General features: G+C 37.9%; 3 protein-coding genes, 1 long non-coding RNA gene, 3 other non-coding genes and 5 pseudogenes across 27 annotated transcripts; 7 read left to right on the forward strand and 5 right to left on the reverse strand.

Annotated features, from left to right (window-relative positions):
• Positions 1 to 61,992: 61,992 nt before the first annotated feature.
• LOC123826338 lies at positions 61,993 to 62,639 on the reverse strand (annotated as a pseudogene).
• Positions 62,640 to 88,070: 25,431 nt separating this feature from the next.
• On the reverse strand, positions 88,071 to 88,167 carry LOC123826497 (annotated as a pseudogene).
• Positions 88,168 to 108,156: 19,989 nt separating this feature from the next.
• DLGAP1 (DLG associated protein 1) lies at positions 108,157 to 969,612 on the forward strand. 19 transcript variants are annotated; one of them, XM_045849790.1, is made up of 14 exons: positions 108,157 to 108,432; positions 222,568 to 222,715; positions 436,195 to 436,310; positions 660,693 to 661,720; positions 727,890 to 728,104; positions 794,588 to 794,765; positions 807,275 to 807,515; positions 872,470 to 872,499; positions 907,328 to 907,617; positions 911,784 to 911,875; positions 943,435 to 943,856; positions 959,064 to 959,155; positions 963,343 to 963,495; positions 966,244 to 969,612. In XM_045849790.1, the coding sequence occupies exons 4-14, from the start codon at positions 660,764 to 660,766 to the stop codon at positions 966,451 to 966,453; spliced, it is 2,880 nt and encodes a 959-aa protein (XP_045705746.1). In that variant the 5' UTR covers positions 108,157 to 108,432; positions 222,568 to 222,715; positions 436,195 to 436,310; positions 660,693 to 660,763; the 3' UTR covers positions 966,454 to 969,612. The 19 variants fall into 19 exon arrangements, with proteins under 19 accessions (XP_045705746.1, XP_045705747.1, XP_045705743.1 ...); XM_045849787.1 differs by having other exon boundaries at positions 108,158 to 108,432; positions 907,244 to 907,617; XM_045849788.1 differs by having other exon boundaries at positions 108,158 to 108,432; positions 436,200 to 436,310; positions 907,244 to 907,617.
• On the forward strand, positions 344,077 to 344,216 carry LOC123826476. Its single transcript, XR_006787056.1, has one exon. It is a non-coding gene; the product is annotated as a small nucleolar RNA SNORA7 (small nucleolar RNA).
• On the forward strand, positions 456,798 to 462,366 carry LOC123826339 (annotated as a pseudogene).
• Positions 840,745 to 901,596, reverse strand: LOC123826041. The gene is made up of 3 exons (XR_006786992.1): positions 901,213 to 901,596; positions 844,150 to 844,298; positions 840,745 to 841,171 (listed from the first exon to the last, which is right to left on the reverse strand). It is a non-coding gene; the product is annotated as an uncharacterized LOC123826041 (long non-coding RNA).
• On the forward strand, positions 844,142 to 844,290 carry LOC123826481 (annotated as a pseudogene).
• LOC123826040 lies at positions 854,941 to 855,316 on the forward strand (annotated as a pseudogene).
• Positions 938,062 to 938,250, reverse strand: LOC123826484. The gene has a single exon (XR_006787061.1). It is a non-coding gene; the product is annotated as a U2 spliceosomal RNA (small nuclear RNA).
• Positions 969,613 to 973,484: 3,872 nt separating the features above from the next.
• LOC123826406 (60S ribosomal protein L39-like) lies at positions 973,485 to 973,640 on the forward strand. The gene has a single exon (XM_045850387.1). It carries the CDS (start codon positions 973,485 to 973,487, stop codon positions 973,638 to 973,640), a length of 156 nt encoding a protein of 51 aa, XP_045706343.1.
• Positions 973,641 to 998,104: 24,464 nt separating this feature from the next.
• TGIF1 (TGFB induced factor homeobox 1) lies at positions 998,105 to 1,006,855 on the reverse strand. 3 transcript variants are annotated; one of them, XM_045849954.1, is made up of 4 exons: positions 1,006,419 to 1,006,557; positions 1,005,992 to 1,006,307; positions 999,913 to 1,000,136; positions 998,105 to 999,143 (listed from the first exon to the last, which is right to left on the reverse strand). In XM_045849954.1, exons 2-4 carry the CDS (start codon positions 1,005,996 to 1,005,998, stop codon positions 998,568 to 998,570), a joined length of 807 nt encoding a protein of 268 aa, XP_045705910.1. In that variant the 5' UTR covers positions 1,005,999 to 1,006,307; positions 1,006,419 to 1,006,557; the 3' UTR covers positions 998,105 to 998,567. The 3 variants fall into 3 exon arrangements, with proteins under 3 accessions (XP_045705910.1, XP_045705908.1, XP_045705911.1); XM_045849952.1 differs by having other exon boundaries at positions 1,005,983 to 1,006,307; XM_045849955.1 differs by lacking the exon at positions 1,005,992 to 1,006,307 and having other exon boundaries at positions 1,006,419 to 1,006,855.
• A 10,855-nt stretch (positions 1,006,856 to 1,017,710) lies between these two features.
• Positions 1,017,711 to 1,017,817, forward strand: LOC123826505. Its single transcript, XR_006787070.1, has one exon. It is a non-coding gene; the product is annotated as a U6 spliceosomal RNA (small nuclear RNA).
• Positions 1,017,818 to 1,153,433: the final 135,616 nt, after the last annotated feature.

Consider the following 1,153,433-nt stretch of genomic DNA (forward strand, 5'->3'; position numbering starts at 1 on the left):
TCCAGCTCGCTAATCCGATCTTCTGCTTCATTGATTCTGCTTTTCATTCCTTCTACTGTGTTCTTCAGTTCAGAAATTGTATTCTTCATTTCCTCTTGACCTTTGTTGAGAGTTTCTATTTCCTTTTTCATGTTTATATAGTTTGCAGTGAGGTTGATGTAGTTTCCCTCTAATTTCTGATAGCTCATTGTGAGTTCATTGAACTTCCTGGTAATCATTGTTTTGAACTCACTATCTGATAGTTGAGTTGCCTCTATTTCATTTAACATTTTTCCTGAGGCTTCCTCGTTTCCTTTCAATTGGGGGTTGTTTCTTTGTTTTCTCATTGTTCGTGGGTTTCTTCTTTTTTCTTCTTGTTTGTTAATTTGAACTGTTCTTATTCCCTGTAATTATGGTGTGAACTTCTGTGGTAGAATATTTGTGTGTTTCAGTGGTGCAATCTCCTTTGTGTATCCTGGTGTTCACAGCTTCCCCCTACTCTTTTTTGGGATCAGTTTGAGGAATAAGGCAAAATGGTTTAAAACAGCAAGACAGTATACTATGATATTTACTTTAGCAGCCCATAGAGAAGAGATGGGTTATCCTTTGGCTCCTTATAGTGTTAACCGTGATCCTCCACCCCACTATCCACGTTTTAGAAAGGATGGAAAGAAGGTAAGACTCTTATTGGGGACGAGAGGATTGTTAGTTGGATCTAGAAAGCTGTGAGGCTGTGGGAGGTCAGCTTCTAAGGTAGGGTTGGACTAAAGATTAATATATAGGAGTAGTGAGTAAAAGAATAGAGACAACCCCCACAATAGTATAGTTCAGGAAATTGCAAAGTGGTCTGAGATCAGGTAGAGGTATTGAGAAGCATTTACAATTGTATAGACTAGGTCTTACTAGCAGTAATAGTAAAGTGACAGTCTTGTGGCAGAATCGATGAGGTCTAGATAACAAGAATAAAGAGTATAGAACCTTGAGAGGTGTATTAATGGAACACAGATGAAGGATAGTAAATTATCAACACACTGTGACTGAGATACCAGGGGGAACCTATCAAATGACAGTATAACCAGCCAAGCAAAGAAGATTATACAGAAGGAAAAAGAATACCAAAATATTATTAAAATAAAAAATGTCGGAAAAGTGAGAAAAAGATAATACAAATTTACAGTAACTTGCAAGATTTAAAAAAAAAGGAAAGAAAAGCAGAAGATGTAGTGCAGGAGAAATAAATTTGGAGTGGAAAGGATAATATTAAGTTGAATGGAAGAGAAACATAAAGGATTGGGAGATAAAAATAATAAGAATTGAAAAAAAAGTCATTTAAAACACAAGATAAAATCAATCAACCAACAGCAGCCAGAGAAACCAAACAAAACCAAACCAAACAAAAACAAACAAACAAAAAAACCAAACAAACAAACAAAAAAAAACCTCTTGTTGGTTTCTAACTGGCCAGACCAGTTTTTCTGATCTTGCGGGCTTCAGCTGGCTGAGGGGCCTTTGAAATGCTTCTCTCTCTCTCAGCCAGATCTCATTAAGTCTGTCAGGTACCCTGGGAGCTCCCGAACACACTGGCGCAAGAGAGTCAGTCTTCCCGACGACAGTGCCCAGCCGTTTCCAGCTCCGTGATCCCCACCGAACCGCACTCCGACCGGGTGTTGGCGCCTTTCCTGGCTCCCCCAGTTGGGCTGGCTGGAAATCTCTGAGCCACCACTGCAGGAACGCATCGAGCACCACTTCCTTCCTGGGATCGCAGCACAAGATTCTGGGATTGCAGCGCGAGATTCCGGCCTCCCTATGGGGCGCGAGCTGAACGCGGCCGGCTCGTACTCTCTACCGATCTGCACTTCCACCGGGCTAGAGATGCCCCTGGTCCTGTCGGCTAGAGCCTCTCACTTCTCCCCAGTCTCTGGGCGGATGTTCATATTCTCTGGGCGATTTTTTCTCAGTCCAACTGGCCAATCTGTTCCTTCTAGCAACCCGTTCTCCCCTGGAGTTGCTCACCCCCGTATTCAGGGGAGGGAGGGAGTAGTGGCTTCTCTCTCCCGGGAGCCCTGGGGCACAGCCTGGAGCACCCGGCGGGCCTGGTGTCTGCGGGCCCCCAGACCCCGTGCTGATCCCTGGGCCCCTTTTGTCCTGTATCAGACGCCTTACCGTCTGGTTTTCCAGTGAGTGCAATAATTTCTGATGTCCTGCTTTCAAAAGTGATTCGGCAACCCAGCCCACTTGCTCTGCCTCTCCACCGATCCGCGTGTTTCCCCCCTCTTCACAGAAGCCGAGAAAAACGCTGCCTAGAGTAAAGCCGCCATCTTCCCTCCCCAAATATCCGCATTTAGCTTCTGTAACCTCGCTTAGCCATGTAGGTAGGAAGATTGGGGCTATTTAAACCTCGGGAGATCAGAGTTGGGGGCTCAGAATTTGGGGTTTCTCCTCTGAGCCCACGTAAGTAATAAAGGATCGTGCTATGCCATCTCTCTCGCGTGTGAGTTATTTTCTGCAACAAACCTAGGAATAAACAAGTCCTAGAGAAATTATTTTTCAGAAGTTTCTCAAGGGAGAAACTTAACAGAAAATAGTCACACAGGGACACAAAAGAATCACAACACTCATGCATGTTTTGGTCACAGTCTAATCTGAACTCTGAGCTGAGCTACAATGTGTGGTCAGGGCTAGTGGACTCATTGGCCTCCCTATTTTCTAAGGTGAAAACCAAATCTTGATTTATTATACATCAACCAGTGCTAAGAAAGACAGAAAGCAACAAGGGAGAACAAATCATACAGGCTGCTTTGTCTAGGTCAGTCGTGTAGCATCCAGCAAATGCGAGAACAAATATCGGAGACTTTCAGGGTATCAAAGATGTTACTTTATTGGCCAAGTTTAACCTGCGCAGGGGTGAACTCTCAAAGTGTCCAGCAACACAGTGCCCACAAGGAGCTGCAAACAAGAGCCTCCCCGAGCGCTTACAACTACGTTCTTATATAGGGGCAGGCAAGCAAGCGTTATACAGAAGCAGACGTGGCAGTTAGCAATTCGCTTACAAAGACCTTGTGCGGGAATTTCAAATCCAGCATTCTTGCATAAGGCGGGAAGGCAGGATGTTTGTTCATTAACCTAGTAATCTCCTGGCTCTAGCTAGCTAGGTTCTTATTTTCTCATTAAAACTACAAAGCATTGCTTATCTAGCCTACCCAGGGGAGAGCATCTGCTCGACACAGGATGTTTGCTTAACTGCACTTTGTCTCTTTTATCATTTCTTTTTAGCTACAATGTGGTTCTTGTTTACTAAGGTTAAATTTAGTTCTTAATTTCCTTATTCCCAACAAGGCACACATTTCAGATAAATGGGTAGGAAGGAAAGAAGAGAACCCACCACGAAAGAGCACTAACATCAAGCTGTGAGGCCCTGAGCTGCAGAAGACAGTCTCCTTCATTATCTGAGGTGCCAGCAAATCCTCAAGTTTCTCATCCTGGGTGGGGTGAGACCAAGCTGTTGGTAGTATTAGAAACAATGTTTGAAAATCCATCCGGGGTGTGTTAATATTGGGTTGGCCAAAAAGTCCATTTAGTTTTCTTCTGTAAAATAAAACATATTTTTTTTATTTTCACTAATAACTTTATTGATTTGGATATTTTGAGCATGGTGGTTATCTCCCACATGGTATAACATTGATTTTTCTCAATTATGGAGCATTATCCAGCAAGAAATCTCCAGCACAGAAGACCACACACCACTTTTGACACATTTGATCAGTCACAGAACCTTCATGCACTGCACAAATCTTTTTTGTATTTCATTTTCACCTTTCTTGAAACAATAAAGCATAATATGATGAAAATGTTGCATATTTTCTTCCATCTTCAATATTAAAATGGCTATACAAAAATTCAATTTTTATGCTTTTTTTTAAAATGCATACTGATATGACAGCTGTCACAATACAATCTAACAAAATTGTTTCAGATGAAGTTAAAGACAACTATGTGCTACTAAAGCCATTATGTGAGAAAAAAACAAAAGAACTTTTTGGCCAACTGTATTATTCCCTTTTTAAAAATTTACTTAAACCTTTCCAGTTTTAAAAAATAAATTACAAAAACAAGCTTAAGAATCAGAAAACCGCAACAAATAGAAAATAGGGAAGAGTCATAAAAAGTTATTTTTCCAAATACCATTTATAGGTGCCTAAACCCAGACTGGTTTACAAACAAATTTATTCAAACACTTAAGCAAAACCACTTCTTAGGTTATTTTGGACTTTTATGTGCAGAACTACCAAAATAAAGCTTTTCAATTTACCTTACTTGTTAGTGGTGAAAGTTCACTAAATAGAGAAATTAAGATTTGATTTTCCAGTTCATACTCTACAACAAGATAAATCCCAAGTAAATAAATAGCTTCAAATTCTTTTAAATGCCTTAGAACAGCTAGAAGAAATGTGGAGCAATGCTATTATAAATGTGGGATGTGGGGCTATATCTGAAAACAAGTAACAAAGAAAAACAGTAGAATTGAAACTTTGTGCTTCTATATGAACAAATTATAAATGACCTTAAAGTAGAAACTGAGCAAATGATTTACAATTTTTATATTGACAAGAATTAAAATAAATATATAAATAACTGAGATCTAAGTAGACAAATAGCTGAAAGAAATGTATCTGCACTTTACCATTGTGAATTATTAAAAAATTGGAAAAAGCATTTTTATAATGCATATAGCTTATTAAAAGTTGAAATGCATGTGAAAATCAATAATATAAATAGTAAACATCCAAAATGACAAAGAGGTGAAGCTAATAATATACACACAACTCATAAACATTTTGTAAACAGATAAGAAAAATGCATTAGGAAAAAAGTGTATTGAAAATAACTATTAATAATTCAGATTTTTCCCAGGCATTTCTCTTGTATATCTTCTAAAATAAATTCTGGATCTACAACTATCCTTCCTTCCTCATAGACCCTTTCAGCAATATGACAGAAAATGAAAAGGAAAAGGGAAAGGTGGAAACATGACCTGGGAAAAGAGTTGGGTTGTTTTCTCTGCAGCTTGGGGAGGAGACAGATTAAGAAGCAGCTGTGGTGTGTGAGAGATAAGACCAGGGGAAAGGAAATTTTGAAATGTATTATTGAGGACTTGTTGAAAACCACTAAGTAACTTCTTGTATATTTTGACTGGTTTCAGACATTCAGTTCTATTGGTTGCATTCTTTGCATTGCTCTTGGAATAGACTGTGTGTGTCACAGCCTTTTGTGATTAACACAGAGCCCTACAGATACAGCATGACTGTCTTTAAAGATATATATTCAGCAAGGAGGAGGGGAGAAAAGGAGAAAGCAGGAAAGGGGGAAGAAAGGAGAAAGGACCACCAAATGCTTTTTGTTATCTCTGGGTGGATATAGGATTTTTTTAAGTTCTTCTTTTGTGTTTATAAATGATGTATTTATTTTTATTCACTCCTCAGAAAATATAGAAAAATTAAGATAAATTTAAGACATTTTTCAAGGTGCTTATGCTATTTCTAAAAGTGGCATTGCCTTAGTATGTTATTAAAAAGTTATTTTTAGAACATCAGACAGGTTGTCCAAATAAAGGAGGCTCAACTTACAGCATTTTTAAAACAAATTTATTATTATTATAGAATTAATTTATATGCTTATCAGTATGATTCATCCATTTTTTTAGCTTTAGAGTATTGAAAAGGAAAATTAAGGTTTTTATGTTTTTTAAATACTAACAAATCTCATAAAACCTTGAAATGACTAAAGGTAAAATGGACCATCTTATCATAGGCAAGTTTTAAAATACATAAAGTTCTGCCTTAATTTTTTGAAAGTATAAACCTCTTTAATTATAACTAGATATCTTTGCACTTTCTCTATGTTAGGCTCCAACAGTGAAAAAGTGATAGCACCATATATGCCACAACAATTTCTATGCTAGTCCTGGTGTACTAAATGTCCATACACAATACTTTTGATATGCACATCTCTAATTTTAAGTCCTCACAGCCAGTAGGGATTTATACTATAGGTACTGCCTAAGAAAACAAAAAGGAACCCAGAAAAGAAACAATATTGTACTAGATACACAAATGCAATAATTATGTTAAATTTGGCCATTTAATAATGATTTGATAATGATTCTACATGGATGAGCTGGGACTACATCCAATTCTTTTTTATTTTATTTTATTTATTTATTTTTAGACAGAGGGGAAGGGAGGGAGAAAGAGAGGGAGAGAAACATCATTGTGGTTGCCTCTTGCACACTCTGCAGCAGGGAACCAGGCTCAAGAATGTTCCCTGACTGGGAATCAAACCAGCAACCCGTTGGTTCGAAAGCCAGTGCTCAATCCATTGAAACACATCAGCCAGGGCTATACCTAATTTCGTGAGTAATAATATTCTTCCAAATTTTATAAGTGGGAATATTCCCTCAGGCCTACTCTAGGAAAGCTGGTGAATAATCCCAGCTTTCTCTTGGAGTCATGTAAAAACACCATATTTTAAAAGTCACAAATTTTTGTATAAATTTTAACTTCATACAGACTTGACTAGCAGAACCATATTTTAAAAACTATCAGGTTTCTGCCTATTGCCAAACTTTTGTGAATGCTTTCACGCAAGATGGAAGTATACTGAAAAAAATTCAATGACAGTTCCTATATACAGTCAGTGTTGAAGGAAACTATAACAAAAATATTCAATGGAGTTTGGAAGCAGGAGTAAAACTATGAAGAAGACATCACAAAATCTCTTAAACCTAAGCTCATTTTGCAGATCTGGCAAAAATCAACTATTGTCCAAAATGGATCTGAAATTTTCATATCAAATTCTAAGTTACATGTAGCAGTGAATGTTAGGTAGATGAATATCTAAACTTTTATGCTATATTACTTGGAGTAACTCAAGGATAAGAAAATTTAAGATAATTTGTCCCATATTTTAGATATTGATGGGAGCTCTTAGAAAACTTTTCTTCTTGGCAATAGCCCATCAAACAGATTAAATGGGGCAGGTTGCTCAAATCTGAATTCCATAGAATTGGAAATGTTGTATGCTGACTACCTTTCTAGTGTACCTCTCAAAGATTCCCACCTCCTAATGCCATCACTTTAGAGATTAGATTTCAACATATGGATTTTGGGGGGCACAAGCATTAAGTCCATAACAAATATGAAATTTGGGGGGCCTTTTTTCATTAGTCTATATATTAAAAATACTCTTTAGGAAAATCATATCAAAAGAAATAACCTGATTCCAGTGTCAAATTGTCTTGACATTGAGAACCTATCAATCTTAGAACATTTAAGAGTACCACAATGATTTAGGCTCCAGAAGACTATGGTGACTGCTAGCCTCCAGCAGCTGACTCGAGAGATAATTAGTGTATACAAAAATACAGTGTCATTGGTCAAGGCTTGAAATGTACATTCTGTTCTCTTATAAATAGAACAAAGAACATGTGCAGAGACCCTAAATTATTTCTAGAAAGATGCCAGAAAGTGATTATCCATCCTATGGCTAATTTGTAAATGCTAGAAACCATCTACAGATTGTCTTAAAAGAGAAATGGAGTCTGTCTCTATTTTGCTTCCTAGTTCAGTTTGTGTATTAGATGGAGCAGGATGACAGCTCAAGAGCAGTGCTGGGAGGTGTTGGGATGGAGCAAAAGAGGAAAAAGACTCCTGGACATGGACAATAGTGTAGTGATTGCAGGGGGAAGGAGGTGAGTGGAGGTGAAAGAGGGTATAAGGGGGTAAATAGTAATGGAAAAATACAATGAAAATAAACCATTAAAATCGAATGCAAAAAAGGAAATATATGTGGTAAGAAAAAAAAGAAAAATGGAAAGCTGGATCAAATGCATGGTATAGTTGAATCAAAACAGGATTTTTTAGTCTAGCCAGAATGTTCCTTCCTAAGGCAAAATGGGATTTTTCCATTGGCTGTGGTCTTAATAGGGAAATGTGGCTAAAATTAATTCAATGAAATGTCATAGGATGACATTATTTAGAGAATACTTAGAGAAATAAAAATGGCACACAATAGCATCCTTGAAAATGGCAAATTTTCTAATGCCTATAAGGGGAACAAAAAAGGAAGAAACAGTTTCTCTAATTGTAGCTTACATGTGAAAGAATAAAAATCATAGCTAAATTCCTTCATTGAATCAGTTCCTTTTTATTCCAATTATACCCTTTTTCTATTTTTATTTACTATATTTTTTCAGGCTATCAGTCAACTTTGAACCAGAAAATCAGAACCAGTATGAGAAATACATTAGAGATGTGTTACAAGAAGGAAGCTTATGTCATTTGGGGTGTTAGCTAGGCATGGCTATTTCTTCTTCACCAGGATGCCTGAGTCTTCATTTAAGGTCTTTCAAAAGATTAAATGAAACCTACTAGATTATCAAGAATAATTTCCTTTACTTAAAGTCATCTCATTATAGACTTTAGTTATAGCTTCAAAATACCTCATAACACCTGTATTAGTTTTTGAATGAACACCTGGGATCATAGTCTAGTCAGGTTGACACATAAAATTAACCAGCAGAAACCTATCAATTCAGATAAGTAACTTTTTACCAATGATCCATGATTCTGAAAATATGCAGACTTTAGATATGTTTCTGTCAAACAACCACACACACACAGAAACACATATACACAGAATTACATGGTGACATATATGAGACCATCAGTGATTTAGAGCCCTCTTTTTATTGTATCTTTCTGCTCCATTCTCTTCAGCACATGTCTTCTATCACCAAAGTTAATTCACAGTCCAAAGAAAATTACAGTGCTCCATTCTTTGTTTCTCTTTTCTAAGCAACAAAGAAGGCAAATAGGAAAAAAATGCTAGCGCCTTCCCCTTAAAAAAAAAAACCCTGGAAGTCGCACAACTCGTTAGCCAGAATTTGGTCACATGGCCCATATGTAACTGTTAGGCAGGATACAGAATGTAATCTCTGATTCTGGGAGAAAGTGTGCCCAGCTATAATGTGGGGTTCTGTTATCAAGAGAAAAAGGTAAAATAGATGTTGGGATAGTCAATTACTATTCTGTACTTCACAAGGTGATCTTAAAATCCTAAAGAACATTTTTGCCTCTTACACTCAGCATAGCCTCTTTGAAATTGATTTTAAAAGGTGGGTTGAGTAGACATTATAGATATCTATCAAGTATACTTGTGCATTTTTACTAGATTTTTCCCATTTAAAAATATTTTATTATTTTATAATTATTTTATTGTTGTTCAATTACAGCTGTCTGCATTTTCCACCCACCACTCCCCCAACCCCAGCCAAACCCACATCCCTCCCTCCATTTTTGTCAGGTTAGCAATTTATGCCACCTTTCCTTTTTAACACTTACTATTATATCCAAAATACCAGACTTAGTTTTGAAACCCTTATGTTGTAAGGGGTTTCAGGATCAATGACAAAATTCTTTGCAACTGGCTTCAAGTAAAAATAGTTTGATTCTGACTTTGTGCCAATTATAATAAATGGGCTTCTGTCTTATTCCCAAGTGTGGTTCCCACTGTATATTCTGTTTCAGCCAATGAATGAATGTGTGTGCATGCATTGTGTGTGATTTTCTCCGTGTGTGTTTCTTGCCATTTTTATGTTTCTCCCTTACTCACATCTTAGATTTTGTGTTAGGTAGTAGACAAGCATGGTTCTGTCTTGCATTTACCAGCATAAATTTAGGGTTTACTGTGCTTGTGAATATGTTTCTGATGTGAATCAAAATTTTGTTGCCAATTTTGACTTCTAAAAATTATTTGAAGTCCTATAAAATACAATATTTGCATTCTCCCTTTCTCAGAAGTTCTCTCTTTAAATGTTGACATAAAATTATTACCCTTGTGTTCAATAAAAGGTTTAAACATGTGACTCTAAGAAATGTGCTATGTACTGAGAGGCAAAGTTTGGGAAAGGATCATAATTTACTTTTACATTATCAAACCTGAAACAGGGGGAGAAGTAGAGAACAATATACACTTCTATTTGTAAGAAGAAATGCCTCATTTGTTTATCACTGATTTCTTCGATTAATACTAAAATGCCTCGACTGTGCAATGATGAAGTTGAATACCTTTTGCTTATCACAGTAAAATGTAATCATTTACAAGATTGCTGAGTAATACTTTTGTTATTGTTGTGAGATGAATCTATTAGGGAACAATTTTCCCTGTTTATCCCTTACAGCACCATGTGAAGAGAATTGTGATACCAGTCACTGTTTTCCATGAAACATTGGTCTTTAATCGGTGGCACTGGAGTATAATAGCAGCCAGCAGAGAACTGCATGAAGGTGTATTCCACTCCCAGATAGCCACAAGGGGACCATTGTCTTCCTACAGTCTGAGCAGCACTTAAGCCTGCATGTTGTATTCTCTATGATTTTATCACTTTCTTTCCCTCTTTTCGTTTTGACCAGCTTCTTTTCTGGCATCATCTATCGAAAATTCTATTAAACTATCATATATTTTATATTCCTTATCGTAGGTAAGAAATTCATAAATTTAGGCCACCATTTGGGTTTTATATTAAGATATTTCTTTCATTCAAAAAGTAGATGAGTAATTTTAACTCAGAAATGTAGAGAGCTGGAAAAATGGTAACACGCCTACTCCTACAAGAAAAAAACTGAGCAAACTACAAATTGATATCTTTTCTTACATCCGTCACAGAACTGAGTCACAGGATCAGACCCCAAAGGATGCATATTATATGATTCCATTTATATGACATTCTGAGGAAAGCAAAGCTGTAGAGTTGGAAAATAGATGAATGGTTGTCAGGAGCTGAGTTTCGGGGAAGAGGCTAACTACCTACAAAGGGATTGCAGAGGGGAAATTTTCGGATGATAAAATTAGGGTGACCAGCTACTAATCTTAGTTTGACCAGGACTGTTTCAATGTTAAAACTAAAAGGCCTGCATGCTAGAAATGCCTGCAAGTGAGGAATCCGTTTTCCTTCCAGGCACACCAGGGTTGTTAGTGAGTCTAGGGGGAAGTACTCCATATGGTATTCACTTAGGAGGTACAAACTCTATGTCTTTGTCACAACCAACAGGACTAGACAGTGCAAAAGGTAAATTTTACTGCATAAATAAATTTTTAAACTCAACTAATATATCACAGATCCCAAAACATAATGAAGGCTGTGACAAATCTAACTGTACTAGAGGTGAAATGAAGAGACTTGATGAGAAAGTGTGACCTGGCTGCATGAGCACAAATAGAGTGCAGATACATAGAGTTTTGAGGAGCACATGAAAAGAATCTGAAAATATTTGCAGGTATCATGGGGAAAATGAATTGAATCATTTTAATTAGAGCAGCATCATGTAACTAATACCCCTACGTTTGCGGAATGTACGGCCTGAACAGCTGTGTTCTGTGGCCCTGTGTAATTAGGCTTGATTAGTAAATATCTTAAGATCTTAACTTCCTCATTCATGAAATGAAGAAATTACAATTAATACTTTAGCAATTACTTTTTGAAGCTATGGGCTCTAAAATTGATTATATCTACCACTGTGACTTTGGTGAAGTCCCACAACCTATTTGTGCTTTGGTTTCCTCTTCTTAGAGTAAACATTTTAATGGCACCTGCCTCCAGTACTAGGATAAAAGGAAAACGAAATCATGTTTATAAATACAGCACAATGCGAGGCATAGAGTGAAAATGAACAGTATCATGTCCGATCCATTTTAGGTGGATTGCTAGTATTCTCATTAGGCATTTCTAATTTTTGGACTTAGGTAACAGAGAAGAATTTAAATTCTAAAATGCCAAAATGAACTTTTTTTTAAAAATTGAGTCACAATTTTTGTAAATTTAACTTTATCACCTACATACAAGAATGGAGTTGACAAGAACACAGAAGAGTGTTACAGGCAAGAAGGTTACATAACAGAAAAATAGGTATCAAAAGGCTGAGTAAATTTTTTTTGTCTGACCTTGGGCTTGTTCCTTTTTACCATGGAGCTTACACACTCTTGCTGTATTACACACTCAGCAGAATTAAGAGCCAGAATACTTCTTTCTAGTTTATTGCCACAAATCTATAGTAAACTGCCAGACATAGTCGCCAAATTCAAGTTCCCACAGTAAATATCAGAGATAAATCCCTTCGTGCTTCTGGCAGGGGGAGATGAAAAGGAACTGTTTTGAAATATGCCAGAGCACTCCATTCTTCTTCACCAGGCTTGCCTTCAAGAGAAACTAGTGAATCAGAGCCTAGCAGACCTGGGAAGGGAAATACCCAACTCCAATCCACCCTAACCATTTTGTCCCTCTGAAGGGGGGTGAAAACAACTGAGAAACAGTTGTGAGGTTTGCATACCAGAGGCACAGGCTCACGAAAAGACTGAGACCTGATTGTGGGAATATAGAATGCTTCCCTCCTACCTTACCACCGCATTACTAAAGGCCTATTTATAGAAGTTCCTATTACTTGGTACATCTTATCTGAACATAGAGAAAAAATATCAAAAACAATTTGAAGAGATGGAACAAGCATCAGAACCAGACATGGCAGGGATGTTGGAATTATCAGACCCAGAATTTAAAACAACTGTGGTGAATATGCTAAGGGCTCTATTGGATAAAGTAGACAACATGCAAGAACAGATGGCCAGTGAAAACTGAGAGATGGAAATCTTGATAAAGAACCAAAATAAATGCTAGAGATAAAAAGGTAACATAAATAAAAGAATGCCTTTAATGGCCTTATTAGTAGGCTGTACATGGCTGAGAAAAGAATCTGTGTACATATATCAATATAATCTTTGAAAATCAAAAAGCAAAAGGAACAAAGACTGGAATAAACATAATATCCAAGGACTAAGGAACAACTACAAAAGGTATAATATATACAAGGTATGTCCAGAAGGTATCCAGCAACGTAATATGAAAAATGGAGACATTTACTGAAGAAGATACAAGATACGAGAAACATTATATATATAACAATGACACCTCAGTCCTCTTCAAAGTAGGCACCTTGGGACCTCACACAATTCTCCCAATTGCCATCAGCTGCTCCAACATGCTTTCCTGAATCTCACTGAGGGTCTGAAATCTCTTCCCATTCAAAAGTGATTTTAGTTTGGAGTAAAGCCAGAAGTCACATGGCACCAAATCTCGTCTTTAGGTAGACTGTGTCACCTGGGTGATTTGATGTTTTGCCAAAAACTTTGCACAACACAGGAAAGCATGAGTGGGCATGTTGTCATGATGAAGCTGCCAATCTCCAGCTGACCATAGATGTAGCCTTCTAAACACTCAAATAGTTTCCATGGACGAATGTTCAAGATTAATGTAAAATTTGATGCAGACCCATTGCTCTTCTTGCTCAGTCATTTTGAATGTGATGGTAATACAGTACACATACTCACTCAATGGCATCTACTGCCCCCACTGACCAGTACAGTGAAGTCATCATTGATTATACATGCCCATTCCAGTCCACTCAACTTGGCTGCCACATTACATCGATGTTGTGCAGACTATTCTCATTATATTAACAATGGCTGGAATTTTTCTGGACAGGTCTCATACAAGGGGAATACCAGGAGAGAAAGGATAAAAAAAATTTTCCAAATTAATGTCAAACGTAGAGCCCCATATCTAAGAAGCTCATAGAGCAACAAGTGTGATAAATGCCAAAAGTAAAAACAACTATTGTACGTTGGCCTATCACTTCAAACTATAGAAAAATAAAAGATAAATAAAACCCTGAAAAGTGGTGAAAAATGTACCATATCTGTAGAGGAATGACAATAAGAATTATATCTGACTTAGTTTTAGAAAGCATGAAAGATGCAAGAGTGGAGTGAAATATTTAAAGTATTGAGAGAAATAACCCACCAACCTAGAATTCTGTACCCAGAAAAATTATCCTTCAAAGTGCATAAATGAAGACTTTCTCAAACAAAAATGAGGAAATTTGTTGTCAACAGTTTTGCCCATTCAAGTGGGGAAATACAAATTATTTTTTATTTTTAAATGTCAGCACCTAAAATCTTTGGCTACATTTAAGACAGAGTCTACATTAAGCAACCTAGAGCAACTCACAGAACCATGGCTCAACACTATTCTGGCAGCCACTGAACACATTCATGTCCCATAATTAGTACCTTCCCCTTGGGCAGCTTGATACAGAGTTGACTTATGTGGGTGCACGTCATGGATGGAATGTAAATCCCATGTCTGCTCCTTCTAAGAGAAGCTAGGAATTGTAGCTTTTGCTAGGTTTTGCATACAGAAAGCAAGAAGACAATGTAAGAAAATATCAAAATGTTGAGAGAGTGATTAAACTCTTTTGACCTTTCAGAAATGGCAGATATTTTCTAATTTAGTTTTCTGATCCCAAGTTCCCCTTCAACATTATCTTCTGAGACTTTCTGTCCTATGTTTCTATATATTTTTAAACCTGCACTTAAAACTTTATGCTATGTTTGTTTAACTTTAATTTGCTACCTTGAACTCTATAGCTTTAAAATTTTTGGATCATGTCAAAACCAGTTTTGTCACTCATCATGAGAGCATGTCAAACCAGTTTTGTTTATTGATACCTTGAATATGTGTCCTTTTTAATTGTATGGAGGAATATCACAATCCCTCTTGGGCGATGATGAGGTTTGAAAATGTTACCGAGGATAATTTGATATATTCTCTACTATAAGAATCACTGCTTTGTACACTATAAATATATTTTAATTTAATTTGTCAATTATACCTAAAGTAAAAAAAAAAGATATCACCATAAGAAGAAGCTATGTGAAGGACATTCAGGAACTCAATTATCTTTGCAACTTTTCTATAAATCTAAAATTATTTCAAAATTAAAATTTGTTAAACATAGAAACAAAGAATCAGTACTTTGTTGTATAGTTATTCAAATTTTCATGGATTTAACTGTCTTCCTCATATCTCTCCACCCTGTATTTAAGAATGTCATGAAATATCGTCACTTTCGCTGGACTCCCCAGTTTTACTAGCTCACTGTTCATGATTTCATACCCATCTGAGGCAATAAGCACTGCTTAAATATTTTTTAAATGCCTACCAACACTTTATTTTCTAGTTGGTAAGAGTGTTTTTAATGACTTCAGGAAGAGAGATAAAGGGGAAGAGTACAGAAATTTGATCACTTCAAAAAAGTCCAATAATCTAGAAATTATTTACTTTTATTTTTATTCAGTTTCCTCATTTTATTTATTTATTTTTAATTTTCTTTTAATCATTGTTCAAGTACAGTTTTCTCCCTTTTATTCCCAGTCCAGCCCACCCTCCCAACCCTCCCCACTTCCCTCCCATTACCACCCTCCCCCTAGTTTTTGTCCATGTGTCCTTTAAATTTGTTCCCGTGAACCCTTCCCATTGTGTCCTGAAATTCCCTCTTCTCTCCCCTGTGGTCACTGTCAGCCTGTCCTCTATTTCGGTGCCTGGTTATATTTTGTTTGTTTCTTTGTTTTATTGTTTAGGTTCCTGTTAAAGGTGAGATCATATGGTACTTGTATTTCACTGCCTGGCTTGTTTCACTTAGCATAATGCTTTTCAGCTCCATCCATGCTGTTGCAAAGAGTAGGAGCTCCTTCTTTCTTTCTGCTGCATAGAATTCCATTGTGTAAATGTACCGTAGTTTTTTGATCCATTCATTTACTGATGGGCATCTTGGTTGCTTCTAGCATCTAGCTATTGTAAATTGTGCTGCTATGAACATTGGGATGCATAGGTTCTTTTGGATTGGTGTTTTAGTATTCTTAGGATAGAAGCCCAGCAGTGGAATTGTAGGGTCAAAAGGCAGATCCATTTTCAGTTTTCTGGGGAAGTTCCATACTGCTTTCCACAGTGGTTGTACCAGTCTGCAGTCCCACCAGCAGTGCACTAGGGTCCCCTTTTCTTCACAACCTCTCCAACACTTGTTGTTTGTTGCTTTGTTTATGATGGCCATTCTGACTGGTGTGAAGTGGTATCTTATTGTGGTTTTAATTTGCATCTCTCTGATAGCTAACGATATTGAACATTGTTTCATGTGTCTTTGGATTTTCTGTATGTCCTCCTTGGAGCAGTGTCTGTTCAAGTCCTTTGGCCACTTTTTAATTGGATTCCTTGTCTTCTTAAAGTGCAGTCGTGTAAGTTCTTTATATATTTTGGAGATTAAACCCTTGTCTGAGGTGTCATTGGCAAATATGTTTTCCCATACAGTTGGTTCTCTTTCAATTTTGATACTGTTTTCTTTAGCTGTGCAGAAACTTTTAATTTTGATGAGGTCCCATTTGTTTATTCTTTGCTTTATGTCCCTTGTTCTAGGGGACACGTCAGTAAAAAAGTTTCTTCATGAAATATCTGAGATTTTCCTACCTATGTTCTCCTCTAGGACTTTAATGGTGTCATGTTTTATACTTAAGTCTTTTATCCACCTTGAATTTATTTTTGTATATGGTGTAATTTGGTGCTCAAGTTTCATTTTTTTTGCATGTAGCTGTCCAGTTCTCCCAACACCATTTGTTGAAGAGGCTATTTTTACTCCATTTTATGTTGCTGCCTCCTTTGTCAAATATTAATTGACCACAGAGACTCAGGTTTATTTCTGGGCTCTTTGTTCTGTTCCATTGGTCCATGTGCCTGTTTTTATGCCAGTACCAGGCTCTTTTGATTACAGTGGCCCTGTAGTATAGTTTAGTGTCAGGTATTGTGATCCCTCCTACTTTACTCTTCTTTCTCAAAATTGCAGCAGCTATTCGAGGTCATTTATAATTCCATATAAATTTTTGAAGTATTTGTTCTATGTCTGTGAAATAAGCCATTGGTACTTTAATAGGAATTGCATTGAATGTGTAAATTGCTTTGGGTAGTATGGACATTTTGATGATATCAATTCTTCCAATCCATGAACACGGTGTATGTTTCCATTTGTTTGTGTCTTCCTTGATTTCTTTCCTGAGTGTTATGTAGTTTTGTAAATACAGGTCTTTTACCTCTTTGGTTAGGTTTATTCCTAGATATTTTATTTTTTCTTTTTTGCTATTTCAAATGGGATTTTTTCCTTGATCTCTGCTTCTGCTGTTTCATTGTTGGTGTACAGAAATGCCTTGGATTTCTGGGTATTGACTTTTTATCCCGCTGTTTTGCCAGATTCATTGATTAGGTCAAGCAGTTTTTTGGTAGAGTCTATAGGATTTTCTATGTACACTATCATGTCATCTGCAAACAGTGACAGTTTTGTTTCCTCCTTTCCGATTTGGATGCCTTTTTATTTCTTTTTCCTGTCTGATTGCTGTGGCTAAAACTTCCAGTACTATATTGAATAGAAGTGGTGAAAGTGGACAGCCTTGTCTTGTTCCTGATCTTAGTGGTTTTCCACTTAGTGATTTTTAATTTTTGCCTATTGAGAATGATGTTGGCTGTAGGTCTTTCATATATGGCCTTTATTATGTTGAAGAATGCTCCCTCTATTCCCACTTTGCCAAGTGTTTTATCATAAAATGGGTGCTGTACCTTATCAAATGCTTTTTCTGCATCTATTGATATGATCATGTGGTTTTTGTCTTTTCTTTTTTTTTAAGATTTTATTTATTTATTTCTAGAGAGGGAGAAAGAGAGAGAGAGAGAGAGAGAAACATCAATGTGCGGTTGCTGGGGGTCATGGCCTGCAACCCAGATATGTACCCTGGCTGGGAATCGAACCTGCAACACTTTGGTTCGCAGCCCATGCTCAATCCACTGAGCTACGCCAGCCAGGGCTCTTGTATTTGCTTTTGTTTATGTGATGTATTACATTTACTGATTTGCGAATATTGTACCATCCTTGCATCCCTGGAATGAATCCCACTTGGTCATGGTGTATGATCTTTTTAATGTATTGTCGGATGCGGTTTGCCGGTATTTTATTGAGGATTTTAGCATCAATGTTCATCGGTGATATTGGCCTGAAGTTTTCTTTCTTTGTTGTTTCTTTATCTGGTTTTGGAATTAGGATGATGTTGGCCTCATAAAAACAGTTTGGGAGTTTCCCATCTTTTTGCATTTTTTGGAATAGTCTGTGAAGGATAGGGGTTAGCGCTTCCTTAAAGGCTTTGTAGAATTTTCCTGTGAAACCATCTGGCCCAGGGCTTTTGTGTGTTGGGAGTTTTTTGATTACTGCTTCAATTTCTTTTGTTGTTATTGGTCTGTTCAGGTTTCAGCTTCTTTTTCATTGAATTTTGGAAGATTATATTTTTCTAGTAGAAATGATTTTTTAAAGATTTTATTTATTTATTTTTAGAGAGGGGAAGGAGAGGAGAGAGGGAAAGAAACCTTAATGTGTGATTGCCTCTTCTACACCCCCTACTAGGGACCTGGCCTGTAACCCAGGCACGTGCCCTGGCTGGGAATCAAACCAGAGACCCTTTGGTTCACAGGCCAGCACTCAATCCACTGAGCCACACCAGCCAGGGCTAGAAATGATTTTATTTAATGAAAAATTCATTCATTCATTCATTCATTCATTCATGAACTACTGACTGGTTACTGTGAGAAATGTTATTTCTTGGGGAAACCAGACACCCCTCCGTGGGTAAGGCTTGCAGTCACTGTACGTTCACCTAATCCTGAGACAGGTTTGCATGAGACCTAGGCTGTGATTACTAGAATTGTTTTAGAGATTAATATGTGGACAACTACTACATGCTTGGAACTGAATGCAGAATATAGCTGCTAAATGACAAGCAGAGCCAAGAGTTTCAGGGAAAAAGAGAGCTTTGATGGCATCCTCTGATTCCTGGATCCTGCCCTATACAAAGTTGTCTCCAGCTTTAAGCTTCTCAGTTTAGTGATCTGATAAATTCCATTTTGTTTAATCCAGTTTGTGTTCCACTATTGTCGCTCACAGCAGAAAGGACACTGAGTGGACACTAAAAATAGTTTATCCACAGTCTGAGTTTTAGGTGCATTTGTGGGTTTTTTATTCTTCTATCTTCAAAAGTATGTACAGGAAATACAAAATCCTATGCCAGGAGCTATTTTTATGGGGAGGAATTAAAAATAATGAAGGATGTCAATGCTGAGATTAACAATAGTACATTCAAAGTATTATAGTAATACCAAGTAAAGATGACTAAATGCAAAAATGCAAAGCCATGCCCACTGCCCACCCCAACACCGCTTTCCTCTCTCGTTTGGTGAGTTTGGCCTGAGAACTGCTTCAGAATCAGAACCTTCGGTATCTGATTCGGTATCCGCTCCTGCAAGAGGATCCTGCTCCCAGATAACTTTGTTCCCTTTTGCAGTGCTATAGGGTCACCGACAAATTTATTTCCCTTCTATTTTTCAAGAATTATTTAATGTAGAGTTTTTTAGGTAGGGTGTTAATATTGCTTTTTCTGCAATATCTAGACTTCAAGGTTAAACCATGAGGTTATGTTAATTTCAGTAAAAGTTGGCTATATACTCTGATCTTCACTTGACCTCCAATTTTAGTTTGTTTTTCTTCTTCCCTTAACTTTAGATCTGTAGACACCACTGCCTATACTCAGGGGGAGAAAGGAGGGTGGGATTTAATCTTTGATGGAATGACTAGAAAAGAGCTTACTTAGTTTGGAACACATCTTAATAGCATTACTCTTTTGGTTAATTGGCTCTAAGTCATACATTTTTGACCTTTTGGAAAATGGCAGTGTTTCATTCTGATTCATCAGCCTGGCTACTCTTTTGCTTCAGGAAAACAGAAGTTTCTGTATTTTACTAAAATTAGCTGTATTATTTATGCAGGATTTAACACCCTTTGCTCTGATCTACAGTTCTTGCCAATGGCTAATAAATTCTTGTGTTCAGTAGAAGTTGCATTAAAAGACTAACTCACAGGATAATGGTTTTGATGAATTGATTTACTTAATGATAATAGATTAATTTGCTGCCCTTGATTTGTAAACCCAAAGGGATCTTCACTATACCTTAGTGGTATTTTATTCCTCAAGTATCTTGCACAGACTCTGGCATATAACAGAGTCAAATAAAAGTTTATAAATAAATGTTTATACATGAATAAATTAGTGAATGAACCAGTTTTGTACATTTGAAACACAGTATATGGAGTAATTTTCTATAAACTATGCAATGTTGTTCTCTTAGGGTTAAAGAAATTATTTATGTTGGGTGTTCTTTTAAGTAGATAGGAATGAAGAAACAAGTATTTTTTACAACCAATATAATTTTTCCATTTTGGGTACATTTCTCCTTCACAGGAGGCATATTCAAAGATTTTTCTCCAATACTTTACATAATGAAGCTTTATATGACTTATTGTCATATCTACCAATTTGCTATTTCTGTTGATTCCACTTACAGTAGAAGAAATATTATTCACAAATAATTTCCTATAATCTTAATAGAAAAAAGATTAAAAGTTATCTGACTTAATGATTAAAGTAACAATAAGGCCTTATGTGAAGATGTCCTATAATTTCAGACAACAGTAAGGTAAAGACATTCAAAGGGAAAAATGTGAAGAACTAAGAAAGTATCTTCAGAAAATTTATCTTCCTAATGTTCTTAAGATAGTCTGATTCATTCTCATTCCTTATTTTAATCTATATTGCTTCATAATGAGAACTAAATCACAACAGGACATATTAAGTGTAACCCAGTAAAAGATTTTCAAAAACATGAGAAATGAAAATGTTTGTGCATTTAAATACTTTGAATATCATCAGTTTAAGAAAAAATATTAAATATTTCTGGAAGTGAGTATATTTATTAGTGTATTTAAACTTGCTTTTGCATTTGTTTCATTTCTTCAGAATGGAACTACGCACCTGTCTCAGGAACTTCCAGCTTCCTCACAGCTAAATAAAGAGCTGCATATTTCATTATCATGCATCTTTCCTCTTTCAGGTCTATATCACATCTTTAGGCACAAACCTTTTGCTGCAAACATTTCCTAGGGTGGCTGCACGTAAGAACTTGGACTCTGGGGACAGAGTGACACATTTAAATCAGTTTGGCCACGTGGGCAGGTTAACTTAATGTCACTAATCTCCAATTTTTTTGCATGAAATGTGGAACTGGTAACAAGGTGTTTGCCTTGAGAGGCAAATATGACCCATTTAAAATGCTTAGCATAGTATCTGACATATTAAGTGATTAATTAGAAGAATATTAATTATTACTATAATACATAGATGAAGTCTTATAGACCATGAGGCAGTGGTATTTTCTGTTTTCTGAAAAGGTTTACAAAAAATTGGATTGCAAATTTCTAAGTATAATAAAAAAAGACTTAGATAATCATATTTCCCCAACTTTTTATTTTGAAAAATTTCAAATAGATGGAGAACTTTCCAGAATAGTACTTTGAACACCTTGTATTCACCAAGATTCAGCTGTTTACTTTTTTGCCACATTAACTGTATCTCTCCTTCTGTTTTAATACATCTTCATAAGTATCCCCAAAACAAGGACATTCTCTTTTGTATTCTTAGCATAAGGATCACATTCAAGTAGTCTAACATTGATATACTACTGTTAAATTATCTAGGGCTCATATTAAAATTTCCCCAATGGTCCTAATAACAACCTTATAACTTTTATTTTTATTTTAGTTTTGATCAAGAATCATTATTTGAATTTTGATGTCATGCTTCTCTTGTCTTTCTTAATCTAGAAAATTCTTCGAACTTTTATCTCACATTTTATGATGAGTGATTTGAAGAGTATATGTCAGTTGTTTTACAGATTGTCCCTCAGTTTGAATTATTCTGATTGTTCCTCAGTCTTCAATTCAGGTGCAACTTCTTGGCTGAATACTGTGTCCTTCTCAGTGGCTCAAGGCAAGACTCATTATTTGCAATGTTAGTTGTCTTTTGAAGTGTTCATTAGATTTCTTCATTTTACAGGCTCCTTTGTTCTTTTTCTAATTAATAATCCATAAAGTAACTCTTTGAGAATAGATATATCCCATCCCCAGCAATTTTTTTACCTAGTAGTTTCACTATCAAATTGTGATTTTTAGCCTGAATAAATTATTACAATAATGATTTCAAAGTGGTGACTTTTCTCATCATACCATGCATTCTGCATTTATTGGTTGGTATTTTTGCATTGGGAAGAGCCCTTCCCTCTTTTTAAAATCACAGTGGGACTATACATTTTTTAAATTATGGTTAAATGGTTTAGAGCATATTTAATGTGTACAACAAAGGTGTGCCAAATACTGTTTTAGGTCTAGTTCAGAACTGAGCATCATCCCTGCTGGGGACTAGCTAGGATCCAAAGCTTGTAGCAAAAGGCCAAGTGTGTATTAGATTCTTCATAAGGTTTCTAAACTTGATGTGGTTTTAAAGGTAAATTTATACTTTGTTGATAACATGTGGGGTATTTACAGTGATGCTACTCTCCAGATTAATACATGCTTAACTCAATTAGTTTTTACATATGAATCTCTATTCATTATAATATTATTTAGGATTTAAAATCACTCCCTTTATTTGTGGGTAAGCAAAACACAGTGGAGTGAGACTAATGTCAGAGCACAGAGCTTTTCATTTGTTCACCCTAAACTTACAAAATAGAAAGTTAAATAAAACTTTAATCTACGCTTCAAAATTCTTCCTTGGAATAATTATTTGTTCTGGTCAGAAATAAACAAGTTTCTGATCAAGGGGAGAAGTATGTATTGAATTTCTTTGTTCTTTTAAAATTTAATCTTATATTGTATTTTTTTCCATTACCAATGAGTCCCCTTTTACCCCTCTCCCTGCAGCAAGCACCACACTGCTGTCCATGTCCATGAGTTTCCATCTGCACAACTATGCTGTTTAGAATTGCCATTTTAGAATTGCCACTATGAAAAAGTTTCCAATTCTACTTGTTACAGAGCACAACAAGGAGGGCCTGGGGCGATATACTATTATTGAAAAAAAAAAAGCCCCCAGGTCCGTCTTGTCCGCTGCCAGAGGAAAGATGTCTCTCAATGCCAGAGATTTGTGAAAAGGAAAGGAAATGTTTTTTTAATGCTATACAAACTTAAAGTAGTGACCTAATGTCTTTATCAAAAATCCTAAAGTCCCTTAAAACACCCACAAACAGACACAGTCCTTCCTTCCCCCTTTGCCCAGTCCAGAGTACTGTATCTCAGGAAAGGAAATAGAAGTCCATGACTCAGGCAGTCCTCTGGTTATTCCCAGTTAGTACGTCCCTGGGTTCCTGGTACCCTCAGCTGTGTCGCTGGGATCTCTGCTAAAACCGGGTGGTGGTTCCCCCTTCTAAAGCTGCAGGGGTCCCCACTCTGGCAAAGGCACATGGGCCTCTCTCCCAGGGCCATGGGAGTCCCCACTTAGCCAAAACCGCATGCTTCTCCCCCAATAAAGCTGTGGGAAGGGGGAGTCCCCACTCTGCCAAGGCCACGTGGTTTTCTCTCTCCAATGGCTGTGATCCTCTCTGCACTTCCACAGCTGCATGGTTCTCCTTCTCAATGGCTGCCGCCTCTGGGTTTAAACCCCCGCGCCAGTCTTCCTCTGCAGCCCCATTTCCGATTCCTCCCACACTCGGCTTCACATGCCAGAACTCATATCCTTCCAGCTTTACTGGGCTGCCATCATGAGTCTGGGCAGGTGCGACCTCATGTCCTGGAGCCAATCTTCTCCAAGCTCCCACGCAGGCACTGTAACTCAGGGGACCTGCTCCCCAGTTACATCTTGGTGGGGTAGTTACTTCCATTCCCTTGGTTCAGAGCATGGCCACGGCTATTTAACATATCTAAGTGACCAGCCAAAGGCTATGTTAAATGACCACACCAGAGGTTAGCTACAAGGCTGTTGCTATGCGAAACAGCTCACAAAGGCCCTGCCCCATGTGTCCCTTCCCCCAACCCACACGTGGGGGGTGGGGGTGAAAACATCTTAAAATCTCCTGGACACCTTAAGTTCTGGACCCCATTTCAAATGCCTATTTGGGGTCCCCCCTCTTGGGTGCACCCTGTAACATACTGACTTCTCATATTTTGATGTGAAGTGTTATTAGGTCTGTTGCCTAAAAAATCTTTGTTTGTAAGCAACCCATTTTTTCTATATGATTTATTTTAAGATTTTCTCTTTGCTTTTGCTGTTCCAAAATTTTACTATAATGTATCTAGTTATAAAATTATTTTTATTTATGCTTCTATTTGAATATGGCTTTTTTCCCATTATCTCTATTCTTTCTTTTGAAATGTTTTGCTATATGTGGTATCTTTTTATTTTATCATTAGTCCTACTCATCCTCCCTCCTACATTATCTTTCTCCTTACCTTTCTGTACATTTCGTGTAGCTTCTTTAACCTCCCTACTGATTATCTCTTTATCCATGTCTAATTGGCTATATTTTCTTCATCTGTTTGAGATTTTGATCTTTGCAAATGTCTTTCTTTTTCTTAGTACCTTTCTTTTTAGTATTTTGCTTTCTTTTTCATAAAGTTTAATTCTTTTTATGTCTGTAATTATTTTAAAATTGTTTCCTTTATATTCTTTCTTTAGATTAATATGACTACTATTCTTCCTTTAAATTCTTGGGATAATTTTTCTAATCTAAGTGAATAATTTCCATAAGCATTATGCAGTTTTATAATTGTGAGTTCATCTTTAGATGGGCTGGTTTTCCTGTGTGAATCCATTCTGGCCAGGTTGTGGGATATCTCTTCCCAGCGATTTGCTTTTGCTTTGTCCGCAATCCCAGGTGTCCCATTCAGGGACTAATCTTTATGTTAATTTCTTGGCTTCGATTTTACTAAACTAGATTTTGTACCTTCAATGAAAACCAAAAGGAAACAGAACCTTTCTTCTCACTCTGAAGTGGGGATGTTTGTCCTGCCATTATTTTATTGAGAGGACCACCATTTGAGGGTCCTATCTTAATGTGGGTTTTCCAGTCCTCAGTCCTTGCCCTAAGCAGTTCAGGGCCCATGCCTTCTGCTCACATTGGTACTCAAGCACAAATCCCTAGTTATGAAGACTGAGCTACCCCCATCCCCATCCTACCCCACTGATCATCAACACTGACTTATTGTTCCAAATTGTGGGTGCATCTTCATGTCAGCATCTAGAAGCATTACTTTTTTTCCCAAGTGTTGTGTACCTTTGTATGTAACAGAATGCTTGTTATTTGGTTTTTACAGAATTTTTAGGTGCTTTAGAAAGAAGACTTTTAAGTTATTACCTCAAACATTTTGTTGCACCTGGAAGTCTAATATCAATGTTTACTTCTCCTTGAAATACACATTAATGTAAGTCTAATCATGTTGCTATGTAACTGATCTTGCCAGGAGATCAGTCTATAATTACTTGAGGGCATATATTACAAAGATGTTTTATTTAAATTGTATGCCTAAATATATCATAGTTTTTATTTTTCAGCATTTTTGTGTACTCTAGTATAATAAATACCAATGTTGACAATAACCATTCAAAGTAATGGTTTCTCCATTTTGTAGATTCATTAACTGAAGTTTAAGGAATACAATCTGACAGATCAGACCACAGGGGTTATTTTTACTTGTCAAGCTTATTGAGTTACATAAAGGAATCTAGCATTTCCAAAGAGTGGTGATTTTGGTAAAAAATGGGCTCAAGCTTTCATCATATAAAAACTAGTTAAAGGTGTAATAGCATTCAGAGTGCATGATGCCTGCTTTCCCATGTTTTAAATGCTGGTGTATTTTAGAAGGTCTAGGTCTGCTCTGTACATGCCTTGGGGATATTTGCATTGTAAATAGATAGTTACTGACTGTTTTGTTAGCCACTCTGCTAGATGCTGAGAAGTATTGCAATGAACCACAAAGTCATGGTGCCATTCATCACCATGTCCACCGTTCTGCTGAAAAACAGACATTAAAGAGATAAACTTACAAATATTTACTGTAATTTTAATTAATAGAGAAAACATTCCATCAGGTAAAGTCACAGAAAGGCAACATTTGTCTATAAATAAATAAAATACTGTTTTGAAATAAAGTATATTCCAAAGCAAAATAAAAAATTATTTGTAGTGGCAAAATTATGCCATGTAACCTTGTTCAGAATTAAGAAATGTAAATGGAGAATGAAGCTTCTTTCCTTTTCTTAATAAAAAAAGAAGATTAATTTTCTCTTTCTTCCTGCCTGGAACTTTAATCAATGCCTGGAGGTGGAGCAGCCATCTTGTAGCCAGGACAATAAATGCAACATAACCACAGAAAAGTAAGAACAAAGAGAAGCCTGGTTCCTAGACCATATGCCCTAGAGCTGACCTCTGACACTGGGATTCCCTGTTGCATGGTAAAAATACACCATTTTTCAGACTCTGGTAAATGCAGCAAAATGCTATTCGGATTGGTACTGTAAATGGTAGCTTCAAATAAATAAATTTATCATTTTTTAAATATACAGCTTTAAATCTTTTTTTCTACATTGCAAAGCAGAAATGTGAGCCTAGCTCCTGCGCTTGACAGAATTAAACTATTTGCACATTTACAACTTAAAACTTCCGTGCTGTTAGCACATGAAGAAAAGGCTTCTCTGAAAATTCTCATTGGCATGTCCTCATGCCTTTTCACCTATTGTCATCCCAGCTAACCTGCTCGCTGGACCCTCTGCTAATCATACTCTTTTACACTGATTGCTTATTGATGTGTCTTCCTTACATGACAACTGATTCCTTTAAGACAGAAGATATGCCTTAATCATTTTATCTTCCCAGCACTTAAAATAGTCTCTGGTATCCATAATTAATTTATTTCCTTATTCCTAAAATGAGCAAGCATTATAATAGATTACTGGTAAACTACTAAGGACCAGGCACTTTTCTTGGTGCTGGTGACATAGCAATAAGCAAAACAGACACAAACCTTGGCTCCTGTGGAGCTGATACTTTATGCTCCATCAATCTTGGTTCATAACAAAACACACATACTGAAATCTTTTCCCTGTTTGGGAATACACAGGAAAACGGGTGGCATAATATTGTAAAGAAACCTATGAAAAATTATATTTTCGCAGGATATGGTTTAGTTCTATTATTTTACTTTTAATGTTGCTTAGAGAACATTCATTGACACATGTAACTTTTAGCACATGTTCATGAATCCCAAAGCAATTATTTCTAGCACAGAACTTTCTCTTGAGATTCACAGCCTTCTTTAGATAACTTAAATTGGGTACCACAAAGATAAAATTCCTTTATCTTCATCGCAAAACATATTTCTCTTCTATATGACCTGCTTCATAAAAATACCTTCCCCCGCTCATTCATGCCATTTAAAATGGACTGCACAGGAGACACTGCACAGGGGACTGCACAGTGACTTTCCCCATAAAGTCCAGCTCCTCAGCATAACATTAAAAACATGGATCCTCAAAAGTCTCCAGCTGGAAATCCAGGCACTCCTCCCATTTCCTTCTCCTCCTCAACCGTCACTTCTATTTAAAAATCTCTCCCTCACTATTCCAAAGTCAGGCCCTTAGCTGCCCCTCCTCTGTGCTTTTCTAGCCCTTGCACTCACCTCTATTACAGCACATCTGAAAATATTTTCAAATGCTTATATTTCCAAGGCATTCTATTTCCAATGGTTTAATAGTAGTCTGTGATGGTTCTAAGGAAAAAAGAAACAAACCAAAGCCAAAAACAAAAACAAAAACAAACAAAACACAGGACAAACAAGCAAAAAGGAAAGCTTTGCCTTTTTCTTCCAAAAGTCACTATTAGATTTACAAAAATGTTGAATTTTTCTCCATTTCATGTTTTTAATCTAATCTTGCAAAACTAGCAAAAAAATAAAAAATTCTACATTCCATTAATACAAATAGCTTATAACATATTTAGAATGAAACCATGTTTAAAAGTAAATTAAATTGGTAAATTTTAATAATTTTCTTTGTAATATTTGTTTTTATGTTTAAAAAACTAAACATTGTAATAAAATTAGCAGTGAATTGTTTAATTTGTATTTTTATGCTCCTGTATTGTTATAAAAGTTACAGATACAACCAAAAGAAGTTAGTTTCCATAAGAAACTATATTTTAGGAAATCACATAGTACTTTATTACACAAATACAAATTCCTACAATACTATAGAAAATAGAAATGTAGAAGGAAAATGGGCACTCTAAGATAGTATTATATCATCTTCTAACAAATTTAACAGTTCTTAAAATTAATAAGTAACAGTTTTTAAGTTAATTCAGTTTTTAATAAAAGAAAAACTGAAACGTTCTCATTTTTTCCTATTTTTTGCAATACTAGTAAATCTCACTTAAAATTTTTCTTCATTTATCTCGAGATATACTGTAAATATTAGGGACAGTGAGCAGAAATTACCAAATCAAATAGACCCCATCACTCCTCCCTCCTCCCCCATAATAGTAGTCTGTGAACACTTGCACAAGCCTGATGTCTGTGTCCTAAGGTTTTGCCTTCCTTGTTATCCTTATATTTATTCCTCTGTAATTTTTTTCTAAATTCTACTGTGTCTTGGACACTTATTTTTCCTTGATGTCCCCAGTAGCAATTGATTCAGTGTCATGTCCACAAAGCCTGGATGCTCCTTAATGTTGCTCTTCCTAGGAACCTTAGAAACCCAGCAGTCATGGGTGACCATGTAGTGAGCTGGAAGGTGGGACTGAGTGATTCTAAGCTACTAGCCCATGGTTTCCAAAGATGTGGGTGAGCCTCTCTCCACATAGGCTAGAGGCACCACAAGGATAGAAAATGTGTGTGTGTGGAAGTTATATACATATATCTTTATCTTTGTATATGTATCTATATCCATCTATAGCTAGGTATGAATCAAAATTTACAAGGGGGGACCCAACAATGGAATTTATTTATAAAAATTGTATATTTATTCTTCCATGTTTAAACTTCTAACAAATTTAGAAGTTTACCTTCAAAGGACTCTTCATTTGATGCAATACATCCATTGAGGCTTTTTTCCCCACTGCTCCAAGCAATTTTTGAACTTGTTTGTTGATTTTGATACCTTTTAGTGCTTCAGCCATTTTTTGTTTCACATCTTCCATATCAGCAAAAATTTGCCTTTTAAGGACTTTCTTCTAATGGGGACACAAAAAAGTTGTTCAGAGTCAAGATTGGGTGAATGGGGGGTGGGGCACAGGGGGGTCATGCCATTTTTGGTCAAAAACTGCTGAACACTCAGCGCAGTGTGGGCAGGTGCACTCATAAATCACCCATCATGAAATGGGCAAACATATTGAAAGAGTCTTCAAAAAAAATTCACTGAAGCTGAACTCAGACTCTCACAACAACACCAGTTGGTGCACTGATACAGTTGGGTTCCTAGAACACTCACCTAGTAGAGGAAACCTGTACTGCAAGGGGCCTGCCCTTTAGGAGATAATTCCATTTTTGGAGGTCCTCCTCTTATTCTTATATGCAGCTTTTCAGAAAATGTGTGTCTAAAACATACATGAAATGCGCAGCCAGGAACATGTCCTATTTTAAATAGGACCATTTATACAAAATGTGCTTAGCATCAACGAGCTTTGTTTGTATCACTTGGATGAGTCACACTGTGTGTGGGGTCTCCTTGGAAAGCCAGGAGAATGTAAGAAAACTTCATAGCAAAATTCTGTCCTCATTCTTTCCCCTAATTTTGGCATTCCTAATTGAATTCTCCTTAGGGTTCTTTGTGGTTTTTATTTTAAAGTAGATTTAGGGGCATTGTACCTAACTCCCACTAACTGCATCCTGAAAAAGAAGCTGCCTTAGAGAGTAAATAGCAGTGATGTTTTCCTCAGTCCAAGGAAGCTATCCCTCTAAGAATTCATACTTTTATTATTGACCAGAGCCTTCCTACAGTAGTAAAATCTTCTATAATTATACAACTGCACACAACTTTGCCTCTTTGGTCCTGGTATTGTTGTCTCTGTAAGACTGATGCATACCCTTGGACAGCAACCACAATACCCTATCTTTCCAGGCCTCAAAGTTAAAAATCGATGTTACTTTCCATCAGAGTAGTGGGTGTCAACTCATGTGATACCCTAATTTTGTCACCAAGTCTCAGTCAATGAGTTCACTTATCTCTGCAATGACTGTCAAAATGAACATTGTGCCACCTGCTTCAGGGGTGGCAGGGTTGGGGGAGGCTTACTACTGGCTGCAGGGGAGAGAGTAAGAGCAGCCAGAGCCAAGATCGGTCATGGGTCTACTGGAGCCGTGAATGAGCATATTGACTCATTTCTGTATCAGAAGTGGTGGTCACAGGAGGGAGCAGTTCTACATAAACAAACTAGCCCTGAAGGGACCAACTGAATAGTGTAGCTGTGGATTTCTAGAAATTCTGTGACACGTTGTGATATTTGTGGTAATGGAGCAGTGATTATGGCTGACATGTTTGATATTGTTTTGAATTATTTAACTTCTTCAAGCTCCTGCCAACATTTCTAGGACTTAAAAAAGTCATAAACTCCAAAAGGCTGAGGACCACTGCGTCCATAAATTAAGCCATTTGAAAAGAAGCTTAATGTTTTCTCCTGTATAACAGAAAACAAAATTCCTAAGTTTGGGGATTACACTAACAGTTCAACCATTTTGGTTTGTCTATGTAGCATAGCATACAACCCCAAACTTAGTGCCTTAAAAAAGTGACATTTATTTTGCTCCTGAATCTCCACCTTGTGTAGGACTTGGTGGGGACAATTTATCTCATCCACACTGGTGTTCACTGGACTCACCCAAAGGCAAAGGGTTGGGGGCTATAGTCACAGTTCTGAGTGATGGCTTGCAAACAAAAAGGTTGCTGATTCAATTCCTGGTCAGGGCACATGCCTGGGTTGCAAGCCAGATCCCCAGCTGGGGGCATGCGAGAGGCAACCAGTTGATGTTTCTTTTGCACATTGATGTTTCTCTCCCTCTCTCCCTACCTCCACTCTCTCTAAAAATAAATAAATAAAATCTTTAGAAGATTAGAAAAAATACAGTTGTTACATTAACCCATGGTTTTTACCAATTTTTTTCCTCATCACATTTTTTCATTGGAATATAATTCACATAGGGTAAAATGCACCATTTTAAAATGTACAATTTAGTGGTTTTTAGTATACTGGTATCTATAATCTTGTGTAACTATGACCGTTATCTTAAAACATTTTAATCACCTCTAAACAAAGCCCATACTAGTTGGCAATTACTCCTTATGTCCTATTCCTTCAACTCCTGTCATTTTCTAATCTACTTTCTAGTTCTTGAATTTACCTGTTCTGGACATTTAATATTAATAGAATCGTACAATATGTGGCCTTTTATATTTGGCTTCTTTCACTTTGCATAATGCTTTCAAGTTTCCTCCACATTGTAAGATCTCATTAATTTTTATAGCTGAAAAAGATTTTACTGTATGTATATTTCTTGTTTGGTTTATCCATTCCATCAGTTGATGGATGTTTTGCATGTTGCTTCCACTTTCTAGCCATTATGTATACACTGTGAATGCCAAACAGTTTTCTAAAGTGGCTTCTTCTTTTTGCATTTCCACCAACAATCTATGGAGTCTCCGATTCTCCACATTCTGACCAACACTTATTTTCTGTTTTGCTTTTTCTTTTTGATTGCAGAAATCCTAGTGGGTGTAAAATAATATCTCATTTTGGATTTCATTGGCATATGCTTAGTGACTAATGATATTAAATATCTTTTCATGTGTTTATTGGCCATTTGTATATCTATCTTGGAGAAAGTTCTGTTTAAATATTTCACCTATTTTAATTGGGTTGTCTTTTTATTATTGGGATAGAAGAATTCTTTATATATCTTAATAATAGACCCTTATCAAATATATGATGTGCAAATATTTTCCCAGTCCTGTGGGTTGTCTTTTTAGTTTCTTGATAGTATCCTTTGAAGCACAAAAGTTTTTAATTTTAACGAAGTCTCATTTACCTATTTTTTCTTCAATTAACTGCATTTGGGTGTCATACTTAAGAAACTATTGCCTAAAGTCAAGTATGAAGATTTAGAAGAAAATTCTTCTAAAGGTTTAACATTTTTAACTCTTACATTTAAATATTTGCTGTTTTTTAAATAAAAATTTGTGATGTGAAGTTGGCTGTCTAATTTTATTTTTTTTATGTAGCTATTGAGTTTTGCCAGCACCATTTGTTGAAGATTATTCTTCCCTCACTGAATGGTCTTGGCAGCCTTGTAAAAATTAATTGACTATATATGTTTGGGTTTATTCCTAGACTGTTCTATTTCATTGATCACATGTCTGCCTTGTGCCAGGAGACATTGTTATGCTGACTGTTGCTTTGTAGCAGGTTTTGACCTGCGGAACTGTGAGTCCTCTAACCTTGTTTTAGTTTTTTCCAAAATTGTTTTACCTATTCTGGTTTTTGTGAATTTCCATTGTCTTATATAAATGAGGAAGTTGAAATTTTGATAGGATTGCATTGAATCCATACACAACTTGGGGGAATAATGCCACCTTAACACAATTTGTCTTCCAATCCATGCACACAGGATATCTTTCAATTTTTAAACCTTAGCAATGTTTTGTAGTTTCAGTGCAAGTAGCCATCACTTCTTGCATCTTGGATGTTCCACCTGGGATTCTTATCCTTTAGAATTTACTTTTCTGAGCACCTGCTGGTAAACTGTATCAGTTTTTGCTTGTTGGAAAATGTCTTTATATTTGTTCTCATTATTGAAAGACTTTTTTTGCTTGGTATTGAATTCTAGGGTGACAGCTATTTTTTCTTAGCATACTTAAGAGAGTATTTCATAACATTGCCCTTCCACTGCTGCTGCTGTTGTCAGTCTAATTGTCATTCTTTCTACGTGAGCTTGAACCTTTCCTCTTTCCCATATAATTGAGCATCGACTTTTTAAGTTAAAAATACCTTTTTGGATAATTGCTTGAAGTTTCAGTGAATCTATAGCTCAGCCTGGAGAAAAGTAATGTTTACAATGTTTATTCCTTTCAACAAAATGGGATATTAGTCCATAATATCTTTTATGAAAGTTTTGTAGTTATTTGCATATTGCCCTTGTTCATTCTTTGTTGGATTTAACTCCACATACTTATTTTCAATGCTATTATAAAATAATATAGATATGTATCTTTATCATATTATATCATGAAATAGGTAGCTATATATGATACTTATTTTTAAATTTTATTTTCTAATTTGTTTGGTGATACATGGAAGTACAATCAACCTTTTAATATTTCTCTATACTCAACAAGTTTCTATACTCTTTTATCATTTCTAATGATTTATCTGTATATCTTGAGAGGATTTTCTGTATGAGGTGGGACCCCCCCCAAAAAGTGGAATTATCTTCTGGAAGGCAAACTCCTTGTACAAGCTTCCCCCACTAGGTGAGTGTTCTAGGAACCATCTGTATCAGTGTACCAGCTGGAGTTGTTGTGAGAGGCTGCTTTGGCTTCATGAACTTTTTTCTTAGGACTCTTATAACGTGTTTTCCCATTTCATGATGGGTGATTTATGAGCATACCTGCCCACCCCAGGCTGAGTGTTCAGCAGTTTTTGACCAAAAATGGCATGACCCCCCTGCCCCACCCTATTCATTCAATCTTTCCCTGAACAACTCTTTTTGTTGCCCCGGATGAAGAAAGTCCTCAAAGGCAAACGTTTTTCCAGTGTGGAGGAGGTGACACAAAAAAACAGCAGAAGCACTAAAAGTTTAGCATCAAAATCAATGAGTTCGAAAACTGTTCTGAGCAGTGGAAAAAAGTCTGGATAGTTGTATTGCATCAAATGAAGGTGATTGGAGTTTAAGCATGTAAGAATAAATACACTCTTTTTATACATAAATTTTGGGTTTTTTTGTATCTCCTCATATAGTCACCCACATCATCTAAAAATGATACATTTTTCCTTCAGTCTGTATTCTTTCATTTTGTCACTTTCTTATTTTGTTAGGAAGTTACAGAATTTTTCGGACTGTAAGACGCACCAGACCATAAGACGCACTTAGGGTTTAGAGGAGGAAAATTGAGAAAAAATTTTGAAGCAAAAAATGTGGTAAAATATTTAATAACATAAATAACACAGGAGGCTGCCCCCCCCCCCCACAGCGAGCCAGGTAAGCTACATTCGGACTATAAGATGCACCCCCTTTCCTCCCAAATTTGGAGGGGAAAGTACATCTTATAGTCCTAAAAGTATGGTGAGTATATGTTAAATAGAACCAATAAAATTAGATATTTTGTCTATCTGAGTTTAAAGAACTGCTTTTGATATTTCTTCTTTAAGTTGATGTTTTTGTAGCATTTATTTAATCTTCAATTGTGTGTGAATGAGATGTTGTGGCAGAGAAAGTATAAACAAAATTTATTTTCACTGGCTCATGTTGAAGTTGAAAATCAGGTATGAAATTCTGAAGTACTGTCTTATTTAATTGCATTATATTTAGACTCATAATATATAACTTCATCAACATTTTCTTGTCTATAAAAAGCTAAACTATTTTTTTCTGATTTATAGTAATTATTTTGGGCCTGGGATAAATTTAGTGATTATCAGGTTTATTAGGTAACTCAGAATATAAATATTTCAAGATTGTTCATCAAGAAAGTGATATTTGTCTTCCCTTCACAGAATTAAAAGGGTGCTCTAATTTATAAAATAGTTTTTGGAAATTTCTTAGCTTTATTATCACTTTAGCAATATCCTAAGTAAAAGCCATTTTTATTTTTTAAATGTAACTTAAAAATGTAGTTGAATCTGAATCAACAATGGTATTCCTAGAAAAAAATAACCTGAATATGTTTAAATGAAATTAATTTTATGATAAATAGGTACTTAGGAATATGTAATTAACATTTGAATATTTTCCTCATACAAACCTTACTTAAGCATAAAATACCATAAAAAACCAAGAGGTTTAATTTATTATAGTGGCATAACTTGATGGAGTTAAATTAATCTTTTTCTGCTTTCAAGTACAAAGCACATAGCATTTTTTAAATCAGATATACAGTGCATTTCCATGAACTCATTTTTCATATGCATGTGAGCAGACTATAACAAGGTATGCTAAAACTGTAAAATAACCCTTCAAAGACTCTTATGTTCTCCAGAACCCAGTATCTTAGACAGCCATCCAGTATCCTGATAGCCTACTGGCTCTGACTAAAGGCCATTTGGAAAACTGTGAAGAACTTCGATTGATGCTGTTCTTGAATGTGCTTGGGTAGTACTCTTAACTTTTTAACTGACTCCCTATACTGCATTGTTGCAGTTTCCACAGTTGCACAGTTGCAGAGCCGGTTGGATCTGTGAAAGTAAATGATATATTTGCCAAATTAGGGATCACACTTACCTTCAACTGAAGAATTAAAAGAATGAAGTCCTATTCTCAGCCACTGAGAGTTATTTGTAAGAGACAGCATGGAGGGTAATTGGTGAAGTCCATTCTGAGAAAGTACTTTAGTTTCTCTAGAGTTCCATTTTTTCTATATTCTTTCAGACCATTTGGAACTAGTAATAAAAGGTATTTATTCTTTCAAACTCTTTACGTAGGCGAAAATTGTTACCCAGTGCTGATTTTAATCTGGTGCATGCCATTAGTAACCTATAGTGCACCAGTGATCCTTATTTCAAATGGCATAATGTGACAAGCATGAAGTCAAAGGACTCTCCTATATTTATGATGAACTTAATGCATGGGAAGACAAAACTGTTCAGACTGGATGTGTAATTCTGAAATTATTCCATTAAGAAGGATGCATGGGTAAGCCAGTGTCTATTTCTCTGAAGTTTTGTAAGACTCTAAATTATTGAAGATACATTTTCAGACATCCTATATCTGTCTAGCACAAATCATTAATCACTTTCCCTATAATATTTGCTTTCTGCACAGTTGTTAGCCTGACACTCTCCTCATTAATGACCTGCTTCTAGTGCCATGAATATTATCCCCATGCATGTGCATCATCTATTACACTTGTGCTCTGGGGTAATGTGACCTGGCCCCAGCTTCAAGGAAGGGCATCTCTCAAACCCAGTGTACTGGCTCTACTTCGGCATGTCAAACTGTCAGCACTGGCTGCTTCAGAGTCTGCGTCCTGTGCTCTAAGAAATACAATTCCATTGTTAGGCAGTCTAGATAGAAAGGGTAGCTCAATGCTTATTTAAATGGTATATGATGATTTAATAACCATAGTTTCTTATGCTCTAGAAATTATCCTACTGTCAAAATACTTTTCCTTTTTATACATCACTTTTTTATAATCCTGAATGCCTGGGATAAGGGAGAATGAGTGCAAAGAAAGAAAAGGGGAACATTAATATACATTGTGGTTCATGGTAAAAATGCAGAGAAATCTTCGAATAAATGCTACACATTATTGCTATTTATAGCACTGATGAGTGTTTCTACTTAAAAGAAAAAAGGGAACAAGTGGGTGAGAAAATAATGTCTAATTTCAAAATAAAAGACTTTTGAGCTTATACAAAGACTAACAGAAAAAAATCAATAACACAACGCCAGAACTACTGTCAGACAAATAATTATTAACTACAGGATTCACATATAGATCAAGGCAGTCATATTATGAACAAGGGTTCCTGTGTTATTGATAGCCAAACAATTGATATTTTAGATTGTGGCCCTTCAAAATATTATTAGCAAAGGATGCATGGAAAGACTGTGCTTTGTAAGCATTTTATTTGGCATATTGTTGGTGATATAGTCAGTCTGAGGGTACTCACTGTGGTTTGTTTTGTTGGCAGTGTAGGAGCTGTTGATGAACAAAGCTATAAGGGTGACATTGAGAATCTGGGACTCAGTGTAGTACAGCGTGGACTTCTTTTCAAGTGCATGGCTAAATCCATATGCTGAAACCTAATTCTAATCTGGTGGTGTCAGGAGGGGTCCATTAGCAAGTGATTAGGTCATGAAGTTGGTCTCATGAATGGAATCAGTGCCCTTATAAAAGAGACTCGAAGAGCTCCCTGGCCTTCTGTCACCACGCAAGGACATGCAAGAAGTTGACAGTCTGCAACTCAGAAGAGGACCCTCACCAGAAACTGGACCATGCTGGCACCCTGACTTTTGGAATCCCAGCCACCAGAACTGTAGGACACAAACCTCTGTGGTTGATAAGCCATTCCATCTATAGTATTGTTATAGCAGCCTTAACAAATTAGGACAGAAATAGTATCCATACTATGCTAAGAAGTATCAAAACTCAACATTTAAAATCCAATTAAAAATGGAAAAAATGAATAGGAATTTTATAGAATATAGAGACAGCACAGAAACACATGAAAATATGTTCAACATTAGCTATTGTAGAATGAAACCACAAGGAGCTATCCCTACCTATCTAACAGAAGGCTAAGATAAAATATAGTGACACCACCAAACACTGGTGAAGATGCAGAGAAACTGGATCGCTTATACATTACTGGGAGGAATGAAAATTGATTCAGTCATTCTGGAGAATAGTTTGTCAGTTTCTTTTAAAACTAAATATGCACTTACCATACAAGCTAGTAATTATACTCGGGCCTTTCTCACAGAAAAATGAAAGTTCATGTTCAAGCAAAAAGTGTATAAAGTGTCGGTAACAACTCTGTTCATAACAACCCCAAAACTAGTAATGGCACAAACATCCTTCAATGGGCAAATGGCTAAACAACCTGTGGTTTATCCCTTTTATGAAATACTACTTAGCAATAAAAAGTGAACTAGTGATACATGCTACAACATGAATAGATTTTCAAAAGCATTATTCTCAGTGAAAAAGAGTTCATCTCAAGTGTCTACATATTGTATGATGCCATTACATAGTATTTTTGAAATAACAGATCTATAGCTATGGAGAATAGATTACTCATTGTCTGAGTTTAGGGATTAAGATGGGAGGGATGGGGGGATAAAGGAAATTATTGTGAAGGAGTCCTGTGGTGATTGAACAGTTCAGTATCTAGATTGTGATGGTGGTTACACAAAGTTACATGTGATAAAACTGCATAGAATTATATACACATATATACAATCATGTGCTTATAAAACTGATAAAATCTGGGTAAGTTTTGTAGACTGTACTGATATTAGTTCCCTGGTATGGATAATATACAATAGTTATGCAAGATATTGCCATTAGAGGAAGCTCGGTGAAATATGCACAGGCCCTCTCTGTACTTTTGTTCGTTTTTGCAACTGTATTGACTTCTGACACCAACTAAATGGAGTTATACCAAACTTCATGGTTAAGGGCACCATCCTCCAGACGATTGTCCTCATTTCGATACCAGCTAAAAGTTCAGGGTTCCCCAGGCCATGCTCACTTCTGAAAAGCTGGCTACAAATTTAGCTGTTCCCAGTATCTTTTCAGGTTAGATAATTTGCTAGAATGATTCACAGGACTTGGGAAACACCGCACTTCCATTACAGTTTTGATTTAGCAAGGGGATACAATTAGAACCAGCCATAGCTATGTAGGTAGGTTGATAATTAATTGCAACTGTTAGTAGAAGAAAATATTAGGGTGAGAATCTGTGAACCATGAACCAATCAAGGAGCTCTAAAGGGATTGACACCACATGCAAAGTTAAAACACAAAAAGAAAATATGTAAGACATATATAGTACAGTAGTAAAGGGTTAATAATCCTGATACAGCAGGAGTCCCTATACATCAGTAAGAAAATAAAACCCCAAAGTACTAATAATGGATGTTAATAGACAAACTTTAAGAGAAATAAATGTTTTTCAATAAACATGTGTGAAGAGTCTTAGTATCACCAAAGAAATGTAAAGTGGACCCTGGCCTGGTGACTCAGTTGGTTAGAGGGTCAATGTCAAGGTTGTGGGTTCAAAACCTGGTCAAGGCACACACAAGAGGCAACCAATGAAATCATCAAGTAGAATAGTAAATTAATGTTTCTCTCACTCTCTCTCACTGTCCCACTCACTCTCTCTACTTTTCACTGTCTCTAAGACTAATAAATAAAAAAAAAATTTAATGCAAAGTAAAAAACTGAGACATCACATTTCACAGATTAGTTTGCCAAAAATTTACATGATTGAAAGCATCTAGTACTGGTAATGGAAAATGTCCTCACACACTGTGGAAAGGCAAGAAGTTCAGGTTTTGTCTGGATAAAGCACATTAAAAAGCAAACTAGTATAAGAGGCTCTTTGTACTTTATATTGTTTTCCTTTACTGACCTTAATGGGGACACATTAATACATATATACTTCACTTATTAATAAAAATAATTTTAAAAACCCAGAATTTCCCTGAAGTTTATCAAGTTTTCTAAAAATAATTATTATTTGGGAAAGATATTTTTAAAAATGTATTTTTTGTCAAAATAGCTTTAAGTTTTTATGTGAAATAAGCTCATATAAAAAGTGAATTCAAATAAGCATTTTTCTACATTGAAGTCCAATGCCTAAATATTCTGATTACATTATTGTGATGCTTGAAGATTAACATGATGAACATCAAATAGAATCTTTGGTGATTTCTAAAAAGAGACAAACAGATATTTTTGAGGATATATTTAAATATCGACCCTCATTTGTAAGGGGTGATCAGTGTATGAGTAGTATTCTAAGAACCCTTTACATTTTACTCTGCTCTGGAGTCGGTAAGTGTATTCTATCCTGGGATATAAAAGGATGAGAAAAATTCAAGGAGGGACTGGAAAGATGGTGGAGGAGTGAATGGAAATCACACTAACCTCCTCCCAGGACCAATCTGGAATTACAACTAAATTGTGCAGAAATCACCCTGAACAAGCAACTGAGCAATAGTGAGATAGAAGCCTTATAACTTTGGACAAGACAGAAGAATCAACTCCAACACTAACTGACTGGTGAGAAGTGTGGAGGACACTTAAAGAGGCTGGCTGGACACTTATAGAGGGCAGCCCCAGAGGGATAATTAAGCAGCTGGTTGGATGCAGCTGGTTGGATCTCCCCAAGAAGCTGGTTAGATCTCCCTGAGAAGATTGGGGTCTAAACCCTAAGTGGGGATCCCCAGCCTAGAGCATCAGAGTACAAAGAGTACACAGATAACAACCAGCAGTGAAAAGTGGCAAGGTTGCTCTCTGCCAAAGATGGAAAGCTGGAGAAGCAAAGAGCCATTTAAAGGGCCAATGCACACATTTTCATTTGCAGCTACTCACCCTGGGCTCCTGCAAAGGTGGGGGCAGAGTGGGCTAGAGAACTGACAGAGTAGATGCTGGGATCCCAGTGCTGAGTCATCCCCATAGATGGCAGCTAACCTGCTCAGGCAAACCACTCCCATGAGTGGCAGCAAACTGAGGGAAAACATAGCCCTGCCTCCTGGAGGGACTCTGCTTTGCCCTGTGGGGTTTAAACCCAACTGCTGAGTGCAGAGTGACTAGATTAACAACTGAAGGAGAAAGCCACAGACAGTAGATCCCTAGAAGTCTTGAACAGGCTGCCTAAAGTCAGATGGGATCAATATCTGACACCACCAGAAGCCGATCCAGAAAGACAAAAGTTGTAAATACCAGAGGCTACGGAGGGGCTTTCTTCCTTTTTTCTTTCATCCTGCCCATTTATCCACTGTGGTCTTCTCCATGATTTGTGATATTTTCTTTCCTGCATAGCTGTTTAACATTCATTTAATGTCCATGAAGTTTCTGCAAATTAAGTCACTAGATTTTATACTATAGTTTATTTCAATTAATATATTTTGCCCCTCCCTGATCTTACCCCGTTTTACATTCTTCTTTCCTCACATTATTTTCATTTGAAATTTTGTTTTCTCTTTTGCTACAACTTGTTTGCATTCTGGGTTCTAACTATTTCTCCCCCATCCAGACTCACAAAATCAATTTTCTTGTCAATGGTCATCTCACATCCTTTTTCCTGCTTTTAAAATACCAGCATTTTCTCTCCACCTTCAGCAATCTTTGCTAGCTTGTTGTGGATAGGATAGTTGTTGTTGTATTTTTTTCAGTTTTATCTCTAGATCTTCACTAATCTTGTACATTAAATCTCAGATTTTACTGTTCCCTTCTTCTACTCTTTTTTTCATCTCAAATTTTTAATTTTGCCCTGTCATAGCCTGTTTTTTCTTTTTTCTTTCTTCATTTTCTCTATCATCCTGTTCATTTATTTTTCTTTGTTCTCTTTTTTCCTTTTATTCTTTTTTGACTTTGTTTCAAATTTTAATTTTTCCCTGTCTTAGCCTGGATTTTGTTTAATACACAGATATAATTGTATTTTTATCTAGTGAACTGTATCACTCCGTTCTTTTATGAAAACATTTCTTGCCTAAGAAATGTTTTCTTAGGCAAGAAAGGTTGAAATTACAAAACAATTTCTCATGTTTTCCTCCTATTTTTTTGGCATTTTATTTTCGACTTTTCTGACTGAGTTTGTTTTCAATGTTTCTTGTTCAAGCATCAAAGAAGGAATTTTTAAAATGTAATTTGTCTTCCAGTATCTATGTATAATTTTTATTGTGATTTCTGAAATATTTGGACTTATTTTAATCATGTCACTTTTCTATTTACTGTCTTTTATTTCACTGTGATTCTTTTTTTCCTTTCTGACTTTTATTATATTAATAATTAAAAATACTCTTTATTATCCCTCTTATGGTTGAAAAGTTATAAAAGAATTGAACACTTCTACCTTTATTTCTTGGAAATGTCTAAACTTATTAAGTATTTATCTTCCCCTGTTCCAAACTTGAAAAAATAAAACTCTTTACTTAGTAAATTAAGAGTTTATTGCTGATCTTCTTATTACCATATAGGCTATTAGCTTTAGATCCTTACGTGAAAACAAAAAACTTTATTTAATGTTTACAGTCAATAGTTAATAAAATATACTGGAATTTAAACAATTTTGGAATTGCATTTGCTTCTTGAATACCACAGCTTCCTTTTTTGTTTGGTTTTATTCTTACTTGAGTATATATTTAATAGTTCTTTTAATGAGAGTCTGTGTAGGTGGTAAATTCTTGTAATTATAATTACAAACATTCTTTATTTTTCACATACTTATGAATAATAATTTATCTTTATATAAAATGTTAGGTTTACAATTATTTTACTTCAGCATTTTCAGTACGGTATGCCATTGTCCTCCAGCATGTATTATTGCTAATGTCTCTTGTTGGCATAATTGGTAATACCATTGTTGGAAGTAATATTGTTTCTCTGGTGCTTTTAAGATTTTTTCTTTATTCTAATATCCTACAAATTCACCACTAAATGTCTATGCATTTATTTATTTTAATTCATTCTACCAAGTACTTGGTGTATCCTTTTGATTTGTAAAATTTTTGGCAATTACTTCAAATTTTATTGCTCTGACATCTGCTTTATTCTGCTTTTATTTAACTCCTATTTCATGAATGTGGGAGACTCACTGCATAATCATGTTTCTTTGACATTTGTTTCTTTTGTTTTACACTGTTTCTCTGTGATAGATCTGCATAACTTCCCAAATACTGTTCTCTGGTGGCCTTATCCGCTCATAAACTCTGTCCAGTCTAGAGCTTGTACCTGACAGCCGTTGTCCCCTCTGGAAGACCCTCAGCTTCACTTTTGCTCATTCTTTAGTACTGCAATTCCAGTAAGTTATTTTGCTTTGAACTTTAAATATGGGGGTTGGCAAAAGTAGGTTTACAGTTGTGAGTAAACAAAACATACAGCTTATTTTTGTATTATAATTAATTATTGTTTTATTTATTTGTATTACAACTTAAACCTACTTTTGTGCACACCTATACACTCTTGGTTACTGCTTTGTGTTTGTAGCAGATGGGATGATTAGACAATGAACTAACAATGAACTAAGTACCTAAATTTGTCCATCTTCAATTATTTTTAATCATTTTAAATTTTTCAGTTGAAATTACATTACATTTTAAATTATAGTTGAAATAAAATTTTATTTTAGTTTTAGGTGTCCACCCCAATGATTAGACATTATATAACTTACTAAGTGATCATCCTGATAAATCTTGTACCCATCTGACACCATACATAGTTATTACAATATTATTGACTATATACCCTATGCTGTACTATACATCCTCATGACTTTGATGTAATAACCAATTTGTATTTCTTAATCCCTTCACCTTTTTCACCAAATCCACCCCCACCCCACCCATCTGGAACCATCAAAATGTAGTCTGTCTCTGTTCTTATTTATTTTGTCTTTATGATTCAATTGTTGATAGATATGCATCTATTGCCATTTTATTGTTCATAGTTTTGGTTCCCTTTCTTCTTCTTAAAGAAGAATTTTTAACAATTCATATAATACTGGTTTGGTAGTGATGAACTCCTTTAGTTGTTTCTTATCTGGGAATCTGTTTGTATGTCCTTCAATTCTGTGTGATAGCTTTGCTGGATACAGTATTCTTGGGTGTAGGTCCTTGCTTTTAATCACTTTGAATATTTCTTGTGGACCCCTTCTGGTCTGGAAAATTTCTGTTGAGAAATTAGCTGACAGTCTTAAGGAACCTCCCTAGTAGGTAACTAACTGTTTTTCTCTTGCTGCTTATAACTGCTTTTCCCTTGCTGCTTTTAAGATTCTATTTTTGTGTTTAACATTTTTCATTTTAATTATGATGTATCTCTGGATTCATCTTGTTTGGGACTCTCTGTATTTCCAGGACTTGTATGTCTAATTTCCTTCACCAGGTTTGGGAAATTTTATATCATTATTATTTTTAAATAGGTTTTCAATTTCTTGCTCTCTCTCTTTTCCTTCTGGCATCCCCCTGATGCAAATTTTGATATGCCTGTAGTTGTTCCAGAGCTTCCTTACTGACTGCCTTTCTTTTAAATCCTCATTTTTTAAAATTCTTTTTTCCTTTGCTATTCTGATTGTTTTTTGCTTCTTTATATTCCAAATTGTGGTTTGGTTCTCAGATTTATCTACTCTACTATTGATTCCTTGTAAATTATTATTCATTTCAGTTAGTGCATCCTCAATTTTTAACTTGTTCTTTTTTTATGGTTTCCATGTCCTTTGTTAAGCTGTTGAAGTTATAAGTTCATCTACTCTTCTCGTAATCATTGAATGTCATTATAACCAGTGCTTTGAACTCAGCATCTAGTAGATTGCTTGTCTCCATTTTGTTTAATTTTTTTTCTGAAGTTTTATTCTATTCTTTCATTTGGGGCATGCTTCTTTGTATCCTCTTTTTGGCAGCCCAACCCCCATTCTTGTTTTTATGTATGAGGTAGAGCTGCTACATCTCCTAGGCCTAATGCAGTAGGCATCCTGTAGGGGTCCAGTGGCACAGCCTCCCCGTTCACATGAGCTGGGCATTCCATGTGCACTGAAGTTTCCACTCAATGAGAAAAATTTACCCCAAGATTCACTGACTGCGAGGACTCGGTGCAACCACCACACTGTGGAGGATCAGCAGAGGCCCACTCCATGGAGCAGGATTTATTTCAGTGGGGCTCTGGTGCCCACTGAGTTTTCCCCTTAAGTGTGTCACTTGCGCATGTGCTTCAACATGGTCTGAAACTATCCACTGGATACGCTGGCTCTGGGGCCTCCCAGGAGCTACAGGCCAAGGTCAGTGGCTGCCTGTGCTCTGCCCAGATCCCTGGGCATGAGCTATATGAGCTACAAAGCATCCTACAGGTGGCTGCTACTTGTGCTGGGCTTAAAGGTGCCCATCAGAGGCCAAGCTGTGAACCAAGTCTGGGGCTGCTAAAGCCAGGCCTGGGGATACTTAGCAAGAGGTACAGGGGATGACGAGGCCAGATACTGCTTATTTGAGTGGTTTTTAAGAAAGATTTGAATCATGAGCCAACACAGGCCATTCATATGGAAAAGCCACTGGGAACAGTTTGGGTGATCTTTCAAGTTGGTAGGGCATGGTCTCAGGAAATCACAAGGGCATCACAATGTGAGCCAGGTTTATGAAGACTCAGTATGGCATCCTCCTGCTGAATTTGTGGGGAAGGGCTTGGGAAAAGAACAATGGCTTTTGCTAGCCCTTCTGTCTGGAAGAAAACTGCCCCTCCAGCTCTTGCCCTCAACTAGACATTTCAATTCCTTCCCTTTTGTCTCTGGTGCCTTTTGATCTGCTGCTCTAGCACTGGAACTCAGAAGGAGTAAGTCCAAACAAGAGCAAGTCCAAAAAAGAACAAGTTCCTTTTAAGAGGAACTGCCTGGAGAAACCATCCATCTCACTCAGCCAAAATCCCCACTGGTTTTATAGACAGAAGTTATGAAGACTTCTGTTTCCAGCACTGGAAACATAGGGTGGAATGGTCTTGTGTGGGTCTGGGACCCCTCACTTCCCAGGGGGACCTCCCCAGCCAGAGATATACTTCCCTATTTTTATTTGCCATATGGGACCAGCCCCTTTCACATCTCCACCCCTCCTACCAGTCTTTGTGTGGCTTCTTCTTTATATCCACAGTTGTAGGACTTCCGTGCAGCTAGATTTCAGGCACTTCTAAATGATGGTTGTTCTGTAGCTTAGTTGTATTTTTTATTTGGTTGTAGGAGGATGTAAGTACCTCATTTACCTACACTGACATCTTGACCAGAAGCCCTGAATTGTTTTTTAAAGTTATATGTTATAAAACATTGATCAAACATTTAGCATTGTACAGTATAAATACATGTTATCTACACATCTTTGTCTAAAAGAATCTTTTGAAATGTTTATAAATAAGTTTTTAACAAAAAGGCAAAAACACCTTACAGCATATAAAGTTGTTAAAGTACTTAGGCAGTTCATTTCAATAGATGTCATAATGAATCACAACAGTAACCACCATAGCAAAACTGAATACTGAATATTGTTCACGTTCCTTTTATAATAATTATACAGAAAGTAAGAGTAAGTCCCTAAAATACAACTTCTGAAATTGCTTTAATACTTATATAATTTTGTGTCCTTTTTATTATATTTTACTATAGAGTAACAATTTTGAAGTGGCATCTTTTGGTATTTATAAGATAGTACAAATTCTTTCACTGATTTTTTAAAACTGAAGTTCTGTGACTACTTCTTTGACTAACTTTACCTTCTTCATTGCATCTTTTAACACTTCCCATCTTTCAATACAAAACATTCCCAAATTCATTATTTCCTTTCTTTCCCAATATCATTATAGTTTCATATATTGCAAATAGTATCCTATTATTTAAATAAGACCCCAAAATATAAAAATAATAATTAACATAGTGATACACTTTAAAACATTAAAATTTTAAATTAAAAAACAAAAGAATGACTCACTGTAATTTTATCAAAATTATTTGATTTGGAGGAATGAGAGAGGAGAAGTACACCAAATTCTCAAAGGTTGGTTTGAGATCACTTACCTGAGACGGCTGGTACTTGGATGTTTTTATTATCATTATTGTGTAAATTGTGCATTTATATGTTAAACTGTCATTTTATATATGATGTATTACTCAATAATTTTTATGATCTGGCAGAGCTCTGATAAATGAAAATAAAATAAAATTATTATAGAAATGAATCAGGCTCAAAAGCAGTGAAAAGGAGATTCAACAGCATTAGAAACAGAGATCTGAAGGATATGCTTGGGATACTCAAGCAAAATATAATAAAAAAGAACAAAATGTTTTAAAAGTTAAGAAAAAAAATGGAGCTATGGCCAAACCCTAACCAACATCTGGTGTTATCAAACAAAATCGAACAAATAGAAGACAGTCGTATAGAGGAAATCTTCCCTGATATAAAGGAAGAGAGAAAAAAGGTACAGTGATGCAGAATAATGAACACCAGTAGATAACCTACTAAAATTACTGTACTTTAAATTTTCAGTAAATTTAAAATTACTGAAAAGTGAACTGGTTTCATCCTCAGTGGTACCAGGACAGGGTGCTGTAGGGGCCCCTCCTACATCCACTGTGACTTAGCACACTGGGACTCATACTACTGACCCATAGGCCAGGCCTCTTGTCACCGGAGGGCCTGCCTGTGCTAGGAGACCCAGGACCCTTTGGGCAAGCAGACCCACCCCTCCCCTGAGTCACCAGGGCCTCAGTGCCCACTTCCCTGTTGACCAGCAGGGACATGACACCCTCCCCTGGCTGCTTGCGCCACCACTGCCTGCTTCAAGGGGAAGTCCAAGCATTCCACCTGCTGCAGCCTGTCAGATGGAGAGGACAGAGGAATGAAGAAAGGATTGTATAGGCATCTGAACAAAAGATTGTTACCTTCCTACATCTTCACTGTGTATCCAAAGATGAGATAATAATTAAATGTCTAAAATTCTAATGAGAGACTGTTTTATCCAGAAAATCACCATTGAAGAATTAAATCTTGAGATACATATTTTCAAACAGTAAATAATTAAGAACTTGTAGCAGCTATGAATTTACTTCTTGATAAATACATGTTGAGAATAAATGGCAACCAACACAAAAGTTGATGGGCAAAGCTATGATAAAGAAATGAGTTATTAGCATTTTATTTTAATATGAAACAAGGTCTAACAACTATGAAACTGATTAAAGACTGGAATATAAATGATATAAATGTGTATATTATACTAATGACAATAACAATATAACTATGAATGTGCAGGGGATAGAGAAGTGGGAAATGTTATTTGACTTCTTTCTTATTGGAATAATATTTATATCTACAACGAGAGGGAAATGAAGAAAATTTTAATTTAACCAGTTAGGCTAGTTAGCTAGGAAATAATTTAGTCATATTTTATACCTTCTAAAAATTACTATTTTAAGTATTCTGTTTTCAGCTCAAATAAATTTTTATTGACATAGCTACTAATTATTTGTTTTCCAAAGATTTTAATTAAAATATATATAACTGAGCCCTGGCTGGCGTTGCTCAGTGGATTGAGTGCGGGCTGGGAACCAAAGTGTCCCAGGTTCGATTCCCAGGCAGGGTACATGCCTGGGTTGCAGGCCATAATCCCCAGCAACCACACATTGACGTTTCTCTCTCTCTCTATCTCCCTCCCTTCCCTCTCTAAAAATAAATAAATAAAATATTTTAAATATATATATATATATAACCTACAGGAAAAAAGTCCCAAGTATTAGGTATACAAGTTGATGAATCCTAACAATGAAATTATTAGTGAGACCACTCCTGGGTCACACAAAAGAACTGTACTAGAATTATACAAGTCTCTTCTGAGCGTCCTTCCAACCACATCCTCGTCTCCTTCCCTTGTGTAGCAATTACCCTGACTTCCACATCACAAAGTTTTGGAAGTTTATATAAAGTTAAAATATTGTTTATGGCTAGATTCTTTTGTCCAAGGATGTGCTGCTATTCTCAATCCTTTTTACTTTCAATGGGTATGGCTTGGTTTAGCAGTTTCCTGATGACTCATAATGTTTCTCAATGCTTCATGTTTGCTAGGTCTTTGGATATCTCATTTTGTGATTGACTATTTGTCTCTTTTCATTGTCTCTTTGTTTTGTTGATTTTAAGAAGTTCTTTATCCTTTCAAGGTACATGTCTTTTGGGGGTTTTACATAAATGTCAAATATCTTCTCCCACTCTATCTTGCATTGTTAATTTAATAATGTTCTCTCTTTTTTTCTTTTAAATTCATCTATATTGTCACAACATCTTAAGCAGAATGTTACTTGCACGATGCACTTTCATTCACAAAATGCTCTAAGTTACTTTTGAACAGCTTTACAACCTGCCTAGGTTGGCTTATAATTTTTCTACTCTAAACAATATTTTTCTTTTGAAAACAAGCCCTATGGATAGTTACTCCCTTCAAGTTGGTTCTGCTTCATATACTAATTTCTGGAGGACACACATGCAGTTGATAACTACTGAGGATGGAAGGTTTGCAAAGTAGATCCTAGGAGAGGAAAGTAGTTATAACCACGGTATATCTCAGAACAGTTCAGTGATAAAAGATTTGGTCTACTAAGAAATTCATGCAATAGCTAAACACTTTAGACCACAAAGTTAACAAACACTAGGTTATACACATCTTACAAACATAACCTCAATTTGTTAAAATAAGCCTATGTGATATAAGAAAAACTAGTTCTACTTTTGATTACCCCTAAATTTAGGTCAGTACAGTTTATCAAGATTTTCTTTTACAGTCAATAATTTTTGTGTACTTCTGGTGAAATCTTGGGTTATTTTGTGTTTGCAAAGATATTTTCCTATGTTATTTTTTAGAAGATTTATTCTTTTGCTTTTTACATCAGTACTTTTGCTTTTTACATTAGATATGATAAATCATATCTAATTTGAATGAAGATTTCTGAAGGAAGTATTAAAGCAGGAGTTTTGGGAGTGTGAGGGGGAGATCATTTTAATAGCTTTATTGAGGAATAATTGATATAAAAATAAGCAATGTTTAATGTATACAATTTAATGAGTTAATTTAATGAGTACAATTTAAAGTAATAAACATGCTCATCTCCAAAAGTTTTCTTGTGAGCCCTGTGTGTGTGTTAAGAACACTTAATGTGATTTACCATCTTAATAAATCTTTTTAATCCTCACCCAAAAATACATTTATTGATTTGATAGAGAGAGGACGGGGGGAAAGAGAGAGAGAGAGACATGATGTGAGAGGGGAACATTGATAGGTTGCCTCCTACATGTACTCCATGTGGGGATCAAACCCACAACTTAGGTTTGTGCCCTGACCAGGAATCAAACCCTTTGGTGTGCAGGATGGTGCTTCAGCCAACTGAGCCACCCAGCAGGGGCACCACCTTCATACATTTTTAAGTGTACCAAACTCTGTTGTTAGCTATATGCACTTTGTTTTCCAATAGATCTTTAGAACTTATTCGCCTTGCATAACTGAAACTTTATACCCACTGAACAGCAACTTCTTATTTCCTTTCATTCTAGCCCCTGACAACCACCATTCTGTTCTCTGATTTTATGAGTTTAACTATTTTAGATACCTCATATAAGTTGAATTATACAGAATTTGTCCTTGAGACTGGCTTATTTCACTTAGTATAATGTCATCCAGATTCATTGATGCTGTCACGGTGATGGGGTTTCCTTCTTTTTAAGGCTGTATAATAATCCATTTTATTTACATAATACATTTTGTTTATTGATTCATCTGCCTATGAACATTTGGTTTGTTTTCATATCTTGGTTATTATGAATACTGCTGCAGTGAACATGGATGTGCAGATATCTCTTCAAAATTCTGACTTCAGTTCTCTTGGGTATATACTCAGAGATGGACTTGTTGTAGCATATGGAAGTTCTGTTTTACTTTATTGAGGAATCTCCATACTGTTTTCCATACTGGCTAAACCATTTTTATTTGCACCAATAGTATACATGTGTTCAGATTTCTCCGCATCCTTTACAACACTTGTTATGTTTTGTTTTTACTTGTCAACATATTTATGGTTTACACTGTTCTTTATTCCATCTTACATCTCCATAATTCAATCTGGTGTCATTTTCCTCTGCTTTAAACAATTTTTGTATTATTTCCTTATAGTAGGTGTGGTGGTAACACATTCTTTCAGTTTTTCTTTGTCTAAAAATGTCTTCATTTTTCCTTCATTTTTAGTGGTAAATTTAGTGGGTTAAGTTTAAGTTGCAGTTTTGTCTTCTTTCAGCATTTGAAGAGTGATTTAATTGTTCTCTGTCCTCCTCATTTTTTGTTTTTGTTGATAAATTAGTTATTGGTCTTATTTTTGCTTTTTGAAGGTAAGATGTTTTTAATCTCTTATTGCTTTTAAGATTTTTTTGGTCTTTGGTTATCAACAGTATGACTATGTACCTTGCTATATTTTCTTAGTTTTTATCATAATTGAGATACATTTTAATTTTTTAATATGTAACTTGATGCCTTTTATCAATTTTGGAAAAGGTTCATCAATTATCTGTTCAAAAACTACTTGTTTTATTTTTTATTGCTCTATTATTATTCTAATTTTCCATTCTACTCATTCTCTCTCCAGTTGTATTTATTGTAATATGCTACTCAATACAATAGCTGAATTTATTTTTAAATTATTTTTATCCTTACCTGAGGACATATTTTTTACTGAGAGAGAGAGGAAGGGAGAAAAAGAGAGAGAGAGAAAGAGAAACATTGATGTGAAAGAAAATTATCGATTGATTCTCTTCTCAAATGACTGGGATTTGAACCTGCAACTGGGGTTGTGGTACCCAGACCAGGAATTGAAACCACCACCTTTTGGTTTACAGGACTACAGTCCAACCAACTGAGCCACACCAGCCAGGGCCAACAGCTGAATTTTTAAGTTCAGTTTTTGTATTCTGAGTTCTAAAACTTCCATTTGATTCTCTTTTTTATGCTTTTTTGTTCTATTCTAAAATCTCCATCTTATCATCTAATTTCTGAATATAATAACCACATTTATGGAGCTTATGTTGAAAGTCTATGAAAACTACAAAGTCTCGATATCCTGTGGATCTCTCTCTCTCTTTCTCATCATTTGGTCTTATTTCCTGATCTATATGGTAATGTTTGATTGAATGCTGCTTATTGTGTATGAACAATTGTAAAGAGAATTTTAGGGCCTAGCTGATATCAATTTCCTCCTGCTTTTACTTCTGGCAAGCAGTTATATAAATTCAGATCACCTTTGTACCATCATAGACTGAGTTAACTTTATGATATGCTTTAGACTTTGTAGAAGTAAAATTTAGCCGTACTTCACTCCTATTTCTGGAATGCATCCAGCTTTTCATGGGTTTTAATGAGAAACCCCCATTCTTCTTGATGGATTCTAACTTCAATTTTTATACATCAAACTATTAAGACTAAAACCATGCTCAGCTTTTTAGCCGCACCTTGTGACTAGGCAAATGCCCAAATTAAAAGCTATGTCAAATGTAGATTTTTCCTTTCTCTCTAGTATCTTTATACCTTAAGTAATTGCTGTCCTGTTAGCTTTTTGATGCTAACACAGTTTTTCAGCAATTACAGCTGATTTTAGTGGGAGGATTAGTCAGCAGGAAGCTAGTGTGCCTTTACTGGAAATGTAAATACTTTTAACTATATTGTAAAGATCATGTTTTTTATTTAAGAAGGCATGTGGAAAGTTACTTAGAGAGCAATTAGTAGTTTGGAGAGGGCCCTCATACCCTCTGTTAATTGCAAAGCCAGTAAATTTTTATCCAAGTTGATGAAGAAAGCACTTGGGCAGACAGAAAAAGAGAGCAGCGAATAGGACTCTTGACCTTATTCTTGCCCTGGTTTTGACTTCATCTTGCTTTTGTGTTCTAGAGTTATTTCAAACTCCAGCTGAGGTTTAAGGAGTCATACAAACACAAACTATTATGTTGAATTTAGACTTCATCTTTAACATTTTCCTTCATTAAATTTTCTACCTCCATTTTGTCTTTCAAGTCTATCATTTATTCTTTGCAAGGGTTTTAAAGTTTGTTCTTTACTCTTTTTATTTCTGTTCTCACCATCTTTATCATGTTAGGTATTATGTGAAAGACACTTTATATCCTGTATTTCTAAGGGAGGTAATTTAAATTTCCCAGGGTTGTCTCTACTGTAATGAAGTAACTTAACAAGAATTGCTATTTCACAGACATTTTTAAGAATACCACTAACACACTGCAGACCAGAGTGGTGGTAAGAGTCCTAGAAAATATCCCCAAGGAGACAATGAATCACAGCTTACAAAGGCCAAATATATAATATGAAATCTGCTGTTCCATATATATAAAATTTTTATTTATTGTTAATGACCTTAATGTTATTGAGGGAACTCATCTCCTAATAGTAATTTGAGTAATTTATTAGTAGTAATAAATTCCTATTTGAGTAATTTTCCAACTATTCTCACCATTTTCTTTTTTAAATTAAATTGATTAGGGTGACATTGGTTAATAAAATTATGTAGGTTTCAAGTATAAAATTCTATGATACATCATCTGTATATTGCATTTTGTGCCCACCACCCAAAGTCAAATCTTGAAAACATTTATTCACAAAGATATACAGGGTGGGGCAAAAGTAGGTTTACAGTTGTGAGTGTGTGAAACAAGAGTTTATTCTTGTGTTATTATTTACTAATTATTGTATTATTTTTCCATACAAACAACTGTAAACCTACTTTTGCCCCACCCTGTATGCCTCCCTATGTTCATTGCAACACCACTCACAGTGGCCAAGACTTGGAAACAACCGAAGTGTCCTTTGATAGATGATTAGATAAAGGTGATGTACAATATAGAGAATGGAATACTAGTCAGACATAAGAAAAGATGAAATACCACCATTTGCAGCACACATGGATCTTGAGAATATCATGCTAAGCAAACTAAGTCAGACAGAAAAGTGAAGAACCATGTGATATCACTCATGTGGGATATAAAACTGAAAATACAAACAAAAATGCATAGTCACCATTTTCTAATTCATCCTATTGATATATGCTGGAGTGAGCTTTCTAAAACACAAATATGAACATATTACATCACTATCTTAATATCTGTATTGTATATCATCTATTAATATCTATATTCTATATCAATATCTAATATACATATTGCATATAGAATATATTATTATCCTTTTTAAACCATTTTATAGATTTCTATTACTTAAACAAAATTCAAGTTCCTCAAAACTTTTATGATTTGTCTCATACATTGCCAGTCTATTTAAATCTAAATCTTTCCTCCTTACACATGTACTATGGTATTTTGGTCATAATAAAAGTATTCTTCAAATACATGTGATTACATCACATAAAAGTTAGCACCCATGTTGTGAGGAGACTCTTTCTCTTGCTGGATTAATAAATAAGCAGCCATGTTGGGGTGCCCATAAGTCAGAGCAATGAAAAAGGCCTCTAGGAATAGAAGGCAACAGCCAGCCGACAGCTGGTCAGGAACTGCTTTTCACATTTGTATAACAACAAGAAGTGCATCAGTTCCACCAGCAACCTCAGTGAGTTTGCAAGTGACTCTCTCCCCAGTTAATCTGCTGATTAGGTTTTTTTTGGGCCTGACACCTGGATTGCAAGATTGAAACTCTGAAGCAGAGAGCTCAGCTGAATCATCCCCAGACTCCTATCCCACCAAAACTGTGAGCTGATAAATGAATGTTTTAGGCTGCTGCATTTGGATGGTATTGTTGTATAGCAATAGAAAACTGATATTCCCATCATGCTGTTTCTCATTTTCATACTGTTGCACCTTACAGTTCCCTCAACTTTGGTGCTGTGATCTATCCACCTTTGTTCAGCTAAAAACTACTATTTGTTATTGATGGCACAATTTATCACTTCACAAATCCAGTAAATGATTTCCTAATTCTGCCTTTTGCAAAAGAGTAATAATCATTCATCTTGCTCCTTAACCTAATTAATTTTAAACTTTAATTTTTGTACATTTTATACTATTTTAGGTATATTTATTTTTCATATACTAAACTTGAGGACAGAGACTATATATATATTGTGTTTATTTTTGTGTCCATAGTGCATATCTCTCTGTATAGTAGTACAGGCGCTTAAACATCCCTTGCTAATTGCTCTGACTTTACTCTTGTTTTATGTCTTTCCCTAGAATGTCCTTTCTATTTCCTTCCCTTTATACAATCTAAGTCGTTATTCAAGGTCAGCTACAATTTACTTCCTTTTATTATCTTTGAATTTGTACATTTAACAATCTAAAATTCATAACAAATACAAAGTATAAATTTAATTGCAGAAGGTAGGGAAGTTGCCTCATTTTCTTATCATGTCTCACTGCTCAGAATTACTTCCCATCATCCATTCCATACTTCACAGAAACACTACCTGTTACAACGAAGCAAGGCACCAGTTAAAGTAAACTATTTCTATGGTTTCTATGTCCTTACTTACTGTACTTTTATGCAAAGTTCCTATGTCTTACAATTCATATTTTTTAGAGGCATCCAAAACTTCTTGTTTTAGATGCTAGGAAAAAAATGTTTGTAACAAATTAGAAACAAATGGTATATAACATTACTAAGGAAAAATTTATATATATACTTTGATAAGAAAGTTTCAAAAATATCAATGAATAATTGAGGACATAATCAATTTAAAGAAAAAAACTTTGTTTTTAGCTACTAATTATCATGTTCTCTTTGTTTTCATAATAGTGCTAAAATGTTTTACATGCATACACCATAAGGCTTCCACCTGCATTGTGGACCAGCATGGTATAGGAGTTATCAGGATAGATTGTGGAGTAATAATAATGCCCTTTCTAGATGGACTTGTTGAGTTAATATATAAAGTGCTCTTAGAACAGTGCCTGACATTCAGTAATTGGTAGCTAGAATGATCATAGAAGAAACACCCTGACGGAGGTTCAGTTGCTAGCTAAAGGAATGCCACTAGCAGGTGCAGCTGCTGGAGTTCAGACCCAGTTTGTCTGACCCTAAGTCCCATGTTCTATTATCCACTAGACTATATTGAACAATAATCATTGTTTAAAGTTTATTAAAGACAAAGAAGGTAAAATGAAACAATAATATTTCTTATTCAAATTAGCAAAGCTTAAAATGTGGAAGCAAGTCTAAAAATTGTGAAACTATTAAAATTAGCAATCTCATATATCTGTGGCAAGAATTTAAATTATTACACCATAACAAAAACTAACTCTATCTTATACAATCTATTGTTTAATAATTCCTATTCAATGGATCTTTCCTAAGTGAGGAAAACAAGAAAGTGGGTTCAATAATCTTAATCACTGAATTATTTATCATACCATTGACTATCCAAGAATAGCACAATGGTTAAATAAGGTATATTATTTGTATTATTAAATAATTCATGGTTATATATTTATGTTTTTGGATATTATACTGCTATTAAGTTTATGTTTTTAAATAATGCTATTATATAGAAATATAGATAAAATTATGTTATTTTTAAATAGAATATTTTGATTCATTTTATAAAAGAATTGCCTAAGAAAGAAATTTACATACCAAATGAGGTCTAAAGGGAAATAAAACCATAATGGAAACTATTTTCATACGGGTGAAATAAATGAATGACATGATAATTTTCTACTTGAACATTTATTTACCATATACATCTCTATAATGAGCATTACATTTTCAACTGGAAAATAATCAGTATGGTTTTAAAATAAACTAAACACCTATTTCCAGTTTATGGGTTATTGGAAGAATACAAATAAAAAAATGTGAAAAGGTTTAAAATGTTAAATATTTGTAAGATCATGAAAACAATATTGCTAGATAATGTACCAATTGATATAAAAATACTACACTTTTGCTGCCCTAAGATGACATTTTCAGTAATAGAAGTATTGTGACTAGGAGTGAGTCCCACCGAATTGTAACTTATTTTGTGATTCTGTGAACTGCCAATGGATCTACCAGAAAAAGGAAGAAAAATAGTCCAGTCCATGTCTCCTACTCCTGCTGACTTCTTTCCATGGCCTTGTAGTAAGAGACAATCATCAGCCATGACCAAGCATGTCCCTTACAATCATTACAAGAACCTCATAACCTATAAACTCACATCAACAGGGAACCTGATAAAATTTTCTATATTTAATATAGTTTATATTTTAGTTTTCTAACTTTAGCAACAATGCTACTCAGGAGAAAAGAAGACACAAAATATTCATGTCTTCCCCAAATATCTGTCATTAGCATATACATACTGCAACTCCCTAATGGCTTGATTTGGTAAATCAGCAGAAAATCTTATTTTATTACTATGAAATAATAAACACTATAAATCAAAGCTTGAGTTTTGCATTCCCTCCACAGTAAGCCTGGTTGTGTGGCTCCTTAATGATAGCACTTAACATATTTAGGTATCTCTAATAATTACAAATAGCCTTCCTAGAACCACCGCCCCGCTTTATGCCTCCTCCCTTTAACTGTCAAACTTCTTGAACAACTGTTCTCTCTACTACTTCATTTCCTTTTTTTTTCATCAAAGAAAAATAACTGTTCTGGTTGGTGTAGCTCAGTGAATTGAATGCCAGACTGTGAATCAAAGGACCACTGGTTTGACTCCCAGTCAGGGCATGTGCCTAGGTTTCGAGCCAGGTCCCCAGTAAGGGGGTGTGTGAGAGGCAACCACACATTGATGTTTTTCTTCCTTTCTGTCTCCCTCTCTTTTCCTCTCTCTAAAAATTAACAAATAAGATCTTTTTTAAAAAGAAAGAAAAATAACTTAATCTGGCTTTCCCCCTCAACACTACTGAGAGACTATCTTCAATGTTATAGGCTATCTTTATATTGCTACATTCCATGGCCAGCTTTGGGTCAATTGTTAATTGGACTTCTTTTTCAGTTTTATTGAGAAACAATTGATATACATTACTGTTTGAGTTAAAGTATACAACATGATGGCTTTATTTACATATAATGTGAAATGGTTACCACAAATTAGTATCCACCATCTCACATAGATTACAACAAAAAAACTTCTTCCAAACTCTTAGGATCTTAATAACTTTCCTATACGCCATACAGTATTGTTAACTATATTCATTTGACACTGATGATTTCCTTGAAAATTTATATTCCTGGCTTCTGTGACACATTATTTCTTCTTTAATTCCTTTTAATGGTAATGTTTTTTCTCAGTCTCCATTGTAAATCCTTCCTCCTCTCCCATGTGCATGCCACAACACTATGTCTTGGACTCTGTTTTGTCACTTTCCATAGACAGAGGAGACAAATTCCCAAGGCTTCATGTTGCAAAATTACATAGCCTTCCTCCTAAGCTCAAATTTGGAATAGCACATATTCTATTTTGACATCTCCATTTTGAAATTGTCCTCGGACCTCAAACTCAAAATATAAATCTAGTGCAAAAAAAGGCTGGGATTTTGAGTTTGAGTCCTACTCTACCAATTTAGCAGCTGTAACATTGGATGTATTATTTAATTAAACACTCTGAAGTTCAGTTTCCTTATTCAAGTTGCCAGGAAAAGTAAGATAATGTGTGCAAATTGAACATAGCAGAGCTCCAGCTACACAGTGTGTGTTCCACTGCTTTGCTTTTTCTGATTTTATCCTCAATATGACTTATTAATACACTTAATTTTTCAAGTAACTTGAGTATCAGAATTTATTTTCCTTTATACCTCATATTCCACCTAGTTTTTTCAATGGCCACATTTAAATATATCTTAAATATATCCACCTCTTTAGGTTTCTACTGGCATTTCCTGAGTTAAGGCTTTCAACATCTCCTGATTTTTTTTTCTGATCTGTCCTTACTATCAAAACCCATTGGTTTTCCTGTGTTCAGTCTCATTCACTGAAATGTATAAACTCCACAGTCACCAGATTAAGTTTAATGACATTGATCTAATTGAAGTTTTTTTATCCATTAACCAATCATTTTAGTATAAATATCAGACTCTTTAGTTGAACATAAAAAGGCCTTAGACCTCCTCCTCACCTCCTCTATTTTCATCTTTTCACATTCACTTTATTAAATATTCCATACATACTTTGTAGTGGTCCTCTCTTGACTGTGGTGTAATTTTTTTATACTTGCATATGACAAGTGCATTATTAATGTATTATTTATTTTTTGATTTACGAATTCAGTTGAGTCTATTTAAATAAAATAACACAAAAAAACATTATTTACCCCACTTTGAAGACCCTATAGAATTATCAAAGAAATAGTGAAAAGAATATTCTGTTTAATTATGTGAGTACAAGACCATTAGCAGAATCAGGCAATTAAAATCTTTGATGACACAAAAATTAACAAGAATTTGCCAATAATTGCAAAAATGAAATGAAAGAGATTCTAAATGCAACAGGACTGGCTTATATGTTTAACAATTAAGTACAGGACATAAAGCATTGGGAGACTAAGCTTATGAGAAATATAATAGCTCAGGAATATTTCAAGATAAATGGAATATTCAAGTGATACTAGATTAGGGAGTTAATTTCTGCTTAGTTTTGGAAGACAGTATCTTCTAAAGCATAGTTATATTCTCTTCCTTTTTGGATTTAGGACTTTTAGTGAGACCTTGCCTATGCCAACCATAGTTTGCCATTCACAGTCTATTTCTGAAATGTAATATTTCAGTTAGTAAGAATAGTGCTCTTAGAACATACCATATTCTTTGTCACTTCCTGTGGTTTCATACACTACTTTCTTGCTTGAAATTGTTCTCTATTCTTATATTCATTTCTTTAGCAAAAGTCTACCCATCCTTTATGTCATCTCTGTGACATCCTCCAGAAAAGGCTACTTGGAAATCTCAACATTTGGTCCAGTTTCCCTCTTGTGTCTGCCTATAGTTGCATTTCTCACCCCGACTTCCAGATACCTCATTTCTTGTATGTGCCCCCATCACAGTGCCATCTCAGTAAGGCAGAGGATCTTTGTTTACTGTCCACAAGAACTAGTGTAGTGCCTAACTCTTAGGAAGAGCTCAAAATTTACAAAGAGCTTTGGAATTATACACTTAATACTTTTAAAGGTGAAAGTAAAAAATCAGTGGTAAAAATCTTCTGCTTACCTACATATAGAACTATTTTCAATAGTTCCTATTTTCAATAATTTCTCTAGCCATTTTAATGATCTATTTAAAAATAGGTCTAATGACATGTCTTCCAATAATGCGCCTAGTGCAGTGAGGATGCTGTCAGGAAAGTCCTCTGATGAAGATCGCTTTCCTAGTATGGGTACCACTCTTATTTTGTTTTGTTTTCCGTATTCAATATTTCTCTCTTACTAATTTCTTTTACATTTTATTTTCATTATCTTGTCATACCGAAGCATCTATTTTCTTTTTCCTATTGTTTTCAAGGTGAAGAGAAATGACCTTCTTGTTAGCACTTCCCTGGTGCCTGACAGCAGAATCGCTTCTCCCTGGTGATGACGCTGATAGCCCTAGGCCAGTCATTATCAAGTGTGATGCTGCTGAACTTTTGTGTTCCACACCAGATAATAGTTTATCACTCAAAGAAGTGATGAAAGTTCTCCTATGATTAAAAACACCTGTTCAGCTTCTGGAAATTTCTTGAGGCCTTTATAATTATAATTATTTGCCTAGAAACTGCTGCCCCTAAAAAAGCATTTGATAATTTACTAAAGTTATCTTAAAAGGAGATTTTATTGTTTTTACAAAAAAAAAGCAAACTGGTGATCCAGTTTTCTATACAGAAAAGAGAAAATATAAACTGACATGAGAAAAAAAATATGTTTTTGTCTTTAAGGAGTTTCCAGAGTGCTGGGGAGACAGGCACAGGTAGATAGAACTAATCAGAGTACATTCACATCTGTGCTCTAATAAAGACAGGCATAGTTTGGAGGTTCAGAGAATGGGCGTGACCCTAGGATACATTTTACCTCACAAGAAAGCATTGAGGATTAGATGAGACAACGCATGTGCCTGCCACACAGAAAGTGTTTAGTGCCTGGTAACTACTACTATAATTTACAAAGGGCTAAGACAGTGTAGAGGAGAAATGTTTACTCATGCCTGGAATGGTCAACTCAGGCCCAAGAGTAGGCCTCAGGGGATAAACTTGTGTGATTTGGAAGGTGGTAGAGTTAGCAGCAGCATTTTGCATTTCACACAAGTTGCAGATCCACTGATTCACCCCGTAGGCAGGAAGCTGTACCTGAACCTTGATGTGTTCCATCTTCCCCAGGAATCTCCTTCAAGTTTCTGACTCCTACACTGTGCTTCACTTTATGATGAAGGGTACGGCTTCTGCGAGATGCCCTCATTACCAAGGCCAGAGGAAACAAGACTTAGATTCAGTCTATTTATGTGGTTTCCAGTTCTTGCTTTTGGGTTCCATCTTGCTGTTGGTCTTCTCCATCTGCATTTATACTTATTTTGACTCTGCCCTGTCAATTTCAACATCTAGCATCCTATGTGAAGATATCAGGCTTAAAAGCTTTCACAGCAGTGTAAGCCAGTCCCCCTGAAACAAATTCATACACACACATACACTCTCTCTCACTCACTATTGACTCTGCTTCTCTGATTGAACCTTGACTGAGATTTTCTGTACTATTGACATCCAGGTTTTCATTGTGGGCCACTGCTCTATGGCCTTATCTTCTACTGCATACACACATCATGCCCCCAAAATGTAAAAATTTCCCCATCAATGTCTCTAAATACAATAGCAAATTTGTGACTACTTTGACATTATATATATACTATTTACATTTATTTCAGAATTTCTTTATTATTTTATATCATTACTAACCTATGAAATAAATGGAAATGTAAAGGTATACATGAAGTATTTAAAAACAGATGAATAACTAGTAGAAATCATTTCTTCAAAAGGAAGATTATAGCCCTGGCTGGTGTGGCTCAGTGGATTAAGCGCCAGGCTGAGAGGCAAAGGGTTGCAGTTCAATTCCCAGTAAGGGCACATGGCTGGGTTGCAGGCCAGGTCCCCAGTATGGGGCAAGTGAGAGGCAAACACACATTGCTCTTTCTCTCCTTCTCTTTCTCCCTCCCTTCCCCTCTAAATAAATAAATAAATAAAATCTTAGAAAAACAACAACAAGGGAAGATTACGGTGTTTGTATTTCTACCATAATAAATTACATAACATTGAGGTAACAGGCTGTTTATATGATTTTTATTCTAGAGGACAGCCCATTAGTGTTCTAATTGTTTTGTGGGGAGGAGATGCTGATCAAAATCAACAAATATCGATTGTCTATGTGCTACTATTGTTCCAAGTACTTGGGACACAGCAAAGAAAAAAACACAGGTCCCTGTCCTTATGGAGCTTATAGTCCAGTGTTCTTCACCTGCATGCTGTCTGTGACCCCAGGGCAAGTCACAACGCCTCTCTATGTTTCTATCCTCAGCTACTCCATGCGGGAAGAAACAGGCCCAGCCCCCACCTGGGTAACGTGTCTGGTGTACCGTAGATGTCAAACACACCACACTCAACCCACCACCTAGACAGTAAATGGGGCTGGAAGTTGACTTTTAATAATAAAGTACAAGTGGGCAGGACAGAGGTAGTGGAGCCAGGTGGTCTGGTGTGCTGCTGCACCAGGCCCTGCACTGGCTACAGAAACTGCTGCTGCTGCTTGGTGGCTACCTTGCTGACAAAGTCCTTATTCTTATCTGTAGCTGCCCATTCCATCTCCTTTGCCTTGTTTTCTTCCTTGGCTGTCTCAGTAAGGGTTTTGGAAGGGGCCTGTCCTTGCAGCTTGGTCAAGATGTCTTCAAAATACTTCATCACCTTGGTCACATTGTTTTTGAACATGGTGAAACAAAATTCCCAGACAGCTCTGGAGATGCAAATAAGCTAGAGGAGCTCCAGACTTCCCAGTGTGTTTTGGTCCACCTGCTGTTTCAGCGTTCACACAGTAAACACTTTGTTCCTCCACCACCATCAGTCAGGTGTAGTTGATGTTCCAGGGGAAGGTGTTCATGGTCTGGTTCTGTGGGTTCACAATATCCTCCAGGATATACACCCAGTGAGCAACATTGGGCAGGAAACAGTCACTCAGCCCAGGGAAACATCCTGTTGGTCTTGGTCAGGAGTCTCTGAGATAGGAGCTTCTGGTTAGGGGTCACCTCCTGGTGTACTGTTTGTTCTTTCAAGGCATGTTAACTATAGGGACGTGGGTAACACTGCCAGAAGGCAGTGAGTACTTGGTCCCAGGAACCCTGGAGCACTCTCTGGCCCAGGAAATAATTCACCACCATCCAGGCCAGGGCTGGATCAATATCCTTACAGCATCAGGAGTGTACAGCCAAGGGGCATGAGAGCACAAGCATGCAGCTCAGTCACCATGGCACTGCACCCCAGCAGCTGCCACCACTGTGAGCAGTTTTATCTTCTAATCATTTTTATAAACATTACACATTTTCACAAATTGATAAAAAGAAAGCATAAAAATAAGACAAAATGGAAATAGCTGTTAATTATATCAAGATCTTCCTTTTTTCTGTTATTAGGAGGGACTTTGACATTTAAAAAGATCACAGTCTGAAACAAAGGAAAACTTAGTAAGAAAATTACAAACAAATAATTGTGTTTCGGAAATATTGTATTGGCCAAAAAGTTTTTTTTCCCATAAGACATCTCTGGTAGTGTTTAGTTGTCTTTAATTTCATTTAAAACAATTTTGTCACAATCTTGTATTGTGACAGCTGTCATATCAGCATGCATATAAAAACATCAAAAATTGGTGAATTTTTGTAGCCATTTTAGTATTGAAGATAGAAGAAAATAAGCAAAATTTTCAGCATATTATGTTTTATTATTTTAAGAAAGGTAAAAATGCAAATGAAACACACAAAAAAGATTTGTATAGTATATGGAGAAGGTGCTGTGACTGATCGAATGTGTCAAAAGTGGTTTGTGAAGTTTCGTGCTGGAGATTTTTCAATGGACAATGCTCCATGGTTGGATAGACATGTTGAAGTTGATAGTAATCAAATCAAGACATTAACTGATAATCAGTGTTATACCACACAGGAGATAACCAACATACTCAAAATATCCAACTAAATAAAGTTATTGGTGAGAATGGAAAATGTGTCTTTTATTTCATGGAAAAAAACTAAACAAGCTTTTTGGCTACATACTTTACATGAAGAAACTATTCTTAGTTCTCAGCATTTTCTTTTTCTCCCATTCATGATTTTCTGTACTGCACTGGTGCCCATGGTAAGTAACATCCATAGCTCACAGGGGGTCACCACCAACATCCTGCCACTGTCAATCATTGCTCTCTGTTACGATATCAGAGGAATGGAATGGAATGGAATGGAATGGAATGGAATGGAGACAGGGAATGGAATACATGGATTGAAGTCTGTTATGTGTAGTAGGAGTTAACATTTTGAGAAACTTTTACAATTGAATGCAAAATATATTTTCACTGTTGTCACTGTCCCACATAATTCTAAAGGAATAATACCAAATTTTCTCTTGATTGTGAGATTTAATTTTAATTTTGTTATATGAGATTATAGTCTGGTGGTCAACTTGATAGTCATATATTAAGGCTTTTATCTAATGGCTTACAGATTGATATCTATTTTTCTAAAGAATTCCGATTTCTTCATTATTATTAAACTCTCTGTATTTGTTTCCTAGAATTGCCATGACAAATTACTACAAACTAGGTGGCTTGAAACAACAGAAATTTAATCTCTCACAGTTCTGATGGCCACAAGTTTAAATTAAGGTGTGGACAGGGCCCTGGTCTTTTTTCTCGCTTCTCTTGATTGCTAGAGATCCTTGGTGTTCCTGGGCTGTGTCTGCATAACACAGGGCTCTCTCTGATCTCTATGTCTTCACGTGGCATTTTCTCACTGTATATGTCCCTTCCCTCTTGGTCTAAGGTGACAGTTTCTACTAATATTGATTGATAGGTTTATGAGTCACATGCCTAATCCCTTCACCAAAAAACTAACCAGGCATTAGGTTGGCTGTGTTTCCAGGACAAGTTACCTGAATAGGCTGAGAAATTTTCCAGTTACCAAATTCTAGTTCCTTTTTGTTTAGCATTTACTTCATCAACTTATCTCTTTCTCATAGCATTTTTCTGTAAGCAGTAATGCTATTATGTGGGCAATATTTTCAATGGCAGATCAGTAGAAGAGTTTTATTTTGTAACAGTAATAGTTTACTTGACACTGCTACAAAAATTCACTTTTGGTGAAACTTAATTATGTGTTTTGAAAACATATTATAAATATTAACATTTGGTTATCTGGTTTATTTATTGGATTCTGTAATGCTTTCTTTAAGATGATATTTTACTTCAAACAGCAGGATAAATAGGCTTCAGGCATTTTCATAGCTATTCTTTTAGCTGTGTAAAAAAGCATATTATTTGGTTAAAATAAATTTTTATAATACATAGTTTCTACTCTATTCTTAACCAATAGATACCACCTGATTATCACTTCAGATTATTAAATGCCTTTGAAGTCTCCTAAAGAAGGCTTTGACAACTTTGAGCCATTTTTTATCTCATTGCTTGCAGGAAACTACTCTACTATGACTAGAATATGAAGAGTCTGTAGCACATTATTCAAAAGAGATAAAAGCAATTCATTAATAACTACAAAATCTTTGAAAAGGTAGTTAAATAATTCCATGCTACATTGTACTATTTAAATTGCCCTAAATGTTTACAACAGCTTTGGGGATCTAAATAAGCAATAGTAGCATATCTAAGCCAATGTTTTTCAAAAAGTGGATGGCATATCACTGATGGAACAAAATATTATTTTAAGCAATTCAGAGGCCAACATTGTTGAATGTTCTAGTCTGTAAAAATGCCCCTAGTGAACCATTTGTTTCTGTATTCAAGCCATTGTTCAGCAGCCTGCCACATTGAATCTGGATGACTTACTTTAACTAATGGGATATGACAGAAGTGATGTGCCATTTCCAGACATAATACTTAAGAAGACCTGACCCCTTCAACATTTTTGATTTAGAAAAATCTGGGCCAATTAAAGAATCTTGTTTCACTGCTAGGAGACTATGTGGAAAGACCATGTGAAAAAGACTTGTGGAGGCAAAGAAGCTCTGAAACTACATGGAGAGATTGTCCCACCAACTCAGTGTCCCAGCTGAGCCCAGAGTCCCATCGATCTCCATCAAGGCACCTGTCACACAAATAAAGCCATCTTGGAGATTAGAATCTCAACATCATCCATCTGTATCCACAAAACAGATGCTGAGTAAGACTAGAATAAGCATGCATGAACAAGGATGACTTCACTGTACTAGTCAGTGGAGTGGTTGATGCCATTGAGTAATCATGTATACCGTGTGGCCATAATATTCAAAATGACTGAGCAAGTATAGCAAAGAATCTGCATCAAATTTTTCATTTATCTTGACCATTTCTCCACAGAAACTATTTGGATGTTTCAGAAGCCAAGCTTCAGACAGCTATGGGCAACTGGTGATTGTCAGCTTCATCATGACAACATGCCTGCTCATGCATCATGTCTCATGCAGAGTTCTTTGGTGAAATATCAAATCACCCAAGTGATTCAGCCCCACTACAGCTCAGATTGGGCACCCTGTGACTTCTGGCTTTTCCAAAAACTAAAATCACCTTTGAAAGGGAAGAGATTTCAAACTGTTGATGAGATTCAGGAAACTACAATGGGACAGCTGATGGTGATTGGGAGAAGTGTGTGAGATCCCACAGACCCTACTTTGAAGGAGACTGAAGCATCATTGTCCTATATACCATATTTCTTGTATCTTGTATCTTCTTCAATAAATGTCTCTATTTTTTATAGTGCCTGGCTGGATATATTCTGGACAGATCTTGTATGCCTTCCTTGATTTTTCTGTTTGAATTGTGGAATGAATGTTTCTTTCAGTACTCCTGTTTCTGTCTCATCTTTGTTATATTTTGCCAGTTTTAGGCCTAACCCTTAAAATCTCTGTTTTCTGTTTTTTGTTTTTTTTTCACTAGTACATCATGAAAGTCCATGTAAGAATTCCATCTATCCTACTAAAGAGAACACTGTGAGGAGACTACATAAAGAGACTTATAGAAAGGGAGAGGCCCCAAATCTACACTGAGAGAGAGGCCCTGCCATTCCATTGCCACAGGTGAGCCCCATCTTCTAGAATCATCTATATCAGCCCCCAGACATGTCAGCAAAGCCATCTTGGAGATTCTAGGCCAACTACAGAAAATGCCGCTGCATGAGAGTCCTCAAATAAATCAGAAGATCCTTCTAGCTGAATCCTAGACAGACTCTACACAATTCTAAAGATAATAAAATGGTGGGTGTTTTAAGATGCTAAGCTTTAGAGTGGCTTTTATGAAGCAATCAAACAATGTGTTGTAGAAACCAGCATAACTACTACATGACATACCTGTGATCCCCAACACATTGGTGCTCAGCAGGAAGTGTTCATAGTAGAGCCAGTAAGATAGTCAATTTACCCTAAAATTTCAGGCCTACTCACTGATTGCCTCAAACCTACAGAAACTGAAATGCCCACCATAATTTTCTAAAAGAAGGTAAAGTATAAAAATGTTGGGTTTTACTGTATACTATTAAGTATTGAATTTATAAGCATATCACTACATATTTTCAAGGTACTTTAAATTGTGACTTTGGGAGCTTGACAGTCATTGATTATAAAAAAGTTATAATTATACATAATCATGCATAAAATCAAAACCATCATTGGTATTTTTGGTGGTTTTTGTTTTTGATTTGGTTGTGGGTTAGTCCTATTATGAATGATTTAAAAGAGAATTTTTAAAGCATAAAGACAGAGAGAGCAATAGAATGTGAATACCATTACTGATAGTGATTCAGTAATATGTCTTCAAAGGGCTATGAAGACTAAATAAATAAAATTCTTAGTATTTTATAAATATTATCTTTAAAAACTTAAAATATCACTAAAATATATAGAAATAATTAACTAAAAATGGGCAGAGAATCTAAATATGCATTTTACCAAAGAAGACATACAAAGGGCCAACAGGTACATGAAAAGATGTCCAACATTACTACCATCAGGAAAACAAAAAATGAAAATCACAATATCACTTCACAGCTGTTAAAATGAATATTACCAGAAAGACAAGAAATAAAAAGTATTGATGAGGATATGGGAAAAGGGAGCCCTTATGTACTACTGGTAGGAATGTAAATTGTTGTAGCCACTATGAAAAACATTATGGAGATTTTGAAAAAATTTTGATCTAGCAATTTCACTTCTGGGTATTTATCCAGGGAAAACTGAAAATACTAATTTGAAAAGATATGTGCACCCTCATGTTTATTCCATAGACTGGTGAATATATACAAAATTGTGATATATAATATACATTATAAGTATAATAGATATAAAAATACTATCCAGTCATAAAAAAGAATAAATTATGCCTTTTGTGACAACATGAGTAGACCTAAAGGACATTACACTAAGTGGAATAAATCAGACTGAAAGGCATGTACTATATGATATCACTACTACATGGAACTTATAAACAATCAAAGCTCATAACAATAACAATAAAAGCTCATAGATACATGGAACAGGATGGTGGTTGCTAGAAGCAGGGAGTAGGGTATGGGTAACATGGGTAAAGAGGGTCAAAGGGTCCAACTCTCAGAATAGAAATGCCATGGGCATATAATGTACAGTGTGCTAGCTATAGTTAATAATAATGTATCATATATTTATTTGAAAGTCACTAAAGGAGTAAATCTTAAAAATCCTCATCACAAGAAAAATATTTCTAATTCATATGTCAATCATACCTCAAATTAAAAGATATATAGAAATATTTGATATTTCCTATTTTATGAATTGACAATATGATTTATTCTATCCCATTTTGAGTCATGTATTTAAAAAACACAAACCAATCAACCTCAAGCATAATCTTGAAGTACACAAAGAATACTAAGAATAATCTATCAAAATATCTTAAATTAATCAAAAGGATATTCAAGTGTCCCTCAATAATTGACATGTATTGTGACAGGGAACAAATGCAGAAGCTTTGGAATACTTGCATGTAGTGTCACATTTAGACACTAGGGCCAGAAATGTTGAAGGATTGGCAGGATCATAAGTAAATTTGCAATGAAAAAAAGGATGAAAGTGATGTTTCAGCACAGAGCAAATAAAATAATTAATGAAGTGTTTTCATCAAAAAGTAAAGTCCATTTTAGTATTCTAGATATGGCAGAAAGCATAGAAATTAGAAATTGGCACTTGTGACACCATGGTTAAACCTTCAGAGCATTATGCTAAGTGAACTAAATAGAGAAAGACATATACCATATGGCAAAGATTTTCAACCTTTTGCATTTCACAGCACACATAAACTAATTACTAAAATTCTGCAGCACACCAAAAAATATAATTTTTCCAATCTGACCAAAAATAGGTATAATTTTAATTCATTTACACTGGATGGCTATTGCTGTGTTGGCTGTTGACATTTTTTAATTTGACAACCTAAGGGAAAAGAAATCAGTGCCCCTGACCAAACAGTCAGGCATTTCATATTTTAAAAGTTATTGCAGCACACTGGTTGAAAATTGCTGCCATATAATATCAATGGTATGTTAAATATGGTAACATACAATTCATTAACAACTGAAAAATGAATGGATATGAATGAATAAAGAAGTCCATGGAGACTTTTTCACCAAGCATTAAAAATAACTGTGGTTAGAGGTTTGTGAACAAAATGACAGCATTCCAAGTAGTAACATAGACTAAACATCATGTATTGCATTAAGCTCTGACACTAAAACTGTATTTGGTCTTAGGCTAAGAAAACATGTTTTCAGCATTTAAGCTGTAACAACAGAAGCAAATTATATTCTGTGTTGACTACTAAGGATTTTTTTTGTTCCATTGGGTATACATAATTATTTAGAAAAAGTATTTTAAATCTGTTAAAATTGTCATTTATTTAAAGGTAGACCTCCAAATTCTTGATTATTTTTGAAGAGATGGGAAATGTTTACAAATAACTGCTATTTTAGACTGAAGCATGTTGATTTTCACTGAGAAATTCTTCAGTGTTTTGTGAGATAACTAGGTTTCAAGTTCCTCTGGAAGAACTATTAAATCAGTAAGTTATATGTGAGAATTTACAAATTAATTTAATATCCTACATACATCTCATACATCTACTCATCTGAAAAATCTAAATGTGTGTGTATATTAATCAGGATGGGCTAGATTAAGCTGTGGCAATAAACAACCACACATATTCTTTGACTTACAAAACATGATTATGTGTCCTCAGCTTGGCTAGAGCTCTGTCCCACAATGGTGGCCTTCATGTTAGATCCTGTTGTGACAGATTGCCACCATTGGAACATTGCCATTACCATAGCTGGGTCAAGGAACTATAAGGCTTGTGCACTGGATCTTCCTTCTTTCATTTTTTAAAAAGTGTATTTTTCAATTATAGTTGACATACAATGTTGTATTAGTTTCAGGTGTAAAACAGTGATTAGACATTTATACTCCTTACAAAATGATAGAGAATATAGTCAATAACTTATATGGTGCAGTGGCTCTTAAAAACTTCCTCCGTGAGTGACCTACATGATTCCAGTTGTCACCAAAGCAAGTCACATGGTTGAATTTCAAGAGGGCAGTGAAGTGCAAACCAGGAATATTGTGAGCTCCCTAATGAAACCAGTTTCCTTACAATCTAAGTTTGCATGAGTGTTAAGCCAAAAAGAACCTAAGTATCACATAATTGGAAGCATGCGTGTATCCTTAATCAGATTAATGTGTTTTTATTGTCTGAACTGCTTATGCACTTTCAGAAGAGCTTGCTTAAAACCATTTGGATTAGTATAAAAAGGCACTTGAAATATTTAGAAAAAGTTCTTAATAAATATTTCCCCCCCAAGAAGGCACTGGTAAGTTGAAAAATAAATCCTTTTGTTGCACGTGGGTCACCGGCCAGCAGTGACCACGGAACGCTGTGGATGGCTCGACGATAAACACGCGAGAAAAAACACCACATGCACAGAGACAAACTAGTTTCTGTGGGGAAGTAGGGACGAAATGGCCACCCCCCCTAGTGGGGAGCGCACCGATTTACAGTCCATACCTGCTTTTATTAGGCTCATTTTGCATAATAATTCAGGTAAAGTACAGTACTCATTCGGGGGAAGTAAGGAACCATAGAAAACAAAGAACTCTGCCGGTCTATTGAGTTGGGGTCAAAGAGCTGTAAGACTGAGGAACAAAATAACTTCCTCCTAAGACCCTTCTCATTCAACTGAGAGCATTCTAAACAAAGAAGGTTTCACAGTAATTTACATGTTCTTTCTTAGGCCTGATCACCCCGAGAAATCCGCACTTCTCAGTACCGAGCTGTACTACCCTGTCATTGTTTCAGGCTTAGGTGGAGCAAGGGAACTAGGTAACCAAGAGATAAGGAGATTTTCTCCCAGACGATGAGAACTCAGACTTTGTCAAAGCCGAGGAGCGAGGGTCCATCACCCCCCTTTTGCTGCAGACCCCCCAAGTCCTTCTTTTGGGGGGGCCTCCCAAAGTGATCGTGCCTGGCTTAAGTCGTTCCCCCTGTGGGGAATCTTACCCGTCTTTGGCTAACTGACCAAGCTTTTGGGGGTTCAGTCATGAATAAAGCAGCAGAAGCAGCATTCCTGCCAGGAAGATAAGCTTTTGTCTCCTTGCTGGCTTACAGTTCCAAGGGCGTTCCCTTAGCCTTAGCTAGGCGGGGGTTTCAGCTTCTGATACCAGTCAGGGCGGTTCCCAACATCCTTTTCTTACCATATGTGAGCAAAGCACTAATATACCTAGATTAATTCATTCTGTCACTTACTTCAGGTGGCAATTTGAAATAAAAGTCTAATAATAGTCACACATTGTTTAAGGATTTAATCCTCAGTACCCAACCAGATTGGACAAATAAGTTAATTGTTTATTTTGGGGTTCCCCTATCATATGGAAAGTTTTGCTTCTTTAGTTAACATAAAACTTCAAAGAGTAAAATCATCTTCAACATCATCTTCATTTTATCTTCACTTTATGCTAAGCCAAATATGCCCTTATCAATGACTAATCCAAACAACATTATTTTTTTTCATTAAGCAATGTAATTTTAGGTATGCAATTTTGCAAATTGAGTGGATTTAACATTACATATATATTCTTTAACATAAATTTTTTATTTTAATCATATTTACACTTATAATTACTTATGGCAAGTGAGATCATTTTAAATGCACAATAGTGATACAAAGTTAATTTAAATGTATCCATTTCAATAAAAAGTAACACAAGTGAGGGCCTCCAGCTGGCATGACCAGGGGCAGGCTGGAAGAACGCTGGCACCCCTAGCCCGGTGGAAGTGCAGATCGGTGGAGGACCCAGAGCCAGGAGGGGCTCGGGCGTTTTCAGGTCTCCGGAGCCAGCAGTTCTGATCTGGGGAAGTGTGCGCCCCTTCCGGAATCTTGACATACGCACTGTGATCCCGGAAGGGGCGGGCGCTTAGTGCCTTCCTATAGCCCGAATCTCAAAAGTTCGGTGGAGGGGTGCGCCCTTTTACGACTCCCAGGGAGGGCGCAATGAATCCCAAAACGTCATGGGTGCCTCCTGAGATCATAGAGCTGGAACCCTGCAGGAACCCTGGAGTCCGGAAGGACAAGGCAGTGAGTTCCAGAGAGCAAGTGTGCTCCCGAGCGCTCAGGGTTCCTGAGAGACTTGCTGAGATCTGCCTAGGAGGAGAGAGAAGCATTTCAAAGGTCCCTCAGCCAGCTGAAGCCAGCAAGATCAGATAAACTGGTCTGGCCAGTTAGAAACCAACAAGAGGTTTTTTTTTTATTTTGTCTTATTTGGTTTGGTTTGGTTTGGTTTTTGTGGCTATTGTTGGATGATTGATTTTATCTTGTGTTTTAAGTGACATTTTATTTTTCAATTCTTACTATTTTTATATCTCACAATCCCTTATGTTTCTCTTCTATTCATGCTAATAATATTCTTTCCAATCCAAATTTATCTCTCCTGCACTCCACCTTCTGCATTTTCCTTTTTTTTTATCTTGCAAGTTACTGTAAATTTGTATTATCTTTTTCTCACCTTTCCAACATTGTTTATTTTAATAATATTTTGGTATTCTTTTTCATTTTGTATAATCTTCTTTGCTTGGCTGGTTATACTGTCATTTGATAGGTTCCCCCTGGTATCTCAGTCACAGTGTGTTGATAATTTACTATCCTTCATCTGTGTTCCATTAATACACCTCTCAAGGTTCTATACTCTTTATTCTTGTTATCTAGATCTCATCGATTCTGCCACAAGACTGTCACTTTACTATTACTGCTAGTAAGACCTAGTCTATACAATTGTAAATGCTTCTCAATACCCCCTACCTGATCTCAGCCCACTTTGCAATTTCCTGAACTATACTATTGTGGGGGTTGTCTCTATTCTTTTACACACTACTCCTATATACTAATCTTTAATCCAACCCTACCTTAGAATCTGACCTCACACAGCCTCACAGCTTTCTAGATCCAACTAACAATCCTCTCGTCCTCAAAAAGAGTCTTACCCTCTTTCCATCCTTTCTAAAACATGGATAGTGGGGTGGAGTATCATGGTTAACACTATAAGGAGCCAAAGGATAACCCATCTCTTCTCTACTGGCTGATAATGTAAATATCATAGTACACTGTCTTGCTGTATTAAACCATTTCACCTTATTTCTCCAACTGATCACAAAAAAAGAGTAGGGGGAAGCTGTGAACACCAGGATACATGAGGGAGATTGTACCACTAAATCCCACAAGTATTCTACCACAAAAGTTCACACCATAATTTCAGAGAATCAGAACAGATCAATTTAAGAAACAGAGGCTAACCAGAAGAAACCCACGAACAATGAGAAAACAAAGAAACAATCCCCAAATGAAGGGAAACGAGGAAGCCTCAGGAAAAATACTCAATGAAATAGAGGCAACTCAACTATCAGATAGTGAGTTCAAAACAATGATTATCAGGAAGTTCAATGAACTCACAATGAGCTATCAGAAATTAGAGGGAAACTACATCAATCTCACCGCAAACTATATAAACATGAAAAAGGAAATAGAAACTCTCAACAAAAGCCAAGATGAAATGAATACAACTTCTAAACTGAAGAACACAGTAGAAGGAATGAAAAGCAGGATCGATGAAGCAGAAGATTGGATTAGCGAGCTAGAGGACAAAGTAGAAAACAACATCCAGAAAGAGCAAGAAAAGGAAAAGAGGCTCAGAAAGAATGAAGAGGGAGTAAGAGAAATGCAAGACAATATGAACATAATAATATCCATATAATAGGGATCCCAGAAGGAGAAGAAGAAGAGCAAGGGATCGAAAACCTAGTCGAAAAAGTAATGAAGGAGAACTTCCCTAATTTGATGAGAGAAGAAGTCACACAAATCCAGGAAACACAGAGAGTCCCAATCAAGAGGAACCCAAAGAGGCCCACCTCAAGACACATCATAGTTAAAATGGCAAAATTTCAAGACAAAGAGAGAATCTTAAAGGCAGCAAGGGAGAAAAAGGAAGTAACATACAAGGGAGCCCCAATAAGGCTAACAGCTGACTTCTCAATGGAAACACTTCAAGCCAGAAGAGAATGGCAAGAAATACTCCAGGTAATGAGAACCAGAGGTCTCCAACCAAGGCCACTATATCCAGCAAGGCTCTCAATCAAGATAGAGGGCCAAATAAGAACCTTCCCAGACAAAAGAAGGCTAAAAGAATACACCTCCACCAAACCAGCTCTGCAAGAGATTCTAAAAAGACTGCTTTAAGGAAGGGAAGGAAAAGAGAGAGAGAGAGAGAGAAACACACACACATAAAAGATAATGAATAAGTACCTATCAATAATAACCTTAAACGTAAATGGATTAAATGCTCCAATAAAAATACATAGAATAGCTGAATGGATAAGAAAAAATGACCCACATATATGCTGTCTTCAAGGGACCCACCTCAGGATCAAAGACCTACACAGGCTGAAAGTGAAGGGCTGGAAACAAATCTTCCAAGCAAATGGACAGGAAAAAAAAGCCGGGGTAGCAATACTCATATCAGACAAAATAGACTTCCAAAAGAGGTCCATAAAGAGAGACCCAGAAGGTCACTTCAAAATACTCAAGGGAAGAATCGACCAAGAAGACATAAATATTGTAAATATATATGCACCCAACATAGGAGCACCCAAATACATAAAGAAAATCTTAGAGGACTTCAAGAAAGATATGGACAGCAACACAGTTATAGTAGGAGATTTTAACACCCCACTATCAAAAATGGACAGATCTTCCAAACAAAATTCAACAAAGATATTGTGGCATTGAACAATACCCTTGATGAAATGAACTTTGCTGATATATACATAGACCTCCAACCAAAAGAAGCTAAATACACATTCTTTTCAAATGTACACAGATCATTTTCAAAGATAGACCACATGATAGGACACAAAACAAGCCTCAAGAATTTCAAGAAAATTGAAATCATACCAAGCATTTTCTTGGATCACAAGGGACTGAAGCTAGAAACCAACCCCAAGGAAAAAAAACCCAAAACACTCAAAATCATGGAGATTAAATAGCATGCTATTAAACAATGAATGGGTCAAGAATGATATTAGGGAAGAAATCAAAAGGTTTCTGGAAACAAATGAAAACGAACTCACAACAACCCAAAACTTATGGGACACAGCCAAGGCAGTCCTGAGAGGGAAGTTCATAGTGATACAGGCCCACTAAAAAGGTTAGAAACATTCCAAACAAACAACCTAACCCTACATCTACAAGAACTCGAGGAACAACAACAAAGACAGCCTAGAGCAAGCAGAAGGAAGGAAATAACCAAGATCAGAGCAGAATTAAATGACATAGAGACTAAAAGCACAATTCTAAGGATCAATGAATCCAAGAGCTGGTTCTTTGAAAAGATAAACAAAATCGACAAGCTTTTAAGCAGACTCAAGAAAAAAAGAGAGAAGACCCAAATAAACACAATCAGAAATGAAAGAGGAGAGATTACAACAGATACCACAGAAATACAAAGGATTGTAAGAAATTACTACAAAGAGCTGTATGCCAAGAAATTTGAAAACCTAGATGAAATGGACAACTTTCTAGAAAAATATAATCTTCCAAAAGTCAACAAAAAAGAAGCAGAAAGTCAGAACAGAGCAATAACAACAAAAGAAATTGAAGCAGTAATCAAAAAACTCCCAACACACAAAAGCCCGGGACCAGATGGTTACACAGGAGAATTCTACAAAGCATTTAAGGAAGAGCTAACCCCTATCCTTCACAGACTATTCCAAAAAATCCAAAAAGATGGGAGTCTCCCAAACTCTTTTTATGAGGCCAACATCATCCTAATTCCAAAAGCAGATAAAGACACAAGAAAGAAAGAAAACTTCAGGCGAATATCACTGATGAACATTGACGCTAAACTCCTCAACAAAATACTGGCAAACCGCATCCAACAATACATTAAAAAGATTATACACCATGATCAAGTGGGATTCATTCCAGGGATGCAAGGATGGTTCAATATTCGCAAGTCAGTAAATGTAATACATCACATAAACAAAAGCAAAGACAAAAACCACATGATCATATCAATTGATGCAGAAAAAGCATTTGATAAGGTACAGCACCCATTCATGATAAAAACACTTGGCAAAGTGGGAATAGAGGGAGCATTCCTCAACATAATAAAGGCCATGTATGAGAGACCTACAGCCAACATCATTCTCAATGGGCAAAAATTACTGGAATCTTTTCCAGTAAGATCAGTTACAAGACAAGGCTATCCACTTTCACCACTTCTATTCAATATAGTACTAGAAGTTTTAGCCACAGTGATCAGACATGAAAAAGAAATAAAAGGCATCCAAATTGGAAAGGAGGAAACAAAACTGTGACTGTTTGCAGATGACATGATAGTATACATAGAAAATCCTATAGACTCCACCAAAAAAACTGCTTGACCTAATCAATGAATCTGGCAAAACAGCGGGATACAAAGTCAATATCCAGAAATCAAAGGCATTTCTGTACACCAACAATGAAACAGCAGAAGCAGAGATCAAAGAAAAAATCCCATTTGAAATAGCAAAAAGAAAAATAAAATATCTAGGAATAAACCTAACCAAAGAGGTGAAAGACCTGTATTCAGAAAACTACACAACACTGAAGAAAGAAATCAAGGAAGACACAAACAAATAGAAACATATACCGTGTTCATGGATTGGAAGAATTAATATCATCAAAATGTCTATACTACCCAAAGTAATTTACACATTCAGTGCAATTCCTATTAAAGTACCAATGGCATATTTCACAGACATAGAACAAACACTTCAAAAATTTATATGGAATCAAATGACCCCGAATAGCTGCTGCAATTTTGAGAAAGAAGAGTAAAGTAGGAGGGATCACAATACCTGACACGAAACTATACTACAAGGCCACTGTAATCAAAACAGCCTGGTACTGGCATAAAAACAGGCACATAGACCAATGGAACAGAACAGAGAGCCCAGAAATAAGTCCAAGTCTCTATGGTCAATTAATATTTGACAAAGGAGGCAGCAACATAAAATGGAGTAAAAATAGCCTCTTCAACAAATGGTGTTGAGAGAACTGGACAGCCATGTGCAAAAAAATGAAACTTGAACACCAACTTACACCATATACAAAAATAAATTCAAGGTGGATAAATGCTTAAATATAAAATGTGACACCATTAAAGTCCTAGAGGAGAACGTAGGTAGGAAAATCTCAGATAATTCACGAAGAAACTTTTTTACTGACTTGTCCCCTAGAGCAAGGGACATAAAGGAAAGAATAAACAAATGGGACCTCATCAAAATTCAAAAGCTTCTGCACAGCTAAAGAAAACAGTATCAAAATTAAAAGAGAACCAACTGTATGGGAAAACATATTTGCCAATGACACCTCAGACAAGGGTTTAATCTCCAAAATATATAAAGAACTTACACGACTGCACTCTAAGAAGACAAGGAATCCAATTAAAAAGTGGTCAAAGGACTTGAACAGACACTTCTCCAGGGAGGACATACAGAAAATCCAAAGACACATGAAACGATGTTCAACATCGCTAGCTATCAGAGAGATGCAAATTAAAACCACAATGAGATACCACTTTACACCAGTGAGAATGTCCATCATAAACAAAGCAACAAACAACAAGTGTTGGAGAGGTTGTGGAGAAAAGGGGACCCTAGTGCACTGCTGGTGGGACTGCAGACTGGTACAACCACTATGGAAAGCAGTATGGAACTTCCTCAGAAAACTGAAAATGGATCTGTCTTTTGACCCTGCAATTCCACTACTGGGACTCTATCCTAAGAACACTAAAACACCAATACAGAAGAACCTGTGCATCCCAATGTTCATAGCAGCACAATTTACAATAACTAGATGCTGGAAGCAACCAAGATGCCCATCAGTAAATGAATGGATCAAAAAACTATGGTACATTTATACCATGGAATTCTATGCAGCAGAAAGAAAGAAGGAGCTCCTACCCTTTGCAACAGTGTGGATGGAGCTGGAAAGCATTATGCTAAGCAAAACAAGCCAGGCAGTGAAAGACAAATACCATATGATCTCACCTTTAACAGGAACCTAAACAACAAAACAAAGAAGCAAGCAAAATATAACCAAAGACACTGAAATAGAGGACAAGCTGACAGTGACCACAGGGGAGAGTAGAGGAAATTTCAGGGGACATTGGGAAGGGTTCACGGGAACAAACTTAAAGGACACATGGTCAAAAACTAGGGGGAGGGTGGTAATGGGAGGGAAGTGGGGAGGGGTGGGAGTGGGGACTGGACTGGGAGTAAAAAGGAGAAAACTGTATTTGAACAATGATTAAAATAAAATTAAAAATAAATAAATAAAAAAATAACAATATAGAGTAAGCAAATATATAGGTGGGACATACATACAGCTACAAATTGTGTAAGGGTAGTGGGAATACTAATGCTTAAAAAGCAGTAATATAACGAGTAGATTACAAATGATTATTTGAGTTAAAATAGAAAAATAATCAGCCTAAATTTGTTCTGAGTCCAAAGTTATAATACTTTCATTAGGACTTTAATCATTAATAGATTTTGCAAATGCTGAAGAGTTTGAAGAACTGCTTCTAAGTAAAAGATACTGATTCTCTAAGAAAGGCTCCTTATTAGCAAAGAGCTTTTTAAAAGCAGAAAAGATATGTATTGTGAAAATAACTTACATGAAAATATTTGAATATATACATATTGATACTACTTTTTATTATAAAATATTTATAATTATATAAAAATTAAAGCATTCCAGACCCATAGTGAATATTTAAATTGTGGCAGTTCTTCCCCTGTAAATTGCTTTTTGAGATATGCAAGAAGTATAAGCATTTCTTACTAAATAATTTACTGCCATGAAGTTTACTCTTAGCCACAGCTGGCCTAAGACAGGGCGAGCAACTGCCTGTGTGAAGCCATTTTAGAGATGTTAAAAAGCTCTGTAGCTCCCATGAAACTGTAGCAAAAGTTTTGCTTTTTTGGCTTATGGTGAGAATCCTTATTAAAACCTAAATAATTCTGAGGAGACCACAATATTTTTATCCAGTAATTATTTTTGTAATTTAGTATGAATTAAGTCTCTGAAAGTAAACTTAGTTTAGAAAGGAGTAAGGCCTAATATTTTAACTGAATATTTGAGAGGAAAGTGGAGAATATGAGAATGGGAAAGGATATGGTTCAAAAACAAATGTCAAAAAGTTTATTCAGGGCTGTACCTAACAGTTAATGTAGAATCAGTTACTAGGGACATCCTACCAATCCCTTGTAGATGCCTGATGATTCAAATCCAGAGCCTAGAAACTAATGGAGCCAGTATAAGGGATTTCCAAAGCTGTGTTTACAGCATTGCAGTCCGGAGACCATGAGAACATTCTCATCTGCCTCTGTCAACAACAGAGTCCTGTGGTTAAAATACTTTTGCCAGTGAGTGTCTGACATCCTGTGCCTCTGCTTTCTGTATTAAATCCAGCATCCCAGAGCACTGCTTAGGGAGTATGTTGGAGTGGGGTCCCTATGATCATAGATATGTCAGCATGCTATTGACCATCAATCTATATGTACAATTAGGACAATCTTGGGTAATGTAAAAATATTAAGAACCACAGATTTGATGGAAGAAAAGCATTTGCTGAATCAAAGTCAAGTTTCCCAAGCTTGCCGTTATTACCACTGGTCTACGGGCTTAGAGGGAGGGGTAGGCTAGGAGAGCAAAATATATACTAGTAGGTACAAAAATGTTTTTCCTTATTTTTTTTTATTTTTCAATTTACTTTTTAAAGTTAAATTTATTGGGGTGACAGTGGTTCATAAGAGCATATAGGTTTCAAGTGTATATTTCTATGACACTAGATATATATGTTGCACTGTGTGCCCACCACCTAAAGTCAAACCATCATTCATTACCATATACTAGGCCTCCTCCATCTCCCACCCCCGACTCCTTTCCCTCTGGCAACCATCACATTGCTGTCTGTGTCCATATTCCAAATATGAGTGGATCATATGGTTCTTAGCTTTTTGTGACTGACTTATTTCACTTAGCAGAATATTCTTAAGGTTCAATTAAAAAAATGAAAACTATAGAGAAGATAGAAGAGCACTTGGGTATTCTAAGATAATAAGAATTCAAATGGAAATCTGAAGAATAGAAAATACAAAATTTGTGTACACACAATGCAAAGAATTATGGAAATAATAATTGTTTACTGTTTAGAGATATACATATTTGACAGTTGTAGAACTGGAAGGTATCTTAAAGATATACTTATCCAGTCCTATTATTTTATAAATTAAAAGTATCATTTATTCCATAATTATTGTTATGCTAAATGGAGAGTAAAGTTATTTTTAGTCATTTAAAAGCTAAATAAGTCAACACAAGAAGCATGATACAAGAAAAAATGATAATTTGATCTATTAAAATTAGAAATTCTCTTCTATGAAAGACAGTGTTATAAAATCAAAACACAAGCTACCAACTGTATTTGTAAAACACATATCTGATAAAAGACTTGTATCCAAAATAGACAAAGAACTCTTAAAAGTCAACAAGAAAACAAAATATGAACACATTTGGGCAAAAGCTCTGAAAAGACACTTCTCCAGAAGAAACATACAGATGTCAAATAAACACATGAAAAGATACTCAAAATAATTTGTCATTAGGAAAATGTTAATCACAACAACAATGATCTATCACAACATGCTTTATTAAAAAGGCTTAAAAAAGAAAAATCAAATAAACTGACAACACCTATTTCTGTTAAGGATGTGAAACAAAAAGAACTCATTTATAGCTGGGATGAATGCAAAGTACTACAACCATTTTAGCAGAAGACTATTTAGCAGTTTCGTATAAAGCTAAACAGCTTCACCACACAAGCCTATAATCATGCTCTTTGGTATTTAAACAATTGATTTTAAAACTACGTCTGTACAAAAGCCTGTGCATCAATATTTACAGAAACCCTTTTTGTAATTGCTAAACCTGGAAGGAACCAAATGTTCTCCAATAAATGAATTGGTATAAATAAAATATCTGGTATCAATTATATAGATAGTGAAATACCATTCAGCCAAAAATTAACTATCAAGTCACATAATATATTGATAAACCTTAAAAGCATGTTGCTAAGTAAAGGAAGCCAGTCTGAAAAGGCCACATGCAGTATAATTCTTCATAGGAATTTTAGGAAAGATAAAATTATACAGTGAGGATACAGACCAATGGTTGCCAAGGCTTCTGGGAGAAGCTATGCTTGGATAGGTGAAGAACAGGAGGTATATTTAGGGTACTGAAACTATTCTGCATGACATTATACCACAGGTATATGTCACTGTGCATTTGTCAAAACCCATAGAATTACAGTAAACAAAGCAAGATCTAATAGATGCAAATAAAAAAAAGATTGTCAAAAGGCTGGGGAGGTCCCAGGATAGAATGTAGAATATGGCAAGACTCTCTGTTACAAGTATATAGAACAACCTCACTGAAGGAGTAGTAAAAAGTGCTGACCCAAATAACTTTCGAAGCATATGGAGTCTGTAACTAAAAGCAAAAGGAACTACATACAAACACTGTACTCTAGTTCAGTGGTTTCCCAGGGAGGTACAGCTTAACAATTCTGAAATCACTATATACATGTACTGGAACTAAACAATGAAGTGGATGGCCAATGGCAAGAGCCAGGTTTCTCACTGCTGGAGTGGGAATTTGCATTCAAGCAAGGGGTGGAGTCTACCAGATCCATAAGTAGTCAATTAGAGTTGGAGACATCACTATAGGCTCATATTTAGCTTAAGATAAATACAAATGGTTACACATAGAAATAGCTCTAGATGTATGTATATACACAGGTTACTATATACACATATTTCTTTTGTCAGCCGAGAGGGCCTCAAAGAAATGATACCTCAGTAGCACACCTAGTGCCCAGATCTCGGTTTCTAATTATGGTTCTCTGATTAAAGGAACTGGGGCTGCTTGGTGAGATGGCTAATTACAGGCCTGGGGCAGGACATATATGTCAGTCTGGAGCAACTTATAGTTGCCAAAAAGGAAGGAAGTGCTCAGAGACTATAAACAAAAATCCCACACAATCCACATTGATGGAGAGATGTCAACAGGACACAGTACCTAGAACAATTTGAGCAACAAAATCAACACTGTTGGATCATTCAAAACCTAAAGACACAAAAGCATAAAATACATATCCATACTGATAAAAATGATTAAATAAATTGGAATAAATAAACAAATCTCTTGGACACAAAAATTCCAAATAATTCACGGAAATATGCTGCTCCCAAGGAGATGGAACACAACACTTCACTCTTAAGTCTGGGCTGGATATGGTGGCTTCTCCCCACAGAATTTGTACAGCATGGAAAGAAACAGTTTGGCCTTACAACAGTGAAATCTGACAAACACTGCTCTAGCCAGATATTCAAGATGACATCCACAGTGACAAGTCATGTTGGTGGCATATATACCTTTCATGAGACTTGGTGAGAATGACAGTTTATCTCTATGATTTTCCTCTCAAACACAACCCAATTCTCACCATGCGAAAACAAACCATCATATAAAATTTCAATATGAGAGAATCCTGCAGTTCACTTGGCCAATACTCTGTGAAACAGTCAAACTCATCCAAAACAAGAAAAAGTCTGAGAAACTATTAAAACCAAGAAGAGCCTAAAGAAATATGACAACTAAAGGTGATGTTATATTCTGGATGAGAGTCCGAAACAAAAAGGACATTAAGTAAAAACTAAGGAAGTAAGAATAAAGTATGAACTTTGGTTAATGTATCAAAATAGGTTCATTAGTTGACACAAATATATCATACTAATGTAATATGTTTTAGAGAAAACTGAGTTTGAGCAAATTGGAATATTCTGTAATAATTTTACTATTGTTCTGTAAATCTAAAAACACTCCAAAATTAAAAACGTCTTTAAAAATCAAACCTCTAGGATTTTTAAAAATTGGATAAGCATGTTAACCTAAGCCCCAAGTTTCTAATCTGCACATCTGAAATTTCTCTCAATATCTTATGATTACCTGGGTTACTGAAATTAGTAATGTTCATTATTTTTAGTTTTAAAAAGTTGAAATATAATGGCTTTGTTTTTGGAAGTTAGAAAATTTTATCAAAGAATAAGGATATTAGCAAATAACTCAGGAAAATTTTCTTCCCATACTTACAATGACCTTGTCTCAAACTGTAGTCAGATTCAGAGTTCTACTGGCAAAAAAATCCAAACAAACAAATCACAGATAGTGTTACCAGAAATATTGATTTCTGCTCCCAACTCCAGACCTCTGGAATAAGAATCTCAGGATAAAGGAGTGTGGTGTTGCAGGAAACTGGAGACCAAAAATATGAATCTTTAACAAGACTTTCAGTTGAGCCAATTGTCATTGAGCCATTATTTGCATGGTCAAACATTTATTGTTGAGGAAGTCTTGAAAATCTCTTAGAATAATAAAAATTACATCTTTTCATACATAATAATTAAAAATTAAATTGCCCATCTTTTTTCCATTACACATCAAATAATTAGTACAAAGATTGCATTTGCATATATGCATGTGAATTTTGATTAACTTTTATGGTCCTACTAGCACACTCTTTATTTGGTAAATTATGATAACTAATCACTCTTGTTTCTCTAATTTGTTCTTTGAAAAGTCATTAACTAATATTGTTACTTAGTAGTTCTATACATTAGTACCATTTTTTTACAGTTTTGTCACCTTCATTCATTCATATACCTGTTTTTTCTGGAAGGTTTTTTAATAGCAATTTTAGATAAATCCTAATAAAGATACATTACTCTATCAAACAATTAATTGTCAGTGAACTCCTATTTTGATACCAGCTGGTGGATCACTTTTTAATGCATATGTGCATGTTTCTTTTTAATTTAGAAATGTTTCCATTCTGTATTTTTTTGGTTGAGTGGTATTCTATTTCTCCAGAAAGTCTAGTGGAGTCTTGAAAGTCCTAAGTTCAGTTGTTGCTTTATTTTTTATTTTATATTTAGTTTTGATATTTTAGCTATCTCTGGTTATTTTTCTCCAATTAAACTTTTAACAGTTTGGATATGTAGTACATTTTAAATTACAAATCTAAGCATGTCCTATAATGTCCTAGAATGGGAAATGATTCATTCTCTCAATTACTCTATTGAATTGTTATTACTTTTTAATTCCCACGAGATGGAGTTCAGCCCTTATCTGAGGAACAGGTTTGTTGTTGTTGACTATTTATTTTGATAGACTATAGCCACAGAAATGATTTCTATAACAAGGGACATATTTGTTTTCTTTTTTAGCCATAAAAAGTCAAAGGGTAAAGTAACATTGTTGCATTCACATCTACAATAGTCCTCAGTTAAATTTTGCCCAACTGCTTGGCAGATAAGCTTAATTTGATAAGCTACTGGCTGAGAGGGAAGAGATGTGGTACAGAATTATCACTGAAATTTTTCATTATTACAAACCAAAGTTACATGGCACTGTTTATAAGTAAATACAGTTTTCTCATCATTACACAGAGGAAATCTATTCTTAAAAATTCAAACTTTGGCAAAAATATATAGTCATAGAGTATTATTTATGTTTTTGAAATATTAGAAAAACCTAAAGTTAAGGAGAATTCTGAGGAATGTAGCAAATAATAAATACAGTTTTGAGGAAATTTAAATTACATGGGAATTCAGTTGGGAAAATGCTTGTGAAAGAATCTATTGAAAACTCAAATTATAAAATAGTATGTGCCAAATTATTTCAAATAGTTAAATAGAAAAAATAATTTAAAACCCAAAATTTTATAACACATTAATAAAACAATTTATATAATTTTTTAAATTGTTTTATTTTTATATTGTATACATTTTCCTTTTATGATCAAAGAGAACTATAGCAGTGTTTTTTTTATTATAGAATGTTAAAACATCAAATGTATTTTCATATCTGAATACATACCTTCACACACAATGAAGAATTTATAATTTCCTTCTTTCATGTACTTTTCTTACTGCATCATAATCTGGCTCATGCCGTGTTGATGCCAAAGTTATATCAAATATAACTTCTTCTTGTTGCTCTTTCTAATAGATCCAGACAGAATTCATTGCTCATCAAGTTGTGTTCATATAAGGAATTTTTTAAAAATTGGGATACAATTTATAACAATAAAATTCACTCTGTTAAAGCACACAATTCAGTATACTTTTTATATACTTCTTCATTAGTTGTTACTATATTCAAAAAGCTGTGCAACCATCACCACTGTCTAATTCCAGAATATTTTCATTGGCTCAGAAAGAAACCCTGTGCCTATTGGCAATCATTCTTCCCTTTCCTGGATCCCAGCAATCATCTACTTTCCCTCTGGGGATTTTCCTATTTTAGACAATTTGTATAAATGAAATCATGTAATTTGTGGTCTTTTGTGCCCAGTTTCTTTTACTCCATATGTTAACACATTATATCCCTGTTATAACACTAGTTATTACTTCATTCCTTTTGGTGTAATATTCCATTATGTGGATATACCACATGTTTATCCTTTCATCAGTCAGTGGGCATTTGGGTTACTCCCACTTTTCTGGCTATTCTGAACAATGCTGCTGTGTACATGCATACACAAATTTTTGTGTGAACAGATATTTTCCATTATCTTATGTATATACCTAAAATTAGTTTCTCTGGGTCAATAGTAAGTCTATGTTAAACTTTTTGAAGAAGTGCCAAACAGTTTTCCAAAGTAACTGTACCATTTTGTATTCCCACCAGCAATATGCAATGGTTTTAATTTCTCTACATACTTGTCAACAATAGTTCTTATTTATCTTTTCAGTTACAACCATCCTAGTAGGTATGACATGGTACCACATGGTAGTTTTGATTTTTATTTCCTAATAACTAATGGTGAGCATTTGTTCACATGTTTATTGCCATTTGTTACTTTCTTTGGAGGAATATCTATTCAAGTCCTTTGCCTATTTTTTAGTTTCTTTCATGTTTCTATTAGTAAGTTGTAAGTTTTTTATACATGCTGAATGCTAGATGTTGATTAGATATATTATTTGCATACATTTCCTCCAGTCCTGTGGGTTGTCTTTCCACTTTCTCGATAGTGTCCTATGAAGCACAAAATTTCTTAGTTTTGATAAAATCCAATTTATCTATTTTTTTGGTTGCCTTGAATTTTATCTCATATCTAAGAAACCATTACCTAATCCAAATATACAAAGGTTCACATGTATGTTTGCTTCTAAGAATTTTATAGTTTTAGCTCTTATATATAGGTTTATTATTCACTTTGTGTTGATCCTGTGAATGGTGCACAGAGGACTTTATACAGATCTAATTATACTTGATACTGCATCACTGTTTACTGAATTTATTCTTCACTTTCTTCCTTTATGTTTTGATCTGCTAGAACACTGCATATAGTAACTAGTAGTAATAATCCTAAAAATTATTATTTTTTGAAAATTGAATTAAATTTAATATGTTAAATGGTAGCATGGTTGTACTACCCCAAATCTGTTAACTTTTACTTGAGCTTCCATGATGGTGGAACAAGTGCCAGAAAACTTGGACGCATGGATGGAAGCCATAGAATAGAATACAAAGCTTCTCTCTATCTTTATATACAATCAGAAGGAAGACTTTGAAAGTGCTGAGGATTTGGTGTCAGAGAAGGAACCTTGTCAAAAGCACTTACCAAATATTAGCTTCACATTCATGGTGTTAATTAAATTATATATAAAAATTATATATGTATAAATTATATTTATAAAAGAAATTTGATCATAAAAATTCCCATTATTTGATGTAATTTGAATTGTTGTGTATCAGAAAAGTCAAATAAACCACTAACTTGTCATTCGCTCCATTCAGGAGACAGGAAACTCAATCATAATGTACTGACCCAAGATGAGGTACTGGGATACAAAGAGGTGTAATGGAGCAAGAACCACAATGGAGACACACATGATTTTCCTCATGTAAAAGAAGAGGCTTCCCAGTAGGAAAACAACAGGAAGAAGCAGGAGTGAAGGTGTCTCCACAGTGATCAAAGTAATAACCTGGAGTAGAAGAAAGAGAAAGCATCTCCTAAGGCAGAGCAAGGAATAAGTACTTAGAGTCAACCAGTGCTTTCAGTGGCAGCCTGTTATGGGAGGATCGGGTGCTGCAAAAAGGGCCTCAGTCTGGGCAAGGGTGAGAAAGGACCTAAGCAGAAGTGTGTAAAAATAAACTTGTAGAAAATGGAGCACTTTGCATATCCAATTTGTCCTTTAAGTTTTTGGAGTTTTTTGTTATTGTTTTGAATACTTGTTTTGATGGGGCATATTAAGCTCTTTATAGCTTAAAAACTTATAGCTTATAGATTAAAAAGTATAATTTATAGCTATTGGCGCTTTTAAATTAATAAAGACACTTTTATGAAATCAAAAGCAACTAATAAAATTGCTTGCACTGTAAAAGAAATCATGAACAAATGTAGAATATAGCACTTACTTTAATGATCTTATCAATTACATGTAGTAATCCTAACAGACAAGTTGGCTATTCAAGCTTAAATAAACTTACATAAATACTCCCATGTAGACACTGTGCACTCCAGGGGATTACAAAACAAAGAGGAAAGAGTATATCCAAATTAAAGAATTTAAGCCTTTGGTAATTTCAGTTTCTAAAATAATTATTAACAACAACACATTCAAAGAGAGTAGTGTTGCTGGAAAAGCCACACTGCTGCTGATAGTAAAAGCTCACGTGTTCACTAACGAGGAGAGGGAAGAACGGGATGAATTCACTCTATCAATTTCATTTTTTCTGTTAATGAAGTAAAATTAATATCTGTCTTATTCAAAAGTTTGATAATGCAATGTTAAAGCAATCCAGGTTTTTTCAGTGAAATATTTACTTAATAGCATATGAAGTTCAAACTGAATGTCATATACAATTCTATCATGTTATACTGCAACTGTCAACTGTAGCAGGATTCTAGATAAGAGCTTGCTTAAAAAAAAGTTTAGTAACAAACTATAGAAATGATTCCTGAAAGTATAGTCTTCGAGAGTGGGAGGCAGGGATGAGTGCGGTGGAGGGCACAGTGGGGGGAAAATGGAGACAACTGTACTTGAACAACAATAAATTATAAAAAAAAAACAGTTTAGGTTCTCATGAGTGTTTATTTACATGCATTTTGAAGAAAATTTATATGTAGAACCTGACCTTGCTACAAAATCTCAGACCAAATCAATGTTTTTGAAAGGTGCAGAATCACAGGAAACATTTAATGTGAAGGAATGGGTAAATATGAAGATATTTGCCTACAATTACTCATTTAACTAGTAATTGCAAGCATTGTTCAGATTTCCCTGGTTACTTTGCAGAGCAACTCCACTGGGGACAATTTTCCTTAAGGCTGTGGCAGTGGTGGCCTAAACTACATTAAAACAGAGGACAGTCAAAAGAGAGCTTACCTTGTCTTACTGTTGCAGGTCTCTTCCCTGCATTCTCAGTCTTGATCATGAAAACACTGTCCACCTTGTCACAGAATCCAAAGCTCAGAACTTAGTACAGAGTGTCCTTACACTCTGACTTCCCATTGCATTAAATGTGCACGAGTGTCTGAGCAGAACTCTAACATCCCAGTCATCTGTCCCCTATGTTCAGCCCCCCCATATGGCAACGCTTATCTCCTCAATCTGCACCAGAACCATGGTTTCCTCACTCACATGCCAACATCTAGTTTTGATCACCTCCAATGTATCTGAATTTCAAAGATTACCAAAATCATCATCTAAAATTACAAACCCTCTTACTACTCTGTTGCTTAAAATGCTCCACAGTTCCTCCCTCAGTGGATATGGAGTAAAGTCTCAGTGTCTTAATCCCTTAGCAAACATTTAAGGCCTTTCTTAACCAGAATTCTTATTTCTTGAATCATGTCTCTAACTTCTTTCTTATGCTCCAACAATGTCAAATGGCTTACCTTTTCCTGTTTATATTAGTTTGTACACTATTGGGACTTCTTCCTACCAGGACTTCTTTCTTTCTTCATATCTGTCTTACTAAAGCTTATTCACCTTGGAGTCCTTCAATTCTCTGTTTTAAATGTATCTTGCTCTGTGGGCCCTTCCCTGCTTTACAAGAAAAATGTTCATTTTCTTCCCTGTCCTACTTCTAAGCCTTATACATACCTTTGTTATATGACAAAGCATACAATTTTAGATTTTCTCATGATTGCTCCTTTCTACTCTAGTGTAAAAACTTATCACATTTAATATTTATACTTGCAAGACTTAGAACACTCTTCTTCAATTTCTCAATATATGTTCATGGAATTAGAAATTGTCTTGGAGATCACAAGACAGATGAAATGCAGGAAGTTGTGAAAGAAGGTAGTGTTTCCCAAATATGGTGGTAAGTTTTATGTAACATGATCATATGTAATGAGCACTGGTTCTATTTGTTGGAGTCAGAATGTAAAAGAATATATGACAAATGTTGAACCTCTTAAAATAACCTAGAAAATGAGAACCTGACCTTAGCAATGGCAAATTGGAGGGGATTTTGTAAGCATATCTGAGGACAAAAATTGTGCCCATTTTAGATGCATGGATTAAAGGAGACAGAATAGTAGAAGATTTCTCTGTAGTTTCAGCTCAAGAAACTAGGTGGATAATGACATCGTTATTTGAGGTAAAGTATACAGGAGGTTGACCAAAACTCTCTTAAGTTTTGGTTTTTCCAGATAGGACATTTCAGATATTGGAAGGTATAGACTCTATATATTAAATATGTACTATAGGACATGACTATTATTTGCATACAGATGAAGGTTGACAATGTTGGACCTTACCATCATGGAGATGATTTCAATTTAGGATTGGACAGCTGTCACACACAGTAGGGTAAAATTCTACTTATATCGGAAGCAATTTTGAAGATGAGTAACATATGGCCCACTTTGCCCTAATATCACTTGTCTTTGCCTTATTGAAAAGTGTCAAAATAAACAAAATTATGATCTCAAAAGCAGCCAAAAAATTATTACCTCTCTCCATATATGCTCAGAGCACCTGGAAAACAGTGAGAACTTTCCTGTTGGGCCAGTTTGGGCTTAACAAAAGAAATAATGAAATTAACATTTTTTAATGCATCTGGGAAACAGACTCCTTGTTACTAAATAGTTATCTAAAGGTTGCATCCCCAAGCAAGATCATGAAAATCCAAGTACCAAATAAGTGCCTTTATTTAAGTTAAAGGCCAATCTGATAAGTTAATTCCAAATGATACTATGTGGACAAAGATACAACTGTTTCTTCATGTTGTCACTTTTCCAGAAAGTTCCCTCACTGAGATTGTTTAAAAAACATGCTTTTTGGTACGTTTTGACTCACTTCCAAGCATCCTAAGTCAAAGCCAAGAATGTTTGAGCCATCACAAAAGGAGCAATCTCAATGCAAGACAAAAAGTAAAAAATGATTAATATGTGACTGTAGTAGGTCTTGAATATAACTTTGTTTTACAAACAACACATTTAACCTTTCATAAGCACTTACTGACCACTGTATTAGGCACTGAAAATGCCACACAAACAAGCTCTCTCTCTCCTAGGCTAAATGCTCCTGAGCTTTCAGCTCTTTCTCGTATAACATGAATTTCAGTCCTGCACACTCTGCTGCTCGTGCCCTGGAAATATCCCATTTTCTTGCCAATCAATTTCAAATATAACTAGCAGGTTGAGTTTTAACCCTTCATCCATTGGCTGAGATAAACTATAAGGCTTAATTTCCCAGACTGGAAAGCTATCATGTCTATTAACAAAACTATATCTTACATTATATTTTTAGGTAGGGCTATCAACCTTTGATTCACATTGAGCTTATATTAAGCTTATTGTTATTGTTTTTTTACATAAACTGCCATTAGATTTTTTTTACCTACTTGATCAGGAGATCTTTTAAAAGTTTATGGGAAGAAGTTCTAACAAGAGATCATAACATTATTCCTGTTGTTTAATATTGTTTTAGCTAATTTTCAGAGCATGCCAGGATCTTTATGAGTGGTTACTTGGTCCCTGACTGTCATGCCTTTTCTAGGAGTACCATGGCCTTGGCGGATTTAATCAGCTTAGCTTCTTATTCAGTCCAACAACAAACTCTAAAATAAACACTGGAGAACCTCGTTTTATACTACTATTGATTTTTTTCTGACGGTTGTCCTCAGTAACTGACACATTGCATTAATTAACATGCTTGAGATAAGTGCATATAATTTTTTAGGATTCATATTCCTATATATTCTATTGATCTTTTTTATTTTGTTTGGGCTTTTAAAACCAAACCAAATAGTTTATGGTATTTTTAATTTCTCTCTTCACTGTTTTTGGTGTTTCCTGTCTAATTTCCATACTGTAGAATTTACTTTGGTGTACAGGTTTTGACAAAAGTGTAAATAGGACAGACAAGACACAAAATTGTTCCATTGTCCCCAGACATTTCCTGTGCTCTTTGCCTCTTGTCCGCTCCCTAGCCTCAACCCCTGGCAGCCTCTGTTCTTTCAGAAGTTCTGTTCAATAAAACATTTATTTAAAAAGAACATTTCTGAGCCTATTTTAAAATGTCAAATGATGCTCTATTATACTTTCTAAAAGGGTAATTTTTACTTTTATTTCCCCTGTCTTCAGCTCCCCACAAAATTAAAAAAAAAAAGAAAAGAAAAATGTTCTGCCAAAATGACTTAAGATGCCTTGTTATAATGACCAGATCCACCCAGTTTTCCTTTGGCTAAGGCCAGCCCAGGTGGGACTTTTAGTCAGAAACGCATTTCCCTCTGGTTGGCGTTCGGTTTCAGTCCTACCAGGACCACGTCAGAAGTGAAAGTTTCTCAAAAGTCCCCCTTTTTCTTGATTGTATTCTTGCAACTCTCAACTTTCTATTCCTGCATGTTTCGTTAGTGATTTAAAGAGCAAATAAATTGAAATGTTTGGCTGGACTTTATCTGAATGACAACAAACCCTGAAGAATGCTCCTTTTAAAAAAATTTTTTCTCACTTCTTTTGTTCAGGCCTTCAGTAACACCTGAATTATTTTTGCTGTCCCTCATTCTCAACTAAAACAGGTCAGCGCTCCCATTGTTAGCTACATTTTTGCTAAATGCACCTTGCTCAGTGACACTGAGCTTGTGGCTTTTAGTACACCTTACTGAGTTTGTATACGTGTAGAACAGAGACAGCACTTTTGCACCTCTGAAACACGATCTGTTTGTTTTCCAGAGGTCCTGAAAAGAGGTGGGCACTGCACTTCTAAGCAAACCCAAAGGTGTTATGTTGTGAAGAAAAACTTGAACCAAATATTCACACTTCTACCTGAAACTTCTTTCAGAATGCCTGCATGGTATTAGAATGCTAACATAAGAACAGTGCCAAAGTCTAAATTCCCCGAGGTAGTTTTTGTAACCACCTCATTATCAACCTTAACTTGGAGGTTATCAATCAGAAAAAAGAAAAGAAAAGGAATTGGCTAAAATGTCAGGATGCTCTATTTTAATTTAAGACATGCAGAGGGCCTCAATATATACTACTAGTTCCAGACTTGATTGGAACAGGTGCCTGAGATTCCACAAATAAATAGTCAAGGGGTCAGGAAAGCCGTGTATATGGGATGGATACTCTTTAAAAGTGTAATGCACATTGTTTCATTAGTCTTTTTAAGTAGATTTTTTTTTCTATGAAGAAAAATTCCTCCATTTATCACAAGACTATTTGAATTATTACAAAATTTCCAGTAAACTAGCAACATTTATCTAGAGCCTTCATACAGATCATTATCCTAGCAGTCAAAAGGAGGCATTGCTATTAAATTGAATTACTCCTTCTGGCCAAAGCAATGGTTCTATAAGTTAAGCATATATACAGGGTGGCGGGGTGCAAAAGTAGGTTTACAGTTGTTTGTATGGAAAATAAGACCATAATCAATAAATAACAATACAAGAATAAACTTGCATATTGTCACAAATGTAAACCTACCTTTGTCCCACCCTGTATACTTATATCTAGTATCATATTAGCTATTCTTATTTCTTATTCTCTCACCAGACTACAAATTCCTTGAGGGCAAACATTGAGTTTTACATTTCTACACCACCCTCGTGGCATCTATGGGAATACTTTCTACATACAAGATTCTCAAAGAATGCTTGATAAAATGAAATATTGAAGGAATAACAGACTGGTCGTCCAAGCAGGGTTCAGATGTGGGGTCATAACCACAGCTGGGAGACAGGGTTAGTAATTCATTCATTCATTTGGTTATTCTAAAAATATTTATTTTCTACCTATTTTGTGCCAGTGGTCTTTCAGATGTAAGGAATACAAGAAAACAGTTGCCCATAGCTGTGGCCTTCTAAATCATCCAAACAGTTTCTCCAGAGGAATGTTCAAGCTTAACAGAAAATTCGATACAGAATCATTTCTCTACTCGCTCAGGCATTTTGACTGTGACAGCTGCACAGTACACATGCTCACTCAATGGCATCTACCACCCCCACTGACTAGTACAGTGAAGTCATCACTGTTCACACATGCACATTCCAGTCCACTCTCCTTGGCTGCCAGGTTACATCGACGTGGCACAAACCACAATGGTTGGACTTTTTCCAGACAGAATATGTATATCATTGTTGGTTTGACATTACAAAATCAACCAACATAATTTACCATTAACAGACTTAAAAGAATGTGGCAACCTCAATAGATTAAGAAAAAGCATCTGACAAAATGCAACCATTACTGATAAAATCTCTAAGTAAGTTAGCATTTGAAGAAATCTTCCCCAATCTGCTGAAAGTCATCTATGAAAGTAGTATACCTAACACCATAATCAATGACAAAAAAATTAATATTTTCTTGCTGAGTTCAGGACTGTATAAAAAATGTCTACTTTCTCAATTTCTACTCAATATTGTACTGGAGTTTCTAGCCAGGGATAAGAGGTTAAAAAAAAAAAAGAAAGAGCAACATCAGGCTAGTAGAAGAAGTAAAACTACACTTACTCACGGATGACATGATTGTATATTTAGAAAATCCTGTGGAATGAACAAAAACACTAAAACTTTTAAGTGAGTTTAGCACCTTTGCAGAATAAAAAATTAATAGACCAATATCAATTTTATTTCCATATACTTTCAGTAAAAAATTAGAGGTTAAAAAGTTTCATTTATAATAGCATCTAAATATGAAATTCTGCAAATAAAATGTCCAATAGTTGTAACAGTTTGTGTGCTTAAAACTACAAAACATTGCTGAAAGAAATACAGACTTAAACAAAAGGAGAAATATTTGGTGTTTATGTTAGGATGTCATTTCTCTCCAAATTGATCTTTAGATTCAAAGGAGTCCTGATTGACATCCCAAGAGTCTTTTTTTAAAGCAATTGATACTCTGGCTCTAAAATTCATATAGAAATGCAAAAGGCCAAAAGTAGTAAAATATCTTTGAACAAGATGAACAAATTTCAGTTGAATGACTTATACTATATGATCTTGTGATTTATTATAAAGCCATAGTAATCAAGAAAGTGAAGACAGGTTAATTTTGGCATAAAGATTGATATAAGAAGATTCAGAGTCCAAAAAAAAATACCCAAGCTTATGGTCAATTCATTTTTGAAAAGCTTGGGAAGGGAATTTGGTGGGGAGAGGACTGATTATCTTTTCAACAAATAGTGCCAGAACAACTGCATACATAAAATAAAATGTGATTCTTCTCAGTATTTATCCTACAGAAATTAAAGCACACATGCATACAAACACATAAAAGTTTATAAATGATTATTATGTAATAGCCAAGAGCTGGGGAAAATTCCATCACCACGTGATATGTATGCACAAGGGATATATTGTGATATATACTCACAATAAAAAGGAGTGATTTGCCACTATCAAGACACACCACAACGTGCATGACTGTTGAATATTATGTTGAGTGAAATAAACCCAAGAGAGAAAAGTACATGCTATGTGATTCCATTTCCACAAAATTTAAGAAAATAATGTGTGGTAATAAGTGGCAGAATGGAGATTTCAGGGAAAGAGCAGGTTTTTGGTAAAGGGTAGGAGGAAGATAAAGAGACAGGAAATGTTGAAGGGTATAAGTATGTTTGTTATTTCGATTGTTGTGACAGCTTCATGATAGTTTCTCACACATGCTACAAATATATACCACACACACACCAGAATGTATCAAATTGCTCGATTTAACATGTGCATTTTATTGTACATCAGTTATATTGCAAATACATAAGATTTCCTTTTTCTTCCTAGCTCAGAGTAATTATCTAGTATATTAACCACGTCTTAGGGTCTTAGCATACAAATCATGTCAGTATCTTTAGAGTTAATTAGGCCCATTTACCCACACAAATAGCCCTGGTTTTCTATGGTTAGTGAAATTTTGTTTCAACTCTTTATTTTTATTTTATTTTATTTTATTTTATTTTATTTTATTTTATTTTATTTTGTTGTTTCATTACAGTTGTCCCAATTTTTTTCCCTTTTGCCCTCCTCTACCCAGCTCACGCCCTGCTCCCATAGTCAATCCCCACACTGTTGTCCATGTCCATGGGTCATTTATACATGTTCTTTGACTAGTCCCCTCCCCTTCTTCCCATCACTATTCCCCTCCCCACTCCCCTCTGGTCACTCTCAGTCTGTTCCATGTTTCCATGTCTCTGGTTCTATTTTGCTTATTATTTTATTTTGTTCATTAGATTTCTCTTATAAATTAGATCGTATTATATTTGTCTTTCACCAACTGGCTTATTTGCAGTTTATTTTTTATCATTGATTTTAAATATAAAAATTTCTATTTTTTCAACTATTGCTTTATCTGTTATAGAAATGCAACATATAATATAGTTGTTAAAAGTCAAGTGAAGATTATGAGATGTGTTGTAAAAACAAAATCCTTGAGGCCAATAAACTCAGGTTCAATTCTCACTGTGTCACATACTGCCGAGGAATCCCTAGAAAACTGTATAACCCGGGTGTCTCTTTCCCATCACAGAGTTGGACTGCTTTTATGTAAGGTCTAGTTACACAACAGATACTCCAAAATTTTTTCATTCCTTTCTTCACTGTGTTAAATGAATTGACATTAACTGTGTACCTAATAAACCCCAACATCAGTGGCTAAATGCAATAGAAATTTCTTTCTTTCTCACAGAATATCCAATTGGTAGCAGAATTTATTTTTTGAGGAGGAGTCTCTTCCATTTTTAGTACAAGCCACACTTTAGGTGTCAAAATACAGCCAGCCTTTCAGAGAGAGAGAATGAAAGATATGGTAAAAGATTTCTGCAGACCAGGCTTGGACAGAACATACATTATTTCTACCTATGTTCACTTCACCAGAACAGGCATCACAATCTATAACGTAGTCTGGAAAAGGCTGATTTGCTCTGTGTCCAGGAAGAATTGATAATCAAGTTTTGGTGAACAGTTGGCATATTTTTACCACAGTCTGTGGGTAATTAAGAGTGATGTTCTGAGGAACACTCAAATAAACTTTAGGATATAATCTTGGTAATATCCAGTTGTTGTGTAAAACTGTTGGAGGGCTCAATTTCAGATAGTTCAGGTTGCTGGTATGTGAGTTTTTATTGATATGTTATCACTCTAAATACTAATTCTTACAAAACTATAATAATAACAATCATTCCAGACATCATCAGCTACCATTTCTTTTTTTGCCTATCAATAATCACAATTTTGTTATTAAATTTATTGGGGTAACATTGGTTAATAACATTATATAGCTACCAACTTGCTAACAAGTATTGTACTATGCATTTTATTAATATTATTTTATTACTTTCTAGTTTAGAGTAGGGAATTCTTAAGGACAGAGGCATATTTTAGTGTTCTACTTTTTCCTCCAAGTCTCCTGATACTGAGTACAGGCAGAACAGACTCTAATATTTTTGAAACAATGAATATTAGAAACTGAATCCTACAGTCAGAAAATATACTTCAGTCATTCTAGCTTCCCAGACATAAAGGCATATTCACCTTTTAAAAAAAAGTATCTTAACGCATCTTCAAATGTATGTATCAATATTAATAATGCATGTCAGGGATCTATACTTCTGAGGATTCAATAAATTATGTCTTATGATAAATTTGTATCTAAAGAGACTGATTCTTAGAGAATATGACTTATTCACAGAATCCTTTGTGCATTATTTATGTAGCTATTGAATGATCACACTGGAAATTCACTGCTGACTTTCCCTAAATTACACATTCTTTTGCTCACAAAGGAAGATGTTTTTCTTTTAAGCATGCTAAACACAATAAAAACAAAATTGTGTTCTACACAAGTATGTATACAAATTAATGGTTTGGTTGCTTATTTATCTTCATTCTAGGTCATTCCAGTTTTATGAGTTATTCTTTAATCTACATTATCTTTAACAAGCATCACGTTTAAAAATGGCATTTTCCTCCAAACATATTAAGAACATATCAACCTTTCTGTGAAAAACTGAAATGTGAATTGGAGTTGAAACAACACTCAAATTAAATGTAATGCAAACGATTATTAAGATTAATAACATAATTATTCTTTCAGTTGGCTGGATAGATTGAATGTAAAATTAAAGGTCAAATTCTAATCCTATTATTTGTTTTTAAACAATTTTACTTAATGTAGTCTGTCAGGAACATTTATGTCTCTGGAGAAATTAGAATACAACAAAATTGTAAGCAATTTCTTGAAAGGGTAAAATGTCTTGTTCAATTAAATACTTAAGGGAGGACTCCCTTTTTCATTGTAATCAAGGTATAATTGATGAATAAGATATTTAAAGGGTAAGACATGTTAATTTGATATGTGTATACATTTGAAAGGATCCCCACCATCAAGATGATTAACACATCCATCACCTCACATTTTTTCTTTTTATATTAGTGAGAATATGTACTGTTTAATCTCTTATCAAATATCAATTATACAATAGTGTTGTAACCATGTTTTACATTAGACTCTCAGAGCTTCTTATATCTGAAAGTTTGTACCCTCTTACTGATGCAGGCATTCAGGGGTTTCAGGTTCCTGAGAGTTCGTGACCCACTCTGGGTTCTAGGCTTCATGCAGGAAAGAACTCAAAAGAGAACCAGGATAGAAAAGAAAATGAGTTTATTAGTGAAGCAGTGAGACAGAGAATGGGCTACTCTGTAGACAGAGCAGCCCTTGTTTAGTGGAATTTCCTTCCTTTACTGAGGTTCATTTAATGGAGTGTAGGGTATTCAATAAGGGAGAGGAATATTCAGGGTCTTCCTGGGAAAAGGATGGAAATTTCTCAGAGGAGCTTCATTGGCTATTTGTTGTCCTTATATGGGCTTTCCATTTCATATCATGTTTGCTCAGGTATGGGGTTCAGCATACTAATGTATTACAATGGACATGTTATGAGGCTAGGAGTTACCATTGGGAACAATTAATTATCATGTTGGATAGAGCTGGTCTCTACTGTTTTTAAGCCATAAATCCAGTGGGTGTGGTCTTTTTTCTTCATTTTTATCCTCACTCAAGACACATTTTATTAATTTTAGGAAGAGAGAAAGGGAGAAGGAGAGAGAGAAAGAGAGAGAGAGAGATCCATGGAGAGAAGTAGTGATTGGTTGCCTCCCGTACATGCTCCATCCAGGAATCGAACACTCAACCTAGATATAGGCCCTGACTGGGAATCAAACCCACAATCTTTTTGGTGCACAGAATGACACTCCACCAACTGAGCCACTTGGACATGGCAGTCTTTCTTCTTCTTGACAGCTCCTGTAGCAATCTTTCCATATTTCCCTCTTTCCTCAGTCTCTAGCAACCACTTTTCTATCCTCTCTGTTCCTATGATTTTGACTTTTTCTTTTAGATTCCACAAAACAGTGATAGCAAACTTCTTTGTCTTGCTTATTTTACTTCACATAATGTCCTTCAGGTTCACCTACAATGTAGATTCTACATTGTTGCAAATGGCAGGGCTTCCTTTTGCGAGGCTGAATAATATTTGTATATATTTGTGTATATGTATGATTGAATCATGCATGGTTAAACACTTAAGTTGCTTCTATACTTTGCCTATTAGGAATAATGCTGCAATCAGCCTGGTCCAATCTCCTAGCTGTCTCTCAAACTTTGTTGTTGTTGTTGTTGTTGGCACTATTACAGATGTCCTCTATTTTTCCCTACCTTTGTCCTCCCTCCACTCAGCCCCCCAGCCTCAGGCCTTCACCATGGGCTATGCATATATGCATATATGTTCTTTGGCTAATCTCTTCCAGTCTCCTACCCCCTCCTCTCTGAAATCTGTCAGTCTATTCCATGTATCCATGCCTCTGGTTTTATTTGTCAGTTTACCTGGTTCATTAAATTCCATATATGAGTGAGATGATATGGTATTTGTCTTCCTCCAACTGGCTTATTTCACTTAGCATTATGATCTCCAGATCCACCTATGCTGTTGCAAAGGGTAAGAATTCCCTTTTTTATAGCTGCATAGTATTCCGTTGTGTAAATGTACCACAGCTTTTTTATCCACTGACCTATTGAGTAGATGAAAAAGTGCTATTTCCAGTTCTTGGCTATTGTAAATAATAATGCTATGAACATAGGGAACATAGGAATGCATATATTATTTCTGATTGGTATTTTGGAATTCTTAGGGTATATTCCCAGAAGTGCAATCACTTGGTCAAAGGCAAGTTCCATGTTTAGTTTTTTCAGGAAACTTCATACTGTTTTCCACCAGCGTGCATTCCCATCAGCAGTGCACTATGGTTCCCTTTTCTCCACATTCTTGCCCACACTTGGTGTTTGTGGACTTATTGGTGGTAGTTATTCTGGAAGGTGTTAGGTGATACCCTGTTGTGGTTTTAATTTGCATTTCTCTGATGATTAGTGACATTCAACATCTTTTCATATGTCTATTGGCCATTTGTATGTCCTCTTTGGAGAAATGTCTATTTAGGTCCTTTGCCCATTTTTTAAAATTTGGTTGTTTGTCTTCCTGGTATTGAGTTGCATAAGTTCTTTATACATTTTGGAAATTAAACCCTTATCAGATGTAGCACTGGCAAATATGTTCTCCCATACAGTGGGTTTCCTTTTCATTTTGTTCATGGTTTCTTTTGCTGTGCAGAAACTTTTAGTTTGATGTAGTCCCATTTGTTTACTTTTTCCTTTGCTTCCCTTTCCCTCAGAGATATATTGGCAAAAATATTGCTAATGAGATATCTGAGATTTTACTGCCTATGTTTTCTTTTGGGATTTTTATGGTTTCATGACTTATATGTAAGTCTTTTATCCACTTTGAGTTTATTCTTGTGTGTGATATAAGTTGGTAGTCTATTTTCATTTTTCTTTAGTGTACCAGTCCATTTTTTCCATCATCATTTATTGAAGAGACTGTTTTTACTCCAGTGTACATTCTTACTTCCTTTGTCAAACATTAACTGATCATAAAGGTGTGGGTTTATTTCTGGGCTCTCTGTCCTGTTCTAGTGATCTGCATGCCTGTTCTTGTGTCAGTACCAGGCTGTTTTGATTACAATGGCTTTGTAGTTTATTTTGATGTCTGGTATTGTGATCCTTCCAACTTTCAAACTTTTGTAATTGCCCAAGCTTCCTTCTTTGTTCTTAGAGGCTTCCAATATCTGAAGCTGTTCCAAAACCTGTCAGTGTGCCAAAGGGAAGAATTGCAATCAGCACCTACATGCAGGCAGATTGGAAGCTGGAACCTTAGGTGAGGAAAGGATGTAGTTAAATCCCTTCCATAGAGTAACTGAGAGATGGGTATTTTTGCCTGCTGTCTCTGCTTGGTCCAGGTATATAGCCTGGTGGAGGGAGGCCTCCTGCACTTGTCAGTAAGAATTTCTTTGTTCTCTACAGTCCCATAAGAATGGTGAATGCAAGCCCCAGTGTCTATTAGGTCCAAGAGATCTGGGGCTCTTCCCTCCATGGCAGCATCAGAAGCTGGAGCTACAGATAGGTACACAAACTCCTTCCTGGGAGATAGTGGCATCTTGGTATTATTCTAGAAGTGCGCTGGGGGGAGGAGGTGGGAGAGCTGTTCATAGGCCTCCCTTGTCTCTGGCAAGGATCATAGCTAGCCTCTAGTGCCTTCTAAATTAGAAGGCTGACTCTCAGGTAGCAGCTTTTAAAGTTTGCAGATGAACAGCTTTTAGAGAAAGACCCTGGGGATAATGTGGGGATAGGACAGGCGAATGCTTACTCTCATCAAGAATTGTTTCTTTGCTCACTAGATCTCACAGATCACAAAAACACTAACTAGCTTATTGGCTTTCAGAGCTAGGTGTTTTGGGAGCCCTTCCGCCAGTGGGTGTCTTAAAAGTTGGGGTGCTGAATGTGGGGTTTGCATGTGGCTGTTCATCTTTCCCAGTACCACTTATTTATGAGATTATCCTTCTGCATTGAGTATTCTTGGCTCCTTTGTTGTAAATTAATCGATCATGTACGTGTGAGTTTATTTCTGGGCTCTTGATTTTTCCCCCATTGGTCTATGTATCTGCTTTTATGGCTGTACCACACTTTTTTGATTACTGTAGCTTTGTACTATAGTGTGAAATCAGTAAGTGTGATGCCTCTAGGTGTGTTCTTCATATGTTGTTTCAAATATTGCTTTGGCTTTTCAAGGTCTTTGTGGTTACATACAAATTTTAGGATTTTTTTTTCTATTTCTGGGGGAAATGCCACTGAAGTTTTGATAGGGATTGAACTGAATCCGAAGTTTGCTTTGGGAAGTATAGATTTTTAACCATATTAATTATTCTAATCCATGAGCATGAAATCTTTCCATTTTTTATGTGTGTCTTCTTCAATTTCTTTCATCAATGTCTTACAGTTTTTGTTATATAGATCTTTTGCTTCCTTCATTAAACTTAGTCCTGAGTATTTTATTCTCTTTGATGCTATTGTAAATAAGATGGCCCTAAAGGGAGTTTTTAAATGTGATATTTCTATACAAAAATATGGAGTATGTCTTTTCTCAAAATGTATAGAGTAATATGCTAATTAATGTTTTTTAGCTATCAAGATATTGTGATTCTTTCTTCTGCTTTTCCTGTTATGTTGATGTATAGTTTGCTTGTAAGTATTACCAGCAGTCCCTAATATATATGGATGAATGTATACATATATACTATTCTTTTTTACATTTATTGTTCTTAGATTTATTCATATTTATTTTTAACTATAAATTATTATTTCCAACCTGTTAAAAGTCACTTTAATAAAATTTTTAATCCAGTATGTTAAAAGTCATCCAACTCAAATAAGTTGTTTTGATAATTTAATGAAGAAAAATCAGATTATGAAGGGGTTTGCATGTCGTACCTACACTTGAATTCTATCTTGAAGACAAGGAGGATGTACTGAATAATTTTAATCAGTAGAGTGAAGTAGCTTCATATTTGATGAATTTGATAAAACTTGGTTACTAATTAGACGTAATGAATAAGGTGGGAGGAAGAGTCTCTGAATGACTTCTACGACTTTGGCTTTAGTGTCTGCGTATACTTGAAATGGATAAGTAGTGAGAAGACTGTGGAAAAGTGCTAATGCTAAATGGAAGATGCCCCATTTGGTTTGTAAATACTGAGTTTGTGATAGCTATACATTTCTTACAGGTAAAGACATTACAATGAGTAGAAATGCTGGTTTGAAATTCAGCATTGAACAGCCTGATCTCCTAAAATTTTCTCTTTGTTTTCCATGGAGCTGCTGTTTCCATGGCTTTGCTCACCTGGGTTTCCTCCCATCGCTGATATTGGACTCTTTCTCCTTCACCAGTGGGTACTGCAGAGACTCCCCAAGGCCCTAACCAAGGGTCATATGTCTTCAGAGATCTCATTCTCATCAATGTCCTTAGCTACCATCTTGAGGACATGATAATTGCAGATTGTAGTAGGAAAACCTAGGGACAGATAACTGGAAGGAATACTAGAAGACAATAAAGTAATCAAACTTTACAGAGGAAAATTTAATAAAGTTTTTAATCCAGTATGTTAAAAGTCATCCAACTCAAACCTGTTGTTCACAATGCAAAATTCTGATTAGATATCAAGGAAATAGGAATGTAAAGAATCTTTTGGTTGGGGTAATTAGGCCATCTTTATCAGAACAAAGTCAGATTGCAATGTGCAGGGCTCACACCATATTGAAATGGGTGAAAAAGTAAATGGGGTATGGAAGAGGTGACAAGAAATGGAGACAGTGTGTACAGATTAATGTGTAAACTGAATGACAGGGTATAAAAGAAGGGCTGAAACAGAAGTTAAAGCAATTGTATTTCAGTGCTTATATCTCTAATACAAAATGTTAAAGGAAAAAGCAAAAATGTTATCTGAAAAGCATTTGAGGAGAACAAGACTTTCATTTCACTGGATTGGCTATTAAAAAGAAAAACTAGACACAATATCTTCACGTGTTGCCTCAGTATTTTTTTGGTATTTGTTTAACATGAAAAAGAAAGCTTTCTCCATTTATTAAACCTGATGAGTAATGGGTTTTAAAATCTGGCTACAGGTTATACTATATCACACATAGGCTCCTACTAAATTACATTAAGATATATAATGACATTAAAAATATTCTCTAAGCAGTTTATGTTAATTCAATCTCACAAATATGTAATGATTTTCTATTGAAAAGTAATTACTATGCTAGATATTAAGGATCTAAACATGGATAGTTACAGTCTCAAAAATGTAACCTAGATAACATGAAAATTTTAATATAATGTGGTAAGAACTAAGTAGTGGGTAAGGTGAGCACTGGAAACATTTAACCCAACTGAATGATTCAGGCACCAGGTACACTGAAGGGAGCCTAGCAGGAGAAGTAAACATTAGCCAGTAAAAGCAGAGCGAGGACACTCAAGACAGAGAGAATAGTATTAGAAAGTTATAGATATATTCTGGGGCATGTTACATCAATAACATTATAAGCAGCAGGCTGATGAACTGAAGCATAATGTATAAAATAGGAGCAAAGGCTGAAGAAATAGGTAAAAGCAAGTTTTTGAGAGCCTTATATGTCATTATAAGAAGCTAAATTTATAACTTTATAAGGAGCTAAATTGTAGGTAAATCACTGTATGAACATGGTCAGGATATATTTTTAGAAGACCATTCTTGTTGCAATGAAGAGAACAAAAGACTAAGGGAAAAGAAAGAAGTTAGGAGGATAATAACCCACACATGAGATGAAAAAGCCAGATGGAGGCATATAATAGAAATGGAAATATAGGAAGGATTCAAGATCAATTAAAATGATAGGAGAAGTCAACAATGTTTAGTGATAGACTAAATGTCATTGGTGAGCACAGAAGTCTAAGATAACTTCACAGAATTCTGAGATTGGTGACTTGGTAGATGATATTGCCATGAATTCATAAAATATAACAAGAAAAGGAATAAATTTGAATGGAGGGAAAGGGTGGAAAGTGATGAGTTTAATTTGGAGCTGTTAAGTATGGGGTACAAGGAGAAGTGTCAAGTGGATGTGTCTAGCAGGTTTTGGGATACACAAATATCAAAACTAGCCAAGAGGTCAAAACTGAAGACATAGACATGGGATCACCATTGAAATGTTACTTAAAACCATGACGATGATAACGCTTTGTTAACACAGAAAAAAACTTGTATGTCTTTCACATTTACCATTCACATTCCCTTCAGGTACTTTCTTCATTCACAACTATACTTTATTTTAATGGCATTTTACCTGTTTGTCACATAGTAATCTAAGAGAAATGTCACCATTTTGATGTAACTGGAGAAATGGATAGAAACACTATCTATTCATGGTTTCCAGTTTTCTGTTCTTACCAACACATTGCTGACTTGGCCTGCTTTGAGTTATCCTCTGCAGAAGTAGATAAACCTTTCTGTGTTTCTTCTATAGTGAGGGCTCTTAGACACCTGCTACCAATAGTGTGCTTCCAAGGGTAAGCTAAGCTATGTCAGTTTCTTACAGCTGCTGTTGCTAATTACTAGAAATTTGGTGTCTTAAAGCAACATGACTTTATTATTTTGCTGTTCTGGAAATCAGAAGTCTGGAATCAGTTTAACTGAGTTAAAATCAAGATGTTAGCAGATTGCTGTTCTTTCTGAAGACTTCAGGGGAGAATCTTTTCTCTTTTCTAATTTCTAGAGACTGTCTTTCTTTGCTCATCGTCACCTTCCTCCATCCTCAAAGTGTACCTCTTCAACCTTTGCTTCCATCATCCCATCTTTTTCTTCTGCCTTTGACTTTCTTTTTTCCCCCCATTAAAAGAGCCCCAGAGATTATATCAGACCCATGGGGTAATTCTAGATAACCTTCTCATCTCAAGATTCTTAATTACATCTGCAAATTTTCACTTAAGATAACACTCACTGTTTCAAGGGATTAGGACATCTTTCCAGGGCTATTATTCAGCTCCCACACTGTCTATGACTTAGAGGTGAACATAATTGCTAGCCCCAGCTTGCAGTAGTGCTTACAGGCACGATGCTTATGTAAATAAGATAGCTAGCTATATATGAGATATTTAAATAGCATTCTTTAGCTAAAAATAAGCACATGGACAATAACTACAAAAAGTGCTATTAGTATTACTTACACAATATCACTGTTCATTTCCAAATAACTCTAAGAATTATAATGTAAATTTCATAACTGATAAATATAAGACATTTATCATTTTCCTCTTTTTTGACCTAAGCATCAAACTCTCCTTTTTGGTAGTCCCCTGAACTTGTTTTAAGAAATTACTTACCTCTAATCATGTGTACTTTTAGAAGGGTGATAAATCCATGTGACTGCTTTCCATTCTGGATATCAAAAAACCAATCCTGTCCATATTCTGGTACAGCCAGGAAGTTAGTGCCTGAATGAAGTTTGGCTGGTCAAATGCTCTACCCTGTGACTTGAATCTTGATCCAGTAATGTGAGGTTAGAAAAAACAGTTGGCATTTATTCAAGTTGACTGAGCAAAACCAAACCAAACTTCTTCTGTCTTTCTAGATTCCTAGCCCCCTAGTACTACCTCAAACCCTGCTTGTTCCCACCACTGCTTTCAAAGTCTCCCTTCAATTATGAAAGCTTTCAATATCTTCCCAATAAATCATATTCTCTTAAATTAGCCAAGTTTGATTTCTGTCACTTACAGTCAGAAATTCCTAATAATACTGGTGCTATACAGATATTATTGTTGCTGGGTTAAATCTAACATAAGGATTTTGTAAGAAAATTTATTTTCTGCTTCAAATAATTTTATTCACTGAAGTTCACCTCATACTTTAAGTTAAGCCCTGACAGTTATATCGGCCTTCTTATTTATGTAACCTCATTTAAAATTCTATAAATTAAAGTTATTTACAAATTTGGAAAGGCAATGTAGTTGTTTTTTTTAGACTATGGAAGTGATTTTTCCTATGTCAGTACTTGGCCTTTTCATTGAATGTTATTAGAAGCATAAGTACCCCTATGTAGACATTCTTGCATTGACTGGGGATATTTTTAAAATAAATTTTATTAAAGTATTGGTGATCATGGTAGTACAATGCTGAGGATTTACTTCCATTTCTTTGAGTGTTTAGTGGTTTAAAGATTTTTCCTCCTCTTTAATGGAAAATCACTCAGTAAAGTTGCGGAAAAGTGATTATTTATATGAGTCATATTTTTATGGAAACTGTTTTTCACTTCCCTGCATTTTTAGAACTGTTTTCTTGAAAAGGAATATTCTATTAATATTTATAATTAGATATCACACAAAGCAGATGCTAAATCTTATGCTATAAATTTATGGGTACAATTACATAAAGAAGATTATATACTCTTTGGCATAACGTTCTTTCTGGGAGCTGTAGCACAAAGGACATTCTCCATGAAGATGCCCATTCTTTTTTTTGAGTAGATGGAAATAGGAAGATGGTGATTAACCACGATTACTTTTAACTATTATTATCCGGAACACTAGTACTTAAGTGGATAGAGAAGCAACTCAGTGAATACCTGATTGACTTTTTTCTCTTTGACCCACATCTCAGTTCACCCAAGTCATACGTTTATCTCTATTGGTACCTTGAAGCCACATGGATTCTTCCTATTTTCAGACTGTATGAATGAGCCTGGCTTCCAAATGCACTTGGAGTGGATAGTGGGAAGTTTGTTGAGGTCAGAAAACAGGAGAAAAAGGGATTTGTTTTTCTGATTACCTTTAGGATAATATCCAGGGGAATCGGTGAAGGTATATTGTGTAATCTAAACCGCACATCCTTCGAAGAGCTGCCGCTGCCGCTGTATAGATGGAGAAACTGACGCTCTGAGGAATAACTGAAAGTAATGGTACTGGGTTTAACCTCCGTCCTTCTGAGTCTCGATTCTTTTCCCCTACCCTGTCTCTTGTCTGGCGATTACTTCTTCAAAAATTCTACTAGGGGCCCTGAGGATGAAGAGGAGAGGACAGCAAACCCTCTGCACGCCAGGACGATCTCCTGGGATAAAAAGTGTTATGAGCTCCTAATTCCCTCTCTTAAAAAGTCAAGGTTAGGAACCACGGCTGTCGGGAGGGAAGAGGAAGGTTTAATTCCCCGGAGAAGCTGCTCAGGGGAATGGATGGGGCACGCCCACTAAAGGGTGGCCACCTCTCGGTTCCATCCTAGGCTTACGGTGCTTTCCTCTCAGTCCGGTGTGATTGCACTTGCCACCGCGAAGGCTGAGGGGACACAACCCGCGGGCCAGGAGCACGCTCCGGGAGACGCGGGCTCCTCCCGGTGGCCTCGGCACACGTGCTTGGGTCGAGACCAGGGCTAGTGACCCTGCCGTAGTAGCTGGGGCGGGTGGAAACGACTGGTTCCCCGCGCGGCCGCCGCCCGCCCGCCCGCTCCGGTGGTTGGGCGGAGGAAGCGCGGGACTCCTCCTCCCCGCCGTATTAACATGCACCCAGAGGCGGGTGACCGGCCCAGCTTCGCCGCCCCAGCCCGCCGCGTCCCGGCGCTCCGTCTCCGCGCCAGTGGCGAGAGCTGCTCTCCGGCCGCCGCGATCCCGAGGACACGGCCTCTTCGGCACATCCAACCCCTGGGAATCGGCAGCCCCAGCGGCGGGAGCGGCCGCAGCCGCCTCGGCTCTTCTACCGAGTCCTTCCCCTCACCCTGCGGAGAGCCTGTCCCAACCACTGAGACACCTCTTTCGTCCTCCTTCCGAGGCTCCTGGGACCGACGGACAGACGTAGGGAGGTTCGGGTCCCGGACCTCAGGCAGCGGCAAGGTAACGACCCGCTGCACCGCGGGGGCTGGGGTGTGCGCGCGTGGCAGCGGCCGCCGGAACCCGGGACGCAGCCACCGCCGCGGTCACAGCGCGCAGGGTGTCCCTTGCCCGACGCGAGGTTGCCGCCTCTCTTGCCCGCGGAGGGACTGTGGGCTGGGTTCCTGGCCTTCCTCCCTCGCACGGGAGACCACTTACATTTCTGCGGGAGCACTGCCGGCCGCTGAGGACCCAAGGAACTCTGGGGCCGGCGCGCCCCTCTGGAGGCTTGCGGTCCTCGCCTTTCACCCGGGGCCGGGGAAGGGACGGATTTCTAATTGCGACAGGGTCCTGGAAGGGGGAGGGGAAAAGAACACCACTCCAGGGGATCTCAAAGAACCAAATTCACACCTCCCCAGGTCCCCAACCCCTAATGCACCTTTCAGGAGAGGAGGGGGCTGCTCACTGCAGGGAATTTCATGACTCCTGGGTCGTTTCCAAAGCAAGTTGTTGCACTTGCTTTTTAGGTGACATTTTGGCATTGGTTGCGGAGAGAGCCTCCTCCGTGTGTGTATGCGCGCGCGCAAGAGAGAGAGAGAGAAAGCCAGAGCAACAGAGGCACAAAGAGAGACAGAGGCACAGGGTGAGACCGAGATACAGGGAGACACGCGCGCGCGCATACACACAAACACACACACACGCCGGGGTCCTAGCGGGAGGCTACTGGAGAGTTGTCCCGGGCCGCAGCCCAGGCCAGTTGCGGGTGAATAGCGTGGCGAGCGAGCGATGAGACCCAGTATTCAGCTACTACAACGAGTGGGTCTGGGGCCGAGACCAAACGGAGACCTCTCCTTGGGCCCCGGGAGAGATAACAGATTGCACTTTCATAGAGGGGCGGCTGCAGCTGCGGAAGAGACCCTCCCTGGGCCGCGCGGGGATGAAGACCCCGCATTCAGGACTCAAGCTGGTTTGCTCGTTGGGCACGGCGAGCTGCCTCTGCTTCTGCTTCGCTGGGTGGCCCCCAGTGGGGCGGGGGGCGTGGGAAGGGGAAGCCGCTGCTGGGGTGCTCAAGACACTGAATGCCTTTGCCTGAGCTCCCGCCCCTGGCTTTCGGGTTCGCCTCCCTCTTGTCCACAACGCTGTGAAATTTTCTGACAGGAGAAAGGCTGTCGGAGGGGCAGGGACTTGAGGTGGAGAGACAGTCGGGACAGGAATGCCAGTGGGTGAGACGTTATTTCTTTTATGGATTCAGGAGAGACTGTACACGCTTGACACATTGAGCCTGGCTCGGGTGCGGGAGAGATCGATGCTCCCCTGTCTCACCCGGCAATGGCACGCGAAGTTATGGAATTACAAAATGAAAGACATATAATAAAAGTATCAGTTAAAGACAGATCATTAGCTTTCGTGGTCTTTACAAAGTCCTGTTGGAACAATCTGAGTTGTAGTCAGACCCTGGGATGAGGAATGTTTAGAACTGGGAAAGTGATTTTCGGACTGAATGGGAACATCTAAATTATTTTTACCAGAAAGGTGCTAACTGCCTTTTGATTGTTATTTATGGGAGAATTTCAGTTGCAGGAAACAATTTTCTACTGGCCTAATTTTGCATATGTAGCAATAGTGTTAATCCCAACTTGAAAAAATGTCATGAAGGCAAGAGTACCCTGTTGTAAGTAGCCTGATTTATGGGATGTCAAAAGGATAAAGTTTTCTTTGCTTAAATTTTTAAAAAGGAAGGAAATTCAAAGCCCTAAGGAGATGTTGAGTATAGTTATGCAAAATGTGTGAAACTTAATGTTTAGGTTATAAAAGCCATCCTTGGTTTAGAAAATTCATATTCTGTCATGAAATAGGAAAATTCATGGAAATCTGGTGTCAATAGCTTTCTTATTAATTTGCTTAGCATTTACTAGTTCAGTTTAAACTTGGTTGTAAGGAAGTCACTGCCCTGAAATAGTCCTAGTTTCAGATCTAAAATTCCTATTTTTAAAAAAAATTGCCTCATTGAGGAGAAACTATTAGTTATTTTATGTGAGAAAAACAACTTGAATGCGTTCATAAATATGGGATTTAAAAAATTTACATCTCTATATCACACAAGAAAAATTGTACTCTAGGGGGAATAATACATATATGAGTTTTCTTTATGGGATATTTTTATAGTGTAGCATATTTAATTTCTTACTCATTATAATTTTGTTCTGCCAGGATGAAAATCTTGATAAACCATATTAGTGTTGAAATCAAGACCTTTTCCTCAAAATATTATGGAGCCTATGTAGAGAAATAGCCTAAAATGAAGTGCTGTTCTACTTTCTAATTCCTCCTAAGCTGAAGTGTCCTATTGAATTACACTTGGAAATACAAATAACCATCTAGATTGATAATTTTTAAATATAAAATTAAATCTGGGAAGAGGAGAACTGAAGTTTTACTATCTACTCATTCAGCCTATTTAGTAGCATAGTAATAGTTCAGCTACAACTTGATTGAGACATGTACCGTGTTGTTTAATCAGTAACTTCTCTGGAAACAAGAAATTCAGCATTCTGACTTTAATTTTGCATTTCAAATACAGAAAAAATAGTAAAATGCTAAGTATGCATTTTTATAGTGACATTTCTATGACAGACTCAAATTTACATTATGGTGCCTTCTTGGTCATTCCCACACATGGTTCCACCCTTTATCAGAGCAACTCTGCTCCATGCCAAAGGATCTGTTTTCTCATGGGAAACATTCAATTGGAAGACTTGTATGAAGATTTCATTAATATAGAAGCCACATTTGCCTCTCCTTGTTTAACTTAAGGAAATGATGTACTTCTGAGTTTTTTATTTTCTTTCTTTTTCCTTTGGTATTTTTTTTTCCTGCTAAAGGAACACAATAAAACAGGAAGGCTGAGAGGACTTTTGAAAAATCTAAACACTTTTTTCCAGTCCTTACCTCCCACACTTAAGTCTCATGCCTTATGTCTGTGGTATGTTGTTCTCTTTGTGCATTTTTATTTTAAAATACAATCAAAAGAAGGCCCTTTGCTAACATTCTAAAAATCTTTGTTCTGCTGAAACACTGAGAGGTTCAAAAACAGCCCAAATCTTAAGCTGCCTCTTTTATTTCCAGAAGATGTAAGGGCTTTAAATTCTTCATTTCTGGGGAAAAAAGGGGAGGATAATTTTAGTGGCCCCTAAAACAATAGATAAATAAATAAACAAACAAATAAATAGATATCATGGGGCATTTGCAGTGTGTTACTGTCCAATGAAGTTGATTGTCCCTGGATATGTGATCCATCAAGAATTTCTAAAGATGCCTGGCTGGCATAGCTCAGTGGATTGAGTGCAGGCTGGGAACCAAAGTGTCCCAGGTTCGATTCCCAGCCAGGGTACATTCCTGGGTTGCAGGCCATAACCCCCAGCAACCGCACATTGATGTTTCTCTCTCTCTCTCTCTCTCTCTCTCTCTCTCTCTCTCTCTCTCGCTCTCTCGCTCTCCCCACCCTTCCCTCTCTAAAAAAAAAATAAATAAAATCTTTAGGGGAAAAAAAAAGAATTTCTAAAGATGTTGTCTCTAGGAAGGTCTAAACACTTTTCTGCTACAGAGGAAGATTTAGAACTAATCCTCAGTCATTTAACTTATTAAAACATTCACTGACAACTCATTGTATGAGATACCGGGCAAGTAGTTCTTACTAGTTCTTTTTCTTCTAATACATAACTATTTAGCACATATATCTATATCTATATACCTATATATTTATATACCTATATATCTCTATATATCTATATACCTATATAGATATACATATATATATACCGAATCACAGCATTACAGCATTTGTATATATTCATTATATATAGAGGTCTGTCCAGAAGATATCCAGCCATGTTATATGAAAAATAGAGATATTTATTGCAGAAAATATAAGCTACAAGAAGCATTGTGCATAGGACAATGATACTTCAGTCCCCTTCAAAGTGGGGTACCTTGGGACATCACACAGCTCTCCCAATAGCCATCAGCTGCCCCATTGTATTTTACTGAATGTTATCAACAGCCTGAAATCTCTTCCCTTTCAAAGGTGATTTTGGTTTTGGGAAAAGCCATAAGTCAGTCCCAGAGTGCCAAATCTAGGCTTTAGGGGGACTGAGTTACCTGAGTGATTTGATGTTTCACAAAAAAACTCTGTACAAGACATGATGCATAAGGGGGCATGTTGTCCTGATGAAGCTGCCAATCACCAGTTACCCATAGCTGTGGCCTTCTGAATCATCCAAATAGTTCCTGTGGAGGAATGTTCATGGTTAATGAAAAATTTGGTGCAGATTCATTGGTGTACTTGCTCAGTCATTTTGAATATTATGGCCACACAGTACACATGCTCACTGAATGGCATCTATGGACCCCACTGACTAGTACAGTGAAGTTGTCATTATTCACACATGTGCATTCCAGCCCACTCTCCTTGGCTGCCAGATTACATCAATGTCATGCAAACCATTCTCATTATATTAACAATGGCTGGACTTTTTCAGGACAGACTCTATCTATCTATCTGTCTTTTATTTTATTCTGTAACCCTGCAACACACAAACTTGCACAGCAAAATATGGGGTTGAGAGCAGGAAAAATGAGATGTGGCTATAAGAAGACTAAAATGATAAATGATTTCTTTTTGAGGTCTTTTCTTCCCTACTGTGATGGCATAGAGGTCAGTATTGCCTATGAGATATGTTGACCCATCAATTTTATATTCTTCACCGTAGCAAATGGTAGGGGCCAGTCAACTGGTGTAAAAGTGAGAAACTAGAGATATTCTTTGTCTTTATTGGCTTAAGATTTCTCCTGCTTGGTGTTTATTGTTTCTTCCTTCTTGTAGGAATTAGTGATTATTACATAAAAAGTGACATCCTGCTTCATATGACCACATCACTCACAGGAAGCAAGCCCCCTGGATATACAGCCATAGATCTTTGGCCCAGAATCTTAGGAATCTTAGGCCTTTTCTTGGGCAGATGAGAACCAACACAGCTAGGCTATGATCGCCCCACTTGGGATTGTTGTGAATTAGATAGCAATGCTCTGGGACTGCTGTGAAGATGCAAACTCAGTCCTGGTAATTGCCTGAAACTAAACTGTTCATTTTCATATTCACTTATCATAGTTTGCTCATCTGTTGTCATTGACAATTTCTTTATCTTCTCTTAATGTTTCCTTACCAGATTTGTAAGCAACAACATAAAAGCAAGCATAGAGAGTGTGATTTGGCAGTGTGTTAACTACCCAGCCCTTCCAGGTTTTTTTCAGTATTCAGCAGATTGGAGGTCTTGCTGAAGCCATGGATAAGCATTTACAAGAGTAGGATTTGTGCTGGGACTTCCTTATCTCCCTAGCTTGTGCATTCCAATCTGCACTGGGAGGACTCAGAGACATTTAAATGGCTCTCTCAGGCGGCTTGTGGGAAGGTCTCTCTCTCTCTGGGCATGTTTCCAGCTGACACGATTTTGGTTAATTTGAAAACATCTGCTAGAGTAACTTCCCTTTTAATTCAACTACTGGAGAATGGCTATGAGTATATGATAGGACAGGCATTAACCCTCACTCTAACCTCATGATTATAACCTTTCCCAGGGGCCCCTTTTTTTCTTGGTTTCAATTTCAGTGGAAATGCAGTGTGAAGTGTATTTCTGGACTAGAAATTTCCCTGCTAGATATCACTGAGATTTCTTTACAAAACACATGCTGTAGTTTCAGAAGAAAATGGCATTCTGATCTTGTCTCAGACTTTGCAAACACTATTCTTTGATATGATTCATGATGCTTCTTGAGCAGAAAAACAAGGCACAGTTACTGCCTTCAAAGTTCTTTTCCCAGATGTGCACCCAGAAGGCAAAGGAACAATTTTCATTCTTTCTTTCAAACAGGGAGGCACTTTTCCACTTAGAGGTTGAAATAGGCAGCAGAGAAACCTTGAAGCCAGAACACATTTAGATGTTTATTGTGTGAACCCTGGCCTAGGCAATTTAGATGAGACTTAGTAGAATCTATAGCTTCTATGCAGATGGATATCTTTCCCCTGCCCTCCCTTGAACACTGTTTCTCACATTATTTCTATTTTCCTAAGCCTCCGCTGAAAAGTCATTCAGTCAGTAAAGCCCACCAACTGAATGCAGTTTTAGTGCTTTATACTTTTTTTGGTGATCCTTTTGTAGTAAATAATGAGTTGACTTTTGTGATCCTCCAATCGACTGCCTTCCCCACTAAACTGTGTATTCTATGAAATCAGGAACAAAATATAGCATGTTGACCAATATCACCAATGTTTAGCATGGTACCTGGCACTTAAGCAAACATTGGTTGAGTGAATGAATGATGAACAAATGAGACAATGGTCTGGCTCTGTAAGGACCATAACTCCAAGTGTAATGTTACCTGGTTTTGCATGGCCCTCTTTGCAGTCTCAAACTCTACGTTCTTTGGTCTTAAGCATATTCTGATAATAACCTATAGACACAGGGATGAAATAAATAAGGATAATAAAGCACAAAAAGTCTCTTGTCTCTTCCTTTTCCTACTCCTTACTCTAACACATTACTAGCTTAACCACCCCACTGCTGACTTTCACCCTATATGACTGAGCATTCCTTCAAATCTGACACATATTTGTATTTTGGTTTTGTATTTTATTTTTATTTATGTGCCTTTCTACCTCCATGAGACCATAAGCTCAAGGAGTAACAGAGATGGTGGCTAGAATAGGGTTTGCACGTGCAAAGGCACAACTGTTCGTTGAAGAATGAAAGATCACAGGGATGAGACACAAGTATAGTGGGATAGAGGGAGATGGCTACAACTGACTTTCTTATTTGAGGCTGATTTCTGTACAGGTACTAGTTAGAAGCCATGTACAGTGGCTTTTATTCATAGGGAATATTAGAACTTACCATTTAAAATTGAATGGGATCATAGCCTTCTAGGTATTTCTATGATTTTTTTATACAGATTTCTGGCCAGGCATGTAATACATTCTATCATATTCTATGCTTTTGAGGTACTTGAATGATGTGGTGAAGTTGGCTAGCTTCATGGATATGCTAACCTGCCACTGAGCAGTTTGCTTTGGATGACAGATCCACTCTTCAACTGTACATGATCTGTAAGGAAAGGAAAGACTCAGCATGGACAGAGCCTGCGTTTTTACAAACTATGATGTGCAATAATTTCTCAGCTGCCTTTCTTTAATGGACAATTTAAAATATATCTATATCACTATATCTCTTCCTCTATCATTCTCTATCTCTATCTATCTGCTTTTGACATGAGAGTGTACATGGAAAACCCTATAGGTTCCACCAAAAAACTACTCGACCTAATAAATGAATTCATTAAAACAGTAGGATACAAAGTCAGTATTTAGAAATCAAAGGCATTTTTGTACACCAACAATGAAATACCAAATACAGAGACTATGAAAAAAGTCACATTTACTATAGCAACAAGAAAAATAAAGTACATAGGCATAAACTTAACCAAGGAGGTAAAAGACGTATTCTCAGAGAACTACCAAACACTGAAGAAAAAAATTAAGGAAGATACAAATAAATGGAAGCATATATCATGTTCATGGATTAGAAGAACTAACATTATTAAAATGTCTGTCCTACCCAGAGTACTCTACAGATTCAACTGAATCCCTATTAAAATACCAGTGGCATATTTCACAGATCTAAGGACAAATATTTCAAAAATTTATATGGAATCATAAATGACCCCGAATAGCTGCTGCAATTTTGAGAAAGAAGAGTAAAGTAGGAGGGATCACAATACCTGACACTAAACTGTACTACATGGCCACTGTAATCAAAATAGCCTGGTACTGGCATAAAAACAAGCACATGGATCAATGGAACAGAACAGAGAGCCCAGAAATAAGCCCAAGTCTCTATGGTTAATTAATATTTGACAAAGGAGGCAGCAACATAAAATGGAGTAAAAATAGCCTCTTCAACAAATGGTGTTGGGAGAACTGGACAGCCACGTGCAAAAAAATGTAACTTGAACACCAACTTACACCATATATAAAAATAAATTCAAGGTGGATAAAAGACTTAAGTATAAAACATGACACCATTAAAGTCCTAGAGGAGAACATAGGTAGGAAAATCTCAGATATTTCATGAAGAAACTTTTTTACTGACGTGTCCCCTAGAACAAGGGACATAAAGCAAAGAATAAACAAATGGGACCTCATCAAAATTAAAAGTTTCTGCACAGCTAAAGAAAACTCTATCAAAATTAAAAGAGAACCAACTGTATGGGAAAACATATTTGCCAATGATACCTCAGACAAGGGTTGAATCTCCAAAATATATAAAGAGCTTACACAACTCCACTCTAAGAAGACAAGCAACCCAATTTAAAAAAGGGCAAAGGACTTGAACAGACACTTCTCCAAGGAGGACATACAGAAGATCCAAAGACACATGAAATGATGTTCAATATCGCTAGCTATCAGAGAGATGCAAATTAAAACCACAATGAGATACCACTTCACACCAGTCAGAATGGCCATCATAAACAATGTAACAAACAAGAAGTGTTGGAGAGGTTGTGGAGAAAAGGGGACCCTAGTGCACTGTTGGTGGGACTGCAGACTGGTACAACCACTATGGAAAGCAGTATGGAGCTTCCTCAGAAAACTAAAAATGGATCTGCCTTTTGACCCTGCAATTCCACTGCTGGGACTATATCCTAAGAACACTAAAACACCAATACAAAAGAATCTGTGCACCCCAATGTTCATAGCAGCACAATTTACAATAGCTGGATGCTGGAAGCAACCTAGATGCCCATGAGTGAATGAATGGACCAAAAAACTATGGTACATTTACACAATGGAATTCTATGCAGCAAAAAGAAAGAAGGACCTCCTACCCTTTGCAACAGCATGGATGGAGCTGGAAAGCATTATGCTAAGCGAAACAAGCGAGGCAGTGAAATACAATTACCATATGATCTCACCTTTAACAGGAACCTAAACAACAAAACAAAGAAACAAGCAAAATATAACCAAAGACACTGAAATAGGGGACAGACTGACAGTGACCAGAGGGGAGAGAAGAGGGAATTTTAGGGGGAAATGGGTAGGGTTTAAGGGAACAAATTTGGAGGACACATGGACAAAAACTAGGGGTGGGGGGTAATGGGGGGTAAGAGGGAAGCGTTGGGTGGGTGGGCTGGAATGGGAGTAAAAGGGAGAAAACTGTACTTGAGCAATGATTAAAATAAAATAAAAAAAAACAAAGAAATAAAATTAAAAAAACAGTAGGATACAAAGTCAGTATTTAGAAATCAAAGGCATTTTTGTACACCAACAATGAAATACCAAATACAGAGACTATGAAAAAAGTCACATTTACTATAGCAACAAGAAAAATAAAGTACATAGGCATAAACTTAACCAAGGAGGTAAAAGACGTATTCTCAGAGAACTACCAAACACTGAAGAAAAAAATTAAGGAAGATACAAATAAATGGAAGCATATATCATGTTCATGGATTAGAAGAACTAACATTATTAAAATGTCTGTCCTACCCAGAGTACTCTACAGATTCAACTGAATCCCTATTAAAATACCAGTGGCATATTTCACAGATCTAAGGACAAATATTTCAAAAATTTATATGGAACCAAAAATGACCCTGAATAGTCTTGGCAATCTTGAGAAAGAAGAACAAAGTAGGAGGGATCACAATACCTGATATGAAACTACATTGCCATGCTGCTGTAATCAGAACAGCCTAGTATTGGCGTAAGAACAGAGAAATAGATCAATGAAACAGAATATTGAGCCCAGAAGTTAACCCATGTCTCTACAGTCCATTAATATTTGGCAAAGGGAGCAGGAGCAAAAAACAGGGTAACAATAGCCTCTTCAATAAATGCTGTTGGGAGATCTGGACAAATACATACAAAAAACTTAAAGTAGGCCACCAACTTATACCATACACCAGAATAAACTTGAAATGGATAAAAGACTTAAAGATAAGTTGTGATACCATACAGTCCTTCAGGAAAACATAAGCAATATAATTTCAGATATCCCTTGCAGCAATATTTTCACCAATATCTCTCCTAGAGCAAGGAAGATCAAAAATAAACAAATGGGACTCTATCAAAGTAAAAAGCTTCTGTGCAGCTAAAGAAACACTCATCAAAATGAAAGAGTTCCAAGTGTATGGGAAAACATTTTTGCCAATAATATCTTGGACAAGGTTTTGATCTCCAAAATATATAAAAACTCACACAATTCAACACCAGGCAAACAATCCAAATAAAAAATGAGCAAAGGACCTCAACAGACACTCTCCAAGAAGGACATAGTACAGAGGTCCCACAGGCATATGAAAGGATGCTCAACATCATTAGCCATCAGAGATATGCAAATTAAAACCACAAAAAGATAGCACTGCACACTGATCAGAATGGCCATCATTAACAATTCAACAAACAACAAGTGCTGGTGAGGATGTGGAGAAAAGGGAACCCTAATGCACTGTTAGTGGGAATGCACACTGGAATAGCCACTATGGAAAACAGTATGGAATTTCCTAAAAAAAAAAAAAAGCTAAAAATGAAACTGCCTCTTGACCCAGAGATTCCACTGCTGAAATTATACTCTAAGAATCCTGAAACACCAATTCAAAAGAACCTGTGCATCCCAATGTCTACAGCAGCACAATTTACAATAGCCAAGTGCCAGAAGCAGCCTAAGTGCCTATTAGTAGATGAGTGGATAAAAAAAATATGGTACATTTACACAATGGAATTCTATACAGCAGAGAGGAAGAAGGTGTTCCTACCCTTTGCAACAGCATGGATGGAACTGGAGAGTATTATGCTAAGTGAAATAAGCCAAGCAGTGAAAGACAAATACCACATAATCTCACCTGTAAAAGGAATCTAATGAACAAAATAAACTAACAAACAAAATAGAACCATGGCCATGGAAACATGGAACAGACTGACAGTGATCAGAGGGGAGAGGGGAGGCTGATCATTGTAGAAAGAAGGGAAAGGGACTAGTTAAAGAACATGACCCATGGACATGGACAACAGTGTGGGGACTGACTGTGGGAGCAGAAGTGCACTGGGTGGAAGAGGGCAAAGGGGGAAAATTGGGACAACTGTAATAGAGCAACAATAAACTATTTTTAAAAATAAATTAAAAAATATGTATCTGCTTTAAGAATCCTAAGGGATCTAGATGACAGATGTTAGATATTTGGCATGTATATAGTCTTTCCAAGTATCAGCAAATGAAAAACATCAATAATCTCCCCAGTGAGTCATTAGAGTGAAGAATACAGAAGTGCAAAACATAATTCAAATCGTTGAGAAGTTTAACATTTAATGCAGAGGATAAGATTAAGGCATAATTTTAAGAAGTAATTTTTAAAAATGTGTTACAAAGTAAAACTAAGTGCTCAAATATCTGGGGCTAATCTTAATTTTTTTAGGATATTATGTAGGGGCAGAACTTAACAAAGAATGGAGTCATTGTGGAATTCTTCCTAAAGAGGAAGGTTAAGTTGGTCTAGTGTGGGTGGGTAAGAGTTAAAGCGAAAAGAAAGTTTGGCTTTTCAGATAAGGCAAAACATTGTTTACAAAGATATGGAGATGCAAACCAACTTGACCTATTCCTGGTTCAGGGAGATGGTATTCTGCTCTAGTTCCTCTAGTTAATTTTAATTAATCTTGGGGATGAATTTGTTTGAGAAGGATGAAGATATACTATGGAGGGTTTTAATGACTATATAAGAATGTTCAGAGTGGATAGAAACATTGAAGAATTTTGAATAGATAGTAGCATGAAGAAGTGGTTTCTTGAAGTGCTGTAGGTAGATCAGCCCACTACTAGACCGGGACAGAGAGAAGCATTAGGAGGCCATTGCACCATCTGAGGCATAAATGATGAGAACCAGGTTTAGGTAAGTAGAAATGGGAAAAGAGAAGATATGAAATATTTTGAAAAATTTTGCCCTATATCTGTGTCACAAACTATCTTTCAGTTCTTTATTCTTAATTAAAAATTACCGTGAAATATTTCAGTAACACCAAAAATTTAAATAATATTATAATAAACACATTTGTAGCCACCTCCAGATTATGAAATAAGTGTGAATTAAGTGTGTATACTGTTAATATTCCCAGTGTCCTCTCTCTCCAAGCATGTTTCCCCTTAGTGGTACCAATGTTGTACATACTGAATATTTGTGTATCATTTCCATGTATTTCCTATGCTTTGCTATGTATGTATATGTACTTATGCAATATAGCTTCAGTTTCCTTTTTTCTGTTTTTAAATTCTGTATAAATATTAGCATGTTCTTTGTAGTCTTTTCACCTTACTTTAATTGATTAGCATTTTGTTCATTCATGTAGATTTTACTTACTCATTTTTACTGCTATATGGTATTCTACTGAATAATATATTATTATTAATGTCTCAGTCTTTTGTTGATGAACATTCAGTGTATTTTCCAGCAAGGCTGCTATGAACATTCGTATATATACTTCCTTCTGCTAACAAAGATGATTCTTTCCTTAGGGTTATCTCCTTCACAGTGGAATTGTGTATGCTAACATTTAACAGATAATGCCAAGTTACCAAAAAGGGTTGTACCTCTTTATACTCCCACCAACAATCTATGTTCCATATCCTTGCCAACAATCAATGATACATTTTATTTTTGCCAATTTTATGGATGTGAAATGATATCTCCTTGTAGTTTTAATATGTTGTTCACTGACTGCTATAATGTTGACCAGTGTTTCCTGTCTTGATTGATATTCAGGTTTCTGTGGGATGCTTAATTATATATGCTGTCCACTTTCCTACTTTTTAAAAAACACTCACTGATTTCTCAGAGCTATTTGTATATTCTGGATACCAGAGTCTTTCTGTAATATGCATTTCAATTATCTTCTCTGAACTGGTTGCTTGTCTTTTCATTTTTATGATATCTTTGGGTGAAAAGATTATTTTTAAAATAAAAAATTGATACATTTTTCTTATTTATTTATTATAAGGCATAATTGACATATCTTATAAAAATGCATTTTTGATTCTTCTCTTTATGGTATTGATAACTTATCTTATTTAAGAAATCTCTTCAAATTCTGAAGTGATAAATGCATCATCCTTTCACATCTCATAAACTAAGTTTTATTTTTACATTTAATTCTTTAACACTTTCCTATTGATGGTTATTTTATAAAGCCTTTAATTACATTGCAAATTTGAGCAAAACCCCTAACTTCTCTTGGTCTTAATTTCTTTCACATTAAGTTAGAGTTTGCAGGAGTTGTACTCTAAGAATTCTGCTGCAGCAGCTCTGCTTCAAGACTTAATCATTTTATGCCTGGAATACACGGAAGGCTCTTAATGGAACTTCTTGCCTCCAGGGTCTCCTTCTTCTGATTAAACTTGCATCTAGATTTACTTTTCTAAAGGACTATCAAAGTCATTGTGGATTCCTCAAACTTTGTCCTTGAAACTACAAGGGTAGCAATCACATTCACTTTAACTTCCCTGTGTCCCTCAGATCTGAGCACATACCTGGATTTTGTGTGGCCTTCAGATGTGTGATTGGGATATATGCATGAAGGCACAGCTGGTTCCCTTTGTTGCTCAGCTCCCTCTGTAATTAGTCCCTTACATCAAACCTTTTTTCTGCCATGCCCACCCCTGCTTGTCAGGGCTGTCCTATTATGGCCCTTCTTTCCTCTTCCTTTCTTTGCACTTCAGGCATTTAAATTTTTGTCCATTTGAATTGCTAGGACAAGGGGAGTCAGGAATTTTTCCCACCTTCATTATCTTCTATACAGTATGAGAATTTTATCATAAGCAAGGATTTCTTTTGAAATAGTTGTTTCAAAGCTCTCTGTCTTTCAAGGCCTAGTCAAATCTCATCTCTCACATGAAACATTTTATGACCAGCTCAGGATAAACTGTCCTCTGAATTCCAGTTGCATTTTTCTGGATCATTTACTTTATGGTTTACATTTTTAACATTTTATGTGAGTGCTCCTAGATTTTAGATTGCTTTAGGCGATAAATTGGCAAATGTGCTTTTGTATCTCTCCTAGGCCTAAACCCCAGTAGCCAGCACAGTGGTTTTCAATGTGTAGCAGCTGCTTTCTTGATGATTGGTAATTAGTTATTAGAGATGGCATAGGATGAGTGGAGATTTGGAGTGTGAGGACATTGGGAATAGTGACACTCCTGGAACATATGAATTTCAGATAAAGAGCTAATTTGTAGTGAGAAAAATTGAGCTCTATTTTAGTCATGTTGATTTTTGAGACGATATTGGACATGTCCCTTTAATAACTTGGGAAACAATAAACCTGAGTTTGATGAAATGATAAACTTGAAGGTGCTGGTTGGGGCATTATCTGCTGGAGGGTGATCATGAGATTCATGATAGGAGCAGCGTGTTACAGATAGGAATGTATCCCTGCACCCCAGTTCTGGTCTACTACTGAATCATCTAATTAGCTCGATGATTTTAGGCAAATTAATTATTTTTTAAGCCCAGTTTTGTTGTTTTTGTTTTTTATCTAAAAAAGGAGGATAATTAAATTTACACATCAGAGTTTTGAAAAGGATTAAATTAGCCAGCCTATGTGAAGTATCTTGTTCAAAGATGGGCTCATGGCAGGTAATTAATACATGCTCTTATTAACAACATATTTTATCTGCAAGAACTAATCTGCTAACTATGTTTTCACATCAAAGTAGAACCAATGAAAGAATTTTTAAAAATTGCTTGTCCAGTCATGAATTTTTTCTCCTATTGAAAAATTCTAGATCTTATTTCATTTTTCTTTATTATGTCATAACAGTGACAGCAGTTCACCAAATTCATAGTATTTATTTAGCACCCTGGTCTTTGGGCTCTTGAAGGACACAACTCAGTATTTCCTGTAGGCTCCATGGGCCACATTTATAGGCAAAGGGGCCCACAGCTCCTATAGCCCAGTCCTGACGTGGTACCATACGCTGTCAGGAGGCTACAGAGGAAATCAAAGTCATGATTTCTCCCCAAAGATTATTTGTGAAACAATTAATGCCTCTAAAGCAACATTCAAAATGCAATTTAGTCTGGTCAGAATGCATATTTGTTAAGGCAGGATAAGATATGGAAAAAGTGCAGAGGCTTACCAGAAAGAGACAACTGTGCTTGATCCTTACAGAGGAGCATCTCCTAATGGTCAAGGTCAGCCCAGAGTTAGTTGTACATTGGCCAGTGGAGCACAGATGGCTTCTGATTTCACCCACTTTCTCTGTCTATGGGGCTTATCTTCTGCCTCCAACTCATGTGTCTTCACCTAGTTCACAGTTTCTTTCTTAGAAAGTGCTCAGCAGATGAAAATCAATACAAACCAGAATGTAAACTTACCGATTGATAGATGGGAAAATTCTATTGGTTTTTCATTAAGGGAAAGATTTCCGGGCATATATCTAGATTATTTAGGTTTCTTAAGTTTTGTATCTGTTATATTAACACAATATTTCATAGCTTGTGATTTAGGTTTAAAACCCAAGAGAACCAAATGCAAAATAGATTTTCTTATGTCTTTATTCTTTCAGGAATTCCTTTTGGGTAGAAATGTTGGCACACATAAAATGGGTTGAGATCCTCCAAAGAGAGCTAATAAACTCACATTAAAAGTGATTTAAATATTGGCAATACTAATTTAAAGGTAAGTTGTATTCCAACGATGTGCTTATAAACTGAACATTTTTGGACATCACACAGAATTATCACATAGAAACTGTCTTATTTCATGGAGACTGGCTTCTAAATTAAAATTTCTAAAGTCTTTTTGACTCATTTCCTACAAATGAAATAGTACTACACTAGTAAAAACCGTATCTATCTAAAATTCAGTACCCTATATATGAAAAAACAAAATTTTAAATTATGACCAGGAATATACCTCACCCCTTCTGCCAGCGAATTGGGAATCCCCTGACCGATACTCAGGCTATAGCAGGTACAATCCCAGAGGTCTGGTTTCCCTTGCCATAGGACCAGAAACAGATGAGGGGATGAGAGTGCCAAAGATCTTACTTACAAGCACTCATAATTGTTAAATATCTTCATTTACATAAACTACTTCTCTTTGTTTAAATTTGAATGAAGGAAGAAAAATCAAGTATTGCTCAATTGTCCATGTTGTGTCCTGCATGGAGAACCAAGATGTGCATGTTTTTTGTAAGTCAGATGTCAGTAAGTTAGGAGTGATAGAGATGTGTTCCTTTCTACTAAAAGCATTTTTGTGAGATACTTTTTCTGTGCATTTCAGACCCCAAAGATGCCCACTATTAGGTGATAGGAATAACCCATTCATTCATTCATTTATGCACACAATTATCAACCAGCAACAATTTTTTAATAAATAATATATGAGGTCTGTTTGGAAAAAGTCCAACCATTGTTAATATGACGAGAATGGTTTGTGCAACATCATTGTAACTTGGCAGCCAAGGAGAATGGACTGGAATGCACATATGTGAACACTGATGACTTCACTGTATTAGCCAGTGGGAGCAGTAGACATCATTGAGTGAGCACGTGTACTGTGTGACCACCACATTCAAAGTGACTGAGTAGAGCAACAAATCTGCATCAAATTTTGGGTTAAGCTTGAACATTCCTCTGTGGAAGTTATTTGGATGACTCAGAGGCTACCACTACAGGCAACTGGTGATTGGCAGCTTCATCAGGACAACATGCCTGCTCATGCATCATGTCTCATGCAGAGTGTTTTGGTGAGACATCAAATCACCCAGGTGACTCAGCCCCACTACAGCACAGATTTGTTGCCCTGAGACTTCTGGCTTTTCCCACAACTAAAATCAGCTTTGAAAGGGAAGAGATTTCAGACCATTGATGAGATTCAGGAAAACATGTTGGGGCAACCTGATGCTGATGGAGAACTGTGTGAGGTCCCAAGGTGCCTACTCTGAAGGGGACTGAGGCATCATTGATCTGTGAACAATGTTTCTTGTATCTTCTTCAATATATGTCTCTATTTTTCATGTTACATGGCTGGATACTTTCTGGATAGTCCTCTTAAGCCAGGGTAGTTTTCCTAAATCCACTATTCTGGGTGCTTTGAATTCAGTCCTGAACAATGACAAAAGACAAAAGGCATGCCCCTGTGGAGTTCATATTCAAGTGACAGAAAACAAACAATTAACAATAGATATAAATTTTTTTTAGAATGTTAGAAAAGAATAACAAAAAAAACATAGAACCAGGTTAGAGGGGTTGTTGAAGTATTGTTCTGGCATAGAAAGAAATAGGCCTTTTTAAAATTGTTGCTCAGTTATAGTTGTCCTGCCTTTCCCTCACTGCTCTCCACTGTCCTGTCCATCCCCCTCTCCCACAGTCAATCCTGCCTCCTACTGTCCAAGCTCATGAGTCCTCTAATCATGTTGTTTGCTTACCTCTTCCTCTTCTTTCCCCAAGACCCCCCTTCCCCCTCCCCTCTGGTCACTGTCAGTTTGTTCTTTATTTACAAGTCTCTGAAAAATGCTTTTTAAATTTTTATTTTTATTTTTAAAAATTTAGTCCGTCACTTGAAATGTTCTAGCTTTAGGATTTGACACACTGTGGGAGAGGTGTGGGATTATTCTCACTGCTGTGTCATTCCTGTATCCTTTCCGTTTTAATAGCAGTTTACATATTCCTCTGACATAGCATCTGCCATATTGCATTGTAGCTACCTGTGTTTTTTTGATTTGCCACTAGCTTATAAACTGTAATATATGGCATGTTTCTTATAAATTTGTACCCCTATAATAATAATTTTAGTAATAAGTGATTATATCTCTAATTGAATGTGTTCTACATACCAACTCCTATGTAGAAAGGGATATCGTGCTTTGCAGAATATATTTTCAGACCACAGAAGTACCATGGATGAAGCTAGTAATTGAACAGAGGTATGTTATCATTAGACTCTCTACTGCCTGGGGACCTAACCCGTGCCTGGCATTTGGTTGGCATCCAATCAAATGTAGAGCAAAATGGAAATCAAATAAGCTGTAGTATTGCAAAACTGATTACTCTCAGAAATGTGTCTCCAGGTGCCTGCAAGATATACCCTCCTCTAGTTTTAAATTGTTTCACTTCACATCCCGGCTGGCCAGGAGGTAGTTATTTGGGAATTCTTGGATGACACTTTTTCTCATTTTTCTTTAAATTTTTCCTTCCATTTACATACATCTCATAGAAACAGAATTACTTCTACTAATATCACAACCCTCTAGTTTGAAGATGAAGCTACTTTGTTCTATAATGTCTGTTGTATTAAGGAATCTCCATAGAGTTGTTTGCTTGCTTGTTTGTTTTACCTTGATTTTTACTAGTACCTGCTTCAGTAGGTTCTTTTAGAATGCAGGCATTTTGACAGCATCAAGAATCAAGAGCATAAATATGTTGTGTTTGGCTTACCTTCTGCTTCCTACCTGCCCCTGACTACTTGTCAGAAGAGTTTTGTGTGACAGAGGTGAATCTCTGTGGAAGCTTCTGGGGGTGTGACCATCTGCTTGTTCTGATGAAAGTCAGTCCCTTCTTTCCAGGAAAGGATTTGTTGGCTGCCAGAAAAACTTCAGCTCTTCACTTCCCATTCAGCGATCTATTTGAAAGAATAAATGAGCACACCCCTCAAAGACAAAGAAACAAACATGGGTGAAGTCTTCCATAAGGACACAAGTTAGGGAACACAATTAGCAAACCTGGCACACCTTTTGCAAGGTTCAGATAAGGACTTGAATGGCAAAGGGAAAAGATGATGTTAGATCTTCCTCCAGATATACCCCTGAAAGAATGTCTTCATTTCCTTAGGAGTCTTTGCAATGCAGCTGGAGAGATTAAGGAAAAAACAAAACAAAACACTTCAATCTGTTTAAGTAGACATTGATAAATCAACATGCTATATCCTTAACTCAAGAGCAAGATGATTCAACTGGCCTGTAAAATATAAGAATGCCACTACATACTTGTTAACTTTAAGCTTTAAGAAAAAGGCAAGTTGACACTCTGCAGCTTAGGGGTGTCAAACTCATTTTCACTTGGGACCACATCAGCCTCACAGTTGCCTTCAAGGGGCCAAATGTAATTTTAGGACTGTGTAATGTAACTACTCCTTAGCTAGGGGCAAGGAGTGCGGCACCCAGGTAGAAACAAGTGCCTGGCCGGATAAAACAAGGTGGAAGACCGGATTCCACCCGAGGCCCTTGTGTTTACCACCTGTGCTCTAAGCATCCCTTCCTTAGCTAAGTATGCATCAGTATGGGATGTTTGGCTCGTGTAAAGTAACAGAAGCAGAAGTGAGGTGGGTGCATGTAAAATGGAGAGAATAGTGAGCTCTTGTTGTAAAGTCCTTGTGTCCTTGTTGTGTCAAAGACAAGCCCTAAATCTTTCTTTCTGTATTTCCCTAAAGATTATTTCTAATGCTTTCATTTTGTTTTGATTTGCTTTACATTTCTAACCCCAAATAAATTTGAATGTTTAGTTGACCCAGGACATAAACTTTGTGAAAGTTCTAGGTCCTAGTAATAAATAACAAGGCACTATAATAATGAATTCATCTATTGAAAACAGGAAATACTATATAAAATTAGTTTACATAAACATTATGGAATACATATGAGTCAAACATTTTATTATGAATTCTCTCTAACTGAAATTGAGTAGCTCACATCACACACTAAACACATGTATGTTTAGGTGTGAGATGTAGAGATACCTAATATTTTATAAGCTATTTTGTTCTATCCGTCTGGAATTTTGCCCCCTCCCTATTCTCAACTTTTCACATGACCATTATTTTTTCTCAATGAGGCCACTCTTGACCACCGTTTATAAAGTAGTTTGACCTGTCCCCATTATTTTATTTCTTACCACCCTGTTTAACATAGGGCTTCTTAAAGTATTTGTCAAACATTGGTTCTTAGTATTTGACCAAAGAATGAAAGTGAGGTAACAAATTATTCAATAATTTAAAATTATTGCTTATAGTAACAAGCAAGAATATGAACATGTTTGAGGCATGTTTGAACATAAAGTTTAGATAATTTTTAGTGGAAGAAGTTGTATTTAAAGCTTTGGTCCTAAGTCTGAGTTCTATGAATTTGTGAGCTCCTAATTAGTTCTTGGAACCTCATCAATACAAATGACATCATTCCTATTTCAGTAAACTCTCAAGCTAGTGAGAAAGAGGGAACAGAATAGGATTCAGTCTATTGTGGGCAAGCAGGATAATGGGGTATTACAGGGTACTCAACTCTGCAGATGAGTGTCAGGGAGGACTTCTCAAAGGATTGTGACCGTGATATCACGAGAATGTTGGGGATGGGAAGGAAGTGTGCTGTGGTTCTTTCCTGACCCTTTTGGGTTCATTTAGGTGAATCTCCTCCTCTTCATGTTGTCAGCAACGATGCTCAGCAGCATGTAATGTGCACTTCTCTCAGGATCTCAGTTTATCCACGTGTTAATGGACAGGGATGACCGTGTGATTTTGAGACTCCCTTACAATATAATATTCTGTGAGCTATAATTGCAGATGACAGTTGTGTTACATGGAAGTTTCAGTGAAATATGAAATAATCACTGGAGTTGAATGCCTTTATAAACTGTGCGATTACAATGCTAAGCTAGAGATTAGCAATTACATTTAAAATGCTGGGAAGTCTGTGAAGGAAGTTTGGATGTTTTATGTAAACTAGGTTTAGTAAGTGCAACAAAGGAAGCTGATGATAAACTAACTGCCTTTCTTGGGGGGACTATTGGATACACCATTAGAGAGGGTGATAAAGGTAAAAATAAATGGGGAGAATGGAGGTAATGAGGTAGGGTTAGTGGGTAAGTAATTGCTTATTGAGAGGAAGCATGAGAGATTTTAAATAGTTGCCTTGGGTTGAAAATCTTGGAATCAAAAGAATTTTTAATCAGCAGAGAGTCAGGTTTCAAATCATCACAGTACTAATAAGAATGAATAAATGAATGTTATGATGACTTTCGAGGATCATTGACTAAAATATGATAACCAAAACTGGTTTTGGTTATCAAAAAATGTAGGACCTATGAGACAGTTGCATCAGTTTACTACTTTAATAACAGTGATCCTTTCTCTGCCATGTATTATGTTTAATATTGAGACACAAAGGACCAGGTTATGGATGGGCCAGCATGTTAACAAAATTCAGCAGTGTGTTGTAGAAATCACACCTGAGTTACTGACATAACCTTCAGGAGGTGGTGTGTAAATCTTCCAAAGGAAGTTGTATTAGCTCTCAAGTTGTTTTTCTAAAGGACACAGCCCATCATTTTTGTGACAAAAATTAGCCTTACTAGAAAGAAAAAAGTCTTTAAAAGCATATTTACTAGACAGCAAGGAGAATTGGTAAACAAAATCAAGATCACACCAGTGTAGTATATTACATTAGTTATTATTACTTGATCAATTATTTAGTAATTCTGAAAAATACAAAAGAAGGCAAAAACATTAGTCCCACATTTCAGTATCTCACTTGGCTAGGTTCTTGTTGCAAGGGACTTGATGATTTTACTTATCTCTAAAGTTGTGTTAAAAATGCTTGCCACCCTCCCTGGTGTGGCTCAGTTGTTTGGGCACTGCCCACAAAGTGAAAGGTCACAGGTTTGATTCTCAGTAAGGGCACGTGCCTACATTGCAGTTTCAGTCCCCAGTCAAGGCATGTACTAGAAGCAACTGATTGATATTTCTCTCTCACACTGAAGTTTCTTTCCTGGTCTTTCTCCCTCCCTTCTTCTCTCTCTAAAATAAATAAATAAATATTTTAAAAAAATGATTGGGAATATTTCAGTCAGTCAATATTCTTCATAAAACTTCAGAAATGAACAGACATTTGTTCTCTCATTCCTCAGTAACTTTATTGAATTTTCCTCTTGACTGCTTTATGGTTGTTTTGGAAAAATTGTTTTTTTTCTAAGCCCTGACAGCACAGGTAAAGAAAACCAAAGTCTTTCTCTCACTGTTAGATCTCTCCTTTGTTTCCAAAATATAACCCTGGCCAGGTGGCTCAGATGGTTGGAGCGTCATCCTGTACACCAAAATATATAATGAAACATCTATGATAGTTTATGAATTATTAATGATGTTACCTAAATCCTTTATGGACATAAATAGGACTTTGATTGAGAAGGAACTGTAAGTAAAGTGATTTAATTAAACATCATCACTGTTAGACTCATGACGAATTTAAACCCATAGACTTAAAGAGAGAAGTCAGTTCCCCTTCAGAAAGATACGTTGCTGAATCCAAAAATGAACTAATTTGTCATCATTTCACTTTACGTCCATATGTATAGCAGCTCTCAACCATATTTAGACATTGGAATCACCCAGGTAACTTTAAAAATATATGATCTCAGGCCCCATTCCAGGCTCCATCTCCAGCATGAGTTCAGATATGAGCATTTACAAAGCTTGTCACCTAATTTTAAGGCACATAATTTTTCAGGCATATCTGGGAACTTGTCAGAAAGGAAAATGCTTGGTCTCAATTCAGACTTACTGAATCAGAAACTCAGGAAGTGGCACCCACAAGTCAGTTTTAACTAGATCTTCAGGTGATTGTGATGTATGCTAAAGATTCAGAACCAGTGGCCTTTAGGTTCCTGCTTCAAGCCCAGCACATATGTCTTTGCCTGCAGGTCCCAGGCAATTGTGTTTGGGAGTTGGCTTTTTTCATAGAGGAAAGAACATAAAAGATCACTGCTTGAAACACTGGAGCTTCCTCACATGACCATGTTTGTTTACTTTCCAGACCATTTCTCTGGGAACTTTTACCCTCCCTACTTCCAGGGGTGTTTCTCTGAGCTTCTGACCTTTCCCTTGTCATCCAAGTCATTTTGCATATTTTGAGCTTTTTTGCTGATTGTTCTGGTCAGCTTTTCTGCAGTCTACTGGTTTCTAACTGCCTAAATCATCTAATTTATGATATCTGCCTATATGGGTACTTGGCTTTGAGCCCCTGAGCTCTCACTCTTCATGCGTCCATGGCCTTTTCTCGGCTTTCCTGGCCCTGCCCCGTGTGAACTGCTGCTCCCCTGCTTTGGGTGCTATGTGTGTGTTGGGAGAAGGGAGTGAAAGAAAGAATTTAGAAATTAGGCAGCTTTCATCTCTCTAGAATTACGTTTTTGTTTAGAGTTCTTTTATTACTGTGATTAAAGAGTTATGCGTTTGTAGAACATCTGGAGCAATTGCATTTAAATATACAAAAACTCTTTCCAGAGTTAAATTATGGATGCCGTTAAATCATGGTGGCTGAATGCTGCTACCTCTTTTGATACCATTTTAACTTATCTACTTCAATTTCCCAAGTGTTTTACCTTGTATATTGTTTTTTGGGATTATCTCTCCTGACTCCTCGTCTGTCTCTTCATTTTACTGTAATACATTTTAATAATTCAGAATTTATGCCAATAATTTTGTATGGCTATATATTCCATTTCATGTGGATTATCCTTCTTCTTTCTCAAGCCAAAAACCTGGGGCAATTTCTGAGGTTAGCTTTCACATGAGTGAAAAGCGAGGTAGTAGTCCTGGCCAGTGTGGTTCAGTTCCTTGGAGTGTTATCCTGTAACTGAAACGTGACTGGTTTGATTCCTAGTCAGGGAACATTCCTAGGGTTGCAGGACTGGTCCAGATGCCTGCGATCCCCGGTCTGGGCACAGATCCCTGGTCTGGGTGGATACCGGAGGTGACCAATCCATGCTCTTCTCTCACATTGATGTTTCTCTCTCTCCCTTCCTCTTTCTAAAAAGCAATAAAAAATGTATGTCCTTTGGTGAGGATGAAAAAAAGTTAAAGTTGAGGTAACCTCTGCCTTTACTTCCTAATATCCATTCATAAATTTTACTACCTACTTTTATTCTCTATTATTCTCTGCCTATCTATTAGTCTGTCAAATAAATCCTCTTACAACTCAGGAATCCCCAGCCTACACAGTACGATCACCATGTCTTTCCTGTGTTCATCTAAGAGCCTCCTTTTCTGCTGATTCCTTGTCCCCTTTTATCCCACTCCAAACTATTCTCTGAAGTTTCCAAATTAAATCCTTTGATATTTAGCCTTTCCTGACCTAAAAAATAAAATTTTGACTTTGTAGTGTGACATTTCAGATCTCCTAGGACCTGATCAAGTATGCGTTTCAGCCTTAACTCTTAATACTCTCCTGCATCCAGTAGTTTGATGCTTCAGGCCACCTTATTTGTCATTTCCTAAATAACATCATGTTTTATCATGTTTCTATGTCTTCCCTCTGTTGTTTTCTCTCCTTGGAATGTCTTTATTTATTTTTTTTTCTGCACGGAAGACCTTTAAGCATTGTTTAGAACAGCTTGAGCTGACTACAACTTGCGTTGGAAGGTTTATACACCTTTTTCTATGGATTCCAGCAGTATTGCATATGTACTTATTACAACATATTGTAAACTTTTGCCACCCTGCCGGTCTCATCATGTTCTGGGTGAGAAGAACTAGATTCTTGCAGGACCAACAAGAGAAGCATTCATCCCCCAGATGAGCTGAGAGTTGGGAACATGAGAAGATACTATTGGAATAAATGGGGAGTACATGGGACCCAGGGTGGGTGCTAAATGATGGAGGCCCATCAATAAGAGAGAAAGAGGGCTATGTGCAAACTATTTCTGTAATCTTAACAGATTCAGGAAAAATGGGGTTTAGGGGGAAAAAGTTCAGAAAACAGAGTATAGCTTAAAAGCAAAGCAAGAGAAAGGAAAAGTTAGTGTATCATTACCTTTTGTTTCTTAACCAATCACTACAAAGCTTAGGGATATAACACAACCTTTTTATTATGCTTGAAGATTTTGTGGGTCAAAAATTTGGACAGGGCCTAACATTCATATTAGAGAGACGTGTAGGTGGGTGTCTGTGATATAAAGCAGCAAAGAAAAATGCTGTTGTATAGGAACATAATGCTTTTGAAGTAAGGAACAAGTTTCAATTCATAAAATAGAGAATAGAATGGAGAAGACTTTATGAAAGACATATATTTTGGGTTGGACTTTAAAGGAGAAATTTCATAGTGAAGCTCAAGTTCAAGACCTGAGTGAGTGAGTGAAAGGACTAAACCTGTTTAGATAGCAGTCATTCATTTGTAATGGCTGGAACATACAGTGTGCCAAGATATAGATCATAGAGAAGCTTTGGGGAATAAACTAAAATGCAGCAAAGATCACTGATTTTTTAAAAACAGAACTGTCACACTAGATCCCATCAGATTTTGATACTAGCTTCTTCTGGAAATGACTGGAGAAGGAATATATGAGAGTCAAATAGATGTATATGGGTTTGTTTGGTTTTTTGTCCCCAAATATATTACAGGTAAAGTGCTTTAAGGTTCCAGTAATGAAATTATGGACTAACTCGTGAAAGTGATGAAGAGTATCCTTGCTTTCCACCTTCAGTTATCTTTCGGAATAGGTACTTACTTGGTTGTAAAAGGAATGTAAGCTCCAAAGGGCGGCGTTCACCTTGGCTGGTAATGGCTCAGTGGATTGAGTGCTGGCCTGAGAACCAAAGGTCATCGGTTCAATTCCCAGTCAGGGCACATTCCTGGGTTGTGGGCCAGGTCCCCAGTGAGGGCACATGAGAGGCAACCACACCTTGATGTTTCTCTCCTTCTCTTTCTCCCTCCCTTTCCCTCTCTCTAAAAATAAATAAAATCTTAAGAAGAAAGAAAGCTGTTTTAAAAAAATAAAGGCTGTTTTCTACCTTTACAATGGCTAGAACAGTGTCTAGCATATTCATAAGTATTAGATAAACAAATGAATTAGGGATATTTATATGTGTCCTCATCACTGTATTTATCATACCATTTCCTTTTAACCTCTTCAAAAACAAGGTATTTGTGAAGGGGCTAAGTGGTTTTTAAAAGTTTGGTTTTGGCCACTTATTTCAACAAACTACTTTAGTTCTTTGTGTTAACAGCTCATTACTAGGTTAAAAAAATAGTCCCCAAGAGCAAACTTAAATTAGGTACAATTATACTATGCTGGAACAGAAATTATACTGTGCTGGTTCCCAGAGAGCTGTCGTCCATTTCTGGCACGTATTACAGATGAATATATTGAGGTCTAGGGAATTTGAATGACTTAGGCAGAATTATCCAACTAGTAAATGTTTGAAGCCACAATCAGGGGTAGGCTTCTAATATACAGTCTGGTATTATTTCCATTGTATAATAGTGCATCCCACTTTGATTTTTAATGTCAAATCTTAGTTCAAATAATGAACTGTATGAGAAAAGAAAATCTCCATCTGGCTCTGCTAAATTCCCAGAGGGAGTAGTCACCTCCTGTGGCTGCTGAAAAATTTAAATCCCAGGGTGCCAGAACTCAGGAGAGCAGAGGAAATCAACTGTGTTATAGTTAAATAACTTGTGTTTAAAAAGACACAAGTAGACACTTGTGCATTTGATTAACTTCCAGCTTGTTTTCAAGAATTGAATTCAGGTAGACTAGACTTTGTCTAAGGTAGAAGGCCTAGAGATTTTTAGAATTATAAGAATATTCTCTAGAATAGACCTAAAGGATTGCTATCTAAGACCTTTATTTGCAGGTTGGAAACAGAAGATCTCAGCGTAACATACCCAAGGTTATAAAACTGTTAATAACTATCAGAACTAGAAACTAGAACTCTTCATTTGGGAGAAGTGAATATTGCTTTTCAGGTATAAAATGAATATTCTTACAGGAAATTTTTGGATTTAAGGTGATGCACTTTTAAAATACATCAGCTATTTGATATTCATTTACAATATGCAACATAACACTTCAACAAATACTACAAACATGCCATCCATTTTCTGATAGAAGGTCATAAACAACCATGAAAAGTTCCAGAAGCTCTCAACTCCCTATATTCAGTCCCCTTTCTTCTTCCAAAATGAACTGCTGTCCTGATCTTTACTTTGTTGTCATTCTCTCTCTGTTCTTATTCTTTTACCATTACATGCATTATACCTAAAACTCTATTTTTTAAATTTTGCTTGTTTATAAACTTTACCAAAATGACAACAATCTTTTGCAAAATGTTCATATTCTTCTGCAACTTGCTTTTTTTCATTTAACAATATGCTTTAAAGATCCACCCATGCTGATGTAGACAGTTAATATATTTTCAGTATTGTACAAAGTCCAGTTTATGATCATTTCACCATTTGTTCATCCATTCTCTAATTTTTGTATATCTGTACATTTGATGGTTCCTTTTTTTGTTTGCTTTTTGCTATGACCCGTGAGGCTGCCACATACATTCTTCTGCACATTTCCTGATAAGTATGTGTAAGAGGCTGGGCTGTGCAGAATGCCAGCTTTTCAAGATAATGTCCAGTTGTTTTGCAAGGTGGCTGTGCCAGTTAAGACTCCCACAAGTGGTAAACAAGAGCCCCCAATGTTCTAAGTCCTTGCCAATACTGTGGCAACCAGCCTTCTTAGTTTTTGCCAATTCAGTGGGTGGATATTAGCATTCAAAAGTTATTTTTAGTGTGATTTGAGGTTCAGTATTTTTCTGTAAGAAATACATGTACAATATACGAGAAGATGCAAAATTAAGGCATTCCAATAAAATATTCACATTAGACAAAATGAGTAAGAAATATATAATACATTTTCATGAAGAAGGTTTATGTTTTTGTTAGAGGATAGATATTTTCGCACATCAGAGTGATGGTTTTTGATATATTCAGCAACAACACCTTCATGTTCGTTAATATTTAATGATAATCTTGAATTAATTAAATGAAAAAGTTGAATTTATTCATAGTTATTCATTTTATTATGCTGTTTTAACTCATCCTGGACTAGAATATAGTGATATGGGAATATATATTGACATACATAGATTACATTATAAAGTTTATAGAAGCAATAACATTATAACTCTCAGGGCTCTTTTGAGATTTTCAAAATTTAATCTTTTTAAAGCCCTTTTAGATCCTTGGTTGAAATGCACCCTGGCTATGCTTATGTGATATTTAATGACTCTAGTTATGTGACACAGGCTCTTCTGGCTCATAATATCGGCTAGTTTCTGCCCCTGTGGGATCTGATATGGTAACACCAACTTCTTATTTTAATGTGGTGGTAAAATATTGGAACCTCTAGTACCCACTTTCACCCTCCACTGAGCCAAAAAAAAGAGCATTTTTGTGATAATAAATTGTTACCAAAAATAGATGAATAAACTCAGAGAAGTGGAACATCTGTTGATAAAGACCCAGTTAGTGTTCAAAGTTAAATGAGATTTAATAAATATCTTCCTCTGTAATCATAGATCTGCAAAGTTTAAATTTAAGTTTGACAGAAAAGATCCCATTTTTATAATGAAGTTATTTTGTAATGAGATATGGAACATTGACATAATGGGGTCACTTCATCATTACAATTACCATAAGGACTTTGGACAGTCACATATAAATAATCAAGAGAGATAGAGGGAGGAGGCCGAGTTTATTTTAGGATCTACTTGGAGCTCAACATAATTTACCTTTGTTATTTTAAATTCAAACCCATGACCACCCCAGAGTTTCTAAAACAATGGATGACAGAAGCAAATGATTTTTCTGCCTAAAACTGGATTGAACAGGCCCAGACACTCTGGATTCCTATCCATCCTGCCCGCTTTCTTTAGGTGGGTTCCAGCCTTTGATGGCAGCAAGGGACACAAGCAATGTGGATTCCCAAACACCTTTCTTACTTACACTGGCAGATTTGCATGATTCAAAAAGATTTGTTCCATCCCTTCATGGAGCAAAAAATTAAAGGAGGAAGAGAGAGAGAGAGGGAGAGGGAGAGGGAGAACTCAAACTCATGGGCACAGACAACAGTGGTAATTATGGAGGGGGGAGGTGAAGGTAGAAAATTGTGATGTAAAAAATGTTTAAAAATAAAGTAAAAACAAAAAGATTTGGCACTGACGAGTACAATATAGCCACAGGTGTCCTTTGAGGCTCCATCCTTTGTGTATTGTATAACTCCCTTTCCAACTCTACCTCCAACCTTCACCCAAGGTGGACCTAATCCATCTGCTTGTTGCTCTGTCCCCATTTGTTCTTCACTCACTCTGCATGTGGCTTTATGCAATATGATATCACTAACATGGGAAAGCAGTCTCTCTGCTCCGTTTGGTTAATTAATCTCCAACTGTGTCAGTGGCTCACCTTGTTCTTACATTTACAAAATTATAAAATCTCTAAAACTCCCTTCTTAGTTTCTTGCATCTTCATATGTAGCACCAAACTCTAATTTCAAGAATTCACTACATTAAGGTATTCTATTTCTATTAACTCAAAATCTGTCATACCTCCAACATTAGTAATCTCATAATCACTTAAAATAAACCTTCATAACCAAATACATTTCATATACTTCTAATTTAACCTATTTCCTTTCATTATTATACATTTTCCTTGATTATTGCTACTCAGCATTCTTGAAAGTACTTACTCACATTTTATTGATTTTACATGATTTCAGATTTTTTAAAAAATTATTGTTGTTCAAGTACAGTTGTCTGTGATTTCAGATCTTATGGAGAAGATAATGCATATGTAAGATGAAAACATAACAATTAATAATATCTAGAATTTCCTGAGATCTTATTGTGTGACAGGCAGATGATAGTTTGCTACTTTTGTTACATGTGTAATCATTTAATTCTTACAATAACTCTGTGGTATAGTAGCATTATTATTCCCCATAGTATAAATATGGAAACCAAGATACAGAATTGTCCATGGTCACACAGGAAATAACTTGCTGAACCAGTAGAGAGATGATGCAAACACAAGGAGTCAGGCTCCAGTCCCAGCATTCTTTTTCATTAGTCTCTACTTTTTCATGGTAAGTCTCTATTTTATCATGTTAATATGATACATAAATCTTATAATATGATTTCTCACTCTCTATAAATCCTTCCTGAACAAGACAGGTCTTTTAAAGAAATAAATCTGTTTCTTGGTCCAAGAGTATGGGCAGAATATAGTATAAGAATTCAAAAGCAGAAGCAATCACAGCCCGTATCCATATTTAAAAAGAGGCTTTAATGACTTTAAGGCAGAATAGGACAGGACTTTCAAATGCCTTATCAGGACCATGGGGAAGGACATTATGTCTCTAATGGCCTCAAATCAAGCCACACAGAGTTCCAACATGCCTTAACAGTGTGGAGATAAGAGTTATGGCAGTGGTGGAACCTGAAGGGACCAACAGTTTGTGCACACTGATGAATACAACTGTCGCACAAACACCCTGTTTTACTGAGAACTTTTGTCTACATACACTTCATAGTGTTCAGGGTGCTATAATTTCCTTTTGCTGTTGCTTTTATCTGGAGCTGAATATGCTCTTATCCATTTAGCAAGAAAGATGCTAGGTCAATGTGAACTATTAAGCAATTGGATATTGGAGAAAGTCATAAAATTTTTTAGGATGTAGAGTTCCTGCCTTCAAGGAATTTCCTATCATGTTAGAGAGAAAAGACTTGTGCAACCAAATTCACTAGAGAAAAAAAAAAACCTTAGTGCTAGGCTTCATGGAAGCAGCCGTAAAACCCCAGTGGTGCTAGGGGTTTGCAGATGGAGAGTGGTAAAGAGTGGGGTTGTCCACTGTCTTTCAGTGTCCCGTCAGTGTATCCTGTTGTTTAGGTTCCATGAAGGTAGTGGCCATGTCTGTCTTGGTCACCGCAACATCCTCAATATAATACCTGGCCTGTAGTAGATGTCAGTAAATATCTGAATGAAAAGACATTTTTTGTGCTGAAAAATGCAGGGAAACAGTTCTCTGTATACCCTAAAGTAGTGCCCAGAAAATTGACTAACTATTGTGTCTTTAAACAAAAAGGTAAGTGTCCTCAACACCAATTCAATTCTCTCTGCACTGTCATGTTAAGTGTTGCCTATGGTAGTAGCTGTACAACTGAGCTGTATTCTGGGGAGTGAAGCTGGCACCTTCCTTCACCTTGGATCAGCGTTGAGACAGTAGGAGCCTGAGCTTAAATCCAGCTCAGATAAGAGCATGGGCACAGATAGTCATTCATGTCCAGCTTTAGTACTGGTGGCCAAATGTTAAGCAGTTTTACAACTGGACTTAAAAAATAATATACAATATATTATTTTCCTCAAATATGAATTAATTCTTTTGTTATCTCTCTTCATAGTGATGAGGTGTAGAACAATTTAATTTTTAACTGAATTTTGCTAATTTTGAAATAGTTTCCTAGATTTTGAGCTTGAAGAAATCACAAAAAGGTAAAAAAAAATGCAAATTGAACTTCAGCCCACCAAAGAATACATAATTAGATTTCCTTTCCAGGGACACTTGAGCAGAGTTTGATGTATACTGGGCACTACCCAGGTGTTGGATTGAATGGGTAGATAAAATATAGACATAATAATATTTTAAGATTTAAAATAGTTTTTTTCAGTAGGGTAAACAATGGCAGTATATATTAGATTCATGCTGCTAGAGAAATCTAGCAATTAATTTATCTAGCAATAAATTGGTTTTGGAAAAGTAAGTGAAAAATAAGGTGCAAATTTAGTAGTCAACTTTATTATATCTTGTATTTGCACTTTCCTTCCAAAAGAGAAGTAAAAATAAAAAAGCATTTTAAGAAATAAATACTTAAGCAAAACTACTGTTTTCTTTTTTTCCCCCAATTTGTGATTAATAACTCCACACTTTCAGATATGCCATGAATTAAATCAGAATCCCACAGAGAACAGTATGCTCAATATTTGGTCACAGTTTGAAGGCAGTCCCAGATGGTTTTAAAGAAAAACTCGTTTTAAGAGACTGCAGTATGAATAACTAATTTTATTCTTGAAATTATTAAAAGTTCCTTTATCTCAATGACTGTGGTCACCTTGTATTATCTTAAGATCAAGTGTATGTGAATTTAAATTTATGCTAAATTATTGGATAATAATAAAACTGGGAAAATGCCATAGTAACCAGAAAGAAATGAGGTGAATTTTAGAAAATGTTTGTTTTTCTTTTATAAAGCTTTGTCTAAACTGGAATGAGAAATGTAGGGCCTGAGACATAGCATGGCATCAATGCAGTTATGTACCTGGAGTCACATAGAATTAGAAAGGAGGAGAAGTTGGCTAGGTACCCTTCTGATGTGCAAGGATCTTAGTGCATCCTTTTAAAAGCTCTCCACCAATCTTTACCAACTGCCTTGAAAATTCTTTTAGCTTCAGATTCCCTGCCCTTTTCTTCCCCAGGCAGTGGTAAGATCTTTTCTGACCACCTCCCACTTATCTATTGTCTCAGGCTCTGTGAGTCCCAAGTATATGTCTGTCTCTCTTCTCAGGACACCTAGAAATGTTGTTCTAAAGTAGGTAACTCCAACCTTTTAAGAATCCTATGAACTGACAGAATTGAAGCTACTTTTTCATGATTAACTTCTGTATTTAGAAGACTTACTTAGGTAGCACTGAGCTTTCTCATCGAGAGAGATGGGAATGAGCATGTCTACCCTACTTTTCTAACAGGCATTAGAAGAATCTACCAAATTTGTTGATACAATATTAATTTTGAAAAATTTGTCTCAGATTATTTATGATGTTAACAAAGTTGAGTCATTTACTACACTTTGTTGTAAAAAGGTTGACAATTCAAACCTACAATAACTATTAGAAAGTCCGTCCATTCCTGTAGTTTGATGTGAAAAGCCTTGTGCTTAGTGGGCAAACAGCTAGTCATAGTGAATTTAAAAAAAACAAAACAACCAAATCAAATTCATAGTTGTTAAATGAATTGCGAAACACTTCTCACCTTAATATTAATGTAAGAGTTCTGCCAGTGAACACTGCACAATTTCCATTATTCATTTTATGAAGAGCCCCACAAAGTTCTCCATAAAGCTCTAAGAGGACATTTTTTTATTAATCCATTTTCCAGGTGAGAAAGCAAATACCTGTGGGGGTGAATATTTATTGGTTTTGGAAGAATTGGTGGATCACTTTTAATGATAGCATAAGAGTATTTTCACATTTTGGGGGGGTTTGAGCTATAAAATATATTCTGTACTGGTAGTATATAAAATATTCTTTTATGAAATAAATATAAATCAAAATAAATCTTAAAAGATGCATTTTTTGGGCAATAATATCACTAATCATGACACTTAATAAGATTACAGCATCTTCCAGAACCAATTAAATTTCATAATTTATGTGCATAATTTAAGTTTGTAGCTGTAATTCATTTCAGTCTCATTTACCAAGCACACATACACATAACTGGCTTTTAAATGGCTCATAGAGTATATTTACAGCCATAGGGTAGCTTTTTCTTATAATGAGTGTTTATTATAATCAGGAATAGAGGTTTTATGCATTTATTATATAAATACATAATGCTAGTATTAATATTTTTACTTAGGTGGTTCAAAAATCTTTCACATATGGACTTTGTAATTTTTATAATAATTATAATTTTTAATCCTTGCCCGAGGATGTTTATTGACTTTTGAGAAACAGAGAAAGAAAGAAACATTCATATGAGAAAGAAACATCATTGATTGCCTCCTATGTGAGTCCCGACCAGGGACTAAACCTGCAACCCAGGTATGTGCCCTGATGGGGAATCAAACTGGCAACCTTTTGGTGTAGGAGATGACACTCCAACACACTGGGAAACCTGACCAGGGCTAGACTTTGTAGTTTTTAGATAACAGATATTTGTGTTTTTTTACCCCAAATTCACTTGTATATATTTCTATATCGTTTTCTTTTTTAATCAGAAGGTAATTTATGGCTTAATTACATTAAAATGTATGAAACTTTAGGAAGGGTTATAAATATATTTTGAAGAAAAGTAGTTTAATATTATGATAAGCAAGCTCCCTAAAGAAAAAAAATAAATTATAGATAAAAATTAATAAAACTCTAGTGATCTTACTGATTTTAACATTTGTATGATCAAGTTATTCAGATTCTTTTTCTACTGAATCTTATTCAGATTCTACTGATATCATTCAGTAGTAACCATTTTATTTAATGATATTGGAATCCTTTTACATGTTATAAAAAGTTATATTACCAATTTTGGTGGCAATATATGTCATTGTATGAATCTAATATATATACAATTTATCCCACAAATTTTGTTATATTTTTATTTTCTTTCAGTTCACAGTATTTTTAATATTACCTGACATTTCCTATTTGGCTTATTGGTTACTGTGAAAATACACTTTTTATTACTTTTATTATTTTAAAATTTATTTTTTAAAATAAGGCAGAGTATAGTTTCTGTTGGGAAATATTTCATGTGAAATTGGAAAGATTATATATTCTACTGTAGTTGGCAGAAAGTTCTATAAGGTAAATGAAAATTATGTCAGATAGGTCCATAGTGTTAGTGAGATTTTCTATCCTCTTACTGATTTACTGTGTACTTGTTTGGTCACTGAGAAAGGAGTGGCAAAGACTCCAGCTATAATTGTGGACCTGTGTATTTCACTGTCTCAGTGCTATCAGTTTTTACTTCATGTATTTTGAACTTCTGTTGTTAAGTGCATTTAGGATTGTTATGTCTTTTGAGAGAATTTACTCCTTTATTATGACATAATGTTCCTCTTTATCACTAATAATATTTCTTTTTCTGAAGCTTATGTAATCTACTGTTAATATAATTATTTCAGCTTTGTTTTGGTTAGTGTTTACACAGTTTATCATTTCACAGTCTTTTAATTTTAACCTACCTGTATCTTTATATTTAAAGTGTGTTTTGTTTTGTTTTGCAGATGGCATATATTTGAGTCTTGATTTTTTTTATCCATCTGAGTTAGCTGTTTTCTATTTGTTCCATCTGTTGTTTTTTTATTTTATTATCTCTTCATATAAACTGAGCATTAATTATAATTCCATTTTATCTCTTTATGAACTTATTTATTCATTTGTGTTACTTTTTTAGTGTTTTACCAATGATTCACAATATACATTTTTAATTCATTAGAGCCTGCTTTCAAATGTTGCTATATCACTACCTGAATGCCATGTAAGGTCATGTAAAGACCTTACAATAATATATTATCAATTTCTTTATCCCATCTTTTGTGACATTTTTGTTATAAATTTCACTTTTACACATGTAATAAACACAGTATGTTGTTACTATTTTTGCTTTAGACAGTTATATTTTAGATCAATTACAAATAAAAATAATTTGTTTTACATTCATTGACTCACTTTTCAGCACTCTTCATTTATTTGTGTAGTTTCTATTTGCTTTTACATTGCTTCTGTCGGCAGAACTTTGTTTATCATTTTATGTATGGTGGGTCTGCTGGCAATGAATTAGCTAAGTTTTTCCTTGTCAGAGAAAGCCTTCATTTTTGATAAGCGTTTTCACTGGGTATAGAATTTTTGGTTGATTTTCTTTTCTTGAACACTCCATTGTCTTCTAGGTACAAAAAGTCCCCTATAATTTTAATCTTTGTTTCTCTCTATGAAGTGTGTCTTTTTCTATAGCTGCCTACAAGGCTTTCTCTTTTTTTTCAGCAGTTTGAATATGATATAGCTAGTAGGATTTTGTTTGCTTTTTATCCTGCCCAGTGTTCTCTGACTTTCTTGGATCTAAGCTTGGGTCTGTCTGTGATTTTTGAAAAATTTTGACTGTTATTTTTTAAATATTTGCTCTGTGCTATTGTTCTCTCTTCTTTTGGGATTCCAATTATATATATGTTAGACCATTTGATATTGTACCACTTTTGGATACTCTGTTCTGCTTTTTTTTTTCAACTCATTTTACTTTCTGTGCTTCAGTTTGACTCATTTCTCTTGATGTATTTTTAAGTTTGTAATATTTTCTTGGCTGTGTTGAATCTACTAATGAGCTTTTGAAGGTATTCTTCATCTATCTTACTATGGATTTCAAATATTCTAGTGTTTATATTTGATTCTTATAGTGTTCATCTTTCTGCTGAACTTTTCTTTCTGATTTTTCATGCTATCCTTCTTATCAGTAGGCACTTTAATACCTCAGTCATGGTTTTTAAATTTTCTTTATCAGAGTTTCATCATCTGTGTTATAATTGAGTCCAGCTCTGCTGATTGCTTTGTCCATAGGGAGTGTCCACAGGGAGTGTATTTTTAACAGGTAAAAAGTAAAAACTGTTTACCTGTGATTTTTTTGTTATTGAAAATCAGGTAACTTTTGTAGTTCGATAGAGACTTAGGTAAACAGTTTTTACTTTTAGAAATAGGCATGCCTTTCATGTTTTTTAGTCTTTTCATTCAAGGATTTGAGTAAATCTAGTAAGAAGTTGGGTTAGGCTTGAAGTTTGTTGTCCCTGTCAAGGCCCTCAGTGTTAATGATAACCTTCCAATTCCTACAGAGCAGGGGTGCCAAACTCATTTTCACAGGGGACCACATCAGCCTCGCAGTTGCCTTCAAAGGGCCAAATATAATTTTAGGACTATATAAATGTAACTACTTCTTAACTGGTAAGGAGTTGAAATTATATTTGGCCCTTTGAAGGCAACCTCGAGGCTGATGTGGCCCCCAGTAAAAGTGAGTTTGACACCCCCGCTCTAGTGATATGTTCTGATCAGGATTCCTCCACACTTCGGATCGTCTCTCAGCAGTGTTTTCCATCACTTGTTTCATGAACTGTGCTAGCGTGGCAGCAAAATGTGGTAGTGGTGGTGTGTTCTCTGTTCCCATTTAGCCTCACTGTGGTCCCCTTAGTTCTCCTGCCCCTTCCCCATTTGTAATTCTGAGCCCAGCATGTTCTTTTCACACCCTAAGGGATAGGTTATCAGTTGTTTTGTTTCATACTTGTTTTCTTTCCAAAATGCAGTGGATTCTCTCCAGGGCCCAGTGGTGATGGCATTAGTTTCCCTTAACCCTAAAGATTAAGGCTTTCATTCTTTAAGGGAGATGGGAGAAGGTGTTCTGTGGCCCCCAGTTGCAGTTGCTATCCCTTGTCCCAGGTACGCATCACAAAGGATACTTGACTTAAATATTCCCAGACTTTTCTATAAGCACCTGGTAGGATTTGTGGAGAAACCAACCTGAAGATGGTGTGAACTCCTCCAGTTTATATCTGCCAGGGCCTTCTAAATCTCTTCCCTCTTCACCCTTGACCTCCACCAGATTGTCATGACCATAACTGAACTGTTCTCACTGGTTTCTGGTTGTGTCTATCACAAGTAAGCCAATGCTTACATTATCTCTCACTTACACCTCTCACATTCAGCTGTCTCTCCTTAGATGTGGGCCAGTTGTTTGCGCTCACAAACTAAGCTATCCAGTGAATTCAAAGCAATTCTTGAATTTTCAATTTGTCCAGCTTTTCATTGTTAAGTGTGGGAACAATCTCTTCTGAGCTTTCCATATTCCTGAGTGCAGTCAGAAATCCCCAGAGCTCTTATTTTTAACTAAATCATTACACTGAGGAACCATTTACCAAACTTTTTAGTTTCAGGACCCATTTACACAAAATTCATTGACTACCCTGAGTATTTTGTTTCTATGTATTATATATATAATATATATAATACTATAACATATTCTATTATATTATATATGGTTATTTACCATATTGAGATATTTTATTTATTAACTTATTTAGAAATAAAATAAGCATTAACTTTAACATAATTTTATGGTAAGTTACACATAGAACAAAATGTATTTAATGACATATATATTTTATTGATTGCTTTATAATTTCTTCAGATCTGTTTACTGTGTGGTTTATGAGAAAATGTAACTATAGCCTCTCTCCTTTCTTCATTCATTGGGTTGCAATGAATGTCACATTGTAAAACCTCTAGAAAATTTACTGTAAAATCATGAAAGAAAGTGAAAATAGAAAATGACATTTTTATATTATTATGAAAATAGTTATTTGCTGAACCTCTGAGCAAGATGAGGATTTCTCCCATGCCATTCTATGTACCATAGCACGTATTTCCTGTAGCATCTTATGTTGGTCTTCTAAAACCTGGTAACAGCATTCTTACCCTCTGCAGCTATAAATGAATGTTCAGAAGATGACTGGGTCTTAGAGAATGTTAAGTAATAAGCTTTACCTTTGGATATGTAGGATTATGTACAACTGTATGTATGCAGGCAATTCATAGATTTCTTACCATTTCAGGCATTAACACAAATGTTTAATTATTTTAACAATTCACATTGTATATTTTTCTATAAAAGTTTTATGGTAAAATTCTTACTTGAACTAAAAAATAGTTGATATCTACATGTGATTCTTCTATTTTTCATGAATGAAAGTAATTCAAAGTATAGAATTGCTATTAATAAAATGTGTCTATGTTGATCTTTCCTTCTAATGTAGCATAACTCAAATCAGCAGACTCTTGGCAGTCTGACCTTGGCAGAGTTCATATATTGAATTTGAAATTGTTGTAAGTTATCCAGGAAGGACACAATTGCCAGAACACTCAATAAATAATGACAGGGTAGACAATATTATATAATGAAGTGTGAACATATGCTTTGCTCTTTCTTAAAGGCCAGTGCATCTCTGTAGAATTTTGTAATATATTAATATGTCACTACACATTTAGGTCTTAAAGCACAAAATATATTCTAGCCAGAATGCTTGCCAAGATACTAGTGCCAGAACTGGAATACTGTAACATGTTTATTGAACAGCATAAACATAATAAATAGGGTTTCAGGTTTATATTTTATTGTGAAACCTCAAAGAAATAAGAGGGAGAGAAAAAGAGCTAGTAAATTTTGTAAAAACTAAAATGAAATCAATTTTCAGGCACTCACCAATATATTTCATAATGCAAATACTCATGATACAAATAACCTGCTGTATTGAACTCCTACTCTATTTGGTGTGTTGGGCTCTTTCCTGACCTTGTTTGTAGTTTTTATAATTATCCTCTGAGGCAGATGATATTTCCAGTTTACAGATGTAAAGACTGAGGTTCAGAGAGGTAAGAAACTTAGGCCAAGACTCAAAGTTAGAAAATGACAGAGCAAGCCCTGGCTGGCGTAGCTCAGTGGATTGAGTGCAGGCTGTGAACCAAAGTGTCGCAGGTTCGATTCCCAGCCAGGGTACATGCCTGGGTTGCAGGCTATAACCCCCAGCAACTGCACATTGATGTTTCTCTCTCTCTCTCTCTCCCTTCCCTCTCTAAAAATAAATAAATAAAATCTTAAAAAAAAAGAAAGAAAGTGACAGAGCTTATATTTGAGCCTATATCAGGTAAAGTGAAAAATCTATACATATAATTGAGGTTCCTCCAAGCTTATTTTTGTAGAAGTAGAAGAAAGATAAACCAAATATTAATGTTGTTCTTAAAAATGAATTATTAACCCTTGTTCAAAGGCAACTCAGTATGAGCATTATGATCTAATAAACTTCACAAACCTGTAATCTGATTCATTGCATACAAGTTTTCTGATTTAAAAAAACTTTAATTTTTAAATTTTATTTTATAATGCAAGTGATAAAATAAACATAAACATTGTAATACTTTTGTAGCTTATATATCATAAAACATTTTTATATTATCATATTTTTGAAGTCAATCCCATGAGCCACCATGTGACAAACTAATTGGGAAAGTAACATGATACTGTGGTCTAAGTAATGGATTCTACTCCATTCAATTTTCATCTCATCCACTGTAAACATTAATTGATAATATACATTACAATTCTCTGTGCTAGGTCCTAAAGTTTAGTGAGTAGGAGACATGGTACTTGATTTAACATCTCTTTTAAAATTATTAATTGACTAAAGACTATTCCTCTAATATTAGCAGCCATTATGAAAACATAATGTCTTTGGCCATAAGCAGGAAGAACAATGGGATATACTTATACCAATTGACCCAAAGTTCTAGGCACAATGTTGTTTTATATAATATCACAGAAAATCCTGTAGAGTGAGCATCACCTTCTTTACATTAGAGATGAAGAGCTAGAGAGTCAGAGGAGAAACAAATTGTGCAAAGTGACATAGCTAGTAATTGGCAAAGTCAGAATTCAAATATGTGAATATGCAATTTTCTTTTTTATCATTTTTTTATTGTTGTTCAAGTACAATGTCTCCATTTTCCCCCTACCACCTCCCCCACTCCACCCATCCCCACTTCCCACCCTCGATCCTACCTGCCTTTGGCTTTGTCCATGTGTCCTTTATACAAGTTCCTCGATTATCCTTCCCCTTCCTCCCCATTACCCCCTCCTCCACTCCCCTCTGGTTACTGTCAGTTTGTTCTTTATTTCAATGTAGCTAGAAATATTTTGCTTGCTTGTTTGTTTTGTTCATTAGGTTCCACTTATAGTTGAGATTATATGGTATTTGTCTTTCTCTGACTGTCTTATTTTACTTAGCATAATGCCCTCCATTTCCATCAATGCTGTCACAAAGGGTAAGGCTTCCTTCTTTTTTATGGTCAAGCAGTGTTCCATTGTGTAAATGTACTACAGGTTTTTTATCCATTCATCTACTGACATTATTGTCCTTTGCTCTTTAAATGGATTATCTCATTTAGTAATCACAACAATTCCATTTGATGCTAATTTCTCTTGTGTTGGAGATTAAAGAATTTAGGTTAGCAGAGATGAAAATCTGACCATCTTCATATGGTAGTAAGTATCTAAGTCTGGCATTGAACACACTGTCAGATTCAGAGCAGAAGGATGAAGGATGATAATTTATATTCATATAGATGATCTGGTGCCCCCTCAAAGTGAAATTATTTCTGAATTATCCAAAAAAATTATGAACTATGAGTTTCTAATAGACATGTTTTTGAATAAAGAATATATAAATAGAATGCAATAGTCATAATTTTTAGCTTGATGAATTTTCAGTGATCACATCCAGTCAGGAGCCGCCAGATAAGAGACAGAACATTATCACTTCTGCAGAAGTCCCTGTTCCCTCTTTGAGCCATCACCTCCCTTCAGAGGAAACCACTGTCCTGATAGCTAACAGTATAATTTATTTCTGCCTGTCCTTGAGCTTTACATAAATATGTACTATACTGTGTATGCTCTTTTGTATTTGGCATCTTAGATTAGCTTCCCTAGAAACTGACTCTGAGGTGGAGATCGCTGTGCAAGAAGTTTATTGGGGAGTCCTCTTGTCTACATTATCTGTGAGAGAATGGAGGAAGAAGGTTTCAGTGAAAGGGAAGTTAAACTGAGATGCAGTTGCACCAGAAGCCTCAGCCAGTTCCACATGGAACTCCAGGGCTGGGTGGCCCAGTTGAACAAGGGGGCAGGTCGATGTGCCTTTATCTTGACCATCTTAGTCTTAAAGGAAGGACTGGGAGGTGCACTTTTTATGTAGTCCACCCACCCAGCCACTGAGATTTCACCTGATTCATTAGCCTCATGGGGAAAAGCTCCTCCAAGATTTTGGTTGGCCTCACTTCAACATCTGGTCCCAGGGCCGTAGCTGAGACTCATAATCTCCTTCCTTTTTACTAATTCCAGAGTGTCCTACTCTCAGCACCTGTGCTTGTCTAGATGAATTACCAGGTAAAGTGATCCAGATCGTTATCTCAAAAGGACCTGAGTACCTGGGCACTACACCCTTCTCAGGCTGCTGCTCTAGTTTATTAACCATCACAACTGGTCAGGAGGATACCAGAAGTGGCCCAGCGAATTACTTGGGTCCATCTTGTCTTTCTCCCTATTGCAAAACAACACTCCTTACTGCCCTATTGTGAAACAGCAGTCTTATTTCTTCTTTGCAATATGAATCAAATATTCCTTGCCTGCTGGTCTCTTGATAAAAATGCTTGGAGTGATTGGGTGACAGCCATGGCTTAAATTTTCATTTTCCCCTTGAAGTGGTCCTTTAGAAGTGTGTTTCCTCTGGGAACCAAACCTTTCTTTACCCCTTCAGAATCTAGAGTTTTGGGTATGGAAAGCACAAATTTCCCAAATGGGTCATTGGAAGAAATGGCAAATGAGCCCCTCTTAAGTCTGCTCCTTGGTTCCTAAGCAATCATCATGATTTAGGGAGCATATTAGAAAATTGTCACCCCATTCTGGAACCTCAGTTTCATATTCAAAAGTCTATTCCATCCTCTGTCAGGCTAGTAGGTTTTGGGTGGTGCAACATGTGGTAGGACTGATGGGTTCTCATAGTTATATGTTCACTTTCATGTCTCATCTGCTGAAACTGGTGCTCTGGTCCATCCCATTGTTACATAGCATCTTACAGAAGCAAATTAAATACTTTGTAAGCTTGTGGATAGTGCTGCTGGCTGAGAGGGCATCAATGTTAGTTTCCATTGCTGAGAAATTTGACATGTGGCTGAAGGTAGTAGATAGATCAGTCTTGACAAGTTGGAGCCCATGATGTTGGGCTATGCGTAAGGTCCATCTCTGCTACAATGGCCACTCTGATCATGCACCGTTGTGCTACCAGTGAAGTGGTCAGCGTGGGGCTGCCTGAAGCCAGCTGACCAAATCATTTGTCTGCCTGATTGTGCCTGTGTTTTCTATGGTGACTGCTTTCTGGTAGGTTCTAACATGGGATCACAAGCTCTTTAAGCTCTTAACACTTTGTGCTCATTCCCTTATGTCTTTCCAGGTCCCTCTACCACAGACCTTCCTTCTCCCAGTCTTCAGTCATTTCCCTGCCAGGCCTCTGAAGAACAAAGCAAGTCATGCACCACTGCCTGTGATGTTGTATATGGTATTCAGCAGCCTTTGATATGTCTAAGTATTCTTCCCCTTTCCCTAGTTTTGGGTACCTGAGTAAGTGGCTGTATGTCCCTTTTGGGGAAGGACTGTGGGAATCATTTACATACATACTTGCCATGGGTTTCTGGGCCCTTCTTCATGGGAACAGTTTTTCCTTTAGTTAATGGGCTTGGTGGTTAAAATGTGGCTCAGGTCCAGAAATTAAGAAAGGCAACATAAATTTTTAATGCAGCAGCTCTTTTCAACTTCACAGTCAACCACTTTTGATTTGTTTTGATCATATGACTGAGCAATTCCCTTGTTGGATGCCCATCTATTTTTCCACTAAGAATGCTCAAAGAATGAGTTTTATTAACCATCTCCATTACCCTGTATGGGTCAACGATCCCTGGTTGCATTCTGATTGCCATTCTAAATACCTGTGCTCAGTATTGCTATCAGTAGCATTTTTCTGTAACAGCATCTCATGATCATCCCTGTCTAGCAGGACAGCACCGTCACGCATGTCAGTGTTGCTCAAGCCTATCTAACTGGTGCATTTCTTATGACATTGGTAAATAAACTGTCCTCCAGGATCACCCACAGATAATGGTCACTTGGTATGTCTTCTGGCCTTAGTAAATCCTTGAATATATACCCTACCATGCCCATTTTCCTGGACTTTTGATCCTTTTTAAAAAATTGTCTGCCATGATGTAGATCATTGCTTCATCCTAATTTCCATGAGTTGTTTTAGCAGTGTGTTAGCACTGTCTTCTAGGGTCATTTTTAGGGAGTAACATCTTGTATCATAGGTGATTGTTTCCACATCAGTAAACTGTCCCTTTTTAAACTTTATGTTTCTTCCCACTTGGTCTAGGTTTCTCAGAGTCCAGTCTGAATCTATCTTGTCAGCTATGACCATGCATATTAGTTAGGTTTTACAGCTCCTTCAGCATGTAGATCCTGTGCTCCATTAGTAGACCCAGTACTTACCCAGCCAGGTTATGTTGTGACTTGATCTAGTAATCTTTCTGGCAGCCTGGAGGGGAAGTGGCTCTCTCTCAAAGGTGACACTTGTTGTGTTGCAAGGCAGAAGCCTTGGTATGTCTTAATACAAAAATTGGGACCAGCCTTAGAAGAGTCGAGTGGGCCACTTGGTTAGGCCAAGGAGGTTTAGGGGGATCTAGTGATAAAATGCTTTCAAGTGTATTGACCAAGATGTCTATATCAGACAGACTGAGGTCTGTCTGACACAGGGTCATTCTCCTTCCCAATAAGGATCCTGACCTTGGCACAGCAGACTTGCTAGGGCTGGCTGAGAAGTCAGATTTCCCCTTTTATTTAAGTCCAGAGCTTCATCATCAGCCCTTTCTGTTCTCTGACTACAGAAACTAAGAGTCTCTTTGCATATTACTAAGGAGGCTGCCAATTCTCCAAGTATACTCATGTCATTTTAGTACATGGAGCTTATTTCTTCACTCCTTGTAACTGGGATGGACTTGCAACTGACTATTACTAACAAAATGTGTCAGGAGTAAGGGTTATGTTCTTGGACTTCTGAGCCCATTAGAGGACTGGCAACTTGCTTTTTCTTCCCTTGAAACTCAGCCACCATGCTACAGGGAGTCCAAGCCACATGGAGAGGTCATAAGAAGGGCAACTGAGGGGCTCCAGTTGAAATCCTAAGCTGATTTTCTGCACAAAAGCCAGAATCCAATGAAAGCCATATGAATGAACCATATTTAATGCTCCAGAACATTGGGTCTTCAAATGACTTTAGGCAACATCACATGGAGAAGAAAAGCTGTCTAGCTAAGCCCAGTCAACCCACAGATCATGAGATAATAAAATTGTCATTATTTTGAGCCACTGAGTTTGAGTTTGGAGTGGTTTATTATGCAGCATGAAGAAAAAGGAAGAGTCCCCTGATCTGCACACTTTGCCATAAATTGGTGGCCTTAGTGTTTTCATCATCTTTTTCTAGCGTACCCTCAGAAAGTGCCATTTGGTCCCATTGCCCTTATAATTGCTACTTCACCCAAACCTTTCAAACAGCCAGGATATTGTACTTTTCAGTGTATTCCCTTTCACCATCAAAAGTTTTAATAATTATACCATTATCATATCGCAGGGGCTACCAGGTCTCTACTGGTGATGGATACTTTTTGTTAGTTGTATGCTGGGTGTTTTTGCATTATTTCCAGTACCAAACTTCTTAGTGTAAGTCTACCAGGAAACACTCTGAAACTCAGAGATTTGTATAAAGAAACTTTGTTGGGAAACCTTCTTGGCAACACAATGTGTAAGGGAATGAGCAAATCAGATTAAGCAGAGGGAGAATGTGAACTAAGATATGGTTGCCCCAAAGGCCTCAAACCCATGGGAAGCTCTAGAGCCATGATAGCCCTTTAGAGATGCCCCACACTGAAGCATGGTATCACTCTCACATCAACCATTCATGGATGAGGGTTGCTGCCTTTGGCAGAGGAACTCGGGCATGAATCCTCAGTAGGCAACACTCCTAGCAGCCTGGAAAGTGAACACCTTGGACTAAGGGAGGATTTTTTGTGGCACACTATCTTACCCACTACAATTTCTTTTGTTGGTTGTAATTGTGAGATCCATCTATGTTGAGGATAGCTAATAATGATTTGTTCTCATCATGTGACTATACTGAAATGTATTCATTGACTCTACTGCTGTGAGCATTCTTCATCATACCTTTTGATGAATGCATATATATATATGTATGTATGTATATGTATTATATACCTGAGAGCAAAACCACTGAGTGAGAGCATATTTGTAGTTTCAGCTTCAATGAGTACAGTTTTCCAAAATGTTTTAACCAATTTATACTTCCATCGGTAATGTGTGAGAGTTCCATTATAGTTTCATATTTTTTTGAAGTGTGATATTTATCTATATACATGTATGCGTATTTCTGATAATTCTCAATGGGAATGCTACATTATTTAGAATTCACTAACTTTAAAAAATAGAAGGTAATTTTATTTGCTTGTTTTGACTCTATTAGTATTGAAAATATAGTTAGATTTATTATTTTATTCTATCAATTTAATTATTACCTGCTTAAATATTTACCGTACATAACTGGAGGATTTGTTCCTGTTCAACATGTTAATTTTATGTCTTATCCATTCAAAAGGCAATAAATCTACAGTTATATTTTTATATCTGTATATTGACAAAGTTCTTCTTTGTCAATGTGAGGCATACCTGTAACATGCCCAAACTCTTAGATATCATACTGTGCTTGATTACCTTTCATGTGTGAAGTTTTCTAAAGATTTTAACTTATTTGGAAAGAGAAAACTATGGAGACTAAAAGGGAAAAAGCGAATAAAAAAATTGACTGTAGTCCAAGGTGTCATCTTTTTCTCAGCATCATTATTTTAATGAACACTATCAACAACTGCCTTTGCTCACCTAACATTTTACTGTGGTTATTTTCCTTTGTCACTAAAAATACCTAACATCATTATCTAATTATTTTATGTATTTGTTTTAATTATTTATATATATTTTATACATGGTATAGATATATCATAATGTATTTAAATAACTTGTTACTGGACATTTGGAATTTTTTTGCTCCTGTAAATGCTGCTAAATATGTATAATAAATATGACATTTCATTCTAGTTCAATTTGTTTATTAAGCTTAAATTCTAGAAGTAATTGCTAGTTTATATTAAAGGGTTTTGCTAAATATTGTCAAATTGCCTCAAGAAATATTTTTATTGCTATTTATTGGACATATACTTTTATTGGACTTTTTATTACTTCTTTTGTAAATTCTCTTTTACCCATTTTTAATTGGTTTGTTCATTTTTTATTAGTTACTACCAACTGTAAACCTTTACTATTTCATATGCCAGTATGTCCCAAATGCCATATCTTATAAATCAGTGCTATGATTTACCTTGCCATTGCTTTTCAAGTCTTATTGTAATTTTGACAAAATATTTTTTTGGTTTTGGTTCATGGTTTGGCCTTATGCTTATAAAGACCTTTCCAGCCCCTCGTTTCCCTCTGAGTTACACATCAAGTTGGATGTATAAGCCATAGTAGGCTGCTTACTCTTCTAGTTTTGTGGTGTTTTCTATGCCTGGCATAGCATTCCTCCATCACACATACAAATATATGTACCACTATAACTGTTACCAAAAATAGGCACCTGATGAAATAGCACCCTTTAGACAAGACTTGGATTAAGGATAACCTTTTCTTTGGAGACTTTCCCGAGTGTCCTCCCTTCCTTCCCTCTGTAAAACTGACTGTTCCTTTCTCATCATTTCCTCTAGAACCCCAGAGTAGCTATCATAACACCTCCAACACTTTAAGGCCATAATGTGATTATAGCTTTGTATGCCATTACTGAACTGTAAGTTCATTGGACAAAATTCATATTATGTGTATCCCCATAACCCCAGGAATGTAGGATAGTTACACACCAGATGTCTGCTGAGTACCTGCTTGGTATTTTCGGACACACTATTGAGTGGAATGGTTTGCCCAGGCTCAGGGGGCTGCTAAGGAGCATAGCCAAGCCTAATCCCAACACTGTTCTTTCAACTGCACAGTGTTACTGCTGTTCTATTTGCTGTTCTATTCTATGTGAGGAAAAGAGGACCAAAAAAGTATACCTTCCATGCAGATAATCCAGCAAGTTCAGATCCAAATCCTCTCTTTCTCTTACCTAGTCTTCATCCATCCAGAACTTAATTCATTTATTTACTGTGTAAATATAACATCTCTTTCTTCTCTAAAGGAAATCTTGAGCAGCCAAATAATGCTTTGGGGTGGTGTTATGGAAGACTTTTTTCCTTTTCTTTAGAGTGAGAGTCCTCCTACCCCCAATTTTCTTGTTTCTTACTGCAAATGTTACTTTTTTTCCTTTTAACTAAATTGTGTTTTGCCCATTATTTTTTCTGGTTGGTAAAATTTGTATTGCTAAAGTGGGATTCAACTTAACGGTTATTGTTTTGTGGCTAGAATTGCATGGAATAAGCCACCTCTTACATAAAGTAAATGGATTTCATGGTTCAGCAACTAACGCAAAAGGAATTTAATGTGACAGGAGAGCACACATTTAAAAGTAAAGATCCACATGATTATAAAATCATCAACTTCTTTTGAGTTGGAAGAGACCACAGAAATTGCTGTCTTCAAATAACCAAAGTCTACATGGTAGAAATATGTTTATCCAACTTTTCACTAAATTGTCTCCATTTGCATTTGCTCCTAAGACTGATGAGTTTCTTTCTATTTCCAGTTATATTTGCCTCCATTCTCATTCTCTCCATTTAATGTCTATTTGTTGGGCAACTACTACCTTGCCTATTTCGGGGGCATCTACTAACTCCTCTCTTACTTGGACTGTTTCAGTACACTTCCAACTTTTCTGATCATTCCTATCTAATTTATCCTGTTCCACAGCTACTCCCAATCCATATTCAACACTAATTCTAATGTGCTGGGGGCTGCAAAAGGATATCTGCTTATCATTACCTCTTATCCCACCTGCTGAGAAATACCTGTCACTCCCTGGTGATGTGACCTTGGACATTTACTGAACCTCTGTTAACCCCAGTATTCTCAGTTATAAAGGATGATAATACTTCTCCCAACTCTCAGAGTGGTTTCCCAGGTTAAAATGTATGCACAAAAGCCACTGTTACAATTACACAAGTTTTCATTGCTGAGAAGGACAATGTTCCCAAGCTCTGTATCTCTTCTCTGGGACTACCACAGGAAATGTCTAATCCTATCCAGCATAGACTTCCGAATTTCAAAGCCCCATGTGTGTGTCTAAGTTCTCTCCCTTTCAACTTTCTCTCTCTCTCTCTCTAAATGACATCTCTGTAGCCTGTTCACTGTTCCTATTGATTTGCTAGTAACTTATACTATAGTTGTTCTTGTTTCTGCTTCTTTAGAGCAGCACATTTTTGTTCAATTTTCTATTCTTTCCAGGTCAGGGTGGTGACTTTCATAGGGGAAACCTCAAGATGCAATTGTTTTCATTTTCTCAACACCGTGGCATCTTCCCTTGACACCAGTCTATTATTTTAAGTTAGTTTTGGTTGCTGGGGAGTGTCACCATTGATACTGGTGCTGTAAGTGAATTCACTGGACCCAGTCCCTGTCCTGAGACAGTCTTCTGAACATACAAGATACGCCAATTAAGTGAGAATCAGGGAAAGCCACTTTGCATTAGCTGTGAGGGTGAGAAAGTTCAACTGTGAGGACAATGGGCAGCTAGAATGGCCCCGCCCACCATATATTGTTATACTTTTAAATTCTCAGATGGAAACTAATTTTCCAAGAAAGAGATTGGCACTTTGAAAAATATTTATTTTGTCTTTTGAATAGTGCCTGACACAGTGCAGGACTTGAGAAATGGTGGGTTTTTCTTATTCTCTTAGTTAAGATGAATGTTTCTATTCAGTGTCAAGATTACAAAAAGTATTGGTGGAAAGTGATCTAAGATGTGCTGCTAAGTCTGTCATGTGTATTGTCCACCAGTGAGAGCAAGACCAGGACATTGCCCTGCGATTTGGACCCCATCAAGGAATAGTTGTGGCATTAACACTCCTGCTTTTCTGTAGCTCTCTTCTTGGTGCTGATGTAAATCCAATTTCAAGTTAGTTAGTAATTGAGTGGAAATTCCCTTTCTTTTTCAGCCACTAACTGCACCAAGCACTGGAACTTCATTTGTGAATGTGAACATTTTTCCAACTGTGTGTAACTGAATATGCTTAGTCTTAAGTAGATCTCTGATAGTCTTGATCTTTTGATTTACAGTGAAGGTTCCATTCTTGCACAGTTATTCTCTAGCTCAGGGATTTGCTCAAAGAGCTGCTAGGGTGTATTTTGTTTCTATTTTTAGCTTTTATGTCAGGGTCTTTGGAAGGCATGGAAAGAAGTCTTTTTTCCCAAGTTATACTATAGATACCCTCTATATAGATAACCCTGTAAATATTTGGGTGGGGTTTCATTCTTCTGCTGAGTCTTCTGTGAATTTGCTATTCTAACCATTCCCTCTTATGTGTTCCATGTATTATTGCATCCTCTGATTTAGTAGAATTTGATGTTTATATTGATATTTTTCCTTTGAAAGAATTTGGAGAGAAATGCATAACAAAATTATATAGAGAGCCCATTCCAACTCATTAGTGTTATTTTAACCCTAAAAGCTATTTCTCAGTAGTGTGTGTGAAACTATATTACTGTTTATCTTTGTTATATGTAATATAATTCATTATATCTATACTTAGATTATACATTAAACATGGAGTATTGCCTATGACAAGTATATACATTTTTATTGTATAAGTTGTATTTTAACTTCATCCGCCTAATTGTCACATTTTCTTACCATATCACAGAGCAGTTGGTGTGTGCTCAATAAATGCAAACTCATTTAAATAATTGTTAGGAAGGAAGACTGGTTTCATAGGAAAAAAATCAAAATATATTTCAAACCAAACTAGAACTGAATTTTGGGTTATCTAATGCTCTTAAATGAGATTCCATTTGCTCACATTTCTTAAGGCATCCCCTTACGAGTCAACTATTCTTTCCAAATGAAAAGTAGTGAAATACTCATATGCTTGTGGAAAGAAGGCACCTTTGGGTGAAGAACATTTTGATCACTACCTCCACACCTTTTCCCCTTTCTTCCCTCTTGAGTCCTGACTTGGTGTCTGGCATTAAGCCTTGCTCATCCAACACTGGCCATCTGCAGTAACTCTACAGGCCCAGGCTCTGAGAGCATTTAGCAGAGTTTTGACTGGGCCTGGGACACTTAAAGGTTGATGGCTGAATAATGTGGGAAGGAGCAGCCACAAAGCCACAATTAAGCAGGTGGGGAAAATAGGCTGCAGAAGGGAGTCAGAGAATGAAAAATAAAAGTGAGATTCAGTTCTCTTTAATATTGCATGGCCTACTATACACACAAAAGTTTTCCCCAGAATATAAAATCAATCCTGGAAATAATCCATGGACTCTTAACTCGATTTTGGCAAGAAAAAAGAAAGAAAGGAAGGGAAAGAGGAAAGAAGGAAGGAAAAGAAGAAGAGGAGGAGAAAGGGGTGGCTATTTCCATCCCAAGAGACAGTCTCAGTCTTTTTAGTACATTTCTTTTCTAATTTGCATGAACATGAGAACACGTTTCCTCATTTTAAAATGTAACACAACATTGTTTTGCATATTTGAAACATTTCTCAAAACACATAATTTAGAATTTGGCAGGGATATGGACTTAAAAGGGGGGCAACTTTATCATCAGAATTTTTATAGTTTAAAGCATACACGGTGAAATGTTACTATCATTTAAAATTTTTCTTATGGAGAATTTCAGCTAAAGACATCATTTAACTTTTTCTTCTGTAACATGGACAGCATTAAACATGTTGACTATAAACAAAAAGTCAGGTATTTCTCCAACAAAAAGGTTTTATTATAGGGAGGTGAGGTGGAGGCTAGACAGGATTGCAGTCCAAAACATGCAGCCATGGTGAGCCATGTGCAATTTTGCTAGAACAAAGGAGAGCAAATTCTTTAACAGAGAGAGGAAAAAGAAGTTAGGGTGACTGTTTTTTTTTTTTTGTTTTGTTCTGTTTTGTTTTGTTTTTTTTATAATATTTTTTATTTTAATTTTTGTTCCAGTACAATTTTCTGTCTTTTACTCCCATCCCAGCCCACCCACCCCCCAGTGCTCCCCACCTCCCTCTCATTTCCACCTGCCCCTAGTTTCTGTCCATGTGTCCTTTATACTTGTTCCTGTAAACCCTTCCTTTTTCCCCCTGAAATTCTCTCCCCTCTCCCCTCTGGACACTGTCAGCCTGTTCTCTATTTCAGTGTCTTTGGTTATATTTTGCTTGTTTGTTTTGTTGTTTAGGTTCTTGTTAAAGGTGAGATCATATGGTATTTGTCTTTCACCGCCTGGCTCATTTTACTTAGCATAATGCTTTCCAGTTCCATCCATGCTGTTATGCTGTTGCAAAGGGTAGGAGCTCCATCTTCCTTTCTGCTGCAGAGAATTTTCTCAGAAAACTAAAAATGGATCTGCCTTTTGACCCAGCAATTCCACTGCTAGGATTATATCCTAAGAACCCTGAAACACCAATCCAAAAGAACCTATGCACCCCAATGTTCATAGCAGCACAATTTACAATAGTCAAGTGCTGAAAGCAACCTAGGTGCCCATCAGTAAATGAATGGATAAAAAAACTATGGTACATTTACACAATGGAATTCTATGCAGCAGAAAGGGTGACTGTTATAAACAAAGAATTCTCTCCAGCTCTGAGATTGATGTAGGGCATGAGAGCTCCCCCTACAGGCCCTCCAGATTCTATTTTTGGTTGAAGTCTATTATTATTATTATTATTATTATTATTATTATTACTACTACTACTACTACTACTACTACTACTACTACTACTACAAACACCATCATTTTAACACTACATTTAATAAATGGAAAGAATTAAATAATCAGAATTATAATCTTGGTCAAATTACTTCATATTTTCTGAATTTTATAAATTCACCTTATATGTTCCAGGTATATTGTAGTTAATCATAGAGAAGTGGCCTTTTAGCTGAACTTCAGTACTTTGTTTACAGACCAGGTAAACATGACATGCTCTTAATCCCCATTAGTGAATGACTACTCTGGCATTATAATGGAAAGTTTTAAACAGCAATAGGGTTTATAGCTAAAAAGTAAATTACGATGTATCAACTTTAAAATTCGTGGACATCTCCAATTAGGACTAAGAATACCTAATGTTTATTTAGGAAATAAGCCTTTAGTTTATGATATTATTAAGAAAAAAATCAAATGGTAAGAATACCTTTTAATCTGATATTAGCCAGGGCCAAGCTGTACCATAATTGATATATGGAGCAATATGATTACCTTTTGCACCATGATGTTACTTGAGAATTTCAAAGTATTCAATGTTGTTGGAGATAAGATCATATACAAGTCCATACAATCACCATCAAAGCTGGCTTGACCTATAAACGTTCCAAATAACTACTTTGTGGAGAGAGACAGGGAGGGAAGGAGGGAAGGAGGGGGAGAGAGGAAGAGAGAGAGGAGAGATAGCATGAATAAAAATGGAAAAGAGAGATTTTGATGGGAGTTGTGGTAAAAACAAGCCAGACCCCGTTTGCTGTTGGATGTTGTCTTTTCATTAAGGATGTGGCAGTCCTTTTGACTTTCTTCTTTTTTCCTTTCTCAAATAATGTTTGTGGAATTTTGCCTGTGGTTTGCCTGTGGAAAAACCTCCTATAACAGAAGTACTACATAGAAAATGTGAGTAGGAGTAAAGTGAAAAGTGAATATAATTTACAACATATGAAAGACCTACCTGACAGGCATACACACAAAAGGACTTAGGTATTTAAAGATGAATTCCACCTAGGCAAGTATACAACTGAAAAATAATTACAATCATTGTTACTTGTTTTAGGAATTTTTTTTTTTACAAAACAACTTTTTACCAATTCAGTGCTTTTTAATAACGACAAAGTAATGCTCTACAGTGGTAAAGTCTTAATGTCAGAAAATTTGGCTTTGAGATCTCATTCTGAGGTTCATGGGCCAGATGACCTTGGAAATGTCATTTTAATCCATCTGAATCTTTGTCATTTGTAAAACAGAATTAACAGGCTTGCCCTTATTGCCTCCCATTGTTTTCTTGAAATGCTAATGAGGTAATACATATTATTTGTTATTTTGGAAATGACTTTCAAATGAATGTATGGGATTATTATGATTTTAGTTTCTAATAATAATATAAATGGAACTACCTCTTTCTGATTAACCTGTGTAAAAATAATCAGTGCAAAAATAATTTCCTCAAATTTATTGTATTTAATAAAACATTGTAATAATATAGTTGTGAGTTCAACTACTGTCCCTCATATGTTAGTGTCCTGAAGGAATATTAAACTTCAAATCTATTATCGCAGCTAGATAACATGAAAATATTGACCTCTCTGTACATACTTATTGGTCAAAGGGTGGACAACTTCAGTTGTCATCACATGGGACAATAAATTTCAGTGTTCTTTAAAATCAATAGCCTCTGCTATTGGACTGTGGACGACAGTGTTTTTTTTTTCTCTCAAGGAGTCCTGGGAGCATTACTCGCCCTTGTCTGTGCTTATCAGCGTGGGGCTTAACCTCACCTGGGTGCTTGTTAAAACACAGATTCCTGGGCCCTTTCACCAGTGTAGTTTTGGGAATATGCTTTTTGAATAGGACTTCCAGGAGCTACTGATGCACACTAATGATTAAGTATCACTATTTCTTGGTCACTGTAGGGGTATCTCATTTTATTGAGCGTTGCTGAATGTGCTTCACAGGTGTTGTGTTTTTTACAAATTGAAGGCAAGACCCTCCACCAGCAAAAGTATTATGACTTGCTTTGTTGTGATGCTCACTTTGTTACTGTGGTCTGGAATGGAACATGCAGTATCTCCAAGGTATGCCTGTAAATTCAGTGTCTGGTAAATCAGAAGTGTATTTCCTATGAATTTAGTATAAGGAAAACACAGGGTAAAGAGACTACCATGTGTACTATGGTAATGGTACCTTTGTTTTAGATCTTTTTATCAGCAATGTGATTAGCTTTTTTGTTCTATCCAGGCTAAGCATCATTATTGTTTGCAAAAAAATAAAAATGCAACATATTTTAAGGATTCAAACTTCTTTCACACCGCTCATTCAACTAGACCCTGTGAAAGTTAACTGATAAATTATGCTACCCACTTAGGCTGAAGAGTTTTCTATTGCCAACTGTTATAGGCATTGGTTTGGCCTAATTTACAGCTAAAATAAATTGTTGAAACTTGTATTCTGACCATTTGGGTGTAATAGTAATAGTGTGTAACTTGATTTTCTGCTTTTTACTTATGTATCCAAACTGATATTATTCTAGATATCTGGTTAATGTCTATGCTTCAAAGTAACTTAGAAGATTTTTGCTATTTTTTAGCTACCCAAGAGGGTCCATCTTTTGATCAATGATGAAAAAGAGGATATCCAGGGTTTTCACAAATGGGAAAATTGGGGAGGCAGAGAGGTAGATGGAGGTGTAAGGAAAAGGAGATTTTCAAAACTTTGAAGCCAGAATTGTTTTGTTTTGTTTGTTGGTTGGTTTGTTGTTATTGTTCAGCAGTAGATCTTGCCATTTTTTCTCTCACAGCAGGATCAGGACACATTGGAGCATGTCAAAAATGCTAATATTCAGTCCCCACCCCAGAATCATAGAATCAGACTCTGGGCATGGGCCCAGCAATCTGTGCGTGGACAAGCAGTCCAGGTAGCCTTCATGCATGCTCATGTTTGAGAACCACTGCGCTGAAGCATAGTTTGTGAGCACTGAAATTCAGTTTAACTGGGCAGTCATTCAGTATCCCTAACCTCAAACAGCTTCTGCTACTTCAGCACAAACCAACCTACATGAAAGTAAGCCACAGATGGCAGGAAGAGCCAACCTGACGATTTACTTTTGTTGATCTAGATCAGCACCTCTCTGGTCCAGCCTTCTTAGAAGTACTGTCGGCCACCATCCACCACTAGCAGACGCTGTAGCAGCAGGTTAGAAAGATCTGCCTGTCCTTTCTCTGTTCAGACAAACAGCAGGAGAACTGTTCTCTATCATACACATAGGACAAAACTTGCATGTTTTTACAGAATAATCCAGGTCAGTTTGTCGCTAGCTAAAATCAACTTGGTCAGCCACCTATTGATATCTTGTCAAAATCTTTGCAGGTCTCCTCTACTTCTAAACCCCACCCCTGCATTCTTTTTTGTGTATGGGGCCAGATCTGAGTGTGTGGGCCTCCCAGTGCCTTTCCTTAGTCAGGGCTTTGGTGGTGATGCTCTCAGGCCATTCTGAGACAACCTGTGTAGCTTTTTGCCCAGTCAAGTTGCTACATTGTATGCATGATAATTAGGCTGTACTTACACACACAGTAATGCAGGGAAGGAGATGGTGGTTCTTGGGAAATACAGGTGCTTTACAGATTAGGTGCTTTAGCTACACACAATTAGAGGGTTTCTTTCCCCTTTTTTCCCCTTTCCAGAGATGGCTTTTTCTATGCTACCTGCTTCTCTAGCTGCCTCTCTTATAAAGCTTGCCTCTATACCTGTAATTTGAAAGAAAAAGTTAAGCACTACATACTTTGAGATTAATTAATTGTACTGAGTCACTGTGCTGGCTTTTCTTTCAAAAACATTTTTTAATCTTCACCCAAGGATATGTTTATTAATTTTAGAGAGAGAGACAGGGAGAGAAACATCAATGTGGGAGAGAAACATAGATTGGTTTTCTCCCATAGATACCCCGAGCAGGGGTACCCGCAACCTGGATATGTGCCTTGAATGAGGCTCGGACTTGAACCTCAACCTTTTGTTATATGGAGCAACACTAAAAAACTGAGCCACTTGGCCAGAGCCATGGTACTGCCTTAACTTCCAATAGCCTCAACAAAGGATTTCAGAGACAAGATGGGGAAAACGCTTTCTTGAATATCATGGCATTGAAAAAAAAAACTAAAACACTCAACATTAATTATTATGGTTACATTTTTGTTTCACTACTGATTCACTGTTTAACTTTGGACAAGTAGCTCTTTGAACCTCACTTTCATCACCTGTAAAATGGGATAATAATACTAATTTTTACAAGGGTGTGCATGTTAGATATAATTAACAGAAGGTAAATACATAGCAAGTAGATGCTTAAAAACTGTCAGTTGTCATTTGTCACTGTTGTTAATTTTAGAACATCCTGTTGGTAGTAGATTAAATTTATCTGCAATGTGGAAAAGACAAGTAACTACATTTTAAAAATAGAAATATATCCCTTTTTAACAATTTGACATTGAAGTGTGTTATCAAAAAGATGTTTTGAAATTACCTTCACTAAATGTCTGTAAAATAGGTCACTTTTGATCTGGAATAGTCTGGCTTGTCTTAGATGACTAAACTCTAAAAATAGTTCCTATTTTGAAATTTAGTGACTTACCTCTGACCTAATAGACATATAGAAAATTGATTTAAGTGCCACAGATGAAAGCAAAGGGGTAACAGTTGCTCTCCATTTACCAATTCCTAGTATTCGTGAAGGGGTTTCTATATTCATGCTTTACTGGCAGCAATACACTTTCAGCTTCCATCCCCATAATCATCTTCCATCAGTCTCAAAACATTTCTGTATTAGTTCTTAAGTTAATAGACAATTCAGGCCTGTGAGACTCAGAGTTGGTAAACAATTTGTCTAGAGTAGATAGGGGCCAGGCAAGTGTAATTTCAGGTTAGTATAACCTCTAAAGAAAAATGCAGTTTCCTTTTCACTATATTTGACTTCAACTTCTGAGGTTATTGGAAAAAGTAAAAAGTAATATTTCTAATAATAACAAATACTTTATTAAATATTTTTCCTGTATTCCTAAAGAAAAGCAGAGGAGGCTGTGATATAATAAGAAATATGTATTTGGTCTTTGTCCTGTTTCTCTCATAGAGCTCCTAAAGCTCTTGAAATTTCAAGTGAGGAGAGTGTTAATGAGATGTTAATGAGATGATTGTCAGAAAGCACAACAGGATGGGGGTTTATTGCCAGGGGAGCCAACCATGTGATTGGAGGGCTGGAAATTTCAGTCCCATTCTTTGACCTCAGGAGAAGGAAAAGAGCTGGGGATTGGATCATTTTCCAATGGCCAGTGATTTAATCAACCATGCTTATGTGATGAAGCCTCCATAAAAAACTCAAAAGGATAGGTTGGGAAGCATGTGGAGAACTTCCAGGCTGGGGAACATGTGGTGATTTAGGAAGCATGGTGTACTTGGACAGAGCATGGCAGCTCTGAGCCCTTCCGTACCTTGCCCTGTGCATCTCTTCCATCTGGCTGTTCCTGAGTAATATAATTTGTGATAAGCAGGTAAGTAAACTGTTCCTCTGAGTTCTGTGAGCTGCTCTAACAAATTAATCAGACCTGAGGATGGGGTTATGAGAACCTCCAGCCTATAGCCTGTGGGTCAAAAGTACAGATGACAACCTGAATCTGTGATTGGCTTCTGAAGGAGTGGGGGCAGTCTTGTTGGACTGAATTCTTAACCTGTGGGATCTGATGCTGTTTCCGGGTAGGTAGTGCCATAATTGAGTTGAGTTGTACAGCACCTAGCTGATGGTGGAGGAACTGTGTGTGGGGGAGAAACCCCCACACCCATTAGAATGGGGGTGCAGCATATTGGAAATAAATCAAAATGTGTTAGATGTTGCCTACTGTTTACAAACAAAATTCAACTGGGTGAATTTTAAAGACCTTACTTGCTTTATCTCACGATTCGTGAATTGGGCAGCATCCAATCTTGCAGATAGAAAGGAACTCCAAACATACAAAATGAAGATGTTTATACAGAGAAGGGAAAAGGGCTAAGGAAGTCATACTGAACAAAATTGGGTTGGTTATTTCAAGGTCACTTTCCTTTAGGGAATGGTAGGGGTCTGTTAGGTAGATTCCCTAACCAGTTATGATTAGGTGATTCCTGAGAGATTGGTTTAAGATTTCATTGATGGAAGGAGCCAAACACTATAACTGTCTTGGTTTGGTGGTGTGGACCATAGCATAAGCAACCCCATTTTGGGCCAATTGTCTTGTTTGTGATACCATTTAATGTGTTTAAAATGAACATATGCTGTTCATTTTTTCACTGCTTGCTTTGCTTGAGTGTACATTATCTCTCAATATGATTTTATATGCCTGTGTTGTGATTTTAAATTAATATTAGCTATACACTGATATTTCTAAAATATGTTGATATATGACAGAAACAACACATATCTGAATACATACACTATAACTAATATCATGCCATATGCTCCATTCTCTTTTTAGAATTTGCCTTAATAAGTCATTAAATCTTAAAAATAAAAGGACACATGAAATGAGAATAACATATTGATGAATGATGTATAAAACAACTTTATTTACTCATAAACCCTGTTTAATAGCTGTACAAATATGTCCTGAAGAAAAAGTAGAGTTAAGAAAATGTTTACCTTTAGCTAATTAATTTACATTTTAAATACCATTGGCTCCTAAAATGTGGTAAGATCGAGCTACAAAATTACTAGTTTATTCTTATATACCATATTTGCCATGTATAACGCACACATTTTTACCTAAACTTTTGAGAGAAAAATAAGGATGAATATTTTATGTGGGTATTATCTGAAATACATCTGTTCTTGTGTTTTGTAATTATTTGTTACATAATATTTCTTGTACAATAACATGTTCAAAAATAAATGCTAAATCCTTTATGAAGGACCCTTCATAAAGGGTCCCATAAAGGATCCTTTACAAATATAAATCCCTTATAATATAAAAATAAGTATCAAAATATAAGTAAGCAAAGAAATAAATAAATAAACAATTGAATTTAAAAAGTAAAACAAAAGATTTTTTTTCCTGAATGTTTGGGCCAAAAACAGGGTGGGCATTATACATGGCAAAATATGGGTATCTTAAAATTTTATTAACTAGAAACGTGAAAATGAGAAAATTTACTAATTTTGCCTCTAGTAATTCCATATTTGTGACAGTTTTACCCCACTAAAAACTGTAGGACTTGCAGCTGTGCTACTTATAAAAATAAAGGACTTGCTACACCTTTAAGTATAATCAAGAAAAATTAGCATTGGAGAAAAAAAATTGGACTTTAATGTATTTACTTTAAAGATACAAATAGATATTGATAATTTCAAGTAAATGTTGTCTGTTCAAGATAGATGAACATGGAATCCAAACAATTCATTGATGTGAGTAAAGTGTGTGTGGTTCCTAAATACATAACAGTAATAAATAAAGTTTTTAAAATGTTATGTAGACTTTAGTAATTTAAAATGGCCTTTCTTAAACCATCAACAAAGTGAAAAGAAAACCTATTGAGTGGTAGAAGATGATACATCCAACAAAGGGTTAATATCCAAAATATGTAAAGAATTCACACAACTTAACACACACACACACACACACACACATACACACACAATGAGCAAAGGACCAGAACAGAAATTTCTCCCAAAAGAGCATACAGATGGCCAATGGACATATGAAGAGTTGTTCAACATTGGTAATCATCAGGGATATGAAAATTAAAACCACAATAAGCTATCATCTCAGGTGAGTCAGAACAGCTATCGTTAACAAATCTACAAATAACAAGTGTTGGCCAGGATGTGGAGAAAAGGGAACACTTGTGCACTGTGGGAGAGATTGTAAATTGTGCAGCTACTATGGAAAATAGTATGGAGGTTCCTCAAAAAGTTGAAAATACAGTTGCCATCTAATCCAGCAATTTCTCTTCTGGGTATTTACCTGAAAAACAAAACAAAACAAAGCAAAATGCTAGTTCAAAAATATATATGCACCTTATGTTCATTGCAGTGTTACTAGTAATAGCAAAGATATTGAGGCAACCTAGATGTTTATCAAGAAATGAAAGGATAAAGAAAAGAAAATGTGAGATTTTATATAATACATATGTGAACAAAAGTAGGTTTACAGTTCACATGGAAAAAGGCATAATACAATAATTAATAAAGGATAATAATACAAGAATAAACTCTGTGTTTAACAACTGTAATCCTACTTTTGCCCATTCCTGTATAAACAATGGAATATTATTTAGCAATAAAAAAGAATGAAATCTTGCCATTTAAGACAACATAATTGTCCTAAAAGGTATTATTCTAAATGTAATGTCAGACAAAGACAAATACCATATGTTCTCTCTTATATGTGGAATCTAACAAAAAAATAAATAGATAAATAAATAAATAAATAAATAAATAAACAAACAAATAACAGGAACAGACCCTTAGATCTAGAGAACCAGCTGACGGTTGCCAAAGGTGAGGGGGTTGGGGGATGAGGATAAAAAATAGAATGAAATGTGTGTGTGTGTGTGTGTGTGTGTGTGTGTGTGTGTGTGTTTGGAATTAATACTCACTGTGCGTTGACATCAAATAATTGCCATGAACTAAAATCGACCTTCTGAAACCAAACTAAGGAAATATAGTCTTTTAATGACTTACAAGTTATGACTATTGAGTAAACTACTACTAATAGTAATGATTACTACCACTTGTTATCCTTGTTATCTGCTATTTATTGTGCTAAGCACTTTCAGTGATTTATTTCCTTCTCATAGTTACATTCTTGTGGAAGACTTTACTATACCCATTTGACAGGCAGTGACACAGAGGCTGGGAGAAATTAAGTGACCTGACTTGGTCATAGAACTAATAATGAGCAATGAGATCCAAACTCAGGAGCATCTGGCTCCAAAGCTCATGTTGTAACCATTCAGCTCTAACTTAATTCCATAGCAGCTCTCCTGTTAATTCAGTTCTTTTCCCTTTTTGAAGTGCTGGAAAGATGATATTCTAAATAGCTCAAGGAACAAATTACGCAATGTAGGTTTCAGAAGCAATGACCAAAACCTAGCCAGACTCCTTAATTCGGTGAACCACAAACCCTGCTCTCTAGCCCACTGGCCTCTTCACCTATCCAGGAGACTTACTCCTCCTTCTACCCGATGTGAGAAGAAAGATATAGTAGGTTTTGTGGTTGTTGTTGCTTTCCAAATGGGCCTCTTTTGGGACCAACCCCCAGCATGCATTCCTACCTTCCCAAAGGAACCAGCCACATTGTTCTGGAAAGGGGGAAATCTTTAGCTTTCTCTCAGAGATCAAGACTAATGCTACTGCCCATGTGGTTTGCTATATGGAAAACCACCTTGTTCTTTCATTCCAGGGCAAGGCTTTTTCTTACTATCTCTTGGATCTCAGAGTAGCAGAAGAATATAATTACTGAGAATAACCCAATTTCACTTAATCTTGTTGTTTTGAGAAACTTCTTCCTCAATCATGAAGGACACTTACTCTGTAGACTTCTACTGCCCCTGCCCTTAGGGCGGCGATGGAATTTCATATGTAGTTTCATGGTGGTCTTCCCAGTGAGGATAATGGACCTTCAAATGCATTGTCTTTGTTTCTTTGTAGAGCAGACTTTGAATATGGAAGCTTTGTCAGTTTGCTCACTTCCTTGCTCTATTCTTTTTTCTCATATTTGGAATCAAGTGTTAAATTTTTATTTCTTCTCACTGAGTAATAGAGGCAAAAAATCATCTAGGAGGACTAACTCAGCATCTTTTACATGTTGACAAGAAATTACACACCTTCTTTTTTTGCCTGAAATTTATGGAGTGGGAATTTCTGTTAGTATATCTAAGTTAAACTCAGGGTGGCTCCTCCATATGTCTGTTTTACAGGATGTATGTTTTTGGGTAGAATAGATCTTGAGTCATCCTCAGATAGTTGCTCTCACATTTTCAATGGTCTAGGATCAGAGTGCAAGTCATTTTTAAAGATTTTATTTATTCATTTTTAGATAGAAAGAAAAGGAGGGAGAAAGGGAGAGAAACATCAAGCTGTGGTTGCTTCTCATGCACCCCCTACTGGGGACCCAGGCCACAACCAGGCATGTGCCCTGACTGGGAACTAGCAACCATTTGGTTCGTAGGCCGGTGCTCAGATCCACTGAGCCACACCAGCCAGGGCAGAGTTCAAATGATCTTGAGTTTATCTTTATCCTGGGATTTAGAAACATTATGTTAATTCTACCTGACTCATTCAGTGTTAGTGGGACTATTGATTATAAGTGTTTATATGTACCTTTTTGGTATTCAGGAGACTATGAGTATTCTCCCTCCTGCAACTTTGGAGTTTTCTCAATGGGTATTGATTTAAACAGTGTCTGTTATAAACTCCTATCGTATTAAAAAATCATTAGGTGGTAAAAATGCCATGTGGCTTTATAAGTATTCATTGCAATTATTTATGAATTTAACAGAATAAATCACCTCTTCATCTTTTCTGCATCTGTCTCCGCTCCTACTCGTTAATTAATTGCAGATATTTAGAGAGCACCCACTCTTAACCTAGATTTACTAGGTTAAGAAATCATCATTGTCTGGCTGGAGGTAAGGCACAGAGTTCTCTCACTGAAATAGACATTAGAAATTACAATTTTAAAAATGAGACAAAAATTTTAATTTAATTTTGCTACTTTCTTTAAATAAGTTTATCTTGTTTTCTTTGACCCAGGAGACAGTAATACCTCCTAATTTTTAGAGATAGCAACAGCAATATAAAAGAGAAAAATGATAAGATTAAATAAAAGTTAGTGCTCATGTAAAGTATTATTGTTTCTTCCTTTTTATTTTATATGTCAATAGGGGGAAAATGTGAGCTTAGATAAGGAATTCCAAATGCAAATGCTATTTCTTTTACAACATGTATTTTATTGGAATAGTTTTTTTAAAAAAAGAAAACACTTTCATTGGAACACTTCGAACTTACACATAAAACTCAAATGAAAGACTGAAAATCAGAAACTGGAAAATTAACACTGGAATTTCTCAGTAAGAAAATAAAACTCTGGAGTACATTATGCTAAGAGAAATAAGCCAATCAAAGAAAGACAAATACTATATGATTTCACTCATATGTGGAATCTAATGAACAGACTGAACTAACAAAATAGAGACAGACTCATAGATAGGGAAGAGGCTGACAGCTCTGGGTAGGGGGTGATTAGGAGGTGCGGGATCAAGCAAAGAAGAAAAAGGACTCATAAACATGGACAGTAGTGTGATGGTTGGGGGAGGGTGGAGGTGGATAAGGGTTAAGGAGGATAAATGGTAATGGAAAAAATACAATAAAAAATACCATGTGGTCTCACTTATAAGAGAAATCTAATGAACAAAATAATGAGCAAAACAGAATCAGAGGCCTAGAATCATGGAATAGACTGGCAGTGGTAAAAGTGAGGGGAAAGGTGGGGACTGATTGAAAGAAGGTGGAGGGATTAGTCAAAGAACATGGGCATGAATAACAATGTGGGGATTCACTGCAGAAGTCAGGGGCAGGCTGGGTGGAGGGGGAGGGGGAAGAGGGAAAGGGGAGAAATTTGACAACTGTAAGAGTATAAACAATAAAACATTAAAATAATAATATTTTAGAAGAGAAAAGAAGGCTCTTCCTTCTGTTCTTTGACATTATTCAATACTATTCTCTGACTATTCTAAGAAATATTGTATTTCTACAGCAAATTCCTAGTGTATTTAAGCATAGCTGGGCCTAATAAAGATATTCCTCTTGTGTAGCTCATGCTCACTTGCTAGAGCTGAGCACTTTTTATAGTCAACAGATGAAAACTGAACCCCCATAAAGCAATTTATGAATTCCTTGAAGAGAAATCTTAAAATGTCACTATTGACATCAGAACCTTTTTAATTTCTCTAATCATCAGCATCTTGGCTTCTAAAAATATATCTGTTCCCACATACTTAAAATATCTGATTTACTAGGAGAGAGGAATTTATGTTACAAAGAAGGGCTATTTTAACAATTAAACTGAAGTTTTCATTTAGGAGCTACATTTTCATGAATAATTAATTTAACTACAATATTTCAAAAAGCAATTGAAGCCAGAGATTTGAGAGCTTTCAATTAGGGGATTTTTCCCCTTTAAATTCTTCTACAAGAAAATCTTTCCATTTACAAGTGTATCTTTCTGTGTTGTTGCTTTATTGTTTAGATATCGTGATACTTAAGATTGAAGGAAGTTCTTTTCAAAATGCCAGTGAAATTGTAAATAGAGAAAAGACATATTCATTTTTTAATTTCTTATTATCTCAGACCTTCAGTAGCTCCATGTTGCCTTCAAATTAAAGAACAGTACACATTTGATAATTGATACTTATTAAAATTTTAACAATGTGTTAGCAACAGCAAAATCTGAATTGTCTAGTAAGTGGATATTTTTTGAGGCTGATGTGGATCACAGCAGGCCTTAATGTGGCTTTCTTCTTTTTCTGATTTGCTTTGCATATGTAGAAACTTTCTTATCCATAGTCAGCCATCTAGCTACTTTTGTATTCATTTGTTCAATGAATATTTAGTGCACAGCCTCTATAAATTGGTTAAACTTGAGGATGAAGACTCAAGGGTGAATAAAGCATTGTAAATCCTTTTAGAGTTCCTGAGCTAGAAGGATTCATGAAAACAGACAAAAATTTAATTACAATGCCTCAGTAAACAGACTGTGAATTGAGATAAAGACTAGTGGGGAAGAAGTAATGTCAGTTTAAATAGATTGGTCAAGGAATGCCTTTTTAAAGAAAGAGCATTTGAGATGGAACCTGAATGTTGAAAAGAACCTCGTGAAAGATTAGAGGTGGAGTACATTGCAGGTATGTGAAAATATGTGGTGGAAAACACTGGCATATTCGGGAAATGGGAGAAAGACTGCTGTGGTGGAAGTATAGTGAGAGGGACGTGTGAAATAAGATAAAAGAGGAAAACCGATAGGACTCTGAGTAGAGTAGGACAACAGAGCCTACTCCTGTTCTCAAAGGCCATAGTAAGGAGTTAGGATTTTAAGTGTGAAGGGCAATCAATGAAATTCTTCAAGTGTGCAAATGATAAATGTAATTTATGTCTTAAGAATGCTTTTCTTACTTCAAGGAAACCCCAACAGTAGGAGATTGACACTCATTTTTGGGGTCTGCTCTAAGCAGTAGAATGTGATAAAAGTCTGGTTTAAGGTAGCAACAGAGGACATATAGAAAACTAAGTCATTTCCTTGTGCATTTTGGGGATTGAGTAGACATGACTTGCTAATGGATTAGGTGTAACGGGAAAAGGAAGAAACGGGGTGACTTGCACATTTCTGATTGGCACAGTTGCTCACTCTTGCCATATTCTGAGAAGAAGAAGCTTGGAGTTGGGACCAGATGGAGGTCAGAACTCCAGTGTTTTATCTTGGTCATTTTAAGTTTGAAGTATCCTTAAAGCACCATAGTAAAGGTGCCAGATGCAGTTTGAAATGTGAGGCTGGATCTCAGAAATTAGACTCAGTCTGGGGATATAAATATGAGAATCATAAAACATAAAGATGATATTTAAATTCATGGGCATGAGTAAGATCACCTTAGACTATACAGATATTATAGAGAGATCAGTAGGCTGTACATTTTTCTATCTAATATTAGCCTTTAAAATTTAAGCAGGCTGATCAACCAAGACAAGATATCTACCAGCATTCTCTTGTATTAATTGTCCTCAGGAAGTCATTTTTAAGTGTAATATGGCACGAGGCCCAATCACTTTGCTTTTCCTGGAGCATCTGAAGCTTGGCTATATTTTCAGAAAAGCAAATACTCTAGTAAATGGTCTATATTGAGGATCCCTAGATCCTTGCTAACCTATTTTGATAAAATTCTGGTATTTTTTCACTCTTTCTGATTGTAAGGATCCAATGAAGCAGCAAGTGGAGGAATCATAGTTTCCAAAGGGAAGGTGTGTAAACCCCACCAGGGAACAACCAGCTCTTGTACTAACATACTATGATGACGTGAAGCTGGACATTTTGTAAATGGATCTTAGGTTGGGCTTCTTATCACTAGTCTATAAATGGCTTTGGAGCTTCCCATCTGGATTGCTTATGGTAATTACTGGCACCAGGTTTCATTCTTTCTATGACATATAACTTAAGAAGGAACAGGCTCCATTTCCCTTGATCCAAACTTGCCAAAAAATTAAATATCTCCTCTTGAACCAATAGTTCAGTTTGCCTCCTGAGAGTTTCTAACCCCAAACACAAGGCAAACAGCAAATTTGTAACAACAATAAACCAACCACATCAATCCCCTATGTCATACAAAATTCTTTGAAATTTATTTTTAGATTAGATAAAGAGGGTCTGGCGTGTAAGCAATGCACAGATGTGGTACAATCAAGGTTAGACTCCTTCCCTATTTGAGTGAATTACTGTCTGGGGACTTTTCAGCAATCCCTTTGACCCCAAGCAGATGATCATTCAGCCTGAGAACATCTCTTTCTGTAGCATATCTTAGCAGAGGGTATCAGTGTGCTTGACCATGAGGTAACATAAGAGCCACTAGTTCTAGTGAGCTATTCTGAAGGCTGCTGCAGCTGAAAAGGACCAGTTCATTTAACTTGAAAGCCATAGTTCAAAGGCACTTCTGTGAGTTATGTGGTTGCTTCTTTCACTGCCTTCAAGTTAAGGGCTCTTCATCAATTAGTGCCACTGATATCATTGAAAATAGGTGACAACCTGCTATTGGTTGGGGTCAGCATCACTCAGCATTCAAAGTTGCAAAAATTAACCAATGACTCAACTTTAGAGGATGGTATAATGGATTAATAAGGCTCCTACTTGAGCAAGGAATTGAGACCTTCAACATGTAAGAAAGTCCACTATGGTTCAGATTGGCCAAAAGCAAAGTAATAAGGAAGAAATCAGATTTACTGAGCATATCCTCAGCACCTGGACTCTTATTTTTCTTTAATGAAAGAAGGATGGGTGAAGTAACCTAGCTAAATTTCTCTAGTTACAGAAGTCTTCTGTCAAGTGCTGTTGAAAAAACGGGTGCCTGTAGTTCAGAAAATGACCACAGGGAGAGCCTTCCTCCCTAGGCAGTACCTTGTTTTGTGGCATAGACATGTAAGCTGTCAGCTTATCATGATAGGCTATGTTAAGTTGCTGGTATAAATGATGTTGCTTATGATAAATGTCCATTTTGGATTAGTGATTGTCCTGCATGCAGCTTCTATCTTCCAGGATGTGTGCAGGCTAATGGAGCTGGCCCAAAGTAAAACACTGCCAGCTGTAGATCAAGGAATAAAGAAAACATGGAGAAACCATGAGAAAGGTCTCTCGCTCAAAAGATTTGCTTAAAAGATTTGCTCAAAAGGGGCATCCACATCTGCCAATGGATGTTTACAGCAGCTTTATTCATAATCACCAAAACTTGAAAACAACCAAGATGTCCTTCAGTAGGTAAAAAGATAAATAAAATATGGTACATCCAAACAATCTAATATTATTTAGTGCTAAAAAGAAGTGAGCAATCAAGTCATGAGAAAACATGAGATACTTAACTGTATGTCACTAAATGAAAGAAGCTAATCTGAAAAGACTACATACTGTATGATTCCAGTTATATAACATCCTGTAGAAGGTACAACTATGGAGATGGGAAGAAAGATTAGTGGTTGCCAGGGGTGAGGAGGCAGGGAGACATGGTGGAGTGCAAGGGGTTTTTAGGGCAGTGAAACTATTCTGTGGGATACCATAACAGTGCATACATATCATAATACATCTGTCAGAGAATGTACAATGCCAAGAGTGAACCCTAATATAGATTATGGGCATTGGGTATTAATGATGTGTGTGTGTAGGTTCATCAATTCTAACAAATATATCACTCTGGTGGAGCATGTTGGTAATAGGGGAGCTATGCATACATGTGGGGATAGGAAGTCACTAGGAAATCTCTGACCTACCCTTTGATTGTGCTGTGAAACCAAAATTACTCTAAATATGAAGTTTATTAGTTATAAAAGAACAAATGGTAAAAATACCACTTATTCTCACAATTCAATGGGCAACATGGTATGGAGAAATACATTTCATCAATAAGGATGGAATACTTACTTTAATATACTTTAAAGAATATTTTGATGATGGATAAAAGTGAAGGGATTAGCCAAGAAACATACAGTGACTGGCAGAAGTAATGCCTGCTTGAGTGTGGTTCATAGGGTAATATTATGGGTATAATATTTATATTTTTAATTTGAACATTTCACCTGAAATGTCATATGGTGTGCTTGACTGTGATAGTGTTATGTTACAGAGTTATGTGCCTATGATTTTGCAATAAAAGATTTTGTAATAAAAAATGGGTGTTATTTGTGCTGGGCCCTGCATGCATAAACACCCATAGGTACAAAGGACAGTGTGGTGAGGGCTGGAGAGAAGGGGAGCCGAGGGCAGGGGGGAATGGGGCAAAGGTGGGAAAATGGGGACATCTGTAATAATATAAACAATAAAAATAAAGCAAAAAAGGATGATATAAACCACTAAATCAATATATTCCTCAAGATCAGAAACTCTACCTGATTTTTTCCTTTAACCACCATAGCTAACATAGTGTCTTATATTTATAACATAAATGTTATAACATAGTGTTTATGTTTATGTTGTTTATGTTTATGTTATATTCATGTTTATGTAAATGGTCTTCATTTCCAGGTTTAATAATTAGGACCATTCATCAGTAGCATTTAATCCATCATTAATTAGAAGTTCCAGTAATTTATATGTCTTAATAGATATTCATTGTGTGCCTCCAGCAGACTCATACATAGAATATTGCATAATAATGTAGTTGATCTGAAGTCATATTGGAAATATATATTCTACCTGCATTTATTAGATAGTCTTGACTTGGTGATTTTAATAGGTTTTATTTTGGTTATAAAAAATAAAGATACAGTTATAATAATACTTTTAAATAATACATGAAAATAAGAAAATAACAGTCACTTAATTCAACCAACTACAAAAAACACTGTTAATATGTTTTTGCTATTACCATTCAGTTGAACTTTAAAAATCTTTAATGATGATAAATTACATATAACATAAAATTTACCGCATTACCCATTTTAACTCTACCCATTAAACAACTCCTCCTCACTTCCCCCTCCCTAAACTTCTGGTAACTACCATTCAATTTTATGTTTCTATGAAACGACTATTCCAAGTACCTCACATACGCAGAATCATACAGTATTTGTCCTTTTGTGACTGGTTTATTTCACTTACATAATGTCTTTAAGATTCATTCATGTTGTAGAATGTGTCAAAATTTCCCTGCTTTTTAAGGATGAATAATATTCCACTGTATTTATACACTGCATTTTGTTTATCCATTCATTCACTGATGCACACTTTGGTAGCTTCCATCTTTTGACTGTTGTGAATAATACAGCAATGAACATACGCAAATATCTTGAGACCCTGTTTTCAATTCTTTTGGGTATCTAATCAGAAGTTGAATTACTGTATCATATGGTAATTCTGTTATTTATTTATTTCTCTCACCTGAGGACATGTTATTGACCTTAGAGAGAGGGGCAAGGAGGGAGACAGAGAGAAGGAGAGAAACATTGATGTGAGAGAGAAGCATCAATTGGCTGCTTTCTGTACATGCCCCAACCGGGGACTGAACCTGCAACCTAGGCATGTGACCTGACCTGGGACCAAACCCGGGATCTTTTTGTTTCTGGGATAATGCTCCAACCAACTGAGCCATACTGGCTAGGGCTACAATTACTTTCAATAACAGTTTGAAATTATCATCTTGTCAGTAATATGGCCTTGCTTTAATCTATTAATAATTTTTTAAAATATGAAATTTATGTTATTTTCATTCATATCTTATTAGGCTATTAAATTCTTTCTTACTCCTCAGTGAGTTTAACAAAATGCCTTTTAGACATGTTTGTAATAGAGGCTCAATAAATGTCTCTTAACTTACTGAAATTGCCTGTGTTTCCACTCAACTTTGCCCCATCATTTCTTCTTTCTACCCTTTTATCCATTCCCATGGTTTTTATTACCATTCCAATGAGGACTTGAGTGGTTAGAACACTGCGGGTGTTTAATAGATATTCAAGAACAACATATTTCCTTTCTAATTTAAATCTTGTTTTATTTACAGGACATTTAGATTAGGTAGTTTTACTCTTATTTATCTCTAAGTATTATACAGGTAACACTTCTCTTTCACCCCAAACACCCTTGTTCCACAGATTTTTATACTCTAATTATACATACTATGTGATTATGATGCCTCACTATGTTTCCTTCTTTGCCTCATTTCCTTCGTTTTAACTGGCATCTCTTCTCTTCTAAACATAGCCCTATTTTCTGCATCTTACTTTCATTCTCGCATTTCTAGGTCTTACAATGTTAGTCTCCTGGTTAGTCATATTCTAATGGTCTCTGTAGTAGTAACTGTCTGGTACTCCATTTCCTCACAAATTCTATGCATATGTGATCCTTCTCATTAATACAACGGTCTCAGAAGACTTCTGCCCATGTTTTTCCATTACCACCTGTTTTGACTTTTAACCAGCTCTTTGACCTTAGATAGGTCTATTGGCATATCCAGGCATGATTCACCTAAAAATGTGTGATGACTGTAACTTTTCTACATGTTGCTAATGTAGCATTAACCATGATGAACTACAGTTATAGTTGGTAATTTGCCATAGCCAGTGGACTATAAGCTCCTAAAAGGCTGTTTTAATCCCCAAAGGAGGTCATACCTATCATTGCAATCACCCCACCACCCATCCCTGGTCACAAATGCACTTAAAATTTTTTGAGTAAATGACCCTTAGCTATGAAACACTTCATCAGCCTACATCATTACTTTTTCCAAATCCTTGGCCAGCTTTTAAGATCATAACTCATATTCTATATATTTCTTTGTGCTTTACTATGCCTGGAAAGCTTCCATACAATCTCTGAAAGCCTACACCATGGCACATTCTCTACAGACATGATGTGAACAGCAGCCCAACTTACTGTCACTTTGGGGGCATGCTTATCCTTTGTTCCCCATCACTCTACAATTAATATAGTATTGTTCATAACTGAAGTGATGAAAGTAAAATGTAAAAAATAAATTAATTTACATTATATTATATGCATGTACATTTGTATATTTTATTGTAGAAGTTTTTGGATTGCAGAACCCTGAACATGTAGACTTCTTTTACAGGAACAACCTGTCAATTTTATGATACCCTGTGGCTTTTCAAAGGTCCGTATGCTAATTCCCATAGCACTTATTTAATATATATATAATGTGATATATTATTCTTGACAGCAACAAGCAGTGTGCATCTCTCAAATCGAATGTGATCAGTGACCAATGAAAAAAATGAATGTATTTCAAAAATATAAATGAAAGAGAATGAAAAATAAATTCCCCATCTTTTTTATTGTTGCTCAAATACAGTTGTCTCCATTCCCCACCCCCCACCTCCCCCCTCAGTCCTACCCGCCCCCAATTGAAATAAAGAACAAACTGACAGTAACCAGAGGGGATGGGGAGGTGGGTAATGGGAGACAGAAGGGGGAGGGTCCTCAAGGAACATGTATAAAGTCCCCATCTTAATACCATTTTCAGTGAGATTTTTGAGGGTTTGAGGAAGGCCTTTTAAGAACTAAGTTATCCTGAATGTGGTGGTTGTAAATCAGTTAATGATCTCAACAATAATAGAATAAGATTCATTGTCTCACCATTACTCAAGCATCTTTTTAAATTCAAAATCTGCATGCTGCTGATATTATCTTGGAATACCATTATGAAAGTGAAAGTGGTAAAAGAAAAGAGAAATCTAGTGGCCTAATGGCTGGATCAGAGGAGTGGTTGTTAGTGTCAGTAAGGCTGAGTTCTATTTCTGGCTCTTCCCTCCCTTTCTGGCTAGAGTACAGTCTGCCTGAGCTCTCATTATTACTTAGTTTATTATATTGCATTGTATTGTTTTTAAAGTGATTATGTCCATGGCAACAAGGCACTGTTCCAAGCATGGGGGAGGCCTGACAGTCATCTTGGAGTTGGGAATCGGCAAAGATGAAGGGAGAGGAGAGAGAAGGAGTAGGGGGATGAAGGATTTTGAGGGCAAAGGTGTGGGATGCACATGGCAAAGCACCAAAGATATTTTAATTTCAAATGTTAGTTAATGGAAACATTTGATTTGTCCTTGTTTACTAAGTAAAGAAAATAAGGTAGCTGTTTTATTTTTTCTAACAATGAAAAAAAGTAGAGGTGATACTGCTGGTGAAATAATGTTTAACCTCCAAATATCTATAGGTAGTCTTTCTTGATCTAACCATCACATTTACCTTTTTATGGGTGTCCACATGGTCAGTTGTAGTAGGATAATTTTTAACTCTGTCATTATAAGGAAATATACAGAGAGTACTTGATCTTGAGGTGGCACTGACATTAAAAAAAAGTACTCCCACTGTTGCTGTTAAGGTTCAACTTGTTTTCCAGAGATGAAGGAATAAAATTCTTTTGATGAATAAGACATGGCAAATACAAATTTATTAACCCCCACCATTCCATTCTGTTGTCAAGGTGGGCTGCAGTGGTAACATAGGAAAAGGACAGTAGATAACAGGTTAGTTACCATCATCATCATCATCATCATCATCATCATCAAAGGCTTCAGCTTCTTCACTTATAAGATTCAAGAACTACTCTAATTAATTTCAATACATTAGCTTACTTCTTTGATAAGAGAATAATTTTTAGAAATCATACTTAATTTGTGTAGTGACCTCCATAATGAAAATTTATGCTTAAAATGTCCTCTGTGGGCCTCCCCCAAACCCAGATAAAGCTGATACTAGGTAGGTTAGATACTTTTCATTATTTGTCAGATACAATATTAAATGATGTATTTGACTGTATCCTGAGTAGTCATGGTAGTAGGAAGTCCCCATTTCTGTTGCCCAAAGACATTTTATGGTATAGAAGTTGCTTGTTACTTCAAGAAATATTCACCAATTTATAGCATAACCATAGTTTTTGGAAGCTTTTTAGACTTTTACACATCTTATTAGCAGAGTGAAAGTACATTTTGCACTAATCTTTTCCTATTCAGTGAATTCCAAAAAACTGATCTAGAGTAATTTTAGTTATTAAATGAGAGCCATTGAAATAATCTCAACTAAACTTATTCTCAAATTGTGAATTAGATGCATGGGTAGTGGAAATGGGAGAATTTAGCTTATTCCCTTCAGTGTTAGGATATATAGATTTTCTTCATTTGGTAACTGAAGAAGGCCAGGGGTTTTTAAAAGGGAAGTATAATAATATGTTATATTTGAACACTATATTTACACAAGGCATAGTCCCAAAACTGTTTTACTTGATCCTATTGATTAAATATCCCTTTGAAGTATATATTTTCTTTGTTTTATGAGTTTGGGTGGTTAACTTTGCACAAATTCATACATAGCTCATTTAATGGACTAATCAGTTTAGAACGCAAGTCTCTTACCTCCCAGTCTAGTGTAATTTCTAGCATAGCCTCCTGCCATTAAACCAGAGAGAAATATCTTACATCTTAATTTTATTAGGATTATATTTTCAAAATTTAATTATACAAAGTAAAATAAAATGAATGCTAATGAAAACCATGAAAATCTCATTAATATACTGCATATTTTTAGTATAAATTCATAATATTTTACTTGTTAATAAATATGCTTCCACAGTAGTTGAATTTTAAACATTAAAATTCCAAAAGATTATGACCTTTCCATTACAGAAATATTACAACATTATCCCCCAGGTAATATTTTAATAGGTTTGTGTGTGTGTGCTTTTGTACTATCTGGAAGATGATGCAGTAATTCTTAGGACATTCTGTCTTTGTAAGGAGAGGGAGTGAAGCTAATTAACCTCTGATTTCTTTGCTAAACTCCGTTAGTGGGCAGATCAGTCATTGGACATTTATTAGTCAAAATAATGGGGTAGAAAGACATAGCCAGGAATCCTCTGTTATTTCTAAAGGCTATTATTGAAATAAAACTAGACTTGTGCATGTTACTTGGTTTTCCAAGTATTTAGTTGCTTTAGCCTTGAAATAATTCAGTATGTTGCTATTTAATCTACATTACTAAAATGTATATCAAATTTAAGTTTAATTTAGACATGTTCATTAAATTCTATGTTTTAGGTACTATACTGAAGAAAGAATTGTGTACAGATGAGATAGCATAAAATGTAAAACAAATGATAGAGAGAATATTTCATATTTTTGATATCCTTTTCAAAAAAATGGATTAACTTTTCTATTTTTGAGGGTTAGCTGATAAATACACATATATTTATATCAATATATAATACATATATTTTATATATATTTATATTATAGTGTTTATTATATGTGTATGTATATACATACACACAATGAGGAGATATAAAGTTTAGTGAGGTGTTCTGTGAAGTGGAATCCAAGTGAATTTCACTCCAGAACCTGGGCTCAGTCCCTACGTTCCACTGTGTGAGAAATTTCCACTGGAAATTCAGAATAGGAGGAGATCCCCTTGCTGTGAAGGAATAAAAAAAAAAAATTCCTAAAGGGAGTGCTTTAGTGGGATTTTGGAGAATGAATAGGATTTGAACATACACATGCTAGTGTTAAAAATAACACCATATCACTTAAAATTTTAACCAAGACTTTATTGTGCATAACAAAACAGTTCATGATCTGGAGGTTTTCAAAATGGGAGTGGGGTGAAGCTGAATAGTTCATTGTCATAGGACAGTTTACAAAGCCAAAACGCAAAAGCTATTTAACCTTTACCATGATAGATTATAACAATGGAGGTTTCCAGATGGCAGGGATTAGTTAAAAGTGATTATCTTATATCAATCTAGGAAAATAATTTAAGTTTCTTTCATCATTATCAGAGTCATTTATAAGAAATAACCTAAGTTAACTTTTGCTTGTGTTGCAGAATAATCTAGGTTAGGTTTCACTTACATGGTTTAACTGTTTTTGCCTATGTGAGAAATTCTCACCCAACTCTCCCTTTTATTTTATTTTAAATTATTGAGTAAAGAAAATTAAACTCCAAAGGAATAGGAAATGGGGGACCCCTATCAAATTGGTTCTTATCTATTGGAAGATGAAATGAAAAGCAAGAAGACAGAATGTTAGAAAGGAGGTTAGAAGCATACTGTGGAACATTTAATTATGAAATAATGAAAAGGCATTAATAGTCCACTAATATATATACTTTCACATTATTGCATGAAAGATTACTTTTGAAGACTTAGAGAGAAAAATCAGATTCATCAAAAATGCATACAGACTGACTCTTTCAAAATTTGCTCCCTTAGAAATAAAGAACAAATGGACGGTGACCAGAGGGGATGTAGGAGGGTTGTAACAGGGGAGAAAGGGGGAGGGGCAAGCAAAGGGTACCCATGAGAGGGCTCATGGATACAGACAATGGAGGCAGAGGTGATTGTGGGATTGGGGTGGGTGCAGGGTAGGGGTGAGCAATGGGGAAAACAGTAGGATGACTGTAACTAAACAGCAATAAATAAATTTTAAAAAGTCTCCCTGTAGTTTCCAGCAATAACATATCCTGTGATCACATTTTATGATATAAATGAACCTCTGAATATTTATCAGAATGGTCTTTCACTTTTTGTATCTATCTATATGTATCTATCTATCATTTACCTATCTATCTGTCATCTATCATCTATCAATCTATCTGTCATCTCTTTGAAAATAATTGTTGGCCCACTCTGATAGACATAAGTATGGCCATACAAGGTCTAAAGCTTCTAAGTCTTAGAAAATATAAACACAATAGTTTTAACCTGGGAAAACATTGTTAATATAATGAGATCAGTTTGTGTGACATCAATGTAACCTGGCGGCCAAGGAGAAGGGACTGGAATGGGCATGGATGAACAAAGATGAATTCACTGTATTAGTCAGTGGGGATGGTAGACACTCTTGAGTGAGCATGTGTACTGTGTGGCCATTGCATTCACAATGACTGAGAAAGTAGAGCAATGAATCTGTATCCAGTTTTGTGTTAAGCTTGAACATTCATCTGCAGAAACTATAAGGATGATTCAGAAGGCTGCAGCTATGGGCACCTGGTGATTGGCAGCTTTGTCACGACAATGCACCTGCTCATTCCTCACATCTCATGCAGAGTTTTTTGGTGAAACATCAAATCACCCTGATGACTCAGGTCCCACCCCCAGAACCCAGATTTGGTCTCCTATGACTTCTGGCTTTTCCCCAAACTAAAATCACCTTCTAAAAGGAAGAGATTGCCCTGTGTACAATAGGAATTCTTATACCTTGTACAAGATACCCTACAAGAAACCCTACAAGAAATAGGCATTAATAGTCCACTAGTCCCTATTTCAATTGGGCTAGTCCACTAGCTCAATAGAAATAAGGTTTCTTGTATCCTGTATCTCCTTCAATAAATATATCTATTTCTTATAGTACATGGCTGGATACTTTCTGGACAGGCTTCATTTGTTAATCATTTAAAATGGATCTATATATACACACATGTGTTCTATATATATTCAGAATATGTGTGTACATATATATTTCTGAGCAGTATTTCTGAGAAGTGATACATGATAGACTGATTGGATATTAATGATTATTTGTGGGAAATTAATTAAATAAATAAATTAGTATTCTCAATTGGTGGTTAAGGCTGCTTAAATGTTAAATTAGAGTGTGCCTTATGCCTTCATACATCTGTTTTAATTAAGTCAGTGGTGAGGAAAGTTGTATGTGCATGTAGAAGAGTAGAGCTGAACTGGTAACTGCATCATTGAATTGCCCTCTGGAATATACCTCAAGAGGGGCTGACTGCTGATGCTGGAACAGTGGACTCAAGGAAGACATATATCATCAGCATTGTGTCTGAGCAGAGATGACATTGGTAAGCTAGTGCACAAGCCTGGGAAACATATTAATGTTATGGCAAGGCTTAAATTTGGGTGGACAAGTAGGAGGTCAGAGGTTGGTAAAGATTAAGGGATAGTTTATGGTGAATGGTGAATATCTGTTAGATTAGATTACACTGTCAATGATATCCCTTAATACTCAACTTAGCGTGCTACTTGGGATGGGGGCCAGGTCTCAAAATTGATCAATCTGGACGTACATCTTTAGTACATGAGAAGAGGAGTGGTTTGGGAGAAGGAAGGGAAAGAGTGAAGCATGGACAAGAAGATATGTTAATATATATATGATTTCCTTTCTCCTATGACTCTTCACCCTCTTTTCATTCTATTGGTAGACTTATTTTCTCTGGTCAAGGACAAATGCTTGAGTTCCTCTTGCGCTTATTGAGTTGGCAGCTTTGTAAAGGTTATTATAATTTTGAAAGGGTATTTTATTATGTTTTAGTGGAAATTAGAACAAGAATAATTTTCAAAATTTATGTTCTTTTTATTTTCTAATGAATGATATTTGGGAAATCATCAAGGATTGTATGTTTCTGACTCATTTTATTACCTATTATAATTTTTAATAGTCACAAGTCTAATTTTACTTAAGATTTTCATCTCTCTCTTTTATTCTACTCCTGGAAGAATATTTGTGTATAAGGGATATAACACATCAACAATAATATTTTACTTGCATTATTTCAATGAGATTGCATCTGGGTTTTGACATAAAATTGGTGCTTACCACATGTACTTAAACTAATGCTAAATGTTTAAAGAGTATATATTAGTTTATTCATTTTTTAAATTGGCTCACATTTTCTAGTATAAAACATTTCTATAGAGATCTCTTTTTTCATTTACAATTTTTATTAGATCTCAAAGGTGAAATATATGCCTTAATTAGTTCAGTTGAGTGAGATTTAGTTGTATTTTTGGAACTTAGCAACTTAGTCAACATACTTCTTGGGTGCTTAAAATGCTCAATATAAGGAAACTATTAAAGAAATGGAACACTTTCCCTCTACCCTAAAGAAAGCCTCAGTATAGTTACTCATGTCCTATCAAAGTCAGTGCATCACAAATGAAAGTTACTTCCACCGAAGCTGAAATTGTGTGGCACAGACTGTGTGTGATGCAGTAAGGGAAGGAATAATTGCTGTATGTTGGAATTCAAGAAAAGAGAATTTGTTTGTCCCTTGAAAGATAGGTAGATTTGGAATTGATATACAGATAGTTTAAGGAACATTCTTTATCTGATATCTAAGACTAGACCCAGTCAAGTTACCTTCACTAAGAAAATATGTATTAAAAATTACATTGTATTCAGTAGGACCAAACAAGACAAAGAACCGCTGGGTTTTCTCATGGGTAGAACTAAAAAGCTTTTGGGAAGAAAGTAGTTATGTCTATTTCCTCTTTCACTCTTCTTCTTCATTTTCCTCTTGTTCTTACTGACATCATTTGGTACTTGTTCTACTTCTGATTGCCTGCAATCTTACTCTTTCTGTTTAATAATTAACACAAGTAGCCCCAAGGGTTTCCATGTCTTCTGATTCTGCACAATTGTCCAGCTCCAAGAACAACTGGTAACTGATTCAGCCTGATAAATTAGGACTATCTTGGTGAAATTCTTAAGAGAGAAAGTCTGACTGATTAGATGATGGGCATAATTGGACACTCAGTCCAATAAACTATGAAGATATGGGACAGAAGATCACGTGATAGGAATTTGGAAGCAGGGACCCACTCACTCTAGAGGGAAATTGTGTATGTGTCATTGTCAAGGAACTCTCAGAAAAGGGGATGCTGCCTGAAAGTAATTCACAGAAAGTAATTCTTGGTTTTGTTTCAAGGTATCAGACTACTTACCAACACTATATGACTACCTCTTCCTTAAATTTGAGTGTTAATTCCATTTCCTGAGCATTTGGGCATACAACCTGTGGCCCTCAGGCTGCCTGTGCCCAGGATGCCTATGAATGAGACCCAACACAAAATTGTAAATTATTTGAAACCTTTTTTTTTGGCTCATCAATTTTTGTTAGTGTTTGTGTATTTAATGTGTGGCCTAAGACAACTCTTCTTCCAGTGTGGCCTAGAGATGCCAAAAGTTTGAATACCCCTTAATTATACTGCATGATTTTGTGAAAAAAAAAAAAAAAGTTATTGTGTATTTCATTTCTCCTATTAACTTGCTTTTTAAACTTTGTTATTGCCTTTCAACTTTATCTTGAAAGTGAGATGGAGTACAAGTTCATTGTAAAACATTCAAATAATACAAAACTAAATGTGAAATATAAAGTGCAAAATGTGGAAGTCACTGTACTTATCTCTTTCCTGGCCTCCCAATTCTACACTCTCCCCAATTCTGCTGTCTTTCCTTTAGGTAACTATAGTTTGTAGTATCCTTTCAGACTTCTTAAATAATAAGATAAAAAGATAGAAAAAGAAATAAAGAAAGAAAGAAAGAAAGAAAGAAAGAAAGAAAGAAAGAAAGACTTTTTAGTTTTAGTTTTTACATTCATGAGATCATGCCAGATACATTATTCTGTAATTTAGACTTACATGTTCCACTTAATAATGCACATCAAATATCTTTTCAAGTTAGTACATGGAGCTCTACTTTGTGTATTTAATCACTGCATATTACTCCATAATGTGGATTTAATTTAGCCACCCTTCTATAAGTACATGCTCAATAAAAGTTAAGGAATTATAGTATTAGTATTAATGGATTAATAAACTTTCTTATACATATTTTGTATATATCCAATTATACTTACCTATGGTGGATATCAAATGATAGATTTTCAAAGGATACTTGTTCTTTAAATTTTGATTCAGCCAAGTTGCCTTTTATAAAGGCTACTAATTTATATTCCCACCAACAGTGTATGAGACTACCTGTTTTCTTGTCCTTCCTCAGTTCTATAAAGAAGGTTTTCATGACCTCCTTTCAAAGTGAATCGTGACTGTGTTTGTATTATCTCAGTAGTGTGGATTATGTATTTTATAAGGAAGGAATAGTGTGCATGTCACAGCATAAGGACAATGTAAAATAATTTTTATGAGCAGTTGAAGAATGAAGTTAATTTTAAAACACTAAGGAATGTAATATTCCTCAACATAATTTATATGTCCTTTAAAAGTAAATGTTTATTATGCCCAGCATATTGAGATCTCAATATATTTCAGATTTTCTTCAATGAAGATAACATGGCCAATGACTAAAGGTTTTAGAGCTTTTATAAATACTTGATTTTTTCAAGAAATGTATTTGCATGAAAATTAGCTTGAAGTCTAGGAACAATTAACTTAGAGGAATACGCCAGTTCCTCTCTATTCAGAACTGGATGGTCTTGAGAAGATTCGAATGGTAGTAAATGCTCTCTCCATTTGCAAAAGGCAGAACACATCATTCACATTTCCTTATCCTTTTCTTTCTTCAGATCTGGGCAGCACCATTCACAAATGCAGCCATCATGGCTGAACTCTATACTTGTGTGTGTGTTGTATGTGATAAATAACGAATACCAGAAATAGTCCTCTGACATCCTGAAAATGCATGTTCCATTGCAGAATCCAGACCTTTGAAGGTTCATCATATTGGGAAAGAAACAGTGCCTCCCATCGAGTCACTACGTGGAGTCAGAGTTTATGGAATCAGAACACTCTGACTCCAAAAGACCTAATCTATAAGTAATTTACATAACCATTGTCAAGAAAATTATATTTTAAATGTGCTCTGAATGGTTGTGGGTTAATCTTGTAGTGCCATGATCTACAATGCTAAGTTTCAAACACCTAAAATCCCAGGGCACTGCTTTATGTCCAACAGGCATTTAATTAATCTGTTTAATAAAATTTGTTTCACCTCTACTTAGTATTAAAGGAGAGACAAATAGCCAATTAAGAATCACTAACCAAGTGCTCAGAATCATTCTTCAAATAAGCCTAACATTTTTATAAGGCTACACTTTAAGACTAAGGACCATTTATTCTTCTGACACTAGTTATATCTTGGCAAAAACAAGTATTTCCTAAACTGATAGGTATTCCTTTACAAGGAATGACAAATATCACAGTCCTCAAGCAGGAGTGGTAGAGTTCCTGTCTTCCTATCGACTGAGACTGTGGTAATGATACATCACTGTTTTCCACTGAAATTAAAATAACCATTTATAATAGTGTAAGGCAATATGAGATAAAGCAGAGGGAGGAAGGACACAGAATTCAGCTCTTTCCATTTGGTTTCCAATAAGGGAGTTGGGGTTTACATCATGGAAAATGTAATCAGATTGAAAGCTCTTGAGATAGAAGAGAACATATTATGGAACTGGAGTGTGTGCCAAAAGTAATTACTGTATATACTGAAAAATAATTTTAGTAAGTTGCATAGGAGAGCACAATGACATTAACAGCTGGTTATTGCCTTGACCCACATACAGTATTTGAAAATAATGACATATATGCCGTGTTATTTATGCTTGTGTTGGTTTTTAGGCAGCTATTTGATATTCTCTGTGGTCAAGTAGGATTCAGTATTTCAGTTGGTTTTCCTACTCTTCTGAAACATTATTTATTTTAGAATCTACAGATTTTTCTTTTAATATTCATATTCAAATATAAGTGTATTATAAATGGAAATCACTCATTTGCCAAATTTCCATATATTTACTTCTTTTAATTTTAAAAAATAATGTTTTATGTTTTAAAATTATACTTTATGCACAGTTGACTAATTTCATATTAGTTTTAGATGTACAATACAGTGATTAGACATATATATATATTCCTTATGAAGTGATGACCACAGTAAGTTTGTATTCACTTGCCACCATATATAGTCATTTCAATTTTGAAAATAGTCCTATGCTATACTTTAAATTCCCATGAATATTTTGTAACTGCCACTTTGTACTTCTTAAACCCCTTCACCTTTTTCACCCAGCCCCCAACCCCCCTCCCATCTGACAACTGTCAGAATGTTCACTGTAACTATGAGTCTGTTTCTCTTTTGTTTGTTCAGTTATTTTGTTCTTTAGATTTCACACATATGGTATGGAAAACATATTTGTCTTCTGCCTGACTTATTTCACTCAAAATAATATCCTAGGTCCATCCATATTGTTGCAAATGACAAGATCCCATTGTTTTTTATGACCAAGTAATCTTCCATTGTTAATATGTAGCACATCATCTTTATCTATTCGTCTGTTTGTGGACACCTAGGTTGCCTCCATATTCTGGCTACTGTAAACAGTGCTGCAATGGTTATATGGATGCATATGTCCTCCTGAATTAGTGTTTTGGGTTTCTTCTGATAAATACCCAGAAGTGGTATTTCTGGGTCCTTCTTTGTCTCTTGTTATATAGCCTTTGTTTCAAAGTCTGTTTTGTTTGATATAAGTACTGCTGCCCCAGCTTTTTTTTTTCACTTTCATATTTATGAAGTATCCTTTTCCACCTCTTTGCTTTTACTCTGTGTGTGTTTCAATCCGAATAGAGTCCCTTGTAGACAGTTTATGTAAGGGTCTTGTTTTCTTCTCCATTCAGCCACCTGTGTCTTTTGATTGGAACATTAATCCTTTTGCATTTGAAGTAATTTTGATAGCTATGTATTGATTGTCACTTTTTATTTATATTTATTCTTCTTTTAGCAGACCTTTAACATTTCTAATAATACTAATTTGATGGGGATGAAATCTTTTAGTTTTTTCTTGTCTGGGAAACTCTTTATCTGTCCTTTGATTCTGAAGGAAATCTTCACTTGGTAGAGTAATTTGGTTGTAGATCCTTCCTTTTCATCACTTGAAATATTTAGTCCCTATCCCTTCTGGTCTGCAAAGTTTATGTTGAGAAAATAGCTGGCAGTCCCATCAGAGCTCCTTTGTTAGGTAATTAACTGCTTCTCTCTTGTTGCTTTTATGATTCTCTTTGTTTTTAATCTTTGGCATTTTCATTATGATGTGTTCTAGTGTAGGCTTCTTTAGGTTTATCTTGATTGGAACTCTTTGCACTTCATGGACTTGTATGTCTATTTCCTTCACCAAGTTTGGGAAGTTTTCAGTCATTATTTTTTCAAATGCATTTTTTCAAATGATGTTTTCATCACCCCATAATGCAAATGTTGATAATGCTTGATATTGTCCCAGAGGTCCCTTAAACTATCCTCATTTTTTTTTTGGATTCTTTTTTCTTTTTGCTGTTCTGATTGGGTGTTTTCTGCTACCTTATCTTTCAAATTGCTGACTCAGTATTCTGCTTTCTCTAATCTACTGTTCATTCCTTCTAGTGTAATCTGCATTTTAGTTATTGTATTCGTTTCTGACTGTTTTTTTTCTTATGTTTTCTACCTCTGTTTTTACGTTTCCTACCTCTTTGTTGAAATTTTCACTAATTTCATCTACTTTTTCTGTAAGTAATTGCATTGATCATCCTTATAACCAGTGTTTTGAACTCTATGGTAAATTGTTTGTATCCATTTTGTTTAGTTCTTTTTCTGGAATTTTGACTTGTTTTTTAATTTGAGACATGTTTCCTTGTCTCCTCATTTTGACTTCCTTATTGTGTTTGTTTTGTATTAGATAGAGATGCTGTGTTTCCTGATCTGGGTAGAGTGGCCTAATGTAGTAGGTGCTCTGTAGGGTCTAGTATCTCCAGTGTTGTGATAGTGGCCTTATGTAGTATGTATCCTGTGGGGCCCAGGGGCACAGCTCCCCTGTCACCTGAATGGGGCACCAGGTGTATACCCTCCTTTTGTAGTTGAACCTTGACTCTTGTTGGCATGTCAATGGAAGGGACTGACTCAAGGCTGATTGGCTGCAAGAACTGGGTGCAACTACAGTGGAGGAGCTGCTGTGTAGGGGTCCACCCACAGAGCAGGACTCACTTCAGTGGGGCTTTGGTGCTCGTCAAGTGCACTCCTTGAGTGTGTCCCTTCAGAGGTGGTTGGGTGGTCCTCCAGTGTGGACTGAAGCTGTCCAGTGAAATACAAAGCAATCTTCAGATGATTGCCACTTACTCTGTGCTTTGAGGTCCCTTGGAGAGGCCATGGTGCAAACAGAGGCTCATTGCCACTAGTATTGTGTTTGAGGCTGCTTAGCAAGACGTATGGGATATACCAAGGCCAGATGCTGCTTGTTTGTTGTTTGTGGACCTAAGATATTTTAGAAAAGTCCACAGCATGAAATAGGACAGTTCATTTATATGGAAAAGCCACTAGAAGCAGCTGGGGTGGGGTGGGGTGGGGTAGGTTCTCAAGGAATCATCATGGTGGTGAAAACAGTGATAGCCATGTTGATGGAGACATGGATATGGTGCCCAACTGCCAGCTCTGTGGCGAGAGGGCTCAGCTAAGGAATAATGGCTTCTGCCAGCACTTCTCTCTGGGAGAAAGCTGCCCATCCAGATCTCACCCTGATGCCAGAAAATTCAGTTACTCCCCATATGCACCTGGTGCTTTCAACCTGCTGCCCAAATGCTGGAGCTCAGAGGGAGCAAGTCCAAGTAAATCCGTATGGGCCCTTTAAGAGGAAAACCTGGAACTCTAGGGGCCCCTCATGTCCCTCAGTCAAAACCTCTTCTCATTTTCACAGCCAGAAGTTATGGGGACTTCTCTTTGCATCACTGAAACACTGGACTGTGGAGGTTGGTGGGTGACTGGGACCACTCCTTCCTCAGGGGGAACTTCTGCAGCCAGAATAAGCCCCATGAATTTTAACTGTGTGACATAGTTGTGGGAACATCCTCTTCATCATCTCTGCTTCTCCTACCAGTTTCCATGTAGCTTCTTCTGTATATCTTTAGTTCTGAGACTTCTGTTCAGCTACACTTCAGGTAGTTCTCAATGATGGTTGTTCTGTAGTTTAGTTGTACTTTTAAATTGGTTGTTGGAAGATGCAAGTACCATGTTTAATGGCTCAGCCTTCTTCCCTATATCAACTTTTATTAGATATGAGTTTAAACTGATAATGAGGAAAAGTTTTATACATTATAAACATTGGACCTCATATGTGGATAGTCTTAAATATTAACTGGAAGTAAGAATTTGCTATGTTTGAAGAAGGAACTTAGTATAATAAAGTCAACTCTCAAGTCATTGTTAAATCTAGAGAATTTTATTCCATTGCTTCTTATTCAGCCTAGGCCTTTTTACAAATACATATTGAGATCCCATTGTGTACTAGGTATTGTGCTTGGTGCTAGGGTGAACTTGAAGTATCATAAGCCCTGTCCTTGTGGTGTGTACAGACTAGTATGGTGCCTAATGCATATAGTAAAGGGAGTAGAATAACATTGTCCCCCTTCCTTTTTATTGTAATGTTGTATTAAATTGATCTTGGTGACTCTAATAAATAAAACAGTGCTTAGAAAATAAATTGCTTTAGGAAAAAGAATGCCATTTTGGTCTCAGGTTAGCTGGTCTTGGTTTGAATGCTTAAATCTATCACAAAGTAGATAACTGGTTTCCGGAACTGTGCATCATGGAAGGGTGCTGAGCAAACAAAGAATGTACAATGTTTGGCTGGTTAACATCTGCCTGAATGCTAGCAATAAAGTTTCTGTTCCTTTTGAAGCTCAAAGTAACAAGTTTTAAATTTGGGGACTGATTTGATCCACTTAATCCAAATGCTGCTGTGAAATCTTAGAGCACCCTTCTGTAACTGTCTTTGGTTCCTTACCAGTATCCATTCACTAATATTAAAAAACATGCTTGGGACTCTTGGATCATTACCAATGTCACAGTGTGCTGATAAAATTATGTCTGATAAAGGTTGAAGGAAAGAAGAATCCTTAGTTAAGTATTGTCCAAATATAATTTAATGCATGGATTTTCTCCCAACATGACATAGATCATTTTCTTTTTATAAATTATGCATAAATTGTTCTTTGTTTGAAAAGTACTAACTCTTCTAAGTTACTAGGAAAGAAAAAGTGGTATTTTTACCTTTTCTGATCAATTTTGCTACTAACAGTACAAGCGTGCATGGGTTAACAAAGGGGGTACACTCTGAGCATCACATCATCAGGCAATTTCCTAATTGTGCGAACATTGCGATGTGCACGTACACCAGCCTAGATGGCATAGCACACTACACATCTGGACTGTATAGCACAGCTGCTTCTGTAAGCCTGGACAACATATTACTGCACAAAAAGTACAAAAAAAACCCACAAGCATTCATCAAGCACAAGAGAAAACAGTGCAATCAAGAGATGCAGTAAACATAAGATGTATGAGGCTGCTGCTGGGGACTTAGGATTCTATTTTACACCAACCTTTTTTATAAGTAGAAAGAGTATACTCTGAAATAATAATAAAATGGTATAGTATAGTAAATACATAAATAAGTAATAGTCATTCCTTATTATCAAGTATTATGTATTGTACATAATTGTATGTGCTATGCCTTTTTATGACTGGCAGTGCCAGTTTATTTATATTGCATCACTATAAACATGAGCAATGTGTTGTGCTGCGTGCGATATGATGACGGCTCTGATGTCATGGCATGGGAATGGGAATTTTTCAGCTCCATCACAATCTTATGGGACCACCACTCTATCTGCAGTTCATCATTGACTGAAATGTTATGTATAACACATGACTAGAATGAAAAGTCATCCATTTCCTTTTAAAATTTCCAATTTAGTATTTATATTTAAACTACAAGTTTACTTATTATTCATAATTATTTCTCACTAGGTAGTATTTTTAATTGCCTACTATGATCAATGTTGAAATCAGTATTTTTCTATTCCCTTTTTAAACCCTTTTTCCACCACCTGCTTACATTTTTTTAACATTTACCTTTTTACTAGTAAATGCACTTAAAAAGTCTGCTACCATTTTTTGATTTATCACATTTAAATGATACATTATATCCCCAAGCCCTAAAGGAATGGAAATGGCCATCTTTAGACAACATTACATTTTTTATCTTCTACTCTTTCTACATCTGTGGTAGTATTTGCATTCACTTTTATAACTGGAACCCTGCATTTGTTTTAGCCTCAGTTTTATTATTGGATAGATTTAATGCCCACCACCAATCTTTTGCCATACTTTTTCCATTCATCTCTTGGATGGCTCTAGTAGTTTCAATAAGTGCTCGTGGGAAACTATTACTATATATTTTTGCATATAGAACATATTGGTATGTTGCTTTTTACCCACATGTCATCTTTGCTGAGTATAAAATTCTGAACTATTTTCTTTATTTTTGTTTGTTTTTGCATGTGTGTGTTTAATGAATTTTGCAGGCATTGTTGCATTGTCTTGCAGACAGTGATCTGAAGTAGCCAGTGACCCACTTCATCATGTGTTCCTTTGTGAATAAGTCTTTCTGCCTGACTTTCCAAATACTCTTTTCTTTATTTTTTTATTCAAGTAACTTTATTGGCTTATATCTCATGGTTGACCATTTCTGAGTAAGTTTTTCTAAAACCACCAGGCCCTTTGAACCTATACAGTCAAATGTTTGTATTCTTTAAATTTTCCTTAAATTACATTGTTAAATATTTTATCATTTCTTATTATTGCTTTTGGGAATTCCAGTTATTGCCTACTTGTAACAATATATACCAAAAATAAATACTTATTTTTTTCTCATAAACTTGCTCTTTCTACCTAAACTTATAAGGTGGGGCAAAAGTAGGTTTACAGTTGTGAGTATGTGAAACATAGAGTTTATTCTTGTGTTATTATTTACTAATTATTCTATTATTTCCATAGGAACAGCTATAAACCTACTTTTGCCCCATTCTGTATTTGACAAGATAAATATGTTAAATTAAGTGTTCATACTAACTTCTCTAGTCCCCAAACTTGTATGATCTAAGGAGGATTTTTTCTTCAGATGAGAGGGGTGAAAGGAGACAAATTGAAGAAAAAGAATGCTAATAAATCATTCTACATAAGAAAAGCATAAATAGAAATTTCTGAGTGGTTATATTGTAGGGGTGAAGAGAAGGAAAGGAGAAGATACAAATGAGAAGAAGGGAGAGAGACTAATGATTCTGTGTGTGCATGTGAGTGTATGTGTGTGCTTGTGTGTGTTGATACTAATGCCTGTTGTGCAAGGCTGGCCTAGTGGTGGGCACTGTGCAAACAGGGGAGTCATGAGGTGGCCTCATGACATTTCAAGACATTTCAGTCACTTAGGATTCCTTTTCTGACCCAAGTCAACACCTTGGGAATCTCTTTGAATTTTCCCCATTTCCTCATCTCCTTATTTTCTCACCTTCATTGCCCCATGAACTTTAACCTCCACTTTCTGTAGATTCTGCTTCTCATCTGGCCTTCCCTGTTCATTACCACATTTGTCTTCAGTTCCTTCTCTCGGCAGACCTTTATCATTTCCCCTTAGTGTATTACTGTAGCCATTTTATTTCTTCTTCCTCTCTAATCAATTTTAACACTATTATTAGAGTGATCTTGCTTAAATTTAAATGCATCTTTCTTCAGATTAAGTTTACTCAGTAGTTCCCTACTGTTTATACAAAACAGCATAAAGCACAAACTCCTTAGCATGGCATGTGACCAAACTCTTGGTTCTTTTTTGACCATCTCCCACACGCTCCCTATGTTTCAGCCATACACAATTACATGTGTTATTTTTGTACTTCTTATACTTGTTCTCTGATCTGTACCTTTTCAAATAATGTTTCTCTCTGGCTCCCCCTCACCATAGCCTCAGTTCCTGTTTCTTCAAGACAGCTTAAGCAGCACTGGGAAGTTCTTTATGTTGGCACACGTGCCACCCTCTCCCCTCACCACCAAGTACATCCAGTCTGGGGTAGATGATGCTCTTCTCATCCTACTTATGCCCTATGTGTTTCTCAGCACATAATATTTTGAACTCATTCATTAAGCAAATATTTATTACCAGTATGGTGGAATGACTCAACTGAGCCCTTACAAGGTCATATCCTGGCTCTTCAAGGCCAGAATCTTCCACAGTGGTAAACAAATGGTACATGTTTGTTGAATGAATAAAGTAGTGATGAATAAATGTTTGTGTTTATATACAAGATATGTGTAATATGTCAATATTAATATTACTTATTAGCCATTTCATGTCTGATCGTGTATGCCTTACGGCCTTGAAAGTCTAAGCTTCTCAAGAAATAAACGATAAATTACATTTCTCTTGAACTACACCCATGCCTATCAAATAACATTATCTGCTTACTAAGTATATTAAAATCACATGACTCTAGAACAGCAACCTGGTCTCCATATTCCATTTTTAGAGAGATGCACTATTTCAAGTTAAAAATTGGCATGTCTTTTTGTGTCCTCCTTCATGATAAGAAATTAAAACAGTGCCTCCTTGACAAGTATTGGACCATCAAGGTCATGGGACAATATTAATTATAACGTGGAGAGGGCTTGCTGAGAGGGGGACAGAAAATGGATGATGTATTTGGAAATCAGACTTTTCCTGTGCTGCCACTTTGCCTCAGGCTAATGCAAAATATTTATTGTCTGTGTGAAAGCCTCATATATTTGTCATCTTCCTGCTTTTTTCATTCCTAACTGACATAGATGCCAAAAGCCCCATTTTAATAGACAATGATTAAAGACTCAATAATTAAAACTAGAAGTTATAAGGGTGATTTAAAAGCTCAGAGCAGGGATGAAATAGAGCAGGAGAGCACAATGACATTTGTAGGGTTTGAGTCATCCAAGTCTCTGTGGGCTAAGGAGGTTGTCTGTGTAAGTCACACATGGATGTCATATGATCTGCCTGAAAACATTATGTGGACAAATAAAAAGAATGCAAGTTTCAAAGCCAAGATGCTTTTAAACACAGGATTTCTTGGTGGCATGCTTTTGCACAAGAAGTAATAGAGTTTCCTTATACTTCTCTCTTCAACTGCCTCCATCCCCGAGCCCTGCACTTAGTCATATACATTGTACTTAACAAAGTATATTGCAATCGCCCATTTACTTGTCTGTATTCCTTTTCATAATATAAACTGCTTGAGGATATTGACAGTCTTTATCCACACTTGTATCTCTGCTACATAGCAATGTATCTAATGCAATAAATTGGTTTTGAATGAATGAATGGATCTACAGCTCTTCTCTATTGTTCATGCCACCTCTGAAGTTTTCTGAATCTTTATTTCATTGTTGTTTAATGTGATCATATGTGTGTATACTCACACACACTATATTGTTTATTTTTTGTAAACAATAGTATACTTATTTTTGGCTAAAACAGTACACTAGGCTAACTACTAGGGAATAACATGTTATTAAGTAGAATTAGTTACCTCAGGTGGAGAATAGAAGGAGGAATAGAATAGGAGGATGATTAGTGTTTCCTTTATATATTTTTGTATTATTTTATTTTGATATCATGAGCATGTTCTATTTTTTCAAAACATCAAAAATATATATGCATAATATACATATCACACAGCAGAAATTTGGGAATAGGAAAGCAGAGAATGGGGATAGGAAATAAAAAGCTTGCATTTAGAGCCACCTCTAAGATCATGAGCAACTCTGCCATCCACGTTCCTCTAGGGAAGGCCAGAATCCAAGCTCTGCTTCATTTTTCCTTCTAGAGACATGAGACTGGAATTAGTTGTTGGTGCCATTTCATCCTAAACTAAGATGAGTTAGGTGATATGGATAAAAATATATTGAAAACAAGAGGAGATCTCCATGAGAAGTAATTCCATTTAAAAAATGGTGTTTTGTTTGAGCTACCTCATTAATTATTATAGCATTAACTACTTGTGTATTATTGTTTCTCAAATCTCTCTTTCCACCCTTACTTTTTTCATGATCTCCAGACCTCCATATGCAGTAGACAAGTGAACATCTCCTCTTGAATATTCTACAGTCACTGAGTAGCTTTCATGATGTTATTGTCTCCCTCCTCCTTTTTCCTCTCCCTCCAGCTCTCTTTTTCTGTTGACCTTCTCCAGTTTAGTGAAAACTTTTACTATGACCATTCTTCAATCTCACTTCTTCCTCCTCCACATTCTAAACATTCATCAGATCCTGCTGATTTCTCCTAGTTTTTCAAATCTACCTGCTCCCTCTAGTCTTACCAGTCCTGAGACTGGAGTCCTTTCTAATCTGGACTAGAGTGCTGGCCTCCTAATTGTTTCTAGGCCTTCATTCATGCCACTGCCTGAGTCCACTTCTATAAAAATAATTGCTAAAACAATACTTTCATAACTATATCACCCCCATATTCAAGGCTGCTCCAGCACTGTCAGCTGCCCGGTCCTTTGTGTATCTATATTACTGGATTGCCTTAGTCCATCTCCAAGAGCACCATTCTCCATTTTTTTCTCTAAGGCAACAGTTATACCAAATTTTACATCCTCTGAGAATTCTTTCTTAATCCCAAGTGCCAAACTCCCAACCCCATCCACACACCCTGTTCCCTTTTATTCTGAGAAAAATGCCAGTCTTCTTTATTCCTCCAAAGCCTGGACCTGTTTCAGTCCCACACTCACTATGTGATTGAGGCAAAAGATTGTTTCTATTCCCCACACTGTGCTTAGCTGTTCAGTAGGTATTTTAATTTCACTGCAAGAATGAAACAGGGTCTTTAGATGGATATCATAATTCTAAGGTAAACAGATAATATTACATTATTTGGATGAGAAAAAATAAAAGTTGTGGGTAACTAAGGAGCTGATTAATTCCTTATTATTACCTGGTGGTAATAATAACCAGAAGTTAAGACTGTGGAGTTCTTATCAACTAGAGATAAGGTAGCAAGACAAACATATTATTTGACTTTTCTATGAAACACACCACACATGCCCACATGCCCCCGCCCCCCCACACACACACATTAGGAAGAGTTATTGCAACAGGAGAATACATCTCAGATATGGGAAGAGGCAGTTTTATTTCTGGCTCTCCTGTCATGTGATTTGGTGACCTTTGAGATCTGTCTTCCTTTATTTGAAACTTTTTCCTTCCCTTGAAAAAATAGCTGCATATCTCTGGTGCAGTGTAGGATGCTGGTCAGCTGTATTGTGGGAAACTTTGTAGTACACTTTAACCTACTTTATTCGACAGTGTTTCGTCCGTGTTTGCAATAGAGAAATAGAGGGAATGGGGGAAATACTGCTTGTTCTCCCCTTTATTTTTCTCTCTCTCCCTTTCTCCCTCCCTTTCTCCCTTCCTCCTGACCTCCTTCCCTTTGTCTTTCCCTTCCCTATCTACCAAGAGGAAAGTATGACTTTTAATAACAGGTGTATTTTATTAATATTATATGGGTAAGGTATTAATAATTTCTTTACTTAAAACATTTCACAATAAAGATTTACAAACACCTTTATTATTTCACATTTAAAATTAAGAAAGCATTATAAATCTGCAGTGGTCAGGGTTCTTTAGAAACAGAGCCAATATGGTATAAAATGTATATGTAAATGTTACCTATCATTTATCTATCTATCATCTATCTATCTTTATTTATTTACTTTCAGGCTTTGGCTTGGGATTGTGGGCTTGACAAGTCCAAAATCTGAAGGGCAGGACAGCAGAGCAGAGACTGAGGGAAGACAATATTGCAGTTTGAATTCCAAGGCAGTCTGTTGGTAGAATTCCCTGTTCCTCGGGGAAGGTCAGTTTTTTTTCTTAAGGCCTTCAACTGATTGGATGAGGCCCATCTATGTGATGGAGGAGAATCTGCTTTTATGTTAATCTTATCTAAACTACCTTCACAGCAGTATCCAAGATGATGTGGAGTAGGTGGAAACTGCACTCATCTTCCCCCAGGACACAACTGGAATTACAACTAAAATATAGAGCAATAAACCTGAATAACCAACTGAAGACTAGCTTAAGAGATGTCTTATAACCAAAGATTTACAGAAGAATCCACATTGAGACTAGTAGGAAGGGTAGAGACACAAAAAAGGCTGGCCCTGCACCCATGGGGGGCAACTGAGATTCAAAGTGATATCTCATCTGCAAATGTTTCCCCTGAGAAAAGTGGGGTCTCAACGCCAAATCAGGTTCCCCAGCCCAAAGCATCAGAGCCAGAAAGAGGCACCCATATAACATCTGACTGTGGAAATAGGTGGAAATTCTGTTCAGAGGGAGAGATTAGAGTCTGCTAGAGACACAGGAACCCTTTTCAAGGACAGACACATGAAGTTTCATTCCCAGCCACTCACACTAGAGTCATGTGAGGAGACACTAGGGTTTTTGACTCTGGGAAGAATTCTGAGAGAAGAGCTGCCAGGATACACCATCTTTCTTGGGAGGAGCACTCCTCTCAGTGAGGCATCAGCCAGGGGCAATGCAGCAGCCTCACCCATTGGACTTCCTCTTGCCCTACCTACAGAGCTTGTGCCCAGCTGAAAAGTCAGCCAAGGTATAGGGTTCTGGAGAGATTTAGAGGATGTCAGTGAGTGGTGTGGCTGTGAGGTAAGGGCCATTCCCCCCCACTTTCCTACGAACCTGACTGGTGCCTCCTCCTTATGGGAGATTCCCTTGTCCCACTCTCTGGGCTCCCTGCAGCCCCAACCCCCTGACTCCTGGTGGCTCCACACAGCCACTGTCTGAGCAGAATCTGGAACAGACTGAGCTGTGTGGTTCTGGGGCAAGAGCCACTTCCCCTACCTTCCCCCAAGCCTGACTGGCACCTTCCCCTCATGGGAGACTCATTAGTCCTGTGGTCCTGACTCCCAGTAGCCCTGCCCTGCTGAGATTGGGCTTCTGGCAGAATCTTGGACAGACTGAGTTGTGTGGCTCTAGGACAGGACATTTTCCCTCACACACTTGACCAGTGTAAAGCCCCTCCTTCACACAGCTGTATTTTAATCTGTTTGGGCCTGATAAATTCTGCAGGTCTCACCCTCATGACTCTCTGAAACTATGCCCTGCTACAAAGTTATACAAGCACACAGTGGTTGTTGGCTAGACTTGTTATATTCTGGGACATTAGCTGAGTGCCCCTAGAACCAGCACTAACACCAAATCTGAAGCTGTTTTGGACAGTGCTTGCTCCTACCTTGTAACTCACTGAGAACCTAATTCATGCCACTTGAGTACCACCAGAGGCCTTTTCAGTGACTGAGCCTAATAAGGAGCTGGCAGGCGAGATGGGCAGAGGCAGATCTCAGGGGACCTTGCAGCTTTAGTTGACCTGTCCCTAGGCCTGGTGCTATTTAAAACCAGACATAGTGCACAGCTTGTGCCTTCTTGCACACATGCAGGCCCAGCAGAGGCAGCCACAAAATGTGGATCACTTTGTATCTCCAAACTGGTTGCCCAGGCCCAGTTATAGGCTGCACCTGACATTGGCCTGCCCCAGAGTCCCTCTCAAGAGGCCCCAGAATCAACACATCTAGTGGCTAGCTTCAGACAACATCAGAACAGGATCCATGTAGGAGCCACATAGATTCATACACAAAGAAGCAGCCAAAATGGGGAATCAAAGAAATATGCCCTAAATGAAAGAATAAGAGAAATCTTCAAAAGAAGAGTTACATGAAATGGAGGCAGGTAATTTATCAGATATAGGGTTTAAAATAAGTGTTTTAAAGATAATCAAGAAATAGTAAGAACTACAACAGGATGAAAAAGGACATAGAAACCATAAAAAAAGAATCAGTCAGAAATGAAGAGTACAATATCTGAAAGGAAGAATACACCAGAAGGAATAAATAGTAGGTTGGATGAAGCAGAGGATCAAATCAGCAATATGGAAGACAAAGTAGCAGAAAACAACCAATCAGAACAGTAAAAGTTAAAAAGAATTAAAAAGAATAAAGATAGTTTAAGGGACCTTAGAGAAAACATGAAGCATAACAACATCTGCATCATAGGGGTACCAGAAGGAGAAGAAAGAGAGCAAGGGATAAAGAAACTATTTGAAAAAATAATAACTGAAAACTTTCCTAGCCTGGTGAAGGAAAAAGGCATACAAGTCCAGGAAGCACAGAGAGTCCCTCACAAGATTAAGCCAAAAAGGCCCACACCAAAACACATTGTAATTAAAATGGCAAAGGTTAAAGACAAAGAGAGAATCTTAAAAGCAGCAAAATAGAGACTGTCACCTGTCAGCTTATTTCTCAACAGAAACATTTCAGGCCTGAAGAGATTGGCATGAAATATTCAAAATGATGAAAATCAAGGACCTGCAACCAAGACTACTTTACCCAATAAGGCTATCATTTAAAATTGAAGGAAAAATAAATAGCTTCCCAGACAACAACTAATGTTAAGTGGTTTTCTTTAAGAAGAAGGAGAAGCAGAAAAATAACAGAGGAACATAGTTAAAAGAATAAAATGGCAATAAATACCTATTTGCCTACTAATAATCACTTTAAATGTAAATGGCTTAAGTGCTCCAGTCAAAAGACATAGGGTAGCTGCGTGGATAAGAAAACAAGACCCTCATATATGTCCTATCTGTAAGAGACTCACCAAAGAATCAAAGATACACACAAAATAAAAGGGATGGGAAAAGGTATTTCATACAAATGGAAAGGGAAAAAAGCTGGAGTAGCATTACTTATATCAGACATAATAGACTTTAAAACAAAGGCTATTGTAAGAGGAAAAGGACATTATATAATGACAAAAGGAGCAATTCAACAAGAGGATATAACCTTTGTGAACATTTATTCACCCAACATAGGAACACCTAATTTTGAAAGAAAATCTTGATGGACGTAAAGGGAGAAATTGACAGTAGTACAGTCAGAGTAGGGAATTTTAATGTCCCATTGACATGAATGGATAGATCTTCTAGACAGAAAATCTATAAGGAAATAGCTAAAATCCTCAAGAAAATATTAGCAAACGGGATCTAGCAATACATTAAAAAGATCATACACCATAACTGAGTGGGATTTATTCCAGGGATGAAAGGTTCCTACTATATCCACAAACCAATACATGTGCTACACAGCATAAACAAAATTAAGGATAAAAATCACATGATCATATCAAAGGTGCAGAGAAAGTATTTTTTTTTAAATACTATTTTTATTTTTTATTTTTTACACAGTTTGAATTTATTTATTTTTTGTATATACATTTTAGTTAGTTATTTTTGTTTTTCAGATATAGTTGTCTCCATTTTCCCACCACTGCAAAAGGGTCATCAAGGAACATGTAGAAAAAGCATTTAATAAAATCTAGCACCTACTTATGATAAAAAAAAATTGGGAATAGAAGTAAAAACCTCAACATAAGAAAGGCAATATATCACAAACCCACAGCCAACATCATATTCAATAGGCATACTCAGTAGGTAAAAAAGAGTTTACCTTAAGATTGGGAGCAAGACGGAGACATCTTTTTTCACCACTCTTACTCAACATAGTACTGGAAGTCCTACCCACAGCAATTAGAGAAGAAATAAAAGCATCCAAACTGGAAAGGAAGAAGTAAAACTGTCATTATTTGCAGATGACATGTATATAGAGAACCTTAACAATTCCACCAAAACACTATAAGACCTGATAAATGAATTCAGTAAAGTATCTGGATACAAAAAAAAATACAGAAATCAGTTGCATTTTTTACACTAATGATGATCTATTAAAAAGGGAAATGAAGAAAATAATTTCATTTGCAATTGCATCAAAAAATTAAAATACCTAGGAATAAATATAACAGGAATGAAAAAAGACCTGTACCTAGAAAATTATAGGACATTGAAGAAAGAAACTGAAGAAGATTCAAGTAAGTGGAAGAATAGATGATGTTCATAGATAGGAAGAATTAGCATCATTAAAAAGTCCATATTGACCAAGTAATCTATACAATCAATACAATTCCTATCAAGATACCAATGGTATATTTCAAAGAACCAAAACAAATATTCCAAAGAGTGCAATGGAACCACAAAAGAACCCAAATAGCCACAGGGTTCTGAGAAAGAACAAAGTTGGAGGAATTACACTACTTGATATGAAATGATACTACAAGGTCATAGTAATCAAAACAGCATGTCACTGGCATAAAAACAGACATAGAGATCAATGGAACAAAATTGAGAGCTCAGAAATAAATCCTCACCTTTCTGGTCAATTAATGTTTGACAAAGGGGGCAAGAACATACAATGGGATAAATGATGTTGGTGCAATTGGACAGGGTGTTGGGAAAATTGGACAGACACATGCAAAAAAAAAATGATAGTAAATGAACTTCTTGCACCATGCACAAGAATAAGCTCAAAATTGATTAAAAATGTCAATGTAATCCTCAAAACCATAAAAACTTATAGAAGAAAAATAGGCAGTAAAATCTTGGACCTTTCTTATAGCAATATTTTTTCTGTTACATATCTTCAGGCAATACAGACAAAATAAAAAATAAACAAATGGGACTACATCAAACTAAAAAGTTTTTGCACAGCAAAGGAAACCATCAAAAAATGGAAAGACCCCACTGAATGCAAGAAGCTAATTTACTATGGCCACATATTTTTTCTGAGTGTTCCCTCTGTTCCTGTAAATCATTTTTTTGTATAACATTTGGTAGAACTGCTACATTTCTTAAGATATGTGTTTTTTTGTATTATTTGTGAAAGAAGTAAGTACATTGAATTAGGAAGCTTTGCAATTTTTGGTTACAAAATCAATCTTACTTGGTAAAATGAAGTGTAAGTAACTTAAAGAGGACAAAATTAGGAAAGTGATAATAATGAATGTATTTTTAACCTAAAAATATTGAAGCAAATCATTAACTGGTTTACTTTTTATTTTATTTTATTTTTCCTTTTATAAAATATTTATTACACTTCTTTTTTAATTTAAATTATTTTATTGTTGTTCAATTACAGTTATCCATATTTTCTCCCCATCCCTCCCCCTCCCCTCTCCAAACCCACCTCCCTCCCTTGCTTCCACCCTCCCCCTTGGTTTTGTCCATGTGTCCTTTATAGTAAGTAGTTCCTGAAAACCCTTCTCCCCACTGTCCCCTCCCCTCTCCCCTCTGGCTATTGTTAGATTGTTCTTATTTTCGATGACTCTGGTTATGTTTTTTTTTTTTTTGCTTTTTTTTCTTGTTGATTAAATTCCTAACTGGTTTATTTTTTAAATAGTTCTAAAAGTAATATACCATCTAAATTTTGCTGAAATTATACAATGCCAGTTATTCTAATCTATCTACATTGCTACTTCTGCATAACTAAGTATATTTTAGACATAATTGGTGTTTAAAATTCATTTGCCTGATGGTCTTGAAGCAAGTCCTTTATAATTTAGGTCAGCAAAGGAAATGCCAGTGTACTAGATTAGCGCAGTTCTCACTGTTCTTGTTCAGCAGCTGCAGGATGAGAACACTGGTGACAAGAACAGTACACTAAATTATTACATAGAATTTACATATTATCAAAGTAAAGTGCACAAACCATTTTTTCTATGCTATTACTTTTCTATCTATCTATATTGTTTGCTTTGCAGCACAAAAGATCAGAAACACTGTTGACTTTTTGGATATAGCCTCTAGAGATATGCACAGAAAGTGTTTTGGTATTATTAATATTATCTCCTATTATGAGGTAGAATGAGTTCATTTTTTGTAGAGGTAACTGACAGGTTCTTATCTATTCTGAGAATTTTTTAAAAAATAAGAGGTGGCCTTGATCAGTGTGGCTCAGTTAGTTGGACATCGTCCCACAAAGCGAAAGATTTGCATCTTCTGTTATTGGGAGCTTCTTCTCAAACTATTTAGAATTCAAATGGGCATATAGTCTGAGAATGGTCATCATAGTCAAACCATAAACATCTGGCTGATTTAAAAGAAACAAATTCTTTATAAAGATGATGACTTCTACTGTATTTCATCCCAGCTAAGTTCCTGTTGGTTGTATGATGCACCACTCTTTTATGTCCTAAGTATTAAGTTTTATGTATGTGAACCTATCAACTGTATATGATGCATTTTAACTTCAACAGTGTTGATAGGCAAGGAAAAATTCCCATCTCAGAGTCAGTGAAAAGAAAATGTTACTCAAGAGAGACTTAAATTCTGCCAGACCCATTTGCTGCTACCAGCAAATAGCAGGAAGGGAAGAGGGACTATTCAGTATGTTATTAAGATTTCTTATTAAATAATGAACCATGTATTTCAATAACAATTATGCAGCATTGAAATGATACAATCTGCTGCAGATATTCTATAGGAAGTTTTATGTACAGTTAAGTACCTGACTAGGAGTCACCATTGTTATGTTAATACATGCAACTCCAAAATGTGAATAATAATTCTTATAATAAAAATAGGTATAATATATAAACAAAAAAGATCCAGAAGTTTTTATAACCATGTGGCTCACTTGTGCTACCCCTTCCAAGCCACACGTCCCTTATCCCTAACCCTGGCAACATCTGACACACTCTCTACCTGTATAATTTTGTTACTTGAAGAATGTTATATTAATAGAATCATACAGCATATAACCTTTGAGGACTAACTTCTACATTCTGTATAATTCTCTTAAGATTCATCCAAGCTTTGAGCCTATCACATGATTGCATTTAGTTGCTGAACAGTATTTCATGGTATGTATGCATCTGTTGAGGGCCATCTGGACAGTGTCCAGTTTTGGGCTGCTATGAAGCAAGTTGCTCTGCAAATTGTGTGCAGGTTTTTTTAATGCATAGGTATTTTTATTTATTTGATAACTCTAGTTGCTTTTTACAATTTTTAAATGTTGTTCAATTACAGTTGTCTCTATTTTTGCCCCTTTACTCTGCCCTGGCTTACCCACCCCCCACCTCCCACATTCTGTGTGCCAGTTTTTATGTGAACATAAGTTTTCATTTCTCTGAGATTCATGCCCAAGAGTGCAGGTGTAGGGTTCTATGTTAAGTGCCTCTTTAGTTTTAGAAGATGCTGCCAAACTGTTTTTCCAGAGTGGCTGCACTATTCCCACCAGCAGTGTGTGAGTGACTCTGATTCTCCACATCCTGACAAGAATTTTGTGTTGTCATTTTTTTTTTAGTTTTAGCCATTCTGATTTTTTTAAAAGAAGGGATTAATTACAGAAAACTTGGAGCTTACCTGAACCTCTAGCTTCTTCTTAGGTAGCTTGAAGATTCTAAAAAGCCTGCCCATATTTTAAAATATCAAGCAGCTCCTGTGACATACACACACGTGGCTGTGATGTGTGTTTCAGAAAAGGCTGTTCTTAGTAGATATGGAGGTGCAGGGATCAGCTTGATCTGTGGTATGCAGGGCAGCCAGCTCGTGCTTTTCGCAGAGCCCCCATACCTCTCACCGGTGGGAGCAACAGCCAGTGAATGTTTTTATTTGTGCCTCAGCCTGAAGGCATCTTCATCCAAGTTGTACACATCTGGGAACTAAAGCTACTCAACCTCTAGGGTAAATGGGATGGCAGTTAGCAACAACCCAGGATTTATAAATTTGATTTCTTGTATCCTTTTAATCTATCAGTTTGTCAGAGGGACAAAGAACATTTAACTTCAAAGTGACTATAAGTTGAGATAAGCTTGTTAAATGCTGATGAGCCCAATGCTAAACTACAGGACAGAAAAAACTTGAAAAACAGAGTTGGGAAATATATATATATATATGTGTGTGTGTGTGTGTGTGTGTGTGTGTGTGTAATTTTATATACAAACAATAAATTTTATATATATTATATATTATTTATATATGTATTATATATTTAAAATATCTTAGAGAGGTTCAAGATATCCCCATTTTTAGGAAATAAAATGCTTCTCACTCTTAGCCTGAATGAATATTTCTCTAAGCCAAATTTGCTCATCCTAGAAAAAAATGACCAAAGAACAAAAATCTGCACAGAGACTTTTATAATGATGAGAAAATAATCTTGTGAAGGAGAAAGCAAGACCTGAAAAGTGCCGATCACAGGAGGCTGCAGGCTGTTGGAGACCGGACGGAGGCTGTGCTGCGGTTGTGTTTTCTCGCTCTGAGGCTCCTTCTTGAAGCTATTTGTAATTTGACTGAAGAGATGTAACCACTTTGGGTCATTTGAAACATGTTGGCTCAGGAAGGGTGATCCACAAGGTGTCCTGACTTGCTGTCCCTTGCTCAGAGGAAGCCTTTTTGGAACCAACCTATCCCCTGGCACCTTGAAAAGAAAAACAAGACCAAACAAAGCAGGTGATAAGCAGCCCTGGGTTCTGCAGGCAGAGGGTGAACAGTTGAACAGCAGAAAGCTTCAGTGTGTTGTGATTTGTATTTTAAATGCTATAAACTTCTGACCTATAATTTAAAACTGGAGAGTTTCTAAGCCCCAGAAATGTTGTCCAAATGCTTGCTTTCTTGTATTTGGTCACTGTACTTGGTGTATGACTGTTTGATTTGCAATTTTGCTTAGAAGACTTTCAAGAGGGAGTGAAGGAGCACCTGCAATTCCAGGTTGATGGCTGTCTTAGTGATCACAGAGGACATTAGTGTTCATTTGTGCTGAAGGCCCAGAAAATCACACGTCCCTCTTCTCTGGGAGTTTTGCAACCATGTAGATGAGAGAAATGGGGAGTCACGCGAGAGAATAGTCAATGTTGGGTGAGGAAGAACTCTGGCAAGAAGTAGGGAGATGATCCTTGTTTTGGTGAAGTTGGCAAATGCCTGCCTGATTAAATAAGAGATTTGATGTTATTGCATACAGAGGATCACTGATAAAGAAACCTGGGAGGGGGTGGGCAGGGCAGAGGGGAGGAACAGGTGAAAAATGGGGACAACTGTAATTGAACAACAATTTAAAAAAGAAGCACTAAGTCTAAGAATAAAAGCCTATCCATTTCCATGAAATACTGCTTATGAGGGTATGTTTTAAGGACAGAAGGCAAAAGTGTGTACAGAATTCTAGGTGGTAGTTTTGGGGGAGGGGAATGTTGGCTCGTCTTAATTCAAATGGAAAGATTTTGGAAAAGACCAGATGACCAGTGTGGCTGAAATGGATGAGAGATTATTTGACTCCTAAGAGGTGATGGGAATTTAAGGCTGCTTTATATAACAAACAGGAATCACAGGGCATTTATCTCTGTTTAAGGAAAGCTGCTTTGTGTCCTGTGTATGAATGTGTCCCTCACAGCAAGCAGAACAGAGGCTCGCACTTAGCAAGCTCTAAGTAAATGTTATTAGCTTGATCAATAGGACTTGTAAAAGGCTGAGAGGATGGCTTTATGAGACTTGGTAAAAGAAAGTGGTGTTGAAAGTGCTAACTTTGCACAAACACAAGGGGTAAGATGCAGAGGAAAGGAAGTGAACTGGGAGCATTTTTCTCTGAAGGCTGGAATTCTTGGCATGCATAATGAAATGGGCTTGTCATGCTGCAGTTAGAATCTTGATGCCTGCCACAGTTTGTCTCTTTCAGGTTGCATGAGAGAACAAAGTTGGGTGAGGAAGAAATCTGTTCAGGAAATAGGAAGGTGAATCCTTGTTTTGATGAACTTGGCAAATGCTTCTGAGAGATTAAATAAGGGTTTTGATGTTATTACAAATGTTGAGCAAACATTTTGAGAAAAAGCACTATGAATATTTTTCTTCAATGATGATCTTATTGTTTGACACTTTTTCATACCTTGGAGTGTTATTGCAGATTTGTAAAGTCAGTGTGGCACGGCAAGTCTGTGAAATGTGATTCTGTTATTGCTTATAACAAGAGAGAAAATGGCACTTAAATGTTTCAAATATGTCAAAACAAATTCCTTACTAAAGAAGGGTATTATTTTTAATAAATAGCATAGTTCAAACAAAATGTATAAAATAAACAAAATAAATTTGAGTCTAGTATAGCCAAACATGACTTAAATTAATGATTCCATTATATGTCAAATCTAGGTTATTCATGATGAAACTCTAATATTTTTATAAATGATTAGTTATTCTGACTAATTCAAAGGAACCAGAATAAACTGAAACAGAAACATGGTTTAGATATTGATTATTCTCAGTGTTTTTTGGATGCTATAAGTTTATACTTTACTTTGTTGTGCTGTGTGTGTATGTTATCTTTTTAACTTAGAAACAGAAGTCTATTCACTCAAGAGAACATTAGATAGATTTTGAGTTAGAATGAGCTAAGATTTTTAGCATACATAATAAAATTAAATTATTTCAGCGCCCCTGAGAACTTACAAATGTGACCCTGAAATAAATAAGTATGGCTATTTTTATAAATTCTTACAAACCAGAAAACTCCTCCCCAAATATGTCAGGCCTAATTTTCTGCTCTGTGGAGCACAGCTAGTAGGCTAGCAAAGCCCAGTGACATTTTTCACAGTGTGAGTTGCCAACCATTAGAAGCCTGTGGCGGTGTTTAAATCAACAGCCAACAAACTAACAATTGGTTGAAGAAAGGATTATGCAATTCTTCTTTCATATTCCTTTCTGTGGTGTTCACATCACTATTGGAGAGGACCCTAAAGACAGAACATAGCTATATTTCCTTGTAGCTATGAGCCCATATAATCTCTATGCTTTTCTGCAGGTTCTTTTGGCAACCCTCTCCATTTTTTCCTAAGCTCTGAAAGAAATGGATCATATTTGAGTTTGCTCACTCCAGTGTGTGTTAGGGTTGTGATTTCAGTGGTCATTATTTCTGCAGAGTGCCCCTTTTTGATTCCAAAGTCTCCTGGAGAGCATTAATTAGTAAGATAATTATGTGTCCCTTACCTGGGTTATAATACTTCAGTAATTAGATCTGACCTAAAAATGGAAAGAAATATTGGTAATTGCTGTAGAAAGGGTTAAATTCAGAGGAACTGAGAAACTATTAATTCTTTGACTACAGTAGAACGAAAGTCAAAAGAGGACCTCTATAGTATAAGGGACAAAACAATTTGTAAGTGAAGGAACTCTGCCTAAGTTCTAGGGAAAGCGAGATTCTAGAATGGCCCTGCTACAGCTCCTCATTTTTTCCCTGGATCTGTAAATGACATTGTGTGTGTGCACAATAACATCTCAGGTACCTGGTGATGGTGTTGAACAGAAGGGTGATAAATAAATTTTCTAGATAATTGGAATGTATCCTAGCTGCCAGATTTAATTTACTTTTATTATTTCACTTTTCAAAATTGAATATATATGTATTTCCCAACAGAAGATGTTGATCATAATTGAACCTTTTCTTTTGCCTTCAGGTTGTTACCTTATGAAATTTAGGAAAGCAATATATTTATATCCAGCCATGATCAGGCCCTGTGGGTCGTATAAGAGCTAATAGAGATCCTGAATATCTCATATTCTGTTGGTAGAATTCAGTACTTGTGTGACTAATACTCACATTTCATATGTTGACTACAGATTTAGTTTCATTATAATTCCCTGTCTTCCACCACAAAATGTAAAATCCTTAAGGAAAGAGACTGTGTATTAGTATGTTTTTTTAAGTGAAATTTTCTCTAAGAGAAAAAAATCTTGATGACTGGTTTAAAAGCTATCAAACTAACTAAGGTTTGTTGATTTTTAGTTACTTGATTGGAGTTCATAGAGATGGAAAATTCTAGAAAAATTAGAATTAGCAAGGAAAAATTTAATTATATTTGCTTTTAATGTTGAGAAAAACTAAAATACATTGGTTTGCATTAGTACCTTTATATAGCTTGCAAGTATTTTGTTAGTTTAGAAAATATAATACCTTAGTTTAAATTTGCTTTTTCTTTAAAAACAATTAAATCTGGTACAATTAAGTTAAAATATTTTTCTAAAATATCACAGAGTGCTGAAGCCTACAGATTTAATACCTAACATTTCCTTCCAATTTTTGAGAATAAGCACTGAGCAGATGGTATAATCAATATTTATAGGAAAAGCCAGTATATTTTCTTACCTTATTCTACAAAGTAATAAAAAGATAACAAAAACATTCATTTTCAGAAAAAAATGAAGGGTAAAATAATTATTTCTTCTTCTGTTGTTTTATGGAAAAATGTATTGTCAGAAATTAATACTTGGTTTTAATTGTGTCCTTTGAAAAGCTTAGTCTGATAATGTGGCATGTTTAAACAATGAAAATTGAGACAAAAGGATTCATTCAAGAAAAAAATCTCTTAATTTCCACTAAAATATAACCAACATACAGTGAAGTGTATGAATCTTAAGCATAAAGCTTGGTGAACATAGGGGGTGAACACACCAGTGTAACCCCCACTAATGCAAAGATATAGAATACTATCAGCAGCCCGAAGAGCTCTCTGGTCATACCTCCTAGTTACCTCCTCAGGTAATCACTACAATGCACTTTCCACTATAAATTAAAACAGTGTTGCCAATTTTTTGAATTTTATATAAATGAATGACACACTTTGCTCTATGATTATTATTTTTTTTACTCCATACGCTCTCTGTGGGATTAAACCATGTTTTAGATAGGAGTTTGATCTTCTTTGTGGCTGTAGAGCAGCCAATTTTATAAATAGAGTATGATTTATTAATCAACTCTATTACTGGTGAACATTTGCCTTCTTTCTGAGTTTTGGCTCCATGAATAAAACAGGCATGAAGATTCTGTTACGCATCTTTTGGTGCACATGCATGCTTAGGAGACGCATCGATCGTTGGCAAAAGCTCTTCATTTGTTCAGCTTTAGCCACACAGTCTTTCAAAGTGATTGAACCAGTTTACACTTGGACCAGTCACAGTTTAATTCCTCATCCTCTTATCTTTGTTAACACTAGGTATTATTGGTTTTTGTAATTTTAGCCATTTTTTAAAGAAGCTATCTTGTTTTTACCTTTCATGTTAGTCTATAATCCACCTGGAATTTTTTTTTAATGTTTTGGATACAGTGTGAGGAAGTGGTCAAGACTCATTAATTTTCCCACAGGTATTTTTAATTTATCAGGCACCATTTATTCAAAAGACCCAATTCATTATTTTTCATTCATTGATATGACACCTTTGTTATAAATTAGGTGGCCATATACATGTGGGTGTGTTTCTTTTTGTTTTTAACTTTTTAATTACTTTTTTTATCCTCACCTGAGGACATTTTTTTAATTGCTTTTAGAGATATAGGAAGGGAGAGGAAGGGGAAGAGAGAAACATCAGTGCAAGAGAGAAGCACCAATAGGTTGCCTCCCATATGGGCTGGACCAGGGATTGCACATGCTCAGACCAGAGATCAAACCCACAATCTGAGTATGTACCCTGACAGGGAATTGAACTCACAACCTTTACTTAGGGGATGAAGCTCCATCCAACTGAGCCACAGCAGTCAGGACTATGTGGGTGTTTCTTGAGTCTCTGTTCTGTCTTACAAGTTAGTGGCATAAATGTTTTTCTTAGACACTTTTATTTACCTTAGGGATGCCCTCATTTTCATGTGTTATGGCTAAATTTCATTTTTCTTATTAATCAGTCTTATTAAGAGTTTCTAGAAACATTTTTTGGCATAGTTGTTTTTTCTATCATATATCTTGTTTTAACTCAATTGATTTCTGTACTCATTATTATTCATTTCATTTATTATCCTTGAATTTAGTTTGCTCTTCTTTTTCTAGGAGCCTTTGAAAGGTTTTTAAACTTTCATTTTGAAGTAAGTTGAATCACAAAACATTACAAAAATATTAGAGTTACTATAAACTCATCACTTAGCTTTGCTAAATGTCTACATCTTATATAACTGTGGTACAATTATAAAATCATGGAATTAATATTGAAACATTATATAAACATTCTGTAAATGTTGCAAACTATGCCTCAAATGTCTCTTTCTAGTTTAGGATCAAATCCAGTATCATACATTGCATTTGATTTGGGGAACTTCCTTGGAAGGAGACTTTGTCTCTCTTCATGACCTTGACATTTTTGGAGAGTACTTTCCAGTTAATTTGCAGAATGTCTCTCAATTTAGGTCAGTCTGATGTTTCTTCACAGTGAAATGCAGATTACTCCTTTTGGGCAAGAATAAACCAGAAATGAGATGTGACCTAAGTATATCACATTAAGAGATAAATGATGTTGACATATCTAATTCCTGGTGATGTTAAGTTTTAACACTTGACTGAGGTGAAGTCTGTCAGTTTTTCCTACTACAAACTTACATTTTTTTCCTTTGAAGATAGTAAGTATTTTTCTGGGGGTGGGGAGAGAGTTTGAGACTCTGTGAGTATCCTGTTTTCTCATGTACACTTGCCCACTGATTTTTAGGTCTATCAGTGATTCTTGCCTCTGCAACAATTATTATCATGGTTTTTGTGAGATGGTGATTTTTATTTACATTATCTGTTCTGTATTGATTAGTTTAATTCTGCTCTAAAAATGGGCTGCATAATTCTTATTTATTCACCCAAATATTTATTTGTGGTAAGAAATCAAGTGTATATATTTTACTCCATGAGATGCAATCAATTATTGTTATTTAGTTTGTTCACTATATCGCACATTTGGCTATTGGGAGCTCTTTCGTGCTGGCCCCTCTATCTTTCTGACATACCAACAAATTTTGAGGGCTTACTCACTTTCCGGCATCACAGGATCTTGCAGGCTCATCTTGCCCCAGTCCCTCATCATACTTATCTCTGCCTCATTCCTGAAATTGACCATTTCTCCAAAGATTTTGGTTCATTGTATTGACAAAGGGTATTTGGCAACCAAGATCTGGGTGTTGTGTGTGTTCATCGATCTTCACCATCACTTCTAGGTCTCTCACCTGATAAAGGTAGGACATACGTATCTACACAAATACACATACACTCATGGATGGCTGTTGCATAACTACTTGTGTATATGCACTCATGCACATACACACAATCATGAGTTCATACTGATATATCTTATTCTAGTCCAACCCCACAGGGTCCATTCTACTCAGCTCCCTTCTATTATTGATAACTCCTCTTTTTAACATTGACATTCCCCACTCCCATTTTCATCAGTATGTTAAATTATTTACTCAGTTTGAAAATACATGTGAAGTAGTTTCCCAATTGCAACTTCATATCTCTGTGAAAAACAAATCTCTATAATTAGAGTACAATATGTGTGCAAGAAGTTCTTTTTGTTCTTAGCCTTAGAACAGGGGTGTCAAACTCATTTTCACTGGGGGCCACATCAGGCTTGTGGTTGCCTTCAAAGGGCTGAATGTAATTTCAATTCCTTAACAGTTAAGGAGTAGTTACATTTATACAGTCCTAAAATTATATCAGCCCTTTGAAGGCAACCGCAAGGCTGATGTGGCCCCCAGTGAAAATGAGTTTGACATCCCTGCCTTAGAATATGCAATCAAAACACTGTTTTGAAAGTTATTTAGGTTAATTCTATTCTTTTCCATCCCCTTCAGTATGGTTATATATTTATAATGCAATGTGTATAGAAGCTACTAATTTCTGAATATTTGTTCATATTCTGTTGCTTTACTGAAGTATATCATTGCTTGAGGTAATGTTATTGATTCTTTGGCATTTTTACAAATGTCATATCATTTATAGGTAGAAATAGTTTTACCTTTTTTTTTTTTACCAGTTCTCATACCTGTAATTGATTTATTTGTCTAATTGCATTTGCTAATACTTTCAGTGCAGTAGTTAATAATAATGGATATACTGGACATCTCCCCCTGCTCCTAATCTGAGGAGAGATACTTCTAGTGTTTTCCCATTAGGAAAGACACTGGTTTTAGAATTGAGAAATATAAACATTTTTCTAGTTAAGAAAGTATCCCCCATGTCCTTTCTCTTGAGTGTTTTAATAATGAGGGAATGTTAAAATTTTGTTACCATATGTGGAGATAATTATATGGCCTATGATACTAATCAATTTCCTAGTATGAACCAACCTTGCATTTCTAGAATAAATCACACTTATTTATGTATATTATTTATATTATAGATATTATGATACAATCATACAATATAGCACTAAGGAAAAACAAACAAGCTGGACAAATTTAACATAACAAGTTCTGACCAGAGGGTATCCAGCCATGTAATATGAAAAATAGAGACATTTATTGAAGAGGATATAAGATACAAGAAACATTGTACATAGGACAATGATGCCTTAGTCCCCTTCAAAGTAGGCATCTTGGGACCTCATAGAGTTCTTCCAATTGCCATCAGCTGCCCCTTCATATTTTCCTGAATCTAAACTACCATCTGAAATCTTTTCCTTTTCAAAGGTGGTTTTAGTTTTTGAAAAAGCCAGAAGTCACAGGGCACCAAATCTGGGCTTTAGTGGGGCTGAGTCACCTGGGTGATTTGATGGTTTGCCAAAAAATTCTGCACGAGATGTGATGCATGAGTAGATGCATTGTCATGATGAAGCTGCCAGTCACTAGTTGACCACAGATGTGGCCTTTTGAATCATCCAAATAGTTTCTACAGAGGAATGTTCAAGCTTAACACAAAATTTGATGCAGATTCATTGCTCTACTCACTCAGTCATTTTGAATGCCACAGCCACACAGTGCACATGCTCACTCAACACTGTCTACTGCCCCCACTGACTAGTACAGTGAAGGTATCATTGTTCACGCATGTGCATTCTGGTTCACTCTCCTTGGCTGCCAGGTTATGTCGATGTGGCCCAAACTGTTCTTCTTATATTAACAATAGCTGGATCTTTTCCTAGACAGACCTCATACTCATACTGCTAAGTGATGGCCTGTTTTAAATAAGCAAAACAAAACAAAACAAAACAAAAAACACAAAATATTTGTTCCCTTTACTAATTCCCAATACTTGTCACAACACTAACATTCTTAGTATTTCAGGTATGGGGTTTTTCCCACACTAAGCATTTCTCAGATTCTCCAGATTCCATCTGGTGTCCTACAATTTAACTATCCACCATAAGATGGCGTTAAACCCCACATGTTAAGGGCTCAGTCTCACAAGACTGCCCCCCTCTTCTTCAGATACCAATTGCAAGTTCAGGTTTTCACCTATGCTTCTGACCAGCTGGCTATACAATGGAGGTTCACATGACCTTCTCCTTGGGTTTGATTAATTTGATAGAATGGCTCACAGAATCTAGAAAAACAGTTTAATTGCTAACTTATCAGTTTTTGACAAAGGAATAGCTACATTATAGGCATATAAGGTGAGGTTTAGTAAGGTCCTGAATATAGAATCTTCTGTTCTTCTGGAGTTTAGGGTACACCACTCTCTCAGCTTGTGGATGGGCTCTTACTTAACAACCTGGAAGTTCTCTTAGCCCCATCCTTTGGGATTTTATTGAGGCTTCGTGGCATATGCATATTCGATTAAATCATTGGTCGTTGGTTATGATTCAACTTCCATTCCCTCTCCCCTCTTTGGAGGTCCAGGCATTGGGGCTGAAAGTTCCAACCCAATAAACACGTGGATGGTATCCCTGGCAACCAATCTCTATCCTCTATCCTGTCAAAAAGTACCTCCTGACCAAAAGCTCAGAAGTGATTGAAAAAGGCTTGTTGTGAATAACATGACATTCCCTTTGCCTTCATCACTCTGGAGCTTTCTCAAGTATTGGAGCTATTTGAGAACAAAAGACTACATATAACAAAAGATTATGCCATTGCTCTTATTGCTTAGGACATTACAAGACTTTTACTAACTCTCTGCAGGGACAAAAAGGAAACCAAATACGTATTTCTCGTTACTCAAAAAACAAAGTTCAGCTGAGTAAATTTGAAGACCTAATTGGCTTTATCTGGTTATTCATAAATCAGGCAGTCTTCCATCTGGTAACCAGAAAAGAGCTTTAAGGAGCTCTACAAAATGGAAGACTTTTATTGGCAGAAGGAAGAAGGAACTAACAAAGAGCAACTTATTTCAGGCAAGGTCACTTTCCTTTAGGGCAAGACTGGGGGTCTGTCTAGCAGATGACCATACTAGTGCTGACCAGGATATTCCAGACTCACTGGTTAAGATTAGATTCCTGGGAGATGCTGAAATTGCAATAAAGTTAGGTGTTAAGTCTCAGTTTGGTGACTTAGACTTAGCACAAATGACTCCATTTTGGTCCTATTGTCTGTTTTTTAACATGACATATCACAGACTCACAAAGGACAGACCAAAAAGTGTTCAAACTATATGCTTTATGATTCTATTTATATAAAATAAGTAGGCAAAACTAGTCTATAATGTTGTGTCTACTGTTTACTCCAGTGGGTGGAAATAGAGACTGGAAAGAGGTATAATTAGTAATGTTCTGTTTCTTGATCTGGATACTTGATTCATGGGGGTGTTTAATGTAAAACATTTAGTATAATGAGCATTTATGATTTTGAATTTTCTGGATTGTTATACTAAAATTAAATTTGTATGGAAAAAAAGAATAAAGAGAAGAAGAAGAGAAACAGGGAGAGAGGGAGGAAGAATGGAAATAAAGAAGAATGGGAGGGAAAGAAATAGAAATAGTAAGAAACTATAATGGAAAAATGAAATAGCATTCACAGTAATCTTTATAATTTATTGGAATAATTTTCAAGAGGAATATATCTTATTAAGAGAACTAACATTTTAATTGAGAGATATGAAATAGATAAGAATTTGAATAGACATACTGTATTCTTGGATAAAAAAATAAATTTTATAAAGCTGTATCTTCTTTCCAAATTCATGTTTGGTGAAATTTCCAGTTAAACTTCATTGGGATATTTTGAGAAATTGACAAAAATGTTAATGAACTTTACCCAGAAAAATAAATGTGTGAGCATAAGGATGAAAATGTATTTAAAATACAGTGGGGATAGTCTGTAGGTTAAATGTCCAATCAGATATTTGGTATAATTTAAATCAGCAATAATTAAGTGTTACTTAGCAAAACAATTGATGAAATGTTGCAGCAAAATAATAACTTGAAACACAGCAAATATATTAAAAATGGATGTGTGATAAATGTATTTAAGAATTTAACACATAATAAAAGATACTGTGTCACAGACTACCAATTTGAAAGAAAAACTTACTTATCCTTAGCTTCACACAGTACATTAATGTATTTTACCTGGGTTATATAGTTTTATATTGAAAAGCATTGTCTTAGCTGTGGATTCTCTAACAAAATGCGATAGCCTGGGTGGCTTAAACAAGACATTTATTTCTTACAGTTTTGGAGCCTGGGAAGTCCCAGATCAAGGTGCCAGTAGATACACTTCTTGCCCTCTTCCTGGCTTGCAGATACTTTTCTGCTGTGGCCTGAGGGGAGTCACTGGTCTCTCCTCTTCTTACAGGGCACTAACCCTGTCTTGGGTGCTCTGTCCCCATGACTTCATCTAAACGTAACTGCTTCCTAACTGTGTTAAAAGGGTTTTAACACATGAATGGGAGGGCACAATTCAGTCCATAACAAGCATAAATTATTAAAGTAAGGAGAAAAATAATATTAAACATTTATTAACTTTCCAAAAGGAACATAGTGCTTAAAAATACAGTCATCAAAGGGTGATACATTTGACTTCAGAATATTTTAACATTTTGCATTCAAATCAATTCAATAAATATTTATGGAAGACTCCTTAAGGTACAGACAATATGCCAGTGTTGGGAACATGACTGTGAATAAGGGAATCAATACATGCACAGTGTCTTAGAGGGAAGAAGAGTTGCAGAAGCTTCCTCAAGTGCTCTCTACAAGGTTTCCTGGAGAAACAGCACCAGTTAGCTAATCAGGTATTGGATCAAAATTGCATTTTGGACAAAGAAAATGTTTACAAACGATTAAACTTTGAACTGTTTATGTTATACCATAAATTAAATAGAACACACAGTATTATGTTGTCTCCAGAAAAAAAAACACTAACCTACAAGAAAATATACTACAAGAAAAATAATCTACAAGAAAATATACTGTATTATTTGCAATTATTATGATGACAGTGTAGAATTATTATTAAACACTTAATTATTTTATACTGTTTATGGATTTTAATAGAAATAAATTTACAATGAAAAAGTAATTATCAAACTGATATTAGAATAGTCTTTTTTTTCAGAACAGTCTTAATCTGTAATTTTAACAATAAGCAGTTTGAAAAAGTTGCTTTTCTAGTTATATTTTTATGGTGGTAAATGTCACTATAAATACTTTATGATAGACAGGTAGAAAGAGAACTTTCTTTGAATACTGTTTGAGTTTGTTTCCTGTACTGATTTTTACTGGCTAGTTTCAGTCTCAGTAAATCTGACTTAAAATTCAGTGTAAGTAAATGTAAGGCAAGTTTATAGAAATAGTATGTATATTAACTCATATTTAAGAGTTAAATTTGTTGTGTTTGCCATTTTCCTGTTTTTCTGTGGACAGTATCAAAATATGACAAACTGCCCCTCAAATACAAAAGTGTTCAGCAGTTATTGGGGACTCAGAAAAGATGTAGTTTAAGTGCCAACTCTGAAGCTTTCTTGTTATCTAACTTCAGTAAATTACTAATTCCCTGAATCTCCATTTTTTAATTTGTAAAACAGAAACAGTAACATCTTATTTGAGGACTAAGTGAGATAATTTCTATAAAGCACCAACCCAGTGCTTTATATTGTGTGCTCGATAAATGGACATTTTGTCTGTTTTGTTTGCTAAGCTTTAACCAATAAGAGAAAAAAAATGGGGGAAGGAATAAAGTAATTACTGTTTATTAAGCACTGCTAAAACTACTTAACTTGTATGAATTTAATTATTTTTTTTCACAGTTCTGCAGAGGGCTTGAACCGCTTGTCCAAAAAGCAAGCTGTGCTCCTTGGCTGAGCAGTGACATTAAACTTGGTTACCTGACCCATGTTCTTGATGACTTGACTAGTCTGCCTCTGATTTATGAGTTAGAGGATCAGAGTAAGGTGGCTATTTGTGTAGTTTAACAGGTATAAATAATAGTGAAGAGGTAACTAAGAGACTCTTTTAACAGATTTGCATTTCTTTGTCCCCTTTGCATCTCAGCACGTGGCGAATGGTGCTCTGGAGGGCCTCCTGTGATCACATCTTTGGGACTCTTTGTTGACGGAATCAGCAGACATTACATTTACTCAGATGTAATCCCAGATTAATGGAGTTGTTGCAGAGCTGATAACACGGCTCACTAAGACTGGTAAGAATTTTAAAATGCATTTACTGTTTTGCAAGTGATATTTGATGTCGTGACCAGTTCTGAAGTATTTCTGCCTTATTATAAATTGGAAAGTTTTAGTACCTGAGTAGATGCATGGTGGAGGGGAAAAATAGTTTGCCACAAAAAGGTACACTGATTAAAATACTTATGAGTTAAGCATACACTGATGTATTTAGAGGTATTTTTATTACTTATAAAAAATACAGTGAGTTGACCTTTAGTGCAAGGGGAATATAATGACATAATTTTCTTTTAAAATATAACTACAAACAGTTTTATGAAACCTGTAATGGCTACAGTCTATGTTGTTTCTACTGCTATAAAACCAATAATTGTAAAATGGAAAGGCTATTTCCTTGAAAGTGGTTATGATGATGTTTATGCAAATCTTTCCCTGAGCTTTCTTTATCTGTCTTTCTAGTGCATACAGTCTTACTTTTGCCTACCTTCTCTTCAATGTCAATATTTTCCGTTCCAATATACTAAATTTTCAGTCACTCCAGGTTAATGAACAAAACAGACTTGGTATGGGAACAATGGGGACAACTGTAATTGAACAGCAATAGGAAACATTCTAAATAACAGAGACTGGGACTGGGAAAAGATGGTAACACTGAAGCAGATGGAAAAATAGGAGTAGTTACTGCAGGGAGAACATGGGGGACATGTAGAGGATGAGCAAAGGTGACTCTCCATCTCTTAGAAGTACACTGCAGTAGCTGCCATGAGGGCAGAAGCTAAGGGATGAAAATAGGTGCTTTGGCCATGACAGGAGTATACTTGGGTGGACAGATGTGGAGAAAAAATCATCCAGAGGTTCTCCTTCTCAAGCATGCTAGCTATTCTGCATCTCAAATACATGAGATTGAAGGTGAGTCACCTCTTAGATATAAATAAAAAGATATTTATGGACTAGACCTCCTGGAATGCATATTCACCTGCAATGTGTCACAACTTTTCAAGTATTTTATACACAATATAGAGATGGGATATCCTCAGAGTTTCTCCTGAACAAAGCCTGATAAATGGAAATGGGCAAGTTGAATGTCTGTGAATGCCCCGGCTTATGACATGATGGCTGAGAGGCTATGGGAGCAGATCAGTTTCTCTAGTTTGAACTCTTATACTGGCCACATTTTGGCCATGGCTTCCAGGGTAGCTGTAAAATTAAATGAGCCAATTTACAAAGAGTGCTTAGTATTGGACCTGGCACACAATCAGTAAGTATTCGATAAGTGGGTGTTATTATGTTAAATGGTTGTAGAGACATTTATAAGGGCTTTTGTAACTTTGCCAGTCCTTAATACAATTTTCTCTATGAGGACTTTAATTTTTCATCTATAAACTGTCTTACTATGTTGAATTTTCTTAATTTTAGCTAGCCAAGTAATGGAAAGACACTACTAAATTTTTCAAGATTAAATTTTTGATTTTCAGGTCTGGCATGTGTTCATTTTTGAATGGCATTGATATTTTAAATTTAATAATCTCAAACATACCATTTTCCAGCATCTTGTTACTGGATAAATTATCTGTGACTTTTCTAAATTTTCTTGTCTTTGAAATGAGAACAATAGAATAGCTATCTATGGGAATTTTTATAGAGATCAAATAATGTAAGATACAGTATGTGACACAGATGTACCCAATGCATGTAAGCTATTACTAATATTACTACTGTTATTGTTATAAATATTCTTGTTAAACATCTACCTCTGGTTTTATTGCCAATGCTACCAGTCTTTACAGAACTTGAAGCAGGATGTTCCAAAGAATTTTTAAAAGTAGATATATTAATATACGCAAAATCTCAGGTCACTTTTTAATTTTTGAAAACATGACTCATCATCTTTTTATACTTTCAACGTACAATATATTTAGTTTAAACACAGATATAATTTCACAGTTTTACTAAGCTATCTCCAAGGACAAATGCTTTTAAAACTTCCTAAACTTAATTCTTTCCAGAGGACATTATTAACTGCTACTTTAAATTGCTTGACATTTTGATGATTATTAGTATCAAAGTTTGGCTTTTCACCCTTTTAACTGTTGACTCCACCTACTGAGTCTATAAAGTCATAGACAGAACAAATACTAGGAAATCAGGATGCCATCACTTTCTACTGCCTACTTTATCTAATCTTTCTAACTTTGTGCTCAATCTTACATTCACGGTTCTGAATGCTTAGAATTTCATTCTGTAATTGAACTTTAATGCCTAAATTTGCTTCAGATTATATTCACCATCTTAGTACAGTACTGACTTTGAAATAATACTGAATTTTAAGAAACTGATAATATTGGCCCTCTCATATTAAGATCTGATATTGACCATGTAAAGCTAGGTACCAGAGTTGATAACAAATGTTTTCTATGAATTATTATGAACAATAAAATCAAAACTTCCTTTTATATTGTCTCTGAAGTTTTTCATTTTTTGGTTTATTTCTAAAATGGTTTTAAGAGTCAAGGAGCATATATAAAGGACCCCTAGTAATGGACAACAGGGTGGGGACTGACTGAGGAAGTGGTAGGGGGCAGGGGAGAGCAACAGGGAAAAATTGGGACAACCGAAATTAAACAACAGTAAATCAGTAAGTTAACTGTATGACCAAGCAGGAATACTGGTATGTCAAATACTTCAATGTGCACCTAGATATTTCTGACATATGTAGAATTAACCAGTAATCAATAGAATGAAAAGTAACACATTAATATATAATGTATTAATTATATAATATATTAGTGTATTAAAATAATATATATTACTAATATATATCATTTAATGTATGAATATATAGCATGATATAAAATATATTTATATTATATAAATACATAAGATATTTATATCGATATATTTATATAGTAATATAAATATATCTATATTATCTATAGTAATATAAATATATTACTATATATAGTAATATAAATATATCATTTTGTGTTATACATATAGTATATGCTCTATTATATATAGTATATTTATATAATATGCAATATATCGACATTAACATAAATATTATATATAAATACTTATATATAAAATATATACTTACATTAATTTATATAAAATATGTATTTGTTTATATTAATATAAATATTATATAACACATCAATTTATATTTACACAAAATATATTAATGTAAGATATATTAATATATTGATATAAATATAGGATTAATCAATATAGCTAATTTACATTTTTATGTAATCTAGGCCTAAGTGAGATTTTTTTATAAGAACAGTTTAAGTAAATTATTTCACTGAAGCATCTACGAGTATATCATCAGGTCATTCAGAGTTGGAAATGAGGTAATGTTAGACGATTTGGATAAATTTCATAATTATTTTTCTCTGCTGTTATAGTATCTTGATAAGTAAAAAGACTTATGCAATTGTATGTAATAGTTACCAAATTTTTCAGACCATAAGATGCACCTAGGTTTTGAGGAGAAAAATAGGAAAAAAATTTTGAAGCAAAAAATGTGGTAAAATATTTAATAACATATATAACATAATATTTCACCAATGTAAACAGAACTCAACAGTAGCATTAACAACCATTATTCCTCCCAAATTTGGGAGGCAGGGGAGTGCGTCTTATAGTCTGAAAATATGGTAGTAACTATTTTCATTGGAAAAAGGAAAACTTTTAAAACCATTTTGCCTTAGTGGTGTAAAGTATTTTTCCCTAGTTTTGAAATGTAAGATCTTTGAGTGAGATTGATCTAAACATTTAATGTATTTTTCTATTTGTGTCCTTCAATATAATCTTTTATAGTTCAAAAATATAAATAAGATATCCAAAAAGTCTTATGCCTACCATTAGAACACAAACACAAAGTCAGAAGTCCAACCAATGGAGACAAAATAGTCTTTTAACACTCTGTGCATTACTTATTTCTTTTACAATATAAAGTACAGTTAAGTGCTAAAGAGCCTTGACTTTGGACTAAAAAAAAAAAAGGTTTTTGACTTTACCCCTATAAATTATTGAGTCATTTACCTTGGTCCTAAGTCAAGACCAAGTTTAAAAAAAATTTTTTAAGCCTTACCTGAGGATATACTTATTGATTTTAGAGAAAGAGGAAGGGAGAGAGAGAGAGAGAAACATCAACCTCCCATATGTGTCCTGATGGGGGATCAAACCTACCACCTAGATATTGTCCTGACCAGGGATTGAACATGCAACCTTTGGTATATGGGACAATGCTCCAACCAACTGCCCCACTCTGCCAGGGCAGGATGAAATATTTATCTATATCTGAAAACTATCTGCTGGTGTCAAGAAATATAGTTCAGACAGGTCAACTGATGCCTTTATAAATTACCTTTCCTGGTTACATGTAATAATGAGCTCACTCTAGTTTCTGATTTATATTACAAAATTTACTTAGTTTTAACTGACCTCATCAGAACCACTGAAATTATTATAGTCTTTATAATTGCTTTAAATTTCTCTGCCAACAGTGACAAAAAACTGACTCTTCAAGACTCAATAATCCAACATAAGTTTAAAATTTAACAAAAATAAAATATTAAATGTCAATAGTTGCCATTTACTCTGAATGCACATGTTCTGTCAATAAAGAAACACAGGTGATTCCCTGCTGAATGAAAGGAGACATGCCTTGACATAATAAATAATAGTGGGATGTCAAGTCCACTAAAAATGCCTAACTTTGGAATTTTTAAATATTTTAACACTTTTGTATTTATACTCTTAAAACTCTTATAAGAAAAGTTTCCACTGGTAGTAACAGCGTTCATATATGCCATTTTTATAGAGCCTTGCAGTTCACAGGCACACTTTCAAAGCATTATCTCATGTAATTCCCACAACAGCTCAGGGAAGTCCTTTTTCTTATTGTTTTGTCATGCTTTCAGGAAAAATAAATTAAATCTCAAGAGTCCAAGAAAATGAGTGACCTTGAATCACAACCTGGTCAACACTTTTCTGGATACTGGAGATACATTAATAAGTGAAACTGACCAAAAAAAATTATTACCTTACATTCTAGCTAATAAAACCTCACCTGGTCAAATTTTAAGTCCTTTATAAATAAAAATACAACTTTTTTCAAGAAACTATTTAGTATCATAATTTAAAAAGGGGTTGTCTTAACAATGGAAAATAAATATAAAATTTTACAAAATTTTCAAAGATCTATGAATTCAGACTGATTGGATTTTTTAAGGGATACTAAAAATAGTGTTAAGATTACATCTCTATTCAATGTCTTTTATCTTAAAACTTTTAAAACACAGATAAAAGAATAGTTTTATTTCATAGTTTTCAAGTCTTTTAAAATCTGGTGGTGTTCCAGATACCACTAATAAACACACACACAGAGAAGCAAAGGGAAATGTTGAGACAATAGAAAAACAAAAGAAGACCTGTGACAAAGGATATTATAAAAGGAACACTGTTAAATTAAGCATCTAAATAGATTTTCAGATTATCTATGAAAAGGTAAGTTTAAAATAAAATAAAATGGCTCTAATAGCAAAAAAGAGTAGAAAAATGACTCAAATATTCTGGTACTGTCAATAATGTTCCTTGATGTAAAAGTGATGTTCATCACTTTTCTTACATATTTATTTATTTTTTATTTATTTGGTTGACCTGGCTGATTAACTCTCTTAATTAATCACAATTGGCAATAAGCTCCTGACACACACCTCTTGAGTGTTAATATACAGCTCAATCATTGACCCAGCCCCTTACATGAGCAAAGAGAAAATTAGATTCATAAGATCATTTTATTATAAGGAACAGAATCCATGGTAGCTTAGATAAAGGGGGACGTCCTAGGGTAGCACATGAGGAATACTTATGTTGGTCTGCTGTAGGAGTTCAGCCTGGCCTGCAGGTAGCCTTTACTTTCTTTAGCTGATAGTATCCATGAGCCTCATGGCCTCTCCTTTTTTGTTCTTTCTGTGAATGCACTTCATCACTATCTTTCCACCTTCAGACCTGCCCCTTTCACACTAGCTTTCAGAAACTTTCCATATCAGCTGTCCAGAGCTGAGGATCTGATTGGTCCATCTCAGTCAATTATTTATTCACAGCCCAATAAGCAGTAGTTAGAAGAATACAGTTCCCTGGTACATATGAAAGCTTCTTCTGTGCCAATGAACAGGAAAAAAAAAAAACAAACAACAATGGTGTGCAGGGGCAGGAAGGCACCTTTGGCGCCTGTATTGTAAGAGTCATATCACAATGTATTGATAGTAATTATAGGCAGGTTGGGATTTATGGTTTATTTTGGTGCTAAGTTGAGAACTAATATTTTGTTATATCAATTGGTACCCTAAAGAGCAATGGAAATCAAACAATAGTCTTATATTTCTAAATTGTATAAATGTCACAAATGATTCATGACATATATTTAATATGCACACTTTAAGTGCCATAATGTTATATATTGCTGATAGAATTTTAAATTTAATAGTCCAGTAGAGTTCACACTTTTTCTAACACCATCAAATTTCAATTCTGTAAGATTGCCGATTACCTCTTTTAAAATGCATTTTCCACCAAATTTCAGAATAGTTGGCTCCTGAAGACTTAAAAAGAGTATGGGGAAGTTTGCCTTTCTCTTCCAGCATTCTCAGGTTTAATATGTAAAATTTTATGTCCAGACCTAGAATTAGCCACATTATTCAGAAAAGGAACCTCATTTCCTTCAGATATTTTCTTATGCTTCTTTCCTTTACCAGAGCTGTATAAGACTATAGTACTTCCCATTTCAGTCCCAATAGTCTGAATTTTCAACTAACATATAAATGCAAGAATCCAAGTCCAATGAAACAAATGGCATAATGATGCATCTTGGGTTTTTGACTACTGAATTATATATTCAACAGTTTTTATTACTTTCATAGTGCAAAGCATTAAGTTCATTGTTGGAGACCCAGTCGTGATCTCGTTCTTTCCCTCATGCAGTGGATAGTGTTGTGGGAGGCAGTTTGGGGTAGGAAACATCTTTTTCATTGGAAACACTTTTGTCAGTTAGTCCAAAATCACTGATTCTTTTTTTAAACTGCATATTGTCTCACGATACTTTTAAAATTGAATTTATTGGGGTGAAATTGGTTCAGAAAACCATACAGGTTTCAAGTGTGCAACTCAACAAAACATCATCTGCACAGTGTATTGTGTACCTATTACCCAAAGCAGAGGCCTTTTCCAGCCCCATTTATCCCCCTTTTGCTCACCTCCACCTATTCCCACCCCCTTTCCTCTGGCTACCACCACACTGTTGTCTGCATCCAAGTGTTATATATATATATGCTTTTTTGCTTAATTCCTTCACTCCCTTTCATCCAGCCCCCACAACCCCTTCCCCTGTGACAGCTGTCAGTCTGTTGTATGTATGCATGTTGTCTCTGTTTCTATTTTGTTCATTAGATTCCACATACAAGTGACAGCATATGGTATTTGTCTCTCTCTGACTCTTGTATTTCACTTAGCTTAATAATCTCCAAGTCCATCCATTCTATCACAAAATGTTAAGAGTTTCTTCTTTTTATGGCTGAGTAGTATTCCATTGTGTAAATGTACCACAGCTTTTTTATCTATTCATTTACTGATGGGCACTTGGGCTGTTTCCAGATCTTGGCTATTGTGAAAATGTTGCAATATACATAGGGGTGCATACATTCTTTTGAATTAGTGTTTGGGGTTTCTTGGGATATATTTCCAGAAGTGGAATGAATCACTGGGTAAAAAGGCAGTTCCATTTTTTATTTTTTTTGAAGTAACTCCATGCTGTTTTCCACAGTGGTTGCACCAATCTGCATTCCCACCAACAGTGGATGAGGGTTCCCTTTTCTCCACATCCTCACCACCACTTGCTGTTTGTTGATTTATTGATATTAGCCATTCTGACAGGTGTAATGTGGTATCTCGGTGTGGTTTTAATTTGCACCTCTCTGATGATTAGTGATGCTGAGCATTTTTTCATATGTCTATTGGCCATTTCTATGTCCTCTTTGGAAAAGTGTCTATTTAGACCCTTTGCCCATTTTTTTAATTGGGTTACTTGTCTTCTTGGTGTTGAGTTGTATAAGTTCTGTATATATGATTATTGTGGAAATTAACACTTTATCAGATGTATCATTGGCAAATACATTCTCCCTTCAGTATATTCCCTTTTCATCTTGTTGATGGTTTCTTTTGCCGAATAAAAGCTTTTCAGCTTGATGTAGTCCCATTTGTTTTTTTCCTTTCAGTTGCTGCTCCTACTCTGGATGACATTCTCTCCCATAACAAATTTGTCCCTATTAGGATAACTTTATCACTCAGTAAACCTTTTTCTTTTAGGAATTAACTATTCAATTATTTTTGTTTATTCCTGTAACCATTTGGTTTAGAATGGATAGATTATTTTTTGTTGTTGTTGAGGTATAATTGTCATATAACATTATATTAGCTTCAGATGTACAACATGATGATTTCATCTTTGTTTATATTGTGAAATGATCACAATAAGTCTAGTTAACATTTGTCACCCTATATAATTACACATGTTTTTTGTGATAAGAACTTTTAATATACTTTCTTACCAACTTTAAAATATACAATACAGTGTCATTAACTAGAGTCACCATACTGTACATTACATTCCAACATCTACTTCTAACTGAAGTATGTACCTTTTGACCCCCTTCACCCATATCACTCACCCCTCATCACTCTTCTCTGGCAACCACCAACCTGTTTGAGAGAGAGAGAGATTCTTGAACCAATTTGTATTTAAGACTATTAGTGTCTTGAATTAACTAATATATAAATTCATGTTCAGTTTTTAATTATTGCTCAAAGGCAAGTGTAAACACTACTGAGCTGTTAAAATTCCTGATGTCTTGTTTCATTTTTCCTTTGATTTTTCCCAAAGACTTGGAGTATCATTAGGATGCTCCATGACAGCATTGCAACGGTCATATATCCGATAATTTAGCTAAAGTCAAAACTCAAAGGAATATATTGCTTTTGTTAAAAAACATTTTAGGTTAAAATCAGATAGGTATAAAAGTGAAAAGGTATTAGTGGTTGTAGCCTCTATAGTTTCAAACTTCTTCCTACCCTGCCCTACAGAGATGGGAGACTTCTGCTCTCTTTCACATCTTAGATTCTTGAATTCAGGAATCTGTCTAGAATGCAATTTGAAGTTTACCTGTATGACTGGAAGCTGTGTAGAAACATCTCTAAAATTCAGATTAGGACCTTTTTACAGATTTTTGCAAAGTGAAGTCTAGAAGCTTCTAGCTATCATTAGATCCAGGAGAGTCATTTGCTACATATAGGAGCAGGAAATGCTTCTGGGGCAACAAAATCAGGCCGGGAAGTCAATGGTAATTCACAGATTTCCTGTTGCCCAACTGAGAACTTAAGTTACTACATTTCTTTTGGTCAACTTATATGCAAATAGCACTAACATGCTAACACAAAAAATGCCAATTTATACTTAAGTTGTCACAGAGACCAAGATATAAAATGAACTGAAGTAGGAGTCTTTAATCCATCTGTTAATTCATTTATGTATTTGGTTAGAAATGGATTTTGAGTGCCTTTCTTATATGGGTGGCACTGAAATGAGCATTTAAAAAAATGTTTGTTACTATTTTTAATCTGAGAATGTTGTCAATTATGGAAATGACCACAAATTCTATATTAATGGTAATGTTATAGATTTTTCCATCCAAAGTGGGTTGCTTTGGCCAGTGGGATATTAGCAAAATATCCCATTGAATAGACTCTTGTGAAGAGTCAACAGTGATTGAATAGACTCTTGAAAAGCTCTTGCACAGTGCAGCTTGCCCTCTTGCTTTTAGCACTAGTATGCATGGGAAGAAGCATAGGCCACTTTCTAGATGATGAGAAACACATGGTCCCATCACCAGCCAACTGCCAGACCTGTGAGTGAGGCCATCTAAAACCAACAGCCCCAAGGTGACCCTCAAGCTGACCTAAATGCATGCATGAGCCAGCCTAGCTGAGATCAGCTGAACCTGACCCAGATCAGCAGAATAGCAAGGAAAACCAATTATTGAGCTAATGAAATGATTGTTGTGAGCTAGATAAATGGTTGTTGCATTCAGCCACTGAGTATTGTGGTGGTTTGTTAAACAGAAAGGGTTAACTCACAGGATGTGAAAGTAATATACCTTTAAAACAGATGTGGCTAAATAACACCAACCTTCAATTACCAGAATTTGATAAGAGAAAAACTTTATACAGATGGGAGAAACTGAGGAAGAAGAGTTTCTATTTAAGTTCAACTTTAATTCAAATTATGTTATACTTCTACTAGATTACTAGCATTCCTTCCAATGCAGACTATTTGAAGTGACAGCCCAGAAACAAATCTGAAAAATTCTAATGTCTCTGTCCCTTATATTGTCCCATTTTGCCTCTGCTTTAAAGTTCAGATCAAGCCCTGGCCATCATGGATCAACTGGTTGGAGTGTTGTCTCATAGCTGAAAGGTTGAGGGTTCGATTCCTGATGGAGCATGTGCCTAGGTTGCTGGTTCAATCCCTGGTCTTGGAATGTGTGGGAAGAAGCCAGTTACTATTTCCCACATTCATGTTTCTGTCTCTGTGTGTGTCTCTCTCCTCTCTCTAAAGCAATGAAAAAAAAAAAGATGTCCTCATGAGGATAAAAATAAATAAATAAGTTCAGATCAAAAGAAGAGTTGAATTGGGTTGATGTATTTGGGTGAGGCCTAAGAAAGGTGTTTTTGAAACTTCAAGTATTTCATGTTTTCACAAAATTAATCTTTACAATCATATAAATTTTTATTTATATTTGTAACTACATTTGTAACAAATTAGGAATGAAAAGTTTATACAAAAACTTCTATTTCTCTTAGCTCTTCTGTTTTGGTGCACAACATATTTTCTTTTCCTTTTAAAATAATAAACCCATGATTGTACTTTTAGATATATGATAAGATGATGCCAAATTGAGAGTTGTTGGAATCAAGTACTAATCATGATATGTCTAATCAAAACTGTAATCATGTTATCTTGTTAATAGCATATGAGCTAAACTTTCAACTAATATGCTTATTTCTCCTGAAGTCACAATATGTTATTTAACTGTTATTCCCCCTTACATCATGGTCGGAGAACCCTTCATCACCGAAGCCTGTTTAAAACTTCAGTCTATTTCAGTTTACTATGGGTTATCATAGAGCTGTGCTCACTTTCTTTGTGGGTTTTTAAAAAATGAATATTTGCACTTTTATTGAATATTTGTCTTCTTCATTTAATTGTAAGCTCCTTGGGGGCAAAGAGTAAACTTCTTTGGACTTACCATTCTATTTTCAGCATGAAACTCAGTGTCTGGCATCTATTATTCATCAAACAAATATTTGTTGAAAAATAAATTACTGAGACATAGCTTTTTTTGGATGCATGAGCTCTTAAAGTATAAATGGTAACAATGAAAGTGCTGAGGTGAATTTATTTTGGTCCAAGACAACAGCTGAGGTGCTAAATAGAAAAAAAGTTTGGTAGAATTGAGAAACAGAACCACCTCGTAGAACCAAAGCTTTGACATCCACACGGAGTGATGGGTTTAGAGAGGGAGTTAGGGTGCCAGCTGCACAGGGCCTTCTTGGTCATTTTGGAATTTTGTTCTAGGTACAATGGGACAGACCACAAGGTTTAAAAGATGGTTAATAATGTAATATACAATAGGTTAAGATCACGCCTGCGACTGTGCAGGAAGTAAAGTGGAAGTGGGCAGGAGTGGGAGCTGGAAATAGTTCAAGAGCTCTAAGGTAGTAAAGATTTTGACCTCTTATAGGTTCATATAGAGAAAAGTAGATGAATTATTGATATTTTCTGAAGAATGATTAGGATGTGTTTGATAGATAATAGAGGAATCAGATATTTCTCAAATTTCTGTCCTGAGCTACAGAATATGTGGTATTCCATTTATTGGCATGCAGAAAGCCTATGGATGTGGCAGAGGGCAGAAATGGATTGGTAGAAGGGTGGAGAAAACATAATCCTCCGAAATATTTAAGTGACACTTTAAAAGTGAAAAGCTGGGAATTGGTATACGAAGTAAGCGCTATTTAAAAGAAAGCTAGAATGGCTTTATTAATGTCAAACAAGTAGATTTTAAAACACAAAATATTATCAGGGGAACAAGAGACATTTTATGATGATAAAGAGGTCAATTCATCAAAGACATAGTAATCCTAAATATGTCTGGATCCAATAACAGAGCTTCACATCACAAGAAACAAAGTTTAGTAAAACTGAAAGGAGAAATAGACCAGTCTACTCTCTGTTCCTGGTTCAGCTAGTAGAGGAAATCAATAATGATGTAGAAGAGTCAAGTGAAACTATCATTTTATATGACCTGCTTGAATATTTCACACAACAGCAGAGAACATTCACCAGGTAAAACCATATACTGGGCCATAAAATGTATCAACAGGTTAAAGAGGATTTAAAAAACATGCCAAGTATGATCTCTGACCACTAAGGAGTTATAAACTGGAACTCAGTAACAGAAGAGTATGTGGGAAGTATCTGGAGTATTTGGGGGTTACATGAGGCACTTATAATAATCCATATTTCAAAGAGGAAATCACAGGGAAATTAGAAAATATTTTGAACTCACTGAAAATGAAATCACTACTAGTGATAACATGCAGTTAAGCAATAACCAGATGGATATTTTTGTATTAAATGCTTTATATTAGATGATTTTATATTAGAAAATCTGTATTAAAATGATGGTCTAAGCTACTACCCAAGGGACTGTATTGAAAGGTGGGAAAATTAAATGCAAAGCAAGCAGAAGGAAGGAAATAATAAGCATAAATCAAGAACTAGATGAAATAAAAACAGGAAAAAAAAGAAAATCAAAAGGCAGTTCTTTGAAATGATTAATAAAATTGGCAAATCTTTAGCCCAACTGATCAGAAAATAGAGAAGAAACAAATTAATAATATCAGAAAAAAGAGATGGGTTTCACTACGGATTCACTGATGATTTCTACTAGACACTTAGGGGAAAAATATTTCCAGAACTATGAAACTCTTCCAGAAAAAAAGAAAACAGTGTAATACTGCTGGTCTTATTTTATGAAGTCAACATTATCCTGCTATCAAAACCAGACAGACATTACAAGATGACTATGGAACAATATCTCTCAAAAATCCTTAACAAAATTTCAGCAAATACTGAATACCATCCTGCAACATATATAAAAAGGTATAATACAGGACGACCAAGTGGGTTTCAGTCCAAGAATGGAAGGTTTAATTCAACATTCAGAAGTCAATGCAATTGTTCATACTAACAGATAATTATATTAGTAAATACAATAAAGTGTTTAACAAAATCCAAGACAGTTTACATTTCCACCAGCAGTGAATGAGGGTTTCTTTTTCCTCTACAACCTAACACTTGTTGTTACCTGTCTTGGGGATATTAGCCATTGTGACAGGTGTGACATTGTATTGCATTGTAGTTTTGACTTGCATTTCCCTAAGTTGAACATATTTTCATACATCTGTTGGCTGTTTTTATGTCTTCATGGGAGAGGTGTCTTTTCAGGTACTCTGCCTATTATTTAATTGGATTTTTGTGTGAGTTCTTTATATATTTTAGATATTAACCCTTTGTAGGAGCTGTTGTTTGCAAATATTATCTCCCATTTGGGTGGTTGCATTTTTGTTTTGTTGTTGGTTTCTTTTGCTCTGCAGAACCTTTTCAGTCTGATATAGTCTCCTTCATTTATTTTTGGTGATGGGAGATGATTTGACTTTGGGTGGTGGGAACATAATGCAGCATGCAGATAATGTATCATAGAAATATACATTTGAAAACTATATGATCTTATTAACCATTGTCACCCCACTAAATTTAATTTAAAAAATCCAAAACAAAATCTTTTACCAAATAAAAGGAACCCTCAGCCTGATAAAGGGCATACATATTCTGAAAGCTTGTCGTTCACATTAGGTTTAACAATGAAAAATAAAGCTTTCTCCTTAAGATTAGAAACAAAGCATGGCTGTCTACACTCCTGGCTTTTATTTAACATTTGACTTGTGGTCCTTGGCAGTACACTAAAACAAGAAGAGAAATAAAAGATATATAGACTGAAAATGAAGAAGTAAAGCTGTCTTAATCAGAAAAGACTTGATAGTCTGAACTAATAAATGAGTTCAGCAAGTTTGCAGGAAACACAAAAATCAATTGTATTTCTGTATGCTAACAACAAACAATTGAAAATTAAAATGTAAAAAGCAATGGAATTTATAATATCATACATAATAAACAGGAATAAGTTTAACACAATATATTCAGAATTTGAAGGCCAAAAATTATAAAATATAACTGAGAGAAATTTAAAAATAACTAAATAGGTATAGGGATATCCCAAGTTAATAGATTAGAAAACTCAATATTGTTAAGATTCCATTATATCCAAAGGGATCTATAGTTTAGGTATAATCTGAAAATTCCATAAAATATCTTAGTAGATTGACTATTAGATTCTGTAACACACATGAGATCACAAAAAAGGAGGAAGGATAAAAACAATTTTAAAGTAGAAAACAATGTTGAACTTACAGTACTTGATTTCACATCTTACCCTAAAGTATATTAATACATTAATGGTATATTAATCAAGGCCATGTGATATTTAAGCAAAAATATTTATGTAGCTCAATGGAAAAAAAGAAAGTTCATCAAAATATTGTGAATTGACTTTTGACAAAGGAGCCAAAGTATTTCAATACAGAAATTCTGGGAGGGTTTTTTTTTAATTTTTTGGTTTTGTTTGTTTTTTAACAAATGATACTAAAAACAGTTGGATATTCACATAAAAAAATCAAACATTATCTCACGTCTTACACAAAACTAATTCAATCTGGTTTATAGACCTATATGTAGACCTATGCTCTGCAACATGTAGGGAGAAAAGGAAAATACTTTTGTGAATTTGGGTGAGCCAAAAAAGCACATTATGAAATGAAAAAATTGATAAATCAGACTTATAAAAATTAAATATATTGCTTTTCACAATATACTACTTAGAAAATTTAAAAACAAGCCACAGACTAAGAGAACATATCTGTAAAACAGATGATAAAAAATTTTTATCTATTATATTTAAGAATTCTTAGAGCTTAATAAGACAACCTGATTTTTTAAAATGTCATCATTTTAAATATCATTAGTGAAGATATAGGAATGGCAAATAAGCTCATGATTAGATAGATATTCAACATCATTAGTAATTAGAGAAATGCAAATGAAAATTGCAAATAAAATCATTTTATATTCATTGGGATGGCTAAAATGAAAAAGAAAAGACTGGCAATAACAAATGCTGATACGGATGAAGAGCAACTGGAAATATCATATCATACAGTTCTATCATACTGATAGAACTGTACAATAATGGAACTTCCTTGGAAAACAGTTTCACAGTTCAAGTAAAGCAAACATTTCCTGTGTGGCCCAAAAACCTTAGCAATAGGACTCTCCCAAGTGAAATGGACATACAAATTTACACAATGACTTGTATTCAAATGTTCTTGGCAGCTTTCTTTATAATAGCCAAAAACTGGATACATCCCCAAGTGGCCATCAACTAGTTTGCATAGGCAAACAAGTTGTGGAGTATGGATACAATGCAATGCTATCAGCTTTTATAAAGGAACAGACTATTAGTTCAGAGAACATGGATGCATCTCAAAATCATTTTACTAAGTGAGAGAAGCCAAGCACAAAACAGTGAATACAATAGGATCATAATGATATGAAATTTGGAAAGGCAAAACCACAGTTTCAATACACCACCTGGGGGGTGGGGTGAGAATATTGACTACCAATGCACAGAAGGGAACTTTCTGGAGTGCAAAAAATATTCTATATACTAACTTAAATGTGTTTATACAAGAGCATATGTTTTGCAAATATTATGAGGTTGTATGTGTGCATTGGTGAATTTTATTGTATGTAGCTTATGGTTCAAGGAAGTGAATTTTATATAAATGATATTTTACAAAGACATAAGCACAATCCATTATGTTTATAATCTTAAGTAATTTTTAGTTCTATCACTGGATCTCTAGATTGAATAAAAAATTCCAGAATTTAAAAACTCTTGATTACTTAAAACTTTGTAGAGTAAAAAGTACTGGGCAACTAGAATCATTTAAAACCACATTAGTCTTCATGCAAAAAGAAAATATTCATGAGCCCTGCCTAGGTGGTGGGCCAGGTCTCCATTAGGGTGTGTGGGAAGCAACCACATGTTGATGTTTCTGTCCCTCTCTTTCTCCTTCTCTTCCCCTATCTCTAAAAATAAATAAATAAAATCTTTTTAAAAAAGAGAAAAATGTTTATGAAAAGTCGTTTAAGAGTGTACACTGCATTCCCTGCTACCTCCTCATTTTATTAAATAATACCTAGAATCAAGGAATGTCTTAAGAGGTAAAATACAGAACATTATTCTAACAGTTTTCTAATTTTCATTATTTGAATGAACTGGTGTGATATTTTCTCCAGATGACCTGTTCATAGGCTTTGCTTTTCTTGGAGGTCTCAAAAACTATCTTTGGTGTCTATGTGGATATGATAAAATTTAGAAATGCCATATTTTTTGACTATAAGTCATGTTCCCCCACCTCCAAATTTGGCAGGAAAGGGGGGGTGCGTCTTATAGTCCAAATGTAGCTTACCTGGCTCACTGTGGTGGGGGGTGGGTAGCAGTGGCCTATGTTATTTATGTTATTAAATATTTTACCACATTTTTTGCTTCCAATTTTTTTTTCCTATCTTCCTCCTCTAAAACCTAGGTGTGTCTTATGGTCCAGTTTGTCTTACAGTCTGAAAAATTCAGTAACTGGTGTCTTTCAAAACTGATTTTAAAGTAAATGTGGTCTGTTGGGGTAGTGGCTGGTTTCAATTGGGAGTTTCTTAGAGATAACACCTCAAATTCTGTGGGATGCAGCTCTGCTACTTTTCACCACAGTTAAAAGGGTCGGTGACAAACTGTCCTCATCCCCAGTGTTGGAACTGCTGAGAATTTTGCTGTAGTTGTCTCTCTTTGTCAGTGACTGAGTGGTTTTGACCATAAGCATGAAGCCCAGTAACTGGTAAAATGATCACAACTTATAATTACGTAATTTTTCTCATGGCTAATGCAGATTGATCTTGTACAAATTATTTCTAATAACTCATTTTATATTACTATGTATATGCATAACTCAGTGAATATAAATGCTGATAGTACCAAGGAGGCAATTTTGCTTACGGGAAACCATGTCCGCATCTGGTCGTGCAGCCCTCACGCTGAGAGGTGGGAGAAGGGCACTGATGACAGCGCTTTTTTAAATATTTTTCTTTTATGAGTGATGACAAAGTCAATTACCTTTTTTTTCAATTGTATCTAGTGCTATTTATTCAGAAATATCTCTTTTTCCATTCTTAAATTCAGGAATTAAAATTGTTATAAAGGTTATTTTAAAGTTAACACCCACACAGCCTTCATTAAATTTTCCAGTGCTTAATAGATACAAGGAGAGCAGTGGTCTTTGGTAATTTTTCACTTTCTTTAAACAACATCTGAAAATCATGATTTACTCTTTTTCTCCCTTATGAGATTTTTCTCCCCTGTGGCATTATTTATGTGTGTGTATATATGAAAAATTGTAATTAGGCTTTCCACCAAGATGGGTTTTTTTTAAAGCTTCAAAAGAACAACTTTAATTCATTATAAATGAGGGCAAGAATTAACTAAAATCCATGTGTCCTTTATACTTGTTCCTGTAAACCCTTCCCCTTAACTTCCCTCCCCTCTCCTTTCTGGTCACTGTCAGCCTGTTCTCTATTTCAGTGTCTTTGGTTATATTTTGCTTGTTTGTTTGTTTTGTTGTTTAGGTTCCTGCTAAAGGTGAGATCATATGGTATTTGTCTTTCACCGCCTGGCTTATTTCGCTTAGCATAATGCTTTCTAGTTCCATCCATGTTGTCGCAAACACTAGGGGGTGGGGTAGAAATGGTAAGGAGGTGGAGAGGGGTGGCGGGGTGGGCTGGGATTGTAGTGAAAGACAGAAAACTGTATGTGAACAACAATTAATAAAATTAAATTAAATTAAAATAAAATAAAATAATGAACTAAAATCATAGTGTTTGATTGTGGTTATAGGAGAAAGAACGAGGGATGCTTAGGTATGTTGATTATGCAGCCCCACGTTTGACAGATCTGTTGGCTTAATGTATTTGCCTCCTACTCAGTCTTGCTACTTCCTTGGCTAAGAGGAGTGTCAGAATGTACTGTGTAGGTGTGTTCAGGAGAACAAGAGAATTACAGCTCCTGAGACCATAACAGAATACATCATTTATTGAGCTTTAATAAAAAAATAAATATTTTTTAAATTCAAACAGACCTTTAAAAAAGTAGCTTTAATTGAGCTTTTTGCTTGAATGCATCTACAAAGAAAAACAGAGCTCATCAAACCATCATCTTCCATATTTGGAGTTGTTATGGTCAGTTTCCTTATGGTCAGCCCCCAGCTAAAATGAGACAAGCAGCTGTAGAAGTGTGGGAGAAATAAACAGCAGAAATGTGGGCAATTTACAACATCTCACTCTGTCTTTGTCAGAACAGACTCCTTTCAAAGCATGCTGTATTTAGGGGGAAAACATGCCCCCAGCACCATCTACTGTGCTCCCATAATATTTCTGAAAGTGATTCTTCTGGAATTTAGCACTTGATAATGAAATTCTTAGCACAAAGTATTAATAGCAAAGACAAAGTTGAAGGCAGAAGGGAGAAGAGACAAGTGATAGGTCGAGTTACCTTTGTAAGTGCGTAAGTGCGAGTGGCTGAGACTGACAAGGGATGGGGGTGGATGGATTGGCCTCAGAACTGAGGAAGAGAAAAAAAGATGTAATTAGAGAGGGAGGTATTAAAAGTTCCTGCAAGTGTTGTGGAATCCTGTTTTTAAAGTTCAAATATTATTTTCCTCCTCAGATACTTTCAATGGCTACTCTCTGAAGTATCAATATGTAAACCAAATGGGGATTTCAAGACATAAATGGCCAATCAGTCTCATCTCCTACCAACTTTTCCTCATTCTCACTTTAGTCTTGTCCCTGAAATGCTGCATACTGAGTGCATCCACATAGACTTGAGCTTTTTCAATAATATGTTTCCCAACCTTGTCTTTCTGTTATTTCTGTCAAAACCTTCAGACCCAGTTGAAGTGTTTCTAACTTTCTATGATATTCTTTAGTAACTACCTAGAAGAGGTAAAATTAATTTCTCCTCCTGGGATCTTTCTTTTTGGTTATTAATGCAGCTACAGTGGAGCTTGTCACATGTACTGGTTTTATGTTTTGGTCCCCAAACTGCATTTGGTCTTTTCAGCCCCCGCTTTCTTAGGCCTGTTGTCCCGTGGCCTAATTCCAGCCCTACTAAAATGTTAAGTTAAATTAAATGCTTAATTTTGAATATACAGGAGAAAATAATTTAAGACACTATTTATCATGTTTAGGAAAGTACAAAAAAAGCATTAAGGCCTATGTAATATATAAGATGCTATTACCATTCTTTGCTGTTCTAGAGATGATGTATTTATGACTAAAAATCTTTATGACAGAGGTAACTATTAGTCAAACAAGAATATGTTAGGAATTTTTAAAGATTAGCTATATCTTGAGATGAAAAACTCTACATTATCTTTATTTTTATTATCTCTATATTTATTAATAATAATAAACATGATACTTTATTATCTAAATATAAAATATTGTCTTCAGTGTAATAAACTTATTTTGGCAGGTAAATACACTGACTATTTTTCATTGAAATAGGTAGCTTAAGATGGCTAGTCTTAAGGAACTTGCAAAAAGAAAATAACATTTTAATAGTTTATTTTTTATTTTTTTTTTCTATTACCATATATCACACTAAGAGACCTGGCTCTTAACAGTTTCCTTTGCCTCCAGGTGGAACTCCAGTGTTTTCTCCCAGAAAGCCTGTGTGAGCGTATTCCCCTGATACTCTGCCCCTACCTGTTCTCTCCTACACGGAAAGCAATTCCACACTGTGTAAGTGAATACTTGCATTAAGAATTGGCTTAATGCATTGTCTTAGGTTTCACTTGCACTTGAATTGGGCTTTGATTTTAATATTATCTTATAACTTTTAGATTTCCCACTATCTTTCACACAGTGCAGTTTTATAGTTCACATCTTAGTAATTCTTATTCTTTATAAAGCTTCATAAATTACACTGTGTCAAGCAGTAGAAATGCACTGAATTTTCCTTCAAATTAAGAAGGGTAAAAACAGAAGGAAAATGTTACTGTTTTAATGATGCTTGAAATAAAAAGAATCCTGGGAGGCATTTGAGTCATTTGCTGTATCTGGGTGCTATGATACGTCTTTCTTTTCAACTAGGTCTTTCCTTTTTAGTGTCACCGCACAAGCAGAGAAATGTTCCTATAAAAAGGCAACTTTTAGGTGGTTTTACATATAGTAGTCACTGTTCTATGCACTTGCAATTGTAACACTTGTTAAAGTTTGTGTTTTTTTTCATTTTGGGGATCAAATTATAATTATTCTTCAGCTCTTTGCCTTTCTTCTTAATTCCATATTTGAACTTGAGATTCTGAAGGGAAAGAAGAGATACTTAAATAAAAGTAAAATCATTAGTGAATAGGAAGTATGCAACTCACTTTTGGAAGCTTGTTAACTTTCACACTGTTAAAACATCAGTTATTTAGTGGAAGGCTTAGTTATGAAATAGTGACTTCTGAGTCCTGGAAAACATATTTGACCTTCAATCCTTTATTCCCAACTTCAGGGGCAGAAAATAGAGCAAGAAATATACTCCTTTACTGTTAGAGTATACAGTAAACTACTTTAAGCAAATTTCAGTAAAAAATTGAGGTAACTCCAATGCCATGAAAATTTAAAAATGATAATAGTTTAATTTTTAAATTAAATTTAAGTACTTTAAAACAATTACTGTGTGTCTATTCTCTTCTATGCCATGCTATGATTTGTCATGGCCTGTCAAATGCTATTAGAGCAGAGCAAGCATGGTAATAAGTTTCGCCCTGCAGGCAGACCATATCATATGGAAAAGATGGAAAACTGCATAAGCAGGTGGACATGTCAGTAGTACGGGTCCGACAAGAAGTACCGAATAGGTGTCACAACGGGTACAGAACAGAGAAGTAGGGAATCTAATGGCTGGTAGTGTCACTGTGATCATGTATATGAGACAGGAAACACATAGGCTTATCTTTATATCTTCTACACTCTTTCAGATGTTGTATGGAAAGAGTAAAACCTGGCCAGATTTCAAAATAGACAAGTGACCTCTCGACTTAGGGGATCTCATGCCCAGGATATACCCAGTGTGGATCTGAGGAAATGATCTGAGGAACGTTTGTTGTGTTTCCCTTACCCAGGCACTGGGCTCAGCATTTGGGGAAACAATGGACAGTAAGACCAAAAATCCTGGTTCTTGTCCTTACAAAACATATATTTTAGAGGGATAGAAATGCTGTAAATTATTATTATGTGATTAAGGATTTAATTGCAACTATGGAAACCCTATGAAACTGTGAAGCCAAGAAACTTTATGCAGTGGGGGATTTGGGAAACCATCTTTGAGGAAGCAATATTTGACTTGAGAAACAGAAGAATAATAAAAATTAGAAGTTTGCAGTTTGGGAAATTACAGAGGTTTATAAAATCTGTTTAAGTCCTCAGAGCAGTTTGTGCTCAGTTGAGGTTTCCAGATATTATTTTTCAGATCGCAGTGTATTATTATGTAGTATGTAGTATCTTCCACTCAGGTTCTAGACATCAGAATCTGCTCACCCAACTTGGAGTCAATGTAATAATGCTACCTTTGTCAGTATGTAAACCTCAGCCCTTTGAAAAATCAGTTTCCAAATATTTTCTACATGCATGACTCTTGGCTTTGCTTCATTTACATTGCATAAAAAAGGTCTTTCTCTAGCCCACAAATATTTCTCTTCTCTCTCTACTCTTATGAGGACACACATTTTGAGGCTGGCTTCTGGAAGGATGCTACTATCATCCGTATCTTTGTCCCCATGGTGGAGGAGGATGGTTCTCCATCCGGCCTCCAGACATTCCTCTCCTGAATTGTATTTCTCTAACAGACCCAACTTTATCCATCATGGAAGTCTTGTTAAAAGAGTTTTAATCACTTCTTTGTCATCAATTTATTTATTCAGCGTTCCTGCAGCATGTTTCCTAGCTGTTTTTAAGGTCCTAACCTTTGGTGATGTTTAACTTGACACCTATTCTTTTTTAATTGATTTTAATGGTAAATGCCATCATTTCAGGAGCCAGCCTGCTGGTTGTCTTCTTGCTGTCACAGTTCCTAGTTGATTACCTCTCTTTTGGTTCAGAGGAAAACTTGTGGATTTCTATTTCTTATCTCAGATATTCTTCCAAACCAGAGTCCATTTGTAGGAGAGAAATGATGACCACCCTGGGCTCTTGAATGATTGAACTAGTATTTTACACTTCATGTTTTCTCTAACACCATATTTGGGTGCTCCTGCTCATAAAAATAAGATTTTACAATTAGTTTTAAGTGTTAAAAACATCCTCAACTGCCCGGGATACACTTCCCTTGCATAGCTGCCTGGCTATCTTTCTTCCTTCAGGTGTTTTTACTCAGCCCTTTTTCAGTGATTCCTCCCAGACCACCCTATTTAATATTCCAGCTTACCTCAACTCCCATTCCCCAGTGCTTTTCACTAACTAACCCAGCTTTGTTTTTTATGTTACTCCATAGCACAGATCACCTTTTATCCTCCTATAAAGTTATTTATTACTTCTACCATTATTGTCTGACTTCTGATGCTAGAGTGCACATTCCATGTGGCAGATGTTTTCTCTGTTTACTGATGTATATGCCAAGCATCATGGGCATGGCAATCAACAAATATTCTCTGAATGATTGACTGTAATATATAGAAAACACTGCAAGCATTCAGTAGAAGAATAAGTGGGTAATTTTTAAATAGGCTTTACAAAGGTGGGAAGAAAAGTGAAGAAGTAACATGGAGAAGCATAGCTTAACTGAGTTTTTGTGTGCCCGTATAAACATATGTGCTTGTGTAGTTAATACTGAGGTATTACTGTGAAGATTTTGTCTATACATTCTTTTTACTTTTCCTACACAAATTTTCCAAAGGCATTATTATAATAAAAGCATTTATATTTTAATAAAACTTAGAAATAAGGACAAAATTCTGCCTTGGTAGAGAGCTTATTATATCAAAAAATTATTAAGTATGAGATTAGAAATAAAAGATGTTTAAAGAAAACCAATAGTTAAAATTAAGACTAAAAATACTGCAGTTAAGTGTAATAGTTTTGTCAGGAATTTTATGACTTAACTCGGTTTTGCAGAATTGAAAAATCCTCACTTACTGTAGTGCAAACTTTGTGTGGGATATGGTTAAGACCGTGGACAGTCAGTGTGTTCAAATCCTAGATTTTCATCTTTTTAGTTGTGAGACACTGAACAAGTTTTAAAATGCATCATAATTTTTTTGTATGTAAATCACTTAAAACACTCCATGGCAAAGTGTAATCACTAAGAACATTCACATTACTGAGCTATCCCTTAGAAAAATTTGAATGAAATTACTGGTTTTGTGTCTAGAGGAAACCATATATATGATTCACAGTATAACTAAGTACCAGTAATGCACTGTTTAAAATGTTCAAAAAGAAAAAATTCTAAATGGTACATTAATAGCCTATAATTTCTCATGTTGGAATCAATATAGAAATCTCAAGAAGAATATAAACAGAACTTGACCCTAATATAAGCTCTAGACTATTCAAAAAGATCTGTTACAAAAAGATATTAAAAGTCTAGCATTGTTGTTTCATGAGTGTTGTAGGCACACATTGTATTTAGTGCTATAGATAGAAAGCGCAAAGGCATCCTGGCCTTTGGGCTTATTATCTAAATAAAGCAGACAGAAGTGAAACAACCTGTATAATTATCCCAGTGGGCACTCTAAAAAAGTGAAGCTGATGTGTAAATTAGGAGTTTTTATGAATTACAGGGTAAAAAGATGCTGCCTTTATCAAGGTTTAGTTGTATGCAATGAAATACTGAGTAGTTCTGCTCAAACTGAGTGCCCAGGAGCACTGATACAGATGAATTTTGCCCAAAAGAAGAATACTTCCTTATCAAATAGGATGCCTGGGCCTGATGCTTTAAAATTGAACTTTGACTAATACCCAGGCTTTCTTTGTTTAATGCTGCAGAAATGTTTGAGTTGTTTTTCTCTAGACCTAGAATTAAAAGGGAAAATAAATCAACATTGTTTATACGCAAGCACAGAGTAAATTATATTTACTGATCTAAGTGAAGAACTTGAAAAAATTGAACTCAATGGAGAATTACAGATATGCACTGCATAACGACCTTTTGGACAATAACAGAGTGCATACACAATGGTGGTCCCATAAGATTATAATGGAGCTGAAAAATTCCCGTCAACCTAGTGATGCCATAGCGATTATAACATTGCAGCCCAATGCATTACTCACTGGGTGTTTGTGGTGATGCAGGTGCAAACAAACCTCCAGTGCTGCCAGTTGTACAAAAGTAGAGAACACACAGTTATGTATAGTACATATGATAATAATAAATGACCGTGTTACTGGTTTATGCATTTACTGTACTATATGTCTTATTGTTATTTCAGAGTGTACCACTTCTAGCAAAAAAGTTTACTGTAAAGCATTTTGCCATTTTACACCAGTAGCAACTTCATACATCTCATTTTACCACCTCTCTTGATTGCATCATTTTCTCTTGTGTTCGATTTGATCTCATGTTGTTTTGTAAAGTAATGCGCTGTACAAGCTTACACTGTATGATCAGTAGGCTCTACCATATAGCCTGGGTATGTAGTGAGCTATACCATCTAGATTTATTCAAGTGTACCTAATGATGCTTTTCTCAGAATGTATTCCCATTGTTACATGGTGTGTCACTGCACTAAGATGGTCTGTAAGGCATAGCACTGGAGAATTGTGTACATGAATAAAGAACTGGAGCAGGGAGGTGCTGTCTTATATTTGAGGATGATATGGATAAGCACTAAATAAAGGATGAATGAAACCTTTGCCTTTTGATGTATGGAATAATATTTACTATTTAAATGATAAAGAAAAGGGCAACCTTTTTGCTGCTTCTAAATAAACATATTATGTTCTTTTCTATTGAGTGCCTCATTGCATGCCAAGCAACTAAACCCAGGATACAGAGAAGAATCAGATGGTTCCTACCCTCAAAGAACTCACAGTCTAGGATAGGAAAGAATGTAAAAACATATATGCTGTGGGAAGCACAATGCTACAGATATGTTCAAGGTATTAGGAAATCATATAAAAGGGACATCTATCTAGTCTGAGAGGAGAGGGTTAGGAAACCTTTATGGAAAAATAGATGAATAATCATAAAGAATGAGATGGGAAACTTCCTGGGTAGGATGACAATCGAAACTTCTTTAACTATCTGTAGGTGCATACACACATACACACACATACGGTGTAAACAAGAGAATGAAAACAAAAAAGAAAGCGTGTAATTGAATGCAATGACAAACAAATAAAAACTAGCAGCCAAGAAAATGAGGAGGGTCTCCTGAAGGAGCACTGTCATTTCCCACTGGAATGATTCTCTGTAGACCTGCTTCGTATAAGACTTTTTAGCAAGGTGCCTCATGAGTGAGAAAAGAACACAGTGATTCTAACAAGGATAACAAAATGCTTCAACTGAGGCATTCTCCTTTGTCCTGCCATTTCACTACAAAAAGATGGAGAGCTCACAAAGTATTTAGCACTCAGTGTAGCTGAGAAGGGAAAAAAATTGTTTTAGAAACCACTCATATTTTCTCAGAGCAAATACTCAGGTCCTAGAATTTGAGAAATAGTGTGAAGGAAAAGGAACTAAATGTTACCATAAAAATATCATTTTCAAAAAGCCTATGAATGGTGTCTTATTGCCCTATCTTATCGATCAGGAAATTGAGGCTTAGAAATGCTAAATAGCTTGCCTTAGGTCACAAAAGTAAGAAAGTTCTGGAATGAGAATTTGCTATCATTCCTGGGGAGCCCAAGCTATTGTTTTTTTCTAACATATCATGTGCCTCCTTGGTTTTAATACTTTATCTTCCCACCCTGACCGGTGTAGCTCAGTGGTTTCAGCACCAGCCTGCAAACCAGAAGGTCATCGGTTGGATTCTCCTCAGGGCACAGGCCTGGCCTGTGAGCCAGGTCCCCAGTTGTGGGTAAGTGAGAGGCAACCCAACTGATGGATGTTTCTCTTGTACATTTATATTTCTCTTCCTCCCTCCCTTGCCCTCTCTAAAAATAAAAAATAAAACCTTTAAAAAATACTTCTCTTCTCCACTACTCTTGAAGACATTTGGCTAAGGTAGAAAGAATGAACCAGACTAAAATCGTTTTATTTTTGTGTTTTAATTCCATCATTAAATTTTAAGAAAAGGCAGAGGCCAGCTTTTAGGATGATATGCTCAGTTCATTCTGACTCTTAACCTTTCAGACTTGGCCTGCTCGTCTGAGTGCTCTTGCACCTTTTCAAATCTTATCAAATTTGCAAACTCAGTGCAAATTCTTTCACTCTCTCTTGCTTTTGAAATCTACCTCAGCATTTAAAAACTTTTCTCCCCCGACCCACAAAAATCAGCACTGGCTTACATTCTCCCATATATTCAGCATTATTTATTTATGTGTGTACTATTTTCATTTCCCTCAGAGGTTTAAAGGCCCAGTATACACAGATCATCACACTGTGACTTTCTCCTTTAGACCCCAAAGGACAATGCTGAGTGAACTGCGTTCTCAAGGAGGACTGCTGTCAGAAAGTATACTGCTAGCCTAGTTCTAAATTGGAAATAAAACCATGTATGTTGGCATGTCTTGGCTACCTGCACTGAACCTGGTCATTGCACAGGTAGGTCTATATGATTTATGGGATGTTTCCATAGGCATTATTTTGGTTTACATTAAGTGTATTTATATGACTTAGCCCTTGTAGTGATCGGGAGATACTTACTTTTAAATCACTTGCTAATGAATCAAGCAATTACACTTTTCTTCTGGCCTTTATATCATTAAAAGGCTTGGATTTCACATGTCTTACTGTTTAATAACTTAGTTGAGTTTGGTTGGAGTTTTTAAAAGGTGAAGTTCATTTTATTCCCTAGAATGTGATAGCAGTTCCTTTGCCTGAGGCTTTTTGTTTTTTTTTTAATTAGGTTGGCTGCCAGCTTTTCACATAGAAATTGAAGTTGTCCCTCAGTATTTTTCTTCTTTCTCTTTTCCTCCTTGAGGTTCAATTATAGATCTTTCACTATTGGTACAAATTTAAACTTTGAATTTGTCTGCCCAACCTGATCTTACTTTTGTAATTCTTTGTCAGTAAGCACAGGGACAGTCAGTCTATTTTTTATTGTTAATCTGATGGAGAGGTTTCATGATTTTCCTAAAGATCCAGAACAGGATCTTTAAAATTATACATATGTTACAAAAATAGAGAATTTTCTTTCTACTTAGGGTTTTCTAGTTTGATTTATCTTCCATAAAATTGAAAAACTCACTGAAGAGAACTATGACAGTTTACCATATGTGAATTACTATAAAGAACAGTGTTAGATACAGTAATTTTGATCATAATTTCATTTTCTGGTATATTTACTAGGTAGGTTTTATGTGGCTCCAAATAAATTTCTATTTATTAAGCACTTAATAGATATCAGCACACTGGTATAGGCTGCCTCTCTATGGCTGCCACTGTTTAGTCAATGAGCAGTGTACACATGGAGCAAAGAAAACAGAGGTCAGCAAGGAAGAACTCGGACTCAGGACAGAGCAGTGGGAGGTCACATGTCCACTTGGTCACTTGTCAGACACAATCTTCCTCAAATCACTTCTTTCTCAAGTCGCTTAGTCTCAGCAATCCTCAGTTTTCTCATATGATTATGTAAGTACTAACAGTGCGCTGCTCATCAATTTGGGTTAAGGTTCAAATAGGATGAGAGGTGTTTGATGTGTAATACAGGGACTGGCATAAAGTCAATTCTCAAGTTCAGTACTAGTGTGCAGAGCATTGGCAGGCCAGAGTGCAGAGAGCGAGGGCCCAGGAGCCTGGTTCTGCCGTTCCTGACTTCAGTGATTGGGCACATTACTTCTCTAAGCCTTAGTTTCCTTCTTTGTTAAAGGATGTTATGAAGAGAGAGACATGACTCAGGAGCTGCCCCCCTTCCTCACCCCCAGTTCTTGTCTCACTCGAAACACATGAATTCAAGCAAGACACAAACACATTTAGTGGAAATGAGATAGCAAATTTATGAAACTCACATGAGCACAAAGCTGCAAGCAGGTACCTAGCTAGTCTAAATGTCCCACGTATAGAGGAAATAAAGTTGTAAGTAAGTTTGTTAGTAAGTTAGTTCTATACACTTGAGCTGAGGCTACAAGTGGGTACTTAGCTAATCTAAGTAAGCCAGCTATTGGGGCTCAGGGGTCATGTACCTTAGCTAGCTTTCAGAGGTACCCCTCCTTTTCCCCCTTCTAGACCTTGGGATTAAAACAAAGGCTTTCTTTTTAGTTAGTAAATGCTTTCTTTCCAGTTAGTGAAATTGTTAAAGAGGTTCCCTTTCCCAGCATGGACTCTCAAGGACCCATCTCTCCTCCTGTGCTGTCCTGCTTGTGCTATCCAGGACACCTGGCACTCTGAGTGAGAACGTTACAGAAGCTTGCAGAAGCCCCCTTTCTCAGTACAGTCTCAAGGACTCCCCGTCTCCTGTGCTACTTTGCTTGTAATGCTCAGGACACCTGGCCATCTTATTAAAATGGGCTCAGGACTGCTGAGACCTGAATTGGTGAGACCTGTCTTCCTTCGCTTCCAGCCTTTTGTATGAAGTTCTTTGTTAGGTTGTAACGGTGCAGGCCCTGCCTTTATTTCCCCTCTGGCTGCTCATTCCTAGCTGCTACCTAACAAGAAGATAATAATTTACTGGAGTATTGTTTTATATAAATTACAAATTATGTAAAATAACTAGAATATTGTGTAGTATTTATCAGGATTTAAATGGTAGTTCTGTGAGTACTACCTTCTCTGTGAGTATGAAGAAATATTTACCAAATTAATGCATTGATGCATTTCAAAGGTAGAAATCAGAGAAGGCATGTGAGAGGTTCTAGCAGAATGGAAAGTCTTTTGTTGAAGTGACATGAGAGAGGAGTAGGCATTTGCTACTTGGCGATGGATATCCCAGCAGAGGGGAAAAGAATTGTCTGGAATGTTGCAATCAAATGCATCTCTTTACAACGTGGAGACTCAGTTCTATCAGTTACATTTGTCTTTAGGGACGCACTCTTTCCAGGAGGACCTAAACACAAATGGTGTATCTATAATTCAACATCTTAACAGATTTCAAAAGCATTTTGGTGCTGAAAAACAGGCTTACTGCATAAGATCCAAAATTTGCAACATATTAATTTGGGCAGTTTTGCTTATTAGCACCAAACTACTGATGGCTCTGTTTTTGCATTTCTTATAATTCAATTATGAAATCAGATTGTATGCCTTTTAAAGTTCCAATGAACATGTTATGGCAAGTGCAAAACAAATACAAAAAGCTCAGTCATTTTCTAAAGAATTATTATATCTTTTATATATAACATAAGAACATTAATAATCTACTTTTTAGAATAAAGGTTAACAAACAATACATTCTTATGAAAATTACTCCAATTGCCTTTGAGTAGATAATTGACATCCTAGGTTTTAGACTAAGAAATGTAATTTAAAACAAACATACTAAATACATAACAAGGCTAAGAGGAAAATATGTTAACCATTAAAAGTAGGTAGTCTAAAATTCCTAACTCCTGCATTATTTGGGGGATTCATTATAAAAACTCAACAATAAGTTATAATACTCTTTATATTTAATATTAAATTTTTCACAGCTGTATAAAGAATAATTTAAAGCTAAATAATTTTACAAGGGTCCTGGTTTTTCCCCTCCTCTTCTCTTTCCTTCTATCTTCTCTCCCTTTCTTTCGCAGACACACACACACACACAGACTCCTGTTTTGTCTCTTCTTTTTAAATTCTCATATCCTTCTAATATAATTATATCAACAATTTTGAAGGGAGAGAAGCCTGATTGTTTAAAAAAGAAAACCAGCCGTGGTCTCCCTGCTTTTTTACAGTCTCTCTCAGCCACTCTTACTTGTACCCCACCCGCAGCCCACCCTCCTAGGAACCTGAGGGATATGACTTGTGAATCACTTTCCAGAGAGCTTTCCTCACTCACGTCTTAGGTCTTTCTCTTCCTCCAGTCTGAATAAACCAGTATCAGTCATCCATCAGTTTTTTAGATTCCAAATTTTGTTGGCGTCATTCCTTTTCTGTAATTCTCTCTGTGTGATGTTTCAGAAGTGGCCTCATTAATGAGATCGATATCATTGTGTTCAACAACCTCCCCCCAGAAAAACCCTAGAATTCCTCTGACAAATAAACAATTGTGACAGGTTGCCCTGTACTCTTTTCTCAGCTTCCATCCACTGTCTTTTTTATCAGTATTTTAGGTTTTTGTTTTGTTTTAACAGTGCTATTGATGGATCATACTTGTAAATTGGTTAAAAACATGGGCTTTGGAGTCAAAAAGACCAGATGGATACCTCAAAATACAGACTCTTAGATACAGAGAATGTTACTGAATCTCTCTGAGCACAATTTTGTCATTTGTAAAGCTGGAATAACAGCAGTACTTCACTCAGAAAATTGTTGGGAGGATCAGTGGAGGGGTGTGTGTGTGTGTGTGTGTGTGTGTGTGTGTGTACACCACACACATATGGCGTATATCTCTCTGGACTAAGTGTGACCAGTGGTTTTTCATGCTATTGTTTCTTTTTGCTATTATACATTCACTTGTCTCCTGTCCCTCTTCCATCCTTGCCACCCTCCACCCCACACATGTACCCAGGTCATGAGCTTCTTGAACTCAGGGTCTGTTCCTTTTCTGTATCCTCACAGTACATGTTAGGAGCAGAAATATTTATTAAGTTAATTGAATGAATTAATTTACTTAATAGTATTTAGGTGAAAAGAGTGGTAAGGAGAGTAATATATGTTGTTAGGAAGAACTTTGAATGAATTATGTTAGCCTGTTAACACTTTAGTAAGTTCTATTTGAAATGCTAAGATAGTAATTTTAAAGTATGTTTTTTAAAGAAGCTTCTGCAGTAGTAATAGTGTATGCATTCTGCAATAGTGATAGTCATTACTTAATTACATTTCTCTAAAATGTTTCCCCAGAATCAGCCAGCAATTGTTTTTCAAGTGGAATTGTATTATGGGTTAGATAATAACAACTGTAAATATCAATATAAATTGGTCACAAATAGTTGAAGAAATTATTTGAGCTATGTTTCTTTTTCTTTTTTATTTTATCCTCACCCAAGGACATTTTTTTTTCATTGATTTTAGAGAGAGAGAGGAAAGGAGAGAGAGAGAAACATCAGTATGAGAAAGAAACATCCATTGGTTGCCTCCACACACATTCTGACTGAGGGTTCGAATCCACAACCCAAGCATGTGCCCTGACGAGAGATCAAACCTACAACCCATCAATTCATGAAACTATGCTCCAAACAACTGAGCCACATTGGCCAGGGCTGAGCTATGAATCTTAATTACTGAGTTTTGTTTTGTTTTGTTTTCTTGTGGATAGTGCCCTGGCATCTGCATTTTTATTATGGTAAATTGTATAACATAAAATGTATTATTTTGGCCATTTTTTAGTATACAGTTCTGTGGCATTACATATTATCATATTGTTCTACAACCACCATCATCACCACCCATCTTCCCAAACTGAAATTCAGCTCCCACTAAACACTAACTCCCCATTCCCCCGCAGCCCTAGCCCCTCACAACCATCATCCCACTTTCTGTCTCTCTGAGTTGACTACTTCAGGTGCCTCATTTAGGTACTCATAGAGCATTTGTCTTTTTGTGACTGCCCTACTTCACCTATGTGATGTCTTCAAGGTTTGTTCACGTTGTAGCATGTATCAAAGGCTGAGTAATATTCTGTTGTATGCATATATCATATTTTAAATTCATTAATCTGTCAATGGAAACCTAGGGTGCTTTTACCTTTTTGCTGTTGTGAATAATACTGCTGTGAATATGTGTGTACAAATATCTTTTCTAGTTCTTTTAATATTTTGGGGCTGAGAAGTGGACTTGATGTATCATATGTTAATTCTATTTTTAATTTTTTAAAAAATCCCCATAACATTTTCCTCAGCAGCTGTGCTATTTTATATTCTTACCAGCAATGCACAAGCATTTCAGTTTCTTCACATGCTTGACAATACTTGTTATTTTCTGTCTTTTTATATAGTAAACATCCTAATGGATGTGAAGTAGTATTACATTATAATTTTGATTTGCATTTCCCCCAGGATTAGTGATGTTGATGATCTTTTCATGTCTTTTTAAAAAAATTTTATGAAATATGTGTTTTTCATTTATATGTATTCTTTGGAGAACCAAATGTCTATTCAACTTCTTTGCCCATTTTTTTTCATCAGGTTTATTGTTGAGTTTTAGGAGTTGTTTTATGTATTCCAGAAATTAGTGATTTTCCTGATACACATTCATTTTATTGGCAGTACATTTCTACCATGAATGTAATTTTAAAACCTCCCCAAATGAAAAGTACATATATGTTTGTATACATATATGTATACATGTGCATATATACTTGATTTTTGATGCCTTTGGAACAAACAACAATATATAATGTCTCATGGCCAATATATATATTGGACCATGGCCAGTATTACATGCCAGTGTTAATGGAATTGCTATTATAGGCCTTACCATTGACAACCAACTAGCCCATTCTTAGCACACAACTGGATCATAAACTGAGTTGACATCATCATAACTAATTTCTCAACTCTACAATTTTATGAATTTAAATTTAAAAATATAAATATTAAGGTCAGTAACTATTTACCATAAAAATATTTGAATGAGAAAACTTTTGCATTTGCAAATGGGAAATAGTTAAAATATTTATAAGTTTACTGAGAAATGACATATGGGTTTTCCTTTCTTCTTGATATTATCTTAGGTTATATTTTTCTTGAGCACTTTTAAAACCAAAAGCTAAAAATGCACCAAAAATGTCATGATAAATAAACCAAAATTTTCAGGACTGAGGAAGGATTCTTGGTCCATTTGACTTTTCCCTTGCCTAAAATTCTTCCAAATAGATTCAACTAAAATAACAAGGAGATCATTCAGCTTCATATAACTGAAGTCAGGTAGAGTTCTGGCAAGAAGTGAGTTTGTGCGCCACACCAGTGCCCTTCTCTGCACAAATCTGGTTGCTTAGTAAGCAGAGACCTGACCTTGCTATGCTCCTGCTCCTCAATTAATATTGGCCAGTTTGGAGAAGAAACTGGAATGGCCAACACAGGTCAAAATCTGATGATGCTTAGCCTCTGACATGGCACTGTTGTCCTTGGAACTGGCATCACAGGCCCTCACTGCTCCAAGAGAGCCAGGCCTGATAGGAAGTCATAGGAGGGAGGTTTTCAGTGATCAGTTCCTGCCAGGGCCACTCTCAGCTATGGGCTGCCAATGCAGACATTGACAAATATCTTACCCTGATGATTGGAGCTTCCTGCATCCCAGCATGTAGCTGTGGCCTTCTGCCTAAAGTTTGGTTCCTTTTCTACATTAATATGGATTCCCTAAATTACTATGAAAATAATAGAATAACACATTTCTCTTCTTTTGGCTCAGACAGAAAAATGAACAGAAGTCATTCAGCTGAGCTACCCATATTGGACTAATTGAAATTCATTCATTCATTCATTCATTCATTCATCATTTTCCCCATGGCCCTTGTAGACTAATTACTATTTTGGTAGCTGGAAATTCAGCGTCAACAGAAAAGGTCCCAGCTCATAAATTCTAAAGGGAGATAACAAACTATAAACAATTACATAGATGAGATAATTTTACTTAGTGGTAAGTGTCACAAAGGAAGTTAAGCAGGCTAAAATGATCAAGAGTCAAGTGAATATCTTTGAATTCGATAGTCAGCAAAGAAAATGACTTTTGATCTGAATGCCTAACTTGACAAGCAGAAGAGCGCTTTCTCAAAAGAGAACAGAACTAACACCCTGATGTACAAGAGTATATAAAGAATTCTTTCAGATCAATAACAAATGTATTGTAAGGGGACAATGACAAAGGAAAATATTTTCAACACATGAGGACTCAAAGTATGTAACATCATATAATATCATGAACAAGACATTTAAGGGACTATTTCACTCAATCTAAACATACTCTGAGAGAGATGAAATTTTTGAGCAGAAATAGTGGTAAGTAGTAATAATATTATAGTTCAGAATCAAGACTGAGCTATTAGCCCTGGCTGGTGTGGCTCAGTAGATTGAGTGCCATCGTGCAAAACTAAAGGTTCGCTGGTTTGATTCCCAGTCAAGGCACATGCCTGGGTTGCTGGCCAGGCCCCCAGTAGGGTGCACAAGAGAGGCAACCACACATTGATATTTCTCTCCCTCTCTTCCTCTCTCCCTTCTCCTCTGTCTAAAAATAAATAAATAAAATATTTTTTAAAATACTGATCTGTTATTGTTGTTAATATGGGTGTGAAGTTTAATGCAAATCTTCAAAGGATTTTTGGAGAATAAATACAAGATTTTTTTAAGTTATAAACTCAGGAGGGCTGTGGAATATGTGTTTGTATTTTGGGTGGGAATAGATGTTGGGGAAAGCAATGAGTAAAATTCTGCTCAAGGTTTTGTCTTGCATATGATATTAATAGAGATTCAAGTATTTAAAAATATGTATATAAACTATAATATAATATATTGGTATACAGATTTTTAGACTCCATTATTTTAGTAAAATGAGGCAAAATATAATTAACAAGGTCATGCTTAATATGGAATAATAAGATCAAATATTGTTATTTTCTGGATTAAAGACTATTAAAAGATAAAGCCTCTTAAAAATGAATCAGAAAGAAATATTTATCTCTATACTTTTGTAAAAGGCTCATCAGAAACAAAAAAGAACATACTTTTTCCAATCAAAGACTTTGGCAGAGCTTTGTCAAACAAATGGAAAAAAATTGCTATTACAAATGAAATAATTTTGCTTTTGAATGTTCTGAGTGGATTTTGTTGGTACATAGGAAAACTATTGATTATTTATAATTAAACATTCACTAATCTCTTATTTATTTTAATAAGTTTTCATTTAAATTATCCTAAGAAATTACTTAAACCACTTAGTAATTTTTTGCAAAAAAATTTTTAAAAATATAAAATGTTATATAGTAGAGGGATTAAACAAATTATAGTTTAGAAGAATATGATACAGCCATTAAAACCTGATATCTGATTTTTTCCTAAGGTAATTTTTTTTGTAGAAACATTCTGGAAGAATATAGAAGAGATGAATAATCATAATTTCTAAAAATCAGTAATTATATTTTTAAAAGCAAGGCATGTGTCTGCTTAGGAAGACTGAAAAAATAGGCACTTCATTTTTATAGATGCTCAATACAGATTATTATTTTTGGCTTAACAAAGTAATATAGTATTTAGAATTGGGGAAACTTCTGAGTAGAGCTAAATCATAATCATAAATATAGAGTTTGTACTACATTAGAGAATTTTTTTAATCACAACTCAAAACACATAGGAGTTATTTCTTCCAAGAAAGCTAATATTTTAGAGATAGACCTGTTGGGTGTTCTTTCAAAATTAATTTATGTTACCAAGGCACTGTCCCATGAAACTATTGTAACTACAAATATATGAATAAGGTCTACCTCAGCAGTTCATAATTTTTAGTGTGCATCAGAATTACCCAAATAGCCAAATTACCCAAATTTATTTAAAGAATAAATTGCTGAGCTCTAACCCCAGAGTTGCTGATTCAGCAGACTGAGCTGAGGTCCAATAATTTGCTTCTCTAACAAGTTCCCCAGGTGATGCCCACTGCAGCTGGTGCAGGAACCCACTTTGAGAACCTCTGGTGTTAATTCTGAAACTGAGAAAGCTCTCAAATTACCCAGCTTGCAAGCTACCAAATTGGCCTGCTGGTTTTATATACATAAACTAATAGAACACATGAGACCCTAGGTTAGAAACACAGATGGTTTATTACTCACAGCAAAAGAGCAGCCAGAGGACTGTCTTGCTGCAGTTGCAGCCACCCACACCACAGTCCCCCCAGGGCAATGCTCTTAGGCCAGATGTTCACCTGCACTTGCTGTAGGTTTGCACCACAGGAGAAGGACACCAGTATAAACTAACCAGACATCATTGTTTTTCAACAATGGGTGAAAAGGACATGTTAATCTTTTTTCATTTTCAATTCATGAATAAATTATAGCAATAAGGATTTCTTAATTTTCCCATATGTATATTGTATTTCAATAATTCTTTTGTCTATGTCACAGAGCTTCTTAGGCTCTATTAGGTATAGGTGCATTTCCTTTAGGTCACAATATTGAATAGGTAGAGAGAGGGGATCTTCATAGTCAGACTCACCTGCATGGAAATCCCTTCTTTGCCACTTGTTAATATCCTACCCTGATGCTAATCTTACTTAACCTCTCTGAGTCCATTTTCTCATTTGTGAAATTGGCATGCTTTCCTTATTCTATTCTTAGAAAGATAAAAACAATATTGATCTAGTGCTTTGTATAACACCTATCACATAGCAAGTGTTCAAAAATATAATTATAGTGATTAATTGTACCGCAGCCAAAGTCCTCTGCTAATCTAAACTAAGGCACAGAACCATTTTATACCCAATTTAGGTGAAATACCAGTGTCATTACCAGGAAAATAACTCCAGATAATGCACCACTTATGGTGAAGTGCTATTTGGTGATTAATTGGAAGTTTAAATCCATCCATGGTCTAAGCAGGAAGTGGCTGCTTTGCTAGGCCTAGAAGAGCTGCTTGGGAAGATGCCACCTGTTCCACTAATTAGTTCACAGGTGATGGGAGAGGATAGGAAAATATACTTCCCAATAGTGATAGCCTGTCCTCTGAAATGCAGTGCCAGGCAGTTATTTATTCTCTTGCCACTGAAATTGCCAACATCTAGAGGTAAAGGATTATGTGGGAACACAAAATGTTTCTTGCAACAGAGAATGTAGACATTACAGAGCTATCGATCAAGGCAGCCAAGCTGAGAGTTCATTAACCGCAGGATTGAAGAAAGAAGGAAACTGGAGTCAAACTGTAAAATGATTCAAGATTTAAGGGGGAAGAACTCACTGAATTATAGATTTTAGAAATTCAACAAATTATACCAGAAAACATGTAACTGAAAATGCAAATATGTGTTCCATGTGGGTGGTCTTGTTTGATTTGCTCAGAAACCTCAGAGAATGTTTCTGAGGCTGGCCTTTACTTTCATCTGCTGTGTTCTCTCTACTGGCATGGAGCTAGTTTGTCACCTTCTCTACATTTGTGTGTGTGGGGGTGTGTACTCTAGCTGTCAGCCATGAGAACATAAAGGTGAGTGACATAATCTCTGTCCTCAGTGAATTTACAAGTAAGTAGGAAGGTAATCATGAAATGATAATAAAGCAAAGTCTAGCAAAATCAAGACAAGAGGATATTGTGCTTCTGTTTTCATAGAAGTTGGTTCGAGTGCTGCACATTTGCTAAGAGCCCGGGTTATGAAGGGAGAATATCTTTCTGATTAATCTTGGACCTGTTCTGCTCCAGTAAGCCTGTTTCCTCATTGCTAAAATTGTATAATACGATAAAGATGAAATGAAGTGACAAATGTCAGACCCAAGGTGAGCACTCAGTAAATAGTGGCTCAGTTGACTCGATTATTACTCCAATCATTAGTATCTTTAAACACAATTTATAAGAGCTTTTCTTAAAGAGTGCAGGAGGAGACCTCTGAGAAAACTGTATGATGATGATAATAAGTAACATTTCTTAAGGATAAATTTGTGTTTCATGTACTTGCTCAGCATTTTATCTATCTTTACTTGATTGTATGAACAGTCCTAAGAACTAGGTACATTTTTTACCCTGACTTTACAATATGAAATAAGATTAGAGAGTTTATGTAATTTGTATTAGGCCACATAACTAGTAAGAGGTCTTTAAAGCCATTTGTCTGTCTGTCTGCTTTCTCTTGGAGATGTAGAAAAGTCTCCTAAACATCTATTAAATTAAGGAGATGAAGTAGGACCATATTAAAGTATTCCACCTTATTATTAAAACCTTGAACCCTCTCTTTGGTCAGGTTTTGGGGTGGAGGTGGGGTAGGGTGGGAAGGAAATGGGCTGCAGAAAACCACTTGAAATGTTCCATTCTGTATCATGATTGTTAATGATTTTAAATGCTTTAAGAGTTTCTTTGAGCTAAAAGCTTCTTGTCATAAAGACATTAATTCTGTATTCAGGAAGATGCATACAAACATAACCTCTTAAACAAGTGTCAAATTGTCTTATATATATTTGAATAAAGGTAAGTCTTAGTAATGACATGAAGTCTAGGGAATTTGATATTCTGTGACCTAATTGCTTAGCCTTTGTCTATGGAAACCTCCAAAAGGACACTCTGCTTTTCAGTGAGTCAGTATTGTTTTGAATTGTAGTCGAATCAGATTTAGTCAGAATCAGTGTTTTTATTTTAATCATTGTAACTATGATCTCCATTGATATTATTGAATGTAATTTATCGGCCAGATTTTGTTTGTCTCTTCCCCTGGAAATTAGAAGAATTCATTCAGAGTTAAGGTTGGCTCCATCACAGACATTTGTCAGAGGTGTTAACTGCAGGGTGTGTTTTCCCTGATCGCAAATGGCATGTGTATAATAATCACGTGCTTCATTATTGCAGCCACCCCCTACCTTTGCCCTGTTGCTGTTATCATCTAGCTCTATGCAAAGGAGAAATTTCTGTGGCAACTTCCAGACATTAAAATCATAATTACTCTTCTTAAATAACTACTTGACTCTATTTCCTTTTTTCTGTGTTATTTGTAATGTGTCTATTATAATCACAGCTTTATTTACTTAAGTACTAATCAGATTTTCAAAGCTATCCCTTTTATAGGAATCCATAAGTGGGCCACCACAGAAATTCTTTGCTCACTCACGCTGTTGGTAGGTCCTAGGAAGATGAGGATTGGCTGGTACTGAGAGCAACTCTTTGCCTCTTTTACATGTTTGGTCCCATCTCACACCATTCCTCACACCTTCCTAGCCTGTTTCTCTCTAATGTGACTTATATTTCCTAGAGGGGGGATATATTGTCCTGGAAATTCTTTCTGACCTAACTTTTACTTGCAAGATGGTTCAATGCACAATGGTGTGTGTTGGTATCTGTATGTTTGATCTTGATCCTGGAAATATATTAATTTAAAAGATGTAGGGAAAGAATTATCCTAAAGACAAAATCAAAGAGCAGTATTTAAAATAAATATTTTCTTTATTTTTTTATTTATTTTTATTTAAGAGTAGTTGTTATACAATCCTATATTGGTTATATTAGCTTCAACATTTTTATACCTTACAATCATCCCACTAATGTATACCTTACAATTACCCCAGTTATTCTAGTAATCATCTGACACTGTGGGAATTTACTACAAAGCTGTTGACTATATTCCCCGCCTCCTTTTCACCCATCCCTCCATACTCTCCCTCTTGTAACCATCCTTTTAGTCTCTGTTTCTATGAGTCCCTTTGTTTGTTTTGTTTCTCCAGTCCACATATAAGCAAAATCATATGATATTTGATTTTTCTATTCGACTTATTTTACTTAGCATAATATACTTGAGATCCATCCACGGTGTTGCTAATCACAAGATTTTATTTTTTATTGGTGTATAATATTCTATTGTGTGTGTGTATATCTTCTTTATCCATTCATACATCAATGGGTACCTGTGGGGGGCTCTACCTGCAGGGGAGAATAAGTCTACCAAGACATGATCTGCTTGGGGAGGAAAGGTGGCCAATCTCCCAAAGGAGAAGGGCCAAGAGCATTTTCCTCAGTGGGATTTTACTGGGTTCATTTTGCACAGGAATACAGGTAAAGTTCATCAATCATTATCAGGCAGTAAGGATCAAATAAGAGATAACATACAAAGAACTACAAGGGCTTATTCTGAGTCAGGGTCTGTTAGCTAAAGGGCTACAAAACTTTGGGAAACAAACTCATTTCCTGCTTGGACCCTTATCATTTAATTGAGAGCATTCTTAGCAAAGCAGGTTTCACAGGATTTTATATATTCTTTCTTAGGTCTGATTGCCCAGGGGAACCTGTCCTTTGACAGAGTTCCTCTGTCATTGTTTCAGACTTAAGTTGGGCAGGGGAAGTAAGGCAGCCAAGAGATTAGGAGACTTCTCTCAGACAGAATGAGGACTCAGCCTATGTCAAAGCTGAGGGGTGAAGGTCCATCACCCCCTTTTGCTATAGCCCCCCAAGTCCTTCCCTGGGCACCCCTCCCCCCGGTCGTGCCTGTTTTATGTTGTCCCTCCCTTGAGGAATCTTACCTATCATTGATCATACACTGGGGGCCAGGCAGGTTGAAGTAAAAGGGGCAGAGGTGGCACCCCTGCCAGGAAGATAAGCCTTGTCTCCTTAGTGGCTTATGGTCCCAAGTTTGCTCACTCAGCCTTAGCCATGGGGGCATTAAAGATCTGAAACCAGGCAGGGTGGTTTCCAATAGGTACCGAGGTTGCTTTTATATGTTGGCTATTGTAAACAGTGCTTCAGTGAAATAGGGGTACATGTACCATTTTTAATTACTGTTCTTATTTTCTTTGGATAAATACCCAGAAGTGGAATTACTGGATTGTATGGTAGATCTATTTTTAGTTTTTTGAGGAATCTCGATACTGTTTTCCATAGGAGCTGTACCACTTTGCAGTCCCACCAACAGTGCACAAGATTCCCTTTTCTTCACATTCCTGCCAACACATTATATTTGTTGACTTTTTAAATTTAATTTAATTTAACTTAATTAATTTTTTTAATCATTGTTCAAGTACAGTTTTCTCCCTTTTACTCCCATTCCACCCCACCCACCCAACCCTCCCCACCACCCTCCCCCTAGTTTTTGTCCCTGTGTCCTTTAAATTTGTTCCTGTAAACCCTATCCATTCTCCCCAGAAATTCCCTCTTCTCTCCCCTCTGGTCACTGTCAGTTTGTCCTCTATTTCAGTGTCTTTGGTTATATTTTGCTTGTTTCTTTGTTTTCTTGTTTAGGTTCCTGTTAAAGGTGAGATCATATGGTATTTGTCTTTCACTGCCTGCTTATTTCACTTAGCATAATGCTTTCCAACTCCATCCAAGCTGTTGCAAAGGGTAGGAGCTCCTTCTTTCTTTCTGCTGCATAGAATTCCATTGTGTAAATGTACCATAGTTTTTTGATCCATTCATTTACTGATGGGCATCTAGGTTGCTTCCAGCACATAGCTATTGTAAATTGCGCTGCTATGAACATCGGGGTGAAAGGGTTCTTTTGTATTGGTGTTTTAGGGTTCTTAGGATATAGTTCCAGCAGTGGAATTGCAGGGTCAAAAGGCAGATCCATTTTTAGTTTTCTGAGGAATTTCCATACTGCTTTCCCTAGTGGTTGTACCAGTCTGCAGTCCCACCAACAGTGTACAAGGGTCCCTTTTCTCCACAACCTCCCCAACACTTGTTGTTTGTTGCTTTGTTTATGAAGGCCATTCTGACTGGTGTGAAGTGGTATCTCATTGTGGTTTTAATTTGCATCTCTCTGATAGCTAGCGATATTGAACATCATTTCATGTGTCTTTGGATCTTCCATATGTCCTCCTTGGAGAAGTGTCTGTTCAAGTCCTTTGCCCTTTTTTAAATTGGGTTGCTTGTCTTCTTAGAGTGGAGTTGTGTAAGTTCTTTATATATTTTGGAGATTCAACCCTTGTCTGAGGTATCATTGACAAATATGTTTTCCCATACAGTTGGTTCTCTTTTTATTTTGATACTGTTTTCTTTAGCTGTGCAGAAGCTTTTAATTTTGATGAGGTCCCATTTGTTCATTCTTTCCTTTATGTCCCTTTGTCTAGGGGACATGTCAGTAAAAAAGTTTCTGTGTGAAATATCTGAAATTTTCCTACCTACATTCTCCTCTAGGACTTTAATGGTGTCACAGTTTATATTTAAGTCTTTTATCCACCTTGAATTTATTTTCCTATAAGGTGTAAGTTGGTGCTCAATTTTTATTTTTTTACACATAGCTGTCCAGTTCTCCCAACACCATTTGTTGAAGAGGCTATTTTTATTCCATTTTATGTTGCTGCCTCCTTTGTCAAATATTAATTGACTGTAGAGACTTGGGTTTGTTTCTGGCCTCTCTGTTCTGTTCCATTGGTCCATGTGCCTGTTTTTTTTTTGCCAGTACCAGGCTATTTTGATTACAGTGGCCCTGTAGTATAGTTTAGTGTCAGGTATTGTGATCCCTCCTACTTTACTCTTCTTTCTCAAAATTGCAGCAGCTATTCGGGGTCGTTTATGGTTCCATATAAATTTTTGAAGTGTTTGTTCTATGTCTGTGAAATATGCCATTGGTACTTTAGTAGGTGTTTCCTTGAATGTGTAAATTGCTTTGGGTAGTATGGACATTTTGATGATATTAATTCTTCCAACCCATGAACACGGTATATGTTTCCATTTGTTTGTGTCTTCCTAGATTTCTTTCCTGAGTGTTATGTCGTTTTCTAAAGACAGGTCTTTTATTTTTTTGGTTAGGTTTATTCCTAGGTATTTTATTTTTCTTTTTGCTATTTCAAATGGGATTTTTTTCTTGATTTCTGCTTCTGCTGTTTCATTGTTTGTGTACAGAAATGCCTTTTATATCTGGATATTGACTTTGTATCCCGCTGTTTTGCCAAATTCATTGATTAGGTCAAGCAGTTTTTTGGTAGAGTCTATAGGATTTTTTATGTACACTATCATGTCTTCTGCAAACAGTGACAGTTTTGTTTCCTCCTTTCCGATTTGGATGCCTTTTATTTCTTTTTCTTGTCTCATCACTGTGGCTAAAACTTCTAGTACTATATTGAATAGAAGTGGTGAAAGTGGACAGCCTTGTCTTGTTCCTGATCTTAGTGGAAAAGATTTTAGTTTTTGCCCATTGAGTATGATATTGGCTGTAGGTCTCTCATATTTGGCCTTTATTATGTTGAGGAATGCTCCCTCTATTCCCACTGTGCTGAGTGTTTTTATCATAAATGGGTGCTGTACCTTATCAAATGCTTTTTCTTCACCTATTGATATGATCATGTGTTTTTTGTCTTTGCTTTTGTTTATGTGATGTATTACATTTACTGATTTGCGAATGTTGTACCATCCTTGCATTCCTGGAATGAATCCCACTTGGTCATGGTGTATGATATTTTTAATGTATTATTTGATGCGGTTTGCCAGTATTTTGTTGAGGATTGTAGCGTCAATATTCATCAGGGATATTGGCCTGAAGTTTTCTTTCTTTGTTGTGTCTTTATGTGGTTTTGAATTTAGGATGATGCTGGCCTCATAAAAAGAGTTTTGGAGTCTTCCATCTCTTTGGATTTTTTGGAATAGTCTATGAAGGATAGGGGTAAGCTCTTCCTTAAATGCTTTGTAGCATTTTCCTGTGAAACCTTCTGGTCCAGGGCTTTTGTGTGTTGGGAGTTTTTTGATTACTGCTTCAATTTCTTTTGCTGCTATTGGTTTGTTCAGGCTTTCTGTTTCTTTTTTCATTGAGTTTTGGAAGATTATATATTTCTAGAAATTTGTCCATTTCATCTAGGTTTTCAAATTTCTTGGCATACAGTTCTTTGTAGTAATTTCTTACAATCCTTTGTATTTCTGTGGTATCTGTTGTAATCTCTCCTCTTTCATTTCTGATTGTGTTTATTTGGGTCTTCTCTTTTTTTTCTTGATGAGTCTGCTTAAAGGGCTTGTCGATTTTGTTTATCTTTTCAAAGAACCAGCTCTTGGATTCATTGATCCTTAGAATTGTGCTTTTAGTCTCTATGTCATTTAATTCTGCTCTGATCTTGGTCATTTCCTTCCTTCTGCTTGCTCTGGGCTGTCTTTGTTGTTGTTCCTCGAGTTCTTGTAGACATAGGGTTAGGCTGTTTGTTTGAAATGTTTCTAACTTTTTTAGGTGGGCCTGTATCACTATGAACTTCCCTCTCAGGACTGCCTTGGCTGTGTCCCATAAGTTTTGGGTTGTTGTGAGTTCGTTTTCATTTGTTTCCTGAAACCTTTTGATTTCTTCTCTAATATCATTCTTGACCCATTCATTGTTTAATAGCATGCTATTAAATCTCCATGATTTTGAGTGTTTTGGGTTTTTTTCCTTGGGGTTGGTTTCTAGCTTCAGTCCCTTGTGATCTGAGAAAATGCTAGGTATGCTTTCAATTTTCTTGAATTTGTTGAGGCTTGTTTTGTGTCCTATCATGTGGCCTATCTTTGAAAATGTTCCATGTACATTTGAAAAAAATGTGTATTTAGCTTGTTTGGGATGGAGGGCTCTATATATATATCAGTTAATTCCATTTCATCTAGCGCACTGTTCAATGCTACAATATCTTTGTCGATATTTTGTTTGGAAGATCTGTCCATTTTTGATAGTGGGGTGTTAAAATCCCCCACAATAACTGTGTTGCTGTCAATATCTTTCTTGAAGTCCTCTAAGATTTTCTTGATGTATTTCGGTGCTCCTATGTTGGGTGCATATATATTTACAATATTTATGTCTTGGTGGATTCTTCACTTGAGTGTTATGAAGTGACCTTCTGGGTCTCTCTTTATGGCCCTTTTTTGGAAGTCTATTTTGTCAGATATGAGAATTGCTACCCTGGCTTTTTTTTCCTGTCCATTTGCTTGGAAAATTTGTTTCCAGCCCTTCACTTTCACCCTGTGCAGGTCTTTTATCCTGACGTGGGTCTCTTGTAGGCAGCATATGTGTGGGTCATGTTTTCTTACCCAATCAGCTATTCTATGTCTTTCGATTGGAACATTTAATCCATTTACATTTAAAGTTATTATTGATAGGTACTTATTCACTGCCTTTTATGTACTCATGTTCCTCTCTCTCCCTCTCTTTTTCTTCCTTTCCTTAAAGCAGTCCCTTTAGCATCTATTGCAGAGCTGGTTTGGTGGAGGTGTATTCTTTTAGACTTCTATTGTCTGGGAAGCTTCTTATTTGGCCTTCTATCTCGATTGGCCTATCTATCTTGGCCTTACTGGGTACAGTAGCCTTCGTTGCAGACCTCTGGTTCTCATTACTTGGAATATTTCTTGCCATTTTCTTATGGCTTGGAGTGTTTCCATTGAGAAGTCAGCTGTTAGCCTTATTGGGGCTCCCTTGTATGTTACTTCCTGTTTTTCCCTTGCTGCCTTTAATATTCTCTCTTTGTCTTGAAATTTTGCCATTTTAATTATGATGTGTCTTGAGGTGGGTTTCTTTGGGTTCCTCTTGATTGGGACTCTCTGTGTTTCCTGGATTTGTGTGACTTTTTCTCTTATCAAATTATGGAAGTTTTCCATCATTACTTTTTCAAATAGGTTTTCTATTGCTTGCTTTTCTTCTTCTCCTTTTGATATCTCTATTATATGGATATTATTATGTTTCATATTGTTTTGCATATCTCTTAATCCCTCTTCATTCTTTCTGAGCCTCTTTTCCTTTTCTTGCTCATTCTGGGTGTTCTTTTCTAGTTTGCCCTTTAGCTCGCTAATCTGATCTTCTGCTTCATCAATCCTGCTTTTCATTCCTTCTACTGTGTTCTTCAGTTCACAAACTGTATTCGTCATTTCCTCTTGGCCCTTGTTGATAGTTTCTGTTTCCCTTTTCATGTTGCTATAGTTTTCAGTGAGTTCGTTGTAGCTTCTCTGTATTTTCTGGTAGCTCATTGTGAGTTCATTGAGCTTCCTGATAATCATTGTTTTGAACTCAATATCTGATAGTTGAGTTATTTGTTGGCTTTTTAAAAAGAATTTATTTATTTTATTAGAGAGAGAGGTGAAGGAAAAGAGAAGGAGAAAAACATCAATGTGTGGTTGCCTCTTGTAAACCCCCTACTGGGGACCTGGCTTACAACCCAGGCATGTGCCCTGACTGGGAATCAAACCCATGACATTTTGGTTCTCAGGCTGGCACTCAGTCCACTGAGCCACACCAGCTAGGGCTTCAGGTTTTTTTATAATAGCCATTCTCACTAGTGTGAGGTGGTATCTCATTGTAGTTTTGATTCATATTTCCCTGATGGTTAGTGATGTTGAGCATCTTTCCATATGTCTGTTGGATATCTATATGTCTTCTCTGGAGAAATGTCTTTCATGTCCTCTATTTTCAATGCAATTATTTATTTTTATGTGATTGAATTGTATGATTTTCTTATATGTTTTGGATATAGACCCCTTATTGGATATATCATTTGCAAATATATTCTTCTAGTCAATAGTTGCCTTTTTGCTTTATTAAAGTTTTCTTTGCTGTGCAGAAGCTTTTTAGTTTGATGTAGTCTCATTTTTTCAGTTAGTTTCCTTTGCTTAAGGGGACATGTCCAAAAAGATAATACACCAGACTAACTAATGTCAGTTAGTTTCTTCCTATGTTTTCTTCTAGGAATTGTATGGTTTCAGGACTTATATTCAAGTCTTTAATTCAGTTTTAGCTGATTTTTATATATGTTATAAGTGAATGGTCAAGTTTTATTTTTTTGTAAGTATCTTTTAAGTTTTCCCAACACACTGTTGAAGAGATTGTCATTACTCCAATGTATAGTTCTACCTTCTTTGTCATAGATTAGTTGACATTATAAGCAAGAGTTTATTTCTGGACTATTATTCCATTGATCAATGTATCTGTTTTTTTGTTTTGTTTTGTATTCTTTTGTTTGGTTTTTGCCAGTGCCATGCTATTTTTACTATTATACCTATGTAGTATATTCTGAGATCAGGGAGCATGATACCTCCAACTTTTTCCTTTTTTCTCAAGATTTCTTTGGCCATTTGGAGTTTTTTGTGGTTCCATATAAATTTTATGATTATTTGTTTTAGTTTTGAGAAGAATGACATTGGCACTTTGATGGGAATTTCACTGACTCTGTGAATTGCTTTAGGTAGTGTGATCATTTTAATGATATTTATTCTTCTTATCCATGAGCATGGTATATTCTTCCATTTATTTGTACTGTCTTCTTTCTTTAGTGTCTTATAGTCTTCAGAGTTGAGGTTTTTTACCTCCTTGGTTAAAAGGAATATAATATCCCTAGGTATATTATTCTTTTTGATGTAATTGTACATGGGACTGTTTTCTTCATTTCTCCTGATTGTTATTAGTGTATAAGAATGACAGATTTCTATATTAACTTTGTATATTGCTAATATACTGAATTATTTTATTAATTCTGTTACTTTTTTATTGATTTTTTCAGGTTTTCTATGTATAGTATCATATCATCTGCAAATAGCTTTACTTTTTCCTTTCCAATTTGGATGCCTTTTTAAAATTTTTCTTATCTGATTCCTGTGGCTAGGTCTACCAACATATATTATAATTAAACTGGCAAAAGTTTAAGATAAAGACTCAATTTTAAAGGCAGCAAGAGTTTAAAAAAAAACAACAAGTCACATACAAAGGAAACCCCATAAATCTATAAGCTGATTTGTTCAAAGCAGCTTTATCAGCCAGTAGGAGTATCAGGAGTTATCTCAATTGCCTAAAGAAAGGAATCTACAACCTAAAATATTTTATTCAGTTTATCCTTTAGAATTGGAGAGATAAAGAGTTTCCCAATCAAGCAAAAAGTAAAGTAGTTTATACCATGACTAAACCAGCCTTACAGGAAATGTTAATAAGTCTTTTTTCAGAAAAGAGAAGCCCATAACCCAGAAGTAAGACAATACTGGAAATGAAAAAAAATCTCACTGGTAAAGGTAAATATGCCATAATAACAGTGACATAACCTCCTAAAAAGTTAATAAGAAAGTTAAAAGACAACAGTAGCAAAATTAACTATAACCATAGTAAATAATTAGTGAATACACATGACAAAAAGATATAAAATCTGACATCACAAATATAAATGGGAGAGGGGTACAAGATGTAGTACTTTAGAATGGTATTAAACTTAAATGCCTATCAGCTTAAAATAGACTTTATAGATATAGATGTTTATATATAAACTTCATGGTAACCATAAATCAAAATCATACAAAAATACACAAAAAACAATTAGAAAGGAATTTAATCAAAACATGAAAGAAAACCAAGAAATCAAAGGGAAAGAGATTAAGAGAAAAAGAAACAATGAAGAACAACAAAAGCAATGAGCAAAACAGCAATAAGCACATACCTGTCAATGATTACCCTAAATGTAAATGGACTAAATGTTCCCATAAAAATAGATAGGGTGGCAGAATTGATAAAAAATATGGCCCATCAATATGCTGCTTACAAGAGACACTTCAGATCAAAAGACACAGACTAAAATTTAAGGGATGGTGAAAGATGTTCCATGCAAATAGAAATGAAAAATAGCTGGGGCAGCAATTCTCAGACAAAACAGATTTCAAAACAAAGAATATAAAAAATGACAAAGAAGAAAATTACTTAATTTTAAGGGGTCAGTCCAAGAAGAGTACACAACAACTGTAAATACCTACATACCCAACATGGGAACATCTAAATATGTAAAGCAAAGAACCAGAACAGGTACAGAATCATAGGTATGGGGACCATTTGGAGGGTTATCAGCTGGGAAAAGGAAGGGGGAGGAAAGGGAGATGGTTCAGGGATCAAGGAGCATAATTGGTAGGAACAAAATAGATAAGGGGATGTTAAGAATACTATATGAAAGGGAGAAGCCAAAGAACATACATGCATGACCTTTGAGCATGTGTTAATGGTAGGGGGGGAATCCCTGGAGGGAAATGGGGTACTGGGAAGAGAAGGGGAAAGGGGGAAAATTGGGACAACTGTAACAGCATAATTGATGAAATATACTTAAAAATGTTAATGAAAGCAGAAATTAACATTTTAAATAACAAATGAGTATTATAGTATGGGTAAAAATAAGTCATGAAAACATAAGTTTATAAGAGACTATCTGACAACAGGTGAAATGTTCTTATGTTACTACACAAAAAATTTGAAAGAATATGGTCCAAGTGATCTGATTTAAAATACCAGAAGGAAAACTTTCATGGTAGTGGCAATCACTGTACATTTTGATGACTAGTAATTACTTGGGCTGTTTATTTTATTTCTCTTTTCCAGAACAACCATATATTGCTTATATAGTTAAAATTTTAAAGAGACAATAAGAATGCTGATTGCCAAAGTGAAAGAGGGTGGAGGAAGGTAGAAGAGGGTGAGTGGCAGGTAAATGGCAATGGAAGGAGACTTGTCTTGGGGTGGTGAACACACAATAAAGTACACAGATGATGTATTATAGAGTGGTACCCCTAAAACCTATGTAATTGCATTAAACAATGTTACCCCAATAAATTCAATTGAAATAGAAAACTAAATAAATAAAAAAATAAACAATTAACTTCCGGCCAAGATGGAGGCAAAGGTAGACACACTGTGCCTCCTTGAAAAACCAAGATAGGGACAACAACAATTTAGAAACAGAATAACAACCAGATCTGACAGAAAATTGAACTGTATGGAAGTCAGACAACCAAGGAGTTAAAATAGACACGTTCATCCAGACCCCTAGGAGGGGCAGAGTTGCTCAGCTAGGCAGAGAGGGGTCATGGCACAAAGAGCAGTGGAACTGAGCCTGTAAGGTATCCTGGGCATGAAAGATAGCAGCAGGCAGACCCTGGGTGTGCAGGCAGTGGCTGGCAGACTCGCAGTGTGGGGTGGCAATTGGCAGACTGAGTAAGGCAGCGATTGTGAAGCAAAGCATTGAGCACAACGCAGGGCCCCAGCAGAGAAATAGAGCCTTGGGGCACTGATTGAAAACACCTGTGGGGGTTGAGGTGTGAAGAGAGACTCCCAGTCTCACAGGAGAGTTCATTGGACAGACCCACGGGGTCCTAGAATGTGCATAAGCCCACCCACATGGGAATCATCACCAGAAAGGCCCAGTTTGCTTGGGGGAAGCAGCAGAAGGGACTGAAGTCCATTGAAGAGCAGGGCAAGTGCCATTGTTCCCTCTCGGACCCCTGCCCCACATATAGCACCACAACCCAGCAACTGGGTTGCCCCACCCTGGTGAACACCTAAGGCTCCACCCCTCATGCACACCAGGCACAACAAGACCAAAAATAAAATGGCCTAAATGAAAGATCAAAGCCCCACAGCAAATACAACTAAGTGACCAAGAAATAGCCAATCTATCTGATGCACAGTGCAAAGCACTGGTGATCAGGATGCTCATAGAACTGGTTGAATTTGATCACAAATCAGATGAAAAAATGAAGGCTATGCTACGTGAAATAAAGGAAAATGCACAAGGAACCGACAGTGACAGGAAGGAAACTGGGACTCTAATCAATGGAGTGGACCAGAAGGAAGAAATAAATGACCAAACAGAAAAGAATGAAGAAATAAGAATTCAAAAAAAATGAGGAGAGGCTCAGGAACCTCTGGGACATCTTTAAACTTCCAATATCCAAATTACAGGGGTGCCAGAAGGGGAAGAGGAAGAGTCAGAAATTGAAAACTTATTTGAACAAATAATAAAGGAGAACTTCCCCATTCTGGCAAAGGAAATAGACTTCTAGAAAGTCCAGGAAGCTCAGACAGTCCCAAAGAACTTGGACCCAAGGAAGAACACACCAAGGCACATCATAATTACATAACCCAAGGTAAAAATGAAGGAGAGAATCCTAGAAGCAGCAAGAGATAAGGAGACAGTAACCTACAAAGGAGTTCCCATCAGACTGTCAGCTGATTTCTCAAAAGAGACCTTACAGGCTAGAAGGGGTTGGAAAGAAGTATTCCAAGTCATGAAAGGCAAGGACCTGCATCCAAGATTGCTCTGTCCAGCAAAGCTTTCATTTAGAATGGAAGGGCAGATAAAGTGCTTCTCAGATAAGGTCAAGTTAAAGGAGTTCATCATCACCAAGCCCTTATTATGTGAAATGTTAATGGGATTTATCTAAGGCAAAGAAAATTAAAAAATGTATAGTGAAATGACAGCAAACTCACAATTATTAACAACCACACCTAAAACAAAAAGAAAAGCAAACTAAGCAAACTAGAACAGGAATAGAATCACAGAAATAGAGATTACATGGAGGGTTATCAACAGGGGAGTGGGAGGAGGAGAGAGGGGGAAAAGGTACAAAGAATAAGTAGCATAGATGGCAAGTAGAAAATAGACAGTGGGAGGGCAAGAATAGTATGGGAAATATAGAAGCTAAAGAACTTATGACATGGACATGAACTAAAGGGGGGAATATGTGTAGGAGAAGGTGTGCAGGGTGGAGAGGAATGAAGGGGGTTAATGGGACAACTGTAATAGCATAATCAATAAAATATATACAAAATAAACAATTAGAAAGTTAATAATTTTCATAAAACATCAGTTTCCATAGGTACTCTGTCAGTTGTCTGTTCCACTTTTATGGCTGCTCATTCTGCTTAATTTGGGCAATTCATGATACTCAACTTTGAACATTGAGCTTATTAATGGTAGAAAATAGATGAAAATAACTATATGCAATGTTTTAGATAAAAGTCGTCTATAAATTATTTCTGTACATTTTAGGATTCAGGTAAAAGTATTTTTCAGTTACATACTGAATCAGAGTCTGTATGAGAGATTCTGGCAAATGTATTTTCAACAGCACTCCAAAAAATTCTAATGTACAGCCCAAATTTTTGAACTGCTCACCTAGAGACAACATCATAAAATACTTTTTCTTTCTAATTTTATATTTATTCAATTTACAATTTTTTAATTTTGTAATGCTCTTCTTTCAAGACCAATGTTTCATAATATTCTCACATTTATAATTATCAGTATTCAGTAAACTTGTATGTGCCTGTAGGGGTAGTACTTTATAGGCTTCCTTTGCCAGATAAAATTTTAACAATAAAATTTTAACAATAAAATCAATATAAATTAATAATGAGACACAAATTGTTCCATGGCACTATAGCTATGTTTCTCATGGTAGATACAACTATACTTACTTTATTGTAATTACTGAGACCTACTTGTAGCATTAAATATGTGTGTATGTATGTGTGCAAATAATCCAAAATTTATTTCTAAGAGCTGATATATATATATGTATCTTACCTGGTAACAACTGGAATTTGGAAAGCTAATTTTCAGTAGATCATTGGGCCATCTGGTTGTGGAAAAGTTCTGTAAACAGTGTGCTTAAGTCAATCTTTAAGAATCTCACATAAAGACCACAGCTACTGCATAAGAGAGGGAAGAAAAGTCTCAGCCTCCCAGGATTACCCCTACCCTACATGAGAGCAGAGAAAAGCCAGCAGCTCTGTAGTTTCTTGTACAAAGACCTCCCACTCTCTTTCTAATGAATCTTGGCACCTTCTCAGTCTCTATTTTGGTTTCCATTGGTATTATCTGCCTGAACTGTATGAAGAGCAGGAAGCCACCACCAGTGCCTTCACAATAATGTAAACATTCTAATTTGATTCCATGTATTTTCAAAGTCCAAAATTTTAGGCTAAGAGATAATAATTTGTTTTAAAATGAATTGCCAGGCAGAGGAGGGGTACAGGAGGTAGAGTAGGTTATAGTGGGATAAATGGTGATGGATGGGGACTTGACTTTGGGTGGTGAAACACAATCCAGTGTTCAGATGATGTGTATAATTTGTTAGCCAGTGTCACCCTTATAAGTTCAATGTAAAGGAAAATAAATAAATACTGTATTTTGCCATGTATGATGCACACTTTTTGCCCAAATTTTTGAAGGAAATAAAAGGATGTGCATTATACATGGGTAGCACCTGAAATACCCTGTATCTGTTCTTGTGTTTTGTAATTATTTATGTAAAATTTCTTTTTCATAATATGTTAAAAAATAAATGCTAAAATACCTTAATAATACAAAAAACAAAGTATTTAAATATTAATTAATTAATTAATTAATAATTGAATTTAAATGAAAGATTTTTTTCTGAAAGTTTGGGCCAAAAACATGGGTGTGCATTATACAAGGGAGGACATTATACATGGTAAAAAAAAATCACAGAAAAAAAAACAAAAAATATAAAATGAACCTACATTTCTGTGTCTTCCTATTCCTCCATCTACTCGGCTGATTTTTAAGAACAACTGATAATATACAATTGTATTTCCATTTCTGTTGTCAAATGTTTATTTTGTTATTAGCAGAAATAAGAAATATCAAAATATTTTGATCACTCTCTGTAGAGCAGTTTGTGTTAAGGTTGTAAAAAGTACACTGTAAATTAAGAGTTAATAAAATAGACCACTATGTGATTCTTTTTTTCTCCACGTGTTATTTTTCCAGGAAATTTGAATAGTCATTATTTGATATTAAAATGTTTATAGGGTTATAAAGTTTAACCATCCAAATCTGTGTGATCACTGATTGACAGCTCAAGTAAATGGCTTTCTGTTTGTTTCACTCTTCTTGGATATTTTTCTTTTCTTTTTTATAAATGTATTTTTCAGTTACAGTTGACATAAAATACTATTTTGTTTCATGTGTAAAACATAGTAATTAGACATTGATAAGCCTTAGAAAGAGACTGCCCCAATAACTCTCATAGCCATCTGGCACCATACATACTTATTGCAGTGGTGACTGTATTCCATTTGCTGTACTACTTTATATCCTTGTGACTGTTTTGATAACTAGCAATTTGTACTTATTAATGTCACTTTTTCACACAGCTTCCCAACTCCCCTTCCATCTGGCAAACCATTAGTTTGTTTTTGTTTGCTTATTTTGTTTCTTAGGTTCCACTTATATGTGAAATCATGATATTTGTCTTACTCTATCTGACCTACTTCACTTAGCATATCTTCTAAGTCCATCAACATTGTCACAAATGGCAAGATTTCACTCTTTTTTATGGCTGAGTAATATTCTATTGTACTTATGTACCATATCTTCTTTATCCATTTGTCAATTGAAGAGCATTTAGACTGCTTCCATACCTTGGCTAATAAAAATAATGTTGCAATGAACATAGGGGTACATTTATACTTTCAAGTTAATGTTTTGAAATTCTTTGGACAAATACCCGGAAATAGCATCACTGGGTCATATAGTAGTTCTATTTTTAATTTTTTTGAGGAAGGAACTTTCATGCTGCTTTCCATTGTGACTATACAATTTAAATTCCCACCCACAGGGCATGAGAGTTTTCTCTTCTCCACACCTACTTTTCTTGGATTTTAATTTCCAATTTATATCTTCATTTTTGGGAAAGCCAAGTGTGTAACAGAATTCTATGACCTGCTTCCAAACAGACTGAACTTCACTTCAGCAGCTTCTCTCTGTGAGTAGGTTTAGGGCAGTCTCTGCTGTACCAGCTGGTGCCCAGTGCTCTTGTATTGTACACAAATGCCATACTTAGCTCTTGTTTCTGGCTGACTAAGAAAGAAGGCCATTGGTGAGATTTTAAAAATTATCTCAACTAATATTTAAGTTATACATAATGGTTAAATCTTTGCTTTACAAAGATTTACATTTTACTGTACATTTAACCCACAGAATACTTTTTTCATTTCAGTTGTTTTGGTTAATTTAAATATTTCTCCTAATACTGCATTTCTCTACTGATTTTGAAAAGTGTGTGTACCTAATATATAAATACTACCCAGTATATAAATTATAACTAATAAAAATATTTTTGCAATATTTTAAATGCTCACCATTCATTGTTCTGGTTACAAGAACAGAGAAAGGTACCTAATAGCATTTCAAGTCAACTTAGCATTTGTAAAGCCTGTCTTTCAGATGAAATAAAGTTAAACTCATGAACAGTTTGATTAAAAGTATACTTTTTATTTAACATTAACATCATTAAATAAAATATGTTCAAGTATGCAAGATTTATAGACAAAGTCTATTTATTAATGATTTCTTTATTACCACATTTAGTATATTTTAAAAGATTCTTTACCTCAAACTTCATTATCTTTTCAGAACTTACTTTATAGACTCTATGATGATGATGCTTTTATATCCAGCTATGTAAAGCTGTGGATAAGGTTACCAGAATGAAAGGATGTGTAGAGTGAAACATCATGGAATCATTTTCCCCAGAGTTGGCAGTCTCTGTCAGCTATTGTTTTTAGTTTTATATTTATTTTGCAGGATTCTTTAATGAGTTAGCCACTAATGTATTTAAGTGGTAGTACCAGTTTAGGAAACCAAAATAAATCTTATCTTTCTACTTAAAATATTTAAAAACACAAATATTTTCCTAACTATTCCAGTCTGCATATTGACATCCTCTTTCTTTGATTATCAGTCATATTTCAAGATTTCACAAGCATTTAATTAATTTGAAAAGCACTCGAATTCCATAGTGTTCCTTTTGTAAAGTGAGCGTTGCACCTCAGAGGAGGTCTGATTTGTGCCAAGTCCAGTGAGATGATCACTTTTTTCATCATATTTACCACTTTAATTCTGTGGCCTAATATTTTATTAGCCTCTTTTTACAGCCTTGTATGTGATAGAGTGATACTAAGCCCGAAGTGCCACGTCCTATCAATTGTCCCATTCATTTTGTCATTTTCCACACGATCCGGTGTCAAATCAAGGTTCCCACACCCTATATGGGTAAGGTGGACACTGTGAGCAAACTCAGTACTATTCTTGTAACGAAGTACTACAAAATGATGTGACTGAGACAAAACAGTTAAGACAGTTTATTATTCTATGTGTTATTTATGATACTCTTTCCTGTGTTTGCTGCAATCACATCCCTATGCTGCACCACTGAACTTGAGCTGGAGTCACACTGCCATGGCATAAGTCGAAAGTGAAGTATTTCTTTCAATGCTGGGCCCATGTGCATGATCACAGAAAATGTTGTTTCCATCTTTTAATTCCATAAATTTAGCAACGCTTTGCGTTAACAAATACAATGATTTGCTAATACTTTAACTGTGGCAAATCCCTCTTTTCAGGACTAAGGCATTTTACTATGTTCTGAAATGCTGACAATGCTGAACATACATCAGATGTATTACTTTGCTTGAGTTGAAATGAAAATTGATGAATTTGGCTAAAATTAATTTATGGCACTGTACATACTTTGTATTTTTACAAAGGGCTAATTTATTAGAATATATGTTATTATCTAGTATCTTACCTGTATCAACTCTATTCAGAAAATCATGTGCCACCACTGGAAAATTCCATTACATTTACTCTTTTGTTTAAAACATTATCAAAGCTATTCACAGCAATCAGGAATATTGATCAAATAGAGTATTAATAAAATGTCTTAGATATTTCTTAGTGACACAAGTTCTCATAACAAAGTAGAATGATTTTTGTACTTTATTAAATAGACTACCTTTTATATAGGGGTTTTATCGAGAAAAACTCTTCTCAATGACATTTAGAATCATAAAAATAGGAAATATATATTTATATTGCATTTATTTACTTGTATGCATATATTTATCTATATGTATGTTTATTCATATTTTATATGGGTGTTTTGTATATGTAAGCCTAAGGAAATTAAGGAGTGAGCTCAATGTTGTATTTTCCAAAGAAATTCTGAATTTCTTTGGAAATTGCAGAAAAATAGCTGTATTCTCTTAATGATATGGAATACAATTGAAAACAGCAACTGCTACATAGGACTGAGTAAAAGCTAATTATGGTAAAGATAACCTGTATCAATGCAAGCTTTGTAGATGGAACACATTTTAAAAATTAGAAAGCAAAAAAAAAAACAACACTACTGCATAACTGTAATGTTTCTCCAACTTCTACACATCTCAGAAGCAGCCACCTTCTGATTATTCACATAATATAGAAATACATGTTAACATAAAATTTAATAGGTATTGCCTTTTAAATTTTAAAATGGTAGAGATGAAACTGGAATAGTTAGGTTGATAGTTTATTCCAAAATTAGTGGGAAAAAGGAATATATTTTTTGCAGGCTATATCAAGTTCTAACCAAAGACGATTTTAGAGTTAGAGAGAACATGTTGGGTTGGCCAAAAAGATCATTTTTCCCCCATAAGATGGTTCTAGTAGTGCATAGTGGCTTTTAACTTCATTGAAAGCAATTTTGTTAGATTGCATTGTGACAGCTGTCATATCAGTGTGCATTTAAAACAAACATCAAAATCGGTGAATTTTTGTATAGGCATTTTAATATTGAAAATGGAGGAAAATATGCAACATTTTCAGCATATTATGCTTTATTATTTCAAGTAAATATAAAAACACAACTTGAAACAAAAAAAGATTTGTGCAGTGCATGGAGAAAGTTCTGTGACTGATCAAATATGTCAATAGCAGTTTGCAAAGTTCTGTGCTGGAGATTTCTCCCTGCATGGTCAGATAGACCATTGAAGTCAATAGTGATCAAATGGAGACATTAATTGAGAACAATCAATGTTATATATCACATGGGAAATAGCTGACATGCTCAAAATATCCATATCAATAAAGTTATTGGTGAAATTATAAAATGTGTTTTTTATTTTATGGAAAAACTAAACAGACTTTTGGTCAGTCTAATATATTTCTACTAAGGCCATAAAAAATAAAGGCTCATTTTGGAAGAATAAAGAAAATGAAATTAGTAACAATATCTTAATTTTTTCTCATAATTCTGTATCAGAGGTAATCAGGCATTAAATATTTCATGCCAATATTCTCTGCCACTTGCTGTCAGACTCACAACTGTAACATGTGATGATTGCTTACTTCAGAACTGGGAAGATAAGACACATGGAGCCTCTTCCATAGAAGATATCAAAAAGGAAATGTGTCACTGTAGATGCTAAAAAATATCCTGTTTTTATTATACTGTAGAGTAATCTAATGTCAAAATTTGATGGATAACTGTTTAAAATTGATTACAAGTTAATGAGGGGTTGGTGGGATGGGAGAAGGAGGAGCAGGGTAGAATTGTGAAAATATCCATAGCCTAGGATATGGGAGAGATGCCATGACTGTTTTGTAACTATCAATTTGTACTTCTTAATCCCTTGCCCCTTTTCACCCATCCTCCCAAATCTCACTTCTGGCAACCATCAGTGTTCTCTGTGTCAATGAGTTTATTTCTGTTCTGTTTGTATCTTTTATATATATTTTGTTTTCACATGAAAGTGAAGTCATATTGTATTTGTCTTCTTTGTCTGTCTTATTTCCCTTAGCATAATAACCTCTAGGTCCATCTCTGTTTTTGGAGATGACAAAATTCCATTCATTTTTATAATCAGTAATATTCCATTGCATATATGTTCAATTTCCTTATCTATTCATTTTTTGATGCATACTAGGTTGCTTCCATATCTTGGCTATTGCAAATAATCTGCAGTGAATATAAGCACAGCCTTTTCAAATTAGTGTTTTTCATTTCTTCAGATAAATACCAAGAAGTGGAATTGCTGGGTCCTTCTTTGTCTCCTGTTATAGTCCTTCTTTTAAAGTCTATTTTGTCTGGCATAAGAACTGCTACCCAAACTTTTTATTCTGTTCCACTTTTATTAAATATATTTTTTATACCTTTACTTTTAGTCTATGTATCTTGCAATCTGACATGAGTCTCTTATAGACAGCATAGGTAAGAATCTTGGTTTTTTAGTCTATTCTGCCACCTGTATCTTTTGATTGGAGCAATTTAATCCAGTTACATTTTAGTAATTGTTCATAGATATATAGTTCTTACAATTTTAGTATTCGTATTTTTATCTTTTGTTTCTTCTTTCTCTTAAAGAATTCCCTTTAATGTTTCTTGTAATATTGGCTTGGTGGTGATGAAGTCCTGAAGCTTTGTCTTGTCTGGAAGCTCTTTATATGTCCTTTAATTCTAAATTACAGCTTCTCTGGATAGAGTAGTCTTGGCTGTAGGTCTTTACTTTGCATCACTTTGTATATTTATTGCCAGTCCCTTCTAGCCTGCAAAGTATCAGTTGAGAAATCAGTTGACAGTCTTACAGGAGCTCCCTTATATGTAACTAACTGCTTTTCTCTGTAGCTTTTAAGAGTTTCTCTGTATTTAACATTTTGCATTTTAATTATGAAGTGTCTTGATATGGGCCTCTTCGGGTTCATCTTGTTTGGGTCCTTCTTCACTTCCAGGGCTTGTAAGTGTGTTTCCTTCCCTGGGTTAGGGGGTTTTTTTGACACTATTTTTTTAGATTGATTTTCAATTGAAAACCAATTGTGCTCTCTCTCCTCCTTCTAGTACCCCTATGATACAAATGTTAGCACAATAAATGCTGTCCCACAGGCCCCTTAAACTATCATCATGTTTTGGATTTTTTTTCTTTTTGCTGTTCTCATTGTGTTTTTTTGCTACCATATCTTCCAAATTGCTGATTCAATCCACAGCTTCATCTAATCTGCTATTGATTACTTCTACTGTATTCTTCATTTTAGTTATTGTATTCTTCATTTTTTACTTTTTTTGTGTGTTTTCTATCTACATTCGTATGTCTCCTATCTGTTTTTTTAAGTTCTCACTGAAATCATTGAGCATCCTTATAACCAGTGTTTTTGAACTATACATCTGGTAGATTGCTTGTCTCGATTTGTTTAGTTTTTTTTTTTTTGGTGGGGGGAGATGGTGGGCAGAAGGTTTGTCCTGTTCTTTCATTTGGAACATGTGTCTTTGTCTCCTCCTTTTGACTGTCTCCTTGTGTTTGTTTTTATGTGTTAGGTAGAGCTTCTATGTCTCCCAGTCTACGGAGAGTGGTGTCATGTAGTTAGTAGGTATCCTGTGGGGCTCAGAGGCACATTATCCCTGGTCACCTTAGCCAGGTCCTTCAGGTGTGTTCCTTGAGTGCATTGTGTTATCTCTTATCTTGTAGTTGAGCCTTGATTATTCTTGGCATGTCAGTGGGAGGCATTGACCCACAGGCTGATTTGTTGTGAGACTGATGATGACTACAGTAGAGAAGCTGTGGTGCAGAGGCTGACCCCACAGAGTATGGTTTGCTTTAGTGTGGCTCTGGTGCTTGCCGAGTTTTCCCTTTGATGTTTGTGGAGGTTTCTGGGTGGTGTCGTGGTGTGGTCTAAATCTAGTCACCACACGTGTTGATTCTGGGGCCTCTTGGGAAGGGCTTTGGTACATACCAGTGTCAGTCACTGCCCAGGCGGTACCTGGAGCCACTCAGTATGAGCTACAAAGTTATGTGCAAATGGTTGCTATTTGTTGTGGGGTTGGAAGTGTCCAAGAGAGGCCAAGCAGTGAAGTGAGGCCAGCTGCTATTAGTGCCAGGTTTGGGGTTGCTGAGCAAGAGGTATAAGGTTTACTGAGGCCAGATATGGCTTATTTGGTGTTCATTAACCTTTGAGAGATTTTAGGAAAGTCTGCAGCATAAGCCAAGACAAGCCATTTATATAGAAAAGCAACCAGAACAGTCTTGGATGGGCCCATAAGTTGGATGGTACAGGGTCTCAGAGAATCACCAGAGCAGGGTAAAATGTGTTAGATAGGTTAATGGAGACTCAGATATGGTACCTGCCTGCAGGCTGAGTGGGAGGAAGGCTCAGCAAAGAAACAGTGACTTCTGCTAGCACTTTTGTCTGGAAGAAAGCTGCCTCTCTAGTCCTTGCTCTGAAGCCAGATAATTCAGGTCATGATCCTATGTCCCTGACATCTTTGAAGCCTCCTCCCTATCACTGGACCTCAGAACAAGTGAGCCCATTGGGGAGCAAGTACATATGCAAACGCTTTAAGAGGAACAGCTTGGACTCAAAAAGCCCTCTCTTCACTCACAATCTCTGATGGTTTATACAGCCAGAAGTTATGGGAACTTCACTTCCTGGCACTGAAACTCTGTTTGAAGGCCTGGTGTGGAGCAGGTGCCTCTCGGTCCGCAGGGAGAATTTCTGCAGCTGAGATATCTCTCCCAATTTTTAACTGCCACACATCGGTGTTGGACCAGCCTGTTCTGCATCCCCACCCCTCCTACTAGTTTTGTTGTGGCTTCTTTATATCTTTAGTTGTACAACAGCTGTTCAGCTAGATTTCAAGAGGTTCTCAATGATGACTGATCTGAAGTTTACTTGAAATTTTGATGCGGTCACAGGAGGAGGCAAGTAGTATTTATCTGCTCTACCAGCTTGAACAGATGACTCCTAACACAAGTTTAACCCTCAAGTGGGCTCATGGACAATAGTCATCCCTGCAAAATAATCATCAGTTTTAGTCCAAAGTTCAGCTTTCTCACAGAAGTTACTTAGATGATTATTAATAAAAAATGTTAAAAAATTTTGTTCATTTAAATCTCTACTATTAAAGTGGATGACCGATGTCATCCACACCACCTCTCATGCTCCTTTCAGAACTGTGATCACTGCACGGTTAAAAAGATTCTTTTCTTATTTTTTATTTTATTTTGTAATATATTTTATTGATTATGCTATTACAGTTGTCCCATTTTACCCCTTTTCTCCCCTCCACCCTGCACACCCTCTCCCACCCACATTCCCCCCCTTTAGTTCATGTCCATGTGTCATACTTACAAGTTCTTCAGCTTCTACATTTCCCATACTATTCTTGTCTTCCCCCTATTTTCTACCTACCATCTATGATACTTATTCTCTGTACCTTTTCCCCCTCTCTCCTCCTCCCACTCCCCTGTTGATAACCCTCTATTTCTGTGGTTCTGTTCCTGTTCTAGTTGTTTGCTTAGTTTGTTTTGTTTTAGATGTGATTGTTAATAATTGTGAGTTTGCTGTCATTTCACTATACATTTTTTTAATTTTCTTTGCCTTAGATAAGTCCCATTAACATTTCACATAATAAGGGCTTGGTGATGATGAACTCCTTTAACTTGACCTTATCTGAGAAGCACTTTATCTGCCCTTCCATTCTAAATGAAAGCTTTGCTGGACAGAGCAATCTTGGATGCAGGTCCTTGCCTTTCATGACTTGGAATACTTCTTTCCAACCCCTTCTAGCCTGTAAGGTCTCTTTTGAGAAATCAGCTGACAGTCTGATGGGAACTCCTTTGTAGGTTACTGTCTCCTTATCTCTTGCTGCTTCTAGGATTCTCTCCTTCATTTTTACCTTGGGTTATGTAATTATGATGTGCCTTGGTGTGTTCTTCCCTGGGTCCAAGTTCTTTGGGGCTGTCTGAGCTTCCTGGACTTTCTAGAAGTCTATTTCCTTTGCCAGAATGGGGAAGTTCTCCTTTATTATTTGTTCAAATAAGTTTTCAATTTCTGACTCTTCCTCTTCCCCTTCTGGCACCCCTGTAATTTGGATATTGGAAGTTTAAAGATGTCCCAGAGGTTCCTGAGCCTCTCCTCATTTTTTTTGAATTCTTATTTCTTCATTCTTTTCTGTTTGGTCATTTATTTCTTCCTTCTGGTCCACTCCATTGATTAGAGTCCCAGTTTCCTTCCTGTCACTGTCGGTTCCTTGTGCATTTTCCTTTATTTCACGTAGCATAGCCTTCATTTTTTCATCTGATTTGTGATCAAATTCAACCAGTTCTATGAGCATCCTGATCACCAGTGCTTTGCACTGTGCATCAGATAGATTGGCTATTTCTTGGTCACTTAGTTGTATTTGCTGTGGAGCTTGATTTGTTCTTTCATTTGGGCCATTTTATTTTGTCTTGACATGCCTGTTATGTATTGAGGGGTGAAGCCTTAGGTGTTCCCCAGGGCAGGGAAACCCACATCTCAGTGTTGTGATGCTGTTTGTGGGGGAGGAGAACAAGAGGCCACAATGGCACTTGCACTGCTCTCTGCTGGATTTCAGTCCTTTCTGCTGCTTCCCCCAAGCAAACTGGGCCCTTCTGGTGCTGATTTCCCTATGGCTGGGTTTGTGTACATTCTAGGACCCTGTGGGTCTCTCCAACGAACTCTCCTGTGAGGCTGAGAGTTTCTCCGGGCACCTCAACCCCCACAGGTATTTTTAATCATTGTTTTGAGTCTTTATTTCCCTGCACTGAGACCCTGGGTTGCACAGTCTGTCTCACTCCCCAGTTTCACTTGGTTTATCTGCACAAGAATATAGGACAGCCTGGTCTGCCAGCCGCCTTGCTCACTGCACCCGTCCACAATCTGCTGCCTCGCTGGGTTCACCTGCTGCCACCCCACGCCCAGGGTCATCCAGCCATCACTTTTTTTGGCTGAGACCCCTCTCCACCCAGCACCCAACTCTGTCCCTCTTACTAGTCTGGATGAACGTGTCTATTTTACCTCCTTGGTTGTCGGACTTCCATACAGTTCAATTTTCTGTCAGTACTGGTTGTTTTTTTTGTTTGTTTCTAAATTGTTGTTGTCCTTATTTTGGTTGTGCAAGAAGGCACAGTGTATCTACCTAGACCTCCATCTTGGCCAGAAGTCAAAAGATCTTAAAACTAAGATTTCGTTTAATATCATGAATGTGAAGTTCATATTGAAACTAAATAGTAACAAAATCCAGTGTTCCACATTTGATAAAATCATGAAAAAGAGTGTAAATGTCAGAAAAAGTTTTAATATATTGTAAGAAAATAAGTTTAAAATAACAATGTACTTTTAGTCATTGTAATTGAAAAGAAATGTAGCAAAATATTTTATTATGAATAAATCAAGTTTGGGCATAAAAAAAAGTCACAGGTATACCTCAATAGTTTTCATGATAGTAAGATGAAATAACATCAGTAAAATTACCTGGATCATAAAAAAATAGCCACAATATTAAGATGATATGCTTCAGTTTTATCAATTTTCAAATAATTGAAAAAATTTTAATAGCAAATTTGACATCAAATAATAGTTTATCTGCCTTACAAAACTCTGTAGTTACAAAACACAGCAAATATTTTAGAGTTCTCAATAATATTTGGAAAGTCAAACACATTTAAATTAGTTTTTTATTGGAGATATAGAGACTCAAGTGTTTGTTGAACTATAGGAAGACCAGATAATTTGCTTACCTTCAGATATGTCCAAATTTTATTCATCGTGCACTTCACCACTAGGACCAAGATTCAATCAGTGTTTTCATTTTAAAGACCGTATAGTCTTTCCCAATTAAAGAGGACCTTTAAATGTAATCTATTACTTTAAATTTAATCTAAATACAGCCTCTTGTGTCAACTACCCTTATTATGATAGACATTTCACAACATGTACATGTATCAGATCATCAACCCATACACCTGAAACTTATATAATGTTATATGTCAATTAAATCTCAACAGAGATGAGAAAGACTAAATACATAAGAACTCACAGACTCTTGAATTACTGTAAAAAATATTACTTGATGTATCTAAAATGCCCAAGACAAGGGATGTTGGCTAAACAAAAATTAGTAAATGCTAGTACACTTTTGTTCTTAGTCTAATGTTAAAAAATAAAACTATGGATGTTTAAGGTTCTTCATTTTATATTTTCATGAATGTTTCTAAAATTGCTCTGTGAAGCGTTGCTATCCCCATTTCATGGAAGAAGAAATGGAACATTTAAGTGAGCTAAGTATAGTTACACAGCTAAAACCATTAAGTACTTAAATCCAAGTCTGCTATTTCCTACTTCAGTGCTTGGGGTAATTAAAGGTTTTTCTCATTGCTATTTGCTTAAGAGGATATAGCTGTCTTTCAGATTGACATCATGATAACAGAAGTACTATATCAATGCATAAATAACCCTCTAATGTACATATTTAACCTATATAACATGACATTTTAGACACTATAGATTTGCAATGAGAATGTTACTATAAAATACTGAACACCAACAAAAGAGTAAAGAACCAAAAGTAAGGAGGGCCTTTTTTCTCCATTCAGTCAATCTAAATATGTTCTGGAGTCCAAAAAATCCAAACTTTCTTCCACTAACCAGGTCTCCTAACTAAGGACAACCTACAGTAGGTTATAAGATAAAGAAGGTGAGGGAAAAGGCTTTATAGGAGTAGGTACAGAGTGAGAGCAGACATTCTATTTCCAACAGAAACTCCATGAGAATTTAATTTAATGCCAATATTATTAATATTTGGGCAAGTAAATATTCAGACAACCAAAACACATAAAGTGAGAATAGAATATAACTTTCTGCTACTCCTGCTGAGTTCTATCACAGTAGTATCTCTGGCAACTGTCTGGGTTACAGTTTTATGTATAACAATCCACAAAATGTAATTAGCACTAAATAATACCCAAAAGATAGTTGTAACAAGTGCAATTACAAATTGTTTTTTTTTTTACACAAAGCTGATTCCAGGAAGGTTTCCTTTAAGATGCAAAAACTAGTCTGTGGTTCATACACTAATCTACTAGACATCCTTTATGGAAGGCATGACGTATATCTTCCCCCATATAAAACCCACACAAATGATTCTTCCTTTTTGAATATGAATACACCTTGGGTATTCATGATATTTTTAAATGATCAGAATTGGCATTACATGAATTGGCATAAACAGTGTATACTGACTTACATACATACATACATACATACATATAAACACACAGACATACACATATTCCTCATTTGTGAAATTGGGTTATAAATGAAATTTTAAGAATTCTGTAAGAAAGTTTTAAATTAAATAAAAATTATGTAATTCTATGTATTTATTGAGATTCTTTCTGACTGAAGAAACTTGTGGCATTATTGGCTCCTGAGAACCTCCACTGTGCATACTCCCCAGTCAGAGCATACCTGTACTCACAGCCCTGTATATGACCTTCATGCATGGGAAGATGATCAAAAGGTCATTATACTGGGAATGGCAAATAGAACCCTCCTACTGTTCTGTGACATTTTATTTCAACTTTTTGTCCTTTTAAATATCAGCATGAATTAAAGTTACTAAGAAAATTTATTTATGGTTTAGAAACTATATTCATTAAAGTCTAACAAGGAACAAATATATAATAGGTTGAGAAAAATATGTATATTTAATAAATAATTTAAGATATATGTTTTTAAGTATTAGAAATACTTATATTTATGAATATATCTACAGTCAGATAAATAGGAACTATATTTTTAAATTCTCACTCAGGGATATGTTTATTGATTTTTAGAGAGAGAGAGAGAGAGAAAGGGGGTGAAAGACAGACAGACAGATGGACATTGAAATATCAATTGGTTGCCTCCTCTATATACCCTGGCTGGGGATTGAACCTACAACCTAGGTATGTGACCTGACCAGGGATCAGACCCTCAGCCTTTTGGTATATGGGACAATGCTCAAACCAACTGAGCCAGCTGGCTGGGGTGCATAGAAACTCTTTTTAAAGCCTTATAAGTTAAATGTGTCATGGAGAATTTAGAGTGCCAGGTATTCATTACTTGAATTTCTCTGACCTTATAAAATAAAAAATAGATGTTTAAAATTACCTTTTGGTACAATCATGCTATAAGACATATAGTACTCTTATTGTAAAATACTCTTAACTATGGAAAAATGCAAGTGTTTAATTTATTTTAACTTGTCTATAAACAGAAACTCCGAAAAGATCCTACATAATCAAAAGAGCTGATAATTCCACAAACTCTAGCCTAAGTAACTTCACCATATCATAATTATGATCCTATCTCTCATGCCTCCCCCACCAAAAAACAAATGTCAGTGACTTTTGACTTATCTTGGATAATGACCAAAGCCATCCCATAACCTATTTTTCTCTCTTTTTGTTACTGCTTCCACAGACATTTGTGCATGTTTTTTTCCTTGGAAAGCCTTTCTTTCCCTGGTTAATTCTACTTATATTTCATATCTTAGTTCAAGAATAACTTTCTAATACTTGAGCAGAAGTGTTCCTAGTCAATGGACTCTACCCCCAAATACAGAAGTTGTTCCTCTGTTGGATTTCCATAGGAATGTTCATGTCTTTCAGAATGCATGTGTATCTTCAATTTATAAGTTGTTATGGGTGAATGTTAATTAATGTCCAACTCCCTCATTCAAAAATAAACCATGAGCATAGAGAACATCTAAGTTTTTACATACAATATAACAATATGGCTAGCAAAATGCTTAGCACATAGTAAGTGCTTAATATGTGTTTTTAATAATAATGAACAAAATTTATTCTGGACACTTTGTATATTTAAGAGACAAAAAAAAAGAACATCTAAATTCTCTGCTTCCTGAGGATGTACATTACAGCAAGGGGAGAAGGACCAAAAGTTCAACTAATAAACACAGAAATTATGCAGTCTGTTAGGAAACTGTAAATGCTATGCAATATAGACAATGTTATATACATAAGGAGATCAAGAAGGCCAGGTGTAAGGAGACACATAGGGAAGGTTGACATTTTAAATAGGATTTTTAATACATATAGACAATCTTTGGGAAAGTGACATATGAGCAAAGGCTTAAAGGAAGTGGACAGACTCACCATGTGGTTATCTGAGCTTTCCTGGGAGAGGGAACACCTAATGCAGAATTGGAAGAGTTCCTGGAATAGCCAAATAGCCAGTGTGGCTGCAGTTGTCACACTGGCTATTGGAGTGAAAAACCAGACGGCAGTTGTCAAAGACATTAGAGAAACCATGGGACCTGTTACATTAGTGGAAGTATTTAGAAGTATATGATTTTAAAATGCATTTTGATATTGTGTCATTATTATTAACCATGATTTATAATACTGATTATAATTGGGTACCAGATAAAGATAAGTTTATAATATACTTCCAGAGCATTTCAACAACTGCCCAAATTAGAAGTCAGTCCCATTCTGGCAAATAATCTTTTATTGAACGATGGCCAATCTAGGAAAACAAAAAAAAAATGTTTATTGGAAGCACCTTTCCTTTTATATATTTAAAATCACTGTAGTCAGGCTTACATATAATTTTATTATCACTAAAAATTTTACTTTTCTGGAAAAGAGATGTCATAGGCTATAAAAACAACATGTGAACGTGATTATAATGCTGTGCTTTTGAACACATGTCAGGCAGTAACTGGTGGTGCTGGATGAAGTGTTGAAGAGATTTCTTGGTTCAGCCAAGACCAGGAACAGAAAGGTGAAGATCAAGAACAGACCAAGCATGCTGGGAAAACAAAAGAGGGAAAGCTACTGGGGGTTGGGTGGTTTAAGGGATGCAGTCATTTCCCAGTATTATGAGAGGTTACTGCCTTCCTTTTCTACTCCCAAACTTTTAGATAGGAAAATTTTTGTTTCAATGCCATATTAGTTTCTTAGGGCTACCATAACAATTTACCACAAACTGGGAGCTTAAAACAACAGAAATTCATTCCTGCATAGTTTGGAGGCTGGAAGTCCAAAACCACAGTGTTGGCCAGACCACTGTCTCTCTGAAATCTCTCCCTTGACTCTTCCTGGTTTCGGGTGACTCCTGACAATGGTTACATGTCTGCGAGGCAGTTACAATCTCTGCCTCTCTGTGTGTATCTCAGGGTATCCTTCACATAGTCTTCTCTGTGTGTATCTCAGGGTATCCTGTCTTCTTATAAGGATACCAGTTAATAGATGTAGGAATGACCCTAATCCAGTGTGATCTCATAACTAATGACATCCACAAAGATCTTACTTGCAAATGCAGGTACCAGGTACCTGGGGTTAAAATTTGAGCATATCTGTTTAGGGGGACATAATTCAACCCACTACAAATGCTTTTTATTGAGGACAGTTAGCATAAGTAGGGAGTTCTTTAATATATATTGAATCTATGTTTCTTTTGCTCTTTATCTCATTTAGTGTTGCAAAGAGGACCAACTATACCAGAGTATAATCCTATCTTGGCCTGATGATAGCAGAAGTTTCACCTTTAATTACTTAGCTTGGGGACCAAGGGGCTAAATGGGATTGTTATTTGCCAACATTAGCATTTTTAGATGTTTTGTAGATGAAAGGACCTCACAGGTCATACAGTGATACTAAATAAAAACATATAGCTCATGGATGCTATGTAGCTCTGTATGTTTTACAGGGAGGTTGCCCCAGGGATACTATTTTGTGAGGATATATATTTACCTCATTTTACAAATATATTTCTTATATAAAAATCTCTACTGGTTTTAATCCAAGTAACACAAAAAGATAGAATGAACTGAAATCACACCATACCTTACATTGTGATCCTTTGATAGATTCTTGTAAAAGGTTACAGGAGAGGAAATTTTATGAGTTTACAGATGAGAGTTTTTCAGAAGCAGTTTCAGTGACAAAAGTTGGCAAAGAATTATGCAGTTCTAAGAAATGATGTAAATGTGTATTTCTTATATAATTTTAATTTTGCCAATATCATTGAACACTATTCACCTTAATATCATTCTACCTTCATAAAGTTAGAATACACTCTGCAAAGACCATGATTCCACATGTAAAATATCAAGGAACTCTAAATTACATGTATTTTCAAGGAATTCATATAGTTTTTCTCTGCAGAAGGCCCTTTGACATTTCTTAGTACAGTTATTGCTCATTCATCCCAATATTTGGGGATTAGACCAGGTGCCAGTGATAAATATTTTGTGCAATCCACTATGCTATCTCTGGGCTTTTCCAAATTACAAGTTAGGTGCTCTGGTTTGTTGTGTAAGCATAATTAGCAATTAGAGCACAGGAAATGTCAGCAAAATATACTGAAGTACATGTGAACTATAAATTTGGTCTTTGCATCTAGTATTATTTTTCTCACTAATTATAGAACCTCTACTTGGAAGAGTTGTTGAGTTACTGTATTTTATAAAATGTCATCTCTCAATGTATTCTTTGTCTTCACATTTCTGTTTTTCTAATCTGAATCATTTGCAATCAACTGGATTGTATACTGGGCGATCTCCTGGCCCCCTCATCAGGCAGAGTGATTCTTAGGGTTCGGGTGCATTCTGGGAGGACAGCAGTGCTTCAGCTCAGATTCAAGGACATCTCTTCACTCTATGAAACTTCCAGCCATCTTTCATTCAGATTAAGGCTCTTTTTCTAAGTAATCTAGATATTTAATATAAGAATATCCCATTTAACTAGCAGTCAAATTTCTGCCAACATAAATTGTCCTCAATACAGTCATGAAAGTAAAAATATTGTTGAAGAGTTACAAGGAGAACATCAGTCACAGTCTTCACATGCTTGCCTTTGTAGGACAGCGGGCATCCTACATTTTCACAACAGAGCCCACCCTCCATGAGTTGTATGCCCCATCAAAAGGACTTGATCTACCATATTTTGTTGCATAAAATGTGCTCTTGTGTATAATGCTCACCCACATTTTTGGTCCAAATTTTCAGTGAAAAAATCTCTCACTTTAATTTTTAATTCAATTATTTATTTACTTATATTTAGAAACAAAACCAATTATCATATTCCAGGGTATTGTTTTGTATACAGATATCATTACTGCCTTCTAGATTTACACTTTTAACACATAAGCATAAATAAAAGAATTAAAAACATTTACATAGATGTGGAGTTAGTACTACCCATATATAATACATATTCTTGTTTTTCCCTAAAAAATTTAGACAAAAATGTGTGCATTATACATGGTAAGATATAGTAATAACCATGATTACCTGATCTCTGAAGCTTTAAGGTCTTCTCAAGTTATATTAAGTCAATTTAACATAATCAGTATTGGTATCATTAGATCAGAAAAGGGGTCCCTAGCCTCCAGGCCTGTTAGGAACAGGGCCACACAGCAGGAGGTGAGCTTGGATGGAATGTGCTGGAATAGTCCTGAACCATCGCCCCACCACGGGTCCAGTCCATGGAAAATTTGTCTTCCTAGAAACCAGTCCCTGGGGCCAAAAAGTTTGAGAACTGGCAGATTAGAAGCCAGAAAGACAAAAGCCATGGGAAATGGGTGGGTGATATTGGACAGTTAAAAATACTGAGTAGTAACTGAGGCAGAGAGATAAGAATCATTTCACCCAAAACTTTCAAAGCTTTGATTCCATTTAGTGAAGTTGCCTAAATTATCACAAAGACAGGATAATACAATCACAGATGTCTACAATGATGATATGGAACTGTCAAGAAAAGATTAAAGTATATTTAGTATATATTTTTCAGGGCAGGGGGTTCTGTAATATTTACTGGAGAGATTTCCAACAAAAATTATTTATGTTTTAAAATACTTCATTTATTTATTTTTAGAGAGAGGAGAAGGGAAAGAGAAAGAGAGGGAGAGAAACATCAATGTGTGGTTGCCTCTCACATGGTCCCTACTAGGGACCTGGCCTGCAACCCTGTCATGTGCCCTGACTGGGAATCAAACCTGTGACTCTTTGATTCACAGGCTAGCACTCAATCCACTGAGCCACACCAGCCATGGCCAAAAATTGTTAAATATTTACTACCTCGGCATTGAAAGGCTAAATTCACATTCTCTGGAGAATTATTTCATTCAGAGTAATTGCTCCCAAAGGACAGCAAACAAATGATGTGTTTCTCTAAGGTGTCCTTATTTCCTATCAACTCATATGTGTAAAATTGTGTTGTATTATAAAGGGCAAGATTATCATGGTAAAGTCTTTATAAATGCTCTAAGTAGAGGTTCGCAACCACAGTTGCATATGCAAAACACCTGGAAAGCTTTAAAACATTGGCCCCTGGGAAGCACCCTAGACCAGTTAGATCTCTAGGCATCAGTCTGGGTTCAAGCTCTTTGTACAATAAAACATTTCCAAATTATTATAATGTTCAACCAGTTTGGAAAAACTCTATTCCAAATGAATAAAAACATTCCTGTACCCCAAGAATCTCAGGCCACCTTCTAAATAAGTAATATCCTGTTTATATATGGAATTTTGAATCACTTGCTCTTTGTACCTTCTGGAAAATCAGAAGGAGGGCTGCCTCTAAAATCCTGGGCCTGTGCTTTAGAAAATAACTAACAGGGAAAGGAAAGTTTCCTTATGAAAACTGTTACTTCATAAAGGTTAGAGTGATTGGATCAAACAATCCAAGGACATGGTGAATAAGAAATGTTATTCACCATGAAAACAATTTAAGGTATAAATCAACATCTGAGAAGAGCATCAGTTAAATGATGACACAAAATGCATGGCTAACTCTACAGAAAATTTTTTTTGGAATTTTACTTTTGGAAAGTAAGCTTGCAAAAAAAATCATCTGATTACTGAAGAAAAAAAAATCCAGATATGCTAGGAATAGCCATAGAATGCTTGTCAGAGGTTTTGGGAGCTTAATTGGGAGTGGAGGAAGAGAAGAAGAATTAAGAGTTTTCATTTTCCAAATATAATAAATAATCTTAACGATATTTCTCTCATTATGGAGGAAAATTGTGATTCCCTTTTGTAGTAGATAGGTAGGTAGATAGGTAGGTAGGTAGATAGATAGATAGACAGACAGATTTAAATGCCCTTCATTATCTATAAGTACTCCTCTTAAGAAAAACGTATTTCAAATATTTAAAAGTTTTATTTTTATGTAATGAAACTACCAAAATATTTTATTTGGGTGGACTATTAAAATATCATGAAATTAATTATTACCATGAAACTATACTTCCTGAAGTTTAAAATTAGCAGATCAATTGTTCTAACTATACATTTTGTATGTCTTCATTCTCCAACACGATGTCATTTGAGATACTGGCATATACCCTGACACAGGACTGGAAGGGGAACGTTTGCTGCCTGAGAGCAGGGCGCCCCTAGAAGACTAGCAAAATGAAGCCTCACTTTGCATCTTACTTTAAATAGCCTGCAGCTGTGAAGAGGACAAAATGAAATAAAGACATTGCAGAGCGTCTACCTGAGAGGAGCCACGCATTAATGAATTTGCCCTCTGTCAGTCACTCAGGAACACTTTGAACAATGCACCAGTGTGTCCCATCTGCAGAACTGATTTTCTCACTGAGTGAGAGCTGAGAAATCTTCACCATTTTCTCTGAAAGTAAATTTTAACAGAGAGCTTCTAAACAATTATGATTTTATTACTATAAAATGTGAGTCTGTCATGAATAGCATGAGTTTGTATTTTAATCATTAGCTTGTTAAATGAAACCAGCTGCTAAAAGGAAGCCATTTCTAAAGAAGAGCTAGAAGGAGGACAATAGAAAGAGACCTTAAAATGGAAATGCAGTATAAAATTATTTCAGAAGTTTTTCAACTGGTCCTCACAGTTAGATCTAGAATTTTCTAGGTAAATATACACATTTGTAGAATGATTATAATGTTCAATACTTAGATTTATTTGCCAATTTTTCCTTCACAATTGTAACAAAAGAACAATGCTCCTTTCCAATGGTTTTTATACCTGGGTGAAAATAAAATAATATTAAAATATGAATGAACTGCTATTTTGTCTCCCAAAGAGAAATTATTTCTACTTTCTGAGTTATATAATATTATGAAATATGATATTTATATGCAATATCATGTGAAAATTAAATAGACAAATGGTAAGGTCAAGCTGGCATTTTTTGGATGTCATTACTATGATATGTTACTACAATTTGACAGAAATGTAATAAATAGCTTAGATTAATAAAAGTATAACATAATTAATATTCACTGTGACTACTCTGATCTGTCAACTTTTAATAATTCATCAATCTAACACATGTGTTTTAGCATTACTAAAAACCTTGTTTAAATTATCTTCAAATAACTGCCAATCACTGAGCAAAAATTAAGTTACTTATAATGGGTCAGTGAATGAAGAATTCTTTAAAAGTCATTATTATCTGTATTATTGATCTCATTCTTCACTGATCTCCTCTCTAATGTATAGTTTCTTAAAACCACCTCTAGAACAACCTAAACATTTATTAAATACATTGATTTTAGTCCATTGATTTTCATGTTTTCAAGCAAGAAGTAGACATGTTAAACGTATCTCTAAAATAAGAATATGCATTTAAGCAGTATTTCAAGTTCAACAGTTTTTCTTTCTCAATATAACAGCTTTCATATTTAATATCTCAGGATTCTTACAGACACCTACCAATACTGTCACGTTTTGATACAATGGCCTAAATGTTAAGTGTAATTACAGCACACTAGAACAGGTTTAAGCCACAACCCTTACTTATAAAATGAGAAAATAAGATGCTAATCTGGTACCTAGACAGAAGAGAGGAAAGGTGAACTGTGGTAAGCATGGCAAGAGTAGTGGGCTAAATTATCCTAGCACTTGCTTCTATCAAGAAAGCATTACATGGTCATTGTTACTACATTCATAGCTTTCTTTATCTTTCATTCTCTATTTTTCTTTCCTAGTATATTTTCTGATTAGGCATACTATAAATAAATTATTTCAAAAAGCTATTGTTTATTCCTTTTAAAGTGTTTCAAAAATAACAATTAAATTGAAATACTCATATTCCAATAATTTTAAAAAATATATAAGCTATCAAAATCAATTGAATTATATTTTTTCCTGCCCAGCTCTTAGGAAAATAAATTTTGGCCTGTCTCTGAAGAGCTTCTCTAGCAGTTTTAACTGGACAGAAATAGAATGTACTACCATCTGAGGTAGCAATCATCTCGTCAGAAGTGGAACATCTCTGAAAGCCAGCCTCCAAGATGGCCTCCTTCTATCCCCATCTTCTGGCATTAAAACCTTTGTGTAGTCTTGTCCCAAATTTTAGTAATTACGTCTGACCAGTAGGATAGAGCAGAAGTGATAGTTTGTCATTTTTTATTTTATCTAATTTATTGGGATGACATTGGTTAATAAAAATATAGGTTTCAGGTGTAATTCCACAATACATCATCGTGTGTTGTGTTTTGTATTTACTGCCCCAAGCCAAGTCTTCTTCCCTGACCATTTATGCCCCCTTCATCCCCTTCTATCTCCCCACTTCCCTCTAGCAATCACCATACTGTTGTCTGTGTCCAGAAGCCTTTTTTTCTTTGCTTAATCCCTTAACCCCTCTCACCCAGCCCCTAACCAGCTCCGCCTTGACAGCTGTCAGTCTGTTTGTGTATCTATGAGTCTGTCTCCACTTTATTATATTTCACATACAAGCAAAATCATATGGTACTTGTCTTCCTCTGACTGGCTTATTTCACTTGGCATAGTTTGCCACCTTCAAGATTAGAGTGTAAAAGACACTGCATCATCTGTCTTGGGGAATCTCTCTTGTTCTCTTGGATCACTAACTCTGGGGAAGCCAGCTGCCACATTGTGAGCAGCGTGATGAGGAGACCTGCGGGTGAGGAACTGACGCCTCCTACCCACAGCCAGCTGAGCGAGCCTAGAAGTGGGTCCTCATGCCCCAGTCTAGCCTTCACGTCACTGTGTCCCCAGTCAACAGTCTGATTGCAATTGCATGAGAGATACTGAGCTAAGCTGCTCCCTGATTTCTGAACCTCAGAAACTGTAATATAATAAATACTTGGTTTTAGCTGCTAAGTTTTGGAGTAATTTGTTATACAGCTATAGATAATTCACCATCTGATAAGAATATTTCCTTTGTGTGCAGTATTAGATTTTATGTTTACCAACATACCCTCCAATGCTATGGTCTATTAAAAAATGTAGTTGGGGAGAGATTACTAGCTAAGCATTTTAAGCAGGCAATGTAAGTGTAGAATTCGGCCAAAGTAATTATATAGGCAATAAAATATTTCCTAAGGGATGAATAAATAACAAGTAATCTTTATAGTTTCTTATTCATAGCCTATCCATCTCTGCTACAAATAAGAAGTTCAAAAGAGTAGAAGAGCTAGTGTGAGGTAATATAGCATTAATCATTAGTATTAGGATAGTTGAATGAAATATTACATTCATAAGATATGTATATATATTGATCTCTCATCTCACTGTGTTTATGAAAAGCTATATAAAATGTCTGAAACCAATATACAAACATAAGAAAATGGCAAAAGGAGATAGAAAAAATAGAATAAAATAAAAATTGCTCAGCTGATTCAGATATCAGTGAATGGATAAACATATAGTACATTCATGCATGACATGAATGTATGGATATCACAGTTGCCCAGAAAGCCAAAGTTATATAAAGGTTACTACTGTTTGTTTATATTACCTAATAAACTAAAAATTGTGCATGTAGCCCACATGCTGATTTCAGAAGCTGTCACTTAAAAACATCACAGAAGGCAGTTGCCCAGAAAGCAGTTGATTTTTGGTCATTGTTGTCATAAGACATGGAAAAATGTAATCTCCTGAAATTCACCCAAATTGTTTAGTTTTTAGTGTTAACTTTCTCCCCATGAAGTTTACTGGAGGTGTGTAAAAGCAGCTGAGATAATCATCTTCACTTTATTGTTCTCGCTTCTTTTAGCCCTCTAATGTAAATGCCAATGGGCAGTGAAATAAAGAATGAAAGGAGACAAATAAAGAAGTCAAAGACCTGTGATAGTCAGCCCTGAAGAGCTCTATGTAGACCATTTAACTGCTTAGCCATGCAGAAATGATGTAACCCACTAAGAGTCCTTCAGTTCTTCCGATGAACACTGTACCCTAATTGCTTTTACACTGACTTTCTGTGCTCCCTAGTTCCATATCCTTGTTTTCTTTATGGTACGGGCAACAAATAGTAAAAACTATTTGAGTGTCAAACTCAAATTCACATTTTGTCCCAATTTTTTTTGTTTTGTAGTTAAGTGGAATGTAGAATCACTTAAAGAGGTAAAGTGATGGAGGTTGGTACTAAGGAGGTAGTTTTATTAAATATGCTTTATTTTGGAAAATCAGCTAAAATAAAAATGGCTCACTGGTCAAAATGATCTCTCATGTAGGCTGCAAATTTCAGATTCTATTAAATCATTGAGCTTAATAATCACATTTTAAAAAGCAAAATGTCACAGGAGAGTTCTATATAGTGAACAACCTAGTGTTTATTGTAGTAACCAGATTAAAACCTACCAGAAATCTGTGATTCTCTGAGAGAGTTTTCATGGAAGCACAAAAAAAAGGAAGGAAAATTTGAGAAGTTCTCGGTGGGTATTTATTGTATTGGCAGAGGAACACTGGCAAGCAAGCGAAAAGCACAAAAGGAAATTCAAAGGTAAGGTTGAAAGATTCCTTAGACAGATTCTGCCTTCTTCATGGTTTCGCCTAGGGCATGGTGGCAACTGGTGCACCTGGTAAAAACCCTGCCATCTGCTCCCTTCTCACACAGCTTTGAGTTTGCCCCTGCTGGAGGTGACCTTCCAGAACCAGTTGGAAAGACTCAACTTCAGTTTCCATCTATTCGGCTCAAGGTCCCCAAGGACTCACACATTTCATCTAAATTTAGCAGATTAGCCTGCATTTCTTTGTATAATTTCCATCCTTCGCTGCTAAATGGTGAAGGAAAAAAGAGCAAGTGAAAGTAAGAAGTCACATGGGGATTTGGCTCCAGGCAGGGAGGGATTCTGAGAAGAGGTGGCAGACAGACGGCCTGGGCTGAAGGGGAGGCAGGAGCAAGGCTCAGGCAGGGTGCCTGTGGGGAGGCAGGAGCAAGGCTCAGGCAGGGTGCAAAGTTGAAATGTAAATGCAGGTGGAGGATGAATTTTATGAACCATTGTGGATACAAGGGCAGTAATTTATCCACTGATAGGGAAATCACCAAGGATTGGATCTCATTGCGGGGGCTGAGCCTAGCATGGACTTTAGATGGCGTAGGGGGGAATGAATCTCAGTGTGGGATGAGGAAACTAACTATTGCCTTGGGATGATCATAGCACATGGATATACTCCCCACCTCTTTTCTTTCCCTCTTTATTTTTAGTTCAATGTAGTGAGATTTCCCTGGCTCCAGGAAATCTTAACACCTTTTTCTTAAAGAAGGAAAAATTTGCTGGACAGACTTTATAGAATTTTCATTTTATTAAATACCACTTGCCCTCAGAATATAATGTAATGAAGTATATGTGACCTATTTATATTTATAAGAAGTTGGAGAAAAATATCTAAGTTGCGCGTCCTGGAAACTTTGATTGTTAAATGACGATTTGCTTTCATTATCACATGATATGCCCTAGACAGTCCTGCTATAACAGGTTACCATAGGCAGGGTGGTTTACAAACAACACCAATTTGTTTCTCACAGTTCTGGAGGCTGAGATGTCCAAGACCAAGGGGCTGGCAGATTCCCTGTACAGTGAGAGTCCTTATTTCTAGTTCACAGTTGACTGTCTTCTCACTGTCTTCACAGGGTGTAAGGTGCGAGGGAGTTCTGTGGGGTCCCATTGATGAGGCACTGACCCCATGCATGATGGCACCACTCTTATGACCTAATTACCTCCCAAAGGCCCCACCTCCAAATATCATCACATTGAGGATTAGGTTTCAATATAGGAATTTTGGGGGTACATAAATATTCAGTGTGTAACATGATGAATTCAATTAATATTAACCAAAGTTTTTGATGAATAGGGTGTTCTTCATTTTGAGAGAAATCTTAATAAATCATGTTTTTTGTTTATACAATGTAATGTTCTGCACTAACTGTAGTATAGTTAAAAAACACTAATAATATGAAAGACAATGGACAATGAATACCGTTCAAATTTGATAACAACTTTCTTTTCAGATAGTCTATGTTGAGATAAATCATAGTTGGATGGCTATCCTGTATTTCTGAATTTGGTTTCTTTTCAGGCTAAGCAGCCACTCCTTTTCTCCCTCACCTCCGATGACATATTTTCTGTCCTTTCTCCATCATGCACATCCTCTGAATGTCTTCTAGATACCAATGGGCCAGCTGTACTGAGGGTTCAAATCTGAGCTGAATATTCTAGATGTTTCCTGACAGTATTGTGGTATAGAGATTTGTGGGTTTTTTTTAAAAAAATTAACTAACACTATTTGTGTAAACTTTTTGGTAAGTCATGTCATACTGTTGATGTATTAGAGTGTGAAGCCATTTAAATTGCTATGTGTATTTTAGATGGTCTACTTTGTAGCCAAGATTTCCCTTTTGGTGTCTTTTTATTTTATTTAACCTATGTACATTTCTTTGCATTATTAAATTTCACCAAATTCCCCATGTCTTATCGCTACTTTCAATGAGATCATGGTAATCCAGATTTTGTCTGCAATATAATCACAAATTTAGGTTTTTGCCATTTACATATCTCATAGCATGCTTTTGCATTTTGGGGCAAGGCAGCATAGAAACGTCTGTTCCTAAGAATTTAATTCTTTGTGAAGACTGAGAAAGATTGTCACTTACCTCTGATGTTTTGCTAGAAACATTAATATTAAATAACAAAAGCAATTTAACTATAGCAGAGCTTCATTTATATTTAATATACCCACAGATGACAAAATAAATAGAAAGCATGCCTCTAAGGAAGATTTATTTTAAATCTTTAAAATAAAATAAAGTGTTAATTTATTTTCATCTCCATAGTAGACAAAGGTAGAGACATTATTAAATATTTAACCACAAAATAAATGTTCCTTGTTTACAACTTATTTGTAAAACTGTATATATGTCCTAGTTCCTTGGTTTTCAAGATCATGTCCTCTCTATTATATAAAATTGTTGCATATAAAATATGTACCAATATTGTAGTCTGACACCTACAGAAAGTAACATAGGGAGCAACTATTACCGGGAACACCTGTAATGGCATAAACAATAAAACATAAATAAATAAAAAGTAAAAAAAGAAAGTAACATAGAATTTAAGCCATAAAATAGAACAATAAAAGATACCAAGAGACCTAAGATTGAAAGATTGTTCTGATGGGGAGTAGAATTTTTGTATTTGGGAATGTCTATTTCACTAATCCCCCTGCTTTCCTTCTAAGGGTACAATAAGCCCCTTGACAAACGTTGACAGTTTTAATAATTTTTTTCATATTGTTACTATTGTCATTTATATGATCTATCAAAGCATATTAACTTTGCTGCTAGATATTGGGTGTTACACCATGTAATGCCATGTAGGTCACATACCCAACCCAGTAAATCTCAAGGAATATTTAGATTTCTTTGGAATTTAATATACTTTTAGAGATCACTTTCTTCCTCTTCCAGAGTAATGCAGGTCCAGAAACTGAACCTATTTATTCCACCACTGAATGTGTAATTTTATTAGAAATTTTCAGACCAAAATCTTCTTTCCATCATTTATAAGGAAAATGTTGACAGACCTAATTAATGAATAATTTATCTGTTTCTTTCTTCTGGAACTCAAAGTATCAAATGTGTGTACAATTTAGGCACAAGTCTAATTTACTGTCTTACAAATTACTTTTTTATATAATTTTTATTTTTCCATTGCTGTTGAAATACAATATTATTAGTTTCAGCTGTGCATGTGGCTGAATGATTATACATTATATAACTTAATAAGAGATCATCCTAAAAAAATCTAGTACCCATCTGACACCATACATAGTTATTACATTATCATTGACTATATTCCCTATGCTGTACTTTACATTCCCATGACCCCTCTGTAACAACCAATTTGTACTTTTTAATCTCTTCACCTTTTTTACACATCTCCCTAACACTTCTCCCCTCTGGCAACCATCAAAATGTTTTCTGTATCTATGAGATTGTTTCTGTTCTTTTTTATTTTTAATTTTAGAGTCAGTTGTTGAGAGATATGCATTATTGCCATTTTATTGTTCATATTTTTATCTCTTTTTTCTTTTTAAAGAAGATCCTTTAGCATTACATGTGATACTGGTTTGGTAGTGATGAACTCCTTTAGCTTTCCTTGTCTGGGAAGCTCTTTATATGTCCATGGGTTCTAAATGGTATCTTTGCTTGGCAGAGTAATCTTGGTTGTAGGTCCTTGTTTTTCATTACTTTGAATATTTCTTGTCAATCCATTCTGGCCTGCAAAGTTTCTGTTGAGTAATTAGCTGACAGTCTTATGGGAACACCACTGTAGGTAATTAACTGCTTTTCTCTTGAGACTTTTGAGTCTCTCTTTGTTTTTAACCTTTGGCATTTTAATTATGTTGTGGTTTGGTGTGGGCCACTTTGGTTTTATCTTGTTCAGAACTCTGTGCTTCCTGGGCTTGTATGTCTATTTCCTTCACCAAGTTAGGGAAGTTTTTCATCATTATTTTTTCACATAGGTTTTCAATTCCTGCTCTCTCTTCTCCTTCTGGCACCCCCATGATGCAAAAGTTGGGATACTTGAAGTTGTCCCAGAGGCTCCTTATACTATATCCTCAATTTGTTTTATTTTGTTTTTCTGTCCTGATTGTGTGTTTTCTGCTTCCTTATCTTCCAAATCTCTGATTTGATCCTCTCCTTCATCTATGCCACTGTTAATTCCCTTTAATGCAGGGGTGTCAAACTCATTTTCACTGGGGACCACATCAGTCTCACAGTTGCCTTCAAAGGGCAGAAGTAATTCTGGGACTGTGTAAATGTAACTACTCCTTAACTGTTAAGGAGTTGAAATTACATTTGGCTCTTTGAAGGCAACTATGAGACTGATGTGGCCCCCGGTGAAAATGAGTTTGACACCCCTGCTTTAATGTATTCTTTATTTCAGTTGATGTATTTTTCATTTCTGACTGATTTATTTTTATGTTTTCTAGCTCCATTTTTATATTTCCTATCTCTTTGTAGAAGTTCTTACTAAGTTCATCTACTCTTCTCCTAAGTTTACTGAGCATCTTTATAACCAGTGTTTTGAACTCTGTACCTAGTGCATTGCTTGTTTCCATTTTGTTAAGTTTTTTTTTTCCTGGAGTTTTATCACTTCATTTTGGGAGATTCCCTGTGTTTGTTTCTATGTATCAAGTAGAGCTGCTATGTATCCCTGGCTTGGCAGGGGTCTTGCAGAGTCCAGTAGCATAGCCTCACCAGTTGCCCAAGCTGGGAATTCCAGATGTGCTGCTCCCTTCCCTAGATGGGTTGTGGATACCCTCCTGTTTTGTAGTTGAGACTTGATTGCCATTGAGACATCAGTGGGAGAGATTTACTCCCAGGCCAATCAGCTGCAAGGGCTGGTTGGCCACCCACCATGGAAGATCAGTTGTGCCGGGGCCCACCCAGAGCAGGACTTATTTCAGTGGGGTTCTGGTGCCTTCTGACTATGTCCCTTGACTGTGTCACTCATGGGAAACCTGTGCTGGGTAGCCTTCTATCAAACTGGGACCCCTTGCTCCTCAGGGGTGAGCTCTGCAGCTGAGATACACTTCCCAATTCTTATCTGCCACACATGGGTGTGGGACCAGCCTGTTTCTTGTCTTCATCCCTTCTACCAATCTCAACATAGCTCTTTCTTTATTTCCTTAGGTGTGGAACTTCTGTTAAGGTATATTTCTGGCAGTTCCAAATGATAGTTTTACTGTACTTCATTTGTATATTTGATGTGGTTTTGAAAGGCTGCAAGTATCACATTTCCCTACCCTGCCATCCTGACAGGAAGGTCTAAATTACTTTCTTTTAATGAGGACATTTGAGATCCATTGTCTTAAATGACTTTTAAAACATATATTGCAAGTGAAAGCAATAAAGGATTATTTCTTTAGGGTTCCACATTCCACATCTGTATTCCCTAGCCTTCTCTCACTAAGACCTCTAGTGCCTCCCTTTCTTCTCTCTCCCCCCATCTCACCCCTACTACAGTAGTCTACTCTAAACCCTCAGGAGAATGATGACTCCTGGGAGTCCTTGGATCCAGCTGTGTACCAGGCATTGTCTGAAATGAAAATTACTGATGCCTTGCACTTGTGTACTAGTGATGGATTCAGATGTATTTATTTGCCTTAGTGACTAATAAAATATAAAATGATGTAAAGGCATTGCTGAGTTTGCTTGGCAGTATCCCTAATTTTAAAGGCAACTATAAGATCAATGTTTCTTGGTGTTGTTCCTAATACCGTAAGATTTCAGATCACACAGGGTTCCAAAGACAAGGTAAAAGCAAATGCCCAGGAAATCATTGCATTCTCCAAACTTTTATTTTTCTTTTTGGGATCATTTTTATTTTGATATCATGTACTAGGATAAGGGGAACTATTGTTTATAATAAATTATCAGTTGGGAAATTATTGTAATAAAACGTATCAAATTTTATTATTTTTCCAAGTCATTATATTTGGTTGCAGTGTATATTTTAATAATATATATTTTTTCAAATTTTCCTCTTAATTTTGATGTTTATATCCTTCTTTGGAGATAAGAAGTTGAAAGTGATGCTTGATATGTTGTACTGGCTAAAGGGGAAATGGAATATACAATAGAATATGTATCCAAGTCAAATTACCTATTCTTCAGAAATGGAAATTTTACCAAAAGTTATTTATTAAGAGATGGTCTTGACTGTTATATTGAAAATAGGGCCTTTGCTTTGTCTGAATTCATACCTGACTCTTCTAGGGAATGCTCTCAAGGCTAACCCTCACCCTGAATTTCGGGTGATAACATGGATTGGATGCATTTCATGCTGCCTCAAGCTCCGCTGCCTCCCAAACAATTTGCTTTTGACTAACAGACTTTGACGTAGCACTCTTTTCTTTTTAACTAATATATGTGCAAACCTGTCATAATCCATAACAACTACTTAATAAGGAAATAGAAAAGAAATAGAAAATGAAGTGGCCAGTACATAATTTGCTATAATTTGCTTTCATGTTGCTGATAAAATTAATTCTTAAAGGTTTACCCATTGGTTGATTAGTTTATTTTTGGAGGGTAGGAATCCAGGAGGTATCCCAGTAACACAAAATTCTGAAAGTCAATTATTCAGGGGAGAATAACAGAGCTTTGGGTCTTAAACCACTTAATAAATATTCTGGGAGATAGTTTATTGAGAGAAGTTAATGATTTATTGAATTTCTTTGATGAATATGGTTTTAAAACAAGTTCTTGTTAACAATGCTAAAATGTAACAATTTCCATATTAAATCATAACTATTTAGCCAGATGTTGCCAAGTAAGATATATATTGTGTACACATTAATGTATAAGTTCCAAATTATAGATTTAATAATCTAGCACCTCCATTTTCCCAACTAACGAGGACTTCACATGAGTGGCCTCTTCCAGCCTGTAATTCACATAATGGCCCATCTTGCCATGCTGATGCTTTGGGCATCCTGCATCATGACAGGTCAATATTTCTCTCATTTCCATATCATGAATCATGACACCTTTCAGTTCGGTATTCTGCACTTTCAAGGTTTTCAATGTGTAAACATAACTAACCCTTTTCTCTCCTTTCTGCAGGATTCCCTTCCCCTTCAAATGGGAATAAATAAATACACCATTGAAGTCCTCAGCAGTGTGTATGTCTGCTCTTTCTCTCATCCAGGATCAGTGCCAGTATTACATTATGGGAGCTTTGTGCTCTTCATGTTTGATCTTTGATGAGGCAAGGACCCAGGCATTATATGTCCACTCCCTTTCTAGCTGTCTTCATCCTTCCCCTTGGTCGTGTCTCATTTCCTATGTCTTTGGGCTATCACAGAGGCCTTGCATTAAAGAGCAAGAATAGTCCAATTATCTTTGTAGCACATTTTACATTTCAAGGAAGTTACATTTTCAGTGATTTGTGTAGTTTCACTACTTAAAGTTCTTTCAGGAGGGAGTAAAAGCTCAGATATTAGTATAACTCAAAATATTTTTTCAAAGCTTGTAGCATAAAGATGCTCATATAATTGTAAAATGAAAACCTTACTTCATCTTGATGCTTGGGTGTGTACATGTATGCACACATACATTTTCCCCCTGAGGATTCTAAGTAGAGTAAGTCTGAGTAAATTTTACAAAACTTATTAGAGTACCATGAATTTTTTTCAAGTAGCAGAACTTGTGTACAGAAGTATGATTTTCAACACTTGTATTGGTTTTGACTAGGTATGCCACAGGGCTGGGCAGAAGAGCTGTGCATCAATGATTTGCTTGTGGTAATGAAAAGAGTCAGCAGTTCAGCTCAGATTAGCATCTCTGCACTTGCCTGAGTTGTCAGAGCCCTCAGTGCTGCCCTCCACTCCTTGTTCTTACACAGGAATATTAAAACAAATGATTGGGTGGGGCAGTTCAAATCTCATATTTACTTCTGTTGCCAAAGAAGCCAAATAAGATGATTAATACTGAATTTTATTAAAATGTATTGATATTTTCCTAATTAAAAAGTCTGCAGTATTTTATATTAAGCATAGTCCCTTTTTTTCCAAAAGTGAAAAAATTTAAGTTTATATTTAATTTGTGGAAAAGCTAAATTTATATAAACTTCAGTTGAGGTTTAAGTAGTAACACTTCTCAGCCTTGATTTCAGACCTGAGCCTGTGGAAATGATTTATAAGACATGGCCCAGACTTCACTATAGGTCGCTGTGTGGAAAGGCGCTGAGTTTCATCAGGAGTGGTCTTTTTCCCATGCTCAAAGTTGGCACTCCAGTGAACAGGAGAAACAGTGGGGCCATGGATGAGTACAGTTTTAATAAGAAAAAAATATATATGTAAAAGTAAGTAAATTCAGTTTGAAAGAAAGTCAGAACAATGGATGAGGAAAAACACAATTTTTTTGGCAAGATGATGGCGAGGCAATACTTGGTCAAATAAAGGCCTGAATTAAGAGCTCAGGAATCTACAGTTTAGAACTAATGAAAACAAGTTTTCATATTCATTTATCAACTTTCTATGTCTAACTCTGCTTCTCAAATAGGCTTAGTAAATTGTAGCAAAAGGCAATCTGAAAAACAGATGAAGTTGAATGTGAACTCTGTTCCATGATGCATTAAGTCTAAATCCTTGGGTAGGGGTTTTAATCTGGCATGCCTGAAACTAATTTCTACATTAATTCCCCCTGTGCCATAGCACCTCTTCTCTGCTTTGTCCAGATTGATTTCTTCACGGGTCCATTGTGCTAATTCTCTACCTTGATTATGGCTTCTGTCTGTCCACCTTTTAAAGATTCTGCATGTCTTTCTAGAGTTTGTTCTAGTGAATTCCATCCTATAGGTTCCAGTGCAAATAACACCCCTTTTTATTACAAAATATTTTATTACAAAATCATAAGCTTATAATTCTGTAACATAACAATATCACACTCAAGTACACCATATGATGTTTTAGGTGAAATGTTCAAATTTAAACTATAAATTATTATACCCATATTCTCACCCTACCAACCACACTTCTGCCGGACGCTGTATTTCTCATATTTTAGCACCTAATTGCAAACTGTCTTGAGCCATGCTTTAGTATGTTAATACAGGGAGGGGCAAAGTAGGTGTGCAGTTTGTATAGGAAAAAATACAGTAATAAATAAATAATAATACAAGAATAAGCTGTTCCATGTTCTCACAACTATAAATCTGCTTTTGTACAGCCCATATTTCCTCTGTACATAAGCTACTTCAGGTCATGTCTTAATGCTATATGTTTCTGCAGCTGTCAAAGAACCAAGGGCCACTGCAGAACATTTCTTGATTCAGTGTATTTCTGTGGGAACTAGGAAATGAAGTCAGATGGGAAGAAATGTTTTCACTTCAACCTTTCCCAAATTTTCATAAACTGGGAAAGGCCAAGATGTGCATATTTATGTAAAAAATATGCTTAAAATTTTATGTATTCTTGATTATTGACCTCAGAAAATGGTCTCATTGTCTTCTGAAAAATAGAGATAATGTGATTGAAATCATCATTTTAGATTCAGGACATGTTTATTAGACATAAGAGTGGTATCTTGGATGAGGCATAATTGAGATTAATAAAACCTAGATATTAGACCTGGCTCAATCACCAGCTGTGGGATATCTCAGAATTAACATTTTGACCTATCAATTTTCTGCAACAAGCTGGGTGGCCATGGACATAGTATTTATCTTCTCTGGGTAAGAATATCTTCTATCTCAAGGCATTTTGGACCAGTTAATATATTACCAATCAATCTTTCAGCTTCAAAGTTTCAGTATTTATTTAATTGTTGATAACTGAGATCAGCAATAAAAGCACCTCTTTATATAGAATAGGGTACCTGTGGCTTATGGCACTTGGAGAGAATAATCGTTTCTAGGAATGAGGATTCCAAATCCAGATCTTGAGACAAAGGATGTGGTGGGGCTCTGCCAACAGGCTCCCCCACCCCACCCCTGCCACCAAGGATGAGAATAAGTCTACCAAGACCTGATCTGCTTGGGGAGGAAAGGTGGCAGATCTCTCAAAGGAGAAGGGCAAAGAGCCTTTTCCTCAATGGGCTTTTATTGGGTTCGTTTGCACAAGAATACAGGTAAATCTCATTAATCATTGTCAGGCAGTAAGGATTAAACAATAGATAACAAACAACTCTGAGGGCCTATTTTGAATCAGGGTCAGATAGCTAAAAGGCAATACAACTTTTGAGGAACAAACTCACTTCATGCTTGTGCTTGGACCCTTATTTAATTGAGAGCATTCTAAACAAAGCAGGTTTCACAGGATTTTACACATTCTTTCTTAGGCATGATTGCCCGGGAAACCTGCCCTTTCCAGCATAGGGCAGCACCACCCTCTGTTATTGTTTCAGGCTTAAGGTATTGTCTCAGGCTTAAGTCAGGCAGGGGAAGTAAGGCAGCCAAGAGGTTAAGAGATTTCTTGCAGACAGAATGAGGACTCAGGCTTTGTCAAAGCCGAGTGGTGAGGGTCCATCACCCCTTTTGCTGTGCCCCCCAAGTCCTTCCTTGGGGGCCTCCCACATGATCATACCTGTCTTAGGTCGTTCCCCCCTTGGGGAATTTTACCCATCACTGGCTAACCGACCAAGGATTGGGGGCTAGTTATGGATGAAGTAAAAGAAGCAGAAGCAGCACTCCTGCCAGGGAAATAAGCTTTGTCTCCTTAGTGGCTTATGGTCTGAAGGTCACTCCCTCAGCCTTAGACTTGGGGAGATTACAGCTTCTGAAACCAGGCAGGGAAGTTCCCAACAAGAGGAATCTTCTGGGAAACATTAGCTGAGAATAAGCCTTCTTTCTTTCCGGTCAATAGTCCCTAAGATGTGGAAACAAAAAAATGCATTGATATTCAAAGTTATTACACATCAATGGGTGAAAAAAAAGTGGAGGTGGGATAAAATATGAGATTTTATCTAATAAAACTTATTTTCATCTTCTCTGCAGCATACAAATTTTAGAAAGGAATGGAGAAAGTGGGTGTTGGCCCAGAGATGATAGACAGAGTGCCAAACCCCAGGGCAAAGGAAGCAGAAACAACATGCTAAGTACTAATCTAAGTGGAGGGAATCATCGCATTCCATAGGAATTTAGTTTTGTCTTCAGCAAAATTTAGGTATTTATGCTTATTCTGGCCCAAAGTCACTAGTGTGTAGAACCTAAATTGTGACTACCTTAGAGTTGGGGATGATGTCTTTAGGAAATAGTTCTAAGAAATATATGTTTTATTATGTTTGAATATTTCCGAATATCACTTTTCTTTTCTCACTGAAACTTATCTTTTAAGTAAATCATAATCCCACTGTTCATAGTATCTTGACAAAGCTTAGTTAGGGCTGGATGAATGGAGTTGATTAGCCACAAAATCCTATTGCATTAATGTTTTTCCTTCATGTGACTTTACTGAGTTCACAAATGGTCCTTGACAACTTCTCCAGAGCAGAGCAGGTTGGTGGGTCTGCTGATATGTCACTAGGTGTAAGTCAGGGTACAGCAATTACCTGCATCTGCCCTCCTTCAGGGCAGCCAGCTGCCCTGATGTCAGCTGCCAGCACTAGGCTTGTCGATAACAGTTTTTATATCTCTAAATGCTTTAGTACTTTGAATCTGAAGATAATCACCAAGTGTCTTGAAAGCATTCAATTTCAAAAATTCTTGAAAGAAAAATTTGACTTTGTTTAAGAAAATAAAAAAGGTGGCTCATTATTAGTGACACAGCCATTTTGATACGTGAATTGGTTTCTGATGTTCAGTTCCGTGGTGATAAATGACAGTGACATCCGAGGCAATGTTCTATGGTCTCATCATCAGTAAATGTTTTATCTTCAATGGCTACATTTGAATTGTGCAAAAACTGCTGTTCTTGGATTTGAAGGTAAATCTAACTGCTTTGTTTTGTTTTGAATGTTCAGCTTTCCCTTTCTGAGCTATTAGTTTAAAGGGAAAGCACCACTGTTTTAAAAGCCCATTGCTCCAAGAGTTCTGAGTGCTCTTTTGTGGAAAAGAAAAGAGTCTATAACACAATGCTTCGTGGGAATATTGCCAAATTTTCCTTTTTTTTCACTTCTGACTCTCTTCAATGTAGGTGAACACAAAGTTTATTTTCAGTGAAGTCATTGCCAATCCCAACTTCAAATAGTTTTCTCAGATCCCTTCATCAATACTAGAAGAGATTTTATTTAGTTTCAAAAATTATATCCCTCCTGAATTGATCTTGCGTCAGGTTCCTATTTTGCTTATAGTGTTATAAATGTATGGAAATCATTTGTACGTTCACAATCTCAGAATAACCGAAATGAGAGCAACTCAGAATTTCACAGAATGCCTTGCTCTCTGTCCCCCAGGAAGGCATTGCCTCTCTGGTGACACAAGTCACTGGGCCAACTCCTTGAGGGTCTCTCATGGCTTGTGACAACTCAGTGTAATGCCTCATGGAGACACACTCTTCTGGGTCCCAGGTGCCTGGATGCTCATCAAGCTGTGTTAGCCCAGAGCTCTGTTGGCTCCACTCCAGTGCTCACAGGGAACCAGCGCAATCCTGTGTGTTACCCATCCCTCTGTCAATGCCACCAAAGTAAATGTGCGGGCTTGGAAAGATGAGCCATAGAACTGGTGAGTGGTTTAGAAATAGATGAAGATACTCAAATTATTTGTCCTAGAGACACATAAGCTAAAACTTATACAAATATTCATTCTTATACCACAGTAGCTTCAAATGTGTTTCCAGGATACTCCTAAAGCTCGAGATCAAGTGCAGTTCAAGAGAGCGCTACTTGTATTTTCTTTAGAAAAGATCAGCTTCCATCAGTCTTAATATTGACTTCTGTGTATGATTTTATTTGAGCCAGGAGTTTTCAGGATGCCAAATCCTTTTAAATCCTATTTTATTTTATAAAGAAAAAAGTATATTAAAAAAAATGTACTTTATTTTCACTGGACTTTAAATGAGGCACTCATGAGCATCTGCTTACTCATCTGTCAAGTGAGACATTGAGTTCTTAGTTTTATTCAACTCCAAGAAAATTCTGTAATTCTCTACAAAAACCCCAAAACCTATAGTATGGTGGATTGTCTCCTGCTTTAGTCACTAAGAAAAATACTGGGGTCAAGTTTAGGAGCCCTGTTGTCTAGCCTGACCACTTTGGAGCTCAGCGTTCCATAAGGTCAAGTTCTTGGAGTAAATGAAGTTAACAGACCTTCCTGCTTTAAAAGTTGTATAATCACATGTGGAAAGCTTTCTTAAAAGATAAACAGTTTATCAGATTTATATTGGGTTGGCCAAAAAGTTCGTAAGGTTTTGTCTGTAAAATAAAAGACACATTTTTCATTTGCACCAATAACTTTATTGATTTGGTTATTTTGAGGATGTTGGCTATCTCCTGTGTGGTATCACACTGATTGTTCTTAGTTAATGTGTCAGTTTGATCACTGTCAACTTCAACTGGCCTACCTGACTATGGAGCATCATCCAGCGAGAGATCTCTAGCACAAAACTTCACAAACAATTTTTGACACGTTTGATCAGTCACAGCACCTTCTCCATGCCCTGCACAAATCTTTTTTTGTGTTTCATTTGTGGTTTTACCCTTTGTAAATAATAAAACATAATATGCTGAAAATGTGTGATTTTTCCATCTTCAATATTAAATAGGCTACACAAAATTTCACCAATTTTGGTAAGTTTTTTTTAAATGCATGCTGATATGACACCTGTCACCATACAGTCTAACAAAATTGTTTTGAATGACGTTAAAGACAACTAAGTGCTACTAGAGCCATCTTATGGAAAAAAACAAACTTTTTGGCCAACCCAATATATATTTTGGCCAGTCCAATATTTATTTATCTTAAACAATAAGATAAACACCCATTCCCTCCCTCCCTCTCTCAATGCATCGTCTATTTTTCTGGAGGCCAGAGGTCTCGGAGAATATTTAATGCTAAAACACTCCAGCTCAACTCGGTTTCCTGGGGCATTATGGATTTTACTTGTGTAAATTCTATTTGGATATTTATCATCTCTTTCAACCAGATAGAGATAGGGTTATTTTGTTGTTGCTTTGTAGGTGAGGTTGTGTGTGCTTTTGCTTTTAGTATTGAATATAATGGATACAGTGGCTGACTCAACTTACAATCAAATGTTTAAACCAAGTCTCATGTAGTTCAGCTCCACGTGTGGAATCTATGTGACAGAAGTGACATGTTGTCATCCTACTTCATGGTGGGAAGTTACATCAGCAGGTACAAAGACTTAACTTTTATCCTCTTTAAAGTGAAGTTTCTCAGTAGAAGTACTGCTTAAGAATGATGGTGACAGGCATGAGAAGGTGCAATGCTACCAAATACAAACACAAAATTACAAGAACAAATGTTCCTGAGCTGAAAAACAAATTATCCCCTCAGTAATTTAATTAAATATAAAATGTAGAACAGGAGCAAAATTATCTTAAGTGGTGATCTTCAAAATTGTTGGCATCAAGACCTTCTCAGGTACAGAGCGACAGATAAAATGCAGCAGACAGGTTTATTTTTTGTTTCTGTTGACTGACTACTCAGGGAGGTGACGGCTGTTGAGTGCCATACCTGACAGTAGAAGTGAGCTCACCAAGGTGAATGTAGGATAATTTCTCCCACCTAAATACTTGCCCTCTCAATTGACAAGGCCTTCTATTTCTTCTGAGGGACAGCATCTCTTTGAAACTGCTGTGGGCCAAGGGCAAAAAAATCCATATCTTGGAGTAGAAGGGAGAAGAACGTTTTTCCCCAGACATTTGCTCGCTGCCCTACTTCCAGCAAAGTCCCAGAGCAACTTCTGCTAGACTTGCAAGTATAATTTGCTTGGTGGAACCTAAAACCTTTTCTCTATAAAGAGGCATGAGGGGGTTAAGTTACCTGCCCATGGCTGAAGGGTATGAGCTTAGAGATGTAACTTTGGGCAATGGACTAGAAGGACAGGGATAAGGGAAGTTTAAATATGGCCTGTGGTTATGGGAGATTGAAAGCTGAGAGACAAATACTGAATGGCTACTGTACTTACACACAGAGTAAATGTGTTGCCTGACTCCATTGCTGAGCATATCTAGAACCAAAATTCACTGTCATTTATTATCTTTGCTAGAACATCCAACCACATCAGGTCATTAACTTAATAGGCTCCTTAGTATTTCCAAGTAGTCAGGTGCACAGTTGGTTCTTTCACATCTAGTCTCTTCCTTATTTTACAAAATGAAATGTCACTAGTCATTCACTTGTTCCTTTATTCACTGTTTTGGGAAATATGCATTGAGCACTTAATTATGTGCTAGGCAGTGTTCTTTGCATTGGCAATAGAGCAGGAACAAAATAGTCCAAGACTTGTCTTCCCACACTGCACATGATAGATGGAGTATGTGACAATAAACAAAGTAAGTTATGGCAATATATACAGTAAAGGGTATGGTGATAGGTGCAATGGGGAGGAATAAAGCAGAGAGATGACTGGAGTGGCTGGGGACAAAGCTGCAGACAAGTGCGATGTGGACATCTGGGTACTCCAGACAGACTGTGTGTGCAGGGCCCTGAGGGAGGGTGCTGTCTGGCAGATTCGAGGAGCTGTGTACAGACCATTGAGCTGATGCATCCGGGGCGGTGCGGAAGGCTGAGGGCAGACCGGTGAAGATACCATGCAGGTCTGGCAGTCCACTCTGATGGCTTCAGCTTTCTCTGAAGGAGGAAAGAAGCCACTTAATAGGTGTTTTTTTTAAGTACTGGCTATTTAGGAGCTCTTCCTTTTTTATTAGAGGGTAGAGAACTGTAAAAGAGTGGCTCTGTCCTTTATTTTCACTAGTGATACAGAAAACGCAAAGGGACATGATTTATTTTTGATGCATTTACTTGTCTAATTATATAATTCTACATGCTGACTGGGATCAGAGGACTGTACATACAAAAATGAACAAGACATACCTCTTGCCCTCACCAATCTTAGGATATAGTAATGGAAATAAATATGAAAATGAATAATTAAAGTACAGTATGATAAAGAATAGTATAGATGTATGAATTACAGAGATAGTTCAAAAAGATCAGGGTCACTTTAGCCCAATGTTTCTCTGCATGAGGTCGTACCCCATTTTTTCCCCACACTTCAGCATCCTGGGCCAGGGACATTTTTGTTGTCATCATGACAGGGACTCTACTGTCTATTAATGGGAGGGGCCAGGAATGCAAATTGCCCTGTGGGTTACTGGACAGCCCTGCAATAGGTTTTGAGCAAGAAGTAACAAGAGTAACAAGATAACTGCTTTTTTAGGTATAATTGACATATATGATTATATTCATTTCAGGTGCAATTGGCTGGCTTTCTGAGAGGATCACTCTGGCAGCTGTGTTGAGAATATTCTGAAAGGGAGAAATGAGGAGGTCATTTGTAAGCTTGAGCAGGATAATAGGTATCCAGGTGGAGATGACAAGGGACAGCTTGATGTATGTTTGAGCCTGGAGTTCGGGAGAGCTCTCCACTGATATTTCCAGCTCTCCTTTTCCTATATTCATGGTAATGTGTCTAAATGTCTCCCCTTTCTCCCCTTGAATAATTAAACATTCAGCAGCCTCTGTAAGAAAATGATGTGAAAGACAGTTAATTAGAGAAAAGAAACTTTACTTCAGGATAATAAAAATCCTTATGCAGTGAAATATTCACAAATGCTGATTCAAATGAGTAAATATCCTTATGGAGTTGAAAGTATGTTCAGGGCTCCTGTGTTAATGTTCTTCATTTCACTGTGAAGGTCACTGCTAATTGTTTCCTTTGAGTTTTAAAGTCAATGTTGATGCGAATTTCTTCAGGTTTTCCTTTTTCCCACTAAGCTAATTAATGCAATTGTTTAGGCACCCAGGCCAGACACGTGGGCAGGCAGCAGGGCCTGGGGTCGGGTTCCCGAGTGACAGGCCGGGGAGCCAGGAGCATGGTGTCTAAAACTGCCATTTGAAGGTGACTTTGAACAGAATCACTGAAGTTTTGTCCATCACTCCATCCCCAGCTCCAAATTAATACTTAAGGATTTTAAATAGTTTTTCTATGTTTGTCACTAGCATATTAAATTTTATATCTTAGTGTATGTTGAGTTTTTAGATAATAGGGATTTAATTTTATACTAGAAACAAGAGTGAAAAGTTAGGTTACACTCCTATGTCTATCATTTAGTGACCTTGAAAAAGGCTTTTAATACTCTTAACTGCAGTATCTTTATCTCTCAAACCTCTTGTGTGAAAACCATATAGGATGATATTTATAAGGATGCTTTTCACAGCAATAGGGCATAGAAATGAGGCAGCATATTATAGTCATTAGAACAACAAAAGCTTGGGCTGGTCTATGTAGGTTCAAATTTTGGGCCTATGTCTTACCAGGTAGGTAAATTTGGCCAAGTTTTTTAACCTCTGTGTGCTTCAGTTTGCTCATTTGAAAACTGGACTAAGAGTATACTCTTCAGAAAATTAATTCATAAAAATGCCTATAACAGTACTAAACACATGAATGCACTTAGTAGTGATTTACAATAAATATTATTACCATGACCACCAGTAGCTTTGCCATTGCAGCTGCTATGTTCCTCTTCCTGCTATTGCTGCTCTAAGTAAAATTCTAAAAGCAACTAAAGCTTCTTAGTGGCTACCAGAATCCCAAGACATTGTATTAGAATAAGACATCCTATCTCATTGGGCTTCACAGCTTTCAAATAAGATATTATGATGAAAGAATTAGGCCCTTTCTTTCTCTTTCTCTCTCTCTCCATGCCCCCCCCCCACCCCCTACAATGGAGAAATAGAAGTAAGGGTAAAATGAGTTAACAAATGTCACTAGAAGTTGAAAAGAAACCTAACTAACTTGGAGCCTTCTCATTCCAAAACACTGAAATAGTACATGATGCTTATTGTCTATCATGTAGGCCACAATGATTCTTGGATAACCTTTGTTGTCTTTGTTACTCTTTTATCATTCTGTGATAGACTAGGAGAATCTTGTTTTCTCTACCCTTAAGACTAAAGTCTTGATAAAGAAGAAGGAAAGGCAGTAGAGGCCAATGGGGACATACACTGGGGACAGTTAGGACTCACATTGACCTGGGAAGGATGTCTGGCTCCTCACTGGAATGAGGTATTGTAGCCTGTTTTGTTCTCAGCTGAATCCTCAGCACCCCAGAAATGCCTAGTACATACTGGACACACAATGGAGGAAAGTGGAAGTTCAAAGTGTGCCAATGTCCTAGATATTGCTTTAATATTTTATTGATGTCAACATCCTCAAGCTCTCAGTGCTTAGAAAAAGCCCACTTTAAAACTAGCTTTACAAATGAAACCACCTCCAAACAGAACACTGGTAATAGAGACACTTCATGTCAGTGAATAACACAGAACAAACATGGAATAGTTTGAAATAATAGATATATAGTACTTTACAATTAAGTAATTTATGGAGTTGAATATGTACACACAAATGCTAACAATACAGTTAGTTTGCACTTCTCTATAACTGCCAAATCATCCAGTTTTGTAGCATCTAAAATTGTTATACATACTTGTTCTATCCTAGAAATTCTAAGCAAAAAATGTCCAGCCTTCCAAAATAATACCTGCCATGGCTTTGTTTTCCTTTTTTAAATTGGAGGAATGAAAAAAGTCATTTAGAATATTTTATTAATATTGCTAAAAAGCAAAATTTAACTGAATTAATTTTAAAGCTCTTCTTGACTTTATTCAATGATTCATGGACCAGACAGCACCTAATCTGCAGATTAAAAGGAGCTCCTAGGAGTTACAAAATGAAAGTCTTTTATAGGCAGAAAGGTGGGAGCAGGGAAGTTATAATTGCAAAAAGGGGCTTGGTTGTGGGGAGCTCACTTTCCTTCAGGAAAAGTGACTGGCAGGGGACTGGCAGGCAGGTGACCCAACTCGTGCAGATCAGGTGGTGCCTCAGTGACTGGCTTCAGATTGTGTTCCTGAGTAGAGCTTACAGAAACTGTAAGTCTGGGTTTGGTGACATGGAGCTTAGCCTAAGTGATTCCATTTGGGGCCTGTTATCTTGTTTTATGCAGTATCTTCATAAAACCTAATTATCCCTTATTTTATAATTTTCTCATGCTCTGTGTCTTCTTAGGAATATCAGATAAATATCCCCAAGATTCATATTCTCTCTGTCTCTTATAATAACAAACTCATAAATTCTCCTATAATAGCTAAGACAAAAACATACAGAAAAACTTCCTTTCTCATCAGCAAGTGGTGCTAAAAATTGCAGGTTTTCAGTGGTAATGTCTTGTTTAGTAACATTCAGCTAAGTACATTTAAAGATCAAATTGGCTTTATTCAAATGTTCGTGGGAAGGTCACCTTCCTTTAGGGGGTGACAGGGTTCTATGTGGGAGACGACCTCACTAGTGCCAACCAGATCATTCCAGGTTGGCTGGTTAAAGGTTTCGTTCCTGGGAGAGGTTGAGGCAACAATTAGGTCAGGTATTAAGTCTCGGTTTGTTGACATGGGGCTTAGCACATGTGACTCCTTTTCAGAATGTTGTTTCTTTTTAACAGGTTGCATGTGTAAAGCATTAGATTTTTATGAATAGGTTGCCCCATTCCATGAGTATGGCTTAAAGTAGAGCCATGTGAAAAATTTATGAATCTGACCCCTGCCCCCAATCTCTTTCCTTTCTTTTCATTGTGCAAGTGTGATCATGTCAGATGAATAAAGAGCCTGTTTGCATTTTATCGATATAGATGCTCTCAAGCTCTCTAGAAATAGCAGCAAAATCAAATCTGAAAAAGGAAGCCTAATGCTTCTTGGCAAAGTGATACTGTCCATGTGGATTCTGATGATACGTCATTATTTCCTGCTGTCAGGTCAATGAATCGCTCTGGGACTGTGTGTTACCTCTGTGCCACTGTGGTCTGGGACTTGCTGCTCATTTAAAAATCTAGGCCTACTGCTTATAAAGAAAAAATAGCTTTGCTAGAATTAAGACTTTTATGTGATTGGAATGTTTATTTTATTGCATTGAAAAACAGCAATACAGCTGCTAAAACAGTAAGCTTTTGTTGTTGTTGTTCTGAAATCCCTTACTTTGCTAAAATATGTGCTGGGGAATTTCTTTGTAAAATAAGCTCTTGAAAGAGAACATACATCTTTTGTGTTCTGGGTTTTGGGTCACATTTACAACTCATCAAGCTGTGTACATTTGTAATACTGATGGAAGAGTGCATAAAGTGTTGGGATTTTAACAGCAACTAAAATGGAAATATTTGGAGTTTACAGGATTAATATGTATAGTAATAGCCCTCATGAATGCCATGTTCCAAGCATTCTCCCAGCACATGTAGGAGTTTCCACAATTTGATTATCAGGATAATGTTCTGAGTAGTTAACATTACTATCCTTAAAAGAATAAAAGAGAATTGAATGTTTATTGAATTTTACAAATTGCTCAAAAAATGTATTACTAGACACTTGCTGCATTATCAGAAAAGCCCTACCAGATGGCATGCTATGACCATGTATTTGGTGAAACCCCATTTGGTCACCCTGGATTACACACACACCGGCCACCACTGAGATGCAGGTACCTGGGATTTGTGTTGCGCCCTGTCTCCTGTGAACTAAAAGCAATTTTATCCTATATTCTCTAGCTTCTTAATGGCCTTGTGATGGGGAAATTAAAACTTAGATTTTAAGTAACATGGTTTAAGAAAGGGGTTCTTAAGTGTCCAAGGCTGAATTTTAATGCGCGTGGGTCTGACGCCAGAACTCCACAGTTGGCCACTGCACTGCTGCACAAAGTGTTCCCTAAGGGCAGCCTCATTACCAAAATTAGCTCTGGGTTTGGGGCAGCCGGGAGGGCAGGTGTGTTGGTAGGTGTGTGTACACTCTCCCTATTTTCTCTGATGCATTGACGCCATGCTCGTGCGATTAGCAGCAGTTGAGCAGCTCGTGGGCACATGCGTCACTGCACATCTAGCCCTCATCTTTTGTACTACGTGGGAGAACATGAGCAGCACCAGCTACGTAATTCCTACTGCTGCTGCCTACCCTTCTCCCTTTGTTTGCTGCCCTCGTGTCCTAATGTTTCTGAGAAGAATTTTTGAATGAGCGGAATGAATAGAGCTCTTTGCTCTGCCACATCTCAAAGAATATCATGACTCTTTTCTGAAGTAGCAATGTTTTTTCTAAGTTTGTACTTCAAGACCAGATCTATCCCAAACTACCCGTAATGTCTGGGCCCTTGTGTTCTCCTTCATTTCAGCTCTGTCTCCTAGAATGCTAGGTGTGCATGCCAGCATGCACTGGAGCAGTCAGCTGTGAGATGGACAGTCTCCTTGAAAAGGTAATGCACAAACAAGGTTAATTCCCAGGGATTAAAAAGAGTGCATAAAATATCTCACGGTGAATCTTGATAAAGTTATCATATGGAGAATATTCCTTTGGCCTTTAAAATGACCTGAGAGGAAGCTATAATTTTCCTAAAATGCAAAATGGGATGCATTTTATAGTTATGGAAAGACACATTCCACAAACATTAGAATTGTGCAACAATGGATTTAAGTCTGTGAGTAGCATATGCCTGGCCCCTGATGGTTTTTGTGACAGGAGCAAGATAACACACTATTTGTCTAAAACCAGCAAATGAGCATCCCAGATAAATAACTATGAAGGAGAAAATCCCAAGATAATATCACTGACCACTCAGTATACTAACAGAATCATTGTTTTGGCTTCTATCCAAGATATTCAGGAGCACACTAACATGTAGCAATATAATGGCAGCCCATTAGACTCATGCTATTTAGAAAGAGAATAAGGGGAAGAACGAGGCTCCATACTTTTTACTGGTAGCATGCCATATCTAACAGCCAGGGCTTTGAATATTTTTTTAAGTTATTACAGTTGTCCCACTTTTTCCCCTTTCACATCCCTCCACCCAGCCCATCCCCCTTTCTATCAGTCCCCTCACCATTGTCCATGTCATGGGTCCTTCATATATGTTCTTTGGCTAATCCCTTCACCTTCCTTCACTCAGTTCCTGTCTCCCCCTCCCCTCTGAAAGCTGTCAGTCTATTCCATGCCTCTGGTTCTCTTTTTTTCATTAGTTTACTTTGTTCATTAGATTTATCTGATAAGTAACATCATATGGTATTTGTCTTTCACCACCCAGCTTATTTCACTTAGTATAATAGTCTCCAGTTCTATCCATGCTGTTGCAAAGTGTAGGAGTTCCTTCTTTCTTTCTGTTGCATAGTATTCCACGATGTAAATGTACCACAGTTTTTCTATCCACTCATCTGCTGATGATGGGCACATAGGCCATTTCCAACTCTTGGCTATTGTAATTAGCACTGCTGTGAACATGGAGTGCATAATTTCTTTTGATTGGTATTTAAGGATTCTTCATGTGTTTTCCCAGCAGTGGAATCACTGGGTCAAAAGGCGGTTCCATTTTCAGTTTTTTGAGAAAATTCCATACTGTTTCCCAAAGTGGCTACACCAGGCTGTGTTTCCACCAACAGTGTACTAGGGTTCCCTTTTCTCCACAACCTTGCCAACATTTTTGTTTCTTGATTTATTAATGATAACCAGTCTGGCAGGTGTGATATCTCATTGTGCTTTTAATTTGCATCTTTCTGATGGCTAGTGATGTTGAACATTTTTTCATGTTTATGGGCCATCTGTATGTCCTCCTTGATGAAATGTCTATTCAGGTACTTTGGCCATTTTTTAAGTGGATTATCTGTCTTCCCAATGTTGAGTGGTATATAAGTTCTTTGTATATTTTGGAGATAAACCCTTGTGCAATGTATCACTGGCAAATATGTCCTCCAATATAGTTGGTTCTCTTTTCATATTGATGATGGTTAGCTGTACAGAAGCTTTTTAATTTGATGTAGTCTCATTTGTTCTTTTGTCCTTTACTTCCCTTGCCCAAGGAGACATATCGATAAAAGCATTGCTACACAAGATATCCAAAATGTTACTGCCTGTGTTTTTCTCTGGCATTTTGAGTTCACTCCACTGTATGAAGTATGGTGATCTAGTTTCACTTTTTTGCATGTACCAGTTAAGTTCTCCCAGCACCATTTATTGAAGAGACTGTCTTACTCCATTTTATGCTCTTTCCTCCTTTGTCAAATATTAATTGACCATGAAGACATGGGTTTACTTCTGGGCTGTCTATTCTGTTCCATCGATCTATGTGTCTGTTCTTGTACCAGTACCAGACTGTTTTGATTACAGTGGCCTTGTAGTATAGTGTGATATCCCTCCAACTTTGTTTTACTTTCTCAAGATTGCTGAAGCTATTTGGGGTCATTTTTGGTTCCATATAAATTTTTCAAGTATTTGTTATAGATTTGTGTGATATGTCATTGGTATCTTAATAGGAATTGCATTGGTTCTATAGATTACTTTGGGTGGTATGGACATTTTAATGATATTAATTCTTCCTATCCATGAATATGGTATGTGCTTTCACTTATTTCTATCTTCCTCAATTTCTTTCTTCAGTGCCCTATAGTTTCCCAAGTAAGGTCTTTTACTGCCTAGGTTTATTCCTAAATACTTTATTTTTATCTTGTTGCAATAGTAAATGGTGTTGTCTTCTTAGTTTCTCTTTCTGATTGGCACTTGCCATCAATTTCTGAACATTGACCTTGTATTCCATTACTTTACCAAATGCATTTATTAGGTCTAGTAGTTTTGGTGGAGCCTTTGGGTTTTCTATGTATAATATCATGTTATTTGCAAATAATGACTGCATTACTTCCTCTTTTCCAATTTGGATGCCTTTTCGTTCTTAATCTTGTTTAATCACTAGCTAGGACTTCCAGTACTATGTTGAATAAGAGTGGTGACAGTTGACATCCCTGTCTTGTTCCTGATCTAAAGAGAAATGCTTTTAGTTTTTGACCATTGAGTATGATGTTGGCAGTAGGTTTCTTATATATGGCCTTTATTATGTTGAGGTATGCTCCCTCTTTTCCCACTTTGCTGAGTGTTTTTTTTTTTTTATGATAAATGGGTCCTGAGTTTTATCAAATGCTTTTCTGCATCTATTGATATGATCATGTGATTTTCATCTTTCATTCTGTTTATGTGATGTATCACACTTATTAATTTGCTAATGTTGTATAATACTTGCATCCCTGGAATGAAGCCCAGTTGGTCATAGTTTATTATCTTTTTGTCATATTGCTGTATTTGATTTACCAATATTTTCTTGAGGATTTTGGTATCTATGTTCATCAGAGATATTGGCCTGTAATTCTCTGTTTTTTGTTTTATTTTTACTTGGTTTTGGAATTATGATACTGGACTTGTAGAAAGAGTTTGGAAGTCTTCCCTTTTCTTGAATTTTTTGGAATAGTTTGAGAAGAATAGTTATTAGTTATTTGAGAGATTGGTAAAGTTAACCTAGAAGCCATGTGGTGCAGGACTTCTGTGTGCCAGGAGATTTTTTATTACTGCTTCAATTTCAGTGGTCGTTATCAGTCTATTCAGGTTTTCTGCTTCTTCTTGATTCAGTTTTAGAAGGTTTTATGTTTCTAGAAATTTATCCATTTCACGGGGATTGTCCAATTTCTTAGCATATAGTTGTTCATAGTAATTTCTTACAATCCTTTGTATTTCTGTGCTTTCAATTGTTACTTCTCTTCTTTCATTTCTGCCTTTATTTATTTGGGTCCTCTCTCTTTTTTTCTTGATGAGTCTGTTTAAAGATTTGTCAGTTTTGTTTATCTTTTCAAAATATCAGCTCCTGCATTCATTGATCTTTTGAAATTTTTGTCTCTATGTCATTTATTTCTGCTCTGATCTTGATTATTTCCTTCCTTCTATTCTCTTTGGGGTTTTGTTGTTCTTCTTATTGTTCTTGTTTTTCTAGTTCTTTGGGTTTTTTATTTGAGTTTTTTAAATCTTAGGTAGGTCTGTAGTGCTATGAACTTCCCTGTCAGCACTGCTTTTGCTGTGCTCTGTAGGTTTGGGGTTTTGTATGTTCATTTTCATTTATTTCCAGATACTTTTTGATTTCTTCCTTGATTTTTGTTAACCCATTCATCATTTAATAGCATATTATTTAGACTCCATGTATTTGAGTGTTCTTTTTTTTCCTTGAGGCTGATTTCTAGTTTCAGGCCATTGTGATCAGAGAAAACGCTTGATATAATTTCAATTTTCTTGAATTTCTTAAGGCTTATTTTGTGTCCTACCATGTGGTCTGTCTTTGAGAATGGTTTATGTGTATTTGAGAAGAACGTATGTTTTGCTTCTTTGAAGTGAAATGTTATGTAGCTATCAATTCAGTTTATTTGATATAGTGTGTCATTTAATGTTGCTATATCCTTGTTGATTTTTTGTCTGGAAGATCTGTCCATTGTTGGAGTAAGGTGTTAAAATCCCCTAGTATGACTGCATTGCTATTGATTTGTTTCTTAAAGCCCTCTAAGATTTAGACTATATATTTTTGGGTGCTCCTATCCTGGGTGAATATGTTTATAAGGGGTATATTCTCTTGTTGGACTGAACCCTTTGGTATTATGTAGTGTCTTTCTTTGTCTGTTATTATGGCCTTCAATTTGAAGTCTATTTTGTCATACAGAAGTATTGCAAGCCCTGCATTTTTGGGTCTCCATTTGCTTGAAATACTTTCCCCATCCCTTCACTTTCAGCCTGTGTAGATCTTTTGTTCTGAGGTGAGCCTCTTGTTGACAGCATATATGCAGGACATGTTTTCTTATTCATTCAGTACCCTATGTCTTTTGATTGGGGCATTTAATTCATTTACATTTAAGGTTATTACTGGTATGTACTCTTTCACTGTGAATTTTTCCCTTTGTACCTGTGTTTCTCTGTATATATATTTCTTCTTCTTCTTAAAGTAGCCCCTTTATCATCTCTTATAATGCTGGTTTGGTGGGAATATACTCTGTTAGCCCTTTTTTTTTGTCTGGGAAGCTTTTTATTTCACCTTCCATTTTAAATGAGAGCCTTGCTAGATAGAGTAGTCTTGGTTGTAGGTCCTTGCTTTTCACTACTTGGAATATTTTATGCCATTCCCTCTGGCCTGTATGGTTTCTGTTGAGAAATCAGCTGACAGTCTTATTAGAGCTCCCCCCTAGGTAACTAATTATTTCTCTCTTGCTGCTTTTAAAATTCTCTCTTTGTCTTTAAACTTTACCATTTTAATTGTGATGTGTCTTGATGTAGGCCCCTTTGGATTCATCTTGATTGGGACTCTGTGTTTCCTGAACTTGTGTGACTTTTTCCTTTACAAATTAGGGAAGTTTTCTGTCACCAGGTTTCTTCAACCAGGTTTTCTATCCCTTGCTCACTTTCTTCTTCTGATATCCCTATGATGCAAATATTGTTGCATTTCATGTTGTCCAAAACATTCCTTAAACTCTCCCCATTCTTTTTAAGCTTTCTTTTAGTTTGTTGCTCTGACTGGGTGTTTTTTCTACCTTATCTTCCAAATCACTGATTCTATCCTCTTCTTCACCTAGACTGCTTTGTATTTCTTCTAGTGTATTTATTTCAGATATTGCATTCTTTATTTCTGTCTGGTTCTTATCCATAGTTTCTATGTCTTTTTTCATGCTAATGTAGTTTTTACTAAGTTCCCTGAGTTTCCTTACAACCGTCACCTTGAACTCAATGCCTGACAACTTGCTTGCCTCAATTTCATTTAGTGTTTTTTTTCCTGGGGATTCCTTTTTTTCTTTCATGTGGAGGTTGTTTCTTTGTCTCCCCTCTTTTAGCTGTCTCTTTTTGTTTGTTTCTATATTTTAGGTAGATCTGCTTTGATTGCCTGTCTTATAGGGTGGCCTATGTTGTAGGAGCCCTGTGGTACCCAGTGTTGAAAACTCCTTGATCTTCTGCTATGGATGCTCTAGGTATGCCCTTTATGTGGGTCATATGGGCTGTCTTATTATATTTGGGTCCTGATTGTTGTTGGCTTATTTATTGGTGTGGTGTCCCCTCTGGCTAGCTGACTAAGAGGCTCAATCCCCACCATGTATCATATGCTACTGTATAGGTGCTGGAAGAACAAACCAAAACAACACAAAACAATGAAACCAAAACAAGCAAACCCTCAACCACAATAACTATTTCAATAACAAAAGATGAGAGAATAGTAAAAGTGGAAAGAGAAATGGAATATTAGGGACAGGGAGAAATAAAAGAGAAAGAATGAGAAGACCAAAACTAGAAAAATTATTATGGTAGGACAAAAATGGGGAGAACTAATATGAATAATGAATTGAAGGAGGAAAAGAGGAAAAAGGGACAAAGAAAGAGAAAGAATAACAAGAAAAAGAAAGAAGGAAACAATGGGGTAATTGATGGGAAGAGTAAAATAAGAGATATGATAGAAAAAATAGAGCGATAAAAATAGAAGAAAGAAAAATATAGAAAAACTAATGAAAGGCTATGAAAGAAATATAATGAAAATAATGAAAAAGAACAATGAGGGAATTCATCTCAGCAGAGTTTAGTGCTTACTTGCTGTATTCTTCCTGTGGATACGTGTCTCCTGTAGTATGTGACTGGTGCATGCTAGTGTCAGGTGCTGTCCACATCAAGCCTTCAGCAACCTAATAGGAGCTACCAGTTATCCACAGTTTGTGGCTGATTCCTCCAATCTTGGCTTCACAAAGGATGGGCCAAGATGTTCTGCATAGTTGGGTGTTAACAGCACTGGGTCCAGGGTTATGTTAGGAAGCAACCAAAGTCACCTCAAGATCCACCTCTGTTTGGCTCTATCTGCCGGCTTGCTGTTAGCATTAGCTGAGTCATAGACCCCACTGTTTCTGAGAGGGCTTCTGGTAGGAAGGGAGAATGGGACATCTGGATCTCCCATGGCAGGGGCCTTTCAGACTTCAGGGGGATGGTTGGTATGTTCCCCACCCCTGAGCCACTGATCTGAGTCTGTTCTAGATTATTTCCCTGCACTAAGAATGGTGGATCCCCTAATAGGCTATTGGGTAGGGCCACCAGAGTCCATGTTTTGGGTCTGCTGGAAACCAGGGGGTGTTTGTATGGCTCTCCTGTGAGGGGGAAGTGCCAGTCTGTTTTCCAGGAGAATATATGGCATGTCTGTGCCTTACAGGCAGTCTCTGACCCCCCAGCCTGAGTCTGTGTAAGCTACTGTCTCCTCAGCAGGGGTTAAGACGCAGGATGGGAAGAAAGAATAAAAGGAAAAAACCCACAAAACAAAACAAAACAAAATCTTGAACAAACCACATGAAAGGAAAAAAGAAAAAGATGCAGGGTGGAGGGAGCAGGATTGCAGACGGTGGATGGGGTGAGTGATATCCCACAGGGAAAGGTAATAGCTTTCCCCCTGAAAGGGGCTTGTTCTTCTCAAGCAAGATGGCTGTTGCAGAATCCAGATGTCTTGACACAGAAAGCCCCACAGCCTCTCTCCTAAGTGGCTCCCCTGTGCCTCCTATACTACACTCTCCTTGCAAAACTGCAGTCCATGCTGCCCTCCCTCCACTGGGGCCCCAGGCGAGTAGTTGCAAACACAAGACCTGTGCTTTAGCACCTTTAAGAAGTAAATGAGGAAAAAAAGAATAGTGGCTGTCTCCCCAGCAGAGACAACCCCATGGCCTTTCACCGCGGGATACTACTCGGTCTGTTGATTCCAGCACTGGCACTCTGGGAGCTAGGCCTGTGTTCCCTGCTTCTCCCCTTTCAACAGGGAAGTTCCACAGCTGTACCACCACCTCGGCCACTGCCTTGTGATGGGCCAGCCCCTTTAATGACCACCCTTCCTACCAAGTATGGTGGGGTTTTTTCCCCATCCTTTATTAAAAGCCTCTTTTTCGAGTAGTCGATTTATTTCAGGTGTCTAGTCCTCTCTTTAATTTTATTTCCAACTTGGTTCTGGGAAGAGGTGAGTGATATATCCTCCTACCCCCTGCCATCTTTTTTGACTCCCAGCCAGGGTTTTTGGGTTTTGCATTTCTTTTTGTTTCAGACTGGTAGCCAATTGTTTCCTTTTCCTCATTTATCCATTCAACAAAGATGTGCTTTTTTGTAGGTGCTGCATAATTTCTATCCTATGCTCATATTTCAGATAAAAACATCTTTGAAAGACTTATGTTGTAAGCTAATGTAGTATATTTTTGTGGTGAGATTTCATCATAATAACAATGAAAATAAAAGGCACTTTATAAAAATTCACAGATTGGTTCATTCACCAATGCTGTAACCAAAATGTGGTTCCCAAGCAGTATCATCAGCATCACCTGGAAAATTGTTAGAAATTCGAATTTGGGGGGCCTGACCCCAGGTGCACTGCATGGGACATTAGCAGTCAGTATTTGAAGACCTCCCATGCAGCAGAGTCTCCTGGAGGTTTTGCTCAGTCACACAGTACAAAGCCTCATCCCCAGAAATCCCAGCAGAAAGTCAATAACAGGGGAAGTTTGGAACAGAGATAAAAGACGTGGCCCAAGGCCTGGTAACTTAATGCTTTGGCTTTCAATAGACCAAAAATGAATTTCTCAAGTTAACAAAGAAAAAAATGAAAAGGCCATTTCTTTCTCTCCTTTAGCTTCCAGCATCTCCATTGAAATGGGAAGCAAAGTGATAGTGAATGATGGGCCCATTCACAGTGAGATCAAAGGGCATGTGCACCTTCTGTTATATTAGGTACTAATCCATCATCACTGAACCAAAATGAATTTGTGTAAATTCACAGGAGTTCACGGAAACCACATGGGGCTTATAAGAATTCCATCATTGTCAATATTTTCAACAGGAACATAATGCACCTTGAAATAGACCTAAAATTTTCACCATTTTTTAATAAAACTCTTTCTCTATTTCAAGTGCTCTCAGCAACTTAGTTCACATCATAAAAGATAAAGTTGTTTCTATGGATCATAACTGAAATTACCCAGAAGGCACTGATTATATGAATGATGTTAGAACACATGATTTTTTCTATTTATTTTCATATTTATCCCTATATAGGAAGAGAAAATTATTGCACAACATAGTCTTTTTAGGTTTTCAATCTGTTCTTCTGTAAGTTATATTTTCATTAGAAAATATGATTACAAGAGATTGTTATTAGTTTGATATTGATTTTGTAGGAACATTTTACCATCACAAAGGGTCATTTTCTGAGCATCCTATATTCTTTTTCCTTTAATTATCAATTTTTTGTAAGACAACATTTTTATTTTAACTTTATTCTGTAATAATATATTTAAATATAATAACATTTGTAGCAATATTTAAATACAATAGTTTATTTGTAGAAGTATGAAATGAGGTTATGGCACCACGGTGCTTATTCTCTCTGACAAAATATACAAACTAGATTTGATATATAAATACCTATGTGATTAAAAAACTACACATTTTAAAATTAAAAATACATGTAAATATTGTGGAAATCAAGTAAACAGTACTTATTCCCTGGAATTTTCTTGCCTATTACAAACAACATCTTGTGTCTGATAACTAGTACTGCATTTCAGTAAAGGACTATTTGATTGTTTGAGACTTTCCAACACAAGTGAATTACAAGATAAAGGAAATGTCTCTTTGAAGGGTGAACTTGACATATTTGCAGGACTAAAGATGAAAGAAGATATTTAAATAAACAAACAGCATGAAAAAAGGGGATAAAATATGGGTGAGGAGATGATATTAGGGCAGTATTGATGGGTTCAGTGTGCAGTGTGAGCCAGTGTGGATGACCTGCACTGAGGAAGGTGATACTCACTTTTAACCTCCCAAAGCAGCATTGTTTTAGATTATAATACTGAAAATATCCATCAACATACAGATAACAGAGGAGGCTTAGATAGTTTGGGTTTAAACCGTATACACGTTGCTTAACATTAGATGTGAGAAAATTGCTGTTGAGATGTTGCAGTTCTCATTGTGGCCCTGGGAGCCACTCACCCTGATCATCACTTAACTATAGCATTGGCTACTTTTAATAATGTGAAACTACTTTTTAAAGAAGCAAACCAGATTTTATACTACTTCCAAGGAAATAAATGGATTTTTATTATTTTTAATATATTTTATTGATTATGCTATTACAGTTGTCCCGTTTTCCCCCCTTCACTCCCCTCCACCCTGTACACCCTCTCCCACCCATATCCCCCCCTTTAATCATGTCCATGTGTCATACTTGTAAGTTCTTTAGCTTCTACATTTCCCATACTGTTCTTGCCCTCCCCCTATCTATTTTCAACTTATGATCTATGCTACTTATTCCTGTACCTTTCCCCCCTCTCTCCTCCTCCCACTCCCCTGTTGCTAACCCTCCATGTGATCTGCATTTCTGTGGTTCTGTTCCTGTTCTAGTTGTTTGCTTAGTTTCTTTTGGTTTTGCTTTAGGTGTGATTGTTAATAATTGTGAGTTTGCTGTCCTTTTACTATACATGTTTTTTCTTTATCTTCTTTTCTTAGATAAGTCCCTGTAACATTTCATAAAATAAGGGCTTGGTGATGAACTCCTTTAACTTAACCTTATCTGAGAAGCACTTTATCTGCCCTTCCATTCTAAATGATAGCTTTGCTGGATAGAGTAATCTGGGATCTAGGTCCTTGTCTTTCATGACTTGGAATATTTCTTTCCAGCCCCTTCTTGCCTGTAAGGTCTCTTTTGAGAAATCAGCTGACAGTCTGATGGGAACTCCTTTGTAGGTGTCTGTCCCCTTATCTCTTGCTGCTTCTAGGATTCTCTCCTTCATTTTTACCTTGGCTAATGTAATTATGATGTGCCTTGGTGTGTTTCTTCTTGGGTCCAACTTCTTTGGTACTCTCTGAGCTTCCTGGATTTCCTGGAAGTCTATTTCCTTTGCCAGAATGGGGACGTTCTCCTTTATTATTTGTTCAAATACATGCTCAATCTGTTGCTTTTCCTCTTCCCCTTCTGGTACCGCTATAATTCAGATGTTGGAACATTTAAAGATGTCCTGGAGGTTCCTAAGCTTCTCCTCATTTTTTTTTAATTCTTATTACTTCATTCTTTCCTGTTTGGTTTTTTTTTTCTTCCTTCTGGTCCACTCTATTGTTTTGAGTCCCAGTTTTCTTCCCATCACTATTGGTTGTCCGTGCATCTTCCTTCATCTCTTTTATGGTAACCTGCATTTTTTCATGTAATTTTGCTTTTCATGTAATTTTCATGTAATTTTGCCCAAAATCAATGAATTCTGTGAGCTTCCTGATCACCAGTGTTTTGAACTGTGCATCTGATAGATTGGCTGTCTCTTGGTTGCTCAAAAGGATGAGCCCTGGGGCATTGATCTGTTTTTCTGTTTGAGACTCGTCGCTCCTGTTACGGTGAGGGGCGGAACCTTAGGTGTTCAACAGGGCTGGGCACCCCAGTCACTAGATTGTGACGTTGTATGTGGGGGTGGGGGCAGGAGGGAACAATGGCGGTAGCTCTGTTCTCCTGGGATCTCAGTTTCTTCCCTGGGATACTGGGTTGCGCGCTCTGCCTGGTTCACAATAGCAGCCTCACTGGGTCTGCCAGTTGCTGCTTGTGTGCTCAGGGTCCACCCGCTGCGATCCTGTGTGCCCCAGATGTTTTACATGCTCCCGGCTGCCTTATGCGTCCAGTTCTCCCTGTTCTCCGCGCTCTGCGACCCGCTCATGGCTGCTGCTCATCTCTGCTCCTCCTACCGGTCTGGATGAACGGGTCTACTTCAACTTCTTGGCTGTCCAACTTCCATTTAGATAAATTCTCTATCAGTTCTGGGTGTTATTCTGCCTCTAAATTGTTGTTGTTCTAATCTTGGTTTTGCATGGAGGTACGGTGCATCCACCTATGCCTCCATCTTGCTGGAAGTCCCAGAAATGGATTTTTTAGGTAGATTTTTTTCTCTTCAGAGATCTTTCAAGTGTATGCTAAATAACCAAAGACTAAAGACTAATAATTCTCATTAGGTAAAATTGCTTGATCAATACTTATTGGGCCAAATTTTTTAACAAAGGATTTATTTCTTTTTCAGCTCTTTAAAAGCCCAGACTCCATCGGATAAATATAAAAAAATGAATTTTCCAAATGATATAGATAATTTACTTAATATTTAAGGGGTAGATGAAAATGCAACCCTTCATACATCTTAGAGTTAATGACATTGATAAGCAAGGCTTTGCAAAGTGCAAATGTAGTGGGTTTTCTCAGTTGCTACTTTGGTAATTACTTCTTGGCCATTATAAGGTATGAATTAAGTTTTGAAATCAGAGCTGCTGTATGTCGACACCATGATATCAACAGCACCCCCCAAAGATGTTCAGTGTACAACTCTTCCAACATCACATAGTGGCTCTACTTGGCCTTCTCCCTGCTCAGTGATAACAATAACACCAATCACAGGTGAATTTTGATGCTCATGAAAATACATGGGATGTTTATTACAATTGTTCATTCCTGTTTTCTATTCTTCAAGAAATTGTAGTTTAAGAGGGCTGGGGAACATTTCAAAAGTCTACTCTACTAAAAAGTTAACTTCAAGTAAATTGAATGTAGGCGGTCCATGGATTTCTTGGAGACATCTTTGCCTCAAGGTTACCCATTTCTGACAATTTGAAAGCATTAAGCAGCTCCCATTGCTAGCTCATTTGCTTTCAGTGGCCTGGAAGGGCAGTTACATATTTTGACTAGAAATACAGTGCTAGTGTAAATGTATAATCCCTCATTATATTGTATCATCATGTTCTTTTTTACTGAATAAACTTCCTCAATAGTTACTGAATATGTTTTTTAAAGGAAGGACACCAAAAATGAAAAGTGGAAGAGCAGTTTTAGTGTGCATTTACATAGCTGAAAAGAATTTTTTCCAACACTAAGAAGACTTTTCTGCTTCTATTTAATTAAAAGAAAACACAATTCATCTATGTATTATCAGGAAGTTTTCAAATTGACTTAAAAAGCTATATTCTTTTATATGATCTTAATAATTTCAGATATCAGTCCCTTTTTTCTGCTTAACAAGGGCACAAACCTACCTGACTTTGGTTGTCAGTGGGAAATAGTGTGGAATTGCTTTTACATTTGGTTCATAATTTACAGAGGATCTCTGAAGAACTTGAATAGACATTTCATTTAACTCGTGACACTTTGAGGAAAGTGGTATTCCTTTTTACAAATGCTGAAACAGACTAGGAGAAAATTTACATCCTACATATTTAGATATGCCATAGCTGCAATACCTTAAGTAGCATGTGTCATGTACAGATTGTTTTTGCAGGTTAGGAATTCTAATAATTTTTTTTATTTTGCATGTATAATAACATTGTGTCATAATATTTTTATTATCTCTTTACAACTCATAGTAACTCATTTGATTCTAGTCATAAAGTAATTACAAAGTGATTCATGTTAATATTACTTGGTTTAAGTTTCATAATTCATGTTGTCACTAAAGCTATTTGTACATATTGAATTTTATCTACTCATAACTCAGGCAAAAATTGCTTCCTTTTCATTTTCTTTTTTTAAAATTATTTTATTGTTGTTCACCTTTTCATTTTCTTGCTGCAAACAGAAACTAACTCTGTGTAACATAAGCATACCAGGAATTTAATAGTAGGATCTTAGGAAAATGAACAAGTTTGAAGGGAAGGCAACAGAGTTGGTCTCAGAAAAGGCAGGAACTCAGACACTCCAGAGCTCTTGGTGGCGGGAAAAGTGTGACTGAAGCACCCAATGCCCTAGAACATGTGACAAACACAAGGCCAGTGGGTCGAATCCGGCCCTCCACCTTGTTTTATCTGGCCTGGCACCTTATTTCTACCTGGTGGCAGCACCAAGCTCTCACTTAACTGTTAAGGAGTAGTTACATTTATACAGTCCTAAAATTACATTCGGCCCTTTGAAGGCAACGATGAGGCTGATGTGGCCCCTGGTGAAAATGAGTTTGACAACCCTGTCCTAGAACAAAGGTGTTACACTAAGCGTGTCTTCTGTTCATGGTTTCTCCACTCGATTCAAATTCCTAACAGAAGAGGCTCCAAGGACCTCTCTGGCTTCCAGGATTCATCACGCCTCTCCAACACTGTACCATTGGAGAAGAGGAAATTCTTCAAAGGAACTAAGTATACTACAGAGAAGAGGAGTAAATATAAGCTGACAAACAAGAGCAACAAGAAAGCAAATTCTCTGTTTTAGGGAAGCAGTAATAAATAACTTCCTTCTTACTCTCCTGAGCTCAGTGCACGTATACACACATGCATACACACATACACATATGTGCAGGCACTCAAACAGAGAGAGAAATCAGAAGTAACAGTCCCACATTAAAGCTGACTGGAGAATGTGGTGTTAGAATTACAACCAACTGGGCTTGCCAGACTTACACACACAGGCCCTCAAGTAGCTGTGAACTCCTGCTCCCCCAAGGGAGGACTCTGACCTCACGGCAGTGTGCAGACTAGCATGTGGCCTTTTCCTTGGAAGGCCCACTCAAAAGAAAAAAAGACACCTATTTTGAGTGTGCTTCACTTCTTCCTCATATCAAGCACTGATATGTCATCTCTTGTGCCATGGGAGGAGTGAGTAAAAAGATCAGAAGTAGTATTGTAGCAGAAGTTTCTTCACAAAAAGGCATATGGTCAGAGAATTTCAGGACACCCACTATACAATGTCCATTATAACATTAATTTTTGTGTCATAAAGGTAATTCTTGCACAATTTTTAAAAATTCCATCCATAAAGGTACAAATAAAGTTAAACTTCCTCACGATGCTACCACCCCCCAAAAACCACTAACATTTTAATACTCATGCTTCTTTTATTCCATACTTCTGGACATAGGCACATCTTCATATTTTTTATATTTTAGCACATGTCTTGATTCCTATATCTTTTGTTTGTGCTTTTTTGCTAAATTTATTGGGGTGACATTGGTTACTAAAATTATATAGGTTTCAAGTGTACAATTCTTTAATACATCATCTTTATATTGTATTGTGAGCTCTCCACCCAAAGTCAAGTCTCCTTCCATAACCATGTATTTGACCCCATGTACTACCTGCTACCCCCTTGCCTTCTGGTAACCACCATTCTCTTTCTGTGTCCATGAGTGTTTGTTTGTTCATCTTATTTGTTGATTTGTTATTTTCAGTTTTATATTTCCCATGCGAGTAACATCATAAGACTCTTGACTCTTTCTGCCTGATTTATTTCACTTAGCATGATATTCTCAAGATCCATTCATGTTGTCACAAATGGCAGTGTTTCATCTTTTCTTATGGCTGAGTAGTAGTCCATTGTGTATATGTACCACATCTTTTTTATCCAATCATCTATTAAAGGACACAAGTTTATTTCATGTCTTGGTCACCATGAATAATGCTGCAATGAATATATGGGTACATATATCTTTGTGAATAAATGTTTTAAAATTTTGTGGGTAGATACCCATAAGAGGGGTTGCTGGGTTGTATGGTAACTCCATTCTTAATTTTTTGAGGAACCTCAATTCTGTTTCCATAGTGGCTATTATCAGTTTATATTCACACCAGCAGGGAATGAGGGTTCCTTATTTTCTCCACAATCTCTCTAATACTCGTTATTTCTTGAATTGTTGATAATAGCCATTCTAACAGGTGTGAGGTAATATCTCATTGTAGTTTTGATTTGCATTTCCCTAATAGCTAGTGAACTTCCATGTCTTAATATGGAAGACATATCTTAATTTGTAACACATACAAATATGAATTAATTATTAACTATGCCTTGTGTGTGGTTTTTTGAAGAATATTTCATAACAATGTTGTACATTTGTTACAGGTTGCTGTTGAGGGCAGTTTTATATAGAGAGAATCTACAAAGTTTCCAAGGATGATTACTGATATGTTGTAAGAAGTGATGCCTTTGTCCTATAAAGAACTGAGAAAGGAACTATGCTAATAGGCATTACTGCCAGTCACATTATGGCTGTGCATTATGTCTACTCCATAATGTCAACACAATAACATTATCTATCTACATACCTAGACACCATCTTACCCAATTCCTCTGCTTAACAGACAAGAAACTAAGAATGAAAAAATGTGAAGTTCTATGCATTCCACTCTGCCATGATATATGACTTTTCAGAAATCAAGTAAAAAAAAAAACCTTGACATTATAAGGGAATGATAGTCTAATAGTGTGTATTGCATGCTAGCTATTCCCCCTATACTACAATAATGCTTGCAGCAGCAATTATTACACTCATTCCTCAGATAATGATACTGTGGGTTAGAGTTTTAAACATTACATTGTGTTGAATTCACCACCACATAATTCATTTCTTAAAGTGGGAAGATAAAGGAAAGAAGTCCTGACTCCTGATTTCTCGCTCACATGTGAAATAATGTAACTACATTCTAGTTATATTTATTATATTATTTATCTTTATTATAAGTCAGTAAAGCACAGCATATAATCCTCTGAAGCAAAGAGACTGAGCAGTGTCCTAGAGACCCAGAGCTGGAGAATGTGAGTCATGCTAGAGCCTATCCACTTTGCCACTAGGATACTCTAGTAAAATCATGTTTCAAGGGAGATGCTAGGGCAAATTGTTATCTACAGTATGAACTGAAAGAGTTCCCAGTGCAGGAACTACAGATATATTCTATCCTACAGATTACAAATGGGTGAGGGTCAGAGCCTTATTTGGTAACTGATTGGTGAGCTCAGGGTCAGTAACTGGTATCACCCTTAGCATTTCCCTCACTAGGGCTTTCTCTGTCCTAAGATTGAGCCACCAAGTAGCCACTAACTGTATCCTCTGGGAAATAGGGTGGAGTTAGCATAGTCTTGACTTGTTTTAGGTGGGGGTAAACATGTCTGGACCAGGAGGATCAGTGGATATTATTTATTGAGTTTTGAAGGATTGGAGAACTGTTTATATGGTGATCTCCCATGCTAAATTGTACCACTAAGAACATTTCTTGAACTTCTCAATAAATGTTTGCTAAATAAAAAATGAAGAAAAAAGAATAAAGTACTTACATGCAAACAATTGGTTGTTCAGTGGTCTAGAGATTGATAGAGACATGTCTTATATGTTTATAAATCAGCTAGAACAAACAAGTGTGCAGAGAGTATTGTTTTCTTTTATGTAGTAGAAGTCATCTCCTCTAAGACATGTCAATAGAAATAGTTCAACATGGGAAATCAACAGCATGGCATTAAAATGTTAAGATGATTTATTTAAGGAAGGAAAACATGCCATGATTTATTTGTAAAACTTAGAAGGTCTGAGCTATAAAATGCAGCATGGGAATCAGTGAGTCATTTTGACTAGCCCTTGAAAATGTTAGCTCAGTGTCCTGCTAAGGTACATGAGCCAACAAATTCCTAAGCTTCATTTGAAAGAGACAGAAAAAGAAAAATGAAAATATTGCTATTCCAAGGTTCACTGGCACATATACTATGTGCATTTTGTGTACTGTCCCTCCAAGAGATTTAATGAACTTGATGAAGATCCAGAGAAGAGAAACTTAAATGACTAAAGGGATTCTGGCGCTTCTGATAAAAATATCTATAAAAATTATATCCAGCATTGCTTCAGTTCTTACTGTATGCTAGTCAATGTGAGACATGTATTTACGGATTGAATCCTTACAAAACTCTATTGGGCAGGTAATATCATTTTAACCCCATTTACAGATAAGTTTACAAAGGATCAGAGAATTTAAGTGACTTACCCAAGTCAGACATCTAGTAACTGACTGAGGCAAGATTTGAACCCAGGTAATGAGGTCCTAAAATCCATGCTCTTAACCATGACATTAAACAGAGAAGGTCATATATTCGGTTTTCAAAAAGGAAAGCAGAGAAAAAAAATTATGGGCATTTTTAAAATGATAAACATGCTGATAGACTTAATTTGGATTTGTCCTTCACCTATGAAAACATCGTAAATATGTAACTGGAAAAGACACCGGTGTTCGGGCTGCCTGTCACTACCAATTCCAATAAGCAATGACAGCAATTGAATCTTTTATGGGCACTTTATTCAGATGGCCGGTGATCCAGGAAGATGGTGGGTTCATACCCTAACAAACCATCTTCCCTTCTCTTTCCTGGTCAGATCTTTTATAAGGTGGATGGATGGGGGAGGACAAAGAAGGTGTGGTGAGGGCTTGGAGATTCAGAAGCTGCAACATTCCTGTCCTGGACAGTTAGCTGTTCCCAGGCAGGGTGGTCAGAACACAAAAGGCCCAGATGCCTCCAACTTCTCCCCAGGCAGTAATCTCTAGTCATGGGAGGAGGTCAGCTGTTTTTCCCAGGAGCCAGGATGGGCCTTATCTGTAGTTTCTGAAACAAAAGCTTTAAAATACACATTACTTGCTAGACTTATAATTTTTTACCTTAAACTAAAATTTTCTAAGTCTTGAGTCCCCTATCAGATTTGTTATATTTTCATATAAATAAGAAAAAATGTTACTTTAGACAGTGCAAGCAAAAACAAAAAAACTTTTATTTAATATATTATTCAAAACAATACTAGGAATAAAATATTTGCAGAATCAAAATTCTTAAATGATTTCATTGATTTTAGCTTCAACTGGTTTTTACCAACAAACATTAACAATTTTCATGTATTTTTGTGATGTTAGTCTCATGTCAATTTCATGGCCTCCAGGTCACTTCCTCACATTTGGGGGCAGGGAGAAATGCACCAGGCTCAGAGCCTCTGTTTTTCTCATCTCCTCCCCTGGTGGGTGAATATCAAGGGTGATGCTGTCACAGTTTCTTTCCCCTCAGTTTAGCAATTTCCTTTTATTGATGCATCCTGAACTTTGCCATTATCTAAATAATCTCCATGTGTAAAAATTATAATTGACAGTAAACCATTCTTATAATAATCCTCTTCTTTATTCTTATTATTCATCTTCTTTTTTAAATTTGAATGAGATGTACATACAGCCCCACTCATTTTTTTTTTTAATTTTTCTGGACTCTCAGTATCTCCTGGATAATTTCATTTTCTACCTGATCAGTCAATCATTTCATTAAGATTTGCAACAACACCCTCAATTCCTTGACCACATAGTCATTGCACTCAATATACCTTTGATTCCAATCTTAAATCCAACCAAATTTTTCCTCTGCTTCTGCTTTTAGACAGCTGAAGAATATGTAACAAATATAGTTACTTATATTTGGCAAGGAAATATTAAACACACAATAAATAAGTCAACAAATGGATGAGAAAAACATTTCCCCTAAATGGCTGTCATGCATTTGTGATTTTTAACCTTAGCTGCTTCATTAAAACCCTCTGGCAAGCAGTGTACAATCCTTTACACTATCACGTGGTAGTTAAGAAACACACTGAAGCCACATTCTTGGGAAACTTAAAATCTCTAAGGCTCAACTTCTGCATCTGAAAATGGGAATAACAGAAGTACCTACCTTATAGATCAAACTTTTCTTTTTGTCTTACTGAGCTTCCTCAGTTTTCTTCACTCAATATATGCACTTTTGAATTTTTAGAAGAAAAGGTGTTCTTAAAATTCAATTTAACAAGTTTTTAATGAGTGTCCACTATGTTTTGGAAACCACGAGGATACAAGATGAATGTACCATGACTTCTGATTTCGAGGGCTTCATCAAGTGGCAGAAGAAGAAATGCATCCAATGGGCTAGAAAATAGGGTTGAGTAAGATGTGTTAAAAGACAAGGACAGAAATGTTTAGGGTGAACTCAGTAAGAGGAACAAAAATTACCTGAATGGAAGTCAAGAACCTGTTCACAATAGACTCTAAAATTTTCTTATTCATCCCATAATAAGAAAAAGAAAAGAAGAATAATAAAAGTTTAAAAAATAAATTCTATGGTTACCATGTATTTCTGTTACTTTTTCAGTAAACATCTTAATTACATTTTAAGATTTATTTTTACTAATCAGTAAGAAAGGATACAAAGAATATCAAGATCTACCCAAATTGCCATGAGTAAAAGGGGTGTGCTGAGAGTAGAGGATGAAATATGTCTCCCTTATATCATTAGTTATCAGAGCAGCACTAAATTTTTCAACCTATAATAATTCTTCAAAGAAATATATATTTGCTAAAATATGATTTAAGGAAGTGCTACAGTTTGATAATTTACAGAACAATAGGACTTTGATATATAAAATGTTTTCCATTTGATATATTCTTTCAATCAAAGTTAAAAACCTAATGAAATATTTCAAAAGAAATTATTATTCTCTGAAGAGAGGGTGGAAGAGTTTATGACTTGGAAATTAAATTGGCTGGTTAATAACTAAAAATAAATTGAAAACTTAGAGCACTTAAACTGGCAACATTATCGTTATATTGATTCACTGTCAAATGGAAATAGAAATTAAATTTAAGTAGAACCCACTAAGAATTGTTAGTTTGAAAGATGGTGGCATAAGTATATATAAAATGTACATCTTTCCACAACCACATCAAAATTACAATTAAACTACAGAACAGCTACTATTCAGAACCAAACCAGAAATCTACCCGCACAGAAGTCCTACAACTAAGGATATAAAGAAGAACACATCAAAACTAGTGGGAGGGATGAAGACACTGAATGGGCTGGACCTACACTCATGTGTAGTTGATAAAAATCAGAAGGGATATCTCAGCTGCAGAGGTCCCACCTGAGGAGCAATAGGTCCCAGCCCATGACATCCCTCAACCCATGGTTCCAGTGCCATGAAGAAAAGTTCCCATAACTTCTGGCTGTAAAAATCAGCAGGAATTGTGACTAATTGGGACCAAGGGCTACTGGAGTCCCAGGCTTTGCTTTTAAAGGGTCCACACATGGACTTACTCAGACTCACTCTCTCTGAGCTCCAGGGCTGAGGCAGCAACTTGAAAGGTACCAGGGACATACAGGGAAGAATTGAATTGTGTGGCATCAGGGTGAGAGCTGGAGGGCAGCTTTCTTCCAGACTGAAGTGCTGGCAGAGGCCATTGCCCCTTATCTGAGCCATTCTCTTACAGAGCCTGCTGGTAGGCACCACATTTGAGTCTCTATCAACCTATCTGATACTGTTCTCCCCACCCTGGTGATTCTCTGAGACCCCACCACACCCAACTTGCAGACCCACCCAAGCTGTTTACAGTGGATTTTTCATACAAATGCACTGTCCTTGCTCATGCTTCAGACTTTCCTAAAATCTCTCAAATAAGCAGCATCTGGCCTTGGCATGCCCTATATCTCTCACTAAATTTACCCAAGCCTTGCACTAATGGCAGCTGGCCTTTAATGCAGGGTGTGGCCTCTCCTGGGCACCTCCAAGCCCAGCACAACTAGCAGCCATCTGCAGATTGCTTTGTAGATCATCCTAGGTGGCTCCAGGTAAAACATGTGTGCCAGCTAAACTTGGAACAGAAGCCTCAGAGCCAGTGCACCCAGTACAGTTTTAGACCATGTTGAAGAACCACCCAACCACCTTCACAAGCAACATATTTGAGGGTCAGACTCAGTGGGCACAAGAGTGCCACTGAATTAAGTTCTGTTCTGAGGGGTGAGCCCCTGCACAGCTTATCCTCTGTGGTGGGTACAGCCAGTCCTTGCAGCCAATGGGCCTTGGGGTAAGTCCCTCCCACTGACATGCCCACAACAACCAAAACTGAACTACAACAGGAGTATGTACACAACCCACACAAGGGTAAGAGGTGGCATACTTGGAGTACCCAGCTCAAGTGGATGCAGAGGCTATGCCTTTAGCTGCTACAGAACACCTACTACATAAGGCCACTCCACCGAGCCTGGGAGATGTAGCAGCTGTACCCAATACATAGAAACAAACACAGGGTGAGTGCCAAAATGAGGAGGCAAAGAAATATGTCCCAAAAGAAAGAACAGAACAAAACTCCAGAAAAAAAAGAGTGAAATCAAATGGAGACAAGCCATCTACTAGATGCAGAGTTTAAAATGGTGGTTATAAAGATGTTCAATTAACTTAGAGGAAAAGAAGATGAACTTAGTGAGAACTTCAACAGTGTAAACAAGGACATTGAAACTATAAAAAAGAACTGTTCATAAATGAAGGATACACTAACTGAAATGAAGAATATATTACAGGGAATCAACAGTGGAGTAGATAAAGCAGAGGATCAAATCAGAGGTTTAGAAGATAAGGAAGCAGAAAACACCCAATCAGAACAGCAAAAAAGAATCCCCCCAAATGAGGATAATATAAGGAGCCTCTTGGACAATTGTAAGTGTACTGACATTTGCATCATGGGGGTGCCAGAAAAAAGAGAGAAATTAAGGAATTGAAAACCCATGTGAAAAAATAATGATGAAAAACTTCCCTAACTTGGTGAAGGAAATAGCCCAGGAAGTACAACAAGTCCAAGAAGCACAAAGAGTCCCAAACCCCAAGAAGCCTACACCAAGACACATCATCATTAAAATGCCAAAGATTATGCCCTGGCTGGTGTGGCTCAGTGGATTGAGTGCCAGCCTGTGAACCAAGAGGTCACTGGTTGGATTCCCAGTCAGGGCATGCCTGAGTTGTGGGCCAGGTCCCTGGTTGAGGGTGCACAATAAGCAACTGATGGATGTGTCTCCCATGTATCAATGTCCCTCTCCTTCTCTCCCTCCCTTCCCCTCTCTCTAAAAACAAATAAAATCTTTAAAAAATAAAACAAATAAAATGCCAAAGGTTAAAGACAAAAAGAGAATCTTAACAGCAACAAGGGAAAAGAAGTTAGTTACATACAAAGGAGCTTCCATAAGACTATCAGCTAATTGCTCAACAGAAACTGCAGGCAAGAAGGGACTGGCAAAATATATTCAAAGTGATGAAAATCAAGGACCTACAACCAAAATTGTCCAGCAAAGCTATCATTTAGAATTGAAGGACATATAAAGAGCTTCCCAGACAAGAAAAAGCTAAAGGAGTTTATCACCATCAAAGCAGTATTATAGGAAGTATCAAAGGTTCTTCTTCAAGAAGAGAAAAAATATAAATAATAAAATGGTAATAAATACACATCTATGAGCAATTGAATCTAAAAAAAAAAAAAAAACCACATGCAAACCTCCCAGGACCACATCTAGAGAATGGCTAATATTCTGCCAGCTTCAGAGACAGGAGGGAACACACGCCTGGCAGAGGTACCCATTCCATTCCCCGCTTGCTCTGTAGCTGGTGATTGGAAGACACTCTGCAACAATGCTAAAAACAACAACAACAAAAAAAAACACATGCAAAATAAATAAATTAGCAGAATGGAAACAGTCTTTTAGATAAAGAGAACATTTTGACAGTTGCCAGATGGGAGGGGCATTGTGGGGATGGGAGAAAAAGGTGCAGGGATTAAGAAGTACAAATTGGTAGTTACAAAATAGTCACAGGGATGTAAAGTACAGTTTAGGGAAAGTAGTCAATAATATTGTGGTGCCTATGTATGGTTTCAGATCAGTGCAAGGTTTCTCAGGATGATCACTTAATAAGTTATATAATGTCTAACAACTGGAAATAGAAAAAAAATAAAAAGAGAAAAAAGGGAATTGTTAGTCTAAGGAGCACTTCATCTTTTCTAAAGTATATACATGGGGCAAAAGTAGGTTTACATTAGAAAATAAATATATTAATAAATAATACAAAAATAAACTTCTTTCATATACTCACAATTCTAAACCTACTTTTGCTCTACACTGTATATAAGTGTCATGGCTAAGAAAATTGAACTTCAGTGCTGCTATTATATTTAGCAGTCTTAAGAATCTGCTATCTGGGAGCTTTTCCAGTACTGTGTGGACCTGTTCTTGGTACCATCATTAGTATTCATTGGGGACCATCATAGTTATGTATAGTTGATCTTCCATCCAAGAAACTAAATTACAAAGCAAAACAAGAAACTTTTATGTCTTGTGTTTGGAGAACAGTTTTGGGGTGGGATTTTTTTTGGTGTAATTGTAAATATTTGGAATTCCTCTCAAATATAATTAATGGTGAAAATTTAGATCTTTAAGCATTACAACAAAGCTTATCTAACACCTAAAAATTTTTTATGTTGCATCATTATGACAGGAGGAAGAATCCACATAATTTATGTAGATTATGTCTGTTCATATAAAGTAAGTACAGGAATTAAAAAATGATAGTCAAAGTGAAGTCAAATTACTATCTTGAATGTCCTATGCATCTTTCTTAGGCAATACTCTATCTCTATCAAAAACTTTCTCCTATCCCTAATCAAAAACTAATTGATCACTGTGGTGGCTCAACACAGGTGCACAAATTCTTTGTTAATAGTCCCTCCAAATATGGAGCTTAGCTCCTCTCCCTCTTAGTTGGGGAAAACTTAATGACTTGCTTCTAACAAATGGAGCATGAAAAGTGAAAAGTAACTACAGTAGAGATAATTGGCATACATTGTTTTAACCAGGTTAAGGTTAACTACATCAGTGATGTTGTGTTGATGACAGGTACCATATGATATAAAATAATAAGAACAGCACTTTACTTTTTCCCAAACCCACAACTCCAGTCTGTTGTGAAAAAAAATCAGAAAATTTTAAATAGAAGGACCTTCTACAAAATATATGACCAGTACTTTTCAAACTTTTCAAGGTCCTGAAAGCAAAAAAATAAATAAATAAAAAATAAAAAAAAATAACTCACCCAAAGTAGAAGAGACTGAGACAACACAGCAAAACTCAATGTACATTTCCTAGCATAAATCAGGACCAGAAATAGAATATTAGTAGAAAAACTAGAGAAATTCAAGTACAGTCCTTAGTTTAGGTCACTAGTGTAGTTTAGTTTAGTTTAGTCTAGTTTAGTTTAGTATTGCACCAAGGTTCTTAGTTTTTTATTGTAACTTTAGGGAAACTAAGTGGAGGTTATAAGAAACCCACTACACTGTTTTCAACTCTTTTGTAAATGAGATATTTTAGATATATTTTTTAAAATAACTAACTCATGAGAAGTGAATGCCCACTGATGATTATTGCTGTTTTAAGCTACTACAATTTGGAGTGATTGGTTATGCAACAAAGCATAATCAGTGAAATTACATAAGTTGAAATATGTAAGTTCATCAAATGCTATTCTCACCAAGGAGATAATAGTACAGATTAAGACAACTATTGTACCTCTTAATGTTACTTAGAATGTTTTTGAACTTACACCAGGTGATCAATAATGTAATTTACTATAGAATTTGGAGTGTAATGCTTAATGAAACATGTACTTATATTCAAGAGAGTAGTCAGAAGAAGCCAGTGGAGCTGAAAATCTGCCAAACCAAAGGCTAATTAAAATGAATTTTAAATATTTCACCCTGGTTGGTGTGGCTGAGTGGATTGAGTGCCAAGCTGTGAATCAGAGGGTCACCAGTTCAATTCCCAGTCTAGGGTACATGCCTGGGTTGGGGGCCAGGTCCCCAGTAGGGAGTTCAGGAGGGGCAACCACACACTGATGTTTCCTTCCCTCTCTTTCTCCTTCTTTTCTCTTCTCTAAAAATAAATAACATCTTTTTAAAAAGTATTTTTCTATTTTTTATATTTTCACCTACTTGAAACTACTAGTTTTTTCAACATTACTGTAAGTGAGACATATGCCCCTTTTTTAAGAGTAAAATGGCTAAATCTGAGACACTGGGTCTACTGGTGACCCAGTCTCTAAAGAAAACTTGATTTTTAAAAAATTCTTTTATTGTTGTTCAATTACAGTTGTCTGTATTTACGCCCCCCCAAACCTACATCCCTCCCTTGCTTCCACACTCCCTCTTGGTTTTGTCTGTGTGTCCTTTATAGTAGTTCCTGCAAACCCTTCTCCCCACAGTCCCCTCCCCTCTTCCCCTCTGGCTATTGTTAAATTTTTCTTAATTTCAATGACTCTGATTATATTTTGTTTGCTTTTTCTTGTATTGATTATGTTCCAGTTAAAGGTGAGATCCTATGGTATTTGTCCCTCACTGCCTGGTTTATTTCACTTAGCATAATGCTCTCCAGTTCCATCCATGCTGTCTCAAAGGGTAGGAGCTCCTTCTTTCTGCTGTGTAGTATTTCATTGTGTAAATATACCATAGGTTTTTGATCCACTCATTTGCTGATGGGCACTTAGGTTGCTTCCAGCACGTGGCTATTGTAAATTGTGCTGGTATGAATATTGGGGTACATAGGTTCTTCTGGATTGGTGTTTCAGGGCTCTTAGGGTATAATCCCCAGCAGTGGAATTGCCTGGTCAAAGGGCAGTTCCATTTTTAGTTTTCTGGGGAAATTCCATGTTGTTTTCACAGTGACTGCACCAGTCTGCATTCTCACCAACAGTGCACTAGGGTTCCCTTTTCTCCACATCCTCTCCAACATTTGTTTGTTGATTTGTTTATGATGGCCATTCTGACCAGTGTGAGGTGATATCTCATTGTGGTTTTAATTTTTATCTCTCTGATGGCTAGTGATGCTGAGCCTCTGTTCATGTGTTTCTGGGCCCTCTGTATGTCCTCCCTAGACAAGTGTCTGTTCAAGTCTTTTACCCATTTTTTAATTGGGTTGCTTGTCTTCTTAGAGTGGAGCCGTGTAAGTTCTTTATATATTTTGGAGATGAAACCCTTGTCTGAGGTATCGTTGGCAAATATGTTTTCCCAAGTAGTTAGTTCTCTTTTAATTTTAATGCTGTTTTCTTTAGCCATGCAGAAGCTTTTTAATTTGATGTGGTAGAAAACTCAATTTAGATATCATCTCATGCCTGTCAGAATGGCTATCATCAATAAATCAACAAACAGCAAGTGTTAACAAAGAAGTGGAGAAAAGAGAACCCTCATGAACTGGTGGTAGAAATGCAGAATAGTGCAGCCACTATGGAAAACAGTAGGGAAGTTCTTCAAAAAATTTAAAGAGATAAAACCACTTTAAGTCCCAGCAATTCCACTTCTGTCTATATATCCGAAGAAACCAAAAATATTAATTGGAAAATTAATATTGCAGCATTATCTGCAATAGCCAAGTGTCCATCAATAGATAAGTGGATAAAGAAGTTGTGGGACTTCCGGCAAGATGGAGGCATAGGTGGACGCACCGTACCTCCACGCACAACCAAGATTAGAACAACAGCAATTTAGATGCAGAATAACACCCAGAACTGATAGAGAATTTATCTAAATGGAAGTTGGATAGACAAGAAGTTGAAGTAGACCCGTTCATCCAGAACGGTAGGAAGGGTGGAGAGGAGCTGGGCACAGGGCACGGGGTGTGTCGTGCAGTGCGAGTGGAGAGCAGGGAGAACGGGGTGCCTAAGGCAACTGGGAGCACATTAGCCATCTGGGGCGTGCAGGATCACAGCGGGTAGACCCTGAGTACGCAAGCGGCGGCTGGCAGACCCAGTGTGGCAGAGATTGTGGACCGGGGCAGAGCGCGCAACTCAGGGTCCCAGGAGGGGTACTGAGGTGCCAGGAGAGCAGAGGTACTGCCATTGTTCCCTCCCACCCCTGCCCCCACATACAACGTCACAATCTAGCCACTGGGGTGCTCAGCCCCAGTGAACACCTAAGGCTCCCCCCCTCACTGTAACAGGAGTGACCAGACCAAAAAAAAAAAAAGGAGAGAGAGAGAAAGATAGAGACATGTCTCAAATAGAAAAACAAGAGTGATGCCCCAGGGCTCATTATTTTGAGTGACCAAGAGATAGCCAATCTATCAGATGCACAGTTCAAAACACTGGTGATCAGGATGCTCACAGAATTGGTTGATTTTGGGTGCAAATTACATGAAAAAATGCAGGTTACCATAAAAGAGATGAAGGAAGATGCACGGACAACCAATAGTGATGGGAAGGAAACTGGGACTCAAGTCAATGGAGTGGACCAGAAGGAAGAAAAATACAACCAAACAGGAAAGAATGAAGAAAAAGGAATTCAAAAAAAAATGAGGAGAATCTTAGGAACCTCCAGGACATCTTTAAATGTTCCAACATCTGAATTATAGCGGTACCAGAAGGAGAACAGGAAAAGCAACAGATTGAGCACATATTTGAACAAATAATAAAGGAGAACTTCCCCATTCTGGCAAAGGAAATAGACTTCCAGGAAATCCAGGAAGCTCAGAGAGTACCAAAGAAGTTGGACCCAAGAAGAAACACACCAAGGCACATCATAATTACATTAGCCAAGGTAAAAATGAAGGAGAGAACCCTAGAAGCAGCAAGAGATAAGGGGACAGACACCTACAAAGGAGTTCCCATCAGACTGTCAGCTGATTTCTCAAAAGAGACCTTGCAGGCAAGAAGGGGCTGGAAAGAAATATTCCAAGTCATGAAAGACAAGGACCTAGATCCCAGATTACTCTATCCAGCAAAGCTATCATTTAGAATGGAAGGGCAGATAAAGTGCTTCTCAGATAAGATCAAGTTAAAGGAGTTCATCATCACCAAGCCCTTATTATATGAAATGTTAAAGGGACTTATCTAAGAAAAGAAGATAAAGAAAAAAACATGTATAGTAAAAGGACAGCAAACTCACAATTATTAACAACCACACCTAAAGCAAAACCAAAAGAAACTAAGCAAACAACCAGAACAGGAACAGAACCACAGAAATGGAGATCACATTGAGGGTTAGCAACAGGGGAGTGGGAGGAGGAGAGAGGGGGGAAAGGTACAGAGAATTAGTAGTGTGGATTGCAGGCTTAAAATAGGGGGAGGGTAAGAAAAGTGTGGGAAATGTAGAAACTAAAGAACTTAGAAGTATGACACATGGACATGACTAAAGGGGGGGATATGGGTGGGAGAGGGTGTACAGGGTGGAGGGGAGTGAAAGGGGGGAAATGGGACAACTGTAATAGCATAATCAATAAAATATATTTTTTAAAAAAAGTTGTGGTACATATATGCAATGGAATATTACTTGGCCATAAAAAATAATGAAATCTTGCCATTTGAGACCATCAGTATGGCTAGAACCAGAGGGATTTGTACTAAATGAAATAAATAAGACAGAGAAAGACCAATACCATGTGATATTACTTATGTGTGGAATCTAAAGAACAAAATAAATAAATAAATAAATAAAACAAAAACAGATTCATAGATGCAGAGAACAAACTGAGGGTTGACAGATGGGAGGAGGTTTGGGGGACTGTGTGTAAAGGTGAATGGATGAAAAAGTACAAGTAAGTAATACAAATAGTAGTGCATGGGGCTATAAAGTAGGGCATAGGGAATATGGTCCCAGGTGGATACTTGAACTATTTAGGGGATCACTTTATAAAATATATAATTTTCTAAGCACCATGCTGTACACATCACAGTAATATAAAATTATATTGGATGTCAAATGTAACTGAAAAATAAAAATAAATAATAAAAGAAAAAACATAGTTTTATATATCATAATTTAGTGGCACTTTTTTTTATGACTTTCATACTTATCAGCTGTTATTTTTTTTTTCAGTGAACTGTGTCAGGAATTTGTCCTTGATTTATTCCTTTCATTGAGTTACTACCTTGAAGTTTAAAACCAAAATTGCAAAATTTCTAACATTTGTTATGTTGAAACTTATTTTTCCTATTCTGAATATCTGAATTTTAAAGTTGATAGTAAATTCCAGACTCTTAAACTCATTTCTGAAAAAAATGGCTTTTACAACAATCTTGTCCTATCATTTCTGCTGCACTATTGTAATTTTTATGTCTTCATTCAAAAAATGGCACCTGCATTAGATCCACCAGCAGCCTCTTCCAGGGTGTTGATTTACTGCAGGAAGATTATTATTGAGGAAACAAGTATAACCCTTTATAATTCTTATCTGTGTCCTGGACTCTAATTTAGTATATTTACATCTCCATGTAATTATGAACACTTCTAACACACAAGTTTAAATCAAAATGCTGTCAGGTATGAAGAATTTTTTAAAAATGTAACCAATGTCAAAGAGTAGGAGATCAGATAATTTTTTTCTATAAATAATGTTGCATTCTTTATTAATGACATCTATGTGTGCGCTCTGGGGCAGTCTTTTGGTTTTATGCTCATTTTTTTTTCTGTTTGTAAAACTAATATGTAAAATTAATAAGCCTAATTTTAAATAAATGAATCCTTGATTTTAGTAATACCTATTCTAAAATTTTGAGCTAAGTTTTTAGTAAACTCCAAATATTTTAAAAATATTTATTGATACTATCATTAATGGGTGCAATGAGCTAGGTATTGCAGAAACGTAGCCATGTATTTGCAGAATTTGTTAACTGTTTTCTACTAATTTGTATATTTTATGGGCATTTAACATTTACTTCTCATCTACTAATATTCTGCTTTCTCTGTTGGATGTACAGCTGACCCTTGAATAACATGGGTTTCCACAGGGCAAGTCCAATTATATGTGAATTTTTTCAATAAATATATATAGTACTGTAAAAATATTTTCTTATGGTTTTCTTAATGAAATTTCTTTCTTTAACTTACTTTATTGTAAGAATACAGTATATAATACATATCCATGCAAAATATGTATGTATTAATCAACTGTGTACATTATCAGAAAGTCTTCAGGTCAACAATATGTTAGTAGTAGTTAAATCATGGAGGGGTCAAAAGTTGCACATGGATTGTTGACTTCACAGGGGTGGCACCCCTAAACTTCATGTTGTTTAAGGGTCAACTGTATCAGTTATGGTTTTCATATCTTCTTTATCATTCATGGTCCTGGCAGGAAATAAGATGAACTCAGATAGTTTAAATGAAGGCACTTATAAAGGAAGAGTTTCCTTACAGAATGGTTGGCAGGTCTAAGGACATAATTAAAGCATTTCAAAGGACCCAGAGAATAACAACATAGGGAAAAAGTTATTTCCATTAAAAAAAAAACTAAAGAATACAGGAATGATCCCAGAGAAAGCTGGAGCCCTAAAAGAGATACTATTCACTGGAAGTCTTAGTCTTTACAAGTTATAATTGTTCCTGATAATTTTGCCAAAGCAATGAAGACATGGGGAGGATATACTTCAGTCTCTTTCTCTCCCTTCCTACCTTCTAATCTCCTGTTCTGCTGCACATGCTTCCTATAGGCAAAATCTAATCAGAAGCCCACTAGTTTGACAATATGTCCTAGACATTAGTCACCCAGGCCTCCAGAGCGATGCAGAGAAGGAAAGGGAATAATTGAGAAAAAAAACAGCATAGCTTTATAAGAAAATACTTTCTTGTGGTAGACATTCCAATCTTTTTAAGTCATACTTTCAATGTATTTAAATATAAGAAAGTATTATAGTAGTTTTAGATTTTATTCAAATATTAATATAAACTGAAATTATTATGATATTCCTTTTTATGACATTTGTTTCTTCTCAAAAGATACTATAGCTGACAAATAAACAATAAAACTGCCTGACAGGTAATAAAGTTAATCAGTTGATCATCAGTTGATCATTTGAAACAACGCACCCAGTCATTTGTGGCTTTGCGAGACCTTGGACAGATCCCACCATGACTGCTCTGTAGTTTTCCACAGTGTGTTATGCTTTTCCTATTTATCTAGCTAAATTTTCCCAAGTTGTTTTTTAATTATTTGAACTGTTATCTTACTGATATATAAATACGTTGTGATATTACAGCAAGAGACTTAATAAAAATGATTAGGCTCTTTGGTGTAGACATTCTCCTTCATAGGACAGGCCTTATAAGCAACTGACATGGTGGTACTCTTAAAACTAATTCTCTGACCTTATATTCTATATTACAGAACCAGATTCTGGAAAGAGTGAGTGTGTCATTCCTGTTGTATTGACAAACTTTGCATTTCCAGCATGAAAATATAATAATTTGGAGTAGCTTTTAGAATTATAGTAATGCCTTTACATTTGTAAGTGACCTTCAACTGCTATTACACAATCTTGAGATTTATTGAGATAATTATAGATAATGAAATTACAGATGACCTCACTAATCACAGTTCTCCAAATATGTCAACTACATCATTTTCTTTCAAACAAAACCCATAGTACTGTGGTGTTTGTACTTAGCACATCTTGTTCAGATGTCTGAAACACCCACTAACACATTAGACTGCGACATAAAAGGCTGCAACTAATTTGGCAGAGAATTTTTATAGACTAAATCACTAAACTATAGCAATTTAAAAAGTGGATCACTTTTTGGAATACTTCTACAATTTAGGGAATATGAGGAATAGTAAACTAGGCCAGTCTTACTAATGAATGATAAGTTTTGCACATGCATAAATATATTTCATATTCAACTAGAGATAGTAAAATGCAATGTTATATTTTTATTAAATATCACTTAAAGTAATACTTAAAAAACATGTGTAAGATATAAAGAAAAACAATACAGTAAACATCTATGTAACTACATACAGCTTTAAAATAAAATGGTAACAGTATCTTGAATGTGGGTATATCATTCCCTTGATTTTATTTTTATGGTCATGTCAGTCTTTTTTTCTTTTTTAAAAAATATATTTTATTGATTATGCTATTACAGTTGTCCCATTTCCCCCCTTCACTCCCCTCCACCCTCTCCCACCCACATTCCCCCACTTTAGTTCATGTCCATGTGTCACAAGTTCTTTAGCCTCTACATTTCCCATACTATTCTTGCCCTCCCCTGTCTATTTTCTACCTACCATTTATACTACTTATTTTCTGTACCTTTTTCCCCTCTCACCTCCTCCCACTCCCCTGTTGCTAACCCTCTATGTGATCTCCCTTTCTGTGGTTCTGTTCCTGTTCTGGTTGTTTGCTTAGTTTCTTTTGGTTTTTCTTTTTGTGTGGTTGTTAATAATTGTGACTTTGCTGTCATTTTACTGTACATATTTTTTATCTTCTTTTTCTTAAATAAATCCCTTTAACATTTCATAAAATAAGGGCTTGGTGATGATGAACTCCTTTAACTTGACCTTATCTGAGAAGCACTTTATCTGCCCTTCCATTCTAAATGAAAACTTTACTGGATAGAGCAACCTTGGATGTAGGTCCTTGCCTTTCATGACCTGGAATACTTCCTCTTCTTGCCTGCAAGGTCTCTTTTGAGAAATCAGCTGACAGTCTGATGGGAACTCCTTTGTAGGTGTCTGTCCCCTTATCTCTTGCTGCTTCTAGGACTCTCTCCTTCATTTTCACCTTGGCTAATGTAATTATGATGTGCCTTGGTGTGTTTCTTCTTGGGTCCAACTTCTTTGGTACTCTCTGAGCTTCCTGGACTTCCTGGAAGTCTATTTCCTTTGCCAGAATGGGGAAGTTCTCCTTTATTATTTGTTCAAATATGTGCTCAATCTGTTGCTTTTCCTGTTCTCCTTCTGGTACCCCTATAATTCAGATGTTGGAGTGTTTAAAGATGTCCTGGAGGTTCCTACGCTTCTCCTCGGTTTTTTTTTTTTTTTGAATTCTTATTTCTTCATTCTTTCCTGTTTGGTTGTTTTTTTCTTCCTTCTGGTCCACTCTATTGTTTTGAGTCCCAGTTTCCTTCCTGTCACTATTGGTTTCCTGTGCATTTTTCTTCATTTCTCTTATTGTAGCCTGCATATGTTCATCTAATTTGCAACCAAAATCAACCAATTCTTTGAGCATCCTAATCACCAGTGTTTTGAACTGTGTATCTGATAGGTTAGCTATCTCTCAGTCACTTAAATGGATGAGTTCTGGGGCTTTAATTTATTCTTCTGTTTGAGCCATCTTTTTTTTTTTCCTGGTTGCACCTGTTACAGTAAGGGGTGGAGCCTTAATTGTTCACCAGGGCAGGGCACTCCAGTCACTGGGTTGTGACATTGTAGTTGGGGGTGGGGTCGAGAGGGAACAATGGCCATTGCTCCATTCTTCATGGGACCTCAGTCCCCTCTGCTGCTTCCCCCAAGCAAACTGGGGCCCTCTGGTGCCAATTCCCATGTGGGTGGGGTGTGCGCACTGTGAGACCCTCCAAGGACCTCCCCCGTGAGGATGGGTGTCTCTTCGTGTGCCTCAATTCCCACAGATGTCCTCAGTCAGTGTCCTGAGGTTCTATTTCCCAGGTCTGTGATCCTGGGTTGCAAGCCCTGCCTTGCTTTACTATCGCTGCCTCACTGGATCTGCCGGTTGCTCGTTGCCACCCCTGGGCCGGGGTCTGCCAGCTGCCACCTGTGCACTCAGGGTCCACCTGCTGTGGGCTTGCGTGCCCCAGATGCCTTACACGCCCCTGGATGTCTTATGTGCCAGTCCCACTGCTCTCTGATCTCCGCGCCTGGCTGCTCATCTCCGCCCCTCCAACTGGTCTGGATGCACAGGTCTAATTCCACTTCTTGGTTGTCCGACTTCCATTCAGATCAATTTTTCTGTCATTTCTGGATGTTACTCTGTTTCTAAATTGTTGTTGTCCCTATTTTGGTTGTGTGTGGAGGTACGGTATGTCCACCTGTGCCTCCATCTTGTCCAGAAGTTAGTCATGTCAGTCTTGAATTATCCCTTTATTTTTCTTCTAAATTTTAACTTTACCAAATTAGACATTATGGTTTAACTTAGCAAATTTTTGTATAAATTTATTCACATATTTGCCACTTACCTGTTCATTATTCTTGCATTTCAGGTTTCCATCTGGGGTCATTTTCCTTTAGCCTAGAATATGTATTTTGGAATTGCCTTTAGGGAAGAGCCAGTGGTAGTACACACTATTCATTATTTATTTATATGGAAAAAAGTCCTTAATTCTGTTTTGTTCTCAAAAGGCATTTTTACTAAATATACAATTATAAGTTGATAGTGTTTTCTTATAGCCCCTTAAATATATTATTCAACTAACCTCTGGCTTCCACTGTCAGTTCTGAGAAATCCACTATCTCAGTACAGTCAATCAACTAGTGACAAACTATATCTTCTTTTAACTCTAAAAATCATATCTTGATCTGTAGTTCCACACTAATATGTATAATTGTTAATATTTTAAATTTTTACCATGGTTGGAATTTTGGCACCTTACCATAGTTAAGGTGTAATAGTTAAGAACAGGCATGAGCTCTGTCTTATGAAACTTATGAGGAAATGAGGGAAAATTAAATAAGCACTAGAAACAAACTTGACCTCAAGTTTGGACATACTGGACCCCAAGTACATATACATTTTGGACATATTGAATATAATGTGTCTTTAAGATATTTAAGTAGAGAAATAAAGTAGGCAATTTAATATATGTCAGAAACTCAGAGGAGTTTTGACTGAACACATACTGTATTTTGCCATGCATAATGTACATTCATGTTTTTGACCCAAACTTTCAAGGAAAACGTCTTTTATTTTAATTTTTAATTCAATGTTTTTTATTTATACTTATAAATTAAGCCAATTATCATATTCTGGTTGTTATTTTGCATATGGATATCATTATTGCTTCCTAGAGTAACACTTTTAACACATAAGCATAAATAAAAGAATTAAAAACATTTATATAGATAGGGAATTAGTACCACCCATGTATAATGTGCATCCTTATTTTTCCCTCAAAAATTTGTACAAAAAAATTGTGCATTATACGTGGCAAAATATTTAAGTTTGAACATCAGATAAGTAAAGGAAGAAAATAATAATATACTGGGTAAAAATTTTAAGACTATAATGTAAAATGAGAAGAGATGAAGTATAAGAGTACAGTCTTAAAAAACTACAGTATTTAATGGCCAAGGGAGTGAAAAAATGAAGACAAAGAAAGCCACAAGGTGTTATAGGGGCATCAGGAACAGTCTGTGTCAGCAGGTTGCAATAAAATCTTTGAAAAGAGAATGTTTAAAAAGGAGGAAATGATTCAGTATTTGATATACTGCTTCGAGGGATCTTAGTTAAAATAGTACTGAAAAATAACCACTTAACTGAATATAGAAATAGGTAGTCCTGAAATCAGACTTCGGTGGTTTCAGGTCTAATGGAGAGGGAGAAAATGGAGGCCAGAAATTATGTATAAGTCATTGTAAGCTAAAGCATGGAATAGTGAAAAAGAACCCCAATATTACATGACCACTTTATTGCAAAGGTTGGTTTTATGCTCAAACTATAGCCTCTTGTCAGCTGATACAAGCTCTGGTGATGTCTTGCATCACTCAGGATCAGGATCAGGATCACAGACAGCTATTGTTGACATTGTTAGTCTCATAGTGGAAGAAAAAATGAAAGTGGCAGGACAATGCAATTACTCTAAGAGCTTCTTCTTGGAAGTGGCTCATATCACTTTCACATATATTTTATTCACTAAAGAAAGTCACATGGCCAAACCTAACATGGGCAATAGGAAACCTAATGTGAGCAATGGGAAACATAAGGCAGCAATGGGGAGGAATATTTTAATTAAATATAAAATCTATCATATGTACAAAGGGTTTTTATTATGTTATTATGAATGAGGAGAATGGGAAATAAGAGAGGCCATATTAATTGAGAAAATCTTTTTAATGAAGATAATTGATTATGTTTAATTATGATGGGAAAGATTCTAACTGTAAGATAATTATTGAATATATTCAGGAGAGAAGAGGTGGTTGATATTTTGAAGTTTCTAAGCAATAGGATCCATGTTATAGAGTGGCCCTGGCTGTAGATAGGAAGAACTTCTCCTTCATTAATGAAATAAAATTTTTCAGAAGGGTAAGAGCTCATCTACATAGATGTGTAGGTTTGTAAAAGGGTACTAGATAGAATTCTAATATGTATGATAGCTTCTCTGTGAAGTAGAATACAAGAAATCTACTAAGACAATGGAGAAAATTAAAAAATATATCAAAGGTAAAAGAAAGTGGAGAAGCTTTGAAGCATTTATAGTAAAGAAGAGTAGAGAGAGCTGAATAAAAAACATAGTCCATTTGCTAAACAGTCCTGAGGGCCTTTTGCTGATTACAAATTTACAGTGTCACCATCTGCCCTCTTGTGATTTCCCCAGCTGTATTTGCTCCCATGTAAAGCCATTGCATTATATTCATCCACAATTAGGTTTTGCCAGCTGGAAGTAAAGAAATAAGAGGTACAACAGGTAATGATATCTTGGCAATAGTGTAACTGAAATATGAATCATGGAATCTAAGCTGAATAAAATAGTGAAGTAAAGATAAGAAAGATCTGATTTACTGGATGACGATGTATCAAATTGGAGATCTTGATGAGGGAGAAGTAGAAGTCACTGAACACATAAACTCAAAGGAGAGAGACTCTAGTGGTTTTAGAATTAGTGATTTGGTATTTGAAGAGTCTAATTTGGTGATAAATTAGTGATGTGATTGTGGAAGTGGAAGTGGTTGGATTAAGTGGATTAGAGAAGGTAGCTGAGAAATTGGATGGGTTATCCACTTGTGTGCTGAAGGCATTCATTGTCATAGAAGGGGAGAGATTTGATGAATAAACAGTGATCTGGTTATCTGTGGAAGACACTGTCAAGAGAATGAGAAGAAAAGCCACAGACTGGGAGAAAAAAATATTTGTAAAAGAAATACCGAGAAAGGGCTGTTATCCAAAATATATAAAGAATGCTTAAAACTCAACAGTAAAAATACAAACAACCTGATTAAAAATGAGCAAAAGACTTCAATACTTGATGAAAGAGGATATACAGATGGCAAATAATCATATGAAAGGATGTTCCATATTATATATTATTGAGGAAATGCAAATTAAAATGAGATAACACTAATACCTATGAGAATAGCCAAAATTCACAAAACTGACAACAGCAAATGCTGACAAGAATGTGCAACCATGGGAACAGTCATACATTGCTGGTGGGAATACAAAATGGTACAGCCACTTTAGAAGACAGCTGGGCAGTTTTTACAAAACTAAACATATTTGTATTATATGATCCAGCAATTGGGCGCCATGGTTCTGACTCAAATGAATAAAACACTTATGTCCACACACACAAAAAAAAACACCCTGCACAAAGATGTTTATAGCAGCTTTGTTCAAAATTGTAAAAACTTGGAAGCATCCAAGATAATCCTTCAGTAGGTGAATGAATAAACTGTAGCATATCCAACAATAGAATAATATTTAGGACTGAAAATAAGTTTGCTATTAAGCCATGAAAAGACATAGAGGAAACTTAAATGTGTATTACTAAGTGAAAGAAGACAATAATCCCAATTATATGACATTCTGGAGAGTGCAAGACTATGGAAACAGTAAAAAGGTCAGTGTTTGCCTGGGAAGGGAGGGAGAAAAGGACAAATAAATGGAGCACAGAGGTGATTTAGGGAGTAAAAGTATTCTGTATAATACTGTAATGATGTGTGCATGCCATTATACATTCATCAAAACCTATAAAATTATACAGTGCAAAGAGTGAATCCTAATGTGAACTGTGGACTTCAGTTAATAGTAATGTGTCGAAAGTGGATCATCAGTTGTGGGAAATGGACCATACTAATGCAAGATGTTAATAATAGGGGAAATGTAGGACATGAAGAGCATATATAGGTGCTTTCTATAGTTAGTGCTCAATTTATCTGTAAACCTAAAAGTCTTCTAAACACAAAGTCTATTAATTTTAAAAAAATCAATATTCATCTAATTCCTTAACCCAGGTCTAGGGAGGAGTCAGGTAGATGTTATCTGCTCTGTTTAGGTGATCAGTACTTGATTCAATAACCAAATCCTACAAAGAGAGATGTAAGGTAAACCTGCGGACACATTTATTGTTATATTAAGCTATAATATTTTTATTAATGCTTAGCAAAGTGTGAATGTGTCTACATATGTTTGATTATGGCTTGTGCATGTTTTTCCTAAGCATTTCAAATACTATTTTAAATGTTTGCTTATGATCATGGATAAAAGATAAGAAAGAAAATTAAATAGTAATTTAAAAATCAGTTGGTAAGAGGCAGTGAATTTAAAGGATGCAACCAGTTTGTGTGTTCTAAAATTGCTTCACATTTACTCCTTTTGGTCTTTACTTCTCTGGTGCAAATATTAACATGTTCCAGTGAATTCCCCGTGTCCATCTTCCTTCCAAAACCCATTCCTGCTCTCAATTTTGGCAAAGAGAAAGCATTTTCATTTTAAGAGAAGCTGCACTGCCAATGATGTGATTTTTGCTTGTTTGTTTGTTTTTATAATTAAATTTCTTGGGGTGGCATTGGTATAGCCACTATGGAAACCAGTATGGGGGCTCCTCAAAAATTAAGAATACAGTTGCCATATGACCTAGCAACTCCTCTTCCGGGTATTTATCCAGAAAATTTGAAAGCATTTATTCACAAAGGTATATGCACCCCTATGTTCATTACAACATTACTAATGATGTGATATTTTACCTTTGTTATGGAAACCATCTTAATGCTTATTTTAGGAACATACCAAACCATGACTTGAGTGTTTAGTATCTGCCAATCTCCTTGGCTCAGAACAGATGCTCCAAATTAATGCTGATTCTCCTCATTTTGGGACAGTAAATTAGCCCTCTGTTTTAATGAAAAGGAAAAAAATATGTCCCATTTACTTGCCACACAGAACCAGAAATCCTCACTGAAGTATCGAATGGTTGCTGTGCTTAGGCTATTATTTACTTTTAAGGTTAATTTAGTAGATCAATTCAATAAAAGCACAGCAGTGAGCCTAGCTGAAACCTGAATTATGCACATGTACTCCTCAAATACTGGGACTGTTTTTTGTCTCTTTGGTATCTGTTAATATGATTTACTTTTTCTCTTGAAAATTTTGGTAATTGTGTCAGTCTGTCTTTGAGTATTGATATAGGTCATTGGTAGTAACATAAATGCTACATAAAACAGCATTTTGTCATCCATAGCATTTATTTTAATGTATTTCATTGTAATACCTCTCAATTGATATACAGCTAGATAACTTCACTGTGATTTCATATTGAAGTATTTTTTATTAATCAAGGGTGCTCTTTACAGGTATACAATAAAAACACCGTGCATATTGCAGAAATTCAAAGTATTTTAGAAGAGTTTATTACATTTTTCTCTATTAGGTATATAGGATATCAATAGTACAAAAGTATCTTGTATCTTTTAAAAAGGGGGGCACAGTGCAAAATATAATGAAACAAAGAATAAAAAGAATACATTTGATATTACTGTAAAATAAATTTCACCTTCCCTGATAAATTTGCCTGAACTTTTCATTTATCTTTTTCCTTTACTATTTATAGTTCCAAAGAGTCATTTTTATTTAATCATGTATTTTCTTATCAGAGGAAAAATAACTGTATTGAGAATTGCATTGTAATCCGAGTAATTAAGGTAAAACTTCTGGTGTTTGTTTGTATGTTTTATTCTGCTAGGGTTCTTTCCCTAAATGAGCCAGATAATCAATCATGTTCCCCAGAGTGGAAAATTGTTATTGGTTAGACCAAGGTCAAAATGCAATCCACTTCTAAGGTTAATTAACTCCAGTCTCCTGGCTAGATTAATAACTAATCTAGCCATCTAGTGGTCAACATTTATGAGATTGTGGTTTCCAATTATATTAGAGGGGGTGGACTAACTTAATATTGGCTTTTATGTCCAAGGGGTAGAAAGGTATGTAGGGCTTTTCTATACTGATTGTAAGCTGTAAATCAACGCTAAGATTATCACAAGTTGCCTTGGCTTTAGAAATGTATGTGTGCACCTCTGCCTCCATCCCACCTCTAAATCAGTGGGCTCCTTGTTGGCAGGGACCTTGTTTGATACAGCATTATGTCCTCTGTGCATATAGCAAAACATTCTTATTAAATTAAGAGGAAAAATGGGCCACTGTGTGGGTGAAATCACAGTCACACATGGAATTTTATACTGAATGCTTTCCTAAATAAAAAAAGTAAAATAAAAGGACAACCCTGCCTCTCCTCAACCTCTAACTGTATGCTCTGATTTATTGGCAATCCAGTGGTCCAGTTCTTACCTCCATCTGCCTCCTCATCACTTCATCAGTTTCTTTCACCTTCTTTTGAGTCTCTGATATTACTCTTTCTGATGGCTCTTTAAATGTTCCTGTCTTCAAACAAAAATCAAACCCTTCTTTGACTCCTTATCCATCTTCATACTTGATGTCTCCTCCTTCTCATTTTCTGTGGCAACTACCCATCAATCAAGGGCTCTCTGACATCCATGGAAACTTCTTTGGCCAAGGTCCCACAAGACTCTTCAGTAACAAATCAAGAGGTTTTCTGAATCAATGATGCCCTCTACCACGTTCTCTTTCTTTACTTTTGATTTTCAGGACACTGACGCCACTCAATATTCTTATTTTCTTTTTGCTAATCTGGCTAATTTCCTATCTTCTTGTCACAATTTTTACTACCTAACCCTTGGGGTACCAGGGCTTGTTTTGCTTTTGTCTTGTTACTCTCAGAAAACATGTCCTGGAGAGGGGGACTATCCACCATAGTTTACTGTAGCTGTTAGACACTGCTGATGACTATATTTATATACCTCCCACTAAAGAATCTCTCCTGATCTTCAACAGAAGCCATTTCTATTGGGATTCCCCATTGACATTTCCCATTATATAAAATGCCCGAAACGTATCTCATCATTTCTCCATGATTAAACCTACTATTCTTCCTGTGTTTTACATTTCTGTGCATGGTACCATCATCTCATCACAGGCCCAAATTAAAGTTGGGAATAACCTCCCTCTCATTAACCCTCAAGCTCATAGTGGATTTTACTCTCTCAATGTCTCCTTAAGTATCTACTTCTCACTGTTCTTCCCACTGACTCTGTATTAGTTCAGGGGCATGCCTGTCCTTATTTCTTGCATGAATTACTGCAACGGCCTTCCAGCAGGTTCCCTCCGATAATTGTCCATACCAGTCTAAATGCAAAGCTGATTGTAATACACATCTCTCCTTGAAGCTCTTCAAGAGTTCTCTGTTGCCCTCAGTGTGAACATGTATCGATCCTTCAGGATCGATATTTATATTTTGGTTTCTATTCATGCTGGAATCTGCTTCAATGCAGGGCAGAGATTGTATCTCATTAATTTTTATATCCTCAAAAATGTAATTTACTAATTTTTAATTAATGCATAAAATATAGTTGCTCAATACATAGGCAAACAGATGAAAATATAAATTTTTTCATTATGCTTTAATATATATAGGAGAGAAAGTACCTTATGTGATAACATAAATATAATTTGTCACATGATTATCCATAGATTTCTTGTAACTTGGTTTCCCTCACTTATGATAAATATGCTGTGTTCATTTTAATAATGCTGAGTTACTGAGGAAAATGTTTCTGAAAAACTTTTGAATGGTTAGAAATTAATTAAGTTATATTAAGTATTATTTTAGTGATGGGGTATTTTATACTCATTAAAATTAATAATCCATAAAAATTAATAATCCATATGTTATAAGACTCCTTATTAACCAAAATACTTGTATTGTTGATGATATTATTAAAAGTATATGACATACCCATTAGGCTATTTAATTTTCATAGAGGTCCTATGAGGTAATATAATTACTATCCTACTTAAAGAATTAAATCATTTTATTCCCTTTTCTTACATTCCAGATTAATAGCAGAATAGGTCAGTTTGAGAGTTATTACACAAATGCTGCATTTTAAGGACTAAGTGGCTCTGCCAATGTCCTGTGGTCTAGCAGGCTCACCTCAAAGTCATCCTGTTTAATGACATTTGGAATTTAATGTCCCTTGTCCTTCCTGTCAGTACCTCTCATTAAGCATAAACTGCCTGCCTTCCTGTCACAGAGTTAAGTGATATCAAATTGGATCTGTGTAGATTCTAATACCACAGGGAAAATGTATTCCAATGGGAATATCTATTGCACTTTTTCTAAAAGAAACAGTATATACAAAGTGTAGTAAATTAGTAGATTTTTAAAAATACATACAAAATGCATATATTCATATTTTTAAAAAGACTTTCATAGAATTGCTGATAACATTAAAACATGCTTATATTCTCTCTTTCTTTACTGGATGAATGAGCTATGAAAGAATAATCAAAGAAAGGGTAGGAAATGAAGCTAGAATATAACTTAGAAAAGCCTTATTAGTACAGTGACTTATGTGGATACCACAGAAGCAGCATCCCATCACTGACCTGTCATTTGCATAGCAATGTATTGTATTGTCCTTGTCTTGAGAGATTTAAGGAAGATCTTGACCGTTGTTCTTTGTGCTGACCATATTGAGTGATTGCTGATATTTCTGGGTAAAATGAAGGGTATAGTTATTTATCACCAAGCCTTTCAAGTAGCATCTGTGCCAACATGTACCAATCCTGTTGGGGACTGTCTAGGATATTCCACTCAAAACACTAAAAAGGCCAAAGGTCTTACTGGGCGCTAATGAAACATCCACTGGTGTCACCCTCTGCCATTTGCAATGAATGGGTTTAATGTCTCCCAGATTTAAATTAAAGACCCCACTTGGAAGGACAATTAAGCAACCTCCTCTTATAATTCTAATATTTAATAATGAAAAGACTTAATGCAAAACCTGGCTCGAGCCTCTAACACTGTAATGTTGGCCCATCTTTTGTCTTCTGCACTTAAGAATTATGAAGAACAGACAGCATGGATCAACTGGAAACCTTTATGCTAAGCAAAATAAGCCAGGCAGTGAAAGACAAATACCATATTGATCTCACCATTAACAGGAACCTAATCAACAAAACAAACAAACAAGCAAAATATAACCAAAGACACTGAAATTGAGAGCAGGGTGAAGGTGACCAGAGGGGAGAGGGGAGGGAATTTTAGGGGAAACAGGTGAACGGTTTGCAGGAGCAATTATAGAGGACACATGGACAATAAGGGTTGCGGGGAGACATAAGGGAGGTGGGGAGTGCTGGGGGTTGGGCTGGGGTGGGGGGAAAAGGCAGAAAACTGTACTTGAACAATTAAATGTGAAAAATAGAATAAAAATGGGGAAAAAATTACAAAAAACAAATGTTTATCATTCTATGGAAGTTGCTTGTTATCAATGCTTTTAATAACCCACCCCTCAGTATAAAACCATCTGTCATCTGTAGATCCTGCCATCTGTAGGTCCACTGTCATCACAGCAATCTGTGAGGTGTGTTGTGATTTTAGTTCACTAAACGAAGTGGCTACAAGGTATGGTGTGGTCCCACCTCCCTCTCATCACCAGTGCTCCGGTGGGGAGAAATAGTGTCTCCCTTTAATTTCAAATGTGTGTTACTATAAGTGGATTAAGATACATTATCCTTTTTGAATTTTATTTTTCTAACTTCTGGTCAATTTTGTGCTTCTTAAAAACTAATGATGTGAACTCTGGCATCAAGGTCAAGAGATTTGAGTTATAGTCCTAGTTCCGCCAGTGATGCTCTGCACTGAGGCCAGTTTCCTTATATGTAAAGGGCAGAATTGAGCTGGATCAGGCATTCTCTTTGTACAGAAATGCACTGAAGAGCTTTTAATAGCTCCTTGGGCCTCACCCAGACCTAGTGAATTAGAATCTCCCAGGACTAGAATCAGGAATCCAGAATTTTCTGAGTTTCCTCAGATGATCTTATGTAGCTGTTCTACATCTAGGAGCCACCGATGTAGATAAACTTCGTGTCCACTCCAGATCTTCAGTGCCCTGTTCAGTCTCCGAGAGTCTGGTATCTCCCTTTTGTCTGCAAAGTTTTCCATTTTCCAGGCCCATTTTCCTGAGTAGTGTCATGCACATAGTAAATATGGAACCTGCCAAGCAGTAAATACCATATTTAAAAGTCCCTTGTACTTGAATTATTTTTTTCCTGTTCCTAGTCCAGCACATATGAGGCATTCATGATAACTCTTGAGTCCAATGTTTCCATCACTAGTGTCCCACTTAAGCAAAAAGATACCCAGGTCATTCCATGAGCTGACTTCTGCCACATCAGCACCCTCATCTTCCCTCACTCTCTGCTTTGAACTTGATACTTCTAATTATGATCACAGAGTCACTCCTCCACTCGTTTACTCATTCTTTCATCTATGAATACTCATTCAACACCTTTTAAATAATATATCTTTGATATATTACTCAGTGGTGAACCTAACTGAGATCGTGCTAGCCTTCAGGGAGATAACAAGCCCAGAAAGACACAGACAGATAATGGATTGGCTTTTAACATGTATGATGAGTGACAGAGGACCATGAGAACACATAGATGGAGTAACTCAGTCTACATGGTTAGGAGCAGTTTTCAAAAAAAGTGAATTTTAAACCTACGCAGAACTTCTCAAGAGAATTTAGGCAAAAGTACATGTTCAAGTCCAATGAAAGTTTACCTGTGAAGATGCAGAGAAAGAAGTTTTAATGAAGTACAGCTGAAGTCAGATTGCAATGAATTAAGGAGTGGGTAGGCGGCCAGGAAGTATAGAAATTGGATATCTTGTGTCTTTTCTTTCTCTAGAAATCTTCCTTCTCTGCTCTCTGCCCTGCAGAATTGGTAAGCCCTCTCAGAGCACGCAGTGTGCCACCCTCAGAAATGCACTGACATCATACTGGCTGACTGCTATGTACCTACCTTCCCATAATACTAAACTGTGAGCTCTTGGAAGGCAAAGACTGTCTTATTCTTTGCATCTTCAACCTCTAACACAGCACAGCACAAGTAGTCAGCATGCAAAATTGCCTTCGGAACTGAGCTGAACTCACATGCGCCTCTCTACTTCTTGGCCTTCTCTTCAACACTGCCCTTGTACAAACTACCATCCCACATTCGATACTGCAGCATCTTCTTCTTTGGTTATCTTGACCCTGAACCTACCCTCTACATTCCATTATTCACTTTGTACCCAAAACAAGCTCTGTAAAAACTCCACGGTGAATATATCATTTCTTATGTCAACACTTCAGAGGTTAGAGGACAGAAAATTGCCATGTAGCTTTTCTCCCTTCAGGATTTCATTTCTATATCCAGGCTGCTGCATATATTTTATATTGTTATCTGTTCCACAGCAAGTAAAAGAATACCTTTTCTTAAACTTCCCTAAACAGTGAGAAAATGGTTATTTCACAAGTAAAAGTGCAGCGGTAGAAAGGACGCTAGGCATGGCACATCAAGCCAGTTTCTCTTTGTCATGATCTTGGCTGCGCCCTGTCAAGGTAATGCTTCATTTTCAGTCTGGTAGCAAAATGGCTATGGTAATAGCTGTAGGAGTCAACTTTTAACTTGTTAAGTTCAGAAAAAAAGAAAGACTTCCGTTCATCTTATGACTTTCTTAATAACAAGATAATTTTTCCCCCAGGAATCCCCAGCAACTTACTGCCACATTCATTGTCCGAGAATGGGAAAAGTGCAGGAGTTACTGACTGGCGTAGCTTAAGCAGGATGTACCTGCTGGTATGGGACTGTGGTAATGGCCTCCTGAGCCACAACGGTGAGAGGCAAACATCTGAATGGGACTAGGGCTCTGGTGGCTACCAGGTGGGGATGTTTTTGCCTACCCAGCAATGGTGAGAATTGCTTTCAATGCTTTCGTGATCCTCCCCCACACCACTCCTTCTCCCAAAAATAAACCCTCTCAGTATCCCAAATATCCCAGTTCTGTCTGGAAGGTTCCTCTCTGCTTCCTGCCCTCCCCCACTTGACTGACTCCAGGCTCCTTTTGTCTCAAGTGTCTACTTAGGAGTCACTACCTACCGGCATTCCTGGATCCTCAAAGTGATACCATAAAGATCTTAATTTATCCTATCCTAGCCCATCTCTAAATACATGGAATTGCTTTTTCTCCTGTTTTTTCTGCTACATTCTATCTTCCAAGAGGACAGGGGCTACATTTTTCTTATGTATCATTGTATTCACTACACCTAACATAGACCCTGGCACCAATTTGTACCCAATAAAATTTTGATGATGAATTGACCTTTATAAGTTATAAAGTTAAGTTTAAAACAAATACATGTTAACAATGTTGTATTCTGCTTTATAATGTATTTTTCTTCCAAAGAAGGCTTTACGCTTGATATGATGTAACTATTATATGTATATTTAAATATAAGGCATGCAATCTTTCTCAGCGTTACTAAATTAAATCAGAGTAGACACCTAATATTTGATGACTATACAAGTTTAAATTACTCAAGTTGTAGACTTATTAAAACATGTTGAAACATTAATCAAGAAAGATATGCTTATCAGATATTCAGGGCTGAAATGGAAGTCTCTGACTTACAAACACATAACTGGTACTATCCCTTAAATGAAAATGCTGTTTCCTTAGTGACCATCTTGTTCTCTGGCAAAAATTTTAGTTTGCCTGTTTTGGCCTCTTTCTATGTCTCTAGTTCTTTTCTTCCTGGCAGCTCCCAGTTTGCTCTATAATGACTCACCATAGCTGTAACCCTGACCTCACCGCCTCGGCACCACATTCAAGGGAGCCTCAGGTCTCCTGCCTTCTGCTGCTGGTGGATGGTGTGGGTGCAACATTCTGGTACTTAGCTGACCCCACCCACAGCACCAGTCCACTGTCGTTTACCCCACCCCACCCCACTTCCCTCTGACCAAGTAGTTAGCACTTTTTTTTTGTTGCCCATTGTAGTTGCCATTTTGTCTTCTACCTGAGTGCACCTGGATGGTTGGCTTATGCTCTTGTTCTCACAGCTTCTCTCTCTCTCTCTCTCTCTCTCTCTCCCTCCCCCCCCCCGCCTCTCCCTCCCTCCCTCTTGTCTTTCCCCCACTCATTAGTCCTGATAGGAAAAAGGAGCAACTTGATTTGGGGTCTAAAGATAAAGATACTTTTTAATTGTTATTGAATTTGTTGGGTGATTTTGGTTAATAAAATCATACAGGTTTCAGGTGTATTAGATTGTGATATATCATCTGAATACTGTACTATGTGATTACCACCCAACGTAAAGTCTCCTTCCATCACCATTTATCTCCACTATACCCTCTTCTACCTCCCCTGCCACCCTTCCCCATAATAATCACCATATTGTTGTCAGTGTCCTTTTTTTTTTTTGCTTAATTCCTTCACCATTTTCACCCAAGTCCCCAAACCTCCTTCCCTCTGACAGCTGTCATTCTGTTCTATCTATGAGTCAATTTCTGTTTCATTTGTGCCTTTATTTTGTTCATTAGAATCCACATATAAGTAAAATCATATGGTATTTATCTTTCTCTCACTGGCTTATTTCACTTAGCATAACACTCTCCAGGTCCATCCAAGCTGTTGCAAAGGGTAAGATTTCCTTCTTTTTGCAGCTGAGTAGTATTCCATTGTGTAAATGTACCACAGCTTTTTTATCCACTCATCTACAGATGGGCATTTGGGCTGCTTGCAAATCTTGGCTATTGTAAATAATACTGCAATGAACATAGGGATGTGCATATTCTTTCAGATTAGTGTTTCAAGTTTCTTCAGATAGATTCCAAGAAGTGTAATTGCTGGGTCATAAGACAGTTCCATTTTTAGTTTTTTTAAATAACTCCATACTGCTTTCCACAGTGGCTGCATCAATTTGCATACCCACCAACAAATAATGCATGAGGGTTCCCTTTATTCCTTATCCTCACCAACATATGTTTCTTGATTTATTGATGGTAATCATTCTAACAGGTGTGAGGTGATAACTTCATTGTGGTTTTTATTTGCATTTCTCTGATGATTAGTGATGTGTAGCATCTTTTTATATGTCTATTAGTGATCTGCATGTTCTTTGGAGAAGTGCCTATTCAGGTCCTTTGTAATTGGATTGTTTGTTTCTTTGTTTTTTGGTGTTGAGTTGTATAATTTCTTTATACATTTTGTGCATTAATGCCTTATCGGATGTCATTGGTGAATATGTTCTCTAATTCAGTGGGTTGTCTTTAATTTTGTTGATGACTTACCCTGCTATGCAAAACATTTTAGTTTGATGTAGTTCCATTTGTTTATTTTTCTATCATTACCCTTGCCTGAGGAGTATGTCAAAAGAAATATTGCTGAGAGAAAAGTCAGAGATTTTACTGCCTTTGTTTTCTTCTAGGACTTTTATGGTTTTGAGTACTACATTTAAGTCTTTAAACCATTTTCATTTTATTCTTGTGTGTGTATAGTATAAGAATGTGGTCTAGTTTCTTTTCTCTTTTTTTTTTTTGCACACATCTGTCCAATTTTTCTAATACAATATATTGAATAGACTATCCTTACTCCATTGAATGTTCTTATCTTTTTTGTCAAATATTAATTGACCATAAAGGCCTGGGTTTATTTCTGGGCTCTATTCTGTTCTATTGATCTATAGGTCTTTTTTATGCCACTACCATGCTGTTTGGTTTTTACTGTGGCCTTATAATATAGTTTTATATCAGATAGTGTGATACCTCCAACTTTGTTCTTGCTCAAGATTGCTGTGGCTATTTTGTGTTTTGGGGTGTTTTTTTTTGTGGTTCCACATGCACTTTTGAAATATTTGTTGTAGTTCTGTGAAATGTGCCATTGGTATCTTGTTAGAAATTGAGTTGAATCTATAGATTGCTTTAGGTAGTGTGGACATTTCAATGATATTAATTCTTCCTATCCATGACCACAGTATATGCTTCCACTTATTTGCGTCTTCTTCAGTTTCTTACTTCAGTGCCTTAAAATTTTCCAAGTACAGATCTTTTACATCCTGTGTGAAATTCATTCCAGGGAATTTTTATTTTGATGCAGTTGTAAATGGTATTGTTTTCTGTTTCTCTTTCTGATAGTTCATTACTGGTGTGTAAAAATGCAACTGATTTATGAGTATTTATTTTGTATTCTGCTACTTTATTGAATTAATTTATAGTTCCAGTAGTTGTTTGCTGAAACCTTTAGGGTTTTCTGTATACAGTATTATGTCATCTGCAAATAGTGATGGTATAACTTCTTTTTTTTATTTAGATTCCTTTTATTTCTTCATTATGTCTGATGACTGTGAATAGGACTTACAGTAAGTACTATGTTGACTAAGAGTGGTGAAAGTGGACATCTCAGTCTTATTCCTGATCTTAAGGGAAATGCTTTTAGTTTTTGCCAGTTGTGTATAGTGTTGGCTGTGGTTTTGTCATATATGGCCTTTATTATGTTGAGGTATGTTCCCCCTGTTAGCACTTTGCTGAGAGCTTTTATCATAAATGCATGCTGGATTTTATCAAATGCTTTTTGTGCATCTATTGATAAGATCATGTGATTTTATCCTTTATTTTTGTGGTATATTACATTTATTGATTTGCAGATATTTTACCAACCTTGCATCCCTGGAATAAATCCCACTTGATCATGGTGTATGATCTTTTTAAAGTATGGCCGGATCCAGTTTGCTAATATTTTGTTGAGGATTTTAGCATCTATGTTCATCAGGGGTATTGGCTATAATTTTCTTTCTTTGCAGTGTCTTTTCCTGATTTTGAAATTATAATAATGCTGGCCTCATAAATTGAGGTTGGGAGTCTTCCCTCCCCTAGAATTTTTTTTAATAGCTTGAGAATAATAGGTGTTAGTTCTTCTTTGAATATTTGGTAAAATTCTCCTCTGAAGCCATCCAGTCCAGGACTGCTTTTTGTCGGGGGCAGGGGTCGCTGGGTCGATTACTGCTTCAATTTCATTAGTGTGCCTGTTCTGTGCTTAATGTACCTATTAAGATTTTCTGATTCTTCCTGGTTCAGTTTTCAAAGATTGTATATTTCTGGGAATGTAGTCATTTAATCAAGATTGTCCAATTTGTTGGCACATAGTTGTTCATAATATATATTTTTTACAATCCTTTGTATTTCTTTGGTAACAGTGTTTACTTATTGTCTTTTCATTTCTGAGTTCTAGGTTAGTCTGCTTACAGGTTTGTCCATCTCGTTTGTATTTTCAAAGAACCAGCTCTTTGTTTTATTGATCTCAAAAAACAAACTTTTTTTAAAGAAAGATACAAATTTTGGATATTTGGGATATCAAAGTTTCACCCCTCATTTTCCACTGGGGAGACTCCAGCATTAAATTAGTCAAACTCAGTAAACACTGAGCTTTGCATTGGTTCAAATATTGTTATAATGTGTGTGAAAATAAAAGAAACTAATTTAATGTGCTAGTTTCTATTATTTCATGAAAATATATGACATTTCAAGTACTTTGTGTTTTAAATTTGCTTTTATGAGTTGGCTTGGAAACCCATAATATTTTTTATGGAAATTCTATGTTCCATACATGCAATTTACAAGTGAACTTCCAATCACAGCCTGTATATAAGGTGGAAACATACAAGAAATTATAATGGCAGAGATTTTAGATCTTATTTCCTCTTCAACTGTTGTGTCAAAAATAGAGGAATTTGACTTTTAAATTCAGTTGTATAAAATATTTCCTATGTCACTGAACTTTCACTGAAAATTATGGAAAATATTTTACAAATAAAGATCCTCACGGTTAGTCAAAAGTCTGTTTTTGAACTGAAATGGATACCTGATGTCATCATTTAGAAAAAGTGGCATACTCATTCTTTCAAAAAATATACATGACTTCATGTAAGAAAAAACTCACAATTTGAGACGTCCATTCTGTTCCACACATCTCAATGATTTTTAAAAAATTAGAAAAAAGTTTAAAGGACAGAACTAGATTCAAACCAAGATAGATATATCTCTGGGCAGAAACAAACATACAAATCTGGCATTTGGGTATCCCCCAAGCAGTGGTGGATGACAGTTTGCTCTGTGGGATTACAAGGACTAAAATGCTCTGTATGGAGTAAGGAGTGCACCCAGAGCCAGGTTCTGCTTTTCCTGGCCTTTCCCAAGTGTGGAGAAGGTGCCTGCAAGCACTCCCAGGAGCCAGGACTTGAAGCCAATTTGCAGGTGGGCTCAATGACTATACCCCATGGAAAGTAGGAAAGTAGTGGGAATGAATGAACCTGGCAGTAACCTTGGAGTTGGTGTATACTTCTCTTTTCTTTGCAAAGTAGGAGGGTTACTCAACAGCTTAGAATAAAGAAAGTGGGAAAAAACTGCAGGAGTTGGGGAGTAGAATACTGAAACCTTTAACTGTGGTGCAAAAAATATTTCTTATCTGAAAGTAGGTGGACCCTTGAGTGCTGATGTGAACTGTCTCCAAGTTCATGAACATTAAAAATTCTTCTGCCTGAGATGTCTCTCAGGTATGTGGGCATCACTAATCCTCAGACCTTGGAATTAGGGTAACAACTAGGAGCCTCCCCCACTTCCTAGTATCCTTAGCTGGAGCATGACTTTTGCACTGCTTATTTGCAAGTTTAGTAGTAAAATGAAGTGAAAAAAATCCTTGAACCTAGTCTAAGCCATCATTTTTGCCACTTTGAGTCTTGACTCTCCTTTCTTATTTCACATTAAAAACTTCAAAAGTCATGTGAAAGCTTAGACTCCTTGTTTCAGGCAATTGTGAAAGGAGGTTCCCTGTAAAGAAAAAATAACACGAAATGACTTTTGAAACCTATGGACCGGCACCTCCTCTCTAAGCCTCAGGGCCCCCCAACACAATAAGTCAGAAAATAAACTGATCTCTGCACTGCAGACACCATAATGTTCTGTAGTGTCTTCCAGTTGAGGCGTCACCATCCTCCAGTTTTCTACGCTAGAGACTTAGTGTGGTCTCTTGGTTCTACCCCTTCAAATCTTCTGAAATAGGCAGTTTCCTCTACTTTCCCATAGTTTTAGTTCAATCACTGCACAGAGTTGCCTTTTTATTGGTCCTCTGCCTTCTAGTCCCACCACATCTAAGCTAATCCTTCCAGGGTTGTCCAAATTTTTGGTGTCTCTGGGCCATACTGGAAGAAGAGTTGCCTTGGGCCACACATTAAATACACAAACACTAACAAAAACTGATGAACAAAAAAAAGGTTTTAAGTAAATTTACAATTTTGTGTTGGGACTCATTCGTAGCCACCCTTGGCTACATGCAGCCCGCAGGCTGCAGGTTGGACACCTCTGCTACACCATGTGTTACCTTTTTTAATCACTCACAGTTACAATCAGGTTAAATCTCTGATTATTATTAACAATTGGATGAGGCTTCCCCTTGTTTAAGGCAGTGCTGTCCAACAGAACTTTGAGGGATAAGGAAACATTTTCTATCTGTGCTGTCCATCATTGTAGCCACTAGTCACATGTGGCTATTAAGCATCTGAAATGCAGTTAATACAACTGAGAAATTGAATTTTTGCTTGTATACATTTTAAATTTAAATTTAAATAGCTACATGTGGCTAATGGCTGTCATATTGGACATTGAAAGTCTAAAGGATAAAATCTACAGTGTTTGGCAGAGTACGTAAGATCCTTCACAGGCCAGCCACAGTTTTCCCCTCTTCCCCCTTCTTGCTCATTCACTCGATACCTGTCCTTAAGAGTCACACAGCTACTCATCATCTCATCCAAAAGGACCTCATGTTCCTTTTTTGTTCTACATGTATGTTCCTGTATGTTTTTGCCTGATACATTCTTTCTCTTCTTACCCTCCTGTGAATGCCTACAAATCTTGCAAGGCTATACTCAAATGTGACTTCTGAGAAGCCTCCTTCTACCTCCTCAGGCATCACTCAGCTTTCTTTTCAGGGCTCTCATTACAACTCATCTTCTCGAACAAAGCAGTTAACATACTGACTGGCCATTAGTTTCTTTACCTATTATCCTAAATCTTGCTTTTGCCTTTAAATAGTCAGTTAGAAAGCAAGTTTCAAAATTATTACTTATGACAGATAGCTAGTATGTTGGGCAAAATAAGAGTCAAGGTAAATTTCAAATGAATTATGAAAGAAAACAAAAAAAATAAAGTGGTAAGAGTATCACCAGTTACCATCACTTATACTTTAATGCATCTAAGTCTTTTGAGGAAATTTATAAGGAGGAATTGACTTTGACCTTCATAGAACATCTAACATTTTCCTTTATAATTTTAAACTATATTCTTTTAACTTTTAACTTTGTCTATATTTCAGATGTCTTTCTATTTGATGTCAAATCTCTAAAAACTATTTAAGTGATAGATTTTCTATCAAGCACACCACATATATTTCAAGGTTAAGCAAGAGGAAAACAGTTTGCCTGGATTTTCTATTGTGAAATTGATGGGGGGAAGGAAGGATATTATTGAAGTGATGCTCAGCAGTAGAAAAAAGAACTTGTCAGTTAAACTGCTGCATACAGCCAGCCTTATAAGTATTTTATAATTATTGTAAAAATCAAAGTAAATTAATGATATTTTTGAAATTGCCCAGGAAAATGACTTCTGTGTCATTTAATTGTCTTGGCAACATCCCCACCTTTTGAGCTCACTGGAGGGTAAAGAAAATAACATCTTTTTGTCCTGATTTTATGGAAAGCAAAGCAATCTGCTATGTTTTTGAAGATGCCATTATTCCTATTTTAAAAAATGATTATTTAAAAGAGTCTGATCCTTAGTACCTATTCAAACTATTCTAGTTTCATTGATACTGTTATGTACAGACAGTTGAAAGAAGTATTGCTATTAAGCAGATTTGCATATTACAGGAAATGAATACATAATGACTGGGTTTCTATTACTTCCTATTTTTACAGAATATTGTAGTCAATCAAATTTAACATTATGGACCATGAGTTGTTTGACACTCAAATCTAGAAGTGATGATAATACTAAACTTCTTGTCTTAGTGGGAGTTTTGAGAAAGAGCTTAAACATTAGTGCAGCTACCTCCTTTCTTTATGACCTGACATCCTGGGCTGAGCGAGAAAGCTGCTCTTCTTGCTCCAAAGCACCATGTATAGACATACATTTATCACTGAACTTAACTGGATTATATTGTAATTCGATGTATGAATTTCTGCGTCCCACCTAGCCTGAGTTTCTTGAAGCTAACTATCATTCCTACTAGTCATCATCACATCCTCTGGAGCTCAGCACATAGCCCTAAAATGAGGTAGGATCTCAGTAATTTGTCCAGGTGGGAGAAGAAGAGGAAAAGAGGAACTTTAGAGGGGCTTATTTTCTAGACAAAATGAGTGATAAGAATATTCTCATTAAATTTTATGAAACATAAAAACCTAAAGCTCTTACATTTTAAGAGACCTAAAAGCTATAAAATACATCAAAGTAGAAGCTCAAATAAAAACTCATGACAAACATATTTTCAAAGATTAACTGATAACTGCTTCTATATAAAAGATCTGAAAATAGAACTAGATTCTACCTATTCCTAAAGTATTTCCTCACAACAAATTTGGACCATTTGAAAATACTTAATGTCTATTTCAAAGATGTGTTCTTGCAACCAAGGAGTGTTTTATACTATATTTAAGCTTTAAAATGACATTTTGTAAGAGTTTCTTATTTTTAAGTATATTGATTATGCTATTACAATTGTCCATTTTTTTCTCTCCTTTTCTCCCTCTGCCAGGTATCCCCATTACCTCCAGCATCCCCTGCTAAGTTTGTGTAGATGGGTCATACATATAAGTTCTTTGGCTTCTCCATTTCCCATACTATTCTTAATCTCCCCCTGTCTGTTTTGTGCCTACCGGTTATGCCTCTTATCCCCTGTACCCTTCCCCCCATTCTTCCCCTCTCCCCTCCCTGCTGATAATCCCCCATGTAATCTCAATTTCTGTGATTCTGTTCCTGTTCTAGTTGTTTGCTTAGTTTTTGTTTTATTTTAGTTTCAGTTGTTGATAGTTATGAGTTTGTTGTCATTTAACTGTTCATAGTTTTGATCTTCTTTTTCTTAGGTAAGCCCCTTTAGCATTTCATATAATAAGGGCCTGGTGATGATGAACTCCTTTAACTTGACCTTATCCGGAAAGCACTTTATCTGCCTTTCCATTCTAAATAATAGCTTTGCTGGATAGAGTAATCTTGGATGTAAGTCCTTGCTTTTAATGACTTTGAATACTTCTTTCCAGCTACTTCTTGCCTGTAAGATTTCTTTTGAAAAATCAGCTAATAGGCTTATGGGAACTCCATTTAGGTAACTGTATCCTTTTCTCTTGCTGCTTTTTAAGATTCTCTCCTTATCTTTAATCCTGGACAATTTAATTATGATGTGCCTTGGTGTGTGCTTCCTTGAATCCAACTTCTTTGGGACTCTCTGAGCTTCCTGGATTTGTATGTCTATTTTCTTCACCAGATTGAGGAAGTTTTCTTTCATTACTTTTTAAAAGTAATTTTCAATCTTTTTGTTTTTGTTCTCCTTCTGGCACTCCTATGATTCAGATATTGGAATATTTGAAGTTGTCCTGGAGGTTTCTAAGCCTCTCCTCATTTTTTTATTCTATTTTCTTTATTCTGTTCCAGTCAAATGTTTATTTCTTCCTTTTATTCAAAATCATTGACTTCAGTGCAGGTTTCCTTCTCTTCACTGTTGGTTCCTGGTATATTTTCCTTTAATTTCACTTTGTGTAGCCTTCACTTCTTCCTTTAGTTTGTGTTTGTGCTCAATCATTTCTGTGAGCATCCTGATTACCATTGTTTTGAACTCTGCATCTGATAGGTGGGCTATCTCCTTGTCACTTAGTTCTTTTTCTGGAGTTTTGATCTGTTCTTTCATTTGGGACTTATTTCTTTGTCTCAGCATGCCTGTTATGTTGTAAGGGACGGGACTTTAGGTATTTGCCAGTGCAGGGTTGCATTGTGGCACTGTATGTGGGGGTGGGATCAGAGAAGGATCAGTGCTACTTGCTCAGCTCTTACTCCACTTTCTGTCACTTCCCTTGCTTCCCACATGTAAATTGTGCCCTTTCAGGTGCTGCCCTGGTGCTGATTGGGTGAGCTGATATACATTCTAGAAATCCCTGGGCCCCTCCAATGGGCTCTCCTGTGAGACTGGTAGTTTCTCCCACCACTGCAACCCCCACAGGTTTTTACAGCCAGAAATTCTGAGGCTTTAGTTTCCCGCACTAAAACCCTGGGTTGCTCAGTTTGTCTCACTCCCAAGTTGTTCATCCCAGTTTATCAGCACACAAATGTGGGACCACCCAGTCTGCCAGCTGCTGCCTCACCCACCCCACCCCACCCCACCCAACCTGTCCACCAGCCACTGCTTTGCCACGTGTCCTCTCCACCCCAGCTACCCATCTCTGCCCCTCCTACCAGTCTGGATCAATGTTTCTTCTGTAACTCCTTGGCTGTTGGACTTCCATACAGTTCAATTTTCTGGCAGTTCTTGTTGTTTTTTGTCTTTAAATTGGTTATTTTTCTTCATTTGGTTGTGTGAGGAAGCAAAGCATATCTACCTACATCACCATCTTGGCCAGAAGCCCAAGAGTTTCATATTTTATTGGAGTGATATAAAGACAAATTCAGAAAGAAAATCTGCCTATTCCTATTTGTACCTCCTAGATTTCAATATGATTTGTTGTTTTCTTATCCAACCATGTTTGTAGCATATTGTGTTTATGTTAGAATAATAGTTGCCATGTGATGCAAGTGAACATGTTGCTCATCATTGTTTGTCTTGCTATATTTTATTGATATATGAAACCACATCCCAGGACCTCCTCAGTGGAGGTCATAATAGAATTCAGTTATGTTGTTATCTGTTCAGTTATCTGACCCAGCACATTGTCTAGATCCACCTGTGACCATGCTAGTTATTATTTTATTAGAGATCCATGGTCTGATTTGGTGTTTATATTTTGGGTTTTAGATTGGATACTCTCAAAATCACCATTGATTAATTGTTAACTTTAGAAATTAAAAGACAATTTTTGAAAAAGGCTTTTCCTAATTTCGTACCTTGGCACTTTCTTAAGAATGCTAACCTTTCATCTTTCATGTATAACTCTTGAGCATTCATGGACCCTGGACACTGTCTCCTGACAAGTGGCTACACACCCTCCACTGTGCTCTGCTGTGTCTTTAACCAGATCTTCCCCACACCCCCTGCTCTGTTCCAACAAATTTCTTTTTTGTTGTACATCCCAAAGCCCAGTCATCTCAATATCTGACTTCATTTTGTCTGATTCACCAAGCCAAGGAATGGAATAAAACTCTAATGTTAGATGTGATAAAATCTTACTACAAAACCACTCCTATCTTATCTTTTTTTGCCAAATGTAAATATCTAAAATGCCTTGAATTGTGTCATTAAGCATTCTTAAAGCCACATCAATTTAAAAAATTATAAGAATGAACATTTGCTACCATTACTTATGTTGCATTTTCAACTTTCATTATTATCAAGTACAAATTTGTATTTGTTTTTTTTCTTTTAATATTTTATAAATGTTTTCTAAATGTTTTGGCTTGTCATAATGTATTGATGTTGTCAGTATTGGTGTATATATGTATAAACACACACACACATTACTGGCTATGATCTATCTTTCTAATCAAATTTTACTCAAAGTATAATGGAAGATTTGAGCAGAGCAGATTCTCATTACAAAGTTGTGATAATAATAATTAAGGGACCCTGACAATTTGTCTAGGACTTACATGATGCCTACATTTTCCGCCTCCCTTTTATTCTGAAGTAAATTCTTTATTAGAAAAATAGAAGTGCAGTTAACATTATTGTAGAGACTGGGACCAATCACTTGTCTTACACATGGAAAGTTATGGCAAGAATTGCCCTCATTTCATCATATAGTAAAATTAGTCAAATATAGTTTATCTGTGAACTATAGGAGGCATTTGTGTTAAAATGAGAAATATAATAATGGTGATTAGTATCACCATAATAATGTAATATTGTTTTGAAAATTCTGACCAATGCAGTAAGAAAATAGATGTACTGATATTAGAAACAAATAGTGGTTCTAATTCTTTATGAGATATTCTTATATATCATAGATCAAAAGAAATCAACTAAAAATTTACCATTAATATAATGTTGGTAACTTGGCAAGATAAAAGATATTTAATAATTGTGATTTGTAAATATTGTTCAAAAAGTAAAATAGGAAAACAATTCACTTATAGTGGTAAGATTAAATAACACAGTAACCACTTTCATAAGAATTACATGTGACCTATGTGAATAAACTGAAAAATCATGAGAAGCCATATTTCTAAAAAGAGAATAGTACATATTGTAGATATTTTAGTTCTCTGTAGTTGGACATGTTTATTAATCCCAATAAAACCTTTGCAAACATGTTTTTACAAAACAACAAACTATTTCTTAGTCACTATTCTAAAATATTGAAGAGGAAATAAATGAATATGAGGTCTGAGTGAGTATTGAAAGACATTTGTCAAAAAATAATTAAAGTCATGTGTTGTTATCTTGAGTATTCTAAGACAGAATATTCTAAGCCAGATGGATTAGTTGGCTTAGACACAGGCCTTAACATATCTAGAATATTAATATATTACTAGAATGACCATAAATCTATGTGGAAGATAAAAATTATTCAATGTACAGTATCAGAATAACTGGCTAACAAAAATATAGTAAATAATGTAAACCCTCATCTCATAGAATGCAGTAAAATAAATCCATAAGACTTAAAAAGTTTGTTTTTTTACAAGAGCATTTGAAGAAAGCTCAATCTAATATTTATCAACTCTCTGAATGGTCTGAAAGGGAAAACTTCTTGTGCTTTAAGAAATACAAGAAAATGGATATAGTGTTTAACAGTTTTTCAATTCCTGAATATAAAAAATTCTATGTAAAAGTACATATAAACAGAATGTTGCATAATATATTTTTCTTTCAAATATATTTTATTGATTATGCTATTACAGTTGTCCCATTTTTTTCTCTCCTTTATTCCCCTCCACTCTGCACCTCCCTCTCACCATCATTCTCCCACCTTAGTTCATGTCCATGAGTCATAATATAAGTTCTTTGGCTTCTCCATTTCCCATACTATTGTTAACCTCCTCCCATCTATTTTGTACTGACAATTTATGCTTCTTATTCCCTGGACCTTTACCCGCATTCCATTCATGCCCCTCCTCACTGATAACCCTCCATGAGATCTCTATTTCTGTGAATCTGTTCCTGTTCTAGTTGTTTGCTTTGTTTTTGTTTTTTTAGGTTTGGCTGTTGGTAGTTGGTAGTTTCTTGTCATTTTACTGTTTGTATTTTTTATTTTCTTTTTCTTAGATAAGTCCCTTTAACATTTCATATAATAAGGGTTTGTTGATGATGAATATGCAAAAAGATTATAACAAGCGAGAAAACTAATTTATTATATAAATGAACATAGGCACTGACAATTTAACAAAACAGGAAACTTGACGATCAAACAAATATAGAAAGTTATTCAGCTTTATAATTAATCAAAGAAATTCAAGTTAGGGTCAATTTCTCATCTGTTAAAAAGAAAATGTCCACAATGAAAGTAAAGCTAATTGCCATCACTAACTAGAGTACAGTGCAAACAGAATCTGTGCTATTATACTTGGTATGTAAATAACTAATATACTTGTTCCACAAAAGCCATAATAAAATATACCCCAATTGATATCCTAAATCTGGTATGTTGGCCTAAAAATTTTTTTAAAATACATGAATCTTAAAGCTTTCTATAAGCTTTTTTTTTTCTTTAAGTTGGCCTAAAATTTTTTAAAATACATGAATAATTTCTATTGCCAAATTTTGGAAGCAATAGGGAAAATCACATGTAAAATACAGTACATGTATTAAAGATGGCAGTTAACAAAAGCTGGGTGCCTTTGAGAAAATACTCGTAATCCAATTGTCCCTAAATAGACACAAGTTACAAAATGTATATGCATGTAATAACAGTGTAAAATATGGTTATGAAAAAGACTAGGAGGAAATACATCCATATTATCGGTTCTGTTAGGGTAATGAGATTCTTATTTTATAACTTTCACAATTAAACATATATTGGAATGTACAGCATTTTAAAGAGTGAAAGTATTTATCTAGGTAATTAAACCATCACTACACTGCTCAATCTCCTGTTAAGCACTTGGGGAAATGTTTTTCAAGCACATGGAGACTTTTAAATCCTCTTTATATGCCAACATTCTCAGTAGGAAGAAATACCTCTGGAGTCAAACAAACTACCTCCTTGCCCTACCTTTTCCATGGTCCTAAAGGTAAACTGTTAAGATAGTTTTCCTGCAGTTTCCCAAACTGCAGGAAAAAATGGCTTAATTCCTGAAGAAAACCCAGAAATCACTTATTCTCCATGCATATGTGGTGAATATTTTAAAACAATGGTTAAACAGAAGGTAATATATCCCCCGTTCAGACATGCCAGATAATATTAGCATGAATGACACATTCCTTTTGGCATGGTCAGGGTTATTCATAATTATCTTAATCCACCAAATTTGATACCAATTGTAAAATACACCATATGCACAATGGAGTCAGATAAAAGTGTAGTTAAACTATGACATGCCATTGATTGTAAGAAGCATCCTTATTTCATAGATATTAAAAACATGATGTTAACTTGCTTATAATTGCTCCTCCTTGTCCTAAACAGGAAAACATGTTTGAGTGCAAGCAAGAGACATGGATGCTTTCCTCCAGTTTGGGCAGCAAGCCTGACCTCCCAAAGGACAGAAGTTCTGAGCAGAATGATCAGTGCTTCTGTGCTGCTTCCCCAAGCAGCTTGAACACAGGCTCAGACTGCTTTCCTGCTACTTTCCACTTTCACACCCACAGATGCCCCATCAGTATTCATTGCCAATATTAAGCAGGGTAGGTGCAGAGTAGGGCCCCTCTTGCAGAGCACCACCCAAGTGTGCTTCCAGCTGCACCAACTGCTGGGATGATGCTCAGTTAAGACAGGGCACCCATCTTGTTGATCCTCACCTGACCCTCCTCTTCCCACCACCTGCTTCCTGTTTCCTGTTCCTCCTCCCACCACCACACTTGCTTTTCCCTGGAGCCACAAGAAGCCATGGTGTTTGTGTACCACTGCAATGCAAGTAAAAATGGCATTGTTACAAGACTAATTAATATTGAATGTATCTTTATATTGATTTTATGTATATTGTTGAAAAACTTAAGTGGGTAACAAACTGCTACCCACCTATAAAGAGTTTTGAGAGAAAGATGATTGTAGCTTAAGGGCTATATTTTAGATACCACAAATATCTTGTACTTATGTGTTAAACTCTGGAAAATTAGACTGTGTTAAAGATATAATTTTTAAAAACTGCTAAATTAGAACCTTTTATTATTGGGTTGGCCAAAAAGTTCATTTACTTCCCCCCAACCCCTGGGTGATGGCTCTAATAAGTGCTTAACTGTCTTTAACTTCATTCAAAATGATCTTTTAATTTTAGTTTTCTTTTTAAAATAAATTTTATTGATTATGCTATCACAGTTGTCCCAATTTTCCCCATTTTCCCCCTCCACCCAATATTCCCATTCCCTCCAGCAATCCCCCTCTTAGTTCATGTCTCTAAGTCATGTATATAAGTTCTTTGGCTACTCCATTTCTTATACTGTCCTTAACATCCCCGTGTCTATTTTGTACCTACCAATTTGTACTTTTTAAAATATATTTTATTGATTATACTATTATAGCTGTCCCATTTCCCCCTTCACTCCCCTCCACCCTGCACACCCCCTTCCACCCACATTCCCCCCCCCTTTATTTAGTTCATGTCCATTTGTCATACATATACGTTCTTCAGCTTCTACATTTCCCATACTATTCTTGCCCTCCCCCTGTCTATTTTGTGCCTACCATCCATTCTACTTATTCTCTGTACCTTTTCTCCCTCTCTCCCCCTCCCACTCCTCTGTTGCTAACCCTCCATGTGATCTCCATTTCTGTGGTTCTGTTCCTATTCTAGTTGTTTGCTTAGTTTGTTTTTGTTTTTCTTTTTGTGTGGTTGTTAATAATTGTGACTTTGCTGTCATTTTACTGTACATATTTTTTATCTTCTTTTTCTTAGATAAATCCCTTTAACATTTCATATAATAAGGGCTTGGTGGTGATGAACTCCTTTAACTTGACCTTATCTGAGAAGCACCTTATCTGCCCTTCCATTCTAAATGAAAACTTTGCTGGACAGAGCAATCTTGGGTGTAGGTCCTTGCCTTTCATGACTTGGAATACTTCTTTCCAGCCCCTTCTTGCCTGCAAGTTCTCTTTTGAGAAATCAGCTCCTTTTAAAAGCTGCCTCCTTTTCTCTTGCTGCTTCTAGGATTCTCTTCTTAATTTTAATCTTGAGTAATGTAATTATGATGTGTCTTGGTGTGTTCCTCCTTGAGTCCAACTTCTTTGGAACTCTCTGAGCTTCCTGAACTTCCTAGAAGTCTATTTCCTTTGCCAGACTGGGGAAGTTCTCCTTTGTTACTTGTTCAAATAAGTTTTCTACTTGTTGCTCTTCCTCTTCTCCTTCTGGTACCCCTATAATTCAGATGTTGGAACGTTTAAAGATGTCCTGGAGATTCCTAAGCCTCTCCTCACTCTTTTTTTTAATTCTTATTTCTTTATTCTTTTCTGATTAGATGTTTCTTTCTTCCTTCTGGTGCACACCATTGATTTGAGTCCCAGTTTCCTTCCCATCACTATTGGTTCCCTATACATTTTCCTTTATTTCACTTAGCATAACCTCCACTTTTTTCATCTAATTTGTGACCAAATTCATCCAATTCTGTGAGCATCCTGATTATCAATGTTTTGAACTATACTTCTGATAGGTTGGCTATCTCTTTGTTGCTTAGTTGTATTTTTTCTATAGCTTTGATCTGTTCTTTCACTTGGGCCATTTTTTTTTTTTAGTCTTGATGTGCCTGTTACGTAGTGAGGGGTGGAGCCTTAGGCATTCATCTGGACAGGGCAACCCACACTGGTGCTTTGCAACGCTGTATGTGGGGAAAGGGTCTGAGAGAGAACAATGGTGCTTGCTTCACCCTCTGTGGATTTCAGCCACTTCCCCTGCTTCCCCCAAGCAAATTGGATCCTTCTGTTGCTGATTCCTGGGTGGGTGAGTTTATGTACATTCTAGGATCCTGTGGGTCTCTCCATTGAACTCTCCTGTGAGGCTGGGAGTCTCACCCAGAACCTCAACCCCCACAGGTGTTTTTAATTGGTGTTTCGAGGCTTCATTTCCCGGTGCTGGAACCCTGGGTTGTGTCAGTCCTGCTCCCCAGTTTCTCCTGGTTTATCTGCAGGAGAATGTGGGACCACCTGGTCTTCCAGCCGCCACCTTGCTGGCCAGCTGCAGCCTTGCGCTCTGTGCCCCATTCCACATTCTGCCTCCGCGCTGGGTCTGCCAGCTTACACACCCTGGCCTGCCAGCTGCCTCTTTGCCATGATTCCTCTCCATCCTGGCTGCCGGACTCCACCCCTCCTACTGTCCGGGTGAATGTATCTTCTTTAACTCCTTGGCTGTCATACTTCCATAGAGTTCAATTTCCTGTCAGTACTAGTTGGTTTTTGTTTTTAAATAATTGTTGTCCTTGTTTTGGTTGTGCGAGGAGGCACAGTGTGTTTACCTACACCTCCATCTTGGACGGAAGTCCATTCAAAACAATTTTGATAGACTGTATTGTGACAACTGTCACATCAGCATGCCTTTTTAAAAAACTTTTCAAAATTTGTAATTTTTGTGCAGCCATTTTAATATTGAAGATGGAAGAAAATACACAACATTTTTGGCATATTGTGCTTTATTATTCCAAGAAGGTAAAAATGCAACTGAAATGCAAAAAAAGATTTGTGCAGTGCATGGAAAAGGTGCTGTGACTGATCTAGTGTGTCAAAGGGGTTTATGCAGTTCCTCGGTATTGTTCACATTTTGGCCAAATAATTCTTTGCTGTGGGGCTGTTCTATGCACTAGAAGATGTTTAGCAGCACCCCTGGCCTCTACCCACTAGAAGCCAATAGTGGAAGATAGCCAATATACTCAGAATATCCAAATCAATAAAGTTATTGGTGAAAATGAAAAAAAACATGTCTTTTATTTTATGGGAAAAAAGTAAGACTTTTTAGCCAACCCAGTACAATATGGCAACGAGAGTCTAGCAATTCACTGACATCCCTGGTAACTTCTGTCCTATTAAATTTGATGAACTTCATTTTTGAGGTTAGCAAGTTTTTATAATATTATCAATGACAATCCTAATATACTTTTCAAGGATTAGAAAGGGTGACATTTGTCTGATGCATTATTTCATTATGGATTATTTAAATATGTTCTCTATAGATAATTCCTAATTAGTTGACACATCACAGTATGTAAAAGAAAAAGGAATACACATAACCATGACATATGTGGAGACAGAAGCTCATTGCGTTCATTGATAAAACCCTTATTTGAGATCCTCTGGGGGGGACATCTAATTTCTTCCCCAGATGTAGTGCGTATCTTAAATAGGTCATGACCTCCCTTTAGGGATCTAAGATTTGGTTAAGGATTTTCAGCCTCCCGTGTATTGCAACAACTCTGAGTACTCTAGCAAGTAAGTGCTGGCTCCCTACTCTTTTCAGTCAGTATTTTCTCCCCACCAAACCTCCAGTATTCAAGGGGTTTCAGTTGACATCTGAATATAAATGATTTTGAAATATTCGCATCCTACCCTCTATTAGAAATTCTAGCCCTAAATATTCTGCTGAGAGCTTGAACACTGCATATCTAAACTGAAACCACCCCATACTCATCCCTACTCTCTTTTGTATCTCATGTATAACATGACTGACTATCTGCTCAGTGATCCAGGCTAGAAATCGGGAACCTCTTTAACTCTGCCCGCCTTAATCTACCACAATTAATCACAAATCATATCAGTCTGATTGTGCTCTGAGCTTTACATTGCCACCAAAATTTTCTTGTTCAAGTGCAGACTTGATCATCACTGCCCTGCACAGCCAGACTCACAGCTAAACTCCTAGAATTTGACTGTTCTAGGCTCTCTGTATTTTGCATTCAACCTATTTCTGCAAAACATCTTCCCTATCTCTTCCCAAGCACCTGTAGTTCAATTTACCAGCAGTGCCTCCTTCTCCAACACAGCCTTTGAGTCTCCAGTCTCTGCACCTTCTTCCACACGTGGATGGTTCCCCGCAGTTTGGAAAGCCTGCCCTGGAAGCATTGCCAGTCCTGTTTCTCACCCCCACCGTGCCTAATTTTCCCATAATAATCACTTATTTATACCTTTCTTCTGAGTGAGCGAAAGGTTTAATATTTCTTACAAAAATGCATGTATATACAATGCTGTGAAATTACATAATGTGGAAATGATGCAAAAAGGAAATAATTGTGGATACATAGCACAAGACCAGAAATAAGGTTAGTTTAAAAATAAAGGAATGACAGTTGATTTCTCGCACCTGCCAGGGCAGCTTTATCTTCCGCATAGACTTCACCTGTCCCTTGTGCTTCCTCTGGCTTTTAGTTTCTCTATCACATTCAGCACATTTTACCCTGTCCATAGTATTGTAATGTGTCTTTCCATCTAGGCAGTCAATAAATGTATTGGAAGTACAAATTATGTCACATTCATACTTGTATTGTTGACAACGCTCATAGGGACTGCTTGTTTGGGATACACTGTGTTTTGATAAATGAGTTTTACATTAATAGTTCACAAATAAGATGCACATGGCAAGCAGAGCTTTGTGGGGTTTTTTAAATTATTGACAAATAGTTGACATACAGTAACCTATGATTCTCAGGTGTACATCATAGTGATTCAATATTTATATGCATTACAAAGTGATCCCCATGAAAACCCTAATTATCATCTGTCACCATGCAGTTATTACAATGTTGTTGACTATATTGCTAATGCTGTACATTACATCCCTGTAACTAATTTATTCTATAACTGTAAGATGGTTTGTTTGGTTGTTTTTTAAAGTTGGGAGCAAACAATTTTTATTTCTTAAGCACAGCACCAGAGAAACTCTTCCTGAATCCAGATAAGGTCAATTTTCTTTCCTCTGTTCTCTTATAGACCCTTTCTCCATGGCCTTTTTACAGTTTGTAATAATTTGTACACCAGGGAGATGTCTCCTTGATACCCATCTCCTGTACTGCAATGTCCATGAGAATGGACACCTGCCTGTTCCTTTGCACAACAATAGTCCAGTGCCTCACTGGACACTTGATAGGAGGCATATTGAGCACTTGGTTGTCAATTAGAGTGAAGCACAAATGAAAGGCTCTGGTCCCACTTTGACTCAAGGAGGTTCACCTGCCCCTCCTTGCTGCACCAGCACTAACACAAATACCTGTGAACTGCCCCTCCCCTCTGCCCACACCACAGGGTGTGAAAAGCCAACTCCACCACGATATGACCAACAACAAAGACACACAGAATGTGGGTTTTCTGTGTTGTGATTTTCTTACTCCTGAGGTTTATCTTCTGTCTGCAAACTCCCTCATCTTTGACTGTGTTACCTTCTATAGAAAATAGGGCCATCCTTTAGAAAGTAGTCTTTTATGAAAAACAGTGCCATCTGATATTCTGATAATGATTAAAATCAGGTTTGATTGGTTGCATGCAAATTTTGCCTCTTGTCATTTTTAGAATAGTTTATAGACAGTGAGAGTAAGTATAACATTTGAAGCATCCTCTAATTATGCTTAACTGTCGACTTAGGAATTTGTAAAAATGTGTGTTTTCTTGAATGTCTTGTTCTTTCCTGGCACAGATTTTAATGAGGTAAAAATTTTTACAGTTTCTTACAATTTCATGTCTCATGAATGTTGGATAAAATTATTTAATTTGACTCAAGTACATATAGACTCCCTGAGATAAAACTGTTTACATTTATTTCTACACTACATTCCTATGTCTCTCAGAAAGTAATCATTAGTGATGGCAGTTGCAATTGTTTTAGTATTTTTTCAATTTTTTTCTTCAAATAATCTTGTGAGTTAAACAAAATGCACATATGAACCCTATTAAAAATAGAAGATATCTTAAAATTTCAAAACTAACATATAACTGAATTTTGTTAAATATCAGGACAGATTTGCAGTGTAAAATAACACTTAGCTAGAGGTCTTTCATTGCTAGATTTTGGCCCAAAAATAATATCTAAATCTAGGCTATATTAAGTAAATGAATAGGGCATGTTTTAAATGCATATATGTGTGTGTGTGTATGTGTGTGTGTGTGTGTGTGTGTGTGTGTGTGTGTGTAATATTAACAGGAAGATTTTCTATTGCTGCTCTACATAATTTTTAAATTTATTTTTATTGTTTATTCTGTTACAGTTGCTCCCACTTTTTCTCCCTTTCCTTACCTCCACCCAGACCTACCTTCTCCCATCCCTAAAACAGTCCCCATATTGTTGCTCATGTCCAGTGGTTATGCCAGGGGCATAAATGTCTTTGGTTAATCCTTTCACTTTCTTTCAACCCGTACCCACCCAATCCCTCTGGCAGCTGTTAGTCTGTTTCATGATGCTCTGCATAATTTTAAGATTGCTTTGGCCTTGGATTTACTATTCCAGTGGTAAGATTTTTCATGTGAACCAAAGCTAATGATTTAATAACAAGAATATATATCTGAATCCCCATTGTCATTGTATTTTTCACTAATATTGAAATGCTTCAAGATTTCAGCTTCAGTTTTCATCTTTAAAAAACAGACCAAGAAAAAATTTTAAGCAGCTGCTGAAAATTGATATGTTCTCCATTTATTTTCTTAAGTTGAATTGTCAGATTTCACATCAGCTTTTGGGCCTGAGTCACTGAAAATTATTTTTTATTGCTAGAGGTGTAATTGACTGCACCTGGACTTTGAAAAGATATTCAAAACAAAAAAGTCAAGGAGCCATTATAGAAGAGAATATGCAAAACACGAGCTTTTAGCTTTGTTTCTCTAAATTTGCCTTCCTGTTTTTACTTTTTATGTTAAGATAATTACAGATTCATATGCAGTTGTAAAAAAATACAGAGATTCCACGTACACTTTATCCAGTTTTGTGGATGAGTAAATTCTTACAAAACTGTAGTACAATATGACATCCAGGACATTACCACTGATATAATCAGATACAACATTTGGATGACCTCAAGGATCCCTCTTGTGGGATCCTTGTTTTTATTGAATTTATTGGGGTGACATTGCTTAATAAAATTATATAGGTTTCAGGTCTATGATTCTATAATACATCATATATTGTACCATGTATTCACTAACCAAAGTCATGTCTCCATTCATCACCATTTAAACCTTCCTTTTCCTCTCCTACCTGCCCCCACCACCTTTTCCCTCTGATAATCACCACGCTGTTGTCTGTATCTATGAAGTTTTCTTTTATTTTTGCTCTAATCCCTGTACCTTTTTCATACAGCCACCCAATTCCCCTCCCCTCTGATATCTTTCAGTGTTTTCTCTATGACATGTTTCTGTTTTGTGTGTTCATTTATTTTGCTCATTAAATTCCACATATAAGTGAAATCATATGATATTTGTCCTTTCTCTCATGAGCTTATTTCATTTAGCATAAAAAAGAAGGTAAGATTTCCTTTTTTTTTCTCCTGAGGAGTATTCTATTGTGTAAATGTACCAAAGCTTTTTTATCCACTCATCTAAAAATGGGCACTTGGGCTGCTTACAAACCTTGGCTGTTATAATAATGCTGCAGTGAAAATAGGGGTGCATATATTCTTTTGAATTACTGTTTCAAGTTCTTTGGATAAATTCCCAGAAGTGAAATTGCTGGGTCAGAAGGAAGTTCCATTTTTTTTTTTGAGGAAACTCCACACTGTTTTCCACAGTGGCTAAACCAATCTGCATTCTTATTCTCTGTATTCTCATCAGTACTTGTTGGTTGATTTATTGATGGTAGCCATTTTGACAGACAAGAAGAGATGTCTCCTTGTGGTTTTAATTTGCATTTCTCTGATCAGTGATGTTGAGCATTTTTTCATATGTCTATTGGCCATCTGTTTGTTCTCTTTGGAAGTGTCTATTCAGATAATTTCCCCATTTTTAATTGGATTGTGTGGGGAAGGAGTTATGGTGTTGAGTTGTGTAAATTTTTAATAAATTTTGTGTATTAACCCCTTATCAGCTGTATCACTGATGAATATGTTCTTCATATTCAGTGGGCTGTCTTTTCATTTTGTTAATGGTTTATTTTGTTATTAAAAATAAACATTTTTTTATTTTTTTCAAAGTTCAGGACTTATAATTTCAGCACAATTTACAATAGCCAAGTGCTGGAAGCAACCTAAGTGCCCAAGAGTAAATAAGTGGATCAAAAAACTATGGAACATGGCCCTGGCTGGCGTAGCTCAGTGGATTGAGCGTGGGCTGCGAACCAAAGTGTCACAGGTTTGATTCCCCGTCAGGGTACATGCCTGGGTTGCAGGCCATGACCCCCAGCAACTACACATTGATGTTTCTCTCTCTCTCTCTCTCTCTCTTCCTCCCTCTCTTCCCTCTCTGAAAATAAATAAATAAAATAAAAAAAAACACAAAACTATGCAACATTTATACAATGGACTACTATGCAGCAGAAAGAAAGGAGGAGCTCCTACACTTTGTGACAACAAACACTTTTTATTTTGACGTAGTCTCATTAATTTATTTTTTCTTTTATTTCTCTTGCCTAAAGAGGCATATCAAAAAAATATTGCTAGGAGAAATGTCAGCGATTTTACTGCCTATGTTTTCTTCTAGTATTTTTATGGTTTTGAGTCTTACACTTAAGTTTTTAATCCATTTTTTAGAATATCCTTTTGTATGATGTAAGAAGGTAATCTAGTTTCATTTTTTCATATATCTGTTCAATTTTCTCAACACCACTTATTAAAAAGACTACCTTTTACCCCATCGTATGTTCTTGCCTTCTTTGTTGGATATTAATTGACCATAAGGGGCTGGACTTACTTCTGGGATCTCTATTCCCTTCCACTGATCTATATATCTGTTTTTATGTTACCATGCTATTTTGATTACTATTGCCTTGTAGTATAGTTTAGTATCAGGTGATGTGATCCCTTCAAATTTATTCTTCAGTGTCTTATAACTTTTTGAGTACAGGTTCTTTACATCCTTGGTGAAATTTATTCCAAGGTAATTTATTTTTTGAATACCATTGTAAATGGGATTGTTTTCTTAGTTTCCCTTTCTAATAGTTCATTATTGATATATATAAATGCAACTGATTTCTGGATATTTATTTTGTATCCTGCTGCTTTTCTGACTTCATTCATCAGTTCTAGTAGTTTTTTGGTGGAATATTTAGGGTCCTCTATATATAGTATCATGTCATCTGTAAATAGTGAGTTTTACTTCTTCCTTTCCAATTTGGATACCTTTCATTTCTTCTTGTCTGATTGCTGTGGCTAGGACTTCCAGTACTATGTTGAATAAGAGTGGTGAAAACAGACATCCCTATCTTATTCCTGATATTAAGGGAAATACTTTTAGTATTTGCCAGTTGTGTATAATGGTGGCTGTGAGTTTGTCATACATGGCCTTTATTACATTGAAGTATGTCCCCTCTACTTTCACTTTGCTGAGAGCTTTTATCATAAATGCATGCTGAATTTTATCAAATCCTTTTTTCTATTTATTGATAAGGTCATGTGATTTTTATTTTTCATTTTGTTTGTGTGGTATTTCATGTTTATTGACATGTTTATTGCCTTGTGGATATTGTACCAAACATGCATTCCCAGAATAAACCTCATTTGATCATGATGTATGATCTTTTTAATGTATGGCTGGATTTGTTTGGGTAATATTTTCTTGAGGATTTTAGCACCTATATTCATCAGAGATTTTGGCTTATAATTTTCTTTCCTTGTAGTATCGTTTTCTGTTTTTTAAATTAAGATAATGTTGGACACATAAAATGAGCTTAGGAGCCTTACCACCTCTTAATTTTTTTGTAATAGTTTGAGAAGAATAGGTGAGATTTCTTAATATTTGATAAAATTCACCTGTGAAGCCATCCAGTCCAGGACTTCTGTTTGTTGGGAGGTTTTTGATTACTGCTTCAATTTCATTTGTTGTAACTTGTCTATTAAGATTTTCTGATTCAGTTTCGGAAGATTGTATGTTTCTAGAAATTTAACTGTTTCATCTAGGTTGTCCACTTGTTGGCATATTGTCATTTGTTATATTTTTTTACAGTTTTCTGTATTTCTGTGGAGCCATATGTTACTTCTCTTCTTTCAATTTTTATTTTATTGTGGTCCTATCCTTTTCTTGATGAGTCTGGTTAAAGCTTCGTCAGTTTTGTTTATCTTTTCAAAGAAGTAAGTTTTGGTTTCATTGATTTTTTGTGTTTTTTAGACTCTATTTTATTTATTTCTGCTATGATCTTTAGTATATCCCTTCTTTTACTCACTTTGACTTATTTTTCTAGTTTCTTTATGTGTAAAATTAAATTTTTTGTTTGAGTTTTTTTTGTTTCTTGACATAGGCCTATAATGCTATGAATATCCCTCTTAGGACTCCTTTCCCTCCATCCCTTAGACTTTGGGATTTTGTGTTTTAATTTCCATTTGTTTCAACGTATCTTTTGATTTCTTTCTTGATCTCATTGTTAACCCATTCATTCATTGTTTAGTAACATGTTATTTAACTTCCATGTCTTTGTGTGTTTTCAGTTTTATCCTTATGAATGATTTCTAGTGTCATACCATTATGGTCAGAAAAGACATTTGATATTTCAGTCTTCTTAAATTTATTGAGATTTGTTTTGTGGTGTAATGTGTCATCTGTCCTAGAAAATATTCCATGTGTTCTTATCAGAGTGTATATACTGCTGCTTTTGAGTGAAATGCTCTGAAGGTATCAATTAAATCCATCTGATCTTGTGTGTTATTTAAGGCCACTGTTTTCTTGTTTCTTTGTCTGGAAGATCTATTCGTTGATGCCATGGGGTGTTAAAATACTCTACTATGACTGTAGTACTGTTGATCTTTTTATTTATGTTCATAGGTGTTTGCTTTATATACTTAGGTGCTCCTATAATAGGTATATAAACGTTTGCAAGGGTTATATTCTCTTGTTCAGTTGCTCTTTGTATCATTATGTAGTATCCTTCCTTGTCTCTTACTATAGCTTTTGCTTGAAAGTCTATTTTGTCACATATAAATATTGATACCTAGGTTTTTTATCTTTTTTGATTTTCATGACATATCTTTTTTATCCCTTTACTTTTATTCTGTGTGTATCTTTCATTCTGAGGTGGATCTCTTGTAGACAGTATTTATGTGGATCTTGTTTTCTTATTCATTCATCTAACCTATGTCTTTTGATTGGAACATTTAAGCCATTTGCGTTTAAAAAGATTATTGGTGAGTATATATTGATTGCCATTCTAATCTTTTAATTATGTTCTTCTGTTTCTTTTTTTCTTCTAGTTGTTACTCCTCTGCCTCTCCCTCCTCCTCTTCTCCTTTTTCTTCTCTTTTTCCCCTCTTCCTATTTCTCCTCCTCCTCCTTCTTCAGAAAGACCCTTTATTATTTCTTGTACTACTGCTTTGGTGGTAACAAATTCCTTTAGCTTTTTCTTGTATGAGTTCTTATTTTCTTCTTCAATTTTAAATGATAGCTTTCATGAGAAAAAGTAATCTTGATCATAGGTCTTCGCTTTTCATCACTTTGACTATTTCATGGTAATCCATTCAGGTCTGAATTTCCACCCACCTGCCGATGAGGGTGGGGGTTGTGGGCAGAATCAGCTGATAGTCTGTAGAAGCTTTCTTGTAGGTAACTGTCTTTCTCTTGTTGTTTTTAAGATTCTCTCTTTTTATTTAACCTTTACCATTTTAATTATAAGGTGTCTTGGCATGGGCCTCTCTGGATTCATTTTGTTTGGGTGTCTCTGTGCTTCCTGTATTTGTAGGCCTTTTTTCTTTACCAGGTTAGGAAAAAATTCAGTCATTATTTCTTTAAATAGGTACTTAATCCCTTGCTCTCTCTTCTCCTTCTGGTATCCCTATGATGCAGATATTGTTATGTTTCATATTGTCCCCCCAAACCCTTAAACTATCCTTATTTATTTATTTACTTACTTATTGCTACTTGGGTGTTTTCTCCTACCTTGTCTATAAAATGTCTTTCATACTCTGCTTCATCCAATCTACTGTTCCTTCTTTTAGTGCATTCTTCATTTCAGATATTGTACTATTAATTTTTCACTGGTTCTTTTTTTTTCTTTTATGTTTTTTTTTTTGTGCTTGCTCTCTCTTTGTTGAGAGATAGCATGCATAAAGTTCACTAAGGTCATTGAGCATCCTTAGCAGCAGTGTTTTGCATTCTGTATCTAGTAGATTGTCTCTATTTTGTTTAGTTCTTTTTATGGAATTTTCTTTTGTTCATTCCTTTGGGACATGTTTCTTTGTCTCCCCATATTTACTGCCTCTTTTTTGTTATTTCTATTTATTAGGTAGATCTACTATGACTCCAAGTCTTGGTAAGGTGGCCTCATGTAGTAGTTGTCCTGTGGGACCCAGTGGCACAGTCTCCTTGACCACATGATCTGTGTGCTCTATGAATATACCTTATGAGGATCATGGGATCCCTGTTTTGTAATTGATTCTTGTTTGCTCTTGGCTCATTTGTGTGTGTGATTGACCCTCATGGTAGATTACAATGAGGTGCAACCTTGACCACAGTGCAGAAGCTGTTATGCAAGTACCGACCATGTGAAGCAGAATCACCTCTTTAGGGTCTGGTTCCTGCCAATACCTTCTTTTATATTTGTTGCTTGTGAAGCTAAATGAATCCTGGTCTGATTTTTGTCTGAAAATGGCTACTGGATGTGTTTGCTCTGGAGCCTCTTAGGAGGGACTATGGTGTAGTCCAATATCAGATGTTGCCTGTGACTGGCCCTGAGGAACATGTTTAGAGCTACAAAGCCATCCACAGGTTGTAACTACCTCTGCTGAGCCTAGGTATGTGTGGGAAGGACCACACTGTGTACCAATGCCAGCTTTTACCAGCACCAGGCCAGGGCAAGGTCAGCAAAAGTCCCAAGGCACCCCAGGATCTGCCTTTGCCTGCCTCAAGCTGCCAGCTTCCTGATAGGCTCAGTCACTGAGAGAGCCTCTGACAGTACTTGAGTTGCATGAAGTAGATTCTCAGTGAGTCACCAGATAGAGATGAGTTATGTTCTTGATACAGGTTCAAACTCAGTGCCAATGCTGGGCCCATAGGCCAATCAGAAAATGAATAAGGGTAAATCAAGTCAGCCCCATGTGCCAAGTACCCACAGACCTTCATGGTGAGACCAAGCACAGGGAGTCATCAGGGTTGAGTCCAGCAGAGTTCATTAGGCACACACAGATATGAAGATTTGGCCCCATAAAGAGGAGGGGGGCTCTATATCACTTGGGAGTACAAGAAAAAAAATGCCCCCTGTCTTAGAGCTATACAACTCAGTCTGTCCAAGATTCTGCCAGGGGCCCAATCTCAGCAGGGGCAGGGCTGCTGGGAATCAAGATAGCAGGGCCAGTGGATCACTCATAAATGGAAGGTGTCTGTCAGGCTTAGGAGAAGATGGCAGGATTGTTCATGTCCCATAGCTGCACAACTCTGTCTGTCCCAAATTCTTTTTAGACCTCAGTAGGGCAGAGCTACCAGAAATTGAAATGCTGGAGCCAGCTAGAGGATGAAGGGTGGAGCTAGAGGATCTCTTGTGAGGGATGGTGCCAGTCAGATTAACAGGAAAGTGGGGCTCCCTCCTCAAAGCCACACAATTCAGTCACTGACAGCCCCTGAATCTTCCCAGGCCTCTAGTGACTCCTCAGATCACTACTCAACAGGGTGTGAACTCTGCAGAGTGAAATGACAGGTAATTCAGAGGGTGGGGCTAATGTGTTCCCCTCAGGCTGATTCTGTAAGAGGGGAGTGTTTGTTTGTTTGTTTGTTTGTTTTTAAATATTTTATTTATTTATATTTTAGAGAGAGAAGGGAGGGAGATAGAGAGAGAGAGAGAGAGAAACATCAATGTGTGGTTGCTGGGGGTCATGGCCCGCAACCCAGGAATGTACCCTGGCTGGGAATCGAACCTGGGACACTTTGGTTCCCAGCCCTCGCTCAATCCACTGAGCTACGCCAGCCAGGGCGAGGGGAGTGTTTTACTGAAGAAAGATTATGTCTGCAGTTCAGGAGAGTAACTGAGCACGTGGAGTCTGGTGGCTGTGTCCTCAGCTCTCTCTTCAGAGCGACAAGCCCCAATCTCTCCTCACATGACTCCACTTCACTCTTTCCTCCTTCTACCAGAGCCCAGGGTGGGTGGCTACAGATGAGATTTTGTACATTGGTCTTTTAGGAAGGTGTCTGTGCCTCTGGCGACTCTTGTCTCTACCTGATAGACAGAATCCCTGCTGATTTTCACAGCCAGAGGTTATGTGGATGTCTCTTCCCTGCTCTGGGCTATGGAAATGGGGTGGGGTTGAGAACCCATGCTTCTCATGGGGAACCTTTGCATCTGCGATACCCCTCCAGAATTTTAGCCACTGCTTGTGGGAGAGGGGCCAGACCCTTTTGTATCTCTGCCCTTCCTACCAGTCTCAGGATGACTTCTGTAAATCCTTGGTTATAAGACTGGTATTCAGCTAGTCTTCAATTGGTTATTCAGGTTAATTGTTCTGTATTTCAGTTGTAATTTGAGTTTGGTCCTGGGAGGAGGTAACTATAACATCCACCTCATCCACCATCCTAATTTTCCTCCTGATATTCATCTATTATTACATTTATTTAACCAATATTTATAAAACACTAACAAGAGTCATGTTTTTCTCCAAATATTATCAAAATATTCATTTCTTAAGTCCTACAAGATATCATTTTTGTTGTAATCATTCTTTTTAAATAAAAAACATAAGTCTGTTTTATTTGCCATTAAATCAATCTTTTTATAGATTCCAGGCTTGAAATTAGTGTAAGTCCAGTGTTTGACTCTTGTTTCTGAGCTATTGTTTTAGGCAGTTTTACAGAGTCATAATATTGACTTCTTTCTGATATGACTGCAAATCTTTACTAGGTCTTTATATTTGGATAAGACAAATTACAAATGTGCATTAACTGATCATTTTATTTTGATCAAGTAATTTTATTTTGATCGTTTCAATAATTTATGCATAATTTGGAAAATATCAAGAAAACTTAAAAATTAGATCAACAATGAATTCTGGCCAGAGCTGGCTATGACCCAGGACTGAAATCCAGGCCAGGCTTGCATCAAACTCTTCCTTTTCTCTGTAACATGCTCCAGAGACACTGTATTGTGACAGCAGAGAGCAGAGAAACAGTGGAGTCTTCAACACATATCACTTGAGTGTAACAACATAGTAGCACTGTTTTCCAATTCTACTCAGTGCTAGGCTCCTCAGTGCTAGCAGCAGGCTATACAAATGACACACATTAGAAATTTAAAGTGAACATCGATAAGAGCAGACATGAAAATCTACACTATATAGTTTTATATCATCCCGTCATTTAAGATATCTTCTCTTGGAATTTGGGTTATCAGTGCCTTTTTTCAATGAAAAGTTGTTTACTATTTTTGTCTCTCCTCTTCCATGGTATTCACCAATAACTTCTGTCTACTCTTTGTCCAAAGCATAGCCTGAATTCCTACAATCCTATAAAACCCATCATTTGGCATCTGGCCTTTCAATCTGCAGAAGCCACATTGGCCTCAGTTGGTTCCATTTTCCCACCTTAGGGAGTAGTTTCTTTCCTTTGCCTGGAATTTGCTTCCTCCAGATCTTCTGTTGGCAGCCTCCTTTGGCCTCAATGTTCCTTTCTCTCAGGAGCATGTAATAGTGTTACACAGTCATATAAATGGGAAAAATGAATAGATTCTACCTTTACAAAGTTTGTTCTAGTTGTGTCCCTCTAATAAGATACCTTAAGTAAGGAGCAGCATAGAGAGCAAAATGCAAGTTAGTTGGGGTTACAGGATAAATATGTTCCCTTGATAGCTTATGCTTTTAAGGATTACATTTTATTTAATCCAATACCATATATAAGAACTGTCTGCTTGGGGAGATGGGGAATAAGGTGTGGTTATCACATAATATGCTTCTAATATCCCCTTTCTTCCTTTGAAAGGTACAGTTGTACAATCCATGATTGTTGTATCTAAGGACCACTCCACTTTCTGAAACTCATTCAATTGATTTATCAGGCACTTTAGAACAGAATAGAATTTTAAACCAGGGTTTTTGTGTCTTTCTTAATGTTTTTCTTAGGATAATGGGAGATGTATTGTGACAAATAGAATCTCCTTCCCTCACACACAGAAAGTTTTATACATAGAGGCTTTTTAATGGTCAGGGGAAAATATTATGTCCCAAAGCAAATGTGTTGAAGTCTCCTTCTCATTTAGTTAATTATATTATCTAAATTTGAATATTCTTCCCCCTCTGTCATCCCTTTGCAATGAACCTCTGTGTTTCTTTTTCTTTCTCTTAATGATGATTTAGAAGTATCACCAATCAATAAAAATATTTATAGAGAGTACATGTTCTGGGCCTTGTGCTAGGTCTGGGGGTTAGTTACACATTTTGTACATCCATGGAGCTTACTTTCCATTAAAAAAGATGACAGCAAATGTGTAATTGTGCAGATCACTGTGCCATTGCAATTGGACAAGTCCTCTAAGGGAAACACATAGCATCACTTATCAGACCAGAAGAGGTGTCCTAATATACTCTATGGAGCTCAGAATGCACCTCCCTAAGGAAGTTCCATGTAAGCTGAGTCATGAAGAAGGAGAAACAGTTAACCACTGAAGAGAAGAGAGAAGAGTTAATGTTGTGCTTGGACCTTTGCAAGATTTTAAGCTCACTCATGACATGATCCGATTCCACTTAAGTGATATCATTATGGATTCTTTGTGGAGGAGAAAGAAGGAAACTGAAGGCAAAGAACAGTTAAGAGACTATTAGAGTTGCCTGAATGATAGTGATAGCTTAGATAAGGTAAGGATGTTGAAGATAGAGCACATATATTTTTAAATTATCATTAAGTCTAATGTAAGTACTACATGGGACTTATAGCATTCTCACTAACAGTATATCTGTGGTATTTACTATTTAGCATCCAGGCTTTGTTAAAAGTAAAATTTATATAAGACTTCTTTGATATGAATTATTAGACTAAAAGAACATTTAGAAATATGCTTGGGTCATCAGATCTCATAGAGTAATTCCAAGATTCATGATGTATTTTGACCCAGTAATCCCACTGCTAGGATTATACCTTAAAAATCCTGAAATACTGATTCAAAAGAACCCATGCACACCAATGTTCATAGTGGTATTATTTACAATAGCCAAGTGCTGGAAACAGCCTAAGTGCCCACCAGTAGGTGAGTGGATCAAAAGTAGTGTGGTTCAAGAAATGGAGATCACATGGAGGTTTATCAGTGGGGAGAGGGAAGGGGACAATGAGGGGGAAAGATACAGCAAATAAGAAGCAGAATAGGTAGGCACAAAATAGGGCGGGTTAAGAATCATATAGGAAATGGTGAAAGTGGGCAAGCTTGTCTTATTCCTGATCTTAGTGGAAAAGATTTTAGTTTTTGCTCATTGAGTATGATGTTGGCTGTAGGTCTCTCATATATGGCCTTTATTATGTTGAGGAATGCTCTCTCTATTCCCACTTTGCTGGGTGTTTTTATCAAAAATGGGTGCTGTACCTTATCAAATGCTTTTTCTGCATCTATTGATATGATCATCTGATTTTTGTCTTTGCTTTTGTTTATGTGATGTATTACATTTACTGATTTGTGAATATTGAACCATCCTTGCATCCGTGGGATGAATCCCACTGGATCATGGTGTATGATCTTTCTAATGTATTGTTGGGTGCAGTTTGCCAATATTTTGTTGAGGATTTTAGCATCTATGTTCATCAGGAATATTGGCCTGAAGTTTTCTTTATTGTGTCTTTATCTGGTTTTGGGATTAGGATGATGCTGGCTTCATAAAAAGAGTTTGGGAGTCTTCCATCATTCTGGATTTTTTGGAATAGTCTGAAGGATAGGGATTAGCTCTTCCTCAAATGCTTTGTAGAATTCTCCTGTGAAACCATCTGGACCCGGACTTTTGTGTGGCAGGGGTTTTTTTATTACTGCTTCAATTTCATCTGCTGTTATTGGTCTGTTCAGGCTTTCTGCTTCTTTTTTATTTAGTTTTGGAAGATCATATTTTTCTAGAAATTTGTCCATTTCACCTAGGTTTTCAAATTTCTTGGCATACAGTTCTTCATAGTCATTTCTTACAATCCTTTGTATTTCTGTTGTGTCAGCTTTAATCTCTCCTCTTTCATTTCTGATTGTATTTATTTGGATCCTTTCTCTTTTTTTCTTGATGAGCCTGCTTAAAGGCTTGTCGATTTTGTTTATCTTTTCAAAGTACCAGCTCTTGGGTTCATTGATCCTTAGAATTGTGCTTTTACTTTCTATGTCATTTAATTCTGCTCTGATCTTGGTTATTTCCTTCCTTCTGCTTGCTCTGGGCTGTCTTTGTTGTTTTTCCTTGAGTTCTTGTAGACATAGGGTTAGGTTGTTTGTTTGGAAAGTATTATGCTAAGCAAAATAAGCCAGGCAGTGAAAGACAAATACCATATGATCTCACCTTTAACAGGAACCTAAACAACAAAACAAAGAAACAAGCAAAATAAAACCAAAGACACTGAAATAAAGAACAGACTGACAGAGTTCAGAGGGGAGAGGAGAGGTAATTTCAGGGGAAAAGGGGAAGGGTTTACAGGAAAGAGTATAAAGGACACATGGATAAAAACTAGCGGTGGGTGGGTTGGGATGGGAGTAAAAGATAGAAAATTATACTGCAACAATTAAAATAAAATTTTAAAAAAGAATAGTATAGGAAATGGAGAAGCTAGAGAGCTTGTATGTACAGCCCATGGACGTGAACTAAGGTAGCAGGAAGTACTGGAGAGTGAAGGGGGTGGTATAGGGAGATGGGGGATAAAGGAGAGAAAAAAAGTTGGACAACTGTTATAGCATAATCAATACAATATACTTTAAAAAAGAGAGACCATGAAAAAAATAAACTGTTGTTCATTTACACAGTGGAATACTACACAGCAAAAACAAAGAAGGAAATCCATGCCATCCTTCATGACAGAGTGGACAGAACTGGAAAGTATTATGTTAAGAGGAATAAGCCAGCAGTGAAAGACAAATATCATATGATCTCACCTATAAGTGGAATCTAATCCACAAAACAAACAAATGAGCAACATAAAACCAGAGACATGGAAATAAGGAACAAACTGTCAGTGTTCATGGGGGAAGGGGGTTGAGGGAAGCAGGTAACATGGGAAAGAAGGGGAAGGGGCAAGTCAAGGAACATGAATACATACTCATGGACATGACCAATGGGATGGGGATTGACTGTGGGAGGGGGGCAGGGGAGAGCAATGGGGAAAAAGGTGCGACAACTGTAACTAAACAACAATAAAAAAACTAACACTGTCTCTACCTTCTTCGGCCTATTAACCTTCTCATGTGTGGAACTAACAGAGATTTTAGCTTCCAATCAATGCTCAATCATATACTCTAGCATTAAACTAACTCTGAATAAAAAGTCTTTGCCCAAATATAAAAAAAGAAAGGTATAGAAATGAATGTAAAATTAGAAAAAGTGTCATTTTCATCTCACATTATGGCAAATGTATTTTGATGTCCTAAAGGCAACAAAACAGTTCTTTAGAGAGAAAAAACCCCACCAATTTAAAATATGCTTCCATAAAAGAAAAAAAGGAAAATTTGTAACTTTTGGTAGGAAGGTATATATGAAGTAGGTTCTTTCTATATACTGTGTTGGCCAAACAGTCTGTTTAGTTTTTCTCTCTGTAAAATAAAGGACACATTTTTTTCATTTTTACCAATAACTTTATTGATTTGGATATTTTGAGCATGTTGGCTATCTCACATGTGATATGATATTGATTGATCTCAAGTAATGTCTTGATTTGATCACTATCAACTTCTACTGATGCACCCAACTGTGGAGCGTCATCCAGCGAGAAATTTCTAGCATGAAACTTGGTGAACCACTTTGGATACATTCTATCAGTCATAACACATTCTCCACACACTGCACAAATCTTTTTTGTGTGTTTTATTTGTGGTTTTATCTTTCTTGAAATAATAAAGCATCGCATGCCAAAAAGGTTGTATATTTTCTCCCATCTTCAATATTAAAATGGCTACACAAAAATTCACCAATTTCAATGTTTTATTAAGCTCATACTGATATGACAGCTACCACAATACAATCTAACAAATTTGTTTCAAATGAAGTTAAAGACAACTAAGTGTTACTGGAACCATCTTATGAAGAAAACAAATGAACTTTTTGGCCAACCCAATACTTCCTCTTTTTAATTAAAGAGAATTAATAAAAAGATTTCTTTTAAGCTACTACTTCTTATTTGATATATTCTACATAAGATTGGTATACTTCGTAATATTTCAAATGAAAACAACTATTCTCAAATAATATTCTCTACTCTAAGAATAACTGAACATTATTTATGGAAAATAAATTTAAAACTGCTGGTATTTTAAGTAGAAGAAAATTCCAATCCTTCGAACATATGGGATAGCAAATTGACTGCTATTTCTTTACAGCTGCAAATCTGGTGACAAGGTTTTACTGAAAATTCATATGTGAAGTAAACAACAATATTTACTTTTTAAATAGACTTTATTTTTTAGAATCTTTTTGGATTTACCTAAAAATTATGCAGATAGTACAAAAAGTTTCCTATACCCCTCTTTGTTCAGGACATAATTTATCCTGTTCTTGACATCTTGCATTAGTGTGGTATGTTTTTCAAGTCGGTGAGCCAATGTCGACACATTAATATTAACTAAAGCCCTTAGTTCACAGTAGGACCCACTCTTTGTGTTATACATACTATGAATTTTGAAAACTATATAACATCATGCATCCACCATTATTGCAGTATCATACAGAATAGCTTTACTGCCCTTAGTATCTTCTGTGCTCCATCTGTCGTCCCTCCTCCTTTGCTGGCAACCATTACTCCTTTTACTATTTCTCTGGTTTTGCCTTTTCCAGAATGCCATATAATTGGAGTTACAGTAGCTGGCGTCTTTCACTTAGCAATATGTATTTAAAATTCTTCCATGTCTTTTTGCAGCTTGATATCTGATTTCTTTACATCACTGAGTAGCATGCCTTGCATAGATGTACCACAGTTTGTTTTTTCAAGATGACCTATTGAAGGACATCTTAGTTGCTTCCAGTTTGGGCAGTTATGAATAAAGCTGCTATAAATGTGTGTCGTTTTTGTGTGGACTTAACTTTTCATCTAATTTGGGTAAATGCCTAGGAGTGTAATTACTGTATCGTATTTATAATCAGCAATAAATGAGAGTGCCCTTTTTCTATAAGGTCTGTGTCTAGATGAATTTTTTTTTTTTTTGCATATCAATACCCAGTTGTCCCAACACCATTTGTTAATAAGTCTGTTCTTTGTCCATTAATGTGCTTCTGATCTTTGTCAAGGGTCAGTTAACTACCTTTGTGCGTATCTATTTCTGGGATGTCAATTCTGTTCTATTGATATATTTGTCTTATCTTTCATGAATACCACACTGTCTTGATCTCCTTGTCAATCTCTATAAAAGATTAATTAAGATATTTATTGGAATAGTATTGAACCTATAGAGCAAGTTGGGAAAACTTGGCATATTAATAATAATGTCTCATCATCTACTTAACTCTTGATTTCTTCCATCAGAGTTTTGTAGTTTTAATGCTTTTTAAGATGACCTGTTATGGAAGTTAAAATTTTCAATCTAAATGTGATATAATTTTAAGACTTGTACTTTTATTTTTAAATAATATTTTCCAGTACTCCAAGACAAAAGAAAAATTTGCAGCCTGGGGACATCTTAATTAAATAAAATGCATCATTAACAAGTAGGAATTAATAAAAAACAATTTCCCCAATAACTGTTAAAGCTAAATTACAGTCATTAATGTCTAGAAGGCCCTAACTGCATAGCATCCATCACATGGAGAGGTCTTTTGGTATTATACTTTTTATTTCTAGTGGTATGAATGTGTGTGTTTCTTCCTCTACAGATTATAAAGGAACCTCATAAAAATTAATGATTTATTATTATTGAGTATTTACAATGAGACAGATGAACTTTAATATGACTAAATGTGAAATAATAAATCATTGAAAATGTCATTCAAAAATAACACCTATAAAGATATCTCTTTTTTAGCTATTTTTTTGTTCAGTTACAGTTGTCCCCATTTTTCCCCCGTTGCTCTTCCCTGCCCTACCCACCCCCCTCTCTCACATTCAGTCTCCCCGCTTTGTCCTTGTCCATGGGTCCTTTACACATGTTCCTTGACTTGACCCTTCCCCTTCTTTCCCAGTTATACCCCTCTCCCCTCCCCTCTGGTCACTGTTAGTTTGTTCTTTATTTTTATGCTTCTGATTCTATTTCTTGAGAAAGAATTTAGTAATTTAAAGGTCTACCAGTGAATTTATTTTACTTAATCTGTCAATGACTTTCAATGTGTTTTGCACTATTACAAAGAGAATCTGAGTTAACTTATATGAATGAATCCATTTGGAAAATATTGCCTAACATATAGTTGGTTTTCAGTAAAAGTTTGAAATTGAATTAATAGCTGCATTTTAAAGTGAATAAATTATTTGTCCATATACCTGTGGTTTTATTTCTGGGCTTTCAGTTCTGTTCCATTGGTCTATGTGTCTGTTCTTCTATCATGCTGTCTTGATTAACATAGCTCTGTAGTATAATATGAAGTCAGGTAGTGTGATATCTCCACCTTCATTCTTTTTTCTTAGGATTGCTTTGGCTATTTGGGAAGGAAGAGGGGTGGGTGTAGTAATGGGTAAAGGGGGCCAAATATATGGTGATGGAAGATGATTTGACTTTGGATGGTGAACACACAATACAATATACAGATCATGTATCATAGTAACATACACTTGAAATCTATATGACCCTATTAATCAATGTTACCTCAATAAATTTAATTAAAAATAAAAAATAAAGTGAATAGATTAACAAATAATTAGGGACAAAGAGAAAGTATTGGCAGAGTTTTAAGATTAAACCAACAGGCATAAGAAGTAACAAATAATATGTACCATCACTTTTTGAAAAATTACTAGAATTGTGTAAGCATCAAATCACTATATTGTACACTGAAACTAATATAATATTGTAAGCCAATTATACTTCAATAGAAGAAAATAGAAAAATTACTAGGATTGGGTTTTTATTAATCAAAGCAAGGAAGGAAAGGTATTCAGACACCAATATCTTTAAATATAAATTTAAGTTATATAATTTATTCTAAAATGAACACAATTGAATTCTGATTTAATTAAAAATAACTTTAATTATTTCACAAGAGAGATTAGCCCCTTTAGTTAAATTTTCAGTAAAATAATTTTGTATCAGAAATAGCCCAAATCACACAGCAATAATATAGAAAGTGAATGATAATAATTACACTTTTACTTTTTATCTAACTGAATTTATGTACAGGCATATACAAAAAAATATATAAATATATATAATTTTTATGTATGTATATACATACACACCCAAACATATATATAGTATGTATGTTACATATATATAATATTAATATACTAAGAATTGAAAGGGGAGTTTCTCTAAAAATACTTTTAGTTCTTATCACTTTGGCATCTAAATCTCCATACAAAACATCAAATAAGACATTTTAAAGAGGACATTAAAACTTTAAGTGCAAATACTGGTTCTGTGCATCTATTGGAGCATTTAAAGGAGCATTCATTCACACCTTACATAATATTCACTAAATATTGAGATAGTATCTAACAGGCACTGTCCAAGGCTGTCAGAATAAAAAAATAAGGATGACTAGGGAGCTACAAAGTATAGTAGAAAGGCAACGATGTACACAAATGATCAAAATTAACTGTATTAAGTGATCCAGTAATACATTTTCACAGAATGTCAAATGAACCAGGGCGTTAACGGGTCAAAGGGAAGAATCTCTAAGTGATGATGCTGGAGACTGGATACATATATTCAGCCCTCAAAATGCAATGGCTTGTCTGAGGGTGGGAGCTACTCAGCCTGTCTTGGGGCCGACTTCCAGACTTCAGGATAGGGTACTGAGTGGGACAGACCCAGGTGTGACAGCAGGATGGGAACGGGAGGGGAAACACCCATGACCCTTTATTCTTTCTGTCCACTGGTCTACATGCAGGAAGAGTCTGACGCCAGGCTGGGCAGGTCTGGATGCTCACTTTCCATGCAGGAATATTTCATTGCCCAAAAACATCCTTCATCTCCCTTTGCCTGTTTCACACATTGCTTTTGTCCTGCCCTAGAATGGGACTGAAGAGCTGGGACAAAGCAGTCAGTGTCCCTCCCAACAATTCCCCTTGCAGGTCTCCATGTCCCTCATGGGGTCTGCCTAATGCAGGGGGTCACTCCTGGAGAAGACCCACAGCTACCCTCCATGTGTCCCAAGCAGATTTGCCCTCTTGGCCCACTCAGCTCTGTCAAAAATTATGTCCTGGGTTTTGGTTACTTGAGGCTCACCAGGTGTAGTTGTCTTTGTTTCAGGGGAGGTTAGCTCTTCTACTTTATTACCCCACCCCGTTCCTTCTTCTGTGTCTTTGCTGCCCTCCTTCCTTCCCACTGCCCACATGTATGAGCAAGTATGCAACTAAACCCTGGGACTTTGCAGTCAAATGAAGCCAAGCTTCTCACATTCTCTTGTTTGGTTTGTGATGAGATGAAGGCATGTAGCATATTTACCAATTTAATGCATTCTGAACAAAGGCACATATATAAAAGCTCGTGCAGGGTACAAACAATTCCTCCATTACAGCTCTATATACATGTGAGCTTGCTTAAAAGCATGGTGGGATTCCAGAATTATGGTTCTGTGTGGCAGAATGGGCAGGTTCTACTTCTAGCAATAAGGAAAAACACTTGCAGTCCTCTGTTTGTATTAAAACAGATAAAGCAGAGTACTGTTGGCTTTTTATCCAAGTGGGACCCTAAGTGGTGTGTTTTATGTCCTATATAGATTTATTGATATCTAGAAATACCATCATTGAACAAAATCAGCATGTCTGTTTGTGAGGGTTGTGTATAATCCCAATTTTTTGTATAGATTTAGAATAATGACCTCTACACTCAAAGCTTTATCTTCTCTGGGTAAAGGAAGATTATGGTCTGCTGAAACCTAATGGTAAAATTAATGGCTTTTAAAACAGTGCATTTTAATGCAGTACTAACCAGTAAAGACTTAGCTATCTGCTCTCCCAACAAAATGATCTTCATATCTATATTAATAAATGTAAATAATTACCCTGCCATTTGGTAATATTAGGATGGCTGTGAATTTTCCTCCCCCAGAGTGTTGGTTCCAATGCCTAATGCAGCTCCATAAACTACAGAAGCAAATTTAAGTCATGGTCAATAGGAGCAATTAAAAAACCTTTTAAAGTGGCTAACCCTTTGAATTCATTTAATTATCTTAGATCCAATGTGGGGAAAAAAAAGGTTGCTTTTCTCTTAAAGTTAATCCAGAATTATTTTAAGCATTTTGAAGATTTTTCTTCTTTCTGCTATACAGATTTGTTTTGCATAAATGAGTCCTATTAGTCTAAAAATAGACTCTGTAGAATATTATTAACTTTTCTGTGTGGGCCTTAATGTACATTCTGTGCCATCGCTGTCTAGAACAAGATGAGAAAATACCCTCTGGTCTCTGTTTCACTGTGAAGGCTTTCTGGAAGAATAAAATGAAAAGGCTACTTAGACAATATTTGATGTGAAGAAAAGCTGGGAGACTAAGAGGCAGAATAAACAACTTATAGCTTTGACTAGCACTTAACATTATTGGCAAAGTGATTCTGCATCAAATCCACATTAAGATTATTTGATTGTCTTTCAAGAAAACCTACATGAAACATACTTCACTTGGAACTATGACTCTTACCTTTCTGAAAGAAAGAAGAGGGACTACCCCAAAGTAGCCACATAATTTGAAAAGAATAATAATTTACAAAAGTAAACAAACAGAAGCTTCAGAAAGTGAAACAATAATACAGGGGGTACTAAAGATTTTTTGCCAGGCTCCAAAATTATAGCTTATTTTTTATTGAATAAATAAAAAAGTGACATTAGTTAATAAAATTATATATGTTTCAGGAGTGCAATTCTATAACACATCATCTGTATACTGTATTGTGTGTTCACCACCCCAAGTCAGGTCTCCTTCCATCGCCATTTATCGTCCCTTTACCGCCTTCTATCTCCTCTCACCTCCCTTCCCTCTGGCAATCACTGCACTGTTGTCCACGTACGTGAGTCTCCCTTTGTTCTTTGCTTAATCCCTTCACCCTTCTCACCCAGCCCCTAACCCTCTTCCCTCCCATCTGTTCTTTGTGTCCATGAGTCTGTCTCCACTTTGTTAGTTTATTTTGTTCATTAGATTCCACATATAAGTGAAATCATATGGTACAATACTTACCTTTCTCTGACTAGCTTATTTCATTTAGCATAATACACTCCAGGTTCATCCATGCTGTTGGAAAATATAAGATTTCCTTCTTTTTTTACAGCTGTGTAGGATTCCATTGTGTAAATATACCACAGCCTTTTTTATCCATTTACCCACCGATGGGCACTGGGCTGCTTCCAGATCTTAGGTATTGTAAATAATGCAGAAGTGAATGTAGTGTTTCAGGTTACTTCAGATAAATTCCCAGAAGTGGAATCAGTGGATCATAAGTGGATCCATTTTTAATTTTTTGAGGTAACTCCATACTGTTTTCCATAGTGGCTGTACCAGTCTGCATTCCCACTAACAGTGCCCAAAGGTTCTCTTTTCTCTACATCTTCACCTGTGGCCAACACCTGTTTGTTGATTTACTGTTGATGGCCATTCTGACAAGTGTGAGATGATATCTCATTGTGGTTATAATTTGCATTTCTCTGATGATTAGTGACGTTGAGCATCCTTTCATATGTCTATTGGCCATCTGTGTGTCCTCTTTGGAGAAACGTCTATTCAGGTCCTTTGCTTATTTCTTAATTGGATTTTTGTTGTGGTTTGTGTGTGTGTTGTGTGTGTGTGTGTGTGTGTGTGTGTGTGTGTGTGTTGAGACTTTTGTTGATAATATGGCTTTTACCGTGAAATAATTTTGTATTTCTTTTAACTACTTCCATTTAATAAACATATAGTTATGTATGTAAAAATAATATACAAAGGAATCTTCTCTGACCTATATATTCTCACACCACCTATGAAATCCTATATATCTCTGATATATTCTGAGATAGCCCTCTTCTTTCTAAACGTGTTTCCTCAGTTAGCCTTCCTCATTAATTCAATTAATTGTTACTAAATTTTGTGCTAGAATTAAGCTTGCCTATTGTAAAACCTCAACTAGAGAAAAGTCTTTGCTCTGTGAACTCAGGTTATGCATAAAAGGAACTGATGGCTTTCAGCCTGAGTCATATAATCAACTTCCTTGCATAACTAGGATGCCAAGAATTTAATGTGCTTTTTAAAATTTCTAAAGAGGTTTTTGTTTGTTTGTTCTTATATTTTCTTAGTCTACCATGGCAGCTCATGTTTCTAGAACCAGCAGCCATTAGCAGGTCTATGAAGTAGTAGAAATTTTTTTATAATTGGTATTTCTAAGGAGCCCAAATATGATTATCTTTATCTGAAAAGAGCTTCCTTTATTGTCCATAATCTTCCCCACATACAATGTTCTCTCCCTTCTGGCTGTTCTCAGGTGAATTCAATGTTATCTACTATTGACAGACCACACCTCAGTAAGCTCAACACATTTTTATTTCACTCAGTTTTAGCTGTCCATGATCTGGTATTTATAAATGATCCAGAATCATAATCCAGAGATCTTTTATAGGCAGTGTTATGCTGATAATATTTAATCACTTGCCTTCAGAATAAGATGGAGAACATTTGCCAGTTTTTGTGGTATGTATACTTTCTCCATGGCCAACTTCAAGATGCTAGCAAGTCTCCACAGACCCCTGTATTGGGAAGAGATGAGCACAGTCTCCCCAGCCAATACTAACAGGCCCCAGCACAACCCTGTAAAATAAACACACGCACAAAGCTCTGCAAATCCCTGCACCACATTGTCTTTAATTGGCTGCACTTAGCACTGCCTATTGGGATACACACGAAGCTATCGGTATTTCTTCTAATGGAGGAAAACCACCTTTGTATTTATTAGTACTACTGCTACCACTTTCTCAGTAAGAACTCCCCTAATTTCCTTCCCTGGAACAAATAGGACATTATCTACCCAAAGTGTCAGTTGTGGATGTGTTTGTTTATTAGAATAACACATAAATTAGGCCCATGTGAGAAGTGTGAGTGCCAAAATATCAGGCACTTAGAAAAGAGAGAACTCCAAAGGGATTTTAATAAGGGAGCAATCAAGTAAATTAAAGGTTGATTTTTGTACAGATATAATAGTAAAAAAAAATGTAATCAATCCTTGAAGCTCTGTAAGGTCAGATCGGGGAGTGTTTTGATGTGTTATATATAACAAAATGTTTTTAACCAAGATGATAGTGCTACCTCTCATCTACTGATGTATATTTTTGTATCCCGGGTAGCCATTGCTGAATTTTCTCCTTTATACTGTGCTAGTATATTTTCAACCAACTGTGAAATTAGAAAGATTCTCCCGTAGCAGTTGGATACAGTTTGTTAGTTTATATCTTATCAAAAACTGTTTAAATGGATCTCTAGTGACATTTCAATGAAAATTACAAGCAGAATTCCAATGTTTTAGGAGTAAAGAATATTTTCAGTTACTAGTTAACTCATCTGGTTTAACTCTGCCAAGAAACTAGTCCATCACATGAAATAGCAGAAGTCTAACTCTTTCTGTGGTCTTTAATTTGGTTACTTCATTTATGAAGTACTGGGGTGAGAAAATAAATGTGATAAATGGGTCTCTGTTTTTTTAAAAGAAATGCAAGACAATATTATGCTTAAATCATCATATGAAGTCAGGTCAAATAGTCAAGAAAATGTGTGGCACTGTTACCCAACTTAGGCAGTAAGAGAAAATTATTTTTACTAAACTCATCAGTAGCTCCTGTCTACCCAGAAAGTTTCTTGGTACTGGAACTGCTGAGAACCTTACTGACTAGTCTTTCTGTTGCCAGACGTTTTTTTTCTTTCTAGGCCTTAGTAGACACCCTTGAAAATCTTATCTTCCTAAAGTAGAATTCAAAACATTTAACTTCCCAAACTTCATAGTAACTCTTTGCTTCAGGCCAATCCCTTCATTATTTCTTCCTGGTTAGAAGTGACTTCTCTTCTGTCTCTGAATACATCTATACTATGTTAAAGTGTTTTAAACCTTTACCATCTAAAAGAAAAATTATGGGGGGGGGGGATGAGAGAGAGAGAAGAAACATATGATAAATCAAAGGGGTAAAACATTATTATAATATTTATATATTTATCTAATGAATCTGGGTAAAAGGTATGCTTTGTACTCTTCTTATTCTTACAACATTTTTGTATTTAAATTTTATTTCCAAGTAAGTGTTTTCTAAAAACCTGCACTATCTGATCCCAATCCAATGAACCCAATCAGAATTCTGCTCTAGGCGCCATCTGCTCCGATTACACCAGATGATCCAGATGCTTATGCATGTTATTGTATTAGAGTAAGAATTGCTTGTTGTGATCTTCCTGATAGAGCAAGAAGTCAAATATATGGAAATTTGAGAAACAGAAGTGCCTCTGAGGTTAAGTGACCAATTCTCCCAGTTCCCTTAAGAGAGAGGGATTTCTGAGACACGAAATTTTCAGTGCTAAAAGTAGGAAATCCCAGGCAAATTGGGATGGTTTTGTCATCCTACTTTGGGTGGAACTCTGAAAAGATGAGTGTAGCTGATGCCAAGACTAGTGTCTGGGCTGTGAGGCTTGAGCAGAACCTTAAATTCCAAATGCGAGCACTTCAACTTTATTCTGTGTGCAGCGGGAAACAAAACAAGGGAGTGTGTTATAGGAATTATTAGTTGTGTTAAAAGAATATTAATCTTTGATACACACATGGTTGTTCCAAGAGGAAAACCAAGTCAAAGACATGTGCTGCTCCATGGTTCAAAGGGTTCTACTGGCTGCTCAGTGAAGTCCAATTACCTTAGCTAAGAATGAAAGCTTTACAAGAATTGCCATGCATCCAGGCTACATAATGGACTCTCCATCACCCCCAAATTTAACTTTGAGAGGGTTAGGGTTATTATGTCCAATTTGCAGATGTGGAAACTGACGGTCAGAGAGGTTGAGTACCTTTCCCAAGCGTACACAGTTGTGTGTGGCAGAATTAGAAAGTGCACTAATATCTGCTTCCAGATTCTTGCTTTTCTCTTTTAGGTTTATCAGTTACAATTTCCCCATAGAAGGTGTACAGCTCTTGCCACTTCCTAGGTGTCTGCAGGCTTTTGCTTAGTAGGCTGTCCTCCTCAGGTTCCACCCCACTAAAACCCTACCCATCTTTAATGACACTCTGTGCAAATTTCCCCATAACAATCCATCTGGAAATTGTTTCTCTTACCTCTAAACCCCTGGGGTGTGTGTGTGTATATTTAATCATTCAGTAGCCCTTTCCATGTGGACAGTTACTTGAAAAACAATATAATGGTTTAGAGGGTGTGAACTGTACTTTCAGATGAGATACAGGTTAAATTCTGCATCTAGTCCTCTCATAGGTAGTGTGTGATCTGGTTCTGTGGCACTAAGCCAATTTAGCCTTAGTTTTCTCAAATATAAAAGTCAATGTACTGTTACATTATTTATAGGATTACTATAAAGGTGAATAAAATAAATAAGTAAAAGATGACAACATAGTATCTGACCATTGTCACCAATAAAATTTTAAAGGTATTAAGGGCAAAATATTGTTTTGCATTTTTTTCTATTTTAGTTCTGAGTGCTGTGTTTTGAAAATATAAGGCACTCAATAAATGTTTGCCTAATGAATTAGATAAGGGTTTTATATCAAGTGGTGACATTGGAATGGAAATGAGGAAAGATTTTTGAGAAGGAACAAATAAAATTTAATGGACAGATACGTGTTTGGTGGGGCCTTCTGGGGAAAGAATTCAAAATGCCTGAAGTTTTGAGTCTAAGATATGTGTACTAAAAGGAGGTAGAAAAGAGCTTTCATTAATTTTGATTTTATTTAAGATAAAATTATCAAGCAATTAAAGCCACATAGGATAGGGTGATTCTTCTAAAGGTTAGAGCTTGGTCCTCCATGTCTGTCTGGGCTGAAGTCAGTTATATCAGCTGTGTGACCTCGAATAAATGACTCCATGCCTCAGTTTCCTCTCCTATAAAATGATAATAATACTTCCAATAATGAAAGTAAACCATTTATCATAGCACCTGGTATGCAATAAGCACTAAGTCAAGGAGAACAACAATAACCAAAGTAGTCAGGACTATCTTAATGTTAAAAGGAAATGATGTAGGAATTTAACTTAAGGAGAAACTACCTGTATGTATTTGACTAAACAGTGAGCTTGGCTGCTGTGAGCATCTCTAGAGCCAAGCTAATGCCGTGCTGCATTCATTCGAGGACTAGACACATTCTACTCTTGGCTCTTCCTGCTGTCGTTGCCAAACTCGCAGACTCCCTGGATCCCTTAGAGCAGGGGTGTCAAACTCATTTTCACCAGGGGCCACATCAGCCTCGCAGTTGCCTTCAAAAGGCCAAATGTAATTTTAGGACTGTATAAATATAACTACTCCTTAACAAGTTAAACAAGAGCTCAGTGTTGCCACTGTGTAGAAACAAGGTGCCGCGCCAGATAAAACAAGATGGAGGGCTGGATTCAGCCCCAGACCATGTGTTTGCCACCTGTGCCTTAGAACAACCTCTTCACCAAAACTGGAGGAAGAGCTGGTGTTCACAGGGTTTATCCCTTCCAATATTTAGACCTAATAGGGAGGCTACATTGGTCTTTGAGTCACAAGAGAAAGGCTCAGACTCTACCACCCTCTGGAAATGTCCAGTGATCAAATTCTTGTGTGAAATAAGCCCCAATTATATGTGGGTGCCCAGCTCATAGCCTGGCAAGCCTAATCCCACAGGTTTTAATTTTAATGAAATTTTAGAGTATTTATTTTAATCAATATATTTCATGTTATATTTTAATACTCTTCGTGTTATATCCTAATATTGCCAATGAAGTAAGTTTGTACCTTCAGCAATTTTTTTCTTTTGAACATTCTTTTAAAAATTGTGGAAAACTTTTATCTTAGCAAAATAAGTAAAGATTGTTCTCTAGCTTTTTAAGGAACATAACAGTTTGGCTGAGAATACCTAGGAAGCTTTAGCTTCAAAGTACTTGGCCTTGAGAGTTATCAAAGTGGCATTCATGCCGAGCTGGAGAATTTACAGCTGTTAAGGAATAGCATCATTTAACACATGTACTCACAGGTTTTTTTTGTTTTTGAAGAAAATGTCATATTTGACTTTAACATGGATTACAATTTTTTCCAAGAATATTTCCTCTGGTTTTTCTGTGGCAAAGTAGCTGCGGTTGCTATGCCATCAGCTCTGTTGCTATGGGGGATGCCTTGGGTGTTTGCCAGACTAGGATTGGTTATTTCAGCACCCTTATGTTCAGTGGTTGACATTTTTCTATGTTGAATCATTCTATTTTATCTTAATTCAATGGGCAGATTTAATGTTGATAATCTTTGAAAGAACTAAAATTAGATATAAAAGAATCTGTTTCCTTAGAAAACATTAAGAATTCATGTAGTATGTATATGAAACATACACTTATATATGGACATGTAAGACTAAATGGTGATATATTTAGAAACTTGCCTGTGTACAAGACATGTGACTTTTAAGTCATGAAATTCAGAGAAATAAAAAGAGACAAATGTTGGCACTTATGCAGTCATCCTGAACAGAGAAATTATTTTAAATTGGAGGTGACTACATCCTGTCAATTTCATTGACAATTGTCAAAATGAATATAATAACTGTTATTTGAGGTTCATTCTCCATAAATGCAGTTTTCTGCTTTCCTCTGTGCTTTTGAGATGCTTGTGTCTTTGGTAAAGGGTCTTTACCCTTGGACCAACTTTCTAAATGAACTGTCCTTGCTTCTGTAATGTGGTGACACTAAATGAGTATGTAAGACAATTGCCAAACCAAAATTTGAAACTCTTTAAAAAGAAAAAAAAAAGAAACTCATTGTCACAGTGATTGCCCCCCTTCTTGATTTTCTCTATCTCAAGAGCAGTAGAAATAACCTTTTAAAAGATTATTGATCTATGAGCTTCTGTTTCCTGGTTGCTTAGTCACTAGTCTATTTAAACAGGATAAGACCCAAAATTGTAATTTTTCCAAATATACATTCACAGGGGGGCTTGAAAAAGGGATGTAAGTTGGCTTAGTGTTAGGGGAATCAAGCTTTTATTACTGAGTAGCATATAATGACCATGTATTATAATTACTTTTTCTATGGCATTTGTATTCTAGAGCAATTAGAGAACATTGAAAGCTAGGTTTATAAGTGAATTTGACATTTCCACAATAAAATTTATTTTAGCAAATAACTTTGAATCATTTCCTGAAAGCGTTAATACTCAACTGCTGGGCGGATTTTTATCTCAATAATTCCCCTCCTAAAAATTATTTCTGTCTTTAATAATTCAAAAACTATATGCATCTGGGTTTCAGAGAACACAATTTAATGTTAATTTAAAGGAATTACTTGTATAGGTCTTTTTAGATTAGTGAGGTATATATGAAAATATAAATACAGATATTCTTGAATAAAAGGTAAGTTTATTTTTTTATTGTAGATAGAAAGTGATAACTAAAGAGGACTTCAAAGCATGAATAATTCCCATGTTCATTTCATGATGATACAGTATATAGTCTTATGCATATTTAAGCCCTAAATTTGTAGCATATATACAAACAGAATACAGTGAAGGAAGAAGAACAGAAGCATATGTTGTTCTCCAGTTGTGTCCTCATCTGCCCCTTCCATCTGTCTCCCCACCAAAAGCAAATACACAATGACATGTAGAACCTGAATGAGCACTAGTGTTGTATTTTAAGATTTACAAAACAATTCAAATTATCTTTTTTGTAGACATTTAGGAGGGAAGTGAATAATATTATTCTTATTTAACTCTGTCCTTGCTCTTGGATGGCCTGAAGTAAATGAGGTATGTAATGTTACAGAATAGCACTCACAGGTTTAAAAACCAGGAACAAGCAATATGATTATCTCATTCCACAGGCATTTCAAACCCAGTTGCCTCATGGATGTGACCCCCATATCACTCATGCATAACTCAGTTTTTGCATATATGACACTCTGTTCTTGCTGTCATCACTTTGTTGTCTGCTTTTCCCAGTGGGCTTCTGGGTGGGTGGGCCTGTCCTTTATTTGTTTATATCTAAATCACCTCAACTAGTGATTCTTATGTAGCTTAAGTCATTTTCCCTATCTTGGATTTGATTCTTTTCCTACACTTTGTCCACCTGTAATCTGGCATCCCATGCCAGACATCCTGGGTTCATCCATAATCTCTATCTCTTTTATTGCTTCTCCAATTGATCATCTGTTCTGTTCAACTCCTTTAAATCCCGTCTTCATTATTCCTGCCACAGCATTATTTCATGCCCTAATTCACACTTGCCCAGACTATACTTTTAGCTTCCATCTGGTCACTATATCCAGTCTCGCTCTTCTCCAAGAATTTTTATAAAACACAAATCTGGCTTCTTACTCACCATGCCAGTAGACATTTTATAAACTTGACATGTCCAAACCTAACACTGAGCTTCCCTAACACCAAAACTTTCTCAACCGCATTCTTCTCATCAAGGTGAATGGGTCTTAATTGTTCCCAATCCTAAGGCCCAAAACCTTGGTGTCTTTCTGAACTACTCTCTTTCATGCCCAATATTCAATTAACCATTGGCTTTGCCTTGAAAATATGTGTAGAATCTTACCAGTTCTTCCTGCTTATCAGGTCATCAGCCTATTCAAAGCCATCATCCCTGGATGCCCAGACCTCTGCACGAGTCCCTGACAGTGTATCTGCACCTTTACCTTCTGTACTACCTTGTTGGGTTCTGACCGGGGTGAGTGTATGATGCAGTGAGTGGATTATTTTATATCTTACAGATAAGACTCTTTGACACTAAGAGTTTGACTGTGAGTGATGGAGCAAAAACGTGCCCGTTTCTGATTCTTAAGCTCATATTCTCTTCACCTGTGACAACTGAGCCTTGTCAAGGGGTCCAGGTGACTGGTTTATAGTGACACAAGTGTATAGAGGAGGAACAAGGACTGGAGCTAAACTCATTAGTCTCCCCAGTCAGGTAGTGCATAAGTCTTACATGTGAAACATTAAGGATATGTTTATTTGACTAATAACATTTTAAAATGAAAATACACCTATGAGTTTAGCAAATTGAGCTTTAGTTAATTCTTCTTTTATTGTTCAATTATAGTTGTCCCAATTTTCCCCCCATTGCTCTCCCCTGCCCAGCCCACCCACCCCCGCTCCCTAGGTCAGTCCCCACCAGGTTGTCCATTAACATAGGTCCTTGAGCTTTAGTTAATTCTGTAGGGAAATGTGAAAACTTTCTTGAGAGCTGAAGTCAGGTCAATTCCAGGAACTGGAATTATTTTTTAAAAGTATATTCACCACAGGTAGTACATATTAATGATAACTGCAACAATACATAATTGTCATTTTCTGTATACATTTTATGAAATTATCTTCCTTGAGTATACTAATATATGGGCGTTTACTCCAAAAGATTCAAAGTATTCTTTCATACTTACATAAATGTGTCTGTTAAAAATTATCATCAACGTTAAGGAAATGCAAAACCACAGTGAGGTACCACTTACACCCTGAGTTGGCTATCATATATACATACATAAAATAAGGGTTGGTGAGGCCATAGAGAATTTGGAACTCATGCATTGCTGGTTGGGCATTTAAATGGTACAGTCACTATGGAGAACATTATAGTGGTTCCTTAAAAACTTAAATGTGGAATTAATTACAATTCAGCAATTCCACCTCTGGTGAATGCCCAAAGCATGGACTCTGACAGATATTTATACACCCACGTTTACAGCAGCCTTACTCACAATGCCCAAAATGTAGAAATCAACCAAATGCCCATTGACAGATTAATGGATAAACAGAATGTGGCTGTTCAGCCTTATGAAATTCTGATACATGCTATAACATGGATAAACCTAGAAGACATTATGCTAAGTGAAATAAGCCAGACACAAGAGGACGGATTTTGTGTGTTTCCACTAATATGAAGAATCTAAAATGGGTAAATTCATAGAGACAGAAGTAACATAATGATTACCAGGGTGGAAGAGGGAGAAATTTGAACTTACTGTTTAATGGGTACAAAGTTTCTGTGTGGGATGATGAAGAAGTTCCAGAAATGGTTTGGTAGGTCAACTGTTACTTTTTTCATATTGTTACAAATCTTCAAAATTTTTCCTTGTATTTATTGAGAAAGGTGGACCTGTGCAGTTCAAATCCATGTTGTTCAAGAATCAACTGTATTTTGTTGAGAATTTTTGCATTTAAATTTGTGCCAGGTGTTGCTCTGTAGTTTTCATTTTTCTGTACTTGTATTTTCTTTCTCTGATTCTGGTATCATAAACAGTTGAAAATTGTTCCTTCTTCTCTTTTCTAGAAAAGATTGTGAAAATTAGTGATGATGCTTGTGTGAGTATTTGGTAGAATTCTCCAGTAAAACCATCTGGATGTGGAGATTCCTTTTTCAGTAGTTTTAAATTATAAATTTATTTGATAATTATAAAAATATTTAAAGTATCACAGCTCGGTTGAGTTTTGTTAGTTTGTGGTTTTTGAAGGATTTGTCCTTTTTTTTAAATGTAGTATTTTTGAGCTTGAAGTTTTTTTGTAATGTTCCTTTATTATTTTGACAATTGCAGGATCTATGGTGATATCATTTATTTCATTCCTGAAATTGGTGATATGTATATTTTGTTTTTATTTTTGTCACTCTTGTTAGAGTTTTATTAATCTTGTTGGCTCTTTTCCCCAAAGAGTCAGCTTTCTGTTTCACTGGTTCTCTCTATTGCCATTTTGGGTTTATTTTGCTTATCCTTTTGTAGTTTCTTGTAGCAAGAACTTAAATTATTGATTTGAGACTTCCTTATTTCTTGTGCTACAGATTTCTCTTCCAATTTAGCTACAACTGACATATCTTGAGTGTATTTTCCCTTCAGCCTTTGTGTTTTTAAATAATTTTTATTGGAGCTTCTCTTTGGCCAATGGGTTATTTAGAATTCTGCAGTTAAACATTTATATATTTAGAAAAAATTTTGTTAGCTTTTTGGTACCCTGTGGGGAGGCTCTGCCCACAGGGTCCCCCCCATACACCATGGCCACTGTGGATGAGAATAAGACATGATCTGCTTGAGGAGGAAAGGTGGCCAAACTCTCAAAGAGGAAGGGCCAGGAGCCTGTTCCTCATTGGCTCCTTTTACTGGGTTTAATTTGCATAAGAATACAGGGTGTATATGTAAAGTTCATTAATCATTGTCAGGCAGTAATGATCAAACAATAGATAACATTCAAAGAACTCTGAGGCCTTATTTTGAGTCAGGGTCAGATAGCTAAAGGACCATAAACCTTTGAGGAACAAACTCATTTCATGCTTGGACCCTTATCAGAAAATTGAGGGTATTAGCAAAGTAGATTTCACAGGATTTTATGTATTTTTTTATTAGGCCTGGTTATGCCAGGGAACCTGCCCTTTCCAGCACAGGGCTGCACTGCCCTCTGTCATTTTTTCAGGCTTAAGTCAGGCAGGAGAAGTAAAGCAGTCAAGAGATTAGGAGACTTCTGGCAGACAGAATGAGGACTCATACTATGTCAAAGCCAAGGGGTGAGGGTCCATCACCCCCTTTTTCCATAGTCCCCCAAGTCCTTCCCTGAGGGCCCTTCATGACTGTGTCTGTCTTAGGTTGTCCCTCCCTTGAGGAATCTTACCTGTTATTGACTAACCAGTCATCCACCCAGGGCCAAGCAGGGTGAAGTAAAAGGGGCAGAGGCAGCACCCCTACAAGGAAGATAAACTTTTTCTCCTTAATGGTTTATGGTCCCAAGGTCTTTTTACTTAGCCTTCGCCATAGGGGATTATAGTTTCTGAAACCAGGCAGAGTGGTTCCCAACAATACCCATTTCCAGTCTTGAGTCTATTATGGGCAGAGAACACATACTGTATGATTTTGATACTTTTAATTTTGCTGAGGTTTGTTTTATGGCCCAGGACCTGGCACATCTTGGAGATGGTTCAGCAGGTATTTAGGGGAAAAGTCCTCTATTGTTGTTGGGCATAGTACTCTGCATGTGTCAGTTAGATTATGTCAGTTTATTGTGTTATTCAGATCCTCTACATCTTTATGGATTTTCCATCTAGCAGTTCTATCAGTTTTTAAATGTGCCGTGTTGAAGTCTCAACTAGAATTGTCAGTTTTTCTATTTCACCTTGCATCTCTGTCAGTTTTTGTTTATGTATTTTGAAGCTCCATTTGAGCACACATATTTAGGATTTGAAATGTTATTCCTTTCTAGCAGATTGATCTTTATATCATTATGTTGTGCCCTGATTTTCTCCAGTAATTTTTCTTGTTCTGAAGACTACTTTATCTAAAATCACATAGCCATGCCTATTTCTTTAAATAATGTTTCGATGTGGGTTTTTTGTTGAATTTGAAGTGAGTTTTTTTGTAAACAACATATAATCAAATCTTATTTTCATTTACATTGCCAATTTCCATCTTTTAATCAATGCGATTAGGTGATTTATATTTAAGGTAATTATTGAATGTTGGTATACACATTTCCCATTTCATTATTTGGTTTTTTGTTCCTTCTGGTTCTTTGTTCTCTTGTTTCTTTTTTCTTCCCTTTCTGTGGGTTACTTGAACAGGTTTTATGAATCTGTCTTGATTTATTTATAATTTTATTGTGATAAAATTTGTATAACATAATTTACCACTTTAACCATTTTTAAGTGTACTGTCACACACATGCCACTTAACTGCAGAGATGTGTTCTAAGAAATGCATCATTAGGTGATTCCATGCTTGTATGAACATCCTAGAGGGAACTTGCAGATACCTGGATGGTACAGCCTACTACACACCTAGGCTGTATGGTATAGCCCATGCTTCTAGGCTACAGGCCTGTACAGTATGTTAGTGCACAAAGCAACACAAGATTAAATCAAGCACAAGAGAAAATGATGCAGTCAAAAAGTAAACATGAAATGTATGAGCCTGCAGTCATGGTAACACAGCATCTAGTTTTACAGCAAACTGTTTTTGATAAGTAGAAAGAGTACACTCTAAAATAATAATAAAAGGTATAATAAATCCATAAACCAGTAACATGGTCATTTTTATCATTATTAAATATTATATATTTGATAATAATTATATTTCCTGTATACCCTTATACAACTGGCAGTGCAGTAGATTTTTGTTTCTTGTTTCTTTTTAATTAAAATGTAGTTGACACATAGTAGGTTTGTTTACACCAGTATCACCATAAACACATGACTAATGCATTATGCCACAACCTAACCATTGCTACCTAACCTCACTAGGTATCCTCAGCTCCATTATATGTAATCCTATGGAACTATAATCCTATATTTGGTCCACCACTGATGAAATGCTTCATGGCACATATCTGTATACAGTTCAGTGGCAGTAGATACATTCACATTGTTGTATCACTATCATCACTGTCATCTCCAGAATTTTTTCATCCTCTCAAAGGAAAACTCAATTTCCATTAAACATGAACTCCCCATTTTCCTTTCCCTTAGGTACTGATAACCTCTGTTTTTCTCTATAGTTTGCTTATACTAGGAACCTTATATAAATGAAATCATGCAATATTTGTCACTTTATGTTTGACTTATTTTACTTAACATGTCATCAAGGCTTCTCCATGTTATAGCATACATCAGGATTTTATAAGACTGAATAACATTTAATATTTTGTATGCCACATTCTGTTTATTAATCTGGCAATGGACACTTGGATTATTCCAACCTTTTGGCTAATGTGAGTAGGGCTGCTGTGAGCATAGGTGTGCAAATATCTGTTAAAGTTCCTGCTTTCAATTCTTTTGGTTATGTACGAGAAGTGAAATTGCTGTATTATGTGGTAATTATACATTTAGTTTTTTGAGAACCACCACACTGTTTTCCATAGCAGCTATGCCACTTTTAATTTATTGTATTTTAATAGTTTATCTCTAGCTTTGCGAAATAATTGATGTGTAATATTTTGTGAATTTAAGGTGTGCAGTGTATTGGCTTGATACTTAAGTATTGCAAAATGTTTACTACCATAGCCTTAGCTAACAACTCCACCATGTCACATAATTACCATTTCTTTTTGTGGTGAGAACACTGAAGATCTACTCTCTCTTGGCAACTTGCGAGTATATGATGCAGTATTATTAATTATAATAACCATGCTGCATATTATATCCCCAGAAATTATTCATATTCCATTGATATTATTCAGCCATGAGAAATGAGGTAATTCTGCCATTTGTTACAAAATGGTGGAACCTTGAGGTCATTATCAGAAGTGAAATAGTCAAGCAGAAAAAGACAAATACTGTATGATCTCACTTATTATGTGTAATCTAAAAAGCTGAACTCATAGGTACAGAGGTACAAAAAGCCAAAATCACAGATGCAGGTGTATATATATATATATATATATATATATATATACACACACATATATACATACATATGCATATTTATATATGTGTTTATGTATATGTATATATGTGAGTATATATAACATCCTTATACATTCATCCATTCATGGACACTTAGGTTGCTTTCATACCTTGTGTATTGTAAATACTGCTGCAGTGAACAAGGGCATGCAGATCTCTATTTGCGAGCCTTTTTTCATTTCCTGGGAATATATAGCCACAAGTGGAATTGCTGGATCATTACATAAATTTTATTTTTTTAATTTTTTAACTTTTTTAACTTTAATTGTTGACACTATTAAAGATATCCCCCTTTTCCACTGCATTGCCCATCTCCACCCAGCTCCTGCCCCCACTTCCCTCTGGCCATCACCACACTGTTGTCTGTGTCCATGGGTTATGGATATGTGATCTTTGGCTAATCTCTTCACCTTCTTTCATCCAGTCCCTCCCTCCCACTTCCCTCTGACAGCTGTCAGCCTGTTGCATGTATCCATGACTCTATTTCTATTTTGTTTGTCAGTTTATTTTGTTCATTCAATTCCACATATAAGTGAGATCATATGATACCTGTACTTCTCTGACTAGCTTATTTCACTTAGCATAATAATCTCCAGGTCCATCCATGCTGTTGCAAAAGGTGAGAGTTCCTACTTTATATGGCAGCATAGCATTCCACTGTATAAATGTACTACAGCTTTTTATCTCCTCATCTACTGATAGACACTTGGACTGTTTCCAGATCTTGGCTATTGTGAGTAATGCTGCTATAAACATAGAGGTGTTTATATTCTTTCAAATTGGTGTTTCAGGATTCTTAGGATATATTCCCAGAAGTGGGATTGCTGGGTCATAATACAGTTCCATTATTAATTTTTTGAGAAAACTCCATACTATTTTCCACAGTGACTATACCAGTCTGCATTTCCATCAACAGTGCACTAAGGTTCCCTTTTCTCCACATCCTCACCAGCACTTGTTGTTTGTTGATATTTTTTAATCCTAAACCAAGGTTACGAGGATATGTTCATTGATTTGAGAGAAGGAGGGAGAGAGAGAGAGAAAAAAACATCAATCTGAGACAGAAACATCAATCAGTTTCCTCTAGTACATGCCCTGACCAGGAATCAAACCTACTGCTTAGGTTTGTACCCTGACCAGGGATCAGAAGCACAATCTTTTGGTATGTGGGACAACACTCCAACCAACTGAGCCACCAGACCAGCGCTGTTGATTTATTGATGGTAGCCATTCTGGCAGGTGTGAGATGATATCTCATTGTAGTTTTAATGTGCATTTCTCTGATGATTAGTGACACTGAGCATTTTTTCATCTATCAGCCATCTGTATATCCTCATTGGAGAAGTATATTTTTAAGACCTTTGCCCTATTTTTTTAATTGTATTGTCTTCCTGGTGTCCAGTTGTATAGATTCTTCATATATTTTGGAGATTAACCCCTAATCAGATGTACCATTGACAAATATGTTCTTTAAATTTGTATGTTTAATTTTTGAAGAGCCTTCATACTGTTTCCATAGTGGCTGCACTAGTTTTCTTTCCACCAAGAGTATACAAGGGTTTCCTTTTCCCCATATCCTCACCAACAGTTATCTCTTATCTTTTGGTGATTTCCATTCTAACAAGTGTGAGGCAATATCACTTTGTGGTTTTGATTTGCATTTCTCTAATGATTAGTGATGTTGATTATCTTTTTATGTGCTAATAGGCCATTTATATGAGATCTGTCCAGAAGATATCCAGCATGTAGTATGAAAAATAGAGACATTTAAGATACGTGAAACATTGTACATTGGACAATGACACCTCACTCCACTTCAAAATAGGCACCTTGGGACCTCATACAGTTCTCTCAATCTGCATCAGCTGCCCCCTTATATTTTCCTGAATCTTAACAATGGTCTGAAATCTCTTCCCTTTCAAAGCTAATCTTTTCCCTTCAGTTTGGGAAAAGCCAGAAGTCACAGGATGCCAAATTTGGGTTATAGTGGGGCTGACTCACCTCGGTGATTTGAAGTTTCACCAAAACACTCTGCAGGAGACATGATGTATGAGTGGGCACATTGTTGTGATGAAGCTGCCAATCACCAGTTGCCCGTAGTTGTGACCTTTAGAATCATCCAAATGGTTTCCACAGAGGAATGTTCAAACAAAATTTGATGCAGACTCTATTTGCTCAGTCATTTTAAATTGGGACTGCCACACAGTACATGTGCTCACTGAACAGCGTCTACCACGCCACTGACTACTACAAAGAAGTTGTCATTTTTATTTATGCATATTTCAGTCCACTGTCCTTGGCTGCCAGGTAACATCAATGTCATGCAAACCATTCTTGTTATATTAACAATGGCTGGACTTTTTTCAGACCTCATCTGCTTTCAAGACCTTTACCCATTTTTTAATTGGGTTATCTGTTTTTGTCATTGTTGAATTGTAGGCATTCCTTCCATGTTCTAGATATTAATCCCTTATCAGATACATGATTTGAAATATTTTCTCAGTGTATTTTCTGAATGTAAATTCTTGTACATCTCTCAAAAGCAGTGAATGAGGACTTCACAATAGATGAAAATACAATTCTGAATAGTGGGTATATGTGAAGATGTATCTTCAGTGGCTCAGCATTTACATGGTTATGAATTTCTAACAATAACTTAGATTTGGCTTCTCATGTCTTTGTAGTGCTGGATGTTAGTTAAGGTGTTTCAGTGTTGTCATCAGCGGCCGGGCCTTCAGGGGATATGATACCAACAGTTGTTACCTGACACACTTATTAGATGGATGAGTAGGCTGAAAAATTTACTGTCTTGGAAGACATTAAAGCATAATTTGCGATCAGTTCAAAATATAACATTTTTTAAAACCATGGTTATTGCAGATAATGGTGTACTTTGACATTGCAAAATATTGTAATTAAAGAATAGGCTTATTATAGTACTTTAAACTGCTCTGTTTTTGTTTTCCATTATGAAATAGCTTAAGGGCGGCTGTCTCTATTCAGACTAAAAGCAAATGCAGCCAGCCCTTGTGACCAAGAGCTCAATTCTGTCCCTTTATTATAATAATTATTGGCCAGAGGAAGAGATTATGTATTGATTTAAAGGTAAACTTATATTTTATTTTTGTTATTCCTCTGCTCCTGGACAAGTTGATACAAAATAACATATGCATAATTTGGGGCCAATAGGGAAATAATTGGGACAACTATAATAGCATAATCAATAAAATATATTAAAAATGAATAAGTATTTTAAATAACTAAATTTCAGAACATTTAACTGGGACTTTGGGATTTCTGATCATTCACTAATTATAGCTGTGATTCTCAGCAGCTAGAGAGAATGATTTTTAATTGTCATGGAGTAAAAGATATTTTTTAAATGCTGTGGAATTTGCTTAAAGAAGTTTAATTTGAGGGAAACATATTCTTCTGTAATCTATGTCACTCATACTTATGTTTAAGCTCATTGAGAGCAGGGAGCTTACCTCTTCTGATTGATACCACAAAACCGACACCACCCCTACATATGTGTAATAACTGGGCTTTGATTATATGTGCAAAAGAATAAGTATAATAATTAGCCCCTCTGTCTATGAGATATTATAGCTTTGAATCATACATATTTCAAGCCAGTACTACTTCACCACTTTTTTTCAGTGATTAAATTCAAATTAAATTCATATAACATTTTATCATTTAAAAGTTCAGAACATTTTACCATTACAATACCACGTGGGAAAGCTCCATGAAGGCAGGAATTTATTTACTACTCTAACCCAAGCCCCTAAAAGAGTGTCTGGTACATAGTAGCCACTTGGTATTTGTTGAATATACCAGTACAATTTTAAGACACTGTGCACAAAATAGCCAGTATAGGCTGTCTTTGCTGTATGGAATGAAGACTCCAGATTTAGTATAAAGATATCTTTTTTGAAATATATTTTATTGATTATGCTATTACAATTATCCCATTATTTTCTCCCTTTTACTCCCCTCCACTCTGTACCCCCATTCCCACCTGCATTCCCCCACCATAGTTCGTGTCCATGGGTCATACACATAAGTTCTTTGGCTTCTCCATTTCCCATACTATTCTTAACCTCCCCCTGTCTGCCCTGTACCTACCATTTATGCTTATTCACTGTACCTTTTCCTCCATTTTTTCCCCACTGATAACCCTCCATGTGATCTCCATTTCTGTGATTCTGTTTCTGTTCTAGTTGTTTTAGTTTGTTTTTACTTTTTTTTTAGGCTCAGTTGTTGATAGTTGTGAGTTTGTTGTCATTTTACTGTTCACAATTTTGATCATCTTCTTTTTCTTAGATAATTCTCTTTAACATTTTATATAATAAGGGCTTGGTGATGCTGAACTCCTTTAACTTGACCTTATCTGGGAAGAACTTTATCTGCCCTCCCATTCTAAATGATAGCTTTACTGGAGAAAGTAATCTTGGATGTAGGTCCTTGCCTTTCATGACTTGGAATACTTCTTTCAAGCCCTACTTTCCTGCAAGATCTCTTTTGAGAAATCAGCTGACAATCTAATGGGAACTCCTTTGTAGGTAACTGTCTCCTATTCTCTTACTGCTTTTAAGATTCTCTCCTTATCTTTAATGTTGGCTAATGTAATGATGATGTGCTTTGGTGTGTGCCTCCTTGGTTCCAACTTCTTTGGGACTCTGAGCTTCTTGGACTTCGTGGAAGTATATTTCCTTTGCCAGATTGGGGAAGTTCTCCTTCATTAATTTTTCAAAAAAAAGTTTTCAATTTCTTGCTCTTCCTCTTCTCCTTCAGGCACCCCTATGATTTGGATGTTGGAACATTTAATGTTGTCCCAGAGGTTCCCAAGCTTCTTATTTTTTTTTTACTTCTTATTTCTTCAGTCTGTTCTGGCTGAATGTTTCTTTCTTCCTTCTGCTCGAAACCATTGATCTGAATCCTGGTTTCCTTCTCTTCACTGTTGGTTCCTTGTACATTTTCCTTTATTTCACTTTGCATAGCCTTCACTTTTTCCTCTATTTTGCGATCATACTCAACCATTTCTGTGAGCATCCTGATTATCAGTGTTATGAACTCTGCATCTGATAGGTTGGCTATTTATTCATTGCTTACTTCTATTTTTGGAGCTTTCATCTGTTATTTCATTTTGGGCCATATTTTTTTTTTGTCTCAGCTCACCTGTTAAGTAGTAAGGGGCAGAGCCTTAGGTATTTACCAGGACAGGGCAACCCATGTCACTGTGTTGTGGTGCTGTATGTAGGGGAAGGGTCAGAGAAGGAATAGTGCTGCTTGCTTGGCTCTCGCCCTACTTTCACTTCCCTGCTCTTCCAAACAAGCAAATTGGGCCCTTCTGGTGCTGATTCCTGGGAGGATAGGTTTGTGTACATTCTAGGACCCTGTGGGTCTCTCCAACAAACTCCTCTGTGAGGCTGGGAGTTTCTCCTGCTGCCTCAACACCCACAGGTTTTTTCACTCAGAGGTTTTGAGGCTTTATTTCCCTGCACTGGAACCCTAGGAAGTCTGTCTCACTCCCCAGTTGTTCTCCCAGTTTATCCACATGCAAATGTGGGACTGCCTTGTTCTCCAGCTGCTGCCTTGTTGAGAGTCTTCTCTGCCCCGGCTGCCCATCTCCACCCCTCCTACCAGTCTGGATGAATGGTTCTTCAACTCCTTGGTTGTCAAACTCCCATATAGTTCGATTTTCTGGCCGTTTTGGTTATTTTTTGTTTTTAAATTTGTTGTTGTCCTTCTTTTGGTTGTGCGAAGAGGCAAAGTGTATCTATCTACACCTCTGTCTTGGCCAGAACTCATTTTTAACTTCTTAGTATGTGTACATTCTACCAATTTTCCTTCCCATTGGCTTACTGATGAGTAAGGAAGGGTTGAATAAAAAGAACTATGGGTTGCCCTTTTTTTCTTTGACATCATTTCAGCATAAAGTGTTAATACAGGTGAGAAAAATCAAGAAATAAAAGATATGATAGGTGTAGGAGCAGAAAAATTTTCCTTCTTACCTTCTAAATTCTTTGGCTGGTCTAATAATTAATTTCACATAAGATAAATTAACAGAAGAAAAACAAACTTAACTTATTTTTCTTTTGTATGGTAGTCCCATAAAAAATACAAGACTGAAAAGTGACCAAAACTGGAAGCATTTATACCTTTTAGAGAGGAAATAATCAATTTGTGACAAATTAAGACAAAGGGGTTGGAGTTCAGGGTTGTAAATTGGCAAAGGAGTACTAAATTTCCTTATACATCCTTTTTGGCCATGAATTTCCTATCTTTGGTGATAAGGATGACTTATCCTCATACAGGGAGGAAACCTTTCACATGAGAAATTAATCTTCTGCTTTCAGAGAGACTAAGGAAGGTCAGAGTGTCCTTGCACAAGCTGTTTCTCAAGTACTTTTCATTTAAAATAACCAATATACCCAAGTGGAATATTTTGAAGTGGCATATTCTGCTCCCCTTTAGTCATCTATGTTTCTTAACACTATTACCTTCTTGTGAAGTTCAGAGCAAATTCTGGTTCCAGCAGACAACATGGCTTCTTAAGACTGCAGCCTCCCCACTTACTTAGTTATGGACATAAATACTTAACCTCACACAATGAGTTTCACTGAACTCCCAGGAACCCTAGGTCTGCCCAAATTCACTATCATATACACTATAGGCCAGTGAGGCAGCAAGGATGGCTGGGGACATGAATGATGTGTAGATAACCCCTGCTCACCACAAACTCTACTCTCTCATTGGACTCAGCCATAAAACACTAGTTCACATTTAAAGTATTAAAGCATAGAGCCATTCTGAGAATGCAGCTTTGTGCAGCTGCCCAGGTTGCACACCCATGTATCCACCCCTGCCTTGGTTCACCGGCCAGCACTCAATCCACTGAGCCACACTAGCCAGGGCTCAATAAACTCATTTTAAAAATATAATTGTAGGCTTCTTCCCAGAAATCCAGAGCTCCTCAACTGAGCCTTCCAGCAAATGTGATTCCTCCACTACATATTCAGACCTATGGTTTGAACAATCATCTTTCCCATTTTCTGCATCTTCTTCTTCCCAAACTACTATTAATTATTGCAGAAAATCCACAGAGATTTGGGAGAGGTTGAATGACTTTTTAGATTCATTGAATTTAATTCTGTTTTATTTTTACTTTAGATCCTTTAGCTTGTACACAAACCAAATTTACCTTGATACCTGAAAGTTCTATTTTATGATTTATTGAATACTATCATTAATTTTGCTATATTTGCTACCATAATTTTGCTATATTTTTAAAAGAACTGCAAAAAAATATAAAGTATGATTTTTATTATGTCTTGCAGAAAATTTATTTTTTCACAGAAAGACTCAATCTTATAATATAGTCAATAGAGAAATAAATATTTGAAGCAGGAAACAAAAGGGAATGAAAATATGTTGAGTTCTTATTATGTACCAGGTACTATGCTTACATTAATATTTCATTTAACCCCTACATAACCATCTCTGGTAGGAGAAAATAGGAGTATTACCAGCCAGAAAGTCTTCTGGAAGCTTCTATTGCAAACTCCAGCCCAGACTTCCCTCCCACATTCCAGCATTGTATAACCATCCACCTGTAGGAAAAGCCCACTTGGCAGTGTCATCTCAAAATCGATATGGCCAAACTAAACTCATTCTGTCTCCCAAAGCTTCCTTTAGCCATAGCCTTTTTTGCCTCAAGTGATGGTGGTGCCCTCTATCAGTTGCTTAGGCTAGAAACCTTGGAATCATCTTACCTTTCTCTTTTCTAATCCTCTCCACCCAATCCATTAGAAGATCCTTTTGACTCTTGCTTCAGAATAACGCCCAGCATGGATCTGACCACCCCTTACTAGCTCTACCTTAGTCTGAGACATTTTCTCTCTCCAAGAAGTTGAGCTTTCCACCTGCCTATACCTTGACCTCCCCTAATGTCTATTCAGGCAGCCAGGATGAGCCTGTTGTCACATAAGCCATGTTGATTCTGAGCTCAAACTCTTTCAATGGTCCCATTTTACTCCTAGGATAAAAGCTAAAAAGCTTTGAGCATCCTTTGATGACTCAGGCACCTGCCCACAGTGCCCCAGGCATTATGAATGAAATGAGATAAAGTCACACAAACTACCAAGTCCTTTGGAGGAAAAGGGATGGTGCTACCACTCTCTCAAGGGGAGAGTGCCCTGACCCTTGCCTTGACAAGCTTTTATTGGATTTAATTTGCATAGGAATACAGGGTGTATAGGTAAAGCTCATCAACCATTGTCAGGCAGAAATGATTAAACAATAGATAACATTCAAAGATCTCCAAGGGCCTATTTTGAGTCAGGGTCAGATAGCTAAAGGGCCATAAAACTTCAGGAAACAAACACACTTCCTGCTTAGTCCCTTATCATTTAAATTGAGGGTATTAGCAAAGTAGGTTTCACAGGATTTTGTGCATTTTTTCTTAGGCCTGATCACCCTAGGGAACCTGCCCTTTCCAGCACAGGGTGGCACCTACCCCCAGCACTGTTTCAGGCTTAAGTCATTGTTTCAGGCTTAAGTCAGGCAGGGGAAGAAAGGAAGCCAAGAGATTAGGAGACTTCTTGCAGACAGAATGAGGACTCAGGCTATGTCAAAGCCAAGGGGCAAGGGCCCATCACCTTCTTTTTCTGTAGTCCCCCCCAAGTCCTTCCCTGGGGGTGCCCATGATCATGCCTATCTTAGACTATCCCTCCCTTGAGGAATCTTACCCATCATTGGTTAACTGATCAAGCATTGGGGTCCAGGAAGAGTGAAGTAAAAGGAGCAGAGGCAGCGACCCTGCCAGTAAGACAAGCTTTGTCTCTTTAGTGGCTTATGGTCCAAAGGTCACCCACTCAGCCTTAGCCATGGGGGGTTACAGCTTCTGAAACCAGGCAGGGCAGCTCCCAACACCTTGATCCATCCCTTAATCCACCTCCCCACAGCACCCTCTACTGTCCCGCCATTTTTCTTCTAATCCCTTTTTTTTTACTCTATTCCTACTAATTTATTTGCAATTCTGAGAACAACTGGGTAGAGTCCCAAATTAAGGCCTGAACCTAGGTGGTTCCCTGTGCCTATAATGCATTTCTTTTTTACATGACTCTCACATATTTCAATTTTTTGGTCACATCTCACTTTCTTAGTGAGGAGTGAGGTTCCCTTATACCATATCTTTCTACCCATGAATTTCTGATCCATCTTAACATGGTCTGTTTTTCTTACAACTATAGCATGGCTTACCTTCTAAAATACTCTGTACTTTATTCTGTCACTATGTTTGTTGTTTGTTTTCTGTTTTTACTTATCTTCACCAAAATGAAATGTTCACTGACTATTCCAAGTACCTAGCATACGCTTAGCATATCATAGATGCTCAGTATTTGTGGAATGGTAGAATGCATGAATGAATGAACGAATGAATGCTTTTCTTTATTCCTCATACTAACCTCTTCCAGGTTGGTTTCATTGCCTTCATTTACAAATAAGGAAATTGAAACTCAAAGAAGTTAGCTGCATAATTTCACAAGTCAGAAGTCTTGTCAGAGGCAGAGCTGAGATTAAGCAACCTCTCTGACCTGGGACTTTTCTACTTTATTGTACTAAATATGTACAGTATAAAATATAGGTATTCCTTAAAATGCAGTACCTTTATACTTTCTACTCCTTTTTCTTCATACTCTCAGCCAAGACTTTTAAATAAACCTCTTAAAATACTGTGACTAAAGTGACTGGCTTATAAACTAACTCACATAAAATGAATAATATAAGGTGTATCAGTCGGGACTCTGGATGAAAAGTTATAGAAACAAACCAAATTGAGCTAGCTTAAGCCAAAAATTAACATAATAATAAATAATTTATGAAGTTTAAGTAGAATCTGTCATAAGGATATATGAGCTCATGGAAACCATGGGAAAAAATAAAGAAGTGAAAGCAGAAATCAGATAAGTTTAGAGAGTTCTTACTCCATCATCTTCATGTGTCTCTTTCACTCTTTTTTCCCACAGTTCCTCAGCATTTACTCCCTCTGCCTATAAGGAACCAGGGCACCAAGCTCCAGCCATTATTCTTTCACCTAAATGAGACTGCACTCTCCTGTTACCTCTCCTGGTTTAATCAAGAATGATCAGGGATGAGGACTGAATGACAAACAAATGATAGAGGACACATTTGAAGGTTGGGGAATGTGGAATGCTGGGGGGATGCTAGAGAAAGTGGCTGTGCAGATACCCTCAAAGTAACTGACTCTAGAAGAACCCAGTGGAATGGTAGAGAAAACACTGTTAAATCAGGTAGCCTAAGGTCAAATTTCAAATATCTGGGCTTATGTTTTCCAGGGTAGGGGGGTTGTATTACTTTTTTACTTTTTTTTTGTTCTTAGTCTCCACACATTTAGGGACTAAATGATGGTTACTTGGTGACAGGAAAAAAGCAGGAAGGAAAAATAAAAGGGGGGTTCTCCCAGTAAGGAAAATGAAAAAAATACCAGTAAATAAGATTTCAGCCTTCTAATCTCAGTTCTGCCATCAAGGAACAAATACCTTGGGCAAGTTGATTCCCTGATCTCAGTTTCTTCATCTGTATAATGAGGAGATTAGGCAAGAATCCATAAGTTTCCTAACCTGCTTGATCCAGGGAATGAACTAGGGAGCATTTTCAACATGCAGATTGCCCTGACTCTACCCATGAACATTCTCATTTAATAGCTCTTGTATGAAATTCTATAATTCATATTTCAGTAGCCTTCCTGGCAATTGTGGTTATCAATATATCTGGAAACCACTAGCTAGATGACATTTAAGACACCAGCCAGTGTTTAAAATAGTACTTTACATAACTATTATCTAACAGGAAATACTCCAATTGTAATGAAATTGATTTCTTATTGTATATCTGGGAGCTGGGATTCTTTTCCAGAACTTGCATGATATTTTCATTTTATTTCTACAGTCAATTAAGAACAATGTCTTAGCACAAAACATATTCTCAATAAATGCTTATGAAGAAATAAATGGTCAGTTCTGTATGTTTTAACAATTATCAATTTTCCATTATCTTGAGTTACTGATTCCTCATATATGTAGGGGGAAATTCCTTTCAGCGTGTATCTGGTTTAGTGGACTATTGAGAATATTTAATGTGATAATTATATTTAAACCATGACTCATAATCATACTTACACTTGATAGCTTTTGATAATGAATCTCATTTTTATCCTTTGTAACCTGGATAAATGAAATATATATGAAAATGTAACATCCCCAGCATGTTTTAAGTGCTATGAAAATACATTCTATTGTTATTATTGTTCTTGTATTTTATCATCCATAGCATTCTAATACTTAGCCTGTCAATTTTGCCAGTCTCAAATATTGCTCAGACAAGTTCTGCAGAAAATTGTATATCCCTGAACTTTTTGAATGTCCAGTATTCTTTTTAAAAACAAATACACTGTTATGAGTGTCTAAAGGGACTGAACTTCAAGGCAGAGATTCTGGGATGTCGTTCTGCCTTTGCGCCTATTAGTGAAGTAAAATTGGGGCAGCACTCACCTTTTCTGGCTTCTAATTCCTCTTCTGTAAGATACTGTTTACATCCATTCAGGCCCTATAATTATTATAAACAATTTAGAGGTTAAAAAATTATTTACACCAATATTCTCAATTCCAAATATCATTATGTCTCTTCTTAATACTTTTTTTCCTCATTCTCTTCTGACACTTTTTTTAATGTGCTGTGTAAGGGCCCACAAGTATATTGCTTAAATAAAAAGAGAAGCAGAACTTCATTCATTCCTACACTTTCAACACCAGGTCATTTTTGTGTGCAACACAAGTCCTTTACTTTGTGACCTTTCAGAAAGGATAATCACAGTTCAGCATAAAGCAAGTGATGTAGTCAGGATATGTACCTCTCCCATAAGTTTGAGCCCTATGAAAAGTCCCATTTTATAACTTTCTTGAGAAGGTGTCATTAATAATTAGAGGTACTGGTTTAGCGTGGGAAGCAGCAAGGCCCTAGTCGTACACTTGGGAAGATTATGCCATGTTTTGTTTTCTTGCGGTGTCAGATGAACTACCCTGGAAAGAACAGTATTTTTACCTCCTTCTTTAGTCACAGTCACTTACTTGCAGTGTTGCTAAAATAAATAACTCGCAGGAAGTAAATAGTCATGTATGTGTAATATACTTTATAAAATCAAGTGATTGATGCTTGCACTTTATTGCTTTTTGAAGAGGATGTAATTGTTAATAGTAGAAAAGTAAATTGTAGAATATCAAAAGTTTTATTACAGTGATATTTTTATGGTTGACTTTATTTTCTGAAAAGCATAAAAATACAAAGTGTTTCCATCATGCAAGAACACAGCCATGTAAATTTTCTGTGAAGCTCTGTCCTTGCACCATTAAGTTTAAGCCTGCCAGAGTGGTTCTTATGAGGTCTTCTTAAGTTTCTTTTTGCCTCAGGCTAGTATGGCATCTCATTGCATTTTGTTGTTTCAGAACAGCTGCCCATCACATGCCAAGAGTGATAACGGGTTAAAAAAACTGCAAAGTTTGGATCTTCTTCTGCTCTTCTGCCTCAGAAGCAAGAAAAAATGGAGAATTGATATTCAAAGGTAAAACTGTCTCCTTTTCTTTATATAACACATGCCTACAGCCATGCTACGTGAATTTCCTTCTTTCATTTTCTTGATAGAATGGTATACTTGCATATAATATTTCTGGCTTGTAATTCCAGACATATTAACAGGCTGCTGAACCTAAAGACTGTGATTTTTAACTCCTTTATTGTCTGTGCGGATTCTGGATGGTATGTGTCTTATATGTTTAATCTTCATTTTTGTTAATCTGGAGGAGCCGATCAGACAAATGCTATCTTCAGGACTCTAGACCAAACTGTTGTACTTTAGGTTAAGAATGGAATTATGAAAATAAATAGCATAGTGTCAGTTTTTACTCTTTCTTAGAGTGTTGTACAAATGTTAATTTATCAGCCCAGATATGCTCAACATAGTCTACAGGAGCTAAGAAGGGCAAGGGACACACTTGAGTCAATGCTATGATCTCCACTCCTTTCATAATATGTTGTTATGTAGTTTGGGGAAGGAAAAAAGGATCCTAATGATGGATGGATCAGGAATACTACATATGTGGAGTCAGACATAGGGGATTGATATTGCTGAGTACTTTAGAAAGCTGGCATCTCTGTTTAGATTGCTTGTTTGATAGAATGATGTGGACGTGGTAATTTCATGGGGAGCTGATCCCATAGATCAAGAGTTAGAAACCAGGGAGAGTGAATAAAAAAAAACAAAAAAAACAAAAAAAAACTTGGGTAAATGAGTCCACTGCTGTGGACCAAGGGAACTTGATTCCTCTGGGACCCCCAAGAGGGCACAGATACCTTCCAGAATTTCTGCCTGAAGGATGTGCAGCAAAAAGTTTACCCACTGGCTTTTGCCCTTGGTTGTGGATGGCTGCCTAGGGCATTACAGCCCCACATTCAGAGCTATGCTGGCACCACACAAGGCAGAAAGCAGAAAGTCCCTCAGTTGTCACTGGAGGCAGACACTACAAAGGCCAGGAAAGCCAAGTTGGCACAGAATGGTCTGTGCAGCTGTCACTAAAATCAGAGGTGGGCCAAGGTGATGTGATACAGTGGGCCAACATCGTCGCTTATGGTTCCTTCTACTTTATTTTATACCATAAAATAAATTACATTTTCCTCCTAAATGAACTGTCTCCAAGAAGAAAATATTTTGTTTTAAAGACACTAGAGAGATATCCACATGTTATAGAACCAGAGTGAACTCTATTTTCAAAACTAACTTCTACACCAGTAAATTTTCCATTTCAGACTGAGAAATGCCTCTTGGTCCACATACACATCTGAGACATTATAGAATTAGATTTGAAATCTGACAAAATTGTTGGAGTGGCTGGAGATAATGTAATAACATCTTACTATGCCTATACTTACTACTCACTGTATATTGTTTTCTGTACAGAAAGGTATCTGTGGATATACAAACATGTTGTACAACCCAGTTAGCAGTGTTATTATTTGTGTGAAATGAGTGACTTAAATTTGCATGTCAGAACTGATGTGCTGTGGATGGTCATCCAGCAAAATGGATTTAACACATTAAAGTGAATCAGAGGTTTGTTTGTTTATTTGTCTTTGGTTACAATAAGGACTGACATAAGATTAAAATAAAGTCAGGTAAAGGCTTCCATTGTGTTGTGACTTAGAATATCATGTGTTCAGAGGATGAATGTAATTGGTGACCCTGTAAGAAGCAGCTATTAAAATAAACAAATAACAAACATTCAATGAACATATTCCTCATAGAAGAAGTGAAAATGGAGGGGAAAAGGAAAAGGGCAACAGAAAGAGGCAGGAATGGGAAACCAAAGTAGTGGGAGATAGCCAGACCAAATACCATATCTGGGGTGAAGAGAATTGCTGACAGTAGAGAGCATATCTTAGAACAAACCACATCCTGAGCACAAAATGCAAACCGAGTGAATAGTTCCTGTTAATTAGCAGCATGAAAAATTCCTGAATTATCAAAGAAAGAGGAAATGACTGTACCTTCTCACCCGAACCATGCAATCACCTCTCTGATCTCATTCAGCTCTAAAATCCTGCGAAATAGAAGTTCTGATCATGTCTGCTCTTTGCTCAGAAAATATCCTCTGATGTACCAATTCTTCACTGTCCAAAATTCTTAACAAACATCTTAAACCTGCCACTCTTAAGTTTTCAGACTTATTTCTTATTCCTTCACTTACCAGTGGTCTGGACCACTGTTAGGTAATGTAAGTTCTGTGATTTCTCTTCCAAGTGATTTTAATGCAATGTGGTTCTCAAACTGAAATTAGTCTGGGATGAGGCTCAAGAATTTACATTTCTAACAAGTTCCTGGGTAATGCTTATCAGCAGGACCTTACTTTGAGATCCACTAAGAAAAACAAATGACCCAGGCTGACAATGCAGTTCTACATTGCACTTTAAGTCAAAGACTGATTGCAATACACGAGCTTACTTGCCAACTTCCCCATTATGAGAGGGGTTCTAGTTTAAGGTCACAGCCTGAGTCCTCTGATCAGATACTGTCTTAATATCATAAAATCTCCAACAGTAAACTTTTTGATACACTGTACATCCCCTTTTGTGTTATGGACTTTAGATACATAAATATGTGTTGGATGGTTAGAATGGAAGAGGGAGGGAAGAGAGATGGAGGATGGGATGCCTGGAGGACAAATGCACAGGTTTAGCAACTGAGGGCTGATTTCAGCAAGAAACTCAACTTCTCATAAAGAAACTGCTCTGGCATATGCCATTATTGTGTGAGACCATACTCAACATATAAGACATTTTATTAGGTGGGATAACACTGTGATTCAGAACCTGAGTGTCTGGTTATCAATAGTATTGTGTTCTTTAATAAGCAGAGCCTTTCACAAAGAAAACACTACTATTTGGATCAAGTATAATGGGGTGTAAGGGAGATGTCATTTGTATCAAGACAAATTGTTAACTTTACTTTATAAAAGAGCCACTGGGTATGTGAAGCTAGAAAAATCTCATCCATTTAATAAATTCCTTTGCAAATGTCTTTTCCTTGAGTTTCCACTTTGCAGCTGCAGCATAATTTGAATGTTTGTTCACATTTAGGACAATTGTGCCTTCTGGTTTTTTGCTTTCCTGCATTCAAATGTGCTCACATATCAACATTGCACATTTTCTCTCTGCATCTTTCATCTGCATACATCATCCCGTGATTGGCTTGGTAAATTTATCCCACTTTTCTTGCTAAAATAACTGTTCCTGCTGTCTGTTTTCTGCCTACTCTTTGATTTATTCCAGAAATTGGGCTCGATGCCTACTTTTAGAGCTCAGTGTGAAATTTGTTCTGTATGTTTTTAAACCAAGTTCCCACATATTTTTTCTGTTTTGTGTTCTGTAATGCTATAAACTTCAAAAAACTCATTATATCTATGTATTAGCATAAATAATAATGAAGGATGATAACATGAATCTTGAAAATTTACTTTTAAAAATTATTTCACATTTTAACTTAATAGTGAGACATTAAAGTTTTCATGTCTTGCTATAGCATGCCTGATGTAAAATAAGGACAGTGTTAATGTTGCCAGCAAGGTTGCTGTAAAGACTAGAGATAATCTAAAAAATAGCTAGTTCTTACACGCTTATGTGCTGAACATATTTAGGTGTAAAAACTTGTGCAGGCCTCTAAGCCAACCAGAGCCCAAAATATGGTTTTAGAAGTTAATGAAGATTGTGTTCTTCTTCTCCAGTATAGTACTACAAGGCTAAGCAGTTTTTATTTTAGACCCGAAGAGAGGGACACAGTTTAGAAAATGTATCCCAAATTTAGTCATGTGAGATTTACAAAACTAACTGGAAAATTCAGCATACTTTTTCATTTACACAGGATATTTGGTTCTATTCATTGCTGAAGATTACACATAGTAAACCAGTCCCTTTTTCCAAGAGTGACTCCTTCTGTGTCAAAGTATAATGTTAGCAAATTGTATTTTGTCCTCCATCTTGTTATCTAGACACAGTTTGGGCAGAAGTTAAAATAAAGATTCTTTAAGACAAAGATTTAGCCTGCAAAAATGTTCATGCACTTTTTATGCCTGATTTTAGTGAGTTCAAAGGTATTCCTTTCTTTCTTGTCCTACACAAACCTATTTTTATAGCCAATTAGCCCAATGTAGCCTTATCCCCACAGGCAAAAGAAATCAAATTTTTGTCAATAGGTGGTTCATTTGCTATAGGATTTGTGCAAATAATTAATTTTCCTGCTGCTTTTTGTGTGTTTTGGAGGTTGAATTGCTGCTTTGTTTTGGGCTAGCCTCAGTAATTTCTCAGCAGAAATTCAGAGCTGCCTACTTAACAGGAATATAAATCCTCTATGGGTCCATGTGTTTTGAGGTATAACTTACTACTTTACTCTTATTTTTTACATCAGAAGTAATTTAGGAGCTAAGAACTACTGGTGCTTTTCGAGTGCTGTGATCATTTCAGACATCTGTAAGATAACTAAAATTTAATTGTGGAGTGTTGTGTTTATTTGTCATGTCTCAGAAACATATCAGTGTCAAAATAAAAATCATACTGATGAGGCCGTTTCCAGCCCCAAGGAGACACACACACAGTGTGCGGTGGCAGAGTGGTCCACCCACTCAGCTCAGGCCTTCACAGCGGCACAGTTATTTCTGCACAGGCCATTCTAACTGCAGTTGCCATTTCTTATGAAGTCTCCTGTTAAGTACTTTCTGAAAGGAACAGAAATATTCTTTGTTGTATAATAATTTTTTTATAAAAGAGTATCAGTGGGTTTTATTCCAGTGCACATTTCTGAGTATTTGTTGCCACTCTAAGTATTACCCAAGGACAATTTACTAGGTAGTAAAAGGATGCAGCTTGACAAGAATTATAGGAGAAAATAAAAGGAGGGAAGGCGTGTTGGCTTTTATTTTGGTCTTGCTGTATTCTCATCATGTGCTAGAAGTTTTCACCTAAAATATCTTATTTGTACATAAAAGCTAAGTATAGAGAACATAGTATTGTTTCAAACATTAATACCAGAATTCTTTACCATTTCAATGTAATCTGGAATTTATCAATCAAATAAAGTACACATATGACAAAATAATTGTATTGCGATAAGCAATGCCTGTCTCTCTGGTACTTCAAATATTTGAGGACTTTGTTGGTTGTTGGTTTTTATGGTTAAAAACATGATAGCAAACATGTAATAAATAAGTATATGCCATTGTAGAGGAGGCATTATTTTATATTTACCTTCTTAAGGTCATTGCCTGAGCCTGAGAATTAAATTGATATGATTGAATAACAGAAGAAAAACACATAAATTTATTTAATATTTGTTTTCTTTTACCTGCTGTTTTTCAAGTGCCTTTGTCTCAAAATTATCCCTGTACCAGACTGGCATATTTTGGGGTGTCATATTCTGCCTTCCTTCACCAGGAATGTTTTAAACATTTCACCTGTTACCTCATTTACTCCTTTCTATAAACGATGAGAAAAAATATTATACAATTATGGAGAGAAATCATTAAATCTATTATCATAGTAGCAGATTCCAGGATATTTTCTCAATCACAGAGGAAGCTCACAACACAATTTGTTGAGTATGTAGCAGATATGAACAATATGCTGGCAAGCATATTATTGTTTGTCATTTACTGGTCAAGTACAGACTTCTTCATTCAACAATTGGAGAGTACCCACTCTACTCAAGTGCATGTGTAATATTTTTAAGTTACGTGCTAAGTCATATGTCAATTCTGAAATGTCCTCCCCATTTCACAGATGAAGAATCTAAGGTATGGGAAGTTAAATAACTTGCTGTAAAACACAGAGCTAGTATGTGGCAGAGCAGGACACAAACTCAGACAGTCTGCCATCTGAGCCATTCCACTACTGCATTATCTGTCGATACTGGTTATTTTACAGGTGGGAAACAAAGAGTTGGTCTTTAAGAGATAATTTAAACTTTTATATCAGGGGGAGAGAGCTAGAGATTAAATCTACTTTGTTAGGTTATATTTTGACCCAAGGATGCTGCCAATTTGATACTACTCTTGATCTTAGCCAAAAGGCCAAGAAGTGCTAGGACACTGCCAATTTGAGATTAACCAACATGACCCATGTAGCTAGACTTAGAAGAAAACAATTCAAACCATAAATTGAAAGTAGCTCTAAATGATTGTTAAATGTTTAAATAGCAAAAGCAAAGCAAGAATGACACAGTTTGAGTTATCAATATTACCTAAATTCCCTTTAATAAATAAGACCTGAATTATTAATCATGTTTAGGGCCTATGTTTTGAATAGGAGGATATCCACTGGTGTCTTACAGTCACATTAAACTCATTATTTATAACACAAAACTAAACTCATAAATGCCTCCCCCCATCTGCTCCTCACTCTTCTGCTGGTCTCTGTCCCCATCTGTGTCACCACTACCTACACACAAAATTGCTTCAATTAAAAACCTAAACCTGGGAATCATCTATGAAACCTCTTTGCCCCCCACCCTAAATTTGAATGAATTTATTGAAGTTTCATATTACCCATCTAATATTTTAATGCCCTAGTTGGACAATTACAGTCAAAGAGAGTGTGGAGGTCAGACCTCATGCTCTGCTGATATTTTCTACTGTGTTTTGGTTTCTGGCCACAGCATTCAATTCCCATGTAGAGTTTTTGTTGTTGCTACTGTTGCTGTTGTTGTCATTCGAATTTTATTGTTAATGGTAATGTTGGGTTGAGCATAAATATATTAATGGAAGGTCTACTGTAGAAAGGCTGAGAGGTTTTCTCTTCTCTATGAAGATATTGTGTTGTATATGTTGACAAATAGAGTGTTTTGCCTTTGGCACAGGCACTCTCAGCAGAATCGCACTCTTTAATTATGTCCCCTGGGGGAAAAATTGTTTCCTGTCAAGGCAGCTTTCCTAATCAAAGACTTCCTGAGTCCTAAGTAATAAGAAATTCAAATGTTTCTAACTGAAACGTATAGGGGGGCTTAATTGGGCATACATTTTAATCTCCTTTGGGGATCTAAAACTCTAAATGTTACATATTATAAAATATTTTATGAGGGACACGAGGAAGGTTTCACACATTTGATCCATTTTTATTTAAAAGAAGCAACTGGTAAAGAACATAGCATTGGCATTAAAAGCTTGAATAATTTATCTCTTCCTTGACTTTTAAATTACTGTTGCTTTCCTGCTATTTTTCTTATCATCATATTTAATGCACACTTATTTCTAGATATGGAAAGTGGTGCAGAGGGTATGGAGCAAGGTGCCGTGGGCAGGTAAACTGGGGGCCTGAGTTCCAATAGGATTTTAACATTAAGATGAACTCTGGCCCTCCAACGTCCCACCCCTAGGAAACAGTTATAAGAAGAATTATGAATTGAATTCCAGAGAAGACCCTCATCTAGTGGGCAGGAGAGGAAGAAGGAATTAGCTGGGAAGTTCAAAGAAAACCAGAGCTGGCCCTGGCTGGCGTAGCTCAGTGGATTGAGCGCGGGCTGGGAACCAAAGTGTCCCAGGTTCGATTCCCAGCCAGGGTATATTCCTGGGTTGCAGGCCATAACCCCCAGCAACCACACATTGATGTTTCTCTCTCTCTCTCTCTCTCCCCCTTCTCTCTCTAAAAATAAATAAATAAAATCTTTAAAAAAAAAAAAGAAAAGAAAACCAGAGCTGGACACTAATTTATTCAGAACTATTGAAATAGGGAAAAAGAGACCTCAGCATACAACTGGGTTCTATTCCAAATACACCATGGACAGGTGGAGATTTATAGTCAAGGATCAGGATGGGGGTCAGTGGGTGGAAATGGAAACATTGAAAGTAGGAGGAGATTTAAAGGATTCTTGCTGAAGGCAAATCAGGGTGATCAGATACCAGAGAGTAGGGGATGAAGAATTTAATTAGATATCAAGAGTGATCAGAAGGTGTGGGGTTCTCTCTGAAGTGACTCATAAGACTCTTGCTTCAACTGGGTGCTACAAGCTCAGCAAGGACAGACACTGATCCCAAGGAGTGGCGGGGAGGATGGGAGGGCCTAGAGAAGCCTGCCTACAGTTCAGAGGTTGCAAAGAAGGCCAGGAGAACAGGGGTGTTTTTTATCCTGAAAACTAAAAAGAAAGCTCCAGAATTCAAACTAGCAAATTGAATTAACATGGTCATGTCATAATTCTAAATTTAGCAATTTCCTTCAAATCTTATGTTTATTTTGTGTTTGTATAATTGTAAGTTGTGAAATTATAAATTCAGTCATCCTATCTCACCTATCTGACATGTCTGTTTTTAAAATATAGAACCACCATTATCTCAGTGTCAAAATCTTGAGATCATCTTTGGCTCTTCCCCCACTGCCTCCCTATTTACCCAGGCCCTTACTAGGTCTTGGTTGTTTTCCCCACTGCTGCTTTCTTATTTCCTCTCTTACCAATGTCCTGTCCTCCATCACCCTAGTTCAGGCCCTCACTGCCTCACACCTCCACCTGCAGTAGCACTCTTGCCAATGTTTGTACCACAGGCTAATCGCATTCCAAAATGCCATTTTGCCATCCATCCTTAGAGTAACCTCCCCAACATACCATTTCTGGTACCATTTTAATAGTTTCTTTTGAGTCCTTATATACCAGACACTGTGCTAAGTGTGCTGTTTCACTAAATTCCTCAACCAATTTTAAGGAGTGGGTGATACTATTCCTAGATTGCAAATAAGAAAATTGATCTTTAGAGAGTTTGAATAACTTACCCAAGGTAACAGCAACTAGGTAAAGAAATCTTTCTCCAAAATCTGAGCCCTGAACTATTGTTGCACAGTCCCTTCTGTGTCCAGGTATAGAAGAGACACAGGTGACCAGACTCCAGAGATAGAACTGGGTAAACTATGATGAAATTGGGAGAGATTCCATTGATTTCACCCAGTAGGCAAAAGTTTAAGATTTTTAAGCTGGAAACCGGAGGAAACTGATCAGACAGTGAATGGATTAGAGGGATGAGACTTTGGGGAGAAGCTGGTACACCTGTTGTCTCTTCCCCCTCATGAACATGTGCCATGAGGGCTTGCTGATAGCATGTCCTGTCTTCCCTACAGAGATGTCTTACTGCATTTCTCTGCTCCACAAGTCTCCAGTGTCACCTTCCTGGAGGAGGCCTGAGTCTCTCCTCAAAGTCCCTAGGGTGTTGAGAACCTGTCTGTTGTATACTGTGTGGTGATTCCCATTTGAGTCTCACAAAATTTTGCTGGGACTCACAGAGCTAAGTGACTTGCCTCTATAGATTTTATCTGAATCATCTTTGTGTTACCAATGCCAGATACCTAGTAAATGCCCAATAAATGTGTAATGACTACATCAATTACATTTATCTCTCTATATATTTATTTTATTAAAAAATGTGAAAGTCCTGTTAACATGTTTCTGTGTTCCTCATGCACCTACCAAAGTGTATTACCCCGAGCAAATATAAGTACTTGATTTATTATAACAGCTCTTCATTTTGTGTTGTTTACCTTGTTTTATTTTGAGTACAAGATACTTTAATTTTTCTAGTTGAGAAAGAGAGGAAAGAGGGTGATAGAGAAAAACATCAATTTCTTGTTCTGCTTATTCGTGCATTCACTGGTTACTTCTGATCAGAGATGAAATTACCAAACCTGGTGGTGCAGGATGACGCTCTAAGCAGCTGAGCCACCCAGCCAGGGGAGTGAGTGATGTTTTGCCAGAAACTAGTATAGCACCAGGCTCTTTTGGAAGCCCATTTCTGCCTTAGGATTGCAAGATGTTTACATGCTAGATAATTGTTGTACTTGGTTGAATGCAAATAAAGGTAGAAATAATGTTATCAATTTTTATTGAAACTTGGCTATGAAACAGGCTCTATGCCATGCACTTCATAAATAATATATCATTTTATTCTCCTAATAACCAATGCAGTAGGTATTATCTTTAGTCCCACTTTACCAGTGAGCAAGGAAGGCACAGAATTTAAATAATTTCCCAAAGGTCATACAGCTAGTAAGCGGTAGAGCTAGAATATGAACCCAGGCACCGTGGCTCAGAGGCTGTGTTCGTTCACTCAGCTAGCAAGTGTTTTTATACCCAGGTATACATCAGTCATAATTTTAGGCTCTAACAGGTGAGCAGTGAATGGGTACTCAATGATGAACTATATGAATTCTAGTCAAGGGTATTCACTGACTGATATATAAAACTAAAATTATTTTTTAGTGGTGATTGACTTATTTCAGTGAAAAAAGATTCGTTTAGACCATCCATTTTTAGTTTTCAGATGTTACATGCTATACCGATTTATCTTCAATTAAAAGAAAGCAATTGCAAAGTGACTTGGAAGTAGTCAATTATTGTTCAAGCTGCCAAGCTGCAGGAATTAGCATTCTAGAATCTGAAAAAATGTTAAGCCAGGAAAAAGAAATCATAAAACACCATTTCTACTGCTTTTGAAATTCTGCCAGATATTAGTAATTGTGTGATAATTTAAATTTTGGAATCATAAAATTTTAGAGTTGGATGGGAACTTCATGATCATCTGTGCCCACTGTCTACTTACTGCCAGAAATGTTCACACACATTTTTAGAACAAGAGCTTTGACAAATGTTTCTCTGACTTTTGCGTAGTCAATGGAATTTTTTACACTATTACGTAACTTCATGCCTGTGGCTAGTAATATATGGAGTATCTAGGCAATCCATCCCAGCTGAGTCTCTTGTAACTCTGTCTGGGTTTTTCTCACGTCTCCATTTTAGGAATCTGCTTGATACTAGGAGCTCTTCTTTTGGATACCATTTTGCATTATTCCCTAATCCTTTCAAGTGAGGGTAAGCAGTCTTCATCCCATTGGCCAGATCTACCCCATCTCCTCTTAATATAAAGGTTTACAAGAGCACAGCCACACCTGTTCTTCTGTGTGTTGTCTTGGCTGCTTTCGTACCAAAAAGGCAGAGCCTGGGTACTTGGGACAGAAACTGTCTGACCCACAAAGGCTAAAATATTATGATCTGGGCCTTGGAGAAAACACTTGACAACCTCTGCTCTAAACTACTGCAGCTCTTTATGTTTTATTTTTAAATCTCATTATTTCTCATTATATTCATCATATGGAATAAACAGTTATGGTACACTGAACTTAAACATGAACTTAAACATGGTTTGACATTTTTTTCATGATGGTTAATAAGTAATTGCTCTCTCTCTCTCACACACACACACAAACACACACACCGTGCTGGTAAACTAGACACACAAAAAAAAAGATCTTTGATTGTTTCTATGCAAAGTTTGAATGTCTGCAGTCACTCTCTACAAATGATGTAGTTTCATAGTATATATCTGGAAAAAAGACAGTGATATTTTTGTTATCATTTTAAAGACATTATTAATAGAGCACATAGGTGGGTGTGAGTGATTTCTTAATAGAATTTGATACAAATAAAATTTGAATGTAGTTTTTTTTTTTTCAGTAAACCTTTCTCCATGCGGCCTCTGCCCTCTTGTTACCTTTTCTCATGATCCTTCCCACTGCTACTGCCTCACTAAACAAGGCGGACACTTTTTTTTTACAGTTTTTGCAAAAAGCCACTGTCTTGCTTCTCCTGTTGCCCAGGTACTTTTCGGTCATTTTTCTGCTTCCAATGTCCTCCTTTAGGCTTTTGCTAAAATGTTATCATGTCATCAGAGCAGCCTTCCCTGACCACCCTTTACTGTCTATCTCACCTACTTTTGTGTGACGTTTTGACTCATCACAATGCATAATTCTTTCATCCCCCACATTCATGGTGTGTGTGTGTGTGCATGCATGCACAAGGGTGGCACCTGCTCTCTCTGCTGGAATATAAAATTCACAGGGTCACAGACTGACTTTGTCTTGTTCACTGTTTTTCTAGATTCTAATATAGCAGGGGCTCAATAAATAGTAAATATTTGTGTTGAAATGGCAAGACTTATTAATGCATATTTAAATATTGTTGGTATCTTTACCTAGTCCTGCTAACACCATTTATAAATTCATTTACTAATGGGTCATTTATCATTGCATAATCATTATTCTAGGTACTTTCTGAATACTTATGTCCCAATTCTTCTTCACCTGAGGTGGTATGGGTGTATTTGTGTCAGTGATGCCTTTGGAATTGACTCATTCAGAAAATTTAGGAAATAGGAAATAGTTATTTGCCTATATACTTTAGAACATTTTTTCACATCACATGGAACTTTAAGAAAAGCCTAAAAGGTCAACAGGGAGAAAAGGTATTTGATTTTATTGTAGTGAAATCAAATGAACTCTAATAGTGTAAATCACAGTTCAAGAAAGTTTGGACATGATAGAAAGGTAGTTAATAACCATGTTATTAAGCATTTCCAAGAAAATATGGTAAGGTATCTGTTTAGCATGCTCAGGACAGTGTACAGAATGTCCTGTTTAGTTATATAATAAATAATTCAAGAAAATACTGATTATATTGATTACTGATTGTTCAAACTAATTATTTACCTAATGGTTAAAACATTTGAATAATTGTTTTGCAGATTCTTATATCATTTCTTCAAACTACTATTTTAGAACAAGGAGGCTATTTGCCTAAGGAATATCACCTGTTCACAGAATTTCGTAGACTGAGCTGCATAGTCCTGACGCTCCTAAGTAAGCACGCCAAAGTTGACATCCAGTGGAACATTCCAATGGGTGGACTGGTCAGAGGCAATTTAAAACAGTCCACAACTTCCTATTTACCCACCCCCACCTCACTATAAGCCAGATGTCTCAGGAGAGGCTGCAGCATTCTTCATGATCACGGGCAACATAAGTCTACGAGAACCAGATTGGCCTGTGAGGATGATGGGTCAGTGCGCCTTACAACTCACTTCAGGATGCACCATTCTCACCCCCTTTCATAGTTAGGGAAAAGTAGAAGGGCTGACCAACATGACCCTATGCAATATTTATGCAGCAAAATAGATACAGAATGCTGAGATGTTTTTTACTGTAAGGGGTACTGTTTCTGTCAGTTAGCTGCATGCTTCCCCAACCCATAAAACATTTTTTGTAATACTTTAATTTAGTTTTATAATGAGTAGGTCTCCATGTATTCCTCTTAAACATACAGGAAATTTAAAGGCTCTATTTTTCTTCATCTCCAACTATTATGGTTAGTTTTTCTTTCTGTGGAACTTTTCAGAGGGACATCTTTGTTTCTTGGGCTGTATGCAATGATGAGTAATTTAGCTGTCTGTTCCTGTAGCCCTCACAATGGTGATTTATTAACTAGGCTTGGACAGCACAGTTGTGCTAACGAATGGCCTTAGATTACAATCCCACCCACCCCTCCCACCCCTACAACCCAAAACACCCACTGTTGACTCTATACACTCATTAACGGTATAAATTTACTATTTATTTTGGAACACTGAGAACAACATTTAGATGGAATATTTGCAGGCGTTTTGGAAAAGGTATAAGTAAAAAGACTTAATTTCCCCTTCCCCCCACTACTTACCATTTCATTTGCGTCTTTGGAGTACCATCATCTTTAGTGGCCCAAATGTCATATTGAAAATCAAGAGATCTCGCATTTGTTTCTAGCTTAATCATTGCTTCTGCTCAACTTTGGGCCTATATTTAACCTCCTTTCACTAAATGTGCCTGACCTTGGCGGTTTTGGGAATTAACTTGGACTTTTACCATCACGCTCCATTTTCCTGCCTCTCTGTGCCAGTGTTGTTCCCCTCTGTCGTGACGTTCCGTTTACTGGGGGCTTTCTTCTCTGCTCACCTGAATAACAAGAAGATTGCAGTATCATTTATCACACATTCACATGTGAAATGAGCAGTTACAGGAGATACACAATTGCCTTTAATGATATAGAATGCTGTTATAGAAGTTAGTGGTGTCCTTGGGGAAACTATTATTATGTAGGTTACAAAAGAAAGAAAAGTTCCATTAAAAATAAGGGTTACTCAAACTCAAAATGCTTTAAAAACCCAGTCTTGCTGTGAACTATTTTATTCATTTATTCCTTTTGACATCTGAATCTATTTTATACAGTCTTAAGCCATGTCAAATAAATTTTCTAGATGTGTTTCTCAATGTGTTTATGGTAATTGGATAATTTAAATTAATTGAAAGCCAATAAATTACTTATGCAAACATATATGTAATGTTAGACACTTGGCCAAACTTGAGGTAGATATCTTTAAAATCCTATCATTCGGGTCTTATTTTCTTACTATGTTAGAAGAGAAACTAGCAATAAAATAGGATTTTTAAATTAAGTATATTGGGGTGACATTGATAATAACATTATATAAGTTTCAAGTGTACAAGGGTACAATGTATCATCTGTATATTGCATTGTTTGATCACCACTCAAAGCCTAGTTTCCCTCCATAACTCTGACCCTCTTTACCCTCTTCATTTGCCTCCTATCCCTCTGCCCTCTGGTAACCACTTTTCTGTTGTCTGTATCTATGAGTTTGTAACAAAATAGCATTTTAATATGTTTTTCTATATTATAGCAAATATGTGATCCTCACAAACGTGCTCAATTATTATTTCAGACAATACACTTTTTCTGAAAAACCATTATCAAGGCAATTGCTAGTGAGTATGCAGTTGTGGCCATACCTGTTTTGCTTCTTGAAATCAATTGACATTTTTGTCTCATCAGTGAGTCAGCGAAATGTTTCCAAATGCTTTCTTTACTGTCATTTCTCTGAATGTGACCTCCTCCTTGTACTTGCTTTTCCTCTGCCCCCTTTTCCTCCTTGTACTTCTCCATCCCCCATTTCTGCACTGGAATCTGGCTAATACTTACAAGAAGAGTGTCAGTGCCCTGAGATGTCCGGAGGAAGAGATTCAGTAGTTTTTTGGTTTTTTTTTTACTGGGAGCTAATCTATTTTCTCAGCTATTGTACCATATCCTGCTTTATGAAGAGGAAAGGTAGACGGGTCCCTGGCAGCCCATATTGGTGACCAAAATTTCCACCTTGTTTATATGTTCAACTCCAACGATGTCTTCTCATTCCTTCTGAAAGGATGTAATTGGTCCTAGAAATTTAAACTGATATCACAGTGTTCTAGGTCAAATGACTAGGAATTCAAAAGTATTATTATGCAAATTTCTGTATTTGAAGTAGTACTGAAAGGCTGCTGCACTAAATATCAAAAATCAAATCAAGGCAATTCTGGATATTCTGTTATGCTATTTTTTATTATGAGTGGAGAAAGTTATCATTAATTGGGGATAGCTATCTGTGAAGGTTTTATCCTTTTTAGAGGTCACCTTTGAAAACTTTCTTTGATATCTATATATCAGGTTGCTGTGATTTAAAAATTAAAAAGATCTTTCAGCACTATATGTAACCACCATTAGAGTACCAGGGTTGCACTAGCGATACAGCACAGCAGACATGTGTGTGTGGGGAAAGCCTTCTTATGGTTTTAGGGACAGTATACATCATTAAAGATATCTTCCCAGAAGACAGGTGTCCTTTTTTTCATCACCATTTGCTAATAATATAAATGCATAGTTAAAATATATAGATATATACAGATATGCTTTATATTTACACTGTACATATGTATATTTAATAACTTGAGTTCATATACATACACACATACATTACATTTGAACAACTACATAAAACAAATAGGTATGCAAGTGTTTGAAAATGTTATACAAGTAATCTATGTATTTGTGCACAGAATTTAACAGGTTAACCCCAGGCAGACTCTTTTATGAGCTTTGTATTTTACAGAGAGGTATAATATAGAAGTTGTCCCTTTGGAATTGTGAGCAAATGAGTTTGTACACAGCTGAAATTCCTATTGTAATATCTGCACTTAAAGGTAGTACACAGTTAGCTCACATACAAAGTGTTTAATAATGGTAGAGAGATGCTCCATATCCATCTTTGCAATAGCTTTTATTTATTTTTTAATAACTTCCCACCCCCACTCATGAGAGGATTCACTTACAAAAAGCTGCAGCTGTGTCTCCTCTCTGATCACTAACTTGCCCAGGTGCTTCTAATTGCGGGCTTCCATCTAGAAGCCCGAGCCCAGCTGTGCTGGGATTGATTCCTGCCACACAGGAAGCTAAAGAGCAATTCTGAACTAGGTCAGAAAACTGCCTCACTCATCAAGTCTCACCAACTCTGGCTGGTGCCCTTGTTTCCTTCTCTACTTCTGCCTTGTCTCTTGGTGTTTGTATTTCCCTGACCTGGTGGCTCCTGTCACGCTGGCCCAGTAGAATTTGTGGCATCAACCTGTGGACCCAGCTCCATGCTCTGACTTTGGGACAAGTGTTCGATCCCAGATTAATTCATAAAGAGCAGTAAATCTCTGACCAAGAAATAAATAAATCTGAATTTAGTTTTACTGTTTGGTCAAAGGTCATGCTCTGGACATTGATTTTTGTTTTTAAGTTCACAGCTTAGTCTTCCTGGGGGTTACCACACATTTACAATCCACATAGACCTGGCTTTTGAATCTCCATTATATTCTAGTCCTATTTCTGCACAGTTAGATACGGAGACTGGGTCTTTCTCTAATATTGTTCAGTCCTCTGCAATTTGTTGCAATGTGATTTGAGACCACTGTCTTGTCACTAATGATTGGAATGCTTCTTTCTTTGGTCTAGCCAGTTCTGTATCAGCTATGATTCAGCTCAGGTATCATTCATAAGCCTTCTCTGACTTCCTTCTCCATCCCACACTCCCACTACTAGGCTGAGCTAGATACTCTATTACTATGCTCTTTGGTATGGCCTGTGTATTTCTTAAACATGCACATTGACTTATATTATAATCATTTATTTACATATCTGTCACCTCCTCCCCCCCCACACACACACACACTGGTCTGTGTCTGCTGGTGCCAGGTACAAGTATGTGCTTTTAAAATGTTTCTCAAGTGAATGAATGAGTCTTAAGTAAGATTTGCCTTCTTTTGTCTTACAACTACATACAATAACTGACCCTTTGCCTTTATCCTATATACTGACCTCCAAGCTTCATCCAACTATCACTAGCCCTTGCAGGCCATTGTCTATACTCTATGACATTTGGCCGCCAAACTAGACTGTGTGATTACTTGCCTGGTGCCCTATGACCTGATTCCCATGTGCTTTGTTGTGCCCATTAACTCTGGCTAGTGATGGCTGGTCTCCAGAAGGATCTGTTGAAAATTCTACTGAAGTTGACAGTGACTAAATGTCTGAGACAAATGCTTTCTCTTTCTCAGGCTGGGAAATAATCTCTATTAGGGTAATACGGTTCTTGTAATCTCTTAACATGACAAGCCTTGACCTTCCTCCTTAAAAGGAAAATTAAAAAAGTATTGAATTAATCACCTTTAACACCTTTAATGGAGCTTAAAAGGATACCAAAATATTTTATAGTGAAGACATGAAAATTCAAGGTCATTATTTCTAAATGAGTAGAAATGGTGCCAACTGAAACCTCTGCCTGGGGTCAAAAGCCATTTTGGACTGTGTGAGCCAGAGGGTCTACTCTGTGATTGTTTCTAAATACGGGACCCTGAATGCCAAGGATACCCCTGTCCTGAACCACACCAAAATTCTAAAATCTAAGCAATTGCTTAGTTAATGAGAAGTATAACTACTTTTAGAGACAGTATTCAAACATTTTCCCCAATAATATTACATTAGTAGTATTCATCTTGGAGGCAAAAATCAACCCATCAGAAAGATGGCTTGTACACAGCTTTCTGTTGGGCTTTTGCCCAAAATCTCTGTGAGAAGTTGTGCATAGACTAAGGTACCGAGGAAGAGGGAGGGCAACCTTCACGTGTCATATTCCCAGAGCAGTGGCTGACTAGGCTCCATGGTCACCCCCAGAATTCTTAAGTCATGATCTGTGCAGTCACACCTCCAAGTTATTTCCTTCACAATTAAAGAGTAGAAACAGCATTTCTATTTGCTCTGCCCACTAGGCACGTAGGATCATTTGAGGATGTTAGGTAAGCATTACTTAAGATGATCATTTTTGATATGTTCCTGCCAGAACATTGTTTTGCTCCCAAATTATGAGTATATTTTAACAAAATCTACCCATCTTTTTTTTTCTCCAGTTCATTTCAGGGATTCTGCTCTTGCTGTTTCTGGAATGTCTTCAGGGTCCATCCTTTCTCACTCTCAGGTCTCAGATTTATGTCTTCAAAAACTGCCTTCCTTCAGGGCCCTAACTCAAGTTCCCTGGTCTCCACCCCACTGCTCCCCACCCCAGCTACAGACACGTTCTAGCACACCAGCCTGTTTACTGTTTTCAGAACACTTGTAATAACCTGAAGTCATCCTGTGTGTGTCTGTTTATTAGCTGTCTGTCTCTCCTCCAGCCAGTGCCATTAGAATGTGAATATTGAGAATGAGGAGCATGTTTAACTTGTTCACAATTTTGCCTTTAGTTTCTCTCAAAGTACCCAGTCTATTGTAGGCATGGAGTGCATATTTAAGGAATGAATTTTAAAAAAGAAAAATAAAGGGAAGGAGTAGGATAAGAGAGATAAGGAGAGAGACAGAGAGGAAGGAAAGGGGAAAGGAAGACAGGCATTATGAATGATTTGTATGCATGACTGTGCACTTTAAATTTGGAGGAAATGGAACCTGTGGAAATGGTGGCCAATTACTCTGCCATTTTTTTTATCTCATTTTTCAGGAGAAATCTTCAGATCTCCCCAGCTGCATTGAGCACAGATCTCATTCCTACCTGTCTATCATTGCTCAACTGACACTGTGGATTTTATAAATACCAGTTACCTCTCAGTGATTCACTTCAAGATTAAACTGTGGATGATAACTATGAAAAGTCGAGAGTCATGTGAAATTCTCCTTTTCATATTGGCTTTCTGTCCTGATATGGATTACGTACAGAGCCTGTATTGTCTAGATTGTTTCCTTTGTGGTGAAGGCTTTAACTTCAGCCTTCCCACAGTCAGTGACACCCTCTGATGACCTGTAACAATTTAATTGGGAATTCTGATATATTTAGTAGCAGCTCACTGCTCTTTTTAACAACTGCTAACATACTCTGAAAGGGCTTAATTTTATGGGTGTTTTTCAAACAACTAATGGTTTTTAAAGGTCTCTTAAAAATAGCCTTATAATTAATCTTCATTAGTTTTCAGTCAATAAATATTCATTTTCAAGATAGTGCTTGCATTGAAGAAAATCCTTCAGTTAATATGAACCATTATTCACTATATTTCCTCTTATTAATTCAGCCAGCTGCCTCTGCTGTCAAAAGATTTTTTTTGTCAATAGCTTTTTTACTTCAAAGAGATACTTAAAATTTAGTCATTGTATCAAACAAAGAATAGGTGCATATGTCAAGTAATTTCATCAATGAGAATTTTAGATATCCAAGTGATGTCTCGTTTCATAGGAAATCTTATCAAAAGCACAAGTCTCATCACATTGTTATTGAATTAAAATACAGAAATGGAATATTCGCAGTTTAATAATGATCCAAATCTTTGTGGGTAGATAAGCTACTACTCATCCAGATGTAAAATAAACAGGTATTTTAAAAGTACTTTTTCTGATGAAGAGTGAGAGTTAGAAGTCAAGTCTTGGGTTCTAGTCTAGCTCTGCCACCAATCACTTGTAAGCTCTTAGAAATTATCCTCATTACATATCCTTATTGATAACAACACCCCAGCCACTGTCCAATGATTACAAAATGCTGTTATAATTTAATAGCATTGTGAAACATAAAATGCTATTTAAATATAAACCAATTTGAGAAGGTATGAGCTTTTCTATGTCCTATTATATGCTTATTATTGGTAACTCCATCATTTAAAATACTGAAATAGTTATTGGTATATAAAACCATGTATGAAACTAAAAGAAGGTACTGTCTTGTCATGCAAAAAAAAAGTTATACAAAAGAAGGAATCATTAATTGTACATGTGTTATTTATGATGCAAAGAAAACGATAATTTCCAGAGTAGAAGAGTAAGGCTCACTGCAGATTCTCTTCACAATAAGCAATCACTTAACAGGATACAACAATTATCTTTAAAACAACCATTTAAAGACAAGTGTCTTAAAAACATAGAGGAAATAGAGAAATACTCATTCAAGAAAGATCTTATTTAAGGCAAGAGTCTGTAACATTCAAACTATGACCTCACTTTCCACACTGTGTTCTGGGTACTCTAATTCAGCAGGCACAACCCAGAAAATTGGGCTCCCTCTTTCCCCCAGCTCCCAGCCTGGGGCCACAGTTTCACCTTGAGAGGGACAGGCTGCTACCATCCCCATCTGTTCCAGACCCATTTTGTAAAAGTTCAATTCCAGGCAAGCATGACTAAGAGATCCAGGGCTCCTTTATTACACCTAAAGTTCCATTTGTAGAAACTCTACTCAGGCTCAGCAAACTGAGAATACTTGTGCCCTGATCACTCTAGCCATAGCTCACATGGAAGGCCCAGGTTCCACCCAAGGAAAGGCAAGCCAAGAAGATGGGGGCCATCTCTACCACTCCATCTGCTGGTGAGGCAGGTGTCACTGTGGGAAAAGTGAACCCCCGTGTTCTGCCCCAGCTCTCGTATGGTGATACAGAGCTTCTGCCAGAGGAAGAAGTAGGTCTCCAGAATGATGAACTCCACAGCTCTGGCTGAGGGGGCTGACTTTTTTAGGAACACAGCATGGAGAGTTTCATACCTAAGGACATTATGAAAAGCAATGAACATCTTGGGAGAAAGCAATTGAGAGGGCACTCATAGCTCCATGATACAAGCAGGAATAAGCCAAATAGCAGAGCGATGAGAAGTTTAACAGAAACAGTGGAAAGAGGTAGCCAGAAGAGCCCTCCTGAGATAATGGTGACCAGAAAGGCTGGTTGCAAGTACTTGGCTGCACTCGTTTAGGAGCAATGAGAACTGGATGTGGACAGACTGGGAAACATCCCTTACATTCCACTTAGATCAGTCATCAAAGCACAGAAGCCTCCCTGGTGCTAGGGGTTTCACCAAAAACTGTCTAAACAAAATCTTACCATGGCCCAGAGGCAATTCCTAGGAAAGCAGGCTGAAGAACAAAAATCATACCTGTCCCTGGCAGTCTGAAAGACTGTGTGTATGCCTAAGACTGCTCCTTCTCAGAAGTTCTGGGAGAGGAGAAGTCCAAACTAGCAGTCCCTGATTAAATGTGGAAGCAACCACATCAACTACTTAAACTGTAATCAGAGCCTACAAGCCAGACACGCATCACATGGTAAAGAGTACAAATATACCTGGTGACAGAACTTAAGCACAACTTTTGACAAATAGGTGACTTATGCTGTAGGAGAAATCCCCAGATAACCAGGCTACATATAAAACAAGAAGCTATGAGGACTGGGGGAAAGAGATTTCTAGTCATTAAATATATAAATGACCAAGAAAACAGCAAGAATGGGGCAAGCGGTCACAGTATGCACAGTTGCTACAATATATTACTCACAATGTCCAGTTTTCACCAAAAAAATTACAAGCCAAGAAAAATGTTACTGTGTATTGGTTTGCTAGGGCTGCCATACAAAATATCACATACGGGTAACTTAAATAACAGCAATTTGTTTTCTCAAAATTCTGGAGACTAGGAGTCCAACATCAAGGTATCATCAAGTTTAGTTTCTTCCAAGACCTCTCTCCTTAACCCATAGTTGGCCATCTCATCTGTCTCCCATGTCTTTATATGGTCTTTCCTCTGTGTGTGTGTATTTATCCTAATCTCTCCTTATAAGAAAACCAGTCATATTAGACTTGGGTCCAACCATATGGCCTCATTTTATCTTAATTACCTATTTAAAGTCCCTTTCGACAAATACAGTAACATTCTGATGTACTAGGGGTTAGTTCTTCAATGTACAGAGTTTAAGGGGGAAACAATTCAGCCCGTAACAGACCCATAAACAGAAAAACATGAAGGAAATAGAAACTGTTTTTAAAGGTGCCCAGAAAACTGACTTAGCAGAAATTATTTCAAAGCAGTCATTATAATTATGTTTAGTGAACCAAAGGAGAGCTTGTCTAAAGAATTGACTGAAAGACATGATGACTGTGTCATAAAAAATGTCAATAAAAAGAGAAATTATAAATTCCATGGGAATTCTGACTTGAAAAGCACAATCACATAAATGAAAAAATGATTAAAGAAGCTCAGCAGGAGATTTGAGTTAGCAGAAAAAGAGAATCTGCAAAATTAAAGAGATCAATAGAAACTATATAATCAGAGCGGGGAGAGAGAGAGAGCGACAGAGTGTGGGGAAATGAATGGCACCTCAGAGGAATGTGGAGCACCATTCACCATACTAATTTACATCTAATAGGAGTACCAGGAGGAAATATGAAAGAGAAAGATGCAGTAAATACACTCAAAGAAACAATATCTGAAAATTTTTCTATTTTTGATGAAAAGCATTAAGTTACACATCCAATAAGCTCAGTAACTCCAATTTTGAGAAGCACAGAGACACATACCTAGTCACATAACAGTCAAAAGGTTGAAAGACCAAGAGAAAATCCTGATAACAACAACAAAGAAAAATGATTTATCATATATAAGGAAACCTCAGTAAAAGTTAAAAAAACTGCCAACTAAGAATTTTTTCTAGCAAAATTATCTTTGATAAAATGAAGTTAAAATACAGTCTTGTATAAACAAAAGCTGTTTGTTGACCTGACTTACAAGAATTACTAAATGGAGGTTTTGGGGCTGATAGTAGACCATACCAGAGAATACTTTGAATCCACATGAAAAAGGAAAGAGTACTAATAAAGGAAATTATGTAGGTAAAAATAAAATTATAATTATAAAAGTATAATTATTCTCTTCTCATCTCTAAACTTATTTAAGAGCAAATGAATAAAACATATGCATAACATGGTATTGTTGGATTTATAACATGTATAAATTCAATACATTTCACAGCGACAGCACAGAGAATGTAGACAGGAGCAGACTTGCGGTGCATAATGAAATGGCACCAGTGGTAGCTCAAATCCACCAAAAAAAATTGAAGAGAACCAGAAATAGTATAGAAAGATTAATGTAATTAACTATGTAAATATATGTAGTTTTTTCTCTGTTTCTTTAAAAGGCATACATTCTATAAATTATATAAGTTATGTAATTATAAAAATAGTAATTGGTTATATATGTATATACATATACACATAGATAGTAACAATAGAATGGAATGGAATAGAGGTATATATAGTAAAATTTATTTCACTACAATTTTGTATAAATCTGAAGTAGATTTTCACAAGTTAAAATGTACATTGTAAGCACTAGATCAGTAAACTAAAAATTATACATACATGGAGGGACTCCCCCAAAATCAAAGTTATCTTCTGAAGGGCAGCGCCCTTGTAGTACAGGCTTCCCTCGCTAGGTGAGTGTTTTAAGAACACATCTGTATCAGTGTACCAGCTGGCATTGTTGTGAGAGGCTACATTTGGCATCAGTGAATTTTTTTTAACATTCTTCCATTCTGGTTGCCCATTTCATGATGGGTGATTTATAAGCACACCCACCCACATCCCTCTGGGTGTTCAGCAGTTTTTGACCAAACATAACCTCACCCATGTTTCCCACCCACTCCATTCCCTCAATCTTGCCCTGAGCAACATTTTTTTTTGTTTCACCAGATGAAAAAAATCCTCATGTTTTTCCAGTGTGGAAGAGGTGAAAAGCAAAGGGCAGAAGCATCAAAAGGCATGTTTTGAGCAGTGGAAGAAAACATCTTGAATGGTATATTGCATTAAATGGAGAGTACTGAAGTTTAAACATGTAAGGTAAATGGAAGGTGACTGAAGTTTAAACATGTAAGAATAAATATACATAATTTTTTATAAATAAGTTCATTTTGGGTCCCCCTTCATATATAAATAAAAATAAAAATTATTTAAAGAATAAAAATTAAAAAGAAAAGAAATAAAAATAAAAAAGAAATAAAAATTATTTAAAGAATATATTATACTTGAAAATATCCATTTAATACAAAGAAAGCTATTATTAAGTAAAACAAGAATAAAACAGATCTGAGACATATAGAAAATGAAAAAGTAGAATGGCAAGTAAAAATCCAAATGCTACAATAAAATATTAAATATAAGTGATGCATTCAAAAGACAGAGATTATCAGATTGGATAAAGTTACAAATCCAACTATATGCTGTGTGCAAGAGATACACTTTAGGTTTAAATATACAAGTAGGTTGAAGATTAATGATGAGAAAAGATATGCCATTCAAACAGCAATCTAAGGAGAATTGGAGTAGCTATATTAATATGAGACAAAATAAATAGACTTTCAAACATAAAATGGTGCTAGATATAATGATGAATATTTCATAATAATATAAGAATCAGTCCACAGGAAGATATAACAATTATTAACATATATGCACCTAAGGACAGAGTTCCAAAACACAGACAGACTTGATGAAACAAAAGCAACAGAATTGAAGGACGAAATGGACAATTGAACAATAGGTAAAGACTTCAGTACTCTCTCTTTAATAATAGATGGAATAACAAAACAGAAGATAAATACAAAGTCATAGACTTTAGCAACAGAAAAAAACAACTAAACCCGTCCGTCCAACACTCCACTCAGCAGCAGCAGAAAAAACATTTTTCTGAAGTGCACATGAAACATTCCCAAAGACAGACCATACAGTGGGCCATAAAACAACCTTCAGTAAATTTAGAGACTAAAATTATGAAAACTACTCTCTCTGACCATAATGGAGTTAATTAGAAATCAACAACAAAAGGAAATTTGAAGGATTCACAAATATATGGAAATTAAATAGTACATTCTAAATAATTAACAGGTCAGATCATGTGGGTTGCAAAGGATGATGCTGGCCCCCCGCCCTCACCCTCTTCCAGCACAATCATATCATCGCCCGGCTCCCCTGCCAGAGATTAGGGGACGGTGTTGGTGTGGAGGCTCGAGGCTGAGTTCAAGTTCCTGGCGTCCATCTTCTACAAGAACCATGAGAAGTCCCACATCATTAGCTGAAAGCTGGACAAGCTGCACTGCCAGTTCCTAGTGCAGCTGCCAGGCAGCATGGCCTCAGCACTCATGCTGCACTGCAACGCAAAGAATCTTATCCATCTTCTTCATCAGTATGGTTTGTGGGCTCTGATGACCTAAATCTGACAATGGTTTTGGAGAGTCTAAAAGATACTAAGGACAAAAGTAGCTTTGTCAGCAACTGAAGTGTGACATGTGAGTTCTGCAGTTTATATGACCTTCTTTAGTACCTGGATATTGAGATGCAACCATGGCCCACGGGTCAGAATAGGAGAACAGAAGAAGTGACTTTCAGAAGAGAAAGAGATGGCTGACAATATGTTAGAAGACTCAGCTCACCGTGAGATGAAGGAACAGCAATCTATTAGTGGAAAAAGTCCAAGGATGAAGAAATTAGAAAAGAAAATTTGGCAATATTAAAGAAAATTAGGAAGACTCAAAGTCAAGACCACCTAAATGATATGGTGTCTGGATCTGTGCAAGCTTAAGATAAACTTATGGAAGAGCTCAGGGATATATACAGGACATACAGCTATAAAACAGGGACTTATTCAGTGGAATTAATAAATGGCAGTTTATGTGACTGGAATGTTAAACTTCAGAAGGTCGATACTGATAGTCCTTTGCACTGTGATCTTCAGATCTTAAAAGTAAAAGAAGGCATAGCATATATTTTGCTTAACTTCTCTTTTAAGGATAACTTTCCATTTGATCCTCCATTTGTTTGAGGCGTATTACCTGTTCTCTCAGGAGGGTACGTGTTGGGTGGTGGTATGTTGTGTATGGAAGTTCTCACAAATCAGGGCTGGAATAGTGCCTACTGGACAGAATCAGTCATCATGCAAATCAATGCCACCTTAGACAGAGGCAAAGCCAAAATGCTGTTTGGAGCAAATACTTATCAGTGTAATGTAGCGGTAGCCCAACAATCTTATAATTCCATTGTACAGATATATAAGAAAAATGGCAGGTATACCCCTCCAAAGGAAGATGGCTAAATATTTTGACTTTTGTGTTTGGACCCAGTGCTGCTTTAAAGAAAATCTTTCCAATGTGCATACATTTTTGAATGCCCCTCTAACAGCACTACCAACGATATCTTAGTGGATGATCTGCCAACTGACACCCTGTATGCATTATAGCCTTCTCATTCAGCTCATTTTAGGTATCTTGGACTGAGTAGTGGGGTCTGTACTGTATTTTTATTAATAAATACATACACTGGCCACTCCTTTTTTATCTCTTTTCTTGAAAAATGAAATCTTTAAGCAGGCAAGTCAGCATCAGATTACTGAAGTTGGGACTTTAGGGTAACTTCTCCATGATGATCTCATGCATTATGAAGATTTGCAGTATATTCCATTTAGAGCCAGTAAAGGCTTATTTAGTGTTTAATATTGGTTTAGAAAATTTAAAAAGGAGAAAACTGTATTTGAACAATTATTAAAATAAAATTTAAAAAAGAAAATTTACAGTCTTCTAAATCACAATATCCTTTTCAGATTAAAACCATTTTATGATATTGCCAAAATAATAATAGGAAACCTGCACAACAAATTGTTAAACATTTTTTATGGCCAAGTGAATATATGAGCTGTTTCCCAGAGATGTACTCTTCACTGAGTTGTATTGTACTTTTTAGGCCAAAGAAGCGAGTAAGGTTTATAGTGGTAATCTCCACTGGGGCATTACAGTCTTGCTGGGCTGAGTCTGTGCATTGGTTCAATGTTCCTATGGAGTTCTGCAGTATAGATCTTCATGTTATTGAAAGTACTAAGTCACTGTACATTTGCATTTTATTAATGGCAGGTTGTAATCATTTGTAAACTAATAAACATATAAAGTGATTAGCACATAGACTCCTTGAGCAAAAGCTGCACAGTTAAGTAAAAAAAGATATCTAATTTAGAGACTCAAAATTTATGCTGTAGTCCTAACAATGGCTTTTACTTAAAGATTAAAAGAACTCTACACATGTTAATTCTTTTATAAAACCTGACTCAAACCAGTATTCTCTCCAGTTTATTACCTTACCTGAATCAGTCCTGTTTGATTGGTAATAGATTTTCTTTAATATACCCACATTTAATTTAAAAGTAACTTCTAATTATTAAGCACTTTAAAAATAAAATCCAGAAGCACATTTTTCTGCATAAACCAATTACAAAGTTCAAAAGTGTTTCTTAGGCATTTGCTTTGAGGTTCAGTTTTTAACTGTGTGAGCCACATTGGAGAGACTTGGCACTTCTGCATTACTGTGTGGCTGAGAGTATAGTAGAAAACTGTTTTTCTGGCATTCTTGTTCACATGGTTACATTTGTATAAAGTTCTGATTGCCAGTGGCTTAGACAAGTGACAAGGCAGAATTCTTTAAAGCATTATAGTTCCTTAAATCTAAGGCTAAATCTTGAATACATTATTGAATTTTTCATATCTTATGGCTACCAGATTGACAGCTGCATATTTGGCATGCTTTGATTATTTTGGAGTTTATTTTTCATTGCAGATTTATTTGGCAATGTAAATTTTGAATATTTACATCAAGTTTATGAATAAGAATCATTTATTTTAAAAATAAACAAATAAACAATGGGTCAAACAAAAATCCAAGATAAATTAGAAAGGAATAAAAATTAAAATTCACCAAAACTTACAGGATGAAGCTAAAGCAGTTACTGAACAACAACAATGAAAAAGGTTTGGCTGCCTATTGCCACAATAGCTAAACTCGTAAGGCAGCTGCTGATGCAAAAAGAAATAGGTTTTTCAGATGCTGCACAATCTTGGAGAATGGGGGACTCCCTGTCTTGTAGTTCATCTCCTCTGCAAAACCCAGAAAAAGCCCTGTAAGAGTAGAACAAAAGGGAGTGCCCAGAGTTCTTGCTCCATTGTAAAGTACTGTCCTTTGGAGCCTGCAGGCAGCTGCTAAGTGGTCATCCAGATAGCTTAATTGGTTCCTAGCTGCTGTCTGGCTTCAGGCTCCCTCCTGAAGGCTCTGTGTGGAGCTGGTGCAGCCATGGCCATGCAGCTGCCAGAAGGTCACATGCTCCTAGTTAAGGGAGCACATGAATGTACCAGTGAATGCTTCACCAGGTCATCAGGAGCAAGAGATAGAGACTCCCTCTGGAAGCTATAAGCCATGAGGCTACTAAGGCCATGTGGCCTGTGGAGAGGACAGGCCAGTGCACCAGCTGAGTACAGGTCCCGAGCATCAAGTGATGAGCCAGAGCATGTTTCTTTGTTCCCCTCAGTTTATGTTTGATTGGCTATGAGACAGGCCAGCTTTCTCAGAATGACCAGTTAACTTCCTAAACTTTTTCATGTTTTGGGTGGGTCCACCTCCCCACCACTCCATTCTTACCCCAGACTGGACTGACAGGACTCTTTGGTCTAGCACCACTCCCTGCCACCATTCTGACTTCTATGGCACTTGTACTTGCCTTCCCCTGGTCCTACCCGCAGTCACATGCTGAAAGGGTGGGGATGGGGCCTTTCCCCTTATCCAACTACCTATTTAGCTTTCAGACACTGGTTGGTGGGAAAGGGGTGCCTATCCATTCATCTTTCAGCTTTGGGCTTGCTCTGGGCCTTATTCATTCATGTTTCTAGCTTTCTGTGCCACTTGGGTCCTGCCCATTCATATTTCTAGCTTTCAGTGCTTCGTTGTTGGAACCTTTCCCTGCCACTATCTTGGGCAATGGGGAGGGCTCCCCTGATTCAAAGTCCTGAGGCTGCCCTGCTTCCCTGCCTTCTGGGCCCAGGCCACACTGAGGCAGCTCTACCAACTCTGAGTGAAAGCTCAAGTGCAGCCATGGAACCAGCATTCCCACTGGGGGCAGGGGACCCTGCCCTCTCACTCACAATGTCTGCCAGGTTTCCTGCCACCTTTGGGCCAGGTAATCATGCAGCCAAAATCCCATAATCAGCAGAGCATCCAGGGTCTGAGCCCTCTGCCTGCAGAGGGACACTCCCTCCTCACTGTAGCTTGACACTGTCTGCACAGAGTCAGGCACTTCAGCTAGCTGAGAAGGGGGAGGCTAAAGTCATGGTCTTGTCCACCGGTGACAGCAGTGCTGAAATGGACACTTGTAGCTGCAAATACCTACATTAAAAATGAAGAAAGATCTCAAATCAATAACCTCACCTTCTTCCTTAAACCACTAAAAAGAAAGAACTAACTAACCCCAAAACAAATAAAATGAAATCATAATTATTATGGCAAAAATAAATCAAGTAGATAAAATAAAACAAAAAAATCAATAAAACCAAAAGTTGATTTTTTTAAAAAGATCAATAGAACTGACATCCCTTAGCTAGACAGACCAAGGGAAGAGAGAAAACTCAAATTGCCAAATCAAGAATGAAAAACTAAACATCAACATTGATTTTACAGAAATAAAAAGGAGTATATGGAAATATTATAAATGATGTTCTCCTCAAATTAGATAACTTAGATAAAATGGGCAAATTCCTAGAAAAATAAAAACTATTGAACCTGAGTCAAGAAAAATTGAAAATCTAAATAGATCTATAACAGGTTGAATTAATAATTTTAAAACTTCCCATAAAGAAAAGCCCTGGCCCAGATGGCTTCACTAGTGAATTCCACCAAATAGTTTATGAAGAATTAATATCAAACACTTATGAACTCTCCAAATGATAGAAGAGGGTATACTTTTTAACTCACCCTATTAGACCAGCATTATGCTGATATCAAACCAGGCAAAGACATCACAAGGAAAGAAAACTATGGTTCAATATCCCTTGTGAATATAGATGCAAAAATCTTCAGCAAAACAGTAGCAAACCAAATCCCCAACAAATAAAATGGGTGATATAACTTGACCTAGTGGTATTACTTCTACGAATGCAAGGTTGGTTTAATTTCCAAAAATTAAATAATGTAAATCATTATATAATATGCTAAAAAATCACAAGATCATGTCACTAGACACAGAAAAATATTTCATAAAATCCAACAGTCTTTTATGATAAAACACTCAACAAATTTAGAATAAAAAGCCTCCTCAACCTGATCAAGGACATCTATGAGAAACTCACAGTTAACATCATAACTTTTGGATGAATCAGCTTCATGAAGTGAACAGAGCTTTATTTGCATTTTTGGGAAAAAAAACAAAACAGGATTTGTAAGCAGAGAAGAGTTTTTGGAGAAGGAGCCAGTCTGGGACAGGGAGCATGGTAGGGTTGGCTGGTGTGGCAAAACAGGCAGCAGAAGGGCCTGGGACTCTAGGAAGAGACACTTTCTAAGGAATAGTAAAGGGACAAAAGTAAATTATTAAAGAAATGCACAGAGAATCTTTAAAAGTTATCAAAAAGAAACTGTTTCAAAATATTCCCTCAAATGATCCATCTCAAAGACAGGAGGATAATTTTATTTCCATTCTTTCCTCACATTCCCAGGACCTCGATTTCTAGTACTGTTGCTACTACAGCTATTTCATGTTGGGCTACATAAACCTATAGGGAACCAGGAAACCTAGCCAGCATTTTCCCCTAAATATAGTATCTCTGGGACTAGCTCTAAACAATAACACAAAAATGAGCTTTGGGGACCTGACATAATCATAATTTGGAAAGTGCCTGTGCACAGTATTTGTTACAGATGATTTGTTTTCCTAATTATGGTTTATTAAACTTAATTCTACAGTCAGTTTCCATTCTATGAATACACACTGGGGAAATTAAATGGCTTGAGAGTAATACATACACATGCATACACACATACACATATAAATGTGTATATATACATATGTACATGCACTTTCTTTTTTTGGACACAGAAATCTTTTTAATGTGTTACATATACATGTGTGTAACATATATACATTTTATATATATACATATATATACATACCTATATACATATATATATATACATAATTGAGCACTCTAAAACTTGAATGATCCCGCATAAAACAAGGTAGGAAAGGAAAAAAGAATTAAAGGGTGAATGAAGATTTGATATTTGGAATGGTCTGAGTTAAGATTAATGGTAATTAGATTTATCCAAGTTGGGCTTGTATCAGTCCTGAACTTGATATAGGTGGAAATCCTAGAGCAAAAGATTCCAGGAGTGAACCTAGGGAGGTGAGAAATAATTTCAGGAATAGCAGCTCAGGAGATTCTCCACTGGATTATATCTGGTGATTATTTCATTAAGTTGGAAAGGGCCTTCCTCCTGCATCAGGAGCTGAATAAACAATGCAAGTAGCCAAGCAGTGAAGGAGGGGGTGTAAAGTCAGTTGACATTTTAGCCTCCTCTGAACATTACAATAAACATGGACTATTTTAACTCTAGTCACCTTATAGCAGGCAGAATTCTGAGAAAGACCCCACTGAGCCTGTCTCTTAGAATCAATCTTCTTCCCTCTGAGTGCGGGTGGGACCTGTGAAGATGAGATATCACTCCATAAGCAAGAGGGAGATTATTTCATCTGGTTCTGTCTAACCATATGAGACCTTTAAAAGCTCATAAATGTTCTCTGGCAAAATGGTCTGAGCCCCAGGTAGTATAGCTCAATCGGTCCACACTCACAGCCATTTTTCCCAAAGCACACCCCAGTGTCATCGAGGATCATACAGGAAGGTTTCCAACTGTTAGTCACAGTCTGGGTCTGGAATTAGCACAACCCTTTCCATAACATAATCCAGGTCAAAACACAGGCTCCTCAGATAGCTTACTGGCTTACTGAAGCAACTCACTCCCCTTTGTGCAGCTCCAAACATTGCACAGCTCTTACATGTCTCCCTATAACTCACACCTGTTCAGCTATTTGTAAAACAAATACAATTTTGTGCTATAAGAGCTATGTCAAAGGTCAAGTTCACCTCTCACTTCACAGCCCATCCAGTTTTTGAAGGTGGGTGTTGCTTTCTCCCATTTTCCCTGGGCTCTTTTTCTTTCTTCTGTCAGTGTTCCAGGCTACAGTGTTGCTTAACAAGGAATACGAAGCCCCAGATGTGCCTGACTAGTACCAAGTAGAGGGTCATTTCCTTCCTCAGTCTTATATCTATACACACACATATATATACACTTTTCTTTAACAAATGTTGCCTAGATTTTCTGTGTAATATTTCCTGATGCATCATATGAGGAGCTCATTTTCACATGACAGGAAACAGTCCCTAAATCATTTTGCATAGTCACATAATAAATGTCACTAGTTAATAAATAAAGTTTTAAAGTAAGACAGTTACAAGACATTAGATTCTTTCTTTGATTGTGTAATATATGTTTACAATTCTTTTCTCATAAAGAAACAAAAAACAAGACTCTTGTAATCAGACCAGAACGCTAAAAGGAAAATATAGAAGAAAAATATCACACACGCACACACACACACACACACACGGAGTCATAACAAAATGGAAAAGAAATGGAATCTAGCAGCTAAATGGTGTTGCTTTGACTCTCATTTAGTTGAAAAGCTAGACAAATTGAACATTCCTATCCTCTTTTTTAACAGCTTTATTTTTTTTATCTTCAGATATTTTATTTTAGATTATTGAAGTTGCTGGGACATTCTCTGTATTATTATTGTTAGAGTTAGCCATTGTCATTAACCTTGTTTGTATTGGTTTTATTGATTATTTCTTGAGACTGGTTTAAATATATGTGCTTGTCAAGTTAAGGTTAAAAATTATTTCGGTGTTGGGGCATCACCTTAGGGAAGACAAGGGAATCTGATAAGTGAAGGGAAAAAATCTTTCATTTCAAGACATAAGGTAATAAAGTTAACAGCTCTGATGAGAAATAATTCACATACCATACAGTTCATCCATTTAAATGTATGTATGATTCAATAGTTTCTAGTATGTTCATTTACAGTGTCATGCAACCATCACCAGAATCTAACGTGAAAACATTTCATCCATCCAGACAGAAACCCCCAAGTCCCTCTATCGATATTGGTGAGGTAGAAGGCCCTGTCATGAATTTCAGGCCATGGGGAACAAGTGAATTGGGAAAGGGGAAAAGGGAGCAAGAGATGGAGAAAGGAATGTCTGTGTTCTCTGTGGGTCGTCCTGGACCCCTGAGCTCCTGGGAGAAAGACGGTATCTTCAGAACACTTTTCCCCAGTAAATTAAGCTTGTGGAAAATTCACTGTGTGATTCCACTTAAACCTAATGGAAGTGTCAGAACTTATAAAAAAGGCTAAGTTGTGAATTACATTCTTCACCACCCGGTTATCCCTCTTCTTTCAGAAGGGATTCAGGCTGAAGGAGGACCTAAGCCCAGTGTGTTTTGCTTTAGCAAAGAGGCAATTGTAACCAGTGGTGCTGTGTCTCAGGAAGGCTATTTAACAATAAATGCTTACACTGGGTTGCTTAAATAATAAGGCCTATGTGATTTTCTTTCATGTTCTTTAGATTTCAGGACCAGAGTATTAAAGAAAACCTATTGCATTCTATTTTTAAATTATCAGAATGTGAATAGAATGTTTATTTAAAGTGCACAGCTGTAACAAAATGCACGGCTTTTATCTGAGAGTTAGAAGCTCTGAATTGATCTGAGAATTGACTAACGTTTGAATGATGGCTGGCACGAGCTGTTTGTCCCCTCCATCCCACCTAACCTCGGACCACGTTTGCGTGTATCTGGAAGTCTTTAAATCAAAAACATCAAGTAATGCAAAATTACATAGATTGTTGTGATATCAAAAGCCCTGGAAAATATCCTTTTTCAAATATGCTGTTTTTCTTTGTACTATTTTTCAAAGGAAAACACAGTTTGGGATTTTGATTTTTGTCTGGGAAGATAAGCAGTGCATTATCAGATCTCTGAAGTTCTGTCCCTCTGTTCCCTCTGCTGGCTGAAGAAAAGTACTACTGGCACTTCAGGGGGTTTATTTCAGCAAGTGTGGGAGCACATTTTCTGGTCTGTGTGAGAAGAAGAACTAAAGGAAATGCAATGGTCAGTATTAACAATTTCAAAGACAAATGAAATTTCTCCTACCCACTTCTACACACAGGAAGGACTCCCTTCCTAGGTCCTCAGAATATGGAAAGGTGATATTAATACATGCAGGGCTTGGGGACATGACAGCTGATGGGACAGCCTTGCTTCAGCCAATGAGATCCTCACATAATGTCTGTAAAAGGAGTGAATTCAGAGAAGGACACTTTGAGTGCAGAGTAGTCGGGAAGGGCCCAGGATTCTGTGTGACCTATAGTCATGTCAGTTAGTTCAGTGTTGGAAGTACCTCGGCACGGAGTATGCTGTCCTCTGAGTTGAGATGAGGAATCTATCTCTTCTCCCTGCTATGTGTTATCTCTAAACTGGAAAAAGTAAGCAACTGCTGCTTCTTTCTCAAGATTTTGTCTTGAGTTCCTTGTTTAAGTTAAGCAGCTTTTTTCCCCCTAATTACTGCTTTTAAATCCTTCTTTTCCTAGATATTTCGTTTGGAGTTAAAGAGGCAGTAAATATTTTTAGAAATACATTGTTCTTAAATAGTAATGAATTTCTGTCATCTACATGTTTCTTTGTGTAAGCCCTAAAGGTCAAAGCTAAATCAAATTTGCTAAGTTGAATTAAATTTATTTCAGTCACAAACTTAATGATAAATGAGTATAATATGGCTTTAGGTAACATGACTGAAGTATTGGAAGTAATTTAAAACTTAAGATTTAATTTACAGTTTAATTTAAAATGGTCTTTCTACCTCTGAAATTACAGACTTTTATTTCATATTATGTATTTTTAAGTATTACAGGTCCTCCTTTCCCCCAAGGAATGACGTGTAAAATTCATAAGCACATGTGACATGGGGGACTTCACAGCTAACTTTGAGTGTGCCCTGCCTCCCTTACTGTGTCGTGCCAAAGCTGGAGGAAAGGTGCACTGAATGTGGTGGTGAGGTGAGGCCCTGTGCCTGAGTGCCACTTCGGTGCCTGTTCTTTGCCTCATTCCCCTTCAGTCATTCAGAAATAGTGGCATTTCCTGCACACCCATCCACTAACAGTCTGTCTTGCTTTTAGAAAATTGAATACATTCTATGGCTAAAGCGCAGTCTCAGGGAATTACACATCACATATGTCGTCCCTCAAGCCACCGGAGGCTCCTTCTATGCAAGGACGCCTTTACTCTCCTGTGTGTCCCCTGCACCCAGTACAGTCCCTGTTCCCAGGGGGTGTTTGTCTGTGTGTGTGTTTCCATCATTTAGTTCATCGATTGAGTAAATGTGGTTCAAGTGCTAGACATTTTGATTATCTGTTTTATGATTTCTTTTGCTAGGAGTTAGTGGAAAGGAAGGGAATGAGATTAGACAAACCTAATAGAATGAGAACAATTGTAGATAACTGTAATAGCTAGAATGTTGCGCGTGGGTCACCGGCCAGCAGTGACCACGGAACGCTGTGGATGGCTCGACGATAAACACGCAAGAAAAAACAACACATGCACAGAGACAAACTAGTTTCTGTGGAGAAGTAGGGACGAAATGGCCACCCCCCCTAGTGGGGAGCGCGCTGATTTACCCTCCATACCTGCTTTTATTGGGCTCATTTTGCATAATAATTCAGGTAAAGTACAGTACTCATTAGGGGGAAGTAAGGAACTATAGAAAACAAAGAACTCTGCCGGTCTATTGAGTTGGGGTCAAAGAGCTGTAAGACTGAGGAACAAATTAACTTCCTCCTAAGACCCTTCTCATTCAACTGAGAGCATTCTAAACAAAGGAGGTTTTCACAGTAATTTACATATTCTTTCTTAGGCCTGATCACCCTGGGGAATCCGCACTTCTCAGTACCAAGCTGCACCACCCTGTCATTGTTTCAGGCTTAGGTGGAGCAAGGGAACTAGGTAACCAAGAGATAAGGAGATTTTCTCCCAGACGATGATGAGAACTCAGACTTTGTCAAAGCCAAGGAGCGAGGGTCCATCACCCCCCTTTTGCTGCAGCCCCCCCAAGTCCTTCTTTTGGGGGGGCCTCCCAAAAGTGATCGTGCCTGTCTTAGGTCATTCCCCCCGTGGGGAATCTTACCCGTCTTTGGCTAACCGACCAAGCTTTTTGGGGTTCAGTTATGAATAAAGCAGCAGAAGCAGCATTCCTGCCAGGAAGATAAGCTTTTGTCTCCTTGCTGGCTTACAGTTCCAAGGGCGTTCCCTTAGCCTTAGCTAGGTGGGGGTTTCAGCCTCTGATACCAGTCAGGGCAGTTCCCAACACTAGAAAGTCTTGCACCTTTTGCTATTTTATCTGAACTACAGAAGAGAGAAGCATTGCTTGAGTCACCAATACCAACCTCTTATTATATATTCTGAAATGAGAGAGACAGAGAACATATGTGTAACATACATAATCTGAAACCTAAAACCATAATTTATCAAAAACGTGATCAGAAAATCAGCATATTTGAAGATTTTTCAAAAATGAGAAGCATATGAGATACTAATGATCAAAACAGAAAAACAGACTATATCAATGAATGAAGCCTGCTTTCTTAACGTAACCACTACAATTGACAAATTCTTGGCTCCTCTGTGGATCAAGGGGGAAAAGGAAAACCCTAAAAATAAATGATGAAAGAAATAAGAACAAGGAAATAACCACAGAAAAGAAGGGATCAAGAAAGCATAAGAGATTACTTCATACAGATTTGAAAATTCAAAATGAAATTATTAATTTTCTAAAATATATACATAATCAAAATTATCCAAAGGAATAAAAAATTTTAAGAGAACAATAATATAGAAGAAATTAAGGTAGTCAGAAATGTATCCCAAAAGACTGGAATAATCTTGGCTAATTAGAAAAGACTAGCAAAACTGATACCAAACTAGATCCAAGAAGACACAAGCAAAAGGAAAAATATAATCCAATATTAATTATAAATATGAAAACAAAACTTCTAACTAAACTATTAGTAATTTAGATATGGCAGTACATCTGTAGAATTAAATGTGTTGATAAAGAGTGGTTTAGTCCTAGCTGTGTGGCTCAGTGAATTGAGTGCCAGCCTGCAGACTGAAAGATTGCTGGTTCGATTACAAGTCAGGGCACATGCCTGGGTTGCGGGCCAGGTCCCCAGCTGGGAGCATGCGAGAGGCAACCAATCCATGTTTCTCTGGCACATTGTTTCTCTCCCTCTCTTTCTTTATCCCTTCTCTAAAAACAATTAAATAAAAAATTTAAAAATAAAGAGCAGTATATATTGACTAGGTAAATGTAGTTTGAATAAGAATGTCCATTAATGTCATTCTCTATGTTAACAAAGAAAGGAAGAAAAAAATGTATGATCAGATGCTGAGAAAAAAAAACACAATAAAAGCTAAAACCCACTGCTTATTTTGAAAGACATAGCAAACAGGGAGCAGAGAAAACTTCATCTGACTGCAAGCATCATAGTCAATGATAGGCTTTAACTGCAAATGAATAAAAGTTAGGAACCGCATGTAGATATCTGCTACCTAAGCTATTTAACACTAAAGAATTCTAGTTAATTCAATTAATCCTAGAAGTGTAGTGTTATGAGAGAAGCAAACTTTTATTGTTTAAGTTAATATTATTGCCTTTGTAGAAATCAAAAATAAACAGCTGATTATTAGAACTAATAAAATATTTCATTATGGCAAGAATAGAAATCAATAAGCAAATATAAATGGTTTTTTATTACCCCAACTAAACAGTGAGCAAAAATTCTTAAATTACCTTTATCATCATAATCAATATCATAAAATACCCAGGAATACATAAAAACATATAAAACTTATTGAAAAATCTATCAGGCATTTATGAAGTACATCCCTGAATAAACAGAAAAATATGCCAAACTCCTGAATAGGAAAGCTTTTTTAGGAAACCAGTTCTTCTAAAGTTATTCTATATATTTAATCCAATCCCAATCAAAGGCCCAAGGGAGTTTTTATTGGGTCCACATAGTTGACCTGAAAATTTATCTAAAAGAGGAAATGTGCAAGAAAATACAAAAATTTTTGAGAAAGAAGTAAAAAAGAATAAGAGACACTTTCTCTACCAGTTTTCAAAATGTACTATTGAGGTTTTAAACACCACCTTTTCCAGGTGCTCTTCCTGATTGTTAAAAAATTGTGAATAAATTCATGACCTGGTTAAGAATTAAAATACAATTTCCTTCCCTGGCAATAAAGCCAGAGTGCAGAATGCAGTGTGGGCTTCCTCCTTCTTCCCTCCAATTGAACTTCCCCACCAGGCCACAGGGACAGCAACTGGGGAAATGCTGGGAAGGCACTGCCAGGAACCTCATCACCCCAGGAGGGTAACAGAGAGGGAATGCACAGGCTGGAAGGCTCTGCAGATCCTCAGACAAAGGCAAGAGCTTCATTTCCTCAAGTAAACTACCTCTCCTGAGGGAAGGGGTGAGTTAGTGTGGAGAGAGAGGAGTCGAAAATACCTAGTAAGAGACATGGAGCTGAGTAATAGAGCTTCCTAACACAAAGTATAAAGTAAAGAAATTAAGACAGTTTAATGTCCTCACAAGAATGGACATACTGAACAGAAATCAATACCAAAACACGTTCAGGTACACATAGATACTTATTATAAGATAGAAATAGTTATGTCAGTTGTAATTATTTCTGCTGCAAATAACAGAATGTCTAATTTATATTAGGTTAAAAATTAAAGGATATTTGTTGGTACCTGTAACTGAAAAATCTGAGGGGGAATGAAAAACTGGCTCCTGGTAGTGCTTCATCCAGATGCTTTTGAAAACATCTGCAGTGGTCTGTATCTTCCTTTGGTCTGCTGTTTTACCTGATGCTGAGCTTATTTGAAAGCTGGGTCCCCTCATAGGTGTGAGTGGGCTTCCTCTAATATCGAGCATAAAAGTGACCATCTCTGTCTCAGCAGTCCAAGCAAAGGTTTAAGTTTCACTCTAAATGGCTTAGATTACACACCTGAACCTAATATGGACATTATGATAAAGCAACTAATGAACCCATCCCAATCCTGAGCATGGGATCAATTTACACAAATCATAAGGTCATTGCTAGGTCAAAAGTAGTTTCTCAAAAGCAAATTTACACTATTCTTTCCAGAAGGTGAGGCAAGAGATGCTATAGTGGTACCTCAGAACAGTTGGGAAAGAGAAGGAGAGAGAGAAAGTAAGCCAAACATCTATTTAGGGGAAAAAGTTAAATTCTTACATCAGATTATTTTTGAAATTCCAGATTTATTGGTATAATAGTGTCAAGGCATCCTTCTGTGTATTGAAGGAAGATATATATAGGCATACCTTTATGTATATGCATTTAAAAATGCTCATTTATAGATAAACAGTTACAAATATATATTTGCCTGTATGTGTGTATATGTATTTATTTATATAGTTTTGTATTCAGAAACACTGAAAGAATAAACTAAATTAAATGGCTAAATATAGTGGCAAGAGGATACATAGGAGGAATAAATTCAGAGTGGGCAGCAAGACTTTTTAGTACATATCGTTTTATATAACTGATTTTTTCAGCATGTCAGTTAAAACTAGTTATAACTAGTTTTTTAAATGTAGGAAAACTAATCCAAAAGAGCAATTACAAGACTAAGAATACATTTATAACTTTGGAGTAGGAAAGACTTTCATAGAAAAAGAAAAGATACTAAATACGAAAGTGCTATAAAGAAAAAAAAAAGCCTATACATCAACATCAACATTTGACAAATTCACAACTATTTATAAAGCACAAAAATTTAGATAAAGGACAAGTCAATGACCACACAAAAACATGCAAAATATTTCAAAGACATAGAACTATTAACATAACTATATGAGGAATCTCTATATGTAAATAAGAAAAAAATCTCAATGGCAAATTTAAAAGCAAAGGATATAAACATTCAATTCCAAAAAGAAGAAATATAGTTGACAAGGGAGACTTTTACTTTACTGTGTTATTTTTTTTAATACTATAAATATTTGAGTATATCTTTTTGAATGAAAAATCAATTACTATCTTAGTGGAAGATGGGGAAGATAGACAAGATAATAATGAACAGAGAGAGGAAGAGCCAAGGCCACTCAACCCTAAGGCCACTCTCATCAATTGAGAGCCCACTGCAACTCCAGGCTCAGAGACACCAAATGCAGGGCAGGATGGGAGTGTGAAGCAGGCAGCAGGTACTTCATGAGGAAATGAATAAGCAGCTGGGAAAGCCACCTGCTCTCCTCTTCCCAGGTCCCTAAAAAAGCAGCTGCCTGAGGTTGTGCAATTGCTCACTTAAGAAGGTAAATGAACAACTCCAGTTACTCCAACCCTTTTCAATCATTCCAAGCTTCTTTTTCATTCTTGCTGTTACTTAAGAATAAGCAAGCTTGCTTCTTTTTTCCCATGAATGAAATCATTTTATGTTTTCTTCAAGAATGGTCAAGTTCACCAAGAATTTCTGACAGCTGATAATAGACTTGTCTCTTAGTTATACAAATAGAGCTTATTTGTCATGAAATAGTGGGTGGATTTATGAGCCTAGGTACGTGGATGAGGGGAAAAAGTCTCAACATCTTTACACAGTGTTTTCCTTTTCTGTCTGAATGACTTCATTTAGAATAATAAGCAAAAACATTTTTCACACCATTGTTTCTAATTACGAAAAATTGAAAAGAGCATAAACTTCAAAGAAAAAAAGAAAATTACATATATCTAAATCACAGTAACTTTACTTAATGAAATTTAATCCAGACACTAAAAATAGTGCCTGCAGAGTTTTAATAACATAGGGGAATGCTTATTTTATAATATTAAGTACAAAATTCAGACTTAACACTATATTTTAGGTCAAAGTAATGAAGAAAAAAATTTTTTAAAGATTTTATTTATTCATTTTTAAATGAATAAATAAATGAGAGGGAAGGGATGGAGAAAGAGAGAGAAACATCAATGTGCGGTTGCTGGGGGTCATGGCCTGCAATCCAGGTATGTACCTTGACTGGGAATCGAACCTGTGACACTTTGGTTCGCAGCCCAAGCTCAATCCACTGAGCTATGCCAGCCAGGGCTGAAAAATATTTTTTAAAAGACTGAATGCACACATACTGAAATTTCAGTTGTGATTTCTAGATAATTTTATTTCCCTTATGCTCTTTGGTAGTTTCTAAATTTTCAGTAATTGACATGTTACTTCCAGAATAGATGGAAATCATCTTTGTTTCATAAAAAGAAAGATATTAAAAAGCATGTGCAAAGCATTCAACAGGTCCAAATCTACCCATCTTCCTGTGGACCTTGGGCAAATCACTTCATCATTTAGACTGTGAATGAAATAATAATTTATAGCAGCAAATCAGTCAGTGTTGGTTTTCTCCCTTGCATGGCCTTCCCCACACCTGCTCCAGTCCTTAAGCTCTCCTTTCTCACCCAGATTTTCTTGTTTGACAACATCTCTTTTCCCCCACCCTTCCTCTCTCTGTGTTCCTCTCTCCTCTCCCTGTTTCTGGTTCTAGGCTCTATGGGAAGCAGCTCTAGGTTAGAAGCAATAAAATAATTACATTTTATAGTAACAAAAATAGTGATATGTGTTAAAAGACTTTTATTATGTGCCAATTACTCTAAGGGTTTAATGTTGTTTAATTCTTACAACACACCTAGGAGATAAGTATGGATGAGTAATGAAGCTTAGCAAATTGAAGTAACTTACATAAAACCACAGAGTTGAAAACTTAAAGAAACAAGATGCAAATCCAAAACCACTCTGCTACCAAATGCAGTGCTCTCCAAGAGACTAGGACTCTGAAAAGTTGGATTCGGGGCCAGGCTTCTCCACTTGGAATATTAAACAACTTAAGTTATCTGAACTTCACTGGACGTCTACAGATGTCAAACAAAATAATGAATATGAAAGTGCTTTATGCAGCACCATGCAAATATTTGCTGTCCTCTGGGTGTCTATACTTGAACACTCTAACCACAAACTCAGTTTGCCTCAAATTATAGTGTTACTTTTTTCTTTTTGTTCTTTCTTTTCCACCATCCCCAATAATTTTCTCCTCAATTTTGTGTATTTCTCTTAGAAATTTTCTCAACATGCTAAAATGTTTCAATATCTTAAAATATTTCTTCTCCTTTACCCTCATTTAATCTCCATGCCCCATATTTTATCTTTAAATCATCTTTTTCTTCTGTTTCCCATTCTATTCGCTCTGCTACCACTGTCATTCAAGCTTAATTACTGCATCCCTGGGTGAGGGAAGGTGCCACCCCTCTTTTCTTACGAGTGGATTATCTTCTTGAATATAGTAGACTTTTCTTATATTTTTGATACCATTCAGTGATTTACAATAAGTATGTGTTGATTAACTTATACTATAAAAACATGTAACCCTTTTCCAAAATTTTCTAATTTGAATACACATATCCTCCATAGTTTTTTTCTAATGAACACTGCTTAAATAACAGGCTTCTTATATTGTTTCTTGCTTTTATTTGATTTATGATATGAAATCTGCAACCTTCAATTATCTATTGAATGACTGAAATGATGCTAAATTTCAAGGTCCTCCCTTGAGGAAAAGTATCCCACTATGTCTGTTAACATTCGATGGTTTCTGATGTCTTGTGGGAAAGTATATCTACCTGAATTCTTTTAATGTTTAAAATTTTGGTTTTGCCCTAGCTGGCATAGCTCAGTAGACTGAGCGCAGGCTGCAAACCAAAGCATCGCAGGTTCGATTCCCAGTCAGGGCACATGCCTGGGTTGCAAGCCACGGCCCCCAGCAACCACACATTGATGTTTCTCTCTCTTTCTCCCTCCCTTCCCTCTCTAAAAATAAATAAATAAAATCTTTAAAAATATTTGTTTTTAACAAGGTAAGGAGGCCATATTGCGTGAAGCAGTGAAAGTATACGCAAGAAATTTGTGTTGTACACAAAACTGCTTAACTAGGGTTTAACTATATTGGTTCAATTCAGAACAATAATCATCTATTGAGCTACTGCTCCATGAAAAACCCACCACTGAAACTTAGGGTATACAAAGATAAATAAGCCTAAACTCCTCCTGGTAGGAAGCCCACGATTGGGAGGGGACTAAGAGTGGGGTAGTGGCTGTATCCACTATGCAGATCACTGTAGGTCTTAGTACAGCATGATGACAGCATCTCACACAGTACCGTGAGGATTTGAAAGACCAGAGATCACATTTGATGGGGCAGTTTGGCATCATGGAGGTGGCAGGATTTAAGAAAGCTATGATGAACAAATAGGGAAAAGGGAGAGTATTGAGGGCAGTAAGGACTACATTAAAGCTGAACTGTTTACTGTTCAAGAAACAGTAAATCTCCACCAACTCCTGAGCATAATGCAGTAGAATGATGACAGATGGGAATAAGGTCCTAATTTACGTTCTAGAATTCTTTGAATGCCAGACTAAGATGTGTGTCCTTACTGTGGTAAACAGTGGGAAATGTTTGAAAGTTTGTGTCTGCTGAAGGAAGGGTAATGTGGGAACAAAGCACAGGATGGGCTGAATTGGGAAGAGAGAGGAAGCTCTATAAGAATAATGATGATAAAAGTAGCTCCAGCTGACACAGTGCTTACTCTGTGCAGACACTGTTCTCAGCACTTTACTTTTAATAATTTAATTTATTTAATTTTCACAACTTTGTCAGGCATCATTGTTAGCTCAGTTTTATAGATCCCTAAACTGAAATACAGGAAGTTTAAATAATTTGCCTAGGATTCACAGCTACTAAATGTCAAGGAAGGATGTTAAACCAGGCAGCCTGTAAAAAAGCTTCTATCTACCTCAGCCTAGTTGACAGAGTTTAAAAATACCTCTTAGATGTGAGAAGGATGGTTGAAAACTCTGAATTTATCAATCTCCATCCACCTGTAGATCTCAGAGGGCAAATCTGGCAGCATCTTGCAGGACTGTGAGCGTCCAAAAGAAATGCATGTCACAGGTCAGTTAACTAGGTCTTTCTTTATGCCAGGATGAATAAAGGAAACCTGTGAAAAAATTCCCCAAAAATGAAAATAGTGCCTTAAGTGAAGGGAAAAGCATATATGTGAAAAAGGACATGTTACAACAGACAAGGACATATGTAGAATTTTTAAACAGAATATAGTGGGCACAGGGAAATGTCAGATGCTCTCTGGAAGGCATCTCATGTTCTGCTTGCTCGGTAACCCTTACTACCTTCCTTCCTACACTCTTGTCATAACACATTGACTTGGAGAGACTTCTACAAGATTAGAAATTGTTTGTGGAAAATGAGGTACAACTTGGCTTTTTTTTCTAGATCTATAGACCTCTTTGGGAGGTTCTGTCATTCACCTAGACCTTTCTTGGGGATTCATCTATGTCCAGAATCATCCAAACTTAAGTTCTTCTATCTAAATCTCCCTGTCCAATCCTTCAAAATATCGGTCTAGTTGGAAGAAGATGGCCTATGTCTCTGATCATACTTCTATAAAACCATGGTTAATAGTGTAGATTTCCTGCACTGAAAAGCAAAGTTTCTCTCTCAAAATGTTCTGCTCTGGCCATAGCTTGCCTTGCATTTAAGACTTTTCTTCTCTGAGTTTTAAAGCACAAAACCAAGATTTTAATTTTTACTCTTTGCATTAGATTAAATTAGCCACTCTTTAAGATGATTTGATTGACTGACTGAAAGGGGAGAAAAGTATGGAGGAGAAACCCTTAGTTTTTTTTATTTTTTTCCCAAAATATAACTCTACTAAATGGATAAGAAAGGTGAGAAGAAAGGGAAATATAGATATCAAGTAAGAATATAAGCATATTAAAAGTATACAAACTGAATTGATATTTCTTGAATTTATACTTTTGTTGAATCACTTCTACAAAAAGTGGAATACATGATATAGAGAACAAACAAGAGAGTTCATCAAGAACATATATCACATAGAGAAGACAATTTTGAAACATAAGATAATGATACAGAGAATAAATTTTAAATTAACAACCAACATTGTATGTAACTATGCACTGCAGAGACATTTCCAGTAAAATCAGAAGTGTGTCAAATAATGCCATCATCACTTTTAGTCTTTACTGGAAGTTCTGGTTATAACAATAAAGAGACAGAGATCAAAACTATCATTTATAAGGAACTAAGAATTAAAATAAAGACATAAGATATAGCTATCAGCATGTCATTTTCATGAAAACCACAAACAAGGAAAAGCCTATGGTAGAAACATGAAATATTATAATATAGAGAACTAAGCATCCCACCACAAAAGTCATCAATTCACAAAAAAAGATAGCAATAAAGAAAGCAATCAATATAAGCTGTAAAGAAAAGAACAAAAAAAACTTTATTTTAAAAATTATTTTATTGTTGTTAAGTGTAGTTGTCTGCATTTATCCCCCACCACTCCCCCTGACCCCACCTACCCCCTCTAATTCCACCTCCCTTTGTTTTGTCCATGTGTCCTTTATAGTTGTTCCTGAAACCCCTTCCCCCCTTTCTCCCTATTATCCCCTCCCATGTCCCCTCTGGTTACTGTCCATTTTTTCTTAATTTCAATGTCCCTGGTTATATTTTCCTTCCTTGTTTGTTTTGTTGATTAGGTTCTACTTAAAGGTGAGATCATACGGTATTTGTCTTTCACCACCTGGCTTATTTCACTTAGCAAAATGCTCTCCAGTTCCATCCATGCTGTCACAAAGGGTAGGAGCTCCTTCTTTCTCTCTGCTGCACAGTATTCCATCATGTAAATGTACCATAGTTTTTTAATCCATTCATTTATTGATGGGTGCTTCCAGCATTTGGCTATTGTAAATTCTGCTGCTATGAACACTGAGGTACATAGGTTCCTTTGGATTGGTGTTTCAGGGTTCTTAGGATATAATCCCAGCAGTGGAATTGCCAGGTCAAAAGGTAGTTCCATTATTAGTTTTCTGAGGAAATTCCATACTGTTTTCCACAGTGGTTGTATCAGTCTGCATTCCCACCAAAAGTGCACTAGTGTTCCCTTTTCTCCACATCCTCTCCAACACTTGTTGTTTGTTGCTTTGTTTGTGATGGCCATTCTGACAGGTGTGCAGTGGTATCTCATGGTGGATTTAATTTGCCTCTCTCTGATGGCTAATGATGCTGAGCATGTTTTCATATGTCTCTGGGCCCTCTGTATGTCCTCTTTGGAGAAGTGTCTGTTCAGGTCCTTTGCCCATTTTTTAATTGGGTTGTTTGTTTTCCTGTTGTGGAGTTGTGTGAGTTCTTTATATATTTTGAAGATGAAACCCTTGTCCGAGATATCCTTGGCAAATGTGTTTTCCCATAGTTAGTTCTCTTTTCATTTTAATGCTGTTTTCTTTAGCCATGCAGAAGCTTTTTATTTTGATGAGGTCCTATTTGTTTATTCTTTCCTTTATGCCCCTTCCTCTAGGGGACATGTAGGTGAAAATATTGCTGTGTGAAATATCTGAGATTTCCCTGCCTATGTTTTCCTCTAGGACTTTTATGGTGTCATGACTTACATATAAGGCTCTTATCCACCTTGAATTTATTTTTGTGTATGGTGTAAGTAGGTGATCAAATTTCATTTTTTTACATGTAGCTGTCCAGCTCTTCCAACACCATTTGTTGAAGAGACTATTTTTACTCCATTTTATGCTTCTGCATCATCTGTCAAATATTAATTTACCATAGAGAGTTGGGTTTATTTTTGGGCTCTCTATTCTGTTCTTTGGTCTATGTGTCTGTTCTTATGCCAGTACCAAGCTGTTTTGATTACAGTGGCCTTATAATACAGTTTGATATCAGGTATTGTGATCCCTCCTACTTTAGAACAAAAAAAAATTTTAAATGGCAATAGCAAGTTTTTGCCTAGCAATAACCCCTTTAAGTGGAAATAGATTAAATTCTCCAGTCACATGGCATAGAATGGCTGAATGGATTTAAAAAAAAAAAGAAAAACAAGATCCAATGACATGTATCCTACAAGAGACTCACTTTAGCTTGAAGGACACACATAGGCTGAGAGTGAAGGAATGGAAAGAGAAATTTCAAGAAAGGGTGAGCAAAAGAAAGCAGAAATAGCAATACTTATATTAGACAAAATGGACTTTAAACTAAAAATGTTTAAAAGTGACAGAGAGGGTCATTACATTGTCATAAATGGATGAATTCATTAAGAGGGTATAATAATTATAAATATCTGTGCACCCAATATCTGGGTACCTAAATGTCTGAAGCAAACACTAACAGTTCTGAAGTGAGAAGTAGACATGTACAATGCAGTGAAAGTAAGGGACTTTAATACTCCATCTTCAACGAAGGATAGATCATCTAGACAGGGAATCAATGAAGAAACATTGGATTCAACAATACTATAGACAAGTTAGACATATACAGAACATTCTATCTGAAAATAAAACACACATTTTTTTTTCTCAAATGCACCTGGAACATTCTCCAGGGTAGATCCTATAGTAGGCCACAAAATAAGTTGTAATAAACTTAAGAAGATTGAAATTATATCAAACATCTATTCCAAACATGATGATATGAATGTAGAAGTTAATTGCAAACAGAAAACTGGAAAATTCACAAATATGTGAAAGTTAAACAACATGCTCCTGAACAATCAAGGGATCAAGGAAGAAATAAAAAAATATCTTGAGACACATGAAAATGCAAACACAACATACCAAAACTTATGGGGTACATCAAAAGCAGTTCTAAGAGAAGAGTGTATGGCAACAAGTGCCTTCATTAAGTAAAGAGAGAGATCTTCAAAAAACTTAACTTTACAACTCAACTAGAAGAAAAAGAGCAGACCAAGCCTAAAGTTAGCAGAAGGAAGAAAATAACAAATATCAGAGCAGAAATAAATAAAATATAGACTAAAAAGATCATAGAAAATATTCACAAAAGCAAGATTTGATTCTTTGAAAATATAAAATTGACAAACATTTAAGCAGACTGAGGAAAAAAAGAGAAAATGTAAATAAAATTAAAAATGGAAAAAAAACACATTGCAACTGATACCACACAAATACAAAACCTCAAAAGAGATTACTGAACATTGTATACACCAACAAATTGAACAACCTAAAAGAAATGGATAAATTCTTAAAAACATACAACCTACCCAGACAGAATCATAAAGAAAAAGAACATCTGAACAGACCAATTACTAGTAAAGAGATTGAATCAGTAATCAGAAACCTCCCAACAAACAAGAGTCCAGGACCAGATGTCTTCACTTGTGAATTCTACCAAAAATTTAAAGAATTAATACCAGCCTTTCTCAAACTCCCTCAAAAATAGAAGAGGAGGGAACACCTACAAACTCATTTTATGAGGCTAGTATTACCCTACTACAAAAGTTAGACAAGGACACTACCTGAAAATTACTGGCCTTTATCATTAATGAACATCATTGCAAAATTTCTCAACCAAATATGGACAAATTGAATTCAACAGTACATGGGAAGGATCATGCACCATAAACAAGTGAGATTATTTCCAGGAATGGTTCAACATCTGCAATTCAATCAGTGCAATGCATCACATGGCCAAATGAATGATAAAACTCTTATCCTTTTTTATAATGCAAAGCAGATTTATTTACATGCTTAACAATGAGGATTAAGAAACTAAATAAAGAAGATAGTAGTCTTCTGTCAAATGGAGAAGATCAAGATTCTTAAGTAGCTGACTTTGGGACCTACTACAATGGGGAGACTTCCTGCATTGCCTTCAAAATTTAGCAGGTTTTCAAATAGGCCTTCCCACTTGGCCAGCTCTTCTCACTTCTTCACACAGCCATAAAGGTACTCCGGATAATCTATGTTCTTCTTCCAGGATCTCACCCCTGAAATCTAAAAGATATTCAAAAGTCTTTATCCTGGGGGAAAAAAAATAAATGGGCAAAGGATCTAAGTACCTGAATAGAATTGTTTCCAAAGAAGATATTCAAATGGCCAACAGGTACATGAAATGCTCAACATTAGAGATCATCAGAGAAATGCAAATCAAAACCACATGAGATGTCACCTCCAACCTGTTAGAATGGCTGTCCTTAAAAAAACAACAATAGATGCTAAGTGTTGGTGAGGATGTGGAGAATAGGGAACCCGTGTGCCCTGTTGGTGGGAATGTAAATTGATGCAACCACTGTGGAAAACAATATAGAGATTCCTCAAAAAAATTGAGCATTATTTACAACAAAAAAGACATGAAAACAACCAAAGTGCCCACTGAAGAAGTAGTGTTTGTGTATGTGTGTGTGTGTGTGTATAAAATCATGAATATACATGTATACAACAGGGTCTGGCATCAATAATAACCCTTTTTTATTACAAAATCTTTTGTTACAAAATTATAAACATATGATTCTGTAACATAATAATATCACACTCAAGCACAACATATGACATTTTAGGTGAAATGTTCATATTAAAACTATAAATTATTACAGTCACATTATTAGCCTACCAACCACACTCAAGCAGGCATTACTTCTGCCAGACCCTGTATAAGGTCTGTCCTGAAAAAGTATAGCCATTGTTAATATAATGAGAATGGTTTGTGAGACATCGATGTAACCTGGCAGCCAAGGAGAGTGGACTGGAATGCGTATGTGTGAGCAATAATGACTTCACTCTCCTAGTCAGTGGGGGTGATAGACGCTGTTGAGTGAGCTTGTGTACTGTGTGGCCATCACATTCAAAATGACTGTGTGAGTAGAGCAATGAATCTGCATCAAATTTCACATTAAGCTTGAACATTCCTCTGAGGAAAGTATTCAGATGATTCAGAAGGCAGCAGCTATGGGCCACTGGTGATTGGCAGCTTTATCACAACAAAGCACCCACTCATGCTTCACATCTCGGGCAGAGTTTTTTGGTAAAACATCAAATCACCAAGGTGACTCAGCCCCCCTACAGCCCAGATTCGATGCCCTGAGACTTCTGGCTTTTTCCGAAACTAAAATCACCTTTGAAAGGGAGATTTCAGACCATCGCTGAGATTCAGGAAAATAAATTGGGTAGATGATAGCAGATGGGGGAACTGTGAGGTCCCCAGGTGCCTACTTTGAAGGGAACTGAGGCATCATTGTCCCATGTACAGTGTTCCTTGTATCTTGTATCTGTTTTCTTAGGTCATGGCTGGACACTTTTTGGACAGACCTCATATGTGCAGTGAACTATTATTTAACCATAAAAGAGCAGGAAAATCCTACCATTTGCAACAACATGGATATTACTTGAGGGCATTATGCTTAGTGAAATAAGTCAGACAGGGAAAGAAATACTGTAGGATCTCACTTAAGTGTGGAATTTTTTAAAAAATATAAATAAAACAGACATCATAGAAACAGAGAGTAGATTGGTGGGTGCCAGAGGAAGGGAGCAGGGGAGGAATGAGTGAAGGTGTTCAAAGGGTGGGTGCAAACTTCTAGTTATAAGAAGAATAAATTCTGTAAGTATAAGTTACAGCATGGTGACTGTAGTTAACACTATGATATATTTGAAAGTTATTAAGAGAGTAGATCTTAGAAGTTCACAGCACAAAATAAAAATTACTATGTGAGGTAATGTTGTGTTATCATTTCACCATATATATATATATAATCATCACATTATGCACCCTAAACTTACACAATGTTATATGTCAATTACATATCAATAAAGCTAGTGGAAAAAATTCTACACTGCTTAAAAACCCATAGGCCAATAAAAAAGTTACAACAGAAATTTGTTACTTTGAATAGAATGCAAGTGAAAACAGCATATCACACAGCTAATGAGACATAGCTAATGTCATGCTTATAGAAATTTATAGTATTAAATGCTATAGTAATCAATGTTATTGAGTTAATAATAATACCATTGTATTTAGCATTTTATAATTTAGAGAGCAGATTTATTTATACTTTGTTATTTGGTCTTTACTTTGAGGAGACTGAGACCAAGAGAGCAATTGAATGATTAAATCCAAGCCAGATACAGCAAATGGCAAACTAAACCTATTCAAACTGCAGTGCTCTTTGGAATGCCCTCTCAGTCTTCTTTTTTCTAAGTTTGATGCAGCAACTTCGTGAGGTCCTTCCCCACACTTTCTCCGTTATACTACATACTACTTAGCACTGTTTCCCATTTCTAAGCTTTATCATAGTTTAGATTGTCTCCAGCAGTGAGGAGCAGAGTTGAGCATTCTATAAACACCACCTTTCAAAGAAATAAAAGGTAATTATTTGGAGCAAAAGACTTTCTTTTCTTGTTCCACCCAGTTTAAGTTTCATTTATTCATTTTTTTCTTTTATAAAAATTTTTAAATTTGAAGTAGTGATGTTCTTTTTTAATTGCAATTTTTCATTACTATTTAAATTACCAAATCTTTAAATCAAACCATGTTGATGGCAAAGTCAGTAATCACTCTCAAAAGTTCTTACAGTAAACAAAATAGAGATCACTGAGAATTCAAAAGAGAATGAAAATAAACAGATGGCTGAATCAGGGAAGGAAGATGAGTCAGGTCAGGAAAAACTGCAGGACGTCTATTCAGATTGTTTAACTCCACCAGGTAATCATAATCTGAGGTTATCCTAAGGGAGCCCCTTCTGTGTTTAACGTGGAAAAACACATTTTGTTTTCTCTAGGGACAGGGACTGAGATCAAGCAGTATGTCTAATAAGGAGAAGATAAAGATTTTGTAAGTAAGTAAACTTCCAATTTCAGCTAGTTTTGCTGAACTGAACAAAGGAAGCAGATTCTTCAATGAAGATAAAGCCCCTAATTAGAATGTAAGTGAATAGGATGCTGATGTATATAATCACTGCTTGGGGGAAATAATCAAACCCCAAAACAGGCAACATTTTCCCCCCTGCCTTGGTGACTTGTCTCTTTGGTAAATTAGCCTCTTGATTTCTAAAGAGGTTGACATTTGGAAAGATTCTTCAAATAGTATTTTCCCTCTTTTTCATTTACTCATTTAATTTACTATTCAGTTGCCTTTAGACTTCCTGGTCTATTTCAGTAATTTTCTTCTAGTATATATAGAACCATATAGAATAATCTTTTCTATATTTATGTTCTGTATGTACAGAAAACCTTCTTGATTCATAACTTATAATATGCAGTTTTGAGTATGCAAGCAGTTCCCCATTAACTATCCTTAATTTAGTTGATACCTGTTCTTTGAAACATGCTCTCCTTGGTTAGAGTCAATCATAAAAAACAAGGTTTAAAAAGAAGAGAACAAATTTATATTTTTTTATCCTCACCCAAGGAGGACATTTTTCCTTGCTTTTAGAGAGAGAGGAAGGCAGAGAGAGACATGCTGCTGTGAGAGAGAAGCATTGATTGGTATCACCAGGGATAAAACCCTCAACCTAGGTATGTGCCTTGACCAAGAATCAAACCTGCAACCTTTCAGTTATGGCCAGAATACAAATGTTACCAGAAAAGACACCAGCGTTCAGGCTGCCTGTCACTACCAAACCCAATAAACAATGACAGTGATTGAATCTTTATGGGCACTTTATTCAGATGGCCAGTGATCTGAAAAGATGGCAGGTTCATACTCTAACAGACCATCTTATCTTCTCTTTCTGCAACATTCCTGTCCTGAGCAGTTAGCTGTTCCCAGGGGAGGGTGGTTGTCTGTCTCTCCCTGGAACACAAAGGCCTGGATGCCTCCAGTTGTCCCCAGGCGGTAATCTTTAGCAGTGCCCCAGGAAATCCACTGTTTTCCCCGGAGCTAGGGCCAGGATGGGCCTTATCCATAGTTTCTGAAACAGAAGCTTTAATGTACACATTATTTGCTAGACTTATAACTTTTTACATTAAGCTAAAATCTTCCAAGTCTTGAGTTTTAATAATGAAAAGATTGTTAAACAGGTTATTGTAAAGAATCATTTTTTTCCCATAAGAGAAATCCTTAAGATAAAATTAATGAAAAAAAACCCCACAGAATTAAAATTCAAATCATGAATTTTGTGATTCCAAGTAGGTATAGATTGACCCATCAATCCTTCAATAAATCAACATTACCTAAAAATATATACCTCTACCTATATAAATGTCTAAGACAAAAGGATGCATATCAAAATATTTTCTCTACTTGGTCAATTATGGATAATTTCTGTTTCACTCATATTTTCCACAGAGAACATGGCTTACTTTTGTAATGCAGAAAAAGACAAATTGTTTTTATAGAAAGAGAAATATGAGCATGTAGTACAATTGCTTTGTCCTTATATAACCAAAAGAAATTAAAACAAAATATTACGAAACAAAACAAAATTAGAACAAAATCATTTGGTCAGAATATAAACTTCCTTTGAAACATAAATAAATAAGAATTTAATACTTTTTATACATTTTATACAACAGTATCAAAATAATGCTCAACAAGTTACATAGCTATTTTCTAAAAACACAAAAAGTAAACATAAAACAATAGGAAATATATTTTAACCAATGTTACTAAAATTAAAATTGTAATTATCTGTCCTTTAAACAGATTGAATTGATGATTTTTACAATAGGACATCAAATCCCTATTAATGCGTAAATGCCTGCAAACACTTACGTGGATCTTTCCAGACTGATGCAGACCCCGGCTTGTAGGGTCCGAGTCGTTATGGATGAAATGAGACATTCACACAGACTACTGAGTCTGGTGGAGGAAAAGGGACAGCATGGCTTTTCTCTCAAGGGGAGCAAAAGCCTCTGCCCTCACTCCAATGAGCTTTTATTGTCTTACTGGGCACATTACAAGAAAAGCCCTCATTAACTATGCACAGGCTCACTTTAGGTGGTTACCTTTTACAGAAAACAAAAGAGCCAATGCTGCTAATCACATCACAGAAGGATATTTGCAAATGAAAAGGCAAAAGTAGTTGGACTACTGTTACATTCATCCTTGGAAGGTTTTGCATGGTTCTTAGGAAGTTGCTTTTCAGTAAATGTCCACAATTCAGGGTGAGGGAGTTTTAGCAAAAAGCAAGACTCATAGTGGCCTAGGTACATTGCAGGCCTGATTCCTTACTGGAGAACCTATCTGTGGGTGTGGATCCTGTGCATCTCCAAGTGGGAGCTGGGCCCACGCCACGCAGAACAGTCTACTACACCAGACATTCCTTCCCTGAGCAGCTTCACACTCTGCCCTCCATTTATAGTGGGAAGCCCATAATATTTATCCTTTCTAAGTTCAAGTTTGAAATGTTTGGGGGATCCTAACGTGAAGCAAGCCATGTAAGTGAAGTGAGCTACATAACCTGCAGGGCCCAGTGAAAAATGAACACCTGGAGTCTTACTCAAAAATTGAGAACTTTGTGGCAGCAACAGCAGAGCATTAAACCGAGTATGGGACCCTTCCAAGCATGGGGCCCTATGTGACCATGCACCTCCCACATACCCTGAGAGAATATGTTCTCTGGAGCAAGGCAGCTCTTGGAATCTTGTCCTGAAACCAGCTGCCTGGCTTTCACAAATTACTTAATCTCTCAATTCCTCCAGCTGCAATAATGGAGGCACTCTATAGGGGTCACATTCGGAAAAGATCTGATGCAGTGTCTGGTGTCAAACATAAACAAAGCTGGACTCCAGTTAAAGGGGAAGGGCAACTTTTACTCATTGCAACAGGGAAAAGAATCTAGTGTGAACTGAACTCAATCAACTTTGATTTGTACAAAAATGACTGCGAGTTTTAAAGGGAGAATGAGGGAGTCAGAATCAGGGCAAGCCAGGCTTTGTAGAATCAGGAAAATGAAATACTACAAAAAGCCTGAAGGACAGAATTGGCCCAAGTGACACCCACCTGAGTGTGCTGATGCTTCTGAAGGTAGGCTCCTGCCCTCCCACAGAGTCTGGGAGGTGGGGATTCTACCTTCAGGTGTTGGCTGAAAGTAAGTGCTTTTGGCAGCCTTGAATTTTACCTTAAGGTAGGACAAGGGTCCTCTTGGGATGCAAACCTGAGCTGTTAGAAACCAGTAGTGTTTGTTCAGGTCTTTATAAGCCAAGGTGGAGGCCTAGTGGAGAAGACGTCCCAAAGGGGCCTGGCTACAGTTTGGTCAAAGAGAAAACCTTTGTCGCTGGCACACAGTGCTCAGTAAATTACAGTCTCTTCCCCTTTTCTAAACACACATTTCCTCTGTCATGTCAAAAGAGTGAAAACAAGAAAAGCAAACTTCTTTTTCTGAATTATCTGTTATTTTAAGTCATTCCAGTTATAATTAATAAGAGATTTTATGAAGAGCCACAGTGCATCACAGTGATTTAAAATTAAATCCTGATTCCTCAAAAGCAAATTTTGTAAAGGAAAGTATTATGATATATCTATTTTTTTTTTTAGGTATAAAAATCTTTGAATCTATCAGTCTCTCATTTCATGTTCTTGGTAAATAGGAACATGGCTATTTGACTAATTGGCATTTTTAATAAGACAAAATCAAACTCAAAATGTTCTTTAAAATTAGATATTACCTAGCAAAGGGAAAAGAAATGGCTCCTAGGTTAACTTATGACACCAACATTATTGTTGCCTTGTTTCTAAAGGAAGAAAGTAATGAACCAAATACTTTATTATCCTGATTAAACTTGACAGATTTATTCTGAGAGTTACATCTGCTAGTTAATGGTTGGTTAGGGCCATTGTTTCTCCAAGAATATGTAAGCCTCACTTGAGGGAGGTTGTTTAAATTCACACATTCCTGGCTCCACACGAGATTTACTGAGTCAGAGACTCTGATGATAAGACCCATAAATCTCATTGTTAACAAGCTAATGATTCTTACACACATTAAAACTGAACCACCACACCATGTAACCTCTTATTCATGGGAAAATAGATGACAGATGAGTGATTTAGTAAGATCAGCAATGTGAAAAGATCAGAAGCACAGCTTTTTTTCTGCTAATTTTCCCTCTCCTGGTCAGTCAACCTCTGCTCCTTTGAGTCCACTGCCTATGCAGGTTTTTGAAGGGTTTAGGTTTATTTGTTGCTGTTGTTATTCCCTAAATCAAACACCAGTTCCTATATCATAAACAAACAAATGAACAAACAACTTAAAAAACCTGGAAGTGGCCTCTGGGCTCCTATCTATGGAAAGAACCCCAACACACCTTCTCCCACCAATTCCCTCTCTCCTCGTTCCCTTCTCTCTACAAACCAGTGGAGCTTAAGGAGTAAGCACATGCCTGAAGGACAAGCACTTCAAGCCTGCCTATCTGCCTTCCCTTTGCCTCAAATTCACATGGGAAGTGCATGCTTTTTCTGATCAGCCCTCCACAGCATGGGCTGGATCATGGGTGTCTTCAGCAGTGATGATGGCCTTTCACTCTCAAAGCACACTCTATCAGGTTTATCAATAAGGGGAAGTATTTTCAACCCTGTCAAAGTGTAGGAATATAATCTGCACCCATGAAATAGAGCATTGCTAGCTTTTCCACCTGGGGATGAAAGCTGTGGTCTTTCTCTTATCATCACAGGGCTTGGCAAACTGTGGTGCCAGCCCTCAGGTTTTAAGGAAACGTGAATCTCTATCTATCCACATGGCCACCTTCCTTCCCTGAGTACTCCGTCCTTCTACCAAAGAAGCACTATTGAATACAGGGTTTCCAAGTCATGTAAAGTTACTTCAAATGAAGTTAGACTGTTGTGGTTTGTAAAATTGTGGCACTGGCACTACCATAATGCACTTATATAACCTCTTTGTGCACCATTTTTTTTCATGTGAAAAATGGGGATTTTGAGGATTTAAGAGACCCAATGAGTGAAATATGTTACTCCACATGGATGAACAAAGTAGGTGGTTTCTTGAGATAAAATCTATCAGTGAAGATTCTGTGAAGATTGTTGAAATGATAACAAAGGATTTAGAACTTGACATAAACTCAGTTGATAAAGCAGTGGCAGGGTTTGAAAAGATTGAATCCAATTTTGAAAGAAGTACTGTGGGTAACATGCTATCAAACAGCATCTCGTGCTATGGAGAAATTATTCAGGAAAGGGAGAGTCAATTGATGCAGCAAACTTCATTGTTGTCTTATTTAAGAAACCACCACAGCCGCCCGGGACTTCAGCAACCGCCCCGGACTTCAGCAACCGCCACACTGGTCAGTCAGCAGCCATCAGTATGGAGACAAGATCCTCCACCAGCAAACTGATTATGAATCACTGGAGGCTCAGATAATGGTTAGCATTTTCTTTACCAATAAAATATCTTTTAATTAAGGTATGTACATTGTTTTTTTAGACATAATGCTATTGCACACCTAATAAACTACAGTAAACATAACTTATTATGCACTGTATAATAAGTGCAAAAAAAAATCCTGTGACGCACTTTATTGCAGTGATCATGAACCAAATCTGTGATGTCTTGAGATCCGTCTGTCAATGGAGAGGGCAAAGGATTTAAATGAAGGCACAAGGCTTTAGTATGATACCTCCAAATATATTATGCAGACCCTGCATTTAAAAAAAAGAATTGCTGGTTTGGAGTCAATTTCATACATGAAAATATAGTTACAACACTTCCAAGGTATGGACTAGGTTTTGAATGCCATAGTGAATGAAGCTTTTATTGTACTTCTGTTATCTCCGAGTTCTGGCAAGTTGATGCCATGTTCCATCAAATGAACAACTTTAGGGAGCTCTTTCCAATACAAATAATTTTTTTCTTGCCCTAAGGAAACAAGAAAGACAGTGTATTTGGGGAAAGCTAGACTGAGCTGAGAACCAAATAGTGAAGCTTCATATCTTTCTCCTGGTCTTTAGACTGTGTGGCTTCACTACAGTGTGGGGCACACTCATTTATGAGGTAATGTTGGAGGAAAGGGGGGACTGAGGGAGGGAGACAAGCTGGTAAGTAGGGAGCCACCGGAAAACAGGGGCCTTGGCAATGCAACAGCATTGGGAGGTAGCAGAAGAGAGGGAGAGGTGTGGGAAGAAAAGGAAGAGATACTGAGAGTTAACTGTGGAAAGAATCCTAGGGCTATAGTGGGTTCAGTTCTAATAATAAGCTCCATTATTAGATTAAAGACAACAAATTCTGATTTTTAAAAATCTTTAGGGTTTTTTTTAGATAATCAGCATGTCTCTTGTAAAACATTATAAACTCATGTTGCATTGAAATGCAACTGAACAAAAAACAACTCTGTAATGAGAAACATTATCAACTTGTGGTGGTGCAAAGGAGTGTGAAGTTGAATCTGTTATTGCCTCACTTAATGTTATTATTAATATTCATGTTCTAGATAATTGAATGGTATTCTATGCTTGCTGTAGTTTTCCAGATTAATGATACCAGACAAACCAACTGTCTCTGGTTCTGGTCAATGAGATTCTTGTTGTTCATTATTTACTGTCCCCATTCTAGGAACAGTAAGTATACCTGTGACTGAAATAATCAGACTAATTACAGGCCCAGCCACATTTTCTCCATTGTAAATGCAGCCATCGGGAAATATGGGTGCCTTCAAATGGGACAAAGTTGCTAAAATTTTTCTAGTTAGAGATTCAGTACATTTTCTACTCCAGTTAGTTGAGTTTTCTTTTCTTGTCTTTGTTAAGAAAGGAAGGGGAAAAAAGTAATTTTGTTTTCTAGTTATTTATTATTACACGTAAATAACAACAACAACAACAACAACAACAACAAAACGTGTGATTCAGACACAGCCCAGAAGTCTAGGACTAGCAATCACATTGTAGCATTTGAAAATGTTTTGTTATTATTCACCAGCACTTTATGGTATTGAAACAAGAAAGCTCTGGAAAAACTATGCTATTCTCTTGTTTGTCTGTTTGTAATGTAGTAATTGAGAAGGTTGTGTGATGCCAAATGTTTAGCAGCATGATGTAAACAATGGAATGTAAAATTTCCATTGATAAATTGTGATGATTCTGAAGTGGCAAAGATTTGTCATTTTACTGTCAATGAAACTAATGGAACTAAAGATTTGATCTTTGAAAGGTTAGATTAATGGAAAAGGGAGAAAAATGTTCTCAAGCAAGAATCAAAGTTTCTCTAAGTAGAATTTGAAAGTTTTAATACTCTAATTTGTCTAGTGTGTGTTAGATATGGTGACTCATCCATTTATTCAGGACACATTTTATGAGTGCCAACAATATGCCAGTGTAAGATGTACTGATTGAAAACGTATGTTTACATTTACAGGACAAGAAAGGATAAGCTTGATAACACAAATAGTCTTTATTTGCTGTTTTCAGAAAACTACATGCTATGTTTGTTCAATTAGGAGTTTGTGAGTTTGGTTAAGCTTGGTAAAAGAGATTAGCTGTAATTTGATACTTTAAGATGTTTTTTTTTTAAATTCCCTGGGCCCTGAGGGAGAAGACATTTAGCATGATGATATAAGTTGCTGAAATATTTTTAAAATCATATATTAAATTTTTAAAATATTTGGCAATTGATTTGTCTTTCAAACTTAAGATTAAAATGAGTTTCTGATAGAAAATTCAGCAATTAACTTCATTTTTTTAGATTTTATTTATTTAATTTTAGACAGAGGAGAAGGGAGGGAGAAAGAAAGGGAGAAACACCAATGGGTGGTTGCCTCCCATGTACCCCCTACTGGGGACCTGACCCGCATGCAACCCAGGCATGTGCCCTGACTGGGAATTGAACTGGCAACACTTTGGTTTGCAGGCTGGCACTCAATTCACTGAACCAAACAAGCCAGGGTGACAACAGTGAGACTTTAGAATAGATTTATTTCTGTGATAAAAGATTCTCCTCCCATCACTTTAAAATAGAACAAATAGCCATTTTTATGAAGATTTTAGAGAAAAACTTGCCAACCCCCTTCAAGCCCTGAGATAGTATATAATTAAGCAATGTGTCTAGCTAGAGTATTAGAAGTAGAAAGAATCTTAGAAGTAATATATCAATTCAACATACCAACACCCAGAAAGATTACAGATGCACAAGGGTGAATTTTTACACTTACCTAAGTTTATGCAGATGACAGAACTGATTCAGAATCCATATCTATTAGTTCCTGGTTCAAAGCTCCTTATTTGACATGAGGCACTCACTTCTTATCTACTGCATGCATATCAGTAATGAGTAAGTATTTCAAGCTTTATAAAGAATTATTTGTGGGGAAAATATGAATTTCATTTATTTTCTTTAAAATAGTCTATTCCAATAAATAAGATTCTATGCTCATAAATAAGTTACAAAAAAAATTTTCTCCAATGCCTTGTCCATCATCTTGTGCCTATATATATATATGAGTGTGTGTGTGTGTGTATATACACATGCACACCTTGTTTCATTGCTTTTATCTTCATTTCACCTCCAAAAGAGTCTTACTGGCTTAGTTGTTTGAGTTGTTTGTGGTATTTATCAGAGCTCAAGCTGTGAACTAAGTCTTTGCTATAAATAATCTGACTTTTGTTAACTCTTGACTAAGGAACTCCAAAAGAGGGTGATTGTTAATATTTAAATGTTGTTTCTTCCTAGTGCCAACAGAGATCTTTTTAAAAATTATTGCTTATTAAGCAGCTAATATTGGGGGGGAGGTCATAGGAAACTACTAAAATTTCTATACACTTAGTTTTCTACGTGTAAAGAACCTCTTTGCTTGTTTGTTTCTGGCTACCATTAAAATGAGGTCACTTTGATTTATGCATTACAGCACTTGTCAGAAATTTTAGATTTGCTTCTATCTCTTTTTTCTCCTTCATTACCCTCAGATAGCACTGCCAGAAGGTGACTTTTCTGATTTGAAAGTATAAAGTTGGAGGATTAAAGTGAATTTATCTGCTTTTTGGGGAAATGTGTTATATTTGTGGTTTCAGGACATTTTAATATCTTACTATGAATTCTTCATTTCATTTTCCTCTTAGATAAACAGCTGTGTCTTCTAGGGTCTGCAGAGATTTTTACCTTGAGGTCTGCTGTGCTTCAGAAATAGCATTTACCAAACCCCGCTCTTTATTTTTTAAAGATATGCCATTCAGTTTGCCCAGTCTTCCTTCTCTCTACAGTTTATACTTTTCTTCTTCCCCATCCCATCTCAGTCTCCTTAAAGTATGTCCACTACTATGCACCCTTTTATAGAGGAGGAAATGAAGATTCACAGACATTAAGAGATCTACAGTCTACAGTGTGTCTACAGTCACACTGTTTGTGGTAGGGAAGCCAGATTTTGAATCCAAGCAGGTTTACTCCAGAGCCCAAGTTCTGACTCCAGCATCACTAACTCTGTCGCCACATGCAACTTACTTAGGTTCCCTGGCCTCTGTGTCCATGTCTGTCAGTGCAAAGTGTAACAATACCTATCTCATGGGGTTGAAAAAGTTAAGCAAGTTAGCACTTACACGTAACTCATACCAGTGAAAACTATAAAGAACAATAGTGATAAAGATTTTGATGAAAATTATGATAATGAAGATGAAGAACATTGATTTCTAATTATGAATACATTGACTAATTAGGACAGATCACATCTGAAAGAAGCCAGTTTCACTCTATGAAAAAAAGGTGAAAAGAAGTTTCACTTTCCCAGTGGGGTCAGATGGCACCTAGAAAGGCAGTAAGGGCCTCTTGTGTTGTGCCTCTAAACTATCCATGCTCAAGAGAATTGTTGTGAAGAAGTTCCGCAGAAAAACACAGTCTTTGCTCCATGACTCTAAGTGTCTACACAGAACTGGGGTTACCTGTTTCACATTCATTAGCCACTGTACTGGGGCACATGACACACAGGCACAGCATATGCCCCCAGTCCTTCCAAGGCAGCTGCAGGAGCCAAGCGATAATTAAAATTTAGACACAGGTATGTGAGCACATTCTTCATCTTCTATACGAAGAAATACTTTTCAGTGGGGGAAAATCTATGACCTTAAGTCAACTGAAACTCTTCTAGTTTCTAATGATTCCATGGTCACTAAAATCTGAGAAACTGTGCTTTAACCCTCACTTTTTATAATTTTTAAATCATGCGACAGGCAGATTTCTGAGAGGCATGTATAGTCTCTCAACATGATTTTTTAATTCCTTACACTTACTATTTTTGCTTTGTATATTTAAAAAGCTCTGTTGTTTTGTGTTTATGATGTGTATATCTTCTTTGTGAATTGAATCTTTTTATCTATATTGAAATATCTCTTTTAGTCCTGTTGAATAGTCTATGCCATGAACTCTATTTTATCTTATATTAATGTTTCTTTACTTCCTTTCATTAGTCTGGTATATTTTTTAAAACCCACTTATTACAATAAATTTCTGAATCATTTGGTTTAAAAATATCCATTGCAAACAGGCATTTTGTTGTTTCGACTTTTCTTATTTCACATGATGTGGGTGTTTATTTTAAGCAGGGGATTTTATCCATTTGAATTTATTGTGATAACTCCTGTTTGAAATCATAATTTTATTTATAATTCTTTTTTCTTTTATCAGTTTCACTTTTTCTTCCTAATGTTGTTCAATCATCTTATTTCTAGCCCTGTAGGAGTTCCAGTATCTTCAGCATACTGATCTCTGTACTGGTTTGTCTGTATCTGTATTCTTCCCCAATTAAGACAAGAACATTAACTTGTTTTTACTTCCTTTCTGCAATCTTCCTTGCTCCCCATCCCCATTCCTGCTTAATCTCACATTTAGATAATCTGGGATCAATTACTCACAATTATGTATGTTTAACCTGTTATTTTATTCATCCCTATTTTTCATAGTCAGCTTTCTTTTTCTTAGATATATGTCTTATTTTGCCAGGGTACAGACCCATGCCTCTTTCAAGAAAAAGACTAGTTTAGCTAGGCATAAAATTATAGATTCAAAAACAATGTCCATCTGAATTTTTAATATATTCCTCTATTATATTCAGGGCTCTTGAAGAAAGAAATTCTGCAGAATTGATTCTTTTCCTGTGTAAGTCACCTGTCTGTTCTACCTAGAAGCCCCCAGAAGTTCATTTATCCTTGTTTTCTGAAGTATCAGCATAATGAAGAATTCGAGTCTTTTCAGTTGTTCTTTTTGGCACTTACAGGGTCCTTTTCACCTAGTCTTATGTCCCCCAAGCTATGATACATTAGTTAGATTATTTATTTTACATATACTACCCTCTTTTATATAATTCAGTAAAATGATTAAAACTTGGAGAATTATTCCGAAATCTCTTACTATTTTTCTTATACTTTTGCCATCATTGTTCATCAATGTTATGTTTGGAGATTTTTTCCCCCTTCCATCTTCCAACTCAGTAATACACTACTTCTCTGAACACATATATGTGTTCAGATATAAGATATAACACATAAGATGTAATATTCAGCCAACCTATTGGTTTTTTAATATTCATGATTTAAATTTCTAAGATCTCTATTATTTGTCAAATGATGTATTTTCAGTGCATGTAATATTCTAATTTGTATAAGATAATAATTATTGTCATTTAATATAGTCCTTGGTTTGCTCTTTTATACATGTTTGTAAAGGTTGAGTGTTGTCTTTCTTTTTTTATGGTATTGATTTTTAGGAGCTGTTCAGTTATCCTTGGCTCTCTGCTCATATTTGCATCTGCAAATGTCTGTTTGCATCTCTAAAGACATAGGTCCTATTACCAGATCTGGTTTAGTGGAAGGAGAGTCAGCCTTGCCGCCAGTCAGCATGCCAGGACCTCACCTTCTAGACAGCACTAGCTTCCTCAAGCTTCTTGTTTTCAGCTGTATTCACTACTTTATCCTGGGGGAAACATGCTTCTGTTGGATTCCTCAGGCACTGCATAAGTAGCTCCCCAGGTGACCCGCCTGGGCCTTCCGTCCAGCATGATCCTTGTTGCTCCTGCCTCTGTCAACTCAGCATCATTCTCATCTCTCTGGCAGTCAGCTTTGGCAACAAGATTCATCCAGCCTTATTTCTTTTTCAGTCTAATTACTTTTGCTTTGCATCTCTGAGATTTCTTAAACTAAATTTTTTCTGCCAGTGATGGGCCTTTCTTTTCTTTCTTTCTTTCTTTTTTTTGATGATATTTATGAAGGGGTTAAAATACATTGTTTCCACAATTTCCCAGGGTTTGGAGCCAAAGAAATGGTAGACAAATGTGAAAAGTTTACCATTAATAACCAATTTCCTACTCATGCCTGACATACCTCACCAAATTACTTTAAAGGACATACATTCAAATTTTGTAAATAAAACAATTTAAAATTTTTTTCCAAATATTTATTACCCATTTTATAAGGACTTCTCTGCTTATTCTGTTCTTACCTACATTGTCAAATTTAATATTAGAATCTATAATGAAACCACAGGATAGGTTATAAAATAAAATTATTTAATTGTACAATACCTAAAAAAAAAAAAAAGAACATTAGGGCCTTGGCTGGTGTAGCTCAGTGGAATGAGTGCTGGCCTGCAAACCAAAGGGTCGCTGGTTCAATTCCCAGTAGAGGTACATGCCTGGGTTGCAGGCCAGTTCTCCAGTAAAGGGAGAGCAAGAGGCAACCACATATTGATGTTTCTCTCCCTCTCTTTCTCCTTCCCTTCCCCACTCTCTAAAAATAAATAAATAAATAAAATCATAAGAAAAAAACACTTAAAAAATAATATTAGGGAATGTCAAATATTTAAGATGTTCAAAATTACTCTGCTACCATTCATTCCCTACTATCCTCAGTGTTTTCTTACCACAAATGTTTTAAAACCTAGATTATTAGCCACTGTTTGTTATTCAGAGTTTAATTGGTTTTTCTAACTGTTGTTTCTTAGCTTAGATCTCACAAAATAAGGAACTGTCCCATATCCATCATATTTTGGAAAATTGTTATGCAAAATATTTATCTTTATAACTGACTTTAATTTCTTTGTACCAGAATCATATAATTTTCCAGCAGTGATATTCCTTCAGAAATATAATATGTCATAAATATATGATTTCTCTGGAGGTAATAAACAAATATGGTATTTAACTATCATGAAAGAAATCAGAATAGAACATGTGAATGTAAGCATTGGCAAACTTTGAATAAAAAGGCAGTGAACATGAATATCCTGACGTGGAAGATAGAGATTGTGATTTGCATGAAACACACACACTCACATGTTAGGACATCACATGAAAAGCAAATGCAGAACTACCGAGTTTTTCAGACTGTAAGATGCACTGGACCATAAGACGCATCTAGGTTTTGGAGGAAAACAGTGAAAAAAAATTTTGAAGCAAAAAATGCGGTAAAATATTTAATAACATAAATAACAGAGGCTGCCACCCCTGCTCCCACAGCGAGCCAGGTAAGCTACATTTGGACTATAAGACACACCCCTCCTTACTTCTCATATTTGGGGCAGGAGTGCATCTTATAGTCAAAAAAAATACAGTAAGTTGTTCAACATTACTTGCCCCTATAGACTCATCAATCCCCAGTATATCATTTTCTGTGTAATTTGTAATGACAAGTGAGGGACTGCTCTTTGATTTAGTCAGGAAATATTTATTAAGTAGCTATTATGCACCAAGTTCTTCAGATGCTTTATCTCACCTGGAGTTTAAAGAGAACGTTTTTGCCATTGAAGAACTTACACATATGCAGGAAAATAATAATTACTTTTTCTTTAAAAACAGTCATATGTAGCAGATGATATATCTATATCATGTAGAATTATTAGGCAAATCATATAATATGAATATTAATCCCCAAAGGACATTAAAATTCAGAAAGGCTATGTACCCTGTCAAAGGCCATGCAGCCAAAATGCTAAACTAACTCCAGAATTTGTATTTTTGCCAAAAACAACACTTTCTTCACATTCTGCTCTTCTAATAACAAAACAAACAACAAACTTTCAAGTCACTTAATTTCTAGTGTCTTTATATCCTTGCATGTACCTGTGGAAATTGGTTTGGATACTTTCTTAGGTCCTTTTTGCCACATTAGCTGTTGTTTTGCCAATACACAGCAGATGGCAGTGTAGAGCAAAACCAGCCAATCCATTTCCTTCTCTTCTTGCCCCTATGACTCCATAGTGATTTCTCTTTATTTCTGTTATTTGATATTACACAACCACTAGAAATGTAAAAACTTTGTTATACTTAATGTATACTGAAATATTATATTATATATGTTAAAAATACATAAATGTGCATAATATTTATCCATACCTGCAAATATCCTAATCTTATAAATTTACTTGGGTTATCATTGATAATCTGGGAATCAGATGATTAAAGTTATGGCTTCAAAAGTAAACATACATAAAACATAAACATACATACACTATATTATATGTATAGGTATACATACAAACATAGATACATATAATATTAATAAATTACTTAAATTTATGCTGAAACCTAAAGTGCATAATTCACTCATTTATTAATATTTATTGAACACTTATTAAGTGCAGCACTATTACAAACCTAGAGATTTAGTAGTAAACAGATGGCTAATCTGCCCTTGTCAAACCTATGTTACACTGAGCAAGCAACATGCTATTGAATCAAAACAGAGTACATTAATGTATATAGTATGTCAAATGGCATTAAATAAAAAGGAGAACAAATCTGAATAGATAAATATGTTTATGTGAGAAAGGAGGTGCTTGTATCTTATTTTATACATAATGTATTTTAAATAGACTGTTAAGAGATATAGTTGTATGGTAAGACTGCTTAGAGTGTAAAACCTATACAAGATATGTCTTTTTAATCCACATGAACAAAAGTAGAACCCAAGTACTAGATTGGTGGTATAGAACATCTCTATAGAACATCATTTGTATAGAATATTAGCTCAAGGGCAACAAAGTTTTGAAATGTTGATGCTACTACATCTTAGAAGACAAGGTAAGTTTTAGATTCATAAGGGTATTCCAGGGAAGTAAAATTATGTGAGAAAAGGCTTGGATTTTAAAATGAATACAACATTTTTTCTTCAATATTTTATATATTCAGATAAATGATTTTCCTGCTATGAAACATTACCTAGCTAAGTTTATATGCAGATGGTCTTTCAATTCTTTGGGCTTGAGCTATAAAGCCATTCCTGCACAGCAAAGGCAAAAACCAATCCCACGTAGATTGTAATGAACTCCAACACTGAACACTGATAGGAAGGAATGTGTAATACTGCTCCAATGGCTTTAGCCATGGATTTTCTTCCACTAGAGAAATCCTATACTCATTTCTACCTCCTAGAAACTTGTATTTAAATACCACACTTATTCATAATAATGTATAAACTCTGAGTCCCTAATTTTCTATTAGTTTTTGGTTGATTTATTTGCCAAATTTAGAAAAAGCATTCAGAATCCCTGGATGAATCTTTCTAAAGAAATATGTGCAGTATGCCAGAGGGTAATAGCTATAGTGGAGAAAGTAAGCTCCTAGTCAACCTCTTTAGTCAGCTACCAGATTTTACCTCACATTCAGTCCAGTTTTCATCTGCGTATGCTGTAAGGGAAGGAGATGCTGAGGTAGATTAGGCTCAGAATAGCTGGGAAAATCCACCAAAATTAAAAGGGCTCTGTAGATTCTTTAGATGTCATTGCCTGAGTTTGGTCAGGGTGTTTGAAACCGCATGAGACACTCAGGTAGGAGACCGTTCTGCATGGCATGGGCCTAGCTCCCACTCGGAGATGCACAGGACCCACGCCCATGGATAGGTTCTCTCGTAGGGAATCAGGCCTGCAATGCGCCTAAGCCGCTTTGGGTCTTGCTTTTGCTAAAAACTCCCTCACTCTGCTTTGCAGCAAACATTTACTGCAAAGTAACTTCCTAAAATCCATGCTAAGGATGAGTGTAACCTGTTCAACTACTTTTCCCTTTTCATTTGCAAATATCCTTCTGTGATGTCATTAGCAGCATTGGCTCCTTTGTTTTCTGTAAAAGGTAACCACCTAAAGCATAGAAAATTAAGACTATCACGTAATGTGCCCAGAAAAAGAAATAAAGGCCTGTCATGGAGGAGGCCTCCACTTTGGCTCCCCTTGAGAGTGACACCGCTCAACTTTTTCCTCCACAGGACTTGGTACTCCATGTGAATGTCTCTCCCCCATCCACAATGTCACGGACCCCACGAGCCAGGGTCCACATCACACTCATGTATTTTATAGTGACCATCTCAATTCCTAGGTGGCTCCTGAGGCTCTCAAACTCTCTAGAATTCTCCAGACTATACAAGTCTCAGATGGCAGTCCCAGATGACAGTATGGATTTTGGTTTCAGTGACAAAATTAATATTCTTTAAACTCTAAAGTTTTCTTATCAGTGCATCAGTTGTTAGCTTCCCTTGGGACTGTACTATCCAAGTAAGACCAATACTGATACTGGATTGATCAGTTCTAAGCACCAAGTGTGTGGTCACAAAAATGCACCACTTACCTCTCTGGTTGCGGGACCCTGCCTGTCTGAGGGCCCAGCTTCTAACTCTGGATTTGCTACCACATTTGTGCCAAGCCTGTGTTTCGATGTGCTGCTTCTGGCTAATGGCTCAGCACATCAGGAGCAGGGTGGAAGGCCCATCTGGCAAACCGGTGGACCCTCTTGTGAGTGGCTTTTGCATGTGGCACTCCCATCATTCCATCCAAACCTTTTTCAGAAATGCCTTGCAGTGAGAGGTTCCTCCTTCCTTCCCACTATCCTGCCAGAGGTGTCAGACCTGCTGTGAAGTCTGGCCTTCCCACCTTCTCCTGCCCTTCCTCCATGAAGCTCTGGCATATCTAATGTCATCTTTGGCGTCTGCCTCACAACAGACCTGAATCAACGCATCATATGACTATGTGTCTATCTTTAATGTGAAGAGAGTCAACCCTCTTGTTTTTCCATCTTCCCAGGATCTACATACCCTTTAATAAAGTGTAGATCTCCTCTGTGAACATCATCATCTCTAACTAACGTTGACGGAATCAACTGTGGCAACAGTGGGATGAAGATGCTGTGTCCATGGGCACATTTCTCCTTTCTTATGACAATGCAATTCTCAGTGATCTGGGGTCTGATGTTTGTCTTAAAACTTTATGATGGCCTATTTAACTGTCATTATTGATGGCATTAGGGATACTTGGGTGGCACACATACATCTCCTCATCGTGTAGTAGCATTAGTGTTGTTCATTAAATATTGCCACTCCTCCTTCCAAGCCCATGGTAGGATTACATGCCCCCTTTAAAGTTAGTTGTGACCATATGATTTGATTTGGCCAATAAAGCATGAGCAAAAATGCTCTATGAATGATGAGAAGACACTTCAGGGGCCAATGAGAAGCCCCCAATCTCTTCTCGCTGCTATGGAGAATTTGGAAACAGGTGTCCAGCTGAAACTTTGTCAGCCTGTGCCCCTCAGTGACTGTGAGCAGAGTAACCCTGCCACCTCACTGGTCATGTATTGTGAGCAAGAAATAAGTGTGTGTTGGGTTAAGCCCCCAGGATGTTTGGAATTACTTGCCATCACAGCATATGCTGACACATACCTCTCCCTGCTATAAAGCTTCTTGAAAGCATCTTATCAACTTTCTGTTCTTAAAGCACATAAAATAATACTTCAGGATACTTATTTAAAGATTGTTTAAATCTTAAAATCTGATCCCAGGCTGGCTTAAGGTTTTGATACATATCATCGAAATATAGAAAGAGTTTTCTTTTAACTATTTTAAGATAGTTATTCCAAACCATTCCAATTCCAAAGCCAGTGCTCAAATAATGAAAATAATGTTTCTTTTCTTTGAGTCAAATGTGATTAAAGAAGGTATGTTATGAGTATTTGATATTGTGTCTGGAAATTGAACCAAATATTAAATGTTACTAAATATGAACAATCCAAATTCAGATTATCATCATCTAGCATTATCATCTTGGGTGCATTTGGGTCTTAAATGTAATAGTTGAGAAAACAATTGAAAACAATACAGTTACATGTAACTTTCTGTTCATTAAATTCATGCTAATACTTAAGCAGTGTTTGCTTCCCTCCCTGAGGGAATGATACATTCCTTTTGTCTCTCTGTGTATGTTCTTATATAGTTATGATTTATACTTGATGATTTTCTAGTTACTCACCAGGAGCTACTACATGAACTGTGATCTAATCCTAACAGAATAGGGGTTCTTTTCAACTTGGAAGAAATACATACTCTTCAAAGACAGACTGATGGCTTACTTTGTCATCCTGAGAAGGGTATTGATTGAAACCCTTGAGAAAAATCTTAATTTTAAAAGAACCCATGTTATGAGAGACTTGGAGTTTTTTCTCCTTATTAATATAGTATCTGTCATGGTGCTCCCATCATAACAAGTCCATTGTAGTACTACTCAGAACATCGTCAGGGAATATACATTATACTTGAACCTAAAGGATCAGAGAGCAGGAGAGAACCATCAGGAGAAAGTTCTTCATTCTACAAACCAAGTGACAAAATCACCTGAAGGCAAATGACATAAAAGGTACCAGGTTGGCAATCCCACGTCCCATTGACCTTACCCCACTGGTTGTTGGGTTGCTCTGCTTAAGAGATTTAAAGCGTTATAAATGACTTTTATAATACTCTTGCTTCAAAATAATCATAGTGCCACAAAAATCATTTTTAAGGGATACCTGCATGTATAGTTTCCACATAAAAATGAAAAATTCCATATTTTAACTATATGTTAATTATGTAATGCTAAATGCCAGACTTCTTCTGATCATTCAAGAAATAAGGTAAGTCAGAAAAATGAATTGGCTAAGATGTGGTAGTGTGGGACACCTTTGAATTTTGCCTAGTAGCTTGGAATTTTTAAAAACCACATTGACTGTAGTGGATTGAAGGAAGTTGACCCTACAAGTGAACTCTCAACTGCAGTTTCAAGGACACAGGCTGCTTGGGGAAGTAAAAGTCATATTGGTATGTGAAGAAAAAAAAGAAACAAACATATAGCAACACATTCTGCTGATGCTAATTAAACATAACAACAGATGTTGGAAGGATGAGTCTTCTCCATAACAGGTGGTGGAGAAGAAAATGCCACAGCACAGGTTCAGTCATAAATCAGTCTCCAAGTGTTCTTTGGAAAATGTTTCGGGAGCTACCTGCTGTTTTTGTGAGGGTTTGGTAATGATCTTACTTCCTTCCAAGGTAAGAGACAAGTGACTTCATCTTTTCACTTGCTACTCGGGTTCATAGATTAAAGAAATAAATATTTAATGGAACATAAATCAATACTTAAGAGCTCTGTGTATTATTTTTTGTCACTTTTCTAGAACTGGTGACATGCAAGGCTATCTAACTACTCAATTATCCACTTCTAATAGGCTATGAGCATTAACCTGTTTAAAAATGTAGATAGTAATACCTGGAACGGGCATTAATAAGATTTTAGAAATAGTACAAGTTTCCATTGAATTGTTAATAAAATGCATACAATCATATTAGCAATAATAAGAGTTGGTTTAGGGAAACAATGGAAAAAATAAACAAATGGGACTACTTCAAATTAAAAAGCTTCTACACAGCTAAAGAAAACATCATCACAAATGAAAAGGGAACCTACTGCATAGGAGAACATACTTGCCAATGATACATCAGACAAGGGTTTGATCTCTAAAATATATAAAGAACTCATGAAACTCAATACCAGGAATACAAACATTCTAATTTGAAAAAGAGGCAAAGGACCTGAATAGACACTTCTCTAATAAGGACATACAGTTGGCCATAGACATATGAAAAAATGCTCAACATCACTAGCCATCAGAGAGATGCAAATTAAAACCACAATGAGATATCGCCTCATACCTGCCAAAATGGCTATCATTAATAAATCAACAAGTGTTGTCAAGGATGTGGAGGAAAAGCAACCCTAGTTTACTGTTGGTGGGAATGCAGACTGGGGCAGCCACTGTGCAAAACAGTACAGAATTTCCTCAGAAAATTAAAAACAGAACTGTCTTTTGAGCCAGTGATTCCACTGCTGGGAATATACCTAAACAATCCCGAGACACCAATACAAAAGAACTTACGTGCCCCTATGTTCATAGCAACACTATTTACAATAGCCAAGGTTTGAAAATGGCGTAAGTTCCCATCAGTACATGAGTGGATTAAAAAACTGTGGTGCATTTACATAATGCAATACTAAGCTGCCAAAAAAGGAGGTGTTAAAAAAGGAGGAATTTCTACTTTTTGCAACAGCATGGATAGAACTGAAGACTATTATGCTAAGTGAAATAAGCCAGTCAGTGAAAGACAAATACCATATGATCTCATGTATAAGTGAAGTCTAATGAACAAAATAAACTAATGAGCAAATAGAATAAGAAGCATAGAAACATGGAACAGACTAACAGCTGTAAAAGAGGAGTGGAGGGAACTGGTTGAAAGAAAGTGAAAGGATTAGTCAAAGAATATGTATGAAGGACCGATGGACATGGATAATAGTGTGGGGACTGACTGTGGGAATGAGGTGGGTGGACTAGGTGAAGGAGGGCATGGGTGAAAAACTGGGACAACTGTAATAGCATAAACAATAAAATATTTAAATTTAATAATGAGACTGAGTTTTGGTTCCAGCTCTAAACTTTGCTAAAGCTATTTTCATTTAAGTGAAAGTTAGTTTATTTTCAATAAAATTAGGATGAAAATCATATCTACCCTACTTATACCTCACAAATATGTCCTGAAGAGAGAATAAGATCTGTAAATGAATGAATTTGCATACTCTAAAACTTCAGACAAATCTAAGGAGTTGTGATGTAAATATACATATAATGTTAATGCTCGCTCTCCTAACATGAAATGATTTTTTCCTCCTAAAGTTTTCAATAAGAGAACTGAAAATATTAGCCCACTTGGCATCAGCAGTGTATAGCTGTGTGCTCACAAAGACACATGGGCAATAAAGGTCATGGGAATTGGCACTGACCCACTTACTCAGGCAGAAGTGTGGAGAGCCAGTTATCACACATTATTGTAATTATTTGTTTAACTATCTGTCTCCCCTTGCTAGAGAGACATAATGTCTGTTTTGGGAGCTGTTGTATCACTGGCAGTAAGCATAGGATCTGGCCTGGAGTAAGCCCTTAATAAAAACTAATAAATAAATGAAAAGATGGATGGGTGGGTGGGTGCATGTGTGGATGAACATATGGATGGATGGATAATCCCAGAGTCAATTGTGACTAGTCAGAAGAAAAGTCAAAGCCAGTTCAAGTCCATAGGGTATCCTAAAAGAGACTCAGTACTCAGTAGTGTGGCCTACAAGGCAATCCACGTCTGGAGACTCTGTCCTGGGGTAACATGCTGGAGACAGAAACTGACAAAAGCAAGAAAGGCCTCAGATTGATTGGAGATTATGAGATCGAATTCAGAAATGAGACTAAGGCAGGTGCCCCAGCTTCCAGAAAGGACTAAAATGCTTTTAAGTTTACTGGAATTCCATAAAGGGACAGAGGGAAAATTCCATAGATAGGGATTAGAGCCCCAGAGGAAATCCGGTTTAGGCCAACCGAGAGAATAATTTTGAGAACAGGGATCTGATGGGAGGCTGGACCAGGAAAATCATTTCAGGAGCACCAAGGCCCCAGATATGCCACACCACATGTGACATCTACTTCCAAACAGCTGTAGAAAACCTGGAGCCACTCCACCAGATTGACTCAGCATTGGACAGGATTAAGTTGGTATGAGAAGAGCATCAGCAAGTGTGGCTTCAGAGCCACGTACAGTCCAGTCAGAGAGGCATGATCGTCTGCCCCTCGTGTATCGAGCTTTTAATTTCATTATGAGACTAAAGGTTGTATGTGCACTAATGGCTTCCAAAGGACAGAAACATTTTTAAAAACTGTATACAAGTAGCTAGTTCCCAGATTACAGAGTGTGCCTTATAGTAAGAAAAGTGTTATTATACAGACAGTGACAAACATCTGCCATTTTTTTTTTCACTCGTGAGCCAGTCTTTTACTGCTGCTTTTGTCTTGCGCACTATTATTCAGACTTCCCGTAATTGTTGGCACTGACAGTCAGAACTGCCTGCACACCCTGCTCTGGTTTGGTGCGGGGTGGACTAGCAAAGACCACACTTTGGCAGGTCCCGGTTTCCAGTGTGTCAGCCCACCCACATGCCGGGAGTTGTTTATCAAGGGCAAAAAAGAAAATAAAAATCTGGCTTAGATTACTATAATGCACGGGAGAGTGGGCTGTGCTTGACTGACAGGGCTCCTCAAGATAAAGGCTACTGTGACCTGAGAAAGATTTAGTGAACTGTCAGCCTCATGCTCTGTCATGTTGTGAAAAACTCCACGGAGTTTAGAATCAATATGGTACGAATAAGTATAAAAGGCAGAATTTGAATTTCATGATTTTAAAATGCCAAGCATGGGCTCTGGTGGCTCAGTGTTTCAGTCCTTCCTCCTAAAGCAGCAATTTTATTTCTTCAAAAACTAACACATTTCTTGAAAATGGCCAATTAAGAGTGTTTTTATACTCTCTTGTACGATAGAATTCACAATTTTTATACTTTATTTATTGTCCTGAAATTGATTCAAATGAACATGCAGTGGTTGGGGTGGACAGTGTCCTAATTCAAATAAAAGTTTTGGTTTCTCATCAAACCTTATCACCCTAACAGGAGAAGCCATTCTAGCGGTGGGGAGCAAATGTAAGGACCACTCAGCCACTCAGTTCCTAATTTGGATGAGGATGGGTTGACCAAGGTTTTGGGGTTTTTTTTCCCCCTGAGGGTGGAGTTTGTCTTAAGACCTCTAATATGAATGGACTAAAAGTAAAAACATCAACATCCTTCCTTAGCTACTGACACTTAAGTCACATGGTCTTGGTTTTTAGTCAACTTCTCATCATAGGTTCATACTTTTGAAGTTATGTGTGGCTCCTAGTCTTCATTTCATTAGTAAGACCTAATCTGTTTCTTGTATCTATGTTATTGCTATTGGCTAACGTGCATAAGGTTTGATCATGAAGCAAACTGACACAATTATGGGTCATAACTGAGAAGCCTCATTATATTCACCTCAGTAATACTTGTAAAATAGCTTTCTAAATTAAAATATTTTGGTAATCTGCAACTCCTCATCTCACTATTATCCACAAGCAGGTTAACATGTTAATCATGTTAATTATGTATATCTTATTATAAAGTAAGCAATTTTATTACTCTAAAGGATTGCTTAAGCTTTTCCTGTGAAGACAGGAAATTCTTAAAGGAGAACTTAACAGTTATGTTAACAACGTAAATGTTTGTTCTGCTCTGGTTCAGAGGAAGGTTAAGGAAGATTTGACTTCAATTTTCTTCTGGAAATCAAACGTAGGAGTAAGTTAATAGAGTGGGCTGGAATATAACGCTTTCACATAATTCTATAACAGAAATCCCTTGTTCCAAGATCAGGTACCTGGAGGCACAGAATAAGGGTCATTAGAATCTCAGTCTGGTCTTATTCAATCTTATACTCAACATTTGTCACACCTTTAGGAATTCTGGCCTTCGGAGCCTGCTTAGTTTAGAGAGCAAAGGAAAAAGTGTTACCAGACAGGGGGCCTGGCCCTGAGTGGATCTGTCTGGGGCCAGCTAGTACTGTGTGGCTGCTCGACTTTGTATGGAAAAGTTTTCACAACACAAGTCCAGGTGACTATGAGGGTACATTTATTAAAGCTGAAACAATAAGACAAGAAAGGGCTTGGCATAGTAAAAGCAACAGGAGGGCCTAGATTGGGCTGCCTTAGCTCACTGGCAAGTCGTAGAAACGGGGGCCTTGGAGACAAGTTTAAGGGATTAGCTTGGGATGAGCTTTCACTGCCCATTGCTGCCTCAATTGCAAGTCTTGGGGTCCTTTAGAGTTTAAGAGATGTCTGCATGTTGGGGGAAGAGGCAAATGGAAACAGGGAATGGCACAGGCTGCTCCCTAGCTGGAAAGCTCAAATGCTGGGTCCTTTATCTTGAGGTCTCTTCCTCCCTCTCTCTCTCTTTCTCTCTCTCTCTCTCTCTCTCACACACACACACACACAGGTGGGAATCTTAGGGGAGGTCTTAGAGGAGGATTCAGCAGAATATCCATCAGTTTTCCAGGTGTTCCCTTTCAGGGACCTGGCCTCCACTGATCAGTGCCAGGCAGGAAGTGGTTGGTGTTTGCAGCTGGTCCTAGCATTGCCCACCTGGTCTTGCTGCTTTTCTGGGCCTGGAGCTGAAATACATCTGAGGCCTGGATGTTATCTCTAAGGAGGTGACCTTCTGTATCTGGCTATAAATTGTTCAGCCATTGTGTTCAGCTGTCTGTCTCAGTTTCCCTATTGCACTTACCAAAGAATTTTTCTATCTTTTTACTATCCTGCCTCAAAGGCACTGTCATCCCCAGATTTGACCTCCAGATGCATACATCCACAGATCTCCTTCTGTTTGTTCCGCAGGCATATCAAACTCAGACTCTTCAAGAAAGAACTTTCTATCAACCCCTTATCCTCTGAAACTAGATAGACCCAGTTCATTACTGTTCATATCAGATCATTTAGTCAATAATGCATTTCTTTTATTTCTTTCAAGAAATATTTATTAAGAATACTCCAGGCACTGCGCTAAGTATTAGCTAGAGATGAAAAGAGATAACATCTTGCTACACAGAATTAAGCATTTTCTGTACTTTGGTCACAGCCTGGTGGACAGAACTATAGGTTAATAATTTATAATTATATGTTGATGTGCATGATTTCCCATGAGACTATGAGCTCCCCAGGCATATTTTTAATTTTATTTTTAAGTATTCTAAGAATTATTGAATCAACATTTCTTAAATGCTAAAATGATATGGAAAGACAACCAGTTTTTCTAGGCTAGGAACAGTAGTTCCATTAAACCATACTCACTTCAAATGATCCTTTCACCTCTGTCTATAATTAGGTAAATACTGTTATTGAGATTTGGGAAGTAGATCACATACAATTATTAGAAACGCCACCAATAAGTCAACAATTGTACAACCATGAGAAGTATATTTTGCAAAAAAAAAATATTTATATGATTTTGGTCATCGAAATTTGAAAATAATGAACTTCTAGGTCAATTCTATTCTGTTTAGCACCTTTGTATGATTGACAGATAAATGCAAGAAGGAGACATACAGTCTGCAGGTGAACTGGCGTTTCTTTGGCAATCTTACAGTTTTAGTGCTGTAAGAGAAATTTGGCTCTCATGAGGTCACTAATATCCTTAGTAATTGTTCAAGGTAATGTCTGGCTTACATATCTAAAAAATAAAGTTTAAAAGATTCCCAAAGAATATTAAAAGAGTAACTTCTTAAAACAAAGAATGCCAAATGGTAAAACACTATCCAGAGCATAATCAAGAACAACAGATTTTAGATAACATTAAATTAATCAATTGAATGGTAGTAAGGATGCAGTAATAAGATTAGGATAGTAAAAAAAAAATTTAATAATGTAGTGTTTGCTACAGTCTGACCTCTGTCTCCTAGAAATTCAAAATTTGAATAACCCTAGAAATTGGAAAGCTATGGTAAAGAATTATTAACAACCACACCTAAAACAAAAACAAAAGCAAACTAAGCAAACAACTAGAACAGGAACAGAACCACAGAAATGGAGATCACATGGAGGGTTAACAACAGGGAAGTGAGAGGGGGAGAGAGAGGGAAAAGGTACAGAGAATAAGTAGCATAGATGGTAGGCAGAAAATAGACAGGGGGAGGATAAGAATAGTATAGGAAATGTAGAAGCCAAAGAACTTATATGTATGACCCATGGACATGCACTAAAGGTGGGGAATGTGGGTGGGAGGGGGTGTGCAGGGCGGAGGGGAGTGAAGGGGGAAAATGGGACATCTGTAATAGCATAATCAATAAAATATATTTAAAAAAAGGAATTATTGAAAGATTCCAAGAAGTTACCAGTTCCTTTTTCCTTTATTTTGGACACATGTGAAACTAATATTTGTTTTGAAAGGAGGAGTGAGGTGATGAGAAGAGGGTTCCGTGCCATGTGACCAGAGCCTGAGACCCTTGTGGTTATGAGGTGTGAGTGAGGCAGTTAAGTCAGTAAGAGATGAGAGTGGCTAGCCTTGGAATGGCATTGCAGACTAAAACAGAGCCATCCCTGGGAAGAGGCGAAAAGGTAATGTGGACTTGAGAAATCAATCTGGGTTAAATATTATAACTTTAGACATCATTTATGAATACAGTAATTTCATTTGTATCACTGTTTGTCGATGTCTGTTCTCTTTGTGAGAAGTGTTAGCAGGCAGTGTTTCAGAACCTGCCCAAAGATAAGGCTCAGTGAGACCACTGTGCAGATGCAGATAACCAGAATCCTCTCCTGGTTCTGCTCCTCATTGTGCCTCAGGCAAAGCCTGGGGGTCTGCATTTTTAACAAATGTTTCTGTTGTTTCTCCACAATGGACAGCAATATGGGGAAATTTCTGCTTGCTTAACTGTGTGATGATTGATTGCAGTGTTCAAAACAGGGGTGTGTAGAGATGTTCTTCCTGGCTTTATACTATTGGAGGTCACACCCATTTTCTGTAAATCCCTAAACAGCGTTTAGACAGAGCCCACTGACTATGGGGTGGCCCAACTATGAATATTGTCAAAATCAGACATTAGATGAAGTGACTGGCCTCTATAGGAAAGAGAATCAGACTTCAATAGACTCAGTAAATTAAAAGGGATATCATTTGTCCTTTGTACTATGTCCTCCTCTCTGGTAAGAAACTTGTTACCTTTTGACCTTAAAGTTTTTGAAAGAATTCTGGTTTGCAAAAAATGAAGTTTGCATGTTTTCTCACTTCTTATTTCCTTATCCTAATTTGCTGCCCTTTCACTGATAGTGCCCATTACGTGTCTTCTTAATCATCTTTGCAGTTTCTGCATTTAATACATAATACAGAAGAAATACACGACATCACTAAATTTATGTTTAGTACTAACTTTAAATGCTCTTTTAAATGTACATGACAATCATCAGTCTCATTCACTGCTAAAACAATGTTCAAAAGTCGTATCAATTTCCTCTGACTTATTTCATGTTAGCTCTCATTTGCTAACACTTGAAAAGTGATAAATGAGTTAACTCTCCACCAAGTTTCTGACTCAGCTTCTTTCTCTTTCAGTATGTTTTCTTTTTTTGAGATTTGCTAGTCCTGTTGCTCCAATGTTTCCTTGAAAGATACATACAAAGGGAAAAAACAAATGGCTTCGATAAATATTATAAATCATAGTGGCCCATGAAAGCTTAGTGTACTTTGTTGCTCTAATTTATTAAATCAAGCTATACATGACGAAGTATAAAAGAGGAAATGTGTCTGTCTTTTCAAGATGATCTACAGAGATGAAAGGCAAAAATAAGATGTAGGCTGAATCTCAATCTTTTGAAACCTCCCACACAGAGAACAGTCCTCACCTGGGGATGTTTCGTGGCTGAGCCAAATATAATGTGGTCTGCTGGAGGGTTTTAATATAAATAAGTGCTAGTTTCATCAGAATCAGAAGTGGGTCTGCCCAGGAGCCATGCCACTGGGTAGTGTTATGATTCACATTTCTGCCTTGACAAATTTCTGTTTTAATGTCAGAATTTGGTGACTAATTTCAGGTTGTCATTTTCTTTTTATTTTTATTGAATTTATTGAGGTGACATTGGTTAATAAAATTATGTAGGTTTCAGGTGTACATTCTATAATACATTATATGAATATTGTATTGTGTGTTCACTACCCAAAGTCAAGTCTCCTTCCATCACCATTTATCTCCTTTTATCCTCTTCTACCTCCCCCACCCCTTCCCTGTTGTAATCACCTTACTGTTGTCTGTGTCTATAATTTTTTGTTTGCTTAATCCTTTCACCTTTTTCACCCAGCCCACCCTCAACCCCCTCCCCTGTGAAAGTTGTCAGTCTGTTCCTATTTTGTCCATTTATTTTGTTGATTAAATTACACATATAAGTGAAATTACATGGTATTTGTCTTTCTCTGACTGGCTTATTTCATTTAGCATAATGCTTTCCAGGTCCATCATTCTGTCACAAAGGGTAAAATTTCCTTCTTTTTTATGGGCAAATAGTATTCCCTTGTATAAATGTACCACTGCTTTTTTGTTCACCCGTCTACTGATGGGCATTTGGGCTGCTTCCAAATCTTGGCTATTGTAAATAACACTGCAATGAACATAAAGATGCTTGTATTGTTTTGAAATAGTGTTCCACGTTTCTTCTGGTATAGTCCCAAAAGAGGAATCATTGAATCATAAGGCACTTTATTTTTATCTTTTGAGGTAACTCCATACTGTTTTCCACAGTGGCTGAACCAGTCTACATTCCCACCAACAGTGCACTAGTGTTCCCCTTTCTCCACATCCTGACCAGCACTTATTTGTTGATTTATTGATGGTAGCAATTCTGATAGGTGTGGGGTGATATCTCATTGTGGTTTAAATTTGCATTTCTCTGAAGATTAGTGACATTGAGCATCTTTTCATAAGTCTATTGGCCATCTGTATATCCTCCTTGGAGAAGTGTCTATTCAGGTCCTTTGCCCATTTTTTCACTGGATTGTTTGTTTTTCTTGGTGTTGATTTCCACAAACTCTATAAATTTTGGATACTAACACCTGATCAGATGTAGCATTGGTGAACATGTCCTCCCATTTAGTGGGTTGTCTTTTTATTTTGTTGATAATTTCCTTTGCTGTGCAAAAACTTTTGAGTTTGATATACTACCATTTGTTTATTTTTTCTTTTGTTTCCCTTGCCTGAGGATATACATCAGAAAAAATATTACCACAAGAAATGTTTGAGATTTTACTGCATAGGTTTTCTTCTAGGATTTTTATAGTTTTGAGTTTTACATTGAATCTTTAATCCATTTTGAGTTTATTTTTGCACATGGTCTAAGAATGTGGTCTAGTTTTATTCTTTTTTCAAGTATCTGTTCTAATCTTTTAAATACTTATCAAATAGAGCATCTTTACCCCATTGTAAATTTTTGCCAGTTTTTTCAAATATTAATTGACCATAAAGGTGTGGGTTTATTTCTGGAAAGTCTATTCTGTTTCATTTATCTATATATCTGATTTTATGCCAGTACCATGCTGTTTTGATACTTTGGCCTTGTAGTATAGTTTGATATCAAGTAGCATGATTCCTCCATCTTCGTTCTTTTTTCTCAAGAGTTCTATGTCTATTCAGGTTTCTTTGTGGTTCTGAATATTTTTTGAAATATTTGTTCTAGCCCTGGCTGGTGTAGCTCAGTGGATTGAGCACAGGCTGTGAACCAAAGCATCGCAGGTTCGATTCCCAGTCAGGGCACATGCCTGGGTTGCAGGCCACAGCCCCCAGCAACTGCACATCGATGTTTCCTCTCTCTCTTTCTCCCTCCCTTCCCTCTCTAAAAATAAATAAATAAAATCTTTTTAAAAAGACGTGGATTAATGAAGATTTAAAAAAAAGAAATATTCTAGCTCCGTGAAATATGTGAATTGGTATCTTGATAGGAATTTTATTAAATTTATAGGTTGTTTTGGGTAGTACAGACATTTAATGATATTAATTCTTCCTATCCAGGAACATGGTATATGCCTCCACTTATTTATATCTTCTTCAATGTCTTTATTTTGTGTCTTATCACTTTCCAAGTACAGGTCTTTTACATCCTTGTTTAAATTTATTCCAAGGTATTTTTTTTATGTAGTTGTAAAAGGGATTTTTAGTTTCCCTTTCTGATTATTCATTATCGATGTATATAAATACAACTGGATTTCTGAATAATTATTTTATATCCTGCTACTTTACTGAATTCATTTACCAATTCCCATAGTTTTTGGTGGAATCTTTAGGTTTTTCTATAAACATCATGTATAGTGACAGTTTTACTTCTTCCATTTCAATTTGTATTCCTTTTATTTCTTCTTCTTGTCTGATTACTATGGCAAAGACTTCCAGTACTATGCTGAATAAGAGAGGTGAAAGCAGACATCACTGTCTTGTTCCTATTTTTTTAAAGGAAATGCTTTTGGTTTTTGCCCATTGAGTATGATGTTGGCTGGGGGTTTGTCATATATGGTCTTTGTTATGTCAAAGTATGTTACCTCTGTTCCTACTCTGCTAAGAGTTTTCACACAAATGGGTGCTGAATTTTATCAAATGCCTTTTCTACATCTATTGATATGATCATGTGACCTTTATCTTCCATTTTATTTATGTGGTATATCACATTTATTTATTTGTGGATATTGTACCAACCTTGCATCACTGGAATAAACTGCAATTGATCATGGTGTGTGATCTTTTCAATGTATTGCACATTGGGTTTGCTAATATTTTGTTAAAGACTTTAGCATCAGAGATATTGTCCTACCATTTTCTTTCTTTATAAGTATCTTTATCTACTTTTGAAATTAGGATAACATTGGCCTCATAAAATAAGCTTGGGAATCATCCCTCCTCTTGAATTTTTGGAATAGTTTGAGAAGGATAGTGTGAGTTCTTTGAATGTTTGGTAAAATTCACCTGTGAAATCATCTGGTTCAGCCCTTTTATTTGTTGGAAGTTTTTTTGATTACTGCTTTGATTTCATTAATTATAATCTGTCTATTGAGATTTTTCTCATTCCTCTTGATTCATTTTTGGAAGATTGTATGTTTCTAGTAATTTATCCTTTTTGTTCAGATTATCCTCCTGTCATATAGTTGTTCATAAGATTTTCTTAAAATCTTTTGTATTTCTATGGTGTCAGATACTTCTCCTTTTCCATTTCTGATTTTATTTATTTGGGTCTTCTCTCTGCTTTCTCTCTCTCTCTTGGATTTGTCTGGTTAATGGTTTGTCAGTCTTGTTTATCTTTGCAAAGAACCATCTCTTAGTTTCATTGATCTTTTGTATTGTTTTTTTAGACTCTATATCCTTTATGCTCTGATCTTTATTATTTCTTTCCTTCTATTCACTTTGGGCTTTGTTTGTTATATTTCTAGTTACTTTAAGTGTAAAGTTAGATTGTTTATTTAAGCTTTTTTGTTTGTTTATTTCTTGAGACAGGCTTGTAATGCTATGATTTTCCCTCTTGGGGCCATTATTTCTGTGTCCCATATATTTAGGTTGTTGTGTTCTCATTTTTGTTTGTTTCATATTCTCTTTTTATTTCTTTCCTCATCTTATTTTAACCCATTTATTGTTTAATAACATGTTATTTAGCCTCTGTGTCATTGTGTGTTTTTCAATTTTTTTTTCTGGTGATTGAGTTATAGTTTCATGCTATTGTAGTCAGAAAAGATGCTTGATATAATTTCAATCTTTTTAAATTTGAGACTTGTTTTGTGTCCTAATATATGGTCTATTCTAGTGAATACCTGTGCACTTGGAAAGAATGTATATTCTGTTGATTTAGGGCAAAATGCTCTGTAGATATCATTTAAATCTATATGGTCTTTTGTGTTATTTAAGATTGCTTTTTCCTTGTACATTTTCTGCCTGGAAGATATACCCACTGATGTCAATGGAGTGTTAAAATTCCCTACTATGACCATATTACTATCAGTCTGTTCCTTATTCCATCAAGACTTGCTTTATATATTTAGGTGCTTCTATGCTGAATGCATAAATGTTTATAAGACTTTTATTTTCTTTTTCTTTATCATTATAAATGGAACAATCTTTGTCTGTTATTATAGCTTTTGTTTTAAAGTATATTTTTCAGTTATAGGTATTGCTACACAGCTTTCTTTTCATATCCATTTGCATGAAATATCTTTTTTTCTATCCTTTTACCTTTTAGTCTATGTGTATCTTTAGTTTTGAAGTGTGTCTCTTGTTGACAGCATATGTATAGGTCTTGTTTTCTTAACCATTCAGCTACCTTGTGTCTTTTGATTAGAGTGTTTAAGCCACTTATGTTTAAAGTGATTATTGATGGTATATATTTATTGCCATTTTATTTTTTTTTTATATTTTCCTCTGGTTTTATTTTTTTATATTCATCTTCTTCTAAAAAAAGACTCTATCTCTTGTAATACTGGTTGGTGGCAAACTTCTTTAGATTTTTCTACTCTGAAAAGCTCTTTATTTCTCTTTCAATTTTAAATGATAGCCTTGCTAGTTTAAGTAGTCTTGGTTATAAGTTGTTGCTTTTCATCACTTTGAATGTTTCATGCCAAGCCCTTCTGGACTGAAATGATTCTCTTGAAAAATCAGCTGACAGTCTTATGGGAGCTTCCATGCAGAGCAAGGATGCCAGGAGTCAGGAGGGTGAATCTAGTGGATCTCCAGTGAGGGGGGGCAGGGCTCTGCCTGCAGGGCCCTGCTCACTGCCCCCTGCCTGCCACCCCCTGCCCCCGCAGCCACCACAGATGAAAATAAGTCTACCAAGACCTGATCTGCTTGGAGAGGAAAGGTGGCTGATCTCTCAAAGGAGAAGGGCCAAGAGCCTTTTCCTCAGTGGGTTTTTATTGGGTTCATTTTGCACAGGAATACAGGTAAACCTCATTAATCATTGTCAGGCAGTAAGGATCAAACAATAGATAACATTCAAAGAACTCTGAGGGCCTATTTTGAGTCAGGGTCAGATAGCAAAGAGTCATAAAACTTTGAGGAACAAACTCACTTCTCACTTGGACCCTTATCATTTAATTGAGAACATTCTAAACAAAGCAGATTTCACAGGATTTCACGTATTCTTTCTTAGGTCTGATCACCCTAGGGAACCCGCCCTTTCCAGCACAGGGCAGCACCCACCACCAGGATTGTTTCAGGCTTAAGGCATTGTTTCAGGCTTAAGTCAAGTAGGGGAAGTAAGGCAGCCAAGAGATTAGGAGACTTCTTGCAGACAGAATGAGGACTCAGGCTTTATCAAAGCTGAAGGGTGAGGTTCCATCAGCCCTTTTGCTCTAGCCTCCCAAGTCCTTCCCTGGGGTCCTCCAAGTGATTGTGCCTATTCTAGGTCATTCCCTCCTTGGGGAATCTTACCTGTCAAGCATTGGGAGTCAAGCAAGATGAAGAAAAATGGAGCAGAAGCTATGCCCCTGTCAGGGAGATAATCTTTGATCCTTAGTGGCTTATGGTCCGAAGGTCGCTCACTCAGCCTTAGCCATGGGGAGGTTACAGCTTCTGAAACCAGGCAGGGCAGTTCCCAACAAAGGGGGAGCACCAGTTAGACTTGGGGGAAGGAGAGAGGAGTGGCCTCTTTCCCAGAGCCACACAACTCAGTCACTGATACCCCTGAGTCTTCTCAGACCTCTACACCCTTGCCCAGTCAGCTAACTTCTCAGTGGGGCTCAAGTTCCACAGGTTGAGGACAGGGAGTCCAGGGGGTGGGGCTGTTACAGTACCCCAGGGTGGAGGGGTATGTTCCACCCAAGAAAGATGGTGTCTATGGTGTGGGAGAGGAACTCAGCACAGAGATCCTTCTAGCTCTTTTTTCAGCTCACTTCCCAGGGCCACAAACCCCATTGTCATCTCACACAACTCTGGTGCACTTCACGCTTCCTCCCCTGGAGTCTATGAATAAGATTTTGTGTGTTGGCCCTTTAAGAGAGCACCTGTGCTGTTAGTTCACTCTGATATCTCTCTGGAGGACAGCATCCCTGCTGATTTTCACAACCAGATGTTATATGGACATCTGTTACTGGCTCTGGTGCTCTGGGATAGGGAGCCAAGTGTGGGGTCTCAACCCCAGTAAGAACCTTTGGAGCTGAGATATCCCTCAGGGATCTCAGCCCCCACCTATAAGAGCAGTACCAGCCCTTTGTGCATCTGCACCCTTCTTACTAGTCTTGATGTGGCTTCTTCTGTAAATTCTTGGTTGTAAGACTTCTATTTAGATAGTCTTTGGTTGGTTATTCAGGTTGACTGATCTATATTTTGGTTGTAATTCTAATTTGGTTCTGGGGGGTGAGTGCAACTTTCAACTACTCCACCTCCATCTTGCATCTTTTTTTTGTCATTTTCTATATGTGCCAAAGGTCCAGCCACAGTGACTATGCAAATGCCTTTCTTCAACTAAATTTGATTGCATAGCCATATAGTGATATAGAAGTTATTTTTAGAGTAAATATTTCCAATAGAAATTAAATATATGCAAATATTAATACAGTGATAAAAATAACACACAGCATTATTTATAGTAGCCAAAACATAGAAACAAAGTGTCCCTCTCTAGATGGTTGGATAAAAAAGATGTGATACATATGAGATCTGTCCAGAAAAAGCCTAGCCATTGTTAATATAATGGGAATGGTTTGCATGATATTGATGTAACCTAGGAGCCAAGGAGAGTGGACTGAAATGCACATGCATGAACAATGATGACATCACTATACTAGTCAATGGGGGCAGTAAATGCCACTGAATGAACATGTACTGTGTGGCTATTGCATTAAAAGTTACTGAGCAAGTAGAGTGACAAATCTGCATCAAATTTTGATTTAAGCTTGAACATTCCTCCATGAAAACTATTCAGATGATTCAGAAGGCTTTTGGGGATGATGCAATGAGTGCAACACAAATAACTGTGCAGCACAAACTCTTCAAAGATGGTCAAGAATCTTTTGAAAGTGATCCACATTTTGGAAGCCCTACAACAAGCAGAACTCCTGAGAAGGCTGAGTGTGTATGGTCTGCAGTCAGTAAAGATCAGTGACTGACAGTGTAAGAACCAGAAGCTGATCTGGGGACTCCAAAACTACTGTGTCTGAGATTTTGATGCAGGATCTTGGTGCAAAACATGTCATGGCAAAATTTGTTCTGTGGCTTCTACTACCAGAGCAGAAGGAACACCATGCTATGATTAATAATGACTTGATTCAAACCACTACCAATGAACCAGATTTCCCAAGAAGGAATAGCCAAAGAACTGTGAGGTCCCAAGTTGCCCTTGAAGGGGACTGAGGCATCATTGTCTCATGTACAATGTTTCTTATATCTTGTATCTTCTTCAGTAAATGTCTCTATTTTTCATATTACATAGAATACTTCTCAAGCATAAGAAAAGATGAAATACTACCATTTCTGACATGAATGAATCTTGAGACTATCATGCTAAGCAAAATAAGTCAGAAAAAATCAAGAATGATATGATTTCACTCATATGGGATATAAAACCAAAAGTAGCAAATAAACAAATAAGACAAGCAAACGAAAAACACTCAGACACATAGACAACAGTATGGTGATTACCAGATGGAAAGAGGGTGGGGGTATGATAAAGGATAAGGGGTTCGAATATATGGTGATGAAGGAAGAATTGATTTGGGGTGGTAGGCACACAATACACTGTATAGATGATATATCATAGGATTATATACTTGAAACCCATATAATATTACTAATCAATGTCACCCCAGTAAATTTAATTAAAAAATAAAAATAAAGTAATGTGAGAAAGTTTATTCTTCCCTCTGCTTCTAACAACAACTAAAGAAAAAGACCAAGAGAAAAGATAAAGTCTAATTTTTTGGTAGATAGAAATATAAACACATTTTTTAGTGGTTGGACTATAAAACATATTTCCTATCAAATGATTTCAAATATTATAAGTGAAACTTTCAAAAAAGTAAAATTTTCTAGTATTCTGCTATTAACAATTAGGCATATTTTTTTACTATTTAAAGATATTAGTTTTAGCCAACATAATGATCTTTTGGAGGCATTAGGATGTTTTACTCTAAAAACTTAAAAAGTAACACAAATTTTTTACATTACTGCTTGTATCATGTTTTATAAATAAATCAATGATTATAGCATATATCATAACTTGTATTAGTTGTCTATCACTGCATGACAAAGTGCTACAAACTTCGTGGCTTAAAATAACATTAATTTGTTATCACAGAGTTCTTTTGCTCAGAAGCCCAGGCAGGCTTGACTGGGTTCTCTGCCTAGGGTTCCACATGGCTGAAATCCAGATATCTCTTTACTTGGGTTTATTCCTGGATGCTCTAGGGGAAGAATCTGTGTCCAGGCTCATTCAAGTCATTGGCATAATGTAGTTCCATACAATTATAGAATGGAGGTTCCTGCTTTCTTGCTAGCTGTTGGGAGGGATTGTTCTCAGTTTCTGGAGGACATCCACATTCCATGGCTTGTGTTCCCATCTATCTTCAAAGTTAGTAATGACACAGTAAATCATTCTTGGACTTCCAGTCTTTTGACTTCCCCTTCTGCCTCCTTCTTCTGTCTTTCAAAAGGCTCATGTGCAAGACTATACTTTCAGGGATCATTTCTATAGTTTGTTAAAAGGCTTGTGTGATTAAATGAGGTCAAGACGGTAATGTCCATTGCTTAGGGTCATCCACTTAGAACTTTAATTACAACTTCCAGATTCTTTCACAGCAGCACCTAGATTGGTATTTGACTGAATACCTTAGGAACCTTGGGCCATCTTTAGAATTGTGCTTACCACCAAACTCTTGATAATTCAACTATTTGAAGGCTATCTTCATCTTGGTGGCAAACTACCTGTTAACTCTAGTCCTAAAGATATAAACTTCATAAAGTTTTGGTAAGTATTATGCAATAATATATTAGAAAAAGATTTAGAAGAGCTTGAAGTGTTTTATGAAAGCACATATTTGAAGTAAGTTACATTTTAGGGAATGAAGAAGAGAGTATTACTTACATTAACTAAAACTTTTGAATCAAGCCCTGGCTGGCATAGCTCAGTAGACTGAGCACAGGCTGCAAACCAAAGTGTTACAGGTTTGATTTCCAGTCAGGGTACATTCCTGGGTTGCAGGCCATAACCCCCAGCAACTGCACATTGATGTTTCTCTCTCTCTTTCTCCCTCCCTTCCCTCTCTAAATAAATAAATAAATAAATAATCTTTAAAAAAAATTTGACTAAACTTCACCTTTAAAAAAAAAACTTTTGAATCATTTGATTTTTGCAGATTTTCCAAGTGACTCAAATGATTATAATATACACTGTGAAATTCAACAACCCCAAACTGTCTAATCTCTTATTATGTGAAGAATGATAAGTCTATAAAAAAATTAATAAATAAAAATGTGGAACATCAACTTTAGAAACATTTAGTTCCTGCATTGTTCTTCTTTAAAGAGACATATGATTTTTAGAAATGTAGGTCTCATCAAGACATTTATTCAACACAATGGAATGCTAAGAATTATTTCCTATAAAAATGAGCCCAAGTTTGTTTATGCCATTTATTACCTCTACCACACTTAGACATTTTTATGCAATTCCTGTCCATAGAACTAAGACCACACTTAGATCAACCTGAGATTTCCAGTATTTTCCTTTAAAAGACATTCCCAAAATGAGATTTCAAACCTTTATTGTTAATTAATCTGTTTATACCTATATACCATTTAATGTGTTAGGAAGTTATTGCTTAAATCCCTTATAGAGATGAAGAGCAATTAGTCACCATCCTTAGTAAGGGACGTCTAGGAAAAAGATCTTTCCCACTCAGTCATGGAACCAATGAATTCTCCACTACTAATGGTCCAGGTTCAAGGGTGGGAAAGGAAGGAATGTTGCTTGAATAAAAGTTCAGGATGGCCTCATCCTTAGTCTTTAGTTCTATCATAATAACTATGCTAATTAGAAAATGTTTCTTATGGGGGTGTCAGTAAAAGTACAAATGATACTTTCAAATTAAAAGTAGGATATATATAAGAGAACACTGTTCAAGCTAAACATGGAACATTGGATAAAAAAGACTCTATGGACAGGAATTGCATAAAAATGTCGTATTTTGACATTAAAAATGTTTCTTAATCTTATAACAATTTGACTTCTGCAACTCTAGCCTGAGGAGAAATATTTCCCACTTATATTCCTCATCTAATAAAGGTATTCTTAGGATTGATATGACAATCTTTCTACAGAAAGCTTGCCCTCCACCCTTCAGATGATACAGAGTTCATATAGTGTAAACATGTTATGATGATGGTGAATATGTATAAGCATCTTAATAAAACCCATTGGATATCTCCATTTCCTTTCCTAAAGTGAGTCATTGAATCAACAAACTACAGGAAAATAAAGCATATTTTACACTGATATCATCCCACAATTATTTTTGGAAAGCCAGATTTCTACGGAGTTGAAGGAAACTTTGGTTGCCATGTTCTCTCTCTGCTCTAGCTGTTGCTTGTCCCTGCTGCTTCTGAGTATGGACAACAGAAATGTGGACCCCGTGTCTTTTGGGGCATTGCTTTATTTCACTTAAACATTCCTCTCTAGGCCACTATACTGCAGAGTAAGAAATTGGGTTCTTCAATTAGTGAAGATATGGAGCTCTAAGGTTATAATTGTCACACTGTTAACCCCTAGTTTCTCGGGGGGAAGCCTGTGTCAGATCACTCACTGGTAAATGTGTGGGTACGTTGAGCCACAGTAAGAAATCTGCCCCTTGACACAGGGAGCTAAGCAGTCCTTTATCTGATTGAAACTTGCAAAAAAAAACCCCACCATGTTGAAACCTTAAGCCTATTTTGAGATTCCAGTCCTGTGTTTATAGCAACATTCTTATATTGGCTTCTAAACAATAGATGTTTTCTTTTTGAAATTTATCTCCCAAACAATTTGGTGTTGAACAAAACCTATTACCAATCTTTGATATCTTGGCTGAAATGAGTCAAGTCCCTAAATTTTTTTATGGCATGTAAGCATATGTGTGGCAAAGGAGAAAAGAAACTATACTTACAGCCTCACTTAGTAGTTTACTTGCCAAGACCTTGCTATGGATATAATGTTTCAGGAATTGTATAGAAAAAAAAAGCCATTCATTAAACTGAATAAAACTCCATTTATATATTTTTTTAAATTTTATTTATTTATTTTTAGAGAGGGAAGGGAGGGAGATAGAGAGAGAGAGAAACATCAATGTGCAGTTGCTGGGGGTTATGGCCTGCAACCCAGGAATGTACCCTGGCTGGGAATCGAACCTGGAACACTTTGGTTCCCATTTATATTTTATACATTATACTTTTTCAACAATAAAATCTTACTTTATTTTTTAAAATTTTTAGTATGATCGATCATATAAAATGAAATCTCTCCTCTTAACAAATTTTAAGTGTACATTGCATTATTGTTGGTAATAGGTACAATGTTGCACAACAGAATTCTAGAGTGTCTTCATCTTACTTAACTGAAACTTTATACCTCTTCGCTAATCACTCCTCATTGATTTCTCCCCCAGCTCCTGGTAACCACTGTTCCAGTCTTTGATTTTATGAATTTGACTATTTTAGGTACCTCATGTAAGTGCAATCATGCAGCACTGATTTATTTCTCTCAGCATAACAACATCAAGGTCCATTTGTGTTGTCAAATATTGCAGAATTTCCTTCTGTTGTAAGGCTTAATAGCATTCCATACTGTGTACAGCACATTTTCATATACATTTATCTGTCAGTAGACACTCAGGTTGTCTTCAAATCTTGACTGTTGTTCATAGTGCTACAATGAATATGGGTGCTGATATCTCTTCAAAATCCTGATTTTTTGTAGATATATATCCCAAAGCAGGATTGCCCAGTCATATACTAGTTCCATTTTTTAATTTTTTTGATGAACCTCCATGCTCTTTCCCATTGCGTCTGCATCACTTTGCATTACCACCAACAGTGTGCAAAGGCTCCGATATCTACACATTCTCCCCAGCACTTGTGTCTTGTCTTTTTTTAGTAACAGCCATCCTGACAGGTGAGAGGTAATATCCCATTGTGGTTTTGATTTGATTTCCCTGATTATTAGTGGTGACGAATATTTTTCATATAGCCTTTGGCCATTTATATATTTCCTTTGGGAAAATGTCTGTTCTCATGTTGTTAGTTTTTTGTTGCTCAGTTGTATGACTTCCTCACCTATTTGGGGGATTAACTCCTTATCAGATATATTGTTTCAAATATTTTTTCCCATTCTGTAGGGTGCCTTTTCACTCTGTTGATTGTCTTCTTTCTTAAAGTTTATTTGTATTATTGACACTGTTGCAGATATCCCAGTTCTCCCCCGCTCTTTGCCAGCCTTTAGCTAGCACATGCCGCCCCCCTCCCCCGCCCCACCCGACCTTCACTCTGGCCATCACCACACTGTTATGTGTGTCTATGGGTTATGCATGTATGTTCTTCGGCTGATCCCTACACCTTTGTTTGCTGTGCAGAAGCTTCTTAGTTTGATATATTCCCATTTGTTTTTGATTTTGTTGCTTATGCTTTTGATGTCATGTCTATGAATTTATTACCAAGACCAATGTCATGAAGCTTTTCCCTATGTTTTCTTCTAGGAGTTTTATAGTTACAGGTCTTACATTTAAATCTCTAATCTGAGCCCTGTCTGGCGTAGCTCAGTGGATTGAGCACGGACTGCAAACCAAAGTGTTGCAGGTTCGATTCCCAGTCAGGGTACATGCCTGGGTTGCAGGCCATAACCCCCAGCAACCGCACATTGATGTTTCTCTCTCTCTCTCTCTTAATCTCCCTCCCTTCCCTCTCTAAAAATAAATAAATAAAATCTTTTTTAAAAAAATTAAAAAATAAAAAAATAATTAAAAAATCTCTAATCCATTTTGAGTTGATTTTTGTGTATAATATAAAAAGAGGGTCTAATTTCTGTCACATGTGGATATACAGTTTTCCCAACACCATTTGCTGAAGAGACTATCATCTCTCTATTGTGTATTCTTGACACCTTTCTTGAAGGATAGTTGACCCTGTATATAAAATCCATCTTTACTTTAGAATGACCACCATTATAGCCAACATTTAGTTAATTTCTTTTGTCACATGGATCTATATTCTTTACATATATTATCTTATTTAATTTTCACAGCTTCCTGTAGGATTAATATTATTACCTCCATTTAATGGATGAGGAAACTGAAGCACACAGAGGTTAAGGAATTTGCTCAAGGTCACACAGCTGGCTGGTGGTACACTTGTAATTTGATCTCAGATAGTCTGAACTCTTAACCGCTATGCTCCAGCTAAAATGTCCTGAGGAACAGGAATGGGTACTCATTCTCTCCAATTGGGATTTCTTGAATACAAAGCTCTTGTCTAGGTCAGTGGAAAGAAGCTAACAAGAAGAAAAGCATTTTATCAAATTTTTGTTATGTCTTCAACTTGTAAATTTATGATGCTGACTCAAAAGTAGTTTATCTTTTTTTAATTTTAATTGTTGTTGCAGTAAAATTTTTAATCTTTTACTCCTATCCCAACCCACCCACCCAGCCCTCCCCTCCTCCCTCCCATTTCCACCCGCCCCTAGTTTTTATCCATGTGTCCTTTATACTCGTTCCTGTAAACCCTTCCCCTTGTCCCCTGAAAAGTAGTTTATCTTGAATAACAATTACAACTTCAGATCCAGGAAGCATGCAACATGTTCCCCAACCTACAGCACCACATATAAGATGTGTTCTTCAATGCCCTTGCCAGGTGACCAGTTAGTTGGAGCATCATCCTGTGCATCAAAAGATTGTGGGTTCTATTCCCAGTCAAAGCACATACCTAGGTTGCAGGTTCCATCCCTGGGTCAGGGTATGTATGGGAGGCAACCAGTAGATGTTTCTCTCTCTCTCTCTCTCTCTCTCCCCCTCTCCCCCAACACCTCTCCCTCTCTCTCTAAAATCAATAAACATATTCTTTGGTGATAAAAAATAGGATAAAAAATTTTCTAAATGATGTGTTCATCAATGCATGAGGCAACAAACAGAATCAACTGAAAGAGTATGCATCATAAACTGAAGTTAATATATGTTTAAATCATTAGCTAATGTTGATTGAAATTTGTTATCTTTTGCCTTCATCTAGGACTGATTTGCTTCTTTAGAACTATTGTATCTAAGATTAAGAAATTGCTCTTTAGATCCATGGAGAATTATGTTTGTGTTGCTTGATAATACATCTAGAATTATCAGAGTGAGAACACATCAAAAAAACTTGTGGGTATGATAGCCATATCTTTGCTAAATAGCCCCCAAAAGAGAGAAGGCATGGCTCAACTCAGAACAAAAGTAAGAGCCGGGTAAGAGATAGGATTCCACCTTTAATTATAACTCAGTCCTAAAACCACATTCAGATTTGGAACATTGATACAAACGTACTCAAATTGAAGTTTTAAAGTCGAGTCTCCATATAATGTTGTCCTACCACATTTAAGGATTCCGAACCCACAGATTAAACCATCCACAGATCAAAAATATAATGAACAAAATTAACTACGGAGCAAAAGAAACAGACCCACAGACAGAGAGCAGGCTGACAGCTCTCTGGGGAGTGAGGGAGAGCTGTGGTGGGGGGAGGTGGAGGGTTTAGGAAAAATGGAAAAAAAGATAAAAAACTCATGGGAGTGGACAACAGTCTGGTCATTGCTGGGGGGAGAGAAGTGGCAGGAGGCAGAAGGTAAAGGGAGGATAAATGGTGATGGACAGAGACCTGACTTGAGGTGGTGAACACACAATACAGTGTACAGATGATATGTGTGGAATTGTGTACCTGAAACCTGTATAATTTTGCGAACCAGTGGCACCCCAATACATCCAATAAAAATGAAGGAAGTAAAAGTAATGAGACACATCATCACTAAAATTTGTGAGACAACTTCAAAAAAAAGAGTATTTGGAGCAGAATGGTAGGTTGTTGTTGACATGCACTTCACAGTTAGGCCATTGATAGTTGCATCTGCAGTGAACATGTACAGACTTTTTGTCTTGTCATTCTGTAAACAATGCAGTGTAACAACTACTTACATACCATTTACATTGCATTAGGCATTATAAATAATCTAGGGATGAGTTAAAGTATACAGGAGGATGTGTGTAGGTTGTATGAAAATACTATGCCATTTTATATAAGAGACTTGAACATCCACAGGTTTTTGTATCCACAGGAGACCCTGGATCCAATCCTCCACAGATTCCCAGGGATGACTGTAATACATACAAATGAAAAGTTGAACTCACTAGCTCTATATATTAATTGAAATAATGAATACAGCTCTTTTCTCTCTTTTTCACTAGCTGGCCATTTTCTTAGCATAGATTCTGCACCCATACATCCACATTAGTAACATACACTATAAAATTTCTGTAGCCACAAGTTGAATGGTATACTTTTCAAATAGACCCTAAAAGGGTTATTTTACATCCCTTTGACATTTTGGATACCTTGTTGTTCTTTTTCTCCTCTGTCTAAAGTGCAACTTTGCATTGTAGTATTTTAGTGCCAGCAAATAATTCCATAAGTAAGCAGTTTATGGCACTCTAAAATATGGAATATTGAGATAATGAACTGTCAGAAATTGTGTTTACAATGTACAGAATTTTCAAAAGGATTCTATCATGCAAATTTAATTTTCATGCCAATTTTCCCCTATTAACAAAGAAAGTGTTACTAGTTTAAAGGATAGCATATATTGAAGAGAAAATAAAGAGGGCAGTGGACACACACACACGCTCACTTTTTTTGTGTTATTAAATGCCTTTGTTGAGCTTTATTTATTTTGGTACAGAATTTCATTCTGAATATTTTTCTTTCTCAATCTTAAGCATGAGAACTTTATAAGTCCCTCTTTTCTTCCACTTTATCTCCTGAGAAATTTTTAAATCATAGCTGAATGAGTGGTACAGAGCCAGGGCTTGAAACGAGTAATCTGTATTGAGAGAGCAAACCAACTAAACACATTCTGTGTCAATGTGACAATTTTAAATCTCTCTTGAAAAGGTATTTAGAACAAAGATGTGGACTGATGCAAATAATCACGTTTTCTGGTAAAGAATGTATGAGGTGACTTCCCAGTATTTTCCAAGGGTTCTTGAGAAAGAAATACTGATTTGGAAATGAGGAATATTCTAGGCAAGTTAAAAGAGCTATAAAACTCAGGGGAAGGGCCAGTCTAGAGAATTTCCTGTATAATTATGTTAGGCCTCAGTTTCTTCGTTTCAAAAGTGAGAATTTGAATTAAATGCTTGACAGGATCCTTCCCAGTGGCTGCATTTCCAAATGCATTGCTTTTCTAAGGCTAATTTTATGCTCTCCTCACACCTGCTTTGGGTTTTAACACACCTGCTTTTAAAAGATGCTTAAATTGATGACCAGCTGGGTTCCTTCTAGCATTATCTCATATCGCAGTTTCTGATCTGTCATAGAGAACTGCTAACTTCAAAGGTACATGGCCTATTTTTTCCATAACTGAAAAATAAATATAACCTTTCCCAAATGACATATGTATGATACTTTTAGGTTTTCCAGATAATGTTTGTCAGACAGGAGTTATAAATAGTATCATTATTACATCAGTCATCATTGAAATTAGACTGATAATATACTTAAGAATTTTTAAAATAATGGAACTGAGTGCTGCATTTCAGATTCACATTAGCCAGTGAATTGTGATTGATTTAGAAAGAGGTGATCCCTCGTTGATTAAGACAAAGAAAATTAAATCCTCAGCCAGAAACTGTTAGCAACTGATATGGTGTCAAGTGAGTAGGCTGCTTCCTAGAAGCATGAAACCTTTTTAAGTGTGTAAATGGCAATTTCCTTTTGTTTCAGATCAACACATATATTTCGAGAACTTTCCTAAGACCCAGACCCTGGTGAGGTGAAGGTATATTTCCCCTCATCTCAAATATTATTTTCTAATGAGAAAATGATAAGTTTTTGTATCTTTCTATTCCAGAAGATTTTTTTAATTCTTTTTTCATCAATAGCCACATAATACAAAACACCGAAGAACACAGCATTTGACTAATATCCTTCACTTAATGATATTTCAGTATCTTTAGCATTGATTCAGATACCTTATCTTATGAATTAATAGGTATTCTTTTCTCTGTAGTTGTAAGGAAAGTACATTTTAATCCAGTGGAGTAAGACAGCTAAGTAGAAATTATACAGCTAACAGAAATAGTCTCATTCCAATTACATTTTGGAAACTGTAGATATAATATCAAGGGTAGATTTTTAGTTATATGGAATATTTCAAAAAGAATACCCAAAGTGAGTGAGATAGGTACAATGTAAAGATAAATGGGAGATAATGGTGAGTACAAATACTGTTAATAAAAATTGGATGTAAAAACTTTTTTCATCCTATCCAGATGCTTAATTGGTTGGAGCATCATCCCGTGCACCAAAGGAGTGTGGGTTTGATCCCCAGTCAGGGTGCATATGAGAGTCAACCAATCCATGTTTCCCTTACATCAATGTCTCTCTCTCCCTGCATTCCCCTCTCCCTCTAAAATCAATAAATATATCCTCAGGTGAAGATTTTTAAAAAAGAAAAAATACAAACTGTTTTCTAAGGGCCAATGTCATGTGAAATCTGAGAATAGAAAATATTAAATGGCCATGTAGCTAGATACTAAAAAATAATAAATTTATGTTACATATTTCTGTGATCATGCTGAAAATTTTTTGAATGGGGCTCAAATGAAGATGTGTAGTGTTCCTTCTCATGGCTTTCATTTCAAACATATTAAGACTATTTCTGTCTGACAATTTATGCTGCTAAAGCTTCTTCAAATAACTTTCTTATATGTACTAACTTAAAATTATTCAGTTTTACAGATTCCTATTCATACCTAATAAAAAATAACAATCTTTTTCAAGTGAGTATAAAGGCAATTACCAACTGGTAAAGATTTCTTTAGTTCCCAGCCCATCTCATTCCTTTTTCATTCTTATCCATTTAATGCTCAAGTTTCCCTTTAGACTCTTACTAAGATTTGAAAAACAAATCTATATTCAAAGTCTATCTTTGAACTAAGCAGGTCATTTAATTTAATTTTTCCAGACATCTTTGTCTTTTATGTGAAATGGATATTTTTATAAAATGAATCTCAGAAAAAGGCTTCAAATCTTCTCTGCACTGTAGCACCTGTGTGCCACCTCATCATGGCACTCCGACAGCAAGCTGGTACATTGTATGGGCTAGAGTCTTTAGGAGGCTTGGCTAAATGGGGAATTGGCCAGGAATGGTCTGAAACTGCCGGTATGAGCCAATAAGAATCTAGACTCCCTGCCCTTGGTAAAGCATCCTTGTAGAGCAATAAGTTTCTCAAGCCCATGGACTGAAATATCAAGTCTACCAAGAAGGTGGAGAACAAAATCTAGAAAAGACTATGCAAAGATGGTTAGGTTAGAATGACTGGGTAAGTGCAAAATGAGAGCTTAGAAAGACATGTGAGGCATTTGAGGATGTGGGATATCCAATATCCCTGGATATTGTGAGAGACAAGAGGGTAACATGAAGATGTTGAGTCTATTTGGACTCACTAATCATGCGTCTTTCCTTATTATCTCACCAGTAAGTCCTTTGGGACCTCATCCTTTTGCATTTTAGGACATAAAGGCACTATAGACATTTATCCAGCCCTTAGCCAAACATTCAAATAAGTGTAGAGTCCACAGTGCATAAAAATATGTAAATGGATCAGGCCAAGTGAGAGTAGGTAAACTGGAAATTTTGTGCCTGCCAGGTGGGCAGCTGTGCCCAGCTTAGGTCGTTAGAATGTGGAAATAGTGGACTCATGTTGCCAGGCCACACAGGCTTTCAGGAAACATTTGAAATACTTGTCTTCATGGGAAATCTCTAATTTTTTTTAATGTTGGAAGACATATCAAGGAAATTGAGTTGGCATTCTCAATCCAAATAAATACCTTGTTCTACTCAATAAAACACAAAAGTTCAAGTAATCACAAGAAGTACATTGTTATCACATGTGTCGCATGGCGGTTTAGTGTAAGTGCCCAGACCTGAAAGCAGTCCCCTGATTCTAAGTTCAGTCTTCTTCATACCCAATTGTGACATTCCAGAGGGGTTGTTTCTAAGTCAAGGAGGCTGGGAAATTTTCAAGTTACGTTATTTGTTGAGCTCGAGTAAAATATAATTCTCTAAAAATACCTCAAATGCTTAAAACAAATTTTCCCTGATCCTGAAACAATCTAATTTAATTTTACCAAATCAGGGAAAGAATGAATAATATATAGGACTTTTTTCATACTTATGTAATTGAAGTTACTTTGATAGAACAGAAAGGAAAACAAACTACTTCAGAGTTTAAATATTAAGTTGCCAGTACAATGGAAATCTACATTCTTGTCAGTTATCTTTTATTTAAATAAAAGTCAATTTAAAAAAATAGATTTATTTATGACAAATATGGTTTGAAAATAATAATGAAGAACTATAAGTTTCTCCTTTTATAATAATTTTCTTACCTTAACAATTCTTGTTCCCAAAAAATTAGGCCAAAAACTATCCATTATCTTATTACTGTTCCCAGTAGGGGTGTGGTATGTGTGCACTTAAAATATCTTAAGTAATACCTTTTCATCTCCATTTATTCTTTTACCCAACCACTGTCTGTACCACTTTTATAAACAGTTTTACTTATTAAAAAGATTTTTATATGCCATAATCATCAGATAAGTCAATAACTTTTATCATTTGATCGTAGTAATCTTCTATTTATGATCATGATAGTGCTACTTGACAGCACAATAAGACCATTATTTTTTTTCAAATGATGGTAGAATTAGAGTTTAGTGTGGGTGAAAATGACTGGATTGCTGAAATCATTGCAATTGTAATACATCCTTAATGTTCCTAACACTGTGCTAGGCACTAAGGTGACTGAAGTATGAAGGTAATGTCTCTCTAGAGAAGATAATATGGGTGTGGGAAGGTTCACTTACAAAGTGGGTGTGATGTTTTCCTGAAGAACTGTCTATACAGAAAGGTGACTTTGCTGAAAAGATATTGAGCAACCTCCTAATGAAAATTATAAAACCTGTGATGCTTGAGATCATTTTAGGAGCCACATGACTATATATTTGTGAACAATTTTAAAATGCAGTTCTGCTTACAATGATTTGCAACAGGGCTAAATAATTTATAGTAATAACATGGTTTTTATATTTTTAATACAATTTAAAATATATTAGTTAAAATTAATACAGTAACAATGACTATATAAAAACTTGCTAAGCTTCCACAGTAATCTGAGAAGTACAAAATAAAAAATGATACAATTTTTACCCAATTATTAGAAAAAATTAAATTTTATAATAAAAATATTTTGGCACCAGTATAGAAGTTCTGTATCACTAATAGAAATGTAAATTTGATGAGCCACTTTTTGGATAACAATTTCACAGTATTTCAGTTTTAAAATTTATGATAAAAAAATTTGTTTCTCAGTATCTAACATAGGATACAAGGATGTTCACTGCTACATTTCCCATAATAGTAAATCACAATAACACCCTAAATGTCAATCAGTAGAGGAAATTAAATTGCTTATACTATAATCATTTCATAGAATCTTCAAAAGCCACCAAAAAAATTTAATCCATATTTCTTAAAATAGAAAGACCCCAAAGGCAATGATCTTACATATCAAACTGAATACATGGTTTCCAGCATGGTAGCTTATAGTTAGATGATTAGCTTTATCTGAAATGTCTGAATATTTTACAGTGTCATTTGTTAGAAGCAAATATGCACTTTAAACTAATGAACAGAGCAGAAATTAGGGGAAGGTTGAGAGCTACTATTTCAGTACTTTCTAACCTAATGTAAATATAGACAGTTGATTAAGGACTACATTATTTACAAGCTACACTTTGGAAAGAATTTTGTAGAGAAGGACATTCATTCTTTTATTCATTATTTTTTCTGTTGTTAATTCAATGTATATTTATTCAACACCAATGAAATCTCAGCGGCTGTGTATACAAAGGTGACCTTAATGGTTACTATCAATAAGCTTACCAGGAAATAAAAAGAGGAAGGAAGGGAGGAAGGGAAAAAGAGAAGAAAGAGAGGGTAGAGAGAAAAAAGGAGACATTGTAGGAGGAGAACAATATTGAGAACAATCTTTAACCAAATTAATAACTCTATTAGTGATCAGTAGAGAGTATGATGGGAGTACATGGGTTCTGGAACCTTCCTAGTATCTCCAAACTTTGTTCTGTAAATGCTAAGACTTTGCCTTCCCAGTAGCTCACTTCCCAACAGTGTGACATGATTATCTGCCTCTGGAATTGACTGTGCTCTGCTACAAAAAGTCTCTATTCAGATTTGTATTTGGCTGCTTCTCTTTTTAGAAGGAAGTTTCCTCTTTATATTTTAACTCCAACAATTAGCTGTAAGACCAGTCTTCCTTCCTCCGGTCTTACAGCTAAACAACCTAGATCCAAACTCTCAACCTCTTTTTGTTTTTTTGCTTGATTTCTCTATTTTCACTTATGTTTGAAATTTCATTGGAGGAAAACCAAGGTAACTATGTGCTTAATGTACTATTCCCCACCTCTGCTCTACAAAACAGTGATCTTCCTCGGGATATCTGTAGGTAGTAGACTAGGAAAAAATAGTACTTGGTCAAGTGATATGACAGAAAAATAAAGTGTAGTTGAATAATTTATTTTACTACAGAAAGTTTCAGAGCATTTAATAGTTGTATCATGAAACTCCAATAGGGATAAAATGGTGGTCTCTGGTAGGAGTGTGTGCAGGAGGCAAACAATTGATGTTTCTCTTTCACATTGGTGTTTCTCTCTCACATAAGTGTTTCTCTCCCCCTCTTCCTCCTTCCCTTCCCCTCTCTAAAAAAATAAATAAATAAAAATCTTTTTAAAGTTATATAGAAGTTAGTCTGAAAATATTAGTAATTGCCTTCCATAAAAAACTTAACTTAGATAAACTGCTATCATTTACATTATATGATCAATATATTTCTCTTATTATTTTACTAATAACACAAAATATCAAAGCTAAGAAAATTACTTTGCTTATTACACTTGTGTCATGTTTAAGTTTATACATATGCATATTTTTACATGGCTGCTGACACACTAGATCAGATGGATTTAATTGACTTACTCAGAACATTTTACTGCAAAGCAGCAGAACATACATTCTTTCCAAATGCATATGGAACATTTTCTAGGCTAGACTACATGTTAGGACACCAAACAAGTCTCAATAAATTTAAGAGGATTGAAATTATATCAAGCATCTTCTCTGACCACAATGGTATGAAACTAGAAGTCAATCAAAAGAAAAAACTGGAAAACACATGAAGATATGGAGGCTAAGTAACATGTCACTAATCAATGAGATCAAGGAATTAATGATACGATACCTTGAAACAAATGGAAATGAGAACACAACCCAAAATCTATGGGACATAGCAAAAGCAATCCTAAGAGGGAAATTCATGGCAATACGGGCCTATCTTAAGAAACAAGAAAAATCTTAAATTAAACAATCTAACTTTGTATTTAAAGGAACTTGAAAGAGAACAACAAAGAAATCCCAAAGTGAGTAAAAAGAATGAGATAATAAAGGTTACAGCAGAAACAAACAAAATAGAATATAAAAAAAGCCAATAATAAAAATCAATGAAACAAAGACCTGGTTCTTTGAAAAGATAAGCAAGATTGACAAACCTTTAACCAGAATAATCAAGAAAAGAGAGAGAGAGAGAGGACTCAAATAAGTAAAATCAGAAATGAAAGAGAAGTAACAAATGACATGAAAAGCACAAAGTATTATAAGAAAATATTGCCAACAACTACATGCCAGTAAACTGGACAATCTGAATAATTGGATAAATTCCTAGAAACATACAATTTTCCAAAACTGAATCAGGAAAAATCATAGAATCTGAATAGACAAATTACAACTAGTTAAATTGAAGCAATAGTAAAAAAAACTTGGCTTCACATAGGTGAATTTTACCAAAGATTCATAGAAGAACTCACCCCTATCCTTCTCGAACTATTCCAAAAATTCAAGAGGAAGGAAGAATTCCAACCTCATTTTACATGGCCGACATTATCCTAGTTTTAAAACCAGATAAAGACACTAGAAAGAAAGAAAATTATAGGACAATATTGCTGATGAACATAGATGCTAAAAATCCTCAACAAAATATTAGCAAACTGGATCCAGCAATATATTGAAAAAATCAAAGAATGTGGTCAAGTGGGACTTATTCCAGGGATGCAAGGTTGTTACAATATTCACAAATCAATAAAAGTGATACACCACATAAACAAAATGAAGGATAAAAATCACACAAACATATCAATAAATACAGATAAAGCATTTGATAAAATTCATCACCATTTATGATAAAAACTTTCAGCAAAGTGGGTATAGAGGGAATATACCTCAACATAATAGAGGCCGTATATGACAAACCCACAGCAAACATCATACTCAATGAGCAAAACCTAAAAGTGTTTCCCTTATGATCAGGAACAAGACAGGGATGTCTGCTTTTACCACTCTTATTCAACATAGTACTGTGAATCCTAGCCACAGCAATCAGACAAGAAGAAACAAAAGAAATCCAAATTAGAAAGGAAAAAGTAAAACTGTCAGTATTTACAGATGACATGATACTGTGTATAGAGAAACCTAAAAATTCTACTAAAAAAAAAAACTACTAGAGCTGATGAATGAAGTCAATAAAGTATCAGGATACATAATAAATATTCAGAAGTCAGTTGCATTTATATATACCAATGATGAACTATCAGAAAGAGAAACTAAGAAAATAATCCCATTTACAATTGCATCAAAAAATACCTTGGAATAAATTTAACCAAGGATTTAAAAGACCCATACTCAGAAAATTATAAGACATTGAAGAAAGAAACTGAAGAAGATATAAATAAGTGGAAGTATATACCATATTTATGGCTAGGAAGAGTTAATAGCATTGAAATGTCCATACTACCCAAAGCAATCTATAGATTCAAAGTAATTCCTATTAAAATTCCTACCAATGACATAGCTCAACAAAATTGCAATTCCTATTAAAATTCCTACCTATGATGTATCTCAACATACTTGGAACAAATATCCCAAAAGTATATATGGAACCACAAAAGACCTTGAATATCCATAGAAATCTTGAAAAAGAGTAGTATGAGGTCCATTTTTTTTTCAAAAAAATCTGAAGTTTAGAAGTTAAGGAAAACAGACACACCTAGGACTTCCAGCAAGATGGAGGCATAGGTGGATGCACCATACCTCCACGCACAACCAAGATTAGAACAACAACAATTTAGAGGCAGAATAACACCCAGAACTGATAGAGAATTTATCTGAATGGAAGTCAGACAGCCAAGAAGTTGAAGTAGACCCGTTCATGCAGACCGGTAGGAAGGGCAGAAAGGAGCAGCTGGGTGTGGGTCGAGGCACACAGAGAACAGGGAGAACTGGGTGCATAAGGCAACCAGAAGCACGTAAGGCATCTGGGGCATGCAGGATCGCAGCAGGTGGACCCTGAGTACGCAGGCAGCAGCTGGAGGACCCAGTGAGGTGGCGACTGTGGACCAGGGCAGAGCGCACAACCCAGGATACCAGAGAGGGGACTGAGGTCCCAGGAGAATGGAGCTACTGCCATTGTTCCCTCCCACCCCTGCCCCCACAATGTCACAATCTAGCGACTGGGGTGCCCAGCCCTGGTGAACACCTAAGGCTCTGCCCCTCACTGTAACGGGAGCAACCAGACCAAAAGAGAGAGAGAGAGAGAGAGAGAGAGAGAGAGAGAGAGAGAGAGAGAGAGAGACATGTCTTAAACAGAAGAACAGATCAATGCCCCAGGACTCATCCTTTTGAGTGACTAAGAGATAGCCAATCTATCAGATGCACAGTTCAAAACACTGGTGATCAGGAAGCTCACAGAATTGGTTGATTTTGGGCGCAAATTAGATGAAAAAATGCAGGTTACCATAAAAGAGATGAAGGAAGATGCACGGAGAACCAAGAGTGATGGGAAGGAAACTGGGACTCAAGTCAATGGAGTGGGCCAGAAGGAAGAAAAAAACAACCAAACAGGAAAGAATGGAGAAATAAGAGTTCAGAAAAACGAGGAGAAGCTTAGGAACCTCCAAGACATCTTTAAATGTTCCAACATCCGAATTATAGGGGTACCAGAAGGGGAAGAGGAAAAGCAACAGATTGAGCATGTATTTGAACAAATAATAAAGGAGAACTTCCCCATTCTGGCAAAGGAAATAGACTTCCAGGAAATCCAGGAAGCTCAGAGAGCCCCAAAGAAGTTGGACCCAAGAAGAAACACACCAAGGCACATCATAATTACATTAGCCAAGGTAAAAATGAAGGAGAGAATCCTAGAAGCAGCAAGAGATGAGGGGACAGTAACCTACAAAGGAGTTCCCATCAGACTGTCAGCTGATTTCTCAAAAGAGACCTTACAAGCAAGAAGGGGCTGGAAAGAAGTATTCTAAGTCATGAAAGACAAGGATGTATATCCCAGATTGCTCTATCCAGCAAAGCTTTCATTTAGAATGGAAGGGGAGATAAAGAGCTTCTCAGATAAGGTCAAGTTAAAGGAGTTCATCATCACCAAGCCCTTATTTTATGAAATGTTAAAGGAACTTACATAAGAAAAGAAGATAAAGAAAAAACATGTATAGTAAAAGGAGAACAAACTCACAATTATTAACAACCACACCTAAAGCAAAACTAAGCAAAAGAAACTAAGCAAACAACTAGAACAGGAACAGCACCACAGAAATGCAGATCACATGGAGGGTTAGCAACAGGGGAGTGGGAGGAAGAGAGAGGGGGAAAAGGTACAGAGAATAAGTAGCATAGATTGTAGGTTGAAAATAGATAGGGGGAGGGTAAGAATAATATGGGAAATGCAGAAGCTAAAGAACTTATAAGTATGACACATGGACATGACTAAAGGGGGGGATATGGGTGGGAGAGGGTGTTCAGGGTGGAGGGGAGTGAAGGGGGGGAAATGGGACAGCTGTAATAGCATAATCAATAAAATATATTAAAAAGGAAGTTAAGGAAAACAAAATTAAGAACAGTTGATAAAACAACCATAAAAACACCAACCCTATTAGAGAGCCTTTGGGAGGATGGGCTTGACTCACATACTATGAATTATCAGTAGTTAAAGGGTTGATCATTTGTTCTTGAAGGGAGTACAGGCAGTAAAAACATGTTGCAGTCACAGCAGTTGAGGGTGGGCACTGTGTCTAATTCATTTGATGGTCTGCAGCACAGAACCAGTCACATAACAGGTACTCAAGCCTGTAGAGTGAACGAATTCTCATTTTTGAAACAAATATTTTTGTAGCTAAGCCTTGGGGCAAATCTGAAAACATGAGAGAGGTTTTTCCATTACACAAGTAGTAATAGCCATACATATTGGACTCAATTCTGACTATAAGATTCAGAGTCATGATGTTCACTGTAACTAGAGCCAGTACTGTTGTTTGTACCCTGATTTATATTATGGGCCAAATCTGTCAGAATAAGAATCCAGACTATTTTCTTCCTTTGGACTGAAGCTAGACTAAGAACAGAGTTTAGCCAAGTAGTAACTTCATTTATTGCTGATTTATTGCAAACATATAATTTATATGACTTTTTTATGTGGATGTTAAGTAAGGGGCACCATCTAATATGGGAATGCATAATGTTGGGAAAATGTCTTTGTGATTAAATTGCTGGCTGCAAGGATGCACAGGACAGAACAGTCAGAGGAAGAGGTGCTGGATCATTAGATTTAGCAGAATAGGTTGTACTCAGAAGTGACCTTCACAAAGAACTTTAGATGATGATTACATTTTGTTGAAGGAGGAGTTAATTTTGGAAAGATTCAGTCAATGATGCTTTTCATTTCCCTCTGCTGCTTCACACAACACTAATTATTTCTTTTTAAAAGATGCAAAATTTACTATCAAACTTTTTCATAGTGAAATAATCACTATTTCACAGGGAGGTGGGCGGTGCCCTCACCTATTGAACCTTTGTCTTTAAATCAGAGCACCTTTTGGAACTTTTCCCTCAAGGCTTGATAAATTCAGAATATGAACAATTTAATGATTAAACTAAATGACAGTGTTACAATATATTATCTGTGCTGGAAGTTTGTCTTGTTTCTGAGTGGTTTATTTTAATTTTGTATTTTCTTCATTTAAATTCCTTCTAATGAATTTTAAGTTCATTGCTATCATTCTTCCCTCATAATAACTACTTATTCATTTATTCATTCAACAAATATTGATCAGGCATTCTTTATATGCTAATTATGTCAATTACTCTGCATAATATTTTTATTTAAACCTGGCAGTTTTACTGGATGCTATTACTGGCCAAAGTATCAGGACCAGAGTACAATATTTATTTTAAACACTGCCAGGAGCATTGGCAGCTGATGGCTCTCAGCTCTGTCACTACTGGGGAACTGTCTTTGGTTGAAGAGAGCTGCCTCACTCAAGACTATGCTTCATCCCCTGTGCAGCTCGCATCCAATGACTAGTCCAGCTCCCTAGCCTTAATTTGGGACAATTCTGAGGGGCCATCCCAACTCCAGAGTTCAGCATTTTCTTCTACCCTATCTTCCTTTCCTTACTGCTTTAGCTGTGGTTTTTCCTACTAAATGTTCTGCTCATATCTCCATGTGAGAGACTGTCTCCAGGGGGCCCAACCTAAGATACAGTAAGTTATCACCCATCAGAGCTATTGTTCACAGTTCCCTCTATTGTTTCCATCATCTCTGTTAGCATCCAGTGCACCACTGTATTTTGGGTTACCAAAATATCCATTGCTTGTCAGATGCTAGTCAGAAAAAAAAATTGTGGTATTTTCCCTCAAAACTTTGTAATTTAACTCATAGCATGTGAATTACTCTCAATGTCCAAATTTTGTTTCAAGAGAGTGCTAAGATTCTTGGTACTGCTAGTTCCTTTTGAAAATTAAACTGAATCATTAACTGGTCCAGCAGAATATTTTCAGTTGATCCTCCATTGACCCAACTTTCTCATATAGCACATTATGCTTCAAGTATATTTAATTGTAGATTGTTTTTACCAACCAGGACAGCAAACATTGAGAATGAGCAAACTATTTCACCTGAGTGTCTGTGTTTATAATGCAGATGAATTCCTGTCTCATGCCTCAGTTTTTGTACCTTATGCAGGTTTTCACAGATATCTAAAAGCATGGTATTCTTACAAAACCTTTGTAGGCTAAAATAGCATAAAGACAAAAAGCAATTACCATTAATTTATATGGAAAATGTTTTCAGTGTTCCCAGACCCAAAAAACCTACCAAATCATACTAATAACACAGAAATCTTAAGATAACCCTAACATATAGTTAGAGCAGAAATGATATGATAAACATATAGCCTGTATAAAGTAGAAAGAATACAAGGGGAGACTCAAAGAAAAACGGAATTACCTTCTGGTGGGTGGGCTCCCTAGATGAGTGTTCTAGGAACCCATCTGTATCAGTGTATCAGGTGGCGTTGTTGTGAGAGGCTGCATTTAGCTTCAGTAAACTTTTTTAAGAATCTTTCAACACATTTGGCTGTTTCATGATGGGTGATTTATGAGTGCAGTAGCCCACACCGCACTGCATATTCAGCAGTTTTTGACAAAAAAAAAAACCCATGACCCTCCTGCTCCACCCTCACTATTCACCCAGTCTCTCCCTGAGTGACTTTTGTGTTTCCCCAATAAAAAAAAAGTCCTCAAAGAAAACATTTTGCCGATGTGAAAGAGGTAAAACAAAAAACAGCAGAAGCACTAAAAGGCATCAAAATTGAGAGTTCAAAAACTGTTTTGTGCAGTGGAAAAAAATGTCTCGATAGGTGTATTGCATCAAATAGAGAGTACTTTGAAGGTGACTGAAGTTTATATATGTAATAATAAATACACATTTTTATAAATAAATTCTGGATTTGGGGACCATGGAGTACAGTATAGTTTCAATTACCAGAATTGGGAAGACAGTGAACACACTGGAAGGCAGGGAGGTGGTAATGATGGTGTGCTAGGCCGTCATCAGAAGCTGGGGTGGCAAGAGGCACAGGAGAGCAGAGTGTAGAAAAAGAGGAAGAGGGTTATCTATTGACATCTCATTGTTCTCTGAATTCATCAGGGCAGGCAGGTGACTAATGTGTACACCTTCTACATCTACCTGCCTACCGGCCATTTTCTGCTGTAGCTGATGTGGAAGGCTTGAAATACAACAATATGCTTGACTGCCTAATGTCTCACATTTTTCTGTTATACAATTCTCTGTAGGGACTCAAAACATTCTGCAAAGCTGCGCTCATCCTAGGTGCCCTTTCAAAATGGAGCCACACTTCCCTGCAGTCATTGCAGCACTGCCAATCACAATGGAAAAATCTCACACAAGTGCTTCACATTCAGTCCTGGACAACTTCCCATTTGGGCCATTTACTGTGTTTGATATTGATTTCTATTCCTTCATCTTGTAATTTCAGCAGTTCTTCATTTGTCAGTTCTTTGTCACGAGATGCCAAAATCCCTTCAACATTATCTTCAAGACAAAGCAGAGATGCTTACCGACACAGTGTGAAGCTGAGCATAGTTCCTGGGGAAGGAACTTGACAGAGCACTCTCTCTGCATCTCACCACAAAACAAATGCTGATTGCTACTTTTGCTTGTCACTTTTTTCCAAAAAGTGAAAATCCTCTTTGGATTTGTTTTTGTTAGTGAAAACATGTGCTAATGTAGGTCTTTCATTGAAATAAAGTGGCCTAACAGGAACTTTCCAAAGGGGAGTCTGTCTGTACTTAAGTTCGGGCTGCTCAGAAGGGCCACTCTTTGCCTAATTTGTGACTTGTGGTTACAATGGGGTTCCAGAAACATTTTACTGATGTCTTTTGTATGTACTTTAAGAAAACAAATAAGATCAAGCATCATTACTGTGGTGGAAAATTAAAGACTTTTTCTAATTAAAGACTGTTTGTTAGAAATAATTTTAATAATTACTTTCATCCTTGAACTCTAGGCAAAACAGATTATCAAGTTCCAGAATGTTCCTGTTCTCTCTCTTACTATTCAATTTCATTTATCAAATATTTACTACATACTTAATACATATGAGGATCCTGGCCTACACACTAGGGGTACTCCAGTAAACAAAGCAGGCACAATTACTGCCCTAAGGCCATACCTTTGTCCACTCTCTTTCCTACCCATGGGAAAGAGAAGGAGGAGCTAGAAAAGTATATAATAATTATATGGGAAAGAGGAGGAGGGTCTAGGAGGATATAATATATGTAACATTTCTAGATTTTCTGTACACACGGGACTTCTTTTAATTATTCTGTTCTATGATTAGACCATGTGGCTTACTTATTTGCTTGGATTATATGATTACTTTTATTTTGACCACCATAATGTGACTTTTGATGTGAATAAAGCTGAAAGTTCTCACCCTCTTTTTTCTTCATCTTCTCTGAATATTGATGGAGTGTGAGAGGCAGGGAAAGCAAAGGGAGGGAACAAATATTAATTGAGCATTTAGTATACTCTCTGTACTTTACATAAGATATGGCACTTAATGTGCTCAGTGAATCTGAGAGTTGAATACTATTTTATTCCTATTTTATATATGGGAAATCTGAGGCTTTGATATTGGCTGAAAAACTTTCTGGAGATCATACAGATAATAATAAGCCATTGAGCCAGGACTGAACCCAGGACCTTCTCCCTCCTATGCTGATGTCAGAGGTTGAAACATCACACTCTAGTCTACTGAACTTATCATTATAATCAGAACTGGAGGAAGAAAATCCCTAATTCACTGAATGTTTTTTCACATTTTGAAACCAGTGTGCTTTAAAATGAATTTGAACAACAGAGCCTCGTGGGCATATGAAATTCATAAGAAAAGCATTGCAAAGGTCTATGTAATATTTGAGGCTTCCCTCATCATGACAACCACACAGCTCCTCACAGTTCCTCTTTAAGTCTAAACCCTGGCTCTGTTTTCTCATCTTCTCATCTTAGATTCTTCCACAGAAAACATACACAAAATTTTCTGTGTGTCTTGCTCCTCCAACCAGTTACCTCTCACATATCTTTAACTTGGGAGTAAAGCCACACTTAAACATCAGTCTATACTCTGAGGCAAAGATTGAATACTAGGCGAGCCAGACCATTAGCAGTCTTCTCTGCGCACCTGTGAGACTTGTTATGGAGAACTTATTTCAATTAATGATTAGTTTCTATTGAAAGTAAACAAACTCTGAAAACCATTGTAAGTTATATTGCTTTTATATTTTTAAAACCTTATATTGTGTCTCCCACAATATAAGGACTTAGCCCATTATGTGGCCCGGCACTTCCCTCTCTTATACACAGTGTGTGCAAGTAGGTCAGAGAGCTCTCTTTGGCTAAGGCCAAACTGGGCTCAGATTCATTTCAAAACCGTGCTCTTGGCCATCACTAACAGTTGATTAGAATTGTCAAAAATGAAAGCCTATGTATAGTCATGGGCTTGATTCTCCAGGGTCAATATGTGCTTCATCGAGTATTCAGGCCTCTGAAATTATACACACCATTTTAAGTGTATATCTCTGAGTATATTTTTCTAGGGAGAGACTTCAGAGCTTTTAATCCATTAAAGGGTCATGGTAAGGAATGTATTGACCACAGGTCCTTCAAGCACTCCTTCAATATTTCTGTCAAGAGCTTTCAATAACAGGTGAGGAGCACATATTTCAAAGGCCCACTTCCCTGCCAAGGGCCTGGGGCTGGCCTTCTGTGCTTTTGATTCAAGGCAGGACTATGCTTGCTAATGATCAAAGCCACCGCCACCAATGCAATCTCTTGAGAACTAAGAGCCTCCGTCAAGCTGGCACTGACACCAACCTAGGCATGGAGAGGGGGAGGCAGAACCTCTGCAAAGCCAATCAAAAATATTTCTTGAGTGTCTGCTCTATATCAGAAAATAAGGATACAGTGTATTACAGATTCCTGCCCAGATGAGGCTTATTCTACTGATCATACAATATTAGTTACTATTTTTCTTATTTTCTGTAAAGGACAGGAGGGCTGGTATTGTCCTTCGAAACAGGTTATCCCTCCAGAACACAAACAAAAAGGTCTCCAAAATTCTCACCATACACAGACAAGTACACAGTATTTATTTTCAGAATCTTTTACAGATCTAAAACCGTCATGTTAGTTCAGAGTACAGAAATCTGTTGTTTTAATATAAACACCTAAATTTATCTTGTCAGTTTAAAACTGTAAGAATGTATTGCTTATAACTTAGGCCATAAAATAGTGTTTTGGCGTGTGAAATTTATAGAATAGATTACTCTGACAGTAATTACAAATACGTTTATTAAATTTGTGTTTAAATATTTAATATTCACCATAAAAGAAGCCATAAATTTATAACTTTTTAAGGAATTTAGTGTTTCTTTAATCCTTACTGGAGGACATTTTGATTGATTTTAGAGAGAGAGGAGAGAGAGAAACATTGAGGCATTCCGTAGCAATGTGCAGTGCGCCCATCTGATGGCTTCTGTTTCTCCGTGGAGTGTGAGAAACCTGCACTGAGGGGGGGAAGAGAAAGGATTGAGGAGAGGAAAGCAAAACAGAAATTGTCACTGGGGTTTGTCCTGTCTACACAAAAGCAGAGATAACCTCTGTTAACTACCCAAATTAACCAATTTAATGCTTAATTGTTAAATCATGAACAAGTATCCAAAATTCACTACACATCTGAAAAATAGTATATCATAACATTCTAGGGGCAGATTATCTGAATTTGGATCTAACTAACTTAACTGTGTGATTGTGAGTGAGTAACTGAACACTTTGCCTCTGTTTCCTCATCTGTATAATGGAACAAATAGTATAACCTGCCTTAGAGAAGCATTTTAAATATTAAATGGTTATATATGTAAGTGCTTACAAATAGTACCTGATACATAGTGTTAGTAATAATTATTTAAGGAAAACTAACAGTACAAAAGATTAAAGCTAATAATAATCTCAATAATATTAAAAGATTAAAATAATAATAAAATCTTAATATATTAATTATTTCAATATATGAGCATGGTATATCTATATCTTTCCCTTTGTGTCATCTTCAATTTCTTTCATCAATGTCTTCAGATTTCAAGATACAGTTTTTTACCTCTTTGGTTAAATTTATTCCTGGGTATTTTATTTCTTCTGATGCAGTTATAAATGAGATTGATTTTTAAATTTTTCTTTCTAACAGTTTGTTAGCAACAGATTTGTGTGTATTAATTTTGTATCCTGCAACTTTCCTGAATTTATTTATTAATTATAATAATCTTGGTGAAGTCTTTAGGGTTTCTATATACAGTATTATGTCATCTGCAAATAATGAGTTTTAAATTCTTTCCAATTTGGATGCCTTTATTTCTTTTTCTTGTCTGATTGTTCTGGTCAGCACTTTCAAAACTATGTTGAATAAAAGTGGTGAGAGTGGCATTCTTTCTTGTTCCTAATCTCAAAGGAAAAGCTTTCAGCTTTTCAGCATTGGGTATATTGTTAGCTATGGATTTGTCATATTGAGCCTTTATTGAAGTATACTGGCTTTGTTGAATGAGTTTGGAAGCCTTCCTTTCTGTGGAAATTTTTGAAATAGTTTGAGGAGGATAGGGATTAAGTCTTCTTTAAATGTTTGGTAGAATTCAACCATGAAGCTGTCTGGTCCTAAACTTTTGTGTGTTGGCACTTTTTTGATTATTGATTTAATTTTGTTACTAATAATCAATCTGTTTAGATTTTCTATTTCTTTCTGATTTAATCCTGGAAGGTTATTGTTTCTAGAAATTTATCTATTCTTCTAGGTTGTCCATTTGTTGGCATATCACTATTCTTAATATTCTTTTATGATCCCTTGTATTTCAGTGGTGTTGGTTGCAACTTGCTCTTTTTCATTTATGATTTTATTTATTTTGCTCCTCTTTTTTTTATGAGTCTGGCTAAATGGTTTTCAATTTTATTTATCTTTTCAAAGAACCAGCTCTTAGTTCCATTGATCTTTTCTGATCTTTTAGTCACTATTTCATTTATGGTCACCTTGATCTTTATTTTTTTCTATTTTTACTAAATTTGGGCTTTGTTTGTTGTTCTTTTCCAAGTGCCTTTAGGTATAAAGTTATATAGTTTATTTCAGCTTTTTGTGTTTTTAAATAGGCCTTTTGCTATGAACTTTCCACTTAGAACTGCTTTGCTGCGTTTCAGATTTTTGAGAGTTGTGTTCTGTTTTCATGTCTCTGAAGATATTTTTTAATTTCCTTTTTTTTATTTCTCTGTTGACCCTTTGGTTGTTGCATAGCATGTTGTTTTCTCTCCACATGTTTGTGTTTTCTCCATTTTTCTTGTAATTTGTTTCTAATTTTATACTGTTGTGGTCAGAAAAGATATTTGATATGATTTCATTTTCTTGAATTTGTTGAGACTTGTTTTGTGGCCTCACATGTCATCTCTCCTGGAGAATGTTCCATGTGCACTTGGAAAAAAGCATATTCTATAGGTTTTAGATGAATGTTCTGTGTTATCTATTCAGATGATTTAGTCTAATACGTAATTTAAGGTGAATATTTCCTTACTGATTTTCTGTTTGGATTATTTATCCAGTGATGTACAGGGGTGTTAAAATCCCCTACTATTGTATAACTCTCAATTTTTCTCTTTATGTCTCTTAATACTTGCTTAATATATTTAGGTGATTCTGTGTTGGGTATGTCACTATTTATGGTTGACCCCTGTATCATTTGTCTCTTTGCCTTCTTTGTCTCTTTTTACAGTCTTTGTTTTAAAGTTTATTTTGTCTGGTATGAATATTGCCACCCCATCTTTCTTTTCATTTCAATTTACATGAATATCTTTTTACATCCCTTCACTTTTAATCTTTCTGTCTCTTGATTTGAAGTTAGTCTCTTGTGGGAAGCATACAGGTGTGTCTTGTTTTGTTATCCATACAGCCACCCTGTGTATTTTCATTGGTGCATTTAGACCATTAACATTTAAAGTAATTATTAAAGTGTAGTTAATACCATTATAAAAATTTTAAGATGACAGGCATTTAAGTTTAACACATTCTTAAAACACTACATTTTTACAACCCTCTCCACACTTTGTTTTCATATCATATTTTAAATATTTTTAGTTTGTGTATCTTGTAACTACTAATTGTAATTTTAGTTAATTTTGCTACTTTTGTCTTTTAACATTCATGCTATCTTTTTAAGTAGCAAATCCAGTGACTGTACTAAATATATTTCTTGTTCCTGGTTATAATCCCCCCAATTTAAAAAAGACCCATCAATATTTCCTGAGAAAACAATTTAGTGGTAATGAACTGTTAATTTTTGCTTGTCTGGGAAACTATGTCTCCTTCAATCCTGAATGACTACCTTGCCAGGTAGGATATTCTATATTGCAGTTTCTATCCTTATAAACTTTAAATATGTCCTACCACTCCCTTATGGTTTGCAAAGTTTCAGCTGATAAATCAGTTAATAGCCTTTATGAGGTTTCCCTTGTATGTGACTATTTTGTTGTTGGTTGTTGTGGTTGTTATTGCTGATCTCTTGTTGCCTTCAAGAATCTCTCAGTGTTGCCATTTTAATCACAACATGGTTTGTGTATATGTCTTATTTTGTTCAGGATGCTCTTTTTCCTGGACCTGGATATCTGGTTCCTTTCTCATGTTAGGAAAATTTCAGCCATTATTTCTTCAAATAAATTTTCTGCCCCTTCCTTTTGCACTTCTATTTCTGGGATACCTATAATGCAAATGTTAGTGCACTTGGTGTTCCAGAGGTCCCTTAAACTATTCTCATTTTTAATTTTTTTTTCTGTTCTGAGTGTGTGATTTCCACTATTCTCTCTTCCAAGGTGCTAATCCATTGTTTTATCTAATCTGCTATTGATTTCTTATATTGCATTTATTTTATTTTAATTATTCTTTAGCTCTGAGTAGTTTCTGATCACATTTTCTAAATCTTTGTTGATATTCTTACTGAGTTTCTCTATTCTTCTAAGTTCAGTGAGCATATTCATGGCCATTACTTTAATACTTTATAAGGTAAATTACTGATCTCCATTTCATTAAAGATTTTTTTCAGATTTTTTCTTGTTCTCTCACGGGTTTTTGGCAGGCCACCTGGGGCCGAAGTGAACACATGGCACCTGGGATACCCTGGTGAGCCAGCTGGCTGAGGCTGTGGGGCCTGCCAGCTGAAATGGCACAGGGCTCTGGGGACACACTTGGGACTGGCTGGCCAGATCTGCAGCAGACACCAGCTTATGGCCTGGGACACATTCTATGGAACTAGCTAGCCAGGGCTGCAATGGGCACTAGTTGAAGTGCCTTCAGGGCCCATGGCTTCCAGGGTTCCCTGTAGGACACTGTAGCAGAGTAGTAGGGCACTCTGGCTGAGGTGTTCCAGAGTGTATGGTGTCTGGGGTGCCCTGGTGGGTGAGGTGGCCCAGGGCATACTGTGGAGGTGCAAGGTGGCTAGAGCACCTTAACTGAGCATCTTAACTGAGCTCCTGCCTGTGCTATCCAGCTGGAGGGGGAACATAAAAATGGTGCTCACCAACACCTGATCCCCATGTAGCCACAAAAAGCAGGATTTTATCCATGGCTGAATAATATTTCCTTTTGTGTATATATTTATACCACATTCTCTTTTATTTATTCATCTATCAGACAATGGACACTCAGGGATTTTTTGTCTTGGCTGTTGTAAAAAAAATACTGCAATGTACATGGGGGTAAAGATATGTCTTCAAAGTAGTGATATAATTTTCTTTAGCAAATCCAGAAGTGAGATTGCTGGGTCAGACAGTAGTCATAGTTTTAATTTTTTTGAGGAACCTCCATACATTTTTCTACAATATATGGAAGTTCAATTTACATTCCCACCAATAAACACTGCCATTCTTTATAGGGGAATAACTATATATCTATCATCAGAACATTAATCACACTTGTAGCATAACTTCCATGTGTTATGCTAAAAAAAATTCCATTTCTAATAGAGCAAGGAGAGGAAGGAAATTTTTAAAAGGGGGAAGAACCATGTTCTGCCATGGACACATTATTATCTTTGTTCCCCACTGCAGTAGAAGTTCCTTGAGTACTTCACATTATTGCTCCTCTTTATCCCCAATATTGAGGAGTGTACCAGGCACATTTCAACTGTTTTTTTGCTTATTTTGTGAATGAGTGAGCAACTGAATGAATGAATGAATGAATGAATGAATATGTAATAATTAGGCAAATGTTTGCTGCTGGTGTGTTTTTGTTTTAATAATAGCTGCACACAGAAGCAATAATGGATCTCAATGAGTGCTTAGTTAATGCTACTCATAAAATGTTATTAATACCAGATAGTGTAGAAGCAACCTGGTCATCTGTATCCACATATTCATGGAAAGGGTCGAAAGTCAAGATTAGTTTGGAGCATAAGTAGAGTTGGAAAAGAATAGGTAGATATCTCTCCCTTCGTATTTCCTGCAGAAATGCTGTATCAGCGTGTGTTCTTTGACTTGCCTTTGAATGATAGTTTCCCATTTTGTGCTTTTGTTAGAAAGTTTTTAGAAAAGTTAAATAGAACTTCCCAAAGGAGTATATTTAGTACTTGTACCTCCTGAAAAAAAAAAGCACATGGTAATTGTTTAGAAATTGTGATCATTATTTTTGGTTTGTCTTTTTTTGGTCATCAATTTTGGCTTGTCTGGCTTTTACAGAATGAGAATAAAACAGTTTTTCAGAACATTTTGGAAAGTTAGTAATTGATGGGCATGAAAAAAAGTGATTTTTATTTTTGTACAGAAATATCTTCAGAAGCTATTTATATCTAGCAACTGTACCTGTCTTTAATTTGATTTTATTCATTGTAGCAAAGCCTCAACATCTTTCTGCATAGAATCTTTGGAAAGTTTTTGCTACTTGTATTGAAAGAGATGCTAAGAGAACATGCAAACACCTTGTAAGATAGGCATTTTTTAATTTAACTACACTTAGGTTTAATTCTGTAAAGAGATAAGTTGATAGTTTCATTTTGCAGAGTAGCTGGATATAGTAACTTTGTTGTTGTTATATCATCAAGTTCTCTGAAAAATCTTAAGGGTGGAGTGCCCAGGTAGAGGAAACACCCAGAAGAATTTATTAGTGACTCATTCAATTTTTTAGAACAGTGATAATTAGGCAAGAGTTACTCAAATTTTACAAATTTGAATTCTTAGCTTGCCACTAACAGAAAAAGAAATGTCAATAAAGGAAAAACTACAATAGAAATACTAAAATAGAAGGAAGCAAACTTAAGACAACCTAAAAATAAAAATAGAAAATAACTTCTAAGAAATCAACCTAAGTGAATATTGACTAGAACCCATGTGTTTTATGCAATAAGCAGATATAAATACTTGAGGTAAATCACCACATAATGGTGGAATAGAAAAACAACACATAAACAGATTATATATCTACTGTGATGAAAATAATATTCGTAACTACAGTTCTTTTTATATGAAGTGCTTAGCATGAGCCAGGTGCTATGCTGGATGATTTAACATGTGCGGTCCCATTTGTTACTCATCACAGACCTATTTCTATACAACTTCTATGTTATTGCTCCCACCTGCATTTCATAGAAGAGGGAAGTTCCAGTTCAAGGTAGCAATAAAGGAGGATCCTAAACTCACCTTCCCCCACAGAGGCACAGAATCTACAGATATATGTGACATAATTTCCTCTGGGGGGAAGAAACTAGCTAAGAAACTCCTACAAATTGAGTGAATAAGGAAAAAAAAACACTGAAGCAGTGAGGAGAGGCTGAGGGCAATCTTGCCATAGACCTCAGGCCTAGTGTGGTGAACCACTTGGGAGGGAGCTTGCACTCCAGAGCTTTTCCCTGAGGAGCAAAGAGTTTGAACCCCACATCTGGCACCACAACCTTTAAAACCTGCACCTGAGAAATGAGCCCCCCAAACGTCCAGCTTTGAAAGGCACCAAGGCTTGCATCCACAAGACCCACATGTCTGTAGTGAACTAAGTAATATTTCTTTAAAGGCCTGCACAGGCTTACCACTCCAGGCTCTGGGCAGAGGCAGCCAACTGTAGAGTGCCCATTTTCTCTGTGAAAGAGAAAATTTTTCTTATTTTAAAGATTCAGCCTGAGAGGCAGGCATCTAATTTAACACATATCTACTCTGCACAGACCAAGGCTAAGGATGCCATCTCTGTGCTGCCCTGCTGTCTCACTCTAGCTTATTAGTATCACTCAGCAAGGAGTTGGTACAGTCCACCTCAGTTTTGCAGCTGCTGCCTAGGAGACACCTCTACATCACCAGGCTCGTGGCCTGTGGTGTTTATGTTTCCCACAGGAATGTTACAAATGAACAAAAAGTTCTTAACTGGCTACCCCACCTAGGGCATAGCAAGGAGACAGCAGATTTAATATACCTTATTCACAGAATAATATCTATGAATAAGGCCTATGAGTTTGTCTTTGTAGCTATGGCCTCAGGAGCAGGTTTCTAATTGAACACACTTATAGGTGCTGACTGCAGTCTTCTCCAGAGATGGGGGAGGCAAGCAGTGCCACCTTCATGCTCTTCCTGTGCCTGACACCAGCTCATCAGTGGCTGCATGAAAGGGGCCAGCACCACAGCTCTTTTCTGCTACCCAGACCCAAGAGGAAACATTCCCTGATAGCTTGGCTCTGGCATCTAATGAATCTTTGTTCAGTGGGATTGAACCCAGTGGGATGGATTCAATGGGATGATAGCAAAAAAAGAAACAGGTTTTCAATGGCTCTCACCCCAGATGTAAGTGAGGGGAGAGCACACAGAAGCACCCCTCTGCCAATCTTCCCCTGAGAGGTATATTCACATACTTTAAAAGCTACTGCCTATGGGTATGGATTCCAATTAGCCTGAATCTAAGTGCTGACTGAGATTTTCCACTTTGAAACACTGACAGGACTTGGCACACTTTCAACTACTGGGAACCACTAAAAATAAAGTAGGCCGTTTGGAAAATCACAGAGGTTTGAGAGACAACCAAGAGCAATGGCAGGGTTGAATGGTAAGATTCATTCCTACATGAGGCCACTCTCTTGAAACTGGGATAAGTGGCTGTTTTATGTAATGCATTGAAACCAACACAGAAAGTCAAGAAAAATGAATAAACAAAGGAATATGTTCCAAATGAAAGAATAAGATAAAACCTCTGAAAAAGACCTTAATGAAATAAAGATAAATTATTTCCCTGATGAAGAGTTAAAATAATAGTTATAAGACACTCATCCAGCTCATGAGACAAAAAGAGAGAGAGAAAGAAGCAGAAAACTTTTTTGAAAAAATAATAGCTGAAAACTTCCTGGAAAAGGAAACAGATACCAAATCCAAGAAGCCCAGAGAGTTCCAATAAGATAACCTAAGGAGACCCATACCAAGATATAATAATTAAACTGTCAATAATTAAAGACAAGGAGAGAATCTTAAGAGCAGCAAGAAAAACACAACTTGTTAAATACAAGGGAACTACTTATTTCCCATGAAACTACTACAGATTCTATAGCAGAAGCTGAGTCCAGAAGGGAATGGCATGGTGTATTCAAAATGCTAAAAGCAAAGAAAAAACTGTCAACCAAGAATATTCTACCCTGCAAAGTTTCCTTTTAGACTGGATGAAAAGACAGAGCTTTCCAGACTAACAAAAGCTGAATGAATTTATCTCCACCAGACCAGCCTTATTAGAAATGTTAAAGGAACATCTTCCAACTGAAATAAAAAGGTTCTAATTAAAAACAGGAAACATATCCAAATACACATATCACTAATAAAGATAAATGTATAGTAAAAATTATGTTATCATGATTTAAATGAGGTTAGTTATCCACTTATAAATCTAATATGAAGAAAAAAAGGAGGAAAATAATTATAACTAAAATAATTTTAATGGATACACAAGCTAAAATGTAAATTGTGACATCAAACATAAAATGTGGAAAGTGTAAAAATGTAGAATTTCAGAATGCATTCAAACTTTGTTATCATCAACTTAAAGTAAACTTAGAAGTTATTTTATGTAAGCCTCATGGTAACCACAAAGCAAAGCCTTATAGTAGATACACAAAAGATAAAGGAATCTAAAAATATCACTATAGGAAATCATCAAATCACAAAGAGCAGGAAAAGTAGAACAGAAAAAGTAATAACCAAACACTCAGAAAATAATTACTAAAATGGCAATAAGTACATGCCTATCAATACTTACTTTCAATGTAAATGGACTAAATTCTCTAATCAAAAGACATACAGTGCCTGAGTGAATTTTTTAAAAATACCCATTTATATGCTGCCAATAAGAGACTCACTTCAGATATAAGGACATACACAGACTGAAAGTGAAGGATGGAAAAAGATATTCCATGCAAATTAAAATGAAAGGAAAGAGGGTAGCTATACTCAAATCCAATAAAATAAACTTGAACTCAAAGACTGTAATAAGAGGCTAAGAAAATTTTTATATGGTATAAGGAGGTCAATTCATGAATAGACTATAACATTTATAAATATTTAGATACCCAATATAAGAATACCTACATATGTAAAACAAATATGAACAGACCTAAATGAACAAATACATCATATACAATAATAATAGGGGACTTGAATAGATAAAGAAAATGTGGTATGTGTATATTATTTCTTCATGAAAAAGAAGGAAATCTGGCCATCTGCAGCAATATTGATGTACCTTGAGGGCATTAGCCTAAGTGAAATAAGTCAGACAGAGAAAGGCAAATACATATGATCTCACTTATAGGTAGAGTAAAAAAAAAAAAAAAAAAAGAACACTGAACTCAGATACAAAAGACAGATTTCTGGTCGCCAGAAGCCAGGGGGTGGGTGAAAGTGCTCAAAAGGTAGAAACTTCCAGTTATAAATAAGTCATGGCGATGTAATATACAGCATGATGACTGTAATTACCAAACTGTATTTTTGAAAGTTGGTAAAAAATAGATCTTAAAAGTTCTCATCACAAGAAAAGAAATTGTAACTGTAGTGGTGATAGTTGTTAAACTTTCAGTAATGATTATTTCCCAATATAGTATACAAATACCAAATCATTATGCTGTACACCTGAAACTAACAATTTTATATATATATATATGTATATATATATGTGTATATATATATATATATATATATCAAGTAAACCTCAATAAGAGCAAAAACAAACATAAAGAGTGAAGCAAGGCACTGATTTTTTTCAGGGAAATGTAGTTCAAGAGTGTTGATAGGTTAGGGTGTTGGTGATTACTACTAGTACAGCTGCTCCTGTAACTGTGACTGCAAAAATTCAGCAAAGATCCACAGCTGGGTTAACACTCTTAGAGTATACATCTATTCTTATCAGTGAAATAAATTGGCTTTATACTGGTTGGTGGGGGTATATTTCTTGAAGGTAGAGAGAAATGATTTAATAAAGAGTCATTTCCATGGGGGAAAAAGAAAGTTAGAATTTCAAGTGTTCTTGGACCTTCTGTAACAGAACATTGGAATAACTTATTATCCGTCCTTTCAAACACAATTTAATTTCACTCTGTCTCTAGAAGACAAACAGGGTGCAGAAGCTTGCTGGTCCCCAATAGTTGCTATTTTCCCTTTCACCCAAATGGCAAGGCATGAATACTTGGTTTAGTGAAGATATATCAAGAATTTACTCTGCATCTTTAGGAATTAAAAAGAGAATAAAAAGAATTAGTAACCACACAGGTGAATCAGCTAACATTTCTTGGCCTGGAGACTCTCACAGTCTAGTGGAAGGGACAGAGGAACACAGGAATACCAGCGTAATCAATCAGAGTTCAGGGCCACAGTTGCACAGAGGAGTGAACAATTGTCTCTTGTCTAGAAGCTCAGGAAGGCATTCAGAGATTACATGTGAACCAACCTTAAATGATGAGTGAGCTTCTCCAGATGCAGGGAGAGGCAAAGGTTCCAGGGGCAGTACTGCAAGGGCACACACCGTGAGAGAAGCAAGGCACATTCCCAGAGTAGTGTTCGAATGACGGGAGCATCTGCACTTTCAGAAGAAATGACCAGAGATGGTGCTGAATCAAGAGCGAACCCAGGGCCTTGGGCATCATCTTAGAGTTGTTCTTTATTTTGGCAGTCACTGGGAACCACTGCAGGCTTCTAAGTGGGGTCCTGTCATGATAGAAGTGTTTTAGAAAAATTAAGTCTGGCAGAAGGAAGATGGACTGAGAAGAGAAGGATGTGCTGGTTCAGTGGGGAAGAGGGGCACAAGCCCAGCTGGAGGCAAGGGCTGCCATTCTCCCCTCCAGACCACCCAGGGAATGATTTCTACAGCAGAACTGGAGCTGGCCCCTCTGTTCAATTCCTTCCAAATCACAGGCTCGAAAACCATACCCAAAAGCCATGGCTATTCCATTACATCATGCTGGAAATCTGCGCCACAGAGCCCAGCTTATAGATACTGCCCTGTGCCTACCACAGGCAGCTATTAGCTGGGTTGTCTTGAAAAGCCACTTAATCTATACAAGCCTCATGGTTTTTTAATCTATAAAATAGGAATACTCATAATATATTCCTTGGTTATTTGGAGAATTAAATGAAGGAACATGAATATGTTTTGTAAATTGAAAAATGGATTATAGTTATTAATATAGTTTATACCTATTAAATGAGTGTTTCCAGAAAGACCTTGACTTTAAAGGAGATGCTTGAGAGAAGTACACTCATGCACGCACACACACAAACACCTGGAGGCAACTACTCATGGGCCCTCAGAGCCTGTGGGGTGAACTCCAGACTCTTTGGAACCATAATATAGAAGACAGTTCCTGAGGGAAAAGGTCAATGCACAATCAGAACTCAGCGCCATCTTCTATTTATTCAAGCTCCACACTAACATTTTAACTTTAAAAATGCACCTCATTATTTACAGATTGATTTCTTATTGGTTTTATATAGGTTATTTTAATGAAAGCAGAAAATCTTTTCCACCCTGATCTTATATATGGTATAGCCAAAATTAATAGGCTAGAAACATCCTCTTTTTTAGTGATTCAGTATTTTTCCTCTTCTGACTCATACGGTTTTTCTCCCCCTCTCCCCCCCAATATGTATCAGGGAATGCCCTGAAAGTCTAATTCATGCATATTTCAGAGCTAAATAGAGAACACCAGCATTAACTAAGTGTAGGACCAGATAATGTTAACTTCATTTTGTCTGTGAAGAACGGCTTAATTAGCCAGGAGAGAAGGGAAAAGGGGATTACCCAGAAGGAGGAGGAAAGTCCTCCTAGCTCTTCAGTACTTAATCCACCTGCTCTACCCATTATATCCAAGAAACAAGACAAAAAAAGATTAAAAAACTATTAATACCAGAGAGAGGAGAATTGAATTGCAATTACTTTGAGTCCTGTGATCCTTCCTTAATTATGGAAGAAGCAGCATCTGAAATAGATGAAACATAAGCCGTTCACAAATATAAAACTACTGATGCCTGAAGTCAACATAGCAAGCCTTGCTTACAGAAGAAGTCTACTTACTTACATATGAACATATACCTATATGAATTAGTTGTTTAATTATGAGATGACCTTAGTTCCTAACATTCCCTGGAAACTGTGGCTCTGTGAATTCCTCGGAATTTACCGTAATTATACTCTATGCCAGTGATTTTCCACCAGTGTGCTGCAAGAATTTGTACAACACACAATACCTGACTATTTAGTCAGGGGCCCTGACCTCTTTTCCCTTAGCTTGTCAAATAAAAAAATGACAACAGCCAACACAATAGCCATCTGGTGTGAACAAATCAAAATTACACCTATTTTCTTTGTCATATCAGCAAAAAATATATTTTCTGGTGTCCTGCAGAATTAGTAATTCCTCTATGTGTGCCATGAGATTTAAAACAAAGTTGGAAATCTCTGTTCTGTGCTGTTAAGCTCTTAAATGATCCACCAGAACTCCAGTCAGGCTATCGGCTCTTTGACTCTTTGCTCTCATAAGCTCCGTTACCAAACACTGGCCTTCCTTTCTTCCTGGGGCCTGAAGCAGTACCAGCCCTGGCATCTAAACACACCATTAATGCACCCACACAGCACCTTTACTTGTCTGTGTACAAATGAAAGAAACACATTTATGAAATTGGCTTGCAGCCACCTTCAATGTCTTCATGCTGTTGCTCCCTATCGTCCTCTTGGTCATTTTCTCCATATCTGTGATATCCCTGTCCCCAGCCCATCTGCCTTCCTGTATTTTCTCCCTCTATTAAAACAGCAATGTTTGATAGCATCGGTTTGTCTTTGATAGAAACGCTTCCGTACAAAATGCCACCTCTTTCAAAATTCCCCTTTCGATGCCTATTTGAACCAATCTTTATCTGTAAAATGAAAGATTTTGTTTTCTGTTTCAAGTTGAAAGGTTTTCTAAGTGTAACATTAAGCAGGGATAACTCTAAATGCCCTGAAGTTAAGTTTGCTTTCTATGTTAAGCTGCCTGAAGAAAATGAAAAAAAAAAAAAAAGATCCTTAGGCCATTGTCTTCTTTTCTTTCTTTTCTTCCATCTCTTACGAGTCATTCTCTTTCCATTCCTCTGCCCACCTCTGCCTAGGTGGTCGGGGGTAGGGCCAGTTCCTTATGGCATGCTCTCCCTCTGTACCACCAAGAGCTAAGAATCTGAATGTTTTAAAAATAAAATGATTATATATATATACACACACATATATACATACATATACACACACGTGTGTGTGTGTGTGTGTGTGTGTGTGTGTGTATATATATATATATATATAGAGAGAGAGAGAGAGAGAGAGAGAGTTGTCCCTCAGCATCAACAAGGGATTAGTTCCAGGCAGATACCCAAATCCACAAATGCTCAAGTCCCTTATATAAAATTGTATGGTATTTGCATATAACCTACACACATCCTCTCATGTACTTTAAGTCTTTTAAGATTAATTATAATACCTAATACAATTAAATGTCATATACATCATTGTTATACCATATCATTTAGAAAATAATGACACGAAAAAAGTCTCTGTGTGTCCAGTTCAGATGCAGCCATTGTAGACCTAACTACTTAGCTCATCAACAACAACACATGTTTTACAAATGCTTTCAATCCGCAGTTGGTTGAATCTGCAGATGTGGAAGTGGAGGATGCATAACCCACAGATACAAAGGGCCAATTGTATACAGTCATACATCACTTTAACGGTAGGGATACATTCTGAGAAATGTGTCATTATGTCATTGTGCAAATATTGTAGTGACTTAACAAACCTAGATGGTGCATCCCACTACTCACCTATTGCTCCTACGCTACAAGCCTGTACAACATGTTACTGTACAAAACAACTTGAGATTAAATCAAGCCCAAGAATAAATAATTCAATCAAGAGACACAGTAAATAAGAGATACATGAGGCTGCTGCCAGCATAACACAACACTGTTTTACAGAAAACTGTTTTTATATAGTAGAAAGAGTACACTCTAAAATAACAATAATTATCCCAGTAGATATACAAACCAGTAATACAGTGTTTATTACTATTATGCATTATATACTGTACATAATTGTATATACTATACTTTTATAGGACTGGAAGTGCAGTTTGCTTACACCTGCATCACTGCACACACATTATAATGCATTATGCCACGATGTTATGACAGCACTAGGTGATAAGAACTTTTCCATCCCATTAAATTCCAATCGGACTGCCATCCTGTATGTAGTTGGTCATTGACTGAAACAGTGTTATGCAGCTCATGACTATAAATGAGAAAAAGATACAGAAAAGAGGCACAGAAGATCCAAGGTATGTATACTAGAAGTCCCTAAAAAAAAGAGAATCAATGTATCAAAAGAGAATAAATATTATCAATTATAATTCAAGAATACTTTTCTTAAATAAAAAAGATTTGCACTACATATTGAGAAGACATATCTGGCAAATTTTTTCCAGAATGGCCTATATCTAAACTTAGCCTAGTAAAATTATTGATCTTTAAATAAAAAGAAAAGGGTCCTTTTGGCACCAAATTAAAAGTTCAATATCCCTTATAAAGGAGAGAAAATGAGATTGTCATCAGACCCTCCAGATTTTTCAATAGCACCCTCTATGCCAGAGGATAATGGGATAACATTTAAGAGATACACGGAAAACAAACATGAGCTAAGGATTTTACATCCTGCTCCACTGATCTTCAAATGTAATGGTCACAGTTTTTATGCACAGGTAAGACCTCAGTGAGTATAGTTCCTGTGAGCCTTTCATAGGAAATCTACTGGAGAACAAGCTTCAGACAACCATGATGACTGAAGAGACAGCAATAAAACCACTGATGAACACCAAATACATATTTATTTGTATAACTCAGAGTACCTGTATAAGGATAGGGTATAAAATCTAATGGCCATTTGCTTTATATACACTCAACTGTCTAAAAATGAAGCGGGTAGGTCAGAAGAACAGGAAAAGTAGAATAAATTCTCTGATTGCCTTAAAATATCAAAGGGGAGTAAACGGTACTAGTTGAAAATAGATTCTGGGGAATGGGGGACAAGATAGGGGATCACTAGCTAATTTCAGTTTTACTCATTGTAAGCTATTAAGAGAAGTAGTAAGAAAGGTTAAAGGTAATACACACAGATATTCATAAAATCATAAATCACAAAATATAAACTCATACAAACATTAATAAAAATGCACCAGAAAAAGAAGTACACACCTTTCTAAGTACAAAGAGGTACAAGTATGCAAAAGAGAGCAAGCAAATAACATGGATCAGTGCTTTTCAAACCGTCTGTAGTGAAGGGAACAGCTGTTCTCCACAGAGTCACATGCATGGGCTTTTTGGCAATAGCAAATTGCCTAAACTTTTCTAAATGTTTTTCCTTTTCACTTTCTGTACATATAGAGAGAAGCAAATATGACATAAATAAGACAACGATGATGTCTGCTTAATTAATTAAATACGGAGGCCATTAAACTGGCATGGCTCTGATGCCTAAGTGCCTGTGTAAGCAAACCAACATCCAAGCCTATAAATGCCTCAAGATTACAAAATTGAAACCTAACTAACTAGGCTTGAAGCTATAGCCAGTCAATCATTTCCGTATTTGCTTCCACCTTGCCTCTCGATAAAAGTCTCTCCCCAAGCTCCTGTAGGTGGAGTGCTCCTAACCACTTCTAGACTGGTGCTGCCCAGTTAGAATCAGTTTTTGCTCAAACAGTGCTTATGTTCAAGTAATCCTTATTTTACTTAATGAGGGCTACAAAGCCATTTACATAACTTATTACAGTATATTGTTATAACTGTTTTATTATTTTCATTGTTCATCTTTTATTGTGCCTGACTTATAAATTAAACTTTATCATAGGTAAGTATGTATAGGAAAAAACATAGTATATAGCATTCATGGCTTGGTACTATCCATGGTTTCAGGCATCCACGGTGGGCCTTGGAACTCATGCCCCATGGATAAGGGGGTCCACCATATTGTAGTACGTAATTATTGTGTGTTACTTCACTTATGCATATATGCACTTTTCTCCACTTGGAATAATATGTATATAATTATGTCTTATGGAGAAAATTTTGTAAATTATGCTATTATTTAGTGAATAAAGGAGGAATAAAATATATAATATATGTATAAATTTTATATATTTACATATTAGTAATCACAGCAATCAAAAATAAAGTAGTTACCTAAAGATACAGGAAGGCAGAAGGACAGGAGATAGGGATAGAAATGACAGTTGTTCTGTAAATTTGAGTTTTGAGTCATATAAAACTTCACATAATTATAAAACAAAATTAAAAATTGAGCAATCCCTGAACACCCAATACGAAGTGAGACGCCTGAGCCTGTGTGTCCAGCAGGGGGCAGAGCAACACTGCAAAGACAGTTCCGTAGGCCTTCAGAGCAGAGGTCTGTTTGTTCTGAGCTGAATGTTGTCATAAAGACAAAAACAACTGTAAAAAAAGCTTAAACTAGTTTCTAAATCATTTTGTTGGGGGTAGTCTTAATATTCTGAGACTGTTAGTGTATATATGGATAAAGCAAAGGAAAGATTATGATCATGTCATAAAAACTGAATATTTGACATGAGAAAAAATCTTTTTAATTTGAATAAGAAATATCATTACTTTATGCTACACATTATTGTATAAAACTAAGTGATTTCTAGCTTTGTCCTCTGAAAAGACTCAGAAACAATGCTGAGACATAGTCTTCACATACCATTTTCCACTAAAAAGCATCAGGGATTCCTTGAAGAAATAGCTGATTACAGGTCTGTGTTAGGAAAGGTACAAGTTGATCCCAGACACCAGTGGCTGCTTCGGTGATATCAGAGTGCCAGTAATAAGTTAAAGATGCTTCCAGTGGCCGAAGATGAGAAAATCTGAATAATGATAGATATAGTAACTGCAATGGATTAAAACACATCAAATATATTAAAGTTCATGGATATCTACAAAGGCTGAAAATAAAATACTATTGATCATCCTTGAAAATGTAACAAAACCAAAATTATTATTTCACAAACTAGTAAATAAAGGGAAAAGAGCAGTTTTTATTCTGCCTTTTCTATAAAGATGATTCCAGGCACATAAGTAGTCGGTGAGATGTTTCCTCTTGTATGAATATTCCATCAAATAAATAAAGAAACTTAAAATTTCTGTATCACCATTATACAACTTTTAATGAATTATTAGCTCTAGACACTGATAATTAATGACTGCCAATATCACAAATAAAAAGCCACCAGCTGCACTTCTTGAAGGAGGTATACACTGCCTCCTTGGGATATTTTGCCAAAAGCTGAACGTTAATTGATAACATCCCTTGGTCTGTGTTGTTCAACATCAACCACCTGTACTTACCGAGCATACCAAAGGTGGCTGGGCTACACCGAGATGTGCAATGATGCACCGCACACACTGCATTGCAAAAGCCAGTGTGAAAGAAGACAGCTACCGACGTTTGGATATATTGGATTAAAATTATATCATTAAACTAATTTCAACTGGTTTCCATTTTTAAATGTCATAAAATGTAAAGTCATATTTATAACTAATATTATATTTCTACTTGGGCACTACTGCTCTTGTAAACACAACTTACAGGAAATACCTTTAATAGAGGAACATATGAAATGACACTAGAAGACTAAAAATCCAGGCTTTCAGAGGCACTGAAAATTCATATTTCTAATCCATTTTAATGCAAGTCAAAGTTACTAAAAACGTATATGATTGAGCTTTGTACGTTGTGTGTAAGGTAGTCCTAAATATTAATATCTATGAAATTATCAATTCAATATCTGTTATATTTCACTATTGCTCATAAAAATAAGTATATAATTAAAAATGTATATATCACTGTATTGCTTAAAATAAATAATTTATAGTATGTGAACTGCATTATGGAAAACACTGACACACAACTTAATATCCTGAAACTTTCAGGCTTTAAATAATCTGAAAATTCTATCTCACTTTTACCAGATATATCTAGTTATTATTTATATACTATTAGAAAGCTTTTTTAATGTCCTTTTTTTACTATGTCCTAAAGCTTCAAATAGCATTCCTATATCTAATGAAAATGAACTTAAAGTAATTTTCTTAATTAAAATATAACATGAAATAAAATTTGATGTGTAAATTTTTTTAATTCTCTATATTCTCTCTTCATCTTTACTATCTTCCCCAAATCAGAGATCAAATTAATAAATTACATATTATAAAAATATCAGAAACTTTACATAGATATTGAAATAAGTTTACTCAGACTTCAATTTTAATATGATGTTTCTTACCTACCTAACATAGTATCCAAAAATATTAGATAATTTGTTTCTGACTTCATGAAATCAGAAATTATGTAGTGTCATCCAAATTTTTTCTTCTATATTTACTCACTAAAAAAGTTTTTTGCGAGTTTAGCATGCTTTAATATTTTATCAGCACAAATAAACATAATAAAATGTTTAATTCACAGAAAGGTATTGTACACACCCATACAGCAATATACTGATAAATACAGCTTATGTATTGAAAATGAATCTTGAAATTTTCTTTTCCTTTACTCACACTGCACCAAAGCAAGAGAACACCAGGGGGCAGTGCTGTTAGCACAGGTCTCAGGGATTTGCAAGGGAGGCAGCTCCAATCAACCAGCCGCTAACGAGGTACATAGGGTAGAATAGCAACAATTTGTTTGACTTTCCTTTTCTGAAGTTGTATGGATCTTATAAGCATATTAATCACATCTTCCTTCACATCTTTTGGTAACATCTTCAATCCAATTCAGTTGAATTTGAGTAAACAAAAAGGTATTAACTAATTAACGCTAGGGCTTCTTAGCCTTTTGACTAGGACCAGGTGCAGCTATTAACCCGTAGTGCCACTCACCACAAATAGGGCCAAAACTAAAAGGTCAATACTAAAAAATCTATGAAACTCTTTTACCTTTTCTAAAATTATGCTTTTGTCTATTTCAAGCGCATACAATTCTTGTGCACAGTGACTTTATAGGACATTCTGGAGAGTATTGGACATAGTCTATGACAGTAAACATTGATGTGTCACATGCAGAACAAGCAGGCTGCTAAGTTCTAATGCCTTTTGATGTGAGGTGAATTTTCTAGTATTCAAACAAAATACAATTTTTTTAGAATATTAGAATCTACAAGTATTACCTGAGCTCTACTCTGAACTGTGGATTTGACCTACTTAAATTTTAATAAATAATAATAGACAGTTTATATAATTTAGTTTTGAACAGTTTTTGAAAGTCTGTTTGGAACATGTAATTTAGCAGCAGGTTGTTCAGGTGACTATAAAAGGGGATAGTTAATATATCTAATCCTAGTTGATTCTGATTCATTTCTTCAGATCCTTTTCACTTTTAAATTGTACCAGGAATTTCTACAACTTATTTGTCTAAGGATTTTATAAACAATAAATGATTTGCCTTCTTCCCTATAGCAGCAATTGTCTAAGCTTTTGCCACTAGAAATTGCAGCTCACCGTGGTTTGTCTCAGATTTGAGGTATTTTTTTATCCTCACTCAGGGATATCATTATTGATTTCATTTAGAGAGAGGGGAAGGAAGGGAGAGATGTGGAGAGAATCATTAATTGGTTGCCCACCAAGGACCTCTTGAATGCGCCACAACCAGGGACCAAACCCATAACCTAAGCATGTGCCCTGACTGGGAATTGAACCCAGGACCTTCCCAGTTTTGAAGGACACTGCAACCAAATGAGCCACACTGACCAGTGCAGGTTTGAGGTATTTTAAGTGTCACTCTGTCGTTCAGAATTCCACGGGAAAGAGACCTCCCTTCAAAGGATCAAAATGAGAATTTAAGGAAGGGGTTATTTAAAGAGCAGTGGGTAGATTAAGAGAAAACAACCAGAGAAGCTGAGTTCCCCAGAAATAACGGTGGGACATAATCACCATCCTGAGCCTGAAGGGACAGACTAGGAAGAAATATCACTTCCTGAGCCTGTGGGAACTGCGGAAGCAGATGAGAACTGGAGGAGCTGTGGTCCTACGGAGGCCACTCTGACACACCAGGTCTGGGAAGAAGCAGGTCAGGCAGCGCAGACCTGTTCATCCTCTCATCTTCTAGTCTTCAGCCAGGGCCTTGCGTGACCACCCAGAGTCCAGCAGAGAAGGGCGGTCGGCGGCAGAGGGATGGCCACAGCAATAAAGAAAATAGGACCGCTGAACGTACTGACTCAGTAAAGTCTTACCATTGGAGGTTGTCTATATAGCTCCCTCATGAGCTTTTTATTTCATTCAACCATATTCTTACCAAGTCAAAGGGAAAATGATATTTTTAAGGAAACTTCCTTACACATCAGTCTTTTAGATGGAAACTTTTTTCCCTATTTCATATATCTTGTCTTTTGTGCAATTCAAGAAGGAAGCATTTTCTATGATATAAAAGTCTAGAATTTTTTCTCTTCAACTCTCAACATGACAGGTTTTGAGTGGATTCAATGAAGTTGCTGCTCCTTGAGTTTGGAGAGTTCAGTTGATGATGTGGTGAGAAAGCAGGCTGGATTCACTCACTTTTATAGCTCTCAGTGCTCCAGCCAGGCTAATCATCCCCAACCTGGACTCCTGGAATCTCACCTTCTTGTTTGGCTAATTTACAGCTTTTCTTTTCCTTCTAATAATACTTGAAACTACAGCAAAAAAAAAAAATTCAAGTACAAATCATGTTTCACTTTAAAAAACTATTGCTCTCATTTTGTTCACCCTTACCCCTTACTCCTTCCTTTCTTGATTTTCACTGAAAGGATGAAAGAAAAGGAAATCTTGATGATTTCATTCTAATTACACTTAACATTAAATGCCTGATGATTTTGTCACATACATATGGACAAAACTCTGTAAGAAAGCAGTTGATTAAAGCCAATGACTCTTTCAAACAGCATATTCTGCCCTGAAATTTAATGTGAATAAAAATGTATGCTATCATTTTCCTCTTTCTTAAGAGTCCTCTGCATTATTCAAAGGAAGCCTTGTCTTATTTTTATTTCCAGACTCCTTTTCCTCTCTTTTTCCCACATGTATGGCTGGTGCAGAGTGGGTCCTGTGTGTGTGGGCTTCGCACAAGTAGACTCTGTGTCTTCATCTACTTCCTTCTGAAGATCCTTGGCAGAAATGCAAACAAATGGAAGGGGGAAGCTATTCTGTGTTCTTTTGTAGCCTTTCTATATGCAACCCAGTCACAAGACTGACTTGATTTTCTTCTTAATCACTCTGAGTAAAATTAAAAACTGGATTCTGTGACATGCATTGGGGCAGATGTAATAATGCTGGATTCCTTTGTGAATTATAAGGCTACTTCTCACATCTTTTATGAATAGGTCTCAAAGGTTTCTGAGGCACTACTATCATCTAAATAATGTTTATAGTTATGATGAGGAAAATTTGTATATGTTTTTGCATTTATCGATGCCAATATTTATAGTTCCATTTATTTTTCCAAGTTGTACGAGTTAACTAACAATGAGACCTAATTTAAATAAATGGCTTTTATGTAAATTTTAATTTGGGGGAAAAAAAACAAAGAAAAAAACTAACAGTTCTGTGCCTTAAAAAAATCTATGAACTTATTACTTCAAAAGAGCAAGTAAGGCAACTAGACTTCCCTACTTTGCACAAGAGTTGCCTGGCCAAGGATGTTCCAAGCAAAAACTCTTTTCAAAAGACGTTTTCAATCATTAAAATAGGGAAACCAATCTAAGGAGATAATCCAATAAAGTAGGAACTTTTTCACTAATATTTTTAAGGCATATAGAAAGAAATTTCAAAGAGCAAAAGGCTCTTTTTCTGCATGCACAGCCCTATTAAGCTAGACTTATCCTGTTTATTGTGGAACTATGTGATTGAATTAGCCGTCAGGGGAGGAAAGTGCTCTGCAATGTAGAAGCCCAGTCTCCAGAGATCAAATCTCTTCAATTTGTCATTTTTAGAAATATCTCAAAGAAATGCACTTTCTGTGTTCTTTAATATAGAAAGCACATCAAGGCAAGACAAAAAAAGAAAGAAGCTAAAGTGGTTAGTTATAATGAGATAATAATCAACCGCTACACTGAAAAAGTCTCCATGTGATACTGTTTTTGTTTTTGTGGGGAAAAGAGTAGGACAAGATACTAGAGCCCTCATCTGTGACCTGCATTGGGGCAGATGTAATAATGCTGGATAAGTGTGATATTAACATATTAAAGCAGGAATGCACTGAATGCATTGTGTATTTCTAGCTGTTCCAGCCCAAATCAGTCATAGCTCTGGGAGGAGGAAGAAAGCAATGCCAGCCAGAAAGTATATCCCTTGCTCTCAAGGCTACTTGAGCTGTACACCTCCAAGGAAACCTCACAGAGCTCTGGATCTTCCAGGCCACTGACCATGGGAGTAGGCAGGGCATCTGGCTGCTCCTGCAGTGTGTTTTCAAAGAATCTGACCCCAGCGTCCCATGGCTCCCACTGGCCAGTGCTGGGAAATCCCTTGACAGAGCTCCCTCCCCAGTTTGAAGCTTTGACTCCTAATATAAAACAACAGTGTCTCTTACCTTCTTTTTAACTCTACCCCATGTACAGGTAGATATACAAATGTATAGGAATCTGATAATTTTAATCATTTGAATATTTATTGAGAAAGCCTAAGCAAGATAGCAAGTAAAAGTCATAAATCTCAGAATGGACTGGTACTTTAGAGATTCAGGAAATTAAGTGCTTTAATCTAAAATCAAGACTATGATAAGTCAAGTATACTTTTGGGATCAGTACAACAGAATAGTTGAAGTCTGGGATGAACAATTAATGCTGCCTAGAACTCATTGGGTCCAGCCACGTGGCCTGTTTGAATTGATTTATCACCCCAGGAAAGCTATCCTACAGCCTCTGTGTGGATACCTACCATGGAGAGTAAGGAGCTTTCCTTCTCCATGGACATCAGCTGCTGTTTGGTTGATTCCTGCCCTCGCACTGCAGGAACCACTGTAATTCCTCCCCTTCGTGCTTCACCAGTATAAACACAGGAGCCCCTGACCTTCTATTCAGCTTTAGTTTGCATTCTCTACCTCTCCGGGACTCAGGAAAGACAGTGCTGCCTGCCAGCATGGACCCGAGCCACACTGATCAAGGGGACATCGGCAAAACCTCATCTGTCCCCATCAGAAGCATTTGTTGTTGGAGCAGTGGGAGAAAGAAGCAGGAGAAGATACTGAGTACCCAAGGACCTAAGAATCACTACAGTGGAGGACAGGTAGAGTGGGTAGAGGACCCATGGTTTCTTCCATGAAAAGGACAGTGATGGGTAATTTCATGCTCAGATTTGCACCTAGGTAGTGAGTCAATAACTGGTGCTGAGGAAATTCCCAGGCACATTTAGAGCTACCCAGACCCATGTCCATGGACTGTTATTAAAAACTGACTTTCAGGTCTTGGTTGAAAGTGAAGAAACAAAATGTATAAAGTGCATGCACAGTCGCTGTTCTGTTAATCTAATGAAATCCAAGAGTTAAAGACAAAATGCTCTTAAAAATATGTCTAGCATACTAAGACAATATCATAATGTATAATTAATCATTGTAGAATTATTACCTTTGAAAAATGTATGACCTCAAATATAGCTAATGAAATTATAAAAGTGAGAAGATATTTGAACATCCTCTTTTTAGACTTTAATAATTATTATAATAATTATAACACCAGCTCATAGTGTTTTTCTATGGATTGAATTTAAATATGTAAAACACTTGGAATAATGCCTGGCACAGAGTAGGCCCAATATAAGTACTTGCTATTATTATATACATGTAATTTTTTATAATTATGTTTACAATTAAATTTTAGCAATTTAAAATGGGATGAAGGATTAGCATTCGAGTCTGTGTTTTTCAGCTTTTCTTTTTTTAGCAGCAAAATCCACTTTTAAAAAATCCTTCCTGAAGACAAAATAGAGGTGTGGACCCCAATGAGCAGGCCAGGTGAAGAGGAGCCCCTCTGTGTGAAGTGGGGCTCAGGTTCCATCAGCAGCAGCCTCCTCTGGGGGCAGCTCTGGGATGGGGTTTGAAAACTAAGCCAAGGCTCCCCACTGATGTGGGGGTTGTGGGGGAAGGTAAATACCCTCATTCTCAAAGCCAGCATGTTCAAATTGCTTTCCAGAAAATTACCTAATGCCTAATGTACCTGGAAACAAATGCTCTTTGCATAGCAATGCTCAAAATACTGTATTTAACCAGGATCCAATCAGAATATCTCTGTTTAGTAGGGGCCTGGTGCTGCTGATCAGGCATTAACTCATTAGTTGCTAAATTATAGGGCATTTTGGTGGGAGGCAGAAAGTCACGGAGCCATGGAGCTCATGACAATAGTGTAAAGTTGATTTTAACAATTGGGGAGTTCAGCAATGTATGATCTGCTGAGTGCATAACAGCTCAATGTCACCTCCGGGTGTCAGAGACGTCCTCTGGAGCCTGAGAAAAATCTGGATGAGATTGGAATCCTGATGAGAATAATTATACTATAAATGGAAGCTGGAGAACCTTATTTATTTCCTCTTTTTTTGTCTTTATAGAAATTGAAGGTTTGTTCTCCTCTGGCCTCCTAAAGCCTTTAGCATTTATCATCTTCCAAAAAAGAACTACTGATGATGTTCATCAGTTTTAAAGAAGGTAACAGTGTGAAATAACCTCTCTTAGATGGGAGATAGAATAATGTGAACCAAATATGAATTGCCATAAATAAGTCTGTCTATTATAAAGAAGTACTAAGTTGAAATAAAATCCTTAAACCCAGGTCTTTGCATGCTGTTGAACAGTAGTTGTCTCTGATAAAAATTGCAAATGATTGCTCTGCATTTATCATCCAGTATAAGTTGGTGAATCCAAAGTGAATGCTGAAAGATGTTAATTATAGGAGTTGATCTGTAGTTCCATCTTTACAAAAGAGTTTACAAAAATACTTGTCACTCCTTGACACTTACTGAAATAAATGACTTCTGCCAGTGGTTCCTGACCCAGGCTGTCTACCTACTACATAATAGGCAGGTAGATGAGGGAGACAGGTGAGGGGATGGGTGTCGAAGCCCTGCAGGGTGCTCCAAATGGGAGGATTGATAAACTGGATTTGAATGGGAAGAGGATGTTCCAGAGGGATATGAAGAAACATGGGATGAGAGATGAAGCACTGTGTGTGTGTCCATCGAAGCATGTACAAATAGCAGCACAAATTGAAGCATGTACAAATAAGTTACTAATTTGAGTGAGGATGGCTTCTCTTGACTTCATGAAGTTTAGATTCCCCATGTCAAAGGCAAATCTGTACCTCTTTAGTATTCCAGAAAAATATCTGTATCATTTTGCTGGCTCCTGAGGGAAGGAGAGAGGCACAGGAGAAAATTAATTTAAGTCTGACTTAAAATGGAGAGCATTTTGCTAATGAGTAAGCAGCTGTTTGGTTAAGCAAATGACTCATACTGGGATATTTATGGAGTACAACTATTTTTTAAGCCTACAAAAATATAAAGGAAAAAAATCACCCTAATACCCAAAGGCAGATGTTTCTGTGGTTACAGAAAAAGAACTACCTAACAATAAGCTCTTCTTTCTGGCTTATCAGTTCATCTATGAAAACACGTGAGTCTTCCTCAGTAGTCCTGTATTTATTTTCATTAAACAGAGAGCCTTTACAGAGTACTTACTGTATGCCAAACATTGCTTTATGCAAAAAAAAATTAAGACAAAATCCTGGTTTTGAGGAGTAAAATCTGATAGGAAAGTTATATATCCCCAAAATATAACTACTAATGAAAAATTATTTTTTCAATTAAAACATAGGAGTGCTGTGGACTATATGTGGCATAACTTTTTATTCACTTATAATTTCATTAATTATAGCATTATATGTTGATTATATAATTCTATAAAATTATATAATAGTACTATTTCTATAAGTAACATAATATAAAACAATTATTAGCATCTTATAATTAATAGTTGATATTTATTAAGAGCTTACCATGAGCCACACCTGGTACATTTGAGGCCTCTTGTTAGAAGAAAAGTATGTATTCCAGAGATTAAAGTGGAACTAAAAGAAATATCACTCTTCACACTGCAGAGAGGTGTGACTGTAGCCAGAGAAAAGAGATGGCTATTGGGATAAAGCATCATATTTGGCTCAGAGGTACTTGCTAATCAAGATAAAGAAACAGAGTATGTTGCAGAAGTTGAAGCAGGCAGATCATCTAGCTGCTATCTTTGAAAAAGGTTCACACAGGAATTCAATCCGTAATTGCCTTTGAAGAATGGATAAGAGTCAATAAATGGAAGGGATTTCTGAGAAGGGAAAATGGCTTGATTAAAAGCAGTGAGGCAGTCCCTGCTCCCTGAATGAACACAGCCATGCTCAGAGCAGGAAGTAAACCTGTCTGAGTTGAATGGAGGACACGTGGGGAGTAATGGGCAGCAAGGATGGTTGGAATCAAATGCTACAGGACCTTCAGGGCAGGCTGAGTTCTGTGGCAGGAAAGAGACTCAAAGCCTGAAGTGGATTTGCAGTGGGAGGATTATCCTGGCTGAGTGTAACATTGCATGGCTGCATGGTAAGCCTTGAAGTGGGAATGTGATGAAGAGGTCACTACAGGCTGACTTAGGGAAAAGGCGCAACAGGACTCAGCAAGGCTGAGGCAGAAAGAATGCCAGAGAAAGGAAAAGGAAGTAACAGCAGTGAAAGGTGAGGACTACAGAGCTGCGAGAAGCATCAAGAGAAAAAAATTAAAAATAGTTTTAGAGTATGAAGCCTGGGTGACCAGATGAAAGTGGTATGAGTAAAGCTTTCCCATCAGACACAAAGTTATTTAGACATAGTGAGCTTAGAATGCTGGCTAAACTCACACAAGTGATGGACGCGTGAAACAAAGTCTGGTGGGCAGCTAAAATACGTGCAACCAAAACTCTAGCAGCTAGAGTCTAGCTACATGGAGGCTCGGATTATCAATTTGAATAATCTGGTACAGGTGAAACTGGGGCAAGTGAAGTGATGAGATTTCTGAAAGGATGTTAAGGGAACCACATCTTTATTTGAGAAGGGGCTGTTGACAAATACAGGGTGGGGCAAAAGTAGATTTACAGTTGTTTGTATGGAAAAGAACACAATAATTAATAAATAATAATACAAGAATAAACTCTGTGTCTTGATTACTCACAAATGTCAGCCTACTTTTGCCCCACCCTGTGCCTTCTTTTAAGGTGTATGAGCTTGCTAGAGCTGTTGGTTTCTGCCACAGCCTCTCTCCTTGCTGAGCAGGTAGAAGTCAGGTGCTTCCCTTTGTGTGTCTGTATCCTAACCTTTTATGACACCAGTCATACAGGGCTCACCCATATGACCTCACCCAAATGATGAGGGGAAAGAGGGATAAAAATGAAATGAATGTCTTAAGGGGCTACTGTGTGGCAGGCACATACTACTTACTACCTACTGTGCGTCAGGTAGTAAGTACTTATCATATGCTATCCCACTGAAACCTCATCACATCTCTGAGATGTGTCTGGCATTGCCTCATTAATGTTCAGAGAACGTAAATCATCAGCCCTGAATCACAGTTCTGTCTTGCTGATGAAAAGTAGACAGTAGGCAACAGCATTATAGTAACAAAAAATGGTCAAGGTAACTACATAAGAGTTGTCATTTGATAAAAACAATGAAAATATGATTTAGGACATCAGAGGAGGGAACAATCAGTGGATTAGAATGATAAGGGAAATTCTTGCAAATATAGCCTAACATTATAACATGTATATGGTACAGTACCATATGTGTGTGTATATGTGTGTGTATGTGTGTGTGTGTGTGTGTGTGTGTAGGCACACACATATATGCATACCACAAAATATTATCCAGTCCAGTCCATCCTGGCACAACCAGACAATATTTGATTTTTTTAAATTTCAAACATTTTATTCCAACCTATGCAGAATCTGAAAGGCATCCGAGATTTGGGGTGATTGTATCTCACCTAGTCAACTCTCTGAGCTCTTTGCAGGCCTCTGCCTTTAGCTGCAGGACCTTCTGGAGCAAAAGGGCACCCCTTTGCAGTAGGCATAGAACGTTCCCCTGGGGCTCTTCCTTCCTTCCTTTCCCTTTCCTTTTGGTCCCTAAATCCTTCTGTAACCTTTCAACTCCGTCACCCCAAAGGCTCACCTCATCTTACAGGTGGTTGTCTCAGCCATATCTGAGTTATGCTGGTGTGTCCACTTCCTTGCTAGCTCTGAGTCATATCCCAAATGTGACGGAGGAGGAATATGGGAGAAACTCCAGGCCTGCTCCAAAAATAACTCTGATCAAAGTCTTTTAAAAGACATTCTGATTTAATAAATAAAGTACATTTTTTCACAGTGGCTGTGCAGAAAGATGAGCCTGTCATAGGCAGGCAATTCTAATTTTAATTTTCTTGCATTTTGAGGTTCCACTGTTAACAACAATTTTGTATTTGAGCATCCTTTAAAAATAGGAATCTATATAAAAATGAACTAAAATCTTGTCTTCAAAGAGCAACCTCAGGAAATGGAAAGCAGTTAACATGTGGACATATTACCTGGACACGAAAGAAAGAACAATTATGAAACTGTTGAGATTTTTATCTTTTTTCAGAGAAGAATGAGAAAAATAAATGGTAATAACACCTGCATATCTAATGCAGAGCTCATTTATTCTGCTGGAAATAAGAAACACCCTTCCTTCTGAAAACACAAGTTAAATTACATTGAACCTCATGTGGGGCAGAGACAATTATGATACCATAAGCACTTCCTGCTCCTGTGCATCAGGCACGGCTCCAAAACCTGATCTCTCTAACTTGGCAAAGCCTTTTTTGTCCAGCTGATGTTCCTGTTCAAAAGTGGGCCACTGCTCCCAGGTCCTGCCACTGCCAATTAGCCAAGAGCCATCTGAGGCCGGGTATGCTACCCCTGGCATAAGCCGTGATGCATTACATCAGATTCTTGGGCCATTTCTCTTCTTCCTTCTCCCCATCTCTACCTTTCACTGTATCTTCAAACCTCAAGGCAACTATCTCACCCAGACAAATGGGTTATTCTTATTTTTTCTGTATATTCTTTATTTAATTCTATTTCTAAAACTTTGCTATACGTTCTCCTCTGCCTCCTGCCCATCAAAATTTTATCCTATGCCCACAATAAATTCCAAATGGAAGCTGAGCCAAGTATACAAAATCAAATCATAATAAAACTAGAAAGAAAAAAATTAAATGATCTTTGAATGTTCTAGAATGGGAAACCATAAGCTCTGGAAAATAAACAGAAACAACTGTTAAAAGTTAAATTAACAATATTTTAATAGATACAGTTATACATATAACATTTTAATATTTAATATGGCTTAAAATAAAAGTGTCAAAAAGCTATATAAAAATATCAATAGGTTATGTGTCAAGACAATTTTAAAAAGAAAACATAGCTACTAAAGAATCACATAGAGACACGTTAACAATTCAAGGTGACTATTAATTTAAAAGAATGAAAGTTTAAATCAAAGTGCAATTTTTCCTATTACATTGACATATTTTTAATATGTCATTACAGAGAGGTCACGACTTACTAATTTGCTGATAACATAATTATTTAATACAAATGCTTTGAAAGGCAATTCGGCTTATACATTAAATGCTAAAAATGGATCATGCTTTTGACTCAGTGTTTCCAGTACTAGAAATTATTCTAAGAAAACAATGTAGCATCTTTAATAAATGGTGTTGGGAAAAACTGAACAGCCACATGCAAAAGAATAAAACTGGACCACTATCTAATATTGTACACAAAAATCAACTCAAAATGGATTAAAGACTTGAACATAAGATCTGAAACCACAAACCTCTTAGAAGATCATGTAAGTGGCAAACTTCTTGATAGGGTTCTTGGCAATTATTTTAAACAGGTGCCACTACAAACTAAAAAGCTTCTGCCCAGCATAGGAGCCATCAACAAGACAAAAAGACAACCTACAGAACAAGAGAAAATATTTGTAAATCATATATCTGATAAGGGGACAATATCCAAAATATATAAAGAACTATATAACTCAACTTAAAAATCCAGTTAATAACTGGACAGCAGTCTGGATAGACATTTTTTGAAAGAAGACATACAAATGGCCAAAAAGTACATGAAAAGGTGTTCAACATTATTAATTATCAGGGAAATGCAAATCAAAACCACAATGAGCTATCACTTCATGCCTATTAGAGCAGTTATTATCAGAAAAGACAAGAAATAACAAATGTTTGTGAGGGTGTGGAGAAATGGGAACCATTATGCACTGTTGGGGTCATTGTAAATTGGTGCAGCAGCTATGGAAAACATTATAAAAGTTCCTCATAAAATTAAAAATAAAATTACCATATGATCCAGCAATTCCACTTCTGGGTATATATCCAAAGGAAATTAAATCACTATTGCAAACAGATATTTGCACTCACATGTTTATTGCAGCATTATTTGCAATATCCAACACATAGAAACAACCTTAGCATCCTTCAATGGATATATAATATATGATGGAATTTTGTATATAATATATAATGGAATATTATTCAGTCATAAAAAATGAAATTTTGCCATTTGCAACAACATGGATGGACTTTGAGGGCATTGTGTTACATGAAATAAGTCATACGAAGACATTTATACTGTATGATCCTACATATATTATGACTCTTAAAAAAACTGAACTCACAGATGCAGAGAACAGATTGGTGGCTGCTGGAGGTGGGGCACAAGACAAATAAATGAGTGAAGGTGGTCGAGAGGTACACGATTCCATGTGTAAGTCCAGGGGATATAACGTGCAGCATGGTGACTGTAGTTAACAATACTGAATTGTAAGTTTAAAAGTTGTTTAGAGAGATCTTAAAAGTTCTTATCACAAGAAAAAAATTGTAACTATGTGTAGTGACGGATGTCAAATGAACGTATTGTGGTAATGATTTTACAACAGACATACATCAAATCAGTATGTTGTATACTCCAAACTGATACAATGTTTTATGTCAATTATATCTCAATTTAAAAAGGAACAATGCAAAACAGAAAAAAATATTTAAAAGGTATAAGCACACATGAAGATAATCAAATTCATATTGTTTCCCAAAAAGTGAACAAAGCAATTCTTGTACTATAGAATTTTTAAAATTCTATATAGAGTTTAAAATTTATATAAAAATTAATATAGAGTTTTAAAAATTATAAAATCCTGCCAGTCACATGAAGAAAAGAAATGCTATATAAGAATATACATGGAGAAGGAAACACCAGAAGGAAAGCATAATAGTCATATCCTAGGATGGTAAGAATTGTAAGTGATATTTATTTTGTTTTTTCTATTCTCCATGTTTTCTATACTGCATTTTATTATAGTACAACATATATCTAAACCTTATCATTCAACCATTATTATGTGCATGCATTCAATGCATTAAGCAAGCACTTCACATGTGCAGCATTTCTCTTGAGTTTTTCATCCTGCAAAACTGGAACTCCACACCCATTAAATGCTAGCTCCCCATCTTTCAGCTACCACCATTCTGCTTTCTGTCTTCATAGATGTGGCTGAGTTACCTCATACAAACAGAATTATAAAATATTTGTCCTTTTGTCACCAGCTTATTTCACTTAGCATAGTGTCCTCAAGGTTCATCCATGCTACAGTTTGGGGCAGGATTATTTTTTCAAGGCTGAATTCCATTGTATGCATTGCTTTTACATTTTTTATTTATAAACTTAAAAATCCAACTCAAAATATGACTCTTACCCTTTGCAGTATAGCACGGATGGACTCAAAGAACATCACACTAAGTGCAATAAGCCAGTCATATGATCTCACTCATGTGTGGAACCTAATGAACAAAATGAGCTAACACAAAATAGAAACAGACTCATAGATAGAGAGCAGGCTGACAGCTGTCAGGGGGAGGGGCAGGACTAAGCAAAAAAAGAAAGAGAGAGAAAAACCTCACAGACATGGACAACAGTGTGGTGATAGCCAAGGCGGGAGGGCAGTGTATGGGGGATAAATGGTGATGGACAGAGATGTGACTTGAGGTGGAGACCACACAGCACTGTGTACAGATGACATGCTGTGCACCTGAAACCTGTACGACTTTGTTAACCAGCATCACTAAAATAAATTCAGTAAGGAAAAACACGATATAAATCTCACTGTGACCTATTCTGTATTTCAACTATCTAAAGGCCCTTTTCTATACTAGGCCTCTAACATTGAATTTATTCAGTGTCATGCTGTCATTTGCCTGATTAATAGTACGTTCTTTATGTTTCTCTTTTACACCAAAGAAGGAGCCCTAGGACAATTAACCCACTAACAGAGAGAGACAAACCCATGATGTATTCTTGAAGAGGCTGGGCTTTCTCCCTCCTCCTAAAGTGAGATCCTTTTGGCTGAAAAATATTGATTTCTGGAGCTTCCCTTAGAAAGTTGAAAAGGCTCTTCAGGAAATATTTTAAAGTTTTGAACTGAAAAATCCTAATACATCATCTCCTGTCTTCTCCTATGGACTCGCTGTGGCTTATCGTAGGTGCAAAGCCCTGGGCTTTCCTCAGAACTTTCCAGCATAGACCCAGTTTGTCAAATATCAGAAAGAACAAAATTATCAAAAATAGAGAAAAACAATTACCAGGCAATTGGGCCAAAACTCAGAGTTGGCCTGCTAACAACACTGGCAGAAGGAAATATCATAGCGCCAGGAGCTCACCTGCACGTTCCCCAGGGAGGCGCTCACTCAGGGGGCCACAGACTCCCCAGGGAAGCCTGTAGTCCTGACAGCCGTGCCAGGGCCATGTGAGCTCCGGCACCTCTGCTCCACCTCCTGAAAGATGGATGGGTTCCCAAACCAGGCTATTTGGTCACCAGTAAAGGGGGCACGAACATGACAGAGCTCTTCTAAACTGAGATGCATTGCTGCTTTCAGAGGCAAAATAGCTGGTGGTTTTTTTGTATTTGTCCTTGACCCCAGGAAAATCTTACAGCCTAATCAAAACAAATGTATTGACTTTTTGGTTTTTTGCACAGGGCAATGTAATGGTTAATTTTATGTGTCATCTTGTCTAGATATTGGGTCAAACAGCAGCCAAATGACACTGTGAAATTATTTTTTAGGTGAGATTAACATTTTAATCAGTAGACTTTGATTAAAACAGATTACCCTCCAAAATGTAGATGGGCCTCATCTCATCAGTCGAAGGCTGTTAGGGAAAAATAATGGAGGTCCCCAGAGGAAAAGGGAATTCTGCCTCAAAACCCTCAGACTTGAGCTTCCATGTCCATGGGTCTCCAGCCTGCTAACTGACCCTGCAGATTTGGGATTTACCAGCCTCCACAGTCACATGAGCCAATTCTGTGAAACAAAGCTCTGTGTATGTAATGCATACACACACACACATCCCCTTTTGTTCTCTTTCTCTGGAGAACCCTCACTAATTGAAGCAAGACAGGCCAGGTAATTCTCTTTTTGCTCTGCCTATTCTCTGTACAGACTATTGTTTTTTCTAATTAGACATAAGCAACTTAGAGGCAAGACCCAGTATTATGTTTCTCTGTGTTTATTTTAGAATCTGGGAAAGTTCTTTACATGTGAAAGCTATTCAAATAAATATTTGATTCCTTAATTTGAAGAGAAACAGATAATTAAAAATACTGCCAAAATTAACTTTCCCTGAGCAATGATTGTTGAGCCTTTTCCATAATTCACTAACTGTTAGGCATGACAACCCCACAGCACAAGTCTTGGCTTGGTTCAGTTAACACTTCTTTCTTGTTTTCCTTTGGCACGCCAAACCTAATTAACATAGAAGCCCAGAGTCCAGTTCAAATTCTGGATCAAGGTTACTGATTGAAATCTGGGTGGAGAAAAGCAATTCAAGGATATCTTCCAGCCACTGAAAGGAGGTGGTTGAGGCTGTCACAATAGTTGGGGACAGATGTGGAGTAGCAGAAGGGGACAGATATGGAATCAAAAGCTAATACACCCATTGCAATACTTACTAAGGGCTTAAGCCTGTGTTCCAGCATTTCCAGCTTCAGGAAATAAATGTACAGCTGGATCAGAGACTAGAATGAAAGCAGACTTCATGGGCCTGGGGTACAGGGCTCCCCTGGAGTCCTCTGAGCAAGGGAGCATGCCAATGCTCACTTCCTGAATCTCGGTTGATATTAAAGAGGATTTTAATTACATTAGTAAAAACAAAAACTTTCTTTGGCATATTTAATGTTAAAACCAAGATACTGCTAATATTAATAATATTCTAGGTTCTAGACTTTGTACCTATTTAAGGGTTAACTGATTGAAAATGGAGGGTAACACTGCATTACTATTCTGAGGTGGTAACAGGTCATGATGTTTAGCTCCTTCTTTGTTTCCATTCTTTTAAGATTTTCTAAAAGGTGAACCACTTGATTTGTCTTATTGATTAGTCTGGTATTTTCCCTCATCTGCCACATTTGCAGTACCTATTTGCTATAATTTTATAGCAATGGCACTTATTGTAAAATAACATTTTACATTTGTACCTGAGTTAAAGTACAAAGTTTATTTGTTACTAAGGCACTCTTTATTTAAAGGATTTTTATTGTTAGTGCTACCTAATATATCCTAATGGCTCTAATAAGAATACTAGGATGAAGTCTTTGGGTTTTTTGTTTGTTTGGTGTTTGTTATATTTTTCTGGAGCCCTAGGATTGAAAAAATCCAAACAAAACATCTCAAATATTTTCTAAGATTTAAAACTAAAGTTCTGATCATTTAGCCAGAATAAAATTCAATGAAATCATATTTTCACAAGAAATAAAGGAGAGGTACATTGCATGAATACAATGATTATTCAACTCATTTTCAATTCCATATTTTTATTTTTGTAACATATTTGCTTCACCCTGCTCTGGAAGATTGTGTTCTGTTTCTCTACCTACGATGACAAACATTAATCCAAATGACCATTATTATTAAGTACTGATTAAACGCCCACAACCTAACACAGCAAATCTACCAGGCTTCTCTGGTACATGCCGGCTTCTCTGCATGTGCCTTCCATCTGAACAGGAGGAAAAGGCAGACAGACTTTATTAAAGGCAGAGAGCCTTTATTAGCGCTGGTTAGTCCTAGAGCCCTCCTTTTATACTCTGTCTATGAAAGGCACTTTACATGAAGTATTTTAAAACATTAAATAAACATCTTTGGACAGAGTCTCCTTAGCTACAAGTTGAAAGACAGAATAATAGGCAGAAGGAAGTTGGCCCTCTTACTAAGGGCAATAGTTTTGATTTTGCATAGTTTTGTGGACATTTACAATTTAAAGTAAAACCTGAGCAGCTGCATCTCCTGTGCTAATCTCTTTGGTAGATAGGCTAAAATTGTGAAACTTTTGAACTTGGTCCATGGCATTCCTCGTCTGTGAGCATGGGTAACTTTGTTCTAGATCTCTCATAAATTAGGGCCTGGGCTGCTCTTTTTTCCTGTGTGTATCTGTTTTGCTTTAAGAGCAAGCATCCTTGTCTTTCACATAATTCCTGAAGCTGGAATGTGTCTGTGGTGTAACACATTAAGTTACTAATGACATAGAATGTACAGCAAAATATTTTGTAAAAACCAATGCTCACTGTGTAATAGGAGACCTCATTTTGCTTGTCTGCCATTTTGTCTTCGAGAAGTGACTCAAAACTGTATTTTTTTTTTAGGTGACAATTATTCAATGTGTTGACAGGCCACCTGATAATTAATGGGATTTCTAATACAGCTCCAAACCATTAGTACTGTCAAATCTGGTGCATATAAATTAAAATATTTTGACCTGAAGGGTTAAACTGCTCTAATCTTCCAGTTTTTCCTCTATATTCTCTCATAGTAACAGTTAATAATCATTATTTTTATTATTGTTAGGGAAATTGGTATTTCCCTTTCAGAATATACTTCCTATCTTCCCAATGCTGTCCATTCATTAGTTACCTCTTTTGCTTTGTTTCATTGCCCTCTTGTTGTCTGCAACATATTGTTTTGTTACTAGTTCCTCTCCATTACTTCTCTTCTTGGTGCATAATGTATGTTACTCTATTAGCTACATAAAGTTGGACAGGAAGGAGGAGAAATAAAACCCTCCCTTACATGGTATTAGTTATTTGCTGTTCTAGTAAGAGTTTGATTATGAATGATAATTTAAAGTTTGAAGGAAAGGCATTTTCTTTGAATTTAAATTATCTTTTCTTTTGCTAGATAATATTTGTACAAATACTTGAATACCAGTTCTAAATCATCCTCCAAAAATTACCACGCTCTTTCTAAAACTTCATGAAACTATTATTTGTCTTTTGAGGATTGGGAGTAGAAATATAAAGATGTTAACTATTTAAAATTCCCATGATGGTTTTATTTAGGCAAAGAGATAATATATGATGTATTTTTTTGAAACTTTCTGTACTTTCAAGTGTTTTTTTAATGTGTACACTCTGCCCGTTTATCCAGTAAATATGGTTGACTGCCTGCCATGAGCCAAAAGACACATTGGTGGATGGGGATGTGAAGGGAAGACACATAAGTACTAGAAGTTTTGCTCCATAAAATAAAAGGTTGAGATTAATAGCTTGAAAATGATGAGAAACGAAGCCAAAATTTAGTTTCTCTTTTTAAGATGAAAGAGCCTTATGTAGCATGTTTAAATGCTGCAGGAAAAATGCTGATGGACAGCGAAAGGTTTAAGATATGGGAGAAAGGAGGGCGGGTACCTGGACACCATATGCTTATATTAGAGCTCCTTACTCTAAACATAAAGCAGGATTAGTGTCAGGAACTTTTTTAATGCCATGTTTTACCCATGAAGAATAAGAGGTAAGATTACTTGTTGGGAATGATAAGCAAATGCTCACACAGAAAGCCCGAAACAGCTGCTGAGGGACAGTGAGGGAGTGCCGACACGGAGAAACGGGCTCCCGCCTGGCGCCAAGTGTCCATGCAGTGGAGAGCCCTGCATCTACACTGGGATCAATCTGCGTGCTGAGTGATTTTCTCAGACACTTCCAGTTTTATTTATGTAATGGAAATAAATACACCCCCCAAATTTTAAATAGCGCTACATAATCAGAATCCAAAAGTAGACTCAAATACACTGGAAGCTAAAATAACCAAGTACTGGCTTCAGAAATGGAACAGAAAGTGACAAATATCACCATTACCTCCACATGTAATATATTATCATTTGATATAGTAATTTTCAAATGGAGTTTAAATGAGCAAACTTTCCAGATGACAGCCTGCCTTCCTCCTTGCAAGTGGTTCTCAAATTTGAGCATGCCTCAAAATCACCTGGGAGGTTTGTTAAAACAGATTGCAGATTCAGTGGGTTTAAGGTGGGACCCTACAATTTGCATTTCCAAGAAGTCCACAGGTTCAGCTGAGACTCTTGGTTAGACACCACACCTTGGGAATCACTGCTCTAAATCAAACTCAGCAACACCAGGATGAATGTCTACAATGGCTGAAGTCACTGGAGCACCTGTGTTCAGAATCTGTTTCTCTCTCTTTTATAATACATTCATGTTTAAACTGTATAATTGGTCTACAGAAGGGGGAATCTGGAATTATCTTCTGGAGGGTGATCCCCTTGTGGCACAGGTTTCCCCTGCTAGGTGAGTGTTCTAGACGCCCATCTGTATCGTACTGGCTCGCATTGTTGTGTGTTGAATTAAAAAATTCAAACTCAGTGAATTTTTTAAAAGACTCTTTCAACATGTTTGCCATTTTGTGATAGTGATTTATGAGCACACATGCTTACATCACACTGAGTGCCCAGCAGTTTGACCAACAGCGGCATGACCCCCACACCACTCCCTCCCTATTCACCCCATCTCACCCTAAGCAACATTTTTTTTCCCCGGATGAAGAAAGTCCTCAATTTGCCAATGTGGAAGAGGGGAAACAAAAAACAAATGGCAGAAGCATTAAAAGGCATCAAAATCAACAAGTTCATAATTGTTTTGAGCAGTGGAAAAAATGTCTTAATAGGTGTATTGCATCAAATGAAGAGTACTTTGAAGGTGACTAAAGTTTAAACACGTAAGAATAAATACACAATTTTTATAAATAAATTCCAGTTTTTAGGGGTCCCCTTTACATTTTTGACATTTTATTTTTAATTTTTCAATTACAAATTACATGTCATATTAGTTTCAGGTACACAACATAGTAATTATTAGACATCTGTAAAACTTACAAAGTGATCACCCCATAAGTCTAGTACCTATCTGACACCATACATAGTTATTATAATATTATCAACTACTATCCCTATGCTGCTTTTTACATCCCCATGATTGTTTTTATAGCTGGCAATTTGTACATCTTAACCCCTTAAGATCTATTTCTCGTTCACGGCTGAGTCTCCTCATGCCTACCGCAGTGCCTAGCACATAATTGACACCCAATAACTGTTCTGAGGAAGAAAGGTAAACTAGCATTTCCCAAGTGCCCTCTGCAAAAGGGCAGGCACGCTGTCTCTGTGAACGCAGAGGCACTTCCACACACACAGAAGTGTCAGCTCTTTGCTACGTCTCTGCACCAAAGGAATGAGATGCCAGGTCACTGGCATACCCTCAGTTCCTAATCTAATAGCATTCATTTCAGCATATCTTAGTGCTGTATAAGGATAATAAAAAGGTCACAACTAAAAATGTAAATCTTTGAAAACTATAATATGTCAAAAATACATCATTTGCTCTTTTGCTCCTGTGAAGGCATTCATTCTATGTAGCATTATAATTTTCATTTTAGGGAAAATCTTAAGTAACTTGTGCATAGCTACTGGCAGAACTAGATAGTCTCTTATCTCTTAGAATTATCACTGACCTTGGGCTTGACTGATCCTTGCTCGGCTTTCTCTGTGTTTTACTCCATCACTCAGCAGTGTGAGCCATTTGGCTCATTCTAAACTATTCTTTTCTCTAGGCCCTGTGCCTGCCGCCTTACCTCCTGGTTTCTCTTTCACTGCTTTAGAAACATTGGGATTTTTCAGGGTGCTCTTTTCCTGGCTGCCTTCTCCCCTGTTCCTGGATGATCTCATCTAGTCCCAGAGATGCAACCCCAGCCTAGACTCATTTATCCAGCTGCCAACTCGGCATGTCCACTTGAATACCTAACAAGTTTCTTAAAGGGAATAGGTCCAAAACAGAATCCTCATTTGCCTCAAACATGCTTCTCCCCAATTTGTCCCTTTTAGCAGATATCACCCCCATATATCAGTTTCTCAAGCCAAAATCTTAGGTTTCATCTTGAATTTCTTTTATGTGCTAACTTTCCACAAACCCTTCAGTCATCTTTCACTCTCAAACTGTTTCTGGTCCAACCTCTTTGTACTATCTCACCCACTGCAGCCACACTGAAACCACCTTCCCTCTGCCCCTAACACATGGCAACAAAGTTACAAAGTAACTAAAATATGCTTTGTAACCGCCCTCACACTTCCCACTCCCACCTCCATCGTCCATGCTCCACCTGGCAGCTGGGGTGATATTATTTTAGGGTGAATCAAACCATAACAATTCTCTGGTAACCTACCAAAGCTTCCCTCCACAAACAGGGTAAAATCCAAGTCTCTTACCATGGCCTATAGGGCACGGCTTCTCAATCCTCATCTCCCGCTACTTCCCCACACACCCAGCCCATTGGGTTTCAGCCACCTTGCCCTCTTCCTTTTTCTTGAGCAGAACAAGCTTCTCCTGCCCCTGGGCGTTTTCCCCATACTCGGCCATTCCCTCTTCCTGCAGTGCCCTCCTCAACACCAGGCCTTTTCTAACCACTCTGGCCAAAGTGGTTCCCCACCACCACATTATTCTCTATCTCATTTCTATTTCCTTTTGCAGCACATTCTTGAAATTATTTGTATAGTTGCTTTTTTAAATATTCACCTACATCTGTCAAGGAGAATGTAAACGCCAAGCAGGCAGGGATTTTTGTCATCTTCATGGCAGAATCATTTAAACCTAGTACACCGCAAGTATGATGAACTGATAAACTTTAAATATGTTTTTTTCTACAACACTGTATTTGTGACTCTTTAGGTATTATTTTATAATTTGATCAGATTCTACTCCAATATCTGGGTAATTGGTTGTTCTAGTAATTAATGAATTCATACACCAAAATCTGTTCTTCTCGATTCCAAAAGCAATATTGGGGATTCAAGACAGATGCTTGGGCTGCTCCACAAAAATCTTAAGCCATTGTCTTTGTGTTGGCCGTAATATTTATTTTTAACCCAAACCATAGACAATGTTTTGAACTCAACATAAACCCCTTCTGGCTAGTATTTTTTAAAATATAACAAACAAGATCAACATTTTTATTCAGTTGTATATAGAATATTCTATATAGATTTCAACTTCAGAATCAGTAGAAATTCCCTTATTGACTTGAAGCCCCAGCTCTAACCTACTTGACAATGATTATATGCTTTGTGGTCTTGTTCAGCACTTTTTGTTCCATGTTTAAGCCACAGAAAAGAAATATAAAGAATTTATGCCTCAAGCTTTTTACAGAGTTGCCCTCCCACCCCATGTTTAAATTGCATTATTATAGCATTAAAAACAACAGGAGTCTCCCTTTGGCCAGGTACTTAGAATCTGAAATGTCCTTGTACTGTGCTTCAGATCTGATGTTAACACAACTTTGGTTACAATTGCTACCATGGCTAGTTAATTCTCTTAGTAGAACCTTTTACAAACATGCAGGAATGAGAGCTAGATGCATTCATCCCAGTCTAAACCAAGGTAAGACTCCCTTGTTTCCATGGCAAACTCTTATTGTTCACAGGTTTGTACTTTCTCCTCATATTTATGTGCCACCTCTTAAAAACCCTTTACTGGTAAAAGCTTCCACTGGTTAAAATGCACTTCATGTTCTAATAACTCTTGAAACACTATGTGTACTGAAAGGTACTGTGGGCACAAATATCTATCTGAGTCCTCCCTGTACCACTGCTGTGGGAGGTCTTGGAATATACATGTTTATCAAGGTTCCTTTTGTTAATACTCCCTTTCCCTTCAAAGCCCTTCCTTACCAGCCAGCTCTTAAGTGGTGGATTTCCCAAGGCACCAGCATTGAGGTGCATGCCGCCAGGTGGTTTCATCCACTGCACTGGGGAGCCCGTCTATTTATCCCTTTCCTCATGCTCTTGTGTTCATGCTGTTATCTCTCTGTTAGACATATGATAGCGCAAGGACACCTCAAGTGCCACAGGTTCAAAACCAAACATTATCTTCACACCTCCTTTGACATGTCTACCACTGACTCCTTCCTTCCTGAATGGCATGCAATTCACATGATTAACAGGGCTGTTATTGACCCATTGTTCCAAGCTTGGAACACTGAATTGTGTTCCTGAGCTTTTCACCCATAATAAGCTAATCTCTAAGTCACATAGATTCTACCAAATAATATACCTCTGGTCTGACCTCTCCTCTTCATCCACACTGCTACTTTCAACAGCATACTTTATTTTACTCTTTTTTTGTGATGAAATATGAATGTGGATGGGTACGCTATATACATTCTCAATTCATTACCTTGCCCCACTCCTCCTATTTTATCTAAGGAGTGACTGCAGCAGTATTAGTGCTGTTCAATGGAAATATAATATGAACTACATATGCAGTTGTACATTTTCTAGTAGTACATTCTGAAAGTAAAAACAAGAGAAAATGTTAAGACTATATGGAGGATATTTGACTGTGGAAGGGGGTGGGGCAAATGTGAGCAATGGGGGGAAGGTAGGACAAATGTAACTGAACAACAATAAGTAAAAAAACAAAATAAAGTTCACTAGAACATAAAAAGACTATATTCTGTTTAAGACAATGCATCTAAAATATTAAAATGTTAAACTATAATTAATGTAAAAAGTAATAGATATTCTACCTTCGTTTTTCTTTGTAACAAGTCCTCAAAATCAAGTGCTCAATGGCTTCATGTGGCTGGTGGCTGTCACAGTAGACGACATGGACATGTGGGTGCACTGGAGTGGGACTAGCACTCATGTGGGAGGGTGGACATACCTATGGCTTCAGTGAGAGAGAAGGCCTGTATCAAGGTAACAGTGATGAAAACAAAGAACCAATTCATAACTACACTGAAAAATATTAAGGGAGCTGTCAGTATAGAAATAAAAAGCAAATGGAATAAAAATGAGGACAAAAACCAGTCCTGATTAGAGATGCTGGTCAAAGGTACAAACTTGCAACTAGAAAGTGAGTAAGTCCTGGAGATTTAACACACAGCATAGTGATTATAGTCAACAACACTCTGTTACCTATCTCAAAATTGCTAAGAGACTAGATCTTAAGTGGACTCACCACAAAAAAGAAATGATATTATGTGACATGATAGAGGTGTTAGCTAATACTATGGTGGTAATCATATTGCAATATATAAATGTATCAAATCAACATTTTAAACTCACACAATGATATATATATATGTGTATATATATATATATATATCAATTACATTTCAATTTTTTAAAGCAAGACAATATAAACACTACAGTTCAAAATACACAGAAGAGAATGGACCTTCAAGGGGAAAAATTACCACTAAAGCTATACCAAGCACTAGAAAGGGCCCTGGGCAAGTGAGTCAGTGATTAAGAGATGGCCTTGGGAAGAGCAAGGTCAGGAGGGCACCTCACCCTCATGCACACAGGAGCCCAGACAGTTGCGATACTTTCCTTCAGGCAAAGTGAAAGCTCTTCTGCTGGCTTGTCTTTGAGAGAAGCAGAGTAGAACCTGGGGGAATGAAATGAGTCCTCCCAGGCTGGCGTTGGCCTTCCGGGTAAGGCACTGCATGTGTATTCTGAAGTGGGGATTCTGACAAGAGTGGTCCTCAGCTTTACTCCAGGGAAAGAGAATTCCCCTTTTCCCCAACCCCCAAAATAAGGTAGTCACGCCCATCCTGCCCTGACATAATTATAGAAGCCAGACTGCCAAAATCAGAACCCATATTAATAGAAAATGTTAATAGGGTTTCTTGTTTGAGCTGAGAAAACTGAGCCTTCAATTCTGTCCCTTAACATAAGTGTAAACAGAAAACAAGAAATCATCAAATTTTTAAAGAAAACTGACATCTTCAAAGAGAAACAGCAAACTCAACTGAAGAACTAACCCCAAAGAAACAGTAGGAATAAAAACTAAGGCAACTTTAAAATAACTATGAAAATAAAATAATTATCCTCCTCAGTGAATGATATTTGATAAAATAAGAACAAGCCACTGTTTTTTAAGTTCTCAGGACTTAATCATATGATCAAAAAACCAACACATACTTTCAATCTAAATGGATAGCCGAATGAATACAGCTGAAAGAATGATTGTTCTAGGATTCTCTACAATATTATGTAAACAAACAAAGAGAAAGAGTGGGCAGCCAAGGCATGTAGGATGAAAGAACAGAGTCAAACCTCCAACATCTGTCTAATAGGAGTTTTAGAAAAGCAAAAACTAGAGGAGAGGAAATAACGAGCAAATTAAAAGGAAATTATCCTGAACTGAATGACACAGCATCATTTGCTTCCCTTATGAATATACAAAAGGCTCCAGGCTGGAGGGAGGTGTGGACACAGATTACTCACACAGGAGTGAGGCACTAGTGGGCTGGACACTTCGTCAGTGATTCTGCGTCATCAGTCATGGGGCCAGTTTGCCACAGTGCTGCGGGAAATGAACACCAGTTTGTATCTACTGAATACTCAAATTTAATGTGGAAACACAGTCTTTTGAATAAGTTTTACCAAATGAGGTCCTTTCTTAAAAAAAATACAACTAATGAATTATTTCAGCAAGTTAATCCAAAGAAGAAGAAATAAGGGTGTTTAAAATGAGAGTAAAAGAAAATCTTATCACTACAGTCAAAACATCTATTGTATGTATATAATGCAATATTTTAAAATCTTAAAAGTTTCCATATTTTTAAAAAATCAATATGCTGAGGTATTATCTTGTTCCAAAGAATGAGCAGAGTGTTAGACATGCCCTGTCACTACTCAGCAGTGGACGCCTGTACTGTGAGTGACTCAGAATTCAAGAGTCTGTTAAGTCATGTGAGCATCTCCCACCTAGTTCTCTCTGAGACCCGAGCAACTGGGACAACTGCCCAGGGTGCCCTGCTTTAGGAGGCCTATGGTGGCTTTCATCTGGTTGTGCCCTTCAGAGTAGCATGAGGAGCCTGTGGAATCCCCAAGTTCAGGCTTCCCCTTGTCTCACATTGAGACCATGTTCCAGGCACCTGATATGCTGGGACCCCCAAGTCACAAGGCCCTGAGCGCACTTCCAGCACTTGCATAGATCCTCCCTAGGTGTGTTCCCCTGTGGTGGGCCAGACATTAAGGTGTGCCCTCCTCAGGTGAAAGACGGCCAAGGGATGTGTTTTTACGAGGAGAGGAGAGTTATGGGCGGAGCTTGGACCCTTTGGCCATTCCCCCCAGGGACCCAAGATGACCACCGTGGTTCTGAGGGATGCACCCAAGCAACAAAGGCAGAGCTGGGAAAAGTGCAAGCCTGTCTTGTGTCCCTTTGATAGACTATGAAAAGCTCCTAGAAGCTCCCCATCCTCCACCTCCCAGGTCTCATCTGCCAGAACCAGTTACAAGCCAAAGAAACTGCATTTCCCATTGTCCAGGACTGACTTGGGATGAAACAATGTTGGCTCTGACAATGGTGAAGGCCAGCTGACCATGAACTGATCAGGGCTCTATCAGCCAGAAGAGGGGTTGTGGCAGGCACCTCCAGGGAGAATGGGCAGAGCGTCAGGATAGAAACTTACAGCAGTTGTTCTCAAAGCCAGGTCCCCAGACCAACAGCAGCATCACCTGGGGACTTAGAAATGCAAATTCTCTGGCTTTACCCCAGATTTCTAGAGTCGGAAACTGAAAGTGAGGCCCAGCGGTCAGTGCTTGAACAGGTCCTCTGCAGGACTCTGAGGCACCCAGAAGTTTGAGAACCACAGCCTGTCCCCATCCTCCTCTTTCAGGATGAATGCACAAAGGAGAAATAAACAGGGGCAGAGGAGATGGCTGTGGGCGATGAGTAATGCCATGAAGAGGTCCTAGGTTTCATTTAAACAGCTTATCAGAGACAGAAAATTGAGAAATGGAAGTTAAAGTGGTTACAATTCAAGTGAAAAGCTTTCAAGGAAAGCCTTTGCAGTTTAAATGCAGGGGAAAAAATCCAATGACAACCTAAAGATACTAGAAATTAGGTAATACTCAAGAGAGAATTTTCCTGAGGACCGTGAAGGGAGAGAAATTAGAGCCGTGCTTTCCAATGCATTAACCACTTGCCAGGGGTGTGGGTAGCCTGATTGGAAGGAAGCTCCTCTGAACTGAAATGTCTCAGAATGTACCATACACACTGGAGGCCAAGCCTTAGTGAACAAAGAGAGGACAGGCAATAACCTATTACTGATTTCATATTGATTACATTAATATTTTATGATATACTGGGTTAAATAAAATATTAAAATCAATTTCAGGTTCTTTTTAATGTGGCTACTAGGACATATTTAATTATACTTGTGGCTCGCATTATGTTTCTGGTGGAGAACTCTGGTCTTGAGCAAAGGAAGGCCAAGAAGTTTGGAGAAAAACTGGATGAGAGAGAGTTTAAAAGTTCCTGGTGAACATAAGGGCCTAAGGAAAACATGTGCAATTGTTTCAAGATTCTTCTGATGTTAAACTGGGTCTTAAAATATTCAGGGAAAAACATTTCTGCCCCTTAAAAAGAAAAAAAAATACTGAGGAGATAATAAAGACACAGGAGTGAGCCTATGAAAGACTGGCTACTTATTTAAAGCTGACAAGGAAGACTTGAGTTCATTGAGTGAGGATATAATTTGGTGCTAAAATTTCTTTTGCATCTAAAAGAAATCTTTGGTGGGTGGAAGAAGAAAAAAGACCAAACATCACCCCTTGCTTTTTTTGGTTTCTTGCTTGAAAGAAAAAGGTCAGGGTATAAAGATAAGATGTGCGAAAACTGTTGATTGCCTTTTCTCAATCTTCATTTGTTGTCTGGGCTAACCCTAAACGTTTGACTTGCCTAGGAGACGAGGACTTTTGGTTTATTCTGTGTCTTTTCACCTCCCTCAGGTTCTCTCATAACAACAACATTGAAGTCCCTGTTACATGCCAGACTGCCCCGCCCCCTTTCTTCCACCTTCTTTCCATGCAATAACCACTCCATCCTTACTGCTGTTTTTAAAATGTGAAGTGGAAAAGAATGTAAAATGGCCCCACTAGAGAAGGTACTCCCATCAATACAGACTTTATTTTCATATTCCTATACTGGGTTCTCCATGATTTAATATGAAAGAAAGAACAATGACTGAGATCAATAGAAATCCCTTCAGCTGGAGAACTGTAGATTTAAGTGCTTTGCTTACAATGGCAAAGCTATTAACAGTTAGAGATTTTAAATTTTCAAGTAAACAATGTCTAAAATAACTTTGAAGCAGAAATTGTTGACTATCTTTTCAAGGTTAAATTATGCAAATATAGAAACTAATTATTGGTGTGGATATTAACAAATGGAGGGTTTTAAAAATACCTAAGACATGTAAAATCTACCTGGATGTTCAGTCAGTTAGAACACAAACATCATCCTCTGAATATGTGCGGCAGTTTTTTATCGCCACTGTAACAGTGCAAATTTATTCCCTACATTCTGGAAGGCCACGAGTCCAAACCCAATGTCACTGGGCTAAAGTCAAGGTGTTCTTTCTCTGGGTATAGATTAGATTTCTAGGTTGATAGGGTGGGTGTTTTTTCTTTCTTTTAGTACTTTAAACATAAATCTTCTTGGTTATAGTGCATCTGTGATAAATCTGCTGCCATTCTTACATGTATTCCTCTGTACATACCGTCCTTTTTCTGTGGCTGCTTTCAAGATTTCCTGTTTATCACCAGTTTTCTACAGTTTGATTATGATATGCCTTGGTATATATAGTTTTTCTCACATTTCTCATGTACTTCCTTCTGGAGGCTCTTGAGAAGAATCCTTCCTCTTGACTTATCCAGCTTCTAGAGGCTGCCTGCATCCCTTGGCCTGTGGCCCCCTCCATCTTTGGAGCCAGCAGTGGACCATGTTCAAATGAATCTCCAGCTCTGACTACTCTGTTTTCCTCTCATTTATAAAGACTCTTACAATTACACTGGGTCTACCCAGATAATCTGGGATAATCTACTGATATCAAGATTTGCATCTTAATTACTCCTGCAAAGCCTCTTGCAATGTGAGGTAACTATAATGGACTGAATGTTTGTGACCCCCCCTCCCTGAATTCCTATGTTGAAATCCTAAACCATATGTAAGGATGATAGGAGGTGTGGTCTCTGGGAGGTGACTAAATCCTGAGGGCAGAGCCCTCGCGGTTATGGCTAATGCCATTATAAGAGAGATCGCACAGAGGTCTCTAGCTCTTCCTCTACCAAGTGAGAATACAGTGATAAATTGGTCGTCAGTAGCTTGGAAGGGGGCTTTCAGAGAAACCAACCACCCAGGCACCCTGATCTCAGATCTCCATTCTTCAAAACTGCATAAGGAAAAAATGTTTGTTGTTTAATCCACCCAGTCAATGGTATCTTTGTTATAGAGCCTGAGCTGACAGTAACATATTCACCGGTTTTGGAGAGACAACATGGACATATTTGGAGGACATCATTCTTCTGCCTACGCAGTAGGGCTCCAACATCTCCCTTCCTGGAAAAGAAGTGAGGAGCTGAGAAACATTAGAGGAACTCCTTCAGAGTGAAACATTTTTATTTTACCTTCACTTTTGAGAAATTATTTCTCCAGGTATAGATTAGGTTTCCAGGTTGACAGAGTGGTTTTCTTTTCTTTTAGTACTTTAAACATAAATCTTCTTGGTTATATTGCCTCTGTGAGAAATATGCTGCTATTCTTCATTCCTCTGTATGTAATGTCCATTTTCTCTGGCTGCTTCCAAGGTTTGCTCTTTATCACTGGTTTTATTCAATTTGATTATGATATGCCTCAGCACAGGTTTCTTTACATATCTTGTGGGTGGTATTAATTGAGCTCTTAGATTAGTAATTTTATAGTTTTTATCAAATTGCAGCCATTATTTCTTCAATAAGCCTTCAGAAACACAAATTATACATATATTAATCTGTTTAATGTACTCCCAGAATACCAGTGCTTTTTTTTTTTAGGGATTCATTTTTCTATATATGTTTTATTTTTATGTCTTCAAATTCTTCTACCATGAATAACATGCCATTATCCCATCCAATGTATTTTTCATCATCACATATATTAGTTTTCTCTCCAGAAGTTCAATTTGCATCTCTTTTATAAATATCTTCTGTCACTATTTAACTTTTTGATTGGTTACTACATATTGTAAATTTTACCTTGTTGGGTGCTAGATATTTTTGTATTTCTATAAATATCCTTGAGGATTTTTTTTCTGTGATATGGTTAAACTTCTTGGAAGCAGCTCAATCTTTTTTGCATCATGTTTTTATGATTTGTTCAGTGAGTCTAGAGCAGTGCTCAGTATAAAGCTAGTTCTTTTCATTATAGAAGCAAGACCATCCTGGGTACTCTGCCCAGTGCCCCACAAATGCTGAGGTTTTCCAGTGTACCTGATAGCAATAGGTACTATTCCCAGCCCTGAATGAGCACCTGACTGAGCAGTTGCCAGTCAGACTCCCTGAAGGTCTCTGGGGTCCTCTCTGTGTGTAGTTCTCCTTTGTGGTGCTCTGTCCTGAGTTCATCTGCTGAGGTTGCCCTAGACTGTCTCTCTGTCTTCTAACTCAGGGAGTCAGCTTCATTTTGCCTGGATTTGCGTTCCCTGCATCAGAGCCTGGAAACTCTTTGGAATAAGTGAGAGCAATTGTCAAGCTCACCTCATTTATTCTCCATCTCTCAGGGATTACTGTCCTTTGTTGCCGAATGTCCAATGCTTTGAAAACTATTGTTTCATATATATTTTGTCCAGTGTGTTTGGTTGTTTCAGGCAAGAGGTAAATCTGGTCCCTTGTGACTCTACTTTGGGTAGAAGTATCTCATCTATTTAGCAATTTATGGACCCTTAGAGAAGTTCTTAATCTTGTATTTGTTTATCATTATCTCAAAAAGCTTCTTCACATGTTTCTTATAGAATAGACTTTTCATTTATTTGAAGACAATGCTATAGCACTACAGAGATAATTCAAACAAAATTTTGCTTTAAAATCATTAAGTGTGACTTGAACTTTTTAGTGTGAAATAGATTTTTTTAATTTTACTTCTTAGTAAAACTATTATCTAACTTTCATTGAAGCATATGTACTACATGATCCATCGCTCATCTTCAAATGTGTCAATTAAAATAAGATCTGTTCACACCACTTTGCATCAAAAACTATGTTTTGGCAGTTTGGCATCAGAGACTTGTGAATGGAGACAGCGCCCTGCAGAGCCTGTTCTTCTCACCCCCCAAGTGGTAGAACATACACAGGGTTCTAATTATGATGAGAGGGGAAATGTGTTTATGATATCTTTTCAAGAAGGAAGATCTATTCTAACACATTTCATCTTTTAGTTTTCTAAGTTTTTGTCTTTTCCACATTTGAGCATTCCCTTCCTTAAAATAAAATACTTATGAATTTGCAAATGGTAAACAATCGCCTTTAGTTTTCATATATTGAGAAAAACAATAAATATCAATATTTAACATTAAGGGCAAGAGATGAAGTGTCTTCTCATAATAATAATAATGTTAAAAATAGTTTTCCTTTTTCAGTGCAATCTGACAGTGGTGGAAATAAAAAGTTCCGAGCAAAAAGCTGAATGAAAATGATTTTGTTCAAGCATGGAGTCTCTCAGCTGTTTTCATCCGTCCTGCCAGAGCCCAGTTTGTGAGAATCCCAAAGAGATGACTAAAAAGGTCCTATACCCAATTTCAATGTAGGGTGACAGTTTCCCCACAACACCTGGCAGCCCTTCACCAGCTGCGTGTCCTACAGTTTAACTCAATTTTGGTACCGTCTACCTAGAGATAGGTCAGATCCCAGAGCTTCATGCCTTAGTCCTACAACGCTGCTTTCTGTCCCCCCATGTTAGATGCCAGTTGTAAGTCCAGGTTCTTCCAGTACTTCTGACCCATGGGCTAAATTGGAGGGACCCACAACCCCTTCCTTGGGTTCCATTAATTTGCTTGAGTGGCTCACAGACTCAGGAAGCCAGTTTATTCACTAGATTACTGCTTTATCACAAAGGATACTAATCAATAGTCAGATGAAGTGATACTTAGATGAAGGTGTGGAGAAAGGGCACTAAGCTTCTGTGCCATGGCTGAGTACACACTCTCCACAAATCTCCATGTGTTCACCAGCCTGGAAGCTCTCCAAACTCTGTTCATTTGGGTTGTAAATAGAGGTTTCATTACAAAGGCATGATTGGTTAGATCTTTGACCATTAGCGAATGAACTCAGTCTTCAGCTCTTCCCCCTTCTGAGAGGTAGAGGGGGGATGAAACTGAAGTTCCAATCCTCTAATCTCAAGGTTAGTTGTCCTGGCTTCTAGCCCTTATCCTTAGGTAAAGTCCCATAGTCACTCTGTTTACATAACAAAAGACTTTATTGCCCTTAAAACTTCAGAAATTCCAAGGGCTTTTGGAGCTCTGAATCAGAAACAAAGACCAAATATATATTTCTTATTATACATCACAATATCACAATAACACAAAAGCTTAGTGTGTGTTTCATACTGACTGAAATATCAGATGCCTTACTATCATCATTTAACAATATTTCAGTGGTTAAAATATTTTCATTTGAAAAACAGAGTAGAACAGAATGGGACACGCCACTGCAGGAACTATGGAAGTTTGAAGATTGTTTACTTGCAAACCTGAAATAACAAAATTTCTTAGTACAATCAATTTTTTAAAGACTTAGCTTATTTGCTATGCCGTGTATTTAGTTCACAACTAACAGATTTCAAGATGACCGTCAGTCTTCTAGTGACCGAACACAGAGCCTCACCTTGGCAGGAGCTCCATAGGCGAATTAGCAAATGAATCATTTCACAGTTAAGTAGGCACATGTTCCTGATCATCAAGAGAGTGACGTGTAGCAATCTGTCCTGAATGGTTTAAAAAGATTCCAAGTGTTCCAAGTGCTTATTCATTTATTGTGAACTCTCTCCTGCCTGTAATTTTATTCCATCACTGATGTTTCTGTGGCAACACAGACAAATTGCTCATCTTCCTCTAAAATCTTTCATACACTTAAAAGTGTCCCTGATAGCCATCTTTCTTAATATAACACAGTCTCACTGAAGTTTGACAAATGAGTCTATATTCAGTGAGATCATCAATATCAATGCATCCTCTTCTCTGAGAACATTTGTGAGGGCTTTGTTTCTGTCCTCAGGATGCTCTTTTGTGCCAGCTCTCAGCTCAGTTTGTAGAGACACAAGGTTAGTGAGGTCGAGACTGCAGGTTTGAGGCCCAAGTCAGCCGCCAAGTCAGGTGGGAAATCAACCCCTGGCAGTCATCACAGCTGCTCTGTGATCTCCATTCAGGCACCTGGTTAAGCATGTCACCAGAGGGACTGGTCAGCGGTGTGGATCGAACTCAGGATGGCCTTTGCCATCAGTGGTAAAACCTGCTCCAGAGGGTAGGCTTGGTCCCAATTCCAGAGCAGAGCACCATTACCTGACACATTGTGTTAAAGAGCCAAAGAGTTAAAAAAAAAAAAAAGGCCTTTGATATTTTCCCATCTGGCACCAAAAATAAAAGCAGTAAAGTCATCTCTGAGACAAGGAAATGGTTTTTTCTTCCCCAAAAAAGGTATAATCTGAGTCAGTGTTCATTGATTTCAGTTAAAATTCCACACATGGCATCCATCTTAAAACCAACTAATCTCTAGCAGAATACAATATTCCATTTATAACCACCACCCTTCACTACAGCGAGTTCCCTGTGTTTTTCTACCATCCTGCTTTCCCCGTGAACTCTCTCAATAATTCTAATAACCTAAACCTTCAAGAAAATCGTCATTTGGGTAATAGGTCAGCTTTTCTTCTTTGTAAACCAAAGTGGTTTCTGGAATTACAAAAGAGGCTTTTGTGGATACATTTGAAATTAAATTTGTTTCAGAAAGTTGAACCAAACAATAAATTAATAAACAGAGAAAAATAAAAATGAAGAACGAGTACACAAATTTCAAGATAGTTCGACTACTCTTCAAACATTAATATATTCATCAAAAGACACATTTTACATTAAAATTTAAAAATCAACTACTTAAGATTTATAAAATGCCAACTTAAGTGTATTAGATGCCCATTTCCACTTTATTATAGTGATTTTCTTCCCCAAAAGTATTTTTATGTATGTATTCATATATGTGTGCAATTTGATGCTTTTAAATATGAGTGATGAGAATGCAGAACCACCACAAAACCAGCACCAATCACATTTTAACTCACTCATTTTTTTCCAACTAGAATGTTAAAGCTTGAGTGAGCCCTAGAGAAACCTCATTTGTTTTATAGTGTGGGGCGTATGTGTAGGAACTAAACGAGCTATTTTTCAGTTGCTGTCTAGGTTCTGCTAACCCAAACCACTTGATTTTTTTTTAGTATCAACAGCAGATGAGATAAATTCTTATTGGAATCACTATTCGCCTTTGTATGCTGCTGTTTAAGGAACACTTTCTCCCTTTTTTTCTTCATGTTTAGATTCCTCTCCAGTCTTTCCATTTCTTGAGCGTGGATATCCGTCATCTCATATAATTCATTCGTGTGGATTATCTCTGTTTTTCTTTTAGATTGTTGACCAATCAGAACTCCCTTTCAGTTTTATTACAACACTACAATCAGTTAGAAAATCTAGTGAACAAATAATCTCTGTTGAGGGTGGGTAAGGATAAGACAATCTTTACCATGTGAATTTGCCTTGGGCTAGGGCAAATGAAGGCGCAGTTCAGAAGGGTTACCTGGAGCTCAAAGTGGAAGTTAAGGCCAGTTCCAGCTCTGTCGCCACTTCCTAAGCTTCAAAAGTTTGGTGCCTACGAATCATTCATTCACTCAATCAATTGGCTTGTACTAAGTATAATATTTGTTATGTGCTATTCACTAGGATATGAAGATAAGCAACATTAGAAATAGTACCTGTCCTCCTAAAACTCCCTGTGTAATAGGAAACAGAGATGTTTCTAATAATTAAGCAAATTAGAATAGGCTCAAGTGTGATATGTGCTCCTGAGGGCAGGCATGGTCTTTGTGACTTGACTGTAACAGAGGGGATTTGACTCCATGAAGAGGCGTCAGTTAACCCCAGATATGAAGGATAAATGAAGTTGACCAAGCAGGAGAGAGAACATCATTCAAGGAGAAAGTACATGTGTGCAAAACTATCCCTTACTTTGGGACTCACAAAGATGATGATAAGACTTTCCACAAACGATGAAATACTGTAGTTCTTTGGAGTTTCTGTCCTGTAAGGTTTATTAAGGAATCCAGCAAGGTGTTTTAGGAATGTTCAAAAAAATGTGCACTGAGGATAAATTTAACAAGCAGAGAGTCCTGATCGTCTTTTTCCTGAACATGAAGATAGTAAATCTTTGACTAATGTGGAATTCATTTCCCACTCTGCCTTCTTGTCTCAGATATTATTATAAAGCTGGATCTATTGTAATGTTTTTCCTAGCATATACCATCTCTGTTTTAGGATTTAAATAAACAAATTTATTTTCCATAAAGAAACAAATTGTCATGTGGAGAACAAAATGTGTTGACAGGTGGTCTTCAATAAGATACATATTTTCCAGTGTAATTTATACTACTTAGTCTAATTATTACTAACAGCTCACCCATCTTATAAACAACCTTCTGAGAGAGAAAATAACAGATTTCTTTTTGAGAACAAAAATTATTATTTATGCCAAATGTTTTATTTATGATATCAAATACAAACAATTACATTGGGTTAACCACATGTACCCAATTCAATCCTACATCACTTCTTGATATATGTTGTCCTATATAGAGAGAAAGCATTTAATAGATACAGGAAAAAATGTCCCAACCAGTGAAATTATCTAGCATAAGAAAATAGAGATATAACAGCCATGGTCTTGTGAGGAAAAGAGAACCCATGCTGCATGACTGACTCAATAGAGGTGATTTAATACTACAAGAAATTGGTTACAAAGACGGTGGCAAGACCTGAAAAACAGAAAGCTTCCTATACCTCCCTAGAGCTGGGGATGGAGACACGGAGAACAGGTGTGTCACCTGTTCCAAGCCACAGCTGGGTTCCTACAACCACTGAGGCCACTTGAAACAGAGCAAGGAAGAAACACCCTGGCTTCTCCCTTGCTCTCCCCTTTCACTTTCCCACCAAGACTCCCAGAGTCAACCTAACCCAAGCCAATTGTAAGGGAGGCTTGGAAATGGAGTTTGCCACCAGCCTGGTGAGCCAGGGCAGAGCAGGGGAAAGGGAAGGTATAAACCTGATGGCAGGCAGCTCAGAGGCAGAAAGCAATGCTGAATGATGCCATGTGTGACTCGGGGCTCTAGGACTATTGCTGCTTCTTATTCTTAACTTTTTCTTCTAAACAATAGCTTTCCTCAGAGTCATTTTTAACTGTACCTTACTGGTGTTATTTTTGCCTTCTGACTTTCACCAATGTAAACATCCATGCTTGACTATTTCTCTGTAAAAGGCACTAGACTAACTAGATCCACTAATCTGCTGTGCCTGAGAAGTCAGACTGTAGGCAATGCCCAGTCATATGCAGGGAACAAAGGAAGAATTCTGTGAAACCCTAACAGTGGGGGGGAAACGCTTGCTTATTTAAACCTAATGTGTGTAGACTAGAGTGCAGCAATTGTGATGGAAACAAATGGAGGGCACGAGCATCAGGAGAGTGGAGCATGGAGGCCTGCCCCACAGGCATCTCCCACTTTCCCACCCCCCGCCTGCCTTCTGGATTGTTGGAGATCCACCGAAAGAATAAAAAGGGAGCTTTATTCCATTCATCCTTTGAGGCTGCCCCTTAACAATATCAAAAAGTTAGTGAAAAATATTATAAATACATCTTCAGATTAAATCATTAAGGTCTAAAAGCATCCTGTCAGAGTTTAAATGAAATGAGATGAAAGTGATTTATTTTTCTTTATATCAAAATTCAGTGGTAATTTTAGTGGTGACTCAGATCTTTCTGGCATCCTTTATTAGCAACAAGTCAGAACCTTTAATTATGAATAACTTAGTCCATAAAGAAAATTATAGAACTTTCCAAAAAGGTTTCAACAGTTAGAAACTAAATTATTTTAGCACTTGATAGCTTTCTTAAATAGGGAATACTCTGCTGTTAAGATTTCTTTTGATTTGTCTGTGCACTTGCTTTAGATTTGGTAAGTTCCCCCAAAAGAACCTCTCTACTGATATAATACTGTAAATAATTTGACAAGGTAATAAAGTATGTATGTAATTAATCAGATCTATTTTGACTTTGGCTTGGAGAAATTAAGATGACTTAATTTCTTAATGTTTGGCTTCATATGTAAGATGTCAATTTCTTCCATGTTGCAGGTGGAAACCATGCCATTGACACATTAGGCCCTGGATTCATCTGGTTTGATTATTATTATTAAGTGTGAGGAGCAAATAAACCAAGCTAGAGCCTTCCTGCTTCATATTTACCCACCACATTGTCAGACTGGGCCATCCATGGGTCAGAGTAAATCCGCACAGTGAAAGGAAACACCAGTACACTGTTGGTGGCAATGCAGATTGGTGCAAGTGCTGTGAAAGTTCCTCAAAAAATTAAAAATGAATTTGCCTTATGACCCAGCAATTCTACTTCTGGGAAGATATCCAAAGAAAGATGAAACACTAGTTTGAAAACTATATGCACCCCTATGTCCATTGCAGCGCTATTTACAATAGCCAAGATTTAGAAGCAACCCAAGTACGCATCAGTACATAAGTGGATTAAAAAGCTGTGGTACATTTAAACAACAGAATACTACCTGGCCATAAAAAAGAAGGAACTCTTACCTTTTGTGACAGCATAAATAGACCTGTAGATTATTATGCTAAGTGAAATGAACCAGTCAGAGAAAGACAAATACCATATAATCTCACCTAGATGTAGAATCTAATGAACAAAATAAACTGATGAACAAAATAGAACCAGAGGCAAGGATACATGGAACAAACTGACAGAGGAGGGGATGCGGGGGCGGGTGGAAAAGGTGAAAGGATTAAGCAGTACAAATTGGTAGTTGCAGAATAGCTACAGAGCTGTATTGGGTTGGCCAAAAAGTCCATTATGTTTTTTCCATATGATGGCTCTACTAGCACTTAGTTTCCTTTAACTTCATTCAAAACAATTTTGTTAGATTATATTGTGACAGCTGCCATATCAGTGAGCATTTAAAAACAATTTACCAAAATTGGTGAATTTTTGTGCAGCCATTTTAATATTGAAGATGGAAGAAAATATGCAACCTGTCTGGCATATTATGCTTTATTATTTCAAAAAAGATAATGCAACTGAAATGCAAAAAAATGATTTGTGCAGTGTATGGAGAAGGTGCTGTGACTGATCAAATATGTCAGATGTGGCTTGTGAAGTTCCTTGATACTATTGACATTTTGGCCAAATAATCCTTTGCTGTGGGGCTGCCTTATGCATTGGAAGATGCTTAGAAGCACCCCTGGCCTTTACCCACTAGAAGCCAATAGTGGGATATAGCTGACATACTCAAAATATCTAAAACAATAAAGTTATTGGTGAAAATGAAAAATGTCTTTTATTTTAGAGAAAAACTAAACAGACTTTCTGTCCAACCCAATAGATCACAGCATAGGGAATTGTAGTCAATAATATCAAGATAACTAGGTATGGGGCCAGGTGTGTGCTTGAAGCATCGGGGAAACCACTCTGTAAAGAACATGATTTTCTAACCATTTTGCTGCACATCTGAAACTAATACAGCATAATATTGAATGTAAACTGCAATTGAAAAATTGTTTTAAAAAATAAACCCACACAGTTGCCCTTCAATCAGAGATAGTAATGGAGAATAAGTAGGCTTTCATGGGAGACTCTCATTTTTTCTCACTATTTTTAAAGTTATTTGTGCAACCAATAGATTCAAGGAAAAAAACAAGGGACTAAGCACAGGTGGCAAACACAAGGCCCTAGGGCCGAATCCAGCCCAGCACCTTGTTTCTACACCGTGGCAGCGCTGAGCTCCTTGCACCTAGTTGAGGAATAGTTACATTTATACAGCCCTAAAATTACATTTAGCCCTTTGGAAGCAGCTGTGAGGCTGATATGGTCCCCAGTGAAAATGAGTCTGACACCCCTGGACTAAACCTAAGCTCTTAAATCCCTACTGAGGCAGAGGGTGACATTAAGTATGCCTGCTGAAACTTTCTCCCAAAATCAAGGTCATTATTAGCTCTAGTGAAGGTTCAGATTTTGAGGCTTGATTTCCTAGAAGATGAGGTTGCCAATAGCATCATCCTCAATCTTGGCTTTTCTAATAATTTTCATCAACAGAGATTCTAAATATGTAGCCTAAAATTATCTCAGGCATCTACTCCTAGAATTATATTTTATATTTAAAAGGAACTTCATTACTTGAAACCATTGCTTACAGAATGTATTAACTCTTGAATCCCATAAGAAGATGTTATTATCTTTGCTTTATATAAAAGATACTAAGCAAGTATGTTTAAGAATTCTTGATGGAGTTTTTATTCTTTTTCAAAATTTACCTTGACATTCACTTTAACCTTTTTTAAAATCTCTGCACAAATGTTAGAACCAACTATAGTGCTCAGTGATACTTCTAAGCCCTATTTCCTGCTCCAAACAAAACTACTTTTAAAGTATTACTAATATGTATTTCCAAAGCATAAAATATGAAAAGATCAAAGAATGGTATATGCTTGTTGCTTCAAGTTTACTTCTGTCTTACAGGCTGGCTCATACTTTGGCTGGCAAGTTCTAATTTCTTCCTAAAGTATACTATTAAATACGATTGGAGATATTCTAACAAGTAATGTTAATGAACCCACATACTGGGCACTGTTCTAAGGATTTTACATGCATTAACTCATTTAATCTTCACCTCAAACTGATGGTGTGAGTATGATTGTCATTCCCATTTTAGACACAGGAAACTGGAGAAAGCAGAGGTTAGTTGAGAACAGTGGGATTAAGGCCCAGATTCTCTAGCCCCACAGCCTGGCTTTCAAAGACTTCACTGCTTCTGAGATTCTGACCCTAGATATAAGGAATTCTAAGGTTTTGGGGAAATAAACAAAATTAACCTGTTAAAAGTCCACGCAGCTGTTATTTACAAAGCAAACTCAGTTGTTAAGAGAAGAACCACATCCACTGTTTTTTTTCCTCCAAGAATACAATGGGCAGGTTCCAATCCCACTGCCCTGGGCAGAAGGTTTTGTGGGTACATCCTTGATGAGTATATCCCTGGGTCTGCCCCAACAGCCCAATTTAGAAGCACAGCAGGAAACCTCTAAACAAAAAGGTGGTTCTCCAATTCTTGCTGCCTGCACATATGCTGAGGGAAAATACACTTTCTTCAGCAACAGTGTCCATTACAGGCCATAATTCTTGAAGCAGGGATGAGCATGCTCCCTCAGTAGGCTCTGTCAGTCTGATGAGGCCTTGTCAGAAAGTTGGCCGGGGTGGCCGGGGTGGCTGGGTTGGTGTGAGAGATGATCTGGGGGTCTGGTGGAGAGTGTGAGGCCAGGGGGGAAATGCAGAGGAGAAATGCCTCGGCTTCCAGGACCACCCGTGGCCCCGTTCGCTCAGACAGAAGGACAGCCCACCAAGGCCTCACAGTGGCCCAGACCCCATGTCTGAAGCCACCAGTCATGAAGAAGGCGTGGTCTGCAGTTTCTCAGTTATCTCCCCTTTCCAATGGCTGACCAGTTCTACTGACTTGCAGATTCACAAAGGGAGTAATCCTACGTCAGCCCCAGTCCATTTCCTGGCAGCCATGTTCTCTTCCTCAGGCCAGAAAAGAAAGAAATCTCTATTACAGTAGCTAATCCTCCATCTTTGTTTATCACTTCAAAACCTTGACACAAATAAACTCTTTCCTGATGCTGAAATTAAAAGTGTTTCATAACTAAGCAAAGCCCAGCAATCTATGAAGTCAGACTTCCAAACCCCCAAGTAAAGTTTGTTTTTCTTTTTCTTTTCTCCATTCTTCTAAAATATGTATCCATTTAACTTTTTCAGTCTTTGGGAATTGACAGAGGCAAGCAGATTCAGAAATAGAAGACAATGGGACTCAGTGAAATTAAGACAGAGATTGATCCCAGAGAACTAAACAACCAGAAAACAGATGTGAAATGGGAAACTGAATGGAGAGCAAGAAAGAAAATGGTAACCAATTTTCTCAGAAAGTGAATGACAATGAAAGCTGAAAATGAAACCACTTTTTATTTATTTTTAATAGCAGCGTCAAGAGATAGCTTAGGTAGAAACAGCCTGAAAATGTTACTGGTCCTGATTCTCATGGAGGCTGAATCTGCTCCATCAGGTGCCCCATCTCCCAAATTCTACCCAAACCACTACCCCCAGACCCAATCCTGAGAGGGAATATTATGTGTAGAAAAGTTCCTTTTCTTCATAGTTTGACCAACACCAGGAATTTTTCATTAGAATTTTGAAAATAAATTATGTTCATTCACGAAACATTAGTAATCTACTATGTGTGAGGTACTGTTCAAAATTAATTTCTGCCCTCAACGGGGGATAACAAACCCAGAGTAGATAAAGGTTTCTGGTCTTAATTCTAGCTACAGACTGGCTTGGCTCAGCATGGAGGGCACTGTCACCAGTCCTGTTCTGTTCCCTCCGGATGAATGAGAGACTAAGATACTGCAGGCTTTCCCTTAAGCAAATTTGGTCGTTATACATTTGGATCTAATAGATTTGCTCATCTGTCTGAGTCTGAATATGATTTTCCTCGATAATCTGTTCTCTCTCCAGGACCTGCAATACTTAATATATTCTGTAGCTTTTCCCTCCCAGGGAAGAGGTCACATGATGTAGAAGAGATGGAGAGCTCAGGATTCTCAATCAGACACCAGCCCCTTTAGTTCTGAGGCTTTGGAAAGTGACTTAGCCTCTCTTTCGGCCTCAGTTTCCTCCTTCATAAACTGGAATAGCAACAACACTGAAAGTCATTACAAGAACCCAGTGGGAATGAGTGCAAATTGCTGGGCAGAGTGCCTGCCACACAGTGAAGACCCTCAAGTAACACTAGTTTCTGCTCTTGTTAATCAGAAGAGATGACCTCTGAGGATACCCTTTCAGATAGAGAAAGTCTCCCTCCCTTTCCCCTTCTCTCCCAAGAGTCTTCCAGTCTTCTGATCTTACAGTATTTCCCTTTGCCCTTTCTGAAATTCTCTGTCTCTAGACTCTGAGAGTCAACCTCTATCTCAAATTAATCCCCTCTGGTCTGTTCCCTCCACCACCCACTGTTAAGACTCCTTCCACCTTTGTTCAGCTTTGGCTACTGTCCCCAAGGCTCTTGTCAGCATCAGAGTTTAGGCCCCTAAACTGACCACCTGAGAGGAGTGACCTCCCCAGAGGCTGAGCTCATTCCAGAAGCCAGGACATGTTCCTCCCTTGTTTCCATGGGTTCTATTTCCATTTGAGCCTGGCATCCTGAACAATGTTTCCTGTCTGATAGGCCCTAGTCATCGGCTGAGCACAGATCACTGGCCAAGTTTTAATTCCGTCAAAGGTACATGTTTCTGGCCTAGATTACACATTCCATTCACATCCTGGTTTTCTGATATTTAGAATTTAATCATTACAGTTTTGTCTTTACTGTACATTTAAAGTATTATAGCAAATAGACATCATTTCCAACAAGGGAAGAGAATGCTATTCCCGCCTCATAGCCTGTGGCTTTCTCCACAGTGAAGGACTAAGGTGTTGATTCGCTCCTGCCAGGTTCCTTAAAAGACTAACAGGATCTTTTACGCACCATTCCCTTTTCCCTCTCGTCTCTCTCTCCCTCTGTGGGAAATCTTCAAGTCCTCACGAAAAGTCAGGAAATGCACAATTATTTCACTCACTCAAGCTCGTCTGTTTATTGTGTGTACTATACATCTGCCTTGCCTTTAAAAACTCTGTAAAGAGAACAAACAAAGGAGACTTCAAAGTAAGGTGATGTTTTTATTAGAAGTCTGGATGATAAACAAAGGGAGCTGTAATGAAAACCACGGTGTAATCTTAGAACTAATTTGTCTGTTTAAAGACGCTGTTCAGGTGACTGCAGTGCCAACACTTGATTTAAAAAGACCAGTTTTTCAGACCCTGACTTCACCTGACCATGCAGTTACTAATTTTGACTTAAATTATTGCTTTTACCACTGGGTGGGAAGGAGGAGATGGTGAGAAGCAAAGAATGAATGCAGAGCCAGACAATGCTTTGCCTCGTTGGCAGCTCTTAGTAAGGCAGTTATGAGGGAAAGAGTGCAAACAGCTGACTTAAATGGGGTTATTTAGTTATCGTTGCATGACAAATTACCCCCAAATCTTAAAACAACAACTGTTTATTAGTCACACATTTTCTGTGGGCCAGGAATTCTGGGAGTGGCTTATTTGCATGCTCTGGTCCTGAGTCTCTCCTGGGACTGCACTCAAGATGTTGTCAGGAACGTAAGTCACCTATAAACTTCATGAGGGCTGGGGAATTTGATTTCCAGATGGCTCACTAACCTGGCTGGTCCTGGGGCGAGGCCTGAGTTCCTGCGGCAGACCTCTCTGCAGAGCCGCTTGAGTGTCTTCACCTCAAGGCAGCGGCTTTGCCTAGGGCAAGTGATTCCAGAGAGCAAGGTACAAGCCAAAGCACCCCGGGTGACCTGGTCTGGGAAGGCACACACTGCAAAGGAATTTCTGTGATAGCCCAGTGGTTCACTGTCAGCCACATTTCACATGAGAGGCAACTAAACAGGGGCGTGAATGTGAGGAGGCAGCAATGGTTATAGAGCCTCATGGAGAGCAGGAATCATGTATAACACAAAGATAAAGAGATTTTTTAAATTATAGGGCCTTATGGAGAAATTGGTCTTTGGAGGTTCGAGGTGTTATTTCTTTGTATTTGATCCTCAGGAACCAAGACTGTTGACTATCTTGATTTAAGCATAAACTGAGCCAAGCAGTAGGCATGCTTTGTGATTCATGTCACAGTATCACCACCAATTCTGGCACAGTCTTCCGTTTTGTTTTATTTTTATTCTATTTTTCTCAATTCTTCTTTCCATTCTTCTTTCTCCAATAAACATCAACTCAAAAGACCTTGACATTTGTCCTTGTATGTACATGTATCTATGTGTATATTCCTGAGAGATTCATGAGGTTTAATGGCTATTTTGAAATTTACATAAATGGAATTGTCGCATAGGTATTTCTCTTCCTGAAACGAGCATTCCATGCCATGTTTCCATGCCTACCCCTATCTCCTACTCATATATCTAGTCCATTGCTAAATAGTTTCTCATGGTATTCTATCATATTTTGTCTGTCCTAGTTCTACTCCAGTGTAACACTCTCCCAAGTAATGCAGTGATAAACACAGTGGGTACCCAGAACATGGCCACTTATCGCCACCTTCACCTTTACCTTCACCACCCACTTCAAGCCCCATCACCTCCAGCCTCAATTATCCTGCTGCCCAGTTTCTCCATTTTCATTCATCCCTTACAGTGTGTTCTCACCCAGCAGCTGGTGTGATGTGTACAAAACATGAGTCAGATCATGGCATTCATTTGCTCTGAAATCCCATCAGTCTCCCATCATTCTTAGAGTAATGTCAAAGTTCCCACCATGGCCCACAAGGCCTCACACAGTCTGGACCCTGCTGTCTTGCTAATCTTCTCCTCCACCACATTTCTTGCTTGTAATGCTCCAGCTACACTGACTGCCTTGCATTAATTCATTTATTCAAGAACATTAATTGGGAAAATGCTGCCTGCCCAACATTCTCCTAGGAACCTGGGTATATATCAGTGAACAAGAGACAGTGAGCCCTGCCTCACAGAAAGTCCATTCTAATGTCTGACACCCACCAAGCACACCAAGACTCCCTTCTGGCTCCTACTGGCTCCTTGGCCTGAAATGTTCTTGCCCAGACTTTCACGGGTGTCACCCTCTCCCATCACCTAGGTCTCAGCCCAGGCTCCTCCTTAGAGAGGGTTTCTCTGACATCCTTGCCAGTTCTTCCCACACCCTGCTTTATTTTCTCTCCAGCCACCTATCATATCTGATACTGGATGTTCAGCTGTTAAATGTCCAGCTCCCTGTTGAGACTGAAAGATCTCAAAGACAGGGCATTTTTCCTTTTTTCTAGTTATTTGACCAGTAGCCATTAACCTTTAGCCTGAACCATTAACCATGTTTTGTGCTTGTGGTCTGACATCTGCATAGCTGCCACAACCTCAGCTGCCTTGGCCTCCAAACATCTGCCTTGGCAACTCCTTCTTGCTGCTTTGCTCCACTTTGAGCTTGCAAACCTACTAGCTGCACTTTAGTTATAGCTAATGCTTGCTGAGTGCTTTCATTCTCATAATGACCCCATCAGTTGTGGTCAGTTGTTATTTCTACTGCAAAGTTCAGGAAACTGAGGCACAGAGAGTATAAACAGCTCATTCATAGTAACTCAGCTAATAAATGTCAGAGCCAGATTAGAATGAATGTGGTCTGGCTCTGAAGCCCTCACCCTTAACCACTCTAATACATCCTATCCCTTTCTAGAATTGCATCTAAAATAAAGATAAATTGCCTCTGAGTAAGTGTCTGAAGGCACCTCCTATGAGTAAAGGGCATAAGCTTTCAAGCGGGGATTTTGCTATATACCCATTTTGGTTACTTCTGAGTTAGCACTGCATCCCAGCCAGGTGAAAGTGGTAGGTAGCTAAATTCTAGATGCATAAGTTGCTGTCTTATTGTGTGAGCAAGAATTGCAATAAATGTGTGATAGTCACATGAGAGAATGTGTCAAGTAATGCAGTCTAGAACATTTGTGTCTCTTCCCACACATGTTATTTCAGAAGCTGGCATCTCCAAGCTCATTCTCTTCTGCATCAGGAGCTCTTCATGGGCTCTCTCTTTGACTTCTCAGCAAACTGTTTTTTCATAAGAGCTGAGGCAAGTAGCTTATATGTCAGAGCCAACTGACTTCGAATGCCCACACAAAATTAGTGTCTTTCTTTCCATCCAGCCAGCTTCACAGGCTTTCAGCACGGGGATGTCTCAGTGATGCACCATCCTTTCTGGTTCTTTGTTCTTATATGAGTTGATAATTGCCACAATATCCCACGAGTCTCCAAATTGTGAATAGTTTTATAGATATTGGCATGCCAGGCCATTTCCAGAATGCTGTTCAAGAGCATTTCATTCATTCACTCACTCATTTATTCGTTTAAACTCCTACTCTAGGCCAGAAATTCTTCAAGGGTGATCAGACAGACAACTTTTCCCCAAGGGCCTTTTCCCAAGGCATTCACAGCTTAACAGAAAGACAGAAATGTACTCAGATGATTTAATACAGTGCTGTAAAATCACAGAGGCCCTTGGAAGATGGAGCACCTGTCCTGGAGCAATGGGCAAATCCTACCTGTTCAAATGCTGGACCCATGAATTAGGAGGAAGTGGGCAAGTGAACAGGACAAGGGGATAGGGAAGGAAAAGGCTTCACACCAGCCAGAAATTACATGATCTATGGAAAAAAACTAGAATTTTCATGTCACTGAGGGGAAAACTGTAGAAACAGGAGGAGAGCAGGAATGAAGCCAAGAGGTCCATAGGCCTGCAGAGGCCTTCGCTGTGAGGAAGGCCTGGGGAACCGAAGGCTTCTAGCAAATTCATGTCTGAATGAGATTGAGTCTAAAACATAGTCCAAAGTCTGTGTGACGACTGGACATGCAAAAGGAGAGTGGTAGGGGGCAATTAGTGAATCTCTGAGGGGGCCAGGCTATACCCCCATGGCAAGGTAGGACTCAGTAAGATGATGGCTTGACCCCTAGAGGATGACCCCAGGATGACTATGCATTTATAGGTGGTTATGTCTTTTTTTGGAAATAGTTACTGAAAACAACATTGAGAGTTTGACTCTTAGACAGGGTTTATATGAATAAAATATTTTCTTTTCCTTTGTAAAAGTCAACCTCTCACACCCTGGGAATGGCAGAGTGGAAAAGGCTTGCACTTTGGAATGAGAGCTGGATTCAAAGCTGTCTCCTAGCATGAGCTATGTGACCCTAGACAAGTTGTCAAACCTCTCTGCTCACCATAGTCCTCACTGCCATTTTCACCCTATTTGTAGACTTCTGATATGCTGCTGATGCTCAGACTCAGTGGCATTACTGTTATCATTATCATCACTTTGCAAAGAAGTAGGCAGGAGCAGCAGAGGGACCACTGCCCCTGTCTTGTTGGTGATGAGGAAATGGTGTCACGTTGTGTCATCAACCCATCACTGGGCATCTTAACCTGATACTCCTACAAACAGGAACACCCAAAATATTTGCTTTTGAGGCACACTTGAATACGTCCTTCTCAATCTAATCTGCCCATCACTACCAGATTAACCTTCCTAAAATATAACTGTTCTTGAAATTTTTTTAGAATATTCAGTGGTACCCTTACACCTTAACTAATCCTCACGGCTCTGAGCTGACACTAGAGTGCTGCTGCATTTCTCCCTGTTCCCCTGAGAATGGTGGTAGGGTAGACATTTCATAGGACCAATAAACTGAGGACATTTGTCCTTGCTTTATCCACCTCACAAGGGTGTGGTGAGGATCAAATGAAATCTATTTGCAGATATGTTGTGTGTTGCACTGCATTACAGAGTAGGCAAAAGTAGGTTTACGGTTGCTCATATGGAAAACAACACAATAATAATAATGTAAGAATAAACTGTGTTTCACATACTCACATCTGGAAACCTACATTTTTTCCCACCCAGTACAAGAGAAAAGGGAAAGAGCATTTACACCCTATCTGTTCCATTTTCAAAGACTAAATAAGTCTGAGGCTCAGTGAGAAGCCCCTTGGGCAAACATACACAGTTCCTAGGAATAGAACAGGGGATGCAGAACTGTGCTTTTGACCCCTCGTTGCACTGCCTCGTGCTTCTTTTAGACAGAGCCCGCACTCCAGCCAGGCTGTTGACCACTGCTCCATGGACTCATTTTCCCTTTGCTGTCTGTTCACATTTTCTTGCCTCTTCACAGCACCCTTAGGACCTCTTCTCCTGTTCTGGCCTGGCCTCTATCAGTCTGCCATTTCCCCTCCCCCTAGATTATTTATAATGCAGACAGCATAAAGGACCTTTTATACTGTCTGGTATTATTTTTAATTCTGAAAATATTATCTTATTTATAATCTTATGTCACCAAAAGGTTTTTAAGTTTTTTGAAGACTGAAACTACTCCTTTCTCACTAAGGCCTAGCATTCTATCTCGTCCATCCATCTACACCAGCATATAGATGCCTCTAGATTTAAATGTTTGAATGGATAAGTTTGAAAAATGAGCTTCCCCTGGAAGGCCTCTTCTTTCCAGAGTCCTAGCTGGTATACTGCAGTAACACGTGAAAGCATTCTGCCCTGGCCTAGAACACTTAGGTAAATTCACACAACTGCAATCTACTTTTACAGTCACAGGTATGGTCGCTAATTAATATGAATGAAGAAACCACAATGGAAATACTTGTACTTTGTTGCTACCTTTTTTTTTAAGTAAAAGCAGTTCCATTTTTAGTGACTAGACAAAGTTACTAAATAAAAGTAACAATTACCTAAGCATTTACCCATAGAGACCACCCTTCCTGCACAGCTGCTCTCTGCAGGGGACCACCAGAGATCTGGTGCAGAGTGTTTAAGAGCCCATATGACTGCTTCTAATCACTGCCAGTGACCCAAGCTTCAGCCACCTGTTGTCTTCAAACCAGATCGAGTGTAAGAGACTGTTTTTGAAATATTATGCAGGAAGATACCATCTCTTTTTAAAAGACTATCAATTTGATGAGTCTCTCAGCTTTTCTCTACAACCGCGGCCTGGAAGACACTTTCAGGCCCTCTCCCTTTGACCTAGCCTCCTTCACCTCTCCTTCGATACTCCTGCATAGCAGGTCATGTCTCATACTGGTGTGTGTAGGAAATGGCTCATTTGCACCATGTCTTTAGGTTTCTCCCAGAGCGGGCTGCACGTAAAGGTGAGCAGGCTGTGGTTAAGGCCAGTGACCCATGACCAGGAGGGCCAGGCTTTCAGAAGAACAAGTAGAAGCCAGAAAGAGAGGTCCCCTGCCCAGAGCTGTGCTGTTGTGTCACCTTCTCTGCTCCAGATACAGACCAAGTGAGGAAGGATGGAGGGAGCAACTTTGGGCAATGGAGGAGACCCTTTCATGGAGTTTCAACTGCAAATCAATCAAATTTGATTTCTAAATTGACTGTGAAATTACCAAAGTTGATGAAAGACTCCTTAGCAGACATGGGATTTGGGGAACAAATTGAATTCAGAAATGGAGTAGCGGAACATTCCATTTCTGCCACCTGAATTGTGACTCTAAATTCTGACCCTGCTCCGTGTATCTGGTGATGATTGTATGCACGTCCATTTCCCGCACCAGAGTGTAAGCTACAGGAAGGCAGAGGCCATCTGTAGTTTCCTCTCATTTTATCCTCAGCTCCAAGTTCAGTGAGCACTGTGCAGAGAAAGTCTGTAGAGGCGGGTGAAGGGAAAGGAGTGAAGCCTCTGAAGTTAGAAGACCTGCTTCCTAGAATATTCGTTGCATAAATGAATGAATTCCCAAGTGCTCTGCACCACCCAGAGATCTGCCTCGAACCCACTCAAACTGTTAAGGTCAGATGTTTTCCCATTCGCCATCTGTGAGTTGTAGAGCCCACTTAGACAGCAAGCTAAACCCCTAGCCTCTGTCCCCTCCCACCACCCCCATCTCCAGTCTGACTTTCTATCCTCCAATAGAAATCCGGCTGGACCCAGCTTACCCTACCTGGTTTCCACATTGCACTTCAGGTACACGTTCTCAAAGCTAATCTTGTTTTTTCCCCTAAAGACCTGTATAGCAACTAATTGTTTTGTATTTCTCACTAGTTAGCACCTAGCATCAAGTGGTCAAATGGACATGGAATGAAGGGTTGAGGGGAGTTAATTCTAAGTGACTTTGTCCATTGGTTCCACTTGTGTTCAGTCATGCTCTTGATTTCATTTTAATCCATTAGGCGTGCTGGACAGAGATGAGACCAGGGTCTTCTTAATGTGGTTCTGTCCCTACTGCCTTTGTCATATCCATACTTTGACCTCATCATCAGCCACGCTCCCTTGAGCCCCTCAGGGATCCCAGGAGGTGAGCAGGGTGTTTATTGAGCCTTCCATCTTAGAAGTCAATGCCACAGCTTCATTCTGGCACGAACTTGGAAGAGGGGGTTGCTCACATCTGCCATTGAGCTTCAGAAAGTGCCAGTGATGCACTTTTAGTTGTTGTTATTGGCTGAACTCTAGGAGGAAAAAAATACACCAGAGGACTTCCTGACCCCACACTCTGTGGGAGGTGGGATGCCCTGCATTCTGTGGTTTGGGCTGCATCTGTTCACTCACCTACCCACATCAAGCTGCTGTGAGTCTTTCAAATGGCACTTCCCAAATGGGCAGCAATGTGCCAGATCTCTTTAGATTCAATCATGTGGGCAAATTGGGAAGGAGCCTTGTTAGGCTAAATACATTGTGGACACTCTGACACAACCTTTCTACTCTGTGACTGGGCCTGTGGGTGTTGACACAGCCTTTCTACTCTGCAACTGCGCCTGTGGGTGTTTTGTGTCTGCCACAGCAACCCTTGTTACAAGAGAAGTGTGGGTAAGGAAGCAATCTGAGCAGCAGGATGCGAGGGAAGCAGAGAGACCCGGGGCCCAGCTTGTGCTCCACTCCCAAGGGCACGCACACCAGAGGATGCAGATGAATCTATGTTGCCACTGCTGGAAGAGGAGAGGAGTCACAGTCAAGGCCAAGATGAGGAAGGAAGCAAAATGTGAACCCAAGAATGCCTTCCTTAGTGCTGTATGATAGTCTATACATGCAGAAAGCCTTCTTCTGTAACTGGGATGAACTATTGCCATAATTAGTTTTCACTGGATTGGGAGTAAAAACGAGAAAACTGTATTTGAACAATGATTAAAAAAATAATAATAATAATAAAGAAAAGAAAAATAACCCTCTGTCCAAAAGTAACACTAAACTACTGCTTAGATTTGTGGAAAGGAGGACACTGAAAGTGATGCACCTTTAGATGTTTTTTTACCAGGACAAGTGAATGTTCCAGTTCTTCCTCAAGTCCTTGCTTTTAAAATGCCAGATGAGCTGTGTTAGAATTACACTGGGCATAATTAACTAATTACAAACAGACTCCCAGGGCTTATTCTGGCCTATTGAGTCAAAGGGGAAGAGGGTCCATAAATCTAGATTTTAACAAGGGTCCCAATATATTGTGAATCATATCTAGATTTGAAAACTGCTATCTGGCCATTGAGGAGCCCTGCCTCTCACCCCCCTCCCCCCACTGGCACCGAGGAATGCACGTGCCTAGAGAGCAGGCAAGTGACTCCTCATCCAAGCCCAGAACTGAGTGAACAGGACAGTGCTGTGAGAAGAACTCCTTCCCTGAGTTCCATCAGCCTAGTGGGCAGAGCCAAGGTAAATGGAAAGACTGCTTTTACCTATTTCAACTCCAGCTCCCAAAACCAAAGCTCACATCTTACATCTTCATGCAAGGAAAGGCAGTAAGTACCAGCTGGATGCCAGCGAGAGGCTGAAGAGAACACAGATGAAAGTGCATTTGCCACCACAACAGGCCTCTGCAGAGTGAGCAGGTAGAGGCAGGCAGCAATTCATAGGACTGGCCCAACCTTTAGCTTGGCACAGTGTCTGCATCCAGAAGCCATGCTGTGTCCTTAGGGCCTTCTCAGGGAAGAGAAGGGGCAGGCGGCAGAGAAAATAGTGGAGATGGAGGTTGGGCTCTGCTCAGAAGCTAACAGAGGGGCCAGCTCAGGCCAGCTCTCACATAACCATAAGGACAGGGTTGGCAGTTTCCAGAATCACCAAAAAAGGTGTCTGTCTCATAATATTGGCTTGGCCAACAAGTTCATGTGGCTTTTTTGTAAAATAAAAGACACATATTTCATTTTTTACCAGTAACTTTATTGATTTGGATATTTTGAGTATTCTGGCTATATCCTCAGTGGTAGAATGTTTATTGTTCTCCATTAATGTCTCTATTTGATCGCTATTAACTTGAACTGGTCTACCCAACTGTGGAGCATCATCCAATGAGAAATCTCGAGCATGAAACTTTGTAAACCACTTTTGACACATTCAATCAGTCACAGCACCTTCTCCGTACACTGCACAAGTCTTTTTTTTTTTTTTGCATTTCAGTTGTGTTTTTACCTTTCTTGAAAAATAAAACATACGCCAAAAATGTTGCATATTTTCTTCCATCTTCAATTTTAAAATGACTACACAAAAATTCACCAATTTTGATGTTTTTTTACATGCTCGCTGATAAGACAACTGTCACCATACAATCTAACAAAATTGTTTTGAATGAAGTTAAAGATAACTAAATGCTATTAGAACCATCTTATGGGGGGAAAAAAGAGAGACCTTTTGGCCAAACCAATGAAGAGTTGTTGCTGGTTTCCCTTGATCTCAGTCCTGTGTATTTTCCTACAGGTGCTTGGATAAACATCCAAAAGCTCTCTAGACTGTTTTTACCTCATATTTTAGTGTCACTGGAAAGTGGTGTCATTATCACCTCATCACACTCACTCTTCTAGCTCTGTCCTGGGATCCATGGAAAGAGCAGGTACAGAGGGAGTGCTCACATAGCGCCATAGTGCTGGGGACTTAATTATGAAGTTACCGTTAAGAGTCACAGGCCAGAGTGCCCGAGGCTGTGACTAGGTGTACCCCTGTCAGGCTGGGGCCTTTCCAGTGAAGGACAGGCTCAGTGCTCAGAACTCAGAGGCAGCCCGCATGGGCTCCAAGCCTCAGTCCCCCACTCAAGATGTTCAGTGTTAAAAATGGACAAATGCAGCCTTCTAAACCAGACGGCTCCAAACACTGCCTCAAGACATTGGAGTGATGATTTCATTAGAAGAGTATTTTAAAATGCAGACCACCTGGGAAAATGTTTTCCATGCCAGGCACACAGTTACTGATCGGCATGTTGCGGCTGTTACTGTTGTCATTAAAATACAGCTTCCTATAAGTCAATAGAAACATAGGAGAAGAAAGTTCTCACTGTGGACAGTTCGCAAAGGATGAGACTCATATAGCACACAAAGCATATATAAAATATCCTTATTAGAAAGTAAATGAAATTAAATTGAAGTAATAAACCACTTTTTCCCCAAATGTTGAATTGGCGAAGTTTGCTTTATATTTGTTCTGTTTTGTTGAAGATAATACTCAGGGCTGGCCAGCGAGAGCCTGACACAAACTCTCCATAGAGTAATCTGCCAATTCATCTCACAGGATTACAGACATCAGAAATGTTCGTGTATACTTTGGTGCAGTAATTCTTGTAGGGAATGTATTCTAAGAAAAATATAGAGAATGCATAGATGCCCATAGAATGTTCCTCATACTGTTTATAAAAGCATAAAAAAATAAAAATTATCCATTAAATATTTAACAACAGAGGTTTGACTACATATATTATTGTACAGTGTAGAGATATTCAGGCCTATCAATGATGTTGCAGAATGTCTTTCTATTATCATGCAAAGATGGTCAGGACAGACATTATTGGGAAAAGGAACTTACAAATCCTAAATAAAGGTGTAGAAAAGATAATGTGTGATAGCAATTATCTACACATGGTGGAATTATAGTAATTTTTTTTGTTTTATTCTGCTTAACAGCATTTTCTAATTTTTCTATAGTACACATACATTGCTTCTGCATTAAGAAAAATAATTTAAAATTTTTACTTTTAAGACTTCAGGATAATCCCTGGCTGGTGTAGCTCAGTGGATTGATCTCAGGCTGCAAACCAAAGCATGGAAGGTTCTATTCCCAGTCAGGGCACATGCCTGGGTTGCAGGCCATGGCCCCCAGCAACTGCACATTGATGTTTCTCTCTCTCTCTCTTTCTCCCTCCCTTCCCTCTCTAAAAATAAATAAATAAAATCTTATTTTGAAAAAAGACTTCAAGATATACTCACAGATTTAAATGAATGCCTGAATTTGGATTTTTCTTCTATCCCAAGAGTACTTATGTATGCTGGACTTTGCCCTACTGCTAGAAATAGCAGGATACCTGTTAGCTGTTAACTATTGGCATTGTACTTGTTTTACAATATTATTGGTATCAATACTAGCATGAAGACTAGTTTTATTAGGGTAGTGAATACAAATACACAAGCAAGTCACTGCAGCATAATAAGTTCAAGCACTGGGAGGTGTGGGAGGGTCACTGACCCAGACTTCAAAGGGCCGAAGAAGGGAAACCTTCCTGGAGGAAGAGATGATTATGAATTTAAGCCAAGGAAAAAGGAAGAAGCTGTGCTGCTGTCAGAAGGAACAGCACAGGAAGAGAATTCAGTAAGAGAGCTATTGTACCTCCAAGAACCAAAGTTAGTTTGGCTTGGATGCTGCAGCATTAGGTCAGGAAGGAGCTGAGATGAGACAAGAAGTAAAGGGGAAGAGGTCAACTGGAGTCAGAAGCAGGAAGCCTTGTAAACTGTGCTGGGGGCTCTGAACTTGACTCAGATCTTTTGTATGAGATTTGCTCTGTGGAAATGTTCCCTGTCGTGTGGAGAAGGAGCCTGAAGCCAGCTGGACTGTAGTCATGGAGCCTCAGCTCTCCTCCTCTCCCTTGGTTTGGTTTGCCATGGCCCAGACTCCTCATCTGCATAGATCTGATCTTTGATAGATGTGCGTGTTTCTCAGTTCAAGCAAGACACCTCTGTTAACCTTCCACTACACTTCTAACCTTCTGAAGGCACTGTGTTTTAGCTGAATTTAGATAAGACTGCTGCCTCTCCCTATGCAGTAGGTATACTTCTCCCCACCTTTCTGGGGAGAAATCTTGTTACCACTAGCCTTTGGAAAGTATTCCAACTCATCAGAAGCTACATGATTCATGTCCCTCCTGCATTTTTTTGTCCCCTGTTACCTTGGGCTTTCCAGTTTTTTTCTTTCATGGTTTCAAAGCAACTTCATATCCCAGACTCTCCCTGAGCTTTCCTGACCAACAACTAAACACCTCCCCTTTGAAAAAACTTTGATAAACATAGAGGCAGTTTTGTTATGGGTGGACAACAAGAATCCACAGCATAGAATTTAAAGTTCAGCAGCGAGAGAAATTTGGCCCATATCACCATCCTCGCTGCTAAAATACACATATCACAGGGATAGAAAACATTCCTGTGGATTCATTCATCTGCCTCCAGGGAGGACTGTATGAGGCCCTTCTCGGCATACCCCTAGAAACTGGGCAGTTCTGAGAGATGGCCTTGGAGAGACACCCAGTGGTGGCCCTGGCTCCCTCTGAAAGTTAGAGCTGGATAAGAGGTGGTTAGGAGAGCACTTCCCTTTATCACCGTCAGTGTTGGCGCCCAGCAGGAAACCGCAAATGCAGCTTCGCCTTCAGAGAACTACATCCCTCAGCCCCATGTGGGCTCCTCTCTTCTGACACAGAAGCAGTGACCCAGAGCCACTACTGAAATGGCTAGGGTTTTGGGATTTGCTTCATGAACGTATTCATTTCAAATTCATTTGCAAGTCCCTGGGAATAATATTCCATGCCTTGATAACCTCTGAGACTTAGAGATCTTGGCTCAGAGTGTGATTAGGTTAGATAAGCAACCTTACTTTAAAGTTCTGCAGACTGGGTGAGGGGCCACACACTAGAGCTGGAGCTGGACCTGGATGTCTGTCTTCAGCCCAGGTTCTATGATTTACCAGCTCTTTTACTTTGAATAAGTTACTTAACCTCTCTGAAGCTCAATTTCTTCACCAGAAAGTGGGAGGATAATTGTACCTACCCCATCGTATTGTTGTCAAGGTTAAATGAGCTGATCTGTCTGAAGTACTTGGAACTATGCCAGGCACACAAAAAGGTCTCTACACAAGCCAACTATTATGATAACCATTAAGTTACTAGCAGCAATTGTAGTATCTCTTTACTTCTCTCTTCATTTTTGCTGAAAGTAATCAATTAGAACACTTAGTCCCACATGCTTTACTGCTTCTTTAGGAATATTTTTTTAAATGAAGTTGTCTCCATTTTCCCCCCCACCACACCCCACCACCCCAGCCATCCCCACTTCCCACCCCCCTTTGGTTTTGTCCATGTGTCCTTCATACATGTTCCTGAAAACCCTTCCCCCTTTTCCCCCATTATCTTCTCCCATCTCCCCTCTGGTTACTGTCAGTTTGTTCTTAATTTCAATGTCTCTGGTTATACTTTGTTTGCTTGTTTGTTTTGTTGATTAGGTTCCACTTATAGGTAAGATCATATGGTACTTATCTTTCACCACCTGGCTTCTTTCACTTAGCATAATGCTCTCCAGATCCATCCATGCTGTTGCAAAAGGTAGGAGCTCCTTCTTTCTTTCTGCTGCATAGTAGAATATTTTTAAGAAACATAATAAATGTTGGCATGATGACTAAGTGAGAAATGTATCTCTGTGTTCAAATGCTCCTCCAAAGAGAAATGCTTAGGTGCATCCACATGGCAACGATTTAAGCTGAAGGGATTGTCAAAGGTCTCATTCCCAAAACCTAGCTCCCTACAAATGAAAAACTACCAGTGTGTCTTTAATAGTCAGATTAGTTCAACAAATTGTCTTGAGCACTCAATGCTGTGCTGGATATAAATACAAATAGACTGCATGTAAATAGGTGCCACAAAAAAGCAGAGAAAGGAAATAGTGAGTTGGATGAAGGGGGGAATGAGAAGGGAGGAACCCAAACTGCTATACTGCATAGTGTAGAGAACCTGCCGACAGTGGGGAGGGAAAGCCATGTAGATGGGAAAATCCCTAAGCAAGTAATTCTTCACAATCTTCCACTTTACATGACTGGTTTAAAGTCAGATTATCTCAGCTTTGTGGAAACTATTAAAATAGAGAGGAACTGTTGTTTTCTTGGTGAACAAGTCAACAAAAGTATAAATGATTCTAACATTGCATTTTAAAACCGTATTCACACTGCTTAATGATATAATAAATAATATATGTTTTATAATTTGCGTTCCTTAATAACAAGTTCACATGCTGGTATCCTCATCAATTTACTCTAGTGGACTTTACATTAAGTTAAAGGACTTCAAATATAAATGAATAATTCAAATTTGCCTTCCTTATCCTATAAGTTTAAATGGTTTTTTTTCAGCATCAAAACTCTAACTCATATGCATAGTTAAAGGCCTAAGATTTTTCTGCTGATGTAATAGAAATGTATTTAGGCTAAGAAAACTGCAACTGGCTGCTTTCTTCATACTACAATGGTAGATTTATGATTCTTACATTGATGAACACCCATATATCACACTTTAATGGGGATACAGCATTCATTCATGTAAAAAAATACTTTTTGCCAAGCATTAATGCTAACTACATTATACATGCTCATTTGAATCTAGAATGTACCAAAATTCAGACTTCTTTCAATCTTTCAATAAAGACATTTATTCAAGAATTCAATCATATACTCCTCAATCAAGCCATCAGTTTTCCAACAATTTTAAGGTGTAAATATACTGCTACTCATCCACTTTTGCCCACTAGTTTTGGCATTCATTGATTATTCTTGCCTGAATCAATTATCAGCCTATAATCTTCTACTGATGGAATCACTTCTTCATTCATTAGTTCATATTCTACTGTAAGACGATTCTAACTTCCTTTGTATGGATTTTGTATTCTCATTTTATTCAATTATTTGTTTTGCTACCCAAATATTTTTAATCTGGTGCTCCAGATTTGGTCAGAGGGAGTACCTTTAAGCAAGTTCCTATGTCATTTTCATATGCCCCCATTATTTTTTAGCTTTTTCTTAATTTCTGGCATAATAAGATATTTTAGGAGCACCTTGTATTTTCCTAGCCCCAGCCCCAGTTATAATGAAGAAGCATTTCTCCAAGGAGCCCAGATTCTTTTTCGCCAAGAAGGATAGTTAGAACCCAAGACCTGGATGCTAGATGTGTTGTATTGCTCCTATGTTGTCATTGCTTCAAAATCCCCTCAATAGAACCAGAAAGCATGAGTATGTGTGTGTACACACACCTGTCTCTCTAATCTATTAAAAACTTTCAGCTTAGACCCACAGTTCTCCAATGAGGCAATTTTTCCCACAAGGACATTTGACAATATCTGGGGACTTTTTCCTTGTCAGGACAGTGAGGGTATTACTCACATCTAATGGGTAGGAACTAGAAACACTAAATATCCTGCAAAACACAGGACAGCCTCCCACAACAAAGAATTTCTGACCCAAAATGTCAGTAGTGCTCAGGCTGAGAAACCCTCACTTACATTGTTCCCTCTTGTTTTAATCCAGCATGGTGTTTCTCCTTGTTTCCTTCTCTGACAGTGAGACACAGGGCCTCCTTCAGCCACAGTGTGCTTACCGGTACTTATGTGACCAATCTTCAAATACACAGAAAGCATCTCTGAAATTGTGTCCCATCCCTCTGCAGAAAAATAGACCTACTCTCTGAAACTCAGCTTTTATGATGGGATTTTTTTAGTTTCGCTTTTGTTTGTTTTTGTTTTTTCTCTCTTTCTCTTTAAAGTGAAGATAGTCAAAATACCATATTCAAAGGATACCTGTTTCCCCCTCATCTGGAATCTGATAAATGCATAAGAGTAAGTTAAACTTTATTGCTTCCACCCTGGCTAGTGTGTCTCAGTGGGTTGAGCACCAGATTGTGAACCAAAGGTTCACCAGTTAGATTCCCAGTCTAGGGCATGGGCCTGGGTTGCAGGCCAGGTCCCCAGTAGGGGGTGTGTGAGAGGCAACCACACATTGATGTTTCTCTCCCTCTCTTTCTCTCTCCCTTCCCCTCTGTCTAAAAATAAATAAAATCTCTCTTTTTAAAAAACGTTATTGCTTCCTTTTCTCTGTATCTTAGCTTTGGGGAAAAAAAAACGTTTTACTTAGGTCTGTATGTCCTAGAGTATAAAGGCCTTTAAATGTATTAGTCCTAGTGTTCTGTATGATTTTTCTGGCTCAACTTTTTATACCAAAGGAAGCTATTTTCATAATGGTATTTTTGCCTTACACTTTTGCCTTAAAAGAGTAGGTTACAGTTCATGATTATAAGGATTCCAGAGTAAGCCAAGGCTCTAACAGGAGGGGACAGGGCATCCTAAGGCTGGGCCTGCAAGTGATCGCTCAGGGTTAAAAAAACAGTGGTCAGCCTTCGTTTGTAAGTTAGAGAAAAACGTGAACATCTTAGCATAGACATGCTACTTTGAGGATTATGGTAGAGGTATTACAAAATAAAATGTTCATGTTTGCAGATGACATGTTCTTTGGGATCTTAAATTTTTTTAAAAAAAATCTCAGGAATCTGTTATTAAATAGAAATTCAACAAAATAATGGGCTTATGTAAAATAATGCTGCTGGGCCATTTTACTCAAGGATGATGTCTTTTGAACTTCCATCTGCAACTCAAGAACAGATTTTAATATCATCATAGAGTATAACCAAAAGGCAGGCAAAATGAGAAAAAAAAAACCCAAGAAACAAAAAGGAAATGGCTTTATTTCCATATCAAGATCTCCCAATAAAGATCTGGATGTTTTCTCTTGAGAAATATCTCACAAGCACTCACACTTGTCAAGTCCGAAGTGGATTTTATTCCAGTAACTACAATTCCTGATTGCAGACAAACTGCTCTGATGCTGAGCAGGGAACTGGAACACGCTGGTTTCCATGGCAAGGCTCAGTAACCAGGTAAGGGGGCAACTGACTCTGCGACCTCGTTACTGGATTCTGCAGCACATGCTCACGTGCTTACGTTCACTCATGACCCTTAAGAAAGGCCTACATGAGTCTTCCTATTTATTCCAGCATTTACAGCCTATTTTACAGTTTAAAGAATGATTTAACTAATATTTATTTGTTTCAGCATTCTTTTCTATCTAACCCCTTGCCTTTTTTTAAGAAATTCATTGCTTAACAACATTCTCAAATTCATACATATCAAAATTGATAGTAACAGACTGCAGACCTGTATTCTCTACTCTAAACTCCACGCTTATTTCACCACCATATTTCCTTTGTTGTTGGTGGTGGTGGTGGTGGTGGTGTTTTGTTGTTTGTTTTTTTTTCTGAGAGGGCAAAATATCTAAATCTTATTAAGAAACTTTTTTTGAAATACACATTCTTCACTCCAGCCGCTATCATAAAATGTCTTAATAATATTCCCTCAAGTAACTCATATCCCAGGTGAGAGCCAGTGAATTAGGGACAAATTCATTATAATACGACAGGACTCTCTATAGTTGGAGTAAATATATGGTTGAACATTAAGATCCCTTAGTATAACCTTTTAAAATTTTTATTGTATTTTTTCTACTATAATTTTAGTCCCCTTATACCCCACCCCCACCACACTGTTGTCCACATCCATGAGTCCTTTTTCTTTTTTGCTCGATCACTCTACCTCTAACCTCCCCCCACCTGCCATAGCTCTCGCCCTATCTTGCTTGTTAGTTCAGTTCATTCGTTAGATTCCACATATGAGTGAAATCATATGGTATTCGTCCTTCTCTGACTGGCTTATTTCATTTAACATAATGTTCTCCAAGTCTACCAATGTATCACAAAGGGTAAAATTTTCTTCTTTTTTATGGCTGAGTAGTATTCCATTATATAAATGGCCCATAGTTTTTATCCACTCACCTCCTGATGGGCACTTGGGCTGATTTTTTTTTTTATCAGTGTAGGAATGACAGGTAGTGTTTAAGTTTCTCCTATGGTGGTTTACCATCCTGAACAGAGAAACAATGTTTGCACCACATACACATGTATCCATTCATTTTTTTTCTCAAATTCTTACACCACTTTGAGTAGTCTTCCCTTTTTATAATTGGGGAAGCTGTGGCTCAGAATATTGAATTATCTCACCCAATATTACCCGGAAGGGAAATGACAAGGCCAGAACAAGAAACCAGATATTAGGGTTGCTAGTTTAATTTTCTTTCTTTATATTTGTGGCTCATAAAAGAATGAATGCTTTCCTGGCACATGCTTTCTATTTCTGTTAAGCTATAGAATCACCCCAAGTTACATCAATATATTAGGAAATTAACCCCTTTTGCCATGGAGTGATTATAAACGTAACAACTACAGTTTTATAAGCATATGAGTTGGATTTGTAATGATTAGGGCCATTGTTGAAAAGGCAGAAATGAATAATTCTCTCTAACAGTTACCAACACTGTCAGTGTCACTTTGGCCAGAAGAATGTGGAAAACAAAATTACTGTATGAATCAGAATGTAGCACTCGACATTTAGTGAAACTATTTACAAATAGAAAGCAATTGACAAGTGATCTCTTTCTCAAAAAAAGATGTAATTATTGACTGCTATCTGGTCAATAAGACCCTTTACAACAATAGACACCGAGTCATGGATACCTTGACACGTATGCTTGGGTGGGGCGGAATGGGATGGGAGGGAGCTCTGTACTCTAAGAGCCCAGTACAATTCAGTACAGCCCAAAACATACTTACCTCGTAGCCCTCAGAGGAAAATTAAAGGGTGAGCTATGTGGCAATAGACAGCACTAAATATACTCTGGAAAAGAAATGGGGTATAAATTCCACCTTCCAGGGGACAGCAGAGGGAAGGTAGAAAAATTAAAGGGGATCCCTACAATTTTAATGAACTTAATGGTAGCCTGGCTTGTAATGCATCAGAGAAATGGTGAGAGCAACTTGTGTGGCAAGTTCATTCCATCCTACTAGTTTGACCCCAAAGCAGAATTTTGAATTTCCTTACATTTAAGGTGATTGATATAAAAATTATTATTCTTGGACCTGTAGCATCTGCAGAAAATCCACAGGGGAGATGGCTCTCGCCTGCCAGGCTTTATCTGACCGTGTGATCTCTGTTTCACAATGCTTCTCACTAGCTCTTCCTTTTCAATGCCGTCTTCTCAGTTTACTGGTTAAGAGCACAGGTGTGAAGTCAGATTAAGTCTTTGTTCAAAGCTGGTACTGTCACTTACTGAGTAGCCTAAGCAATGCCCTACAAGTTTTGACCTTCTCTATACTCTTCCCTGAAATGCAATTGATAACATAGTAGCCTTGCTGAAGGGATTGAGATGTACAAGTACAGGCTGAGAACCTTCTGTGGCACAGTGCCTGGCATATTATAACACATTGCAATTGTGTCACCTTGTACGTAGCACATCTCAGCCAGCTCCTAGCTGACAGGATGACTCAATAGTCCTACTTTGATGAATCCATGGTTTCCCCTGCTGCCATATTAGCTTGGAAGTTATACTCTGACTAAAGCACTCCCTGTGCAAAAGCCATCAGTAGCCTCAGCCTCTTCTCAATCCAGTGAATTCAAAATTTAAAGTCTTTTACAATCTAGCCTCAACCTAATTCCCAGACTTATCTCCCAATTAAACTCACCAGAATTCTCTGTCATCTGCCCCTGATGCCTGGTGCTTCTGTAGTAAACTATCCTCTGCACATGAAAACTTGGTAACATCGGTTGTTGATATCTTTTCCTTAACTGCCAAGGAAGGGATACAGATTTGCCAACAAGAACCTTCAAACAAAACTAAGAATGGTAGATGTGTAAATTTCAGGTCTTTCCCAACTGCCTACCTTGGAAATTAAAACTGGTCAGGATAACTACAAAATGAGTCCAGAAAAAAGTCAAGGCCTTCACCCATCTTTCTTGAGGATTAGCTCTATCTATGTTCAGAAATCTTTGATATGGCAGTGTGTACTATTTTGACAAAACTCTCATTGGGCTGTGCATGTCACATATTGCCCAACCTTCTTTGCCCATCCCTTTACATATCTAGAACTATGCATAACTCTTAAGAACCCTGGACAGTGGTTCCATGCTAGTTGACTGCACAGTGTACAAGTTCCTGAGATATCCATTGCTTGTGCTTGCAACTTCTTTCCTGATCTTTGCCTTCCTCTTCAATTCAGCTTCACAGTTCCTGCCCTCTGCTGCCTCTTCTCCAGTCCCCTCCCCACCAGCTGCCCTAGTTCAAAACCCTATCACTAATACCTCCATTGCAATAGACAACCTCCTGGTTCCCCTCCCTCCACTTTCTCTTACTGCCCTTGTCCCTGCAGGAAGCATAGTCTGCCCAGAATGCCAGTCCCTGGAGCAACGTTTAACACCAGTGGAAATTACTATTTCAACAGAGAAACCTTGTGCAGAAAGGCTCCAGAAGTATTTTCATAGCCTTCCCTGGGTGTGCCTTGAATTCCTGAATGGAAAATTCTGTGATACAAGCCCCTGAGTGGCATTATCCTCCTTTAATGTCTGTGTTTCGTTGGTTAGTAGTTGGTTGTTAGTCTCTTCCCACCTGTTAGCAGCTAAAGAGAGCCTGGAAAATACCTAACAGCATACTTACTTCAAGGAAACAGAGGCTTAGAGACATGAAATGAATTATTTGTGTTGATTTCTACTATAGTCAGCTTATATATTTCAAATCTTAGTCTGGAGTGCTTTGGTTTCATAGCAACCAAAGACACAATATTAAAACAACAACAACAAAGCACACTGCCAGGTAATAACAGGTATGGTGTGTTTCACAGCTCAGTTTGAATAGAGATGATTACTAAGGACCAAAAGAATGCAAATGTGCAAGCCCCTTCAATCTTCAGAATGTTAATATCCTGGCTCTTTCTTCTCTACCAGATCCTCTGGTTTATTGTCTGACCTGAGGAAACTGGCAAATTTCTTTCCTTTCTTTTAATGCTGTTTAAGGAAGGTGGGGGGAAGGGTAGTAAGCTCCTTTCCTTACCTTCTTCCTAGTCCTTACTGCCACCACCATTCCACATCCCCAGTCTGTGAGAACAGGGGTGTTATTTGCTCGTGTGGGTATTTTTTCTGATATTTTTACTTTTTCCCAGGTACTGACTGTTCTATATATACAAGTGTCATAATATGTGAAAGTTTAATATGGTTATTACTCTAACAGAGTATTTACTATGTATCCTTACATACAGAATGCTGCATGAAGAACCACCCAAAATTTGTAACAATTCCAACACCAAAGTCCTCTCTTGCTTATGCTACAATTTGCTAGTAGCAAATTTTGTAGGACAGCTCAGTGGGGCAGAGGCTTCATATTGGCCAGGTTTATGTCTAACGACTTGACAGACTTCCACATTTATAAACATTAGTGCAGCTTGTTACTCTATAACATGAAAAAAATATATCATAACTTTAGGTGATGCTCCCAGAAATGAAAACATAAGGACAACAACACTGACTGAAAAACAGAGATGTCAGGGTCCTTGGGCTGTAATCCCTCCTAGACGGGCCCCCAGTGCCTCCCCATCCCTGTCCGTCGGGGCCAGGGCAGAATGCTGCTGGACCCTGTCTGCAGGTCCTTCAGCCCTGATGCAAACACCTGCCTTCTCTAACGAACACTGCAGTCACTCCTTGGGAAATTTACTACAGCATACGTGGTCAGGGAACGTCCCGAAGCATCCTCTATGCTCTTTCTTCCCAGCCTTCTCACCCTCTCCTCCATCCACACTCCCTACTACAGCAACCAGCTCGTTCCCCTCACCCTGCCATAAGCGTCAAACTCTAGATTAGGTGGGAGGCTGGAGGGCCTCCAGTCACAAGCACAGACTCCAGCACCAGCCTTCCTTTACCGACATCCTGGTGCCCACTACTTCCCGTGTGTGTTACTTGTGGTGAGTTACTTTATTTCTTTGAGCCCCACTTTTCTCATTTGTTAAAAGGGAAAATTAACAGTTATCAACACTGTAGAATTATTAATAGGATTTGATGAGCCAGAACATATAAAGAACTTAAACAGGGCATCTGAAACAGAATCAGTCTTTCAGGGTAGCCGGCCCACTAAGAACCACACTGTTGGCAGCACTATTGAGGAACAACTCAGGAGTTTTACAGTACATAGTGATTACTTTGTACAAGCTTCTAGCAGAAACCATGACGGTAACCTTGGATGGCCATCCACTATAGCTCCTCACATAGGGCAGTCATAGTAGCTGTATGCTTTGTATTGTTTCATTTGGTCATTTATCAATGTTGGTTCAAGCTATAAGGAAGAGTAAAGTAGTCAGGGTGATAAGGGGGATGCTTTTAAAGTTAGAATTTCCTTTTTCCTAATAAAAACAATTCCCACTGCTATTTCATACCTTACTGGTTAGAAGCACAAGTAGAAAGGGAAGAAAGTGATATATAAGTCTCAATTTTATTGATGAGGATATTGTACTATACAAGGTCTTAGCAAAAGGGAAGAGTTACTGGGCTACAGTTCTATAAATGTTATTATTATTTACAGTAACAGTATTTCTATACCATATGAAGGAATATTCAAACTCCAAACTAAACAGGATTTGCCACTTTTGAAGTCAGATAGGTTAACCCATGAGAGCTTTGGGTGGGTCTGAGAGAAGCAGGACAAAGCTGTTTTTGTCACATGGCTTCTCATAGTCCCATTTTTTTAAAAATTTTCTTATCTGAGGCCAGCAGGCCCTTCGCTGTGGAAATCGTTATGTCCCAAGCATCGGTGCCAATGGGATCACGTGCAGTCCTACCCACTCTTGACAGATGGCAAGGAGCCCAAACCTTCCATATGCTCCTCTGTTCTCCGGGAAGGCATGGGCACGAGGACAGATTTGGCTGGTACGACTGTGACCATGGGTGTCTCTCCAGGAGCATCCCTGTCCTTGAGCTATTTAGCGCCAGAAAAGGTTCCAGCAAGTTGAACATATTCTGTGGTGGACAGCACAGAGAGCAAATCAAGCTCTCAAGTGTCTAGCTCTGAGTCTGTGAAAATCTCTGAGATTTTAATTGCTCATTCGAGCCAGGGTAATACAGCTTAGTGTAACATCCGCTTCTATATATAGGCTGTTGGGCATCTTGCTATAGTAAAGAGTAGGGAATTTTCTGTTTTCTTTTACTTTTCTCCTCATCCAAGGTCTAAGACTGGTCAGAACTCACTATTCTTTCACAAAGGCAACAAAATGTCTTCAGAAACAACATTCTTCCAACAGAAGAGAACTTGCAAACTTTGCATCCACATGTAACTGATCTCAGAAATAGCCTGCTCTGGGCTGGTATACTGTGTTCCTTATTTTATCTTTTCTTGCCCCTTGTGACCATTATGTTCAATAATCAAAGGCTTAATTGATTTTGAAACTCTCCCAGTTTACAAAAGAATGTCAGGAATAGCTCACACTCACATCCTACATTTGGGATACAGTTCTACCATGCCTTTTCCAGTTGCAATGAACAATTTCAATCTTTGTTCTTGTTTTTTTTTCTTTCTACCCTTCTTTGTCCCTTTTTAATTGTCTTGATTACCTCCTTAGGTTTTGACTGGGCAGCTCAGTCCTTGAACTATGGTGCAGTGAACTGCCATTTACTCTGCAGGTCTCCCATGCTTTAAGTCTCCATGGGGCTCACTTCAAGGGGACTCGAACTGAAGCTCAGTTAGCATGTGTTCTTTGAGTATTCCCAGTAAGTCTTGTACAGACTTGTCCTAGCTGAGTTTATTACCCTCAGCTAATAACGAAACAATTAAAGTTATTTTTTAAAAGAAGCCACAGTGACCACGGGAAAGACTGTTCATTAAGGCAGGGTTTCTAAATTCTGTGAATATAAAGTGGAACCATTTTCCAGCACAGGTTTCCCTTTGGTTGTTTTTCCCTTTATTTGAGTGCTATTCTCTTGATTTCTGTTTGGAAAAAGTTTTGGGGTTTTTTTTTCATCCTTGTCATAATGTTTTTAAGCTTGCAAGACATATGGTAGTAGATTAGAGAAAGAACATAATTTCAGTCACTGTATGGGGTGGGAAAAAGTAGGTTTACTGTTATAATACAGATAAATAATACAAGAATAAAAACTGTTTCATGTACTCACAACTGTAAACCTACTTTTGCCCACCCCTGTGTACTCATAACTAGAAGACTCGCTGAAGAGTGGAACTTAGTTTAAGGATCAACAATAATGAAAACTTAACTGGAAGAGATTTTCTTCATTTGTTTGAGATTCTGATCTATTTTGAAATTTTCATCCAAGTTCAAAAGGGCTTATATTTCAATTCTGCCACAGAAAAATTGTTCTGCTCCCAAATCAGGCACATGGAAAAAGTAATTATATGCCTCATAAGGAACATTCAGGAATTCACTATTTTCCTATCTCATGTTGAATGATAAATAGAAGCTGTGTTTAACAGAATATTTATCATTTTATCCTGTAGTTCCATAATAACTTCCTGCAAAGAATTCAAGGTATTTCTTTCTACTAATAAACCCTCCAAGAAAGTTCACAAAGAGGTAGCAACTGGGGAACCACAGAGCTAGAACAAACCCGAAAGCATCACCTCAGAGATCATTTCTTCCTTCAGCTATGAACTCTTTTTCTCCAGCAAAAACTAACATGGGGACGTAATATATAAGCAGAGGAACAAGCTGCTTTTCTGATTGAAGTGGAAGGCACGGAGTTGCCCAGTTTGGCCTCTCCAACTCCCAACCCATATGCAAGGGGCATTTTCAAATCACAGTTCTAGCCTTACCGCGGACTGTTTTAGAAGCAAGGAAATGAAGGCACAGAAGGAGGACTTGCTTTGGCACAGCTAGGTTCACCTCTCTAGCCATGGAGCTGCGGCCATGCTCAGGTCCAGCCCTGTAGACACACCAGCTGCCCGCAGCTCCGTGGGTTTCTATATAAGGCTCAACTCCTAACCTCACTCCCTGGCTTTGCATTTCTCCAGAGAGCTCATGACAAGCTGTACTATATTTTATGTATGTGTATACTTAAATACTCCCACTAGATTGTGAGACCCCTGAAGGAAAAAACTAGTCTTAACTTTATGCATTTTTCCCCCTCAGTTATTAATGTGAATTGAAGTTTCCCCACCTAAAATGAGAGGCCAGATTAGGTAATAGACTAATATTTCTAATAACTCAAAGTTGATATGCATACAAGAAATCTGATTTGGGTTTGTTAAATTTACCTAGCCATATGGAACAGACTGACATGTAATATAATCTTTATTTTCAAAATAAAAGTGGGCCCAAGAAAAACAACCCTTAGTTATTAACTGGTGCATTAACTATCATAGCCCAGAAGTTTCAAAACATTAGCAGGGGTCAGAATCACCTGAAGTGCCCATTAAAGAAATTTGATTCAACAGGCCTGGAACCTAAGAATTTGTCTTCTAAGAAGTGCCCGGGTGATACTGATGCTACAGGCCCACGGACCCACTTTGAGATCAAACTACCATTGACCTTCCATTGTGATGCACTAATTTGACATACAGTAAATTTTCCACTGCTGGCACTTACTGAGCCTGTAGCAGCTAAGTATTGAATAGATGTTATTACTTACCTCTTTGGAAGCCCAGCTGCAAAAGGAGAGGAAAGTGCTATGGTTCAGTAAAAGGAATCAGGACTTATTTCAATTCCTGCTAAAAATTTCACAGAGAAGCCATCAATCAAATCACTAGGAAACAGACCTGGATTGCTGTTCTATAGAATGGAAAATTTATGTAATTTCCTTGCTGGGTGATTCAGGTTGGCTATTACATACCGTATCACTATGTACTCCACAATGAGCAATATCCCACTCATTGGACAGCTTGAAAGTGAGCAACAGTTACCTGAGTGTTCAATCTGTCTACTGACAGTCTAGAAGTACATTTCTCCATATAAAATGAAGGGAAGTTCATTCATGAGAAATAAAGAAAAAACTTGTTTTTAATAAAAATTCAAACTTGACCTTCTTTGCATGATTACTACCTAAAATCTCCTTCATCCACCATTAGAGAAAAGGATTTTTTCCTTCATTGGTATGAGGTAATTTATGACAAATTGACTCAGCTCAAATATTTATTGAGTACTGCAGATAAGCCAACCACTGTGCTAAAAATAATCAAATATGTATAAGATCCAACCTTCATCATAAAGGCTGGCACAGTACATATAAAGCTGTCTGTCCCAAATGTGATGCAAAGTTAAGTGCCCAGTAAACTATCTTCAGTGAGAAAGCAAATTTACCTGGTAGGCATTTGCCTTCACAATCTTTCTAACAGGAGTTATGTATTTGCTCTATTTGTACTCTGCTAATTAAGGCAGGGCTTTCAACTCACACCTGAAGAAATTAAACTCTGGAAGGTTTAAATGCCTTATCCTTGAGCAATCTGTGAGCCAAAACCAGGGTTAGAACTCTGACTTCCAATTTCCAGCCAAGCAATCATCCTTGCCTGATTTGTAGAGATTTTCTCTCACCTCCACCCAGCCTTTCCTCTTGGCATTTATAGGGGTATTTTTTTAGACACTAAAAATCAGATGACATCAGAAAGATTCCTTCTAAATTTTTTCAATATTTTTATATAGTTAGAAAATGAGGTATCCCTTCTCAGTCCTCTATTTCTATCCAAGAGAGAAGGTGAGTCACTCCATTGAAGCCTGTTAGAAATGCAGCTACAATTGACATCCCCCGGATGCTGCGAAGGCAGGTGGTAGCAGATGGCAGTGATTCCTAGTCACCAATTTTGCCCTCATTCCAAGCAGTCATTTAGTTTTAATTGTCCTAAAGTCCACCAAGAAAATCAAACTTTAGTCCACCTGAGGTCATTTACCTAAATGTTGTTTCATTCTAAGTAGTTATCCAATTTGAATTTGACCTATAATAAACAGTTTTTAATACATGAAAATTTTGGTCTGGAACTACTTAATTAAAAAGAATTAGCCCTGGCTGGTGTGACTCAGTGGATTGAGTACCATCCTATGAATCAAAGGGTCGCTGGGTTGATTCCCAGTCAGGGCATATACCTGGGTTGTCAGCCAGGTCCCCAGTGGGGGGTGCATGAGAGGCAACCACACACTGATGTTTCTCTCCCTCTCTTTCTCCCTCCCTTCCCGTCTCTCTAAAAATAAATAAAATCTAAAAAAAAATTTTAAAAATCAAACCCCATTCTGGATGTCTTGTCTTAAAATCACTAAATGTCTCTCAATTTATTATCATTGTGCTATAGTTAATACCAACACAGAAATTGCCAGCAAAAGTATTACATTTTTACTTCTATGAAAATGGGGGTGTGGGCCTGGGAAAGCAGTTCAGTTGGTTAGAATGTCTTCTAGATATGCCACAGTTGCAGGTTGGTCCCTGGTGAGGGCGCATGCAAGAAGCAACCAATGAATACATCAATAAGTAGAACAATGAATTGATGTTCTCTCTCTCTCTCTCTCTCTCTCTCTCTCTCTCTCTCTCTCTCTCTCTCCCAAAAATCAATAAATAAAAACTAAAAAAACAAAATGGGGGTGTGGGAGAGAAAACTGCCCTGTGGATGATACCTCCAAATCACAGTTTTTGTGACTCTTCAAAATTTAAATAACAATATAATGGCACATGCTCATTGGAAAGAAGATGGTTTATCATTTAATTGTAAGTGGGAATACTAGATAGCTAATAGCAGGCATTCATTTTTATAGTCCAACTACTAAAACTTATGAAAGTTTTTACCAGTAAAGATACAGCAAATGATTCCTTCCAGTTTCTATTCCACAGCAAGTTCAATCCCAAGAACCTCTCATTAAACCCGTCAGAAATAATGCTAGATCAGGAAAGCTGCAGTTTGTCTATATAAGCCTTGAACTTAAAGTGGCTTAAAAATAGGAGAGAAAAGTACATTTCTTATAGAAAACTCAAACCAGTTGAACACACCATAGTTAGCCATTAGGCAAGAGAAAAATCATGTATGGAATATCTACTTCTAAAACAGAGTTTTTCAGCATTCAAAGTAAGTAGAAATGTGAAATTATACAGAAGGTGTCTTCCAAGGTAGGAAATCAATGATAACTGAGCATCTTCTGTATGTCAGACACCAAAGAGATGCCAGAAATAGAGCATATGGTCCCTGCTGTTCAAGGAATCCAGTGACTATTATTAACACTTTACTGGAACAACCAAGGGAAAGAGAAATCTATAAAGTTTTATAGGCCAAGTGTTTTCTCTTTTTATTCAAGCGCTATCCCAGTGAAATAGAAGTACTTATCACCAACTAATGAAAATCAAGAGCAAGAAAAGACCCATAGTCAGTAACATCAACAGACTTATTATAGCATCCAGGCAGAGTGTCACTACCGGAGATTTGGTCCCTTTTAAAACTCAGCCTGAGAATATCACAAGTTGCAGTTAATGGTTCACCAAGGTAGTAGTAACCAATAACATTAATTTGATACAAAAGTACAGATTAACTTTATTGCTAGTTGAGGACTAAAACCTATATTTCTACCCAGTTATTTCATTTACATGATCTTGGGTCTTGAATAAGAGAAATTAGCTGCTAAAAACCTGTGTCACAACTCTTGATAAGTCTTTCTTGCCTATCTATGGTCAAAACTCCTCTCTTAGGATAAATCTTCAGCAGTTAATTTTATCTGCTTCAGACACCAACTACTTTTACTGCCCCCTGCCTTCCATAGCAAAAGGCTGGTGTGGCAGTACACCAGGTGGTTTTAAATACAGAATTATCACTCTTAGATTTTCTGGTGTGGAGAGAAACACATTTCTAACTTGTAGCTCCCACACACCTCTGCCATATTTTCAGGTAGTATGCTTTTTAGCTACTGATTTCAGCAACTCAAGCTAGGATTTCCTAAACAAACATACCTTTCCACCAGAACCATGAAGAGCAAGGTGGATGAGGCTTTCTACTGCTGTGGGGTAAGCATCCTAAAAACTGAAACATGCAAGTCTTTGCCTCCTTACATTTACTATTTGAGATTTAGGAGTAGGCCACCCCTAGCATGATGCTTCTAACATATTTTTTGTAAGCTTATTACATTTCACATAGCTTATTAAACATGTACTCTAGCCCTGGCCAGAAGGTTCAGTTGGTTGGAGCATCATCCTGTACACCAAAATGTTTTGGGTTCAATCCCCAGTCAGGACCTAAACCTAGGCTGCAAGTCCAGTCTCTGGTTGGGTCGCATACAGGAGGCAACCAATTGATGTTTCTCTCTCACCTCCATTTTTCCATGTCTCTCTCTCTCTCCTCCTCCTCCTTCTTTTTCTTCTTCTCCTTCTTCTTCTTCTCCTCTCTCCCCTCTCCCCTTCCTCTCTCTCTAAAATAAAAAAGTATGTTCTAATTAATGCAGAATTGGAGGTTACATGATAATATGTTCAAGGATCTTTTCTCACTGAAAAAACATTTTTGAGATAGCCTATATAATTCATTTCTCTCCTCTTAAGAATGCCACATAAAATAATCAGGCACAAGTAGAGAATCTATTAAAAACACATATAAACTTCTATGACAGTGGCTACCAATTGGAGCTGCACAGCAGATCCAGAACAGAAACATTCCAAAAATACAAATGGCCAGGTCAAACCATGGGAGCCAGAAATAGTCATTATTCAAGAGTGCTGCTGATAATGATCTTGAATACCAGCCAAACAGAGTTAAGAACAAAATTCTATAGTTACAGACTATTTTTGAGAAGTTTAATCAATGATGTATGAGTGCACAGTTTTCATCCCAAAGAGCAATTACCCTTAAATATTTCTAACTCCTGAATATGTCACATTCATAATCATGCATATCCCTTCCCCATCATACTCTCTCTTTGTATATTGTGTTCTTCTCATTTTGCCTGTGAGCCAAGTGAACAGGGAATTAAGTCTGATTTAGTGTTCAGTATTGTGTCTAGAACATTGGCACTAAGTAAGAGTTAAAAATAACAGTGGGAACTGCATGTGGCCTCTTTATACACCAAAAATTCTTTCATTGCTGGTATATCAGGTTTAAGATCTACAGTTACAAATCATATGTGCAGGAACATAGCTTTTTCTTATTTCCTATAAGCCAACTGAGCTTATCTCTTGAGACCCCAATTCCAGTCACGACCGAGAACTTGGAACACTTGTGCCATGAAGGTAACAGTCACTCCATGCAAGGTTCTGTTTTTTATAGAGATATTTGGACAAACTAAACACTCTCCTCACACTGGAAAGCTTAACGAGCATCCTGAGCAGGGACTGGCTCCTCAGAGTCTGCTCTCACTGGCCTCTGAACTGTGGCTCATCCATCCTCGTCATTTGTGTTGGATGAGAAGTCACAACACCTGCCTGGCCCTCGGGTCCTCTATGCTGTCAATTGCTGCTGACACTTGTGATCTCTACCACAGCTTTTGGTGGTGATATGGCCTCACCTGTGTCCTTCACACCCCACCCTCAGGCCTCTGGTTCTTTCCATACTTCCACAGCTGCTCAGAAACTATCACCTATTCCTTCTTCCCTCAGGTGAGGAGTAGGGAGCTCACTGAGGCCACTGGTTCCGCAGGCCAGCCCCGGGCCCTCACCAATTGCATCATGAATGGAGCCCAGAGATGAGGCTTTCTTTGTAGGCTTGCCATCTTTCCAACTTGGAATTCGGAGAAGAGGTCTGGGATACCCCAGATCGATCTTGCCTGGCAGCTCTGTTGATTGACACAGCAGGGTCTGACCCTAGATGTTGACAGGGTGAGAAATGAGCCTTGTAGCAGCACTGAGCATTGTTTATACACTGTTTTCCAAAGTGTGAGTTAAGAAATAATTTAGTGTTCATACCAGTGTTTTTAAATAAAGTAAAGGAAGATAAGATAGAAGAGGATCGACTAGGATAGAATATATTGCTTGATTCCTTTTACTTTATACTGGATCAAGAAGTAAACTATGTATTTCTTCCTATACTTTTAGTTAAAAAAAGGATCAGAAACCCTGGCCTCTCCATTTGTTCCCTTTTAACTCTTCTGGCCTCCAAATAAGAGTTTTTATGTGATATCTCTGACTTCCCCCCATAAGAAAACACTCCTATAGAATGGAATCGTCCTTCAAGCTGTCTCTTCTGGGGTCAATTTTGTAAACTATACTCTGCGTCTCCAGACTCTCTTACATCTAGATTTCCTCTCTCCTGTGTCTGGTGCTACCAACTTCAAGTCAAGATGTCCTTAAAGATTGCATCTCTTTCTTTTCTCCTTTTTTACATCTTGGCTGCCAAATAGATAAGTGATAACATCTGCTTAGCTGCTACAGTTTCAGCATGTGCCAGAGGTGGAACATTTACTTCTGTCAAATTAGTGCACCACAATGGAAGGTCAATGGTAGGATCTCAAAGTGAGTCCCTGGGCCCATAGCATCGGTGTCACCCGGGCACTCCTTAGAAGGCAAATTCTCAGCTTCCAGGCTTGTTGACTCAAATTTTTTAACAAGCACTTCAGGTGATTGTGACCCTTGCTAAACTGAAGGAAAAGCAACTCTTTTTAAAAAGTTTTTAGAGAAATGACTCTTCTGCACTTGTATTTATTTCAACATTCTTTGTAATATTTAATTCAATTACATAATTGTAATCCCAAATAAAGAACATAAATAGATTTGAGGAAAAATTTTAAAAAGCTCTGGAGTTGCTTTACTGTGCGAGCATTTCTTGTGCCTCGGGCAGCCTGGCTGTGTGTGCAGACAGAACTGAAGAGTGTCCATTCAGCAGGGAAGTAGATGAGATGGAATTCTGTGGAAATGTTAGCACTGAGCTGACAAAAAAAAAAAAAAATACTCACCATAAGGTAGAGTGAAGTGCAGGCTATAATACTTTCTGACAAGTGAACTTATGTAGGAAAGAGCCCTTTTTTGATGGGTAAGGAGAAAACAGAAATAAGGAATTCTAAATTCTAGACACAGATGCTGGCTAATTTATGATATTAAGTAAATCAATTAACTTCCTAGAGTTCAGTTTTTTCTTTTAAAAAGACAGACCTCTTCTGCTTCAAAAGCCTGTTATCCATACTTACCCACGATTTTTGTGGGTAAAAGTGGTTTAGACAAAGGGAGAGGGAACCATGATCAATTTCCTCATCTGTGAAATGAGGGACTTGGCATCGATCAGCAGTTCCTTGGTATGTTCTGCAGAAAGGTCATTCTGAGAAATGGCAAGAGATAGTCTTCAAAAAGTCAGTGACCAGACAGTCTTACAAAATGCTGAGATAAAAACATTTAAAAGGTTTCTTTACTGCAAAACTTCACAACCTTTAATAGGCTAAAGGGTGTTGTAAATCTCTAAAGAAAGGACATTATTAACAGCTTCTCCAAAACATATTGCACCAAGTCTCTGACTTTTTTTTTCATAGAAGCTCTCTCAGGAATAGAGATCCACAGAACACGCTTTGGGGCAATTCTGGCCTAGCTGTTTCTATGGTCCTGTCTAGCTCCAAACTCACTGTTTTTCTAGGACCCTCATCATGGACTCATTGAAGCTTTTACCAAACAAGGTATTGGAAATGTCCAGAAGCAGTGGAGATTATTTTTAAAAGACAAAATCTTGGACAAAATTAAGAAGGGGGATAAACAGTTACCAGAACCTTCTTTTGATGTTTTCCTTGACACCAACTAATGAGCACCACTAGACTTTGTAATTATAAAGAATTTTTGGTATAGAGTTGGTATCGATAGAGGTGACTTCCAAATTATCTTTGTTAGTGCTTTAGTCTCTGCCTTTATCCACATACATTTCAACTGTCTTGATTACTTTTCTAATGCTAGTGAGAGTACTATATAGAGTACACAGAACTGAGATTAAAAAGGTGATGATGATGATGATGATGATGATGATAAACAACAGAACTGGGCCTTTCTATCAAGAAACCTTGCAAATTCATGCATGTTCATTTGTCTTGGAAATGTATTTATTCATACCAAATGAGTAGGGTACTTTTATATTTTATGTACAAGTTATGAGAAAGAAGCAAAGTATATACGTATCTTGAAAGACTGAATGACCTCCAGACTTCAAAGGAATGAATAATATTTTAGTACATTATCAGCTAAGAATTGTATAAATTATACTCCTTTGTAAAAATATTTGTTTTGACAGCTCTGCTTTAATTATGAGGTCTGTCTCTTCTTCAAACTTTGATTCATTAAGTGAGTACTGTGTAAAAAAACAAATGTGTTTTCCCCTGGTTTGAATAGATTCTTTAATCGCCACTAAAAACCCACCAAGCAGCCACCCCAAGAATACTTATGATGAATGCCATTACAGTCTGACTCTCCAGACTGAAGTTCAGAGGTGGCACCAGATGAAGACCATGGGCCCCCTTTTGCCAGTAGCATCCTCAGAGACCCAGCCTATCCTTGGCTTAACCTCAAGCTTAGGGACCACCCCAAAATAAGTAAAATTTCTAAAATTAATTTCTCTAAAGCTTTAGGTCATTCTGAAGTCAAACCAACATTGCTGAAGAGTTTGTAGACTTGACCAGACCTTGTGCCACCTGCTGTGTCATGTGCCACTGTTGACAACAGGGTAACCCACACCTATTCTAGACCATACTCTGTACTTCTCTGCCCCGTGGAGCAAGGCTGCATGCCTGCTTAGCATCAGTCTGGATAGAGCTCTGCAAAGGGAAACTGATCTCATGTGCTGTCCTTCACAGCCTTCAATTACTGAGAGGTCTTGTTCACGCTTCATGTAAATCCTATGCCTGAGAGTAGATTGCCCCAACTCTGTCAGGGGTATAAGAGGAACAAAAGGGAATCTGCACCAGAGTAGGGCCAGGAAGAAAAATTTTCCTCCAGCCCAGAGTTATAGGCTTGGTTATTGGTATCATAAAAGTGACCCATCTCTCTGGAAGATCATGTGAATGAAGGTCCTCTAAGGCCAATAGTCAGTCCTGGGATAGTCCCTTTTGTTTTTGTGTTTTGTGTTTTTTTGCTGAATAGTTATAGACACACTAATGTATTAACATTACTGCCTTTGCCATTTCAATATTGCTATTTTTCTAATGAGGCCTCTGGCATGAAACAAAAAAAAATTAAAGGGTGGAGTCAGCTCTTGTAGAAAAATCTTCTGTGAAATCTATTCTGTGATAATGTCACTACTCCCTGGAAGAAATGGTCAACCTAAATGGACCACAGACAGCTTTCTCCAATGTTTCTGTAAATAGCCAACAATATTAGACCCAGTGGACAAGACTACAAATATGGCTCTTATTGTTTATGGTTGTATCTAAGGTTAAGAGAATTTTAAAGGGTGTGATAGCTTTGAGCTTTGAAACATATGATGCAAAGAACCTAAGGGCTGTTTTATCTGTGTGTATTTGCAGTATGAACACCGTGCTAGTCGTATATAAATTTTTATGTGTCCATACCTTGTATTTCTAGTCTTATCTCTATTTTTTGCCTTAAAATTAGAAGATTTGAACTAGATTATAAATAATATTAATTTGAAAAATATTTCTTAAATATTTTTAAAGGAGATAGATTTCTATAAATTGGATGAATCAACACATTCAAGTCCCCAGGAAACTTTTCCTTCTGCTGAGTTTGCTGTCTGTTTCTTCAGCTGAGGTAGCATTTGTAAGCCATGCACTGATTTTCTACATTTCCTTTCCTCAGTGTATACCCAAATATCTCCACTCATTTTTTTAATTCAGTCAGTAAAGTATTTAGTCAACTAAAATAGGGTAGGGGTAGAAAGATGTGTAAGAACCAGTTCTTGTCTTCTTAGAGCCTAAAACCTAAAAGAGAAAAAAGGGCACTTAAGAAAGCACTAAAGGAATGGCTTAAATATAATGTAAACAGGAGGCCTATTTCCCCTCAGGCAAAGCTCTGCCGGAGATTGGAGGAGAGGCAGATCATCCCCAGGTGGAATAAACAACAAAGGCTTCCTGAAGGGAGGACTTGAATGGGCTTTAAAAGATGAGTAGGATTCTGAGGGCTTTCCACTTAAAGTCTCAGGGCCAGGAAGATACCAGGTGTAGTCTAGGGTCACAAACATCCATGTGGTTTATGTAAAGGAACTTAGACTAATGCATTTTGGAAAGAGAGTTTTGAGCCAGCTTGGCGGGCCTTAAATGTCTGAAGTCAAGGGCCTTATTGCTAAGTGAGAGGAAACATCTATGGCGCATTAACGAATAGGTCATCCTAGGGCATTGGGGAGCAGAGCAGCAGCTAGAGTGGGAGTATAGCTTAGAATATGAGCTGATTTCAGTAATACAAACTGGAAGCAGAGCCAAATCTGTTGTGCAAATTAAAGAAGTCAAAAAAAAGAGGAGACGCAAGAGCCATTTATTTTTCTATTAAACACTCAATGAGCACTTGTTTGTATATCGGTGTTTTCCAAACATCATCATTTATATACCACTATCATATCCACTTTTGTTGGTATTGTTTTTTGCTTAATATTTTTCTAAAATAGACTCATTTTTAAACATGTTTTGTTTCTTTTTAAAGAATCTTGATGTCACTTCCATTTGCCATGCCTCCAGGAGAAGTGTAAAAATAAGAACAAGGAAAGCAAAACAAGTTACTCACTTAGGTAGATACTTAAAAGGGAGGAAAAATAAGAAAGTAATTGAAATGAAAATGACTTTCTCACTATGCCATTCAATGCCACCATACTAGGGTAGTTTGCTCTGGACCAGCTAGTATGCTGGACACTGGGAATGCAAAGGTGAACTTCACCCTCTGCTCCCAGAGATATCAGTTGAACAGGAAGATAGGAATTACAAAAATGAACATCACACAGCACAAGAAGGAAAATCTAGTGCACTGCGGACATTCCAGGATATGACTGGCCCGTTGAGAGCTTGAAGTATTCCTCTCAGACTTCTCCCTCAGCTCATTATTACTTGGAAATTAAATTCTAGTTCTAGAGTTTAATTTAATTCCCACTCCATGTGTGGGCTGCTCCTCTAGTTGCTGCAAACAAGCATAACAACCTACCTTTATTTTCTGAGAAAACACAACTAAAGGGGAGATTTCTTAGACTGAACAGAAATGTTAAAACATTGTGGAAAATACCGCACATAGGTGGACAAATATTGCTATGGATGGAAAGCAGAAGGCTATTGGTCTAGTGTCAAATCCTCCCTGTCAGAGCTACACTGTGATGCATCAACCTCTCTGCCCAGCTCAAGATTAGGAGATAGCTGGGAGCACTGAGGTCACCTCTCCTAGGCAACCAACTCCTATGTTCTTTCATGCAGTTTAGCTTTCATAGTTTTAGGAGATGATAAAACTTATTATTGATGAACAGTGGACTGGGTGCAAAGTAGAAAGCTTATGGGCCTTAAGTATAAAAATGGCTACCTGACAGTGGGAGAAGAGAGAACTAGAAATAAGGAAGATGGGTGTAGAAAACAATGGCTTCATTGGCAGTGTTAAAGATGAACAGGAGATACTGAAGCAGGGGAGTAGCTGAATTCTGAAGGATGAATACGAATACATGATGCAGTGAAGGGCACTCCCCAGGTGGAAGAAGTAAGCACTGCATGCAAATCATAAAGAACAGGAAAGCAGGATGGATGAAGAAGATTGCACGTGGTGTGGGGTTTGAGGGAGTAGGGGCAGTGGGGAGAGGTGAGGTTGGAGGATACTCATGGCAAGGCCATGAAGGGCTGTGCAGGCTGTGTGATGGGCCAGGTTTTGTTTTGCAGAAGATAGAGGGAGTTTCATGAGCTCAGATCATTTATGGGACATATAAGTGAGCCTGCAAGGTAGGACTTTTTCCCTCCTTTTATTTTATTCATACAACATTTATTGAGCACTGATTCTGTGCTGGCATTGGGCTAGTTGCTGAGCAATCCAATCCCTCAAGTAGTTCACATTTGGATGGGAGACAGAATAATGTGCAAATAACTACTCTCCAGTGACTCAAATGCTTAAAAAGTGCTAAAACCTTTCCAAAGGGCTATGAATGCCCAGATACAGGAATAAGTGCTCAGGAACAGGGAATCTGTGGGTTTGGTTGAAGAATAACAATGTCACACGTTGGCATACACACAAGTGTTATGAATTACCCCAACATACTTCCAGCAACTGCAAAAGAGACAAACTGTTGCCCATAATAGATTCCTTCTTCCTCTTTGGTTCCAGTTCTCTCTTGAGAGGACAGAAGATTTCCCCAGGGCAGTCTTCCCTTACTCACAGATCCAGTGTTGCACTATAATTAGTTGCCCCTGGATTCCAATTTCTTTTTTGCAGTGCTTATAATCATACCTATAAATGTGTTTCTCCATACCTTTTTTTTTCAGTTTTTTTCACATCTATTCACTGACTCAGAGCAAAGCTCATGGGCTAAAAATAAAAATAAATCTTGATAGAAAGCTTAAGTTAAATAATTGCAAAGGGATTTCCTCATCTAAAAGACAGAATGTTGACCATGTTTAAAACCAGCGATGTAGCTGCCACTTGTATGCCAAAGACCTTCACAGGACAACTCTTGCAAGAAAAAGGAATAAATGAATGTTCTTTTATAGATAACTGAACAGAGATTGTGTACACTGGCTCACTTCTATATCAAGGCTAAAAATATTATCCATATGTTATATAAAGGTCTAGGAGGAGGCAAGGGCTCTAAGAAGTTATAGCCTTGAACTTGGCAGCACTCACAGGGTGGCATCTTTAGCTTGTACAAAGTTGCTGAGTTACGTGACAAGATTTCAGGGTCACATATCTATCTGTACCTGAGGATGGTACATTCCCAGGGAGCAGTTTTTTAGGATAGCTTATTAAATGTTTAACATGGATGGGTCTTCTTGTATCAAAAAGAGACAATATGATGAAATATGATAGTACTATTTTTCCCACTTTTTCTATTAGCAACTAAACTTTTCTTCAAAATACAATTCTAGATGCTATGAAGATCCACTGATTGCAGGGTGGCCCCTGCTGTGCTGCCTCCAGCATCCTAAAGGTTCTTGGACCTATTGATGGGGCAGGAAGAACATGTGCTTTAAGTCTCACAGATCCAAGTTCAAGTCCCAGCTTAGCTGCTTCCTAGTTGTACTCCATGGGCAAGTTATTTAACTTCTGTGAACCTCAGTTTCTTTATCTATAAAAAGGGGAGAAATCTTGCCAACCTTGCAAGGGTTCAAAGGAATATATATATTGAGTTCCTAGCACATAACAAGACTGTAATAAAGCAAAGCTTGTGTTTCACTGGATTCAAAAATACTTGTGAGATAATTTCATAGTTTATTGAGGACCTTGTATTCCACTACAGAAAGATTGTAACAACAATTTATTAGAGGCCAGGTCCTAACCAAGAAATCCTTCTGTCCTCAGAGATGTGTATAGAGAGAATTTGACATGCAGTTTTTGGCAACAGTTTCTTCAATCATTGTCATGGTAGCTCAAGAGCCCCTAATTGCTGAGAGGGCTGAAGGGGGATGAGTGAGCTGAAAGAGAAAGGCCAGGCCTTCATCAGCAATGTTCATTAGGCACCACTCACATACTTACCGATGAGCACCCACTAGACACAAAGATAGTCAATTTATTAATAACTTACCACAATTTTACATTAATATATTGTTTCCCAAGCAGGGGACTTCCAATTCATGTATTTGCCTATCTAATGTTTATTGGTACATACTGTGTTTTGGGACTTTCCCAGGAAATGGAGATATGAAAATGAGTGATACCTTCTATGCCCACTAGAATCTCATGGTCTGTTGAGAGAAATGTGCCTATAAGGAAGCCAAATACAACCAACATTCCCAGGGCCTGGTGGAGGGGTGAATAATGTGCTCTATAAGAATGCACAAGGCAGTTGTCAACTCTTCCTACTGGAATCAGCAAAGGCATCACCAAAAAACGTGACAATGGAGCTGGGGCTTTGAAGGCAAAGTATGAGTTTAAAATAGTGGAGAAGAAGGTGTGCATTCCAGAAAGAATCACAGGTGTAGGAAATAGAGAGTCTCATTCAGTAGCTCTCAAACTGTATTTGCTGGGCCAGCATCAACATCACCAGGGGATTTGCTGGAAATGCAGATTCTTGGAAATCACCCCAGAAACCTTAGATGTGTTAGGACAGGGTTCAGCAACCTGTGTCTTAACAAGCCTTCCAGCTCATTCTTATGCACACTCAGGTTTGAGAGCCACTGTTGCAGTCCATTGATGGTATCAAGTGAAAGAAAAGATATATTGACAAAATATTGATATTTTGCATATTAAAGAGATATCTAGATAGATATAGATTTGCCACCCTCATCCCACCTTTTCACAAATAATTGGTTTATAAGATTATATAGATATGAAAAAGGATAAAGTTTATAGCCAAAGTAGAGATAATGAAAGTAGAATAAAAGCAGAAACGTAATAAAACCATTACTATTTAGTCATAAATTTCCCAATAAACTTCATGGTATTCAAAGCATAAATGGAAACATATTCACCTTACAAGAGTTAGGGTACCTGCAAGATTAAAGGGTAGTTGTTAAACATACAACCTCCCTATTACTAAGACCAGAGAGGGATGTCCCCCCAACACCTCACTCAGAAGACATTCTTTGCAAGGGTAGATGACACCCAACAATAAAAACCATGTAAGCATGAATACCTGTTTCTTATAACTCCCTTTCATAGGCCAGTGGCTTAATAGCAGAGAAGTTGAGTGAAAGGAACCTTAACAGTGAAGTCAGGTTTGCAGCTCCCACATGATCTGACTTCCATTTGCATGGTTTCATCAGAGACAAAAACAGAAGTAGATATGGGAGCATCAAAAAGCCAAAGGAGAGATGGAATATTTAGGCTTGAGCAGGCATTGCACATTGCCCTAAGAACCTCATCTGTGCAGAATGTGCTGCTCTGGACCCTCTAAGCCTCCTAAATTGAAATGTCTTTCATTTCTTCACTTCTGCACCTTCTAGATTTGTTTTTTTCAAAAGCTCTTTACTTGGTGCAATATATACCACACAATCTAGTGCTTGCTTGATTAGATTTTGACTTGTATTATTTTCTGACTGTTTCACATGTATGTGGGCTTTTTTTCCCTTGACTAGTTTGTAAATTAGTTAAAGTCTTTTATTTCCATGTTTCCTTTAGCACAGGGAATGTTTGAAAAGGAGGCTATATTTGTACCTGCTCTTGAGGGAGGAATAAGAATTTGCTCAGTCAACGGAAGTCGATATTTGAGAGAACAGGAAGCACAAAGAGAAGGTGGCATATGGGGAAGAATACAAAGGCCAGTATTGCTGGTGTAAGGAGTGGGGTGACAGCAGACAAGGTTGACTTGTAAATGGGGAGGGCAAGATAATGAAGGTCTCTGTTCTGGGTCATATTCAAAGGTTTAGATTATATCATAAACATGTAGAGAGTCTGGGAAGAATTGAAAGCTAAAATAGCACAATCTGATAACAAAGATCACATTACAAATCATGCTGTTAGCATTGTGGAAATACTGCAGTGTCTGTGTGTGTGCACGCGCGTGCACGTATTCGAGGTGATAAGAAAAAAGTCACTAAGACATAATAGGGGTTAAGAGAATGCTGGATTCAAAATTTACTAACTGTATGATTTCAGACAAGTCATTTAATCTTTTAATAGTCTGTGTTCTTATGCAGAGAATAGTCCCTACCATATATTGTTTAAAGTGGTCAACATGTGCCTGGTATGTAGGTGCTCAAAAATGTTTCTAGTTGTTATGGTTACTAGAGGCAGAGGGACCATTCCTTTTTTACTCACTTAGTATTTATTGGTTACTATCTTTGTTTTTCCAGCCAAGTCCAGATGAGAAATAATGAGTGAAGCCAAGAACTTGGAATAAATAGCCTGAACGGAAGAAGCAGGACACCCATGATGTTATTCCTAATCAGCTCTGGGAATAGAGCTGAGATGGGACCCAGGGAATGTGTCATGGCACCAGTGTCATTTCCAGTGACACACAGCAGCCCCCATGTGAAAGGATAGAAGGATGTTGCACCTGTCCTTGGTTTTACATTGTCCAGGTGTTGGATAAGACAGAAGGATCAGGGAGCAGGTGATAACATAAAATGTTCAGTGTGATGAGTCTCCTAGGCTGGCACAGGAAGAAGTGGAACCCAAGAGGCTGACAGATCTGGAAAAAAAGGAGGAGTTGAAGAACCAAAGAAATTATCATGAGAGCTATTTGAGAGCAGTGGAAATGGGAGTAAGGGAATGAAAAAACTTGAGAGATAGGAAGTTGGAGGAAGGATATTAAGAATCCTTAATTATTTTCACAGTACCTAGTGCACGGGAACAATAGTTATTTAATAAACAGATGTTGAATTAAATTCATGTGTATCGATTTGATTTGACTTCATGTCCAGTACATTTAAAGAACATATTGCCTACTATCTTCCAGGCTAACATCCTTATCTGTCAAAACTAAACGACTTTTAACCTAGAGATAATAAGTGTCATTATGTTTTCCTCTCTAACACAGCAGAAGTATTTTCAGAAAGTTTAGTGGAGAAGAATTTGTTTGTTTAAAATTTAAGATTGGATGTTGAGGTCCAGAGGGGAGTGAAAGACTGGTTCAAAATGGAAAAAGCTATATAGGTGAAGTGGGAGAATAGGCCCTTCAAAACTTATGCGAAGATGGAAGCTGAAGAAAGAAGTGGTGTTTGAGGAATTACAAATCTAATTCCCATCAACAGCAGCCATTTCCGGTGCCAGGAAAGGCCGAACTCACCTGCTCCACAGGGCACTGGAAATGGTTGGCTACAGACACAGTTCTCTTCACCCCCTGTGTGCTGTCTGACCACCTCTGTCTCTCATGCATGCATGTAGGCCTGGTGATAGTTTTGAAAGATCAAATGTAAAATTTGAATGAGTATGCATAGCTTGTTAGAGCCTATAAGTACTTAAACTGGAGAAAAAAAAACATAGACACCTTAGCAAATTCTGACAGGGCTGCTTCAGAGACTGACTCACATTTGGCCCTTCTGGGACATAGAGCACTTTGGTGGTGGTTCTATCATGCTTGCAATCACCCAGCTGGGCAGCAGGACACTTTACTTGGGCAGGTATGCTTTTGCAGGCCTGCCATGGTTCTGCCACAGACAATCACAGGCTCTCGGCCACACTGGGCAGGAAGCTGGGCCTGACTAGACCTAAAATATTGGTGGGCAGATTCTTTCTGCTTCTTCCCCTGGGGCTATGGAATCTGGAGCTGCTTCTCTCTGCAGGTTTTCTTTTCTCTCACTTTACACATACTCCTCTGCAGGGCCCTTGTTTCTGCTGCCTCTCAGTCTCAAATATCTCTGGCTTCTTATGGGGCCAACGCACACCCTTTCCTTAACTTGACCTTGTAGATAAGTGTAGCAGGGTTCAGTGACTCTAGTGACATTTCCATTAAAATTTCCAGGAGCCTGTATCTGATTAACTCAGCTAAGCTTCCGTTTGGATGCCCCTGAGTTGGGTCTTCAAATCCAGTTCAGTCAGCTCAGAGGATGTGGTGATTGCCTTCAGTGTTCCTAGCCAGGATGTTGTCAGCAGATACTGCAGTTAGGGAAAATAATTCCCCAAAGCAGGTGTCAGCTGAATAGTTACCACAAAAGGGGCTCACTACAGGCACTCAGTAAATTAGCACAGCAAATTTGGTAAGAAAAACAACCCTTTTCAAAAGGAATTTACCCTTTTTCAAAAGGCTAGGGGATTAAGAAAAAATACCTCATACACATAGACAAAAGGATGGTGATTACCAGAGGGAGAGGGAATGGGGGAGAAACAGAAGATAGAGGGGGATAAATGATGACAGGACACTTGACTTTAGGTGATGAACTCACAATACAATATGCAGAGATGTACTGTACATTAAACCTGTGGGATTTTGTTAACTAATGTCACCCCAAATAATTCAATAAAATTTATTAAAAATAAAGAAACAGGACTTGCCCACTACCACAGAAGATCAATAATTGACTCTTAGTTACTTGCACTAAACATAACTAATATACAGTAAGGCATTCCTTCTTAAATTTTATATACAAAAATATTTTTAAAATAAAAGAAGGAATTTATAAGAGAACTTTTACCAGAGGGAGACAAAAACAAAACAAAACAAAAAGTTTTGTTTTCAGCTACAAAAACAAAAACAAAAAGAACTATGTTGTCTGGCTGTGCAGCAAGTTGTCCAGAATGTGCCAGAACATGTTCACAAGACTATTCAGTTAGTTACGAGAGATGTAGACAAAAATAACTCAGCTTTAATCAAAGGCTATTTTAACTTCTTTTCAAGTTGTATTGTTGTGTTGTTTTTATTGTCATTGTGTTTGCATTCTTCCATCTTCCATCATGGCGGTCATTATATCCCATTAAATAGTTTTATTATATCCTCGTTCCTATTTCTCCTGGAACAGTCAACTGGTTTGCATGTTTTTCTGCACATTCTTTTTTGAGTAGACGTTGATGTTTTTTGCTCTTCTGTGTGAAAATTCTGCAGACATCTGTTTTACTCCCAAAAGAAAGGGTGTCACCCTGCCCATAGTGCCCCCTGAAGAGCTATTAGCCATCATTGATCAAGGTGACCACATTCTCTTAGCAACTGCCAGGGGATTCGATTCCATCTGTAGGTTTGGCTGAGATCATCATATACTCTCCTAGAAATCCGGATGGAAACAGTTCCCTGGGGAGCATGTCCCCAAGGTCAGATAGTCAGGACTCACCTGTGTCAATTCAAAATACTATCATGAAATTTTCAAATGTTCTGCTTTGATTATCTTCAGATAAAAATCCCCTTCAAAGTTATGATTTTTTACTCAGACAGCAGTAGGTATATACCAATATTAATGATTTACTAACCATATCTCAAAGAATACCCTCTTCACCTTTTTAAGCTCAAAAACAGAAATGAAACCACTTCTTTAAAGTTTTTATGAAGACAAAGGCAATTGTAACTGTGCTACCTACTGTAACCAAAGTGGAGGTTCAGAGTGTTGTTGTTTGGGTGGGGGGGGGGGGAGAGTTGTACAATACCATATCTTTTGAAAGGGAAATGATCCAAAGGCACTTATTTATAGGAGCTGACTGGTTGAAGGAGATATTCACAAACAAAATTTAACTACAGATGATTATGATAGCAGTTAATGTTAATGAAAAGCCAGAATACATTCTGTGTATAGAAAATGGCTTTGCATTGTGCCTTGAGCAATATAACCTGTGTATTTCAGTTTGTGCTTATTCAAAATTGCCCTAATGGTGCTTCTATGGCTTTAAGTATACAACACATGAAAACTTCAAGAAAGGAAGCTTGAAAAAGTGAAAGAAAATGGCATTCAGCTATCCTTTGCAGCTATGAATTCAAGTCAGAAAATATCTAAAAAGTGGACCTTAGCCACTGTATACTCTCACCTCTGTTAAGTTTTCTGTGTACTTTTACCCTAAAGTGGCATGGTTTTGTTTTTTAATAATATATTAATTAGAACCATTGCCTTATTTTTTAATTATTTTTTATTTAAAATCATAAGCCTGTGCATTCATATCGTTCTTCATTCTCAATCCACATAGAATGCAGATTTACTATTAATAGAGGAAAAATTACTACTAAAAAATCTGCATCCATGTTACAGAGAATTTTGTTCTAGAAACAGTGTGTGTTTAAGCTGTGATAGCAATGCACCTGTATGAACAAGAAGGCCTGAGACAGGCACAGCCCCCACTGAGGCCAGGACAGTCTCATCCCTTTTTGAGGTCCTCCATCCTCTCTTATGGTCTTCTCTCATAAACTGCCCAAACAGGAAGTAATTGCTTCTTTTAGATCTTTTTACCTCTCCTTACCCCTAAGTCTAGTCTCTAGCTATAGGCAAAGAAATATTAGTATAGCTTTGGCCTTGTCACTGTCTGGTTTCAATCACTCCCTTGTGCACTTGGAGCACTGCCCCCTACAGAATAAAGTCCTGTGTACCAGGATAGCTTACAAGGCTCTCTAGGCTTTGGCCCTGACTACCCATCTCACTTAGGAAAAGGTTCAGGTGAAGTGTCAGAAACAAAATAACAGTGGTATAGGCGAAGATAAAAGTCTGATCTCCCACATACACAAGATGCAGAGGTAAATATCTGGGGATGAAATGGTTCTCCACTGTGGCCAGGTCCTTCATCTTGTGCTGCTCCAAACTACAAGCCCTATCTCACATACTAGACCACTGCTTGTCCAGCCTTCAGGTCTGCCTTCAGCCAGGAAAGAGATTTAAAAAAGGGCATGCCTTTACATTAGCAACACTTTCCAGAGTTTGCATATGCTATTCCTCATTATGTTCCATTAGCCAGAATTAGTCTCCTGTACACACAATGTACAGGGAGACTGGAAAACAAAGTCATTATTCTGGTATTATTTTATACTCTTCAATAGGGAATCCTTTCTTTCTCTTCAGTTAACTATTAATACCTGGCATGGGCAGGTCACATGGAGAAAAATTGAAAAAGCCCCCTGAGCTAAAAAGATCTGCAGAGTTTTCTTCTTCCTGGTGCCTCCCCAAACCAGCATACAATGCTCCCTATTCTCATGAGAGAGTTCCCCACATGGTTCTTCCTAAAGCAAGTCATGATGACTTGGCTGTCAGTCCTCACTGAGTGAGAGAGCAGAGCCCCCCACGTGGCTCTCTGTAAGGAAAGAAAAATCAAGAACAGCAACTCTAAATAAAGACATGCACAGAAATCAAAATGAAGAGGATTGCCAGCTTTGCAAGACTATTTTCCCGGTCAGCATCTTCTAATATGTGGTCTGTTTGTTCTTTCTTTGAGTCTAATAAATTACATATCTTGAGAATTTCCCTTACCATGCTGGATCATTCCTGCTTTGGTCATCATCTGTACAGGTGTGGAAACTCAAAAAAAAAAAACCCAAACAAACAAACAAACAAAACAGGAACATCTCACATTCACAGCTCATCTCAGGATAGCTAGTATAGTCAACAAATTTTCCAACCCCAAAGTCAGGACATGTTGTCTGATATTAAATTAAACTTAGGAGAACAACAACCATAATTTTAATCCTCACCCAAGGATATGTTTTTATTGATTTTTTTAGAGAGAGAGAGAGCCATCAATGTAAGAGAGAAACATCAATTGGTTGCTTTCTGAACCCACCCCAACCGGGGATCAAACCCACAATCTGGGTATGGCCCTGATCAGGAATAGAACCTGCAATGTTTTGGTGTAAGGAATGAAACTTCAACCAACTGAGCCACCCAGCCAAGGCAATAAAACATAGTTTTAAAGTCACAGTGGACAAGAAAAAAAAAAGATGGTCACTCTAATCATAGAAACCATTATGAAGGCATATTGACCCACAGTCGCTACCCATGCTCAAAGAGAAAGGCATGCTAGGCCATTTTCCTTTATAGTTTCAGAAATCTTATATGGCCACTTAAAATCTAATTCAGGGGCTAGCAGTTTCCTTTTCCAAGAATGCAGAATTTAATAAGAATTGTTATTTATGTTATTTCATGATGAGATGATATCCCTATGAGCCCATCACAAGCCTTTTGGCCTTTTGGGATTGCAGTACATGTGTGCTTGTCTACTGCAGCTAACACTGGGCCCTGAACATGAGGACTACCCAGTCACAGCACAGCCCAGAGCAAACAAGGTTCATGGATGCCACTTACAAACATTAACAATGAGAGGAGAAAAAAAAGACTGGCAGAAAGATGTGTGCTGGAAGAGTAAGGAAAAAGGAAAACAAAGAATGAGAGAAGGAAGAACAAGACATTGGTAGACACCACCAACAAATCCACTGAGAGTTTTGGATCACCTGCCCTGATCATGGGGAAGTCACTGTATGTGTTGCTTTATTTGAAAATCACAAATCAATCTATTTTTCTTTTAAAATAACAAGAGGACAGAAGAAAGGGAAAAATAATTTTTAGAAGGGGGTGGGGTATTAGGTCATTTATTTGGCCTTATCCAGAAAGATAGATTGAGCATTTAGAAATGTGAATGATTATGAGGACTTCCAGCCAAGATGGAGGTGTAGGCACACACACTGTGCCTCCTCGCACAACCAAACTAAGGACAACAAAAGTTTAGAAATAAAAAAACAACCAGAACTGACAGAAAATTGAACTGTACAAAAGTCCGACAATCAAGGAGTCAGACACATACATCCAGTCCGGTAGGAGGGGAGGAGTTGGGCAACTGGGTGGAGTCGGACACCAGGCAGAGAGTGGTCGCAGAAAGAAAAAAAAAAGCGGTGGCTTACGGACCTCAGCACACAAGGCAGTGGCTGACGGACCGAGCATGCAGGTGGCGGCTGGCAGACCCAGTGAGGAGCACAGGGTGGCTAGCTGACCTGGAGGTCCCACCTTTGCATGCAGACAAACCAGGCAAAGCTGGGGAGTGAGTCAGACCATTCAGCCCAAGGCCCCAGCTCGGGGAAATAAAGCCTCAAACCACCAATTGGAAACACCTGTGGCAGTTGAGGCAGTGGGAGAGACTCCCAGCCTCACACGAGAGTTCGTTGGAGAGACCCACAGGGTCCTAGAATGTGCACAAGCCCACCCACCCGGGAATCATCACCAGAAGGGCCCAATTTGCTTGGGGGAAGCTGCGGAAGAGACTGAAATCCCAGAGAGAGCGGAACAAGCGCCAAGGTTCCCTCTCTGATCTCTGCCCCACAGACAATGTCACAACCCTGCGACTGGGCTGCTCCTTCCTGGTGCACACCTAAGGCTCCACCCCTCATATACATGAAGGCACGACAAGACAGAAAAAAGGCTCAAAGGGAAGAACAGATCAAAGCCTCAGAGCAAATACTTTTAAGCAGCCACGAGATAGCCAACCTATCAGATGCACAGTTCAAAGCACTGGTAATCAGGATGCTCACAGAATTGGTTGATTTTCATCGCAAATTAAATGAAAAAATGAAGGCTATGCTAAGTGAAATGAAGGAAAATGCACAGGGAACCAATAGTGATGGGAAGAAAACTGGGACTCAAATCAATGGAGTGGACCAAAAGGAAGAAAGAAACAAACAGAAAAGAATAAAGAAATAAGAATTCAAAAAAAATGAGAAGAGACTTAGGAACCTCCAGGACATCTTTAAATGTTCCAACATCTGAATTATAGGGGTACCAGAAGGGGAAGAGGAAGAGCAACAAGTGAAAAAGTTATTTGAACAAATAATAAAGGAGAACTTCCCCAATCTGGCAAAGGAAATAGACTTCCAGGATGTCCAGGAAGCCCAGAGTCCCAAAGAACTTGGACCCAAAGAGGAACACACCAAGGCACATCATAATTACATTAGCCAAGATTAAAATGAAGGAGAGAGAGTGCCGCAGGTTTGATTCCCAGTTAGGGCACATGCCTGGGTTGCAGGCCATGACCCCCAGCAACCGCACATTGATGTTTCTCTCTCTCTATCTTCCTCCCTTCCCTCTCTAAAAATAAATAAATAAATAAAATCTTTTAAAAAAATGAAGGAGAGAGTCCTAGAAGCAGCAAGAGATAAGGGGACAGTAACCTACAAAGGAGTTCCCATCAGACTGTCAGCTGGTTTCTCAAAAGAGACCTTGCAGGCAAGAAGGGGCTGGAAAGAAGTATTCCAAGTCATGAAAGGCAAGGACCTACATCCCAGATTGCTCTATCCAGCAAAGTTTTCATTTAGAATGGAAGGGCAAATAAAGTGCTTCTCAGATAAGGTCAAGTTAAAGGAGTTCATCATCACCAAGCCCTTATTATATGAAATGTTAAAGGGACTTATCTAAGAAAAAGAAGATAAAAAATGTATAGTAAAATGACAGCAAACTCACAATTATTAACAACCACACCTAAAGCAAAACCAAAAACAAACTAAGCAAACAACTAGAACAGGAGCAGAACCACAGAAATGGAGATCACATGGAGGGTTAGCAACAGGAGAGTGGGAGGAAGAGAGAGAGGGGGAAAGGTACAGAGAATAAGTAGCATAGATGGTAGGCAGAAAATAGACAGGGGGAGGGTAAGAATAGTATGGGAAATGTTTAAGCTAAAGAACTTATGACACATGGACATGAACTAAAAAGGAGGAATGTGGGTGGGAGGGGGTGGGCAGGGTGGAGGGGAATGAAGAGGGGGAAATGGGACAACTGTAATAGCATAATCAATAAAATTAAATTAAAAATAAAATAAAAATGTGTATGATTATGTATTGTCATTTCTTCATAATTTTATGTGCCCATATCATAGAAAAAAAGATTAAGATTTTAATATATTTTTACAAATATTACCTAAGTTAGGAGAATTTAACTTATTTATCTTTGATGCAATTTATTATCCTCTAAGTAAATATAAGTGCTTGTCAATCTGCTGAAAATAGCCCACTTAAATTTCAGTAAAAATCACACTATGTTTCATTACAAAAATTATCATTGGTTATATCATATAACTAATTCACCATTAATGGCTTTAAAGAAGCTCTTTGCTATTGTCCTCAAGTAACATCATCTTACATGAAATGCTGTTTATGTGTTAAAAATAACTAAATATTAAATACATGATTTGAATAATCATATCTTTTGGAGTAAATATGTATAATTCATGTTTTCATCTCTTGTTAATTTCACATTTTATTTAGCAGAAAATGTCTATCCAAGACCCTAGCTTCTTTGGAAGGAAAGTTTGAAGCATTGTTTCATATTATTTTATATATCGAGATTCTTTATGTGTAATCATAAAACATTATATGACTATAATCCTACTAGATTATTATTTTTGCTTTTTTATGTTTAAATCCATATTTAAAAAGGAAGCTTTAAAAAAATCTCAAGCTGTCAAGTGGAACTTCGTCAGTGAGTGAAGAACACACTCTGTTAGAGGAGGAAAGCCCTCTGCCTGGCGAAGTTGCAGCCTCAGTTTACTAAAGCTGGGGAAGACCTGGGCTCTCAATGAAATGAGCTCCCGCAGCTGGATCTGCAGGGGCAGCTTCTCACCGAGGCTGAGCAGATCCTGAGCCCCAGGTGTTTCCATTTCTCAGGAACAATTCAAGGACCTTTCCTTCGTCTGGCTCAAAATCATTTATGAACATTTAACCAGAAACTTTTAAACCAGGAAAAGCAAATGCCATGATATTCAGACTAGCTGACTCAAACTTATTGGTTCTTCAGCTGCTCTCGGTTTGTTGACCCTCTGATGACAGAAACAAAGGGGCAGATTTTCTCTACAGCTCTGGTTTATTTGCCAGACCATTTCGTTTTTCAACTCTGATTACCACACAGGGTTGGGGGTGGGTGCTGCTTCTGTGCTGTAATTGGTACCGCAGAATTCTAAGGGGAAAGCATGTGACAGAGATAGATACAGCCTCTAGTTATAAGGTGCCAGTATACTCCTTTATTTGTTCCTTTTTACTCACATTTATGGAATGCTTACCATGTGTCTACAGGGCTGGCCTAGGAGAGGGATGTAAAGGTGACTAAGATGTAGGCCAGTGTGCAGGGAACTGACGCTACCCAGGAAAGCCCAAGGCAACTCCACAGGAGCTGAGAGAACAGATGCTGGGGAACGCAAAAGGGAAGTAGTTCTGTCTGCAAAGGAGCATCCGCAGAGGAAGTGAGCCTTTCTGGTGTGTTAGATTTCCCATTAACATACAGTTGAGAATAAAACCAGAGAAGCGAGGGAAAGATACAACCAGTTATTGGAATCATGGAGAGAAAGGAAGGGGGTTCTCTTTCAAATAATTTTAAAACACTTTAGCATTTCTGTAGTTTTCCAGGTTTCCTAGCTCACACCCTACAGACTCCCCATTTCTGATTGGAGCCAGGTTTCCCACCCTACAGAGGTGATAGGGTTTTTACAATGATGTATTGAAGCAGCTTTTAGTGACAGCGATAAGTTCTTCTGCCAGAAAACAAACGCAGTAGCAAATAACACAGCAAAACAGAGCTGCATCTATTTATCAAAGGACGTGTTAACAATTTCCTCCCCTGCTTGTTCATTCTCCCAGGTCTTTGCGGAGACGGGTCTGGAACCTGACCACTGGGAGTCCATGACCCCCGCGGTTGCACCCCATCAGCAATGAAAGGGTTATCGGGCAGCCGCAGCCATCACCACGGAGTCACCTGTGATTCCGCCTGTGACTCACTGTCACACCACTCAGACCGCAAGCCATATCTGCTGAGCCCGGTGGAGCATCACCCAGCGGACCACCCTTACTACACTCAGCGCAACTCCTTCCAGGCAGAGTGTGTGGGCCCCTTCAGCGACCCGTTGGCCAGCAGTACCTTTCCACGCAGACACTACAACTCACAGCAGGAGCTGAAGGACGAGTGCGCCCTGGTACCCCGCACCCTGGCCACCAAGGCCAATCGCCTCCCCCCCAACCTCCTGGATCAGTTTGAGAGGCAGCTGCCGCTCAACCGGGATGGCTACCACACGCTGCAGTACAAGCGCACGGCCGTGGAGCACCGGAGCGACAGCCCTGGCCGCATCCGCCACCTGGTCCACTCAGTCCAGAAGCTCTTCACCAAGTCCCACTCCTTGGAGGGGCCATCCAAAGGCAACGTCAACGGGGGCAAAGCGAGCCCCGACGAGACGCAGACTGTGAGGTATGGCAAGCGCAGCAAGAGCAAGGAGCGGCGCCCAGAGCCCAAGGCCCGACCCAACACCTCCCCAGGCTGGTGGAGCTCGGATGATAACCTGGACGGCGACATGTGCATCTACCATGCCCCCTCGAGTGTGATGACCATGGGCAGGTGCCCCGACCGCTCAGCCTCGCAGTACTTCATGGAGACCTACAACACCATCAGTGAGCAGGCAGTCAAGACCTCCCGGAGTAACAATGACGTCAAGTGCTCCACCTGTGCCAACCTGCCGGTCACCCTGGACGCACCGCTCCTGAAGAAGAGCGCCTGGTCCTCCACTCTGACCGTGAGCCGAGCCCGGGAAGTTTACCAGAAAGCTTCAGTTAACATGGACCAGGCCATGGTGAAGTCAGAGTCGTGTCAACAAGAACGTTCCTGCCAGTACCTTCAGGTACCATTTCTGTGGGGTGATGGATGTTTAAAATTTGTACCTGCTAATTGTGTGGTGTCTTTGGTTATAGTCTTGGCTCTACTATGAGTTGTCTGCATGAACATTGTTTAACATTTCTGTGGCTAAGTGTGCCTATCAGGAAGCACACCTGCTACCAACTTCATCTAGTTATCTTGTGTATAAAAGACTTTGAAAAGCATACCTACCTAAAAGCAAGGAGTTATTAAGGTTTTGTGTTCTTCTTTTGTCTGAAGGATCATGGGATAGAGAGGAGAGGAAAGGGAAGTCTACACAGAATTTTAAAAGAAGTCCACCTTTTTACAAAAGTCAACAATGACCTTTGGAATTTTGGAAAGAGTTTAATTACATCTATCTAGAGTTGTTTTTGTTTTTGTTTTTGTTTCTGTTTTTGTTTTGTTGTTGTAAAAGTCTGCCTGAAGTTGTTACTTTGGGAAAATTGATCTATGTCTTCACCACTGCAATTGTCACACCAGCGCCAGCACTAACCACACTCCTAGCCGAGCCCCCACCCTCAGAGCACAGGGAATAGAGACGCTGCTTTGAGCCCTGAGAAGGTGGAGGTTGAGCCAGTATGGGGACCTGACAAGCACAGCTGCAGAGACCTAGCACAACAGAGACAAGGAAGAAAAAAGGGGAAGCATCCACACAAAATGCAATTAGTATTGGTGTGTAATTCCAACACAGGTACAGACCCACCGCAGGCCGCTCCTCCCCTGCCACCACAGTCTCATGTTTTTCCTACTGCCCTCCAATTCACTTAAACTAGATTTCACCTGGATAAAAGTAACAGGGAAAGGGTCTTTTTCTTCCCTACCTCTTTCCTCCAGTATTGCCATTTTTTCCCAAGATGCAGCCCTTCATAAGTGACCCTTGTATATCTTTTCCCTCTGTTTTTTCCTGCTATCCCCATCTTATTTTACAGTTTTTACTGTACTATGAAAGTATGACATAACCTTTTCCCATTCCCACCTTTAAAAATGAGAGAAAAATGTCTTCCCCTGAGTTTATCTTCTTAGTCTCTTTGAATTCCTCCTTACAAACCTGGCTCCCTTGGACATGCCGCCACCAGCCCTGAGAATATTCTAGGCTGGTGTCAATGGCCAGGGACAGTGCCAGAGCCCATTTCCAGAGTCCAGGAGAAGCCACCAAAATGGGCATAGTTTTCACAAACAACATAAAATTACATGGTCAGTATTTCCCACTGAGAGTGATATTGCCTAAGTCAGAGCTAAAGAGATAATTTAATCCAATCTCCTCACTTAGCACATAAAAAACTATACTCAAAGAAAGGTAAAGGTTTAATAGGTTAGTATGTGGCAGGGGTAGGACTAGAACCCAAACCTCTTAATATACATCCCTTATAATGGATATTATAAGGAATATATATTATAAATTTTTAATTTTGCCTTACAAATTTTTTAAATGCCTTAAGCACACAAATCTCATCTACCACTGAGAATAAAGTATTTTGATAAGAATATCCATCTTGAAGAAAGAATGAATAATGAATAAGATAGACGCCCTAGAACAGAATATTTTATCTATAAAGTTTCTGTGACTAGCAGCAAAAACAAAACATTTTTAAAATTATTTAATTGTTGTTCAGTTACAGTTGTCCATATTTTCTTCCCACCCCTCCCCACCCACCCCCTTCAAACCCATCTCCTTCCCTTGCTTCCACCCTCCCCCTTGGTTTGTCCATGTGTCCTTTACAGTAATTCCTGAAAATCCTTCTCCCCACTGCCCCCCCCCGCCCCCGTTATTGTTAGATTGTTCTTAATTTCAATGACTGGTTATATTTTGTTTGCTTTTTTCTTTTGTTGATTATGTTCCAAAGAAATTTTTTTTAAAAATTGGACTTTAATAAGTAATGATGACATTAGATGAGAAATATCAGATTGAAGAAGAATATTCTACATGCATCTGGGACCAGCCTTTGTTAGTTGTGAAATGCTTTCATGATGCTAGTATAATTGTCTATATTCTTCCTACTTTAAATTTACTTCTCTTTCTTTTTTATACTTTCTGAAGTAAAAAGCTCAAGTAGGGGTGAAAAGTGGAAGGATAAGAAAAGAAAGAAGGAAGCTGATATTAATTGAAAATTTACTATATAACAGATGCTGTAGCAAGTGTTTTCACATTCTTTTTTATTTAATCCTCATAATAATTCTGAGAGCTAGATTATTAATATTCTGTTTTTACAAGAGAGGAAACCCACATGGTCAGTAAATGACAGAACTGAGTTGAGATTCAGACTTAGACCTTTGTGATGCAAAATAGCCCTTTCCTGCACACCCCAGCACAACACTCGAACGTGAAAAATGTTGAGCAAGGAGAAAAAATCTTTAAAGTAAATGTATTATTTAAGTTCTATAGTAAAATGAAAATGAGAACTTGAAGATTGAAATATAGGCTTCAGCACCAGCACACTAGTAGATCTTCTAGCAAAATTTTGGAAATTCTATTTTCTAAGTATTTACCTCATTTTAAATCAATTTTTAAAATGAAGTATTTGAGGCTTATAAAAAGGTATTTAAAAAAAGTAAAACAAACACCCAACACCACTCAGCTGTAGAAATAAAACATTAACTGCAAGAGATCCCACATGTACCTATCTTCCTCAATTCCCTTTCTCATCCTTCCTCCTCAGAGTAATAACCAAAGCACATTTGTTTTTAATTCTAAAATTATCAAAACATTGAAAAAATTAGTACTTTCTATTCTACATTGGGCAATAATTAACCCTAAACCACACTAGGTCAAGCCTTTAAATATAAACTGAGAGCAAAGTTATATCTTCTTTAACAAATGTTGATATTTATTGGGCTCAGATTCTGTGAAAGACTTTCAAATTGAAATAAATCTATATTTCAATGTGGGGAGGTAATATGTTTAGTGAGTAAACTTAAATGTAGAAACTGTGTTCTTCCCAACCCGTGCACTAAGGATGAAGAGTTCTCTAAAGAAAAAGAAGGAGTTGGACATTCACCAGAGAAGGCAGGAGAATGGGAAACTCTTGAGAACTGGACAATCTCTCCAAGTCTGTTCTTGCTCTAGAGGAAAGGAACAGTCTGCTATCCTGCGCAAGTTCCTCTCAGAAAGATAGATGTAGCCAGCTTCTGCCAGCTCCTGTGGAATACTTTCATTTATAAGCTCATTCTTAGAAGCAAATTTGGGGACTTTGAGAGAGGGAAGGTTTTTGTTTTTTTTTTTTTAGTTGTGTTGCTTTAATTACCAACTAGTATTGAAATTAGATTTCCAAATGTGTTCAACTTGAACATCACAGGGTTAAGTGTACAAAGCTTGAACTTAAATAAGAGGGTCTGTGTTCTAGTCCCTATTTACCACTAACTAGTGATGTTGACGTTGCTTGAAACCATTGTTTCAGCTCTCCGAGTCTCCTTCCTCTGCTGTAAAGTGAGACACATGACCTAAAGGCCTTGTGATCTCAGTCTACATCTTTAAACTCCTAAGCTGCATATGCAGAGTACTAATTAGAGCAATTTTCAAGAGCCTAGAGGCCTTATTTAACAAATGCCTACCAAAAGTGAATGTTCTCCCAATGTTATCTAATTTGCACTTTAAAACTAGGAGGTATTTTACAGCTGAAGAAACTAAGATTTAATAAATTAGGTTAAGTAACTTGCCCAGGGACACACAGCTAGTACATGGCAACATGGTGGGTCAAAACTGACTTGTTTGCCTGCAGAGTCTGGACTCTTTCCATTTACAATGCCCGAAACCTACCCCCTTGCAAATATGAAACAGTGGAAGTGACAGATATCAAATATCTTTTATGTGCCCAAACCATACAGTATCTCATTTAGTACCTAAAACAACTTTGTAAAGTATATTACACTCCAGTATATTTACTCCAGTTTACAAACAACAAATATGAGGCACAAAAGATTAAGTCATTTGTCCAGAAATGCATATATAGTAAGTGGAAGAGCTAAGACTTGATCCCAGATTGGTGTAAGTCTCTAAAGTGCTTCAGAAATAGAAATAAATGTGTGGGGTTTTCTGTTTCATTTTATTACTCATTTTATTCTGGAGCAGATTATGTGTTCATTTGACCTTATATATGTGCCTGCATCTACATGAAATGTGACCCTTCTTAGGCAAGCAACAGAATGACTGAAAGATCCCTAATTTTATTCAAGACCAAACAAAGGTTAAATTAATAGTCACCAGTAATAGCATCTAAATACTAGCAAGGTTCTGATTCTCCCTTTGCAAAATTATGCCTTAGATTTAATTTAACATAGGCCATTACAATGATTATATCAAAAATAGAAGTCTGTAGGTATTTGGCCTCTGTCTGACATTGATTTAAAATAAAATAGTGTAGTTTAAAATCATCGCAAGTTCCAGTTAATGTAGTCAATTGGTGATCACAGTCAATTGGTTTTAATGTGCTCACTCACAAGCTGTTTGTAGTTAATTTTAAAAAAGACACTTTTATCCCCAATATTGTTATTTTTAAATGTCAAGAATCAGATGTCTGCTGTGTAGAACTATTGTACCGCTGCCAGTGACTGTATCAGGCTTTGGAGCAGGGACATGGATTTGAAGACATTAAAACTGTTTAATTCCCATTTGAGATGTGGTTGGCTTTTATACATTTGGAATAGAGCATTTATGGCACATCTCAGGGTAAGTGCTAATAATTAAGTAAATAAAATAGGAATAGTATCTGAGGAGTAAAAGGAGTTTTAGTCATGGTTTTGTATTTGCTCTAAAAACAAGATTCTTCATTCTGTATATGCCTCTTCCTATAAACTATAAACATTATGTGTTGAGTGACTGGCATATAAAGCCATTCAGAAGAGCAAGATTTTAGATTTCCTACTGTTAGCCTAAAAAACAAAACCCCTTCAAATTGTGTATTTTTGCATTCATTCAGCAGCAGATGCAGGAAACAAAACACTCTCCGGTAGAAATAGAGAGACACAGAGAGAGGGAGAGAGAGAGAGCAAGACAGACCCGAGAAAGAAAGCACTCACAGAGATGAAATTTTAGGAGAGCAAAATGATCGACCTCTTTAAGGCTGAGTGGGTTTCTTCAGTTTGTGTGCAAGTTTCAAGAAATGGAAGGACTGACCAGGTCTGGGTACAACTCCTTTATTACTTTGTATTTGGTGATAGTATGTTGTTGGTTTGGGTGGTTTGGGGTGGAGGGGAGAGGGAGAATAGTTCTGTTATTTTACTTCTTTTCTAAATAATGGCTAGTAAAACTGAAAGAGCTAACAAACTAATGTATGTACAGATGCTTAAAAGACAGGTTGAGACATCGGACACCCACAAATCTGTGTCCCCCACAGGAGCTTTATAAAATCTTTAATGGACAGAGATGATCTAAGGTGCTAGGTGCTATTAGAGGGCATTATGTGGCTAGTGACTGAAATGTGATCAGTCTTTTAACATGACAAGAATCCTGAATGTTTACTGTGCCTTTGCCAAATTAAAATTTCTGAATAATAGGGGGGTTTGGGAGGTTTATTGGTTAAATGATACCACAAAAGATCACTGAAGAATCATTCTTAACAAGCATGAACCCAGGATTATTTTTCAATGCAGGTACAACTGTTTTTCAATCTTTTGTTGAAGATTATTTCAGTCTTTGCCCAGTGGGGGTTTTCTTTCCTTGGCTGAGGTTTTCCTTCCTCTTATTTTAGAACAATTTGAATTATATTGAATCGATTAAACTATGTTATGTGAAATGTGTGGCAGTGCTGAGCAATTCTGCTGGTGACTTTGGTTACTGCGATGTTTCCTTGCTGCTGTTGTAAAACCCCCATCAACCTCTTTAATTGATGACTTTCTTTATTCTTTCATTTAAATTTCCTTAATAATCCAGCAAGGAGTGTCAGATTCTTCAATGTATTTCTTCTTTGTTTTGCACAATCTGCTCCCTATTTTTTACTGATCTTAGTAGAGATGTCCCTCTTTGTTGATAGAAAAATTAGGTTACTCCTGCCTGATGTTAACTTTGAATGTAGAATCAGTGATCAGCAGCAGAATCTTCGTAATTCTCTCCCTAGGTATCTAAAATTCTCACTATTGCCCATATCCAAGTAATGGGGGTGGGGAGGAGGTGATTGGCAAAACACTGTGAGAAATCAGAGGTCCAGAAAGACTCAATTGTGGTAAAAGGAAGACTAAAATGAAATAGGAAAAAAAAGAAACAAAGAATCCTTTTTGGAAGCTGTTAAAGAAACTTTGTTATTCTTGGCCTAGAATTTCACTATTCTAAAGACATTTTCAGCAACACGTAGAGTGGTTAGTCTCAGTCAGAGATTGCATGACACATGCTTTCTGACCCCACAAAGTCCAATCTACTAATGGAAGGTATAGCACTGGTTAGCTCAGAGTAAAAGAAAAAAGAAAACTAGCCTTGGGTATTATTGTGGATTTTATTTTCTATTCCCCCAGTCTCCCTATGGAACAGTTTGCTTGGTTAAAAATTAAAGATAGTAACTCAAAGTCATCATTTACTACTCTGTAGAGAAAAATTCATCCAAAATCTCTGGCCCATTTGAGATTGTGGCTTTGTACAATTTTACACAAACTGTGATTTGTGAATGGTAGAACCAACTGGTCTTTTGTTTGAGATTTTATAGGAGCAACTAAAAAATATATGCATTGTTACCAAGTTGGCTTTAATTTGGTGATTAGATTAGGGTTTTTTCACCATTTTGATTTTAGGTTTAAAGGTTACCTACCACCTTTCTTGGTAGATTGTTGTGCTTATTGATGTAGAGTTGAATCAGGAGTTTTATTTTTATCGATCTAAACAGTTAAAATTAGAAACTTCATATGATTCAAACTATAGTTACCTCTTAACACTCAAATTATTTTCTGTCATTTGCTAGGCAAGCTTGGTTTAAAAATATATATTTTGGCCTTTTTGGTAAAACCAGGTTACTATTAATGAGGTCCATGAAGAGTTCTATAATCTCACTATGATTTGTACTACTCACCTGAAATTTTGAACCCATAACTTTTCCCATTGGATGAAAATAACACCCATGTATGACTTCACATCTAGGCCTCATTTATCTTCCTCTCAAGACTATCTTGCCTCACTGTGTACCCACTAGCTCCATCTCCAATAACTTCCATTCAGGACCCATTATGGCACAGGGAAAATGCTTTGACTATTTTTGTAAATTCATATTTAAGTGTTTTTATAAATTCTTAATCTGAAACCACAGTTTCAGGGTGCTTTAATTTTTTTCAATGAATCACTTATTCTCCTTCAACCCAGTTCTCTCTGTTTGTAGCTCAAAGGTAAAAAAGTAAAGAGTCAATCCATGACTGTTAGTTCGTTAACAAGGGTAATGCAGTGTAAGAGACATGTCATCCAGTTCCTGCTGTTTTCGACAAATTTCTTATTTCTACTGATTTTTTATTTTTATTTTTTGGAGAACGTTCATCAAGGAGACAATGACCAAGAAAGATCTTCTCTGATCATCTGATGTTTAAATATAAGGCTATATGAAACTCTCTTTTAAAATGTGGTTGATTTTTCATTTTCTAAAGTTTAGTAAATTCCCTGCCTTGTTTTCATTTCTAAGATAAAGAGACTTCTAATTACATTTGCAAAATGAGTTTTCTAGATAAGTAGATCTTTCACTATTAGGTCACTGTTCTCTATCAGCTGGAGTGTCTACTCATTGTTCTCACAGAAGTAGGAAACTTCCTACAAAATTTAGGCTTGTGATATCACAGAACTGCCTCTGAAGCAAAATGACGTGGAGTCTAGGGTTACTGTATGTTGTCTGCATTAATACAGGTCCACATATGCACATTCCGTCTGCATGAGCATACCTGCACCATACTTCTAAAATACGCATAGAGAGAAAACTCACCCAGAAGTTAGATTTGAAGCATGTTTGTGGCTTAAAAGATTAAGACAGTCATTCACTAAATAATTACCTGCAATCTGTAATTCTGTAGTTACAAATGGGAGGGTAGTATTTTTAACCTCTGAAATAAAGAAATTAGTATGTTTTTCCTGTTGTTCCTGTCAGTCCCTCCTTTATCCCAATGATTTTATTGTGAGTGAACCACACACCAAAGGAGAACTAATGGAGATGTGATCTTTAGGCTCAATGACTGAGCCCTGACACTGGATTTTGAAGATGATTTCCTTCTCTCTGGCATCTTCCACTCTCTTGGCAGCCAGTTCTCCTCACCTCTCACCTCATTTTCCTAGGATAAACATTGTTAACATAGCTGTAGCCATAGTGAAATGTGATATGTAGGAGAGAATGTATTGGATATGAGACCAAATACATTAAATCAGGGCAACTCCAGAAAATCTGAAAGGAATAGTGCATAGAAGGTAACAAGGGCTACCAACTGACATGCTGGTCATTGTTCTTGAAATGAAAAAGTAAATACAAAGAAAATCTAGCTCTAAAGATAGAAATACTGTATGAGGCATTATATATGTCAGTAGTATCCATATGGGTGAACATTAGCATAATATTACATCTGCATGTTTGGAATCATGTACATGTGTGGGCACTCGCTCTATCATTGACTATTAGGACAGTGGTTACTCAACTTTGTGTGCATGAAAATCAGCTTGAAAGTGTCTTTAAAATAAGCATTGCCAGCATCCAATGAAGAGATTCTGATTCTGTAGATCTGGAATGATTGTTACAGAGATAAATCCAGGAACTGCACTTTAACCCAATCCTAGAGATCAGACCAAATTTATCATTTTACTTACTGAAGGGGGCAGTAGAGTCTAACAGATGAAAACAAGGGCTTCAGCAGCCCCACCAGCTTTAATATTGCCACTGACTTCCAGCGTGACTTGGCCTTCCTCTCCTTAGTACTTCCATTTCTGTACCTGCAAAACAGGCATAATGATACAACCCTTTGTGTCTGTTCAAGTGTTTAAAATGTTGTAATTTCAAATTTAGGAAATAAATTAAAAAATCTAGTGTGAAATGTTTTGAGTTTACAGATCTTAGAGGTTAACATACTTCTCTACTTCATCTGTTTCATGTTCCTTAGCATTTTTTCTTTTATATTTTGCTTGATGTAATTTTCATTAATACATGGTCAGGATGAACATATCTGATTCTACAGTGAAGGAAAGCCATCTCTCAGTGCTGGGAGACAGTAGGTCTTCATCACAATGTAGGCTTAAGGGTTTCTTCATCCCATGTGCCAACTAAACACACAAAGCTTTTGTCTACAAGTGATAAGATCATAAAGGGTCAAATCATTGATGGCTCAGCATCAGTGGGTCAGATTTTCCCATGCCTTGGTATTTACTGATGAAACACAATTGTTTTTATCCTCACCCAAGGATATGAGGACATGATTTAAGAGGGGGGAAGGGAGGAGGAGAAATAGGGAGAAAAACATCAATTATTTGCCTCTAACACACACCCCAGCTGGGGACTGAACTTTCATCCCAGGCATGTGCTCTGACTGGGAGTCAAACCTGCTGCCTTTCAGTTAACAGCACAACACTCCAACCAGCTGAGCCACACTGGCCAGGATGGAACACAGTTCTTCTGACCTCCACAACATTTAGTTTGTTCAGGTAAAACCTCTTTTTATTTTCATGCCTTAAATCTGTCAGGACCCTGGTGCCTTATTCCAGGAGGCTTTGGTACATGAACAGGACAATTTAATCAGCAGCAATAGCTATGGGGCTTGTCTACAAGGGGATTCTACCTACTCTTCGTATCTTTCTTTAGTGGCTCATCCATGTTCTCTGAGGAGTGTTTCCCCATGGCAACTGTTACAGGTGGGAGTTCTTCTGCCATTGCTAGCAGATGACAATAGGTCCTTTTCCATCACTTTCCTTCACTCTTGCCCAAGGTCCTCTCCATTCTCTGAAGCCAACTACCTCATACTTATAATGCTAGAGAAATTTAAGCAAAGCAAATGAACATTGAAGCCAGTTCCCTGTTGGGAGCTCTTTTCTCCCCACAGGACCATGGAGACCTCAGACTTTTTCAGGCAGCCATACACCTTTGGTGGTGTAGAGACTCCTTACCCCACCTGCTTTCACATTGTCACCAAATGATCAGAACAAAACCCATCAGAATTCACAGGAAGAATGGAAAACAATTTAATAAAATTATGAATCAGTTATGGAAACTTGAGCAAATAGTTTGCCATTTTTAATTATAAAAGTAGGACTCCTGTTAGGTCACCAAGGACCTGCAGCCCACACTGAGAAGGCCCCCTGCTAGCCTGAGTTGTGCCGTGGGAATCAGCCCTCCAGCAGTAACTGCCTACAGAGAGGTATGACCCCACAGGACTTTTCATTTAGAATCCCTTAAAAGTTCCTAATGACTTATAATCCTTAAAGAATTTGTCTTTTTTTTTTCTTCTCTTCTTACTTAGTAGAAGTTTAGCTGGCTTTTCTATAACTCAGGAGGTGTCAGTGAAAGTAACTGTCATTTGTTTGCAAATGAACGCTGAGCTTTCTGAAAATAACTCCCATGTAAAATCCCCCATAACACTCCTCCAGCCCTCTAGTTCATTTTACATAGTTTCCTGTTCTCCCACCTCCATGGCACGCTGAGCAAACACTTTTAGTCAAAAAAAAAAAAAAGCCTATAAATAGCTGATTTTCTTGCCTGCTTCCTTCTCTAAGGGCTTTCACAAAGGAGGTGAAACAAATCCACCAGAAACAAGAACTCTCTCTGAGGGGCAAGTGGTAAGGCTTATGAAAAGTCAGATCCATAGGCCGAAAATTGTCATGCAGGTCACTTTGCCATATATGACTTATGCAATCATTGCTCAGAGAAGAAACATTTTATTTCATGCCAGATGATCTCATGAACTGCTGTCAATCAAAAATATCTCATATGAACGTTCATACTTTAAAAAAATATTTATTGATTGTGCTGTTACAGTTGTCCTAATTTATTCCCTTGTGTCCCCTAATACCTATCACCCCCACTCCCCTCAGGCAATCCCCCCACCATTGTTAATGTCCATGGGTCACGTGTATAAGTTCTTTGGCTACTGCATTTCCTATCCTGTACTTTACATCCCCATGGCTATCCTGTAACTACCTATTTCTACTGCTTAACCCCCTCACCTCTTCACCCATTCCCAAAACACACCTCCCATTGGGTAATCATCAAAATACTCTCTATATCCATGATTCTTTCTCTGTTCTTATTTACTTAATTTGTTTTTTATTTTACTTTATTTTTTATTGTTGTTCAAGCACAATTTTCTGCCTTTTTCCCCCACCCCTCCCCACTACCCCAGCCCTCCCCATTAATTTTTTTAGATTCAACTGTTGATATATGTTTTTATTGCCATCTTATTGTTCTAGTTTTGATCTTCTTTTTCCTAAATAAGTCTCTTTAACATTTCATATAATCATGGTTTGGTGACAATGAACTCCTTTAGTTCTTTCTTATTTGGGAAGCTCTTTATCTGCCCTTCAATTCTAAATGACAGCTTTGCTGGGTGCAGCAATCTTGGTTATAGGTCCCTACTTTCCATGACATTGAATATATCTTGCCAATCCCTCTTAGCCTACAAAGTTTCTTTTGAGAAATCAGCTGACAGTCTCATGGGAATGCCTTCATATGTAACAGACTGCTTTTCTTTTGCTTTACTTTAATTATGATGTGTTTTAGTGTGGGTCTGTTTATATCCATCTTGTTTGGGACTCTCTGTGCTTCCTGGACTTGCATGTCTATTTCCTTCACCAAATCAGGGAAGTTTTCTTTCATTATTTTTTCAAATAGATTTTCAATTTCTTGTTCTTTCTCTTCTCCTTCCAGAACCCCTATGATGCAAATGTTGGTATGCTTGTAGTTGTCCCAGAGACTCCTTACCAGGGGTGTCCAACCTGTCGTCTGCTGCCACACATAGTCCAGGATGGCTGTGAATACAGCCCAACACAAAATCATAAATTTACTTAAAACATTACAAGAATTTTTTGTGATTCAATGTGTGGCCCAAGACAACTCTTATTCTTCCAGTATGGCACAGAGACACCAACAGGTTGGACACTCCTGCTTACTCTATCCTCATTTTTTGGATTCATTCTTCTTGTTCTTCTGTATGGGTTGTTTTTGTTTCCTTATGTTCTACATCATTCATATGATTCTCAGCTTCTCCCACTCTACTGTTGATTCCCTGTAAATTGTTCATTTCCATTATATATTCTTCATTTCTGCCTGTCTCTTTTTTAATGCTGTTGAAATACTCACTGAGTTCCTTGAGCATCCTTATAACCAGTGTTTTGAACTCTGCATGTGATAGATTGCTCACCTACATTTTGTTTAGTTTTTTTTTCTGGAATTTTGATCTGTTCTTTCATTTGAGTCATGTTTCTTTGTCTCCTCATTTTGATATCCTGCCTGTGTTTGTTTCCGTGTATTAGGTAGAGCCACTATGAGTTCCTGTCTTGGCAGTGCGTCCTGTAGAATCCAGTGGCACAGCCTCCCCTATCACCCAAACTAGGTACTCAAGGTGTGCCCTCCATGTAGGATGAGCACATCTTCCTCTTGCAGTTGATCCTTGATTGCTGTTGGCAGGTCAATGGGAGGGATTTACCTAAGTCAGTCAGCTATAAGAACTGGCTGTGACCACTGACCACCAAACTCTGCCCTCCATGGAGGATCAGCTGTGCAGGGGCAGAGTGGTGGTGCTCCAACATGGTCTGTAGCTGTCCAGCTGCTGCACAGACTCTGGGGTTTCTCAGGTGGTGCAAGAAAGGGTCAGCTGCTACCTGTGTTCTGCCCGGGGCCACCCAGCATGAGCTACAAAGCAATCTGAGATGGCTGCTACTTGTGTTGGGCTTGAAGGTTCCCAGGCAGAGCCAAACTGTAATCCAAAGCTGGCTGTGGCTAGTTCTGGGTCTGGAGCTGCTTAGGTTGGTGGAACATAGCCTCAGGTAAATGCCAGGGCAGGGAAAATAGTGTAAGCCAGGTTGACAAAGTCTCAGATATGGCTCTTCCCTGCCTATTCTGTGGCTCTGTGGGGGAGGGCTTAGAAAAGGCAAAATGGCCTCTGCCTGCCTTTCTGTCTGGGTGAAAGCTGTCTTCTAGCTCTCATCCTGGTGTCAAACACTTTAGTTCCTCCATGTATACCACTCGTGCCTTTCAAGCTGCTACTCTGGTGGTACTGGAGCTGAGAGGGAGTGTATCTGAGTAAGTGTGACACAGGCACTTTAAGAGGAACTTCCAGGGAGTCCAGTAGTTTTTTTACCAACTCAAATCCCACTGTTTTTTACAGCCAGAAGTTATGTGGGCTTATCTTCCTGGTACTGAAACCCTGGGCTGGGGGACCTAGTGTGGGGCTGGGACCCCTCACTCCCAAGATATCCATCCTGAATTTTTAGCTACCACAAGTGGCTGTTGGACACACCTGTTCCACATCTCCACATCTCCATGTCCCCACATCTCCTACCTTTCTAAATTGATGTGATTTGTTTAGTTCCATAGTAGTCACACTTCCATTCAACTCAATTTCTGATGTTTCTGAGTCGTCATTGATGTGTGATTTAGTTGTAATTTTGATGTGGTTGTGTGCGGAGGCAAGCAATGTTTGCCTACACCTCCATCTTGACCAGAAGTCCCAGAACTTTCATACTTTAAAAAAATACATATTTGACTTTCATGCTGCTTTTAAAAAACCAACTGTTATTTATTAGATTTTCTTGGTAAATCTAGATAACCTACTCCTGTAGCTATTCCATGACAGGAAATTTAAAACTATCTCCATAACTACAAAGTATCTCATGTCCACAAAACTGTCTTGGATTACAGAGATCTCTTATTGTCTGGCCTGACTTCTCTTTGTCTCCTGTGCCTCTCTCCCCATTGTCAACACCACCGTATCTCAAAGATTTGTTTTATGGAACTGCCTGGAAAACTGTACACATGTTAAGCATGACCTTAATATCATCCCTCACTGGTCTTACTAAAATGAACCTTAGAAATCCGAAATGTGAGGTTGATTATACTCCCATCTATTTCCACCATCTCTTGTCATTCACCTTTTTGAGAAAAAGAGAATTGGACTTAGAAGTACTTTCCTCTTTTTCTTTATTCCTCTTCTCCTTTCTTCCCCTTACTTTTTAGGTAGCTATTTTGTAATATAATTTGGAATGGGAAACCACCAGTTTACAGATGAGGAATTTGAGGCCTGGAGAAATTAACCGGCTTTCCCGTGGCTCCTCAATTGTGGAGGGTCATACAGAAGCAGAGACAGTAGGAAGTCTTCCTTTTACTCCATCTGGTAGCATTCCTCAATCATGATGCACAAAACATTCATTTATCTTAATGTTCTGTATACTGAAGAAATTCTGCCTCCTGCCCCACCCCTAGCTTTTTTCCACTCTAGGCACTAGGTCTAATTTGTTTGTGGCTTAGTTTAGTCTATCATTTCTGGAGAGTGCATCTCATTATGCCTTTCTTCTTTATGAACTCCCAGTGAACACGCACAGTCAATACAAGCAGGTATTAGAAAGAACTTCAAAGGTCAGCTAGCTCAGTGCATTTTACACATTTTAACCATGAAATTTCTTGTTCATATAAAATAATTTAAAGCACAGCTACTTATATTGAAACAAGAAGAGAAGAATTCAAAGCCAAACCCCCTCCCCCACAAATACTACCTGTATTTACTACGGTGTGGGGGTTCCTCAAGGCACAATTTGAAAACTGTTACCCATTCCTTCCCCAATAAGCAGATCTAAGGTGTTGAGGAGAGAGGTTAATAACTGGGGTGGGGAGAGGGGTAATCTGTATCTACTCTTGATAAATCAGAAAACACTGATAAAGTTCAAACAATGTTAAGTAACTATCCCAAGCTTGGTAAGTTTAATTCACAGCTCTCCCAAGCTTCTGTCCTGCTACCCTGTCCTTCAAGAAAACACAACTCAGCATGAGTCACCAAGAATGCATGATTGACTCACAGTATAAAATCACTTCTTGGCTATAACAGACCATTCTATTGTCACCCTCATACCCTATTCCTCAACTGCGGCCCAGAGAGAGGAACTAACTTTTCTGAGAACACACAGGCCCCTTGATTTCCAGTCTAGAGCCCTGGATGCCCTGCATGTGATCACATGCTGGATGCAGTGCACGTGATAATAAATGATGGCAAGAAGAGGAAGGAGAAGGAATAGAAAGGGAAAAAAAGGACTATAATTCATTGAGAAAGTTTATGGCCCTATGCTTAAACATATATTGCCCTTATTTCTGAAATGTACTGGGATAGTTGTTCATATGCTCATTTTATACAAAATGGAAGTGATCAATGTGCTTAATATTATGCTGCTATTAAGTGATAGAACAAAGATTTAAAACCTCATTGGTCTGATCCCAAAATCTGTTCACTTTCAACCACATCGTGCTGCCTCTGCTGTGTAAATAAGACCTTTGATCTTTTCCTACAGGAATGTTTCTTGGTGAGAATTTACTATAATAACAATTTTTTTAATAATTAACTATGGCTAAAAACAGATTCTACCTTTATGCTTAAATGTAAGCCTAAGTCTAGTTTAGAGAGTAACCATGTTAGAAAGCAAGTAATATATGAATTAGTTTACAAAGTCTGATACATAAAATATTAAATTATATTAGAACATTATCTCATGAAACTGGAAAATTATATCTCAGTCTATGAAAAAACCATTGCTCAAGGCTGTTTTGGCTTTGTTGTTTGTTTCAATGAGAAACAATACTATTGACTCCTTGAGATGCCACCCTGACTGCAGTTATAACATTGTTAAAATACTATAAGGTTATGTCCAAATAAGTGGTGTCCTCCATTTACTATCCTTTGCTTGGAGTAATTGTTGATATTTGCCTCTATAGGAAGTAATTTCACTGAACTGATTAGGAACTATATTTTGTCCTTGTGGGAGACCAGGTAGTTATTTTCCAGGCATATTGTGAGCCAGACTTCTGTTTGGTACCTGAGCTCCATTTAACCCTGATTATTAACTAAATATTGGGGAAGTTCACCAACTTTTCTATCTGTTAAATTATTACCCTGCATTGAAGGAAAAGATATGTTTCTCTAGAGGTATACCTTTAGAATGCCTCTAAATTACCTTATAAAAGTATAACCAAATTTAGTCAGATAATATCCAGGGCAGAGCACTTATGTATGTCAGCTTACAGGCAGCTGTTTCTATCCAATGCATAAATGGTGCTATTAGCAGATATTAGTACAGCTTAAACTAAATTCCTCTAATAAATAACCATAAAGAATGATCAAACTTTTGAAACCCATCAGGGTAAAACATGTCATATTCAATTATTTGGAACTTGGAAGTCAACGTAGTCTTTCTTATCCTGCCTCTCAGCTTGCTTTGGATTTTTCCTCATGTACATGTATCTCATTGCAGATAATTCCATGTTCTAGCAAGTCCTTATTTAATTCCCTCCCTTGTCTGTTTAAGCCTATATGAAGTTCATTTAAAGTCACAGATACAGTCTTATGTTCCACAGCCTTCACTTTTTCTTGGTTTAATATTTTATAAAACACCCCTATGCATAAAAATGAAATGTTAATTATTCACTTAATAGGGACTTGTAAGTGACTAAGAAATGAAAGAATTCACTAAAATTAAACCATGCCAATTTAATCTCATTTGTGTTTTTGAAAGTTTTATTACATTAATGAATGAATAGAATGTAATGTCTTTCTTAGCTTCAGTGAAGAATCCACCCGAGTATCATAATATATAATCCCTTTGCGTCTTCTAGACCATGAGTATAGAATGAAAATTTTTGTGGAATGATTTAATAGAACCACTATTCTTAACATGTCTTTCATTCTCCAAGGATTTATTTAGTGCCTGTTTGACCTAGCTAACCTCCAGGAGAGGTGACTAGATAGAAGTGGGAAAGGGTTAAAGACCAGTTTGGGGAAAGGAACAGAATATCTAGAGAGCCAACTACCTGGCTGTTGAGAATAAGTAAATGGAGGACAAGATTGAGTCTCTGCATGACAAGATGATATGGAGTCATTTTTTCTAAAATACTCAAATTTTCCAAAGATGGAGGATATGGTCCAGTCCAGAGGCCAAGCCCAAGCAATTTAACTCTCGGGGCAGAATTTTTCAGGACAAGCAATGGTGGGAAGATGAGAAAGAGTAAGGACAGACTTCCCAGAGAGCATAGGAGGCATCAGACTCCTGAGTCCAACAACCAGTCTGCTGGCCCCAGAGGTAGTGGGGCTGCCCAGGCCCTAAAGAAAAACACTGGACAGACAGCAGAGCACTGGTGGTGAGGAAAAGCATCCTCAGCATCAGCACCAGGCCAGCAACACTGCACCCAGAAAATGAGATGCAACCAGGGCTGCTCTTGGAGACATGAAAGTTCATAGGCATGAGAAAAGCAGGAACAGCAAGGCTGGGAGTAATGAGTGGGTTTATTATTATTACAGTAAAACTTAACTGCATCCCCAGATCATACAACTGAGAATGGAGGGAGCTATTAGATCAGGAAGATTTTTCTAACAAAGTCATCAGATCCTAAGTAAGGAGAGGAACTGATTATTATTTAAAATGTGTAAAGAAAGGATGGATATGGCAAAGAAGTTTCCCTGTTTGGAGAAATGACTATTTGCTTTTGAATCAAGTAGTCTAGTTCTGTGCTGTCCAATATGGTAGCCACTAGCCACATGTGGCTAATTAAATTTACAACAACTAGCCCTGGCTGATGTGGCTCAGTGGATTGAGTGCCAGCTCTGTGAACCAAAGGGTTGCTGGTTTGATTCCCAGTCGGGGCACATGCCTGGGTTGCAGGCTATGTTCCCTGTCGGGTGCGTGTGAGAGGCAACCATGACGCATTAATATTTCTCTTCCTCTTTCTCTTTCCCTTTCCCTTTCTCTAAAAATAAACAAAATCTTTAAATAAATAAACTTAGAGTAACTAAAGTTAATGATAAAAATCTAGTTGCTTGGTCACAGTAGCCATATTTCTAGTGCTCAGTGCCCATGTATGGCTGGTGTTTACCATATTGGACAACACAAATATACAATATTTCCATCATTGCAGAAAGCTCTATGAAACAGCATTCCTCATGTTTGGGTTGGTTTTGTGTATGTGTGCCTGTTTTAATATATTGATTTCTACTAGATTTTGGTTTTGTCCTAAGAAGGTAACCTCCTGTTGTGATTTCTCTGTGCTCAGCAGTGTCAGGGCTGTCCGTACTTGTCTGTGTGTCTGTGTAGGCACAGGGAGGCTCAGTGAGAGGGAGGGCTGCCTGTGTGAATGCCTGTTCCTCCACTTACTCACTAGGTGGCATTAGATGAGCCATTCTACCACTCTTTGCTTGCATGTCTTCGTTTGCAAAAAGACTTAATATGTGGAGTTATTTTGAGGAATAAATTCTAAAAACTACTTAGTTTTCAGTAAGGACAACCAGCTGGCCTGGTGTTTCTAGTGAAAAGTTGGGATTTTCCCCAGATTTTCTGTGAGCATTTATCAGTTACTCATCATGCATAGAGCATTGTGCTGGATGCATCATTGTTTCCCTTGGTCTGTGGTCAGCCCTGGTGCTGGTCCTTCCAGCCGCCCTGCTCTGCTCCTACTTTACATTGTATGCCTGTCTCCCGTTACCCAACCAGGAAGTATGTAGAATAATATTTCCGTTCACACTCTGAGCTCTGCCCCAAAGGTCTGTCTTAGACACAGCCACATCTGTGATTCTCTTCCTCATTTATAAAAGAAATCTGCAAAACTTTCCTCCCACTCACATTTATTTGCAAATTACAATGTGTTGGCACCTCTAGGAGCTGAACCTGGGTGCAAATGGACTTAGAAGTTGGCAAGGCTTAGTAATTTCTGCTACTGCCAGTCACACATCTGGTGCCAATCAGACAGGCCCCCTCCCCCACCAACAGGTAGGGTTTGCACCTGACCTGAGAAACCTCTGCCTACATCTCATGTTCTCCTGCCTTTGACAAGCAAAGGGCAAGAGTTTTCTAGAGAGACCCTTGAAGTACTCACTCTGGGCTTTCCCAGCACTGTTTACTTTACCCTTATTCACCTAAACAAGCAAATCTCACACCTCCCCTTTGCACACTAAAAATTTAATGTACCAATTTATGGGTGGCAATGTGAGACTTAAGCACACCATTATGAATTGCAAATATAATTGTCTACTTTCTTAATAGGCAATAGTATCATAGAATATAACTGCAATATGCTTTCTAAAGTAGTTTCTGTTTTAGGGAAACTGGTATAACCAAAAATGTGCTGTCTGGCCTCATTTGTTTGCTTACCAAGATTCAAAAATCATGTTTACTCATATTACAGTCTGAAACCACATGTTATTTGGCCATATTTGAGGCCTGGAAAGAGAGTTGCTTCAGCCCAGCAAGCTGGGAAGATGTCTTTGGTCACTGGCCAGTTGGGAAATCTTAGTTTTCAAAGGCCTTTCTAGGAAAGCTTACTAAGGCAAGGCTCCCTAATGGAGACTTCAGAGAGTTTCCAGGTCTGGAGCATTCACCGGGAGGTTACTTATAGGTCTGAGGCCCAGAAGCAGAACTGAGGAGCAGCTTGACTGACTGCTGAAGAAATCCTACCTTGAGAAGACCCTTTGATGGATGGAGGATGGGGAGGGAGATTGAAGAGAACTCAAGTGCAAAAAGGCTGGGCATACCTACCCACCTCATTCAAGTATTTTTAGGCTAGGCTTGGAAATTCAGGGTGGGCGAGAATAAACTCCAGGGGTTTAGTAAATTCCTAATATTACATTAAAAATTTGGTGGGGAGAGTTTGTATCCATTTTGGTTGGGAGAAAAGTCCTTAACCTTTATCATATTCTCAAAAGAGATAAAGAGCCATCAATCATGATATTGTTAAAGTTAGGTAGTTTTCTTCCTTAAAAAATTAAAACTGATTACTTTTCTTCTGTGTTTTATAATAGTTCATTTGAAAAACTTTTTTGGTTGTAACCTTAGACTAATTTGAGGAATGTGCAGTTATTAAAGAGTTATTGTGGAAGCATATTACCTGAAATAGGTAAATCCTCTCTTGGAACTTGAATATCCTATTACAAAGTAAAGCTTGTAATAGGATTTATTCTGAAGAACCTTCCCCTGAGTGATCAATTCAAATAGCAAAAGCTGAGGATCTGCTGTGTGTAAGGGCTGCAGTGTAGAGGAGAGGGGAATTCAAAGACTTGTGAAATAGTTCCTACTCTCAGAGAGTTTGTAGTCTCATGGAACACTATGTAGTTAAATAAATTCAACACAAGGCAAAGTAAGAGAAGCATAAAGATAACTGAACAAAGAATGTGGAGGTTTATAGGAACCAGAATTCCAACCTGAGGTTTAGGAAAGGAAGGGTAGAGGAGAAGAAAGGCTTTTCAATTGCAAATGCGGTATCTCTGAAGCTTTGATGTCATTTTTATGAAAGCATATTGAGAGAGATTTCTCTTAGCATTTTCCCTTGCTTATTAATCTCTCCGAAATGCAACCCTGCATCCCTGAGGCCTAACATAGTGCCTGGTAAACACCATATATGTGTGGATGGATGGGTGGTGAGTGGTTGGTCACAAGCAGGAGAGCGAATGTCCAAGTGAGAGGGAAGGAGAGAAGAAGAAATAGACTGCACATGTTTACATGTCCTTATTTCAGAGACTAGCTCAGTTTGGAGTTTTGTAGGAGAGCAGTCAGAGAGATTTAAATGATGGATATTTTCATGGGTCAGAAGTCTGGACACAGCCTGCCTCAGCTGAGTACTGTGCTCATGGCCTCCCAAGGCTGAAATAAAGGTATCAGCAGGTCTGGGCTCTTATCGGCAGGCTCTGGGGAAGACTCTGAATTTAGTTCCTTGCAGCTGTACAACTGAGGTCCCTTCATCTGCCTACCAACAAACACATATTGAATTTTTATCATGTGTTGAATCTCTGACTAATTCTGCTACATCTTGCTGACTTCCTCTTTTGTGCCCAGCCAGGAGAAAGCTCTTTTATATTGTATTGTATTGTGTTGTATTGTACTGTATTGTATTATAAAAATACACATAACAAGCTCTTCTTTTAAGGGCCCCCATGATTACATTGGGTCCACCAGATTAATCCAGGATGACCTACCTATTTTAAGATCTCTGATTAATAACCTTATGGCATCTGCAGAGTCCCTTTTGCCATGAAACGCACCATATTCACAGGTGTGACTCCCGGGGGTGAGGATCTGTCTACCACAGTAGTTATCAGCAGAGTGAGTAAATATAATAGCAAATTGGTGAGGGCAGCACCTTCAATGACAGCAGTGCAAATCGAAGGCTGTGAAGTTAATTCTAGGAAGAGCAAATACAGCTTTAGAGCCAGACAGCTGTGTTCAAACCCTGTGTTTTACTGGATATTCAACTTCGAGTGCACTGTTAACCTCTCCCTGCCTCGGTCTCCTCCTCTGTATTGTGGAGATAATAATACACACACACGCACACAGGGATATTGAAAGGGTTAAATGAGTTAATGTAAAGGGTATAGAACAGTACTTGGACAAAAGACATACAGAATGCCTCAATAAATACTATTACTTTTATTAAGCCTGAAAATATGGTGGTGGCAACATAAAATAAAACAACAAAACAGATTTAAGAGCCACTGCAGAAGTTACTGTGAGAGATCATGACTTCATTCAGTCAGGATTTTGATGAAATGAAATCCTATAACATCCGTGTTTGTTCCCTACTGCTGCTATAACAAGATACAGCTCAAGATATCACAAATTTATTAGCTTACTTTTCTGGAGGTCGGAAGTCCAAGATGGGTCTCAATGAGCTAAAATCATAGATTCAGCAGAGCTTTGTCCCTTCTAGAGGTTCTAGGGAAGAATCCATTTTTGTGCTTTTTCCAGCTTCTAGAGGCAGTCTGCATTCCTTGACTCCTAGCTACTTCTCTGATCTTCAAAGCCAGCAATCACATCACTCTGATCTCTGCATCTGAGGTCAGATCCTCTTTTCTGACTCTTCCATCTCTCCCAAAGACCCTGGTAATCACATTGGGACCACCTGGATGATTAGGATATTTTTCCCATCTCACAATCATTAGCTTAATCACATCTGCAAAGTCCCCTGTGTAAGGTAACACATTCATGGGGCACATGAATTTACACATGGGCATCTTTGGAGAACCATTATTCTACCTGCCATAGAAACTACCACCTAATGCATGATGTATTTTTAAAGCCCAATATCATATTTAAGTTGTTTATGAAACATGTGAAATCGTCCATTCAGTGCATATCAGCTAAACAAGATCACCATGTATATACAGTCGCTCCTGGACATTTCTTTTATGTAGAGATGGAATGAAAGGGCCATCAATTTTCATGTTTGTTAGACTATTCCAAACTATTAGACTATATTACTATTTTAGGTCATTTATACTATTTAAACCATGTTAGTCTATTTTAAACTATGTTAGACTATTTTAAATGATTGGGTCTAGATTCTTCTTTGCCCAGGAATTACATATTTGTTGCTTCTTTTTTATCTAAAAAGTTTATTATTCACTTTCCATTAAAACACCAATTTTTTATTTTAAACATTTTCAATGATTGCCTTTTGTTGTATATGGTATTTTTAATTCAAGGAGCATGAATGAACATCAGGCACTCTGATAAAGACTGGGAAGACAAAGTTGACATAAAAGACTGACTCCTGCCCTTGAGGAGCTCTCATGGCACCAGAAGGGGCAGGAATACTGATGGTAAGAATAGTTTAAAAGGAGGAGACATATTTAAACTATAGAATTGCCTGGACTTGGAGATTGAGTGACTGGATTGTCAGAAGTGGAAGGGTAGAAACTAAAAATAATTTATGGCTTAAAAAATTTAGTATTCTTGCCCTGGCTGGTGTGGCTCCATGGACTGAGCACCAGACTGCAAAGCAAAGGGTTGCTAGTTCGATTCCCAGTCAGAGCACATACCTGGGTTGCAGGCCAGGTCTCTGGTGGGGGGCATGGGAAAGGCAGCCACACATTGATGTTTCTCTCCCTCTCTTTCTCTTTCCCTTCCCCTTTCTCCAAAAATAAACAAATAAAATCTTTTTTTAAGAATTGGGTATTCTTCATTACCTCTGATTTTAATAGATAATATAAAAGAAAGAATAAGCTTGAATGGAGAAAATTATTTCATTTTAGACATTTTGAATCTGATGTGCCTGTTGAGGACTCCCCCTAGGCAAGCATTCATTTATTCAAATACTATTTGGGAGGTTATTACAGTATCTAGATGAGAGATGGCTATGGTCCCAACTAGGATGAAAGCAATAAAGATGGAGAAAAGTAAAAATATCTTCATACCATATCTTAAAGTTGTAATTTTGGTCAAAAATTCTTATGTGAGGAAGATGGAGTGGTGAAGGCAGCTGAACTTGTGACTCTGGAGTTCAGGAAGATGACAGGAGTGGAGAAAGATGATCTGGGAGCTACTGCACAGAAGGTAAAGGAAAGTGTGAGTGAAGGAGATCACACTGGGGCAGGTATGAGTTAGAAGGTGAGACAATATGGTCAGTTCCCTGGGCTACACAGAATTTAAAGCACAGACAAGAAGCAAAAATAGAGCAATAATACAGAGTCAGAAAGATAGAAAGGAAAACAAAACTGCATTAAAGCAAATAAAGAAGAGGATTTCAAGAAATAGGGAAAGTTCAACAAGATCAACACTGAAGAGTGGTTGAGTTGGTCAGGGAATGAAAAGTTTGTCCATAAATCTGGCAATTAGGAAATAACTATTGCATTTCCCAGCAGTTTCCCTAAAGCGATAGGGTAAAAATCATTTTGTACACATTGTATACACATATATATGCTATTCGTTTTAATAAATGCTTATTATTTTTAATAGTATCATTTTAATGGAAATGTGTATAGCTATTAAAATATGCTAATACACTATGGTTAGACTATTTATTTCTCAAATATTTGGCATTTGAATATTTTTACAATTTTTCAGCATTATGAATACTGTCATAAATGACATTTTTAATAAATGTGAAAACCTTTTTCTGGTTAATATTCCCAGATATTATGCACTATCTTTCAGTTGAAAAAAAAAAGAAGTGCAAGTAAATCTTAGCATCTTAAAATAATTTAAATATGCTAATTTTGAATAATTATTTTGCAGAGACTTGTTTCTTTGCTCTTTCCATCATTTTCAGATGCAGATGATCACAAACCGACTGTTGTCTAACCTGGAGCGCACGCTTCTACAACAAGCATTTTCTTAGCCTCCTGCATCCTGAAGCCCTCAATTAATGCAGCATTGTAGTATATAATAATCTGTTTCCTTTCTCCACATTATAAATAATTTGACACCCGTTAGTGATAGGTTTCTTCATTTTCAAATGACTAAAGTAATTCCCCCCCATTAGCTATTTTTGTTGACCTCACTTCACTAGAGATCCTCAATCTAAGTTTTATTTTAGCAATCACAGGTCTCTCATCTAATTAAAAAAAAATGGGCCATTGCCTCAGTGGCCTGCATTCAACCTTATTTTGACTGGCAGCTTTCTAATAATATCACACACTCTCATTTTCACCCCTGTACTTATTATAATAGTAGTTTCTGTTCCATCGAGTTCATGCTTTTTTCCGCAGGTCTCTTTGCCCCATTCTGTTTTTTTCATGTTTCTCCTCCCACTTAGTAACCTATTCAAATCTTTTACTGTTACAAATACCTCAAGATGCATCCAATTTATTCAGTAGAAATTCCTGGAGGTAGATTAACTAGATTAAAGAGTATGCAAAATGTTAAGGATCTTTGCACATATTACCACATGACCTCCACAAAGGTTATCTGAATTTTCATACCTGTACCAGTTGCCATACTCGACAATTTGTCTCTATTTTTAATACAAATCTACTTCTCTTTAACCTGGATGTAGAGCTATATGAAATAAATCTAAACACTCTTTCCACATGGCAATCCTGCAAATGTTTAATGAAAACTATTATTTGTCCCTGAGTCTTCATTGGCCCATCTTCAAAAAACCTAGTTTCTTCAGCAGTTCTCTAAGAACAGCATCCCAACTGACAAATTGTATCTTGTTCCAAGAAAAGCAATATCCTTCTTACCTTATGGTATAATTGTGTGAACAATATTATGGTTGAATTGGGACTTCACAGAGTCCATTGAAAAATCTCTGAACATAAACACCCTTAGCTTGTCTGGCAGCCATGCCAACCTATCCCACACTCAGATAAAATTTTCAAGAGATTTTCATTTTTCTCCTAACCTGTACTGTGCACTTGGATGTCTTAACATAAGTGAGAATATTATATTTATTTTTATTAAATGTCATCTTACAGATGTAAATGTCTTTCTATCGCAGGGCCACCCCTCACTATTATGCAGGTTATACACTAACTTTACAGATCATCATTTATATGAGTAATTACCTTAGCATTCCTTATTTATTACTACAATTCTCCAGTCAATAGCAGTAAAATCTTGAGGAAGAGACAGTTTATTTCTAATTCACCCACCTAAAAGTACCATTTGGTCTACCAAGAATAATGTTTCTGCTGTCAAACTTTGAGACTATGAAATCTGAACTCCAATATTTTAAATAGTTTCCCACAATGTTATATCTCATAAGAGTGTCTAATATATCATCATCAGAATTGATGATTAAAAAAAAGTTCAGAATAAGGCCAAAAAAGAAAGGCTTATGCATGCCACTAGAGACTGTTCTATCGTTTTTCATTAAAACATTTACACTCGCATGCCATGCAGAGAAAATCACTCAATGAGTTATGGATCTCCTGTTCAGTCCACATGTCTTTACTTTGTTTCAAAGTGTATCATTTTATTACAGATATTACTGGAGAGGTTCTAAAGTTAACATGCATTTATTGGGAAAATTTGGTAAATTATATAAGAAAATACAGATAATAGAAATCACAAAGAGATTATCACTCTGAACATTTTTGTGTTGTTGCTGTTCTTTGAAAATACTGATAATATGGAGGAACTTCTGTATTAAATCTCCAGTGAGGGAAAAAAACACAATATAAACACTATTAGAAATGAAGAAAGGAACATGGATAACTTTGCAGTAGAAAGTAAATCTATCATATGAATAGAACAGAAATAAACTTCATACCAATGCATTGAAAACTTAAGAGGATAATTTCTTGTAAAAAATAAATTCTTCAAAACTCAATAAAAAGCACAATCCTTGAATATATCCACAATAATTTCAGAAATTGGTACATTAGCTTAAAAGGTACTCAGAAAAAAGACCAGAACAAATAGTTTTATGAAACCTACAAGGAAAACATAATCTTTTTCACACAAAAATTCTTCTAGAAATCTGAACAAAAGAGATGTCTGATTCTTTTTAGGGTTTAGGACACTCCTAAACAGACAAGGGAGTGTGAGAAAGGACATTTTAATGCAATTTCTTTCATGAACTTCATGGATTCTTAGTAAATATTTAAATAAAAGTAAATAATTATAAACAACATAAAACAACATGACCAGATAGGATTTATTTGATAATAAAAGTAAGGCTTAACATTAAAGAAGATGTTCACATAATTTGCAGCATTAGTAAATTAAAGGAGAAAACATATGTGGTTATCTCAGTATATGCCCGAAAGGCATTTCATCCTATTCAACACCCATTAATGATTTAATAGAAAAAATTATAACAAGTTAGAAATAGAAAAACTTCTTAAAGTGTATCTTCACATATATAGGTGACATGAACTTCATGTGAGGTTGCATCTAAAAAGTGTCTAAGTCCATTAAGAAGATGATAAACTTCTTCTGAAATGTATTGAACTAGATTTTGACTGTGGTTCTTTTTTTTATTGAGGTTTACTTGACATATAATATATTAGTTTCAGGTGTATAACACGATTTGATATTTGTATATATTGCAAAATGATTGCCACAGTAAGTCATTATCTATCACCATACTTAATTTTAAAAATTATTTTTCTTGTAATGAGAACTTTTAAGATATATTTTAACAACTTTTAAATATGCAGTGCAATTTTATTAACTCTATTCCTGTGCTGTACATTACATCCCCAGGACTTACCTACCTTGTAAATGGATGTTGCGCTCATTGACTGCCTTCAGCCATTTCCCCATCCCCAACCACTGCCTTTGGCAAACTCCAATCTGTTTACATGTATGAACTCGGGGATTTTTCTTGTTTTGTTTCAGATTCCACACCTAAGTGAGATCATTCAGTATTTGTCTTTCTCCATGTGACTTATTTCGCTTAGCATAATGTCCTCAAGGCCTATCCATGTTGTCACAAATAGAAGGATTTCATTCTTTTTTAGGCTGAATAATATCCCATTGTGTGTTTGTGTGTGTATATATATATACATATGTATACACACATATATATACTCACAGAGATATACACATACACTTGTATATACCCATATACCCATATACCACATTTTTTATGCATTTACCCATCGATGCACACTTGGGTTCTTCAGGTGTTTTGGCTGTTATAAATAATGCTGTAGTGAGCATGGGGTGTTGGTCATGGATTCTTTGCTGATGTTTTTTTGTTGCTGTTGAAATCATTCTGTCTACAGTTTGTCTTCTAGCATTTTCCCCTGGAAAGACTCATTTCAGCAATATTACTCAAATTCCAGCATATCCAAAACTGTTTTTTAGAGTCTATACTTGAAGGAGAACTTGACTAGATAGAAAAATGCTTGACTCCAGCTTTCTTGGCTTGATATCATAGATGTTCTATCCCAAGCTGAAGTTAAATGTTTTTGTGGGTAAGTCTGATGTCAACCTCATTTTCTCTCTCTCATCCTGATTTTATCTTTTTGCCTGACTGCCTTTACCGAGACTGGTGGGCTGTAGTTTCCCAAGCATTCATGAATCAAGGGCTCCTTTTGCTGTTGCTACAGTTAGGAACTGTTTGTTTATGATGTAATGCATCTATGTAGTCACACATTCTCTGACTCTCAGAAAAACCCAGTTCTTTTCTCCCTTAATTACTTCATGGATGAACTCATAGGCTGCTTGTTACATGGAAACCCAAATGATACAGTCATTTTCAGAAAGAATTTTTCTGCCCCTTAATGAGATTGGCCCATTCACTCTTCACCATCTCCTTTCGTCCCGGCCCTACCTTAGTTCCACAGCACATGCCTCTGATATTGAGGCCCTCGCTTTGGGTGGAGCATATATTCAACAGAGTTTTCTGGGCTCTGCTACATCTAGGTTTGCTTCATACCTCCTATTTACTTACCTCATTGTTATAGTTTCCCTGGTTGATGTCCTGCCTGACACTGACTGTGGAGTCTGGGGTTTTTCTGATGGTTTTGCTAAAAATGTGATTTGTGGGTATTTCTCTCCACTTGGTTGTGTTGTTGTTTTTATTGTTTGGAATGGATTCCAGGAGAGGTAAAAAAAAATTCCATTTCTGTGAACTAGTCTTGTTAACATTTAGAAATATTTCCCTACTCTTTTCTTTCTATAAAGATGACTTTGCATAAGGAAGCCCAGGGCATGTGCTTACCTATCAACCAAGTTGATCTGCAAAAATAAAAATAAAGAACAGTCAGCTTAGCACACTACTTTTTCATAAACCCAGGCTGCTTCTCTTAAGGCTCAAAGACCTTCCATTTAACTCTGGGTTCTAGGATGAAGCTGTGTTATAAATTCAAGCCCATCGAGCTATTGTCTGGGAGTGATACAAAAGGCTTATGCATCTTCACCTTTTTTCTGCCACATTTAGGATTGCCCACCTTGATTCTGAGGGCCTACTGGAAGTTCTCAGAGTGAACAAAGATATAATTTGACTAGGCACAAAAACTTAAGCTTAATGTTTTTTAGGTGCACCTTCTTTTTGAAAAGGAAAATGTCTTCACTGGGAAGATTAAATTATTAACCTAATGAATCTTGTGATATTTTAAGTCAACATCCTGCATACTAATTTTCTAAGTAAAAGGTATGTGTTTAACTAAAAGTGGATCATCACACATAGTGACATCACAGCCATGTTAACCAGGGAAAGAGACAGAATGGTGAGACTTTATAAATAAGGGCCCTCACACCCAAGATAGAACACATGCTTCAAATTATTCTAATAGTAGCAGATATACTACTATTACCATCCCACCACAGCCTGCCAATATAAGAGCTCTACCATTCAGTCATCCAAAAAATATTTATTAAGTACCTACTATTGCCAGGCTCTGAGTGCAAAGGATATAAAGATGGTCAGAAGTAGACATGATTCCTACTCTCATGTTCCTTATTGTCAGTGGGGAGATAAACATTTTTCAAATCAATCACACATATACATTTAAATGTAGTACTACCATGGTAAGGACCACTGTTAAACTATGGTGGGAGCTCTTCCCTGCATGTAATCTTAACTGATTCCTTCTTCATTGGAAGGAACTGTGTCTGAATACTGCTTCTCACAAAACCACAGCCCCTTTCTTGGCATTATCCTAAACACCTTGCACCTAAGATCAGACTGCTATGTCTGAACCCAAAATGTTTATTCTCTGCCTGCCTTCTATGCATCTCTCATACTTGCCCCACTAGAAAATTGGCCAATGGGGGAGGCAGGGCCCCTTCACAGTGAGTTTAACTAAGAGACTCAACCCAAGCAAGTGTCTTCAAAGATGCCAATAATGAAATAGCCCATGCATCTTCTGAACTTTTTGCTCATGAAGACAAGCCTATCCCTAGTGACCACTTTGCTCAATACATACAAAGGAGATTATGATACTCTATAGCACATTGATTTAAGTTCAGAGAAGCATGCCCTAAGAAGTAATGGTTGAGATTACATTTAAAGAAAGGGCTAATGTAAATCAGACAATCAGCCTAGGGAACCATGAAAGGCAGGACGTAACAAAAGGGTCAGAAAGGAATCTGGTATGGTTAAGTCACCAAGGTGGTGCTAGATAAGTCTGGGAAGATTTGCAGGACTATATAATGCCTGGCTCTAGAGGTTATGCTTATATTTTGATTTTTTTTTAATTTTTACTAAATTTATTGGGATTATATTGGTTACTAAAATTATATAGGTTTTAATTGTACAGTTCTCTAATATATCATCTATATACTGTGTTATGTGTTCACCAGCCAATATCGAGTCTCCTTCCATCACTATTTATCCCCTTGTACCTCCTTCTACCTCCCTCTACCCCCTTTCCCTCTGTTAGTCACCATACTTTTGTCTGTGTGTATGAGGCAGGGGTTTTTCTTCACTTAATCCCTTCACTGTTTTCACCCAGTCCCCCAACATCCCACCCCTCTGACAGCTGTCAGTCTGTTCTCTGTATCTATGCATCTGCTTCTATTCTGTTGGTTAGTTTATTTAGTTCATTAGATTCCATATATCGGTGAAGTCGTATAGTATTTGCATTTCTGTGACTGGATTATTTCACTTAGCATAATAATCTCCAAGTCCATCTGTGCTGTTCCAAAAGGTAAATTTTCCTTTTTAGGGCCAAGTAGTATTCCATTGTGTAAATGTACCACAACTTTTTCATTCACTTATCTACTCATGGGCACTTGGGCTGCTTCCAAATCTTAGCTATTGTAAATAATGCTTCAGTGAACATAGGCATATATATATGCTTTCAAATTAGTAGTTCAGGTTTCTTAAAATATATTCCAAGAAGTGGAATAATGTTTTGAGTTTTTATATCCTTGTTTGTGTATGCAGGATTGTAAGAGTTGGGGAAAGCTAATATCCACTTTGCCTCTGAAAACATCTCTTTAGATAAAGTCAAAAGATATGTAAAATGGAAGGAGAATCAATTAGAAGAGAACTAAAGTATTTCGGGTGAAAGAAAATGGGTAAGGATGGTGGCAGTAATATTGAAACAAGGGGACAGTTTCCAGAGATTACAATCTACAGGACTGGGCGACGTGCAGGGTAAAGGAGGTGTTCAGAATGGTATCTATGTTTCTGCCTTAATTAAAAGGTGGTGTTTCCATTCCCTTAAGTAGGCAACACTAGAAGAGTTGAGGAGGTAGGTGGAGGAGGAGAGGGGAGAGAATGAGTATGATTTGAAGGTGCCGCGTGTGAAGTGCTTTGAGGTGTCTAAGTGAGGTTGTCAAGTACCCAAAATTCGTATGGGAGATTCATGAACTGTCTGCATGTGAGAGGCTTTCCTGAGATTTAAATTTCTATTCACCTTGCTTTTTTCTTCTACCCTTTCCAATTTGAGATTGTTTTCTTTGATAGAGAAAAATAGTAAAGTTTGAACTTTTGATGTCTTGTCCTCTTCTTCCTGCTGCTGCTGCTCTTCCTCCTCCTTCATCATCATCTGTTCACATCTGGACCAAGCCTGGGGATCGTCCTTGTTCTTCTGTCTGTTCCAATGCACATCTTTTGAAATGGCCTCTTTGTTTTTTTTTACTGTCCTTGGTTTTTTGTAGGAGACCGTTCTGTGTGGTGTGGGCCCAGCTCCCACAGGGAGATGCACAGGACCCACGCCCACGGATAGGTTCTCCCGTGGGGAATCAGGCCTGCAATGTACCTAGGCTGCTTTGAGACTTGCTAAAACTCTCTCACCCTGAATTGAGATAGCAAGTGCTTACCATAACTTCCTAAAATCCATGCTAAAACTCCCCAGTATGGAGTGTAACTGGTTCAACCACTTTTCCCTTTTCATTTGCAAATATCCCTCTTCTGTGATGTGATTAGCAGCATTGGTTCCTTTGTTTTCTGTAAGAGGTAACCACCTAAAGTGAACCTGTGCATAGTAAATAAGGACCATCCTGTAATATGCCAAGAAACCCAATAAAGGCTGGTCACAGCCAGAGCCGCAGCTTTTGCTCCCCTTGAGAGAAAAACCATGCTCGCCCTTTTCCTCCACAGGACTCGGTAGTGCGTGTGAATGTCTCATGTTTCATCCACAGTGTGGCGGACCCCATGACCCAGGGTCTGAATCAGTTTTTTTATTCCTTTTTTTTTTTAGTTCATGCAAACTTTATTTTAACCTGAGCTTTAGCTCTTTGGTGCAATTCTTTTAGATGCTCATCATTACCTGTATTCTTCCTTGATTGTGAACTCACTTCTCATGTTTGAAAAAAATTCCTTTAATTTGAGCACTTCAAAATCCTCCTTGTACATTTTTTTTTGGTCTCTTTGAAGGCATTCTTCTATTATTCTCATCTCGATCATTTGATGTTATATCATCAGAATTAAGGTTTGTGACCCCACTTTCCCTCTTGAATTGTCAGCCCTCTCATGTTATCTAATCAATAAAAAGTAAAAAGGACTCATGGGCATGGACAACAGTGTGGTGACTGCTAGGGGGAGGAGGTTAAAAGGGGACCAATTGGTAATGAAAAAAATATAATAAAGATTAAAAAATGAGTCTCCCCCTGTTCTCCTTTTCTTTCTTTCTTTTCCTTTTTCTTTAATTCTTCCTCTTCTTTTTTATTCTCCCCCTTCTCCTCTTTTTCCTCTTGCTCTCACTCTCTCTGGCCTCAGAGTTTTGTCTTATTGAAAATTAAATAAGATTAATTAAATAAATAAAGAACCATTAAATAAAATTAAATGATTAAGTACTGATGCAAATGGTTCTTTAGGTAGATCTACAGCTGGTGAGTCCTCAAGGATTTCCCATGTTTGGGGTTATCCCTACTCTTTCCCATCTTTCCCTTCTACAGAATTTATAATATATAGCTAATTCTTATCATTACAGATATATGACAATATTTCTGTGACAAATTAATAGTTTCATTAACACCTTTATCAAGATATAATTTGCAAACCATAAACTTTACTTAAAGTATACAGTTCAACAGTTTTAATGCAGTCACAGAGTTGTACAAACATCAGCCTAAGGTAAGAACATTTTCATCACTACAATAAGAAACATTCATTTCCCAGTACTCCTACCCCAAGCCCAGGGCAACCACTAACCTACTTACTGTCTCCATAGATTCTCCCTATTCTGGACATTTCATATAATTGAATCATACACTATGTGATCTTCTGTAACTGGCTTTTTTCAAACAGCACACTGTCTTCAAGATTCATTTGTGTTGTAGCATTCATTTATACTTTGTTTATTTTTAATGCCAAATAATAATCCATTGTATAGACAGCACACATTTTTTAATCCATTCATCAGTTGAAAGAAACTAAGGTTGTTTGTACTTGGGGGCTATTATGAATAATGATGCTATGAACATTTGTGTACAGATTATTATGTGGATACATGTTTTCATCTCCAGGGTATATACCTAAGAGTGGAACTGCTGAGTCATATGGTAACTCAGTGTTTAACATTTTAAGGAAAAAATAAACTATTACTTTTTCTTGATTATTTCTCATTAAAGGCAGTTAGTCTTATTAATTCAGGAGAGGAGAATTTTAGGGTCTAGTTTTGCAGTGTGACAAAGACAAGAAAGTTTACAAGTCTTAGAGCTAAAATTGCTTTGCTCAGTCACGTTGTCCTTGTCTATTGATAAATAATAACCTAGGATGGGTCTTGCTGCTGTGATTGTACATTTTACTTGGAAAAGCTGGATTTTAATATATGCTGCCCACTCAAATTCTATGAGCTGAAACATCTGGGAGAGGAAGCTGCTACAGCTCCTTTGCCCATCTGGAAATGAGACATACTTTAAGTAAACAAGATTTTTCTAGGGTATGTTCTGTGGAAGTCATTTATTTGTTAAGAAAGAAAACGTGTTTGCCAAAGGAATTTAAAATCATGTTTAATTCATTTGGAGAAAATTAATGAATTAGTAAACAATATGACTTTTTAAAAGAGAATTTTATGTCCAGAGGAAAGGTATCTATTGCTATTTTACTCCTGGATTCCTATTCCTCTCTCTTTATTACCTGCCTGAATGTTGTAGCCAATTTGTTCAAAATTGTGAAATGCATCTGTCTTTCCATCACTAGTCAGACAATCACAGGTGTTCTCTTTTAAGAAAATTGCCGAAATTGTTTCCCCATGTGTATTTCTCCTTGACAGAATATACATTGTCCACTATATGTGAATCAATAGCCTAAGAATCCACTGAGATAATGAAAAAAAGCAATGTAATTTTGCTGGGACAGTGAGCATGCAGGGCATTATTCCTGCAAATGCTGTGCAAAATTGCATGGGCTTAAAAACCTGTACTAAATATTCACTTAAGTGATATTCTTTAGTGATAGGATTTGATTTCATTAGGTATTTCATATGAATAAAATGTACAGTTGCAATTCTAGAGTTGTGAGCCATGGCCAACCACTCCCCACCTCCCAAGTTCTGTGTTTACTGCCTTACTCACACACTTTGCATCGGCAAATCATAGAGAGAAGCTAAATGCTCTCAGCTGCACCACACCAAATCAGAGCTGAGATGAATAATGAACTTAATTTTCCATAAAGACATTCTGTTTGGCATTTCAGCTAATAAGGTAAGCTAATGGTAATTCTGGGCTATGGAAAAGAAAACAGTCTTTTTGTATTTGATTTCTGTGCTAATTCATAATTCTTCTTTTAGCATGCTGGAGTTAATCTTATGTTTCACTATGTCTATGAATTTGGGATGAGCAATTTTGTCAAAAGTACCCCCAATGCACCCTTTTCTTTGACTAGGCTGCTAATGGTACTAGAGGGGCTGAGGGAGAAATACAGCTTTTTAGTAAGAATGTCATCTATGTAATAATTTTTATCATCTGTAGTGCAAAGTGAATTTAGCTAAACTAGCAGAATATTTCAATGTAGCAAAGGCAGACAAAATTATTTAAGCACTGCTTATCAAATATATTTAGCATTTAGCATGATATATTATACATTGATGTGAATGTGCTCTAAAGAAAACAGAATGCATACATCGTGTTGGGTCCTGAGGCATTTCATATCTAAGTACATGTTATTCTAGAGAAGGTAGTACTTTCAGCTGCTAAAATTATTCCAACTTTAGTTGGGTTTTATTTTGTAAGATTGTGTTTTTAAAATAGCAGTATCCAGTAATATGAATTTTGGCTATTACTTTCTTATTTACCATGGCTGCAATGACTTCAGTTCATGTGGAAAATGCACTTGTTTGTTCACTGAAGTTCATGGAGTTAAAAACCATGAGACCTCTCTGAGACTTCCGTGGCTACTTCAGCGGTGCTTTTTATGATCCAGTTTCCCAGTCTTTAACACAGGTTTTTATTTCAGTCAGACTGAAGCACAAATCTTCATAACTAGCAAAAGCTTAGCAAGATGGGGAGGAAATTGTAATTATAATCTTTTCTTTTATACAAGAATGGCCAAAATGAGAAATATGATTAAAATTTATGTTCTCTGGGCTCGCTGCCATGTCACCTGAAAATTAGAGATTCTATTCTTTCAAAGTAGGTGACCTCAAAAGGTATTTCTGAAGGTCTATTCAAAACATCCAAACTATGTGGGAAATTTTGGAGAAATGGGGAGGAAATGTTTCTTCTATTCCTACTATCTAATCTTCCCTTTCTGTCTTCCTGTGTGAGGAATAGGCTGTGGACACCTGATATTTTTGTTTTGTGGAAATCATTAAAAATCACAAGCAGACTTTTCTAGAAATGAAAGAACATTTGTTGCCTCCCCCTTTAAATTGTTCACAATCTCTGTTATTCTTAAAAGTATAAACAAGACGTTTGAGCACAGGTATTTAGCTACCACTAATGACTTCATTCCACTTGAAAATCATCCATGCTCTACCTACAAATTTTAGCCATTTCTCTTGAACCCTCTCTAATTTAGTAAACCTATGAGAAGTAGGAGTGTCTCCTTTTAGTCTATCACAGTTCACTCCTAAGAGCACCAAGACAAACATATGTTACCTCCTCATATGTTCAATTTCATGGCTATTTTCTGTTTGTAGAACTCTGTTGGAAGCTCAAATGTGGTGGATTGTTTTGGATTTGTAATGTGTTTGTTTTCTTTTCCACTTTCCCCCCTTTCCCTCTCACACCTCTTTGCTCCAGACCATCTTGGCTGCCCCATGCCCTTTTTTGCTCCTTTAATTCTGATATTTTTTCCCATTTCCCTTCTCCCCAGTGTCATTGGTCCAGAACCTGTGGAGTGCATTGTGTCCATTTTAAAGCTGGAAGAAACTAACTAGAGAACAAATTTTTTCGACCACCAAGTTGTTTTCTTCTATTTCCTGTCACTTGTAGGGTACAAAAGACTTGATACCAGCATGACATCCTAGCCATTATCACTACCTAACACCAACCTAATGGTGTAAATCTGCAAGGCTATCTGACCAGCTTCCCTTTTATGATTCTTTTGTCCCCAGTGATCAACCCACTCATGCTTCAAGCTGAGATGCACAGTTGCCAAATGCAAGTCATGTATTAATTACAGACTCACATGTGAACTCCAAGTATTAATTAATGCAGAAAATCTAGAGAAAAGAACACCACCACCTTTTCTTCTCTCTCTCTCTCTCTCTCACACACACACACACACACACACACACGCACGCACGCGCGCATGCGCGCGCACACACTTAGCAAAGACCACAGAGCATCCATCCACTGATGACAGTGGTAACTGAGACAGCAGCATGGTTACAGATGGCCCACCATCTAAGATGTTCTTGGCACTATGGCAAAGAGACCTGAGCAGAAGGCAGCAAACAGATTTGTTCTCAAATACATGGGAAGCCCATTCTTGGGGACAAGCAGAATTAAGTGGAGGAGGAGGAAAGATGAGAGAGGACTAAAATATCACTCAACTTGGTTATCATTGTTGGTGCTACCTAATTTAAGATCACAGGCTGGAGAACACAAGGATATCTGCATTATAAAAATGAAGGCATCGCTCCAAACCTATCAGCCCTGAAACTGGGCCTAGTGCCCTCCGCACCAGCCTCCTCATCCTGTGCTTCCTACCTCTCTCCATAGCACCACTGCCCGTCCATTTTCTTTCAGCCCAGAAACTCCGGAAAACTTTTATCATTTCCCCTCTAACTCACCTCACATTTTCAGGGGAAACTCATAGAAGTTTGTTGGATGAATGAGTAAGTGAGTGGAAAATCACCAAGTCTTATAAATTTTATTTCTATTCACTTCTCTCCATTCCCTCTGCCACTATCCTAGTTAAATCTCTCTGCTCTCCACCTAGAGTATTGTAGAACATCTCTAAGTATTGTAAATATCTCTAAGTCATCTTCCTCCCCCTACTTTTCCCTTACTACTGTCCATTGCATGGACAGTAGCCCAGATAACATTTCTAAACTACACATAGAATCACTAAATCTTCTGCATATAAATCCTTCAGTGATTCCTTCTTACCCTTGGGATAAGGTCCAAACTCCTAAACATGAGTTACAGGATAAGACATAAGTGAAGACTGTTTCCTTCACAGCCTCCTTTGGTACCACACCCTCTGTCCAATGTTCACTTCAGCCATTCTAATCAACCTCTAACTTTCTCAAAGGTGTCATGTTCTCATGTCCAGAGCCTTTGCATTACCTGCTTTTTCTTTGGCCTCTTCTCTCCATCCATCCCAAACTCCTCTCTTCCCTACTGGCCCCCATTTCAACCTTCTGGTCTCCTCTGAAATGGCGCTTCCTCCAGGAAGCCCTCTTTGGCCATGTTTGAGTTCAGTACCTTCTCCCAATACATTCTCTTAGTGTCCATCAGTCTTTTATCATGTCTATTTTATCTAGGACTGCCTATTTCACTAACCTATCAGTTCCATGAAGGAAGATATCTAGTCTTTTATTCATGGTTAGTAGCCATGATCAAGAAGGAAGTAAATTCTGTAGGAATGCATGAATAGATACTTGGACTCCCTAACAAGCTTTATCATCTTTTGTTTTGATGATGTTGCAGAAACTGAATGCAATGATTCTTTGTTACTTATTCCTGCAAAGTATTGTGATAAAGCAGTTCACATAAGTTCTTTCATCTTGTCCATATTCCCATTTCATAAATGAGACAACTGAGTCTCAAGTTGCCCTAAGTGACACTGTTTTTAAGAAGATTGCCCCTTGGCCTGCTAACTCCCAGAGCCATTCTCTCTATCCTCCACATGGCCCACTGCCTCCTTAGAACTAGAGAAAATCTTAATCTTAAAAATGGATAGTGGATTGTAAAAAAAAAAATCCTTGATTCGTCATTGCCTACCTGTTCATTCGCTTTTTGCCCTCCAGCGGTGGTCTGCCCTGGGTGTACTTTTCCCTATTGTTCTTCTGAAAGTACCTTTCTTTGTACTGTATCCTTTACTCTTCAGCTTTCTTCTACAGCCCCTATGCCTCCAGGAGTTTTCTGCCTTTCTTGCTCTCTCCACAGTGAAAGTAGCTGGGCCTTACATTTCTGTTTCATTCCCATTGTCCTTTTCAACATTTTTTTCCTGGTTCTACTCTATGATTACTCTTTCCATAGTGCTTTTGCCTGGGCTCTGTGAACCCTTAATGTTTGTTAGCCACAGCCTGACATCAGACTACTTAGGGGGCTTCCACTGGTCTTTCGTGGGGGAAGAAAATTGCTACTTGTTCCCATCCAAGCACTTAATTAGTAGTGCTCTCTGTGGAAGAAATATCTGGAAATACAGCTAGAGAAGGGAAATGGAACATTTTCCAGAAATGGGAAATGTGGGTTGTGATGGTCTTCAGGGTCCTTGAGATCCAAACTAACACATGTGGCATATAGTCTCAAAATGTGAGGGACAATACAGCATTATGTGAGGAGCAAAGCCTTTTGTGCTGACAGACTTCAGTTTGAATCCTGTTTCTACCATTTCTCTATGTGACCTTGACTGAGTCAATTATCTCTGTAACACAGATAATAATGGTGCCTACCTCATAAAATGATACCTAGCAAAGAATCAGTATTGATTCAACATGCAGTAGTGTTGATGGTTGTGGTATGTGCAAAATGGGTCAGAATATGGCCACATCCTAATCCCACTTAACAGTCAATGTTACTTACCTTCTATGGGAAATGTGACTTTGCAGGCGTGACTATGTTAATGATTTTGGGATGGGGACATTATCTTGGATTATCTGGGCAGGCACTAAGTGATCACAAGTATCCCTGTAAAAGGGGGAAGGAGAGACTTGGCCACAGAAGAAGGCCATTGTAACCATGACAGCAGAGAGGTGAGAGGAGGCCATGCTGTTGTTCTGAAGTCGGGGGAAAGGGACTTGAGCCAGGAAGGGGGAGAAGGAACGCATCTCTCAGAGATGGAAAAGGCAAGGAAATGGATTCTTCCATAGAACTTCCAGAGGGGGCTCAGCTCTGCCGAAACCTTGGTTTTAGTTCAGTGGACCGCTTTCAGACTTCTGGCCTCCAGAACTGTGAGTGAATAAATGCCAGTTGCTCTAAGCCACCAAGTGTGTGATAATTTGATAAAGCAGCCATAGGAAACTAGTACTGTGGTGACAGCTCTAGAAATGAAAGGTGACTCTGGTTGAGCTGATAATATAAGAAAGTGGGGGACAAAAAAGCCCTTTAAGTGTTAAATGTGCACCTGAGGGCACGGTTAGAGGTATCACAGCACCAGTGTCACGTGTTAGAGGAAGTACAGAGAGGATGGAAGGGTGAGGCCATATATGGAGATTTTAGGCAGAAAGAAAAGTAAAATCTTGTGGAGAAGGGAAGTACTAAATGGTGTCTGAGGGTGGGATGTGACAGTGGAGGGTGGCTGAGCAGATGGTGAATGCCTTCCCTGCTCAGGAAAGAAGGATCAGTTAAGAAGAAAGGCTTGTTGGGGAAATTTTCCTGGGCAGCCAGGCTTGCTGGGAAAGGGAGGAAATATAGATTTAGAAAAGACGACCTGTGTCCCAAAAACAAAAGCAGCCATTTCAATTGCTTTCAGCCATATGACTGATTTAAAAAAAACATCCAAGAAAAGAAATTCTGAAAAACATGTGTTGTGTTTTAGATCAAGTTTAGATTATTAGCAGGAGACTGAGTGCCTCCACCTTAATCCGTTTCTAGCAGTGCCCAGAGAGGACTCCATCGAAGTGAAGCTTGTTTTGTCTGAACTCTCCATGTATTTCACTTAACTTGGTATTTCCTACAGAACGCACTCTGCCATTTCCCATGACCACACCTTCACATACACTATGTCCTCTGCTGTTATACCACCTTGCCCTGAGCCCAGCTGGCAAAGTACACCCATCATTCAGGTATCCGGTCAAGTATGACCTCCTTGGGCCAACTTCCATGCTAATTGCACTGTCTAGTATGTGTTTTCTAGCAATTTCCATAGTTGATTGTAAACACAGTTGAGTATTTGTTACTCCCTCCCCTTCTCTAACCTCACCTCTCCTTCCAACAGACACAAAGATCCCTGAGGGCAAATATGAATCTATTAACACTTGTGTTTTCTGCCCCTACAGTGTTCAACATATCAGAAGTAGTCAATAGAAGTGAATGGATGAATTGATTCATTGATCATATTTTGTGGGCAGAGTTATCATGAAATAAAGAAAATAATAAAGTTCATGAATCCTAGGTCAATATCTAAAGAAAATTAGTCTTCCCATCCTAATCTTTCAAAAACAAGAAGTTATAAAAGGAAGAACTGCTTCATGCATGGAACATGGATTAATTTCTTTATCATTTATTGTTTAGTTCAAATTTCAACTCAATATCTGAATTAGAATTTAAAAACAACTTTTCTATACTTCCAAATCTAACTTGGCATTTCTTTTATAAAACACATTTTTTTAACCAAGGCAAACTACAAAAGGAGAATAATAAAATGCTATGTTAAATGCACACTGATTTATGTTCAAGTATAATAAGACTCCAGGCTGGTTTTTACCTACTGTATTGTACATTTGAGGAAAAATTGTCTAAGATTCATACTTTTTTTTCTTAAAAAATATACATTTGTCATGCTCAATGTAATATTTATAAATGAATGCTACTATCATAATTTTATTACAATAATAAATAAGAGCAGCAGAAAACACTTCACATGCACATTTAAAAAAATTATCTGATGTGAATTAGCCACATCACTAATAAATTATCAAGTGATTAAATGTCTACAGCATCTACCCACAACAAGCAAGCAATTCAAAGGACTACTTGGAATATCCAAGTCTCAGGAACAAGTTGGAAACTACTTTATATTCCTTCCACTTCCATTTGAAGTATTTAGAAAATGTAGAATTACGTAGTTAACAACCTGGCTCTAAGAGTATACTCATTACTCACAATAAGTTCCTGCCCATTACTAAATAGGGTAATTGGTGGGCAGGGGTTGGGGGAGGGGAGGGGTTAAGTACAACCTTGCACTTCCCTCATATAGCAAACGTGAAATTTGAACACTTCCTTTGTGGCCAAGGCACAGCACCAGGCATTGCAGGCCATGCAAATACCGAGCGTGCCCAGTTGCTGTGCTCTACAGTTTCTGAGAACTTCTGGTCACACTGTTTATAAACCACACAATGGAATATTTCTTAACAAGTGAAAGACTCTGATGGGTGTGGTTAAAATTGATGAATTATTAAAAAGGAACAACTACCATTTAAGTATTCCCTTTTCTCAAGTAGATTAGTTGTATTTTACTAGCTTATATTACTCTGTATTTAAGTCCTGTGCTTGTGGCAGGAGAATAAGTTTGTTGGGCTAAAACACCAGGAAGACTGGGCTTTTTTATCCAATCACTCAAGCTTTCTTACCACAGAGGGTTAACTATTATTCTAACACAGTTTCTGCCTTTCTCGCTTGTTCTCTCTCTCCCTTTTGCCTCCCTCCCTCCCCTGCCCATGGTTTTAACTCCATGGATCCATCCCAAACTACGTATTTCTAAATCACTAAGAAATTAGATGTCATCAGTTAATAATGTACTACGGGTTTAAAGAATTGGTCTTTTTTCCAAACTACCACAGAATTTGGAGAGAAATAAAAATGTTTAGTGCAGTCACCAGTGCATGTGACTTTGATAATCTGAGCTATTTTGCTTTCTCAATTATAAATTTTGTCTACATTTTTAAATTTTCAGTGTTTTAAAAATTTTATTTATAAAAGTGATACATTTGTATTAAGTGGGAGATTAATGATGTCAGTTGTTGACAAAATTAATGTGTTTACACCTGAGTTGAAAATCACATGCAAACACAGCTGAAAGGAGTCATAAAAGGGAATATATGTAAGTAGCACCTTATGTCTAAATGCTTCATTTTTATAAAAGGAAATAAGCACTCTGTTATCGAGGAGGAAACCTAATTCATTACAGTGACGGCTTAAACATAAAAGGAAAGGAAGAAAGAATATAACATATGTTTGGATTTCCAATCCTGTTACATCATGATACCACAGCTGGAAAGAAGATGGAAAACACATTTTGAAGGCCTAGACCATATGTGCAGCTCCCCCGCAATCCCTGTGCCATTTTACTAACACACTTTGTCACATGGAACAGTTGGACCTAATGAGAGGCTAAATCTTGCCTTTGTGTTAGGATTTGATTAATTTTTTCTCTCATTGTGAGTTCTCCTATAGCCAACCCCAGGACCTTGAGAGCTCGCTCCTTTGTTCATTATTAGTATTTATCACTTTTACAGAATGCCAAAGGGTGCTCAAAACTATGCCATGCTAGTCAAAAGAAAACAAACTCCCTGCTCTTGGATCCAGACCATTAAAAGCATTTACACAATCGAGGAAGAGGAAAATACAGTTGTGATAAAGCATTGTGTCCAGTGGGAGGGCCACTTAGGCTATCTCTGAGAGGCAGATTCCAAGGGGAGAAGGAAGAACAGGTGATTAAGAATTCTTTCTCCATCTTAACCTGACCACTCATTGTGACAGCTTCAGGTCAGCAGGCCACCTCAGAGCAGGAGCAGGTGCAAGCCCAAAACCAAGCCAGCCAGGTATTCAAGTCACATAATGGGAGTGATGAAGAGTACAGTTCTTTCTCAGTGGGCAAATACCATTCACCTGCCATCTGTGTAACAGCATTCAGAGTCAGGAGAGTGCCTGAAGAAGGAAGGAACAGAGTCTAATCCCATTACCTTTTGTGAGCACTCAGAGAAAACTTCTAAAAGAACTGAGGATAAAAGTGTTGCATAGTGCTGACATACACTTGTGCCCTTACACAGACTTGATTTCCTCTTTCATATTAGCCAATAAATGCAATTTCCTGCTAAAACATGTTTTTTTTTTCATAAATAAAATCAGTAAAATTATGAGATAGGTGTATTTTTCAGTGGTGGGAAAGTGATGCATTTGGTTTCATTTCCTCCTGGTGTCGTAATCCTTTGCCATCAGCCATGCTACCAAGCTTGGAACACTGATTTTAATATTTCATACTCTAGTTGACTACAGGTCTCCTGTGTATGTACTCAGTTTGAAATTTTGGGTGACAGTATATTTTCAACTCAACCTATTTTAATTCTTATCCTAGACTCTGTGGAATCATATGACAGTAGATTTAAGGCTAATATTAATCACTTATTTTTGGCAGATTGGCATAAATATTACTAAATAAGTCTATAAAGTCAGGTAAAATATACTCAAAATTATGTTTGTATTTTATTGTGTAGCCACAATACCTGCAACGTAGCAGGCCTTCAATAAATAGTTGACAAAAGAACGATGGGGGAAAGTACATAATTAGAAGGTGAAAGAAGGAAAAAATCTTCCTGTGCAATTATGAAAAACTCTTTCCAACCATTAAATTAATCACAGTGACCAAAAAGTAAAGCTCAGCTGATGTGTGTGTATGTGTGTGTGTGTGTGTGTGTGTGTGTGTGTATAAAATTCAATGATTGGGATTGGTTCCAAATAGCTGTAAGTTATATATTAGAAACGAGAATAATTCATATGAAGTCCTCATAACATAAAACTTGCCTTCCTTACATAATATAAATGGTAAATGTGGCATTAGAATTCTGTTTCTTTCTCCAAAGGATATTTTTTTAAAAGCACCCACAAATGTCATCCCATCTATTTTTAAGCAGAGTGCTGCTGGATAAACAGCTGAATCGTCTAAACCCAATGGGAAAATTCAAAGTTTAAATAAGCTGTTTTATCTCATTGAAAGTAAGTGGTGCCGACTGACACAGAAGAACATATGGGTTTTTGCATTTCAGTTACATGCACATTTCTTAATTTTGAATATAAAATTCTAGCCCAAGCTGAAAAAGTAGAAAAACAAAATATATACTTTAGTAATAAAGGTTCTACTGTCTAATTCTCCTACCCAACACTGACTGATTTCCATCTATAACTTCTTCCTTGGGTTTTCTTTGCCCGTGACAGAGGAGGCTCTGTAAGTTGAGACCATGTGAAGATAACACGAATTCTAAAAGACCTATACTCGCTACAGGTTTTCAGTCTCTCCACAGAGTTCATCTTTTTTTAATAAAAATGGGTTTGAGTTTCTCCACAGAAATCATTTTTAATAACATGTATATATGTTAATTCTGAAAAAAAATGCAAACAGTGCCCAATGGTATAGAGTCAGAAGGAAAAGCCCCTGCTGCCCAGTCCCTGCATTCCTGTTTTCTAGAGGTCACTACCACTTTCTCGTTTCAACATTCTCTTTCTGACAGTTTCTGCATATCCTCACAAACAGAAATATATGCTATATGTGTGTGTGTGTATACACATATAGATATATAAGCACATTTTCTTCTTTTTCAAAAAGCTGGTATCATAACATAAATACAACTCAGCACTTGGCCCTTTTACTTCAGTACATATTGGTCTTTCAGTGCCAGAACATGGAGATCTACCCCCCTCTTTTTAATAGCTATGAAGTGCTTCACTATATCGGAGTATTCATTCAGTCACCAAATGTTTCCTGCTCATCTTCCATGTGTCGGGCACAATTCCAGGCACTGAAAATTCAGAAGTGAATAGAACAAAATCCCTGCCTTCATAAAGACCACATTCTACAACATTTTAGCATCACATATGGAGGAACTAGCATATTAACACTACACATTGAAGGGCGTTTTCAGTACCATGTTTTATCTTTTACAAAGAATCCTGTAATGAATCACCTAGTAAATAAATCTTTATACCAATTTATCAGTTGAATAAATTACTGATATTATTTTTATATATTTAGTCTTTCAATGTTTTCTTTATATTGCCAACCTCTTGACAAATAAAGTGAATTTTTATTGTTAATTAAATGAATGTAATAACAGAATTTTTACATTGAGGTACTCTATCTTTTGTAAATACATACATTCAAGTAACTTACATAAGATTGTACCTGAACTGAATCCTCCTAAACTAGCCTATGATAATTCTCCAAAGGTAATAAAGTCAGATGCCTGAGTTTTCCTCTACTTACATTGATTACATGTGCTAGAAACTTCTATTTAAACATTCCATGAACCCAAATGCCTCCCAGACACAATTTTTTAATTATATTTTACTGACTATGCTATTACAGTTGTCCTGATTTTCCCCCTTTGCCCCAACCACCCAGCACCCCCTACTCCCTCAGGCAATTGTCCCACCATTGTTCATGTTCATGAATCACGTGTATAAGTTCTTTGGCAACTCCATTTCCTGTACTGTACTTTACATCCCCATGGCTATTCTGTGACTACCAATTTATACTTCTTAATCCCCTCACCTCTTCACCCATCCCCCCACACCCTCCTCCCATCCCGCAACCATCAAAACACTCTCAGTATCCACAATTATATGTATCAGCTCTTCTTGTTTGCTTAGTTTGATTTTTAGATTCAATTGTTGATAGATATGTCTTTATTACCATTTTTTCATAGTTTTGATCTTCTCAAATAAGTCCATTTAAAATTTCATATAATAATTTGGTGATGATGAACTCCTTTAGTTTTTTTCTTGTATGAGAAGTACTTTATCTGCCCTTCTATTCTAAATGGTAGCTTTGCTGGGTAAAGCAATCTTGACCGTAGGTCCCCACTTCATGATTTTGAATATTTCTTGCCAGTCCCTTCTAGCCTGCAAAGTTTCTTTTGAGAAATCAGCTGTCAGTCTTTTGGGTACTCCCTTGTAGCTAACTAACTGTTTTTTTCTTGCAACTTTTAAGATTATCTTTGTCTTTAACCTTTGGCATTTTAATCACAATGTGTCTTGGAGTGGGCCATCTTGTCCCAGACTCTGTGTGCTTCCTGGATTTGCATGTCTGTTTCCTTCACCAAATTAGGGAAGTTTTCTTTCATTATTTTTTCAAAGAGATTTCCAATTTCTTGCTTTTTTTCTTTTCCTTCTGGCACCCCTATGCTGTGAATGTTGGACCTCTTGAAGTTGTCCCAGATACTGTTTATACTATTCTCATTTTATATATATATATATCTTTTTTCTTGATGTTCTGATTAGTTGTTTTTGCTTTCTTGTGTTCCAAATCACTGATTTGATTCTCGGCTCATTCACTCTACTGTTGTTTCTCTATAAACTGTTCTTTATTTCAATTAGTGTATCCTTTGTTTCTGACTGGTATTTTCTATGCAGCTGAGGTCCTCACTAAGTTCCTTGAGCATCCTTGTAACCAGTGTCTTGAACCTTGCATCTGATGGATTGTTTATCTTCATTTCATTTAGCTCTTTTTCTGCAGTTTTGAACTGTTCTTTCATTTGGGCCATGTGTCTTTGTCTGCTTAACTTGGCAGCCTCCCTGTGTTTGTTTCTATGCATTAGGTAGAGCTGCTTTGACTCCATGTCTTGGTAGTGTGGCCTATTGTAGTAGGTGTCCTGTAGGGCCCCATGACACAGCCTCCCCTATCACTCAAGCTGGGTATTTGAGATGGGCCCTTTGTGCAGGCTGAGTACATCCTCCTCTTGTAGTTGAGATTTCATTGCTGTTGACAGTTCAATGCGAGGGATTTACCATGGCCAGTCAGCTGCAAGGACTTGCCGTGACCACTGACCACCACCCTCTGCCCTCCATGGAGGGTCAGCTGTGCAAAGGCAGGATGGTGGTGCTCTGAAATGGCCTCTAGCTGCCCCATGGGTGTGCAGGCTCTGGGGTTTCCCAGTTGGTGCAGGGCAAAGTCAACCCCCACCTGTGTTTTGTCCTGGGGCCATCCTGCCTGAGTTGTAAAGCAATCTGAGATGGCTGCTACTTGTGCTGGGCTTAAAGATTCCCAGGCAAAGCCAAGCTATGAATTTAGGCTGGCTGATGCTCACTGAGGACAGATGTTGCTTGTTTGAGAGGATTTAGGAAGTTGTGAAGCTGGAGCCAAGACCAGCCATTCATATGGAAAAGCAGCTTGGGTGGGCCCATAAGTTGGTTGGGGAAGAGCCTCAGGGAATCTCCAGTGAAGGGCAAATACTGTTAGCCAGGTTGATGGAGTCTCAGATATGGCACCAGCTTGCTGGCTCTGTGCGGGGAGAGTTCAGAAATGGGACTATGCCCTCTGCTCACCTTGATGCCAGACACTTCAGTTTCCTGCTGTGTACCACTGGTGCCTTTCAAGTTATTGCCCCAGTGCTGGAACTCAGAGGGAGTGAATCTGAGTAGGTGAGTCTGTGCATGGGTTCTTTAAGAGGAACTGCTTGAGGCTCCAGCAGTTTCATCCACTGGCTCAATTCCCACTGGTTTTTGCAGCCAGCAGTTGTAGGGACTTATCTTCCTGGCACTGGAACCCTGGGCTGGGGTGCCTGGTGTGGGTCTGGGACTCCTCACTCCCAAGATATGATATCCCTCCCGAACTTTGATCCACCACACAATGTGGGACCAGCCTGTTGCCTGTCTGCTTCCTCCTACCAGTCTGGACAGATGTGGTTTCTTTAATTCTGTAGTTGCCAGACTTCCTTTCAACTTGACTTCTGATGGTTATGAGTGATGGTTGTTCTATACTTTAATTGTATTTTGATGTGGTTTTGGGAGGAGGCGAGTGTGTCTGCCTACACTGCCATCTTGATTAGAAATCTCCAAGACATGGTTTTCATATCTCCTTTTGATTTCTGCATAACATAAGAACAAAAGGAAAGATGTTTTGTAAACTAAAACAAAGCAAATAAATGTATTTCTCCTTTCATATTAAATTCAAGAAAATTATACTTTCAATGGGAGGGATTGTTACTTAAGTGTTTTTTGTTCAGAAAGCCATCCCTGAAAAACACCTAAACAGGGAAATCACTCATAAGTTTCTTTTGCCTCTATGCCCATGTATTTATTACCATTGAAATCAGGTCAAAATTTATATTCAGCATCACCTTGGATGGGAGAGGAGAAGAAATTCAAGTTGCCACATTGATGGGTATACAAGGAGGAAAGTCTCCCCCCTCTACCTCAGTGGTTGGAAGGGCACTGAGATATCCCTGCCTTAGCATCCTCCTACCCTACCATGTCTCACAACCCCTAGAACACATGCTCCCTGTTCTAGACTTCCAGTGTTACTGGGGATACCTGATTGCTTTGGGAGCAACTTACATTTTTTCTGATTTAAGAATTATGTTTCCCTAAAAAAAGTTCCCTCTGGACATTCTGAAACAAAACAGTTTATTTTGCTTTGTTCTGGATGTTGTCCAAATCTGTCTTGGGGAAAAAGAAAACAATTCCTTTTTGTCAAATAGGATATTATGAGGGACACTTAATTTAATGCTTTTGTATTAACTCAGAATTTTTCACTCTGCACAAACAATTGCAAACTTGAGTGCAAAGTAAGTGCCCACTTGCCCAGCTGCAGCAAGCGTGTGTGAACTATAGAAGCCAGCATCATTACAAGGAAGCATGAATATTTGAAGAACCCAAATCAGGTCAGCTTGACTCATCACCAAAAGGATAAAGAAAGGAAAAAAAGACCAGAACAAGTCTTTCTCAAATGAAATGCATCTGCATAGTTAGTGTTGGTGGGTAGTTCACAATGTAATAAGGCAAACACCATAAATGAATATGAAGTACACGTATGTGTTCATGTGTGTGTGTGAGAGAGAGAACACTAAAGAATTCCAGCCAATTTTTTGGTGATAGAAGAAATAATGGAGTGAGCAAAGGTTCTTTTACATCCAAATGTAATCGGTTATTATCCTGAGTGAGACATTCTTACCTCATTACAGTTTTTACTGAGAAAGTTGGCATAGTAGGTTCATGATATAAAATGCAAGGCATGTGACACAGACCTAATTTTACAGGCCAGCGCTACTTTCATGTCTCTGCTACTTTGCTTCATTGTACAGATTTCCTGAGTGAAACAAGGAAAGGCATAGGCTTGACACAAAGTGTGAGTCCCCAAAGATTGCATTTCTGTCATGGTTCTTCCTTTCTACATAGAAGCCACCCTTTATTTTTGTGTTTAATATCTCCATTCAGGGAGATCAAAACAGTTTTGCAAAGTTTGAAAAGTATTCATATAGAGTGATCATGTTTTTATTTTGTTGAGTTCGGTGGACAGACAGTTACAATGTGATAAAGCTGAAAGCACACTGGCTCAAGAGAGATGAGATCTGATTTCTAGTCAAATTCCACCCCCTATTAGCCATACAAACTGTAGTTTACATTCTGAGTGTCTATTTCTTCATTTGTAGATGAGGGGTTGACATTTACCAAAGCTTGATGTGAGGAGTTTTCATGTGAAGAAAAGGAATTGAATTTGATAAACTCAGTGATGTACTCAGACATCTGAAATCTTAGGTGCTCGTGTGGATGGCAGCTCTCTAAATGGGCAGTACAATACAGAGCATATCCCAATTTCTTCCCCCTTGGATCCCTCTTCCACAGAGCAGTTCTACAATGACTGACCCATGAAATGTGGCTGGAATCCACTGAGTGGGGTGACAGTCTTAGGATTCTGCCTGACTGGCCCTGCCACAGTCTGGTGATGAGGCTCTCTGGACCTGGTGAAGTTCCATTGACCCTGCTGTGGGATGTGGTTGTGGTTCCCTAAAAATCTCCACAGAGACATCCAACTGCAGCTCTCTGGAGGCCACCAAAGACTGTGCTCTGGATGCTGGCTGTGTATCCACCATCCAAACCCACCACCATGACACTGAGCCCCCCACCAGCCCCTTCACACTCAGGGGCCCTCCTGCCCTATTCTGCTGAGGTCCGCCTACTTGCCCACATCAGATACCACGTCTCTTCCCTGCCACTGGTGAAAGGAAATCCAGGACTAAAGGTTCCCATGCTTACTTCTGAATTGATGAACAAATCAGGTATAACTCAGTGAGTGTGATAATAGATTTAGTGAGCAGTTTTATTTTATTTTATTTATTTGATTTTATATTCTCCTTGGAACTGGGAATATAGACATGAATAAGACATAGTCTCAGCCAGATGAATGACATCACCTCTTCTCTCAAGTGGCTTATGGATTGGTGGGTGAGACAGATTTGTAAACAACTGGTTTTAAAATAATGTGATGTGTTACATTAGTAGTGTGTGCCAGTTGTTGGAATAAATCTTTTTTTTTCAGCTTAGCTCTATATTTCTTCTATTAAAGCAGGTCATTATGGAAGTATTGGACTTTTGGGCTGTAATGATCAGTCTCTGAAACTTCTATTTATTTCACGTGGTGTTATATTTCACATGACTGTAGATTTTTTGGTTCATTTGTCAACAAGAAGCAAAAGTTTCACAATTTACTTTCTTGCTCTTAAAAACATGACAATTGAATTGATGCGCCATGACACTCTGTTAAGGCACTGGGTGCAAAGCCAGGCTCACTCTGCTTGGATGGACTTTGTGAGCCTCCCGAACAGCTGGTTAGAGAGCTGGCATTTATACTTAGGTCTGTGACCCAATCTAAATCCTTAGAAGAATAAATGAAACACATACAGCTCGCAACTGAAGAGGACCTGCATACCAGTGAGCTCTGCAGCGCCCCTGCCTGTCCCCGGAGTCTCACGCCCACTACCCCAAGAGCTGCCTTCAAGTTTCCATCTGTGATGGTTAGTTCTATGTGGCCACCTGGCTAGGCTACAGGACCCAGTTATTTAATTAAACACTGACATAGGTGTCACTGTGAAAGAACATATGTTCTTTTGTACAGTGATCAATACCTATAGTACATATAATCAATTTTGTACATATGATCAATACCTATAGTCAGTTGACTCTAAATCTAATCTCCTCTAATCTAAAGGAGATTACCCTACATAATATAGGTGGGCCTCATCCAATCAGCTGAAAGTGCTAGGAACAAAGCTTAGGCTTCCTGAACAAAAGAAATTTTGCTACAAGAATGTCTTGAACTTCAGCCCCTTCCTGAGTTTTTGGCCTATCAGCATGTCCCAGATTCTACACTCACCACCACCTGTCCCCAGTCATGTGAGCCAGTCCTTAAAACAAATCTCTGTTTTTTCTTTTCTGCTCTGAGAGCCTTTACTGGCACACCTCCTCTTACACACAGACCTATGAAGAGTCCCTCAAGTGCACTAACCCTCCTTGCCTCAAACCCCTCCCACCCCCAGGGTGAAAAGGCCTAGGAACTATCTTGCAATTCATCACAATTCAGCTCTGTTATAAATTAAATATAACAGAGCTGTAGGGGCTGACCCATATGGAAATTCAGTCATCACTTATGACATGATTTCTACAAGAAAATAGCATCTGAATTCCAAAAAACAAGTTTTTTGTACCATACACATGCATATGTATACATATATATGTATAATTTTATATCATCTTTATCCTTATAGCAGGCCCCTGAAGTACATGTTACTGTCCCCATTTGCTGTTTGAAATTAATATTAAAAGATATTAAGGTAACTGGGCCAAAATCACATGTCTGGTAAGAAATAGATTTAGATTTGGACCCAGATGTAACTGACTCCAAAATCTATGCTGTATTCATTGCACAATGCTGCTTCCATATAAGTGAAAACCTACAGAAGTAAGAATTACATGGTGGAAAATATTCCACTTTCTTCTGTGCTACTTTTGTAGGTATGCTGTATGGAGAAGAACTTAAACATTACCTGATGTTTATTAAAGACTTACTATGTGCCAACTCTTGTTTTAAAGATTTCTTAAATGAAATGCCTCGGTTTAATTATACATTATTTCTACAGTTGAGCATTTTGAAATTCTAAAATGTGTTATTACTAGTGATTTTTGTCCCAGTCCATGTACTTTTGTTGTAGACATTTAATGTTCTCCCACTCCTCAATGATAGATGTTTTATTTTGACACCTAATTTTGACATCATTAATTAGAATAAAAAGACACACTTGTAAGGTGAATGAAAGCCTTTTTTAATTACTTAATTTATTCAGTGAGTTACTTTAGATTTTTTAATATTTTGAACCCCTGCATCCTGAGACTGATACATAAGACATGCAAATTCATTCAACATCACTTGGTACCCAGCCAGCAGACCCACTTCATCTGGTCAGCATCTCTAATTCTGGCCAGAGTGCTCTCCAACTTGGGCTACAGGGGCTCATTCAAAAAGACACTTCTATGTGTCCTCACACTGAAGTTAGAGAGCTCTTAAGAAATATTCTTCTACACAAATACAATCAGTAAAATAAAGGTAACTCAGTTGAAGAAGTATTACGTTAGGGTCTCAAAGCTATTCATTCAGCAAGAATACATCAAGCATTTGCTTTACAGAAGGGACTTTGGGAAAAATGAAGAAGAATAACATTGTCTCTGATTAATAATGAATGTGGCAGCAGTCTATGCTGGATGTTCTAAAAGCAGTGCTTTTCAAACCAATGGTTGCAACCAATTAGTGACCAGTGAAATCAATTCAGTGGGTCATGAACAACATTATTTTTAATTAAATAGAATACAATAGAAGAAAATGGAAAAGAAGATAGAGTACATAGCACATCTTTCTTTCTTTCAGTTGCATGTGTGCATATACTGCTTTCCAAAGTAAGATGTATTTCTCACTGTGAAATGTAGTCACAAACTATTTAGAAGCTATCACTCTAGAGAGAGAGAAAGAAGAAGAAAAAAGCCTTGCTCTCAAGAAGCTTGCATCTTGCTGGGAAGATAAAGCTAATTAATGAATGACAGAAGCCTTTGTATAAAGCAGTTAATGACTAAGTGGTAGAAATCAACGTTGCTAATTTAATGTTACAGTGGGATTAAAGCCTAGGAAAAAATCACTGTGATAATTTTCATTCCTTCCTTATTGAACAGTTTTCTTCACTCAGTTTCTAGGGCAGCAATACCTCATTGATCCTTTTCAGACTGGTAGCTGGTTTCTTCTTACCTCCCCATCTCCTGAGGTTGAATCAGTGCCCAACAGGCACAGCTCTTGGGCCATTTCTCTCTTCTACCAACACTCATTTCTTAGGTCACCTCATTCATTCTCAGAGCTCTAAATGCCACATGGATATCCACATTTCTTTTTCCAGTGAAGAATGCCTGAACTCCCAGACTTGTATATCCAGGTCCCTATCCAACTTCTCTACGTAGATGTCTCAATGGCATTTCAAACTCAGTGCGTCCCAAACTGAATACCTAATCCTTGTCCCCTGGTCTGAGCTTCCCAAGACCCCCTCACCTCAGTTAATGGGAACTCAGTCTTTCCAGTTGATCAGGCTAGAAACCTTGAAGTTGTCATCTTTGACTCCTTTCTTTCTCTCAAGCCCACATTCAAGTCATCATTAAGTAAACCATTGGCCCTATCTTCTCTCCACCCCCAGCGCTACCACCACTCCCCACCTTTAGTCTAGTCTGGATTATTGCGTGAGCCTCCAAACTCTCCCTCCAATCCCACCCTTCTGCCCTTCTAGTCATTCTCAATCAGCCATCTAAGTGATGCTTTGAAACTAGAATATGTAACAGCTGTCATCAAACCTCCGATCTATTCCCATCTCGCCCTGAGTAAGAGCACGGTCCTTACAATGGCCTGCAAAGCCCAGGTGATCTGGACCCTACACCCACACACCATCCCTCTGTGCTCACCTTCCTTCTCCTCTCCACTCCACCTGCCTGGCCTCTCATGTGAGCATGGCAAGTACATCTCCCCTGCAGACCTTCTCATGACCCTTCTTTCTGCCCTGAGCACTCTCCCTACAGATCTTAGGGCTAACTGCCCCCCACCATTTGATCTTCACTCAGAGGTCACCTCTCCAAGGAGGCCCTCACTGACCATGCTCTCTAACTGTGCACATCCCACACCCTCGCTCCTTCACATACACATGGCTTATGTCACCATCTAATATTCCTTTTACTTATTTTATTAATGTTTGTCTTCCTCATTCCCCAGGGAGGCAGAATTTTTTCTGTTTGTATATTGCCATACCCTTAGTATCTAAAGCAGCACCTACATCACAACAATGTGCTTTTAAAATATTTTAGAAAAGTCATAAGATAAATGATATTTTAACTCCAGCTTAACTACTAAGTGAAGGAAGAGAATGCCATAATAAAGTTTTGTCTAAGAAACCTTACCCCAAACCCTACAATGAATATTCCTGTTGAGACACTTCCTTTCAAAGGAGTTTGAGCTAATTCAGAAACGCTGGCCCAGAGAGCAATAGGTGTAGAGCATATCACACTCCTCTTGGAAAAGAAGGTAGAACTGACTCCCGTTAGTTCTGCACATCATGCTGCCTGGAAGAAGTAAGTGGTTTGGAACATAATCTTAAAGTACAAATCCTCAAGAGGCAACTTCCTAGTATGATGGTTATTAAAATGGACTTTTATATTACCTGTGTACATAATAAGTACACCTTAAATGTTACTCAGTTCTTCTTAGATATCAAGAACTAGATTCATATAATTTGAAAGATGATGGTTTCATTGAATTAGAATAAACAAGATTCATGAAGAAAAGATTCTCTTTTGGACCATTTGAATGTAGTATACTTTTAGCTATTGTGAATGTAATTTGGGATAAGCTCAAACAGCACCAAGATAGAGTAGGAATCAGATGATAATGATGAAAAGCAGGAAATTTTGAATTGTATCTCTTCTTAAATATACTCATTTTTTTTATAGATGACAGATAGCTAAGTTAATCATTCACTGAATGTATAGTAGCCATTTATAGCCTCATTTGAGAAACCTAGTATCCCAAAATCAATGATAGAGAAAAACTAAGTAAAATATTTGCTGAGGTTTATTTCAAAATTCATAATTTTTAATCAAATATTAATATTGAGGGTGACTGGCCTGATATTTTATAGACTATAGCTGTACTGTTTGTTCATAATAACATTGTCAGACATTAAGCCATAAGGGAAAGATTCATACTTATAAACACTTGACAAGTGGTGGGGTCTCACTACTGAGAGAGCTGTAAGATTTTAGCCAACACTGAAGTTTAGTTTTATGAATGATATGCCTACATCTGGGTTTCCATTGACCCCAGGAGGAAGATCTCAAATATTCTATCCACATCTGTACTTCTGAACACCAGACACAGATTTCTAGTTTGCCTCAGGCAATTCAATTTGGGGGATTATAGGTACAAAGCCCAGAGATGGCTGTAGGCAGACACCATGCTAGTGACTACTATAATGGAAAAGTACAGTGCCTCAGTTAGCCATTTCAAGCCAACAGGTGCTCTCCAATATGCCAGAAAGACATGTTAAAAAATGAATGCTTCATTAAAAACTAAGAAAGGGCTCCCTATATTAGCTTATTGCCTATATAGTCAGTAAAAAAAAAAAAGGTATGCGTTATAGACCTAAGCCTCTGTTGTGTTTATCTTGTAATCTTTTAGGATGTTTGTGTTCTTCCTTATATATCACTAAAACTGGTAGCCAACTGTAACTGGGAGATGGGTATTCTGTGGACATTACTTTTTAAAGTCTTTTGGTTCTTCCAAGCATCTAACCCTTACTACTCATTACAAGTTTCAGAATGTTACATAACGTATCTCCCAGCAACCTAACTTTTGAGTTTTATGTTTAATGGAAAATTATTGTTACTAAAATTTGAAACTTATAGACAGCACCATGGTGTGGGAGGAAGTCCATCCAGCAGCATGCTCCTCCTGTCCACCACAAATGAGAAATAAGTTGTCCCGGGCACAATCTTGCTGTTCCAGCAGGAAAGGGGGTGGCAATTCCCTCTAGTGGAGAATGCCTGGAGCCCTCCTCCCAAATGGCTTTTATTGGAAATGGTATGTGTAGGTGCACACAGCATGCATGCATAGTTCATCAATCAATTTCAAGGCTACAGTCATACAAAAACAGGTATTATCTATAGATAACAATTGAAGGAGCACCGAGATCTGTCATAGGTCAGGGTCTGTTAGTCATGCTGACACCAGAAGGTCTTTAAGACGTGTTTCATGAGATAAGGAGTTTACTCCTTATGCCTTGAACTTAAATATCCAGTTTATACTGACAGGGCTATACAAAACAAAGCAGAACAAGCTTCAAGGGATACAGTGTATTTATCAGGCCTGATTCCCACTGGAACCCATGGTGTTAGAGTCAGGTCATGCCTGCCACCTGCGTTTTGGCCTGGTTTTCCAAGGAGACTTACTAGTCCCTTTCAGGGCTGCTCTTGCAGGGCTACAGTCTCGGAAACCACACAGAGTGGTCCCCAACACCATGGTTTGAAGAAAAGAAATAGAAATTTGAGTGGTACAAGCCATATTTTTAATTCTGACTATGATTTTACTAGCTGTAAAATTTGGTGTCAATTATTTAATAGCACTAAGTCTCAATGTTCTCATCTTTGCAATGAGAGTAATAGCAAAGTCCTTTTTTTGTATTACATGAGATCATGTTTGTGTATTAGGGACTATAAATGGCTACCAGCAAACCCTAAGGTTAATTGCAAACCTATTGATATACTGAATGAGAAGTATCTTTGTTCCAGCATTCAAGGTCCAGAGGTGCTTGCTGATTGAACAGGCTTAGCTCAGCAATGAACCAAGCAGAAGAGCTGGGAGTATGATGTGCTGATTGGCTGAGCCCAACTCCTGTGTTACTCCTGAGACACTAAGACCTCCAGTGTAGGGAAGACAGTTTCCCCAGAGCAAAATCAGGGGGATGTGACTACAAAAACTAGAAGTGGGAGCAGGGTGGTATAACCTTCAAATGTCCACTACAGTCAAAATGCAGGGTGGACAATGAATAAAATTCCTTTTCCTCCCCTCTTGCCACATCATACCAAAGCGTACTATCTTAGTTACTATTCCTTGGTGTAGTATCACAAGGGCATCTTCCCAACTACACTGTCTGCTTTGATGTCAGCCATCACCTCAGTAACCTCTTCCAGCAGCCCCGCTGGGCCCATGGATTCCTTCCTTCCTTTGAGGGTTGCAGACCTCGCTCCCCTGTGTTTCTCCTGTGGTTACTATTTCTCAGTGGCATCCATGCACTTCACACACACTCAACTCCCAAGGAAGTGGGTTACCACCAGGGAGATGCTCCATAAGAACTAACTACAAACACAGTAGGTAATTTGGAGGCACTAAAATTTAGTGCTCAACTCAGTTTGACTTGCTTAAAAACTGTTTTTACTCTTTTTCATCCCCCATCCCGCAGATTTGCCTGATCCACTAAAAACTTGTAAATCTTTTAAAGACTGTGTTTAAAAAAATAATTTGGTGTATTTACCTGGTACCTGCTATGGTTCTGGATAATCTGTAGATACCTGTAAATGTCCGTGGATGAAAATAATTCCATAAGGTCAGAGTGAACAAATCACCATTGCATAGCACTATTTATGAAGTACTTTGCAAGAGCATTTAAAATGTTATTTGGAGGGAGATTGGCAAAAGGCATATGCCCTATTTTTAAAAAGGTGGGCATTTACTCTCATCCTTTAAAGGTAATTTTTAAGCAAATCAAGGTTTACACCAGCTCCGGGCTTCAAGGGGAGTCAGAAAGGGTGGTTGCCAGGGAAATCTGATTGGAAAACACCAATCAGGCCTTGAGATCTGCACGTCGTGTAATTGTAATTTTCCTATTCTTGCTCTTTTTTTCCTGCTTTTGCCATGAGAAGAGCAAGCTAAAAAAGCTACAGGGACATTTATGCCAAGTCGCATTTGTCAAGTTGAAAGCTGTGTGGAGCAGAAAAGCAGTTCTCCCAGCTGCAAAGAAGATGCAAAGGAGCCGAGTGAGTAGGGAATCTGAGAGCTCACTAAAAGTGCTTAGAAGGCCAATACATTAAAGCCATTTCTGTGAAAAGTGGTAGGCAGAAACTGGAAATCCAGGGAGAAGACTTCTTACAAATGCTGAAAAACCAATGGGGTGCTTGGAGACCCCCAAAGCCATCATCCTTAAAAGGCATGGCTCTCCTGTAAGTTTCCAATCCCCCACAAACTGTCCCTTTGTACTGATGCAGAAACTGATGACAACCATCGGTAGGGGCACCACAAAACCATGAAATGGCAAACATGGTTTTACTTTGCAATTATTTTAAGTATTTATTATTTAAACCTTCTTTATAAGTACCAGAAAATTAGTGACAAGATCATATTCGTGCTTATTGTAATAGTTACATTTTATTTAAAAACAGGACAGTTGAGTGATGCACTCCACTTTTTTTTTTAGTTTATTTTTTTCACTTACCCAGTCAACATACATTCTTTAGAGGCAGGGTGATGCTATTAAAAACTGTGTGGTAGACAAATGCAGATTCCTACTCCTTATTAGGACCCTGGGCAAGTCATTTTAGCTTTTCAAGTCTCCGTTTTACAGCACTCAAGCCTATTTCCTAGGACTGCTGGAAGGATGAAAATAAAGTAACATAAGTATCGATTCCAGCCCTTTGAGGTTATTCCATACATGTCAGTTTATTCCATAAATATCAGATCCCTAGTTCCCCTTTCATAAATACAGTTTTTCCTCCTCATAGTCACCCTTCCTAAAGCTGAGGAAAGGCTTGGGAGGTTGACTCCCCTCAGCCATAGCCAAGCACCTTCATTTACCTGATTGCTTTCATTGACGTTCTGCATGCTCAGGGACAAATCAACTATTGCTGAGGGGTAGCCTTGCAAATATAAACCTGTAACTGATTCCCACCATTTTAATCACTGTTCTTCCTTACTATATTGTCTTTATTTCTACTTGATCAATCAAATGCCTAAATTCTTTCTCCCAGCTTCTTTGGTTCCTAATGAAATAGAACTTGGCTTTAAATCACACCTCAGTCTTAGGGTCAGTCCTCCCCCCTCAATTCTCTGCCATGCAGAAGTGCTCACAGAATTGCACTGGCCCCCCCTGGTACATGTCAGGACACAGGCTCCATTTCAGCTGTCCCGGCGTTCTAAGTGTCTTCATTCCTTTTGTGGCTCTCAGATTTCCCAAAATCTCACGCATTTTCATTACTACAAACCTCACCATCCAACTTCCCATCCTGAGATAATTCACTCTCCAGAAGTCACTCACACATGGCTCCATCTCCTAGCCACTGTCTCTCGGACCATTGGCACAGAATGTCTGACTCGATCTACATTTAGTTATACTTTCCAGCTGCAGCCCAGCCAATGTGGGGATGCTGACCACGTGTGCTCTGAAAGAGCCTTTTAAAAGCAAGCCTTTCCCTGTCTGCAATAGTATTTCTTATAAGTTTTTATTCCTAAGCATGTAATATTTACTTATTTCATTGTTTTTTCTTCCAGGTAGATCTTTAAACTCTAAAAAGTTTTTTTCTTATCTGAAATATATTCTTTTGATAATCATAAAATAATGATTATTACTCACAAGATAGCTAAGATGTGAGTACGGGTGGGAAGTCCCCGGACTGTGTACGGCAGACCCCTGCTTGGGCAAAGTGTCATCTTGAATTGACTGCTAACCTCTCCAGACCTCAGCTGCTTTACTTGACAGGCTGAAATTATAATACACACTTAATCCTCTTACCCTTCAGTTGTAAGAATCATGAGACATTATGCTGCATTTATACTTAAAGTCTTTTGCAAAAGCATGACATAAATGAATGCTAATTGTTACTATTATTTTGCTACTAAGAAATATGAACACCAAGTTTATAATTACTATCCATTTCTTGTTCTTATTATTGCACATATTCTTTAAAAGGGTGTTTAATTGATTCTAAAACACATTTTTTTGACATTTTAGCATCTTGATATTGGAATGAATCATACAATCTACAGCATATCAGAATTTAATTGGTGACATTCATTTCTTTCTTATGGTACAAAAAAAATATTGTGGCTTTTACACTAGTATCTTAGAGTCAGTAAAATGTGCTATTTGGATCTTAGAGGAAAGTTAAAGAAGGGTAAAAGTAAAGTACCCTGCCTATTTAAAATGGAAACTTATCAACCAAGTGAGGATAGGACCCCCAAGAAATCAGCACAGAGTTTGAAGCATTCAGATGGAAGGTTTTGCCTTGAATTATATCACCTTTAAAGGTTTCCTATGGAAAACATTTCTTAAGGACCTCTAGCTTATTATAGCTTTAGCTCGCAGATCTTCCAGAATGAGTGCGATCCTGTTTCAACTGAGTTTGGGGAGACCTAAAAGGGGAAAAAAATATGGCTGCTCCAGAAGAAAGTCCAATTCCAAAGGTCTTAGAAGAAAGATAAATGTATTTTTGTGCCTACAAGCCAAGTTGGGAGAGCAAATTTTTACTATAGAAGATATATATTAGACCAGATGAAATTTTATATGTATAATATTTATAATTTTCATATTTGATTTTTTATATTTTTACATAGGGTTACATATATGTTCTATTTGCTTTTATATGCTTATACTAGAATAATGATTATAAATCCATCAGTTAAAATGCCACTGCTTTTTAATTTGCAAGATATTCATAGCTGGCCATACTAAAAAAGTAGACATGAGGAGACAAATTTCTAGCCTTCATTCTCAGACTTGTATGATACTTTGAAGTTCACAACTATTGTCGCACGCATTATCCATATTCATTAAATATCTATTATCATCCCCATTTTACAGATGGAAAGACTGAATCGAAGAGGTGAAGTGACTTATTCAAAGCCACATACAGTGAGTGAAAGCAAAGCTGGTGTTGGAAATTCATTAGTTCATTCAGTGTCACATTTACCCAGAAACCTAATCTGTCCTCCAGCACTGTACTAAGCCCTAGAAATAGTGAGATAAACAATAAGAAGCTTGTTCCCTTTACTTTTTCTGACCATCCCTCTCTCACCTCTGTGGCTAAGAGCTGCCTGCCCAGAGCAGAACTTTCATGCAGCCCAGAGCCTCCCTGACCCCCAGCTGTTGGCCTTGGCAGTCCTTATACCTCTGGAATGCACAGATCTAGGCTCAAGATTTCTAAAAAATGCAAATACAAACATAAAAATAGTTCCCGTGGAACGTTTTTCTTCCCTAAGATTTCTGCTTTGTGAATCAAAAGGACACACTTGAGATTCGATCTCTGGGAAGCCAGGAAAGCTAAGAGGCCCGAGGAAGCAGTCTCCCCTCAGTCCTGCAGGAAGGAGATGAGTCCCAGGACCGAAAGCTGTGCAGTGCTTCCTGGTGGGGAACTCTCCCTTAAAGATGATGGGAGTAAGAAATAGATTAGGAATTCAAGTTTCTGATTACTATATTTCAATTTTTTCTACCCCTCCATTACCAAAGAAAATCGAACATGGTGTCAGGCTCCTTAGAAAGCTGGTGTAATCAATCACAAGGGATCCTCTGTGTATTCGGTGCTATGCTGCGTGCCCTGCATAGTGCAGAACTCCCCTAACACAGACATTTGCTGAGCACTTCCTCTGTGCCTGTGGGCATTGCCTCGTGTAATCCACAAATAACTCTGTGGAGTGGGGAATGGACAAGGAAATTGAGGCACAGAGGAGTTAATTAACTTGACCGTGAAAGTACCTTGTTACTGGCCCAACGGGAATTCAAACCTGGGCAGTCTAACTGCAGAGCCCACGCACTGAGCCTTCAGCAATACTGCTTCCTCTTATTCCAGGGAGTTTGCTGAGTTTTGGACAGATGACACAAAAACACAAACAAGAAGTGTATGCAAATGCCATTGTGTGGTTATGCAAACCAAGTACTCAGATGGAAGATATGGGTCTGGTCTGAAGCCACACAATCTCCATCACATCTTTGCTCTTGTACTTGGAAACCAGCCATGGTCAATACATAATGAATGGCAAGCTAGACTTAGTCTTTCAGCTATAGTTTGCTGATCCTTATGTAAATGATATAAGCCTTAGATTTCTTAAAGGAGATCTATTTAGGCTGGAACAGTTGGAGGGAGCTTTGGGATTGCTGAATTTAGCTTTGAAGAAAAATTTGAGGTGGACTTAGGGGAACCTTTGAGATCTGACCCTTCCCCCTTAGCTTTCCCTCTTTTCACTCCCCTCTTGCTCAGTGCCCTCTGGGTGTGCTGGCATGTTTTTCCAAGGCTTTGATTGCACCAAGATTATTCCTAACCTAGAGACTTTCACTGGCTGATCCTTCTGCCTGGAAGTTCTTCCCTGAGCTCTCCTCAAGGCATTTATGGTTTCTGAAGTAATCTTGTTCATTTATTGGTGTACTTGTCTATTATCTATTTCTTCATGTTCAGTAACATGAGATTAACACTTGTACTGTTCACTGCTGCATATTCCTGGCACTCAAGGCATGGCTGAAATAACACTTGCATGAGTAAAAGAAAAAGGGAAAGAGATAAGGAGAAAGGGAGGGAGACTTCAGAAATGCAAGCTTGCCTCATTAAGTTGTGTTTAATTTTTCCTTGGTCTGTGAATGAATAGTCTGTGGCCATCGTTAGAATGGGCCATCACTTGGTGCCCACAATTCTGTTTCAACTGATAAAACATCCTCATCCTGTAATTAGAGAATGATGGCACAGGTTATGGCCATTCCTTGGTCAGGGGTAGGACTCCTGTACTTCTGAATGATGACCTGTGGTTTAAGTTACAGACTTGCTATACCTGAAATAGAAAAATTCACTCTATCCTTATCTCATTTTATCAATAATAAAGCTCTCCATTGGAGATTTACTGCTTGAACATATGCATTAAAAAGCAAATGATCCTCTTTTCCCTCTAACCCATCACTATTTAAACCTAACCTTTCTTAGATTTATGTTTTTTAACATTTGCTGGATCGAACCACCCACTAAGCTGGTTTGGGCAAGCAGGACACCTGGCTACACTGCCGGCAACAAGTGACCAGGCTGCTCTCCTCTCCGCTCCAGCTTCCTTCTCTTACCAAGACTTTCATCTCTTTAACCTGCTAGGACTAGTAATAAGAAAGGTTTTCTCAGACAGCTGAAAGGTTAATTTTTTTTTGGATTTCCCTAAATCTTTCTTCTTTGTGAACTGAAGCAGAAAGACACAGCAACCTTTAACTGGGAACACAATAGTAGCTGCAGCCACAAGTCTCCTTTCTTTTCACACAAAAGAAGATGACATTTCATGCTCTGGGTGCCTTGTAGACTAGCATGCTTTCTTGGAAAACTATGTACCTGACCACTGCCTTCCCTTTTACTTTAGAGCTTAAGAGACTGGGAATGGAAACTATGGCTCAGTTATAGCAAATTTCTGGCCCTTAAACTTCAGCAGCAGTATTTTTCTTCTCCAGGGTCTTGATTTTCTGTTTCTTTACATTTTCCCTGGAACTGATCCCTGTGTTTTTATGTAATCTTGTTTTAGGCTATCTTTAGGTGTATCAGTAATGTATTAATTTTTAAATTCCATTCCAATGTAAGTCACTCACATATAACTTTTTAGTTGCTGTCATTTGAAAATTATGTTTAATTGAAAGATATACAGATTAAATACTATCCATCTGGTTCCCTTCTCAATAAGCACAGTCTGTTTCTAGTCCATATCCAAGCTTCTACTATAAACTGATTTTGGAAAGAACACCTAAACAGAAATTTGCCATGTTTTGTTTTCATAAGTGATATGAGCTAATAAGTTTGTCATTAGTCTCTGATCTATTCTTAAATGTTGTATGCATCATCTATGACCCTCAGCCATGCTAACTTAATTTATAAAATGCCATTGCTAAGCCAATAATGAGGTTGTGAATATGATCATATCTTTGCAGTGAGTCATCTGCCAATTGAAGAAAAACAAGAGTGTTCTCAACATTTACAATTTCCCTAAGAAATCTCCCTCATTGCTATGGTGACAGTGATGCTTTTTAGCTAAAAAAGTAAAAAAATCTACATTGTTACTAACATAACTAATAGAAGGCAAATGCAACAGATGTGATGGATTATGAAGGTGTCATGGGACTATAATTGTTCATTTCCATAGGTACAGCTGATCATAGCTCAAAGAAACAGCATCAAATAGTGGTTTACAGCAAGGCCCCAGGAGCTGCTGGGCTGGAACCCTGCCCTTCACAGTTGGGACTTCGGGCGAGTTACGTAACCTCAGTTTCCTCATTTATGAAATGGGAGTAATAATAATACTCCCCCTCAGCTGTGCAGATCCAATGAGTGAACACTTAAAACAGTACCTGCACACAGAAAGTATGACTTAAGAATTTGTTTAATAAAATAAACAAGCTGCACAGTGAAACTTAATCATACTTTATTAGTATTTTTCAGGATTAGAACCTATGAACAACTGTTTTCAGGTCCATAAATAATAGCAACTCTTCAATCTGATGTTTCTAGATATAAGCTTTCAAATTATATGGACAAATTTATAATTTAAGGGAGAAAAAATAGTGTATTTAGTGGAACAGCTATTTTCTTCTTAAAACCCATAAATTTAGCCCTGGCTGGTGTAGCTCAGTGGATTGAGCGCAGGCTAGGAAACAAAGTGTCCCAGGTTCGATTCCCAGCCAGGGTATATGCCTGGGTTGCAGGCCATAACCCCCAGCAACCGCACATTGATGTTTCTCTCTCTCTCTCTCTATCTCCCTCCCTTCCCTCTCTAAAAAAATAAGTAAATAAAATCTTTAAATAAAAAAATAAAAAGAATGTTTCTTAAAAAAAAACCCATAAATTTAGAAATCTATGTATCATATGTGTGTGTGATATTATAGACAATTTTCTTAACACTTAAGTGTTAAGATTCATATGTAATTAATTATAAAATTGGGAGTAGGTAAATTCTGATTTTTTTATGTTAAAACAAAATGCTGTAACCAAACTCCAGTGCTGCCATTCACTAGCTATGTGTTCTTTGGCAAATTTCTTAAGCTATCTGAGCTCCTGCTTCTTGCCTGAGAAATGCAGGAAAAAAATGCAGAGTTGTTGTGTGGATGAAATAAGATCCTATAAATAAATTGCTTCTCATATTTAAATGTTAATAATGAAACATTGCATTATCTAATGAATAATCAGTATGTGGTTAGCATCAAAATATTAAATACCCTTTTAACTTCTCATTGCAAATTGGGCCAGTTTCCATTTATGGTGCCATATCTTAAACCTGCTAACATGTTGATTTAGAACTCTTTGCAAATTTATTTATGCTTCGTCTTCTCATCTCTGTTATAAACATGTTGAGGGCAAGAACCAGACTCCCCCATCTTTTTAAATTAAGCCTTATGCACTGTAGGCTGTTACTTCTTAATGTGTATAAAGAGTGGTAATTATGCATTTCTTTTACCAAACGGAGGAGGAATGAGATCCTTAGGTTGAGTCCATACTCAAGTGGAAAATCTAAGAGGCCCTAAAGAGAAAGTCATAAAGACACTTTCTGTAGTATAACTTAGTGCTCTGCTGAACTCAAAGGAAATGACTGTGGAAAGAAGAGAGAGCAGTGTACTGAGAATGTTATCTTGTGTGGTACTCACAATTAGGAATTTAGAATAGGATTCAGCAAAGCAAGAGGAAAAAAGCAATTCATATAAGCATAGTAGTCGCTATGCCAGGTAAGCAGACAAACTCTTAAGGGGTGGTGCTGGTGGTGGCATTGTGTATGTATGTGTGTGTGTGTGTGTGTGTAGAGGTCAAGAATAATTCAAAGTAAGAAAATGCCACTAGCTTTCATGAGGAGATGATTGGAAACCTTTAAAGTGTGCTTTATGCAGATCTATGGAGGCTGAATTAGGAAGTCAATGCAGCTGGTATAGATCACTGATTTAGAAATAAGGAAGATGGGATATGAAATGGTAGAGATGGAGGGTTCAGGAAAGACAGAGACAAAACAGAAACAGTTTTTAATTCATATGACAATTGAAAATAAATAATTAAAAAACTGATAAAACTGGTCTCCTTTCCAATGACATTCTTATGCCCGACTCAGTGACTATCAGCAAGAGAAAACTGAGACATATGAGTAAGTCGGAGCCAATGGCTTTCATTTCTCCTAATACACAGGCTGTTTTAAAGATTGATACATGGATTTGCATGTATTCAAAATATTTTCAAACCCGTCAAAGTAAAACACCATTATTGAAAAGTTCATATCTAAAGTTTAAGATGGTTAACTGTATTTAGGGTCACACTCCCCCAAAAAAGGAAAGAGGAAAAAAATGTAGGGTCTTATAAAATATGAATCATCTGTTTTATATCTGAATAGGTTCCCCAAGATGAATGGACAGGGTATACCCCTCGAGGTAAAGATGATGAAATTCCATGCCGACGAATGCGGAGTGGCAGCTATATCAAAGCCATGGGAGATGAAGACAGTGGTGACTCGGACACAAGTCCCAAGCCTTCTCCCAAAGTTGCTGCACGAAGAGAAAGCTATCTCAAGGCTACTCAGCCTTCTCTCACAGAACTCACCACACTCAAGTAAGTGTTTCTAACGCTATGCTCTGGTAGTCCAGCTGCTTGTGTTATGACCCAGGATCAGATTGTGTGACACCTAGAGTAAATGGGGCAGAAAACACTCTTCAGATGGAGCAGTGTGGTGCATTGACTGGTCTATTGATTTTGACATTGGGTCTGATTTGTATGTCCCTGTGCTTTCAAAGACATGGGCACCAGGTCTCCTCTGCATAGATCATAGGCTGAACCCCCAACCTCCAAGAAGAGTTTGGAATAACTCAGAGTGGCTTCTGAAAGGAATTAAGATTTCTGATCAATGAGAAGGTCCATGTATCCCAAATCTGGGCATTTGTTCAACCACTAAATCTATGAAAGATCTCTTCATTAAAAGACCCTTGAATTTTTTCAGATAATTGAGTAATTAATAGAGCAGATTATATTGGAGAAACTTATAGAATGCTGCCATGCTTTAAAATTGGGTGATATGTGAAGGTTCTTGATATTCATTTTTAAATTTGGGCATTCAGTATATATTGTATTTTATGACCTTAAAATGGTTTTTGTTTTGAAAAATATGATGATAAGTAATCCTTACTTCCATTTATACTATTTGGAAATAAGGGACAGCTTTACAGAATAAATTAAGGGAATTAATTATTTTAAGAAAGGCCATATTTAATATTTAATTTTATTAATGGAGAGTTAATCAGAACTTGGAACACAGCACTCTGTAGTTAGTTGAATCTGAAAAACATATTATAGATTATTCATGTTTTTTAAGTGCCTTTGATTACATGTTTTGAGGAAATACATACTACTATTTATACACTTAGGTTACACTACAAAATAAGATATTAAAAGACATAATAACTAAAACAGAAAAATGTGAAAGTCATCATATTAAAGAAAACAAACTAGATTATAACCTAGAATACTGAAAGACAGCTGACTATTCTATGATGGAAATTTATTTAAAAGCAAATTATGTTATATTTTAAGGAAGTTGACAGTGAGAATCCCCTCATCAGTATTTTTTTCAAGGTATCACATGAAACCACTATGGAACATTTCAAGAGAAAGCTAATAATACCAATGACATTAGTAAACCAGCCCAAGAAAGGAAGCTGTTTTTCCTTTCCTTTGGCTTCCCATTGCCCTCTTTTTTGCCTTTATTTCTGCATGTATTCACCTCTTAGGCCTGCTGTAACAAAGTACTATGACCTGGATGGCTTGAAACAGTAGAAATGTATTATCTCACAGTTCAGAAACCTGGCAGTTTGAAGTCTAAGTGTCAGCAGGCGTATGCTCCTTCTGAAACCTGTAAAGGAGAATCCTTCCTTACCTCTTCCTAGCTTCTGGTTGTGACCGGCTATTCTTGGCATTCCTCAGCTTGCCTCTGTCATCATGTGGCTGTCTTCTTATGACACAAGTGACATTGGATTAGGATTCTCCCTGATGACCTTATCTTAACTTGATTAAACCTGAAAAGACCCTATTTCCAAGTAAGGTCACATTCACAGGTGTTGGAAGTTAGGACTTTGACATATCTACGTGAGGAACACAATTCAACCCATAATACTGCCATACGAGGTAAGAATTGGTTGTGGAAATGAAAAATGGAATCAGGTATTCTCTGCGCTTTGGCACAGCTCACAGAAGTTCAGAAAACTAAATATATGCAGTGTGAAAAGAACTGGATACATAATAAAGGCAGTTGGCCAAGGTGGTGTGACACAAAGGTAGCCAAGGACTTTTCTGGCAAATATTTTCTGTGGACTTTAAAGTATCTCCACTATAGACAATAGATAGTCACAGCCGTTGCACTGACATCTTCCAAAAGGTGCAAAAGAGGGACTGCTTTGGGCAAGAAAGTCACTTGGACCTTCAAGGTCTCAGTTCCCTCAAATGAAACCAAGTAGTTAGACTCTGCAACCTCCTGAGTCCCTTCCACCTTCTTTGTATCTCATTAGTTTGCCTATGGGGATGCATTTGTTCACTGGCTGAACGGCACTTTGGTTCTTGGGTGATGAGACACAGTGATTGCTGCGGTTTACAGTGGTACACAGGTATGAGGAGAACAGAAAGGAGCAGAGCCCTAACTAAGGAAGGTATGGAACATGCTCTGAGGAGGCCAAGGATGGGGGTATGTGCAGAAATCAAGTTCACAATTTTACCCTACTTTCTAGAGCTTCAAAGCTGTGGGGAATCCACTCTGAAGTCATTGAGACTTTTACATTTTGCCTTCTTTTAATACCCTGGACCCTATTTTTTACAATCATTCATGCATTTCGTCTACTGTTCACAAGCTTTAAGAGCAGAAAGAAACCAGCACACAGATAGTGGCTTAGCTGGTGGTGAAGAGGGTCAGCACTTCAGACAGTGAAATTAGTCACTGAGCAAGGAGTAAGAATTTGTGACGTCTATTTTCTTCCTCTAAACCTCTGGAAATTCAAAATAATAACCATTTTACTGGGAGATACCTTCTAAATTAAAAACTTTGTCTTGACTTAGGATGGCATTTCACCAAACCATCTCTGCTGCTCCCCTATTTAAAGAATAAAAGGCAGGCAAGACAACATCTGACCATTCTAATATGTCTTTCTTCTCTGTGCTACCATCCTATTAACAAGACTTACTTCTCACAGTTCTACTCATCTCCATTCATTTCTTCCTCACCTGCTTCAGGAGTTCCATCTCTCATTACAATCTACACATCAACCTTCCACTGTATTCAAGTACATGTGATTATAAATGATTTCTAGCTTAATGGGATTTCAGGAGGGACACAAGAAAAAGAGGGAACACACTATGAAGGGAAATTTCAGATATGACATCACTTATAATCAATGCTGTCTTTTATTCCTTGATGATATTTTGACTGGAGGTAATTGTTTTTCTAGAAGTTTGAAGCATTTAGTTCCTTATGAGAAAAAAAAATCCCCATATCCTGGAATTCTAGTTCCCCAAAAAAGAAACTATATTTTTGTTCCTACTGCTCTGACATTTAAGTCAACTTTTTTCCTCCTTCCTCCTCAGCAATTCACAGCTTTAGGGATGAATCATAGCCATGAACCAAGATATCTAAAATTAGCCGAGTGAGATTGGGGCAACATTTTGTTTGAGGTTTTCAACTCCCATCTTCTCTCAGAAATGTTGGAGAGAAGGTACTCCTACACTTTATTACACTGTTTTTCTCTTTTCTTTTCCCTTTGCTATTTTCCAAAGGCATCTTGAGGGTCTATTCATGAGCATGGTTTTCATCAGCTACTTAATGTTGTCTTTAGACTGATAAGGCCTAAGGTCAGTTGAACATTCTAGAGTCAGAGGTCATCTTGAGACAGTGAACTCCATCTTTGGGCTGTAAAACTCCCATAGCTACTCTGAGGACCACTATTTCTCTCACTCCCTTCTCTTCTTCCACAGCTAGTCAGAAATCCCCTCACTTCACCACTACTGGCCTTTCTTCTTCCTTTGTTCCTAGCTAACAATAAAACTTGACATGACATATCACCCAAGAATATTATTATTTTCAAAAATAACTTCTGAACATTTAATAGTAAGTTCTCAGGGAAGTAAGGGAGAGATTTGCGGGCTAGCATTCCCTCAAAGCATGTCACTGCAGCTAAGCTCTGTTAAAAAAATTTGAGTCTTTTACTGGGATTTACTATATTATGCAGTTTATTCTGGAATTAAAACTACTGCCAGCTACCATGGTTAGTTAAAACCATGTGCAAATCCCATCCTGGATTTTTTTTTTCAGTATGTTGTGAAACTGAAGAACTTTAAATATAACATTTGTTAACTGTCATTTAAAAGATTCTAAAGTTAAATTCAAATGTCCATTAATCCAAAGCAAATAACATTTTAAAATCTCTTCCTACTTCTTTATCCTTTTACCCAAGCATGAGGAACAATTTCCTCCTGGAAGAAATAGTCGGGCTCTAGCACCATAGACTTGTAAACGTCTCTGAAATTGGTGAGAAGGCCCCTAGGCTCCTGTGTGTGTTTGGCACTGGAGAGGACCATCCAGGGCTCCTGACAATTTCACTACAGTGTCTTAACAAATGGCTTCACAAAGGTTTATTTTCAATTCTAAATGCCTTGAAGGCAGATGGTTTTTTTTATTTTCAGGACAGTTAATTATCTTAATCTCATTCTTTCCCTGATCTGAAAACTTTCTAAAAGAAATAATGTTTTCACCTATTTCCTCAACTGCCTTGCATCTGGCATCCATCAAAATGTTCTCTGTATCCTAGAGTTTGTTTCTGTTCTGCCTGTTCATTTATTTTGTTTTTTTATATTCAATTGTTCATAAATATATATTTATTACCATTTTATTGTTCATATTTTTGAAATTTTCTTCTTCTTAAGGAATTAAGAAGTACAGAGCAGTAGGTACAGAATGCTCACGGGGATGTCAAATGCAGCCTAGGGAATATAGTCAGTAATATTGTAATAACCCTGTGTGGGGTCAGATGAATACAAGATTTATCAAGATGATCAGCTATATAACATCTAATCATTCTAACCAAGGATGTGCACCTAAAATTAATATAATATTATATATCAACTGTAAATGAAAAATTAAAAATTATTTTTTAAAAATATAATAATAATAATAAGTTGGTGAGATACTAAATAGTTCTGCGGCTTTTGGCAACTAGATTAATGTCTCTGAGTTCCCCCCACCCCAATTAAATAAGAGGCTCAAGCTGCCAGTGTGGATGGTACCACATAGAAGTCTCTCATCCCAGCTCTCCTACCCAGGCCCACAACAGACAGCATTAGCCGATGCCAGCATTGATGGATGAGCCTCTTTCCACTGAGCCGCTTCCCACTGGGGTTCCAAACTCCTCTGAGCACAGGGCTGCATCCACCACTTCTCATCCGCCAGCGATTCTGTGGCTGCCATCCTTTGTCTACACAGTCTCTTAGGAATCTAGCAGCACTACTGTGTGCAATTGTAAGGCTGAGGCACAGAAGAAATACCAGTTCACTGTTTAAAGATGAAAGGAAGTTATATAAGTAAATGATATAATTTGAGAAGACATAGGGTGTTCTCCTTCACCTTTAATTCTGGAAATTTAAAATACATCATTTCTACAGCAAGAACCCAAAACTATACACTCTCGCTGCCATCTCCTTTTTTGGTTATCTTTGTGTAGGTTTATTTTTCCCTTTTTTCTCTCTAGATGCACACTGTCCTCTACCAGTTCTTCATATTTCAAATGCCCCTCTACCCCACCTATGATTCCTCATGTTCTTTCTCTGCCCAGAAAAGGGAGGGGGGGTGGATATCTCTGTATGATCCCCTGCCCCCAGGGAGGTCATGGGTGCGGGTCATACAAAGATAGGAGCATGAGGATTTTTTCCCTAAGTATGTGAACCATATTTAAGAACAAAGCAATATATAATATCAGCCCATCTTTCTCCTAAGTGTATGAAATGTCTCTGTTTTTCTTTGATGTCTGCTTACCCCCAAATGTTTTGCCATCCCTCTTTACATGTCCCTCAGTATAATTACAATATATAATAGCAAATGCTTCCTTACAATGAGAGGAAGAACAAAATAACCCAATCTGACACTACCAAATTGTGAATTACGTCCTCAGAGATATAAATTTGGAATAGTTTCCTATCCTTCCCTCATCATAATACTTTCTTCTCTTTTCCTCTATCCACTCAACTCTACCCTCTGCTTCCAAAATAAGAAATGAAAAAAGTTTAAAACAGGGAAACTCATTCACTTGCTCATAGAGAAATTATCTAAATACCTTTCAAGTTCCTGCTAGAAATAAGCCTGGTTTGAAAACAAGACCAAAAAAAAGCCAATATAAGAAATGGTCCTGCCCTGGCTGATGTAGCTCAGTGGATTGTGTGCCAGCCTGTGAACTAAAGGGTCACTGGTTCAATTCTCAGTCAGGGATTGTGAGCCAGGTCCCCGGTAAGGGGTACACAAAAGGCAACCACACATTGATGTTTTTCTCCCTCTCTTTTTTCTTTCCTTCTACTCTCTCTAAAAAATTAATAAATAAAATCTTTATAAAAAAAAAGAAAAGAAATGGCCTATTATATTCAGCCCTTGATTGCCATGCTTATTTAAAAAAATTAAAAAGGTTACACTTTGGGTATGAATACCCTCCCATATAACATGGGTGAGTAGTGAGTAGTGTAATCTGTACCATATAATATAGCCTGATCTCTTGCTATATAATTGCTCTATGGGAAAGATTGAACTGAACTTACAATGGTCGTGACTTCAGAGAGGAGAAACACTGCTTGTGTGTCTTTGCAGGAGGTGGAAGAAATGAAAGAAAATTCAGATAGTATTGGAGAAAAGGAAACGGAAGAGAGATTTAAGCTCAAATGAAGTTATGCGTGCCTGGCTGAGTGCCGATGGCTTTATGTTCCTTTTTATTTTTTATTTTCTCATTTAATCACCACAACTCTATATATGAATGAGATTTCCCCTACTTTACATGTAAGGAATCCATGCCTCAGAGAGATTAAGTAACTTGTCCAAGGTTACATATCAATTAAATGTCAGAGTTAAGATTTGAGCCCAGGTGCTGAAGGCAGGAAGGATAGCAAGCTGAGTGGAACAATAACTTACCAAGACCACAGTGATGAGCTATGTAAAAAGGGGGTTAAAATGGGGGAGAAAAGGAAGATCAACTGAGAGTGGACAACTGAGAAGCGGTACCCAGGAAAAAGAACCATTCAAAGCAGATTCTGAGAAAGCAGAGTAGATTTGAAGGGGATGTCAGAGGCTGTAGTGAAGTAAATTTGGGCCCAAAAGTACAAGCAGGCAGACATGCAGCTGAAACAGGAGGGCCCTGGAGAAAGGCTTGGCCCAGTCTTTGGCTGGGGTGAAGGAGGGAATGACTAAATGATCAAAGGATCAGAGATAAAGGAGACATTGGCTGATGGAAGTCACGGGAGAAGTGATGGCCTCCTCGAGCCTGGGTTCGGTGTGGTCAGGACTACTCACAGAACAAGTCAGGTACCTGTGTCTGTTCCCTGGCTGCACAGTGTATGACCACAGCTTTCTTCCAATGGCTTGGCTGTGTGTGACCGTTGGAACAGGGCCCTAAAGATTTTGGAGAGATGGGAGCAGGAGAAGAACCCGAAAGAGAGGTCTGGAAGCTAATTCCTTATTCCCCTTTGGTAGTACTGATTTAAAATGCTACGCGTTTATCTTCCAGAAAGATTTCTGTTTGCAGAGAATCTTAAAATTATTTTCTTTGCCTGTCTGCTAGCTACCATTCATGTGAAATAAAAATATATAATGTATTCAAGTAAAATATATATATTTCAAAGTACAGCAGGTCTTCGAATAATGTCATATTATGTAACATCATTTTGTTACACTGTTGATGAGGTTCCATAGGAACTTAACTCTTATTTATATCATCAATCAATCTATGGTAAAATTGATTTCATCATACATCACTTTGCTTATAGAACCTATTAATGATATTAAGTGAGGAATTACTGTATATATACTCTAAAACCTGAAAATAGCAAAAACAGGTACTATACAGAGTACAGAAACTTATAATTCAGAGGCTAGTGGTATTAAAGTTGATCACTCTCTTCAGAATTTTTTCCACTCAGAAAAATCCACTTTACCTAGCTTAGGGAGGGATTTTGTCATTTCTTAATTACAGGTTACTATTTTGTTAGCAAAGTTCATGTTACTACCTTTGCTTTCATATCATTAGAGGAGTCTTCCTCAAGCACCTCAGAAGGCAGCAGACTGCAAGAGTAAGGAAAGCTACTTCAAAGGGAAGCGAGGCAGACACCCTAGGAGCTGCCTCTAATCCCTTTTGGAAGCAGGCTGGGTATAAATTGTAAACAAATCTACTTTTACAGAAGACATATATAAAATAGTAAAACCATTGACATTTCTACACATGAAACAGGAGAAAATGAGATAAAAACTGCAGGCTGAGGAATTTAGCTTAGCTGCAAGAAAGAACTTCTAACCGCAAAGTTATAATAAAGGAATTAGCAGATTTTGAGAGAAACTTTTTCCAGGCATCTTTTAAAACAGCCTGAACTGTAATTCCTCTCAAAGCTTTGATAATTCTTCTCAGAGGCTTGGGTGGAAAATAAAAAATATATATCTATATGAGATTTTTCCATCCCATGGAGCCTGAGACTTCAGCATAAGACAAGCATGTACAAGACTCTTACCATGTGCACTGATCCTGTCGTTGTAATCTAAGTATGCAGGAAGATGAGATTCCAAGGCACTCAGTAATAATTCACTAGTCCCGAAGTATATTGCTTCTCTTCCTCACTCTTTCATTTCCATCAGCTAAATTACCAGTTTCCTAAATTCAGTCTTGAAACATTGCAGCTCACCTCTTGTGCCTTCAAGCTTTAGAGTTCACTCTTTCTCACTTGAATAATTGCAATGGACCAATTTGTCTTGCTGCCACCAAGCTGTTGCCTCTCTTCGCAACAACTCCTTCTATAAACTTTCTGCCAGGTTACTGAGAAATCATTTCTGAATCCATTTGTTTCCATACATAATTCTCAACAGCATTCAGAGATTCACAGGAAGACTTCATTCTCTTTTGCGATTTTCTTTTTTGCTATCCTATTATAAGGATTCTATGCTTAAGTCAAATGAAACTATGAATTGTTCTTAGGATCTATTTTCTTGGCTTCAGGACTGTGTTAATCAGGATAGGCCAGATTATGCTGGGGGTGAAAAACAAGGCCCAAATCAAAGAGGCTTCTAACAATGAAAACTTACTTCTTGCTCATGCTACATATCCATCTTGGGTCAGTAGGGAATTCTATTCACCAAGGTCAGCCAGGACCAAGGTATGGATACACCACATCCACAGAGGCTCCCAAAGCCACCAAGATGGGTCAAGTGCATGGGGTCTTAAAGCTTTCATTTGCAAATGGGGCAGGTCATCTCCATTCCCATTTATGGGCAAAAGCTAGTGGCATGGCGATGTCTACCTTCAAAGAAGGCAGAGAAGGCAATCTTTCCACGTGCTCAGGACATGGACACATAAAACACTATTTGACGAGCAGCAATAATGACTACCAAAGTTTATCTCCTAGACACCCAATTTTTGGCTCACTCTGTTTCCTGCAAGCAAAATATATTCATGCACTGCCACCACCACCAAAGGGAGAAAAACCAAACACTCTGCCCTTATCTTAGTCTCAGAGTGTATGGTCTGTGGGTGACATGGGATAGTCCGTACAGCGGGAAACAATACACTGTAACATCCACATCTGGTCAAGACGGGGCTCCTCTGCATCCGGAGACCTGTGGCTCACAAAGACAAACTATCTTCTTCCCACACAGCCAGTATATAATGGTAGGACAAGGACAAAAGTATACACAATAAACACTCCTACTCAAAATCAACGAGATGGGAGACAAGAGTAGTCGCTGGTCCAAAGCATCTTTGCAACCCCACTGGGTCAGATGTCCAGGCTCTCTGCCCTGGGGAGATGTTTGTTGTTTAGACTGCAGTTCTCCTCTCTGGGAGCAATTTCCATGTTCATTGTTCTCGTGTCCCCTAGCTCCCTGCTCTGGGAGAGTCTTCCATTTGTACTATCCTCCTTGACCTTGCCCAATGCACATGTCAGGGGAAGTGTGCTCTTTGGATCCCAGAGACACTTTAGGACTACTCTTATTACCATGTCTTTTCATCTAGACTTGTGGCCCTTTGGTAGTACAGCTGTCTGAAGACTGTAGTCAACTTCTTATCTGTTGATTCCCATGAGTTCTATATAATAATCATCATACTCACAGAACTTTCCAAATACGATGATCATTTTTCCAATTTGTTTGCCTTCCTAACCCCAGGCTTCTCTGTTTTTCAGATGTGCTCAGTTTATCAACTTATCAGCTGTTTTTCTCTGAGTCACTTTGTCTAAACAAAAGGATTACTTAAATGTACCTTCATTCTGTCATCTGAATCCATGTACAAGTTTGAACAATGAGGGAATATGTCCATATCCTTGATTTGAACCTTGCCGCAAGGGATAGTACCCACATTGTCTTCATCACTCAAATGCCTTCTAAGGTTATCTTTTACAAACTGGGTTGAAATCAGTTGCTTTTTCCAATCCTGCAAATTCCCAGTTTTTCAGCCTGGCCTTATTCCCTTTCATTTCTACTTGCAGTCTCACTAGGTCTTTTCTGAGTTTACTTCAAACTACTAAACACCTTGTTGAATGCTACCAATAGCAACCAATACATACTGTTGACATTGTGTTTTACAGCTACTATCCCTAGAGTTACAAGTTCATTTGTTACATCATCTGCCTCCCAAGTTGTTGTAAACAAGAGTGATTGACATCTGCCTAACATGGATCAGCGTGTTTCCACCTTCTGATCACAATCACCTTGCTGCCTGCTATCTATCCTGAAACCACAGCCACATGTTTTAGGGTATTTTGGTGTTGTTGTTACATGATTATACCATTTCTGGTACCCATTTATGTACTAGCTAGGATAGGCTAGGTCACACTGTTAATAAACAGTCCCTAAATCTTGAAAGTTTACTTATTGCTCACAATATGTGTCCATCATAAATTGATGGGAGGCTCTGTAATTATCTGATCCCAGAGGATATAGGTGCTTCCATGGTTACTGAATCAGAGAAAGGGAATGTGGTAAATTGAGCACACTTTCCTGGGCTGAATGATATCAATCCAAGTGATAAATGCTGCTCTTGCTCACATTTCATTGCTAAAGCCAGCTACATGACCATACCAATTTCAGAAAGATAGAAAAGTGCAATAGTACCACATGCCCAGAAAATGAAGCCCTGGCTATATCTGGTGAACAGCAGTCATAGAACCTAAAGGCCCTTGATTACACAGTCCCCATACCCCTGGAGCACTGCCCCCTGTTCATTCATTCATTAAAGACTTACTGTAGTGTGTTGTTCAAGAGCACAGGCTCTGAAGCCAGGTTACCTGGCTTCAAAATCATAGCTCTGTCACTTCTAGCTGTGTTACTGCGGGAAAATTATTTAATCATTCAGTGTCTCAATTTCCTCATCAGTTGTATAGGGATGATAGCATTTCCTACTTCAACAGCCTTTGTGAAGAATCAATAGGATAACTTGTGAAACACTTAGAACAGTGCCTAGCATGTGGTAAGTGCTCCACACCTGTTAGCTATTATAATTTTTTGACCACCTACTGTGTGCTGTATTAGTAGTCAGTATTGCTCACATAATAGAATTTACAATGTAATGGGGGAAAAGAGTTTTAAAAAAGTACTCTTTTTGGTCTTCCTCTCAAATTTAACCTCTCCCTGTTGGCTGTTACTCCTTCCTCCTTAGAACTTTTGAAGCACTGTGTTGAAACATTTCTCAAGGTAGTTGTAGACTGCTCACACACTTTTCTCTTCTGTCTGCCAGGTCAAAAGGGGTCCAAACTCCATCTGACATTTGTGAAGTTTTGGGGACAGCTCTGAGGTGGTACTGAGTGAATGCTAACCCACCATTACACAATTCCTATATGCCCAAGGTGCCTCGAACAGTAGCTTCCCGGGGTAGCTTTAATGTGTAGGTGCTGAGGTGAATTGTTATCATACATCTGCCCAGCACCCTTTGGCTCTGTCCTTGCTCAGATTCCTTCTCTTCCTTCTGCTTCTGCATCTGTGGTTCTCTGAAAAGCTCCCTGTTCCTTCTCAACCCTACTTCATGTTGCCAACCCACCTGGAGACTCAGAGCTCAGTCTGGCAGGTACACATTAGCATGTTAAAAATATCCGTGCTGCCATCCCTCGTATTGTCATCCACTCTGCATATGAGCACATTTTCCTCAGTTCATCTGGGGAATCCCTGTGCTTTCTAGTTGTGTAAGGGGGAGAGGAGTGGCTATTAGAAAACAGCTTTAACTAGAACTTTTCAAACTGGAGAAGCATCCTCTTCAATGATCACATTAACCACTTACCACTTTCCAACTTCTTTTGAAGTTTGGCCATAAATCAAAGAAGAAATACATGTGATCATTTATCCTGATAACTAGTAATATTTTCATTTTCTTCCAAACTATTTTTTAATGTAAATAATTGTAAATAATTATTTGTCGTGTGTCTTCAATACATCTCATTTGATCCTTCCAATGGTTCAGAGGAATTTAGAATTAACCGACACTTTACAGATAAACCAAGAGTTTTGCATGGTTATGCACATTATGAGGTAGAATCAGAATCAGGGCTGGGTCTTAAGCTCCAGTTTTCTGCTTTCTACTCCAGCTTCCTTCCTCCACTGCCTCACAGGACTCTGGGGGCTTTTTCCTGAACAAGACTGTCTTCACCATCTGGATGTCATTTCTGACTTCCAGCTCAGAAACTTCTTTTTGTTCTTCGGACCACTTCTCTTTCACAGAGTTCAGAGCTCTAAGCATAGGTCCAGATTACCAACTGCATGGGAATTTGTCACAATTCAGTAATATCATCCATGTGCCAGATTTCAAGAGAGATGGACACTCTGCTGTGGGTACAGGCAACTGAGAAGACTGGGCTAACCTCAGAGCTCATGTCTGGAGAGCCTGAAATTAAAAAACCAAGACAGAACCACTTTCTTTTGGTGCTTCCCTTATTCCCTCCCACTCAGTGAAGAGAAGCTGTGTTTTAGAGGGAATCTAGGGGCTCTCCCATAGCCTCAACAAGCCTGAGACTGTGCTCTTCTTCATTGAAAAGAACCACTCAGCAGCACTGGCTGGGTCCTGTCAGCCAATGCGAGCCAACAGTGTGCATCTCTTCCCAACTCCACACTAGGTTTTGTCACGCTAGTAGCTGGATATTAGCCATGATGAGAATATCTGCACCAAAGCAATCAACGAACCCTGCAAGTCAAAGATTTTGCCTTCCAAAGAGTCAGTTTTTTAAACATTTATCTGTAGGCCACCGAGCCTTATCTTTATGTAGACTTTCTTTAAATATAAGGTGAAAGAAAAATCTCAGAAGCAAAATTGGAAGGAACCTTAGAGATGATTCTAACCCTGTGATATTACAAATGAAGAGGCAGAGGCCCAGAGAAAAGCAATAACTTGCTTAAACTATTAAGCAAGTTATAGAACCCGGGTCTTCTCACTCTCAATCAAGAATTCTTTCAGAGAAATCAACATTTTTATGCTGCTACATTTCCTGAAGGAGACAAGAGAAATATAAGGTTTTGTCTCTACTGCACATATATCATTAAGTGCCACAATTAATTGTAAGTTTCAAAATAACATTATGTATATTACCTTAGACTAAAAGTGCTATAATTGCCCCCTAAATTAAAAAATTATTATGAAATAGAAATAGCAAGGAATGACTTCCTAAAAGAGAAAGGATAGAATGTTGAATGTGAATAATTACTCAGATGCAAAAAAAATCCTAGGGAGGAGAAATGTGTGTGAATATGAAGAAACTAAGTGAACTGATGCATGAGAGGTATTTAAAAATGGGAAATATTCTTGGAAAAATAGTGAAGACTTTTATAAGGAAGAGCCTTAAATATCCAGTGAATTTGTTTTTTTAATCCAATTAATAATAGGGCATCACTGGTGACAGAGAAGGGAAATAGAGTGATGTGTTGTTTTAGAAAAATGACCTGCATAGTATAGAGTGAAAAGCCAATAATACAAGAGCTTTTCTCCCATTTAGATGAAAGTATATTCTATATTATTTATGTGCATATATATGTCTGAATGGATGTTTTCTGATATCTCAGTAGTCATTTTCTCTGTGGGAAAGCTTTATGGGTGATTTTTGCTTTCTTTATTGTGCATGTGTGTGTGTGTGTGTGTAATTGAATTTATTGCTATGACCTTGGCTTGTAAAACCATACAGGTTACAAGTGTACAATCAGTAAAACATCATCTTCACACTGCCTCATGCACCCATCACCCAAAGTAAAGTCTCTTTTCATCCCCATTTTTGCCCCTTTTGCCCACCTCTACCTACCCACACCCCGCTTTCCCTTTGGCTATCACCACACTGCTTCTCTGTGTCTTTGTGTTATGTATACGTTTGCAGGGGCTAATGCTTTCACCTTGATTTATCTACTGCCTGCTTCTGACAGCTGTCAGTCTGTTCAATGTATCCATGCCTATGTTTCTATTTTGTTTGTCAGTTTATTTTGTTCATTAGATTCCACATGTAAGTGAGATCTTATAGTATTTGTCTTTCTGTGAGTGGATTATTTTGACTAGCATAATAATCTCCAGGTCCATATACACAGTCACAAAAGGTAAGGTTTCCTTCTCCTTCAGAGCTGCATATTATTCCATTGCATAAATGTACCACCACTTTAATATCCACTCATCTAATGATGGGCACTTGGGCTGTTTCCAGATCTTGGCTATTGTAAATAATATTGCAGTAAATGTAGGGGTTCATATATTCCTTTAAATTAGTGTTTAAGTCTGCATTCCCACTAACAGTAAACAAGAGTTCCCTTTTGTCCACATCCTCACCAACACTTGTTTATTGTTTTATTGATGGTAGACATTCTGACAGGTGGGAGTTGATATCTCATTGTTGTTTTAATTTGCATCTCTCTGATGATTAGTGACACTGAGCATTTTTTCATGTGTCTGTTGACCATCTGTGTGTCCTTTTTGAAGTGTCTATTCAGGTCCTTTGCCCATTTTTTATTTTTAATTGGATTATTTGTCTTCCTTGAGTTGAATTGTTTAAGTTCTTTCTCATATATTTGGAAATTAACTCCTTATCAGATGTATCGTTGGCAAATATATTCTCCCATTCAGTGTGTTCTATTTTAATTTTTTGATGGTTTCTTTTGCTGTGCAAAAGCATTTAGTCTGATGTACTTCCATTTGTTTATTTTTTTTTCTTTACAATGAAAAGGGACACATCGCTTGCCTGAGGGGATACATCGGCAAAAATATTGCTATGAGAAATGGCTGAGGTTTTACTGCCTAGATTTTCTTCTAGAATTTTTATGGTTTTGTGACTTACATTTAAGTCTTTTATCCATTTTGAGTTTATTATTGTTTATGGCATAAGTTGGTGGTCTAGTTTCTTTTTTTGCATGTACCTGTCTGATTTTCCCAACAACATTTATTGAAGAGACTGTCATTACTCCATTGTATGCTCTTGCATCATCTGTCACATATTAATTGACCATAAAGGTGTGGGTTTATTTCTGGGCTCTCTTTTCTGTTCCATTGATCTATATGACTGTTCTTACACCAGTACCATGGTATTTTTATTACAATGGGCTTGTAGTATAGGTTGATGTCAGGTATTGTGATACCGTTAGCTCTGTTCACTCTCAAGATTGCTGAGACTATACTGGTTTTGTTGTTGTTGTTGTTGTTGTTGTTCCATATAAATGTTTAGAATATTTGTTCTAGACCTGACAAATATGCCATTGGTATTTTAATAGGAATTATATTAAATCTATTGATTGTTTTTTGTAGTATGAACATTTTAATGATGTTAATTCTTCTATCTATGAACCTGGTATGTGCTTCCACTTATTTGTATCTTCTTCAATTTCTTTCTTCAGTGTCTTATAATTTTCTGAGTATAGATTATATTTCTTCCTCAGAATTTTATTCTATTTGAAGCAATTGTGAATGAGATTGTTTTCTTAATTTCTCTTTCTGATAGTCATTATTGTTGTATAAAAATGCAACTGATTTCTAGATATTAATTTTGTATCCTGTTACTTCACTGAATTCATTTATCAGTTCTAGTGGCTTCTTGGTGGTTCTTTAGGGTTCTGTATGTAGAGTGTCTTGTCATCTGCAAATAAAGACAGTTTTACTGCTTCCTTTTCAATTTGGATACTTTTATTTCTTCTTCTTGTCTGATTGCTATGGCTAGGACTTCCAGTACTATGTTGAATACAAGAAGTGAAAGTGGGCATCTCTGTCTTGTTCCTTGTTCCTTAAGGGGAACGATAGTTCCCCTTAAGATGCCCATGAATATGATGCTGGCAGTGTGTTTGTCATACATGGTCTTTATTATGTTTAGGTAGGTTCCCTCTATTCCCACTTTGCTGACTGTTTTATCATAAATGGGTGCTGGATCTTATCAGATGCTTTTTCTGCATCTATTAATATGATCATGTAGTTTTCATCTTTCATTTTGTTTATGTGGTATATCACGTTTATTGATTGGCAAATCTTGTACTAACCTTGCACTCTTGGAATAAATCCCTCTTGATCATGGTGTCTGATCTTTTTGATGTGTTGCTGTATTCAGTTTGCTAATATTTTGTTGAGGATTTTAGTCTATGTTCATCTGGGATACTGGCCTATACTTCTCTTTTTTGTAGTGTCTTTATCTGGTTTTGGAATCAGTATAATGCTGGCCTTGTAAAATGACCTTGGATGTCTTCCCTCTGCTTGAGTTTTTTGGAATAGTTTGAAAAGAATAGGTGTTCTTTTTTTAATGTTTGGTAAAATTCATCTGTGAAACCATTTGATCCAGGTATTTTGTTTGCTGGGAGTTTTTTATTACTGCTTCAATTTTATTAGTTATAATCAGTTTATTCAGGTTTTGTGATTCCTCCTGATTGAGTTTTCAGCCATTATTTCTTCGAACAGATTCTCTATCCCTTCCTTGCTTACTCTTTTCTCCTTCTGGTACCCTTACAATGCAGATGTTGTTATGCTTGATGTTATGCCAGAGGTACCTTAGACTTTCCTCATCTTTTTAAATTCTCTTTTCTTTTTGATACTCTGCTTGGGTGCTTATTTTTATCTTGTCCTTAAACTACGTATTTGATCCTCTGCTTCATTTAATCATTTGCTGATTCCTTCTAGTATATTCTTCATTTCAGATATCCTGACTAGTTCTTTTTTATGGTTACTATGTCCCTTTTAATGCTCATTATCTCTTTGTTTAAGTTCTCAGTGAGATCATCCATTCTTTCCCTAAGGTTCTTGAGCATTCTTATACCATTGTTTTAAATTTCACATCTGGTATTTTGGTTGCTTCTGTTTCATTTAATTATTTTTCTGGGGAATTCTCTTCTTTTTTCATTTGAGACGTATTTCTTTGTCTCCTCATTTTGTCTCTGTGTATTAGGTAGATCTACTATGACTCCCAAACTTGCTACAATGACTTTATGATGAAAGTCATCATAAGTTGCCTCGTTGTCTCATTGGCCTAAGTTGCATACTCTTCCAGATCACCTGAGCTTGATGCTCTAGGAATGTTCCTTGTGAGTTATGTGAACCCTTCTGCTGTATTTGAGTCTTGAATGCCATTGGCCTTTTCATGGGTACAGTGAACCCTTCAGGCTGGCTGACTATAAGGGTAAACTTTGATCACCATATATGCAGAATCACCATGTGGGGGATTCTGGCCCAGCCTGCAGGAAGCCCCCTTTGGGGGTGCCACTTATGTGGTCAGCTGGGTCAAGCTCTGATGTGGACTGAAGCCCACTACCAGTTGTATTAGTTCTGGGTCTACTTGGATGGAGTTCAGGTACAGGTCGATGTCAGATGTTGTGTATAACTGGCTACCTACCTACACTACACTACCTACCTAATACTACACTGTGTATTGTTTGTGGCTGTGTCTATTGGGCTAGATGTGTATGGGAGGGGCCAATCTGTGTATAAGGGTCAACTTCCTCCAGCTTAGAGCTGGAAGAAGATCTGTAAAAGGACCAATGCTCCCTGAGTTCTGCCTCTACTTGTTGGCTACTCTGCCTCCCCCTGAGGTTGCTTAGTCTTCCTCCAGAGCCTTCTGAAGAAAGACTGTAGAATGGGCCCAGGCTGGCCATAACCCACAAACCCTTGCACAGGTTGTGAGCTCAGTAGGGTGGGGCAGTTAATGTTAGAAGGACAGGGCTAGTGTGTCCCTTACTTGGGAGTCATGCAGTCAGGTATTAAATGAGGGGAAAGTGGCCCCTACTCCAACTCTAAACCACTTGGTCTCTGCCAGAGTCTCTAACTCTAGTACCCCAAGAGGAGTATTCTACAGGTTCAGGTTGGGTGCAGCCAGTCATCCCCTCTGCAGGAGCAAGCTCCACCAGGCAGAGCCACTGGGTTCAGGGGAACAATGGGAGGGGAATTGTCTCCTATTGTGGGGGATTCTGGCCCAGCTTGCAGGAAGGTACTAAGCACTTCTCCCAATCCCAAACAATAGCCTCTGAGGGACTCACATTTTGAATGTTCCAGCTCTTAGTTATTCTCCCTTTTCCCCATGTAACTGAGCCGAGCAGGGCAGGGTATCTGGGACTTGGCAGGGCTGACCCAAAGAGTCTCACATTGGGGATGGTGCCCACAAGCCTGTAGGACAGGGTGAGCACTTCTTCCTTTCTTAGGGTAGCATGGGTTGAGCTAGCAGGGGAAAAAGGAGTGTACCCCCCACCCCATAATGTAGCCACACACCCCAGGACCTGCCATTCTGGTTCCCAGATAATCTCTTGGAGACATACTCTGAAAGTCCCAGCTCTGCATTGTATCGTGGTCCCTCTGCACAGCTGATCTTAGTGGGACAGAGTCAGCCAAGTGGTTCAGTAGATGTGGGGAGGGGCACTAGCTGCACACTTGAGGTGAGGGAGATAGGCCCTCTTCCAAAGCCACACAGTTTAGTCACTGTCTGAGTCTCCACCAAGGACATCCCCAGAAAAAGAAGGCCCCAAATGTTACTGCTGAGGGCAGCCTGCAGCCCCCTCTGCAGGACCTGAACACAACTGAGTGGCCTCACCATCAGTCAGGGGGACTGGACTCCCCAGGCCGGAGTTATAACAATAGGAGTGCTTATTTCTGAAGAGGTGGCATTTGGGTCTCCCAAGAAGACTGACTCACCACCAATTTTCACTGTCAGATGCTATGCGGGCTCCTCTTCCCATCTCTGTTGCCCTGGGTTGAGAATCCCTGTGTGGAGTTGAGACCCACACTCCTGGGAGGAAGGAGTTTGGCAGGTGCAATATCCCTCTGGCTTCTCAGCTCTCCTACCTTGGTGCAGGGTCCAGTCCTTTCTGCATCTCTATCCTTCTTACCAGTCTCTATGTGGCTTCTTCTGTAAGTTATTGGTTATAATATTTCAGTTCAGCTAGCCTTCACAGCTGGTTATTCAGATTGATTGTTCTACAACTCTATAATTTAACTACAAATCTGGTTTGGGGACAGGAGCATGTGAGTGTGGCTTCTACCTACTCCACAGCCATCTTGGAATCTCTCTCTCTCTATTTCTTGTATTTGTTTTGCTTTGTTAGAGTTATTTAATTTTAACCAAAAAAATCTGGAAGAATAATAATAACTTACACATAGAAGAACTTGCAATATGCCAGTACATACAGTAATTTTAATGGCACCTGTAAGACATAAATTAGTGTCCTGAATTATACAATGAAAAAATTAGGACACAGAAAGTTAATTTACTTGCCAAAGGTCACAAAGCTAGAAGTGCCACAGCCAGGATTTGAATCCAGAACTCATACCACTAACTGCTATATTTTACTGCCTCTGGATGTGATAGAGACAATTTGGAGACAGAAAGTTTTAAATGAAGTAATGATTCCAGAGGGTATTGCAAATGACCCAAGCATGAAATATTAGAAGTGTAGATTAAGATGATATCAGAAAGGGCTGGTGTGCAATTACACTGATAAATAAAGATACTAAGAATCAAAAGCCAACCTTGAATGAATGCATCATGCCCCTTGCCATTGTTTTCTCATTTCATTCCCTACACCACAACAAACACCATATCTCCACAGGTTTCTTTATTATTATGAAAATAATACTCAAATTTCAACAGCACCAAAGAGCATCTAAATAATATGTAAACATTCCCCCCACCCCACAGTCCCTTCTTCCCCCTTCACAGAGGTGAAAATTTTAACCATCCCTTGTGTATCTTTTCAGAAATGCTCTATGCATGTATTATAAGCATATGTTGTATATGTGCATATCTATACTTTCCTTACATATTCTGTCCTACAATTTGCTCTTTTCACTTAAAATTATATCTTAAAACATTGTTTCCCATAAGTGCATGTAGATTAACTTTTTAAAAAACTATCTTTAACAATTGCAAAGCATTTCATTGTGTTCATGTACAATAATTTGTGTAACCATTTCTCTCTTTGAATTGAGAATATTCTTCATGAAAAGCTAGGAAGGGAAAAAGATTTAGTTTATAAGGAAACAGATATTTACAATATATCAAAATTGTCATTGGATTATAAATCTTGCATAATAGTATAGAAATGTGCTAAGAATTTTAAAGTAATTTCAATAAATATACAGGCATAGGACCTCAAAGCACTTAGTCATTTGAAGAAAATAAAAATGAAGCAAAAAGCATGATATAAAGTGAAATATGTTCCCAGTCACTAAAATCAAAATGTGTAATCATAAAACCTGCCATTTCAATTCCTTGCAATCAGGGTTGGGTTTTAAGAGTCTGCCACTTGGGGGTTGAATATAAACAATCTACCAGTGGAAAAATAATCTAGGGCCATTTCAAAAATAAGTGGATTTTTTAAAATTTATAGTCATTGTGACATTAGATCACAGCTAGAAACTTCTACCTTATTTTCATTTTTGAATATTTTCAGTTTGGCTGAGCTGTTTAGAAGGCAGGTTATGATTATTCTTCCTAATCCACTTTCACTGGCTGTCTTGGACAAAAACAATTATGTTAGGCAGAGGAAATTTCTAGTATTAGCTGGAGAGAGAAGAGACCCTTGGGGAGTAAAAAAAAATCTTAGCTTCTATTGTATTGTTTTGTTTTCTCAAAATAAGGTAAATCCATTAAATGCCTGTACTACTGGGCCCTCTGGACCTTCCCCGAGTTTATTTAAGTAGTTGCTCATAGCAACCACCCACACTTGAAGTAGCTGAGCTGAGTGTTGTGAGTAACAGCTTGATGAGCCTCTAACTTCCGAGATCATTTCCTGTGCCCTGGGGATAACAACATTAAAACTAAATGATTATTTAAATATATTAATAATGTTGTTGTGCTCTTTTATTTTTTAAAACTCTACTTTTCAAATAACATGATAAATTACTGAAAAGAAAATAGTTGTCATTTGAGTCTGTTGACTACCCTCAATACTGTGAGAGATGCAATAATTCAGGAACCAGAAGAGGGCCGTGAAGAAATACCAGCAGAAGCACAGCCCAGTGACCACCCCTCCCTTCTTCTTCCCTGTCCCATCACCACAATGCCCACCTCTCCAAGACCCACTAGTGACAATCAGATCACAGTCCTGCTGATGAAGAGGTAGCCTGAATTAGCCAGAAAAGGCAAACCTGACTGCAGATCTGCTCTTTACCACTTTGCAACTTTAGACAATTTACTCAGCTTTTCTGAATGTGGGTATTTTTTTTCTTTTTAAAGTCATTCTTATGATCTATAATTAAATAAATATTGTGAAATTAAATGAGCTAACATACATTATGTACATAATCTGATGTATTTAATGTCTCCAATGTGCAAGATAAAAATTTTACTTTAAAATGAACAAGGAAACAAACCCAGAGGATAACTTCTGGCCAAGATGGAGGAGTAGGTACACACACTTCACCTCCTTATACAACCATAAGAATGATAAAAACTAACTTTAAAACAAACAAACAAAAAAAACAACCAGGACTGCCAGAAAATCAAGCTGTATATCAATCTAACAACCAATGATTTAAAGAAGAAATATTCATCCAGATGAGTAGGAGGGGCAGAGATGGGGAGCCAGGGTGGAGAGGACACAGTGTGATGTAGTGAGGCACTGGCAAGGAGACAGCAGCAGCAGCAGCCAGTGGAACAAACAGTCCCACATTCACACGTGGCAGGTAAAAATTAGGAGGGACATCTTCAGAGGAAGCAATCCCAGCCCCAGGATAGACTACACAGCCCAGAGTTCCAGTGCTGAGAAAATAAAGCCTCATAACTTCTAGCTGTAAACCCAGTGGGTATTGGGGGACTGGAAGAAACTGTTGATCTCTCAGGTGATTCCATGTAAAAGATCCACAGAGTCCTAGAAGGTATGTAAACCTATGGATTCAGCACCAGGGCAGCAATTAGAAGGGCTCCAGTTGCATATAGGAAGTGGGAGATGTGACTGGGGTGAGAGCTGAGCAAGCAGCATTGTTTCCTCTCCAACCTCTCCTCTATATACAACTCCACAAAGCTGCAAAGCAGGTAGCTCCAAATACCTGCTGGCAAATACCTTAGGTTCCACCCCTTACAACGTAACAGGTACACCAAGACAGGAAGTCAAAGCAGCTCTACCTAATACAAAGAAACAAACACAGTGAGGCTGCCAAATTGAAGAGATAAAGAAATATGGTCCAAATGAAGGAACTGATCAAAACTCCAGAAAAAGAATTAAGTGAAATGGAGATAGCCTACCTATCAGATGCACAGGTCAAAACACTGGTGATCAGGATGCTCAGAGAACTCAATGAGTACAGCAAATGCATAAGGGAAGAAATGAAAGCTACACTAAGTAAAATAAAGAAAAGTCCACAGGGAACTAACAGTGAAGGGAAGAAAGCAAGCCAGGGTTCAAATCAACAATTTGGAACATAAGGAAGAAATAAACAGTCAACTAGTACACCATGAAGAAATAAAAACTAAAAGAAATGAGAAGAGAATAAGAAGACTTGGGGACATCTTCAAACATGCTAACATCAAAACCATAGGGATACCAGAAGAGGAAGAGCAAGAAACTGAAAACTTATTTTAAAAAATAATGAAAGAAAACTTCCCTAATTTGGTGAAGGATATAGACATACAAGTCCAGGAATTCAGAGAGTTCCAAAGAAGTTGGACCCAAAGAGGGCCTCACCAAGACACATCATAATTAAAATGCCAAAGGTTAAAGATAATGAGAGAATCTTAAAAGCAGCAAGAAAAAAGGAGAGAGTTACCTACAAAGGAGTTCCCATAAGACTATCAGCTGATTTCTCAAAAGAAACTTTGCAGGCAAGAAGGGACTGGCAAGAAGTATTCAAAGTGATGAAAAGCAAAGACCTACAGCCTAAATTACTCTATCCACCTAAGCTATCATTTAGAATTGAAGAGCAATAAAGTGCTTCCCAGACAAGGTCAAGTTAAAGGAGTTCATCCTCACCAAGCCCTTATTATATGAAACCTTAAAGAGATTTATTCAAGAAAAAGAAGATCAAAACTATGTACAGTAAAATGGCAGCAAACACAACTATCAAAAACTGAATCTAAAAAAGTAAAACAAACTAAGCAAACAACTAGAATAGGAACAGAATCATAGAAGTGGAGACCACATGGAGGACTGTCAGCAGGGAGAAGGAATGGAGCAATGGAGGAAAAGGTACAGGGGTTAAGAAGCATAATTGGTATGTACAAGATAGACAGGGGGTGTTAAGAATAGTATAGGATATGGGGAAGCCAAAGAACTTACATGCTTGACTCATGGACATGAACTAAAGGGGTGGGGAGATTGCTGGAGGGAAGGAGGTACCAGGTGGAGAGGGGCCAAGGGGAAAAAATTGGGACAACTGTAATAGCATAATCAATGAAATCTACTTTAAAAAACAAACTACATTTTTCTACATTAAAAAGAAAACCCAAGCCTGGCTGGTGTAGCTCAGTGGATTGAGCGCGGGCTGGGAACCAAAGTGTCCCAGGTTCGATTCCCAGCCAGGGTACATTCCTGGGTTGCAGGCCATAACCCCCAGCAACCGCACATTGATGTTTCTCTTTCTCTCTATCTCCCTCCCTTCCCTCTCTAAAAATAAATAAATAAAATATTTAAAAAAAAGAAAAAGAAAACCCTATAGGATAAAAGAAAATTGGAAAACCATAGAAACAGATCCATTTGCAGAGGAAGAATACTCAATCACCCACATTGTGCCAATTAGAGGGGCCCCAGCAGGCCCTGCAAAATTCTTCCTCACTGAACTGAAATTCTATTCTCCTCCCCAAACAGTTCCCCCAGTAGTGGCCCTGGACTATTTTTTTCTCAACTTTGTAGCTACCCTCGGTCTAATCCCTATAGGTTCATCTTTGGTCTCTGTCCCCTAAAGGAAGGTAGTTGCCTGGCTGAACCAAAAGGATCCTTTGCTGGAGGAGTCATCTGCTTTTATCAAGCCCTCCCCTTTTGGACCCACATGGCTGAGGGACCTATGTGGCTACCGTAGAAGTTCTATCTCTGTCCTTTATCCATTCCTCACTGATTTGTCTCCTCCATTGGAAGAATTCATGAGCAGGTTGCTGAGATTGATCTGTGGTTGGGTGCTAAGTGCTTTATTTTTTGTTATAAACAAGTATCTTTGCCTGTATTTCCAAGAAATCAATGGTTGGGGAGCAGAGGTTATAATAAACCAGACCCTTTTGCTTAGTACTCCGATACACTGAGTATATGGAGTATTCCTTGACTCACTTGACCAACTTGAGTGAAACAGACCCTTCTACCAGTAAAAAAAAAAATTAAGAATATCCCATTTCCATGCTCACTAGCCTTTAATGATGGGAGCATTTCTTCTCTTACTGTTCATTCTTTATCCCTTGATCTATATTTAGCATTCATTTACTGTCTCTGAGTACAACAGCAAGAAATGGTGGTGATGTACCACACAAAAAAGAAACTACTGGAAAAAAGTTTTTGTAATTATTAAAAATGAATTATGGTGATTATTTTTACCAATAAAGAACCTGCTGCTGGAATTTGCTTGGACTACATGATGAGGACCCACCAGCTCCTATCTTCTGCCTGATTTCAGCTCTTAGGCTAATGGCTGAGCATTTGTGACTGACAGATCTATAGCAAATTCATGAATCAAGCTCATGTTACACATTTTAGCCTCCTCCCAGGATCTCTTGGATGAGCTGTCACTCAGTGCATGTTCCCTGTATTCCAGGCTCCTCAAGAGAACACGCTAGTTCAGGGGTGTCAAACTCATTTTCACCAGGGGCCACATCAGCCTCACAGTTACCTTCAAAGGGCTGAAAGTAATTTTAGGACTGTATAAATGTAACTACTCCTTAACAGTTAAGCGAGAGCTCGGCACTGCCACCAAGTAGAAACAAGGTGTTGAACCAGATAAAACAAGGTGGGGGGCCTTGTGTTTGCCACCTGTGCACTAGTGGAACACTTCCAGTTGTGTGATGCACTTTTCATGTGCAGTTGTAATTAGAGTATTTCATTTTTAAAAGTTTATCATTTATACCTCATTTGATCATCACACAGCCCCCTTCTATTTAGGAGGATCCATTACACTAATTACAGGTCAGGAGCAAAACTGGGTCTTATTTAGCTCATGCCATCTTACTCTGCCACCAGAATATTCTCCAAAATACTAAATGCTAGTTATAAATGGGTAAAGGACATAATCATTAAGGAAAAAAAAGAGTTGTTTGCTCCAGATCTTCTCTATGGAGAATTTATCAGGACCACAATGGGTCTAGTTCTAAGAATTTTGCCTGTCTTAATCATAAGTTAATTTTTCTCTATATATATCTATAGTAGAACTCAGACAGATGCAAAGGAATGACATCAGTAGTCAGGTATCGATCTTTACCTCCTTAATCATGTTAACCCTTTTAATCATCAGATGACATCTCCTTATGATTGACCTACTCCTGTAGCTCAGCATAATCCACTTACTCATCCTCTTAGCATTGTCAGATGCCTACAGAGATCATGCAATGAATGAATGGATAACAACTTTTGTTATGGATTTTGGCTGGTATGTGTTTTATTTGGATAAATTGCACTCAACAAGCTATGTAACCCTGAGAAAACAGGTAAGGATAATAAGGAAAGTATTTTTAAATGAATATCTAGTATAGCCACCAATAAAAAAAACTTATCTGTTTCAATGGATTATTCTTCGTTTCTCTTAACATCTAACATCCCTGTTGCTAAAGACACTTGATAAGTGGCTCTGTGACTTCCCCAATCCTGGTCAGTTACACATGTCCACTGACTATTAGGGTCATGCCAATTTGGATATGAATTAGGCCAGCTCACAAGTGAAATTAGTTGAAGTTACTTTCTCACTTACCAATAAGTAAATTTTCATTAGATCATTCTATAATCTCTAAAATATTCTGACTTTTTTACGATACTGATTCCAGCACATGGGAATGATGAATGCAAAGTTCTCACAATGGGAGACAAGGAGAGAGCAGCTTTGCAGAAGTCAGTCATAGTGGGAGAGGAAACTAGTGACGTACTTTCTCTCCACCATATGCTATCAAATTTGCCAGATCCTGTGTGTGGAGAATTGGCAGAGGTTCCTCTGCTGCTGGATACCTTGGATAGTAGCTCAGAGCCAGGCAGCTACCCTTGATAATTATGTGGATTCTCTGCCAAATTTGCAATCTGCCCAGAGGTGGCAGCTGGCCAAACAATGCCTTTGTGGCCATGTGTGATCCCATGTGGACGATTCAACCCCATTGTTCTATGTCAACCTTTTCTGCCCCACATAAAATCCCCAAGTGTGAGAAGCTCTCTACACATAGAGGAATCTTCTACATTCAGCATAATTTAAGTGCCAAATAGGGAACATGCTGGGGTGGTTATTCATGGGCCCATCCTCAGGCATTCCATTGTCATAGTCATGCTCAACAAAATGTTAGGAGCAAGATTTTTAATATGAGGCATTCTGAATTTAGAAAAAATAAGGCAGTGCCTATAATTGAAATGAGCTTCCAACATGTATCACAATAATGCATGTTGTCAACTACATGAATTCTCATATTCATATATTATGTCCTAGTTAACAAGTTTCCTGTATCTTTGCTGTCACCATCTATGCTGCCATGTTAGGGAGGGATCAAAGGAAGACGTACAGCCAGGCAGGGGAGTATGAAGGCAGGCAGTACTCACAGACCACCTGGGACCTGACCAGGGATGCATCAACCTTCAAAGGAGAAAGGGGGAGATGTGTTGAGTTAGAAATGAAAGGTTTAAATGCATGTGGCATCCTTGTTTGTTCACTTATTAATCTATTCAATAAGTATTTAATACATGCTGTTTGTCAGACATTATTCCAGGCACTGAGGATACACAGTGAACAAAACTGATAGTAACCTCTGCCCTCATGGAGTTTGAATTCTGCCTGAGTAGACTAAAATAAAATAAAATAAAATGCAAAAGAAATAAGTATTGAGTAGGTCAGATGTGAATAAGTGCTGGAAAGGAAACATTTAACAGGGACAGGTGTCCTTCAAATACAGTGACCTTGAAAGGACACACCAAGAAGAGGAGATTTGGTTAAAGATCTAAAGGAGGTGAGCAAGTGAGGCCTGCAGCTGTCTGAGGGAAAAGGAGTCAGGCAGGGAGTGGTAAGTGCCAAGTCCCTGAGGGGCACCTGGTGTGTTTGAGGCACAGCAAAGGGCCGTGTGGCCAGAGCAGGGTGGGCAAGGGAAGAACAATAGAGGACGTTTCCAGAGGGAGTGGAGCCAGATTGATGATGGGCCTGGAAGGCATGGAATACTGTGGGTTTTCCTGAGTGAGATGGAGAGACATTAAAAGGTGTTAAGTGGACTGGCATTTTAAGGCTGCCTTTTTAGAAGAAACTAAAGGGGAGCAAGGAGAAAGCTATGACAGTATTCCAGGGGAGCCGCAATGAGGGCTTGGACTGGTGGCAGCACTGGGAACCGTCACCGGGGACAGTGGTCAGACACTGCATCTGTTCTGGAGGCAGAGCCTTTCAGGGTGTGAATAGATCAGATGTGGGCTGTGAAAGTGGTTTGGTCCAGAACTGGGGAGACTGCAAGAGGAACAGCTTTAGGGGGAAAGATCAGTAGATCCTTTCTGGATATTTATGTATAAAAAAGTCAGAAGTCCAAACAGAAGTTTCTGGACAGCCATGTGAAAGGCCCAGCCCCTCTCCTTGACTTGGGTGAGGGGGAGGGGGTGAGTATAACTATTGATTCCTATAAAAAGATCTGAATGTCCATGTTAATTTATTTTATATCAGGTAAATTTAAAAGATTTCTTTGATCAGGCCAAGGATTGACTAATAAGAATTAGGTATGTATGTATATATGTATGTCACACGCTCTTCTGATGAGCTGAGGACAGCCCTGAACACACTCCCCAAACAGAGCACAGGTGTGCATTCCATCTTGCATGCAGCATCAGGAAATTCACTGACCACTCCCTCCCACCCTGCCCAAACCCACATGCACTGTGTAGAGGTAGACACTCCTACTGTTAGCAAACAGTGGGGGCAGTCCCCAAGGAATGTTTTCATGGTATTTCATCTATGCTTTTATTTATTTCTCAAAATTGTCCTTATACAGGAAAACTACAGCAACTTTAAAAATATGAGCTGATAATTATTTAAGAAAAAGAAAACACTATAATTTTTTTTTTTACAAAATCAGCCCTCACACAAAATTAAGCCTGTGTATCACTGCTTCCTACTATCTTCCCAAGCTCAGTCACCTGCCCAAGGTTGAGCTCCTCTATGAGACTGCCACTAACTCACCACTCCTGAGAGAACCTATTCTATTTGGGGTTGCTAAAAATTAGAAATATTAAGCCAAATCCTCTTCTCCTTGGTCTAGGCCCCAAAACACACAGTCACACAGGACAATTATCAAAATATCCAAGACCCCACCCATTTTACCATAATCCACCTGACCATAGGTGTGAGACCACAGACCATAGGGACCAGAAGAGTTATGAATGGGTAGAGTTGAGTCTAGGTTGGCTGGCATATTCATGAACCCTCAGTCATTCTGCAAGGGCACCATGCTGTCCAGATCACACTGTCAGTCTTCACCTAGTTCCTCAGAAATGGAACCTGAGGAAGACCTTCTACACTCTTCCTCAAAGGAGGAGGACTGACAGGGAGGGAGATGTGAGTCTGGGAAGAAAGCAGAGCAACTACAAGGTGGAATAGCGCCTGCTGACCAGAGCCAGGTAGAAAGATATGGCTGGCTATTTGGTTGCATGAGGCATATCTGGGGAGGCCATATGGAACCACAGCATGACAGAACAGTTCATCAAAGGCAGAAAAGACAAGCAGTTTATCTGCTAGTTCCTTTCAGTTTTCTCTCATGGGTCAAAACTTGCCTCACAGAGTGTTAACTGCACCACACTTCTGACTTGTAATATAGAACCCTTCCAGTCACCAGGAAAGGAGTCTGAACCTCCACAGACCCAGCAACTTGGGGAGGTTGGTGGGGGTGGTGGGCACAGGTTGTGAGGCTAAGGGCAACAAGCTTTAAAATGCTAATAGTTGTTATAGTTATTAGGAAAATATATTTTTATATAGAATCCCTGGCTGTCATATATAACACTGTATATTACATGATGATTATCATTGATGCCTAAGTATTTTTACCTGAATAAGACTTCTCTCTCTCTTTGTGTGTCTCTCTCACACACACACACACAAATATGCATACACATATATCACCTTGCTTCAATAAATAGTATCATACAATACAGACTAAACTTTGACAGCTCTGGATTTAAGCCAACTTCATAAATCCATAGCCTATCATTCTTATGAGCCACTTTTAGTTTTCTGACCCCATTATAGTAAAAACTGTGTAAGAAAGTAATGAGAAAAATACTGTTTTCAGAGATTTCCCATCTACACTGATTTCTGGTGACTACTGTTACACTATATTGAGCTAATGTTGATTAGTAATTATCATCATGCCTTGCAAAGTTGCTAAAAGGTAAAGTGTCTGTCAAGTATGTTATTACAATGGCTGTACCTACTGCTCTGAGAGATATCATTTTTCATATCCTGATGAGCTGCCAAATATTCCCCACGTGTTCTCCAAAAACATCATCATAGTTGACAGGTCTTTATTGCCTCAGCCCAAAAGCCATGCCCATGGCATACCGTTGAGGTGAACCTGCACTAATTGATTCTGTCATTTCTCAAAGGCAGAAACCACATCTGCGAGAGCCTGGTTGGTTCCTTTGTTTTAATGAGGCAAAAATCGCCGCCATGCTTGTCTGTGCCTGTCTGCAAAGTGACAGTGATTTATCTCATGCTGAAAGTAAGTTCAGGGACATCCTTGAGAAGCACATAAATCTACCAACTGCCTTGTGACAGATGCTGGAGCCCTGCCAAATACCATCACAATGAACCCGTCAGAGGAAGCCTCCTCACTTCCCAATGCCAAAAGTTAGTGTCCAGTTCCTTAAGTGCCACAAGTCTTTCCCTTCTCCCCAAATGCTGTTGTATTTACAGAAACCAAGCAAATACTCTCCTTCAGTTAAATCTAGTGTGTGTTTCCTGCTTTTCTTGAATAAACTCAATAGCAAAAATCACAATCTAATCCAACTTCCTCACTGTACAGATTAAAGAAACAACAATCGGGGAGACTTTGAACCTGCCCATACAAAGAAGTGGCACTGTTCACCCAGGCATCTGGTTGTTTTACAAATAAACAAAGAAAAGGAAGCTCATTCTAAAATCTTTTTGGAGACTTTGAATTTTAAAATTTTCCCTGATTACAACATGTAATCTGAGGCCAGTAGGCATTCCCCTGAACTCAAAATCAGTAATACTTAGTTAATATTTGAAAGCCAATGAGAATGTGGAACATTTACCCACATTCAGGCTAAAAGAATCTCCTTTGACTCTGAAATAATTTATCTACTAGACCCAGTGCTTATAATACCAAAATATACCTACTGACAATTAAAAATATCATTGCATGTTCCCTTAGTCTGGTACCTAAATTCTGTTATTTACTTTTTATAATTTTTTTTCTTTCAAGCCAAAATTTTTAAATGTACCACACTATCAGTCAACTCTTTTGTGTTTCTTATTAATTCTTTGATCTTTATGACTCTTTTTTGGTAATGTATTTTTTTTTTATTGTTCATGTACAGTTATCTCCATTTTCCCCCCACCCCACCCATTCCCACCTCCTAGTCTCGATCCCACCCCCCTTTGGCATTGTCTGTGTGTTCTTTATACATGTTCCTTGATGACCCTTCCCCTATTTTCCCCCATTATCCCTCTCCCCTCTCCCCTCTGGTTACTGTCAGTTTGTTCTCTATTTCAGTGTCTCTAGTTATATTTTGCTTGCTTGTTTGTTTTGTTGATTAGGTTCCACTTATAGGTGAGATCATATGGTATTTGTTTTTCACCATCTGCATTATTTCACTTAGCATAATGCTCTCCAGATCCATCTATGCTATCGTGAAGGGTAGGAACTCCTTTCTTTCTGCTGCATAGTATTCCATTATATAAATGTACCATAGTTTTTTGATCCACTCATTTACTGGTGGGCCCTTAGGTTGCTTCTAGCACCTGGCTATTGTAAATTGTGGGCTATGAACACTGGGGTGCATAGGCTATTTTGAATTGATGTTTCAGGATTCTTAGGGTATAATCCCAGAAGTGAAATTGCCTGGTCAAAAGGCAGTTCTATTTTTAGTTTTCTGAGGAAATTCCATACTGTTTTCCACAGTGGCTGCACCAGTCCGCATTCCCACCAACAGTGCATTAGGGTTCCCTTTTCTCCACATCCTTCCCAGCACTTGTTGTTTGTTGATTTGTTAATGATTGCCATTCTGACTGGTATGAATCTCACTGTGGTTTTAATTTGCATCTCTCTGATGGCTAGTGATGCTGAGCATCCTTAAGATCACACAAGTCTTCCAAAATGCATTAGTCAAGGGATATCTCAGAGTTCTCATCCTTTTTGACACATCTGTAATATTTTACACTATTAACCACTATCTTCCTGAAACTCTTATGTTGGCTCAAGTGATACACTCTCTCTCTGCTCTCCCAAACATCAGATCATTCCATCTCATATTTTGGAACAATCTTAGCCTTTGGCCTCTATAGAAAGCAGAATGATGGCCCCCAAAGATATCCATGCCCTTATCTCCAAAACTTGTGAATACCATACATGGCAAAAGGGACTTTGCAAATGTGACTAAGTTATAGATCTTGAGATGGAAACATAATCACAAGATAGCTTATTAAAAAAGAAGCAGGCCCTGGCTGGTGTGACTCAGTGGATTGAGTGTGAGCCTGTGGAATCAAACAGTTACCTGTTCAATTCCCAGACAGGGCACATGCCTGGGTTGCAGGCCGGGTCCCCAGTAGGGGGTACATGAGAGGCAACCACACATTGATGTTTCTCTCCCTCCCTTCCCCTCTCTAAAAATAAATAAACAAATAAAATATTAAAAAACATAAAATAAAAAAGAAGCAGGAGGGTCAGAGTCAGAGAAGGAAATAACAGAAGCAGAGGTCAGAGTAGAAAGTGGACAGCACTATTGAAAGAAGGAAAGAATACAAGCTGCCTGTAGAAGTGGAACAGGCAAGGGAACAGATTCTCCCACAGAGCCTCCAGAAACAACTGAGCTCCTCTGATCCCTCAGTGTGGACTGTAAAACCAATTTTGAACTTCCTACCTTCAGAACTGTAAGGTAATTAAATGGGGGAGTGGTGGCAGGGGGGTGTAAGATCATTTACATCTTATGCCAATTATTGCTATAACTGGACATAAGTTTATAACTTTTTTCATGATTTTCTGTTTGTCTCCATAATTTTTGTTCTTCTGTTTCCTCTTCCCTGCCTTCTTTTGAAGTATTTGATTATCACTAGTATTTCATTTTAATTTGTCAATTGATTCTGTGACTCTATCAGTTTATATAGATGTTTTAATGGTGATTTTCAGGATTATAGAATATAAACCTACCTAACTTTCCACATTCTACTCAGAGTTACTATTTCTCCCAAGAATATAACACCCTTTACTCTATCCCCTTTTTGTTATAATCATCATGTCTACTACATACTCATGTACTGAAACTCCCTGTAAATGATGTTACACATTTGCTTTCAACAACATACACACAGGGTGGGGCAAAAGTAGGTATACAGTTCTTCATATTTTTGTTCATATAAAAATATAAAAATATATTTATATATATTTTTATATGAACAAAATTATTTTATTAAAATTATTAATAAATAATAAAACAAGAATAAACTGTGTTTTGTGTACTTACAACTATAAACCTACCTTTGTTCCCACCCCCATATTTTAAAAAAGAGGTGAAAAGTACTCTCTTTAGCCAGATATCTACCATTTCAGTTGTCCTGAATTCCTCATGTTCCAGTTTTTCCTCCAGAATTATTATCCTTTCATCCAAAAACCTTTGTGTAGCATTTTTTTTTCTTAAAGCAGATCTACTAGGGATGGATTCTAAATCTGTGGTTTTTTAAGCCACTAAATTTGTGGAAATTTGTTATAGCAGCAATAGGAAACTAATACACCTCTCATTCAGAGCTGCTTACATTATAGAGAGAATACTTACAGACATAAATACGATATGCAGATACTCACAGATTATTGAAACACATGAGAAAGAAAATGGATTGTTTCCTCAATCCATAAAGCAAAGTGGATATTTTTTACTTTATTTTATTTTTTAATAAATTATATTTTATTAGCTGATAAATATTCTAATGTAGCATTTCCTGCCCAACATCCCACTGGACCTAGACTACACAGATTGGTAAGATACAATCAATTCACTTAAATAAAGATTGGACAATAAATGGTATCTACAGTGAACTTCTAATCATATTCCCATGCTTCAGATGTTTTTTCCTCCTACCTTGGCTCATTTTTTTTATCTTCACCCAAAAATATGCTCATTGATTTTAGAGAGAAGGGAAGGGAGGGAACAAGAGAGGGAGAGAAACATCGATTTGAGAGAGAAACATCAGTTGATTGCCTCTCATATGCACCCTGACTAGGATCCGAACCTGTAACCTAGGAATGTGCCCTGAGGGAGGGATAGAACACACAGCCTTTCAGTTTACAGGGCAATGCTCCCACCAACTAAGCCACACAAGCCAGAGCCCACTTTTTGGCTCATTTTTTACTCCAGCACAAACTCTAAGTCGGAGGGAAGCTGATTTTTCCCAGGTCATTGCAGCCAGAAAATAAATATATTGTCAAACAGTGACCACAAAACAGCATTTTTTGACTCTGCCCCAGTAAGCCTCAGTTCTTCCTAAGAAGTAAAATACTTGGATTTTATTTTATGAATCTGGGAAAAGCCTTGAGGCAGGAGTGTGGCTGTCAGATACGAGAAAGGGCAAGAAGCTGGTGAGTGGCAGGGCATGGGCAAAGGCCAGTGGGAGCAGATGAGGCCAAGAAGCCCAGGTCATACGTGGTTTACAGGTTTCACTGAGAATTTTTAACTTTTAGAGCTCATTTTTGTTTCTTTAATTTCATGTTTAGCAAACTAAGATTTTGAGAATGCTATTTCCCTCTCTGGCACACTTCACTGGCTCCAGATCTGGCCCCAGAACTGCACATTTTCCTGGTCAGCAGCAGCTCCCCAAGGGCACCGTGAAGAGCAGCTTGGGGGTGGAGGAGCAGGCCAGGAATGGGTTAATAACCACAGGACACTGACACTGTAGGCGGGGTGCTGTTGATTGGGAGAAAATATCTTCATCTTTCAGACACTTGAATAGATGAGTAAAAACGGAATCCCCAGAGTCTTTAAAACATGAGAGAGAGAGAGAGAGAGAGAGAGAGAGAGAGAGAGAGAGAGAGAGAGAGAGAGAGAGTGCGAGCGCTAAATCTTCCCTGAGAATACATATAACAACTTGAGGTAAAAAAAAAAAAAAAAAACACGAGGAAGAGGAAAGGGAAGAAGAAGGGGGGCAGAAGAAGAAAAAGATGGAAAAAGAGAAGGAAAAAGAAGAAGGAGACGGAAAAGGAGAAGGAGAAAGAAGAAGAAAATGGAGAACAAACTCTGAAAAGAGGATCACGAGTAATTCCATGGACTCCAGCTTGTTACTGCACAGAGACCCAACACCTGGGGTGGGGGCACAGTGGGGAGGGCTGGAGGAAGAAGCAGCTCAGGTTAGACATCTCATTTGGTGCCTTTAAACCAAGGCCACCTCCAGGAATCCCAGGGACGGCACCCAGAGACACACTATGGTTTTGAAGGGCTACTACTACTCCCTTAATCTGTGCTCTTATACATGCATATGCAAACATACAAATACAATTTCTTTCTTTCTAATCTAGCCTTCTAAATGACCCCTGTTGGGGACATACTCAAAATTTTGAGATTAGGTTTAGTTGGACACTCAAGATCTGCATATAGAAAGAAAAGAGCCCACCTGGCAGAGGCCAGATTAGAAATGACCTTACCTCAGTGCTTGAGCAATCAGTGTCACATGTGAGAACCCAGAGGGCTCCCACCTCCACCACCATCGCCTCCCCTTCTGAAACCTGCCTTGGGACAACATGAAGGGAATAGCCTTATATTCACAAGTTCAAATTCAAAAGGATATTATTTGTTAATACCAAAACAGTTAGTACCTTTTGTTATTTAAAATATTTTTTAAACCTGTGACGTTGTCCATGAGAAAAGAGTGGACAGAAAAACAATTATAATAAAGTATGCACTAGCTACTATAAATAATATGCCATTAAGGATATTGAGAAGGGTGAGGATAGTTTCCTTCTGTTTGATTCAGAACAAGCTTCCTGGAAGAGGTGGAATTTAAACTGGATCTTAAATAGAATTGACAAGCAAAGGTTGAGGAAGAAATTGGAGTGAAGAAGCAGCATGAACAAAGGGAAGAGGCAGGCATGCTGGAAGACCATCATGTGTAGTTTGCATGGTATACAGCAGAGCAGTGGGACTTACAGCCTGCAAGAGGGTTTAGGCCTGATTCCCGGAGGCTTGGCTGGGTTACCATGGGTGTGGGCTTGATCTGATAGGCGGTGGAAACCAATGAAGGTTTTCAACTTGCAGAGAAAATTAATTGCATTGCTTGTTGAGAGTAATCCTCCATTAAGAGAGATAAAGGGAGACTGGACAAGAATACTCTACCAGGGTCTAGGCCCTAAAATAAAGACAGAAGGAGAGAGGGCATTGCAGACAGAAATTTGTGAGATACTGTGGAAGCCAGTTCTGGAAGGCTTAGTCACTCACCAGCTGGGGACTAGCTGGAAAAGGAAGCAGAATAGTAGGAAGTGTGAGGTGAGACGAGGTTGGGTTACACTGAGTGCTGGATGCCAAGGGAGTCTCCTCTGTAAATACCAGGTAGGCAGCAGGATAAGGGTGGTTTAGTGGGCTCCAGAACACGGCAGAGTCACGGAGGACAGGTGCAGAGCCTCGGCCAGAGCCTACATAGTACCCCTCCACATCTCCATGGCAGAATCCACCTCTCTGTCGCATCTTCATCCCTTCTCTTTGCTTCTTCTGTCTGCTCTCCCAAGGAATTTTTATTCCTACTCTAGTGATCATTTGCTCTTTTCCATAGCCATGCTTAGCCTTTCTGTTTCACAAATGAGGTGGTTTGGCTCCTGAGGTTTGCACTCTGAGAGATTCTGAGGGGTGTGTGTCTCCCCCCCGTGCTGCTGCTATGCATGGGTCTCTCTGCCAGAGCATTCTGATAAGAGATTCCCCAGCAATCCCAAGAAACCTGAACTTAAACAACCCACACTATCAGGAAACTGCTTCTATTGCTAACCCAGATCCTTCCATCAGAAAGGTCTTTTCTTCCCTACATATGCTAAAATGAGAAGTATGACCTGCTTTATATGTGCATCATGAAAGGCAATTAGTTCAAGACTCTGATGTGCACAATTAAATTTTTCTCTTATAGATTTACTCTCTTTAATCAGAATTCTTAAGTCTCATTGACAATAGTGCAAAGCGAAGGACTTGTAAAAAGCAAAGTAAAAGAATGGATGTGTGACAGATTGCTTGCTTTGGGGGATTAATTCCAGCTGAGTTGTGCAAACATATACACACCGACATGACCCTCTGATTTCAGAAGAGGATCCCCCCACCCAGGACTCTAATGTTAGATCTGAAGGACTTGCTTCTCATGAGCCTTTTCCTCTTAATACCCAGAAGTCCAAGGGACCCATCATTATTGGCTTAATGGTTTTATTGTACTAAAAGAAGCAATATTTAATAATATCAAAATGCAAGACATGTTTTGGACCAATTCTTGCTGATCCACTCAAACTTGTCATTGATTTGGAACACCTTTCAGAATCAAAAAATGCCTACTCTCTACCACACATACCCTTGGAACGATATTTACATCACTTTTTACTTATACAAGAGGATATGACTATAAAAATTCCAAGTAAATTGGCTGAGAATTATGTTCTTTTTCTTACTTTCCATATCAAATAATAACCAACAGTACTCTATGAAATTTATTTTAAGATATAACTTTTTAATTGAATTTATTGAGGTGACATTAGTTAATAAAATTATACAGGCTTCAGTTATATGATTCTACAATACATCATCTGTATATTGTATTGAGTGTTTATCACCCCAAGTCAAGTCTTCTCCCACCACCGTTATTGCTCCCTTTCCTTCTTCTTCCTCCTCCTACCCTCTTCCCCTGGCAATCAATATACTGTCATGTCCATGAGTCTTTCTTTTATTTCTTAATCCCTTCACTCTTTTCCCCAGCCTCCAACCCACCTTCCCTCTGACAGTTGTCAGTTGGTCTATTCTCTATGTCCATGAGTCTGAAAAAATAAAAAAGATATAACATTGTATAACCCCTACCAGCCCCTCTCCCCAGCCCCATACACATGTTTCTTTACCATCTCACCACTTTAATTAAATTATTTACATTTTTTCTGCAGCATATTCCCTTTAGTTTATTCTCTGAAATAATCATTTTTTGGATCACATGGGCTTATATTGAAATGGCCCCTCCCTTAGTAAGTATACATTTTATCACGGAGTTCCTGGTCACTGCAGAATATTTCTGAATTTCCCTCTGAACTCCCCATTATCTGCCAAAATACCCAGCCACATTTAGTAATGTGTATTTAAAAGGGGATATTGAACAATCATTGAAATACAGATTTTTATAATGTATAGGGCTCTTGAAGCTGATTTTATAAAAACATACAAAATAATTTTCCCAAGGATCTCTTTGAACTAGTTTCTTGAAATGGCTGCTGAGCAAATGATACATGACTTCCACTCTATCACTTTCAGAGTCAGAGAAATAGTGTGACATCCCCAAAGAAATATTCTGGCACTGAGGCAGGGGTGGCATGGGGTGAGTAGGGAAAGCATTTTCGCTTTTAGGTAATGATGGAGAGGTGGAGAGTTAACATAACCCTGAGTGTCCAAGGTCCCTAAGCAAAGAAGCCAAGAACTGGGTCAATGTGAGAAGTTAATCATGTATTTGATCCTCCCAGAGGCCAGTCTCTTGGATCTAGGTTGAGGCCACTTTAGCATGGTGAGATGAAAAAACAAGAGAGACTGCTGACTTTCTGAGAATTCGTGTCATTTGAGTTCTACAAACATGCACAAAGACACCCCTCCTGACCTTCTAGAACTACTTTCCCTGGAGACAGAGAGCTCCAGATGATGATTATAAAACTGGGAATCCTTAAGAGCCAAAATTAATTTTTCCTTTAAAATTAGACACATAACTCTTCTAGATTTCTAAGGATTTATACTCCCCTTCTGGACACAATTTTACATTCAGTGCACAACCTGTTATTTGGAGGCTGATAGTCTAGTATAAAAATTACACAAACCTTCCATTTCCTTCCTCTCTTACTTATCTCTCTGCCTAATAATCACTGGTCATTTCATGGCTCATTCGGTCATGTGCCAGATGGGAAAATCAAACAAGCTGACAGGTGTTGTTGAGTGCTGAAGTGACTTGGCAAAATGTGCAATAGAGTGAGCACCAGGGCTGATTCTGAGGATGTGGGTTGAAGCTGTGCCTGTGCCACTCACCAGATTAGACAGTAAATTCTGCCTGGTGTTTGGGCTTGGAGGTCCGTCTCTCCCTGGATTGAAACCTCAGCTCTACCACTTACTGTTTGTGTGACTATGGGCAGGTGAATTAACTGTAATGCATGTTAATGTATTGATCAGTTCATTAGGAATGACAATAATACCTATCTCGTAGCATTGTGATGAAACAATTCACACATAAAGCAGTTAGGGTTATTGTAATATATTATGGTAACCATTGTTATCATAGTTGTGTAAAATCAAATGTGCCCCTTAACCTTCTGTCTTCAGTGCCTTAATCTGTAAAATAATGCCCACCTCACGAAATCGTTGTAAGAATGAATATGAAAGTGTCATGTAAATAATGGGCAATAAAATAGCCACAACAAATTCTATAAAGCTTGAGTCAGAAGAGTAGTTAGAGATTTATACTACTTGGGGACTGTTAAGTGTTACCTACTATGGCTGAAGAAGCATTGTCAGGAAAGAAACCCAGCCTCATGGAGGGAAAACAAGGAGTAATAGAAGCCCAAAGGAAATGCATAGATAGACAAGTAAGTGGCTCGCTGCACTCCACAGTTGCCAAAAGTGGATTCTGAGATGTAACAAATCAGAGCAAGACAGTTTATGACTCACTGAATAGCAAATGGCAGGGACATCAGAAAGGTGTTCTGGTTCCCCACCTCCCACACCCAATGGGCAACTCGATGGTCTCAGATATAAACCTCTTATACCTGGAGTTGTACACCAGCTGAGATACCCAGGGTCCGGGGCTCAGCATTTTTTGTAGCAAGCAGCAAAAAAGCCAGTCCCCCTACTTCCCCTGAGGAGCAAGCAGCAGTCACACCATAGTGGTTATGATCTCCTTAGTTTCTATGTGGCTAGCTACAGAAAGTGCTCAGTATCAGGAATGGATATGGCTTGAAGTTTGGCATACTCAGGAAGGACATGCAGAAACACTAGAGGCCTGCAGTATAATGCCACACCCCCAAAATGCATAGTTTATAAGTCATTAATTCCATTCCCAGGTATATACACAACTGAAATGCATGTACACGTGTACCAAGATGCATACAAAATATTCATAGTGTTGTTATTTTTAAGAGCCTCAAACTGGAAATGGTTAAACTGTCCATCAACAGTAGAATGGACACATAAATAATAGCACATGCACACAAAGGAATACTTAGACCAGTAAACAAGCAGGATAATTTTCATACACAACATGCTGAGTGAAAGGATGCAGACACAAAAGAACACATACTTTATGATTCCACTTATCTACAGTTAAAGGCAGGCCAAACAAATCTATGGTGTTAGAAGCCAGGAAAGCAGTTGCCATTAGGGAAGGGGAGGACGTAGGGATTGGTAGGGAGCTTCTGGGACTAGTCATTAAGAAAATGCTCTTTCTTTTCTTTCTTTCTTTTTTTTTAGAAAGTGCTCTTTCTTGATTGAGAGTTGGTTCCATGGGTATATTTACTTTGTGACAATTCATCCAGCTGTAGAACTATAAACTTTTAACTTGTGCACTACATTGCATACATATATTCCAATAAGTTGTTTTTAGAGTTGTGTGTTTATTATTTAACATTCCATAGTTTTATACAAAGGGTTTCTTGTGATAATACATCCTCAGCTAATGACTTGATTTTAAAAGTGTCTTATTTAAGAAGTTGGGCCAGACTTTTAGTTATGATGGCAGCATAGGTAAACATGGCTCGCCTCCTTACACAACCACATGAAAGTTACAAGTGAAAAATAGAACCATCACTCAGAACCATCAGAAATCAAGTTGAATGGAAGTCTGACAACTATGAAATTAAAGAAACTACATCCATCCGGACTGGTAGGAGGTGTGAAGATACAGATGGGCTGGTCCCACATCTACATGCAGGGGATACAATTTGGGAGGGATATCTCAGGAGCAAGGAGTCCCAGCCCCACACCAGGCCCCTCAGCCCAGGGTTCCAGTGCCAGGAAGATAAGTCCTCACAACTTCTGGCTGCAAAAGCCAGCAGAGGTTGAGTCTGTGGAAAAAACTATAGAAGTCCCAAGCAGCTGCCCTTAGAGAACCCACACACAGACTCACTCAGATTTACTCTCTCTGAGCTCCAGCACTGGGGTAGCAGCTTGAAAGATATCAGTGGTATATGGGGAGGAGCTGAAGTATCTAGCATCAAGGTGAAAGCAGGGGGACAATTTTCTCTCAGATAGAAAGGCATGCAGAAGCCATTGTCCCTTTCAGAGCCCTCCCCTGACAGAGACACAGAGTTGGCAGGGCATGCCATATCTGAGACTCCATCAACCCAGTTAACACAGTTTGCCCTGCTCCGGAGATTCCCTGAGACTCCATCATATCCAACTTATAGGCCCACCCAAACTGTTAGCCTTAACTTTTCTATATGAATGACTGGTCTTGGTTCATCCTTCACAACTTCCTATACCATTTGACACAAGCAACAGCCAGACTCAATGAGCTCCCAGCCCCTGTATTTCTTGCCAAGTGTCCCCAGGCCTGGCACTAGTATCAGCAAGCCTAGAGTCACAGTTAAGCTTCACCTGGAAGTCTCCAAGCTGAGCACAAGTACCAGACATCTCAGACTGCTTTATAGTTCATGCAAGGTGACCCTAGATAGAACACAGGTGGAGGCTGACCTTGGCCTGCACCACCTGGGAAATTCCAGAGCCTGCACACCAGTGGCCAACTACAAACCACGTCAGAGGACCACCACCCTGGCCCTGGACAGCTGATCATCCACAGAGGGTAGAGAGTGATGATCAGTGCTCACAGCCAGTACTTGCAACTGATTGGCCTGGGTAAATCCCTCCCATTGATCTGTCAACAGCAACCAAGCCTCAACCGCAAGAGGAAGATGTACTCAGCCTACACAAAGGGCACACCTCGAGTACCCAGCTTGGGCGGTAGGGGTGGCTGTGCCAGGGGACTCTTCAGGACACCTACTACAATAGGCCACACTACCAAGAAATGGAGTCAAAGCAGCTCTGCCTAATAGTTAGAAACAAACATAGAGAGGCTACCAAAATGAGGAAGACCAAGAACATGGCCCAAATGAAAGAATAGATCAAAACTCCAGAAAAAAGAGCTAAACTAAATGAAGATAAGCAATCTATCAGATGCAGAGTTCAAAACACTGTTTATACGGATGCTCAAGGAACTTACTGAGGAACTCAGCAGCATAAAAAATCCAGTCAGAAACAAAGGATACGCCAATTAAAATGAAGAACAATTTGCAGGGAAACAGCAGTAGAGTGGAAGAAGCTGAGAATCAAATCAATGATTTGAAACATAAGGAAGCAAAACACAATTAATCAAAACAAAAAGAAAAAAAATTAAAAAGAAAAACAAGGATAGTGTAAACCAATGGTCCCCAACCTTTTTGGCACCAGGGACCAGTTTTTCCACAGATGACAGGAGGGGTGGGGGTGAGGGGGGAACAAGAGGAGGAGCTCAAATAGAGGCAAGGGGAAAGGGGGTGTAAATCAGGAGAGCTTTACTCAAGACCGAGTTCCTAACAGACCACCAGACTGGTACCAGTCCACAGCCCACAGATTGGGGACCCCTGGTGTAAGCAGTCTGTGGGATAACTTCAAGCATTCCAACATTCACATCATAGGGGTACCAGAAGGAAAAGAGTAAAACAAGAAATTGGAAATCTATCTGAAAAAATAATGAAAGAAACTTCCCTAATTTGGTGAAGGAAATAGATATGCAAATCCAGGAAGCATAGAGAGTCCCAAACAAGATGAATGCAAAGAGGCCCACACCAAGACACATCATAATTAAATTGCCAAAGATTAAAAATAAAAAAGAGACTTTTAAATACAAGAGAAAGGCAGTTAGTTACCTACAGGGGTGTCTCCATAAGACCGTCAGCTGATTTTTCAAAAGAAACTTTGCAGGCTACAAGGGCAATTGGCAAGAAATATTTAAAGTCATGAAGAACAGGGATGTACAGCCAAGGCTGCTCTACCCAGCAAACATATCATTTAGAATTGCAGGACAGATAAAGAGCTTTACAGGCAAGAAAAAAACTAAAGGAGTTTATCATCACCAAACCATTATTATATGACATATTAAAGGGACTTATTTAAGAAAAAGATAAAAAATATGAACAATAAAATAGATATAAATACACATTCATCAACAACTAAATCTAACAAATAAACTAAGCAAATAAGAACAGAGACAGAATCATGGATTCCGAGCATGTTTTGATGGTTACCAGATGTGCAGGGAGTGTGGAGGAATGGGTGAATAGGCGAGGGGATTAAGAAGTACAAATAGGAAGTTGTTGAATAGCCATGGGGATGTAAAGTACACTAAAGGAAATGGAGCAGCCAAAGAACATATACGCATGACCCATGGACATGAACAATGATGTGGGCATGGTCTGAAGGATTGGGGGGTGCTGAGTTGAGGGGGGCAACGGGGGAAAATCAGGATAACTATAATAGCATAATCAATAAAAAATAATTTTAAAAAATGAAGAAGTTGGGCCAAGTAGGAAAACGGGATGATTGAGCCCACCCCCCTCTCATCCCTTTTAATGATAAGCACTTCCTGCCGGCAGTTAGCAAGTCAGCCTTTCTAGCAAGACAAGTCTGCCTCCTTTCCATAACACAACCCCAGCCATCTCAATGGAAACCTCTCAAACATCACTGCTAGAGACTCTCCTAATGAGCAATAAAAAGGACATCACTAACATCCCATGACATTCTAGATGATAATCATTCCATAAATGACTTCATAACTCTTGCTTCTAAGGATCCACAATTAACAGTAGTCCTCCTACCACTGATCATTACAAGCTGTTTGTGATTAATTGCCTTGCCATTAGGAGAAAAATTGACTTTGGGTGTCTGGAAGACTTGAACCATTGACCAGACTTTTAGTAAGGCTTATACCCATAAGTGGAACCTAATCAACAAAACATATAAGCAAGCATAATATAACCAGAGATAATGGAATTAAGAACAAACTGGCAGTAACGAGAGGGGAGGTGGGAGGAGATATTAGAGGGATTGGGGGAAGGGCCATCAAGGAACAGTGTAAAGGACACATGGACAAAGCTAAAGAGGGGTAGGATTGAGGGTGGGAGGTGGGGATGGCTGGGGTGTGGGAGGAGTAGTTGCCGGGGGGTGGGGGGGGATGGAGACAACTGTACTTGAAAAACAATAAAAAATAAAAATAAAAGATTTGAGCTTCTTGTGTCCTAGCACATGCCAAGAGGAATATTCTGGCAGTGAATTATTTGAACAGCTCATGGATGCTATCAAAACCCAGAAGTTGGCACTTGCTGCAGAACTTTCCTCAGACAGCTGCTGAAAATTATTTCTAATAAATAGGAGGATGGGGATGGGGTGTCAGGTGCCAACAGATAGTTGAGGAAGAACACAGCCTAAAGCTGGGGTAGGGAACTAGGCAAATACTATTTCTCAGGTTGGATTCTCAGTAACAAAAAATATATATTTTGGTTCTTTCTGTCACTTTTTAACTTAATGATTTGTAACTCCTAACACCTGACTACACGGAAGTATTAGCAGAGTCTGAATCCATTTTGCTAAAAGGTTTGAATTAATATAGCACCAGTCTTTGGTGCTCCCAGAACAGAGTAGAATATATTTACTAATATATGGCATATAAAGTCAATTAAAATAAATAACATGTAGCAATCAGTTAAAATGAATTCATCTATATTTTTATCAGTAGGGCAAGAATTTATTCTAAAAGCTAGAGGTAATTACACCAGAACTTGGTCTCTTAGCTCTAGGGAATCACTACTCATCTTATCTGAAAGCAGACAGGATAGTTGGAGTCAGCGATGCAAATTGTCAACATGGAATTGCGCTAGAAAGCCCATTTAACAATTCCTGGTAGCAGTCTTTATCCAAGTACTTACCACCCAGCATAATTGTCCCCCATGCCTTTGTCTCTTTCCTCTAGTGACTATGGGCAAGTCATTTGTCCCCAAAATTGATAACCCTCTGGAAATATGTGAAGTGAATGGATGTATGACTTCATATGTAGAATAAGGTCATCAGGACAGGTCACCCAAAGATGATGTTCTACCTACACCCATGCACTGATAGCAGTACAATGGTAACTATTTAACTAATTAGGAAAACATTTTGATCCAAGACAGTATTTGTGCATAGTGAAGACTCGGTAAATATTTATCTACCGGTGTTTTTGTACAGGAGAGTTAGGCACCTCTTATGCTGCATATAAAACACTGCTTTACACTGGTGGTGGAATGAAACAAAACAGTGAGAAGTTAAGGTTTCTGCCAATATTAGTTTATTGCCAAGTGTCCTTATATCCTGGGAGCTGACAGAGTTCATGTTCCTGTTAGGGCGCCTAATTGTTTACCAATGAGTAAGTCAAACACTGGGATAGAGTCCATGGAAAAACTGTTTTTTTTTTCCCCAGTCCCAGTAGTTTTATATTGGTACTGTCAAACCTTCCTTTTATAATATCAACATAGTGCCCTTTCCCATTAAAAAAATGTGTTCCATGAAAGAACACACAGGGAACTCATTAGGAACTCCTTTAGTCCATTATCCTTCCAGCCTAATTTTAAAGCCCTAGTAATAAAGTTCTTTTCTTTTCAATGGGAAATGCTAAAGTTGATTTTTGGCAGGAACACAGTAAGGACTAGAAGCCCAACACACAAGACAGGAAGCAAAGCCCTGTGCCAGATGGTACTGGAGCTCTACAGGGCTTACAGGTGTTCTGTTCAACCTTTCATGCAGATTAGAATCATCTGGGAATTCTGTTAAAATGCAGGTGCTAATTCAGTAGGCCCCAAATGGAGCCTGTGATTCTGCATTTCTAGCAAGTTCTCAGGTAATGCTCTTAGTCCTGGGACCAAATTTTGAGTAGTTTGCTTTTAAAAATACCTTAGAGCCTAAATTAATTTTTCTGAGTAGAACTCAGAAATAGGGGAGGGGGTGAAAATAAAATTCCCAAGTGTTCACCAGAAAAAATGGATGTGTAAATTCACCAGGAAAAAAAAACTTCTCGTTTCTAAATATATTTAAAGACGTTAGGCAGATACAGCTAGAGAAAAAAAAACTACTTTATTAATGGGTTTTACTGTGAGAGTCTATGGTTGCTATATGATAGTAAGATATTGCAATATAGTCATAGTCATAACTCTATCTTATTCAAGTTTGTGTTTATTTTCCCCTAATGACCTTCACTTGGAAGGGGGGAATGTTCTTTCATCATTAGATATTTATCTTGTAAGTAAAAGCAGGCAGGTGCCACCTGGAGCTTTTTAAGTGCGCTGGGCAGGCTATTCAGAGACCTCAATTCTAGAGTCAACTATGCCTCTGACTAGTGTAGGGTAAGTGGAGGCAGTCGAGCTGCCTCACCCAGGTGTCTGGGTAGCTAAGGGAACAGTGTTCCCATAGCCTTGAAGGGATCTGATAACTAGTGTCCTCACACCTTGAGACTCAATCCGATAAACTGCTCCCGTAACATGAAGTGGGCTTGCATGTACAGAATTATGTTATGTTATATAATTTCTGGCATCTTGCCACTTTGTTCCCTTCCAGTACTTAAACAGGTAGGGACTCGCTGCTGGGGGGCAATGATGATGAGAGACACACGAGGGGACAGGTGCCACGATGGGTGCCATGCTGGGGAGCAGGGGCCATGACATGAGACATGTAGATGGGCATGCATCTTGCAGTGTGTATGGCTCACCCACCCATGAATAAGCACATGTGAAGCATCACCAACACCTCTGCGCAGTTTCTTCTGTCTCCCGGAGGCAAAAGAAGATCTGCCTGGCCTTGATCGGTTGCAACACAATTGACCTCAGTTCTAGAGTCAACTATGCCTCTGACTAGCTAGTTAGACCACAGAGCTCCTCTGAGCCTCAGTTCCTCCCTCACTTGTAAAATGAGAGCCTTTAAAAAGACGACCACATCAATCTAGGCCCCTGACACTCTTTGATTCTTTAAGTTACCAATGGCAAACATTTAACAACTTGATTTGAACAAATAATGCTGAATTTCCTGGAAAGCACGGTTCTTAGACATTTGTACCAATAAGTGAGGAATGTTCTATACAGCCAGAGCCTTCTGTTCATTCCTCAGCATCGACTGCCGCCTACAGGCGCTCCCCGGGACTGACTCTCACTGACGACGGCGCAGAGGCACTCTTCACTTAAACCACTGGGCACAGGAAAGAGCAGGACAGAGTACAAATGCCTTTTTCATTAGAGCAGAGACAAAGGCCATTTAACAAAGACCCAAAGAAGAGGAAAGACCCTCAGGATGTAGATGAGGGGAAAAAAGACACAAGTTTCAGCTCCCTGACAGCAACACATGAAAGGGGAGCTTTAAATAAGTAAAGCTCCTCTTATTTATTTACTTAAAACCCTGGCTCCCTAGCTAGAGTTTCATACACATTCCTTATCAGAATCTTAGGATTTTCTGAAGCAGAATATGTGTAACTTATTATATTGCTACCGTAATAGAAGACATTTTAACCAGAAACCTAGTACTCCTTTTTATGTGTTAGTAAATGGTTGTTCACTGCTGCTCTGTGGATAAGTTAAACCATCTTCATTGGGGTGAATATTGTCTTTCCATTTTTTCTCACTCAAGGCATAAAAAATTATTATAATTTATCATAACACAAGGCAATAAAAGTGGACAAAAGTCATCTTTTCAATATCTGAGCACAATTCTGGGAAAGCTTTTGACTGCCAACAGTCCTAATTGTTACTGTTTTTGTACCTAATTGATTTAGTCAGAAAATGTATGGTCATTTGAGCATTGTTTGATTCTGGTGATAATGGATTGCTGGAGCGTGTTTCCATTTTGCCTGAAAATAGTTTAAAATGTCTCTACCTTATATCATAGGCAATTATACTTTCCATTCACAACCTGTAAAGTTAATGATTCTTTACATTTCCTGGAAAGGCTTTTATTCCCTTTTGTTTGGATGAATGAGTACTTATTTTTTCTAAATATAAGTTTGAGAACTATTGCATTTCTACAGCTAAAGCTGGTATAGAACATAGCCAAAGAATGTGTACTCAGAGTGTTTTGTGACACATTAAAATTATATTTTAAATACCTTTTTCTATGGCCACCTCTGGTCTTTTCATGCCTTCATGAAGGCACCAAGTGGGCTATAAGGCATGTGGTAGTCAGCAGCGTTTTAGAAAGGCAGCGAGCGTTATTCAGGAGAAGAGTCTGGTCATTAGAAACCACCTGTGTGTCCCAGAGACTCAGACAATGAAAAGAATGCTACAAACCAGAGAAGAACAAGAGGAAATCCCACCACCTCCCTTAGCTCATTCCTTCCTTCCTCTCCAGTGAAAACAGTGCAGACCCATCCATCCGGCAGGGAAATGAAATACACAGGAGCCTGGAGCACAGCGGTGCCTATAGTTCCTGGAGCCCACACCCACAAGTATGTTCTTAAAGTGTGTGTTACTCACTACCACACACATAGGCCCTGATTCATCATACCAGAGGTTTAAAAATCTGGAGATTAACTTGGTTCTGCTTATTCTCAAGCATGAACTCAGTTGTAACATTTAGTTTTAGTGTAAGCCAGGGACCATGTTATTAATGTTTTTTTACAGATGGTCACCGACACATGGTTTGGCTTACAATTTTTTGATTCTACGATGGTGAGAGCCATATGCATTCGGTAGAAAATGTACTTTGAATTTTGAATATTAATCTTTTCCTGGCTAGCAACATGTGGCACAATGCTCTCATGACACTGGGTAGCAGCACTGAGCAACACATCAAGGTCAAGCACAAGGGTAACCAACTGATACCCTACAGTGTACTGTGTTGCCAGCACTTTTTACAATAAGTTTATTGGGATGTAACTCCATAGTAAGTCAAGGGGCATCTGCACATTCTAACCTGTTCATTATCTGAGAGTAGAATTATTATTTTAGTAAATTTTTATTTTGATGTAATTGTAGGTTCACATGTAGTTATAAAAAATAATACAGAGAGATTCCATATAGCTTTTACCCAGCCTCCTCTCAGTGGTAACATCTTACAAAATCGTATAGTACAACACACAAGATACAAAGCCTTCCTATCACCACAAATACACAGAGTTGCCATGGAGCCCATCCATGAAGCTTTATAGTTTTGTTATTATATTTTCAGTTTTTAAATTTCTATTTGGCTCTATTTTGTATCTTCTGTTTCTTTGCTGAGACAATGTGTACTAGTCTCAGGTGCATTCATAATTATTCTTTGAGGCATTGCTTCCCTGACTGCTTTAAAGTTTTTCAGACAATTCTAACATCTCTGTCATCTCGGTGTTGACATCTGTTGATTATCTTTTTTTCATAGTTTTAAATCTTCCTGGTTCTTAGTATGACAATTGAAAACTGGACATTTTTATATTATATTATAAGACTATGGATGTTATTCAAACCTTTTGTTCTAGCTGGCACTTTAACACCACTCCAGCAGGGAAGTCAGAGAGACCACCTCTCTACTGCCAGGAGTTGTACAAGTCCAAGATGTACAAGTCCAAGTTGCCATGCAAACTTTCTTCATACTTGAAGTGGGGGTTTCTCACTACTGTCGGTGAGCAGTGAGACTTCTGACTCCCAACACACCCTCCATTGACACCACCTTAGGAGCAGCCTTGTTACCACTGGTTAATGATGGGAGCCCTGATTCCCCACTAGGCCTCTTCTGGAACCACCCCTGTAAAGAGGGGTAGGGGTGCCTTCTTACTGCTGGGTGGGAGTGAAAGTCCAGGCTCCCCACTTGGTCTTCATTAACACCATAGGGATAGGGGAACCCTCACGGGGGTGAAAGTCCCAGCTCCCTACCTGGCCCTCTCTGATACCACCTTGGTGGCACTGCTGGGGCATCTCATTACAGTCTCATTAGGGTGGAAATCTAAGCTCCCCACACAGCCCTTGCTGCCATGGGTGTAGGTGAAACCTACATTGGAGTAAATATTTCATTGGAGTAAAGTGATGTCTCATTGTCTAAAACTGTTCTGTCTTGTGTGAGGTTGAGCCAAAGTATGGAGAGTATGTGATTGCATATATTTGTAGCCAGAGCCACAGGGCCATTTTAGGCAGGGATCTGCCATTAGTTATTCAGGTTACACCATAATATAGTAATCTAAACATAATTTATTTAAAGAAAGGGTATCTTTTTTCTAATTTGTACAAAAGTACTACATGGGCTAGTAACAGCCCTGAATGTCTAGAAGCCATATTTACATTAGGTTGCAAGATAATCCCCAATATGTAATAGCCTTGTGAATTAAAACAATTGAACTGGTCATACATAAAGAATATGGCCAACTATGTAAGTCCAACCTAGAGCTAAAAATAAGAAAAAAAATCATATAAAGCCATAAAATTTTAGTTTTCGTCTGAAGAAACTTAGATATGATTGTAGAATCAGTGTTGGTAATATTTTAGGAACTGTGGGAAAACTACAAAGAAAAAAGTAAATATTATCTTTGTTTTCCAAAGAGAGGATTCTAAAAATTGCAAATAGTTAACCTAATGTGAATCCTTTGAAAAACTTCAGAATGAATTTTTAAACAGGTGGTTTGTCTAAAACAGATGACTTAGAAAACAGGGAGGCAACACAGATGTACTGGCAAGGCTTGTGTAGAAGTACCTATATTTCCCTCTTTGAAATGGTTGAGACATGTCAAAGGAATGTAATTGCATTTTGAATAGGTTTAAAACAGTGGATCACAATTGGCTGACAGGAAAAAACAAAAATCAGAGAAACATAGGTAATAGGGGCATATGTGAAATAGCCTTATAACAAAAACTGTATTATTAATAAACAGAGCCAATTCAGAGGTCATTGATTTACCCAATCCTTGTCAATAATTTTACAAGTGATGTGGTAAGAAATAGATGGCATGCTTATGGAGAGAGCACAGGTAGTTAAGACTACAAAAGTTAGATAGACCTAATTTTCAATTCTGAGTTTACAAACTTGTCAGCCTTAGTTTTCTTATTTGTAAAGAATGGATGATAATGCTACATAATTGTTATAATAATCCATAATACTGGCATGAAAAGTAAACAAGACATTGTTGATAAAATGCTTGAATGCCTAGGCCTTGCAATACTAATTTGGATTTCTGTTACTTTAGCTTCTATTATCACATTTGCTGGTGACATAGAACTGGCAAGGACAGCTGATATATATATGTATCCTGGGGATGACAGGATTAGCTTTTGGTTTTCATTTAACACACACAAAGGGCAAACATTGGCATGACCTACCATCACTTGATATGAAGATCTCAAAGTTGTCCAACGATGCCTAACCAAAATCTAGCAGCATGACTATGGACAAGCAACCCAGAACTTTCTCAGGCCACATCTGGGAGGACTTACCGCAGAGCAGACCGCGGTGGCCATTCTGTTCTCGGCACTTGTCAGCCCGCCTTTGAAAATCTGAGCCTGGTTCTGGGTGCTCTGTTATCAAAGAGAAAATAACAAATTGGACTGACTTTAGAGATGAGCCATCAAGGTAATGAAGAGCCTGGGAATCTTGACATAAATGGACTAGATAAAGGGAGCATGTCACCTGAAGAAGAGAGCTCTTGGCTGGGACATGATAGCTTGTTCACAATTGAAGACTACTTACGGCATGGAAGAGATGTTTCCGTGACCTTTTGGCATGCTGATAATGAGAATAGACACAGAGCATTTGACAATGGGAATTAGAAGAGAACAAACATTAAAAGAATTATTTAAGAGTCTGTCTTTAGTTGCTTTTTTCCTTCCTAAAATGAAGTCAGAATATAAAGCACTTTGTAAAAAATTTATCAAAATACTTTTACACAGGCTTTAATTGCTCCAATTTGTCAATGTCAACTTAACATCTGTGTAAGTATATCTGCTCCTCCCTAACACTTTTTAAATTGAGAGAAATGTTCTGTATTCAACTCAAAGCAGCATGTAGGTCACTATTTCCAGTCCCTCCTAAGAATTACTGCTTCAGGTTCTTTACTAACTAGTACATTTGAATTGTCATCATGACTTTCTTAGTGATGACATTGTGTCTTTTTTTTCTTTTTTAAATTATTTTATTGTTGTTCAACTACAGTTGTCTGCATTTTCCCCCCCACCCCAGCCAAACCCACCTCCCTCCCTTGCTTCCACCTCCCCCTTGGTTTTGTCCATGTGTCCTTTATAGTAGTTCCTGAAAACCCTTCTCCCCACTGTCCCCTCCCATCTCCCCTCTAGCTATTGTTAGATTGTTCTTAATTTCAATGTCTCTGATTATATTTCGCTTGCTTTTTTCTTTTGTTGATTATGTTCCAGTTAAAGGTGAGATTATAGGGTATTTGCCCCTCACCACCTGGCTTATTTCACTTAGCATAATGCTCTCCAGTTCCATCCATGCTGTCCCAAAGGGTAGGAGATCCTTCCTTCTCTCTGCTGCATAGAATTCCATTGTGTAAATGTTCTATAGTTTTTTGATCCACTCATTTACTGGTGGGCACTTAGGTTGCTTCCAGAACCCGGCTATTGTAAAGTGTGCTGCTATGAACATTGGGGTGCATAGGTTCTTTTGGATTAGTGTTTCAGGGTTCTTAAGGTATAATCCCAGCAGTGGAATTGCCTGGTCAAAAGGCAGTTCCATTTCTAGTTTTCTGAGGAAATTCCATGCTGTTTTCCACAGTGGTTATACCAGTCTGCATTCCCACCAACAGTGTACTATGGTTCCCTTTTCTCCACATCCTCTCCAGAACTTGTTTGTTGATTTGTTTATGGTGGCTGTTCTGACCAGTGTGAAGTGGTATCTCATTGTGGTTTTAATTTGCATCTCTCTGATGTCTTTTCTTTCCAGTTCATAAACTGACCCCACTCTGGTCAGTCTCTCTGCAAACTCTGCTTATGGAATTATTTTCCTGGATGTCTTAATCATGGTGATGCAATTTATTCTCAATAATACTGTATTGAGTTTTAGCTATATTACTGTTTTGCAATTACTAGAGCAGTAAATTGATATTCAGATTTATGGCAGCACTTTCCACCAAATAATAGAAGTATCATTTTTTCTATTTTTAGCCATAGCAATAATAGTCCCTGAAATACTACATTATTTAGTGTCCTTAAAACTTAGTATAACTATGTACAGCTGACCCTTGAACAACACGGGTTTGAATAGCATAGGTCCACTTGTGCAGAGTTTTTCAGTACATGGAGCCAGCTCTTCATAGCCATGGGTTTCACATCTGCAGGTTCAGCCAGCCGCAGATCAAAAACAGTGTTTTCACATTCCCAGCTCAGATTCCCAGCCACTGTTTGGATGCAAAGGGCTGACTGAGGTTAAGTTTTTGGTCAGTCAGAAGATACACACGGATTTTGAACTGCCCAGAGGCCAGTCCTGCTGACCTCCGTGTTGTTCAAGGGTCAACTGTACAGAGGGGTTTTTCAGGGGGAAAAGTGATGCTTTGTTTTTATTATATTAGTCCGCAAATTTGTTGGTAACTTAATTGCTAAGAAATGAAATAGAAAATGTTAAGCTCTTCTGTTAGAGAAAGATTTGCTATTTCTCGGTATATACTCAAAAGAATTGGAAGCAGGGACTCAAACAAATATTTTTACATTCATTTTTATAGGAGCATCATTCACAATAGGGAAGAATTGGAAGTATCCCAAGTGTCCATTAGCAGATAAATAGATAATAAAATGTGGTTAAATGCACACAATGGAATACTATTTAGCCTTAAGGGAAGGAAATGCTGACATATGCTGCAACATGGATGAACCTTGAAGACAATATGCTAAGTGAAACAAGGCTGTATGATTACACTTATATGAGGTACTTGGAGTTTTCAAACTCAAACATAAGGAAAGTAGAATGATGGTTGCTGGGGTCTGGGGGAAGGGCGTAATGGGAAGTTAGTATGTAATGGTTGTGACAGTTTCAGTTTGAGATGATGAAAAGGTTCTGTGCATGGGTGATGTTAATGGTTACACAAAAATGTGAAACTCTCAAAGTCACTGAAATGTATGCTTCAGAATGGTTGGTATAGTGGATTTTATGATACGTATATTTGGCCACACTAAGACACACAGACAGAGAGATGCTTATTGTGGAGTAAATTCTCACAACTCTGTAAAGTGGGTATTGTTATCTCTATTTTAAGGAAAAAGACAGTGTGGTTTGCCCAGAGCCATGGAACCAACTGAGGCTCAGTTGAGTCAGGTTACTGAATGCAGGGCCAAGGTCAGCAGAGCAAGCGCCCCACAGTGGAACTACTTATATTAAAGGCCACCACCTCCCACAGCAAATCAAATTTCTGTCTGAATTATTTTAATTGATTTGATGATCAGTTTGGTCCTAAGCAAACTAAAGCAAAGATAATTGCAGGAATCATTCTGAGGTAATGCATGAGAATTATTTTTATAAAACTGGTAACCATGGAGTAGAAGAAAGAGAGAGAAGGACCCCCACTACTCTGTTCCCTTCAGTTCTAGGTGGTGATTTGCCTAAGTGTATATCACCGTGTACTCACACAGAGGCCCTTCGATGATTAACACAGGCCATGGCCCAAAATTCCTCCATGGGGTTTCTTGGAAACCATTCTTTATGTACTAAGCGCTGTATCCTTAGCCAGCCAGCAATAAAACTCTGCTGGGCATATTGAAGTATTAAGAAAGGTTCTTTCCTTACACAGAAAGAAACAAGTACTCCTGGCCTGACATGTCTAAGTATCATGGTAAAATACATCACCACACTGCCTTCTGTCACCCGGCAGTGGAAGTCAGCAGTCACCCCTCATAACCCCCGCAGCCACCGCCAGCTCTGAGTCTCCCTTACACCACTCCTCAGGTCTTTGTCTTCCACAGTGCCCTGATTTTCTTCAGATCTTCATCAAGTTCTTACTGGGCCTCTTGTTTGTCTTAGGGGACTTCGGACCCTACCACTCTCCCTTCTCACATTTATTCAACAAATACTTAAGGCAGCCTAAAAAAATACCAGCCACTATGCTGAGCTTTGGGAATACAGTGGTGGAATTCATATCTTCCCATAACCCCAGATGTGGTCAGTGTCCTTAGAAACCCAAAGTTTTATAGGGGAGACTGACAAGAAGATAATGACAACACACTTCCATAGCCTCTAATGAGAGAAGGCTCAAGCCTGTGTACCCCAACATCCTGGATATTTGTCATCCCCGGCACTGCCCTGCACCCTTTGCCTCTAAGCCTCTGCCCTCATAGATCCCTGGGTCTGAAATGCTTCTGTCTGGCTCACTTTTACCTGGTAACAGAGCTATCATTCAGGCTTGAACTCAAAGCCATCTTGTCTCTGAAGTTCTTCCTAACACCTTTACTCCAAATGAGACTCTTTTTTAACTGTCTTATTGCTGCTCTCTGGAACAGCTATTATAAGCTTAACACAGATTATCTTGACATTAGTTCCACATATCTGTCTCACCTGAAAGACCAAAGTACTCAAAGGCAGGAACCATGAGCCCTCCATAACAGTTAGCACAAGCATTATGAATACCTGGCATTGTTTTGTATTGCTTCAGAACTAATGTTGCACAGTCTAGAGAATCTGAGGAAACATAGTTTGAATTCCAAGCATCAGAGAGTCTAAACATGATGGAAAATGTGTTTGGCACACTGAAAGCATTCTATTTTGTGTTGATAATTTCCACGTCTGATGAATTATTATGGAAAGAACTGCACCTTCATTTTGGACAAGGCCCGTGTCATAAGTAAAACGGGTTATCCCAGCTTCTAGCATAAGACTTTGCACATAGCAAGCCAGTCGCTCTTAGACAGCTGCCCCAGCTGAATAGTCAGCAATCTCCACCCACATCAGTTCTGTTTTCCACGGAGCAAAGGACTTCATGTGCCCAGTAATATGAGCATCTGGAACCTGGAAAGAAAAGTTAGGCACCTGCAATCCTTGCTGTAATCTGTAAATATTTGGCCAATTATGGTCAACATCATCAGCAATATTACTTTAAACTGAAGCCACCATTATGATAGCATCATACAAATTTAGAGGTCTCTCATTTTACAAATGAGAAAACACATCCCAATAATTTCAAGTAATTTTTTCAAGGTCATTCAAATAGTTAATGATGAAAAACCAAGGCTTGTGTCCAATGTCCAAATTTCATTCATCAGTTCAGGATATATCAGGTATTTACTTATGTAACTTTTCTTTTCTTTTTCTTGCCTGATTGCACTGGCTAGAAATTCCAGTATGATGTTGAAATGAAGTGGCAAAAACAGTCATCCATACTTTGCTTCCAATCTTATGGGGAAGGTCTTCACTATTTCATTATTAAGTGATGTTACCTGTAGGTTTTTGTAGAGGCTCTTATAAAATTAAAGATGCTCCCTTCTAATTCAAGTGTATTCAGACTTTTTTGTTATTGTGAATGGGTGTTGGATTTCTTCAAATGATTTATCTACTTCTATTGATCACATTTTTTCTTTATTCTGGTACATTGATACGGTACATTCATCTATTTTCAGATGTTAAATCAACCTTGTATTCCTGAAATAAATCAGACTTGGGTGATAGTGTGTGATCCCTTTTGTATGTTTTGGATTCAGTTTGCTATTGTTTCACTGAAGGCTGTTTTGTCAATATTAATCAGGACTATTATAGTTCTCTTTTCTTGCAACATCTTTGCCTGACCTTGGTATTATGGAATGAATTTAAAAGTAATCATTTTTCTTTCTATTTTCTGGGACAGTTTTGGGAATATTGGTATTATTTCTTGAAGTGTTTGATATAATTCACCAGTGATACCATCTGGGCCTGAGCTTTTCTTTATAAAAATATTTTTAATTACAAGCTCAATTACTTACCTGTTCTGGATATATTAAGCTTTTCTATTTCCTCTTGAATTAGTTTTGGTAATTTTTTCTAGATTCTAAAAAAGTTGTCTATTTGATCTGAGTTGTTAAATTTGGTATTCTTTTATAATTTTTAAATTTCTGACAAGCAAGTTATAATATATCTTATCATTCCTAATTTTAGTCATCTGTCTATTTGTCTATCAGTCATCTGGCTAGCATTTCTTTTAAAAAAAAACAACTTTTGTTCAAAAGCAACAAAATTTTTTTATTTTATTAATTTTTAATCTAATAGCTATTATATTTTTCCTTCTGCTTGCACTGAGTTTAAGTTTCTCTTCTTTTTTATTATTGTTAAGGTGAAAGCTTACATTATGATTAGAGATTATTTCTTTTTTGTAATATAGTCATTTATACCTATTGATATTCCTCTAACCATTGCTTTAGCAGCATTCCACAAATTTTATTTATTTCAAAATACTTTCTAATTTCTTTTGTAAGTTCTTCTTCGACACATGGGTTTTTGGAAATGTGTTGTTTAATTTCCAAATAGCCATGGCTTTTCAAAATTTCCTTTTGTTTTTGATTTCTAATTTAATTCTATCATGATTACAGAACATACTTTGTGCAATTTCAGTACTTTTAAATATATTCAGGCTTGTTCTGTGACATAATCTCTGGTCTATCCTAGGTAATGTTCCATGTGCATTTGAAAAGGATGTGCATTTTAATTTTGTTCAATAGAGCGTTCTATAGATGTCTGTTGGGTTTGGTTGGTTGATAGTGTTTTTCAAATCTTTTATATCCTTGCTTATTTTCTGTGTAATTGTATTATCCATAATCAGAAGTGGAGTATTGAAGTCTGCAACTATTCTTTTTGAATTATCCACTTCTCCCTTTAATTCTGTTAGTTTGCATTTCATGTATTTTGGGGCTCTGTGAGTAGGTGCATATATGTTTATAATTTTAGCATTTTTGTTAATGAATTCATTCTTTTTGTTATTATAAAATATCCCTTGTGTCTCTAGTAACATTTTTTGTCTTAATGTATATTTGGCCTAATGTCAGTATAGCCACTCCAGTGTTCTTTGGGGTTGCCATCCTTTCACTATCAATTTATTTGTGCTTTTCAATCTAAAATATATCTCCTTATAGACAGCACATAGTCGGATCCTGTTTTTTATCTCGTCCCACAATCTCTGTCTTTAGATTGAGATGTTTAATCCACTTACACTTAATAGAACCATAGCAGGATTTAGATTTACCATTTTGCTATTTGTTTCCTGTATGTCTCATGTCTCTTTTGCTCCTCTATTCCCCTATTATTTCCTTCTTTGTATTATACATTTTTCTCTAATGTACCATTTAAACTTTTTTTACTATATATATTAAAAATTATTCTTAGTAGTTACTGTGGGTATTACAATGCAGATATGAAATTGAAATAAACTAATTCAGTTTAATATTAATTCAACTGCAATTGTGGATAGAAAATTTTCTCCAATATAGCTCCCTTTACTCCCCTTCCTTTGTGCTATTATTGTCATACAAAGCATACATTTATACCTACAAAGTTTTAAAGTTAATTTTTTGCTGAAAATTGTACATTTTATATATTATAGTAACTCTTGAATCAGATATCTCCCCATTTTTAATTTAAACCTTTATAACTGAAAAATAAAATACATATACAGAAAATCTTACAAAAGAAATTTATACTTAATGAATTATTATAAAGCAAATGCCCTTGAAACTACCATCCAAATCAAGAAGTGGAATTTTGGCAGCTGCTCCAGACCCAATCACAGTTGCCTCTCTCTCCTAAAAAGTAGGCATTATCCTGACTTTTATGATGATCATTCCCTTGTATTTCTTTATAGTTTTGGCACCCAAGCATGGATCCCTACATTACATTTCATGTTTCCCATTTCTTTAATATGATCTGTATTTTGAGTTTTTTTATCTATAGGTTTCCCCCTCCATCTTCTATCTCCCCAAGACCCGTCTCCTTTTGTTGTTGAGTTTGTTTCTTTTGCCCTTCTGCTGCTTAACTTTAGCACCAATCCTGGACTATTTTCTTTAGAGTTTATATTCCCTGTATCATGTAGCCACTGTCTTCTCTGCTTCCTTTTAAAAAATTTTTTTTTCAAACTTGACTTTGTCAAGTTCACCCTGGAGTCACCATAGTTCAGTGATCAACCAACGGTTGGTCAGAATATTTTCTTAAATATCTTAAGTCAGTAAGTCTTCACCTTTTGCCAATGGCATCTGTACATAAAGGCACACTTCTGAATTTCAGGCAGTTTACAAATCAGCCTTAGTTTTTACTTCCTGCTTGTACATTTTCAAAGTAATCCACAGATGAATGTAAAAGACCCTTGCTTGTCCCAGATCTACTCTGGGCACACATGAAATCTTCTAGATCCTTAGCAATGCATCAAAACTTGTCAGTATCCTCTGGGGCCATCAAGTTCTCTAGGTCTTTCTTTTAAATCTTGGGCTCACCTCTTGTTTGCTTCAGCTGAAATTATAGCCTTAAGCAGCTATGATGTTAACTTCAACCAATTCCTGCTGTTTTGGATAACAACCTAGGGATAGGATTTTTCCACAGAATTGAACTTCCAGTCAGAGCAAATACCAGCAATACCCTTGAAATGGAGCTTTTACAAAGAGCTGTGAAATCAATAAAAATGCCACTGTGCACTGAAAATAGTGCTTTCAGCAGAGCTCTAAGAAGTGCACCCTCCCCTCATTGATTTTGAGGCTGCCATCTGTTCATAGCTACTATGCCATGGAGCTGGGAAGCAGAGGAATGGGTGTATCTCCGGTTAAAATCACCACTGACCCTCCCCCTGCATCTACATTCAGTACCTTTTAAAAAATAAATAACTTTCACTTGTTTTCTGCCTTTGGCTTCCAGAGTTCTGAAATGGTTGGTTTTCATAGTTTTGCCACTTTTTATTTTTTTGCAATTGCTTTTCTGTAGAATTAAACTCATCAAAGTCCTCACTCTGCCTTTCTGCAAGTTTCACACCTTATGTAAAGTTTTTGCTCTTTTCTCTTGAATAGCATTGCCCTATAAGGCCTGTGTGGCCAAGAGAATTGAAAACATATTCCAGTGGAAAATTTTGTGCATGATTATTCATACAGCAAAATTTGTATTAGCCAAAAAGTGAAAACAAACCACATATTCATTAGCTGATGAATGGACAAATAAATTGTGGTATAAATTCATACAATGGAATATAATTCCTCTATTAAAAAAATAAAGTACTGATACATGGTACAACATGGATGAACCTTGCAAACATCGTGATAAGTGAAAGAAACCATTTGAAAATGTTACATTGCATGATTCCATGTACATGAAAAGTCCCAGACAGACAAAAGCATAGAGACAGAAGGCTGATAGAGTTTCCCAAGAGTTAGGGGCAGAAAGAATGGAGAGTGACTACAAATGGATCAGGAATTGTTGGGAGGGCAGGGAGAGTCAGAAATAATTAAAATGTTCTAAAATGTATTAAATAGTGGTTATGGTTGCACAATTCTGTGAATATCCTAAAAACAACTGAATTGTACACTTTAAAATGTTGAATTCCATGGTATGTGAGTTATATATAATAAAGCTTTTCAAAATCCTTTATAGAGTGTTTATAAGTGAAAAAAGAAAATTTTGAAAACTGTTCCAGATCTACAGTAATGACCAATTGATTTACCCTCTCATTCCTTTATGCATGCAGCCTTTCATCTGTTTCATGAGGTAATTCATGTGCAGTGCCCAGCATAAAGGAAGCACTTAAAAAAGTGTTAGGTATTGTCATCAGGCATTAAAAAATTGAAGTGCCAGTGTACCACTGTGTAACAAAATGAATGAAAATTGATTCTACCTTCTAAGAACTCAATATTCTAAGAGTACACAGACATGTAAACAAAAAAACTACAATAATGAGAAAAGTGTTTAACAGACAAATATAAAGGACACTATCAGAGTACAGGTGGGGAAGTACTTTGTTTAGTCTAGGGGGAACAGAGGCAGCTTTCTGAAGACAATCGACCTAAATAAATGTTCTAACTCCTAGTGACCTGCTGAATCAGTTGAAGTAAGAGTTTTGTGAGTAGAAAGTGGAGGAAGGTGAATATTTCAAGGAAAAGAAGCAGCATAGGCAAAGATAAAGAAATGTGAGAACTATGCATGGTATGTGAGGAAGTAGCAAAATAACAGTAGAAAACAAGTAAAGAATTTAGGCTTCCTCCTGTTGGTGAAGAAAGGAGATTTTAAGCAGGAGAGTGTCCTTTCACAAGCAGAAAAAGAAAAATGCATTCGAGGGCATAAGGCTGGTGCCAGGGAGCCTGGTTTAGGAAAATCAGAAGGAAGCTTGAACTGAGGATATAATGGAGCAGGAAGTGTTGAGGAAGATGAGGAAGAAAATAATTTTGTGTGCTGGGATGATGCTCTAACCAACTGAGCTACCTGGCCAGAGTGGGAGAAAATAATTTTAAATATGCACAGGAAATAAAACTGAGAAAATTTGATCATCAGTGGGATTTGGACAATTAAGAAAAGAGACAGAATAAACACCCAAATTTCTGGTTTGGTAAGGGGGTAAATTTCAGTGTCATTCACCCCAACATGGAATAAAAGAAAAGAAACAAAATTGAGGGAAAAGGTGATGATTTCTTTTTATTTTAAGTAAGTGTCTTTTCTTTCTTTTTTAAGATTTTATTTATTTATTTTTAGAGAGGGAAGGGAGGGAGAAAGAGAGAGAGAGAGAGAGAAACATCAATGTGCGGTTGCTGGGGGTCATGGCCTGCAACCCAGGCATGTGCCCTGACTGGGAATCGAACCTGCGACACTTTGATTCGCAGCCCGCATTCAATCCACTGAGCTACGCCAGCCAGGGCTTTGGAAAAGGTGATGATTTTTTTTAAAGATCTTATTTATTTTATTTTTAGACAGAGGGGAAGGGAGGGAGAGGGAGAGGAACATCAATGTCTGGTTGCCTCTCGTGTGCCCCCTACTGGGGATCTGGCCTGCAACCCAGGCATGTGCCCTGACTGGGAATGGAACCGGCAACCCTTTGGTTCCCAGACCAACTGTTGAATCCACTAAGCCACACCAGGGAGGTGATGATTTTTTGATACCTGTATAACATCCAGGTAAAAATGTACAGTAGTTAATAAGAGTTTAGTTTTAAAGTTTCAGGGAAAGCCATCAGCTACCAATAGATTTGTGAATTGTGAGCATAAAGTTAGTGCTAGAACCAATTGACCCAAAAAATTGTATATATTTAAAATGTGCGATGACCAAGTTAATTAAAACATCCATCACCTCACAGTTTTGTGTGTGGTGAGCCCTTAAGATCTTTTTTCAAATACCATGTGATCTCATTTATATGTGGAATCAAAAAAAAACCCTAAATTCATAGATTCTAGAAACAGATTGGTGGTTGCCAGAGGTGGGGGCTGCGGATGAACAAATTTCCAGTTATAGAATATATAAGTCATGGGGATGTAATGTACAGCATGGTGGCTATAGTTAATAATATTATATTGTACATTGGAAAGTTGCTAAGAGAATAAATCTTAAAAGCTCTCATCACAAGAAAAGTATTGTAACTATTTGGTGATAGATATTAACCAGACTTATGGTAGTGAGCATTTTACAATATACACAAATACTGAATCATTATGGTGTATACCTGAAATTAACCTAATGTTATATGTCAATTTTACCTCAATTTTAAAAATTAAAAAGATCTTTGTTAGTAAATTTCAAGTATACAACATATTATTATTAACTTTTATCACATGTTGTGTATTAGATTCCCCCAAACTTATTTATCCTATGAAATTACGTTTGTAGTAATAAAGCTAGTCATTTTCTCTTTTGAAATCTTGGTTTAAAATTTCGTGGTCTGAGTATTATTGCATTTTCTCTTCTTTGCAATGGCAACCTTACTGATAGACTGGGCCAAACCTGTTTGTATCACTGCCTCACAGCCACCCACAGGCATCTTGTCTTTGCCTGTTGTTAAAGGACGTGATAATGAATGGCATTCATCCAGGCCAAAGTCTCAGTTCAGTTATAATAAGCCACAACAGGTGAACTTAGCATAAATAATTTTGGGTGAAAAGTGGGAAAAGATGAATACCATTTGAACAGGCCAACATCAAAAAAATAACCTAATGGGAGCTAATATTTCTGAATATACATACTCTGTTTCTTCTTAGTAAATCAACTTTCTTTTGAGGTGAACATAAAGCAATCAGTGAATAATTTTTTGGTTATTTATTAAAGAATATTTTATTGATTATGCTATTACAGTTGTCCCATTCCCCCCCTTTTATTCCCCTCTGCTCTTCATCCCCCCTCCCACCAGCATTCCTCCTCCTTACTTCATGTCCATGGGTCATATGTGTAAGTCTTCGGATTCTCCATTTCCTATACTGTCCTTAACCTCCCCCTGTCTATTACGTACCTACAATTTATGCCACATATGCCCTGTACCTTTTCCCCCATTCCCTCCCACTGCCTCCCCACTGCTACCTCTCTGTGTGATCTCCATTTCTGTGATTCTGTTCCTCTTCTAGTTGTTTGCTTAGTTTGTTTCTGTTTTTAAGTTCAATTATTGATAGTTGTGAGTTTGTTGTTTTACTGTTCATACTTTCAATCATCTTCTTTTTCTTAAATGTTAAAATCCTTTTAACATTTCATAGAATAAGGGCTTGGTGATGATGAACTCCTTTAACTTGACATTATCTGGGAAGCACTTTATCTGCCCTTCCATTCTAAATGAAAGCTTTGCTGGATAGAGCAATCTTGGATGTAGGTCCTTGCCTTTCATGACTTCAAATACTTCTTTCCAGCCCCTTCTTGCCTGTAAGGTCTCTTTTTGGGAAATCAGCTGATAGTATTTTTGGTTATTGTTTAATAAGTATTTCCAGTTGTTTTTTAATAAGTATTTCCACATCAGGAGTACATGGGCATACTGTTCCTTTATATTAATAACTGTGAGTTCTGCTCTGTAAATGGCAAAGATAGATAAGTTCATTTCCTTGTTATTTATTGTATTATTAAAGTATGTGTTATTTTATCATGAATGACATGCCAAAATAACACTACTTAATCCTTTGTGAATGATTCTTCACTTTGAAATTTGGGAATTATGTCTTATTTCTTAACAAGTGGCCAGGGAAAAATTACTGTTTCCCCATCTCAGCCAGCAGACGCTCATTTTTCAAAACAGTGGACATTCACATTTTCTTTTGAATATACACCATTTATTAAATATCCACCCCCATTGCTGCCCTGATAACCATTTGGAACAGCTCATCATTTATGATAGCAATATCATTGCTCTGGGTCAGTTTGCAAAATAGTTAAAGAAATACATTCATCAGGTTTTCAGGAGCTATTATAAAGGACACATGAACAAAACCAAGGGGAAGAGTGGAAGCAAGAAATGGAGGGAGGTTTGGCTGGATAAGGGCAGTGGTAGGGGGGAAATACAGACCACTGTAATTGGACAATAATAAAATAATTTAAAAATTTTTTAAAAAAGAAACATTTGTCATCTACCTCTCAGGTTCTAAAGGGAAGTCACCTTTAGGGCATAATGAGTCTAGCTAGGGCTCTCTTTTCCTAGAAGAGATTGTAAAGGGAAATGAATTCTTCAGTTTATTTGTTTGTTGGTTGGGATTTGGGGCATGGGCATTTACAATGACCCACTGCAAATCACCAAAATAGTGTATAACACATGGAAAATATTTGCTTGACCTGGCAGGGGTATTTTTATGTTTGGCAGCTACTTGAAGGCTCTATATAGGGTATGATTCTAGAAAAATCAGTTTCTCTTTTATAGTAGTAAAATACATAAGATGTCTATTTCTTATGTTAAATTCTAGATTTGTTTTAACCTGGTCTCTCCCTCAGTACAGTTGTAAAAAGTGGCTACTAATCAAATTCTCCAAGTTTAGTATTATTGAGTATATCTTTTTTGGCTATTATATTAAAGTAATTCCATATAAACTTCAAGAATGAATGCAGTATTACACATTGCGAAGAGGACATTTGAATGTGAAGAATGGCTTTAGCATCTGAGGACGTGGACATGGATGTGCATGGATCTGACATGCAAGCTGTATCTTATTTTTTATCAACATTTCCCTAATTGCTAGTGAGACTGAACATATTTTCTTATGCATGGTGGCATATAAATTTATTTTACTGTGAATTTATTTATCTATTTTCCTTTGATTTGTCTATTCCTTCACTAACACCACACTATTCTCACCACTTTAGCTATAAATTATGTTTGCAATCTGTATTTCTCTCCTTTTTTATTTATTACTATATTCCATCTGTGTTTAGAGTCCTCCTCTTACCCATCTTCTATATTTAATTTTCATGCAAAATCTCAAATGTATCGATTCAAGTTCCAATGACATTTAAGTCAGTCTTATTACTTGCTGAAAGTATTACAATACTACAGCCACTTTGGCTGGTTCTCCTTCTCTCATTTGCCTGCTATATTCTACTCTCTAAACTCTCTTTATTGCCCTGGCTGGCGTAGCTCAGTGGATTGAGAGCGGGCTGCGAACCAAAACATTGCAGGTTCAATTCCCAGTCAGGGCACATGCCTGGGTTGCAGGCCACGGCCCCCAGCAACCGCACATGGATGTTTCTCTCCCTCTCTTTTTCTCCCTCCCTTCCCTCTCTAAAAATAAATAAATTAAATTTTAAAACATAAATTAAAAAATAATAATAAATAAACTCTCTTTATTGATAAAGAAATCAGATTATTTTGAGGTCTTGTATAATGTTTATAACAGCATTATTGAGATATAATGAACATACCATACAATTAATTCATTTAAATGTACAATTCAACTGTTTTTAGTCTATTCACAAAGTTGTACAGTCATCACTAATTAATTTTAGAGTATTTTTATCTCCCCAAAAAGCAACTCCATACCTGCTAGATACGAGCCCTCAATTCTTCCATCTTCTTCCTCCTTTACTGCCTGGTCAGCTCTATCTAGGCAACTACTAATCTACTATCTATCTTCATAGATTTGCCTGTTCCAGATATTTGATAGTGGAATCACAATCTATGATCTTTTATGACTGGCTTCTTTCACTTAGCATGATCTTTTCAAAGGTCATCCATGCTGTGGCATGTCTCAGTACTGCATTCTTTTTTATGGCCAAATAATATGTCATTGCATGAAAATACCACATTTTACTTTTCTGTGCATCTGTTGATAGACATTTGGGTTGTTTCCATATTTTGGCTTTTATGAATATTGCTGCTGTGAATCTTATATAAACTTTTGAAGTTTGTTACATTCCAATAAAAATTCCATGAGAATTTTTGTAATTGCTTTAAATTTATAGATTAATTCGGGATAATTTTAATTTTTATTACAATAGTATGTCCATGCAGGAAAATTATTTTTCCTTTTTATAGTTATATAGACCTTGTGTATTCCCTGCCATGAAGTTTTATAGTTTTCTTCATGAAATTCTGGTACATTTCTTTTTTGAATAATAATTTCTACTTATTTTATGTTTTGCTGTTTTGATTGGAATTTTTAAATTAAAATTTCTATTTAGTGAAAGCACAGAAAAGAAATAGGCACAGAGGAAAGGCTTACAAATGACACAGGACAGAATCCTGAGGCAGGGGAGTCACAGCTATCATGTCCCTCCCCAGGAGGCCAAAAAACAGTAAGTAGTGAAATTTGTTCATGGTTTGAGAGAATTTAACTTTTCTCTAATGTCACAAGACCTTGATGATTTCCTGTGAAAAGCTTTTCTTTCTGAGACACCATGTAGGAGTTTAGCAGTCATAAGAGGGCATTTAATTATTTGCCCTCACATTTAAGGTACCTCATCAGTGATAGTATTGTCACATCTTATTCCTGCCCATACTTTAGAATGTGGCTAAATGAATCCCCTTTATTGTTCTCTTCCAGGATTTCTAATGAACACTCCCCCAAGCTCCAGATCCGGAGTCACAGTTACCTGAGAGCAGTAAGTGAAGTCTCTATCAACCGAAGCCTAGACAGCCTTGACCCTGCAGGCCTGCTCACGTCACCAAAGTTCCGCTCCAGGAATGAGAGCTACATGCGAGCCATGAGCACCATCAGCCAGGTGAGCAACTTGACTACAAGCCATTAACTGCACAAGGGTGAGTGGACACTGAGGGCACACAAAGTGAGGAGGCAGTCATCCCCCCAGGAGACCACTGCTGGATCAGGCAGGAGGTCTGATCTAAATGCTACTTGCATTCAGTCCCCACAAGCATCTGGTATCAACAGTCTACCAGCAGGTGAAGGGTCCTCTGCAGATGAATAAAGCACATCAGTGAGTCCTTGGAAATTCATGAGCAGACACTCAGCACCAGCAAATCTGTCAGCAAGAAGTTAATGGATGAGATATAAGATGTTTGAAGGATAGAAAGACAGTGTAGACATCACTGGCAAAACCAAGAGCATGTCTAATCATAAAAGTACAAGTATTAAGCAGGTCATCAAGACAGGGACCCAGGCATAAGATACAGTCTATGTATCTTAAGTGGTCTTAGTGGTCTTAGTGGAATATTGTGACTTGGTAATGAGACAGAAGCCCAGTTATAAGAACAGGACTAGGGATGGAGACTCAGTAAGGGGATGAAGACTCAATAAAGCTTTTCCAGTCTCTCCCATCCAGGATTTCAGAGGGTGTGGGAGAGGGGTGTACTGCTTAAGCTCAAGGGTGGAAAGAACCTAGAACTCTTGGAGGACCTGAACTTACAGCTTTCAGGGACCACCAGAGAAGCAGAAAATGCCTCAGAAACTTCCTCTGGAAAGGCAAAAAGAAGGGTATTTTGTAATGATGTTTAGGATCACTTCATTTAACTTTATATCACAATTTAAAAAATAAGTACCATACTTACTCAGCTAATATTTACTGAGCAAAACACTGGTCTGGATTATGTAAATTACTCAGTTATGAATAAAACATAATCCCTGATCCTCAAAAGCTTACAGTCAAATGGTGAACATATAAAAAACATAAAAGTGCTCTCATGAACATAATTTACTTCTATACCACAAAAACACTCTGAGGTAGGTAGGGCAAGAATTAACAATAAAAACCACCTTTACTGGGTTAGACACTATGACAACTACTTTATATTTTAAAAATATTAGTCCTTGCCCTGGCTGGTGTATCTCATTAGATTGAGTACCAGCTTGTGAACCAAAAGGTCACCAGTTTGATTCCCAGTCTAGGGAACATGCCTGGGTTGCTGGCCAGGTCCTCTGTGTGAGGGTGCACAAGAAGCAACCACACATTGGCGTTTCCCTCTCTCCCTCCCTTCCCCTCTCTAAAAATAAATAAATAAAATCTTTTTAAAAATAAATAAAATATTAGTCCTTATAAATGCTCTATAAGATATGTAAGTAACCCGATGTCAAATGAGAATGTCTTTGTGGTCATGAAACTATCAATAAGATCCTGAAACTAAGCAGAAAAAGACATTAAGTACTTAGATTTTAAAGAGGGAGCTTCTAGGCATGGAGTATAGAAATGTGCATTTTAGCAAATAAAGTAGTATTTGATTCTTACTTTGGAAAACACTAGTCTAAAATGTATACAAAGACTAGAAAATGCTCTGGTTTGGTTGGATCTTAGCATACTTAAAGAGGTAGCAATGGGAAATCTATTCTGAGTTCTGTTCTAGAGACATTTTTATACAAATGCTCTTGCATGCCAGGCTCAGTGAATGGACTTTATTCATTAGGAATGAGATTGCTTAAAGATTAATTAAAACTTAAGATTTTAATCAGGCAGGAGGTATAATCTGAACTTTGATGCAGGATAGTTAATTTGGCAAAAAATTTGGGAAATACTGGAGGTGATGAGAGACTAAAGACAGAGAAGCTAGTCTGGAAGACAGACATTGTGATCATCTGGGTGAATTAATGCTACTGGGGATGCTGCAGCTGATGATGGTGGTGATGATGATGACAATGTAGTGTTGTGGTCATGATAGTGGTAATAGTGGAAGTGTAGGAGTGGTAGAGATGGTGATGATGGTGATGCAGATGGTAGTGATAGTGATGGTGGTAATAGTGATGATGGTGATAGGACTTGTGGTATGGTAATGGTGTTGGAGATGTTGGTGGAGATAATGATAGTGATGATGGTGATGGTAGTAATAATGGTGGTGGTTGAGATAGATGGTGGTGATGATGGTGATGCTAGTAGCACTGGTAGAGATGTTGTTAATAGTGATGATGGTGGTAGAGATAATGGTATTGGAGATGAGGGTGGTAATAATGATAGTAGTGGTAGTGATGGTGGTAGAGATGGTGGTTATGGTGGTGATAGGAGTGATAGGAGCTGGTATGGTGTGGTGATAGTATATCACCACATAGTATATGGTGGTGATAGGAGCTGGTATGGTGTGGTGATAGTATAGTATGATGGGGCTGCAGATGAAACAAATAATGCATTTGAACAAAAAAAAATGATGAAATCATAGCCTAAGCACTGAAGCCTCTCTGATCTGTATGAGTGAGACCCTAAAATAGAACCACAGCTGAGAAATTAGTCTAGAATAACTAAATTGTCTGTTTCTGCCATTCATACCTCACAGAAATAAAATGCCTCTAAAAACAGATTGTGCTTAAAAGTTAGAGAATAATGGAACATCTTTTCATATGGTTATTGTCCTGTTTTACTGCATATACATGTAGTTAAAATGGGATTTTTTAAAGTAAGGCTTAAGAAAAATGTTATAAAGTCACATTTTTTAAAATATTTGGTATAGTAACTGTTATTTGCAAATAGCTTAATTTATGTCTTAATTTATTTTAAGTCTAAATCTGAATCATCTTCATTTAGAATGGTAAACTAGAAGCCCACAGGCATATTTTCTCTGGCAACATGTTTGTAATCTATGTAATTTAAAAATTAAATATTACTGTACTCAGTGGTGATGCCAGCAGTTCAGCTGTGACTTTGACCTAGATCACCCCTTCATAGAATGTATACAAAGTACCCAGATGAAGGAAGTGCCTATGGTATACAGCTAGTCAGTGGCAGAACCCAGAACTCAAGTATTCTGAGACCTAACTGGTAAGTTTCTTTAATGCCTGCTAGTATTGGTGGTAATAATATTGTTAATAATAGTAGTCAAAATAATGGAAATGATAACAATATTTATATGCATTCAGTCACAATGTTGCAATGTATCATTTACCAGATCAGGGTAGAAGCTTTGCATAGTATCTCATTAATTTCATACCAACTCTAAGAAAGATCATTTTTAATTTATGAAATTCAGTCTCAGAGAGTTGGAGTAATTTGCCTCATTCTTCCCACTATACTATCTCAAAAAATATATATCCTCTATTTATGCAGTGCCTACCATGTGCCTAGAAATATAGTATGCATTTGTATATATTATTTTATTTTTATCCTTAAACCATCCTTATGCAGTATTATTTTAACCATTTTACAGATGAGGAAAGGGAAACTCAGAGAATTTAAGCAAATTGCCCATGATACAGTAGAAAGAGCATTAAAGTACTCCCCTTCCCTATAAATCCATGTGGATTTAAAATCTAATCAATAGCACAGAGTAACAAAAAATATTAATATGAAACCTTGGAGAATACATGTATGATGTGGTAAGAATTACAATTTCTCATAAAGCAAGAATTCCAGAAAATATAAAATAAACAATTGATATCTATTCTATTTTTTAAAGATTTTATTTATTTATTTTTACAGAGATAAAGGGAGAAAGAAGCATTAATGTGTGGTTGCCTCTTGTGCACCCCCCACTGGAGATAGGGGACCTGTCATGCAACCCTGGCCCTAGACTGGGAATTGAACCAGTCACCCTTTGGTTCACAGGGTGGCACTCAATCGACTGAGCCACACCAGCCAGGGCAATTGACATCCATTCTAACTAAAAATTAAATATTGCTGCATGGCAGACATCATAAAATTAAAATATAATTGATGGGGTAATATTTGAGCACATCAAGAAAAAGAGCCAATATTTCAGTTGCTTAAAGTGTTCCTGCCAATTAGTATGAAAAGATAGACAACCCAAAATTTGTGGCAAAACTTATGAATCGGGGAAAAGATACATGAAGGTCAATACATATAGGAGAAGGTGCTCATATACACTAGGAGGCTGGTAAAGGAAAATCAAAACAGCACAATATAATTTTTGACCTATCAGAGTGGCAAAGACTTCTAACATGTAGTCTGGTGACCATGCTGAGAAATGAGCTCTGTCTTACTTGCTGTTTGGAATGAATTACTACAACTGTTTTAGAAAGTAAATTGGTAAAATCCAGAAAAAGGTAGATATCTTTTGGCAAAGGAATCCTACTTTTGGAGCTCTCTAATACAGAAATAAAAACACCAGCATGTAAAGACAAATGCACAACAATGTTCATCATAGCATGGTCTCCAAGGACATACCTGAATCATCATCCATAAAGGAGTGACTAAAGAAATTATGGTACAATATGGTGCTAGTAACTTAGTGTCTGAATCTCTTTGAATCTCTATAAAAAGCAGACAGAGCAACTAGATAGAAAAATCAAAACTCATGGTCAATATTTATAACAAAATGAGGTAATAAGATATCCTTATGATCCCAAAATATGAGTAAATGAGAACAAACCACCAGTAGCAATAAGCAGGCCTCATATCCACATCTACGTAGGAGGACAAAGAAGAAGACCATGACTTTACTGATGGATTGAGTGTGGCAGAACAAAACAAGCAGAAGGTATACTCTGGAAAGCTCACGGGGGCTATTTGAGAACATCAGCTGAACTGGGAAGGACTTTACCTTTCTATCAGTAGGCATATTCAAGGCATTTGCATTAAGGCTAGAGCAATCTGAGTGTATTATGTAACACTAGAAACCAACTATCCAGTGTTTCCTTTCAAGACAGGGCCCAGTATTGAAAAGAGCCAGTTGGGAGTAGAAACAGCTATGAGCAAGATAGAGACAATAGCAAAAAAGAAATGAGAAGGTCTAGGTAAAGGTAGGAGTGAGGGCAAAAGAACCAGGAAATCTCAGAAAGCAACACTGCTAAAACAGTAGGAGAGAAAGCCCTGTGAATTTAGGGGGGAATCCTGAGTGTATCACCCACTCAAGTTCAGAAAAGCTAATTTTACAGAAAAATTAGCCAAAAAAAAGTACCCACTTCAAGTCACACTCAAAGTCACTGTACAAAGAGACTAAGGTGCAGAATAACATTGCCACAAAAAATGAAAATATGCCAGAAAGACATACCCACAAAACAGAATGAGTCTGTAACACACTATTTCCAAATGAATTCAGGAATATTAAGAAAATCATATTGGGACAAAAAAGAAAAATATATCTGATTTTTAAAAACTTAAAAATGATGTCACAGCCCTGACTGGTGTGGCTTAGTGAGTTTGATGTCATCCTACAACTGAAAGGTCACTGGTTCAATTCCAAGCCAGGTCCTAGCTATGGACTTGCAAGAGGCAACCAACTGACATTTCTCTCACACATCAATGTTTCTCTCTTTCTACTTCTCCCTCCTTCCTCCCTTTCTATCAATAAATAACCAAAATCTTTTTTTATATATTTTAAAATGAAGTCACTGAACTCAGGAAAGATTTAGAAGTAAAATAAAATTCATTTTAGAATGAAAATCAGACTAGAAGGAATACAGGAGCAAATAAACATGACATTTCATACACTAAAATCAATAGACTCTATAAAGGAGGGACATTTTTAAAAACAAAAAGAAATGCAGAAGTAAAAAGGATTCAGGAGAAACATAAATATTTAACATACAGATAATAGAAATCTCTGAAAAATAAAATCAAAGTAAAGGACCAGAACAAATAATAACAATAATTAAATAATACCTTTCTGAAACAGAAAGATGATTCAAAATTACACCTTGAAAGAGCAGACCATGTACCTGAGAAACTGATCCAAAACCATCAGCACCAAGACATAGTTTAGTAAAACTACAGGATTTTCAAGAATTTAAAAAAAAACACTTTGAAATTCTAAACAAAAAGTGCAAGTGGCTTTAAAAAGAACAAAGAATAAATTACCATCAGACTCTTTAATAATAATAGTTTATGCCAAAAGAAAATTGAATAATATGTTATTATACTCAAGGGGAAAAAATGTGAACCAAAGATTTTTATACCCAGGAAAACTGACTTTCAGATATAAAACACATAGGCAAACAGTTATAAGCATGGATGAATGCAGAGAATATTGTTTCCATGAGCTTTTCCTGAGAAATCTACTAGACAATGAGCTTTAGACAACCCAAAGGACCAGATGTAAGAACTAGTAGCAAACAGATATCTGGGTTTATTTCTGAACTTCCAATTCTATTCCATTGGTCTGTATGTCTGTACTTATGTCCATGCCACACTGTTTCAGTCACTGTAGTAAGCTTTGTAGTAAGTTTTGAAGTCAGAAGTGTGAGTTCTTCAGCTTTGTTCTTTTTCAATATTGTTTTTTAAATTCAAGTTTTAATTAGTATCTTAAATTGGTATCTTAGAATTTTAAATTAAATCTTAAATTAGTATCTTTATGTATTTGTATTTTTCTTCATATTTCTTATGCTTGACATTTTTTGAGCTTCTTGGAATCCAACATCTGATGGGTAGGAGTTCCAGAAAGAAAAGAGAAAACAGATGGGAGGAAGTCACTAATGAAATAATTTAAGGAATAGTCCCAGTGCAGAAAGACATGATTTTGCAAATTGAGAGGGCCCACCCAGAACACTGGGCAGACAAATATCCACACAGAAATCATCATGGGGAAATGTTAGATCATTAGGACAAGAAAATCCTAAAATATTTCAGAAAGGGGTAGGCGAAGGAAGCAACTCACATGGAAAGGCTCTGCAATGAGAAAAGCATCTGATTATTCACCTCTAGCATATGCAGAAGCTAAGAGACAGGAGAGAAGCCTGAAAATACCTAAAATGAGATGAGATACAGGCTAGGTTTCTAGATACAAGCACATGTAAGAGTGGAGGTGGAATATAGACATTTCTATCAATGCAGAGTGGCTGCCTTGTCCAGGAAAGCACTGGAAAATAAGCTCCACCACAAGGAGGGAATAAAGCATAAAGGAGGAAACAGAGGCTCCATCATGGGCTAGATAATGAAGGGCACCCCCAGAATGACAGAAAAGGGCGATCCCAGAACAGAAACAGGCTTGGCAGCCATAAATTACAATACAAAGGCAGGGGGGAAACCAAGAGGTTACCAGAGGTCTATGAACATATCGAGCAATTTACGTAATCACATGTTGGGAAAAATGGATGTAAATACCATAAGACCCAGAAAAAAGAATCGAAAGTGGTTGTCTCTGGGAAGAAGGAGCCCAAAGTGGGAAGGGTGGTTCAGGGTCCTGCTTTTTAGTTTATCAGCCACCTAGAACTCTTCGACCTACATTTGTGTATAAGTCTGATAAAAAATAATCTTTTTATATGAAAAAGTAGTGTCAAGCATTAAAAATATAGCTATTGGTAAAACTAAGACTAAAGGCAAGCTAAAGTAGAAGATAAAGTAAATATAGCACATGTAAATAAATATATTACATGATCATGTAAATATAGCACAACTATTTTAAAATGAGGAAAAAATGGAGAGAGCATATGCACACCCCCAAAAAGGAATTATTAGCTGTTTTCAGTAATCATATGGGCAGTGGTAGTATTACTATGTTATTCTGAGGCTATTGTGCATGTATTGTAGAATAAAGCAAATGAATAATTACAGGATATCCCAATGCTATCATCTCTGTGTGCTTGAGACCTAAAATTTAGTATGGAATAAAGGCATAAGTTAATATAGAAGAGATTACTTTAAAACCCTGCAGTTTGAATTGGAGGAATTCATAGCCTACTTCTTTCCATTGAAAATACCTAGGAACAATGACTAACCAAGTAGCAATGACAACAAAGCTTCCTAGTGCCCAAATTGTGTTCTTGGGATACCAATTCCTGCTAATAGAAAAGAGGGATTTGGGGGAAAATACTGATTCCAGGACTGGGCAGGACATGTACAAGATGAGTTTGCAATCCTTTGTCATAACGGATATCAAGGAAGCTATCTGAGACCACTAGCTTCATGTCAAAAGGACCGAGGAGCCAACCAAAGAGGTTCCCACTGGCCAAAGCTGAGACAAATTTCAGTTCACTAAGAATAATAAACGAATTGGATTTAAAACCATCAAATATTTTTAAAACCATGAGTTTATTTTTCTATTTTTAAAAATACATGCCCTGGCTGGCATAGCTCAGTGGATTGAGCACAGGCTGCGAACCAAAGCATCGTAGGTTTGATTCCCAACCAGGGCACGTGCCTGGGTTGCAGGCCACGGCGCCCAGCAACTGCACATTGATGTTTCTCTCTCTCTCTCTTTCTCCCTCCCTTCCCTCTCTAAAATTAAATAAATAAAATCTTTTAAAAATCTTTAAAAATAAAAAATAAATAAAATAAAAAATACAGATCACTTTTTGTAGATAAGAGTGAACAAATATATTAACGTGAAACTTAGTGAATGAAAGGGAAGAGTTCCCATGTGAACTAAACCAGTGAGTAACCAAATAATATGACAGGATGCAATTATTTATAAAACTGTTCCAACTAGTAACTGTAAAAGTTGGTGGGATTAGAATATCACCATTTGCAGCCCCCCAGTAAATTAATGGATGTGGGCATTTGAGCACAAATGATGCCTAACGACGTGAAGACAACCCATTAATGAAAGCAATGTGCTTCTCAATGAAAGAATGCATGACCTCTAGTCTTGCCAAAGGGATTGAACCTGAGTCTGATCAAAACTCAGGATCCAGCTTATAACATTCAGGACATAGAAAAGACAGAAAAACATGCTAAATCCCATCATGAGTATGAAATTAGCAAATCCAGTGGGAATCTCTATAGGTCAAGTGATCCAGCTGCTTCAATAGATGAATGGATGGAGGATAATTTTTTAAATGGATGAAAGATAACCTATATGTTACCAGTGAATTAAAAGATATACTAAGTTTTTTTAATGTGTGCAACTAAACTATACAGTCCAGGGATGCACACTTCGGTTAAAAAAAAAAACACATAAGTAAATGCAAAGAAGTGACTGCAATACAACTACTCAGAGTATGGGTTGTTTTTGGAGGGGGTTGGATTGTGGTTAGGATGGGGCCTGTGGAGGGGCTTCTGAGTGTCTGGAGAAGTTGTTTCTTGCTCTGGGTAGTGTTTATAAGGGTGTTTTCCTTATTATAATTTGTTGAGTTATGCATTTGTTTTGAGTGGTTTTACTTTATGATCCAATTTTTATGAAAAATAGAAGAGAGGGTACATACCTCTGGAAAGCTAGTTACCCAAGTTTAACAGTTGTTACTTCACAGGGATAGATGTATTATTTCTTTGTGATGTTTGGCATAGTGATTAAAATGGAAAATATAATAAATAATATATAAACCTATACATGTACATGTACGTATACATATATATACATATGCATATACATATACTTTGACTTTGAAATCATTTCACACTTACAAAAGAGTTGCATGTAACTCTTTCACTCTTTGACAATGAATTGCAAATATCAAGTCTATTTAACTTTCAATGCATCTCTAAGTATTTTCTAAAAAAAGCATGGATATAGATAATATATATTTAATTTTTAATACATACATAAGTATCAGCCTTGAAAACATGCAGGGATTATTTATATAAAATTAGATAAAATATGTTAAAATACTATTTGAAACTACAATAAATTATTAAGAAATCCATGTGTCTTCCCACTTATGTGCCTTTAGGAAATTGGTCCCTTTTATCTGAAGTTTTAAGAATTAGTCATTATTGGAGTGTATCTTCAGATAACACAAAATGAGGAGACAGTCAAAAATTGTAATCATTTTCCCTGTATTCTAAGCTTAATTATAGTTTAATCTGTTAAATTCTCAATTACTCATGAATTTGATAATAGGAAAATTAGACATATGAAGTTCTAAAAAAACAAAAAATTGAAGAATGCTCCCTCATCTCTACAAAGTGATAAATTGGAGCCCTTGGTCTGACTTATTTATTTATTTATTTATGTATTTATCCTTTCAGATGATGCTCAAATCCAATGTAAGTTATCTACAGAGGCATATAAATAAATAAAAACTCATTCCTCAAAAAGGAGAAGGCCTCATTTGGAAGATATTTTTAAGTGCATTTATAAATAATTTATGGACCATATCAGCTTTTTAAAAAGAGAAGTGAAAGCTTTAGAAAGTTCATAGGTAGTTTGAAAACCTTGACAGTGCTTTTCCAGACTTTGACATATCAGATTTGATCTATTTTGGGGAAGAATATGAGTATCTTACTAGTAAATATAGGGCCTGTTTTTATACTTTATGCCAAATTAAGCTTCAGTTGACACTGAAATTATTAGCTGAACTATTCACTTGCAAAGGCACAATAAAAATACTAGTTTCAGGGACTTCCAGCCAAGATGGAGGCATAGATAGACACACTGTGACTCCTGGCACAACCCAAAGAAGGACAACAACAAATTTAAAAGCAAAAAATAACCGGAACTGACAGAAAATCAAAATGTATGGAAGTCTGATAACCAAGGAGTTAAAGAAGAAACATTCATCCAGACCAGTAGGAGGAGTGGAAACAGGCATTGGGTGGAGAGGACTCGCAACAAGGCTGCAGCTGGAGAACCAGGGCAGGCAACTCAGTGGTCCCACATTCACATGCAAATAAACTCGGAGAAACAACTGGCAAGCAAGACAGACCAAGCAACCCAGGGTTCCAGCTCAGGGAAATAAAGCCTCAAACCTCTGATTGAAAACACCTGTGGGAGTTGAGGTGGAGGGAGAAACTCCCAGCCTCACAAGAGAGTTCCTTGGAGAGACCCACAGGGTCCTAGAATGTACACAAACTCACCTACCCGGGAATCAGCACCAGAAGGTCCCAATTTGCTTGTGGGTAGCAGGGGAAGTGACTGAAAGCTGGCATAGAGTGGAGCAAGTGGCACTGTTCCCTTGTACTTCCCATTGTAACAGGTACACTGAGACAAAAAAAAAAAAATGGCCCAAATGAAAGAGCAGATCAAAGCTCCAGAAAAAATACAAGTAAGCAATGAAGAGATAGCCAAACTATCAGATGCACAGTTCAAAACACTGGTAAACAGGATGCTCATAGAATTGGCTGACTATCATCACAAATTAGGAAAAAAAAATGAAGGCTATGCTAAGTGAAATAAAGGAATACGTACAGGGAACTGATAGTGATGGGAAGGAAACCAGGGTTCAGATCAGTGGTTTGGACCAGAAGGAAGAAATAAACATTCAACCAGAATAGAATAAAGAAACAAGAATTCCAAAAAATGAGAAGAGGCTTAGGAATCTCCAGGACATCTTTAAATGTTCCAATATCCAGATCATAGGGGTACCAGAAGGAGAAGAGGAAGAGCAAGGAATTGAAAATTTATTTGAAAGCATAATGAAGGAGAACTTCTCCAATCTGGGAAAGGAAACAGACTTCCAGGAAATCCAGGAAGCTCAGAGAGGCCCGAAGAAGTTGGACCCAAAGAGGAACACATCAAGGCACATCATCATTAAGTTACCCGACATTAAAGATAAGGAATCTTAAAAGCAGCAAGGGGAAAGGAGACAGTTACCTACAAAGGAGTTCCCATAAGGCTATCAGCTGATTTCTCAAAAAAAATCTTGTAGACAAGAAGGGACTGGAAAGAAGTATTCCAAGTCATGAAAGGGAAGGACCTACATCCAAGATTGCTCTATCCAGCAAAGCTTTCTTTTACAATGGAAGGGCAGATAAAGTGCTTCCCAGATAAGGTCCAGTTAAAGGAGTTCATCATTCCCAAGCTCTTATTCTATGAAATGTTAAAGGGACTTATCCAAGAAAAAGAAGATAAAAACTATGAACAGTAAAATGACAACAACCTCACAGTTATTAACAACCAAACCTAAAACAAAAATGAACTAAGCAAACAACTAGAACAGGAACAGAACCATAGAAATGGAGATCACATGGAGGGTTAGCAACAGGGGAGTGGGAAGAGGAGAGAGGGGGAAAAGGTACAGAGAATAAGTAGCATAATAAGGTAGAAAATAGAAAGGGGGAAGGTAAGATGTAGAAGCCAAAGAACTTATATGTATGACCCATGCACATGAACTAAAGGGCGGGGAATGTGGGTGGGAGGGGTGTGAAGGGTGGGGGGAATAAAGGGGTGGGGGGGAATGGGACAACTGTAATAGCATAATCAATAAAATATATTTTGTAAAAAATCCTAGTTTCTAAAATGTTTGTGCTAAAAATGGTTCCATTGAAATACACAAACTCTGACCGTGGACCAAAAGGTTGTTCCCTAGGTTTGCGTTTATAAATAAGGAAGATTAGCACCTGGACACCCACTGGAATAAGTCTGTAATGTAGAGGAAATAAAATGCATTGGATTTTAATGTCATCAGCCGCTGCTTTCTTCTGGGGGGAGGGGGCTGCAGTTTGGAGATGCTTGAAGGGAGAGGTCGCTTGTCCCCTGGGGAGGAGGAAGGGCATGTTGTGTGACAGCAACCTGTCTGTGCCCACAGGTGAGTGAGATGGAAGTGAACGGGCAGTTTGAGTCCGTGTGCGAATCGGTGTTCAGTGAGCTGGAGTCCCAGGCGGTGGAAGCCCTGGACCTGCCCATGCCCGGTTGCTTCCGCATGCGGAGCCACAGCTACGTGCGGGCCATCGAGAAGGGCTGCTCCCAAGACGACGAGTGTGTGTCCCTGAGGTCCTCCTCCCCACCGCGCACCACCACCACCGTGAGGACCATTCAGAGCAGCACGGGTGAGTGAGCAAAGCAACTGTCCCCTGAGTCCCCTGTGACACCGTGCCCCAGCCAGCCTGGCCTCTGCGCTGGAGCTGTGGCACACTGTCCCATAAGAATGCATATTGTGCACACAGTTACCAAGTACCACCTATGCCCTACAAAGCAATGGTTTGCTTCCCTGCCTTCCTCTTTCCCCAGCTTCTGGCTACATTCACATCCAACCTTCTTTCTCTGTCACTATCTCTGCTTTCAACAGAGAAAATTCCAACTACAAGACCAAGAGGAACATCGTAAGGGACAGGTCTTCACAAGATCCCTGCACAGCCTCCTAGGAGCCAGCAAAGTCATCCCTAACAACTCTTACTCTTCATAATCAATCTCTGACTTTTAGGGGAGTGACCCCCTAAACAAATCACACACCCTGATTGTTGAGCATCACAGAGCTGGAATGTTTTATTAATTCCAAGATGCCCACAAAATGACTATCCCAAAAGACCTGAAATATCACTGTGAGAAAATATGAAGAAAGAAATGATGATTCAGTAATATTGATGGAACAGCTGATAAGTTCCCTTTCATTGTAACAGAGGCAGATTTATATATTTTAAAACCTCTGTCATTTGTATAAAGAGCCTTCTTAACCCTCGAAATTGAATTTAGTTTTATGCCATTAAACTGTATTTTTATCAATAGATTATAGGCAGAAAGGGACAAAAGAGCTGAACTGATTTCCATGTCGCTGGAGTCTGCACAGGAATGTAGCCATGAGTTAGGAAGAACGACATGTGTGTCTGTTCAGATTTATAGCATTTGGGTCCAAGAAAAAGACACCTCCATCTTAACAAGGCTTAACTTTATGATTACATTTAGCATAACTCCAATACAGAGTAGTTCTACCAGATTATCAGTCCTAGAGTCAAAATAAATAATGATGAATAAATTAGAAGAAAAAGCCTATACCAGAATATTGTATTATTCAATTTCTGTTCTAGGTAGATGAAATGTCGATAATTATCATTCAGCCTAGAACTTTTGCAGGCTTGAGAATTAATAGGTCCTCAAACCTGAGTTAAAATCCTACTAACTAGAGATAGGAGGTCAAAAGAGTTTGGGGGAAAAAACCTTAGAGATTAGACAGCAAGAGTTCATTAATCAATGAACTCTTGATCAATGCAAACCATGATCTCAGGGTTAGGGGGAGCAATGCTCCCTGCCTCCACGGGGAGCTCAGCACTCTGCCTTGGCTGCCTATCTCCAAGCAGAGACAGTAAATGTACGTTCTTATTCACTCAGAAATTCTACATAAGAACAGCCACAAATGAAACTTACAAATTAAATAAGGTTGATTTATGTAATGCAAAACCATTTTTTATTATCACCGCATATTTATGTGTGTTTACATTTGTACAGTACGTGCAGCTTCAAGGTCTGCCCTGTGCCTATAGCGTATCGCTGTGTCTTTAGGTGTTTTCCCATTTCATCCTCCCTACCCCACACACAGCGCTTTCCTGGTGTCTGGTCCATTCTTCACTCTAACAATCTCCTTGCCTGCTGGCTGCCCTCCTGTACTGAAACCGCCCCTTAAATACACAAAATGCAGATCCTTACTCAGAAGAATCAAGGGAAGGAAAAGGGCCAGTGGCTCACTTCCACCTCAGGGAACGGTGATATGGATACACTGGAAAGAGACTGCAGATGGCTTATTTTTTGCTCACCTCTCAGATTGTATCTGAGAGACAATTTACTTATACTTCCTGCAACAGTTCCTGTCCCATGGTCTGGAGGTTCCCAGGTTCAAATAACAGGATTGCCACATAAAATCCAGGCTGCCAGCTAAATTTAAATTTCAAGTAAATGGCAAATAATTTTATAGTGTAAGTATACCCTAAATTTTGCATGGAACACAGATATACTAAAAAAATTATTTGCAGTGTTTGTAGTATTTATTAATCTGGAAAGCCTATCAGTGGAGATGAGGGGTGGGAGGGTGAACTGGCTTATGTTTAGAATCCAAATCAAATTGGAGGGGCTTTAGCCAGAGGTCCTCTGTGGGAGAACACCCCCAAACAGGGAGAAGTAAATGAAAACACCGTGGAGGTGACTGCGTCTGTTCTTCTTGGGCTTTGTGTGTCTCATGCTAAGGAATGGGCCACTGCCTGCAGTTCTCTGGGTAGGAAGGAGGCAGGCTTGCCTGCAGCTGTAGGGTTGGGCCTGGGGGCATTGGAAGGGCAGGAGCAGGAAGACAAGACTTGCCCTGGGAGTGGAGAAGCGTAAAATATCTGATTTTTGCACAGGGTTCCACCCTCACATCAAACTGAACATTAAGAAGTATCATCTTTATAGTCGTGGAAAAATAATTTGAGGAGTTATAAACCATAATAGTAGATTCTAAGTAAGTACATCAGGTATTTTAAAATATAACCTTAAGAACTTAATATCACCTCTCAGAGCTTCTCTTTGCCATAGATGGGTCTTTTCCTAAGCCACTGTTTTATTATTGAATAAGGTTCGGTATCTTTCTCCCGTTACTGCTGTGTGCACCTCTCTCTCTCCTCTCTCACTTCCCTTTCTCTCTCACGTGGTCTCAGCACTATCATACTAATTTTCTTCTACTGGTTTCCTTCCTATGTTGAAGCAAACACAATTTCCTGTAGGAAACACAGAAAATCTACTTTCTCATAGGATCTACTAATTTTTTAAGGAATGAGCTCATCTGTAGAAATCAGGAAATTACTTCACTCTAATTTTAACCATTTCCCTATGTACACAGATCAAATTTACATCCATGTTTGGATGGCACCATGTAGAATTTCCTTTAGTTTCTCTCCCTTTGCTCATTATTCTTGGATACTCACAACACAATCCATTTTGCCTGAACTTCTTCTTGCATGAAAAAAAATTCTTCATTTTGGCAAACTGCAGTTATTAGTTATAACTTTCTCTCCACAACAATCATTCAAATTTTCAACAGAATATACTTTCAAGCTTTTCTTTCCAGCCTTGTTCATTCTTCATATTAGCAAAATGAAACCACAGGCAAAAGTCCACAAAAAAAGTGGTCAGTGCCTTTTGGGAAGTCATGGTGATGGGCTGAGTTCTGAGTGGCCCTAAGGATCCACCAGCAACATGAGGATTAACAGAATCATCCCAGCAAAACCACGGCAAATTGGGAGCTGACTTAGAGTGACTTACAGTATGCTTCCTTTGATTTATTGACTTTTTAGCTTATTTAAATATGATAGAGTCTGATAGTCTCTCAGCCTATATAATCTGCTTCAAGCGTGGATTGAACAAGTTTTTATATAAACCACTGCAGCTGAGACTTTTGGGCTAGGGTTAGAGCTACTGCAGGAAAGGGAAATGGAAAAGTTGGCAATTATCCTCACAGCTATGGGAAAACAGGCACCCTTACTTAGTCATCCAGATATTTTAGATAAAAGTATAACTCGATGCCGGGAATATACCCAAACCTCCACTTCAGAGTATTGGATTAAACCTGCCTCATACATAATTAAGGATGTCTTCCTTTTACTTCCTAATCTGAACATTTTCCAGGATCAAAAGAATTACTGTATTGTAGCTGGACAAACTTGTATCTGCTGATACCAGTAGCTGCAATAAGCAAAAACATTGTAGAATAACCATCATTGGTTACACCCATTCAGATACACCGACACCCACAAGGCCAGAAAGGACAAAAAATAAACCTTTCACAGCAGCTACCCAGGAAGTGGGAGGCTCAGATGGTTTGGAGAAAGGGAGGTTTTCCAAATAAGCATTTATTGCTTTTTGTGATTTTAAAAGTCAATATAATATTTACATTAAAAATAATATACTGAAGAAACAGGCAAACTAGCATGATATATAATTTTCTGATATTTTAAAGAGAAATTTCATTTTAAAATTACATGCTCTTTAAAGAACCTTTAATAGTAGTGTCATTTTTATAAAGAGTGGATAAGTTCTCTTGCCACAGTGTTGCTCTTGGAGCTTGTGCTGTATTGTTTTTTATTAGGGGAAGCTCTGAAACCTCCTCAGGTGGAGCTGGTCTCCTGTCCTTCCCAGAGCACCCCCAAGGCAGTGAGGGCCCAGGATGGATGTCCCTCTGAGCAAGAAGCCAGCGTCCTCCAGCCAGGGAGCCCACATAGTTTGCCCTTTTGGGTGTGGCTTGGAGCCATGGTGACAGCAGTATTTACAGTTTGATTTTTCTATTAAAAGAGATCATCTTTTCCCCTAAATTGAGACCCACTCTCCATAGTTCTACTTCACATACTCTCCTAATTGCTTTCAACTCTAATGCGCTTACTCAAGTCTTGGAATGGCAAAACCCTGTAGATCACCTGAGGTCGAGCCAGTGTTCCAGGAGCTCTCCCACACGCTTGGATCTTCACCCCCTGCCGCCCATCTCATCGAGGAGGTTACATCGAACCTACCTTCATGCACCCTGCACCCCAATGCCACACACCCTGCTCCCCACCCCACCAAAAAAAATCCTGAACACATAAGATCTTGAGCAGAATGACATTAAAGTAATAATTTATATTTGCAATACACATAGTAGGTACTCAATAATGGAGGAAGAAAGGAGAGAAAAGAACAGAGACATATGTTTTTAATTGTGATATAAGTAACATACAAAATTATGTAAATTTAAGGTGTACAACATGTTGATGTGATGCATTTATATATTGCAGTTCGATTTCCACCCTAGTGTTAGTTAACACCTCCATCATGTCACATAATTATCACTTCTCTTTTGTGGTGAGAATATTCAAGATCCAGTGTGTAGCAGCTCTGAAGTATATAATACAGTGTCGTTGACTGAGATCACTTTGCTGTGTGTTAGATCTCCAGAATGTGTGCATCTTCTAGCTGCAAGTTTGTATAATCTTTGACCAACTGCCTCCCCAATCTGCCCCCCACCCCCCCACACACACACACCCTGTAACCAACATTCTACTCAGTTTCTACAGGTTTATTGCTTTTAGACTTCACATATAAGTAAGATCATACAGTATTTGTCTTTCTGTGTCTGACTTAAGCCAGTTAGCATAACGCCCTCAAAGTCCATCCTTGTTGAGAATGATAGAATTCCCTTTTTTCTCATGGCTGAATAATATTTCATCACACACACACACACACACACACACACACACACATCATCTTCTTTAATCATTCATTTGTTGACAGACACTTAGGTTGTTTCCATATCTTGGCTATTGTGAATAATGCCGCAATAAGCAATGAACACCACTTAGGTACATTACAAACTGTATAATCAACTGGTGAGTGAATAATTAAGGTGACTTTTCTAGGGAAATAGCATTGCTATCAAAACAGTTGAATCATAAAATATTAGCAGAAAAAACAACTACATCATCTAGTCTAGGGGTTTGCAAACTATAGCCAAATCCAATTTGCTACCTATTTTTGTAAATAAAGTGTTATTAGCACAAAGTCACACCATTTGTTTCCATATTGTCTGTGGCTGCTTTCTCCCTTTAACAGCTCATTTGAGTAGCTGCTGCAGAGACCATATAGCCTGAAAAATGAAAATATTTACTTTCTGGCCCTTTACTGGAACTGGTTGCCACACTGAAATTAATTCACTGAACCTCTTTTAAAGTAAGAAAACTGAAGCCAGAAGTAGTGGGCTTCTAGTTGAAGACAACGAATAAAACCCCAGGCCTCCCAGCCACGGCCCTTTGCTTGCTTGCATCCCACCCAACTCTATAAATTATTTATTGAATGATTATAAAGTTAATCTGAACATCATTATCTTCATGTGTAAAGTGAAGTTCTAATGCTGCCTCCCTTACCAGCACTAGTGACCATTTTTGGAGAATCCTTAGAGGTCAGAGAAAGCTCGCGGCTTTCTGCCAGGCACCAGTTAATTAACAGGCGTTTCTGTAAAGCCTTCTAGGAGAAAGGTTCAGAAGTCCAAGAGACAGATATCAGTCAGTTGTTTAAACAAAGAGCCTTTTCTTCTATTCAAGATAAGATCAAGTAGTAACTAGATGAACATCCAGAGCTCAAATCATCATTCTGGAATCACAGGGAGCAAGAAGAAAAAGAAAAAGGCTTTCTGGTCAGGACCATCCAGTTTCTGGTGTGACTAGTGGGAAGACACACCAAATGGCCTTTGCACCACCTGAGGGCGTTCATTTTTGTATTCTCAGTACCTAATACAAGTCCCAGTAATCTAGCAGTTGCTCAATAAATTTTTTAAGGAAAGTAAAATTTAAAACATATGGCAAATACTAAATATTCTGATGTGTTGCCTAGACTGGTTCCTAACGAGGTTCTCTTCCCTGGATTTCCCCAACATCCAAGCAGAATGGAGATATCCACGTTCCTCCAACTAAGGAGGCTCTTGCACCAAAAAATAAAAAAGACAAGATTGTGGCACAGCCTATGCCTCTGGTGAAGTAATTTGACTGGTTTTTGTGTCTGAGCAAACTGACAGTGATAACTTATGGACAAATTTGGTTATACTTTTCTTTTGGGGGCACTCACATTGTCCTCTGTGCTCTAATAGAAATATTATGAAGTCATAAAATGCAAAAGTCCTGTCAGACATAGAAGAAAATATTAAGTCTGAAGAACATCTTAGGCTTTCATCCCCTGCAGTTATTTCACCAAGAATTACCTCCTGGGAATGGAGCCAAGCCCCGAGGTGTCATGCTCTGTGGTCAGTCCACAAGTCCACTTTCGTCCATCTGAGGGGCTGCCGCATGGCCCACAGTGAAGGGCCCCGCCCCCCAGGTTTATGGCCTTGAAGTTTGTTGTGGTATTCAACTGAGATCATTAATGGAAGCACTATGTAAATTATAAATGGCAATGTCTCTACCCTAGCTTTGGTTTTAAATTTCTCAGCCTAGCTTGGTTTATTAATAATGATAATGGCCAACCTTTAGGTCACTTACTATTGACAAGCGTTATGAAGCAGCTGCATAAATTATCTCGTGTAATGCTAACAAATGCTCTATGACGTGACTTACATAATTCCTGACTAGGAATGAGGCACAGGGAAAAAATTAAGGCTTAGAGACTTTATTATACAGTTTGACCAAGGCACTGCAGCTAGTGATGAACAGAGCAGACTCTTAAATTCTGATTACCTGTCAACAAGTTTTAGTGAAATAGGGAATACCCTGAAATAATTTAATACAGATCTGTCTCCTAAATGAGAGGATCCCTTTCCTTCATTCTTTCTTTCCTCAAATATTCATTTAGCTCCTGCCTTGTCTGAAACTTTTACATTAAAATTTCTGAAAATCCCTCTTTTTAAAAGAAACCATTTTGTCCATGTATTATTGACATGGCTTTGCATGTTGGTTTGTCTAACTGGAATATTGGTATAAAGTGAAATCACAGATGTAAAAAATACTGAGAAATTAAAATGAATGGATAAAAAGCATATGAGAAGAAAAGACTCTTTGGGCTTCAAGTTTCATACAACACTTTGTCATTTTGGTATAACAGATTTAAAAGATCAAATTTCTAATCCTTTGATCTAGTTATAGTGTTGTTAGACAGCACTGAATAGAAAAAGGAATTTTTTCCAACTCTCATATAAACTAAGCAGGTGGTAAATTCTGTTTAGTGGCTGATAAAATGATCAGAGGTCTCTGCCTTAGACTAAATAAAAAAATATGACATTGATTTAATCCTGATCTGACTGATCTCTTGATTGAGCTGTAAAGCAAAGATGTGAGCATTCACAACCCAGTCACAAAAGTCAATCAGAAACACAAATTAGAAAATCAGACCCCTTTAATGTGAATATTTATTATATGGAAAATTTCTCAAAAAAATAATAACATACCCTGGCCCATGTGGCTCAGTTGGTTGGAGCATCGTCCCATACCCTAAAAGGTTGCAGGTTCAGTACCTGGGTTGCAGGTTTGGTCCCCAGTTGCGAGCATGCAGGAGGCAGCCAATCAGAGTTGATGTTTCTCTCCCTCTCTCTCTCTCTCTCCCCCCTCTCCCCCCTCTCCCCCCTATCTCCCTCCCCCTTCCCCTCTCCCTTTCTATCTCTATCTCTTTCACCATCCCCCATCCCCACCTTTTGCTCTCTACAGCAATAAAAAGTGTATCCTTGGGTGAGGATTAAATAATAACAATAGCCCTGACTGGGATGGCTCAGTGGGTTGAGTGCCAGCCAGCAAACCAAAGGGTCACCAGTTCGATTCCCAATCAGGGACATGCCTGGGTTGCAGGCCAGGTCCCCAGTGGGGGGCTTGCAAGAGGCAATCACGCACAGATGTTTCTCTCCCCCTTTCTCCCTACCTTCCCCTCTGTCTAAAAATAAATAAATAAAATCTTTAAAATATAATAATAATAACAATGTGACAACATAGAACCTAAAATTAAATGTTTTATCTTTATAATACCCGTTGTCTTATTATTAAAGAAACTGCTACATTTAAAAGTCTTTATAATCCAGATTTGTCTGATTTAATTCATATTGTACTTCAATAAATATAACAAAGTAATATCAATTTAAAACCATACACAGAAGCCCTGGCTGGCGTACCTCAGTGGATTGAGCTCGAGCTGCGAACCAAAGTGTCACAGGTTCAATTCCCAGTCAGAGCACATGCCTAGGTTGCAGGCCACAGCCCCCAGCAACCGCACATTGATGTTTCTCTCTCTCTCTTTCTCCCTCCCTTCCCTCTCTAAAAATAAAATAAATAAAATCTTAAGAAAAACCATACACAGAATCAATGCTGGCAGTTGGACAACTCCACACAGCCACTTTGGGAGCAGTGTTATATCGCTCCAGGTGGTAAATCCAAGGCCCAAGCCTTTGCATTTCTCATTATTACTCTTGCCATTGACTTTCTGTCAAGTGTTCAGGGCAACCCTTCACTGTTGCCAAAAGACCAGAATGAATAGTACCATGACTTTACTGTACTGGCAAATAAGAAACAGTCTTATACTTATTGTAACAATGAATCAATGGTCATGCAACCATTAACTCTCAAAGCTTTCTTTGCCATTCGTTGGTGCTCAATTGACAAGCAAATTCCACCAACATACAAGATAATTGGTAGAAAAGAGTAAAAAAGAAAGAAAAATTACCAGTAAAAATTCTCTCTAAAAATGTGACAAAGTTTCACAACTTAATTAGTTTTTAATCCCTAAAATATTTTATGGTTTTATGGTTTCCGAGGAATTAGTAACATTATTAAAATTAACTTTGCTTAACCGGTTTCCTACTTTAAAAGTTTATCACTGACCAAGACAGAACACAACCTGAATTTCTGGATAGGATTGCCATCCTCTCTCTGAAAGCCAACCTTCAATTTCTTTTCCATCTGATATTCTTATTTTATCACATATTTTCTTCCACAATTAATTTTTTTTAGTTTAAGAAAATCAGTTAGTCCACATCATCCACTGCTTACCTTCTGAAAAACCTTTCTCTCTTCTGAAATGTTGATTATGGCTGAATATCATAATGAATTGTTTTCTTATCATTTTCAAGGAGCTTCTTTCCATCATTCTTTTAACTTTCTATTTAGATAAAATTATAGATTATAGGGAATCACACAGATATTACTGAGAAGCGTCTCACATGTCTCACCCAGTTTCCCCAGCGGTTACCATGTGGATAACCATAACACAGCATCAAAAACCAGGCAGCTGGCCTTAGTACAACATACATGGGGAGTTCACACTGCACCCCACGTGTAAATTCCCGCAACCACCACTGCGGTGAAGATGCAGAACTATCCCATCAGCACGGAGATCTACTGTTGTCCACATTTTACCAGCTGAACAAAGTATACAAACCTCACCTCCTTTTGATTTGTCCTCTGCCATTTATAATTTTCATAAACACTTTCTCTACATTCATTGAGGAGGCTATCACACAATGTTGTACTTTTTGCTTCAAATGTCAAACATAATTTAGAAAATTTCAAAGAAGGAGAGTCAATCATATTTACCCATGGTTTTTACTTCGTGAAATTTGGGACATTTTTACCCACTATCTCTGTGACTGTGTTCTCATCCCCACTCTCTTTCTCCTGTCCTTGGCACTCTGGTGACACAGGGGCCACGGTGCCCTCAGTGGGGGTTTTAAGGAGAATGGTTTCCTGAGAAGACAGTGTAGATGGGCAGTCACTGTTTCGTCTTCGTTATAGATGTCTTCTACCTGTCAAACAAAAACAAAATAGTTCTTACCGCACAGAGAAATGTGCCACCAATCGTGACGAAACTTTCACTGATGGGAAACCACCCAAAGTTAAGTTCAGCTACTACATCCTGTTTGAAGGGACTCTTAACACTGTCAGAGTCATTATGTTCCTTCCCAATCCTATCCAAGTGTTACTTATCACCACTCTGCAACCTATGGACTAAATTATATACTCTTAAAATATCCAGCTACTCAAAACAAAACTCAGCAATCTTGATTTATAAAAAGGTGAAGATAAAGAATTCTCAAGGACAGCAGTATCTGTTGTTTTTCAAATAATCTAGGATGACTGTAATGGCATGTCAAGTGACAGACGAACTTAAATAGAGCACTACTTCTCTTAAAAAATTAATGCTAATACTAGACATTCTCTGTTTATGTAGCTCATGAATTTTTTTTGCTGTATTCACATGGCAGCTACATCAATATTTTTCTAACTTAATGACAGCACATTTATTTAATGAGATAATTAAAAGATTGATGTAAATCCAGGTAAAACAAATTACAGTAACTTTTTATATTTAAAAGTTAGTTTCCTGGAACATAAATAGCTGTCCATCAGATAAAAAGAAAAGGAAACCCACCCTCTAAAATCCTTTAACACTTTCTAAATTGTTTAAATCAAGAAAATAAAAGCTCTTAACTTTGGTCTATAGCAGTCTTGAAGTTTGTACTAATTTATATAAGTTCTCTATTAGTACCTTGAAACCCAAACAATGGGTTAAAGAGTTTACACCATTTACCATTTAATTACCATTTAAATTACCATTTAAATTACCATTTAATTTATAACTTTGCAGTGGTTCAGCAATTAGCCTTTGAAACACAAACCTATAGTTCTCCCACATAAGATTTGCCTCATAAATATTTGTTGCAAGTTGATTGATAGGAGAAAATGTAAGATTTCCTCAGGAAATTTTCTGCATCAATGAATACTGAAAGTTTCTTGGATAACGCCAACATCTACACAGAAGCAGAAAGTAGTTTAAATTTTTCTCATGCTCCTGGAAATAAACCACTTCATTTTAGGGGGGTGGGATGATTGCATGTTTCCCTCACACCATCTTGAGGAACAAAGTTTCAATAGTTTATTATTTGAGGAGAGAATGTCTGGAAATAAGTGATAATAAGAATTCAGGAAACTGGAAAATGTTAACTTCTGCAAATAAAGTCTACCATTTTATTCTCAGGCTGTTAATTCCACTTTATGTTTTTATCCTCACTTCTTTGAGCCAAAGCCCTATGGAGACTACATCACTACCTTTTATCTCTCTCTTATCTATAAATATGGAACTTGTGTTAGTAGTATCCTCAGTCCTGACCTGGTCTCAATGTTCTATTTAATCTGTGAATATCTGTATAAGAGACTTTGTGAGCTGCTGATCACATCTCTGGAATGAATATGAAAACATGAAAAAACCTATAAAGGATTTGTATCACTATTTATTCTTTCTATTTTTTCCAGCTTTCTCTTAAAATACATCATATTCTTCATCCCCCCCCCAAATTAGAGCACTATGAAAAAATATTGATAAGCTCTGAAGCTGCTACAAACATCAGGTCACTTCTCTATTTTGAATTTCTATTAAAAAGGTGTAAAAACTTCTAAATTTTACTTGCACTCTTTACTTCCATCCCAGCCACAAGATACCACCCAAGCCATGTGCTGAAATCTCAAATAACTTTTTAATGTTCATTATTTTTAACTTTTTAACTTTTTATTTCCTTCTATGAATCTGTTCTGCAGGAGTAATGTGAAACAAAAAAATTTAGGCAGAGATGTTGACAGCGTTATTTATGATACTGAAAGATTTTGAGAACCTTTGTTGGTGGTAAATACATTTCTACCAGTAGAAGAAAGCTTGTGTAAATTATGGAACATCTACTTCCATGAATTATTAAACCAACTATAAAAATATGGTTGGAAGAGTTTGTAATAATATAGAGGGGGAAAACCTATGATATGATATGATATGATATGATATGATACGATATGATATACTAGAAATCTACAGCACATTGAAGCACTATCCAAAATGTACATACAGATATACACACATAGCTCAGAAATGTCAAGAAATTGTGCCCAGAAAAATAATGGGAGAAAAAGCACTAGAATGTTAAACAGTGGTTATTTTTGGTATTGGAACCAAAGATGGTTTTGTTTTTTCTTTATACTTTATTATCCAAATTTCTGTAGAATGTATGTTTTACTTTCATAATAAAAGAAACTTTAAAAGTAGCAAACATTTTGTGGTTAGGGTCCTATCAGAACAATAATAGATCTCACATTGGCATGCCTTTCAGGTTTTACCTTTTTTCTTTTACTTGTTGATCAAATGAAGTCTCCTGGGCTCAGAGTTTAGACTGGATAGTTAAAGATGATATCTAGTAAGATGCTGCTTTGTAATTGTTGTTATGCATCTAAGCATATATATCCTTCTAGAAAGGAATTCTTAAAAAACAAAATGAAAACAAAAATGTTTAAAGAATCCTTTCCTTTGTCTCCCCTGACTCTCATTGTGGTAGCAGGTGAGTTTTTTTGTAGATTTTATTGTGGGTGTTTTTTTTCCCTTCAGATTCAGAAGCAGTTAATTTGCAAATGACTGTTGCAGGTGTTTTCTGAGGAGAAGGAAGTTCAAGACAAAGGAATAAAGCTACATAAACCCAGCTTATGGTGTCTTTAAAAACATAAATCCATGCCTTTGTAGTTCTTACTCTAACAAAGCTCAACTCTCGGAGGCACGCTTTCAGCTTTCACTAGCAAGAAAAGGTCCTCAAGCAATTACGGTGAAAGAAAAGTTTTTTTCCGGAACCACAGTCTAATGTCATAGTGTGGGCCACCTGAGTTTTCAGAAAAGCACGAACTCTTTAGAAAACAGAAAAAGTAAAGTACTGAATGAAATTGTGGGGAGCTATGGAAAATACCCATCATTGTCCATTGTAATTCATTAAAAAAGAAAGTGATGTGGACAAGTCTACAGTAAAAATGTGTTAGGAACTCTTGTTCCACGAGACACGTCAAAGCAACAAAACAAAGGAGAGTGCTTCTTCAGATGCCCGCTAGACATGGGGCAGCACTCGGCCCGCCCTGGTAGAAATGGAAGTTACTGGGTTAATTGCTGACATTCTTCACAGCATCCGCCTTTTCCTCTCTCAAACCTCTTTCCTGGTTTCCTCTTTCAAACCTGTACCTCCCCTTTTCCTTATTCTTTTCCAGAGAACTCAAAGGCACTTGGCATTTCTAACCCATTCCAACAGCTCTAAGGGAAACTTGAGGAAAGATGAGAATAGCCATACTAACCAATTATCTGGATCTCTCTGTGTGAGGGAACATGGCTTAAATGAGACCCAGAACCAAGCAGTTGAGGTCACACTGGACTGAACAAAACTCCCATAGGCTGGGGTACATTACTTGTAGGAAACGTTACTTCAGAAGTGTTGTGAAACCATCTGAGTGTAAGAGAAAATGCATCTGCTGTGTTAGCTGCCTAATTTTAAAACCCACATGCATCAGTTCATACTTTTAAACCTGTTAGTAGATCTATGGGATTTGAGCTGAATGTGTGTAACAGAAGGATTTCAGCCAGAAGATGATGAGCAAACTGAGGCTTATTTCCTGCCTTGTACTTTAGGTGGTTGGCATTAACCTTAATGGTAACTGGCTGTTCACTCAGAGTCTTCCTTCTGGGGTTGTACTTCCATCTCTCATACACAGCCTTTGGTTCTGTTTGAAAACAGTTGACAATTTGAATCCACATGTAGTTTGTATGATCCTTTCCAAATATAACTCTTCTTGATTTCAACCACACAATGGGGAAGCCCTAAACTGTTACCAAACAAAAGTGGGGTTTGGCTGCCCACAGTCAAAAACGGGCATAAAACAAAGGTTGATAGGAAAGGAAAAAGGTCTTTGTTAAAATGTTGCACAATTTAGGGGAGCAGGGGACTCCCTTGCTCATGTAATTTCATACACAAAAGAAGCAGCTGCCCCCAGAACCAGAAACCCTGCTCCATCCTTATGTGTCCTTCTAGGGCTGAGGCTGTGAGACTGACTGTTCTCTGGATTCAGGCTCCTTACCTGGAGTGTGTACATGTGGGGCCAGAGCCACCATCACCACACCACAGCTTCCAACTGCAGGGGCCCTGGGCCACTGCCAGTCACTGCAGCCGGTCCTACAGGGGCTCCATCTGTGGGGCCTGAAGATGCCCCAGCCCCCAGGCCCGTGAGTGCTCTGGCCTGCACACTGATCTCAGAGGCAGAGAAGGGTATAGTCCGGGATGCTCCCTGCAGCATGACCCAGTGCAAGCCAGCCCCCAACTGGGCCAGTGAGCAGAAGGAGAAGGTACGAGTCTCTGCTCTTCCTCTGTTTAAATCTCCAGGCCCAAATTTTCATGGGCTCCAGAAAGGACCAACTTCAGCAGCCAGTCCCTGTCCTTTTCCCAGGCTAGACTGGCATGTTAGCACCTCCCCCTGCTGCCATGTTAACCTTTAGGTACACATGCCTCTGTGATCTATCAGTTAGGAACCAGAAGGGGATAGCAGGGCTTTACATGTTCTAGCCTTGTGCAAACTACATGCAAAGCTTCCTCCTGTGGTCTCTCTGCATGGGTGGGGAATCTGTCATCACACACAGTGCTAGCTCAATTGCTGGGGCAATGTGATGCTGCTGTGCTGCTTCGTTTACTGGGGAAGGCCAGCCTCTCCCCCACCACCTCAGCATGGAGCTAGAGAAATCTGTCATACACCGTGCTAGCAGCACGAACAGCTTCAGTCCCACTGCCTCTAGCATTACCTATGATCCTGCCCTCATTCCAGGGCCCAGCCAGGCCATCTATCTACCTGTATTAAAACCACTCAGAAAATCACACATGGTTCCAAAAAAAGGCCTAATAGGATTATGTTACTGAACTGACATCCACACTTCTCACCTTAAACTGGTCCTGAATCAAAATTTTTTTAAAGGAAGGGGAATTGAGAAATTTATGGTCTTTAGCTAAAATGCTCTCTTAATTATGGAACTATTTCTGATACTAATACCACACCCCCAGAAGGATTTGGACATTTCAGAAGAGGGTAAATCCTTAGTAGTGTCCTCACTTGCTTGCCTATGTTTTCCTATATAACTCAAAACAATAAATCATTTTTAAAACCTTTAATTTTTGGATTTCCCATATGTTAGTTTTCTCTTTTTCCACATAAGCTGAATAAAAGGTACCAGCAAATAGCTGAAGCATTAATGAATAGGAGTAGACCAATTCTGCTTCCTGGGCACTTCCCCTGAATGTGCTCTAAGCAAACATGGGGATTCTGCACATTGGTGACACCGTGCACACCTACCAAACATCTGCAGCAGGCCAGGCTTCCTGCATGTGCTGTGTTCACAAGCAATGTGTTTTTATATTGCACAAGTGTCACACTGCATGCCAGAGGAAGGACCGCCAAATAGTGCATCATAGTTATGATGCACTAACAGTTATGATCAGATGGAAGCAAACTCTGAGTTGTGAGAACAGAAGTATAAGCAAAAGCATTAATTATCAGTTTGCTTCTTACTTCTCCCTCCACCAAGCACACTCCTATCCCATCCCAGATGCCTTAGTTTTATCTCAAAAGGCAATTTGCTCATACTCATACTTCAAATTACTAATGAGCTCCTGGAACATTTACTCTTTTTAATCTTTCCAATTACTGCATAAACCTTGACGTCTGAGTTATGTGTCCACAGGCTTCCAACCCCATCCATCTTGGATTAGCCAGCCCATCTTCATCTTTCTCATTCCTTGCTCCTAATCTTCCAACTTGTCTGGTTAATATTAGCTTTTGTCAGTTTGGGAACCTATTAAATATTCTAGAAAAGGTGAGCAAGAGTTCAATCAGTTGCAACTCTGCAAACTCTAGCTCAGCTGATTAAGCTGTGAATGGTGGGGAAGAAGCAGAAAAAGGAAGCATTCATAGAATTGACTTGATTCAAAATTAACCCTGGTTGCACTCAGTGGTGGTTCAGGTTCTGTTTATGTATATAAATCTCCCTATACCCAGTGTCTGGTTTTGGGCCAAGTCATTGTTTTATGAAGCTAAATTGAAGATAATAATAGCTTTAAATGCTGATGATGGATCTTTTGCAAATATTCCCTTTATCCTCCCCCAGACCTTCTCTACTCACCACCCCCATCCATTTGAACACAGATGAGGAAAAAATAAAAACAATATCTGTAAACTATTTCACTATCTTATAAATCTGACTTTCAAACTGATGAATTGATTGAGAAATAATTGGTTCAGCTTATACAGAACTGCTTCTATTTTTGATGTCCTTGCTTAAACATATAGCTGTGAAGCTGCAAAAAGTGGTGACTTCAGCATTTTAACTAAAATTCGTTATTACCTCCTTTGCCTTCCCATATCTTCTGTTGGAGACCCCTACAATTTCAGGAATAATTAGAGGGGCAGTTCTGTGACTTGACAAGTCCTTATCAATAATTAGCTCCCCACCACCTGCCATTGGACACCCCACTTTAGTTCCTTTTAATGGGTCTGCTCAAAATCAGAGTCTATTAATTGCTTGAGGAAAATAACACCTCAGGCAGTTTCAGCTCTTAATAACTGAGGTTAAGTAAGATGGTCACATATTTCCCCAAGGAGAACCCCATGGAAGTTAACAGGTACAAATGAGAAGCACGAGCCCCATGTAAGACTTCCCAGTGGAAAAGAAACCCTGGAGACTGAGGGTCTTTTCTTTGTGAAACAGACCAACAAGGGTGGAGCTGCCGAGTGGAAGCCCCGCACCTAGCAACTGCTCGCATCCCCAGTGTCCAGCCCAAGTCTTGCCGCAGAGGCTGCTGGTCTGAGCCTTGTTACATGTAGTCTGTGCTCTCACCCACCACTTGTAGAACAGTCAAGAGATAAAGGTGGTGTGCATTTTTCAACAGGGGCTGAGAGGGCTATAAGTGCAGTGAAATTCCCCATTACAAAATGTTCATTTGGGGTAGTCACCTCAGCCTTTAGGACAGAGAAGATTGAAAACCAAAGCTTCTAGCCATTCACCCATCATCTCTTTTTTCCCCGAGGCCCAGTGTGAACTTACCAAAAAGGCCTCTAATTGGGACCAGGCATAGTTTCTTAGCACCCATGTAATACAGCAATCTCCTCTTTTTCAAGGGGGAAACGTTCCAAGACCTCCTGTGGATGCCTGAAACTACAGATAGTACCAAACCCTATATATACTATGTTTCTTCCAATACATACATATGTTTCCATGTATAAGAAGCATTTTATGACTTCTTTTTGGCATATCCAAATTGCCAGCATCACTAGAAATTCAGGGTCATTATTAAGTAAAGTAAAGGTCACTTGAATGCAAGTGCTGCGATACTTCAGTGGAGACAGCTATTAAGTGACTGACAGGCTGGGAGCACACACAGCACAGAGACACCAGACAAAGGGGTGCTTCACTTCCAGAGCTGGAGGGAGCAGGGTGGTGTGAGATTTCATCACACTACTCAGAGTGATGTGCAATTTAAAACATGAGCTGTTTATTTCTGGAATTTTTCATTTAATATTTATGGGCCATGGTTGACCACAGCTCATTGAAACTGTGGGAAGTGAATCTGCAGATAAGGGAGACTACTGTACACATTTCGATACGTCTCCCTTCTCCACAGCCCATCACCACCACCTGTGTGTGAACCACATGACCAAACTGTATAATCACTATCAGCGGGCCTCCTGTCTCATTCCTAACCAGCCAACACAGCTGATTTTCTGTGGGATACTTGACCCACTTTTCAGGTGGTTGGTCTATAAAGTCTCACCTAGGTAACTATTTCTATTTTTTGTCTTGCATTTCATTTTTGTTCCAATAAACTTATTGGGCATAAACATCATATAAACAGGCCAATTCATTTGACTATTCTTTACCTCAATTTTTGTAACTCATAGAGATATGCTCTGACTCAGTTTTATGATAAAGGGATTGATCACCGAAGTCATTATGTGAGGCCTCAGGCTGTGGCTTTTATCATCTCCAGTTATCAGGTTCTTATCAGATTTCAGGGCCTGATAGGATAGGTGATATGCTTGTTTTCTGCTTCCTTCCATGTTGCCTTCTTACACTCAGGGGCTGAAGTCACAGCATTACATCCCAGGCCTTGCCCAGTATGGCCCCTACTGCCTCTTGGACCTCTTCAGTTACTTTTAGACTTTTCTGTTCCAGGCACACGGCCTTCTTGTTGCCCCTCACCCACAGTGCTTCCCACCACAGCTGCCCAGGGTCTACCCACCAGCCTTCTCAGGACACCTGTACCCCACTGGTAGCTCCACAGGCACCTCAACCCATGGGATGGGGAGCTCTGACCTTCTGACCCACAGCAAGCCTGTTCCTGCCACAGGCTCTGGTGCTGGAGCTGCCTGAACATGGAATGCTGTGGGCATTCCATTCACTCCACTCCCCACCCCCAGTCTTGTTCCTCCTGGCACTGTCTCACGGGACCCATCCCTTGCTATGCTTTCTTTTTCTTCATAACACTTACTGCTCCAGCTCTTAGAACAGCAACATCTGTAACAGCTGCCTTAGAATTATCTGCAGAATGAATGTGTGAAAGCAGCTGTGCTTTCATCCCACAGCTAATGGCACTGCCTCTCATGGGAGCTTTTCTGGGAACAATGTGAACAACACGCAAACCAGAGTCTTCAACTTTTTTTAACCCAGGTCTGCTTCTGATACAGAAAAACAAACAAACAAAAACCTCCGGTCCCACTGCAGGGTCTGGAGCTGGGGGCGGAGTGGAATGGGGTGGGAGTGAGGTAGGGCACCCATCGCAACCTACGGGTGCAGACGAGACTCTTCAGTTTATCAAAAGGAAACAAGAGCCACAAACCCTTCAAACAATCTCCCCTACATATACCTTCTCTGAAGGTCGGGTAGGTCAGATACAGTTGGAGAAGCTCTCAGTTTATGCTGGTTCATCTGTCCTAGTATAAAATGAAGGACCTGAGGGTATTTACGGAGAGAACCCATTGCACAGGGAAGCATAAATCCATCCATGTCCCAAGCTGTCTGTCCTAAACGTAGACACACAAGAAGTGTCGGTCTCTCTACTACAAAATATTCTAGTCCTCTATTTTAAATGTTATCTGTTCTTCCTCTTGTTGGCTAGAGGGTATTAACCTAAAAATAAGAATCCAGCATGAGAGAAGGGGAGGGAGAGAATGGGAGAAAACATACAGGGAATAAGAAGCATAACTGGTAGGCATAAAACAGATGGGTGGAGGTCAGAATAGTACAGGAAATGGAGAAGCCAAAGAACTTATATGTATGACCCGTGGACATGAACTAAGGCAAGGGGGACAGGGAATGCTGGAGAGTGGGAGGTGCAGGGAGGAGGGAGATAAAAGGGATAAAAAAATTGGGACAACTGTAATAGTATAATCAATAAAATATACTTTTAAAAAAGCCAATATGAAAAGCAACAAGCATTTATTTGAAATTGAAAGAATACCTATTTGATCCCTGACCAGTGTGGCTCAGTCAGTTGGGTGCCATCTAGCAAAGCAAAAGGTCACAGGTTCAGTTCCCTGCAAGTGTACATGCCTTGGTTGTGGATTCAGTGCCTGGTTGGGGTACATATGAGAGGCAACTGATCAATATTTCTCTCTCACATCAACATTTCTCTCCCTCTCTTCCTCCCTTTCTCTCTCTCTAAAGATAAATAAATAAAATCTGTTTTTAGAAAAAGAATAGCTATTTGAGAAGTACATATTCAGGAAGAAATCCAAGAAGTGTTCCGATTAGGAGGTCAAGGCAAGGGATATTTATGAAAGAACAAATGGGGAACAATTACATCAATAGAAGGGAGACATTCCTATAGGTGCAGATAAGCTAACATACTGACATTAACTCTAACGGTGTTTTTAATTTTTATTCCAGTAGTCATGATATCTGCTTTCTTGTTATCTTTTCAAACAGTTATTTGAGAGACAATGTCACTTTATGGCCAGTCTAAAGGTTATTTAGCCTTATTTTGCCTTATTTCTAAGGTTTGGGGGCTGAGATGTATAAGGCAATCCCCTCTGAGATGGTGATTTCAACTTCATTTTAAAGTGGTTTTATTTCTATCTTTTTTTATGTAAGAGATAGCCATGATTCACCATCAGTGGACCTGCCCTTTAGCTTGTGTACTGATCTATAAAAAAAGCCAGATGTGGTCCTCTCTCCTAGAAAAGGCCCCCTTGAATCCCAGAGGTAGGAAATATGCCCCCTTTTCCCACACTATCTACTTCTGATTTCTGTATCAGCAAAGTCTGGTGGAGGTGGGAATGAGGAGAAAAGCAGAATGTCAAATATCATCTGGTCCTTCCTTCAGTCCAGTCAACACTGAACACTCCTCGGTGCCAAACCAGAGTTTGGGGGCTAGGAACACCAACATGGTGAGAAATCATTCCGGCCTGGAGGTTACAGTCCAGTGTGAAAACCAACACTTCTAATTTCAACACCATCTGCTCAATTCTCAATTTTTGCACTGTTTTTCCAGTGGCAGAATGCTTTAGGACCCAGTCACTGCAAATGTACATGTTCTCTGCAGACTGAAAAGAGGCTGAAAACCCTGTGTAATCTGTCTTTTTAAGTTACTACAGGATTTTATACAGTTGACATGTGCAATTACTTTCAACTCTACTGGTGTCTTGTTGGGAACCCAATTCTCACTCAAAAGTGCTAACAGTTTTACACTCAAATGGAGTTTGTCAGATCCAAGGAGCTGGCTCGATACTGCTGTTGCTTTATTTGTGTACAGTGAAGTATTCTTAAAATGCACTATCAGAGCCTTAGGAGGACTTCCATAGGGGTGTCTTTGGTGAAGAGCTGGAGGCAGAGTGGACCAGCACTGAGTGAAGGAAGGTGTCCCGGGGGTCAGTGTCCACATTAGGTTGGACTGCAGTTTTCTAATTTTATTTAGGCTGGACTTGGATTTGAGTTTCCTTGTATTTTGTGGTTTTTTTATAATGCTTACCCTCATTTGTCAATATATATTTCAATGAACACCATGAAATAACGTACTGTTTGTTTTCCCATCATTGTATGCCCAAGGCCTGTTATATAAGTGCTTAAGATATTTGTTGAACTAATTAACCTAGCAAATAGATTTTATAAGAGTGCCTGTGTCCCATTCTCTTTGGAGAGTGAATCCAAGTAGATTATAGAAGGTCTGAGGCATCTCAAAGACAGGAACCCCATTACTATACTGAAAGAAATCAGGTTCCCCTCTCCTCTCTTCCTTCCACCTGAGGAAAACCAGAGAGAGAAGCTTTAAAATGCCATCTCTGAGTTACCGATGAGGGGCCTGGGGTAAGTCCCCTTTCCAAGGAGACTTTTTCTTTCTCCAAGGGAAAGCTCATTTAAGTCCTTTTGTATTCTTTTGTTTCATCACTATTTGCAAGCTTCATATAACTTCTGGTTAAATTTACTCAGACTTTTAAACTCTTGGAGAGCAGGAAGCAAAATTAAAAACCATTTAAGCCCAGATGCCCATCACAAACAGGTCCCCTTGCCCTCTGCCCTTCCTGAATGTGCAGGTGGAGAGGGGGGCACTAAAGCAGAGAGGGACACTCGCAGTGCCCACTGCAGGGCCTTGACAGTGAGGTGGGGTCCTGCATGCTGGATAACTAGCCGTGACTCGCCTGTCCCCAGCACTTCTCAGGCAAAATGGGTGAACACCACACCGGGTCATCTTCAGATTGGTGAATTAGCAGCTCTGACAGTACAGGAATTGCTTTACAGGGTCAGTTATTTGTTCTCTCTCAGATAGGAATTTAAAAGAATGAGCTGTATAAGGTATTTCTACCCTTCCCTCATGGATGGAGCACTGCCATTCAGAATTTCAAGGGACTGCCACCCAGGAGTTTCACTCCATGAGGTTCCTCTGCTGTCAGCACCGCAACACACAGCAGATCCAGCATCGATTCTTTCCAGGAACCTCATTCTTCTGCCTCTTTAATGTGACCAAAGGGCTCTAAGGGGCCCCCTTGAATCAGATAGATATGGTCCTTGCCCTCACAGAAAATTTGATTCTCACCCTTCTAGAAGTGCAACAACCAATGCAGGAGAACAGGCAAACTTGTCAGTGGTTGCAGCGCATCACCACAAAGGCACAGGTAATTAGATCCGTTTCTCTGCCTCCACCAAAGCCAATGAGACCACGCCCTCCCAGGATGAGGGCCTGCGCACCATAGTCTCTCCATCCGTTTTCTCAGACTGATCCACAGGTACGGTGAGAGAACTTGGAGTCATAAACAGTGTCTAAACAGACGCTGTTTAGACAGGTGGGTTTACATGGATTAATAAGATATAAGCAAACAAATAGATCTTGGCTTACTAATTAGTCAGAGTTTTAGCAACCTGTTTCTCCATTTTATTCCCATGGAGCTAACACACAATTTCTTCTATAATACCTGGTGACACTCAGTTCTCCCCTTCTGAACTCAAGTCTTCTCTTAAAATTCATATCAAAATTCTTTTCCCTTCCCCTCATTTCCAAACTCAGTAGTACCAACATTGTGTAGATGCTTATGAATGCCTTTCTAACAAGGTCTCATTTGAGGGACATTTTTTTCTGCTGAGAAATATCACTTTAGTGCTTCATCCTTCCTTAACATTATCTACTTTTCCCTGGTAGACTGTCATCCTCCTGCGATGGGAGTCCCAGGCCTGTGATCTGGATCAAATCATTCCGTCACTTTCTCAGTTTCTCTCTGCACCATATCGTGATATCACTCAACAAATCGCTATCATTCGTGAAAGCCTTCAGCGGTGTCTTCAAGTTGGCTCTGAGTCAATGCTTACATTTTCAAAGCCCAGTTATGTTCTCATATGTACAAGCACTTTGGGTAAGAGAATTTTTATCATGTTCTCCATCATCTTCTGTCTTTGCCCGGGAGCTGTTGCTGTGTGAACTTTCCAGGTAGGATGAAGGACAGGGATGCAGCCTGTGCCCACGGAGTGACTGGTGCTATTCCTGAGGATGAAGATGGAATGTCTCATCCATGCCCATCATCCTGCATGCTCAGGGTCTGGGTTTAAATGCAGGGTGGCCATTTAATTTATCATCCAAACTGGGTCACTACTGCGAGTGAAAAAGATACTATTAATAATTGTCATTAAGAGACACAGTCATCCTACTGAAATGGTATTATGCATCTAGAATTGTGTTTAAGCCCAGGGCCCCTGGTTAAGCTGGATCCTACTGCTCCTTTGCTGATGATTCAGGCAGAACAGCATCTTATGGAGAATTACACTGTAACTGCTGGAGTGTGATACACCTAAGAGGCAAACAAGTAATTCACTCCCGCTGCAGTAGTCTACAGTACAACACTGGTCCAACAGGTGTGCAGAGCAAACAAAACTGCATTCCCCTCCACCCGAAAGTCTTCTGAGAAGAAAGTTTAACATGTTTCTTTCCCCAACATAAACTGAAATAACCCCTTCATTTATTTTAGATTTCTTTTAGATAGCCTTGCAGATGGTTTGTTGAAATCATCATGCACAAAGTCTGTTTGGCTCGAAAAATTAAAATAACCTTACCAATTTGTCTACATTTCCCTGTAACAAGAAACTGAATTTCTTATTTCTGTCTATTAAACTTATTTTCACACTGCATTTTGTGAACTGAACTACAGAAATAACTCCTCAAAGATCCCCATGTTTGTCCTTTATTACCTAATTCTGGAACCCCAAAATACAGTGTTATGAATCCCAATTGCCCTTGGTTGCTTTTCCAAGTAGTCATGTCTTTTTCTTTGCACAAGCCTCCTATCAAAAGTGTCCAAAGGACTGTGAGTCCTGACATCAATACATCCTAGAGGTCTTCTTCCTTCACCTACTTGCATGTGTCCAGCCAGGATCCCTGACATCAGTTCAGTAACAAGGGCATAAAGCTCCAGTGAAAAGTGCTCCCTTCTAGGCCTGACCCCTGTGGCACAGTGACCACCAGGCTGAAGAGCAGGGAACCACTGTATACTCACAGAGATTTAACTCTAAGTTGTTTTGGGAAAAACTGAAAGGGTATCTAGCACTGGACCTTCAAAATGACCATGTCTCACTTAGTCATGAAATGTAATTTTTTCTTTAATCAGGGAGCAGAACCCCTCCTCCTGCTGAAAGAAGCCTGGTTGTGCGCAGCCCCTCGTGCGCACCCCCAGACCCCCATGCAGCACACACCCTCTCAGAGGGCTTTCTGTGCAGCGCTTTCTCCTCACAAATGCAGCGAGGTGACTTGGCTGTCATAATCCTAAATGCTGTCACTGCTGTCTTGTTTTTACATTTTTTAAAGCATCTGTTCTGGGGCTTGTGGTTTTACAAAGCAATCTTAATGTTCCCAATGGTATAATTGCCCAGATATAGCCATGCCTGCTGCTCTGGGAACTGTCAAGATTAGAGGCTCAGCATGTGAAGGCAAATTTAGGAGAAACTTGTGTAATGCAGGGCACATTAATCCCCAAGGAAATTCCTAGTGAAAAGCTGGTGGATGAAGTCTCCCTCTGGCGGCTGCCGAGGTGCGCTCACAGGGGACAGAATGAAAACTAGCTGAAATGCATTCTATGAAATTGTTACAGAGAAAACATTTCAAGGAAACAGGGAATTTATCCATATCTAGTGAACTTTTGAGTATCCCCCCCATCTTCTAAAAGAAAACAAATGAAAAATAGCTACTCATTCTTTGAGTACAGGCCTTCCTAACACTCCATTTCTTCATCAGAAATCAGGACCACAGGTGCCTCACACTTACAGCAATCCTGGCAATTTCTCTTGTTTCCTCTCTCTGCCTAGTTCATTACCAGGCTCATTTACTAGTCCTTTATAATATTTCTCATATTTTCTGCCCTTCCTGTCAATTTCCCCAGCTATAAACATACACTGGCCCAGTAGCATTTAAAGTAGATGTGAGCCCTTGTCCATGTGACCCAGTTGGTTGGAGCATTGTCCCATAAACCAAGGGGCATACTCAGGTTGTGTGTTCAGCCTCCAGTCAGGGAGCATACAAAACACAAACAATATTTCTCTCTCACACTAATGTTTCTTTCCCCCTCTCTTTCTCTCTCTCTCAAAGCAATGAAAAACGTTCCTTGGGCAAGAAAATATATAAATAAATAAATAAATAAATAAATAAATAGCAAGCTAGAACTCCAAGCACACGAATCAGTCTCTCACTGACAGAGCTCCGATTCCTTGTCAGGACAGCTCCAGACTTCCATCCTAAAGACCAGTTATTTCTGGTGATCCTGGCCAGTCTTCACATCATTTCAAAGATTCTGAAATCTAGAATAAGGGGTTTCTATAATGTGCCTGGATCCCCATCCTCCTTCCTAATTGTTCCTTTCCCTGAATGGCCTTGTGACCAGCCTGCACCATCAAGCTCCACCCCTTCGTGAGCTCTGGGTTGATCCCACCTTCAAGGAATTTAGGACGTCCAAATGACCCTTGCTTTCTTTTGTCCTGGCAAGGACATTTTCCTATCTATTTCTGAAACCAAATTCCCATCTTGTCCTTTTTTCTAGGACTTGAATCCTTATCCTCTGTCTTCTTACCTTGTTGCTTAGCTTTCTCTTGCCTTTCTCTTGCCCCGCTTAATACCAGTCGCAGGAGCTCTGCCAACAGGCTTCACTGACTTTTTGGTTATTTCCTCTTTCTAATCTAGCAGGTGTATCTCTCCAAGTATGAGCCTTTTTGCTGCCCATGGAGCTTAAATTCTTCCAGCTACACAACTTGCTCAGACACCAGCAACTTTGTTGAGACCACCTGCCCCTAGCAGGGTGCATATAGGACCCTACTGCCTGCCTCACCCCACTGGTTCTCACATCCAGGAGAGCGTTCAGGAAGAAGCCCAGCATCTTGGGGGCACCTCTGCACAGAAGATCCATTCCCCTGCCAGGCTCTACCCTAGGGGTCCACTATGCCTCTCTTCTGTGGACATCCCACAGGAAATGCAAACAGGGTGACAACTTGTGCATCCCTGGCTTTTACTTATGGAGTAACCTTTCCCAACCCTGTCCAAGCCAGTGAACGACTCACAATTGCACACCATAAAGCACCCCTGCTCTTTTAGAATGTAAAGTGGCCTCCCGGTAGTCATCCACAGTGAATAGTAAATGCATACATCTCAACTTTACTGTGGCATCTTGACACACATTTAAAATCTTAAACAGCACTGGCTGGTGTAGCTCAGTGGATTGAGTACAGGCCTGTGAATGAAAGGGTCGCTGGTTCGATTCCCAGTCAGGGCACATGCCTGGGTTGCAAGCCAGGTCACCGGTTGAGGGCCTTATGAGAGGCAACCAATATCTCTCACACACTGATGTTTCTCTCCCTCTCTTTCTCCTTCCCTTCCCCTTTCTCCAAAAAAAGAAATACATAAAATATTTTTTAAATAAATAAATAATCTTAAACAGTCACTTGCAGGAACTCTCTGTGGCTCTCTGTGTCACACACAGCCCATCCCATGACTCCTCCATGATTTTTGAGATCATACTGCACCCTGGGCCCATAATATGCCAGCACAGCTTCAAATGGAATGTTTTGTCTTCTTCATCACCCAAAGTCCAAACTTCCCCTTGGACTCAGCCCTCCAGAGCTTCTTCACACGAGCCTCTTCCCTACTCCAGGCCTTGGTGGCCAGCCACAGTGCTCCAACTTCCTGCCCCTTGCTGGCCTGAGCTCAACCAGCCAGCACAGAATTCATCAAATGTTTAGAACCCTCCTTCCACCTTGCCCTACAATCTTCTTTGAGTTTACAGCACTGTCATCCTCTTTAGCCCATATTATGATGCGAATATTCTGTAGAAACCAGAGTCCTCACTGATTTCCAGGGAGGGTATGACTGCTTCAGGAGGCTCCAACACAGGACCCCCGTCATACCTTCTCACCATTAACCAGAGCATCACACAGCGACATTACACACGGAAGAATGCCATACCCTGGAGATCCATACTGCCAAGTTGGTTATTTCTCTCTGTTTCACGTAGTATTTTGCTCCTCTGATAAGATCAGACAGTTTGTACACCTAGAAAGCCACCGTCAGCCTTCTTCAGCTGCTAAAGCAAGCGGTACCAGCACTTGAACCCTCAGCAATAGAGACGCAAAGGTTAAATGGGCCCCCTAGCTACCTCCTCACCCAACATGCAATCCCTTTTGTCCTTTTCAAATAAACAAATTTTCATTGGAGGAAAATACTTCCATTTTAATTGACTGGGACGCTCTGACTTTGACTGTGAAATCACAAAGGAGTCATGGCCCTGAATATAATCATAGTCATAATCTTAAATTGTGCTGAATCAATTATTATGGACATCTGACTTTCCCTTTTTTCTTTATCTAATCATATTCAGCAAGAAGCCACACCACAAATCTGATATACATCTATGTAGCAATTACCTCCATATTAAACAGGTTTTCTGACAAGTTTATGCCTGGGCAGAGTATAATTAAATATTTTGCATTTCTTCAACATACAGATTAGTGTATGTAGAAAAGAGAAAAATCAAGTGTTAGAAAACATGTTTTGCCTCATGTTTGCTCCTAGAAATTAGCAATGCAATGGCTTGTCTATTGAGAAACCCAGAATGCCTTAAGTAAAGAGTTGAAGATCTTTAATAGTGACCAGGGTGCTGGCTTATGATGGCAATGCTGCCTGGCTTTCATGAACATGAGCAAGTCCACAATTAGTAACCTAGATCCTAGCTCCACTTCACCAGCATGCCTGCCTCATTGGCTAGTTCTGGAACCCTGGAGAATCTGGTTGAATTTCCAGGGACACAGCTTCTTGATTTCCTAACAGAAGAGAAAAGTTAATAAAGAAGGTTGGTTGCTGACAGTAATTCAGAGCTAATGTTCATTCCCTCATGAGCATAACAGGACAACCCAATAACAGGAGAGCGTTTTGAAGCTTTAAGTGCTGAATAGTTAGCAAACAGCTGCCATATGCAGATCTCTGCCAGACCTGTGCATCTGACCCTCACTTGTCAAAAGAGGTTGCCTTCCCAGGGCTTGAACCACTGCCAATGTAAATAAACAGGAAAGGTATTGAGCGACCTTGGAGAGCTAATGCCTCTCTAATCCACTGTAAATTGAGAGTGAGGGTGGGCCATAGAGTACATTGTTACAAGCTACTCTGATGTCCAGTAAAGGAATAAACTGCTAATTAAAATGATAAAATTGCCTTTGAACGCCGGAGATCACTTGAACTTTATAATTGACTCTTACAATGTGCTTTGGATGTCCATACACAATTATTAATTTTTAGGGGGGATTCATTTTGTTTTGTATTAGCAATAAAAACACTCCAAAAAATACACATGATGAAAATGATTGCTTCTCTCCTTTTGCAGGAGGCACTTAACCTTTCATCTTGAACTGTATTGCATTACTGGAGGTGGCCTATGAGCAGCCAGCAATTTGTTTCCTTTGATATTATTCTGATGATATATTAACTTATCAGTACATTTCTCAGAGTTCTCCTAAGGGTAACTCCTTATATATTAAGATGAACGAAAGAAAATGACTTGAACAAATATAGAGAAAAACATGGAAAAAAAAAACATGGGCCATCATCTTGTCATTTTCAGGATTTTCTCTTACCTTTCCCTGTGTAAAGTATTAAAGTAAAATATTAACTTAATTCCTCAACCCTTTTAAAAAATATTATTGTATGGTAGAATTACAGAATTATTTAGGCCAATATTTGGTATGTTTTTATAGCAGTAAATGTAAATACAGGCCAATACATTTAAAAATTTTTATTGATAAAAGTTTACTTGCTCAAAGCTATATTCATGTTAATTTAACCTTTCTGAGCAATTTTTTGTTCATCTGACTAATGTTTTTTCAAATTAGCCTATTAACTATGGAAATCATCTGGCCCAAATATAAAAGGAAGCTGCCTTTATCAGGAATGGTCTTTATGTGGGTGCTTTTGAAGTTTCCTACTAAACCAGACCCTCATATGTGCCTTTGATCTCTACCAAATCCTGTTTTGTATAGCAGGCAGATATTGTCTTATTTCCTAAGTTATGTTTGCTTCTTCCTCACATTATTAGAAGCCAGCTACCCTAAGTAATATGAACCATAAGTCTTGGTTTTAGTGAATAATGACATGAGATGTGGAGCCTAATTCTGTTGTTGGGGATCAAAAACCTAATAAATCAGGAGACTTGAAGGGAAAAATTATGTGAAAACTAAAAAAGAACAGACATTATAAGGAAATTCCCATAGAAATAAATAGTCAAAGAAGAATGAGGAAACTAAGAGATCAATCACTTCCTTTCCTCATTTCTTCTTAAAACTTCCTTCTTCTCTAATGTGCTTCTATCAGCCTACGCTTTCTCTGGGCACTTCAGTCACTTCATCCCATAACACACCTCAAAGACCCTGGGACTAGCCCGTCATTCCTGGCCATGCAAAGACATGCTGCTTCAGAATCAAAGTCTTCAAGTCAGAAGGAATAAATGGTAGCAGAAAGAGACTTGACCTTTGATGGTGAACACACAATACAATACATAGATGACATATTATAGAATTACACACTTGAAACCTACATAATTGTATTAAATAATGTCACCCCAATAAATTCAATAAAAATTAAAAAATGTCCCCAAGTCACCTTGGAATCCCCAAAGATTTCTCCAAGAGCTAAACCATGATCAAGTCATTATTTCCTTCCTCAATATTGCACACTCAAACCCTGACTCAGCCCTCAGGATACCACAAATAACCCTAGAGCTTAGATATTTTTAACAATGCTTAGGAATTTCACAAAAACAAGGGGAGTGGGGACTTCTGTCAGCATTTCTCCAACTATATTCCAGGATTTCATGAGGTACTCTAGAAAAAAACTAACAAAAAATATATATATATCTCACCTGTTGAAATACAGTCATACCTCAGTACTTGTCAGCTTCAGAACTTGGCATACCCTGTACTCATTGCATTTTGATGAGAAAAAAGTGTTTCAGCACTCGGTGCTTGCTCGAGACTTGTCGCACTTGCTAGAACTTGCAGGAGTCACCATGCCGCCCCGCAAGTGAAAATGCTTCATCATTTGTTGCTTGAAAAATTCGTTGGGTACTCATCGGTTTCAATACTTGTCACGAGTTTCAAAATGAATTAACAAGTACGGAGGTACCACTGTATATTTGAGTATATCTCAGATGTAAACCTCTAAGGAAATTACAATCTCGTTACCTAAGAAACCGTACAGTAGAGAAACCTCTTTAATTCTCATTAATCCAGAATTTTCCAAATTGCTCTAAACACAAAATCTTTTTTTATCTCAAAACATATGTTTGTATCTCTTAGGACCAGTCTTCCAAAACTTACAATTTAAGAAAAAGTGAATGGCTCTGGCACATTGACCTGGGTGTATTTGTATAGGTCCAAATACTAGACACAGGAAACTGTAACTTTATATCCATCACCCATATTTCAGTTTGCTGAGGTGGGTAACACTCCTTAACATGTACCAGCATACCATTGAAATAGTTAATTACCTTCTCTTTTTCATGATGATGTTTAGAGGGAGGAAATGATAGATCCACTAGAAAAAGGATACATGATACATGTTGTCTAATATACACAAGGACAGAGATTATTTTTCAGACATTCAGAGTATCACAAAAATGAGGGCAACCTGACCCTGGCCAATGAGAAATCTAAAATTACATTTCTGAAATCCATTAAAGGTCAAATGGAGAATACAGCTTATTTGACAGCTGGGTTTCTAACGTTATTGTTCTAGCTGATGAAAAGATTTGTCATTTAAAGGTATCAGTTATAGTCTAAGATCTGGGAACAGTTTGGAGCATTTACAAGCAGGTACATAAATGAACTTAAATTCTGCTAGAAATCACTGACCCTGCTTTGCAAATAATACAATAATAATACAAAGAATATTCTCCAAAGATTTGTTCTTAATTTAGTAAGCATTTGTTCAGAGCTTTGTTCTGCAAAAACATATGTTACAAGGAGACAGGATACAGGAGTAGGACCTTAAAACCTTTCTAGAGAGACAGATACATGCATGAACCTCATGTATATATCTTAGGGAAGACACAAAACTGGAGCAAAGTGGAGGCTTACTAAAGGTTTGCTGGTTATGAGTAAGCTAATTTCAGGGTTCTCAATTGCACCATTTCATTATCAAATCTGTTTCTCATAAATACTTGCTTTGAGGGTTCTGGAGACCATAAAGGAGGCCGGATGAAAGAAGCCACAATCTCCCGTATACATGAGGTTCATGCAAACATGTCAGGAATCCACGAGGGGAGGAGATGGGAGGGCAGACACTGCCAGATGTTTCCCAGCCATCCCAGATTACCCCTTAACCCATTCCTCAGCTTCTTAGCCGTTTGTCATCTTTAAGTAGTAAAAATTTTTATTTCTTATTTTAGTTTTGTGTTGTCTTTTTTTACATACCTAGAATATAATACCTTAAACTAAAGGTAATAAAGTAATTATTATCAACAGTAACAATCTATAGTTTAAGATATTGTGGGAGCCTCATACAAACAGGTATTTCACATTTTTCTTTTGTTTAGGATTTTTCAGAATTACATTGATCTTTCCCTTAAGTCACCAGGATGTCCAATTCTATTTCCCAGGTCAGCTTCTCTCTGCTTCCCTTCACAGTGCTGGATTTCTACTTTGCATCTTATTCCTCCATCTGATTTAAGTCACACAGATTCTTTCATGTGAATCAAGAAATTTAGAGCTGATAACCATTATCCATAACTACATACATTTTAGATGGAAAAATAATTGTCTTACAATGTTATTAAATTTTAAATCAGTCTTTGAGGTTTGGGATAATTACCTTATTAAAAAGCTGCTACTTGTTCAGAATTGCCCTTCAATAATACAGGTTGTTCAATTTGTGTGGGGAGGGTTTTGTTCATTTAAAAAAAATTTTTTTAAGATTTTATTTATTTTTGGTGAGATGGGAGGAAGGGAGAAAGAGAGGGAGAGAAACATAGGCCAGTTGCTTCCTGCATGCGCCCAACTGGGGACCTGGCCCGAAACCCAGACATGTGATCTGACCAGGAATCAAAGCAGTGACCTTTTGGGTCGCAGACCAGCACCCAGCCTACAGAGTCACACCAGCCAAGGCTTCTTCAGTCATTTTTATAATCATCATATGTACTTCACTTCCTAGAATAACATTTGTTTTGTGTATTTTTTTTACATTGAGTTTCCAGTTTTTTCTTGGAAAATATTTTCTCCAAGTAAATTTTTTATTGCCAGCAACACATTCAATACTTTCAGTATTTCTAAAAGCACTTTTCCATTGTGGTGACCTTATATCATTAGTGACTATTATCAAAGCTTGATCTATTTAGAGCTTGGTTCCACATATTCAAGAGTAAATGTTATTCATAGTTTTGATAATTCTAAATTTGGGGGCCAATTTCTTATCAGATTTGATAGAATCATCATCTCACCATCATGTTTAACTTATAAAGTGATTAAAGAAGAGCTATATAGCAAAGCAACTCAACTTTTCTATTTTGTTGTTTACATATGCTCACATTAGTATTATCTGTAATTTTTTAAAAGATTTTATTTATTTGTTTTGAGAGAGAGGGAAAGGGAAGGAGAAAGAGGGGGAGAGAAACATCAATGTGTGGTTGCCTCTCATGTGCCCCCTACTGGGGATCTGGCCTGCAACCCGGGCATGTGCCCTGACTGGGAATGGAACCAGCAACCTTTTGGTTTGCAGGCCCATGCTCAGTCCACTGAGCTATACCAGCCAGGGCCTATTATCTTTAATTTTTAAAACTATCTTTCTATTTTATGAAAGCTAAGTCAGTGAAAACCAGATAATGTAATCAGAAAACCCTTCTAATGGTGCACCTATCAGCTGAAGTACATGAAAGGGCACTGAAAACAAAGATTTGAGAGAGGATGCCAGTATCGGTTTCTTATTGATATTATAATAAATCATCACAAAATTGGTAACTTAAAACAACATGAATTTATTATCTTAGAGTCCTGGGAGGTTAGAACTATAGCATGGGCTTCCCTTGGCTAAAATCCTGTTGACAGGGCTTCTACATTGCTTCCAGAGACTCTAAGGAAGAATCTATTTTGTTTTTTTGGCTCTTAGAGGCTGCACACATTCCTTGGCTTGTGGCCACTTCATCCGTCTTCAAAGCCAGCAATGGCTGATCAAGTCTTTCTTATTCTGCATTGTTCTGACTCTGACCCGCCTATCTTTGTGGGGCCATTATTCCACCTATTACAATGTGTCCAACATCTGTTCCATGAGAAGGACCCCATGCTCCTACTCACTCTTAAAGGGTGAGTGGTATGCACACTTCTTTATTAATTTCAAAAGGCTACTTAGAATATGACCAATGATTTCTTTGGTTTAAGCTGGAACTCTTCTCTTCCTGAGGCAATTGAAGTCTCTTCCCATGATGAAGGCCTGTAGGGCAAAAGAAAAATTGCAGGAAAGAAACACCTTTATATAAAGTCTCCATTGCTCTCCACAGCATTAATATAAGGGAATATTAATATCAGGGAGCTGAATCAAACATGCAATATTTGTCATTATCATAACCAATATAGACTTTAAATGATGCTGCTAATACCATGGACAGTGCAGCTCTGCTACAGTTCTCAAAACAAAACAGTCTTTCTCCATCCTTACTTACTATTCTGTCAGGGATTCCAGTCACACTTGACCACAATTGTCAGGTTTGCAAGAACGACTTCATGCAGCATTGCCTTGGTAAGCCTTGCTACTACACCATTCCATACTGAATACCAATTATTTTGTATGATATGAAGACCCCCTCTGTTTCTAGGTTTATCGTTCTCTTACAATGAGAATCTAAAGGGGAGCACTTTTGGATTTGCACTAGGAGACACTCAGTGCTAGGAAAATACACCTTGTTCTTTTTCATGTTTCTCTCTTTTGGTTGCTAATAGTGCCTCACACTTAAATCCACTTCTTCACAAAAGAACATTTTTGTTAAATTATAACTACATCGAGGAGTAAGAAGGATGCAGCTATTATTTACCAGACTGCAGGCTTGTTAACAATGCTCAGGATTCTTATTTTCAATGCTTAGTGGAAAAAAAAAAAGTTCTTTTTAAGTAATGACAAATGTTAAAGTATTGGAACCAAAAAGAAAAACCTAGGAGTAATCTGTGTTTACAGCTTCCTCATTCAAATAATCCTTAGACATTTTTCACTATCTGCAAATCCTTGCTTGACTTTATCAGAGAGCTTGGCAAACTATGCTGCTTTCTCTTATAATACTGTTTGCAGTGCTGCCAGCTAATGATGACCCTGTACATGCTGGTGTGGTTTAAGTGCTTGGTTGTATCAGAAATCATGATTTTCTAGAACAATTACCTCTGATTTATTTTCCTCTTTCATCAGAATCTCAGCATTTTTTCTTGGCAAGTGAAAGACTCTTTCCCCAGGCTCTGCCTAGTGTCTCTCAGACCAAGCCTCCAACTGCCCTGATGGGGGTGCCCCAGCGCCCTAATATTTTTCCTTCCTCAGTTTTCATAGATGATTAATGACTGTAGCATGTCATAGAATTGTGGGTGAATTACTTTTCAACTGGTCTGATTGAGAAAGAGAAACTGATTCATGCAATGAAAGTGGATGAGTCCCAACTTTAAGAAAATTATGAAAATGTCTGATTGGATCATATTGTTTACATGTGATATTTTACAAGCTGTCACCTCTCGTGGGGAACATCTTTCAGATCAATAATAGAATACAGTTATTTGACCAGCTGGGTTTGACCGACTGCATCAAACACCGCTGTTTCTGTTCTTAAATAATAATAGGCACCAAGTATTGACCCCTTTTAAGTTTCAGAAACATTTCTATGAGGTTACATCTGTGACCTCATTTAATCCTGTCACACCACTGAGGGTATTACTTGTCCCATTTTACAAGGGAAAAAAATTAAGAATCTTGAAGAATAAATAATTTGCCAAAAACCTTGCACCTAGTAAGAGACCACAATACCACAATCCCGCCCAGATACTAATTTTATTTCATTCACTTTTTCTTACCATAATTTCTCAACAATATGGCAAATGGTGTTTATCTTTTACATTCTTATGAGTATTCTCTGAGATGATTTAGTACTCCTTAATTATTTGCTTAAAGCCTCATTTCCTCTCTGTGATGATAATCCTTTGTCTGCTCTTCATTATTAGGGAAATTCCTCATATGGAGAAAGCTGCAGCTATGTTTATTTCTAGCCATTTATACAGTCATTATTTCATCTTTGGTGTTTAGTTGGGCCTCTAGAACTGAAATGCACCATTTATCATCCCAAATAGAGATGAAAAAAATGTTTCTCTTTTAACAGATTTGGAGGCTTTCCAAGTCCACTCTTTTCTCTATAAAACCTCAGGCTGAGTTTCAATGAAGCTATTTCTTTTTATACGGTTCTATCAGAACAGTTCTTGCTTATATATTGTTATTTTTAGTTTGGGTTGTTTATTATAAAGAGAAACTAAATTAATCTCTTCATATTTTTATATATTTGGCCTTTTCTCACTTGATTTCAGCATCTTCCCCATATTTTATCAGTTAGAGTACTCAATAAAAAATACACATTCAATGTATTTTTTAAAGCTTTGGACACAATAATCAATCCAACAACATTCGAGTGATGGAGAAAGCACCTAGGAGTTCCATATTATAGAGCGTTCCCTAGAACCCAGTAAGAAGTCCTGTGCCTACACACGGCACCAGTCCCCAGAGTCAGAATCAGAATTACAGCTGGAAGAGACTTACTTCATCCAGAGTAGCTGTCTCATTACAGATTAGGCAACAAAGATCAAATTAACTTAACAATAGTCAAACATCTTTTTAGAGAAGCGTCAGGACTCAAATCTATGCCCTTTGATTCATAAGTTAATAGCATCTTTAGAAAACTTAGAAACTTGGAGAGATTTGGGCCTAATTCCTTTTCTCATTTATGTTCTTTATTATATAACTAAAAATTGGTCATGTGGCCTTGGACTTTATCTAGAGCTTTTTCCAAAATATAATAGTCTCCTAGTAATAACATACTGGCTTTTTGCAGAGAAAAAGGAAATAAATATGAACCCAAGTATAGGGAATCTGCAATTTATCCAGCAGTATCAATTTGTATAAATATTTTATATGCCATTTGGTGAAGACAGATAAGCATTTTATTTAGTCATTATCATCTATCATATAAGATAACTAGAAATCAGAGTTCTTTGAAGATGGCTATTAAAAAAATACCCTTGAGTTTTAAAATGCCTCACATTTTTATTAGCATCACACAGTGAATAGTTGTCAGTCTGTGGAACTGGAAGCATAGCTTTCCTCTGAAGATCCTGGCAAGAGACATTCTTTTTTACAGATACTCTTGGTCACAAATTACTGTGAAAACTGACCTGGCAGAGGAGATAACCATGATCCTGAAGGTAGTTTCCCCAGAGCAAGGCTCACTCACTGCACTCCAGGTGTGCTGACCCCTGCAATTTCCCCAAGTGTCAGAAATGCAACTGCATTATTTGTGGTAGTGGGGAACTGCAGTTGGGAGCTGGGGTGGAAACAAAAGAAAGAAAGAAACAGGAAAAAAAATCATTGTTATAAATGCCCTTTGTTAATTCTTCCAAGACATCATCTCTAACCCTAAAAAATGACTGAAAAATGAGAAGGTAGTGTTGTTTTCCAGTCCATGTAAACCTCTTGCAATTTCTCTAGAATGATGCCTATTCATATTTCCCTGCTCTGGCCATGGAAGCAGTGATTGACTTGAATCCTGGGCAGACTCCATGTTTGTGCCTATAAACTGAGTTGAAATCAACCTCTCTGCTTTCACCAACACAGCCAAACCCCACACTTACTCACATCTCGCCAGATCAGTTGTGATTCCAGACTTGGTCCCATCCCTTTGGGACTAGCCTTCTTAGCTTGCTCTGCTCACCTTTCAGCATGATTACAGAAACCAGACCAGGTAGCATAGGTTCAACAGAGACCTTCTCCCTTTGTCCTAGTTCCAAGTATGTGAATGATAGCATTTGTGTGTAGAGAATGCTACCATGGGTAAAAACAGTATTTTCCCCTACATTTTTTATGACTAAGTTTTGAGGATGAAGCAACAGAACACATCTTACGACAGGATAGAATATTTAAAATCAGGACTTCCTCAGAAAATTTAGACTCTATGATCAATTCCAACCTGTAGTATTTTCTTCTGCCCTCAAGCCTGTGATGTTACCACTGTCCAGTCTCTCTATACCCCCACATATCTGTACATTTGGGATAGGTGTGGAGGCAGAGTTCAATGAACATTTTGTTATTTTCTTCATTTAACCCTAAGCAGCGTGGAGTGATAATTTTGATTGGTTTTGTGCCTATTTTGCTTTAGAAATGATATGGAGATAACAAATTGGGATTTTTAGCCAGTCTGACTTGTCATGCTACTGACTTGACGCCATCACAGGACAAGAATATGCACCGTCAACTAGAGACATGAAAGCCACAAACCTTAACCAAGATCTCCTGGAAGGAACTGCTGTGCTATTCTTTTTGGGAAATTATTCACACTTTATACTATTCCCTTGGGAAATATCTCCACAACCTAACAGAAGTCAGAAAACCATAACAACTCATGTCCCTATTGGCCTTCTTAAAGAGCCAAGTCAGCAGAGAGCTCGCAGGCCACAGTGAGTCTCCCACAAACTCTGTAATGTGTGCTGCACATGTGTCTGCTAGTGACTGGTGAGGGGCTGAGCACAGGGTGACTGAACTGTGGGGAGTGGTTATAAACTCTAGACAGCAGTATCACGCTCTTTCCTTGTATTTGTGCTTTGTTCCCTGTGAGACTCGAGGTTAATTGTATCAATCCAGAGCTGTGTTTCTCTAGAAGTAAAAGTTGATGTTAATTCTCACAACAAAAGGAACGATAATGTTGTCACACAAACCCTTTTATGGTTACAGAGATCTCATTCTTTATTATGTTAGGAGGGCCAACTAGAACAGAATTAAGGAATAATTATAAGAGAATGAAGGTCAACAAGAGCTTCTGTGAAAATGTAAAAATTTCCTGGGGGGAAATGAGAAAATGGCATTTGTGGCAAAGACACAGGGGCCTGGTTGATCAATAACACAATAGTCACAACTTAAGCATGGACCACCAGTGATGGTCACAGCTGTTCTTGTTCACTGACCTCTTTTGTGAGCTGGGGATTACCCCCAACACACAGAAATACAGAACGCATCCCACACGCATTTGTCATGCAAATATCCTGCACATTGTGATGTATAGAAGAAATTGCTTACGCTTTCATTTGCTAGAGTTTTGTTCTATATTTAGGTATAAAAGAGCAGTTTCTAAGACAACTAGAGGAGAAAAATCCAATTTTAAGTCTTCTATAATGGCTTACAGACTAGATGGAGGTGTAGGTAAATGCTATACTCACATCGTCCCACAACACACATCAAAATTACAACTAAACCACAGAACAACCATCATTCAGAACTGCCTGAAATCTACCTGAATGGAAGTGCTACAACTGAAGATATAAAGAAGAAGCCACATAGAGACTGGTAGGAGGGGCAGAGACACAGAAGGGGCTGGATGGTCCCACATTCATGTGTGGCAGATAAAAACTAAAAGGGATATCTTGGCTTGCAAAGGTACCCTGTGAGGAGCAAGGGGTCCCAGCCCCATGTCAGGCCCCCAGCCCAGGGTTCCAGTGCAGAAAAAGTAATCCCCATAACTTCCGTCTGTAAAAACCAATGGGGAATGGGGCTGAGGGAAACAGAGGGCTCCTGGAGTCCCAAGCAGTTCCTTGTAAAGGGCCCTCATGGAGACTTCCTCAGATTCACTGCCTCTCAGGTCCAGCACTGAGACAACAGCTAGAAAAGCACCAGGTATATACTGAAATATGAGAAGGAACTAAATCTCTGGCATTAGGGTGAAAGCTGGAGGGGCAACTTTCTTCCAGACAGAAGTGCTGGCAGAAGTCATTGTTCTTTTACTGAGCCCTCCCCTGACAAAGCGGGCATGTGGGCATTATATCTGAATCTCTATCAACCTTGCTATCACTGTTGACCCTGCCCTGGTAATTATCTGAGACCCCCACCACACCCAACTTTTGGGCCCACCCAAAATGTTTCCAGTTTCTTTTCCATACAAATAGCCCATCTTGGCTCATGCTTCAGACTTTATTAACATCTCTTAAACAAGCAACATCTGACCTTGGCAAGCTCCATACCTTTCAGTGGCCCCAGCCCAGCACTAGCAGCAGCTGGCCTCGGTCTGAAGCTTGACCTCTCCTGGGCACCACCAAACTCAGCACAAGTAACAGCCATCTGCAGATTACTTTGTAGCCCATACTGGGAAGCACCAGGCAGAATACAAGCAGCAGATGGCCTTGACCTGTACCTCCCAGGAGGCCCTAGAGCCTGCATACCCAGTAAACAGCTCCAGATTACATCAAAGCACCACCCATTCACTTTTACAAGCAGCACACTCAAGGGTCAGGCTCAGTGGGTACAAGAGCCCCACTGAAGTAAGCCTTGCTCTGTGCGGTGGGCCCCTGCACAGCTGATCATTCATGGTGGTCACAACCAGTCCTTGCAGCCAATCAGCCTGGGGGTAATCCCACCCACTGATACACCAACAGCAATCAAGGCTCAACTACAACAGGAGAGTGTACACAGACCACACAGTGGGTGTGCCTTGAGTACCCACCTTGAGCAATAGGGAAGGCTGTGCCACTGGACCCTACAGGACACCTACTATATAAGGCTGCTCTACCAAGCCTGGGAGAAGTAGAAGCTCTACATAATACACTGAAACAAACACAGGGAGGTTACAAAATGAGGGGCCAAAAAACACATCCCAAATGAAAAAACAGAGCAAAACTCCAGAAAAGGAACTAAACAAAGTGGAGACAATCAAGCTACTAGATGCAGAGTTCAAAACACTGGCTATAAGGAGACTCAAGGAACTTAGTGAGAAACTCAACAGCAAAAGGAGATCTGGTCAGAAACTAAGGAAACATTAATTAAAATAAAAAACAATTTATAAGGAATTACAGTACAGTGGATGAAGCTGAGACTCACATGAGCAATTTGGAATATAAGGAACAAAAAACTAAGTACAGCATGTACTTCACTTGGTGACGAAAATAGACATATGATTCCAGGAAGCACAGAGATTCCCAAATGAGGTGGATGCAAAGAGGCCCACTCCAAGACACATTATAATTAAAATGCCAAAGGTTAAAGACAAAGACATAATCTTAAAAGCAGCAAGAGGAAAGCAGTTAGTTATAAGTAACTGTAAGACTGTCAGCTGATTTCTCAAAAGAAACTTGTCAGGCTAGAAAAGATTGGTAAGAAATATCCAAAGTGATGAAAAGTAAGGACCTACAACCAAGATTACGCTATTCAGCAAAGCTGTTATTTAGAATCCAAAGACAGATAAAGAGCTTCCCAGACAAGAAAAACTAAAGGAGTTCATCACCACCAAACCATTATTATATAAAATGTTAAAGTGTCTTCTGTAAGAAGTAGAACAAAAATATGAATGATAATATGGCAATAAATACAGTATCTATCAACAATTGAATCTAAAAAACAAAATAAAGAAACCAGCAGAACAGAAACAGAATCATAGATATAGAGAACGGTTTGGTGGTTGTCAGATGGGAGGGGAATGGGGAAATGGGCAAAAAAAGTAAAAAGATTAAGAGGTACAGATTGGTAGTTACAGAATTGTCATGGGGATATAAAGTATAGCATAGGGATTAGAGTAGCCACAGAATTTATATGCTTGACCTATAGACATGAACAATGGTGGGGGTATTGCCTGAGGGATTGGGTTGCACTCTGTGGATAGGGGGCAAAAGGGTAAAATTGGGACAACTGTAATACATATTACAGTTGTAAAATATATTAAAAATTACATTTTATTGATTATGCTATTACAGTTGTCCCATTGTTCCCCCTTCACTCCCCTCCACTCTGTACATCCTCTCCCACCCACATTCCCCTCTTTAGATCATATCCATGTGTCATACTTATAAGTTATTTAGCTTCTACATTTCCCATACTATTCTTACCCTCCTCTTGCCTATTGTCTACCTACCATCTATGCTACTTATTCTCTGTACCTTTTCCCCCTCTCTCCTCTTCCCACTCCCCTGTTCCCTCCATGTGATCTCCATTTCTGTGGTTACATTCCTGTTCTAGTTGTTTGCTTAGTTTGTTTTTGCTTTTGTTTTTGGTGTGGTTAATAATTGTGAGTTTGCTGTTATTTGACTGTACATGTTTTTTATCTTCTTTTTCTTAGATAAGTCCCTTTAACATTTCATATAATAAGAACTTGGTGATGATGAACTCCTTTAACTTGACCTTTTCTGAGAAGCACTTTGTTTGCCCTTCCATTCTAAATGAAAGGTTTGCTGAATAGAGCAATCTTGGATGTAGGTCCTTGCCTTTCATGACTTGGAATATTTATTTCCAGCCCCTTCTTGCCTGCAAGGTCTCTTTTGAGAAACCAGCTGACAGTCTGATGGGAACTCCTTTGTAGGTGAATGTTCCCTTATCTCTTGCTCCTCCTAGGATTCTCTCCTTCATTTTAACCTTGGGTAATGTAATTATGATGTGCCTTGGTGTGTTCCTCCTTGGGTCCAACTTCTTTGGGACTCTCTGAGCTTCCTGGACTTCCTGGAAGTCTATTTCCTTTGCCAAATTGGGGAAGTTCTCCTTTATTATTTGTTCAAATAACTTTTCCTCTTGTTGCTCTTCCTCTTCCCCTTCTGGTACCCCTATAATTTGGATGTTGGAACATTTAAAGATGTCCTAGAGGTTCCTAAGCCTCTCCTCATGTTTTTGAATTCTTATTTCTTCATTCTTTTCTGTTTGATTGTTTCTTTCTTCCTTCTGGTCCACTCCATGGATTTGAGTCCCAGTTTCTTTCCCATCACTATTGGTTCCCTTTACATTTTTCTTTATTTCACTTAGCATAGCCTTCATTTTTTTATCTAATTTGCAACCAAATTCAACCAGTTCTGTGACCATCCTGATCACCAGTGCTCTGAACTGTGCATCTTCATCACTTAGTTGTATTTTTTCTAGAGCTTTGATCTATTCTTTAGTTTGAGCCATTTTGTTTTATCTTGATGTGCCAGTTTATAGTGAGGGGCAGAGCCTCAGGTGTTCACCCGGGTGGGACAACCCAGTCAGTAGGTTGTGATGCTGTATGTGGGGTAGGGGTCTGAGAGGGAACAATGGTGCTTGCTCCATTCTCTGCTGGATTTCAGTCCCTTCTGCCACTTCCCCAAGCAAACTAGGCCTTTCTGTTGTGGATTCCCATGTGGGTGGGTTTGTGTACGTTCTAGGACCCTGTGGGTCTCTCCAATGAATTCTCCTGGGAGGCTGGTGTCTCTCCCAGCACCTAAACCCCCACAGGTGTTTTCAATTGGTATTTTGAGGCTTTATTTCCCCACAATGGATTCCTGGTTTACTCAGTCTTTCTCACTCCCCAGTTTTGCCTGGTTTATCTACAAACGAAGGTGGGTCCACCCGGTTCCACAAACCACCTCGTGTGCCACACCCTTCCACAATCAGCTGCCTCTCTGGGTCCACCCGCTGCTGCCTTGTTTGCCCGCCGGGGTCCACCAGTCACCACCTGCACACCCGGCATCCACCAGCTGCTGTTTTTTGCATGACCCCTCTCTGTTGGGCCACCTGACTCTGTCCCTCCTACCGGTCTGGATGAATGTGTCTACTTTAACTCCTTGGTTGTTGGACTTCCATACAGTTCAATATTCTGTCAGTACTGGTTGTTATTTTGTTTCTAAATTTTTGTTGTCCTTATTTTGGTTGTGTTAGGAGGCACAGTGTGTCTACCTACACCTCCATCTTGGCCGGAAGTCAATAAAATGTAATTTTTAAAGAAATTTTAAAGAGTCTATGGGACTCAATAGGCACAGATAGAAAGTGATAAACCCATAAGCATATTAAGCAGAAGGAAGACTCAGTCAAATGGCTTGGGGGTGGGAAAGCCCAGGGTATGTTCAAACGACCTAGTTTGAACATACTTGAGTTTGCCTGAAACACTGGATCCATGTAGCGAACACTAGGAACATGACCTCCCCAGACTATGGAAATCACTTGCTATTTAGCTGAGAATCCCAGATTGAATCCCTGAGAAACCACTGGAGGTTCTTAGGTGTCTTTATATGTGCCCCAGAAATAAATAAATAATGAGTAATATTAGAATAGATACAAGTGTTAGTTGGTGAAAAGGATAGAGAATTTTCTTGTTGAATTAGGGCCCAGGTTAGGTAGGACAATACCTGAAACCCACAGAGAGCTTACTCAGTTGGTAAAATAGAGACATGCTAGAATTCTCCAGTGGCCTTATGGGAGAGTCAGTCCTCAAAAGAGTTGATTAAGGTATAAGAAAAAGGGATTGTGGTCACAGGAGCACTTTTATTCTTCAAGCACTTAGAGGTGGAGTTGTTTTGGGAAATGCTAATGTCTGAGGTATGATGAGGCTGGTAGTAGGAAATGGACTAGAGATAAAGATCACTAAATTTGAGAATATTTTGTGAGGTCGTAAACATGAATACTGAAATCTTAGAGGATGGAATGGAAAGGTCAATAAAGCAAGGACTAAAGTCATTGCAGAAGATGAGGAATATTCTGAAAGTTAATAGATTCAACAGAGAAAATGGTGTAAATGGACTTAATCTCAAAACAAAGGAGTATGTAGGATGGTGGAATAGAAAAATGATTGCTAAATGGCATTGGGAATGAAAAAGTATGGTGATCCACATGAAAACTGAGAACATTCATTGATTGCCTCAGGGAAACAAAGCCAGTGATTGGGAACATGAGTAGGAAAGAGACTTTTCACTGGCTACCCTGATGAATTTTGAAATTCAAGTCATGAAAATGTGGTACTGTTACCAAACAGCAAGTGGGGCCCTGCTGCCCACAGCCATCCACTAGGCAAAATTCTGGAGGCAAAGTTTTGGTGCTAAAATAAAGGAGTTTTGACTCAAAACTACACAATTTGGAATGACAGCTTTCCACATGCATTAGTCACTTAAGCCTATCAATTAAGGCTAAACTCTTTCACACCTGAGTTCTCCTATCATTCCCCTTGTTAATTTTTATCTGATTTCTATAGGGTTAATTTACAAACTAAAACAACATAAGATACAAAAGCTACACAATTTTAGAAGAATGGCAGGCTCCTGCCTCAGAGCCCATCCCCTCTGGAACACCCAAAGAATAAACCTGCCACCCTCTACCAGGCCAGCCCAATCCTAGGCTATGCCCACAGTGCCTTCCCATCCAAAATTCAACCAAACTACCTCCTTTGGGAAACACAGGAAGCTGCAGTATGATCATCCAGGCATCCTCGAGGAAGAGAGCCTGAGAACCAGCCTTTGCCCTCTTTTTATTTTAAACCTTCTGGCCCATAATTCCATGCACTCTGGAGACATTCTGCTTCTCAACCAATCCATTCTAGACCATTTACCTTGGGCGACCTCCTCCTACAGCCCCATCCTACTCCTCCCCAGTGATCTGATCAGATCTCTCTGTATCAGTACCTTTTCTAATCAACAAATTGATGTATTTTTCTTTGTATGCTGACCTGTGAGGAGAAGTGGATTCAAACTGGCAAGGGCTTGGCTTCAGGGCAACAGGATTAATGACAAAAAGTCAGTTTCCTTAAGGCAGAGGTACGGAAGGAAGGAGTTGCTCAGGAGAGAAAAGGTTCTGGAAAGACTGGAGGTGCAAGTGAACTGGATGGATGAGACAGCTAGAGGGCATGAAAGTGAACAAAGATAATAGAAATTAAGGAAACAGGAAACTGTGGGGTAAATGGCAGTATCTTATTAATAATAAAAAAATTTGATTCACTAGCCCAAGTATCCATTGAAATGCTAGTACTCTGATCAAGCTTCTGCATATTTGCCCTCCTAATGTCAAATTTTGTTCATGACTTGCAGCTTGGAAAGTCAAGAAAGGCAAGTGATACCATTGCTCTTTGCAAAAGATTTCCTCACTGGAGTTCTTAGTGAAAACAAAAGTGCATTAGACTCCTTTCACATAAATGTGTCCAATTTGCTGGGCATTACATAACATATACCGGACTCATTATTTTCCAACTTTTCCTTGCTTTTGATCTTCCACTCTTTTATAATCACATTTTTAGACATAGACATAATATTTTCTATGGTAATTGAGATTACCCTTGGCCTTGCCTTGCTATCTAAAACCAAAAGTGAAATAAAGTACCTTGGATTTAATACAAGGAGCAAAATAGATTAAAATCCAGGTTACTGTTTTTGAGACAGAGGCTTTATGAGGAATATTAAAACCAATTGTTCATTGTATAATGTGCCTTATTTTAATCAAAACACACATATGCTCAGTAAGCAACCTGGATGTTTACCAGGCTACTAACTATTGCATCCAGTATTGAATTTCATCATTTATTGTATTCTCACTATGTGAAAAGCACTGAAAGAAGAGCTGCAAAAGTAAAATGTGTGGAAATGTAGGAGACATTTTGCCTGGAGATAAAGAACTCGAACTTCAACATCAGAGAGCCCCAAATTATAGTCCAAACTTCCTCTTGGACCTATGTAATCACACCATGTTAGTGATTTTCTGGGCCTCAGTTTTCCCGCTCTCTGAGTCCCTCCTGCCTGCTCTAACAAAATACCAGAGACTGAGTGGCCTATGAACAACAGAAATTTATTTCTCACAGTTCTGGTGGCCTGAGGTCAGAGGTCAGAGGTCAGAGTGGCCACATGCTCAAGTTCTATGTCTGGCATGGCTTCCTGGATGATAAACAACCTCACATGTAACTTCACATGGCAGAGGGGCAAGGGAGCTTTGTTGAGCCTGTTTTATAAAGGCACTAATCCCATTCATGATGGCTCTTCTCTCATAACCTGGTCACCTCCTACCAGTCCCACCTTCTAAGACTATCACCTTAACATTAGGATTCCAGCATGTGAGTGTTAGGGGGACAAAAACATTCAGGCCATAGCATTCTGCTTTAATTAGATTGTAAAGATGAAATGAGATCATGCGTATAAAAGTTGCCCCAGTATCTGCTACTCGACAGTGCTCTATGAATATTAATGGATGGGGATGATAAAAGTGATAGACCTAGTGGAAATGATTAAAGTGATGTAAATAATGGAGGTGGGAAAGGTGGAGGTGATAGAGGTGATATCAGTAGGGTGGTAGAAGTAGCAGAGGCAATAGTGGTAGAAATGGTGGTGAAGACAATAATGATGGAGGTAATGATGGTGGAGGTGATAATGGGAAGTGATAATGGAAGTGGTAATAATAGGTAGAGGTGGAGTTCATGGAGGTGGTGGAGGTGCTGATAATGGAGGTAGTGGAGGTAGGTAGTAATGGTAGAGATGGTGATGGAGGAAGTGTTGATGGTGGAAGTGATGACGATGGAGGTAATATGGTGGTGCTCATTTTAATTATAACAATCATCTTGCTCTACATCATAACAGCAATTTGTGTGCTAACAATAGTTAATACAATAGTTTTTTAACTAGAATTGGTCCCTATGATTGTCCTATCAACAGGGATTTTCTATCAACACTTCTAAGGAGCAATAGTGTAAGATAACCAATGGGAGCAGTGCTCTAGAGGAAAGCACAAGTCACTAAGGGTAACAGAAATATAAATAATTAGAATATTGTGTATTGCCCTGGCTGCTGTGGTTCAATGGATTGAGTGCTGGCCTGCAAAGCAAAGGGTCACTGGTTTGATTTTCAGTCAGGGCACATGCCTGGTTTGTGGGCTGGTTCCCCAGTGTGAGGCATGTGAGAGGCAACCACATATTGATGTTTCTCTCCCTTTCTCCCTCCCTTTCCATCTAAAAGTAAATAAAATCTTTTTTAAAAAGAATATTGTGTATTAAGGGCCATACAGAGATATGAGGAGTGTTAAAGGATGCAATAGTGGGATAGATATGTGCCTGAAGAGGATTGGGAAGACTTCACTGTAAAAGGCAGTAAGTTGAGCCCGGGAGTTAAAAGAAATTGTTCACATGGAGAATAGAGAAATGGACAAGGGAAATTGCTGTTGCCACAGTCAGGTCTGTGGCCACCTTAAAGCTGCCAGGACCCTCTGCTTCACCGCCTCCTTCCAACCTCCTCTACCAAGCCACCATGCCATAGGAGAACTTCGAGCAGCATTGCACCTTTGAACAAAGAGTAGAAGATGTCCATCTTGTCTGAGAACAACATCTGACTAAAATCCCAGTGACAATATAATTATACAAGGGTGAGAAGCAGCTTCCTGTCCTGGATGAAACCAAGTTTCTTGTACCTGTTCCTGTCAATGTGAGTGAACTCATCAAGATAATTAGAAGGCCCTTACAGCTCAACACTAGTCAAATCTTCTTCTTGTTCGTGAGTGGGCACAGCACAGTGAACGTGTCCACACCAACTTCGGAAGTGTAGGAAAGTGAGAAGAATGAAGATGGGTTTCCTGTATATGACATATGTCTTTCAGGAAACATTTGGAATGAAATTGTCAGTGTAAGACTAGAAAAAAATGCATCTGTTCTAAAATTTTTTAAACTCTTACCAACAGGGGTAAAAAACAGATGTTACCAACTGAGATTGATCCATTCATCTAATCACAGATCGTGGAAACAGTAGTGCTCCTGCCCAGGAGTTTCCGAAAGCTGTCTTCATAATTCAAGCAGAAAGACTGAGTTCCCAATGAGCACGTTCAGCTTTGGGAAACTATATTATTTAATGTAGGCCATTTGTCTTCAAATTTAGAAGTTTAAAAATAAAATACTTTACATTCTAAGTTACCAATAAAAAAACAGGGGAAGGATTTCTAGGCAGAGAGGGTAGCACATGCAGCAGAGTGGAGGCACACAGGTATTGGGTTGGCCAAAAAGTCCTTTTAGTTTTCTCCATAGGATGGCTTTAGTAGTGCTTAGTTGTCTTTAATCTCATTCAAAACAATTTTGCCAGGTTGAATTGTGACAGCTGTCATATCAGCATGCATTTCTAAAAAACTTATCAAAATTGGTGAATTTTTGTGCAGTAATTTTAATATTGAGGATGGGAGAAAATACACAACATTTTCAGTTGCACATATTGGTATTATGCTTTATTATTTCAAGAAAGGTAGAAATGCAATGAAAGGTTTGTACAGTGTGTGGACAAGGTGCTGTGACTGATTGATCATGCAAAAGTGGTTTGCAAAGTTTCTTGGTACTATTGACATTTTGGCCAACCCAATACTTTGCTATAATTCTTTGCTATGGGGCTATCTTATGCATTGGAAGATGTTTAGCAGCACCTGCAGCCTCTACCCACTAGAAGCCAATAGCTGGAGATAGCTGACATATTCAAAATGTCTACATCAGTTAAGTTATTGGTGAAAATAAAAAATGTGTCCTTTATTTTATGGAAAAAAACTGATTGGACTTTTTGGCCAACCCCATACATGGTGTGTGAAGGAAAGAGTGAAGCCAAGGAATAGGGTTCATGGAGAAAGTAATAGAAAAAGAGGTTAGATCTAGACTAAGATGGGCCTCAAACTTTCTTGTTTGGGCAGTGGAGAGCTGTTAACAGTTTTTAGGTAAGGAAGTCACTCTTAAGGAGAATGAATTAAAGAGGGAAAAAGCTGAAGACAGAAAGACCAGTTGTAATATCACTGAAAGTGCCCAGATGAAAGGACATAAGGGCTCAGCCAGGAGGTAGGGACAGAGAACAGCTGTGAGAACCCACCTGGAAGACAGTGAGAAAATAGTAGTACAGGAAAAGAAGTGTGTTTGCAGTAAGTTCCCCCAGGTTCTCGGTATCTAACCTGCCCTTATGTGGGAGATGTGCTTGCCACACTTCAAAAGGAATACAGAATAAGAACTAGTATTTAACAGCACATGGTCTCTAAACATCCTAAACATGCCCTGATAATATCTAGTTCTCCTTAACTTTTAAGGAAGAGAAATGCAGAAGAAAAGTAGAAGTCAAATTTCTCCTGGTACATGTCTTTCTAATCAGCAAATGAAGGACTAAGTAATGATGATCATGTTTTCCTATTTAGAAATCTTCAGAAAAAAATCAGGAATCTTCCTAACTGATTTTTAATGTAAAAAAAACAGAACATTAACTTTCCAAAGCTCCTTTCTGAATGTCCTCTTTTTAATAGTGCTTTTGTTTTTCCTGAACAAAAACATCTCATTGTAAAAAGTTCTGAAGAAAGGGAAACAATAAATTCATAAATAACATGAATTACGTGGGACTTTGCTGGCAATTGGAAGGATTTGGCTTCTACTCCAAGTGAAATAGGAGCCATTTCAGAGTATTAGCAAATGGGTTACATGATCTCGATTTTTTTTTTTTGAGAATTTTTATGAGCTTGTTTGAGCCAAACTGATGACATGCCAGGAAGCAAGATCTCAAATGCTCCCTATTATCTCAGTTTTTAAAGAATTATTCATGTTGTTCTTCTGGGAATAAAACGTATGGAAACAAAAGTAAAAGCATCTATGATTATTCCTTTAAAAATAGATTCTAAAAAGTAGAAAATGGAATTACGTTTTTAAGACTGTATTTGCTTAGGTTCTTTTGCAAATTGCACTCCCATCAGTGGTGCATAACTATGTGTGGGAGAAAAGAGTAGGTTAGAAAGTTAGCTCCTGGAGAGTTCAAGTTCAAAATCTGTTTTCTTCTTTTATGAAAATAACTTGCTCCAACTCAGACTTAAATAATCAACTTCCACAGCTTGGTTATCATTTTTGCTCAAGTCCAGCCATGAAACAGGAAAGCATGAATTGCCAGTTTAAGAGAAGACAGAATTAAAAATTCCTTTCCGTATTTATTAAGCACTTTTGAGCACCTACTGTGTGCCAGGCACTGGTCTGCTCCTAAGGACACAGCAGTAACACTGACCCAGGCTCTGCTATGACATCAAGAAGCAAATAATCTGAGGTGATGTTGTTGTTGTTTTAATGTTTATGCATATAATTCTTTACCATGGTTACAAGTACTTTATAAAAAGAGAAATAAGAAAGTTAGAATTTTAGGACAACTGTAAAGTGTGTGGTCAGGGAAATTTTATTGCCATTTCCTCAAAGTCCTTGCTTGAGTTACAGGTGAAGGAACATCAAAGGGCAAAAGCCAGAGGCAAGAATGAGAAGGAAAATTACTTGACTAAAAGAAGTCTAGAGTAGCAGGAACACAGAAATTGCTGGTGGGGAGAGAAAAGAGGAGGGTGCAAGAGTGGTCTAAGCTAAAACAAAGACTAAGAAGGGCCCAGTGACCCATGCTGTATGCCACAGGAAAGATTTTGTAAGTTTACAAGGGGAGACTATGAAATGGTTTCTTTCTCTTCCTTCCTTTCTTCCTTTTTTTCCTTTTGAGAATTTTAAATGTGGTAGCAAGATTTTATTGCCGTTAAGGGAAATTATACACCCTCAGAAACGTAGAGGGTGGGTAGGCTGTAGCAGCAGCTACTCCAAAACTTCTGTTAATCCTCCAAATATTTTGATTCTCAGTAATAATCAAGGAGCCATTCAAACTATCCAGTCCAACTTCCTCATGCTTCCTGGCCTTGAGTTGGGCCTTCCCATTCCAGGACCTACTGGGATTCTGGGCTCTCCATCCAATCTGATTACCTTTCTGGTTTTGTCCAGGCTAGGCTCTGCCCCCTTATGGCTCTTATCACGCATGTCTAAAGGTAGAAACATCCCCCTGTGCCATTTTGACTTCTAGTGTACATGTCAAAAGTTCTGTTAATTGGTTTCAACCAGGGTCAAGCAGCTTAAAGTTTTCAGATGCTCTTTAAAAAAAAAAAAGGTATAATTGATATATAATATTATATTAGTTTCAGGCATTTGATATAATGAGTTGATATTTGTATATACTGCAAAATGATTACCAAAATAAGTGTAGTTAAGATCTGTCACCATGCATAGATATTCTTAATAAAGTAAACTAAAATAAAATTAATTGACCTTGACCTCAATGTGCTTAGCTACGGAAAAGTAAATGTTAAGTGATTCATTGACCACTTTACTTAAATATTAATTTCCGGATATGCTTAACACAAGCATGGATAATCAAAATTGTTGTTTACATCTAGAGATATTGAGATGGAAATTACTTAGAAATTTCTCAAAAACATAATACAATGTTATGCTTGATTGCACTTTCATTTTCAACTTAGAGAAGGACAATCAACATTTTTGCAAATCATTTGCCAATGAAAATAAAAACCTCTAAGAAAAATTTGTTTTTGCAGGGTGGATATAGCATTCACATAAAAACTTAGCTGACAACTAACAAAAAAGGATTGGGGGGATAAATAGGAGAAACAGCTGTCCAGGAAGTTATCAGTTGCCAGGTTTGCTTGGAATGTGCTGGAATGCCCAAAAAGCCGGAGTGCGCTCTGCCAGCCCCATTAGCTCATTGATGGCCCTATGCCTTTTGAAATCACATTAGAGGGCCCATTGCTAAGTCTCATCTCTCCTTAAAAAAGGATATATCTTTCCAAACTCCCACAGGATGCATAATTTTGCACCATTGTTAGTGATCATTCCACCATTTATCTCTCCATTCATCCACTCATTGCATTTTGTGTAAGTCTGAATATGGCTTTGTACTTGTCTGAATGCCATTCCAAGTTACACTTCAAAGTCAGAAGTCGGTTAAAATTATCTCACTCTGATTATCTTGTCTCAGCAGTAAAAAGATTAATCTTTCTGAACAGTATTCACTTTTTATATCTTCATCTATGCAAGATTGTAAAGATGCAGCGCCAAATAAGAAAAATATGTGGAAGGCTTGGAACCCTAAAACTAGTATGAATTAAAGATTGGGGTTGTGCAATATAGTGAGGATTTATTTTTATTTCACAGTCAATTGTCTAGCACTTGTATTTATCAGCCATTGTTCAGTAATGCTCTAGAAATATCCAAAGATGCTGTACAAATATTAATGTATTGAATATTATGGGGTATTCTATTTCTGACTAATGGTGGACTTATGTTTGTCATAACTTCTTAAACTGAGGATATTCTGGTGCAGGGTGGCAAGGTAGTTCTGAGGACCTGAGAAGACAGTTAGCATAGTGGGGTCCAATATTTGGCCAAAGCCTTATAGAGACACGGGGGAGGAAAAACTTTTCCTCTACCCTCTTATGATCTTTCATAAGGCTCCTGTAAATTAAAATGACAAAAGACAGGTTAGAAAGGGAAGACAGGTTTTTATTTATGTACATGCAGGAGTTCCCAGAAAAATATGACCCAAGGAAGCAGTTAGAATTTGAGGTTTATGTACCATCTTACTAAGAAAAAAGCACTTACAAATGTCTTTTAGGAAAGAGAAGCAAGCCCTTATGAAAATAGATGAGAGATATAATAGTTTTAGGACAATGTCTGTTTAAATGCACTAACATTTCTTCTCTCTGGTGATGAGTCCATCTTCTCTGGTTGCAGAAACTCCTGGGGAGTGGATTTGTGACAATTGAGTTGTTTGTGCTGTTCTGCTTTTAGGCAGATAAGGGAGTTCAGAAAAAAGCCTATTCTCAAATGCCCTCACCTCAAAATAGTTTTATGTCATGGTAACGTATTCTGAACGCCTTCCTAAAGAACCAGGGACAAAGAAGACTTTACCCCCATTCCTAGTGGTCATTCAGGCTCTGGGCTACCTCTGAGGGTGGAGCTCTGTGCTAGAATGGGACAAGGATGGACATTCACAGACCCCAACATACTCCTAGAGGCCTAGGCTTGCTGGCCCGGGAGTGTCAGAGATGTGCTTATTCCCAGGCTTGCACTAAGGCCAACCTCAGGGAAAACACCAGCACTGGAGAAGCCCCACTCCCAATAACATTCCTTTTATTTGGGGGTTTTAACAATGTCTTGTGGAACAAACTCAGCCATGAGACTGTCTCTTTCAACAGTACAGAGTTTTTTTCTTTTTTTTTGCCTTTTCTCTTTATTTTTTTAATTTTAATTGTTGTTCAAGTACAGTTTTCTACCTTTTACCCCCATCCCAGCCCATCCTCCAGCCCTCTCCACCTCCCTCCCCAGAATTTTTTTTTTATCTTATTAGTCTACCATAGTGGGGAACTCACATGGTTCCCCTCAACAAACACTTATAGAGCATTTCCTAGGTTCCAGGCAGTATATGCTATTAGTAGCATCCTCATTTTCATAATTGAGGAAACTGAGACACAGAAAAGTTTAGTGAATTTTTCCAGGTCAAATGGCTGGTCAGTAGTGTGGTCAATATTTGTACCTATTTAGTTTGACTCCAAAATTCAAGCTCTTAACAACCATGAACTGTGTCTTTACTATGCTTGCCTTCTTCCTTGATTTTTTTTTATTTAAAGTATAACGAACAGATTTAAGAAGCTTTTATTAAGAGTATTAATGTGACAATATTATAACAAAAAGTCTTGCTAATAATATTGACCTCTTGACTCATCCTAATTCAATCAATTCTTCAGATCTGGTTACTTTTTTCTGTCCTAAAATGATATCCAAAGCAGAATAACACTGTACCCATTACACATAGGTAAGTCTGACCTGTAGTTCATAGTTTCAGTTTCTTTAGAGTCTGCCCTCAGTACTAAACAACCTGCCCCAGACACCGATGTCTCATGCTCATCGTCACTCAGCTCTGGGTCAATGGCCTCAATCAACACACCAGAGTATCTTCAGTAAGAACACCCAGAAGCCTAGTTACTCCTAGAAGTATATGCTCAAAAGAAATGTATAATTGAATTGGTGATGATGAATATATTCATGATCTCTCTAGAGTAGAGGTTCCCTTGGGGAATAAATAGAAGTTAAAGTTTAAAGAGTTTTCTAGAACCCTAGCTTGTTAGAGCTAGATACATGCTACGTTTGGGTTTTCTAACCATTCTCTGCAGTAATTAACATGGTGCCTGACAGTTTCAGAGAGCTTAAGGACCCCCTAAGTCCCATCTGAGGACCATATTCTGTCTCCAATTTGGTTATTATATTGACTTTCAGCAGCTCTTGATCAAGAAATGTACTTGATCATTTTGTGAACAGCATTGTTCTATGCAACCAAAAAACAACTCATTATTGTTGAACACATAGCATCTGCCAGACGCTATGCAAGTCACATTGGATACAAACAGAAATCAGGTGTAATCCCCACTTTCACGTTTCCATCAGAGAAGAAAGCATGAAGGCCGAGGAAAGCATGACAGTTAGGTGTGTACCAAATGCTGAGAAGTCAGGAGAGGCTTCACAGCACAGGAGATATCTGAGTTGGTTCTTGAAAATGGGTAGGTGTGTGGCAACCTCTCACATGACCATTTGTAAATTTAAAATTGGCCAGTTAGCATCTGATCCATTCATTTTAAAAGCTACTCAAAAATCTCAGGAGATTCCACTGAGGGTGGTGAAGGAAAGAGTCTTAATTTTGAAATATCATTCCAGGTCTTTTCAAACCATGTCTGGATTCGAGGGAGCAAACTGTATTCTCTGGTCCCAGATAAGATGGAAGCTACATCCTTACACAGCTTGATTAGCTTTCTTTAGACTTTTTATGTAATGGTGTAACAACAGCACACAGACGCCAGGAGGCAATACAGTTTCACCAAAGTCACAGGAAATGCTCCAGGTCTCATTTTGACTTAAGGGCATTTACAACATCTAGTTGTAAAGGTGAAAGACATCCTTAATAAAAAGAGAGTTCTGCTAAGGGGGAAAAGAGTTTGTAAATCCTTTCTTTGAAAGCTTCCTGAATTGCCATCCAATTGCCTTTTAGCATTTGTGCACAGCTGAACATCTTGCAATATTCTTTGCAAAAGACTTGCTATTCATTTTTTCTTAGTACAATTGCCTGATGTTTCCAGTTTCTGACCAACCCTCAGATTGTCTGAATCACATTATTGGGACTCTGTTGTGGCCTCTGCCCAACCGTAGGCTCTCCTCCCTCTGTGCCCATTCAGCCAATCCAGCTGCACCTTTGGCTAGAGCTGTGGTTCCTTTTAGGGTAATTCCAGTCCAGGCTGTTTTGTTTCCCTGCTCAAAGCACCAGGTGTCTGCCCTCTTTTAACCCCCAAGGATGAGAGATCAAAGGTGTGCCTACATCTGCCTCCTGGCCAGCTCTTTATTCTGTCACATGTTCAAAAGGGACAAGTGCAGTATTGTGCACTTAGGCCAGGAGGATAAATCAGAGAAGTAGAAATGGGCAAAGTGTGTACACTCACTAAAATGACATAAAACATGTTTGTCTAGATAATAGCCCTGCCATTTTGAAGTGTTTTTCTTTAAAATGAGTAAGGATATTATGGGTAAATGGCGATCTTCCTTTCTCTAATTGGAACTCTACTGAACTCATTTAATGAAATATTGTACATGGTCTTGTCTGGTGCAGCTCAATGGATTGAGCGCTGGCCTGCAAACCAAAAGGGTCACTGACTCAATTCCCAGTCAGGACACATGCTGGTGCCTGGGGCCAGGTCCCCAGTAGGGGGCACTTCAGAGGCAACCACACATTCATGTTTCACTCTTTCTCCCTCCTTTCTCTAAAAATAACTAAGTAAAATCTTTTACAAAAAAGAAAGAAAGAAGAAAGAAAAAAAAAGAAAGAAAGAAAGAAAGAAAGAAAGAAAGAAAGAAAGAAGGAAGGAAGGAAGGAAGGAAGGAAGGAAGGAAGGAAGGAAGGAAGGAAGGAAGGAAGGAAGGAAGGAAAGGGAGAGAGAGAGAAAGAAAAAAAGTTTTACATGGACCCATTTGGTGACTAGTGTTAAGTAGAAATTTACAAGTCAAAGGAAAATACTTTTTAGTTACAAAGCAGAAATTATAAAGACATTTATAGATACCTAAGCTTATTTCTCTTAAACAAAAATGACAAACTAAAATCTTAAAGAAATAGAGCAGAAAATATTTAAGAAAGACTATTTCCAATACATCATCCATTTTCCACACCCATAGGACTAAGTAAGTGGGAAAATGCATTTTTAAAAACAATAGAATAGAAATTAGGTATGAAGAAAACAATGTGGGGGGCAGGGCATATGAAAGAAAGAGAATCTTTCCGTAGACATCTGCCCTCAGGCATGCAACCAGTCCTTCCTCTTTTGAATAAAGGGGTACAGCAGAAAAAAGCTCTTAATCTAGTTAGAAATTATTTCTAAACTTAAATTTAGGAATAATTTAAATGATTTGAGCACCCACAACTTTCTTTGGTTTTTTAATTCTTAATTTTGATTTTAGACAAAGAGGTGAAGGGAGAGAAAATCAATTTGTTGTTCCACTTATTTATGCATTCATTGGTTGGTTCTTATATGTGCTCTGACCAGGGAACCGAACTCACAACCTTGGCATGTCAGGATGGCGCTGTAGCCAACTGAACTCCCTAGCCAGAGCCACAGCTTTCCTTAGCTGCTCAGGAAAGCTCCCTGATTTTCACCAAAGATATAAATGTGAGCAGGCACTGATTGTTTTTTCTCTCTGCACTCCTGCGCCCACACATACTCAGAAGCAACCTTTCGGTTCCTCTTCTCTGCACCAGGGTTACAAAAAGGAACTTAGCAGCTTCAGCTGTGCTCAGCTGCCTTCACAGGCAAGGCAGTGGGAGTTGCCTAATATGTCATTGTCTTTCCCAGTTACAATGTCTCTGAATATCTGAATATCACAATGTCTGTGAACATCCAAATGTTCACAGTATGTGAGAGAATTGTGGCGCAGTTACTAAAGGCTGGGGTAAGAAAAGAGCCCTTATAAGTTGCATCAAATATTTCATTCATCTATTTAACAAACATTTACTCAGCACTTACTTTGTCCAGACACACTCCTATACTCTGGAAATTCACTGATGATCAAAAAGTCCTACTCTCTGTTCCTGGAGTTTATAGTCTAAAGGTGGAGATTGGCATTAGTGAAATAATCACAGAGATAATTGCTCTGAAGGAAAGAAATACAGTTTTATTTGTTTTGTTTCTGAGAGAATTTACTTTAATAATGAAACTACTCTAGAGGGTCAAGGAGAAATTTCCTGAGAAAATGCTTATAAGCTAAGAGCTGAAAAGTCAAGAAGGGTGAGGAGATGTTAGTGTTCATGTTGCTGTTAATGTTGTGCTAATATTCAGAGACCCAAAAGTGTAATATGGCTGGAGTAGAGAGCTAAGAGATTAGGTGCAATGTGAGGTCCAAGAAATTAAGCACAGGTAACTGTTTCAGTTATCTGGCATATGTAACATATTACCCCGAAGTGTAGGTCAGCAGCTTAAAAACAACTACTTTATTATAACCTGTGATGGTACAGGTCAAGAATTTCCGCAGGGTTCAGCTGGGTGATTCTTTCATTCCACATTTAGCTAGAGGTTGGACTGGTCTAGGTGGTCCAGGATGGCATTATTCACATTCCTGTCGCCTTTATTTCAATGTTTGGGAGTGTAGGCTCAGAGGAGACTGTTAAACAGAGCACCCATACCATACGTGGCACCCCCAGGATTTCAGCTTCCAAGGACAATGTCTAAAAGACAGGAAATCTTAAGGTCTGGGTCCAGATACTAGCAGAGCATCACTTCACTATATCGGTCAAAGCAGCCACAGAGCCCTCCCAGATCAAAGAGAATGAGAGATGTCATCTCTCAGTTGGAACAGTTTCAATTAATTTGTAGCCATTTTTGCTCAGCAATGCTTCACCCTCTAATCTGTATACAAATTATTAGCTTTCTCTGTAAAGCAAAATATACTCCTTCTAAAGCCCTCCAAAAATCTTACCTCTTTATGGCATGAAGTTCAAGTTTGAGATTCAGATTCTTACAAATCTAAATAAAGTCCAGGTGTTGATGAAGCTCCTTTGATGTAGGTCTCTAGTATAGTTTCTCTCAATATGAAAATTTGTGAACTAAAATGAGAAGGTATCTGCTCCACACACACCCAGCACATACTAATGATGCAGAGGTGAGATCAATGCACTGAGCACCCTCATTCAAGGAGTGGGCGAATGAGGGGCACACAGCAATCACTGGACCGTAGCAACTCTGAAATTAATGCCTTGCCAGTTCCTTGACTGGAGGGCCCAGTCCTGCTCTCCAGGAATGATTCTCTGCAACTTTTGTCTCCACCTTCCAAACTCTTGGTTGCACCTTTCGAGTTATCTTATTTGCATTATATCTTAGTCAGCTCAAGCTGCCTTCACAAAATACCATAGACTAGGTGGCTTAAACAACAGATCTTTTTTTCTCCCAAGTCTGCGATCAGGGTACCAGCATTGTCAGGTGGTGGTGAGTACTCTTCCAGTCTTGCCGAAGGCCACTACTCACTGAGTGCTCACATGGCCTTTTATAGGTGCATATGTGTAAAGAGAACAACATCTTATAAGGGCACTAATTCTACCATGGGGGTGCCACTCTCATCATCTTATCAAGCTTCATTACACCTCAAAGGCCCCATCTCCAAATGCCATCATATTGGAGATTAGTTAGGACCTCACCATATGAATGGCGGGGAGGTCGGGGCACACAATTCAGTCCATAGTCCATAAGACACGGTATTTGCAACTGAATGATCTTCTCAGCCTATTTCCTGACCATAGAAGCTTGGGGGCTTTAAAGACTCTTTAACTTCGAACTACCTCTGCTGATTTTTGTCCATGCTAATAATGTTTCCACTAATATACTTCTCTTAAAATCTTTGTGGGCTTCCTATGAATCTTATTAAACTTCACTCCATTTGACAAAACACACATCCACAATTCTCTTCGATATAGGTCCTTCTTCTGCCTGGGCTCAGAGTCAGGCCGCCGTGGGACAACACCCTCAGGGTTCTTAGAAGCCCTTGGGTCTCTTCACTAGCTTATGAGGCACACACTTCAATCTTTCTAAAATCATGTATAAAGGTCATACAACCACACCCACATGATGACTTTCACCCTATCGATTTCTTGCTTTGAGAGAACGTTTCCTTTAAAAAGGCTAGAAACGTGAAACTTTTTTACATTTTTCTTTATACTGACAAGTACTAGCTCTACCTTCTCTCTTAATTTTTCTTGAAAAATGAACAGTTCTTTTTTAACTCATCTTTATATTTAGTTATATGCCACTATTTTAAACAATGAATTGGCACTTTAAACATTCTGTCTGGAAATCTCACAAAAATTAAGAATTCACTAAGTATAGTTTCTACTTGCCATAATAGTACAGGTCATAGTGTTGCCAAACTCTCTGCCACTACATCAGAGAAGCTGCATTTTCTTCTAGTCTCCAAGGACATTTTTTCCTCTGTCCTCCCAGCTTCCATCCATAGTTTCTCCAGGCCTTCTAGCTTCTTCCCTCAGCTGATGCAGTTTATGAGAATGTCTACACCTGGCCTCTCCATCATGGCAGTCTCAGGACTTCCAACCTGGTGGCTCAAGGTTCCAAGAGGGAGTGATCCCACAGACAGGAGGAAGAAGCTGTCTGTTTCATAAGGCCTGGGACAGACACTGGGAGAGCATCATTTCCACTGTATTTTAACAGTCAAGGCAGGCTGAGAGCTTGCCTGGATTCAAGAAGGAGGCACATAGCCCCCAGCTCTCTATGAGAGATGTAGAGAGGAATTTGTCACCATTTTTTATTCTGTCAAGGGTGACCTCATGAAGAGTTTTCCAAGTCGTGTTAAGCCTTTTGATCTTTATCTTAAGAATAATAAAAAGCTATTTTAAGACTTTTAAAGGAGAGAGGGATAGCATATAATTGGACTTGCCTTTTGAAAAGATCACTCCAGCTGCAGTATGAGAATGCACTGGAAGAAGGATATTAAAAACTGAATGGCTCTTTCTTAGTTCCTCTTTCTCTATTCTTATCTTATAATACAGATTCATGTGCACATTGCCATGATAATTTGGCCTAGGGTGATGACAGTAGAGATGAGAACTGCAGATGCTAGAGCTGTAAGGATATAAAATCAATTAGCCAATTTTCCTTGAAGTCCATGTAGGGCATTTCCTTGTGCCCAGGTAGTTGATAAACTTACTTCTTGGGTACCTTTTTAACACTATAATCCTGAAACTTAACTACCTACTGTAACTTATGTATATTCACTCTACATCTCAATGTTCTCCTCCATGAAGACTAGCCTCTGAGTAGAAATAGTGGTCATTACAGTGAAATTTGAGGACTCTGCTCAACAACATCCACAGTTAAGATAACATGTTTGAAATGCATTTGCTGGGATACACAAAGTCCTCTTTCAGAACACGTGGCAACACTTTGTAATGATCAGTTACTCATTGGGTAATATTTATCGGGTATTTACTCCATGTCAGACACTGATCTAGTCAGGGGTGTCATAGCAGCACGCAAAACTGAGCAGGTCCTTGCCCTCATTCTACTTCATTCTGATGAGGAAGGTAGATACAAACAAGGAACCAAATGATAAATCAGTGACATAATTCTAAGAGGTGATGATTGCTATGAAAAAAAATACAATAAAAGAGAAAGATGGTCTAGAGAGTTATCACTAGGGCTGCTCTAAATACAGTAATCAAGGAAGAACTTCTTGGAAGTAACATTTAGAGTAAAATTTGAATGAGGAGAAAGAGCTAGCTATAGGAAGCTCTGGTAAGTTAGAGGAGAGCATTCAAGCCAGAAGGAGCAGCAAGGGCACTAGCCAGGAGCAGAAGGCCATTGGTGTTGCAAAGCACAGAGAGAAGACAGAAGTGGCTAAAGCATCTTGAATGATGAAGTGGAAGAAATAGGAAAATAAGCAGGGATATATCACAAAGGACCTGATGGCCAGGGTTAAAATTTTGATTAATATTCAACAACAGTAAGGTATCATTGGAGGGTTTAATGAGCCCCAGTCATTTAAACTTTAGCAAGAATTATTTTAACCTCACCCTTTCTCCGAAGAATTATTTTAGATCAATGGAAACTCATCAACAGGTGAAAGTGGTAGGAAGGAGGGTGGAGTGATTTTGGAATTGGAGAACTGTGCAGAAAGCACACCTAGTCAGTGACTGCCTCTGACCCACAGGAAGACAATCTCTTGAATCACCCACAAGATGAGGATTTTACTAAAGATACCAAATTGAGGAAAAAACAGTTGGTTTCCTTTTCCTTTTCTCTCTCTTTTTTCTATTTGATTTTTCAAATATTTCTGAAGACTGTGAGAAATTACCTTGGGGTAGGCAGGGGAGGGTCCCTTGTGCTCACATACACACGTTTGCACTACGGCTCACCTCGAGTTCCAGGCGATGTCGCCGTCAGCCCGTTGAGAGAGAGCATCTGCGGTGTGTCCCGGACTCAGCAGTGCTATGCGTAACCTCAGTATCAACGTCAATCATTTCTTAAATAGTCAAACTTTAAAATATATTCCTATTTTAACATAAAAGATGTATTTCCCCTCGTTCTATAATTTTTTGTATAATGTTAATGTTAGCTATCCAACTACATTTAGCTAATTCTAGATTTTCACTATAACAGGGATAACTATAACTATAGTAGGATAGTAGGCCTATCCTACTATAAGGAAAAGCTTGATTTGAGGTTAAAAAAAAAATAACAACAGGCCATATGGAGTTAATGAATCACCAAAGTTTTTATTAAAATAATCTTTATCATTAGAGTTCTAAAGTCAGACTTTTATTTGTTTTTTAACTTACCTTTTTCCCCTTCATAAATGCATTGCTGGGCTCCGGTCCACCACCACCCTAGTCTCCCATAAGAATTTGTTTCGAGTTCTTGCTTTCCTTGCATACAGCCTATTTCTACACACTGATTAGAGTGCCTGGTTGTTCTTTTGTATGAATAACTGTTGCTGACATTATGGTTAAACACAAAAATAAATATGGCTGAAAAAATATATTCTGACCTGGTTTCCTGTATAAAAATTCCATAGTTTAAAAAAGACAGGATCATTGTTTAATAAGCCAATGATTCATACCTCTTGGCATAGTTGCCTGACCAAAAGAATGCTGAGTGCATTTAGGTTGTGCTCTTAGTTGATTGTCCATGACTGTTATTTCCAAGGTAATCTATGTACAGTATATTTTTGCATATGACAGGTTTAAGAGGTTTTGAAATTACTGGCAAAATAACAGTAAAGGCTAAGCTCACACACATTCAGCTTGTTCAATTAAATTATAACCCTTTTTGTGGCTATCTCAGAAAGTGTTTTGAAGATTAAGATTTTCTTTTCTGAGCCTGAGTGGAAAGAAACATCAGTTATAACAATGCTACCGTAGACCTGGTTCATACCAGTTTGCAAGAGCCAGTTGTTACATTTTCAGAAATTTTGGGAGTCCATTATTAAACACAGTCATTATTACAAATTAAATTATTTAAACTTACAATTATTTTTAAAACAATGGTAATAAATACCTATGAGGGGTGACCCCCAAAAAACAGATTTATCTTCTGGAGGGCAGGCCCCTTGTGGCACAGGCTTCCTCTGCTAGGTGAGTGTTCTAGGAACCCATCTGTATCACTGTACCAGCTGGTGTTGTTGTGAGAGGCTGTGTTCAGCTTTAGGGAAATTTTTTTTAAGACTCTTTCAACTCATTTCCCTGCTTCATGATGGGTGATTTACAAGTGCACCTGCTTACACCACAGAGTGTTCAACAGTTTTTAACCAAAAACAGCATGACCCCCATGCCCCACCATCCCTATTCACCCAATCTCACCCCAAGTGACTTTTTTTCCTGTTTCCCTGGATGCAAAAAGTCCTCAAAGGGAACCATGTTGCCGATGTGGAAGAGGTGGAACAAAAAATGGCAGAAGCACTAAAAGGTATTAAAATCGCCATGTTCAGTCATGGCTGGTGTGGCTCAGTGGATTGAGCGCCAGCTTGTGAACTGAAGGGTTACTGGTTCAATTCACAGTCAAGGAACGTGCCTGGGTTGTGGGATGGACCCCCAATTGGGGGCATGTGAAAGGCAACCATTTGATGTTTCCCTCCTTCTCTTTCTCCCTCCCTTACCCTTTCTCTAAAAAATAAAATACATAAAATCTTTTCTAAAAAATCAACAAGTTCAAAAATCATTTTGAGCCAGTGGAAAAAAGTTTCAATATGTGTATTGCATCATATGGAGAATACTTTGAAGGTGACTGAAGTTTAAACATGTAAAAATAAATACACAATTTTTTATAAAGTCTGTTTTTTGGGGGCCCCCCAGTAAAAATATTTACATCCTCATCATTTGACTACATTTTACTATCTGTACTCTTGAGGCTGTTTATATCCACTACCCTTGTATCGGGAGCTGATGCATGACAGTGTCGCTGCTGCCCGTCCCTGCAGCTCCTTGTTCAGGGACGTCACACTGGGCTCTGGAAACAGGTCCTGGTGGGAGTGCTTGCACGGTGTTAAAGTTGAAAGGGTTTTAATTTAATGACAGTAGCTTATATGACAATGAAAAATAGTTTAACAGTAGGTCACAAAAAAGATGTAATGACAATAAATTTACTGGGAAAGAGCAGATTGGAGTGCTACAAAATCAGTGCATGGTTTTGTCAAATCATGGTTGACTTGCTGGCTGTGGATACAAGTGTTTGGCCAAAATCAACAAAGCCTTGTGTGACAATCAATTGCCTGTGACAGAAGTTGCAGTAAAGAGCACCATATATTCTATTATTATTTGTAGGTTCTGTGCTATACATCATTCATATTAGCAAAACTGATACTAAACACACATACCAATATGTAGACATACTTTTTCCCCTGGAAAGTCTCTTGTTAAATATTGAGCAGACACTACTGGCTCTGCAGGAAACATGAAATTCAACAGGTAACTTGAAAATAGCCTTTTTGGAAAGTTATAATAGACAGCAATTTTGTCTTTTTGTGAACAAAATCTGTTAAAATCAGAGTGTGTTCATGTTGATGCCAATTTAGTTCACCAGTTTTGTTTCCATTTTTAATTTGAAATTCTTCCATCTTCAAAGAGAACCAGAATGTCAGCTGAACGAAACTGTTGACATTTTTGCTCAGCCTAAATTATCCTGGCTATCACAGAGAGTTTGGAGAATATTGTTCATTTAAAACCAGGGCTTACCAAAAAAAAAATTTTTTAAATCAAATTATTGAAGCAGGTCTAATTTATCTTAGTTTAGTATTTTCACTTTTAGGTCCACCAAAAAGGCACATGAATATACAGCCAAGGGTAATGTCCACTTGTTTCCTGAATAATTTGGCATGCTCAGATGGCCCTTTCACTGTCTGACCTTCGGGAAGCAGGAATGCTGAACACATCAGACCAGAAACCGCACGCGGCCCAGCTGCCCTAAAGAAGGAAACCCCCGGATCCCACCATGGTTTTTAACTACCTGTTACATATTTCAGCAGAAACCCTGTTCCAATATGTATCACATGATCTCTATACACAGTGATAAATAGGAAGTACTAGACACTAGTATCCTAATGTGGAAAGTTTTATCAGTCTATTATGCAGCATGATTTATACCCAGAAATAGTCAGACAGACAGGCTTGGCCTTTGTTCACCCCAAAATATGTCAGCTCCATTTAGTGAGAAATACCCCCCTCCAAATGATTTTCATGGAAAAATGAACACACTCATGATCCCATGATGTCTAATCAAGGGCTAAAAATTACTTCAATCTTGAAGTTGACATTTGTTTAGTTAAATTATCAAAATACCAGCAAAAAAAATCCAGCTCTGAAGCATGCATTTGTTATGAGAAGACTGGAAAAGGTAATTTGGGTCCATTATATAACTGCCACTTTTTGTTTTTATTCAAGGTGTCATAAAACTGAGTTCTGCTGTTGAAGGTACGTTTTACAACCACAAAATCAGTAATGTTTTGCTTAAAGGTTGCATAGCGTGGCTTTGTAGCTAGAAAGCTTCTGTGGCAGTGGTGTTTGATGCCATGTTCTAACTGCCAGCTATCGCCATTCCATCTGTGTTTCTCTTCATTCTGGTCATTTTCTGCCACAAGTCTCTCCGCCCTCCACAAGTGGCATTAACGCTGACCCGAGAGGGCAGCGAACATGTCTGTTTCTATTTTCTGATGTGGTTGCCTTATATCCAGTGCTCTGTAGAGATCCCCTTGCTCTCCAAAGGTTTTATTTGAGGCTAGGCATTGAGTCTCGCCAGCAGCCTTGTTCCCATTCTTTCAGTAGGGACTTCTTTAGAGTGTTTTCGGTCCCTTACGCCAACGTAGCAGACATGGAGCCATCAAGGCTTCCTGATGAGAAAAACTAAGTGGCTAAGGCCTTTACCAGGCTCAAATGCAGGTTCATCCTGCGCAGTGTGATTGACCACCCAGGAGAGATGGCAAGCACCAGCTTCCTTTAGTGTTCTCCATGTCATTCATACCCGGCAAGGGCCAGTCCCCGCTAGTTGTGCATGCAAAGAGCTGAGAAGAAAAGGAAAAGGGACCTGAAGAAAGAGGAGAATCATTGGGGAAGAGAAGTCGTAGCAATGTTTTTCGGAGTAACCTCCAAGAATATTATAAACACCTTATCGTTTGAAATGATTAATTGGTTTTGGCATAAAGTTGATTCCCTTACCCTCATAGGAGCATACAATCTGAAAGTAGAGAATGTGTAATTTTCTCTCTCTGTGAGTTTCTGTGTTTGTTTTGGGCTGTATGTTTTCTTATGTATCGGGAGTTTGTCGATCATGCTTCGGAGGTGTCTTCATCCCCACTTAATCAGGGGAGGCTCCTTGAAAGAGGTGGTGGGGTTTAAGGTGAGTCTTCACATTTAAAGGGAGATGTGGCTTGATCAATGGGCAATGCATGGAGGTGGGGAGTGGAAAACTGCAGGGGGGTTGGAGTGGTAAGACCATCCTCTTGACTCAAGTAAAAGGGTTGGGAGGGCTAGAGTTAGAAGGCTGGAAGAAGAGAGGGGGCTCACTAATATGCTCATGGACCAGCAGATCCGCAGTGGGGGCTCTGGGTCTTCTATAGATTTAGTATCATCACATTTTTCAAAACTAAGTTTATAAGACAATATTTCTGACACTCCTGGCAGGAAGTCTGCTGCTCCTCTAAAATAAGGAAAATGGCAGGAGAAGGCACAGGCAGTGGTGTTTCCAAATCAAGAGGGAGGAGCAGAACAATGGCACCTCACGGAGCAAAAGAGAGGAATGAGGGCGCAGTGCCTGTTTTAAGCCTCTACGAGGCTAAGCAAGTGTTCACATTCCTCATGCTTGGTAACAGGGAATTTTATTGAGAGGCCATCCAAACCTTTCCCTGGCCAACAAATAATAGGAGAAAGGGCAACAAAAGCTAGCAGGACCATGAGAAAGACCTTGCCTACAGAAACTCCCAAGGCAAGTGGGTGCTGAGTTTCAGTTAATTATCTGTAGAATTCCAGATAACAGTTGGTCCACTCCGGGCTGTTTGATGTTTTATCAAGAAATGGCTTTGAAGTCAGAGCTTTACATTGCCTGCTTGGCTTAAGCGCAGGATTCCACTTGCAACAAAAGGATGGGGGGAAAATGTGTAGAAAGCCAAGAAAACATTAGATAATGTAAAAACTGTTATTCTGCTAGAATTATTGTTCTGTTCATTTTGCTAGTAACTAGTTACTACTGAGTAGCAGGGCCTGTTGAAACCCCCAAAACATGTTTATGGTCTCCAGAGAAAGATGCGAATAAGGAAGTATGATGCAAATAAGGAAGAATGAGTAGGAAGCAGACTGACTGCCTGGGGCAGTCTCCTCACCCCCTCCTCTGAGTCCCTGGGGCTCACAGGAAGTTCTCTGGAGTAACCATGGGTACCAGAGGTCAGACCCACTTCAACTGCTGCTTTAGCATCTTTTTGGCAGTTGATTGGCTGAGGGCGGTAGAGGCTTGAAGGCTTGGGAGCATGCTCTGTTGTGACTGTGTTAAAACGTGTGTGCGGGGGCTGCTGGGATGCAGTTGTTGGATGGGGCGTGTGTGTGTTCAATGCATGCATTCTTGGTGCATCTGGAATGTGAGATTTTTGACAAGCATGCTCAGTGAAATGTGTGTCGGACACTATCTCTTGATTGAAAATCAAACCTCAGATGGTAGTCCTTGTGAATGTTTAGCCAATTCCTGTACATGTTATTTTCCATCTGTGGAATAAACTCAAGGCATCTTCATACAGCTTATCATGTCAAGGAATATGCAAATCAGTGGAGGGGATCCACTGCCAGAAATGAAACCTATTTCCTTTTCTTCAAAAATGACTCTGTTCTGGATTATCCTAGAACTCTGAAAATAATATTAATGTTTTAGGTAGGTTATCTTTTCCTTTTCTGTTCTCTTTAAGGAAAAAGATGGTCAAAGTCATAAAAGAAAATTGACACATTTCATTTGCTACTTCCTAACAAGTATTTTTGTCATGAAGTTCTTTCCTTCTCTTTTTCTGAAGCAGGGTTGCCCCCTTCAGCATTTTGCAGCTTCGTGTAAGTTTTTAAAATCAGCAGAGAGAGAAAATCTTTATCACATTAATGGTAAGGTTAAAGTAAATTTAAATTGTCCTTCCACACTTTGAAGATTTAAAATTATACTCAAATAGAAACACACATCGATGCTTTAATTATTTTGAAATAAAGAAATGTTTGAACAGGAAAAAAAGTTTGAAGGAAATAACTGCAAAGTTTTATTGATAATAGTGATGAATTCTGGACTCTTGACTTTAGATTGATAATTCCAAACTCTGGGAAAATTGGAGTAAGAAAGAAATCTCTAGACAGCAAATTGGGGGGAAAAGGGAGACAACAGGGGCAATGGCAAGGGAAGAAAAACCATCCATGGCAAGAATTCCATGAAAGAATCTTCTAAAAGGGACTTTTCCGTCTTAAAATTGATGGAGGGTAGGGAGACACATACCATATTTCCACGAGTAGGACCAGTGCACCAGCCTAATCAAAGGAAAGTGAGAACAGAGGTCACGGAAGAGCTGAGTCATGCCTAATTAGAACCGCTGTGATATTCTGTGGGCAGCAATTTCTTTCCAGGGAGGGAAGGTCCCAATCAGAAGCCCCTTATCCAGCATGTAAGATGTGTTCAGACACGCAGAAAGTAAGGAGCATTCAGGCAGGGAGGCGGCCAAGTCTGAAGGAACAAGATGGGGCAATGGAAGCTGAAGACAGGCCTTTGCAGTTGATAACCAGGGTACTTTCCATGATGAGACTTGCCTCACAGGTGGTTTGTTTTTACCTTGTAGGTAGGTGAGATTCCAAATACCAAAATGACATTGAATTCTTTTCAAAGCCTATATAAGAGAATGAAGCTCGGCTTTTTTTGGAAAAGTTCCATGTTTTTAAACATAGGAACAGATGAGCCTTTATGAAAATAACTGAATAAACAAGAAGATTCTTCGAGCCATTGTCCACTTTCGATGGCCTCTTGGTGGGGACACTGCCGGGTGTCAGCATGTGAGGTGCAACTGTACAGCTTCAATGTCACAAACAAAAGTTCCCCTGGGCACATGAAGCTTTTGCTTTCCCTTTTTCTCCTTGTCACTTCTTTTTATTTAGATACTGTTAAAGTGTCTTATTTCTCCCTGGTAATGGTTCACCAGCCATTACAGCAGGGGACTTAGGACTGTGGTCACCTCCGAGATGGTGTTTTCCGTGACCTTGTGGCCTCAGATCCAGTAGTTGCAACAAATCCTCAAGTATAGGAAGAATAAACTAAGTAAATACTTGTTGCAATCTTTGTTCCCTTTTTCAAAATTCACAATACCCACAGCTTCATGTTTGTCTTTTAACCCTATAAAAATAGAGCTGCTTTTCTGTTGCAAAGCTCTGATCTGACTTTACATGTGCGTTGAGGACTAAAATACTCATTTACTTTGCTTAAGAAGTTCTATTTTCCAAAGTATATCATAGAATGAATCCCAAAATATCCCTGCCTTAGTCTATGGGGCGACTATGACAAATTACCATACATTGAGTGGCTTAAACAACAGAAATTTGTGTCTCACAACTGTGGAGGCTGGAAGTCCAAGATCTAGTCGACAGCAGATTTGATGTCTGGTGAACACTCTCGTCTGACTTGCAAACCGCTGGCATCTTTCTGTGCCCTCACAGGTGGAAGGTGTGAGGGAGCTCTATGGGGTCCCTTCTATAAGGGCACTAATCTCATTCATGAGGGCTTCACCCTTATGGCCTATTGACCTCCCCAAAGCCCTACCTCCTAACATCATCACCTTAGAGGTTACAATTTCAACATGTGAATTTTGGGGAACACAAATATTCAGTCCATAGCAACCCCAAATGATTTTACCATTTAAAAAGTATTCCAAATGTATTGATGTCATTTCTTCCCCAGGTGAATTTTATTTTTGTCACTGTGTCTTTCTACTTTTTGAGCAAAGTTACATCTTCATTTGTCAGGTTAGACTGTGGTAAATCCATTACCAAACAGATAGCTGATGGGCCTATTTCTGGTAATAAATTTGGAATGAAGTTTCCACATTTTTACTACAGAAATCAAAATAAAACATCTTCACAGACCTTCAAGTCAGATTGCTGCAGAGACAGGGAAGGGCTTCCTCCAGGGAAAGAGTGAAAGGTGACAGAGTTTCAGGAATCTAAAAATGCAATATTGTAAAAGTTGAAAACAAGACTCAAGAGAGTTGCTTCTGCAGGGGAAAAGAAAACACAAAACACCTAGACCTCCTGCTTACGAGACTAACTGAAAGCTGGATCATCCTACTAAGCAAATAAATGTTCTCTTCTCAGATCTATTTTGCAGAAAATTATCATTATAGTTTTGGCAAAATGTTCCTACTGCGTAGCAATGTCTCTGGGAGGGCTGAGCATTCAGTTGAGAATTTACCAAATAGCTTCTGAAAACCAGGAGTCTCCCGAAATGGCAAAGATGGAGCCTGGTGATCCAGAAACTGGAAGATGGGTCAAGGCATGCCTAATACGCAGTCTTGCTTGGGATTACCCTCACCTCAGGTAGAATGAACCTTGAATAACCACTGGCAGCATTTCAGAGCTCTCTCACATTCTTTCTTTTCTTAGTGTTTCTTTTCCCCTCCCTTCCTTCCCTCTCCTCCTCCTCTGAGCCAGCTGCACTCCTCTGTTTCCACATAGTGCAATAGAAGGTATGGAGCAGGGGTTTGGGGAGACTTCAGGCAACAGAAAGCCAACCATTTACTGGGTGGTTTTGGCAAGTAACTACTATTTGCCTTGGCGTCCTCACCAATAAATGAAGTTCTCTATTTCTTAAGGCAGCTGTAAGACCAATAAATGAAGTTCTATTTCTTAAGGCAGCTGTAAGACTACACAACTGATTTAACACAGTGAACGGAATACCATAGGTGCTCAATAAGCTTTTGTTCTCTTCTTTACCATTCCCCTTTCTCTGTTGACTTCCCTGAATTCCCCCGCCCCTTTCCATCGTCCACAGATCTAGCAAACAAATGATCATTCCTCTAGGATTATATCATAGCACATCACTGAAAGTCAGTTTCACTTGGGGCAAAGCCACAGACAAACAACCAGTGTAAACCACTGTTTCTCCACTTTGGGAGAACTTAGGGGGAACAGAGTTCCTGATTACCTCACTGGGAGCCATGACACCTTTGTGGGCCCGGGAGAAGTTGCCCAAATGAACTTTGCCAGGAGCCAATCACAATCCCAACTGAGGGTGTTCCCGTCAGATGGAATCCATCCCCTAACCTGCTCTTCCAGTCCTGGGGGGTGGGAGAAGAGGAAAGGTTTTCAGGCTGATCCAACCAACAAAGAGACAAAGACTGATTTCATCAATATTGATTGTTTTTTAATGAAGTATGTTGTTAAGTTCACTGTGTTAGCGAGCAAGCCACCTGTCAGTACTGATCAAAAATATGGAAGATTTTGAATAAGGAGAACTAAAGTGTAGACAACCACAGATATCCAGAGTAGCCTTTGTACATCTTTGAACTTCAGTAGCCCAAAACTAATAGTTCGTGCTGAATAAGCAGCCTTGAGCACCTAGCAACAAACTAGCATAACTCAAAAGACAATTTGCCCCTAAAGCACCATAACCTAGCATTCACTACGCTCCCTGGGGCAGGACATAGAAATTTATAAATTAAAAGCAAGCTATAAAGGAAAATCTGCCAGTGTTAGTCACTGATTTATTTTCTTTTTGTTTGTTTTTTAAGAGTGTAAGTTTCAATGTCTATATGTTTGTTTTTATTATTTTTAGCAACCTACTGGAAGTTTTCAATGTAAATAAAGCTCTTACTTTAAAAGAATAACCAAACTTATTAAGCTGCCTAAGAAGACAACTTTTAAGGGGCCGTGGTCTAATTAGCAGTCTTCGAGGCCAATTTGATAGTGATAGCAAACCACTTTTGTATTTGAATCCCAAATTTTGAAAATGGCCTTTACATTTTCAATCTAAAATTAGAGTCTGACCTTACTGTTAGTTTTGGAACACACCATAATTTAGACAACTGCTGAAATCACTTACTGCTGTGATTTGGAGTGTGAACCTGGGAATCACACCCTCTTAAATTATACATCACACCCATTAAAATTAACTGTAAAGTCAACTTCACGTTGACCCTATGTGTATTTCATACACATAGTATATGTGTATGAAGTGCAAAATCAAATACCAATCCAAAGCTTTGTGGATCTGAAATGTTTTGGAGAAATGTGTGCATTTAGGTATTTCCTAGTTTTAACCAACGTGTATCATTGGGTGGAAACAGAAAGGTGCTGGATACAACGCCTTGGGCGCAGGGTTCGGTTTGCTGAACCTGTGCTGCTAGGAGGTATAGAGACAGTTGGACTTCCTTTTAAGTCTTCTGTATCTCAGTGCTGGTTTTACAGATGGTCTCCTCAAACACACTCCTAACACTGAGTTCAGAACACACTCCTGCAGAAGAAAGTATAGAATAATAGAAAGGGCATTCGAGGCTCAAGACTTGTAGCCATAACTTCGTGGCTATGTTGTGGTCTGAAGCAAGTTACTCTCTCTGAACCACATTTTCCTCACCTGTAAAATGGGGTTAAAGCTACTCAGCACTCCAGATACCAGGCTTAAATAAGATGAGATCAGGTTGAAGTACCTAGTAAAACATTTGGCACAAAGGCATTCCATATATTTTAGATGTTTTTTATACTATTTTGTTAGCATTTTTACTTTTATTATATTGGCTCAAATACTGAATTATCAAAATCAATGTTACAACTTTTGTTTGATGTTATTTCTTAAGTATTTAAGAATAATAATCAAAGTGTCTGAGTTACATGAATTTTTTTTACTAAATCAGACATAATTTTACTTCATGTAATATTATGGAAATCTAACAATGGGTAGATACAATCAAAACCACCTTGGGGAAGTGATCAGCAGCATGTCTCCAAATGTCTTTTATTCAACCATTTCTCTTTTTTAAACCTTGTTATTGATTTGGTTTAAATTCAGAGTGCTTTGTTTTCTTTTTCTTTTTAATAATGTTTTGGAGCAGCATTGCTCTAGCAAATGTTCATCAAATTTAAAATAGAGTCTTTTAAAAATACCACCACAGACTTACTTAGGACATACCATCCTTTTCAATATCGTAGCACACAGAGAACATTATATTTGAAACCACACTGAGGGAAAGAATTCAGGCTGCTGGAGGGCTATGGCAGCAGGCATAGGTAGACTCTATTTTCAAACATAACATTTTATTACTTCATTGTTATTAACCTTTTATTTACAAAAAATTAATGGATACAGTTATTAAATGCCTATACTATGGCATGCCCTATACTAGGCCATGGGGATAGAAAGATGACCTGACCTAATTATGCTTTCTAGAAAAGGCAGCATTTTTGTAAACAGATCATTATAATTTAATATGATAAAAATTCAACAGTAGCCATATATAAAAGGAGCTATGTGACCACAGAAGTCAGCCTAGGCTAGGAATTCTGCCTGGCTGGATCAGAGAGATGCCCCAGGAAAGATGTCTCGGTCCTGAAAGACATAGAGCAAGGGAGGTACATCCCATTAGTGCAAACAAGGCCAGCTCAACCCCAGCTAGCAGTCGGGGGGATGAAACCACCTGATACCTCCGGGAACCAGATGCAATCAGATGCAGCTGAAGCACTGCACCCAAAACAGAAAATGGCCAGGCCTGAAATGGCAATAGAGATACATTTTCAAGGTTTGTATAAGCTGTAAATAGCCAGCAAAGGATTTTATTTATTTTTAGTATCTATGTTTTTAATTAAAAAATTTCACATAGCTCAAAAATCAAAATACAGGAAGAAAAATGCATTGACTCCATGCCCAGTTTCTATTCCCCTTAACCCACGATTATCAATTTTCTTTCTTCTGTATAAATATATATTTGTGGCATATTGAAACATTATTAATATGTGTTTTCCCCTTTGTTACACAAACAATAATTTACTATATATAATATCGCACAACCTTTATTTATTTATTTTTTGCTTAATAATGTCATGGTAATATTTTCACATTTCCCTTGAGAATTTCCAATTATGTTTTACAACTACATAGTATGCCATTGTATGGATATATCACAAATCACTTAACCAATTTCCTCTTTGCCACACATTTAGATTGTTCTCAATATTCTGCTGTTTTAAGCAATGGTTTACTGAATGATTTGGCATACACATCTCATTTTATCCAGGCTATCTTCAGGATGCAGGATTACTCTCTAAAGTGTAATTGCTAGGTCAAAGGTCACTTTAATTAGGTTAGGTTTTGCTACAGTAACAAACAACCCTCAAATCTCAGTGGTTAAACTTAACAAAAGCATTTCAACTCATACTATATGTTCCAGGAAAGCTGGTAGGCGGTCTGCTCCACACAGTCTCTCAGAGACCCAGGCTACCACATATTGCTATATTCCCCTTTGTAGGAGTTATAACTTTTGTATTTCTATCAGCTTATCTCTTGGATGTACTTTTTAAGTCCTGGACAAAGAACTATGCTATTGATAAGGTATGAAAGCTAGTAATAATACTATAAGCTAGCATTAAAGGAGCACTTATAATACCTTTGTAGCTATAATATGTTTGCAAGCAAAGGAAATACATACATTATCTCACTGAAACCTCACAGCAACTCAGGATCTTCTCTTATCATCACCTGATTTACAAATGAGGAAGCCAAGGCGTGGAGAAGTTCCTTACTCAATGTCACAGAATTCTAAACCCAAGACTAATAAGCCCTTGAAGTCATCCACCATACTACCCTCCTTTTTCAGTATTCCTGTTTCTAGATAGGGCTAAGAGTTTCTTTCTTTCAGTTTCTGATAAACTCTCTAAGGGAGATGGCACATAGTGAATTCTCCAGGCTTACACGTAGTGCTAAATGGTCTCTGGCACAATCTCACAAAGTCAGGTGAGGGAGTGGCTGGTGAGTTTTTGTGGATAATTACAATGGAGCACAAATCAGTGAACCTACTCCAAAATGTGTGTCTATAGTGAGGGGCACTGGTCTATGTGATCTTATTTAAGGATGTCCCTGAGGACACTGAACAGAAGCAGCCTTGTGCGTCGGTGGTGAGGTTTGGAGTTGCACCTCCGTACTTGCTGGCTGGCCTTGGGCACATCCTTTCTTCTGTGCCTGGCGTCCTCCCGCAGGGAGCGGCAGTGAGGGCATCCAGGTAATTCAGGGACTCTGTAGGAACTCAGGCTCTGCTTCCTTTTGAAGAGCCACCCTGTATCATTTCAAACATAGTACAATGATCCACATCCTCTTTAAGTGGATTTGTTTTCTGGAAAAGTACTTTGAAAGAATTTTCATCTTTTTTTTTGTCTACAGTTATAATTATGTCTGTAAAATTTATTTAGTTTGATTACCTGATTCCTTTGTAATCTTACCTATATAGGAATTCCTCTCAAAATGGAAAAAAAACACATCTAATCCACAAAGCATTTTCAAATGTAATATAATTTTGTTAATTGTTTAACAATGTGATGCTGACATAGTAATATTAGTTTATAGCAGCATTTAATTCAATCCTTATTTGTTTTGATTTTGCAGTTTTTTATTCATGGTTTAGTGACAGTAACCCTTTTCCAAGGCTCACCAGCCAAGGTCCGGCCCCTGCAGGACACAGGACACAAACACAGGAATGCCGGTTCAAGGCCCTCATAGGATTGCTGTGGGATTATGTGTGGCATTGCTGTGGCTGAGGGGGAATGAAAAACTATGTCCCCCAAGAAGCAGGAGGTAGAAACAACAGACATTTATTCTCTCACAATGCTGGGGGCTGGGAAGTCCAAACTCAAAGTGCCAGCATGTTAGATGTCCAGTGAGAAGTTTGGTTTTTGTCTTTGGTTGCAGATGGCTGTCTTCTAGCTATGTCTCACATGGCCTTTCTGCATGGAAAGAGAGAGAGAGAGATCTGGTGTCTCTTCTTACAGGAGCACTAATTCCATCATGGGCACTCGGCCTCATCACCTCATCTAAACCTACCTCTCAAAGTCCCTATCTCCAAATACCATCACACTGGGAGTTGGGGCTCCAACACATGGATTTTGTGGGGGCATAGACATTGAGTCCATAAGCAGTACCCTTGAGTGCATATGGCCTAAATCAGATGTAATACAACCAATGCCTCTTGTTAGTTAAAAAGGATAAATTTGAATTAAAAGTTGACGGGGTAGTCTTCATCTGTTAGTTTCCCCTGTTCTTGTAAATAGTCTTTATCATGACCTTTGGTGACTTCTTGAATCTTAAAGTTTCTGTGGAGGAAAAATAAATAGGCTCTCCCTTCTAAGAAAGATAAATCTTAAAGTTTGTGGGATTCGGCAGCAAGTGAACACACCACAAAGGGGAGGCCAGCTCAGAGAAAATGACGCAGCGGAACAGAGCCGGCAGCCTTGCCAAGCCATTTCCTTTGAAATCCCAGAGCCTGGAGCAGCCCTTCTGGTTTCCTGGAATGCTGTCTTCACGCAGTGTCATGTGGTAGCTGAGGAAAAACCCTGAAGCATCCAGGGGCGAACTGGAATGATACTTCGTCTGCCATGGGGGACAGATACCCCAAGTGCTGCATGGAGCCCTGCACACGCTCGGGGGCACAGCCACCACTGACCAGTTGCACGAAGACTCACTCAGTGACAGGGTGTCTCAGACCCACTCTCACAAAAGGGCCATTGACACCAAGTCACCAGTGCCCACCGGCTCCCAAAGAGGCTGGCACAACCACATCGCACAGACTAACATTGGTCAGGCTCGTTTTCTGTGTCACAAGAGAGGTGGAGCCAAGGTGACTGAGGGAAAGTCTGGTTTCCCCTAAGCACTGGCATTTTATTAATCTCATCGCAAATGCTGTCACCTGGAAAGGTCGCAAATGCGCCTCACTTCCGCTTCTGAAGCAGCAGGATGTGGCGGCAGCTGTCTGGGTGATGGTGGAGCAGCAGAGGAGGAGGGAGGAAAAATACTAGATCTGACCAGACGAGTCAGAGAAATGCAGGCAGTGAGGGGGAAAGGGGAAACCTCCAGGCTCAGGCCGGCCACATCCTGGGGCGGGGGACCCAGGCTCCTGCGAAAAGTTCCATCAGCTGGGAAGGTATGAGAATGCCCTCAGTTTATATGGGGCTTTCCCTTTTCGCTGAGCCTTGAAGAACCTCAACAGGAGATGATGAACAGAACTTCAAATGGGCTGAACTTGTGAATTGCATCCTTTATATATGTGAAGCCTGGAAACAGGAGGCAATGAATATCAGGGCTAGTGTAAACAATAGCTATTAATTTTGATTAATAATATTAACTACAATGAATGACAATTAGTAACAAGACCATTAGGCCTTTGATTTTTTCTAGGTCCTACACTAGGACCTTGACACATGTTATTTCACTCAATTTCTCAACAGCTCTATCACAGGACTCTCAGCATGCTCTGCCTACCGAAAGAGCACTGAGACAAGAGAGATCACACACCCAAGATCACCCAACAGCTAGGAGGCAGATCCAGGACTGAATCAATGTTTTTGTGACTCCAGAACTTCTGGAAGGGATAAGCACACTCTTGTTTTCAAAAGTATCTTTCCAGCTAGCCAGTATAGGGTCGCCTCCAGCAGGTAAGGATGTTGAAGGTCAGAGGGAAAGGCTGGGACAAATGCATATGACAGTGCAGGGCTCTGGAATGACCATCCAGCCAGATTCTTGGTCCCTTGACCATAGGCACAGGCTATGGGAAGGGGGTGGGGACTTGTAAACACATGGAGACTGAGTTCGGGACTCCCCTTCCTCCCACATTCCCCCTGCAGAGCCTACCACTCAGATTCCTAGTCAAGCATAAATTGTGAAATAACTAGTTGAACTGAGACTCAATAGGAACACAGACACTGGGGGGTCCACAGGTACCCTTTGGTCATGAAGAGCTGGCCCAGGTCACTTATTTTAAGGTGAGCCTTGGTAGACAACAAAATCACCTAAAGAGTTTGTTAAAACTCAGACTGCCAGGTCCCACCCCCAGAGTTTCAGAATCAGTGGGTCCCACCCCCAGTTGCTGAATCAGTGGGTCTGGGGTGGGGACTGAGAATTTGACCCACATCCAGGTGCTGCTGACACTGCTGGTTGAGAGACCAACGACCTTTGAGGTCCACTAGTTTAAGGGATAGAAGCTTTAGCTTTGTTATTTTATCTCTGGGCATCAGCCTGTTTAAATGTGATAGCAGCTGTTTTCCAGCACTTCCATTTTCCCCACTTGTATGGGTTTCCTAGTGCTGCTGTAACAAATTACCTCAAACTTAGTGACTTAGAAGAACAGCAATCAACTTACATTTTAGAGGTCGACAGAGCTGCACCATCGTGGAAGCTCTGGGGGAGAATCCATTCCAGCTCCTTGGAGGAGCCTTTCCAGCTCCATGACCGGCCTGCCATCCTCGCCTTCTAGCATCTTCCTCCACCTTCAAAGCCAGCAGCAGTGTAGTATCTTCAAGCCTCTCTGTCACATCTCCCTCTCTGACTCTGACTCGCCTGCCTCCCTCCTGCAAGGGCCCTTGTGATTACAATGGGCCACGTAGATAATCCAGGATAATCTTTCCATTTTAAGAGCCTTAACTTAATCACAGCAGGGAAGTTCTCTCTGCCATGTTAGGTAACATATTCACATTCCAAAGATTTGAAATTTAGGGACCATTATTCTGTCTACCATCCCACCCATATCCTATCACCTGCTTATACAGCAGGTGCCCCTTCTGTCCTTTATCACCCTTCCCACAAAAGGAAAATCAAAACCATATTGGGATCTGGATGATACAGTCCCTTCTTCTGACTTTCCTGGTAATAAAGCATTCTTGCAGGAGAGGTTGGTAGGAAAAGCCCCAGAGAGAGGAAGAGGTGAGGGAGGAAGAAGGCCTGCCTTGTGCAGAAGGGGAAAAGAGTTAAGTCTCAAACAGATGAGCCTCTTAGACTATGCCTAAAACAACTACTAAGTCTTGCTAGACTTCTAGAATCTACAGCCATGGTCCCTCCCCTTCCAAGCCAGTGGACCCAGGGGGTTTGGGGGAGGTCAGCCTTCATCCCAGGCTCTGCCACCAGGACCACCTTCTTAAGCTGCCAGTAGACCACTTGTGACAGATTCAGAAAGAGAAACTGTATTGAAAGGCTTTCTTGATTTTTGCGTTGATGATTATTACCTTCAGAACTTTTCTGGACTGAAGTCCCAACCTCAAGGCTGTGAACTTTCCATTGATGAGTGTATCCATTTACCTGGGCTGCTATAACAAAAAGTACAACAGACTGGGAGCTTAAACAAAAGAAATGTATTTTCTTACAGTTCTGGAGGCTGGAAGTCCAAGCTCAGCCCATGGGTCAGATCTGGCCCCCCACCTTGTTTTATTCAGCCCAGCACCTTGTTTCTACCCAGCAGCAGCACTGAGTTCTCACTTAACTATTGAGGAGTAGTTACATTTATACAGTCCTAAAATTACATTCAGCCCTTTGAAAGCAACTGCGAGGATGATGTGGCCCCCTGGTGAAAATGAGTTTGACACCCCCACTCTAAGGCCCCCCATGTGCCTTGCAGATGGCCATCTTCTGCACGTCCTCACAAGGCCCTCCTCTTTGAGCACATGCCTTTCGTGCCTCTCTCTTCTTAGAGGAACCCAGTCATATTGGATTTGGACCTAATGACCTTACTTTAACCTAATAACCACTTTGAAGACCTGAATACAATTAGTCTGAAGTACTGAGAGTTAGGACTTCAACATACAAATTTTGAGGGAGACACAAGTCAGCCCATAATTGTGGGCTAATCTCTAGAAGATTAAAAAAGACCACTTCCATTTGTTTGTGGTGTAACAAGTGGGCTAGGCAATTAGGGTGAGTGGGGAGAGAGGAAGCTAAGACCTTGATTTTGAAAGCGTGCACCTCGGCCCAAACCTGCCTGTTGGTCTTAGGTTAGGCATAGGGAAAAGCAGAGAAGGTCAAAGAAGCCCCCAAAGGCTCAGTCTTAGTCTGTGTAAGCAAATAGTAGTAGTTTAGCTGATTCCCTGCAGGTTTTTGGCTCAATACATAATTCATAGCTAGTCATAGTAATTCCACCCAGTCAGTGCCCACCCTGGACACAGAGAAAATAAAGGAGCAGACAGTGAGTGCTTGTGTTTGATGCTCTTTGAAAGGGCTGTGTGAGAGAAGATGATTTCATTCTCAAGGCACGGCTCTGAGAGGGAAGTCAAACAGCCCATAAGTTGGAACAAATCAAACAGCCTTATCCTATCCTTGATGCATGGGTTCCTCTTTCTTCAAAGCCCGTTAGAGGCAGGGCACTGAATTGTGCTTGTTAGAGCGAGCGCTGTTGCAAGATCCTTCCTGGGAAATGTTGCATCTGTAATTCACAGGACCTGAAACTCTGACATTCTTCCTCGACAAACCTTTCCTACTCACTGGTAGATTCACTAACCAACACAGGTTAAAATACGAGTATATAAACACACAAACGCACACACATACTCTTACACTAAGTGCAACAAGCCAGTCACAAAAAAGACAAATAATATATGACTCCAAGTGCACAAGGAGCCTAGAGTGGCCAAATTCATAGAGATAGAAAGTAGAATGGTGGTTCCCAGGGGCTGGGGTGGGGGGCAGTTGTTGAATGGGCACAGAGTTTCAACTTTTCAAAACGAAAAGAATTCTGGGGATTGTTTGCACAACATGAGTGTACTTATAGAACTGTACATTTAAAAATAGTTAACATGGTAAATTTAATGAACATATATTTTAACAAGTTTTTTTGCAAATGGCTGCTGGAAGCAATCATGAACAGAAAGAATACATGGTTGAGGTCAGGCCAACCTAGGTTGGGATCCCTTTATCTGCCACTCACTAATTTGGGAGCAATGCTCTGTACATGTCTTAAAATGGCAATCATCTTCTCCCTCATTTTCTATGGGGCAGGAGTTTGGAGGACATACAGCTGGCTATTTCTGGCTCAGTGTCTCTCCAGAGCTTGCAATCAGGGGAAGAGCTAGAACTGGGGGGCTGGATGAGCATCTGCCTCTTCTCACAGCCTCAGGCCTCTCCATCTCTCCTCATGGCCTACATGGGCTTCCTTGCAGCCTGGGGGCCTCGGGACAATTGGACAGCTTCTGTGGTGGCTCTGGCCCCAGCAGGCCACTGCCCCAGGGAATAGAGACTTCATTGCCTTTTCTGATCTAGCTTCAGAAGGCATGCAGTGTCACTTCCTTCACATTCTCTTGGTCGCAGGCAAATCACACTGGGTTCAAGGAGAGGGTAATTAGACTCCACCTCTTGACAGGAAGTGGTGACGTTCTAGAGCAGGCTTAGCAAACTGTGCCCTCCCACGAAATCTGGCTCATCTCTTCAAGACAGACAGCCTGTTCATTTACATATCGTCTCTAACTTTGCCACAGGGGCAGAGCTAAATGTTTGGGGTCACAAAGCCTGAAATGTGTATAGCTGTTTATCAAAAAGTTTGCTGACTCTTGTTCTATAAGAACATGTCAGATGGAAGACGTCATTTCAGTCACCTTTAATAACTGCCACCTGCCACAGGCAGGGTAACAGCCTTTCTGACCTTGACCTCCAGCTCCATATCTGTAAAATGGATCATAAGTAAAAAGTACTTAGCGCATACCTAGGGCTGTAACAGATAAAGTATAAAATTCAATTCTTCCCTTTTCAGACTTAAATACATATTTAGTACTGCAGAGAAAAGGAATGTTTGCAAGAATTCTTTTAAAAATGCAGTCCTCACCCCACATTCCTCAGTGCATTCTTTTATCAAACTAGCTATATTTTTACCCTTCAAAGAGCAAGTAGCTAAGGGAACGAAAGAGATCCTGGAAATTTGGACTGAGCAAGTAGGAAAGAGCGGAGTGCAGCGTATCTCCGACTACCCATGGCAAGACAGACTGGAGAAATTTTACCTACTTCACAGACAAAGCATTGAAAAATGTTTTCTTGGCCTCCCCTTACCCTTTGCCTCCCTTTTTCCATTGCCTGGACTTGCTATCTCTGCTCCAACCTCCTCCCGCCTGCCAAGATCTCCTTGAGCCGTTTTTCTCTCCTCATGTAGAATTTCCAAGGCCAATCCTCCAGAACATCCAAGAGATTATTTGCCTGTGACCTGGCCCTACTCCAAATTCAAAAAGGGGCGTAATAGAGCATATTGATTAAGCGCCTCTGAATTCCTTCTCTTCAGAAGTAAGCTTCTGTTCAAGAAAATAGAGACTTCTAACTTACTGGGGTAACATTAGACCTTTCATTGCCAACTTTTCTACCCATTTTCTCCAAACCATCAAAATTAAATTATCAGTTCTATTTACGCATCATTAAAAAGTTATTTTGTGTCTTCTCTTCAAGTGATGTTTGACTTCAGTCACTTTTATAATCTTAGCTTCATCTTAAACTATGTTGGAAGAATTGTTCCCTTTTAATGAAGTTATTTGTCGCTGTGTTATTTTTATATCAAATATTATGAGGGGGAATGAGCAATTTGATTAGAGACCATTCCCTTTGGTCCTATTAATTTACACAGCATTTTCCCCTCCCATTGAGCCTAAATTTGCAACTTCATGCAAACTTTATAAAATATTTTGTGGTATTCCCAGAGTCCCAACTCAATACCAGCCAAAAGCCAAGTCAATTGCTACTCAGAGGAAGAATTATGGTTTAGAAAAATTACTTGGCTGGCTCCCAGAAAAGTAACTGTCCACACTGCTGCTGTTGCTGCTCCTCCTGCAACAGCTGCACGGCAGTTCACCAGGGCTTTCACATGCACCGCCTCTCCACCCTGCAGAGGCGGCTGCGAGCACAGCTGCCAGGCAGGAGAAATTTCTCTGGTCTTTCTTGCCGTTGGCAACTGACAATCGGAGATTTGCTCCCACACCGCTCTTCCCTACTTACTCAAATCGCAGATTTCCCAGATCTCTTTCATTCCCTTAGGTCAGCAATTTTCAACCCTTTCCATGGCAGGGCACAGATAAATGAATGACTAAAATTCTGTAGCACATCAAAAAATATATTTTTTGCAGCTCTGACAAAAAAATAGGTATAATTTTGATTCACTCACACTAGACTGCCATTGTTGTGTGGCTGTTGTCATTTTTTTTTTCAGTTTGACAATCTAAGGGTAAAGAGGTCAGTACCCTGACTACGTAGTCAGATATTGCATGTTTTAAAAATTATTGCAGCACACCAGTTGAAAATCGCTGTTTTGTGTGATAGAATTTGCCACAGGGAATCATTTAATCCAACAAGTACATGCAGTAGTGAACAAAAATCTACCCAATCACTGGTTTTCTCTGCTTTCGTCCAAGAGCACTAGACTAGGACCGGAGCAAGCAAACCGGGATGAGTTCTGTAATAAAGACATGTAGCAGGTGCTAAAGAAACCCAAATTAAGAGAATCTTGATGAATGAATATGAGTTTTCCAAGCAACGAAGGACACTCAGCATATATCAAGACATCACTTAAGTGCCTAGCCAAACAAATGATTTTGCAAATAAACAAATAAACAAAATTTTAAAAATAAAACCAAAATGACTTAGCTGGTAAAGGCATTTATTTTTTCAAAAAATAGCAAGTCTAAAGGAAGGGCAGCCGATGAATGTATCAAACCCAGCTTCTTGCCGTCTTTTCACCCATGGCCATCACTGCGGGCTTGTCTGCTCAGGCAGAATACCCCTTGTGGTCCCCAGATGGCAGCCACGCAGCTCAGAGTATCTCTTGCAGATGACAATGTCCAGGGGAAGAAAGGGATCTTCCTGATTCATGTCATGTAAAGAGGGAGGTAACCCTTCCCCAAAGCATTCCCACCAGACTTCCCTTCTCCTTCACCCTACAGACCAATGGAGATTCAGCCTCCAAGTCTAGGGAGGTGCTGCCCTCCCCCCCTAGAAGTCTTGGCTGTGCAGCAAAGTCAACAGCATTGGGGTCCTCCTGTTGGCAAGGAGGGAGGTTATCAGAAAGCAAACGTGTGCTGCAGGCAGAAAGGCAGGTGAAGATGGCATTCTGGAAGCGATAAGTCACTAGGCGTGAAAATGTCAGGAGAGGCAAACAAAATATGCCGCATCCAGGTGGTAAAGGAGTTACATGCTAGTGTTTGGCTGTGTCTTGCGGATCGGCGTTCCTTAAGTGCTTATAGTGTTACAGAACACAGGGCCAAGGAGGGTATGATATACTATTACCGAAAGGACCCTTTACTAGGTTCACTTGTCTGCTGCCAGAAGAAAGACGTCTCTCAATGCCAGAGATTTGTGAAAAGGAAATGTTTATTTAAAGCTATACAGACTTAGTGACCTAACAGTGACCTAATGTCTTCATTAAAATATCAAAGTCCTTTAGGATACCCACAGAAGCCCAAAGTGCTTCCTTCTCCCTCTGCGCTAAACTGGGGTACCGTATCTCAGGAAAAGAAGTAGAAGTCCATGATTGAGGCTGCCGGCACCATCAGCTGTGTCGCTGTTCAGGATCTCCAGCTAATCCAAAGCCATGTGGCACCTTCTCATGGCCCACTGGCAAGAGTTCTTTCACCCTTCTTCCAGGCAAAGTCTCTCCTGCTTCCTAGGCCATGTGGCCAAAGGGAGCACCCCAAAGCTGTGTGGTCCTCTTCTACCAAAGCTGCAGGGGTCCCCACTCTAGCAAAGCTGAGTGGTTCTCCCCCTACTGCCATAGCCGCGTCTCGGTTTAAATCCCCTCACCAAATCTTCCTCTGTACCCCATTTCCAGCTACTCCTACAATCAGTTACACACCTGCCAGCATTCCTGTATTATTCCAAGTTTACTGGGCTGCCATTGTGAGTATGGGCAGGTGTGGCCCCATGTCATGGAGCCAGTCTTGTCCAACCTCCTGTGCAGGCACTGCAACCAGTGGACCTGCCCCCGCCAGTTACATCTTGGGTGGAAGTCCCTTCCATCCCCCTGGCTCAGAGCATGGCTACAGCTATTTAACATATCTATGCAACCAATTAAAGGGCACGCATAGATATGTTAAGTGACCATGCCAGAGGTTAGCTGCAAAGCTGTCCCTGTACAAAACAGCTCTGCATGTTCCTGCTCCATGTGTCCCTTCCCCCAACTCACACCTGTGGGGGGAAGGGGTGAAGACATCTTATATATCCTTCTAATATTTCCTGGACACCTTGAGTTCTGAACCCCATTCCAAATCTGTATTTGGGACCCCCCTCTTGGCTGCACACTGTTTCAATAGAGTGTGAACTATCAAAGGTTAAACATTTTTCATTATTCTTTTTTTAAATGTGGAGATCACATAAAATTTCCTTCAAGAATAAGTGGTTAAATACAGAAAAATACACAGCAACATATATGAAAAAAATAAGATTAATTTAGTCAAGTGTCATAGCAATGAAGACATAATAGTGTATCTAATTTTTATTCTAATATTTGTACTTTTTTATGATTACAGTGGTAATGTGTGTTCATTTTTCTAATTGGACAAATCAGAGAAGCCCAAAGAATAAAATAAAAATCATCTCTCAGCCCATCACTGGACTCTAACTATTTGATGTCAAAGTTGGGTCCTCACGTGCACAGTTGTGTTATACGGAGTTACAGTAGTGAGTTTCTTTTTTATTCTTTATAAGAATGAACTTCAAAGTCAATTTCTTCTTACCATAATTTCTTGTCAAATTTTGTGTCAAACAAAAGCAAACAACTGCTGGTCTTTTTAGAAGGAAAAAAAACAACAAATAAAGCAAATACACACACTAGCTTAAGTTATAGCTTTCAGCATTATTACATTTTAAAAAAATAAAAGTCATATCACTGTTTTAGAGTTTTTCTCCCAAAGGGGTGTCTTTCTGTCAACTTTCTACTTTGTAGAGCAGGTTATCCAAACCCAGACTCTATAATGTAAGTAAGTAACAAAAGCAGGCAAAACAGAGACTTCTTCAGAAGCTTCTGGCAGGCGTACGGCATGGGAGAGTGGTTACAAGAACTGAGGCCAAGTCTCTTCTTGGTAAGATACAGTGTTGGCCTTGAGAGTGGTTATAGGTCAAGGCCCCAGGTCCTCAGCCCTAGAAAGGTATTTGGATGTGTTCATTGGCACCTTCAGGAAGCTGTCCATTGTACCTCCCCACGACAAGGGGTCAGGATGTACAAAATTCCTTAATCTTTCACTTCTAATTTTTAAATGGAATTCTGAACATCTTACTATTTAATAACAATAGTAAGACTGTTTTAAAAAGTGTTAAGACCTGCCTAGGCAGAACTCCATTATGGTTACTGGTTTTTTTAAGTCCCCTTTTAATTTTATGATTTTCTTTTTCACAAACTTAGTGGTACTGTCAAGTTTCTGGGTAAAGTTGTTTTTTGTTTGCAGCTTATTGTTAAAAATCTATAGAAAGGCTAACAATATCCTGCCCCTAAGAAGCTGTTTAACCTTGGGAATAAATCACTTAGCCTTTCTGGTCCTTAAAAGGAGAAAGTTTAAGTTTAGAGTGGCAGACTGGAAGAGAGTTTAGAAATCATTGAGTTTTGTCCCTTCTTTTACACGTGAAGGACCTGAGATTCAGAAGAGTGAGGGACCAGACAGAAGTTCAACATCTTTCTCCAAATTTCATTATTTTGATTTCTAAGAGTTCAGTGAATTTTTAAATTAATTAGGTTTTTCAAAAACCAATTGAATAGGAGATACTGAAGTATAAAAGAATAAAAGCAAAAGCTTTGAAAAAAGATACTTTATGATAATTATTCAAATTTATATGTAGAAAGGAAATGGGAACTGTGTAAAACATAAAACATGCAATGCACAGTAATTACCTAACAAATATTTACTGAACGCTCACTTGGAGCTTGAAGTCTAGCAGGGAACTGGGAAGATAATTGTAACATAATAAGTGCTCTGTCAAAAAAAAAAAAAAGTGCAGTACTAATGAGACCTAGAAGCATTTAGGACATTCCAGAAGTGTGCCTAGAAGAGGTGACACCTAAGATGATGCCTGAAGGAGAAAGAGGAGGAGAGAACTTACTTGGTTTGCAAAGGCCGGGGAACTTGAGGGTTTTAACAACTAAAAGTAAAAGTGGTCAGGAGAGTTCTGAGACCTGAACTGTGAGCAGGAAACAAGTAATTCAGAATCTCCAAAACCCCAGATTTGAGACTTTACCCTGAGGGTAGACCTGTCAGCTAGAAAGCGACAGGGTCTGTTTAGTATCTCCAACTCTTGCCTGAAGTGTGCGCAGCAATGCGGAAGCAGGGACAAGACAGACCCAGGGAGACCAATTAGAAAAGTATTTCTCAATATATTTTGACAAACAAAATACAGAATGTACACACATCTAGACACATACACACAAACTGAAACAAGTTTTATAAAATACTTACTTTTCTGTTGTTGAATGCATTTTCTAATGACACTTTCTAATCTATTTCACCTTTTGAAAGGTGAAACAGCATGACCCATCTCAATTGATTTCATGACCCATTGATAAGTCACAGCTAGCAGTCTGAGAACCCTCCAGTTGGGAAGTTGCTGTGACCCTCCAGAAAGGAGGTAATAGGATCTAGGGAAGCAGCAAGGTTGGAGGATGTGGAATGATTCCTGAGGGGCTTAAGACATAGAAGGGCCCAAAGGCATGAGAGGTAGTACCCAGAGTTTTGGCTTAAACTCTTGATAAATTAAAAGGTCATCTGCTGAGATGAGGAACGTTAACTGGAAGATCTATTAGGAGGTTAAAGATACTGAGCATTTGGGAAATGCCCATTCCCCTCACCCTCCTTTGGTCCTAAAGACTACATTATATAACTCCATAAAGTGTTCAAGCTTGCCTAAAAGAGGGAACAAAATGGTGGAGATGGGAAGGATGGAATCATTAATGGAGGGGCGTGGGTTCCAGAAGCTAACCCTGAAAATTCTCATTGGAAAGGACAAACTATAAATCCTGGAGAAATAGCCCAGATCAGAGACTCACCTGGGGCTTTGCTACAGCAGCTATCAGGATTTTTGAGAGCCTGAGAATAGGGCAAGCATAGCTTTTGGCTTTTTGTCTAGCTAGCATGTTGGCAGGAGTTAGCTTCTTAACACACGGTGTTGGCATCAGACACAGAGTCCCGATCACCAGTTCAGGAACATAACAGACATTTCTTTTGCACTTCTTATAGAAATGGGAATCCATTAACTTTATTTTTCATGCACGCCCTCTGACAGCACTGGGTCAAAGGGAGTTTTTTTCCTTCCTCTTTTCATAGCTTCCACAGCCCCAATCCTTCTCCTTCTAAATCTTTTATTTTACAAAACAATAGGGAGTGATGGTAGCCTGTTGCTAGTTGAAGATTTTGAACAATAGGTGTTTCTGAGCTGGGTTTATTGAAATGGTCTTGTCTGTGTCCTGGGGGAGATTGTAAATGAGATGTCAACAGGAGCTCTTTTGTGTAGATGGCATTCAGCCTGAAAGAGAGGAATTTCCTCACTGTGCTAGTATTTAAAGTAGATTTGTTGCTGCTTTTGCTAAAACTTTTTATCCAACTGCCTGAACCAACAGCACAGAATGAGTCACTCGGTTGATTGTGACTTCCTTCCCTGCTTAGCGAAGCACTGACTCAGTCATTTACATTTAGAAAGGAGAGCTCCTAAGAAGCTTTCTTGGATTTTCATCAGCATGAGCTTCTTTCCTAGACCTTCACGTGGAACTGAACTGTCAGCAATCCTGGGCCCCCGGGAGAGGGCAGCCTAGCCAGACTGTTTTTCTCACTCTCAGAAAATCTTCTGGCTGTTTTGCTCACTTTCTTTGTAAAATCCAAAGAGAAGGAGAAAGGCAATTTCCTGCTTTAAGCCTCTTCCTTTCTCCCTCCCCCCTTTTCTGTAAATGACAGGCAATTTCAGTTAACTCTAATTACCGTAGGCTGAGGTTGGATTAATTCCACCATTACAAGATAAGGCAACTGTTTTTATTACCTCTCAGCCAGGTGCTGGAGGGTGACAAGACTTGCCCATATCTGGAGACCTGACAAGGTTATCAGCAACTGTAAACAGGCTGAACCTTTGAGCAGCAGCCATCGAAATGCTTCCTTTCTTTGTAATCCATTTCCCCACCCTTTATTGCTAGTTAATTTTGATTCCTCTAGTTTTTCCGCATTCCTGCATCTTAGCACTTAAGCAATCATATCACAATCATAACTATGAACAGTATAAGCAGCAACCATGACCCAATCCCAAAACATGAGCATAATATTCCAACCCCAGCCCCAAACATACGACACAGAATATTGTAACACATTCTGTTTGGTAGATGGATAACCACCAGGATATGTAAAAATCTTTTTTCAAAGAGTTGATATGTAAAAATCTTTCACCTCTGACAATAGAAATCCAAAATACATTGTATTGCCTTTACTTTTTATGGTTCCTTTTGAAAGTAGAATGTCATCCACACCTGGAGATGGTTCAGTGATTACTTTAAATAATAAAAATTTCTAGTGTTCAGTCTATTTTTATCTGCAGTTCACTAACACGTCTTAGTAAACCCATCAGTTTATTCTTTAATTCAATCTATGTTACTTACATGGATTATCTGTATTAGATCTTGGGTTGGAAATGTGATATTAAAAATGTGTATTTTTTTCAAACTGTCCATAATAGGTAACACTTTAATAAATGAAGAGTGCCACTGCAGATAAACTTGTAGGTGAGTGTCCTGAGTTACATCAAACTAGCGCTGTGCCTGGACCTAGCATGGGGCCACCCCCCTGTCACTATAAATTATGATGGGTCAAGGAAAGAATGTTGATTTTATGGATTGTTCTGTGAACTCAGACTATAGCTTGAGGATCTGGGAAAAGAATGAGGAAAAGAATGATGGAAAGGATGAGTTAAAACACAAACACACACACACACACACACACACACACACACACACAACCTTGCAAATATGAACTGTTTATAAGAACATGTCAGACTACCCCATTCTGTAACTGGTATAGAGACTGGTCCATGTTGTGGTAGGAAGCCAGTTAAAAAACTCTACTCGTACCCTGATTATCCTTATAACAAAAATCACAATGGATGTTTCTCATAGTGATAAACCAATAAACACCCCAAACTCCAACGTGGTCAAAGAAAGAGAGACAATGTCAGCAGGATTATCAAATCTTGTCTTGGATTCCTCTTTTCCTTAAAGATATAGAAACCTTGCCCATACACAAAGCCAAACCCAGCACCACCTGCCACCCTCCGTGTGGGCTTAGCTGGGACAGCGCTCCAACCAGGACTCCAGCTGCTGCTGAAGGAAGCCCTGGAAGGGAGCACTGACTGCTCGAAGGCATCTAAAGCACTGGGTGGACGTTATTCCTCCGTCTGCAGTTCTGAAGGCCATTGCCCAAAACCTGACCTTGGAACTACTTGCAGTGTAACTGTTCTGCTGCTTCCTGCAGACAGACACCTTAGAGCATGTGATCAAGGGGTACTCCCCCAAGCCCCTGGGTGTGTCAGGTATATTAGCTTTCTACAGCCAAAAGAGTTCTGAATCCCAAGCACATCTGACCAACACATATTTGATCAGGGCTTTGGGATACAGGCATTGTTCCCACAAGGGTCAAAAGGTGATCTTAAAGACAAAAGTATATGTAAGGCAGCTCTTTCAAATACCAGTAAAGAAGCTTAGGTGAGAAGAACCCAGGTTCCAACCACACTCCATCCTGGAGAACATGGACAACCCATACTTTCTGGCCTCCTTGTCCCTTGGAGAATTGAGATTATAGATACAACACCTGGTTTATGAAGATGATGGTGGGAGGTAGGCAGAGTAAATTGATACAGATTTTAGTGCTGGCCACACCAGTTTCCTGGAGTTTTTTTACATAATTTTGACAAGTGATAAAAACCCAGCTGTACAGTTGGAAGTTAAGTGGAGCCTTTAAGTGGCCCTTTACTCCCCGACCGTGAAGGCTAATACAAGGGCTGAAGTCATGCTTGCTGCGTGATGCAGACAGACAGCTCTGTGGGACACCTGGATGGGCTCTTCTCTGGATTTGGGTCCTCTTCATCAGTCAGTGACACATTGGGGTAATGAGGTGTCATTTTAAAGTGCTGATCCTGTTATTTGAGAGTTGGTAAGGGACTGGTGTCCTTTCTGGGCCAAGGGGTGGACAAAAAACAGTACTCCACAGGTTAACCCAGATAGTTTTTCCTGTTTTGACTTTGAAAAGGCGGGTTTCAGGGAGGAAGGAGGATGAATAATTAACTGCCTAACTACACAGACCAGGGCCTCCTGTGGCCTCCCACTTGCCCTGTTCTCCAGACTCAGGTAATTATTCCTCATCATGCTGAAACCAACAGGAAGGAATGGTGGATGCATTTCTTTCTTCTTCACTTCCCCATACATCCTGTTTTCCCAGGCTTGGGGATTTGAGTTTGCCTTGTGTAAAAATGTCTGCTTCAGGTCAGGCTCTCCTCCCGGCCCTCTGTCCACAGCTAGCAGCACCAGGCTGCTTTGATAGGTCTGCCTTCTTTCCAAAGCCCAGACAGCTTCCAGTGGGCAGAGGTTACAGATAAATCCAGCCTGAAGTTTCAGTTTGGACTTAGCCTGACTGGATTCTCATTACATATGACTTACCTGGTTTGTACACAGGTCACTCACTCTACACGTCTCTCACCTTCTTGAGGGAGACAGGTTGGCGATATATGCCCAGTACCTTGTTCCCATCGAGAACCAACCAGTTACTGCACACAGCCTCAGGGCACTTCAGTTCTATTTTGTTTACCAGACACACAACTACAGGGCAGGAGAGTCCTGTTCAGTTGAGCAATTCCATTCCAGACTTTTCCTTGTATTCCAGGCTCCCGCTCTCATTGTGCAGGTAGTCCCAATTCTCATGAAATGGGAACAAGAGGCAAAGAAAGTTCCCTGGCTCTCAGATACCCATCTCGTGCAGGTAGACAGAGCATAAAATAATCAGTCAAATAATAAGAAGTGAAACGAATGGAGGAGAAGAACGGCAGCTGCACGGGATAGGGCAGTTAGCATCAGGGACCCTCATACAGCCATCTGCTCCGTGCCCATGGGTAAAGCCAAGCAGAGAGGATGGAGGAAATTAGGTGGATAATCCATGGAATCAACTGTTTCCCCTGACATGAAGTTGGTCTTTTACATACTAGCTCCGTGTCAGAAGTTGGCCAGTCACAACTGCATTTGGCCAATGCCAAAACAGAAGTGGGCACTGGTAAAAAGGACATTATATTGCAATATCCAAGATCACTGAGAATAGCTTTGGTGAGTATTCGTTTTACTTGACTCCCAGTGACCTCCTTGTTAGTGTCTTCTTCTTTTTCCAAGAAGTCTCTTCTCATTCCTGTTCATTTTTTCACATAACAAGTATGTACCTTACATGGTACTACTCCATGCCACACATGTTCTAAGTACTGTGGTCACATCATGAATAAAACAGACAACAATGACTGACCTATGATTCTCACTTCCTCAACTAATTCCTTTCTCTTAGTCTGGTCAGGAAAAAAAATCACATGAGAGAATACAGGAAAGTATTGCTGAGAAGTGACATGTGAGAAGAAATGAAAACTTGTTGAGAAGCTTAAAAGAAAAATTTCCTTCCCTGCTCTGGCACTATCCCTACGCCAGGACTCCTAGGCATGCTGTCTTTCAACAAAACTTGGTCTGCCCTAACCTGAGGAGTTGGTACACCAGCTGCCCAAACAGGAAGCCTTATATAATTCGGTAACCCTGACCTTGGGCCCTGAATCTTCCCCTCCTGTAAACAGTCTATTCAACCCAGGAAGGCCTGCAGACTTCACTGGAACAAACTTTGAAAGATACATCGTGTTACAAACATTGAAAAAAACACCATAAATCCTAGAGGAAGTGACATATCTGATTCAGTGGTTGAAATCACTTCATAAACTAATGAAACCAAAAGAAATTTAATTCCAACAGATGAAACTGCCAGGGCAGTCACTTGTGTATGTGGATGACTCAATAGCACCTGTTGGAACGGCTGGGAAAATGAGCCGTGAAATCCTGATCACATTCTCTACTGGAAACAACAGCCCTGCCTGGCAAATTAGTAAGCCTAATGTTCTCAATATCCTGACTTCAACATGTGTGCCTAGTTCTGAGAGACTGTGATTCACCTTAGCTACTGGGCAAATGATTCTTACTCAGAGCCCTGGGTTTTTAACCTTTAGTAGTAAGTGGTTTGGGCAAATTTTACCCAAATGTCTACTTTCAAGATGTTCCTTTGATATGATTGATTTCAGGCAACAACTGGTTCCACATATGGTAACCCTCCATTTCTAATACTATTTAACTTGTTGCCAAGCTTCATTAAAAGTCCAAAATACAAGTTTTAAACCTCAAAGCGCCTGGACTTGGGTCTTCTAAAATGACTTTCCTCCAAACATCATTTAACTTCCTTTAATTTAGTTAATTAATGGAACTTTTTGAAGAGAATGGTTCCTTTGATCTGAGCCTCTTTCTTAGTTTCCAGTTCACATCTCCAGAGAGGGAGAGAAGGGATGGCCTCGCAACTGGCCGGAACTACCAACAGCTCACAACTGCAGTCATGCCTCCGAATCAGAGACAGAGCGGAGGGCAGAGGACCCATGAGGAGGAAGACTGGTGAAAAATACTGCCCTTGGCATTTTTGTGGGTGTGTGCCCCACACAGAGATAAAAGAGCTGGGGGAGTGTGGAGGCTGCAAGGCAGGCTCTCTGGGAAGCTGGGCCTACTGTCTGGAAATCCCAAGTAATCTTTGCAAAGAGGCAAACTGGGGAAACCAGCAATGTAAATTACAAATGCTTCTGCCTGCAAGTTTTCTGCATTCAACATACAAATTCAGATAAAAATGGAAAACACAAGTCTCACCCAGCAGGGATCCTCACTGCCATCCGCCATACCAAATGGCTACAACAGTTCTTGCTTTTCAACTTGCCATCTTAACACAAAAATGTTACTCTGGCAACTGCTTAAAAAGAAATCTGCAATCTCAAACCAGAGATCTTACCCTGAAGCTAGACTAAAATTTTTGTTAAGACGGTAAGTTAAAAAGCAAGACATTCTGACTCTTGATTTCCACTCTTTATGCCTTTTTGGGAGATGAGTTCAGCCAAGATGTCCACCCCTTTCCACGAGCATTACTTACCTTGGAGCAGAGCAGCAGAATTCAAGGTAACATCGGTGATGTTCCAAAGCTTGGCCACCAGGGGACACTGGAGAGCAGGGTTGCCAGCCCTAAAGTACTTTGTTTTCTCAGACTTTTAGTTGGGAAGGAGGGGGATGGGTGTGGGGGTGGTGAGGGAGTTACAGCTGACTTACAAAAAAAAAATTGTTCTCTGAAATTATGCCACTTGCCATTTTGTAAAGCAGAAGTTGCCACGTTACCTGTTGCCAGGTTCCTGAGAGTGCTTGGGGAAAATGTGGGCGAGAAAGGTACAGCACAAAGTCCTTCAGATTGGTGGTTTTCAAGCTCTGTTGACGGGCTGTCGCTGACATTTGGAGAGCAGCTGCCGCGGATTGCCTGCGCATTGTTTGATTGTAGTTCTAACAGAGGAGTGGCTGCGTCTTACATCATTTCCAGGCATGAAGTGCCTGGAGCTTTTTTTTTTCTTCTTTTTTTATGACTAACTTTCTGATCCCTCCCTCTCTGGATTTAGGTACAGTACAGGCACTGTGAGCAACAGACTCACTTCGGGAAGCCCAAGTTTTGTAGCAACTTGTTAAAACAACTTGAGTGCCTCTTTAAAAAAAAAATTGTGCCTAAAACAAACCTTTCCATTCTTCCTTCTGAGAACAATGTTGTGTTTGATTAGCTTCAGAGCACTGCTCCGTGAAAGGTCTGTTCTCCCCACAAGAACGGCTGCTATCAGTTGAATAGATCTCTGAGCCAGACATGTCGAGGCTTGGGGCATTTGTCTGGCATTAGGAAGTGTCTGGAATACTAGTAACTACCAACTGGCATGTCTTATGACTACAAGAGTTATTACACCACCCCTCCCTCTCTGTCCACATTCCCTCTCCTTCCCCTACACGCTCACACAAGCATGCTTTTTTCTACTTCAATGGAGAGAAGGTTAACTAGTCTTTGTGGTTTCCGTGGAGGATGACTTTAGTGGAAATCATTTTCATAACTACATCCCTTGAGCCAAAACTAACCAGGAGAGAAAGCTAGGGGAAGCTCTGTGCCTGTCCCAGCAGCCCGCACCCCGCACCCCACAGCTCGCTGCCTTCTCACCATGACGTGGGCAGGGCAGGGACTGCTGACCGCCACACTTTGGGTGGCCTGTAAATGTTAGGCTGTAAATATTTTGAAACATGGGAGCGATTTTTCTATGTGTATTTTATTTTGTGGAGTTTCTCCTTTTTTTGCAGTATTTTTAAAGTTGTGGCTGGTACACCCCTTGTTGACCACTCCAAATTCATTCATTCTCCAAAGCTTTGACAAGTTCCTGCAGGGCACAAAGAACTGTGCTAGGAGCAGTTTCCTGGCAGTTTCTCATGGAAAGCATTAGGCTTAACTGGACAAGGTGTTGACATGGAAGGTTTAATGAGGGCATGAATACAGGTGGTTTCGGTGAAGGATTAGAGATGAGATGTAGAGTCCTGAGTATGCTAACTGTACCACTTAGTAGCTGAATGATTTACCTGCTCTGAGCATCAGTCTTACTGTGAAACAAATGGGGATAGTGAGATCTTCCTCTGTCATTAGACCACGTCTATTAAATTCTTAGCACAGTGTGCGTTAGAGCAAGGACTTACTCTCTGATGGTTAGGTTGGTCTAATAGCACACCCAGTATACGGACAAATTCTCCATCTCATCATCTTTGTTTTCACCTGGATTTGTGCTTTTATCCTGTGAAGGACCCCAGCCAGACCACTGATTGGCACTGGGTAGAGAGTCCGCCTTGTATAGTGAATCACCGTGGTGGCCCGACCTCCACAATTCACTGTAAGGTCAGCACTTCTGGGCCTACTGATTGGAAGCAGCGGCAGTGATAGCCATTTTGTCCTCGGCTGTGCCAAAACGTATGCCCAGGATGCCAGAACATGTGTCACTGCTACCAAACAGCCTGTTAGTAATTAATCTGGCTCGTCTCTTGGCTTCCTTCTCAGCTCTGTGACATCGCTCTCAGTGGGTCTCTACTGAAATACTTTTTAGATATCCATTCATATTCATAAAGCCACAGTGCTCCAGTTTGAAAGAAACCTTGTCAGCTACTTCAGATGCCCTCAAAATGGTGGTGCAATTTCACTAACTTCCCAACCAAAAGATGAACTTGTCTGTGTTTGAACTTCTGGACTGAGCACTCACTATCCAGCAAGGTCCCCATGTTCCATCTTTGGGCAACTGACTGGGGAAAATTCATTTTTATGCCTCTCTAAGCTTTCACATTGGTCATTTTCCTGGGTCCTTATAGAAAACAAGCCCATGCCATCTTCTACCCAATAGCCTTCAAAATAATTAAAAAGCCCTCTAGCTTCCTTCCCTTGCAAACTGAACAACCCCTTTTGTTCATGGTATGGAATCATGAGAGTAGAATTAAAAAAACAAAAACAAAAAACCTAGGAGAGAAGAAGGGTTTAGGGCTTAGCCCAAAAAGCTAGGAAAGAGTGATGCTGGGAAAAACTGGGGGATTGAATTGTATGAGTTCCTAGGGCAGCCTTGAATGCAAAAGATTTGAGGCATGAGAAGGAAGGGAATTGTGAGAAGTGCGAGCTGCATGTTGGATCTTTCTTCTGCTTCAAAAGGTAATCTGAAAGATCTGAACTCCTTCTCATTCCTATTTGATGACTGGCAGTGGTGCTTGCTTGCCTGACTCCCGCAGCAGAACTGTGCCAAGCTCCACACTGCAGCAAAAGCTCATCCTAAAGCCCCTGGGATGAAACATGGTCGATGGTTCTCGACCTCTATTCAGCTGCCTTATTCAAAGTGGGACAATCTTAAATTCTTAAATTCTTACCTCCTTCGGGCACTGGAGCTGGGCCAGCCTGTTAGGGAAAACCTAAGTGCAGGGTTCTCCCTGTCCAATCTAACCCTGGTAGACTTCTGGCACTGAGGCTGCTCTCTGGACGTTCCCATTGATCAAAGTGCTAGGGGGACTTAAGGAAAATATTAACACTTTCCCCCCCACTTTCTAAGGTCTTCTGGCTGGGCTAATAATCAAATTAATAGAGACAGATTAACAGAAGAAAATGAAAGCTTTAATACATGCACATGGGCAATTCACAGAGGCATGGAAACTCCACGAAAGACCATGAGGCAGCATTGAGTGTATGAGACATTTTTGAACAAAGGGGAAAGGGGAAGCGGGAAGGGGGGATTAGATTTCAGAAGTGAGAATGGGCGATTTACAGGTAGTTGAGGGAGACAGGGAACCTAGGAGTCTGGCAAATTCTTGCTAGGCAACTCAGAAACAATGGGACACAGGGGGTATCTAGCTAAGAGGCTTGGAGTCTTCCTGCTAGGGTGAAGATTCTTAAGGTGATTAAGACAAGGCTCCTTTTAAAGCAGGTTTCTCTGTCTGAATATCTTGGGCAGGATAGGGGGGAGGACAAAAGTTCTTTCTGAGTCTTTTGTTTCTTAATAAACAGCTGAAGATCAATATCCCAAAAAGCAGCTCCCAGGTGGCAAAAATTTGGTTCTCTTCAGCACCCAGAATTATCCCTACGGGAACTGAAGAGGAGCTGACAAGAACCCTCAGATGGCATCAAGTTGCAGTTAGCTCCAGAGAGTGTCCCCAAGTCCAGTTATTGCACTGGGAATGATGTGTCCCTCTACTTCTATGCCATGCTTATCACATCATGGCAGAATTTGTACTATAAGTCACAGCATATGCAATGATACTCTTTCTTGGCATTGTCCAGTTTTGACTGTCCACATTAGAAGAGGAAATTGGGGTAGCTAACCACAAGCAGTAAATCATCCAAAAGATTAGACATTTGATGTTAGAATATGGCATTTAGTTTCTTTGGAATATGAGCAGGCCAAATGTCCTGACAAACCATTTTGAAGAAAATAATGAGTTCATACTGTAAAGCCTTGTCTTGGGAGAAAAAAATAAATAATCTAGTCTCATTTGAATCAAATAGATTCTATCCTAATTATGGTCACTTCCCGCTCTCATCCACTCTGGTCTTCAGATGAACAACCGAGACTGAGTATTACCCTGAGCAGGGCTATCATGTTCGTACCTCCCTAGGAAGCAGAAGGTAACTCTGCCAATAGGGACAGTGAGTGAAACTAAATTGAGTGAGGTGAAATATCGATAGTGCTCACCTGGCATTACTTGGCCAGAAGCTTCGCTGCAGCCCATGGGAGAACCTGAGACCAGACTGGTTCTGGACCTTGCTCTGCCTGCACCTTGCAGGCCCTGTGAGCCTCCACTGGTCACGGTACCTCTCAGGACTGCTCATTGTTGCACTCTGTGCCAATGTAAAGCTGTGTGTTTTACTCAATAATCCTAAATGGAAGGGCTTCGTGAGGTGAGCCTCTACCAGTCATCCATCCCAGATAACTGACAGGTAACATATGTATTATTCACAGTGCCCTTCCCCCCGTCCACAAGAGCACATATGATATTGTAAAGTGACATCTGTGTGGGATTTTTTCTTCCCCTCTCAAGCAATCTCTGGGAAGTAGCCAAACATCTCTGTCCCTATGTCTTCTATATGGTTAAGGAAATTGCTCTGAATCACAGGGCAGTGGAACAGAAGGACAGTATAATAGGGTCTTTCTGTTTATTGTTCAGCATTGGATGCTTCCTTTGAGTGGCCTCGGGAACCATCCTAGGTATTGAAGTGAATACTTAAGATGTACTTGCTTTCCCTCCGCAAGATGGCCCCAGTGCCAGCTCGAGCCGGGGGTTAGGAGTTGGGAATGTGTGGTCAGGACCAGCTGATGTGGTGGAATAACAGTGACACAAGCTGGGTGGAAAAGGAACATGTAGGTTGGGGGTGGGAGTGGGGTGGGGAGTGAGTGATGGAAACTCTACAGTTTGAACCATGTTTTAAAGGGACTAAACAAAGTCTTTAGAATGCTGATTAAGGAATTGTTCTTTACTGGTAGGGAGTTCCCACTTGAACACTTAATAATTCATTTTGATTTGTATTTTTCTATAGCATACTACACATATAGAAAGCTGCAAACCAGTATATAAAGCTTCTTCAAGACCCTCAGGGTTATAATCAGATGGTTGGAGAGAAGCCCTAGAGGCTGCTTCAGCTGGAGCCTCAGGAGGACCTTAACTAAATCCACAGGTCCAAGAAGGACCCCTCACTGCAGAGTTGATCAAGTCACCCCAAAGGACAGCACATTAGGGGGTGGGTCCAAACAGACCACACACAGAGAGACTGCTGTATAAACTGCTGTGTACATTTATTTTACAACAGGAGACTTCAGGGCAGTGTATTCCCTCTTACTAAGTAGTTCTGCTCAGAAACGACAACCAAAAAATTCAAAGCAGAAGTTTATGTAGTGAGCACCTATGCAGAAAGAGAGAGACAGAAAAGAGAGGGAAAGAAGGAGGGAAGGAGGGAGGAAAGGGAAGGGAAGGGAAGGGAAGGGAAGGGAAGGGAAGGGAAGGGAAGGGAAGGGAAGGAAGGAAAAACTGGATGTTGATAAAGCAAATAGCTGGAAGCTATGCCAACATGCTGTGTACTCCCATCCTACCCAGGCACCTCTTATTGTTACTAGGATTATACATGTTCACAACCTCTGTGCTTTCCTTCTTCTTTTTCCAGTGTTTATCATCAACCATCAGAATCTTCTTTATTGAGTTACTTTGTTTAATATTACCTCTATTTGATGTTTTCTGGAGAAGGCCTGACCCATGTGTACACATTATCCCTCAGGGTGTACTGTTGCCTGGGAAGATTTCTACAGATGGCTAATCATGTCTATTTTATGTTGATGCATATTAATTTCCATTTCAGAAACTTCCATCTCAGAGATCGGTGTTTTCCAGTCTTTTGTCCCCTCGATTTTGTGGAGATGTCACCTCATAGAGGGCCCTGAGGGCCCAAGCAGGAATTTTACTTAGTTTGTCAATGGACTTGTGCTCATGTTAAGTGTCTTAGTGTGTTTCACATGCTCTGATTTCCAATGGATGTCAGTTACAATATCAGAAATTAAAACCCATGCAGCAATCACAGTGTCTTTGTTTTCACTGTCTTCCAGTGTCATCTTGCATTACAACATATAAGAAGACACCACCTCCAGTCCCACCCAGAACTACCACGAAACCTTTCATTTCTATCACAGCCCAGAGTAGCACAGAGTCTGCCCAGGATGCCTACATGGACGGCCAGGGCCAGCGAGGAGACATTATCAGCCAGTCTGGACTGAGCAACTCCACGGAGAGCCTGGACAGTATGAAGGCTCTGACAGCTGCCATCGAAGCTGCAAACGCCCAGATCCACGGCCCTGCAAGTCAACACATGGGCAACAACCCTGCCACTGTCACCACCACGACCACCATCGCCACCATCACTACAGAGGACAGGAAGAAGGATCACTTTAAGAAAAATCGATGCCTGTCTATTGGAATACAGGTAACAGGCTCTCTTTCTGTCCTTGGAAATAGAAACCCCAAACTAAGAAACATGGCTTTTTATTTTCCCAGATTTGCTGTCTTGCCATTTTGGATGATATAGGTATGTCTAGGACCCGATTTTCAAATTATTGTCTCTGAACTCCCTACATTGTAAACACGATGAAAAAAAATTAGGAAGGCATTCGTCTATAGATATTATTAGCAGCTGTTGTTTTTGTTCTCTAGATTGAATGTGTGGCCCCGAATGGAGGATAATTAGACAAACACTAGCATGGTCAAACACAAAGTGCCCTCAATTCCTAATGCACATTGTGATTCTCAACAAAGGAGTGCACATCCAAGAATAACCAGGGTTATCGGGTTGTGTTACTGTACCTTCAACACCCTTGAGTAGCCAGATGAGAACAAAAATGTGAGTCATTCCTCATAGATGTGGGAGGGAGAGCAAGACCAAAGAGCCTGATGGTGTGGAAAGCAGTAACTCACAGCACAGCATCAAAAGAAAAGAATGCACAGCAGTTTCCATGTAATTGTTGGCTATTTAATCAAATGTCTCATAAAAGTCATCAGACTTCTCATTTACTTCGCTATTTTCTGCTCTTCAAATATAACATCAAACTGATTCCTTCTTTTCACATCTACTCAGCTTGTCTTACCCTGCTAGAAATTTCCTTCTATCAATGGGGAGAGTCATTCTTCTCCTCGCCCCGTCCCCCACCCCCCCCTCCCGTTTTGTTGGGCCATGTCACTCTGCAGGCTCCCTTTGAACAGTAACTTCCTGATGCGGTGTGCAATAAATCTACCCACACTGAACCAATACTAGGGCACATCTAAAAGCCAGGTGTGGAGTACATTTTCACAACAGTGATATATTTTCACAGTCCGTTGTGCAGAATCCACTTTTAAAGGGTAATTAAACTTTCTCTAGTAGTGATGAGTCAAATGCTTTTTATAACCTGAGGTTACCACAACACAAATTGTCAAGCGTCCTAAAAGAACCTGTAGCCTTGGTGCTTGGGACAACATGACACAGCAGGAGGCATGGGCGCAAAGCCAGCCTCTGCCCCAGACGGTGCACAGCTCCCTAGAAGCTAATGCTCCTCCCACCACCCAAAGGATTTGGAGGAGTGGGGGAAAGCAGAGGTCAGTCCTCTGTGTCATCCTGGCAAATGACTTCATCTTCCTGAGCCTGTTTCCTCTTCTATCCCTCATAGGGTTATTCTGAGAATTAAGTTTACTAAATCCTCTTCTGATGGAGGTACAGAGACTCAATGAGTAGGATAGTGGTAATGGCAGCACAGCAATGTGAATATAATTAATACCCCTGGAACTGTTTTAAAAATGGTTAAAATGGAAACTTTTCTTTACATATGTTACCACGATTTTAAAAATCTACCTTAAAATACAGAGGGAAAAATCTCAAAATATAAGTTAATAAATGGCAAAAGTATATGAACATCCCATTATGTCAACGTCATTAACTGTTCAATCTAGGAGTCATAAAAATTTCCTTATATTGGAAAATAATTTGTAGATTTGCATAGTGGTTAAAAGCATAGATTCTTGAAGCCAAATGACTGGTGTTGAAATTCTGGCTTCTCCATTTACTGTGTTACTTCCAGCATGTTATTCAACCTCTCTGAACTTCAGTTTCCTCATCCTCTGCAATCTTACATATAAAATGGATAATTATATCACTGCCTCATAGACTATTGAAAAATTAAATGAGCAAAATACTTAAAACAGTGCTTGACACATTCTAAGAACCAGATATGTATTAAGAAAACATTTTCTAAAGGAAGAGCAAATTTTCTTTTATTTGTAGATAATACACAGGACTGCATAGAAAAGCTAATGGAAACTGCTGAAAAACTATTAGAATTCAATAGAGTAAAAGAGTACAATATAAATACAGAAAAATCAATAACTTTTTAATATATTAATAATAAACAGAAAATGGAGCAAAAAAGTCCATTTACAATAACAATAGAAACTATAAAAGAACAGATTAAACTTCATAAAAAATATATAATACCTATCTAATGTCTAAAAACAAGTTCATTTTGAAGATTTTGATACCTCAAAATAATATAGAGACTTTGGGAGTTTTTTTTTAAATTACATTAAAAAATAATTACAGGATGAGATTGCCATAAAAAATATCAAGATTTATTATGAAATTACCAAAACCAGGCCTGTATCGATGGAAACAGAACACAAGAAAGTTGGCATCTGAAATCAAAAAGATTAATTAGTAGGAACCAGATCCATTGGTGATACGTGTATTTGTGGGAGGGGCAGATTATTAGAGCCCCACTTTATATCTTACACAAAAATGTGTTAGGATAGTGGATTTAAAAAGTAAACATGAAAAAATGATAGGAGAATAGTAAATACAACAGGACTTTAAAAAAATAAACTTAGGGTAGGAAGCCTTTCTAAACTATAAATGCTAGATTGACTACATAGTAATTCAAGATTCTCTACAATGAAGGACAAAATTTAAAAGACAAAAGATAAATGAGAGAAAATATTTACTATATATATAACTGAAAAAGTGTTATTACAGGTTATAAGATATAAAAGAGCTCCTATAAATAAAACAAAACACAACTCAATAGATAAAAACAAAAAACTAGCAAAGGTTATGAATAAGAAATTTATAGATAGTCCCAGAGGACAATAGATATTTTTGACCTGTGATATTAGCGAAAATTTAAAAGTTTGCCAACATTTACTATTGGTGAGGGTGTATGGACATAGAGACTCCCACACACTGATTATGATAGGATGATAAATGCGTTTTTTAAAAGGTTTTATTTTTTTTTAGAGAGATGAGAAGGGAGGGAGAAAGAGAGGGAGAGAAACATAGATGTGTGAGAGATACATCGACTGGTTGCCTCTTACACGTCCCCAACCAGGAACCTGGCCCACACCCAGGCATGTGCCCTGACTAGGAGTCAAACTGGTGACCCTTTGGTTAGCAGGCTTGGCACTCATACACACCAGTCAGGACGGATGATAAATGCTTTTAAGAACAATTTTGCAATATCCCTTACAACTGAACCTGCTCAGTACCTTCCATTTAACATTTCTACGTCTAAGAATTTTTCCCAATCAACAGTTTCACAACTGTTCCAAAGATTCATATGAAATATTAAGTGTAGTACTATATGTAATAGCAACAAAGAGAGAATTACCTTGAGGCCCATGTTGTTTATATGGTCATTAAAAGAAATATTTATGTAACCAAAAAAAAGATAAAGGTAGACCTATATTTACTAACATGGTAAAATGTCCAAAAGATAGAAGTGTTAATGAATAAAGCAAATTGCAGAAAACCATATATAGTATAATCTCATCTGTATAAATTTTGTATTAATACTCACTTTTATATGTAATATATATTAAAAGATGGTCAAATGTGCATCAAATGATTGACAGTAATTCTTGAGGGACTTCAGTTTTTTATATTATATATTTCTGTATTTTAATTTTATATAACTTACATTGAATTGCTTTTATAGGTAGCAAAAATAATTTATTAAATACATTGGAAAAAAGAGAAATAAACCTCTTTGCTCTGAATAATCATAGAATTTATTTCAAATTTGGCTTAATCTTAGATTAGGCCTAATCTATCACATAGGCTCTCAGTTACATACAGACATGTTTTCCATATGAGCTGCAATATAACTATTTAGAAACCATGGCATAATATTCAGCCAATTCCTTAGTTTAAGGGGAAAACAATGAAGATACTCTATAGTTTATCTTAATGAGGTAAACACCTAAGCCTCCCAATATTAATAATTCTTACTTCAATAAATTAATTTTCTTCCTTCTTTTTATTTTGTTATCTGCAAATTTTGAATGTCCAAAGACATATTTCCATCTAGTGCTCACAGGTAACTATGTATGAATCTATGGGGGAATCATAGACATTTATTAGGCACTTTTTAAGTGACTGATGTTGCATTTTATGGAGATCAGCAGAGTCAAAATGCATGATATAGTAATGTAGTGATGGCTCTCATAAAATACAAAAATATTAAAGAAAACAATTACAAATCACAAAACATTCTAGTGCAGGTGTTTCTAATGAAAAGTGATATTTGTTCTTCAAATTAGATAACTAAAATAGAGCACCTCTACATTCTTCAGGTGGATGATGCTGAAGAACCTGACAAAACAGGGGAAAATAAAGCGCCCAGTAAGTTCCAGTCCGTAGGAGTGCAAGTAGAAGAAGAGAAGTGGTGAGTCCACATGTGTTCATCCTCTTTCATCTTGATGTTGGCAAGTATGGTACAAGTATGTTTCCCCACGATAAACCAATAGGAATCAATTATATTTTCCATTAACTTTTGGGAGCATATAAAGGGTAAGATTGAAATGATATTAGCTGATTCCCTTCTCTACTTTAAAGTAGAGGCCACTCAATTTAAGTTTTAGCTGGAACAGTAGAGTAGACACATCACATTCACATACACATAAACAGTATATATTACTGTTGTGTTGCAAAACTCCGCCTGTTCAAAAAAACATTCCTGTTTGGCACTGTAAACTTTTCAAGAGAAGAGGACTTATTTTATTCCCTCTTTCCCCCGGCACTTAATAATGGCTGGTGTTTAAAATGCGCTCAATGAATGATAAACAATGAATGAATGAATGAATGAGGAAGAGGAAAAAGAGAAAATTTCCTATTATTATCCTAAATCAACCGTTCCTTTAGAATATTCTTTAAAATAAGCTTACTCTAGAGTCATAGGATCTGGAAATGGGAAACTTAGGGCTTCAGAAAATTATCGAATCCACAAGGTATTACTGAGGTCAGTACATTTATTTTGTAAATGAAAACTTGATCCAGAGAGGTTTGTGAGTTTCTTGATCAAACTGTGAGGGCCATATGTGTGAAACTATATATAATTGACAATAGTATTCCCAGCTTCCAGAATTGTGCTTTGCACATAATAAATATGCAGCAAATATTAGTAAATAGAGTAACACTGCAGTTACAGTAAGAAAAAGAGCTCTATGTTATAAATCAGGACATCATCTAAACTCAGTCACCAGCATTCTATGTGTTAATTAGGAAGAATCGGTTAAATGCCATCCATCCACCATCTATCGTCCATCCATTCAATAAGTATATATGGAATGTCTCCTATGTGCAGGGCTGCCTGTAACACATACTGAAAATCTGAAAGGAAGTCATGCATCAGTTCATGGAAGGAATCCTATTTCAGAGCTTCCTGGTATTAACTCTGTTCTTGCATTTAAGAGTTTTTTTAAAAAATATATTTTTTTTATTTATTTTTTAGAAAGAGGGGAAGGGAAGGAGAAAGAGAGGAAGAGAAACATCAGTCTGTGGTTGCCTCTCACATGGCCCCCACTGGGGAGCTGGCCCGCAACCCAGGCATGTGCCCTGACTGGGAATTGAACCAGCGACCCTTTGGTTCACAGCCCACACTCAATCCACTAAGCTACACCAGCCAGGGCCATTTAAGAGGTTTTCTATGTAATTATATTTCATATAATTATATAATGCAAGAAGCCCAGAAAATTGGTATAACTCTTTTGGAAACTATTATGACAAAAATTAGCAATACTGATGTATCTGTCCACACCCATTGACCCAGGAATCACATTCATGGAGCTATCCTGAATGAAGTTAGTCAATGGAAGGGAAACATGTATGGAACACTATCTACTATTGAAAAAGAAAAATGTTAATTATCAAATGTCAAACAACAGGAGAATGCTTTTGTAAATTATAGCACATCATCACCAGAGAAAATATTACACAGCTATTAAATGTACATTAATTTGTAAAGAAAATATGAGAAAATTCCCATGATACAATGTTAAATTAAAAAGTTGAACACATAATATCCATGTATAATTTTCATAAACATGGACAAAGACTGAAATGTAATCTTGTAAAAATGGTAAGTTTAGAAGTGGTTTTCTTCTGTTACTCTAAAATATTTTCTTATTGTATTTACTGCAAGTGTTAGTAATTATTATTTTTAAGTCAACCTTTCTGACACATGTTTCTTTAGTTAAGTGTTTTAGAAATTTTTTTGAAAATGTCAACTTAGGAGACATGGAAGATCTCATGGTAAGGAAACACATGTATTCTGTCCAGAAGGCATCCAGCCATATACTATGAAAAATAGAGACATTCATTTTTTAAAGAAATTATTTATTTACTTATTTACTTATTTATTTTTTACTTATTTATTTATTTATTTATTTATTTATTTATCTTTAGAGACAGGGAGGGAGAGAGGAAGGGGAGAAACTTCAGTGTGTGGTTCCTTCTTGTGTGCCCCCTACTGGGGACCTGGCCTGCAATCCAGGCATGTACCCTGACTGGGGAATTGAACTGGTGACCCTTTGGTTCACAGGTCGGAGGTCAGTCCACTAAGCCACATCAGCCAGGGAAATAGAGACATTTACTGATGAAGAAGAAATATTCTACACAGGACAATGACGCTTTAGTCCCTTCAAAGTAGGCATGTTGGGTCCACACACAGTCCTACCAGTCACCACTAGCTGCCCGGTTGTATTTTCCTGAATCTCCCTGACAGTCTGAAATCTCTTCCTTTTCAAAGATGATTTTAGTTTTGGGAAAAGCCAGAAGTCGCAGGATGCCAAATCTGGGCTGTAAGGGGGCTGAGTCACCTGAGTGAATTTATATTTTGCCAAAAAACTCTACATGAGATGTGATACATGAGTGGGTGCATTGTTATGAGGAAGCTACCAATCACGGCCTTCTAAATCAACCAAATAGTTTCCATGGAAGGATGTACAAGCTTAACACAAAATTTAATGCAGATTCATTGCTCTACTCACTCAGTCATTTTTAATGCAATGGCCACACAGTATACATGCTCACTCAACAGCGTCTACCGCCCCCACTGACTAGTACAGTGAAGTCATCATTGTTCACATATTTGCATTCCAGTCTACTCTCCTTAGCTGCCAGGTTACATAGATGTTGCACAAACTGTTCTAGTTATATTAATAATGTCTGGGTTTTTTTCCAGACAGACCTTGTATTTCTTCTTCACTCACCAGCCTGACTTGCTTGTTTTCCTCAGCGGTGTAGTGGTTAAGAACCAGTGGTCTTGATCCAGAACACCTAGATTCAAATCCTGGCTCTGCCACATTGCCACTGGGGGGACTTCGTCAAATAACTAAAAATCTTTGTGCCTTGTTTCCTTATATGTGAAAAGGATATTATCTGTGAAAGAAACCACCCTGTGAAAAAGGGCAGTTTCTGATCCAGCATGTAAGAAGCTTAGAAGTCACCATTCTGTCCTAACAAGTGAAACACTGAACAAATTGAAAAATCAACAACTCTTCTTAAATCAGTCAGAGAAGTGAAGTCACAGGGCATACCACTTCCCCGGGAACTGGAGAGACAGTTAAACAGATACAGAGAATCGGAATGATAGCTTACTAGAGTAGAACCCAGAAGCAGAACCCTTTGTGGGAACCAATTATCAGGGCAGGAAAACCTAAACTGTAATTGACAAATTGCTGGAGGCTCAGTGTGGCTAAGTCTGAGAGTCCAAAACCTCAGAGGGACCCAGCTACACAGGGGGACTACCACACTCTTTACCTCGAGGTAAAACTCTACCAGTTCTTCACAGCAAATACCAAGAAAAATTCCATCCAGAGAAAGAGGGAAAGGAACTATTTTTAAATATACCAGAATACTTTGTTATTAACAGGTCTGCTCTCAGAAGAAACTATTTTATCAGAGCCTAACCTGCCTGGGCTTCATCAGAGCCTAACAGACCTGAGGGAAAGGAAACACCCAACCCTAGCGCCCTCTATCCATTCTGTCTCACACAAGGGGAAGAAAAGCTGAGAAGTTTCTCAGCTGTTGAAGGGCAGGGGCACAGGATCACCCACAGGCTGAGACCTGGTCAATCAGAGTGCTTCCTCACCTCACCACCACATCAGGAAAGGCCTGCTCACTACAGTTCCTTTGCACAGGACATCATATCTACTTTTCAATAATAATGTATAAAGCTTACTAAAATGTAAAAATCAAACAAGCAACAAGAACAAATAACACCCCAGTTTGATGTTACTGAACCAGCATCAGAACCAGAGCATATATGTGGCAAGAATTATTTGAATTATCGGACCAAGAATTTTTTTAAACTATGGTGAATATCCTAAGGGCTTTAATGGAAAAAGTAAATAGCATGCAAGCAGAGATGGATAATTAGGCAAGGAGATGGATTCTAAGAAAGAATAGAAAAGAAATACTAGGGATCAAAAACTCTAACAGAAATGAAGGACCAGACACACCTGAGGATCTCTGAGCTTGATGATGTAACCATAGAAATTTGCAAAACTGAACAAAGAGAAAAAAACATGAAAATAATAATAACAGAATATCCAAAAACCATGGTGCAATTATAGAATATGTAATAAATACACAATGAGAATACCAAAAGAAAAGGAGACATACAGGAATAGACATAATATTTGAATCTGTGGTAACTGAGAATTTTCCTGAATTAAAGTCAGAAAACAAAGCACAGATCCAGGAAGCTCAGAGAAGACCAGGCAGGATAAATGCTCAGTATGCTTTACTTAGACACATCACACTCAAGGAAAGTCAAAAGGAAAAACTCCTGAAAGAAGTAAGAGGGAAAAACCACCTTTCTTATAGAGAGGCAAAGATAAGAATTACATGCTACTCTTCCTCAGACACCATGCAAGTAAAAAGAGAGTGAAATAAAGTATTTAATATTTGAACCCTGACCGGTGTGGCTCAGTTGGTTGGGTGTCATCCCGCAGAGCAAAAGATCACTGGTTTAACTCCCAGTCAACACACATGCCTGGGTTCCAGGTTTGGTCCCCCGGTCAGGGTATGAGAGGCAACCAATCCATGTTTCTCTCTCACATTAATGTTTCTCTCCCTCTCTTTCTCCCTCTCCCCACCTCTAAAAATAAATAAATAAAATCTTTTTAAAAAGTATTTAATATACAAGAGGAAAAACCCATCAACCTAGGTTTCTGTACTCTGAAATTAGTCCACAAAAATGAAGGAGAAATAATGTCTTCTTCAGGCAAACAAAAATTGAGGAAAGTTTTTGCCAGTAGACATGCCTTGTGAGAAATGTTAAAAGAAGTTCTTCAGAAAGAAGGAATATGTTGTAGGTCAGACACTCAGATCTACATGAAGAAAGGAAGAATGTTTGAAAAGGAATAAAAATTTTTATTTTTCTTATTCTTAATTGACCTAACAAATAACAAATTTTTCAAAATAATAATAGCAACTATGTATACAAACACATCTGCATAAGTGGAATTAATGATGACAATGATACAAAGAATAGAAGGGAGGAATTAGGGACACTAAGTTATTATAATGTACTTGCAGTACTCCTGAAGTTGTATAGTGTTATTTGAAAATGGACTTGTATTGGTTCCAAATGTATAGTGCACACTCTAGAGCAACTACTAAAAAGAATAGAAAAAGAAGTATAACTGATATACTAAGAAAAGAGAGAAAATGTGTGAAAGACAAAAATAGGAGCAAAGAACTACAGTAACAAGTAGAAAACAGTATCACATGACAGATATTAATCCAACTATATCAATAACCACTTTAAATATCAATGGTCTAAATACACTCATTAGAAGACAGAGATTGTAAGAATGGATAAAAATAATAACAAGTTACATGTGTCTACAGGGAATCTACTTCAAATATAAAGACACATACAGCTTAAAAGTAAAGGCATAAAGAGAGATATACTATGCTAATACTAATCAAAAGAAAAAAGGAGTAGCCCTGGCCAGGTGACTCAGTTGGCTGGAGTCCCATACACTTTTAGTCCCATACACTAAAAGTTTGCTGGTTTGAGTCCCAGGCAAGGCACATAACATAGGCTGTGGGTTTGATCCCTGGTCCCGACAAAAGGGAGGCAACCAATTGATGTTTCTCTCTCATATTGATGTTTCTCTCTCTCCTTCTCTTTTTTCCTTCCTTCCTCTCTAATATCAATAAACATATCCTCAAGTCAGGATTGAAAAACAAAGAAAGAAATCAGGACTAGCTATAACAATTTTAGACAGAGGACTTCAGAGCAAGGTAAATTATCAGGGATAAGGGAGAGCATTATATAATGATAAAGGAGTCAACTCTCCAAGATATAACAATCCTTAATGACTTTACCCCTAACAGGAACATCAAAATGTATGAGACAAAAATGATATAACTGCAAGGAGAAATAGATGAATCCACATTATATTTAGCTGAAGCCCTGACCAGTGTGGCTCAATGGATTGAGCATCATTTTGCAAACCACTATTATAGTTGGAGACTTCAATACCCCTCTATCAGAAACAGATAGCTCACATGGAGCATTCAACAAGATAGACCACATTCTTGTCCATAAAACTTTTATTAAAAATTTTTAGGAACTTCTGGTCAAGATGGAGCCATAGGTAAATGTGCCCTACATCCTCACACAACTACAGTAAATACTACAACTAGAGTACAAAACAAATATCAGTCAGAATTGTCAGAAAATCAAGCTGTATGGGAGTCCAACAACCAAGGATTTAAAGAAGATGCCCTGGCTGGTGTGGCTTAGTGGATTGAGCACCAGCCTGCAAACCAAAGAGTTGCTGGTTCAATTCCCAGTCAGGGCACATACCTGGGTGCAGGGCAGGTCCACAGTAGGGGGTGCATGAGAAGCAACCACACATTGATATTTCTTTCCTTCTTTCTCTTTCCTTTCCCCTCTCTCTGAAAATAAATAAATAAAATACTTTTTTAAAAAATAAAGAAGACACATTCACCCAGGTGGGTGGGAGGGGCAGAGATGATGCACAGAGTGGCACAGATAGATGGAGAGGCACAAAGAGGAGAGATGGACAGGTGCAGAGAGACACAGAGATGCATGTAGATGTGGAATGAGCAGTTCCACATCCACCTGTGGTGGATAAAAATCGGGAGGGATACCTCGGGATTGAGGGAACCCAGCCGCAAACCAGATCACCCAGCCCAGGGTTCCAGTTCCAGGAAGATCGGTTCCCATAACTTCTGGCTATATAAACTAGTGGGGGTTGAGGTGGTGGAAGAAACTGCAGTATTCTCAAGAGACTCCTCTTAAACGGCCTGCAATAAACTTAGGATTCACGAAGCCTCATCCACTCCGGAATTCAGCACCAGGACAACAGGTAGAAGAGCATCAGTGGCATAGGAAGAGAAACTGAAGTGTCTGGCAACAGAGTGAAAGCTTCCTCCAGGGCAAAACTCCAGAGGCCAGGCAGCAGCATTGTCCCTTCTCCAGCCCTTCCCAACACAGAGCGACAGAGCAGTGACATGGGTAGCCCCACCCAAGTGATTACCTAAGGCTCTGCCCCATACAATGGGCCATGCTACTAAGACATGGAGTCAAGAAACTGTACCTAATACATAGAAACAAACACAAGGAGGCTGCCAAAATGAGGAGACAAAGAAATATGGTCCAAATAAAAGAACAGAACATTGCCCTGGCTGGAGTGGCTCAGTGGATTGAGTGCTAGCCTGCAAACCAAAATGTCATTGTTTCAATTCCAAGTCAGGGCACTGCCTGGGTTGTGGGCCAGATCCCAGTAGGGGGCAGGCTATCAGCAACCACACATTGATGTTTCTCTCCCTCTCTTTCTCCCTCCCTTCCCTTCTCTCTAAAAATAAATAAATAAAATCTAAAAAAACAAAAAACAGTTCAAAACTCCAGAAAAAGAACTAAATAAAATGGAGATAAGCAACCTATCAGATGCAGAGTCCAAAACACTGGTTATCAGGATGCTCCAGGAACTCATTGGGTACTTCAACAGCATGAAAAAAGGCCCAAGCAGAAATGAAGGTTACATTAAGTGAAATAGAAAAAAACCTATAGGTAACCAACAGTGGAGAGGATGAAACTGAGAATCAAATCAACAATTTGGAACATTAGGAAAAAAGAAGCATTCAATCAGAACAGCAAAAAGAAAAAATAATTAAAAAAAAATAAGTATAGGCTCATCTGGGACATCCTCAGATGTACCAACATCAAAATTGTAGGGATGCCAGAAGGAGAAGAGGAAGAGCAAGAAATTGAAACCTTATTTGAAAAAATAATGGAAGAAAACTTACCTAATTTGGCAAAGGAAATAGATATACAAGTTCAGGAAGCACAGAGAGTCCCAAACAAGTGGGATCCAAAGAGGACCACACCAAGATACATCATAATTAAAATGCCAAAGTTTAAAGATAAAGAATCTTAAAAGCAGAAAGAGAAAATATAGTTATATACAAAGGAGTTCCCATACAGCAAATTTCTCAAAAGAAACACTGCAGGCTAGAAGGGACTCACAAGAAGTATTCAAAGTGATAAAAAGCAAGGACCTTCAACCTAGGCTACTCTATCCAGCAACGCTATCATTTAAAATGGAAGGGTAAATAAACTGCTTCCCAGACAATGTAAAACTAAAAGAGTTCCTCATCACCAAGCCATTATTATACAAACTGCTAAAGGGAATTACATAGAAAAAGAAGATCAAAATGATGAACATTAAAATGGCGATAAATTCACAACTATCAACAACTGAATCTAAATAACAAAGTAAGCAAACAAACAGAATAGGAACAGAATTAAAGATGTGGAGATAATTTGGAGGGTTATCAGTTGGGAGGAGAAAGAGGGAGAATGTAGGGGGGAAAGTGTAGGGATTAAGAAGCACAAATTGGTAGGTACAAAATAGGGGATGTTAAGAATAGTATAAGAAATGGAATAGCCAAAGAACTTATATGTATGACCCATGGACATGAACTATGGAAGGATTGCTGGAGGAAATAGGGAAACTAGGTTAAGGGGCAAAGGGGGAAAATTGGGACAACTGTAATAGCATAATCAATAAAATATATTTAAAATGTTTTAAAGCATAAAAATAATAAAATGTCTACTGTCAGACCACAGTGGAATTAAAGTAGAAATCAGTAACAGAAAGATGACTAGAAATTCCCCCAAATATTTTAAGATTAAACAGTATACCCCAAAATGACACATGGGTCAAAGAAGAGACAGAAATTTTTAAATTTATGAATTAATGAAAATAAAAACAGTATTTATCAAAATTTGTGGCACACAGCAAAATTAGTATTTAGTGAGCAATTCATAGTAATGAATGAACAATACTTAATGTGAGAAACTTGAAGTTTTCCTGCAAAAATCAGGATCAAAGCAAGGATGTTTCCTCTCACTATTGCTTGTCAATGTTGTACAGGAAGTCTACTTAATGCAGTAAGACAGGTGAAGGAAATAAGCATACACTGAAAAGGAAGAAAAGACTTTGTTCTCAGAAGACAAGATCATCTATGTAGAAAATATGAGAGAATAAAAAAAATAAAAATCTTGGAACTAATAAATAATTAGAGCAAGGTTTCAGGATACAAGGTAAATATACAAAAGTCATTCATTTTCCTATATGCCAGCAATAAACAAGTGGAATTTGAATTAAAAACACATTATTGCCCTGGTCAGTGTAGCTCTGTTGGCTGGAGAGTCATCCTGTGTACTGAAAGGTTGCCAGTTGGATTTCTGGTCAGGGCATATACTTGGCTTGTGGGCTTGACCCCCCATCAACACATATATGGGAGGCAACTGATTGATGTCTCTGTCTCACACTGATGTCTGTCTCTCTCTCTCTCTCTTCCTCTCTCTCCCTCCCCTCCTCCCTTCCCCTCTCTAAAAATTAATGAACATGTCTTTGAATGAGAATTACAAAAAAATACCAATGGGTCCTGAAACCCTTTATAAAATAAAATAAAATAAAAACACATTACCATTTACATCCCCAAAATGAAACACTTAGGTATAAATTAACAATATATGTATAATAGTTACATGAGGGAAACTGTAAAATTCTTTTTTTTAAGAGTTTATTTATTTATTTTTAGAGAGGGAAGGGAGGGAGAAAGAGAGAGAGAGAAGCATCAATGTGCAGTTGCTGGGGGCCATGGCCTGCAACCCAGGCATGTGCCCTGACCGGGAATTGAAACTGTGATGCTTTGGTTCACAGCCTGCGCTCAGTCCACTGAGCTCCACCAGCTAGGGCAGAAACTGTAAAATTCTGATAAAAAATATCAAAGAAGAACTAAAAAAAAATTAAGAGATACTTTATTTTTATGAATAGGATCAATCAATATTGTCAAAATATTATGTCTTCTTAATTTGATCCATAGATTCAATGCAATTCCAATCAAAATCCTGGCAAGTTATTTTGTAGATAGTGAAAGACAGATTCTATAATTTGTACGGATGCCCTGGCTAATGTGGCTCAGTGGACTGAATGCTGGCCTGTGAACCAAAGGGTTGCTGGTTCAGTTCCCAGTCAGGGCACATGCCTGGGTTGTAGGCCAGGTCCCCAGTTGGGAGCACATGAGAAGCAACCACACATTGATGTTTCTTTCCCTCCCTTCTCTAAAAATAAATAAGTGAATTTTTAAAATAAATAAATAAAATTTATATGGAAAGGCAAAGGACAATAAAGCTAACACAATAATGAAGGAGAAGGAAAAGTCAGACTGACACTCTCAACCTCAATACTTTCTGTAAAGTTTCAGTAATCAAGACAGTGTGGTATTTACTGGTGAAAGAACAGACAAATAAATCAATGGAACATAGTAGAGAATGCAAAAATAGCCCCCCATAAACATAGTAAACTTTTCCTTGACAGAGGAGCAAAGGTAATACAATAGAGAAAAAAGATTTTTCTTTTTCAGCAAATGATGCTGGATGGAAAACTAAACATGCACATAAAAAAAAACACTAGACACAGACCTTACACCCTTCACAAAAATTAACTCAGAATGGATTATAATTCTAAATGTAAAACACAAAACTATAAAACTCCTAGAAGATAACATAGGAGAAAATCTTAGGTACCATGATGACTTTATATACAATATCAAAGTCACAATTTGTGAAGAAAATAATGGAGAAGCTGGACTTCATTAAAATTTAAAATGTCTCTGTAAAGACAATGTCAAAAGCATAAGAAGACAGCACTGACAGGTGTGCCTCAGTTGATTGGGCATTGTCCAGCAAAGCTAAATGTCACAGGTTCAATTCCCAGTCAGGATACGTGTCTGGGATCCAGGTTCAGTCCACGGTCAGGGCACATATGAAAGGCAATTGATTGATGTTAATCTTTCAGGTCAATGTTTCTCTCCCTTTCTCCCTCCCTTCCTCTCTCCCTAAAAGTAAATAAATAGAAATCTTTAAAAATAAAAGAGAATAAGAAGACAAACCACACACTGGGAGAAAATATTTGCAAAAGACGCACCTAATAAAGGACTGTGACAAAGAATCCTTAAAACTCAACAATATGAAAATGAGCAACCTGATTTAAAAATAGGCGAAAGACCTTAACAGACACCTCACCTAAGGAGATACACAGACATCAAGTAAACATATGAAAAGATGCTCCACATCATATGTCATCAGGGAATTGCAAATTAAAACAACAATGGGACACCACTACTCACCTATTAAAATGGCCAAAATCCAAAATATTGACAACACCAAATGGTGAGAATGTGCAGAAATATTAATTCTCATTCATTGTTGGTGGGAATGCAAAATGGTACAGCCACTTTCAAAGACAGTTTGGTGCTTTCTTACAAAACTAAAAACCTTCTTATCATATGATCCAGTAATTGCACTGCTTGATATTTATCCAAGGAAACTGAAAACTCATGTCTAAGCCAAAACTTGCCCGCAGATGTTTAGAGGAGCTTTAGGCATAATTGCCAAAACTCAGAAGCAACAAAGATGTCATCAGTAGGTGAATGAATAACAATATAATATTATTCAGTATTTAAAAAAAAATGAGTTATCAAGCCATGAAAAAACGTGCAGGAAAATTAAATGTATATGACTAAGTGAAAGAAGCCAATCTACAAAGGCTACCTACTACCATATGATTTCAACCATATGACATTCTGGACAAGGCAAAACTATGGAAGTGAAAATGTGGTTCTCAGGGATTGGTGAAGGAGGGATAAATAGGCAGAGCACAGGGATTTTTAGGGTAGTGAAACTATTCTGTTATACTACAGTGATGCTCTTGTATATGGGACTTAAATATGTGTCATTACATTGCTGTCAAAATCCATCGAATGTACCACACCAAGACTGAACTCGAATGAATCTGTGGTTTTGCATAGTAATGATGTGTCAGCGCAGGTTCACCAACTGTAGCAAATGGACCCCTCTGTGGGGGTGTTGGTAGTGAGGAGGGGAGGGCAGAGGGTATATGGGAGATTGCTCAATTTTGCTGTGAACCTAAAACTGCTCTAAAAAAATAAAATGTATTAATTTTAAAATGTGGGAGGGTAGACAATTTTAATCTCAGAGTGTTTTCCTGGGAGCATGTTGTTTCATTTATGTAAAACTTTAGAAAAACACCTGACATAAAAGAAGCTCTGTATAAATGTTTTCGATTCTACTATGTACCAAAATAGAATCTCTCCAGAGATTGAAATCTCAAGAAAGAAATTATATCATCTTTTCTTTAAAAATAAGAGAAAATAACCTCAATTTTTAGGTTTTAATTCAAACATTCCTTCAGTCAACTGTTCTCTTACCAAAATAATGCCCTGACATCAGCCCAGCAACCAGAATGTGAAATATTGTGTTATTTGGCCAGACCTAGGAGCAGCCCAAAAACTTCAAATGAGCCGCTTTTATCATGTTATTGAAAAGTCAAACATTGAATGAATTATTGAAGTTTGTGGGATGGTCAGTTCCTCAGTAAACTGAGTAATTTATTTAGAATCCATTCTCCAAAGGACTAGCAGACCTAATTTTGGTGCTTAACTTTTTAAAACATCCCCTTCTTCAAAGGTCACTTTATAGTTAACCTCTGTAAAGTAAATACGAGTTTAAATTGATGTTGATGATTGTTTCCAACTTCTCCAGAAGAAATCCATTGTCAAACAGTCAGGGATTACTTATATCTTCTGTCTCTAATTATAATTCTTTTTATAATTTTGCTGGTAGTAATTCATTTAGATAGAATCTTAAAAAGCAAAATTGGGCAGATAAAATTACCTAATGACAGACAGGGGATTTTTAAAATGATCTAGTGATAAAGCTGAGACTGTTGTTTTCACAATAAATGGCCAATGCCATTCATCTCTTCCTTGCCCAAATAAACAGACTGATACTCAACAGTAACCTAACAGAAAGTGAGAGAAAGTAAATAGAGCCAGAGAAAGATAGTACAAAAAGAGGAAGAGGAAGACTCCTAAGAGGCCAAGAGACTCATTATCACCTTTTGAATTTGCCACAATTTAGGAACCAAAACTAACATAGCAAAGTCCACCTGGCTGATCTATTAAAGGGTAGACTTGTAAATATAGGATGCTCTTCAGTGTTCCAAATCAAAACAAAAGTTGATAAATCATTAGTAAAAAGTAAAATGCACTGGGTAGCTGATCTGCTTCAAGAAGAGGAATCAAAATAAGTATTATGAATGCCATTAATAGCAAATGTGCCACGTTCACTCTCCAGGGCTGCCTCCTGGTGGGGCCGCTCACCGAGGTAGTTTAAACGCCGTGGCAGCACCAAGCCAGGGACGATGAACGTAAGTGGTTTTGAAACATGACTGCGTATCTTAAGCCCATGAAGAAACTCCTCATCTCCATCAAACATTAGCTATCTTTCCTCAATTCCCGTTTCATAGGTTGAGTAGCAGCAGTGTTTGACGGAAACCACTGCTGTCATGCAGGACTGACGCTAAACAAAGCAGGCAAATCTGGCCAACCCCTCCCCCAGGAATACTCCCCTCCGCCCTGGTTCTCTATCCCAGTGTCTCCTAGCATCCTGTCTCCATTCTTTCTCGTCCTTTTGAAGACCCCTGGAATATGCATGAGGTCTTCTTGTCTTTCAAGCTGAAAATTAGGAAATCTAGTAAACCAATCCTTTCTATTTGCTGAGGTGAGAAAGCCTAGAGCCTCCCAGGGATCTCCCCTTTCCTTCTATATAACAATTGTACTTCAACAGTGGTTCAAACTAAACTTCTTGCATTAGCCCATTAGTGACTCTAAGACTATAAGAGTGGACACAAAGAGGAAAAATATTATTATTTTCATTATAAAATCAGTATTCAAATTTACTTGGAAGAAAACATACAACAGCATAATAAGAATGTATAACTCTGATGGGTTTTACAGTAATAAAAAACTGATTATATATGTGTACATGTATAAATATATATTCTTATTCAGTATTATCTATCTTTTCTATAATTAAATAATCTAATGATAAGAAAAGAAATGTATTTACATTATGAAAAGTTATAAATTACAGAAATAAAATAAAGTCCCCCATAATCCTATCCATTAACCATGAACTAATATAGGGGTATATAGTTTTACCCATACTTTTTCCAGGAATATTTTATTTTATTTTATTTTATTTTAATTTAATTTCCATTTGTGTTTATTACAAAAACAAAGCAAAACCATCAAACTTCCCTGTGCTACTTGTTTCTGATCATATTTTTTTTCATAAAAGTCAAGCAGACACAGCTAAGGTACTTAATTTCACACTGTTAAAAAAATTTCCTAACTTCAAAATTATTGATACAAAGATACTTTTTGGAATATCAAATTGTCACTGCATCTCACTCTATAGTGATACTCTAAGGCTGCCCAGGTTGATTTTAAGACCTTCCGCTTAGGCAGGAAGGATTGAGGGTGGGAGGGGGGATGGGTGGGGCTGGGGGGAGTGACCAGGGGGAAATGTACTTGAGCAACATTAATTAATTAATTAATAATTAATTAAAAATAAAACCTTCCACTTAGAAGTTAAATGATCTTGGACAAGTATCTTAATATATGAACAAAAATTACATGTATCCCAAAGGTTGTTAAAAGAGATAAATGAAATAAGAAAATAATATACTTAGTCCAATGTCTACTCCTAGTGAGAACAGAGTAAAAGCAAGTAATAATATTATTAATAGTATTGAAGTAATATTTGTTTTTTTATTTTTTAATTTTTATTTTTCAATTACAGTTTCCCTTCATATTTTATGCATTGGTTTCAGATATACAGCATAGTGGTTAGACAATCATATACTTTACAAAGTGTTCCCCTGATATTTCCAGTATCTGCCTGGCACCATACATAGTTATCACAGTATTATTGACTACATTTCCTATGTTGTAAACATCCTCATGACTATTCTGAAACTACCAGTTTGTACCTCTTAATCCTTTCAGCTCTTTCACCCATCTTCCCCTCCCGTTTGACGTGCACTAGTCTATTTTCTGTGTCTATGACTCTCTTTTCATTTTGTTTGTTCATTTATTTTTGATTTTTGATTTCACATATAAGTGAAATCACACTTTTGTCTTTCTGTGACTGACTTATTTCACTGAACAGAATACCTTCTAGGTTTATATATGCTGTCACCAGTGATAAGAAGTCATTCTTTTTCATGGCTGAGTAATATTCCATGTGTGTGTGTGTGTGTGTGTGTGTGTGTGTGTGTGTGTGTGTACTATCACTTTGTTAAAATATATTTTGTTGATTAGGCTATTACAGTTGTCCTATTTTTTTCTCCCTTTTATTCCCCTCTGCCCTGTACCTCTCTCCCACCAGCATTTCCCCACCTTAGTTCATGTCCATAGGTCATACATATACATTCTTTGGCTTCTCCATTTCCCATACTATTCTTAACCTCCCCTTGTCTATTTTGTATATACCAATTATGTTTCTTATTTCCTGTTCCTTTTCCCTATTCTCCCTGCCCCCCCCCACTGATAATCCTCCAAGTGATCTCTATTTCTGTGAATCTCTCCCTGTTCTAGTTGTTTGCTTAGTTTGTTTTTCTTTTTGTTTTTGTTTTTTTAGTTTCAGTTGTTAATAGTTGTGAGTTTGTTGTAATTCTACTGTTGGCATTTTTTATCTTTTTCTTTTTCTTAGATAAATCCCTTTAACATTTCATAGAATAAGGGCTTGGTGTTCATGAACTTCTTTAATTTGACCTTATCTGGGAAGCACTTGATCTGCCCTTCCATTCTAAAAGATAGCTTTGCTGGATAGAGTAACCTTGGATGTAGGTTCTTGCTTTTCCTGACTTTGAATACTTCTTTCTAACCCCTTCTTGCCTGCAAGATTTCTTTTGAGAAATCAGCTGAGAGTCTTATGGGAACTCCTTTGTAGGTTACTGTCTCCTTTTCTCTTACAGCTTTTAAGATTCTCTCCTTTTCTTTAATTTTGGGTAATGTGATTATGATTTGCCTTGGTGTGTACTTCCTTAGGTCGAGCTTCTTTGGGACTCTCTGAGCTTCCTGGACTTCCTGGAAGTCTGTTTCCTTTACCATATTTGGGAAGTTCTCTTTCATTATGTTTTCAAAAAGTTTTCAATTTCTTGTTCTTCCTCTTCTCCTTCTGGCACCCTTATGATTCAGATGTTGGAATATTTAAAGTTGTCCCAGAGGTTTCTAAGCTTCTCCTCATTTTTTTGAATTCTTGTTTCTTCATTCTGTTCTGGTTAAATGCTTATTTCTTCCTTCTGCTCCAAACCATTGATTTGAGTCCCAGTTTCCTTCCCGTCACTGTTGGTTCCCTGTACATTTTCCTTTATTTCACGGTTCATAGCCTTCACTTTTCCTCTATTTTGCAACCATGTTCAACCAATTCTGTGAGCATCCTGATTGCTGGTGTTTTGAACTCTGCATCTGATAGGTTGGCTATCTCTTTATCACTTAGTTGTATTTTTCTGGGGCTTTGATCTGTTCTTTCATTTGGACCATATTTTTTTGTCTGGTTTGCTTGTTATGTAGTAAGGGGTGGAGCCTTAGGTGTTTACCAAGGCAGGGCGACCCATTTCACTGCTATGTGACACTGTATGTGGGGTAGGGGTCTGAGAGGGAACAATGCCACATGTTCAGCTCTTGGCCGGTTTTCAGTCACTTCTCCGGCTACCCACAAGCAAATTGGGCCCTTCTGGTGCTGATTCCCGGGTGGGTGGGCTTATGTCAGGTCTAGGACCCTGTGGGACTCTCCAATGCACTCTCTTGTGAGGCTGGGAGTTTCTCCTGTGGCCTCAACCCCCACAGGATTTTTTCAGCCAGAGGTTTAGAGGCTTTATTTCCCTGCACTGGAACCCTGGATGGTACAGTCTATCTCACTCCCCAGTTGTTCCTCCTGGTTTATCCGCACATAAATGTGGGACTGCCCAGTCCTCCAGCTGCCTCCTCGCCTCGCCAAGAGTCCTCTCTGCCCAGCTGCCCATCTCCACCCCTCCTATCAGTCTTGATAAATATTTCTTCTTTAACTCCTTAGTTGCCAGACTTCCATACAGTTCAATTTTCTGGCAGTTCTGGTTATATTTTGTTTTTAAATCTGTCTTTGTTCTTCTTTTGGTTGTGCAAGGAGGCAAAGTGTATCTACCTATACCTCCATCTTGGCTGGAAGTTGTCACTTTTTTATACACTTGTCTGTTGATGGGCACTTGGTCTGCTTCCATATCTTGGCTATTGTAAATAATGCTGCAATGAACAAAGGAGTGCATATATTCTTTTGAATTAATTTTTGGGTATAAATAACCTGAAGTAGAATTGGTGAGTGTAACGCAATTCCATTTTTAATATTTTGAGGAAACTCCATACTATTTTCGATAGTGGTTGCATTTCCAGGAAATTTCAAAGGTTGTTGGAATCATCCTCTGTACAAAATTTAGTAATATTTTAAAAACCAACTAACATTATAGAAAAAGCTTTCTCATTATTAAAAATTTATAACAAATACTTCTTTTAATGACTATGCCATATTTTAAAATATAGATGGACCATAATTTGCTTCCCCTTTCTTCTGTTGTTGAATAGCTACATTATTTCTAGATTGACTTTTGATTCAAAATAATGAAAAAATATACATGTCTACAATATCTCTGAGGCCTTCTGAAACTACATAATGGTAAAAGGATTTCTCTTCTGTTTTGGCACACATTGCCAAGGATGAAGAGAACAGGAGAGGGAAAACACACACAGAGCCAACTTTGAAAGCTGGAAGGCAGATAGACAAGTGATAACCTACTTAGCTGACCCGAGAAACTGAATCTAAAGCCATGGATGCAGAAATCCAAGATGTAATTTGATTTAAATTTCAGAACCCACAAAAAGCATTAAGTCTTAGGTGAGCTTTAGGTTTTTTGTAGATGCCCTTTATTTACTTGAGAAAGTTCCTTTCTATTCCTAGGTTCTTGAGAATTATGATCAGGAATTGATGTTGGATTTTGTCAAATGCTTCTTTTTGCATGTATTGAGAAGTCACAAGGTTTTCATTTTAGACTGTCGATATGATGGATTGCGTTGATTGATATTTTAAAATTATGGTAAAGTACATATAACATAAAACTTACCATTTTAAGCATAAAATTAAGTAGCATTAAGAAATGTACAATATTGTGCTACCATCACCACTTTCTAGTTACAAAATATTTTTATCATTGTAAACAGCAATCTCATACACATGTGGTAAATTTTTTTCTTTGTTGTTGTTGTTGTTGTTGTTGTTTAAGAGAGAGGGGTGGGGAGGGAGAAAGAGAGGGAAGAAAACATCAATGTGTGAGAGCAACGTCAATCAGTTGCTTCTCACATGTGCCCCAACAGGAGACCAGGCCTGCAACCCAGGAATGTACCCTGACTGGGAACCAAACCGGCAACCTTTCACTTTGCTGGACGATGCTCAACAAACTGAGCCACACGGGTCAGGGTCATGCGGGAAAATTTTTTACTACAAATTCAATTTCTTTAATAGAGGACTATTCAGATCATTGGTTTCTTTTTTTAATTGATTTTGTTTATTAATTTTCAGAGGGAGGAGAAGGGAGGAAGAAAGAGAAGGACAGAGACATAGATGTGTGAGAGAAACATCAATTTGTTGCCTTTGGCACACCCCCAACTGGGAACCTAACCCACAACCCAGGCATGTGCCCTGACAGGGCACCCAACCGGCGACCTTTTTGTTCACAGGCCAGAGCTCAATCCACTGAGCCACACCAGCCAAGGCTGGATCATTGATTTCTTATTGCTTGAGTCTTAGTATTTGTGTCTTTCAAGGAACTTGTCTAATTTGTCTAAGTTATCTAAAGTATTGGTATAAAGTTATTCATAATATTCCTTTAATATCATTTTAGCCCTGGTCAGTGTGACTCAGTTGGCTCAAGCATCTTCTCATAACTGAAATTATCTTTGGATTTAATTATCTTTAAATTTAAATAATAAGAATATAAGTCTCATATTTACCCACAAAGTTATGATTTCCAGTGTTCTTCATTCCCTTGCATATTCCATCTTGCATCATTTTCCTTCTGCTTGAAGAAGTTTTTTAAAACCATTCTTATAGTGCATCTCTACTCATGATGAGTGCTTTCAGTTTTGGGGCATTGAAAAAGTCATTCTTTTGTCATCATTTAAAAAATGTCCTTCTGCTGCATATAGCACTATAACTCATCAGATTTTTCTTTCAAAGAGGAGTGAAGATTCCCCATGCACTGAATGCAGTGAATGCTCCATCGGGACCTGGTGCAGATCTCTGGTGTTTTCTCTGTACAGTTCTGGCCTCTGCCACACTCTGCCTTGCAAGCTCCAGCTGCACTGCCTTCCTCAAACCACCAGTGATGTTTCCTCAAGTCAGGGAGACCACTGGCTCCACAAGGGGCACCACTCCCTGTGCTCTGGTCCCTCTTTCCCCAGTCAATGATGAGGGGCAATCATAGACTTCATCTGTCCCACAATTTTTATTTTCTGATGTCCAATGGTTTAAAAGCAGTTGTTTCATATATTTTGGCAGTTTTTTGAGTTGTTTCAGATAGAAGAGTAAATTGAGTCATTCTTACCCCATTTTGGCCAGAAGCAGAAGTCATCCATATAGATTTTATCTGGCCTATAACAGGGGCAAGTCCTGTTATGTAGCACTGTCTGACTTGGAAGGTCATGAAGTGTATTGTAGTCACAGGAGGATAGATGAAAAGGAGCATTCTAGTCAAGAAATTTGAGTTGAAAATGGATTCACCTTTCTGTCTCTAGATGTGAGAATTGAATACAATTAACCTTAGAACCTTTTTTTGGTGTAAGTTCGCTGATTCAATATTCCAACAGGGTTTCCTCAATTCTCAGTGAAATTATTCATGGATGGAGATTTTTAGCTGAGGTCCAGGCCCAGTCTCCTGTCGTTGCCATTTTCCTCGTGTTTCCGTATTGCTGTCACAATTTCTAGTTCAGCCATAAGAGGTGTGAGCTGCACTTATCTCTTGTGTGTGAACTAGATCACAACTCAGCTTTCATAAGATTAGGTATTTCTAATATATTTTGGAAAAACTCATAAAGGAATGATTTTTGATTTTCACAACTAAAAGTATTAAGGGAAGGCAGAAGTTTTGAAATTATATACTTTTGGGTTATTTGTTAACATTGTCAAATAAACAAACCGAGATCTGTTTTTAGTGGTCTTACAGCAATTTTCTAGAAAGGAAACTCCAGAATGCCATTTTTTTGGTGTATGTATATTTAATATTTTCATCCATGTCTTTATAAAGGACTGCTTAACTGCCTGGGATCTTTATCTAGAGATCATCTGTGTGAGATATTGTGGTACAATAATGACAATTGGCCTTCAGCATCCAGGAAATTAGAGAAGAAAACTTTAACTAGAATAAATGGGTAGTAGATCTAGTAAATCAGTCTGTGACTTCTTTTCTTCCTTCATCAACTCCCTCACCCGCACCATTCCCTGTGAAACAGGTGAAAGTAGGTAACAGTGAATGTCTGCAGTAGGATTTGTGTGTTGGGAGGTGTTTGTATGCAAAGGAAAGCCAAGATCCCTTCATTTATATTGATGTGATGGGAATGGGAGCAGATGGATATTTTGCTGATTTGCATAAAAGCCTCCAGTCTTTCTTATCTCCAGTTGGTGGAGCCATCTCCTTCTCTCCTTGTATACCTTTTGTATATTACATAATAGCGCTTAGACCCCCAGGAGACACTTAATGCTGGGGTGGGGTCGGGTGGGGTGTGGGTGACGCTGACATCAAAATATGCTTGAGAATGACACCCACATTTCAGCAAGTCTGCAAGTGCACACATTGAAGCACAGGGGTTGGAGGAAGGCGCTGGACATCTATTCTGAGAGCTGCTTTCCATTTCTAGAAACAAATGCCTCAGTGAATGAGATTATTATACTTTCATCACCTAAATTACTTCTATTTCTATAAAACTCTGGGTTTTAAAAATCGTCCTTGCCTCACACATTCAAGTTTATGGCCTTATAACTGGGTGGAACAAGTGTGTGGAGAGGTAGATAGCATTGTCTTCTCTTTTATCAAATGTCAACTACTATAAATGATCTTTTTTATTGCCAATGACTTAAGTATGTAAACTTTGGGCTTCTAGTAATTTGTGCTTTTTCAACTAAGCAGGACATTAAAACAAAAAGCCAAAATTGAGACAGCATTTTCTGACAGCCAATTCAGGGAACACAGACTTGGAAAGACGTTTGGCAGTCAAAAGACATATCTCCTTTGCCAACTCAGAAGCTTTGGATCAACCCCCACTCCTCACAGCCTGCTTGGAGTACTGCATAGTCTAGTACCCACTATTGATTTTATATTTGGCAAACAACCTCTTTTCTTTGCCAAGGTAACAATGCCATGATCTAGCCAAATAGTTCCTTACAGTATACCTTAGTTTTAAAGGTGTGGCATTCATTGTGTTTCAAATTTCAAAAGCTGGAAACTTGGCATAATTCCTGATATGCCTCATACACTCTTTCCTGTCCTTCCTTCCTACCTTCCTTCCTTCCTTCCTCCTTTACTTTCCTTCCTTCCTTCCTGTCTTCCTTCCTTCCTTCCTTCCTTATGTCTGTCTTTCTGTCTTTTCTACCTCCCTCTCCTTATTTCTTTTTTTACATGTTTTTCAAGATAATTTAATGTACAAAAAATAAACCAAGCATTTAACTCACAGGCCTATGGCCTTCATTTGACCCCAAAATATTACCACAATAAAAAAGAATTGTGAGTGAGACCTGTCAGGCTTTTAGTTACCTGAGGGCAATAGTCAAGGAGTGACCTAATATCCTGGTCGCTGAGGGAAAGCACTTCCTCCTGCTGCATGGATGTTCTGCTGAGGATGTTCTGCTGAGACTTCTAAGCAAGGTTTTTACAGTGACACCTCATCACTGCACTAGCACTTGCCCAGCTGGTACCAAAAGGAGGCTGGCAACAATGCTGGGCCCTCTCTGAAGCTATCAGATGATAACAAGTCCACTGTGGTTATTTTCCATTTCTTCCCTTTTTTTATTTGACAAATATATTACAATTATGTGGAGTAGAGAGAGTCTTTGTGTTGAAAACCTATTCTGTTTTCCTTTTCTTAAAGAAATTTTAAATAACCAATGGATGCTTATGTTGAGGTAGTTTTAAAATCCGTTGAAAGGACAGAATTTGTGAAGAGGGGTTACATTACACCTAGGTTCTTCCACGAACTCTTTTAACTGGGAAGTTACATGACAAGAAAGCATGAACCTCTTTTCTAGGAAGTTCTAATTCTTGCTCTCAATCCCCTCACCCCCACACCTTTCTTTTGACCTCTTTTATTTTATATAAGAAGATGTCTTGGGTTTTCACATCAGTAAAAGGGTGCCATTTCACAAAATACCAGGATGATTGCATTTTTGAAGAGTAACATTTTGAGATCCCACAAATATTCAGTCTTGACAGAAGGCTTAGTGGAAAATATCTGAAGTCCCCTACAAAGAACAGCACAGGACTAGTGTTCCTCCCTTTGAAACTAGATTTAGCCCTGAAAAACAACCATTATGTGAATGAGAGGGATAAAGGAGATCACCAGAAGCTGGAGGATTCTGTAACAGAATGACTGAGGTAGTTTCATTAAGATAATTTTATGACTTGAGTCTCACATAGTAGAATGCCTTGCAGGCCCAAAGCATGTGTATTCTAAAGATAACATCTGTGCTTAGTTTTTGTTCATGTCTTATTTTGTTTGGACAGCCCCATCAGACAGGGCAGATGAGAATGGGCCTCTCGGATTCACCATCCGTGTGTTGATTTGCAACCTGCTGTACAGAAAAGTCGTGGGATGGGGACAGCAAATCCTCTAATTGAAATACAAACTGGTTTTATAGGAGGAACACAAAGCAGCAGCAGAGGTGAATACTAACAAGTGACTTTCCTCTTGCTATTCAGAACAGACAAGGTATTGTGTGCCATACTGGTTGATCCAGTCTTTAGTTTCATGGTTTTTGCTCCTTAGGCCAGAATATTGGCCGGTCTTTTTTCAGAAGTTGTAATTATTACACATTGTGCCTTCAGGGCATGAAGGACTCAAGAAGCTTCAATACTGGAAACTGTGAGTTCAAAAATAGCCAGACACTGGGTTCCACTTTTAGATTTTTACCAGCAACCAGAAACTGATCTATTCTTTTCAAAAATACAGAAATTAATCCAGTGATTCCCTCTGTGTTTTTATCAAAATTTTAAAACAACAAACAACTCAATTACATCCTTCACCAAGAAGGAACTTTGCACATGAAAGACTTAAAACGTTTTGTGGAGCAGAACATTCTTTGAAAGCTCTGGGTGGAGGAAAGCACTTGCTTGAGGAACTTAATTGATAGAAACAGTGCAGCTGGACAGGGCTGCCTGAGTTCAAAGGCACCACTTTTAATCCCAAACCATTTTCATTTTACTTAACTTTTATTTCTTTCTGGGTGACTAACCTGCAAACTTCTACTAATCTACTGCCAAGTAATTTTTTTAAGAAGGTGGATATTTTACGAGATTCATAGCCAGGAGCCTTCAGTCAGGAATGCTGGTGGTACAGCTTTGTGTAGATAAAAACAGAGGCACAGGAAAGTAGGTCGTCCTGTTTTGTATGTGAAACAGACTCTGTCTCTGGCAAGTTTGCTCCAGTTGAGAACAATAAGGCACTACTAGTCCGTCTTTAAGTCTGGAAATGTAATGCCTCTGGCAGTACTTGATCTTGGAGAGTGGAGCCTAGTGTTTTTTCATAGTTGGGATTTTGTGTTAGTAGAACAGCCAGAATGTCAACCATTGCAGAGAGAGCCATCCAATGCACACATATGCAGCTGGAGAGAAAGCTCAGCTTCAGGAGATGACATTTAGCATTTTGAGGATGAACAAAAATATAGAATGACTTACCACCACCATTGCTAGTACAAGAGATCTGTAACATTGCTTTCAAATTTTCATACTCTGTGATGTTTTTAATGGCCCGTTTGAGAGTTTAAAACTTATAAAATGACCAGGTATAATGCATTCAACAGCAGTAATTTCTTGAAAATAGCAAACAGTGAAACAGGCCAGTTTTGTCTGTTCTGTTTTCATAAAATGAATAATACATTTGATTATTTGGCCACCCCAAATAACTAACACAGATCAATAATCAGCTACTTTTTTTACTACATATTTATTGTCTAGGGGAAAATTTTGATTTATGGAAATTATTGGTCTCTCTTTGTTTGGTGACTTCCAGGCTTTCTGCGGTCTTGCAAATAACTCTTTAGCAGTTTTGTTCTGGTATTCTTCATTTTTGATGGACCAGTATATTAGTCTTAATTGGCTTTTAATGCATGTTCCAGAAAAGTTAAGAAACATATCTGGTTTATTAAATGTTGTATGGATGTTGTTTAGTGCACTATCCTTTAAGGCTAGCACTATGGAACATGAAGCAGTAACTGAAAATCGATGGGCAAATAAGCAATCTTAAAATGGCATAATCATGAACTGGTCAAGAAAATGTACCACCTCCCATGCAATAAAATTGCTAATATAAAAAAAAAAGACAGACTAAATGTTGAGAAGGATGTGGAGAAATTGGACCCCTTATGCACTGTCGATGGGAATATCAAACAGTGTATCTGCCCTGGAGACCAGTATGACAGTGCCTCAAAAATTAAAAACAGAGTTACCATATAATTTAGTAGTTCTGCTTCAGAGTATGTATACCAAAAAGAAGTGAAAGCAGAGTCTCAAAGAGATATTTCTACACCCATTTTTTTAAAGATTTTATTTATTTATATTTAAATAGAGGGAGAAGGGAAGGAGAAACAGAGAAAGAGAAACATGAACATGTGATTGCCCCTCGTGCATCCCCCACTGAGGACCTGGCCTGGAGCCCAGGCATGTGCCCTGACTGGGAATTGAACTGGCAACTCCATGGTTCGCAGGCCCACACTCATTACACTGAGCCACACCAGCCAGGGCTCTACACCCATGTTTATAACAGAATTATTCACAATAGCCAGAGAGTAGAAGCAACCCAAGAGTCCATCAAGAGATAAACAAAACATGGTATGCACATACAATAGTCCCCATTATTTGATATTTGCTTTTAGAGGTTTTAGTTACCAGTAGTCAACCATGTCCAAAAGCATTAAATGGAAAATTCCAGAAATAAACAATTCATAAGTTTTATCCCTTTTAAAATCATTTTATTTTCCAATTACAGCTTACATACATTATTGTATTAGTTTCAGGTGTACACTCCAGTGCTTAGACATCGTATAACTTACTAAGTTATTTATTACCCTGATAAATTTTGTAACCATTTGACACCATACATAGTTATTAGAATATTATTGATTATAATCCCTATGCTGTGCTTTGCATCTCCATGTCTATTCTGTAACTACCAGTTAGTACTTGTTGATCCCTTCACCTTTTCACCTATCCCCCAGCTGCCCTCTCATAAGATTTCTGTCAAAATGTTTTCTGTATCTATGAGTCTGTTTCTGTTCTGCTTGTTCATTTATTTTGGTTTTTTTAGATTCAATTGTTGATAAACATGTATTTGTTGCCATTTTATTGTTTATATTTTTTATCTTTCTCCTTCTCCTTTCTTCTTCTTCTTCTAGAAGATCCTGTAACATTTCATGTAATACTGGTCTGGTAGTGATGAACTTTAGCTTTTTCTTGTTTGGGAAGCTCTTTATCTGTCCTTCAATTCTAACTAATAGCTTTTCTGGATAGAGTAATCTTGGTTGTAGGTCCTTGCTTTTCATCAGTTTGAATATTTCTTTTTTTCTTTATATTTAAAATTTTTTTATTGGTTGATTTTTATTGTCGTTGTTAGAGAGAGGGAAAAAGAGAAACATCAATTTCTTGTTCCACTTATTTATTCATTCACTGGTTAATTCTTGTATGTGCCCTGACCTGGGATTGAACCCATAACCTTGGCATATTGGAACAATGCTCTAAGTAACTGAGCAACCCAACTAGGGTTGGAAATTTCTTACCATCCTTGGAAATTTCTTACCAAGACTGTTTGTAGCCTTCTGGCCTACAAAGTTTCTATTAAAAGTTCAGCTGACGGTCTGTGTGTGTGTGTACCATTCCTGAAAAACTGCAATACCAGGTTGATGTGTGGAGTGGACAGACCATGCTCCTATTCCGTATCCTAATCCCAAATTTCCACTTAATATATTGGCCTTGGATAAAGGACATATCAGATATTAAACTGATAAGAATAGATACTGTACTTTATCTTAGCAAAAGGCTGAGAAGTGATCAGCTTACAGTCTTATGGAAGCTTCCTTGTAGTTAACTAACTGCTTTCTTCTTGCTGCTTTTAAGATTCTCTCTGTCTTTAAACTTTTATACTTTAATTATGTTATGTCTTGGGACTCTCCACTTCCTGGACTTATATGTCTATTCCCTTTACCAGGTTAGGAAACTTTTCTGTCATTATTTTATTTTCCAAATAGGTTTTTAATTTCTTGCTCTCTGTCTTCTTCTGGCACTCCCATCATGCAAATGTTGGTATACTTGAAATTGTCCCAGAGGCTGCTTACACTATGCTCAGGTTTTTTTAATTCTTTTTTCTTCTTGTTGTTCTGATTGGTTGTTTTTTGCTTCCTTATGTCCCAAGTCATTGATATGATACTTGGCTTTATCCGCTCTACTGTGATTTCCCTGTAAATTGTTCTTTATATCAATTAGTGTATCCTTCATTTCTGACTCGATCTTTTTTATGCTAAGTTCCTTGAGGTCCTCACTAAGTTCCTTGAGCCTCCTTATAACCAGTGTTTTGAGCTCTGCATCTGAGAGATTGCTTATCTCCAGTTTGCTTAGCTCTTTTTCTGGAGGTTTGGTCCGGTCTTTAATTTGGACCATGTTTCTTTCTCTCCTTGTTTTGGCAGCCTCCCTGTGTTTGTTTCTATGTATCAGAGCTCCTTTGACTGTGTGTCTTGGTAAAGTGGCCTAATGTAGTAGGTGTTCCATAAGGTTCAGCAGCACAGACTCCTCGATCACCCAAGCTGTGTGTGGGCTATGTACATCCCTCTCCTGTAGTTGAAGCTTGATTGCTGTTGGCATGTCAGTTGGAGGGATTTAGCCCCAGACCAATCAGTAGCAAAGAATGGTTGTGACCACGACCACAGACCTCTGACCACAGTGGTGGATCAGCTGTGCAGGGGCCCTCCCTCCAGGGCAGGATTTACTTCAGCAAGGCTCTGGCTCCCGCTGAGTGTTTTGCTTGTGGTGGTAGTTGGCTGGTGATGCTTCAACATGGTCTGAAGCTGTCCACTGGGTGTGCTGGCTCTGGAACCTCCTGGCAGGTGCAGACCAAGGTCAGTCACCAGCTGTGTTCTGCTCAGGGCCACCCAGCTTGAGCTATAAGGTGATCTTCAGATGGCTGCTACTTGTGCTGAGCTTGGAGATGTCCAGGTGAGTTCCAACTGTGAACCAAGGCTGGCTACAACTGGTCCTGAGCCTGGGTCCACTTACCAAGAAGTACAGAGTATGCTGAGACCAAATGCTGCTTATTTTAGAGACTGTAGGAAAGTCTGAAGTCTGAACCAAGACAGGTTATTCATATGGAAAAGCCACAGGAAACAGCTTGGGTGGGCCCAAAAGTTGGGTGGGGTGGGGTGTCAGAGAATCACCAGGACAGGGCAAATTGTGAGCCAGCTTGATGGAGGCTCAGCTATGACATCTGCCCGTCCACTGTGTAAGGGGAATGGCTCAGGAAAGGAACAATGACCTCTGCCAGCACCTCTATCTGGGAGAGACCTGCTCCCCCAGCTCTCACCCTAATGCTGGACAATTCAGTTCCTCCTCATATGTCCCTGGTGCTTTCAAGCTGCTGCTCTTGTGCTTTCAAGCTGCTGCACTAGTGCTGGAGCTCAGAGGGAGTGAGTCTGAGTAGGTTCATGCATGGACCCTTTAAGTGGAACTGCTTTCGATTTCTCTCAGCCTCAATCCACGCTGTTTTTTATGGGGACTTCTCTTCCTGGCATTGGAACCCCAGGGTGGGGGACCTGGTGTGGGGTTGGAACTGCTTGCTCCTCAGGAAGGACCTTTGTAGCCAAGATATCCCTCCCAATTTTTATCTACCACACGTGGATATAGGGCCAGCCTGTTCTCCATCTCTGCTCTTCCTACCAGTCTCGATGTGGCTTCTTTAATTCCCTATTTGTAAGACTTCCATTCAGCCAGATTTCAGGCAGTTCTGAATAATGATTGTTTGGTAGTTTAGTTGTAATTTTGTTGTGGTTGTGGGAAGCTCATTAACCTGCATCACCATTTTATTCATAAGCCTATAATTCTTAAGTTTTAAATTATGAACCATCTGAATAGCGTGATAAAATCTTGCTCCATGCCACTCCATTTCTCCTGGCAGTGAATCATCCCTTTTATATTGTATTCACACTGTGCATACTCTGTGACTATTAGTCAGTAGTGAACTCATTTATCAGACTGACCGTCCCACCATCTCAGTGTTTATGTTCGAGTAAACCTTTTCATACTTATTGGCCCTGAAGTACAAGATGAGTGCTGCTGGCAATTCAGATATGCCAACAAGATACTGTAAAGTCCTTTCTTTAAGTGAAAAGGTGAGTATAGCACAGTAAGATATTTTGAGAGAGACTAAATCCACATAACTTTAATTACAGTATATTGTAGGGAAAAAAAACATCGTATATACAGGTTTCAATACTATCCACAGTTTCAGGGATCCACTGGGGATTTTAGAACATATCCTCACAGACAAGGGGGGACTATTATTCACCCTTTAGAAGGAAGGGAATTCTGACGCATGCTATAACATGGATGAACCTCGAAGACATTATGCTAAAGGAAATAAGGCAGTCACAAAAGGACATATACTTTATGATTCCACTTATATTGTTACAGAACAAACAAGGGGGGAGCCTTGGGATGATATACTATTACTGAAAGAAGCCCCCAGGTCTGTTATGTCTGCCACCAGAGGAAAGACGTCTCTCAATGCCAGAGATTCGTGAAAAGGAAAGGAAATGTTTCTTTAATGCTATACAAACTTAAAATAGTAAGCTAATGTCTTCATCAAAAAAAAATCCTAAAGTCCCTTAAAAACACCCACAAACAGACACAGTTCTTCCTCCCCCCTTTGCCCAGTCCAGAGCACCGTATCTCAGGAAAGGAAATAGAATTCCATGGCTCAGGCAGTCCTCTGGTTATTCCCAGTTAGTACTCCGTCTTGACTGGGAGACCTCCCTGGGTTCCTGGCACCCTCAGCTGTGTCGCTGGGATCTCTGCTAAAATCAGGTGATGGTCCCCCCTTCTAAAGCTGCAGGGGTCCCCACTCTGGCAAAGGCACGTGGTCCTCTCTCCCAGGGCCATGGGAGCCCCCACTCAGCCAAAACTGCATGCTTCTCTCCTCAATGGCTGCCGTGTCTGGGTTTAAATCCCTGTGCCAATCTTCCTCTGCAGCCCCATTTCCAACTCCTCCTACACTCAGCCACACTTGCCCTCAGTCTGCTGTCTTTTCCAGCTTTTCTGGTTGCCATTGTGGGTCTGGGCAGGTGTAACCCCATGTCATGGAGCCAATCTTCTCCAAGCTCCCACGCAAGTGCTGTAACTCGGGGGACCTGCCCCCCCAGTCACATCTTGGGGGGAGGTCCCTTTCCATCCCCCTGGCCTAGAGCATAGCCATAGCTATTTAGCATATCTAAGTGACCAGCCAAAGGCTATAGGTATGTTAAATGACCATGCCATGGATTAGCTGCAAAGCTGCCCTGCATGTTCTTGCTCTGTGTGCCCCTTCCCCCAACTCACACCTGTGGGGGAAGGAATGGAGACATCTTAAAATCTCCTGGACACCTTGAGTTCTGGACCCCATTTCAAATGCTCATTTGGGGTCCCCCATCTTGGCTGCACCCTGTAACAATATGAGAGACCTAAAGTAGTCATATTCACAGAGACAGAAAGAATGGTGGTTGCCAGAGCTTGGGTGGGGCTGGGGGAATCTAATGGATTATAGTTGTTTAATGGGTATAGAGTTTCAATTAGGGAGGCTGAAAAAGTTTTAGAACTAGATGATGGTAAGGGTTGCACAGCAATGTGAATAATGTACTTATGCTACTGAACTGTACACTTAAAAATGATTAAAATAGTAAATTTTATATTGGATGTATTTTTCACAATAAAATATTAGATTGAGAAGTTATCATAAAAAAAAAAGTGCCCTGGCTAGTGTGGCTCAGTGGATTAAGTGCAGGCCTGCAGACTGAAAGGTCTCCAGTTCAGTTCCCAGTCAGAGCACATGCCTGGGTTACAGACCAGGTCCCTAGCTGGGGGTGTGCAAGAGGCAACCAATCAATGTTTCCCGCATCTATATTTCTCTTTCTTTTACCCTTCCTTCCCCTCTCTCTAAAAATAGATAAAAATGAATAAAAGTAAACTGACACTGATCTTAAAAGCAACACGTAAAAAAAGAAAAGAAACACAGAATGCAGTAACAGACACACGATGCTGCCTTCACTGGGCTTATATTGATTGTTTCCTGCCCGTTCCAAGAGCCAGGGACGCCTTTTTTTTTTCTCTATATTTTAAATTACTCCACACCCACACCTTTCCTATCCCTTTGTCTGAGAAATATTTCACTGTTCCTCTGTTCTTTTCTCATCGCTTACATCTTCCATATGTCTTCACCATCATTGTAGGAGTCAACCAGAGATGTTCAGAGACATTTGGCTGGGAAACACTGATGACAGGCATGTCCATATAAGATGCTCAGACTGAATCTCTTAAAGTTGTCTTTTATCACCTTGGTAGGAGGACTGTAGGAAGGGAAATTGAAGGCACAGGGGACAATGGTACAGGGGAACTCTTGAACTGTGAGCTGATTTTTGCCCCAAAAGCTTTGTACCAAACAATAACAATGACCTATATAATTAAGAGACAAGTGAGTCCTTACTAGAAAAAAAGAGTCTTAATTTTAAATGGAACCCACCAATTTTTTGGTTTGCTCTTCAGGAAGTTTTACTTGGTAAGAGCTGCCCACAGGAAAATGTGATTTTGCAGGATTCACTATAGTCTTGGCCCAGGTTGGTTTGGTTCCCCTCCCCTCGCTATTAGGCAAATTATTCATCATAATATGTAATTGAGTTGCTCCCTTACCCCTCACCTATCTGAATTTCAGGATTCAAGCTGTCCACATTTGGGGAGGAAGTTGGACATTGGACATTATACTGGCTTTGATAGCTATATACACTGCTCCACTTTAAAAATTTCTCTAAATATGCTTTAATATTGAACAAATATTGGACATAGCTCTTTATTAATAGCTATGACAATTGATATGCTTGCATAAAGGGCCTACCTCAGCAGACTGAGATGAGACTCCCTATTGTCACACAAAGAAAAGTAGAAAGTGGTATTGCTTTCAGAAATATCCTTGAACTAAATCTCCTTTCTCTATTCCTCCAAGCTTCCGCAGGTTCACCCGATCCAACAGTGTGACGACAGCAGTGCAGGCTGACCTGGACTTCCATGATAATCTGGAAAACTCTCTGGAGTCTATAGAGGACAATTCATGCCCGGGCCCAGCCGCCAGACAGTTCTCCCGGGATGCCAGCACCTCCACTGTCAGCATTCAGGGCTCAGGAAACCATTACCACGCCTGCGCAGCTGACGATGACTTCGATGCGGATTTTGACCCTTCGATTCTGCCTCCCCCGGATCCCTGGATTGACTCAATCACTGAAGATCCCATGGAGGCTGTTCAAAGGTCAGTGTGCCACCGGGATGGCCACTGGTTTCTGAAGCTTCTCCAGGCGGAACGAGACCGCATGGAAGGGTGGTGCCAGCAGATGGAGAGAGAAGAGCGGGAAAACAACCTGCCTGAAGACAGTAAGTAACACAGCTGTGCACATCTGTACACGCAGCCCTGGGGTCTGCACTAACCTAGTGTCTCTAGACGTCGTGGTTCTTCCTCGTCAGTTGCACTTGTTATAGCCCTGCGGTCTAACCCTACCGCAACCAGAACGTGCGGGAGAGCTGGGTCATTGCAGCGGCATCCAGACAGACGCCCCTGCGCTGCACAATAAAAATAGGAGCACTAGTTTCGCCTTCGCTAGCTCTGGATCTTTTTCCCTCTGAAAAATACCAAACTCAGCATAGGAGTGGCTTCTTGTCCCTAATATGATTCCTCTTCCCCAAGATGTTACTGAAGGGGTGCTAATTCTCAGGAAAGTAATGGTAATTTTAACTAGTTTCAAGGATCACAGATACATGTGCGTTGAACATTTATAATCTTTTACTTTTATTACTTTCATTAACATACAATATTAAAACAAGCTAGTAATCTATAGGCCAGTAGGAGGCCCACACTTATGTACATTCTTAAGCCTTCTGTGCATGCAGTTTCTTCCTTATGTTTTAGGGAAGGCAAATCTCCAGCCGCTAAATTAACACAAATTCCAAATTAATGCTTTAAAATAAATGATAAAATAAAATATGATGAATAAATAAATAATGGAGACCTAGCACATCATTATTTTTAAACTTGGCCTTTTGGCAACAACAACTCCTATTAAAAATTGACAAACAAAAATTAGCAGATTATCATAATTTTGAGGCACATTTTGCAGATCTTCAACAATTCTGAAATTCAATGTAGTTTACACTCAGAGTGTATTCTAATGCAGTGTGTTTATTTTCTTCTAAAACACTATTATTAAATGAATGGTGGGTCTTCCACCCAGTGACATTTTTTAATCAAAGAAATGGAGCGGTAGGCTACCTTCCTCTTTGTGCAGGAGCCGCCTAGAAGAGCATTGTGCTGGCATGGCTTTTTAGACCTAGTTTTGAAATCAGTATTTGACATTTTACTATGAAAATTTTAAAACATGCACACAAGTAGAAAATTCAGTACAGTGAACCCCCATGTACCCATCATGAAGTTTAACACTTGACTAGTCTTTTCTTGTATATCCTCACTTATTGTTATTTTTGCCAAAGTCTCTTTTAAAAAAGTCTAAGGCATCATGTCACTTCACTAGGTTTGTCGCTCACACTGAGGACTTTTTTTTTTACATAACCATCATGCACTATGATTTCTAACAAAAGTAATAATAATTTCTTAATAATTTGACCCAGAACCTACTATACTATAAACCATGTTACAAAGACTGACTAAGTAAACCAGGCTCATATGTCAAGGATCAGTGAATTTTCTTTTTTTTTTAATTTTTATTTTTTAAGGATTTTATTTATTTATTTTTAGAAAGAGAAGAAAGAAGAGAGATAGAGAGGGAGGGACACATCAATGTGTGGTTGCCCCTCACATGCACCCTACTGGGGTTCTGGCCCGCAACCCGGTCATGTGGCCCAACTGGCAATCGAACTAGCTTCCCTTTGCTTCACATTCCAGTGTTCAGTCCATTGAGCCATACCAGCCAGGGCTGAATTTTCTATAAAGGAAAAAGGTTTTGATGAAAACTAAGTCTGGGGAAATAACAGCAGGTTATGGGATTTTCTCACTGTGTCCACTTTCATGCTCAGATCTTTCCTCCCTGCTCCTTCCTTCTGCTTGGACCCTACCAACCAGCTGACTGGTGTAGTTGTTAGCTTTATGAGCAGGTTGAAAAACCTATAAATGGGTTTCTGTAACATTCCTTTGCTTCTTTCATATTATGAGTGCAAACAACTTAGCAGTGGAAAAATAAATCTCCTTGACACTTGCCCCTAAAAGTTGGTGCCACTGCAGGCTCACTTGAGTGTGTATCCACACGAAGATTTAGTTTTTTGCTCCTGTAACAGGTGAATGAGGCACCAGCAGGAGCAGTGGGCAGGGACAGGTTTCAGTAAGAAAGTCTTAACAGTTGCTTCTTATTGTCTTTTCTCCTTGTGGACATACCCAAAGTTTACTAGATTTTCCTAGGGAAAAATCAATGTCTCAGGGGCAATGGCCTTTGAGTGCTGCTCAACAGAACAAACTTTTAGATTTTAATCTACTGAATTCATTACTTTGGGACCCATTCTACCTCCCTTGCTGGCTTTCAACAGGACCTGTCTTTGTACGTGAAGGTGCCACTGTCCCACCATTAATAAACCACACTCGTGAGGGTGTTTTCTTCAGAATAGTGATGAATTTTTCTCAGATCTACCTCTATTTTACAAGGTTGCTGCCTGGGCAGCAGGTTGGGGGAGAGGTGCTAAGGTTGTTGTTGTTAGAACAAGCCAAGATAACTACTGGTGGGAATATTTTTGGTAATTTGCTTAAAAGTACCCAACTGAGTAAATTAGCCTTAGATGATAAGTATGTAATGAAACTTTCTTCATGGGGAGTTATCTGCTTTTGTAGTTTGAAATATATTTTAATATCAGAACCCCCATTTCTAATTTTTAAAAAAAGTACACTCAACAGCCCTGGCTGGTGTGGCTCAGTGTATTGCATGCTGGCCTGCAAGCCAAAGAGTCACCAGTTCAATTCCCAGTCAGGGCATATGCCTGGGTTGCTGGCCAGGTCCCCAGTTGGGGGCACACAAGAGGCAACCATGCATTGATGTTTCTCTCCCTCTCTTTCTCCCTCCCTTCCCCTCTCTCTAAAAATAAATAAATAAAATATTTTTAAAAATACACACAACATCCCTAAGTGTAACAGGAGGAACAGTGAAGCACTCCTGGTGAGGGCCTGGAGTCCTGCCTGCCCAGCTTCCACTACCCCAGACAAGCCACCTACAAATGCGCCCATCCTCCTGCCCCCAAATTTCAGGACACCTAGAATACAGTTTGAAAGCTAATGGTCTATAGTGAAAAGTCCCAAGTATTATTTTTTTAAATAATTTTATAATTTTAGATCTAACTGCTGACACAAAATTTAGAGGAAAATGCCCTTTACACGTGCTTTTTAATAATGTACAAAAGTGATCCAAATTAGTAACATCTATTTATATAAGTCCAACTACTTTATAATATATGGCTCTTCCTTCAAGTCTCAGCTTGGGCTTCACTTTCTAGAAGTCTTTGTGGAATGCCTCCCCCCCAGGCTGAATTGAGTGTGTTTCCCTAGTTCTTTCTGTACTTGCCCGTATGTTTCTCTTCCAGGTATTTCCAACACAATTTTATGATAATCTGTGTATCTCTGTCCTCCACTGAAAAGTGAGCTCTCTGAGGACAGAAATTATTCTTGTCTCATTCCTCTTCAAATTTGCTAGCACATAGCAGAGGATCAGTAAATACTTTTGAAATTCTGTTTTATGAAAGTATTTTACCATTCTTTAACAAAACATTTCTTCCTAAGGAGCTAAAAAATTCTCAATAAGTAACTAGCAATTACTTTTGCCAAAAGATGGAAGGGGCATACCCTTGTGAAGCGATGAGCCCTTCTCATCAGAGCAAGGATTTGGCAGAGAGAGTGGAGCACCTGCCACAGAAACAGTTGAAAGGACTGTGTGTTTGTGAGCGGGATGGTCTAGACGAGCCCTTTCAGCCTTGGAGATGTGATTCTATCCTGCCAGCACTCGAAGGCCTTCTCTATGTTATATGCTCTGGGATGTACAAAGAGCAGCTCCCATCTACTAGCATTTGAGACCTACACAGTGCAGAGGTAAACTCACATGCCCAGGGCTAAGAATCTTCAGGTTCTATGAAGCAAATGCAAGTGAGGGTCTGACCAGAAAGCTCGAGCAAATGTCTCCTGTATGAAGGGAGAATATAAGCACATGAAGGAATATTCATCTTGTCCTTACAATACCCCCGCCCGTGGGCTAGAGTTTGACAGGTGTTGTTTTATTTGCCCTGAAAACAGCTCTCAAGCTGTATCTTGTCCAAGGTCACAGAACACAGAAGTGTCTCATGGAACAGATACAACATGAATAACATTTGACAAGATAATGATACTTTATATGTTGCTTGGTGCTGTCCTCTAAAGCTCTTTCTACATAACTCTCCCTGGCTTCTTGGCAACCAAATTCTGTTCTGATAACTCGGCCTGGACTTGCACAGGGTTTCTGTTTTACTAAATCTCTAATTTAACCTTTTCTTTCTTTTTTTTTTTTTTTCAAAAGAAGGGCGGTAAGGAAGAGAGGTCAGTCCTGTTTGACAAACATAGCCGATTTCAAAGTAACCAGCTTTAACAAAAATTCCTGTGTACACCCAGAAAAGTAGCTTTGATACATGGGTCAAGGACAGCTGTGCCTATCTCTTGCTCAAGCCACCTCCTGTGCTCTTTGGGTCCCATGCAAGGAGGGCCTCTCTTCAGGGTACACAACATAGATGGCTCCTGGACAAGTCTCTCCCATGAGAGCTAGTCTTCAAAGTGTTCATGGGAGGATAAGGAGGACACAGGGAGAGAAAGGAAAATTCCCACCATACCTAATTTAGTTTGTGAGCCACCATAATTATCCCAGTTTTATAATCTTTTAAAATGTTTGCTGAATGCACCTGATGTCTCTCTGAATTGTACACTTAAAAATTATTAAAGTGGTAGCTCTTATGTGTATTTTACCACAGTAAAAATAAAATCCCCTATTCTTAAATAAAATATCTGCAGCAGCTGAAGGTTGGTAGAACAAGTATGTTAGCATCATGTTCATAGTTATTCATTACGCTTATAAGAATGTAAGGTATTTTATTAAATGTCTTCTTGAATGCAAAGTACAGTTGATCCTTGAACAACACAGCTTTGAACTGCGTGGGTCTGCTTATACGAGGATCTTTCCTTTCAGTGAACACCTGTACTGTTTTCGACCTACAGTGGAGAGTCTGTGGACACAGAGGGCCAACTGTGTGCCTTGATCTAAGCCATTTGATATTAGGGGACTTGAACATCCATGGATTTAGGTGTATTTTGGGTCCTGGAACCAACTTCCCACAGATACCAAGGGGCTACTTAAGTTTTGGTTGAGTCAAGTTATTTGCTGATTTTTTTGGGGGGGGTGGTTGTGTGTGTGTATGTGTTTTTAAAGATTTTTAAATTTATTTATTTTTAGAGAGGGAAGGGAGGGAGAGAGAGAGAGAGAGAGAAACATCAATGTGCGGTTGCTGGGGGCTGTGGCCTGCAACCCAGGAATGTGCCCTGACTGGGAATCAAACTTGCAACACTTTGGTTCACAGCCCATGCTCATATTTGCTGATTTTCAACTATGAGGAGTCAGTGTCCCCAACCTCTGCACAGTTCAAGGGCCAACTGTGTAGGATGCCCATGGTGGAAAAGGAGGAACAAGAGGAGGTGTTAGAAATAGAACCTACTTGCTCAGTGGGGATTCGAAGTACAGGTTTGGACTTGGGTGGTTGCAATCATCCTTCTCTACTAGAAAGATGATGAAGAAAGTCGCCGTCCAGCTTCACATAATTATTTGATTATCAATTACTTTATGATGCCATTATCCTCACCATGACAGCTGCTTCCTAGGCATTTGGCTTTTGGCATTCCCAGGCTAGAAGACACTTTCCCAGTTTACCTGAAACTGGATAAACGTGCGCCACGCCAGGCAGGATGAAAACAAGCCCTTGTAGTCTCCTAGTAACCTCCAGCTATCTTTTGAAAAGTATAAATTTTTCGGGTGTGTGGAGCTATTATTTTCCCTGATAAAATAAAAGCAAAGCAAGGACTTTAGACCTTGTTTTAAACCCTCATGCCTAACAGTCGATAGTAGGTTTTTGGCTCAATAACAAAATAATGAGAATCTGCAGTGACTGAGTTTTCCTCCAAACCATGGCAGCTGACAGAACGCTTGTTCCTGCAGCACTCGAAGTAAAATGATACAAGCTTTTGTCAGACAATGAAGCCCTTGTGTGAAACAGCTGTCTCAGGGAGATGGCTCAGTGCTATTTGACAGTGGCTTGTATGTTACATAGATACGTCTGGTATTATCTGACCGGGAATGAAATGACCAGATGGAACTGAATGCTTCCAACTAGGAATGCTGTCTACCAGTGCGGGTGAAAAACACAGGCTCGGGTTTCAATGGCCCTCAGATGGAATACTAGTTGATTGTACTTAGAAATCTATCTTTGCCTCCTGAATTGTGGACAACTTATATGTGGAATTTTCAGGCTCTATCTGAAACAAACTGATAAACCTAGAGCGTGTGTAGGAGGCAGATTAATTCCACTTTAATTTTGCCTGGTAATAGCATCCAAGTTAGTGAAACTTGGCCTTGAGTCCCCCAGAAGGCTTGTGAACCTTGGCAGCAAGTGTGGGACTGGTAAAGAAACCTGAAATGGGGCTTGCCTGGTTTCAGGTTGAGTTACGGAAGCTGTGCACAGTCATCATTGCGACCGTCTATCGGTGTGATCACCAGGCTTACTCTGCCCAGTGCCGCCTGTGGCGTGTCTCTGAAGCCTGTGAAACAGTGGGTGGCAGGCAGAGCAACACTCACGATCTCTGCAATTCATCGGCCTCAAGCCCTTGTTTATTTCTAGGCAGGGAGAGGTGGGTGCATCCTAGTTACTTTCTGTTTTAGTCTCATCTTTTGAAGTAGCCTTCAGAAGGTCCTTCCCCATCCTTCCCCCAACAATGCCCACCCCCGCACACACATTATATAGTCTTTTTTTTTTTTAAAGCCTGGCCAACCTGAAATTAGTGACTGCAGAAGAAGTGAAAGTAATGAAAAGGAAATTGTGTGTAATGGGACTTATGTTTAACCTAGAATGCTCATTTCATTGTGCTTTGCATAATATTGGGCACAAAGAGGAAGGTATTGGTGCCAGAAGGACGTTACAGAGCATGTTTTTGTGGGTGTGTTTCACTGGGGGTGGTCTCAAGGCTGAGGAGAATGCTCAGGCATGGAGAGGGGAAGTGTTATGGCAAGTTGAAGACAGAACCAGGCCTGGAACCGGCTCTCCTGCTCCCTAGTCCAGTGGTGTTCCCATTATTTCAGACTGGAGTAAGTTCCGCCATTCCTGTACTGCAGAAGGGCAGAGATTACAGAGAGGGACTGACTCTTGGAGCAAGGTCTCCAGTTGTTTCTCTAATAATAACTCTTTCTGTGCAATACAATTCCAATGGGCTTCAAACACAGCACTGAGTATTTTTCTTCTATATTACCAACAGAAATGTTAACTAATTTCATTTCCTTCAACTTTCAAAGTCTTAAAAACTGTATTTATCTGTGTGATGCGTATGATGTTATAGTTACTATTTCAGTGCTGATGTAAACTGAAACGTGGGTTGCAGTGTAACCATCTTTTATGAGTATGACTCCTGGAATAGGAACTAGGGGGAAAAAAGTTTTTGAAAACTTGCTCTTTATAAGCAAATCAGTATTCCCCTGCTTCAGCATCCCTCCCCATGTTTTAGCCCTATGGAAGCCCTGGTTTCAGTCTATGGGAAAATTTCTACTTATGAATTTCATTCTTTGTTCATTAGCCACCAAGCTGAAACTAAAACATAAATAAATAAAATAAAAGCACTCTTGTTCAATGCAGAGCAGCCACTGTTGCCAGGAATGAAACAGACCCATGTTTTCTAGGGGACCTTTTGTTGACATCAGCTCAGGATCACAACTCCGTTTGAGAAGCAGCTGGTCAGTTGGTTGGAGAAATTCTTTTCCATGAGATCATGGCTGTAAATAAGAATATCTCCACCTGGGTAATCCCAACTTCAAATCATATAAACTCAGTCTAATAAATCCATGATACTTCAAGTGGGTGGAACCACTTTTTTAAAATTCCTTTTTCCTCCTTTAGCCCTAAAGTCTACAACATTAAAAGGGGGGAGGGGAGAGCCTGGTGAGTACCAAGAAGTCAAAACCTGAGGATAAGGAGCTTTGATTCACACACAAGCACATTCAACTTATCCCAAATGGATTGGCTCTTCCACCCTAAGTCTGCATAAATAATATTATAAACAGAAACTCAAGAGGAGTAATAGTCCAGCCCAGACTATATTAGCCAATTAATATATCAAGATTATAACTTGAAAAATAATGTTAGACATGGTAAAACCTTAAAGAATCAGATGCTTAAGGCTCAGAAAGTTGCAGTTAATTTATTTTTCTAATTGACATCAAAGTTTGGAGATGAGCCCTGGCTGGTGTGGCTCAGTGGACTGAGCACCAGCCTGCGAACCAAAGAGTCACTGGTTTGATTCCCAGTCAGGGCACATGCCTGGGTTGCAGTCCAGGTCCCCAGTAGGGGGGCACACAAGAGGCAACCATACATTGATGTTTCTCTCCCTTTGCCTATCTAAAATAAAATAAATAAAATCTTAAAAAAATTTTAAAAAGTTTGTAGATGAGTCAGTTAATTTTGAAACCTAGTTCTTCAACAGGATATCAGGGGTTCCATGGGCACAATCTATGCCATTGAAGGGCTGGTCATGTGGTTAGAAAGTCAGACATATAACTAGGATATGCTGGGAAGTATGTGGGAAGGGAAAGGACAGAGTTGTGCATGGGAATATGAGGAGCACTGCAGAGGGGGAGGTGAAAGGAGATAGGGCTTTCTGGAGGACGTACACCTGAGCACAGGGGGAGGGGCTAGGGTAGGCACCAAGGCAGGAGGCATCCCCAGTTTAGTGTTTGGCCTGAGCAAAGACACTGAGGAGAGATACAGATTTGGATTTGGGAACCCTGGGGGATTTGAGAGAGTGGGCAGAGGTAAGGCTGGGCAGGTGGGCCTTGCCTGCAAACCATCAAAGGGAATTTTCGCTTATCCCATGGGTGATAGGGAACCATGAAAGGGTAAGAATTATGAGATAGGAGGGCCCTCTAGATCCCTTACTGAAGCCAAACCTCCAAGATTGGAAAGGCAAGGAGAACATTAATGGTGAGGAGGGGGTGACCCAGTCTTGTAGCCCTAATTATAATCAACTAGGGAGTTGGGGAGAAACGAGAGGTGTTGGGTGGGTGCATAAACATGCTACTCTGAGGCTTGGGGGATTTGTAGACACTGGAGTTACAAATATGAGGAACTAAATGTATTTACAGAATGGTTAAAACCAGGAGAACGAGTGAGATCACTGAAGGGGAATAAGGGAAGTGGGCTCAGGATTGAATTTGTGTTCAACATTTACAAGGTAAAGTGTGAGATAAAGAATAAGAAAGACGGTGTCAGAGCCAGAGTGTGTTATAGGAGCCAAGGAAGCTGGGCTCCCTTTGTGTCAAATGCAGAGAGACCCAGGAAGGCAAGGAACGTAAAGAGGGAGCCAGGCTGCAGGGCCTGGAGGGACAAGTGGAGCTGAGGACAGAGAGAGAACAAAGGCAGTCTACCCTTTGCAGAGTCCAGCATTTGGGGAATGTGTTAGATTGGCAGAGCTGCCATACCAGCACGGGATAAACTCTCCCAGGGTCAGCAGCTTTTAAGTGGCTTGGCTGATCATTCCTGACTCCAAAGCCTGTGTTCTTTCCAGTATATTACACAGAGAGACAGCCTGGAAAAGGAGCATTACACTAGGTGAATTACAGTATAGAGGTGGCAGGACCTGGGAAGTGCTCAGCCGGTGTGTCCACCGCAGTAACCTTCACCACTGGAGAGACAGCCAGCCAGGCATGTCCCTTGTATTCATATGTAGTGTCCGGGTTTCAGGGAAGCAATGTTGGGGGTGTAAGAAATATGTCTATTCTTCTGTGTTTCTGAAGCCTAACACGTGATCATGGAGTTGGGTAGAGTAAACAGAATTGGAAGCAGTCAGAGAAACCAGTGCCTGTGCCTTTCCAGTTCAAGAGACCTAACTTCTCTCAGAATATTAAAGAATACATGTATTAATTATGCCTATGGATTTGAAATACTGATTTTTGACTCAGCAAAAAGTCAGGTAGTTCCTGAAAGGAAACAGTGTTTTGTTTTGTTTTGTTTTGTTTTGTTTTGTTTTGTTTTGTTTTGTTTTACTCTGCTACCACAGCAAACTGAACTCTGTGCAGCTTTGTTATGGAGTCACTTGCAGGGTTAAAAGAAACTGTTCATTCCCTTCGCCCTGTGCCTTTACCCCGGGGAAGGGGGTGGGAGGGAGGAGGTACACTCTCTTTTAAATGTCTGGGGTTTTATTGAATGTAGCCAAGAGATTTTAAATCACAGTTTTTGTAAAAGACCCCCATGCCCAAAATAATCTTTCTCTGCTTCTTATTACATATATAATTTTTAAAAGAAAAAACAAAATTTAAGCCTTACATCCTCCATCTCTTTCAAGTGATCCTCCCTGGTTCTTCATTCTTTTCACAACTGAAATTTCTCTGTGCAACAATGACAGCGTAGATGTGCTTTGCTCTTCCTGTAGGGACTGGGTTGCTGAACTTCAAATTCCCCCCTCAACTTTGTATAGCTATCCCCTTTCTATCCATTTGTGCTGCCTAGAAAGTGTTGATAAAAGAAAGAAATCACCATCAAGCGGCTTCATTTCAGGAGATTCAGACTCAATTTTCAGTAAGCGTTGAGAGAAGAGAGCACAGCTGGACCAGGAGTGAGAAGACAGGGAACCAGGACTATGGGGCCGCAGGGAAGGCACCTCTCAGTTTGGGCCCAAATTCTCCAAGTGAAATGATGATATCTGCCCTCCCCCATCATGTCCTATGAGGATCAAATTAGATGTGCATGGGAAAGTGCTTTGAAATACAAGATAGATAAGATAAATAGGCATAGTTTTGCAAAAGCCAAACAGTGATGGCCTTCCAAGAATCTTCCTGGCTTTATGTGGCCAATTAACCCAGGCCTGTCCTCTGCGTTATGATCCCTCATAACTGTCTAATGTGGGATGGAAGATTTCTAGAATTATAAATGGGAGAGTTAATAAAGAGGTTCCTGCTTTCTAAATAAAAGGAATTTAGTTCACCAATGTTTATGGCTACTGTTTTGTACTTCCACTGAGGAACAGCCTAACCAAGGAGCTGGGAGAAAACAAAAGGCAGAAAGTGATCTAAAAATTCACTATCAAGGTGCTAATAAAACACCTGGAGGAACTACAGTTATCTACATAAAAAGAGTGGCACTGCAAAACAAGGCCTGTTTTATGATTAAATATTACACAAATAGATGGTATAAATTATGATTGAATGCCATGCCTGGGGGACACAGCAAAGATCATTATTCTGGAAGATGCATTGAATGTGCCCTAAGTGAGTTGGGTGATAAAAACTGTCAGCTACATTTGGGTTGAACAATCTGGAAAGACTGTATGGATCAGAGTCTGAAGGAAACCAGCTAAATGGAGCCCTAGCAGCACATCCTCCTCCTGGACTGACACAGCCTGAGAACCCATCTAACTTTAAGAGAGTCTGTTGCTTTAGGCCGCAGGCTCTCAACTATACTAGTGGGGTTGCCCCAGTGTAACGCTCTCTCATTTACAGTTGGGAAGGCCCTTACCTATCACCTTTCTACGACCAGGGGAGAAAACCTTCATTCGTTAACTCAGGGATGGGGCAGGAACGTTCATTGTCTAGTCTAGCGGTTCCCTTTGGGAGGGAGGCAAATGGAACAGAAGTGGAGTATACTTCTTCTGTAGGGTTTTATTTCATTAGAGAGAGAGACACACAGACAGAGAGAGAGACCGAGAGAGAGACGAGAGAGAAGAAAAGAACCCTACACTTTCAGGCTCCTCTGGCTTTTTTGGCCATGTCCTCTCGGGCCATGCCAGCCCCTGCGAAGTTAACGAGCGCCACACTACAGTAAAAGAGTGAGATGCAAGGCTAACCCTGGAAAGATGCACTATATTGAGGCCTCTTCCAGAATTTTCTAACACCACGTCGGGGTGTTTTACAGCTGAAACCCATACATCTCATTTCCTATTGTCCTTTATGCTTCTTTTATAGCATCCCTGACCAACATATTTTCTTTGCATTCTGCTGGACGTTGGTATGGATTGTTTCCAAGCAGCTTGTAAATGCCATTAAGATGCCTGTTTCTTCCTTATCTCATTTCTTTACCAACATTCGCTTTTTTTCCCTGCTGTTCACTTCCACTGGTATTTACCATTTACTATTTATTAGTTTTGTATTTCCTTAAAGCCTGTGTAACAAATATGAAATTTACTTCCAGGAGAAAAGAGTTATCTCACACACCAAGTCAGTGTCTAATGGACAAACAAAACAGAACAAACCCTGTTAGAGTTTTCTTCCTTAAAATTAAAGTGGATTTTTAATTCTAAAAAAGAAAGCTCAGAGGACAAAGAAGTACCAGTTATCATCTGCTTGTCCCACACCCTCCTGTCCCAGCATTTCACTCCAGACTCAGATTATCCCCCCACTTCCCCGGCCTGGGAAAGACCATCACTTGGACACTGGAAATGCAAATAATCCTGGAGCCAGTAAGGAATTTCCCCTGAAGGAACATGACGGCAAAAACCTGGGAAACAGAAGGACCACAACTCCACCCCAGATATTTTCACTCCAAATCTAGAGTACTCGCCAGACCATGCTGAATGAGGAAAGAAGCCTCTTGTTTTCCCTAAGAGGAAATCCAAGTTAGTGCCTGCCTACATGGTTGGTGTTTCCTGGATGATTGTTCTGAGCAGCACTTTCTCTTCACTTGAGAATCACTGTCTTACTCGGCTACTCTTATTGTGGTAGTCTCTCATATAGGGCAGGCATTCAGCTGTGACAGAGAACCTTAGCTCAAAGTTTGAGGTATATCAGAATTGTTTGGGTTTCTGTGACAGTTCCAAGGAGCTAAGGAACCCCCATCGGCAAATTGGAGACTTAGGTATTAGTTCTAATCCGGGAGTCATTCTGAAATTTGCTGGTGTCAAAATCCTACCCTGCAGCAAGGTAATTGAGGAACCTCAGAGTTTGCCCAAAGCCACATATTCACTTAGGAGGTGCCTCCTGCCTCAGATCTAGGACAGGTCATCAAAGTGCATGCCTGTCCCAGGCAGCCTTTGAATAACCCAGACTTTGGTTTTTTTCCTTTCTCTTCTGGGCAGAATAAGTGTGGAGCTCACAGTTGGCACACCCAGAGAGGAAGTATAGTGTCCTAGTCCTAGATAACAATATATATTTATTGAGTGCTGGCTATATATCAGACACTGCCCTAAGCAATTTGTATACATTACCATTTTTAACCTTAACAACCATACAAATAGGTACCATTAGCCCCATTTTACATAAGAGAAAACAGATTAAGTGATCTGTCCAGGGCAGTGGCTGGTCCAACTGTTGGAGCAGGACCCTTGGCTGTCTAGAGACCTGAATTTTTAACTACTATAGTGCCCTCTGTCTTCATACACTGTCCCTTGCACTTCTGTCTTAAGAAAGGGAGAGGAGGTCTCAAAAAACTGATAGATCAGTTCAAGAGGAATGGGCCCTGGCCAGTGTGGCTCAGTTGGTTGGAGCATCTTCCCATAACAGAAAGCTTGTGGGATGGCTTCCTTGTTAGGGCACATATCTCAGTTGCAGGTTCGGTCCCCAGCCAGGCACATACAGGAGACAGCTGATTAATGTTTCTCTCTCCCGTCAATGTTTCTCTCTCCCTTCCTTTCTTTCTAAAAGCAATGAAAGGGTGTCCTTGGGTGAGGAGAGAAAAAAAAAAAGAGGAATGAGATAACCATCTCAAAAGATTTTAAACAGATTGAAAAGAAGTGAAAACTTCTCCCTGAGCAATGGCCGCCAGACATCTGTCAAGAGGACCCCTTGTTATCACTGAGTAGGCAAATTTCTGCACTTCAGCTGTATGGTGTGACTGGTGACATACTGGAGGGTTCATAATTGCCCTGAATTATGTGAGTAGGAATGCCAAAATATTAGAGCAATACCTAAGTGTAATGTGCATCACAAACCATTAGCTAGCATGGCAGGTCTTTTTTAAAGACTTTTATTCATCTTCAGAAAGGGGAAGTAAGGGAGAAAGAGAAGGAGGGAAACAGCAATGTGTGGTTGCCTCTTGCACACCCCCCATTGTAGGGATCTGGTCTGCAACCAGGCATGTGCCCTGACTGGGAATCAAACCAGTGACTCTTTGGATTACAGGCCGATGCTCAATCTACTGAGCCACGCCAGTCAGGGCTAGCCTGGCAGTTTTTAAGAGAGCATTTCTAGAATTTCTAGAAAACCCTGGCCCAAATGAAGTTTCTTTTTCTTCTGTTTTCTTCTCAGATTTTGTGGGGAATGGGGTCAAGAAAGGGAGACCTAATTTCACTGTGTGTCTCAGGCTCTGCAAATCCATAACAAAACAACAGCAAAACCATTGCTTCAGTCCTATAATCTGCCTCCCCCTGAAGATTTCAAAGCAGGGCAAGTGCACTTTGAGGAGTCTCCCCCTCTGGCTTTCTATGTGCGCCAGGAAAGGGCAAGCAGGGTGCCTTCTCTGCTTCCTTCCCAGCAGGGAAGGCATGTTGAGAACTGCCTGGTGGCAGGGCTCCAGCAGTGCAGCTGTGCCCTGGTCCTCCACCGGCTGGAGGGAGAGACTTTGGGACAATGCAGACCTGAGAACAGCTCTGTGTAGAGCACTCTGCCCCGTCTCAGCATGCCCATCAGTTGAAAGGTTCTAGCCTTAGACAGCACAGAAGGCAAGAAGTAGCTTGCAAAGGGGAAGATTTTCAGCACAGTGCATAGGGAATTAAACCTATATTAACAATTACATTGAGCTGTGGAGTGGAAAAGCTGGGACGGTGCTGGTGTTCCCTAGGCAACAGGCTGAAAATGTTCACTCCTTAGAAAGTCTTTCAACTGGCCATGGCTGTTTCCTGACAGTACCAGTGGCTGAGCTCTGGAAAAATAATGAAGGCTATGGATGGGATATGGTGAGTGGCAAGAGGTCCCCCTCCAAGACAGGATGGCTTTTCTTGTGTTTGGATTTGGGTTAGAAAAACAAACTAGCAGACCATGATTGCTGACACAAATAAATCCATAACCCTACGGGTAAACACTTGCAGGGGAAAAAAAAAACAACTGTTTGCCTCTTCTCTTGGTAACATCCAGTGCTGCAGTGGAAAACTCCGTGATCCCTGAGAAATATGCATGATGAGCATGTGGTTATTTTTTCCCAGTTGATTTTGTACTTTAACCTGGGAGCCTCTGTTACCCAGACCAGCAGCATAGTGACTGTCACGGGGCTGTGTGCCTGTGTTTGTGCACTGTGTGTGCTGTTTTCCCGCGTTATTTCAGCGTAACTTCCTCTTTGCTTTACCTAAATCTCAACAATGAGACATAATGTGTAAACTTCTTGAATGTTTGTTCTTTTCAGTTCTAGGGAAAATCCGAACTGCAGTGGGCAGTGCCCAACTTCTCATGGCCCAGAAATTCTACCAGTTCAGAGAACTGTGTGAAGAAAACCTGGTAGGTAACATTCCCCATCACTACCATTTCCTTACTAGTGCCGTGAGGAGCATGTGCTGTCCAGACCGGCCCATCTAGAGTGAAACTGATTTGGAACTGAGTCAAGGCCCACTGGACTCTCTTACCTGGAACAGAGTTCTCTGATGCATCTTATTTCCTGCATTTCTTAAAATTAAAAATACTTATTTCATACTTAAATAATCTTAGAAGAAAAAAACCCAATCAAATTAAAACTCCATTTCCTGCTTTATGGTAACTAAAAAAATTCCATTTTCCTGGCTTTTACATGGCACCTCTGATTTCATTATTCTTACCAAAATAGGGAACACCCTGCTAGTTCAAAAATCATATTACAGAAAATCATTTTGGATAATGTTTTTCTTTCTGAAAGTTCACTGTTTTAATTCAAGGGTCAGAGAGGGAGGGTTTCACAAAGTGTAGATTTTATCTCCCTGAGACAAATGGGTCCTTCTTGGATATACAAAAGCAAAATAAAGTAAAACATTGACAAAAGCACCACTGCCAACAACATGGTAAAAATTGACTGCAAAATACAGGGGCAAGAGCTTCCTCAGTCACATTTACTTTAAAAAAAAAAAAAAAAAAACTTGCTACTATCTCTACAGGTGTCATTCCACAAGAATAGCTTTTATTGGTCAATTGTTGGTGAAACTGCATCTAAAACAAAGATAATGAAAAGTAACTTGTTTATCTTGTTGAAAGTAAAAACATGCTTATGTGCACTCTAATTGACCCAAACTATGATTTCAGTGTTTTAACCACATCTTCTTGTTAACAAGGGCAAATTCAGACTGAAAGTGATTTATCTAGACAGAACTGAGCCAAAAAAAAACAAAAAAAAAAACAGAAAGCATGCAAAAATTAGTACTCTCCCTCCCTCTTCACCAGGCTTTCCTTTTGGAAGTCTCCCTTTGGGGCTAACCCTTCCCTCCTATCACAGCCAACCCCTCCTAGCAAAAATTACTTAATCTTTCCTTCACTTCAGAAATTGTATTCTGGATTATGAGATAATATGTATTAGTAAATATATTGATAAGTGAATACAACAAATATATTTTTGAGTGTCGCCTTGTGCCAGGTACAGAATTCCTGCTAATTTGTAAACTTGGCAATGTGTCACAGATCTTAATTAGCATGATTCTTTGTCTTTAAATATAGGAAAGCCATACTTTACTCACATAAAGCCATACTTCTCAAACTGGCTGCTAGATATACCTGGAGCCCGCTACATACACAGTACAGGGCACGGAACACGCCTTGTAAAGGAATTACATAACGGGCAGGTATATTATGAAGTAGAATACAAACATTATGTGGATTTTAAAGATGAAATTGCAGACAAAATGTTTTAAGAACTTTGCAGACTTCTAGGGAAGGTTTATCTTGTTAAAGCTATCTTTTGATTGTTCCTTGTTCCTGGTGGGCTCACATTCCTTGGCCACTAGAGGAACTTAGATGCCAAATTATGAGAAACATTATGAGGCAGCCGGAAGTGGAACTACACTGGAGGCTAGGGGCCACTGATGGCTGGTCAAACCAAGCCTAGGAGGGAAGGTCAGGAGCCCACTGTGTGGACCTATGGAGCAGATTGTGACATTATTTTTATGATGGTTTTACCATTAAGGAAAATGGGCATGGAAAGGCTAAGAAACTTGATCAGGGCCTCATGGTCAAAGGCTAAACTGAGATCCAAATCTCAGTCTCTTTGACCTCAATCCCTGTAAATCCACTACCCACTCCCCCACTCTACTTATCCCCCCCAGAATCTGAGTTGCACTCCTCATCCTTGTGTAGGGATCTGGGGTTGATCAATTAACTCTACTTCCTCTTCTGCAGAAAGCCTGGTGGCCTGGTGGTGGCAAAGATGGCACTGAGATTGGTCATAACCAGACCCAGCTCTCCTTTCTTGAGTTCTTACTCCAAGTAGGGGAACACTTGAATACCTGTACATTATCTCAGACTAGACTCTCAAGCATAGAATGAATAGCTGAGCATTACTTTTCCCAACAAGACTAAACCAAGGAACCCAGCCCTCCTCATCTTTTCACTCTCTTCACCACCTCTGACCTCTAAGTAGCCCGGTTTGGACTAAGGCTACTGCTACAACTTCTTCTCATGTGTGGGATGTCACATGACCCACTGATTAAATGACTGGCTGAGTGCCTAAACTCCTTCTCTCTGCTTCCTCATCTATCCCCTTCATGATATGAGGGCAAAGAGATTCTTGGTGAGAAGGGAACAAATTGCCCATTATACAGAGTTCAAGTAACTCTTTGCCAATCATTTCATGCATTAGTGCACTGAAACAATTTAGCCATTAGGGCTTGTGACCTAAAAGACTTTAGTAAACTCCAGAACATAAGCAAGTTAGTTTTGGGTTGTCAGTAAGATAAGGAAATATATTGTGAGATCATAAAACTCCATTTGAGAGGTGCTTTGTCAAAACTATTATGTCTTTTCTGAACCTAGATATTAAGAAAACTTTAGTTTGGTAAACCAAAATGCTACAGAGAAACTCTTTCACTAATTCAAGTGTCATTAGCACAGACTTAATAATGAACCAAACACAAACTTTAGAATTTTCTTCTTCTAGTGAATTTCAAAACTATGGGTAGTTTTAGAACTATAAGTTTATAAAAACATCCTTATTTTCAGTCTAGACCTATAATGCTGGTTTATGCAAAGGGCTAAAATGTTCTCTCCAATCTATTATTTTGATGATAACTGACCTTACACTTTCTGAAATCCTGATATCATTTTACAGTGGTTAGTTTTAAAAATACAAATTGGCCTCAAGTTATTATATGGCATGAGGTTTCACAGTCTATCCAATTGCCTGGAATACTTAGAGGTCACCAAACAGACCCCAGCTGTAAACCTCTGACACGTGGAGGCTCCCACCAATCTGACTGTGAATGCTTTAGTGGCTACTACAGTTAGTGATTAACAATGAACACGACACCTTCAGTCTCTCAGTTATGTTTTTTCTGTCTTAGGTCATATAAATTTGTGGCTCATACTTTCTAATTCTTGTTAGGAATATGTGGATGGAGACAAAGAAAGTCAATCCTTAAATAACAAAGAATGTTTAATAATATTTAGCAAATGGGTCACTAGAGGCTCTGTGTGTATGTATGGATATGTGTTCTAACATTTACTATGTTATGTTATGGTCAATTTTGAACTAATTCATTTCCAAATGATCTTGCCAGAGTATTCATATAATAAAATGACTTCCTACATTATTAACATTTTTATTATTAAATATACATTACTTTGAACATTCAGTTACTTTATCATTCATCATCTGTTTACCCTAGCATTTCACTCAACATTAGTATTAAAACAACTCGTATTTTTAGATTCCATATCTGTTATCTAAATAAGTTGGGTAGCAGGTAGTCAAATACTGACTCTAATATACTTTTTTTCCAAGATGGTATTTTCATATGCATTTTGTTGTAGGTCAGACATTCTGGATTTTCAAATGTTTACTCTCTTTCCATACTGTACTGACAGACATTGTATTACAAGAGTTTTACAACCTTGGCATTTGAGAATTACTGTCTCAAATGGATGTGTGTATAAATTACCATGTGTAGTAAACTCTAAAAACATGTCGAGTTCATAGAGACAGAAGGGGAAAAGTGGTTGCTAGGGGCTGAGGGGTGAAAGAAACAGGGAGAAGTTGGTAAAACGGTATAAACTTGCAGTTAGGACATGAACATGGTCTGAGGATCTGATATATAACCTACTGATTATAGTTGATAACACTGTACTGTATAACTAAAATTTGCTAAGAGACTAGAATTTAATGTTCTCACCAAAAATATTTTTAAAAGGTAAATATGTGAAGTATTGGATGTGTTAATTAACTTAGAGGGAATTCTTTCATAATATATGTCAAACTATCATACTGTATACTTTAAATGTTTTATGAGTATTATTTGTAAATTATACCTCAGCAAAGCTGAAAATACATATTAATTTTTAAATAAAATTACCATTTATAAATTACCATAAAATTACCACTTTTATCTCCTGCCTGAAAACCAAAAAGAATTCGTCCTCCTTGTTATTTGAAATATTTGAAAATGTCGCTTTGTCCTGTGCTTGTTGTTATGAATCACCTCTAAAGCATGCATATTCTTCTTTCTCTCGTACAGAACCCTAATGCTCATCCAAGGCCCACCTCCCAGGATTTGGCGGGGTTCTGGGACATGCTGCAGTTGTCCATAGAAAATATTAGTATGAAATTTGATGAACTTCATCAGTTAAAGGCCAATAATTGGAAACAGATGGATCCTCTTGACAAGAAGGTAGAACAATGTAGATTTTGTATGGTTCATTTAAAAACCTGCACAAACACTGGACAGTCTAAATAGGCTTCTGCATTCAGTCTTGCTGTTTACAATGTGAAATGGAGCTGATATCATATTAATTTCATTGTAACGACAATGTTTACATAGTAATCACTTGGGATATCATCTGTAATGTTTCAGGCATATTTTTAAAGAAAAATCTGTCTTTGTGAATTGGAAAATGGGAATGTGGCTTTTTTTGTTAATTAAACGTTAAGTTAAACCATTTTAGTCACTGGAAGGAACTGCCTCCATTTTGCTTTTTAAACTAAAATAAATGACATCTTCAGTGCATGATTACATAGAGCAAGAGTTCAACTTCCTTACCCCTAGGATGTGTTTCTGAGAAAAATAGGAACCCCTGAAAACTAATCGACTTTGATAATCATTTTATAAATAGAATAATAAAGAAACCACTGTTGTTCAAGTCTAAAAATATACACATCATCAGTTTCACATGGATCAAAATGTTGGGATTTTTTCTTTTTAAGGAAGTTTCACTTTTGGTTGATTTGCCTTTGGGAATATTGCTCATTGGGTTCCTCATGCTACAGTTTAGAAATAAAGACTCAAATATTTTTTACTTTAATTAATAAACTGCAGTTTTCACATTTGATTATGGTGATTCCACCAGGCTTACACAGATGCACATCTTCCACCTCCCTAGGCTGGGCTGTCATGCACAACTTTTTACCACTTTGTTTTCCTATGGCCTAAGGTTGAATAGTTCCAAGAGATTCAACTATAAAAATTATGCATGGCTATGACCCTGAAGCACTGGTGGCCCTGCCCTTTTCAGATCTCCTTACCTATCACAAAGCTAATAGCCATCCAATTCATTCTGTTGCTGACCATCATAATACCAGGGTTCTTGGGGTCAGGGGGCTCCCAGGAGAAATCCAGTCCCAAGGGACAGTGCATGGTAGACAAGAAAACAATGCTATCATTGTCACCCCTCATTTCCTTCTCCACCATCAACCTGAGGGTTTTAAGAGTAAGCATCAAAGTACCATTGATACATGTATGTGTGCCCTCTCACTTAGGAAGCCAAACACTTGCACTTAATCTAGTTTTCTTTTTTTAAATCTGTGTTTAAAATTGCCTTCTAGATAAACTTCTGAATTGGTCTTATTTTAAGAAAACACTACAGATGTACACACATAGTGGTGATTTTTACTTTCTGGACCTGAACCAGACAATCTCCCATTTTTTTATTTTTAAAAAATTATTGTTAAAAATAACAAAGTATACAAGGATAGGAAAATGTGACTAAAATTGATCAATATTCATACTTTCAGAAATATCCACCAAGTTACCCAACAATGAAGATTTAAATGTCCATAGGAACGATGCTAACCTATGGGCATTCACACAGTAAACCGTTAGTTAATCTGATTCCTAAATCATTATACACTTTGTCTATGATTAGAGCTTTTCATGAGCCCGTGAACTTTAGGGGGAAAAAGTGAATATCAGAGTTGGCTCAACACCGTTTGCACACTGTGCTCCCTTTTTCTGTCCTTTGGGCCACACAGGGCAGCAGCCCCAATAAGTTTTAGTAGGCACTTCGCCCACATCAGCAAGGGGAGCTGCTACGTTGAGCTCGAGGGTGAAGGCACAAGGGGTGCCCTTTGAAGAATGTTAGAATCCATGTTTTTTTTTAAATACTTTTCACATTTATGAGACATTTCACATTTCACATTTCTTTATGAGGACAGGGGGAGTTTTATTAAAAACAAAGGCATTCACGTGGACCTTTTCGCAGCCTGACAATTTGTCATATTTTAGTAAAAATCCATTATGGTCTAGATTTCCTTCTCTCCCACTGCATTTTTCTTTTCTACGTAAGTCATGAATGGCTTCTGTTTTTCAATGGCATTTAAAAATATCAAATTGTCTTATAGTTTGCTATTGCTAAAGCAGATGAACTCTTTCAGTCCTGGGTTAAGTTTCCATGGCACAGTGTCTGTCCCTGTGATCGGAATAGCCTTCCGGGCCACGGTCATTCTGAGGTCCCTGAGTGACACCCCGGCTGGGCGTTTTAGGAGCCATTTTGGAACTGATTCCAAGCTAGAGTGTAGGAATTACCGGTGTCTTCCCTCCAGGATGACCCTGGAAAGTATATCGCTGTGTGTTTGTGTGTGGTGTGCAAAGGGGTGTAATCACTGTGGCATCTACAAAGCTAAAGAACAGTCTTAACATCTCTTCTTCCTCATTTGGCTACTTAGGTTTGGGTGGGCCTGGAGAGAGGGCGGTGATGGTTTTAAACCCTGAACCCAGCTCGCACCAGCTGCCTTGCCTCCTTAGAGGGCATGCAGAGTTCTAAGATGCTGCTGCTGCTGCTGAAACCCTTTCCCATCTCTAGCACCTGGAAGAGTCTGGAGCCTCCAGAGAGAACCACACTAAATGTGCTGGGAGCTGCAGCCTTTCGGCAGGGGGCATTTTAAATACCCACAGCCTTTCCTTGGAGAGACCTAGTTCTGCAATCCAGCCTACCCTTGGCCTTAAGCTTACCGGTATATATTTTTTCTGCATTTTTTGAATACCTAAGCCAGAATAATAAAGAAAAAAATATATACAGTGTGCAGATCAGGACTAACCATCCTTAGGTTTAAAAAAGTGTGTTCTAACTACTGACCTATCCCAGTTTTTCCCAAGCTTGTCCTGAGAAGCTGTGTAATGTCCTGAACCTTCTGCTTTGATCAGGAGAGAAGGGCCCCTCCTCCAGTGCCAAAGAAGCCGGCGAAGGGCCCCGCGCCGCTGATCCGGGAGCGCTCGCTGGAGAGCTCGCAGCGCCAGGAGGCCCGCAAGCGCCTGATGGCAGCCAAGCGCGCCGCGTCAGTCCGCCAGAACTCGGCCACGGAGAGCGCCGAGAGCATCGAGATCTACATCCCCGAGGCGCAGACCCGGCTCTGAGGCGTCCGGGCCGCGCCGCGCGCGCGCGTCCCGCGGCGTCAGGACCCAGTGTCTGTCCTCCCCTCCTCCTCTTCCCTCCCCGCTGCGCCCTCCGAGCCCGTCTGTCTCTAAGCCCAGTGACTTCCACTGTCGCGGTGTAGTTGTTCATCTCGCAGAAGCCGTCCCCCAATCACCCCTCTGCCCAAGCCAGTTTGCCCATGTTCTTCACTGAGCTTAGCCACCTGTATTGATGCGTCACCCTGCCTCATCCGGATAACCAACCCTTTCTGTTCTCGGCAAAACTAAGCCCACCTGTGTAGAAATAGCCCCTTTAAGTCACTCACCATCCTCAGTTCTCTCAAGTTAGTCTGTCCCTAGAGCTCAGCAATATAAAACCATAGGGTATTTCAGAAATCCAGTATCACAGGGTGAACCTTTAGGACCTAACCGTCTTCCACGTGAAAGAAACTAGGGCTCCGATTCCCTGTATTTCCCCTAAACGGTTATTATTTTGCAAAGCGGATGGAGCACTTTATTTCCAACCTCAGAAATCACACCATCTCACCGGAATCAATGAGTGACAAACCCAGAGAGGACCGAGCTGGGCTGGGGGTGGAGGACCTGGATGTGTAGTGGGAAAGGGAGAAGCAAAATCTGCAGGTGCTGGGGTGACCTGCACCACTCACAGCTGCACAAACTGCCTCACTGTTACTTCATCAAGCACTGCTTCAAATGTAACAATCAGCAGAAGATTGTAAATTCGATCTTTCAGGGAAATTAATCTATTCTGAAAGGCAATAAAATGAAGAAAGGCAAGGCAAAGGAAGCACTGAGAGTTTAAGATACTACATAAGGGTTTTATTTTGTGTTCTATTATTAAGAAAATTTAGACCTGAAGTGTTTTATCAACTTTTATTGTGTTATGTATATTATCTTGTCGTGGTGGTGGGGTCTTAAAGGGGAAACTGTTGGTTGGTTCTATTAATTTATTAGTGTTTATCCTGGGGATCCTACCTATTTATACCTATGTAAGTACACATCTGCTTCTGAAGTGCTGTAAATGGCAGCCAGGCTGTTTTCAGAGACAAGTGGATTTTCCTTTCACCCCTCTGAATGCTACACATCCATCCCTTTTTAACGGTTAGTTCACATCGCAGACATATTTCCTCCTTTAGTCTCCTCTCACTCTTACAGAGTCCTGTCATCCACCAGGATAAGGATTTTGTCCTATGTCAACCCGATAAAATAAATTTTCTACCCCAAAAGATATGCCTCATTCCAAAGACCTGCCACTCATCTTGAAGTCCCAGGTAATAGAAATTTGACTTACAAGGCTCAGAAACCACAAGGAGAGAGAAAAAGTCACGACTCACAAACATGGAAAGAAACCCAGGCTTTTGGCAGAGAATGTTGATTTACATTTTTAATCATGATGATGGGCAGTATGCACTTTGCGTCCAGCTGAAGTTATCTTTAAATGCCCTTACTCGTAGCAGTTTAAACATTTAGAATGTGATGATCTTAAAGTATCACTGGCATTTTGTGTCCAGCTCCCACCCTGAAGTATTAGAAATTACCATTGAAAAATGAAAGACTTTTAAAAACATACATCAAATATGCTTGCACCAGAGAAGCTTTTTCAAAAAAATATATATATACTCGCATAGCCAGGTGCTAATTTAATTTTATTTATGAAATTAAGAGAGTGATGGGTTCTGGCAACAACTATTTTCAAGGATATATTCTAAAACCACTAGAGAATTTGCTACCTCTCAGAGCCACTGATGCTTTGAGCAATCTTTATAAACAGGGCACAAATGTTTACTGCTGTGGTTTACAAGAAAAGGGCTACTAACTTATTAAAAAACAAATTTTTAACTAGGGTGAGCAAAGCACCTTGAGTGCTTTGTAAAATTGGAGCATACAGAGATATTGAGCTTCAAGTACTTGCTGGTTTTAAACAGAATACATCTTTACTTTGTAACTGCATTGGAAGGTCACACAAAATTTGCATCAAGTAAGGCCAACTGCCACCTTGGGTAGCCTATGGTCACATTCAATCCCACAAATGACTTGGAACTCACAAATTAGCATGAAGGAAGCGAAATCCATTTGAAGACCCATGTTCCCAACTACAGCTCTGTGCCCTGAAGTAGATAGAGATAAGATTTGGATTAAGAAATAGATTTATAATATGACTCAAGATCATCCTACACCATTTGCTTTGGAAACTGGTTTAGCCCAGGATATTTTAAAGAGAGACAAGAGAAAGCCTATTCATCTTGTCTATGTGAATGGTATTTGTATATTCATAAGCTATTTTTGGTAAGAATTTTAAATCTTTTAGCTATATGCCCACAGGCATCATGACCTTTGCCTTCCTTAAAGACACAAATTGTGCAAACACTTTATAAAGAGCTAATTATTGATGTTAAAACATGACCCCACATAAAGCTGCTTGTTAATCACTTGCCCCTTTAACTGACATCCATGAGTATAACCTTTGTTACATTGTTCTTTTTGATGTAATTTGTAGAAATGTTTTTTAGTTCATAATGGAAAATGTATTTACCCAGAAAAATTACTTATTTTGTTTAACTTTGGTATAAAGATGTTTGGGCATTTTCTCGGGGAGGGGGGATTACAAAAGAAGTTTGTCTCCCACATCAAAAAAGTTCAAAGAAATTAAGTATTTATTATATTTTTTGCAGGTGTTTCCATACAATTCACATAACCTTTTTGTAAAGAGAGATGAAGAAATGGATTAAAGATTTTTAATATTTGAAATGGTAAATAGAACTAATTTATTTGTAATATATTTCTGTTATTTATAGATGTTTCCTTAATGTTTTACTGTGCATTACCACTTTAATTTAAGCCTTATCCTTGTGAATTTACCATTTCTTTTTAAAAAAACATGTCTAGATGCATATTTTAAATAACTGGAGTGTAAATCACTAGCATATCTCAATTCCCAAATGTAATTTTTAAAAATTATTTTGGTTTGGAAAAAAAAAGATTCATTTGAAAGCCTTCAGATGGAGGGGTGGGGAACATTTTTATGGCTTTATGAATTGGAATTTCATAGGCTTATCTACCTAGATTGTGTGTGGACAAAAAAAAATGTAAATAGATGAATGTTTCCCATAATGTAAAAAGATGAAATTAATAAAATAATTAATGCACTGCTTTCAGGTCTGCATGTTTTCACTACAGAGTCCTGCTTCTTCCAAAGTATAATTAATAGCCTTTTAGGGGCGTAATTAAGCAATTAAGCATACCATTCTAACTTTCATTATAACAACACATATGCTAGTTACTCTTGAGCCAAGGAGTAGACCTATGTAAGGGGTTTACATACTGAAAACTAAAAGTCACTTTACTATGATGCACACATGTGAAAGTTTCAGGTCAAGAGCTGTATATTTCATGAAAGAAGTTACTAACTTCTCAAAGTTGTGCAAATCTGTATCTATTTTATCCACTTGAATTTCTTGGCAAGTATTTCATCAATTATGTTTTCTACACAGTTCTCCAGGGTAGGAAAAGTCAGACTAACACATTGTGGTGTTCGATTATTCTTGTAGCAATGAAAACTGTGCTTACTGATGTTTAGTGACTTGCCCGATGTGACGTAAGTGTTACGTGACAGATTTGAGTCCAAAATTCAAGCCTTCATTCCCCCCAACCAAGTTCTTTACCAAACCCATCCACCTATATGCAACAAACTTAAAAATTGTTAAGCAGATAAGCCACTTCCTCCGATTTCTATACATAAACAAAACCTGTACCAGTCACCAAAATAATACAATGTACTTTTGAAACTGCTTCAAAAGAGTTTGAAGTAACTGGATCCTCATGAGGTCCACAAAGACCTTCTAACTTGGGTTCATGAACTGACTATTCCCGAAGTCTGAACTGTGATTACACTTAAAAAGTTTTGCCTTTTAAGAAATTACTTCTTAATATTTTATTGGGCCTCCTTAAAAGTGTTTTGGCCAATATGCAAACCAAATGAGTTAGTTTTTGCATGTGGAAATTTGAATTTCAGGGAAGCAGTTTCCCATGCTACAGAGTTCACACCCAAAAAATGTGATTTCATTTTTGATAGAAATTGAACAAAATTGTTTGCTTTGAATATGGATTTCTTTTAATGTCTTTGAAATCCACCCCCTTGAAAATATAATTTTATTTTGGTTTAAATAAATGACATTTAAAATCTATTGTGTCTGAATGTGTTCATTCTCAGATGCCAGTGACAGATATTAAAAGGATGCCGAAATTTGAAATTTACCTCGGGTTTGCTCCACTGTTTGACTTTCAGCTGCTAAAGCAAGATTGGATCAATTCCTTTTGTAAACAGAAACTGGTGGCCCTGTTTGAAAATTGTCTCAGGGTCCTAACTCACGTATTAAGTTTACAAAATAGGTCTTAAATTCCTCTGTAAATCACTGTCATCTCCCCTGAAGCAGAGAGAGGAAATGGTGGGCTGCTTCCTGGTCTACATACTCTCCTCCCGGCTTTCTGCTGACAATGGAAGCCCTCATCAGATCATCACAGGAATGGGAAGCCCCAGTGCGCTCCTGATTCCTGAGTCTCTGTTTAGCCAAGCCAATGCATTATTTCCATGTCTGCTATGAAAAGGAGCACAAGCCCGAATTCATAGACAAAGGCTGAAACCGAGAAAACGTTTTAATAAAAACACCAGAAGTCAAGCTCTGCCATTTAGCTGATAGAACTGTTGTTATTCATCGCACCATATGTTTTCACTAGTTTAGCCGAAGATTGTCATTCTTCCTCTTCACACTTCCAGCCTGCCTTCTGTGAGAAGTACCTGCTAATTTCTTCTTTTCAGATTACTTGATAGGTAAATTGGTGTCATGAGGGAGCTCGTACTGAGATCTCAATAAAGAGGTTCTTCCCTAGAAAAACTCACCCCTTCCCTTTGGAAAGAAGGAAGGGCGAAACAGAGCTTCCGTTTTCATAGGGGGAAATGCACTCTTCCTATTATCTATGGGAGACTCTGCACAACAATTACAGGTTTAAATCCAATGCTTTCACGGCTTCTAGAGGCCAATGCTCTACAAGTAGAAAATATTCTGCACAGCTAGCCTTCTGAGATTCGCACACATAATCATCAATTGATGATTCCTTCCTTGTTTCTAGGGCTTTCAAGTCCAAAGCCCATCAGCAGTTTAAATTATGAAAAATTAGGAGAAAACATCTAAGGGGTTAGATAATCCTGTGGATGGTCCATGAAGTGTATTATAGGAAACATCTCTCCACATTAAAATAATTATATTCTACTACTGTCAGTGACACTTTTTAAAATCCCAGCTGTGTCACATCATTTCTTTTTTAGAATAAGACCTAATGTACCTTACAACCTCAGCCAATATAGTGCCTTTCCATAATTCTCAAGTGTGAGAAAAATCAGATCTCAAAGGCAGAACTTGAACAAAAGTGAGGAAGAGATAGGTTAAATAATTTTCTCTTACATTCCTTTCCAGTTTGATTTAACACATTCATTGAGAGCCTGCCTCTCCCCAGCTTGCTCAAGGAAGAGAATCTCCTGCCCTTAGTGCCGTCCCTGGCCGGTGGAGGTAACCTTTTCTTTTTCCTGAAGCGTGGCCTCTGCAGGAGCAGTCAGTATTTGTGAGGCCTTGGTGAGCCTGGCACTCCCAACACTGAGCTTGACAAATGTGAAAGAGGAACTCAAGGGCTTTTGAATAGTTTCTTATGTTAATCAATAGGTAATGAGTCTGAGCTGTTTGAAGGGGAATCCTTTTCAAGGTGTTGATATCTTTGTGCTGGGCCTTGAGTTGGTGCCCCAAGGATTCCTTGACCAGTGGGTTGTTCAAAATGAAGTCTTTACAGAGAGAGTGGAAACTGATCAATAGTTTGGAAAACTGCAAGAGTGGAGAGATGTTAGCCCACGAAAATGAGTATTTCCAAAATGAATGCTAGTGGGTGTTAAGTACTTTGTAACTGGTGGTGAAGTGAGAAATAATTATTCAGACAAGTCTGAGTAATTCTGAAGATAAAGAGAGAAAGTAAAACACTCTGTTAACTCGAACCTAAGATGTTTTGGCATCTGACTATTCAGGATCTGTCAGTGGCTGATTCATGATATAATCGTTCTCAAGGGCACTTCATTTTAAGACAGCCTATTAGGAGGCCAAGGAAAGCTTTCTTCTAGCAAAGGCATCACATTAGAGTTGGGTTAAATATCCAACTGAGAACCTGGGTTAAATATTAAGGAAAAGCTTACCTAAAGAATATATGACATTTTGACTGCCCTGAGAAACTTGGTACACTGTCCTGAGGGAAGTCATGACAGAACTGAGTCACCGAATGATCCTTATTTTCATATTTTCCCTTTTCAGGGAAATAATGATCCTTAGTTTCCCTTTCAGGGAAAGTCCTTTACAACTTTTAGTATTTAAGTTTGTTTACTAGATAATACATACAGAAAAGATAGATCTGCACTTGCATGCACACACATGCACGCACACACACACCCCATGATCTCTGTGGGCTTCAGTCCAAAGCAAAGTAATAATTTCCCAGCAGGGTTTCGGTCAGTGACTCCAGATCCATGAGCAGAGAAGATCCAGTTGGGAGAAAGCCAAGGCAAAGGGAAAAGTCCCCATATACCCCACCAGAAACACCCATGTGTCGTTTTGATTGTAATATTCTGACTCGGGGTTAGGTAGCAAAGCACTGCCATACTCTTGTAAGACATTTACAAATATTGCCAGCTTTTCTCTCAGAAGCTGGACTGACCCTCTCGTCAGCCTTGACATCATGCCATGAGTTGAGACTGCCAGCCCAGCAGGGACAGGGCCATTCTGTAAGTGGGGAAGACCTCAGGTTATGTGACAGGCCGCTTGTGTTTGAATCCTAGCTCTACCACTTACTAGCTGTGTCTTTTTGGACAATGTACTTAACCATTCTGTACTCCAGTTTCCCTATCAGTACAATGAGGAGGAAAATAATAATTACAGCTCTTTCTCTGCCATCATGGTCTATGCAGTTGATTCTTCTTCACCATGCCTTCTTACAAGACTTTCAAGATTACAAGTTTCCTGGCCAAGAAACAAAAGCAGAATCAGCCCATTCTCCAATGGATTCCGATGAAAACTGGCAATAGAATCAGGTATAACTCCAAGAAGAGACATTGGAGAAGAACCAACCTGGGTCTGTAAGGAATCACACATGAGAGATGGCTCACATATTTATGCTGTACCAAGGTTGCCTGCATCTTGAAATCACTGAAAAGATCACTACTCTCTGGGCAGTTGGGTATTTTAATTGGGAAATTATTGGATAAATGATTTTCCCTGTTGATTTTTTCTGCTGTAGTAGGTTGGTGCAATAATAAATGTGAACTCTTTAAAAATAAAGGAAAATAATACTTACAGGATTATTCTAAGGATTAAATAAATATATGTAAAGTTCTTGATACAGTGAATGCCCAATGCATGGTAAACACCCAAATGTTCAATGTCATCACCACCACTGCTTACAAGTTTCGTGCCCTGGCTGCACTATTGCATGTGCATTTTGTAACCCTATGAGACAGTCACTACATGTAAATTACCAAGAGACTAAGGAGCATCCCAGGGTCACTGGAAAGTGACAGAACCAGTATTTGAATCCAATCTAACTCTTCATATGTGTGTGATGTGTATAAGACACAGCAATGTATCTGTCATTTTTCTGCCATTTTTTAAATTTAGTCATGTATTGTTTTATTTCAGAACATTATGATCTACCTATTCTCTTCAGTGACTCCACAGCATTCCATTTTATGGATGAACCATTAGACATTGTGTAGTTCCCTTACTGATGGACATTTAAGCTGTTTCCACCGCTTGCCATGACAAAGTTGTAGTGAAAATTGTTTTACACTGTATCTTCAGTACATATGGAAATGTATTTCAAGTTATATTCCTAGATAAATGGACATGCACTTTTGTTTTCAAATATCACCAAGTGACTTTTCAAAAGGACTAGCTTGATTTCCATGTCACCAAACATGTATGGGTTTTAGCATCTACCTTTGCAAACAAGACATTCATAAAGTAAATTCAGAGCCATGCTTAAAAATTCAACAACAAAAAAACCAGGAGTCTCCTTATTGGCTTTCAACAAAGAAGGGGAAGAAGGTCTCTAGAAATGTGGCAATGGTTTTAATGCGCTTTTTAATGTAAATCCCAGAACAAAGATGCTAGAATTGAAGGAAGGAATAAGCATATGTCAGCCCTAGGGTGTGAACTTACCCGGAGAGTTGGGCCTTTGTCACACACCTTGGAGGACAGCCTAAGAGGCACCTCCTGCAGCAGTTCCAGGGCCACCACAGAGGTCCGAGCAAGGACTGGAAACAAAGGCTATGCACTTTGAAGGTTAGTAGGTTTACAGCACAGGACACTGACTCCTACGCCTGGTAGTTCTTTTGTTTCTTATCCCGACTCTTTCTTCCTTTCCTCCTTCCTTCCTTCCCTCCCTCCCTCCTTCCTTCCCTCCTTCCTTCCTCTTTCTTTCTTTCTTTCTTTCTTTCTTTCTTTCTTTCTTTCTTTCTTTCTTTCTTTCTTTCTTTCTTTCTTTCTTTCTTTCTCTCTTTCTCTGTCTCTTTCTTTCTTTCTCTCTCTCTCTCTCTCTCTCTCTCTCTCTCTCTCTCTCTCTCTCTTTCTTTCTTTCTTTCGTAAAACTTCACTTCTAAAAAGGCTTTAAGCCCTGGCCAGGTAGCTCAGTGGGTTAGAGCATTGTCCAGATATGCCAAGGTTGCGGGCTCAATTCCTGTCAGTGCACACACAAGAATCACCAATGAATGCATAAATACATGGAGTAGCAGGTCAATGTTTCCCCCTTCCCCTTCTCCTCCCTCTTCCTCTCTCTCTCTCTCTCTCTCTCTCTCGGATTAAATAAATAAATAGCTTTAAGACAATTTATAGAATTAAATCACAAAACACTGACTACTTTTTAAATGGAAAAGAAAATTGGTAGATAAATATTTCACCAAGGTCCCACCCAGACCCCCAGGGTCCTGAGTTATGGCAAATGAATACTAAAATTCTTTCTAGACTCCCTGATGACCAGGGCAAGTGGTCAGCATTTTTCACTTTGTTTCTATTCAGTTTTGGAAATGCCAAAACTTAGAAAGCTCCTTCTGTGCTTTACATGATTCTGCATACATTGCAAACCTAGTGTATGAGCTCCTAGAACAGAGCTGCCTTGTTAACCACAGCACTGACAAATGACTCCAGGTACAACTGTGTCTTCAAAATAATCCTACTTTATTTAACTGGTTCAAGTGATTTTTGGTTCTTGGCAAACACATGGTCTCAGATTTAGACAGAGTTAGTTTAGCATCCTTGTTGAGTCCAATGTCCTTTGGAGTTCAGTCCAAGAATGTGTCCTTCCTTTTGGGAAGTAAGCAATATTTCAGTGGGTTTTCTTCTCTTTTCTTTTCTTTTATTTAAGTATGCAACTTGACAAAGAAGAAGTCCTCCTTTTCCTGTTCAGGTGGAACCATATCAGAGTGTGTGACTTTCTGGACCTACTTGTCCATAAGCAGGAACTCTTCATTTCCTAAATGTATTCCTTTGCCTACTAAAGGTTACCATCCTTTCCACCCAGCGGTCTCCTGCTGCTTCTGCACTGACTGGAAGATGAAAGACACTGCTATCCCTCAGAGCTGTCACCACCTAACACTGGTGTTTGTGCTAGGACTCAGAGGACAGTTCCAGTTCATTTAGGCAAATTGCCCTGTGTCTTTTAACACACATTAGGACAGAGGAGTCATCCCCAGTGTAGGAAAGCACCCAGAAGACTGCACATTGCAGCTTTGGTTTTGAGGCCTGGTTAATATTTCATCCCCAGACCGGGAAAGGCTATGCTTTGACGTTGAATTTAAACCACCATTTTTTTATTAAATGTAAAACAGTGGGCTGAGCTGTTCCTACCTTCCAAAAAGTAGCCACATTCCACTGTTTAGAAATAGTGAAAATAGTGGAAAAGGGAAGAGGCTGAGCTGCAAATGCCAAAGAAACAAAGCAAATGAAAACTTGAAAATTAGCCAAAAGATTCTGCCTTTTACAAAATACATAAACTGATTACTTGAAGAGAGGGAGGCTAAGATTTATGGAAGATTGGGTTTGACTTGGAAACATGGTTCTCAAACTTCAGTGTTTCTAAGAATCACTTAGGAATCCCTTAGCCATCCCCCACCTCCCCCTACCCAGCAGATCCTGAGTCAGTGGCTCTTTTCAGAGAGCCAATCTGAATTTCTAACAAATATACCCTGGTGAGGTGAGTCTAATGCCAGAGTTCATGAGCCACCCTCTAGGACTGCTGTCCAGCAGTGGTCTTCAGTCTGGGAAGTTTCAAAACTTCACAGCAGATTAACAACATTAGAATATTTGGGTGCAGAAAAGGTCGAGCACCCCACTGTGTGAGGATATTTTTCAACTGCACAACCATGTGCAAATCACCCACTGTCTTCTAGTCCATTTGGGCTGCTATAACAAAAATACCGAAGACTGAGTGGCTTAAAAAACATTTATTTCCCACCGTTCACCTGGGAAATCCAAGATTAAGGCACCAGGAGATCCAGTGTCTGGTGAGGACCTCGTCCTGATTTGTAGGTGCCCATCTTCTCACTGTGTCCTCACATGGCCGAGAGAAAAGTCTCCGGTCCCTTCCTCTTCTTAAAAGACATTAACCCCATCATGATCTCACTAAAAGCTAATTACTGTCCAGATGCTCCACCTCCAAATCCTATCACATCGAGGATTTGGGCTTCAACATATGAATTGGTTAGCCATCCATATTCTATGGTCCATCACACAAATAGAATTAGTGTTTGCGTTGTTATTAGTATAGTGCTTGGTAAGAAACAATTTGAAAACAGCATTTTATATTTTTAAAAGGTGGTAGAGTGGTTTTGCATCCTTTCCAGAACAAGGTGGGGTGTATGTCTCACATAGTATGTGTATGTGTGCGTGTTTCTTATTCTGGGGTCTCACTACTTCCTTCCTGAAAATAAAATTTTTCATTAAAAGTAAACATGGAAATTCCTGGTATGAGAAACAGTGATTTGGGAAAATATTTCCTTTTTAGTTATGAAGTTTTCTCTTTTTCTTAAATATTAAAAAAATTAAGTTTTTTTTTAAAAAATATTGATTTTATAGAGAGAGAAAAACAGTGAGAGAAGCAGTGATTTGTTATTCCACCTATCTGTGCACCCAACGATTGCCTCTAATATGTGCCCTGATCCAGGATTGGACCTGCAATCTTGGTGTATTGGAATGATGCTCCCACCAACTGAACTACCTGGCCAGGGCTGAAGTTTTCAATCAAACTTTTAAACCGTATAGGCAAAGCAACGAGCTACCCAAAACATAATGTGCAGGCTCTGAATATCTCACTAAAAGGAACTAAGACTTCTTGGGAAAAGAGCAGCTTTCCAAGGCTGAGGTAATAATGTATCAAATAATTACAGATCAACTTCTTACCCAGATATCAAAAACACTATACATGACCGTCATTTCAAAAGAACCTAGGAGGCTACTTGAAGAAGCTCTCACTGGCCAAAAATGTGACAATTAGAGTATCAGAAAGAAAATAACTGCACATAGAATATGTGAAACCTGTAAGTTCATAATAATACTCTACACTTTATATTCTACACCCACCACTAGAATAGAACTTTATGCAATGACGGAAGGGTCTGTGTCTACTGGAGCATTCTCCCCACAGACCTTTCTTCCTCACTTCTCTCAGGTCTTCAGCTGAAAGTCTCCTTCACATCTTATTTAAAATTGCATCACTTGACATGCAAGCATTTCCTAGCTCTTCCCTATTTTTCTCCACATTTCTTATCATTATCTAACCTACAACAGACAATCAACAAAACACAAAAATAAATGTCATCTAGAACATAAACCCCTGGAGAGTAGGGATTTATTTTTTAAATTTTTAAAAAATACTCACCAGAGCATATGTTTACTGATTTTGGAGAGAGAAGAGGGGAGAGAGAAAGAAAAAGAGGGAGAGAGAGAAACATCCATGTGAAACAGAAACATCTATCAGCTGCCTCCCCGTCATGCAGGATTGAACCTGCAAACTTTTGGCATATGGGATGATGCTCCAAACAACTGAGCCACCCGACCAGGGCTTTAAATTTTTATTTATTGATTTTTAGTTAGAGAGAGAAAGGGAGAGAGGGAGAGAAAGACTCATTTGTTGTTTCACTTATTTATTCATTCATTGGTTAATTCTTGTATCTGCTTGACTGGGGATGGAACCCACAGCCTTGGCATATTGGGACAACACTCTAAGCAACTGAGCTATGTGGCCAGGGCTGTCTGTTTTATTCACTTCCATTTCTTTTTTAAAGATTTTTTTTTATTTTTAGAGACAGGGGAAGGGAAAAAGAAAGAGAAGGAGAGAAATATCAATGTGAGGTTGCCTCTCACGCACTCCCTACTGGGGACCTGGCCCAAAACCCAGGTGTGTACCCTGACTAGGAATCACACCAGAGACCTTTTGGTTCTCAGCCCGTGCTCAATCCACTGACCTATACCAGCCAGGGCTCACTTCTATATTTCCAGAGCCAGAACAATGCCTGGCATGTGGAAGGCACTCAATTAATATTAGCTGATGGCATTTGAGGTTATTTCTTGCACATTCTATAATCCTACATTATTCTTATTTCTTCTATAAAAAGTTGTTTCAGATGTTAGTGTTCTTTTGGTAACTTAGGTACAGAGGAATTCAATCACAGGATGGAGAGAAGACATTAACTGTAGGAGGTAAGGTGGAAGTTAGGTAAAATCAGTTTCAGAGTAAAAGATGGTAATAAGCATGTAGGCTCTTAGCTCCCTCCTCTGAAATTATTAAAAATATTGGGGCAAGGAATGGGGGGATATTATACTCTCCTCATCAGATGAGACAGGGGATAGAGTGCTTTTAGAAAGACTTTAAAAGAAAGGATGACTGAACACAGGAAGCAGGAAGACTAGAATTTGAGGTTACTCAAAAAGAGGGCCACACCTCAATAACTCAGAGCTGATGCACTGGGAATTTACAGGGTAATGAAAGTATTACAACCCAGGAAGCAAACTTTTCCACATATCTGAAATGTCACTAAGTGCTCTATGGAGCAATTAGCCTAAAGTGGAATTTGGATGGTAGTTTTATAATCATTAAATGTCTATATTGTTATATTTGCCAATACTTTAGAAATGATAAAGCACTTCCCTATGGGTTGCTCTTACTTGATTCTCCCAATAAGGTACATCACAAGTGTAGGTTTTACCATTGATGAGCCTTCCCTAGTTAAGGGGCTGAGGAATTTGCTTCTACACTAATAATGCACCTGCCCTGTTTGGGGTGTAGGAGCTGTAGGAGTTCACAGAGAGCCCATTTTGGGGCTTTAACTGCAGTCAGCCGTGAGCAGTGTGCCAGCAGCTACAGAGCAGCTGTCCTAATACCTCAACAGCACAGGAGGGTGATTCTTTCTAACACGGAGCCTGCTGGTCTGGTGTGCACATTGCCGAGCATGGGCTTGACTTGAACGCTTCCATCCACCCTTCTCTCTACCTCCATATCAGCACCTCTCATCACCAGCCCCCACCATCTACAAGGCCATGAAGCCCCATCTGCCTTCCCTGCCCTACTGCAGCCCTGGGGACTGTTACCTCACCACCTCCTCTCCCCTCCCCTCCCTGCTGTGAGTCTGGCAGGCAATTCCTCTCTTCAACCTATTGTTATGGCATAAAACTTATGCCTTGCTATTCCTTCCCTACCTTTGATTCTCAAAAGTGTACTTTCAGAATAAAACCAATGAACAAAATGGCTGCATCTTTCGTTTTGTGTTGCTGCCATCACTCTCCTCATGGTTCTCACAACCTGTGGTTGCTTCTGGCTGAACACGGAAGAAGCTGCACAAAGTGTGAAGAGGGACAGCACAATAAGTCCTATTCTTTCTCCAGATGGGTAAGTTTTGTTGCTTCCATTTACATGTGGCGAGACTGAGGTGCAGAATGATAAGTGGCCTGGGCAAGATCACAGCCAAGCCATTATACATAGGTAAATTGGGAGCAGCCCATGCACACTGGAGCTTTTTCACTCCATCAGGTGTCTGCCCAGAGATCCACCAACTAATATATTGTGTATGTGTAAACCTAACTTTCCTGTCAACTTCATGACAAAGTGTCAATAGGTGGAGGAAGCAGGCAGGACAGACTATAAGATACTGGTTAAGAGCTCTGTGAGACATCATTCGGCCCAGAATTCAAATCCCAGCTCAGTCAGTTACCAACTCCATGGTCTCAGACAATCTCATTTATTTAGCCCACTGAGCCTGTTTCCTTGTCTGTCAAAGACAAATAACTATATCTATTTTACCTACTTCATGGATCATTGTGAAGATTCAGTTGGATGACATGCTTCTTAGAAACATTCAGAAGGGTCCTGGCTCAGAGTAAGTACTCAATAATTGCTACCTTAAAATTTTTTCAATAGCAGAAGTTTTGAACTTTTGCTCCTTAAGATGAAAGCCTTTAGTTACATCTTAGATTAACTATTAAATCTAACAGCTTTTAACCAGTTGAACAACTTACTTCTTGGTGTTCATTTTTTCCACATTAGTCATGAAGACTGGATGTCAAATCACTCATTTTCCCCTCAACATTTTTCAATAATACAGCCAAATCAAAAAATCTTTTAAGTGAACACCCCAATGTTTACCTGCTACTCAAATCCCACTATTAAATTTCACTGAATTTTCTGTGTCACCTATTTATCTGTTATCCATCCCTTTCTCTAGCTATCAATCTATTTTTTTATGTATTTTAAAAAATTTTGCAGATATTTTCCCCCCGAATACTTTGGTATACTTATTATAACTAGATTTTAATTTTGTTTACATTTTTTAATCATTGAATTTTGAGTTAAAAGGTACATTGGAGTTCATTCTGTCTCACTTCCTTCATTCCACAAATGTAGAAACAGTCAGCAAATTTCTTTGGAAATGGCCTTAGTATTGAGAGTGATGATCCTAAGCAATATTCATAACTGTGCTTTAAGATTTTTTCCATTTCAACTTTTTATAGTCTTTGTTTCTTTTTAAAAATACTTTTTAAAAAAGATTTATTTATTTATTTTTAGAGAGGAAAGGGAGGGAGAAAGAGAGAGAGAGAGAAACATCAATGTGCGGTTGCTGGGAGCCGTGGCCTGCAACCTAGGCATGTGCCCTGGCTGGGAATCAAACCTGCGATACTTTGGTTCGCAGCCCGCACTCAATCCATTGAGCTATGCCAGCCAGGTACAAAAATACTTTTTTTAAAGAGCAGCTTTAGGTTTACAACAAGAAAAATTGAAAGAAATGTACAGATATTTCCCATATGTCCCTATTCTCATACATGTATAGCCTTTGCCACTATCAACATCACTCACCAAAATGGTACATTTTTCAGCAAGGATATACCTACATCAACACATTACAATCACCCAAAGTCCATAATTTACCTTAGGGTTCACATGGTGTTGTACAATCTATGGATTTGGGAAAATGTATAATGACATGTGTCCATCATTATAGTATCACATGGAATAGTTTTACTGCCTTATAAATCATCTGTGCTCTGTCTGTTCATCTTTCCTACTACCCTCACCCTTGGCAATCACTGATCTTTTTACCATTTCCATAGTTTTGCCTTTTCCATAATGTCATGTAGGTGGAATCATATAGTAGGTATCTTTTTCAGATTGACTTCTTTCACTTAGTAACATGCATTTAACCTTCCTCCAAATCTGTTCATGGCTTGATAGCTCATTTACTTTTAGCACAGAATAATAGTTTATTTCCCAGATGTACTACAGTTTTTTTAAAGATTTTGTGTATATATACATGTTTGTATATATACATATATATGTATACAAATACATATTAGAAAGAGGGGAAGGAAGGAAGAGAAACATCAACATGAGAGGGAAACATTGATTGGTTGCCTCTTGAATGCACCTTGACCAGGACCAAACCCACTATCCAGGCACTTACTCTGCCAGAGAATTGAATTAGTGACCCTTTGCCTCACAGGATGACACCCAACCAATGAGCAACACCAGTCAGGGCTAGATGTAATACAGTTTATTTATTCATTCACCCACTGAAGCACATCTTGGATGCTTCCAAATTTTGAAAATTATGAATAAAGCTGCTATAAACAAACATCCGTGTGCAGGTTTTGTATAGATGTGTTTTTAACTCCTTGGGTCAATACCATGGAGCACAGTTGCTGGATCATATAGTAAGAGTATGTGCAGTTTTTTAAAAAGGTTTATTTTATTCTCATTCAAGAGAAAGGAGAAGGGAGAGAGAAAGAGAGACAGAGAAATATAGATGCAAGAGAGAATAACCGATCAGCTGCCTCTGGCACTTGCCCCAACTCAAGATTGAGCTCACAGTTTGGGCCCTGATCAGTAATTAAACCAGTGACCTTTAGGTTATGAGACAACGCTCCAACCAACTGAGCCACACCAGCCAGCTATGTGCAATTCTGTAAGAAACCACCAAATTGTCTTTCAAAGTGGCTGTACCCTTTTGCATTCCCACTAGCAATGGATGAAGTCCTATTGTTCCACATCTTCATCAGCACTTGGTGTATCATTGTTCTAGATTTTGATCATTTTTATTAAGTATGTAATGGTATCTTATGTCTGTTTTAATTTGTATGATTGTTTTTGAAGTTCATTGTGGGCTCTTCTAGATAGTGCTATGAACTGAATTGTCTCCCCAAAATGTATATGCTGAAGCTTTATCCCCAATGTGATGGTATTTGGAGAAGGAGCCTTTGGGAGGTATTTAGGATTAGATGAGATCCTGAAGGTAGGAATGTCGTAATAGCATTGGTGTCCTTATAAGAAGACATACCAGAGATCAGGGTCACTCTCGCTCTCCACCAAGTGAGAACATAGCAAGAAGGGTCCTGTCTACAGGTCGGGAAGACAGCTCTTGCCAGAACCTGACCATGCTGGCACTGTGATTTTAGATTTTTCAGCCTACAGAAATGTAAAACACACATTTTTATTAGGCCATCAAGTCTATGCTATTTTGTAATGGCAGCCTGAGCTGACTGAGATAGCTGTAAATATACTGAAACTATTGGGTAATCTTATCATAGACTACAATTAATGCCTTGCAGAAAAGACTAATGCAGTCTCAATTTTTGTTAAAAATGAGTTAAATAAAAATTATGAACAAAAAATGCAATGGTAGAAAAATATTCACAAATCATATATCTGTAAGAGGGATATATCCAGAATATATACAGAACTACTATAATTCAACAACAGCAAAGAACAAATAACTTGATTGTAAAATAAGCAAAAGCCTTGGAAAGACATTCCTCCAAAGAAACATAAACGAATGGCCAATAGGCACATGAAAAGATGCTCAGCATTACTAGTTATAAGGAAAATGTGAGTCAAAACAGTAAGTTACCACCTAATAACACCCTTTGAAATGGACACTATCAAACAAAAAAAAACAAATAACAACAACAAAACAGTATAGCCTCCTCTCATAGTTGAGCCTTGGTTGCTGTTGACAGGTCCTCGAGAACCCAGCTTGGGTGATAGGGGAGGTTATGCCACTGGGCCCTATAGGACATCTATTACATTAGGCCACACTATCAAGACAGGAAGTCAAAGCAGCTCTACCTAATACACAGAAACAAACACAGAGAGGCTGCCAAAATGAGGAGACAAAGAAACATGGCCCAAATGAAAGAACAGAACAAACTCCAGAAAAACAACTAAATAAAAGGGAAATAGGCAATCTATCAGATGTAGAGTACAAAACACTGGTTATAAGGATGTTCAAGGAACTTAGTGAGGACCTCAACAGCATAAAAAAGATCCAGTCAGAAATGAAGGATATAATAATTGAAATAAAGAACAATTTACAGGGAAACAACAGTAGAATGGATGAAGCTGAGAATCAAATCAATGACTTGGAACAAAACAAAGCAAAAACAGCCTATCAAACAATAAGAAGGAAAAAGAATAAAAACCCAAGGATAGTATGAGCAGCCTCTGAGACAACTTCAAAGGCTCCAACATTCTCATCGTAGGGGTGCCAGAAGAAGAAAATAAAGAGCAAGAAATTGAAAATCTATTTGAAAAAATAATGAAAGAAAAGTTCCCTAATTCGGTGAAGGAAATAGACATGCAAGTCCAGGAAGCACAGAGTCCCAAACAAGATGGATGCAAAGAGGCCAGCCACTCCAAGGCACATCATAATTAAAATGCCAAAGGTTAAAGATTAAGAGAGAATCTTAAAAGTGGCAAGAGAAAAGAAGTTAGTTACCTATAGGGGAGTTTCCATAAGACTGTCGGCTGATTCCTCAAAAGATACTTTGCAGCCTAGAAGGATTAGCAAGAAATATTCAAAATCATGAAAAACTGGGGACCTGAAGTCAAGATTGTTCTACCCAGCAAAGCTATTATGTAGAATCAAAGGGCAGATAAAGAGCTTTCCAGACAAGGAAAAACTAAAGGAGTTCATCATCACCAAACCATTATTATATGAAATATTAAAGGGACTTATTTAAGAAAAAGATCAAAACTATGAACAGTAAAAGGATAATAAATACATATCTATCAACAATTTAATCTAAAAAATAAGCTAAGCAAACAAGGAAATCAGTAGAGAATGATGGATACAGAGAGAATTTTTGATGGTTGCCAGATGAGAGGGGGTTGTGGGGGAATGGGTGAAGAGGTGAAGGGATTAAGAAGTACAAATAGGTAGTTACAGAATTTCCCATGGTGATGTAAAGTACAGTATAGGAAATGGAGTAGCCAAAGAACTAATATACATGACCTATGGACATAAACAATGGTGTGGGGATTGCCTGAGTGAGAGGACATGCTGGGTGGAGGGGGGGGAAAGGGGAATAACTGGGACAACTGTAGTAGCATATTCAATACAATTTTTTTTAAAAGAAACTAACAAGTATTGACAAGAGGTGGAGAAATTGGAACCCTAGTGCATTGCAAATGGGACTGGAAAATGATAAAGCCATTAGAGAAATAGTATGGTAAAACCTAAAAAAAATGAAAATACCCTATTATCCAGTAGTTTTTCTTCTGGGTATATACCCAAAAGAATGGAAAACCGGGTGTCAAAGAGATATTTGTATACCGATGTCCATAGATGCATTATTCAAAATAGTCTATAGGTAGAAGCAAACCAAGTGTTTATCAATAGAAGAATGAATTTTTTAATGTGTTATGTATACAATGGAATATTATTCAGCCTTTAAAAGGCAGGAAATTCTGACATTGCTGCAACAAGGATAAACATTAAAGACGTTATGCTAAGTGGAAAAGGCCAGTCACAAAAGGACAAACACTGATGATTCCACTTAAATGAGAGATGTAGAGTAGCCAGACTTGTAGAGACAGAAAGTAGAATGGTGGTTGCCAAGGGCTGGGCAGAGAGAAGTTACTGCTTTGTGACTACAGAGCATCAGTTTTGCAGCATGAGTCCTTGAGATGAATGGTGGTGACAGTTGCACAACAACATGAGTGTACTTAATGCCATAAAACTGTACACTTCAAAATAGCCAATAGAGTAAATTTTATATTATGTGTATTTACCATAATTAACAAAAATAACTGTCATGCTGTTGCACATAGTTATTCCTTGGTGAATGTCTATCAGATCTTTAAAGATTCTATACCAATAATCCACCAAGTTTGTGCAAGGTTTATAGTTTATGAAGCACATCAGCATCCATCACCTCACTTATCCTTACAAAATCTCTGTGAGGCAGCCCTGGCTAGTGTGGTTCCATTGGTTGGGCATCGTCCCATGAACCGAAAAGTTGCAGATCCTATTCCTGGTCAAGGCACATGCCTGGGTTGCAGGTTCTGTCCTCAGTTGAGAAGCATGCAAGAGGCAAACAATCAATGTTTCTCTCTCACACAGATGTTTCTATTCTTCTCTGTCTCCTTCCCTTCCCTTCCCTTCCCTTCTCTCTGGAATCAATAAAAGAAAAAAAATTCCTGTGAAGCAGATAAGATACATGTTATTACCATTTTATGGATGAAAAATTGAGGCTCAGACAAGGTCATGGAGCTAGGAAACTGCAGAGGCAGCAATTAGAGATTGGTCTTCTGTTTCTTTCTTTTTAAAAAATATATTTTATTGATTATGCTATTACAGTTGTTCCCTTTTCCCCCTTCACTCCCCTCTACCCTGCCCACCCCCTCCCACCCACATTCCGCCCTTTAGTTCATGTCCATGTGTTATAAGTTCTTTAGCTTCTACATTTCCCATACTATTCTTGCCCTCCCCCTGTCTACCTTCCACCTATTGTCTATGCTACTTATTCTCTATATCTTTTCCCCCTCTCTCCTCCTCCTACTTCCCTGTTGCTAACCCTCCATGTGATCTCCATTTCTGTGGTTCTGTTCCTGTTCTATTTGTTTGCTTAGTTTGCTTTGGTTTTAGGTATGGTTGTTACTAATTGTGAGTTTGATGTCTTTTTTTACTGTTCATATTTTTTATCCTCTTTTTCTTAGATAAGTCCCTTTAACATTTCATATAATAAGGTCCTGGTGATGATGAACTCCTTTAACTTGGCCTTATCTGAGAAGCACTTGATTTGCCCTTCCATTCTAAATGAAAGCTTTAGTGGACAGAGAAATCTTGGATGTAGGTCCTTGACTTTCATGACTTGGAATACTTCTCTCCAGCCTCTTCTTGCCTGCAAGATCTCTTTTGAGAAATCATCTGACAGTCTGATGAGAACTCCTTTGTAGGTAACTGTCCCCTTATCTCTTGCTGCTTCTATAATTCTCTCCTTCATTTTTACCTTGGGTAATGTAATTATGATGTGCCTTGGTGTGTTCCTCCTTGGGTCCAACTTCTTTGGGACTCTCTGAGCTTCCTGGACATCCTTGAAGTCCATTTCCCTTGCCAGATTGGGGAAGTTCTTCTTTATTATTTGTCCAAATAACTTTTCCACTTGTTGTGTTTCCTTCTGGTACCCCTATAATTTGGAACCCCTTCTGGTACCCCTATAATTTGGATGTTGGAACATTTAAAGATATCCTGGAGGTCCCTAAGCCTCTCCTCATTTTTTTTGAATTTTTGTTTCTTCATTCTTTTCTGTTTGGTTGTTCCTTTCTTCCTTCTGGTCCCTTCCATTGATTTGAAACCCAGTTTTCTTTCCATCACTATTGGTTCCCTGTGCATTTTCCTTCATTTGTCTTATCGTAGCCTGCATTTGTTCATCTAATTTATGACCAAAGTCAACCATTTCTGTGAGCATTCTGATCACCAGTGCTTTGAACTGTGCATCTGATAGGTTGGCTATCTCTCGGTCACTTAAAAAAACTAGCTCTGGGGCTTTTAATTCTGTTTGACCCATCTTTTTAATTTAATTTTATTTTTCCTTTGGTCTGGTCGAGCCTGTTACATATGAGGGGTGGAGCCTTAGATGTTCACCAGGGTGGGGCACCACAGTTGCTGGGTTGTGAGGTTGTATGTGGGGGCGGGGTCCGAGAGGCAACAATGGCTCCTGTTCCACTCCCTCTAGGACTTCAGTCCCCTTTGCTGCTTCCCACAAGCAAATTGGGCCCTACTGGTGCTGGCTCCCGGGTGGGTGGGCTTGAGTGCTTTCTCGGGCTCTGTGGGTTTCCCCAAGGAGCCTCCTGTGAGGCTGAGAGAATCTCCCGGTCTCAACTCCCATAGGTGTTTTCAATCGGTGCCTTTAGGCTTTGTTTCCAGGTGCTGGGTCCCTGGGTTACTTGGTCTGTGTCACTGCCCATTTTTGCTTGGTTTGTCTGTGTGCAAATATGTGACTGTGGACAGCCAGCTGCCTTGTGCTCCTCACTGGGTCTGCTCGTTGCCTCCCGCACCCAGGGTCTGCCACCGGTCCGTCAGCTGCCTCTGTGCTTCTGGGGTCCGCCAACTGCGGTCTGCGCCCTGTGCACCCGCATCTGCCAGCCACCGCTATTTCCTGCCGGGACCCCTCAACCCCTCTCAGTAGGCCTCTGACTCCACCCCTCCTTGCCGGTCTGGATGTATGGTAGTTAGACTTCCTTTCGGTTAATTTCTCTCTGTTCTGGTTGTTTTTTGTTTCTAAATTCTTGTTGTCCTTAGTTTTGGTTGCTCAAGGAAGCACAGTGTGACTACCTATGCCTCCATTTTGGTTGAGTGTCCTGGTCTTTTGTCTCTAAAAGTGGAGTCATTCCATTTTTTTGGAAGCATCTGGCTCTGGAATCCTTAATGGTAAACCACCTCTACATCTCCTTGGGTGGTGGTACAAGCAGTTTTAACTCAGTTGGTTCACGAGCCTCACCAACTGGCCACTCTCACAGGTTTATTTTCTGTATGGCCTGGTCTGTTTTACTGCCCCTCCTAGTCGGAGACCTTGAGTCTAACTCTGGCCAAACATCTTTCAAACAGATGTTCTTAATAACAATTCTGTATGGATGAAAAAGTTGTATAGATATTTCCACAGTGCTACTGGAAAACTCAAAGTACCCATGGTAGATGATTTCATATTAGAGGTGTATGAGAACTTGTTCCTGTCAGGATGCAGCCAGCTACAATTAAGTCCTGATTTAAACAATAAAATAATTGTATTGGTTCCTATAAGTGCCATATTTAAAAATCACATAACCTTCAGGTCTGGAATAATCTGGGGGTTTATTATAAATAGAATCAGGGTTCTTGGACCCCTTTCACCTGCTCTGCCCTCCTTCAAGCATTAGCTTCTTCTTCTTCAGCCTGGCTTCTATTTTGGAGGCCCAATGGACAACAGCAGTGGGCTCATAACTACACACACAGTATCCAAAAAAGGAGAGGTGGGTTAGTCTCAGTATTCTAAGCATGAGCTTCACTCTGATTGGACTAGTGGAGTTCCATGTCAGAGCCAGTCATTGAGTGTAGGCCAATGAATGCACCAATTGCCTTAGCTGGAGTCCTGTGCTCACCTCTGTGAGCCAGTGGTAGTGTCACCTTTCCTAAATCATCTGGTTCCCCAAATGAAAACTATATGCCATTGGAAAGGAGAAAGGGGAAATGGCTATCAGGGAGGAACCAACAAATGTCAACCCCTCAGAGTCTCCCAAGCAGGGTGCTTGGGCCAGTGGAAAGACCGGGTTAAGGTACACTGGGAGCTCAGCAGTCCTTGGAGCTCCAGGCAAGGCAGGGCAGCTGAAATTCCAAGGCAGATTCTCCAGCCTTCAGCTGTCATTCATGCGGTACAAACATGACTGCTTTCTATGTCTGTCATGATAAGAAAGGATTTGGAAATACTGTACTAACAAGCCATTTTCATAGTTCTTGTTCTGTCTGTTCTCAAGAAATCTTTGAGGTCCTTAAAATCCCCATCTTCTGTCTCCAGGGAAGAATATCACACCTGATTTTGTCAGGGCTGGCCTGGCACTCTCCAGTAACCAGGCCTCAGTGTATCCCTTCTTCTGGCATCTTCTCAACAGCACCACCCCATTCTTGTGCCCCCACCCCCATATTCTGCTCTGTCAGCTACTTCCTCACAATTCCCATGGCCAAAGCACTTCGATACTCCAGCATAATATTTTAACATCCACTGTTCTCTTCCCTGGGCAGAAGAGTCATCCCTAGAATTTATAATGACCCTTTTGATAGCTTGTCAAAAAAAAAAAAAGGATTCATTTCATCATTTTGAGAATACCACATTTCGTCACATGGAGAATACTGATGATTAGTATTTTATGACACTTTTATTGATTACTAATAAGCTACACGATTCTTGGATCTATATGTATTATTACTTATGTTCATGGAAATTTAAAGCTTTCAGAGCCTAAAAAGATCATCTAATCCAACCTTTTGCTTTATTGGTGAGAAAACCAGTTTAGAGGAGTTAATGCTGGCCCAGTATTAATACTTAGTTCCTCTGAAGCTAAGCTCAGTCCCCTTCCTTCTACGTCAGGTGCTGCCTTTAGCTATGTATCAAAATTACAAAAGGTAAGAAGCTTCCGGGTTGGTGAATGATTCACATGCAGGGCAGGGGCCCACTCCAGTTCCATGGGGACAGAAGCTCATGTACTCAGGGTCCTCTTGGATCTCAGCCTATGCACCTCTTCATCTGTATCCTTTATAAAATGCCCTTTATAAGTACTTGGCAAATAAAGTAAAAAAAAAAAAGGATATGGAAAGAAAAAAGGAGCCCTGTCTAGTGTGGCTCAGTGGACTGAGTGCCAGCCTGCGAATCAAAGTGTTGCTGGTTCAATTCCCAGTCAGGGCACAAGTTTGGGTTGTGGGCCAGGTCCCCAGTAGGGGGCACTCAAGAGGCAAGTATACATTGATGTTTCTCTCCCTCTCTTTCTCCCTTCCCTCTTCTCTATCTAAAGATAAATAAATAAAATCTTTTAAAAAATGGATCATGAGAGTAATATTTTGAGGAACAAATTTATTAAAGCTATAAAACCTTTAAAAATTTTTTTTAAAAAGGAAAGAAAAAAGGAGAGCAAAGAGTGAAGAAAAGTGTTGAAGGAAAGAAATTTTACTTGAGTAACTAGGGAATGAGGCAAAAGGAAAAGCATAAGATCCAAGAATAGACAAATGAGGTTCTATTAAGCCAGTCATTATTCCTAGTGCAAGATCGACTTGTACTGATAAGTGATAAATATTCTCTGGAGTATAAAACAAAGACATGAAGAAACTGAGGTTTGGAGAGGTTAAGTAACTTGAAAAGGTTAAGAGACAAATCCAGTTTTCTCATCTCATTTAAATAATCCCTAAAAGTCCTTCTAACCTCTAATAAAAACAAATGAAAAAAAAAACATATCTGTTTCTGTTCCATACTTATAATAAACTTAGCATCTATCATAAGAACAAAAAAAATCACAAAAGGTAAATTGAGATCTCTTCTGAGTATTCCACTGAAGTGAGCCCACAAGGAGGAACAGAAAGCAAACCAGAGGCTCTGAATACTTAGCCTTCTAGTAACTAAGAACTAGTATTATTTTGAAATTTGCAGAAATGATGCTGGTACTGAAAATTCAAACATCTTGGTGTGAGAGAGATAATGAATACCTAGTCTTCAGCATAAGGGCCACCACTCTCTGCAACCTACAGCCCATTTCTGAAGCCCTCATCCCACTTTCTTGTATAACATCCTAGGGGAGAAGGAAGCAGAGACAGCACTAAAGATGGGGGAAAGGAACTGAACTGCTGCTATTGTGAGAAACTGGAGAGAGGCAAGCTGGAGGTAGGAAGGACAGGCAGGGCCAGGGCCTGGCAGCATAAGATCAAAGGCTGAACCTGGATTAGGAACATTCACCTGCCAGGAGGCAATGCAGAAGCAGAACTCTGAATCTGGCCAAGGTAATAGTAGGCATATAGAGGTAGGTCCTTCTATGTAAGGTGCAACAACCAAAGTATGTTTGTAGGCCAATCTGCTTTGCTCTAAAATTTTTAGAGTTTCCACTTTGTTACCTCATTTAATCCTCTCAACAACCTTGAGATTTAAGTATTTATTCTTGCCAAGTTTAGAGATGAAGAAACCCAGGCTTACAGTTGCCAAATAACTTGCTTGAGGCTACACAAAGTGCAGTTTTTACCTCTAGCCCCTTTTGTTCTAAAACACCTCCCAAAACATTATAAAAAACAAGGCTTCTTAGAAATCTGAATACAAAGGCATAAGATCCTTTGTATGGGCCTTGAAAGGGAAATAAAGCCCAAGGACAAGTATTAACTTGTAATTGAGTGTAAAAAGCAAGAGAAGCCAATTGAAAAAAAAAAAAAAGATTCGATGTTATTGCCTACCTACCACCCTGGAGTGTAAGTGTCTTGGTAAGAAACATTTGCCATTTGTTCATAACTCAGAATTCCCAATCCATTTTGAGTCCCAAATAACATCACCCAGACTTCTTGTCTGAGTGCCATCTTCATGCACAGAATATGTTGCACTTAGTAACTGCTTTACTATAACATAGTTCCCTAAACTGATGTTTCTTCTCTTCCAGCATCAGGTGAGCAGGGCATTTATTCACACACTCATATAAATGTCAGTGCAAATGAGCCTAAGAGCCCTAATGATGAATAAGAGCCCTAATTCATCATTTGCAGAGATCTGAGTTACAAAGAGGAATACCCTCCCATATATTCCCAATATATTCCCTATGTGGATGCAGGTTTAACACTGTGACAGAACAATCTGTTGAGAATGCCTTTCAAGGAAAACATGCTGTTGGGTGAACCCAGTGGGCAGACGTAGAAACAGGAAGGCTGAGATTAGAGTCAGCTTTACCGTTCTTTTGATGTTTTCTGAGCCACCTAAGGAGATGGGTAGGCTCTGAGAGAGCTGATCAAAGGCACCTCTGCAGGTTCAAATTAACAGGAGCTGCTGAATCAGAGCAGCACCTGCCTGCGAATAGAAATGCATTTCACCAAATAAAGTTAATCTTTCAGTCAAGCTTGGAGGTGGAAGTTCTTTTATAAAACTTATATAGGCTAAGTTTATTCCTGTTGTATCTTAGGTCTCCAAAGGGGAAATAATGCTGTTTTATTTTGTTCACACAGCAGTGTTTATTTATTTTAAAGCTGATCTTTGCTCCATGGTGTATATAATTTAAGACCTTTGGCTCTAATGGACATACATTATTTCAGAAAAGGGGAGTTTGGGGGTAGGAGGTAGACTGGGAAAGCATTGCCATAAACCTTTACTTTCCTTTGAAAACTACAAGTGTTCAGCTAAGCTAGCCTTTGTCCTAGAGCAGTCCCTAATATCTATTTGGCAAAATATAGCTTTAAAGACATTTTTGTAGAGAGAAAGTTGAAAGGACCAAACAGAGTAACTATCGATACTAGGATAAGTCTAAAGATTCTCAGTCAAAATAAAAAACAGAAATGTGCTAAAAATTGTAGTAGTCCAAGGTTGCAGGCTTGAAAAGCCAGTACTTAGAAAGGAAAATGAAGTACATTGAATAAAACATTAAGTGTTGAGACTTACACAGAGAAGCTACAAAACAGATTTCTTGGCATTGGACAGTTCATTACTTCAGGCTCAGGCTAGCCTTAAGATTTAGAAAAGCAAAGGATGTGTCAGATCCTGCAAGTCTCCCTGCGAGGCAAAGCTGGCCAAAGGGAAGTGGAATGGGTGAGGGGAATGCAGCTGACAGACAGCAGACCCGTCAGCTGAAGTACTTGGAAAATGAACCTTGTATGTGGTCATCTGCCAAAGCAATCTCCAAATCTTTACTGAACAGTGTGATAGAAATGGGATGGTTCCAAGTTCTTTCATTTCAGGCGTAGTGTGTGGAAAGTGTAAGCTTGCAGAATCACCCAATGGATGTGAGCTCTATTGCAGCTGGTAACCACACACCAGCTGAACTCTGATGGGTCTGTTTCCTTAGATACACAATAGGAGTAATATCTCATCAGGGTTGTGAGAATTAAATGAGACATAAACATAAAATGTTCACACTGGCTAGTGGGCTCAGTGGACTCAGTGCTGGTCTGTGGACTGAAAGGTTGCCAGCTGGATTCCCAGTCAGGGCACAGGCCTGGGTTGAGGGCCAGGTTCCAATCTGGGGACATGCAAGAGGCAACCACACATTGATATCTCTCTCCCTTTCTCCCTCCCTCCCCCTCTCTCTAAAAATAAATAAAGTCTTTAAAAAAATCATTGAGAAGAAATTTAAAGCAACGTAATAATAACATTCTGCTGTTTATTAGCCCAAGGAGACCTAAAACTAGATCTCTGAGCTTTGCTTTTTATTCTCTAGCCAGTTTCCAGAGATAAACTTTTTTAATTTGATACAAATGCCATGTTCACCTTCTTGCAGTGCTAGCTCTACTTGCTCGTGGCTTGGCTTTACCGTTTTTTTTTAAGATATTATTTATTTATTTTTAGAGAGGGAAGGGAGGGAGATAGAGAGAGAGAAACATCAATGTGCAGTTGCTGGGGGTCATGGCCTGCAACCCAGGCATGTGCCCTGACTGGGAATCGAACCTGCAACACTTTGGTTCGCAGCCCACGTTCAATCCACTGAGCTACGCCAGCCAGGGCTGGCTTTACAGTTTTTTAAAGATTTTATTTAATTTTAGAGAGGGACAGAGAGGGAAACACTGATATGGGAAACATCAGTCTGTTGCTTTTCCTACGCACCCTGGCCAGGATCAAACCTGCAACCCAGGCACATGACCTGACTGGGAATCAAACCCCAAAACCTTCCCTTTGTTGGGGGAATGCCCAATCACCTGAGCCACACCAGTGGGTCTTGGCTTTACATATTATATGCACTGCACGTATATTATAGTATGTACCCAGTGCTAAATTTCAAACTTACGTCAAACTCTAATTATAAGTTAACTTGGGTGATAAGGGTGATGATTCTACAGCAAATTATAGTTCTTTCACAAAGATTAACTAATGCACCAACAAAAAGACTGCAGAAACAAAATTATTTTTGTTGGAAAGAGATTCCTAATGTTCTACTTAAGAGAAACAATGGCTAATTTAAAGATGTACTTAGGGAAGTGGTTCCCAAACTTGGTATGCAGTAGCATCACTAAGGGAGCTTTTAAAAATTCTTAAACTCACACCACAGTTTTTGTGTTTGTGGGATTTTTAAGCTTTCCAGATGATTCCAATGAACAGATAAACTAGTACAAGTTATCCATCTATAGAGGGAACCTAGGTTGATGCAAAACAGAGCCTCAGAGATAATAATCAAGTGATCTAATATAAATCTACTGTCGTTCTAGGAGAAAGCAGAAAAAAACCTGAAGAAATGGGCAAAACTTCCCAAACATAAACTTACTGATGCATGCAGCTTAACAAACCCCAAGCATAGTAAATACAAAGAAAACCATACATAATTACATCAAACTACTGAAATACAATGATAAAGGAGCCGGAGAAAAAGACATTACATATAAGAGAAGAATGATACAAGTGACAACTGATGTTTCATGAAAAACAGTGGGAGCCAGAAGATAATGCTGTTACAATAATGAAAACAAACAAACAAACAAACCAACCCAAAAAGATTATCAACCCGTAATTCTATCTTTAGTGAAACTATCTTTCTAAGATAAAAGTAAAATAAATTATTTTCAATGAACAAAAACAGATGATTTGTCACCAGCAGGCCCACACAATTCTCAAAACATTTAAGTTGAAGAGATGGCATGTTATTTGGACTAACACGAATGTAGAGCCTCAAAAATAGTAAACATTCAGCAAATATGTAAGACTATCCATACATTCTCTTTTCTCTTAATTTTTCATAAGACACATATGAGTTTAAAACAAAAATTATAATGTTGTCTTGGATTTATCATGTAGCTACAGATACACAAAACGAAGAGAGGAGAGAATGACTTGAACTACACTGTTGCAAGGTTCAATGTTATGTAGAAAGTTGTATACCGACCCTGAGTAGACTGTAATAAAGATATGTATTGTAATCCCAGAGCAACCATTTAAAATGTCAACTGTAATTGAAAAATAAATTTTTAAAGAGAACATAGTATATAAACCAATAGAAAAAAAAATCTGTATTAAAAATATTTAAATAATCCAAAAGGCAGGAAGAGTTAGAGAAGAAAAACCCAAATGGTAAACAACTATCAGTAATTACATTAAATGTAAATCAAGTAAACACACCAAGTAAAATAGGCAGATTATTAGTATAGATAAAAAGTACAGGCCCAACTGTATGCTATCTAAGAGGGATGAACTCTAGACCTGACTGGTGTGGCTCAGTGGATTGAGCTTGGGCTTGTGGACCAAAAGGTTGCTGGTTTGCTTCCCAGTCAGGGTACATGCCTGGGTTGCCAGCGGGTCCCCAGTGGGGGGCAAGGGAGAGGCAACCACACCTGATGTTTCTCTCCCTCACTTTCTCCTTCCCTTCCTTTCTCTAAAAGTAAGTGAATAAAATCTTTAAAATATAAAAAATAAAAAGGGATGAACTCGAAAATAGGTTAAAAATACACAAATGAGAAGATATACTTTGTAAATAACATGCATAAGAACACTTCCATTAGGATTTTTTTTATACTTACCTTTCCAATTACATTTATCACCCAAATTATTATCAGTCAGAATCTCTATCAACTTCAAGGAGGGAAAAAATAAAACCAGCAATCTGGAGTGATTTTTTTCTTAAACCTTTGGGTTTCATTTGACCCTTGACATTTTCTTAAATCACTCATATGGCTTCATTCTCTCCCCTTTCTGGTATGATTCATAACATAACTAGGGAAGACTTTCATGATTTGCTGGTCTCCCTTATCTGTACTCAAAGACTTTCAGCCTTTGATCTAGCTATTTGAGCAAGTAATGATTCTTAATCACCTTTATCTTATTTTTGTGTTTATTTTGTTCCTTTGATATACTTTATTTCATTTTTGGTTTTATCTATTTCTGTGACCCTGAGGTGGGACTAGCCCACTCAAGGCTGATGTGCCTCTCAAAGCCATGCTCCTAACAGGTTGCAGTACCACATCTTTTCCCCTTATTTTTAATACTTATTTATTAAAGAGAGAGAGAGGAAGGGGTAGGGGGAATCATCAGTTTGCTGTTCTACTTATTTACACATTCATTTGTTGACTCTTGTATGTGCCCTGACCCCAGTGGAAACCACGGCCTTGGCGTATAGGGATGACACTGCAATCCATGGAGCAACCTGGCCAGGGCCTTGCTTATTGTTCTTACACCTCCTGGTTGTAAGTTTTCTCTTTCATTTACCAAAAGCCTTTGAGTTGAGCTCTTTCTACAGTAAGTACTTTCTAAATAGTTTCAAAACTACATAAATGTAAATTTGGACATATTTTTCTACATTCCTTAAACAATGCTGAAGCTCTGACATTCCCTTAAACTTATACAATTCAGAGCTGGGTCAGGGCTGGAAAGAATATGCCTGTCATTAACAAACAAACCTCATGCTGAGCATGACTGCTAAGAATGGTTTTGTGGCATGTGACAAATCTGCTGAACCATAAATGAAAGGAACACCACCAATTCCCTTCTGGCTATTCTGGCTTCCTAAGTAATGGTCTATCCCAATCAATTCCACTTGAGACCTTAGAAAATAACCCTGATAAACTAACAACCCTACAGAAGACAAAGCCTCACTGTTTTAATCACTTTAGAAAATGTTTTCAGAGGTGGTTCTGTTCAAATTAGTGCTCTACTTGAATGTAAAGCCCTTATCTAACTGTTACCATTGAATAAAGTTTAAAGGGTAACATGAAAGAGGGGTAATACTAAGAGACTGCTTAGATTATTGTTTACTTCTGGAAAGTTAAGCCATAATCAGGTGCTTTGAGACCTTTCTTTTCAACACTGGCCATGTTTTAATATATGCAGGACAGATTACTAAGGGCTTTAGTGGTTAGTAAAAACACTGAAGGAATGATTCATTTTAATTTGCCATACAGTTTTAAGCTTTATGCTTCCTATCAAGAGTCAATATCACACATCCTGTTTATACATACTGGCTTGTTGTCCTCAGTTCTTCAAAGAGCCGGCGACACCCCCTTAACTTACACTCCACCCAACCCCCAACTTCCTCTCTGGTGTGATACATATTCCTACTCACTTTTAAGAAGTACCTCCCTCAACAAAACACTCTGTGTTACAGTAAATTTTAAAGAAAATACTTTATTATGTCATGAAAAAAGGCATCAACTAGATTCATACTTGTTTGAAAAAAAATTGAAAATTTATTAGACAGTATGTGGGCATCCTGTTCCACATGGGAATGAGAAGATGCTATAGGTTCTCTAAGTATTGCACAGTCTGAAAAAACACCAACAAAAAAAAAGGGGGGAAGAGGAGAAAAAAAAAATCACATGATCTTGGGAACCATCTCACATTATGAATAATCTACCAAGAAACAGTAAAAAAAAACTTTGTTTCTACAGTAGCTTTAGTTTATAGTTGTTGGAATGACTGTATTCCACTGAAGACATCTCAGTAACAGGAAGCTTCATTTTAGCAATCCCATGTGCAAATATTAATAAAAAAATATATAAAATAATGCAATTAATCTCTTGCCATCACCCCGGCAATCATAACATTTGTGAGAACCGTTTTGCTTGAAAAGGGTCACACTGTGAGTTTGGCCTGAAGCTCCATCTCTGCAGCGCGTTTGAGTGCAACATCCACTAGAAGTTGAAATCCACTAAAATCCTGGTTGAGGTCCGGTGGAGTAGGGGGAGGAGTGTTGAAAAGACCACTTTGTGTATTTGTACTTGGTCCAGATTTACAGGTGTCCTCTGGGTACACAAGGGAGGTGTCTATAAAGTTGCTGGCTGCTATCTGCTGTATATCTGTGTTTTGTCCCACTCCAACAGGCTGACAGAGAGAGAAAGGCACATCTTTCAATGCAGTCACAGTGGTATGACAGATTACTGATGGACGAGCCAGAATTGATCCTGGAGATGATGGCTTAGGGGAGGGTGGCCTTCCTAGGGCTGGGTTTGGTCCAGCTGTACAGGAATGAAATGGGCTCTCCTCTAGAGTTGGCATGAAGTTTTTGATGCCCATCGCTGACTCCACAGAGCTTGCTTCAGAAATCTTGGCCCCACGACGAGAAATTGTGAACTGATTTGGATCTTTGCCATCCTTTCTTAGCATGTCAGGGAGGAGCCTGCGGCGGGCGTTGATGAACCAGTTACAGACCTGAAATTACACAGGTACGCCTTAACGCTGAGCATGCATGTTCTGAGAACCATCCATAAATGCCTACTTGATCTCTCTTTGCATCTAAGGCATGAAAAGGCTTACTGGAACTTACACATTAATTCCAATGTATCTGAGCCCAGCCCAGAAAGGAAACTGCTCCTTTTCTAATACAAATGCCCTTTTTTGTCTCATCATCCTTAAACCTTTTCAGGAAGAAAAAAGTCTAAATTCTCAAATGTTTAAAACTGATTTTAGGGAAGGAAGTTTACCTTTTGACTCTCCCCCACACTAACCGATTACCTACTGCCCCAGCATCTAAGTTAATCAACTACAGGAAAATCTTTCTTGTATGAAAAGGGCCACTCCCCCCAGTTACTGATTTTTCCCAGTTCAAATCATTGTGTCAACAGACAGACATGAATTACCTCACTGAGGTCTATCCTCGTTTAAATATCAAACCAGTTTCCTGGGTAATAAGAGTAAGATCTAACCTCCTTTTTATGTTTGTTGCATTAAGCAAGGCTCTTTTAGGCATTAGGAAAATGTTATTTGACAGGTGACTGTCCAGTGTATCTGTTTCTCTTAATAGCCAGTTATTTTAGCTATCAGTACTAGAAAGTTTGTAAGATATTCCTTTTTTTCTTTTTTCTTTTTTTTTGAGCCAGGAGGCACTTAAGGACTTGACATACAAGAATGTTATAAAATGACTTTAGGAAAAAAAAAAAAAGAAACCTATGTGCATATATACCATGTTCTTTTTCCTTACCTGTAGTGTAGATAGGTGTGTTTGTTGGGACAGTAATGCTTTTTCTTGCTCTGAAGGATACGCATTGTATCGGTGCTCATACAGCCAATCACGGAGAATCTGTACAGATTCCTTCGGCAGGTTGCCTCTTCGCCTTCTCTTGCCTGAGCCAGAAGAGGAAAGGTCCAAGGGGATGTCCATGCTGTCGTCATCCTCAGTCTCACTGCCGGACGCTGTAACAACACCTAGCAAAGGACAAAGGCCAGCCATTAACCACTTTCATCAGCAGGGCACCTGCTGCAAAACTCATCTCTTTTGACCATTCAGTGTAAACATGTTTTCTCAACTGCTGGGAGCCCAGGGAGGGACCAGTGTTTTCTGTTCTGAAATACCAGAGCATGTGCAAAGTATCAAGAGTAATCTGACCAGAAACACATTCTAGACTCTCAACCAGTTGTCAGATGCTTTCTTGTACCCACTTTCCTATAGATTTAACTTTTTCTCAATTCTTTGGAATGATACTCAGGCCAGTTTTTCATGTAATTCAATAGGAGACAAAGCTCCACCCAAGTGAATAACAGTTTGCCACCTGTGTTATCAGGAAAGGTACAACAGCAGATGGAATGTGTCTAATAACCTGCTCTTCGAGGTCACTGCTATCTAGGATAAATCTAATGAGTTTCCTATTGTACATTTTAAATGCTATGCTTTCTCTTCTACTGAAGTTTGAAATAAGAGGGAAAATTACATACTTAACCCAGTTAGTATTCTAAAGATAAAAATGTATATAAAAAATTTCTGCCAATTGATGGTCATTTCTTTTTCATGGATACTTATATTTGTTCAAAACTCAATACCTGCTTTTAATGGCCAGTACTTGTCACTCTTTACCAAATACAAACAAGAACAGAAGTTTCCAGTGTTGTTACACAAAAACATTTCCTATTAGTAATAATAGGAATAAGAGAATAATAGGAATAATAGGAATAAGGAATAATAGAATTAAGAGAATAACTGTAATAAGAGAATAAAGATGCTTAAACTCAAAATTTTAAATTTCCACAAACTTCAACTGCCATATTAATCTGAAGGGAAAATACTACATATCAATAAGCAGAATTGTCTTGAATTATTACAAGACAAAGAAAACTGAATATGCAACCCCAAAGGAAACTCTCTTTTGTCTCTAAGTACTTTAATCCTACCAGAAATTTTAAGAATTCACAAAACATAAAGGATATTCATCAAATCACACATAGACTGCATATTCAATAAAAGTTCAGACCTAGCTCTTTTAGACACTTAAACATAATTTAGAACTTTAAAATATTTAACACTGAAATACAGAACAAACTGACAGTAACCAGAGGGGAAGGGAGAGGGAGGTGAGGGGAGATGGGGGAGGGAAGAAGGGAAAGGCTTCATAAGGAACATGTATAAAGGACCCATGGACAAAGCCAATGGAGGGGAAGGATGGAGGGTGAGAGGTAGGGGTGGGTGGGGCAGAGGAAAGTGGCAGTGGAAAAATGGAGACACCGCTACTTGAACAACATTTTTAAAAAAAGATAAAAAATATTTAATTTAACACTATTACCCCCCCTCTTCAAAAGGACATGGGCAAATCCTAGTGATTGGAGAAATACATTCTCCTTAACACAACCTAAAATTTAAAAAAAGAAATAAATTATAAACTATCACATGCCTGAACATACCAGTATTTCTACATAAAAAAAATTAATTAAAGTAACAAAATTTAAAGGTATGCATTCTTAACTTTGTTGACACAAACTTAATTGAGTAGTTTACCTGGACAGGAAATAAAAACAGTACCTCTCACAGTGAGAAACCATTCAATGTACTTCTGAAGGTTTTTTTTTAACCATCCTTTTAAAGCCTTTTAACACAATAAAACTGAAAAAGGTACAGATTCAAAGATTTGTTAATGAGGTATTTTCCCAGTTAATTGAGTCAGACTTTACTTGGTGACACATGGTTAGTTTTGGACTGCAGGGGGTATAAGGTACTGGAGGGAGTGTCCACTGAAGAGACAGAACTTTCAGAAGACAAAGTAAAAATCAAGTTCTAACAAAAGAGCAGAATGATCTTGCAAATTCACTTTAGCTCAAGGCTTAGTAAACAGCCGTTAATAAACCACACAAGAATCCTAAATTTTAACTCCCATGTATTTCACAGTTCCCTTCACAGAAGCTTCTATTAGACTGCTTTAAAAAGGGAGGGGGGGGGGCGCGGCATTTTAAACCGAAAGTGCTTTTGCTGTTGAGAAGATGAGAAAAATTTAAAACCCATACTGAAACTTGGGTGGAGAGCTATTTATAAAAATTTTAATAAATTATAAATGAGTTTGTTTTAGACTTGCAAAGAAATCTAGCTTTTAAATCAATCTTTTAATAATTGAATGACTAAAATAAATCTCGTTTGAACTCCTCAATGTCTGAAAAGCCAGGCATTCTTTTCAAGGCTGTGAACCACTCTCCCCTTAAAAAAAATTTTTTAAGTGTGAAAATTTGCTCATTGAATTCAACTGTAAGTTGATGATGACAAAGAGTTTAAAACAAACAAAGCCCTGAAGCCTGAACTTTGATCTGCTCAGGTCTGACAAGAAGCCTGATCTTTCAGAATAGGTTAGTGACACACAAAAGCAGATCTCAGTTGAGCAACACCAAAATGCAGTGCGACTTTACTTTGTCTTCAGTTCATTTAAATAAATGAGTGCCAGGCCTCTGGACCTCTTCACAAATATTTCCAATATGTGCACAAAAGCTGAAGTAACAGGAAGTTAAGACTCCAGTCTCTTGGCTACAGCAGCTGATATCTCACCGCAGCAAACCACGTTTGCTGCTGTCAGGACTATTTTCATTAAAACTCTCCCTCCGGATTGTGGCTCAACTTGGAAAAACAAAAAGACTTTTCCACGTTACTCATTTCCTATTGTAACAGAGCTTTTGAAAAGTTTCCCGGTTACGACTTGTTTCCAAAGTCCTGCTTTCTGCTTACACTTAAAAAGTGGTTGCGGGGGAGGGGTGCTGGGAATCGCAAACCTTCTACTCCATGCACACACGCAAGGAAATGTATAAAAAGCTAAAAGCCTATGGTCCCACAGCTCTAAAAAGCAATTTTTTCTTTTCTGAGTAGGAAAGAGGGGTGCAAGAGACAGAGATAGTGGTTGTAAACCTAGATGAGGCTGAAAAAGAATCTAGAAATAAGAATAATCCCAGGAATCCCTGGCGGGGAACTCGGTTGGAGCTAGTCTGGATTAAGCCAAGGCTGAGGCGTCCATCCCAGGTCAGGACACAAACAAGAACCAACAAATGAATGCATAAATAAGTGGAATTGCAAATCCATGTTTCTTTCTCTTAAAAAAAAAAGTATAATGGAAGGAAAAGTTTAAGCACACAATTAAGAAAAAGCAAACCTCACCTAACAAACTTCCTTTCTGAGATGAGAATATCTTAGAAGTGACAGGAATCACACTAAACCCGAGCTGTGCTTGGCGGGTGCAGCCATCGAACAATTTTAAAGCAAGAATTCCACACTGTGAGGAACTACAAGGACAAAGACTCCGGATTTCCTGGATGAACCTTCTTTCTAATTGGTTTAAAGCCATCTGGGGAGATTTTTTGGGTATCTTCAGCTTTCTAAGACGAGACACTTACTATCATAAGCCAGTCTTCCCAAATCCCGGTCTTTGCGACAGAGTTTAAGGTTCTTTTGTTTTCAAGGAAACTTGAAAAGATGTTCAGAGACTTTTATGAAATAGTCCAACCCCACAAATCAGGAGGGACAGACTGCTTCCAAAGTCCTTAAAAGAGCACTCGGAAAGCTGGCCCCCACGGAGGCGCGAGGGAGGGGGCCCGAGGAGGCCGGGAGGGAGGAACCGGGGAGGGGGGACGGGGCAGGGAGGAGGGCCAGCCAGCTTTTGTTCTGGCGTGTTCCTCAGCCTCCACCGAACTCGGCCCCTCCAACCGCACGAGTAGCACAACCGGGACCTCAGGAGTTTCGGATTACAAGAAACTAGATACGCTGCCGTGAATCTCTACGTTCTGATGGGGCCTGTTCACCCCCTAAGATTTATCAAGAAAACCTAAAAAGGGAAAGAAACCGAGCAAACCCGGCAGTCTGCGCTTCCCGGCGCCCGCTCCGCACCCGTCGTCCCGGGCTGCGGACCGAGTATCCCATCCAGGCGCCCGGGGGCCCCGGCCGGGTCCCCCGGAAGAGGGAGTTGGGGGAAGGGGACGACAGAGAGATACCCGGGGGTGGGGGCGCAGGAAAGGGCCCGGGGGTGGGGTGGGAGGCGGAGGCAACAGAGAGGGGGTTCCCGAGCGCCGGGGAGTGCCGTAGAAGGGGCGAGGGGCCAAGGGGGTGTAGGGGAATACCCAAAGTTGCTCGCGGAAGGGATGGATAGGCGCCCTAGACTGCAGGGGGGATCGGCGAGGTGCGCCAGGGGTGTGTACCTGAGGGGGCCCGGGGAGGGCACCCAAAGGCCTGGTGGTGTGGGGTAAGGACCAGGGGACGCTTTGGGGCGGGGGGCGGGGGGGGGGAGCAGGAATGCCAATCAACGCTTCCCCCGCCGGAGCAGGGACAATGGGGGAAGTCCGTTCCCGGCGGAAGCCCAGCTTAACACTGCGCTCACAATCGCCGCTCTTCAAAACAGCCTTCCCACAAGTTATCCCAGGAAGAACTGCCTCCAGTCGGGATCTAGACCCGTCAGCCAATTTTTTTTGCGAGCAGACATGGCCTTCCAGGGGCCATCCCGGGTGCTCCCGGTGCCCAGTCACAGGCTCAAAAACTGCAGGCCCCGCGTTCCCACTCAGTCCCTGGGAAGGGGTCGGTCAGCAGGGAGTCCGGCCACCAACCACCACGAAAGCCCCGGCTTTTGACATTTAGCTTTACTCCCACTGGGAAAGTATGAGATGAGGCGCGCTTCAAAGTCACCAGCTCATAATGAAAACATCAGCACCTCAGGGTGAAAACGGGCCTTAGTAATCGTCTTGGACTTGAGGCTGCCCCACTCTATCTTTATTGTTTTAACTGTATCTGCGAGGACTCTGAAAGAATGTGAAGCTGCAAAAACTATGCGGCGCTCCTGCGCGTGCGCAGCAGCGCGCCCCATCCCCCGCGCTGGCTTCCCCGAGTGATTAACTTCTGTTTTGAACCACTTAACATAAATCACAACAGAAAAGCCAACTGTGGCCCACGACGGAACATTCGGGGTACCTCCCTGTCAGGGACTCAAAAGTTCACTTCAAGAGGGAGCTAACATTCTTTGACCTTTCGTGGTGGCAGGATTCCCCCCGCCCCCCCGTGTATTTTGCTTTTAAACCAGACTGACGGCAAGCGTTTCGTGGAAACAATGACAGACTCACTCTTTGCACTTACAACCAACCTTGCTTGTCATACTTGGACTCATTCTGACTTGCACGCTGCTTTAAGCTGCCTGCCCTCAGTCCTAACGCTTCATGTTGCCCCAAATTATTTGTGGGAAAACTTCTGGACGTCGTTAGTTTTTAAGTCTACCATTCCAAAGTTTTCGATCCCCGAGGACGATCTGGGGGGTCTGAGTAGCATTCCTTCGATTGTGAAAACAACCCATCCCCGGAGAAGCGAGTGCCTGGGCTCAGCTCAGGGGCAGTCGGGGCCCCCAGAGTCGGTGCCCAACTTTCAAACAAAGGCGCTCCCGGCCGCCCCCGGGTCGCTACGGGCAGAGGGTACCTGTCGACCCGGGCCCACACCCCTAGCCTGCGAGAACCAGCGATGAGCCACGCGGCGTCTCGACGGGGCATGGGGTGTCGGCTGAACAATGAAACTTGGGAGCCGCACAAACAAGGCAGTGAGCGTTTCTTGACATTATGCCAGCAGCGTGGAGAGGACCGTCCCTCCACAACAGCCCCTCGTCTTGTGTCTAGAGGGAAAACAACTGCCATTTCAGATGCAGCCTCAACAAAGAGAACCGCTGCGGTTCCAGCCGGAGGGCCCCGGGGCTGGAAAGTCCAACAAGTCACTCTCGCCCTAAGCCCGGCGAGCACGTTTTCCCGGGACTCGCGCGCACAGAGCGAGAGCCCGCGGAGCTTACCTTTCTTACTTTTCATTCTGGAGTTCTCCTTCCAGCGCAAAACACTACTGGGGTCTCGCGGGGGCCAGGAGCGGGGGCGCAGGGGGCAAGCGGATGTCTCCTTCCCAGCGGAGTCTCCGGTAACTTGTAGGACCAACTCCAGTAGCTACTGCTGAACTAAGCGCTCGGATCCCGGGCGCCCGCTTCTTGGGTGGAATTCAAGTGACACTTGGGCTTTCTCCTGCCGGGATCTTCTGGCTGCCGGCCGGGGACTCTCCCTCGCCCAACTCACCCCCTTCCCCACGCCGCTCCTTTGTTCCTCGCTCCTGCTCGGCGCACCTCCGCGCTGTCAGATTAAGAGAGGCGAGGAGGGAAGGTACAGGAGGTCCTGCCTCCGCCCCCAGCCGCCCGCCCCGTCCCCCGCCCGCCCCACCGCTTCCCCGCCCCTCCCCCGCACCTTCGAGCCCCAGAGGACTGCACGAGGGCCTCGCCGCCTCACTCTGCGCGCTCGCGGCCGCTGTCACCGGTTTCTCGAGAGGGTGGCGGAGCCCAAAAACCGATCCTTCCTCCCGGCTGTGTGCACGCCTCCCGCATCCCTCGCTAGTCTCCGCCACACTAGCCCAGCGCCCTGGGTTTCTCCTTTGGGCCTTTCTTCCCGGGGCTACGAGGGTGCGTTTGGTTAGGAAATTGCAACAGATGGAAATCAGGCCGCCCCCTCCTTCCCCTCCTCTACCCCAAGGAAGAAAAGGCCCCCGCTTTCGTTTTTGACAGCTGCCCCACGCTCCTCCGTCCCGGCTGTAGCCGCAGGGGAAGACAACCGCTTCTGATTCAAGGGGCGGAGCACCGTAGGAAAAGTATTCGGGACAAGAACCAACTTCTTCCAGAATGCGCGGCTGCCATTGATACGCGGGCGCGGCGCGTCGCACCCTTCCCCTCCCCGGGCTCTTCCTCCTACAGCTACGGGGGGGGGGGGGGGGGCGGGTAGGATGAGACACGGACACCCAAGACGAATGACTGTTCCCCCTGGGCTAAGCTGCGAGTTCCGGACTGGATTGCTAGGCAGTTTCGAAATCTAACACGTTGCGACGGACACTTGTCATGCTCACATGCTCTTTAAAAGTCTGTGCCTGGGGACGGGTGCGCGCCTGTCCCGCTGCCACTTGGCTTTACACTCCCATCCTTGGACCCGGGCAGCTGCCGCCTTTAGGAAAAGGTGACCCACACCTGGGCTGCTCATCTGTTTCAATAAAAAAGTCTACTTTTAAGACTTAAACCCTGCTAGGGGACCCGTTCTTCCATCGGGTATTTCAAACAAATTAGTCATTGAGTAAACACTTGTTCCGGTTAGTTTATTTTGGTTGAGAGGAAGACTCCAACAGGAGTTCCTTGATGAAATTACCCTTTTAAAAGACCAGATGCTGTTTGGCTGATTTCAAAAACCGCATGCCCCCTCCCAGCCCTCTCCTCTGGGTCTAGTTTTCGCGTGTGTCCTGTTGCTTTTAAGTAAATGAACTGTCACTGTCATGTGCCACATTAAGACTTTCCCCGTCACTTAAAAGGGGGGGGGGGAGGAGGAACCCAAACGTAAATAACCCTGGTAGAGACGTCAGCGCCTGAATCGGCCTCCAGTTTCGGCTCTGTGGTGTTTTTGTTTTGTAACCTCAATGGAGAACCCGGCAGAAGTAGGTTCGGTGAAAATAAGGTTAAACCCGAGGACTAAGGCAGCCAAACGATGACTAATTAAGACTTTGGAGCCTCTGTTTTAGGATTACACTGAAAATTAAAGCCAGTCTCCCACCCACTCACCCTCCCAGAAAAGACACCCCCGCCGGGAGAATGAATTAAGGCCAGAGTTTACAAAGCTTGGGTGGTTTTTCCAATTACAGGACTTAAAATGAATAAACAACGGAAAAAAGCGTCACTCTAAGAAGACAGCAGCCTTACGATTTTTTTCTTCTGTGGTTTGCCGGCTGCTTGGCACCTAAGAGAACACACATCTAAAACGACAAAGCAGGGAAACTTGGTCCTAGAGTAGACCGACAGCCTGAAAGCTACCCTGCAACTTGCTGGAGCGCAGTCCCTTCCCAAACCCTGGCTGGAGATGAATCAGCTGCTGCGCCACAGTGCAGGACAGATGTGAGGCGGGGAGAGGGTGGGGGCCGCCCGTTAGAGGGCCGCTGGGTTCTAGCTTTTGAAGGCTTGTTTGTTGCTGGGATTGGTGGCTCTTATAGGTTGAGGAAAAGGAGAGGAGGAAGGAGAGACGCAGGGAGGAGGAGCCCGGGGCAGGCAGACCAGCGACTCCGCGGTTTGATTGGCAGAAGCCTCGTCGGGAACCTGGCGGTTACTGGGGAGACGCTTTGTTTGCTAACTACGAAAGTAGCTTCGGCTGCCTCGGCGGCTTTCGAAGCCACTCAACAAAACACGCCTCCTAGTCGCCTTAACCCTCCTCCTGGCCGCTTTCAGTAGCTCACGACGAAAATGTTTCCCTTTTCCGCGTGGTTCTCCTTGGCCACGCGGTGGCTCTCATTCTGTACACAAAGGTATCTTTTTCTTCGTCTAAGTGAACTTGGCTAATTACTGGGATTCTCAGGCAACTGAAATGGAAACTGGGAGTTGAAGCGAGTTTATAGCTAGAAAACAAACTTTAGAGGGGATGGGGGAGGGGTGCACAGAATTAAAAGCCTCTTTCAAGATGCGAAGAGGAAAAATTCGAACTTTAAACTATTTTGCTGGAGGTCCGGCTTGATCCGGCCATGTTTACCTTTTGCTGGAGCGTGTCATCGAAGCAGGTATTCAAGGTGTAGAGATGTTCCTAAGAGAAACAGGAGCACCTTTCCGTGCGATGACTCCTCAGGTGGGGGTCCCCACCCTCGAGGCTAGTTACCAAGTTCGTTTGGAGCTTTGAATTGTTGGTGCGTTCTGAAAAGTGTTTTGAAAATAACACTGGCAAGAAAAACCACTCAAAGGAGTGGGCTCGAAAAACCCGCAATTGCTTAGGATGTTTTTGTTTATTTGCTTTTCCTGAGTTGGAAACGAACGCTTTAGTTCTGGCTGTGTCAATTCCTTCCTGTCAAAGATAGGGCCTCTCTGTAAAACTGAAAACTGATCCAATGACTTAAGGTTCTTTCCCGTGCTAAAAAGTTTTAATTAATAAAAACTTACATGGAATCACATTGCGTGAGAGAAAGTGAGATGGTGTTTGGTGCTCAAGACAGCTGCCGGTAAACGTTTTCACCATTATTTTTCCCTCCCGGCACACATAGTGAGTGCCATTACCCTATCTTCTAAAGTTGCCTCAAGGCCAAGGAAGAAACAGTTGTTTAAAGTACTTTTCACAGCCTGCACACCTTTCAGAGGCACATAAGCCAGAAAAATATATCAGTACATCCAGTTGGTTTTATGTCAGGGCCTTGATGTGATTGGAGAATGTATTCCATTCATCTACTCAACAACCCGTTGATCAGGCCTGAGTTGCATCTGGCTTTGTCCTTAGTGGAGGAATGATGACTCCGTCGCTGGATCCCTTTTGCTTCTAGGCTCTGGGGGACATATATTTATTTTTTCTTTTAAATTCTTTTTAAAAGCTTAATCTTGTATTTTTTCCCCACTACCATTTAGTCACCTTATACCCCCACTCCCGGGGACAGATATTTAAAAAGAAAAAATACACAGACTGTTAGTCTCCAAACACTGCACAAGGATTCTATAATCATCTCTTCACATCTCAGGTCGGGGGAATAGGGCTGCTTAAAAAGAAGCTGACCATGGTCTTTTCAAGGGCCTGCGGATCGGCTACAACCAGCTTATGATTTTATCGACCACATCAGGATCATCTCCAATTCTTAGTTACGTGAACAATGTGAATCCTGCGACTACTTTAGTCATTACTTTTCTTCTAACCTGCACTTGCCTTCCCATCCTTTTCTCGCTCATTTTCCTTTGCCTATAGGTTTGGCGTCAGGGGCATGGAGTGAAAAAATAATTTGTCGAGCACAGCCTTTACCTTCTTTTGGCCTCATCATGTATCAGTAGTGTGCTGTACAGTTTAAAAACCACTTAAGTGACTTTGTCTAATAGCATAGTAAAGTAGGTTATTATTTTTTCCTAAAGCCAAGGTAAAATATACATGAAAATATAACAAAGCAAAAAGGTATAAAATCAAGTATTGGGCATAAATTATCTGACTTTAAGTCAAGTTTCCTCTGTCCTTTTGTTGAAGAGCCTATGGATGTGGAAGGCAATATATGAGGCAGACACCAAGCACAGGTAATGGCACCAGGGCCTCCTGAACATGTGGGGGCTGCTGGAAAATCTCTTCTCTGGATTCTACCAGTAGTTTTACAAAAGGCTCTGTTCCAACCTGCCAGATATTTGTGCTTTTTTTTTCCTTTCCTCATTTTTCAATTGCAAAAATGGCTGTGCTCAGAAATCCAAGCAAGAAATATTTAGTTTTATTTCACTAACAAAGTGAAATATAAAAGACCTTTTAAAAAATAAATAAAAGACCTCTTAATTCCTCTCTTCACTCTCCAAAGGCACATACATATACTACATACAAATATAAGGGATATTTTTATTATTATTATTATTTGTTGTTTTCATGTGCCCTCTGCCTGGAACCTGGGGAGTCTGTGATATCCTGACCTAAATTTAGGCATCCTGACCTCAGGGTTTCTTAACCACAGCCCTATTAACATTTGGGGCCAGATAATTCTGTATTGTGTATTGTAGGACGTTTAGCAGCATCCCTGGCCACTAACCAATACTTGTCAGTAACACCCATCCCCCAAGTTGTAACAAACAAAAAAACACCTCCAGACTTTGCCTGAAGTCCTCCAGGGAAGATGGAAAGGAGCAGGCATGGAGGTTGGGTGGATGTGGGGAGGGTTATCTCTGGTTGAGGACCACAGATCTACCTGGACCCTTTATTTTTTCCATAACTCCACACTTTAAATTATTTTGATTAATTGACTCTTAATTTATTTTCCTTTGACTCCCACTAAAATAAGGCTTTCAGAATACCATACCAGATTGTAATTTACTCCCTTTCTGTACTTCCATGAAAGTAGTTAATCCATTGACACATTTCCATTTATCTTCCCAGAAGGTAGAGAACCCATTTATAATAACAAAAAAAACAAATAAAACAAAAACACCCCAAACAAATAACAAAAAATGAAATATCTAAGAATAAAATTAGCAAGAAGTATGTGCAAGTTTTATGAAGAAAATGTAAAATTCTGAGGGACACAAAGAAAGATGTAAGTAAAATAAAAAATACAACATTGTTTCAAGCAAGATTCAATAATGAAAGCAGAAAGATGTTTATTCTCTCCCAATCACTCTTTATTTAGTTTTAATTGATTTTAGAGAGGATGGAAGAGAAAGGAAAAAAAACAAAAACAAACATTGATTTGTTGTTCCACTTATGTATGCATTCATTGGTTGATTCTTGTATGTGCCCTGCCCTGGATGAAACCCGAGACCTTTGTGTGTTGGGAGAATACCAGGACACTCTAACTAGCTGAGCTATCTGGGCAGGGCCCATATCAATCTTTAAATTCAAAGCAATTTTCATTAAAATACCAACAGGATTTTTAAAAATTTCCACAGTTCATAAAAAATATATATCTCACAAAAGCTGGGAAATTCTAAAAGAGAAACTTGAGATGGGGGAAAACAGGAACCCCCCTAAATATTAAAGTGTTTTGAAGTTGTTAATAATTAAAATGTAAAAGTTTTGTACTGAAAATCAATAGAGAGGAAACAAAGAACAATGAGACATTAGAATATAAAGGGATTTAGATTTTGGCAAAGGTAGCTTTTTCAGATCAGAGATAAATTGAATTTGGACAATTGACTATTTTTAGTTGAAAATAAAGCTGCATCTCTGTCTCACTCCTTTAACAGAAATAAAATTCATTTAGTCAAAGATTGAAATATTAAAGTAATTTAAAATGCACCAAATACGTTCTAAAACAGGTGGGGTGTGTGTGTGTCAATTTTGCCTCCCAGGGACATTTGACATTGTTTGGAGACATTTGGTCATCACACCTACTGAGGGAAAGCTACCAGCATCTAGTGGATAGAGGCCAGGGACACTGCCAAACATTCTACTACACACATTCAGACCTCCACAACAACAGTTATCACGTCCAAAATGTTAATGGTGTGGGGGCATGAATATGATCTCGGAATGGTGAAGGCCTTGCTAGTAGAGCACAACACTGAGAAGTAATAAAGTATATAAACGTTTGTAAGCATTGTGTTTTTTAAAAAAACTATGCTTGAAAAATTTTATAAAATTTCCAAAAGCAAAGAAACTGGGAAAAAGTGCTTGCAGCATGTCAGGCATCATCAGACCAACTTACCTGATATATGAAGAGCTCATAAAAATCATAGGAAAGGAGAACTCTGTTTTTTAAAAGTTGGGCAAAGGATATAGACAGATAGTTTACCAAAAAAAGGAATCCAAATAAAAACATTAAAAAAGAAACATAAAAACAGTCATTACAACAAAGTAAATTGGATTGAGCTGATATGGAAAGGTTAATATATGTTGATTAGGGTTGTTTTCTTTTTAAGCAAGTACAGCATGCTATAGTATTTTCTGTTTGGTGTAAAAAATTTTATGCCTGTATTTTTAGAATGATATTCAAGGAAATATTAACAACAGCTACACTTGGAGGAAGAGAAGGAGGAGGAGGCTATTTTTTTCATCTACTATTTTGTACAAGCTTGAAATGTGAGGTGGACAGAGAGAGATACGGGGTGAAGTTGAAGAAGGCAAGTGCCTGATCACAGACTGGGGCAGAGGGCCTACACCATCGCTTTATTTTACTTTCTCTTATTCTTTTGTACTCTTCCTTTTCTTTTTGTAGGCCTGATTTGCTGGCCTATCTTATTTTCCTCTGTCTAAAGAACTTTTAACATTTCTTGCAAGGCAGGTCTACCATCATCATTTTTAATAACTAAATGTAGTTAATTATAACTATAGTTGTTATTTATGTACCAATCCTCAATTATCATACATTTAGTCTGACTTGAGGTAGAGGGGATTTTTGCAAATTCTATATGTCTGCCTCCCCCTAGCAGGGATTTAAAATTAGACAAAGTATTTGGGGCCTTTAGAATTGGCTCTGCAGTTCAGGAGCCAGGGGTAGTTAATCATTAGCAAGTGTGAATAACCCCCAATGACACCCTTGGAGCTCATTATTCATCACCTTTTACAAGGAATAATAACAAAAGCTGTCAAACCATTTAGATTGTTGTATTGGATGACCAGATCTGCAAAATTGGAAAGGTTAATTCTGATGCAGGCAATTTTTACAGAAAACTGGCCAAGCATTACAACATATAAAAATAGGGCAAGATGCTTTTCCATAAAATGAATTAATAAATGTTATCAATATATGGATGGAGTCATCATGTCCCCCAAAAAGCATGGAGCATTTAAGTAAAGGAGGAAAAATCTGTTATCTCCCAGAGTTTTCATCAGGCTTCCACAGGGTGTCATGCAAAAGCCAAAACAATTCTTCCATACTACCTTAAAAGGGAGGAAAACATATTCACTTCCAAGCTATTTGGATATACTGGTACTTTAATTTTAAAACTTAGGTACATATTTTATTTTTCTTACTCATTTTGAAAGCTTTCCTCAGCAACTCATTTTCAGAGTGAATTAGCAGGGCTACTCCTCACAGGTGAAGTGGGCGTCTAAATCTGTCCAGATTTTTTGCTCCCCTCCTGTTTCAGTTTGGCAACAACTCACACACATGTCTACTAGATCTGAATCAATTTTATTTTTAAAAAACCTTAAAAATAGCCAAGTGACCTCAGAAATAAGGGCTTTGTTATGCACAGAATGCCTTTGTTTGTTTTGCTTTTTCACTTTTTATTATGGATTGATTTATATCTAACAGTGGAGATCCTAGTATAATGAATCCCCACATACTCATCGCCTAGCCTCAATAATTATTAACCCATGGCTACTCTTGCTTCATCTATACCCTCACACACATCCTTCTCTACTGTATTATTTTGATTTTTAAAAAACTTTTATTTATTTATTTTTAGAGAGGTGGAAGGGAAGGAGAAAGAGAGGAAGAGAAACATCAGTCAGCTGCCTATGGCACATGCCCCACTGGGGACCTTGCCTATAACCCAGGCATGTGCCCTGATGGGAATGGAAGTGGCAACCTATTGGTTTGCAGGCCAGCACTCAATTCACTGAGCCACACCAACAAGGGGTGCTGTATTATTTTGAAGCAAATCCCAGCCATCATTTCATTTCTTGATATACTCATATAGCTAATGTTTTGTCTTACTGAGTCAGTAATTCCTTACTCCCTAGTATAAATGATTTATTTACAAGAGAACCAAAAAGTCCCAGAATTGTGCCCTATTGATCCCCCTCTAGCTAATTTTGTTTCTTTTTTTAAAAAAAAAGATATTTCATTTATTTATTTTTAGAGAGGGCAAAGGAGAAATATTCAATGTGTGGTTGCCTCTTGAGCACCCCCCACTGGCGACCTGGCCTGCAACCCAGGCATGTGCCCTGACTGGGAATTGAACCAGCGACCCTTTGGTTCAGTCCAGTGCTCAATCCACTGAGCCACACTAGCCAGGCTAATTTTGTTTCTTATGGTTAAACATTTTCTTCATTCCAAAGGGAACAATTATATTTTATCTTCAGAAGGTACTTTAAGGCTTTTAGTTTTATTATCCTCTTTTAGACCAAAAACAGGTAAATTTTCTTTTTGGTCAGCCAACCTTCAAATATTTATTTCCATTTCTTCTATTTGAATTTGTCGGACTATTTGCCCTCATTTTTTTTCAGGAAATATGGTCACCAAATCACTACCTCACTTTGAGGTCTCTAGAAATACTGTTTTACTTCACTAACTTTAAAAAAGAATACTTTTAAAAATAAACAGCTACAAAAAACTATAAAAGCCAATTATTTCCTTCTCCTGTGTGTGAAACAAGAATGAGGAGATGGGAAGAGTAAAGTCAAGAAAGATTTATAGACTTTCAGTCAAGATGGCAGCATAGGCAGACATGGCTTGCCTTTTCATACAACCACATCAAAATTACAACTAAAATAGAGAACAACCATCACTCAGAACCATCAGAAATCGAGCTGAATGGAAGTCTGCCAACTATGGAATTAAAGAACCACATCCATCCAGACTGGTACGAGGGGCGCATACACAGAACTGGCTGGTCCTTCACCCATGTGTGGTGGGTAAAAATTCAGGAGGGATATCTCAGGAGCAAGGAGTCCCCAGCCCCACACCAGGTCCACTAGGCCATGGTTCCAGTGCCAGGAAGATAAGTTCCTGCAACTTCTGACTGCACAAACCAGGGGAATTGAGTCAGTGGAAGACACTGCTGGAGCCAAAGCAGTTCCTCTTGAAGAACCCACACATGGACTCACCTACTCAGACTCACTCCCTCTGAGCTCTGGCACCAGGGTAACCCCTTGAAAGGACCAATGGTATAGAGGGAGAAACAGAAGTGTGGCATCAAGGTGAGGCAGAGGCCATTGTCTGTTTTTAAATTTTCCCCCCACAGAGACTGTAAGCTGGTGTCATATCAGATTCCATCAACCTGGCTAACACTGTTTGACTTACTTTGGAGATTCCCCAGAGACTCCTGCAAACCCAATTTATGGGCCCACCCAAGTTTCTTTTCCATATGAATGACTGGTCTTTGTTTATGCTTCACAATTTCCTAAATCTTCTTGAAAGCAGCAAGAGAAAAGTAGTTAGTTACCTACAGCAGTGCCCCCATAAGACAGTCAGCTGATTTCTTAAAAGAAGTTTTGCATACTAGAAGGGATTGGTAAGAGATATTTAAAATCATGAGGAGCAAAGACCTACAGCCAAAATTGCTCTACCCAACAAAGCTATCATTTAGAATGTAAGGGCCAATAAAGAACTTCCCAGACCAGAAAAAAACTAAAGAAGTTCATCATCATGAAATCACTATTATGTGAAATGTTAAAAGGAATTAATTAAGGAAAAGAAGATCAAAACTATGAACAATAAAATGGCAGTCTATCAACAATTGAATCTAAAAAACAAACAAAGCAAACAAGAATGACAGAGGCAGAATCATGGACATGGAGAGCGTTTTGATGGTTGCCAGATGGAAGGGGTGTGTGGGACAGTGGGTAAAGAGGTGAGAGGATTAAGAAGTACAAATAGGTAGTTACAGAATAGCCATGGGGATGTACAATGTAGTATAGGTAATGGAGTAGCCAAAGAACTTACTTGCATGAGGTATTTACATGAACAATTACTGGGGAGGGGATTGCCTTGGGGAGTGGGTGTTGCTTGGTAGAGGGGGTGGGGCTAAACGTGGAAAGTCAGAACAACTTTGTAACAGCATAATCAATAAATATAATTTTAAAAAATTTGATACATCCAGTAAGGAGTTATTTCCAGCCAGAACTGCTTGATGGTAATATAAAAACACAAATGAACCTTAATACAAAGTTTTAAGACATAACATTCTGACCATTAGGTTTGTAAAAGTAGAATTGTCAGGTAGATTATTTGATGCTATCTTTTCCTTCTCCCTTCCGTCCCCTCCCCTCTTTTTCTCTCCCCTCCCTTTTGTTTCCTTCTTTCCTTCCTCTCTTGTCCTCTCTCTCTCATAACTTTTTGAGACATTATCCCTCATTGGAAATCACAAATCTTTGATTTGTCCTAAATATTTTGTGTTTCACAAGAATCCCATTTACCAGTAGTTTAAAAAACTGACTGAAACAACTGTTTGAAAAATGGGGTCTACATTTCTTGAGTTAAGTTCACTTGGCTTTCATCTAATAAAATATGTTCATCCTAACAGTTTCTTATGGGAAAGAATACAGCAAAGCCTACACAGACTTCTACTTGATTAGTCACTTGTCACTTCTTATTTGTCTGATCAAAAAGTATGTTTTCCAAAAGGACTAATGATTCTGTAACCACAGTGCTTTGCTTTGCCTGTGTCATCATTATTTTGTTGAGTCTCAAAGAATTCTTGAGATGTCCTCAGTTTGAAATACAAGTCCTTCTGTGTAACTTTGAAAGCCAGTTCACAAAATAATGTCCCCATTTTTCATACTAACAGTGTTGTCTAGAAATAGATTCCTCTCTAATAGAACTTAAACATACTCTTGCTCTTCCTAGTTCTTCCTCACCCACCACCCAAAATTCACCTCTTATTATTTTCCAAATTGTAATCAAATCATTTCTGCATAAAAAAATGCAAAAATAAAATGTAGTCCAGAAAAAACATAAACTTTGTTTGTTCATCTTCAAGTTGTGTAAGGAAAACTTAAGTTATTGTTAAAGAATCCTTAACTGCTAATAAGTGGTCTAAGCTAGAAATAAAAAACTTAAAATACTGAAATAGGAAATTTCCATTCATTCCATGTTGATTTAGCAGTAGGATTAGAATGTGTCATCTTGCCCCTTGCCATCCCTACTCACACAGAGTAGTCATTCCCAGGTATTAATTGTTCTTGAGAAATAGAGCTGAGAAATTTTGCAGGCATGCAAAAAAGAACTTGTACTCTTCCTTTCAAGTTAGTAAAATTGAAGGTGTATTTTCTTTTACCTGGGGTCCTCTAGACCCACACTTAATCTACATCCACTTCAGACATTATTTTAAAGTCCACAGAAACAAAACAAAACAAAAATAAAATTGTATACTTCTAAGATTCAGCTTTATCTGTTGCATCAAGATTGCCTATTTGGTGCTTGCTTTGGCAGCACATATACTAAAATTGTAATGATACAGAGAAGATTAGCGTGGCCCCTGTGCAAGGATGACATGCAAATTTGTGAAGCATTCCACATTTTTCTTTAAGGAAAGGAAGGAAAAGAGAGAGAGAGAGGAACACAGGTACGTAAATGGCAATGAATAAGTACCTATCAATAATAACCTTAAATGTAAATGGACTAAATGCTCCAATCAAAAAAACATAGAATAGCTGAATGGATAAGAAAGTGACCCACATGTATGCTGCCTACAAGAGACCCACCTCAGGACAAAAGATCTACACAGGCTGAAAGTGAAGGGCTGGAAACAAATTTTCCAAGCAAATGGACAGGAAAAAGAAGCTGGGGTAGCCATACTCATATCAGACAAAACAGACTTCAAAAAAGGGCCATAAAGAGATACCCAGAAGGTCACTTTATAACACTCAAGGGAAGAATCCACTAAGAAGACATAAACATAGTAAATATATATGCGCCCAACATAGGAGCACCCAAATACATAAAGAAAATCTTAGAGGACGTCAGGAATGATATTGACAGCAATACAATTATAGTGGGGGATTTTAACACCCCACTATCAAAAATGGACAGATCTTCCAAACAAAATATCAACAAAGATATTGTGGCATTGAACAATGCCCTAAATGAAATGGACTTAACTGATATACATAGATCCCTTCATCCCAAAGAAGCTAAATACACATTCTTTTCAAATGCACATGGAACATTTTCAAAGATAGACCACATGATAGGACACAAAACAAGCCTCAACAAATTCAAGAAAATTGAAATCATACCAAGCATTTTCTGGGATCACAAGGGACTAAAACTAGAAACCAGCCTCAAGGAAAAAAAACCCAGAACACTCAAAATCATGGAGATGAAATAGCATGCTATTAAACAATGAATTGGCCAAGAATGAAATTAGGGAAAAAATCAAAAAGTTTCTGGAAACAAATGAAAATGAACTCACAACAACCCAAATCTTATGGGACACAGAGAAGGCAGTCCTGAGAAGGAAGTTCATAGTGATATAGGCCTTCCTAAAAGAGATAGAAACATTTCAAACAAACAACCTAACCCTACGTCTACAAGAACTCAAGGAAAAACAACAAAGACAGCCCAGAGCAAGTAGAAGGAAGGAAATAACCAAGATGAGAGCAGAATTAAATGACATAGAAACTAAAAGCACAATTCTAAGGATCACGGAATCCAGGAGCTGGTTCTTTGAAAAGATAAACAAAATCGACAAGCCTTTAAGCAGACTCATCAAGAAAAAAAGAGAGAAGACCCAAATAAACACAATCAGAAATGAAAGAGGAGAGATTACAACTAACACCACAGAAATACAAAGGATTGTAAGAAATTACTACGAAGAACTGTATGCCAAGAAATTTGAAAACCTAGGTGAAAAGGACAAATTTCTAGAAAAATATAATCTTCCAAAACTCAATAAAGAAGAAGCAGAAAGCCTGAACAGACCAATAACAGCAAATGAAATTCAAGCAGTAATCAGAAAACTCCCGACACTCAAAAGCCCTGGACTAGATGGTTTCACAGGAGAATTCTATAAAGCATTTAAGGAAGAGCTAACCCCTATCCTTCACAGACTATTCTAAAAAAATCCAAAGAGATGGAAGACTCCCAAACTCTTTTTATGAGGCCAGCATCATCCTAATCCCAAAACCAGATAAAGACACAACAAAGAAAGAAAACTTCAGGCCAATATTGCTGATGAACATAGATGTTAAAATCCTCAACAAAATATTGGCAAACCACATCCAACAATACATTAAAAAGATCACACACCATGACCAAGTGGGATTCATCCCAGGGATGCAAGGATAGTACAATATTCGCAAACCAGTAAATGTAATACATCACATAAACAAAAGCAAAGACAAAAACCACATGATCATATCAATAGATGCAGAAAAAGCATTTGATAAGGTACAGCACCCATTTATGATAAAAACACTCAGCAAAGTGGGAATAGAGGGAGCATTCCTCAACATAATAAAGGCCATATCTGAGAGACCTACAGCCAACATCATACTCAATGGGCAAAAATTAAAATCTTTTCCACTAAGATAAGGAACAAGACAAGGTTGTCTACTTTCACCACTTCTATTCAATATAGAATTGGAAGTTTTAGCCACAGTGATCAGACAAGAAAAGGAAATAAAAGGCATCCAAATCGGAAAGGAAGAAACAAAACAGTCACTGTTTGTAGATGACATGATAGTGTACATAGAAAATCCTATAGACTTGGCCAAAAAACTGCTTGAGCTAATAAATGAATTTGGCAAAACAATGGGATACAAAGTCAATATTCAGAAATCAAAGGCATTTTTGTAAACCAACAGTGAAACAGCAGAAGCAGAAATCAAGAAAAAAATCCCATTCGATATAGCAAAAAGAAAAATAAAATACCTAGGAATAAACCTAACCAAAGAGGTAAAAGACCTATATTCAGAAAATTACATAACACTGAAGAAAGAAATCAAGGAAGACGCAAACAAATGGAAACATATACCGTGTTCATGGATTGGAAGAATTAACATCATCAAAATGTCCACACTACCCAAAGCAATGTACACATTAAATGCAATACCTATTAAAGTACCAATGACATATTTCACAGACATAGAACAAACACTTCAAAAATTTATATGGAACCATAAATGGCTCAGAATAGCTGCTGCAATTTTGAGAAAGACAAGTAAAGTAGGAGGGATCACAATACCTGATACTAAACTGTATTACAAGGCCACTGTAATCAAAATAGCCTGGTACTGGCATAAAAACAGGCACATAGGCCAGTGGAACAGAACAGAGAGCCCAGAAATAAACCCAAGTCTCTATGGTCAATTAATATTTGACAAAGGGGGCAGCAACATAAAATGGAGTAAAAATAGCCTCTTCAAAAAATGGCATTGGGAGAACTGGGCAGCTACTTGCAAAAAAATGAAACTCGAGCACTGACTTACACCATATACAAAAATAAATTCAAGGTGGATAAAAGACTTAAATATAAAATGTGACACTATTAAAGTCCTAGAGGAGAACATAGGCAGGAAAATCTCAGATATTTCACACAGCAACATTTTTATTGATATGTCCCCTAGAGCAAGGGACATAAAGGAAAGAATAAACAAATGGGATTTCATCAAAATATAAAGCTCCTGCATGGGTAAAGGAAACAGTCCTAAACTAAAAAGGGAACCAACTGTATGAGAAAACATATTTGCCAATGATACCTCAGACAAGGGTTTAATCTCCAAAATATATAAAGAACTTACATGACTTCACTCTAAGAAGACAAGCAACCCAATTAAAAAATGGGCAAAGGACTTGAACAGACACTTCTCCAAGGAGGACACATAGAGGATCCAAAGACATATGAAAAGATGCTTAATATCGCTAGCTATCAGAGAGATGCGAATTAAAGCCACAATGAGATACCACTTCACACCAGTAAGAATGGCCATCATAAACAAAATAACAAACAAGTGTTGGAGAGGTTGTGGAGAAAAGGGGACCCCAGTGCACTGTTGGTGGGATTGAAGACTGGTATAACCACTATGGAAAACAGTATGGAATTTCCTCAGAAAACTAAAAATGGATCTGCCTTTTGACCCAGCAATTCCACTGCTAGGATTATATCCTAGGAACCCTGAAACACCAATCCAAAAGAACCTATGCACCCCAATGTTCATAACAGTACAATTTATAATAGCCAAGTGCTGGAAGCAACCTAGGTGCCCATCAGTAAATGAATGGATCAAAAAACTATGGTACGTTTACACAATGGAATTCTATGCAGAAGAAAGAAATAAGGAGCTCCTTCTCTTTGTGACAGCATGGAAGGAGCTGGAAAGCATTATGCTAAGCAAAATAAGCAAGGCCGTGAAAGACAAATATCATATGATTTCACCTTTAACAGGAGCCTAAACAACAAAACAAAGAAACAAGTAAAATATAACCAAAGACACTGAAATAGAGAACAGGCTGACAGTGACTAGAGGGGAGAGGGGAGAGTGGAGGGAATTTCAAGGGAGAATGGGAAGGGTTTACAGGAACAAATATAAAGGACACATGGACAAAAACTCGGGGAGGGTGGAATTGGGAGGGAGGTGGGGAAGGATGGGTGGGTGGGCTGGGATGAGAGTAAAGGACAGAAAACTGTACTTGAACAACTATTAAAAAAAAAAAAGATGGCCTATTTGTAGCCTTAAATGTAAATAATGCCTATGCTGGGGTTAAGGGGATATGGCTTCTTACTCTCTTGCAAATTTTTTGCAATGAGCTTGAATTCTTTCACTTTTATCATCATAAAAGGCAATGGGTGTTATTTCTTAAATTAAAGAAAAAAAAGCTGCCTATCCTCGGCATCTGGCTATAGGTACATTTACAGGTTTTACACATGAACTGAAATAGTGATATTATTCACTTGACAGATACTGACTAATATTCTTGAGTGGATTCTGTTTGCAAAGTTTTAAGCTGGTTTGTGTGAAGTATGCAAAGTAGATGAATGTGCCAGGAGTTCAAAGGAGGAGAAAAGAGGAGTAGTTCAGTGAGTTTCAAAAACTGAAGGAAGTGGAGTTGATAAAAATGTGAGGAAAAAGAACCCTTTTGTTCAAAGCTGGTGAGAGGACAACAATGTATATCTAAAGTCTTGGCTGTACTCTTTGATCCCCAGTTACACTTTTGGGGGGTTTATTTTAAGATTTGGTGGACTAATCTGATGGATACAGAAGGAGTGAATCATAGAAGGCAAACCTCAAAAGGTATATTAAGATCAAATGACTATACTGAGGCAGGGTCAGGGCCTTATTCTGTGGGAAATGATGACAATTTTACACTTTAGGAAGATGAACTTTGCAGTTTTCTGCAGAATGAATTAGAGGCAGAGTCTGATTAATAGGGTTTAAAAATTAAAGCCCTGAAATTTCACTGTGCCTATGAAAACGGAAATGATTTTTTCACTTGGTATTTTACATTTGTCGAAAAATAAGACAAAATTTATTGTGCCTGATATTTGACACTCTACTACAAATTCTTAAAGTATAGAAAATACTTTACCATTGCTTATACTATAAAACAATAATGAGTAACCTAGATGAGTATGTGAACCCACTTCAGGTCAGGCTGGTGCCAGAACTTAAACTGCATAAATTAGCTATTTTACTTTGTTTTATTTTTCGTGTTCACACTGTAAAGGTCACAGAGTGCAAAAGAAAAAGGCTTGCAAAATGCGTGATTTCTCAGTGTCACCAGCATCTTTGGGAAGTGTTACCCTGCAAACAGGCTGTTGGCCAACTACTGTAGTAATTAAAATTACCTCCTGAGCCAGCTTATCACTATTATTTAAATAGGCTGTTCTCACTTTGATTGGCAAGATGTTACAAGATCTCTGGTTCTTAAATGCTTTTGTAGGATGAAACTGCAGTTGTAATTAGTTCTGGGGAAGTGGGGGTGATGCTGTGGGGCTAAAGCGTAAATCTGTGGCTGTCAATCCTCATTTACTTTTTTTGTATGTGTGGTAAGAATACATAAAGATTACCATTATTATTATTGTTGATTTAATATTTATTGTATTTTTTATTTTTATTTTTTAAGTGTACAATTCAGTGGTACTGAGTACATTCACACTGTTGGGCAGCCATCATCAACTATTACCAGCTCCAGAACTTTTTTCATCCTGCCAAACTGAAACTCTGCACCCATTAAACAAAAACTCCCTATTCCTCCCTCTCCCAGGCCCTGACAACCCCTATTCTACTTTCTGTCTCTATGAGCTTGATCTTTCTAGGCCCCTCGTATAAGTTGAATTCTACCCTATTTTTTCTTTTTGAGTCTGGTATTTCACTTAGCATAATGTTTCCAAGGTTGATTCATGTTATTACGTGTGTTAGAATTTCTTTACTCCCTCATTTACTTTTATGATGTTGAATTTTGATGTAATTTCAGTCTTACAAAAAAAGTAGTAAGAATAGTACAAAGAACTCTTATATACTTTTCACTGCCCAGATTCCACAGATTTGGTTCACTATTGTATTTATTTATTTACTTTATTTTTTTTAAGTTTTTATTTATTTATTTTTTAGAGAGGGGAAGGGAAGGAGAAAGAGATGGAGAGAAACATCAACGTGTGGTTGCCTCTGGCATGACCCCACTGGAGACCTGGCCCACAACCCAGGCTTGTGCCTTAGACTGGGAATCAAATCAGCAACCCTTTGAGTTGCAGGCCGGCACTCAACCACTGAGCCACACCAGCCAGGGCTGGTTCATTATTTTGTATTCACACACATGCACATTCACTTCCCACGTATATGTTTTTTTTTCCTGAATCATTTGATAATAAGTTGCAGATATGTTGCCCCTTGGGTTCTAAGAATAAGGACATCCTCTTACATAATTATCAAAATTAGGAAACCAACATTGATATTCTGCTATTACTCAATATACAGACCAGATTCATAATTTGCTAGTTGTCAGATAATGTCTTTCATAAGAAAGCAAAAATTTCTAGAATAAGAGCCAATCCAGGATCACATGTTGTATTTAGTTGGCCTGTCTCATTAGTCTCCTTTAATCTGGAACAGTCTGTCTTTGTCATTCATGACCTTGGCATTTTTGAAGAGTAAAGACCTGTTATTTTTAGGATGACCCCCACTTTGGCATTGTCTCATGTTTCCTCATATTTAGATTGAGGCTGTGCATTTTTGACAGATACATCACAAAAGTGACATTATGTCCTCAGTGCATCATACTAGGTGGCAGATAATTTCACTGTTGACTTCTACCTTTACTACAGCTATTTTCAGCTTTTTTTGTCTTATGGCACACATAAACTAATTACTAAAATTCTGTGGCATACCAAAAAATATTATATGTTTGCAGCTATGACAAAAAATAGGTGTAATTCTGATTAATTCACAAAAGAAAATAATAATGGTAATTATCTACCCTTTTTGCTCCAGCATGACTTTTTAAAAAGTCAAGTGCCTATACTTGTATATAAGATAAGGTTTTCTGGTACCAAGAATTAACCAATCGGATGCAACCTTATAATGCAGTGTGATCAATAAGATGCAACTCTATTATATTATCTACATATTTATGGTTCAAGACAGGGCACCAGACAGCTATTACGCTGGCTGTTGTCATGTTTTTACTTGACGATCTAAGGGAAAGAGATCAGTGCTTCGGACTAAATAGTCAGGTATTGCATGTTTTAAAAATTCTTGCAGCACAGTGGTTGAACATTTCTACCTTACTGAGCAATGTTAACCTTGATTACTTGTTAAAATGGTGTCTAGCCTTGGCTTGGTATCTCAGTTAGTTAAATGTTGTCTCCATATGCTAAGTTTGCAGGTTTGATTCCTGGTCAGGGCACATACAAGAATCAACTGATGAATGCATAATGAAGTGGAACAACAAATTGATGTTTCTTTCCCTTTCTCTCACCTTTCCTCTCTTTCTAAAATTCAATCGATAAAAAAAAATTTTAAAGATGGTATCTAATCCATTATGATAATAGCTTGAATGAAATATTAATATATTTATCAAGTGGTGATTTCTAACACCATCATTTCTTTTTATTACTTGTTGGTGTTCTACTGTACAGAAGAGTTTCTCCTTTCCCATTTGCTTATTTATTTATATCCCTGTGGATTTATGGAGCTCTTTTATTCAGTGGATTATAACTAATTATGTACTATTATAATATTATTTATGTTGATGCTCAGATTGTCTCATGTTTGGCCAGTGGGAGTTCCTCAAACTGATCTCCTTGTCCTTTTGATTCAACTCCCTTGTTCTTTGAGGACTTCCCAGGCTCACACTGATTTTCCCTGCCCCAGACTTGGAACCAATCATTTCTCCAAAAGCCCTAGTCATTTTCAGTATAGAACAGTATTTAGAAACTAAGACATGGGTTCCACATGTGCTTATTACTACTGGAGTATCATTACTTCTGGGTCCTCTCAGTGGACAGAGGTGGAATGCACACATGCACCCACACACTCACACCCCCACACCCCCGTGCCTATATGTTGAAAACCTTGCATTCACACTGATACATTTCAGTCCAACACCACAGGACTCACTTCAGTCTTTCCACTTTTCACAATTATAATTCTCTTTTTTAACAGTGAGAAATCTGTTTCCCATTACTCTGAAGATAATTAGTACTTGTTCAGTCTTAGGATATACCAGACATGTCTCTGCAAAGAGCAAACCTACTATTATAATTCAGTATCCATTTGTTTTTTTTCTTTAGTCTGAGGGTATAAGGTCAAAATACTGAGTTTAAAAGTTACTTGAGCCCTGGCTGGTGTGGTTCAGTGGATTGAGTGCCGGCCTGCAAACCAAAAGGTCACATGTTCAATTCCCACTCAGGGCACATGCCTGGGTCACAGGCCAGGTCCCTTTCTGGGGGTGCACAAGAGGCAACCGCACATTGATGTTTTTCTCCCTGTCTTTCTCCCTCCCTCCCTCTCTGTCTAAATAATAAATTAAAAAACCTTTTTAAAAAGTTACTTGAGTTAGCTGTATTTTCTACCCTTTTCAAAGTGACTGTTTTTATATTGAAATGCAGTTATAATTTATATACCATTTTATAGTTTCTCCACATCCTTTTGGTTTTATTATTACTTTTTGGTATTTAAAACATTAGTGTGGTTCCAAAATCAGTACTAATTGGAAGGTTTATTTACCTAGAGAAGTGTCACTCCTGCAAGCTCTTCTCACCATACAGTCACCAACATCATTGGTTTGTAGTGTTCCCTTTCTGTTTTGATTTTACAAAAAAAAAAGAAAAAGAAAGAAAGAAAAGATGTATATGTATATTTCTTTAATATACAATAGGTAGTACATTATAGATCAGCAGTTCTCAAAATTTTAAGTCTCTAGGCCTCTTCAGACTATTAAAAGTTACTGAAGAGCCACAAACTTTTTGTTTATGTGGACTATATCTATATATTTAATGCATTAGAAATTAAAATTGAAAAATTATAAAAATGTTTATTAGTTTACTTAAAATTAACAACAATAAGCTCCTGAAATGTAAGCATATTTTTATGAAAATAACTGCACTTTCTCAAACAAAAAATAAAAGAAATTGATTTACATTTTAAAAAATTTCTTTAATTGTCTAATTTAATAGAATATGGCTAGATTCTCAATCTGTTTCTTTTTTTTATATATTTTATTGATTATGCTATTGCAGTTGTCCCATTTTTTCTCCCCTTTATTTCCCTCTGCCTGGTAGACACCCTCCCACCATCATTCCCCCCACTAAGTTCATGTCTATGGGTTACACATATAAGTTCTTTGAATTCTGTTTCCTATACTACTCTTAACCTCCTCCTGTCTATTTTGTACCTACCATTTATGCTTTTTATTCCCTGTATCTTTTCCCCCATTCTCTCCCCTCCCCCTTCGCACTGATAACCCTCCAACTGATCTCTATTTCTGTGATTCTGTTCCTGTTCTAGTTGTTTGCTTAGTTCATTTTTGTTTTTTTAGATTCAGTTGTTGATAGTTGCGAGTTTGTTGACACTTTACTGTTTGCATTTTTTATCTTCTTCTTTTTCTAGGATCAGTCCCTTTAACATTCCATATAATAAGAGCTTGGTGATGATGAACTCCTTTAACTTGACCTTATCTTGGAAGCACTTTATCTGCTCTTCCATTCTAAATGATAGCTTTGCTGGACAGAGTAATCTTCATTATAGGTCCTTGCCTTTCATGACTTCGAATACTTCTTTCAAGTCACTCTTGCCTGTAAGATTTCTTTTGAGAAATCAGCTGACAGTCTTATGGACACTCCTTTGTAGGTAACTATCTCCTTTTTCTCTCTTTTTTTTAAAAAAGATTTTATTTATTTATTTTTAGAGAGAAGGAAAGGAGGGAGAAAGAAAGGGAAAGAAATATCAATGTGTACTTGCCTCTCAAGTGCCCCATACTGGAGACCTGGCCCACAACCCAAGCATGTGCACTGACTGGGAATCAAACTGGTGACCTTTTGGTTCACAGGCCCACGCTCAATCCACTGAGCTACATCAGCTGGGGCTCCTTTTTACTAGCTGCTTTTAAGGTTCTCTCCTTCTCTTTAATCTTGGGTAATGTAATTATGATGTGCCTTGGTGTGTACTTCCTTGGGTCCAACCTCTTTGGGACTCTCTGAGCTTCCTGGACTTTCTGGAAGTCTATTTCCTTTGTCAGATTAGGGAAGTTCTCCTTCATTATGTTTTCAAAAAAGTTTTCAATTTTTTGCTCTTCCTCTTCTCCTTCTGGCACCCTTATGATTCAGATGTTGGAACATTTAAAGATGTCCAGGAGGTTCCTAAGCCTCTCCTTGTATTTTTGAATTCTTGTTTCTTCATTCTGTTCTGGCTGAATGCTTATTTCTTCCTTCGGTTCCTAACTGTTGATTTGAGTTCTGGTATCCTTCCCTTCACTGTTGGTTCCCTGTACATTTTCCTTTATTTCACTTTACATAGCCTTTACTTCTTCCTCTATTTTGTAACCATACTCAGTCATTTCTGTGAGCATCCTGGTTACCAGCGTTTTTGAACTCTGCATCTGATAGGCTGGCTATCTCTTCATCACTTAGTTGTATTTTTATCTGGAGCTTTGATCTGTTCTTTTATTTGGGCCATATTTTTTGTCTCAGTGTGCCTGTTATGTAGTAAGGGGCAGACACTTAGGTATTGGCCAGGGTAGATTCATTTGTGGTGCGTATGTCAGGGAGGGGTCCAAGAGGGAACAATGCTGCTTACTCAGCTCTCTGCTGGCTTTCAGTCACTTCCTCTGCTACCCATAAGCAAATTGGGCCCTTCTGTTGCTGATTCCCAGGTGGGTGGTTTTGTGTACGTTCTAGGGCCCTGTGGGTCCCTCCAACAAAACCTTCCTTTGAGACTGGGAGTTTCTCCTGCCACTTTAACCCCCACAGGTTTATCCAGTCAGAGGTTTTGAGGCTTTATTTCCCCACACTGGTACCCTAGGTTTCGCAGTCTGTCTTACTCCCCAGTTGTTCCTCTTGGTTTATCCACATGCAAATGTGGGACCACCTGCTCCACCAGTCACTGCCTTCTCCAGCCTGCCAGCTGCCACCTTGCTGCAAGTCCTCTCCACCCCAGCTGCCCATCCTACTGCACCCCTCCTACCGCTCTGAATGAATATTTCTTCTTTAACTCCTTGGTTGTTGGACTTCTGTACAGTTCAATTTTCTGGCAGTTCTGCTTATTTTTTGTCTTTAAATTTGTTGTTGTCTTTATTTTAGTTATGTGAGGAGGGAAAATATATCTACTTATGCCTCCATCTTGGCTGGAAGTGACGATCTATTTCTTCAAGTAATCTCTTGTAGTATATTATTTTGGTAGAAGTATATAATGAACATGTGGCCACTAACAGATATGTAGTTGGAAAAGAGAAGAGTATTTTAAGTCTTTTCAGGTAATTTTGTCTTTGGTACTAACCCTAAAACTCAATAGCACTAATTTCTTAAATATTGATTGCAGTGTGGAATCTGAAACCATGTCAATAAACTTTGTAAACTGTGTTACAATAAAATCCATTAATATATCTTATACTTTGCCATGCATGATTTTATAACATGCTTTGGTCATTTGGAAAATAATAATTCACTGAAATTTGTAGGTATTTCAAATGTTTACATGTTTTATTGTACAGTATCTAAGATTACTTGATTTGAAATAATCTCTAACCCCATCAGAGAAGTCTTTAAATACAAGAAAACTTAAAAGCTCACAGTATTGGATGGCACTTTTTCAAAATTCTATTTTTTTCTTGAAAGTTGAATTTTACCATTAGCAACATATACTATCAGTTGTTTTACCTGAAATAATAGACTCACTTCATTCATATTTGAGGGAAAAAAGTCAAACACCCATATCTGAATAATAATAGTTTGTCTATCAGTTGTTATTTCAAGTAAGACTGTTGTTCCATAAAAAAGTGGTTAGCTCAGCTTGTAACTCAAACAATAACAGAAGTACTTTTCCTTGAGATAACTATCTCATACCCTGTATCAGAAGTGTTTCATGTGTACTTCCATTTAGAAATACAGAATATTAAAAAGACATGTATTCAGATCAAGTTTTGATAAAATTACTAATTTTTACTACTTCATTAAGGACATAGTTAAGTGAAATCTTTTTTTTTTCTTGAACCAATGAGTTTGGTTGTGGTAAAGAGTTTGCCACATCCTTGACTTGCGATGGCCTCAATAGTTTTTAACCTCATTGCTTTTCACCATCAATGCAATGAAAAAAAGGCAAAATATGGCTTAGTATTATTAGGAAAATCTAATAATCTCATGGAGTACCTGAAAGTGTCTCAGGGCCCCCACAGGTGTGTGTGGACTACATTTTTAGAATTGCTGCTATAGATACTGTTTTGTAATTTTCTTTTTTTTTACTTAAGAATATATTCTGGAAATTACCTCATATTAGTTGATAGATATCATTGTATTTTTATATAGTTTTATAGTACTCCATTGTATTGGACTGTACCATACTTCAGTTATTTTATATAGTTACATTTGGGCATTTAGACAGCAATTACAAATAGTGTTGCAATGAACAATCTTGTGCACATGTTTTTTTATATTATTGAAGGTGTATCTTGGGGAAAACTTCTAAGAAGTACAATTTTTATGTCAAGAATGACAAGCGTGGTTTTGTTAGATAGTGCCAAATTCTACTTCACAATGGTTATACCAATTTGCATTTCCACCAGCAATGAATAGGAGTTCCTGTTTCTCCACAGCCTTAAAAACAAAGCATAATACAGAAGAGAAACATGTAAATTAATAACATATTAGACTCATGGTTTTTCTATAAAACTGACACCAGCCTTTCTGAGATCTTTCTCCTTCACTATCAATCTTAAATTAGTGGACCCAAGACAAAGCTGGGTTACATTCTCTATCATGGTAACTCTGAAATTAGGACTGAGGTCCCAGTCTGTCTTGCTTAAAACACGATGCAAAATTGGGGCCAGATCAATCATGTTTGATCATATACCAACCAAAGTAGAGGAAACTAGATTGCAGAGGCAGAGCTAAGAGCAACCTCAGTTACTGATGGCTTCTATATTTCTTGTTTTAGATCCTGCAAGGGTTGGCTGAACTTCCAGCCCTTGGTTACAGTAGAGACTTTCTACATGTTATTATTAGCTGATACTATTACTATTACTAATTAGCTACTTATAATAAAAAGAATCATAATTGAAATAATTATAGTACATTGAGATATGATACTTGATTATATACCTGTATTAATTAGGCAATAAGTTTGAGTTGCTCTAGCAAAGAACCAAATCAGCATGAAGTAATTTTATTTCCCTTTCTGTCACAGTGTGAACATAAGCACTCTGGGGCTGCTATGGCAGGTATGAGGTGTTGGGGACTCAGACTTGGTCTATTTCTTCCTCCACCATGGCTACTTTCTGGTCATCTAAGATGGCTGCTTTAGCATTTGATACCTATCAACCTCTTGGCCACTGGGAAGAGAGAAAAGAACAAAGACGGGGGCAGGGAGTGCTTGCCTAATTTTTTGTAGCCCAAATATAGTATGTATGATTTCTTTTTTTACATCCCACTGGCTAGAACCAAGTCACATGGTCAAACACAGGTGCAAGTGAGGCTGAGAAATATAGTCTTGGCTGAATGGCTGTGTGCTAATCTAAAATTTGGGTAATTCTATTGCTAAAGGAAGAGGGGAGAATGCAAACAAACAGGCAACTAGCAGTCTCAGGTGAAATCCACCCACAGATCACCCTAATGTCCTGCTCACTCTTTTTCTTCCTACACATAAAATATACTTTTCCTCTGATCAAATGAAACAACACAAAATTGCATCTGGCCTCTCCATTCTCTTAAAAATCTAGGAACTCTGAGTGTTATGCATTCCCCTCACCGTGACTACTTGTGACTCTTTCAGGTGAGCATCTACTGAGAAGTTATCTGTCCTCCCCACTTCTATCCATCAAAAAGAGAGTGATGAATTAAGAACAAGATTATAAAAATCCTCTTTTAGAAAGAGAAAGGGAGGGAAATAGCAATCATTGGATTACTGCCATGATGTAATGCCCACTGAGATTAAAAGCTCCCTTCCCTGGCAATGAAAAGTATTTCTCCATTAGACCCTGACTCTGCCAAAGAATCTCGGTGCCTGTCATCCTCTGCGGTCTTTGGCTTTGCCTCTGGAGGGTTCTTCCACCGATTATCCTCCATAGCCACATCTGAAGTGTTATTGAAGAATATGTTCTCATGCAGATTAAGTTGTTGGGACTCTGGGGATTGCTTTAGAGGTTGAAGAATTACAGGTTCTTGAAGGCCAGCCTGTGCATTCCTTTTAAATAAAAAAGGGAAAGAGAAAGGGAAAGAAACATCGATGTGTGAGAGAAATATCAATCCCAGGGACTTGTCCACCAACCCAGGCATGCGCCCTGACCAAGAATCGAACCTGTGACCCCTCACTTTTTACTGGATGACACCCAACCAACTGAGCCACATCAGTCAGGGCTGCATTTTTAATACATTTCTGGTATATTTCTTTCCATTCAGTTGCTTGTGAAATAACTGTAGCCACATGTCTTGTCTGAAAAAGAAGTGTTCTTACGCCTGAAGAATCTCCTCTCTTACTCACTGGTTGATACATGACACGAACCCACACTCAAAGTATTATGATGGATACCCTAAGGCCACGTGAAAAAATAAGCTTGTATTGGAAAGCAACCAGACGTTAATCTGGCTGGCTCCCATTGTCTGGTAAAGTACACAAGAGAAAGCATTTACAAAACCTCCTTGGTGGAAACATATTCCATTTCACTCTGCTTTCAAGCTGGCTAATGCTTGCCTGGATTCATCTCATATAACTTAGATAAAGGCAGAAAAAGCAGTCAACACATAAACTTTCTGACTTTTCTCAAACACTTCTCCCAGAGCTGTGGGCCTGATTGGCATGAGCAGTACTTTCCAAGATATTGCACGAGATAATTTGCCTGAGATTAGCATAGCTACTGTAGTAGTTTGCTTTTAGTCAGTGTTAGCATGGTATATCTCTCTCCATCTTTTTACAGTTAGCCTGTACTTTATATTGAAATTATAAAGGTTTCTTGTAGACAACATAGAGTGGGGTCCTGTTATTTTATCCACCTTGATAGGCTCTGCCTTTTAATTGGTATATTTAGACCACTCACATTTAAAGTGGTTATTGTAGTTGCATTAATAAATATTATATTTATAACTGTTTTAAATTAAATTGTTCTTTTCTTCATTTTTTCTTTTTGTCATCCAGTCATTTTCTGCCTTCTTGGGTTTTAATTGGGTGTTTCATGTAATTCCATTTTCTTTCCTCTCTTAGTATATAAATTATGCTTAAATATTTTTCTATTTTATTTTTTAAAGATTTTTATTTACTTACCTTTACAGAGAGGAGAAGGGAGGGAGAAAGAGAGAAAAACATTGGCCTGCAACCCAGGGATGAGCCCTGTCTAGGAATTGAACCCATGACCTTTCCATTTGCAAGCTGGTGCTAATCCACTGAACCACACCAGCAAGGGCATAAATATTTTTAAATCATTGCCCTGGAGATGTACTATATATCTACAATTTATCTAATTAATTTTTTAAATTATATTTTATTGATTATAACATTACAATTGTCCCAACTTTTCCTGCTTTGCCCTCCCCACCCCAACAGCACCCCACTCCCTCAAATAATTCCCATACCTGTGACATGTCCACTGGTCATGAGTATAAGTTATTTGGCTACTCGATTTCTTATACTGTAGGTTACATCCCCATGGCTACTCTGTAACTGCCAGTTTGTACTTCTTAATCCCTTCACCTCTTCACCCCTTTCCCCAAACCCCCTTCTCATCTGGCAACCATCAAAATGCTAGTCATATCCATGATTCTGTCTCTATTCTTCTTGTTTGTTTAGCTTGTTTTTTTTTAGATTTAATTTTTTTAACATATATGTATTTATTACCATTTTATCGTTCATAGTTTTGAACTTCTTCTTTATCTTAAATAGGTCCATTTAACATTTCACATAATAATGGTTTGTTGATGATGAACTCCTTTAGTTTTTTCTGGTCTGGGAAGCTCTTTATGTGCCTTTCAATTCTAAATGACAGCTTTGCTGGATAGAGTAATCTTGGCTATAGGTCCCTGATTTTCATGACTTTGAATATTTCTTGCTAATCCTTCCAGCCTGCAAAGTTTCTTTTGAGAAATCAGCTGACAGTCTTATGGGAACTTTTCTGTAGGTAACTAACTTCTTTTCTCTTGCTGCTTTTAAGATTCAATCTTAATCTTTAACCTTTGGCATTTTAATTATGATGTGCCTTGGAGTGAGCCTCTTTGCATCCATCTTGTTTGGGATTCTGTGCCTCCTAGACTTGCATGTCTATTTCCTTCACCAAATTAGGCAAGGAAATTTTCTTTCATTATTTTTTTCAAATAGATTTCCAATTTTTTACTCTTTCTCTTCTTCTGGTACCCTTATGTTGTGAATTTTGGAAGTTGTCCCAGAGGTTGCTTATACTATCCTCATTTTTTTGGATTCTCTTTTCTTCTTGTTCTGATTGGGTTTTTGCTTCCTTATGTTCCAAATCATTGATTTGATTCTCAGCTTCATCCACTCTACTGTTGTTTCCCTGTAAATTGTTCTTTATTTCAATTTTTGTATCCTTCATTTCTGACTGGATCTTTTTTATGTTGTAGAGGTCCTCACTAAGTTCCTTGAGCATCCTTATAACCAGTGTTTTATACTCTACATCTGATAGATTCCATCTTTCCCTTTTGTTTAGTTGTTTTTCTGGAGTTTTGATCTGTTCTTTCATTTGGGCCATATTTCTTTGCCTCCTCATTTTGGCAGCCTCCCTGTGTTTGTTTCTATGTATGAGGTAGAGCTGCTTTGACTCCATATATTGATAGTATGGCCTAATGCAATAGGTGTCCTATAGGGTCCAGTGGCACAGCCTCCACTGTCACCCAAGCCAGGTACTCAAGGTGTGCCCTCCATGTGGGCTGAGTATACCCTCCTCTTGTAATTGAACCTTGATTGTTGTTGGTAGGTGACTGAGAGGGATTTACTCAGGCCAGTCTATTGCAAAGACTGGCTGTGACTGCTAACCATCCACCTCTGCCCTCCATGGAGGATTAGCTGCACAGGGGCTGGGTGGTGGTGCTCCACTGTGATCTGTAGCTGTCCACTGGTTGTGCAGGCTCTGGGGTTTCCCAGTGGTGCAGGCTAAGGTCAGCCTCCAACTGTGTTCTACCCAGGGCCACCCTACCTAGGCTATAAAACAATCTGAGCTGGCTGCTACTTTTGCTGGGTTTACAGGTCCCCAGACCAAGCCAAGCAGTGAACCTAGGCTGGTTACTACTAGTGCCAGGCCTGAGGCCACTTAGCATAAGTGGTATGAGGGCCAGGGGCTTGCTATGGCCAGCTGTTGCTTATTTGAGAGAATTTAGGAAGTTGTGAAGCAAGAGCCAGGACTAGCAATTCACATGGAAAAGCCACTGTTAACAGCATGGGTGGGCCAATAAGTTGGGTGGGGTGGAGCCTCAGGGGATCTCCAGGGTGGGGCAAAATGTGTTATCCAGGTTGATGGAGACTCAGATAAAGTACCTGCCTACCATCTGTGTGGCTCTGTTGCAGAAGGGTTCAGAAAAGGAACTGTGGCCTCTGTCTGCCTTTCTGTCTGGGAGAAAGCTGTCCCCCAACTTTCACCTTGATACTAGACACTTTATTTCCTCACTGTATGCTACTGGTGTCTTCAAGCTGCTACCTTGGTGCTGGAGCTCATAGGAAATAATTCTGTGTAAGTCCGTGGTTGGGAGGGGGAGGGTTAAGAGGAACTGCTTAGGACTTCAGTTGTTTCTTCCACCAACACAATGTCTGCTGGTTTTGGCAGACAGTAGTTATGGGGACTTACCTTCCTGGCACTGGAAACTGGGCTGGGAGGCCTGGTATGGGGCTGGGATTTCTTGTCCAGACATACCATTCCCAAATTTTTATCCACCACACTTGGGTGTGGGACCAGCCTAATCTGTGTCTCTGTGTCTTCATCCCTCCTGCCAGTGTGGATGCATGTGGTTTCTTTACTTCTGTAGTTGTCAGACTTCCATTCAACTCAATTTCTGACAATTTCTGATGGTTGTTCTAGAGTTTAGTTATAATAATGATGTGGTTGTGCAAGGAGGTAAGTTGTGTTCACCTATGCCTCCATCTTAACCAGAAGTCCCCCTAAGTGTACTTTTAAGTAACATTATATCACGTCATGGGTTTGCAGGTACCATATAGTAATATTTCTAATTCTTCCTTCCCATCACTTATAATATTGCTATAATACACTTCACTTATCCATAAGCCATAATCATCTAATATGTTATTTCCATTATTATTTTGAAGTAATTGTTATTGTTAGATCAGTTAATAAAAATAAAATATTGCATTTTACCTTCATTTCTCAAACTGTCCTACATTGTTTTCTTTGTCTCTGAAGAACTTCTCTTAACAGCTCTTCAAGACAGGTTACTAGAGACAAATATCCTCAGTTTTTCTAATTTGAGAAAGTATTTCTTTAACTTTTAAATGATAATTTTGCTGGATACAGAATTCTAGGTTGCTAGGTTTTTAGGTATTTTGTTTTTCAAATGCTTTAAATATTTTACTTCAACACTTCTTGCTTTTGTCATTTCTGAAGAAAAGACCAATCTAATTCTTATTCTTGTTACTCTATAGATAAGGTGAAATTTTCCCTAGCTTCTTTCAAGATTTTCTCTTCTGCCGTGGTTTTCTGCAGTTTGGATATAATTTGCCTAGTTGTACATTTTTATTATTGTTATTTATCCTGTGTGGTATTCTCTGAACCTCAAACCAGTGGTTTGCTTTTGGAAAATTCTTTGATTTTGGAAAATTCTCAGCCATTATTATTTCAAATATTTTTTCTGTTCTTTTCTTTTTTCTCCTTCACGTACTTAATCACTTATGTTAAACCTTTGGTTCCATGGTCTGTAGATATTCCATTCTACTTTTTTCATTTTTTTGTCTTTGTTTTTTAGTTTGGGAAGTTTATATTTATGTATCTTCAAGCTCACTGATTCTTTTTTTGTCATGCCCAGTCTACTGATGAAGCCATAAAAGGCACTTTTTATTTCTGCCACAGTGGTTTTGATTTCTAGCATTTCCTTTTGATTCTTTCTTAGAGTTTCCATCTCTCTACTTACATTACCTGTCTATTCTTGCATGTTGTCCACTTTCTGAATTAGATCTCTTAGCATGTTATTCATAGTTATTTTAAACTTCTGTTTTCATAATTCCAACATCAATGCCAAACCAATATTGCCATTAAAAAAATTAAAAGAAACATTTGAAATTAATTTTAACAATGTATTTTACTGAACCTAATATATCAAAAATGTTTTCATTCAACGTGTACTCATATAAAATTATTACATATTAAAATTTTTTGTACTATGTCTTTGAATCCCAGTGTGTACTTAAAAATAATTTTTAAATCCTAATCAAAGGATATGTTTATTGGTTTTAGAGAGAGAAGAAAGGAGAGAGAGAGAGAAACATAGATGTGAGAGGCAAGCATTAATTGGTTGTCTCTTATAGACGCCCTGACTAAGCATCAAATCCTCAACCTAGATATGTGCCCTGACCAGGGATTGAACCTGCAACCTCTTGGTGCATGGGAGAACACTCAAACCAACTGAGACACCTGGCCAGGGCTCCCAATGTGTGTTTTTAAATTATAATGCATCTCAATTAGAACTAGTCACATTTCAAGTGTACCATGAGTACATGTGGCTGTGGCTACCATATTGGAAAGCTGAAGTACAAGAAATCCCTATCTCTGATTCTTGCAAAGTGAAAGCAAAAACATTGTGATGAGACCTTTTTTAAAATTGTGGTTAAAATATATAAGATAAAATTTATCATCATAACCATTTTAAGTGTAGTGTTCAGTGGTTGTAAGTATAGTAACATTGTTGTGTAGACCTTTTTTCATCTTGCAAAACTGAAACTCTGTATCTATTAAATAATAACTCTGCATTTCCATATGCCTTCAGCCCCTGTTAACCATCATTCTACTTCCTGTTTCTATTAATTTAACTGTTCTAGATACTTCATATGAGTGGAATCTTACAGTATTTGTTTCAGAAGTGGGATTGTTGGGTTATATAGTAGTTCTGTTTTTATTAATTTTTTGAGGAACCACCATACTGTTTCCTATAACAGCTGTATTCTTAGTCATAGTGCACAGATGTTCCATTTCTCTACATTCTTGCCAACACTTTTTGTTTTATTTTTTTTTCGGTTTTTTCATTGTAGCCATCCTGTTATCAGTAAGTAGGATGTGTGAAGTGCTATCTCTTTGTGGTTTTGACTTGCATGTATCTAATGATTAATGATGTTAAGCAGCTTTTCATATTGTTGGCCATTGTAAATCATCTTCAGAGAAATGTCTATTCAAATGATTTGTCCATTTTCTAATCAAGTTATTTTTTTGTTGTTGAATTGAAGGCTAATTTTTATATGTGGCAAATACAATTAGATACACATATAGAATAATTCAGAATGGGAATTAGAAGTTGTTACATGGATTATTAGTTTTATGCATTACATTTAGCAACATGTAAGATCAACATAAAAAAGACCACTTCAAAGAAAGGGTGTACCAACCAACAAACAAAAAGCAAAATAGAAAACATTCTCCTGATCTAAGACAATCACTGCCCTTTACATGTGGTATATGATTTGCAGTTCTAGTTGCTGAAGGTCGATGAAGAGGGAATTAAGCTCAATATAGTCCAGAGAATTGTGGAATGGGGAACCTATTAAAGTACAAGTTACAGTCTGGTCACCACTTTCATCAGTATTTCTCTTCAGCATTTTAAGTCTTTAAGACATATGGAATGCATTTTGTCATTTAATCTAATGTTGTTATTTTCAGATAGTTATCTAGTTCTCAAAATCATTGATTAATTCCTTTTTCAAATTCCTAATTTGAAAAGTTGACTTTTTATATGCTAAAATTTCATATGAATTTGAGCTTGTTTCTGGTTTTCCTAGTCTTCTCCACTATTTTATTTATTCTTATACCAGCATCACAGTATCAACTATTTTAGCTTTATAATATCTGGGGAAAGACTCTATTAATTGGGGACTTATCTAAGAAAAAGATGAAGATCAAAAATGCAAATAGTAAAATGACAACAAAGTCACAATTATCAACAACCAAACCCCAAAAGACAAAAACAAAAACAAAAATGAACTAAGCAAACAACTAGAACAGGAACAGATTCACAGAAATGGAGATCACATGGAGGGTTATCAATAGGGAGGGAGAGGGGAGAGAATGGAGGGAATAAGAAGCATAAATGGTAGGTACAAAATAGACAGAGAGAGGTTAAGAATACTATGGAAAATGGATAAGCCAAACAACTTATATGTACAACCCATGGACGTGAACTAAGGTGGGGAAATGCTGGTGGGAGGTGGGTACAGGGTGGAGGGATTAAAGGGGAGAAAAAAATGGGACATTTGTAATAGCATAATCAATAAAATATATTTTAAAAATGAATCTATTAATTGATCCCAACTATTCATTCCTCCTTTTTCCTTTTAGTAATAATCCCTCCACCCTAAATTTTAGCTGAATATTTTTATATGACTGACAGCTGGAAACTCTAGATCATAACCTGCCTTGCAGTCTGGTGTGGTCATGTGACTAGGATAAAGCCCAAGGTGGGTGTCAATGAAGTGTGCAAATTCATCAGGTCATTCCCTTAAAGACAAATCTACTTGGCCTGGACTCTTCTGTGGGCTACAGTGGGGTTGTGGAGGTTAGCCAGCATCTACCATGTGGAAAGGACACTAACCCAGGTAACAACAGCACAAGATAAAGGAAATCTGAATCCCTGAATAACTTTGTGGAATACAGCTTCATGGTAACGCTGGACCATTCATCTCTAGAGAGTTCAAGATTTGACCGTCTGACTTATTTGAGCCCTGTATTTTATGCTTCTTTGCCTACAACCTAACTGCACAATACTACCAAAATTTTACTTATTATTGTTATTTTACCATAGCAGTTCTAGAACAAATTTTTTAAAATCAGTAAATTTCAGTATATCACTTATAAACAACTAAAATATGATGGGAGAAAAGTCACATTCATAGTAGGAAAAAACTCTTATTAAAAATTCTTAAAAACAACACCATCAAGCCCTGGCTGAGTGGCTCAGTTGGTTGGAGCATCATCCCATATACCAAAGGTCATGAGTTTAACTCCTGGTCGGGCCACATATACATTTGTTCAGGACCAGTAGGTTGTGGATTCAATCCTCAGTCAGGGCACATGCAGGAGGCAGCTGATTGATGTTTGTCTTTCACATCAATATTTCTCTCTCTCTAAAATCAATGAACACATCCTTGAGTGAGGATTTAAAAGATTATAATAAAAAAAATGCCATCAAAAGATGACTATTTGGGGTTATACATTCTGTTTTTCTGTGGTGATTACAGTAATTAGATAGCTAGATATATATATATATATATATGAGAAAGATTTATAATGTAATTATATATACATAGATATATTTCATAAACAAAAATGAGTTTATACTTTACATGTTGAGATATGATATCTTTCACCTATCACTGTGTATCGTGGCCTTTTCCATTTATGGAATATTCCTCTTGATGTAGTATAATTTATTTAACAAACTACCCATGGCTGGATATTTAGATTGCTACAAAATTTTAATCATCATAAATAATATTCAAATAAAGGTCTTTGTAAAAATATATTTGTGTTCTTCCATGATGACTTGCTTAGGATAAGTTCCAATAAGCAAGATTCCTGGGTAGAGGAATATGCAAAATTCTGAGGTTCTTTTGCATGTATTTTCAAATTGCCCTTTAGAAAGAATAGAGATGGGTAGTGTATATTCTTTCTCCTTAGCCTTTCTGCATTAGGTGTTGTGGGGTTTTATTTAACAAAAATTCTTGCCAATTCCTCATTTTTTTTGTTGTTTTCAAAGATATTTTAAAGTGGAGTTGGGAGAGACTTCAGTGGGGTATGGTGGTGAAAGGAAACTCTGGGCTGAAATGGAATGGGGCCCTGAGGCCTAAAAAGGACGAGGAGATTGACCACCCTTGTATAATTGCATTGGTAGAGCCAAGAGGCCATTATTGGAAGCGGTTATGAGAACATACTAGATAAGATCCAAGGTGAACATGATCTCCAATCTGATTGGGCCTGACGCAGAGATGAAGCCCAGCTTCAAAGCCAGGAAACTTAGGGTAGGTGGCGGAGGAGAAAGTTTGAAGCATATGGATCACGTGAGAGTGGCACAGAGCATGCTAAAACTGTCTAGAGTAATTTTTGAATTTATAATAAAGTTGAGAGCATTGATTGTAGATTCAGACTGTCTAGATGCACAATAAGTGTTAGAGATTATTATCATTATCATTTGACTACAGCATCATATACTCATGTCTCTGATGGTATTTAAGAGGCTGTAAGTATTTAACATTTTATTATAATTTTGTGCAGCACCTTTGGAAGGAGCAGACAAAATTATCATTTTGTATGAGTTATATACATGATTATGCATCTAGAAAACCTAAGAAAATTAATAAGTGCTCAGTAATAAACTGTGTGACCTTGGGCAAGTTTCCAGTACTTAATCTTGCTGAACTTCAGTTTTTTCATCTATAAATTAGGATAATAATGGTAATTAACTTATAGAATTACTATGAAGATACAAGAGGAAAATACATGTAAATACACAGCATAGCACCAGCCATGTGGCAACTACACAATACTATCATAATTTTATTACTTATTCTTTTTATTTTTTAAAAGATTATTTTATTTTTTTTTAAAGATTTTATTTATTTATTTTTAGAGAGGGAAGGGAGGGAGGGAGGGAGGGAGAGAGAGAGAGAGAAACATCAATGTGCGGTTGCTGGGGGTTATGGCCTGCAACCCAGGAATGTACCCTGGCTGGGAATTGAACTTGGGACACTTTGGTTCCCAGCCCGCGCTCAATCCACTGAGCTATGCCAGCCAGATTATTTTATTTTTAAAGAGAAGGAACAGGAGGGAAAAAGAGTGGGAGAGAAACATCAAATGACCTCTCACATGCCCCCAACTGGGATCCTGGCCCACCACCCAGGCATGTGCCCTGACTGGGAATGAACCAATGACCTTTTGGTTTGTAGGCCGGCACTCAGTCCACTGAGCCACACCAGCTAGGGCTGGAAATCTCATTTATAGCAGAAAAAAAAACTGTTATAAAACTCTTAAAAATAATCTTGATAAAAAACACACTAAACTCTGAAAGAAAACTCCAAAATGTACTGAAAGAAAAATAACTTGAATAAGAGAATGAAACTACAATCTTCGGGAATGGAAAGCCTTAGTGTTACAAAGACATTGGGTTTAACACAATTCCAGTCACATCTCAGTTCAGTTTTGGGGGACGTAGTTTACCTAATGATTCTAAACTAGTTTCTTTGGAAGAATAAATAGCAAACAAGGTAACTTTTGGGTGGTAGTTAGCAAATTTTATTGCATAAGAGCCAGGTCATTTTCTTCTTTGAACATGAAAATAATTTTCTTGTTTCCATGAAATAAACATCTCTTATTTTTCTGCTCTATTAAAGAATGCCAATAGTCACTACATTATTAATATCTGGGTGTATTAAAGAATAGAGAATCTAATCCCTTACATTTCTGAGATAACTAAGGAATATTCAATACATTATCTTTTTCATACTTGAAAAAAGCCTTATGAGGTCAGTTTTGTTATCAGCTTCCATTCATAGAGGGGGGAAAATAGGCAGGCAGGAAAGCTTGACAAGGTAAAAAAGTGAGTCAGAACTGGGATGCAGAGGCAGTAGGGTGAAGCCAAGCCCCTTCCTACCTGGGTCTTTCCTGCCAGGGTTCTGCTGCCTCTGTGGACAAGGGCAGGAGGAGCCTGCTGCTGAGCCTGAGCACCTACCTCCATCTGTGTAGGCTGGTCTCTGTCACAGGCCTTTCCCAGCTGAGGCATATTACTGTTTTTCTAGAGGTCTCTTTCCCAAACAGATAAAATGCTTTTGAATTATTCCTGGTTATATTTCCTTATGATAAGCTAGTTTCTATTCCCTGAGCCCTCTTCATCCTGAGGCAAGGGCAGAAGTCATCTCCAGAAGAAAAAAAGATATAATGAAGGGGAAAGTACTTTAAGGTAGGAAGCAGAGAGGCAAAGCCTGTCCTCCTTCCTAGGGTCCTAGCAGAGAAACAGAGGAGCCGGAGACAAAGGGCATGGCTGGTTAGACATGTTCTGGTTTTCTTTTGAGGGGCTGAAGACAAGTCACACACTATAGTTGGGACAGAGAAGAATGTAGTATGGTTTCCCAAGCTGCTCTTGGTTCCCAAGAAGTATCACCAGGAAGTATCACCAGACCCAGAAGCTTCCAAAGGGATGTCTCATGATTGGGGAAGGCACAGAAGTGGTTGACTTGAGAACCAGGGACTTGTGGTGTCCCAAGGGGTCAATGGTAAGAAGACCTTGCAGCAGAGGCTTGGGTGGATCTACTGGGCAAGGGCCAGGGTGGAAGGTGTGGCATAGCTCAGAGAGAGAGCCCCCTGGGCACTGACCAAGCCATAAATTACTCCAGCAGCAAACTTCGCCATGCAGACATGGGACATTGCCTTTGGGGTCAGAAGAGGCCTGGTTACTGCACCATCCAAGCACCTTTTTATCTCCCAGGCACCAAGAGGATGTGTAAGTCCTGCCCATCTCCCAGATCAAGGAAGAAAGAATGAAACTAAATTTAGGAGGTATTTTATCTAAAGACATTTACTCCACTCAATAAAGATTTTAATTAGCCCAAATGGGAAGTTGAACTTTGGAATAAATATTTACACTGAAATAAACCTGTATAAATGGAAAGAAATGGAAATACTGTAAAGGAACTAAATAAATGGAAGTACTGTAAAGGAGCTTTCCCCCTGATACCTGAGAAGTCAAGAAGGGTGGGTGTGGCAGAGGGAGGTGTGCCTGTAAATGAGCAATCACAGGGAAAAGAGCTCAAGATTTTTTTGCACATCTGAGTTGTGTAATGTTACAACCTTGCTACATCCTATTTCCTCTGTATTATAGGAATTGAAAGGCTGCATTTAAAATTAAGTGGGCCTTGGAGGGGAGGAGGGTGGGTGGAGGCAGAAAAGGGTATAAGACATATAAATGGTAATGGAAAAAATACAATAAAAAATAAACTATGAAAAAAAAACACCCTTAAGTGGGCATTTGGGAGCTGGGGGCCCACACACAGCTCTTAGATTTCAGGATGTTTGTCACTGTCCTTATGCAGCAGAACCATTGGTTTCCATTGCCCATGGCCAATAGGAACCACAACTCCCAATGCCAGAGTCTTATGAAAAGGAAGGGAACTATTTATTCAAAAGTTACACAGGTTTAGAATAATGGTGGAATTCTGCCATTAAATTCCATGCTCTGTAGAAACAAAAAATACCCACAAACACACAGTCCTGCCTCCCCTTGCCAAACCAGGCCAGTCATGTCTACTGTTTCTCAGGAAAAGAAATAGAAGTCTGTAGCTTAGCTGGGCAGATGCCCATCTGTATTCTGGGTTTTTCCAGTCGTCCGTTTTCTGCCAGCTAGGCTGCAGCTCTTAATCCAAAACCGCATCCTCATGGTGGGCCATTGAGTGTCCTTCTGGATCATTTCAAAACAAGTGGTCAAGATGTCGCACAGCTGCTACATGCTGCTTTTCTACTCTTCTCTAAGCTGTGTGGTCAAGAGGCCTATGGCTGCTCCACACTTCGGTTTAAATCCCGGTGCGGATCTTCCTCAGTAATTTCATTTCCAATTCCTCCCACACCTGCCAGTAGCCTGATGTCTTCTGCCTTTCTGGGCTACCATCGTTAGTCCAGGCACACAGGACCCCATGAAGTAGGAACCACCTCCAAGCCTCTCTCACAGGTGATACAAGGCCCTCCTGCTACATCACAAGTTAGAGTCCCACCCATCTCCCTGGCTCTGAGCAGGCACAGCTACTTAGCATTACTAAAACACTGGCAAACTTCTTTAGATATGCAAAGTAACTCTCAATGGCCCTGCTCTGCTTCCCCCACCCACTAAGCAATAGCTGTGGGGGTTTTCTCTGTTTTGGGGACCTCTAGCTCATCACGCCATTATACTTAGAGAATTAAATGCATAAAAAGTAGTTACTCAATTGGTTACTACAGGTTTCTTTTATATGTCCAATTTAATACAAATTTCAGGAAAAGAGTGTTCAAAAGAAAAAATTATTTTAAAAAGTTACTGCCACATAATAATTGTTTATAGTTTTTCTGACCAATCTATAAAAGTTTGTGTTGTCTTCCATCAATATTTAGCCAAATTAAATGAAATCTTCTGAGATTGTGCTTTTCTCTATTCTAGAGAATAATCCTTTTTGTGTTAATAATAATCTAGGATTTGCTTTTTAAAATCTGACTCAAAGAGTCAATCTTGTGATGTAGGAGAATAACACCATTATTTCCTTTTTACAAGTGAGAAAATAGAAGCAAAGAGGCAATAGTTGTAGAGCTATCAAGTAGATGCGAAAAATAATGAGACAAACCAGGCCTTCTGAGTGCTAGCCCAGTATTTATTTCACAGTGGTCTTTAGGGAGTTTTTTCTGAAACCTTCTTCCTCCCAAAATATAAGACAGGATAGCATCACTATCTGATTAACTGGGAGTGAGGTGGGATCCAGAATGCTGGCCATTCCCTCCCACTCCCTGGGGCACCTCCATGAAGGTGTCTCTGCAGCACCCCTGGGCTCCGCTGAAAATGATCTGAAACCACTGCCCTATGTACATTACTCCCAAACCACTTCAGCAGCCCCCATGTTCAGGCATAATTACTTGGTGTTGAAAACAAAGAGCCTGACATCAACTTGTGGGACAAGTAATTTGGGACACAGAGTAAATCACAAAAATGACAGAATGTAGAAGGAAACATACCAGCTAAATTTAAAGGCATAGACATGGTTTAATCTATCCTCTTACAATATATTACCATTACTGTCTGGAAAAGTGCTTTGGGACCAATAGACTGATAAAGTATGACTTTTTGTGAAGCAAACATATAGCTCTCTGGTCAGAATTGAGAGGCTAATGATTTTGATTCTTCTAGTGTAGATATCCTGTACCCATGGTGGCTGCGTGCACCATTTCTGAATGAGAAGGCAGGGGTGGTCAAGGGAAGAGTTCTACAAAAGGTGACAACAACAAGAACATCAACAGGCCATGCTGAGCTGGCCCTTTTCCCCTCATGCCACCTGTGCTTCTGTACAGCTATCCAGAGGATTATGCCAATGAGGAGAGGGTTGTGTTTTTGTTGTTGTTGTTTTTCAGAAACCTTGTCCCAATCCAACCATTTTTAAGGTTGCCTCACAAGATGGGTTTGTCTGGGACTCTGTACACATTCTGGTGACTCCACTCTCAGACAAAGCAGTTTTACAAAGAAATTCTTTGTAGGAGGACTCTGTCCCACTTTGTGTATCCTCCCTCTGAAAAGATAATTACAAATGTTTCATCATAGGAATGCATTCCCTAAGTTAAAAAAAATCAAACTGTAAAGAAGGACTAATAATGAAAAGCAGTCTACTCTAAGTGCAGTTTCCTCTACTCTAAGAGGAAAAATTCTTTATTTTTAAAACGATTTTATTTATTTATTTTTAGAGAGAGGGGAAGGGAGAGAGAAAGAGAGGGAGAGAAATATCAATGTGTGGTTGCCTCTAGTGCACCCTCGACTGGGCACCTGGTCTGAAACCCAGGCATGTGCCCTGACTGGGAATCAAACCAGTGACCCTTTGGTTTGCAGGCCAGCACTCAACCCACTGAACCACACCAGCCAGGGCAGGAAAAACTCTATTTAACTATTTTAGTCATTCTGTTTTTATTTATATGGTGCTTGCCTCATATCTTTAAATATGTGCTAACATTACTATTTCTCGATGTAGTATTTTCTGAAATTGCCTGTTGACTTTCTACTATGAAGGATGAAGATTTAGCTCACTTCTACTTCTCATTACTTTCCCAATGGAGTTATGTTCTCATTTTGAATTCTTCTCCTGGTTACATTAATAATTTTAAATCAGCAATTTCTTTTCTTGCTATGTCAGTTGACGTGATCTCTTTTTTGTTTTTTTAAAAATTAACTTATTGATTATACTATTATAGTAGTCCCAATTTTTCACTCTTTGCCTCCCCCCACTCAGCACCCCCCAGCTTTCAAGCAATCCCCTCACCATTGTTCCTGTCCATGAGTCATGCATATACTGTATTTTTGTACCATAAGACACACCTAGATTTTAGAGGAGGAAAATAGGAAAAAAAATTTTGAAGCAAAAAATGTGGTAAAAGATTTAATAATATAAATAACATAATATTTCACCAATGTGAATGTAAACAGAACTCAACAGCAGCATTGACAACCATTATTCCTCCCAAATTTGGAGAAAAGAAGTGAGTCTTATAGTCCAAAAAATACAGTAAGTTCTTTGGCTACTCCATTTCCTATACTGTAATTTACAGTCCCATGGCTATTCTGTAACTATCTATTTGTACTTCTTAATTCCCTCACCTCTTTAGTCATTCCCCTATACCACCATCCCATATGGCAACCATCAAAATGCTCTCCGTATCCATGATTCTGTGTCTGTTCTTATTTGCTTAGCATGTTTTTTAGATTTAGTTGTTGATACATATATATTTAATGCTATTCTATTGTTCTATTGTTGTATTGTATAATTCTATTGTTCATGGCTTTTTCATTGTTCATAGAATTTGATCTTATTCTTTTTTTTAAATAAGTCCCTTTAACATTTCATACAATAATGGTTTGGTGATGATGAACTCCTTTAGGATTTTCTTGTCTGGGAAGCTCTTTATCTGCCCTTTGATTCTAAATAATGTCTTTGCTGGGTAAGGCAATCTTGGCTATAGGTCACCACTTTTCATGATTTTAAATATTTCTTACCAATCCTTTCCAGCCTGTAAAAATTTCTTTTGAGAAATCAGCTGACAGTCTCATGGGAACTCCCCCGTAGGTAACTAACTTCTTTTCTCTTGCTGCTTTTAAGACTCTCTCTTAATCTTTAATCTTTGGCATTTTAATTATGACGTGTCCTGGATTGGGCCTCTTTGCATCCATCTTGTTTGGGACTCTCTAAGCTTCTTGAACTTGAATGTCTATTTCCTTCACCAAATTAGGGAATTTTTCTTTCATTATTTTTTCAATTAGATTTCCAATTTTTTACTCTTTCTCTTATCCTTCTGGTACCCTTATGTTGCAAATGTTGGAATGCTTGAAGTTGTCTCAGAGGCTGCTTACACTATCCTCATTTTTTGGAGTTCTTTTTTCTCCTTGTTGTTCTGAATGGTTGTTTGGGGTTTTTTATTCTTCTTCTTTATGTTCCATATCATTGATTTGATTCTCAGTTTCATTCATTCTACTGTTGTTTCCCTGTAAATTGTTCTTTATTTCAATTATTGTATCCTTCATTTCTGACTGGATCTTTTTTATGTTGTTGAGATCCTCACTAAGTTCCTTGAGCATCCTTATAACCAGTGTTTTGTACTCTGGTTAGTACAAAGGGAGATAGATTGCTTATCTCCCTTTTGTTTAGTCATTTTTCTGGAGTTTTGATCTGTTCTTTCATTTGGGCCATGTTTCTCTGTCTCCTCAATTTGGCAGCCTCCCTGTGTTTGTTCCTGTGTATTAGGTAGAGCTGCCATGGATCCCTGTCTTGGTAGCAGGGCCTAATGTTGTAGGTATCCTCTGGGTCTGGTGGCACAGCCTTCCCGTCACCTAAGCTGAGTACTTGAGGTGTGCCCTTTGTGTGAGGTGAGTACACTGCCCTCCTCTTGTAGTTGTGCCTTGATTGCTATTGGCAGATCAATGGGAGGGATTTATCTAGGCCAGTCTGCTGCAAGGACTGTCTGTGACAAGTGACCACCAACCTCTGTCCTCCATGGAGGATCAGGTATGCAGGGCCAGGTGGTGGTGCTACAATGTGGTCTCTAGTTGTCCACAGGTACGCAGGCTCTGGGGTTTCCCAGGTGGTGCAGGACAAGGTCAGCCCTCACCTGTGTTCTGCCCAGGGTCACCCTTCATGAGCTATCTGAAGGAATCAGAGATGGCTGCTACTTGTGCTGGTCTTGCAGATTCCCAGGCAAAGCCAAGCTGTGAATCTAGGCTGGCTGCTGCTAGTACTAGGCCTGGAGTCACTTAGCAAGAGGTATAAAGGCTGGGTTTTTGCTGAGGCTGGCTATTGCTAGTTTGATAAGATTTAGCAAGTTGTGAAGCAGGAGCCCAGACCAGCCATTCATATGGAAGAGTCACAGTTAACAGTTTGGGTAGACCTGTAAGGTAGTTGAGATGGAGTCTCAGAGGACCATGCAGGGAGGGCAAACCATGTTAGCCAGGTTGATGGAGTCTCAAATATAACACCCTCCTGCCTGCTCTGTGGCTCTGAGGGCAGAGGGCTCAGAAAAGGGATGATGGCCTCTGCCCACCATTCTGTCTGGGAGAAAGCTGTTCCCCACTTCCCACCTTGATGCCAGATACTTCACTTCCTCCTTGTATGCCACTGGTGCCTTTCAAGCTATTACACCTGCACTGGAGCTCAGAGGGAGTGAGTCTGATTAAGTCTGTGTGTGGGTTCTTTAAAGGGAACCATTTGCAACCCCAGGTGTTTCTTCTACCAACTCAATCCCTGCTGGCTTCTGTATCCACAAATTATGTGGCCTTATCTTCCTGGCACTGGAACTGTGGGTTGGGGGGCTTGGTGTGGGGCTGGGACTTCTTGTTCCTGAGATATCCCTCCTGAATCTTATCCACCACATGTGAATGTTGGACCAGCCCATTCTGCATCTATGTCCCTTCTACCAGTGTGTATGGATGTAGTTTCTTTAATTCTGTAGTTGTCAGACTTCCATGCAACTTGATTTCTGATTGTTCTTAGTGATGATTTTTGTATAGTTTAGGTGTAATTTTGATGTGGTTGTGTGAGGAGGCGAATGGTGTTTACCTATGCCATCATCTTGACTGGAATACCACATTATCTCTTTTCTCTCTGTTTTCTTTCATTTCTCCTCTTTTTTTATTGCACTTTGCTTTATTGTGCTTTTTATAAGACTTAATTTTATAAGACTCTCCATTAGCTAGAAGATTATGACTTGTTGAAGGTTGATGACGGTTGGCATATTTTAGCAATAAAATATTTTTAATTAAAGTATGAACATTTTTTATTCAGACAATGCTACTACATACTTAATAGACTATAGTATAGTGTAAACTTAGCTTTTATATGAATTGAGAAACCAAGAAATTTGTGTAACTCACTGTGTTGTGATACTCACTTTAGTGCTGAGATCTGGAATTGAACCCACAATATCTCCAAACTATGCTTGGACTCAGTCTGTCGTATTTAATTTCATATTGTCAATAGCCATGACTTATATGACCTAAACATTCTGCTCTGAAACTCTAGGTAAATCTTTAGGTTAATTCTAGAGTTGAAAATCACTTAACTATATTCATCATGTAACAATGGCAGATACTATTGGTTGCCTACCTAGAATCCAACCCAAACACACCTAGCGGAACCTAAACAGGTGCAAGTCTTTTCAGGTGTCTTCCCTTCTGCACATGGCCATACATTTCTCGGGGACGCCAGTCCCATCTCTTCAGCCAGAGAGAGTGGATCCAGCCTGGGCTAATCCATGTCTCTCAAACTTGGTTGTGCATCAGAAGGGCCTGAAAAGCTTGTTAAAGCAGAGATTGCTGGACAACATTCACAGGTATTCTGAATCGGTAGGTCTGGGGTGATGCCCAAAAGTTGTATTTCCAGTAAGTTTCTAGGTGATACTTATTCTGCCAGTATGGGGAACATACTTTGAGAACCATTGGTCTAAGTGAAGCATGGCCATTGCAGTAATCAGGATATTGCTCTGGCTGCTTTAACACTGATAAAAATAAATGGACAGAAGTTTATTTCTCTGTCACATAAAAATCAAAAATAGTAAGTGGGTAAGAAGGTAGGGTAGCTCAGCTTTGTAAGAATGTCTTGTGTCCCAGGTTCCTTCCATCTGTTGCTCTGTCATCTAGGAAATGCCCTCATCTTCATGTTTGAAGCTGACTTACTACCACCAAATCTTCATGCTAGCAAAAGGGAAGACATGAGGTAGTAGAGAGCACATAACTTCTTTTAAAAGAATAATCCAGAAATTTCCCCACATTATCTCCAATCATATTCTATTGATCAGAAATTAGTGATACGGCTATACCTAAGTGCAAGGGAGGCTGTGAAAGATGGCTTCTAACTTGGTGATCATGAATCCAGATAAAATTCAGGGGCATTCTATTATAGAAAGGAAGGAAGAAGAAAATGGATATTCAGGAGCAATTAACGACTTCTGCTTCAGTGGTTCCATTCTACTTTCCAGCAATTGTTTAGAGGTGCACATGACATCATTTTAGCCAATGAGACAGGAGAAGACATCTGCTGAGGGCTTCTGGGAAGGTTTTCCTCTCTTCAGGAGAGACATAGTATCAGCATTAATGAATATTAATGAGGACCACTTACATGTGCTCATATGTGAGGGATGGGAATTAGCCTTTCTTGAAAGTCTACTATGTGTCTCATAACTTTCATATATTTAATAATTAATGCTCTCAACAATCTTGTGAAGAGCTTATTTCTATCATACTACTAAGAAAACAGACTAAAGTAATTATATCGTATAGCACACAGGAAGAAATTGTCTGGGTCAGGGTTAATTTCCACTTCTGGTAAATCCCAAAGTCCATGCCCTTTGCACTTCATCATTCCACAAGACAGGTGGGCATATCCATTTCCATCTGTATTCATTTCTATGGCTGCTATAACAAATTATCACATCTGGTGGCCTAAAACAACAGGAATTCCTTGTTTCTCAACTCTGGAGGGTAGATGTCCAAAGCATGAAGTGTTCGAAGGGCCATGCTCTCTCAAAGGCTCTAGGAAAGAATTTGTTACTTGCTTTCACTTAGTTTGTGTTATCAAAGGCAATCCTTGTCATTCCTTGGTTTGCAGCACGTCAACCAAATCTCTGCTTCTGTGATTACATGGCATTCTTCCTGTGTGTGTATGTTTGTCTTCATAAAACCATCTTGTTATAAGGATATCAATCATTATGGATTAGAGCCCCACCCTGCTCCTTATGACCTTATCTTAACGAGTTATATTTTCAAAGACCTGATTTTCTAATAAGGTCATATTCTGAGGTCCTGGGAGTTAAGACTTCAACATATCTTTTGGGAGTGACATAACCCATAACACCATCTTACTTGGGTTTCCTTCTCTATAAGTGTGCTATTTCAACCACTTGATAATGAATCAGGGTATTGTTAGCTAAAAACTCTCAAAATTAGCTTACACAAATATCTATACAATATCCCCCCAAAAGATGATAAATTCTTTTTTGAAGAAAACCTGATTTATTAATTTTGAATCTCTATCAGAATCATATTATTGAAATATTTCACTTCAATGGATGATTTTTGTTTGAGTTAAATTTTTTCATACATTAAAATATACCCAGGAGTTGTCATCATATTAGAAGTAATAGAACTACATTCATTCCTCAAAAACAATCTCACCCAAAGTGATTTTAGAAGACTAAATTATGCACTATGATGAAAAACTAGGTCTTTTAGAATGCTAACATTACCTTCAGAGTACTACCCCCTTTGTAGACTATGAAGCATAACAATTACTAAAATAAGTGTGGAGTTCATTTGAATGTCAAGTCTAATTATTGTTATTTAAATACCTATAGTATTATTTCATCACTGATGGTTATTCCAGAAACGTGCAGCTGCCCAATAAGATTAGTTTACCTACTGTGTAATAGTGTTTTATTTTATTTGGAAATTTAAAATAACTTTTATTTATTTTAAAAAATATATTTTATTGATTATGCTATTATAATTGTCCCATTTTTTTCTCCCCTTTATTTCCCTCTGTCCTGTACCCCCTCCCACCATCATTCCCCTACCTTAGTTCATGTCCATTGGTCTTACATATAAGTTATTTGGCTTCTCCATTTTGCAATCTATTCTTAACCAAATATTCTTAACAAAATTGACCTCCCCTGTCTATTTTGTACCTACAATTTAAGGTTCTTCTTCCCTGTACCTTTTCTTCCTTTCTCCCCATCCTCCTCCCCACTGATAACCTTCCATGTGATCTTTATTTCTGTGAATCTCTTCCTGTTCTATTTGTTTGCTTAGTTCGTTTTTGTGTTTGTTTTTGTTTTTTAGGTTCAGTTGTTGATAGTTGTAAGTTTGTTGTCATTCTACTGTTTGTATTTTTTATCTTCTTTTTCTTAGATAAGTCCCTTTAATGTTTCATATAATAAGGGACTGGTGATGATGAACTTCCTATAATTTGACCTTATATGGGAAACACTTTATCTGCCCTTCCATTCTAAATGATAGCTTTGCTGGATAGAGTAATCTTGGATGTAGGTCCTTGCCTTTCATGACTTTGAATACTTCTTTCCAGCTCCTTCTTGTCTGCAAGGTTTCTTTTGAGAAGTCAGCTGATAGCCTTATGGGAACTCCTTTGTAGGTAACTGTCTCCTTTTCTGTAGCTGCTTTTTAGATTATGTCCTTCTCTTTCATCTTGGGTAATGTGATTATGATGTGCTTTGGTGTGTACTTCCTTGGGTCCAACTTCTTTGGGACTCTCTGAGCTCCCTGGACTTCCTGGAAGTCTATTTCCTTTGCCAGATTAGGGAAGTTCTCCTTCATTATGTTTTCAAAAAAGTTTTCAATTTCTTGTTCTTCCTCTTCTCCTTCTGGCACCCCTATGATTCAGATACTGGAAGGTTTAAAGTTGTCCTGGAAGTTCCTAAGCCTCTCTTAATTTTTAAAAAATTCTTGTTTCTTCATTCTGTTCTGGTTGAATGCTTATTTCTTCCTTCTTTGCCAGACTGTTGATTTGAGTCCTGGTTTCCTTCCCTTTACTGTTGGTTCTGTGAATTTTCCTTTATTTCACTTTTCATAGCCTTCATTTTTTCCTCAATTTTGCAAACATACTTAACTATTTCTATGAGCATCCTGATTACCAATGTTTTGAACTGTGTATCTGACAGGTTGGCTATCTCTTCATTGCTTAGTTGTATTTTTTCTGGAGCTTTGATATGTTCTCTCATTTGGACCATATTTTTTGGTCTTGATACACCTGTTACATAGTAAGGGAAGGAGCCTTAGGTATTCACCAGGGCAGGGCAACCCACTTTTGTTGCTTTGTGACACTGTGTGTGGGGGAGAAGTCTGGGAGGGAACAATGCTGCTTGCTCAGCTCTCTGCTGGTTTTCAGTCACTTCCTCTGCTACCCATATGCAAATTGGGCCCTTCTGGTGCTGATTCCCAAGTGGGTGGTTTTATGTATATCCTAGGACCCTTTGGGTCCCTCCAATGAACTCTCCTGTGAGGCTGGGAGTTTCTCCTGCCACCTCAAGCCCCACAAGTTTTTTCAGTCAGAGGTTTTGAGGCTTTATTTCCATATGCTGGAACTCTGGGTTGCATGGTCTGCCTTGCTCCCCGGTTGTTCCTCTCAGTTTATCCACATGCAAATGTGGGACTGCCTCCCACTGCCACCTTACTTGGTCTACAAGCCCCACCTCACCCACCCTGGTCTTCCAGCCTCAGCCTTGCCACCTGTCCTTTCTAACCTGGCTGCCCCTCTCCACTCCTCCTACTGGTCTGGATGAATGTTTCTTCTTTAACTCCTTGGTTGCTGGACATCCATACAGTTCAATTTTCTGGTTATTTTTTGTCTTTAAATTTATTATTGTCCTTTTGGTTTTGTGAGGAGGCAAAGTGTATCCCCCTATGACTGCATTTTGCCTGGAGTCCTATTTTATTTCTTTTAAAAACAATAGATTATATCAGAGTTATAAAATGAACTATTTTACAAATGCAAATAATTAAAGGTTGTTTTGATGATTAAGATACCAATGCTGTATTCTTTATAAAATTGAATGTCCACAGAATCTGAATCCCCCTGGCTGGCACAGTGGTCTATCTAGGTAGGCTAGAGCACAGGTACACTTTTTGGGTCTAAATCATCAAAATGGACAAAGCTGTATTTGCAGACAATCACACATTTATATGTGGCTCGCTTAAATCATTTTTCTCATAGTTGCAGTTCTGTTACTTCTATGGTTTCATTTCCCTTAACTTACTATTATCACCAACCCCCACCTTCCACAGAGACAGTTTTAGAGTGTGGCAATATCATCTTCTTGTTAACCAGGTTAGTCTTCTAAGATTCAGGAAATATCGAAGTTCAGAAATTTTACAAAAGTAACCCAACTCCTCCCCAGGTTCTCCAGCTTTTCAATGTTCAGTGTGCTTACCTGTGGTTCTAGTGGTGCATGTGATGGCTAGTGGAAAGGGAACATTCCTACTGAAAGCCTACACAAACAGCCTGAAGCTCCTATGCTGCTTACCTGCAAGTCCCATTACCTCCCTAACTATTTCTAAGTATCTTCATTTGGGTGAGTCTTTATCCTTTCTGCACTTCTGTCCTTCTTGTCATTTCTCACCTTTTTCCCATCAGGCTTCTAGACTTCTTTGTCATTCACCTCTGCTTGTTTCATAACCATTTTTCCACATCATTGCTTTCTAATCTCTTCCTCTCTTGTGCCACATGCAGAACCTTTTCTCATATTTCCCAGAGGATGTAAGGCAAGGCTGCCATGTTTAACAGACTTTACCAAGGTTTGAAGTCAACGCAGAGAACTATTTTGCGGAAAAGGGAAACTTAAGACTGAACTATCTAGTATCACAGTTAGTGGCATCCATTGGCCATATCCTTTCACTTGGGGTCCCCTTTAGTCATCTGTTCTCTGCCATCCAGCCTATCACCCTGCTGTCTAGGCCCACTTCCTCTTTTTAACTATCTCATCTTTACCACCTTAAGATAAAGGATACAAAAATCACTAATTAAAATTTTTTTAAAAAGCTCTGCTCCAAATGAAGACTCTTCCTCTTTTACATTATTGATGGCACATTAATATAGCATTACACCATTAAACAGCACTACATTTGCATCCCATTCTGAAACATGGTGCATTCAGATTGCTCATCTGCTAGCCTTCCCTGAGAACAACAGACAGAAAGGACTCAGGAAAGGTCCCTCCTAGAATAAACTGAAGGTCTTTTCTAAGTGACTATGCAGAATGCAGACACTGCCCCAGTTTTACACCTACTTTAAAATTCTTGTTACCAAAATCTTTCAACACTCTCTACTGAAGATCTGTTATGGGTTATGTATTATCTACCACATTAGTGATGTGAGAGGTCTCAAAGGTCCCAAAGACTTTCCTTGGTCTCTAGAGTTTCCATTGCATGGGGGACTGCTCACTGAATATGACTGTAGCTCTGGATCTCTCATGTATTACTTATATGGCCTTGGACAAGTCACCTGAACTCTCAGGACTTAAGTTATCTCACTTTAGAATGGGAAGAATAATACTAGCCTTGACATGCTGTCAAGATTTTGCAAGAAGTGAGAACATTTATAAGAAAGTAGTTATAAAATTGTATGCAAACACACATTATTATAATTACGACATATCACTCCATTCTAAGAGATTCTTGTGATGAGTAGATATACTGTAGAAAGTATTTTTTATGGATTCCAGGGTCTTTCTAGAAGCTAGTTGGAAGCTGGAAGGAAGAAAGGGACACTTTTGAATGCAGAGTCATTGGTAATATACAAAATTATTATGCTAGGCTTCTGGACAAATTGGTGCATTATAATAAACTCCAAGGAGTGAGTGTGCTATATGAAAATTGGAGCTCCAGGGTTTTGGGTAACAGTCAGGTTTCCTGGGTTCAAAAACTTTCATCGACACTAACAGCAAGACCTTGATGGAGATACTTAACATTTCTGTGCCTCGAGCTTCTCGTTTGTAAAATAGAGATATAACAGCTCCCATTTAATAGTGTTTCTGTGAGGATTAAGTAAGCTAATGGATGTAAGGCCCTTAGAAGGTTGCATGGGAAATGGAGTCATAAAGCGAGTATTAACCACTATTATATCTGGATAACTTAATGATAGTTTATCCCAGGAGGAGACTTTTCTGTTTAAGTTCAGAATATTTAACTGAAATCTTTGAGTTTGACTGTACTTTATGCTTCTGCTAGCAAATGGTATGAATTAACCCCTGTAATCATTCCCTTCTCATCTACCTTGATGTTTCCTCCTTTATAAACATTTGTACATTTATTGTTTGCTATTGCACTTCTATGAAACAGCTTTGTTTTTAATCACTCTTTCTTTATAGTTTGTTTTCCAGACTGCATGCATGCTGTCATTGTGGTTCTATTTGCAACAGTATTCCACCTGTGTTTTCAGTGGAAGTAGACAGAAGAGGTAGAATTGTCTTACAAACAATGCTTTCATTGAACATTTTAAAATGCTGTGTGTGTGTGTGTGTGTGTGTGTGTGTGTACCTGTGTATGTGGATTTTCTGTTGCTCTGTTGACTCATATCCAGTTTGTGGTCTGCTTCCTTTCCCAGACTTTTCTTCTTTGGTTCCATCTAACCAATGATTTCCCAGTTTGTGTTTATGGAATTTATTCCTTCCTTGTCCACAAAAATCTACCTCTCTAACCTCAAAATATACGTGGGTGTGCCTGTTAAGGACAAACAGTAGAGACGTTGTGTTTTGGAGCCAACCTATGTACGAAATCCCATAAGCGTTTACTTTGGGCCAAATGTCACTTACAAGCACAAAAAGCTGTTCCCTCAGTTGAATGATCTCAGAATTCTCTGGGGGTGAGGAAATGGGAAAGGTTGGTAGGCAGTTTCAGGTTGAACCTGTTTGGTTTCTTTTCGCTGTGGCACAGTGACCACAGTTTAGGGTTTGCTTTCTCTGCTCTGAAGTTTCAGAGCTTCCCTGGTGAACTTTGAGGTGAATGAAGTAACTGTCTTGCGTTATCCAAACAGGGGCTGCTTTGTCACCCAGGCAGCAAGCCTGGTATGTTAGCACGATGGTGGCGTGTTCTCAAAAAGATGGTCATACTCACGAGAGCATGCCCTTCCCTATGTCAAAACACCTGATAAGTTTCAGAATCATAAACTGGCTATGCAGAATGCCAATAAAGGGAGCTAACTCTGTGACCTAATATATTTTTTTATCAGAATGCAAGAAACTATGATGTTTCTGTCTGTTTTGGGATCATCTACCACCTGGTCCAGAACCTTCTTCCCCAACGCCAATGCAGAGGAGCATATAGTATTTTCTAGCTTTTCTTTCCTGTTTCTAATTCCTTTGATTGGTACTTTGCAGGAAAACAACTTCCTTCTTTTCTTTCTTCAGTTTCAACTCCATAGTGCTTTTAAATCATTTATTAATGTACATTATGTTCATTTAGCATATGATACATTTAGAAATTTTATCCTGCCTTTTTTTTTTACATAGTATATTTTGGTCATTTCCCCATGTCATTAAATTTTTTTGAAAACATAACTCTTGATGCTTACATGACTAGTATAACTCATGATGCTTAGTATGACTGTGTATGTACTATGGTTGCTTACCTATTCCTTTTTCTGATATTTGGATTTTCACTTTTCAATATTGCATCTAATTCAGACATTGGCTAGCCCTCTCACCTGTATGGGATGATTTTGGGAAAATTCCCTGCTAACCCTGACACAAAATTCAATAAAATATTAACTAATTAATAATTAATAAAACCATGTCATTCAGGTGTGTCTCCTGTAGGGAAGGAAAAAAATCTTTGTCTTCTATCCATCTTAATATCATTGACCAGGGCCTGCAAATCAGACCACCAAGACAGAACCAAGAAAAACATTATTAATGTGTGCATTGTACATACCTGAGAGTACTCAGTGATGAATTGTAACTCAGGGTGTTTAGGATTTGGGCTTATATGGCATTTTAAGAAAAAAGTAATAATTTATAAAAAAGTGACATGACAAAGGAAAATGACTTTGAGCTTCTAAGCGTAGCAAATTGTAAAAAGGCAAACATATGGGGAAACAAAGAAAGATAAGGGCTAGTCACTAAAGTTTGTTAGGTAGATTTCTCTGGTGTCATCTCCAGATTGGTAAGGGTCAAGAAGTTGTCTCTGGTGATTAGCTTCTGTTTCTCCTGGTAGAGAAAGGAAGTAGGGACACCTTTATAAATTTATGCCCTGATTTTTGGTAAATAAGGGGAGAACAGAGAGCTTTTCTTTTATTTTTTATTTCTCAGTTGTTACATAATCAAAATAATCCTTATGCCAAAGTGACACATTTTCAGTGGCATGTTCTGCTACCCTGAAATAATATTAGCATCCCCTTCTAAAGGGACTTCTGCCTTTGATGGCTACTAAAGCACAGAACAACTGAGGTGGCCCTATTTGCATCCACAACTGGTTGGACCAGGGATGGACACCAGCGCAGGCGTAGGCCAGAGACTATGCTATGAGCCACTGGCAAAGGATGAACTGGGTCGAACCAAGAAACTGTGAGAGCAGGAGGCAGTCACCCTGGGAGGCAAAGATGAGAACATGCAACAAAAGGCCTGAGGGGAAAAACACAGTGGGACAAAGAGACTGGAAATTTGAGTTCCAAACCTGTCTCTGCCCCTTGATCTTGAGGAATTTACTTAACCCCTTTAAACCTCATTGTTCTCATCTGTAATTTGAAGGCAATCACTTACCTCATAGGGTTTTGGGGAGGATTAAAGATAATGTATATAAAGTATATATAACATAATAGGATCTCACCAAATAGTAGCTATTATTACAAATAAAATTATTTTTAAATAAAGAAATAAACACAGTAGAGTCTTCTAAAATCACCATTTATAATAAAGAATAAAAAGGAAGTAAAAGATTTATACAACCCAATAGCTAGATTTTATGTTCTTAAGACATAGTCTCTTTTTATCACCTATGCCCATACTCAGAATTTAACACAATGCCTGACAAATCTTAAGTGCTCAATGAACATATAATGCTTCCAGTAAACATCTTCAAAGCAAGGTTTTTCTTTGACCCTAGTATCACTCAGATACCTAGGTGATCAACATTTTACTGATGGAGTTGCCTCATTATGACTGGCCTCTGTGTAGCTCACTGAGCCATGTGTATGTGGAACCACTGCAGCAACTATAATTTTACATTGAAAGGCAGAGATTTATGAGGCCTGTTTTTCTGAAGTCTTTTTCCTTATTCTTATTAATTCTCATTTGCTTTTTAATTTCCCCATACTTCACATGCAAGAAAAACAGAAACAAACAAAAGACCTTTCATAAAAGTAACTGTCTACCACAACTCCTCTCCCTGAAATTTACTGAGAGGAAAAAAAGTTTCAGAAAAAAGATGAAAACACAAGCTGATGCTGTAACAGAGGAGTCTGGCCAAGATCATGGGGCGGTGGGGGGCGGGCAGGCGGGAGAGCCCCAATCCAACTTGTGAGAGGCTGACTTTTTTTTTTTTGGTTTGTAAGATTTTTAAAAATATATTTTATTGATTATGCTATTACAGTTTTCTCATTTTCCCCCCTTCACTCCCCTCCACCCTCTACACCCTCTCCCACCCATATCCCCCCTTTAGTCATGTCCATGTGTCATACTTATGAGTTCTTTAGCTTCTACATTTCCCAGACTATTCTTACCCTCCCCCTATCTATTTTCAACCTACATTCTATGCTACTTATTCTCTGTAACTTTTCCCCCTCTCTCCTCCTCCCACCCCCCTGTTGCTAACCCTCCATGTGATCTCCATTTCTGTGGTTCTGTTCCTGTTCTAGTTGTTTGCTTAGTTTCTTTTGGTTTTGCTTTAGGTGTGGTTGTTAATAATTGTGAGTTTGCTGTCCTTTTACTATACATGTTTTTTTATCTTCTTTTCTTAGATAAGTCCCTTTAAGATTTCATAAAATAAGGGCTTGATGATGATGAACTCCTTTAACTTGACCTTATCTGAGAAGCACTTGATCTGCCCTTCCATTCTAAATGAAAGGTTTGCTGAATAGAGCAATCTTGGATGTAGGTCCTTGCCTTTCATGACTTGGAATACTTCTTTCCAGCCCCTTCTTGCCTGTAAGGTCTCTTTTGAGAAATCAGCTGACAGTCTGATGGGAGCTCCTTTGTAGGTTTCTGTCCCCTTATCCCTTGCTGCTTCTAGGATTCTCTCCTTCATTTTTACCTTGCTTAATGTAATTATGATGTGCCTTGGTGTGTTTCTTCTTGGGTCCAACTTCTTTGGGACTCTCTGAGCTTCCTGGATTTCCTGAAGTCTATTTCCTTTGCCAGAATGGGGAAGTTCTCCTTTATTATTTGTTCAAGTACATGTTCAATCTGTTGCTTTTCCTCTTCCCCTTCTGGTACCCCTATAATTCGGATGTTGGAACGTTTAAAGTTGTCCTGCAGGTTCCTAAGCTTTCTCCTCATTTTTTTTGGATTCTTATTTCTTCATTCTTTTCCTGTTTGGTTGATTTTTTTTTCTTCCTTCTGGTCCACTCTATTGTTTTGAGTCCCAGTTTCCTTCCCATCACTATTGGCTCTCCTCCGTGCTATCTTCCTGTCATCTCTTTTATGGTAACCTGCATTTTTTCATCTAATTTGCGCCCAAAATCAACTAATTCTGTGAGCTTCCTGATCACCAGTGTTTTGAACCGTGCATCTGATAGATTGGCTATCTCTTAGTCGCTCAAAAGGATGAGTCCTGGAGGACTGATCTATTTTGTTGTAAGCATGTCTCTCCCTGTCTCTCCTTTTTTTTCCTTTTTTTTCCCGGTCTGGTCACTATTGTTACGGTGGGGGGCGGAGCCTTAGGTGTTCACTGGGGCTGGGCACCCCAGTTGCTAGATTGTGACGTTATATGTGGGGGTAGAGGTGGGAGGGGGGTGGAGGTGCGAGGGGGGTGGGGGGTGGGAGGGGGTGGGAGGGGGTGGGGGGGTGGGGACGGGAGCGGGGACGGGAGGGAACAATGGCGGTAGTTCCATTCTCCTGGGATCTCAGACCCTTCTCTGGGATCCTGGGCTGCGAGCTCTGCCCTGGTCCACAATCGCCGCCTCACTGGGTCCGCCAGCCGCAGCTTGCGTACTCAGGGATCACTGCTGTGTTCTTGCGCCCCGGATGGCTGTCGCACCGATTTCTCACCAAATTTTCCCCGACCTCCGCGCGCCGCCAACCTGCACCAGCCCCGCACCCGCCCAGCTCATCTTCTCCTACCAGTCTGGATGTACGGGTCTACTTCAACTTCTTGGCTGTCCGACTTCCATTCAGATAAATCCTCTATCAGTTCTGGGTGTTATTCTATCTGTAAATTATTGTTGTTCTAATCTTGGTTGTGCGAGGAGGTACAGTGCGTCCACCTATTCCTCCATCTTGCCGGAAGTCAACAGTATATTTTTTAAATGGGAGAAGGCATTCCAGGTGCATCCTTGAACTGAGCTGGCAAGGGGCTGAGGGGTTATTTACCTTTGAATGCTTTAAAGGAAATAAGCTTTGAGGTAGAAACTCATTATTCTTCCAAAATTGTATAGCCTTAAATAAACAACCCCTTTCCTTCTTCACCAAACCTTGGCCTTCAGAGTTTATTGGCAGTGGGCAGCAGAATCCTACATAACTGCACAGCAACAATGCCAGTTCCCCAAACCTTTAATAGGATACAAATACTGATATTATTAAAGATAACACCACAGGTCCAAAATGGTGTCATTTGTGCTTAAAGTCTATGATACCAAATCCAGATTTAATAACTAATGTAATAGGTATTTCAGCTTTTCTTAGAAATATAATCTTAAGCAACAAATCTGGAATTTCCTGGTCCACACCAGTGAAGTAATCTGTTGCATGGGCTCCTTCCATCTCCCACAGAAAGAAGAGGTAATCTGCATGATAAAAATGGTTGGCGTTCCCTTTCCCGAAAAAGAAAATGTCCTATTCTAAAAGCAATCCTGCCTTTTCTTTTGTTCATAGTTCCCTTGCCCCACTCTTCTTTTTATCAAATCTTTCTTTTTTGTACAACCCCCTGGAGCATCCTTCTAGTTGCTAGATGGGGTGCACCTGATTCACAAATCACTTCATAAAGCAAATTAGATTATCAAGTTTACTTAATTTTTCTGTTTTATTCCCCCTCCAAATAATATTTTGGTAAAAACTTTCTGAAAGGTCCTGGAAATAATTCCTAACTAAAGACAAGATGAGCCATGGTGTTATTGAGCAAGGACTGGGTCTACAGTTGGTCTGCCTCAGGCCATCCTATAGTGTGTAGGTTCTTGACTTTGTGCAGGAAAGATTTCACTATAGGAGCCCAGGTGATTTTGAGAGTATGCTTATTAAAGCTGGGAACAGTAAAACAAAGGATGGGCCTAGGATAGAAGAAGAAACAGGAGAGAGACTAGGTGGGCCTGCTCTGGCTCTCTAGAAATGTTATGGGAAAGAAATGAGCCAAGGCGGGGCTACTGTCAGCTCACTGGAGAGTCAAAGAAAAGAGAGCCTTGGAGAAAGGTTCAAGGGGTTAGCCTGGGATAAGCTGTCCTCCTATTGCTCCCTATTTGCAAGTCTCATGGGGACCCTTATTGTTTAGGAGATGCACGCCTGTGGCAGAAGAAGAAAGAGAAGGGATAGGCAGTCGTCCTCCCAGAAGGAAGAGTGGGAGCTGGGGCCTACATCTTGAGGGTTTTAAAGGCTGGGAGTTTTTCCAGGTGTATTCTTTTCAGGGTTGTGAACTTCACTGACTGTTCAGCGCCACTCAGTTAGTCCTGGCATCACCCATCTGATTTTGCTGCTTTTCTGAGCCTGGAGCTGACATGTAGCTGAGGCCTAGATGTTATCTCTAGAGAGGAAGGTCAGGGGATCTAAACTGTATTACCAGTGCTATGCCAGGGGAGGAAAGGCCACTCTGGGGGGAACATACAGACACAGATTTGGTCACCCATGGCTTTCCACCTTGGTAACCTTCTGTATCTGGCTGTAAATTGGTTGGCCAGTTTGCTCAGCCATCTGTCTCTTTTCCAATCCTACTTGCCAAGGAGTTTTCCTAGCTTCTTACTATCCTGCCTCAATAGGAGAGAAAAGGAACACAGCTAAGACACCAGAGAGTGTGAGGTATGGTAGACATCTGTTACTTTTGTCTTCTTACCACAACACTTCTCTTTACACTGGGGAATTGGTCTTCACAGATCACCAAGGATTATCATGGGGATGGGTACACTAACTACCCCATCCAATCATAATACCCCAGCCATGTTTACACAATGCAACTGGGCATCAATTCAAGGAAATCCAATCATATTTCTTCCAAGAGATTTGATATATGGATTATTGGAAAAGAGAGGTAGTGTCTCATTTTCGTACTATAAATTATATGGTTATATACAGGGTTGGAGCTACCAGCAGTCATACTCCTGACACAAATAATGAGCATATTTGTATCAGAAGAGAATTAGGCCAAAGAAAGAAAGAGAGAAAAAGAAAAAAACCTGAGAGGAATAGTAGGAAACATAATCTTGATGACATCATTTAAACACTTGAATACATCTGTCACTAAAACCTTTGAGCAGATTATAAGAGTAGAAAATGAGTTCTAATATCCCCACTCCCACCACACTTCCAGCTCCATATTTGGTAAGTTGTTAATTAAGAAGGTTTTAAAGAAAGAGGAGAGTTACCCTGCACTACATGGAGGGCAGATTTGTAACTTGGCAGCCATCTGTGCTGGAGGGGATGAAGAGAAGTGGCAGGAAGAATAAAGAAAGGGTGAGAGAGATGGTAGGCTATGACCCTGTTATACAACCCCTTCTATGTCTTCTCAAATCTTAAGTAAATTAAACTAAAAATCACTAAATATTGACATAAGTTGATTTCTTGGGAAAATAAGTTTTTTATTTTTTACTTATTTATTTATTTTTTTTAAAGATTTTATTTTATTTATTTTTAGAGAGGGAAGGGAGGGAGAAAGAGAGAGAAACATCAATGTGCAGTTGCTGGGGGTCATGGCCTGTAACCCAGGCATGTACCCTGACTGGGAATTGAACCTGTGACACTTTGGTTCACAGCCCATGCTCAATCCATTGAGCTATGCCAGCCAGGGGAAAATACGTTTTTTAAAAAAGCATGTCATTTTCTGTGTTTATAGTTTTGTATCTATGAGCATATGGAGAGAAACAAAGACACAGGATTTAGTTGATGTTGTAAAGTCTTTGGTCATTTACAGATCCTGAAATTGTCTGGGGACTAAACCACTTACCATATTTTTAGGACTATAAGACACACTGGGCCATAAGACACACCTAGGTTTTGGAGGAGAAAAATAGGAAACAAATTTTTGAAGCAAAAAATGTGGTAAAATATTTAACAAACTATGACCCCGCTCCACCACCGCTGCCCCCCACCCCTGCCAGTGAACCAGGTAAGCTACAATCAGACTGTAAGACACACACCCCCTCTTCCCAAATTTGGGGGAGGGGGTACATCTTATAGTCTGAAAAATACGGTACTTAGATCTTCAAAGGGCCAAGAGGCTTTAGCTAACATCTGAATTATAGATGTGAAAACAAATAAGGAAAATTCAACACACACCTATTAGACGTTACTAGGGAAGAGAACAGCAACAAAAAAGAAACAAAAATTATTCAGAAAGTTAGTAAAAGGAGATTCTCCTGCAAGAAAAGAACTAAATCTTCAGGTTAAAACAACACATCAAGAAAAAAGCAATGAGTTCCACCAAGATCAAGATCAAGATGTATTCTGAAGGTCTCTTTAGAGGATCTAAGACAGTGGAGGAGTAAGTGGAAGCTACACTAACCTCCTTCCAGGACCAATCTGGCATTACAACTAAATTGTAGAGAAATCATCCTGAATAACCAACTGAACACTAGCTGAAGAGAGGCCCTATAACTAAGGACTGACAGAAGAAACAACTTCACCACAACAAGACTGGTAGGGAGTATGGAGGAGGCATGAGAGGGCTGGCTGGGATCCTACAGGTAGCAGCTGAAGTTCTAGGGGGATATTTCAGTTGCTAGGGGTGTTCCCCTGAGAAGTGTAGGGTCTAAACTCCAAGCTGGACTCCTCAGCCTATAGCACCAAAGCCAGATAGGAACCTAGATAACATCCAGCTGTGAAAAGCAGCAGAGTTTCTGTCTGTCAGGGAAAGCTGGCTGGAGATTCAGAACGTCTATTAAAGGCCAACTCACACAATTTTGTTTGCAGCCACTTACCCTGGGCTCTGGCAGAGGGAAGACAGAGTGAACTAGAGATGCTTGAGGAGAGTCTGGGGTTGGTGCCTTTGGGGAGAGAACTGAAGGGACAATTGCCAGGATCCCAATGCTGAGTCATTCTCCATACTGCAGAAGCCAGGTTTTACAGGCAAAGCACTCCTCTTCAAGTGGCATCAGCCTGAGGGGAAGCAATAGCCCCACCTGCAGGAATTACTCTTTCCTACTCTGTGGTGCTTAAGCCAGGCTGCTGATCACAGCTTGATTAAATTAATAACCGATCAGCTGAAACAGCTGGTTAGTTTAACAGCTAAGGTGGAAAACACCAAGAAGCAGCCAAAGTGGAAAGACAAAGAAACAGACCCCAAATGAAAGAACAAGAATTCTCCAGAAGAAGAACAAGATGAAATGGATACAAGCAATTTATCAGATAGAAAGTTTACAGTTATGATTATAAGGATACTCAATAGTGTGAAACCATAAAAAAGGACCAGTCAGAAATATCTGAAATAAATAATACACTGGAAGGAATAAACAGTAGGTTAGATGAAGGAGAGGAGTGAATCAGTGATTTGGAAGACAAAGTAGAAAAAAACACCCACACAGAGTAGCAAAAAGAAAAAAGAATTTTAAAAAATGAGGAGAGCTTAAGAAACACTTTGGACAACATGAAGTGTAACAACATCTGCATCATGGGAATACCAAAAGGAGAAGAAAGTGAGCAAGGGATAGAGAACATATCTGAAGAAATAATGACCGAAAACTTCCCTCATCTGGAGAAGAAAAAAGCGCACAAGTCCAGGGAGCTCAGAGAGTCCCAAACAAATTGGACCCAAAGAGGCCTACGCCAAGACACATCATAATTAAAATGACAAGCCTTAAAGACAAGGAGAGGATCCTAAAAGCCACAAGGGAAAAGCAGGTAGTTACCCACAAGGCAGCACCAATTAGACTGTCACCTAAATATGTGAATTTACTTCCCCTAATGAAGCAAATCTTCATGGACATACAAGGAGAGATCAACAAAAATACAGTCAGAATAAGAAATTTTAATACCCCATTAAAATCTCTGGAAGTTCAATGAATAGAATTTCCAGGCAGAAAATCAACAAGGAGACAGTGGCTTTAAACATCACACTAGATCCAATGGACTTAATTGATGTCTTCAGAATATTTCACACCATAGCAGCAGAATATATATACTTTCAAGTGGACATGGAATGTTTTCTAAGATAGACCACATGTTAGGACACAAAACAAATCTCAATAAATTTAAGAAGGTTGAAGTCATATCACTCACCTTCTTTGACCATAATGCTATGAAACTAAAAATCAATCACAAGAACACTGAAAACACACACAAAAACATTGAAGCTAAATAACATGTTATTAAACAATGAATGGGTCAACAATGAGATCAAGAAACCAAAAGATACCTTGAAACAAATGAAAATGAGGACACAACAATCTAAAATCTGTGGGACACTGGGAAAGCAGTCTCAAAAGGGAAATTCATAACATTGCAGGCCTCTCTCAAAAAAAAAAAAAAAAAACAAGAAAAACCTCCAATAAACAACTTTACACGTAGGAGAATTTAAAGAAGAACAACAAATAAAGTCCAAAGTGAGTAGATGGAGGAAATAATAAAGATCAGAGCAGAAATAAATAAAATAGAGTCTAAAAGAAATACAAAAGATCAATGCATCTCAGAGCTAGTTCTTTTTTTAAAAAAAATATTTATTTCCTTTTAGAGAGAGGAATGGAGGGAGAGAAAGAGGGAGTGGAACATCAACATGTGGTTGCCTCTCACACACTCTCTACTGTGGACCTGGCCTGCAAGCCAGGCATGTTCCCTAGACTGGAAATTGAACCATTGACTCTGGTTTGCAGGCCGGCACTCAATCCATTGAGCCACACCAGCCATGGCCAAGAGCTAATTCTTTGAAATGATAAACAAGATTGACAAATCTGTAACCAGACTCATCAAGAAAGAAAGAGAGAGGACCCAAATAAATAAAATCAGAAATGATAGAGGAGAAATAACAACTGATACTGAAGAAATACAAAGGATTGTAGAAAATATTATGAACAACTATATGCCAACAAACTGGACAACATGAATGAAATGGATAAATTCCTAGAAACATATACAATCTTCCAAAACTAAATCAGGAAGAATCAGAGAGTCTGAATAGACAGACTACACCTACTAAAATTGAATCAGTAATCGAAAAATTCCCAACAAACAAATGCCCTAGACCTGATGGGTTCACAGTGATTATACCAAACATTCCGAGAAGAACTTACACCTCTCCTTCTCAAACCATTTCACATAATTCAAGAGGAGGGAAAACTCCCAAACTCATTTTACAAGGCCAGCATTATCCTAATTCCAAAACCAGATAAAGACACTACAAGGAAAGAAATTAGAGACTTATATCCCTGATGAACATAGATGCTAAAATTCTCAACAAAATATTAGCAAACTAAATTCAGCAATGAATTAAAAGATCATAGACCATGATCAAGCAGGATTTATTCTGGGAATGCAAGGTTGGTAAAACATTCACAAATCAATAAATGTGATTCATCACATAAACAAAATGAAGGATAAAAACCACATGATCATATCAATAGATGCAGAAAAAGCATTTGATAAAATTCTGCACCCATTTATGATAAAAACTCTTATCAAAGTGGGAACATACCTAAACATAATTAAGTCCATATGTGATAAACCCACTGCCAGCATCATACTCAATGGGCAAAAACTACAAGTGTTGCCCTTAAGATTGGGACCAAGACATGGATATCCACTTTCACCTCTCTTATTGAACATGGCACAGAAAGTCCTAGCCACAGCAGTCAGACAAGAAGAAGAAGATGTAAAAGGCATCTAAATTGGAAAGGAAGTAGTAAGATTGTCTTTATTTGCAGATAACATGATACTGTACATATAGAACCCCAAAGATTCCACCAAGAAACTACTAGAACTGATAAATGAATTCAGGAAAGTAGCAGAATATGAAATTAATATCCAGAAATAAGTTGCATTTTTATATGCCAATAACAAACTGACAGAAATGGAAATTAAGAAAACAATCCCTTTCACAATTGCTTCAAAAAGAATAAAATATCTAGGAATAAACCTAACTAAGGATGTAAATGATCTATACTTGGAAAATTATAAGACACTGAGAAAAGACATTGAAAAAGATACAAATAAATGGAAGCATATACCGTGTTCATGGATAGGAAGAATTAATGTAATTAAAATGTCCATATTACCCAAAGCAATCTATGAATTCAACACAATTCTTACCAAGATTCCAATGACATGTTTCACAGAAGTACAACAAATATTTCAAAAATTTATATGGAACCACAAAAGGCTCTGCATAGCAACAGCTATCCTGAGAAAGAAGAACAAATTTGGAGGAATCAACTAAGTAATATCAAACTATACTGTATGACTGTCATAATCAAAACAGCATGGTACTGGCATAGAAACAGACACATAGATCAATGGAACCAAGTAGAGAGCCCAGAAATAAATCCACACCTTTATAGTCAATTAATATTTAACAGAGGAAGCAAGCACATACAGCAGGCTAAAGATAGTTTATTCAATAAATGGTGTTGGGAAAATTGGACAAATATGTGCAGAAAAATGAATCTAGACCACCTTGTTATGCCACACACAAGAATATATTCAAAATGGATCAAAGACTTATATGTTAGACCCAAAACCACAAAAATCCTAGAATAAAACATAAGCAGCAGTATGTCAGACATTGTTCATACCAATTTTTCATTGGATATATCTCCCCAGACAAGGTAAATACAAGAAAAAAATAAACAAATGGGACTGCATCAAACTAAAAATATTTTGTGCAGCAAAGGAAATCATCAACAAAATAAAAAGACAAGCCACAGAATGGGAGAACATATTTGCTGATATATCTGATAAGGGGTTAATATCCAAAATTTATAAAGAACTTACAAAACTCAATACCAAAAAAATAAACAACCCAATTACAAATTGAGCAAAGTGCCTGAATAGACACTTCTCTAAAGAATACATACAGATTGCCAATAGACATATGAAATGATGCTCAACATCACTTATCATCAAAGAAATGCAAATTAAAACCACATTGAGGTACCATCTCACACCTGTCAGAATGGCTGTCATCAATAAATCAAGAAACAAGTTCCAGCCATGATGAGGTAGGTAGAAAACCCTTCACTTCCTTGCACAACCAAATGGAAGATAATGACCAATGTAAAATAAATAAGTAACCAGAAGTACCAGAAAATCAAACTGCGTGGAACTCTGACAACCAAGGAATTAAAGAAAAAATCAGTCAGAACAACCAGACCAGTAAGGTGGTAGGCCGTGTGGGCCAGCTGGCTGAGAAAAACCATGGCGGGGCTGGCTGTGGTAAGGTGGCAGGCTGCACAGGCGGGGCTGACTTAAGGGGAAACTGAGACTGAGGGTTGACAGTGGTCCCAGTGGTTGCCATGGTGGGAGAAACTTCCAGTCTCACACGAGAGTCCAATGGAAAGTGCACTAGGGAAGAGAAGAGGAGCTGCATTGTTTCCTCTCGGGCCCCTCCCCCATGGACAGCTTCACAGTGCAGCAAAGAGGGTTGCCCTGCCTGGGTGAATACCTAAGGCCCCACCCTCTTACAACTTAACGGGGGTGCCAAGACAAAGAAATATGGTCCAGATGAAAGAACAGAGCAAAACCTCAGAAAGAGAACTAAGCGAGGAGGAGATAGCCAACCTATCTGATGGAAATTTTAAAGCCCTGGTAAGCTTGGTCAAAAAATAAAAGAATAAATGAAAGATACCCAAAATGAAATAAAGCAAAATATTCAGGAAACCAAAAGTGACAGGAAGGAAACCAGAACTCAAAGCAGTGATTTGGAACAAAAGGAAGAAGTAAACATCCAACCAGAACAGAATGAAGAAACAAGAATCCAAAAAAATGAAGAGAATCTTACAAACCTCTGGGACAACTTGAAATGTTCTAATATCTGAATTATAACAGTGACAGAAGGAGAAGAACAACAGCAAGAAATCGAAAACTTATTTAAACAAATAACGAAGGAAAACTTCCCTAATCTGACAAAGGAAATAGACTTCCAGGAAGTCCAGGAAGCCCAAGGAGTTCCAAAGAGGTTGGACCCAAGGAAGTACACATCAAGGCACATCATAATCATACTACCCAAGATGAAAGATAAGGAGAGAGTCTTAAAAGCAGTAAGAGAAAAGGGGACAGTTACCTACAAAAAGAGCCCAGAAGGCTATCAGCTGATTTCTCAAAAGAAACCTTGTGGGCAAGAAGGGGCTGGAAAGAAATGTTTGAAGTCATGAAAGGCAAGGACCTACATCCAAGATTACTCTATTTAGCAAAGCTATCATTTAGATGCAAGGGCAGATAAATTGCTTCCCAGATAAGGTCAAGTTAAAGGAGTTCATCAGCAACAATCCCTTATTATAATGAAATGTTAAAGGTACTTATTTAAGAAAAAGAAGATAAAAAATATGAACAGTAAAGTGACAACAAACTGACAACTATCAACAAATGAACCTAAGAGAAAAGAAAAACAATGAAAACAAAACCTAAGCAAACAACTACAACAGGAACAGAATCAGAGAAATAGACATCACATGGAGGGGTTTCAGTGGGGAGTGGGAAGGGGGGAATTGAGGGGAAAAGGTACAGGGAAGAAGAAGCATAATTAGTAGGCATAAAATAGACCGGCGAGGTCAAAAACGGTATAGGGAACAAAAAACTCAAAGAACTTATATGTACAATCCATGGACATGAACTAAGAGGGAGGGGAATGCTGGAGGGTTGCAGGGGCAGGGTGTATGGGGATAAAGGGGGAATATTGGGAAAACTGTAATAGGATAATAAATAAAAATACTTAAAAATAAAGAAAGAAAGAAACATATGTTGATGAGGATGTGGAGAAAGGGGAACCCTTTTGCACTTTGGTGGGAATGTAGATTGGTGTGCAGCCATTGTGTAAAGCAGTATGGAGATACATCAAAAAATTAAAAATGGAACTGCCTTAAGACCCAGGGATTCCACTTCTTGGAATTTATCTGAAGAAACCCAAAAATCTATTTCGAAAGAAGAAAAGAATGGCAGCATTATTTACAATCACCAAGATATGGAAGCAGTCCAAGTGTCCAGTAGTAGATGAATGAATCAAACAACTATGGGACATTTACAGAATGGAATTCTACTCAGCTATGAAACAGAAGAAAGTTTTACCTTTTGCAACATCATGGATAGATCTGGAGAACATTATACTGTGAAATAAGCCAGTCAGAGAAAGACAAATACCATATGATTTCACTCATATGTGGAATCTAATGAACAAACTGAACTAACAGGTGCAATAGAGACAGATTCATAGATAGAGAGCTCTGGGGTGGAAGTGTTGCGAGTAGAGGGATGAAGCAAAAAGAAAAAAGGTCATTGACATGGACAACAGTGTGGTGATTGTGGGAGGGAGGGGATATATGGAGGGTAAATGATAATGGAAAAAATACCATAAAATTTTTTTAAAAATAGAAGGGTCTTCTCTTTGCTCTTAACAACAGTTTGGGGTGAGGGTGTAATGAAATGATTGACTTTGCATTTATGCATCTTTATTGTTTGTATTGTCGTACTTAATGTAGCAAGCATGTATCACTTTTGTAATATAAAAAAATCAGACACAGAAAACTTATAACAGTTTATAAACTTAGATATGACTTGAAATCTATATCCTGAACACACCTTCTTTGCAAACACTAATAAATAATTACTACTATTTACTGTACATATTTTACCAGAAAATACACCTCAAAAATATCCCCCCCAAAAGATAGTAGAACCTACTTTCCCTGACAGCAATGCAATTAAAAATGTAATAAAAGAGAAAATCAACAATAAAAGTGAGGGGGCAAAACAAATCTCAGCAACTTGAAAATTTTATGGTGATTAGTAGAAAAGAATAAAATCATATAATAAATATTAGAATATTATTATTATAGAATAGTAATACAGATCAAAACACAGGAGGGAGACCTGACTGGCATAGCTCAGTGGATTGAGCATAGGCTGCGAACCAAAGTGTTACAGGTTCGATTCCTAGTCAGGGTACATGCCTGGGTTGCAGGCCATGACCCCCAGTAACTGCACATTGATGTTTCTCTCTCTCTCTCTTTCTCCCTCCCTTCCCTCTCTAAAAATAAATAAATAAAATCTTTAAAAAAACACACAGGAGGGAAAGTTAAGGTAATACCAAGATAAAAATTCATGACCTCTAATGTCTTTATTTCTTATCAAATTAATAAGCAAATAAATTAAAAATGTCTAGAATAATTTATAATATTCTAAAGAAAATAAAAAATAGAAACAAAACAAATTAATGAATTGGAAGAGTTGTTAAATATCTCTAACCAATTCTTGAAACACAAAAACAAAGGATATCCTATAAGGTGGGTTAAATAGTAGCTATACTGGTTGTGGGAAAAACTGGAGAATTCACAAAATCAAGGAAGAAGAAAAATCAAGACTGGTTTCACTATCTCACTTCATTAGTCTGTGACCCCTGACAGATGATAATTCCAAGAAATGAGTACAGACTAAAACAACAATCATATTAATACGAAGTCCTCAGGGCAGGGTGTTTGTGGTGCAGTTTAACATTAAGAGACATACAACTAATGAAAGCTGACTCCAAGCGAAGATGACTCCTGTTTTGTCATGAAGATCAACTCCTCAACTGATTGACTGTCCAACAGTCCCACATCATTTGAAGGGGATGATGAAACTATAATTGATGTCACTAGCAGTAGACAAGAGGTGTCTACTAAAAATAAAAAACTCTACTAATTGTTTTTATTGTTTATGTTGTTACAATTGTCCCAATTTTTCTCCCTTCATTCCCCTTCCCCAATCCACCCCCTACTTTCATAGTCAGTCCCCACATCATTGTCCATGTCCATGGGTCCTTCATATATGTTCTTTGACTAATCCCTTTACCCTCTTTCAAACAATCCCCACCTCCTTCCTCCCTTCTTACTGCTGTCAGTCTATTCTATGATTCTATGCCTCTGGTTCTATTTTGCTCACTAGTTTATTTTACTCATTAGATTCCTCTTATAAGTGAAATCATATGGCAGTTTAACTGGCTTATTTCACTTAGCACAATCCATCTATGCTGTCACAAAAGGTAAGAATTCCTTCTTTTTTTTCTGCTGTGTAGTATTCCATTGTGTAAATGTACCGGTTTTTTGATTCACTCATCTGCTGATGGGCACTTTGGTTGTTTCCAACTCTTGGCTGTAGTAGATAATTCTGCTATTAATATAGGGGTGCATAAGTTCTTTTCAATTGGTATTTCAGGATTCTTAGGGTATATTTCTAGGAGTGGAATCACTGGGTCAAAAGGTGGTTCCATTTTTAATTTTTTGAGATATCTCCATACTGTTTTCCACAGTGGCTGCACCAGTCTGCACTCCCACCAACCGTGCACTAGGGTTCCCTTTTCTCCACATCCTCTCCAGAACTTGTTGTTTGTTGATTTATCAATGATAGCCACTTTGGCAGTTGTGAAGTGATATCTCATTGTGATTTTAATTTGCAGCTCAGATGGCTAGAGATGTTGAGCATTTTTTTCATGTCTGGAGGCCATCTGTATGTCCTCCTTGGAGAAGTGTCTATTCAGGTTTTTTGCCCATTTTTAAATTGGATTGTTTGTCTTCCTGGGTTTTGATAGATGTCAAACCATTCATTGGTTGGTTCTCCCCTCTGACTGGCTGACTGAGAGTCTCAACCCACACCACACCTTGTATGCTGTAGTATAGGTGCTGACAGAACAAAACAAAGCAACACAGAAAACAGAAGTTCCCCCTAACAAGAACAGCAATATCAATGATAAATAATCGAAGTTAATAAAGGTGGAAGGATAATAATATTATTATTAAAAAGAATATAAGGTGACCAAAGAAAAGAAAAATGATTTTGAGAGGGTAGGGGGAGGAGAAATAATAAGGGTAGGGAATAGAAACAAGCAAAGAAAAGGAAAAATAAAATTTGAAATGTAAATAAGAAAGGGAAGGGAGAAGGCAAAATGGAGTAAGAAAAATGGAAAGCAAAATGAGATTTGAAATAAAAAAATTTTTAGATAGTGAAAAAATAGGAACAAATTGAAGAAAAATAACAATGGCAACATCAACAACAAATGGGCCAAGATTAATAAAGGCAGAAAGAGAGTAAGAATATTATGAGAAAGAAAAAAGGATATGAGATGACTAAAGGAAAGTAAAATGATTTTGAGAAGCTAGAGGGAAGAGAAATAATATGAGTAAGGAATAGAAACAAAGTGAAAAAAGGGAAAGAATAAAATTTAAAATGACAATGAGAAGGGGAAGGAAGAAGGCACAATGGAATAAGAAAATGGAAGAATAATATATGAGATTTGAAATGAAAAATAGTGAAAAACAGGAATAAAATTGAAAAAAGGAAAATATTAAAAAGCTATGTGAAAGACAAAATAACACAAATAATGAAAAAGAACAAGGTGGACTTCGTCTGAGCAGAGTTTAGTGGTTGCCTGCTAGCTTCTCCTTGTCGATGCTGTCCCTGTCTAGCTCTAGGCAGCCTGTTCAAGGCTACAGCGATCCACAGTCCATGGCTGTCTCCTTCAGGCTTGGCTGTGTCTGGGATGGACTTCGCTTCTCTGCACTGCCTGCTTTTTATCAGCACAAGGCTCGGGGAAGGTTATCTAAGGTATGAAAGCACCGCAGTTACTGCCTCCACCTGCCTCTGTCTGTGGTCCTGCCCTTAGTCTTAGCTTTGCCACTGACCTGTCTGTTTCTGAGAGGGCTTCTGGTGCAATTGGGAGGATGAGACCCCTGGGTCTCTCCTGGCAGGTGCTGTTCAGACTTAGGGAAGATATTGGATGTGTTCCCCTGCCACTGCGCCACACACTTTGGTCTGTCTCAGACTATTTCCAAATATGTATAGTTTCTGATGAGTTAGCTGTTATATTTCATGTGAGGAGCCAATCTGTGTAAAAGGGTCAGCTCTTTCCTTTTTGGTGCTGATGGCAGCTTGGTATAAGAGGCAAGGCTGGGTGGGGCCCTGAATATCCCTTGTTGTGCCAGTTACTGCTTTCTCTGCCCAGCTGGTTTCAGTGGAATAGGACCAGGGGTACCAGTGTGGCTTGTTGGTCTGAGAAGACTTCAGAAAGGCCCCTTTTGGAGTTTCTTTTATTTTCCTCTGCAGAACTGCACCCAGCAGGGGGATCTGGAGTGGGGCAGCACTGTTCTGAAGAGTTTTCCTCCTTAGATGTGGTGTCTGCAAGTAGGGAATGGGCATTCCTTTCCCTTTCTCAGACTCTGCATATCCTCCCACGTCACTCCTGATTAGGGTTGGGGCCCCTTGCTTCTAGATCGGAGGGAACTCCAAAGCTGTGATTTCTGTTTGGTCCCTTCACTGCTATAGATGCCATGCACAGCGTACTTCCCCTTAACTTATAAAATCTCCTTACTGGGTGGCACAAAGCATCCTCTGTACGCCTTGGCTTCAAAACTTCCTATCAGCTAAGATTTCATTGATTGTTCAGGTTAATTGTCAGTAGATAAACTGAAAATCTGAGTTGGGGGCAAGAGCAAGTGGGCTCAGCTTCCACCTACTCAGCTGCCATCTTCAACTCTCCTCTCCTGCTACTTATTTATTCCAGAATATGGCATTATAATAATATTTTTGTGTTGGAACAATAGAACTTAGTTCAGCCACATTTTGACAGGTTTTTCTGTTCATCCATTCTCCCATTACTAGTTCTTTATAATTCATAAATTATCTGATATATGTGCATAAGCAAAGTGCTTCCTATTTCATTTCTTCTTTTTTCTTCTCATTAATTTCAATGGTCACAATAGCAAAGATCAGTAAAAACATCCATTCTAGGAAAATACTACTTTCTCCCTAGAGTAGCATGTTCATTAAACTTTTATCTTTATTATTTAATAATTTATATGCATTTCCTCATGAAGTAAAATTAAAGTTTTTCATGTATCATTCTAAAACTAAGTTCCAATTAGTAATTTTTGTGGGAGGATATAGGTCTATCTATAAAAAAAAACACTTCAAGGAAACTGATTCTAGAATCTGGATATTTTGTCCTACATATAAAGTAGTGCATCTTCATGTTTAAATATATTTCTAGTCTAAAATGCTAAGTATTTTGGTTATTTAACATTTAGAATTTTGCTCTAACTTTTTGTGTTAGAGCATTGTGCTTGGAGACTGTATTGTATATAATTTTTGCTCTTAAGTTTTACCGATATTTTCTTTGTTGCCTAATAATGTCTCTTGATATTGGAAAAAAAACTATATTCTCCATGTGAAAAGGATAACATTTGATATGCAGCTATTAAGGTAATTTTGTTAATTTTATTATTTTGGACTCCGTATAATCTTTCTTATTTATTACTTCCAAATCCTGTCTATGTATTATTTCTATTTTTAAAAGATAAGAAATAAGCAAAACATAATGTAAAATAAAATACCCATTTTGATCTCACTTAGTGCTTTTTGCCTTGGTCTCTACTTTGTATGATATTAATATTATCATCCTTACTTTACATACATATTTCTCATTTAGAGGATTGCCTGATAAGTATTTTGGTCTCTTTTATTTTAGTGTTTATATTAGAACTATAGGCTCATTCAGTATTAGGATATTTGCTATTATGATGTTATATTGTTAACTTAGTGAAGCAAGGAGGCCATTAGACTCCGGTGGCTCTAATGCCATGGCAGCCTACATAAGCAAACCAAAACCTAAGCTTTTAAATGCTTCAAGGTTACAAAATTGAAACTTAAGGACAACAAATCAGAAACAGCCAACTCAGACTTAAACTATTGCCAATCCATATTTCATTTATTTCTTTCCCACGTTCTCTACAGAAAAGTCTTATCCCTGGCTCCTAATCACTTCTTGTTTGGTCCTGCCCAATATAAATCAATTTTTGCTCAAATAAACTTCTAAAATTTTTAATATGTCTCCATTTATCATTTAACCATATTAATAAGTATATTAGTCTTTTAAAAAACAGTATATGCTAGAAGACATTGAATAAAATTCAACATCTATACACCTAGTGTCAGGAAACTAGGAAAGTAAGCCCTGACTGCTGTGGTTCAGTTGGTTGGATGAAGTCTCACAAATCAAAAGGTCACTGGTTCACTTGCCAGTCAGGGCATATGCTTGGGTTTTGGACCAGATTCCCAGCTGAGGTTGTACAAGAGGGAACAGATCAATGTTTCTCTCTCATATCAATGCTTCTCTCCCTCACTTCCCCCTTCTCTAAAAATAAATAAAATTTTTAAAAGAGAGGAAGGAAGGAAGGAAGGAAGGAAGGAAGGAAGGAAGGAAGGAAGGAAGGAAGGAAGGAAGGAAGGAAGGAAGGAAGGAAACTAGGAAAGTAAGACCCTGTCTTAATCATTTTACCTTACTCTTTTCTGTGACTTATTTCTTGGGGTATCCCTAGAAACCTCATAGAATTGGAATTGAATGCTACCTTCTACTCAGTCTTAGAATCTTTTTCTTTTCATAGGAGTGTATTTTCTCTGATGACCATATAATTATTGTTATAATGGATGCAATGATCTTTCTCATGTTATTTTGTTTTATTACTTATTTTTAAATTCCACTAGTGATTACCTTTAAGCTATTCAAATAAATGACAAAGCCAAAAGTGAACCAGAGCTATCCTCAACATCCCACCTCCATTCACATAAGATGCAAAGTAGACCAATGCATTTCTTAAACCAAGTACTCCTTGGTCAATACAGATTATTACTTAAATATTTTTACATAATATATCTTTTCCTTCAATATCTCCACTAACACAGATACCAAAATCTTTAATTCTTTAATACAATAATAGCAAGCAGAACTCCACAAATAAATAAAAAAGATAGTATGTTATAACCAAGATATGCAAAATTGGCCTAGTACTCAAAAGACAAATCAGCCCTGACCAGTGTGGCTCATTTGATGGAAATGTCACCCCATAACTGGAAGGTTGTGGGTGTGATCACAAATCAGAGCACATACTTAGGTGGCAGGTTTGGGCCCCAGTCTGGAGCATTTGTGCAATCCCACATCCAGGCATCAATCCCTGCTCTGGGCACCTAGGGGAAGTGACCAGTCAATGATTCTCTCACATGTCGATAGATCTCCTTCTCCCTTCCCTTCTCTCTAAAAGGAATTTTAAAAATGTCCTTGGGTGAGGACCAAAGGAAAAAAGAGAGAGAGAGAGAGAGAGAGAGAGAGAGAGAGAAATCAACATAGCCCTGTTGTAGTGTCATCTGGTACACTGAAGGTTGCAGGTTTGATTTCCAGTCCTAGCATGTACCTATGTTGCAGATTCAGTCCCTGGTCGGGTGTTTATGGGAGGCAACCAATCAATGTTTTTCTCTCTCTCACACTCTCTCCTCCCCTTCCTCTCTCTCTAAAATCAATAAATGTATCTTTGGGCGAGGATTTAAAAAAAAGACAGATCAGTGTAATTCACCATATTAATAACAATGCAAAGAGAAGAAATACTATATAAACATTTCAAAAGATGAAAAATAGAAAGGCATATATTTGATCTTTTGTTAGAGTCTCACTGATACCTGAGGCTCTGTTCTTTTTATTTCTGTCTTTCTTCCTTTTTTAGTCTATTTTTTTCTCTGTTGGTCAGATTGGTGGTTTACTTTGTTCTGTCTTCAAGTTCAAGGAATTTTTTATTGTTATCTCCATCCTACTATTGAGCCCATCTGTGAAGTTTTTTTTTTTAATTTGGAAAATTGCATATTTCAGTGCTCCCCAGCTAAAATCACAATACAAGAGTTAAAAGGCCATACAAGGGCAAAGGGAATGAGAGAGAAGCCATTGACAGACAACAGATATCCAGTAGTATTTATAATATGGGGAGCTTATGAAGGAGTTTTCACTGTGTTAGCAGAAAAGATGGGTCTACTTCTAACAATGGTAGAGTGCATGTCAATGTGAAGTAAGATGATTCTCTCTATAGATATTGAGGAGATCAGGATGTTATTGTAGACAGTTGAAGCACTGGCAAGTCTCCCCCACCGGAGGCGGGGGTAGGTTCTTACACTGAGTGCTACCAGAAACTAGAAAGATGAATGGATAGGGCCTAGAGCACACCCAACAATACCAAGATTATTTCATAGAAAAAGCCTTCCTCTCCCTATCTCTATAAGAACTGAGGGCTTGAGCAGGAAGATGATATGGTCTTTTGATAGGGGACTCAAGAGTTGGAAAATTTTAGTTTAAGTAATAGCTAATAAGCTTAGTAATCAATGCTCGTAAAAGCTATTGTTCCAGGAACTGAAGGTGTGACCCACCCGGACTCCAGGAGACCATAAGCAGTTCCACCTTTGTGCCTCAGGAGGACTGCAAGTAATTCAAGATGGTATCTGAGTCATTGTACTCCAGAGTGAGATGACCGCTGCCCAGGACACAGCTTAAGACCACCACCCAGGGTGAGAATACTGCCATCAGGCAAGAATCCAATTAACTTTTCCCGGAATTCCAAACCCCTTATCTACACTTTGTTCTCCTTATAAAAAGGGCTGTTTTAAAATGGAATTTAAGATGGTCTATTAGGGTGAACCCACTGTCTTCTCAGATAGCTGGCCATCTGAATAAAGAGCCCACAAAGATTCAATCCCTGTCTCAGCTTATCTCAGTGTGTGATAGGCAGCACAAACACTGTTCTTTTTGGGTTTCACTTTGAGATGGGAGCCCACCATTCTCCCAGACTGCGTGGCACCTGAAGAAAACCTCTTTCTTTTGCACCAACACCTGCCTCATGCATTTGGCTTTTGTGGTGGCAGGCATCCAAACCTCTGTTTTGTTTGGTTGCAAGGACTCACAAGCACTAGGTAAGGTCTTGTACAATGTGGATATCTTCAAGTGGAGCCTGAGAAATGTGCTCGTATGCAGAAGATTTTGGGAAATGGCCCTAATAGTGGGAGGTACTGGAGTAAAATAGGGTGACAATTGCATTGGATTAAACTCCTGCTAGAAAGTCTCTCAGGAGCCATGTATAATTCACCTCAGAATTGCCCACTGGAAGGCTAGAAGAGGAGAATACTTAGCAAGGAGTTCCAAACTCTCAGAGATCAAAGGTTGTCCCATGGTGTGCTACCTGTCTGTACTTCTAGGTTGTGCATATCGGAATAGCTGTGTAGCTTCCTGCAGTAGGCTCACTCACTGGTTGCTGTAAGTGTTAGGCCACTGAAGAGCAAAGCCATGACATATTCATAATACTTAAGATCCCTTCCAGCCTTAAAATTCCATGACCCAATTTCATTTTCCCACTCACACAAATTGATGACCCAGGGTGAAATGCATGCTTTTTATAGGTAAACCATTTCTTTGTAAACCTAATACATGGAACTTACAATGATTACTTTTCCAATGTATTTTGTCAAAAACTAATCTGCAGGCAGTAAGAATCTAACTATTGGTTGTCTATTTCATTAGGTCCAAAATAACTAATGTTTAAAGTACTAGGAAACAAATTATGAGCCTGGAGAAAGAATTTGAAAAAACTAGGTAATGGCAAAGAGAATGATAAGCAAAAAGATGAATAAATGAAATGTATGGTAAGGAAGGAAAACTTTTCCTCTATCTTTCTAGGTTCTTCTGGCTGATCTAAAATCAAATTAATATGATGGAAAGCAGTATGGAACTTCCTCAGAAAACTAAAAATGGATCTGCCTTTCAACCCAGCAATTCCACTGCTGGGACTATATCCTAAGAACACTAAAACACCAATACAAAAGAACCTTTGCACCCCGATATTCATAGCAGCACAATTTACCATAGCTAGGTGCTGGAAGCAACCTAGATGCCCATCAATAAATGAATGGATCAAAAAACTATGGTACATTTACACAATGGAATTCTATGCAGCAGAAAGAAAGAAGGAGCTCCTACCCTTTGCAACAGCTTGAATGGAGCTGGAAAGCATTATGCTAAGCGAAATAAGCGAGGTGGTGAAAGACAAATACCATATGATCTCACCTTTAACAGGAACCTAAACAACAAAACAAAGAAACAAGCAAAATATAACCAAAGACACTGAAATAGAGGACAGATTGACAGACTGAAATAGAGGACAGGACAGACTGACCAGAGGGGAGAGAAGAGGGAATTTCAGGAGAGAATGGGAAGGGTTTATAGGAACAAATTTAAAGGACACATGGACAAAAACTAGGGGGAGGGTGGTAATGGGAGGGAAGTGGGGAGGGGTGAGGGGGGTGGGTTGGGTTGGGAGTAAAAGGGAGAAAACTGTACTTGAACAATGATTAAAATTAAAAAAGTAAAAAAAAATAAAATAAATAAAATAAAATTAATATGAAAGCAATTACCAAGAGAAAAACAAATTAAAGTTTATTAACATGGCAGAGACACAAACGCACTGAATAACTCACCAAAATGGCAGAAGCCATCACCATAAACACCATCTTCAGTAATAGTCAAAGGAAGGGGGTGAGGAGTCAGTTGTGGGAGATTACCAGGAAAATCACAGTAAACAAGGGTAGATTGTTATACAGATTTAAATCCATTGCTTCTCTATTAATAACAATTTCTAGAGATTTAGATATCCTACTTTTCCCATACAGTGAAAGAAGCACTCTTATAAGTGTAGATTTTTCTTAGAAATGTAAGTCCTTTACAAGGGTAGCTTCTACTTGGTTTTCAAAGCTTCTCCTGTATCTGCTGTTTCTTAAAATTAACCAGCTTAGAAAGGATCACTATCCCTGAAGAGGCATATTTTGGGTTGGCAAACTCTGCACCCTTTCATAAACAAGGAGGTTATTAGACTGAGGGGGCTTTAATGTTTTAGTAGCTCATGTAAATAAACCAAAACCTCAGAGGATAAGACATCTTGAACTAAAGACAACCCATCAAAAACAGCCAAATAAGCTTTTCCAAATAAGGCAAGCCTAAGCAACAGCCAATCAAGTAATTTCCTCACTTTCCTTCCATATCTTCTCTATAAAAGTCTTGCCCCAGCTACTGCCAGTGGAGCACTTCTCATGACTTGTAGTTAGATGCTGCCTGATTCAAACTGACTTTTGGTCACATAAACTCTTAAAACATTTAATATGCTCTCGTTTATCTCTTAACAGCCAAAGTCCTTAAAATAATTTATATAACTTTTATAAAATATAGCTTCACAGGTTTAAAATAGATTATTGAAAGTGATGAGATACAGAGAAAGAATTTAAAAATAATTTGTATTCCAAATGAATGATCTTCGTTAATGATGTTAAAGTTTTCTTCTAAATCAGTATTATATGTTTTCATAGTAAATGGTGGTGACCCCTACTGGGATTGGTCATGTTTATTTAATTGAATGATTCATTGATATCAATGTAAGAAACATTCAAACCTGCAGAGAATTTTTATGAGTTTATATGAGCCAAACTGATGACAATTGCTGGGAAGGAATCTCAGCAGACTGAAAATGGTCTGGAAAATGGCAGTTTTGCACCTTGCTTAATACTTTACAATCAAAGGAGAAAATGTAAGGGGTTTACACAAAATCCACTGGTGATAGATTAGGGAGGTGGGTGAAAGCAAAGTGGGGGCAGATAAAGGGGGAGAACATCTGGGACAGGAGAAAAGTAACATGATAGGCACATATGTACTTCCTTGACATAGGTGAGTACAGGATAGTTAACAGTCAACAGTTAACACAGTAACAGTAACAAAGATGGGGGGTTGGGGTCTCTCTCTGGTGCGGTGCCTGTGCTTGAGGGGACCAGAAAAAGGAAATTACTTTGTCATTCAAAAGGTATGTTATTATAGATGCAGAAAGAAAATAAACAGGCTCAGTTAACATAAAGATTGACTTTTGTCAGGGAAGATTTCAGCCCAGGACATGACTACTTGCCATAAACTGATTTTAGTTAATGTTTTAATTTCAGGCCATCCTTTATGGTTACTTGAGGTCTCTGAGTCTATAAGGTTAGTACATGGCCCATTTTCTTCCACATTGACTATTATCCAAAAGACAGTTATTTCTGACATTGCATGATACTATTTACCTAATGTAGTGACTGAGTTCTCTGCATGAGAAATTCTTTTTTTTTAGTCCTCAACCGAGTGCCACCCAGTCAGGGCCACAGGAGAAATTCTTATGTGTTGAGTCACGTGAGTGATCATATGAACTCTTATGGTTATTTTATTATGTCTGAATGTTTACATATTTAATAATAATATTTCTGAAAATTTTCCATTTACTCACTTTACTTTTGTCTTTTTGGGAGGGAATTGGAATCAGGCAAGAACAGATTTCTGTATCAAAAGGGGGGTTTGAGGGAGATCCAAACCACAGAATGTCTGTTCCCAGACCAAACTGAGCCTGCTGCTTTGTGATCTCTGTTCTCTTTACCCACAAACACTAACAGGACATACACACTTCCCCGGGAAGGGTTTATTTTTATTTATTTATTTATTTTATTAGCCTTGTTGAGAAGGAAAAACTTTTCCTCTACCCTCTTAGGTTTAGTAACAAGAGGCCTGTAAATTAAACCAAAAAAAAAAAAAAAGACAGTAACAGGAGAAAAGGCATAGAATTTTAATTAACATTCACATGCACAGAATTCTGTTTACAGAAAGCCATTGAAACTCAAGGAAGTGATTAGATTTGGAACTTATATATCCTTTTAAGAGAGGAAAGAGGGTTGGGTTTCAAGGGATAATAAATCATGGAGAAATGACTAGCAAAACTATGTAGGAAATAATGGAATAGGAAGGTTATTTTTAGTGAAGTGTGTTTATGCAAACTCATCTCAGTTCCAATTCCTTGTCTACAGTGATAAAAACTGTTCTCTTTCTGGTGGAGGGGAAGGAGACACCTTCACAAAAGGAAATTTATGTCCTGCTTTTAGGCAGGTAAGGGAGGGCAATAACTCTTCCTGCATCTGTTGATTCTCAATAGTATTTAGCTAAAAGAAATCCTTATGTCAAAGTGGCATATTTTGGGGTGGCATATTCTGATTCCCTTCAAGGTATAATTTACAGATTGTAAAATTTACCATTTTTAATATTTAGTTCTATGAATTTTCTTTTTCCTTTTTTTAGATTTTATTTACTATTTTAGACAGAGGGGAGGGGAGGGAGAAAGAGAGGGAGAGAAACATCGATGTGTGGTTGCCTCTTGTGTGCCCCATACTGGGGACCTGGCCTGCAACCCAGGCATGTGCCCCACCTGGGAATTGAACCAGCAATGCTTTGGTGGGCAGGCTGGCACTTAATCCACTGAGCCACACCAGTCGGGTAGTTCTATGAGTTTTAACAAACACATACAGTAGTAACCACCACCACAATCAAGATATAGAAAGTTTTATTACCATCATCCCCAAATTCTACATGCCCTATTGTAAACAACTCCCCTCTTATCTCTCTGGAGAACTCTGAACAGAGCATTTTCAATGTGAAAGAATTGAAACCCCAAAGTAAATAGATCCCCTTTCCTGAGTCACCATAACTATTCTTAGAAATAGTCACTAAAATTTACATGAGAAGCATGAACATAAAGTAGGTACTAGGAAAAAACATAAAAGTCTAATCGATCTATGTTCATGCCCAGTTCAGTTTAGTGATATCACGTGATCTCTTGGAATTAGTATCTTCAGCCTTATGGCCCTCTTTACAATCACTATTATTGGTGGGTGGGATACCTTGACTGGAGCAACTCCCCACTCTTGGGGTCACATCAGGAACATCTGGGACTGAGGCATGCCTAGAATGATCATATGGAGTAAAGAAAGATGGTCCTTACTAGGCAAGAATACTGGGCAGAGGAAAGTTACAGCTTCCATGACAGTGTCCGAGGACATAGATTTCAGGTAAGTAAACTCTTGTGAACTTGAACAAGGCTCTTCAGATCTCTGGGCCAAGTTTTCTCAATGGTAAAAGGAAAGAACAATCAGAAGTCTACCATCACTTTAAGGAATATGTGGCTCAGTTGGGCAATGTCCTGCAAAGCGAAAGGTCACAGATTTGATTCGTAGTCATGGCACATGCCTGGGTTGTGGGTTTGGTTCCCAGTCAGGGTTCGTACAAAAGGCAAGTGATCAGTGTTTCTCTTTCACAGTGATGCTTGCCTCCCTCTATTCCTCCCTCCCCTTCCCTCTCTCTAAAAATAAATAAATAAAATCTTTAAAAAACTTCCATTAACATGCATAAATCTTTAAACTTGACAACTTTTGTGAACTCAGCCTCAGAGAAACTTATATGCCTGTGCGTCTTATTCCACACAGAAATGTCCCACCACACTCTTATCGAGAAGTTATAGTCAGAAGAATAAATAATTTTATGTTAATCATTTGGGAACCTCACAATATAATAAGGCAGTATCCTAAAAGGTTAATTTTCTGATAAATGTCTGGTGTCCAACACAACCCCTTGCTGAGAGCCCTTGGCTTGGGAGAAGATAATCATGCTGTGGATGAAAAAGGGACCACATACTAAATCTGACAAGATCAGGGAGGCCAGTATGGTGCCTTTATAAACTCAGGGACTAAGAGTAACTACATAGGATGTTCTGAAATTAAAACTTTCAAACTGAAAGCAAGTCATGGCAGGTAGTCTTGTCCTACGCAGGAATCTTCCTTGACAAAGGTCAATCTTTACCTTAACTAAATCTGTCCATTGTTTTGCATCTAAGATAACAGACTTTTGGAATGTCAGGGTGATTTCCTTTTTCCAGACCCCTCAGGGCAGAATCATTGCACCCAAGCAGAGACCACAAAACCGCTAATTGTTACTGTTATCATGAAAACTGTTCACTTCCCAAATGATTAACAATCCTATACCCACCAATCTAAAAGAGGTGTGTGTCCGTTCCTTTTACTTCTTAACCAAACACAGAGATTTCCCCTTCCTGCTTTGTAGTGTACAAAATAAGGTGCAAAACTGCCATTCTCTGGAGCATTTCTTAATCCTTTGAGATTTTGCTTCCTGGCAATTGTCATCAGTTTGACTCATATAAACTCATAAATGTTCTCTACAGGTTTAGACATTGCCACATTGTATACCCCACAACAGACAAGCTGAAGGAGAGGATGTAACCTCTGAAGTAGAAGTTGGGAACCCCAGGATCAAGGTCATCACACATGTAACATTTTTCATTTCATCATGGCCCTGTGCCCACCCTGCATTCCCTGGGGGCTGAGAAGGCTACAGTGATTCAAACGTCCCACCCTTATCTAGCCTTCTGAGGTGCCCGGGCAGGCAGGGGCTGCAATGTTCTTTCCAGTGTGCAGAGACAGTGACAGGAAAGCCTCATGAAAGAGCAGTTCAATTGCAGTCTTCTCAAGGAAGACTTTGAGGAACAGAGTCTCCACATGAACTTCTAGGGAGCTCTTTGCTTTAGGCAGACTAAGCCCTGCACAGACTGGGGCTCAGTTTTGGGGTTAAAACCCCAGTTCAATGTAGCACAAAGTTTGTCCAAAAAAACCCAAAAAAACCAACTTCACGGAAGTTGGATATCCAAATGTGTGCCCAACTTCAGAAAATCTGGCCACCAGGCCCCTGACAATGTCATCAAGATGTTCTTTGCCAATGCCTACAGTTTGGGGTTTCTTTCGGAATAATCTCCTTCTGTGAGTAGTAAGATAACTGCCAATATCCTGATTCACTTTCTCCCAGTTTGGTGACCAGACCATCATATAAGCCCAGTTCTAAGTAGTTTAAGTAACTCCAGCTCAATGAACTCTGAGTGTCTAATAAAACTCTGCTTAAAATAGAGAAGAAGGTGGTTGCTAGAAACAATAATAATTAAAGCAACCTAAAACAATAATAACCATTATTTATAATTATCAAAATAATTTTAAAAATTATACTTATTAGCAATTATTGAACTAATTATTTCAATAATTATAACATAACATATTGAGTTCTTACCAGTGCCAGGCACTGTCCTTTACAAAGAATCTCTTATTTAATCTCTACAGCCCATTAGCTAGGTGTTATTCCCATTTTACAGATGTTAAAACTGTTCCACTCTAGGTTTTGCATCTGATGCCCAAGGAGCTGTGAGATGTAATGGCTTTCTCACTTCTTTTTTAAAAAATATATTTATTGGCCCTGGCTGGCATAGCTCAGTGGATTGAGTGCGGGCTGGGAACCAAAGTGTCGCAGGTTCGATTCCCAGTCAGGGTAAATGCCTGGGTTGCAGGCCACGACCCCCAGCAACCGCACATTGATGTTTCTCTCTCTCTCTCTCTCTTTCTCCCTCCCTTCCCTCTCTAAAAATAAATAAATAAAATCTTTAAATATATATATATTTTTTATTGATTATGCTATTACAGTTGTCCCAATTTTTACCCTTTGCCTCCCTCCACTTAGTATCCCACTCCCTCCAGCAATTCTCCCACTTAGTTCATGTCCATTGGTCATGCGTGTAAGTTCTTTGGCTACCCCATTTCCTATACTATTCTTAACTTCCCCCTGTCTATTTTGTACCTACCAATTATGCTTTTTAATCCTTGCACCTTTTCACCCATTCTACCCATTTCCCCTCCCTCCTGATAACCCTCCATGTGATCTTCACATCTACAATTCTGTTCCTTTTCTGTTTGTTTGCTTAGTTTGTTTTTTTTTAACTTCAGTTGTTGATAGTTGTGAATTTGGTGCCATTTTAATGTCCAGTGTTTTGATCTTCTTTTTCTTAAATAAGTCCCTTTAACATTTCATGTAATAATGGTTTGGTGATGATGAACTCCTTTAGCTTTACTTTATCTGGGAAGCTCATTATCTGCCCTTTAATTCTAAATGATAGCTTTGCTGGGTAGAGCCATCTTAGCTGTAGGTCTCTGCTTTTCAAGACTTTGAATATTTCTTGCCAATCCCTTCTACCTGCAAAGTTTCTTTTGAGAAATCAGCTGACAGTCTTATGGAAACTCCCCTGTAGGTAACTAACTTCTTTTCCCTTGCTGCTTTTCAGATTCTCTATCTTTAGCCTTTGGCATTTTAATTATGATGCATCTTGGTGTGGTCCTTTTTGGGTCCAACTTGTTTGGGACTCTCCGTGCTTCCTGAGCTTGCATGTCTATTTCCTTCACCAAATTAGGGAAGTTTTTTCTCATTATTTTGTAAATAAGTTTTCAATTTCTTGCTCATCCTCTTCTCCTGGCGCCCCTGTCATTCAGGTGTTGGTACATTTGGAGATGTCCTAAATGCACCTATACTATCCTCATTTTTTTGGATTCTTTTTTCTTCTTGCTGTTCTGGTTGAGCTTATTTCTTCATTATGTTCCAAATCATTGATTTGAATTCCGGCTTCATCCCCTCCACTGTTGGTTCCCTCTAGATTTTTCCTTATTTCTCTTAGTGTAAACTTCATTTCTTCCTTTATGTTGTTGCCCTACTCAGTGAGTTCTTTGAGCACTCATCACACCCCGATCACCAGTGTTTTGAACTCTGCATCTTATAGGTTGGTTATCTCCATTTTGTTTAGTTCTTTTTCTGGGGTTCTGTTCTGTTCTTTCATTTAGGCCATATTTCATTGTCTCCTCAATTTGGCAGCCTCCCTGTGTTTATTTCTGTGTATTAGGTAGAGCTGCTTTGACTCCCTATCTTAGTAGCATGGCTTATTGTAGAAAAGGCACCTATAAATTGTGTGAGGTGGAGTCTTAGGTAATCACCAGGGTGGAGCAATCTGCTTCACTGCTTTGTGGCTCTTTGTGGCTCTTTGTGGCTCTGTGTGGCATTTCCCCCTCTTCAAGACCTGAAGAAGGTCTATCTTCTGGAGGTTTGCCCTGTGCGACAGGTGCCCTTCCAGCTCCTGCCATGGTACTGAATCCCAGAGGGGGTGAGTCTGCATACGTTTTAAGTCTGTGAGGGCTTTTTAAAGAGTCTCCTGAAAATCTGGCAGTTTCTTCTGCTGCTCAACACCCTACTGGTTTTTACAGCCAGAAGTTATGGGGATTTATCTTTCTTGTGCTAGAACCCTGGACTGTACCATCTGGCCTAGGATTGGGATTGTTTGCTCCTAAGGTATCCCTCCCAACTTTTATCTACCACACATGAATATAGGACTGCCTGTTCTGCTGCTGCTGCTGTCTCCACCCCTCCTACCTGTCTGGATGAATGTGGCTTCTTCAAATCCTTAGTTTTCAGACTTCCATGCAGCTCAATCTTCTGATGGTTCTGGGTGTTATTTGCTTTGAGGTCTAGTTGTAATTCTTTTTGTGGTTTTGTGAAGAAGCGAAGCGTGTTTACCTATACTTCCATCTTAACCAGGAGTCTGACTTTCTCACTTCTGTGTGGCAATCAGTTCTATTCTCCAGTCTGATTTTTGTTAGTTGTGTGTGGATTTTATAACAGATCCTAGTTTTATCCCCCAGATTCAGAAGATAGTCATCAGCAGCCTCCTCCCAGGGACTACCTTTTACACCAAACTTATGAGTTGACATATAAATTTTTGTTTCAGAGGCTGAACTTCCAAAAACCTTGTCTTTAAACTCTATGAATATAAAGATGATGAGTGAGACTGAGCCTGCTCCATAGAAGTGAAAGAAAAGGACATTCAATAAGTGACTGTGCTGCAATAGGCTGTAACAGAAGGGTGCCACTTAGGAGGGAAAGACCTCATTCTGCAGAGGAAATCAGGAAAAGAATCTCCATGAGGGCAGAGACTTAATCTGTTTAGTCACCTGGTTTTCCCACTTTCTAGAACAGTGCCTAGCACATAGGAAGGATCTATCTAAAGAATGAACAAAACAAGTGATATTTGACTTGATTCTTGACCAATGAGGACCGTTCATGTAGTATCAGCATTTGCAAAGGCACCACAGTAATAAGACCTTTGGAACTTGGTGTTTTGAAATGTCTGCTATGGTTTCCCCCACCCTTAGGTTGCTGTACAAACATGTGTTGGGAGAAAACACTGTGTTTAAAATGTTATCTCTGAAGGTCTTATGGATCACAGAAATGAGTTCTTCAGAAAGTTAGTAAAAATAATTATTAGATTAATTGTTCTGAAATACATGCGGATTTAGTTCTTTGTGATCTTTATCAAATATTTCTTGCCCTCCACCTTTTAGATACTTAGTAGTAGTGCAATTCTTCATTCCCTTTGAAGACTAGGTGAGGCTGTATGACTTACTTTGCCCCACAAAATGTAAAAGGACATAATAGAAACTTAAGAATCCCTACTCTGCTCAATGTTATATAGCATAAGCAAGAAATAAGTCCTGTGTTACAAACCACATCGTCACACCCCATTGGTTCAGTGAATTTTCACAGATGCCCTATGAGGGAGGTACTATTCCCTCAGTTTTCCCAATAAGGAAATTGAGACTTGTTTATAACGAACACATCTCTGGAGTTGTCTTTTTCACCACAATTCACACCAGCCACATGCGACTCTTGAGCACTTGAAATGTGGCTGGCCTAAACTGAGATGTGTTATAAGTGTAAAACACATCAGGTTAAAAAATTATATAGAAAAAAAGAATGCAGAGTATCTCATTAATAGTCTATACAGGTTACATGATGAAATGGCATTTTAGACACCTTTTATTAAATAAAATTTATTATTAAAGTTAATATTACCTGTTTGTTTTTCTTATACAAATAGAGCTACTAAAAAATTTTAAATTGCATAGGTAACTTGCATTAGTAACTTGTACTATATATAGCTATTGGATCACATTGATTTACAGATTACAAATCAAGGAAGCAGGGACTAGTTCTGCTGACTCTGAATTCCATGATTTTTTTTAAAGATTTTATTTATTTTTATTTTTAGATAAAGGAGAAGAGAAGGAGAAAGAGAGGAAGAGAAACATCAATATGTGGTTGCTCATACTGGGAACCTGACCTACAACCCAGGCATGTGCCTGACTCGGAATTGAACCTGCGACACTTTGGTTCCTCACTCCACAGAGCCACACCCAGCCAGGGCAAGATAATGATCTTTTTAGTATATACATTTCTTTCGTTTTGGAGCTATTTTATTTGGTGAAGGTGGTTTGACTGGTATATTATTTACATTTATTGATGGATCCAAACAGCAAACACATATATATTTTAAATCCTCACCCAAGGATATGTCTATTGATTTTAGAATGAGAAGAAAGAAGAGAAAACGAGAGGGAGAAACATCGATGTAAGAGAGAAACATTAATCAGTTGCCTCCTGTACATGCCCCAACTGAGGATCAATCCTATAACCAAGGTCTGTGACCTGACCCAGGATCGAATCCACAAATTTGGTGTGTGTAAGGATGCTCCAACCAACTAAGCCACCAGCCAGGGCTCAAACTACAAATATTTACTAAACAGTTACTGTATGCAAAGCATGTGGGACAGTAGTATGATTTTGCTTTGCCCAGAAATCACAGTCCTACTAAGGATAAAATCTTGTGCTTGAAAAACTGATAAATGGCCAAGTTGGAAGATAAATAAGATGATAAGAGGAATGCTGTCTAGGAAGGAAATATGAAATAGGAAAGGTGAAGACTGCCCAGCTTTAAAATGCAATTTGCTCCTTGAACATTCCTAAACAATCACGACCCTTATAAAATAAGCAAGTCTGTATGTTAACACACTTGTGCTCTTCTCTTTGTTAATACTTTTAAAAAGAAGATAATCTTTGCACTTTATTTATTTTTTAACTTTTTAATTGAATTTATTGGGATGACATTGGTAATAAAATTGTATAGATTTCAGGTATACAATTCTATTACACATCGTCTGTATATTGTATTGTGTGTTCACCAACCCAAATGAAGTCTTGGCACTTTAGAAGCATATACTTACAACTGAGGAAGAAACACTAAAGAATTCTATCTCATTTTGTCTCAGTTAGGCTGATTGAAGTAACAATATCAATGCCATGGCTCACAAGGGAAAATAACTGGGCAATTGTAAATGTTTATTCTTAAGTGATTACTAAAGGGAACATTGAGTCTAAAAGGCAGCTGATGATCCATGATCATATTTTCATTTCTTAATGATTCAATGCTCATGCCAAAACTTTTTATTTTCATATAATTTAAAATGAAATTTTATTTATAATAAGCCCCTTTCTTTATTGTTTATATGCAACCACCCTCTGCCAGTGATTTTGGTAGTGTGATCTATAGCCAGTATTGTTGCCTTGGCCCAGCCCAGATCCATGGAGGCAGAATTTCAGGGACTGTGTCCTGAGAATCTGTATTTTTCCAGATGATTGAAGTGCTCACTAAAGTTGGAGAAGTGGTGCAGGTAATCTAGGGTATAAACAACTTGATATCTTGTATCCTTCCTGACAAGATCGAAGGGCAGGAGGGGTGAGGGCTACAAAACAGTTTGAAGGGCCTCCAACAGTCACGAGCATTGTAGAGGATTATTCATAACCCTTTGGTGCCAAGAAATCTGGCGCTTCTAAAGCATAGGGCTAATGCATCTTGCATTAGTGACTTAGCATGTAGGAAATCCTCCACCCATAGTGCCAGTGGCACAAGGAGTCTTGGCATGTCTTGAATAAAACAAAGTTGGAATTTATACAGGTTACCTAGGGATGTTTGATTTCCTAGTTTGTTATCCAAAAGTAAACAAAATTGTAATATTCTTTTCTTTCTTTAAGGTGAGTGAGTATACCTGGTAAGTTTTCTTAATGGCAGAAATAAAATGGTGGTTTTGTGACAGGATAGTAAAAACCTGGGGAAAGTCCTAGGCAAGTAGAATAGGGTAACTGAGACAAGAAAATTAAACAAGGCCAAACAATTTTAATAACTTACAGCCAGCTGGTGAATTGTAAGGCCTTATCTTCCACAACCAAGGATACTTCAGAGCAAATGGTTTATACCTCTCCTTGCTAACCAGAGAAAATCTAGCTTAAATCACCTTGCTCTGGGAAATAGAGAACAGAGACCTGATTAATGCCATTTGTGCCAGCTAACCCAAGGACAAATGAAGTCAGAGGAACAAACAACAGAAACCCTATTTGGGGCAGACAGACCCAAGATAAAAGTAAAACAGTAAAGCAGATCAAAGAATAATCCCAAACCCCCTTATGCACTCATTTAGATGCATCAGCATATTAAAAACACACCTGGAAAGCTAGTGAATATTCTACTGAAACCCTCCCCTAAGATTATTGCCCATAGGGGGAAAAAAACCTTTAAGACAAAGACCAAGTGCAGGGTCACTCCAGACTCTAGACTGAGTCTACAGTGTGCCCATACCTCTTCTCAGGCATGACCACTTTACTCCTTCCTAAAAACTCTAAGGGTTCTGCAGCAGCAGCTCAACCTGGCTTTACCCCACGATCCTGTCTCCAAGGCCCTCTTTTTCTTTCACTTTCCAGTGAGCTAACATCAGCCTCTCCTAAGTTCACTTCTTTCCTTTAACATTTTTAGAGAGCCAAAGCAGAGCACCATGTAGGTTCTCTCCTTTTGCTTCTTCTACCCTAAGTCCTTTTATTTCATCATCCCCAGTTTTAATAAACATACTCTCAAAAGCACCCGGACTCATGTTGTGAAATCTTTCCTACATGAAGTCAAGAACCTACACACCATAGACTGGCCTGAAGCAGACCTGCTCCGGGCCTGCTCCCATTTGATAACAGTTTGAGGGGAGATATAGAGCAAATGGTTCAGGAAAAATAGACCTGGCGAAAGACCATTCCTTCCTGGCAAGAACAGAGCAGCTTGTAAGGGTGTTGTTGATACAGCTTTTCCTTATTCTAGCACATACAGTGCTCTTATACGGATTATGGTCCCTGTGTATTCCAGATATAATTTGGTTTCATTCCCTTTAATTTGGGCCATTGATTGGATCTGGATATTTTTTTCTTTTTTTTTTTTTAATCTTTGCCTGAGGATATGTTTATTGATTTTGGAAAGAGAGAGAGAGAGAGAGAGAGAGGGAGAGAAACATTGATGTGAGAGAGAAACTATCAGTTACCTCCTATATGCCCCAACCATGCTCCAAACAACTGAGCTACTGGGCCTGGGCTATTCTTATTTTTAACTTTTTATTTTGGATTTATTTTAGATTTACAAGAAGTTGAAGAAGTAGTGCCGTGAATTTCTGTGTATTCTTCCCCCAGCTCCCCGCAATGATAACATCTTACATAACCATAGGGTATTATCAAAACCAGGAAATTGAAATTTGTGCATTGTTATTAACTGTACTTCAGACTTGGTCATTTTTGTGTGATTATTATCTAGGAAAAATGGCTCAGAAGCCACCTTGGGAAGCATCTTACAATATACACTAGATATGTATCTTCCATAAAACACTCTTCTGGTGTCAAACTCCATGAACATTCAGAGCAACCTTAGTGCTCTGTGGAAGGCAGCAACATTGTCTTTTCCGTAAGAATTAGCCATGATATCTGTGTGTGACAGTGATTTTCAGTTCAAGTTTTCTGAGCACTGTAAGCAAAAGCCAACTCTTTATTGGTGTTAAATTAGTGTTCTTATGCTACCTTTTGCTTCATGCACTTAATTAATGTAATTGCTTACATTTCTATGGTATTTTAAACTTACAAAACCTTTGCACAAACCACAGTTTTCCCTCGCAATTAATCCAGGATTATAGGTCTATATTATGATTTATATTTTATAGGTGCAGAGTCAGAGAGGTTGTTAAAAGACTTGGATCCTGCCATCTACTCTGATGATCACCTCATTGTTGAGTCTCTCTTTTTTTCACTCTCCAAATATTTTATGGTTGTTTTAAAGTTTTTATCATGCATATTATTTTAATGACTCAAATGACCTCTCTGAGGTGATCAATCTGCCACTTTTTCACTGTCTTGAGTGGGGGAAAAGGCTGCCGTTCACTGGAAGTAGAAGAGAAGTGCCCGATAAAATAGAGGACACAGTTCAATTTGGATTTCAGAAAACGACTCATCATTCTTCAGTATAAGTATGTTCCATGCAATATGTGGAACATACCTATACTAAACGTTCTTTTGTTGCTTATATGAAATTCAAAATTAATTGAGTATCATGTACATATTTTATTTGCTAAACCTGGCAACTGTAAGTGGGGAGCAGATGTGAAGAGCCTCCAGAAATACTAATTACTATAAACTACCTTGAAAGCTTTATTCAAACAAAATCTTAAGGAAGCCAAATACAGAAAAAAAAGCAATTAATCTGCTCAGGTTCAAGCAGGGATAAGTGGGGGCTCTCTCCCATTAGCCCTCTCCTCACTCGTCTTCCCTGAAATGGCCTGAGGCACCCAGGCAAACGGGAAAATTCACTGAGGGGCGTGCAGCAACTGCTTCCATCTTGGGGGAGGTGGGTTTCTTGGGTTATTTCCACCAAACCCTTAAAAAGGTCTTGCCAGGCTCTTCAATGGGAACATTAGAGCAAATGCTGACCAGCTTTTGAGATAGCAGAGGCCTCTCCTGAAGGAGCCCATGGTGGCACCAGTGTCAGGTAGCAAGACTATATGCCCCAAGGAACTGGGGCTCTGGTGGGCAGTGCCCGTTTTCATTTGATAGTCTTGGAAGGGACCAATGTGTATGGTTTTGCAAACCTTCTCTGGTGTCTAGGGGATCTGATAGAGAAGTCCCTGAAAGGGGTCTAGGTACCAGCATGCAAGTATGTTCACTGTACAGGAACATGGGGGGAAAGCAGCACATACCTTCCTAAGCTGGCATCACTTAATGGAGAACAACATGGTATGATTTAGCAATGATATTCATTACTTTTGACACTTACACTTTTAAATAGAGTGGTACCTTGGTACTCGTTGTTAGTTGATTCCAGAACTCATGATGTGTGCCAAAACCAAGTACCAAGCAAGTGACAAGTGATGGAGCATTTCCTCTTGCAGGGCAGCATTGTGATTCATACAGGGTCTAGCAAGTGTGACAAGTCCGCAGCAAGTGCCGAGTGCTGAAACATTTTTTTCTCATCAAAATGCAACTAGTACAGGGTTTGACGAGTTCTGAAGCTGATGAGTATGACTGTATATTGTTTGTAATATATGGCAAAAACTCAAGGGGAATAAAATGATATTGTTTGTAATATATGGCAAAAACTCAAGGGGAATAAAATGATCATAATAGAAATGCTTACTAATGAACATTTAAAATACTAACTTGTTGAAGTAAGATAGTCGTACTCAAATATCCCTGCTCATTTGTGTTAGTTTGTCAGAGCTGCCATATCAAAATACCACAGACTGGGTGGTTTAAACAATCAAAATTTATTTTTTCACAATTTTAAAGACTGGGAACTCTGAGGCAAAGGTGTTAATGGGGTTTGTTTCTTCTGAGGCCTCTCTCCTTGGATTACAGATGATGTCTATGTTCTCCCATCTTCACATGGTCTTTCCTCTGTGTGTGTCTGTATCCCAATTCTTCTCCTTATAAAGACACCAGTCATTCTGGATTACAGCCTATCACCAAATACAGTCACATTCAATGGTATAGGGAGTTAGGACTTCCACATATGATTTATGGAGGATACAATTCAGCCCATAACACTACTTAATACCAGCATCTGTCCCAACCTAAGGTGTCAATGTCTTTGTTAATTGCTTGCTGATTTTCTTGTATAATACAATAATAAAAATAAGCACTATATTACTGAATGTTTATTATGTTCTAGGCACTCTTTTATGTGCTTTACCCATTTGAAGCCATTTAATACTTGTTAAAAACCCATACAGCCAGTATTATTATTAACCCATTTTACACATGAGGGAATTTACGTCCCAGGTCAAGTGAGTGACAGTAGGATTTCAGCTTGGATGAGCTGGATCCAGAACCCATTTTAATAGCTATCTTGCAGATCAATTGCAAAGTTGAAATTATAAAACTTGCAAAAAATACAGGATTTTAAGAAGGCTTTGGACAATTGCTTGAATGAGACCAAAAATAAAAAATGAAGGAAGATCTGCAAGAGTCAGACTTGTTAATTGAGGAAGAAAAAAAACGATGAAGATGTCAAAATACCAGAACAGTAAATTTTTTTAATATAACAGGAAAGGTAAGAACCATGGGAAAATTAATAAAGCTTTCTAGTGCTTTTGCAGAAATGACAGTCTTTATGATTGTGATCTGAATGTCAAAAGTTAAACAAAGACATGTCATATAGTTTGTCAGAAAATTTCCTCCTCCTAAACACAATTGAACTCGATCCATTCCTTTTTCATTCTTGAAAGTGATACATGATTGCCATCATAACTGAAATTTTGTTAACTTTGAGGTGAAATGAATCCATTTGCAAAATTTTTGTTTTATTTTTTAAGATTAATTCCAAAATATAATTTTCAATATTTAATACATTTTTAATACATTTTTACATTTTATATTTTAATACATTTCTAATACATATTTAATACATTTTCTGTGTTAAATAGTTTTAAGTGGGCTTAATTTTTCTGTATTAATAGTGCTCAGCAAATAATCCTCTATATGTGTGGTCCCCGACCTTTTTGGCACCAGAGACCAGTTTCGTGGAAGACAATTTTTCCACAGAACCAGGGGGTGGGGAAATGGTTTCAAAATGATTCAAGAGCATTACATTCAAGCTCACCTCCTGCTGTGTGGCCCTGTTCCTAACAGGCCCAGCCCAGTACTGCTCTGCAGCCCGGAGGATGGGGGCCTCTGCCCGATATTATTTCAGCTGATTGATCAACAGCACCCAAAGAGTAGCAACTGACTAGTGTAAAACTGGAGAGAGTGTCCAATTGTTTACTTTAGGCCTCTAGTTTTATATTTTAATGTTTATTTGGATGAAAAGCTATCAGACATGCTTACTTAATAAACTGGTGTGAAAAACCTGGGAGGGAGGGCTCATATGATGGATAACACAAGAAGAATAACAAAGATTTTAAAGGCTAACACATGAATTAAAACCATAAGATGAATTTTTTAAAATATATTTTATTGATTATGCTATTACAGTTGTCCCATTTTCCCCCTTCACTCCCATCCACCCTGCCCACCCCCTCCCACCCACATTCCCCCCTTTAGTTCATGTCCATGTGTCATAAGTTTTTTAGCTTCTACATTTCCCATACTATTCTTGCCCTCCCCCTGTGTACCTTCCACCTATTATCTATGCTACTTATTCTCTATATCTTTTCCCCCTCTCTCCTCCTCCCACTTCCCTGTTGCTAACCCTCCATGTGATCTCCATTTCTGTGGTTCTGTTCCTGTTCTATTTGTTTGCTTAGTTTGCTTTTGTTTTGTATGGTTGTTACTAACTGTGAGTTTGATGTCTTTTTTCACTATTCATATTTTTTATCCTCTTTTTCTTAGATAAGTCCCTTTGACATTTCATATAATAAGGGCTTGATAATGATGAACTCCTTTAACTTGGCCTTATCTGAGAAGCACTTGATCTGCCCTTCCATTCTAAATGAAAGCTTTGCTCGATAGAGCAATCTTGGATGTAGGTCCTTGCCTTTCATGATTTGGAATACGTCATTCCAGCCCCTTCTTGCCTGCAAGATCTCTTTTGAGAAATCATCTGACAGTCTTATGGGAATTCCTTTGTAGGTAACTGCCCCCTTATTTCTTGCTGCTTCTAGAATTTTCTCCTTCATTTTTACCTTTGGTAATGTAATTATGATGTGCCTTGGCTTGTTCCTCCTGGGTCCAACCTCTTTGGGACTCTCTGAGCTTCCTGGACTTCCTGGAAGTCTATTTCCTTTGCCAGATTGGGAAAGTTCTCCTTTATTATTTGTTCAAATAACTTTTCCACTTGTGTTTCCTGTTCCCCTTCTGGTACCCCTATAATTCGGATGTTGGAACATTTAGAGATGTCCTGGAGGTCCCTAAGCCTCTCCTCATTTTTTTAAATTCTTGTTTCTTCATTCTTTTCTGTTTGGTTGTTCCTTTCTTCCTTCTGGTCCCTTCTATTGATTTGAAACGCAGTTTTCTTTTCATCACTATTGGTTCCCTGTGCATTTTCCTTCATTTCTCTTATCGTAGCCTGCATTTTTTCATCTAATTTGTGACCAAAGTCCACCAATTCTGTGAGCATCCTGATCACCAGTGCTTTGAACTGTGCATCTGATAGGTTGGCTATCTCTCAGTCACTTAAAAAAACTGACTCTGGGGCTTTCAATTCTGTTTGACCCATCTTTTTAATTTAATTTTATTTTTTTCCTTTGGTCTGGTTGAGCCTGTTACATATGAGGGGCAGAGCCTTAGTTGTTCACTAGAGTGGGGCACCTCAGTCACTGGGTTGTGAGGTTGTATGTGGGGGCGGGGTCTGAGAGGGAACAATGGTGCTTGCTCCGTGCTCTCTAGGACTTCAGTCCCCTTTGCTGCTTCCCGCAGGCAAATTGGGCCCTTCTGGTGCTGGCTCCCAGGTGGGTGGGCTTGAGTGCTTTTTCGGGCTCTGTGGGTTTCCCCAAGGAGCCTCCTGTGAGGCTGAGAGAATCTCCTGGCCTTAACTCCCACTTCAGCCGGTGCCTTTAGGCTTTGTTTCCCGCTGCTGGGTTCCTGGGTTGCTCGGTCTGTGTTACTGTTTTTGCTTAGTTTGTCTGTGCTCGAATATGTGACTGCGGACAACCAGCTGCCTTGCACGCCTCACTGGGTCTGCCTGTTGTCTCCCATGCCCAGGGTCTGCCACCAGTCCATCAGCTGCCCCTGCGCTTCTGGGGTCTGCCAACTGCTGTCTTCGCCCTGTGCGCCCGCATCTGCCAGCCACCGCTTTTTCCTGCCGGGACCCCTCAACCCCTCTCTGTAGGCCTCCGACTCTGCCCCTCCTTACCGGTCTGGATGTATGGTAGTTAGACTTCCGTTCGGTTCATTTCTCTCTGTTCTGGTTGTTTTATGTTTGTAAATATTTGTTGTCCTTAGTTTTGGTTGTGTGAGGAGGCACAGTGCAACTACCTATGCTTCCATTGTGGCCGGAAGTTCCCATAAGATGAATTTTAACAAAAAAAATTTCATTTAGGTTTAAAAGGTATCTATTTTCATGCATACACAAGAAAAAAAGAACTGGCCGTACTGTAGACCCATAAAGTATGATTTATATATTTGATGACATTCCTAGATTAAGCTAAGTAATCTTAGTTCACCACATCCTAGTTAGACTTATCTGGGTTCTTGTCTTTATTCTAGAGATTATTTAAAAGAGAAAAAAACCCCAATGTAGCCCTGGCCAGGTGACTCAACTGATTGGAGTATTATCCCATATACCAAAAGGCTGTGGATTTGATTCCAGTCAGGGCACATGCCTAGGCTGTGTTTGATCCCTGATCCCTGATCCCTGGTCCCTGGTTGGGGCTAGCACAGGAGGCAACCAATTAATGTTCCTCTTTCCCCTCCTCTCTCTCTCTCTGCCCCCCACACCCCACTCTTCTCTCTCTAAAATCAATGAACATATCTTTATGTGAAGATTTAAAAAAAAACCTGTTGTAAACTGGAGGGTGACCAGGATATCAAAATATTTAAAAATAATCACCTGTAAGAAATAGTTAAATAAATGGAGAATTTCAAATCCTTAGAAATGGCACAAAGGGAATATGTATTAGCCATTGTCAGATGTTTGTCAGCCACTGTCAGATATTTGGAATATGGAGAAACAGTAGTTCATTGTGGATTGTTTCAAGAAACCCAAGAGTAAAAGTGGTAAAGCAGTATATTTTGGCTTAACATATTAGAAGAGCTCTGTAACAATTAGAGGAGGTCAGTAAATGCCCATAAAACAGTGACCTCTCTGTTCCTGAAAGTTTAAGCAGCTGGCTCAAGCACTACCTATCATAGAAGTTCTGAAAAAACTTTTGAATTAGATGGGATACTGGCTCCTTCTAATCTAAGAAACTGAGATGCACTTAGCCACTATATACATATATATATTTTTAAAGTTGTATCTTTTAGAGTGTTTTTAGTTTATAAATATTCATGATCAATAACTTTAATTAAAGGAATTCGGTTACTTTATATAACTTGAAGTTGGAGGTAGGAAGTTCTGGGGTTGGTTTCACAACTAAATGGTGTCAAAGTAGCATCTTGACTTTTTAATACATTTTAGAGGTAAATTTTTCACAGTAAAATGTGGGGGAAACTTATTTCTAAAATTTGACTGTGAAATATTTCAAAACTATAGAAAAGTAGAAAGACTTGCATAATGAACACCCATATACCCACAGCCTGGAATTCTACACTTGTCATTTTACTGTATTTGCTTTGTCACACATACTACCTACTCATCTATCAGTTCATTTTATGTTTTGATTCATTTCAAAGTAAATTTCAAGCACCAGTAACTTCATCTCTAAATACTTCAGCACATATATAACTAAGTAGACTTCAAAATATTTTTTGTTCTTTTGTTAATGTAAACTTTTAATGAATCCCCTAAAGTCAAGAATAAGGTAAGGATTTTGCCACTTCTATTCAACATAGTACTTGAAGTCCTAGCCAGAGCAATTAGATTTAAAAGAAGAAGAAGGAGAAGGAGAAAGAAGAGAAGAAGGAGAAGGAGAAGAAGAAGAGAAAAGGAGAGAAATAAAAAAACATTCAAATTGGAAAAGAAGTAAAATTATGTCTGCAGCAACATGCTCTTATATATAGAAATTCCTAAAGATTCCACAAAAATACATTTAGAACTAATAAATAAACTTAGGAAAGTTGCAGGACATGAAATTAGCACACAGAAACCAATTGCATTTCTGTACACTAACAATCTAAAACCTAAAAAAGTAATTAAAGAAACAATTCCACTCACAATATGATCAAAAACAATAAAAAACTTAGGAATAAACCTAACTAAACAAGGAGGCAAAGACTTGTACTCTGAAAACTACAAAACATTGTTGAAAGAAATTAAAGAAGAAACACATATCTGGAAAGACATCCCATGTTCATGGATTAGATTTAATATTATTAAGATGAAAATACTACCCAAAGCAATCTAAAGATTGATCAATCTGTAGATAGTGATCAATAAAATCACTATCAAAATCTCAACTGTGCTCCCTGCAGAAATAAAAAAAAATCTATTCTGAAAGTAATATGGAATCACAATAGACCCTGAATAGCCAAAACAATCTTGAAAAAGAAACACAAACTTAGAGGACTCACAATTTCTGATTTCAAAAGTTTCTACAAAGCTACAGTATAATATTGTAGCTTAATATATTAATAATATATTATTAATATAATAACTGAATAGATTAATAATATAATATAATACATTAATCAACAGTATAGTATTGGCATAAAGATAGACATTTGGACCAACAGCATAAAATAGTGTCCAGAGAGAAACCTTTGAATATATGGTCAAAGGACAAACTTTCAACAACTAGGGCTGGGCAAACTGGCTATCAACATGCAAAAGAATAAAGTTGGACCATTATCTGATGCTAGATGCAAAAAGTAACCCAATATGGACAAAAGATCTCAATTTAAGAACTAAGACTATAAAACACTTAGAAAAAAAGCCTAGAGGGAAAGAATCATGACATTGGATTTGGCAATGAGTTCTTTGATATGACACCAAAAGTTCAGCCAACAAAATTAAACACAGAAAAATTGGACTTCAAAATAAAAATTCTGTGAGTAAACAGACACTATCAAGTGAGTAAAAAGGCAACCCATAGAATTGATGAATATATTTGCAAATTATACTTGATAAGGGATTAATATCCAGAATGTATATAGAATTTCCAAAATTCAACAATAAAAGAGCAATATAATTAAACACTGAAAAAATGACAGGAATAGACATTTCTTAAGAAAAGATATACAAATGGCCAATAAGCTCAAAAAAGATGCTTACCATCACTAACCATTAAGAAAATGCAAATCAAAACCACAATGAGATACCACTTCATATCTATTAGAATGACAACTATAGTCCAGCCAAGATGGAGGCATAGGTAGATATACTGTGCCTCCTCATACAACCATATGAAGGACAACAACAAATTAAAAAACAGAAAACAACCAGAACTGACAGAAAATCAAACTGTGTGGAAGTCTGACAACCAAGGAGTTAAAAGAGAAACATTCATCCAGACGGGTAAGAAGGGTGGAGATCGGCAGTCAGGTTGGAAAGGACTCCTGGCAAGGCAGTGGCTGGAGGACCAGGTGAGGTGGCAGCTGGCAGAGTGGGTGGTCCCACATTTGTATGTGGATAAACCGGGAGGAACAACTGGGGAGCAAGACACACCGCACAACCCAGGGTTCCAGCATGGGGAAATAAAGCATCAAAACCTCTGACTGAAAAACCTGTGGGGGTTGTGGGGGCAGGAGAAACTCCCAGCTTCACAGGAGAGTTCATTGGAGAGACCCATGGGGTCCTAGAGCATGAGCAAGCCCACCCAACTGGGAATCAGCACCCAGAAGGGGACAATCTGCTTGTGGGTAGTGGAGGAAGTGACTGAAAGCCAGCCAAGATCTGAGCAAATGGTATTGTTCCCTCTTTGACCCCTCCCCCACATACAGCATCACAGTGCAGAGACATAGGTTGCCCCACCCTGGCGAATACCTAAGGCTCCACCCCTTACTATATAACAGGTGCACTGAGACAAAAAAAAAAAAAAGGACCAAATGAAAGAACGGATCAAAGCTCCAGAAAAATACAACTAAGAGATGAAGAGATAGCCAACCTATCAGATGCAGAGTTCAAAACAGTGGTAATCGGGATGCTTACAGAAATGGTTGAGTATGGTTGCAAAATGGAGGAAAGAGTGAAGGCTATGCAAAGTGAAATAAAGGAAAATGCACAGGGAACCAACAGTGAAGGGAAGGAAACCAGGGCTCACATCAACAGCTTGGACCAGAAGGAAGAAATAAAGATTCAACCAAAACAGACTGAAGGAACAAGAATTCAAAAAATGAGGAGAGGCTTAGGAACCTCTGGGACAACTTTCAACGTTTCAACATCTGAATCATAGGGATGCCAGAAGGAGAAGAGGAAGAGCAATTGAAAACTTATTTGAAAAAATAATGAAAGAGAACTTCCCCAGTTTGGCAAAGGAAATAGACTTCCAGGAAGTCCAGGCAGCCTGGAGAGTCTCAAAGAAATTGGACCCAAGAAAGCACACACCAAGGCACATCATAATTATATTACCCAGGATAAAAGATAAGGAGAGAACTTTAAAAACAGCAAGAGGAAAGGAGAGAGTTACCTACAAAGGAGTTCCCATAAGACTGTCAGCTGATTTCTCAAAAGAAACCTTGCAGGCAAGAAGGAGCTGGAAAGAAGTATTCCAAGTCATGAAAGGTAAGGACCTAGATCCATGAGTACTCTGTCCAGCAAAGCTATCATTCAGAATGGAAGGGCAGATAAAGTGCTTCCCAGATAAGGTCCAGTTAAAGGAGTTCATCATCACCAAGCCCTTATTACATGAAATGTTAAAGGGACTTAGCTAAGAAAAAGGAGATCAAAAACTTTGAACAATAAAGTGACAACAAACTCACAATCATCAATGACCAAACCTAAAAAACAAAAACAAAAACAAACTGAGCAAACAACTAGAACAGGAACAGAATCACAGAAATAGAGATCATAAGATGGGTTATCAGTTGGGAGAGGTGGGGGGAGAATGGGGGAAAAGGTATAGAGAATAAGTAGCATAAATGGTGGGTACAAAATAGACAGGGAGAGGTTAAGAATAGTATAGGAAATGGAGAAGTCAAAGAACTTATATGTATGACCCACGGACATGAACTAAAGGGTTGAGGAATGTGTGTGGAAGGAGGAGTATAGGGTGGAGGGGAATGAAAGGGGGAAAATGGGAAAGCTGTAATAGCACAATCAATAAAATATATCAACAAATAAAAATGAAAAAAGAATGACTACATAAAAATAAAACAAAATAACAAGGGTTGGCAATGTGGAGAAATTGTAACACTTATTTGTTGCCAGTGGGAATGTAAAATGGTATAGCTAATATGCAAAATGATATGACAATTCCTCAAATATTAAACAAAGAAGTACCATATGATCCAGCAATTTTACTTCTAGATATATACCCCCAAAATTGAAATCAGGGACTTGAACAGGTATTTGTACACCAGTATTCATAGCAGCATTTTTCCCAACAGCCAAACAGTGGAAACAACCAAAATGTCCACCAATGGATGAATATACAAAATGTGGTGTTTATTCGGCCTTAGGAAGAAATGAAATTCTGATACATAGTACATATGGATGAACCTTGAAAACATGGTAAATGTGATTTCACTTATATGAGGGACCTAAAATCAAATTCATAGATAGAGGAAGTAGATTGGTGGTTACTAGGGGCTGTGGGGAGAGGATAATGGGAAATTATTGTTAATGGGCGTAGAGTTTCAATTTGGGATGATAAAAAGACTTGGGAGATGATAGTGGTGATGATGGCACAAAAATGTAAATTTACTTATTGCCACTAAATTACATATTTAAAAATGGTTAAAATGGTACATTATATGTTATATACATTTTACCACAATTAAAAGTTAGTAAATTGCACAAATTTTAAGAGCACCATTCAGAGATTTAGCAACTGCATAAACATGTGTTAACAAACCCCACTCTAGATATAAACTGTATCTCCTGCCCTTTCCCAACCAATTCTTGTCCAAAATCCCATAGATAGCCACTGTTCTAATATTTTCCATAATATATTAGTTTTGCCTTTTCTAAAATTTTATGTAAATGGAGTCATACAGCATGAACTCTTGTGGAAGCCTTCATATAATTGTTTTGAGTTTCATCTATATTGTTGAGTATATCAGAAATTCATTGCTTTTTATTGCCTGCAAGAATTGCAGTTTATAGTCAGTACTGCATTGATGGACATTTCAGCTGTTTTCAGTTTGGGGTTATTATAAATACAGCTGCTGCATTCTTGTGCAAGGCTTTGTGTGGACATGTGTTTTCAATTCTCTTGGACAAATACCTAGAAGTGGAATTGCTGGATCATAGGGTAAGTGTATGCTTAGTTTATAAAAAAAAAAGAAAGAAAGAAATGAAACCTGCCAGACACTTCCCACCGTTACTAAGGAAGTGTATTTTTTAAATTTTAGTAAGTCTTTACTTCAGCTGTGTGAAGTGGGTCTCTTGATGATTACAACCTGCCAGCCAATGCCTGCTGTGTCCTGGTATTAGCCCCTTGCCAGGAAAAGAAGCCCCTGGCCCTGTGGGAAGTGACATTTGAGTGCAATCCCTTTAACAAGCCAAAGGTTTCTGGTTGCAAAAGCACATCATCCAGGTTACCCATGGGTTGTCCTATGCTCCTTTTCACATGGCTCTGCTCGCTGCACCTCATCTTCCTTTTTATTTGGTCTGAATTGCTTTTGGAGTTCTTTTCCTTTCAAAGATACATGTCCTAAAAGATTGAGGGACCACTTTTCATTATGAATGAGACAGTGGATAGCTCTGTGCATCATGATGTTCCACATGACCCTTGTGAACTAGGACAATAGCATTTTGATTTCTCAGCTTTACATGTTAAAGTGAAATACAGTCTGAACCTCTAGTCTGTAGAACTGACATTTTCTCACCCACTGGTGCATGTGGCAGTAGATAGTTTTGGGTAATGGAGACTTGGTAAGCCTGTTTCTGTCTCAATGAGCTTGGTAACCAGCAACAAAGAGCTCCCTTCTCAGGGTTATTCAGAGTCAAAAGGGTCTTCGTGCATGTAGACACCTAGAACATCTCTGGAGGACGGACCATAGTAAGATACAGCACTGGGGAGAGAGAACACAGTGAGGAAGTATTTCCCAAGGTTTCCCACTATTTGCTATGACTGATTTTATTGTAAATAAATCCAGTCTTATGAAAGTGCATTAGTAAGATGGGACTGAGAAAAAGCTCAAAATTTCAATAACTTAAATAAGGCAGAAGTTTATTTCTCTCACACATAGAAGTCCAGAGTCCCGCAGCCCAGGGCTACAAAAGCTCCATGATTGCATTCCAAAGCTCATTCCAACAGATGAAAGAAGGCCAAGAACGCTCTTCTCTTTTACAGACCTCCAGGAAGAGAACTGAGCTCACTCTCACTTTTTAAAGATTTTTTAAAATCCCAAGCCAGATGTTAAAATGAGTAGAGTCAACAAAAATACATGCCTTTTCCCCATAAGGGGCGTCTTGGTGGTTCTGGACACTGTCATGTCTCTTTGGTCTGAACTTGGTTACCTGGCCATACTGAATTACAGGAGAGGCTGAGAAATAGAACCTAAAAATTGGGGTTCTATTATTAAACTAAAAGGGGAAAATGAATGTTAGGAGGTAATTATCCATCTTTGCCACAGCAGCACTGGAACATCCAAATTAGTCTCGTGCACACTGCCCAACACGGCAGACATAGCCACAGAGGGTTATCGGATAGTTATGATGTGACAGGTCCAAATTGAGATACGGTATCGGTACAAGATATACACAAGATTTCAAAAACATAGTGTGAAAAAAGGATGTAAAATGTATGTTTTTATGTCGATTACATATCAAGATGATACTACTTTGGATATATTGGATGAAATACGTTATTAAAACTATGGAACCAAAAAAGTTCAGAGAGGAAAGCAAGGGAGGGAGAGGGAGGGAATGAAGGAGGAAGGGAGAGAAAAGCTAAGGATTAGCTCATGGAAGAGTTCTAGACTGCAAAGTTGATTTCACTGAGGGTGAGTCAGGATGCGGGAGAGGTATTGAAAGGTGGTTGCATTGAGTGAACCAAAGGATAATAATTTTTCAGATATTTCTGGCCTGGGAGGAAAAGGGCTGAACTCTGGGCACTGCACACAGAAAATCCATGACCAAAACTGTCACTATAGAACACCTCTTTGGAGTGGTCTCAGTAACTCTTTTGTACCCATAATTTGTCTACTCCCCACACCCTGCCTTAACCTTAGACAGCCGTTATCAAACACTCAAGCAGCCCACATAGCACACAGCCTGCTGCAGTAGTCTAGCACCTCTGCTGGAAGGTGTCCGTCAGCACACTCAGAAGCCTCCTCAGCACACTGGTAGGGCTGGGACTCTGCAGTGATCACAGGACCCCTGGGGATGGTCAGATATAAGCCTGATCCCACAGCTGAAAAAAGACAAAGAATGATCTCCAGAGATCCAGAGGAGAGAGCTAAGCTTATCTCTCCTTCTACCTATGTTTTTAACCCAAGCCAGATGTCAAGCATGGATAGAGTTGGGGGGAAAAAAAAAGTGGGAATGTTGGCAATTATCGAGTGAATTTGAACTGGATAGAGAGCTGCCCTATATCTACTTTGAGAACTAATTTATCCTGGTTAATTATCCATATTGATTAAAAAGGATAATAGAGAAAGTAGTACTTCCCCTTCATTTTGAGCTCTGATAAAGAGCTAGAATAATCCAAAAGTCGCTTTGTTCTTTTATAACAATTTTCAGCACCCATAAATCTTATTGTCATAAGGACAGAGTATAGCATACTGTTAAGTATTTCATACTACTAGAGAAAAAGGATGCTTTAAGATCAAGCATTTTTATAATAATAATAGTAATAATATTCATTATTGTTCATGTCACTTTAAAGGCAATCCAGCTTTTCCAATTTGAAGTCATTCATTTGCAATTCAATAACTTTTAAAATGCTTTTAAAATACACTTTTCTGAGGTTTGAAATTTTGAGACAAAAATTTTAAGTTTGGATTCATTAGAACTTTGTTGTGCAATTCAGCTGTATATAGCTGTGCCTGGCCATATTTAAATAAGTCATTATGTTTCCTCTTACAGTATAAAATAAACAAGGGGTATAGGATTTCTACCACTTTCAGCCATCTGCTAATGGATCTTGTTGATATTTAGAGTTAAGTAATCAAGGTACAAAATATAAATGTATGCAAAAGATCTCCAGTCCATACTTGCTCCAATATGGATTGGAGATCTAAGTACTTTTTTAATGGAAGGCTTGAATACTGTGATTATGTATAGTAAGCAAGTAACCTCGGTGATTGTGTGGAAGTCTTTTTGGACCTGGGAAATGGCCCCAAAAGCAGTTAGGAGAGGAAACTTCATTATTCCAGTTTCACACTCGTTTCCCTGGTTAGATTGTAGATAGACTTGTGTCATTCATTGCTCAAACGGGTTAATTGTCTTGTAAAAGAGGGCTGGTGATCAAGGGCCTGAAGGCAGTTGCCTTTGAACAATTGTTTCATTGGCAAATTTTCTAGTGCAGGAGGATGAATGACTCTATTATTTAATATGAAAATTTTTTTCAGGGGGCATGCAGCTAAAGTTGAGTCCTTTTTATTTTATGGTGGTTATGTAGTAGTAAAGCTAGAGTGATTCTGTCTCTCAGCTGAAACTTATAAGTAATGATGTTAATTCCCATTTCTGAGTTATGAAATTCCCGCAGCCTACAAAAGCGCATTGAAGAATCGTCCCAGCAAAGCATTCTAGAACAAGAAGAGACCTTAGAGCTCTGCATTCCAACTCCACCCTGTCACATGTAAACAATCTGACACTCAGAAAAAAAACGGACACTTGGAACAATGGCAGAGGTAGGCTGACACCCATTTTCCTCCAGCTCTTTCTTCATGAACAGATATGCATAATTTTTAATTTTAACTAAACAAAAGACACATAGGTTTTTAATATAATCACTAAAATATCTAATTATATTAAGTAATTGTGCATTTTAAATATTCAATATAGTTCATTTCCAACCTGCAAGTGCTACGAACATATCCACATATTCCCAACTCTGTCCCTCTTCCTCTAGCCTCCACCACTCAGTGGGCTCCAGCTACGGGATGGAAGAAACTCAGTGCTTCCCAGGATCTAAGTGAGAGCGCAGGTGGGGGTGGGGCATGGGGTGGCAGGGTGGACGAGGCATACATAGAACTGGAACCCGTTTCTCTTCATTGTCAGCCCAGTAGTTTCACACAACTTTTAACTGGTTCTTTCACTTGGAAGAACAGCAACAATAATGAAATTCACTTTACATGTTTAAATTTCCTACACATTTCAGGAATTCTTCTTTTTAGTGAAAGAAGTTCAGCTCTTTGAGGTATAAAAAAGCAGGAAGGCTCATGCTTCTAGAGGAAACTCTACTATGTACATATTTTTAGTGTTTGGGAGTAGAGTTGCCAGATAAAATACAGGATTCCTAGTTACATTTGAATTGATAAACAATGTGGGCATACTTATAAAAAAAACATTATTCATTGTTTGTTTGAAATGCAAATTTCACTGGACGTCCTGAATTTCTATTGGCTCACAGTGGCAGCCTGATGGTGCCCCCTGAGCTCCTCTCTTGGGAGCTCCTATTAGCTTCCGGCGGTGAGTTATTTGCCAGGCTTGCTTTGGAAACTGGTTTAAAGTTATTTGGATTTGATGACCTTCTCTCTTTCTCCTTTGTGCAGGAATCCACTTTCCAAGACAACTAGAGGAAGTGGTAATCAGATACTACTTTCTAGAAAGTATTAAACAAACAGTAACAATCTCTTTTTCTCCACTTTCCTTCAGTCCTGGGGACAGGATCATTGGCATAAAGTCAGTCTACTTCCTTATTTAAAATTCTGGTTTGCATACCGTTTACTGGAATATCATTCTTTAGAGTGGTGTTTAGTCAAAAACCCCATTATCTAGGCATGAGAAACATTTGTTTTTCTGATGTTTTCCTTCTGGGACATGTGAGCAGGAGGTGAGGGGGCAGTCTCTCTCTTGTAGCAGCTGAGATTTAGTGCATTTCTGTAGATAGAGGTGGAGCCTCTCCAGCTGTTTCCCTGGTATTCCCAGCTGGGCACAGAGCCTGGCACCCAGAGAGACTGGGTAGTAACAAGCCAGTTAGTAACACTGAGTGGTAACAAGTGGATGGGCTTCAGCATCTGACTGCTCTGCCACCTGCTACCTGTGTGTCCAAATGCAGTGACTTAACTTCTCCATGCCTTGTTTTCACATCTATAAAAAGAGGATAATGTATTAAACAAATCAGTAGATCATGTCTTTCCTTCTAGGAAGTTCTCTGTTCTCTCTAGATGCCATCTGGCAAGTGGTTATTACTGTTCCAACCAACCTGCAAGATTTCCACAGAAATGAGTTAACTCTCAAGGAATGTAGGGTCTTAGAGAATTTGGCCATTCCGTGGGAAAGATATAAATTGTTATCATCAGGGATAGATACTTTTTAAAAATCTGGAAATTTTTCTAAGTCACAAGGAAGGATATGAGAGAGGTAGACATACCCTTTGCATTCCTGGGTAACACGGGGAAATAGGCAACTCAGAAGTATTAAGACCCCAAACTACTCTGAGTGAGACCCACTGCAGCTACCCCCAAGCAGGGCTCCTGGAATTCACCCTGCCTCTCCTGAGGGCCAATTACCCAGTCTCTGCCTTCCTTTCTCACTTCCATGATATTATCCCCAAACTGGCAAAGAGAGGATTTGATGATGAAATCTGAATAACCAACAACCACGGAGATAATGTAAGACTATCGTATTGTCAATTGCCAGCAGATAGGGAGAGACAGGAGGGGTAAGGTTCTTTCTCAGGATGAATGAAGTGTAGATAATAGCAAGAAGTATAAAAAACTTAAGCACTAAATAGTGAAAGGAGCTTTGCACTAATACTTGGTGTGGATGCCTGCTATAAACAGCAGGAGTCTCCCTGGCTGGGTAGCTTACTTGGTTAGAGTGTCCTCCCCACATGCCAAAGTTGCAGTTTTGACCCCCCAGTCAGGGCATATAGAGCAAATCCATGTTCCTCTCTCTTTCTCTCCACCTTCCTCTCTCTGTCTCTTACAGCAGTAAATTTTTTTTAAAGAAGGCAATTTAAGCAACAAAAGTCATCACTTCTCAGACCATTGGACAGTGGCATGTGTCCTGCTAGAGTAGAGGCTGAGCATGGGCAGTTTTTAAAAGCCCAGGGATTAAGATGAACTAATTTGATATATTCTAAATCCCTTGATCACATTACTTTATTTAATTCTAGCAAAAAACCCTACTTAGTAGTTAATATCTCCTTCTTAACTATAAGAAATTGAGACCCAAGGAGACTGAGTAGCTTGCTCAAGGTCACACGGCCAGTGAGGACAGGACCCCACTGGGAGCTCAGGTTGGTGTGGCTCCAAAGGCCAGACTCTGTTATGCTAAGTTGTCTCCATCTCCTAAGCCTTCTAGATGTTCGAAAAAAGTTTGAATCTCTGCCCTGTCTCGGGGTTCTGCCTTTAAATGTTTTTTATTATCGCTGTAAAACATACATATACAATTTTAGCATTTTAATCATATTTAAGTATACAATTCAGTGACATTAAGTACATTCATAATGTTCTGCAACCATCATCATTATCTATTTTAGAAGTTTATTATCCTAAACAGAAGATTGTTTTTAATGGGAATTTTCTGGCCACAAATAACAAATCATGTGGTCTGGTGTAGAAGCTCTTTTTTTAATTTATAAAAACCCAATAAAGAAACAAAACAGAACACAAATAAATTACACTTTAGAATGGTAGGATTAGATATAATTTAGAATGATTAGATAATAAAAAAGAAAAGTGAGATCATTTTAAATGACCTCAGTTTGATTTGTGCTTCAAACAGTTCTCAAACGTTTAATTTCTCTCTGATTCTGATTGCTACCTCTTAGCATTTCCCCAGGCTGTTTGACCTGAATGCAGCAGGACTTTCACTAGAGCACAACCTCACTTTCCCTACTTCCTGTCAGTCCCACCCAAAACTTGCCTCCCTTGCCAGCCTCAACTAACTAAGCAAAATGTGCATTATCACTTGCAACATCCACCAATGAATGGAGTCCTGCCTAGAGAGATTCCTTGTGAGATCATAACACAGAATTCATGGGTTTCCCACTCCATGGGTCAATTTTGGTCCAGATGGGATGAAAGAAGATTGGGATGCTATGTATATGAGGTTCAGGGCCAGAGAATAAACAGACCTCTTCCTCTCCTTCAGCAAGAAGGGCCCCAGTAGTGAGTACAGCAGAAAGATTAATGCACTCAGGGCTGAATGCTGGAGAAAGTCATTTACAGTTTGGGTTCTATCTAGACAATCCTCCCCACATACAGAAGAGTAGAGAAACCTCCTTCCTATTATACTTTGGGGTGGAGTTCAGAGGTGACTGACAGCTCAGAGGGAGCCCAGGAGCCCAGGGGAGGAAACAGAGACTAACTGGGTACCAGGGAGGTAGTAAGGATGGCAGGTAATCAACAAAATGATCACAAGTTGTTTATGAAACCTCCATCCAAAAATCTACACTTTGAGCAGTTGTAAACAGAGATGGAGAATCAGTGACAAAATGAAACAATTTTTTTAAGAGGGGCAACAGGACACTGTAAAATAATAGAAAAAATATATTGGCTTCTGCCCCCAGTTCTTGGCACAGAGCTCTTAAACCCTTGTAATTTCCTAAATGATAAGAAATATCCTAGGAATATCCTAGGAATACACTAGGAATATCCTTTGTCCCAATAGTTGGTCTTTTACCTGGATCCTCACACAGAACTCCTAAATGCCATGGAGTCTTCTGGGGGATAGAAATGTCTTTTGTTCTAATGAGGCAAGTCTTGGTGGGCTCCTAGAGAAAGAGTTTCAGGATGGGAGCTGGACACCAGAAAGACCAAGCCATGATAGGAAGCTTGGAGCTTTCAGCCCCATCCCCATCCTCCAGGAAGTGGAGTGGGGCTGGAGATTAAGTTAATGATAAATCATACCATGATGCCTTCATAAAAATCCCAAAAGTATGGGGTTCAGAGAGCTTCCAGTTTGGTAAATTTATCTAAGTGCCTGGAGGGTAACTTCCGAGCTCCAAGAGGATAGAAGCTCCTGCACTCAGAACCCTTCCAGATCTTGCCATATGTATCTCATGTGGCTATTCACTTGTATCCTTTGAAACAATCATTATAATAAATCAGCCCTGGTAAGTAAACTGTTTTGGGGGGTTTCTGTAAGTCACATTAGCAAATTATTGAACCTGAGAACTGAGTCATGGGAACCTCTGATTTGTAGCCAAGCTGGACAAGAAGTTGTAACCTGGAAACCTCCTACTTGCAGTTGGCCTCTGAAGTGGGGGGCTGTCTTACGGAAATCAGCCCTTGATCCACAGGGCCTGTGCTAACTCCAGTTGGTGTCAGAACTGAATTGAACTGGAGGATACCTGGCTTGTGTCAGAGCCTTGGCTGGTGTGGAGGAAAACCCACACATCTAGTGCCAGAGTATTACGTGTGAGAGTAAAAGAAAATACAGCATGTTTTTCCTAGAAGGAAGTAGATCAACAGAACCTTGACTACAGAAGAAAAATACAAAAGATAAAGGAGACTTGAACTGCAGTAGAACAAGGACACCCCTCCCTCCTAAATTAGTTTTAGTGAAGACTAATTGGAAGTTGGCACAAGAAACTCAGTCTGTATTACTTATAGTGTGCTGTGTGCTTATATTAACTATATGGTGAGCTGTAGATCATGCTCATTCCTGGTTATTTCCTTTTGTTGCATTATCAAGTCTGATTTAAAAGTCTGCTCTAGATTATTGATCTTGGTAACTCTTTGTATCAGGTGGTTCTAGCTATGAGAGCCAAGAGGATGGTTTTAAGAGTAGGAGGTAAAAGCAGTTTCTCTTACATTCTAAATTGGCCAGATTTCTTTTCTTTCTGTGTGGACTACATGAGGTGCATGGTTGGATGGATAGGTAGGCTTAGGAACACATCTGCAGAATGTTAAGACAAGTTCATGAGCATGCCAAAGGTTGGGAATTCTGGAGAAGAGGATCATCATATTCAAGTGTTAATGTAAAACCATGAAAAGAGAGTTGTCCTGTCCATGGGAAAGCTGGGATTTAAAGCCTTATTCTTCCATTTTTAAGTAGGTGACCTTGGGCAGATTAACACCAGCCTTACTAACTTACCCAAGGAAAAAGTGAGCTTGCACACATTTGGAAACCATAAAACCCTATCTAAATGCAATGCATTATTGAACAAGCACATGTATATGTGAGTATATTATTCAGATTTGAATTGCCCTGGAGATTGCATTTACCTGATACTTATGTGTGCTAGGTTTGAATTAGTTCAAAGTAATTCTGTAATAGTTTCTCTCCAAAGACAAGTGCTGTAAGGAAATTTTGTAAAATAAATTTTAAATCTGTTATCTTTATTAAACTCTCATTTAGATAAACAAAGAAAAGGTTGCACAGGTTTACAAGAATTTTGCAATAAAGTGAGCATCCAAAAAGATATTTGTTGTCTTTACAAACTTCTGTAAAATGGGAAGGGAGAGAGAGAGAGAGAGATGTGAAAGAGAAACATCAATCAGTTGCCTCCCACACACCCCCAACCAGGGATTGAACCCACAACCTAGGTATGTTTCCTGACTGGGGATCAAATCCACAAACTTTTGGTGTACAGGACAATGCTCTAATCAACTGACCCACCCAGCCAAGGCCCATGCATAATCTTAGTAAAGTCTCCAATCTAGTGACTGATTCCTTCCTTCCATCCATCCTTTCCCTCCCTTCCTTCCTCTCTCATTAATTCATTCAATCAACCAATCAACACTTACTGAGCCTGACTGAACCAGGCAGTGTTCTAAGTGCTGGCCCTGCATTAGTGATTATCAGAGAATGAGTCCCTGCTCTCATGGAATTTAATTACAATGGATGTGGGTCGCAGACACAAAGATGCCCCCCTCACACCCACTTTCAATGTGCTGGATGTGGGGCTTGGTCAGCTGCAGACTTCAGCTGTCAGCTCTTTCAGGGTCAGTCACAGCTGCAGACTGCTGTTTTGTCTAAGGTCAAGCCCTTCCAAGGGCAGCTCAAACCCAATGGCTGAGCACAGCAGGGGTATAAAGGCCTCACCATTCAACCCAAAAGCAGGACAGTTCTTGTGAGTAACACTTGCTCTAGCGTTCCCTGCCAAATTAGTCAATGATTTTCAGGCCTGAATCACAGTTCGCCTTCTCCCTCTGTCCAACCTTTCTTCTCCCAAATCTTCCCTTCATAAGTGTTGACCCCTAATAAACATCCTGCACCCCAAATTCTGTCTCATTGCCACAGGGACTTTTGTATGTGCAACTATTTTATATGGTTGTCATGAAGGCTTTTAAAAAATAAAGTGACATTTGAGCATCCGAATAAAGACCTGAAGTCCTGCAGAGATCTGAGGAGAGAGCATCCCAGGCAGAGGAAACAGCTCAGGCAGAGGTCCTGAGGCAGGAGATTGTTTGGCAGGTTTGAGGAAGAGCCAAGTATCCAATGGGTTGGAGCCAAGTGGAGGAGAAGGGAGGCAGGAAATGGGATGCAAAGGGCATGTGGAGTAGGGTGGGAGATGATACAGTCCCTTCATGTAGGAATGCTTAATGAATAAGGAGCTACACTGATTCCTTTGGAGAGCAGACTGGTTAGATGTTGTGAGTTAAGAGCTCTATAAAGGGAAAGAATAATATAGATTAGACAAGTAAGAAAAGAACAAATGGAGACAAATTGCCTCATATTTTGTTGAACCAATCTCTCAGTCCTAAGTCTTTAACAAAGGGCATTTCTATAGAAACAAAAAGGAAAATAAAGATTAATTGCTGGAGCAGATTAGAAACCCAATTTTGAGTTCAGAGTGCAACCAGTTAAGAACATTTCTAGATGTTGAGCTCCAAACATCTTTAAGTGGTGGAGTGAGCTCTGAGTTTCAGCGAAGACGGAGGTGCAGGTAGAAACCCTTCACTTCCTTTCACAACCAAAAGGAGGATAACAACCAATCTAAAATCAATAAACAACCGGAAGTGCCAGAAAATCAAACTGCATGGAACTCTGACAATCAAGAAATTAAAGAAACAGTCAACCAGAACAACCAGACCAGTAAGGCAGCTGACGGAGAAAACTCGCAACAAGGCAGCAGACTGAGCGGGTGGGGCTGACTTAAGGGGAAACTGAGACTCAGAACTGACTGTGGACTACGGCAGTTGCACAGTGGGTAAAATTCCCAGTCTCACATGAGAGTTCCTTGGAAAGTGGGCTAGAGACCAGCAGGTGAGCTACATTGTTTCCCCTCTGGCCCCTCCCCGACAGATAGCACCACAGCACCGCAAGGAGGGTTGCCCTGCCCGGGTGAATACCTAGTGGCCCCACCCCTTACAACTTAACAGGTGCCCCAAACAAACAAGGCCCAAATGAAAGAACACAGCAAAACTTCAGAAAGACAGCTAAGAGATGAGGAGATAGCCAACCTGTCTAATGGAGAATTTAAAGCCCTAGAAAATCAAAATGCTCACAGAACCGATTGAGCTGGGTCAAAAAATGAAAGAACAAATGGAAGATACTCAAAATGAAATAAAGCAAAATATTCAGGGAACTAACAGTGACAGGAAGGAAACCGGGACTCAAATCAATGATTTGGAACAAAAGGAAGAAATAAACATACAACCAGAACAGAATGAAGAAACAAGAACTCAAAAACATGAAGAGAGACTTAGGAACCTCTGGGACAACTTGAAACATTCCAATATCTGAATTATATGGGTGCCAGAGGAGAAGAACAACAGAAAAAATTGAAAACTTATTTGAACAAATAATGAAGGAAAACTTGCCCAATCTGGCAAAGGAAATAGATTTCCAGGAAGTCCAGGAAGCCCAGAGAGTCCCAAAGAAGTTGGACCCAAAGAGGAACACACCAAGGCACATCATCATTAAGTTGCCCAAAATTAAAGACAAAGAGAGAATCTTAATAACAGCAAGAGGAAACGAGAGAGTTACCTACAAAGGAGTTCCCATACGACTATCAGCTGGTTTCTCAAAAGAAATCTTGTAGGCTAGAAGGAATTGGCAAGAAATATTCAAAGTCTTGAAAGACAAGGACCTACATCCAAGATTCCTCTATCCAGCAAAGCTATCATTTAGAATGGAAGGGCAGGTAAAGTGCTTCCCAGATAAGGTCAAGTTAGAGTTCATCATCACTAAGCCATTATTATATGAAATGTTAAAGGAACTTATCTATGAAGAAAATGATCAAAGATATGAACAGTAAAATGACAACAAACTCACAACTATCAACAAATGAACTGAAAAAAATGAAAAGCAACGAAAGCAAAAACTAAGCAAACAACTAGAACAGGAACAGAATCAGAGAAATGGATATCACATGGAGGTTTTTCAGTGGGGAGGAGGAAGGGAAGAATGCAGGGAGAAGTTACAGGGAAAAAGCAGCATAATTGGTAGGCATAAAATAAATGGGGAGAGGTCAAAAATGATATAGGAAACAAAGAACTCAAAGAACTGGTATGTACAACCCATGGACATGAACTAAGCAGGGGGAGGGTTGGGGGAGTATGGCAGAGGGGGAATAAAGGGGGAGAAATTGGGAAAATTGTAATAGCATAATCAATAAAATATACTTTAAAAAAAGGAAAAAATGGGGGACTGATGATGGCACTGGCGATAGGATGGATTTCCTGGTCTACAGTTTGAATTTTTTTGGTAATGGTATAGATATCAGAGTCACAGTCATGACTCATGATTATTTTCCACAGATGGAAGACAAAGTCCAAAGTGTTGTGGTGATGAGCCTTTTGAAGTTTATGACAAGTCTCCCAGCTTTCAGGGTTTTGGAAAAATGGCAGCTTCAAGACAACCTAGAGTTGCCTTTAAGGGTTTTTTTTCTTTTAAGTGAATTTGGTAATACCATACACAGGTAGAAAAATATCACCTATCCATACATAATATATAAAAGGACAGACAAATGCCAATGGAAATCTTATGGCTTTTATTCTCAACTTTTAGCCAAGAGTCAGGCATAAACACAGTAATAAAAATTCATTGGTTCTTGTCTTTGCTCTACTTTGTATCTTTATTTGATGGTACAAGTTGAGTTACCTGCTCAATGTGAGAGTTAAAACTTCCCACAAATATTTATGGGGGAAACTTTTAAGATTTTTTTCCCTGATGTGGAAAAGGAACATACATCAAGCAGCCACCTGGATGTCTCTGAAGCACATCTGAGTGGATGAAAGATTCAGTCTGCTTCCAGTTAGAATTTCTAGCTAGAGATTGCTGCTTTGGAGGGTCCCTGATTCCCTCAGGAGCCCCTGATGAAGAGCAGGGGCCCTAAAGCTTGGGTGACCTTGCCAATTTAGCCAATGATTTTCACAGGGAGATGTGGGACCAGAGTGGGAATGGAAAGGTCTGGCAGTGGTGAGCAAAGGAATGGAAGAGTAAGAGTTTGAAGGTAGACATATTAAAGAAGCTGAAGGGAAGGTTCAAGGTGGTGAAAGGAGGAAGGAGGGACAGAGATATTAATAAGAGAGAGCTCATAGAGGAGCCAATTTAGATCTTAAGTTTCTCAAAGGGGACATTGAAGTTCCAAATCATCCTTAGTAAAACCATACCAATAAGAAAGGAAAAAGATAGCATTGTATTGGTGGAGCATGTCGTCATCAGGAGTTTGAGAAGGGGAGAGGGTGTCAGTTGACTGAGAAGTTCCCATGAGAGGCAAGTAAGGAGAACAGAGAGGTCTTAAAATAAAGAAAGAAAAGAAAAGAAAAAAAAGAACTTGCAGCTCAAAAGTACATTCCAAACAAAGAAGCTTAGGACTCCAACTCAACTTCAGAAAGTATATTCATTCCAAATGTCACTTAAACCAATTATGGCTTAAACATGGATACAAGAAGTATCCCCCAAAGAGGGCACAGAAGATGCAGTCCCCATATTCAAAAATAGCCAAAAAGAAAGAAAGCAAGGACTCTCATTGCCAAAAGCACTAAGAATGGTGTCTAGATATTCATGTCTGTGATCTCTTCCAATCATAGACCTGCTCATCCATGATATTGAGATGAAATTCTCAACACTACAAAAACAATGAGGAGAGAGACAACAAAGGTCCTTATGATGTAGGATTTAGACTTAGATGTACTTCGTGAGAGCTGGCAACAGTTGGTAGGAAAGTGTTGCTTGTGTACATCATGTATAAACCTCAACCTTATGGTTGGCTGCCTCCAAACACAGATTTCAATAATCCGTGCCACCCAGCAGCTGGAAAACCAAAGAGAGCTCTCTCTCTGGATCCAAGCAAAGCTCTCAGAGCATAACATCGAGTTGGAAGGAGAACCTCACCCAGTTTTACTGGTGACTCACAGCAATGTTTGTCTAAGCAGACCTCAGTTTGATGAGAACCATAAACTAAGTGGTCTATGAGGCTGGCTCAAACAATGGGCTTATAGAACATACACCTGTGTCTACTCTATGATTCTCCTCCTTATGACAAACAACAGCACAAAAGACAGAGACAAATGGACAAGACAAAATGGCTATCTATGATGAGTCACAATACTCAAAGATTTAGTTCTAACCCAAAACTTTTCTCCTATACATCTAAAGTTTGAAAAATCCCTCTTAGAAAAGACAAGAAGAGTCTCTTATCACCTACATTCAACTGGACACTGAACAGATACAGTTTTTGATTGGTAAAAAGTTGATGTTTGCTTGCTTGTTCAGAGGTCCTGGAATTTCAACCTCAGTCTCTGTAGCAAACAGGGAGTCCCAACCATCCCATCATCATTGCCAAAACTGTTAGAAGAAAAACTTTTCTTCTTCCACTTAACTTCAAATGGTTATGGGCCTGAGAACTAATTGACAATACACCAATTAACAGAAGGAAAGACAGGGTTTATTTACATGTGCACAAGGGAGTACTCATGAGGAGCAACTCATTGAATAATCAGAAGAGGTTTATATACCAACTTGACAAAAAAAAGCAGGGGGGATGTATAGAAGGTTCTATTAGACTCTTGGTGCTAATGGTAGCTGAATTTGGATTTCCTGGTGTTAAGGGTCAGTCTTCGCCCAAATGGAAAATGGTTTCAGAGTGGGGATCAATGGCAGCTGTGATTTCAGGGCTGCTCTGCTTAAGTTTAGACAATGTTTCTTTCCATGGCTATTGATTGTTCAGATGTTTTAAATTTAAAATAATTTTCATACCACTTTGGATATTATTAGTATCTAGCAAAGATGACTACTATGAGGATGAAATAAAAAACTTCTTGTGACTGATCTGGGCAATGATTTATTTGGAAGAGACCTTAAAAGCACAAGCAAAAAATGTAAAACTAGATGATTGCATCAAACCAACAAGCTGCTTCTTCTTCCTTTAAAAAAAAAAAAACTCATCCAAGGACATGTTTATTGATTTTAGAGAAAGAAAAAGAGAGAGAAACATCCATGTGAAAGAAAAACATCAATCAGTGTCTCCCATACATATGCCCTGTCTGTGGACTGAACCTACAACCTTCTGGTGTATGGGACAATGCTCTGGGCAAACTAAAAAGCTTCTGTACAGCAAGCAACACAGTCAAGAGACAACCTCCGCATGGGAGAAAATATTTGCAAACCATACATCTGATGAGGAGTCAATAGCCAAAATATATAAGTATCTCAAATAACTCAAAGTAACAAATAATCTGATTTAAAAATGGGCAAATGACCTGAAAAAATACTTCTCAAAAGAAGACATACATGGAAAAAATAAAAGAAAAATTACATACATACATACACAATCCTGACTATAGGACACCGTTCTGGGTGGTGTGGGCCCAGCTCACACTCAGAAAGGCCAGTGGAAAGTGAGGTCTGATACACAGGACCCACGCCCATAGGTAGGTTCTCCCGTGGGGAATCAGGCCTGCGATGTACCTAGGTGGCAATGAGCCTTGCTTTTTGCTAAAATTCCCTCACCCTGAATTGAGGCAGCAAACATTTACTCCATATCTTTAAAGTAACTTCCTAAAATCCATGCTAAACCTTTCAAGGATGAGTGTAACCAGTTCAACCACTTTTCCCTTTGCATTTGCAAACATCCTTCTTCTGTGATGTGATTAGTGGCATTGGCTCCTTTGTTTTCTGTAAAAGGTAACCACCTGAAGTGAACCTGTGCATAGTAAATGAGGACCATCATGTAATGTGCCCAGAAAAGCAATAAAAGCTTGTCAAGGCAAGGGCCGAGGCTTTTTTCCTCTTGAGAGAGAAGCCACACCGTCCCATTTCCTCCACAGGACTTGGTAGTCTGTGTGAATTTTTCTTGTCTCATCCATAACACCATGGACCCCACAAGCTGGGGTCCACATCACCTGACTAGTATAGTTCAGTGGGTTGGGCATTATCCTGCAGACCAAGAAGTTGGAGGTTTGATTCCTAGTTGGGCCACATGCTTGGGTTGCGGGCCAAGTCCCTGGTTTGGGGCATGTGGGAGGCAACCAAATGATGTGTCTGTCACACATAGATGTTTCTCTCCCTTTCTTTCTCCATCCCTTCCCCTGTCTCTAAATTAATTAATTAATTAATTTAATTTCATATTTTTAAAAAGAAGACATATGCATAGTCAACAGGTATATGAAAAAATGCTCAACATTACTACCCATCAGAGAAATGCAAATCAAAAACACAATGAGGTATCACTGCGTACCTGTTACAATGGCTATTATCAAAAGATCAGTGTTGGTAAGAATATGGAGTAAAGGAAACCCTTGTGCATTGTTGGTTGGAATGAAACTGTATAGCCAATATAGAAAATAGTATGGAAATGCCTCAAAATTTTAAAAATAGATCGACCATCAGATCCATCAATCCCACTCCAGGGAAGGTATCCAAAGGAGGTAAAATCAGGATTTTAAAGAGACACCCCCGCCCCCAGGTTCATTGCAGCATTATCCACAATAGCCAAGATATGGAAACAACAGTGTCCATCCATGGATGAATGGATAAACAAATGTGGTATATACATACAATGAAATACTATTCAGTCTTAAAAAAAGAAGAAATCTTTTGTGACAAGATGGATGAACCTGGAGGATATTATGCTGAGTTAAATATCAGACATATAAAGACAAATACTGCCTGACCTCACGTAAATGGAGTCTAAAAACGTCAGACTCCTGGAAGCAGAAAGCAGTGGTGGTGCCAGGAGCTAGGTGGTGGGGAAATGGATGGATGTTGGTCAAAGGGTACAAAGTTTCAGTTATGCAGAATAAATAATTTCTGAAGATCTAATGTACAGAATGATGACTACAGTAATAATACTATATTATATGTAAATGTGTTCTTATTTATGTTATTAATATGAATAAAAGTACATAAAGTATAAATATATTTACATTTATTATATGTTTTTATTTGTCAATTGTACCTCAATAAACCTGGGGGAAGATAAGCTCTTAGAACAGAGCCTGAACTGCAAAGACCCGAAGGGAGTATGTCCTAACAGCTGGGCCTAAAGTTAGATTTTTTACAGCCTTGGGCATTCCCTCCCATGTCCTCACGACCACTTGCCTCCACTGACAGGTTTCCAGTGGAGAATTTGGAGAATTTATGGGCCTTCGGCATACCTGTAGTCTTCGAAATATTCCCCCAAGGGATTCTGCAGGTTCAAACAGAGCAGATACAGTTCTAAAAGTAGTTCATGTCTGTCCCTCATTCCTTCTGGCAGTGCTTACTGACTCAGGATAAGTAGAGGAACCTGACCCTCATAAGCTTACAGTCCAGTGGAAGCAGAGACCTACCCATGAAAAGAAGTCCATTAACTTACTCCAGCTGTCTTGGCACACCTGTTATGTTGTAAGAGGTGGGGCCTTAGATATTCTGCTGGGCAGGGGACCCTGCTTCGTTGATTTGTATGTGGGGAGGCATCAGAGAGGGAACAACGCTGCTCATTCAGCACTCACCCCATTTCCAGTCACTTCACTCACTTCCCATATGTGACTGTCACGCCTCCAGCTTTTGCCTTGGTAGTGGTTCCCAGAGTGGGTGGGTTTGCATATGTTTTAAGACCAGGGGGCCTTTTGAATGAACTCTCTTGAGAGACTAGCAGTTTCTTCTGCCTCCCCAAGCCCCACTGGTTTTTACAGCCAGAAATTATGAGGCTTTATTTCCCCGGCTGCTGGAACCCTTGGTTGTGCGGTCTGGCCTGGGGCTGAGATAGCTCACTCCCCAGGTGTCCCTCCTGGTTTTTATCTGCCGCATCCAATAGCTGGACCACCCATTCTGCTGGCCACTGCCTTACCACTGCCACACCAGGTCCTCTCTGCCCCCGCTCCCCATCTCCTCCCCTCCTACCTGTCTGGATAAATATTTCTTCTTTAAATCCTTGGTTGTGAGACTTCCATGCAGTTCAGTTTTCTGGCAGTTCTGGTTGTTTTTTCGTTTTGAAGTTAATTGTGATCCTTCTTATGGTTGTTAGAGGAGGCAAAGTGTGTCTACCTATGCCTCCATCTTGGCTGGAAACACAAGGTGCCTACTTTGAAGGGGACTGAGGTACCATTGTCCTATGTACAATGTTTCTTGTATCTTGTATCTTCTTCAATAAGTGTCTCTATTTCTCATATTACCTGGCTGGGTACCTTCTGGACAGACCTTGTACATTGCACTCCATGTTATAAAAATAAAAGGTTTTAGAGTAGGGTCATCCTAATAACCTCCTAGAATAGTCAATACTAATAAATAAAAGAAGCTATTTAGTTTATTTTAAATCTTTTAGTGGGTAAAAAGAAAAACATATAGGTCTCTGTAATTCACAAAATCTTAAGGTATTCTGGGGTTTCTTCTTTCTTAGTAACTACTCAATTCATATAAAAATATAATATAATCTGTAAACGAGTAGGGAAATGTCTTCTGATTAAATACTAGGTAGAACCAGGCCAGATAGGTCAGCTGGTTGGAGCATCGACCTGATGCACCAAGGTTGCAGGTTTGATCCCCCTCAGGGCACATATTGGAAGCACCTGGTGAGTGCACGGATAAGTGGGGCAATGGGTCGGTGATTCTCTCTCTCTCTAAAAATCAGTAAATAATTTTTTAAAATACTAGACAGAAAATGAATTTGTGTAATTATAAATAGTCTCTGGAAATGAAGGAGTAAGTCCAAAAGAGGAGTGAAATATGTAGGTAAACACATTTTTTTTTCAGTTCTATCTTTATCACATCACTAATTTTAGCTTAGTAAGAAATTAGCACGTTCATAAGATACTAGCAACCAATATTTATTAATTTTTACATCTACATTTATCTACATTTCATAATGTGTTTATTTGATACTTACATAAGATGTGACAGAATGAGGTTTGATATCGGGCGGCAAACACACGATGCTATCTATATACAAATGATATATTATAGAATTGTACACTTGGAAAGAGTGTTAGCTGGTTTGAGAGGAAATGAAGTTTGGACTAACCTTGAAGAAGTAGTTTCTACTTCTTTTTTTTTATTTTTTTATCCTCACCCAAGAACATTTTTCATTGCTTTTAGAGGGAGAGGAAGGAAAGAGAGAAACATTAATGAGAGAAACATCGATAGGTTGCCTTCTCCTTTGTGCCCTGACCAGAGACTGAACCTGCTACCCGGGTATGTGCCCTGACTGGGAATCAAATACATGACTTTTCAGTCTATGGGACAATAATCCAACCAACTGACCCAGACCAGCCAGCAGTCCTCTTTCTTAAGGAGGGCCATGCACTTTATGGCTATATGCTGAGGTCTTCCAAATCTCTAACTTCAGCCTAGGTTCTTCCCAGGGCTTCAGATTTATAAAGATAAATAAATGCCTACTGGTAACTACATCTAGAGGTTCCACAAGCATCTCAAAATCCAAAACTATATTTGTATTCCCCACCCAAAGGTATATCATCATCCATCCAGCCATCCACAGTTGACACCAGAGTGTTCTGGTTATTGCTGCCTAACAAACCTCTCCAAAACTCAGTAGCACAATTTATTATTATCTCTCATGATTCTGAAGGTTAAAAGGCTCAGGTGGATTCTTCTTGCTCCATTCTCTCAGGTAATTAAAATTAGATATTGGCTGGAATGACAATCAGCTGGTGGCCTGATTGGACTAGCCACCTAAGAAAGCTCACTCACAAGGCTGCAGGTGATGCTGGCTGTCATCCAGGAACTCAGCTGAGTGGCTTGGGTTTCTCCCAGTATGAAAGCTGGGTTCTCATTCCAAGAGACTCAAACAAACCTTCCTCTGATCTAGCCTTTGAAGTCATGTATCATTTCTCTCTCATTCCTTCAGTTTTAACGGACCATCTCAGAATCAATGTGACACCACACTGCCGGGAGTGTGGTTCATCGGGGAGCCATATTTAGAGATTAGCTACTACCTCTTAACTTCTCCCTCTTCTCCATTGGCTAACACTTCTCTAATCTCTCCACTCCATCCTAACTACTAATGTGCTAGTCCTGCTTCTTGTCATGTAATTCCCAGACTCTTTTAATAGCAATCATCTTCCCCCACTTCAACTGCTCTCCCTAATTTCTATCTTGTTCCTCTTCAGTTCATGTAAGATATTTTTCCAAAGATGATGAGTGATTTTTTAAAATAACCTTTACATTGGAAAATATGACCTGTATACCCAAAGTGCACAAAATATAAATGTATAGCTTAGGACATTATTATAAAATATACTTCCTATAACCACAAGAAATAAATTATTGTCAGCACCTCAGAAGCTTCCTCATATCTCTTGCCAATCATTCTTCTTTCCCGACCTCCCACAAGAAGTAACTTTCTTGACTTTTATGGAAACCACTCATTTGCTTTAGACTTTTACCATATAAATATTCATTTATAAACAACATACTTTAGGTTCATCTGTTTTAAAATTTTATATAATGGAATTATATAATATATAGTCTTCTGTGTCTGGCTTCTTTCACTGAAAATTGTGTAGATTCATTCATCTCATGTAGGCATTATGTTTATTTATTTCATTGTAAAGTATTCCATTGTATGAATATGCCATACTTTCTTTCTTTGTTTATTTGACTGTTGATTCCTCCTGCTTTGTTCTTCTTCTTCAAAATTGTCTCAGCAAGTCTGGTTCCTTTGCCTTCCCATATAAATTTTACACTAATCTTATCTCTAGCTACAAAAATCTTACTGAGATTTTGATAAGAATTGTGTTCAACCTGTATATCAATTTGAGAAAAACTAATATTTTTGACTATGTTGAGTATTTCAATTCATGAGCATAGTACATGCTCTCAAGTGTGTGACTAAATTAGAGTGATTGCTGTCTGAAAGGTTCTGTTTTCCTAGGTGGTCCCTTATCTGGTCCTGTGACTTGAGAGAACAGGCAATTGTTGTTTTGTCTGTGCTTATTGGCATTTCTGGGTTGGTGACTTCTTCAGCTCCAAATCTTAGCAATAGGGCAAAAAAGGAAACACAGGAAACTCACCACTTGTTGTTTCTTGCATCTCAAGGTCCCTACCTGGTATGCCACCTTCTCTCCACATCCCAGAGTTTGCTTTCTCTGTTTTATATATAATGCCCAGAGTGTGCAGTTATACTTAGAATAGATAAAAGTGCATCTGCTCCATCTTTTCTGAAGCCAATATCTCTCTCCTGTATTTTTAGCATGAACTATAAGTGTTCTCTAAATATCTTGGTGGTATTAACAATATGAATTCCATTTTACAGATTGAATAATACTAGTAGGTATCCTGAGAGAACCTTTTAAATCAACATGTGTGACCTTGTCTAACTGGTGAAATAAATCAGTCTGGATCAACATGAATTTGAAAATAATTCCCCATCAACTTCCAGCTGACCCTGCACTCTTCAGCTTTATCCTCCTATTCTTCCTTTCTAGTCTTTCTCTCCTTCCTTCCTGCATCCTCTCTTTTCCTTTATCATTTCTTTCCCATGTTTCATTGTGGCTGTTTCAAAAACCCTATCTTTGGTAAATATTTCCAGATATTTTTTATTTTTATTTTTTAAAGATTTTACTTATTTATTTTTAGAGAGAGGGGAAGGGAGAGAGAACTGGAGGGAGAGAAATATCAATGTGTGGTTGGGTCTTGTGCGCCCCTACTGGGGACCTGGCCTGCAACCTAGGCATGTGCCATGACTGGGAATTGAACCAGCAACACTTTGGTTCGCAGGCTGTCACTCAAAATCCACTGAGCCACATTAGGCAAGACTGTCAGATACTTTTTTACAGGGTTTAAATGACAGTACTTATCAGTGACATCTGGGAATTTGTTCAGGGCAGATAGATTCTTATTTTTGTAGCTCAAAAGAAAGATGTAGAAACTTCTAGAGAGTAATAGAAGTTTCTTATAAAAATAGTGAAAGTTAGTTATGTGTAATAATTTTCAATGCGCTGAAGGTTTTCAATTCTGAAATTATATTTTAGGTGTACCCCAACTTAATGACTTTGAAACCATCACTAATTGTTGCTAAGTGTCATTTTCCTTTCTGTAAGTAGACGTGTTCCTACTATGTTCACAGAAGTCTGGGAAGCCAGAGGCAAAATAACATGGTTGCTATCTGACAGTTTTATTTCTTCATAAGGCAAAAGTAAGATAGGGTGTTGTACTGCGCCTTTCTTGAAATATCAGCAAGTAGCTGTTAGGAAGAACCCTACTAGATCAGAGAGAAAATCTATAATGAGTTACTTGGCAAAATAGTGCATGTTCCACAAAGCAGAACCTTTTTTTTCTTTTAACAGTTTGTTCTGGGAGCTGCCATAACACTCACTGGTGAAGTATCAGGATACAATGTAGCCATTGAAATGTACATTATGTTTTTGTCTCTATCAGCTAAATTGCAGAAGATGTGCCCATTAGGGCACATTTTCTGGAAGTAACTGAGGGGCTGAAACATAATGCAAATGAAAAGTGTGTCTTGATAGCCTTTAGTAATATAAGCAAGTATGGTTAATTGTTAAACTTCTCAAGTTATCATAGAATAAACTGACAGGTTGATAAATGCAGAAAGCCAAACACTTAAAGGTGAAAGTGATCTCTCTGCTGGACCAAATATGAGGAAATATATTAGTAATCTGACATCATTTAATTCTGATATTAAAATTACCCCTCACTACAATTTGCCAAAAGAGTGAAGTACTGGTAATACTCAGTGTTGGCAAGGGTGAGAGAAAATAGGCACTCTAACACAGCATTGGTTGGAGAATAAATTAGTAAGCCTTTTGAAAGGGTAATTTAACTAAAGACAATCTACCAAAATTTAAAATGTACTTATCATTTGATCCAGTAATTTTACTACTGGCAATTTACTTTATGAGATATATTTGCAAAAGTATGTATAATTTTATGCATAAAGAGATGTTCATTACAGCATTAATCATAATAACAAAACTTTGGAAATAACCCAGACATCCATTTGTAGGAGACTGATTAAATAAATTATAAAATACACCCTGGCTAGCGTACCTCAGTGGATTGAGCACGGGCTGCGAACCAAAGTGTCGCAGGTTCGATTCCCAACCAGGGCACATGCCTGGGTTGCGGGCCACGGCCCCCAGCAACCACACATTGATGTTTCTCTCTCTCTCTCTCTCTCTTTCTCTCTATCTCCCTCCCTTCCCTCTCTAAAAATAAATAAATAAAATCTTTTAAAAAATTATAAAATACAATGAAATAACATGCACCTATTAAAACTGAATAGGTAAATGTGTATGTTTCATGTGAAAAATCTCTAAGAAATATTATTGAATGGAGAAAAAAGGCAAAATACAGACAGCATTTAGCATGTCATTTGTAAAGTATATATACATATATGATGATATTTACATAAAAATTTCTTGGAGGATAAATATATTTAATCAATATAGTCTAGTTATATTTGGTCAATGTATTCTAGAGGACTAGTAGTGAAGAGGAAGACTTCATTTTATATCTCTCTGTACTGTTTGAATTTTATTTTCTTTTTTTTTTTTTACCATGTACTTGTCTTATTTTTTAAAGAATCACCTCTCCTTGGAGACATTCAATATGTCCATTCAAAAAGTCTGTAAAATTCAAGATCATATAGTGTCATAATTTTAAAGTTGTGATCCCTTTTCATAAGTAAGAAAACTGAGGGTCAGAGATTGAATGTTCAAGTGACTTCGGTGAAGTGCTCGATTAACGTGGTGACAAGGTCAGCAGGAGAAGTCAGGTTCCCTGGTCTCTGGTCAAGCAACTGACCATTGCACTTTGCTACTGTGATGTTTGGTATCTGAGGAATGCTCCAAATGCACCTGAAAGTTCAATTAATTAGGACTCATCGTTAACCATTTCCTGAAAAATACTATATATATTAAAAATGGATCATAGCTATTAAATGTTTCCCATTTAATCATTTTGAAGTGGTGTAAATGCATGGAAACAAACAATCCCGTTAAACTGAGGTCACTTCTGGTGTCCATACATCCACCTGACTCACTGTCACATGGATAGGAGAATAGTCCCTTGTAGTACAGGTTTCCCCCTCTAAGTGAGTGTTCCAGGAACCCATCTGTATCTGTGTACTAGCTGGTGTTGTTGTGCGAGGCTGCATTCATTGGGCTTCAGTGACTTTTTTTTGAAGACTCAATGTGTTTGCCCCTTTCAGAATGGGTGATTTATGAGTGCACCTGTCCACACCACTCTGAGTGTTCAGCAGTTTTTAAACAAAAATGGCATGACCCTATGATCTGATCTCACAGAGTGACTTCTTTTTTGTTTCCCCAGATAAAAATGCCCTCAAAGGCAAATGTTTTCCCAATGTGGAAGAGGGGAAACAAAAAAGAGCAAGAGCACTAAAAGACATCAAAATCAATGAATTCAAAACATTTTTGAACAGTGGAAAAAAAATCCCAATAGTTTGTATTGCATCAACTGGAAAGTACTTTGAAGGTGACTGAAGTTTAAAAATGTAAAAATAAACACAATTTTTAATAAATAAATTCTGGTGTTTTGGGGTACAAGTATGTGGGTTCACCATCATGCCCACCAAACATGCCATGTGAGGTGTCCAGAAGCACAGGGCATTGCACCAAGGTACGCTCTTTGGACCTCTCAGTGAGCTAGTTTGGTCAAACCTTCACTGATTTACAAATTCTTCTTAAGTGTTCAGCTTGTTGAATTTTCATCCACATACCCTGTAGCCACCCACGAGATTAAGCACCCAGCAGGCTCCTCCAGGCTGTCTTCTGTCAATATCACACAAAGGTGACTGCTATTCTGGCCTCTGACATCAAATGTTAGTTTTCAAGCCTTCATTATTAAAAACAGCAACAAAACATAAAACAAACAACACCCCTCCCCCCACAGCTGGTTATATATGGGGTGGTGGGCTGGAAAAGGAAGAGGGGTCAAAAATATTTTAATCTATTCTATTAAAAAATTCCTACTGTTGTAGTTTAACTTATCTTCCTTGTTCACTGTGTTCTTTTAAAAATTACTGTGTGAAAGAACTTAGACTTAATACATTTCCTTTTTCTAGGCTTCTTTTTTTATAGTCTATTTGTGCTTGAACTTTTGTCATGCTCTAGAGATCAGAGAAAACTTAACAATGCAAGAGGAGAAAAAATTACAGAGTATATTGATTTTTTTTTAGTTTCAACTTCTGTTTTTTGAACCTGCTATATTTCTTGCTGCTTTTACTCAGAATCAATGCCTACCTCTACATATTCACAAAAATGTGTGTATGACATCTAAGAAACACATATTGAAATATTATTGTTTCTTATTTATTAGTTAAGAATCAATGCAGTAAGATTGTAGAGTTTGGCCATGAAGAAGGACTTTAGGGAGAAAGAAAGTCTTACAATGGATTTAGTTTAAAGTTTGGAGTAATTACTCAGAAGTCCCATGCTGAAATTGGACCCCTTCCAAAGGGAGTGTCTGATGTGGGAGACCCATGTGGTGTGGAGACCACCAGATACAGCCCAGGCCAGCGTTTGGCATCTGGCCATCAGTTGACCTCATGAGATCTCACCTCCCCACAGCAGGTCCCCTCTGGGGCTGTCGGGACTTGGGGACTAAGAAAACTCCAACTGCAACATGGTGTTGAAGGAATAACTTTCAGGAGGCTGGAGGTGGCAATGACAGAGACAGCTATGCCTCCATAGACACTGAGGATCAGAGAACCAGGACTTTAACAGAGAAGCTTAGGAAACAGTTGAATACAAATTTTGTGTAGTGTTGTAGTGAGCAGTAAAGATCTGGAATGAAACTATAAAATCAGCCTTCAGTATAAATTCAAAATGTTGAAGCAAAAATGACAATTGATATGTACAGAAAATCCTTGATTAATGCTTTGTTCAACATTGTTTTGTTACAACACTGATGAGAAAAACCTCTGGCTACTGTCTGTATAGAGTCTTTACTTTCTTACCCTGTCTGTGTGGGTTGACTCTGGATCCTAGGGATTCCTCCCAAATCCCAAAGATGGGCATATGAGATTAACTGATGTGTCTGCATTGTTCCCAGTCTAAGTAAGTGCGTGTGTGTGCTTGTGCACACGCTCTGTGATGGAAGGGTGTCCTGTCCAGGGTGGGGTTCCCTCCTGAGCTGCTGGGGTAGATTCCAGACAACTGTGACCCTGAACTGGAAAGTAAGGTTGGAAAATAATTGTCTTGCTTGTTTTTATTAATCTTTCTTAAATGTATAGCTTCCATTTATTTCAATGTTTAACATTAGAAGTGCTTTGAGGCTTTATTTAGAAATTTAGCTCTTTTGTGATCAGAAATATGCCACAGGAATTTAAGTCTTGTTCGTATCAATTAACCTATGGGAAAATTGGTTTTGTCTTTTTGTTTTTGTTGTTTCATATTAGACAATAGAAATTTATTCTGCTCTTAGAAATACAACATATAATGAATTATACTAGCCTTTTAAGGAAGATTTAACATTTGTTTTATACATATTAGAACCCATTGCAACTTTAAAATCAAATCAGGAGAAGGCTGTGTTATAATGCAATAGTTGTACAGTGAATTATGTGTAGACTACATCTCATTTTTATGGTGATTTGTTTGGTCAGTGGTGATATAAGATGATACTGAATATAGATTTCATAGATTTAGAAACTTTTTATTTTGTTTTATTTTTCAACTACAATTTACATTCAATATCATTCTGCAGCAGTTTCATAAGTACAGCGAAGTGGCTGAAAAACCATGCCCTCTACAGAGTGGTCTCCCCCGCCCCGCACCATTCCAAGCACCCACCTAGCCCCATACCCAGTTATCTCAACATTATTAACTCTATTCTCCACATTGCAAACCACATCTCTGTGGCCACTCTGCAACTAAAAATTGGTTTTGTTATACATCGTTTTTGGTTAAGGTTGCAATTTCTAAGAATCTATCAACAACATTGAAGATTTACTGTATTTAGAATGTATGATTTCCCCAATGCACCTCACTCGTTAAATTAGTGTTTATAAATATTTTTGACATTCTGGGAGTGGCAACATAACATCAGAATGCTCCTGATTTGAGTTCAAACCTCAGTCTGACGCAAATGATATTTTGCTCTAGAAACGAAAACTAAGAGGTGAGAGACCAACATGAGTTCCGCCTTCGTTCCTGCTTCACAGAAGTGGGACATCTCCCAGGACTGAGGTTTGGCTGTTGCAGGTCTCGGGGTAATCACTGTTCTTGTGAAGATTTCTGATTCTATCCAATTTCCTGTTAAGTTGTGATTTCTGAGCCTGGGGCAAAATGAAGACTTCAACTCATCTCTCAAGATCTTACCGGCATTTAAATGAAAGTCAGAATCACCTATACATTCTCCTGAGCAGTACATTCTCTGGAAATAAAAAAAGAGAAAAATCCTCACTTACCTCTACACATCCCAAAAGGTGGATATAAAGTGAAAGCCTCTCCACCCAAAAGTTATAGAATAATGTTGATGACAAATCCAATTGCCAGAGTAACCAAATATACTATGGAGCATCTGAGTGACCCAAAGGGGTAGTGGAGGTCAAAAATGGAGAAGCTGTAATTTTGTCTTCCTCTTAGCAACATGGGCAAGAAAGTGAGCAAGCAATATGTGACATCTTGTGTATTTTTTGTTTTTTCTTTTTTTGTTTTGTTTTATTATAGTTGTTTTTTAGAACTGGCTTCCTGGCTGCTTCCCACACACACCAAGCATGCTCCTATCTCAGGGTTTTTGCATTTACTATTCCAGCCACCCACCCTACAATGTTGTTCCCTGAGACGTCCGAATGGAACACTTCCTTTATTTTACCCAAATTTTACCTCACCAGAGATACCTTCTTCCAAGAGCATTGGTGTTATGCTATCCCTTTACTGTACTTTCTTTTTTTTTTAAAGATTTTACTTATTTATTTTTAGAGAGAGGGGAAGGGAAAGAGAAAAAGAGGGAGAGAAACATCAGTGTGTTGTTGCCTCTCAAGCACCTGCATACAGGGGACCTGGGGAAACTGGCCCACAACCCAGGCAAGTGCCCTGACTGGGAATCAAACCAGCGGCCCTTTGGTTCGCAAGCCCACACTCAATCCACTGAACTACGCCAGCAAGGGCTACTGTGCTTCCTTTTAACTTCTTCAGAATATCTAACATTCTATCATATATTGATATGTGTTTTTGCTCATTCTCTGACTAGACTGTCACCTTCCCAAGGGCAGAGGCTTTGTTTTATTCACTAAGTGCATAGCATCCCCAGTGCTCAAGGACTTCCTGGCATATGGCAGGTGTTAATATGTGACATCTTTCTGGACATTGAGGACAATGCTATAGTTTGGCGGGGAATGTCTACACTGTCAGTGTTCTATTAAAATGAGGAAGGCAAATGAAAAATTTTCACACTAATGTGAGAGTTTAATTTTAATATAAATATTTCTACTTCTGTGTAGCACTAAGCTGTGCTTAAATAAGGGTATTATTGGTTAGGGCTCAATATTTTACTTATTCACTCCAGTCTGGCCTTTCAAATGAGTCAGATTATCTCTATGGGCCAGTCTGTTTCAGGATACATCTATCTAAGGAGGAAAAATAGAAAAGATGAGTATTGTGCAAAAATAAAAACCTACCAGTAATAGTTTTTGAGGCTTCCCTGAAGGTCTAATTTACATGGTCATAAAATGCCTTCATTTACTTAATAAAAATCCTTTTGGGTTACCATAACCAGCAGAGTCAGGAGCTGGGAAATAGCTGCTGGCACACAAGAGGATAGTATTTTTACTTCTTGGTAAATTTTAATTTCATAAATGAACTGATAGTTAATTTCCTAAGAAAAATATAACTCTCTATATTTGCACAAGCAAGGGTTATCCACTACACACCAGCCTGAATTACCAGACGGCCATTAGGGGGATATGAGAGGCTATATAGAGATGGGTTTTGTATCCTGACAAATTTATCTGTTTAATATACTGTTACATATTTTGTCTCCACCTAGGGATATTTGAAGAGGATTTGGGGATAAGATGAGAAACGTGTAAAGCTAGATCACAGAATCTCTTCTAAGAATTAAATGAAGTGAACAAATAAGAAATGCACATTCCTGACTTCAGATTTCAAAATCCACATGTTTTGTTTATCTTTTGTTCCTCCATCGATAGGGGAGTGGCGTGGTTGCCAGGGAGAGGCATTAGCAGGTGAAACAGAGGTGAAGAAGAGGAAATAAATGCCTACATTTTTCTTGGCTAGAAACAAAGGCTTCTTGGTTCTACTCTTAACTGGAGAACACCCAGAATCTAAGAGTAAATATACTCTGCCAATAAAGTGTAATAAATTTTGGTACAGGAGTTTTAACTGAAGGATTGCAAAAGAATAATGACCAGGTCCACCAATCATGACAGCCCATGGCCCCAGGTGAACCTCCTCCATTCCTCCTACTACACCTCATCTTTGCAGACACTCACTGTTTGCAATTCTCTTCTTCCTTAGTGAGTATGTGTACTAAGTGTATATAAAAAATATATATGTATATATATGTAATATGTGTGTGTATATATATATGTATATATAGTCTGTTCAGAAGGTATCCAGCCATGTAATCTGAAAAATAAAGGCATTTATTGAAGAAGATACAAGAAGCATTGGATATAGGACAATGACACCTCAGTCCCCTTCAAAGTAGGCACCTTGGAACTTCACACAGTTCTCCCAATCGCCTTCAGCTGCCCTACTGTATTTTCCTGAAGCTCATTGACAGTCTGAGATCTCTTCCCTTTAAAAGGTGATTATAGATTAAGGAAAAACCAGAAGTCACCAGGTACTGAATCTGGGCTGTAGGGCTGCTGAGTCGCCTGGGTGATTTGATGTTTTGCACAAGACTTGATGCATGAGTGGGCGCATTGTTGTGATGAAGTTGCCAACCACCAGTTGCCCATAGCTGCAGCCTACTGAATCATCTAAATAGATTCTGAAGAGGAATGCTCAAGCATAATGCGAAATTTGATGCAGATTAATTACTCTCCTCGTTCAGTCTTTTTGAATGTGACAGCCACACAGTACACATGCTCACTCAATGGTGTCCTCCACCCCACTACGTAGTACAGTGAAGTTATCACACTCTTGTTGGCTGCCAGGTTACATAGATGCCACGCAAACTGTTCTCATTATATTAACAATGGTTGGACTTTTTCCAAGCATACTTCATATATGTATATTCCTCACATTTTTACTGGGCACAAGGCCCCCCAGAAAAAAAAGCATTTCCAAGCTACACTTGTAGCTATGTACAACCACATAGGTTTTAAGTTCTGGGCTGAAGTTATGTGTATAACTTGTGGAAAGGTACTTAAACATAGTGGGTATTCCCATTTCCTCTCTTTTAATCTTTTTTTCTGACTATGAAGCAGATGTGATGGTTGGAGTGAGAGTGACCATTTGGGAGAACTTGAGCTTCAAACACTACAGAGTATCATATCAACTGGGATGGCTGGTGCAGACTTCTAAGTGAGAGAGAAACAAACTTCTGATTTAAGCCACTGTTACTTAGAGTTTTCTATCCTACAGTCAAGTTCATTTCTAACTAATTGATAACTTACCCTTAGTCAATGAAAGAGAAGGAAGAACACAAAATATTCTCCTCAACTGAATTTTTAAGAGGAAGACAAGTTCCAGATCAATGTGAAAAAAATAAGAAGAAGAATTCTTCCATAACATATCTGTGAAAACAGGAAATCTGGATAGAGTTTCATATATCAAATAACAAGATGGAGAGGAAGAATGTAGAAAAACAATGCAAAAACACAATGTCAAAAAAAGGAAAGGAACAAAGGATTAAAAATACATATGAAAAGAAATGTATCTCAAAAACCTGAAAAAACTACAACAAATGCTTTTATTTTATGAAAAAAATTAAGTATGTGTATTCAATGAAACAAGAAATCAAAGGTAAGCTAAGGCCTCAGAAGGCTGAGATTGCAACATATAATGGTTAATTTTATGTGTTAAGTTGACTGGGCTACGAAATGCCCCAATATTTGGTCAAATAATACTCTGGATGTATCTGTGAGGTATTTGTGAATGATAAGGCAGAATGCCCTCCCTATTCTGTAGGCCTCATCCAATTCATTGAATACATGAATAAAACAAAAAAGCTGAACAATAGGGAACTCCTCCTATCTGACTGCTTAAGCTGAAACATTGGTCTTTTCTGGCCTTTGGACTCAAACTGAAACATCAGCTCTTCTCAGGCCACAAGCCTGCAAGCTTTCAGACTGAAATTTATGCCATTGGGTCTCTTGGTTCTCAGATCCTTAGATTTGTACTGAAACTATACATGTGATCACCTGGGTCTCCAACTTGCAGACTGCAGATCTTGGGACTTCTCAGCCTCTGTAGTTGCATGAACCAATTCCTTAAATCAATCTCTTTCTCTAGATATAGATATAGATGTAGATGTGATAAATAGATGATGATGATGGATAGATGGATATAGATAGATAGCTTATTAGGTTTTTTCCCCCCTCTGGAGAGTTCTAACAGACAATGCTAAGTAAAAAAAAATACCATAATGTACTATTAAAAAATTGATTAGAAATATCAAGGAATGGAATAGATATGGCTGAAAATTAAATTAATAACATGAAGAAAAGACGTGCAATAATCACAAACAATACAATGGAAAAAGACAAAGAATTTCTTAAGGAAAGAAATTAGATGTAGAGCATACAATAATAATTGGGTATCAGGATGGTTGGTATCCAGAATCAGAGACCACAATAAATGGGATAGAAATGATATTTTAAGAGGAAGTAAAAGAAAAACATTTGAAACAATGAAAGAAATACATCTGCATATTGAAGGGGTATTGTGTTCTAGGACAAATTGCTTAAGAATGATCAACATTAAGCCATATCCTAGTTAAGTTACTAAATTTTGGAACAAAGAAAGAATTCTCTAAACTTGCAGGTCAAATCAGAAGGAAGAAGAAGAAGGAGGAGGAGAAGAAGAAGGAGGAGGAGGGGGGGGGAGGAGGGGGAGGAGGAAGGGGAGGAGGAAGAAGAAGAAGGAGGAGAATGGGGATGGGGATAAATTACTTACAAAAGTCAAGTTTTTCGTTATCAATAGAAGCCTATAAAATTCTGAGAGTAAGAGTTGCACTCAAGAATGATAGACTGAATCATGTTCCCTCTAAGTATAAAGGCAACAGACAAATATTTTGCACATACAAGAACCCAGAGAATATAAAATGTATAAACTCTTGATTTAAAATAATCTCTTTAGTAATTCAATAAAGCTAACCCAGAAATAAATAAAAATGCAGGAGCATAGATAGAACAGTGATTCTCAGATGTGGCCCCTGAACTAGCAGCATCAACATCAGCTGGGAAGCTGTTAGAAATGCAAACTTGGAGCAAGGACCCCAGAACTAGTGAATCAGTCTTTGTTTTACTAACCCAGGCCTCCAGGTGATCCTGAGGCATACCAGTTTGAGAACCACTTGATAGAGAATCTGTGGTTACAAAATAGGTCATCGGCACTGACTCCATTTAAATATAGAAATACACATATTCATGCTGTATGTAATTTTGATACTCTCTAATCTCAATTATTATCCTTTGCATTAATATGTAATCTTTAATAAATGTTTGTTGACTCAAAAAGGATTTTTATTCTTTCCTAAAGTTAATAAACTGTCAGTACTCACATTAACTGTTGATCTATTGCATTAAACTATCTGAAACTTCTTATTAATTGTTTTTGTTCAAAATTTTAAGGGTTTTTACATTAATTATTTCAACATTTTTCTTTTGCAATGATAAACATAAACTTATACTTGAGCTGAAGGAATTTCAATGAAAACACTTGGAGAGATGTTTCTCTCCAAACTATATTTACTCTCCTGTGCTTAAAAGTGACTATTCAGATATTAGCAATCAATGACTTGCCTTGTTTGGATCATCAGTGCTTTTATATTGATTAGCTATGGTGATAGTCAGAGATGACAAAACTTTTCTCTATTTTTCCTTTTTTTAAATTACAGTTGGCATTCAATATTATATTAGCTTCAGGTGTACAACATATAAACACCTTACAACGTATCACCTTACATAACTTAGAAAGTGATCACCGTGATCAATCTTATACCCATTTGACACCATACATGGTTATTACACAATTATTGACTATATTTCCTGTGCTGTACTTTACATCCAATGGCTGTTTTGTAACCATGAATCTGTACTTCCCAATCCCTTCACTTTTCTCACCCAGTTGCTCAACACCCCTCCATCTGGCAACCATCAATCTTTTCTCTGTATCTGTGAGTCTGTTTCTGTTTTGTTTGTTTCTATTGTTCTTTAGATTCCAGATATAAGTGAAATCAGATGGTATTTGTTTTTCTCTAATTTATTTCACTTAGCATAAAGCCTTCTAGGTCCACCCATGTTGTTGCAAATGATAGGATTTCATTCTTTTTTATGGCCCAGTAATATTCTATAATATCACCACCAATTTTATATCTAGTTGTCCATTGATGGCATTTGGGCTACTTCCATATCTTGGCTATTGTAAATAATGCTGCAATGAACACAGTGGTGCAGATATATGTTCATTTATGTTTGGATTTCTTCAGATAAATTCCCAGAAGTGGAATCACAGGGTTATAAGGCAGTTCCATTTTTAATTTTTTGAGGAACATCTATAATGTCTTACACAGTGGCTGCACCAGTCTGCATGCTCACCAAAAGTGCATAAGGGATTCCTTTCCTCCACATCCTTGCCAACACTTGTTTGTTGATTTATTGATGATAGCCATTCTGGCAGGTGTGAGGTGATTTTTTTAAAACATTACAGTTTTAACTTGCATCTCTCCAATAATTAGTGACATTGAACATCTTTTCATGTCTACTACCCACTTGTGTGTCCTTTTTGGAGAGGTGTTTATTTAGGTCGAGTGTGTCAAACTCATTTTCATGTAGGGACACATCAGCCTCTCAGTTGCCTTTGAAGGGCTAAAATAACTTTAGGATGGTATAAATGTAACTACTCCCTAACTGTTAAGGAGTTGAAATTACATTCAGCCCTTTGAAGGCAACCATGAGGCTGATGTGGCCCTTGGTGAAAATGAATTTGATAGCCCTGATTTAGGTCCTTTGTCCATTTTTTAATTGGAATATTAGTTTTTTGGATGTTGAGTTGTATTAGTTCTTTATAAATTTTGGATATTAACCCCTTCCCATATGAATCATTGGCGACCAACACTTTCTATACAGGGCCAGACAGGATATATTGTAAGCTTTGCAGGCCAGTCTCTGATTCACTCAACTCTGCCACCTAGTATGAAAGTAGTCATAGGCAATTATGTAGACAAATGGGGGTGGTGGGTTACAATAAAACTTTATTTACAAAATCAGAGGAGAAGGCAGATTTGGCTTGAGGATGGTAAGTTGCTGAGCCCTTGACCTAGATGATCATTGATCTTGCACAAGACTGAGAATGCCAGGATTGATGGTAAATTGGTATTTGACTATGCAATCTTCTGCAAGACTAAGATGAAATCAAGTAACAGGATTTTGCAGAATAATGAGGTCAGGCTGAACTATAGAGCTTCCAGAATATATACTTATGTATTAAGACTATACAACTTTTGGAAAGATAAACAAATAATTATCAGTCTTTTTTTCTCTCTGAGAAGTGGAGGGAAGGCTCAGGCAGAGAGTCTCATTCTTTTTCTTTTACATCCTTGTTTATTCTGAATTTTCTTTTTTTTAAGATTTTATTTATCCATTTTTAGAGAGGGAAGGGAGGGAGAAAGGGAGAGAGAGAGAAACACCAATGTGCAGTGGCTGGGGGTCATGGCCTGCAACCCAGGCATGTACCCTGACTGGGAATTGAACCTGTGACACTTTGGTTCGCAGCCCGCGCTCAATCCACTGAGCTATACCAGCCAGGGCTCCTGAATTTTCTTTATCATGAGTATTCTATTACTTCAACACAAAGTCAAAGAACATTTCCTCACTGAACGACTTGGAATATATAGAATCAGAGAGTTTGATGCTTTATCTTGTGGCACTTTACTTTTAAGTAAAATTAAAATGAACGGATCTTCTGAAATTCCTTTGTGATGATAATATGGGTAACTCTTTTATGAGGACAGTATATTCAGTCTGTTTCTTGGCTCATGGTGATCATTACAAGTCAATCTACAATGCCATCCCATGTGTTCAAAAGGCTATAAGGGTCATAAATAAGGAACATATATGACTAAATAATATCGAAGAAATGAAAAGGTTAATTCAGCTTATTATGTTTTTAGTCTTCCCTTATCTCAGCTATATTCTTGACAGCAAATTTTTATCAAAAATGACTTTATAATTAGTGGTAATACCGAATTATAAGGCAGAATATTTATCAACAAACCTTGGAGAAATATTAACAACCAAAGCATATTGAGTACTTATAATGAGCCAGACACTATGTGCTTACCAGGATTATAATAACCAATGCTCACAACATCCTTCTGAAAGTGATGCTAATATTATTTCCTTTTTACAGGTGATAAAAATGAAGCTTAAAGAGGGTTATAGTTTTGTCCAAAATGGTACAGCTAATTACTTCTGAGATTCAAACCTAAGTCTGATTTGAGTTTTCTCCTTACTCTCAACATCTGATCCAATGAGAAGAAGAGGAGGGAGTGGATGATTCAGGAATTATTTCAAATTGGCAGTTGAAGGCATTATATGACTTTCCAATGTATAAGGAGGTGGGAAGATGGGAAGAATGGCAGGTGGCATCAGTCACCTCCGTACATTTTATTGGCTTAGAATATTGAATAAGTTGGCATTCCATTTATGACAAAATGTCATTTGGTATCAAGAAAAAAACAGTACTTTTCAGAGCGTCTTTAAAATATGTTCAGGTTCTTAAATTTATTGGTGTTATTGGCCATGCTAATTGAAGAGTAATTGTAATGGAAAAACCTACATCATCAATTCAATTCCTCCCATAATCTAAATGTTCTAATGTAGTGGAAACACTACAAGGTTTCTCCAAGTGCTCAGGAATGCCAATAAACACACTCTCAGAAGGAGGCTGAACTAGGTTCAGAGCCAGATGTGACAAAAGAACAGAAATAACAGGCAGACTCAGAAGGAAGTGATGAGTGCTTGAGCCAAGGAGAGAGGAGCTGCAATTTAATCTGCAGAGTGGGAAGCAATGCGTACTGTTGGCGTATGCGGCTGTAAAGAGGAAATAATGTAAACATTTTAACAAGGAGACTCCCTCAAATCCTTGAAAACCTGTTTGCCCTCTGAATGACCAAAGCCCCTATAAAGATAATATTCACAATCAAGCCAGCAGTTTGCTGCAAATTAGGTTTGTGTGAGACACCCAGGCCAAGGACACAAGGAGATCAAGGGCTCAGGGATTGCAGTAGCCCAGCAAGCTCTCGCCGTTGTGTGCAAATGTTTCTCTGTCTTTTTTCTTTTGGGGGTGAAGTCTGGTTTCATGACTGAAAACAGAGTACTAAAAGTTGTAAATAATTTACAAATTTTATTTCCATTTTTCTTGTCCAAGGTCCAATTCCTTCACAGCCTGGCAACTCTATAGTCATAGTCGGTACATAAATGGTACCATATACAAAAGTGTAAACACCACACTCCTCGCCAGAGGTTAAATTTGTTGGAGTGCTTGACCACTGTGCTTTAAAATCTCAGGCATTAAATGAAATAACACATGTCCAGACTACCAAGTGCCTACCAAGAGTGAAAGTACACTGTAAACCATAGGCGCTGTGGAAATCTAAGGCACTGCATGTAGTTCAGTGGTTTCTAAACCCACTCGACAGCAGAATCTCCAGGGGGTACCTGTCAAACATATTCCAGGGCTCTTTCTCCAGAGATTTGGATTCAATCGGTCAGAGCAGGAAAGTGTTTTCCACAATCCCCTCATGTGCTTTTGGGATTTGGAGCTGGCTTTTGAGAATTGCGGTGCGCAGTTGTTTTCCACACTCTCAGTCCCCCACCTCTATCCTCCAGCCCTCACTCTGCCTTACTCCCCTGCCCAAGGGCCCTTCCTTCTAACGAAGTAGATTTTATAGTTGCTTTTATTCTTGTCTTCCATTCAGACTGGGCCTTGTTCTGTATCATGTCGGCATGTCCTCTCACTTCACAACTACCAAATATATTCCCCCTTTTCCCTAAAAAATATTTTTATTAAGTGCACTTGTTATAAGCTGGGCATGAACTTTAAATTGGAGGGAATATAAAAAAGAGTTGGGAGTGCTATGCAGGTACTAATAGAAAACTTTCAAATTGCTTAAATATACATTTTGGAAAGGGCACTAAAAGTTACATGAGAGAAGGATGCTTTACATACAAGGCACTTACAGTTAATCCAGAAGATCTAACCATCAGCTGAGAGGACAGACAAACATAGTAATGACATTGTGGGGATGCGATCATCAAAATCCAGACTGTAGGAAGCTCTGGAGTTTGCTGGTCTAAATGGATCAGCAGCACCAGCCTCAGCTGGGAGCTTGCTAGAAACTGAGAATCTTGGGTCCCGCTCCAGATCTTTCTAAAGCAGAATCTACTGTTTAACAAGATCCCCAGATGAATTGTGCATACTTCCAAGTATACACAGTTGAGAAGTACTACTCTACTGGATAAGACAATATCTTCAAAAAATAAATTGCAAGAAAAAAAGAGAAAAGGAAACATAGATTTAAAAAGATTAAGAAATCTATTGACAAGATACAATGTGGGGACTTGTTTCAATCCTGATTTGTACAAACCAGCTGAAAAAAAAACTTTTTTTCAAGTGACAGAGGAAATTTGAATGCCGATTGAATATTATTATGTAATGATATTAAGTAGTCACTGTCAATTTTGAAAGATAAATTAAGGGCATTATAGTTATTAAAAAGGTGGAAGGGGCTTATCTTTTAGAGATTATCTACTTTAATGCTTATGAATGAAATAATATCATGTCATGGGTTTGCTTCAAAATAATCTAGTGGTGGCATTTATTAATGAAACAAGATTGGGCATGAATTGTTATTGTTTTAGATAGGTAATGCCCACATAAGGGGTTATTATATTATTTTTCTTTATAATGCAATCCTAATACTAAGTGCCTGAAGTTAGGTCAAATTTCACAATGGAAGGGCACAGTCCTGCACAAGACTCCTCTCACCTCATTTACCAGCCTCAAGCTCCAGGGTCCCCAGGTCACCCACGTATCTGACCAACTGGTTACAAATTCAGGGGGTGCCCCTCAGATTCAGTAATTTGCTAGAATGCTCAAAGAACTCAGGAAAACACAGTATTTATGATTATAGTTTTATTACATAGAATACAACTCAGGACTAGCCAAATAAGGAGACACACAGGGAAAAGTCTACGAGGGTTCTGAATAAGAAGCCTCCATGTCCTCAGGTTGCATCACCCTCTTGGCATGTTGATATATGATTACCAACCAGGGGTTCACCTAAACTTCCATGTCCAATTTTTTTTTCTTTCCTCACCAGAGGACATGATTAGAGAGGGGAAGGATGGGAGAAAGAGAGGGAGAGAAATATTGATGTGAGAGAGGACACTGGTTGCTTTCTGCACGTGCCGTAACATGGGGACCAAACCTACAACCCAGGCATGTACCCTGACTGGAATCAAACCCACAACCTTTCGGTTCATGGGACATTGCCCCAACCAACCAAGCCACACCAGCCAGGGCTCATGTCCCAAGTTTCTATTGGGCTTTCATTCTGCAGCCATGATTGATTGAATCATTTGCCACATGATTGAATTAAATCTGCAGCCCCTCTTTTCCCCTTCCCAAAGGTCAGAAGTTGGGTTGATACCACGTAGCTCAAAATGCCAAACTTCTAATCATCTGGCTAGTTATTCTGGCAAGGACTGCCCTTGTCCTAAATCATGTTGTTATTAGCATAAACTTAAGTATGATCTGAGATTATATTATCTTTATTTGGCCTTACACATTTATCAGAACTAGTTAAGTAGTCTCTATAAGGCTGTAATATTCACACCTGATACTGGAGCTTGGTATTCAGATGGTAAACAATTAGGAAGGGAAGATTAATATAAAGTGATGAAGATCAAGAATATGCTGAAACCTACAGGAGGGACAGACTAAAGCCTGTGTCAGTTCATGTTGCCTCTTGTGCTGGTGTTGGGGACAGACCCTTCCTCTTGGAACAGAACACATAGACGTCATCTCGGAGTCAAAGAAGCTAGGGAGGATCCTGGGGAAGGCAGAGCAGGTCCAGCTTCTGCTTCCTCCTGGGGGGTGAGTCAGCAGATCAGTAACGTGTGTGAGCTACGAAATGGCCACAGCTTCTGGCTGCCTTTCAAATTTCACAAGAATCTTCCTTGTGGCCCACCATAGCTAGAAACATACAGAAAATAAACTTCTGAGGGAAGTATTTCAACATAGCCTGATCCATATATTAAAAAGCCACCTCATCTAAAAAAAAGTAAACATTTGTAAATCAATATGTGCCTAGAAGTAATTTTTTAAGGGACAAGCAACTTCACAAAGAAATCTGAAACATATATGGCCAACTCCATCCACCTCTGGAAACATATCCTTGTCACTCGTGATTCCTTCTCCTCTCTAGGATAAGAAGATGAAACCTCCCACCAATTCTCCACCTGATTTAATTCTATCCCTTTATGCTCTCCCAAGGATCATGCCCCATCAATTAACTTCTTATGTCTCTGGTTGAAACATCTTATGTTCTGACTTTATATCTTCAGTTTACTGAAAAAAAAAAAAAAGTGCTAACTATTCTGTAAGTCCCTCCAGCAAATATCCTTTCTTTCTCTTTCCCACAGCCAAGTTTTGAGAATGAAAAGTTAATGGGTGCTGTTGTCACTTGTATAATATAATTTTTCTATATTTGAGGATACTCAGTTCTTCTATAAATAACACCTGGAACTAACAAGTAGAACACAGGTGAGATGCATAAAATATGTTGAGGAGTGACAGCAAATGTGTCAGTTGAGAAACCTGTTAAGTTAAACATAACTAACATAAACAAAGCATGTGTTTGATGAACATAATGAAAAAAATGGTACAAGCAAGAGTGCTACTTGTAGATACAAAGGGATAGAAAAACCAAGTAAACCGTAATGCACAGGTCATGTATCATCCAGAATGACTATTATGCCATTCTTAAATTGGCTACCAATTGGTGATGGCCATTCTTGCTCCTTGAAACCACTGCCTAAGACACACAAATCACTCTATAGCTGCTCAGTAGGTTATTAAAACTCAGTAGGTGAGTTTTAAGTTGTCCTCAGGCTATTTGTCCCTCAATCTCTTTGAAAGAGCAAGTATGTGTTGACTCTACTAATATTCTGTCAGCTGAGCCCCCTTGCTCACACTCTACCCTGGAGCTCATAACCACACTATCAACAGGGAGTGATGCTGAGACGGCGCGTGAGGGGAGAAGTAGCCCTTCCACCGGACTGGCACCCTATCCTCAGTGTGATACCTACTTTATCTCCTCTTTGCTTCTTTCTGTGTGTTTTAAATTTATTCAACAAACTTTGTGATTCAGGCATCTTAATATGATCTTGGCTTATCTTTTTTGTGATTCCAAGGATAGCCTGCTTGGTAGTGAGCTTGGAGGGAGGGTGATCAGACTGTTCTGGTTTGCTTAGCACCCTGGAAATCCCCTTAGCCCTAGGCAAACTGGGACTGTTGGTCACCCCATTGGAGATAATCATTGTAACATGTTTACTTCTCACCACAACAATCTCCTTACCTTTCCCTTACTTTTCCAGTGATTACAATCTGGTTTCTACTAACACCCCTCTATCAAAACATTTCTGCTAAGATTGCCAGTTACTTCCATATTGTCAAATCGAATGGACAGTTATTTTATTTCCCTGAAGCAATAGATAATATTATAGTTTTTCTGTCGTGAGACACTTTTTCCTTAGCCTGCATTGACACCTCTTGCATTATCTAGTTGAGTTCCAGAGTTAACATGGACCAGATGGCCATCAGGCACCAAAAATTCAAAGATGCTCAATACAACTCATCATCTTCTCCCCCAAATCTTTCTTCTTGTACTCTATCTCTCTCTCCACCGTACTTCCACCCACCCAGATACACAAACCAGAAAATGAATGGGCCTAGGCTCCTCCCCACCCCCATATATGTGTTTCGTGTTGGTTCCTTTAGGGTTCCTGGGATACTCACCAGAAGCTGCAAGTGTCCCCGAAATCAGGCTACTCGCTCCCTTCATTCTCTATACCAACTGGTCTTATCCCTCAGTTCCTTCCTCTTGGTTATGTTTGGACTGGCTTTGGACTCCTTACATAGGCCTGACACAGGCTTGGATGCTCTGATCAAGTCTCCTTAGACTTTTTTAGATAGCCCTGCAATGACATCCTAATCCCTTTTTGTCAGGGAAAGAAAATCATAGAGTCACCCATACTGTTGGTTTGACCTCCATTCCTCTTTTTCTACAACTGCTGCCTTATGTCACTATCTCACCCTTCTTTGGCTGAAATGTTGAAGCTACTTGAATGGTCTTCTACATATAATAATATTCCCACCCCCAATACTTCTCTCCACTGCCTTCAGTTATCTTTGTAAAACACAAATCTTATTAAATCATGTCATTCTCCTGCTTAAGGTTTTTTCAAAGTCCTTAGCTTGACATTCAAAGCCCTTTCTATTCTGTCTCAGATTTTATGTTTCACTCATGCTGGCAATTTGCAATTCCTGATGTGTTGTGGTCATTTTTATTTTATATATTATTAACTCTTTCTGACATGCCCTGTACTCTTCTCAACATCCACTTTTCTTTTACCAACCAGCAATAGCACAGACATTCCCATTCTCCCACATTCCCCTCCATTCTCAGCATGGTCGCCTCCCTCATCAACACAACCCCTAGTCTGGTTGATGTTACCTGTGACTTAGGTTACATTAACACTTACCAGACTCTCACAATCATGTTTTTAAAAGAACTATATTTCTTGCTAGACTGTGAACCTCTTGAGGTCTTGTATCTCCAGAGCCTAACACAGCTTTAGGCCTGTGGTAGGTTTTCCATACATGTTGATGAAATGAGTAAATAGGTAAGGAATCTGATAAGATAAACTATATAAAAGATATACCATTTGTACTCTGTCTTATCACCTGTCTATTGGTTCTGGGCCATGTGCAAAGAGGGAGACAAGTCCTGCTGGAGAATCTGGGAAGAATTAGGGAAAGGCCTGGATTCATGTCTCAGGAAACTAGATGAAATATATAGTTGTTCATCAAGTGGTGGCAGCAAAGAGTGAATCAAGGTGACCTAACCAAAGGGTTTATGCATCTGGATGTTCCACATGCCCCGGCAGCCTGAGAAGGGGGAGATAAGGGTTCCACAATCTGCTTCTTGAGTATGTTCTTCTAATTCATTCATTTTCTCCATCCCCATTACCCTAGTCTTCGTTCAGTTCCTCCCAAGAAAATGAACCCCCACCCCCACCAACAACAGTGGCAGGAAGGTGGCATCCAGACCCAATCAACACAAACACCAAAGTCCTCACAGCACTTATCAGGGAGCCACCAAGCCTATGGTATTCAAGAGCCATTTGCTGACCTCAGAATATGAGATTTGTCCAGAAGTTCCAGCCATATAATATGAAAAACAGAGACATTTATTGAAGAAGATACAAGATACAAGAAACATTGTACATGGGACAATGGTACCTCAGTTCCCTTCAAAGTAGGCACCTTGGGACCTCTCACAGTTCTACCAATAACCATTAGCTGTCCTGTCATATTTTCCTGAATCTCATTGATTGTCTGAAATCTCTTCCCTTTGAAAGATAATTTTAGCTTTGGGAAAAGCCAGAAGTCACAGGGTTTCAAATCTGGTACTCTAGTAGGGCAGAGTCACCTGGTGATTTGATGTTTCACCAAAAATCTCTGTATGAGACACGATTCATGAGCAGGCATATTGTCTTGATGAAGCTGCCAATCACCAGTTGCCCATAGCTGCCGCCTTCTGAATCATCCAAATAGTTTCCGAAGAGGAATGTTCAAGCTTAACACAAAATTCGATGCAGATTCTTTGCTCTACACACTAGTCATTTTGAATTCAATGACCACACAGTACACATGCTCACTCAACAGTGTCTACCACCCGCCACTAACTAGTACATTGAAGCCATCATTGTTTACACATGTGCATTCCAGTCCACTCTCCTTGGCTGCATGTTTACATTGATGTCATGCAAACCATTCTTGTTATATTAACAATGGCTGGACTTTTTCCAGACAGACCTTGTATATCTTTGGCATTTAAATATCTCTGCAGATGAATCGTAATGTGTAGACATGCCACATTAATCTCCCTTCAAACTGAGGTGACAAGTAAGATTTTCTTCTTCCTATGCAAAGGGAGAAATGGTTTTAGGGAACTATTTTGAGGTTTGCCCTGTCTTATGGGATATATTCTTCTGCTATGATTACCAAATGCTTTAATTTTTAATGGGAAATGCAAGCAAATTTCCACAATTTTGAAAAAGAAAGCAATTTACAGTGAAATTGAGTCTCCCTCTCACCCTTTGCCCATGACTACCAAATTCCCACCTCAACAGCAGCCAGCTTCTTTTGTCTTTCTAGAGATGTTTGATGGGTGTATGCCTGCATTAATACACATGTGTACTCACATATGTAGAACACACATACAAAAGAGATTTCTCAGTAGAGTATGGACTCTATTTTAAACCAAGGCCTCAGGTTCCCATATCCTTCTGTCATTCCTAGTCTGTATGAAAAAATGAAGCACTAAGTTTGGGGAAATGCACTTGGTCATGACCCCTAAGCCCCCAGAGTCCACACTGCCCTCAGTCTGTTGATAAACATCTCTTCCACTAACCAGGAGGTAACCCATTTTGCTGCCTACTTCCAATTTAGCCCAGATGCAAAGAAAGTAGGGCAATGTATATTTTCTAAATCAAACACATCTTTTCAAATAAAGAAGAATGTGTCACAAGAGAGTTTCAAATTGAGGTCTGTTTTGAAATATTCAAGCAAAGTAGCAGAGTCAGGTAGGTGACAGACAGCTGCAACACAGGTGTAAAAAAAATCACAACAAAAAAACATGCATACAAAGACAGATACATGCACACAAAAGACAAGAATACTAACATGTTCAATCCCCATGACTGTGGAGTAGAAATGTTTATTTTTCATCTCTTTAAATCACCTTGTCTACTTCTTCTTTGTATTAATTTGATTGCATTCATTTTCCTTCCATTTCACTTTATTCACTCAGCTGTCTGCTGATCCTGCCAACTTGAAAGGCCAGCCTGGGTTTGCACATCTTTCCATGTGACTGTGTTGGACTGGCAATGGGAGTTACTTTACCCCTTCCCTTAGGAGTACGTGATGGATTTGCTTCAGATCAAACAGCCAACGACTCTTCATGGGTTGACCACTTGACAGTGGCAAGCCGGTGAGATAAAGCGAGGAGGTTCCTGCTCTAATTGGGTTGATGTTATGTAAAGAGGTTGGGGTTATAAACTCTTTTTGTCTTTTTAACAGGGAAAGATATAGTCAGACTTACAAAGTCAGAAAAAATGTTATATGAATATGATATGGTTCAAGGAGTGTGCTGCAACCTCCCCACCCCCGCCCATGGGCTTTCTTAGAGCTGGGAATTCTGACCTGAAATGAGTGTAGGGAGAGAGACTGAGACAGAGTTTCTCAGAATCACTGATTAAAATTTGCCATTACCTTATCTCCTGACATTGCTCTGTTTATTTGCGTCAATGTAGGACTTATTCCCTATTTGCTTCTCTGTTTAAAAATTCTTGTATCTTTGTATTTACATTCAAGGTTTGTACCCCAAGTTGTAAAAACACTGTGTGGGGAAAGGAAGAGGAAGAGTGCTGAACTCAAGGGCAATTTAAAAACAAAGGAAAAAGGTCTTGGGTAGACAGAGCCAACCCTACCGCCCATAGATTGAGTAAGACGGAAGAATCCATGGAGGCTAAAAAGAGCCTAGAGTAGGAGGCCAGTTCTGCCACAACTGGCTAAACACCTCAAGGGAGATTTGAGAGATTAGGGGCCTTAGTTTTCTAACCTGAAAAGCGGGAGTTTCTCTCTCTAGATGGCTTTTAGCAAGTGCACCCTCCTCTCAACCGTTTATAATCTGGTAGGGACCTACCATGAATAATATACTGAATTTCTTTAACTATCTCTAAAATAAGCAGGAAATCTTGAGTATTTTCAATATAACATTTAAAATCAAGGTGATTTCTTTTCATGTGTTTTGCTTGAACAGGGAGAGCTGTTATATTGAAACAAATGTTATAACAGCTGTTTGGGGGATTCTGGTAAAGGGAGAGAATTAATCTTTGTTATACTCATCCAAAGTGCTAGTCAGTATAACACTTACTGAGAATAGAATCAGAATCTTTGTATCACCTGCAACACATGAACACAATAGACACTTCAAAAAGAATTGACTGAAGATATCACACATCAAAAGATAACTTGAGAAAAGTATAATGAACACAACCTTCCATATGAGTCACTATCGATTTATACTCAAGTGATTACAAAACGTGAATAAAGTATTCAGATTTCTTTTTGCTGAGCTAGTTAGCAGTGTCCATGAGGAAATATGCAATGGCATTGTGTTCATTTAGAATGACAGTCTGAAAGGCAGGATTGTGTGCTAGGAGCAAAATCAACTGCCATGGAAGTAGGACTGGGAAAAGATTAGGCTGGTCTCATGCAAGATACGTTGAAACAATTTCGTATGTTTTTAAACACACCCCCTCACTCACACCCCATAACATACTTCAAATATCCTTTTGCCAAAACACTTCAGATCTATCTACTCCATTTTTTGTTTTGATAATATTTCCAAGAGGTAAATAGAGGCAGGGGACAGCTGCACTAGTATGTTGTTTCATGATCATTTGTGTTGGGGCTAATCTTAATAAGCTCTGACTGTGTGACTTAATAGAATATATTATACAGAACTAATAAAAATAGTTCTTAGCATTCTAGAGGGAGTGATGATATTCATATAGAGAGCATGAGTGTACAAAGCATTTCACACAGTTTCAACAGGCTCCATAGTCTTCTCATCTCTAAAATAGAAGTGATGAGAATTATAATGACTTGCACAAGATGACCCAGTCAGTAA

Source organism: Phyllostomus hastatus, unplaced genomic scaffold, assembly GCF_019186645.2.
Source record: "Phyllostomus hastatus isolate PE091 unplaced genomic scaffold, TTU_PhHast_1.1 phas_contig_80, whole genome shotgun sequence".
Taxonomy (NCBI): domain Eukaryota; kingdom Metazoa; phylum Chordata; class Mammalia; order Chiroptera; family Phyllostomidae; genus Phyllostomus; species Phyllostomus hastatus.

Excerpts from the sequence above, each read along its gene's own strand:
- DLGAP1 (XM_045849787.1), top strand. The coding sequence starts at position 660,764 with ATGAAAGGGTTATCGGGCAGCCGCAGCCATCACCACGGAGTCACCTGT. Across the intron at positions 661,721-727,889 it reads GTTCCTGCCAGTACCTTCAG|GTTCCCCAAGATGAATGGAC; the intron begins GTACCATTTCTG and ends ATATCTGAATAG. Across the intron at positions 794,766-807,274 it reads CCATGAGCACCATCAGCCAG|GTGAGTGAGATGGAAGTGAA; the intron begins GTGAGCAACTTG and ends CTGTGCCCACAG.
- TGIF1 (XM_045849952.1), bottom strand. Across the intron at positions 999,144-999,912 it reads CACACCTATCTACACTACAG|GTCTGTAACTGGTTCATCAA; the intron begins GTAAGGAAAAAG and ends GTGTAATTTCAG.
- LOC123826406 (XM_045850387.1), top strand. The coding sequence starts at position 973,485 with ATGCCTTCTTACAAGACTTTCAAGATTACAAGTTTCCTGGCCAAGAAA.